The sequence below is a fragment of the Oryx dammah genome, unplaced genomic scaffold, assembly GCF_014754425.2.
Source record: "Oryx dammah isolate SB20612 unplaced genomic scaffold, SCBI_Odam_1.1 HiC_scaffold_3, whole genome shotgun sequence".
Lineage (NCBI taxonomy): Eukaryota > Metazoa > Chordata > Mammalia > Artiodactyla > Bovidae > Oryx > Oryx dammah.
Window position 1 is genome coordinate 13285510 of NW_024070187.1, and position 1153433 is coordinate 14438942.

The 1153433-nt window shown below is 37.4% G+C and overlaps 1 pseudogene; it reads right to left on the reverse strand.

Annotated features, from left to right (window-relative positions):
• Positions 1–504959: 504959 nt before the first annotated feature.
• LOC120862276 lies at positions 504960–513065 on the reverse strand (annotated as a pseudogene).
• Positions 513066–1153433: the final 640368 nt, after the last annotated feature.

The window sequence follows — 1153433 nt, forward strand, 5'->3', positions numbered from 1 at the left end:
TTGCCAGACACAGGGCCCTGGCTTTTTGGCCATAGAGGTAATTCAGTCTTGGACATTTAAGCTGCAACAATTGATCTCAGGGTGGTCACATGGGCTATCTGTCCCAAACTGGGCCCGAGAGGCCTGGTTCTTCACCCTGAAATCAGAGGGGAAGCCTTTTCTCTCTGGAGGGATGAACCTGGAAGGAGGTAACTTGGAATTGTCAATGGCCATTTTTTCAGTTGACTGGAGAATACCTGTGTACTATAGAGAAGAAAGAGGCTAACATCCAAAGGAGAGCAGAGGCATGAGCTGGAGCTCTGGTGCCTGACCCCTGCTGTAATTTGGTTGTATTAGCTCATGAAATGTCCTTTTTGCTTTGCCTGGTTTGAGTTAGGTTTCTGTCCCTGACAGAGGAATCAAAGATTCTCCATTACATCCATAAACATAAAAAAAGTTGGGTTGATATGAGAGGATTAAGCTTTCAACTATTAGCTTTTTACACAAGAAAACTCAAAGCAAATTGTGACCTAACATATGCTTAAACTCTCTAGGATTCTGTCTTTATATATAAGAAAAAAATTCATAAGGTTTTTCAAAGTTTTAAGTGGAAAAATGAATATAAAACACCTAATATGGTGACTGATGTATAGCAGATGTTCAATAAATGTTATCTACTATCATTTGTTGCTGTTACCAGTACCATCACTTCATGGCAAATAGAAGGGGAAGAAGTGGAGTCAGTGGAAGATTTTATTTTCTTTGGTTCCAATATAACTATGTATGGAGACTGCAGCCATGAAATTAAAAGACACTTGTTCCTTGCAAGGAAAACTATTACAAACCTAGACAGTGTGTTAAAAAGCAGAGCATCACTTTGCCAACAAAGGTCCATCTGGTCAAAGCTATGGTTTTTCCAATAGTCATGTATGGATGTGAGAGTAGGACCAAAAAGAAGGCTGAGTGCCAAAGAATTGATGGTTTCAAATTGTGGTGCTAGAAGAGACTCTGGAGAGTCCCTTGGACTACAAGGAGATTAAACCAGCCAATCCTAAAGGAACTCAATCCTGAATATTCATTGGAAGAACTGATGCTGAAGCTGAAGCTCCAATACTTTGGCCACCTGATGTGAAGAGCCGACTCATTGAAAAGACTCTGATGCTGGGGAAGATTGAGGACAGGAGGAGAAGGGGGCAACAGAGGATGAGATGGCTGGATGGCATCACCAACTCAATGAACATGAATTTGAGCAAGCTACAGGAGATACTGAAGGACAGGGAAGTCTGGTGTGCTGCAGTCCATGGGGCTGCAAAGAGCTGAACATGACTTAGCAACTGAACAACGTTAGTAGCGGCAGCTCTGCCTCATGACTCCTTTAATGGAGCAGATTCTCTCTAGCACAGGAATCTGAATGTGACTTTACCCTCCAAGTCTCAACTGCTGCTGCTGCTTCTAAGTCGCTTCAGTCGTGTCCCACTCTGTGCGACCCCATAGACGGCAGCCCACCAGGCTTGAATTTTTCAATGCAAATTTAACTCGATTTTTCTCTTTTTTTCTGGTGGACCTAATTTTCTCACCATGAGAAGAATAATCAAAGATACTGGGTAGGAGCTCTAGGTGCATAATGGGTTAGAGAAAGCAGAAAGGGCTAGAGCCCTTCATGTAGTGAGGCTTCTTTCCCAGTGGACATTATCTCAGCTCCAATGGCAACCACCCCAGGAGTGGTGGCTCCCCTTGCTTTCTCCTCTTCTAGGCCTCTTCTCTTCCTCCATAGAGCACAGGGGCTGTGGATGGGGAAATCCACTCTCAGTTATAGCTTACAGTGACTCCTTTCTTGGTGTCATTGCCTCCCTCACCCCTCTGGGCACATTCTTGAATATTCTTTACCTCTGTAGTTGGAAACCTCAGAGAATTTTTCTAGAATTTTGCTCACAGAGGAATTCTCCTTGATTGTTGGGTTATCAAATGTCTAAAGCAGCAACTCCTTTAAGGAAACTGTTCAAAGCTACTCTAGTCTTGCCTTGGGCAAATAAACTTTTTGACACCATATTTCTGATTGTCACTTTAATTCTATCTCTGTTTTGTTCAGGCAGGCGTAAACACACTGACTTTTCGGCTTAAGTTGGACACACCTTCCTGAAGGTGTTTTCTCAGGTTGCCATAGGGTAGGGTTTCTCATCGCCTTTAGCCAAAGTTTGAGCTCAGGTATTTGAACACTTGCCAATAGCCCCAAATATCTCATTCTCTTTTCCTTCATAGGGCAATGGTGACATCTTGATAAATCAAATTAACATCTAGAAAAGGTATAAGGTTAAATTTTGATGCTTATGTTGTGTTGTATTTTTGTCTTTTACAGAATAAAAAAATGATTTTAAAAATAGTGATTCTAAAAAAAAGTGGGAAAGACCATCTTCTGTATCAATAAATATTAATTAAAATTTACATAGAATTGTTTAATTACTGTGTGTATTTGAATGTATGATTAATAACCTCTGTACGGGCAATGGAAATTCTTTCTTTTGAATTTTACATGCACTTGCTGGTTGATTAGTTTATCCACGGCCCAGTGCTGTAAGAGAAAATTGAATGACTTAATTCTTGTCTCGAGGTATTTAAAACTTTGAGATATTTGGCCATGTAACAAGTCAAATCAAAGAAAGCTTACTCTAGTGGTTACCTATGTTGGAGAAGATCATTGTGAGGATGTAACTTTGGCTAACCCTGGAGCTGGACCTGGGCAACTGATGATTCCTCACCCATTCCCCTGTCCTTGGACTGTGCGTTCCACTTGAGTTTCCGGCACTAGAAGCTCAATGACACAGCCTTAAGATGGTGTTGTTGAGATTATCTGGACAGTATAGATGACTAAACTCAGTTAAGGCCTCTGTGTAAACTTTTAAGATTCTAGGGACAGGTATGGAGATCTACTCATCTTGCCAATACATAAGGTAAGCTTTGTAAGTGCCCTTGCTTATTAAAACCTACCACCTACCAATCCTTTTCTTGGTCTTACATCTATACATGTACAGGGGCTAATTTTAGATTTCACTGGGGAAATTCCTAAGTTTCCAAACCAACAACCTACTGCTATGATGATGAAGTAGCAGTATAACAGACGTTTATAAAGACTTTTAGATAATACTTTTTGGACACACTACTTCCTCTCCCATCATTAGTATTATTGGACCTATGACATATATAGCTTTATTCATACTGTGGCTTTTTTCAACTCTGAGTGCAACTTCCTTGTTAATCACTAGTCATGTCCAACTCCTTGTGACCCCATGGACTGTAGCCAGCCAGGCTCCTCTGTTTATGGAATTCTCCAGGCAAGAGTACTGGACTGGGTTGCCATTTCCTTCTCCAGGGGATCTTTCCAACCTAGGGATTGAACCCAGGTCTCCCACATTGTGGGCAGACTCTTCACCAACTGAGCCACCAGGAAAGCCGACTTGGGAATTGTAAAATTGATGAGAGAGCTGTTTTCTCTACAGGTATTTTGTATAGCAGATAATATATATGTGGTGTGTGAGTAGTATATATGTTAACTCATTATTAACCAAAATGGTTAGAGACAGAACATAATAGAGTGTTTCTCAAAAATTTTTTTCATTATTGTCTTCCTAAATTTAAAAAAGAAAAGAAATTAAAATTTTCTCCAGTGAGAGAAATTAAGGAATAAAATTGTGTCAGCAGAGTTGAACTTTGGAGGATCACAGATCATTATAATATCTAAGAATTTTTTGAACTAATTTTTACTTCTTTGGAGGTGATAGAACCTCCAGTGAAACTGTTTGGCATAGTGGAAACAACAGGTCTTTTGGCATCAAACAGACTTGATTCAAATACCAGCTTCACCATTTATTAGGTGACTTTGGGTAAACAATCCAACATTTCTGATCTTCAGTTCACCCATTCAAGGCATTTTAATATGTCACAACAATTGCTAGTAAGGTTACCTAGCCTGAATGTCATTCTCTGACCTTGTCAGATGACAACTGCTGCTGCTGCTGCTGCTACGTCACTTCAGTCGTGTCCGACTCTGTGCGACCCCATAGACGGCAGCCAGCCAGGCTCCCCCATCCCTGGGATTCTCCAGGCAAGAACACTGGAGTGGGTTGCCACTTCCTTCTCCAATGCATGAAAGTGAAAAGTGAAAGTGAACAGGAGGCAGTAATTATTTATCTAATGCCCACATGGTAATTTGATGTTAATAAATATTCCTATAGACCAGTGATTCTCAAACCTGGTTGCACATTAGAGTCATCTGAGGATATTTAAAAATTCCCAAGCTCAGACCACACTGGGACCAAATAATCTGCAATCTCTGGTGGTAGATAATAGGCATCAGTGTGTTTTGAGACGCCCAGGTGATTCCAGTGTGAAGACAGTTTGAGAATTCAGTCTAAAATCTGAAAATAGTTAAGATATGTGTATCAGTTCACTCCAAGGGCATGTTACCTGAGATTGGGAAATAAAATATCATGGACTAGTTGAAGGAATAGCAGTTGTTTTGGATTCTCCCAGCACTGAATAAGTTGCTATTAGAGGGAAGCCTTTATAAAACTAAATAAAGAAATATTTTAATAACATGCGACTATAAAATCGGTAGTTTTCAGTTTCAGAACACCATGATAAGCAAGCACACAGGGTTCACAGCCCCTGTGGCATGTGGTATTTCTCTTTGTGAAGGGATAGGCATATTTTCCAACTTGAGACATACCAGAGCCTAGACAGCATGTCACAGCTGAGAAGTAGGCTTATGATCTGCTTTTCCTTTTATTGAAAGACATGTTCCATGTCACAGAAGACTGTAGCTTAACTATTACTAATTGGCCTTAAGCAAGTGAAGGAAAAATTTTCCATTTCAGTAAGGGTAGAAATGCATGCTGTGTTTTGCATGTTATAGTACATGCAAAACGATTCTTACTAGTTTTATTCTTAGTGTTCTATGATTTGCTTCCCAGAGTTTCGGTCAGAGACGCTTGTCCATGGAGTGATAATCTGATTTCATCAGTGGGTTGATGCTTTGTCAACAGAGGAATGTCGGCAGGATCTGTTACAGAATGGACATCCAAGATGAGGTATGTGGCAGAAAAAATGTGAGGACACCCTGCAGAGTCTTCATTATAGATGACGTGCTTGTCTACAGAGGCAAAAAGTAGCTTTAAACACAGGGTGGCAAAGATGAAGAGACAGAATAAGATGAATAAGATATAATTTCAGCAATATAAGAATACATAAATGATATAAGATGTACTTTTGATAAATAGTATATTAGACGAACTATCGCCTAAGATAGAAAGTACTTCATCATTAAACAAAAATGTAATGTGTTGAGTAATATTCTTGTACATATCATCACCTAATGTTGATTTTTGATGAAATTTAGGGATTGCTCATGGATTTGAACTGAAAGGGAACCCTTTGGAACTGACTAGCAGAGCTGGTATGAGAATTGATCAACAGGAGGTTCTGACCCAAGATACTGTAGAAAGGGTTGGAGAGAATTGTATAAATAATTTTCTGATTTAAATTTATCATGGTGCTATCACTGCTTTCCTGGTAGCAAATTAGTTTTAAAAAAGCGATTCAGTCAAAATTTCTGGTATAATACAAATGAACATTAATAAACCAAATGCAAAAAAGCCTCAGTAATAGGAATGAGAATTAGTTTGAGTAGTAGAGAAGCATTCTCAGTACTGAGAAGCTATGATTTCATGAAATTAAAAATCTGATTTTAGTGCATGCAAAATGGGCAGTTTAAATATAGGTCACCTTTTCTATTCAGATAAATTACTTCTGGCAAACATAAATATAAAATATTCTGAATAAAAATTATTCATTTTGGGTTTAGGAACAAAAGCTGAACATAGAAAATATAAGTTGCTGTTAGGCTCTTTTAATTCCTTCTTTCTTTACTTGATGTGCAATTACATCCTTGTTTTAATTTATGTTTCTAACATTTACATTGAATTTTATACACAGGTAACTGGTTTCCTTCTTATAATTTTTCTTACCAGTGTTTTGTAGAGCTTTTCAAACTAATTGTTTCCATCTTACTACTCATACTGGTTGGCTAGCTAAAGCCCATATCATTTGAAATTGACTGAGCATCAGAAATTTCTGGGCACTTGCGCACATTTAACTAATTACTAATTGTTTTGAAAGATCTTTCCATGAGAGAAAGCCTTTATTAGTTGCCATGAACAGTTGTTCCACTGCCTTTTGTAGATGAAATTTATATAATTATTATATATTATACTTGAGTAGGATGCTGCTGCTGCTGCTGCTGCTAAGTCGCTTCAGTCGTGTCCGACTCTGTGTGACCCCATAGACGGCAGCCCACCAGGCTCCCCCGTCCCTGGGATTCTCCAGGCAAGAACACTGGAGTGGGTTGCCATTTTCTTCTCCAATGCTTGAATAGGGATGACTAATTATACTTGACAGAGGAATTAATTAGCCTGAATCATAGAAATCATCACATACAGGAGCTAAAGTAGTCTGCATCATTTTATAACACGTGAGAGATATTGGAACAGAAAGTAACTCGCGTCTTTAACCAAAGAATAAGTCACCCTCATCATTTAGAATGAATTATATCATCTCTTCTGTTATAATCCTGTTTTCAATTTAGCTGAAAGTAACATTTCCCCAGGATCATATGGAATCCTTAATTACTTACAATCAAAATGTGATATTAGAGGCTAATTTCTCAGTGAAATTAGTGATTTTTTAAAAACTTAATTCTTTCTTCCTGGAGCTAAAACACATCAAATACTGACAAATTCATGGAAAAGCATGGTACAAATTCAAGCTATTAATATATTTATTGAAGTGACCAAGATTGTATGACTTTTCAGGAACAGTTGTTGCTAATGCTAGTTCTCTCTCTTATAAAAGTATAAACTTACCAGGAAGAAGAACAGTATGTTACTTTAAAATGCTATTACAAAGAGTATAGATCTTCTTCGCTCATTGGTCATTCATATAACACATATTATGGAGCATTTCCCATAGGAGGAAATAGCAATCCACTCCAGTATTCTTGCCTGGAGAATTCCACGGACAGAGGAGCCTGGTGGGCTATAGTCCATGGGGTCACAAAGAACTGGACATGACTGAGCACACACACGCAGACAGACGGAGCATTTGCTATCACTCTCCAGCTCCAGTTTTTAGATGTTCATTAAATGTCTGACTCCTCTCACTTGGAATAAAACACACACACACACACACACACACACACAGACTCATCCCCACGCCCCCATTCATATGTATACATTCACCACATTCACAGACACTTCCTACGGAGGTGTGCAATAACTGGAAAAAAGAAGGGAGACTGTTTAGAGGCAGGTTTTGAAGATATACTTTGTGTTGAATGCTTAATCTTTGAAAAGGATAGATAACTTTTTATGGTATTATTTCATTTGATATGCCACTCTATTTTATTCTAAGTTTTACAGAAATGTCAGTAGCAAATACTAAGAGCAGAAGAGGGACATTATTGGAAATGTTTTTCTGATCATTAATATAGCTAATATTCAGTCCCTGAAAACTCTTTTCTTTGCCCCCCAAAAGAAGATTTTTCCTAATCTTTGCCTGTGTCTTTTTTTTTTTTTTTAATTACATGACTGTAGCAAAGGACTGTCTCCTAGCACCTGAAAGAGGGTAGCTCTGGACTGATCCATCCTTGTGAATGAACTCCCCAAATGAAGATCATGTCCTTCCTCCTTGTGGGTTTGTTAGGAATAGAAGTCAGATGCTATTACTACTGCTACTAGTACTAGTACTACTAGTGTTCCTGATGAGCGAAATGAACCTAGACAGGATATCAGGGTCAATTCTAAGAGTATGTTGAATTATTTAGGGACAAACTTATTTTTTCGTTAATGATTTTGCTTTGAGTTTTAGGTTAAAAACTCAAGTTCTAAATTCTTCTTTCAACCTCTTGGGTATGTGCTAGAGGTGGCGTGATTAGAATTGTGAAAGATGTTTCATTTCTCTAAGGCTTACTTGGAAGTAAGGTGATCTTAACAAGAAGAACTGACTCAGTAGTAAAAAGAAGAGTGGTTTGCAGATATCATCAACGTAAATTGCTGGATTTCAACGTTATATCTCTACAAGTCTCCCCAAACTAGTATGTTTCAGGAGAGTAGATGACATACCAAGATTTATGAGCCATTCATCTCTCAGCAAATTGTTTGATCAGAGGAAAACACAGTTAGATTGGTATAGGAGTTGGAAGGCTATGTGGATAGGTGACATGTATAAAATTGTCTTGGTTATAAGCAAAGAGCCAACTCTGACCAGCTTTAGCAGATGCAAGGTGATAGGGAAAGTTGTTATAGAATTGAAGGGAGTACAGTAAGCAACAGGTAGAAAGAGGAGAAGGTAGGGTGGGTGGCTGTGGGTTTCCTATGGGACAGGAGTTTGTAGTCATTCTTCATAGGGTGTTGGCATCAGTGTGTGATTCACTTCCAAGTTCCTGTGCACCGCAGTTTAGAATTTCAGATACTGAAAGAGAGAGCACTGAATGGTCCAGTTTGGGCCAGAACCTCCTTCTATAAGAATCAGCTATTTCTAGGAGGTCAGAGTCATATAAAATACGTCCTCTCATATCCCACACCTCTGTTTGTGGCTATTCCCAAATAGGAGAGAATTTTGTGGTGAGGCTTATCCCTTGAAGTATCTACCACAGAGGAACAAGAGAATATGGACAGGTTGGTGATGGTGAGATTCCTGGTTAGAGGGGAGGTGGGTCAAGGGTACCAACATAGTTCACTGACTTTCCATTTGAGATTCAGGTGAATGGATCCTGAATCAGGCAGCATGAGGTTTTTAGCAGCTCTCTTTGGCTAGCGGCCCCTGTTCAGTTACCGACACTGGATAGCAGCTCAGCGTGCTCTCTCTCTCTTGCAAAGCTTTTGCCAATCATTCCATGATGGATTCAGTTCTTTTCCCATGAGCTCATAACACATGGTGTTCATGTCCACCATTTTACTTATCATGCCACATTAAAATTATTTTACTTGGATGTTGTCTCCACTAGACTGTGAACTCCTAGAGGGTCAGGGCTCTGGCTCTTCACCTTTACCTCCAGAACTGCGGTGGTCAAAGGATCTTACTACATATTGGTTGACTAAAATGTGTCAGATGTCTGTATCTGTCATCTGTTATATTAGATCAGTGGTTTTTACCATGGGAACTGCATATGTTGAAAATAAAAAAACTCATGAATGGACTAATGAGGGTCTTGGTCAGCTCTGAGTATAAGCCTATGAAGTACATCAGCGTATATTGTGAACAGAAGTTGATTTCAAAAACACAGTCCTAGAAGTGTTTTGGGAATGATTTCCCTAGAAACCCTGGGAATGATTATATGTATTTTTCATAGTATTTCTGCCACAGTTAATATTAATATGACTTATACTTTGGGGACATTTTGTTCTTGAGAAGTAGCATGAAACAGTACTACTCAAATATGACATTCATGAGACAGGTCAGGAGTGAGACATGTCATAAGTATTTGTTGCCAAACACAGCTGAAGTACTGAAGTTTGCAAATAACTTACAGTTTAAAAATATATTTAGAATGAACAAGGTTATTTCTGTGATAACATCACTCTCACTCTCTCCCAGGCTGATACACTTTTTAGGAGAAGTGAAGTGCAGTATATCTAGTATCAGAAGTTATGTTTGGGAATATGGTTTGCATGTGAGGCTCACATGTTGGGAACCACTGCTCAGGGTCTTGGGTCACAGTGATTGTCATTTGATGGATCTTACAAATTGTCCCCTCAATCTATACACTTCTTATTTTTTCAGGCCTTAAGAACAGAGGCTAGATAACTATAACCCAATGGTCTAAGTAGAAAATATTTGTTGGAAAGAATGAGGCTAAAGAGGCTATATTGTTGTTGTTTAAGTCGCACCTGACTCTTTTGCCACCCCATGGACTGTAGCCCCTCTAGGTTCCTCTATCCATGGGATTTTCTAGGCAGCAATACTGCAGAGGGTTGCCATTACCTCCTCCAGGGGATCTGCCTGACCCAGGGGTGGAATCTGTGTCTCTGCATTGCAGGCAGATTCTTTACCACTAAGCCACCTGGCATGTCCCTGAAGAAACTGTGGTTGCTACTTTCTCCACTGACTCCTTTGAGAATCTGGGGGATTTCACAGTGCTGTAAACATGGCTCTATCTTTTCTTATTTCCCCACAGAGCAACAGCAGCACAAATTTATGCCTCCACTTGAATACAATAATACTGACTTCTGGAAGTATGAATTATAGAATTTTTAGTAAGATAATCACATTGTTCTGAGTAGACACAACCCAAGATTTACTTACTTGGAAAAGATGTCACAGTTGCCTTACTTGGTCTGAGTGCATCTGTCCCTCCTTCCCAAATTTTGGTCGTGATATCTTCCTTGAATCCAAGTCTCTGAAGTCTGTGTTTTTCTCTCAAGCTTACCCCTTGGTGAATGAGTGAGAGCTATCCTCCTGGTCCTTATTTTTATCTTTTCACTTTTCTTCTCCCTCTCTTTTCTGTCCTTCTGACAATCATATTCTCCATTGTAGTCTAGAAATTTGACCCTTTTTTGTCCTTTAAAATCAGTCATTTGCTTCTTGTCTCCTAACCCTCTCAGCCACCTTGGGTGATAGTATTCATGTAGCCTGCATTTCAGTAACTTAATCTATGAAGGGCAGAGAAAGGATCCCCACTAAGTTCTGCAGGCATCCAAACCCCTGCCCTTTCTCATTTTGTCTCTTCTCAGAGGTTTCTACTCTTTTTTCAAACATAACAATAAAGCACTGGGAGTGTTCCTGTGGGAAGAGATTTTTAAAGGAAACAGTTATTTTGCCATAGTCTTCAGTCAGGGGAAGAATAAAAAGGAAATATTCTACAGCACAGGTTGATAAACTTTTTCTCCAAAGGCCCAGATAGTAGATATTTAGGCTCTGCAGCTTGGTTTCTGTCGAAACTATTCAATTGTGTGATTGGAGCATGGAAGTGGCTGTGTATGCTAAGTCACTTCAGTCATGTCCGACTCTTTGTGACCCTTTAGACCAGAGGCAGCCCAGCTCCTTGGTCCATAGGATTCTCTAGTCAAGAATATTGGAGTGGGTTGCCATGCCCTCCTCCAGGAGATCTTCCTGACCCAGGGATCAAACCTGCGTCTCTTACATCTCCTGCCCTGGCAGGTGGATTCTTTACCACTAGCACCACCTGGGAAGCCCAGAAGTGGCCATAGATGGCAAGCAAACAAACAGCATGCCTGCATTCCAATAATTATTTATAGACCTTGAAATTTGAATTTCATATAATTTTCACTTGTCATGAGATATTATTCTTCTTTTAATCACGTCAGTGACAGTTCAGTTCAGTTCAGTTCAGTCACTCAGTCGTGTCCGACTATCTGTGAGCCCATGGAAAAACCATTCTTTGCTTGTGGGCTGCACAAAATAAGGTGCTAGGCCAGACTTAAGGTTTCTAGATTCTGCATTTAGAATTTGGGACATATTTATACTAAGAAATTATTTGTTGTTTATCTGAAATTCACATTTAGCCGGGGATCCTGTATTTCATCTGGAAACCTTAGCTGTCTTTGGTCTTCAGGCCATAGCTTGTTGACCTCTGCTCCTGCAGAATATTTCCCTGATTGCGTTTGGTAGAGAGAGGAAGGGGTGTAAGCCCACAGATACTTTGGCCATTTAGTTTTAAATAGTAATATAATCATCAGCTCTAATGGGGTTCTCAGATGTGGCAAAATATTGAGATATTCAGAAACCAGTGTTTCCAGAAAAAGAATTATAACACTGGAGCTTAGGTTTTGCTTCAGAGATTAATAAAACTGAGTGAAAATGACTTAGGTATTCAACAGTATGAAAAAGAAAGAGTATGTTTGTTTCAAGGGGGAATGAGCAATTCTATACTGGGCTTTCTACTAGCTAGGATAGTAACCAATTGCTAAAATACTGATTGGAAATGGTTTTCCAATTATTTAATATTCACGCATTCAGTGAGTATTTATTGAGTGCCTACTACTTGCTAAGAATATTCTAAGAACGGGATGTATAGTAATAAAGTGGATATAAGCTTTTGCTTTGAGGACATTTCTATTTTAGTAGAGAAAAACAAATAAACAAACAAAATATTTATGCTGTTGGTTGAAAAGGGCAATGAAGAAAAATAAAACAAAGGCGGATATGTATTGTGGGAGAGAGAGGGATTGTGCTTTCAATAGGGGAAGGGGAACCCCTGGGAGAGTTACCATGGAGCCAAGACCTGAGGAAATAAGTGGTGAACCATGTAGCTAACTGAGTGAAAAGCATCCCAGGAAATGGATGGACCAGTGCCAAGGCCCTGATGTTTGAGCATCAGTAAAGAGGTCAGAGAGACTCAGTAGAGTGAATAATGGGGAGAATATAGGATATAAGTTAGGTAACAGGGTGGAGGAGGTGGAAGGTATGATGTGGAAATGATGTTGGACCTTGAAGAATTGTCTTTTGGTTTACTGAAATGAGGTACAAGTTTAGGGTTTTTCGTGCAGGGAGGATACGCTTTACTCAATCACTTGTGTTTTTACTTAATCACTCTGAGTACTGTGTATCTGACAGGGAGCAAGGGCAGAAACAGGAGACCCGCTAGGAGACTGTTGAGTCATCCAGGTGTAGAGTCCACGTAGAGGTACCCTGGCTCAGCACAGCTGCAGTGGAGACAGCGTGAAGTCAGATTCTGGGCTACGTGGAAGGTAGAATTGACAGGACTGGCTGAGGTATTTGATATCAGGGTGAAATAAAGAGGAGTCAATGATAACTCGCAGATTTCTGACCAGGAGCAACTAGGAGGATAAGGCTTATGTTTGCTGAGAAGGGGAAGATGACTGTGGGAGGAAAAGGTTCAGGAGAGAAGATCAGATGTTTGGTTTAAGACAAGATAAGTGTGAAATGTGTGTTAGGCCTCTAAATGGAGTTGTCAAATAAGCAGCTGGATATATGAGTCTGGAGTTCAGAGGAGCTGTCTGGGCCCTAGATATAAATTTGGGAATCATTAGTGTATAGACGATGTTTAAAGCCAAGTAACTAGATGAGATCATTAAGGGAGTAAGTGTAGCTAGAGAAATGCTGAAGTTCAAAGAGCCATGTCTTCTATGAGTTAGTAGAAATTGTTTGATAGCTTCTGTAGTAATCATAGCCACAAATATAATTAATATTCGGAATACTAAAATTTTATGAAAACATTAACCATGTTACAATAGTAAAGATCTTTCATTTAGACTACTGAATAGTCAGGTGATGCAACCTTTTTGCAGCCAAAATGAAAATGTTTAAAAACTGTTTAGAGTTTTCTATTAAAATGTCTAAACCATAGGTATAAGATTTGGCCAAATTCATTGTCTGATTTTTTTGTAAAGCCTAGAAGAACATATATCTTTTTGTTTGGAAACTACTGTTAGGTGAGAAAGTTTAAAAGAAATGGAAACTTTCGGATTAGTTGGTACTTTTCTATTTATGTTAAAAAAATACCTTTTCTGGCTAAATTAAAAAATGTATTTATATTTACTTAATTAAATATATATGTATGTATGTATCTATCTATTGTATCTATCTATCTTCCTATCTTCCTAGCAATCAATTGACAATGGATAGATTCTTCAAGTGTCTCTGTAGGGATTCTAGGAGCATTTGCTCCTAGGCCTAGAGCCCTTAAGGCAAAAACAAAACAAACCAAAAAGAGAAACACCTACTTTATTATAAGATTTCTTTCTTCTCTGGTCACCAAACTGTAGAGTTACAGCTTATGTGCCTTAGATATAAAACTAGCTGAGGAATTCTTCATCAAATAGGAGTTTGAATTTAGACTCCAATATTATTTTCAAATGTGAAAATATCCCTGGCATTTATTCTGTGATTTAAAGGGCTTGGTGGGTTATTTTTATGGGCTTCCCAGGTAGTGCTAGTGGTAAAGAACCCACCTGCAAATGCAGGAGATGTAAGAGATGTGGGCTTGGTCCCTGGGTCAGGAATATCCCCCTGGAGGAGGGCATGAGTTATTTTTAGCTTTGGAGCCTCAGGCCCTGAATGTCTGGCCATTCTTGATGAGTAGGCAGCCTGAGTCCTAAAGGCATGGTCACTCCCAATGTGATAAAACTGCCTGATTCTAGTTTGCACGGTCATTCCAACAAGTATTTGTATAAATTGGTCAGCCCAATAAGAAGAAATCAGATGACGCACATCTGTGCAGGCTGCTCCACTATGTCTTCTGGGACCAGCTGAAAGAAACGCTGTCCGTCTTCAGGAGGGGGAAGAAATGACGTGGCTTTTTGAGGTCCCATAGCTATTAGGATATCCCTTCTTATCCTACAATACTGACAAAGATTGTGAACGCTGCCTGGATAGCGAGCATCCACAATTGTCAGAGTTTCTCTTTGGCTAGGGAGTTTTCTCTTTCACACTGGGGATCAGAGGAATCAAAGATATTTTACATGATCATGCTCTACCATTCTATATGAAGGCTACGCTCCTTATCCAGTTCTCTAAGCCCCATTTTTTTTTTCCCCCCAGAGGAAGTACCTGCTGTACCTGCTGTACTTCCTCTCCTGATACTTGAGAATTAGTCCCTCAATTGACTGGTATATAAATCCTTCCTAACTAACCAGTCGGTATGATATAGATTTTGTGATTTGTCACTTCATTCACTTATTTCTTATATTATGTTTATTGCTGCATAAAAAGTCGCCCCCAAACCTAGTGGCTTAAAACAATAAATATTTTTAAAACCCAGTTTCCATGTGTCAGAAATTTGGAAGCTGCTTAAATGGATGGATCTGGATCAGGGTCTCTCAGGGGGTTACATTCAGAATTTAGCGGAAACTACAGCTCTCTGAAGGTCTGTCTGGGCTGGATTAGTGAGGGGAGATGCACCCCACTCCAGTACTCTTGCCTGGAAAATCCCATGGACGGAGGAGCCTGGTGGGCTGCAGTCCACGGGGTCACTAAGAGTCGGGCACGACTGAGCGACTTCACTTTCAGTTTTCACTTTCATGCATTGGAGAAGGAAATGGCAACCCACTCCAGTGTTCTTGCCTGGAGAACCCCAGGGATGGCAGAGCCTGGTGGGCTGCCGTCTATGGGGTCACACAGGGTCGGACACGACTGAAGTGACTTAGCAGCAGCAGCAGCAGCAGTGAGGGGGATGAGAAGATCTGGTGCTACATGTAAGAACTGGTTTTTGATAGGTGCTTTGGACAATTCAACAACGGTGGCAGGCAGGAAGGCAAAGATGTTTCCTGATGCAGGCATGTGGGTAGATGTGTTGAAGGAAGTACGTAGAAATTGTTTCTTATTGCTTCTATTTTTTTCAGTAAAACAGGAAGCAAGGTTATCAGCTTAAGGTAACAGTGGGAGAAGAGGACTGAGTACTTGAAGAGAGAGACTAAAATGGCAGCCTATATATTGAGTTGGTGAAAAAGATCATTCAGGATTTCACACATGTGGACAGAAAGCCCGAATGAACTTCTTTGACTAACTCAATAATTTGAAGAGTATATGGGCTACAGACATACAGTATAAATGGTGGGAACACTTGAGGTTTATGATCAAGTTTTAAAGAAAGACCAGCCACCTTGATTTGTAATTTTAGCTGCATGGAGGAAGGCATGGAGTAAGCAGAAATTTGGATTTAAATGGGACTCTAGTATTACAAAGCAAGAGCAACAAAAGGTAAGAGATAAGGTAGAGAGGTAAGGGAGTCAATAATCATTGAGAATGGAATTTAAATAGGGTAAGGAGAGAAATGAGGATGTCAAAGATGTGAGGAACACTTAAAAAATGATAGGATCAATGCCTTAGCAGTACCAGTGATATGGGAGAACTGTGAGGGCAGAATAGAGAGAGAATGAGATAAAATGAGAAGAGGTGATGGCAGAAAGTGGGATGCATGTAATTAACACTAAAGAGAAGATGCGGTTGTTAATAGCAACAAGGTCTAGGGCAATGGCCACGGGAAAGAGTGGCTAGCTTGGGTAGGGGAAACGAAGGGGATCCTTGGCATTTTGGTGACAAGAACAATGAGAAATCATGGGTGACATAATCCAATGACAGAGGTTCAAAATGGGTGATTTTTGGAAATAAGAAAGGATTGAAAACTTGTCTGAAAGTAGCAATAAGGAGCAAGGAGGACATATTCTCTATTTCTATGAAAGACAAAATAAACTTCACTGAGAAGACGGCAGGGAAAGCAGTTTCCTTGGTGGAGACACAGGTTTCCCTTAAAGCAAGATAGGGAAGAGAGTTTTCAGTGAATAGAGAATGAACACTGGAGATTCTGCTGACAGTTGACAAAAGTTTTGGAGGACAAAGGAGAAAGATTTCCGAACTTGGGAAGGGATGGGCAAAGGGGATAGGACAGCTTCAGAGGCTAAGCAGGATTCACCTGTGGGAGCTGGAAGGCAGCCTGGGAGTCTAGGGGTGTCCTGACATGGAGTAGGGTAAAGAACAGGATTAGGTCAGTCCCAGGGGGTCCAAGACAGATGATGGTATTGTGGCTGCGAGTGGTGTAGGGGGAAAAAGAAGGGGTGGGTCTCTCAGGTTCTCACTGACAGGAACCACTGAGGTCGAATTGCAACGAATTGCAATCAGGGCTCCTGAGGTCTAAAGTAAATGCCCTTCCCACTACACCTTTCCCTTTTTGGACTAAAGTGTTGTCTGAGAACCTGTTAGGAACATGAATTCTCAGGCCTCAGTCAGAGCTACTGAATTTGAATATCCATTTTTACAGGATCTCCAGGTTTTTTTGTGTGCAAGTTAGAGTCTGAGCAGTTCTGCTCTTCACTATATAGTTTTCAATTTCTTAAGAATTAGTTTTTCTGTGTCTACTCAATGAGATCCCATGGAACAACAACAAAAAAATTGAATAGAACTTTTTGTGATGAAGACTTTCTGAACCTTTCAAGAACTCACAAAAAATTTCAAAATAAAGATGTGCTAAGATTGGAGACAGATGAATATGAGATAAAAAATGATTGTCATATTTAGTTAGTTAATTGGCAGATGCCTAATCCAGTAAAGTATGTTATTTTCCAAAGATTTAGGGCTTTGTGAGGAGGAAACCCTTGATGCTTTTGAGGTTAAATTCTTTCTAGTTGCATTCTGCTGTTGCCACCAGTGTGATATATAAGCAAACTAGAACTATTAGGAAAAGGGAAGGGGAGGGGTAAAATGAGGGTTTATTTTCATCAGCTGTTTTATTAACCTAAACTCTGGTGCTTGTACCAAAGAAAGGAATTACTTGTATTTATTCTTATGGCTAACTTGCTAGCAATAAATTATAAAAGGAAAAAAAAAAATAACCATGTGGGATAATTGACTGAAAAACAAATGTCAGTAAAAGTAAACAGAATGGATTCCACTAAACCTATTTGCAAAAATGTCAAAGGAGTTGAGTTGTTTTCCCTCACAATATTTGTGCTGGTATAAAGGGACTGCAGTTTAATTAAATGTCTCCATAGAGACTGGGTATTCCACTAGATGTCACTTTGAGATTTTGCTCAATGAAGGACTGCATTCCAATGAAGTGATGCAACATTTGTCCTCAGCAGCAAAGCGATGACAATTGACACCTCTCTTCCCCAACCCTCCCATGGTTAGCAAGCAGCAGGAAATGAGAAATGCTTGCCACGGAGCCAGGACTGCAGAGGCTGAGTCTAGTCCTACTTTGGTCACTAAACAGCTGTGTGACCTTAAGGTAGTCCCTTAAAATGTTGAACATACTAAGTATCAGAGATATTGCTTTACTCGTGGCATATGTTCAAACAGTCAGTTCTAAAAGCTCTGGCTCCAAAGCCTCTGGTTCTGCGGTATCATGTTATGTATTACACAAATACATAGCCAGTGAAATTTAGCAAATTGAAGAGGAATTTGGGAGAATTTTGAAAACTGATAAACTATTAAGCTAGTCATCAGGTAATTGCATATTACTCTAGAATCAGATGGGCTTCCCAGGTGGTGCTAGTGGTATAGAATCTGCAATGCAGGAGACATAAGAGACACAGGTTCAATCCCCGCTTCAGGAAGATCCCCTGGAGAAGGGAATGGCAACCCACTCCAGTATTCTTGCCTGGAGAATCCCACGGACAGAGGAGCCTGGCAGGCTGCAGTCCATGGGGTCGCAAAGAGTTGGACATGGCAGAAATGACTTAGCACGAACACATGCTAGAATGGGAAATTCAAAAGAGCCATGTTTTCTGTGTTTTTAAGTCTTAAGTTTTCTTTACTTTCAATATTTAAATTTATTAGGTTTATAATGCTTGATATGTTGACCTTTCTTGACATTGGCCATATTTCCAAGCTATTCAAGAATGAAAAAAAAAAAAGGATAATTGTCTTCTGTATGTTCTTCCTTTTCTGGGAGATCTTAGATTTTCATAAGATATAATCACCTATTTTTTCTTAAGGCCTCAAACTCAGATGATTATTGAATTAGAGGAAACAACAGGTATCTGGCTATTTAGAATTATTAAAAAAAAAAACACTGGTAATGCCCCCCAAAACCAAATTAAGGTAATTTTAATTTGTTTTTTCTTGTGATGTAACTTTTATGCAGGAGAAAATTGGAATAGACTTGTTCATGAAGATAGAATTGTAATCTACTCTTTGTCAAAATAATAAAGAATTCCAGGTCTTTTCCACGCAAGTGTGAACTTGCCTTTTGTATAATGGGAAGATAAATTGGAACCAGAAGGAATCTATGTTTAAGAAGAGCTTCAAGGGACTTCCCTTGTGGTCCAGTGTTAAGTCTCTGTGCTTTCACTACAAGGGGCATGGGTTTGATCCCTCATCAGGGAACTATGATCCCACAAGCTATGCAGCATGGCAAAAATAAAGAGCTTTTATGGTATGTCCACTCAGTTGCCCTGTCACATGAACTAAACAGGTGGGTTTGGGATGTTCAGAAAACAAAACAAAATAATCACAAACAAAAGTATAAAGACAAGAATATGTCTGAACATTAGATGCTTTCAGCCTTAATCTTGCCAATGGGTCTTGTAGGTTTCCCTGGTGGCTCAGATGGTGAAGAATCTGCCTGCATTGTAGGAGATCCAGATTTGATCCCTGGGTTGGGAAAATCCCCTGACGAAGGGTATGGCTACCCACTCAAGTATTCTTGCCTGGAGAATTCCATGGACAGAGGAGCCTGGTGGGCTACAGTCTGTGGGGTTGCCTAGTTGGACATGACTGAGCGACTAACACTTTCACACTTTCAACCATGGGTCTTGTAAAATTGCAAGCTACATAATATTTGTGCTGTAAACAATCATAATATTTGCACCTATGCTCCTTTGTTTACTAAATATATGACAACACTGGAACTCAATTAAAAACAGATTAATTACACAGGTACCAAAGGAATGTGTAACTGATTGAGTTTGGTAAATCCAGCTTTGCTAAACCCACCTAGGTGTTTTCCTTATGTGGTATAGCACTTTGACTTCTGCTGTGAGGTATAGAGGGCCATAGATTTTAGGAAAAATGATAATTAATCATGTAACAAATGGACTATATTCCAGGTGTTCAAATATGCTGCATGTGGGTTGGTGAAATGGTAAATTACTTTGACCTCACAGCCAAAATATCTGCTGTTCATTTGTCTGTTTGCTTGTTATTTTTCTTTCATTTCCTACAGGAACCATTATTTAAGGCCATGATCAAATTTTTTTGAAATGCAGCTATTACTTTTGGGTAGAAGCTACTCATAGAAGGGAAAATATCAAAAGATGTTTCCATTTCTGACTCTGATTGTAGTGAAAATGATAGGCATTTTGGGGAGCTTGGTAAATTTATCTGGCATTAACTTGTTAACTAGATTTGCTATTATTCTTGTAATGAGAACTTTGTACATATTTTCTGCTTTTTTGACTTTTATTTCACCTACTGATGGTTTATAAATTTATGAACAAATTTTGACTTGAAGTGAAAATTCAGCAACGTTGAAATCGGTCATTGTCATTGAGAAAGGATGGAAATCTTTATGAGAAACATTGTAACAAGAGTAAGAAAACTTCTTTGTAGACTTATAGGAAACATACTTTAATGACTCATATGCTAAAAAATCTTATTAATAATTTTTTTAAAAGAAAAAAATTAAAATGTTCCATTTAGTCACTTTTAGAAGTCAGACCAGAAGAGGGAGAATTTTGGGAGAGTTAGATGGTAGGAAGAAGATGGAAGGAATCTGGAGGGTCAGAGTGACATTGCCCTTTCCCACTGCTCTTTGATAATGCTATCTAAGAATCCCTTTTTTGCTAAGTAATATCGGTTCTTATTTTAAGTTTAAAGTGCTTTGAAGAAAAAACAATTCCCAAAGGAATTCTGAAAGTTTTTCCTATCCATAATGAAATGGCTAAAGATTTAAAATTTTACTTTGAAAGAAAGTGATGGTCATTTTCCATACTTCCATGGGGTCACAAAGAGTGACCGAGCACACACAATTGAGCACACACGCACACACACACACACACACACACACACATGTATTGATTACTTTAGCATATCTTTATTGGGCTGGTCACCAGACAAGGAACCAAAGATCCAATAATGAAGTAGGCGTATAGTTTGCCCTTAGGAAGCTTAAAGGAGTAGGTGATGCAGCAGAGATCTGGGGATTTCTTGCTAAATGTTGAAATCTGTTTTTAACCAATGTTTCTCATCCTGCATCTAATCATGGTATATGTGGAAAATAATAATGTTTGCAGTGCACACTGGGATAATCTTCAAGGATTTTATGATGATAATAATAAAATACAGAGGTATCTGGGAGAAAATCAGCATTTAATTTGCATAAAAATTTAATATTTAATTTGCATAAAGATAGATAAAGTGATATGAAAAATTTTAAGACTTTTTAATTTTGATCTCTTCAAACTTTTGGTAATAATCACGAATGAGAAATTATTTGCATAAATAGTGGAGATATTTTAAAAATGTATTTCTACCATTTATAAATTTATGCCAGTTGAAATGATTTTATCTAAGATTCTAAAAGCTTTTAAATTTTCTTTCAGTGACAGGTGTAGTGTTAAAATATCCTGTGATAGTGTAAATAGATGTTGAATCTAGTCAGACTTTTTCTTATCAAGCATTTAAAATAATGACGCAGTAATCAGTAGAAATAGGTAGGTAGTTAGCTGTCACCCTGCAACTCACTTATACACTACTACAAGGGTATACAAGCAACATCAAAGAGAAGTATCCAGCAGAGGTAGAGGTTGAGGGTCACTGCCTGAAAGTATGTTTGCCAACCTCCCTCTCAGTTTACCAGCCAGACTTTTGCAGCTCTTCTTTGGGCTATATGCTATGCTGCATGTGGTCATTTTGCTTTTTCGTTGCTAAATCATATCTGACTCTTTTACAACCCCATGGACTGTAGCCTGCCAGGTTCCTCTGTCCATGGGATTTCCCAGGCAAGAAACTAGAGTGGGTTGCCATTTTCTTACCCAGAGAATCTTCCTGACCCAGAGATTGAATCCACATTTCTTGCACTGGCAGGTGGATTCAAACTCCTTTGGTAGCTCCTTGGGCTCCTTGTCCATGATAGGCACCAGTGAGCTGGCTACTGAAGCAGGTGTTCAGATGATGGTCATATGTAGCCTGTCATGGTACGACAGGGAATGACTGGATGTTTGGCCCAGGAACTTGGACCACTCCAGACTCTTCTTAGATGATCTAAGACCTAGTGGGAGAGATTCAGTTATAGCACACCTGTAGCTCCTCTGCAGCATACTGGATGGGTACTTGCAGCCAAATGCCCTCTTTATTGATATAGGAGGCAATCTCAAAGGAACTGTTGTACCATGACTTAAAATTTGTGAAGCTACTTCTTTGGTTTCGGAATTATATGACAATTTATGTTTTCATGAAATAAGAATGAAGATGTAGCAAGTTCTTTCAAAAATTTTAGATTCTCAGTGCATTAAGAACTCATGATTTTTGAAAAGAGACAGAATTGAATATCTTTGCACTGTTTTTGAATTCAGTGCTTTTAATGTAAATTAAGCAAACTGTACAAAAAAAAAAAACATCTTCACAGCCCTGTTAATCGCAATGGTGTGATCACTCAACTAGAGCTAGACATCCTGGAATGTGAAGTCAAGTGGACCCTAGGAAGCATCACTACAAACAAAGCTAGTGGAGGTGATAGAATTCCAGTTGAGCTATTTCAAATCCTGAAAGATGATGCTGTGAAAGTGCTGCACTCAATATGTCAGCAAATTTGGAAAACTCAGCAGTGGCCATAGGACTGGAAAAGGTCAGTTTTCATTCGAATCCCAAAGAAAGGCAATGCCAAAGAATGCTCAAACTACCACACAGTTGCACTCATCTCACATGCTAGTAAAGAAAATGCTCAAAATTCTCCAAGCCAGGCTTCAGCAATATGTGAACCGTAAACTTCCAGATGCTCAAGCTGGTTTTAGAAAAGGCAGAGGAACCAGAGATCAAATTGCCAACATCCGCTGGATTATTGAAAAACCACGAGAGTTCCAGAAAAACATCTATTTCTGCTTTATTGACTATGCCAAAGCCTTTGACTGTGTAGATCACAATAAACTGGAAAATTCTGAAAGAGATGGGAATACCAGACCACCTGACCTGCCTCTTGAGAAACCTGTATGCAGGTCAGGAAGCAACAGTTAGAACTGGACATGGAACAACAGACTGCTTCCAAATAGGAAAAGGAGTATGTCAAGGCTGTATATTGTCACCCTGCTTATTTAACTTATATGCAGAGTACATCATGGGAAATGCTGGGCTGGAGGAAGCACAAGCTGGAATCAAGATTGCCGGGAGATATATCAATAGCCTCAGATATGCAGATGACACCACCCTTATGGCAGAAAGTGAAGAAGAACTAAAGAGCCTCTTGATGAAAGTGAGAGGAGGATGAAAAAGTTGCCTTAAAGCTCAACATTCAGAAAACGAAGATCATGGCATCTGGTCCCATCACTTCATGGCAAATGGGGCAACAGTGGGACCAGTGGCTGACTTTATTTTTCTGGGCTCCCAAATCACTGCAGATGGTGATTGCAGCCGTGAAATTAAAAGATGCTTACTCCTTGGAAGGAAAGTTATGACCAACCTAGATAGCTTATTAAAAAGCAGAGACATTACTTTGCCAACAAAGGTCCATCTAGTCAAGGCTATGTTTTTTTCCACTGGTCATGTATGGATGTGAGAGTTGGACTATAAAGAAAGCTGAGTGCTGAAGAATTGATACTTTTGAACTGTGGTGTTGGAGAAGACTCTTGAGAGTCCCTTGCATTTCAAGGAGATCCAGCCAGTCCTCCCTAAAGGAGACCAGTCCTGGGTGTTCACTGGAAGGACTGATGTTGAAGCTGAAACTCCAATACTTTGGCCACCTGATGTGAAGAGCTGACTCATTTGAAAAGACCCTGATGCTGGGAAAGATTGAGGGCAGGAGGAGAAGGGGACGACAGAGGATGAGATGGTTGGATGGCATCACCAACTCAATGGACATGAGTTTGGGTCGGCTCCAGGAGTTGGTGTTGGACAGGGAGGCCTGGCGTGCTGCAGCTCATGGGGTCACAAAGAGTCGGACACGACTGAACGACTTAACTGAACTGAACTGAAGCAAACTGTTTTCTGGGCTAGGTAAGTTCTCATTTTTTAGGCAGCTGTGCAATCCCTGTCCTTTTGCAAAGACAATTGCAAACCATGTGTCATCTGATATCCACCCAAGGGAAACTGAAGAAGATATGAATGACTTTCCCTCAGGATATGGGTTAGACTGTTGCATTCAAGAATCTTTTTTCAGAAGATCGTGTATTAGTCTTCTCCAGAGAAACAGAATCAATAGGAGGTATATACCTCTATCTCTATCATGTCTATGTCTAGAGAGATATTTATTTTAAGGTATCAACTTCTGTTATTGCAGAGACTCACAAAGTCAAATTCTGCGGGACAGGGTAACAGGCTGGATGCTAGGGAACAGCTGATGTTGCAGTTCAGGTCTGAGTGTAGTCTGTTGATAGAATTACCTCTTCCTGCGAGGAGATCAGTCTTTTTTTTAAGGCTTTTAATTGTTTCGATGAAGCCCACCACATTATGGAGGATAATCTGCTTTACTGAAATTCTAGTGATTAAAATCATACTCATATAAAAAATATTTACAAAGAAACATCTAGACACATTTGACCAAATATCTGGGTACTTTAGCCTAGCCAAGTTAACTCATAAACTTAGCCATTACACTAAGCCATTTACTAACTTCTTCCTTCAGGTAGTTATAAGTTTGAGTGTCAGTGACACAGAGAAAGTCTAGATTTAATCCAAACCTAAATAGTTTTCTCCTAAACATGAGCACCTAGATCTCACAGTTCCCAGAAGTAAGAAGCAGGGTTTTACTTTTCTCTCATCTCTTCCCCATATTGCTAGTGGTAGATACTCCCCTTATCTCAACCAGGAAGTCACTTCTGTACAAATCTAAAGAATTCTTAACAGAACATTTAATAATATGAGTTGACAGCTTTTCTAGAGCAGAGACAGTTGAAATACAATGGAATTCCATCTTTTAACTTAGTGGCTGGAAAGAGACAATTTGACCTTGTGATCACAATGTAATAAGGGCTTATGGGGACATTATGCAATGATTTAACCTTGCTGGCTGAGCTCTGTAGTCTCTCAAAACTGGCGAACTTATGCATAAAGTTGGAATTTGGTCGTGCGTTCTTGAAAATGCAATCACTTATCTAGTTATTTGAGAAACATCCCTTTTTTCCCCTGTTAAATGAGTCAAGGTCACCATTTGGGTATGCATTAAAACGTTAGCTCTTAAAGTAGTAGGATGGCAGATGTCAACTGTGCAGAATAAATGGAGGTAACATAAAATACTCACTGTGTACCAAGCTCAGTTCAAAGTGAATGAATTAGGTAAGTGAATCCTCATGGAACCCTAGGAGTGAATGCAACTATCTCCATTGTAAGATAAGAAATCTGAAGCAGAAAGAGGCTCTACATATCTCCTGGGGCCAAGTAACTAGTTAGTGACAAAGTCAGGACTCAGATCCAGGGAGCCTGGCTTTAGTGTTTGCTCCCAACTACAACACCATCCTGGGTGGTGAATGATAAAAGTAAGTTGCAGAGCACTCAGGCTGATCCTGGGTCATGGAGCCACATTAACAGACTGAACAGTGGTTGGCACTTTATTTTTCCCTCAGAGCAGAATGGAGGGAGCAATCCCCAGTAGGACTCTATTGATGATAATTGTACTGAAAATGTACACTGACCAATCATAAGCAGAGACTTAGGTGATGGTTCTAATATTAAAAAAAGCACCTTTTTTGTACTTTCATATGACATGAAAAGACTGAAGTACAGAGAAGAGGTCAAAGAGACATGGGCAGGACAAGGAGACAAGGAAGACAGAATATACCAGAAACGCCACTTTTCATCACATTTGCTAAAAATGTTCACCAGTTATCAGGAGGAAATAATTGGAAATTTATATCTCAGCCTTACTCCATGTGACTTATAATTTTGGTAGTACATATAATTATGCTCAAGTTATCTATTAATTAGATATAATTATAAATAGACCTCAATACTGTAGGTTTAGTGATTATTTAGTAATTCCCTTTATTTTCTGCATGAAGTCTGAGTTAAAGGATTCTTGGAGTTATTATGCCTTGAGTTGCCCCTCTGGACAGGGAAGATGCTACCTTGAATATCATGGTCAAGATTCTGAAGGTGATTATGGTCGATCTGCCAAGCTTGCCCTTTTTTTTCCGATGATGCCTAAATGTGTTATCTGAAGTCCGTGTTGTTCACTGAAATTCATAATTGGCTTCCCCCGGAAAAATGCAGTCAGTAGCCTCCCACAGTGCTTCGCTCCTGGATGTTGTGTCTTAACTCTGTTTGGGTAGAAATATATATTCAGAGACTCTTGAACAAACCACTGATATCAGAAGTATGAGGAGGGAGGGCTGATTAGAATGAAGAGTAACAGCAAGAGCTGTTGAGCTGTTTGAATACTTTGGCAGAAAAGATTAAAAAAAGAATACTTATCTGCAAAACTGATTATGTGGATAGTCTTCAGAATGATCTAGAGGCTTTGGAGTGATCAGGCCATCACGAGCTTGGCTGTGGTTATACGATGCTCACTCTTCTCTTTTCATTCCTGGCTGAGGTTCAAAATTCAGCGAGGTGGCAGGGTAAGGCTCTGCACTGCTGTCAGCATCTTTGTAGGCATCTGAGAGGGCGCGGGGCTTGCACAGGGCAGCGAATCAGGCACAGACCCTCCTTTTCACACTAGGGTTCTGGGTGAAATGTTAGCAAGGCCGGCCTTGGGACTGCAGCAAGGGCCTGGCCTAGGGAGTGCCTTGACTTCCACCTAGTGGCAATTGCAAATGGGTCGGCCACTCTTTCCTGGTGAGGGATGTCTCAGACTAACAGCCTCTCCAGATATGGAGCTGAGGGGCTTCTGAACTGTTTCCTTAGGGACAGGCTAATTCTGATTGCTTTAAAAAAAATGTAATCTTGTTGCATATAACTTCAGAGAGAAATTTTTGGTTTTGTACATAAGTAGATTCAAAACTGAGATAATGGTTAAATGTTTTCAACAGAGGGAAGATTAAAACAATAGTAAAGTTAATTTAAAGTAATCTTTAAAGTTAAAATTTCACATTTTTAAGTAATTACAAAAAAAGATGGCTAAATGCATCTCTCTGCTTTCAAAATTGCTATTTTATTTGATATAGAGCACCATAATACTAAACTCTAGATTAATTTGTTGCATTTTAACCCACTTGCATTCATGAGTTTGTTACTTCACCTAGAAAACTAAGAAAATTAAAATACTGATTTATGGGAACACTTCCTTATTGCTGCACCTTTTCCCTTAAAGATTCATATGTAAAATATACTCTCAGGCATAATTAATGACAGTTCAGGATATCTTTACATTTTAGAAATTGTTGCCAACATTTTAACTTAAAAAAATCAGTCCTTTATTTCTTCTTTTGCTCATTACTTAGCAACAACTTTAATGTCCTCAAAGTTTGGCTTCTGTGATGCGATTTGCTTTTCTGATTCTGAATATAATGTTCCAGTATAGCATTTAAAATACAATAAAGCTATTAATGTTCGAGTAAACTTTGTACATATTACATTCCATTTAGTTGAGATCAATAAAATATTTTTCTATGAAGTAAAAGGATGATGTATTTATGGTTTTAAATGTGTTAGGAATATAATAATACAGAATTGTAAAAATTAAATTAAAATTCTTAGGACATGTATCAATATGGTTCTTGAAGTATAGAGTAGGGCTTTAAAGTGATATTTTAAAGGCAGAGACATGTATCTGAGCATCACTTTTGGGTCAGACAGATGGGCCTTGAGCAAAGAATGTGGCATCTTAGCTACAAGTTTCTTATTTGAAAAATTCACATAGTAAAATACATATAACTTTCATTTGGTGATAAACTTATCTAATGTTTGTAGAGCACCTTGTATAATGCTACATCAGCATTCAAAATGTGTGATCGCCTTTATTATAATGATAATGATATGTGATAATTTACTTCTCAGATAACCAATAACTCTGAGTTCTACATTGAAGAAGAAAATATTGTTTGTAATTGACAGTGTAATAAACTTTTAATGTTTTTATAAATTTTTTTAGAATTGTATTAAAATTAATATTTCTTATATCTACAAAAATATAACTAAATAAGGACTCCTATGTGATTATATTTTTGTTGACAAAGAGAACGACTACTTTTCTGATTTATTTTATACTTTTCACTTTCTGCTTCTTTAGATTTTTGCTCATCAGAAATATGGTTTTTCTTAAAAGAAACATAGAATTATCTATGATATGCATGGGCTAAATTCCATTGTTTTATTCTTATCAGTTATAGATATTGTCAATTAAATACTAGTGCTTAAAATTAAGTAATTAAAAATATCACAATGGATTAAATTATGAGCCTATGTGCTATATGGCTGGCAACGCACTCCAGTACTCTTGCCTGGAAAATCACATGGACAGAGGGGCCTGGTAGGCTGCAGTTCATGGGGTCAATGAGAATCGGACATGACTGAGCGACTTCACTTTCACTTTTCACTTTCATGCTTTGGAGAAGGAAATGGCAACCCACTCCAGTGTTCTTGCCTGGAGAATCCCAGGGACGGGGGAGCCTGGTGGGCTGCCATCTATGGGGTCGCACAGAGTCAGACACGACTGAAGTGACCTAGCAGCAGCAGCATGTGGTATACAGGCTTCCCTGATAACTCAGTTGGTAAAGAATCTGCCTACAGTGCAGGAGACCCCGGTTTGATTCCTGAGTCGGGAAGATCCCCTGGAGAAGGGATAGGCTACCCACTCCAGTGTTCTTGGGCTTCCCTTGTGGCTCAGCTGGTAAGGAATCTGCCTGGCTTGGGAAGATCCCCTGGAGAAGGGAAGGGCTACCCACTCCAGTATTATGGCCTGGAGAATTCAGTCCATGGGCTCACAAAGAGTTAGACATGACTGAGCAACTTTCACTTTCACGTGGTATACACAAATAATTTATTATTTCATCATTAATTGAGGAAAAGTTATTTTCGTACCCTAGTTTTCAAATTCAGTGGTTAAATTAAATTTTGGGCTTCCTTGGTGGCACAGACAATAAAGAATCCACCTGCCAATGCAGGAGACCTGGGTTTGATCCCTGGGTTGAGAGGATCCCTTAAAGAAGGGAATGGCTACCCTCTCCTGTATTTTTGCCTGGAGAATCCTATGGACAGAAGAGCCTGGCGGGCTCCAGTTCATAGCGTCACAAATATATTTAATGAACTACATTCAACTTCAGCTCTTCATTGAGAGATGATTCATTACGAATCATCATTTCCTCTGAGTCTTATTTTTTTCCTTCTTTTTATTGTCTTATGCTTTTTACAGTCTCGGCTTTTTTGAAATGTCTGTAGTATTGAACCTGACCAAACAGCCTTAGACTTGAACTTTGGCTCAAGCAGGGCTCATTACGGAAAAGGATTCTGGCTGTTGATGGATGAGTTGCAGTCGACCAATGCAGAAATCATGGCAACTTGGGTCTACTTGCTCAGAAAATGTATTTCTACAGTGTCAGACTATGTCAGAGATAGTACTTGCTCATTCTCTGTTTTAGTCTTTACCTTCCTCATTTAGCAGCGGAGGCTGCATTCAGGTTGCAGAGTTGGTAGTTCAGCTGGCTCTGCCCCAGCAGAGAGTGAGCTCTTGAGCTGCTCCCTTCATGCCCTGCCTTCCTCCTTGTTTGTGACTGTAAAGTCTGCCAGTGGAGTGCCTACACTGCTGGAAGTGGAGGCCCAGAAATCTGTTTATTTCACAAATAACAGAAGGTAATGAGATTCTTTCTGCTGTTTCACTTTGCATGCTCAGTTGCTTCAGGCATGTCTGACTCTGCAACCCTATGGACTGTATCCCGCCAGGCTCCTCTGTCCATGGGATTCTCCAGGCAAGAAAACTGGAGTGGGTTGCCACTTCCTCCTCCAGGGGATCTTCCAGACTCAGGGGTCTAACCTGTGTCTCTTATGTCTCCCGCATGGCAGGCCGATTCTTTACCATTGAGCCACTGGGAAGCCAGCTATTTAACTTTGCGTCCACATGATACTAGCTTCTTCAGTGACTTTAAGATCAGGCAGTGAATTATCATCAACAGAAGGCAGTGGCGCCCCACTCCAGTGCTCTTGCCTGGAAAATCCCAGGGACGGAGGAGCCTGGGGGGCTGCAGTCCATGGGGTCACTAAGAGTCAGACACGACTGAGCGACTTCACTTTCACTATTCACCTTCATGCAGGAGAAGGAAATGGCAGCCCACTCCAGTGTTCTTGCCTGGAGAATCCCAGGGACGGGGGAGCCTGGGGGGCTGCCGTCTATGGGGCCACACAGAGTCGGATACGACTGAAGCGACTTAGCAGCAGCAGCAGCACATCTTAAAGAGACTAGAGAGACAGAGATTGGTTTTAATGACAACATTAGAGGTGTGGTTGGATTAAATGATCTTTAGTTGTCTTTCCAAACCTGAGATTCTATGATTCCTTTTGACCTTGTGTCAGATTTGTCCTGAATTGCTGGGGCCTTGAGCAGCTGTTGTCTTCGCAGTTTTAAAGTTTTACACACTTTCCTTGCGTTGTAATAGTCACTCCATAAGTATCTGCTTGAGGAGAGTATGTAATATTTCATGCTCGATATGATTCTTGTCTAATGGTGTTTTACTTAAGCAATCTCTATATGGAAATATCTTCATGGAAGCCATTATAATATGTTCATAAAACTTCTTTTGAATTTGCATGGTCAAAGCTTATGGCAAGCCTGGATCTGCAGGCTTAACTGTATGAATATTTGTGATTGATTGTCTAAGTCACTCTACATTGCTCTCTTTGGTATGAAGAGCAGTGCTGCTTTTCTTTAGTACCCCAGTTCTAGAGGTTGCTTGGCTTAACAAATAAATATGGTAATTTGCAGACATGTGAGATCTGAAAGCAGGTCTGTCTGGGTTGTGTCTCATTCCCTGAGATAAGAAGTCAAATGACTTGCATAGGGTTTAAAGATTAAAAAGTCAGGATTTAGAGCTGTATTGGATTCATTTGCTCCATGTAATTCCTTCCAGGTTCTTTTTAAATGTTCTCTATCTCTGACTTTAGTAAGAGTAGGGAAAGGGGAAATGGAAAAAGAAATGAATATTATTTACCAGGGGGAAAAAGGAGTCTCTTGCTTAAGTCATCTCCGCTTGGTTTCAATCAATCATAAGCTTGTAAATGTTGCATTTAATAACTTAAACTCTAAGAAGGAATTTGAGAAGCTGGAAGATAAAAAAAAATGTAATAATATAGTTGCTTCTAAAATTAGAAAGTGGATTTTAAAGAGTTTTCTTTTAGCCTTGTCTGTTTAGAATTAACCTCAGCGGGCTAATCTAATGTTCTCCCATTGATCTTTATATGCATAGATGTATTTGAGCAGTAAACTGATCTATGAAGAAATATTCCGTGTGAAGGAAAATGGCAAAGTTTTGTGTCTTAATGAATTCACTCAATCTGATATTACCCATGCTAACACAGAACAAATTCAAAGATAGTGAGCAATGGAAGAACTATTACGGCAAAGTGTGAATGAGGCATCCTTATAACTAAACTCAGTGTATTGTGAGTGGCCTGAAGATGGAGCCGTTTGCAAAGTTTTCATTTAGAGTGTGAAGCGAGCACCTGGATATACGTGCTTTTTAACAGCCTTTAAAAATGTACTTCTCCAAGATTTTGTTTCATAATCTACTTGAAATGTAAACTTGGCACTGTGTTTTTAAGTGCCAAATAATTAAGGAAAAATTTCACAAAAGCTATGTTTTTTTTGTGTGTGTGTGTATGTGGCCATTTTGAAATGGTAGCCTAATTTATATCTTAAAAGAACCTCTTTAGCAGTTGTTATTTTGTGTTCCTCTAACTTTTCCATGGCCTTATATTCAGTCATAGTAATTATAGTTCATTATGTAATCTTTATGGTGGACATTTTCCACTAACTGTGCTTGGATATCTCCATTTTCATGGCTATTCGTGTTTACTTTTCCTACTTATTTTTCTTAAAAATATGAGATACTACAGACAGGGAAAAAAACATATATTTCAACTATATATACTAGCAATGTTTTAGAGCTGTTTTGTGGTCCAAAGAAAACATTTACTCTGGCAACCTGCTATCAAGTTCTATTTTTTAAATGAATGTCCATGTCCTTTCTCTCTCATGTTTATTGAAAGGGACTTACTGTTACTAATTTTTCTTAGTTGTTAAGTCTTTTTGATGTTTTACATTTACCTATTTTTGCACATTTATATATGTTTGATTTAGAAACCTAGAGTCATTTTAGAAATGGAGATTTGTAACTATGTAAGATTTTAGGACGGATAGGGATACACTGACTTTTCAAAAATCTTGCCTATTTAGGATTCAGTGTGAACTTTATGAAAAAACAAAGTTGTTATGAACATTTTCTCGGTCTTCTTTGTGTTTCAGTCAAGGTGAACTCTGAGCATTGCTTGAGATAATTAATTATAATCACATCTGTTGAGCAAAGCAGGATTCTTTAATTCTAAAATTTTAGGTTACAAAGTTAGTCACTCTAAACTCCAGGTGAGACACTCTCCAATGTGAGTACAACATATTCTGTCGTATCATTTCTTAATTCCTTGTTATGTAATGGTTTAATTAAGATGTTTAGTCAAGCTTCAGAGGTGATATGGTAAGAATTAATCTCATAAAACTTTCTGAAGATGAACAAGCTCCTTGCTCCTTTTTAAAATTTTAAATTATAAAGAGCACCACATAAATACTGGAAGACACCATCTTTACTTATGAAACTGAATTTCATCTTTAATTATGAAACTGAAATGCTAAAGCTTACTGTCTCAAAAGAGAAAAAAAATCAAATGTGAAAAAAATATACAAATCTCAGGGGGCATATTTTGATATAATTGATAACCATCACTTTGATATATTTGCTTCTGTTTTTAAATATATATATTTTATATATACAAACATATACACATACATATGTATACATATATTAGGATGACATTTGGTCAGAATATTGGAATGACTTTTCAAAAAGTTGAAGAACAGTCAAATATTGGATAACAGTTTCGTGAAAAAATATGTAAATATTGCCCTCTGAATGGTAGTATCTAATCTGTTTTTCCTTTTTTAAAATAAATGTAAAACAAAGGGCTGTAGGTTATACAATGAGTATTTTTAAATGTGAAAATTTCCCAGTTTAATAAATATTTTTAAATGGCTATTTAAAAAAATTATAGCAATTATTTGTCCTTTGTTACTATAGAAACATTAGCAGATTTAATAGCTTTTCTTGGTATTGAGCTGACTCTTTAGGGTAAATCAACTCAGCACACTTTCTTGACAAAGGTGTAGATGGACCAGACATTGATGATCTTGGTTATACTAGCGCTTTACTTAATGCGTCAAACTGGTATTAACATTTTAAGTCTAGATTGAATTCATTTGCTTTAATTTGAAGGGTGAAGGGCATTACCTCTCTGAAGTAAGGCCTCTTCTTGAAGCCTAGGAAACCGTCCCGAACTTTCAATCTCTCCCATGCCTACTCGTTCTTGGCCGGGCACCCCTCAATGGTTCCCATAGTATCCTGTACTTAACTCTTCCATAGGTGTCAGTTTGAAAGTCTTTTTATTGGTAATTTGGCTTTTGACACTTAAAATGCAGGTTTATTTTCTTCCATAGTACTTTATCTTTACATTTATTTGATACTCAGAATCTATTTAAAAATCATATCTGTTTTTAAAAGGCTTATTGTTCTATTAATTTGTCAACATGATATTGTCATGAATAGTTATTTTTATGATATTTTATGAGATTTAGGAGATATAATGATTGGTATTGTGATAGTAGTTTATGAATGAATGGAAATAAATTGTAAAACTGTCCACTTGGTTTCAGTATTGTGGATTGTTTTTTCGGCACTGTGATGAAATCATCTGAAATCTGTTAAAATCGACTTGGAGCCCATGAAATTCAAAAGACAGATAAATCATTGAATCCTTTTTTGGCATGATGGAGCAAAGACAATCTTTTATGGTGTCAGTGATTGAAATCTCAGCCCAGAAGTCTTCTCAGTCATTTGGTCTCTTCATTTACTCCTATCTTTGTACAGGAGGCCCTTGGGATTTAGGTTTAATTATCACCAGTTTTAACAAGATCCTAAAATGCCACAGAAAAATGCCCCAACCATTGCTAAATTGATTTTCTTTAACTTAGTCACTTATTTGCATGTTTAAGAGATTATCCAAGGAAACTACAAAGGTGTTTTAAACCACTCTTTCATAATCTGCTATTCAAGAGCCCTGTGAATGTCTTAAGTTACTTCCTTTACCACCTTGCCACATCCTCTTCCAAATCATTTTTGTCTTGGGTTCTGTGGTCAATTATCCTGTTTGAAACTGATGAATAAAAACTGTTCATAGATCTCTCAGTAGCCCAACTAATTAAGAGTCTCTTTGCATATTTTCAGTGATGAAAAATTAGACTGAACAGAATAATATTTAGTTGAAATTTTTGAATGAATAATATTTAGTTGAATAAATTATATATATATTAATATATATGTCCAGACAGCTGTGATGTCTTTGAACACTGTAATATTTTCTCTTATGATATTAAAAACAAAGTTATTATTTTATTTTGGTATGCTTTAAGATAAAGTGTGAGGAAGCATCATTAAGAAAACATGAGTTACAAGAATACAAAATGAAAAAGCTTGACTTAAGCATTGCTATGAAGAAAAAAGATTTGCAGCAAATAGTGGACTATAATTAGAATTTAAGTGAGTACTCTTATTACTAAAATGAGCTGTACACAGTTTAACATGAAAACAAGTTTGGGTTTTTAAAGTAATCCAAATCAGAGTTAATTCATAGTGGATTATGGCCAGCCCAGGAAAAAAAAAAGGCACAATTAATTAAACAAAACAAAAACAATGAGATCATATAACTAATTGGGTTCTTTATTTTGAATGTCAGAGTGTGAGGAGAGGCAGCTTTGTAAGAGGATCATGGTGATGTTGATGGTAACTTGAGGCATTTTGAGCATTTTGGATCTTGATGGGATGTTTTAGAAATCTAAATTCTGTAACCTAAGATGTTTTCTCCTGTGGCAATGTGTCATTAGCTCAGCAATAAGAATTAGAGTCCTCTTCACAACTAATAAATAAAAGAAAACCTAAAATAAAATGTATAATTTATTTTCTTAGGATAATAAATGAGTGAGAAGGGAAAAGTAGGTGAATATTAAAGTACCTAAATATTTTCCTTAAAGAATACATATGTATGCTGTGCTCACCCACTTAGTTGTGTCTGACTCTTTGTGACCCCATGGACTATAGCCCTCCAGGCTCTTCTGTCCATGGAATTTTCCAGGCAAGAATACTGGAGCAAGTTGCCATTTCCTTCTCCAGGGGATCTTCCTGACCCAGGGGTTGAACCCGTGTCTCTCGTGTCTCCTGCACTGGCAGACGGATTCCTTACCACTGTGCCATCTGGAAAGCCCATATATATGTATACACAACACATACTCTTAAAAAAATATATATATATATATATATAATATATTGGCAATCCAGCTATTAACAACTTAAAATGCATATTTTCTTTCTCAGTAGTATATTTTTACATTTATTTGATATTCCATTTAGAATCTGATCAAATCATACAATATGTAGCCTTTCCATATTTTCTTTCACATTATAGAAGAGAAATTTCATATTCTTAAACAGGCATTTAAGGTTTGTCCATAGCTTTTAATGGCTTGATAGCTTATTTCTTTTTAGTGCTGAGCAACATTCTACTGTCTGGTTGTACCAGAGGTTTTTTTTTTAATCCATTCACTTACTAAAACAGCGTTGTCTTGGTTGCTTCCAAGTTTTGGCAATTATGAGTTATATATATGCTTCCCTGGTGGCTCAGACGGTAAAGCGTCTGCCTGCAATGTGGGAGACCGGGTTTGATTCCTGGGTTGGGAAGATCCCCTGGAGAAGGAAATGGCACCCCACTCCAGCACTCTTGCCTGGAAAATCCCATGGATGGAGGAGCCTGATAGGCTACAGTCCATGGGGTCGCAAAGTTTTGGCAGTTATGAGTTATATATATATTCTACTATAAATACTCATGCACAGGATATTTTTTGTGTCTGTGGATGCAAGTTTTCAACTCCTTTGGGGAAATACCAAAGAATGTGATTAATGAGTCATGTTGTATGAGTACGGTTAGTTTTACAAGAAACTGCCAAACTGTTTTCCAAACTGGCTGTACCATTTGTATTTCCACCAGTGATGAATCAGACTTTCTGTTGTTCCACATCCTCACCAACATTTGGTATTGTCACTGTTTCTTGGCCATTCTGATACGTTTGTAGTGGTATCTTGTTGTTTTAATCTGCACTTCCCTGGGAATCCCTTGGTAGTCTAGTGTTTGGGACTCTGTACTCCCATGAGAAGAGGGCACAGGTTCAGTCCCTGGTCAGTGAACTAAGATCTCACAAACTGAGCAGCAAAAAAACAAAAAAAAGGAATTACATTTCCCTGATGCCATAAGATGTGGAGCATCTTTTTATCCAAATTCTTAACTTCTCCAGCAAAAGAAATAAACTATCAAGTAATTCAGAGAGAGTTAGTTTATACCAATTGATTATTCATTCAGTAACTTCTTATAGAAATTAACAACTAGCTATATGTAATAAGCATTCTAAAAACAGATATCTCTTTGAAGTGAGTCACAGAATATTTATTTTTATTTTGGTTGGTATGTATTCTGAAATGATAATGGAAATAATAAAAAGGTCTTAGATATCTAAATATTATTTTTTATATGCTGAAAGGTACTTATATAAAGCTATCTATACAAAGCATTAGAATTTGGCATTGTATTTTATACTTTACATATATAGATATATAATAAAATAATATCAGTTTAGAAGTTCTAGAGACTTCAGTATGTCTTTTCAGAATAGCTCTTTATCAACTCAGATAGAAAGCACAGCATCTCAGAGAAAGAGAAACCATTCCATTCTTCCTCAGCTCTAATTATTAAAACTATTATTATATTATTATTAATCCAGCTTGCCAGATCCCTGGCCAGGGATTGAACCTAAGCTCTCCACAATGAAAATGCCAAGTCCTAACCACTGGAATGATGCAGAATTCTCCTAAAAAATTATTTTTGTATTGAGTTACATTTTGTTTCACAGTATGTTATATGCTCTTGATTACATGAAATCATCCAATTCCTTTTCCATAAGATTGGAAGACAGTTAAAGAGTGATTGTGCCCCACTTTCTCTTTCCCTGTGATTCCTTTAATAATGCATGAATGATTATTAATAATTTACAGGTTAATTTCAATATCATCTTTTCCTTTTCTCCTAATTGATTCCACTTTGTCAAAATTTCTTATAATACATGATCTGATGAGTACAGAACAAGGCAGGACTACTTGTCCCTTATCTGTACCAATAAAAATCAAAGATTGCATCAGACTGTGACATTGCCTCACCCTTCTGTGTCACAGTAAATCTTTTGATACAAATTGTTTAAGATTTTTTTTGATTGGTTGTTCTAATCTTGGACTTTAAAAACTGATGTGTGAAACCTAAATAATGAGCTTTATATTCATTAATAAATGTTTATTGAGCACCTACTGAATGTTAGATTCTACATAATGTTCTGAGCATATAGTCCTGAATAAACTGTCCCTGCTCTCATAGAGCTTAGATTCTCAGAGGATAAACATGGAAATAGGCTATGTTCAAAGATTAGAAGTGAAGTGGGGAACGCTCCATTTATTCTTTATTTTAAATGATTATTTAAAAAATCATCAATCTAAAACATTAGAGAGATATTTGTTATTTTTATCACTTCTTCATATACTTGTGTGGTAATGAGAGTTTGAAGGCTATAGAAAGACTAAACTAGGGGGATAATGGCAAGACAAATCCTTTGTGGAAAAAAGTAATATTTGACTAAAAAATCTGGAAATATTTTTTTCCCTTGCATTAAGATGTCCTCCAAAAAGGAAAAAAAAATATAAAGAATCAAAAAAATTTTTGATTCTAAACAAAGTCACTGAAGGGATTTACTGGGTATTTATTTGTCCATAGATTTTAAATATACAAAGAAAAAAATGTATCCAAATAAATCTGAATAATATTAACTGGCCAGTTATATCAAATTGATCAGCATCATAAGTCACTGGAATTTATGATAAGGTCCCAACTTTTGCATAAAGTTTTAAATTCCTTTGATTCTGAGTATAATTGGTAATACTTGATTTGTTTTGGAGATTAATATACTGAAAAAAGATGCAATTTTATGATTTTCCAAAAAAAAAAAAAATACTAGCCCCGTTGCCCTTTGCAAATATTTTTTAAAGATAATGCACAGCCATTAATTATTCTCTGTATGATTGAAATATAGAAGAAAGTATAGTTATGGTGACTATATCCTAGAATTGCTGGAATGATCCTGGTTTACACCTGTTGTAGATCTATTAATGCCTGTAAATTATTTTATCACATCTTTTCACTCTTAACAGTGTCCTAGTTTGTATAGAAATATATCTTTATTAACAGATTTAAGGGCTTATTTTTGTCTAGACAATAAAATTTTTAAAATAAATCATTTTTTCCCTTCAAAAAATTAAATCTAACTTAAAACACTTTGAAAAAGTGACCAAACCCATAGATCTGCATATAATTTTTCAGAGTTGACTCCTGACTTTAGAGTAGTTATTTGATTCCTGGGACAATATGAAGATTTCACCTTTAATTCTTCAAGCCCTAATATTCTGTTTCAATTTGTTATGCTTTGTAAAGCTTTGAAGGACCATCTTAGAGTTTCTAAATATAGATTTAGGAATAGTACTACTATTAATAGTAATCAACATTTTAATTAGTGTATAGCACAAGCCAGACACTGTTCTTAGAATTTTTAATGTATTTTTCATTAACTCTTCAAAGCAGCACAATGAGGGAGTAGTATTATTATCCCTATTTTACAGACAAGGAGAATGAAGCTTAGAGTGATTTGTGTCCTTTCTGTTTCTACTTTGCTGAAGAATTAAATAGACATATTCTAAATCAGCCAGGTAAAATAGGTACATCTCAGCTTTTTTACCAATGAATATAATATTAATATTTTCTTTCTAATTCTCATTAAATGTTTAGTAATTACTAAGACACTACATTGTTATACTGGGAAGATTGTGCACAGAAGATGTACTGTTTACATTCCTGGGGATACTCTAAATTTTACTCTAGGGTCAAACCATTCCATTGGCATACATATTTGATATAATAATATTGTTTTGATGCATTAAAAATGTGCTTTTTCTGAGTTAGGTTCTGGGTTATTCCTTGAGTTTGCTTTCTTTTTTTTTTAATTTAAGCTTTTTATCTTGTGTTGGGGTATGGCTAATTAATAATATTGTAATAGTTTCATTTGAACAGTGAAGGGACTCAGGTATACATATACATGAACCCACTCTCCCCCAAACTCCCCTCCCATCCAGGCTGCCACATAACAGTGATCAGAGTTCCATGTGCTATTCAGTAGGTCCTTGTTGGTTATCCATTTAGAATATAGCAGTATGTACATGTCCATCTCAAACTCCCTAACCAGCCCTTCCCCCAGCCCTTCCCCTCCCTGGCAACCGTAAGTTTATTCTCTAAGTCTGTGAGTGTTCCCCGAGTTTGCATTTAAGTGGATTATGAGAAGGTGCTACATTTTGGTGGCGTTGTTCATTTGTTTGTTTGTCTTTAAGACTACTCTTTGCTCTTTCTCTTAATGTCCACCAGAGGAGATGCAATATTTCTTCTGAATTGTTAGTATGGCTTTTATGTTATAGACACTGTGAATTTTGTTTCTGATTGTGTTTCTTTCTTTGGCTCCCCAAAAATCAGAACTAAATTTATGATTCATTTTTTTTGTATTAGACAAAATTTTCAGCACGCATTTCTTGGGCTCATTGTAACTCTGGTTTCCTTTCTTTTTCTATCTTTACTAGCAAACACAAGGATCTAGAATCAGATCACCTGGGTTCATATCCAAATCAACTGCTCCTCAGTTTTGGGGTTTTGAGCAAGTTAGTTGTAACAAGTGAAGATAACAATAGATTCACCTCATGAGGTCACTGAGAAGTAAATGAGATAGTACACGTGAAAAGGTGTCTGACATGTGATATAGTGTATATATATGTCTGGTGTATATTATTATGCCATTACATTGCTCAAATATTTGTGAATCTACTCAAACCCTTTTTATATTGAAGCTTAAATAAATATGAAAGTGTCTGTTTCTCTATATTGTAGCACAAAACATATACTTATAAATACTGTTATCAAATTGAAGTATTCCCAAAATGCATGTTAGACTGAATATACACTCACAAATAGATTGTAGTTTATTATCTATTTAGTTCATTTTGTTAGTTTTCATAAAACATATGTAGATTTAGGCAAAAACCAGAGAACCCGTGTAAATGAATGGCTTTGAATGCTATGTAATCAATACTCTACAAACTTAAAAGAAACTGATTATATAAATGTAAAATTCTGATTCTGCTAGGATAGAAAAGTGATCTATTAAATAGGTAATATGATTCTTATAAAAGGAAAACATAAAAATTATGAAATTTTGCAGAGACTTGACCTTTTCAAGGAAATGAAAGTATTTTCTGTTTTGTTGTGTGGGAGGAAGAATTTGAGTTTCAACCACAAAAGCATGTCTAGGCAATTGACTATATGCAGGGGTGGTTGGCCAGGCCCCATTTCTGCAACATGTTAATGAAAGATGGGTTAACTAGGTTAAAATTCTGGCTTATGGGGAAAAAAAAAAAAACATTGAGGATAGCTAGTTCTTGTGGGGACATTTTATTTAACATTCCTCTTATTTCTTCAGAGTTTGACCAAGCTTGTAGATAGTTTTGTCTGGTTTTTAGATTGTTAGTTTATTCTGCTGCTGCTGCTGCTAAGTCGCTTCAGTTGTGTCCGACTCTGTGTGACCCCATAGACGGCAGCCCACCAGGCTCCCCCGTCCCTGGGATTCTCCAGGCAAGAACACTGGAGTGGGTTGCCATTTCCTTCTCCAATGCATGAAAGTGAAAAGTCAAAGTGAAGTCGCTCAGTCGTGTCTGACTCTTAGTGACCCCATGGACTGAAGCCCACCAGGCTCCTCCACCCATGGATTTTCCAGGCAAGAATACTGGAGTGGGGTGCCATTGCCTTCTCCGAACGTTTATTCTAGCTTATATTATTTTCACTTGGCTCTCCATAGATACCAGAATTTTCGTGGTCAGCCTTACTATTTTTGAGTACTGTCCTGTTTTGCACTATAGGACATGTCAATAGGAAGGTTTGATGGAAGAAATTTAAGTGTGAAATCCTTCAAAGTGAGAGGTCTTCAGTTTACTGAAGTATAGAAAGACCAAGTTGTGTAAAAAGTGCTTGAGGGTTAGTTGTTGCAGGGTATGGGAAAAGGAAGGAATGACTGATTAGCAGGATTAGAGGGTAGGATGTGTCTAGCATTATATCAAAAGGTGAAGTTAAAGTGGAGGGAGAAGGGAACCTAAAAAAAAAGGTATTTATTTCTTCATGTAAATAAGAAACAAGCTGGGAGTCATCTTGAAATAGGACGAAAGCATCTTCCTAGTAATCTGAGGTCAAAAGCAGGTAATCTCCCTTTATTTAAGGGTTAATGGCTTGGCTCAATCAATTCGTTCATTAGTTTCATTTTTGCATTTCCTAAATTGAAGAGAATTAACACCATCAACATGACTCTTGTGTATAATCCTGATACTCCTGGTTTTATTCCTGTAGAATAAAATCCATAATTAAGATGCCAGGAATCCAATGGATTTACACAGACTTCGGCAACCCTCTCCAGTATTCTTACCTGGAGAACCCCAAGGACAGAGGATCCTGGCAGGCTAAAATCCATGGGGTCACAAGAGTCAGACATGATTTAGCGACTAAACAGAGAGAAAGAGAGAGAGAGAGAGACATGGACCTTTAGGCAGTTGTAAGGAAGGAAAAAGAAGATGGCCCAAGAATACATGTGATTTCAGTGCTTGGAGATATATATATATATGCACATGTTTTTTCTTTCTTTCTTTCTTTTTGCCTCACAGCTTGCAGGATCTTAGTTCCCTGACCAGGGATCAAACCCAGGCACATAGTATTGAAAGTCCTAACCACTGAATCACCAGGGAATCCTCTCAATTCTTGGATTTAAAAGTGGTATTATAATGTCACTTTTCTTCTTTCCTTGAAATACTCTTCCTAGTTATAATAATAAAGGCAAACATTTACTGAAAATCTATTATGCACCAGGTACTTTAATATCTCATTTAATTTAATCCACAGAAAAATGCTGTGGTTTATTTCCTCAAATTAATAGATAAGAAAAATGAGGGTCAGAATATTTGTGACTTTTTCAGGTTCTGTAACTACTAGGTGAAAGGATTTAATAAGATTTTTCATAGCTACATTTTTAGAATTAAAGACATGAAATACATTGTAATATAAATCCTATAACTTGGTCAAATGCTTGCTTGAAACTGAATGAGTCCATCAAAGCAGTACAAGCTTGCCTTGTATAGCTGCTTCACTCAAGAGTCCTTCTTAATTCAAATAGTTTCAGATAATATAATTAAGATTTTTGCATTGAGTAGTCACCTTAAAACTGTCAGTAATATCTGAATATGGGTGATGAATGGAGAACTAATTTCTGTTTTCACACATGATGATTGTGTTACATGAAAGATGTTATATCATGGACCATATTTGCATACTTATCTATTTATAAATAAGAATGCACGCCTGTATTCCTTAATGTTGAAATTAAAAGAAACAATGAACAGAATTGAAGGTACTTTGAAAAATTAAAGTAGATAAATTTTTATCATCAGAAAAGCTTTAACACTTTAAAGATGGGCTATTGGAAATTGTTAAGAAGTAGATAGGTGACAAATGAACCAATTAGAAGATGCTTATGGTACAGCCAGGCACTGAGAATTTTTAGGTTTGTGCACTACTACGAAAGGTAACAAAGTAGGTCAGACATGAGGAACTATATATATGAAGAAATATATAAATATATATGCCATGAGTGATGATAGACTTACTGATTTTAATATTTATCCTTTATTTTCTTCATATTTAGGAAACATCATTGTGGCCTTCTGCAATCTTTCCCTTATGACTTATTAAATTTTTTGCAAATAGTCTGAAGCTTAATAAAATTAAAATTATTTTCTCAATAGGTCCTTATGAAGTAGTTACAAATAAATTGCAAAAGACTATTTCATACTAACATTTGACATAGTTTATTTTTCTGGCTTGCAGTTTAGCAATACCTCTGCCCTTTCATCTTGAACTATTTGCTGGATCTGAGTACATAACATGCAAAAGATTTAGCTTACCAGGAAAGTTAGACCTGGTAAAATTAAGAAGTCAGGGGTTGTCTCTATGAGCAGGGGGAATTATTACATACAACAAAAGAATAAGTATTTTCATAAGGATCAAAGTTGTCAACCAAAGGGATAAAATTCTAGTAATGAAATTTCAGATTATTGGCTCACAAGGGAGAGAATTTTTGTGTGGGTGGAGGCCTCTTTCCTGGAGCCATGAAATCCCATCAAGAAAAGATTACCAAAGAACATCCAGAGATATTTTCTTAGCTATTCAATTGATAGAGATAATACTGCTGCTGCTGCTGTCTAGTAGATAAATCGTGTCCAACTCTTGTGACCCCATGGACTGTGGCCTGCAAGGCTCCTCTGTCCATGGGATTTCCCAGGCAAGAACACTGGAGAGGGTTGCCATTTCCTTCTCCAGGGGATCTTCCTGACCCAGGGATTGAACCTGTGTCTCCTGCTTGGCAGGCAGATTGTTTATCACTGACCTGGAAAGCCCCAGTAAGAGATAATACCTTAGTTCGAATCCATTTTCAATTGAGTAAGTATCTGTGAGAGACAGTGAGTGATATCTGTTGATTTTTTAGATTAGATAACATGGAGTGTAGAAAGGAAGCTTTTTAAAGCAATAAATAAATGAGTATCAAAGTGAATGGGAATTAATATATATACTTCCAGTTGATAGTAAACATGAAAAATGAATTTTCTTATACAATTATTAACTTCATATAATTTTGTGGGGAAAAAAATGGTAGCGCAGTGATAGTATTTTCCCTGTGAAAGCATGTGAGACATTTTTCAGAATGAAAGCACAAAAATTGGATGTTCATGTAAAGTTGACATCATAGCAAGCCAAAGTCATGTCCACACTGAAAGTTCTAAAGGAACAAAAATACCTTGAAAAAGCAGAAGAAGCTCGTCTATAGAATCTATCTGGAAAATGGATCAGAGCCACAGAATCATGAGGTATATAATATATCTCATGATATATATAAGGACTGAGAAAAGGACCGTCAGCTTTATTTCCTGATTTTTCCATGTGTAACGCTGGCCAAGCTGTACATTTTGAAATTTTCTCTGATGTCTACAAAATTTTGTGTTTCGTCTTTAATGAGTACCATTTTCACTTGAGTTGGTTTGAGTGAATTTCATTCAAATGCTCCCTAACAGAGACATTGGGCATCCATGTTTAAAATCAAACACATCTTCCTCTCCACTGGAGTTCCCATTGCCATCATTCTTATGGTGGGTCACTCAGGTCACAAACCTTGGCATGGTCTTTAGCTCATTTCTCTCTTATTGCCTGTAGCCGATCATGAAAGGGTGTGATATACTTATTGGTTACTAGCACCACACACAATGGTAATTGTCATGTTTCTTTAATACATATCCTTCATTTACATCCAAATTTTAAACTGATGCACAGATGTCTCAAATTTGTTTCTGCTTCTGTGCCTTAGTAACTGTCTCCTTCTTTGGTATTCCTTCTTTCTTTTTATTTTCCCTTTATTCCAAGGCCACTTCATGATTTTTACTTTTAATGCTTTGATAATGTGTCTTTTCTTTGAATTTTTAGTGAACTTATCTGGAATCTCATAATTAACAACTTTCAGATGAGATCTCCTTAGGACTAAAGATAGAATTATTATTAGTTCAATTCAATTAAGCAAGCTTTATTGAGCTCCAGCTGTTTGCCAGGCACTGTGCTAGTTACTGAAACATGGTATACAATGAATTACTCATTTATTCAACAAATATTACTGAATTTCTAAAATATGCCAAGTCCTATTTTAAGAGTTTGTCTCTGTTCTCATGGAGTTTATATTCCAGTGAATATAAATAATTGCACTGATGTTGCTTCACGCATGCTAATATGCCTCTGCAAGTAAATTGTAAATCCCTTAAAGGAAAGAAACTGGTTTTGCTTATTTCCTGAATCCCTCCTCATTCTTCTCCAGCATCCTTTTTTAACGGAAACTCCTTAGACTAAAATCTCAGCCCTACTCTCTCTCTTTTCATGTTCTTCAGCTGCACATTCAGATATATCCACAACTTCCACCTTTCATTATTGCACGGTGCCCTTGTTTCTCATAGTTATATGTTCTGATATCTGAAAATGAGTTCTCATCGCCAGGTCTCTTCTCGTCAGTCACTGAAATCCAACATGCCTAAACACAAACTCAGGCTTTTCCACCACAGATTCCTCTCTCACCTTTACTCTTTGTGGCGCCATCTCTCCAGTCCTCCAGGCTTGAAACCATCCAGTCATCTTTGACTCATCATTCCTCTGCTTCAGTTCTTGCATCTAATTAGTCATGAAGTTATGTTCATTCCTCCCTCTAATTGTTTTCTGTATCCTTTTCTTCTGATTCATGATCATGTTGACAACCCTAGATTAGACCTTCATCATTTCATACTTGAATCATTAGATAGCTTACTAATTAGCTCCCTTATCTTCGTCCTTTACTCGCTCCATCTTACTGCCTTAAGATATTCTTTGGATACTTCTTTTTATTGTCTTTCTTCCAATTCAAAAATCTGTAAAGGGGACTCATTGCTTACTACATCAAATTTAATTTTTCTTGAATTTTTAGACCCTTGATAATTTAATCCCATCTGTTCTATCTGGTTCATTTTCTTCCATTCTTAGTGTGACTCTTCTGCTGTCAGGGTTTTTTCACTCATGCCCATTCCTTATGCCCTGGCTCCAGAAGTAGTAGAGAGTAAAGCTAAAGAGTTTGAATTCGGGTGTCCAAACAGACCAGGGTTACAACCCAGCTATTAGTTCTGTCCCAGCTCTGTGACCCAGGGCAAATTGATACTTAAGTTTCTTAAGCCTCAGTTTCCTGAGGAAATACTTCATTCATGTGGGTAGTGAGGAGTAAATTAAATGATGTAAGTTAACTGCTCAGTATAGTATCTGATAATATGTGCTTAATAAATGCTGTTACTATCTTTACTTGGCTATGTTTTACCCTCTCCTGCCATACTTTTCTTCTGTCCCTCCTCCTGGTCTAACTGGTTCTCATCTGAAGCTCTACTCAAAGCCCTCCTGTACCTGGAGCCTTAAACAAGTTACCTGTGCTTCCTCTGAATTCCTGAAGAACAGACAGGTTACATAAAACTTTGGGAGACTGAATCAAATATTGGCAGGGTGAACATGAAGTGGTCTGTGGGAATTCAGAAGGCCCAGAATCTAACCTACTCTCACAAAAATTAGCTTGAGATCATAGACATAAGTATTCTGAATCTCAGTTTCCTCACATTTAAAATGGAAATATTACTTTTTCCACTTTATAGGGTTGTTAGACAATCAAAAAATTTACCTCAGAGATTGTCCTGGATTATTATATGGATATATTTTCACTGTATCTTGATTGTTGGTATATTTTTCAACTTGATGGAGGTATAATTGACAAATAAAATTATAGTATAACATATTTAATGCATACATGATAATGATTTGATATATATATATGCATTGTGAAAGGATTTCCTTCCATATAATTACACATACATCACCTCATTTATTTATTTATTTATTGGTGAAAATATTTAAATTCTACTCTCTTAGCAAATTTTAGTTATCAATACATTGTTATCAACTACAGTCATCCTGTTACACATTAGATTCTCAGATTTTATAGCTGAACATTTTTACCCTTTTACACTATCTCTCAATTTTCTCCATGCTCTAAGCCTCTGGCAACCACTTTTCTACTCTCTGTTTGTATGTTAGATTTTTTTTCTAAAAATTCCAAATAGAACTGATACCATGCAATATTTATCTTTGTCTAGCTTATTTCACTTAGCATAATGCCCTCAAGTTCTATCCATGTTGTTGCAAATGGCAGAATTTTTTCTCGTGGCTGAGTAATTGTATACATGATTGTTATAATATTTTGGTAAAGGTTAGGCATTGATTTGTGTAATGCTTATAGATTTTGGGGGAAATAACTGTAAATAGCTTCCCAGGTGGTGCTAGTCGTAAAGAACCCTCCTACCAATACAGGAGACAGTAAGAGATATGGGTTAGAAACTTCGATTGGGAAGATCCCATGGAGAAGGAAATGGCAACCCACTCCACTATTCTTGTTTGGAGAATCCCATAAATAGAGGAGCCTGGCGGGTTAGAGTCCATGGGGGTCACACAGAACTGGACACGACTGAGCGACTTAGCATGATAGCACATGAACTGTATATAAAAACTATAATAGGTTCTATTTAACACATATATTTCTTTAGGACAGAAATAAATTCTAAAATATATTTCATAGTTAATTATGAAATAATTCATCATGAAGAAATTCAGTCTTCCAAATTCATTTTGTATTTTGCATTCATTACTTTCTAAGTCCCTGAGTACTACACTTCTAAAAAGCATAGGGTTTAAAACAAACATATTAACAAACTTTTGGCATCCTCAAGCTGAGTGAAAATTCCAGAGAAGGTTATTATGCTTTCTTGAGTTATTTCAGTTTCCAAAAGGAATAAAGAAGACAAAAAGAAGAAATACTGATTAAGGTTTAATTTTTTTTCTAACCTTGAAGTCTAACTTTTCGTTTTTCTTAAACTAATTTTATTTTTGGCTTGTTTGAAGCCCACAGACCCCCTCCCAAAGGGAAAAATTATTATTAAAACGGTCCATTTGTAAGATTACCCCTGTATTGGCCCCACCTAGGCTAATTGGCATTATTGAATGTGGGTAGAAGGAATGCTGGCCACAGGGAGTAGACCATTTTCTGTGATTCATATCGTGGAGCCACTGGGGTAAAATTTAGAGGGAATCCACTCCTATTTAAATGCCAGTTTCTTACTCTTAGACAATTATTTTTCAGTACACAATTTAAAAAAAAATTCTGGCCACACCTCTTGAGGAAACAGAAAACATGTCAAGCCATCACAGGTTGCAACTTCAGTCTTATTCATTCAGTTTTGTTAACCGCAGACACAATGAAGAAATAAGATGTAGTAATTCACAACGATTGTGAGCTCAGTTCTTTTATTTAGCCTTAGCTCTGGGAATTTTGTAAATATAAATGCATGCAGTACAGGTGAATATGATTTTTTTCAAAGAAATAATATAGACTTTCTAGTTCATTCCTGCTCCTGCTGGTATTCTTGTATGTTGATGCTTTTGAAAGAAATAATATTCTGAAATTAGTGTAAATTGTGAAGGAATCCTTGGAGGGTATAATGCTTTCTAAGATGATTATTCAAAGCCCTTATTCTACATTAAGATCTTTGGTGACTAGAAGAAACAGTTATAATAACAAAAATAATAGGCTGGACTTTCCACTAGGACTTCTTGAACAAAGAAGTGAAAGTTGTGAGCATACGGGCAGAAAATAATTAAACTTAAAAGATTACAAGATGTGGTTTACATATAATTTACACTGACTGTCATTTTGATACGGGAACTTTTCCTTTTGTTTCGGTTTTCTGTAGTGTGCAGCTAAGAAAATCTTCCAATTGTCTTTTATTTTCCAGTGGAGACTGGGATTTGAGCAGAATCTGAAATGGAAAGTATCTTAAAATGATATATTTGCATTCTTCCTTTAGGGTCAATGTTTAAAGTTTGCTAATGTAAGAATGTTTGAAAAGTAGGACTTTCATTAAAAAAAGGGTTTTTTTTTTTTTTTTTTTTCTGTTTTTGTTTGGATAATCCTTCCTCACTGGAATTCCAGGCTTGTGCTCCAATAACAGGATGATGGTTGTTATTTTTGTTTGTTTGTTTTTTAATTAGTCTTTGACTCTGTTTTTTTTTTTTGGGGGGGAAGTCAGATTATTTCAAAGTCAGGAATTCAAATAAGGTTATTTGATTTAATGAACGTTATTGAAATAATTATATTCAACAGTCAAAATCCATTAATTCAACAAAATTTAATAGTTTACCAGGAAATAAGGCCAAGAGTTCTTTGTTTAATTACTAATATTCTCCTGTGAATTGTGGAAAGTCAAGCAGGGAATGAAAAAGCCAGAAACCTTTCTGTAAGACTCCATTATCCAACAATTTCTGTGACAGATTTCCTTTCTTTTTTTCTGTTTCAACTCAAAATTCATAGGAAAATCTTCTATTTTTCCTTTTGAAAATGAAAACACTAATATAGATCTTTTGAAGGCTGGGAAGTTTATGGATTTGAGGAATTCAGGAGTGAATGTGGGTTGTAATGGGTAATAAGGATAATATTTTTCAATATCTTTTTGGAACTAGAGAGGAAAGAGTTATATTTTAGAGATTAGAGGAATCCAGGTCCAAGTGTATAAACAAATTTGCAAATTTTAGTCACCTTCCAAAGAATATTTCAAAAAGCTGTTACTACAAGTGACCCATTGAAGGAAAACTATGAGTATTGTTGATTGAGGTCACTGCTATGCTATTTTGCAAATCATCTAAATTTCATGCAGTTCCAAGTACAGCTATATGAATAAAAGTGATATTACAACATTTTGTGTTGTGTTGGATTGTTCTCATTTTTCATGGTAGGTATGTTATCCCTCCCCGCTCCCAATTCTTGCTAATTTTTTCTTTCAAGTATCTACAATTTAGAGCCTATAGCCAAGGAGAAAATAGGAGGACAACCCCAGTATGAAGGGTGGAAAAAATTAAAACGCAAATGAAGGATATCAGGTTTTTTCAACCTAGGCTGAAATCTAGATTGTATTTCATAAAATGAGAGGAGGAGTTGCAGGAAGGTTTTCCCCTGTTGCTGTGACAGGTCAGCATTTCTAATCTGAGGGTCACAGCCAAGTTCCCTGTTTAGTAATTGCTTGATTTGACATCTATCTTGACCTTTATTTACTTTGGCCTTTCTGGTTAGAGGTCATAAAATCAAAAGAAGATAGAAGTCTTATAAATGCCTTGGTGATGAAAAATGAGAATGGTATCCCTTTGCTCCTATGTATGAATATATGTATAATGCATTGCGATGTTTTAACTCTTTGGTGCATTCCACAGTGGAAACACTTATAAATTTTCATCTGATTCTAGAGATGTATTTTGTAATGACTTTGGGGTGAAGATAAAAGATGTTAAAAACGGCAAAATCTTGTTTAATCTAAACATGACCATAAGGAAGTAGAGACAGGTTGTCCTGGATTAATTATTTTTTATATGATCAGAATTCACAAGCACATAAATGTGGTGCCACAAATAGAAAGTGTTACTTTCCAAATCCTCTAAAACAAGATTTTGATATGTGCTTTTAACTGCATGGTTATCATGGGTGGGAATCCAGATAGGAACTGCAGTATCATGAATAGATGTTAAATTTATCCTTTCCTATATTGTTAGATAAGTCTAACAATATAGGCATAAGTCTCAGCTATTTCCAAGAATGAAAGTATATTTAAAAAATAAAAATAATAAATTGAAAAAACATTTTTCCTTCATATAGTCAGCCCAGGAATATGAATTTTAAGGTAAGATTCCTCATTTTCTTTGCCAAATGTTATGTCCTAACCAGAGAATTTTACTAATAATATTCAAGGCAATTATTTAGAAAAAGTGAGTCTAGTTTAACATGAGATATTCTTTACAATGTAAATAACAGTGGCCAAAGGAGAAAAATTCTCATTTTTGATGCTGTTCAAATTTCTGTTTCTGTATCTTTGTAATGATACAGCAGATGAATGTAACGATACAGTAAATGGAAAACAGGAGGTACTATGATTGCTAGTGCACATATGGAAATTTTTGGGAAAAAAATCAGTATTCAACTGGGCTTTTCATAACAGTAGATGAGACAAAATTTTCTAAAAATAATTATAATTGCTTTTTCTGAAACTGTATATCATTAATTCTTAGTCTCTACTAACTTGATGTTTCATTTTATGCTATGATGTGATTTGTAAAGTTAAAATATCAAAGATATTCAAGTATCTCCCATTCTCTATCTTTTCTTCATTATAGTCACTATTTATGGTTATATATTTATTTTATGATTTATTTAGTGTTTGTGTGTCAACTGTAAATTCTAAGAATAGGAACTAAGTCTTTTGCTTGCTCAATATAGAGTTCTCAGTACCTAACTTGGCTTTTAATACACAGTAGGCCTTTAATACATATTCTTGAATACATGTGAAAGCAGAATGCTTGTAATGAATGAATTTATCCTTTGAGACTACTACAGTTTACCAAGGCAGAAATGAGGTTAGTGGCAAGGATAGGAAATGGAAGAGTCTTTACTTCTCTCAGCATAAAAGAATGGGGGTTATTGACTTATGAGCACTCCTATTTTGAACAGATTGCAGAATGCTGTCTTACCTGGGGCTTTTATTCATCATGGTTCAAAACTGGATTTATGGACATAGGAAGGAAAATGATGATGTTTTGTGTTGGTAAACTAGTTCTAAGAAAATTAAAGCACTGATTTGTAACTTTTGCCAGTTTCTAGGGTGTAAATACTTTCTCCAAGGATGATTTCAAGATGCCAAAATAATGTTACTGAACGTAGAGTTGGGAAGAGACACACAATTGGCTCCCTCTGGCGAGACTAGAACATTATTATGAGAATGTATCTTTGAAAACTTACTTTTTCAACTTTTTTCCTACCATTTGCTACATGGGACTTACAGTGTAATATATTGGCCCTCTACGAGATTTACATTTTTGGCACCATGGAGATGCTCTGTTTGCACCCTCTTCCAGGAGGACTTGCTGACCAGCTGCCTCCAGCCCTCAGCCACTTCTCTGACTTCCTCAGCTTCCGGGTGCTGCCTCTCCCAAGGTCTCACCATTTGGGCATCTCACCATTTGGGCGACAGAGCCAGGCAAGGATATAAATGTCTGGCTTCAGGTAGTCTCATGTTGCTGGCAGAGACTTGGGCATCTTGTGTACTGGTTCAACTTCCACTTCTGCCCCAGTCCTGCTTCTTCATGCTTCCTTCCACAGATATTGATCTTAATAATATCCTACACTAAGTGTTCACTTTGGAGAGACAAAATTCTGGGCATACTTCTCCATTTCACTTTATTTCTCTCCATGACTTGAGAGAACCTTCCCACCTTCCCTGCTGACCAGTCTCTCATCCATCTCTCCTGAAATTAGCTCATCTAACTTTTCCAGGAAATCAATTGAACAATTCTTGGATGGGCCAAGTGGCTTCATAGCACCATTTCCTAAGTTTTATAGCACCCTGAGTAGATTGTTATCTTTTTTCTTACCTCATAATGTCAATATATGTTTATTTATGTCTCTCAGTTGTAAGTCCCTTAAGAGTTTTCTTCTATCTCTTGTTACCCAATGCCTAGCCCAATGACAATGCATAGTAGGCACTTAACACATATGTATTTGTTGAGTGGAATTAAATCAAATGATTTGGCTACACTCATCCAGTTCTCATTGTGAGCTGATTATGGAGATTCTTAATCCCTAAACTGTTAAGGTGGGGTCTCATGGGAAAGCAGTGACCAACTTAATTCTTGAAGAGTTGGAAAGATGGTCACCTGAACCACAGGGTCTTTCATCTTTACTTGGTATGAAGGCAGTGATACTGACATATTTATAACATAAGGTAGGAGTAAAAATTTAAAAGAGAAGGGATATGTCTCTTGAAAAATACAAACAGCCAACTTTCAAATGATACTTGAAAGGGGACTAGTTCTCTTTCCTGGTTTGTATAGTTGTATAAGAAAGAAAAATTCACACTCAAATGTTATTTCTGTTTATAAAGGAGTTATTTCATTGTCTGATTAAAATACAGATATTTTTTCTAGAGTATACATGAACTTTATAAAATAAGTAATGTTTACCAATCTTGAAAGAAGGTAGAAATCATTGGGTATATTTAATAGTTTTTAGAGAACTAATTTCACATTGATAGCATCCAGCTGTATGGTTTTATGACATGTTAAATCATAAAATGTGAAGTTTGATTATGTTTTGACATTTAGTTTGATAGCAGTCTATTAACAGACAACTAAATGTGGAAGTTAGATGAAGTGTTTATCTTTGAAATCATTGCTTGAACTAAAGCAATCCTTTAAAATATTTATCTGTGTCACTAATTTTTTGCAAGGCTTATTGTGGGGACCAGATTTCTTGTATGAAATTGTATATGAAAAGAGAGGCCAGAGAATTGCATACACTAGGGAGCAGACATAAAGAAAATCTAATGCTGGAATATCTCTACACATCTTTAAAATATTGTAGATCATAGGTGGAAATAAAATTTTCAAATGTAGCAATCAGATAATAATAAATAAATGGGGTGAAACAAATACATGAAGGTCATAAATTTCTGTGTTCAGTTATATGAAGCTTAATCAAAATAGAACTGTATGACTTGACTCTAGATATAATTGATTTTTATAGCACATTGTGCTGTCTATATTTTTATGATTTTGTATTCAATTCATCCTCTGCATACAGATATTATCTAATTGTTTGTAATGCTATTTATATATTTTTTTCCTGGATTAACTTCTAGCAACCAGAAAATTTAAGTAAAGAGATCTAATTTTTTGGCATGTAATTTACTCAACTAGATGATTGAGAAAAAAAAAACCCTTGAGAGTGATTGAAGATCTAGAATTTTATTAATTTGCAAGGACCACACTAACAAAGTGCCACAAACTGGGTGCCTTAAACAGCAAACATTTATTGCCCCAGTTTTGGAGGCAAGAAGTCTGAGACTGAAGTGTCACCAGAGGTATGTTCCCTCTGAATGCACTAGAGAAGGATCTTTTTCAGGAATCCCCAGTTTCTGTTCATTCCTTGACTTACGGAAGTAGGACTCCAGTTTTCATGTAGCATTTTCACCTGAGTGTTTGTCTCTAAAGTTTCCTTTTTAAAAGACACTAGTGATATTGGTTATTGATTTAGGTCTACTTCACTGTGGTGTGATCTCATCTTAACTACTTACAACTACCATAACTCTATTTCCACACAAGGCCATATTCTGAGGTACTAGGGGCTGAGACTTCAGCATATACATGCCGAGGGCACACAATTCAGTCTGGAATAAGAACCAATACAATTCATAGCCAGGTTTAACGAGGCTGCCTCCCACTGTTGTCTGATAGTAAGATTTTGCCTCCAAAATGCTGTAAATTCAGAGAGGGGATACATTTGTGGGATTCTCTCAAAGCAGTATCACTATTATTTTTTCACTGACTTTGTTAATGGGGGAAAATTCCAAAATAGTATCTGATGAAAATTTGACATAAGGAAAGATACAGGTACCTGGCAGCCTGCAATTTACAGTTTTTGGTTAGATATCATCAGCATCATAGGCAATGTGCTTTGTAACACAAATATTTTTTCAATGTAATTCAGTCTAATACTTCTTTAGTGTCCATAGTTCCTAGTATTGTTATCATCTCTTTGAATAGTTTTACCTAGGCAAGGGGAAAATTTTTCAGGTGTTCCCAGAGCTAAATGCTTTTTCCCATTAAAAGCGTGAAAGGATTTTGGAATGTAGGCCCTTGAAGCCAGAAGACTCAGGTCTCGTCTTACATCATGTGGTGTTCCTGGGAAGATCACAACCTTCTCTGTCTTTGGCTTCTTTTTTTGCCATATAAAATTCTGGACTAGGTTGGAGTTTGTACAACTGTGCTATTCAGAGTCTTAGAATCTCCAGGCCCAGAGAGGACATAGAGAAGTAGAACAATCAAGGCCCTTTATTCCCTGGAAGCAACTGTTAGGCAAGAGCTATAGAGTAAAGTGTTTATATTCTGCGGATGATTATGATTTTGATCTATTGCTAAATAATGGGTTGAAAATCACTAGACTAGGTTTTATAATTCTTTCATGTTCTGAATTTCTGACTTTATCATTTGAATAGATACTATGAATCAAAGGTGCTTTTAAGCCATGATATTATGGCTTAAAAGAGAAAGGAAACCTGTAATATTATTATATGGGGTAGCTATTGTTCTCAAAGATTCTCAAGTGTCTATTATAAAAATCATAAATACATTAAACTTTATGTATTGCCTTCCTATAGCACCATCATGGTCATCTTTCATTTAATCCTGTTCAATAGACCAATGTCCTATTATTATTAAAAGTAAAAATCTATCGTATGCTTACTGTGCATCAGATCTAGTTCTGAATATTGCAATTAAAAGATAAAAGCGCTACCACAAATAGCTTATAGCCTAGTCAATGAGACAGACAGGTAACCAGAACATTAAACTATCACGTGGCAATGCAGTGGATGTTATGGAGCTCCAAGGAAAAGCATCTAACGTAAACCTAATGGAAGCTGGCAGATAATCAGAAAGGGTTTCTTTCCTCTTTCTCCAAAAGACTGTAATTCCTACTTGAAGACATTGCAGGCAATGGTGAAAAGGACAGGGAAACGTCTTGAAAGAAGAGAGGTAGACCTTCACTCACCCATCCCTCACCTAAGGAGATGACACTTAGGAGACCAGAAATGGTTAGAATTAGAGAGACCTCAAAACCCTGCTCAATAATGACAACATATCCCTGAGTGCTTCGGGTCTGGTGCTGTGTCAAGCAAGAACTTAATCAAGGGATAAGCAGAGGAGAGGATACCAGAACTGTCTGCTCGAAGATGTGAAAATTAGGACAATTTGAGGAGAGAGGAGGAAGAAGTACAAAGGCAGTCTGTGCTAAGGCAAGAGAGAAGCCAGCATAGTTTGGCGACTATAGAACATTTAGCAGACGGGATGTAGTCTGTGACAGGGAAGGTAGTGAGAGATTAGGGTGGAGAAGTAAGCAAGGAGCAATTAACAAAGGGCCTTAAGAGTTCTGAGAAGCTTTAGTGTTTATCCTGGAGATTCTGAGGAATTGTTTAAGGATTTTATTTTATTTATTTATTGATTTTTGTTTAAGGATTTTAAATTGGGATGACTACATGATAAGATGTGTCCTTTTTAAAAAAAAGAATAAGATATTTGTTTTTTAGTTGTCCAAAAAGGAAATTTTAAACATATATGGAAACAAATGCAGCTTCATTGCTTTTCCTTATTCTAAGATGGGATCCCCCAACAGATCAGAAAAAAATATGTGTACATAAAATAAGAGTTAGATGTAATTAATAAATGTGCTTTAGAAACAATGATGTAGATCTAGAAATTACTTTTTACATTTTTCTTTGGCTCTACAATAGTCTTTCTAGGAATAAACCCTAGTGGCAAATACTTTTTAAGAAGAAAATCATTATTTAACAAATGTGTTCAATACAGTTACTGAGAGCTGTTATTTAGAAATAACATAGAACGTGTCCTTTGAAAGTTTATATTAATTACAATGTAGAGATAAGATTAGAGATAAATTACAATGTAGGTAAAAATATCAGTTGAGAATTTTTTTGATAGTTCAGAAAATAAATTCTGAGAGTCAGAACTAAGACAGTGGAATTGTAGCTGGAGAAAAGCTGGATTTGAAATATAATAAATAGAAGAGAAGAAGAGAAATATCAATAACCTCCGATATGTAGATGACACCACCCTTATGGCAGAAAATGAAGAGAAACTAAAGAGCCTCTCAATGAAAGTGAAAGAGGACAGTGAAAAAGCTTGCTTAGAACTCAACATTCAAAAAATGAATATCATGGCAATCAGTCCCATCACTTCATGGCAAATTGATGGGGAAACAGTGGAAACAGTGACATACTTTATTTTCTTGGGCTCCAAAATAACTGCAGATGGTGACTGTAGCCATGAAATTAAAAGATGCTCCTTGAAAGAAAAGTTATGACCAACCTAGACAGCATATTAAAAAGCAGAGACATTACTTTGCTGACCAAAGTTCATCTAGTCAAAGCTATGGTTTTTCCAGTAGTCATGTATGGATGTGAGAGTCGGACCATTAAGGAAGGCTGAGGGCCAGAGAATTGATGCTTTTGAACTGTAGTCTTGGAGAAGACTGTTGAGAGTACCTTGGACTGCAAGCAGATCAAAACAGACAACCCTAAAGGAAATCAGTCCTGAAAATTCATTGGAAGGACTGATGCTAAAGCTGAAGCTCCTGTATTTTGGTCATCTGATGTAAACAACCAACTCACTGGAAAAGTCCCTGATGCTGGAAACGATTGAGGGCAGAAGGAGAACAGGGCATCAGAAGATGAGATGGCTGGATGGCATCACCAATGCAATGAATATGAACTTGGGCAAACTCCGAGAGATGGTGAGGGACAGGGAGGCCTGTGTACTGCAGTCCATGGGGTTACAAAGAGTTGGACAGGACTGAGTGACTAAACGATAGCAACAGCAACAACAAAAATTATATGCATTTAGTTTCATGTGTATTAACTTAAAGGTAAGTTGATCATATAAATTATTTTTCAACTGGGACACTTGTGAATGAAGGGGGGATTACTATTAATATATAAGTTATGTGAAAGTTATATAAGATGGGTATACAGTTACCTAATTTAAGGTGGGACACTTATATGTAGAGTTGGATATATGGAAAGCAGCCTTGTATAGGATAGAGCCTGTTTTAGAGTTAGATAGATGTGTGCTTCAAATCCCATTGAATAGAAGAGGGATTTTAGTCTTGTTTCTGTTTTTTGAGTTTGTGAATTTTGAGGATATAATCTAGTTTCTGTTAGCCTTAAATTCTTTCTCTATAGTATAGGGACTATACTACCAATCTCATAGGGTTTCTGAAAGGTTCAAATGAAAAAAAATTAAGTGAGTACTAGTTATTATAAAGTGACAAGACATATGAAGACTAGAAATTCTTGATTAGCACGGATATTTACACAGGTTTGAAAGAAGCAGAGTTCTTGTCCCCAAAGGAAATGGTGTAGGCAGTCTTAGGTATGCTTATCTCGTTCATGTTCTAAAGCCTATAGAACCCTTGAAAGCCAGTGTTTGTTTTGTATTCTTGTTGAAAATATTATTGGATATATTGATATAACAATGAGGATTACTCAAAATAGACTATCCTGCTGTTTAACTTTCAGGTCAAAATTTAAATCATGGAAATGCTAGCAGATTCAAGGAGTGATGCAAAATGTACTTCTTCATATAAATAAAGAAGAATTGATTGTGGATGAAATTCTTCTGCTATAAAATGTGCTTCTAAAACAATTTCATGTTTCCCCCAAACTGTATGCAACTGAAACTTCTCTGAAGTAAAACTTGGCACAGAGAAGTGAAAACTTGATTGCTGTTTAACCACTTCATGGGATATTTTTCCATCTTTGCTGTGTCATCTTTTAATTTTACTGACATATAAAATTAGACAATTTTAGTAATAATAGTGCCTTTCAGTGAATAAGGCTTTCTTCTTGTTTTTATCACATCATATAATTAAGAACCATTAACTACTGTTAGGGGATTTGGTTAAGTCATCTTTAAGTTTATAAAAACAAAATGAATGGCCTTCCATAATCTTAAAACAGAGTCATGGACTTTGGCAGGCAGTAAGAAGCTACTGTCGACAGTTCTTCTCGGGTATTAACTGCATTGTGTGATCTTCATCACAGATGTTTTTAAGACCTTATCAGAGTTTTTATGTAAACTTTCTAAAAGGTTTTGGGTTTAGAAAGCAACATTAGCTAGTTATAACAAGAAATACTCACTTTCTAGGGACATGCTATATATTTTAGTAGTTATGATTTGTATATTTAAGAATGAATGCATTGTTAAATAAGCAGAAATTGAAACCTAAATACAACCTTTAATGACAGTATTTAGAACTATGCTTAGTTTTAATTTTATCTTTTTTAGGAAGGGGATGAGAGGGGGCTTTGTCACTTCAGGAGACATGACAGACATTTTTCCTGCAATTATGAAAAATATTTTCTAAAATTCTATGCTACCTGTATGGTATAACTTCCCTAGAATCAGTATTTCCTTAATTTTCTTAAAGCCGAGAATTTCTTTCTCATTGTACCACAGAGTTATAATAATATGCTTAATTTTAGGTTGTTGAAGATAGTAATTACACAGATAATGTTTTTTGTTTCAGCATGACTCAGTGGGAAGAATAACTGGTCAAATGTTAAAATGAGCCCAGAGAATATCTATGATGTCAGACCACTGGGCAAAATGTTGAGGATGCTCAATCATTTCTGTCTCCTCTATGGGTCTTTAAAAATATAACACAGTTAAGGTTACTTCATAGGTCATGGGCAAGTCTGATCTTGGTGGGAAACAAATGTACCGAAGAGACACACGTTCTCAGCAGGAGGGAGAAGTCATATGCCCAATCAAGGGAGAAATAAAATTATTTATCACTTAAAAGCATGAGGGTTATGACCTGGCATGTGAATCCTACACAGCTCAAGGAATTAGAAATTTGTGGCAGTTTTCTTCAAGGAGCAAATTCTTTACGTAGGCATTTTTATTCAAAGTAAGATGATGTCTTATAAAATGATTCCTTTCAAAGTATCTGCTAGGGGGAAAAAGTTTTTTAAACAGAAAAATTTTGAATCTGGAAAAATGTCATCTTCATTCCAATAGGTGGTTGATGGTGTAACAGGCCCCTTATGAGTAACATATTCCAAATGAAGCTCACTTACTCCCCATCCTCCGAGACTTGTGTCTTTCCTAATCAGAATTGGCTTTTCTGTCAAACCTCCATATCCAATAAGGATCCAATAAGCCCTGTCAATTCTGCCTCTGTGTATTGTTTCAGGCTCTCTCTTCTTTAAACTTGCTGCTTTTGCCATTACTGAAACTTTTCTTAAAAAATCTTTCTCCCCTAGATATTTCAAAAGTCTGCTTATACTCTTCCTGCAGTTCGACCTCGTCCATTGCATCCTCCATACCCTGGACAAAATTATTTTTCCAAAATACTCATTTAGTATGTGACTCTTTTTTCCTTAAGACCCTTTATTGATATTCTGTTGCCCCTAGGGTAATTGAAAAACCTTAGCAAGGTATATGAGATCCTCCATAAACTGGTTCCTGCCCACGCTGTTTGACAGTTTCACCTGGGCCCTGCTGCTGCTAAGTCGCTTCAGTCGTGTCCGACTCTGTGTGACGCCACAGATGGCAGCCCACCAGCCTTCCCCGTGGGCCCTAGCAATATGTATCTGTCTGTGTTGTACTCATTGCAGTTTCACGAATTCCCTGTGTTGTTTGGTGCCTCCATGCTGGCCTATGAGATCTGTGCTGCATGGAAAGCCTTCTCTTTTCTCCACATCCTTCCTCTTTTGCTAGCCCATGTTGTTTATCTGGCAAAATGATATCCATTCTTTCAAATTCATTCTTTGAAATTCAGACATCTTTGGGAAGTTTCCCCTTAATTTCTCCTCCCCTGTTTGTTATTGTATTATCAGCTCCTACCACATTACCTTGCACATGAAAATACTCAATAATTGTTGGGTAATGATGGTGATGTCATAGGATGCATACCATTACATGGCACGTAATCCTCTCACCTCAGTTTTGTTGTTTGATTTGTTTGTTGTTGAGAGGTATAAAGGTGGTTTTATCCCCACTTGTTGCTCTTTTATCAACATTAAAAAATTCCTTTTGGTTATGCTCAAAGAAAGATCTATGTAAATTGCATTTAACTGAGCTTGATGTTAAATCCTGAAGTAATCCTATGGTTTGGACATTGAGAAACTCTGACCCTTGAAGGTCTTTTTTTGATTAAGATGTTGGAATTTACAGAGATACAGGAGGACTGAACATGGTATTTTAGGGTATTATTTTATTAAGTTCTTAAAACATGCTCTGTTATTTAGAAATAGTATATTTTTATAGATTAATTATAATGTATATGTTTATCAGCATATGTAATTCATGGAAAATAATTGCTTTGAGGGTGACCATTATCCTTGAACTGGAAAGATAAATTGTTGTTCAGTCTCTAAGTTATGTCTGACTCTGCAACCCCATGGACGGTAGCCAACCAGGCTTCTCCGTCCGTCAGATTTCCCAGGAAAGAATGTTGGAGTGGGTTGACATTTCCTTCTCCAGGGGGTCTTCCCAACCCAGGGATCAAACCCACATTTCCTGCATTGGCAGGCAGATTCCTTATGAATACTTAAAATATTCTGCGGCTTTCTAAAAGTAATGTGGTCAATGTTATTCGTTTTTGAGGAAACTTGCTTTAAGTAAATTATGTTTCTTGAATTATGATTGGTTTATATTCCTTCTTTTTCATCTAAATTACTTTATGTTAAATTTATTTCAGTTCAGTTCAGTTGCTCAGTTGTGTCCGACTCTTTGCGACCCCATGAATCGCAGCACACCAGGCCTCCCTGTTCATCAGCAACTCCCGGAGTTCACTCAGACTCACGTCCATCGAGTCCGTGATGCCATCCAGGCATCTCATCCTCGGTTGTCCCCTTCTCCTCCTGCCCCCAATCCCTCCCAGCATCAGAGTCTTTTCCAATCAGTCAACTCTTCGCATGAGGTGGCCAAAGTACTGGAGTTTCAGCTTTAGCATCATTCCTTCCAAAGAAATCCCAGGGCTGATCTTCAGAATGGACTGCTTGGATCTCCTTGCAGTCCAAGGGACTCTCAAGAGTCTTCTCCAACACCACAGTTCAAAAGCATCAATTCTTCAGCACTCAGCCTTCTTCACAGTCCAACTCTCACATCCATATACGACCACAGGAAAAACCATAGCCTTGACTAGACGGAACATAGTCAGCAAAGTAATGTCTCTGCTTTTGAATATACTATCTAGGTTGGTCATAACTTTTCTTCCAAGGAGTAAGCGTCTTTTAATTTCATGGCTGCAATCACCATCTGCAGTGATTTTGAAGCCCCCCAAAATAAAGTCTGACACTGTTTCCACTGTTTCCCCATCTATTTCCCATGAAGTGATGGGACCAGATGCCATGATCTTCATTTTTTGAATGTTGAGCTTTAAGCCAACTTTTTCACTCTCCTCTTTCACTTTCATCAAGAGGCTTTTTAGTTCCTCTTCACTTTCTGCCATAAGGGTGGTGTCATCTGCATATCTGAGGTTATTGATATTTCTCCTGGCAATCTTGATTCCAGCTTGTGTTTCTTCCAGCCCAGTGTTTCTCATGATTTATAATGGTATAAATTATTTATAATGCTTATAATGTTTATGTATTATTTATAAAGCATAAACCTAAATATGCAACATTTAGTTATAAGATTTAATAGTCAGGTACTTGAATGTTTTTAGAACAGTGGGACATTTAGACCTGTATAGGCATGATAAATTTTATTATGGAGAGGTCTTTGAGAAATTGTCTTTTTGGTGAGTGGGTTCTAGTATGATTTTCTGATCATATTATAATGAGGCACTGTGCTATACAAATAAAATCTTTAGAGTTTCTTTCTCCAGGATCTGTTAGAACATTTCGGATAGTCTTTCTGGGAGGCTGTGTATAAATTAACTCATCTCTCTCTCCATATATAAATATATACAAAATAAGTTACAATGAAATAAATAAGGGCCACTAGTGACATATGCCACTTCCATGCTTAAATTTTGAGAGTCATTGCTTCATTCTCATCTCTCTTCTCTGTCAAAAAACCAGTGAGCGCCATGTCAGGGCTGCTTATTCAGACTTACTTCCAAAATAAAGAGGACACTGAGCAGATCAGCAGCTCGTCAATGTGATGAGCGTAAAAGTGAGCAAGAAATAAACTTGCACTATTTAGTCCACAAGACTTGAGATCACTGTTACTGCAGCACGATTTAGTCTATACTGGCTAAAACAGATGAAAATTTTAATAATGAAATAAAAATAGATGTATATACAAGTGCATGCAAATTCTTCTTTTCTCAGACTTAAAAGTACAACTCAATGTCTGAATATAAAAAATAAACTTTTCTAATGCACTGCTTTTGATCCCCTGCCTTGCCTGCGCTTGGCGCTTGGCGTCCTGCTGCAGCGCCAGAGTCTGCACATGCGCAAAACCGCTGTCTTCCGACCCCGTAGAAGCGGCCTTTTTTCTTTCTTTTTTTAAATTGGAGGTTAATTACTTTACAATATTGTATTGGTTTTGCCATACATCAACATAAATGCGCCACAGGTATACACGTGTTCCCCATCCTGAACCCCCCTCCCTTCTCCCTCCCTGTACCATCCCTCTGGGTCGTCCCAGTGCACCAGCCCCAAGCATCCAGTATCATGCGTTGATCCTGGACTGGCGATTCTTTTCATATATGATATTATACATGTTTCAATGCCATTCTCCCAAATCATCCCACCCTCTCCCTCTCCCACAGAGTCCAAAAGACTGTTCTATACATCTGTGTCTCTTTTGCTGAAGCGGCCTTTTTAAACCCAGAGCAACTGGGCTGCTCTGGCCACTTACGGTTTGAGGGCTTAACGAATCAGGCCTTAGCCTTTAAAGACAAGGTTGAAATTCCTTCTGAGATGTCGGGATCCTGCAGCCTCTGCTGCTTGGTGTCAGGCATATCTTGTGCCTTGTGTCTAATTGTTCATCTATTCCTAGGGATCGTTGCAAGTTCAGTTAAAAAAACCATACATACATCCATATGTGTACATACATATATACATACATGTGTGCTCGCTTAGTTGCTGCAATTGTGTCCAACTCTCTGCGACCCCGTGGACTGTAGCCCGCCAGGCTCCTCTGTCCATGGGATTCTCCAGGTAAGAATACTGGAGTGGGTTGCTATGCCCATCTCCAGGGGATCTTGCCGACCCAGGGATCTAACCCACGTCTCTTATGTCCCCTGCGTTGGCAGGTGGGTTCTGTACCACCAGTGGCACTTGGGAAGCCCATGTACATACATACATATATATATATAATTTTTAAAGTTAATTTAAAACACGATTGTTTCAAAAAAAGATGGTACAACACAGTAGGATCTCTGTTGTGTTTCAGTATACCCTGAAAATGCAGTTGGTTTCAAGCTGAAGTAAAACTAATTTTGTGGGGAGGTTAACAACACTTTGAAAAACATTACGTGTCTGTGTGCTTAGCCGTATCAGACTCTTTGTGACCCTATGAACTGTAGCCTTCCAGGATCCTTTGTCCATGGAATTTTCCAGGCAAAAATACTGAAGTGGGTTGCCATTTTCTACGCCAGGTCATCATCCCCACCCAGGGATGGAACCTGCGTATTCTTTACCACTGAACCATGGGTGAATTTAATCTTGAAAACATTATTGAAAGGAAATTGGAATTTGTATTTTATATTTTGGAATTCAATGTAACCACAGGAAGTAAAGCATAATTTATCAGTTGAAGATAGGTGCTGTAATGAATAGGGAAGATGACTGTTAATGGAAGTTTGTATCAGTAGTTTCTTATTAGAAACTAGATATGTATTTGTGGCCTGGAGAATTCCATGGACTGTATAGTCCACGGAGTTGCAAAGAGTTGGACACGATTGAGTGACTTTCAATTTCACATTTCATGTATTTGTGGAGAGAATCAAAACACACAGTTAAGGAAAGATATTTCAAATAATGTATTATTTGTTGTGTAACCACCTTGAAAATAGAGAAGTTGTGAGAATGAAGGTGCAATTATGATGAGTATGATAGAAGCCTTGAAGAGAGACTGATAATTGTTTTATAAGCAGTATGGCCTGCTTCATAAACTTAGAACATATTCTAATCACTTTAGTACCTATCTGTCTTCTTAGTATACCCCTCCTTAATTGCCCAAGAAGCCCTGTAAATTCTTAAGGCTAAAGGGCAAGCTAGTCTTACTTCTCAAACAAGGCATAGAGGGAATAGGAAAATTTGTTCAGCTCACTTTGCCTCCCTTGTCCAAATGGTTTCACTGTTAGACTTGTCTGCACTTTTTGGCTGGATGCCTACTCATTCTGCAGGAGAGAGACCCTATGCATATGCTTAGTTACCAGTCACTCCAGCCTAGGCACTGGTTTGAAAGGCTTCAGTGACACGTACGTACATGTGAAGTCACTTTAGTCATGTCTGACTCTTTGCGACCTTATGGACCATAGCCCACCAGGCTCCTCTGTCCATGGATTCTCCAGGCAAGAACACTGGAGTGGGCTGAGGTGCTCTCATCCAGGGGTCTTTCTGTTGCAGGGATCTAACCCACATCTTTTAAGTCTCCTGCATTGGTAGGCATGTTCTTTACCACTAATGCCACCTATTGCATCCAATATCCTACCCCCAGCAATGCCTCCAGTCCTTATTCAATCCTGAGCCAATAGCCTAGACTTTCCCTTCACTTCGGGATTCATAGCTCTTTACTCCTGTCAGAGCCTGGTTGGAGCCACCATGGTCCTGGACTTTATATGAAGTTGCTCTACCCTCTGCCAAGTAACAGCTTTACTTACAAAGGAACAGAGCATCTTTCACAGATACAGTCAAAAAGCACAAGCTACTTTTCCTATCAGCCTCCCAGGACCTCAGTGCCCCCTAGCTGGGATTCATCAACCAAGAAGGCAACTGTATTTTGCATCTTTCTATTGGTTGAGAAGAAAACATTAGGTTCTTGTGGCCCATGAAGTGTTGCCCATGACCTAACAGTATCAGAATGCTCTTGGCTTGCTGAAAGGGTGTGGGCTGAAATGCTTGGGCCCCAAGCACACTGCCCTCTCCATATGTGGTTTGGCCGAAAGAGGTAAATCCTTTCCTCAAATACTCTCCTCTGTGGTCTGCCATTATTTTCTGGCCGTCTGCACTGATGATGCATTTCTGTGAATGTTTAGAGCTTTCCCTGTGCCTTTGTTCTTTGAGATTTTTAACACACTGTGGAAAAATAGCCTGGGTTATTATTCTTTAGGGACTGTTGTATGATGATGCATTGTGCACAGAACTGGTAAAGTTGACATATCCCAGGGCTTTGCTGGTAGGGACCCTGTCTTACTACTTGTTGTGTAAATGTGGTGCAGAACAGGGATTTCTGGAACATCTCGTGTGAGACACGAGATGTGTCTTCTGCCATAGTGGCCAGGGTCTTAAAAAAGTGAGAGACTGTGACCATTCCATGGAACTTGAACTTGGACTTTCTATTGTCTTTCCAAAGGATATTGCCATTTTAAATTCTGTTATCTATTTTTTCGTGTGTGTGTGGCTCTTGTTAAGAGTACCTCTTTATCTTTGAGGACCCTCCTACCGGCTTTTCAGTCTGAGGACCAATATCCACAGTTGAGATTTTATTCCAATCTTTCTTATTTCTTGAAATTTAAAAATTTGACAGGTAAGTATCTGAGGAAATGCTTCCAAGGGACTCTTTGGTGTGTATGAACGCTGAGTTGTTTTTTAAAGGAATGTTTTCTTTTAATGCTTGCATGTTTTCCACTGGATTTCCTCCTTTCCACAGGTTGAGTTCTTTGATTTTTTTTCTCCATTGGGTTTTTGGTGTCTCTAGTGTTAAAATTTTTAGTGGATTTTAGCTATGATTTTAGCTTGGTGTGCTACAGTTTTTTTTTTTTTTTTAACGATTTTTTGATGTGAACCATTTTTTTAAGTCTCTATTGAATTTCTTACAATATTGTGTCTCTTTTATATTTTGTTTTGTTGTTTTGTTTTTGGCCCTGAAGTATGTGGGAGTTTAGCTCCCCCACCAGGGACTGAACCTACATCCCCATCATTGGAAGGTGATGGCTTCACATTGGACCCCCAGGGAAATCCACTACAGTTTCTTCTTAATTACTGGTTCATAGTTCTGTTGTATCATTTCCCAATTTTCTGGTCTCATGCATGTTTCCTCTTCAACTTAATAATATTCACAAGTACAACAAACTTTAAGACATTACTTATTGTGACCTTCAGAGTTGTAGCACCGATTTCTGGAGTCTATTTTGGGGACATAATTTATTACTTCCCCGCCTTTCATTCATTTGTTGCTGGCCAAGCATTCAGGATTGTTAGCCCCATTCTGGAGCCTATTCAAATTTTTCCAGGCAGATGGTTATGGTCTTGAGGTCCTTGACTCCTTTAAAAGCAAGGATTTTGCAGAGACTTACACATTTCTAGGCATAACTGGTCACCTATGCCAAATAGTGACTATTCAACATAAACCATCTAAAATAAAATCCCATGATATAAATTTAATGATTTTTGTACAATTCAGAACACAAATAACAATAAGCTAGTTTAAATAACATTTTGTTGTAGTTGTTTAGTCACTAAGTAATGTCTGACTCTTTTGTGACCCCGTGTACTGTAGCCTGCCAGGTTCCTCTGTCCATGAGACTTCCCAGGCAAGAATATTAGAGTGGTTTGCCATTTTCTTCTCCACGGGATCTTCCTGACCCAGGCATCAAACCTGTGTCTCCTGCATTGGCAGGTAGACTCCTTACCACTGAATCACCAGTTAATAAAGCTCTATATTTCATTAAAAATAGCAAGGATTCAGAAGACTTAAGTAGAGAATTTATATGTATATATATAATCAATGTTATTATATATTAATATATTAAAATATAATATATAATTTCCTATAAATTTATATGTAAATTTATAAATAAAAGATATAAATTTAATATATAAAATATGTAAATAAAATATTATATATGTATGTAAATATATATAAATGTAGTTATATAAATATATATATAAGTAGATTCACAGGGAATTGCCAATGTTTTCTTGTACTCTAACTTTATCATGTCATTTGCCAGGTCAAAAGTTAGTAATCTGTGGTTTGCCATCCTTTGAAATATTGTAGAGGAGACCTTTTGGCCTACAGTTTCCAGAGTATCCTGGAATGTTTCTAAATTTTGACAGTATCTTGTTTTTTTTTTTTAATTTTTTATTTTTACTTTATTTTACTTTACAATACTGTATTCGTTTTGCCATACATTGACATGACTCCACCACAGGTGTACGTGCGTTCCTAAACATGAACCCCCCTTCCACCTCCCTCCCCATAACATCTCTCTGGGTCCTCCCCGTGCACCAGCCCCAAGCATCCTGTATCCTGGATCAGACATAGACTGGCGATTCGTTTCTTACATGATAGTATACATGTTTCAATGCCATTCTCCCAAATCATCCCACCCTCTCCCTCTCCCTCAGAGTCCAAAAGTCCGCTCTATACATCTGTGTCTCTTTTGCTGTCTCGCATACAGGGTCATCATTGCCATCTTTCTAAATTCCATATATATGTGTTATTATACTGTATTGGTGTTTTTTCTTCTGGCTTACTTCACTCTGTATAATTGGCTCCAGTTTCATCCATCTCATTAGAACTGATTCAAATGTATTCTTTTTAACGGCTGAGTAATACTCCATTGTGTATATGTACCACAGCTTTCTTATCCATTCATCTGCTGATGGACATCTAGGTTGTTTCCATGTCCTGGCTATTATAAACAGTGCTGCAATGAACATTGGGGTACATGTGTCTCTTTCAATTCTGGTTTCCTCAGTGTGTATGCCCAGCAGTGGGATTGCTGGGTCATAAGGCAGTTCTATTTGCAATTTTTTAAGGAATCTCTACACTGTTCTCCATAGTGGCTGTACTAGTTTGCATTCCCACCAACAGTGTAAGAAGGTTCCCTTTTCTCCACACCCTCTCCAGCATTTATTGCTTGCAGACTTTTGGATCGCAGACATTCTGAATGGTGTGAAGTGGGACCTCATTGTGATTTTGATTTGCATTTCTCTAATAATGAGTGATGTTGAGCATCTTTTCATGTGCTTGTTAGCCATCCGTATGTAAATTTTGACAGTATCTTGTGATGACACTTTGACCTTGAGGTCTCTGGGCCCTCTAGGAACTGATTTGAATCCACTAGCCATCTGGAGTTTAAACATTTTCTCCACAAAAAATAACTTTTTTTTCAAGGTATCGTCCAGTAGGAAGGAACCCCCTAAAATTATGTACTTTGGTATGGTGATTGTCATTCAAAAATTTTGGACTGCTCTTTCCCACTAATACATCTGAAAATGCAATCAATTATCCAGTTTCATTACCCTTCTCTAAAAATTTGATCCATTAAAAAATTGCTTATAAAAATCAATATATTCCTATATTCCTAACACTGATATATCCAAATTATAGTTATTATCTTTGTGGAGTTGTGCAATCTTTCTAATTACTTTGATTATTCTTGTGCTCAGCACAAATATATTTTCAGTGATGATAGAATCAGCCGAGAAGATTTTATTATCACTAAACCAATTCCGTCCCAATCTAGTGGCCCTTAGTTTAAGAAGTAAGAAATGAAGTTAGAGTAAATGACTATTGATTGATATTGGTCTCTAGTTTCTAGGATTCAAACTAGAAGAAGAGGCTGAAAAAAAAATCGTTACACACTAACACATTTATCCCAAATGGATTTATAAATTAGTGTCTAAATATTTATGGGAAAATAGTAGATAGTAAATGGTTGGGTTGTGTGAGTATTGGGCATCAAGTTATGTTCCCTCTCTTTCTATTTCAATTCAGCTTAAAAATCTCTTCACTTAAAAAAGTGATTGCCTGGAGACCTTTGAAGCCAGGGAGGATGATGAGGGGGCAAGAGGTTTATTCCCAGGGTCACACTTCATTTGCATAAGCTAGTAACCATAGGCCACTGTGGAATGTCTGTAAATAGATTTCATTACAGAAGTTCAGCTTAAAGGGACTCAAATAAATCCTCAAGCAAACATTTTATATTGCTTCAGGTTTTGCCGTAATAAAAATATTTTAGTAACACAACATTCTATGAAGGCAGGAAATGAAACAGGAGGGTCTCCATATCTTTTGTTGGTGCACTGTTATGAAATGTTTTAAAGAAGGCAAACATAATATTCTTATTATTTTAACAAAATAGTCCTACAAAACAGGATTATGTCATTCTACATGGCTGTCACAAGGTATTAAGACTAATACAAATCTCTCTCTCTCTCCCCCCTCCTCCAGCCACCACCACCTTCATCTCTCCTCTCCTTCCATCTTGGCATCTTGGCTTTGCCCTTTCTGAACTCTTACTCTTTCATCCTGCCAGTCTTTCAGGTTCATTGCTATGGGATCTGTCCAATAACAGCATGCCTGGAAATACTGAATATTGCATTCTGCTCTCCAAAGGAATGTTGGTCAGAAAACATGATTTAAACCCAAATATCAGATTTAAACATTGGCTTCTCTGAAAAAGGAATGAAGGTGAAATACACTACTTTAATTCTGACACAGCAAAAAGGGAATGTTCCATTAACAAATAATAATTAAGTTTGAACTTGAGTGAAAACAGTCAAAGACATCAACATGCCCAGTTTCGCAGACTGTAATATACGTACATATATTAGATCACATATGCTTGTTACCTTAAAGTATGGGTAACATACTTTAAGTAGAAGTATGTTTTTCAAGTAGAAATATGCTGCTGTAAATGTGATTTTAATGAGATTTATTTTTAATTGATTTATACTTCCATGATTTTGCATGCTGACTTTAAGAAACTCTGATAGTACATTTCAAAGTTGTGGGCCATATTCTGTATTATACCAAGACTAATATTTTGTTCATTTATATATTCATTCATCCTTTCATTGACCACTTACTAAGCAATCACTGGATGTTGGGCACTGTGCTGGGTGCTGAGCTGGCACAATGCTTGGGTTCAGGTCTCAGAACTGAAAGCAGGAATGTGAGAGGTGCCCTGGAGTGATTATACACTTTGGAACTGGGTTGACTAGGTTCAAGAACTGCTTAAGCTAGTTAGCCGAGCTGTTTGGAATAAGACACTTCACCTCTGTGGGTCTTAGTTTTATTACCTGGAAAAGAGGTCAGCAAACCTATCCTGCAGAATGCATGGAGTTTTATGCAAAACTTTAGGTAAAATGGTTGGTACTGTGTATGTCATATAGATCCTGGAAACATCATAGTTAATCTTATTATTATGGTAGTATTTAAGTAATTCAAGTAAGCAACTTGAAGTATCAGTGAATGGATGGTGTTTTTAATGGCTCAAATTGAGTAGAACAGGTTTTAATAAAGTAGTTTTATTTGCATGTGTGTGAGCACTGTGCAATCAAAGTAAGTTTTAATGGACTCAGCCATGTTATCAGGGTATAAGCACTAGTACATCTGAAAACCCTGAGGTGTAATCTGGAATTGGTATTCAGGAAGAACGTCCTTAAAAGCAGTAAGAAAGTTTCTAGTCTAGGAACTATCAGACCAGCTCTAAACATAAAATGCCATAGTATCTCTTTCATTGTACGTGCTCCAAATTTTTATTTCTATTTAAAATGTCCCCACATCCTCTCTCTATATATTTGATTATGAGAAGATACAAGTTGTAACATAGTCCTATAACAACAAAAGGAGAGGTAAAATGTAGAGCACATCGATGCTTGGCTTTTCCATGGAAATACTAGTCTTTTATAGTAATTTAATCAGATAATTTCAGTTTATGTTCCTTTGTGTGTCGTCATGTTTACTTTTCTAATAGCTACAATTATTCTCAGAACTGACGTTACATTTCTCCCCTAGAATAGATGTGCTTAAATTGAAAAAATCCAATTGAATAAGAGAATGTAACGAGAAAATGTAATCCATTGTTATTAAAAAAGGCAGCTTACCTTTATCTGGGTGTTAAATAGTACAAATCCACGAGAGCCAGTGAATGTTTTGAAGTCAAAACGAAGGGCATTACCAGGGCTGAAGTGGATTTGTCACAGAATTATATGTATTACCTCCGAAACAGGTTATTATATCTAGGAGGGGCAGGGGGAAATATGAAGGAATAAGAGAAAGATCATTTTTATTTTTTTCATATATTTTCACCTGGGTGAAATAGTTCTGATTTAGATTTTTATGTAGAATTTATTTAAGGTCAAGAAAATCCAAAACAGTTTAAAAGAGCTTTACACCTAGTTTATTAAATATAATATGTTTTCTAGAAGAAAGCTTCAGATGAAGATGTCTTTGACTATTAAGAGCTCTTATAATAGTAATGTGAAGAATACCAGCAAAGACACCCATTGTCTGGGAACCCAGACACTTAGCCCACAGGATTCACGTTCAGTTTAGTGCTGTTTGGTGTCTAAAGTATTTATGAGCTGTGCCTTTCTTGTTAAAAGATGTGACCACTTATATGTAATTTAAAAGTTTTTCACAGTGGTAGCAACAAATCAACATTATTTTAAGCATAAATTTGTAAATAAAGCCTTAAAATGTACTGTTTCATAGTAGTTGTAGTGCTCTTGAATTTATTTATGATGAGAATAACAAAAAAGCAGTGAGAAGCAGTACTTCACTGGATAATAGCACTTTAATATGATAGTAACAATAGCGTGGTTTGGGATAAAGTTACCCGATTAGTTGAAACAATTTCATCATAATGTGATTTCACCTATGTATTAGACCCTACAACTCAGATTTTATGGACTGACTTACAGTGTTGTGCCAGTGTTTAAATTACATGCTTTACAGAATCAAATTCAGATGTGTTTCTGCATGTCATGGAAAGTGGTAACCATACCTGCATTGTGGCTTTAGGTAAATAGTGTTTCAAAAAGAATTGTATATGCCTTCATAAGAGGTGACCCAGAGGAAGCTTGATTCAGCTTAGTAGTTGTTTTCCTTAATTCTTGCTCATTCTATATCCTACTATCATTTCTTGTTTTATACGCATAAGAAAAACATTTTGTTTACCTTTCTGCTCACTCTTCTGTGTGTCTCTTTCCTGGCACTCCCAGGACAAAAACAGGACACGCTCATGATCCCATGTTGCTTTGATTATAAGGAAGTGTTAGTATTTTTTAATCTTTCAGGCTCTGGAACACAGTGTATGTAATGGCACTGCTGCCATAGAATTTGAGCAGTTAAGACTGAGTAATGTGGCTCCTGGAGAAATTTTCTGTCATGCTTCCCCGAGACAGAAGTTAGGGTCAGCAGAGTAGGCATAGAGTGCTCAGGAACTTTGGAATTGACGCGTTATGGGGTCCCTGAACCAAGGAAGGAGATGGCTGAACCAGAGAAAGATAATAATAGGCGCTGTTAGTTTTTCACCCTAAATAGGAATCCAGCACTATACTTCACATGCAATACGCTAACAGTAATAGTGGGAGGCAGACATTATCTTCATAATTTCATATTTGAAGAAACTAGACTTCATGGAATTCTAGTGACTTGCCCTATTCTACACAAATAGTGGTAGAGCTAAGATTCAAACGTAGGTTTGACTCCATGGTACAAGCAGAGGTGGAAAAATGTACAGGTAGAATGAGGATGTGCAAAAGAGTGAGTAGGAGAAGAGATACTGTGATGTGAATGACAAATCCAGATGATAGATGAATTAACTGTGCAGGCTGACAGTGGTAGGGTAGTCTCAAAAGCTAATGGCAGAAAATCAGGTGTCTCAAATTTATGGGTACTCCAGGGTCATCTGGTGCACTCATATGGTAGAGTGCAGATGGGCCCTACTGCCACCCTGGAAAGCCCTGCTCACAGGACTTTAGGGAGCATTGCCTGCATGAGAATAGGTTGGATGAATCTGAGGATTATTTTGTCTTACAGGAATATTCAGATATAAATGACTCACAAAATAACATATGACTGCAATTTCATTATACAAGTTTAAACCAAAAAACTAACATAGAATAAAAGTGAGTTTTTGTTATTTCCTCCCTCACAGAGGGGTAATTATTTTTAACAATATTATGTGAGATATATAATATAATTAATTTTTGAGCATATGTCATGCATAGTTATTATTTTTTTGTTAATATTATAAGGGTCTTATTCTAAACAGTGTTTTCAGCTTGATTTTTCATTTGGCAGTCTGTCATTGAGATATTGACAAGACTTTATCTATCATATTTTTTTTAAATGCTAAGTATGTACCAAGTGGGTACTAGGATTTATCTGAACTATTCCCTTATAGCTAGATGCTTAGAATGTTTTCACATTTTCACCACTGTAATTAATAAAAATAATATTATTACAGAAATTTGCACATGTGGAAATATATCTGAAGAAAATGTATTTAGAAGGAATGGCTGGGTTAAAATGTGTTTGCACTTTAAATTTTATTGTTGTTTAGTTGCTAAGTTGTGTTGTACTGCTTTGTGGCCCCATGGACTTTGACCTACCAGGCTCCTCTATCCATGGGATTTCCCAGGCAAGACTGGAGTTGGTTGCTGTTTCCTTTCGCAGGGGATCTTCTCAACTCAGGGATCGAACCTGCATTGGCAGATGGGTTCTTTATCACTAAGCCACCAAGGGAAACCTTAAAAATTTTATTCAGTTCAGTTCTGTTCAGTTGCTCAGTTTTGTTCCACTCTGCGACCCCATGAATCGCAGTGCGCCAGGCCTCCCTGTCCATCACCAACTCCTGGAGTTCACTCAGACTCACGTCCATCGAGTCAGTGATGCCATCCAGCCATCTCATCCTCTGTCGTCCCCTTCTCCTCCTGCCTCCCAATCCCTCCCAGCATCAGAGTCTTTTCCAATCAGTCAACTCTTCCCATGAGGTGGCCAAAGTACTGGAGTTTCAGCTTTAGCATCATTCCCTCCAAAGAAATCCCAGGGCTGATCTCCTTCAGAATGGACAGGTTGCACCTCCTTGCAGTCTAAGGGACTCTCAAGAGTCTTCTCCAACACCACAGTTCAAAAGTATCAATTCTTCGGCGCTCAGCCTTCTTCACAGTCCAACTCTCACATCCATATATGACCACAGGAAAAACCATAGCCTTGACTAGATGGACCTTTGTTGGCAAAGTAATGTCTCTGCTTTGGAATATGCTATCTAGGTTGGTCATAACTTTTCTTCCAAGGAGTAAGCATCTTTTAATTTCATGGCTGCAGTCACCATCTGCAGTGATTCTGGAGCCCAAAAAAATAAAGTCTGACATTGTTTTCACTGTTTCCCCATCTATTTCCCATGAAGTAGTGGGACCAGTAGCTATGATCTTCGTTTTCTGAATGTTGAGCTTTAAGCCAACTTTTTCACTCTCCACTTTCACTTTCATCAAGAGGCTTTTTAGTTCCTCTTCACTTTCTGCCATAAGGGTGGTGTCATCTGCATATCTGAAGTTATTGATATTTCTCCTGGCAATCTTGATTCCAGCTTGTGCTTCTTCCAGCCCAAGGTTTCTCATGAGGTACTCTGCATGTAAGTTAAATAAGCAGGGTAACAATATACAGCCTTGACGTATTCCTTTTCCTATTTGGAACCAGTCTGTTCCATGTCCAGTTCTAATTGTTGCTTCCTGACCTGCATATAAGTTTCTCAAGAGGCAGGTCAGGTGGTCTGGTATTCCCATCTGTCTCAGAATTTTCCACAGTTTATTGTGACCCACACAGTCAAAGGCTTTGGCATAGTCAATAAAGCAGAAATAGTTTTTTTTTTTTTTTTTCTGGAACTCTCTTGCTTTTTCCATGATCCAACGGATGTTGGCAATTTGATCTCTGGTTCCTCTGCGTTTTCTAAAAGCATCTTGAACATTTGGAAGTTCACGGTTCACATATTGCTGAAGCCTGGCTTGGAGAATTTTGAGCATTACTTTACTAGTGTGTGAGATGAGTGCAATCGTGTGGTAGTATGAGCATTCTTTGGCATTGCCTTTCTTTGGGATTGGAATGAAAACTGACCTTTTCCAGTCCTGTGGCCACTGCTGAGTTTTCCAAATTTGCTGACATATTGAGTGCAGCACTTTCACAGCATCATCTTTCAGGATTTGAAACAGCTCAACTGGAATTCCATCACCTCCACTAGCTCTGTTTGTAGTGATGCTTTCTAAGGCTCTCTTGACTTCACATTCCAGGATGTCTGGCTCTAGATGAGTGATCACACCATCATGATTATCCGGGTCATGAAGATCTTTTTTTTATAGTTCTTCTGTGTATTCTTGCCACCTCTTCTTAATATCTTCTGCTTCTGTTAGGTCCATACCATTTCTGTCCTTTATCAAGCCCATCTTTGCATGAAATGTTCCCTTGGTATCTCTAATTTTCTGGAAGAGATCTCTAGTCTTTCCCATTCTGTTGTTTTCCTCTATTTCTTTGCATTGATCGCTGAGGAAGGCTTTATCTCTTCTTGCTATTCTTTGGAACTCTGCATTCAGATGCTTGTATCTTTCCTTTTCTCCTTTGCTTTTCGCTTCTTTTCTTTTCACAGCTATTTGTAAGGCCTTCTCAGACAGCCACTTTGCTTTTTTTGCATTTCTTTTCCATGGGGATGGTCTTGATCCCTGTTTCCTGTACAATGTCATGAACCTCAGTCCATAGTTCATCAGGCACTCTATCTATCAGATCAAGTCCCTTAAATCTATTTCTCACTTCCACTGTATAATCCGATTGGAAGGACTTTAAAAAATGTAGGAGGAAAGCCAAAAGCTGACGATAGCCCTCTATCACCGGTCTTCTTAGCTCTTCCATGGCCAGATTTTAGTGTGGAACAATTTGAGGTTATTGAGGGCAACGGTGGGTGGCAGATATCTAGGTTGGCTCCAGTTGAAACAGCTTGAATGGGGTCCCTGCGACTCACCTTCTGCACCAATTATGAGAGTGATAATGTCTGGGTGTTACGAGGTTCTCAAAGTGAGTGGCTAGAAATGAGAAGACCCAGAGTTCCCATCTTTCCTAAGTGAGATGACGCGCAGAGTGCTGCCGAGAGGAGCTATCCCACATCCGAGGTCAGGGGCAGAAGTCGGGAGGACCCCACGCTCGAGGGGTGGTGGTCCAGAGGAGCCACCCAACTTCCGAGGTCAGGGGTGGCAGCCGAGAGTGCCAGGCTATGACAGCACAGGAGCAGCCGGGAGGAGCTACCTCCGCCCAAGGCCAGGGGTGGCGGCCAGGAGGAGTGACCCCACATCCAAGGAGCGGTGGCTGCGAGGGCACTGGAGGGCCTAGAGGAGCTATTCCATGTTCAAGGTCAGGAGGGGCAGCGGTGAGGAGATACCCCTCATCCAAGGTAAGGAGCAGTGGCTGCGCTTTGCTGGAGCAGCCATGAAGATATACCCCACGCCCAAGGTAAGAGAAACCCAAGTAAGACGGTAGGTGTTGCAAGAGGGCAGACACACTGAAACCATAATCACAGAAAACTAGTTAATCTAATCACACTAGGACCACAGTCTTGTCTAACTCAATGAAACTAAGCCATGCCCTGTGGGGCCACCCAAGATGGGCGGGCATGGTGGAGAGGTCTGACGGAATGTGGTCCACTGGAGAAGGGAATGGCAAAACCACTTCAGTATTCTTGCCTTGAGAACCCCATGAATAGTATGAAAGGGCAAAATGATAGGATACTGAAAGAGGAACTCCCCAGGTCAGTAGGTGCCCAATATGCTACTGGAGATCAGTGGAGAAATAACTCCAGAAAGAATGAAGGGATGGAGCCAAAGCAAAAATAATACCCAGCTGTGGATGTGACTGGTGATAGAAGCAAGGTCCGATGCTGTAAAGAGCAATATTGCATAGGAACCTGGAATGTCAGGTCCATGAATCAAGGCAAATTAGTCGACTTTCTAGGAATCAGCAAACTAAAATGTACTGGAATGGGTGAATTTAACTCAGATGACCATTATATCTACTACTGTGGACAGGAATCCCTTAGAAGAAATGGAGTAGCCATCATGGTCAACATGCATGGTCCAAAATGCAGTCCTTGGATGCAATCTCAAAAACGACAGAATGATCTCTGTTCGTCTCCAAGGCAAACCATTCAATATCATGGTAATCAAGTCTATGCCCTGACCAGTAACACTGAAGAAGCCGAAGTTGAACGGTTTTATGAAAACCTACAAGACCTTTTAGAACTAACACCCCAAACAGATGTCCTTTTCATTATAGGGGACTGGAATGCAAAAGTAGGAAGTCAAGAAACACCTGGAGTAACAGGCAAATTTGGCCTTGGAATATGGAATGAAGCAGGGCAAATTGCCAAGAAAATGCACTGGTCATAGCAAACACCCTCTTCCAACAACACAAGAGAAGACTCTACACATGGACATCACCAGATGGTCAACACCAAAATCAGATTGATTATATTCTTTGCAGCCAAAGATGGAGACGCTCTATACAGTCAGCAAAAACAAGATCAGGAGCTGACTGTGGCTCAGATCATGAACTCCTTATTGCCAAATTCAGACTCAAATTGAAGAAAGTAGGGAAAACCACTAGACCATTCAGGTATGACCTAAATCAAAAATTTTATTAAATGCTGCCGAATTGAATTCCTCAAATTCTTTACTGTTTTACCCTACAGCATTAAAATATATGAGTATTTATTTTCCCACACCTTCACTAACATTGAATTAAACTTTTATCAATGTGATGGGTAAAAATTATATATTCACATGGCTTAGTTAGGCTTCCAAAGTGGCTCAGTGGTAAAGAATCTGCCTGCCAGAGTAGGCGACACAGGAGATGAGTTTGATCCCTGGGTCAGGAAGATCACCTGAAGTAGAAAATAGGAACCTCTCCAGTATTCTTGCCTGGAAAATCCCATGGACAGAGGAGCCTGGTGGGCTGTAGTCTATGAGGTCACAAAGAGTTGGACATGACTGAATATGCATATGCAAGCATGATTTAGTTGCTGAATGTTTGGTGAGAAATGATCAAATAAATATATCTGTGCCTATGTTATTTATCTTTAACCTGGCTTTCCAATCAATATATTTAAAAAACAATTTCTCTAAAGAAGACATACAGATGGCTAACAAACACATGAAAAGATGCTCAACATCACTCATTATCAGAGAAATGCAAATCAAAACCACACTGAGGTACCACCTCTTGCTGGTCAGAGTGGCTGCCATCAAAAAGTCTACAAGCAATAAATGCTGGAGAGGGTGTGGAGAAAAGGGAATCCTCTTACACTGCTGGTGGGAATGCAAACTAGTACAGCCACTATGGTGAACAGTGTGGAGATTCCTTAAAAAACTGGAAATAGAACTGCCTTATGACCCTGCAATCCCACTGCTGGGCATACACACCGAGGAAACCAGAATTGAAAGAGACACATGTACCCCAATGTTCATTATAGCACTGTTTACAATCACTAGGATATAAAAACAACCTAGATGTCCATCGGCAGATGAATGAATAAGAAAGCTGTGGTACATATACACAATGGAATATTACTCAACTATAAAAAAAGAACACATTTGAGTCAGTTCTAATGAGGTATATGAAACTGGAGCCTATTATACAGAGTGAAGTAAGCCAGAAAGAGAAACACCAAGACAGTATATTAATGCATATATATGAAATTTAGAAATATAGTAATGACAACCCTATATGCAAGACAGCAAAAGAAACACAGATGTAAAGAACAGACTTTTAGACTATGTGGAAGAAGGCGAGGGTGGGACGATATGAAAGGATATCATTGAAACATGTATATTATCATATGTAAAATAGATGATCAGTGCAAGTTTGATGCATGAAGCAGGGCACTCAAAGCTGGTGCACTGGGACAACCCAGGGGGATGGGGTGGGAAGGGTGGTGGGAGGGGGGTCAGGATCGTGGGACATATGTATACCCATGGCTGATTCATGTCAATGTATGGCAAAAAAACCACCACAATATTGTAAAGTAATTAGCTTCCAATTAAAATAAATAAATTTTAAAAAATCAGCTCAAAGTTACTTCATTAAATTTTCTTGTACTGATCTGCTTCAGATAGCTGATGAGTTACATTTAGCCATGGAAAATCCCATGGGCGGAGGAGCCTGGTAGGCTGCAGTCCATAGGGTCACGAAGAGTCGGACACGACTGAGCAACATTGATTTTCACTTTTCACTTTCATGCATTGGAGAAGGAAATGGCAACCTACTCCAGTGTCCTTGCCTGGAGAATCCAGGGACGGGGGAGCCTGGTTGGCTGCCGTCTATGGGGTTGCACAGAGTCGGACACGACTGACTGAAGCAACTTAGCAGCAGCAGCAGCAGCAGCATGGGTACAGGTTCTAAAATTTTATCCAGACTACTACTGGGGATTAAATGATATAATATTTCAAACTTTTCTTTTTAGAGTGAATTATAATTTCTCTGTTAGATGATTTATGGTTAAATAAGGGATAACTGCAGAATGCACATGTCAGAGGTGATATTTGTTTCTATTGTGATATCATAAAAAAATAAACATATGGTCTTTGTACCTGGTTCCTGGCACAGAGCTCTGAAAAATCCTTAGAATTTACCGTCCTTTGTATGCTAATGAGATGCTACATGGGGGCGGGGCTAGATAGCTTCAGGATGGAGTCTGATCACCAGAAACACTAATCTGGCAATTAGAGGATTAGTCCTTCCTTCCAACCTTCAGGGAGAGGAGAGGGGTTGGAGATCGAGTTTAGTTACCAATGGCCAATCGATTTAATTAACCGTGTCCATCTAATGAAACCTCCATACAAATCTCTAAATAATAGGATTTGGGAAGCTTCTGCATTAGTGAATACATCCATATTTGAGAGTATACAAAGAAGAAAGGGGGGGAAATAGATGAAAATAGGTAGAATTGGTATGTTCAATGGGGAGAGTTGGTAAATTCATAGTGAATTCCATAAAGGAATATATGACTCTATAAAGCTTATTTGTATCTTGTAGGTTCTTCAAAATAATCTAAATAAGATTTTTAAACCTTTGAATACACTTGCAACTTTAATCAGCTTTCTGACTTTTTAAATTAAAAATTACACAACATAAATGTGTAAGTTTCAACAATATCAGCATTAATGATGTTATTAACCCTTTACATTTGGAAAGCGTATTATAGTTTACAGAGTACTTTGCCATACTCATTTTTGTTTCATCTTTCTCATCACTCAACCAGGCATAGCAGATATTATAGAAAACGGAGACTTTGAGATGTTATGTGGCTTAACCAGAGTCATGAAAGATGTATTTGGTGACCCTGGGAATAGAATATTTATTTTTTTATTTTCAATCTAATGCCTCTTCCCTTTACATGGGTGTCTTTCTGGAAGCATTCATAAACCTATTATGTGCAAAATAATGTTAGATTCTGGGGATGCTAAGGGATACAAGTTAGCCCACCATCATCGTGCAACAAATCAGAGCCAGTAATAGAATGCAGTAAACCAGGGTTCCTCCAGCATCCTAGGCTGGAGTCCAAAAGGAGATCGTTTTTAGTAATAATCATCTTTTTTTTTTTTTTTAAGTTTATTTATTTATTTGTTTTTACTTTTCGGCGGTGGTGAGTCTCCGTTGCTGCACGCTGGCTTTCTCTAGTTGCAGAGAGAGAGGACTACTCTTCATTGTGGTGCAGAGGCTTCTCACTGCTGTGGCTTCTCTCTTGGTGTGAAGCATTGACTGCAGGTGTTTGGATTTCAGTAGTTGCAGTGCGTGGGCTCAGTAGTTGTGGCTCTCAGGCTCTGGAGAATGGGCTCAGTAGTTGTGGCCCATGGGCTCAGTTGCTCTGCAGCACGCGGGATCTTCCTGGACCAGGGGTGGAACTGGTGTACCTTGCGTTGTAAGGCGGATTCTTAACCACTGACCATCAGGGAAGCCCCTGATAATTATTATTTCACTTGTTCCTTTTCTTGTCTACTAATTTTGATCATAGTCACCAGCAACTCTTTCACCATTGGTTATTGCTCAAAATTCCGAAATGGTGTCCCCCATGAGCACCCCGAACCATCTAATCAACTACCCAGAATTACCTTTTCCTTAAAACCCCAAAGTTCTGTTTCTGAACTAGGCTTATGCCTATTTTATCTTTTTTTTAGGAAGACATGTATTTTCTTCAGAGTCCTCTAAGTCTCTTATATAAGTGTATTTCTGTTTGGATTACTGAGGTATATTTAAATATGTTTTAATTCAAACTGGTGGAAGAAGAAAAAGATAGTGATTGTCACTTGAAAAAAAGGTAAAAAGATAAAATGTATTGAAAAATGGCATCTGGCAAATGTCAATCTACTGATTATACCTGTCAGGATTATTTCAGTTTCAAGTGATCATAAGCTGAATTTCAACTAGCAAAAATGAGATTTATTGACTCACATAATTGAAAAGATGAGGGATAGTACTAGTTCCAAGTATCACTGAGGCCAGGGATTCAAACAATGTCATCATTCTCAGTCTTCTTGTATTTTTTTTTTCTTTTCCTGTTTTATAAATCTTTTCTATTGGTTCAATTTTTAGACAGACAATTTTCACATCATAGCAAGATGATGGGAAAGGAACTTTAAACTTAAATGCTCACAACTCCATGTCAGTTGCATAGGACTGGAATAGCAAAATTGGAGACCTGAGTCATCTCAGACACACAACTAGTCTCTCCTCAAAATATTGGGCAAATTTCAAGCCTATGTAAAGTGAAAGACTAAAGAATCAGGATTTCTAACCCTGAGACTTCTTAAAAGCAGAGCAGAAATGATAGCAAATTCTTAGTGACAACAAGAGAAAGAGAAAATTGGAAATAAATATATTTGAAAGGAAAATTTCTGAGTATGTTCCAGAACTGATTAAAAAAAAAACACAAACTCACAGACTTGAAAATCTCAGCAAATCTCAAGGAAGATAAATACAGAAATCAAACAGAGAAATAGAAGCCCACCAGAACAGTATCACAGTCTTACATCTGCATATATAACATAGTTTTATGACATTCAGTACAGTTCAGTTCAGTTCAGTCATTCAGTCGTGTCCGACTCTTTGCGAACCCATGAATCACAGCACACCAGGTCTCCCTGTCCATCATCAACTCCCGGAGTTCACTCAGAGTCATGTCCGTTGAGTCAGTGATGCCATCCACCCATCTCATCCTCTTTCGTCCCCTTCTCCTCCTGCCTCCAGTCCCTCCCAGCATCAAAGTCTTTTCCAATAAGTCAACTCTTTGCATGAGGTGGCCAAAGTATTGGAGTTTCAGCCTCAGCATCAGTCTTTCCAATGAACACCCAGGACTGATCTCCTTTAGGATGGACTGGTTGGACCTCCTTGCAGTCTAAGGGACTCTCAAGAGTCTTCTCCAGCACCACAGTTCAAAAGCATCAATTCTTTGGTGCTCAGCTTTCTTCACAGTCCAACTCTCACATCCATACATGACCACTGGAAAAACCATAGCCTTGACTAGATGGACGTTTGTTGGCAAAGCAATATCTCTGCTTTTTAATATGCTATCTAGGTTGGTCATAACTTTCCTTCCAAGGAGTAAGGGTCTTTTAATTTCATGGCTGCAGTCACCATCTGCAGTGATTTGGGAGCCCCCGAAATTAAAGTCTGACACTGTTTCCACTGTTTCCCCATCGATTTCCCATGAAGTGAGGGGACCAGATGCCATGATCCTCGTTTTCTGAATGTTGAGCTTTAAGCCAACTTTTTCACTCTCCTCTTTCACTTTCATCAAGGGGCTCTTTAGTTCCTCTTCACTTTCTGCCATAAGGGTGGTGTCATCTGCATGTCTGAGGTTATTGATGTTTCTCGCAGCAATCTTGATTCCAGCTTGTGCTTCCTCCAGCCCAGAGTTTCTCATGATGTACTCTGCATAGAAGTTAAATAAGCAGGGTGACAATATACAGCCTTGATATACTCATTTTCCTATTTGGAAGCAGTCTGTTATTCCATGTTCAGTTCTAACTGTTGCTGCCTGACCTGACCTGCATATAAGTTTCTCAAGAGGCAGGTCAGGTGGTCTGCTATTCCCATCTCTTTCAGATTTTTCCACAGTTTATTGTGATCCACACAGTCAAAGGCTTTGGCATAGTCAACAAAGCAGAAATAGATGCTTTTCTGGAACTCTTGGTTTTTTGACGATCCAGCAGATGTTGGCAGTTTGATCTCTGGTTCCTCTGCCTCTTCTAAAACCAGCTTGAACATCTGGAATTTCACGGTTCACATATTGCTGAAGCCTGGCTTGGAGAATTTTGAGCGTCACTTTACTAGCGTGTGAGATGAGTGCAATTGTGCGGTAGTTTGAGCATTCTTTGGCATTGCCTTTCTTTATTGGAAATGAAAACTGACCTTTCCCTGTCCTGTGGCCACTGCTGAGTTTTCCAAATTTGCTGGCATATTGAGTGCAGCACTTTCACAGCATCATCTTTCAGGATTTGAAATAGCTCAACTGGAATTCCATCACCTCCATTAGCTCTGTTTGTAGTGATGCTTTCTAAGGCCCCCTTGACTTCACATTCCAAGATGTCTGGTTCTAGATGAGTGATCACACCATCGTGATTATCTTGGTCATGAAGATCTTTTTTGTATAGTTCTTCTGTGTATTCTTGCCACCTCTTCTTAATATCTTCTGCTTCTGTTAGGTCCATACCATTTCTGTCTTTTATCGAGCCCATCTTTGCATGAAATGTTCCCTTGGTGTCTCTAATTTTCTTGAAGAGATCTCTAGTCTTCCCCATACTGTTGTTTCCCTCTATTTCTTTGCATTGATCACCGAGGAAGGCTTTCTTATCTCTTCTTGCTATTCTTTGGAACTCTGCATTCAGATGCTTATATCTTTCCTTTTCTCCTTTGCTTTTCACTTTTCTTCTTTTCACAGCTATTTGTAAGCCCTCCTCAGACAGCCATTTTGTTTCTTTGCATTTCGTTTCCATGAGGATGATCTTGATCCCTGTCTCTTGCACAATGTCATGAACCTCAGTCCATAGTTCATCAGGCACTCTATCTATCAGATCTAGTCCCTTAAATCTATTTCTCACTTCCACTGTATAATCATAAGGGATTTGATTTAGGTCATACCTGAATGGTCTAGTGGTTTTCCCCACTTTCTTCAATTTAAATCTGAATTTGGCAATAAGGAGTTCATGATCTGAGCCACAGTCAGCTCCTGATCTTGTTTTTGCTGACTGTATAGAGTTTCTCCATCTTTGGCTGCAAAGAATATAATCAATCTGATTTTGGTGTTGACCATCTGGTGATGTCCATGTGTAGAGTCTTCTCTTGTGTTGTTGGAAGAGGGTGTTTGCTATGACCAGTGCGTTCTTTGGCAAAACTCTATTAGCGTTTTCCCTGCTTCATTCTGTATTCCAAGGCCACATTTGCCTGTTACTCCAGGTGTTTCTTGACTTCCTACTTTTGCATTCCAGTCCCCTATAATGAAAAGGACATCTGTTTTGAGTGTTAGTTCTAAAAGGTCTTGTAGGTCTTAATGGAACCATTCAACTTCAGCTTCTTCAGCATTACTGGTCAGGGCATAGACTTGGATCAACATGATTTTGAATGGTTTGCCTTGGAAAAGAACAGAGATCATTTTGTCATTTTTGAGATTTGTATCCAAGTACTGCATTTCAGATTCTTTTGCTGACCATGATGGCAACTTCATCTCTTCTAAGGGATTCCTGCCCACAGTAGTAGATATAATGGTCATCTGAGTTAAATTCACCCATTCTAGTCCATTTCAGTTTGCTGATTCCTAGAATGTCGGACTTCCAGTTTGCCTTGATTCATGGATCTAACATTCCAGGTTCCTATGCAATATTGCTCTTTACAGCATCGGACCTTGCTTCTATCACCAGTCACATCCACAACTGGGTATTGTTTTTGCTTTGGCTCCACCCCTTCATTCTTTCTGGAGTTATTTCTTCACTGATCTCTAGTAGCATATTGGGCACCTACCGACCTGAGGAGTTCCTCTTTCAGTATCCTATCATTTTGCCCTTTCATACTGTTCATGGGATTCTCAAGGCAAGAATACTGAAGTGGTTTGCCATTCCCTTCTCCAGTGGACCACATTCTGACAGACCTCTCCACCATGACCCGTCCATCTTGGGTGGCCCCACAGGGCATGGCTTAGTTTCATTGAGTTAGACAAGGCTGTATTCCCTGTGATCAGGATTTCAAAGGATTGAAATAATTCAGAATATATTTTTAAAAAGTTATTGAAATTAATAATATAAAGGCAAAAAAGTCCCACAGTTGTCTTTAAAATACTTATAAAAGTTTGTGGGTCAGGAAAGAAATCATAATACATTTAAAAAAGTATTCCAAATTAAATAATGAAAACATGGCACATCAAAATTTATGAAATGCAGTTAAAACATAGCTTAGAAATTTAGAACATTAAAAACATACAATAGAAAATAAGAAAAGCTGAATACCAATGTTCTAATGCTTTCATATCGATCAGGAAAAATTACAACCAATCTATAATAATTGACCAGAAATATAAGAAATAATAAAGATAACCAAAATAAATGAAGGAGAAAGTTTACCTAAAATCACCAGTCAAAATTAAATGCTTTGAAAATATTAACACAGTTGAAAAGCTCTTTGTACGACTAATGAAGAAAAAGGACACAAATTATCTATAACACAAGTTTCCAATATTAATAATGAAAAAGGCAATATTATTACAGACATTAAAGGCCTAAAAAGGTAATAAGAGGACATTATGAACAACTTTGTGTTAATAACTTTGATAGTTGTTATGACATGAAATGATAAATTCTTCTAAAAACACAACCAAAATTGACAGAAGAAAAAGAAAATATAAAATGCCTAAAATCTTGATGAGTCAATTGCCTTTAGTGTAACATGCTAGGTAACTTTGTTGTTTATTATTTTTGTATAGCTTTTTGCTAATCCTCAACCATTTTGTTCCTTTTCTATATCTGCTCACTCTTCATTGATTTTAGGCTTCTCACCTCAGATTTTTGTAATGGAATCCTTAATATTTAATTTTTTCTACTTTAGATCTCTTCCTGACTCAATATTTCCCAAATATTTATGGCTTCAGTAATCTTTCCAAACCTATGACACACCTAGACAGCATATTGAAAAACAGAGATTATCACTTCACCGACAAAGGTCTATATAGTCAAAGTTATGGTTTTTTCAGGAGTTGAGTATGGATGTGAGAGTTCCACCATAAAGAAGGCTGAGCACTGACATATTAATGATTTTGAACCATGGTGTTGGAGAAGACTCTTGAGAGTCCCTTGGATTGCAAGGAAATCAAACCAGTCAATCCTAAAGGAAATCAACCCTAAATATTCATTGGAAGAACTGATGTTGAAGCTGAAACTCCAATATTTTGGCCACCTGATGTGAAGAGCTGACTCACTGTAAAGACTCTGATGCTGGGAAAGATTGAGGACAGGAGGAGAAGGGGGCGACAGGAAGAGATGGTTGGATGGTATATCAACTCAATGGATGTGAGTTTGAGCAAACTCTGGGAGACAGTGAAGGACAGGGAAGCCTGGCATGCTACAGTCCATGGGGTCGCAGAGTCAGACACAACTGAGCAATGCAACAAGAACAAAATCTTTCCAAAGCATGATTTTCATATTGGACTACTTAGAGCTTCCCAGGTGGCTCAGTGATAAAGAATCTGCCTGCAATGCAGGAGATGTGGATTTGATCCTTAGATCGAGAAGATCCCCTGAGGAAATAAATGGCAACCCACACCAATATTCTTGCCTGGGAAATCCCATGGACAGAGGAGCATGGTGGGCTACAATGGGGTCACAAAAGAGTCAGACACGACTTAGCAACTAAAACAACAACACAGTCCCTAAACAGTTCTCGAACTTTTAAACTTTAAATGTTTGTTAAAACCATATCCTTTCCTTTTTATGCATGGTGGTTCTTAATTTTGGTCCTCAGATCAGCAGTATTAGCATCATCTGGAAACTTGCTAACACCCTCCCAAACCTCATCCCAGATATACTGGATCAGGAATTCTGAGAGTGGGAATCTCTGAGTGAAATCTTTTAAATAAAATCTCAGGAGATTCCAGTTGATCGTTATAGATACTGTAATTTAAGAAATATTCCCTGATGTATAGGAAAAAAAAATCTACCTTTTAAGCTTTTACTAGATGATCTAAATAGGCATTTTTTTCTTTTTTTAATAGGTTTATGAATTATCATGTAATTTACTACTGCTTTGACTGACTTACTAATCAGTCTTTCATATATACATCTTATTTTACTAATGGATTGTATGTTGGGCAAGATAAGGAAACATATACCCTAATACAATTATTTACACGTGGCATATTCTCCATTATGTAAATCAACCAGAATATGCAGGTGTATGTTTTTCACTGTGGCTGTAACAGATTACCACAGATTTTAACAGTTTTATTTTAAAAATTGAGGTAACACTCATTGGTTTATAACATTATATGTTTCGTTTATACACCATTATATTTTGACCTACGTATACACCGCAGCATGTTCACCACCAACAGTTTAGTTTCTGTCTGTCACCATACACTCTTGACTCCCTTCACCTATTTCACATTTCACCCATCCTCCTTTCCCTTTCATAGCCACTACTCTGTTCTCTGTATCTATGTTTGTTTTTTTTTTAAAATTTGGCTTGTTCATTTAATTAATATTGTGCACATGAGTGTAGTCATATGGCATTTGTCATATTTTACTTAACATAATGCCCTCAAGTTTCAGTCATGTTGCAACTGGAAATATTTTATCTTTCTATGGCTAAGTAGTATTCCACTGGGCTTCCCTGGTGGCTCAGATGATAAAGAATCTGCATGTAGTGTGGGAGACCTGGGTTTGATCCCTGGGTTGGGAAGATCCTCTGGAGAAGGGAATGGCTACCCACTTCAGTGTTCTTGCCTGGAGAATCCCATGGACAGAGGAACCTGGTGGGCTACAGTCTATGGGGTCTCAAAGAGTTGGAAACAACTGAGCAGGTAATACACACACACACACACACACACACACACACAGTATTCCATTCCACATCTTTACTCATCCATCTGTTGATGGCACTTAGGTTATTTCCATATCTTGACCATTGTAAATAATGCTGCAATAATCATAGAAGTGAATACATTTTTTTCAAAGTAGTGTTTTTATATTCTTCAGGTAAATTTCTAAAAGTAGAATACCTGGATCATATGGTAGTTCTCTTCTTAACTTCTTGAGAAATTGCCATACTTTTTCCATAGTGGTACCAGTTTACATTCTCGCCAGCAGTATACAAAGGTTCCCTTTTATCTACATCCTCTCCAACACTTATTATTTCTTGTCTTGTTGATAGTAACCTTTCTAACAGGTGTGAGGTGATATATCATTATTGTTTTGATTTGCAGTTACCCAATAATTAGTGATGTTGAATATTTTTTATGTGCCTGTGGACATTATATATCATTTTTTTGGAGGAAATATCTATTCAGATTCTCTATGTTTTAATCAGATTTTTTTTCTGTCATTGAGTTATATTAGGTCTTTATATATTTTGAATATTAACCCCTTGTCATGTATATGATTTACAAGTATCTTCTTGCACTTGTAAGAGTCTTTTCTTTTTGTTGATAGTGTCCTTTGCTATGCAGAAGCTTTTAAGTTAGTAGTCCCATTTGTTTATTTTTGCTTTTGTTTCCCTTGCTTGAGGAACCACATCAAAAAATATATTGCTAAGACTGATGTCAAATAATGTACTGCCTTTATTTTCTTCTAAGTGTTTTATGGTTTTAAGTCTTGTATTCAAGTCTTTAATCCATTTGGAGTTGATTTTTGTGTATGATATAAGATAGTGGTCTAATTTCACTCTATTGTATTTGACTGTCCAGTTTTTCCAACATCATTTACTGAAGAGACATTTTTCCCTTTATTGTACATTCTTGGTGCCTTTGTGGTGATTTAGCTGTATACATAAATGTGGGTTTGTTTCTGAGCTCCCAGTTCTATTCCATTGATTTATGTGCTTGCTTTTCTGCCACTGCCTTACTGTTTTAAGTACTATAGCTTTGTAGTATAATTTGAAATCAGAGAGTGTGATACCTCCAGCCTTTTTTCCCCTCCAGATTCTTCTATAGGATCTTCAGGCTTTTTTGAGGTTCCATACAAATTTTAGGACTTTTGGTTTTATTTCTGTGATGATGTCATTGGGATTTTGATAGAGATTGCATTAAATCTGTAGATTGCTTTAGGTAATATGGACATTTTAACAATGTTAATTTCTTGTAATCCATAAACATAGAATATTTTTCTATTTCTTTGTGTCTTCAAATTCCTTTCAATAGTGTCCTCTGGTTTTCAGTGTATAGGTCTTCTATTCACTTGGTTAATTTTATTCCTGGGTACTTTATTCTTTTTGATGTGATTGTAAGTGTGATTGTTTTCCTAATTTCACTTTCTGCTAGTTTATTGTTAGTGTATAGAAGGACAAGATTTTTTAATGTTAATTTTGTACCCTGACTTTTCTGTATTTGTTTATTATTTCTAATAGTTATTTTGGTGGAGTCTTTAGTGTTTTCAATTATAAAATCATGTCACCCACAAATAGTGATAGTTTTGCTTCTTTCTTTCCAATTTGGATGCCTTTATTCCTTCTTTTCTTGCCTAATTACTCTGGTACTTCCAGTACTGTGTTGAATAAGAGAGGTGAAAGTGGGCATCCTTATCTTGCTCCTAAGTTTAGAATGATAGCTGTGGGTTTTCACTTTTTTCATATTGTGAGTTTGTTACCAAATTGCAGCAGATATAGTTATTTTCATTCTTGTTTCCTCCTTTGACCTTTATGCTAATGATTAAGTCCTTAGTAACATATTCTGATATAGCATTACAATTTTCTGATTCTTTCTATTTACCTCTTTAGAAGAGCTTCTTTCTGTATTTCTTGTAAAGTAGGTCTAGTGGTGATGTACTCTTGAAGCTTTTATATGTCTGGGGAAGGCTTTATTTCTCCTTATCTGAAAAAAAGTTTGCTGGATAGAATATTCTTGGCTGCAAGTTTTTATCTTTCAACATTTGAAATTTGTTATTCTGCTGTCTCCTGGCTTATAGAGTTTCTGCTGATGGTTTATAGCTTAATGAGGGCTCCTTTCAGAGAACTTGTCTTTTTTTTTCCCTTGGCTACCTTTAAAAGTATTCCTCTATTATTAACTTTTGACAGTTTTTAACTTAATGTGTCTTGGAGAAGGTCTTTTTGCATTGAGAAAATTAACTGATTAGCTTCATGGACTTGTATGTCCGTTCCTTCCCCAGGTTTGGGAAGTTCTCAGCTATTATTTCTTTAAATAAGCTCCCAGCTTCCTTCTCCCTTTCTTCTTCGGGGATGACCATTATCCTTATGTTGTCCTTTTAATGGAGTCAGATAGTTCTTATAGAGTTTTTTCATTAAAAAAAAAGTTTTCTGTCTTCTACCTGAATCCTTTCTTTATTTCTATCTTTGAACTTGTTTATTCTATATGGCCTGCCCTATTTCCAGTGCTTTCTAATGCATTCTTCACCTCATTTATTGAGTTCTTCAGCTCCAGAATTTCTGTTTGGTTCTATGATAGAGTGTCATTCTCTTTGGAGAAGAGAGTTTCCCTCTTATTGATTTTATTTCTGAGCTCAGCGGACTGCTTTTCTAAGCTCATTGAGTTTCATCATAATTATTGTTGTTTACTCTCTCAGTCATGTCTGACTCTCTGTGACTCACTCTATGGACTGCAGCATGCCAGGCTTCCTTGTCCATCACCAACTCCCGGAACTTGCTCAAACTCATGTCCATTGAGTCAGTGATGCTATCCAGCCATCTCATCCTCTGTCGTCCCCTTCCCCTCCCACCTTCAATCTTTCCCAGCATCAGTGGCCAAAGTATTGGAGCTTCAGCATCAGTCCTGCCAATAAATTTTCAGGATTGATTTCCTTTAGGATTGACTGGTTTGATCTCCTTGCCATCTAAAGGACTCTCAAGAGTCTTCTCCAGCACCACAGTTCAAAAGCATAAATTCTTCGGCATTCAGCTTTCTTTATGATCCAACTCTCACATCTATACATGACTCCTGGAAACACCATAGCCTTGACCATATGGACCTTTGTGGGCAAAGTGATGTCTCTGCTTTTTAATATACTGTCTATGTCCTTCGTAACAGCTACTTTGTATTCTCTATCAGTTTGATCACAATTCTTTGTGACTTGTTTGGTTTCTGGAGAATTGTTATTTTCTTGTTGTGATGCTTTGTTACTAGGGTTTTCACGGTGCTTGATGAGTTGTTCCTCTGTCAATGCATTAGAAGTAGCAAACATCTTTCTTTTGTAGGTAAAGCATTTTTTACTTAATTCAATTCAACAGATTGGTGATTTGAAGCATTTATTTTGATTTTCAGTAGGTGGTGCTATAGCATAAGTTTTTGGTTTCTTTTACCTGCGCTGCCTCTGTATTTGAGACTCCAGTCTCCCTCCTCTACTGCCTCTCTCAGAGGCATCACCGGTAACCACATCATCACTGCTTGTGACCCTATGATTCACTAGTGGCTTGATGCTGCTGTTGCTGGCATTACAGCTGGGGCATTGGAATGGAGGGTACCTCCTGTATTGGAGGTACCTGGGTCATGAGCATTGCTTCCTTGGCAGGGCGAGAAGGAGGTTGAGTGGGGGAGCAGGGGTAGTTTGTACCTCAACTGTGTTTGGAGTTTTCAGGGTCTTGAGTGCTGCCTCTAGGCAGAGGGCTGGAGTTGTGTGCTCTGAACGGCTAGAGGGACTGGGGTTGCAGGTCCTGCTGACGCTGCTGCTTGGCTCTCTGTGGTTGTGGTTGCTGCTGTGGCCAGAGGAGGCTGGTATCGTGTGTGTCATCTCTGCTGCTGCTACTGGGCCCCTGGGGCTTCAGGCTCAACCACTTTAGCTTGGAGGTTGCGACTGTGGTCTCTTCCCCTGGTTCCAGTCTCCCCTGTGGGTTTCAGTCTGCCCACCTATAGAGGTACAGATTGTATGGATTTTTCTGGTGTCCTGGTGTGTCGGGCAGAGGATCATTTGTTGAGTTATGGATATTTTACTGGCTGTAGGTTGAAGACGAGAGACAAAGGGATTGTCTCATACTGCCGTGACACTGACGTCACTCTGCCACACTTTGCAGCTTTAAACAACACAAGTGTATTGTTCCTTGGTTTCCGTATGTCAGGAGTTCTAGTGGACCTGACTGGGTCCTCTGCTTAGGGTCTCACAAGGTTGAAACTGAAGCTTTGACTGGGCTGCATTTCTCACTGGAGGCTCTGCGGAAGAATCTTCTCCAGGCTCAATCAGGTTATTGGCTGAATTCAAATTTCCTTGCGGTTGTATGACTAACATCTACATGTCCTTGTTAGCCATCAGCTAGGGACAGTCTTTGCTCCTAGGGACTTCTTGTATTCTTTCTAATCCCTTCCATGAGGTCCCCTTTAACAATGGCGAACTGACTCCCAATTATGTTTTAAATCTCTCTGATTTCTGCAGTATCTCCTTGACTGTAGCAAGAGAAGTCCTCTGCTTTTAATGACTTGTGATAAGATTGGGCCCACCTGGAAGATCCATGATAATCTCTTTTAAGGTCCTTGATTTTAATTACATTTGAAAATCTTCTTTTGCCATACAAATCATCATATTGACAGATTCCAGGAGTTAGAACATGGACATGTATTGGGGAGCCGTTCTGCTTACTGTGTCAGTTGACTTAATGACTATGCGCACAGCACTGTGATTCAGTTGAAAATGATAAATTCTGTTTTGCGCATGTAACCCATGCACAGTCAAAGCTAAGACAAATTATACCACTATGAATTTCACTAGTAGTCAGAAGCATATATTTGTACAAGTAGAAATGAGTAATATAGGCGAAAGAACAGACAATTTCTAGAAATTTTAGCAGCTTCAATTTTTTTTTTTTAAAGCCCTAGCTTATACTCTAGTGAAAGTGGAGGCTACATTTGTGTATTTTAGTTGATACTACCTAGTATGGCTTCAAACACTGCTGGCAGTTTCTGAATAATGATGGTTGGATTAATCATAAGCTGGAATTGAGATTGCCAGGTGAAATACCAGCAACCTCAGACAATGCAGATGATACCACCCTAATGTCAGAAAGCAGCAAGGAACTAAAGAGCCTCTTGATGAAGATGAAGAAAAAGAGTGAAAAGTCTGGCTTGAAACTCAGTGTTCAAAAACTGAAGATCATGGCATCCATCACTTCACGGCAAAAACAATGGAAACAGTGACAGACTTCATTTTCTTGGGCTCCAAAATCACTGTGCACAGTGACTGCAGCCAAAAAATGAAAAGATATTTGCTCCTTGGAAGAAAAGCTATGACACACCAAGACAGTGTATTAAAAAGCAGAGACATCGCTTTGCCGACAAAAGTCCACATAGGTAAAGCTATGGTGTTTCCAGTAGTCATGTATGGATGTGAGAGTTGCACCATAAAGGAGACTGAGTGCCCAAGAACTGATGCTTTTGAACTGTGGTGCTGGAGAAGACTCTTGAGCAACCCTTGGACTGCAAGGAGATCCAACCAGTCACTCTTAAAGGAAATCAGTCCTGTATATTTGTTGGAAGAACTGATGCTGAAGCTGAAACTCCAGTACTTTGGCCACCTGATGCAAAGAGCCAACTCATTGGAAAAGACCCTGATGCTGGGAAAAATGGAAGGCGGGTGGAGAAGGGGACGACAGAGAATGAGAGAGTTGGATGGCATCACCAACTCAATTGACATGAGTTTGAGCAAACTTTGGGAAACAGTGGACAGGAAATCCTGGCCTGCTGCAGTCCATGGATATGCAAAGAGTTGGACAAGACTTAGGGACTGAACAACTAGAAACTGCTGGCAGCGTTTGAAGCTACACCTGGCCAGGCCCTCCCCACTGGACATGTTGAACAACTATTACTTTCTTAAGTCAGGTTATCACAAACATACATGCACAAATTACTGAAAATCTGTCTAACTATTTTCAACTGATGCTTTAACAGCTAGCAGGTGGAAACTTAAATAGATTAAGACATAAATGCTTTGTGTGGCAATTATGATGCAACAGTCATGCTTGAAAAGCTTTAAAATCTCTAAAACAAACATAAGGTATTATTGTCATCAATAACAACAATTATGTTTTATGATTTTCTGTGTAAGCACTGTCATTTTATTTGTGTCTATAAGTAAGAAGGGATAAAATGTACTATCAATATCTGTTTAATAGGGCTTAATTATTTATTATGGGACTTTATATAGTATATTTAATAAAATTAATGAGATTCTGATTATTTGAGCCTGCCCCTCTTTTTAGCTGGAAAGTCTCTTTGATAAGAAGTAAAGCAAGATTGCCAGTTTTCTTATGAGAATTACAGGGTTTGAGGATTAGTCAACTGAGAATTGGTGAGGTCCTCCTCTAATTAATGTCTTCCCACCGATGTTTGCCCTAATCTTCCCTTTTATTACATTTATTACAATGCTTCAGTGGGATATCTGTGTGGCAAAGAAGATCTGTTAAATAAGGTTACTGTCGGCTAGTGAAATAGCAATAAAGGTCCTAATTCTGTATTTGTTTCTTTGTTAATTCCTTTTAATTTAAAAAGTCATCTTGAGGGGAGTTCTTTTATAATAGAAAGAACAACGGGGCTGGAAGTGAGGAGATCCGTAATCAGTATTGGCTTTGCAATTTTGGGCAGGTCATTGAATCTCTTAATCCTCCGTTTCCTAAATCATAAAATGCAATGTGTGGTCAAGATGATCTGTAAAATCTCTTTGGGTGAGTGTGTTTCAAGTTGCCAGTCATGTTCAACTCTTTGTGACTCTGTGGACCATAGCCCACTAGGTTCCTCTGTCCATGGGATTATCCAGGCAAGAATCCTGGAGGGGGTTGCCATGCCCTGCTATGAGGGATCTTCCCAACCCAGGGATGGAACCGAGTCTCTTACGTCTCCTGCATCGGCAGACAGGTTCTCTACTGCTAGCGCCACCTGGGAGGTCTCCCAAATTAAACAATTTGCTGATTTCAAGGAAACATTTTCAGAAGTTGATGAGAAGACACATTTTCAGAGTTTTATTTACTTCCCAGAGTTTTGCAGTTCCCTTTCCTGGCTTTCCACCTACCATTATTTTAATGCAGTAACTATTTTGTAGCTCGTTGCTAAATTTAGGTTTATAAAATGCTACTTCATTGCATGTTCAAAACCTTCCAGAGTAAGTCTGAATTTCAAGGCTTCCTGAATCTTGATCTGCTCTTAGCTTCCTTTCCCCCTTTATTCTCTTCAAAATTCTTCTTTCAGCCCCACATTTCAGTCAGTCTGCCTGCTGTAACAGACTATGTTTATATTTTATTCTCCACATCTTTACTTATGTTATTCTATCTGCCTGATAGCCTTCCTTTCCCAAAGCCACCCTCTGCTCTCCAATGTTAAGCATATATTTTAACCCTGCCTACTGAAATTCTAGCTCAATCAAGGTTAACTCAAGAGTTATTTCCTTTACACAGTCTTCCACAGTTACCCCAACTGGAAGCAATCTTTTTCCCTCTGAAACACTACAGGACTTAATATATTTACGATTCCATGATAAACATTTTAGCACATGTTTACTTAATGTACACATTTTCTAGACACTGTCTTTGGCAATAGGGATAAAATAAAGAGGAGAAGTAGGCTTGATTTCTGTCCTAAGGAACTTTACAGGTTCATGAGTGAGATTGTTATCAATAACAATTATACGAATTGGGATAAATTGGATGACAGAAAAAGTTTTACTTCACTTTTTTTTACCTTTTACTGTTTGAATCTCAACCCCTAAATTGTAAACTTGAAAAAAAAATAATTTTTATAAATCTATGACAATGTTAATTCATTTCTGAATATATATTTAGAGATTAAAGAAATGCTTGTCCTTTAGACTTGGGGCCATAAATTAAAAATGGTTTCTAAGATTGTCCTGGGTTTCTAAGATTGTTCCAGAGAATAAGTGGGCATTTTTTTCTCTTTCCTGCTGTTTTCAAAGTTAAATAGAAGTTAGATTAGATTAATCACAATAATAAAAACAACGGATTTAGTTTTGAACTTGGAAATTTATTTTGTCCACCCTCTTTTAAGTTTTGAAGTCTCCAAGTAACTTTTTATTGTCATATTTTGAAAAAGATGTTCATTTCCATTTTATAAAGAGGTCATCATTTTTTCATTTCCAATACTTTGACCACCTCATGCGAAGAGTTGACTCATTGGAAAAGACTGATGCTGGGAGGGATTGGAGGCAGGAGGAGAAGGGGACGACAGAGGATGAGATGGCTGGATGGCATCACCGTCTCAATGGTGAACTCCGGGAGTTGGTGATGGACAGGGAGGCCTGGCGTGCTGCAGTTCATGGGGTCGCAAAGAGTCGGACACGACTGAGCGACTGAACTGAACTGAACTGAACTGAATGTTAACATTATAGTGAAATACTTTGAGCTCTGTTGAATATGTTCAACTTAACTTTTAGGAGGTACAATCCATTGATTCCTGTAATCACAGCCCTAAAAGTCTGACAATAGTATTCTATTCCTGGAGAGGAAATTTATCAGAGTGGTTAAACTCTCAATTCTAGATTAAGACAGGATTGGGCTAGTATTAAAATCAATGTCATCTGCATATAGAGGGGTCTTGTTTTTGTATCCATTCCAAGCGTGCCGTATCCTGCATCGGACATAGACTGGCAATTTGATTCTTACATGATATTATACATGTTTCAATGCCATTCTCCCAAATCATCTCACCCTCTCCCTCTCCCTCTGAGTCCAAAAGTCCGCTATACACATCTGTGTCTTTTTTGCTGTCCTGCATACAGGGTCATCATTGCCATCTTTCTAAATTCCATATATATGTGTTAGTATGGGAGGGGGGTTCATGTTTGGGAACGCATGTACACCCGTGGTGGATTCATGTCAATGTATGGCAAAACCAATACAGAATTGTAAAGTAAAATAAAAAAAATTAAAAAAAAATAAATAAAAAATAAAATCAAGGCTTCACTGCTTTCTAGTAGTATGACAGTAAAAAAAAAAAAAAACAACCATGTTTCTCTAAATCTCAGTTTTCTTATTTATAAAATGGAGGTAATAGAGCTACCTCACAAGTAAGTGCTATAGAAATGTAGTTATAATTTATCTTCATTTCAACCAAAATTTAATTTGAAAATGGAAGATCTTTATTGTGTGTGTAAAATACTTTCAATCTAATACTGGAATAAGGACACCTTAATTTGATAAAGCAGAGAGAATTAAAAACCAGCTAAGAGTATTTGGCTCAAGAATTAAAGGCACCTGTATTGAGTTTATACCTATACAGTCAAGTTACACACAAATACTTGTATTGCTCAAAGGAACATAAGATTTAAAGAAGATACGGATTTCTTAATGATAAGTTTTCATTTGTTTGCTTAATTTTGCTTACCAGATCATCATGTGATGCTCTTGAAATGATACAGGATATATCTATAGAGAATCTTTTTAAGACGATATACCAACAGTTCCAGAAGAAACTTTTAAATCTAGCGTTACAGGAAAATAGGCATAGGAAACCACATGGGCAAGAGAAAAAAAGAGAAATAGATAAAAGACTAATAATATAATTAGCCTTTAGTCCAATAAATTTAGTTTATTATTTTCCCTCTGTAATGCACATTTTGTGGAAATCTCTCACAACTAAGTGGGAATAATATCTTTCCACCATTAATATTTTCTAGAATATTAAAATAATAAAATATAAATATGTTGCCAATAGATTCAGAAATCTAAAAATTAAGTTTATATCAGTCCCTGTTGAGTTTAAGCTAAACAAATTATAGAAATAAAACTAATTTTGACTAAATTCTATTTTGGTAAGGCTGAGTTTATTCAAATTAGGTTTTTTTTCTTTTTCTGCTTAATGAAGGGTAGAATATAGAGGTGTTAAAGTGAACTTATAAAGAAAATAAAACATAAATATCATATCATTTGTTCTTAATTCTCAGCAATTTTAACTCACTGCCTGAAAGTGTGACTCATAAAATTAAAAATGTCATAACCCTGGGCTTTATATTCTTTACTTAAGCTTGTGATGATAAATGACTATGGGCAAATTTCAGAAGGAAACAAGTGCCAAATGGAAAGAGAGAGAGAGAGAGAGAGAGGGAGAGAGAGTGCAGGTGAGGGAGAGGAGGGGAGGAGGACAGAGGAGAGAAAAGGAGAATAAAGAAAAAAATGAGATAGTGAAATGAAAGTCGCTGAGTCATGTCCGACTCTTTGTGACTCCATGGAATTCTCCAGGCCAGAATGCTGGAGTGGGCAGAGGTTCCCTTCTCCAGGGGATCTTCCCAACCCAGGGATAGAACCCAGGTCTCCTGCATTGCAGGTGGATTCTTTACAAGCTGAGCTACGAGGGAAGCCCAAAATGAGATAAAACCCCTAATAAAGCAATCAGGAGACAATTTCAGATCTATCCTATATATCACGTCTGTTGTCTTGAGAAAACTAGGGAAACTCTATTTCCAAGACAGTCCAGAAGAGACATCTTATTTTGGGGGAACATTATTTCCTTTTAAAGTGTAAACTTAGGTAAATCTCAAGGTGACTAGAGCCATATGAGAAGCAAATTCTTTTAGTATCATACTCGGAAATGCTTGCAAGATTTCATTTATATGGAATCTTCAGATGTATGATGATAATCAGTTAAGTAATATGAAATTTTCATTGATAGAAGCATATTAAAAATGGTTAACTTTGCAGTTTTCATATACTGATGAACAAATGTAGCAATATTGATTTGTCTTTATCATCCTCTGTTCAGGCTTGATTAAGCCAAGTGTAGACAGTGTCCTTTGATTGAATGATGTGGATTGATTTAGAATTCAAAGATTCTTAATTCAAAGTAATATAAGATGTAAAAAGGCTTTGATTTTCATGTGCCATAACTTTTCCTTCTATTGTAGTCTGTGTTGAAAATGAGAAAGTGGACTTCCTTGTGAAGTTTACAGGTTTCCACATTAAGGGAGTACAGAATAACTTTTGTGGACATGGATATGAAGCAACTTGGTTAGTAATTATATTCCCCAGCTTCCTGTTTTTGGGGATAGCCAAATTTATGAAGAATGTATTGTTTAAACCTTATAACACATTTTGAAAACCTAAATCACACTGTTGCAACTAGGCAACTGTTGAAAAGTAAGTACTAGATTTATTAGCAGTTATTTTCACGAAGATTTCATTTAATAATGTTGGTGTGCCCTCTGTAATTTATTTGATTAATAATATTTGATTTGAACCCAAATGATGACTTCTCACATATATGACAGAACTAATGAACTGTGAAGGAAGAAACGTTCAGATGGTCACCAATAACCACTGCTTTGTTAATCCTTTAAATAAACTAGAGCTCACAATGTGTCCCTTTGAAGTCATAAATAATGTATATTTTTCTTTTGACTTTTAATAAGCCAGTAGGGTTCATCTCACAGTCTCCAAACACATATATTTTATTATGGGCCTCTGCAGTTTACTTTAATTAGTGTGTCTGAGTGCTTTGGGAGACTTAGCCCTACTGAAAACAAACAGAGTCTTACCATCTATAAAACATTAGCTCCCTTCGGTTTATCCTGACACAGCGGGGGAGGCTCAGTGAGAAACACATGGTGTAAGTAAACACTCATAATTGCATTAGCATTCTCTGGTGGATTGGTAATTCAAGCTCTGTTCCATGATATTGTAAGAGCAGTTAGAACAGGTTTACCAGTCTTGTGGTCTGATTGGGGATTTCATCAAATGCCATGTGAACAGAACTTTAAGTGACAAATCTACTGGAAACAGTCGGAGAGAAGGAAGCATGCCATGAGATAGAAACTTAGTATAGGCAATATAATTTAATTTTGTTTCTGATGTAGCTGTGAAGCTTTTCAGTTCCAGTTGCCATTTCTTTTCTCATTTTATTTAATATCAAAGTTGGTTTCAATCTGTGCTTTGGATACGGCCACTCCATTGACTTTCTTATACAATACTATGTAAGACAACTGATGGACTGATTAAAATTTACAGCTTTCAAGTATCTGTTTTGATATAATACTCAAACATACTTGCCAATAAAATAACCATGTTATTTGTTGTTGAAGGAGTGAATGTATAATTTTTTAAAAAGCAATTAATTGGTAGTTAAAGTTGTATATTTTGTAGAGCAGAGCTATTTGTATGTATAAGCTAGTATACATTATCAATCTTATGCTTTTAATTTTAATCATCTAGTGATTGGTTAGAATAACACATGGCCAATATACATGGAAGGGTAACAGGAATGTAAAATGTCCTCTAGAGGGATGAATCTGATGGACCTGGATGAAAAACTGAAGCTGCATTAATATTCACAAATGGTTTGGCCATTTGCATGAATTCAGTAGTGGAAAACTGTCCAGTTTACCTATTTTTAGATATCTTTCCACGTTTTGTGGGTTTTTTGTTTTACTGCTTTTGGATTTATTTCACTTTTGTTTATTTTTTGGCTAGTTTTGGTATTGTTAGTTTGCTTAGGGCATCTCTTTGGTACTTCAGAAAAAAACAAATTACATTAATATTGTGATTGAAATGATCATTTAGTTCTATGTATATGCAGTCTATACAAGCGCTGTTCCTTAGAAATAAATGCAAGAAATATAATTTTATATTTTCTAGTGACATATAAAGGGAAAAGAAATGTGAAATAACTGTTACTAATATATTATTTAAACGGATACATCCAAAATACTATCATTTTAACATGTAATCAATATAAGAAATTTAAGGATATATTTTGCATTTTTTGTACTAAATCTTTGAAATCTAGTGTGTATTTTGCTCTTAAATACATCTCTCATATTGGGATAGCTACATTTGAAATGCTCAATAGCCAGATGTGGCCAGAGGTTACCCTAGTGAAAGTACAAATTACACTTTTTCATGAAAAAAAAAAAAAAGTCAATAGATGGTGAAAAGTTGATCTGTGTTGACATTTTAAAAAAGTGCAAAAATCCATATTCTTTATTGTAATACATAACTTAAGCATTATTCTTTCTGAAACCAGAATCCCTAGTCTGATTTGAAAATTATAACTTTCCTGTTCTATTCCGTCCTCTTTTCTCAGTCCTGATGTTATTTCATCATTTTCTCTCACTGTTTTATATTTTGAAACATTTTCTTAACAAGTAATGTGGAAAAGATTTTCAAGTATAGAAAATAGACTGATTATGTTTTTCAGATTGTACCATACTGTTTTTGGATTGTTTTCATAGGTGAAGTCCTTAGTTTGAAGGCATTAATTGCCTAGTATTGAAATAGTATGAAAGAGAAAATTTTGGAGCCTTAAAAGATTGTAGCAGAGTAAATAGCAGAACATTGTAAATTATTTTTCCTCCCCAGTTCCCATGTTTTAGAAGTTAATTTACTTTATATATGGAACATATTTAAAAAATTTGTTCCACATACTGCAGAGTCTGTAGTTTAATGTAAACCTTATTGCTTAAGAAAAAATTTCTTTGAAGTATCATTTCATATTTAAGGGGAACAAAATCTAAGATTGAGTCTTACTGATAATCGATAAGTAGGCAAATCAAAAGAAAAGTTACATGTTTCTGGTCTATAACTTGCTATTTATGCAAAGATATACCCATCCGGCTTTATCTGTTCAAACCTATACCTCTATTTTATTTATACCCATTTTACATGAGTTCAACATACAGAACATAAATATTTGACTTTTCAAATATGTGTAGTACTAGTATAAAAAAATCATCCAATATTTGTAATTTCAGATGATTAATTTTAAAAATGAAAATTATCAAAAGTACCTTTTATAAAATGTTAAAAACTTATATGATGGGTCAAATGATTGTTATTTAATTTTTTGAGCCAATTCTAGTCAGAATGGATCTTTTTGTTTATCAGGTTTTGCTGGTCACATTTTTCTATGGCTGTAATTGATACCACATTTTTAAATACTTAAGTATTTTCAACTTCTTTTAATTTATTTATACAATCTAAATTCAAGTGTATTTTTAAAATTTTATATATAGCTGGACTCTATGTAATATATAAATATATTTTACACATTATATAGACTCTCAACATAGAAATAAAATAAAAATGTATCATCATTTATATAGTGAAAGTATAGACTGTGTTTAATTGCATCACAGATAGGCTTAAACTATATGTACATTTTTCATGTCAGTGATGCACTTTAAATATTTTTTACATAAAATCTTCCATGAGATTCATTACTCAAATATATTATTATATTATTATAAATACTTAATTGGCAAATTTTCTAATTTTATATTGACTCCTGGAAATTTTGAATAACCATGTTCAAAAAATATATTCATATATAATTTTATGACATAGGATTCAATTTCTAAGAATCAAAAGGTTGATAACATTTAATTTTTTGAAAACATATCTAATTTAATAAGGTAACTTTTCTTAAACATCTAAACTTCTAGACAGGACATAATTATGTCCTATTTAAATGAAAATTCTCTCATATTATGAGGCTTACTAAAGGATATGTCAGTATATATAACATTTTTCAAAAGTCATAACACCACCTTAGTTTTGAAAAGATGTTCTTCACCTGAAGATTTAATTTGTAGAACAACTTTATGTTTTTCTACAGTTTATGCAAGCTCTTTGTTTATGTATTATGATTATTAAAATCTCATGAGGAAAATCAATCTGTCAAAAGTTTCAAGATTTTATCTGATAACTAAATGAACAGTGCTAAATAATTCTTTGTGTTATCTCTGTAAAGTTGTTCCCAGTGATCTTCTTTAGGAGTAGAAACCAGGTTTGCTTTGAAATTGCTCAATGTTTGCCTGCTGCCAAAACTGAACTGTCCGCTAAGCACACCCACCGGCTTAAGCAAGGTGCCTGACTGACTAGAATGCTTGGTGAGGAATCAAAAATATGCTTTAATCCAGTGTTCATTTTCATATCACAAAAGGTGCTACAGAATGATTGCCATTCACGAAAGAAAAAGGCAAGCACAATTAAAAGCCAGGTTTCTAATCCCCTTTGCCTGGGTTTAGAACCAGAGCCAAAAGAAATAGTGTGTTAACAGTTACATATGCCCTCAGGGGGAAGCACAGCCCGACCACCTAGCTGGTGAGATGAAAAGGTACCACGATTGAGTTATATCAGTGACCAACAAATTGTGCCCCGGTGGCTGTGGCTGACAAGACACCCGTAGAATTAGTGGGTGGCCAACAAAAGCTCTGTTTTGTGACAGTTGGCAGACAAGTGCTGAGCCAATCAAATGCTGTCCTTCCTGCTTATAGTAACTATTTTAGCAGCCAAGACATAGATTATCAGTATGTGAGAAAATCGCAGAGTGAGTGCCTGTCATTTGTGTGAAAAGCTATTTCTAAATGATTGAAGGGCAGTCTGAGCTGCTAACCACTAATTAGCCTAATTGACACCAAATTGAAAGGGATGACTCAGCTGTTGGAGAAACACTGCCTAATGGTAGTGTTGTGTCTCAGCTGCTTGAATGAGAAGTGATTATTAATTGTACCCTGTGGAAAGAAAAACTGCTGTATTATATTAATATTGGGGAAGTAGGGGATTAAACTTCTTATTAATCTGACTGTAAGCTTGCCCCACCCTGCTGGCACTCTTGTCATCAGGAATAGCTGACACCAGTTGGGGTAAGTGACTTAAGCTCTACTATTTCTCCACTGAGGATTTTGCAGACAGGTTGAACTGTGAACCAGCCAGTTTTCTGACAGCACTGATAACTACTCAAATATATCTAAAATTGAAGACAAAGCCTAAAATCTCAGTGAAAATGAAAGTCACTCAGTTGTGTCTAACTTTGCAACACCGTGGACTACAGAGTCCATGGAATTCTCCAGGCCAGAATACTGAAGTGAGTAGCCTTTCTCTTCTCCAGGGGAATCTTCCCAGCCCATGGATTGAACCCAGGTCTCCCTCATTGCAAGTGGATTCTTTACCAGCTGAGCCACAAGGGAAGCCCCCAAAACTCAGTAGTGGGTATTGAATAAACACCCACTTGAAGAACCCAAGTTTTTGTGGTTAATATAATTTTTTTGAACACAACAAAACAGTATTTTAAATTCATCAATAGAAATGTATCTTCTACATATTAATTTTCAATTGGTAGCTACAACAGTTGGTCAGTAAGTGTCTAATGAAGAAAGGAAGGAATCTTGAAGGTACTACAAGTCATAGATGCACATATGACCAAACACTTGAAATGTAATATTGATTTCAGTTGTATTTATCTTCTTATACTGAGAAATGTATTTCTGAACCATTAGGAAGGAAGAGGTTTTTTTTTTAATTAAAATATATTTAATACCTGATTTTTAATTCCATCTTAATACAACTACTGGTGTTTTTTTTAAAAATTAATTAATTAATTTTAATTGGAGGATAATTACTTTACAACATTGTAGTGGTTTTGCCATACATTGACATGAATCAGCCGTGGGTGCATATGTGTCCCCCATCCTGAACCCCCCTCCAACCTCCGGAAGGAAGGGTTTTAAAATGAAACTCCTGTTATCTAGCAGGCTGTAGTTTTCCCTTTCCCTGCAAATTGCTGAGGGTTCCATTGCCTGTGTTGCCTGAATTATAGTTGTGGGATTAGAAGGACCTCTACAGGCTATGTGGGGTTTGGACAAATTTACAACCGTTGTAGAAACAAATGGAGGAGTTTCTGCCTTCTCCAGTATGTTTGAAACTAGATTCTGAAGGAAGCTACTGAATTAAAAAAAGGCACAATGATAAAAACAGGTGTAATCAAGACTTCAAAAATTTACTTAGGAAGCTCATCAGGGAAGACAAAATTTAATCTTTCTATCATAGCAATTCCAACCACAAAGTTTACAAAGATTTGGTTAAGAAATAGCATTGTATTTTCTGGTCCCTAACAAAATGCAGAGTTGAATGAAATTGTGTCAAATGTAGTTGATTTTTAAGATGGCAATAAAATATGTTCTAAATGAACATTTTTTCAATTAGATTGAATATCGAAGTGCATTTATACAGATTCTAGAATAGTGATTTTGATCTTATAATATCCATTTATCCATTCATTCATTTATTCATTAATTCAGTTAAGTTCCTTTAGCATGCTTTGGGCTAAAGTTCAGATTAGCTAATCAGAGACTGTTAGTTTGTAATGTAGATTAAATCTAAGTGCATTTCCAAAGAAGAGGTGGAAAATAATCATTGTAATGCTGCTTACAGAATAAAATGATACAATTTGGAATACTTTTGAACATGTGTAAGAAATCACATGAAATTAAAGGATTTTCCCCTCAGAAATGTCCTTATTTTCCACAAGAGCTCAAGGAAGAAGAGACCAACAAGTATCAAAACACATGAGATTATGAGGCTGGTTGTTGGCTTCTCAATTGGAGCAAGGTTCCTAGTAAAGATTATTTATTACAGTGGTGATGTGATTATAGTGTTGGTGAAGAGAAAAGAAGGCAAGGGAAGTGCTGGGAGAATAGAAGGTTAGGGAAGAAAAGTGCTTGAGTGACGTTCTAAGCCAGTTGCTTTCATCTGGTACAATTTTTCAGATGCTTACATGGCCTCCTGGAGTACAGGCAGGTTCTCCCCAGTGAATCTGGGCCTGCAAGTTTGGAGAAATAGTGACAGTACAGATAGCAATGATTTCGGACAATTTTAGGAATATAGTGTTTTCCCTTTGGGCTTCCCCTGGTGGCTCAGTGGTAAAGAATTCATCTGCAGTGTAGCAGCTGCAAGAGTTGCAGGTTTGATCCCTGGGTGGGGAAGATCCCCTGGAGAAGGGCATGGCAACCCACTCCAGTGTTCTTGCCTGGAGAATCCCATGGACAGAGGAGCCTGGCGGGCCGTGGGGTTGCAAAGAGTTGAACACAACTGAAGCGACTTAGCACACACAGACATTTTCCCTTTCCTGCAGTTTAGTAACTTAATTCTTCCATTGATAAATTCAGAAACACTTCCATAGGCTTCCCTTCATAGTGCAAGTGAAAGTGAAGTCGCTCAGTTGTGTCCGACTCTTTGCGACCCCGTGAACTGTAGCCTACCAGGCTCCTCCATCCATGGGATTCTCCAGGCAAGAATACTGGAGTGGGGTGCCATTTCCTTCTCCTTCTTCACTTAAAGAAAGAAGTTTCTTCCCGAACCAGGGATTGAACCCAGGCATCGAACCTGGGTCTCCCGCATTGGAGGCAGACACTTTAACCTCTGAGCCACCAGGGAAGCCTTTTATAATCCCTTTCATAAATGGCTTTCATATTACTCATATTGTATAATAGCTGAGGATACACTATGGAGGTACATTCATATTATAGGTACTTCCTTCTGTGGGACTGTCCTTATGAGTATCACAAGATTGAGAGAGGAATGAATATTCGTTTACTTATTCAACAAACACGTATCCATCCCTCCCCTGTGCCAGGCACTTGACTGTGCACTTCCCATGTGAAACCATTCATGGTGACCCTAAAGGTGAGGAGATGGAAAAGAACAGATGGGAAGTTCTGAAATCACCACAGCCTTCTGTGTTGAAATGTACCTTAGGGAATGGTTATAATTGTTTACCTTCCTCTTGACTCTAGTCCTGATGCTAGGAAATAAAAGCAGCTACTGCTCTCTCTTTTTTTTTTTTTTTTAAGATCATGATATTGTCAAGATGTGCAAAGTGAAGATTTTGCATTCTTAATCATGAGTTTAGGGAAAGAAGTTTCAGATCAAAAGCTCAGCAGAAAATTAGACCTGGTTTTCTAAAGGAGGAGGAGAAATGATGGGAAAGGGGAAAGAATGGGTGATAACAGGGGTGCTTTTCTTTCGAGGGGAGTAGTTATGATTGTGGCTGTATGGAATGAAAAGTTGGAATCTCACTGAATTTCAGTTATCTGTTCAAGATTGCTGTGAAGTGGCCTGTAGATGCTCCCAAGAGCTGGTTGTGCACATCCCTTGCCAACTCTGAGGTTATTGACCTATTTCAGTGTCTTGAAATTGGCCATAGTGGGAATATTTACTACCCGGAAATTGGAAAATGCTACAAATCAGGACTGGGCTTCTCCCTACCCACAGAACTGGTTGTTAACCATGACCAACACACCATTGACGGTAAGAGCTTTAGGATCTCAGTGAATCATTTAGCCATGTACAACCGCACGAATGATGAGTTTCAGCAATTGGCATTTAGCTCCCGAAACAATCTAAATCCAATTTAAATCACTTAAAGACACCAGGAAACCAGCTACAGCAGTTGCCACATCAATGATACATAGACCAGTAATATGGCAATTGTTAATTTGCATCACAGTCAAGTTCTTGGCATAAAAAACCAAAACTACAGATAGTTGAGAATTTGTAACATTAAACAGAATACTTCATTGTTCATAACAGCATCAATATTGAAGGGACTTGTTTCAAATTAAACCAGTGCTGAAATCTTAAAGGAGAGACATTTTTGAAATGAGAAGTAAAAGAAAAAAATGTGTGCTGAGATTGATAATGCTCTTTTGTGACAAGCTGCAAAGCAGGGTATTTCTGGCATTGCTTTTGAAAACTTATGGTGTAAGCTTTTCTGAGTCCTTAAGGATAGATATATTAGTATTCTTTATCTTTCTTCTTTTTGTTTATTTGTTTTTTAGGTTTTTCTGGGTTAGTGGCTTCCATGATTCTTACTATGATTATTTTTACTTGGTAAGGTATACTAACCTTATTTTCATAAAAATTGCCTAGAAGAATATAGAACTGTATACTTGGTTTAAAATTGTATACCTTCTGTATACTTTGGATTGGAACTAACAAAAATTTATTTTGAAACAAAGACTATTTAGTCTTTCTGGTATTGTGACTCTTACAGTTTCTTGAGTAAGTTTCAAAATACCTGAAAGTTAAGGTATATATATTTAATTACATATACATTATATAATTATGTATATGTTGTATAAGCATAGAAAACCATAAAGAATATATATTAACATTCAGGAAATGGGGTGGGGGTGAATTTTTTTTTTAATGTATCCTTTTTGTTGTCTGAAAGTGGATATGTTGTCTGAATTGATTAAAATAAATATATATTAGTTAAATACTTTGCAGCTTCCTTTTTGTAATGCTACCCTCACTCACCGCCCCCCCCCATGAAGAAAGAAATGCAATGTAAAGGATATAGATAAGAAGAGAGTGCAGTATATAAATGGTTTTGTGGGTTTTGTTTTTACCTGTCAAGAAAAAAAAAAACACAAAATGTTTTATACTTTCAAAAATCTAAATTATCATTTTCTGTTGTTGCTTCTATTTTTATATCAATCTATTTCCCCAATGAGATTTTGACAAAGGTATTTGTTCTTCTCTGCTAGTGTGTTGATACTCATATAGAAATTTTTATTAGTCCAGTATTGATCTGAAATTTATTGTTTGGTTGAGAGTTTCTTTCCTTGAAATCTTAATGGCACAGGCCAGTGTGTCTAACTGGGATAGTTTACATAGCCACACTTTTGTCTGTCATCTGATTTGTAAAGTAAGGAAAAATACAGTTGAAGTGGTTTTATTTATTCTAATTCTGGTGGATTACTGAAAATTTTATATTGACACAGCATGAATTATGGAGGTGATATTTTTCCATTATAAAAATTCAAGTAATTCAAATGACAGCTGAGGAAGGCAGCGGGGACACATTCAGTAAAGGAAGCCTCAAAACCTTACACTACTTTAAGCACCTTTTAACAAGATGAAAGTAACATTTAAAGTTTGGGGTCAAGAAAACAGTTTGAGGTGTGCTGTTACCACGTCTCGTCAACTTTTTTCAGACAAGGGCTGTTTCAGATCTCCTTGCGGTGTGTTTGGCAATACACTTAAAAGATTACTACTTAAGCTACTAATAATCTGGCTTCAAGTAATTGTCTGTCTGTCCATCCAGCTGTCTATTCTTTCTTCTGTTTTCAAAAAACCCCCCAAATGAACAGCGTGAAACACAACAATAACAAAAAAGGAGGAAACCATAATCCTGCCTGGAGTTTTTCCCCTCAGCTTTCAGACAGCTGTGATACTCCTAGAAGGCTAATGTGCTATGGGCTCTGTTTCAGCAATCATTTTTAAGTGTTTTGGGGAGGTGGAGTGGGGTAGAGGAATGGGGACAGGAGGTAATGTGGAACGGAATTATTTCGAAATTTTTGTCATCTCTTTTGTGCTTCAGTCTGTCCTTTTCAGTGTTTTAGTTTAGATTGGGGAAGGCAAATCTCTTTAGAGTTTGAAGTTTGTTTTTTGGTGGATTGACTTGATAGAACGTTGCTCTCAAGAGTCCAGTTAAAGATAAAATTAATTCGAGTTGTAAGGACAAAGGCAATTTATAAAGTAATAGATATATTATTGTCCTTGACTTCCTTATTGCCAAAGTTCAAATTTTATCTTCCTCTTATTACTGAAGGCTCAGATACATCTATTAGCCTCAGTTCAGTTCAGTTGCTCAGTTGTGTCCAACTCTTTGCGACCCCATGGACTGCAGCCCACCAGGCTTCCCTGTTCTCCACTCACTCATGGAGCTTGCTCAGAGTCATATCAATTGAGTCAGTGGTGCCATCCAACCTCAACCCTCTCATCCTCTGTCATCCCCTTCTCTTTCTATCTTCAATCTTTCCCAGCATCATGGTATTTTCCAATGAGTCAGTTCTTTGCATTGGGTGGCCAAATAATGGAGCTTCATTTTCAGCATCAGTCCTTCCAATGAATATTCAGGACTGATTTGTCTTTAGGATTGACTGGTTTGACCTCCTTATAGTCCAAGGGACTCTCAAAAGTCTTCTTCAAAACCACAGTTCAAAAGCATCAATTCTTTGGCACTCAGCTTTCTTTATGATCCACCTATCACATCCATATGTGACACTGGAAAAATCATAGCTTTGGCTATATGGACGTTTATTGGTAAAGTAATGTCTCTGCTTTTTAATATGCTGTCTAGGTTGATTATAGCTTTTCTTCAAAGGATCAAGCATCTTTTAATTTCATGGCTTCAATCACTATCTGCAGTGATTTTGGAGCCCAAGAAAATAAAGTCTGTCACTGTTTCCATTGTTTCCCCATCCATTTGCTATGAATTAATGGGACTGGATGCCATAATCTTCAGTCTTTTGAATGTTGAGTTTTAAGCCAACTTTTTCATTCTTCTCTTTCACTTTCATCAAGAGGCTCTTTGGTTCCTCTTCACTTTCTGCCGTAAAGGTGGTGTCATCTACATATCTGAGGTTATTGATATTTTTTGGGGCAATCTTGATTCCAGCTTGTGCCTAATCCAGCTCAGCATTTCGCATGATGTACTCTGCGTAGAAGTTAAATATTCAGGGTGACAATATACAGCCTTGATGTATTCCTTTCCCAGTCCATTGTTCCATGTTCTCACTGTTGTTTCTTGACCTGCATACAGGTTTCTCAGAAGGCAGGTAAGGTGGTCTGATATTCCCATCTCATTAAGAACTTTCCACAATTTGTTGTGATCCACAGAATCAAAGGCTTAGTGTAGTCAATTAAGCAGAAGTAGATGTTTTTTTCTGGAACTCTCTTGATTTTTCAATGATCCAGTGGATGTTGGCAATTTGATTTCTGGTAACTCTGCCTTTTCTAAATCCAACTTGAACATCTGGAAGTTCTTAGTCCATGTACTGCTGAAACCTAGCTTGGAGAATTTTGAGTATTACTTTGCTAGTGTGTGAGATGAATGCAATTGTATGATAGTTTGAACATTTGTTGGCATTGGCTTTCTTTGGGATTGGAATGAAAACTGACCTTTTCCAGTCTTGTGGCCACTGCTGTTTTCCAGATTTGCTGGCATATTGAGTGAAGCACTTTCACAGCATCATCTTTTAGGATTTGAAACAGCTCAGCTAGAATTTCATCACCTCCACTAGTTTTGTTCATAGTGATGCTTTCTAAGGCCCACTTGACTTCACATTCCAGGATGTCTGGCTCTAGGTGAGTGACCACACCATCGTGGTTATCTGGGTCATGAAGATCTTTTTTGGGGGATAGTTCTTCTGTGTATTCTTGCCACCTCTTCTTAATATCTTCTGCTTCTGTTAGGTCCCTACCACTTTTGTCCTTTATTGTGCCTGTCTTTGCATGAAATGTTCCCTTGGTATGGCTAGTTTTCTTGAAGTGATCTCTATCTTTCCCATTCTATTGTTTTTCTCTATTTCTTTGCATTGATCACTTAGGGAGGCTTTCATATCTCTTCTTGGTCTTCTTTGGAACTCTGCATTCATATGGGTATATCTTTCCTTTTCTCCTTTGCCTTTCACTTCTCTTCTTTTCTCAGCTATTTGTGAGACCTTCTTAGACAACCATTTTGCCTTATGCATTTCTTTTTCTTGGGAATGGTTTTGATCACTGTCTCTGGTACTATGTTATGAACCTCCATGCATAGTTTTTCAGGCAGTTTGTCTATCAGATCCAATCCCTTGGATCTGTCACTTCCACTGTATAATCATAAGGGATTTGATTTAGGTCATACCTGAATGGTCTAGTGGTTTTCCCTACCTTCTTCAATTGGCAATAAGGATTTCTTGATCTGAGCCACAGTCAGATCCCAGTATTGTTTTTGCTGACTGTATGGAGCTTCTCCATCTTTGGTTGCAAAGAATATAATCCATCTGATTTCAATATTGACCTTTCTGGTGATGTCCATGTGTAGAGTCATCTCTTGTGCTGCTGGAAGAGGGTGTTTGCAATGACCAGTGTGTTCTCTTGGCAAAACTCTGTTAACCTTTGCACTACTTCATTTTGTAGTCCACAGCCAAACTTTCCTGTTACTACAGGTGTCTCTTGACTTCCTATTTTTGCATTCCAGTCCCTTTTGATGAAAATGACATCTTTTTCTTTGGTGTTAGTTATAGAAGGTCATGTAGATCATCATAGTACCATTCAACTTCAGCTACTTTGGCATTAGTTGTTGAGGGATAGACTTGGATTACTGTGATGTTGAATGGTTTGACTTGGAAACGAACAAGATCTTTCTGTTGTTTTAGAGATTGCACCCAAGTACTGCATTTTGGACTCCTTTGTTGACTATGAGGGCTACTCCATTTCTTCTAAGAGATTCTTGTCCACGGTAGTAAACATAATGGTCATCTGAATTAAATTCATTCATTCCAGTAATTGCCAGAATCTATTAACCTAGTTAACATTTATTTTAAATAATTTGATTTAAAAAAATATAAATTCATTTAAATTATAAAGAATTGGAAAATATGAGCAATTAATAGATGATTCATCTATTAATCTGATATAAATGCTTAGGGTTGTCAAATTTGAGAAAACCTGAATCAAATTTCTTTTGTGAGTGGTGAAATTTCAGATGTGTGAAATTTTCTTGTGTAGTGATCAATCTTAAATCTCTTTGAGTTGCTGACATTCTTCTTTTTCTTAAAATTTCAAACTTGAAGTATAGTTACTGTACAATATTATGTAACTTACAATGTGATTCACACTTTTAAAGGTTATACTCTTATTAATAGTTACTATAAAATATTTAATTAAAACTATGTTCCCTGTGCTGCATATCATTGTAGTTTACTTTGTACCTAATGTGAACCTCTTACTTCCCTACTCCTATTTGCTCCTCCTCCCTTCTCTCACTCCACTGGTAGCAACTAATTTGTTTTCTATGCCTGTGAGTCTGCTTCTTTTTTGTAATATTCACTAATTTATTTGTATTTTTTCAATTCCACATATAAGTGATATCATACAGTGTTTATTGCTTTCTGTCTGACTCATCTAACTTAGCATACTTCCCTCCAAGTCCGTCCATGTTGTTGCCAATGGCAAAATATCATTGTTTTTATGACTCACTAGTATTCTATTATATCTATATACCATATTTTCTTTATCCATCCATCTATTGATGGACACTTAGGCTGCTTCCATATCTGCGCCATTGTAAATAGTGCTGTTATGAACATTGAGGTTCATGTATCTTTTTTCAATTAGTGTGTTTGTTTTTTCAGATATATACCCAGCTGTGGAATTGCTGGGTCGTATGGTAGTTCCTGGAGAAGGAAATGGCAACCCACTCCAGCGTTCTTGCCTGGAGCATCCCAGGGACGGGGGAGCCGTCTATGGTGTTGCACAGAGTCAGACACGACTGAAGCGACTTAGCAGCAGCAGCAGCAGCATGGTAGTTCCATTTGTAGTTTTTGAAGGAACCTCCATATTGTTTTCTGCAGTGGCTGTACCAATTTACATTCCCACCAACAGTGTCCAGGGATTCCCGTTTCTCCACATCCTCTCTAAAATTTGTTATTTGTAGACTTTTTCATGATAGCCATCCAAGTCTATGCCTCAACCAGTAACGCTGAAGAAGCTGAAGTTGAACGGTTCTATGAAGACCTACAAGACCTTTTAGAACTAAAAACCACAAAAGATGTCCTTTTCATTATAGGGGACTGGAATGCAGAAGTAGGAAGTCAAGAAACACCTGGAGTAACAGGCAAATTTGGCCTTGGAGTACAGAATGAAGCAGGGCAAACGCTAATAGAGTTTTGCCAAGAGAATGCACTGGTCATAGCAAACACCCTCTTCCACCAGCACAAAAGAAGACTCTACACATGGACATCACCAGATGGTCAACACTGAAATCAGATTGATTATATCCTTTGCAGCCAAAGATGGAGAAGCTCTATAGTCAGCAAAAACAAGACAAGGACCTGACTTGAATCCTTATTGCCAAATCCTGACTTAAATTGAAGAAAGTAGGGAAAACCACTAGACCATTCAGGTATGACCTAAATCAAATCCCTTATGATTATACAGTGGGAGATAGAAATAGATTTAAGGGACAAGATCTGATAGATAGAGTGCCGATGAACTATGGACGGAGGTTCATGGCATAGTACAGGAGACAGGGATCAAAACCATCTCCATGGAAAAGAAATGCAAAAAAGCACAATGGCTGTCTGGGGAGGCCTTACAAATAGCTGTGAAAAGAAGAGAAGCGAAAAGCAAAGGAGAAAAGGAAAGATATAAGCATCTGAATGCAGAGTTCCAGAGAATAGCAAGAAGAGATAATAAAGCCTTCCTCAGCGATCAATGCAAAGAAATAGAGGAAAAGAGCAGAATGGGAAAGACTAGAGATCTCTTCAAGAAAATTAGAGATACCAAGGGAACATTTCATGCAAAGATGGGCACAATAAAGGACAAAATGTTATGGAGCTAACAGAAGCAGAAGATATTAAGAAGAGGTGGCAAGAATACACAGAAGAACTGTACAAAAAAGATCTTCATGACCCAGATAATCACGATGGTGTGATCACTCATCTAGAGCCAAACATCCTGGAATGTGAAGTCAAGTGGGCCTTAGAAAGAATCACTATGAACAAAGCTAGTGGAGGTGAAGGAATTCCAGTTGAGCTCTTTCAAATCCTGAAAGATGACGCTGTGAAAGTGCTGCACTCAATATGCCAGCAAATTTGGAAAACTCAGCAGTGGCCACAGGACTGGAAAAGGTCAGTTTTCATTCCAATCCTCAAGAAAGGCAATGCCAAAGAATGCTCAAACTACCGCACAATTGTACTCATCTCACACACTAATAAAGTAATGCTGAAAACACTCCAAGCCAGGCTTCAGCAATACGTGAACCGTGAACTTCATGATGTTCAAGATGCTTTTAGAAAAGGCAGAGGAACCAGAGATCAAATTGCCAACATGTGCTGGATCATTGAAAAAGCAAGAGAGTTCCAGAAAAACATCTATTTCTGCTTTATTGACTATGCCAAAGCCTTTGACTGTGTGGATCACAAGAAACTGTGGAAAATTCTGAAAGAGATGGGAATACCAGACCACCTGACCTGCCTCTTGAGAAATCTGTATGAAGGTCAGGAAGCAACAGTTAGAACTGGACATGGAACAACAGACTGGTTCCAAATAGGAAAAGGAGTACGTCAAGGCTGTATATTGTCACTCTGCTTATTTAACTTCTATGCAGAGTACATCATGAGAAATGCTGGGTTGGAAGAAGCACAAGCTGGAATCAAGATTGCCAGGATAAATATAAATAATGTCAGATATGCAGATGACACCACCCTTATGGCAGAAAGTGAAGAGGAAGTAAAAAGCTCTTGATGAAAGTGAAAGAGGAGAGTGAAAAGTTGGCTTAAAGCTCAACATTCAGAAAACGAAGATCATGGCATCTGGTCCCATCACTTCATTGGAAATAGATGGGGAAACAGTGGAAACAGTGTCAGACTTTAATTTGGGGGGCTCCAAAATCACTGCAGATGGTGATTGCAGCCATGAAATTAAAAGACGCTCACTCCTTGGAAGGAAAGTTATGACCAACCTAGATAGCATATTAAAAAGCAGAGACATTACCTTGCCAACAAACGTCCGTCTAGTCAAGGCTATGGTTTTTCCAGTGGTCATGTGTGGGTGTGAGAGTTGGACTGTGAAGAAAGCTGAGTGCCAAAGAATTGATGCTTTTGAACTGTGGTGTTGGAAAAGATTCCTGAGTGTCCCTTAGACTGCAAGGAGATCCAACTAGTCCATTCAAAAGGAGATCAGTCCTGGGTGTTCTTTGGAAGGAATGATGCTAAAACTGAAACTCCAGTACTTTGGCCACCTCATGCGAAGAGTTGACTCATTGGAAAAGACTCTGATGCTGGGAGGGATTGAGGGCAGGAGGAGAAGGGGACGACAGAGGATGAGATGGCTGGATGGCATCACCGACTCAGTCCGGAAGTTGCTGATGAACAGGGAGGCCTGGCATGCTGCGATTCATGGGGTCACAAAGAGTCGGACACGACTGAATGACTGAACTGAACTGAACTGAACTGTCTGACAAGTGTAAGGTGCTATCTCATTGTGGTTGTGATTTTCACTTCCCTGATGTTTAATGATGTTGAGATGTTTTCATGTGCTAGTTGGCCATCTGCATTTCTTCTTTGGAAAAATGTTTATTCAGTTCCACTGCCCATTTTTTAATCAGGTTGTTTGTTATTTTGAGGTTGAGTTGTATGACATGTTTATATATGTTAGATATTACTCCCTTATCAGTCATATCATTTGCAAATATTTTCTTCGATTCTGTAGGTTGTCTTTTCATTTTGTTAATGATTTCCTTTGCTGTGCAAAAACTTTTAAGTTTAATTAGTTCTCAGTTGTTTATTTTTGCTTTTATTTCCTTTGCTTTAGGAGACAAATCCAAAAAAAAATATCACTACTATTTATGTCAAAGAGTGTTCTGCCTATGTTTTCTTCTAGGAAGTTTCTCATCCCACATTTAGGTCTATATTTCATTTTGAGTTAATGATGTTCTATTTTAATTATTTTACATGTAGCTGTTCAGGTTTCTCAGCACAACCTATTGTAAAGAGTCTTTTCTTCATTGTATATTCTTGCCTACTTTGTTATAGAATAATTGACCTTAAGTGTATGTGTTTATTTCTGGGTTCTCTATTCTTCTGTTCCATTGACTAAGTATCTACTTTGGTGCCAGTACCATACTGTTTTGATTACTTTAGCTTTGCTTTATAAACTCCCTGAATTCAGGGAATGTGATTCTTCCAGTTCTATTCTTCTTTCTCAAGATTGTTTTGGCTATTCAGGGTCTTTTGTGTTTCCATAGAAGTTTTAAAAGTGTTTTTGCTAGTTCTGTGAAAAATGCCATTGGTATTTTGATAGGGATTTCATTGAATCTATAGTTTGCTTTGGGTAGTATGGTCATTTTAACAATATTAATTCTTCCAATCCAAGAATGGTATGTATCTTTTCATCTGTAACTGTAATCTTCAATTTCTTTCATTAGTGTGAGTTGATGACATTCTTTATCCACTGATAGGTAAACACACCTATATATATTAATATAGTTCATGAGACCTAATCAAACTAGCTCTTTCTAAGTTCTTTCTCTTTCATCTTGCATCCCCTACAGATTTTGATAATCCTCAGGTCACTCCTTTTAAGTAGATGCTAGTCCATACACTTTGAATTGGTCCCTCTGAAATATATATTAGTATTTAAGTACCTCTTTTTGATACATTGCATTTGTTATTAGCCAGTTATAAGAAGAACATCATGCATCTCCACTGTAAAGATTTGTGTGCTGTGCTAAGTCACTTCAGTCGTGTCCGACTCTTTGTGACCCCATGGACTGTAGCCCACCAGGCTCCTCTGTCCATAGGGATTCTCCAGGCAAGAATACTGGAGTGGGTCACCATGTCCTCCTCCAGGGGATCTTCCTGACCTGGGGATCAAACCTGTGACTCTTGGTCTCCTGCATTGGCAGGCAGGTTCCTTTCCACTAGCAACACCTGGGAAGCCATATATATGTATGTATGTATATATATATATATATATATATATATGTCAGTCAGACATGACTATAGCCACTTAGCATGCATTTACATACATACAATATATATGTTATATATATATATAGGAATCATTTTGCTATATACCTGAAACTAACACAACATTGAAAAGCAAGTCTTTGCTGTTGTTTAGTGTCTAAGTCATGTCAGACTCTTTGTGACCCCACGGACTACAGCTGTCCAGGCTCCTCTATCCATGCGATTCTCCAGGCAAGAATACTGGAGTGGGTTGCCATTTCCTACTCCATTGTAAAGATTTAGTGAGGTCTTTTAAAAAAATCATCTTTACAATTTCTAATACTAGACAGTTTTATTCAAAGTAGTGAAGTCGCTCAGTCATGTCCAACTCTTTGTGACTCCATGGACTGTAGCCTACTGGGCTCCTCCGTCCATGGGATTTTCCAGGCAAGAGTACTGGAGTGGGTTGCCATTTCTTTCTCCAGAGGATCTTCCCAACCCAGGGCTCGAACCCGGGTCTCCCGCATTGTAGGCAGACACTTTACCGTCTGAACCACAAGGGAAGCCCTGTTAGCTGCCAGGGAAGGTTTTTATTCAAATACCTTTCTACAAATATTATTCTCTGCAAGTTTATTTAAATGAGAAAATTTTTAAAATTTATTTATTTTTTATTTTACTTTACAGTTCTGTATTGGTTTTGCCATATTTTAATTTATCTTTTACCTGTTATGATTGAGGAATGGGCATTTTCTGTTAAATGAAAATCTTGACAATTATGCGATTCATGGATTGCTACTTTTCTTAAAAGAATAATACACACTGCAGTTACAGTGGCTGTAAATTTACTATGTTAATTTAGTAAACAGCTTGAGCACTTTTATTCCTCAAATAATTATAATGAATGTCTAATGCTATTATACTTCAGATACATTAACAGATTCATGAAGTAATATCTTAAATAAATAATAATAAAAAGTAAACTTTTAACTGTTTTTATGTCACTGCCACAGTTTCTGATAGAAAAAATACTTTTTCTGGGCCATTTTAGTAACCTGATCTCTCTCACTTCGACTCTTGAGGGGTGACATCAAAACTGTTGTGTATGGTTAATATTTCATTCTTTGAGTAACATTAAGGGTAGAATTACAAATACAATTCTTGTAATTTTTTTGCAAAGTTTGAAAATCAGCTTCAGTAAATGTGTAATATAAGACAGTGGTTATGTTAAATTTTAACAAGAAACAACAGTATTTAAAAAGTTGATATGACCTTTTGAATATTTTTTCTAAGTGTGTAACATTATACTTCTGAAATTATTAAAGCTTAAAACTATACAAGGATTTCTGAAACGTCCTGTACACCTAAATCTTTATCTATGCATGATAGTCAAATTGGGTTAATTAACAAAATTACCTGGAGAGTTTATTTAAAATGCAAATTTCTGGGCTTCCTCTTCTCTTTTCGTCATCTTTCCCAGAAACAGAGCCTCTTAGTCTGGATGGTACACTCAGTCTATATTTATATAACCCGGGTCTCCCGCATTTGCAGGCAGTTGTTTACCAGCTGAGCCACAAGGGAAGCCCATATATCTATATAATAGATAACTCTAGGTGATTTTGATGATCAGCTTTAGCGTCATTCCTTCCAAAGAAATCCCATATATATTCCTAATGATAAATCCAGAGGTTGCTATATTGTGAAGACTTTGGGGGTGCTGTCCTTTCCAAGGGTTAATATAAATGTATTATGTTTACCATGTGCTCTAGGCCAGCCCTGCTTTTTCTAGGTTTGCTAACAGTGGGATACAGGGGCTTATTTTAAAGGTGGCTTACCTCTGCTATTATAATAGCTTCTGTTTCTGTCTCTTGGTCATCACAGTGTGGCAAGATGAATTTAGGAGTAATATGATCTAAATTCTTCACATTCTCTACTATCTTCATACTTCAAAGAAAACTTCTGTCCCTACCAAAGATATTTCTAGCTTATCTGTCCTCTAGAAGCCTAGAGGCAATAGTTAATTATTTTAGTACTTTCCTAGTAGCATTTTCTCTCTGTCTCCCTGTTTCTGTCTCTCTCTGCTCCCCGCCCTGCTTTGATTATCATTTATGGTCTTAAGTTATCTACCATCATTGGTCTTACAGAGACAGTCTCTTGTTTTACTTATTTAGTTTCTCTTATTTTTATTTCTCATTTACATACCTGTTCCTTAAGGGCAATCATTTTAATATATGTATATAAAATCTGTTCTTTTGAATGTATTGATTTTTTTAAATGTGTGCTTTTCTTACTGTGTACATTAAGGATGCATTAATGATTAGAAAACTCACCTCAATGGCATTGTGCTACTGCTATCATTTTTCTTTGCACATTTTTTTCCCTCAGCACTCTATCTGGTGTGTTCATTCTAACTAGCTGGTAATGTTCACCATTTGTATCTATCTACTTGCCCAAGGAAGGACAATCCAAATTGCCTCTACTTTACATCACCATTAGCAACAGGGTAATGAGCATTGTTATGCTTTCACACTTACAGATCCAGTGGAATTCCAAGCAAGGGACACATACCCAGGAAAATACTTAAGTGGATACTGCCAGTACTCTCTTCTCCAGGGTGGCTGTTGACTTAATGCCAACAGTGCCCACCGTGCTCGGGATCAGCACCTTCCCATCAAGGCTTGACTTTCCATTGGCTTATGATTTTTGCTAGTGTATAGGGTGTAGACTTAAATTTCACTGTGGTTTTGATTTATATTTCTCTGTTTAACAACGAACTAGAATGTCTCTTCATTTTCTTGTTATCCTTTTGGGTTCCTCTTCCTTGAATTGTGTGAGATAGCTCTTTATCTTTTTTCTGTCGGTTGGAGTTGATTACATTTGAAGATTGTCTGTACAAAAAATTAATTCCTTTGTGTTGTTTAGTTTTTTGAAGTTATTTCATCTTATCTATTTCAGTTTATTTTTATTGCATGAGTAAATGCTTTTTCAAAACCCTTGTTTTTGAAATATATATATATACATATATAATATACATATATTTTGTTGTCTATATAGAAATGATAGTAACTTAGGCCTTCCCTTTTTCCCTAATCTGTAATGAAAATATCTACAGTATAACAAAAATTCTCTGCAGATACAACAATATCAGTGAGAATATCAAGGGGGATACATTGTAGAGATCTTGCTCTCTTTTTACTCTTCTGCCAGCCAATGCTACTAGTATCTTTGTCCTATAAGGAAAATAATGTAATAGAAAACTAAGGGTGTCCAGAGTAGGCATTCCATATGTGTTTGTTGAAATAGGGGTCCTGTGATAACCCTTCCCTCAGAAAGGTTCAGAGATGAGTGTTGATGTACTCCTCTGGGGCAGCTAAGAGACATGTACAAGGAGGCTCTTAGGATATCTCCTTCACCTTCCCTAAGTCACTGTGATTTCTCCAACTGAGGAAGGCTGACAGGACTGGGAACCAGAGATGCAGAAGAAAGAAAAGGAAAAATACCAGGGAGTCAGCCGACTGTGATCACACCTCTGCCTTCCTGATATGGCAGTGCTGTAGGCAAGCATGTCAGAAGAGATTCTTGAACACTGCACCTTTCATTTCATACATACGCATTATTAAATTTTTGCAATGAAAGCATTTTGCACAACCTCTCTGTGGTTAGACCACACATCTAGCATGACTACAAGCAATCTTTAGCATTTGAGTTTCTGTGAAGATTACTGGAACTCATGGTATTAACACAAATTATTTTGTTGCTTGTTTGCTCTTACTTGTGCAAAAGTTTAAGGATACAGCGTCTATAAATCAAGCTGTTTATGTGGTGATTTTTGAGGAAAGTGAGATGCAGACAGAAGAAGCATTTTGATAAGATTACCTACTAGGCGCTCAGTCATGTCCGACTCTTTGAGATCCCATAGACTGTAGCTCGCCAGGTTCCTCTGTCCATGGGATTCTCCAGGCAAGAATACTGGAGTGGGTTGCCGTTCCCTTCTCCAGGAGAACTTCCCAATCCAGGAATCGAACCTGGGTCTCTCGCATTGCAGGTAGATTCTTTACCATCTGGGCCACCAGGGGAGTTACTTTTTGATAAGATTATAACATGTTAATCACAAACATTACAGTAAAAGCCACCTTTCCTGAACTCTATCTCTTGCTCTATTAACTAGAGGCTGCTTTCTCAGTTAGGACAAGAAGTCAGTGACAACTTATACTATACTATTAAAGTACTAAACTCAAACCAACAAGATGAAAGTTTATGAAGGTGATATTTTCATATTCATCCAATCTTCTTATTTAAATTTCCATGCTGATGTTGTAAAAACACTCAATACCACATTAAAGGACTGTACCCTACATCCTTTGTTCACAGTCTGTGTTTTGAACTTTATCCTTAATCAATTTTTAAAGCCTGATTCTCTGCTGGTCCTCCTGACCGCCAACTATGTTGTGTTTTCTCTTTTTACAGCCTCAGCTTTGCTTTGGATTCAGTTCTCAATATTCTTTGCTTTTTTGTTCTCTATCCCACTGTGTTTCATCAGTTCAGTTCAGCTCAGTCGCTCAGTCGTGTCCGACTCTTTGTGACCCCATGGACTGCAGTATGCCAGGCCTCCCTCCATCACCGTCTCCTGGAGTTTTATCAGTTTCCTCACTTACCTCAGGTATTAGATCTTAGTTAAATTTGGCTCAGGAGCTTCTTATACTGGAACCACCAGCAAGGGAAGATGCTTTCAAGAGTCTTGTTCTAGCTATTCAGAATAAATCAAGTAATTTAAATACATTAAGTGAAAGCTGGCAAAATATTTTACCACACACTTTAAAAAGGGAGACATATGAATGGTCAATAAACAGGAGAAGATGCTAACATCATTAATAAATAAGAAAATTAAATCATAATAAAATATTTTATATCTTATTAAAATAAGATAGAATTAAATTAAAATTAAAACCACAATAAGATACTATTCTATACCTATTAGAATGGCTAAATAAAAAGACAAACAGTACCAAGTGTTACATGTTAAAGAACTGATGCTTTTGAACTGTGGTGTTAGAGAAGACTCTTGAGAGTCTCTTGGACTACAAGGAGATCCAACCAGTCCATCCTAAAGGAAATCAGTCCTGACTATTCATTAGAATAGAAGTACTGATGTTGAAGCTGAATCTCCAAAACTTTGCCACCTGATGTGAAGAGCTAACTCATTTGAAAAGACCCCGATGCTGGGAAAGATTGAAGGTGGGAAGAGAAGGGGACGACAGGATCAGATGGTTGGATGGCATCATGGACTCAATGGACATGAGTCTGAGTGAACTCCAGGAGTTGGTGATGGACAGGGAGGCCTGGTGTGCTGCAGTCCGTGGGATCGCAAAGAGTTGGACATGATTGAGCAACTGAACTGAACTGAACTGACCAAGTGTTAACAATCATGAAAAGAAAACAGAGCCTTCATATATTGCTGGTGGAAGAATAACATGATGCAACTGTTTGGAAAACAGTCTGGCAGTTCCAGAGGATGGGGAGCTGATTACAAAGGGTACCAGAGAATTTTTTAGGGAAAATGAAAATGTTCATTTCTTGAATGTGGTCATGGTTACATAGTTGTACATTTTTGTTTAAACTCATCAAAATATGCACTTAAAATGGACACATTTTATTTCATGTACATCATACCTTAGTAAAGTTGATTAAAATTTAAATGAAACTTAATGGCAAAAAGGAATAGACCAAAATTTTTTTTAAATTAAGGAGTTGTAGGGACTTGGGGCAGTTTACAAAAGATGTTATATGATAATGTGCAGTAAATTTGGCTGTATTGTGACAACAAAAATATGTTGTTTTTGAAAAGTGGAATCGTTATTGTTCCTTATTTGCCTACTTTGCTCTAGGAGTTATTCAAGGCAGTCTGTGACCTTTGTCTCATTTAATGATTAAAATATCCCTGTGAAGTGGATATTGTTAGCCGTATTGAAAGTAGTACCTTCCAGGAGGAACAGATACTTAGAGAAGGATTTATTTAGGCATAGGATATAATTAGAGCATAAAGATCTGATAATGCACGTCCACATAATAACAGGTATATTCTATTTTCCCTATAAAGAAAAAAAAAAGATTTTTATTTGTTAGTGATATCATTTGTATTTGATTATCAGAGCAATATTAACTATTGTAAATATTGTAAAAATATTTAAAGTGTTTTTATTTTAGTTTGGCTATTATATTTTACAGGTGGAAATTTAGTATATTTATTATATTGAATATTTTTTCAAATGTCATTAATATTTTTATTTTATTATGGTAAGAATTAACATGAGATTTGCCCTTTAAAATTTTAAGTGTACATTACTGTTGACTATTAGTGCAATGTTCTATAGCAGATCTCTGGAGTTTATTCATCTTGCTTAACTGAAACTTTATGCATATTGATTAGTAACTTCCCATCTTCCTCTCCTTTGGCCCCTGGCAGCCATCATTCTGCTCTTTGATTTTATGAACTTGATTATTTTAGATACTTCATATAAGTGGAACTATGCAGTCTTTGTCTTTTTCTAACTAACTTGTTTTGCTTAGCATAATGTCCTCAAGCTTCATCTGCATAATCTCACATAGCAGAATTTTTTCTTTTTAAAGGCAGAACAGTATTTCATAGTGTGTGTAGACTACATTTTCTTTTTTCTTTTCTTTTCTTTTTTTTACTGTTTCACATTTATATTCATTTGTTCTTTTTTTTTTTAATTTTATTTTTACTTTATTTTACTTTGGCTCAGACGGTAAAGCGTCTGTCTACAATGTGGGAGACCCGGGTTCGATCCCTGGGTCAGGAAGATCCGCTGGAGAAGGAAATGGCAATCCACTCCAGTACTATTGCCTGGAAAATTCGATGGACAGAGGAGCCTGGTAGGCTACAGTCCATGGGGCTGCAGAGTCGGACACGACTGAGCGACGTTCCTTCCTTCCTTATTTTACTTTACAATACTGTATTGGTTTTGCCATACATTGACATGAATCCACCACGAGTGTATACGAACTCCCAATCCTGAATCCCCCTCCCACCTCCCACCCCATATCATCTCTCTGGATCATCCCCATGCACCAGCCCCAAGCATCCTGTATCCTATTTCGAACATAGACTGACAGTTTCTTTATTTATTCATCCGTTGTTGGATATTTAGGTTGTTTCCAGTCTTGGCTATTGTGAAGAGTACTGCAATGAACATCGGAGTGCTGTATCTCTTGGAGATCCTGATTTCACTTCTTTTGGATAAACACTCAGAAGTAGGATGGCTGGAATATATGGTAGCTTATTAATTTTTGAGAAACTTCCATACTGTTTTCCATAGCAACTGTGTAATTTTTCATTCCCACTAATAGCATGCAAGGGTCCTAATTTCTCCACATTGTTGTCATCCTTGTCTCTGTTTTGAGATGTGATATATCTTATTGTGGTTTTGATTTGCCTTTCTCTGATGCTTAATGATATTGAGCATTTTTCATATGTCTGAGGGCCATTTGTATGTTGTCTTTGGAAAAATGTCTATTAAAGTCCTTCAGCTTAGTCACTCAGTTGTGTCTGACTCTTTGTGACCCCATGGACTGCAGCACACCAGGCTTCCCTGTCCATCACCATCTCCTGGAGTTCACTCAAACTCATATCCATTGGTCGGTGATGCCTTCCAAATATTTCATCCTCTGTCATCCCCTCCTCCTTCTGCCTTCAATCTTTCCCAGCATCAGGGTCTTTTCCAATGAGTCAGTTCTTCACATCAGGTGGCCAAAGTATTGGAGTTTCAGCTTTAGCATCAGTCCTTCCATTGATATTCAGGACTAATTTCTTTTAGGATGGACAGGTTGGATCTCCTTGCAGTCCAAGGGACTCTCAAGAGTCTTCTCCAACACTACAGTTCAAAAGCATCAATTCTTCAGCACTCAGCTTTCTTTATAGTCCAACTCTCACATCCATACATGACTATTGGAAAAACTTTAGCTTTGACTAGCTGGACCTTTGTCAGCAAGTAATGTCTCTGCTTTTTAATATGCTGTCTAGGTTGGTCATAACTTTTCTTTCAAGAAGCATCTTTTAATTTCATGGCTGCAGTCACAGTCTGCAGTGACTTTGGAGCCCAAGAAAATAAAGTCTCTCACAGTTTCCATTGTTTTCCCATCTATTTGCCATGAAGTGATGGGACCAGATGCCATGATCCTAGTTTTTTGAATGTTGAGTTTTAAGCCAAAGGTTTCACTCTCCTCTTTCACTTTCATCAAGAGGTTCTTTAGTTCTTCTTTACCTTCTGCCATAAGGGTGATGTCATCTGCGTATCTTAGGTTATTAATATTTCTCCTTGCAATCTTGATTCCAGCTTGTGTTTCATCCAGCCTGGAATTTGCATGATGTACTCTGCATATAAGTTAAATAAGCAGGGTGACAATATACAGCCCTGATGTACTCCTTTACTGATTTGGACCTGTCTGTTGTTCCACGTCCAGTTCTAACTGTTGCTTCTTGATCTGCATACAGATTTCTCAGGAGGCAGGTAAGGTGGTCTGGTATTCCTATCTCTTTAAGAATTTTCCACAGTTTGTTGTGATCCACATGATCAGAGGCTGCAAGTTCACGGTTCATGTACTGTTGAAGCCTTGCTTGGAGAATTTTGAGCATTACTTTGCTAGCGTGTGAGATGAGTGCATTTGTGTGGTAGTTTGAACCTTCTTTGGCATTGCCTTTCTTTGGGATTGGAATGAAAACTGACCTTTTCCAGTCCTGTGGCCACTGCTGAGTTTTCCAGATTTGCTGGCATATTGAGTGAAGCACTTTCACAGCATCATCTTTTAGGATTTGAAATAGCTCAATTGGAATTTCATCACTTCCACTAACTTTGTTTGTAGTGATGCTTCCTAAGGCCCACTTGACTTTGCATTCCAGGATGTTTGGCTCGAGGTTAGTGACCACACCATCATGGTTATCTGGGTCATGAAGATTTTTTTCTGTATAGTTCTTCTGTGTTCTTGCCACTTCTTGTTAATATCTTCTGCTTCTGTTAGATTAGGTTCTGTTAAAGTCCTTAGCACATTTTTAAATTGGATTATTAAATTTTTTTATTGATTTGTAGGAGTTCCTCATATGTTTTGGAGATTAATTCCTTAACCAATATGTGTTATGTATTTTTTTCATTCTATAGATAGCCTTTTCAATCTAACCGTTGATTGCTTTCTTTGCTCTGTAGAAACTTTTTAGTTTGATGTAGACCCAGTTGTCTAATTTTACTTCTGTTGCCTGTGCTTTTGGTATTGTATCCATGAAATTATTGCCAAGTCCAATGTGATGAAGATTTTTTCTGTGTTTTACAGTTTTAGACCTTACTTTAAGTCTTTAATCCATTTTGAACTTTTTTTTTTTTTGGTGAGTGTGTATGGTCTAAGATGGGCTTCCCTGATGGCTCAGATGGTAAAGAATCCACCTGCAAGGCAGAAGACCCAGGTTTGATCCCTGGATCAGGAAAATCCCTTGGAGAATGGAATGGCTACCCATTCCAGTATTCATGCTGGAGAATTCCATGGACAGTGGAGCCTGGCAGGCTACAGTCCACAGGGTTACAAACAGTCAGACATGACTGAGTGGCTAACACACAGATGGTGTAAGATAATCTAACTAATTTCATTCTTTTACATACGGATATCAGTTTTCCCAACACCATTCATTGAAAACACTGTCCTTTCTCTGTTGTGTATTCTTGACACTGTTGTCAAAGGTCAGTTGACTGTGTATGCATGGATTTATTTCTGGGCTTTTTATACTATTGTTTGGCCTGTTTTTATGCCAGTACTGTACTATTTTGATTATTGTGGCTTTGTAATATATTTTGAAATCAGGCCCTGTGATGCCTCCAGTTTTCTTCTTTTTGCTCAGGATTGATTTAGTATCCATGGTCTTTTGTTGCTCCATGTAAATTGTAGAATTCTTTTTGTCTATTTTTGTTAAAAATGCCATTGGTATTTTGATAGGGACTGCATTGAATCTGTAGATTGCTTTGAGTAGTAAGGATTTTTTAACAATATTAAGTCTTCCAATTCATGACAGGGGATATGATTCCATTCATTTGTGTCTTAAAATTTCTTTAATCAGTGTTTTGCAATTTTCAGTATATTTTTTACATTAACTAAAATGGTTACATATACAATAGATGGAAACTCAAGGTTACAGAAGTAACTTAATATTTAACTTTAAACAATTTAAGGAGTTACTCATTTGAGGGGAAAGTAAAATTGTGTAAAAATTATTACTTTTTTGTGAGACCCACGAAGGTCTTAAGATCTCTTAGCTCAGCTCAGAAATATCTTCTTGGCACAGATTTATCTGCAATATTGAGCATAGGTGAACAGATTTTTCTTTTACCTATTTCTTGAATTCTTCTTACAAGTTCATTAAAAAAAAGAGGTTTAATATAACAAGCATCAAGTTACTAAATGATATAGAAGCAGGAACTTCCCATTGACCTTAATATCACAATATTATGATTGCTCTTCCTTACATTTGGGGTTGCTGAAGATATAGAAAATGTCTTTCATCTACTTTCCCCTGTGGAGTTTCTGGTATCATCGTGAGTTGTGTTCTACTCCTCTGGGCTACATACCTCATGATTACCCCTTTGGGTAAGCACATGTAAGTTTATTATCCCCATATAATCCTCAGGTTTTTTTCTTAGCTCTTACATCACTCTGATCTTTACTTGTCAACTTAAAAGAGGGAAAGAGGAAAGCTAATCTTTCTCTAACTTTTGACTTAATTTTCTTGGTGATTCAGTGTCCCTTTATTAAACTGTTGAGCTCTCCTTTAGTTTATGTATCTTTAAAAGCTTTCCCCACATACCTACGTACAAATTCATTCCCTCTTTAAAAAAAATCCTATAAACTGATAATAAAAATAATTTAAATAATAAAAATCAAACTTAATTTGGTGACTTGATGATTGAATGACACACATGGTTGGAAGCAATCATCCCTAAAAAGCAGTTCTAACTTTAAGGTTAATTATTTCTGATCCTTCATTTTTCTTGCCTATAAGTCTCCGTTTATAACAATAGCAGAAATGAAAAGGATAAGATGAAAATGCAATATTTCATGAAATATGAGCTAGTGATTTGAGGTTTTCTTAAAAGGATGAGCTATTGCCTTTCCATAGTTTCCAAGAGCCCAGTTCATATATCATTGTCGCCTATTTTATTCTGAGATCACTGTGCCTGCTGCTTTACTATATAGACGAGACAAGAGGACTCCCCTAACATCAGAGCAAATGAGAAACACAAATGAGGACATTCTAGAAATGTTTGTTTTCAATCACTGTTCCTTTTTCTTCTTATTTTTTTTAACAAAATGCAAGAGTTTTTTTTCAGCTTTATTGAGATTAACTGACTTATGACATTAGTCCTAGGTGTACAGCATAATAATTTCACATATGTATGTATTGGGAAATGATTACCACAATAAGTTTAGTTAACACCAATCACCTCACATAGTTCAACTTTTTCTAATTTATTTTATATTGAAGCATAGTTGATTAACAATGTTGTGTTAGTTTCAGGTGTACAACAAAGTGATCCAGTTATATATATAGATGTATCTATATTAAAAAAATTCTTTTAGGTTATTGCAGAATATTGAGCAGCATTCCCTGTGCTGTACAGTAGGTCCTTGTTGGTTATTCATTTTAAATATAGCAGTGTTTACATGTCTATTCCAAATTCCCAATCTGTCCCCTTCCCTTCTCCCCTAGTAATCATAAGTTTGTTCTGTAAGTCTGTGAGTCTGTTTCTGTTTTGTAAATAAATTCATTTGTATCTTTTTTTTTTTTTTTTTAGTTTCCACATGTACGCAATATCATATGATATTTGTCTTTCTCACTGTTTCTTTTGAAGGATGAGATCCGTTAGGTAAGAAACATAAACCCCCTATTTCCATAGTTTGAACTGTTGCTTATCATTTTGTAGGACCTGCATAGGTAGAATTTCTTTTCCTGAAAAAGCATAGACTGCAAGAGTTTTTACCAGGTTGTTTGAGCTAAAAATATAATGCATCTCATAGTTAAACAAGTCCTGTTTTTATATATTTTCCTCTTAGAGAAAAATGCTATAAATTAATTGATTTGTCATTCCTACAGGAAAGAGAATCTGAACAACAGAAATCCAGGTGTCCTGTACCTTAAAAATTTCCTATTATACATTTGTTCTTTATACTCTAATTATCTGATTTTAATATTTAGTCAGCTCCTCCTTGAAAATAGAACTTGTATTTTGGGAGATGAAAGTATAGTCATATCACTAAAAGCACTAAAATATAAGGTCAGCACCTAACACTTTTCCAGTGATAAACCCTTTGGTATCTGTCTGTACTTCTGATTTCAGGTTGAGTCAAAGAAATAAAATATTTTTTTTAATTAAAAAAATAGATTCCCATACTGTATGGGATAAATATATATAGTGTTGATTGTATTAGTATGTATCCATGTAAAAAAGTTAAAGACAAAAAATGGAAAAGATAATCATTAGGAAGATAAGATGTTAATAATAAAATCATTTTATTGTTTTGTCTTCTTTTCATGGAGATGATAATTTGTAAAGCCATACTTACTAGTGAGATATCTTTCATTTTCAGAAATTATAATTTGATTTTATATTTGCTAACCACGTTGAATAGGGTAAGTAGCTGGTTTTTAAACTGCTAGTTGTTCAGCCTTAAAAACACTAGAGGTCACTATAGCTAGTATTTGTGTTAATGCTTCAAAGCTTTTATTCAATTACTAGCAGTTTTCTGTTTACTTAATAAAACTGAATGCTTTAAAGGCAATTCCATTTTCTTGATGTGATAGAACAGTTTATATATCTCTGTATCTTTGGGTTTTTAGAGAGCTATTTACTTATGTTTTTCTATTTTAGAAAGTGAGTAATTTTAAAAAAAATTATGCAAGACAGCTGAGAAATGCATACTTCTTTCAAACTTGGAAAGTGTATGCAATTTTTAATTTGCACTGGATATTCTTTGTCGCACAATCAAGTCCCAATTTCATTTTCTCAAGTTATTAGTCTGTGACAAAATTAATGGCAGGTGACAGACTCACAGGTCACTGACTCCTAATAGATTAGTTAGGGCTTGATATAACTGCCAAGTCCCATGAGAAGCTGTGTCAAAAAAGTAGAGAGCAGGAATGCTGCTTGCCAGCGCCTCCTCATTATCAAGTCAGTCAAGATGGAAAAGTATGACCCAAAAGTCACATTGGAAACAGGCCTCTCAGCCACGCATGTCCCCTCAGCCACACCCATCAGGGCCTTTAGGAGAGTCCAGTCTCACGAACTCAAAAGCTAGGTTGCTGCCTTAACCTGTGAAGGCAGTGGGAGCAGAGGGCCTGGGTCTAATAGATGTTTATTGTTGCCCTTGTTTTGGATTCCAGACCTTTGATAAACCTTCCTCAGTGCAGCAAACCCATGGTTAACTCCACAGCAGTAAGGAAGCTATGGGAGCAGATCTGCAATTAACTCTCATGGGCAAAACAAAACATAAAGAGCATACAAGGAAGGTTGAGTTGTTCTGCAGTTGCAGTTCATGACAGCTGGCAGGCAGAAACAATATACCTTAAAATGAGAACATATTTGTATTCATACACAATAACCAGGGAAGAGGCATTTATTGAAAAAGGGCAAAGTATTCATATTGAAGTGAAGGGAAAAAAAGAATTTAAAAGATAAAATATTTTTAAATTAAAAAGTAGATTGTTTCTGATACTGGGATTCAAGTATAAGTATTGTCAGGTGGCTTTTTATATAAGTGACAATGCTCAAATGGGAAAAACCTAACCCTTTCCTCAGAACTTTTTCCATATTGTTATGTATAAGGAAGTAGTGTTTATAATGGGAAATATTCTGTCTTAAGAAGCTGAAAATTCCAAGTAATTGTCAGCAGGCAAGACACTTACTTGCTTTAAGCCTCGATTTCAGTATTTGAAAAATTCAGAGAGGTACCTTAACAGGCTGTAAGCTGAAAGCTCTGTCACTTTTTATTTTGAGACTCTTTGGACCTCTAAGCTCTATGACTCTCTCGCATTTTGTAGTAAAGCCTCTTCAGTAATTTATCCCTTAACAGACTGCTTCCCATGTTAGTAGTAAGAGGAGGCCGAGGGAAATTCAATAGAAGGAGATTAAGGGAAACAAAATCAGAGCGGAGTCGATCTCGAAACCTGGAAAAGAATAGTAGGGCAAAGTGGCCTGGCAGAGGTGCCTGTATGAGAAAGGAGAGGCCAGAGAGATGTTAAAAACAAAACAAAACAAAACACACACACACAGAAAAAGAAAGGAATCAGAAAAGGGATAAAGGCAAGGAGGGGTTTTATTCATGCTTTAGTTTAGGAGACACTCTTAAGAGGTGGGATGACGTGAGAACTGATGAGGCAGGCTTGCTGATAGGAGGGGTTAGCTGAGTATCCCCACCCCCCAGCTCTTGTGTGTGGGTAGTGCTTGTGGGTTGACTGGTGCTGGTGAATAGAGGGGCTTATAAATTTGGAAGGCAGATATATCTTCCCATCTTTGTTCCAAAGCATTTTCTCTTCTCAGAAACTATGCTTTGAATTTAGAGGCTGCTATGAGGGTTGAACTCTCAAGAGACTAAGGCAATGTTGTCCGTGGGACATGGTTGAAATCTGGGTCAAGATCAAGAAGTTTTGATGCTATGAAATGCCAAATGGCTGCCCAGAACCTCTGGGAGGTGCTGATATTGAAGACTCTCAGCTGGAATATATTCTGTACATTCAAAATTTTGTATTGTATCAGTTTCCATTCCAAATTACTTGCTGGTTTGGGAATAGTCTGGTATTAGCTTTTCCCCTGTATTATAGGGGAAAATTTCTTCTACTTTTCTGAATCCGAAACTATTAACGAGATGCTATATGAAGTGAAGCCTTGCTCCTAACTTCTTTGCATCTCTTCTTACTAAAGTTTAGCTATGGTTTTTAAGCTTCAGAAGTTCTTGGAAATTTTATCTCAATACTTTTGTTGCTTTAAATTGATTTGCTGTACAAACGAAGTCCTCCTGGATTTGACCTCTGTTCGTTTTTCATCTCGTCTTTACACCAGCTGTTACCAGGTGTTGAAGAAGGTTGGACAGTGGGCTTTTGCTGGCGATAATTCAAAGCATCACTTTTCCTCCTACAGTTTCTCTGGGCTGTGTTGACATTCTCATTGGGCGCTGGGGGGAGCCATGCAACCATATTCTCTCAGTATCAGCAGTGCTCTTTTTAAGAGTAGGCTAGACTCACATTTAGCTTGTGACACATATGAAAAGTAAATTGTTTCAAATGCCTTTGGGAATAAAGCAGCAATTCAAATTGACAAATTTATAGGTTTAAATTTGAAGCAAATTTTTCACTTTCTCTACTTCTTTCTCCAGAGAATCTGGAAACTAATGAAAAAGAGAATGCATCCTTAAGGAGAAATGCATACTGTCAAAGCCCTGCTCTCCGGTCTTCCTTTGCAGGTACTTCTGAGGTTAGTGAGGTTAGTGGGCTTCCTGAATGGCTCAGATGGTAAAAAAAAAAATCCACCTGCAATGCAGGAGACCGAAGTTCAATCCCTGAGTTGGGAAGATCCCCTGAGAAGGGAATGGCAACCCACTCCAGTATTCTTACCTGGAGAATCCCATGGACAGAGGAGCCTGGAGGGCTATAGGCCATTGGGTCGCAAAGAGTTGGACATGACTGAGCAACTAAGCACACATACACACTGAGGTTAGGAGATGTGAGATAATTAAAACTCCAACTATACTTGTCTTGGTTAGTTCATAAGCACATGCCATAGATATTAGAGTTTCAGTATTTTCCAGGAAGATAAGAAACGGAGCATTGAATGACATATTTTAAATATTGTTCTGTTTGTTTTGCATCTCTCACCTGTCTCCAAATTGAATTTATTTTTAATTCTTGCAAAGCACTCTTAAATCACAGAGTCAAAGATTATGGATTCTATGAGAAGCAAAAAGATGAGTACTGGTAAGAGATATCAGGGCCATGGCTCCTGCATCAGTTGAAAACAGTGCTTGTTTTGTGCACTGTTTGAACAGGATGATTAAGAAAAAAAATCTGAGAAAAAATAATGAAATAAAATAAAGTATGGCATTCCCCCTCAAGAACTGGGATTTATTTTAAGAATCTTTTTTTGAGGAATGGGATCAAGTTGAGAAATATTGAATGTGAGATTTAAGAAGATTGTTAACACAGTGACTTACAACTTTGATGAATGGGATACAAACAGGGCAACCAGGCCTCTGCGACCCTTTAGCTTGGCTTTTCTGTGAGGAAGAACCCTCTTTTGATTAGTAGTCTTCTCATTTTCCTGCAATGTACTCTACCAACTTTCATAATTGTATTCCAGTTTCCATTTAATTGCTCTCTATTTGAAAAATAATAATATAAAATTCCTAAAATTTTAACCATATTATTATTGTGAACTATATATTAATGTTCATTATATTTGAAGAATCTAGAAAAATTAACAAATATTAAAATTCTGTGACCTGAGAGATCATCTAAAAATCCCTTTTGATCTTTAAGGATTTTTTTTTTTTTTTGATGAGGACCTTTTTAAAAGTCTTTGTTGAATTTGTTACAATGTTGCTTCTGTTTTATGTTTTGACTTCTTGGTCATGCGAGTCATGTGGCATCTTAGCTCCTGGAGCAGGCATTGAACTCCTACTCCCTGCATTGAAAATCAAAGTCTTAACCACCATACCTCAAGGGAAGTACCTGGTTTTTCTTAAGAAAAAAAATAGTCATATGCATGTTTGTGACCATACTTAATTTTGGAAGTCAAATTTAGTTAAATAGTTAGAAAACTGGTTGTTCACCACAATTATTATGATACTATTTTTGTTAAGAAAAATACAATAATGGTGAATCATTTAGGGGAATTAGTTTGGTAGAAAACTAGCATTTGTTTAGGGTTTGCTTTGTACCAAGCATTTTATATATATTTGTTCAATTATTCTCCCCAATAATACAATGAAATTGCTATACATTTTGCAGATTAGGAAACACAAGGGAAGATGTTAAAGAACATACACTGTTTGAATAGTTATCGCCAAAGACAGTCAAAACAGGGTTCAGTAATACCAACATCAACTCTCTTTGAGAAAAAAAATTCTCTTTTAAAATTTTGTATTGAATATGAAGTCAAGTGGGCCTTGGGAAGCATCACTATGAACAATGCTAGGGGATGTGATGGAATTCCAGCTAAGCTATTTCAAATCATAAAAGATGCTACTGCTAAAGTGCTGCACTCAATATGCCAGCAAATTTGGAAAACTCAGCAGTGGCCATAGGACTGGAAAAAAGGTCAGTTTTCATTCCAATCCCAAAGAAAGACAGTGAGAAAGAATGTTCAAACTGCTGTACCATTGTGCTCATTTCACACGCTAGCAAGGTAATGCTCAAAATTCTTAAAGCTAGGCTTAAGTGATACATGAACTGAGAACTTCCAGATGTAGAAGCTGGATTTAGAAAAGGCAGAAGAACTGGAGATCAAATTGCATTCGTCTGTTAGAACATAGAAAAAGCAAGAGAATTCCAGAAAAAACATCTACTTCTGCTTCAATGACCATGCTAAAGCCTTTGACTGTGTGAGTCACAACAAATGGAGGAAAATTCTTAAAGAGATGGGAATACCAGACCACCTTACCTGCCTCCTGAAAAACCTGTATGCAGGTCAAGAAGCAACAGTTATAATCGGACATGGAACAACGAACTGGTTCCAAATTGAGACAGGAGTACCTCAAGGCTGTATATTGTTACCCTGCTTATTTAACTTCTATGCAGAGTACATCATATGAAATGCTGGGCTGGATTAAGCACAAGCTGGAATCAAGATTGCCAGGACAAATATCAATAACCTCAGATATGCAGATGACACCACCCCACCCTTATGGCAAAAACAGAAGAAGAACTAAAGAGCCTCTTGATGAAAGTGAAAGAAGAAAGTGAAAAAATTGGCTTAAAGCTCAACAATCAGAAAACAGAGATCATGGCATCTGGTCCCATTACTTCATGACAAATGGATGGGGAAACAATGGAAACAGTGAGAAATTTTATTTTCTTGGGCTCCACAATCACTGCAGATGGTGACTGCAGCCATGAAATTAAAAGACGTTTACTCTTTGGAAGGAAAGTTATGACCAACCTAGACAGCATACTAAAAAGCAGAGACATTACTTTGCTGACCAAGGTCCGTATCATCAAAGCTATGGTTTTTCCGGTAGGCACATACAGACGTGAGAGTTGGACCATAAAGAAGGCTGAGCACCAAAGAATTGATGCTTTTGAACTGTGTTGTTGAAGACGACTCTTGAGAGTCCCTTGGACTGCAAGATCAAACCAGTCAATCCTAAAGGAAATCAACCGTGAATATTCATTGGAAAGACTGATGCTGAAGCTGAAGCTCCAGTCCTTTGGCCACCTGATGTGAAGAGCTGACTCATTAGAAAAGCACTGATGCTGGGAAAGATTGAAGGCAGGAGGAGAAGGGGACAACAGAGGACGAGTTGTTTGGATGGAATACTCCATGGACATGAGTTTGAGCAAACTCTGGGAGATGGAGGACAGGGAAGCCTGGTGTGCTGCAGTCCATGGGGTTGCAAAGAGTCTGACACGACTAAGCAACTTAACAACAACTAGCTTCCCATGTGTAATTAATTTTCTTCTATGAGCTTCTTTTTCCAGGTTTACTGTTGAGTACCATCTAGTGACTTAGCGGTAGGTAGGATTCACACATTAATATCAGAAAAAGAATGAGAAGGAAAATGTAATTTTTATTTCTCAGGCAGCTCAAATATTCAATTGAAGCAGATTTTTATTAGACAACAGGAAGAAGAAGGTCACAGTGGAGAAGTTACATAGGACAATAAAATCTGCTTTAATCAGTTACTGAAGAAATATTCATAGAAAGTTAGAGAACAGCAGTTGTTTAAATATTCCTTTATTTCCTTAATTGATTTCTTGGACCAGTATCTTAACATTATTTAACAAAAAGCCCCAAGTGGCACAGTGGTAAAAGAGTTCGCCTGCCAAGCAGAAGACATGGGTTTGATCCCCGGGTCAGGAATATCCCCTGGAGAAGGAAATGGCAACCTACTCCAGTATTCTTGCCTGGAAAGTTCCATGGATGGAGGACCCTAGTGGGATACAGTCCAGGAGGTCACAAAAGAGTCAGACACCACTTAGCACACACACATTAGTTTAACAAATGATGACTTAGCAATCAATGAAAAGTAATGGATACTATGTTGAGGAATAATCATTATTAAGAGAAATATTTTTCAATAACAGTGGATTTTGTCTGAAATTTTACTGGATTAATGTCACAGCCTACAGTGTATAATAAATTAGAAATAATAAGAGATTTAAAAATTACCTAGGTAAAATTTTCCCTTGAGCATATTGTTTGCCATGTCCTCATTTCAGTATTCTAGGAACTTAATTTTGTTCTTAAATAATTTAGTCTGGTTTCCTAGGTCAATTATTTGCAGCCAGCGGTTTAGCATCTAAATCTGGATTATTGATTTCTTTAATTACAAAAGAAGGAGAACTATGAGGCATGTGTTCATATTGTTTGTAAATTAACGTCTAATTTACTCAAGATGCAGACAATCCTCATTTTCCTTCAAGTTTTTATTTTGAAAATTTCAGACTCCAGGAGAAGTATGAACAAACAATAGCATAAATAACACTCATACCCTTTCCCTAGATTCTCTGTGATAGCTAACATTTTTGCCACATTTTATTCCTCTCTTTCTCTTCCTCTGTCTTTGTGTGTGTATGTTTGTGTGTATGTGTCTGTGCTGGCGTCTCTGTTTCTCTCTGCATATACCTACTTTAAAAAAAATCTGGTTGAAAGTAAATACAGAAATCATGACATTTTACCTGTGGATACTTCAGCACGCACTTTCTAAGAATAAAAGACTTGCTTATATATAACCACAAAACTGTTATCACATTTAAGAAAATTTATAGCAATTCAACAATTTAATATTTAGTTCATTTAAAATTTCTCTGATTGTCCCCCAAGGAGATCTCCTTGATGTTCCTAGAAATTTTTTGTGGTAGCTTAGCAAGGAACTTCTCAGCAAGTCTAAGTTAGTTCCATGGAAGAAGAGGCTGATATCAGACACTGGGCTCTGGAGGCTGTCTGTTTCTTATTGGGCCCCTTCCTTATGCTGGGTCTCTCCATGCTGCGTAGTTGCACAGTTATCCCTGCCCAGCCTGTACACTGTAAGTTATGTACACCCAGAAAGGCTCTCTCTACTGCACATAGGCCAAGCACTTAGAGGTCAACTGTGCACAAACTAAATTGTGAGGTTATAAGAATTACAGGGAATAACCCATTCTTTCTCTGATTTAAACTTTTCACTCAGTAAACTATATTTAATCCTAGGACTATATGTCTGTGACCTCTTTGGATGACATTCCCCAGAGAACTAAGCAATTTATTTTTTCCTATGCACAGTCCAATCAGGGTTCACATGTTGCATTTGGTTTTGAGCTCTGTTTAGTTTTATCTAGAGCAGGCCTCCATTCTTTACTCTAGGGTAATTTTTTCTTGGATGTCACTCATCCTAGATTTGTCTGCTTGCTTCCTCATGGTTTTGTTTAACTTGTTCCTCTTTCCCCTGTTTTTCCTCTAATTTGGGTGTTTGATCTAAAACCTTGACTAGATTAACCTCAAACATTTATGGCCAGAAAATTTCATAGGTGATGATCCATATTTAGTATTATGTTATATCAGGAGGCATATAAGATAAAGTTGTCCATTGTTAGTGATTGGCTAAGATGCTGACCATCAGAACTGGTGTTGAAAAGGCATGCTTTTTAGCTCTTATTAATTAATATTTACTCTATCATTATTAATATTAATTATTGTTAATCTACTAATATTAAATCCTATGATAACATTTGGGCACTATTTGAGTCTGTTATATGACTACATTTCATCTAGTGGTTTTAGCTCCTTTTGATAATCCATGCTAGAATCCTTCATTATTTTGGGATCAGGGCTTACAAAATGGTGATTTTCTAATTGTATTGTTTCTTCTGCATAAGACTGTTTTTCCTTTCTTCTTTCCATCTTTTCTTTTTGTTTTTTTTTAGAGATGAACTGAAATTTTTATTGGATCAAATATATTGTAAACTTTTTAAAGAGACTGATGAAGTATAGATTTGTGAAAAATAATTTGAGTGTTTTTTTAAGTATAAATTTTCAATTAAAATATCAGTCTGACTCCAAGTAATGCATTTCCCTCACTTAAAATGTTTCCTCCACTTCTTCTAATAGCTAAAGACTCATAATATTTTTTTAAAACATTCATTACATCATGATACATTATTATAGTTGTTTTTATTGGTGTTCAAATTGTCCTCAATAGCCAATTCAATTGGAACACATTCAGACTTGTTCCTTTGACCTCTGGCATGATCTGTGTGATAGAAAGCATTAGAATGGCTCCCAAAGATCCTTGCTTTCTAATATTCATACCCTTGTATAATCTTTTCCCTTTAGTGTGGTTGAACCTAATGACTCACTTCTAACAAATAGGATAGAGCAAAACTGGTAGTCCATCATGTCTGAGGCTAGGTTGTGAAAAGCCTGCGGCTTCCGTCTTGGTGTCCTTTCTGGCTCTCTTGTTTGCTAACGCTAATGGAAGCCAGAAGCAATGTTGTTAGTTTCCCTATGAGGACGCCTACATGGCTAGAAATTGAGGGAACCTTCTGATCAACAGCCAGCAAGGAACTTAAGCTTTCATTAAAACAGCCCATGAGGAAACAAATATTGTCAACAGCCACATGAGTGACTTTAGAAGTGAATCCTCTCCTATATGAACCCACGAGGACTACAGCCTTGTGAGAGACCCTGAGTCTGAAGACCCCCAAGCCACCTGTGTATTTCTGACCCACAATGCTGGGAGATAATATGTATTGTTTAAAGGCTTAAGGTTTTTTTTTTTTTTTTTTAAGGCTTAAGTTTTTCGTTTTTCTTTAAGGCTTAAGTTTTAAGGCTGAGCGATAATACATATTGTTTTAAGGCTCTAAGTTTGTGGTTCGTTTTACAGCTACAGATAACTAATACAACTCCACTAGTCTTTGAGCACTTTTATTTCTTTACTAGTGCAGCAAGATTTCTCAGATTCCACTTTGTTTTTTCCCTTATTCCTGGTTGTGTTTCTCCAAGTTTCTCTGGTTTCCTTTAATGGAAAATGGTGCTTATGATACAAAATTTGGGCACAAAATGTCCTCATTGTTAAGAGATATCATTGTTTCTACATTCATCCAGAGATAGAGCTAGAAAACACATAAAAAGTCTTGAGTTCATTCTGATACTTTCAATTCACATTTAATATTACATGACTTTTTCTTACCTTTCTGAATTATATATTGCATCACTTTTCTCTTATAGTGAAAATCTTGGCTCCTTACCTTAGCAGCAGAGGGTTAATATTACAAGGAAGTGGAGGAGTGGGTGTCACAATTTTAGAAATGATACTAAGTCCTCTGGTTTTCTGGAATATCTTCCTTTTATAGGACCTTCATTTCTACCACTGGAGATTTATTTGATTGACTCCTGGGGGTTTTTAAATATGAGTTCTTTTGTCAAAATTTTTTAGATTTATTTTCCAACTTAGGAAAATGATCCAGAAAGAACAAAGTAAAAAATTTTGAAAGAAATAACAGAAAATATAAGTAAATAATTCATAGTGGTAAATTTATAGAAATTTTTCATTTGCTTACTTTAACAAATAACATATTTTGAACCTGTAACATGTGTTATATACTGTTTAAGGCACTGGGGCTCAGGGTTTCTGTTCTGAATGGAAGGATTTGTATTCTGGGGAGGAGTCAAATAAATGTGTCAATATAATTGGTAAAAGATAATACAGAGATCGGAAAAGGTGATGGCATCCCACTGCAGTACTCTTACCTGGAAAATCCCATGGACAGAGGAGCCTGGTAGGCTGCAGTCCATGGGGTCGCTAAGGGTTGGACATGACTGAGTGACTTCACGTTCACTTTTCGCTTTCCTGCATTGGAGAAGGAAATGGCAACCCACTCCAGTGTTCTCGCCTGGAGAATCCCAGGGACAGGGGAGCCTGGTGGGCTGCTGTCTATGGGGTTGCACAGAGTTGGACGCAACTGAAGCTACTTAGCAGCAGCAGCACATGTAAAATTTTTTCTAAAGAACATATACTATTTCAGTTATAGGAAAACATAAAATTTTGTTTTAAAGGGAGCAAAAGATCAAAGGGAGATAAAAACAGGAACAGAATCTTTCTTGAATTGGAAAACATGTCAAAGGCAAACTAGTATATTTCACAATTTTCATTAAATTGTGGTAAATTCAGCAAGAGGATTTCTCAAATAAATACTTCATGTTTCAAGTAGAACTAGATTTTCATTCTTATATTCTAGTATTTATTTTATTTTTTATTCTGCATTTTGGTCAAAAGTAGCCTGCATATCTATAGTCAACTGTCATGTTGTTGATTAAAGAATATGAAGAAAAATAGCAAATAATCTACTAATTTTGTAACTAATTTAGATGGTTAAATTCTACCTTTCAGTTCAGTTCCGTCGCTCAGTCATGTCTGACTCTTTGCACACAAAATTTTACACAAAATTCTAGCTTTATTTTTCCTTAAAATACTATTTAAAGATTTTACATCCCTGCTTTAGCTAATCTCTCAGATGAAGCATATTAAAAATTTGCACAACTGCGATTTATGCTCAAGCTCCAGAAGAGCAAGAATCAGGGCATTACTGCATTTTCCTGTTTAGTATGCTTCATAGACACTTTGGAGAAAGGAAAGAAGTGGGCAGAGAAACAGAAAAGGAAGGCAACTAAAGTGTCATTTACATTTTTGACTTGCTGTCCTTGGCAGTTTTGTTTAAGCTTATCCATATCAGTTTTCTTTCTTTCTTTCTCTACTGTTGTTCCTATTGGTTGAATTGATGATAATCTTTCTGGAGGCAAAAAACCTGCTATAAAATGAGTTAGGTAGAAAATCAATTAAGGCTGACATTTTAAACCTGTTTGGTAATAAACATGCAGAACAGCAAAACTTTCATTAGTATTAGGGAAATTAATTATGGGGAAGTGCAGTATATTTACAGATGATAGCTACCCATGCTTTATGAAGTTCATGCCAGGCCAGTGACTCATCAGGCTTTGCAGAAGCTAACCATGTATGAGTGGGTGAGAGAAAGCCACTGAGGATGGATTCTTATGCATAATTTACTTTACAAAAACTTTACTAAAAATGTAATTTACTAAACTCTTTTTTAAAAAAAAATAGTTGCATTTTTATCTTATAAGCATAGTCATTGAAACAACGAATGTTATTCTACATTCAGAGGAGATGCTTCTAATTTGTAAAGCTGAAATGAAAATCAGAAGTTGCTACCTACTGGTTGCCTCAGGTACCACAGATACAGAGAATAATAAGACAAAATAATAAGACAAAATCCATGCTTTCAAGCAATTCTCAGCTTAAGTCCATTTAAGTCATTACCTTGGATACAGACATCTGTGTTAGGAGTGTTTTATAAGGAAAGGTCAACCAGTGAGGGCCATAGGATATCACTGGAAAATACTCAGTTAAGAGAATATCTTAGGGACTATTTGAGTTCTTTAGTCCCTTGTAACACTTGAAACAAAAAGAATTTATGTACTTACTCTCTTGTGTGATAGATGGTACTGATGTAAAGGCTGTGAGAAACTAGCCCATTTCCAGGGCCTTGTAAACAAGTCAGTTTGACGGAGGTGTCCACACCAAGTGTTTTTGAGTCATGGTTAAGTGATTGTGACATATCTGAAAGGCAAACTTTTGTCATAGGAAAGAACTCCTTGGATAGATGGCTACATAGTTTTGTAAAGACACTTGGAAACTTTGATCTGACAGAGATCACATCACAGAGAAATTGTTATTGTCAGAGCACATTGGTGATAAAAAGCTTTAAATGCGTGTCTTAACTAAATCTTACATGTGCTCAAATTGCCACCTGTTTTATGATCACTGGAATAAACCGTTTAATATGTGCCTATGAAATATGCAGATGACACCACCCTTATGGCAGAAAGTGAAGAGGAACTAAAAAGCCTCTTGATGAAAGTGAAAGAGGAGAGTGAAAAAGTTGGCTTAAAGCTCAACATTCAGAAAACGAAGATCATGGCATCCGGTCCCATCACTTCATGGGAAATAGATGGGGAAACAGTGGCTGACTTTACTTTTGGGGGGCTCCAAAATCACTGCAGATGTTGATTGCAGCCATGAAATTAAAAGACGCTCACTCTTTGGAAGGAAAGTTATGACCAACCTAGATAATTGAAAAGCAGACATTACTTTGCCAACAAAGGTCCGTCTAGTCAAGGCTATGGTTTTTCCTGTGGTCATGTATGAATGTGAGAGTTGGACTGTGAAGAAAGCTGAGCACCAAAGAATTGATGCTTTTGAACTGTGGTGTTGGAGAAGACTCTTGAGAGTCCCTTGGACTGCAAGGAGATCCAACCAGTCCATTCTAAAGGAGATCAGTCCTGGGTGTTCTTTGGAGGGAATGATGCTAAAGCTGAAACTCCAGTACTTTGGCCACCTTATGCAAAAAGTTGACTCATTGCAAAAGACTCTGATGCTTGGAGGGATTGGGGGCAGGAGGAGAAGGGGACGACAGAGGATGAGATGGATGGATGGCATCACCGACTTGATGCACATGAGTTTGAGTGAACTCTGAGAGTTGGTGATGAACAGGGAGGCCTGGCGTGCTGTGATTCATGGGGTCTCAAGGAGTCGGACACGACTGAGCGACTGAACTGAACTGAACTGATGAAATATTATGCCAGATATAAGTGTAAGTAGATATGCTAGCAATCCTTGGAAAGTACATACTTCCTTTCTGATATTTGACTTTATTTTTAATATTCAGTGGAAATATGACAACAACAATAAATTCCAATCTAGATTTTCACGTTGCAATTCCGTTGTCCTTTCATAAGACTATAGAAATAATGGAAGTTTAAAAAATGGTATTTAAGAAGGTTAGAAGGAAAGATGTCCATGTATTTGACGTAGGGTGTAGCATTCTCCATGATCTAGCTTCTAACTCTCTTTTTAATTCTTACTATGTGCCAATATACATTTTTCTTCTTTATCCATCCAAACCAACCCATTGGCAAGAGTTCCCTAACATTCTAATTTTCTGATTTCTGTATACATTGTCACCTCACTTGTCCCTTGTGTACTTTTTTATTAATGCCTGCAATAGCTGAGAGGATATTACCAGAAAGAAAATTATATTGCTTTTGTCCCATTTCATCTCATGAAAGGCCAGTTTCATTTTCATTCTAGCCCTGTTCCTTTCCTCTTTCTTCCCTCATGCTTCTTTGGGTCTTTTAAACACATCTCCTTTATGGTGATTGGGTTCTCTAAGAAGTGAAAATGGAGACTGAATAGAAGTGCTGAAGGGGAAGGGTGGGGGATGGAGGCAGAAATGAACAAGGGGAAGACCTCAGACTGGGATGCTAACCCGGTGACGCCCAGCAGAGAGGTCCAGAGCAATGCCCAGCCGGTATAGTGACTGCACAGTGGGTGGAAATAGCCAGCCCCTGTGTCACTGCCTGGCTCAGTCCCTGAGCCTCTACCCTCAGAAAAAAGTGACCGAGTTGGAGAGCTGGGGCAGACCCTGATGCAGTCACTGCTTGGAGGCTGTCAGCATCACACACATTTGCAGCTGGACAGCCTGACCTTTCTTAAGGAGGAATATCCTGCCCCCCAGGATCCCAGTTATATGCCCGAGATGCAGCAAAATCCTCAACACCTCCAACCTGTGGTTCCCCTAGGGGATTATTTTGTCTATATATTAATGTATTTGATTTTACAGATAATAAAAATAAATAATTCTTTCTCTAGCTGATTTTAAGAATCTCTCATAACGTGACTGTGTTGCCAAATATCATGACTCCATCTCTATACTGTATCTCTTTGGTCTCTAACAAACTGGGAGAAGAAAAAAAGGAAGATGAGGGAGAAGAATGAGTCAGATCAAAGGTGGCCTTTTTCATGGAAGTTTCTCCAGCACCTACCTGTAGGCTGAATTCACAGTTTTTCAACTGTACTTGCACTATATGCTGTAAATATCTCAACTTACAGCACTTAGCACCCTGTATTCTCATAGCTGACTTTCTTGTCTGTCTCTTCATTAGATTGGACAATGGTCAGGGCAAGAAAATTCCTTGTCCGTTTTCTTGTCTCTAACACTTAGGTTTATAGTTGATGCCTCAATGTAGATTGATATGAATAGATTTAAACTGCACTGGAAATATAGTGGCAAACCCACTGGGATATAAGATTATATATTTAAATCTTTTCATCGGTGATCTCTAAACCATTGAAAAAATATACTCAGTACCTAATCAGTACTTTATGAAAGTACACACATATTATTACAAGATTTAGAAAACTCTGCAACAAAGATCCGTCTAGTCAAGGCTATGGTTTTTCCAGTGGTCATGTATGGATGTGAGAGTTGGACTGTGAAGAAAGCTGAGCGCTGAAGAATTGATGCTTTTGAACTGTGGTGTTGGAGAAGACTCTTGAGAGTCCCTTGGACTACAAGGAGATCCAACCAGTCCATCCTAAAAGAGATCAGCCCTGGGTGTTCTTTGGAAGGAATGATACTAAAGCTGAAACTCCAGTACTTTGGCCACCTCATGTGAAGAGTTGACTCATTGGAAAAGACTCTGATGCTGGGAGGGACTGGGGGCAGGAGGAAAGAGGATGAGATGGCTGGATGGCATCATGGACTCGATGGACGTGTTTGAGTGAACTCCGAGAGTTGGTGATGAACTGGGAGGCCTGGTGTGCTGCAGTCCATGGGGTTACAAAGAGTTGGACATGACTGAGAGACTGAACTGAACTGAACTGCACAGTTTTTAGGGGAAAACTAAAACTTTCATAATTGTGCTAAGTATACTCCTTTGTGATGTTTAATGTGATTTAGAATTTTTATTAGTTGACATATATGAATACTCATACATTTACACCTAATATTATATTAAAACATTTACCATGTCATTTAATTTTCTTCAAAAATTATTCAATTATTTTTTATTATTAGAAGTTAGGTTGTTTCCAATATTTGTTTCCATGTATATCCTGTCATGAACTTTCTTCAATATAAATCTTTATTCTCATCTCTGAGACTGTTTCGTTTTGGTTAAATAGCAGTACATTTGCTCATCTTTGTTCGTGTTGTCTAATTATTTTACAGACAGTTCATACCAGTTTATCCCACCAGCTGAGTGTGAGAGACTCTTCTCACTACAATTCTTGGCAGCACTATTAACTTAAGGAAAGGACAATAGACAACACAGTCGACCTGCTCGCTGATTTAGTTGGTGTGTCTATTTATTAATATTATAACTTAGATACTTTATGTTTTCATTTTTCTCCTCTTTTTGTTTGCACCGGGTCTTCGTTGCTGCATGTAGGCTTCCTCTCGTTGCTGTAAACGGGGGCGACTCTTTGTTGCTGTGCTCGGGCTTCTCCTTGTGGTGCCTTCTATCTTCAGAGCACGGGCTCTAAGTGCCCAGCCTGCAGTAGTCGTGACTCGTGGGCTCTGAGTGCAGGCTCAGTAGTGGTGATACACTGGCTTAGTTGCTCCACAACATGTGGAATCTTCCTGGACCAGGGATCAAACCAATGTCCCCTGCACTGACAGGTGGATTCCTACCCACTGTGCCACAATGGAAGTCCCTGTGAATTTTCCATTCATATTCTTTGTCCATTTTCAAAAGTTTAAGAGTACTTTCACAAATTGAGTGAGTTTTAAATATTGCAAATATTATAAAATGTCTGTCATTAATATAAGTGATTTTCTCCATTTGAATTGTCTTATGTCTAATTTTATGAGTTTTGCAGAGGACTACAAATTCTACATAAGTACATTTAACAACATTTCTCAATGATGTCTTTCCATTATCTATGATTAGAAAGTGTTTGTCCATTCCGAGATCAGTGAAATTGTCACAATTTCTGTTTTCTGCTTTCATTTTTAAATGAAATTTATTTTAATGAATTTTAGTTTGAAATTGTGATCCAACTAAATATCTTCCTGAAAAGTATAACTTCCCCAAAATCTTTGGATAATTCCTCAACATGCGTTAGTTTTCAATGCTTCTTTTTCATCTGTTATGATGGTTTTTATTTTATTGGTTTTAAGGTAGTCTCTAATCTTCTGTTGGTTTGTTTTCCCATTTTTGAAATAATATTTAAAAATGTTTTATGGATGCTTGAAAAGAAAAAGGCATATTCCCTGTTAGTGGGAGACACACACACATGAATCCGTATATTCAATATTTGTTTCAATCAGTACAGGCTACCTTGAGAAACCGGGTATGTTATATGAATGTGCTCATCAGCCAGATGTGACTTATTAGGTGCTGATGAGGTGGCAGGGAGAGCACACACCAAGACATAAACTCAAATATTGAAAAGAAATTGTACTGTACACTTCTTCAGCCTCAGCTTTGTTTACAGAATAAATTTAGCTTATGGCCTTTTCATTTGCACACTCTGGTATACCTTATTATATTGGATGAGGGGGTTTATTTAAAACAAAACAAAACAGTTATAGTTACCTCTGCTTTCTGAGAGAAGACAAAAATGATGAATGTCTTTTTTTTTGGGAAAATAGTTTGGAGTGGGATGAGAAAAAAAAGACTGAACTTTCAAAGCTTCTGCTAAGTTTTCAATGTTTAACTGAAATTGTTGGGTCATTTGCTTATCAGAGTGTGTTTTCTAATCTCTGGGCTTTTGGAAAGCTAAATTACTGTGAAAATAAACAGTAGTGAGTTTGGGGTCGGCAACTTGGGTGAGGGGAAGGAGAAGTTAGAGACCTTGTCTTTGTTGAGAAATAAGATGATGAGAAGTAACGTTTGTGACAGTATGTGTTTAAGTTTAAATAAAGTTTTAAAAATAAGTAGGTTTTTATCTGAAGTGAAAAACTCTTGCATTGATATGAAATGATCTATAGAACTCCTAAGTACAAGTAAAGTGAAATCAGATAAACCAGTTAGCACCAACTTGTGTCGCAGAAAATGAGTGTTTGGTTCTTTGCACTGTTTCCTTCTGCAGCACACAATATCTTTTACACAGTCTTGGAAACAAACCTACTAACAGTAAAGTTATCACCAAGGGATGATAGTATAGGTGCCAGATGAGATAGAATAGGACCTCTTATATAATGTTAAGACATGCCAGAAAAGACCTGTAGGTACGGCTTGATCTCCTATGCTAGAGAATGGCCACGGGGTAGGGTGAGTAACTCACACAGGAGATCTACATGAGGGATGAAGTCCTTAAATGCCTTTGACACAAAGAGGTCACCATTAGCATCCTGTAAATGTTTGCCCGAAGAGTAGCATAAGCCAGCAGAAACCAACAGGGAATCTTATCACAGTGTGGGAAACTGGTGGGGAATTTGGGTGGAGACTCTAATCTCCTCTGTTTGGGGACAAGAAGAAGGCTGAAAAGTCAACCTGTTTTAATTAGGTATGGTTGAGCTTCTTCCTTGGTTGGGTTGTGCTGACTTGTGCTGTTCCTCTGGCTAACCCTAACAGGGTGCTGATGGTGGCCTCTTTTTGAAGAGTGCTGAAGGCATTGATCTCTCAGGGAGTGGCACGGATGAGTTTCTGCCTGTGAGGTCTTTCTGTGACTCATTTCTCTGGCAAGGGGCATCTTCTCTGGCACAAGCACTTCTATTCCTTCTACTCAGCTCTCATCCACTATGGGAATATTACACAGCCTCTTCATTCTAGAGCCCCTTAACCTAGAAGGTAGCCCTTTGTATGAGGCACTGGCAAAAAGATCTCAAGATTAGCTCCTTTTCTGGCGTCCCCTGGACCAATGAGAAATCCACACACCCTTAGCTCAGCAAATGATAAGAGGCTTGACTGCTCCACTGTTATCCTCTTTCTTAGCCAACCATCATGTGTGCTCACTCAGTCATGTCTGACTCTTTGTGACCCTATGGACTGTAGCCTGGAAGTCTCTGCTGTCCATGGGATTTTCCAGGCAAGAATGCTGGGGTGGGTTACCATTGCCTCCTCTAGGGGATCTTCCTGACCCAGGGATTGAACCTGCACCTCTTGTGTCTCCTGCATTGACAGGTGGGTTCTTTACCGGGGAAGCCTAACATCATTTCTCTTTAATTCACAAGGACAGGTCAGCAAGTCTTAGCAGATAGCCATTCCCCAAATAAAAGGCCAGTTGCTCATCTTGGATGGACAAAAATTTCTATTCAGTAATCTCTATAAGAGACCTCTTGCCATCTTGGCTTGACAGCTGGGAAAGTAGCTTTTTCCATGAATACCAGCTACATTCCTCCAAAGCTCAATGCCTTCAAAACCTTCTCTTCTCTACCTCCAGTTATCTCTATATGCTAGTGGTGGGGTCAGGGTGGGGAGAGAAGGGCGTGTGAAGTGGGGATAGGGCCTGGTTGGGGTTATAGCCCCTGATTCTTCTACTTTACATTAGATCTTGTGAGAGACAGAGATCCTCAGAGCCTCTATTTTGAATGTGGTTTCATAGCACCTCTTTGTCCTTAAGTTGGAACCCTAATCAGGCCAGTATAATTAACAAATTAAGTTATTATGTAGTTGCATATCCATGCTGGTTGAGTTGTTTTACTCAGTATTGTTGCAAGGAGACAGTTATGGATTAGAATAGGCAGAGTGTCCTATTCTTGTGGTCTGTGTGAAATCTAAGCAGTGGAAACATGTTGCTTAGTATCCTCTCCCTGTTCTTATTACTGCCCTGGAGGGTTAGGCTGGTTCCTGTGGGAAGGAATCAAAATAGTTGAATCTTCATGTGCACATTCAACACAATTTTTTGTAGAATATATTCAGTGTTGTGCTGGCAAACTGTCTCTCTAAACAAACAAAGCCCCCCACCTCCAACCCCAAACTAAATCAAACCAAACCAAAACCATTGATATTTGTAGTGTTTTCCAACTTCAGGGTGTAAATATCCACTATGCAGAGTTCAACCTGCTGAATGGGGTGTAAAAAAAGAGACTCACATACTTGGCTCTTGTGAGGCAGTGCAAGCTGGTTGCAGTGTGTTATTGACTCTTTGTGTGTTTGTCATGGCTCTATGGAGTCTGAGAGAAATTACAGTGATATCATAAGCCTTCTGATATATTCCACCCAAGCTATCTACTGGAGCTATCTCTCATTAAAAAAAAAATGAGTAAAAGTTATTTGCTAAGAGGAGGTCAAATGGAATGGACTTGAAAACAAAGCAACAGGAAAATGTTAGGGCAGTTTTCCTGGCCAAAAAAAGAGTTAGGTCACCAGGCAAGAAGATAGATTTCTCAGAAAAATGGATGAGATTCATGGTAGAGGAGTAACCAGATACTCAAAAGGAAATGGCAACCCACTCCAGTACCCCTGACAGGAATATCCCATGGATGGAGGAGCCTGGTAGGTTATAGTCCATGGGGTTGCAAAGAGTTGGACACGACTGAGGGACTTCACTTACTTTTTCCTTTTCAGAACTTTTAAGAACAGGCTGCTGAGTATCTGTAAGTAATTTTCTTGTCATTGGCCCAAACCTTCAATTAAACTGACAGTGATAAAAAAAAAGACCCTATGAGCTGTTGTTAAATAAATGAAGAAGAGGGTCTGTGTTCCATGTCTGGACCTATGCACAGTGGATAAAGGAGAATGAGACAGAAGGCAAGAATCCAATGAGGTTCAGAGAGCAGGAACAAGATTAGAGGAAATCCTGACACAGAATGACAGTTTTCTAGAAGTGTTGGGGAGACCATTGAACCTTTTGCTGACAATTTTATTTTTTTAGGAAAGATGATCTTATCTCACATCTGGGTGTTATTTATTCTATTATTAAAAATAGTCATAACCTTATTTTTATTTATTCCCTCTAGCAAGGATTATAATTTTTTACTATAATTGTGTTTCTGTTATCTACTCATATTTTTAGCAGTCATGTTTTATATATGGTTTTGCTGTACTATATAAGGAATTAAACTTCACAGCTATTGCAACTTATCTACATAAATTTTATTAGGTAAAATTGCTCTTTGCTTACCCAAGAACACGTTGTGCATTTTCGTTTGTTCAGATCTTTTATGTCTCTCAGGCAGTTAAAAACTACTTATTTGTAGATCTTAATATTTCTTTTTAAACATTCCTAGATGTGATAGAGACATGTAGTTGTTTCCTAATGGCATCTCTTCCCTTCCTTGTCTCCAGTGGAAGTCCTGAGTTTTAGCTGCTACCTGGCCACTCAGAATACAGGCTTAAATTTACAGCTTCTCTTGTGGGTAAGCCTATCCTTGACTAAGTTTTGAACAATGGGATATACATAGAGATGGTATTTGCAGTTTTGAGAAGTGTTCTTTCAAGAAGAGGTGTGTTCTTCTCTCCTCTTTCTTGTGGTGAGAATAAGGCACTATGGCTGGAGCAGAAAGCTGGAAGGAGTCAGGACCCTTAGGGACCTGTGCAACTGCTATTCTAGTCTCAGGCTCCTGACCAGTGGAATTTTCATATCAAACAATGAGCACTTGTGTATCTAAGCCCTGTTTATTTGGGCTTTATGTTGCATGTAGTTGGACCTAATGCTAATTTATACAGAAAACATTTATTTAAATCTGTTTTATTTAAATGAGGTGTTTTCCCCATTATTCTTCAAATTGATTATTATTTCTACATATTTGTTGTTTTTCAGTCAATACATTGTGTCCCACTCTTTACGACCCCATGGACTGCAGCATGCCAGGCATATATTAATTGATATATTCAGTTTGTACCTTGCTGTATGACTGAATTTTCTTATTGTCTGTAGTAATTAGGGAACAGGGATGGAATACAGAGAAAAGGGAAGCACTGGTTTATGCTATAGCTTTAGTGCTTGAAAGATGTGGGGAATGATGTTTATTATAACAAGAGTGGAAATGATTTGAATTTGTTGCTACTGAGGTTACACAGAAAAAGAATTAACAGGCTCAGACAGAGACTTCCAGCTACCTAACTACCAACTTAGGGCACTTCATGAAAGCCAAAAAGCTTACAGAGCAATGTTTTAAGACAACTTCATCTCCTGTAACTAGAGAGCCACCTGAGCTGAAAATTAGGCCTGAAATTTGATAATAATACTGGCAGAGTTACAAAAGATTGCATTAGTAACCTTAGCTAGTCTTCTGTGCTAAAGCAAAGGACCTGGAATGGGGAGACTTGAGAAGATGCTCTTGAGAGGCACAAACCTACAGATTTCCGTAAACCCCCAGGCTTCCCTGGTGGCACAGACAGTAAAGAATCTGCCTGCAGTGGAGGAGACCCAGGTTTGATCCCTGAGTGAAGAAGATGCCTTGAAGCAGGAAGTGGCGACCCACTCCAGTATTCTTGCCTGGAGAATTCCGTGGACAGAGGAGCCTGTCAGGCTATAGTTCATGAGGTCACAAAGAGTTGGACATGACTGAGCGACTCACTAGGCTGGTTAACCACCTCCCCCTTGCTAGGAGATAACTGTCTCCTGTTGCATGGAGCCATGGCCTTATCTGAAGCAGATTTCTTTAAAAAGATATTTATTCTTCACAGTATCTTTTACTACATGTCCTTATTTTTCTAAACCAATAGAGCCAGGTCTCAGTGTGGCTTTTCTAGGGACATACTGCCTCAGGAGGTGTGTGCTGTTGCATATGGTTCATATTTACCAGCAGGAACCAGAGGTAACAGATATGGAAATGGACCTTCCAGCTGCTCCACTAGGTAGGGAAAAATATAAAGCTGAGTAGTAGAGGTTTTGCCTTTTTTCTTTTTTCCTCCCCTTTACATCAAACTTTTTGTTAAATATGTTATTAATATTGGGTTTTATTTTTGGAATCTAGATTTTTTGGTTTTGAAGTCAGGTATTTAATGTGATTGGGATTCAGCAAGAGTGCTGTGAAAGAAAGAGCTATGTTGAAAGAGCCATGGTAGATATATCCATGGACAAGTGGTCTAATGAGATCAAAATTTTGTTTGCAGGGAGATGTTGGACAAGTAAGGTGGAAGGAGAAGAAGTTGTGGTGAGGATGCTTGAATGAGTGGTTCTGGAAGTAGAGCAATTCCAAAAAAATTGTAGAAGGTGAGAAAAACAGGTACAGATGTAGTTGTGGGTATTTGAGTTGGAAGTAGAAGAGAAGATTATTTGGTACCACTAGACCAGGGAACTGAAGGGCTAGGTTTTGATAGAATACTGAAGTCCTTCAGGCAGATGGCAGGATTTAACATGGGGAGAAAGACTGTGACTGAGATGACACAGGCATTCCTTTCATTTGGTTACAGTAATAAGAAAGAGATGGAGAGTATAATAAAATTGCATGAGTCTCAAAGAGTGGGTTCTTTATGACAGGAGTGAAGTAGTAACGGATTGGAAGCAAAGATAAGTTCTGTAGAGTTCCGAGTCCATTTGAAGACAGTGAAAGAGAATATAATTTCTTCCTGTATTCTTTTGAGTTGTTTAGTCACTAAGTGGTGTCTGATTCTTTTGCGACCTCCATGAGCTATTATAGCCTGCCAAGCTCCTCCCTTTATGGGCTTTCCAGGCAATAATACTGGAGTGGCAGAAAAGGGCATAATACTTGGCAGAAACCAACACAATACTGAAAAGCAATTATCCTTAAAATAAAAGTAAACAAATTTAATTATTAAAAAAAGAATACTGGAGTGGGTTGCCATTTCCTTCTCCAGGGGATCTTCTAGACTCAGAGATTGAACCCATGTCTCCTGCAAGACAGGCAGATTCCTCACTACTGAGCTACCTAGGAAGCCCTGTTCTTTTGGGTAGACAGATGTTTTTCTATACACTCAAATTAATCTTATTGTTTGTAAAAGTTCCTCCCACATTCCAGCAATATCATTTCTGTCAGTATGAATATATTTCAAATGGGAATTTATGAGAGTGGGGTTGCCAACCCAATGCCATTTGAAATGGAGGTTTAAATAAAATCTTTATTATATATGTCAGTAGGAAACCACTTCAGTTTATATAAATTTTAGGATTTTATAAATCTTCTTCAGCTATTAATGGCTTAAAACAAACTGATGCCCATGCAACTCACAACCAGTTTTTTTTAAAAACACAAATCTAACTATTAATAGTGACTGATCTGTTGATTTCAATACTAGTTTAAAAGCAAAATTTTCCAACTTTCAAAGTTTTCCTTGACCATTGTTTTGTTTCTATTTTTGCTTGATTATTCCATAGAAAACAATAAACAAAACCTTCTAAAACAGATGGCTACTATTGTAGTTTAGTTAAAAAATATATACAACCCAAATCATCCACCATAATCTGGATCTAGTTCTTAACAATAACTTAGAGTTGATTTTTCCCAATTGGAAATTATAATATGTACGTAGTGACTAGACGAACACTAAGGTGACCATAGTACTGCTGTGGAAGCATTTGAAGTTGCTAATGATTCTGTTTTCATCTCTGTGGAAGGTGTCCTTTACCCTCCGTTAGGGCTTCCGTCTATGGGATCGCACAGAGTTGGACATGAATGAAGTAACTTAGCAGCAGCAGCAGCAGCAGCAGCACCTCCTGGGTTTCTATAAGCAAAAACACCCAAAGCACAATTTTGAGTAATTGGAGAAATTCTTTCATAGAGTAGAAATCCAGTGACTTTGTTAGCATGAGTAAAATCACTAAGCACAGTTCTGTGCTTGTCGTCTGGGCTTATGAGGGATCATATTTTCCCTGCTAAGTCTTATGATAATTGTCATTATTGTTTAAAGAAATAACATTTTTTTTTTCCTTTTTTAACTTCGTCAGTTTGGTCTTGGATGGTCATACAGTGTTGGAACCAAACTTGACATTTGGGTTAGAAGTTGTGAGATGAGTTTGATCTGGGAAAAGCTTGATGGTGGCATTCTTGCTGTAGTAAACGTACTGAAACTATTATAAAGGAGTATTAGTTTCTGGATTCACTTTTGATGGGACATCGCTAAAGCTTTCCTTTTGTCTCCCCCATTTTCTAAAGTCTCCAAAAGGAGATCCCTCTCAAGCAACTTTTAAATGGTGCACTTAGGTTTACGCTTTATTCTGCCCTATCCATTCTACCAGAATGTCTCCTTAGAGTGTTGCTTTGGCCAAGTAACTCCACTGTTTGGTGTCCATTACTCAGGTAATATGATGTAAATATTATAGCTAATTAGAGCTCTCTGTAATCTGGGCTTATCAAACTGTGGTATATGGTTAATTGCCTTTTCAAGTCTAGTGACATTGCTGCCTAAATATTGGTAACTGTTCAGCAGTAATGTTACTTCCACAGGATATGATTTTATTAGATCAGTTATATATCTCTGGGCTATACACTTGTTAAAAAAAAAGTTATTATTTAACTCTTTCAAAGTATACCAAAGTCTTGTGCATGAAATTGCACCAGCTAGATCCTGGCTCAGTGCATCCATGTAATCAGCAATTCTGCTCCTTAGGTATATGTTTGACAAAGTAGAATGCGTATTTCAACCAAAATAAATGTACAAGAATATTCAAAGAATCTTTACTTGCATTAGTCCAAAGGCAAGGTAGTCTCTTACATAATTATTCACTAATACATAGCTATTCATTTATGTGCATTTTTATAAATCTAGGCTATTTTAAAAATCAAGTTTACTAACAGAAACTATGAAGACAGAGTTCTGTTTTTAGGAATCAAGTGTTGTTCAGAATATCAAAGATGGACTAGAGTGATTTGAAAAATATGTTTCAAGAGCATATTAATATCATAACAAGAGCAGAGGGATATTATAAAAGAACAAAACAAGGAAATAAGACTAAATTAAAACAACAGAGGTAGTTCTGTAAGAGAAAGTCATGATCCTCAAAGACACAAGGGACAAAAAAGAGGGGAAAGTAGAATGTACAAACCCAGTATAAATTGGAAAGTGAAAGTCACTCCGTTGTGTCTGACTCTTTGCGACCCAGGAATTCTCCAGGCCAGAATACTGGGGTGGGTAGCCGTTCCCTTCTCAAGGAGATCTTCCCAACCCGGGGATCAAACCCAGATCTCCCGCATTGCAGGTGGATTCTTTACCAGCTGAGCCACAAAAGAGGGGAAAAAAGAGGAAATACACCCAAGATTAAATTCTCTTAACGAGGGGACTAGAAAAGTCAGGGGGTGGGTGGATTTTAATTGTTACTTATCAGAAACTGAGTTTGTCCCAGAGAAATTTAACAGAGAAATAAGATGAAGATCATGAGAGCAGACTGGGATGACTTGCAGTAGAAGGATTAAGGACGATAATGTAAAGGTCTCTGCACACACCCTTCCTAGTATTCCCCATAACAGTCATTTAACATAAGAGTAATTATGTTAAATGTAGAGACGGCTACATCATATGCTTATGGATTTGGGAGACCGTAACTTGAAGGATCAATGCGAAATTCTCAAAGAATCTCCAGATGAATTTCAAGATAACAGTTACGGCACGACAGGTAGCATCTCTGGCTCCTGCAACTAAATGCCCGTGGGGCCTCAGCTGAAGCCCACTGGGAGAGTTAGGTGAGACTAAGAGCTTGATTCTGTTTAGGTGACCTGAACAGCTGTGAGGGAAAAAGAGTTTGGGAATTAAGACAGCCTCAGGAATGTGGGCTTTCAGTGCTGGGACTGTGTGAACCATGAGTCTAGGACATGACGGTGTTAGTGTTAAAAGCCTCTCCGAGGGTATAGGTGGTCAGATCTAATTATACTGTCCTTTGAGGTATTGTTTCTTGAGCAGTGGCATTGGAGAAGCAGGGAGTTTTGAGGGTGGGGCATGGAGTGGTTTCACTGGGACTTTGGGAGCTCCAGGTTCCTTATAATGGTGTTAGTGGTGCTGACGTGCAGGAGAAAGGCCCTGTGCAGAACACTTGGAGCTTTGTGATTCCACCTCCTATCTAAGTTTATGTGGACAATTTCAAGGTGAAGAATATATCTTGGATCCTATGAAAGGGAGTTGTGGCTAGTGGAAGTCGTTGTTCCTGGGAAGAAATATGATTCCTTATATTGGCCAAGTAAATAGAAAACTCTGTGACTACACCAGTGAATGTCAAAAGACGCTTAATAAAACCTGGGAACTGTATCTTATCTAAAATCCTAAGTAAACAGGAAGAAAAAACAACAAGTTAATTTGGCCCCAATACTAAATAACAAAATAAATATTACATTATTTATCTATTTCCATTAAAATCAGGAAAAATATTGGGATTATCACTTTCATCCTCGCATAAACAGTTTTTAGAGGTTTTAACTAATGCAGTAAGAAGTGAAAGTATCTGTGTAAATATTAGATCGATTTATCTCTATTTCAGATAACAAAAATCTAAAGATTTTCTTAAAAATTACTAAAATTTATTGCTTGTAGACTTTTGGATCACAGCCATTCTGACTGGTGTGAAATGGTACCTCATTGTGGTCTTTTTTGTGTGTGTGTGTGTAATAAAGTTTTATTAAAGTATAAAGGAGATAGAGAAAGCTTCTGACATAGGCATCAGAAGGGGGTAGAAAGAGTACCCCCTCATTGTGGTCTTGATTTGCATTTCTGAGTCTGAGTGAACTCCGAGAGTTGGTGATGGACAGGGAGGCCTGGCGTGCTGCGATTCATGGGATCGCAAAGAGTCGGACACAACTGAGCGACTGAACTGATGATGAGTGATGCTGAGCATCTTTTCATGTGTTTGTTAGCCATCCATATGTCTTCTTTGAAGAAATGTCTATTTAGTTCTTTGGCCCATTTTTTGATTGGGTCATTTATTTTTCTGGAATTGAGCTGCATAAGTTGCTTGTATATTTTTGAGATTAGTTGTTTGTCAGTTGCTTCATTTGCTATTATTTTCTCCCATTCTGAAGGCTGTCTTTTCACCTTGCTTATAGTTTCCTTTGTTGTGCAGAAGCTTTTAATTTTAATTAGATCCCATTTGTTTATTTTTGCTTTTATTTCCAGTAATCTGGGAGGTGGATCATAGAGGATCCTGCTGTGATTTATGTTGGAGAGTGTTTTGCCTATGTTCTCCTCTAGGAGTTTTATAGTTTCTGGTCTTACGTTTAGATCTTTAATCCATTTTGAGTTTATTTTTGTCTTACACTGTTGGTGGGAATGCAAACTAGTACAGCCACTATGGAGAACAGTGTGGAGATTCCTTAAAAAACTGCAAATAAAACTGCCTTATGACCCAGCAATCCCACTGCTGGGCATACACACCGAGGAAACCAGAATTGAAAGAGACACGTGTACCCCAATGTTCATCGCAGCACTGTTTACAATAGCCAGGACATGGAAGCAACCTAGATGTCCATCAGCAGACGAATGGATAAGAAAGCTGTGGTACATATACACAATGGAGTATTACTCAGCCATTAAAAAGAATACATTTGAATCAGTTCTAATGAGGTGGATGAAACTGGAGCTGATTATACAGAGTGAAGTAAGCCAGAAAGAAAAACACCAATACAGTATACTAATGCATATATATGGAATTTAGAAAGATAACCCTGTATACAAGACAGCAAAAGAGACACAGATGTATAGAACAGACTTTTGGACTCTGTGGGAGAGGGAGAGGGAGAGGGTGGGATGATTTGGGAGAATGGCATTGAAACATGTATACTATCATGTAAGAAACAAATTGCCAGTCTAGGTTCGATACAGGATACTGGATGCTTGAGGCTGGTGCACGGGGATGACCCAGAGAGATGATATGGGGAGGGAGGCGGGAGGGGGGTTCACGATTGGGAACTCACGTACACCCATGGTGGATTCATGTCAATGTATGGCAAAACCAATACAGTATTGTAAAGTAAAAAAAAATAAAATAAAGAGAAAAAAAATTATTAAAATTTAAAGAAAACTTGGCAGATGGCTAGAAGAAAAATCAATGTACAAAAATCTATAGACATTCTTTGGGTTGGTAGGAAGAATTTAAAAATGGAAAGAGATCTTATTTAAAGTAGTGATCAAAGAAATTTAATAAGCAAGGTATTTCCTATTTGAAAAAAATAAAAATATTATTGGAGGACATTATGTAACATCTAACTAATCTAATATAGAGATATAATATATATTCTGGGTGAATTAGTGTTATAAAAATATTAAATTTCATAAATGTATTATCTCAATCAGAATTTTCATTTACTGGAATGAACTAAAATGAAGTAAAATTTCATATCAAAGTATTACTGTCTTAAATTAGCTATGCCAATTTGGAAAAGAAGAGTCTAGAGTACTTGATTTACCAGATATTAACTACTACCATAATTTAGTAATTTGTTTGAGATAGTCTAATTGCTATAACCAGCACCCCTCAAATTTTAGCAGCCAACACAATTCATACTCTTGTAACAGGTGTTGAAGGTGGAAGGCTCTTTTCCAGCTATCAGTCAGGGGACTGAAACTGAACCAGTAATTTGACAAGAAAAATTTAAATTGGATATCTGTTAACTAGGGGCATCAAATATTAAGGTGTAGAAAGACCGCTAGAAATTAGAAAAATACAGATCTGAGGGGCGGTTACTACCTCTAAGGGCTGAGGCAGAGTATCAAAGGAAGGAATAAACTGGGGAGAGCATCCCCTTACCATCCCCAAGACTGAACTCTTCAGAGATGTGGCTGTGGCCCATTGAAAGATCTGTTGAGATGTCACAGGCTGGGGCTGGCAAGCAGACCCTGCCCACTGTGCTGGCAAATAGATCAATTTCAAAATTGAAAAAATATATATATTAATTGGCTTTTTGAAAATCTAGCTTATAATAAGAAATAAAAGTTCCATTATGTAAAGGTATCTATATAAGGTTATTTATTTCAGAATTCTTCTGTAGTTATTTAAAAACACATGTGTAAGCAAGGTACACCATGAATGTTCAAGTTGAATCAGTTGTGGTATATTATATTAAATAATATAATTCTATAATTTAAAATGAATTAGATCTATATTTTATGAACTAGAATATTTGTAAATGTGTTAAATGAGAAATGTGACAGATTTGGTACAATTCCACTTTTTTGCACACAAAAAAACCCCCAAACAAACAATGAATCCTATATACATGCGTGCTTGTATATATTCATATGACCCAGGACTAAACTGTTAACACTGGCTACCCAAGGTAGGGGTAGAAGGAGAAGAAGGAAAACAATTAACTCTTGTGCATCTAAGCTTGTTTCATTAGATACCATCAGCATGTATTTCTTTTCTAAGATAATAAAATGTGAAGTAGAAAGTAACTTTATCTGTGTTACACATCAAATAAATGTCTTAGGTCAGGAAATCCAGACAGTAACAAGTTGCCTTTTCCAAAATGTAGACAGACACAAATTTGAACTAGTCAGTTGGCTTGCCCATACTTTGTCTTAACAACACGTCTCCACCTGCCTATCTTTGAACATGTGCAAGAGAGAACTGATCTTAACAGCTGGATGACATTGCAAACATAGAACCATTTGGGTGATAACTGTTTTTAGCTGAAAGAATGTGATAACTGTCTTTAGCTGAAAGAATGTGTCAGTATATTTATACTGAAAGTGTAGGGTGGCAGTTTGGGCATGGCAGTATAAATTTCTCTATATCCAGTGTGTAATATTCAGATTATAGTAATATTTTGTTATTATATATACATATGTACATATGTATAAATCACAATATTTGGCACATGAAAATAAGTAGAAAGATAAAGTTTAATAATTAAAAACACAAAAGGTAATATGTTTGCTTGGAATGATCAGTGCGTCTCATACATTTCCCCTAAAATGATCCTAGAGCAAAATGAACACATAACATATTGAAATGGGGAGAAATTCAGCATAAAGGGCTTCCTTCATATATGGCATTTCTCTGAAGTTTCATGATTCCTGTATTTTAAAGTTCATGTGAATTCTATTCCTTATTCAAGTGTGCTTTTTAAATTTAAAGTTTTAAATCATATACAAGTAAATCACGTCATTCATCTCTGATTCCACCCCTCTCACTGTTTCAGTCAGTTAAGATATTCAGGGAAATGCAGAATGCTTATCTTGCGACTTTAAATAGCCTAGAATAAATGATGCAGTGCCCCTAAAAACAAATGTACTTCTCAAAGCGAGACATACTTGACACTGAGGGACCGTCAAATAAAGAAGGAGATAATCTGCTTTCTCTCTGAGACTGTGCTCTTGGAGATGTTGCTTAAGATACAGAAGACAACTGTCTCCTAGGTTGCATTTGTAACAGAGACTGCCTAGATGCCCACCAGTCTCCTTTCCTCTTCCGGGCAGATGGTACTATATTTAGCAGCCTCCCTTGCAAATGGAGTGAAACCATGAGATCAGGTTCTGGTCCATGAAATGTTTCTCAAAGTGTCGAACTCCATTTCCAAGCCTTGCCACAAATATCCTGCATGGTATTGCTCACTTTCAACATTTTGACTGGTTGAATGCAGAGGAGCTTATGGCTAACTCTGAGGAAGATGTAGTATAAGTGGTACAATGAGATACAAGGAACCAGGATTCTGAATGACAATGTGAAAGGAAGCCAAGTGAGTATCTGTCTCGTATTGAGCCACTGAGATTACGCTAATATATATATGTATATGCAGTCCTAAAATATAGTTTTAAAGGTAAATAAACTGAGAAGACTAAGTACTTGTTCAGTTTTTTATAGCTAAGTGGTAGGACTAGAATTTGAATTTAGTTCTTTCTGACTCTTATGTAACTGCCACATGAAAATAAGCTACTAATGGGATTTCAAGTGTGAGCAAGGACTCTTTTCATATTTAAATTTGCTGTTAGAAATACTCATTGGGAAACTTGATTTGTGTACTGGGACCGGCTTTTAAGAGTGATGCTATTTCATAGGTATGAATTAATTTTCTTATCATGCTTCCATATATTGATTAAAACTGTCTTTTGGCTAGAATAAACTAGATTTTAAAAATTGTGGTGAAATATGCATAGCATCAAATTTACTATTTTAACCACCTTTAAGTGTACAGTTTAGTGGCATTGAGTACATTTACATTGTTCTGCAACCACTACCCCGTCCATCCAGAACTTTTTTCTTCTTCTCAAACTGAATTCCTTACCCAGTAAACAATAACTACCCACTTCTCTTCCCTAGTCCCTGGAAACCAGCGTTCTACTTTCTGTCTCTATAAATTTGACTTCTCTAGATACCTTGTCTATGTGATATCATAGAGTATGTGTCCTTTTCAATTTTTTTATTTCACTTGGTGTAATGTCCTCAAGGTTTACCCATTTTTAAGCTTGTGCCAGAATTTCCTTCCTCTTTAAGGCTGCATAATATTCCATTATATGTATATACACCACATTTTGTTTATCTTTTCATCCACTGATTGACATGTTTCCATCTTTTGGCTAATGTGAATGCTTTGAACATGGATGGAAAAATACTTGTTCAAATAGCTGCTTTTAATTCTTTTGAGTATATGCCCAGAAGCGGATCATATGGCAATTCTATTTTTAATGTTTTGAGGAATCTCCACTTTGTTTTCCATAGCAGCTGCACCATTTCACATTCTGATCAGCAGTGCACAAGAGCTGCAATTTCTCCACCTCCTTGCCAACATTTGTTATTTTTTGTTTGTTTGGATAATAGCTATCCTGTTGAGTGAAATGGTATCATGGTTTTGGTTTGCATTTTTCATCTTGAGCAGAGATATAGCGATGTTGAGCATCTTTTCATGTGTTTATTGATCATTTACATGTCTTCTTTGGAGAAATGTCTAAGTCTTCAGGCCATTTTTTAATTGGGTTGTTTGTTGTTTTGTTGTTGAGTCATAGGAGTTCATTATAAATTCTGGATATGAACTCTTTATCATATATATGATTTTCAAATATTTTCTTCATTCAATGTGCTTCCTTTTCATGATGTTCAAAATGTCCTTTGATGCTTTGTCATTTATTGAATGTCATTTGATAATCAAAAGGTTTTAATTTTGATAAAGTCCAACTTACTCTTTTTTTTGTTGTCTGTACTTGGAGTCACATCCAAGAAATCACAGCCAAGTCATGAAGTTTTCCCATTTTCTTCTAGGTGTTTTATGGTTTTAGGTTTTACAGTTAGGTCTTATATCCATTTTGAGTTCATTTTTGTAAGGGAAGGGTCCAACTTCATCCTTTTTGCATATGAAGGTCCTGTTTTCCCAGCAACATTTGTTGAAAAAGCTAACTTATTATGAAATAAAATGATGTCAACTCATACAGAAAGAAAAGAAGTCATAGTTGTTAGGGACTTTAAAAACAAATTTACATTGATCATATAAAAATAAATATTTTTACATTTTAATATTTATGACTGATAAAGAAGAAGCCAGAACTAATAAATTTTTCAACCACCTGTCACATTCCACGCACTTATATATACTATCTCATTATCCTCATAAACCTACATATAAGGCACCAAAATAGTATTTGAACCCAGTTCTAACTGCAAAATTTTGTTCATCCCACTATAGCATGGGAACAATTTTTCACATATATATGCATATGGAGAAAACCAATTATTAAGCTTATTTTAAATATGAAATGTATCTCTAAAATACAACAAATCAATTCCTTTTGGGGAGTCTTGAAAGGTTTGGGGATTTCTGTATGAAAGCTATCCTTTCCAAATGACTGCAGTATTTAAAATGCAGAGTCTTACTTATTTTTCCTCTTCTCAGATTACTCTGTGACCCTCTTTCTATTTCAGTACATCACTGGTAATAGCAGTAAACTGGAACTAATGGGAGAAAGAAAAGCTGAAACTGCAGTGTTCTAGTTAAAGGTGGGTAAACACAAGCCTTTCACTGGATGGAGCTTCAGAAGTACAGTCTTTAAACCAGGCTGCCAAGTGATCCCTTCTCAGTATATCCCTCAGCTTATCTTCAGTTCTTCAAGCACTAGCCGGTATTTATGGGCAAACCAAAACAAAATGAGTGTCCTTGATTTTTCAAGTATGGATACATTTAGATGATTCTTTGAAATTTGTTCTTATCAGTCTCTATTGATAAAAAATTTTTAAGAGAAAAGGCAACTTGAGTAAAGATTTTGGTATCAGCTTTTTTCTGAGTGTAGCCTTTATGTCAGTCTAAAGGGAAGAAATTGTTCGGAGGCTTGTCTTAAAAGGCTAGATAGGAACACGGTGCCATTTGGTGCTAGGCCCCACTGACAGATTTACTGCCTGCTTGGAGCCGAGGCCGCAGCGTGATGGAAGTGGCAGGTGAGGGCTTGCAAAGAAGATTCCCATGCTCCATGCATATGTGTAACTGGCAACATCCAGGGTCATGGAGGGGCAGGCCTGTGTTTACAGTCAGGATTTGTTGGTTGGGGGGGAGTTATTTTTCTTTTATCCTTCACAGCAAAGAACTCTTCTCATTGCTTGGTGAGAACACATTCCTGAATGACCAAACCAAATATGAGCACAGGGGTTTTATGTGTAATGATTGTGTCTTACAAAAGTTCTGTAGCATGAAGAAAAAAATCACAAATGCCCCCCAAATTAAATTAACCTGCTTGACCCCCACCATGTTAAATAAAATGTATCTGATGTAAACTAATGGCCATTAGGGCATGGACAGATGTGCCTGCTTTCTGTAAGTAGCACTGATAATAGAAAATAATATGCAGAATTTCAGTCTCAGTTCATAATGGATTAAACTTCATTTTTTGAAGTAATAGTTAGAGACCTACTGCTAAAGTACAACCATGCCACCTTAATTTATGAGAAATTGAAAATGCACCCTGGTCCAGAGGAAAAAGGAACCATTTAAGGATGTAGAACTACAAATTCAAGAGATCTCTTGGCCAGAGGGATCATATGTAAGAGTAGAGAGACTGAAATTGGAGTTAATGTGCTGGCATAAAGAGAATTCTGCACAAACAGTGCTAGAAAGCATTTCCTTAAGAACGTGTTGACATTCTGAGAGGCTCCACACACTACTGACTTTCCTTTAAAAATTTTTTTCAATCCAGTTAATTAGGGAGCATCTCTACTGCCATCTGCTATTAAAACACATCTTCAAAATTGGTAATTTAAATATGAACACATTTAAAATTGGTAATTTGGTAACTTAACTGGTAGTTAATTTTTGGAAAATAGAAATGCGTTCAGTATTTTCAGTTGGTAACATGAACATGTTTATAACAATATGTTGTGTAGTTAGATGTAGTGGTAACTATTTGTCTCAGTTTCCTTATTTTAATATCAATTGTTGCTGCTGCACAGCATCGACCAGGTCACATTCCTTTCTGAATCCTCAGTACCCAGCCTGGAGCGTGGATCCTGTCCTATAGGTTCTTAGTGAGTGTGTATCAGACTTTAGTGTGTTAAAAGGAAACTTCTCAGGCATTCATGCTAATGCCTTTTGTTCTTTTGAGACCTGGATCCCAGTGCCATTCTCACTTTGTGGCCCACTTAAAATGTTTATGTTTGCTTTGATGTACCCAGAGAAGCAGCAGGAGTGACTTTGCTCACTGATAGGTGGATGTATTTGTGGTGGAGACAGTTTTGAAATCATCTGATGATTGTATTGCGCCTCTGCCAGAGTATTACAAGTTGATGAATTATAAGGAAACTCCTAGACACAGAGGGAAAAGACCTAGGCACAGCTTTTAGGGAAGCTACATTAACTTATCTTTCCTTTAGTATCTATAGTAAAATGCAAAAAGCACTCATACTATATAGAACTTTTCATACTATATTGCATTTATCTGTTTATGAGTCTATATCGTTTGTTTTTACAAATTTTAAGTATAGTTGAATTTATTATTTATTTGAGTCTCTCTCTCTTAGTAATGTGTGAGATTCACAAAGTCAAGTAACATGTCTGATTTATCTTCATACATTATTTAGTGCTTATCACTTACCTGATCCTCAGTTCAGTTCAGTCGCTCAGTCGTGTTCGACTCTGTGATCCCATGAACCGCAGCACGCCAGGCCTCCCCGTCCGTCACCAACTCCCGGAGCCCACCCAAACCCATGTCCATTGTGTCAGTGATGCCAACCTACTGACCTGGGGAGTTCATCTTTTTCAGTGTCCTACCAGATCCTCAATAATTATTAATTAGACTAGCAAAACAAATGAGTGCAAACAGAATCTTCCTGTAGTGCATATTGGAAAACCACACACATATATGTCTGTGTGTGTGTATAGCTTTACTTACATATAATTTTATATAAATTTTAATATGGTATGCATATATGTTGGTGTATTTTTTTTCTGCTTTAATGCATAGTAGAATAACATTCAGTGTGATAGGCTAGTTGAAAAATTAAATGAAGGGAAATTCAAGATTAATTGTCCAAGAGTTTTGAGAGTTTATAGGGATGGCAACCCACCTCAATATTCTTGCCTGGAAAATTCCACAGACAGGGGAGTCTGGTGGGCTACAGTCCATGGGGTCATAAAAAAAAGTCAGAACTGACTTACTGATTAAAGAGCAACAACAACAGTAAAATGACACAAAGATTTTATAGCCCAATATTTTTAGTGGTTCTTGGATTGCTTATTCTCTATGGAAATATTCTTGCTTCCATATTTTAAAAAAATAATGGAAAAAATCCAAACATTATTCATGGAAAATGACTTCTCTATTCATGAAGGGAGAATGGAACTTATCTTAATGTGAGAAGAAGGCTCAAACCATCTTTCATTTTGTTTTTTATGAAACCTAACAGTATAAGGCATCATTATATTGGCCTCCCCTTCCTCTGCCTGTATACATGCATGCAAAAGGAACTCAACACTTAAGGCACAATAAGGGACTGTAGGTGATCTGACTAGGGTATACTTATTCCTTAACAGGCTGCCTGTTGCTAAAAATGAGTTAAGTTTGAGCATGTTTCAGAACCTGAAGAGATGGGATATAACATGGCCTGGGAACTTGTTATAGACTTGAGGTGCACAGAGCCCCCTAGTCTGTTTTTAACTTTTTATTTTATATTGGAGTATAGTTGATTAACAATGTTGTGTTAGTTTCAGGTATACCGCAAAGTGATTTAGTTATGCATATATGTGTATCTAATCTTTTTCAAATTCTTTTCCCATTTAAGTCGTTATGTAATATTGATTGAGCAGAGTTTCCCATGCTATACAGCACATCCTTGTTGGTCATCTGTTTTAAATGGAGTGTGTGCATGTCAATTCCAAATTCCTTAACTATCCCTCCCTTTGCCCTTCCCTGTGGGTAACCATAAGTTTGCTCTCTAAGTCTGTGAGTCTGTTTCTGTTTTGTAGATGAGTTCATTTGCATTATTTATTGTGTGATTCTTCTTGTAAGTATCAGACAATACTTATATGATACTTAAGTATCATACAATATTGATATCATACAATATTTGTCTTTCTCTTTCTGACTTACTTCACCATTCTTTATTGTACTATTTCAGCTGCCTTGATGCTTTATCCCCTTGTCCTGAGCAAACTTGCTACCCATTTCTTGAGATGTATTTTTCTTATCACATTGCATTAGATCATTTTTCATTATCAAATAGTTTGTTTGAGACTTCATCAAAGTTACAAGTTACTTATTTTATCCGTGTTAAGTTGAATGGAATGTTTATAATGTATATAGTTGGAATCACAACAGGCATTATTTTGCTGAAACTGTAAATTACTTCTGCATTTGAGCAATGCAATGTAAATATTTTATAGTAAGTGTGGGTGCGTGTTAATTTTTGGAATTCATTGTGATAGCTACCAGTAATTTAAAGTCTTAACTATTATTAAATACTACCAACAGCAACTCTCTAATTGTAGATATAGTTTCTACATGTAGAAATGTAATCATATTGCATAAAAGGGAATACTGTGTGAATTTTGGAAATTGGAGTTCAATCCACTGTAGTTCCACTGAAAGTTTCCCTGTCCCTCTTCCGCATTGAGGTGAACTAGACTGCAAGTCCATTTTTTGTCTTTAATTACAGCAATAGTCAATATCAACTTTTTCCAGTAAGATATCAAACAAATGTAAATGAGGACTCTCGTTTATGTCTGTTTATTAGCAAGATTTTGAGAGAGCTATTGAAGTTTGCTGCGAAAGGCCTTAAAGAATTTAACCTGTAATTTAAGATGTCTCTATCTCAGCAAGATCATGTGCATGAATATGGTCAGCATAATGACTTGTAGTATTGCTTTTATTTGCCTTCTTGCTAGCTAGTGATGTCATAAAGAATGCTATTTAGTCCTCAGTACTGCCTGATTTATACTTTCCTATGCCCAAGTCTCCCATAGCATTTTTCTAATAAGCCAGAAGATAATAAGGAAGCTGACTCAGGAACCGAGTCATTAGGAACTCATGTCCTAATCACTTGACTTTTACAAGAAGATCTGTACTAGAAATGTATTGATACGGGGCCAGGTTTTAGTGGAGGAGAAAAGTTAGTAAAATTCTTTGATTTTCATGGTAAGCAATAATAATTTGGAGTAAAATTATTATTTACTGAGCCAAGTAAAGCAGTTCTTCATGCAGACTTGAGTTTTGGGAGTGTTTTAAAGAGACCTGGGACACAGTTGTGAGTACATCATTTTCATAAAATTTACTTGTCCAGGACCACTTATGGATGCAAAGTATGCTATTTTGAGGGGAATTTGATGAAAATGGTTACTTTAACATTACTGTGGAAGACTATGCATGTAAATACTACAAATAATAATTCTTTTTATTAAAGCACCATATTTCCTTCCTTTTTTAAAATGTCAGTTTCACAGAGAATTACATTTTTTCACTGATTCCTTAAAAGTTTTAAATTAAGCTTTTGAATTTTGTCCTCAGAGCAGTCTCAGGGATGTAATTTTGGTATTTTTATATTTAATAGTGCTGAACTAGATGAGAGACAATGGAATTAACGATTTGCCATCACTGCCAAAACTTGACATCCCTTGATTTGTTTCGTGTAATGTATATCATTATTTACCAAATATTTCTATCAAATACTGAGTCCATATTGTTTTTGATCCAAACTTCATTCAAGAAACAAGTTGATTAGTAGGTTTTGAAAAGCAACAATCAAGAATACAGTCAAGTTTCCAGACAGAGGAATCGATTCCTACTAGAAAGGCAGCCTTTTGAGACTTAACAAAGAATTGGGTCTCTGAGACACTCTGCTCTTTCAGTTTGTTGAGCACAGCAGTATCTAGCTGGAACAAAATCTCACCACAACACGTACGTGCTTGGTGTGGTAATCCCTGCAGTGATCTGAGAAGTTTCTGCTTACGGCAGTGGCTTGCCGCGTTCTGCATTGCTGCAGTCTTATGCAATGGGTTGTATTTTATTTCAGAAGACTTGTTGCTCAGGAACTGTTTAATAGCTACTTTGGCACCTACTACAATAGTAATGTTTTTCACTTATATTTGTGTAGTATTTTAGAACGTCATCCTCCAGGTGTGGTGCCTGGTCCAGCAGGAGCATCACAAGGAAACTTGTCAGAAATGCAAATTCACAGGCCCCACCCAAGACCTACTGAAACTCTGGGAATGGGAATCTAGTCATCTCTTTTAACCAGCCCCCGGGTGACACTGATGCATACTAGAATTTGACAACTACTGGCTTACAGTTTTCAAACTGCTTTCACTCTGGTATTAGACAGTACGGCACTGCTTTTGTTTTACGGGAGGGTCTAAGGCTTAGGGAAGTTGATTGATGGCCTCAGTTTCAAATCTAAGTGATAGACTTTGTACTTGAATCACATTCTTTTTGCTCCAAGCCTTACCATTCTTTCTATCCCATGCCCAGCTTCCCCTTGTCAAAATGACTCAAATTATGAGAACTGGGGTTTGGTGAACAGACCTGGGCTCTTGCTACAAGACTTTGTGATGGTGAATGTTATCTGGATTTTAGAAGTAACTAGCTTAAGGAGCAAGACTATTTTACTTCTCTTTAGTGGTCAGGCATGAAATGTGAATTTAGCATAGCTGTGGTTCCTGTCAAGTCTAGGGAATCAAGTCACAGTCCTGGAGACACCAGACTGGAGAGGCTAGTTCTCTAGGGAACTGCCCACCACACTGGCCATGTTATTTATTATCACCTCCAGGATTTTCTCGTTGCAGTGATGATAGGGTATAAGAGGCATTTATGGCTCTATACTTAAATTGTGTGACAGAACACAGTGTAGAGTACTTAAAACAAGGAGATTTAAACTATAATATACAATATTTATTTGGAAAAACTGATCATCATTTGCTTTCTGTGCTGATGTCACTGCAAAAAAATCCTGAGAAATTCTTATAGATGAATTTCCCCAATTATTCTTTCCTTTCCATTTCTTTTAAGGAAACAAAATTTTAAACACTAAGGAGAAAGGTAATCAAGTTCCTCTCCTTATAGAAATGTTAGCATAAAAAGTGCTTCAGAAAAATCTACATATGCTCACACAATGTTCCCTCATTATTTTGCCTCCATAATATATATCTTGAAATGTGAAATACCTGAGTTTCTGAAAAATATTTTTTTGGAATGGAAGCAGGGGACAAATTTTACTAAATTTTAAGTTACAAAGTATCTGGTTAGTATTTTAACCAGATATAGTTTTCTTCCATCTCCTGTATCTTCAAACCGAATTTCAGAAAAAAAAAATCTGTTAAATAAAATTTTCTTACTTATTCATTCTTATAGTGCTATATTCAAGTAATAAAAATAATAATTATGATATAATATACTATAATGCTTTTACATTTTTAAATAAATTCCATCTACATATTTTTTTTTATTTCTCATAATAAAAATGTGCTTTAAGTTTTATTATTCACTTATTTATAGGTGAAGATACTAGGGTTTAAGGGGAGAGAGGTAAATTTTCAAAACTTACTAGCAAGTCAGGTCCTTTGACTTGAAATAACATTTACTTTCTACCACTGAGCCAGGACACAATGAGGTGTGCTTATCGCTCTAACTAATGGAAACATTTTACTGGTAAATATAGAGGAAATTTCCTCTCATCTATGACAAAAATTTTATTTAAAAATTATAAAGTAATCTCAGCTTAAAAGACAATGGTATTTTATTCCATTTTGTTCTTGAAGTAACTATTTTGTAGATAACCTTGCAAATATTTGCAGTCCTTGTCATTTGAAAATTGTGGTCGTTTACTCAAAGTAAATTGTTTCTCATGTGAGTTCATATTTTAAAAATATCACAATGGAATAAATTACCCTCAAAATTTATTTCTTTCCTAATATTAGTTTCCTTTCATCTTCTTTTCTTTCTTCCTATGTTCCTACTTTCCTTCTACATCCCATGAGTTAGCATTTTGACTTTCAGGGACAACTATAAAAATTTGAAAACTCTGAAATTTGTTCCATTTGTAATATTTTTTGAATTCTGGTTTGATTTTCTCACATAACTGGCAAAGAGGAAGCTATACCACTGTTTGACCAGACAGATTTCCTGGTGTCCAAGACTGGTATCCTTACTCTGTATTGGTAGACTCTTGTATTACTGAGTTTTAATAAAACTCATAAAATTCTGAGAATTAATCAAAGGGATATTTGGCTTATGCATAAAAATTTGAAAAACCATATGAAATGACTTTTGTATTTTACTGAGGGCAGTGAGTCCTTGATCTGTTGCCAGGGTCAATTATGGAACCAGTTTTAAAACTTAGCTTCAAGGGGAAAATGTGTGTTCATTAAATTAAGCTATTATTTAGGCAACCTTTAGGTTTGGATGTTGCTGCTCCTGGAACAAACAACTTCGAAGAAATGGTTAGCAATATTGAAACAGGCAAGTTGGATATTGCCAAGTATCCATTTAGTCTGATGTCTTGTGTCTATCAGAAATCTCCTTTGAATGCTGCTGAAAGACCTCTTTCCATACACCCCCCACCCCCTAGGACAAACAACAATTTTTAGCACTATATCTTACATGGAATATATCTTAAGGCATTTAAACATACATAATTATCCAAGATTGGCCTGATTCTTTCAAAACTAAGACACTTAAGAGTTTTGTTGGGGGCAGTCCTAAGATGGCAGAGAAATAGGATGGGAAGACCACTTTCTCCCCCACAAATTCATCAAAAGATCATTTGAATGCTGAGCAGCTTCCACAGAATAACTTCTGAATGCTGGCAGAGGACACCAGACACCCAGAAATGCAGCCCATTCTCTTTGAAAGGAGGTCACCTCTATCTACTCCCTCCTCCTTCTCTTCTTTACTTAACTCTGTGAATCTCTTTGGGTGTTCTAGGCTGTGGAGAACACTTAAGGAACTGATTACTGGCTAGATTGGTCTCTCTCCTTTTGTCTCCCCCTCTTCTCCTCCTGGTCACCTCTATATTCTTCCTCCCTCTTCTCTTCTCTATGTAACTCTGTGAACCTCTCCGAGTGTTCAAGACTGTGGAGAACATGGCTAGATTGGTCTCACCCCTTTTGATTCCCCCTCTTCTCCTCCTGATCACCTCTATCTCCCGCCTCTCTCTTCTCTTCTCTATGTAACTCTGTGAACTTCTCTGGGTGTCCCTCACTATGGAGACTCTTTTCACCATTAACTTAGGTATTTTATCATCAGTGCTGTATGGATGGAGAAGTCTTGAGGCTACTGTAAAAATAAAACTGAAAGGCAGAGACAGGAGGCTTAAATCCAAAACTTGAGAACACCAGAAAACTCCTGACTCCAGGGAACATTAATCGACAAGAGCTCATCCAAAAGCCTCCATACCTACACTGAAACCAAGCTCCACCCAAGAGCCAACAAGTTTCAGAGCAAGACATACCATGCTAATTCTCCAGCAATGCAGGAACATAACTTTAAGCATTAAAATACAGGTGGTCAAAAGTCACACCAAACCCACAGACACTTCAAAACTCACTACTGGACACTTCATTGCACTCCAGATAGAAGAGATTCAGCTCCACCCATCAGAACACCAACACAAGCTTCCCTAAGCAGGAAACCGTGACAAGCCACTCGTCCAACCACACCTACAGGGAAGAAACTCCACAATAAAGAGGAACCACAAACTTCCAGCATACAGAAAGGACACTCCAAACACAGCAATCTAACAAACCAAACACAGCAATCTAAACAAAATGAAAAGGCAGAGATATATTCAGCAGGTAAAAGAACATGATAAATGCCCACCAAACCAAACAAAAGAGGAGGATATAGGGAGTCTATCTGAAAAATAATTCAGAATAATGATAGTAAAGATGATCCAAAATCATGAAAACAAAATGGAATTACAGATGAATAGACTGGAGACAAGGATTGAGAAGATGCAAGAAATGTTTAACAAGGACCTAGAAGAAATAAAAGAGAGGCAATCAATAATGAATAATGCAATAAATGAGATCAAAATCACTCTGAAGAGAACCAACAGTAGAATGACTGAGGCAGAAGATAGAATAAGTGAGGTGGAAGATAGAATGGTGGAAATAAATGAAGCAGAGGGGAAAAAAGAAAAAAGAATTAAATGAGGACAACTTCAGAGACCTCTGGGACAATGTTAAACACCCCAACATTCTAATCACAGAAGTCCCAGAAGAAGAAGACAAAAATAAAGGCCATGAGAAAATACTTGAGGAGATAATAGTTGAAAACTTCCCTACAATGGGAAAGGAAATAGTCACCCAAGCCAAGAAACCCAAAGAATCCCAAACAGGATAAACCCAAGGCAAAACACCCCAAGACACACATTAATCAAACTAACAAAGATCAAACACAAAGAGCAAATATTAAAAACAGCAAGGGAAAAGCAACAAATAACACACAAGGGGATTCCCATAAGGATAACAGCTGATCTTTCAATAGAAACTTTTCAGGCCAGAAGGGAATGGCAGGACATACTTAAAGTGATGAAAGAGAAACACCTACAACCACAGTTACTATACCCAGCAAGGATCTTATTCAAATATGAAGGAGAAATCAAAAGTTTTACAGACAAGCAAAAGCTGAGAGAATTCAGCACCACTAAACCAGCTCTTCAACAAATGCTAAAGGATCTTCTCTAGACAAGAAACACAGAAAATGTTTCTAAACTTGAACCCAAAACAACAAAGTAAATGGCAATGGGATCATACTTATCAATAATTATTTTAAATGTAAATGTATTGAATGCCCCCAACCAAAAGACAAAGACTGGCTGAATGGATACAAAAATAAGACCCCTATATATGCTGTTGACAAGAGACCCACCTCAAAACAAGGGACACATACAGATTGAAAGTGAAGGGCTGGAAAAAGATATTTCACACAAATGGAGACCAAAATAAAGCAGGAGTAGCAATACACATATCAGATAAAATAGACTTCTAAATAAAGGCCATGAAAAGAGACAAGGATACTACATAATGATCAAAGGATCAATCTAAGAAGATATAACAATTATAAATATATATGCACCCAACATAGAAGCACCACAATATGTAAGGCAAATGCTAACAAGTATGAAAGGGGAAAGTAACAGTAAAACAATAATAGAAGACTTTAAATCCCCACTCACAATGATGGATAGATCAACCATACAGAAAATTAGCAAGGAAACACAAACTTTAAATGATGCAATGGACCAGTTAGACCTAATTGATATCTTTAGGACATTTCACCCCAAAACAATGAATTTCACCTTTTTCTCAAGTGCAGACAAACCTTCTCCAGGATAGACCACATCCTGGGCCATAAATCTAGCCTTGGTAAATTAAAAAAAAAAACGAAAACACTGAAATCCTTTCAAACATCTTTTCTGATCACAATGCAGTAAGATTAGATGTCAACTAAGGGAAAAAAAAACTATTAAAATTATAAACATATGGAGGCTAAACAACAAATCACAGAAGAAATCACAAAAGAAATAAAAATATGCATGGGTGAATGAAAATGAAAACACAACCCAAAAATTATGGGATTCAGTAAAAGCAGTGCTAAGAGGCAGGTTCATGGCAAAACAAGCTTACCTCAAGAAACAAGAGAAAATAACCTAACTTTACACCTAAAGCAACTAGAAAAGAAATGAAGAACCCCAGAGTTAGTAGAAGGAAAGAAATCATAATAATTAGGGCAGAAATAAATGAAAAACAAAGGAGACTATAGCAAAAATTAACATAACTAAAAGCTGATTCTTTGAGAAGATAAATAAAATAGACAAACCATTAGCCAGACTCATCAAGAAAAAAAGGGAGAAGAAACAAATCCACAAAATTAGAAATGAAAATAGAGAAATCACAACAGACAAAACAGAAATACAAAAGATCATAAAAGAATACTGTCAGCAACTATATGCCAATAAAATGGACAACTTGGAAGAAATGGACAAATTCTTAGAAAATTATAACCTTCCAAAACTGAACCAGGAAGAAATAGAAAATCTTAACAGATCCATCACAAGCACAGAAATCAAAATTGTAATCAGAAATCTTCCAACAAACAAAAGCCCAGGACAAGATGGCTTCACAGGTGAATTCTACCAAAAATTTAGAGAAGAGCTAACACCTATCCTTCTCAAACTATTCCAGAAAATTGCAGAGGAAGGTAAACTTCCAAACTCATTCTATGAGGCCACCATCACCCTAATACCAAAACCAGACAAAGATGCCACAAAAAATAAAACTACAGGCCAATATCACTTTTGGACATAGAAGCAAAAATCCTTAACAAAAATTGTAGCAAACAGAATCCAACAACATATTAAAAAGATCATACATCATGACCAAGAGGGCTTTATCCCAGGGATGCAAGGATTTTTCAATATTCACAAATCAATCAATGTGATACAACACATTAACAAACTGAAAGATAAAAACCATATGATTATCTCAATAGATGCAGGGAAAGCCTTTGACAAAATTCAACATCCATTTATGGTAAAAACCCTCCAGAAAGCAGGCATAGAAGGAGCATACCTCAACATAATAAAAGCCTAAATCCACAGCAAACATTTTCCTCAATGGTGAAAAATTGAAAGCATTTCCCCTAAAGTCAGGAACAAGACAAGGGTGCCCACTCTCACCACAACTATTCAACATAGTTTTGGATGTTTTAGCCACAGCAATCAGAGGAGAAAAAGAAAGAAAAGGAATCCAGATTGGAAAAGAAGAAATAAAACTCTCAGTGTTTGCAGATGATATGATCCTCTACATAGAAAACACTAAAGACACCACCAGAAAATTGCTAGGCTAATCAATGAATATAGTAAAGTTTCAGGATATAAAATTAACACATAGAAATCCCTTGTATTCCTATACACTAACAATGAAAAAACAGAAAGAGAAATTAAGGAAACAATTCCATTCACCATTGCAATGGAAAGAATAAAATACTTAGGAATAAATTACCTAAAGAAGCAAAAGACCTATATAAAGAAAACTATAAAACGCTGATGAAAGAAATCAAAGAGGACACAAATAGATGGAGAAATATACCACGTTCATGAATCAGAAGAATCAATATAGTGAAAATGAGTATACTATCCAAAGGAATCTATAGATTCAATGCAATCCCTATCAAGCTACCAATGGTATTTTTCAGAGAACTAGAACAAATAATTTCACAATTTGTATGGAAATACAAAGAACCTCAAAGAGCCTAACCAATCTTGAGAAAGAAGAATGGAACTGGAGGAATCAACCTACTTGACTTCAGACTGTACTACAAAGCTACAGTCATCAAGGCAGTATGGTACTGGCATGAAGCCAGAAGTATAAATCAATGGAACAAAATAGAAAGCCCAGAGATAAATCCACGCACCTATGGAAACCCTATCTTTGATAAAGTAGGCAAGAATATACAGTGGAGAAAAGACAATCTCTTTAACAAGTGGTGCTGGGAAAATTGGTCAACTACTTGTAAAAGAATGAAACTAGAACACTTTCTAATACCATGCACAAAAATAAACTCAAAATGGATTAAAGATCTAAATGTAAGACCAGAAACTATAAAACTCCTAGAGGAAAACATAGGCAAAACACTCTCTGACATAAATCACAGCAAGATCCTCTATGACCTACCTCCCAGAGTAATGAAAATAAAAGCAAAAATAAACAAATGGGATCTAATTAAACTTAAAAACCTTTGCACAATGAAGGAAACTATAAGCAAGGTGAAAATATAGTCTTCAGAATGGGAGAAAATAATAGCAAACAAAGCAAGTGACAAAGAATTAATCTCAAAAATATACAAGCAGCTCATGCAGCTCCAGAAAATAAATGACTCAATCAAAAAATGGGCCAACGAACTAAACAGACATTTCTCCAAAGAAGACATACAGAAGGCTAACAAACACATGAAAAGATGCTCAACATCACTCATTATCAGAGAAATGCAAATCAAAACCACAATGAGGTACCATCTCACACTGGTCAGAATGGCTGCTATCAAAAAGTCTACAAAAAATAAATGCTGGAGAGGGTGTGGAGAAAAGGGGACCCTCTTACACTGTTGGTAGGAACGCAAACTAGTACATCCACTATGGAGAACAGTGTGGAGATTCCTTAAAAAACTGTAAATAGAACTGCCTTAGACCCATCAGTCCCATTGCTGGGCATACACACTGAGGAAACCAGAATTGAAAGAGACATGTGTACCCCAATGTTCACTGCAGCATTGTTTACAATAGCTAGGGCATGGAATCAACCTAGATGTCCATCAGTAGATGAATGGATAAGAAAGCTGTGGTACATATCCAAAATGGAATATTACTCTGCTATTAAAAAGAAAACATTTGAGTCTGTTTTAATGAGGTGGATGAAACTATTATACAGAGTGAAGTAAGCCAGAAAGAAAAACACCAATACAGTATATTAATGCATATATATGGAATTTAGAAAGATGATAAGGACAACCCTATACGTGAGACAGCAAAAGAGACACAGATGTAAAGAACAGACTTTTGGAGTCTGTGAGAGAAGGTGAGGGTAGGATGATTTGAGAGAATGGCATTGAAACATGTATATCGCATGTATATCGTATATCACACATAACATGCATATGTGAAATGGATCGCCAGCCCAGGTTCGATGCCTGAGGCAGGGTGCTCAGAGCCGGTGCACTTGGATGACCTTGAGGGATAGGATGAGGAGGGATGTGGGAGGGGGTTTCAGGATGGGGAACGCATGTACACCCGTGGCTGATTCATGTCAATGTATGGCAAAACCCACCACAATATTGTAAAGTAATTAGCCTCCAATTAAAATAAATTAATTTAAAAGAAGAAAGAGTTTTGTTTGTGTTCAGGTTCTCAGTATTATCTAGCCCATTTGACTCCCAGCTGGCCAACAAGAATCAGAGCGAAATGTTACATTTCAGTTGTCAAGAATATAAAACTTTCCAGTAACCTGAAGTTCTGAATGTGTGTGTATACCACATTAACTGTGAAATAGATGTGTTTCTTTTCTCCTTATGGAAAAATAAACAGAAGTCATTCGTTTTCCTTTCTCATAGGGAGTTGTTGTGGTAGGTGATACTGCCCCCAAATGGCACAGGTGTTACTATTTATCCCACATGCTCTTCCACAACTTGTCACCTGCCACCCACCCCCACCCCAAACCCCGATCTAGAAGTGAGGTCTGTATCCCGTTCTCTTGATACTAGACAAGTTTTGGTGAGACTCTCCATAAAGTGAAGTTGAGTAATATGACTTCAGGGTACATGACTTCTCAGGTAAGGTCATACCAATGGAAGGCTTCCTTCTGGTACTCTCTTTTTGGGGACTCATCCTAGGAAAGTAAATACTGTGTTATGAATAGGCAAAGCACCTGCATGGAAAAGCCATATTCAGGCCACAGGTCCAGCTAAGTGCCCCACCAACAGCCAATGTCAGCCACCACTATGTGAATGAAGGGATCTTCAGAAGATTTCTGACCCCAGTCTTCCAGCTATCCTATTTGATGCTATGTGAATAAAACTGAACTGTTCCTACTGGGCCCTACCTACATCACAGAGTCATGAGAAAATTAGTACTTGTGTAATTTGTTATGTAGCAATAGATAAGTGGAAGAGTACATGCCCCAGAAAGAAATTTACAACAGCATTTCATATAATTAGAAAAAGAGAAAAGAATTGGTTGCACATATACAAAATACTTCTGAAAGACATCATAAACATCTAAAATTCTATCAAATTATATATTCAACAAGGGGAGGAAAAATTGCCATATCTCAGCATTTTTTTTAAATTGAACAAACTAATGCCCAATGGCATCTTAAAGATACTTGCCACTTCCATTTCCAAAGCCCCATTCCACCAGTCCTTTTTGGATTTCCTGTAAGTCCTTGTTTGTGGCCAGAACCAGAAAGAGTATTTTCAAAAAGACAATTGATTTCATGATGTTCTTTCTGGGAGATTAGCACTAAAAGTCCTGGATGTAGATCTAAGCTGAAATGGACTGAGATGACAACAAAACTGAAACAAAATGCCACTGAATGATTTATACCAAACTTTACACCAAACTTTAAGGGCTTCCCTGGTGGCTCAGATGGTAAAGCGTCTGCCTGCAATGCGGGAGACCTGGGTTCAATTCCTGGGATAGGAAGATCCCCTGGAGAAGGAAATGGCAATCCACTCCTGGAAAATCCCATGGACAGAGGAGTCTGATAGGCTACAGTCCATGGGGTCCCAAAGAGTAGGACACGACTGAGCAACTTCACTTCACTTACTTTTTAAATTTAATGTAAAATGTTTATCAGTGGGTGAACATCTGTAACATTAAGGGTTAATGATTGTGAGGGTTGAGAGTTAATTTATTTAAAGCGCTCAGAGTAGTCCCTGTACAGTGTAAACACCATTTGTATATGTATGCATTATAATTATGATTGTGATTGTCAAATCTGTTATTTGCTTAATTATTAAAGTGGATCCTCACTTGTGATTCCCTACTATGAATCAGGAGAGAATTAGAAAACAACATAGTACGTTTACTTTTCATGCAATTTGAAAATAATTCTGTAAGTTTTCAAAGTAAATGAGAAGCAGTTTAGGGAGATAGTTTTTCTAAAGTTGTGAAGCCCTGGTTTGCTGTCACCACTTGTCACCACTTGAGGCACTGCTGACAGTAAGTCAGGATCTCCAGAAGCACCACATAGTCTTTGTAGCCAATGACAGGATATACAAGAACCTTCTCATTTTGGAAAGTTCTGTTGCTCATTTAATCCCTGGGTTGAAATGACCCGAGAGTCTGTGACTCCCCTAATTCTACCCTCAAATCAAAGAAGCTCTGTACAAAGTTAGGGATCAGCCCATAAGATATTATGATATTAGCTACAGAACCTGGGTATTCAGAGACCACTCTTGGGTTTAAACTATTAGGCTCACAGTTAGTTACAGGTGAGAACAGCCAAAGAAAGAGATTCACAGAGCAGAATTCAGGAAAGTTCCAAACCAGGACTTTCTGCTTATCCTCTTCTTGTGCAGTCTTGGACAGCAGTACTCTTCTGGCAATGATATGTGATGATACCCATGGAGTACTGCCAACTAGGCAAGTTCACCTGAGGCTTGTGTCCCTAGTTTTCATTGGGTTTCATTGTGAACTTGACTGCCCTAGTGTCTGACCTTTAGTCTCCAGCCCCTCTAAAGGTAATAGATATCACATGCCCAAAACCCCATTGTAAGTCACATGCTTAGATTGTCTGGTGTGGTCCAAAGCCCCCGGGTTAACAAAGACACTATTCCTAGAGATCATCTTTTGGGAGACTAGGGGAAAGTTCAGCCCTGTATTTGGTAAGGTTAAATCTTTCTTGCATACTCTGAAGTTGAATTTTCTTAAGTGACTGAATATCAGGTCTATTTCTTCCTCCTCTGCTGCTAAGTCACTTCAGTCGTGTCCAACTCTGTGCGACCCCATAGACGGCAGCCCACCAGGCTCCCCCGTTCCTGGGATTCTCCAGGCAAGAACACTGGAGTGGGTTGCCATTTCCTTCTCCAATGCATGAAAATGAAAAGTGAAAGTGAAAGTGAAGTCGTGTCTGACTGTTGGCGACCCCATGGACTGCAGCCTACCAGGCTGCTGGCTCGGCAAGAGTACTGGAGTGGGGTGCCATTGCCTTCTCCGTTCTTCCTCCTCACTCCTTGGTAATAAGAGGAATTAATTCTGGTCACCTAGGAGGTGTCACAAAATATATGTTTTATTCCCTTCTCTTAAATACTTATCATATTTTGGTGAGAACGTCTAATGTTTTATCAGTAAGGAAACAATGAGAGTGTACAGCAGCTTGGGTTCAGCTTTTTAGCACAGATCATAAGGTAAGCGTTCTGGTTCTTATGCAGGAACCTGAGGCCCAAAAGAGTCATTAAACTGTAGAGTTTCTTTGTCTTCTATATATTATACTAGGCTTGTTCTTGTTCATCAATACTACTTCTTTTCTTTCCCTCAGTTCAGTTCAGTTCAGTTCAGTTCAGTCACTCAGTCATGTCCAACTCTTTGCGACCCCATGAATTGCAGCACGCCAGGCCTCCCTGTCCATCACCAACTCCTTGAGTTCACCCAAACTCATGTCCATCGAGTAGGTGATGCCAGCCAGCCATCTCATCCTCTAAACGTTATCAACTTTTCTGCTCTTCCAACTACTGGTTTATAGGGTACAAATGTTGATTAGAAAATAATACATCAATATATACACATATATTGATGTATTATATGTATATTAATATATATGTATATACACACATTTAAGTATATTTGCCAGAATGGGCTTGGTAAATGACTCAAATTCTTAATATTGAATTATTTGAATGAAAAATCTTTGCTTTATCTTGTCCCACTCACGTGTTCATTCAGAGCTTATCTTGTGATGTGCCAGATTACTGATGTGCACACGAATATGAATGAGGTATATCTCCTTCCCACAGTGGGGAACTTTTCAAAAAGACACAGGACCTTTCTTCCTTTATTCTCTACTCTCTGCTTTTCTGTGTTCTGTTAGTGTTTGAGGATGGGGAAGGAAGTGCCTGGAAAGTGAATGTGTATATACAAAGAGATCTCTAAATATCCACTCACTGCCTCCAGCGACCATTAAGAACCACTGTTAGACATTTACAATGTAAAGGGAGGGAGACAGAGATAAATAGTCACAATCCTCCAGGTGAAATAGGGGTATGTGCAAAATGTTGCTAAAATGTTTGGCTAACATTGTCAGAGTGAAGAGACAACAACAGAGAAATGGCTTCATTAGATTTGCCAGTAGTCAACACATTTTCAGGGAAGCTAATTTTAATAAGGAATAGACAGGAAAAAAGACATATTCAGTTGAAGTTTGCACTTTGGTTGTTGTTCATCATATGAAATGATGCTTGCCAGGCACTTGGCCTGAGTCATCTTCATGATTAAACTGAACAGTGAGTTACTGATAGGGATGGGTTTTCTCACCATAGACGGACACATAGTTTCAGCAAATAAAATTAAGTGGCTCCACAACAAGGAGAGATTTAAAAACTGCAGTTGTTAATTGTATAACCCCATTCATAGGCACTTTATCCTATAACCAGGAAATAAACCTTTTCTATTTTTCATTAAAAAGAAATCTATATAGATGTAGCCTGGAGAGGATGAAAGTGTCCGTTTTTACATTTAAGGATTTGTGCTTTATGAGCCTTGATACATTAATGCTTCCTCTGGGGCTCTTCTGGATGAGCACATTGCACAGGTGGCCCATTGAATTTATAGACACAATAACCGAATGGGAGAAATAAGAGGCCAGAGTATTTGTGGCACATGGGATGCAGCTGGCTCGGCCGCTTAACAGCCGCCATAAGTTTTATGTGACGCAGCCCCTTACTGAAACACAGAAGACACTCTTTTTTCCTGGGACCCCAACCTGCTGCTTTTCTCAGTCTTCTATTCCTCCAGCACAGACCATGGAAAACCCCAGGAGCTGCTTTGTCAAACTCTTAAATAAGCAAATTAATTTATAATAATTTATGAAGTTCTGGAGCTCCTTGAGATGAACATCTGCTGAATGCGACTTCACATTGTAGTGTTCTAAAACTCGATGAGTTAAACAGTGCAGGGGCTTGGAAAATCGAAAAAAATTATAGCATCTCTGTCTAAAATAAGTTGGAAAAAGTCAGGGAACTAGCTTTTTTAAATTAAAAGGATTACTTTATCATCTAAATTATAAACACCAGTTAGGGGTGAGAGATATGGTGCTTTGACCAGAATTTCTTCAAGACCATTGGAATATCTATTGCCAAACACTGTTGAGAATAAACTAGAAAAATTTATTATACATAACTCCCCACCCTCCCCTCTCCACAGTCTAAAACTTAAAAGACATTGAATTAGTTATGAGCAAACACTCCTAAAGATTCCTAGCCAGTTTGTTATTGCCCCTTACTTAACACGGGGGTACTTTAGAGCACTGTTGTCATGAGTGAGGGACAGAGATGAAAATATGAGAGAAATGGAGTGAAATAGAGAAAGAGTATGATGTGAAGCAAGTGTAACTGAGAAACAGAATCATAGAGAGAAAAGAGGCAAAAACGCTCTTTTCCTTATTTTTGCACATTATTTCCAGGCAACATAATTCATTAATTCACTTTTTTTTTTTTTTTTTTTTGCTTTTCCTCTATTATTTTTCCCCAGGTCCAAACTGGTAGCCAAACTTGGTGTTCTTGGGAAGTTTATTTAGAAGGCAAAAGTAGAAGTTATTTGAAATAACCTGTGTTTTTCAATTTTGTTTTCTAGAAGCTTGGACTCTTTGGGGAAAAAAGAGCTGGAAGCAAGGATGTTACTTGAGGCTGAGTTGGGCCTGCAAGCTCCCAGCTGGGAGGTAGAAAGTCCTTGGAGGGCAGTGCCCAACAGGTGGGTCCTAGACGCAAGCCCTTGACCTCTGGTTTCCAACCTCAGCCAAGATTGTCTTGGGTTATCTGTGATGCAAGAGCAGCAATCGCCAGGGTCCTATGTAAGTCTAAATGGGGAATGTGTCTATACCAGCCAGTGCAGGAGGAAGTCCAGAGGAGTCTTCCTCATGTACTGACACTGCATGGGACCTCTGGTCCATTGCAACAAGTATGTGGAGTAAGAGAGCTCTCCCCCACCCCCAATAATAACTGAGGGAAAACCCCCTTCCAATGGCATGAAGTCTCCGATTAGGGTTTTTAGTGTTGCATTCCTCTTTGCTACATTTGACTTGTGGACTTGGAATCTCTCTTTTTTTTTGGTAACTACCACGTCCAGCTTACTTGCTTATGCTGTATCAAATGTTCACAGGTATTTTAATTTGTGTACATGCACACACGCTAAGCCACTTCAGTTGTGTCGAACTCTTCGACCCTATGGACTGTAGCCCGCCAGGCTTTTATGTCCATGGGATGTTCCAGGCAAGAATACTGGAGTGAAGTGTCATTTCCTCTTTCAGGGGACCTTCCTGACCCAAGGGTCCAGTCTGCATCTCTTGCATCTCCTGCATTGGCAGGAGGATTCTTTAGCAGTAGGTTCACCTGGGAAGCCCAGAAGTCGCAATGTATTGCAATAATTTATTAACATAATGTTTCCAGTTTTCCTTGTTACTTTTTTTGTATTTGTGTGTATGTGTTTGCCTGTGTGATTGTGCACATGTGCCCAAAGTCATACACTTAGAGAACCTAAAGTTACTTAATCTCAATAGTTTAGTGGATGTTGATGTTATCATTGAGCTTCCCAGATGGCTCAGTGGTAAAGGTGATGCTTTCTTGTTCTTTGGGGTGTTTTTCTTAAATATAATCTTGATTTGAATAATAGTATAGCTTCTGCCTCATGAGAAAGAGGTATTTCTATTTGAAAATTTATTATAGCTCATAAAATAGTTAGCTCAGAATAACTGAACTGATGTTCAAATAATTGAACTAATGTACAACAGAGTAAAAGACATACACTGTTAATAGTTAATTTAGTGTAACTATAAAGTTCACAAAATACAAATAACCAGCCAGGTTATTGGGTTCTTCCGCATTAAAAATGGGTGGAACTCTTGGCCAGATGGGGTTGGCAATGTGAGTGCTTCATTGACTGGTCTGTATTGGAAGGTATGTTTCCTTATCACAGGAATTGAACACAAGTTGTGGAGAATTGTTTCTCCTACTGCAAGTGTTTAAAAGTCTGTCTTTAAGCTTCTCTCTTTGCTTCCTGTTACCTTCCAGACTAGGCAGAGGTTGGGTGATAAGGAGATTTGCTCTGATGACACATGCTGTCCGTGAAACATCTTCTGTTTACCCTGGAAATAATGACTCTCCTTGAGCCAGTTTGTTTTCTGTCTCCTGGAGTTCATGGCAGAAGTGGGAGGAACTGAGCGTTTTCTAGGTCAGGCTTTTACTGAGAAAGATTTTTAATTTTCCTTGAAAAAGTCATGGAGGGAAAAGGAAAGGAATACAAAATCACAGAGCAAATATGCTTCAGTTTTAAGTTGCCCCAGGTGTCTCCTTGACATTCACGGTTTGTGGCCACAGAATGAGGGACTCGGAAGGTCAGCATATCCAGTAGATTTTTAATACATTTTCACTAATCTAGTTAATATTATTAGTGGGAATAGCTGACTGCAAACAAATAAACTTTAGTTATTAGCAGTGTCAAATAATAGGTTTGTCCTACTTCTAAGAATTTATCACAAAACAAGCATATATGCGTACAGTTGACCACATCACTTGATTACTGTAGCTTTATAATATGTTTCACTAATGTAATTCTTTTTTTAAAAATGTCAATTATCATGTGTCTGTTCATTCAGAAAATCTATGACTCTGTCATATTCTATCACCTTTATTATAAGCTATATTTTTATTTAAATTCTCTTAAATATACAAATAAATGTAGAACTAAATCTATACATTTTTAAGTTTTTCATCTAAGAGTATTGAATTATTTTTTAACTTTAGGAAAGTACATTATATCTAATGATGTTAAATTTCATATTTTTATTTTGAACCCATTTTTATGCCTATTGATACAACTTTTTGTCTTGTTTTAGTTATTCACAAATAGGTGAATAACTATATTTATATTTTTAATATGAACTTATGATCTATTCAAGAAGTCTAGGAATCTCTGTCTAACATAAAAGCTATATTTTAAAGACAGAATTTGACATATTTTTAGCATAAAATTTTTAAGTTATTTAAAATCATTCAGGAAATCTGAAGATCTTTATTATTTCCATACCATCCTTATATATGCAAATGATTTTATACCAATCATATATAAAAGTATTGATATTGAGGTTTATGGTTGGCAGAATACTCAATAGTCAGCTTTTAATTCCTAAATACAACATGTAATATCACTCCTCCCGCACAGGCAAATGCCACATTCCTCCCTTCCCTTTTCAAAATTTCACCCTTGCTCAAAGGTGAGGGTGAAATCCAAACTCTTTTCTGTGTCTGTTCCTGCTTGTCCAGTGTGTCCAATATTTGGCATAGTTACTGAGGTAATGAATGTCAACTTTGCTGCTTATTATGGACCCCTTACAAATTCCCATGAATAAGGGATAAGGAATCCCCCTCTTACCCTCAGCTTTGAGTCTGGTGTTCAGTTCAGCCCTGATAGTGCACCAGCTGCCTTTTGCTTAACTAACTCCTTGTGGAGTTCCACAATGACCAGTTTGTAGTCTGGCACTATCCAAAATGAAATCTTGCTCTGAACATTAGCTGATTTGGGTTCAGCCCTCCAAACCCTTTATTTCTGGAAAGTTGAATATCCTGTACTTAACACCTGCCCACATTGGCTAAGGCATTGCCTCACTCTATCTTATCCTTCTACCCCAGGTCTATGACACTACTTCCCTACAGACTGCTATTGCCATTTTCCAGATCCTGGTCATTATTACCCTGCCTTATACAATGCACTTGGTGTATTGTCAGTTTGAGTACAACTCCCATTCATGAGCCTTGCCTGAGGTATTTATTTTGGATTCTTGGTAGTTATGCTTGGATCCAACTCCTAACTCATTTCACAATTCACAAACTCAGAATTACCCCAACTCCAAATACTTGCTTTTCCTTGGCAACCTACTGTTCGGATAGCTTCAGATGTTTTCTCTGACAGTGAAGATCGTGAGATTATCATGTCTTCCTGAAAAAGTCTGGCTTAATTATTAAATTATTTTTAATTAAACTTCGAAAGGACAGAAATTTATATTCCCTATTGTAATATTCATATTTTGGGAGAATAGATCCAGATACATAATTTGATAAATTCTAGTATATTTATGCCAATTCAGGAGATGCAGGTTCAGTCCTTGGGTTGGGAAGGTCCCCTGGAGAAGGAAGTGGCAATCCACTCCAGTATTCTTGCCTGGGAAATCCCATGGACAGAGGAGACTGGTTGTCTACAGCCCATGGGGTCACAAAAGAGTCAGACACAACTTAGTGACTAAAACAAGTATATTTATAGAGTCAGAGCATGAATTATTTGAAATAGGACCTGATATTGTATTCTGAATACTATGGTTATCTTATTTCTAGCATAGTTTCTTGCATATACTGTTCAAAATTTCTTTCTTGGTTAATATGTATAAATGATATATGAGATACACTGTTAGAAGAAGCCTTTTTTAGCTTGTTTAAAATCATAATTATTATTCGCAGACACTTTTGAGTGAATTCCTCTGTTGAAATTTTCCTGAAAACTCTTGGCATTCATATATTGTGTCAGGGGGACCTTTCCACTCTGTGCATAGAATGGTCTTTTCAATACAGCACCTGAAGGGGTCACTCATGCATAGGACAAATACTACTCTCAGTGGAGTAGACTCTTGATTTGAATAGTAAAATGTCTTTGAGTGGTAGTAGAAACATTTTTTTTTTTTTTTTTGTCACCTCTGAGGGACAGACCAGTTGAATTCTTTCTAGAAATAAAGGTTGTTTCCAAATGAGTATATTGAAATGTAAGTTTAATGATTATTATTCTTGTCAATTCTGAAAAGATTTTATTTCCTTGACATTTTTCTAGAAGCTTGTTTTAAGGATAAGAATGCAACCCAGAGCACACAAGCATTAGAGAGATTAGACTTTCAAAGGCTTTGAAGGAATGAAGGCATAGTTTTGGGGTTTTTTTTTTCAGACTTTTACCCCTATTTTTATAGGAGAAAGGATTTTCTAAGAACAGGAGCAAAAAAGGGTTGTAATTGCATAGAATATTTTTTCCCCCAAAACAAATTTAATTGTATTTTTGTTATCCAAAATACAGCTCAAGAAAGTATCGTCTTGCTTTATGATTTATTACTGATTTCTTTCTAGGCAAGAATATATGGAAATAAGCAGCCCTTGACAATTAGATACTGCCCTGATAAAATATTGCATAAAGCTGAGATTTTTTTACCTTTAAAAATGGGATTGATTAATCTCACACAAAACGAGGTTATCTTAGGAATTCTGTCACTTGTATGATTGTTGTATGCCTAATTTATTATTTAAAAAATTTTGTGTACCTAAAAATCCTAGTGCTGTCACTATATAATAAAAGTTCTCACTGTTTTTCAAATACTTAAAGTTCATCTGTGACTGCAAATTAAATAGAAACTCCAATTTTTGTGCATCTTCTCTGAGTAGCTTTTTATTTCTAAATTTAAATTAAGGTTGACATCTTAAAGTAGCTTTATAGAGAAAAGTACGGTCACAGATTTCTTATGTCTGATAATTGCATTTTTTTTAAGCAAGTGATACTCATTGATTACGTTGAAAGTTTCTTTATGCTATGTTAATTTGATAGAGCAGGCAATTTATTAGGTGTTTCCTGTTTTTAACTGTAGTCTGATTCTGAAGGAAATGAGCAGTGTCTGTGGCACAGCAGATGAGTCTGTGTCTGATGAGAGCCATGTGGGCCAAACTCTCATTTTTCATAAGTGCTGTCATTTTACAGATGTATGACCTTTTTCTTCTTTCTTCAGAGGAGGAGGATCTGGGGGAAGAAGATAATACACAGGGTTCATTTGAGAAACTCTTGTAGGCAGATACACAAATCATGTCATGTAAACCAGAACAGCCCAAGGAAACCTCACATCTCTTTTCCGAAGACAATAACAGTTAGTACAGAGAAAGATGGAGTCAAAGATGATTAGGAAAACAGGAATGGTTAATGGATAACAGCAATGTGGCGCCAAGCTGTTCATTCCATGTCATAAAGATATGAACCCACACAAACAGAGGCCAGGTAAAAGGTCTCTGAATGCATAGCCAATCAATGCAGACGTAGATTCGTGCTTTGAGCCTAGGTGATGGGGAAATAACATGAAGCGTGGAGAAGCTGCCCACAGTAAAACAAGCTATTCCCTCCTTACAAGTTGCAGCATACCCAGGGCTACTTCACGGTTGTGTGTGGTGACCTATGCAGTCACACAGGACTCGGCACTTGGTGTAATGCTCTGCTCTTGCCCTCCACTTTCATTATGCACTGGATTCTGATAATTATGTAGCCAGTCCTGAACATGCCTAGTACATTTTGGACCATATTTCTTGTGTTTTTGATACATGACACTTTCACTTTTAAATTCTGAAACCATAGGTTCACATGGTCCTTGAAACCAAGGGTGTCTTAAATGGTTATTATGGTGATCAGCCGGAAGAGATCTCTTAGACTCTTTTCATACCAAGTATCTGCTTTTACTTACTCTAGATATGGGAGGTTTAAGGAGGCCAAATCTGATGGAAAGTTGAGATTGTACCTGTAAGAATTTTCCATCATGACTCATGTTTAAAATAGAATGAAGAAAAAAAATGTATTCTTAGATTGTGTTCCTAAATAGAAATTTTATTCTATATGCTTGATCAACTAACACATGCACACACACACACATGCACACACACACACACATATCTAGGAATAAGTTTAGTGATAAGTATAAATTATTTTAAAATCACTGTTTTATTTTATAGTATGAAAATAGACTGTATCAAGCCTAGAATTTTCATATACATGAAGAGATGCAACTTCATACTGTCTCCTTATGAAAAGAAATCACTACTGTATCATTTCCATTTGGAATAAATTCTATATAATATTATCATACCATTAAAGAGTATTCATAGAGAAAACTTAGTTTTTATTTCATTCTTGTTAAGCTGTTTTCTAATATTGAGCTGGTTTCTTTTTTGTAAGCATTTAAGCCAATCCAACGGTTAGCCCTGCTGCTATATTGTGAAGTCAGTTTCTCATTTTATTTAGGAGATCTTTTTGTTCAATTCAGTATTTTGGCCTGGATAGGACCTCATGAGAGCTGAGTGTAGCTGATGAAAGTCCAGCGAATTATCTCATCTGGGGTTTGACTTCATTACTGAGGGGCATTCTCTAATCTGAGCTTCTCAGAAGTAGCCTCCACTTTACGTCTAGTACCAACTGCCCTGGGAACCTTTTCTCATCCTTCTTATGTAGGAGTTAATGTTTATTTGGGAGGCAGATACAAAAGAAGAATCTCTTTCACACTAGTTGATCTTTTCCAAAAAAGAAGATAACCTGTACCCAATGATAAATGTGAAGAGCTACTCTGATATCAATAAAATCAATTTTATACATCCATCTTAACAATCAAGCAATCTAAATGCTTTCCTGCTGTGTCCAGAGCACTCAATGACAGTTGCCAAGTAATTTTTATTTTAAAAATCAATTCCATACTAAATTGTGTTATATGATAAAAACATCAAATATACTACACAGTACTTTAAAAAGACCCTTTGCCCAACCCAAACTGTTAATTATTGCACAGTCAGGGCTGCAATTAAAGGCTGGAGATTTGTCTAGTGAGATAACAGAGGGAGGAAAACAAGGACACAATCTCTCCATGGGGCAGTTACATCACAGTTGATAGCTCTCTCATGGATGCTATTGTGTTTGTTCCTTAGGAGAGCGAATGTCCTAGTCAATAGATACATAGAAATAAAGAGCAATTGAGATGTACATCTGGCTGAGTATTGGAAAGGAATACACTCTATGAAAGCCCTGAGAGATTCTCTTCTATCCAAACATCTCAAGCTCAACTCTCTGAAGTTAATTTCTCAGGAAAATGACATTGACTGAAATATAACTATGTAATCACTTATTTATTCTAAGATAATGGACTATAAATTCATTTAAGATAGACATAGAAATTATTTTAAGAAACAGGATTTCCTTGTAAGACTTCATTTATCTGACAGAATAGAGCTAAGACTATAGGAAGATATTTAAGGGCAGAGATATTTATCTTATATGATATCCTTTTATTTCCATTACAAAACTTATTACATAAAGCCCTAAGGTGACTCTGGTCTGTTTTAGGCATTATTGTCATTATTTTGAAATCCTTTCCACTGCTTATAAAAGATTTGTTCCTTTAATTTTCATCTTCTCTACTTATATTAAACAATAATCTATTGCTAAAACTAAATTTTTCTTGTCTTTACTTTCTCTAAGCAATAGTTAATTCTTGTCATAAACTTCTAAAGCCAAGGCATTTGAAACTGGATAAATCAATCCTCTGTTCATTTTTTGCTTTTCTTTTGAATTTTCTCCCACTTATCTAATCTCTTTTAAGAATCTCTGTTGTGTATTTATCTTAGGTATACTTACACATGTTTCAGTGATACTATCTAGATACAGGGGACACTGATTAAAATCTATCCAGAAATTGTCTTCTTCTTTTAATAGTTACTATATTATAATATAGCTTCTATACTTGACACTAGAAATAATGTATTTTAATCCATTTGTTGAACTCTCTGTGAAATATATAAAGAACTACAATGGTAGATATATCATGGTTATGTTTTTAATCAAATCTCAAGCTGGTCAAAAAGATACTTAACATATATTTTGATAAATATAAGTATCATAACTACATACTTACATGGTCTTACAACTTGAGAGAAACATTTTTCCTTGCCATAAAGTTGAAGATGATCTAAAAAAGGTAAGATGTAGCCACAAAATAAAGTGTTGAGGAGGTAGAGGTTGAGAGAAGTTGGGACTTATGCTTAACTTTCTGCTTGACTGGTTTGATCTCCTTGCAGTCCAAGGGACTCTCAAGAGTCTTCTCCAGCACCACAGTTGGAGAGCATCAATTCTTTGGTGCTCAGCCTCCTTTATGTTCCAACTCTCACATCCATACATGACTACTGGAAAAACCATAACTTTGACTATACAGACCTTTGTTGGCAAAGTAATGTCTCTGCTACTTAAAACACTGTCTAGATTTGACATAGCTGTTCTTCCAAGGAGCAAGTGTCTTTTAATTTTGTGGCTACAGTCACCATCCGCATTGATTTTGGAGGTCAAGAAAATGAAATCTGACACCATTTCCACATTTTCCCCATTTATTACCATGAAGTGATAGGATTGGATGCTGTAATCTTAGTTTTTTGAATGCTGAGTTTTAAGCCAACTAGTTTTTATTATATTGGCTTCTCTGGCGGCTCATTTGTTAAAGAGTCTGCCCGTTTTGATTATTATAGTTTATTTTATTATTATAGTTTTTATTCCTAGTTCATAATAAATACAAATAATTTTTAAAGCCAGCTGTGGAATTTGAATGCAAGGGTTTTCTATGAATCTAAATACAGATATGTAATCATTACAATAGAATTGATCCTTCCTAGAATTTTAACCTTTTCAATTAGCTCTGATATGCATGTAAATAGGTTTACAGGAAGCCTGAAAACACTGGGCTCTCCTTCTAGGGTGGAATCTTCTTGAGCTATTTTAATATGATTCACTTGATCTTTAATGTATAAAGAATCTTCAGAAAGGCCTGCAGATCCAAATTTAAGGCTTAAAATGTTACCCACACATATTCTGAGTATTAGGAAGCTCTTTCTTAACAAATGCAGTGACATAATCTAATGGAATGTTGAGAGTCCCCATTTTGTGAAATAACTACGATGCAGCAATCCTGTGTTGAAATAATGTAGCAAACTTTCTGTACTGATCAACAGTATTTGTAATCTGTAATTTTAGGCTCTTTGTTCAAGAATTAAAAACAAAATGCAAATAGTCTGTGTGGTTTGCTTAACCAGCCATGGGGTTTTAAAATTTAATACTTAAGCAACATGCAGATTAGAAAATAACATTTTAGGAACTGGTCAATCAGAAAATCGTATGATTAAACTATTTGTTTGATAAGCATTCAAAAAGACCCCACATATTCTTCCTCTTTTGGCACGGTTGTTTTCCTCCTTCTCAGGCCTAAGGGTTTTCATTTGCATTTATTTGCATTTTGTTCTTAATGGGGGAAATAAAGAGAAACCAAGGAGATAAGAGAAAGAAAAAACAGTTCCAGATATCTAGCAGTAACCAATTCCTTGGTGTTAGCCTGTGCTTTTGAATATTTTATCATTTATAAACTGAAAACACATTATGCTCTGCTTTTCAAACAGGCTTTGTCACATGCTTTTCCTAAACCTTTTAAGACATAAGGCTTGTGACTGGGATAAAAAATGTGCATTCTTTATTTCTACGTATCTCCTGTGATGCTACACGGTGGGTCTGGAAGGAGAGAGGAGGTTAGAAGGCTGTTTGAAGTCCCTGCTAATCATTTACAGAGGCAAAACTGATTTTTAACTTGTGAATATTATTGAAAAAAAAATGTTGATACTTAAAAAAATACATCAAGAAACTGTATGCTTGTTAAAGAGGCTGTCTTCCTGACTTCTTAATCATCTGGACACATATTTTGAGAGATGCTACTGAGAGATTTGTTGACCCTCATTGAATTAAGAACAACTCATCCGTTCTCAACAGGAATCTAAGTTGAAGCTGATTCCTAATAGCTTCTGGAATGTAAAAGAAATGCTGACCTTTAGTCTAGATGTCAATGGAAGCAAAGTCAAGAGCCAGAGAGTTTGGGTAAGAAACTTATACATTGCTGATAAGAGGTAGAAATTGTCTCTGTGTTTCATATGCAGGAATCCAGAGGTGATGTTTCTAGTTCTGCTTTCAGAAGACCAGGACTGCTCATTTAACCTTCCTGTCTTGTATTTGCTTTGCATGCATGAGAATTTGTGTTGGCCTATTGCTTTTTTTGGACATAAAAGGAAAGCTATATTCATGTAGCATATTAACTTACATGTAAATAAATGATTTCAATTGGCTAAAAGAAAAATCCCAAGTTAGCCCAAGACGGGATCTGGAAACACAGGGAACATTGAAGAGAAGGGCAGAGCCTCGCTGTTCTTTGAAGAGTGGCCATGTGCCCTGCAGCTTACAGACAACTGCCCAAGAGCCAGGCAGTGCAGGGATCCTGTAAACCTTCAGCCCTTGAATTCTGCAGCGATAAGGCAGGCTCTCTGGATTAACAACCCTGTCAAGGGTAACCCTCTGAAGTGCTTATTTGTTTAGGCGAAGAAGCTCATTCATCATCAGGGAGTGATAGAAATGGGGCTCTCTGACACCGTATCTGAAGGCTACCTGGATGTATGGGCTCTTTTGGCACCATGAAAAGGAAGAGAAGGAGAAAGGACATTGTTGATATTCAGTTTCAACATAGTATTAAAATGAAATGTGTTATACATGTTCAAAAATGCCATTTTTTATGATGCCAACTTTATCCCTCTTCATTATAAACCTCTTTGGAGAGAAATTTATCTTAAGTAACAATCAGAGATGACAAGTGTAGTTTTGGTGTTAACTAATGTAAAGAAACCCCCAAAGAAAATAACACGTCTGTAAAATCTGAAATTAGAATTGCAGCTCGTTTTTTATTTTATTATTTGATTCTTTTAAACCTGTTTTTATCAATCAGTTCTTCTAGTCAAGCATGTGGTATTAGCACAATAAATCGATGATAAGCCCCAATAAATTTTCTTTTTAAAAATGCTGTAGCAGAAATAGTGACTTTAAAAAGCTTTGGAATGATTTTAGATTTTTTAGATCTAGAAATTATAATGTTATAAAAATGGGAAAAGCATATCTTATCTGAGGAAACAAATAACAGTAATTGATGTAAAAGTTGAGTGCCTTGAGTATAAATAAGAAAAGGATTACTTGATAGGTAGGGGATATTTTAGGTACTGTACTTATTAGTTATGATTGGGAATTAAAACTAAATTCTGTGGTTGCTGAGTGTTGTTCAGTCACTCAGTCATGTTGGACTCTTTGCAACCCCATGGACTGCAGCACACCAGGCTCCCCTGTCCTTCACTATCACCCGGACTCTGCTCAAATGCATGTCCATTGAGTAGGTGATGCCACCCAACCATCTCATCCTCTGTCATCCCTTTCTCTTCCTGCCCTCAATCTTTCCCTGCATCCGGGTCTTTTCTAATGAGTTGGCTTTTCACATCAGGTGACCAAAGTATTGGATGGAGCTTTGTTGAGTGTACATATGACTAATGAGATTTCAGCTTTATTTAAAATAAGAATGACAAGCATATATTGTAATTACTAATATATTACAGATATATAATTCACAAATACTATATAGTGATATATTTCTATATCAAAAGCAAGAGTACTTATATATGTAACCTATAAAATATAAAGCATTCTAATATACAGTCTAATATAACTATAATTTATAAAGAATTAGTTGCAAATAATCACCTCTTTTTTGATAACATTCCTGCAAGTAGATACTCTGGTCTTAGTTTATAGCTGAAGAAAGTAAAGTTCATGGAGGTTAAATAACATGCCCAAGACCACACAGCTAGTATGTGACAGAACAGGGTTTGAAGGAAGATCCACTTAGAGTCAAAGCCCTTGCCATTTACTTGTAGTCACCTTGCCTTCAATGTAATATATCTACATGTATCTGTATGTAAATATCACTCCTATTTCTGATAATATTGTATGTATTGCCTTTCTCAAAACATCTTTTAGATACCCTAGTGGCAACCTACTCCAGCATTCTTGCCTGGAAAATTCCATGGACAGTGGAGCCTGGCAGGCTACAGTCCATAGGGTTGCAAAGAAGACACAACTGAGCGATTGACTCACACCCACCCATCCACCCACACACCCACCCACACACCCACACACCCACACACCCACCCACCCATACCCACACACACACACACACACACACACACACACACACACACGCTGGCTATAAAGGGAAAACCAAAACAGTACAGATCCAAAGGTTGATCCTTGCTGCCCTCTAAGGATCAAACCTGATGTAAAGAAGTAAATATTGGAAGAAAGCAGGCTGACATCAGAAAAAAACTGTGCTATCAACAGTGTGTTTCTGATATTATTTCCCTGTTCATTCTCTCTACTCGACTCCTTCTCACCTCACTGCCTTTCTACTCCCCTCAGATCTAGTCAGGAACTCCCATACATTTTGTCTGGTTTCTCAAGGTCTTGATGTTTCCTGGGTGATTATGGGTGAAAACAGATTATCTTATTCATTAATTATTACTTCTTTCTGTAAAAGGTAACAATGAGGAATAAATAATAATAATGACTACTGAAACCATTAACCCACATTCACAGCTTGATAGTGAGGACTAAAACTCCCCATCAGCCCCTTCTACTTACCCCCACCCCCAAATATATATACCCACTATTTCATGAGACTTTCATCCAGGTAAATGATTTCATTACTTGGAAACTTCCCTAAAGACCTACCAGATCTTCAGTGGAAAACATCAAAATACAGTCAGTGCTGGACAGTTATATCTGAATCTTTATCTAATTTTAATGAATCCCCCTAAGTGAAAGACCCACAATAAACAAAGCTTTTAATTCTCAATAAATTTGGAAGGCAAGGTCAAATTTTCTCTCTCAAGAACACAGTCAAAGCTTTGAAGAGGTTGTCTTTTCCCTCACTGAGGTTAAGTAATAAAGTCAGCTCTATCTTATTGACAGTAATGTAATATTTGGGGAGCTAGGATTTGATAAGAATCAATATTTACATAGCACTTGTTATGCGCTGGGTGCCATATGCACATTCGCCTGCACACAGACACACACACACGCGTGCAACTTAATCCTCACAACAACTCTATGAAGTAGGCATCAATATTATTCTCATATTAGATACAAGGGAACTGGGGCCCAAAGAGGTGTTAAGTAGTTTTGTCTAGACAACTCAGCTTCTTAAGTGGCTTACTAAGCTGCCTCTTGTAGAATATTACACCAAGGAAATATGTCTTTAACAATAGTTAAAGCTTATGGAACTATGATAGCAAACTTAGATAGTTATTAACTGGCTATTAGCTTCAGGTTAGACTAGCTGCTATCATTGTCCACAGGCAGTACCAACTTTGCATATGAGCAAGTCAAATGGAAAGAATTGGTGTGGCACATCATTGAGGCAGGACAGTTGTTTTAGTGTCTGAGTGCAGTATGGTTAGCATAGATAACAGTCTTCAACAGATGGTTTCCCACACCAACTCGTCTATAATTGCAGAAGATTCTTAGATATACTGGGCAACCCTGTTGTGTATGCCTTTAAGAGAGAACTTATTCATGGCAAAATGACTTAGAGGCCCAGAGGAAAAGTAGCCACAGATAAAAAGCTCACAACTTCATACTCTTGAGTTGTGGATCATGCTAAGTGCTGCAACATAAATTATCATCATGATTCTTTAATAGGAAGGACAGCTGGGTTAAATCTTTTCTTGACATTGTATCAATTCTCTATCAATGAACTTCTAGGTAAATGACACTAGTTACATTCAGTCCACCACTATCTGTCTCTTACCATGTTCTCTGACAGTACAGTCATCCCCTGCTATTAGAATTCATCAAATCCCTGGATTTGGATAGCAGAGGACCTATATATTTCTTGATCTGTTCTCTCACACAAATTAGTCTTTGCCATCTTTTCATCTTGACCCTTACTTTTCACGGTGTTATCACAATTTTGCATTAAGCTTCTTTAGGTGCTGACTAGGTTGATGTATGTTTTGTGAGCTCATCATGTAGAGAGTGAGCCTTTTTTGAATTGCTAGTTGATAAAATGTTGCCTGAGAATGACACTCTTGGAACATTTAGTTTTGGGGAATCCAGGAGCAAGGAGTTCTGATACATTTTAGGAATTAGTACAAAAGAAAATATAGAATAAACTATAATGCATTTAAATCTCTCTTATTTATCCTACATGGTTGTCAACTGAACTACCTCAATAAGATTCTAATTGTTTTTCTTTTATACATATGTATATGTGTTGTTGTTCAGTTGCAAAGTCATGTCTCTTTGTGGTCTCATGGAGTATAGCATGTGACTGTTTGAGATCCCAGGGACTGCAGCACACCAGGTTTCTCTGTTCTTCACCATCTCCTGGAGTTTGCTCAAATTCATGTCCAGTGAGTTGGTGATGCTATCTAGCCATGTCATTCTCTGCCACCCTCTTCTTTTACCCTCAGTCTTTCCCAGCATTAGGGTCTTTTCTAATGAGTCAGCTGCTCACATCAGGTGACCAAAGTATTGGAAATTCAGCTTCAGCAACAGTCATTCCAATGAATATTCAGAGTTGATTTCCTTTAGGATTGAATGGTTTGATCTCCTTGCAGCCCAAGGGTGTCTCAAGAGTCTTCTCCAGCACCGTAATGGTAATATATCCAAATATTCTGATACGCAGTAGCATATTCCTCTTGCTAAACTAACTCCCAGACTCAAACTCTTACTCTACCTTCCTTCATCTAAAAATAAAATTTGAAATGTGTTCTGGAGCTCAAAGTCCATATCTCTACTCGTCATTCTCTCTGGCTATAGGTTTTAGAACAGGGAACCTTAAACATTCATGTGGGTATGCACCTCTTAGAGACCTAGTTAAAATACGGAGTCCGATTCAGTAGGTCTAGGGTGAGTGTTGCCGTTCTCACGTGCTTACAAGTGATGCTGCTGATGCTGATCCCTGAACCACTCTCAATTGGAACCACTCTCTTCTAGAACCTTGTTACATGAACAATCAGCCGTTTGTTCTACTCATCATCCCTTTTAACAGCCTTTGCTTTTTCTGCCCATTTGTCTTTGTCTATTCTCTTGCACATATTCCTTCTCAGAGAATGGTTTTATCTGTAGAAATGTAAATGAACCTAATAATTTTTATCATCAGTGCTATTCTCTTAAAATCTATATCTCAGTGCCCTTGAAGGAGAATCCCTTGCTCTCCACAACTTTCTGAGCACACACATCTCTCTGAATCTTGCCCTTTCACTGTCAAGAATTCTGAGCACACAGAAGGACTCCATGTCTCTTTGAATGTGACCACCCCGCACAGACACAGGGTGCTCACTGTAGGAACAAGCATAGGTAGGGGATATAGCCTTTGGTTATGGCAGAAAGTGAAGAGGAACTAAAAAGCCTACTGATGAAAGTAAAAGTAGAGAGTGAAAAAGTTGGCTTAAAGCTCAACATTCAGAAAATGAAGATCATGGCATCCGGTCCCAACACTGCATGGCAAATAGATGGAGAAACAGTGGAAACAGTGTGAGACTTTATTTTTTTGGGCTCCAAAATCACTGCAGATGGTGACTGTAGCCATGAAATTAAAAGACACTTACTCCTTGGAAGAAAAGTTATGACCAACCTAGATAGCATATTCAAAAGCAGAGACATTACTTTGCTGACTAAGGTCCGTCTAGTCAAGGCTATGGTTTTTCCTGTGGTAATGTATGGATGTGAGAGTTGGACTGTGAAGAAGGCTCAGGGCCCAAGAATTGATGCGTTTGAACTGTGGTGTTGGAGAAGACTCTTGAGAGTCCCTTGGACTGCAAGGAGATCCAACCAGTCCATTATGAAGGAGATCAGCCCTGGGATTTCTTTGGAAGGAATAATGCTAAAGCTGAAGCTCCAGTACTTTGGCCACCTCACGTGAAGAGTTGACTCATTGGAAAAGACTCTGATGCTGGGAGGGATTGGGGGCAGCAGGAGAAGGGGACGACAGAGGATGAGATGGCTGGATGACATCACGGACTCGATGGACGTGAGTCTGAGTGAACTCTGGGAGATGGTGATGGACAGGGAGGCCTGGCGTGCTGCGATTCATGGGGTCGCAAAGAGTCGGACACGACTGAGCGACTGAACTGAACTGAGAGAAATAAAAATATTGACTGAGAAATGTTTCATAAGTGTGCCTTTCTCTACTAAGGAAAACACTGCAGTCTCAGGATAGACACATCAAGTAATTCTGACATTTAAGAAAAAAAAGGCACAAGGCAGCGCATCCTCGCTGGTTCTGTAAATGAGAAGTCATCCTGATTTCCGCTATAACTCTTCTGAACGTGTGCACTTCTTCAGCATGAGTCGGGAGTGATTGTCTTAATATTCAGTGATCCCCTAAGGGCTAGTTCATACGCGGAAGAGGCATAAAGTACTGAGTCTTGTGGCATCCCCGTGCCTTGTCCTTAGGGCCCGCTGGCTGTATGAACGGGACGGTGTAGCTTGAACCGTGATTAATCCCCGTGCTGAGTGCGAGCTCCTGCAAACCCTGGCTAATCAAGCCCTGGGCCTCACAGTAAGGACTTCCTGGCAGAGCTGCGGCTTTCTTTCGCGAAGTGAAACCCTCCGCTCACCTGGTTAAGCTGCCTAATCCTAAATTGGCTTTTAAATTGTCATTGAACAACTCTGAGGCCCTCCAGCAGAATTCTGTGCAAATCCCCAGGTAAATGCTGCTGCTGCTGCTAAGTCGCTTTAGTCGTGTCCGACTCTGTGCGACCCCATGGACAGCAGCCCACCAGGCTCCCCTGTCCCTGGGATTCTTCAGGCAAGAGTACTGGAGTGGGGTGCTTCTCCACCAGGTAAATGAGGCCTAGGTTAATTGACAATGAACCAACAAAAGGTTTAAAAGTGGACAGCAAATTCTTTACCTAAACTGTATTTTAATTTCTTTTATCTGAAAATTAAGGTCACATATCACTTCACACGATGCTGTGTGGCCTTCAGACTCGAACAGTGCTGCTACATGACTCTTCCTATTCAGGTAATGAAACAAAAGTTGCGTTTTCTATTTTTCTTTTCTGTCTTTTGAAAATTTACTGATGACACATTATATAGCTCTTAAAATTCTAACTTCTGCTTGAGGTTGGATATTTCTGCTTCTCATTTGTCTATTCACTGATACATACTTTTAAAAGATTTGTGGATTGTTATGAAAAGAAGCATGTCCTTCTGAACATATTTTCCCCACTCTTATAATGGCATAAAAGTAATATCAGAAGTTCTCAGATTTAAAATGCAAATCTCTTTCTACCCATCAGTTCTGGGATGAAGCCAGCGATCTATATTTTTATCCAACCCTCCAGGTATTTCCTATCAAAGAAAGTGTCCCTTTTTATTTAAAATATTCTTCTGTGAGATAAAAGAGCAAATGGCCGTCAAATAAGACTCGATTTTGGGGAGGGCAGTGGAGCGGTGCCTCAGTCATAGAAGGAGGGGCCCAGGTGGCTGGCGGATCACCACCCCCAGTGGCTCCAACCGCCTAGAACTGGGGTCGGAGGGGACAGATCAGCGCGGAAAGATTTAAGGGAAAAGGGCAACTGGGAGTTCCAAAGACTGATTTTAAAGGAGGGAATGATTTGAGTGGAGGCCACATGGTTTAACTTACAGTGAATCTGCAGGTTTTGAAAACTGCATGCTGGATTTCCTCATAAACATACATCAATCTCAGGGAACAGGAGGCTCTGCTCTTTGGTATGCAATCTTCTGGGAATTTTTTCTCATTCAGTACAAATACATAGAAAATATACATTGGAGTTGAGAATTAAAAAATGCAGAGAAATAAGCTTTCAATAATTTAATAAAAAACACCTGGGCAAATGTGTGCTCTAGTCACTTTCTATTTAAATTATGAAAAGCTTTGAATTTGCTTTTAGGAGGATAAACACAGTATACCTTGGCATTCTTTCTCTCTCTCTTTCTACTTTTTTTTTTTTTTTTAAACCTGAACGTCATTTCAGAATGAAGTGGCAGCAATTTGTCTCAGGGACCCAAGCAAGCAGTAGCCCTGAATAGGGAAAAGGACACATGCACAGGTTGAAATTGGGTTTGCCACCCAAAGCTCAGTCTTTTCCAATACACAGTTATATACAGGGAAAAAAAAAAAAAAGGAATATGAACACCCAGAGATATAAAAAATATTTTTTTGCTGTTTTTTTTTTGAATTAATAAAACACACAAAATCTCTGGTTTGTCTCGTAGGAAGTTTAGCAAGTTTCTAGGATTAAATGGCTTTCCTCTTCTGCGAAGGGTCTGATGTAAACCCTTGTACCAAGGCTTAAAGTCTTAAGGCTGTTAGAAGTTTCCATCAGTCAGTCTGTATGTCAGTGGATAAAGTCACTTATGATCTAACCTATTTATTGCTCTCTGGAAAAATGCATCAAACTACAGAAGTATTTTTTAATGAAGGAGGGCTGGGGAATTAAAGACTTGTCAAATGATAAAAATGTATTTTCTAACTGGCAACATTTTGGAGCAGCATATTACCACAATGGTTTTCTAAGTAATTTTAAGGTTTGTATTTGATGAAGTGAAGAAAAGAGATCAGTTGTCTTTGGTAATTTATCTCTAGTTACTTCTAAGAACTGAAATCATCTCTCATTTCTATGGTTAGAAAAGTTTGTGTTCTGCGTATATTGTTTCGAAATGGTTGAGTTTAAACATTCAGTAATAGGAAACTTCAGTGAAAGGACATAACTTTTGTTTTGCTTTTTTGCCTCTTGTGCTCTTTTAGTTAATTTGATATACACTTTAAATACTTGAAATATTTGCATTTCATGGATAACATATATTATGTGTAGGAGGATGTGTGCACTGTGTTAGCCAGCAATTATTTGACATTGCATGCTGAACTGTGTACTGTGCTCAGTGAAATGTTAGCAAAGGGGCAGACAAGGGTAGAATGCAGATAAAATACCACATCTGGCCTTGGCCCTCCAGGGTTTTACATAGTATATTTGAAAACACATGAATGTAGATGATAATAAGTGTGGTTGAAGGCATGCAAGTATACATGTGCTTTGCCTGCTGGTGAATTTTTAATAGGCTGCTCTATAGTTTATGTCACAAAGTTCACCAAAGGAATTTGCCAATGATTTAACAATGTTGAAATTACTGGGTTACTTTTTAGTCTGGTTAGATGGGCAAACTTCCTATAAAACATTTTAATTACCACATTCAGTTCCCATATTGGAGTTCCCAAAAGAATGGTCAGCTTCTCTTCTGTTATCTTGGTTTTACTATTGCTTCCAAATTATAGTTCGTGTATCAGATACTTTCACAGCCAATTATGACTATAAAAATTAATTAATATGTATCTGAGGTGAATTTTGACATTTTCCTTAATAGTTTGGACAACTGTGTCTCAGAACTGATTTAGTCTGTGTCTGCCTGGCCAGGCAGATTAATACTAATATTATTCACATTTCCAACAATGATAAATTTTGGATTGAAAGTATATTAATTAAAGTCTGCTTGTGAGCTTTAGAATTATGCAAATAGAAGAATACAAGTTTTTATGTATGCACAAAAGGTAACCGCAGAAAAACTACAAATGGCTTTTCAAGTGAAATGTATTGATTAGAAGAAATCTCAGCACTTTTGACAAATACAAAACAGAAATATGGTGGTTTTTACAGGTTTGAAATTTTCTTAAGCCAAACCCTGTGAATAATTCAGTTACTGTTTTAGTCTGGAACTTTTGGAAGGTCATCAACTCTCATCGGGCCACTTGAATTTTATAAAAGTGGCCAGCGCTTCTTAGGAGAGGGGTTCATTCATATGTAGCATCTGGCTCAACATTTGCTTCATTATATTAACATTTTTTTCTTTTAAACCTGGTATTAATTTCCTGCTGCTACTTTCTGTCTCTGTTTAGATGATTTTTGGACTTGGGATATTGTATCTGCCTTCTTCCTTCCCTCCTCTCAAAACCCCCAACCCAGATGTTGAAAAATCATTTTGTTTGAATATAGAAAAGCTCATTTACTTTTTCTTTAAAAAGAGCTTTGGTAAAAATGTAATGTACAGTGGAAAAAAGAAAATAAAATTTTATTCAAATTTATCAGAAAGTTTTAAATATTAGATTAGTATAGAAATCACTGTAAAGCTTTAAAAAAATTAAACACTGCATGTTAGCCCAGATTCTATACAATAGAATAGCTTCTCAGTACTATCCTATCATAGAAGGCGAGAGACATTTCCTCATTTCATTTTTAAACAATGCTTTGACAATAGATCTTGCCATAAATACTGATCACTTCAGTGTTCTGACTTGACATGATGGTCCAGGGGGTCAGGAGTGCATCTCACCTCATCATGTTTATAGTCCAAGAAAACAAGGTAATAAAAGTTAGCTTGGTTAATTTTTTGTGACTGATACTGTTAGAATGTAGAGTTTATTGTTTTGGAGAGGAGGGCAAAATCACAGTAGATAGAAAACAAATACTCAACTCCCACAGCACAAAACCCAACAAAAGCAAACATTAGTCAATCACAGAAGAAAATAGCCTCATGGAATAGTCCTGAGCAGGAAAACTTTGCTTTGCCTTGGGAAAGGTTGGACCCCCTTGTTTATGGTAGTATGTTCTTGTTAAAGTTCTTAAAACTTTTACCCTAATGTTTTCCCAGTATTTAAAATTTTACTCAGTAATATTTAAATGAAACACTTTTTTGGGATAGAATAATTAGTAAAGGTTTAAAATATGTTCGTACGTAACTCCATAAAACATATGGGGAGGACTGGATCTTTAATGACACCAGAACCTGAATGCCTTATGACTGAAGAGATTGTTCCTAAGATGCTATTCTAATAAACTCCCTGAAAACTATTTTACAGACCAAACTAGAACTTCATCCACTTGTTATTTACCATAAAATTGGCTTTGTTGGAAACGTGAGTTATTACAAAAAATATTACAAAGGAAAAACTTTAAAATATGTGACTGATTGCCAAAAAATATTCTTGTGTGCTTTGGCTACTGGTGTGAAGAAAGATACCTTGACATTTCATTCATCATTTCCTCAATAAAATTGTGTTATTATAATACCAAGTAGGAGCAACAGGTGTTTTAATTTTAAAGTTTTCTATCTAAATGCCATTGATATAGCTTAGTAATCATAACTTTCCAATGATGAAATGTCTTATGGGTAGATTTTCTTTTTCCTCTAAAATAACAAGAATTAGTAGAGAATTAGGATCTGATGGGGCTTCCCAGGTAGGGCTAGTGGTAAAGAACCCACCTGCCAATGCAGGAGACGTAAAGAGAAGTGGGTTTGATCCCTGGGTCAGGATGATCTCCTGGAGGAGGGCATGGCAACCCATTCCAGTATTCTTGTTTGGAGAATTCTCATGGACAGAGGAGGCTGGTGCACTCACAGAGAGTCAGTACAGAAGCAACTGAGTTGCTGAGCAAGTGAGCAAGTGAGCGAGCAAGGATCTGAGAACACATCTTACATTCCCTGCTGGCTCAGATGGTAAAGAATCTACCTGCAATGCAGGAGACCGCGATTTGATCCCTGGGTATTACTGAATATTCCAGTATTCTTGCCTGGAGAATCCCCATGGACAGAGGAGCCTGGTGGCTGTAGTCCATGGGGTTGCAAAGAGTCGGACATGACTTTGGGACTAACACATACTATACATACTTACTATTTTAAGTCATCTATTCTTTTAAGTCATATTGTCTTTTCATAACAGTACCATGAAGTCAGTATGTTATTATTTTTATTTTTATAAGTGAGGAAACTGAGTCAAGAAAAAGGAAGTAGTTTCTCACACTATTAATAAATGACAGAGCCAGGATTTGAACCCAGGAAATACCTACTATAGTACATGTACTTTTAAACATTTAACTCCCTTCCATTAGAGTTGTTCTGAACATGTAATGAAGATTAGGCTAGGTGCTCCTGTAAGGAATAGATGCGTGATATTTATATATAGGTTCAGAAAAAATCTGCTTCCATAATTTCCTTTAGCTTTTTAGACTTAAAAATTATGACATATAGTATTAATCCTGGTGAATTTTAAAGATGTGTAACAATTGAGATTCTTCCCAGTTAAGCTGAATTGCAAGTTTATTTTCATTTGGCATAATTTATTTTAAGCTTTCAGATTCTGATATACATTAATATGTGTAGAAATAGTCAACAGAAAAAAAGGATGTAGGAAAAAAGAAAATATGAATTTATGAGCTCAGCTGTGAATTGCATATAAGGATATTAACATTTAACTGATGCTAGTCTTAGCTGGGTTTACAGAAAGCCAGGTAGACGTCAACAGTAGGCATGCCTGGTGGTTAATTAAGTGCCAGATATTAAGATATTGATTTAATTAATAACTTTATTGAACACCATATGGGTATATAATTTTTGAAGTATCAGACATGGATACTTCACAATATATTGCATTTTTGTAGGAAGTAACACTGCATTCCACCTTAAATTATTAAATTTCTTCTAGTACAGAATTATATTGGGAAGAAATTGCTTGGTACACATAGATGAGATTAATGAATACAATATTTCTTATTAGTGTGTTCTGTCATTTTCTAATGTGACACATGTAAGAGAAAATCTTTATTTCTATGTGAGATTGAGAAAATAGAAAATCCTTTAATACTTCCTTTTTTGTGAAAACCTGGTCAGGAAGCAACAGTTAGAACTGGACATGGAACAACAGACCGGTTCCAAATAGGAAAAGGAGTACATCAAGTATTGTCACCCTGCTTATTTAACTTACATGCAGAGTACATCATGAGAAACGCTGGGCTGGAAGAAGCACAAGCTGGAATCAAGATTGCAGGAAGAAATATCAATAACCTCAGATATGCAGATGACACCACCCTTATGGCAGAAAGTGAAGAGGAACTAAAAAGCCTCTTGATGAAAGTGAAAGAGGAGAGTGAAAAAGTTGGCTTAAAGCTCAACATTCAGAAAACGAAGATCATGGCATCACTTCATGGGAAATAGATGGGGAAACAGTGGAAACAGTGTCAGACTTTATTCTGGGGGGCTCCAAAATCACTGCAGATGGTGACTGCAATCATGAAATTAGAAGATGCTTATTCCTTGGAAGAAAAGTTATGACCAACCTAGATAGCATATTGAAAAGCAGAGGCATTACTTTGCCAACAAAGGTCATCTAATCAAGGCTATGGTTTTTCCAGTAGTCAAGTATGGATGTGCGAGTTGGACTGTGAAGAAAGCTGAGTGCCGAAGAATTGATGCTTTTGAACTGTGGTGTTGGAGAAGACTCTTGAAAGTCCCTTGGACTGCAAGGAGATCCAGCCAGTCCATTCTGAAGGAGATCAGCCCTGGGTGTTCTTTGGAAGGAATGATGCTAAAGCTGAAACTCCAGTACTTTGGCTACCTCATGCGAAGAGTTGACTCATTGGAAAAGACTCTGATGCTGGGAGGGATTGGGGGCAGGAGGAAAAGGGGACGACAGAGCATCAGATGGCTGGATGGCATCACTGACTCGATGGACATGAGTTTGAGTGAACTCCGGGAGATGGTGATGAACAGGGAGGCCTGGCATGCTGCAATTCATGGGGTCGCAAAGAGTCGGACACGACTGAGCGACTGAACTGAACTGAACTGAACTTTCCCACATGGTGATCTTTTAAGAAGGTTAACTAGTGTTACATTTTTTAAACAAATAACTCAAAGACTAATATCCTAATATAAACCATCACCCCAAATGCATTCTGTTTGATCTTGTCTGACTTCTGCTGTTAAGGGGGATATATTTTTCTGACATTTATGGATCATAAATTATAGTGAGGATAAGAAATTTATTTTAAACTATATTTAGGGGAACACCTTATTTAAATGTGGAAGTAGGCAAACACGTATTTGTTTGCTTCTTTATTTAAAATAGTCTTATATTTCCATGCTCCTTTTCTGATCACGTGCCTGCCCTTTCTGGTTTCCAGTGTTCTTGAGATGCATACAACTCTACTATTACTTGTGAAAGTATTTTTTTTTAAAATCATGGTAAATATACGTAACTTAAAATGTCCTATTATAGCCATTTTAAAGTGTATGTGTTAGTGGCATTAAGTACTTTTACCACTATTTCTATAATTTTGTCATCATCCCAAACAGAAAGTCTGTTTAAACAATAAATTCACTCCTTTATTCTTAGATCCTAATAAGTTCTGCTTTATTATCTGTATCTATAAATTTGCTTATTCTAAGCATCTCACATAGTGGAATTAAACATTTTTTCCTTTTCCATTTCTTTTTATATATACACTAGGTGAATAATGTTCTATTGTCTGTATATACCACATATTATTTATCCATTCATCTGTTTATAGACACTTGGACTTTCATGCAACTGTGTACCATGTTTGTTCTCTGAAGCAGCATCAGCACTTGTAATATTGCCTGGGATATCGTAGGTACTTAATAAGTGTTGCTAAATGAATAAACAATGCTTTAACTTTACTCAGTCAATTATCTCTTTTTAGGCAAGAAGCATGAGACCTTCTATTTAAAGAAATTTAAATAGCAATTTCAGTTTGTTTATTTTTATGATTTTAAGTATACCAAGTATATATATATATCAGTTCAGTTCAGTTCAGTTCAGCCGCTCAGTCGTGTCCGACTCTTTGCGACCCCATAAATCACAGCACGCCAGGCCTCCCTGTCCATCACCAACATATGCATACTATAAACATATTATCAAAATATATCTCAGATAAATATATAGCTCAGAAAAGTTTCAAATTTACAGTGCTACATTAAATTTCAAAACTTTTCATAGAACCAAGTACTAACAACTGAATAATAATTTAAAAAAAGAACTGTAGAACCTACTTCAGTTTATACTGCTTAAATTTAAAATGATGTAAGACATTCGTTAAATAACAATTTGTTTCCCAGTGATCTAGGCAATATATGCTGATAAGATTTACAGGCATCCCCCACTTTTTGAAAGTTTGTTTTCTGTCACTTTGTTTATCGAATATCTTCATCAGTACCTGTTTTCCAGAGTGGAAAGAAATCTGAAGAGAATTTTTACTTTTATGAAAAAAAGTAAAAATAGTGTATGGTCTGTTTTGCAATGAGCTGTTGGAGAGGCACTGGGTTCCCCTTGCAGTGAGAGGGCACCACTGAGCACCTTCCCCAGGATTTATACTCAACATTTCTACATCAAGTCACAGTAGCTTTGACCTGTGTCTGTGAGCATCCATGATTTTTCTCAATTTATGTGCATCTGTTAGCGACATGTATTCTAAGGTACTGCTTCTTTGCTTTGCTCCATTTTGGCTCATGAAAGTTTGTATGGGAATGCCTTTTTTTGGATATCAGTGGAAACCTGTACTAGAAATGTTTGGGGGAATATCTAAGTGAATTGATTTGGGCATTGCTGTCTCAGTATGCACTCTTCATTCTTAACAAAGTGAATTATTTAAATGTCCGGACAAGTAATACATAGAGTCACACTTAGAAGGGTCTTAAACTTGGTTTAAGGCTCCATTGTAACTCTCCAGAAAGTTTTCATCCTTTTTAAAGAAGAGGCCTCACATTTTTATTTTGCACTGGGTCTCATAAATTATGTAGCTCTTCCTGCTGCATTTTTACTAAGGGCATATGTCTCATATTGTTACTAACCTACATAATGAGTGATAACAGATAATTCCTATTTAGTCAATGAAGTTTGAAGCACACCAAATGTAACATGGTAACTAAACATTCTAGGTAAAATAGAAAGCACTCAGGTTTTTGGAATCTTTAAAATCACAATTTTGCAAAATTAGTAGCAAGATTTTCTAAATTCACGTTGACAGAAGAAAAATAATGATGAATGGAAATAGTGGTTTTTTTCCTTAAAGAAGAAAAAACATATTCCAACATATCTGTTTTCTGTGGTTCCCATGGAATCCAGAAATCCAGTAGCACGTATAAAATAAGGAAGACAGAAGTAACTAAATTTACTTTATTTATGTTCTATCGATAAATCATCTCATAAACTATTGATGTAGCTGAAGAAGTCAGGATTTGGTGTTCCTTTAAAAACAGACAACAGACGTTTTAACTATGAGAGACAGTAAATAAAAACAGAAAGTTGAGATTTTTTCCCCCGTAAACTTATTAAGAAAATAAAAACACGTTAATTTATGGCTACGCTGGGGAAAAAAATCACATACTCATTATCATCTTGAAGTAGTAGTATATGACCCAGAATATGTACTGGCTTATTACTACCCGAACGAAATAGTTTTCTAAGACCATTTAAGAAATCGAAGGCAGAGGGGATTGCTGTTAGAGTTGCCAATTTAAACTTATGGTGGTGTGAATTCAGCTTACATCGTTGACTTCTAATTTAATATGTCTTTTAATTGTGGTTGACTTTTGGATGTTGGATAAGTAAAGAGCATGCAAAGCAACTCAATAACCCCCATTAATCAAGGAAGACTCCTGTTTATCCCCATCAGTACGTTCCTAGATACAGGGTATAGGTGCAAATGGTCCTAGAAAGTCATGTGATGTCTAGAGAAATTTGACTGCACAAGAACTTAAGAAAACAAAAGGAAATTTTCTATACACACATCGACTATGGAATTAGTGGGAATAAGTAGGTTAGATTTACAGTATTATAGTGTAGAAAGGAATTTAAAAATTTTAAGGTTAATTCCTAGAGCTGACTGTAGTCTCTTCAAAGCTTATACACAGATTAGTTAAAAATGAGTATAGAGGGGAATATAAGAATCATGTAGTCCTTCTCTGGTTTTAATACTAAAAACAACCACATTTCTCTCTTTCAGGGACTAGGGTATATTATTCCCATTTTATATTGAGTGTCTTTGGCTCTATTTTTAAACGTAAAAATTTTCGTTCAGTGCGTCAGTGATAAACCCTGAACTGATACATAAAATTACATAGCAATAATGGTGCTTCTCACATACAATAAGATACACACACATGGCTTGCTTGGTTAAAAAAAAGGATTATGCCTCAAGACTTTTAAACACTCTCGAAATATGAAGTGATTATAGAATTAAGAGATTGTACAAAAAAGATTCCAAAGGGGGAAATGCAGTATTTTATGCCAAGTAAACAAGAAAAAGATACTTTCCTAATAATCTTTTCTGATTACATGTTTGGAAAAAGGTGAGAGAGTGGAATGGGCTTCCCAGGTGGCACTAGTTGTAAAGAACCCACTCGCCAGTGCAGAAGATAAAAGAGATGCAAGTTTGATCCCTAGATCAGGAAGATCCCCTGGAGAAACGTATGGCAACCCACTCCAGTATGCTTGCCTGGAGAATCCCAGGGACAGAGGAGACTGGCAGGCCACAGTCCGTAGGGTCACACAGAGTTGGACACGACTGAAGCAACTTAGCTTGTGCACACGCCAAAGAGTGGTATGAGTCTCTGTCAGTGTTAGAATATCTCAGGGAGATAAACAAAAGTTATCTGCACAAACAAGTTATAATTCTATTTCATGATGACTTTTATAGAAACAGTCATCTTTCCCAAGCTGATAGAATATCAAGTACTACATAAACATTGAAATAAATTGCATATTCTAGATATATGTGAAGAGGAAAGGCATCGTGGTGTAATCAGGCACATATGCATCACACATAGTTTCTTTCTGAGCCATAACCCTGTCTTTTTTTTCCCAGTTGGGAAGATGCATCTGTTTCTTCTCCCGCTTTTGATATGATCCAGTAAAATCTAAGCTTTGGACTTGCTTGCCTGGAACATCAATGATTACCTGATTTCTCAGCACATAAATCTCACTCCAATCCTTGTTGGGCAGATATTAGTAATGAGGTAACTTAGCCTATGGTCTCTTCTGCCCTTTGCTTCTCTCCACCAGGAGACTCTTTGCAACCTGCCACTCCAGCACTGTCAAGACTGATGTCAATTGTTTTCCCAGATCAGCATGGTGGAGAAATATACACTGCGTAAAGAAAAACAGAAAAGCCTGTGGCGGCTTATAGTATTTCCAAATCATTGCAAGCTCGGAATTCCAAAACATGATGTTCCAGAGGCTCAACTGGAACTTGGAAGCCAAGTCTCAGCCACTAGTACCTGCAGGGGCTCTCGCTCCCTCCCCTCCCCCTGCACAACACACCCTGTTTTTCTTTACTTGCTATGTCTTCCTTTTTCAAAAGATTTTACACACTAATAGCTCTCTTCAGCAAACTAACATAATACATAAATATGTTTTTAAAATTCTATTTTAGTGTTAGAACATGTACCAGCTTTGCCAACACGTCATGAGCACCAGTTATCTGAGAATGAATTCTTTTGCTCTAAGTAAGATAATTGTCTTTTTTGGTTGGTGCAGTGGGTTTGAAGGTGTTTTTGTTTGTGTTGCTGAACTGACTAAAAAGGATTGAATTAACAGAGTACCTGTATGCATGAACAGCTGCCTATGTGACAATGCTATTGAGCATATGTATTTAATTGCATTGTACTTACTGTGTTTTAGACTTCCAGCACAGCCGTGAACGTGACACACAGTTCCATAAGACTCCACACTTGGCAGGGCGTCCCATTTGCTGTTGCTGTCTTGAAATTCATAACAATTTTTAATTAACTTTGGAAAAGGAACCTAGGATTTTCATTTGCATTCATTATACCACAAATTATATAGCTGGTTTTGCCTTCCAGTAAAAGTTTATTTCATATTCTAGGTACTTCGGTACATTGCTACTGGCTGGGAGAATTGGTTCATTGTCCATGAGAACATATTGGGCGTTCAATAAATTGTGTAGACAGAGCCTGATCTTAAAAGAATGCAGATATCCAATGACTGTGAAAGACTGTTTATAAAGAAAACCATATATATATATTTCTGTTGACTTTCATTGTGAAACAAAGAATCATTCGTATGGACTGTTCCTATCCATAAGACAAGTTGAAATTCTTTGGTGATGAAGAGGTTAAACAATGTTCTTCATTGCTGCTCTAGGATCTGCCTATAGTTTTTTCTTATATACTTCAGTTTGAATAAATAAAGCAGTTTCTTTTGTCTCCATAAAAAAATTAACATTTAGCATAGGTTTAGCCCTAACTGCCATGACTTCTGGCAGTTTAAGATTGGGCCGTTTTTTTTTAAGCATGAGCATTGAAATTTTACTTAAATTAAGCTCATGGTATTGCATAAAACATACAATTTCCAGTTGAGGTATCCTCTTACCTATGTTTTTACATTGAATTTTTATGTGTATTTATGAAATTTAGATAATGTTTTCCTACACTGTCAACCCCAAACCATTACCTCTTCTTAATACTGGAGGATCTTGTTACTGACTTTTCATCTGTTATGACTTTGCATTGAATGGTGGTAGGAAGGACTGACCAAGAGACAGCTAGGGTAAGAACCCTAACACATATGTTGAAATTGCAGGGATTTGAATATGAGAGTGGGAAAATGTCAGTTGTTTCAGGTTGTCACTATTGGTCTAGCAGCTTTTAACTAGTCATCTAAAAATTAAAAATGATCAACATAAGAAAGAAGGAGGTGAGGTACAAGTACCATTGGCAAAATAATCAAATTTAGTCTGAGACTCAGAATGTCTACTCAAGAAATTTCAAAATAGGTAGTCAGTAGAGTTCTGAGTAGACAGGTAGCCAGCACCAAGGAGAACCAAAAGTGGTGTTTAGGACCAAGTCATGGAAGGGCTAGATTAGAGGCAAGAAATTCTGTTCCAGTAGGGGTTGCTGCTGCTGCTGCTAAGTCGCTTCAGTCATGTCCGACTCTGTGCGACCCCATAGACGGCAGCCCACCAGGCTCCACCATCCCTGGGATTCTGCAGGCAAGAATACTGGAGTGGGTTGCCATTACCTTCTCCAATGCATGAAAGTGAAAAGTGAAAGTGAAGTCGCTCAGTCGTGTCCAACTCTGTGCGACCCCATAGACGGCAGCCCATCAGGCTCCACCATCCCTAGCTACTATACAGAATGGAGAAATGGAAACCAATTATTGAGGAAAGAACAAAAGACCTAGTTAATAGAGTACTCTAGCCCCTAGATAGACTGTCTCCAAACTAGAAATGGAGCACTTCTAATGTAGGGATATGAAAAAGTAAAATTTGCTGTCCACTGTAAGGTGGAAGCCTCTTGAGTACACATAGAAGCTGGGAGGCATCAGCTTGAGTCACAGACTTTCCTCCTCTAGTTCCTATGAAATCTCCATTTACTCTTCTCTAAAATGTACTTCAGCATCATTCAGGGAGGCCTGGCATGCTGCGATTCATGGGGTCTCAAAGAGTCGGACACGACTGAGTGACCGAACTGAACTGAAAATGTACTTACAAAAAAAAGATGGTAGGCTATTCAAGAAAGTAAGAGAATATGTTTACATAATTATAGTGATGGCTTCCTCCTTCTGTTCAATGACGATTTTGGGAGAAAGCTATGTTTACATTGATAGTGGTCCTTGAGTAATGATTGTAAAGTCTGTTAGAACAACAGAGATCACATTTAAACCCTGATCATGGGCGCAATGATGGATTTAATCTCTGACTACAATAAAGCCAGGCAGCTTGACATTTTACTATGGTAGCAAGAGTGTTTGGCTTTATTTTCTGCAGACTGGCATGGTGCCATTACTTTATATCCCCCTGAAATAGCACTTTTAATAAATACCCCTGCCTCCTTCCAGTGCTCTTGCACTGATTCAAGGCTAAGAAGCAGTGGCCCAGTGCCAGCTCTAATTAAGCAATAAGACACTCCAGGCGGTATATTTCTAGGGATTATTGCATGCCTGATTTAAGTGCGTCACTACTCAATGAGGGCAGTCATCCTTTAGAAAACGCATTCTCTGAAGTGACTTATTACCATTTGAAAGGGGAACTTTTATAAACTAGAAAGAAGAGAGGAGGAGAGGTATTTCCCATGTACTGGATGCATTCTCTGTGTGTGGCTTTCTTATTTCTTTGAAAGGGGAAGGGCTATTCACCTGAGCACATTATAGTCAGCAGTGAGACATTCTATCTAGAACAGATCCAACCAACACGTGCTTGCCCAGCTGTCTTCTCACTGCAGGTCAGTTCACACAGTGAATAAGATTTTTAATTTGAGGTATTTTTGCCTCTTAGATGAAAGTTTCCCCACAAGACAATTTTTAAAATAGCATTACTCTTCTTTTGTTTTGAGTTTAAAAAGACAAGAGCTATAAAATAGATTTTGATGAATTGAAGACTAAAGCATGTAGTCTTTAGTTTTCATAGATCTAAGAGGTATGTAGTATAGAGTACTGGTTATAAAGCCAAGCCAGATGGCTGGGTTTGAATGCCACCCTTGATGCTTTTTTAGCTGTATGACTTTGAGAAAGTTACTGTAATTCTCTATTTCTCATTTTCCTCATCTGTAAAATGTGTATTAAAAGTATACCTTATAGGGTTGTTTTAGAGATTAAATAGATTGACATATATAAAGCAATTAAATAGTATCTGGCATGTAGCAAGACAAAAAGATATCTCCTGACTTTTTGAAAATACTTATTACATTTAAAACTATCAGTGATCCTCAGAGGATGTTGATTAGAGAATTTTAATTACTCTTACTTTTAACTGTGTACCTTGGGAAGAGTTGCGTCTCTAGGGTTCAACTTCTTTATCCATAAAGTGGTTGGAAATTTAAGCAGCCTCTCAGATAGCTCCGAGGGGCCCTGTCTCTGGTATTCATACCCTTGGTAGTCCCGTCCCCTTGAATGTGGGCTGGACTGAGGTGCTGCTTCTGAGATGAGGTAGTGAAAGATGGTGGCTTCTGTCTCAGAAGCCCTTCCTAGCTCTCTTTCTCGGAGCACAAGCTGCCCTGTCACAGGGGTGCACATTGGCGGTTTATACAGAGGCCTGAGTGCGAGGACTCAGCCAGCTTGAATGAACGTGAAAGTAGATGCTGAGCCCTTTACAAGTCTGAGCTGACAGCTTGATTGTAACTTCCGGAGAGAGGCTGAAAATACTAAGCTGAGAGGCACCCACATTGCTCATTACAGACACTGAAGTGATAAACATTTCTTGTTTTTAGCTACTAAGTTTTCAGGTAATTTGTTATACAGCAATAACTAATACAGTCAATGAGGTAATAACTAATTATTAATAGCTATTCACTACTAATTAATATAGTCAATATGTAGAAGGTAGTGAACAGGCACAAAATGTAAAATTGAGGCATTGATATTATTAATAGCTGCCTTAAAGAAACTAAGTAATACATGCAAAAAAGACTAATAAATTATCTTACTTTATTTGCTTCATATGTATTTGTACTGAAGAGCCTGGGAGGCTACAGTCCATAAGGGTCACAAAGAGTTGGACACGACTGAAGCAACTGAGCACTCACACGTGTACTTGTGTTATTCATTAACAACAACAACAAAATACCTCGAGAGCACCTTCTTTGTGCCAGGCAGCATTTTAGGACTGGTAACATAGCAGCAAATACAGGGAGTGCATGTATACAGTAGGAAGTTTGTGTGTATCTTTTACAGTTTTAAAAAGATTGGCTATGAAGAGACTCCATGAGAAAGTAATATTTAAGTCAAGATCTAAAAGGACAAAAGGAGCAAACCATGAGGAATAGGGAAGTATATTCCAGGCAGAGGCAATAGTGGGCTAAGGCCCTGAAGCTGGGGCTTTTCTCTGCCTTTAGGAACATCAGGAGATAAGGTCAAAGGGGCCTGGGAAATCAGTGCAGCTTCCTATAGACCATTTAAAACAGTGGGTTAACTCTGAGTAAGATGAAAGATCACAGTGGGTTCTGAGTGGATTTCAGCAAGATCTGATTATGGTTTTGCAGAGTTTTTGGATGCTAATGGAGAATAAGGCTTGAGATGGGGAGAGACAAGAGGGACAGCCAGGAGGCCACTTACTGACATTAGTTAAGTGAGCTAGTCAAATGCGTTTTACTTTTGTGGTAATTGGGAATAAGATGATCTAAAATTACCTTTCACTGATAAAATTTTAGGCAAGATACATTGATTGTCTTAGAAACACATAGCCAACTAAATGATCAATACGGACAATAATGATTTAATAGTTTGATGCGTAAAAATTGATATTTGTCTGCAGCCACTGCCTGTGTGCTGTCTTGCTTCAGTCATGTCTGACTCTGTGCGACCGTGTGGACTGCAGCCTGCCAGGCTCCGCTGTCCATGGGATTCCCTGGGCAAGAATATTGGAGTGGGTCTGCTACCCTAGTTTTATCATAATTGTATTTATTTTTGTTTTTGTCTATTGAATATAGTGTTGAAGCATTTTTTTAAAAAATGGCTATTTCTTATTTGGTCTTATTGAAAAAATAAAAGAAAGTAAATGGAATAAATAGAATGTAAAGGAACAAAACAAAAAAAAATTATTTTAGGTCACAAAAATGCAAACTTTGATCATAAAATATGTTAAAGCAACATCCTTTTTTTGGCTATGATAAACCAAAAGTTGTAGTAAGGACACTCTTGAAACGTTTTTGTTTCTCTAACAGTACCACGAAAAAAATTATGTCAGATTTTTACAGACTATATTAGTCGTGAGAATAGATTTAATTCCCAAGATAGTTTTGGTAATAGCCAAGCCTGATAGGTATCTACAGCAAATTTTTAATCTTTTAGCCAGAAAAACAAACATATAAACAAACCAGGCTACTTGTAAATATATATAGTCTCTAAAATGTTATGGAATTTATAAAAAGGAGGTCAATTCTAATTTAACTCAGTTTATTGCAGTGGCACCCCACTCCAGCACTCTCGCCTGGAAAATCCCATGGGCGGAGGAGCCTGGTGGGCTGCAGTCCATGGGGTTGCGAAGAATCAGACACGACTGAGCGACTTCACTTTCACTTTTCACTTTCATGCATTGGAAAAGGAAATGGCACCCCACTCCAGTGTTCTTGCCTGGAGAATCCTAGGGACGGGGGAGCCTGGTGGGCTGCCATCTGTGGGGTCGCACAGAGTCGGACACGACTGAAGCGACTTAGCAGCAGCAGCAGCATTGCTACCTTTACTATGTTGAGAGATTTAAACTATGGTCCATTTCTTACTGTATCTGATCCTTTATAAAACTGATATGTGAATATGGTTTATGTTTTGGGCATGGATCTCACCATCAATGGTGGTGGAGATCAAATGGAAAATTGTTTTTCCATTTCCTATGAAAGCACATAGAGTTCAACTGAATTTTGGGGGCCAGTACAAGTGAGACAATTTACTTTTGTAAAAAAACTACAAGTGAAAACTAATATACAATACAATCAAGATCAAATATTTCAATTTTAATGTTAGTCAAGGAATAATGAAAATGGCTGCTGAAGTCTCCAAGAGAGGAATTCAAGGTAATTCAAGGTTAAAATCTTTTTTTTTTTTTTTCTGATGATCTTCTTGAGTGACCTTGGGGAAGGGCAAAAATGTTCTTTTTATTTTAGATTTCTTAGACACACTGTGTTCTCCTATCATAAGATTAACACCTAGAATATATCTTGAACTGATTTATCTTTCTGAGATAACTTTTCCTTATACTTCTAATTTTACAACTGAACATTTTGTGACAGCTCACCATCAGGTTTGGCTCCTCTCTACAATAGTGCTGTTTGAGGGGTGCTTTCCCTCAACCACTGGTCATCATTAGGCCTCACATTTCCTCAGACAGTCCATGCAAATTTGAATAGTATCAAATGGGGAAATTGGCAGAGCTTATTTTAGGAGCAAATCATTGGCTATGTGTGAATGGCACATGCCTATTTTCAAACAAAGCAGCAAGTATCTCTAGGTATCTGGTAGAGTAATAGCCTCTCAACATTAAGTGAAAGTGAAAGTGAAACTTGCTCAGTTATGTCTGACCCTTTGCGACTCCATGGACTGCACAGAATTATCCAGGCCAGAATACTGGAGTTGGTAGCCTTTCCCTTCTCCAGGGAATCTTCCCAACCCAGGGATCGAACCCAAAGTAGCCATATTTGGGGTTCTTTTTAAGCAAGGCCAAATAACTGAGTTATAAACCTTTATGTCCCTGTATTTATATATTCCTGAACAGAAGATGTTTCTCAGACATGAAAACTACAAATGTACTTAGTATATTCTTCATCTTATGACTTTTGTGCCTTCTATCCAATATCCTTTTAAACAATAGATTCTCTTTAACAAAGATCTCTACCTCATATATCATTGAAATTCTGTAATTTGAATCTGCCAACTTTCCTGGTCTCTTAATGAATTTATTTCTGTGTAACACTGAGAATAGTGTTGTATGCTTCTGAAAGAAATATATTATGTACCGTCTTTCAAGTTATATGTTGTTCAAAATAGGAAGTGGGTATTCTTGGAGCTGGTTATCAATTTATTATGATTGCAGGGTGCTTGATAAGCTCAAAGATAAATTATTAGAAGCCATATTAAATTCTGTTGCTGTGTAACACATTACCAGTGAACTGAAGATCACATTCATTTATGAGCTCACAATTACATAGGTTGGATATCTGGGTAGGAGTGGTTGGATTCTTTGCTCGCGGTCTCATTATCCAAAATCAAATGATGACTGGGGCAATGCTTCTCATTTGGGCCTCAAAGAATTCTTCCAAGATAAGGGGCTGTCAGAAAAATTTAGTTACTTATGTTTGTAGGACTGAGGTCCTTTTAAAAGGCTCATGTGATTAGGACCAACCTAGACAGCATATTAAAAAGCAGACACATTTACCTTGCTGACAGAGGTCCGTCTAGTCAAAGCTATGGTTTTTCCAGTAGTCATCTGTGGATGTGAGAGTTGGACTATAGAGAAAGCTAAGTGCTGAAGAATTGATGCTTTTGAACTGTGGTGTTGGAGAAGACTCTTGAGAGTCCCTTGGACTGCAAGGAGATCAAACCATTCAATCCTCAAGGAAATCAGTCCTGAATATTCATTGGAAGGACTGATGCTGAAGCTGAAACTCCAATATTTGGCCACCTGATGGGAAGAGCTGACTCATTGGAAAAGATCCCGATGCTGGGAAAGATTTTAGGCAGGAGAAGGGGACAGCAGAGGATGAGATGGTTGGATGGCATCACCTACTCGATGGACATGAGTTTGAGCAAGCTCTGGGAGTTGGTGATGGACAGGGAAGCCTGGCGTGCTGCAGTCCATGGGGTCGCAAAGAGTCGGACATGACTGAGTGACTGAACTGAACTGATTAGGATAGGACCACCCAAATAATCTCCTTGTTTTAAGATCAGTTGATCTGGGACTTTAATTACATCTGCAAAATTCTTTCACAGCAGTGTCTAGGTTAGTGTTTCAATAATTGGGAGAAGGCATGTGTACACCTGAAGGGGCAGGTTCGAGAGGCAGGGTTTTTCTTAGAATTTTGCCTACCACAGAGCTTGATTCTTAAACTGTCTTGATTATGAACCGTGTCAACTTCCAATAAATTCTTTTTAATGCATTTAAAAAAATCTGGAATCAGTTTCTGTTCCGTTGGTCACTTCAGTCCATGATTTCGAGTTGGCTGTTAAAATGTTACTTTTCTTTGTGTGGGAAAAAATAATTTGCTTCAAGACATCCTTCTAGTAACCAATAGACATAGAATTGACATTCCCAGTCAAAGGGAGGCAATTGAAATAAAATTCGGTAGATATTAAAGTTTGATTATCACATATTTTCCAATATCACAGTCATTCAGATATCAGGTAAAGATGGAGATGCTGGGCAGAGTGGAGGTGAAGCAGTCTACATGTCTGGTGTGAGGGGTAGTGGTGAGCTGTGGGGATGTGGAGAAGGAATGGTTAAGTAAGGGTCATAGAAAGCTTGGTTAATTTCCTGATGCTACTGCTTACTTTGTGTTATGAACCGAAGTTGTAGAAGATACCACTCAGTTACTTAAGACTGACCCGTGTTGAAGAGTAACTGACATTTCCATCTCATGATTTGGGCATCAGTTTGGATTTGTTCTTGTCTTTTCCGTCCTACATCCACTGTCCTCATTGAAGCCTCATCACCTAACGGTTGGATTACCGCAATAGCCTCTTTCTTCACTCCTCTCTTCCCAGACTTTTCTCCTTCAATCCAGCCTACACATGGTTGCTAAATTAATCCTCCTAAAACGTGACTGTCATCACATTAGTCCCTTGATACGGCAGGCAGCAAGAGCAGAGGGAGATAAACTGGGCGGCAGGAGTCCTCGACTCTGACCCTGGCTCAGCCACCGCCAGCTCGACGTGTCCTTCTGCCCTTCTACTGCCCTTCTGGGCAGGATGACACTAGAGCAGCCAGAAAGCTGCCTCTCACTCTAAAATCTCATACCGCTATAATACAAAATCCGATCTGCGTATCGCTGCCTCCTTTTCCTGGAATTCCTTCCTCAGCTGAGTGACCCACACCTCCTTCCTCCTCACAGTGGCAGTGAGAGTTAGTCCTCAGAAATACTACATGTATCCATTTGGATTGGCTCACCTTTGTGAAGCTTTCCCAGAGATCTTCAGCTTTAACACTACAATTTACACCTTTGGGACTCACACTTTTATCTCAAAATTTAGCCCCTTCTTATGGATCATCTAAGCAGTGGTGACAGTAATATTAGCTAAAATTTATCAAACACTTATCAGGTGTTAGGCACTACATTAGTGCTTGTTTTCCTTATCTAATTTATTTATTCTCAAGGTACTGTTATTGTTCCTGCTTTACAGATAAAAAAATTGAGGCTTAGACAGGATGAGACACTGTCCAGAGTTTCATCCTGCTGGTGGATACTGGAGTCCTAGTTCCTAACCACATCTGCCAACTCCAGAAACCATATCCTTAATCACAAGACCATACCATTGATATATTATTTCTGTTTTGTCTTTTTTTCTTCTTGTAAATTAAATTATATTGTCAGAAATTCTATCTAGTACTTCTTGTTGACCACCACACAAACCTGTTATGTGACAGGTACACATAATAGAAGTTCTCAGTAAAAAAATAAGTGGTTAATAGAGATTAGGCAGCATTTTATCAGGGATGGGCATTTTTTTATTGGGTTGTTAAAAATAATTTGTTAGATTTATATCTCTTGATAAGGAAAGTTGATAATAAGATGTTATTAATTGAAAATATAGAACATGATAAAAAATATGTATATTTATATATTTTTAAAACTTTAAGACAGTCTTTTTCTATATATACAGTTTAAATTAGGACTTAAAGGAGGTCTATAAGTTAACATGTATATACTGGGGCTTCCCAGATAGTGCTAATGGTAAAGAACCCACCAGCCAGTGTAGGAGACAGAAGAGACATGGGTTCCATCCCTGAGTCAGGAAGATCCCCAGGAGGAGAAAATGGCAACCACTCCAGTATTCTTGCTGGAGAATCCCATGGACAGAGGAGCCTGGTGGGCTACAGTCCATAGGGTCACAAAGAGCTGGACACGACTAGAGTGACTTAGCATACAGGCACTTATAAAATTATATTTAAATTAACATGGAAAAGAAGTGGGAAGGCTATACACTAACTTTTTAATATTGACTGCTTGTAATGAATAAGATTGGATAGAAGGAAGAAGAGGTTTAGCTTTTCTTTATACCTCTTATTGTTTGAATAGACATGGTGGACATGTAAATTTTTTAGAATTTGAGAACAGAGTAGAAAAAATAAAAATGGAAACTTGAATCTTAAATAATTTTTTGTTTCATTTGGGATTTTAAAAATAGTATTCTTTTCTAAAAAGTATTTGTCTTCATTTTATGTTGATCATGTACTTGGCTGATTTTTATCAAGTTGGATATACATTTTTTATTATTATTTATCATGAGAAGATAAATTATATTGTTATTATATTGTTATATATTAGAAGAATAGAGAATTCTTTGGCATGTTTCTTCAGCATGGCTCATCAGAACTTCATATTAACTATAAGGCTGACATTCAGGATTGTAAACTTTATTTCCAAATTCAGTCAAATATCCTCTTCTTAAAAGTATTGTATACTGAGTTTGTTGTTGATTTATTCATCACATGAAAGAGTTGATATTCATCCATTAACTAATACTAATAAAAGGCTAGTCATATGAAAGTATTTCTGAATTCTTTAAACTATCATTTTCACAAAAAGAATTCCAGAAAGCCAATATTTGAAGACAAAAGCTAAAGTTTTGAGATGCGATATTCTCAAACATTGGCTGTAAAATCCCTATAATTAGCATGACCCTTGGAGAATGTCATTGGATATTTGATGAAACAGGGCATGAACTCTGTCCTACCACCCAGGGGGGCCTGTAATACTACCCAGAATGACGCCTGGGAATTTTAAACTACCAGATAGTTCTTATCTAAAAAACTCAGGGAGAAAGGCATTTGTCCACTCTAATGACTTCTGTTAGCAGATTTATGCCACTTAGATAAATATATTTCCACCTTCCTATCCCCTAAACTCTACTTAGATTTTAAAAAGTGAGAGAAAAAAGGATGATGTGTCCCATCTCAGTTTTCATAACTGAAAAAATATGATATAATAATTTTCTAGGAAACCACTCTGGTTCATATTCTTTGTTATAATATTTTAAAACATGCCTAGAGTTACAAACATGCAAACACAGAAAACCACTGACTTTCTTTGTAGAACTAATCACATATTTTAAGAAAACAAATAGAATTAAATTGAAATAATAGACCAAAGAATGAGATACTTTATTAAAAACATTTCAGTCAGAAGTCATTATTCCCTCATAAACAGCGTTTCTAAGTGGTCATTGTTTTAGTAATTATAAGGCCATTATCCTTCTTCTTACATCAGTCTTGATGTAAAGATCAATGAAAAGAATAAATGTCTCTTTTATAAAGATAAATACTGTTGGAAAAAGGCTGATTTAAAAAAAGAAAAGTGTCTGTTATAACCAGGGGTTTGCTCTTTGATTAAAAGTATCTCTAAAACAAATAACCTGCATGTGTATATGTGTGTGTAACTAATGCAATTAATCTTCATGCTAGATTAACTTGATAAAATATTGACCTAATTTGGGATTAAAAGATTACGAGTAACATTTTGCACTGAAGGCTGCAACATGCCTCATGTCAACGCAGTAATGACAGAATTAACCTCCCAAGCCCTCTTCAATTGGGGCGTTTCTGAGCTGCTACTTGTGCAGTGTTTAGATGACCCACAATGACTGGCGCACAAAAGGCCCAATGATGCTATTTTCTCAGCCAGCTGAGCGCTTCTGTGATTCAGAACTGTGGAAAGGGAAAACATCTTCAAAAGAACATCTAGAAATGACTAACTTCCACTTGTCAAATAAATGTTTTAATTTACTAGTAAAACAAGTTGTCTGGAAGTACTTACAACATTTTATTTTGAGTACAAAAATGCCATTAATAAACATGGTCCAACTGAGCACACACACACACACACACACACACACACATACACACACACAGTTGCTTACAAGTATTAGACATTTTGCCATTAAATGTAAAGACTTGAAGGTAGAAGAAAATTTCCCTGTTGTTTCTTTTCTGTAATTTTGGTTATAGTTTTCTGAAAATTAACGAAGAATTCCTACTCATGGTATGTATGGATAAAGACAACGGTGTCTGACTCCTTTTTCTCATTGGGCTACTCTATACTTTCAGATGGTAAAGAATTTGCCCTCAGTGCAGGAGACTTGGGTTCAATCCCTAAGATCCCCTGGAGAAGGGAATGACAACCCATTCCAGTATTCTTGCCTGGCAAATTCCATGGACAGAGGAGCCTGGTGGGCTATAGTCCACAGGGTTGCAAAGATTTAGACACAACTGAGCCACTAACACTTTCACTGTATACGTGTAAAATTCCAGTCAATACTTAACCTTCAATTGCCCTTGGCAGTTAGAGATGAGGTTGCATAATAAATGAAATACATGGATGATTAAAAGGGATTTTTTTAAAAATAAAAAGCAATTACGAGATAGGGGGAAAAAGCAGCATTAGTGCAATATTTACTTATTGAGTAGCATAGAATAAAACTGGCTCATGAGTTTAACATTCTTGAATTGATCATATTTTCTTTTAATAGATTTCCTAATTATCTGGATCCCGATTTCCTTTATTTGTATAAATACATCAACTAGATTGACGGAAGAGGGATTGAAAAATCTCCGTTCTGTCCACTTGTGAATTAAACAATATATGTGAGTATGTGAAAGAAGAATTTTCAGGCTGGGCTGGACTTTATGAAGGCACATGGTAACGCTGTTCACAGGGGGATTTGAAGAGTTACAGATCAAGGTTTATTACATCAAATGCGAACCAATACATTCTCTCTCTGCCATTACAGCTTCCTTCTAGATTTCAGCGATGAAAACTCTTCATGTGGAGAACGCATACAGGATGGTTTTTCTCACATTCTATAACACCACGCTGTGGTTCTTCCTTACAGGAGTGAATTCCACAGAATTTTGACTTGTGTTATGACCAAGCCAAGAAAACTGTTGTCAATATTTCTTAGAATAAGTATATTTTAAAAAGAAATAAATAGCCTAATACATTTGATGAATTTTCTATGGAAAGCAGTACAGTAATTTGGAATACAAGAAGCGATAAAATACACAAGCCAAATCATGACTCATTCTTTATTGCTTTTTCCTAAAAGTGGAAAATTCCTATCAGTTAAGCCTGTATATTAGAATATATATGTATAATAACTTATATTGGTAGTTTAATAGATGTGTATGTATGTACCTAAAAATACCTCAAAAATATTTATTACCAGGGCTTCTGATTCACTATGGGTGGAGGGTCACATACTGCTCTTTCAGCAATTTCTTGCCTGGTATTCCTTCTGCATCATTACTCATTTCCTCTCCCTGTTCAGTGGTGTTTTCATTTGTAGCTCCAAAGCTTTTTGGAGTCTACATGGTTCTGCCATTTTATCTCTGCAAATATTTAGCACATTGAACCAGTCTTCATTATTTTTCAGGTATAGAAACTGAGAATAAAAAGAAAAACTAACAGAAGAAATTACTGCTTTCTTGGATTCCATTAGTCCAATCCATTGAATTTGGTATATACGGTACCTTATACTTAAGATGTTTTAGATAAAAAGACTTTTAGTAAAGACTCTTGTCTTTCAGTAGATCAGAAACAAATTAAAGGGTAAAAGAGATTGTATTCTTTCTGTCAGTGAGTGTAATTGTCTCCACAAATTGATTAATGCTTATAGTAATAAAAGAATAGCCAAGCAAAAAGTTATTTGCACAAAGCACAAAAATACAAGTGTATTCCAAAGGAAAAAACAAAAATTTTGTGTTTTTTCTGACAGAATTGTTTCCTTTATACTGATAATATTATTCAATTTAGCAGAGTTTATCTGATAAGTGTTCCATAATTTTGTACTAGAGTCACGACTTCACTTTCACTTTTCACTTTCATGCATTGGAGAAGGAAATGGCAACCCACTCCAGTGTTCTTGCCTGGAGAATCCCAGGGACGGGGAGCCTGGTGGGCTGCCATCTATGGGGTCACACAGAGTTGGACACGACTGAAGTGACTTAGCAGCAGCAGCAGCATACAAAAAAAGACCAAGAACTGTGCTGAAAACATATTGACTTTTTCTGTCCACATCTCTTGACCTGTTTACGAATTTGAGATTCTAGACTAGTACCCCCTTTTTAAAACTCTTTTTATTTTTCTTCACTTTCCTGGTGTGTCATTATCGAAATTCTTCTAGTGTTTTGATGACTCAGGCTACTTTCTTTCCTTTCCTGAATCCTTTTTAAAAAAAATCCCCTTCTTATTCTGTTTTAGGTCCATTTCATCCCTCTTTGGTAATTCTTTTGATGCAAATATAAAATTTAAAGCAACCGAATCAGCAATTAATTCTGGTTATTTCTAAGCAGTGGTATTATGGGAGACTTTCTCGGGCCGATGCCTTCTGCCGCCGCCGCCGGGGCTGCTGCCACGTGTCCGCCTCCTCCTGCCGCTGCTCTGAGCCCCAGACCCCGCTGCAGCTCAAGCCCCGAGACTTTCTAATCTCTAAAATATTTGATTATTTGCAAATAGCATGTGTTGCTGTGAAAATTAAAAGTACTGAAAACATTTGACAGACCTAACTGGTAGTTGATAGTCCATTACCTCCACCATAGTTGGGCCCCAGGTAAATAACAGGGAGGGAACACAGCCCCTGTGTTTCTGTCCATCAACAGAAAATTGGATTAAAGATTTAGTGAACATGGCCCCGCCCATCAGAACAAGACCCAATTTTCCCCTCAGTCAGTCTCTTCCATCAGGAAGCTTCCATAAGCCTCTTATCCTCCTCCATCAGAGGGCAGACAGACTGAAAACCACAATCACAGAAAACTATCCAATCTGAGCACATGGACCACAGCTGTGTCTAATTCAATGAAACTATCAACCATGCCATGTAGGGCAACCCAAGATGGACGAGTCATGGTGGAGAGTTCCGACAAAACGTGGTCCACTGGAGAAGGGAATGGCAAACCACTTCAGTATTCTTGCCTTGAGAACCCCATGAACAGTATGAAAAGGCAAAAAGATAGGATACTGACAGAGGAACTCCCCAGGTCAGTAGGTGCCCAATGTGCTACTGGAGATCAGAGGAGAAATAACTCCAGAAAGAATGAAGGGATGAAGCCAAAGTGAAACAACACCCAGCTGTGGATGTGACTGGTGATAGAAGTGAAGTCCAATACTGTAAAGAGCAGTATTGCACAGGAACCTGGAATGTCAGGTCCATGAATCAAGGCAAAATGCAAAGGTTAAACAGGAGATGGCAAGAGTGAACTCTGGCATTTTAGGAATCAGTGAACTGAAATGGACTGGAATGGGTGAATTTAACTCAGATGACCATTATGTCTACTACTGTGGGCAAGAATCCCTTAGAAGAAATGGAGTAGCCATCATAATCAACAAAAGAGTCTGAAATGCAGTACTTGGATACAGTTTCAAAAACAACAGAATGATCTCTGTTCATTTCCAAGGCAAATCATTCAATATCACAGTAATCCAAGTCTGTGCTCTGACCAGTAATGCTGAAGAAGCTGAAGTTGAATGGTTATATGAAGACCTACAAGACCTTCTAGAACTAACAACCCAAAGAGATGTCCTTTATAGGGGACTGGAATGCAAAAATAGGAAATTAAACAGCTGGAATAACAGGCATATTTGGCCTTGGAGTACAGAATGAGCAGGGCAAAGCCTAATAGAGTTTTGCCAAGAGAACACGTTGGTCATAGCAAACACCCTCTTCCAACAACACAAGAGAACACTCTATACATGACCATCACCATGGTCAACACCAAAATCAGACTGATTATATTCTTTGCAGCCAAAGATGGAGAAGCTCTATACAGTCAGCAAAAACAAGACTGGGAGCTGACTGTGGCTCAGATCATGAACTCCTTATTGCCAAATTCAGACTTAAACTGAAGAAAGTAGGGAAACCACTAAACCATTTAGGTATGACCTAAATCAAATCCCTTATGATTGTACAGTGGAAGTGACAAATAGATTCAAGGGATTAGGCCTAGAGAACTATGGACAGAGGTTCATGACCTTGTACAGGAGGCAAGGATCAAGACCATCCCCAAGGAAAAGAAATGCAAAAAGGCAAAATGGTTTTCTGAGGAGGCCTTACAAATAGCTGTAAATAGAAGAGAAGGGAAAGCAAAGGAGAAAAGGAAAGGAAAGATATGTCTATTTGAATGCAGAGTTCCAAAGAATAGCAAGGAGAGAGAAGAAGGTCTTCCTCAGCAATCAATGCAAAGAAATAGAGGAGAACAACAGAATGGGAAAGACTAGAGATCTCTTCAAAAAGATTAGAGATACCAAGGGAATATTTCTCGCAAAGATGGGCACAATAAAGGACAGAAATAGTATGGGCCTAACAGAAGCAGAAGATATTAAGAAGAGGTAGCAAGACTATACAGAGTGAAGTGAGTGAAGTCGCTCAGTCGTGTCCGACTCTTTGCGACCCTGTTGTAGCCCACCAGGCTCCTCCGTCTATGGGATTCTCCAGGAAGGAATACTGGAGTGTGTTGCCATTTCCTTCTCCAGGGGATCTTCCCGACCCAGGGATTGAACCCAGGTCTCCCGCATTGTGGGCAGACGCTTTAACCTCTAAGACACCAGGGAAGTCAGAATATACAGAAGAACTACACAAAAAAGATCTTCACGACCCAGATAATCATGATGGTGTGATCACTCACCTAGAGCCAGACATCCTAGAATGCGAAGTCAAGTGGGCCTTAGGAAGCATCACTATGACCAAGGCTAGTGGAGGTGATGGAATTCCAGTTGAGCTATTTCAAATGCCAAAAAATGATGCTGTGAAAGTGCTGCACTCAATATGCCAGCAAATATGGAAAACTCAGCAGTGGCCACAGGACTGGAAAAGGTCAGTTTTCATTCCAATCCCAAAGAAAGGCAATGCCAAAGAATGCTCAAACTACCACACAATTGCACTCATCTCACACGCTAGTAAAGTAATGCTCAAAATTCTCCAAGCCAGGCTTCAGCAATACGTGAACCGTGAACGTCCACATGTTCAAGCTAGATTTAGAAAAGGCAGAGGAACCAAAGATCAAATTGCCAACATCTGCTGGATCATCGAAAAAGCAAGAGAGTTCCAAAAAATATCTACTTCTGCTTTATTGACTATACCAAATCCTTTGACTGTGGACCACAACAAACTGGATAATTCTTCAAGAGATGGGCATACCAGACCACCTGACCTGCCTCTTGAGAAATCTGTATGCAGATCAGGATGCAAGAGTTAGAACTGGACATGGAACAACAGACTGGTTCCAAATAGGAAAAGGAGTACATCAAGGCTATATATTGTCACCCTGCTTATTTAACTTATATGCAGAGCACATCATGTGAAACACTGGGCTGGATGAAGCACAAGCTGGAATCAAGATTGCCGGGAGAAATATCAATAACCTCAGATATGCAGATGACACCACACTTATGGCAGAAAGTGAAGAACTAAAGAGTCTTTAGATGAAAGTGAAAGAGGAGAGTGAAAAAGTTGGCTTTAAAGCTCAACATTCAGAAAACGAAGATCATGGCAACTGGTCCCATCACTTCATGGCAGATATATGGGGAAACAGTGGAAACAGTGGCTGACTTTATTTTGGGGGGCTCCAAAATCACTGCAGCTGGTGACTGCAGCCATGAAATTAAAAGACGCTTGCTCCTTTCATAGAAGAAAAGCTATGCCCAACCTAGACAGCATGTTAAAAAGCAGAGACATTACTTTATCAACAAAGGTCCATCTAGTCAAGGCTATGGTTTTTCCTGTGGTCATGTATGGATGTGAGAGGTGGACTGTGAAGAAGGCTGAGTGCCGAAGAATTGATGCTTTTGAACTGTGGTGTTGGAGAAGACTCTTGAAAGTCCCTTGGCCTGCAAGGAGACCCAACCAGTCCATCCTAAAGAAAATCAGTCCTGAATATTCGTTAGAAGCACTGATGCTGAAGCTGAAACTCCAATAATTTGGCCACTTGTTGCGAAAAATTGACTCACTGGAAAAGACCCTGATGCTGGGAAAGATTTAAGGCAGGAGGAGAAGGGGACGACAGAGGATGAGATGGTTGGATGGCATCACGGACTTAATGGAGATGAGTTTGAGTCAACTCCAGGAGTTGGCAATGGACAGTGAGGCCTGGTGTGTTGCAGTCCATTGGGTCACAAGGAGTCAGAATGACTGAATGACTGAACTGAACTGAACTGAACTGGTAGTTGAGGTCTTAGATCTTTTTCAGCAGAAGATGGATGTCTGTTTCTTTATTTTTCTCTCCCTCTGAGTCAACTTGTTTAGGAAATGGTAACCCACTCCAGTATTTTTGACTGGAAAATTCAGGAAGAGAGGAGCCTGGCAGGCTGCAGTTTACGGGGTCCCAAAGGGTCAGGCATGACTGATCCTGATGCACTTCTGAGTCAAAGTTTAAGGCATCTGCTCATTACATTCCAGGGGCCTTCAGAGTGGGGCCCAGGTTGTTCCCACCAACTTACCATCACTATGAGGGTCTCATTATTGCCTGCCTCATTTCTGAGTTTATAGATTCCCCTGCTGCCTTACGATGTCTCCTCTGGGGGTTTTGTTGCTTTATACACTTACAAGTTATCTCAATGTTCTTTATTTATTTTTAAAATTTGATCTGTAAGTTCTCACACGTCTTCAGACTAGTAAGAGTGGCAGTGGTGGTGCTGTGCTCAGTGTGTCCGACTCTGTGCAGCCCTCTGACTGTGTGTAGCCCGCCAGGCTCCTCTGTCCATGGGATTCTCTAGGCAGGAGTACCAGAATGGGATGTCATGCCCTCTTCCAGCAATCTTCCTGACCCAGCGATCTAACCTGCATCTCTTACATCTCCTAAATTGGCAGGCGAGTTATTTACCACTGCACCTCCTGTGAAGCCCATGGTGAGAGTAGTGATGGTAAAATATAAACCAGATTATTTCTCTCCTCTCAAACACTTCCAATATTTTTTGTTTGCCAGTTCACCTGAATACAAAAGATTTTTTGCAATCTTCAATCTAATTTTAGAATTGAGAGCAGGGTTCACAACAGAATTATTCCCAGTAGTTGACGGGAAGTGAAATCAAGCCAAATGACTGTCAGCACATAAACCGAATATAGTATGTGTGTGTGTATATCAGTTCAGTTCAGTTCAGTCGCTCAGTTGTGTCCGACTCTTTGTGACCCCATGCATCACAGCACATCAGGCCTCCCTGTCCATCACCAGCTTTCGGAGTCCATCCAAAACCATGTCCATCAAGTCGATGATGCCATCCAACCATCTCATCCTCTGCTGTCCCCTTCTCCTCCTGCCCTCAATATTTCCCATCATCAGGGTCCTTTCCAATGAGTCATCTCTTCACATCAGGTTGCCAAAGTATTGGAGTTTCAGCCCCAACATCAGTCCTTCCAGGGAACACCCAGGACTGATCTCCTTTCGGATGGACTGGTTGGATTTTCTTGCAGTCCAAGGGACTCTCAAGAGTCTTCTCCAACACCACAGTTCAAAAGCATCAATTCTTCGGCACTCAGCTTTCTTCATAGTCCAACTCTCACATCCATACATGACAACTGGAAAAGCCATAACCTTGACTACATGGACCTTTGTTGGCAAAGTAATGTCTCTGCTTTTTAATATGCTGTCTAGTTTGGTCATAACTTTCCTTCCAAGGAGTAAGCGTCTTTTAATTTCATGGCTGCAATCATCATCTGCAGTGATTTTGGAGCCCCCAAAAATGAAGTCTGACACTGTTTCCACTGTTTCCCCATCTATCTGCCATGAAGTGATGGGACCAGATGCCATGATATTAGTTTTCTGAATGTTGAGCTTTAAAGCCAACTTTTTCACTCTCCTCTTTCACTTTCATCAAGAGGCTCTTTAGTTCTTCTTCACTTTCTGCCATAAGCGTGGTGTCATCTGCATATCTGAGGTTATTGATATTTCTCCCAGCAATCTTGATTCTAGCTTGTGCTTCTTCCAGCCCAGTGTTTCTCATGATGTACTCTGCATATAAGTTAAATAAGCAGGGTGACAATATACAGCCTTGATATACTCCTTTTCCTATTTGGAACTAGTCTGGTGTTCCATGTCCAGTTCTAACTGTTGCTTCCTGACCTACATACAGATTTCTCAAGAGTGGGTCAGGTGGTCTGGTATTCCCATCTCTTCAGAATTTTCCACAGTTTACTATGATCCATACAGTCAAAGGCTTTGGCATAGTCAATAAAGCAGAAGTAGATATTTTTTGGAACTCTCTTGCTTTTTTGATGATCCATCGGATGTTGGCAATTTGATCTCTGGTTCCTCTGCCTTTTCTAAAACCAGCTTGAACATGTGGAGGTTCACAGTTCACGTATTGCTGAAGTCCAGCTTGGAGAATTTTGAGCATTACTTTACTAGCATGTGAGATGAGTGCAATTGTGCCGTAGTTTGAGCATTCTTTGGCATTGCCTTTCTTTGAGATTGGAATGAAAACTGACCTTTCCCAGTCCAGTGGCCACTGCTGAGTTTTCCATATTTGCTGGCATATTGAGTGCAGCACTTTCACAGTGTCATCTTTCAGGATTTGAAACAGCTCAACTGGAATTTCATCACCTCCACTAGATATATATGTATGTGTATATATATATATACATACATACACAATGGAATATCATTCAGCCTAAAAAAGAATAAAAGTTTGGTATATGCTACTGTATTAATGAACTTTGAAAACATTATGTTAAGTGAAATGTCAGTTGCAACAAATATTGAGAATTCCATTTATATGCGATACCTAGAATAGTCAAAGTCATAAGAGACAGAAAGACTGTTTACTAGGGTCTGGGAGGGGAGGGAAATGGGGTGTCATTATTAGTGAGTACAGAGTTTCAGTTTGGGAATAAAAAAGTTCTGGGAATAGATAGTGGCGATGATTACGCAAGGATGTGAATGTATTTAATACTGAATTCTACATTTAAATGACTAAAAGGACAAATTTTATGTTACACATATGTTAGACCAATAAAAATGCCTTGAAAAAATATTAAAAATGTAACAAAAATCACTTAAGCATCTACTTATCATGTGTCTGCATATGACTCTCAAATTATGTCTCCAGGTCTGAATAATATTTTGATAATTCTTTTCTTCTGCTCTATCTTCTGGAAATGTAAATTCTAAAACCTGATTGTAAGAATAAGAAGAAACAAAAGAAAATAGGGTTATGAGTTTAAAAAAAAAAACGAACCTCAAGGGCAACACTGCGTATTGAAATCCAGAATGTTCGTGTAGCGTCTCTGAGGAGCCCTGGGCTAGGTTTTTCATTCATTCATCCATTTGGTTCAGTTTTCCAGTCCTCCTTCGGGTTCTGGGGTCCAGCACTAAATGAGACAGACAAGATCTCTAAGCTAAAAGGCCATTTCACATACTAACAAGTGCTGTGAAGGAAGACGAAAGCCAGAGAAGGTGATGTAGTGCGGGTGTGTGTGTGTGTGTGTGTGTGTGTGTGCGCGTGCGCATGCGTGTGTACTTGTGTTAGATGAGATAGTGATACAGAAAGGGAGGTTAAAAGAACAGAAGAATCATGGTCATTTGTGTAACATCTCTGTCCTCCAACACTGCTGCTATGGTTTCTGATGATGGTGGTGATAATCCTTAAAATTCAGCGAGGACTACATTAAGGAGAATCACATACATACCCAGTGTTCTCTTTCACTTGGCCCTCTAAAAACATGGCTTTGATTATAAATCTTTGCAAGAATGATAAAAACTCATATATCGATTCATGTATATGAACTGCATTATTTCAACTTATTACACCTGTTACTGTGTTGCTCTGCCAAGTCTCTTTCAGTAATAGTGGCAAAAGGAAAAATATTTCCTCACCTCACCAGGTGTGCATTTTCCTAAGTAGATCTCTTCTTATGATTCATCCCATGAGATATTTATTGCTATGGCCTTTTGTTGCCCATTAGAGCCTGAGTTTATGGAGTTTATTGTGATTAGAGTATGTTCTTTAAAAACAAAACTGTGTTTACCTTATGATACTTTCTTCAGTGTCTAAAACACAGTGTTCTGTCGGTAAATATTTCTCAAATTGAACTGAATCCACAATTTGAAAGCTTAGTTTTACGTAGACTTTTAGGGATAGAATTTAGGGATAGAATTTCATAGTTGTATTTTTAAGAGATCTTAATATTTTTTCTTCCTTTGGAATTATTATAATTATAAAATGTAGTACTTTGGAGTGTGTAGGTGTACAGAGGTCTAAAAGCTAAAAGACATGTCCCATGGAAAGCTTGTTGACTTTCTGCCCATTTGTTACTGAGAATGAATGAAGCTGTCCCCTAACTTGCAAGTATCTGAGGTGCCCATTCTCTCTCTGAAGGTTTTCAGATTCATCTTATTCTGTCTTGGTGGAATCTTGAACCTTTTTCAGAGGTCAGTAGAGGGGTGGATTTGGATGTCAGATTCTCACGTTTTTATTTTTTGTGTTTTGGGAGAAATTCCAAGGAGGCTCTGGAAACTCTTCTGGTCAAAGAATAAATCACTTTACAAGCCCTCGTCTTGATGATGACTTCTTCCTGCAGTTATGTCCTCTTAAAAGTTTATTCAGGGACTGAATTGTTTTATTTATTGAACTGGACAGGAAATAATTTGAGATCACTCATATTATTCCATATAATGGCATTAAAATTTATCTCTATGGCAAAAAATTTCTAAGGTATTCCTTAATGCATTCATCAAACTTCATATTTATAAATCAAAATACCACCAATCAGAACAAAAAACATGTCTGTTCCTTGAATGCCAGAATTACCCAGGGTTTTGCCTTTAGCCTTCCTGTACTACAGGCCATCTCACACACTACCCAGATTTTTAAAAATTCCTACTAATTGTGCCCGTCATGACCATTTTCTTACTTTATATAGCTCTTCTCAGTCCTTAGGTTTCTCCTCTTCTCTCATCCTTTCTCTTAGGTTGGACTCTGTGACTGGTTTCCCAAATTAGTCTCTTACCAACACCCTTGATTCTTGTGTATGCTAAATCCCATGGACAGAGGAGCCTGGTAGGCTTGTCCATGGGATTGCAAAGAGTTGGACATGATTGAGCGACCGAGCAGAGTACGCACACGTTCATCAACTACCTACAAAATCCTTATCCTGGATTGTTGCTGTGATCCACTTTCTCTGCCCTCATATCCAGGCAGCTGAACCTACCAAAAAATAATCACATAAACCTGGACATTGACCATTACAAAAATATGGTCCCCAGTTTAATCAGTCATTATAACATGGTCCCCATTTCAGTGTATTTTCCCAGTGTTTTCAAAGAATAATGTAAACATATGTCACATTTTTCATGTAACTTGTTCAGCCTTTTCCTCTTGCCAGATAATGACCTCTTGATTTATTAAGAAAATTGTGCCCATCACAGCTGTGTTGCAGACTCTCATTATAATTTGTCCTTCTACCTATAAGCTATCTGCATCCAGACCAATCTTAAATGTTTTTTCCCTAAAGCCTGAAGATCTGTCCATTCATGCTATCCTTTGGCTGCAAAACCTCCCCACTTTGTTGCACTTTATTCCACTTTTCAAGGCCCCCATCCTGAAAATTTCAAACTCACTTTTCTAAAGATTTCTTTCCATGAGCCTCTAGGGGTGTTCAAATCTCTCCCATTCTAATAAAATGTCCCTTAACCCTAGGATCCCACTAGTTGTTATTCATGTTTTTCCTTCTCCTTTCTTACCTGAATTTTACCAAAGAGCAGTCTTCACTTTCTGTCTTTAATCTTCACTTCTCTGAAATATGATTTCATCCCTAACCACAATATTGAAACTTCTTTTTTAAGATAATGCATGTATTTTAGTTTTCCAAACCCAACAAACATTTTTCATCCTTTTTGATTGAAGTATAGTTGATTCACAATGTTGTATTAATTTCTTCTGTACAGGAAAATGACTCTCACACACATCCTTATATTACTGGAGTGGACATTGGGCATAAAAATATATATTATATGATTGTTGAATCACTTTGACTTTTATTTGGATTTTATACCAAAAACGATTTAAATATCTCTGCAATTTGATGTTCTTATTTAGGTTTGAAAAGCTATAAAACCACAAGATTTTTAAAGATACAAAACAATAGATCATCTACAACAAAAACTACAAAACTAATCACTCCAGGGAAACTATTATAACATGGGTTCTATAGAATTTCAGGAAAAGTTATTGTCATTTTTAAGAGTAATGAAGTAACATTATGCCTTTAATCCATTAGGAAGTAGTGATCTAGTTTAAAGAGCTAAGAGAGTCTTTAAATGCATCATGGTTTTGGTTGTTCTTTGCACCTCTTCATCTTTTTTCATTGACTACTTGTAATTTCTCTAAGTCTATAACACATATGGTTTCATAGTCATGGACAATTCTCCTACCTAAAATATTTGGTAATCGTCCTACCTTTGAGAAAATGAGAAAGGCTAGAGGCCTAGGTGAAATTCTGCACCATATATAGTTTCCTAGAAATGATTTAATAATTGCCATCCACACAACATCTGTAAAATCTTTTTCCTCAACCAATCTTTGAATATATTTAAAATTATAAATATTTAGAATTTTTATATAAATTAAACTATAGCCTCTTCTTTTGTTTTCACACTGACTCACCTTATATGTAATGTGAATGGCAGTTAAATAGTTCTTTTATTCTATCACATCCTTTGAGGATGATTTTTTTTTCATAAGCTTCTTTTATATTTGAAAATATTTTCTAGGTAGTTAGACTTCTCATTATTTTTATTATTATTTCACTATTCAAAATGAAGAGAAATATCTTATCTTCTATTATTGTTTATATTTCTTCAAAAAAAAGAAAAACCAAATTTCTTCCTATTAACAACTAAATTCATGACATGCTTGTCCTGAGATTTAAAAAAAAAATCCAGTACTGTGGAAACTTGCCATTTAAGGTAGTGGCACAGAGCCCTATTACCCCTCAGTTAAAAGATGTGAAGAAAAACTGATGTCCTAGGCTGTGGAGAAACAGGGTGGAGCCTCAGCCAGCTGACCCTCAGCCAGCTTTCTTTGTTACACTAGTGCTCAGAAAGTAGGATCATTTCCTTTGTATACTAAAATATGAAAATAATCAAGAAGTACTACTTTTCATTAAGGCAGAACTTATCTTGAAGACAGTTGTGGGAAAAAACAAAATCCCGGTATTTCTTTATGCATCAGTTTATATTACTGCCCAAGAAATTACTTTTAATTTGAAACCAAGATTTCAAAATAGTTTTAGTGGTTGTTGACTGTAATAAAAAGCTATTACACGGGCAAATAGTTGGATGTTCACTGTTAAAAGAAAATAATTATATCAACAGTTGCCTTTTTTGAATAATACGTTGTATAATGATGGTCTATAGTTGAACAGCCTTATGAGTAAACACAGGTTTGAAAGTATGTTTATATATATAGGCTGATTTAATTGTTTCTAATTAAAAAAAAATCACATAGCTTTAGGTACACAGAAGGCTTTTTTATTTGTTATAATGCAAAATAACCACTTGAGTATATGTTTTTTAGTTGCTATTATTCTTTTGTGCTTCATGTATTAACATTATCCAATAGAGCAATATTATGCAAATAAAATTTCTAACAGGCATTTTTTTTTGCTTTGTGTGGATCAGAGTAAATTCAGTATTTTTTGTATTAAATGTTTTTACTGCTTTATTTATCTATTCATCAACTATATATTGACTGCTTACTATGGACCAGATGCAGTGAGATGTCAGAATAGTGGAAATTCAAGATGGAATTTTTCTTAAGCTCAAAATCTTGGTTCCTTCTCTTTGTAATGATATACATGAAAGTATTCAGTTTATTATGAGGAATTGGGGCTGAATTTATCCTGATCTTATGAAGAAGAAAAATCTTCTATGTCAAAAAAGAGAGAATTTGTTACTGAAATCATAAAGGAAAGAATCCTGCCCTGTTGCTGTTAGAGTCTATGAATACTATCTCCATATACCCATAAAATGTCATTTAAGAAATTATTTTTAAATAATATTCATAATTTAGCCATAAGCCAAAACGTCTGGACATCCTAATTTTTGCTGTTTTAGAAACACTTAAATATATTTATTGATTTCAAGCAGAAAGTTTTATCATGATAAAATAACTTCTACTTTAAGAAACTTATAAAAAAAATTATTTTAGAACATTAGTTTTATTAGTAAACGGAAACAGAATTATTTCACAATGATCTTTTAAGAATTTTAGTAACTCCTATATTGGAAAATGTAACCCCCTCCTACAGAGATCTGAATTTGTTTTTATTAAATGTACTTGAATATTCACATCTATTAACTGAGTTCTTGAAACTGATGCTCAAGTCCTTTATGAAGAAAAAAGAAATCCCATAGCATATTTTATCATAATAATGAATATTAATCCTATCATGATTACTGTCATGATTATTTACTTATTTTTGCCTTTTATTTCATTAAGTAATGCCATTTCTTAGAAATTTATTACAGCAGGAAGAAAGCAAGGACATGTCATTTGGCTGTCTCAATGTCAGTTTCCTTTCATCCTGGGGGCGGGGTAGGGGGAAGGTATGGGGGAACCAGAGCCGTGTAGGGAGAATAAAGCTCTTTCTTGGAGGTGGGGGTATTATACTATGAATCCAATTTCATATCTATCTTGTCATCTGTCACTAGACAGAAGAGATATAGGACAGTGGCAAACTCATGTTAAAAAGGCTGTCTTGGGACACCAAAGAGAAAAGTTAATGGACATGGATTTACAAATTATTAATGATTTTTCTTGTCATTTCTTGAAAAATGAAAGCTATGCACACTGCCTCTCTCCCCAAACAGATTGCATTTTATTTCTCTGCAGTTTGTCCATCAGCCTTCACTCTGACAACATAATCCAGAACTAATCCAGAGCATTCGGTTTTCCTTGTTGGCTCTCAGGCAGCCTGCTTAGACAAATCCTGCTACCTGTCAGCCCTCCTGTGGGTGCCAAATCGGCTGCCAGTTTAACCCCTCGGGAAGCAGGAAGACCTGCTGATTTAACCCCAACTTCCCTTTCTGTAATCCACAGTAAATAGGGAGGATGTGAGCAGGCTAACTGTTTTAATCAGGCCTGGATCCTTTGAAATCTGTTTCATATACAGCTTTAAGAACTCAGGTTATGAACATCCTGATATAAAATCAGATGGCAGTTCTTCCAAAATGTGGGCCCTACAGAAGCAGATGGATCAGATACACTGAAAGGTCTTAATCTTCTAAAGTAGTCTATAGAAACATATACATCACTTCCCTGAGCCAAATTGTGGCTTATAAATACTTCCTAATTGTCAGGATGAGGTCAAAACTGATTTAGGGAAAAAAGGGGAAAAATAACCATTTGGGGATTATCAAGATTCACGCTTTGCTAATTTCTAATGCGTTTGTCATAATTTACCTTCTCTTTATCCCCTACCTATCCATAACGTGTCTATGCACACACGTTAATTCTTGTTGCATGACAGCGAATTTGAATATTATTTACAGATTGGTCTCAAATGATTCCAATATGAGCAAATAAGTAGACAAAGTTTTCAACTGAGTAAATATAAATTAATGTTGCATGGCATTTAAATGACTCACATTAATTTGATCAGGAATGAAAACGGAGCACATTGAAGTAAAAAGCCTTTTAAAAATACTCACTTTTTTATTCATAAAGAATACCAACACGTCACTTTGTCCTTGTTGGAATTCAAGGCACATCAGTCTATCTGCTCCTGCAGCATCAATAATCCACAGCAGGAGAAAACTTCCATGAACACGGCGTTCCAAGGCACACTTAAAAGTTCCTCTAAGTTTAGCCTTCTGAGAAATGTGATAAAGCTTCAGTCAGCTCTTCCTGTATTAGGAAGGTAAGACATCCAGGTTGACAGGGAGAAGGGAACCATAGCCCACTCCCCAAGAAGCAGACCTTTACCACAAACAGGGGGAATCACTGCGATTCTAATGGGGACCTTTACTCTTCCTCCATTTAATTGCAGGCTTTTCTTTAAAAGCAAGAAAGACAAGGTTTGCCCCCTCCCTACTTATTTCCTCCCACAGAGCAGATGACAGATGAGAAAAGTTCATTGTGCAAAACAAACACCCAAGATATGGCTCAGTGTGAGTGCACTTGTACCCATACAAGCATACATGCCACTCACTTGATGGTTTCTGACCTATTTTTGAAATTAAAAATTTTATTCCTCGTCAATTAATAGGATGATAGATGTCTTTTTGTATGGTCATATCTAAAATTTATGCAGTACAAATGAAAACAAGCTTTTTGTTTTTTGAACGCTCAGGTTTTTAAAGTAAAAAATTTACTTTTGTCTATTTAACAGGTATTTGTATTTATTTGAAAATGAAGCTTTGACTTATATTCAAACTTTTTTGGTTTGTTTTTTGCTAGCATCCTTTTCACCTCTCTCTTTCCATGATCCATGTGCTTTCTTTCCTTTTACTCCTTTAAATTCCTATTTGTTTTATTGGTGGTAAAGTTTACTAGGGTGTCAGATAGTAATTTATCATGAAGCAGCTGACTTCCATAGTTAACAAGAGAACTGGGATTAATTGTCAAACAACACCATGTAAGATAAAGCTTGTTTTAAAGGAGAGCTGTTCCTTTATGTCCTATTTCTTAAGTAGGCAATTATTAAGCTGAAATTTGGAAATAAAATTTGAAATCACAAAGGCATGTGACATTGAAAAATTGGGCCATTGGAGTAGGAGTCTTCAAACTATTATTTAAGACTCCATTGATCACTATTAAAATGTGTCTGAAAGACATCTTTATTATAGCATTGACTCTACGTTCTGTGATAAGATATACTGGTGCTATAATCTTAGGGTTGTTGACCCCATGGACTGTAGCTCACCAGGCTTCTCCATCTAAGATATGCCTGGAATTTTCCAGGCAAGAATATGGAAGTGGGTAGCCATTCCTTTTTTCAGGGGGTGTTTCCAACCCAGGGATCGAACCTGGATCTCCTGCATTACAGGCACTTTTTACCACCTGAGCCACCAGGAAAGCCTGATAAGCCTAGAATTGTTGAAGGATGGCAATTAAGTCCTTCACTTAGATCCAGAAGCCGAGAAATAAGTAGATGTGTTGAGGGAGGTGGCTGGGCAGGGTGAGCTTAGAAGAAAGCCAGTTGATTTGGGATGCAGCAATGAGGGGAGAAAAAGTGAATCAAGAGAGAGGATGGTGTGAGCCCTCTGGGAGAAAAGGAGTACATGAGTAGAGGAGAGATGGGAAACTGAGTAAAAAGAGAAAAGAGGCTGGAAAAAAGTCTGTGACAACACGTTTACATCTTTATAGACTACATATGGACTAGAATAATCACTTCACTTTCAGAATCTAGTTTGAGTAATTTTCTGACCCGGGATCAGTGTCTTCTGCGTTGCAGGCAGCTTGTTTACCATCTGAGCCACCAGGGAAGTCCGGACTACATATGGGCTGAAGTTATCACTTCAGTTTTAGAAACTAGTTTTAGTAATACAATCTTTGTGCCACATTTAAATCCTTAGAAATTTTTCTAAAAAAGACACATACCTTAGCACATACATGCCAAATATAAGAAAAATCAATGGATAGTTATGCCAAGTCACAAAGGTTTAAGAGTATAAACTATAGAGCTGGGCTGGCTAGGTTTGAAAGTCAGCTCTGCCACCCACTAGCTAGATATGCAGGGAGGTACTTATTGTCTATGGTTCACTCTTCTCTAAAAATAGGAACTACCTATTCCATAATGTTGCTGTTCAGATTATGTGAAATAATATACATGTAATTCTTAAATGGAGCTTGGCCTAGAGAATGAGCTTGGGGGCGGTATAACTGTGACTCCCAAGTCCAAATGCACTTAAAACACATTTAAATTTCCAGATTAGAAGTTTATAGTCAGGAAAGCTTGATACTTTGCTAATGAAAATATTGAGTTGTTTAAGGTCCGTATTGGATGGAATATTTAAAATCGCTGTATCAGAATTTTATCCACAGCTTTAGAGCTTTAGAAAATAGTGCTGATCCTTTGGGATACTGAGTAAATTGATTTTAAAACACTCATATACTACTTTGACCTGAGATTTTTCAGGGCTTAAGTTGACCTACTTCTTGTTTGTATTTGACTTATTTACTCAGTGAAGAACACATTGTTTTCAGAACGGTTGTAAGTAAAGTGCCAGGATACGTCGTTAAAGCTATATATTAAATAGAAATACAAAGAAAATCTATAACCACACTGAGAAACACAGCTTCATGGGTTTCTATTTGGTTTTTATGATATAAAGCAACTTCAGCTTGAGCAGTCATGCTGTTTAAAATACATTGACTGCTATACAATTGATGAATATGTTGTAAACAAATGCTGAAAATGTTAGGTCATTTTTGATCATCTTTCCTTTCTAAAGTACCAGCTGTAAGACGCTATCTGGTTATCGATCACATTTCTTATCAGCTCTGCACATTATGGTATGTTTGTAGTTGGTACATAATCTAAACAGTACTGGCCTAATTCATTGACCTTTGAAATCTGGGTCTAAATAGCAGTAAAACAAGAAGACTGATCACACTTAAAGAAGTTTTTAACTTGGTCTGTCTGGTAAAATTTGAAATGATCACAGCTCAAAAAGTAAGTTAGATAGTACAATTTGTTTGAGGAAAAAAATAGTGTTCAAATTGATAGATGCAAATAGAATTTGAGCTTTAAATTTTTAAGTCAATTACTTTTTCACAAAAGAGCTAGACTCATTTATTAGAACTGATCTGAGACCAATCTTGGTCAGAATTTTGCCTTTTCTTTCAGTCAAGGGATAATAAGATAGCCTTAGAATGGCTGATTTTAATTTGGGATGAAATATCTCAACACTTAAAGATTTTTGTGGTCTCAGCTTTTAGAACTAAAATTTGTTTCCTATTTGAAACATATCTGATTCAGTGACACACATAAATCTTTTTACTAAATGAATTCAAAGTTCATGTTTAAAAGGTAAAAATAATCACAAATTAAAAACAGAAGAGAGGAAAGACTAAATTAAGTAGAGCCAATGAACTAATGGCAATCTTTAGTGAACAAATTTCTGCATTCTTCACCAGCTCCCAGCAGTTTGACTTTTTTAATGTGATCACACACTACTCATATGTAACCGGCTTCTAAAATTTGTCCTGACATTATTACTTTTATTATCTAAAAGTATTCTTTTGTATAGATTTACAATAAATAAAAGTTATGACCAACCTAGATAGCATATTCAAAAGCAGAGATATTACTTTGCTGACTAAGGTCCGTCTAGTCAAGGCTATGGTTTTTCCTGTGGTCATGTATGGATGTGAGAGTTGGACTGTGAAGAAGGCTGAGCGCCGAAGAATTGATGCTTTTGAACTGTGGTGTTGGAGAAGACTCTTGAGAGTCCCTTGGACTACAAGGAGATCCAAGCAGTCCATTCTGAAGGAGATCAGCCCTGGGATTTCTTTGGAAGGAATGATGCTAAAGCTGAAACTCCAGTACTTTGGCCACCTCATGCGAAGAGTTGACTCATTGGAAAAGACTAAGACTCTGATGCTGGGAGGGATTGGGGGCAGGAGGAGAAAGGGATGACCGTGGATGAGATGGCTGGATGGCATCACGGACTCGATGGACATGAGTCTGAGTGAACTCCGGGAGATGGTGATGGACAGGGAGGCCTGGCGTGCTGCGATTCATGGGGTCGCAAAGAGTCGGACACGACTGAGCGACTGAACTGAACAATAAATAAATTAAATCAGTCTTTTTTTTTAAGTCTTCACTGTCTTGACCATTCAGGTGCATGAAATCTTTGCATCATTTCACTCTTGTTTTCTTATCATACACTCTTAGGAGTGAAATGGATAGGCTAGATGGTATCCATGTTTAAATTTCAATATTTATACTATACAACCTTTAAAAAGGTATATTGGTTTATACTTTAATGTCCTTTGTACATTATTGGTAGCTTCCATATTCCATTACACTAATTATTTTTCTTTTTTGTTTTCTAATCTGACCAAAAAAAAAGCTATTTTATTTGTTCTTGTTTGACTATGAGAGTGAACACCTTTTCAAATTGGTTGGTCATTTTATTACTTTCCTGACTGTTTATTTGTTGTTGTCCACTTTTCCAGTGAATTGTGAAACTTTTTCTAAAGTAAAATCCTCTACTACAACTATATCTCTAAAAATTTCTGAAAGACTAAAAAATTTCTGACAATATTTTCCTTATACATTTTGAGATGATTAATTACTGAATTTTATGACTGTTATGCATTTATTTAGGAAGGACTGTGCTGCTTTTCTATAAACATAACCTTCTTAATCCAGTGTGGGAGACCTGGGTTCGATCCCTAGGTTGGGAAGATCCCCTGGAGAAGGGAAAGTCTACCCACTCCAGTATTCTGGCCTGTAGAATTCCATGGACTCTATAGTCCATGGTGTCACAAGAGTCGGACACGACTGAGCTTTTCACTTTCACAACCTTCTTAAGCAATAATTGTATTTTTCCTTTAATTATTCTTTTGTTAATATTGTTTGCTGCTGCTGCTGCTGCTAAGTCGCTTCAGTCATGTCCAACTCTGTGTGACCTCATAGACAGCAGCCCACCAGGCTCCCTCATCCCTGGGATTCTCCAGGCAAGAATGCTGGAGTGGGTTGCCATTTCCTTCTCCAATGCATGAAAGTGAAAAGTGAAAGTGAAGTCGCTCAGTCGTGTCCGACCCTTCGCGCCCCCCATGGACTGCAGCCTACCAGGCTCCTCCGTCCATGGGATTTTCCACGCAAGAATACTGGAGTAGGTTGCCATTTTGCTAGATCTTTAAAAATCTTTCCACTCTAACTCTCCCACACCATTTATTTAGGGATACATCTTTTATTTGCTTAGTATTTCTGCGTGTATCTAAGTAAGGCAACATTTTACTGGTTTATAAATGGCTCTCAGTCAGACTGTTGGTGTGAAGATTAGAATAATGTCAAAAATGCATTTGAAATTATTATGTTTTTGTGTATGTTTGATAATATTACATAACACTGACATTATCTATTCCTTAAGAGATCAAAGTAGCTTCTCAGGAAGGTTATTTTGGTCTGAAGCTATCTGAGGACATAATCTCTGACATACTTTCAATTTCTTTAATTTTTTTTCTCTCTTTAAGTTCTCTACTTTCTGAGCCAACTTTTGAAGTGTATACATATATATTTTAAAATTGTATAAAATTTCAAATTGATTAGTACTGGAATATATAGAATACTGTCTGAAAATCTTTAAAATCTCCTCTCTTTGTTATACATCTTGTCTCATTCTGATTTTTGGTTATTTGCGTATACTCTTTTTCATTTACCAGAATTCTGTCCATTTCGTTTGCAAATGTATTAGTCTTAATGATTCTAATCCTAATACTATTTTGATTTATAATTCACTATTCTGTTATTTTAAATATTTTATTACTCCTGACTGGGATCTCACATATTGTATTATGAATAGTGAAGTTAGCATGTGCTAGCTGTGTGATTTTGCAAAAGGTGCAAACTTTTAAACTCTCTGAGCCTTTTTCCCATGTGCAAAATTTGGACTGGTATCTATGTCGTTAAGTCAGAGTTAAAAGTGGAAACTATTATAACATGTTTAAACAGGGTGGTTGTTTTAAAAAGAAGCTTCTATTGATATTATTAATGTTACATGAAATAATTATAATGCTTTAAGTTAAATGCTTAGTTCATGAATTTGTATTTCATAGTGATTACCCTTAAGGCTGAGCATTTGTTTTTGTTAAGTTTTGGGTCTTCTAAGTGTTGAAATATAGTGTTTTTAATTTTATTATTTCCTGAATTTCTTACTGTGGCTTTAACATTTATTATTTAACTCAATATTGATTTAGATGAGCTTTAAAAGATTCCAGTAGGGCTCTTTTTTTTTTTTGCTTAAAATTTGTTATTAATTTTCCAATTTCCTTGTATAGAGATAATGGGGTTTGTACACTCTCTGAAGCTGGGGCTGTACTGAGATTTTCTTTTGGCTCGCTCTGTATATTTGTGTGCATGCATGCTACGTCGCTTTACTTCTGTCTGACTCTTTGTGATCCTGTGGACTGTAGTGTCCACCAGGCTCCCCTGTCCATGGGATCCTCCAGGAATACTACTCAGCCATAAAAAAGAATGGAATATTACCGTTTGCAGCAACATATATATATATATATATATATGTATATATAACACATTTTCTTAAATTAGTCATGTATTCATGTATTGATGGGCATTTGGGTTGTTTCCATGTCTTAGCTGTTGGAAATAGTATGCTATGAATATTGGGGTGATGTATATTTTCAAATTACAATTTTAATCTTTTCTGAATATATGCCCAAGAAAGGGATTGTTGGATCATATGGTAGTTCTAGTTTTAGTATTTTAAGGAACTTCCATACCATTTTCTATAGTGGCTGCACCAATTTACATTCCTACCAACAATGTAGGAGAATTTCCTTTTCTCCACACTCTTTCCAGTTATTGCTACAGACATTTGGATGATGGCCATTTTGACTGGTATGAAGTGATACCTCATTGTAGTTTTGAACTGTATTTCTTAATAGTTAGCAATGTTGAGTATTTTTTCATATGCCTGTTGGCCATCTGTGTCTTCTTTGAAGGAAACACCTATTTAGGTCTTGTGACTCCATTTTTTTTTTTTAATTAAGTTGTTTGTTTTGATAGAGTTGTATGAGCTGTGTGATGTTTTAGATATTAACCCTTTGTCACTCAAATTATTTGCAAATATATTCTCCCACTTTGTAGGTTGTCTTTTCATTTTTTTGATAGTTTCCTTTGCTGTAGATAAGTTGTGGTTTTAAAACGTAGATATTATAGTCAGAGAAACTTGTTGCACTTTTGACAACTTGTATGGATATCCTGGCCATTTCTCTCTTTAGAACAGAGTACTTGATTCATTTGTTTTCAGTTTTATGTCTCAACGACAAATTCTGGACAGTTGAAAAGTTCTACTTAATATCCTGTTGATTTAGATTTCTTTCTCATTTTTTGATGTGCTATGAGACTTTGAGAGAGGCTGGTTCAGAGTAAATGAGAGACAAAAGGAAACCAAAACAAGCAAAACATAAACTTGAAACTAGAGGTGGATTTGTTTTCTTTTAAAACTGAAAACCACAACAAAACTCTCCACTAAGAGATTGAGATATTGTGGACCCAAGGAGAAAAAGTGGGAAACAGATTTATGCAGTTATAAAAATTAGTCTCCTCATTTTAATAAAATAGAGCTTTCTCCAGATTAATTCCATTCATATTCTTTTATGAGCCATGCAAAGACCATATATCTATTCTTTTATTAATTATTAATTAATCAAATCATTCATTCATTTATCTAAAAGCACTGATCTACAAGAAGCAACATATGGTGGGTTATGAATATAGTGCTGTGGAGATATTTAAAGATAAATATTTCCATGATTTTGCACTTAAAACATTTGTCATGTAGTAGGAAGACAACAGATTGTCACAATGAAATAAATACAGATGTGGAAAAATTTTATTTTCTCAGCAGCTGGTATAAAACTTTGTTTTCTGAAGAGACTCCTGCCTCTCATGCCTCCTAATGCTGATTTGAGGATGATCTGATAAGGACCTTCCCAAGTCCGATTATCTTCTGGTGCCCACACTACAGAGGGACAGCTGGACATTGCGGTGGCCACTCTGGTTGACTGAGCACTGTGCAGGGAAAGCATACGAAGATAAGAAAGCCTGAGACAGGGACCAGCTGAGACAAGGACCCAAGGACAGGAAATAGCTCAGAGGGTTTTAAAATAATTTTAAAAATTGCTTGTAGTGTGTTATAATGTAAAATACTTACCTACTAGTTATAAGTTTCTCTGTAAAAATTTTTGTTTCTTATTACTTAACTGTTAATTTGTCAAATGGACTTTTGGGGAAATGATAAAAAATGTAGTCTTGCATACAAGTTGGTGCAAGTTTAAAAGAGAGGTGGTTCCATAGAATTTTGGAAACCAAAGAAGAAAAGGAAATCTGACATTTGGGTAATAAATCAAAATTTTTGATGTGACATAGACATCTCCTCCAAAGAAGTTTAGAAAAATCAAAAAATTATCTCTGCTGTCTAATTAGAAGATCTGTGGAGACAGTGTCATTTGAAATGGCTTTCTCTGGAAAGTAAGTGTGACCATTAGGGAGATATGAGGACATTTTCAGCAGGAAGAAGGAAGTGGATATATTTGAGAAAGTAGACATCAGGTGTGTTTAGAGAAAACAGGGTATTTCAGAACTTAAAGTTTGTTCAGAACTTAAAGACAGTGTAGGAGTTCTAAAAGATGTTGGATGTACATAAATGAAGATTTAACATGTTCCTAAATGTTATATTAATTATCAGATATAATAGTAATATGTTCCTTGCCAAGTTACCAGGTATATTAAAGGTAATTCTTATGAAAACCTAAGGTTTTAGTATACAAAGTGGTCTTAAAGTTTATCTAGATTAATAACTATATGAAAATTTATTCAAAAATGCAGTTATAAAACACAAAATACTGATGAATGACTTAGCATTTTGGTAGAATAGTCAGATCCATGTATCAGGACTCCTTGAATTGGACTGATGGGGGTAAATAAACCTTTGGAGTTGAACTGTGGAGGAAACAATTTTTCAATAAATAGTTTTGTCAAAATGATCATTTTGAAAAAAAAAAGATAATCTAAGCCCTAAGGAGATCAAACCAGTCAATCCTAAAGGAAATCAATCCTGAATATTCATTGGAAGGACCGATGATGAAGGTGAAGCTCCAATACTTTGGCCACCTGATGGAAAGAGCTGACTCATTAGAAAAAACCCTGATGCTGGGAAAGATTGAAGGCAGGAGGAGAAGGGGACAACCGAGGATGAGATGCTTGGGTGGCATCACCAATTCAATGGACATGAATTTGAGCAAGCTCCAGGAGATGATGAAGGACAGGGAAGCCTGGCATGCTGCAGTCCATGCGATGGCAAAGAATCAGGCATGACTGAGTGACTGAACAACAACAAGCCCTAACATTTCACATCTTATATTAAAAAAATCAAGTTGAATCAAATAGTTTAAAAATATAGAAACACTTAAAAATAAACAATGTAATAATTAATAAACTTTTATCTTGAAGAGAAAGGCTGTCAAATTATAGAACCAACTGAAGTCATCACAGATTCGAAGGTCTGTGGTTGATATCAATATAGACAAATAGAGTGTAAATACATAGGATTTAATTCAGTAGGAATTTGAAGGAAAGAGAGTCTATTTTGGATTGCAGCCGGAAAGCAGCATCAGGACTAGAACTGGTTCTTTAACGGCAGGAAAGCATTTGTTTAGCAAAGGGGACATGGGCAGGAAGGTGAGTTGAAGTAACCTGGAGCTGTGGCAGACATTTGCGGGGCAGAGTGGTTCTGCAGGAGCAGAGTATGCTGTTGGGAAGAGCTGAGAGGCTAGATTAAGAAAAGCTTTGAGAATCAGTCTCAGGAATGTGTGCTGTGGTATGAAACCATTTGGAAGGTGTTGTGAGAAATTGGGCATGATATCAAGATTGGGGAGAAACTTGCTTTATTTTTGTTTTAAATTAGTTTCTATTTGCTTACATGATGTTTTGCCTTTTCAATATGAAACTCCAGAGAGGAAAAGTCAAAACTTTCCTTCCATGAAAATCTTTTTGTGACTCTTTGTTCTGAGTGGAAAAGGTGCAGTATCCTCACAGCAGTTAAATCAACATTAGACCCCAAATGACAGGAGTTGAGTAAGTACTTGGCATAATCGTTTTGTGCCATTTATTCCTGATTGAGTGCATTTTCAACAAATGATTCCAGCATTATTATACAAGATAAGGTTTGTCTTGCTACAGCTTGTAATTTCTAAAATAGCAAGAGGTTCTCAAGTGTAATGAAATATGGGGTAATGCCTCTTGGTGTTTACTGCTTTTGATGATTATAGCTCTCTACCTCATCTCCTTTGCTCTTTTACTGATGATTCTGCCTCTAGGTCTGAAAACTCAGCTTGCTCCTGACAGCTGTACTGCAACAAAGTGGGGAATGGTGAAATATGGGATCAATTTTATAAGAGGATTTGCTAAATTTTAGAAATGAACTATATAATGGCTAATACATATAACTATGTGTAGAAATTTGAAGGCTAAGCCAGTAATTTACATGCATCTTATCATTTAATCTTTGAAACACTCCAATTTTAAGGTTTGTACTTCAATCTTAAGTAGGTAAGTTGAGGTAAATAATCATGTTATGTTTGAGGAAGCTGAGACTTATAGAGATTAACTAACTTGCTGGAGCACAGAATTGACCAGTGGCAGAGCTAGGACTTGAACCCAGGCAGTGCAGCCCTAAATCCCAGGCTCTCAGCCACTGCATCAGGTTGTGTCTGCCATTCACTATATGTTGAATCCTCCTTATTTGTCAAGATTCAGTTAAATCTCACTTTCTCTCTGAAGACTTTTCCAGTCCCTCTCCTGGATTTACTCACTATGCTCTTTAGGCTCTCAGTAAATTTTACTTGTACCTTGACTATAACACTTGTCATATCACAGTTTAATTTGTCTCATAGTTTTAAAACAAGGATTTTAAATTGCAGACTGAATTGAGCTGATAAACTATTTTGATGTACTGGCACAGTGTTTTAAAAATAATTTGTTTGGAATGGCTCTGCATGGGGCGTGCGCTCTGCACTTAGGCTTTCGACCACTCCCTAATGTCTTACATTTAGCTGGTTCCTGAATCTGTATTTCCTGCCTGTCCTGTCAAAGGTTTGCAGCTGAACTCAGTGGCTTTTATATTTTAGTTGACCTCCTCCCTGTTGTCCCTTCTCCTCTTCCATCACCTATTCTCAAACCTCACCACTAGATTAAAACCTCCCTGAAGTCAGACTCTATGTTTTATTTATCTGTTTCTATTACCACATGTCACAGTGTCGGGCATATCTTTTAATATTAAATAAAAGCTTACTTTTAAAATCTCTTAGCCTGTTTTTCTCAATGCTTAGGATTATATAAAACTTATAAAAATAGAATTGCTTTAATTAAATATTTCCAAGAAATTATTTGAAAGGATGTTATTACATTAATCTTGACATACACCATTTAAAAATGGCTTAAAGGACATTCATAAATTATTCCCTTAGAATTTGCTTTCATTTAAAAATACAAAAACAAATTAAGGGAAACCGTTTCCTTCAGTAAATATATTTAAATTTGGTCAGATGTCTAATGATAATCTCACCAAATAGCTATTTGTGGAGCAGCATTTTTTTTTCAGAGCACTTTATGAGTCTAGATATAGTCATAATGGTTGCAAGTCATTATTTCCTATCTGACAGCATGTTATTTTCCTCGTTTATAGTAACATTCAACTTGGAAAAGAACCTACACTAATACTACTCTATTATCTGTAAATTAAAAATCAAGTCAAATCTTTTAAAAGCTCATGCAGTAATTTTCACATTTTTTTTTCTTTATTGGAGTCCAAGTCAACATTTTAAATATGAAAGTTGTTAACATCAACCCAATTCCCAGTTTTTATATGAGATGCAGAATCAGAAAAAGATTATAAGGTTAAATTGTGTATTCTCATTTCTTTTTAGCCTTGGGATCAGTTTTTATAATGTTCAAACAATAATTTTGCTTTAAAGTAAAACTGTTTAGTAGATTACGCATGATCTGGTTGTGTGTGTGTTCAGTGCTTCAGTGATGTCTGACTCTTTGCAGCCCTATGGACTGTAGCCTGCCAGGCGCCTCAGTCCATGGGAATTTCTAGGCAAGAATATTGGAGTGGGTTGCCACGCCCTCTTGCAGAGGATCTTCCCAACCCAGGGATTGATCCTGGATCTTCTGCATTGCCTACAGATTCTTTACCACTGAGCCACTGGGGCAAGTCCATGATCCAGTTGTGCTGGAGTATAAAACTACCTCAGTTAAACTAAAAATACTTTCAATGTGTTACTTCTAATAATCTATTATTTGGTTCAAATTATTATTTAATTATTAAACAAAAACTGAATTTTTCAAGATATGATGAAGATAATATACTGAAATAGAAAAAATGGAAAATATATGCAGTTGAATATAGGGAGTATTGTTTAAACAAATCTTATCACAATGTGCAATCAAAATGTGTGTGTGTGTGTGTGTGTGTGTGTGTGTTGATTAATGACATCCATAGGCAGTTTCTGGTACTATCAGTTTTATTTACTGTAAACAGTTCAGAAGATATTTCTCAAAAGATGATCTCATTTCTATGGGGATGTAGAAGGTTTAGTTCTATAGGAAGGTATGCAAATTCATAAGGCCTGTGCCTTGGACATACTCTTATCAGTTTGAGTTTAAATGAGATTTATTTCACTGTACTTATGGATAGAAATGAATCATAATTTTTTTCCCCTAAAATCTTGGGGCAAATGGTTTAAAACATATGAAACTAAAGCTGCACACTGAGTGATTGTCATGCATGACTGGAAGTGGTAACCACTTCAGCCTATGAAAAGTCCTGTGATTGGTGTTCATGTGGATTACATTTTAATATTATGCTTGAGTTTAATTATAAAGGATTATTAGCAGATCATAAGAGGACTTCAGTGAAATAGGGTCATGCAGACTAGAATGTTATTAGCTGTCTCATCTTCAATTTGTACCTTCTCAGGTTGGCATCTTTCAGTGAGTTTGTAGAAGCTATCGGTTTGTTTTTTTCTGGCATTTTTAGCAAAAAGTCTGTCTCTGCAGTATTTTTGGCTTAAATTGTTTGTTGTCTGATTATTTGATTGGTTGGATTGCTCCTAATCATGTTTGCTGGTTCTTAGAAAGTGAACTTCATAATGTGATCCCTCAAAAGCTACTTATCAACTTGACTGTATCAGCTAGCAAGTATTGTTTGATATAAGATGAGCAAGATATAGGATAAGCACATCTCTATTTTATTTTTTTGGCAAAGAGAAAAGGTGAAATAAATGAATTTTTTAAAGCGCTAGGGATCCCCATTTAAATGGTTGCAAAATCTCACATTAAAACTGCAATTAGGCAAAGAATCAGTGCTGCCTGTTACACTTTTCAACAGATGATAGGAGTAGCCAGGCACAGGCAACTCTGTCCTTTATAATGTGGGTGCAGCATTGTCTTAAAATAGTACTAATGTTGACTTTTGTCATGTTAACTGTGGGAACTTTGGGGGAAATACATTTAGGTACTTGAAGACTATAAGTTAAAAGATAAGGCCAACTGATATTGTGAACAGTGTGCCTGAGAGGTAAATTGCATGGAGAAACTAAACATGACAGCCTGAGATAAAACACTTATTATGATTAATACCAGAAGTAGGAACAAGCTCATTTCTTTCTGCTGCCCCAGGAAACCTCACTTTTACCTGATAATGTTTATAGCTCCAGCTCCCTCACCCAATGCCCTGTATTTTCTTAATGGCAGGCTAGTAATCTGGGAAACATCAGGACTTTAGGAATTCTCATTTCTCTGATCTTCACCTTTCTTTAGAAGATTTACAAATCATTACTGTCAAATTCCACATCAAGTGCTTAAAGGAGGTAGGCCAGGGGTCCAATATTCATTGAAACAAACCAAGATTTAATATCATTGGTTTCCTTGTATGTCATCGCCGTTGGTTCTTGGAGTTTGTATTGGAATATAGCAAAGTGGGTTTACCTGAGTTACTGCCATGAGGAACCAATGAGATAGACTAGTCAAATAAATATTTGGGGGACAGATGTGAGACTCACATAGCAAGAATAACATCCACAGAAGGCAGAGTCCTTTACTTTTATTTATATCATTGTTGTTGTTCAGTTGCTAAGTCCTGTCTGACTCTTGCAACCCCATGGACTGCGGCACGCCAGGCTTCTCTGTTCTCCACTATCTCCCGGAGGAGTTTGCTCAGATTCATGTCCATTGAGTTGGTGATCCTATCTAACGATCTCATTCTCTGCTGCCCACTTCTCCTCTTGCCTTCAGTGTTTCCCAGCATCGATTTTACCAGCGTCAGTTTATATCATACACGTTGATATCTGCATCTTCTTAGAACAATAGAGTTCTGAAGTTGGAAGGAAATGTTAAGGTCTTAAAATCTAACTCCCCTACATTTCTATTGTATTCTGACATTTTCACCTATAAGAAAGCCATTATCACTTGAGGAAACACCTTGATTTTCTAAACAGCTTTATTCTCATCTAGATCTAATTAGTGTTGATTTGACATCTGTCATTTTGTAGCTTTGGCTTGCTTGTCCCAGTCTGGCGTCTTGGCATTGTTCAGAAAAGCTAGAATGCTTCTTTGACAAAGCAATTCTTCAAACCTATCACAATTTTTCTAAGGCATGTCTCCTATTGGTGAAAAATTTCTAGCTGCTTCAACCATTCTTCCAATGAAGTCGTCTTTGGACAACTTATTTCTTCAAGAACATGTACCATTATTCTAGTATCTCACTTAAAATCTAGCATTCAAAGTGCAGTGGAAATGGTGTGTGTGTTAGTCGCTCAGTCATGTCCAACTCTTTACGAACCCTTGGACTAGAGCCCGCCAGGCTCCTCTGCCCGTGGAATTCTCCAGGCAAGAATACTGGAGTGGGTCACCATTCCCTTCTCCAGAGGATCTTCCCGATCCAGGGATTGAACCTGGGTCTTGTGCACTGCAGGCAGATTCTCTACCATCTGAGCCACCTGGGTTGAATTCTAAATTGTCTTTTACCATTTTGTATTGTCATTTCTTAGTTGATTCCTATACAATCAAGTAGAGAGACATCCAAGAAGCTCTGAGCCTCTTAAAAAAATCTGCTGCTGTTAAAATAGGCTTTCATTTAAGTTGTTGATTAAAAGAAATTATGTCTAGGACTTTAAAATTAATCTTGTTAGTGTGGTCTAAATGTTCTAATCTATTGGGATCTTATTTAAAGTTTTCTCTCAAAGTTCATATTAGTTAGTAAATTAAGACTCCGGTTTTAATTATAATCTTTAGACAATCTAATCAAGTATAGATTATACTTCTTGACATGTAGTAGGCATTCAGTAAACATTGCTTGTAAGCTGCATGAGAATAAGGGTGCCTGGTTGGTCTTTTTGTGTCTTTAGTTCAGAAAAGCTCTGGTACCTTGGTATGCAGTAAGCACTCAGTAAATACTCACTGAACAAGTGAACAGATGAACAAAAATTTGTAATATCATTAACATATGGATATGGGAACTCAGAAATAGTGTTTTAGGTAGAAGGAGCTAAGCCCTAGAAAGTAGATGTGGGTGTGATTTCTCGCATTTCCAGCAACATTAAATTCCCTTGAAAGATGGCAGCCCAGGGAGGTGGTTAACATCAGAAATAATAATATCAAAGAGAAGGTTGTTTGTGTTTTTCTCTGTTTCCTTTCACTCCATCATGGCATGGGAGAGGTCATAACTCTCTTCATCATTTCCCCTGGCTCAGGAATATTAGGCAAATTCCCACTTAGCTGGCAGGGAAGGAAAGTTTCAGGGAAAGCTGAAAGACATCGGACCACTTTATTTGAGTTCCACCAGCTTTCCAGTTATACCCTTTTTCTGTTCTAGGATTCAGTCCAGGGCACCACGCTGCCTTCAGTCATATGCCTCCTTAGTCTCTGCTAATCTGTGAGTGTTTCTCAGTCTTTCCTTATATTTTAATCCTGACATATTTGTGAGGAGTATGGCATTTTGTAGAAGGTCTTACAGTATGGGTTTGTCTGATGTTTTCTTCGTGATTTCACTGAGATTTCATTCTGTTTTAGTATAAACATTTTAAAATGTTTCTTTGCATTTTTATGTATGTTTAGTATCATTACCTTCACCACACAGTGAACCTATCTCTCCCTTCCTATATATATTTTTTCTTTTCTTAGTTGAAATGCATTAAATAATGCTAAATTAACCAACCAAACCCTTGGACTATAGCCAACAGAAGAGCATGCAATTCCTTACTCTCCATTCCACAGTTATTTGAGTTGCAAAGTGTTGGACACAACTCAGAGACTGAACAACAACTATTTTTTGAAAGACTCTGTCTGGGTTTTGGCTCTTTTGCTGTTTGGTATCAAGAGTCTTGGGTCTTGAGAGCTCTCTTTTACCATATGTACATAATAATTCCTGTGCATATAGATAGATTTCTTTAGTTGTCTCTGGTATAAAGTTTACTCTTACACCCATATATATTTTTTGTGGACTTCCGTCTTCTTTGGTCATATAATGTTTTATAACTTAAAACTTTAGTTTTATCTACTATTTAGTCAATGTAAGAATATGCCATTTTAGAGACCAGGACACATTATTTACTATAGTCAGCATTTCGTTTTTCAGTTAGGTAAATCTTGAGATGAGAATTAGTCTTTGCCAACACTCTTGCCAATTTCATTTTGTACTCTTGCTCTTTATACTCATTTCTTCATTCACCCAAATGTCTGTTGGGTAGCTGCTGTAGATATAGTATGTGCTATGAAGGTACAAATCTGAGTTAGTCATGTGTCATATCCAGAAAATTTACCATCTACAAAGGGAGATTAGATATATGCAAAGATAAATTGTTCGATATGGTGGTTACTTTCATCATCAGGAAATACACAGCACTATAAAGCCTGTAATGGATGTAGAGATCACTGAAAACTGTGATGAAGGTCATGTCTGAGGTTGGCTGGGAAGTGCTTGGACGCAGAAGAAGGAAATGGCATTCTGGTTGAGAGTAGCAGCAAAGGAATAAAAGGAGTGTGAAACTGTGTCCTTTATTCGGAGAACAACAAATTGTTTATTTGGCCTCAATTGTAGGATGAATGAAAAAAAATTTTTTTCAAGAAAACAGTTTGCAAGGGTATGTTGGGATCAGATGAAAGGTCAGTTCAGTTGAGCAGCTCAGTCGTGTCCGACTTTTTGCGACCCCATGAATTGCAGCACGCCAGGCCTCCCTGTTCATCACCATCTCCTGGAGTTTGCTCAGACTCATGTCCATCAAGTCTGTGATGCCATCCATCCAGCCATCTCATCCACTGTCATCCCTTTCTCCTCCTGCCCCCAATGCCTCCCAGCATCAGAGTCTTTTCCAGTGAGTCAACTCTTCGCATGAGGTGGCCAAAGTACTGGAGTTTCAGCTTTAGCATCATTCCTTCCAAAGAAATCCCAGGATTGATCTCCTTCAGAATGGACTGGTTGGATCTCCTTGCAGTCCAAGGGACTCTCAAGAGTCTTCTCCAACACCACAGTTCAAAAGCATCAATTCTTCAGTGCTCAGCCTTCTTCACAGTTCAACTCTCACATCCATACATGACCACAGGAAAAACCATAGCCTTGACTAGACGGACCTTAGTCGGCAAAGTAATGTCTCTGCTTTTGAATATGCTATCTAGGTTGGTCATAACTTTTCTTCCAAGGAGTAAGCGTCTTTTAATTTCTTAGTATTAAGGCTGAGAATGTTGGTGTTTCTATTGATAATATTGGAGAAACATTGAAGATTTGCACCTGGAAAATATCACAATCAGAAGCCAAGATGGATTAGAAAATGGAGACTAGAGTCTCGGAAAGGAGTTGGATGATTTGGGGTAGATAGAAACTATGAGACTTGTGATTTAGTTTAGGTATCTGTGAATTTCAGAAGCAAAGAAGTGTTTCTGGATTATAAAAAAGGGAATAGATTCAAGAGATAAGAGGGGAGAATTATCAACAAACTGGTATGCAGCCATTATATAATGATACAAATAAATGTTGAATATAATATGAATATAATGAAATGTTGGTTGATAAAGTCTCCTTCCTTGATATGCCCAAGTGTCTCCCTAATTCACTCGGTTCTTGTACCTCTCTCCAGATCCAGGAGACACACAGTTTAACAGCTACAGGAGTAACTGCTGAAGCACAGAGGGGCTCTAGCACCTGACTGCTTAGTGCCTGTTCAGTATTGCTTATGAAGTAGCTTGAGTATCACCCTTGATATGTAGGATTTAGTAAAATTAGGTTCAAAATATTATTCCTCTACTTTTGCCCCCCTGGCTTTCTGAGGAATAAAGTTATCAGCAAGCCAAAGCAAAGCAAGGCAGGGCAGGGGTTTATCAGACACTCTGCTTTTAGCACAGTGAGGCTTCCAGGGGACAACCAGAGGTTGACATTTTCAATCATAAATTTATCATGCTTATATGACAGCTTGGTGATTGCAGTTCGGAAAGTATCAATCCTGTGTTCTACCCAATAAGCTCTGTTGATAACTTGTAGCAGGTTAGCCACCACAATACTAAAAATTTCTGAACTAGGTGTGATGTCTTTTTGTCTTTGAATAGGAAATTTTAGAAAAAAGTCAAAATTATTATAATGATTTTTCAATTTAAACATTCAATTAGCTACATTATTTATTGCTAGTTTAGTTGTTAAATTATCAGAGGATACTTCAAGTAGATGGACTAAAAACCGAACTCTTCAATTTTTCTGCTGTTTTGAATAATCTTAAACATATTTATTGTTCTCTTTGGGTCCCCTTTGTTCCTGTGAAATGAGAGGTTAGGCCAAAGCCTAAAATAGTACTTGAATAGAAGAGGAAAGTAGGAAGTTGTGATGATCCAATAAGGTCTCAGTTCTACTGTTTCAATCCAGTAGGAAGTTTTTGTTTTCTGAAAATAATGTGTATTAAATTTACAAATCCATCATTAAGTATGGAATCTCTGATTCTAGTTCATTCTTCAATGGCATGCAAATACAACATGCTTGAAAGCAGTATACACAAGAAAATACCTATTTCTGAAGTGATGAATACAAGAGCAATCCACATTTTAAAATTAATTTATCTTTCATGTTTTTCTGAAAGCTATATCTAAAAAGCTTTTAAAGTAATTTTGTTTGCAAGAGACATATGAAATTATTTTTTCTTTTTAAAGGAATCTAGTGTAGATATGTTTGTCCCATTTTAATTTCATTCATTTTTTGAAATATATTAAATTTCTGTCATGTTCAAGACACAAGCCTGAACACTTCAGAGAAGATGAAGATGGATGAGATTTTCTATGTGAGAGTAACACAAGAAAAAGAGAAATACACAAAGAACTTTGGTACCAGATAGATATGAATATGTCTTGAGATATGCACATACAAAAATACAGGGAGGTTCAAGGAGGAAAAAGTTTGATACATTTAGGGGAATGATGCAAACATGACATCCAGCCTGTTTTGAGCAATTATTTTGTGCTAGACATTATGCTATATAATACTTCACAGAGATTATGTCATTTATTTTTGACAATATTTTCATGATATAGGTACATTGTCACTATTATACAAATGAGGAAATTGAATCTTGAAGAAGTAAATTTCCAAAGGTTGCCAGTATAATAAGCAGAGAAGTCAAGATTCAAACTTAGAAAATATTATTTCAAAGTCCACCCTGTTTACTGATTTATTCTTTGCCTTGATTCAAGCTTAAGGAGACACTATAGCTGACAAGATCCATGACTCTATATGTATTAAGGATCTTCAAATATCACTTGTGCAAACCATTTGAAAAAACAAATAGAAAAATGAAATATTTATTTGCAAATAAATGTTATAGACCTATATGTATTATATCAGCCTTCTCTTGTGGCTCACATCGTAAAGCATCTGCCTGCAAGGCAGGAGACCTGGGTTCAATCTGTGGGTGAGGAAGATCTCCCAGAGGAGGGCATGGCAGTCCACTCCGGGCTTCTTGCCTGGAGAATCCCATGAACAGAGAGGCCTGGTGGGCTACAGTCGATGGGGTCACATAGAGTCGGACACAACTGAGTGACTAACACAAACAAACAAACATATTCTTATATCAGAAATAAGCTTTAGAGGTATTGATAGTTGACCAGTATATCTAGAATAAAAATAAGATTTCCTAGCCTTTATTTCTAGTAAGCTAAATCTCCAGAAATCTAAAAGAATGACTCTGAAAATGAGACTGGACTAGACAGTAGAATGAAGTGTTTTATTTATCTCAGTGGGACTTCCCTGGTTGCTCAGATGGTAGAGAATCTACCTCCAATGCAGGAGACCTGGGTTTGATCCCTGAGTCAGGAAGATCCCCTGGAGAAGGGAATGCAACCCACTCCAGTGTTCTTGCCTGGAGAATCCCACAGACAGAGGAGCTTGGTGGGCTACAGTCCATGGGGTCACAGAGTTGGAAATGACTGAGCAACTAACACACACATTTATCTCAGTGGAAGTGTTACCGATAGGTGTCACGTGTGTAAAATTGTAAGGAGGAAGCTTGAGAGAGCTTGAATTTATTTTCTCTGTAGAAGTATTGTCAAATTATATTACATTTAAAAATAATTTAGAACCAATTTATGTGAAAGAAATATAAATATAGCAATTCATCAAATCTTTTCTGTGAGTTTATTGTTCAATTAAAAAAAAGGAAAGTAGCTTAATTGGAAAAATAAATATTGCTAGAAAAATAATAAGAAAAACATTAGTATAAAAACATCTATATTAATTAAGAGTAGAAATATAGTTTAATTTCCAGTTACTGGAAGCTGTTAATAAATTTATGTGATGATTATTAATTGAGTACTGTCTGTAGGCCAGGAACTATTTTAGGTACTAGAAATAGAATAGCAAACAAGACAGATGTCTCTGCCCTCCTGAAGTTTATATGGATAACTAAATATTAATGAATATAAATAAATAAATAACATTCTTGCCAGGTGGTGATAAATGCTATGAAAACTAAAGCAGAGGGAAATGGAACGAAGAGTGACTTTTACAAATGTATGGAGGGGGCGGTCCTTGAAATTCTAAGTTGACACGTGATCAGGCTATTTTTGCTACCATGTCTTCACACATTCCATGATAAGATATGTGGCTCAGGAACCATCAGGATCAGAGGACAGGAAGAGCCATTTGCTTTTGGGCATGGGATTGTGTGATTTCACAGTTATTATGTCACTAACACTGTCAGATTTGGTCAGGTCTAGATTAACTGAGCTGTATAGTGCATTAAAAGCATCCATTTTCTTGTAGTGGAGATACTTATAAATTTGTTAGTACATTTGTTTATAGGTGAAAGACTAAAATGTTACTATCCAGAGAAAATACTTATTTTAAGCAACAGAAGGAGGTAGTGGGATTAAAAAGTAGTCATCAGTCAGGAAGAAACTTGGGGAAAAATAAGCAGAGATATAGGATGATTACTAATAAAAAATTAGAAATGATTTAGTTAATATTTATATCTGTTTAGGACTAATTTCATATTTCTGTTGGCAAGAGATTACCTGTGACTGTTGTCAATTTGAACATGTTGATTTGCTGTTTCTCTTTAGAAGGTGTTAATACCAAAACCCTTAAAATCTGTCAAATAGGGATATATCATCATATGTGCATAGATGGGCTTCCCTGGTAGCTCAGCTAGTAAAGAATCCCCCTGCAATGCAGGAGACCTGGGTTTGATCCCTGGGTTGGGAAGATCCCCTGGAGGAGGGCATGGCAACCCACTCCAGTATTCTTGCCTGGAGAATCCCCATGGACAGAGGAGCCTGGCGGGCTACAGTCCATGGGGTTGTAAGGAGTCGGACACGACTGAGTGACTAAGCACAGCACAGCACACTTGTACAATTTAAATAAATATACTCAAAAGTTTAAATAATTTTTTGAGGTAACATTCATACAACAGAAATTAACCATCTTAAAGTGAACTGTGGGCTTCACAGGTGGTGCTCATAGTAAAGAATCTGCCTGTCAATGCAGGAGACCTGAGACACAGGATTGATCTCTGGGTCAGGCAGATCCCCTGGAGGAGGAAATGGCACCCCACTCCAGTATTCTTGCCTGGAGAATTCCATGGACAGAGGAACCTGGTGGGCTACAGTCCATGGGGTCACAAAGTTTCAGACATGTGAACTTTGTGAGCAATAGCTAATCTGTTTTCCGCAGTGGCTGTATCATTTTTCATTCCCATCAGCAATGTATAAGGGCTCTGATTTCAATGAGAATACTTTAAAAATAAATGTGCTTGAATTAGTGTTACCATCCCCAATGTTCTTTTACTAGGAATGAAAATCTGAAATGTCTGGAACCCACTCCAGGCACAGCACTTTGACCCCATGTGAAGTAAGTGCATGGTTGTGGTGTGTTTGGAGAATGGGCTAGGGCTGGAACATGGTGATAGTAGAAGCTGGGTCTGATGTTCTTTGGCCTCAGCTTCTCTAACTGTAGGTGAGAAGTTTCTGGAATTAGATTATAGGCTACCTCTAGGAGCTCAGTAGGCCACTGGATGTCCATTATTCCTCCGGACCTATACTGATGAGCACTTACATTTTATATCTGAGGGGAATGAAAGCAAGTCAAAATTCAGCTTCTTATAAACTGTGAGAATATTACATGTACTGTTTCCTTTTCTCCTTCTTAGTACTCCTCCACTTTCTCCTAGTATAGGTACTGTTTGTACTTCTGTTGCTAGTGTAGCCTCTTTTCGTTAGGGCACCATGGAATAATGGCAATCATAAACATATAGAGAAGATACCTTTCTAAAGCACATAAAACATGCTTACCAAACATAATCTTAAGCCACGTTAGAACCCTGAGTAGGAAGGCATTACAATCAATCTTTCCATCACACAGAAGAGATCTGATATTAACAGAAATTCACAAACTTGCTTAAGAACGAAATGAAACAAACTAGATTAGAACCCAGAGTCATATGATATCAAGATAACTGCTCTTGTCATTGCCCTTCTGCTGGAGAGGAAAATTGTTTTCAAGTTTCTTCTGAATGTTTCACCCAGTCCTTTTACCCCAGCAGCTCTCTCCCTTGGCGTGACTTATTTTATTATACACAGGGAACTGTGAATTGTAAAACATCACTAGGCCCATGAATAGGTTTTTTTCCCTAAAAATACTTGATAATTTCCTAAAAATGCCTCAGATAATGTCAGGCAACCTAAGAAGTTTCAGTTCTTCTGCATACCTCACCTGAGGCAGGTGGGTGAAAATTTGGTTATTGCTTTTTATTTAAATGAGTCCTTCTGAGAATCTGTACATTTACCTCTGGTCCAGAAGAACAGAGATACTGTAAAGCAGAAAGTCTCAGACGCTTAAGCCCAAATCCTGAGATTAACCCTTCTGTATTATAAAGGGCCACGTTCCTGTTACATAACCATTCTGCATTCAATCAAAGAATTTACAAAGATCAGGAAACCCGACAGGGAACTCTAGAAATACAAATCTAAGGGAACAACTTTGCCGACAAAGGTCCGTCTAGTTGAAGCTGTGGCTTTTCCAGTGGTCATGTGTGGATGTGAGAGCCTGACTATAAAGAAAGCGGAGCGGCAAAGGATTGATGCTTTTGAACTGTGGTGTTGGAGAAGACTCTTGAGAGTCCCTTGGACTGCAAGGAGATCCAACCAGTCCATCCTAAAGGAGATGAGTCCTGAATATTCATTGGAAGGACTGATGCTGAAGCTGAAGCTCCAATACTTTGGTCACCTGATGGGAAGAGCTGACTCATTTGAAAAGACCCTGATGCTAGGAAAGGAGGAGGGCCGGAGGAGAAGGGGATGACAGAGGATGAGATGTTTGGAAGGCTTCACCTACTCGATGGACATGAGTTTGAGCAAGCTCCAGGAATTGGTGATGGACAGGGAAGCCTGGTGTGCTGCAGTCCATGGGGTCACAGAGTCGGACACGCCTGAGCGACTGAACTGAACTGAAGGGAGCAACAGTAAACCCTGCTGCAAAATCAGCTTGATGAAAGTGTCAAAGCAGTGAGACGACTATAGGCTCAGGCTTTAGAGTTCTAGAGAACACCTATGCGTTATTATTCACAAATGCCACCAAACAAGCATCATAATTATTGTTTATAAGATTTCAGAACCAACAGAGTTAAGGAGAAAAGTATTTTTCAGGAATTCACTAAGTCAGGCAGTGGGCCCCCAGCACCATTGAACTTATCAAGTCACCTTGGTAATTTATCTAGCTAGCTGTTTTCTCCTATTGAATGTTAAGTTTCTGGAGACAAAGACTATGTCATCTCTGATGCCTAGCACGGTACCTGGCAGATAGGGTTAAAAAAAAAAAAAATATATATATATATATATATATGGATGTACTGCATAAAAGAAGCAAAGATAAAGTTGTCTCTTAAGGCAAAAGATTTTCATTATGCATGTTTTAGTGATTTTGCCTTAGATTTAAATTTTTAATATGTAAGAGGACTTTTCAGAACGGTACAGATAAAACTATATGTTTTTAACTCTATGAAGGAGACTGTACAAAAATTGAAATGTGCGTAGATGACACTTCTCCCGGCCACCTTCCTTCTGATGGCTTCTCAGGCCTGCTCTCATCCTCTGCCCTGCTCTCCACCCACCTTCTGGCCTGCAGTGGGGACTGCATTAGTGGGCTCTCTGGCCTCTGGCTTCTGGCTGGAATAGACCAAGGCATCCATAAGCTAAAGGCCAGAGAGCAAGAGGAGAGTGGGTCAGGATACTTCTCTTGACCTCCTCCCTGCTGGGCCCCTGCGGGCTGACTCTGTGCCTTTTTCAGGAGGACTTTGCAGGCCCGTCTCTGCCTCCAGGTTTCTGTCTGCTCTTTCCACTCATCCTTCAGGCCTCTGGGGTTTGTGCTGCAGAGGAAACAATCATTGGTATTTAGACTCGTTTTCTCAGTTTTCACTAATATTACATTTATTATTTTTGAATTATAATAGTGTAATTCACTGGAAACTCTGTCAATTTATCTATTATTTAGAATTCTTCAGGAAAAGTGACATAGTTAGTGCTAGTCCAGAACCCTCAAATACGCTTTTTACCTTTACATGTCTTTTCAAGATAATGTTTTAAACGTAAGATTTCTTTCAGATTGTAACAACTGTCAGTAGGATAAGCTGCCTTATTTCTTTCATAATTCTGTTCTATTGTCCAAATGAAGTAGATATATAATATTATTACTCTGAAGCCAAAGTTATTAATTTGATTAGAGATCATGGGTTCGGTAATCAAACTGCCTGGGGTTCCAAATCCTGACTCCACCACTTAGCTGACATTTCTAAAAATTTACTTAAGTGCCTTAATTTTCTTATCCATAATATGCAAGTTACCATAACACATTCACTGTGTGTTGGGAAGACCCAGTGCCTGACAATGGGCAAGTGCCTGGTTTATGTTCTTTGCTATTATTTTTTGCAGCAGCTTTCTTGTCATCCCCAGGGAGTGTCAGTTAGCTATAATTTGCTAAGAACTCCAGTTTTTAAATATTTCATTTATTCCTATGGAAATGTTTCTAAAAGCCATCCCACTCTTTTCTGTATTTTTTAAAGCCTACCTTGTCTTCGTTACCAGGTTCATTTTAATAGATATTATTATTGATTTATGAGACCATTGAAAGTGAAAGTGTCAGTGGCTCAGTTGTGTCTGACTCCTTGTGATCCCATGGACTGTAGCCTTCCAGGCTCCTCTGTCCATGAGGATTTCCCAGGCAAGAATACTGGACTGGGTAACCATTCCTTTCTCCAGGGGATCTTCCCTACCCAGGGATCAAACCCAGGCCTCCTGCATTGCACGAGGATCCTTTACCGTCTGATCATCAGGGAAGCCCTTAGTAGATATTACAGTGTTTTGCTTGGTCCAGTTCTTTACTAAATGGCAAAAAGAGAGGAAAATTTCTCTCAAACTAAATGTGTTAAATAGCAATTCCAAAAACATTTCCAGGTTCTCTATGAATTATACAGTCAATAAGTGCATTGGGATTGCTGTGGATTTTAGTGATTAAAGGCTTCATAGACGGGATTTCAGCCGAACCTGGAAAAATGAACTTGTTTTCACTAATCCTCAGATGAAATGAGTCCATTTACACTGTAGGCTCAGGCAGTTTCAGGTGGATGCCCTGCAACTGGCAGCTGGGGATGAGGCTTGTCACGTGAGAGAAATGGAGGTGAGGAGAGCTTCGTCACAGTATCAAAACAAAGTGGATAGCCCCAGACCCTGTCTTTGGAATTTCAATCATGAACTTCGAGTGTATGTCTCTGGCATTGAATTTCCCCTCCAAAGAAAGCAAGTGATTTCCTTTTCTCCCATCGTAGGAGGTCGTCTCTGACACTCGAGAAAAAAAGAGAGGAGCTAACACAAGAAACATTAACTTTTGTTTCAGGCATGTCAAACAAACCTTAGGATTATTAACTCACAGGATCATGTCTTAGTTCTGTCTCCATACACTTGAAATGAATCGTGTGTTTAAGAGTGAAGCAATTTAAGGAGAACGTGCCTTGTTAAAATTTCTGTTCACTCAAAGAGCAGAAACAGAGGAGTTTAAAAGTCCGAATATCAAACGAGCCTCACAAATAATTCAGTGACTTCTTGAGGATGGGGGCAGAGTCCAAAATGAAAAAAGAGAGGAGAGCAGTGGAAGATCAAAGTAGAAGGGAAAACAGAGAGCTGGGAGAGCGAAGTCTGCCCCTTCAATTGTGTGCACGTGCAGCCAAACAGCTTTGCACTTTGATGATGGAGGTGTGGATTATATACCTCCTATGGCATTTTTTGGGAGAAACTCTCAATATCTTTTTTATTTCCCTAAATTCAGGTTTGGTTTACTGCAAGAGGATTTAATGTGTATCAGAAAAAACTTTCTTGAACATGAGGGTTTTAAAACACTTGAAATAATCCCTGCAGAGCAGATAAAAAAATAATATCTTTGGTAAATCTTAATTGAGTAAAAGAGGTTACTAAGGAACCACATATAATAGATGTAGTTCAACTTACTGCATTTATACTAAAATTATTTGCTTAACAAAATTAAGCAATACTTCATGATGGTAGCTTTATTTACATAAACTTCTTTCAAGTATTTGGTATACTATTTGTCTCAGCATTTCTGTGGCTTAAATTTTTGAAAAATGTCATTTTATATTTTAAAGCAATATCTCTTTTTTTCCCTCTCCACTATTGGAGAAATGCAGAATAATGTAAAAGTGAAGAGTTTGGTTACCGAATCTGGTGGATTGAGATTCACATTTTCACTTAGGGCTAAAAGTGAAAGTGAAAATCGCTGAGTCCTGTCCGACTGTTTGCGACTCCATGAAATTCTCCAGGCCAGAATACTGGAGTGGGTAGCCTTTCACTTCTCCAGGGGATCCTCCGAACGCAGTGCTCAAACCCAGGTGTCCCGTATTGCAGGTGGATTCTTTACCAGCTGAGCTACCAGGGAAGCCCTAACTTAGGGCTACTTACGTATGTATCCCATATGTCTTTCAATAATTCAATAACTTTTTCCATATGTCTTTCAATAATTTTTTATCCTTCTCTGAGTCTCAGTCTCCTGATTAGTAAGTGGAAGATACTAATACATACCTTTTGATGAAAATACAGTGTGGTAATAATGTATCTAAGATGTTATCATAGAATATAGCACATAGATATTGTGGAATATATAAAAGCTAATACTAGTTTGTTCTCTAAATGAGATATTCGTGATAATTATGTGTACAGTTTATACTATGCATTTATTGTACAATTTCATATTTATTTTCTTTCAAGCTAACAACTTGATATAATTAATAATTATTATTCATACAGATAATATTATACTGTGTACAGATAATAAAATTGAGCCTCAGAGATTTTAAATCATCCACAACTACTGAATAGAAGCATTGAAAATCTGAAATTATGCTATCTAATGCCAAGCAGCTAAGACAGTTTCTCTCCCAAGAGGTGTATGAAGTGATCAGTATGAGAAACGAGAAAGGAAGAGAGTGATTTTTAAAGTGGTGTCATCTTTTGTAGCTCAGTTCCTTGATTCTGTTGTCCTGTGGCTAAGAGCATCTGGTTCTTACCTCACAGACAATGGCAGGGATAACTATGCATGGGCAGAGTGTGTAGGAGAGCACATGAAGGCAAGTGAACAGGCATCTTCACTGTACCACTTACAGAGTGAGATGTTTTGCAGAGAGTTCTTCAAATATGGAACCTACCATATAAAATATAATTTAAAGGAGCCATCCAGTCCCCCTGAGATAAGCAAATGGCTATAGGGATTTTCACCAGCTTAGCTGACAAAGCCAGGACACTTTCAGCCTCATTTATTTCCTTGAGGGGAACTGTAGAATAGGATTTTATTTGGCTTCATTTCTACTGGCAGGGAAAAAAATAGAAACAGTATCAGCTCAAAAGGGATTTTTTTGTTTGTTTGTTTTTTTCCAATCTTAAGGATTAGCCAGCAAAAAGAAACTTTCATTAAAACTTCTTCACTTTAACTATCTATAAAGGATTGATCTGAACTACAGATTTCAAGTTTTTTTTCCCAAGATGTTTTAAATTAAGTGGTAGAATCACTCTTTACAAAATCAATCATTCAAGACATCAAAGTCTAAACTCCTTGAGAAAAATAGTGCTATATTTTTTGCTTATGTATTTCTATACCAAATATAAATATACTTATTATGGTTAAGAATCATCTTTGCTATATTTTAAAATAATTATAGTGGAGAAATTATGGAGCTAATAAACATCATTTACACTTTGTCCTTGAGTTTCCTTTTGCTGTGTAGTCCAGGGTTGGAAAACTATAAATAACAAGATAAAAAATATTTAAATTTTGGCTTTAAAAACCATATGGTCTCTATTGCAACTGCTAAACTTCTCATGTAGCACAAAAGGCAATATACTAATGAAGGGCCTACACTGTGCTCAAATTAAACTTTATTTATCAACGCTGAAATTCACACTTCATATAACTTTAACTGTCACAAAATGTTTATCTTCTTTCAATTCTTTTCTCCAAATCATTTAAAAGTAAAAATGATTTTAGTCCACAGGCCATAGATAAATAGGCAGTGGGCTGGATTTAACCTGTGTGCCTGTTGTAGTCTATGGAACACAGTCCGCAGTTGTCTACATGGTTATTAATTTAAGGGAGCCAAGTGGAGCTGGAATTTTAATCCTTCAAAGTATGGGAGCTTCTCCCAGTAGTAATCACTCGATGGTGAAGTTCAAATGTCTAAAGATTTTAGGAAGTACAGAATTTGATATCCTCCTAACTTCAACTATATTATTAATCTTTTCTCTATAATTTCCTTGTCTTAAGGGGTCTCTTTTTCTCTACTTACATGTATTAACTGAATTATAAGATTAGAGTCATGCATGGAAATCAATTAAAATGGTCAGTGAGGATAATTTTATTTTTTCCCCAGGCATGAAATGAACTTAAACAGATCATTCCCTGAAATCTATAGCAAAGATGAACAATTTAATGGCACTTTGATGTTTACTTACTCTATGTAGTTTGTCCCTGTCAACAGCTTGTGAAGCAAGTGTGATTATTATTTTATTTTGCAGAGGAGGAAATCTCAGAAGAAATTCTACAAATTTCTAGAAGACACTGAAAGCAGAACTTGAACTATTTATGCTTGAATTCCTAAGCCTAGACTCCTTACCATAATAAGGGTGTGTCCATGTACACACATACGTACACATCCATGGATAAATAACCAATGTATTTGCCAGTTTAAAATTTTACCCACCTTTTATTTATTTGAAAATAAATCAGAAAACTTTGCAGAGACTTATTACATAATCTTGAAATAGGCAACTTAAGGTAATTGTCATTTCTTTAGTGATTTTAAGAACATCTCAGAATTTCATCCATATAATTCACAGTCTTAAGTCAACATTTGAGTCATTATCAATGCTAAAACTAGGATACGCAAAATTTACTTTAAAAAACAAAAAACAATGACACTTAGTTATCGTTCCTCTCCAGTTTAGAAGGAACTTATCTACAGAAAAACCTAGGAGTGTTAAGATACAGCCTATCACATCACATAAAAAGAGAACAGAAAAGTGAGATAAAAATATTTGTGTCTTTCTTTCCTCCAAGAATTCAATGGAAACACACTAGGAAATTATTTGATAAGGCTGGGTTTCTAATTTTATATTGATTTAAGGGAAGTTAAATGTTTTGATCTTTATATTGCAATGAAATTCAGTAGCAACATTATAAACTGTGCTATAATGAACAATTTTAAACAGCTATGACGCTTTAGTGGGTCATGAAATCAATACAGCAAATGGGGTCAGCTTAAATGATAAAATAAAAAATGTGATCATGCATTGCATTAAATAAAGATAAGTATTGTTTTGTGAGACTTTGAACTTCAGCTGTGCATGTTTGATTGTGTCTCTGTGAATGTGCTTTCTGGGGAGTAGTGGGAACAAATTCCTTACTGTGAAAGGTGGTCCCAGGTGGCTGTAACTCATTTTCACTTTTCCTGCAGGCAGTTGTCCCAGTTCAAACTCGGTCTCGAGTGCTAACTACAAGTGACCAGCAACATGATTTAGAGTGTATTTGATTTAAACTGTGCTTGCCTTCTTTTGTCACCCATTCATTTGGTTGTGCTAAGCAAGAAAATTGCATATTCAGAAGTGGGCAAAGTTGTTTTAATGATAGTCATGAAAACATGGACAGATGCTTGAGGAGTCATGGGGATTAAGAGGGGAAATAGAAAGAGACACCGAGAAATACACATGGATGTGAGTCAGAAACCATATCACAAAAGCACAGTTTAAGGCTTTTACTTAGTTGAGGATATATAGGTTATGAACAGAAAAAAAGCTGTCTTTATGAAAAGAATAATATGAGTTAAATATATATTTCAAAGGCAACCCATTTATTTCCATGTAAGACTGTAAACCAGTTGATTTAAGACTTTTGATTTTTAGAGACTAGAAAAAGGAAAATAAAGCAGCATAGTTTTGACATTTTTATTTTATAAAGAACAAAGTTAAACAGCTACTATATTAATATCTTTTGATTATTTAAAGAGAATTTTAACAATGAAAAAGCACAAATTGAAAAGAATAATTTTATTTAAATTCACTGTATTGTCCTTTTCCTCCTTTTTACTCATTTTACCAACATCTGAAGAAAACAGTTTCTTTCAGTAACCACTGTTCTAAATTTCTTTACAAAACTGTGAAAAGGGTGTGCCTGCCAGTTTGTCTATCTATGTTTCTATTCAAAGAGGAAATATAAAACCTTAGGAACATGTGGAAATGCTAAATTAAAGCTGTATATTATCTGGCTTTCCAACATGCAAGGAAATGGGTGGTTCCTAAATAGATAAGTATTTGAAGAGAGAAGCAGACTGGTAGTCAAACACAATGATGGATGGCTAGTTGATTCTCTATCGGCTGTGGTACTCTACTTTCTTTTTTTATTTTAGTGGGTGCCTTTATATTTGCCAGTATTTCTATTTTTTGGCTATGGTTTCATTGATGTGTTAGACTCCTAAAAAGGTATAAATAACAGTAAGCAGCTTAAAAATTTCATTTATGATGTGTATTGTATTCTATTAAATCACCCATAAATTTGCCTGTCATCACCTCATGATAACTGACATAATTAGGATTGTCTAAACACTTTGAAAGCGATTGTTTTTTCTAAACTATTTTAAATAATCTTCTTGATTAGCATTCTCACATATACTGAAGGACATGGTTCCAGAATTAGGTAATCTACATTAGTATTTGCTTTGGAATATTAAATCATTCAAAACGTTTGCTCTGATCTGCCTTCTTTCTTCACCCAATTATCTGTGGAGTTAATACCTCTCACAGAGTTTTACATCTTTTTCTTTTAACCTTTAACTTGAAAGGCATTATTTCATGAAAAACATAAAAATACATTTCACATTCAATTATTATCATTAGAAACAGTACATAAAACATTCAACAACTGCATGTCAACAGTAGCACCATTATTCTTCAGACCCTTTCTTTAAGTCTTTGGATTGTTTAAAAAACCAATAAGGGGGTTTTCTGACTAATATTTCCTGGCTTTCAGCAAACACATATGTATTCTCTTTAAAAACAGCAGGTCCCACCATACAGAATCCATAATCCTGAGCAGCTGTCCAACTAGGACGGCACTGTCTTTGCCAGCCCTACTCAGATGTGCTGATAGATGTACACCAAGTTCTGCTAGCATACTGAAATGTCCTTGTTCCATTCTCACTGCCTCGCTAGGTCATCCGTGAGTTCATGGGCATCTCTTCCTAGATCCTTCAAAGAACTGTACTGATTTCTATCAGTAATTGAAGGAGCTGGGGGTGGAATATTGGAAACGTCTGTGCTGTAGATAATTCAATGTGACTATCGTTTGCAGAAAATCCTTCCTCAGACTTTCAGCGATTGTTCCAAACCTAGCTCAGGCATTGGCAATTGTCACTATCACAGTGTTCTATGACATTGTTAGTGGTAGGTTAGGAAGAAAGCCCTGGAAGGAAAACCGCAGTCCATCTGTTTTCTCAGTTTTGAATGACTTTTAATATATGGTGGTGGTGGTTTAGTCGCTAAGTTGTGTCTAACTCTTGCGACCTCATAGACTATAGCCCACCAGGCTCTTCTGTCCATGGAACTGGATTTCACAGTCAAGAATAATGGCATGGGTTGCCAGTTCCTTCTGCAGGGGATCTTCCTTGACCCAGGGATTGAACCCCCATCTCCTGCATGCAGGCAGATTTTTTTTTTTTTTTTTTTTTTTTACTGCTGAGCCACCAGAGAAGCCTGCCTTTTAATATATAGTATATTTTAATTAAAATCCAAGTAAAATCCAGTTACAGATCACTCTTCATCCCCTTTTACATTCATCCTACAAACATATTCTTAGAAGAAAGATGATTAGATTTTGATCTTCTCCCTGACCATCTTAATGGTGTTTGTGGTTGAAAAGTCACTCAGTAATTCTGAATGGAAGCAGGTCTGACACTTATGCAACTACAAGGAAAGAGTAATTTATAAAAGCGATGGTTATATGCTCTTTCTTCTTTCACTGCAATTGAAAATGACTTCCCTGGTGGCTCAGATGGTAAAGCATCTGTCTGCAAGGCAGGAGACCTGGGTTCAATCCCTGGGTCAGGAAGATCCCCTGGAGAAGGAAATGGCAACCCACTCCAGTACTATTGCCTAGAAAATCCCATGGACAGAGGAGCCTGGTAGGCTACAGTCCATGGGGTCTCAAAGAGTCGGACACGACTGAGCGACTTCACTTTCACTTTCTTTCTTTCATGTATATTCTCATATACAATCACAGAAGCCCTAACTTTGACTCTCTAAAGAATCAATAAGGGATTTTAATTTAAGACTACTGGCTGGAAGAAGCACAAGCTGGAATCAAGATTGCCGGGAGAAATATCAATAACCTCAGACAGGCAGATGACACCACCCTTATGGCAGAAAGTGAAGAGGAACTAAAAAGCCTCTTGATGAAAGTGAAAGAGGAGAGTGAAAAAGTTGGCTTAAAGCTCAACATTCAGAAAACAAAGATCATGGCATCCAGTCCCATCACTTCATGGGAAATAGATGGAGAAACAGTGGAAACAGTGTCAGACTTTATTTTGGGGGGCTCCAAAATCACTGCAGATGGTGATTGCAGCCATGAAATTAAAAGATGCTTACTCCTTGGGAGGAAAGTTATGACCAACCTAGATAGCATATTCAAAAGCAGAGATACTACTTTGCTAACAAAGGTCTGTCTAGTCAAGGCTATGGTTTTTCCAGTGGTCACGTATGGATGTGAGAGTTGGACTGTGAAGAAAGCTGAGTGCCGAAAAATTGATGCTTTTGAAGTGTGGTGTTGGAGAAGACTCTTGAGAGTCCCTTGGACTGCAAGGAGATCCAACCAGTCCATTCGGAAGGAGATCAGTCCTGGGCATTCTTTGGAAGGAATGATGCTAAAGCTGAAACTCCAGTACTTTGGCCACCTCATGCGAAGAGTTGACTCACTGGAAAAGACTTTGATGCTGGGAGGGATTGGGGGCAGGAGGAGAAGGGGACGACAGAGGATGAGAGGCTGGATGGCATCACCGACTCAATGGACATGAGTTTGAGTGAACTCCGGGAGTTGGTGATGGACAGAGAGGCCTGGCGTGCTGCGATTCATGGGGTCGCAAAGAGTCGGTCATGACTGAGCGACTGAACTGAACTGAACTGAACTGAAGCAAGATTATAAAATTGGTGCTCGTGGTAAAGAACCCACCTGCCAGTGCAGCAGACGTAAGAGACTCGGATTCTATCCCTGGGTAGGGAAGATCCCCTGGGGGAGTGCAAAGCAACCCACTGCAGTATTCTTGCCTGGAAAATCCCATGGACAACAGTGCCTGTCAGGCTATATAGTCCATAGGGTCACAGAGAGTCAGACGTTACTGTAGGAATTTAACACAAAGTACATTAAGCCAGATTATAAAATCTTAGAAAATAGAGAAATTGGTTTGTGAAATTTTATCAGGGAAGGAAATACTTCTGAATATTACTGTGACTTTCCGTTTATGTGAAAAGTTAACACAGGGTATTTATTGGTATAAATTCATAGATTTTACTATTAATATCATTGTTAAAAAAAAACCTTTGTGCTATACACTTCACAATTTTCTTCTAGATGGGAAAATTCCCAGTTTTCTGCATAGCCTACATTCAGGTGAAAGGAACTACTCTTCCAGTATACCAAGTTTATCATTGCAAAGGCTTTACAATACTGTGGAAGGAACATTCAACTAAGAATTAAAAATCTATTTTAGAGTTCTTAATCTGCAATGCAGTTATTTGTGTTATCTTGCCTGTTTGGTGAAAGTCACTCAGTTGTGTCTGACTGTTTGCGACCCCATGGACTACACAGTTCATGGAATTCTCCAGGCCAAAATACTGGACTGGGTAGCCGTTCCCTTCTCCAGGGGACCTTCCCATCCCAGAGGTTGAACCCAGGTCTCCCGCATTGCAGGCAGAATCTTTACCAGCTGAGTCATAAGGGAAGCCCTTCCTGTATTGTTGTTTGGTTGTTAATTCATTTCTGACTCTTTGTGACCTCATAGACTGTAGCCCCTCAGGTTCCTCTGTTCATGGGGTTTTCCAGGCAAGAATGCTAGAGTGGGTTGCCCTTTCCTCCTCCAGGGAGTCTTCCTGACCCAGGGATCGAATCCATATCTCCTAGATTGCAGGCACATTCTTTTTCTTCTGAGCCACCACCAAAGCCTAGAGAAAATTACGGATAATAGTTACTGTTCTATTTACCGTATTTAGTTGGGAAGAATAACTGAGCAAAAGCTTGTACTGCCATATGCAGTTGGCCCACTATGTTCTTGGATTCCACACCTGTGGTTTCAACCAACCTTGGATTGAAAATATTCGGGAAATAAAAAAGAACTAATTCCAGAAAGTTCCAAATAGCATAACTTGAATTTGCCTTGTGCCAGAAACTATTTACATAGCATTTACATTTGTATTTGCAACTATTTATAATTTATATTATAAGTAATCTAGAGATGATTTAAAGTATACAGAAGGAGGTGCTTAGGTTATACACAAATATGTCATTTTATATGAGACTTGAGCATCTACAGAGTTTGGTATCTTTGAGGGGATCCTATAACCAAACTTATGAGAATACTGAGGAATGACTGTAGATATAAGCAGTTATTCTGGAATTGCAATACCAGGGCATATATTGCCCTGCTGCTACTGCTAAGTCATGTCGACTCTGTGCGACCCCATAGACGGCAGCCCACCAGGCTCCCCCGTCCCTGGGATTCTCCAGGCAAGAACACTGGAGTGGGTTGCCATTTTCTTCTCCAATGCATGAAAGTGAAAAGTGAAAGGGAAGTTGCTCAGTCGTGTCTGACTCGCGACCCCATGGACTGCAGCCTACCAGGCTCCTCCATCCATGGGATTTTCCAGGCTTAAAATTATGATAAATGCATTTTTTCTGAAATGGGGAATTCTAGTAATAGAACTTGCCCTGGCAATTTTCTTTATGTTAGTTATTTGTGCAGAAATTATGCCCATGGTTTTCATTGCCTTTTCCAGAGTCCTAGAAGACACATAGATAGGTCTACCTGAGGAAAGAACTACTGCCTAAGAGGCTAGCATTTAGCTATCTATCGGGAATTCTCAAGCTAGACAATATGCCACATTTTCAAATGTCATTTGTTTTAAATGAATTAAATGTGAACGTGGAATATGTCTATGCACTGGGTCAAAGACAAATGGACTTTTCCTGAGTCCGAAATTGTGGAATCTAGGTATTTGGGGAAGATCTTTGAAAAATAACATTTTATAAGGTATCATAAAAAGATGAAATTAGAATTGATCATATATTGCTATAGCTCTTTTCTTTGGTGTAAAATAATCACATAATGTATATTAAGAGAAGCTTTATAGTCTATATGGTCACAATTCCATAAATGTGATTTCATAAAAAGAATAAAGCTTTAAATGGCTGATCACTACAAAATGTAAACCAAAACAATTTCTCTTCTCAAAGAACAAAGTGGATCCTAACCGGTGTTATAGATATCCGTAATAGGAAACTGAAGCAACTTCTAGTCCTCTTTACTAGGACCCTGTTTTAGATTAATGATTGCATTTATCATTTGAAATAATCATGTGAAGTCATTAATTTTCTCATTGTTGGCTTTGTTCACTCTATTCATCACAGAGGAGTGTCAGTTTTTTTTAGAAAGAATTTATTTATTTGTTGAATGAATGAAAAAGTGAACTATCATGCAATAATGGTCTCACCTATGGTAGATTTAACAGCCTCCATGTTAAAATATTTACTTGCATTTACAACTGTCTTATTTGTTGTAGTTTTTGAGTAAAGAAATGTTAATTTACTTATTCTTATATTGTCATAGAAACCTTGGCATAAAACTTTGCACTTGGTAAAATCTGATGAAATGGATATAAGTACATTTGTTTCAATATAATTTGGGCATTTCACTTCATATATAAACATAAAAAGAAATGAAGTGTTACTTAAATGCATTTAATCATTTTTCCTTTTTAAAAGACTCATTTTTTTCTAAACAAAATTCAAGTGAAAACATCTTATATTATTATTTAAGATATTTTAAAATTTTATCATTTTGTAAATTTAATGTTATGTATAAATATTTCAGTTTCAAGCATTTGGGCTTAAAATCATTTATTTAATTTTATTATATAGTTTGTTAATTTTTAAGAACAAACACAGTTAAGAGTGAAAACTCTGGGAAGAAGCTATCAAGTGACTGAAAATGAAAATGATAGTCTACGAGTGAGCTGGGGACTGTGCATAATATGCTATGATTTTTTATATCTCCTCTCAGATTTCTCTAGCAGTCTAATTTCAATTTCATGTGTCTCCCCACTGTCATTTGGAACTAACTGAACATGACAGACATTGTTGAAATTAATAATCCCAAAGAACATACAAATATCTTTTTTTTACTCTATATAACTGTCGGCTTAAAACTAAATTGTCTTCCTTTTATAGGTATGTTATTCAACAAAGTGTAGTGGTCACAATTTTTATGGCATATTTTTCAGTTGATAATATAAGATAGCTTAAAGGGCACATATAATTCTTGGATGGTAGTGTTTTGCCATCATGATGCTATAGCAGAGGGTAGGTGAGGGGAATACCAACAATCCCAAATTGTACTAAATGACTGTGTAGTGGAAAATGTTACATTTTCCTTATTTAGTCCTCCAAAAGGAGAGTATCAAATATCAAGATAGTAAGGTAAATAACCGTAATGATTAATAGGGAAACTTTATGTAGCTGGTGGGGGGAAATGGTAGTTTTAGAATCAGAACATTTAAAAAATCTGTAGTTTAAATTGTATGTGTATACCATTGTGAAGAACAAAGAAGCAAACCCAAAAGATGGTTCTGAAATCTTAATTGCTCTATAATTTTTTAAAAATATGTTGTAAATCTAATCTAAGTGATTTTAAGCTCAGATAACACCCAACCTCTTACAAGAAAAGGAAAGAAGTAGAATGAGAGTTTTCAAAATTAGAAGATATGGTTAAATAGGTTCAAGTCCATTAGAAAAACCTGTTTCAGTCTTTCATATAAAGCTCAGTATTTGAACAAAGGGTAGTTTCTCTCTTACTGACCTTCCTTTGGTCACTTCCTCCTTCATTTAATTTTTTTGTCTAGAAGATGGTAGATATTAGTGTTTTCCTTGGAAAGTTTGGAATATGAGCATTGTACATAGTAGAAGATGATAAATTACCTTGTTAAATGACCTTCTTTTTGATAAATTAACTTATGTTGATAAGTAAACAATGAGTCTTTTTTTTTCTTCTGAAGCCATTGTGAGATCCAAGACCCCAAGGAGCCTAATTTCATATAGTAATCTATTTTAAAGATAGTGAAGGAGTGGTGACAGAAACTACCAGACAATTTGATTCAACAGGGCTTACTCAACAGTGAGATTTTTTTGGCTTTTTTCCAATGGTCTTAAATCTGTTTTTTTTTTTTTTAAACTAGAAAATAGTTCAGAAATGAACTATTTATATATTGCATTTATCATATATTGCATTTCTATTTATGCATTAACCCTAGAGCAGGACTATAATTTTATTCTACACAGAACTTGTATTTCTGCATAATGGATATTTCAATGTAATTAGTCTAAAGTGAATATTTCCTTCATGACTAGTTTATCCACTGTTTTGTCACACTAATTTTGCTTCTGGATTCTTTAATCATCTCTACACCAAGAAATGTGGCTTCTTTGCTTTCATCTTTGACTCTTCAATCTTACACTTTCTTTTCAATACAGTAGCCACAATGACTCTTACAGCTTAGGAAAGAACATATTCCTATCTAAAAATAACCTAATGGCTTTCATTAAAAGAATTTGTAAGGCTATTATCAATATGATATTGATATTGATACTTTGAGTTAATTGAAGCTTCGTTTTTTGGCTTCTTCATGACCAGTTTCTAAAATAATGCATATGGGCTTCATGTGTATTGTAGGAGATGTGGGATCATGATGGCAGAGTAGGAAGACCCTGAACTCACTTCCTCCCATGAATATACCCAAATTACAACCTATATGGAACAACTGTTTGTGATAATGACCCAAGGACTAGCAGAACAACTCTTCTATTAATACAATTAATGATACAAAAAAAAAAAAAAAACCCACCAAGATGTGTAGGAGGGGAAGACAAGTGATCTAGTCAGCACCCACACACCAGGGGGGGCCCATAAGAGGATAGGAATATCACAAACTCAGAGGTCCTCCCTAAGAAATGAGGGATTTAAACCTCACATTTGGACCCCAGTCCTGGGAACCACTACTGGAAAGCTGAGTCCCCTTAATTGGTTTTGAAAAAAATAACATAGCCTTGGAGAGCTAGAGGGCTTTAGGAAATCAAGACTCTTCTTTTAAAGTTTTGTGCACTTAAATTGACTCATTCCAAGTTCCGGTGCAGAGGCAGCAGGTTGAAAAGTGCCTGGAACTCTAGATGGCCTGCTAAGGCCACCCCAGAATGCCCCCCCATCCACACATGGCTCTGGCTCCAATTATCCTGCCAAGGTGGTCCCCTCCTCCTGGGAGAAGCCCTGGCCTAGGAAGGGCCCTGTCACCTCTGCCAAAATGGCAACTTCAGGCATGCCCTTGGAGAAGCCCTGGCCCATCCCTGCACCTCCTAACCCTCACCAGGGGGGCAGCCCCTGGAGTGTGATGAGCTGTATATTCAAACCACCTAGCCAAGTGGCTGGCCTGGGCACACTCTGGAAAAAGCCATAGCTCATGCTTACTTCAGCTCCTGCTCTCCCACCTAAGCTACTAGGCACATGCAGTTTGCATTGGTATGCAAAAATAATAAAATGATAATAAGTATATACCTATCAATAGTCACTTTAAATGTAAATACACTAAAATTCTCAACCAAAGGACACAGGGTGGCTGAATGGATTTTAAAAAAAAGTCTATATGCTGCTTATAAGAGACTCACTTCAGAGCTAAAGACATACACATACTGAAAATGAAGGAATGGAAAAGGATATTCCATGCAAGTGGAAACAAAAAGAAAGGTGAGGTAGCATTACTCATATCAGACAAAATAGACTTTGAAACAAGAACTATAACAAAAGACAAAGAAGATAATTACATAATAATAAAGGGATCAATCCAAGAAGAAGATATAACATTTGTAAATGTATAGCCATGTAACATAGGAGCACCGAAACATATAAAGCAAAGGCAGAAAGGGAGAAATTGATAATAACGCATTAATAGTAGGGGACTTTTACTTATATCAATAAATAGATCTCCATACATAAAATCAATAAGGAAACATTAGTCATATATGATACTTCAGGTAGACTTAACAGATAGATGCTGAACTTTCCAACCCCAAATAACAGAATACATACTTTTCAAGTGCACATGGAACCTTCTCCAGGATAAATCACATGCTAGGTCACAAAACAAGTCTCAATAAATTTAAGATTGAAATCATACCAGGCATCTTTACCTAAAACAAGAGTGTGAAAATAAAAATCAGTTACAGCAAGAAAACTGGAAAAAATATAACCACTTGGAGACCAAACACATACTATTTAAAAACTAGTGGGTCAATGAAGAAATCAAAGAGGAAATTAAAAAATATTTTGAGATGAATGAAACTAGAAACATAATTTTACAAATCTAAGGGAAACAACAAAATAAATTCTAAGAGGAAAGTATATAGTGATACAAGTCTACTTCAAGAAATAAGAAAAATTTCAAATAAACACTCTGACTTTACACACAAAGGAACTAGAAAAAGAAAAACAAACAAGGCTGAAATTCAGGAGAAGGAAGAAAATAATAAAGATCAGAGTGGAAATAAATGAAAAAGACACACATGAAAAAAAGAAAAGAAAAGACAATCAATGAAATTTAGAACTTTTTTAAAATAAAGAAAATTGATAAACCTTTAATCCAATTCATCAAGAAAAAAGAGTGTACAAATAAATAAAATTAGAAATGGAAGTGTGTTTATAGCCAATATTACAAAAATACAATTATAAGAGAACCTTACAAATAAATTGTATGTCAACAGGTTGGACAACCTAGAAGAAATTAATAAATCCCTCAAAACATATAACCTCCCAAGACTGAAATAGGAAGGAATAGAAAATCTGAACATACTGACTATAAGTAATGAAATTCATTAATAAAAAACTCCCAGCAAAAACTTAGATAATCTGTCTCTTTGGAAAAGACCCTGATGCTGGGAAAGATTGAAGGCAAAATGAGAAGAGAGTCTCAGAGGATAAGATGGTTAGATAGCATCACTGACTCAATGGACACAAATCTGAGCAAACTCGGGGAGATAGTCAAGGACAGGGAAACCTGGCATGCTGTGGTCCTTGGAGTTGCAAAGAGTTGGATGTAACTTAGTGATGACCACCTCCAATGACAACAGAATCAAAAATATATAAAGAACTCATATCAAAAAAGCAAACAATCTGATGAAAAAATGGGTAGAGGACCTGAATAAACATTTTTCCAAAGAAAATAAAGGGATGGCCATAGGCGTATTAAAAGATGCTGAACATCATTAACCATCAGGGAATGCAAACTGAAATCACAGTGAGATATCACTTCATACCTGTCAGGATGGCTTATCAAAAAGACAAAAAATAACAGCATTGGTGAAGATGTGGAGAAAAAGCAATCCTTGTGCATGCTTGATGGGAATGCAAATTGGTGCAATAGCCATTATACAGAACAATATTGAGGTTCCTCAAATAATTAAATTTTAAAATATATGTACACCCCTATGTTCATTGCAGCATCATTAACAATAGCTGCTGCTGCTAAGTTGCTTCAGTCATATCCAACTCTGTGCGACCCCATAGACGGCAGCCTACAAGGCTCCTCCATCCCTGGGATTCTCCAGGCAAGAACACTGAAGCGGGTTGCCATTTCCTTCTCCAATGCAGGAAAGTGAAAAGTGAAAGTGAAGTCGCTCAGTCATGTCCGTCTTCGAGACCCCCATGGACTGCAGCCTACCAGGCTCCTCCATCCATGGGATTTTCCAGGCAAGAGTACTGGAGTGGGTCCCCATTGCTTTCTCCTTAACAATAGCTAGGTAACCTAATTGTCCATCAACAGATGAATGAGGAAGATGTGATGTATATATACAATGCAATATTACTCAACTATGAGAAAGGATGAAATCTTGCCAATCTAGCAGGAATTATATTAAATGAAATAGTCATACAGAGAAAGACAAATTCTATGTATTTTCACGTATTCTGTATATTTTCTTATATGTGGAATTTAAAAATTAAAACACATGAAGAAATATAACAAAACAGAAAGACTCACAGGCACAGAGGAAAAACTAGTAGTTGCCAGAGCAGAGAAGTTAGGAGGATAGTCACAATATTGAATAGGATTAAGAGGTACAAAGTACCTCTTATAAAACAAGTCACTCTTTTATAATACACAGCACATGGAGTATAGTCACTAATATAATAACTTTGTATGATGTGTGATTTGTATAAATATTGAATCACTATGTCATATGCCTGAAACTACTATAATATTGTAAGTTAACTATACATCAGTAAAAAATCATGTGTATTCTATATCTACTTAGTGCCTGATTCTGTATATACATTAGATCAAGTTTGTTGATTGGTTGTTTAAATCTACATCCTTGCTAATATTCTAGGTATTTGATCTATCAATTTCAGAGAGCAGTGTATGAAAATCTCCTAAGATATTAGAGACTTTTTCAATTTCTCTTTGTTGTTTTATTTTTGCCTTAAGGAATTTGAGGATATATTATTAGATATTCATACTTATGGCTGTTATATCTTCATAGGTCATTATTTCTTTTATGAGTGACTCACTCACTTCAATATCTCTATTAAAGTATTATTTTGATAAATATTTACCTGGTCTTTCCCTCTTATTGTTTCTGTGAATACTTTTCTGCCATTATGTTTTAAACTTGTCTTTAGTAAATATAGTGATATTGCAAGTAATCAAATCTCAGAATCTCTACTTCAGTGAAAATGAAGTGAAGTCACTCAGTCGTGTCTGACTCTTTGCGACCCCATGGATTGTAGCCTACCAGGCTCCTCCCTCCATGGGATTCTCCAGGCATGAGTACTGGAGTGGGTTGCCATTTCCTTCTCCAGGGGATCTTCCCGACCCAGGGATCGAACTCCGTTCTCCTGCATTGGAGGCAGACACTTTAACCTCTGAGCCACCAGGGAAGCCCATCTACTTCCGTAAGTATGTTTAAGTGATTGTTGATTGTGATTCCTAACATGTTTGATCATATCTTATAGTAGTTTTTCCTGGATTTCTAAACTGATGTTTGTTGTTTCCATTTCTTTTTGTGGATTGCTGTTCTCCATGCCATACATATAATCTTGACTTTTAAACAGCCTTTGTCTATATATCATGTTCCTACTTACACATTTAACTGAGCGATGTCTAAAATTAATCAGTACTTCAATCTTCAGGCTGATTTTGTTACTTTATTTATTTAAGCAATTTAATATATTTTTACTGTAATATCATTTTCAGATTTTCCTACAATTTTGAGTGGGAGATTTTCTTTTTTTAATCTGTTGCCACCCTCATGGATCTATTTCCGTCTCTTGTCATTTAAAAATTTTACCTGTATATTCTTCAGTGAAAATTGTCGACTGATGAGAGCCTTATGCCCGTTATAGGTTGTAGAGGCAGCAGTTTCCCCCCCAAGTTTATCTGTCTTTTTCCTACAAGTTTAATTGTTTCTTGACCAATTTGTTTGTTTCTTGACACAGGTTCCTCTACCCTGAGTAACTGTGAATTCATATTCTATACTTTTTGTTTAGGGTATATTCTTTTTCAACTGATGGCCCAGAGTATGTGGCCTACATCTGTTTGCATTTCCAGGCCAAGGTGGAATTTTTTTTTATTTCCTAGTTCACTAATTCTGGTTCTCTTTCATAGAAGAGACGGCTCCCTTCTGGTTCCTGGGTTTGTGGATAAACTCTGGCTTCTAAGTTCTGGCTTCTTACCTTGGATAAGATCTGTAGTAGTGTTAGCTCTTATGCGTCCTTATTCATGAAACCTCCAGCCTCTACTTGTATATGTGATACTGAAATCCTGTTTACTTAACCTTTTGTAGTTTGGGATGTACTTGTGTCTGTGTGTATATCTATCCACTTATCTAGCTAGCTATCTAGCTAGCTAGCAATCATCTATCAATCATTTGTTGTGTATTGATAAGTGTTAAAATTTTGTCCTTATGTATACCTTATAAACCTTTTGGTATATACAATGTGTTGCATTTTGTCCGTACAACTATGAATCTTAATTTCCTTATTCTTGCCTTAGATAATTTTCTTTTTCATTACTTACATTTAAGCATTTTTCCTATCTCATTTAATGTTTTGAAGGCAAAATATTATATATTTCTATAGGAGCATGTTGACCTCTATTAATATGGTTGGTTTTAGATTTATTGCCACCAGAATTCTAGTGAGTTCCAGGTGATTAGGGAGAGACACCTCTCCCGACCCCATCTCCACCACATACAAAAAATATGGGTAAATGAAATTTCAAACTATTAATTAAAGATGTAAATTATTATTAGAAGTAGTAAGTTCACACAGAGCAGAAATTCACTGGACAAAGCTCCCCTAAGCTTTTCTCAATTCACAAAGCAATGACAATGAGTTATAACTGCCAGATCTGAGGCATTCACTTCTCATTCCTTTACACTCACCATTTGGAAAGCCTACCCTGGAAAACCAGGTATGTTTATTTCAAGGACTGTTTACAACCATTGGATTTTCCTGGCTCTTGCACCACACTTAGTGTTAGCACAACCACATACTTAATTGAGAAGGTATACAAATCTGTGCATCAGTGTTTGAAATAATTTCTCAGCCTTCAGCTTGCCACTGTCTTGGAAAGCCTGTTTCTCCACAGAACACCACTAATTCTGATTTTATTATGAGTTTTTCTGAATAGTTCTAGTAATGGTTTTGCTCCAAATCCATTATTCTACAGTGTAATTCGATCAGCAAACGTTTATTGAGAACTATTTTGCAGTTAGAATGTAGGTGCTGGGGAAGTAGTAGAATCAGGGAGTAAAATCATTCGTATCTCAGGTGTAACTCCTAGTCTGGTGAGTTAACGTGGTTGTGTGTTTCTCTCCCTTTTGTTGATTATTGTTGTTAGTATTATTGCTTTAGTGTTCTACAAATAGTTACTATGATATTGGTATTGATTAAAAACATAAAATCTAAATAAAGGCTGGTATTAGATCCACTATTGTGCAGTGGTCATATCATGCTCAGCTAACTCATGCTGCCCAATCTGGGGTACTATACTTTAAGGGCAATGTAGACTGTCTTTTATTCAGAAATGACTAGGATGGATGTTGGGGAGATTTGAAGCCATGTCATGTGAAACTCTGATTAAAAAAACATTGAAGAAATACGATGCCTCATAATAAAGTTGGAAGACTTGTATTCACCAATCCCATGATCTCTTCAGATAACAATGACATTGAAAAGTAGAAAGTCTATCATCCTCTGTCAATGCAAGTGTCATATTAACTATTTTTCCAGAGCCAGGTAAATGGCTCTAGTACATTTACAAGTTTGTTGTAGGCTCCCAATGGCTAATAGTAGGCATTGGGCCCCTCCACTGTTTATTATTCACCAAATTCCAATGCCAATGGTGGCTCAAGTCTTGTTTACATAAAAGGATGCTAAAGCTACCATTGTATACTAGAGGAGGCCCTTCACATTTGTTTCTGGGTTAATTCAAATGTGAATGGTCTTTAATTTATTTATTTACCAAGGAATAAATTACAGCTTTTCACACTGAGAATAAACTCTTTCCATCTGTCTCTTCTCAAAATTGTGTTGTGCCACGCATAGGGTTTTTGTGAGCTATGGATCAAGTCACATTTCTTTCTGCTAACTGAAACAAGCTTGTAGAAAGCTAACCATTAGAAAGTTAAATATTTGTTATGGGTTCTGCAAATGGAAAATATAAACGTGAAATTAGTTTTTCCTTTTCTTGAAAATATGATCTATCTGTAAACTGGCAAGATACTGATATTAAATGATTTTGCTGCATGATAAATTCATAGCTCTCTACATCGATTTGGGAAAAGGGGATAAAAAGTTGGAAATCTGGCCTGTTATCAAATTTAAATCATTACCAGACAAGATCATGCTAAAGCCCAAATACTGTGGTTTGGAGCTATCTGAATCTATTTCAAATTATCCTTGGGCAGCATCAGACAGGTTTAGATTCATTGACTTTATATAAGAAATTACTTTTTGCTTGTAGTGGTTCCATCTGTTCTAAGCTGCAATGAACATGTCCCACGAGCATCTGCAGCTCCAGGGAAGGTGTCTCACAGGTGCACGTGGGACCACTTGCTGGTGAAACATCGCTGAAATTCCTTTCCAGCTCTAGTTTTAGATTTAACCCATTTCTTAGAGAATTGAAGAGAGAAGCAGAGTGGAAAGAAAAGAATGCTTTATTCCTCAGAGTCAAAAAAAATTATATTTCTATTCTTTCCTTCCTTTCCCCGTAAGTATTTAAATATTCATAGACCATTGTTTACTCTAGTTCAGGGTTAACTTCAAAATATCTCTGGACACATCTTGTTTTATGTCTTCTTGGGTATGTCATTTCAGTACACTAATGTTTATGCCAGTTCTGGTGAAGAAAATGAAGATAGTGCTTTGCACAGAGCTGTAAGATGTAGTCTGAGACACTCCAACACTTTCCAGAAACATCTCTTTCAATGAAAACTATTCATGAGATCTCTCTTTTTTTTTTTTACCCTTTACTGCCCTTTTTCATACTCCCACTATCACCTTCCAAGAAAAGTTTGCATGGTTGACATACTGTACAAATGTACATTTAAAATCATGATATATTCAGAAATCCTTGATTTGCATGTAGGACCTGATATGTATTCAGCACTTAGGCCATAATGGAATATATTTGACATATTGTAAACCAAAAAAAAAAAAAAAAAGATGCAGTCTCCTTCAGAATTCTGTCTTCTAGTTTGTAAGCATGCCTTTATATTACTGAAAAATTTAGGAATGTTTTAAATATTTTTTCTTTCAAAGTAATACAAAATTATATTTTTCTGTTTATTGTGCACTTGTATATTTCACACAAAAGTTTTAATTTTCACAAGAAAAATAGGGCAAAACTTTTCCAGTTTTTAAATCTCTTTTCTTTTGATTTCATCCTCATAATGGCAACTTCATGTCATTTTCATTTTCTTATTTGCTCCCATTTCTCTCTCCTTGTAGTGACCAAGGCTGACCAGCTGCAGAATGCAACTCTCACCTCCCCTTCCAGATGGGTGTGGGCATGTGGATGTGCTATGGTCTAGTCATTGGGCTGGAGGCAGACATGTTCTATGGCAGCTTCTGGAAAAATTCTTTTAAAAGATGGATGTGGTTCTTTTCTCTCATTTTGTCACTGGAAGCCTGGGTATAGGCCATCTTGGACCAGAAGCATGAGGCCACCCCATAAGAGTGTTAGAGCAGTGGCTGGAGAAACCCCAGAGTTGCATTTTGCTATATAGCCTTTATGACCAATGCCCTCTGGAGTGAATAATGTAGCAGCTTTAGGAGCTGGGTCCGTGAGGACTTTGTAGGGCAGAGTCATTATACCAGTCCTTTTACCCCCAGAATTCATATGTGTATGAAACAAACTTCTTGTTAAGGCCATTATGAATTTAGATTTTAGTGTTAATTGTAGTTGAATCTAATACTGTTTTATATACTCTTTATCTGTAATAATTTTATAGGCTAGTTGGAAAACAAAAATGCATGCATAAGATGATATAAAACAATGATCAAGTTATATGACAACATATATAAATATAAAATTTTATTTTCACGTATTAGTGGAGGCTATCAGATCTTCCATGCCTTAGGAAACATACAAGGTAAGCATATCATAACAAATGACCTGAAAGCAAAATTAAAATATGCCGTGATGGAAAGCAGATGAAGAGCCTAGAATAAGGCATAGAATTGGAGACTGATGAGGCATGAGACGAGTGACACATGTGAAATGGAAATACAGATATCAGAGGGGATACTGACTGTGGTGAGGAAGCATGCAGGACTGATATTTTACATGGTGAGATCATAAGATGATTTTTAACTTATGTTTCAAGAGTTATTAATATGTATATATTTTCTCCTTAGAGATGTTAAAATCACCAGTTTGTAGATGATAGTAAATTTATCTTATTTTATAATCTGCCTGAAAGTCCTTGTATTACTTTTTTAGTAAGAAAAGTGCACAAATATCCTTAAAATAAGTTACTACCCTTTTTCAGTGAAATTTCAGACTCATTTATATCATGAAGAATTTGAACCATTTACTTTGAATCTTCAGAAAGATTTACTTTCAAGAGATTATATGTTAGTCTGGTAATTTCCTGTAGTAATTCATGGCTACATTCAAAAGTTTCCACTCTTGGGTAAGTCTTCCATATCCTTAAGTTAAAGCATGTGGTTTAGGTCAATTTTTCTTGATTGTCCCTTACTATAGATTCAGTTTCAGGTCTCATGAAAATAAAAACAATCATCATTTTAAAGAGAATTCAGTTCCACAGTAGTAAAAGTAACATCTTTACAGTATTTTACTCATTGCATTATACTACAATATGTGTATTTCACTTATTTTTATAACAATATGTAACAGAATTGTTCTTATTATCCTAAGTAATAGCTTGAAATCGCTTCTCCTAGAAATTGCTGAATTGAGAATTGAACCCAGCACTTATCATGTGAAATCCCGGGGACTGTGGGTGTGAACTAATTTTTATGAAATGTGAAATCTAAATTACACAATTTTAGGAGCCTTCCTAGCCTGCCGGGTACCTCTGTCCATGGAATTCTCCAGGCAAAAATACTGGAATGGGTTGTCAGGGCTCCTCCAGGGGATCTTCCCAAACTAGGGATTGAACCTGCATCTCTTATGTCTCTTGCATTGACAGGCAGATTCTTTACTATTGGCACCACCTAGGAAGAATCCTTATGAAAATAGCACAGCATTAAAAACAAAATTAGATTCAGAAATAATTATTTAGAATAAAGAAAGATATAATAGGTAAAACTTTTTAAAAAGCTAACAAATGTAATGAACATGTCAAAATCCATATTAAAGTGTAGTAATTTATTAACTGTCTGACCAATGTCTATAATACTTTTTATCCTGAATTTTTTCTGTAGGAAGTACTGTGCATAATCTTTTACTAGTCTCTTCATATGGCAATGATTTTGTGATTTTTTAAAAAATGTAGAACAATAGTTCATTCTATCTTCTAGAATAGTTGATTGAAATTCTTGTTTTTTTTTTTTTTAGTTGGATCTGAAAACTTTCAACTTTATAAGTAATGATAAGTAAATGTTTAGGTTTATTTTTAAAGTTTGGGGAAACTATCAACTTTGATGTGTAGGCTATAATTTCATGGCTTTGAAGCAGCATGAATGAACCTAGAAATTATAATCTAAGTGAAGTAAGTGGAAAAACAGAAAACCAAATCTCATATGATATCACTTATAATATGGAATCTAAAAAATGGCACAAATGAACTTATTTACAAAAGAGAATTTCAGACATCGAAAACAAACTTGTGTTACCAAAGGGGAAACAGAGAAAGGATAAATTAGAAGTTTGGGATTAACAGATACATGCTACTCTATATAAAACAGATAAACAATAAGGGCCTGCTGTATAATAATCTATAATGGAAAAAATCTGAAAAAGAATGTATATATAAAGGTGAATCACTTTTCTGTTCCCCTGAAACTAACACATTATAAATCAACTACAATTAAAAAAAAAAGATTTCTTTGTATTTCAAAGTTACTTATTTGGTAAGTAATCTTAAATACTCTTGAATTAACCAGTTTTTTTCTTTACTATGTCTTTATCGTAAAAACTTACTGTGAGCTTTGTGTTATTTCGTGTGTCAGATTAGGAAAATTTGTAGGTCTTCAGTAATCTATTTATAAAATTTACTCTTCTTCATCAGTTGGAGTTTTAAATAATCTAGGTCTATTCATTATTTCTTTTCAAAATTTGTCTCTTCCTTTTAATGAATTGTTACTTTTAACATGGTCTAAAATTCATGGGAAATAGATGGGGAAACAGTAGAAACAGTGTCAGACTTAATTTTTTGGGGCTCCAAAATCACTGTAGATGGTGACTGCAGCCGTGAAATTAAAAGACGCTTACTCCTTGAAAAAGTTATGATCGACCTAGAGAGAATATTCAAAAGCAGAGACATTACTTTGCTGACTAAGGTCCGTCTAGTCAAGGCTATGGTTTTTCCTGTGGTCATGTATGGATGTGAGCATTAGACTGTGAAGAAGGCTGAGCGCCGAAGAATTGATGCTTTTGAACTGTGGTGTTGGAGAAGACTCTTGAGAGTCCCTTGGACTGCAAGGAGATCCAACCAGTCCATTCTGAAGGAGATCAGCCCTGGGATTTCTTTGGAAGGAATGATGCTAAAGCTGAAACTCCAGTACTTTGGCCACCTCATGTGAAGAGTTGACTCACTGGAAAAGACTCTGATGCTGGGAGGCATTGAGGGCAGGAGGAGAAGGGGACGACAGAGGATGAGATGGCTGGATGGCATCACGGACTCGATGGACCTGAGTCTGAGTGAACTCCGGGAGATGGTGATGGACAGGGAGGCCTGGCGTGCTGCGATTCATGGGGTCGCAAAGAGTCGCACACGACTGAGCGACTGAACTGAATTGAACTGAACTGAATTCTTTGTCATAATTTACTTCTCAATATCAGAATATATTCTATTGCTCTTCTTGCTCATTTTATTATTTTGCTTCATATTCTACTAACTTTTAATCAGAATTTTCTTAGTTGTTTTCATAAATGAATTTAAGGATGATTAAAAGAGTCCAAACCAGGAATCTTGAGCTATATAATACTAAAACCAAACACTATGATAGTACATACATTGCTTGATCAGTTAATATGTGAGGAATTTTCTCACTGAGCACTCGTATTTTCACATCAATCTGTTGTATCTGTAGGAATTTTGTATGCCTTTTCCTCTGGAACCCCCAGACTTCATCAAGCTCCAATGAGGCAGATGTACTTAAGCATCATCCATTATTCAGAAACCTGGTAATTTGACTCACAAACATGTAAGCTGAAATAATACAACCAGGCTTGTGTTCTATAGACAGAGCTTCTGATACAATTCTAGTATAATTTCCATAAAGAAATAAAGTACTGGGTACATTTATGGTTTATATGCTGCCTTATTGAGTATATTCCTTTCCTGATAAGAGAGAACTTACATATTTTGATGAGAAACAAATCCTTTACTTATAACTTTACATGTTTGGTGATTGTAAAACTATCCAAAGGTTAGTTTCTGGCTCCACTCACTTCTTTCTTTCTTTTCTTTTTTTCTGTTCTACTATCCACATACTTCTAGTCCTAGGCAGGCCTTCAAAGAAGTGTTCACATCATGGTATTGCCTCTGGCTCTGTCGGTGTCTGGTAGGAAAGCTGTGAGAGCCATTCTATGGCCAGCAGCAGCCTAAATATACACAGAAATCACTGGAAATCTGTAAACTATACTCCAGTGAGTCTAAACTACTGTTTCTCCAAATAATTTCCCTTTAGCTGAATCTCAAAAATGTCATTGGTTATTCTATTGTCACCCACAGTGAGGGGATGAAAATGGAGGGAAAATTGGAATAGAAGAAAACACATTTCTTAACAAAATTAAGCTGAAATGTTTAATTTTTAGTATATTTTGCAAAACCATGTAACCTTCAAGATCCTAGAAGGGGTTGGTACAGTGAAGGACTCTCAAGTTTTAATAGCTTTGCAGCAAACTTGCGTCTATGCAGTGCTGCCATTTTAAAGATGTAGATTTTATATCTACGATTGGAAATCTTAACTCTATTGTTGGATAAAAAGTGTAAAATCAGACTTACGGCTGAGGTTATTTATAAATCAAATTTTAAATGTAATTTATCAGCTGGTTGGCCATTCTTTATGGGTCTTTTTAATGTGTGAGTTCTGGTTTATTTTATCTTGATCTACAGGACACCCACAGCTTGCAATGTATTGAGTGATCTGTTGGTTGTTAATACTTTCCAATAGTCAATGGTCATGCTGCTGCTGCTGCTGTTGCGTCGCTTCAGTTGTGTCCGACTCTGTGCAACACCATAGACGGCAGCCCACCAGGCTCCTCTGTCCACAGGATTCTCTAGGCAAGAATGCTGGAGTGGGTTGCCATTTCCTTCTCCAATGGTCATGTTATATGACTTTAAAGTTTTAGTAATGTCCTCTTGCTCTCGTTATTAAGTCTGCCAAAAAAAGAATCTTGTGGTTACTTGTGTTTCTTCTATTCTCTTTTCAGTTCTACTAAAGTTGCATTATTTTGCACTGGGTAGGCCAAAATGTTGGTGGGTTACCTGCATGTACTATAGATTTCTATCAGTGAGTCTTTATTATTGGAACCATCATATTATCACATTAATGTACACTATGTTGAATGGGTTGTATGTTGCAAGTCCATATATGACTCACTATATTCATATTTTCATGTGTCTAAAATAATGTTGCCTGTTTTATTAAATTCTAAAAGAATTATTATTGCATTTTGAAATCCTGCTTCTTTATTTATTGAAGATACCAGTTATATTACTTTTCTTAGATAGTTCAGCATGTGAATAAAAATATATTTTCTTGATTGAACTTTTCATCTCAATATTTATTGCAAACTGTGCTTGACAAAAGTGCAACAAGGTTAAAAATTCTCTACATCAGGCTGGTACCATGACCCCAAATTTCACACAGTTTTTATACTGAAAAAGAAACATGGTTTTCTTAGGGATAGTTTATAATACTTGGTGATGATATATGATAAGGGCTGGGTGTTTATATTACCTGTGTCAGAATTCCGTTATATCTATAATGAACATGTTTGCCAAACACCATAGAATTCCCTGATGAATGTACTCAGCCTTTTAACTGAGTGACCCAAGGATATGTTGTATTTTAATCTCTGCCTGACTGCTACATTCACTTTTCCCAAACATTTTATTTAGCATTTATCATACTTGGTGCCCTCCCACTCTTTTCATCTTTCTTGTTTTATTGATGAATAATGAGAGTGTTAACACTACTTATCTTGACTAGGGCAAGTGAAGAGTGACTTGCCAAAGAGCCTCTAGCATGAATCAACTGTATGATTTCTGTGTGTTTGCTTCCAGTTTTAAGTTATGATTGCTTACACCTAACAGTAGTTATAAAATACACATTTATGGGGAAGACTCTAATCTCATAGTCAACGAAAGTAATCTTATTCTGTGATATGACTATAAATGAAGTCACACTTTACAGTGGCTAGTCTGATGCCCATGTAAAACCAAAAGGGTTTAAGACACAAGAAAATTCAGAAAAGAGAACTCAATAGGCATCTTGCCTCTATTGGCCAAATTCCCACCCCCTTCCCCAAAATTAGTCCCTATGTGGTGAATATTCTTAAAATATGTTAATTCTCACAATTTTAATAGGTTAGCCATCTTTGTGAAAAGCATTTTTCCTAGAGAGAAAGATTATATAACTATGATGGAGGTGAAAAACCAAATTCATAGCTATATGATAAACCACATAGTGTAGGAAAAGGAGAGTTAAAGGAACCTCCAAATGACATTCATTTTTCTGAGAATGACAAGTGGTAAATGTAGGTATCACAAAGAGTTGTCATATACAGAAATACCCAAGTTTACATAAAGGGTTATGGTAAATACAGCATTATCTCTCTCTCTCTGTCAACATAAATGTATATATACACACACACACACACACATGTCAGAATACATGTATAAATACATGTATAAATGTGTATACATATATAAATATCAGAATAGCATATATTATTCTAAAATAACTGTATATGAGATATGTAGCTGATACTGGTTTTTTAATTTGGAGCAAGCACTGTTATCTCATATTCATATATATGTGGGTATATAAACTACATGCTGTGCTGTGCCTAGTTTCTCAGTCGTCTCCGACTCTATACGACCTCATGGACTAAGCCTGCCAGGCTCCTCTGTCCATGGGGATCCTCCAGGCAAGGATATTGGAGTGGGTTGCCATGCTCTCATGTAGGGGATCTTCCCAACTCAGGGATGGAACCCAGGTTTCCTGCATTGCAGGCTGATTCTTTCCCATCTGAGCCACCAGGGAAGCCCTATTTGCATATATATGTATATGAAAATATATGTGAGATATATATATCACACACACACACACACACACACATATATATATATATATATACACACACACAATATGTATGAAGGCATGGCAACCCACTCCAGTATTCTTGCCTGGAGAATCCGCATGGGCAGAGGAGCCTGGTGAGCTACAGTCCATGGGGTCGCAAAGAGTTGAACATGACTGAGCAACTGAACACAGCAGCAGCATATATGCAAATATACTTCCTTCATCAGAAAAAGTCAATCTTTTATAACATGTCTGCAGACCAAGCCTCAGCTCTGGTAACTTCAGCACTTTAATATTTTTAAGTCTAACACATACTTAAAATTGCTGGATTGATCCCTTATAAGAAGAGATTGTTCTTGCCTCTTATCTTTTAAATCTTTATGCTGCATTGATTCTTCCTGAATAAGATTCCAACTCAGAGACGTGTTTTTGAGTTTTATCTTCTGTTTACAAACTCCAGACTGTCTGCTTAGTCACACTGATTGATGTTTAGCTATCATCAAAGATTTTGCTGAAGCAGATTCAGCAACACATTCTTCTATTTTCTGGTATTACTTGCAGATGTGTTCACAGTAGAACGTACCAAATGAAATGAGAAGGCATTTTTGTGAATTAACTTTCTCTTATTTGTAGTATATACCTTTAACTATGCAGTATTTTGTATGGTTTTTGCTGTTTTAACATTGTAATTTTACTTCCTCTCTGAGATACAGTAAAAATGCATGTAAAATATATAAAGCAAGAAAAAAACAACAACAAACATACATAAGAATGAAGAAAGTGAAGAAGTGAGAAAACTCTCCACATTCATTAAGAGATAAAAATTAGTTCTCCTTATGGTATTTTTTTTTTAAATAAAACATATTTACTCCTTAGATACTCCTGAGATTTTTCAAGGGATGCCATTAAAAGTAAGTAGGAGTGAGTGGACATAACTTGGAAACTATTTGTATTGGGGAAGTGGTATGATCTGTTTTGGGAGATAATCGGTTCTCCTCCATAAATGAAAACTTTCTTATCACCTCTGGTAGCCACAGCTCTAGCCTGTGAGATTAACTAACATCAAAGGATCTGTGCTATATTTGTATGATATGAAGGTATCTGCAAGTGTACGAGTCCTAAAAATACAAATTCTCAATAGGATTTTTGTGGCTTTTAGATCCAGTGGGGGAAAATGTTTTGAGTTTAAAACTCTAGAAATATCATATAATAACACTTTTGTGATTCCTTTATAAACCTTCCAGTTCTTCTAAATTCCATTCCAATTCATCCTTTTACAAACTTACAGAATAGTGTCATTATTCCTGTTGAGGCAATTGAAATGTTATTAGTCCCATGAATCCCTCAAATAGCTATTTCAAATTTTTCATATGCACTTTCAGAGTTTCTTGGATAGTGTTACAAACTGAGCTTCTGCTGAACATTGGGTATTATGTGATGAAAATCTGTGCAATCAAATGGCTGGGGTGGGAGTCAGCTTTTCCACCTTTCAGTTGTTTGACTTGAGGGAGGTACCTTTGGCCCACTGAACAGTTTTCTCACTTTAAAAATACACGCTAGTGTCTCATTTGCAGTATGGTTGATAGAATGAGATAACACATGTATATTATTATATATACATATAATTAAGTACATGTATTTATATATATATGATAGTTTTAAGGCATCATCATTATTGCCGGTAACTAGGTAATAACTTAATTCTGGCTTCTTTCTACTGTCTCTAAAAAGACTGAATATAAGTAACTGTATGGACAAATATCCAACTGGACCCTGTGTAACAGGGACTGAGAACACAGTGGGAAGATAAAATGTTTACATTCAGAGGATCACCTCACATATATTAGTGCTCACAGCTGGTGAAGAAACAGTACTGATAGATGCTGACGTTTAGACTTTCGTTTTAAGAGACTGAATTGGAAAGGGGGCTGCATTCAGATAAGAAGAGCCATTCCTGCTAGAGAGGTCGTGATGGCCACAAATCTGTTTCTATTTTATCAATTCATGATGAAAATTATTATTAGTGCTAATAGCTCCATAAAGCGGCTCAAATATTTCAAAAAGGCCAAGTATAGCTGTTTGGTGCACCATGGGTATTGATACTAAATATCCTTGATAGTTACTGATATAAAACAGCAACAGTACTGTATTGAGCTTAAACAGCCCTCTTTCATATGGCGAAACTATAAATCTTTCATGGGAATCATGTTATATAACATCACCTGAACTCAAGCACTAGGGATTTTTTAAAGGTAATAAACTATTGGATAAGTAGGTTGCTTTTATCACCTTTTCAATTTCTCATCCTAGCGCTTGGATGATAATTTAAAATACAGAGAGACACTCTAGCAGAGTCTTTAAAATCAATTTGTAATTTCAGCACTGTATTATACAATTAATCCTAAAAGCAGTACAGTCTTTTGAATGACTTTGAAATATCCTTCACTTCAAAAGGAAAAAAAATGACAGAAATGAAAAACAGAGAAAGTAAAAGAATGGTTTTATTTGTTTACATAATAATATATAGGATGATAATATATTTCAGTGAATGTTACTATTCAGCTGACATGAAGTATGTGAATTTAATATATCAAAATTTTCTAAGGTATGTCTGTAAAAATAACAAAATGTTTTAAATATGTTAAGTGAATTCTGTCAAATGATAACTTAAACTTATTTATGTATTTGCAAATTTTTCTGTAAAAATTTGCTTCTTCCTTTTGATGTCCTTTACAGATGCTTTGCAATTATCAGGTAATTTTAGGAGGTGGTTTTGGCTGTGTTCGATTTTTAGCAGGATTGTCATTTATTTTTTTCTCCCCAAAGTACAGTATAATATCTTCAGAACTTTTGGGAGATCAGATATTCATTTATATCAATAATAGCATTATTAAATGTCTTAGAAGCTACAAGGAATATAAATATGGACAATACTGAGCTTTATCTAGTAGATGGATATAACAATTAAATAACTGGCTAAGGACAATGGTTATCTCTTGGGCACTTAAAGATAAAGAGTAATTTGTAAGGTTAGGCAGGAAAGCTTTAGCATCTTTTATTTGTCTGTGTATTTTAACATGACTCAAATATAAACTGCCACGCATGCCAGGATTTTTTCAAAAGCTTTTGTGTGATAAATGGGAAAAGAAAGGCACAAAGGTGCTGAGAGCTCAGGGAATCCAGTGAACACATCTTGATGGTGGAAAGACTCAGAACCATTTCATGACCAGATTTTGAGCTCCAGACTACAGCTTGTTTATTGATATCTTTGATTGGAAGTTGATTAGAAAATTTGTAATTATGTCTGAAATGTCACCCCTGGAGTTTTCTCCCATATACTCACCTTCTCACATCAGCATCTTCTGAGTTGCTCAAGTCCAGACTTAAGGAGTTATCCTTTTTATTCTTCCTCTATCTCCACCCCCTTCTCTGATCCCTGACCAAGTCTCTACAGTTCTTGTCATCACTGCTACTACCCATCCATACCAGCATCTTCTCTTTCCCAGAGCTCAAAAAGTCATTCTGCTTAAGAAATTTTAATGGCTTTCCTTTTCTCTTAGAAAATCTTCACCTGGGGTATTTGCACAGATAGTCTCTTCCCATCCTGTACATTTCAGCTAAGATGCCATATGACTAGAGAAGCTTCTTCCCTAGTTTCTCTCTCTCTCTCACCCTCCTGGATTTCTATTTATAACATTGTCTGAAACCCATGTTTATCTTATCTAATTCATCTAGTCTCTGACACTAGAATATAAGATTATTTGAGGATGAAAAACTTGCCTGTCATTTTTACCATAGCATGTTTAGTGTCTGCAAAGGGCTGGGCATATGATAAGTGATCGATGGAGGGGAAGCCTGGCGTGCTGTAGACCATGGGGTCGCAAAGAGTCGGACATGACTGAGAGACTGAACTGAACTGAACTGAAGTAATTATTAAGTGAAGAATGCATATACATGTGTTTGGGGGCTATGGTACTTGCTGAGGAAAGCCTGAATACAAATGATGTTGTGAATATATGAAAAGAGAGACTTAGGTTTGAGAAACAGAAAAATCCAATTTCCTTTGACTACAATTAAAGTGTATGAAGTAGAGTAATAAGAAATGGAACAAGACTAGTGAGCCCAGGACAGCTTGAAAGTTGAAAGTGAAGTTGCCCAGTCGTGTCCAACTCTGCGACCCCATGAACTGTAGCCCTCCAGGCTCCTCCATCCATGGGATTCTCCAGGCAAGAATACTGGAGTGGGTTGCCATTTCCTTCTCCTGAGGATCTTCCTGACCCAGGGATCAAACCCAGGTCTCCCGCATTGCAGGCAGACGCTTTAACCTCAGAGCCACCAGGGAAGCCGGGATAGCTTCTTGAGTCTTAAATGCAAGGGAGCATAGCTTGTACTTAGTTTTTGCATCAGTAGGGAGATTGCAGTTCTCTTCAGCTCATGAAACACGTGAAGAGGTGTTAGCCATAGTGGCAAGTCTTGCCATCTGACGAGTCATTGTTCCTAGGTTTGGAGCCCAGCTCTGCTCCTTCTTGGAAGTGTGGCCTTGAAAAAGTTACTTCACTTTTCAATGTATCTTTTTTCATCTATAAAATGGGGGAAATAATTTTAATATCTCCAAGTTTCATGCAGTTTAAATAAGCTAATGGGTATGAAATGCTAAAATTATACATCATTTTATTAAAAATGACCTATTCCTATTTCACACTTAGGCACACACAAGCAAAAGTTCATGTATTTTGTCCATATTCAAATAAAATATCCCAACTTTCAGAATGGGATGATAGGGAGAAAATTAACCTCACCAGGTATGCCATCATTCACTTTTAGTACTCTTTGAGTGTAAAATAGGCTTTGGGTAAGCTTTGTTACTGTTGATGTTGTTATTTTGATAAGTAAGCAGTTTGCAGGGTTTCACCCTCATCTTTCCCACTGCTCCCCTAAGGTCCAATACCTGTGATGGAAGAGAGAGAAGGGAGATGATTGGGTAGCAGGGTCTTGAACTGCTAGGAGTTCAAGGAGTACTTGAGCTACAGATGCTTTTCAAAAGTGTCCTGAATTTCACAGGGACAGGCCTGCTTTGGTTCTCCCACCATCCTTGGTCACTGTCTAGGAAGAGCCTGTGGGAAGTGTGGCCTCCGTGCAAACAGGATGGTGGGTCTGGAGCAGAGCCAGCAGCAGTAGCTGTCCACACAGCAGGACAAGCGCACTCTGAATGCTTCATATCCTCCATGACTGCCACACAGGTTGAAGACACATTCTGACTCCTCTCATCACTACCCGTCCCGAGTGGAGCAGAAGTTAAGATAGAGGATAATCTTTGTTCTGTGCTAGAATCTGGCAGGTGAGGGTGTGCACAGGGCTTTGCTTCCCTCTGCGTGAATGCTCAGTCACTCAGTCATGTCCAGCTCTTTACGACTCCATGGACCATAGCCCACCAGGCTTTTGTCCATGGTATTTTCCAAGCAAGATTACTAGAGTGAATTTCCATTTCCTACTCCAGGTGATCTTCCTTACCTTGGGATCGAACCTATATCTCCTGCGTTGGCAGGTGGATTCTTTACCACTGCGACACCTGGGGTTGCTTCCCTCTAAACTGCACCAAATCTTAGTGACGTCAGGAGGCAGAAAGGGTGGAGAAAAGATCAGAACCTTGATACCTTTACAAAGGCCATAGCTCATGAGATGTGTGAGCTATCAGTGGAAGGATGGTCCATGCACTAGGAGGACTGGGGTGACCCCACTGCCTACAGAAGAAGAGCAGGGAATAGTGTACCAAATGGCTGAGGTTTTTCCTACCCGAGAACCAGGAGAACATTAATTAGAGTCCATGGAGAAAGGAGGCTCCCTCTTGATGTTTCAGGATAGAACTGAAGGCAAGCCTATTACCCAACTGCTGACTGGCAGGATCAGAAACAGTACTTCCCACCAGCGGTGGTTCTCAAAGGTCTGTAACGGCTTACTTACTCTTAGCTTCCCTGGTACAGACAGCTCTTGAAAAGAAAATATTAGTTGTTCAGTCATATCCTCCTCTTGGGACTCCATTGATGACAGCCCACCAGGCTCCTCTGTCCATGGACTTCTCCAGGCAAGAATACTGGAATGGGTAGCCATTCCCTCCTCCAGGGGATCTTCCTAACCCAGGGATTGAACCCCAGTCTCCTGCAGTGCGGACAGATTCTTTACCAGCTGAACCACCAGGGAACAGCTCTTTGAGAAGGCCATATAGAATGGCTCTGCAGCAAAGGACATATGGAAACTTCTGAATCTTTTCCTGCCCAACCAAAGAAACTGAAAGGTGACCCAACCCTGTTCTCTGCCTGACCACATTGTGCAGCTGTTGTAACTTTGCTGCAAGTTTTCAAGCAAATGCAGTTCACCTAGAAGAACACTTAAGGGCGCTCAGCATCCAGACAGAGAAAGAATAAGTAGAACCTCTGGAAGAAAATCAGGAAAGCCTTTGATTTTTCCATGGTCACATTCAGCACCAGAAAACAGGTAGACATAGATAGCAATTTTAATAGGAACAGTAGAAAAATAAGGAATCTAATGAGAGTCAGATGCAGCTTGAAAAAAGACCTGGAATTAAAGTTAGCAATTTGTTTTAAATTCTCAGTTTCAACAGATAAATTCAGAGATGTTTGCTTTTAACTTTATCTCTTAAGTGATTGAGTTTTGCCATTGATACTTTTTCCCTTTTATCAGTAGTGACTTATGGCTGCTGCATTTCCTAAATTTTTTCGTGTTTAAAATATGTCTGCTGCCTTTTTTGCTTGAATAACTACTTGGCCGGGTGTTATGCTCCTGCATCACACTCATCCACATTGTGCAATTGTTTTCTGGCACTGAATATTTGTACAATGAAATCTGAGTCCTGCTTGATTTTTCCATTCATGTAGGTGAATGGCTTCCTTTATTTAAGTGCTTGAATAAGTCTTTCTTAATCCTTGACATTCTACGGCTAAACGAGGACTGAACAGTCTGTCTCAAATTCTTCTATGTGCACATTCTTTTCTTTTTTTTTTCAGGTTTAACATCAAACATACCTTCTGATCCATTTGCTGGGTTTTCTACTTCATATTGATCTATCTTTCATTTATATTACCTTCTCTTTAGTTTCCTTATAATCTTGGTCTTGCCCATCCTGCATTTATGTTGATTATTTCAAGATTTTTATTTAATAAATCACATATATTTTGAGCATTCTGCATTAATTTATTATTAATTCGGTAATAAAGTTGTTTTATTCTCAGTTTGTTTTCTCAATTAAAAAAAAAAACAACCTTTCTAGTCTATTGTGACTATTAATGTCTCAGTTCTGATATCTTATTTCAATTTGATTCCTGTTCTTACTGTGTATTTTAGGGTATGAATATCTTCATCCATTTGGGCTAACATAACAAAAATAATGCCATCATCTGGGGGGCTTATAAATAATACAAATTTGTTTTTCACAGTTTTTGGTGTCTAAGAAATCCAAAATCAAGGCCCTTGCAGATTTAGTATCTGGTGAGGGCCGGCCTCCTGGCTCATAGATGGTCATCTTCTTGCTATGTCCTCACGTAGTAGAAGGGGACAAGAAAGCTTTCAGATGCCTCTTTTATAAGTACACTAATCTGATTCATAAGGCATCTTGCTTCCAAATGCTATCACATTGGGGATTTGGTTTCAGTGTATGAATTTTGGGAGGACACAAGTCTAACCATAAAGAAGTGAGGAATAAGCTTCTGTTCACTGATTTATATTTTCTTCCAGATTGGGTTCTTTACCTTTGAATGATTTCATCTTTTCTTTGTACTATGGATAAGTGGAAAGGTTGCTAGAAGGAAACTGAAGAATAAACAAAAGGGCTGATTTTCTCTGATTGGAACACACTTAATTAAAACAAAATGGTAGGCTATCCATGACTGTCCCTCATGGGAATAAAATACATCTACCAGAAGAAGAGTCAGTGACATTGCTTATTTTCCAACAACCTTTTCCACTTCCCATCAGTAGAAGAAAGGAAAAAATAAGAAAACACATTTGATTTTTCCTATCGTCCATATTTAAGAGTATTACTAAAGAATCTTAGAATCTGTTGACTCATCAATAAGGCTCTTGAGGATTAAAATTTGATGCATTTCATATATTTTATAAATTGAAAAAAAAACTTTCAAAGTATCTGATGGATAAAACTTTTAATATCTAGATGTGCAAAAGCTTCTACAACTTGAAAATAAACAGACTCATAACCCTATAATAGATGGGCCAAAAAAATGGGATTGAGTTATAAGTAGGTGGCTAACAAATACTAAATGAAAATGTATTTAGTGTTAGAAACATTTATTTTGAGTTATACTGATGGATTTTTTTTGTGATAACAATTGCCCATAAAACATCTAGAAACTAAGGTGAATGTTTTCTATCAATACTTGGACACTCTGATGTAATAAAAATGCAAATGCTGGCATTGGATTTTTGTTATTGTTTTTTAAAATTCGACACACTGATTAATGAGCTAAGATGCTATTAAACGTTTTAGGACCTAGAGAATGCATTTCTAATGATGCTTTTCATACCAGATCAAATAATCATATCTTGGCTGACCAGTCTTTTGTGGTGAAATCCCTTTTTTCATACTTCATTGTGCTTTGTTTTTTAAAGTATTTTTTTCCTTTTGAAATTTATTCTGCTATACTGTCTCTTCTCATGAGTTTTACTATGACTTCTTATCCTAATTAATGATGCAGTCTTAAAAAAAAATCACTGACAAGTTTTTGGAAAAGAAAGGGCGTGGAATGGAGAGAACTTTTGGGTCTGCTGTAGTGTGGTTTGGCCCCGAAGAAGTGCCTTCAAAGGCCTCTCAGTGTCTTCTTACTGTGAATACATGAGCTGATGGGAGGCTCCTGTGAGGGCCCCCTGTTTGTTCCTCAAAAATCTTCCAGCAAACCCTGGGTTTATTGACAAGAGAAATAGGGCCCAGAATCAGTTTGCAAAAGATTTCTTAATATCAGCTCAGAAAAAAATATTTTTTCTATGCTTGCAATTTCTAAGTATGTGTATGTATATTTTTTTTATCACTCTAGTAATTTTGAAATATTTTTTTTCATGGTAAATGATAAGAAGTGACTTTAAATAAATAAAATCTTTTATCAGTGTATTGTTAAAGATTTTACTATAAAGCAGTTTATTCAATTCTTAATAGTATTTATAATATAAAACATCTTGTCATTTTAACAAATAAAATCAGTTACCTACTTTAAATCAATCATCTGAGAAAAATAAGTTGCTTACCAGTGAGTTTGAAAATAACCTATTTGATTTGGAGACATTTAAAATAAACTTCAAGTACAGTTTATAGGATCAAAATAGAAAAATTTCTTACATAAATATGTTAGGGGTTTCTTTTTCTTTAATAAAATTATATCATTTAAATAATCTTTATTTTGTTTTCTTATTTGAGGAGATAAAACATTTTAGGCTATAATTTCATTTGAAAAGTCTTCTCCATATGTATGGTATTGCTGATATTGGTATGCTTTATTCCTCAGAAGTGAAAAGTCAAATTGGAAATAACTGTCACACTTAAAAAAAAAAAACAGTCTATTTATTACACTAAAATATAAAAGACATCTTGATGTACAGTGGAAGATTGCTGACCATCGGGAACTATGAAGATCATCCTGAAGTGGGTTTGCAGGGTCATGACCCAGGCCCTGTGGCAGAGACAGGCATGTCCAGTTTGGCATGTCTTAGCCTCCTTGCAGGTAGGCAAGGCATGTGACTGCTTTTAGCCAGTGAGCATTTTGTGAGGAGAAAATGGTCCATTATTCTGGGCCAAGGCTGTGAAAGATACATATGTGGTTCTCCAGGTTTTCCTCTTTCCTTTCACGGTGACCAACAGGATCAAATCTCTAGATGGTACAGTGCTGGATGGTGACACCTCCTTTGTCTCCGTCATCCTGGCCCTTGACCAATTGCTTCTAACAGAGAAACTCTGCTTACCTGTAATATTGTGATTTATAAGAAATATGTATTTGGTTTTTGCCCATGTTTCTGGCACAGAGATCCTAAAATCCATGGAATATCCTGTGATGAGAGCAACAAAGTTGTCTTTTGTTATATCCCTGAGGTAATTTTTTGGGAGCCTAATTCTGGGGGCTGGTTGCTCAGAGAACCAACCAAGTGATTAGAGAGTTGGAATTTTTAGTCCCACTCACTAACGTCTGGGGAGGGGGAAGGACTGGAGGTGGAATTAACTGCCAGTGGTCAGTGATTTAGCAAATCATTCCTATGTACTGAAACCTCCATAGAAACCCGAAAGGTTGGGGTTTGGAGAGCTTCTTGGTTGATGGATATGTGCAAATGGAGGAGAGTAGCACACTTTGTTCTCTTTCCCACATACCCTGCCCTTTATATCTCTTCATCTGGCTGTTGATTTGTATCCTTTAATATCCTTGGCAATGGGTCAGTAATCTAGTAGTAAACTGGTTTCCTGAGTTCTGTGAGCTGCTCTAGCAGATTCATTGAACCTAAGGAAGAATTCCTGGGAACCTCTGAGCTATAGTTGGCTTGTGAGAAGCATAATATGTGTCTGAAGTATGTATGGGGTGTGGTGAGGAGGGGAGCAGTCTTGCAGCACTGAGCCCCTGAACTATGGAATATGATGCTGTCTCTGGCTAATGGCAGAATTGAGTTGGATTGTAAGACACAACTGGTATCTAAGAATTGCTTGCTGTTATAGGAAAACCTTCAACACTGGAATTGGTGAGGCACATTTGGAGAGCACTTAACCCCAAACCCTACCATCTGATGCTAAATGTGAATGAACACAAAAACCGCATTTATTTATGAGAATTTGGGATTGTTTATACAGCATAACCTATCTAATTTAAATAATATACATTCTTTATTGCTTTATAATTATCTTTAAATTAAGGTCCAATCTGGACTCAAATAATTATATTATGACTGAGGACAAAAATGATTTACAGTATAATGGTCAAAACATCATGGTAGCCATTGGCACTTGGCTCTGAGAGATTAAGGTTTGAGTGACTAAGGCTAAATATATTTGTTTGCTCTTCATTATCCCCAACTGTACTCAATGTACCTGAGAAGATTTCACCTTCTAATTAATTTATAAAAATGGAATCTAAAATAATATGATATTTACCTTCAATAACATGAATCTTTGGAAACACTATAATGCTTTCTGTAAAATGTTCAAAAGGCAGTTCCAAAAGCTGAGACCCAAAGTCCTCTTTGAAATCAACAGTGTTACTGGAATATGCATAGAACGTCTTAATAGTGTGATGAGGAAAATGTATGTTAAAGAAGTAAATTCTGGTTGGTTTTATGACTTGTCATATCTTGTCACAAAATATATCATGTCTACTGTGATAATTTATAAAGCAATGTATTCAGTAATTTTTTTCAAACATTATGATGTATTTTCAAACTATTGAAAAACAAAGGAATTTATAGAATTATACGAGTGCTAAGCTGCTGGCAAAGCATGGACGTCTTTGAAGAGAGCAGAATTGTTGACTGAGTGTCCCTTAGCAGAATTATCAAGGTTTTGTTGAGGCACTAACATCCACACTTGCATCTCCCCAGACTGATGACTCGGTTATTCAGTTGAGAAGACCACTAGTTTTTGTTTGTCAATCAAGCTTTGTGGGTAGGAATGAGTACAAAGAAATCAACTGATAGAACTGTTCACAAAAAGATCTTCCTTTATTCCCCATGATTCAGCCCCAGTTCTTACACTCTTCCGTCATTAATTCTTTTTCTTTTTTTCTAATTGCTAAGATGGAAGAATCTCTCCAAGATTCTTTTTGAAAAAATAGCTTCTGCTTTTCCTGCAAGTCCTTTATTGAGATCACCTGGGTTTTAGTTTCCTCTAATCTGTTTGTCCTTCAACACAATTACATCTGCTTTTCATTTTTTTAGACATGTGTTAATATCTTAACTCATATCTGCTGACCATGAATTTGATCCAGGGTTCATATTCCAAATATTTAAAACCCAACGGCATAGAAAATGAGACAAGGAACAGATACCAGTATTAAACTACTGTGACAGTGGACTGAATGACAGCCTTGGTTTATTCCTCTTAGTTCTGTGCTGTTACTGTTATGAAGCAGTCTTGAGAAAGAGGAGTTTGGTAAAGGCATTCCAGTTTAGCTTTAGAATAATCTATACGGCCTTTCTCAGTCACCTGCTGCATATTTGCACTGTGGGAGGCAAAAAAAAAAAAAAAAAAAAACCCTCAAAGTTAGAGATAGGATTATAAATCCTATTTTCCCATTAGTTCTTTCTAAACTTTTAAATTTTACATTATCTGATGGAAAAGCATATTACTGGAGGAACATGGCTTTAATAAAATTAAAATTGGACGTGGCTAAAGGGAGGACATCACATCATAAACTGTTAGCTGTGAAGGTCATTTTTTCATGAAATATGAATTTTAATACAAAATAAGTACATATGTTTCCCATTCATTATATTTCAATCATTAAATTAGCCTCATCCAGAGACACTTAGATGCCTCACACATATTTTTATTCCCCCTCTTTCATTCTGTCCCTCATGGGAGATAACAATGTTTTCATACAAAAATTCACATTCAGGAAGCAATGCTAAATGTACGCTTTTGGCTTAAGACATAAATCTGATAAAAGTTATGTTTTTCATCTCCTAATTTTATTTTATCAAAATAAAAACAATTTTTGCTTTATGTTATAATGATTTTTCTTCTCTCAATTTGTATTCTTAGCATAAGATTATATTCTTAAAATATCAGATACTTCAAGTCTCAAATAATTCAATTAATTGAAGAATGAAATTTTAATAGTCTTTTTTAGAATAAATTAATAATATATTACCTTTCTTATAGAAGACTATACAATGATTATAATAACACTAACCACCTAAGTAAAAGAAAGGAACACTCCTTGACGCTCAATGTTCTACTAAAGTGGAAAATAAATCAGTGAATTGACTATTTCCCTCAAAAATTTAGTTTTATTAAATATGATTTTTCCAGTAGTCATGTATGAATGTGAGAGTTGGACTGTGAAGAAAGCTGAGCACCGAAGAATTGATGCTTTTGAACTGTGGTGTTGGAGAAGACTCTTGAGAATCCCTTGGACTGCAAGGAGATCCAAGCAGTCCATCCTAAAGGAAATCAGTCCTAGGTGTTCACTGGAAGGACTGATGTTGAAGCTAAAACTCCAATAGTTTGGCCACCTGATGTGAAGAGCTGACTCATTTGAAAAGACCCTGATGCTGGGAAAGATTGAGGGCAGGAGGAGAAGGGGACAACAGAGGATGAGATGGTTGGATGGCATCACTGACTCAATGGACATGAGTTTGGGTAAACTTCGGGAGTTGGTGATGGACAGGGAGGCCTAGCATGTTGTGATTCATGGGATTGCAAAGAGTCGGACACAACTGAGCAACTGAACTGAAGCGCCCTTAGCTTTTATGCCATTGAACTACTCTTTTACACTTATATGTTATTTATTCTAAGAATATTTTTTAGAACTTGCTTACCTCATCACAGTATTTTTTTAATGAAGATACAGACTTTTAAAAAATCTTTATGCCGTAATCAGTTGGGTTTCTGAGAAACATTTCTAACTTTATGGCAACTGAATTATGAGACTGACTAGGTTCTTACTTTGAAATGATGGTTGACAAAACCAGATCTAAGTTTTTTGGTTATTCCTCAGTAGACATTTAATATACTAATCCTATTTCTGGCTTCATCTTAGTTATCTTTATTTTCCCTTTGCTCACATTTTCTCATTTACTTTTGTTTGTAGTATAATAATTAGCTAGGCTGTGGTATTTTCAAGTTGCATATAATCCTTTCTGAGCAAAGTAGGAACTAAATGCTGTTTTTATTGAAGGCTACTAGAGCAATTCCTGTAGCTGCTTATCATTATAAAGATGAACTGCTTGGAAGTTAATTTTTAACTTATTATGTTAGCAGCCGTAACTAGCATTTTTCCTTGTGAAGATAAATGTTTTTTATTTCAGAAAAGACATCCAGTAGTCTCAATGGGTAGATGACAGTCCCAGAAACAAGCAGAAGGTTTTCATGCAACAAAACAGAAGAATTCAGGAGTCAACTAAACATGAATTGCAGAGACTTGCTTTGTTTCTAAAAGGGAAGAAGAGTGAGAAGGGAGTAGAGGAGGAAAGAAAAGAGAAGAACCAGAAAAATGGTGGAAAAGTGCTTGCCCTGTGATGAGACTTCACTGTGTGCCCCTCTAAAATCTTTAGTACTATCAAAAAGGATTGCTTTCTTGTACATACTGACAGGGAGCTGACTTTCATGCTAAAGTCTGTGTGATGACAGACGAAACAACTGGTAAGATTGAACAAGGCAAAAAGCAGGTGGAGCAGGGGACAAAAGTCCCTAGTAATTAGCTAAAGTCTGGAAAAGGACTTAAAACTTCCAGAGATCAAAGAAAAGTAACAAAGTGCTACCAGAAGTCCCTGGCTTATATACCAGCTACACTTGTTTATTCAGTAATTAAATGCAAATACTCTTGAAGTTTACTACATAAGTATCGTAAAGTCCCTGAGATCAAGTTATATTGTGGGTGGATCAATATAATGCATTTTGTTTTTAGGAAGCTCTAGTTGTTCCAACTTACTTATTATGTATGTTGAGATTTTAAAACTTCTGTTTTGTCTTCTTCAAATTTTACAACCTGTCATCAAACGCATCAAGTATATATAGAGATCTTAACATCTAGAAGTATATAACCTATTGTGGATTATTTTATCTAGTTGTAATTAAGGAAACTAATACTATGCTTATAAAATGTAGATTCTTTGTTATTTTTCTTTAACAAAATCAATAGATAATCATGATTTTATGGGGTTAAACAAATGAATAAAGTTATATTTTACTTTTTTCAAGGTTTATTCTAATGTTAATAATTCTAGTCACCTCCAAAAATATCATGCTACTAGGCAAACACAGATGACATTCAGTACAATGCAATAGATACAGAGATGTAAATATTCCACGAGTATTTATTGGGTACCTCTATGTTCCTGGCACTTTCTAAGGCCTAAGAATAAAGCAGCAAATAAATCAGACCTACATGTGCATCTTCATGGAGTTTATATTCTAGTGAGGGGAGTCAGGCAATAAACATAGTAAATAATAAAATATATAACAGATTGTGAAAAGTTCTAAGGAGAAAAATGAAAATGAAGAAAGGGAGTACAGGGGGATGTGGGGCTTAAAGCTTAATTTAAAAAATTTTAATTTTATATTGGAGCACAGTAAATAACCAGGTTTCCCAAGTGGTGCCAGTGGTAAAGAACTTGTCTGCCAATGTAGGAGACATATGAGACTCCGGTTTGATCCCTGGGTTGGGAAGATCCTCTGGAGCAGGGCATGGCATCCCATTCTAGAATTCTAGCCTGGAGAATCCCATGGACAGAGGAACCTGGTGGGTTACAGTCTATGGGGTTGCAAAGAGTCAGACACGACTGAAGTGACTTAACACGCACATAGGCACATAGTGAATTAACAGTGATGTTAGTCTCAGGTGGACAGCAAAGTGCCTCAGTTATACATATACATGTATCTCTTCTCTTCCAAATTATTTTCCCATTCATGTTGTTACAGAATACTGAGCAGAGTTCCATGTGCTATGCAGTAGGACCTTGTTATCTATTGTAAATATAGCAGTGTGTACATGTCAAACCCAAACACCCTATTTTCTCCCCACCCATCATAGAGAACAGGACATTTGGGGAGAAAGAGGCAAAGGAGGGACCCACATGGACTTCTGGGATGCCAGCAAATAGAGTACAAGTGCCTGAGATGGAGCATGGCCACAGGGCTGGAGAAACAGCAAAGTGACTTGAGTCACTGGAATGAAAAAGAGCGGGGAATGCTGGCCAGCTTTTGCAGTCTTGTAGTCCTAGTTTCAGCTGACAAAATATATTTTCTCATCAGTTCTGTCAAGCTATTTTTCCTGTCTTTGTTTGTTACACTAAGGACTTTGGTTTTCCCCTTGATTCTCTAAAGTGCTTAATTCACCATTCCTACTGTAGAGATGAACATAAGTAATCAATGATGGATTTAGTTGTTTTTTTCCCCTTTGGGAAGGAACACCAAGGAAAAATTTCAGTATAAGATTGCTATAATCTGAAGTGTTTTATAAACGAATCTCTCTGGATGCTCTGTTAAGGAAATATTTAAAGGGGGAAGTATGAAAGACTAAAATCTAATCAAGATGTGAGTGCAAAAATTTTTGTAAGGACATACACTGGCTTGTATGACCAGAGGAGAAAAGGTGGTAGGGAGTGGTTGGATTTGTGTGTTAGGCACACAGGATCTATTCAGGAGCTGTCTGTATAATAAAACGAGAGAGCATCAGTGAAGATACTGGGTCGCTGTGGCTAGGAACTAAGTTGGGAATATTGCCGAAGAGTGGTTTGCTCAGATAATTTGCAGTTCACTTTTGCTCCTATTGAGCACTTAGCTCTCCTCGCTATCCAAGTGGAGGTGCCAAGCAGATTCAATGTTACCCAATGTTTTGTGTGTATGTAATTACATATATACCAAATTCTGATGATCCAGAATCTTTGGAGAGTCCTATTTTCAAATGAAGAAATACATTTTCTCATCAAATATGTCAAGCTATTTTAACTGTCTTTGTTGTCTGTTGTAGTAAGGAGATTCACTTCTACTTAAGTCTCTGAAGTTCTTAACTCATCATTCCTACTGTCAAGATGAACATGAAGTAATCGTTCACAGAAAAAAAGGGCCAGGTATAGCAACAAAGAGTTCCTCACATCTTCACATGATTTTCATGATGTCAATAAGAAATCCAAAGAGAAAGAAACCAGGATGTGAAATTAGCATAGGTCCAAAAATTAATAAGTAAAAGGAGACTGATTCTTTCACTGAGAGTGATTGAGAGTAAATAAGTGTTTGTGACTATTAAGGACCTTTTGTATTAAAGGGGATGAAAACAAGCAGATTGTTTTTGGTGGCATTATTAGCAAGACACTTCTTCTGAGAGAATCTTGCTAGTTGAGGCTGTAAAAGGAGCAGCAGATAAGCTGGAGTGCTCACAACTTAGCAACAGCTTGGAAAGTATTGTCAGTAAATGCTCCAGTCTGAAACGGGACCAAGTGATAGGATGTGATAATATCGTGCAATTGAAACGGCACTTCAGTATCTAATCTTGGGATTAGAGAAGATCTAGGGGTTCACACCACTGAAGCCATGTCAGGGTGGAATTTATAGCTCTTCTCCATTGATATTAATAACAGCCACAGATTAGTGGAAGCAGACTTTGACACAGTTTACTGCAACATGTCCATGATAAAGTGTGGAAACTTGCTCTTTATACCAGGGGAGAGAGGAGGAAAAAAAAAAAAAAGGAAAAAAAAGGCCCAACTCCCCAAAGCATTGTAATAGAAATGAAAGCATCTGGTTCCCACTATCACCATGTTTTATGTAAATGTTTCCAAAGATTTAGTTTCTCGATAATGACTCTTGGTAAATTCATTTAAGAAAAAGTTGGCCCCACACCCTGCACAACAATGACTTTACATGTGAGAGAGTCATTCACCCACCCAATCTTTTGTGATTAGCATAATATTGAGATAATTTGCATGTGGTTTATAATAGGCAAACAGGAAATCCCAAGGAAGTATTTTACCACTTCAGAAATAGCTGACCAAGAAGTCAGGAGGAAAGTAAGGAGGTAACCATGGGAGGAAGAAGAGGATGCGAGAAGGAGGGAGCAGGGAGAGGAAGGGAGTGTGAGGGAGAAGACAAATTGGAAACAGAAGCTTGAATGGGAAACTGCCATTTTAGAAAATAATGTTTTGAATTCTGTTTCTTAAGTCATGCCTAGAAGCTGTCCAAACTATAGCCAAATAATAAGATTATGTTTGATTCCCCAACCTAGCACTGTCAGCCTTGGTTAGTGTGATGTCTATAACGCATTTGGTGTGGTTACTTTTTTGTTTTGTAGCAGCAGCAGGAATCCTCTACATTAGACATAAATTGTTTACAGGTTTTTTTTTTCATTGCCAAATTTTCATGAAAATTTCAAAGTGAACATTTATACTTTATAAATGGTTCTTTTTTCCCCAGCCCAACTGACAGATATAACTACTCCAACAGAAATGAAAATCACTAGACACGACCAATAATTCTCTTTCGTAAGCATTAGAGGAGACTTCATGTTTTAGGATAATTTTATGTCAGAATGAGAGAAACCACTCATTTTTCTGCTAAAGTATATCACTGTATTGTTTTAATAATGTTAATAAAGAATAATAATAATAGTGACAATAACCAACACCAATAAGAGAACAAAGTTACACTTGGAAAGCTTGATTTGATGCCTTCCTTTTTAAGACAGTTTTCTGCCCTTTTATTCATTTTATCTCAGGAAATGTTTTCTTATGGATTCAATATGCATAGGTATCATAAGAAGAAAACAGAGTTATGAGTAAGGCATAATACATCAACATTAATTTTCAAGCTAAATTTCACTAACTCTTTAAAATTTTTTTCCATTGGGTACAAAATCTTTTCATTATTTTATTTCCTAAGAATGCTAATGGAACTAATTAGTAAATGTTGGTGATTTCCAAATGGTCTACTCTTCAAAATGTTGCTACTACTAGTAGCTCTAATAGATGTGGCTTGATTGGGCCATAAAGGAGTGATTAGCTCATTTTACAGGCCTTATTCTTAGCAAAGAAAGTTATGACCAATCTAGATAGCATATTAAAAATCAGAGACAATATTTTGCCAACAAATGTCCGTCTAGTCAAGGCTATGGTTTTTCCAGTAGTCATGTATGGATGTGAGAGTTGGACTATAAAGAAAGCTGAGCACCAAAGAATTGATGCTTTTGAACTGTGGTGTTGGAGAAGACTCTTGAGAGTCCCTTGGACTGCAAGGAGATCCAACCAGTCCATCCTAAAGGAAATCACTTCTGAATATTTGTTAGAAGGACTGATGCTGAAGCTGAAACTCCAATACTTTGGCCACCTGATGCAAAAAACTGACTCATTTGAAAAGACCCTGATGCTGGGAAAGACTGAGAACAGGAGGAGAAGGGGACAGAGGACAAGACGGTTGGATGGCATCACCGACTCAATGGACATGAATTTGAATTAATTCTGGGAGTTGGTGATGGACAGGGAGGCCTGGCGTGTTGCAGTCCATGGGGTCGCAAAGAGTTGGACACAACTGAGTGACTGAACTGAACTGATTCTTAGCAATGGGAAATTAAGTCTAAATTCCATCTTGAATACAATGGGAGTATATATACTTCACACTCCTGATAGAAAAAAAAATGTTTTAGGATATATACTTTGATTTTTGTAGGTCCTTAAGCCATTTTTCTTTTAAAAACTTTCTCTAAAAATTATACTCACAACTGAGAATACACTCACAATCTGAGACTGCTTACACTGCCATACATCAGATGAGGTGCCAAGGAGTAGTAATGTCAGTTATTTTTGTTGTTATTCTTGCTGTTGTACAATACACATTTTAATAAAAAGCAGTGAGAAAAAGAAAAAGAATCAAGAGATAAACTCGTCCTGGGATTATTGTACTTGGTCCCTCTCTTCAAAGCAAATTTAATCATCATCTTAAGGGTCCAGGCAGGATTTTGTAGTGAGTTATCTTCTAACATTTTACTCTTCTCAAAGACTCTTGGAGCTTCAGTCTTCTAGCCCTGTAAATCTGCAGTGTCTCTTTCTTTGTTAACAGGCATGCGAAAATCCTTAAAAAGGCACATTTATTTCATTTATGAGAAATTAAATCCAGATTTAAAGCTCTTCTCTCACCCTCTACTGTTGGCTCCTTTTAGAATGATTCTGTGGTGGTGCTGGACCCCAGGAAGCATTGTAACATGTGTTGGCAATCTTGCAAACCAAATTTAGAGTCCCTTAGATTCAATATCAAGATATTTATTAGGAGTAATGCTTGCCTTCAGCTCTTTCTGTGGGTTGCTGTTAAGCTGCTGTCAGTGCTGCTATGGTGAGTTTTCTTGTTTACCCCTGATGTTGTTTAAAGCTAACCCACTTCCTAGGACATCCCACTGAGGACAAGTCACTCTATTAAGAACTAGCTGTCTTGACTGTGATTTCCAGCTGGGATATAGAGCAACAGTCCATGTCTTCTTGGCAGCTCTCATTTATACAAATCAGAATTATCTTGAGACAATAGGAAAGAGATAAAATGGAAGAGTAGTTTTGCTATTTTTGACATCATATTGCACTTTGTTTTAAATGTACTTTATTTGTTCTGAATTACTCTTCGAGACAGTTCCTACTATTTTTTTATCACAGAGTCAATCATAATTCAAAAACTACAAAACAGAAGACCTTAGTTGCTTGATAATATTGATTTACTTACTCCATTTAATGTGCTTACAATAAATGTTTAACAACTGACTCTCCAGAAAAGACAAACAAAAGTGCAAAACGTACTTTGTGTTATTTACAGATTTGCAGGGTATAAATTCTCCCACCATGATCAATGGGAGTCTAACAGCCTGATGTCAATGGGCTTTTAATATTCCTAAAACTTTAGCCATTGGGCTCTCACAATGGCTGAATCCCACACACCACTGCAAAAATATTGTGTTCTATATGTATCTTCTATGTTATTGAGTACAGCCCTCTAATTAAATGACTGAAAAAATTTATGCCAACCTTTAAGAGAACATATTAATAACAGACTCTACCAAAGTAGTTTGGAATGACCAGCTCTTTGAATTACATCATAAAATCCTGGAATTTGTGAGCTGGAAGGACTTTTGAGTACCTCTGGTTCCATTTATTCATGTTGAAGAATCTGGGACCCAGATTAGATAGTGGAATTTTTATAAGGTTATAATGGGAATAGTAAGATTCTTACTGTAGCTACTGGGCTTCAGCTCAGTGTTATTTCCATTAATTATCTTTATTGCTTAATTAATGGCTTATAGATATGATTTTGAGTTGCCTGAGTTTTCCTTGGCCTTGAGAGAAGTGGTTTAGTGCTAAGTTGTTATAATCAATTGTTAAATCTCAGGAGGTCTAAGGCATAAATCAGTACATGATTTCTCATTTCTCTAATGAATGTAAATAAAGATTGAGCAATCTACAGTAAATCCTGCAGAAAGAAAATTTGCCCTTATAACTATAATGTTTCTATTTTACTACTTCAGATCACAGCCAAATATGCAAATGAATGGCATATCTTTTAATCCAGAGTTTTGATCTTTCATAACATTTAACTAGAAACTCCTTATCATGTTTCTGCTATCAGTCCCCTGGCAGGTATATGCTTTAGGTGTTTAAATTTTCTACTACAAGATTATTAGGTTATTTACCTCCAAGTTAGTTTTCATCATGATACTTCTCTGTGTAAAAGGAACAATAAGAAAAAGTTGCTTTCTTTCATCTAACTGAATAAATCCAAACTCCTTTTCCCTAAATCCCCGATGACAAGGATCAGACATGTTTGCTCATCAACACCCTTAGTGCCACTGCACTAAGGGAATAGTCATCTTACATGTACTATCTTATATACTCATGAATTCTCTATAAGTGGAAGCTATTAAGAATCTTACTTTACACCTGGAGAAATAAATGAAAGTAATTTTCCCAAGGAGTCATAGCCAGTTAGTAGCAATGCCTGGATTTGAACTCATCTTTGCAGATTGTACTTTAACTACCACACAGTATGACCTTGTTGAATAATTCTGACTGCTCTGACCTAGTACGGAATGTTCTCGATAATGTGGCACAAGCCCATTACCCTAAGTTTTCTCTCTCTAAGCCTCTGGGGATAGTCTTGATTTTAAGCATCCTAGTTCTCTTATTACGATCCAAATGGGCTCCAGAAATATTTTGTCTTTGCTAAAACCGTTTCCCTTGCCCTTGTCACTTTAATTTCCCTTCTTTACCCTCAAAAACAGCCTAACCCTTCTTCCAGGCTTTAACTACCTTGGCTTCGTCTCAGAGTGCTCTTTCTTTTCTTGAACTCCATATACTGCTTTGTACTTGTGGTTGTCTTTTCTGCCCACCAGGCCTCACCAGGCAGTTTGAATGAGGACAGTGCATTACATGCCTTTATGTTATGCACTGTGATCTGTATAATGCCATAACCACTTTTATGTTTATTCAGTAAATGTTGATGATAATTTTATTTGTCAGTTGTGCAGGTCTTTGTAGGCATTTCACTGTACCTTGAAAGTGAAATCCTGGGAAAGAACATTGCATTTCAAAAAGCCTTTGACAGGTTGTATGACGTCTGATAGAGACAGTAAAGAACAATTCACCTGTGAGGAGAAAACTATCCTAAGGACAAAAACTGAACATTTCAGGGTGAGGCAACAGTAGCAGAAAAATAATGGGATTAGAGCGGATAACAAGCTAAATGGGAATCAGCAGTGCGCCTTTATGAACCGTGCATAAATAAAAACACAGCAGGCAAGAAGTCCATGCTAATCCTTTTACTAGATTTTGTATAGGTCAGGCTTTCTTAGGAATAATTCACCCAGTTCTGGATTGTTCTCTTTCCACTGAAGTGATGAGGAAGGGACTGTAACAGTAAGGATTTAGGTGATATATTAGAAAGATAATAGAAAAGAAAGGAACATAAAATTCATTCAGCTTTCTGCCTTTTGAGAACCGTTTAACCCATAACCATGATTTTGTAAAGAACTGCCCTCCAACCAAACCAGAATGGATGTTAGCCTTGCCCCCAGGTCCTTTGCTGTTCAAAAATCTTTGTCAACACTGTTTTGGCTATATAAACCTGACTCTCAGGAACTTCCACACAAGACTGCATCTCACACTATACTGCTGTAGGGCATTTTCTGTCCAGAGGATGGGTTCATTTGCAAGCAAGCGCCAGCCCTGGGGGCCTACAGAGCTCCTGGCTTAAGTCCATGTTTACATATACCTTAAGGAAATCCTTGTACCTTTGCCTTTGAATTGCTAAATCAAACTGTTTTTAGCCCCTGAAGCTTGTGCACTTAATGAAAATGATTTAGTATGGAATGGTGACCCTTTTAGTCCTGTGGGGAAACCTGGTAGAGTTGCATGATGGCGATGATTAATATTAAGTATTTTGGGTGCTTTTGAATTTCTTCAGTTTCACTTCTAGTATGACTTATTCTTTCATACAGTTCTGTGATAAATATGTAGTTAACCTTTGTGGATTTGGCAACATTAGAGACATTTCACACTCATTCCCTCTGATAAAAACCCTTTGAAGTAGTATTGTTATACTTATTTTAGTAGATGAAGGAACAGAATTTAAGTACCTATCCTATGAGAAACAGCTAATAAATGTCTGACTTTATGCTCTTTCTAATGCGTAATTGAGCCACACATAACTTTTCATTGACCAGGTTGATGAATTTGATCATAAAATTCATGAATTTTTTCCAAAACAGCCCAATCAAAAAATAGGCAGAAGACCTAAACAGACATTTCTCCAAAGAAGACATACATATGGCCAATAAACACATGAAAAGATGCTCCACATCATTAATTATTAGAGAAATGCAAATCAAAATTGCAATGAGGTATCCTCTTACATCAGCCAGAATGGCCATCGTCAGAAAATCTACAAACAAGAAATGCTGGAGAGGATGTGGAAAAAAGGGAACCCTCCTGCTCAGTTGGTGGGAATGTAAACTTCTACAGCCATCGTCGAGAACAGCATGGGGATTATTTTAAAAGCAAGGAATAAATCTACCATATAACCCAGAAGCACCACTGCTGGGCATATACCCTGAGAAAGCCACAGTTCTAAAAGACACATGTACCCCAGTGTTCATTGCAGCAGTATTTACAATAGCCAGGAAATGGAAGCAACCTTGATGTCCATTGACAGATGAATGGATATAGAAGATGTGGAACATATATACAATGGAGTATTACTCAGCCATAATACAAAATGAATTTGAGTCAATTCTAGTGAGGTGGATGAACCCAGAGCCTGTTATATAGAGTGAAGTCAGTCAGAAAGAGAAAAACAAGTATCATATATTAACACATATATAAGAAATGTAGAAAAATTGTACTGATGAACCTATTTGCAGGGAAGGAATGGAGATGCAGATACAGAGAACGGACTTGTGGCCACAGTAGGGGAGGGAGAGGGTGGCACAAGTGGAAAAAGTAGCATCAACATATATAAACCATCACATAGAAAACAGATAGTTGGTGAGAAGTTGCTATGCAACACAGGAGTCCAGCCTGATGTTCTGTGATGATCTAGAGGGGTGGGAGGAGGGGAGCAGAGAGAGGTTTATGAAGGAGGGGATATATGTTTAATTATGGCTGATTCGTGTTATTGTTATGGCAGAAACCAACACAACATTGTAAAGCAATTTCCTCCAATTAAAAAAACAAAGCCTTGTAGCAAAAACTTTCAGCAAAGAAATATGTGTCACATGCTTGAATTGGTAAGTAGAAGGAGTCTACAGGAGACTAAAATGAGCTACTAAATGAGTCTTGTACTTTTTTATAAAATAGTAAATGAAAGATGTTAATAAACATGCTGATAAAATATCTCTATTATAGGGGTCTTTGTTAGGGAAAAACACAAAGTTACAACGAGGAATATTTTTAGGAACCACATCTAGTAATTCAAATTTGTGAACCCTTTGAATTCCATAACACTATTTTTAACATCATTACTACCATAGGTGGTATTTTGTTATTTACCTGGTTGTCATCATTTCCTGTTTCCATTAATACTCAGGAGTTTTCTTGAAGTGCTGATCATTTTAGTCCATAGGCCTAATGGTGGAGTAACTTTACACTAGCCCTCCTTAAATGGCTATACTTTGACATAATAATTTTTCACGAGTCCAAACTTCAGCCTGTTAAAAGTAAATGCATTCCTTCCAGGCTCCAATGGTGGATTCAAGCTCAGATGACCCTTTGACATGTAACAGGCATTGACAAGGTGCTGTCCCCTCTCTGAAAACAAGCTAAACATTGATCCCAATGAACAGAGGAGAACCCTAGATAAGCAGGGAAAATGTGTTTATAGACATTTTCAGGTCCTTCCATCTGTATTACTGAAGACTAAAGGCTTTATATTTTTAGAGAGTAGGGGGTGGGGGTTGGGGGGAGGATTTTTACCAAACCCAGATTTTAAATATTTTTAAAATCCCTTGGATACCTTATTAGGTTGTCAGAGGCATAACATATTTGCTCCCTATTAGGTGATGATGAGGCTTAAAAACTGACAGCAGTGGGATAACATTAGGTTGAACCAAATAAACTCCTTTCATTTAGATGTTTTGGTGATTTTTGCAGAAATGAGCATTAGTTTAAAGGATGTATCAGAAAATATAGACTGTACTAGATGGTTGCTTTGGGTTTATTTTAAAAATTCTAAATCACTTTTGAAATAAAGGGCTATAATGATTCTTGTTAATACAAGGATTTAATGCTTTACACTAGTGCACTGAGAAGTATGGTCTAACCGTTTATACATCTGGCAAACTGAAGTTCTTAATCTCATTGTCAGTGGGTATTTGCTTATTCTGACAGCTTTATAGGTTCAGAATTCCAGGTAAAATATAAATTTTCTAATATAGAAAACAATAGCTATATACATATGAGCATACTTAAAAAATATTTTTTTTTAGAATTTATTTTAGAGAGCTTAGCAGTAAGTCAGAAACTTTTCCTAAAATGTAACTTCCATTAGGATGAGGATTTTTGTCCCCTTAGGTCATATTTTTTTTTTTTCTTATCCTTAATGCCTGATATATAGTTGATGCTTTGTAACTATTTTTGAATGAATAAAGATCCAGTTAAGAAGTATTTATCCAACACAGTGTAGAAAGAGTATGCCTGGCCTGAGCCTGGCTAGGCAATGGGTATAACCTTATTGTGGCTATGGATACATGAGACTGTCTTAGATAGATTCCATAACACAATCAAATTGTATTCAGAAACATTCCACCCTCAATAAGCAAGCTTTTGATTATAATTAGCTTCCCATGTTGTTTGCCTATAGGTTAAAACCACCATAATGTGATAAAATCATTCTAGTCTAGTGATGTTACTTTAAAAATCATTTTTCTTATTAGTGAACTGACATTGGTGTTATAGTCAGCTAATTCTAGAGCTTGGTGATGTTAGTCTGTCCCTGGGAGACAATATGTATATAGAGTTGTGTGATATACTAAGTACTACATAAAAATACAAAAGTTTACATTGTTGTTCTGCAAAGACAAAATCAGATTGAGGCACAAATGAAACTTAATACTAAATAAGCCATCTACTATAAGTATATATCCGTGCATTAATGTGGTTCAAAATGTGTATATGTGAGCCATGGAAAAACAGTAGTAAAGTGGAGGAAGGCTTCCAGGAAGAAGAAAGTGAAAATAGATTGACCTCTATGAAAAAGGGAAATATCACAGATAATGAAAATGTTGTGAATCAAAAATGTAAAACTGGAAGACAGAGGTTATATGAATGGTAAATCAGGTAGATTTACTTTAACATAGCAGAGAATCTGTGTTAGAAAAAATTAGATGTGAGGTATATTTGACAGATATAATAAATGAGAACATATCAAATAGAAGACAATTGATAGAGAAACCTAAATATTATCTCTGACTACAATGATTTTGAAGATTCATATGTAGTTTTACAGCAAGTATTAGGTGCTCTGGTTATTTGTTGGTTATTTATAACAAACCACTTCACCACCAGATGGCCTAAAATAACATTTAATTATTTTTCATGTTTCTATTGATTGACTAAGTCTCAGCGGACCACTCTTCTTCTGGGGTCACTTGTGTGACTGTGGCCAAATGCTGGTCATGGCTAGAACGTGAAAGATGGCTTCTGGTGTCTTGGGAGAGATGACTGGAAGGTTGTGTTCAGATAGCATGATCAGGTGGTGAGGCCTCTTTATTGCTTTATAGAATCTCCATGGTTTCCCTCTCGCTTTGTGGTCTTTCCACATGGTTTCTCCATACATCTCTATCAGGTTAACTAGACTCGTTACAAGTTGGCTCAAAGGCTCACAAAAGTGCATGAGGAGAAGCTGTCAGGCCTTTTTAAAGGCTTAAGCTCGAAACTAGAATTGTGTGTCACTTCTACCACATTCTTTCGGTTGAAGGCAGTCACAGGTCAGTCCAGTATTCAGTGTGTAAGTAGATTACATAAAGACATGAATAGGCTCGGGCTTCCCTGATAGCTAAGTTGGTAAAGAATCTGCCTGCAATGAGGGAGACCTGGGTTCGATCCCTGGGTTTGGAAGATCCCCTGGAGAAGGGATAGGCTACCCACTCCAGTATTCTGGCCTGGAGAATTCCTTGGACTGTATAGTCCATGGGGTCACAAAGAGTCGAATGCGACTGAGCAGCTTTCACACACACATACACATGAATAAGCTCATTGTTTATTCCTCACTGGGAACCATTTTTGAAAACTAATTATTACAATTGGTGATTTCAGGCCGTAATTCTCTTCACTATAACTGTAGCAACAACAAAAATGCACTATTTATTAGGCCCTTATTATATGTTAGCATTTGATCCCTGGGTTGGGAAGATCCCCTGGAGAAGGAAATAGCAATGCCTTCCAGTATTCTTGCCTGAAAGATGACATGAACAGAGGAGCCTGGCAGGCTATAGTCCATGCGGTTGCAAGGAGTGAGATATAACTGAGTGACTGAGCATGCATGCACTATAAATAATCCCTTGATTCCTCTAAATTTGAATACAGCTGTGTAACTGTGTCATTTGATTCCATTAACTTGTTTCCATACCTGTTTCTATAAAACAGAAATGATAATCCTTAATTTTAGAGTTCTGTGAAGGTTAAATGAATATGCTTTCTATGCTAAATAGTTTCCTATAATTAAATCTATACAAATACAAGATCATTTTAATGATAACTGAGAGGAAATATGGCTGAATTGATGTTTTCTAGTAATTAATAGAAGCTGCTTAAATTATATCAATTAGCATAGTGATTATTCTGATGTAATGTATATATTAAGATGGCCCAAAAATCTGCAGAAAAAGGAAATTTATTTTCTTTGAAAACAAACTTTACTCAATTAATCTTAGCTATTCAAAATGTCTGTATTAGTTTATAGTTGGTGTCTTGAATTTTCATATGGCAGCTGTTGCATGCTAGGCATTATACTGGGCCAGCATTGGTCAATAGAGCTTTCTGTGACAATGGAACTGTATTATATCTGTACCGTCCAGTAGAGCAGTTGTCTGCCACGTGTGTCTATTGAGAGCCTGAGATGTGGCTCTTGCAGTTGATAAACTGAATTTTTAATGTAAGTCAACTAACTTAAATTTAAATAACTGTATATGGCTGGAAGCTACCGTACTGATTCAATACTAGACATTGCATCATTGTATCCCACCATCCTCCCTGTCCTAATTCTCTTTTGGGAAGGACTGCACTTGGAGTCATTCATCTTTGATTGTGATAGATCTTATTTATCTCTCCTCTTTGACTTTGTTCTCCTTTAGCAAAGGACACATTTTCAAGGCTACTGACAAACATTAGTGAGGCCATCTTACCTAAAGGAGTACTGGTAATAACTGCTCACATGTGGGGCTCGTGAATTTCAGTCTGATTTTCTTCCAATGCCAGCTAATATAGCAAAAGTAAAAATAAGTGAATAGTCAATCCCATAATCATAATTTGAGGAAAAGAAAAATAAAGGATGGGTAGCCAAGGAGCCACTCTCAGAGGAAACCAGTACAGAATGGGAAGAGCTCAGTGGCTTCTTGCATCTTACACGATTTAATTTTTCAGTTTTGGAAAAATTCATTTTGTTATGCTCTTTGCATTTAATTTTTAAACTTTAGGAATATTCAATCCATATGTTTCTGATCAGCATAGACATAACTCATCGAAATGTGTTTGGTAAGAGTTGTTTTGAAGCAGTTCCAGAAATTCTGTGAGTATTTTGAATCAGGAGAAGGCTGCATCAGTTTTACATAAAACTCCCATCTGGCCAGAGGTACTTTGGCAAGCCATCCGGCCATCCACCAGACTGGTCCGATACTGAGGCAATTTTCCCTTTCATAGCTTATATAGGAATATATTAATATTTAGGAATATATTATCTCTGAATGTACAATACAGGATGGTAAAGGGTCTGAAAATGAAAATCGCCTAGTTCTCTCCTGTCAGTGTTAAAAATGAGAAAACTGACTGAGAGAGAAAAGCAGCTGGTGCTAGGCCTTCAGTGTGGCTTATGACAGTACTGGACCTCTGGCCTCCTGGTTATTGACCATGGATAAATTTAAACATAGCACATAGTCCCATTTCAGTCCCTTTAAAAGTCAGTGTAGTGATGGATTAGAAAAATGTCTTGGTGTTATCAAGATCATATTTGGTAATAACTGTAAATGGAAAGTGACATTTTAAAATTGCAAAAAATTAAAAAGCATACAAAGGCATGCATATTTTCTATAAAATTTCTTCTGATACATTATTCATTTGCATTTCTGTGAAATATGTATATATGTCTAAGTTATTGTCAAAAGAAAAGATATATTTCAATTGACATAAAAGTAAAGACACTTCTTATGCTGAATATCAAATGGAAAATTCCTCTGGGTAGCCAGTTGTTTTTCAATCAAAGGTAAATGAAAATCAGAGAAAAGATTTTGCCTAATTACTTTCCAGAGGAAACAAAGCGGAGCTGTATTCTATATGATTTGTTAACATAGAAGCTTATAGGGTAATATGATATAATCTGAGGGATGAATTGTGTTGCGTTCACACCTGATGCCAAGAGATCTGATGGCTTTTGGGGGGTTTTGTTCCAGGGATTTTAGAGAAGAGGTGTCACTTAAACTCTTAAGTGCTATCAGTTTGTCTGGGGAATGTCTGTCTGAAGGAATCTTCCTGTCTCCAAATTCTTGTCTGTTGCTGTCATCAATTCAATACCATTATAGCTCCCCTCTAAAAAAATTTATAAGCTAGCAAAAGGCTGAAGCTGGGAAGATAAAAAATGCTCAAGTGTTATCTATCATTTGCCTGTTTCGGAGATGTTTATACATGAAGGCTTTTTGTACAGCAGCTACTCAAGCTTCTGACAATTTACAAATGCCATCCTAGATAGATTTCAAAAATTAACCTTAAGTAGACTGAGGTCTTCAGGAATGGGGCTGAGAGATTTGGGGTACAACCCTCTCTATGTGTTTGATTCTTGGGGTAAGTTTCTGAGTATGAGGAGATCTTTGTTCCTTGATCTGTGACTCTGAACAAGTCATCTAAACCCCTGAGCTCATTTTAGTTTCTTAGTTTTTAGAGAGGAGAGGGAAATTCCACAAAAATTAAAGTGCTGTTGATAATTATCAACATAATACATTAGAAGCTATAACATCATTTATTAAAGATCTTATGTCATTACAAGGAAGAATTTAAATTTAATCTTATGCAAGAAGATTAGTTGAAAATTATGGAGGCCCCCAAGAATTTCAAAATACAAAAATAGAAGGAACTAAAGGCACCACAGATAGAATAAAGGTTAAAAAAAAGCCTCACAAAGGAGCGATGGGAATAGGAAAGATTACTATGGGGAAAAATATCTCAAAATAATAATAAAAGCAGGCACATTTTCTTTAAATTTAAAATATATAAAGTTTTGGAAAAGAAGAAAAGCTCAGTAGAAGCAAATATCATAGATATTCAAAATTGTATAAATGATTATAAATACACTAAGTAAATTTACTCTGTGATGACTTCAATAAAATGTAAAATTTTTAAAAGAAATGTACTATATTTTCTAATATTAGTGATATAATCAAACATATAGAGATTATATATGTAGTTTTGTGGTTGTAATAATCATGTTAAAATAGATTAATTTAAAGATTATTTGAGGGTTTTAAATTTTTCATGATAGATATGCCTAGAAGGCCAGCTTTATTTCAAATATGGCTCCTTATTTATGCATCTTGTTGAATGTTTTCGCATACTAGATACCTGCTTTTTCACCTCTGGTAATTTGGTTACCGTGATTGGATTTGCTATAACTTCAATTCAAAGGAAGGGAATAAAGACTTGTATGATGTCAAATAAAACAGCATGCACGTGTAAGTGGCCTTGTAACGTACTGTTATTGTTCATAGTAGTAGTGGTAGTTTTAGTTGCTCGGTTATGTCTGACTCTTTGCGACCCCATGGACTGTGGCCTGCCAGGCTTCTCTGTCTGTGGGATTTTCCAGGCAAGGATAAATACAGGAGTGGGTTGCCATTCCCTTCTCCAGAGGATCTTCCCGACCCAGGGATTGAACCCGGGTCTCCTGCATTGCAGGCAGATGCTTTGCCACCTGAGCAAGAAGGAAGATCCATTATTGTTCATAGTCACAGTTAATGAAAGTTATTCTTTGGAGAACTTTGCATCACGTGGTTACTGTAGAGAGCTACGTGTGGTTTAGAGACAATGGATTTCTTCTTAGTGATTACAGCTTTAAAGGATTACTGAACCCTTCAGATTTTAAAACAACAGAATATCCAAAAGGATTTTGTTTTCAACTCTTGTTTACTTCCTAAATCATGCATTAATGCAATGTTTGGAAAATGAGCTAAATTTTCCAGGGCTGAACTGGAACCATCTAGAACGTGGATTAGAAAAGTGAAAACAAATTGCCCATGTGTCTTGGAAATGATGTATTACATACAAATGCGTTTGCAAGTAAAACATATTAAAAATGCGAGTGTGATGTGGAGTGTACATCGGGCTAGGAACTAAACCTATTTTTTTGCATTCATGACGTGGCTTTATAAAGAATGAAAGAATTAATCCATAGAACGCTGCCAAGCACACTCTAAAAGCTACACAGTGATGCCACCACCACTATCGTCATCCTTGTCATTGTTGTGATCCATCCTCCTTCCTTCTTGTCTTAGATTCCTGGCTCAACTATTTTAAGAAATGTCTTAGAACTATTCTTAGTTCTTTCATCCTTTCACTGTTCCACGCAGGCAGGAGGCAATGTCCAGCACTGAAATAACTGAAAACCTCTTCCTCCAGAATTACGGGCTGATGATGGAGGAAAAAACTCTCTTCTGCTATTTAGAATGCCAGCATTGGAAATTGAGCCTGACGATTGTTCTGCAATCTCTATCTCTCTCTCAAAGGGGAAATTTCAAACGATATTTCCTCCTTCAAGCTTCTATCCCAACTTGACTGTCCCTCTTCTTGCAAATGAACTCATCTCAGGCTTTGCTGTAGAGGAAAAAAATGATCAGACTCATGCTGTGCACGCACACACACGTTAAAACCCATCAACTCTCCTCATCAATGGTGGGAACTAGCCTCTGTCTTGGCCTAGTTTTCTTACTTTCTTTTCTGCCTCAGGCAACCAAGACTTAAATCCTTTCTGGGATTCTCCCTTGTTATGCTCTCCATCAAGGCCTGTTTCCTTTTCCCCTAAATCTTGCTCTGTCACTGTCTGTCTAGTATATTCAAAAATATGTCCCTTCTCCTTTTGCTTCTTTTCTCTTAGACATTAAAAAGAAGTTTATTCTCATCTTTTTAAAAAGAAAATGAAAAATCCAGTTTCTCTCAAGCTAATCCAGTTCTTCACTGCTAGCTCTTTCATAAGAATTTGAAATTTTTGCTTGAACAGCCTCACCTTCCATTAATCCTCACCCTCACATTTTACATATGCTGTGTATACTTACAATATCCATCATATATATATTTATGTGGAAATACTGTGAACTCTAGCCATCAACCAATGGCCTCTCATCTCTCCATCATCTATCATTGTTTCTGGCTCTCTTCTCTCTCTGGAACTATAGACACGTTACTTACTGGCGATATGACCTGAATATCTTGAAGACCTCTCTTTTGTCATTACTGTTGGTATCCATTAATCTATCAAATTCTGTCAGTTCTGTTTCTTGAAGACCTATTATATCCACTCCTGGCAGATTCATTCATACTCCCACTTTAAAAGCTCAATTTCTTTCGTTTCTTACTTGAACAATTTGAGTAATCTCACTGTGTTTTAATTTTTAAGTTATTTTCTCTCTATTTATTCTAGAGACACTAACTCCAATCATTTTTTACTTTTCTAATTATTCTTCTAAAGCATTAGAGCTGATTAATATGACTCTTTGCTAAGAAACCTAACCTGATTCTATTTTTTTTCTCTAGGATAAAATCCATTTTTTCCTTTTGAGCACAGCATCCAGAGAGTGCTCCAAACACTGGCCTTAACCTGCATTTCTTGTTCATCACCATCATTTCTGTGTGCATACAAACACTGAGTACACTGGACTATGAAGTTCCTTCTTTTTGAAAAATTTTATTTCATTTTAATTGATGGGTAATTGCTTTACGTTATTGTGTTGGTTTCTGTTTGCTGTCTCAGCTCTGGGTTGAGTCTGATCTTTCTGCCAAAATACATTTTCTCACCCTTATCTATATGTTGCCTGGATAAAACATTAGAATAGTACATATAGTAATCATTAAATAAACATTGAACGTTTTATTACATTTTGTTATTTTTCCCTAGTATTAATAAACTCAGTGTCACCTCTTCTTTGTCTGATCTCGTTCAGCCACATTAAAATTCATCAACCTTTCCCCAATCTTCCATAGTACTTGGTACACTCTATACTATCCTCTGGATAGTCGCTTATTTATTTGCCTTTCTCACTAAAGAGTACAGACTAAAATCAGGAGAACTCAAGTTCAAATCTTAGCTTTACCACCTGCCAGCTTGATGACTTTTCAATCTATTTGGCCAAGATGAACATAATGTCTGACACCTAACTTAATAATGAATGTTGTACGTGCATGCTAAGTCACTTCAGTTGGGTCCAACTCTTTGCCACCCTACGGACTTTAGCCCACCAGGCTTCTCTGTGCATGGCATTCTCCAGGCAAGAAGATTGGAGTAGATTCCTATGCCCTCCTCCAAGGGATATTCCTGACCCAGGAATCTAACCTGCATCTCTTATGTCCATTCTTGTCCTTTTTCTCCTTCTCCCTCTCCGTGAATTCTCTATCATCTATCACAGTGCAAATAGTTAATGCTCGGTTATTAAATTGTTGTTGAACTGAATTAAAGGAAATTCATAGGAGTGCCAACTCAGATCTCTAATGAGACTTTAGGATTTAAGGAATCAAAATATTCACTTAATAGAATTTTGGTATTATTATTATTATCAGGTCTGTTCTTAGTATAACACATGACAACTTTGCCTTGTTAATTATAATTACAGCATAATTGGGCACTGCTAGGAACAGTGTCGCACATTTCTAAACATCACTTTATCCACACATTAACCCCATGAAGCAGGTGCTATGATCACATCCAGGGCACCATGAAGAGCGAGCAATAAAATTGGAATGTAAAACAAGGTCGTCTGACCTGAGTTAAAATCATATCACTCTATTACATTAGCACCATGTCTGTTTCTGACTCAGTTCTCTCACTTCCTATATGTAAGTTGAGTACTTTTAAAGGAAATTATTCACGGAACTGAGATTGTGTATCTTGCAGAGCTGCAAATACAGATCTAGGGATATGAACTTTGAATATTGGACAATGTGGATTATGGTAGGATTTGAAGGGAAATGGGATGAAAGTCTAATAATTAAGAAAGACTTGGGCCAACAAAATGATAGACCAAAAACCAAGGTCCATCGACCTACATATGTAGACTGCTCAACCCCAGTCCAGTGGAAAATTTCTTCGTGTGTCTTCTGAAAAAGACATGAATCGATGGAGTCATTTACCACTGTGTATCTAAATGACTTGCTTCTGCTCCATCCGGTAGACAACCTTGCATGGTGACTCTAATCTAAAAGAAATGTGTGCTTTATGTGCTATGCTTTGACCAGAAAGATACATGTCTCCTTTCTTTATTTAAGTAATATGTAATTTGTTATTGTTGTTGTTTAGGGGCTAAGTCACGTCCGACTCTTGTGATCCCATTGACTGTAGCCCACCAGGCTCCTCTGTGCGTGGGATTTCTCAGGCAAGAATAGCGGAGTAGGTACCATTTCCTTCTCCAGGGGATCTTCTGACTTAGGGATTGAACCTGAGTCTCCTGCATGGCAGGTGGATTCTTTATCACTGAGCCATCTGGGAAGACACAGTGTGTAGTTAAATAAATATAAAATATTTCTGAGTTTAGTGGTAGAATATTCTTCTTGCTATAACAAAAACTAATTTTTAGAATATCAGAAGTTATTTGAAGAAAGTGGAGCATACTATGGGAACGTATAAATATTTCTTTTCTGAGTCCAAATAGAATGAGATTTTAGAAGCAATATTTTTCTTTTTATGTAATCTATTTACAGTGAGGATTATATGTGCCATTTTGAAAAAAATAAGAGTATGCAATAAAAATAAATTTCACTCAGGTCCTTGAACACTGTGTAATTTCCCCCTAAGTGAGATGTTGGACTTAATCTAACAATAGAGTAGGTCATTTATACTCAAAAGCCCATGTCCAGTTAGCAAAGCAGAATACTTATTTAAGCAGGAAAAGCTAGCTTATGAAGGATGGTAGGTCAAACGTAAGATTATGAAGGCTTTACAATGTTTGCAGGAAGAAAATAGAGACAAAGCTCACTTCAAAATTTCAGGAAACTGGGAAAATGCTGCTACATTAAAAGCTTCTACACATCATGTGTTTTTGTTTCTTCGTTCAGATACGAGATAATTGCTTTGGATTTTAAGCATTCCTAGAGCCTTAGGATCTTTTAGTGCAGTTTTCTCAAATAATGCTTTGCTCTGCGATGGCAGGTATCATCTCAAATTGTAACTCTACGATGGCAGGTATCATCTCAAATTGTAAATCCTCTTTACTCTAATAAAGAGGTTCCCCCCCACAAGGTTTTTTTTTCCCCTCTTCCAACAAAGATGCCGCTAATGATTATATGCTCTTGTCATGTATGCTCGTTTGGCTTTCTTTGAGAAGTAAACTGTTTATATGTGAAAGTTTTCATTGTCTATACCCTTCTTCTCCAAAAAGGAGAAGTCCTAAGCTGGCATTTCAGCATTAGGATATTTAGGATGACAATCATATTTTGCCAGAAAGTTTAGAGAGAAATGACCACTTACCAGGAAATCAATGTGACCATTGTTATTCATCACTGTCTCTATTAAAATCTTTTCCTATTTGAGAGAAAGCTGAAAGGAACTCTTTATATTCTCAGGTTCTTTTAAACTGGAGAGAAGTACACAGTAGTTCAGGTTTTGTTAAAAATTTAGGACCAGCTTTGCTTTAGTTTATGAAGTGTTGAAGTGGGGGTACTTCACATCTACATTTGTATGGGTGCTGTAGCTACTACACTGAGATCTAATACCACAGACACTTGGACTCAGAAGGAAAATGAAAGTGTCACTTGAGTTTCATGCTTCTAATACATTTGTCCAAAAGATGGTATAACTGAATATAGAATCGCTTTTATATGATGGCATTGTTGTGTCTGATTTCAAAAATACCCTGCCCTTAAACAAGTGATCATTTAAAAGGGCCAGTGCGGAAATTGGCAATGTTTTCTATCACATGCTTTTTGTGAAAGAAAAAATATATATATATATTCATCGAAATAAAATTTATAGAACTAATTTAATGCTGACGATCGGTTCAGGTTTTCCAACTTTAATGAGGAAAGCTGTACAATTATGATAATCTTTTGAAGAGTCAGAGTATCATTTGAAGTTTAAAGTGATTAAATTGTAAAGTTAGAATTAAGAAAATTAAGATTTCCCCAAATTTCCTCATGAAATATGTCTGTTATTTTCTACATCTTTGTTAGAAAAGTTTAGGAACTAGTTCACAAAGGGGAGGCAATGGCCAGTGACTCCTCCTAGGAGACCACCAGATAGCTCACCTTGTTATCGTAGCCTTCTGTCCCGTGATGGCCAAGGGCACTGCTTTCCCTGTTTGGAGGAGTCGAATTCATGCAGTAGTTGAACAATTTAAAATGTGTCTTTGCTGATTTCCATTTCAGTAAATTAAAGCTAACAGACTTTAACAATAACATTTTAGAAAAAACAGTAGAAGATATGGGACTATGTGTAATATTGTTTAGTACATTTTCACATGAAACTATATCAATGTATCATTTATTCAGCAACAAAGGAAGAGGTATATCGTACACTATCATTTTCCTAACCACTCAAGCTTACCCCTTTGTGTGCCAAACCATTTATCTGTTCATTTTCTACTATTCTGAATTAAGTCTTTTCAAATAAAATGTCATGTGCATTTTCATGTGGTTTAACGTACAAAGCGATAGCATTATATTTAACCATTTCCCTCATTACCCACACTGGTCATGTTGAATGAAGATCCATTCCTATGTGGTAATAGATCTCAGGGTGCGTCTTTTTCTGTCACCTCTCTTAATGTCAGCCTGTTATTGTCATATCATTGCTGTCAGAGTGACCGACTATAAATTTCTAGTCCTACTTCCTAGATCTTCATGCTAATTATTATACCCGTTTGAGTGCTGGGAAGCCATGTAACAAAGCTTCAAATGATTTCTTAATAAAAATAAATAATTATAACAGAAATAAGAATAATAGCAGTAGAGGAATGTAATATACAGCAGAAGGAATCTGGCCAGTACTATTGTAATAACGTTGGGCATAGATGGTTACTAAACCTATCATGGTGATCGTTTTGTAATGTATGCAAATGTCAAATCATTTATGTAATATACTTGAAATTAATATATTATTGTACATCAACTAACTTTCAACTGTAAAAGAATAACAGCAGTAGAAATAGGAAATACTAACAGTTTTGTGATTAACATTTGATCTAATATCCTTTGATATTTTCCCTATGCATGTAAAATTTGTTTAAAAATCAAGTTAATTAATCTGTAAATAAAGACTGAAAGATCACAGTTCAGTGAAACTATTACTTTGACTTGAGCCACGTTGTTGGGGAGTTGGGATTGGTCAGCAACACGGGCAAACAGGGTCAAACAAGAAAACTAGGAGTGGAGAATCAGGAAGAACAGGAGTAGACAGAGTGGAAAAACTTGTGTAGAATGTGGTAGTCAGGCAAGATTGGCTAGCCGGCTTGTTTTCAGAGTTAGAGCCAGAGATAAACGTACATGAACTCCATGTCAATGCTTCCCCCCCACCTCTTAATTTTAAACAATATGTAACACTTAGTTCTAAGGTTCCTCTATTTTGAGAGGAAAAAAGTGGATTCTTTATCTAGTGTGCACAAAAATACCCCCCCCACACACAACTTTTATTGAGATATTGTTGACCTAGAGGATTGTTTAAGTTCAAGCGTGTAGCATGATTATTGGGTGTACTTATATATTGTGAATAGACTGCCACAGTAGGGTTGGTTGACATCTATCACCTCATCTAAGAAAAATCTCTCCTTTGATAAAAAAAGCTGCAGGTTTCTGAAAGCATAATTCTTTTGGAGTACTATATTAATGTGTCATTTTTGATAGTATAGATTACCACTGATAAATATGGATTAGAAACAGATTTTAAATAATAAATGTGGATTTCTGGGCTTAAAGATAACATTTAATGATGGCATTAATATTGCTATGTATTGTTATTAAACAAAGAGTTTCAAGAATCAGAGTCTATGCCCAGTAGAGTCATAAAATTCTGGAGTTGGGAGATTCATTAGAAATCTTCTAGGCTAGTGTTTCCATAGTTCCATTAATACTGTGAAATGCTGCCACTACGTACACAAACAGACACACATTCTTTTGTCAAATAATTTCGGAAACATTACACACTGTTTCCCATCTTGGAGATTCATGATGCATATCGGTATTATAAAAATTATCTTAACTCCTGCAATAAGCAAAATCTATTTCACAGTATTTTAAATAGGCATGTCTTAAGTGTGTTTGAACACAGGACACCTCATTTGCTTTCTGTAGGATTTAAAATCTTTTGTGGAACAACTTGTGGGAAATGCTAAGCTCATTTTAACGCCTTACTTTGCATACAAAGAATTCGTTCAGAGAAGGTCTGTGAGAGTTAGTAAAATAGTGGATCCAGAACCAAAATCTAGATGCGGTAACGACTGTGCTGCTGCTCTGCCCACATCACATCTACCTGGCCCTTAGAGTCTCTTGTCTTCTGACCTGCCCAGTGCTGCACTCTTTTCTTTCTTTGTATCCAGATTCATTTTCCTCCTCCTTCTTTGGCATCTCTTCCCTTTGAAACTCCCTCCACACTCGCTCTTGGGTCATCTCATCCACTCACAGCTTCACATGTCTCCTCTGTTTTATCTCCTCCATGCCCATCTTCAGCCCTGCCTTCTCACCAACGTGTCGCTTCAGAGTCACTAGGCACCTGTTGGATACGTTTACTCGTATACCTCGCCTTTACTTTGAACTCGGCACGTCCAAAGTCAAGTTCCTATCTCTAGCAAATGTTCTTTTAAACTTCTCTCTTTTGTCATCAAAATTCCCCCAGTCTTGAAGGTCTTTTTTCTTGCAGTCAATTTAGAAGTGTGTATGTCTTTATTTAGATCCAGTTCAGATCCTAAATCCCAAGTATTTTTCTCTTACCATCCTGATTCACTCTCTCTTCTTTCTTCATTTTCATTTATACCTGCACCACTGTTATTTATAGCTCTTAGCTTTTATACCAGTATCTTCCATTTTGTCATAATTTACATATGTCTCCCAGCTTATTCACTCAAAAGCAAGTTTTTTTTTTTTCTTGTTATTTCTCTGTCTAAGAACCTTCAATGGGTTGATATTTCTTGATGTTCCTGTCTATTTTATTTTAGAGCTCCCATAACTTGGCCTCATGCAGTCTGGCCAGTAAAAATGAATTCCTGGAGGATACTATGTTGTCAGCAAGACCATTGCTCTCTCTGATGATAGAACATGAATTATCAATAGGAGCAGACTGGTAAGGGGCCAATGTGGTGATACTGTGGACCCCTGGACTTGATTCAAATAAAAGATTGCATTGTAGGAGTTTTATTTAATATGCTGTCATCATAATTTCTGAGCAATGAAAGATGTGGAAATTAATAGAGTGTGGTTTATTGTTTTTCCCTCATGGCCTTGCTTCTCAAATGCAGCAAAAGCGATGGGTAAGTGGCTCTGAGTTACTGAATTCCTTATAGCCTGATGAAGACCAGTAATAAGGAAGGGGAAAAATAAAGGGAGGCTATATTATTCTTATTATTTCTTTTTGAGAGAGCATTAAAAAGATGGAATCAGTTTGATTGACACAGACAGGAGATCTAGGTAGATTTGGTGAGAATGAAAATCATGGCCAAGTCTCTGTTGGTTTGCCGTGGTCTCCAATGGTGCCCTTTCAAAGTTGCCACGCATGAGTGCTAAATTCCTTACGTCGTGCCCAACTCTTTGTGACCCCATGGACTGTAGCCTGCCAGGCTTCTCGTCCATGACATTTTCCAGGCAAGAATTCTGGAGGGGGCTGTGATGTCCTCCTTCAGGGGATCTTCCCAACCCAGGGATCAAAACTGCATCTCTATGTCTCCTGCACTGGCAGGAGGGTTATTTACCACTGGCACCACCTGGGACACCCCTTTCAAAGGTTGCTCTGCTCCAAATGATGTTATATATTATCATGCTGCAGTCCATGGCGTCACAAAGAGCCAGACACTGAGCGACTGAAAGGTGATGGTATATAATGAATAATGACATCATTCCCTTATGTTAGTTCACTACATCTCATCAGTTCAATAAAATACGTACTTAAAATGCCCAAGTTTTAGAAGGAGTAAAGCGTTTAGTTCACGTCCTTTGCTGAGGTAAGAAGTGCTGTCTGAGGAGGCTGTTAGCTTCCATAGCTTTACCCAGGATCCCTCTCACTGTGGACCAGTTTCTCTCCTTGTCTGCCCAAGAGCCGAGGTTTCAGAACCTCTTCTCATCTGATTTGTCAGGATAGAGTTTTGGTAGAATTTTCTTAGATAAAGTGGTTTTGCATGCTAAATGAACAAAGTACCAAGTGATAGCAAAATGAACAAAAATGTGGTGTAGGCAACCTGTTATGAAAATATGGAAAGAAATCAGTGCTTTTTCAATATGTGAAAGAGGTATAGATTACTAGCATGAATTCTTTTTGTTGGTTCAGAAATTCAAGAGACTCTTGAGATCCTGTGCTGAAATATATCAGTCCCAGTAGTTCTTCTCAGATATAAGAACAGATGATTATATATTATACTTTCAACCCCTTCAATTTGGGGGTTCAGTCTGGAAAGATGATTAATTTTCTTATATACAGATGATTTTCTCATTTGAAGAAGTTATCTCAGTTTATGTATGTTGATGTTTTATACTATGATATTTTTTAAAAAGTTGAGTGCTTGATAAAAAACAGATTTCTTCTTTACATAGTGGAGACAGGAGGGAAAAAGCATAAACATCACTCCCTTGCTGGTATAGATAACAAAAATTGATGGTGGGAGTAGAGAAGAGACTATTTGACTCCATTTTGTGGATTTTCTGGAAAGAAGCACTTTTAAATAAATCACTTTATCGGGATTTGAGCAAAATTGTCAGTCTCTAGGCTTCAAGAATAAGAAAAGAGCACTTGTAAAGTTATTTACTCACAGAGTTGTAGATGAAGGCAACTGAGCCCACGGTGTTTCAACCTAAGTTTGTCCTCCCCTCCTCCTGTCAGATTTCACCTCCTGTGCTTTCCCGGTTCCTCACATCCTTCAGTTCCTCCTTCCCACATATGCATTTAATAGACACTAGCTTTTGTTTTGTGTTTTTGGTGTTTCATGTTTGCAGAACTATTTGGGAAAAGTAAAAAATTATTCCCTCAAGATTACCTCCTACAGAAGTAGTCCACAACCTCCACCCAGCGCGCCTGGCCATACCCACTCCACAAAAAGAAAGAAAAATAGAGATAAACTCCAGTTCCACATTTCCTGTTTTGGGGAGTTGACACTCAAATCTACAATTTCATTAAATACAGTTGTTGCCTGGAGGAAAAAACCGTTAGCTACCCTTTAACAACAATAATAAAAGAAAGTTGGATGCTGGTGTAAAATTTACATGTATGTTCAAAACAAATAACCTGCATCCATAAAGACAGAACCCTGCTTTATTATGCACCACCTGAATGTCCAATTAGGAGGAAAACAGATTGCCCATAAAAGGTAGTAGATGCTGTGAGAGTGGGAGGGGCTGCTTGCCCCTAGGCAGCAGTATGAGATTTCTTTCATGATAATTGCTCCTATTTTGGGCTTCCTGCTGTAGCTAAGAAGGAAGCAGCTTATGTTGACCTGTATGCATTTAGATGGTGGGTGCTTCCAAATCCAATTATCCTCAGCTGCATGACCACCAAAGCTGTTTTCATCTGTGAGTGATTCCTCACAGCCAGGAGAGGGGGCAAGATGAGAAAACGCCTTTCTAAAAGGCAAAAGGGGATGGTAGTGGGGGGAGGAAACTCAAGGAGAGAGCATAACAAGAGGGCTAATGTATTAAAGCAAAAGGAAACAGAATATAAAGGCAGAGAACCAGGCTGATGGTGAGCTAGCATTGAATGAGAGGATTTCCAAGCTGACATCAATTACAAATACCTTTTACACAAGGCCACACCACAGCCTGCTGGGCTGATCAAAAGCCTTTAGTTATAAGTTAAACATTTTCATTGGTCTCAAAATGGATTTTACAAAAATTTCTACATTTGTGATTCTCAACCAGACAGCACTGGAATCATGTGAAAACTTTTCATCAATGCTGATGCTCAGGTTGCAGCCAAATCAATTAAGTCAGACTCTTGATTAAAAAGATCCTGGGCAATTCTAATGAGCAGCCAGGATTGGAGGCCACTTAGTGGGGAGATACAGAAGGTAGTTCAAAAACCCTTAGTGTGTAGAATTTTTCAGGTATTTACTTTTGCAATATTGGGCTGAAATTAATAAAGTACTCTCCTCTGTTAAGGTGATTTCTTACCTGTGTACTCCATTTTGCCCTGCATTTCCCCCCCAGCTTTATTGAGGTGTAATTAATAAATAGAATTGTAAGATATTTAAAGTGTACATCACAGCGATCTGATATACCTATACATTGTGAAAGGATCTCCCATCTAGTTAATTGACACATAACATCCATCACCTCACATATTTATCATTTTTTTTTAATTTTTAGTGAGAACATTTAAGCTCTACTCTATTAGCAAATTTCATTTATACAAGACAGTGTTATCAACGATAGTCACCATGTTTTATACTAGATACTCAGGCCTTATTCTTCTTACAGCTGAAGGTTTTACCCTTTCCTGCATTTTGCTTACACAACATCTTAGATGGCTCCCACAGATCAAACCACATTCTTCAAAGCAGTGTTTCCAAATATGCCAGTGAAATCAGCAGACAGAAATGTTTGGGAAATGCTATGCTTCGAGGGAGGTTTTAGAGCCTTTACTATGTGTATCGGCGTGTGTGTACTTACTATGTGCTAATGTGAATTTTTAATCCCCAGGGAGGTTGTGTGTGTGTGTGTGTGTGTGTGTGTGTGTGACACACAGTTTTTCCTAAATTTTTTTGATCAAAGAGATATTTTGCAAAGAGAAAGAGCACATCTATCTGGTTTTGTGCGCCATAAAACATACTTCAGAGAATATCTGTTTAGTCTCCACCACCCTGCCTCCAACACCTCTCTCCCTCATTCCTATCCCATTGCTCCTGACATTGATTGGCAACAGTTAAGCTGGTTCTCATTAAAATTCTGAGTATCAGTAAAAATTGCCATGGTAAGACATAAGTACTATAAATATATTTTCTTCACAGCTTCTAAATGGGCATAGTCTTTGCCCATTGAGCTTTTGCTAGCCCTCTAAAGCCATAGAATATAGACTCCATGTTAAGTCACAAAATTTGACCACCACTCTTGCCTGGAAAATCCCATGGATGGAGAAGCCTGGTAGGCTGCAGTCCATGGGGTCGCTAAGAGTCGGACACGACTGAGCAACTTCACTTTGACTTTTCACTTTCATGCATTGGAGAAGGAGGTGGCGACCCACTCCAGTTTTCTTGCCTGGAGAATCCCAGGGACGGGGGAGCCTGGTGGGCTGCCGTCTATGGGGTCACACAGAGTAGAACACGACTGAAGTGACTTAGCAGCAGCAGCAGCTCTTTAGTTGGAGAAGGAAATGGCAACCCACTGCAGTATTCTTGCCTGGAGAATCCCATGGACAGAGGAGCCTGCTGGGCTGCTGTCCATAGGGCTGCACAGAGTCGGATGCAACCGAAGCGACTTAGCATGCATGCATGCATTGGAGAAGGAAATGGCAACCCACTCCAGTGTTCTTGCCTGGAGAATCCCAGGGATGGAGGAGCCTGCTGGGCTGCTGTCTGTGGGGTCGCACAGAGTTGGACACAACTGAAGCGCCTCAGCAGCATCAGCAGCTCTGTAGTGGGAGCCAGTGTTCCTTGACAATAAAGTTTATTGGCTATCAGGAAATTCCTGTCACTACACCACTGCATCCTGGTTTCTACTGAGAAAGTCTGCAGTGCATTGCACCCACGTTGCATTATCCCACACATGGCAACCTCAGAACCTGAGAATGGGTGGGTGTATATGTGGACTTCCAGATTGTTTTATTTACTCTTTTCTCAGGTGAAATAAAGTACAAGGAGAGTGTTTGGTTATATACAGTTCACTTCAGTTCAGTCGTTCAGTCGTGTCCAACTCTTTGCGACCCCATGAATTGCAGCACGCCAAGCCTCCTTGTCCATCAGCAACTCCCGGAGTTCACTCAAACTCACGTCCATTGAGTCGGTGATGCCATCCAGCCATCTCATCCTCCGTCGTCCCCTTCTCCTCCTGCCCCCAATCCCTCCCAGCATCAGGGAGGTTAAAATTGCTCATTGTATTAGAGCTTAAATTCTATGATGACAAATACCTGTGAACCCTTGGCCTATTTCATGGTCAAACTCTGCCTTTTTTGTTTCCTCAGATCCTTACAAACTATTTCCCCATTTCTCTTTTTCTTTGTTTACTCATCTTCTTGTTTTTTTTTTTTCATTTATAGTTGCCATATCATTGTCTTTTGCATTTAAATCTTTATGATTTTGTTCTATGTCATGATCTAATAAATTATATACATTTAATGACCAAATAATTGCCTATTAATTTAGCTGTACTCACTGAGAAAGGTTTTCTGAAACAAAATTATAAGAGTTTAAAGTTATTTAAGTTCAAATTTTGCATATATGAAAGTCATTTAATGACTTAGGAACTTTAAAACACGGTAATTATATTTTAATTATTAAGATTTTTGTTTATTTTAATGTAGAACAAAGATGTAAAAATAATGACATCATAATTCTGAACAAATTTTTCTCAAGTAAAGTCATGGAGAGATAATGAAAAAACAGTGAAGTTTTAAAAATCTATGTAGACATTTTCTTTGGACACTATTTAGGATTTTCTTTGAGATTGCAAATACATTCCAACTTCCAAGACTGATAAGACAGCTTCTTGAGGCTCTAAAAAAATGGGTAAGTTTTATTACCCTTCAGGGTCTTTTCATCCTTTCATCTTCCTAAGGTGAATAAATTGTTTTCTATGCAGCATTCAATCTATAGAACTTTTCTCTGGAGACTCAAATCTTCGTTTGCTCTTTGTAGCCATATTTTAAAAATCCTATAATATTTTCCAGAGGAGTAGCTTTGAATATAGCCTCAATGGACTCAAATGTTAGGAATCTTAAGTAAAAATCAGCAAAGTTAAGAATTTTTTTTTATCTCATTGGTGAATAGTTGTTTTGTGGGTATTAATTTACTCCCTTGAACTTATAAAGTCCTTTATATTCTTAAAGGGAATTTTAGATCAATCATCTTATAAGAATCTGTCCTTATGCCCAGGACATAACTAGTTCTAAAGAAAGAAAATGTTGTGTTTATGAAGGTTACCTCCATTCATGGAAAAGATCACAAGAAAATCACAGCCAGAATCCATGTCTTGAAAAGGAGCTTTTTTGTATTGAGATGCATAGGCACTCTCATGACTCACTTAAGGAACAATAATAATGTGAAAGAACAAGGAAGGATTAATAGAAATAAGGAATGAAAAGAGAGGGGCAAAGCATCCTTATGTCTTAGCCTTTGGGTAAATAAAAGGTTTTGGAAAATGGAAATGAAATGGTCAAAGAAATGTTCTAAGACAAGAAAAAGTAAAGCAGCTCATGATGAAATGTTGTTCAGTGGTGCTCTCAGTTTCTTCAGATACGTAATCGATGCTCTCTTTGTTTCTCTTCCCTTTACAATCTTCCCTCTTCCCTTGTACAGTCTATTTCTCTTCATCCTTTACCCTTTACTTTTTCATAACGTGCTTATGGGTGTGTATTGGTCAAGACAGAAAATTTTAAATTGCTATGTCTGTGAAGAATTAATAATATTTTAAGTTAAAATTAGGAGCATCAGTTGGCTATTAATTCCAATCTTGTCAGCAAAAAGACCAGGAAAGATAATTTTTCCTTTTATATGTAATATCCCAGAATGCCAGCAATAAGTCCATTAAACAATAGCTATTATCAGAAAATAATTCAAGAGGAAAGATTAGTACCTAATCTTCCAGCTTTGCCATTGCGGTTGAAGCAGTTTTTGAAGTTTCAGAGCAAGCAAAGTTAAAGAGAAAATGCCTGCGTTTCATTCTCATAGACTATGGCATGATCCATAGCCCTTTATTTTATTATACTTTGTAAAGGGCTTTCGATCAAAGCTGAAACCCCTATTGGCTATTTGGTGTTTTAAAAACTATGATTAGAATCCCAGGAAATTTTCCCTCCACCCTGACATACTATTTCTCCACCCTTCTGACCCTCCTCCCTATTCTGGCTCATTAAGTGTGTTAACGGGAAGGCTGTATCAACCCAGTGTGTGCATTTTCCATGATATTAAAAGTTCCTGGATGTAATTTTATTATATTAGAAAATGTATTTCCATAAAGAGGGTTGTTTTGTTTGCTGTTGATTTCTCTTCTGATTTTCACTTTGAGGGATGAAACAGTCTTAGGTGTTTCACTTACATGAATAAATTAGAAAGGATCAATTTAATAAGGTGATGAGCATAATATTTGACAAATATGGTGTCTGAGGTAACCTCTGTACCTCTTTCAGCAGAAAACACTAAGTGATTTTTTTACATAATTTACTGACCACAGCTGGATGATTCTATTTATCATGTGTAGGATAGGGATTTTGAATTACACAAAGTAGGCATACATTTTGTGTGTAGAGAGAAAGCTGTATGTCAGGATTTAAAGATTCATAGACTTAAAGAATCTCATTTTTGGAATGTTTAAAGGCCTTTATATCAACCTGCTATTTAATGCTCAAATCAACTCACATTCCAATAACTACCATCTGCCAGGCTCTGTAATATGTGCTTTAGACACATGCTCACATTTAATCTTCCTATCAAGATTGTTGAAAAAGAAATTGCAGTTAAAGGAAGTTAAATAATTTTCCCAGAGATCAACGCTGAGAGTTAAATCCAAGATTTGAACTGCCACCCACATGACTCTGTAAATGATGTTCTTTATGTTGCTGCCAGGGTATTTGAGCCTATGAAATGACTTACACCGAAGACTCTGAGAAGACTATGTTTTCTGGTCAGCCAAGTTCAGATTAATCTGTTCCCAGACTGTAGCCGGAAGCAGTTTCCCTCTTAGTACCTCAAACATCAAGCCCAAGCCTCTATAAATATTTCAACATGCTAGGACTTATATCTGTAGATCCAAATCCATTGTTCTCTCCTAGTAAAGAGGGGAACCATGTCTATAGAGGATAATGTCAACTGAAGGAGGAGAAATATCAAATTGTCTTCTAAATGAGTTGTCCAACTTGAGATATAGTGTTTATCTCTCATCTAAAGGAGAAAAAAAAAATCATAGTTTGGAAACAACCCACAGTGGGTCTGTACCAGTTCTTAGTCATTTTCTGTTGTTATTCAGTCGCTAAGTCACATCTAACTCTTTGCGACCCCATGAACTACAGCGTTCCCTGTCCTTTACTATCTTCCAGGGTTTGCTCGAATTTAAGTCCATTGAGTCAGTGATGCTATCCACCCATCTCATCCTCTGTTGTCCCCTTCTTTTGCCTTCAATCTTTCCCAGCATCAGGGTCTTTCCCAGTGAGTCGGCTCTTTGCATCAGGTGGCTAAAATATTGGAGCTTCAGCTTCATCATCATTCCTTCCAATGAATATTCAGGTTGATTTCCTTTAGGATTGACTGGTTTGATCTTGCTGTCCAAGGGACTCTCAAGAATCTTCTCCAAAACCATAATTCAAAAGCATCAATTATTTGGCACTCAGCCTTCCTTATGGTCCAACTTTCACATCCACATGACTACTGGAAAAAACATAGCTTCGACTAGACAGATCTTTCTTTTCAAAGTCTCTGCTTTTTAATATGCTGTTTAGGTTTGTCATAGCTTTCCTTCCAAAAAGCGTCTTTTAATTTCATGGCTGCAGTCATTGTCCACAGTGATTTTGGAGCCAAGGACATAAAATCTGTCACTGTTTCAATTTGTTCCCCTTGTCCCCTTAGTAGTTTATGGGACTCTGTGTCTTTAATGCCTCAGGTACTATGTCCCAACAATTAATTATTGTTCTAAACATTAGTTTCTTCATTAGTATAACTGAACTAGAACACATCTCACCTATCTTAAAAATTATTCTTTAAAAAGTTTAGTATTAACCTATAGGAGTTGCTTATTACAATGTGAATCTTGGCTCTTTCCATTTTAAAGCTTGTATTTAATACTAATTGAGTAAGCACTTGCTGCTCTAAGCATCTTATTAATACATGTCTTATTTTACTTGACCCTTATAATAACCCTACCGCATAGGTACTATTATTACATTTATTTTATAGATAAGGAATCTGTTACAAGGAGCAATTAAATACTTTGCTATTGCTAGTAAGTGAGAAGTGAAGTGAAGTTGCTCAGTCGTGTCCGACTCTTTGCGACCCCATGGACACCAGGCTTCTCCATCCATGGGATTTTCTAGATGAAAGCCAGGATTAAAACTTGAGCAGTCAGAAACCAGACAGAAATCAAAGAGGTCGGTGGAAGGTAGAATGTGATACAGAAGTTGTTTGCTAGATATTAAGAGTCCTTCCAGTTGGTACTAGCCTGGGGGCAGGATCTCAAAACAGAAAAAGTTACCAAAAGAAAAGATATTTCTGGAAAGCGTTAGCATGAAATGTCTTTCTCCTAAAGAGATGTCTCTCCCAGGTAGACTGTGGAGTTGTCCACCTTGTCCTACTACCAAGTCCCAACTGAAAAATCTATATGACTACTGAAAATGCATGAGGCAAAGAGAAGCTTTATTTTCAGATTCTGGATGGAGTTCATGATGTTGTCAGAGAGAAAATCATGACTTACAGCCTCAGTAGAGTCAGTATGGATGCTTTCCTGAGACATAATATATGTGGAATGCTGTAGGATAGTTGGGATTTTTAACTATACTGTGTTTTAAAATTTAACACTGTGTTTTAAAATTTAGCAGAACTTTTGAGATGGAAAAGTGCAATAATAAACACTTAATTATAATTATATGATAAACTCCTAATAAGATCAAGAGCCCTGGAGTCAGACCTAAGCTTAAATCCTGGTTTAGGCTATTGGATTTGGACACTTTTTTAAAAACCCATTTTGCACCTCAGTTACCTTATCTGGCAAAGGGGGATAATAACTTTTAGGGTCATTTGGAATTGAATGACTGTTAGTCAGTCAGTTTGGTCAGTTCAGTCTCTCAGTGTCTGACTCTTTGCGACCCCATGGACTACAGCACAATAGGCTTCCTATCCTTCACCATCTTCCAGAGCTTGCTCAAACTCATGTCTGTCGAGTCAGTGATGCCATCCTACCATCTCATCCTCTGTCATCCCCTTCTTAGTCAGTCCTTAGTCAGAAGGACTATTAGTCAGTTCTTCACATCAGGTGGCCAAAGTATTAGAGCTTCAGCTTCAGATCAGTCCTTCCAATGAATAGTCAGACTGATTCCCTTCAGGAATGACTGGTTGGATCTCCTTGCAGTCCAAGGGACTCTCAAGAGTATTCTTCAACACCACAGTTCAAAAGCATCAATTCTTCAGTGCTCAGCTTTCTTTATGGTCCAACTCTCCCATCCATACATGAATACTGGGAAAACCATAGCTTTGACTAGACAGACCTTTGTTGGCAAAGTAATGTCTCTGCTTTTTAATATGGCGTCTAGGTTGGTCATAGCTTTTCTTCCAAGGAACAAGGGTCTTTAAATTTCATGGTTGAAGTCACCATCCACAGTGATTTTTGAAGCCCAAGAAAGTAAAGTCTGTCACTATTTTCATTTATTCCCCATCTATTTGCCATGGAGTGATGGGACTAGATGCCATGATCTTCATTTTTTGAATGTTGAGTTTTAAGCCAGCTCTTTCACTCCCCTCTTCCACTTTCATCAAGAGACTCTTCAGTTCCTCTTTGCTTTGTGCCTTGAGGGTGGTGTCTTCTGCATATCTGAGGTTATTGATATTTCCCCCACAATCTTGATTCCAGCTTGTGCTTCATCCAGCCCGGCATTTCGCATGATGTACTCTGCATACAAGTTAAATAAGCAGGGTGACAATATACAGCCTTGATGTACTCCTCCTTTTAAAACAATGCTCAATACACATGAAGTAATTCAGTCAAATGCCTTGGATGATATTAGATTGGATGTAGATAAATTTTTTGACTCTGAACCTGTCTCCTTTAGTTGTTCCTTATGTTGACTTTGTTCAAGACTTTCCCATTGACTTGTCTAATATCTGTTTTTTTTAATTTTTAATTTTTTTTTTAATTTCATTTTTACTTTGTTTTACTGTACAATACTGTATTGGTTTTGCCATACATTGACATGAATCCACCACGGGTGTATACGAGCTCCCAGATTTAGTGATACATCTGTGCCCTACATGCCATCTCTGCATGCTTAATATCAGATTCATTTGTAAAATGGTTGCTTTTGTTGCATAAAGGAATGCACCTTTCAAGGGATAGAACTTTTTCTACAAATCATATATTCAAAATACCAAATTGAGTATTTTCCAATAGGGTTAATTTTAAAGGACACTTCTGAGGGGAAAAAAAAGAAACTTTTCCCATTCTTTTCAATGGTAATGGTTTGATGTGGGAAGCTTACAAGCCAAACTGTAGTGTCAGCGTGACTGAGTTTTATCCTTGCTTAGTTAGTTTGAGAAAATTTCTTAACCACAGTTGAGTGAGTGAGTGAGTGAGTGAGTGAAGTCGCTCAGTCGTGTCTGACTCTGTGCGACCCCATGGACTTTAGCCTGTCAGGCTCCTCTGTCCATGGGATTTTCCAGGCAAGATTACTGGAGTGGATTGCCATTTCCTTCTCCAGGGTATCTTCCTGACTCAGGAATTGAACCTGGGTCTCCCGCACTGCGGGCAGATGCTTTACCGTCTGAGCCACCAGGGTACCAAATCTTAATTCATCATCTAAATAATCTGTACTGACTTTGTATACACATCAAATATAACCTTTGTTTAAAGTTGACTGTGATAATTATTATATAATCACACATATTTTGTCTTAATTCTTAATCAGTTGATATTTTAACTGTTAGAGATAAGAATAATGAGAAAGGTATAGTAGAAAGATTAAATTCCTGCTCTACAATTTACAATATAGTAAAAAGGAGATCATTTCTGGGTGTTCATTGGAAGGACTGATGCTAAAGCTGAAACTCCAGTACTTTGGCCACCTCACGTGAAGAGTTGACTCATTGGAAAAGACCCTGATGCTGGGAGGGATTGGGGGCAAGAGGAAAAGGGAATGACAGAGGATGAGATGGCTGGATGGCATCACCGACTTGATGAACGTGAATCTGAGTGAACTCCGGGAGCTGGTGATGGACAGGGAGGCCTGGCGTGCTACTATTCATGGGGTCGCAAAAAGTCGGACACGACTGAGCGACTGAACTGAACTGAACTGAAGAACCATAAAACTTTAAAAGTCTTGTAAAATAGAATTTTTTTCATATAAATTACAAAAAGCATAGTCATGAGTACCCAAACAGACACAGATGTATTTCTTTGTATTATCTCGCTAAACAAGAAAAAATACAAGCATTTTGCATCAAACGATGTGAATTTTTATGATATTGAGTTTGGACTATGAATACAAATTCACACCATTTGCTTTGGGGAAGACTTGCAGACAGATGGCTGTGCAAATGCAAGGGTTATAATAAATGTAAGGAACTGTTTTGCTTATTTTTTTTCTATAAACTCAGACCTTAAGATTTCTTTTGATTGAGTGCCACTGTTTCAAAGAAGAGATAATATAACAAAGTCAAGACTAGTTAAGAGCAAGAACTTTGACAACAGAAAGAAAAGGCTCCTAGAGTCATCCCTTTTTACTGACCAACTGTGTGACCTTGGCCAGTTTTATTACTTCTCTAAGCTTAGATTTTTCTCATCTGTGAGACAGGATTTCTAACGGTACTCATCTCATTGTCATGAGGACTATAGAAGACAGTACATTTAAAAGCATCAACACAAGACTGACTATAATGGTTTGAATCTTTGCCTATTAAATAATCCTTGTGTATAAAACACAGAAAGGATAGTCTGTGTAATATATGGTTCACCCAGTAGGATAAGGGTGGTCTGAGGCATGCTCTTGTAAGACACTGAAAGCAACTCAAAGTCCTTGGGCCCATGACAACCTAGGGTGTAGAGCCTATTACTCCCTATCTGCATTTCAGCTCAAAGGAGAAAGAACAAATGGAATAGCCTTTCAGGTAACCACCTCAGCACAGAAAAAAAAAAAACAAAAAAAAACACAAAAAAACCACTTATGATTCAGTGTTCTCTGGGGAGATAAGCTAGAGCAGAGGCTCCTCCATGAAGCTGCTGACTGCGCATGGGTGGGAGGCCAGCAGGTGGGGGTAGTGTTTGTGCTGGTGGTCGAGAGATATGAGAAGGGTGATGAGAACTGCCGCAAGCTGGAACGTCCGACTGCACTTTCCTGGTGGCTCAGATGGTAAAGAACCTACCTACAATGCAGGACACCTGGATTCGTTCCCTGGGTTGGGAAGATCCTCTGGAGGAGGGAATGGCTGCCAGTGTTCTTACTAGGAGAATTCCATGGACAGTGAAGCCTGGAAGGCTATCTCCATGGTGTTGTAAAGAGTTGGACAAATACTGAGCAATACCGGTTAAGCAACCAAAAGGCCCTTTCCGGAAAATAGTGAAACACATCCCACTCGAATATTCAGGCATTTCTTAGCTCAAATAAAGAAGAGATTGCATAATCTTAGGACAGATTAGGTTAGGTGGGACCACCTCTTATTCATCTTTGTACCTTCAATATAGTACCTGAAGGGTTTCTGACACAGAATAGTCAGAAAATATAGCATTGTTTGGAATGGGTTAATTCTTGCCTTAGCTCTGCTGCTATTGGCTATATAGATTTAGAGGTATTTTAACTTATAGTTTCCCATGGTTAAAAAAAAAAAAAAAGGGACTGCCAAAAAATCTACCTTGAATCTTTTCTTTGGTGATAAAATTAGATAAGCTGCATTACATGTGATAAAATGTATTACATGTGAATTCTAGCAAACTCTTAAGTTGTTATCAAATGTAAGAATGGAAGGTAAGAGTTATTTTCATACTGTTAATTGTTCAAGTGACAGAGGATGAGATGGTTGGATGGCATCACTGACTCGATGGACATGAGTCTGAGCAAGCTCCAGGAGTTGGTGAAGGACAGGGAAATCTCGCGTGCTGGAGTCCATGGGGTTGCAAAGAGTCAGACACAACTGAGTGACTGAACTGAACTGATGGTTCAAGTAATTTCAAGCACTAAGATTTTAGTGTTAATATTCTTAGTTTCCTCAATGACATTTTTCTAATAAGTGAAATATAATATTTAAAGAAGCATTCTCCATGTAATTCATTCAATATAATTTCTTCATAAAAAATGTGATTAACAAATATTTTTTCCTATTGAACTGAATCTCATGCAATAAAAATTTGCTCATTTGTTGTAGGTTTATTGCCTCTTGGTTGGCCTAATCTAAGTTTATGAATTTCATCCTTTCATACAAACTTCTGTGTGGGCTGTTTACAGGTCAGAAGATAAATAGTATGACTTTTTGCTGTGTCTCTGTTAGGGTTGGAAAACTGCTACAGCAAGCAATACAGAAATTTCAGTGGCTTCACATAATAAAACATATCTTTCTCTCCTGTAACGGTCCAATATGGATGTTCTCAGAAAGTTTTTCTGGTGGCTTCCCTCCAAGTGATTCAGGGACTAAGGTTCCTTTCATTGTGTGACTCTGTTACTTAAGGCCTTGAAGTCATCTCTCAGGAAATAAGAGTATGGACGTTTGCCGGGGAGAGGAATTATTGGCTAGGCCTGGGAGTGGCTTGGCATACTTCACTTTCATCCATGTCTCACTGGTCAAAACTTGGTCATGTGGTTCCCTCTAAAGGAGGTGAGTCTTGAAAATATGGTCTAACTATATTCTCAAGAGAAAAAGTGAAAGGGTTATATTTGTCTCTGCCACAAGGGCATTTCTAAATTTCCATTTATATATGTTTCTACATTTAAACTTTAAACTTTTTATTTTCTATTGCCGTAGAGGCAATTAACAATGCTGTGGTAGTTTCAGGTGTACAGAGAACTCAGCCATACATATACATGTATCCATTCTCTCCCATAACCCCCCTCTCATCCAGGTTGTTCTGGTCATAATATTGAGCAGAGTTGCATATGCTATACAATAGGTCCCTGTTGGTTATTCATTTTAAATATATCAGTGTGTATATAACCTTCCCAACCTCCCTAACTATCCCTTCCACTCAACAACCATAAGTTCATTTCTTAGAAAATGACAGACTTAGACTGTGAGTCTCTGTTTTATAAATAAGCATTTGTATCATTTCTTTTTACATTTCGCCTATAAGGGGTGTCTTATGATAATCCTCATTCTCTGTCTTACTTCACTCAGCATGACACTGTCTAGTCCATCCATGTTGCTGCAAATAGCATTAGTTTATTCTTTTTAATGGCTGAGTAATATTCCCTTGTATATATGTACCACATCTTCTTTATTTGTTCCTCTGCCAATGTATATTTAGGTTGTTTCCACGTCTTGGCTATTGTAAACAGTGCTATAAAAAACACTGGGGTGCATGTATTCTTTCAGATCATATTTTTCTTCAGATATATATATATATATATATATATATATATATATATATATATTTATCCAGGAGTGGGATTGTAGGATCATATGGTGGCCTTATTTTTAGTTTTTTAAGGAACTTCTATACTGTTCTCCATAGTGGCTATACCAATTTACATTCCCATCAACAGTGTAAGAGGATTCCCTTCTTTCCATACCCTCTCCAGCATTTGTTGTTTGTGGATTTTTTGATGATAGCCATTCTGACAGGTGTGAGGTGATATCTCATTGTAGTCTGATGTGCATTTCTCTAACAATGAGCAGTGTTGAACATTTTTTCATGTATCTATTGGCCATCTGTACATCCTCTTTGGAGAAATGTCTGTTCAGGTCTTCTGCCAATTTTCTGAGGGGGTTGTTGATTTGGTGTTGCTGAGCATCATAAACTGTTTATAAATTGGAGACTAATCCCTTATCAATCACAACATTTGCAAATATTTTCTCCCAATCTGTGAGTTGTCTTTTCATTCTGTTTATTGTTCCTTTTCTGTGCAAAAGCTTAGTAGAAGGAAGGAAATCATAAAGATCAGAGCAGAAGTAGGTGAAATAGAGACCAAGAAAAAAAAAAATCACAAAGGTCAATGAAACCAAAAGTTGGTTCTTTGAAAAGATAAACAAAATTGATAAACCTTTAGCCAGACTTACTGAGAAAAAAAGGGAGAGGACTCAAATCAATAAAATGAGAAATGAAAATGAAGAAGTTACAACTGACTTCACAGAAATATCAAGGAACTGTATGCCAATAAAATGGACAACTTGGAAGAAATGGACAAATTCTTAGAAAGATATAGTCTCCCTAGACTGAACCAGGAAGAAATATAGTTTGGGCAGACCAGTCACAAGCACTGAAATTGAAACCATGATCAAAACCTCCTCCAAAACAAAATTCTAGTACCTGATAGCTTCACAGGCAAATATTATCAAACATTTAGAGAAGAGTTAACAGCTGTCCTTCTGAAACAATTCCAAAAAGTTGCAGAAGAAGAAAAACTTCCAATCTCATTTTATGAGGCCACCGTACCCCTGATACCAAAACTAGACAATGATACCACCACCAAAAAAAAAAAAAATTACAGAATTACTATATCACTGATGAACATAGATGCAAAAATCCTCAACAAAATACCAGCATTCCCTGTCCAACAATACATTAAAAGATCATACACCATAATCAATAATCAATCATCCCAGGGATATAAGGATTTTTTTTAACATCTGCAAATTAATCAATGTGATAAACCACAAAATAAAACCATGTGATCATCTCACTAGACGCAGAAAAAGCTTTTGCAAAATTCAGCACCTATTTATGATAAAAACTCTCCAGAAAGTGGGCATAGAGGATACATGAAAGTGAAAGTGAAGTCGCTCAGTCGTGTCTAACTCTTTGTGACCCCATGGACTGTAGCCCACCAGGCTCCTCCCTCCATGGGATTCTCCAAGCAAGAGCACTGGAGTGGGGTGCCATTTCCTTCTCCAGGGGATCTTCCCGACCCAAGGATTGAACCTGGATCTCCCGCATTCCAGGCAGACGCTTTAACCTCTGAGCCACCAGGGAAGCGCTAGAGGATACATACCTCTACATTATGAAGCCATATACAACAAACCTACAGCTGGCATCGTACTCAATGGTGAAAAACTGAAAGCATTCCAAGATCAGGAACAAGACAATGATGTCCACTTTTACCACTTTTTTCAACGTAGTTTTGGAAGTCTTAGCTACAGCAATCAGAGAAGAAAAAGAAATAAAGGGAATCCAAACTGGAAAAGAAGTTAAGCTTTCACTATTTGCAGATAACATGATAGCGTACATAGATGGTCCTAAAGATGCTACCAGAAAACTACTAGAACTCATCAATGAATTTGGTAAAGTTGCAGGTTCCAAAATTAATACGCAGAAATCTGTTGTATTTCTATACACTAACAATGAAAGATCAGAAAGAGAAATTCAGGAAGCAATTATGTTTGCCATTGCATCAAAAAATGAAATATCTAGGAAAAACCTACCTAAGGAGACAAATGACCTGTACTCTGAAAACTGTAGAGGTTGATGAAAGAAATTGAAGAAGACATAAACAGATGGAAAGATATGCCATGTTCATGGATTGGAAGAATCAATATTGTCAAAATGATTATACTATCCAAGGCAATCTACAGATTCAATGCAGTCCCTATCAGATTACCAATGACATTTTCACAGGACTAGAACAAAAATTATTGAAATGTGTATGGAGATGCAAAAGACCCCGAATAGCTAAACCAATCTTGAAAACAACAACAACAACAACAAAGCTGGAGCAATCAGACGCTTTGATTTCAGACTATACTACAAAGCTACAGTTATCAAAACAGTATGGTACTGGCACAAAAATAGAAATATACATCAATGGAAAGGATAGAAAAACCAGAAATAAGCCTATGCACCTATGATCAATTAATTTGTGACAAAGGAGGCAAGACTACACAATGTTAGAAAGAAAGTTTCTTCAACAAATGGTGCTGAGAAAACTAGACAGCTATATGTAAAAAATTAAAATAAAATTAGACATTTCTTAATTCCATACACAAAAAATAACCTCAAATGCATTAAAAGCCTAAATGTGAGACCAGACACTATAAAACTCCCAGGGGAAAACAGGCAGAACACTCTCTGACATAAATCACAGCAGCAACTTTTGTGATCCATCTCCCAGAATAATGAAAATAAAAATAAACAAATGGGACATTCTTAAGCCATATGTACATGTTAATGAATATTATGATTGCATCTCTATATAATGGTAACTCAAAAAGTGTGACAATTAAGTAAATGATCACACACTTTCTGAATCTTCCTTTTGTGCGTATATGTGATGCAAAAACCTGGCTATACAGTGTTTTATATGCAACAATTGCTTCTAGAAAAGCTTATTTTTGGCAAAATTTCCTTATATTTTACAAGTCTTAAGGTGTATTTCTATGCCTCTATAATGTATATTCAGTTAAATATATTTTTAATTGAGAAACTTTTATTAGATGTGAAAATATATATTTCTTTTTCAAACTGAATCACATTTCTTCAGTTTTCCTAAGATGTATAATCTTGAAAGTTGTCACTCCTAAAAGAAATAATTTTTAGTAAAGTTACTTATCCATTTTAACTCGTATTACTTATAGGCAATCACAATTTATCCTCGTAGCTCATTTGGTAAAGAATCTGCCTGCAATGCAAGAGATCCGGGTTCGATTCCTGGGTCAGGAAGCTACCCTGGAGAAGGAAATGGCAACCCACTCTAGTATTCTTGCCTGGAGAATTCCATGGACAGAGGAGCCCGGTAGGCTACAGTCCATGGGGTCGCAAGAATTGCATACGACTGAGCAACTAAACCACCACCAAACATACTTTGTACAGTAATTTGAAGCCAGAATAGCCTAAAGCATGGGATACCATATGTTCCTTAAAGGCACGCTAGATCTCAGGGAATACTCTTACTAAGAAGTGCTCTGAATAAATATAATTAGGTCATAAGTTGTGATTATTTTTGTGAATATTTTTTTAAAAACCCTCCATCAATTTTAGCACTCATCATATTCTTCACTTCTAGAGATACATTTGATTCTTATAGAGCTTACTGTTAGAGTAATAGATTAAACCTAAGATTTGTACCACAGAAGGAAAAATAAATGATAAATACACTGAGTTCTGAAAAAGATTAAAAATATATTATGAGAGTTCAGAGAAAGCACACAGCTTCTTTTAGTTGTGAGAAAACTCAGGGGCTGCTTCACAAAAGAAATGGCATTTGAATTAGTTGTTGAATATACATTTGATGACAAAAATGAGGAAAGATGGTTTTCATCATATGAATAATTTATATACAAAATTAGAGAGGAAAAAAGTTGAGAATCAACGATACACAAGAAATGGTGTTAATTCTGTCCCACACATCGAGGGCAGAGGAGATTATGAGCTCTTACTGTTGTGCGGATAAATGGGGGTGGATGAGCTTGGAATCATTGGCGAATCAGTATAAGCATAATTCAATCAGAAAATGTGTTGTATTCTTGCCATACATTATTTTAGGAAAGTGAGGGGGAGATAGACTGTAGATAGCTAATTGATAGATAAGGGAGAGACAGAGACAGAGATACAAAGAATATTGAACACCTTTAGATTAAGTTTGAATTTATATACCTATACGGGTATACTGCACTTTCCAAAAGTTTGCTTGACATCATTTTGCTTTTACAAAAGACTTACATTAGTGCCTGTTTTCCATAACTGAAAGAAATCCAAAGCGGATTTTTGCTCTTAAAAAAAAAGATAAGAGAGAAAATCATGCCCCACAAGCACTGTGGGTAGCACTGCCAACCTCTTTCTCCCGGAACTACACTATCCCAGCATTAAGCTGCCAGCATCAAGCTGCTCAGTCATATCTGACTCTCTGCAACCCCACAGACTGCAGCACATCAGGCTTCCCTGTCCTTCACCATCTCCCGGAGCTTGTTCAAACCCGTGTCCATCGAGTCGGTGACGCCATTCAACCATCTTGTCCTCTGTCGTCCCCTTCTCCTCCTGCCTTCAATCTTTCCCAGCATCTAGTGAGTTGGCTCTTCACATCAAGTGGCCAAATGTTGGAGCTTCAGCTTCAGCATCAGTCCTTCCAACGATGCTATGGAGGACAGTAATATCGTGCTTTTTCTTGAATTACACACATATATATATATATATATATATCAAGTTAGTGCTATGTGTATATGTACAGCATTTATATTTTACCGTTAGAGTGCTGGGGCTTCCCAGGTGGCTCAGTGGTAAAGAATCTGCCTGCAACTCAGGAGACCTGGGTTCGATCCCTGGGTCAGGAATATACCCTGGAGAGGGAAATGGCACCCCACTCCAGTATTCTTGCCTGGAAAATCCCTTGGACAGTGGAGCCTGGTCGGCTATAGTCCATGGGGTCGCAGAGAGTTGGACATGACAGCAACTGAACAGCATTAGAGTTCAACATTCTGAGTATCTCTTAAGCACAGTTTCAAAGTAATGTCATAAATAGAGACTGCTGCTGCTAGGTTGCTTCAGTCGTGTCCGACTCTGTGCGACCCCATAGACGGCAGCCCACCAGGGTCCCCCGTCCCTGGGATTCTCCAGGCAAGAACACTGGAGTGGGTTGCCATTTCCTTCTCCAATGCATGAAAGTGAAAAGTGAAAGTGAAGTTGCTCAGTAGTGCCCAACTCTCAGCGACCCCATGGACTGCAGCCCACCAGGCTCCTCCATCCATGGGACTTTCCAGGCAAGAGGACTGGAGTGGGTTGCCATTGCCCTCTCCGAAATATAGACTAAAAATGCTTAATAGTAAATTAACTAGCCCAGTTAGTGCAAAATAGAAGCAGAACATCAAATAAACTCTTTCCCATTCAGTATCTGGTTTATTTCCTATAGATGGACCCTTTTAGTAGTCACTTGATCATAACAAAGATTAATGAAAGAAATAGTTTTCAAATTTCTGTTACTTTCAAATTATAGTACAATAGTGCTTTTCTACATGGGATTTAAATATAATAGGAGAGTTAAATAAGAAGTGGTTTCCAGAGTGGACTTCATAAATGTCTTATTTGCAAGTGATTACATAGCATTATCATACATAATATTTTAACATGATATTGTATGGAATATTGAGAGATTTGTTGGTTCTCAGTAGAAATAATGAATTTTTTATTTATAATTCATATTTATTTATTTACAATAAAATTGAAAGTAATTTTATTACCAATCACTCTAAATTAAAATATACCTTCTTTTGGAGTATTCCTCAAAGGAATTAAAAAGTAAGTAGAATTAAAATGGTTTTCTCTAAGTGGGATCATTGCTGAGCTATCATAAGGAAAAACATTTATTCATCATATTATTCAGTCAGTACAAACCCAAATCTAAAACCTTTTAAATGGATTATTTCACCCACTGTAAAACTATTTTACATTAGAATGTTATACCTGAATTATTGTCATATAAGTGTCATAGTTTATACACTTCATGTTAAGATTCTAGAATATAGGAGTTACAGACTTATGGAGAAACTATTATGACTATTCAGTAATGTTACAAATTTTAGAGAAGTGAGATTTTATACAGACATTTGTTTCATTTTTCAACCTCAAATTTCATGTAAAAACTGTAAAGCATATATTTATTTTTTAATTGAAGAAATTATTAGTTTTATTTAGAAAATTATGCTCTGCCCTTTATGATGTCTGGTGATAACACACATTAACATAAAGTTTGGGGTTCTGTGCTTGCAAATTTCTTTTTGAAATCCAAGCTTTCAATCAGTGATTCCAGCAGAGGGCACCATGCATAATTTCCGACCATGAAATCTTTCTTCTCCAGCCTGCCTTTGGTTTCTTTAAGTCATGCAGGGGCTCCCTCTGCTGTCCTTTTAGACCAGAAAACAGAAAGATGTCAATGCATTGACCCCCAAACCTTATAAATTTTGTGCAACTATGTTCTAGAGATTATTTCGTAATGTTGTAATTGTAGATCTAGTCAACTTCACTACCCACGGATTGCAAGAAAAGATAGCAAACAAGTTGAGTAAGGTTTAGTTAAACACTTTTGTAAAAAAGGCTGACAAATGGTACCTCTAAGATGACCAGGTAGATAAGCAAATAAAAAATTAAAATAGCAAATAGCACTGCATATTATATAGTGAGAGTGGAGAATGACACAGAGACATTGACCTTTGATTAATTGTGATAAATTAAAACATCAAAATACCTGGATAATTGTCTCTGTGAGTGCATAAATGTGTATTTGTGAAAATCCAGTGTGTATGTGTGTGGGTGTATAATCATGGTGTGCATGTGTTTGTGTTTATGCATATGTCTCTGATGTGTGTGTATGTACTAGGTGAAGAATAGAGGGATAGGGAGAAGGGATACTGTATTCTTGAACCCTGTAATTACTTCTGATCCAAGTTATTTTTCATTAGTGTTTTGATTTGTATATTCATTTTAAGTGAAGCCAGAGAATCGATTTTGGCTGACTCTTAGTTTGTCCACTTACCTAACAGAATAAAGATAAATGAAGTCATTTGATTCTGTACATGCAAGAAGAATACATATTGAAGCAATTGCCTTGATAATTGCTTTTTTTATTCCCTCAAATCATTATAAAACTAAATTACAGGATAATTGCCAAAAAAGATCTTTCTTATCTTGCTACATACTGAAGTCTGTCATTCTGTCCAACTTCTGTAGCAAAGCAACTAACAAATTAATGAAATAACATCAATCTTAATTTCAAGCAAGCATTCTAATTCTTTGCTTTCCTACCTGAATTTTCCTTAATTTTATGTATTCTTAAATGAAATTCTGTATGCCTTTTATACCCCAAGCTAGAAACAGGTCACAGTTTCAAGCATTATGGATTTTCTGTTAAAATCCACAAAATTGTTTTTTAGTTATGAGTCTTAAGAAATTGAGTATTTGAGCTTTAATATCATAGTAATGATAGTGCTCTTTCTACTAATTGGCCAGGTAAGTTTTAAATTGTTAATCAGTTCAGTTCAGTCACTCAGTCATATCCGACTCTTTGCAGCTCCATGGACTGCAGCACGCCAGGCCTCCCTGTCCATCACCAACTCCCAAAGCTTACTCAAACTCATGTCCATCAAGTCGGTGATGCCGTCCAACCATCTCATCCTCTGTTGTCCCCTTCTCCTCCTGTCTTCAATCTTTCCCAGCATCAGGGTCTTTTCTAATGAGTCAACACTTCGCATCAGGTGGCCAAAGTATTGGAGTTTCAGCTTCAGCATCAGTCCTTCCAATGAATATTCAGGACTGATTTCCTTTAGGATGGACTGGTTGGATCTGCTTGCAGTCCAAGAGACTCTCAAGAGTCTTCTCCAACACTACAGTTCAAAAGCATCAATTCTTCAGTGCTTAGCTTTCTTTTAGTCCAACTCTCACATCTGTACATGACTACTGGAAAAACCATAGCTTTGACTAGACAGACCTTTGTTGGCAAAGTAATGTCTCTGCTTTTTAATAGGCTCTCTAGGTTGGTCATAGCTTTTCTTCCAAGGAATAAACATCTTTTAATTTCATGGCTGCAGTCACCATCTGCAGTAATTTTGGAGTCCAAGAAAATAAAGTCTCTCATTGTTTCCATTGTTTCCCCATCTATTTGACATGAAGTGATGGGACCAGATGCCATGATGTTAGTTTTCTGAACGTTGAGTTTTGAGCCAATTTTTTCACTCTCCTCTTTCACTTTCATCACGAGGCTTTTTAGTTCCTCTTCACTTTCTGCCATAAGGGTGGTGTCATCTGCATATCTGAGGTTATTGATATTTCTCCCGGCAATCTTGATTCCAGCTTGTGCTTCATCCAGCCCAGCATTTCACATGATGTACTCTGCATATAAGTTAAATAAGCAGGGTGACAATATGCAGCCTTGATGTACTCTTTTCCAGATTCGGAACCAGTCTGTTGTTTCATGTCCAGTTCAAACTGTTGCTTCCTGATCTGCATACAGATTTCTCAAGAGCAGGTCAGGTGGTCTGGTATTCCCATCTCTTTCAGAATTTTCCACAGTTTATTGTGATCCACACAGTCAAAGGCTTTGGCATAGTCAATAAAGCAGAAATAGATATTTTTCTGGAACTCTCTTGCTTTTTTGATGATCCAACGGATGTTGGCAATTTGACCTCTGGTTCCTCTGCCTTTTCTAGATCCAGCTTGAACATCTGGAAGTTCGTGGTTCACGTATTTTTGAAGCCTGACTTGGAGAATTTTGAGCATTACTTTTCTAGTGTGTGAGTGGAGTGCAATTGTGCAGTAGTTTGAGTATTCTTTGGCATTGCCTTTCTTTGGGATTGGAATGAAAACTGACCTTTTCCAGTCCTGTGGCCACTGCTGAGTTTTCCAAATTTGCTGGCATATCGAGTGCAGCACTTTTACAGCATCATCTTTTAGGATTTGCAATAATTCAACTGGAATTCCATCACCTCCACTAGCTTTGTTCATAGTGATTCTTCATAAGGCCCACTTGATTTCACATTCCAGGATGTCTGTCTCTAGGTGAGTGATCACACCACCGTGGTTACCTGGGTCATGAAGATCTTTTTTGTATAGTTCTTCTGTGTATTTTTTGCATCTCTTCTTAATATCTTCTGCTTCTGTTAGGTCCGTACCATTTCTGTCTTTATTGAGCCCATCCTTATATGAAATGTTCCCTTGGTATCTCTAATTTTCTTGAAGAGATCTCTAGTCCTTCCCATTCTATTGTTTTCCTCCATTTCTTTGCATTGATCACTGAGGAAGGCTTTCTTATCTCTCCATGCTATTCTTTGGAACTCTGCATTCAAATGGGTATACCTTTCCTTTTCTCCTTTGCCTGAAATTATTAATAATAAGTCATTATTAACTATGGCATATTAACTGAATGGGTAAATGATAAGGCAGAAAAGAGAAATGGTCTTATGTAATACAGTAAGAAGCACATATTATCAGATCTCCTGGGCTACTCCAAACTGTGTTAGTGGTGAGGCTCTTCTGGGAGAAAAGCAGCATCTTGAGTACTTTTTGTAGTATTTCTTTTGTCAGGTTTAGAATAACTTGTGTAATGCTACCTGGCCACATGAAGTTGCCATCTTGAATGTAGGTATTCTTTGCAACTTTGACACTGTATTTGTGCAGTGATTCTTGGACCAAAATATAGGTGATTTTAAAAAAATCATCAATGGATTGAAACATGTATAATATCGTATATGAAACGCATCGCCAGTCCAGGTTCGATGCTTGGGGCTGTTGCACTGGGATGACCCAGAGGGATGGTATGGGGAGGAAGGAGGGAGGGGAGTTCAGGATGGTGAACACGTGTATACCTGTGGCGGATTCATGTTGATGTATGGCAAAACCAAAATAATATTGTAAAGTAATTAACCTCCAATTAAAATAAATAAATTTTATAAAAAAATAAAAAATCATCACTAAAATATTTTTATTTCATTTTTACGATCATGTAACTCTGTCATTCCATAGGCAGAGAACATTTCCAAAAATATACAATGAGACCATAATGTAATAGAAAATGGATCTTACAGTTGGGTAATCAGTGTTTTAGTTAAGTTAGTTTATTTGTTTCAGGATTATTCCAGGTTTGGGGGAGTTGGTTAAGTGCAGAGGTAAAATGTTAAAGTTTAATGTGAAAAGTTTAATTTTAGGTGGAACAGAAAACGGATCATTTTAGATATTTTAGAATAGATCTTTGAGTGAGGTGTATTTCAAGGGGTAGATTTTATTCTTCCAACTTGAAATAATTTCAGCAAGGTAATTATATTTTGAAAATTAATTTCCCTTATTTCACACTTATTTTAGTCTCAGAGTATTGCAGAAAAATTAGATCACTGTTTCACCTTTAACCTTCCCCTGTTGCTCTTAAAATGGATGGAAAAACTTCCACAACTTGTTTGTGCAATCCTATCTTGCCCCCTTGTCTTTAAAAGCAATTGATGATATGAAAATGTATGCCAAATTAAGTATTTTATTTACTATTATGACTGAAATTACATTTTGTTCAGAAATAAGAGATAAAGCATTGCAATAGAACAGATCATTCTAATTAGGTATAAGTAATGAAACTCCAGCACTTTGGCCACGTCATTCGAAGACTCATTGGAAAAGACTCTGAGGCTGGGAGGGATTGGGGGCAGGAGGAGAAGGGGACAACAGAGGATGAGATGGCTGGATGGCATCACTGACTCGATGGACATGAGTTTGGGTGAACTCCGGGAGTTGGTGATGGACAGGGAGGCCTGGTGTGCTGCAATTCATGGGGTTGCAAAGAGTCGGACATGACTGAGCGAATGAACTGAACTGAACTGAACTGAATATTTAGGTGATTTTATATTACAAGCTTTGTCCAGATATACTTATCAGAAAGGTATACTGGAGAAGGAAATGGCAAACCACTCCAGTATTCTTGCCTGGAATATCCCATGGACAGAGGAGCCTGGTGGGCCACACACTCCATGGGGTCACAAAGAGTCGGACACGACTGCGTGACTGAGCATGCACACACTTATCAGAAAGGTAGGATTTGGCATGTTTATGTACGTTATGAATTTTTTTTTCTTTAGAATTGCTACCATTTAAAAAAATGACTCAGATTCACACAACAGCCTTCTTTGCTGTAACTAATCCCTCCAGATCAGACTGAGCTGCACAGGCTGTGCTTCCTGCCTGAACCCGCCTAAGTGAACTGAAGCAGACCAAAAACAAAATAAAAATTCGGCAGAGATTCTTTCCATTATTTTTTAGGAATTCCAGAACTTGTCAAATTATCTGAACTTCAAAGTAGTTCCCTGCCTTTCTATCATTGTCTAGGTATAATATGCTACTCATTGTCTCCATAAAAGAGGTACAGGTCTTCTCAGGGAGCTGTTAAGTGACCTCTGCATATCCCAACAATGAGATGGCATGAAGGCACCATGGCTGTGTAAAACCAGAGCAAGTCAAACTCTCCTTGAAATAAGAGTTCCTATAGAAATACAAAATCTCAGGCGAGTTCTTTTTTGTTTGTTTGTTTAAGAAAGCCTATAAAATAATCTGCTTAAATATGAAGGTTTTTTCCCCTTCCCTATTTTTTAAAGATAAAAGGAATTAGAACTCTAGATAAGCCATATGGATCAAAGTGGGTTGGTTTAGTTATCTGTTGTAAGGTTTTATTTGGATCTTTGACAAAAAGATTATAGGTTAAGTCTTGTTGGGTCTCTGTTCTGCAACTCTAAGCTCTGTGTTATTTATAATATTTTAACAGGGATTAGTGGAAGGGAGGTAAACTGATAAACTTCCACATGTACGTTGTTTTTCTGGCAAATTTTAGTTAAAATATCACAGACTATATTTACTTAGATGGAATGCACTGATAGAACATCGGTCTACCAATGCCTCACAAGTCTGTGTCTCTCTTGTGGACATTTGCCCATGGAAGATATTTCACAATAGGAACACTTCTGGACAATGTGCTCATCTGGTCTGACTGTTACTCTTCCTAGTTCTTACATAGACCACCATGATTTCACTGGTAGGATATTAAGAATTTTTAGGAAGTTGGATTAATATTCAAGAGTAATGTGTTTCTACCATTTTGTTAATTTTAAATCCCCTGGAAGATATCTTCAACCAACATATTTTTCAGGACAATGTGTTACCTTTAAAATCTGTTTGTCTAAGACTGTAGAATTTCCTCCTTACTATAACATGATTTTCATTCTATAATAGGCACACATACTTTGCACAAAAGAAATTCATTCTTTATAACATTCCAGTTTTTTTTTTCCTCCAATATGACACCTCTCTGACAAAAGTTTCTGAGTCATTATGCTTTTCCTTTAATTTTCCATTCTAGCTACATTTGGGTGGTACCCACATCAGCTAATTTCTAGTGGAAAAATAAGTCTTATTTTTCATATCTTTGGCGCCTGAAACTATTGTGGAGGAATTCTTTCTCTGAGTATTTCAGGCTGGGTGTTTTTGCTTCCTGTGTGCTTAGTCGCTCAGCTGTGTTCCATTCTTTGCAGCCCCGTGGACTGGACTGTAGCTCACCAGGCTCCTCTGTCCATGGAATTTTCCAGGCAAGAATACTGGGTTAGGTTGCCATTTCCTACTCCAGGGGATCTTCCTGATCCGGGGATTGAACCTGCATCTCTTGTGTCTCCTGCATTGGCAGGTGAGTGTTTTACCACTAGTCCAACTTGTTTCCCATAGAAGAATATAATCTGTCGCTCAACTGGTAGACTCTGATCTAGGAGAACAGCAGAGCTCTGCAGTTTATGAATATAATCAGGATCATGTAATCACATAGGACTCTTTGTCCTACCCAGTGGTTATCTATATATCCATATACACGGCTCTTAGATTATCCGTGAATTGTGGTCCATCCAAACAGCAACCCTATCATCTCTGTATTATTTATACTCAACCTTTATCCACACATAGTTTTCTATAGTTGACAACAAATATGGACATCTCAAAAATATATGCAAATATATATATCAGTGTGTCAAGAACTGAGGAACAAGGGAAAAGAAGGACTAAGCACACAAAATGTGCCCAATATTTATTTTTTGAAGAGATGAATGAATAGGAAAATTATACATGTAAGGCCAAGATTAAAAGGCAAAAATGTATGGTCTGTCTCTGGGTATATGAGTAGCCTGACACACACAGTGGTAAACCTACTAAAACCAAATTTCAGTTTTTCAAAGTTTTTCTCTCTAGATAAGAAGCATGGTAGTTAAGAGGAGATTATGAAATAAGTGATTCCATCTTGTATTTGGAGGTGTATTTTCTTTAAGTACATAAAAGTTTCATGGATGGTATTCTCTAGAATTCAACTGAGAGAATATAGCTATTAACGGTAATGAAAAATGTTCTTATCAGTTTTCTAATGGCCCAGTTTGTCAATATGTGAAGTCCTTAATAATAACTTAATATAATTAGACATTCAGAACCTGGATAATATTTATTTTCTGAACAGAGAAAAGAAATGGTAAGTCCCTGATGTACATGGTACTTTAGCCATGTAAGAGCTGTCATTGAAAGCCTACCAGCCCCATTATCTGCCAAGGAAAGGAGAGCACTGTGCAGAGCAAAAGACTTATCTTTCTTAACATCAATCACAAAATGTAGAAATAGGAAAAAGACACCCTGGTTTCTATGACTAAGCTTTTGTCACTCTTCCATCTGTGAATTCATATAAACTTTTAACATTTTCATTTTCAGGATATTTTCCAGCCCTAGAATATGATTAAGATATTCTCATTTATGCCTGTGTATTCACTCACTCATACACACATAACACAATCAGATGGAGTATGTCTCTGAGTCTTTATATATATATATATATTCATATATTATTATGCCTTTTTCATATCCATGAACATAATTCTGCATGAATGTGCATGAATTCACAAGTGAATTGTGTTGCAGACACACCCACACTTTCCCAACTGTCATCTTTGGCCTTGCATGCTACTATTTCCCAATCTTCATGGCCTCAAGCATAAACAAAGCTTTCCTCTCCTGTTTACTGATTTACTCTTCATCAGATAAACACAAGTCTTGTGATCATGACCTGCTTTCATATCCTTTCTTTCTTTTTGAACCAAAGGAGCTGTGTTGCTGAGATTCCTATCAGGGGAAAATATCATTTATCAGTGGTAAAGTCTAGGGCTCACACAATGGAAACACACCTCTGTGCATCCCAGTGAATATTTGTAGCCAGGAGAGGTTATTCTGCATGTTTTGAGCTTAATGACTTCTCCCACCATGTAAAGATGATAATGTTTTGTTCCTCAGTAAAATTAAATAAAAACCTACTATTTGTGAAAGAATATAATTTCTTTGGGGAAATCAAATCAATACCAGTTCTCTGGTTTCAATAGTTACAGTAAGTGCATATTTCTCATGCTTTATTCACAAAGGCGTCCCCTTATACAAATAAGTTTAGATGCTTGCTAAACCCCAGCCAGGGCTAGTCTGAATCTGTAAGAACATTGAAGTCAAAGTTTTCACACAGTGATCATGTGCACATTTTGCTTGCATTATATTAAATTAATAGTTGAGAAATATGGCTGAAAATATATACCATTGGCAACCACAAACGTCTATATTACAAAGTATGTGGTTTGGCTGAAAGCTATTGCATTCAAAGAATGCCCAACTCCAACTTGCTCTTCTGAACACCATGACAGTATGAAATATCATACATTAGAGCAAAAAATACTCATTGGAAAAGACCCTGATGCTGGGGAAGATTGAAGGCAGGAGGCGAAGGGGACAACAGAGAAGGGGATGGTTGGATGGCATTACTGACTCGACGGACATGAATTTGAGCAAGCTCCGGGATTGGTGATGAACAGGGAAGTCTGGCGTGCTGCAGTCCATGGGGTTGCAAAGAGTCAGACATGACTGAGCGACTGAACTGACAGCAAAAAATAAAATCGCTGAATCAAAAGGAATAAATATAACCTTTCAGTCTGAGAAAGGCCTGACATTGTGATTTTTATATCATGGACTAGGAAAAATACCTTAACTGTTGTTGTTAACCATGTTTCAAACCTTCCTTACTAGCAGGATGACTTTTCTTAGTTGGAGTTAATTGTTCGGTACACTCCTCTCTTTGAATCTCCCCATGTTTGGTATGTTTCTAGTATAGCAACCCCATTGCTCTCCAAAGTTCCTGGCTTTTATACTAAAGTGCTTTTTTGTGTGTCCTCTAATTATTGGTACTTGCAACAACACCATAGGGAAATTATTTCAATTTCAATTTGTTTAGCACCAGAGTCTCAAAATGAGTGAGAAATGTTTTTATATACCATACCAAAAAAGAGCAGCAAAAAAGAGCAGCAAACCAAGGAAAGGTCACAGGAATTTCTCTTACGTAGCACATCCATTAGTTGTCCATGCTATTAGTTTACAGTATTACATAGTAAAGCACCCCAAGTGGATTCCAAATGTGCAGCAAATTGGTACAAACTTACCATGTTTTTTTTTTTTTCCAGGCTGTGCTCACCACTTCTTTCCCTTCCTGCTTGACAATATGTTGCCATGCAATAAAAGCCCTAATGCCCATTTTCAACGATTAGCTGTACATCAGCATTACCACCACAAATCCACAAGTTTCACATCAAGCATTAAATGGGATGAATATTGATCTGCTAAAGAGGATGTATTTATTTCTAGCTCTATCCAAAGATCAACTGCTAGCAGCTTTGGAGGGATCTGTGAAGCTCTCACAGCACAAAGCTGCTGCATTCATGGTACTGGACTTGACATTTCAGTTCTGGAAGAAAACCAAACAGTAAACTCAGTGCAATAATCCTAGATAAATGAGATGATCACTGGAAAGGCTGAGATAGTTAAGTGGCCTATCAGAGAAGTCCAACGGATGGTATTGAACAGTTGCTACATAGAATCCTCACTCATGTCAATATGGTCCAAAGCACCATCATATCAGATGCCAATATAATCACATTCAAACAATCTCTACCTTCTGCTTAGATTTCTCTGCCTGTATATTTTGCCGGATTTACGAGTGACTGCAGATAATACACAATGTGACGGAAGCTGCAGCCTAAAGTGTATGAGCAACACTTGTTGTGAATACGTGTAAGCTGCATGATAATGTAGCATGACTTGAAGGAAATGCATTAAATCGAATGATGCTATATAGCATGTGGGATGCAGTTCCATATTCTTACTGATAGTGCAAGGGATGAATGGATGGATCTGAGTAACTTAAAGCCTATCAGTTTTTTAAGATAAGAAAGCTCCAATACTGTCATAAATATTCTAAGACTTGTGGAGTTCCTTCTTTCCCCTCAATGTAGAATAACTGTTCTCCTATATAACATTCAAGGACTATAATCACCTTAAAACTCAATCAAATATTGGCTGAACCAAATAAATATTTGCCTTTTGCATAAATTCAGTGTCGCTGAAAGAGGTGTCCTTTAACTTTACAGTAACCAAAACTTTACTTCTGTCCATGGGAGTATTTTTAAAAGGCTCCCCTCCAATAAATCTTAGACTTCCAGAAAATGTGGACATTTGCATTCATTTTATTTAATACAATTAGCCCATTAGTTTATTTAATAGAATTAGGCTAGACAACCATTTAATTTAAATTTTTCTTGTCAGAACTGTAAAAAATTAAGCAAATCAAAGCAAACTTTTTGTGTGTCTATAAACATGAAAAATGCTTCCATTAATGAATTGTCTTGGTCCAAATAATTGCAAATTCAGTAAGCTCAGTGCTATACATGTAAAAATAATTTGTAATTGAGGTTGATGTATTAAACATAAGTCATCTTCATTTATGTGTCACTTTATACCACTGCATTCATTTAAAACACATCAACTGAAACTGTCCATTTCACTCTGTCCTGTAGAGGCACCACCTTAAAAAGAAGTGTTTCCTAAACTTATGGAGGTTGAGGGGGAAAAAGAGAGAAGCAGCATCTTAGCTTTTCTTGAGTTCTACTCTATTACAATGTTTTGCTCTTTGATTGTTTACGTTTATTTTAATTATTAAACTTGTCAAACTATAGAGTAAAAGAGTCTAAACACTTGGAGAAATGAAAAAAAAGTAAGAAATGGAATGAGTGGAGGTTTTGTGGTTCTGAAATACCAGAAGCAGTATCTCCATTTGTAACTTTACTCTTTTGGAAAAAAAAAAAAAAACACTTCTATATTAATCATAATGTTTCTGGAAGCTGAAAAACCATGCTTTGTTGTGGATATTTGAAACTTTTGGTAGCAGATGTCCTTAGAAAAGGTACCACTTAGTTTAATTAGGGTTTGCCTGCAGATCCAAGGGTCTAGGTTGCCCAGGCCAAATGATGTTTATCAGTTTAAACAGTGTTGTTGGAAGACAGAGAAACTAGGATAAACATTGAATACTCATTCTTGTCTCTCTGGTTGTGCAATTTATTATAATTCTTGTTAGTCATCCAGAAAATAGGGATCATATACAATAATTTTTTAGAAATTAAAAAATATATGCAAATTGCATGAAAAAGTAGTTTGGGAGTAGTTTCTAATATTTTTTTAATTACTTAATTTGAAGATATTTCAAAACTGAAAATTTTATGCTTTTAGTTTTTTTTAACAGAGTATTCTTGCCTGGAAAATCCCATGAATGGAGGAGCCTGGTGGGCTGCAGTCGATGGGGTCACTAAGAGTCGGACACAACTGAGCGACTTCACTGTCACTTTTCACTTTCATGCGTTGGAGAAGGAAATGGCAACCCACTCCAGTATTCTTGCCTGAAGAATCCCAGGGACGGGGGAACCTGGTGGGCTGCCGTCTCTGGGGTTGCGCAGAGTCAGACACGACTGAAGTGACTTAGCAGCAGCAGCAGCAGCAGCAGCAGCAACAGAGTATTTAGTAACAATATTATGTACCAGCTAATAGCTTCTTTTCAGGAGATGAATTTTCCACATTTCTGAATCACATATCTTTTGAGGAGAAAAACAACATTCTTAAAGGAAAGTTGAGGGAGGGATTATGACAGAAAATTGTCTCTCTACATAGGGCATTTCTCAAATCATTGATCCTAGAAACTGGAAAAGTCTTGAGAGTTTCAAGACATCCATAAATTCATAAGCTATGGATCTGTATTGTTAGTACAACCTACGAGTGCTGCTTTTCAAAGTTCCCCACATGTTAGAACAGCTGGTTCTCTTGGGTCCCTTTACCTGTCCTCCTCAATGTCTTATCTTCCTTCTCAGCATCTTCTTTGGCAGTTTTTGTGAGATATTACTCAATATACATTAAAAATATCTATACAAATCAGAGACTAGCAGTGATAAAGATTCTCTAATGTCAACTAGCCATTTACCTTTGTTATGTTTAGAACTTACTAATAGGCATACAGTGGGCATCCAATAAATGTTTTTGTTGTTGTTGTCACTAAACTAAATTGAAAACTCGTTCACTTGGGTTTTCTTAAACGTGACCCTAGTTGAATCTGTCTTATAATTTTTGTTACTCAGTTAATTAATAGGAAATGAAGCTATTTAAAAAATTAGGAAGTGCATTCATGGGTGACTTAAATGAAAATTTAAAACTTACATGCATTTAATAATCCACATACTTGAGGTTCTAAAATCATTTTACTTGTGTCTCCATAGATATGATTTTAGTATACTAGAGCAGCCATACCAGAGCTAAGGCTGCAGCCTCATTCTTCTTGGACATAATGCTTTTACTGAACAATAACTCCTTTCTTCAGAAACACTTCATAACATATGCCCCGCTGAAGTGGACTGCAGTGCCTGCGGTCAGAGGAACATGGTAAGATTTCAGATAGGAAGGAAAGCATCCTTCTTTTCTCCTCCACTTTTTAAAAAATATGATCAGTCACACCTGATTCCTTTCTGTGGGATGTGTAAGACAATATCCTTTCTCCTTCTGTGTGTGTGTTGTTGTTGTTAGAGGTAAACCAAGGCCATTTAGGTAATGTGCTGCTTTTTGTCTTGATTGTTTATGCCAGCTGGGAGCAAACAGATAAAGATGCGAAAGGCAAGCTTTAAAGTTATTGTAGAGAGAGACATGGTCTGGAAATTCAAGTTGAATCACTTAGTTAATCAAATGTCCCAGTATAAAAAGAGTGTGGAAGCAGTGTTTTGTAGTAACTTATTTCAGAGACCGATCTGCTTAGATCTCTGCTGCTGTTTTTCCAATTTCCTACCAAGAGTAAATTGGTTTTGCTCCCATTATTGCTCTTTCTCACGTTTCAGTTGGTCTTACCAGAGAAAATGGCTCAACGCTGCAACGATGATTTGGAGAATACCAATCCCTTGATTTAGACAACAGTTTTTTTTTTTTTTTAATTTCTTCTCAACTGTTGTTCTGGATGCTTTTTCTCCTTTTTATAAACAGAGTAGAACAAAGGACTATTGTTCTTAACGTGCACTGCATGTGCTTGTAACATATATGGGAAAGCATAACAGGAAGGGTTTTCTTTTCCAGTTACATATTATGCTCCTGCCTAACAAAAGTGCTAGCGGCATGAAATGATGCAATAAACCTCTCTAACAGTAGCTGATTTGTATGCAACAATGACCATAAGGGTAACTCTTCAGCAAACCTGAATCTCATATATAATGCATAGCAGTTAATAAATCATAGTAAAATCAAATGGCTGAGAGCCAGCAATACCTAACTAGTAATGGAAAGGAGTGGAAAGATTTATGGAGAGACAGATTCTGTCTGGATTTTGCTTTTAAGATGCTTACCAACTGCAGTGGAGTATCTTACATGGCTTCTAACTAGATGAGTATTCTGTTGATTCATTCCATCCTCCCCCCACCCCGCCCCAACTCCCGTCCCCAGGGCCTCTGGCTACCCTTTACCTTCTACCACCAGGTGGAGTGTTGTCTACTAACCATTTAAGGTTTAATACTTCAGAACCAATACACATCTTATGGGTCGAAAATGTTCCTTTTGAACATCTAGTTATGTAAATAAGTTTTTAGCAAGGTGTTTCCCTCCATCAAATCCATGCAGATAAATACACTTTGAAACCCTTGCTCAAAAATCTTTTGCTTTAAATAGCATTTCACATACCTTGACAGAGAAGCAAGGCTAGAGTTTTGCTTTATAGTTTGAGAACAAAGTGTTCTTTAGATGTTCTCATTGTATCTTACTGCCAGTGTTCTTCCGGCTGTAGCTTGTGAATCTTGGAAATGCAGAATTTGAAAATTTGTCACATGTCAAGAAGAGGAATATTGAAGACAACATGTGCCATACAGATCTGAGAGAAGCATTCACTTCAAATCTGTTTCTGGTTATTAGTAGGTCTTGGCCAATTTCCGGCGCTGACATGGGCTATTGAGATGTGTGGCAAACATGTCACCTTAGAGTTAGAAATATTTGAACTTGAATTATGACCTTTAACAAATTCTTAACATTAAAAAAAATGAAGATAAATTGCTGACAGAGTGGCTTGTAGATAGTATTAATGCCTCTGTTTGATTGCCTACATAATTTTCTATCCTATGCGGACTCAAGGTTTTATTTTAGATTGCTTTACATTTACCGCTGGACTTTGCTGGTCGTGGAAAAGAGATCATCTTCCCAAATATTATAATACTAACGTAAATACTTTTACTATTCAGCAATGTATATTGATGTCTATTGGAGGTAAAAATGGATGAAAGAGCATATAAGAACCTAGTTTTCTTTTTTTTTGTTTTTCTCCCCAGTGCATTAGAATTATTTGCCTTCAATTATGCTAGCCACAAGATGGCAGTAATTCCTCATTAAATGGTCAATTGCCACTGCCCTGGATTACAGGGTAGTGACTGACACCAGGTTAGACAGAGGTAGGAACTTAGGAGAAGGATCTCCTTGCGTTAAGGGTGAAAATAAAACGGTGCAAGTGTTAGAGATCATGGGAGTGGTCTAAAGTAAGTGAAATTAGTTTTATCCTGATGTTTTTAGATTTCCCGGTGGCAGAAATTTCAGGATTTCAGGTGAAATTCGAGTGAAATGATTTGTCGTCCATCAGAATGATACTCTTGAAGGTTATATTATAAAATGACTGCATTGGAATAATCTGAGGATGTGACTAGTTTTATTTCTCTCTACAGTAATTAATTTCCTAGTGACTGTAAAGAATTAGGCTTGTTTTGGCAGCTAAATATGCTGTGATGCTCAGCAGTAGATAGAGATGTTTCACTGTAAAAATATCCACACGTCCTTGAGATAAAATCCTAATTCAAAATAAAATAACTGTAGACAAAAATACGTAAAGTGCCCGATGCCTGCCCCAGCACACTCTGTACTTCAAGAATTCGGAACAGCCTATATTTCAAAGTAGTACTGGGGTGAGCAGGAGTGTAGGCAGTAAAGCAAGTCTGAAAATAGTGCATTTTTCTGTTTATTCTACAAATGGCTCCAGTTGATGAAGCCGGTGAGCTTTATTTTTGTTAATGTTAGCCAGCAAGGGTAAGGTGTTTAGAAATTGCAGATTTGGAAAAATATTGTCAAGAAGAATACTTTTAAAATTATGTAAATCAGATATAGCTGCATAATAGCAAAAAAGTTAGCAGAAGCAAAGTGTCAGAAAGTTATTCATCACAGAGATCTAAAAGGCTAAATATGGCAAATTTCTGAAAAATACAACATAGAATTACTATTTTCAATATCCAATGAATTGGATTCGTTTTACATATTTAATAGAAAGGAATTTTATTCATTTTTGTTGGTGGTGTGCGAAGCTTATTTCAACTCTATTTTGTGTAAATAGTCTCTGATTTTCTGCTCTATATTATAATCCTGATTGTAGTGTTTCAGGATTGTGATGGGTTTTCTTTGTGTCTCTGCATGAAAAGAGGAGTTAGAAGAGTTATATGGATACTTCAACTTTAAAATGTTATTACTGGTAATAACATGATTAGAACAAAAACGTGTTTAGAAAAATAATATTTACTATTTTGACTCAATATATTCATATTATATATTTTGCTAGCAGAGATCCATTGACTTAGAAAAATACTTCTATTTTTCCCTATGCTGACATCTAAAACAGCCATTTTAAGAGCAGTTTAATGAATTTAGTTGTATTTCTCATTTTAAACTTATAGGCACAAGCTAAATTTAGTAACTATAAATATATGACATTTAAAATACTTTTACAACTATCTGTGTGCATATCAAATCCATTAGAGTCATGCTCAGTTAAGCCAGGGTTGCAGCAGATGCGCAGTTATCAGAGCAGGAGGACTGGGGATTTGGGCCATTTTCTTCATATAGATAAACTGTGTTTGAAGTATGGAGACCACATTTAAAGAAAGAGAGGAAGAGGGTGGTTGAGCAAACCTATGTTCTTTTATCTGTCTGTTTATAAGCCTTGATTTATTCATGATATAACGATATTGTAGAACATAGCTTTGAAAATTCTGTACTAGAAAAATGAATTTTTCCTGGGAAGTGGACACTTCTGAAGCTGTGAAAATATTTAAGAGGAGAGAATAAAGACTTATAATCTAGATATTTTTTTCCTCAAAAAATCCTTCTAAGTTATATTTATCAAAACCTTTAAAATATGATTAGATATAACTTGGCAGACTATGGATACTTTCTGGTTAACTGAAAAATTATGTTCAAAATTATTACTTATTATGACAGAGGGGCATGGGAGGGAGGTTCAAGAGGGAAGGGATATATGTATACATGTAGCTGATTCACTGCATTGTACAGCAGAAACTAACACAACACTGTAAAGCAATTCTAATAAAAAATAAAATTTAATAGCATGTATGTTTGCATAGCCAACACTTACACTTGAGTATTAGTAACAAAACAATAGTTAAGTAATCATTTTTAAAAATAAAACAGGCAGGATTATGACTAAATGAGGCTTCTCTTGATTGAGTCTCATCTCTCAACAATAATTTGGCATCCACCTATAGACAACAGGGCTTTTTTGGGAGCTGTAGAATCGAACATCATATGGCAAGGAGTCTGTGCCTACCCATGTATCTGTAACAGGTATGGAGACTTTGGTCCCAGCTGTGGGCCCTGCAGGGACTCATCAGCTAGCTCCATCCTCTCCAGGCTGCGATCTGGAAGGCACTGGAAATGATTGTCTTAGACAACCACCTGCAGATGACAGAGCCTTTGTTGAAGTTCAGGTTCCCAGCACAGAAATTACAGCACAGTGTTGGAGCAAGAAAGAGAATATGAGTTCAAATGCGTAGAAAGGATAGTTAGTAAAGACTGGAGGAGAGGACTATGATTTCAAGTACAAGGAAGCAACACCAAACTTCAAGGAGCATGAAGAATCAGAGAAACACAAAACTGTCAGGGGATCACAGAACCTTCCAGTAACTGATCCAAAAGACATGGAGACCTGGGATTTCCTGTTAGAGAATCCGAAACAGTTGTTTTATGAATATTCAGAGAGCTACAGGAAAATACAGAAATCTCACCCCTCAAAAGCACTAAATATGTGACATGCTGGGTGTTATGTAAATATGTAACATGCTGTGTTAATTAGCTAGATGGGGAGTTATTTCTCAATGTACATATGTATTAACTCACCATGATGTACACTTTAAATGTTTTACATCTGTATATGTCAATTATACCTCAATAAATCTGACTTTTTAAAATAGAAAAAATCAAGATGCAGAAAAAATTCAACCAAATCAGGAAAACAATACACAGGTAAAATGAGAAGATTAACAAAGAGAAATCAGAAAAGAAATGGAACAGAAATTCTAGAGCTGAACACAGTCAATGAAATGAAAAATACAATAGAGGGCATCAAGGCAGAATGAGTCAATCAGAAGAAAGAGTCTTTTAGTTAGAACACAGGAACTTTGAGATTATCCAGTCAGAGAACAAAGAGAAAGAATGAAAAAGAATGAAAAAAGACTATATGAGCCACATAATACTAGAAAAAATACCCATTTGCAGGTTTTTGGGTTTCCAGAAGAAAAGATGGAGAAGAAATATAAAGAAATAATGGCCTCTTTATTATTTCTTTACATAAAATTTCAATTATAAGAAAATGAATCATGAGAATCTGATTTACATGACATGCATTTTCAGAAATTCTTATCCAAATGAAAGGATATAGTGTAGTGACTACAGTTAATAACACAGTATCATATACTTGAAAGTTGCTAAGGGTAGATGGTAAGCTTTCTCACCACACACATATACAAGTTAACTGTGTGAGGTGATGGATGCATTAGTTATCTTGATCTTGATAGTCATCTATAATGAGTATGTATATCAAATCATCACACTGTATACCTTAAATATATATCATGATTTTTGTCAGTTATTCCACAGTAAAGGTTTTTAAAAGTATATTTTTCTGGCCATGAAATTTAACAAATTTCAACTAAAGTAAATATTATTACATATTACATAAAATTTTCCAAAAATACATTATTAGAGAAAGTATGTATTTGGGGAATTTTCCCATGGGAAACTTTTTTATAAGCTGAGAAAGATTAAAATAATTAGATATTTTACTAAAATTATTTAATTTTTTTCTGTTGAATTATATGTCCACATAAATATATGTGGGTCCCCAAATATATACTCATACCTATACACATATAATATTAGAATAAACTTTATGTGATGTCCTTATTTACATGACATGCATTTTCAGAAACTCTTATGCAAATGAAAGGATATAAAAACAGCAAGGTTATAAAAAAGCAAGCAAAATAATTCATATACTTTGACTCATCTATCCTTTGCTTCCCCCCAGTTCTCTAACCTGTCCATGGAACAAGAAAATGATCACCACTTGAAATACACACATGCATATACACACATATATACACAAACCTAAAGGGAATTTTGTGTATTAGATAGAGCCTGCTTAATTTTAGTATTTGTGTAATGAGTTATTTTCAGTTTATAGAATAAACTCAATAGCAGTCTGTTTTATGGTAAGATACTGATTTGAAGGATTTCATTACAGCTCGTTAAAAATGTTTTCAAGCAAGTTCCATCTTTTACTTATTCATTCATTCTCATCTCCTGTCTTCATTAATCTTCAAATTAGTAGGCATTGCGTGTGAAATCCTGAGAAGACAATCAACCAGTTATTGAGGATGTGAAATATACCAGACAGACCTCTCGCCTCCTCATTTATTCACTCAATAAATATTTAGCAACCGTATTCTATCTATACACTTGTCCAGGACCGTAGGATATACCAGTGAACAAAATACAATGATTGCTGACTTTGAAGAGCATCATTCTAATTATAGAAGACAAACAGTAAGTAATAGACGTGATTAATAAGTAAATTATATAGAATGATATTAGGTGGTAAAAACCAAGAAGAAAAATTAAAAAAAAAATAGAGCAAGTTAAGGGACATTGGAAATATGGGCATAAGAGTGCAGTCTGCAGTATTAAATAAGATGTCAAAGTAGACTTTATTAGTTCAGGAATTAGTGGGGAAATCATTAACATAATTGTAGAAATAATGATCATTATAGTAACTACTCAGGAGGCAAAGCACAGGCACTGTAAGAATCTTCATAGCCTCGGAGGTCAGGGAGAGCTTCCCTACGTAATTGACATTTAAGCCAAGATTTGAAGGACAAGACTTGAGGTGACCTTGAGTTTCATTGTTTAGAGCTCTGGTCTTCCACCCCTATCTTTGAATATTCTGGGGATGGTAAGTAATGTTGGTGAAAGTATCACTTGACTCAGCTGCTTGGAAGAAGTCAGCATTGTAGCTTTAGTTTTTTAACATAGAAGAGAAAACGAAATCCTGTCTTTTAATGGTGTTTCCCAAAAGCCAAGTAGCATAGTCTGGACAACTTTGAGTCTCGGATTTGTGTTGGATTATTGCCAGGCAAATGCGGGAGTTTTCTGCTCACCAGATAAAGGCTGCTTTATCCCTGATCTCACTGGACTGACATCAAGGGAGGGATTTGTAGGTGCTACGTTAAGTTCCTGAGGGGAAGGTCAAGAAGGAAGGAAGCTGGCGAACTAAAGGAATCATTACTAACATGAATCATTCTTTTCCCTCAAACTCTGGCTTTTATCAGAGACTAATGATCAAGCAGCTCATTCCAACTTTGCTGTAACCCATTCTCATCCTCAAACTACTCCTCCTGATGGTCAGATACTTAAAGAACAGAAACTGATTGAAACAAAATTCTACAGCATGAAGCGATGCATGGACCTCTTCCTTGAAGATAATGGGTTGGATAGGTGTGATAAAACCTCAAGGTTGCAGAGTCCGTGTAAAAATAAAAATCTTTAGACATGGGCGAATGTCCACAAAAGTAGTTTTCCCAACTAAATAAAGAGAGGAAACCATCTAGAAGTGTTGTAAAAAGGTCCAGGAAGCACTAAGAGTTCTACTGGGATCTAATATGGAAGTGCTCCTAAGTGGAGTCACCAAAATAGAGAGAAGGAGGTTGGAGAGCACCAGCAAAGGGTTTGTGTGGAAAGATGTTCTTTAACCCCCCAAATGCTTCTCTATTCTTCTGTTCCTTCCACTGTACTTTTCTTCTCTCTGCCTGTCTCTTCTTTGTCCTTTCTTAGTAGGAGAGAGTAAGGTGAAGCTAAATGCTGTCAGCTGTTGATGTAAGTGGGTTAAATGGAAAAGACTGGGTGCATCAGGGTAGATGACATTGGCTGTCGTCTGACAAGTCTGCATCAGAAGAATGATGGCCTGAAGAAGCCACGGGAGAGACAGCAGGTAGTCAACCTGGTTAATAGCAGTTCTAGTCACCTAGCTAAGAGAGCAAAACACAGCTCCTCCTCAGCCTCAAATGCATTCTTTCCGAATTTCTTTTTATACAGTGTATCCTCTCTCCTAAATTTTCAAGTTCTCAATATACTTCCTGGTTTGAATGATGGGACCACTATGCACTATCTCTTTGACCTTGGATATATTGTTTCATTTCTCTGGATCTCTATTTCTTCACTTTAAAATGTAAATAAGGGTACATAAGTTGCCATTTCCTTCTCCAGTGCATGAAAGTGAAAAGTGAAAGTGAAGTCGCTCAGTCGTGTCCGACTCCTAGCGACCCCATGGACTGCAGCCTACCAGGCTCCTCCGTCCATGGGATTTTCCAGGCAAGAGTACTGGAGTGGGGTGCCAGTGCCTTCTCCCAAATATAGAAGTGCTGTGGGAATTAAATAAAGTCAATAACACTCTTGAAGTGAAAGTGTTAGTTCCTCAGTCGTGTCCGACTCTTTGCGACCCCATGGACTGTAGCCTGCCAGGCTCCTCTGTCCTTGCAGTTCTCCAGGCAGGAATACTTTAGTGGGTAGCCTTTCTCTTCCTAAGGGATCTTCCCCAATGCAGGAATCAAACCTGGTCTCCTGCATTGCAAGCAGATTCTTTTCTGTCTGAGCCACTAGGGAAGCCCCAGTAATACTCTTGCACGATACTAAATGCTTCAAAAAATGTTAACTGTTATTATTATTGCTATTATCATTATTTATTCATGTTGCATTTTGTCTATATGAAAGTCAAAGTGAGCGTATAAATGTATGTTAGGCACAGTGTTAGAGAAGCAGAGGTGAGTACAACACAGCCCCTAGCCTCAAAAAATCTTAGCATAAGGCAGGAAATTTGCAGTTGAATGTAGTAATTTCTTTAGTAACTGTAGTCACAGGACATTGGAAGTACAGAGTAAGAACTCCTAAATAGGTCTAATACATTACATGCCGTCTTGTTCCCCTATCCAATTTCTTCTTGTACTATTCTCTAGGATATTGCTTTTTCTGTTCTTTCTTATTTGGAACCTTTAAATAGATCTCAATTTCATTGGCATTCCCTTTTCCTTATCTCCACAACTCCCCTACTTCCCTGCACAAAAATGCTGCAAACCCATCTCAAATCTTAAGTCCCAAGTTGGGATTTCATCCTCTTTGATTGACCCTAGTTGATCATTTTCTTATTTGCACCACATTTAGTAAAATGTCTGCCATTATTCTATCTTACAAATTAGATTGCAATTATTTGTTTTTCTCATGGTGTGCCGCATATTAGAAGGAAAACTCCTTAAAAATGGATCTTAAGCTTTGTTTATTCTTGCATACTTAGAACATAGCACAAAACCTGTTATATAGCAAGTTATCAGTGATGCTTCAAAATTAACTAAAAGTTGAAATTACTCTCTCTTGAAATACGCTACACTTTATAAGTGACCTATTGTTATCTTGTGTGTGCGTGTGTGTGCGCACAGTACCAGCACCACTGATAAGCTCGGTGGTTATAGACGGTATGCTGTAGCAAGGCTGAGAGAGAGAGTTGTATAGCTGAGTGCTTTGATAGCAGTGAGGATAATGATATCTTGAAACCCTAGAATTCATGACAGAGAATGGGGTGGTGGTGCTTAAACATCAGAAACAAGTGGCTGCTATTATCTTACCTTATCTGAGAGGGAAGATTGGAGTGGTAGCCACAGAATTATAGAGATGGTTAAGAGAGCACAGTATTCCTAGAGGGGAGGTGTGTTATGGCTGTTTGGTCATGAAGTCACGTCCATCTCTTTTTTGACCCCATGGACTGTGGCCCACCAAGCTCCTCTGTCCATGGGATTTCCCAAGCAGGAATACTGGAGTCTGTTGCCAGTTTCTTCTCCAGGGGTCTTCCTGACCCAGGGATGAATTCTTTATGATTGAGCTACTGGGAAAGCCCAGAGGTAAGGTATATGGGTAGCCAGAAAAATGGATTGGCTTAGTTTATTCACTGTGAAGAAATCAAGGAGGCTGAAGGCAGTCACCTGAACAAAAAGTGCCCCCAAGCTTCTCTCCTTGACCACTTCTCAGACCTAGAACCCACTGGCTGAAGGAGAGTTTACTATGAAGTAGGGTCCAGCAAGAGGTATTGTAGAGGTGAAAGGCAAGTGAAAATGGAACCATTCATCCACAATCATCAGTCAAAAAGAATACTGTATCCTACGGGGAAATGCTATTTCAAAAATTAAAGAATCTCGAACTTGAACTGGGTGGTGATCTCTGTTCTGTCTTCAACCTGACACATTTTTATCAACTGGGATCCTGGGGGACGACAGTGGAGAAACATAGATCCAATCAAGTCATCACTGCACTATGCCTGCTATGCCTAATGCAGTATTTTTGCCAAATCAGATTAACATCGTTTCTGGCATGTAGTATGTGACTATTTACTTGGCAATTTATTCCTTTGTGGTGTTTATTTAGAGTAGAATCAAAAGGAATTTGCACTCACAATAGACATTAAGATCTTGCCCCAGCTCTCTGTTAACTCCGATATCTTCTATCATATAGTGCAAAGGCTATTGGATCATCTGGGCATTGTGAAGAAGCAAACATTGACCCACAATATTCATGACACCTTACTAATTTAATCAAACCAACAAGAAGTGACAACTATGTTGGAGATTTTGGTAAGAAACAAGTTTTTCAGAGCATGGACGTTAAATCCACCATGATTCAGGGACCTGAATCAGGGAGGTTTTTATTGACCATTAGACTTGTGCATACCAGGATATCCTCTATAAAATAAAGGGCAAACGATCATACCTTTCTATCATACCTTTGTCCATCCACCATTAGAGAAGCACAATACTTAACAGTCCTTTCTGGGTTTGAGGGCTGTTATTTAACACTTGGGAATGCTGCTCTAAGCCACATATTATGGGCTACAAAAGTTTGTGACCTTTGGGTGAGGCTGAGAGTAGGAAGCTGCTCTGTAGTAGACTCAGAATGCAATGCTAAAGCAGCATTGCGGTCCAAGACAACTTGGACCGCATGGCCTGTAAGACCCTATGGTAGTGAAAGTATCTGTAGAGGGAAAGAAGCATCATATAGAATTAATGGCAAGCCTCAAAATGGTAATCACAATGTAGACTTGCAGGTTCTAGAAGAAGGTCATAGCATCTGCAACAGAGAACTAAAATCCTGGAATTTGTCAGTGGTGTATGAAGGGACTATGTAGTCACAATTGCTCATTGTAAACTGGGTTTGTTCCAATGTACCAAAGCATTAGCAACCCATTGTCAGATAGGAGTGGTACAGGGTCAAGCATGTGCCTGGTCAGCAACACAAGCAATGTGCATAAGCAAGTGGCTCTAACTCCCTTGCCATTTTCCATGGTCACATCAGCACCTCTCTTATCCTCCAACAGTGGGCACAGGTTTTTGACCAGCTGATGGAAAAGGAACCTACTCCAGTGTTCTTGCCTGGAGAATCCCAGGGATGGGGGAGCCTGGTGGGCTGCCGTCTATGGGGTCGCACAGAGTCGGACACGACTGAAGTGACTTAGCAGCAGCAGCTGGAGAAGGAAAATGGCTGAGCATGTTTCCAAACTGGCTGAACTTTGTATGTCAGTGAGCCAGTGGAACAATGCAAGCCCCTCAAGGGCACTTTCCAAAGGGAATACAATAAGAGGAAATTTTCCCAGTGGGCAAAACTTTGGGCTATGTATTTTGTCCTCTATTTGGTGAAGAAGTGATCCCAGTTAAAAATATACAAAGACTTATAGGCAGTTGTGAGTAGCCTGGCTAACTGGTAAATCTTAAAGGGGAAGATGTGAAGATTGTACTCAAGGAAGTCTTGCATGATGATATACATATGGAAATTGACAATATATGTGAAAATTTTTGTATTATTCACCAGAGATTATCTATCATAGAAATACTAAGCAACTAAGTAGAAAGATACTTCAGAAAGTTTTATTTTTGTGTTTTAAGTATCAGTTCAGTTCAGTTGCTCAGTCATGTCTGACTCTTTGCAACCCCATGGATGCAGCACGCCAGGCCTCCCTGTCCATCACCAACTCCTGGAGCTTACTCAAACTCATGTCCATCGAGTCAGTGATGCCAACAAACCATCTCATCCTCTGTCATCCCCTTTTCCTCCTGCCTTCAATCTTTTCCAGCATCAGGGTATTTTCCATTGAGCCAGTTCTTTGCATTAGGGGGCCAAAGTATTGGAGCTTCAGCTTCAGCATCAGTCCTTTCAATGAATATTCAGGACAGATTTCCTTTAGGACTGACTGGTTGGCTCTCCTTGCAGTCCAAGAGACTCTCAAGAGTCTTCAACACCACAGTTCAAAAGCATCAATTCTTCGGTGCTCAGCTTTCCTTATAGTCCAACTCTAATATCCGTACATGACTACTGGAAACACCATAGCATTGACTAGATGGACCTTTGTTGACAAAGTAATGCCTCTGCTTTTTAATATGGTGTCTAGGTTGGTCATAGCTTTTCTTCCAAGGAGTAAGCATCTTTTGGCTGCAGTCATCATCTGCAGTGATTTTGGAGCCCAAGAAAATAAAGTCTCTCACTGTTTCCACTGTTACCCCATCTATTCACCATGAAGTGACGGGACCAGATGCCATAATCTTAGTTTTCTGAATGTTGAGCTTTAAGCCAACTTTTTCACTCTCCTTTTTCACTTTCATCAAGAGGCTCTTTAGTTCTTCTTCACTTTCTGCCATAAGGGTGGTGTCATCTGCATGTCTGATGTTATTGATATTTCTCCCAGCAATCTTGATTCCAGCTTGTGTTTCATCCAGTCTGGCATTTTGCATGATGTACTCTGCATATAAGTTAAATAAGCAGGGTGACAATATACAGCCTTGACATACTTCTTTCCTGATTGGGAACCAGTCTGTTATTCCATGTCCATTTCTAACTGTTGCTTCTTTACCTGCATACAGATTTCTCAGGAGGCAGCTCAGGTGGTCTGGTATTCCCATCTCTTTAAGAATTTTCCACAGTTTGTTGTGATTCACACAGTCAAAGGCTTTGGCATAGTCAATAAAGCAGAAGTATATGTTTTTCTGGAACTCTCTTGCTTTTTCGACGATCCAACAGATGTTGGCAATTCAATGCCTGGTTCCTCTGCCTTTTCTAAATCCAGCTTAAACATCTAGAAGTTCACAGTTCATGTATTGTTGAAGCCTGGCTTGGAGAATTTTGAACATTACTTTGCTAGTGTTTTAAGTATAGTTGATTTATAATAATATATTAGTTTCAGTGGTATAGCCTAGTGATTCAATATTTGTATAGATGATACTCTATTTAAAGTTATTATAAAATAATGGCTATATTTCCCTGTGCTATACATTATGTTCTTGCTTTTTATCTATTTTATACATGGTAGTTTGTATCTCTTAATCCTGCACCCTTTCCATGCCCCTCCCTTTTCCATCTCCCCACTGGTATCCACTAGTTTGCTTTCTGTGTCTGTAAGTCTGTTTCCATTTTGTTTCATACAGTCATTTTATTTTTTTAGATTTTGACTTATTTCACTAAGTGTAATACTCTTTAGGTCAAACCATGTTGTTGTAAATGGCAAACTCTCATATATGTATGTATGTTCATTATATGTATACCACATTGTCTTTATCCATTCATCTGCTGATGGACACCTGGGTTGCTTCCAATTTGGGCTATTATAAATAGTGTTGCTATGAACTTTGGGGTGTGTGTGTCTTTTCGAATTGGTGTTCTTATTTATTTCAGATATATACCCATAGTGAAATTGTTGGATTATATATTAGTTCTGCTCTTAGTTTTTTGAGAACCTCTATACCTTTTTCCATAGTGGCTGCATCAATTTACATTCTACCAGCAGTGTACATGGGTTCCCTTTTTTCCACATCTACTCTGAGATTTGTTATTTGCAGATTTTTTTGCAAAAAGTCCCTTTTAAAATTGTGTCAGTAAGAAAAAAATACATAGGGATAAATTAACCAAGGGGGAGAAAGATCTGTACTATGAAAACTATAAAACATTGGAGGAAGGAAATAGAAGCTGATACAAAGAAATGGAAACATATCCTGTTTTATTGTATTGGAAGAATTAATATTTTTAAACTGTCCATAACACTCAAACCATTTATATTTAATACCATCCCTATCAAAATACCCATGACATTTTTCACAGAAGTAGAATGAATAATCCTAGAATTTATATGGATCTTCCCAACCCAGGGATCAAACCCAGTCTCTTGCATTGAAGGTGGATTCTTTACCATCTCAGCCACTAGGGAAGCCCATATGGAGCCACAAAAGACTGCAAATTGTCAAAACAATCTTAAGAATAAAAGAACAAAGCTGGAGATATCATACTCCCTGACTTAAGATTATACCACAAAGTCTTAGTAATGAAAATGGCATGATACTGGCACAAGAATAGACACATAGATCAATCAAGCAGAGTAGAAAGCCCAGAAATAAACCCATGCACTTATGGTCAATTAACCTATGACAAAGGAGGCTAGATAATACAATGGAGAAAAAACAGTCTTTTCAATATGTTGTGCTGGGAAAAGTGGACAGCTACGTGTAAAGTAATGAGGTTAAAAATATTTTCTCATAACATATACAAAAACAAACTCAAAATGAGTTTAAAGGATTAAATTTAAGACCTGAAACCATAAAATTCCTAGAAGATGGTATAAGCAGAGCATGACTGTATAGGCAGAGCATGACTGTATAGGCAGAGCGCTCTTTGGCATAAATTGTAGCAATATTTTGTTTTCTTTGAATCGCTCTCCTAAGTCAAAAGAAACAAAAGCAAAAATAAACAAATGGGACCTAATTAAAAGCAAAAGAAACCATTGACAAAATGAAGACAGCCTACAGAATTGGAAACAAATATTTGCAAATGACAGGACTTATAAGGGATTAATATTCAGCAGCTCATATAACTCCGTATCAACAAACCCCACAAAAAATCTGATTTAAAAATGAGCAGAAGACCTTAATAGACATTTTTCCCAAGAAAACATACAGATGGCTCACCTGCATGTGAAAAGATATTCAGCATCACTTATTATTAGAGAAATACAAATCAAAATCACAATGAGATATCATCTCATACATGTCAGAATGATTATCATCAAAAAGTCTACAAATAGCAAGTTTTTATTAGTGACTTTATGTCATTGTAGTCTCCAGTGTTGGAACACAGGTAGATGAATGAAGTAGCCATGTGACAAGGAGGGAGATTATATATGCACACAGTATCATGGGCTTCCTCTAAGGCCAGTCAAACGGCTTCCATTTCAAATGTCTAATCTATCAACAACAGAGATCAATAGTGACCCTGAAATGGCACTACTCCCCACCCTGCCACCCCCCACCCTCCCCCTCCCCCTGCCGAGAAAGCCAACCAGTCACTTAACACTGGACTTGTTTTACTTTGAAAGTGGTAACAATCCATCTTGGCTGCAACTGACGCATATTCTGAGTACGCAGTTGTTTGTCATGATCAGAAAGTATTAGCCAGCAATGTTAGTGGAGGATTTATGGAGAGTTTGATCTACTAACTTGAGACTGCACATATTACCACCTCAGACCTTTAAGAACCAATTATAACATGGTATGATGTGTTCAAGACTGGATTATACGTGGAGGGTCCTATTAGCCTCTTCTTCTATCTGTCCATTAAGTGTTAGAATAATTTAGAGTTTGCTCTTCTATTTCATTTCTTCTCCCTCCCATTCCACACAGATAATTTTATCCTTGCCTGTGGTTTCAACTTCTACCATTTTATATTCATATGACTCTCAAATGCATATATCTAATTCTGACTTCACCTCTGAGATCTAGAATCATATTCATAACTGTCACCTGAATGTATTCACCAGCTAGCTGCTTACATAGTTGACATTTTCAAGCTTGTTTTCCCTTTGAATCAGTACTATCTGTATTCCCCTGGGTGAACAGCAGACCCATCCCAGCTGGCCAGGCCAGATACTTAAAGGTTCCGATTCTCTAACACTCCATGCACTTTTTTTTTTCCTTTAGGAAATTTAACAAGCAATGCTGCCCAACAGCATTTCAGTATATCTCAGATACATTATGTCATCACTTTAACTTCATAAGCACACATGCAGATAATTTGCTCAGTAGCATTATTTATTTATATTTCTAGTAATTGGAACATTTCCTCCCCTTTTGATTATGTAAAAGGCAAATAAAAATTGCTTAAATTTCTTATGTGTTTTTTATAAAATTTTCCATAATTTGCCATTCTACCATAGGTGAAAATATTTATATTTTTATTCTGTTTTTCAGTTATCTTACTAAAATATCAAGAGACCACCCCTAGACACAATCTCAGCTCTGTGTAATTTCCCTGTGTTGTCCCTTTATTCTCCTATATTAACAACTCACCAGTGATGGCCATTGTATGAAAATGATATTATAGCAAATTTCATTATCAGGTTTTAAAGTAAATCACAAGCGACACTTAGGATAAAGTCAGAAATATTTCAAATGCTGAGTTGAATGGCATTACAAATATTGTTTCTCTCTACTTTTATAGCCAATGCTCCTACATAGATATAAACTAAATTAGCTAACATAGCTTTTTTATCTTGTCACTTTATTTATCATGTTTTATACATTGTTTTTATTTTTGTTAATTTGTTCCAATATCTTTCCAGACCTAAAAATCAAGTTTACTGACGCATTACATTTTATTGCCTTGCCCATTAAGAAGTGGAAAAGGATATAAAAATGCTTTGTGTCTACTAGACTGACTTCTATCTCCCTAATCAAATATCAGGAATATTTAAACATTACTTTAATAAGTTGTTCATTCTCAAGGCAAGAGAAAATAAGTATTGTAATCCCTATTAGATTGCACTATTATAAAATCCTTTAGAGTTTGCTGAATGCAACTGTGTTCAGTGCCTATCTGTTTCTATGGTCCATAGTTACTTTAGATCTATTACTAATCCCTTTCCCATCATTGCACCAATAGACCAACATTCTTCCTTACCATGTCATGAAATGTGGTTCTGGTCCCTAATCGTCCTCTGAATCATTTACATCCCTGCAAAAGAACACTAATAATTGCAAGGTATGCTTATATCACATTAAATCATTTTAATTACATGTGAATAGTCTTTAATGGTTGATCATATTATATAAGTTTTATATTGATTTATGTTAAAATGCTTAATTCCTATTGAAATATAATTATATTTTTAGTTAAGCAAAATCACAAGGCCAATTAATTATATTATTAAATTATGACCTTACCTTTTAGAGTTAAATGACTTTATATTTATTCATTTATTTGTTCAACAAATTCCTGACTATATATTAGGATCTTGTACTAGGCAGTGGTAGACAAAGGGAAACCATAGAGCTTACCAGCTAGGTCTCAAATGCTCATGAACAATCAAGCAAGCAATAAGAATGAAATTTGCTATATATTTGATTGGATGAAATGATGACAACTATTCATATCTTTCTGTAGTCTGAAATCAATATTGAAATAAATTGTTGGCTAAATTCCAGTGGGGTAATATTCAAGCTTTAATTTAGTTCTCAACTGATAGATAACTTTAGATAATCTCAAAAAAGTGATCTACATTCTCTTCTTTATATATGTATATATTTCATATCCATTTCCCATAGTGGTAGAAATGTTTCAGGAGCATCTTTTATTTTATATTTTGTGACCTGCTTATTTAACTTATATGCAGGGTATATCATGAGAAACATTGGGCTGGAGGAAGCACAAGCTGGAATCAAGATTGCTGGGAGAAATATCAATAATCTCAGATATGCAGATGACACCACCCTTATGGCAGAAAGTGAAGAAGAACTAAAGAGACTCTTGATGAAAGGGAAAGAGGAGAGTGAAAAAGTTGGCTTAAAGCTCAACATTCAGAAAACTAAGATCATGGCATCTGGTCCCATCAGTTCAGTTCAGTTCATTTCAGGCACTCAGTCATGTCCGACTCTTTGCGACACCAAGAATCGCAGCACGCCAGGCCTCCTTGTCCATCACCAACTCCCGGAGTTCACTCAAACTCATGTTCATCGAGTCGGTGATGCCATCCAGCCATCTCATTCTCTGTTGTCCCCTTCTCCTTCTGCCCCCAATCCCTCCGAGCATCAGGGTCTTTTCCAATGAGTCAACTCTTCACATGAGGTGGCCAAAGTATTGGGGTTTTCATCCTCAGCATCAGTCCTTCTAAAGAACACCCAGGACTGATCTCCTTTATGATGGGCTGGCTGGACCTCTTTGCAGTCCAAGGAACTCTCAAGAGTCTTCTCCAACACCACAGTTTAAAAGCATCAATTCTTTGGCGCTCAGCTTTCTTCACAGTCCAAATCTCACATCCTTACATGACCACTGGAAAAACCATAGCCTTGACTAGACGGACCTTTGCTGGCAAAGTAATATCTCTGCTTTTTAATATGCTATCTAGGTTGGTTATAACTTTTAGTCCCATCACTTCATGGCAAATAGATGGGGAAACAGTGGAAACAGTGGCTGATTTTATTTTTCTGGGTTCCAAAATCACTGCAGATGGTGATTTCAGCCATGAAATTAAAAGATGTTTGCTTCTTGGAAGGAAAGTTATGACTGACCTAGACAGGATATTAAAAAACAGAGACATTACTTTGCCAACAAAGGTCCATCTAGTCAAGGCTATGGTTTTTCCAGTAGTCATGTATGGATGTGAGAGTTGGACTCTAAAGAAAGCTGAGCGCTGAAGAATTGATGCTTTTGAACTGTGGTATTGGAGAAGACTCTTGAGAGTCCCTTGGACTGCAAGGAGATCCAACCAGTCTATCCTAAAGGAGATCAGTCCTGGGTGTTCACTGGAGGGACTGATGTTGAAGCTGAAACTCCGGTACTTTAGCCATCTGATGTGGAGAGCTGACTCATTTGAAAAGACCCTGATGCTGGGAAAGATTGAGGGCAAGAGGAGAAGGGGACAACAGAGGATGAAATGGTTGGATGGCATCACCGACACAATGGACGTGGGTCTGGGTGGGCTCCGGGAGTTTGTGATGGACAGGGAGGCCTTGTATGCTGTGGTTCACGGGGTCAAAAAGAGTCAGACACCACTGAGCGACTGAACTGAACTGACTGATATGGTTTTAAAATGGGCTTTCACATAAGATTACCATACTGTGTAATTGCTACTAAATCATTCATTCAAGACCCAATTCAAAAGATATCTCCTTTAGAACTTCTTTGTTATCCAAAGAACCTTCTTAATTTTATAATTTCACCTTTGTGTACATGTCATCTGTGTAATCTATTGATATATTGTGACTTGCATGTACATTTGTCATAATTGTTTCTTTTAATCTTCAAAGGCAAAAACTGAATTTCCTGTCTAGCCTTTGGAAATTCCTTAAATTTAGATCAAGTGCTGAAATGTATGATTGCAATTCAGTAATTGCCTGATAATGAAAAATTCCCATAAGGTCTAGAATTCCTCCCAGATCAGTTTGCCAGTTAATGACATCACTGACACTTATTTTTGATGGTCTGTATTACAGATTTGGGGATTTTGAGTCCCCCAATTTAAAAATTTCCTTTGTTTCTCTGTAAATTTTGTGAAGATAGAGACAGTGTCTTATTCAGATTTATAACACAAGTTCAAGAAGTCACTTGATAAATATTATCTAATTAATTAATAACATATTATTATATTAGTCAGCTGGAGCTGTCATAACAAAATCCCATAGACTGAGTGACTTAAACAACAGAAATCTATTTTCTCACAGTTCTGAGGCTGGAAGTCTAAGAACAGGGCACCAGCATGGCTGGTTTTCGGGCATCCCTGGTGGCTTAGCTGGTAAAGAATCCCCCTGCAATGCAGGAGACCCTGGTTTGATTCCTGGGTTGGGAAGATCCCCCGGAGAAGGGATAGACTACCCACTCCAGTGTTCTTGGATTTTCCTGGTGACTCAGATGGTAAAGAATCTGCCTGCAATGCAGGAGACCTGAGTTCAGTCCTTGGGTTGGGAAGATCCTCTGGAGAAGGGAATGGCTACCCACTCCAGTATTCTTGCCTGAAGAATCCCATGGACAGAGGAGCCTGGCAGGCTAGAGTCCATGGAGTCACAAAGAGTCAGACACGACTGAGCGACTGAGTTAGCCCAAGCACAGCACATGGTTAATGCTGTCTTCCTGACTTGTCGATGGCTGCCTTTTCTTTGTGTCCCATATGGTATCCCATACGCAGAGAAAGGAAACTGACGTTTCCCTACCTTTTCTTATGAAGACACCAGCCCTATAGAATTAGGACTCCAACCTTATACCTCATTTAACCTTATCACTTTCTTATAGGCCCTATCTCTAAAATCTCTTTGGAGACTAGGGTTTCAATATATGAATTTGGTAGAGGGGAGAGACAAACATTTGGTCTATAACAATCATTGATATAATCTTTAAAAACATGTAGTGTGTATTTGAACTTTCTATCATGTACCAACCAAATCAATCATGGAAGTAAGTACCAGTCTTATTTCTTCATTGATATAATGACAACTTGGAAAATACAATTACAGTGTTCTAAATATGCATATTAAAAACTCTTATTTCTCTAATTAGTAATATTTTTTTCAGAAATTCTCCTGTATCCTTTTTTTTTTTTTTTGAGATCTTTAAATAATCACAAATTTGAGAAAGGATCACTCTCATTTCCTCCTTTCTCTAAGCCGCATGTCTAACTAGTCCAGTGAACTTACTTACCAAATGCTTCCTGAATTTCTTGTGTGTGTCCATGGCTATTGCCTCCATTCAAGGACTTTATTTTTAGTTGATTTAGAGATGGATGTGAATGACTCCAAGCTGGTCACCATGGCTTGAGGGAAGTGGTGAGCTGTGCGGCAGAATGCTGACCCTGAAGTCGGCTGACTGGCTTGAATGCCCAGTTCTGCCTCTCAGTGTCTGTGACACTTTTTCAAATGAGAAATAACAATTCTTCCCTTAGATAATTTATTTATTATATTAATATAATTTCATAATTATTAAATAATATCTTTATTTTGTAAACTCTTAAAATATTTTAATTATTTCCTTCCTTTTCTAGTCTGTTTTCTCCTGTATTCTCATTCAAGGAGAAATCCCTTAAAAGTTTATGTTTGTGCATATCATTCTCCTGCCTGAATTTTATTATTAAATTCCCTAAAACCTACAGGAAAATTCCCAAGTGTAATATTCAAAGTTCTTAAAGATCTGAAGCCTGTCTACCTCCTTCAGGTCAGACATTTTAACTAACCCTGTCTCTCTTCTGCAGTCCTTAAGGTACACTAAGCCATATTTCATGTAACTTTGTATATATTTTATTATTTGAATTAATTTTCTTTTATACTGTTATCTATGTACATCTCTATCTCCTTTATTGACTCAACTCCTGTGCCATCTCCCTCAACGTTGCGGCAAATAAGCATACTTCACTACTAATTATCAAGGTTCTTTGTTTATTCTTTCACTAAACATATTCTGTGAGGTTTTGTTATATTGTAGATATGATGTGGAGAAATTAAAGTCCATGAAAATTCTTGGTAATATTAGGGTTGACAATTTTGTAGACAGATAAACTAATACTATGACAAACCTAGCTGCTGCTAATTGCTAAGTCAATTCAGTCATGTCTGACTCTTTGCAATCCCATGGACTCTAGCCTGCCAGTCTCCATGATGTTCTCCAGGTGAGAGTACTGAAGTGGGTTACCATCTCCTCCTCCAGAGGATCTTCTCAACCCAGGGATCAAACCCATGTTTTCTGCATCTCCTGAATGGCAGGCAGATTCTTTACCACTGAGCCTAGACAGCATTAAAAAGTAGAGATACCGTTTTGCCAACAAAGGTCCACATGTATAGTCAAAGCTAGGTTTTTTTCAATAGTTATGTATGGATGTGAGAGTTGGACCATAAAGAAGGCTGGGCACTGAAAAACTGATGCTTTCAAACTGTGGTGCTGGAAGACTCTTGAGAGTCCCTTGGACAGCAAGAAGATCAAACCAGTCAATCGTAAAGGAAATTAACCCTGAATAATCATTGTAAGGACTGATGCTGAAGCCAAAGTGCCAATATTTTGTCCACCTGGTGCAAAGAGCCAACTCATTGGAAAAGACCTTGATGCTGAGAGAGTGAGGGCAAGAGGAGAAGGAGGCAATAGAGGATGAAATGGTTAGATGGTATCACTGATTCAATGGACATGAATTTGAGCAACTCTGGAAGAGAGTGAAGGACAGAGGAGCCTGGCATGCTACAGTCCATGGGATCACAGAGTTGGATACAACTTAAGTGACTGAACAACAACAACACTGATACACAAAAAACTCAGGCAACTTACCCAAGGTCTCACACTGACTATGCTGTAGAATTCAGTCCACAAATCAGATCATCTAACAGTTAGGTAAGAATTATTTCTACTTCACCAAGTAAACTTTGGAGCAAAATAAATAGAATGGCAAATGGACAGGGTCCTAATCTCTATACTGGTAAACACCATGTACAAATCTTTATGTTAGTTGTTCATCATATTTGCTAAGGCATATAATACCAAAAATGATAGTTACTCATAAGTTATATGACATTGATAGTGGGAAAGTGAGCCATGCCAGAGAAAAAAGGTGATATCATGCTGCTGCTGCTAAGTTGCTTCAGTCGTGTCTGACTCTGTGCAGTCCCATAGATGGCAGCCCACCAGGCTCCCCCGTCCCTGGGATTCTCCAGGCAAGAACACTGGAGTGGGTTGCCATTTCCTTCTCCAATGCATGAAAGTGAAAAGTGAAAGTGAAGTCGCTCAGTTGTGTCCAACTCTTCGAGACCCCATGGACTGCAGCCTACCAGGCTCCCCCATCCATGGGATTTCCCAGGCAAGAGTACTGGAGTTGGGTGCCATTGCCTTCTCCGGATATCATGCTAGTTTAGAAATGTAAGAAATATACCATTAGTACTTGAGAGGAAATAGTAAGAATTTAGAGCAATATACATAAAAATCCTTGATAATTTTGAGGAAAAATAATGTATTCTTATACAAATTAATCCAGCAGACACTTATTGAGTCCAAATGTGTGCAAAATATTCTCCTATAAAATTTTAATAAGACAGGTTTCCATCCATAAGTGACTATACTAGTAGACATAGAACCACAGTGCAACGTGTTAGATGTTTAAATAGGCTTGTTTGCACGGTGCTATATGAGTAACAAAGATGCATTCTCAGGGCAGGTGCCAATTGATCTTTAGTAAAAGATGAGTAGGTTTTCAACAGGCCAAAAAAGACATTAGCTTTTTAAAAAGTATATTAGTTTTATTTACAAGGACTAGCATGTACCAGGATGTGGCATCATCATCAATCATTGTTATAATAAGAAAACTTACTGTGGAATAAATATGTCCCAGTAATTCTGCACTTAAAAAAAAAATTTCCTTTCTGTATGCTAGGAAGTAGTTTTGAAACTTTCTATATGTTTTTAAGTGTCATGTATAATTTTTAGATTTTTTTGTGTGCTTGAATAGGATTTACAAAGTTTACAATGGCTTTTAGTGATCTCATCTTTTTAATTTTTTAATTAATTTATTTATTCTTGGTTGCACGGGGTCTTTCTTGCTGCACGCGGATTTTCCTCTAGTTGCAGTGAGTGGAGACGACTCTTGGTTGCAGTGCATGAGATTCTCATTGTAATTTCTTCTCTGGTTACAGAGCACAGGCTCTAGGGCATGCAGGCTTTAGCTGCAGTGCGTGGACTCAGTAGCTGTGATGAACAGGCTTAGTCGCTCCATGCCACGGGATATCTTCCCAGACCTGGGATCAAATGTATGTCTCCTTCATTGGCAGGTGAGTTCTTATCCACTGTACCTCAAAGGAAGTCCAGATCTCATCTTTTTAACTTAAAAATTCTTTCTAGTGTTATTCTTTTACTATGTATAATTAAGTCTATACTTTAAGAGTCGATTCATATGTAAAACTGTCTTATGCTAAAGACATTTTAGAATGTTAGAACCAGATTGTATAACTCTGACAGCTGGAATTGCAACTACAGTTAAAAATACATATAAGTGCACAGAAGAGTCAGGGGCAAGATTAGAATCAGGGTCAGAAAAAGTGAATCAAAAATGCTAAAAATTCATAGTTTATAAAAACTAGAGTGGTAGAGGAAGAGGTTTTAAAACTTATGGATTAAATAACTGATAATAAAGCTTATGGATCAAAAACACTAAAGGCAAAGACAAAACAATTGCTAGGCTATCCCAGAGATTAAAAACATACAAATAAATAACAAATAAACATGTTAGAATATTTGACTGTAAATTGCATTTCATTTCATTCAGTTGTAACTTCCCTGATACCTCAGTTGGTAAAGAATCTGCCTGCAATGTGGGAGACCTGGGTTCAATCCCTGGGTGGGGAAGATCCTCTGGAAAGGGAATGGCTTCCCACTCCAGTATTCTGGCCTAGAGAATGCACACCTCATGCACAGTCCATGGGATTGCAAAGAGTCAGACACGACTGAGTGACTTTCACTTTCACTTTTCAATTTGTATGAACTTAATGAAAAAGCAGAGACATTACTTTGCCAACAAAGGTCCATCTAGTCAAGGCTATGGTTTTTCCAGTAATCATGTATGGATGTGGGAGATGGACTGTGAAGAAAGCTGAGTGCCGAAGGAGTGATGCTTTTGAACTCTAGTGTTGGAGAATACTCTTGAGAGTCTCTTGGATTGCAACCAGCCCATTCTAAAGGAGATTAGTCCTGGGTGTTCTTTGGAAGGAATGATGCTAAAGCTGAAACTCCAGTACTTTGACCACCTCATGTGAAGAGTTGACTCATTGGAAAAGACTCTGGTGCTGGGAGGGATTGGGGGCAGCAGGAGAAGGGGACGACAGAGGATGAGATGGCTGGATGGCATCACAGACTCAATGGACATGAGTCTGAGTGACCTCTGGAGTTGGTGACAGACAGGGAGGCCTGGCGTGCTGCAATTCATGGGGTCACAAGGAGTCGAACATGACTGAGCAACTGAACTGAACTGAATAATTACATGTATTGAGAATGTGCTTAGACTAAGGCTAGTGTCAGGTATTAAATGTTATGCTAAGAAAAGACTCTTATTCCCAACCTGGAGCAGGTGAAGATATTCTAGGGCCTGTAATAACCAAAGTACTTTACTGTATTTTTAACCAAACTAGAATTTTTTAGATTATGTAACTTTCAGAGAAGGCAATGGCAACCCACTCTAGTACTCTTGCCTGGGAAATCTGATGGACGGAGCAGACTGGTGGGCTACAGTCCATGGGGTCGCAAAGAGTTGGACATGACTGAGCAACTTCAATTTTACTTTTCACTTTCATGAACTGGAGAAGGAAATGGCAACCCACTCCAATGTTCTTGCCTGGAGAATCTCAGGGATGAGAGCCTGGTGGGCTGCCATCTATGGGGTCGCACAGAGTTGAACAGGACTGACACGACTTAGCAGCAGCAGCATATAACTTTAATTATCTAAATATCACAACACAAATGTTATCACACATATTTTTACTTAATCCTCATGATTATTTGAGGAATTTTTATTAATTGCTTTATTTTTTAGATGAAAATATTGAAACATAGAAGTCGTTTAGTAGTAGGGTTATATCAAATGTCAGTTTCTGGTGCTTTTCTTACTCTACCATGTATAACCATATCTGTATTTTACTTAAGAATTATCTCATAAGTGAAAGATGCCTTATGTTAAGGACTTTTTAATATAACTACATATTCTTAGATATTTTTCAAGACTTGTCTGTTTCATATTGGATTCCTGAACAGCTAACTTGAATGCTGTATTTTCAGAAAAAAGAGTTGCCATGCTTTTTCTTAAGTAATGTCATTGTCAAAGTTATACTTAAATATTCATTAGATTTCTGTTTCAAATGACAAATATCCATGCTTAGTATCTCAATAAAAAGGAAAGTTATAAAATGATTAAAAACAAGAGCATTTTATATATAGTGTTGTGTGTGTATTACTTAGAATTGCTTTCAAAAAGTAATAAATTATACATCTAAAGCTTTATGTACTACATTTATTACATAAATAAACTTCAAAATATTTTAAGAAAATAATCAACGCATGTACACCCGTGGTGGATCCATGTCAATGTATGGCAAAACCAATACAGAATTGTAAAGTAAAATAAAAAATAAATTAAAAAAAAAGAAAATAATCATATCTATTGGTCACTAGGTAGTAAAATAAATGCTGTTCAACAATTTGTTAATAGATTACAGTGTTAGCAGATTGTGTTATTTACTTACCATCTTTAACATTAAAAATGGACAGTCTTTCCAAATATTAAACAATATTTTAATGTACCTTTAATTATGTTTTTGTTTGTGTTGCTTCTAGAATTTTGGGTAAGCACTAGCTACTTTTTTTTTTATGACTTGTCATTCATTTATTCTAAAACATAAAAAAAAAAAAGGAAGAGAGAAAGAAAAGGCCAGGTAAAAGTTAGTCTCAGGATATTGGGACAATGTTTAAAAGCCCACACATGAAGCTACTTGTTGTTGGTTCAAATAATAGGCAAGTAAATGACTAGCAGTTTGGGACCTTTTATGGCAGAACAATGCATGGATGAGCTGAGGGAATTAGTCTCTGAAAGCAGGCTGGCCCCATTACTAGTAATTATAGTTAATCAGCAACAATTGTCTTGACCAAGATACAGATCAACACTGAGCACTACCTGAACAGGACTAATGAGGGTAATGGAGGATGAAGCGAGCATGACTGAACTTAGCAAGGCATGAAATAACCAGAGCAGAGGACTCCTTTTCAGTCTCTGTTCACTCTCCACCTGTTGTTTTAGACCAGAAGGCACTACCTTTCTTCAGATCAGGGGACCACGGGCTGTCATTCTCAGCGTGGACATAGAAAAGTGGTTAATGTTTAGCACAATGAGCGATATTTATTTACAAGCCCCACACTGCATTAGTGTGGTGGCATGGTCTTTTAATCCTTGCTACTCAGAATGTGGTTTAAAGACCAACCGAATTGGCATCCTCTAGAAGTTATGTAGACTCTCAAGCTCCATCACAGACCTGCTGAACCGGAAATGCTGGTGCTCAAACCAAAAGATGCCCTGGACCTCATTGCTTTGTTGTCTCAGCTACTCAGGTACAGTTTCATACACAAAGACAAATACCAGTAATTTACACTCCATTCTATCATAAAAGAGATGTATTTGAGAAGAAAAAGTCATTTTTACCAGGGATTCTTCAATTCGAGACAGCATTAACACTTACAAAAGGGGAGGTGAACATCTCTCTGAGAAGAAAGAGCCTATTGTAAACAGTGGATACCTGACGTCTTCCACTAAATTAAAAGCACTTTGTTTTCGTTGCAGTACTCTCTTCCAAGAAGCCAGTGAACTTCACTCAGATAATAATTCATTTTTACAGTTGCAGTGGGTAACCAGTATCATTATTCCTCTTTCATTCAATGTGGAAAGACCATCTGAATCCGGAAAACTTAGGTGATTTGGGCAACTCTTTCAGTGAAAGTTTTGAGTCACTTTGCTATACAGCTGAGATTGGCACAACATTGTAAATCAACTATACTTCAATAAAAAAATTTTAAGTATTTTATTTCTGGTCATTCTGTTCAATGCACTATATTTTGTGAATGTCAGGGTCTGTTGTAATGTATTAGACAGTAACCTTCACTGGATGAATTTAATACCAGATCGTTAAATTGCATATATTTTAGCTTTGGCCTTCTGACTCTCAGGTATTTAAACTGTACATTTAAAGTAGTTTTGATGTGTGTTCTTAAGGACTCCCAAGATATTTATGTAGTTATTCAGATAGTTGCAAATATGAAAGGAAGGGAGAAGGTGAACTCACACATATTAAAACTTGGCTATGATGTAATTACTTTACAATTGTTATCTCATTTATTTCTGACAGCGACACTGTGAAGAACATTATTATCCTTATATTTTCCACATGGAAACTGAGGCTAAGAAAGACTAAAGTAAGTGATTTACCTAATGCAGTAAGTAGAGGAGGCTGGATGCAAATCATGTCTGCTTGGCAGGAAAATGATCTCTCTGTTTACCACACCAAATTTACTTACTCATCTTGCTTGATGAGGATTTCTGTACACATTGCATATGTCTGGTTATTTGTTATCCAGGCAGAACTGAACAGAGTACTAGAAGACTTTATTACACACAGAATAATCTTCTTCTATACTCTTCTTTTCTTCTGCCATGGCCAAATATTTTAAATCTGCTTTTTCTTGCTTTTATATCTGTTTTTGTATAATAGTATTACTCATTATTTAATAAAACAATTTTAGACATGACCTATTGACTTAACATTTTGATAGTCTAAGACTTAGCCCTTTTTGTATTTTCCTCTTTTCTCTAACATTACTCCCCACCCCCGCCTGTAGTTAATCACTTTGTTTAATGTGTTAGGTTTCTATGAACTCTCCATGCTCTTGAAAAGCATAATCTTTTTCTCTGAAGTTCTGGTGCAGAGTTCATAACCCCAGGGCCCCTCTTCCCTCTTTCTAGTGCTGTATTCCTTGCTTTCTGGATCTGCTGTTTCTCTCTTTCTTGGCTTACACATCATGATGCTAAAATATACCACATAGTAGTTCCCAAGAAATGACATTTTGGAGGTACATATTCTGGATCTGTCCCTGTCTGAAAATGTCAACATTCAATTGACAACCCAGATGGTGTTCTAGTTATACATTGCTGAATAACACAATGTCCTGAAATCTACTGGCATAACACAAATTCTAAATTTCATAGGCTTAACTCAATAGAGGTTCATTTCTACCTACCTCACTGTCTAAAGGGTGAGGAGAGAAGTTTGCAAGGGTTTACTTCCCACCATGTTGTAAGCTGGGAATCCAGCCACCTTTCAACTCACTGTACAATAATCCCCTCCCCTAGGACCTCAACAGACTCCTGGACGCTCTGCATATTAGGGAAAGAGAGTCCGTACAGGATAGTATGGGGTAATTTCAGACTGTGAATTTATGTTAGTCCATGTGACTATGACAAAATTCAGTTGAAGCCTGGAAGTGTAGATGAAATGTTAAGGGAAAAGTGGAAAATACAAAAAGGGATAATCTTTAGACTATCTTAGACTGTCTTTCTTTCGTTATATATTCTTGCCTCCTTTGTCATAGAGTAATTGACTATAGGTGCATGGTTTTATTTCTGAGCTCTCTATTCTAGCCCATTGATCTATGTATCTGTTCTTGTGCCAGTATCATGCTGTTTTAATTACCATGGCTTTATAGTATAGTCTGAAGTTAGAGTGTGATACTTCCAGCTTTGTTCTTTTTTTTTTTTTTCTGTAAGATAGATTTAGCAATTTGGTGTCTTTTTTTTTTGGTTCCATATAGATTTTAGGATTATTTATTATAGTTCTGTGAAAAGAATATCATTGGTATTTTGATAGAGATTGCCCTAAATCTTTAGATTGCTTTGTATAGTATTAACATTGTAGGAATATTAATTCTTCCATTCCAAGATCATGGGATAGGTATCTTTCCACTTCTTTGTATCATCTTTAATTTTTTTCATCAATGTTCTAAATTTTCAAAATATAGGTTCTTTATCTTCTTGTTTAACTTTATTCCTAGATATTTTATTCTTTCTAATAGTTCATTAGTAGTATATAGGAAAGTGGCAAATTTCTGTGTATTAATCTTGTATCCTTAAATTTTCATATATTAGGTATCTGGGGTCAGGGCCATGTAATGAATGACTTCTAAGTCTGTGTGGATTAAGCTGCCATTAGTGATATGAAGAAATGAAAGAGAAGTTGTTTGGGCAGGAATGAATTATAGATACTTAGTGAAATGAAATTAAACACAAAATTTCTAATGCTTAATCCCTTCAGGGAATATTTAGTCCATAAACTCCACTACAGAAAAAACCTTGTGGTTGGTGTTGTGGCTGATGAAAATACATTCAACACATGATAGCTATTCAGTAGGATCACTGCATGATGTAGCTTTTCATTATGTTAGACTAATATATATCAAAGTACCAAGCCCATTTCTAAAATATCCTGTCTGGGACTCAGGTTTCTTAGTTCCTCTCATTTGTAAAATAAAATAATTATGCACAAAATAGAGTCAATGGACCATTAGCATCTATGTTACCTGGGAACGTGTTAAAAGTGCAGAATCTTGAGCTCCAATATGACCCACTGAATCAGAATCAACATTTTTGTCAGTTGTGCAGATAATTAGTCCCACCCATCAGCAGAAACTTGAATTAAAGTTTTACTGAGCATGGCCACCAGAGTAAGACCCAGTTTTCCCCACAAACAGTCCCTCCCATCAGGAAGCTTTGCAAGCCTCTTATCCTTATCCATCAGATGGCAGACAGAATGAAAACCACAATCACAGAAAACTAACCACAGTGATCACATGGGCCACAGCCTTGTGTAACTCAATGAAACTATGAGCCATGCTGTACAGGTCCACCCAAGGCAGAAGGGTCATGGTGGAGAGTTCTGACAAAACGTGGTTCTCTGGATAAAGGAATGACAAATCAGCATTCTTGCCTTGAGAACCCCAGAAATAGTATAAAAAGGCAAAAAGATATGACACTGAAAGATGAACCCCCCAGGTCAGTAGGTGTCCAATATGCTATTGGGAAAAGTGGAGAGAGCTCCAGAAAAATGAAGAGGTGGAGCCAAAGAAGAAATGACACCCAGTTCTGGATGTGACTGGTGATGGAAGTAAAGTCTAATAAAATTGAAAAGAACGATATTAAGTAAGAGCATGGAATGTTCTGTCCAGAATTGAGGTGGGTTGGAAGTGGTCAAAGAGGAGATAGCAAGGGTGAACACCAATATTTTAGGAATCAGTGAACTAAAATCTAAGGGAACAGATGAATTTAACTTAGATGAACATTATATCTACTACTGTGAGCAAGAATACCTTAGAAGAAATGCAGTGGCCCTCTTGTCAACAAGAGTCCAAAATGCAGTACTTGGTTGCAGTCTCAGAAATGATTATCTCAGTTCAATTTCAAGGCAAGCCATACAACATCAATAATCCAAGTCTATGCACCAATCACTAATGCCGAAGAAGCTGAAGTTGGACAGTTCTAGGAAGACCTACAACCTTCTAGAAATAACACCAAAACGATGTCCCTTTCATCATAGTGGATTGGAATGCAAAAGTAGGAAGTCAGGAGATAGCTGGATTAACAGGTAAATTTGGCATTTGATTACAAAATGAAGAGGGAAAAGGCTAATAGCGTTTTGCCAAGAGAACACACTAGTCACAGCAAAAACCCTCTTCCAAAAACACAAGAGATGACTCTACAAATGGACATCACCAGACTGTCAATACCAAAATAAGATTGATTATATTTTTTGCAGTCAAAGATGGAGAAGCTCAATAAAGTCAGTGAAGACAAGACTGGGAGCTGATTGTGGCACAGATCATGAATTCCTTATTGCCAATTTCAGACTTAAGTTGAGGAAAGTAGGGAAACCCAATAGGCCATTCAGGAATAACCTCAATCAAATCCCTTATGATTATACAGTGGAAGTGGCAAGTAGATTCAAGGGATTAGATCTGATAGAGTGTCTGAAGAACTATGAATGGAGGTTTGTAACATTGCACAGAAGGAGGTGACCAAAACCATTCCCAAGAAAAAGAAATGCAAGAAGGCAAAATGGTTGTCTGAGGAGGCCTTACAAATAGCTGAGAAAAGAAGAGAAGTGAAAGGCAAAGCAGAAAGGGAAAGATGATCCATCTGAATGCAGAGTTCCAAAGAATAGCAAGGACAGATAAGAATGCTTTCTTAAGTGGACAATGCAAAGAAATAGAGGACAGCAATAGAACTGGGAAGACTAGAGATCTCTTGAAGAAAATTAGAGATACCAAGGGACTATTTCATGCAAAGATGGGCACAATAAAGTACAGAAATGGTATGGACCTAACAAAAGCAGAAGATATTAAGAAGAGGTGGCAAGAATACACAGAAGAACTGTACAAAAAAGATCTTAATGACCCAGATAACCACAATGGTGTGATCACTCACCTAGAGCCAGACATCCTGGAATACAAAGTCAAGTGAGCCTTAGGAAGCATCACTATGAACAAAGCTAGTAGAGGTGATGGAATTCCAATTGAGCTATTTCAAATCCTAAAAGATGATGCTGTGAAAGTGCTGAACCCAATATGCCAGCAAATTTGGAAAACTCAGCAGTGGCCACAGGACTGGAAAAGGTCAGTTTTCATTCCAATCCCACAGAAATGCAATGTCAAAGAATGCTCAAACTAACACATGATTGCATTCATTTCACATGCTAGCAAAATAATGCTCAAAATTATCCAGCCAGGCTTCAAGAGTAGGTGAACCATGATCTTCCAGATGTTCAAGCTGGGTTTAGAAATGGCAGAAGAACCAGAGATCAAATTGCTTACATCCATTGGATCATTGAAAAAGCAAGAGAGTTCAAGAAAAACATTGCCTTCTGCTTTATTGACTAAACCAAAGCCTTTGACTGTGTAGATCACAATAAACTGTAAAAACTTCTTAAAGAGATGGTGTTGGGAGCTGCGTTAGGCATTACTGACAAAATGGAGGAATGGCCCCAACTCCCTCTCCTTGTCCCCTAGACATGAACCCGGGATGAAGGAGTTAGGCCTTGTGATTCTGACTTGTTTTTCCTCTCCTCGGCTGAGTGGACTGAAAGGAATATTAAGGTGCTTATTGTTCTTGAGAGGAGCATGAGAACACACAAAGCCTTCTTCAGGTGTGCTCAGAAAATAATTCATAAAGTTAGTCATTGACATTTGTTCAAGGACTTTTACAAAAGAGTGTTCCAGGGTGAGCACATAGGCTGCAGCTTCAGGCTATGGGAGAGATTGCTATCTGAAGCTTGTTTCTGAGGAAAGAGTTTATGGCAAGGGAGTTTGCTGAATTTAGGGCTTAGGAATAATTAAAATAACTAATTAAAATAGTTAGAAGCTAAAGATTTAGGGAATGTTGTAATGTTAGCATATTCTACTATAGCTTATAGAGATTAGGAACTTTAGAGATATTAATAGCTAGAAGCCTTTTTAAAGAAATAGTGAGCTTAGGATACTAGGGGCAAACAGGACTTAGAAAGATAAGAAATAAACTGAGAAATGTGGTATGCAGTCCAGACATTAGCATGAGTTACAATGTATTCACAAGGACACATGAGAAGAAGTAGATAAGAGAATCGCTGAGGCAGGAACTCCTTTTGAGGGGCAACAATGATTTATGGAGACAACAAATCTGGGTCAGTGGAAACTGAAAATGTTAAACCTCTGACCTAATGCTTTTGTAAAAGTATAAAAGAGAATCTTAAGCTTGAAATAAATATGCAGCCCAAGAAAATTGAGAGGCTGCATCATTTCTCGCTGACACCACTCATCACTTCAGGTTGATTCCCTGGCTGCTGGAGCTGGACTCCGGCAAGATGGGAGTACCAGGCCACCTCACCTGCCTCCTGAGAGATCTGTATGCAGTTAGAACCAGACATGGAACAACAGACTGGTTTCAAATCAGGAAAGGAGTATGTCAAGGCTGTATATTGTCACCCTGATTATTTAACTTATATGCAGAGCACATCCTGCAAAATGCTGGGCTGGATGAAGCACAGCCTGGAGGCAAGATTGCAGGGAGAAATATCAAGAATTTCAGATACACAGATGATAGGACCCTTATGACAAAAAAAAACAAAGAACTAAAGAGCCTCTTGATGAAAGTGAAAGAGGAGAGTGAAAAAGCTGGCTTAAAACTCAACATTCAGAAAATTAACATCATGACATCCAGTCTCATCACTTCATGTCAAATAGGGAAATAATGGAAACAGTGAGAGACTTTATTTTCTTGGGCTCCAAAATCACTGCAGGTGGTGATTGCAGCCATGAAATTAAAAGATGCTTGCTCCTTGGAAGAAAAGCTATGATCAACCTAGACAGTATATTTAAAACAGAGACAATACTTTGCCAGCAAAGGTCCATTTAGTCCAAGCTCTGGTTTTTCCAGTAGTCATGCATGGACATGAGAGCTGGACTATAAAGAAAGCTGAGCACTGGAGAATTGATGCTTTTGAACTGTTGTGTTGGAGAAGACTCTTGAGAGTCCCTTGGACTGCAAGGAGATCCAACCAGTTGATCCTAAAGGAAATTAGTCCTGAATATTCATTGGAAGGACTGATGCTGAAGTTGAAACGCCAATAGTTTGGCCACCTGATGCAAATAACTGACTCATTTGAAAAGACTCTGATGCTGGAAAAGATTGAAAGCAGGAGGAGAAAGGGATGACAGAGGGTGGTTGGATTGCATCACTGACTTGTTGGACATGAGTCTAAGCAAGCTCCGGGAGTTGGTGCTGCACAGGGAAGTCTGGCATGCTGCAGTCCATGGGGTCACAAAGAGTTGCACATGACTGAGCGACTGAAATGAACTGAACTGAACTGAGGAATACATAGAAGAACTATGTAAAAAAAAAATCTTAATAACCCAGATAACCACAGTGGTGGTTAGAGCCAGATATCCTGTACTGTGGAGTCAAGTGGGCCTTATAAAGCATCACTATGAACAAAGCTAGTGGAGATCATGGAATTCCAGTTGAGCTATTTAAAATTCTAAAAGATGATGTTGTTAAAGTTCTGCACTCAATATATTAGTAAAGTGGGAAAACTCTGCAGTGGACACAGGACTGGAAAAGGTCAGTTTTCATGCCAATCCCAAAGAAGGGCAATGCCAGAGAATGTTTAACTACAGCACAATCATGCTCATTTCACATGCCAGTAGGGCAATTCTCAAAATTCTTCAGGCAAGGCTTCAATGGTACATGAACTGAAAACTTTTAGATGTAACACTGGGTTTCTAAAAGGCAGAGGAACCAGAGATCAAACTGTCAACATCCATAAGATCATAGAAAAAAGCAAGGGATTCCAGAAAAACATCTGCCAGCTCATTGGAAAGACCTTGATGCTGGGAAATCTTGAGGGCAGGAAGAGAAGTGGGTGACAGAGGATGAGATGGTTGGATGGCATCATCAGCTCAATGGACATGAGTTTGAGCAAACTCAGGGAGATAGTGGAGGACGGGGAAGCCTGGTGTGCTGCAGTCCATGGAATCGCAAAGAGCTGGACACAACTTAGTGACTGAACAAGAAAACGGGTGATTAGTATGACATTACATTTGAGAACTGCTATGTTAGATGATCTTTCACCTCCCAGAGTCTGTATTTATAGAGCTGAGTCACCTCCTTCCCTCATGGGAAACCCAGGTATGGGTTTCGATCTCTGCCAACATGTGTTAGTATAGAGTCTGGAGAACTGGTGGTATAATTAACAAATCAGCTGTGAAAACCAGTCAGAATATATGTAGGACAACTTGCATTATCTAGATAGGAAACAGAGGTGCTATATTTTATCGCTTACATGGTTGAAACTTGCTTATAGGAAAAACATATTCTAGAAGTAGTCTATAGGGACTTACTTAGGCTTCATGTTTTCACTCATCCTCTTTGGGACAAAAACTTTTAATCCTTGATAAATTGGAACTATAATCAATTTTATGACTAATAACAAGCATAGGTACTAGGATAATTGGTAAGTACTATGTTATATCACAGACATCACACAGACCACAGCCTCACACAGACCACAGTCTAACTCAATAAAACTAAGCCATGCCATGTGGGGCCACCCAAGACAGATGGGTCATGGTAGTCCACTGGAGAAGGGAATGGCAAACAACTTCAGTATTCTTGACTTGAGAACCCCATGAACAGTATGAAAAGACAAAAGATAGGACACTGAAACATGAACTCCCCAGGTCTGTAGGTGCCCAATATGCTACTGGAGATCAGCGGAGAAATAACTCCAGAGAGAATGAAGGGATTTAGCCAAAGCAAAAACAACACCCAGTTGTGGATGGGGCTGGTGATAGAAGCAAGGTTCAATGCTGTAAAGAGCAATATTGCATAGGAACCTGGAATGTTAGGTCCATGAATCAAGGCAAATTGGAAGTGGTCAAACAAGAGATGGCAAGAGTGAACATCGACATTTTAGGAATCAGCGAACTAAGATGGACTGGAATGGGTGAATTTAACTCAGATGACTATTATATCTACTACTGTGGGCAGGAATCCCTCAGAAGAAATAGAATAGCCATCATAGTCAACAAGAGTCCGAAATGCAGTACTTGGATGCAATCTCAAAAACGACAGAATGCTCTCTGTTCATTCCCAAGGCAAACCATTCAATATCATGGTAATCCAAGTCTATGCCCCAACAAATAACACTAAAGAAGCTGAAGTTGAGTGGTTCTATGAAGAACTACAAGACCTTCTAGAACTAACACCCAAAAAAGATGTCCTTTTCATTATAGGGGTCTGGAATGCAAAAGTAGGAAGTCAAGAAACACCTGGAGTAACAGGCAGATTTGGCTTTGGAGTACAGAATGAAGCAGGACAAAGGCTAATAAAGTTCTACTAAGAGAACACACTGGTCATAGCAAACACCCTCTTCCAACAACACAAGAGAAGACTACACATGGACATCACCAGATGGTAAACACCAAAATCAGACTGATTATATTCTTTGCAGCCAAAGATGGAGAAGCTCTATACAGTCAGCAAAAACAATACTGGGAACTGACTGTGGCTCAGGTCATGAAATCCTTATTGCCAAATTCAGACTGAAGTGGAAGAAAGTAGGGAAAATCACTAGAGTATTCAGGTATGACCTAAATCAAATCCCTTATGACTATATAGTGAAAGTGAGAAATAAATTTAAGGGACTAGATCTGATAGATAGAGTGCCTGGTGAACTATGACATTGTACAGGAGACAGGACTCAAGACCATCCCCATGGAAAAAAATGCAAAAAAGCAAAATGGCTTTTCTGAGGAAGCCTTACAAATAGCTGTGAAAAGAAGGGAAGTAAAAGGCAAAGGAGAAAAAGAAAGATATACCCATTTGAATGCAGAGTTCCAAAGAATAAGAAGGAGAGATAAGAAAGCCTTCCTCAGCAATCAATGCAAAGAAATAGAGGAAAACAATAGAATGGGAAAGACTAGAGATCTCTTCAAGAAAAATAGAGATACCAAGGGACTATTTCATGCAAAGATGGGCTCAAGAAACGACAAAAATGGTAGCGACATAACAGAAGCAGAAGATATTAAGAAGAGGTGGCAAGAATACACAGAAGAACTGTACAAAAAAGATCTTCAAGACCAAGATAATCACGATGGTGTGATCACTCACCTAGAGCCAGACATCCTGGAATGCGAAGTTAAGTGGGCCTCAGGAAGCATCACTATGAGCAAAGCTAGTGGAGGTGATGGAATCCCAGTTGAGCTATTTCAAATCCTGAAAGATGATGCTGTGGAAGTGCTGCACTCAATATGCCAGCAAATTTGCAAAGCTCAGCAGTGGCCACAGGACTGGAAAAGGTCAGTTTTCATTCCAATCCCAAAGAAAGGCAATGCCAAAGAATGCTTAAACTATTTCACGATTGCACTCATCTCACACACTAGTAGAGTGATGTTTAAAATTCTCTAAGCCAGGCTTCAGCAATACGTGAACCATGAACTTCCAGATGTTCAAGCTGGTTTTAGAAAAGGCAGAGGAACCACAGATCAAATTGCCAACATCTGTTGGATCATCCAAAAAGCAGGAGAGTTCCAGAAAGACATCTATTTCTGCTTTATTGACTATGCCAAAGCCTTTGACTGTGTGGATCACAATAAATTGGAAAATTCTGAAAGAGATGGGAATACCAGACCACCTGACCTGCCTCTTGAGAAATCTGTATGCAGGTCAAGAAGCAACAGTTAGAACTGGACATGGAACAAAGACTGGTTCCAAATAGGAAAAGGAGTACATTAAGGCTGTATATTGTCACCCTGCTTATTTAACTTATATGCAGAGTACATCATGAGAAACACTGGGCTGGAGGAAACACAAGCTGGTTTCAAGATTGCTGGGAGAAATATCAATAACCTCAGATATGCAGATGACACCACCTTTATGGCAGAAAGTGAAGAACTAAAGAGCCTCTTGATGAAAGTGAAAAAGGAGAGTGAAAAAGTTGGCTTAAAGCTCAACATTCAGAAAACTAAGATCATGGCATCTGGTCCCTTCACTTCATGGGAAATAGATGGGGCAACAGTGGAAACAGTGGCTGACCTTATTTTTTGAACCTCCAAAATCACTGCAGATGGTGACTGCAGCCATGAAATTAAAAGATGCTACTCCTTGGAAGGAAAGTTATGACCAACCTAGACAGCATATTAAAAAGCAGAGATGTTACTTTTTCAACAAAAGTCCGTCTAATCAAAGCTATAGTTTTTCCAGTGGTCATGTATGGATCTGATAGTTGGACTCTAAAGAAAGCTGAGTGCAGAATAATTGATGCTTTTGAACTGTGGTGTTGGAGAAGACTCTTGAGAGTCCCTTGGACTGCAAGGAGATCCAACCAGTCCATCCTAAAGGAGACCAGTCCTGGGTGTTCATTGGAAGGACTGATGTTGAAGCTGAAGCTCCAATACTTTGACCACCTGATGCAAAGAGCTGACTCATTTGAAAAGACCCTGATGCTGGGAAAGATTGAAGACAGGAAGAGAAGGGGACAACAGAGGATGAGATGGTTGGATGGGTCTCACTGACTCAATGGACATGGGTTTGGGTGGACTCCGGGAGTTGATGTTGGATAGGGAGGCCTGGCGTGCTGTGCTTTATGGGGTCACAAAGAGTCAGATACCACTGAGTGACTGAACTGAATTGAACTGAACTATATTATATAACTAATAATACAAAGTACACAATAATGAGATACCATAAAAATTATTATTATTTATAATTATGCAGTTGTGACAATTATATTTACATATAAAAGCTGATTCACCTGTGGTTTTTGACAGTAAAACTAAAAATACAGATTAAAGAAAGCATTGTAAAGTTTGTATAGTGTTAAAAACCAGAATTGTGTCTTTGACTTGATGGTTTCCTTTATCAACAATTTATTGTATATCTTTAATGGAATATATCAAATGGGTAAATATGATCATGTTTTAAACTTACAATAATAAATAGTTTTATTTTTCAAGCACATACAGATTAAATATTTAACATATTTACCTTTAATTATATATATTAAGAAACTGATAAAATTCAAAATGTAAAAATCATATGATCATGATAATTATTTCCCATTTGAAAATAAATTCAAATTTTAGAAAGACTAATTTGAGCGTTTTGGGTTGTTAAATCCCATCTCCTGCTTTGAAAATATTATGCAATTTAGATAAATTTATACAAGCATTTTTAAAAATACCTACTGTGAAAAATAAGACTCATCATCCTAAATCATTTAATACCTGTTACCTAATGGGAAGGAAGTGACTAAGTGGCTAATTTCTACATATTTTCATTTTCCCTTAATTGAATCTTAGGTGTTTTCACAGGCATGAGAGCATGAGAGTTGCTTACTCAAATAAATGTTAAATTGCTAAAAATGAAGAGTGTAGTTTTTCCTCTTTTTTTTTTTAACAGAGCACAGCACTAATTGTAATATCAATAGAAGAGCTAGCAAATAATGACAATTAATTGACTATACCGTAAAAAAAGAAAAAGCTTTCTTAATTTTGTCTTATTTTTATGTTGATTATTTGGAGATATTTTGATATTCTGGAATTAAAAAGGATTTGCATAATTTCTCTTAGTCTTCAGTTTAGTTCAGTTCAGTTCAGTCGCTCAGTCGTGTCCGACTCTTTGCGACCCCATGAATCGCAGCAGGCCAGGCCTCCCTGTCCATCACCAACTCCCGGAGTTCACTCAGACTCACGTCCATCGAGTCAGTGATGCCATCCAGCCATCTCATCCTCGGTCGTCCCCTTCTCCTCCTGCCCCCAATCCCTCCCAGCATCAGAGTCTTTTCCAATGAGTCAACTCTTTGCATGAAGTGGCCAAAGTACTGGAGTTTCAGCTTTAGCATCATTCCTTCCAAAGAAATCCCAGGATTGATCTCCTTTTTAATGGACTGGTTGGATCTCCTTGCAGTCCAAGGGACTTTGAAGAGTCTTCTCTAACACCACATTTCAAACGCATCAATTCTTCGGCGCTCAGCTTTCTTCACAGTCCAACTCTCACTTCCATACATGACCACTGGAAATACCATAGCCTTGACTAGATGGACCTTTGTTGGCAAAGTAATGTCTCTGCTTTTTAATATGCTATCTAGGTTGGTCATAACTTTCCTTCCAAGGAGTAAGCGTCTTTTAATTTTATGGCTGCAGTCACCATCTGCAGTGATTTTGGAGCCTAAAAAATTAAAATCTGACACTGTTTCCTCTGTTGCCCCATCTATTTGCCATGAAGTGATGGGACCAGATGCCATGATCTTCGTTTTCTGAATGTTGACCTTGTAAAACTTATTTTTCTATTGAACATTTTGTGTACGTTATCAATAAAGGAAAATTTCAAATATGCCATTTTACCTTTTGGTTTAGTTCTGTTCACTCAAAACAGAGACCAAAAGGAAATATTTATAGTTCAGCATTGAATCCAAAAGTTTCTTAGCACAATTTTTGTATAGTTTTAAAAAAATTATTATTAGTCTACTTTTTTTTTCTTACAGAAGTGAGTGGAGGTACTTTATTCAAGTTTTATGCATTCCTACATGCCTAATACTTCTCTCCTTTATTAACGTACTAATAAGTGCTCTAATCCTTGAAATGGATTGTGGGCTCAAGGTGTCTTTGCTTTTACCTAATTTCTCCTTGGCAACCACAGAGACCAACTTACAAGACTCTGGATAAATCAGGATGCCAAAGAGTACAGTTAATAATTACTTGTTATCATATTAATATGTCTCTCTCTCGTTCTCTCTTTCCCTCCTAACACCACACTGTATGCTGGATCCAGTGTTTCTAATTGAAAAGGGAATATATAGTGCTACTTACCAGGATAAATATTTTTAAACCTTTGTATATTTAATAATCACTGACATGTAGAATCTAAAAAAATTGATACAAATGAACTTATCTACAAAATAACAACAGACTCATAGACTTAATGAGTTTATGGTTATGATGGAGAAAGGCGAGGGTGGGTGGGAGAGACAGGGAGTTTAGGATTGACATGTACACACTGCTACATTAAAATAGATAACAACAGGGACGTATCATATAGCACAGGAACTCTTGATCTGCATTCTGTAATAACCTTAATGGGAAAGGAATTTGAAAAAGCACAGGGAAAAAAGTAAGTTAATTTAAACTCTTGGTGCACTAAATGCCCTGAGCAACATTTCTGTTGGCTGCTTTTTTTCCCCTGTGTATATGACATAGTATGGGACATTCTTTCATGTTCATTTGCATGGCTTAATTTTTTGCTGAAAATGAGACATTTTAGAAAATACATTGTAATAACTCTGACAAAAACAATAAAGAAGTCTTAATACCATAAGACATTAAATTAAGTCCTATTATTTTTATCTCCATCGTAAGAAAAAAACTATGAGTATATGAGGGTAGAAGGAGTGGGTATTTAGGAATGGTGTGATGAAGCTGGGCTTCCCAGGTGGCAATATGGTAAAGAACCTGCCTACAAATATGGGAGACATAGAGATGTGGGTTCAATCCCTGGGTCAGGAAGATCCCCTGGAGAAGGGTCTGGCAACCCATTCCAGTTTTCTTGCCTAGAGAATACTGTGGACAGAGGAGTCTGGCAGGCTACAGTCCATTGGTTTGCAAAGAGTGAGACACAACTGAAGCAACTTAGCACACACACTTGGTGAAGCAACTGGGTGCCAAGATCAATAATAAAAGGGAGAGCAAATTAGAGTTACGATTTGGAAATTGGATCTAACATTTTAAAGATAAGTGGAATCAATGTGGGGTCAGGATAAGAAAGCCAACACTCCAGTCGAATAGAATTATTACAGTAGTAACAAATTTTAAGGAAATACATCTTTAATTCTATTTTATTTAAGGGGGGTTCAGGATTGGGAACTCATGTACACCCATGGTGAATTCATGTCAATGTATGGCAAAACCAATACAGTATTGTAAAGTAAAATAAAGTAAAAATAAAAATTAAAAAAAATTAAATTAAGAAAAATTCCTGTAAAGTATTAAATATCTCACATAAAGATTTCCAAATTATTTAAGAGTAAATTTAATTAAGAATTATGTCATCACTTGGTATCATGTTCTAACTCAAGGCTTAAGCTTTTAGAAACATTTAGCTATAACCAAAAGAGTTAGAAATATTCTTGCTCATATATTTCCTGATATACCTTTATAGTAGGAGCTTTCTTTGTGACTCAGCGGTAAAGAATCTGCCTACAATGAAGGAGACTCAGGAGAGGAGAGTTTGATCCCTGGGTCAGGAAGATCCCCTGGAGGAGGGCATGGCAGCTCACTCCAGTATTCTTGCCTGGAAAATCTCATGGATCAACGAGCCTGGCCAGCTACAGTCCATGGGGTCACAAAGAGTCAGACGTGACTGAAATGACCAAGCACACACACACACAACCTTATAGTTCAGTAGCTAATTTAGAGTGAATAGTCTCTTACTTATAAAAGTTTATATTTTAGTTTGGAATCTAGCAGCAGTGGATATTTTCTGTAAGAGTTTATTTTCAAATAAAATCATTTATAATTTGATACAGGTTTGAAATGTTAAAGCTTATTTTTCTTTGGATATAGATCTAAATTAAAATAAAATATGTACATACTAGTTTTTGAATACTAAAATTGTAAATCTATATTGCCAACCATATCTGTTATATATTAAAAGATGTATTACTTTCTAGACACAAAACTTGTGTATCTGAGAAAACCTATATTTAATTCAAATATTAGTAAACTAATTCAGGCATAAAGTTTGAACCATACCTAAAGATATTTTCCTTGTAAAGGAAAATTCACGAACTTGGAACTGGACTTACAGAAAAATTCTTAAAAAGTTATTAGTAGAAAGTAATAGTACTTGCCACAAATATATCTCTAAAAAAGGAAATAGATTATGAAACATGCATTTTACTTGGTATGTATAGTATTTGATTCTGATGTTGAAGTTATACAAACAATATTCGGGGGAATGCTTCAGAATGCTATTGTTTGAAAGCATGTTTCTATCAAAGAAGTTCAGGAAGCCACTGCATTGGAATCGGGAATACCTAAGAAACTGCCTTTCTGAAAGTTGTTTGCTTTTCTGCCACCTGAAGTTAATAGATTTCCCATGCGCTCAAATACATACTTTTGAGTTAGATGTAATTAACATGTTACTATGTCAGGTGGATGAGAAATATTTAGTGAGGAAAATATAGCAGTCTTGAAAAGAAAAATATTATGTATAATATTTATTAAGGTTTCATGATATTTTGCTTACTTTTTAGTATTTTATAAGCACATTCTTCTTTATCTGGCATACTGTTAATTGTGTGAAAAAAACTTTACAGAATATCTGAGAACTTCTGTTTTGCTACTTTATTCTTCTCAATGGTAATATTTTACTTGATCAGTTGTTTTACCTGGAAATTTTTTTTAAAGAAAGCAAAGATCATATCTGAGTTCATTTTTAAAAAATACATAATGAAAAAAGGAAGTGGGTAAAACTTTAGTCAATTAGCCATCCCTTTGCAGCCAGTGGTTCTAAATCTCTGAATTAAAATTCAAAATTAAGGCATAATAATCTCCTAAGATTTCCTTGAGACAGCCTTTATGTTGAATGCAATTGCATTGTTATCTTGTCATTTCCTCCTTCTGTTAGAGAAAATGTCTGCTTTCCACTTAGAGTTTTAATTGGTTCTCATCATGAAATCTCCACTTCTAATATTATCTTGCTGAATGCTCCTGGTATATCCTAGAGAACACAATTTCTATGAGATGTTGGTAATTTGAAACAGATTTAGAAACAATGATAATCACACAATACATCCATAGAATTATATAACCATTGAATGGATTTATTTTTGGTATTTTAATAAAATGTATGTATGACATACTTTGATTTTAATCCTTTTGTGTTTCTGCATAGTAATGTAAAGCACTTATGGTAGTGGCAAGATACAGACATGAGATTTACTGGTTTAATTAATTCACTCTGTTAAAATTTTTTGTTGGTGGGTGGTTTCTTTGCATCACACATTGATTTCATTGGCATAAGAAGCAGAATTATAGGAATCAAAATAAATATTATTAAATTAAAGATGCTATATGATCAAATTTCAAATATACATGCCATACAAACATACACACACAGGTTAATCTTCAATCTTTTTTAGAAGTAAGTTTCACAGTTTACCAACAACATGGTTTACCTAAAAGTTTTTGTATCCTTTACTTTCAATTATTTATGTCATCAAAATGCATACCAAAGGAAACTAAGTAATTATTGCATAGAAATGTGCTCTCTTTTAGTTGTTTCTTTCATTCCATTTCCTTCTGAAATGTTTTTTTTCTGTCTGATCGTACCTCAGAACCTTTTGCATTGTATCAGATTTTACCTCAGAACCTCCTTTTCCTTCTTTATGTCAGATTTTACCTCAGAACTACCTTCCTTCTGTGAGATTTTACCTCCAAACCTCCATCTTTATATTCTCAAATGTATTGTCAGACCTAACTTTCTCAACTTTTCTTTGCCCTGTTGTTGTTCAGTCACTCTGTCGTGTCTAACTTTTTCTTACTCCACGGACTGCAGCACACCAGGCTTCCCCATCCTTCACCATTTCTCGGAGCTTGCTCAAACTCACGTCCATTAAGTCAATGATGCCGTCCAACCATCTCATCCTCTGTCAACCCCTTCTCCTCCTGCCTTCAATCTTTCCCAACATCAAGCTTTTTTTCAATGAGTTGGCTGTTCACACCAGGTGGCCAAAGTATTAGAACTTCAACATCAGCATTAGTCCTTCCAGTGAATATTCAGGGTTGATTTCCTTTAAGATTGACTGGTTTGATCTCCTTGAAGTTCAAGGGACTCTCAAGAGTCTTCTCCAGCACTACAGTTCGAAAGCATCCATTTCTTGGGGCTCAGCCTTCTTTATGGTCTTTATGTATACATCATGTATTTATTTTTAACTGCTCTAGGTCTTCATTGTTGCTGTTTTCTCTAGTTAGTTGCTCAGTTAGTCCTGTTAGTTGTTGTGTTGTGTCCAACTCTTTGTGACCCCGTGGACTGGGCCTTGCCAGGCTCTCCTGTCCATGGGATTATCCAGGCAAGAATACTGGAGCAGGTTGCCATTTCCTTCTCCAGGGGATCATCCCAAGCCAGCATCACGGTTTTTTCCCAATGAGTCAGTTCTTCGCATTAGGTGAACAACATCAGTCCTTCCAATGAATATTCAGGGTTGACTTCCTTTAGGATTGACTGGTTTGATCTCCTTGCAGTCCAAGGGACTCTCAAGAATCTTTTCCAGCACCACAGTTTGAAGACATCAGTTCTTTGGTGCTCAGTCTTTTTTTTTTTTTTTTCCTTTACTTTCTTTTACTTTACAATACTGTTTTGGTTTTGCCATGCATCAACATGAATCTGCCACGGGTGTACATGAGTTCCCAATCCTGAACCCTCCTCCCTCCCCGTACCATCTCTCTGGGTCATCCCAGTGCACCAGCCCCAAGCATCCTGTATCCTGCATCGAACCTAGACTGGCGATTCGTTACTTACATGATATTATACATGTTTCAATGCCATTCACCCAAATCATCCCACCCTTTCCCTCTCCCACAGAGTCCAAAAATCTGTTCTATACATCTGTGTCTCTTTTGCTGTCTTGCATACAGGGTTATCATTACCATCTTTCTAAATTCCATATATATGTGTTAGTATACTGTATTGGTGTTTTTCTTTCTGGCTTACTTCACTCTGTATAATCAGCTCCAGTTTCATCCACCTCATTAGAACTGATTCAAATGTATTCTTTTTAATGGCTGGGTAATACTCCATTGTGTATATGTACCACAGCTTTCTAATCCATTCATCGGCTGATGGACATCTAGGTTGTTTCCATGTCCTGGCTATTATAAACAGTGCTGCGATGAACATTGGGGGTACATGTGTCTCTTTCAATTCTGGTTTCCTCGGTGTGTATGCCCAGCAGTGGGATTGCTGGGTCATAAGGCAGTTCTATTTCCAGTTTTTTAAGGAATCTCCACACTGTTCTCCATAGTGTCTGTACTACTTTGCATTCCCACCAGAGATAAATCCACACACCTATGGAAACCTTATCTTTGACAAAGGAGGCAAGAATATACAATGGATTAAAGACAATCTCTTTAATAAGTGGTGCTGGGAAAACTGGTCAACCACTTGTAAAAGAATGAAACTAGAACACTTTCTAACACCATACACAAAAATAAACTCAGCCTTTTTATTGTCCAGCTTACATCCATATATAACTACTGGAAAAATCGTAGTTTTGACTAGATGGACCTTTGTCAATAATGCAGTGTCTCTGCATTTTAATATGCTGTCTAGGTTGGTCATATCTTTTCTTCCAAGGAGTAAGCCTCTTTTAATTTCATGGCCACAGTCATCATCCACAGTGATTTTGGAGCACAAGAAAATAAAGTCTGCCACTCTTTCCATTGTTTCCCCATCTATTTGCCATGTCATGACATGGGACTGGACATCATGATCTTAGTTTTCTTGAATATTGAGTTTTAAACCAGCCTTTTCATTCTCCTCTTTCACCTCCATCAAGAGGCTGTTTAATTTCTCTTTGTTTTCTGCCTTTATAGTGGTGTCATCTGTATATCTGAGGTTATTGATATTTCTCCCAGCAATCTTGATTCCAGTTTGTGCTTCATCCAGCCAGGCATTCTGCATGATGTACTCTGAATAGAAGTTAATTAAGCAGGGTGACAATATATAGACTTGACATCCTCCTTTCCTAATTTGGAACAGTACGTTGTTCCATGTCTGGTTCTAACTGGTGCTTCCTGACCCGCACACAGGCTTCTCAGGAGGCAGGTCAGGTGGTGTGGTATTCCCATCTGTTTAAGAATTTCCCATAGTTTGTTGTGATCTGCACAGTCTAAGTCTTTAGCATAGTCAATGATTTTGCTAAGTTTCTTTTTATTTCTTTCTGTTATTATTTGACAATTAACTTATGTCAATATTTTTCAGAGTTTTACAGAAACTTAGTGAGATATCCATACATTAAAGCACTACATATCCTAGTGAATATTTTCCATATAGCTAGCTCCTTTTTTTCTAAAACACTAAAGGATGATTCTCTTTCATGTGCAAGAGAACACAATTATTGTAGAGATTATTATGAGCTCTCAATTTTTTCACAAAGCTGTTGGATTATGTCTTCTTCATTTCTCCCTTATAAAAGATATTGAAAGATATGGATTGAGCTAAGATATATATTTATCTTTTCTCCCTCCTGAAACACCCCCCAAAAGCCACAAAATTAGGGTAAAAATCTATTAACCATCAAGAAACATGGAATTGTAGAATATAACATAAATTTTAAGAAATTTTGTGAAATTGTAAAGATGACTTATGAATTGCAATTGACTCTTGTGACCAAAGGGAGTTCAAGCCTAAGTTAGGGCTGTTTCTAGAAATTGGCATTGAACTAGAAGTAAGCAGTCAGGTTAAATTCTATAAATGGCACAATGGGCTTTTAGCTTTGGAGAAGGCAATGGCACCCCACTCCAGTACTCTTGCCTGGAAAATCCCATGGATGGAGGAGCCTGGTAGGCTGCAGTCTGTGGGGTCGCGAAGAGTCGGACATGACTGAGTGACTTCACTTTCACTTTAGCTACCCATATTGACCTATATACACCCCCACAGGCAGTAAGCCACACTTTTATTCTCTGAGATTTTGGGACAGGGTATAGCTGAAGGCCGAGGTGAGGTACAGAGCTGACACCAGGAGATTAAATGAAAGCCTGAATCCTGACTAATCAGAATATCCAGTCAGTCAGCTTTCTCCATGCCTTGTTCCCAGAACAGCATCCAGATATATATTCCATTCAGCAAAAAAAAAGAACACTTCTCTAAAGGAGTGGAGTTCATGAGAGACAGTGTCTAGGCAGACTTACACTGGGGGTACTCAGAAATAACCACCAAACATTGTACAGGGCAGGGCATGGATCAACAACTCCCCTTTACAAAGAATTTCAATAAGCTTCACTTAATTCTAGAAAAGAGACCAAACCTTGAGAAATTCAAGGAAAGCCTTAAAAAAAAAAAAAAAAAGACCAAAACAAATGAGGGTGTGAAGAGGGGGAATAAACAGAGACAGAGAAAGGATAATATAAAAAGTTAAATTATAAAAAAAAAAATCAACCAGATAAGAGACAAGAGTTGTACTAATTGGAGGAAAAATCAGGAAGCTATAAGAAAGAGAATAAAGCACACTTCCCCTGCCCCTCCAAAAGGAAGTCTTAGAAATTAAAAATAGAAAAAAATTTAATTAAGAAGAAATAAGTGGAAAATCTGGAAGATAAGGTAGATTGATAAGTCCTAGAAAGTAGAATAGAATGACACAGATATAAAAATTAGGAAATGAGTTGTTAAAGAGAACTTTGAAGATTGAGCCATGTGGCCCAACATCTGACTCACAGGTACTTGAGAAAATAAGGACAGAATGAAAATAAATGAGGCTAAGGAGTCCTGAAGTCAGGAGAGTGGCTAAGGATTGCTCACAGAAACCTCAGAGCAGTGAGTGTGCAGAGAAAGCCATCTAGATAAGAGCAGAAAGAGAAGTTGAGAGAAGGAGGATCTCCTAGATTAGAACATACATATAACTAGATACATTATCTGATGTAATTGAGTGTTGGAGAAATTGTTGCAAGGAATATGATGGGTTTTGGAGTGTATGGGAAAAGCAGATGTCTATATTTAGAAAACCAAGGAAAAGACTCAGAAAAATAATTACAGGAATAAGAAAACGTAATGTTTGGCATGTTATGTGGCTCAGCTATAGGCAATAGTAATACCTCAAAATTTTTTTAGAAAATAATGAAATAAGCATATTAGCAGATGTAGGATCCCTACTGTTCTAAGTGGCTAGCACTCTTCCAAGCACATAGTATATATTCAAAGGAATATGAATAGATTATAAAACAAATAGACACTTTCATGGTTGTGGGTGGTCAGACTGACACTAGTTCTTACCAGTGGGTTTACATTGGGTCTGTAATTAAAGTTCAAGTGTCCTCATTGCATCAGCTGTAACAGAGAGATACAGTTTTCTCTCTGAGCTTTAGAGTATAAATTAAATTTGTATCTTTAAATTTATTTTGAAAACTATAAAGTAATATAACACACAAGCAGCCCTCACTTTGTATGCTAGGGCAGACTGTGAAAATGATCATTCATGCTAAAATCATATAAAGTGATTTTTAATAATCAATGAGAAAAAATTAAAATTGCTCCATATCTTTAGAAATTTTGAGAAAACATTAAAAAGTATCTTACTAACATTAATAAATGTATAGGGAAGTAAAAAATAGAAAAAAATTAGCATTTATTTAGTACACTGTAATTTGAAACAGTAGACTAAATGAGAATTAAAATGTTTTATGTCTTTTTAAAAAATAGTTTGTTAAGAATACATTAACCACTTCTTGCCTTTTCATCATATAACTTGCTATTTGGACAGAACATCTTTTCAATGCCTCAGTGGACTGTCATACTCCTTTCTAAGTCTGAATAGCTAATTTGGACATTTTACCCTTTGTACTTTCAATGCCATGACATATCTCTGAGAGTTGCATTAATGTGAAGTTTCTTGACAGCAGTATTTCCTCTGGGACATTGTCCTCAGAACCCCTTTTCTTACTTATATCAATATATTAGCCTTTACTAAGTCCTTCTGGTTGCTCAGCTAGAGTCCCCTTGAATAGCAGCAATGTTAACATCCACACCATCAGCTATTCCTTCTATTACTCCATTTATACTTGATTCAAATTTCCCTGCCAGCATTATCATTTTTTTGTTTCTTTGCTGTACTTTCATCTTTATTAATCAAATCCATCTTTGGATTATCCATTTTTGTGAAATGGCATGTGGGTCTGTCTGTCACTGACAGACAAGGAGTCAGCATAGGCACACTCTTTGCTGTCTTCAAATGAATTGAGAGCAGACACACGGTGATGGAGCTCTGGCAGACTTGAAAAGAGTGATGTACTTGCTCACCGACCATGATGAGCACCTGTTACTACCTAAAGATTTGTGAACCAAAGAGCTACCTGTGAAACTTATGCTTTTCACAGTTAATACACCATGGTAAACTGAAGGTTGAACTGTGTTGTAGAACTGGTATTTAGCTAGACTGTGGTAACTAAAATTCATGCATTTTGGAACCATACAAACTGAGAACTAGGTTTTTATTGCACCTGACTAGTTGCCACTTTTTATAGCAGGATGGAACGTCTTTCTAGTACATCATGTTTATTCACTATTTGGATGTTAATCAAAAATGGGTTTATAACTCAGAGGATTAACACATTTTATTAGTATAGAAAATGGGTTGCAATTTAAATTTATTCAAATTCAGAATTTATTCAAATTCTGAAAGTATCAAAACACAATACTTTTCCCTTACTGCATCAAATTTTAGTTTAATCCTTTTTTAATTTATCACGACATAAACAATATATTCACATTTAGAAAATCAGAGTATGATGGAAAAAAGTTTAATGTTAAATTGATAAATGAGCCTATGGTTTTACCACTCTCTCATTATGGAGGGTTATTCTTTCTAAAATTCAGGGCAGGGGGAAAGTCACTTAAAGTAAAATTAGCCCTTTAGATCTCTGTTTAGAAAAAGTGACAAGTTCGTGGGTCTGGTTCAGATTGTGCTATATAATTAGGCTTTAAGGAGGTATCTAAGGTTATTAAATGGAATGGGAATGGTGCTGATACACTAGGAAAGGAAGTTAAACAACAGTAATGGCAGGGAGTGTAGGCATAAATTAAACTCATGTCTTGGCAGTAGTTTTCTGAGTTACCCATATTTTCCAAGAGCTCATTTTTAGTGGGAGAACCACATCTCTGTGATTTTGCAAATTCCCTTCTTTCAAACCCTGCTGCTGCTGCTGCTAAGTCGCTTCAGTCGTGTCCGACTCTGTGCTACCCCATAAACGGCAGCCCACCAGGCTCCCCCGTCCCTGGGATTCTACAGGCAAGAACACTGAAGTGGGTTGCCATTTCCTTCTCCAGTGCATGAAAGTGAAAGTGAAGTCACTCAGTCGTGTCAGACTCTTCGCGACCCCATGGACTGCAGCCTTCGAAGCTCCTCCATCCATGGGATTTTCCAGGCAAGAATACTGGAGTGGGTTGTCATTGCTTTCAAACCCTACAGACCGCTAAAGAGCAATGTAAAGAGCTTTCGTAAACCTTAATTGCTCCATATAGGGATGCTGGGTTTCCTTCTTGGCAAAATGCGTGAAGCTGCCTCAATTAGGAATAGGCTTCCTTTGCCTTTAACGGCTGTTTTCAGCGCCAGTGACTAGGTGTTCTCATTTTATTTTTTCATGCTGTTCTCATATGCTTTTCTGAATACTCTTACTATGTTATTCACTTCATAATGACTCTTCTGTTTTGTCATTTCTCTGGCTGAAGTCCCCAAATTGTCACAGGTATTTAAAAGTTTTTGATTACTTCTCTTCACACATATTTCTCCAAAGGAAATCTTTATAATCATCACATGCATATTGGTATATTCATGAGATACTAGTATTTAGACCTACTTTGGGGAGCTCTGTGCATAAATCAATCATTTTCCCTTAGGCCATTACTGGAAATTCAGGCACTTCCTTTGCACCAGAAATTTTTAAAATTATTTTTTAATTGAAGCATAATTGCTTTACAGAATTTTGTCATTTTCTGTCAAACATCAACATGAATCAGCCGTAGGTATACATATGTCCTCTCCCTGTTGAACCTCCCTCCCATCTCCCTCCCCATCCCACCCCTCTAAGTAGCTATAAAGACCCTGTTTGAGTTCCTTGAGTCATGCAGCAAATTCCCACTGGCTGTCTCTTTTACATATGGTAATGTAAGTTTCCCTGTTACTGTCTCCATACATTTCACCTTCTCCTCCCCCGCACCACCCCATGTCCGTAAGTCTGTTCTCTATGTCTGTTTCTCCATTGCTGCCTTGCAAATAATTCATTGGTACCTTCTTTCTAGATTCCATATGTATGCATTAGTATATGATATTGATCTTTCTCTTTCTGACTTGCTTCACTCTGTATAATAGGCTCTAGGTTCATCTGTCTCCTTAGAACTGACTCAAATGCATTCCTGTTTATGGCTGAGTAATATTCCGTTGTACAACTGTACATATGTACCACAGCTTCTTTATCCATTCATCTGTGGATGGACATCGAGATATTGCATGTTACACCATGTTCTAGCTCTTGTAAATAGTGCTGCAGTGAACACTGGGGTACATGTATCTTTTTCACTTTTGATTTCCTCAGGGTATATGCCTAGGAGTGGGATTCCTGGGTCATATGATTTGCATCAGAATTTTAAAGTAATTAAAATTCTGACAAATTTCATTTGTCAAAAATGAAATCCAAATCAATTATTTTTTCTATTTGGTTTTCCTATCTGCTTAATGATTAATATTATTATCTGCTGCTGTCACCATTACCAAAGTCATTCCTTATATGAGGTAGAGAATCAGATGACATTTCATCATTTAATACTCAAAATCTCTAAGGAATATTCTCCCAGAACAGATATAAAACCCTGATATTGAAAAAATAGCACAGTTTAAAATCCACCCCCCCATAAATAATTCTTCCTGCTCTTCAACAAATATGACTCTTGTTTGTAACCTGGAAAAATGCATACCTATTTCATGTTGAAAAATTAGAAGGTAATGTTTGCAAATGTATTTTTATAAATATATTTTGTGAACAGTCAAAACAGTGAAACAATTGACAAGCACCATTGAGAGCCTATAGCAATTAGGAAAGGATAGGAATCAAGTGGAAGATAATGACTGATGAAAGAGTAATATTGAATATATTGTAATTCACTTTTTCCTTTAAGATTAGTGTTTGTGGTAGTTTTAACCCCATGCTCTCTCCATGCCATACCATGCCTCAGGACTTGAGAAATTCAAGGAAGTTAGTTATCAGACTAAAAATATCATGGCAAGTTTTACTTTGTAACTTTTTGAGAAATGAGTGTTCTCACAGCAAGGAAACAGACTCACAGCAATGTCAGTCAAATATAATCAATCAGATTATATTTATTTCAGAATCACAATTACAACAGGCTATAAATGTCAGAATTGTGTTCTTATATTACTTAAAGATAAATTCTAAGCTGTGAAATATCTTTAAAATTTACCTGTTTGACTGGAGGTGCTCTAGTCTGCAGTGTCATAACTATAGACTCCCAATAAGTGATGTCAAAACAAGAACAATCTAAACTAATTGAGATTCAGTTAAGTAAGAAATAATATACTATTACTTATTCTGTTCTTCCCTTTCATTGAATATTCTTTCCAAGTGATTAGAGAAATTTATGTCATTGTTCCTTTTATAATTACAATAATCTTGAGTAGAAGAGAAGAGTATATCTGGAAATAAAGTTTTTCCTCAATGTACTTTGCATTAAAGAGGGTAATAATAATGAGTAAATCTAACTATGGATGAGTTCACTTTAATTTGCTAGTTATCTGCATTCTGCTTTATGATGTAAATACTAGAATAATATGACTGGACATCTTGTACTAATGCAATAACATTTGTTTCAGTATCTTGACCAAACGTGTTTTTTGAGGAACAAGATTGACTACTTTTTGCCTTAGTGGCAATAAGTTATATCTGATAGCCAATTGCATGAAAACATTACAAAGGAAGAAGACTTGAATGATTAATATTATTAGCCATAACTTGTTTGTTTTTAATCCATAGAATGAAAAAGGAAAGTCAGCAATAAGTTACTTACTCCAAAATATATGGCATACAATAGATTCATTTTTGTGAAAGTCTTTTCTCCTTTTACTTATTTTTTATTCCCCTTATCCTTATTCTCTACCCCTGAGCCAGCAACATTCTACTATGTTTCCAGTGTTTTCTTTTAGTAATATGCTACTGTTTTGTTTTGTATACTTTCTAGCATGTAAATGATATGTACAATGAATCTTTCAATGTTATTTCATATATATTTCATCCATTATATCTAACTGCTGCATGACACAGTGATTCACCACATTTTCCCTTCTACTGGTGGACATCTAACTTGCATCTATCTCTCTGTTAAAGCCATCTTGCAATAAAGAACACCTTGATAAATGTCCCTAGAACAAACTTGTGTGACTAGTTCTTTAGTGTATCATCCAAGGAGCAGGATTTGGATTATCTGTGAATTCTTAATTTGACAGAGCTCTCCCATCTAAATCTCCCATCTAGAATGGCTGCACCAGCTTACAATGTTACTGACATTTTTTTCAGGGCTTTTAGACTTTTCATTTTCTCTGAAAATTACTCATTTCCTTTCCATTTTACTAATAGGGTTATTATCTTATCCCTATTGACTTGTGAATTCTAGAAAACAGTTTCTTGTTAGTTTTAAATACTGTAAATGTTTTCTTCCCTGATCTTTTATTTATCTATTAATTTTATTTGTCATCCATTTTTGAGAAGTTTTAATTTGCTTTATCAAATTTATCAAAATTTTTGCCTTAGGCTTTTTTTTTATTGTCAGGGCATTTCAAAACTATAAAACATGATATGAATTGTTGTGATTTTACAAATGCTGAGTAACATTTGTCCTGTTTCTATTTTTGTAATAACTTGTGTTAGATGGCAATTAGTGACCCCTTGAACATTTATTAAAACTCACCCTTAAGCAGCCCAAAGCCATTTTAATACTATGACATCTACCAGAATGTATGATCTCAAGATTGATTGTATAACAACATGTGATAAAATTCATTAGAGCACTTCTTTAAAGCACTAGGACTAAATAGCTATTCTATATCAACAGCATACTTAACAGAACAAGACTAAGATATGGTACTTAGTCTTCAGTCATGGCTCCCTAAAATTTCTTCCCAATTCATGAAATGTTGAATGAACCATTGTATAGATATTAGGGTGATTTGAAAGGGTTTTGAACAACATAGTAAACTTCTTGTGATACAATATTAAGGGAAACTCAAAATGATTACCATTAGATAAACCATAAACTGAATGGAATTAAAAGACTCTTATTCCTTGGAAGGAAAGCTATGACCAACCTAGATAGCATATTAAAAAGTAAAGACATTACTTTGCCAACAAAGGTCTGTCTAGTCAAGGCTATGGTTTTTCCAGTGGTCACGTATGGATGTGAGAGTTGGACTGTGAAGAAGGCTGAGCGCCGAAGAATTGATGCGTTTGCACTGTGGTGTTGGAGAAGACTCTCGAGAGTCCCTTGGACTGCAAGGAGATCCAACTAGTCCATTCTAAAGGAGATCAGCCCTGGGATTTCTTTGGAAGGAATGATGCTAAAGCTGAAACTCCAGTACTTTGGCCACCTTATGCGAAGAGTTGACTCATTGGAAAAGACTCTGATGCCGGGAGGGATTGGGGGCAGGAGGAAAAGGAGACGACAAGGGGACAACAGAGGATGAGATGGCTGGATGGCATCACTGACTCAATGGACGTTTGAGTGAACTCTGGGAGTTGGTGATGGACAGGGAGGCCTGGCCTGCTGCGATTCATGGGGTCGCAAAGAGTCGGACACGACTGAGCAACTGAACTGAACTGAACTGAAACTGAATGGGTCTTTATTACTTTTCAGTTAAAAGAAAGTTGGAATCTTTTTGTCTTCCTTTTTCCTTTCTAGCCCTCCATGCTTTTTCTTTCCTTCCTTTCTTTTTTCCTTCCTTCTTTCCTTAATTTAAATATTTGGCATAGAATATACATTTTCATCTTTGGAAATGGATGAAAAAGTAATGCTTAGTTAAACCACATTAAAGATAGGTTTTTAAATTGAAGTTGACATATAGACCTTGATACAAGTCAAGGTCTAAAGAGTACGTCAACAACCTATTGCCAAAGGAAAAAAAATTTAAATAACTGTCCTATATGTTTTCCCAACCCAGTGATATTAATACAAAATATTATAATGAACTTCACCTGGTAAAAAATCCCACAAAATGTGCTTACAACATAAGAGAACAGAATGCAGGCTGACACATAATAACACCCATCAGAATGTTGGAGGAAACTGGAAACAGATACTGTGTTGGAGAGTAATGGCTGTTCTGATGTTAGATGGTGTGATTTGAAGAGGTTACCCCAAATGGGATGTGTAGCTCTTTTGCCCCAGGATCATGACTGCTGTTCTCATGATTTATATAAGCATGTGGTATTCTACAATGCTCCCCCTCCATAAAAATCATCCTTTGCCAGCTGGGTGATGTTAACTAGGAACTAATCATAAACATCTGGCTAGTTTATATGCATGTTGCCTTTATCCCCAGATTGTCACTAAATGAAATATCTGTCTACTTTCATATGAATTGTTTTAGTTTTTTAAAGTTTTTCTCTTAATAAGAAAGTATTTCTTTTTAGTATTTTTAGTCGCAATAGTTTTGTTTGCTTATTCCTTGAACCAACTCTTAGAATTTAACAAAACTTGTTCTTACTTGAAATGCATAGCCTCATTATTAACATTATATGAAAATCTCTGACATTTTCTATTGAACTTAGCAATGAATTTTTTGCTTGTAAATAATGGCCCATGATATAGTATTTTATTAGAGAAGCAATAGTTTTTCAAATCTGTCTTATGTAAATTTATTTTATTCAGGAACACAACAAAACCACCTCATATAATGTTTAGGTACTTAATTTATGAATAATAGGAAACACTCCCAACCTAATTATCATTTATTCATTTGTTAACTATTTTTTTCTCTCTCTCCCCTTCTCTCTTTTTCCTCCTCTTCTCTTCCTTCTTTTTTCTCTCTCTTGAATTTATTTGCAGTATCTTACTAACCACTGATTTTTTTCTGAAATTTTTCTCATACCAATGTACTTGCTAAAGTTTATGAATATCCAGTTGTTAATATCTAAAATCTTTTTTTGTTTTTACCACACTTTTGTAGAGGGAGTGTACTATCATGAAAGCTAGAAAAATCTTAATATCAGAAATATTTTCTCTTTGAAATTCTTCTTAGTAACAATCTTGATGTGATCACCCATATGATCTTTTTACTTATTTCCATTCTTTCCTCTGTCCTTTCCAATTAATCATCAAATTTCCCCACAAAAGTTATTTCTAACAGAAAACTTTACTTAGACTTCTTAGCTTGCCCCTCCATGTATGCCGAGTCAGGTTGACTGTTGTGTTTTTTGTTTTGCTTTTGTGTGTGCTCTGTGTTTTAACTTTCCAACTAGATTTTAAATGCTTGAGAGTACAGGCTGGTTTCTGCTGATAAAATACTCTGCAAAACAAAACAAAACAAAACTGCTTCATAAAACTCATGGGCTGGTGTTATGTGCTGCATAATATATAAGTTCTTGTCTATTCTGCAAGGATATTGTATTAAGCTAATATTATTGTATTCAACTTTCAACTTAATATCATAGCAATAACTGTACTCACTAGGCAATCACAGAGCTGAGTTTAATATATCAAAATTGGGTTTAATATTCTCATGAAACAGTGGAATGATAACCTTTTGAAGTATGGTAAATTTTCAAGGATTATAACCTACTTCACAAATTTAATATGTAACACAGTTTTCTAAGAGAATTTGCAAATAAAATTTGCAATATTTGAAAAAAAGGAAAAAGTTGATTAATGTCTCCACTTCTGAGAGAATGATTAGCACCAAATATTGTGCTAAGCATTTTACAGGTATCATCATAGTCTATCCTATCATTGGCTATTATCTTTATTTTTGCAGATAAAGAAACTGCAGCTCAGGAATTTAAGTAAATTGTCCAAGGTTTTAGCAAAGAATTGGCTGAGTCAGTTTGAACCCATGCCTGTCTGGATACAATTCTTGTACCTGATCTGCATAAAGAAAATATAAGCTTAAAACTCAAATTCCAAATATCTACATGGTAGTTGAATATGAATTTCCATTCTTCTTATATTACCACTGTGGTTTATTTATATTACCAGTGCAATGTTAAATATCTAACATCCCTTGCCTGCACAGAATCTTTCTGTTAGAAAATTTCTATGAATTTTTATTAGAATTATTTTTCAAAAACAACCCTAAGGCTGTTCTCTTAGAGATGACACCCAATAACAGGCAAATTGCAAAGTTACTTGACAGTCATGATACACTCTCCTACATTACAGAGAACAGCTGTCTAAGAATACTTTGGTAATCTTAAATTTGATAGAATTTTATATTCTTCCTGTCAAATTTGTATGGGGCTGCTCTACCTCTAAATTCATCTAAAATACATTTGAGTACATATGTCCGAAGGGAATCCATAAGAACTCTGGAAGTATGGAATAAATTTTGATTCACACTGTTTTTATAAGGTAGCACTTTATATTCAAGGTGGATGAATGTGTACCTTGAAACAAAAGTATTTTATTTTCTTGGTATGGCAGTGGGATAGTTAATAAGTTTATCTTTATGGTTCTGTAGTGTATGCCTCCAAAACTGTATTGTAACTAATGTTTAAATTGCACACCAAGAATTCCAGGGTTGAAAAAGAGAGAAGGGGAGGGGCAATGGGAAACAGAAGCACAAAACAGTAGATGGAAAAGAAAGCAAGGCTGGCTGAAAGAGTAAGAAAATATACCTTAATTTTCCCCCAAATGGGAAAAATTATCTGGTAGAACATCCGAAGTGCTGTCTTAATCAAACTGTAGCACTATACTACTCTATTTCAGAAAGGTAAAAGTTGTACATTACTTCAAAGCTGTGATTTCATGGAATTTAATTGGTAGTATTTCTTCAAAATCTTTATACCATATGAAATCTCCTCAGGGAACAGGTGATTAGCTGGGTGGCGGGGGGAATAGATGTGGATACAAATAACCACAAAGACAGACAGAAAATACTGTTATACAACAGATATACAAATGCTATAAATGAAAAGTCAAGTAAAGTTCACAGGAGGAGAAGATTTTTTAAATAAATCTCAAGGAACCAATGCAATTTATCTAGGGATATGTACAATGGTCCATCTAGTCAAGGCTATGGTTTTTCCAGTAGTCATGTATGGATGTGAGAGTTGGACTATAAAGAAAGATGAGTGCTGAAGAATTGATGCTTTTGAACTGTGCTGTTGGAGAAGACTCTTGAGAGTCCCTTGGACTGCAAGGAGCTCCAACCAGTCCATCCTAAAGGAGATTAGTCCTGGGTATTCATTGAAGGGACTGACGTTGAAGCTGAAACTCCAATACTTTGGCCATCTGATGCAGAGAATGGACTCATTTGAAAAGACCCTGATGCTGGGAAAGATTAAGGGCAGGAGGAGAAGGGGATGACAGAGCACGAGATGGTTGGATGGTATTACTGACACAATGGACATGGGTTTGGGTGGACTCCAGGAGTTGGTGATGGACAGGGAGGCATGGCGTGCTGCAGTCCATGGGGTTGCAAAGAGTCAGACACGACTGAGTGACTGAACTGAACTGAACTGATATGCAATGGGAGGCTTCCCAGGTGGCTCGAGGTAAAGAACCCCCTTACCAATGCAGGAGATACAGGTTCAGTCCCCAGGTCCAGAAGGTCCCCTGGAGAAGGAAATGGCAGCCCACTCCAGTACTCTTGTCTGGGAAATCCCACGGACAGAGGAGCCTGGCAGGCCACAGTCCCTGGGGTCCCAAAAGAGGTGGACACAACTTACCAACTAAACAACAACAAAACATATGTAATATAAAGATAGTTCAGGCATGGGAAATATTATTGGATGGGTAACCAAAGATTGATCACAGTTGGGCATCCCTTCATGGCAAATAGATGTGGAAACAGTGTCAGACTTTATTTTGGGGGCTCCAAAATCACTGCAGAGGGTGACTGCAGCCATGAAATTAAAAGACACTTACTCCTTGGAAGAAAAGTTATGACCAACCCAGACAGCATATTCAAAAGCAGAGACATTACTTTGCCGACTAAGGTCTGCCTAGTCAAGGCTATGGTTTTTCCTGTGGTCATGTATGGATGTGAGCGTTGGACTGTGAAGAAGGCTGAGCATTGAAGAATTGATGCTTTTGAACTGTGGTGTTGGAGAAGGCTCTTGAGAGTCCCTTGGACTGCAAGGAGATCCAACCAGTCCATTCTGAAGGAGATCAGCCCTGGGATTTCTTTGGAAGGAATGATGCTAAAGCTGAAACTCCAGTACTTTGGCCACCTCATGTGAAGAGTTGACTCATTGGAAAAGACTCTGATGCTGGGAGGGATTGGGGCAGGAGGAGAAGGGGACGGCAGAGGATGAGATGGCATCACTGACTCAATGGACGTGAGTCTGAGTGAACTCCAGGAGTTGGTGATGGACAGGGAGGCCTGGCGTGCTGCGATTCATGGGGTCACAAAGAGTCAGACACGACCGAGGGACTGAACGGAACTGAACTGAACTGAACTGGGCATGTTTGATGATTAGCCGACTTTAGGGGAAGACTGGAAAAATGGAGTTAAGTCACGATGATGGGTGTGCCTTGCAGAACTGTCTCTGAAGAGATGCTGTCATAGGCTATCTTCCCTTTCTTCAAAAGGAAGGGAAAGGGTTAGTCACTCCGTTGTGTCTGACAATTTGCAACCCCATGGACTATAGCCTGCCAGGCTCCTCTGTCCATGGGATTCTCCAGGCAAGAATACTAGAGTGGGTTGCCATTTCCTCCTCCAGGGATCCTCCAGGGGATCTTCCCAACCCACATATCAAACCCAGGTCTCCCACATTGCAGACAGATTCCTTTACCATCTGAGCTACCAGGGAAGTCCAGAGGACTCTGTGGCTGCATGGGCCTTGCACTCCAGGAAAAGATTGTCAGGACGGACTTGTCGCTGGTGTCTCTTTCCCCATACAATATGTGCACACGCATGTCAGGACAAAAGAAAGTGAAATCTGCCATCTGTCCTCTACCTAAAATGATGCAACTCTCATCAGCGGAATGAAGAGCAGTCACTTGAAGGGGTAACTGGAAAGGTGGTCATTCAGCAGGGGTGAAGGTGGCCACCCTGCAGGGGTGAAGACAAGGGAGGCAGCGTGGATGCAGCCTTCCTGGGATCTCTGGTAGCAGAAAACAGAGTGCCACCTGGTTTGGAACTCTGGGATCTGAGAGGGCTGAGGAAAACAATGGGGATACTGCTGCCCCAGCTTCCTGGCTTTCTCAGCTTTTCTGTAAGCCTCTCAGCAGGCATAAGTAGCCAGCCAGTGTCCTATGCAGTGAGCCTTTTCCCGGCTCCTTCCCTCCCTCGAATGACAAGTTAAGATCCCGTGGATTTAATCGCATCATCTTGAGTTTGTGAGTGTAAAATAAGTGCCAGGGTGGGGGACTTCTCTCACCAACTCTGAATATTAATAGTTAGTGAAAAATTGAAATCACAAAATATTGAATATTTTTGCTGCTGTGGGACCTTGGCAAGCCTCAGTTTTCTAACATGCAAGATGGAAACAAGATAAGTACTTATTGTATGGGGTTGCTGCGAATGATAAATAAACCTCTATATGTAAGGCTATTAACATATGGCCTGAGGGCTTCCCCAATAGCTTAGCGGTAAAGAATCTCCCTGCAATGCAGGAGACACAGGGGACACACGTTTGACCGCTGGTCTGGAAGATCCCCTGGAGAAGGAAATGGCAACTCACTCCAGTATTCTTGCCTAGAAAATCCCACAAAAAGAGGAGCCTGGCGGGCTACAGTCCAAAGGGTTGTAAAGAGTTGGACATGACTGAGCAACGGAGCACAGCACATTAACACATGACCTAAACCATATTAAATGCTCAGTAAATTTAGCCGTGTGTGTGTGTGTGTGTGTGTGTGTGTGTGTGTGTGTGTGTGTGTGTGGTGGGGGGAGGGGGTGGGGAGTGAGGGGAGTAGGGGTAGGGATAGGGGAGAAGGCCAATGAGTAGTTCAAGGTTTAAATTTAGGTAGTAAGATTAATCAAGAAATTGAATTTAGGTTGAGAGGATCTTTAGAGTAAGATTGGGAAGGGAAATGGATGTACAGATGAGAAGAATGGTTTAGATCTTGCTGCATTTTAGATAGTATAGCATTTAAATGTTGGCAGTACAATCTAGTAGAGATTCCTTGCAAACAATTATACATGTGGTTGAGACAGAATTTCAGAAATTCTGTACAGAATGTGTTGTTGCTGATTTTTTAGGGAATTGATAGATAAGATATCTAACTATGAAGTGAATTAGAAAATAATTTCTAAAAGGAGATAAATATTAAAATAGCAGTCAAAATAAAGAGAAAGGAAATTTTAAAAGAGGAAATAGAGTAAAATGTTGCATGGAGGTGAAGTTAATAAAATGGAAATAAAACTAAAGTAGACTACAAATTTATTTGTCAGGTAAGTTTACAGAACAATTTTAGTAAGTTTACAAACTCAGTGTTCTGAAGTTATCTATGTAAGATAGATTTTTTAAAATACATGCTTTTAAACATTGGATCATGACTCTAGGATCCTTTTTCAGAAAATCACTAAAAATTTCAATTTCAAAATATGTCACACCTGCCTGTGTATTCCACATCAATTCCAATTATTTGGAGATTTGTATACTAGAAACTGATTTACATAATCATTCAGTGATTTTGGATGAATTTCTATCTCAGTGCTGAACAAATTCTGTTTAATATTTAATCAGTACCCACTAGAATTGAATCTTTGCAGCTTGCAATCTAGTTGGAGAAATAAACACATGAATAGGTGATTTCAATACAGTGAAGAAGTTTGGTGATTAAAGGTTATATAGATGCTAGGGGAGCACCTAGAAGATGCACTCAATTCTGTCTCAGATTTCTTAAAGACAATACCTAATAAAATCTTAAAGGATGTTTGGAAGTTTGTGAGATAAAGAAAGGGGAAATAGTGCTCCCAGTACATAGGAAAGGATGAGTCAAGTCTCCAAAGCTTAGATAAGTGTATACTTTAGAGGGAACAATACTTTCTCATTATCAGATAATAATGACCAAATGCTTATTTGACAGAAAACTTTTTGCCAAGTAGAGGATTTGGTTTGCATTTTTATCAATACATTCTATTGTGGGATTTGGGTATGCATATATAAGAAGCAAACTGATTTTGAAGAAAGCTGGAAAATCTTTTTTCTTATAATTAGTTATCACTTAAAAATTTTAAAATCATATTGCAAGTATACTCTTTACTAGTGTCTCCTGGAAGAAATGAAAATGATGAACTATATGATTGGAGCTATGTGTATGGAGCAGGGAATGATTAACCAATCAAAACTCAGTAGAGAAAGAGAAAAAAATAGATATTTATCCAAAATGGCATCATAATGACACTTGTTGCCCAAATTTATTTAATCAGAAAATTAATTTATTCATGTAGACTATTTAATTACAGACGTTACTAATATTAACTTTTTAAAAGACAGTTTTATATTTTCTTATTTCTGATTATTTTAAAGAAAATAATCTGAACTTAGTTTTGATACTGTGGTGGTCACACATGATGCTAATGGTTTCCTGTTCTAACAGTGATAAATATGACATAAACATTCCAGGAGTAGAGGAAAGCCCAAGTGTTAACCTATTAATATTTTTGAGAGAAGTGAGGTTCATTTATCGGATTCATCTATACACTTTGTTCATTCATTCAACAAATAGTTCTAGAGTGCCTCCTATGTGCTCAGTAGAGGCTCATAGATGGATAGGAGAGGTCTTACCTTTTCTCAATAAGTCACTGTTCTCTAATGAGCTGAATATTTCCAATTCCCCCTGGAAAACCTCTAGCTAGTGTGTATCACAGGTTATAAAGGACAAAATAAGCCTGACACGTATTTCTTTAAAATCTAAGGGACATCAAGAAATCTCTGCAACTATGATCAAACTGTCAAGTCTGCGAGGGTTGTGCCTAGAAGTTCTCTACCATTTCAGTTCAGTTCAGTCGCTCAGTCATGTCCGACTCTTTGCGACCCCATGAATCGCAGCACGCCAGGCCTCCCTGTTCATCACCATCTCCCGGAGGTCACTCAGACTCATGTCGTGATGCCATCCAGCCATCTCATCCTTGGTCGTCCCTTTCTCCTCCTGCCCTCAATCTTTCCCAGCATCAGGGTCTTTTCCAATGAGTCAGCTTTTCACACCAGGTGACCAAAGTATTGGAGTTTCAGCTTCAGCATCAGTCCTTCCAATGAATGTTCAGAACTGATCTCCTTTATCCCCTGGCTGTCCAAGGGACTCTCAAGAGTCTTCAACACCACAGTTCAAAAGCATCAGTTCTTCAGTGCTCAGCTTTTTTATAGTCCAACTCTCACATCCATACATGATCACTGGAAAAACCATAACCTTGACTAGATGGACCTTTGTTGGCAAAGTAATGTCTCTGCTTTCTAATATGCTGTCTAGATTGGTCATAACTTTCCTTCCAAGGAGTAAGCGTCTTTCAATTTCATGTCTACAGTCACCATCAGCAGTGATTTTGGAGCCCAAGAAAATAAAGTCAGCCACTGTTTCCACTGTTTCCTCATCTATTTCCCATGAAGTGATACGTCTGGATGCCATGATCTTAGTTTTCTGAATGTTGAACTTTAAGCCAACTTTCTTACTATCCTCTTTCACTTTCATCAAGAGGCTCTTTAGTTCCTCTTCACTTTCTGCCATAAGGTTAGAGTCATCTGCATATCTGAGTTCATTGATATTTCTCCCAGCAATCTTGATTCCAGCTTGTGCTTCGTCCAACCCAGTGTTTCTCATGATGTACTCTGCATATAAGTTAAATAAGCAGGGTGACAATATACAGCCTTGACGTACTCCTTTTCCTATTTGGAACCAGTCTGTTGTTCCATGTCCAGTTCTAACTGTTGCTTCCTGACCTGCATACAGGTTTCTCAAGAGGCAGGTGAGGTGGTTTGGTATTCCCATCTCTTTCAGAATTTTCCACAGTTTATTGTGATCCACATGGTCAAAGGCTTTGGCATGGTCAATAAAACAGAAATAGATGTTTTTCTGGAACTCTCTTCCTTTTTTGTTGATCCAGCAGATTTGGCAATTTGATCTGTGGTTCCTCTGCCTTTTCTAAAACCAGCTTGAACATCTGGAAGTTAATGGTTCATGTATTGCTGAAGCCTGGCTTGGAGAATTTTGAGCATTACTTTACTAGCGTGTGAGATGAGTGCAATTATACAGTAGTTTGAGCATTCTTTGGCATTGCCTTTCTTTGAGTTTGGCATGAAAACTGACCTTTTCCAGTCCTGTGGCCAATGCTGAGTTTTCCAAATTTACTTACATATTGAGTGCAGCACTCTCACAGCATCATTTTTCAGGATATGAAATAGCTCAACTGGAATTCCATCACCTCCAGTATCTTTGTTGGTAGTGATACTTCCTAAGGCCCACTTAACTTTGCATTCCAGAATGTCTGGATCTAGGTGAGTGATCACACCATCGTGATTATCTGGGTCGTGAAGATTAATTAGATAAAAATAAAAGCTCAGTTCCTCAGACCCATTAGCCATCTTGCAGGTTCTTAATAGCTTCACATGACTCATGGCTACCATATCAATGCCAGAGATTGTAGAACATTTCTGACATTGCAGTAAATACTATGAGACAGTATTGCTCTAGAGTTTCTTTATAGCACTGGACTATTCTATCCAGTATAGAAAGGTAAAGATGAAGGGCCGGGCTTGATCTTCTCAAGAAAGTCAAGAGAAATAGGGCAACCTGTTTGGCTATGTTGCTAGGGAGTTGAAAGAATTTCTAAGAAAAAAATATATATGAACACACACACACACACACACACACATATATAGGACTTCACTATAATATTAACACAGTTACCCACACCCTGATAATCAATGTATTAAAATTTTATACTCAGCAATTTTAATATATCAACTCACAGAGCATTATACTAGTAAAAGTTGACATCAGTGACTGAGTAATTATGAACTCTGTGTCCCACTACAAAATTTCAATGTACATAATCTTTTTCCTTACTAAAGTTTACTAAAGAAGACAGAGACTGTAATATTTTCATTTATTTCTGCTGTCTTTTGTTAGTCAATGAGACAAAGCCTATGTGAAATTTTTTCTAGATTCAAGCATTTGTGAAGAAAGCATTATAAAATAGTTGAAGTCTTTTCGACAAACAGATAAATCTTCTAGATAAATATAAGTTAAGGAAGAGTACACTTGGCTCTAAAGCTAGTAAGAAGTGAAAGACCAATCCAATAGTGCAACGAGACAACGAACAAGCATTCCATGACTTTGTTTTGATTTAAACCATACTTGAAGGATTCTAATTATTCAGTTAAATTAATTGAATTTGAAATCTGAATACAGTGAAAACAATCTAAATTTGTTACTGACAAAGATGCTTCAAAAATGAATCTTTCTTAGTCATTTCTGAATAACTTGGAAATTATCACATGTAATAATAATTGGCAGACATCCATGGCTCTTGGTCTAATGTTTCATGATGACAGTTTCTATCTGAAGTGTTAGTAATTACTTTAAGCATTTTTCTTGGCAAAGATTTACATGCTCAGGCCACCAGCACTTTCTGTGTTAGGCAATTTGTTTTGTATCTTTCTCCTCACTTGTGAAATTTTCGACAACACTTTTCATCATTTAAAAATTGTACAAAAGAAGTTCCTTGAAATATTAGAGACTGTGCTATTGCTTTCACTAGACATATATTAAGTTGAAGTCTGATTTTTCTAGAAATGGTCTGGTGCAGCTATTTAATATCTGTATGCTTTTTATGATTTGAGTTTCTTCTTTTCCCCCCTTTTAAATCAAAGTATAGTTGACCTATTGTTTCAATTGCACAACATAGTGATTCAATGCATTTTAATATTAAGTAGCACTGGGAAAATGACTCATTTCAATAAGATCATTTGTGTTGATGGTTTTGCGTATTTAAATAAAACTTTCTACTTATAATTTTTAGAAATAGAATCTTGTCCTGTGGCACAGTTTGTCTCATTCATGGGTTTCAACTTGAATGTTGATCAGTAGGGACCTGGGCATGTCCTCTCACTGCTGTTATTAACCTATAGATGCAGGTGCACATGAGACTTTTGTGTTCCACCAAAGCAGAACAGAGAGGTAGATAACAGATCATAAAAGGAAAAGAACAGTTCATTGCAGAAATTGAGTTTATCTGCCACTGAAAGACTCTACTAACCACAAGGGGATTTAAACCAAATGTCCAAAGGAGTCTCAAAATGTCGAACCTGATACTTAAACCATGAGCCACTCTCTTGTGTTTGTCCAGTGTGCTTCTTACACTGACCCCTGGATATTAGAAAGACCCTATGCCCTTGTGGGAGCCTTTCCACATGCTTCCATTATTAAATGAGTTTGTTCAGCTCTGACTCCAATTGTGATAGTAAACACTATTTCCCACGTTAAAAAGTGAGGATGAACTCTGGGTGGACCTAGTCCGCACACTTAATGTCTCCAGTGGTTTTCCAGTTTGGGAAGGGAGGGAGTGTGAATGTTATAAGAACTTGCAGATGTGTTGGACATAACGTTTTGAAACTCTCTTGCTCATAATTTTCCTAGCACGTTTTATTTTCCTGGTGCCCTTTGATTTTAGCAAATTCTCTGGAGCCTATTTCCTAGGGGTTTTCATTTGTTTTCTCTTTAAAAATCATTTCTTCCAGGAGAAATCCTCAAACATGTGAAAAATTTGTATTCAATTCGAGCTCCAAGCTTTGCGGGGAACAACACTTAAGAGACCACTCGGAAGGTGCAGGCCCTGAAAATGCTGCGGGCCGCTTGCTTAACTAGATGGGCTGCATGAAGCATGCCACACCTGTGCTCTGCTGTCTGCGCTGATTGCCTTTTAGCTTCTGAGTGCAATTCAAGGTGATCATTTTAATCTCTAAGGCCCTGTATGGCCTGGGACCCAGTTATCTGATAAATTGCCTCTTTCCCTGGGCCTGGCAATTAATATCAGCCAGAGTGCTGCCACTAACAGTTCCCGGTTCTTAAACTGAGGAACTGAAGGCAGGGGAGTGAGAGTGTGTGTGTGGAAGATGGGCGCGTGAAGCGTGTAAGACCCGTATCCCTGGGACGTCCTAGCACTTTTCAGAAGAGCAAGTATGTAGAAACATGGGATCAAAGTTTCTAACCGGCAGTCTAACTACTCTGATAATTAGTTTTTTAAAAATTATCATCACTTTACTTAGACATTTCTTTTATAAACATGGTTTACGTTTTGCTTTGATAATATGTCCTTAGTTCTTCAGTGGATGGGTGGCCCTTTTTTAAAGTAAAAGTCCCCCTGTATTACTTAAATTCTCAGAAACATAAATCATGATTGGATTCAACAGACAGGTGAAATATTCCTAAAAGAAACTCATTGAATATACATTTATCAGTGTCTCACTCCATGTCAAGTACTTTTTAAATACCAAGGTACAGATATAAAAGGAACTTCTATAAGGAAAGAACTATATCACTATTTAAGAATAACTGGTCCATAAAGTCAATGTTTGCTGCTTTCCTTGCGTACAAAATCAGAAGTGTATTCGATGAAATTAGTGGTTTATTCTAGCCTCACATGCTATAGTGCATACAGTTCTAAACACTGATATGAATGGGCGTTATTTGACACTGGAGTTTAAGACTACACATGAGTTTAGTGATACTGGTTCAAGTCTGTCCATTTCTAATTACCGTCACAAAAAAGAATGCGTTAAAGAGATATGAATGACTTACGGAATCAGAACAAAAGAAAATAGTCTATCTTAGGCAGAACAGGAATCTGGAGAAATCCCAGGATCTAGGGAAAGGTAGTAAGAAACTGAGGATACTTCTCGAAATGAATCCATTCCAACTGTTTCAGTCAATGCATCACTGTACTCAAGATCTAGTTATCAGGGAATGAGGCAAGAGAAAAAGTATAAATATTAACTACAGATTGCAGAATCAAGATTAATTTGTCCATTTAAAGTTTGGCAGATAGACGCGTCCTCTACTAGGTTTCCAAGAGGCTTCATAATCATGTCATGGCAACCAGTTCTACTCACTCCCCAACTGTAGGCTGAGCTCCAACCCAACCTTTAGAGTAAATTTTGTCTTTAGTTTGGGGGGATATTGAATTTCATACTCAGTATTCTGACCTTGCCGCCATGCTCCCCATAATTGGGTTTCCGCATCAAAGTAAGTTCTCAGTAACAACAACACTGCAAAGTTTTATGTAACTTAGTGCCAAAATAAGAGTTACAGAAACAAATTTAGAGAAGAGAGGATATCATATGGATCTACTCAGAGAAGGAGGGATGAGATGAGATTTGATCCTGAAGCAAAAGTGAGGATAGAACCTGGATAATTAGGGAAAGTGGGAAGGCTTCCTGAGCAAATATTTACACTAAAGTGTTTATTTGGTTTGTTCAGAGGACCATCATAAAATTGACTAGAGTCAAGAACTGACTCATTGGAAGAACAATTGGGAGGTAAATGTGCAAACAGAAAATGGCCTCAGATGGTGAAGGCTGTGTTGTTTGAATTTCTTTCTAAATGTAGCAATAGCCATAAACAGCCTTCTAAAGAAAGTGAAGCTATGGTTATCATATAACTTTCTTTTTTTCTTGAAAAATTTGGCGTTGGAGAGTAGAAGGGCGAAGAAAGCCAAGCAAATTTTTTTGTTTTGTTTTGTTTTTCACATGCAAAATTGAAGAGAACTGTGAAATTTTAATAGTGTTTATTTCTGGTAATTAAAAAAAACCTGAATGTAGAATATATGGAAAAGTAGGAAGAAAAAAATTCTAAAACCATTTATGTTCTTAGAACTCAGAGATAGCTTTTGTTAATAAACATGTTTTCATTCAAATTTTTTTATAACTTACAAAATTGGGATATTTCTTTATATAAAGTTATTTGTCTTTGCTATTGTGTCCTAAGTATCTTCTTATTTTCGTATGGCTTTGAGATATTTAACCCCTTTTTATCTGTAACAATTCACTTCTAAGAATTTAAAACTCTCATCACTATCTAGGAATCACCTTACCATACATCGTCTTCATTCAGGGTTCTGTTTTCATTTTTGTTTCTGTTTATATTTATAGCATTTTCAATTCAGAGTACAGTAGTTTGGTTTACCAGTATCAATTAGATCCAATAGGACAAGGAACTGTGTACTTTAAAACAGTAAAGTTTATATCATATTTTATGGTATATGAATTTTATCTCAGTAAAGCCCAATAAAAATCCAGCAAACTTTCTTTTTGTTTCACACCTATTCCAGTTGCAGAAATTTTTGTGAGATAAAATATTCTAAATAAGAAAATTTCTACAAAACTTTTCAGTTGAGTTAGAGTTCTTAAAACTTGGAATTTTCTCAGACTCTTGGCTTTTTGTTTTACAGTGTAGAAAGGAAGAAATTACTGAATGGTTTCTGAAAATATCTTCTCTTGGGGTCATGCAATTTAAATGTATGTTCTCCTAATACTGCACGTACTAAAGTTGAGATCAGAAGAAAACATTCTGTTTACATGTTGTGTGACTCTTAAAATCTTTTTATTTCTCTTTTGAGATTAAGTTCTGCAAAAAGGAGAGCTTTCGTTATAAAACATTCCCTGATTTTTATCATTTCTCTATTGGAGTTTACAATAGTTTGCTCGAGAGGTACCTCCCTAAAAGAATGATGATAAATACTCATAAATATAGTTAAGCCAATATTAAAGTCAAAAATACCTATAAAATGAAAAGAAACCAAATTTTTGAATGACTGAATGACTGCTAGAAAACAAAGTAGAATATGTGAAATCTATATATTTTTGAGTAATTTCCTAATATTATATAGTTTCTTAACTATTATTACTCCAAATCATATAATTTATAATTTCAAATAATGTTTCTAGTTCTTTTAATATTAGATGTTCATTTTTTTTCTAGAGAGAAGTTACTTTTAAATTCCTTTAAGGTCACGGGAAACAGAAAATACTGAAGAAGGAAGTGTGTTCCTTAGACTGTGAAAGATGTTCCCTGATCTGCCATCCATGGGATGTTTGATTTTTCAAGCGATTTTGGAGACTATCTAATCAATGCTTTGTTTTGGAGATGAGATTACTCAAGTCTAGAAATCGAAGTACAGAAACATGGGATTCTCACATCATGTTTTCACTGTACCATTGCTGTTGAAGATCCAGATTTAGAATTAATTTGGGGACTTCCCTGGCAGTCTGATGGTTAAGACTTCGCTTTCCAGTGCAGGAGGTGCAGGTTCAATCCCTGGTTGGGGTGCTAAGATCCCACACTCCTCGGGGCCAGAAAACCAAAACATAAAACAGAAGCAACGCTGCTGCTGCAGCTGCCAAATCGCATCAGTCGTGTCCGACTCCGTGCGACCCCATAGGCGGCAGCCCACCAGGCTCCCCCGTCCCTGGGATTCTCCAAGCAAGAACACCGGAGTGGGCTGCCATTTCCTTCTCCAAAATACTGTAACAAATTAAATAAAGACTTTACAAGAATAGTCCACATCAAAAAGATCTTATAAAAAAGAATAGATTTAATTTTAATGAATGACCCATGACATGGATTAATTTCCAAACTTTAATCCTCATGAAAGGAATGTGCACCCTTGGAAAGTAAACACTGGTGCACAGAATGCTTTTATAAACTCTTTGGTTATTTAAATTTATCTAATCTGCAAGGCAAGTTACCAAATATCAATTATTGTCATTTATAAAACTTTATAATTATAAAATAGAAAATGAGATTTGACCTATTTTAAAAAATAATCTTTGAGTGGCAGTATCTTAATTTGTTTCATATTGTAATTGTTTACTCTCTGCTATAATTCATTGATTTTGAGACTACATAGTAATATACATATATATATTCATGCACATATATATTAATAAATATATATGTGAACATATGACTAAATTAGTAGTCTTGGTATTGTGAAATAACATATGGGATATTTTTAAGTTGGAATTCCTAATGTAACATAGGAAATCCAATTTCCCTGGAAAAATTTGTTTGACAATGGCGTCAAACTACAAAAACTTTTCTGGCTAACCAAAAATTATTAATTTCCATAAATGGAAATAATTTCAGAGCATGAAAGTTGGATCTGTTTATAATCAATTTAAGTAATTTGGGGGGAAATTTTATTATTTCAGAAAAATTAAAACGTGGTTAGCATTAATTTTATTTTAATTTAATGACACTCCTCTAGAACTTCTCTCTTACAAACATAATTATTCATAATTGTCCTCCTCCTTTGTACCTTCCGCCTGCTCTTTCTGTCATAGCGTGACCTTTTATTGTGACTGCTGCTGCCGCTGCTCAGTCACTTCAGTCGTGTCCGACTCTGTGAGACCCCATAGACGGCAGCCCACTAGGCTCCTCTGTCCCTGGGATTCTCCAGGCAAGAATACTGGAGTGCGTTATTGTGATTAGATCTTGTATTATAACTTGAATCACTTTCCCTACTTCAAAAATCTATAAGATGATTCAGATAATGGAAAATAAAAAGTTCAACATATAATAGTATAAAAATGTTATTTATATCAGAATTAAGTTTATTTGGTTTGATCTGTTGAATTGGAAATGTAACCCATTGATTTCTGAGGCACATGACGTCTTGAAAGTGAAAGTGTTAGTGGCTCAGCAGTGTCTGCCTCTGTGAACCCATGGACTGTGGCTACCAGGCTCCTCTGTCCATGGACTTCCCCAGCAAGAATACTGGAGTGGGTCTTCATTCCCTTCTCCAGGGGGGGTCGTCCCAACCCAGGGATTGAGTCTGGGTCTCCTGCACTGCAGGCAGATTCTTTACTGTTTGAGACACTGGGGCTTCCCCAGTGTAGCTTATATTTGGCTCATGATATTATTATATGGTTTTTTACTCCCTTGAATTTCAAGTTATCTTTCTTTTCTCTTGTTTATAAAAAGAAGCATTTAGCTGTACATTATTATTGTGAACACAGACCTCCTTAATTATAGCAAATGCTAATTGGAATCCATATGTTTCTGAGGACCTTTATCTCAGAGCCTCTGATTTTCTGCTTTAACATGGATGGTACATTTATTTTCTAGACCTGCTGCCATCAATCATTTATTTCTCATGTACTAGGTGTCAGGAAATATCTGCAATGATGGATCTAGAAATGAAGGTTTAAATACATAATTTAAGGTACTGCATACTAAAATAAAAAATGAAGGAAGTAAAAAAATATCTGTATACATTTTTTAGGAGAAGGGATATAATGATGTAATATCATTAATTTTTTATTGAGGTGAAACTATTGATAATAATGAAATTTATATTTTTAGAAATTAAGGTACAACTTACTTCTTTGAATGATTTAAACAGCCATTGAAGAAGAAAAAAATTAGAAAACATTAAACATAGTTTTGTCTACAGAAAAGACTGGGAGTGTGGAAAAGATATTTTTACTTTTTGTCATTCAGACAGACATATTTTGTAACTTTGTTACCATAAGTCTGTTTACTCTTCTAATAATAAAACATGGCCACTTTGGGGAAAATATTGTCATGACCTTAAAATAAAATATCTAAAATTAGTTAAAATTTATTAGCAAATGAGAGAATAAATATTTTTCTAAATGAAAGTCTATGTTACTTCATATAAAATTGTGTTTATTGAGGGCCACCTAATGGGACTGGAATTATACTTAGTGTTGGAGATACAGCAATAAAAATGTGTCCCTTTCATCATAGATATAGTAGTTTAGATACATAAAGACAAATAAAGAAGCAGGACTGCTATTCTGAAATACTTAAGATAATAAATCCAGATTTGAGAAGGCAAGAGCCTTCATAAGAAAAAGAAATCTAAGGTAAAGGCTATAGAAAGATAGAGGACACTCGGAATAACCCCTCTCACATATATGCATCCTTACCTCTGTTCACTTTCTTTTCTAATTTTGTCAACTAAGTCTCAGAAAAATAGTTCTCTTTTCTTCCTCAGAATAAACCAAAACCAACAAACACAAATACACAGCATTTTTTAAAGACATCTTCTGATTTTACAATGGCAATTAATCTGATTTACCAACCTAAAGCATCAGATTATGATTATTATTATAACAGTAAACAGACATGGTAACAAAGTTACAAATATGGATGTTTAAATAATGAAAAGTAAAAGTCTGTCTTTCACGCTCTGTCTTTTCCATAAACAAAACTATGTTTAACAATTTATAGCTTTTCTCCTTTGTTGGCTATTTAAGTAATTTAAAGAAGTATGCTTGTACCTTAATTTATGAAAATATAAATTTAGTTATTATCAATAATTTCACCTCAATAAAAAATTAATGCTATTACCTACACCATTATATTCTTTCTCCTAAAAATTGTATACAGCTGCAACCCATGAGATGTTAGCAGTGCTATGCTGCTGCTGCTAAGTCGCTTCAGTCGTGTCCAACTCTGTGCGACCCCATAGACAGCAGCCCACCAGGCTCCCCTGTCCCTGGGATTCTCCAGGCAAGAACACTGGAGTGGGTTGCCATTTCCTTCTCCAATGCATGAAAGCGAAAAGTGAAAGTGAAGTCGCTCGGTCGTGTCCGACTCTTAGTGACCCCATGGACTGCAGCCTACCAGGCTCCTCTGTCCATGGGATTTTCCAGGCAAGAGTACTGGAATGGGGTGCCATTGCCTTCTCCAACAATGTTATATCCACACCCAATTTGTTAATTCCAATAATAGTGATACTATTAACCATAATAATGCTGTGTAGCAAACTACTGCAAACTGTAATGATCTACAGTATTTAACATGTATTTAGGTGTTTATCTGAACAGCTGAGATCAATTGATCTAGCCCAATGCAGCTCTGTGTCTCCACTAATCTCAGCTGACCTTTCTCATGTGCTTAGAGGCTCTACTGGGCCTCAGATGATCTAAACTGGTTTCCATTTGAGCAGTTTAGCTAGGCTCTTCATGTTTCTCTCACTACTTTTGGAACCAGAAACTAGTCCAGCCATATTCTTTATAAGTTGATGGCAGGGGTCTTGGAATTGAAAATATGTGAAGACTCTCAAAGCCTAGGATCAGAACTGGCATATCATCAATTCTGTCCTGTTCTGTTGATCAGAGCAAGACTTGTGGGCCAAACTGAAACCAAGAAGAAGGAAAATATACTCTACCCCTTCATGGGAGAATCTGAAAAGTCACAGAGCAAAGAGAGTAGATATAGGGAAGATTAAAGAATTGAGGCAACAGATGCCAAGTACACAAATACTAAAACATAGACTAATTATAAGAATGTCCAATACAGTTTTTTCACTATACCTACTCCATAGTTTTTTGTTTTTGTTTTTTTTTTTTTTCAGAAATAACACACTTCAAAATATCTTCAGAAACCCTTGTTTCCTAGAGGTCCAAAGCATGTGCTATGTCAGCCTACTAGATTATCCTACCCTGCTGCCCTTAAAGGATTTTAATTTCAACTGGTTTTATATAGTTAGATGTACCAAAGATCATAAATATGACTTTGACTCTCAAACAAAACAGATTAAAGGATAATACTGTCAAAATCCCATGGACAGAGGAACCTGGCAGGCTACAGGCCATGAGGTTGCAAAGAGTCAGATATGACCTAGCAACTAAACCACCATCATATCAGAGGTATATTAATAAGAAAAGCATTTAGTGACCTTATATGAGGAGATTTTTGTGGTATGACTTTGTAAAAGTGTCCATGATCAATGATCAGTTTTTTTGTCAATGTCAGTTTTTTAGCCTATGAACATAATGTGATAATGTCTACTGGAGAAGATGACTTAGAAAAGTAAGTCACCTAATAGAATTCCTGGTAGATCACAGATGTTGAGACTGTATTTGTTGTGACTATAGTGAGGTCTAGTTTTGTGGGATTTGGAGCAGGTTATTTAGGACCTGTTGGCTTTAGTTTTCTTAATTGTAAAACTGGATGCGTGGGTGAGTGCTAAGTCGCTTCAGTCATGTCCAACCATTTGTGACCTGATGGACCATACCTCGCCCAAATCCTCTGTCCATGGGATTCTCCAAGCAAGAATACTGGAGTGGGTTGCTATTTCCTCCTCCAGGGGATCTTCCCGACCCAGGAATCGAAACTGCCTCTCTTATGTTTCCTGTGCTGGCAGGCAGGTTCTTTACCACTAGTGCCACCTGGGAAGCCCCAAAACTGAGATTCTAATGCCTATTTTAAGAGTCATGACAGTTACATTAGTTAATCCACAAAAGGTAGAAGAGTGCCTGAATATGGTGAACATGCAGTCATTAAGAATAATTAGCAACCTCTTGGAATATAAATCTTTAATGTCTCATATTTAATGTTACTTTTATGAAAGTTATTAAAACCTATAAAATTATTTATTGATTTATCATTCAAAAGAAGGTATTTAGCCTATTGTGCCCATATTAGGGAGCAAATTATTTAATTAAAGAGTTAATATATGTTCCTTATACCTGCTTATATCCTAGATGCAGAGAAAATAGATGTATGTTTGAAACATAAACTAAAAAGCAGGCATGAAATTAATTCTGAAATGGTAGTTTATTTAAAAATTTCTCTAGAAATTAAAGAAAAGAGAAGGTCAATAGCCAGAAAGAGGCTAGAAGGGGATAGAAAAGAACTGTTAATCTGAACTTGGACAAATATTTCCTCATGAGTAGGCTTGAGCTTAAGAAGCAGTGAGAAGACAAGAGTAAAAAACAAACAAAACCAAACTTTTGCTTACATTGAAATGGTGCATGAATTTAGAAGGGAGAGATGGGGCAAGATTCAGGGAGAACTTTGAATATCAAAAATTTGAATTATATATAAGTCTAAACATCAGCCACAAATCAGTTTGCTTTGAGTTTTAAAAATATTTTGATCATTATTCTTTGTATCCATAAGCCTAATGTATGTGTAACAAATGAGGTAACTAGTGATAAAATCAATGTATTTGAGAGAGGGTAGTTTACTAATTTTGGTTCACAAGTGTGAAATTTAAGAGCTAGAATTTACAAAATTATTTCTAAAATTCTCTACTATTTTAATCACTAATCAATTAATCCTACAATAAATGTTTCTTGCTTGTGTATTATCTGCCTAGGGTTTTGATGGATAATGTGCACATTGTTGTAGACCTCAAGAAGCATGCAATCAGTTTGGAATTTGTGGGTAAAGTAACTAACACAAAGTGAAATGTTAAATTCTTGGGTATGGATGCTGAGTGCCATAGTAGCTCTTAGAAGGGAGAGATCTGTGTGATCAGAAAAGACAATTTCTAGAAAGAATACAACTTGATGTGTACCTTAACAAAATTATGAGATGGATGTGTGTAAAAAAAAGGTAAGGGATTCATGATAGAAGATTAAACAAACACAGAGATGTAGGAGTGATCACATGTGCTCCACTTTCAAGAGGAACCTGTCTAAATGTTAAGGCATAAACGTACTGAATGAGCCCACTGGAGTCAGAGAATGCAGGGACTGAAAACCAGTTAGAAGATTTTGAGTCTAAGGTTGAAAACATGAGGGAGTTGCGGTAGCATAAGGAAGACAGTGTTAAGACAGATCAATCTAGTTGTGGTGAGTAGAGAAAGATTAATCATAAACGACTCAGACAGGATTTGAAAGTGAAAGTGCTAGTCTCACAATCGTGTCTGACTCTTTTTGACCCCATGGACTGTAGCCTGCCAGGCTCTCCCAGGCAAGAATAGTATAGTGCCATTTCTACCCCAAGGGATCTTCCCAACCCAAGGATCAAACTTGGGTCTCTTGGGTTGCAGGCAGATTCTTTACTGAATAAGCCCACAGGTAAGACCCTCAGACAGGATTTGGGTTGTATCAAGGACTCCAGAATATTTCTTTTTTCAATTTTATTTGCTATATGTCCCATACAATGTTCAGTATACCACAAGATATTATGTAACCAAGTATGTAATAATTGGAATTCTCAAAGGATCATCAAATAAAATATTTTTCATTTAGATTCTGTCCCAAACTGTTTTTTTTAAAAAAAAAAAAAACTGCAGCCTTATGTTTATCATTTCATGTTATAAATGTAGATAACGTAGACAAAAGAGCACAATAGTTTGCATAATAAGATGACAACACCAAAAGATAGCCCTATGCTAGTATCTTAAATATAAATTAACTACTGATGTTTCTTTCCAGATTGGTTTTGAGTAAGAGTTTTAGCTCTTTATCCATATTTGCTTTTGAAATTTTGGCATCACCACATTCTATCCCATTTATTTCTAATGTTAGCACTGTTCATTGAAGGGAAAATACTAAGTCTAGGAAGATCATTTCAACCCATTGTTTTATCAGTTCCTTAAGCGTAGAGGGCTGTTTTGTCTCAGAACAACTACAGTGCACTGTTTGTAATTATGGAGGCATGTTGGAATCGCAGACACCAAGAGAGAAAGCTCTGTGATCTGACTGTGACTGGGAAAGACAGAATGCGTCTATGAAAATTCAGTATCTTTAAAACTAGAAATATTCTGGCTTTGAACTAATTGTGGAAATTTAGAAGTAGAGGGAAATAGCTTAATTTTGAAATGACATTCTCTTTTTGAAAAATATATATTAAAGCATTTTTATATAAAGTCTTTATAACATCGAGTAACTCTACAGACACTGCTTTGATGAGTAAAGTGTAAATGAATCGGATCATATAGATTAAATTCCCTTTGAAATGCTCAAGGGTTTAAATAACTAGTGGATATGTGATTGGCCCAAATCATTTGGGGTTTTATTGACTCCAAAGCATTCAAAAGAGAAATTCAGCTTCTCAGGCCATCGAAATGTGGCTGTTGGTCCAATGATGATATCTGATGTGAAACCTCAAGAAAATATTTCTTTTTTAAAAACCATATTACAAAATTATTTTTGCATCCAGTTGGTAATAGATGATATAAGTCAAAGTCAAGGAAACATTTTCTTCTGGTATTTTTGACAAAATCCTGTGCTAATTTTATCTGATTATCAATATAACTAATTTCCTTTTGCATGTATAGTTAAACTCTGCTTCTCAATTAGAATTAACTAGCTTTTCCAGAATTTGTTTAGAGTCAAGGGTGATGAGGTCCATGGGGAAGTGTGCAGGTGGAGAACCAGGAAATTATACCCTTGAGAAGCTCTGGGGTTTTTAATCATTGAGATCTGACCCATAATGACCGATGAAAACATTCTGCTCCTCACTAGTGACTTGCAGATGGTGGACCTAGTTCAGACTCGTGTTCACTTCTTTCTTCCTTAAGTAAGCAAATACACGTGTGTATGTGTGTGTGTAGAAATATGGGATTACAACAGCTGTCAAAAAATCTTATTTCTGTTATTCATGACACCTAGCATCAGACTAAGGTGCTAGGTGTGATTTTTCCATGCAAAGAATTATCCAACAAAAGCCTTTCCGATAAACCCCCTCTGCTCTGCACAGGGGGTTCTATCTGCTCAATTTTTCTATAAATCTAAAATATCCTAAAATCTCAAATTTATTAGTTAAAAAAAAAAAGCCTTTCACCATAGAGATTAAATCAGAAGCTATGCTCTCTTATGTACTATCCTCCCAAATGGCATGCACATGTGAACACAGACACACACACACACACACACACACACACACGCACACTTTCCCCAATTTTCATTAATATTAGTTTGGTGACTGATACACCTAACTAGGTTTCTCTCACATATAATATATATACAAGTAATGTATATTTGCAATGCATATGCCAATATAAATACACACACATATGACTGAGAAAGGATATCAAACTGAAGTAAAACATGCAATTATGAATCATAACTGGCATTGAGTCTGTTGTCATATTATGATCTGTAATGCACACAGCTGATGATGGAAGAGACGCAGACCCAGTGAGCTGAGAAGTCAGAGATGTCATTTGTATGTTTCCCCCACATTGTGTAATCTATGTTTACATAATCCATTTTCATTTGAGAGGGGTAGCGACTCCCATCCTTTCTCCTTTCTTTCTCATTGGCTTAACAAATTCTCAAGGTCTTTTAAATTAACTAGAAATTTTTATCTCAATTGAATTTACAATTGTATCTATTAACAGTGAAGTGATAATAAAGCTAACAATAAAAGATAAAATAGAGACAATGATCTTAAGTGTTTATTTTTGCTTGGTTACAAAATAATAAAGCAAAAATATTAACTCCTCACATTAATACATGTTTTGTTTGGTTTATCTTCTACAGTAAAGAATTATTAATAATCTCTCTGTGAGTGGAAGAAAACATTGAAATGTAGTTTCCAAATCTTGCTAATATCGTTAGTCATTTATTTTGGGAAGGTTGTTCTTAACCAAGTTAGCATGATCATTAAGGCATATTTGGATTGTACTGTTTTAGCATAGTAGATGAATGGTTAGGATGGGTAATATAATTTATTATATAACTTATTCTATGTGATTAATATATTACTTAAACTTATTTTAAATGTAGCTTTGTATAAAAATACACATATTACAGGTATAAGTAATTAAAATTAGTTTCCCTAATATTATAATTCATAGTATCATACAAGAAAATAATTTAAATAATTCTATTTGTATATATTATATAAATATCTGTGTATGTGTTTATATATAAATATATATTGCAACAGTCACAGGTCAAAAACAGATCTCATGAAGATAAGTTATAATTTTGTACAAGTATAGCTGTATTATGAAGGGAAAATACAAATTTTACTTATATATTATTTATCACATATGTATTAAATATTATTTATTTAACAATGAAGTAGTCATATAAACATAGAAATATGCCAATAGCATTTGTAAATTACTTCAGAAATTACCATCTGCAGATGTTTTTACAATTATAAATATGTTCCTTATACAAATGGATAAAATTTTTTTAGCCACCTTACCTCTGTTTTCAGTATCTTAAATCAGACTTTTAAATACCCACTGGTCTTAACATACATATTTGTATGCACGTTCAAACCTTTTATACTCTGTATGTTCTGGAAGAAGTAGTTACTCTCTTGTAGGAAATGCACTCATCAAACATTACCTGCAACCTAGTCTAGAATATATTATATTTGAAATATATCTGTTTGTGTTTTTTTTAATGCTTCCTCTCTGTTCTCTCCTGTATTTATCTCTGGATACATATTCATTTGAAATCTACTTTTATCTTTACTTTTTACTCTGGAAAGTTGTCCTCTCTTGCCAGTCTTTTTATAGGAGGTTGCAAACGGGAAGATGTTGTTCTAAAGTGACAGCTTAGCAGTCCTGGGCATATTCTGAGGGCTAACGATCCAGGCTCTCCTGACACATACAGTGCTTCCCTATCTCCCATTTCCATGCTCACACTACCAGTTAATCTGGCATATTCAGGGTCATTTGATCAGTTGCATAAAATGATCTTGATACTTAGCAGTCTGAGCATCTTTTGAGTGGCTCTTAACTGTCTTTGAGAACATTGTTCATGTACCAGATTTTAGTGAATGTTCCCCAGTTACTTTCTACTCTAAAATATAATTTAAAAGTTTAGACGGCTGTTATAACAAAAGATTTCTTACTTGCTTGGCTTCATTCCGTTTTTTTTTTTTCCCCTTCAATGCAATGTCTAATTACATAAAGTAACTGCAATTGAATTTCTTATGTCTTTGCTATTTAACTAACTACACATAAGATCTTTGCAAATTTCTCATGATCTAAGTATTTTGTAAGAAGGGAAATCTCTTGTATTTTTAGTAGAGAAGGTCAGATCGGTTGTGTCTAGCAGAGGAATAAATGAGGTACTTTGGAATTTCTGTAGAATTCAAACCGTGAAGGGACTGATAATTTATGAGCATTGCCAAAAAATCAGAGGGTGAATCATACGGTTAAAGAAATGTATAGTCTTAAGGAAATGTATCCTAAAAGCAGAGGTGTTTTAAAATGCATTTTGACATTGCTAATGCTTTTTTTTTTTTGAATAGCTGGTAATTCAGAGCCCTGAGCATGAAAAAGCATCGGATTTAGCCAGATCTCTAGAATATGGGTGAAGGAGATGCAGAATCACAAAACCCACGTGTTTGCCTGGGGCTCTAAACATATCAGGTCATCCATACTTCTCAAATGATCTGGACTGCTTTAGCTTCTCATCCTGGATCTTTTAGTGTCACAGCCGACTACTGTGAGGGCCAGCGACCCAGTACCCATGGCCAATTTCTTTGTTTAGAGCCCCATCTGGTTATAAAACCTATCTTATTCCTTGGACCACAACCATGGGTCCAATTTACATGGGTTAGGTGGTACAAGTGCCTCTTCAGTTGCAATGTTCTTCCTAAGCTGCAACCTATTAATTGTGGTTTATTTAGTTCGCAATGACCTAGTAACAGCAGCAGCACGTGGTCTCCTGACAACATGGCTTGATGACCATCATGGCCTCCCAACAGGGCTCCAGGGCTCCCAACAGGGCTTCTGCAGTGCTCCCAGCCTGTGTAGAATGCAGCAGCACAGCCTCTTAGCGGTGTGAGTAACCGAGATCGGATTTGATTGTCTCTCCTCTGCAGTTTGGTTTGGGCTACTTTTGTGGTGGATTGACTCTCAGTTGGCTTTGCAGATTTTTAATGAGGAGCAAACATTGTTTTGGAGTGGCACAGCTGAGGAGCAGGGGCCTGGTGAAAGATGTTGTTTTTGGCAGAAATGATGGCAGAATCAGGAATAACAGCTGGGAAGAGTGCACTTAACTGTGAAAAAAATAGAGGGTCTACTAACTGGAAAACTCAATTGTTGGTGATGCTTCAGTCAATAGCTCTGAATTGAAAGTCACAGGTTTTTGCAAAATACTGAATTTGGAGTTATGGTTTCAAAGAATCTAAAAGAATCATGTGTAGGAACAAACCATGGTATTAGTGTTCCCTTAGCATCGGAGAAGGCAATGGTACTCCACTCCAGTACTCTTGCCTGGAAAATGCCATGGACAGAGGAGCCTGGTGGGCCGCAGTCCATGGGGCTGCTAAGAGTCAGACATGACTGAGCGACTTCACTTTCACTTTTCGCTTTCATGCATTGGAGAAGGAAATGGCAACCCACTCCAGTGTTCTTGCCTGGAGAATCCCAGGGACGGGGGAGCCTGGTGGGCTGCCGTCTATGGGGTCGCACAGAGTCGGACACGACTGAAGCGACTTAGCAGCAGCAGCATCTCTATTGGATTTGGGGGTTTTGTCATATTATCATTAAGTTAAACCATTTATGTATCCATCCATTTCTTTTCTGATTTCAACACTGAGTATTTCTTAAGGACTTACTGTTTACCCTTCAGATGATAGGAAATTTCACTAAACATAGCCCCTATCCTTAACACTTTGCAGTCTTACAAGTGGGGAAAAACATCTCTAAATAACTATGCAAAATGAGATGACATATAAAGTATTATGGGGAGGAATTTTTTCTATCTCGAAGGGTTAGAAAAAGCCTTAAGATGGAGATAACACCTAAGTATAGATTTGAATGAGTAGAATTAAGAAACTCAGTCATAGGAAAAGTAACATCTCAGAGGAGGAAAGGCAAAGTAAAAATACCAGATGTAAATAGTTGTTTACTTTTATTGAAATGTACAAGGTAAGCAGTGGGAGGTATATTTGAGATATCTCCTGCTGAGATATCTCAAACCAAACAGATCTATCAGACAAAAATACCAGTAAGACTATAGAAGAGCTTCCCGGGTGGGGCAGTGGTAAAGAATCTGCCTGCCAATACAAGAGACACAAGAGACACGGGCTCGATCATTGGGTTTGGAAGTGGCAACCCACTTCAGTATTCTTGTCTGGGAAATCCCATGGACGGAGCAGCCTGGTGTGCTACAGTCCATGGGGTCACAGAATAGGACACGACTGGGGATACAAGTGTTAAATACATTTAAAAAGCTATATAAGCTTTAATTAACATGGTTAACTTTAAGTAAGTCACATAGAAATTTTCATTCAATAACTTCAAAGCACATATTATGTTCAAACGCACTGGGCATAGCAAACACCCTCTTCCAACAACACAAGATAAGACTCTACATGTGGACATCACCAGATGGTCAATACTGAAATAAAATTGATTATATTCTTTGCAGCCAAAGATGGAGAAGCTCTATACAGTCAGCAAAAACAAGACCGGGAGCTGACTGTGGCACAGATCATGTACTCCTTATTGCCAAATTTAGACTCAAATTGAAGAAAGTAGGGAAGATCATTAAACCACTCAGGTATGACCTAAATCAAATCCCTTATACAGTAGAAGTGACAAATAGATTTAAGGGATTAGATCTGAGAGAGTGCCTGAAAAACTATGGATGCAGGTTCGTGATGTTGTACAGGAGACAGGGAGCAAGACCATCCCCAAGAAAAAGAAATGCAGGGAAAATGGTTGTCTGAGGAGGCCTCAAAAATATCTCAGAAAAGAAAGGAAGCTAAAGGCAAAGGAGAAAAGGAAAGATATATTCATTTGAATGCAGAGTGCCAAAGAAGAGCAAAGAGAGATAAGAAAGCCTTCTTCAGTGATCATTGCAAAGAAATAGAGGGAAACAATAGAATGGGAAAGACTAGAGATTTCTTCAATAAAATTGGAGATACCAAGGGACTATTTCATTCAAAGATAGGCACAATAAAGGACAGAAATGGTAAGGACCTAACAGAAGCAGATGATATTAAGAAGAGGTGGCAAGAATATACAGAAGAACTGTACAAAAAAGATCTTCACAACTCAGATAATCACAATGGTGTGATCATTCACCTAGAGCCAGACATCCTGGAATGTGAAGTCAAGTGGGCCTTAGGAAGCATCACAATGAAAAAAGCTAGTGGAGGTGATGGAATTCCAGCTGAGCCATTTCAAATCCCGAAAGATGATGCTGTTAAAGTGCTGCACTCAGAATGCCAGAAAACTTGGAAAACTCAGCAATGGCCACAGGACCAGAAAAGGTCAGTTTTTATTACAATCCCAAAGAAAGGCAACGCCAAAGAATGTTCAAACTACCGCACAATTGCCCTCATTTCACATGCTAGCAAAGTAATGCCCCAAATTCTCCAAGCCAGGCTTTAACAGTAAGTGAATCATGAACTTTCAAATATTCAAGCTGAATTTAGAAAGGGCAGAGGAACCAGAGATTAAATTGCCAACATCCGTTGGATTATCGAAAAAGCAAGAGAGTTCCAGAAAATCATTCATTTATGCTTTATTGACTACACCAAAGCCTTTGACTGTGTGGATCACAACACACTATGGAAAATTCTTCAAGAGATGGGAATACCAGACCACCTGACCTGCCTCCTGAGAAATCTGTATGCAGGTCAAGAAGCAATAGTCAGAACTGGACATGGAACAATAAACTGGCTCTGAATCAGGAAAGGAGTATGTCAAGGCTATGTATTGTCACCCTGCTTATTTAACTTATATGCAGAGTACATCATGAGAAATGCTGGGCTGGAGGAAGCACAAGCTGGAATCAAGATTGCAGGGGGAAATATCAGTAACCTCAAATATGCAGATGACACCACCCTTATGGCAGAAAGTGAAGAGGAACTAAAGAGCCTCTTGATGAAAGTGAAAGAGGAGAGTCAAAAAGTTGGCATAAAACTCAACATTCAGAAAACTAAGAACAGGGCATCTGGTCCTTTCACTTCATGGCAAATGGAAACAATGGCAGACTTTATTTTTTTGGGCTCCAAAATCACTGCAGATGTTGACTGCAGCCATGAAATTAAAAGATGGTTGTTCCTTGGAAGAAAAGCTATGATCAACTTAGCATATTAAAAAGCAGAGACATTACTTTGCCAACAAATGTCCATCTAGTCCAACTTATGGTTTTTCCAGTAGTCATGTATGGATGTTGAGAGTTGGACTATAAAGAAAGCTGAGTGCTGAAGAATTGATGCTTTTGAACTATGATGCTTTTGAAGACTCTTGAGAGTCCCTTGGACTGCAAGGAGATCAAACCAGTTGATTCTAAAGGAAATCAGTCCTTAATATTCATTGGAAGGACTGATGCTGAGCTGAAACTCCAATACTTTGGACACCTGATATGAAGAACTGACTCATTGGAAAAGACCCAGATTCTGGGAAAGATCAGAGGCAGGAGGAGAAGGGGATGACAGAGGATGAAATGATTGGATTGCATCACCAACTCTATAGACATGAGTTTGATAAGCTCCAGGAGTTGGTGATGGACAGGAAGTCGGGTGTGCTGCAGGCTGTGGGGTCGCAAAGAGTCGGGCATGACTGAGCGACTGAAATGAACTGACTGATTGAACTGACTAAATTTTGAATACATCATAGGCTATTAAGTAAGACTCAACAACATGACAATCTTATTCGCTAAACAGAAAGCAATTAAGTTAAAATTAAACAACAATAATAACAAAAAACATAAACAAGGCCAAGTAGAAAAAAGCCATATTTGGAAACTTAGAAACATATTTTAAAACCATTTGAAAGATTGAGTGCAAGAGAAGGGGGTGACAGAAGATGAAATGGCTGGATGGCATCACTGGCTTAATGGATATGAGTTTGTGCAAACTCAGGGAGATAGTGAAGGACAGGGAAGCCTGATGTGCTGCTGACGTGCTGACATGCTGATGTGTTCATGCGGTCACAAGGAGTCCCACATGACTTAGCAACTGAATAACAACAAAATAGATGAAAGAATACTCTTATTGGAAATGAAAAATTTTTAGAATGGAATAGTAACAAATACTCTACATTTTAAAACTTATGGCACACAGATGAAGCATTTAGAAAAGACATATATATCGTGAAAGAGAGAAAGGCTTAATGTACTATCTTAACTTTAAGGAACTACCTTAAAAACTTAAGAAGAGCACTGACAAACCGTTAGCCAGACTCATCAAGAAACAAAGGGAGAAAAATCAAATAAATAAAATTAGAAGTGAAAATGAGAGATCACAACAAACAACACAGAAATACAAAGGATCATAAGAGACTATTATCAGCAATTATATGCCAATAAAATGGACAACGTGGAAAAAATGGACAAATTCTTAGAAAAGTACAACTTTCCAAAACTGAACCAGGAAGAAATAGAAAATCTTAACAGGCCTATCACAAGCATGGAAATTGAAACTGTAATCAGAAATCTTCCAGCAAACAAAAGCCCAGGTCCAGATGGCTTCACAGCTGAATTCTACCAAAAATTTAGAGAAGAGCTAACACCTATCCTACTCAAAATCTTCCAGAAAATTGTAGAGGAAGGTAAACTTTCAAACTTATTTGAAGAGGCCACCATCACCCTAATACCAAAACCTGACAAAGATACCACACAAAAAAAGAAAACTACAGGCCAATATCACTGATGAACATAGATGCAAAATCCTTAACAAAATTCTAGCAATCAGAATCCAACAACACATTAAAAAGATCATACACCATGACCAAGTGGGCTTTATCCCAGGGATGCAAGGACTCTTCAATATCTGCAAATCAATCAATGTAATACACCATATTAACAAATTGAAAAATAAAAGCCATATGATTATCTTAATAGATGCAGAGAAAGCCTTTGACAAAATTCAACATCCATTTATGATAAAAACTCTCCAGAAAGTAGGAATAGAAGGAACATACCTCAACATAATAAAAGCTATATATGACAAATCCACAGCAAACATTATCCTCAATGGTGAAAAATTGAAAGCATTTCCCCTAAAGTCAGGAACACAACAAGGGTGTCCACTTTCACCACTAGTATTCAGCATAATTTTGGAAGTTTTGGCCACATCAATCAGAGCACAAAAAGAAATAAAAGGAATCCAAATTGGAAAAGAAGAAGTAAAACTCTCACTGTTTGCAGATGACATGATCGCCTGCATAGAAAACCCTAACGACTCCACCAGAAAATTACTAGAGCTAACCAATGAATATAGTAAAGTTGCAGGATATAAAAACACACAGAAATCCCTTGCATTCCTATACACTAATAATGAGAAAATAGAAAGAGAAATTAAGGAAACAATGGGGAATGGAATATTCACCATTGCAATGAAAAGAATAAAATATTTAGGAATATATCTACCTAAAGAAACTAAAGACCTATATATAGAAAACTATAAAACACTGATGAAAGAAATCAAATAGGACACTAATAGATGGAGAAATATACCGTGTTCATGGATTGGGAGAATCAATATAGTGAAAATGAGTATACTACCCAAAGTAATCTATAGATTCAATGCAATCCCTATCAAGCTTCCAACGGTATTTTTCACAGAGCTAGAACAAATAATTTCAGAATTTGTATGGAAATACAAAAAACCTCAAATAGCCAAAGTAATCTTGAGAAATAAGAATGGAACTGGAGGAATCAATCTGCCTGACTTCAGGCTCTACTACAAAGCCACAGTCATCAAGACAGTGTGGTATTGGCACAAAGACAGAAATATAGATCAATGGAAAAAAACAGAAAGCCCAGAGATAAATCCACAAACCTATGGACACCTTATCTGTGACAAAGGAGGCAAGAATATACAATGGAGAAAAGACAATCTCTTTAACAAGTGGTGCTGGGAAAACTGGTCAATCATTTGTAAAAGAATGAAACTAGAACACTTTCTAACACCATACACAAAAATAAACTCAAAATGTGTTAAAGATCTAAACATAAGACCAGAAACAATAAAACTCCTAGAGGAGAACATAGGCAAAACACTCTCTGACATAAATCACAGCAGGATCCTCTATGACCCACCTCCCAGAATATTGGAAATAAAAGTGAAAATAAACAAATGGGACCTAATTAAACTTAAAAGCTTCTGCACAACCAAGGAAACTATATAGAGTAAGAAGGCATGTAGTTTATATATTATAGTAACAAATTCAGATTCTGTAATCAGATTGAGTATGTTTGAATCCAATTTCCACATCTTATTAATGTATTGAATGATCAGAGTGTTAGGGGAAATATTGACTGAAACTGGCTGCCTGACCAGGAAAGATAATAGCCATTTACACAAGTTATCTTGCAAAAGGAGGTCCTCTCAAGGAACATGGAACTAACAAGCCGCCCCCAACCAGAATAATTCAAGAAGGGTCAAAAGGAAAGAGGAGACATCAGTCCACATGTCCTACCAACCTCCCAGAATCCTTCATGCTGGACTCCACTTTGGCTGAGCAACCTGCTCATGAGCAGAAAGGACTGTGGGTCAGAATGATTGGCCAGAGACAACTTAAAAAGTAACCGCATTACCATAAAACCTGAGACTGCTAGCCATGTGGCAGAGCAAGTCTCCTGAGTTTCCTTACCTCTGCTCTCCCACCAGGCACCCCTTTCCAACAAGTACCTTGCTTTGTCAGCGTGTGTGTCTCCTCAGACAGTTCATTTCCAAGTGTTAGGCAAGAGCCCATTCTTGAGCCCTAGAAGGTATCCTCTTTCCTGCAACACTCTTCCCCAAGTTCTAAAGAGCAGATATAACTAGAGAATTGAGAAAATGTAGAAACAAAGTAAAGCACTCAAGCAAAATAATAATAGTTTAACCATAAAGCAAGGTCAAGCACTTTTAGTTCCTCCTCAAGGGCTGGAGAGATTATCCTGAGTCATATCCTTCAGTTGTTTTGCAGATGCTAAAATCCCCACCAGGTGGAAGAAGTTAACTGCATGCTGACCACCAACACACAGATCCCAGATAGGTGGACTCTAGAAGGTTGATGACTGAGATTCCAAGATATCACCGTGTTACCTCACCATCACCAATCAGAGAATTGTATAAGAACTGATCACACCCCCTGTGATCCTTTTCCTTCCACTTTTCCCTAGAAGTCATCCAGGAGTTTTGGTCTTTTGAGCATGAGCTGCCCATTCTCTTTGCTTGGTCCTGCAGTAGACACCAAGTTTTCCTTCACCACAGCCTGATGTCAGAAGATTGGCTTTGCTGCACAACAGGCAGGCTGACTCATTTGCTTCCACAATATTTGTAGTTGCAGTCTTTTTTTAAAAAATTACATTATTTCTTCATATTATCTAAATCTTGATCTTATAGGTGACCAGCTTTAGTTTCCTATTCAACAACCTCCATGAAACTGTTCTTGATGATGAATTCTACAAGCTTAGGCAACCTCTTTCAGCTAATACAGTACATATCCCATCAACTTATTAAAATGCCACAGCAATTTTGTATGCTTTTCAAGGTCCCAGCTTGGATTTCTATGTAGAAACCTCATACTTTTTGATGCTGTTTTCCATTCTCTCTTCATTTTATTAATTTAATCAACCAATGTTTATTGATTCTTCAATATATATTTAGAATAAGGCTTCCCAGGTAGCGCAAGTGGGAAAGAATCTGCCTGCCAATGCAGAATACACAAGAGACATGGGTTCAATCCTTGGGTCAGGAGGATCCCTGGAGGAGGAAATGGCAACCCACTCAAATATTCTTTCCTGGAGGAGACTGGTAGACTACAGTCCATGGGGCTGCAAAGAGTCTGACATGACTAAGCTACTGAACACATAGGATACAAGAAACACAAATAAAACTACATCCTCACCATGGTGGGTCTTTACAGCACACCTGGGAAGACATAATTACTTGAGTGATGATGCAGAGTGTAATGACTGAAAGGATATAGCGCCTCAGGGATCTTTGAGGGCATAGTCCCTAAAAAAAATTTTTTTCCCTTGGCTGTGCCACACAGCTTGCAGAAGGCTTCCTAGGTGGTTGCTAGTGGTAAGGAACCTGCCTGACAATGCAGAAGATACAATAAACTTGGGTTTGATCTTTGGGTTGGGAAGATCCCCTCAAGGAGGAAATGGTAACCCACTCCAGTATTCTTGCCTGGAGAATTCCATGAACAGAGGAGCCTGGGGGCTGCAAAAGAGTCAGACACAACTGAGCAACTAAATACAGCACAGCAGTAGCACAGCTTGCGGGACCTTAGTTTTCCAAACAGGGATTAAACCTGGGCCCTAGGCAGTGAGAGCATGCACAGAGTCCTAAACTCTGGAGTGCCAGGGAATTCCCAACAATCTCTTAAATGAGAAATAAGGAGTCAGAGAAGACTTATTTAGTTTGTAGAGCCTTTGCTTCTGAGAGGATTTAAAGTTAGAACAGTCTACTGAATTGATTATAAGTGGCAGAAGCTTGAAACAAACCCTGGTTAAGTAAAAAGGGGGACTATGTTGGTTCACATGACTGACAAATCCAAGGGTAAAACTCACTTTCAACCAAGTAATTAATCAAGAATCTGTCCTTGTCCATACCTGTGTCTTCTTTCTCTTAGTTTTCTTTTTCTTTTTTTTTTTTTTTTTTTGACTTAATTTTTCAGGCAACTCTTATGGAGCAAGATGAAGCGCTCTATCTTAGCTGATCACCACTCCCAGAGGTAAGATAATGTTTTCTTTTCAATCCATCTAGCAGAAGTCTGAGCTCGCTGCTTGTTGGTTTAAATCAAATGGGCGTCTATTCCTTACCCACTCACCAGAGGAAAGGAATATAAAGCTCAGAGCACATGTTCACCCTTAGCATTGGGTGGCGCATATGTGAAGGCCTGGACTAAACACATGTGAGCTTCATGGATGAAGAAAAGGAGGCATTGCTTCCCAAAGGCAAACTGAAGTTTGTTTTCGGAGAGGAACAGATGCTGGACAGGGAAAACAACAACAACAACAACAAAATCCAGAAGTAAAAATATCCAAAAAACCCAAGCACAGTAGATATCTACAGTGGAGGAAGGTGGAAAGAACATTCTGTACAAAGAAATAAGTATATGACACTCACAGAGATGTTGCATAACTGGGGGAGCAGTAGTAGTGGAAAGTGTGTGGAGCAAAGATGAGGAAGTGGTAGCTGAGGTTAAGAGGACTGTTTGGTAGAAGTACCTGAAAAAGTTACCTTTTGTGAACATTCCCTGTTATGACAGTTCGGGCATGGGTTGGAAAGAATTTCCAGACACGGAGCATTTCAGAAAGGAGCGAGTTTATTAAGAGGCGAGGGCAAAGATACTGTGGGTGCTGCAAGCAAAGCAGCCTGACCTCCTGACAGGACAGAGAGTCGACTTCTGAAGGGAGAATTAGAGTGGGAAACGCTGTTAAAAGAGCGAGTGAGCTCAAAGGAAAGCCTCACTTCTCCTGTGTTTCATAGCACAACACAAGACAGAAACTTCCTGCTGGAAGGGTGGCATTAGGTGATTGGTTAGGCGCTCCTGGATGCATTCCAGGGTGAGTATTTTTACCTAATTTGGGATCAGGAAGCTGGCTGGTAAGGATCAGGGGGCTTTTGGCAACAGCTACAGTGGGTCTCAGTCAGTTCCAGAGATGACCTTGGCTTTGGGCTTCACGTCTGTGGTCTTGGTACAAAGCCTTGCACCTGTGACCTTGGTATATGGGACTCCACCCCCTCCTTTCTCTGAACCCTGGCATTCTCATCCATACTAATTGAGAACTACCTCGCCTGGTAACACAATCTGCAACCTTGTTTCTAGTTCAAGGGAAGTATTTGAAAGCTGCTTAAATTTTGCTGCTCTTCAGGAGAACCCAAATGGTCACTACTTTTCTTATTTGTAAGAACAGAATTACCCTCCCTACCAATGGTTCTCAATATACAAAAAGCAATAAGGAAACGTATTTTAGTTATTTATAAATAGTCTGCATATTTTTTTTTCTTTGTGAGGCTTTTGGAAAAAAATATTGTCTGAATCTGGCATTTTTTATCCTAGCATACCACATGCCTATTCACAGATTAATGCTTTCATTTTATTCAAATCTTAGTGTTTTCAGGTTTGATCTTTGTTTACCTTGTAACACAGTCATGTCTGTACATTTCTGATTTTGGTCTTGAATCTTAAGAGGACAAGGTAGTTTCTTTTTCAAAATTTTGTGTGTATCTTTTTGTAAAAACCAGTAATTTTCTTGCCTTAATCTGTTCTCGACAAATTTTGTTTTGATTGATTTAGATTGAATTTTATCCTTCAAAAGTTTTACAAAAGAAGTTGCCATTGCCAAGCTTGATGTGCCATCATTCAGATGCCCATAATTCAGTAATGATTATATTCTTTATTGATATATAATAGTCTGTTTTCAAAATGCAACAGGAAACTTGCAATAACATAATATTGGACTAAAGAGAAAGATGACCATTGAAAATATCAATAGATTAAAAGAGAGAGAGGAAGAGAAGTGGCAGAAAACACAACCACAAATTTGCAGCCATAGGAGAAATTAGAAAATAAAACTATAGGAATAAAGCCATTATACTACATAAAGGAAACTAGAATTTTAATATCAGTATCCTACATACTCATGACTCATATTCCAAAGTTTGGAGAACTGATACATTTTCATCATAATGATGAGCATGTAGTTAAAACTAAATAATTTGAAATTCAGGAATTGGCTCATTCAAAATCAGATTACCTGAAGTTTTTCTCACTGTAGCAACAAAACTTTGAAAGCTGGAACCTACTGTTATGTAATTTTATTTAAAATGTTAATATATGTTCTTGCGATGGCACCCCACTCCAGTACTCTTGCCTGGAAAATCCCATGGATGGAGGAGCCTGGTAAGCTGCAGTCCATGGGGTCGCTAGGAGTTGGACACGACTGAGCGACTTCACTTTCACTTTTCACTTTCATGCATTGGAGAAGGAAATGGCAACCCACTCCAGTGTTCTTGCCTAGAGAATCCCAGGGACGGGGGAGCCTGGTGGGCTGCCATCTATGGGGTCGCACAGAGTCGGACACAACTGAAGCGACTTAGCAGCAGCAGCTTTTAAAAATATATACCATAGAGTCTCATTTTATATTGGACTTGTTTGTAAACTAAAACATTATAAGGCAAAATTAAGATTTACAAAATTATTCTTGAGAGTCCATTAAGTTGAAATCAAAGTACAGGGTACATGGCTAAATATATATTTCTATTGGAGAGTGGTTTACTATCTCTTCACAATGTCAAGCCATAAGTTTCTAGTGGCTTCTAGGTATACTTAAGGTTTGTGTTATACAAAACACCTTATATTTAAGGTTGATGTTATACAAAAAACAAAAAAACACAAAATGAACATCATGAGAAACTAACACTGCAAGAGACACAAAAGACAGGATATATGAACTGATGGAAGGAATGCCAAATTTATCTTTTTCACCTAACTTTTGGTTATAAGCTCATTTAGTAGAATATCAGACATTATCAGTTTAGTTCATTTCAGTCTCTCAGTCAGTCGTGTCTGACTCCTTGCAACCCCATGGACTGCAGCACGTCAGGCTTCCCTGCCCATCACTAACTCCTGGATCTTACTCAAACTCACATTCTTTGAGTTGGTGATGCCATTCAACCATCTGATCCTATGTTGTCCCCTTCTCCTGCCTTCAATCTTTCCCAGCATCAGAGTCTTTTCCAATGAGTCAGTTCTTTGCATCAGGTGGCCAAAGTATTGGAGCTTCAGCTTCAGCATCAGTCCTTCCAATGAATATTCAGGACTGATTTCTTTAGGGTTGACTGGTTTGATCTCCTTGCAGTCCAAGGGACTCTCAAGAGTCTTCTCCAACACCACAGTTCAAAAGCATCAATTCTTTGCTGCTCAGCTTTTTTTATAGTCCAACTCTCAGATCCATACATGACTACTGGAAAAACCATAGTTTGGACTAGATGGACCTTTGTTATCAAAGTCATGTCTCTGCTTTTTAGTATGCCGCCTAGGTTGGTCATAGCTTTTCTTCAAAGGAACAAATGTCTTTTAATTTCATGGCTGCAGTCACCATCTGCAGTGATTTTGGAGCCCAAAGAAATAAAGTCTCTCATTGTTTCCACTGTTTCCCCATCTACTGGAAAAAGTCAGTTTTCATTCCAATCCCAAAGAAAGGCAATGGCAAAGAATGCTCAAACTACTGCACCATTGTACTCATCTCACACGCTAGCAAAGTAAGGCCCCAAATTCTCCACCAGGCTTCAACAGTACATGAACCATGAACTTCCAATATTCAAGCTGAATTTAGAAAGGGCAAAGGAACCAGAGATCAAATTGCCAACATCTGTTGGATCATCGAAAAAGCAAGAGAGTTCCAGAAAATTATCCACTTCTGCTTTATTGACTACGCCAAAGCTGTTGATTGTGTGAATCACAACAAACTGTGGAAAATTCTTAAAGAGATGGGAATACCAGACCACCTGACTTGCCTCATGAGAAATCTGTATTCAGGTCAAGAAACAGCAGTTAAAACTGGACATGGAACAATAAACTGGTTCCAAATTGGGAAAGGAGTATGTCAAAGCTGTATATTGTCATCCTGCTTATTTAACTTATATGCGGAGTACAACATGCAAAATCTTGGGCTGGATGAAGCACATGCTGGAATCAAGATTGCTGGGAGAAATATCAGTAACTTCAGATATGCAGATGGCACCACCTTTATAGCAGAAAGTGAAGAAGAACTAAAGAGCCTCTTGATAAAAGCGAAAGAAGTGAAAAAGTTGGCTTAAAACTCAACATTCAGAAAACTAAGATCAGACAGTATAGCCTACATTATTTAAAGTTTGAAGTGAAGTGAAGTCGCTCAGTCATGTCCAATTCTTTGCAACCCCATGGACTGTAGCCTACAAGTCTCCTCTGTCCATGGAATTTTCCAGGCAAGAGTACTGGAATGGGTTGCCATTTCCTTCTCCAGGGGATCTTCCCAACCCAGGGATCAAACCTGGGTCTCCTGCGTTGCAGGCAGACACTTTACTGTCTGAGCCACCAGGGAAGCCCCAAAAGTCTACTTTTTTAAAAAATATTTCTCTTTTTCCTAAAATCAGGTATTTGCATTCATGTAAGCACATACATAGTGAGAATCCATGTATATCACATATACATTTACCAAATAGCAAATATCATTTATTATTTTTTTTTTTAATCCAGACAGTCATGGTTGTAAAGAACACGTGAATATTTGGACTTACTCTTTGACCTTCCCTGTCTTTTTAATCTACTCTCTCTCCTTGGTGATGACACACAATTTTTCCTAACCTATGTTTTTTTTTAATTAATTTATTTTTTTAAAGAAGGATAATTGTTTTACAGAATTTTGTTGTTTTCTATCAAACATCAGCATGAATCAGCCATAGGTATACATATATCCCCTCCCTTTTGAACCTCTCTCTCATCTCCTGCCCCATTTCACCCCTCTAGGTTGATACAGAGCCCCTGTTTGAGTTTCCTGAAACATACAGCAAATTCCATTGGCTATCTATTTTACATATGGTAATGGAAGTTTCCATGTTACTCTCTCCATACATCTCAACCTCTCCCCATGTCCGTAAGTCTGTTCTATGTCTGTTTCTCCACTGCTGCCCTGCAAATAAATTCTTCAGTACCATTTTTCTAGATTCTGTGTATATATATGTATCAGTATATGATATTTATCTTTTTCCTTCTGATTTACTTAACTCTGTATAATAGGCTCTAGGTTCATTCACCTCATTAGAACTGACTCAAATATGTTCCCTTTTATGTCAGAGTAATTTTCCATTGTGTATACGTACCACAACTTCTTTATCCATTCCTCTGTCGATGGACATCTAGGTTGCTCTATGTTATAACTATTGTAAATAGTGCTACAATGAACAGTGGGATACATGTGTCTTTTTCAATTTTGGTTTCCTCAGGGTGTATGCCTAGGAGTGGGATTGCTGGGTCATATGGTGGTTTTATTCCTAGTTTTTTAAGGAATCTCCATACCATCTTCCATAGTGGCTATATCAATTTATATTCCCACAAACAGTGCAAGAGCATTCCCTTTTTTCCACACTCTCTCCAACATTTATTGTTTGTAGACTTTTTGTTGATGGCCATTCTGACTGTTGTGAGGTGATATCTCTTTATAGTTTTGATTTGCATTTCTCTAATAATGAGTGATGTTGAGCATCTTTTCATGTGTTTGTTTGCTATCTGTATGTCTTCTTTGGAGAAATGTCTGTTTGGGTCTTTTTCCCACTTTTTGATTGGATTGTTTGTTTTTCTGGTATTGAGTTGTTTGAGCTGCTTGTATATTTTGGATTAAAGACCTAAGTGTAAGACCAGAAACTATAAAACTCTTAGAGGAAAACATAGGCAGAACACTCGATGATGTAAATCAAAGCAAGATCCTCTATGACCCACTTCCTAGAGTAATGGAAGTAAAAACAAAAGTAAACAAGTGGGACCTGATTAAACTTAAAAGCTTTTGCACAGCAAAAGAAACTATAAGCAAGGTGAAAAGACAGCCCTCAGAATGGGAGAAAATAATAGCAAATGAAACAACTGACAAAGGATTAATTTCCAAAATATAACCTATGTTATTTTAACTCTCTTCACTCAAGGGTCAGCAAAGAAGAATTGGGGAAGTCATTTTTGACTGTTTTTCTCTCACATTGCAGACCCAATTTGTCCCAAATCCCAAGCGCCCAACTGTCAAAATGTATCCACAATTCAACTGCTTTTCACCATCTCCAAAGTTATTCAATCCAGTCCAAGCAATTTGTGTATTGTCTTTAATTAACTTGTCTATTTACCTATTTAAACATTTTTTGCCTTCTGCGAACAAGATAATCAGTTGACATTCAGTGTTCCTAATAATATGCAGCAACTCTTTACCCTTTTTATTTCTTGCAACTGATATCACCAAGCTTATTAGAATTTAATAGAAAATAAGTCAGTGGACTCGGAAGAGAAATGTGAAATTCCAGTACATATAAAAAAACATTTTTATACAATATAGATGAGTCACGGGCATGAAATGTACAGTATGAGGAATGGTCAATAATATCTTTGTATGGTGACTAATCATGGTGATCATCCTTTGATGTATAGAGATATCAAATCAAATCACTGTGTTGTGAACCAGGAATGAACATAGTGTGGTAAGTCAATTATACTTAAAAAAAATTCATAGGAAAAATAAATCATATATGTTTCCCATAGGTGTGGGTAGGGCAAGGAGGATTGGATGAAGATGATAAAACTAGTTATAATAAGTACTAGATATGTAATATACAACATGATTGATATAATTAGCACAGCTCTGTTATATATGAAAATTATTGAAAGTCATAAGAACTGTCATCACAAAAATATTTTTTCTTCAATTTTGTGTTTATAAAAGATGACAGACATTTTCTAAATGTATGTTGATTTCATGATGTATGTTGAGTCATTATGATGTACATCTTAAACTTACACAGTGCTGAATGTCAATTATATCTCAGTAAAACTAGATGAAAAAAATTTGTAAATGCATGGATTTGTGAATTTCTTTTGGCTTCTTAGCAGATGGTTTTGTTTATATTCTGTTTCTTATCTATGTTTCAGATGATTGGTGTGCTTAGTTATGTCCTGCTGAAATTAGTTTTATGGATCAAACAAAACTGATCCTTAAATTTTGGTCTTTTCTCAAATTATTAATGGATCATCAACTTGGAAAATGTTTTCACTTTGATTTTTAACACTTTATTAATTTTTTGTCAATAAAATGCCATTCTGTTTCAAGGTTTTATACTATTAACCTTTCCTTTGCTCTTTGAGTTTGCTCTTTCAGATTTCAGGTATTTAACAGAAATCTAAGTTTATATTAAATGGCATATTATCTATAAAAAAAATAATCTGAAACCTTTTCAAATGATCCACTTTTCAAATGAATAAGATAATTTTGAAACTGCTAATGTCTTAGGATCAAATTTCGTGATTTATTATTTTAAAGAAAGAATTGAATGTGGCTCCAGATAGATGAATTAGCTGGACAAAGCAATGCTTTTCCTAGTAGGCCATCAACTAGAAAAAAATTTTGAAAAAGATTGGAACTGAACTAAGTTACTTGTCAGATTAAAATAAGTTCTCTTAATCATCGATTCTTCTTTTTTAAAATCTGAACAGTAATCATATAAATTGACATGACATTAAATTATTATTAATTAATGGAATTTATATTCTAGTTTATAAAATAAGTTTAAATTTAAAATATGCTCAATCTAAAATTTTATGAAGAGGCACATCAAAATGAACATTTTGTATGATCAATATCTTAACATATAATTCTGTTACAAATATGCATTTAATTATTCTCAGCTGCCTTATCCAATAATGATTGGGTAAATTGGATTCCAGTAACATCTTTTGCCATAAGTTGTGATTCAAAAAAAAGTTGTTATTCAGCCTTTTCATTTAATGCCTGAGCACCAGGTTTTTATTACAATTAATATTCTTGCTTAAGAGAGAAGAATGTTAAATGAGTGGAAGCTGGCTCTTGGATTATTCAGTAGGACAATGTGGAAATAAAACGCTATAGAAAAATATGTTTGTGTGTATTTTAACATAATCTTATCTATGTTATGAGATCACATGGACACCAATCAAAGTAGATTCTCCAGAACATAATTTTTTAAACTGAAAAACAATTAGATATCGAAATTATAGAAAGTCCTATATAACAAGGTACTTTTCCAAGCTTGACTGTGAAAGTTCAATGATGTGTAGACAGAGACTTAGACAAGATCATTGCTATCAGCTTTCTGAAGTGCATATAACACAGTCTAATACAGTGTTGAAGATCAATGCATCGTTCATCTTGCATATCTGCCCTGCTGGAGGGAGCAGCAGTCAGACCAGTGGAGAGATCCCAGTTGCTGAGCAACAGTTCCATCACTGGACAGGCTCTTTGCTTTGCTTTGGTGCAAAGACAAGGAGTAGATATATTTTTATATACATGAAAACAAGTGTATCATGGAACAGAAGGTTAGCAATAGCAAAGAATTCTATGGTACGGTGTGAAGATTACAATTACTGATTTTTAGAGAAAATACATTTAGTCATATCAATGTGAAAGGAGATAATTTGGCTGTGAATTGTACTGACACTGTGCATTCATAAATGATTGCTCTGTATGCAAAAAAAGGACCAAAATTAGGCTAGAAAAATATTTTCTTAGAGTCTAAATGATTATATCTTTCCTTTCCTAACCTGTTCATCAGACTGCGTGCAGTGAAGAGATCACACATGTGGTGGTTTGGGGATGATTCAAATCACTTTTCAATTTGAAAGCACATTATGGTTTCTGTTAAATAGGGACATGGATAGTTGGGAATGCTCTGGATTAATGTCTAATTTACTCTATTTGCCTTTCTTCTTATAACTGGACAACTACTTGTAGTCTCATAATTTTTGAATCATCACCCATGAGTCTTAGGTCTTTAGAATGAACTTCCTGAGTCCTTGTTATTAGTTAGCAAATGTAAAGAACAGGGTGCATTGGCCAAATCTCCATATGCAAACCAAGTGGAAATTAAATGATCTAACGTAACAAAAGAACAAAATGAAATTATTTCTCGCAGTATCCTTTGTTTGTCTATTCTTAACTACCATCTTAGAGAAGTGTAAATTAAAAGTCAAAATGATTTATTTCAGAAACTAAATAAATAGAGCACACTGCTGCTTTTTCATTTCATTGTGTACCTTCACTTCTGGTATTTTTTTTCTCCCTCTGAAAGCGCTATTTCAACAAGACCATGTAAATGTCTATAATTGCGAGAGAAAATGTTAATATAACATTTACACAGTTCAACAGCTTCAAAGCTGTTTCAGTGACTATGCTTAAAAGGAAACTTACACACAGAGGCCCCAAGTCCACATAAATGATAGTTTAGTGGGACATTTGGTGACAGAGCCTTGAAAATAGCAACAAAAAGGAAGGGAAATCAAACAGCCCCATCTTCCAGCCTAATTCAAGCCATTTAGAAGCTCTGTGCTTAAGCCTGGGATTACCAGTGATACTATCTACTTCAGCTTTGCTGTTCAGGAAGAAATGTCCCTCTTATTAAAGAAAAAGGGCGAAAAAGAAAGGGGGGAAAAGAAAATAGTTTAAAGCCAAGTAATTCAGGCTTGCATAAATCTTTAATGGGTTCTGTCTTCATATGATTGGCTGTGCGTTCTTTCCTCTGCCCAGGGGAAACACTATATGTCTTAGAAGAGAATAATAGTAACTCCATCTTGTGTGTTATACGATATCTTCCAGTAATCCTGAGGATTTTGGCTTTGTCTGCTGTAAACAAAAGGCCACCCATACATAATGTGTCTGGGCTATTCCAGACTCCTCACCTTAGCAGGTGACACCCATAAGATGGACGTGGGCAACTAAGCCCGTATGTAGCTGGAGGCAGTTTTGCTCCCAAGACAACTCAGAAGATGTAAAAACAAATAGCACATTTCTCTTCTTATAAGAACAAAGTGTGATCAACACCCTGTAGTTGTGTCAATTTTATGGCTTTTCTCAGGAGTAAGAATGAAACACCATTCTTATACTTTGCTTTGTGAACGATGAAGAAAAGCCGTGCTGTAGATTCGTTCATTGAAGATGTATGAATGATTCCAAGCCCTCTATGTCAGACTGCAAAAACAAAAGAGAAATTAAGGAATAAAAGTATCCATCATTTACATGTTAAGATTTTAGTGAAGATTTATAAAAGTTACATGGAAAAGTCTATTTTGTCATCATTCTTTTTTTTGTTTGTTTTTCTGGGGATATGCTTACTGAATGGATAAGCTTCCTAGCTGATGGATTTATTCACTCAACAAATATGTACCTATTTCATATTAGACACTTTCTTCCACTCTGACAGTACAAGAAAGCTTTGACTTTTAGATGGACTTATCACAAAGGCTAACTTGGTAAAATTTTAAATCTTAAAGAGAGTCATAACGAATCTGCTCAGTTTCTTTATCATCTCTGATTCAGTATGAGTTCTTAGCAATTCTGTGGTTACTCATTACATTGCAAATAAATAAACATGCCTTTATTTCACTATTCATTTAAGCAGTACCAACAAATGTGAGGAGGAGGGGGGACTTCCTTAGTTGATTGGCTAAAGCCAATCATTTAAAAAACTAGGTCTTATAGTAAAGAGTATTTTGGAAAAAGGCCAAAACATAGTTTCTGCTCTTAGTAAAAATCACAGATTGTTTCTAGGATACATTTAATTTTATGCACAAGTGCATGTTTATTTTTATTTCAAATTCCCAGAGAAGTTTTTCTGTGAGGTAGAAAAGAAATATGCATTGTCAATATCAATTCTCAGTGAGATGGTAAATTACAATTTTGAACCAATGAATCGATATAACAGAAGACAATATGCTCATCAACAAACTCAGATAATAATTCTAAACTTTGAAAATTTGCTGTGATGTGTAATATATGGTGGCAAATATAGTAGCTGAAAAATAAAGTAGTTGGTAAAAGAGAAAATGGATTCAGAGAGATACTATTATTGTTATTTTTAATGTGGGTTTAAAGCATCCATTTCACAATATATTTCTGAGTAGAGTCATTATCTTTATACTGTGCTTCTTAGTTACCAGAGTTATATGAACTGATTCATTTTTAGACTACACATCATGAACTAACAAAATAAAATGGCCAACTAATCCTTCAACAGATCAAGTTGCTTGATTTTTTGCTCAATCTCCCATATTTAAGTTTTACAAAAATTTTAAAAAGTTCCCAAAGAGGATCAGGGCATCAAAATGGCCCAATCATATTATGATCATGTGACTAACATGTTAATGTATTTTTATATGACCCTTAATTAAATGGGAAAATATATGGAACGGTTAAGGTTAACCTTTCTTCTTCCCTGGAAAAGGAAACAAGATTTCAGCACGCTCCATGTTCTCCTAGGCTCTGCTCTCATTCCTTCATTCATACCACTGTACAAACCACCTTTGAATTCATTTCTATGTTCTGCCTATGTTGTGGGCTAGGACTGTGTTATTCAGTTTACAAAGAGTGCCCCCCCCCATACAAGTGTAGTTTATAAATATATTATAAGCATTATTTTTGTGGTTTTGACCATAAAAGTGAGGTGAAACTTAAACCAAAACACTCATTTTCCCTACATATGGATTATATATAATGAGAACTTCAATAATTATTATATGAAGTAAAGAAGGGACATTTGATCAATTGAGAAATCATTATGTCTTCACTCTGGAAAGTAGATCTGGAAGACACTAAGTAGAAAGTAAAGATATGAATCCACTTTATTTTTAGTTATTTAATAAAGTTAATATATAAATCATAAAAACAATACATATTAGAATTATTAACTTTGACATTAGAACAGATGTGGGGCATAATTCACATGTTATTATTTCTCTACATCATCCTTTCACTGAGATAACTAAAAGAATAATGTCTACTATTCATGAAACGGGGCTTCCCTGGTAGCTCAGACAATAAAGCATCTGCCTACAATGTGGGAGACCCAGGTTTGATCCCTGGGTCGGGAAGATCCTCTGGAGAAGGAAATGGCAACCCACTCCAGTACTCTTGCCTGGAAAATCCCATGGACTGAGGAGCCTGATAGGCTGCAGTCCATGGGGTCGAAAGAGTCGGACACGACTGAGCAACTTTACTTTCATGAGATGGGCTTTCCAGGTGGCCCTAGTGGTAAAGAACCCACCTGCCTGTGCAGGAGACATAAAAAGACATGGGTTCGATCCCTGGGTCTGGAGAAGGAAATGGTAACCCCTCCATATTCTTGCCTGGAGAATCCCATGGACAGAGGAGCCTGGGAAGCTACAGTCCACGGGGTTGCAAGGAGTCAGACATGACTGAAGTGACTTAACATGCACATTCATTATAAACCTCATATTATCCAGACAATCTATCAGACATTCTGATTAAAAGAAATATTATAATGTATTGAATACTTGCTGTCATTGATGGATATTAACAAGGATAATTTTAGCTGCTGGAACAAATAATGTTCAAGATTTCAGGGGCATAACACAATAGGGATTTATTTTTTCTCACATCACAGTTCAGTATAGAGATGCCTAGTTAGTACGTAACTTTTCCATGACTAGGCAGGTTTTCAGGCTCCTAACATTTAAAGGCTCCAGTAATTCTTGAGGCTAAGATCTCTTTGTGCTCTGCACCTAGCCAGAGAAAGGAACAGAGAGCCTACAGTACACTAACCTTAAAAGCGCTTCCCACTTCTGCTCTCGCCCTGTAGTAAGATCTAGCGTCGAGATCTCATTGAATGTGCATGCTAAGCCACTTCAGTCGTGTCCTACTCTTGGCAGTCCCATGGACTGTAGTCTGCCAGGCTCCTCTGTCCATGGGATTCTCCAGGCAAGAATACTGGAGTGGATTGCCATTTCCTTTTCCAGGGGATCTTCCCAACCCAGGGATTGAACCCAAAATTCTTGTGTCTCCTCCTTTGGCAGGCGAGCTCTTCACCACTAATACCACCTGGGAAGCCCCTCAGTGAATGTGAGGCATCTCTAAACTAGAGTTCCTGGCTGATAGCTGCCTCCCAGAGACTACTTGACACTATGGATATTTAAATCAGACAGCTATCTGTCTCTGGTGCATATGATATAGTGCTGGTAACTCTATATTCACTGTATATTTTAGCCCCTTACAAGCAATTTGACCTTGAAATTATTATTTCTTATTTTGCAAAAGAGTAAACTTAAGCTCAGAGAAGTTATTTGCACAAGTAAAAGTTTGAACTCAGGTCTAACAATAAAAGAATCATGTCCAATAATTATGATATATGTTATCAAATTATAAGACATATAATTATTTCCAATACTGATACTAATAATATTAATCAAATTTAAACTCTTTTTATGGATTTGGCACTGTTCTAAATATTACTTGAGGACGCCTTGTCTGAAAACCCTTGGTTCCTCCCTGGCACCTTCTCTTCCTACAACTGCCACCACCAATTTCAAACAAATGACATAATAATCATTTGTTAAGCAGAACACTAATGACTTTTTATGACTTTACAAACACAAGTGGGACACCTGTTGTAAGCACAAGGGAGATAAAATATGCCACTTATCTCTTCCTCTCAGACACGGCACCAGATCTGGAGAAGATCTTAAAGGCAGTTTGGTCTCAACATCCAAATATAAGTTCTTTATGATTTCTGAGTAAATATTCCTATTAATGAAAGTGAAATTGAAGTTGCTCAGTCGTGTTCGACTCTTTGCGACCCCATGGACTGTAGCCTACCAGGCTCCTCCCTCCATGGGATTCTCCAGGCAAGAGTACTAGAGTGGGTTGCCATTTCCTTCTCCAGGGGATCTTCCCAACCCAGGGATCGAACCCGAGTCTCCCACATTCCAGGCAGATGCTTTAACCTCTGAGCCACCTGGGAATGGAACCTATCAACTCACAAGAGAACCTCCAGGTTTTGATAGAAAATACTTAGAATCACAGAGTCATATAAATCAGTCTAAGTGTAGTCTACAATTTTTTCTACTGTGTTAGTCTTACAGGTTGAGATCTATGAGATCACTTCCCAAATTTTGTATCTGTGAAAGTGTAAGCCATGAGTTTTCAAAAAATCAATTTGCCAGAAATCTATAGCTGATTTTTCTGGAAACTCAATGCTGGCCCTGTCCTTCGAATTACTCAAAGCAATTAAAATTTCATATCTACCTGACATTATTATTGTTCTTGGAAGCAACTATGTTGTTTTCTTTTTCTTTTCTTCTCTAAAACAAACAATTTTCTCATAATTTCTTATAAAAAATCCTTTCAAGTATTGATGATTTGGACAGTTCTTTGTTTTTCGATGTCTCATAAATACCCTTCCTTATAACACTGAACTCCAAATGTGGTTTGACCAGGGCAAGATATAGGAGAAATAATTTCAATTTATTGTTTGACTCTCTGCTTATGTTAATTAAATTTGAAATTAAGTTAGTTTTGTTTTGTTTTTTAGTCTAGATTTCCCAAATGGCTACTCATGATGTAGTTCCATAATATTTTTCCTCTGTCCTCTTGTCCTCTTCCTGAAAATGGTATCTGAATAGATAGGCACTGTCAGACTCATGTTAGATGGCAAAACTATGGATGGTGCTGTGGTCTTTCATGGAGAGACATATACTGCCTTTTTCAAATCCATACAATCTACAACACCAAGAGTGAAGTTCAACATCAACTATGGAATTTGTGTGATTATGGTGCAGCAGTATGGGTTCATCAATGTAATTAATATACCATTCTGGTGTGAGGACAGGGGGATGTAAGAAATCTCTACCTTCCTTTCAATTTTTCCATGAACATAAAACTTCTGTATAAAGATAGTTTTTATTAGAAAAAGAAGTCTAACTATTCAAATTTTCTTGGCTTCCCTGGTGGTTCAGTGGTAAAGAATCTGCCTACTACTGCACGATACAAGGGTTTGATCCCTGGGTCAGGAGATCCCCTGAAGAAGGAAATGGAAACTCTCACCAGTATTCTTGCCTGGGAAATCCCATGGACAGAGGAGCCTGGTGGGTTACAGTCCATGGTGTCACTAAAGAGTCGGACATGATTTAGCAACTAAACAACAACCTGGTTTTCTTATATATGTCTTGTTGACCATTCTGTATCTATATTCTTAGGTAAAAAAGATATACTCTCTCAATAGGAGGCTCAATTGTAAAAAATTATCACATTTTTCTTGAATCAAAGCTTTTAATGTATTTTCTATTTTCGTGCTTTTTTTTATGATTTTCTATGTTGGATTTTCTGTGCCTGTCTTCAATGAATATCAACATCCTTTTAATTACTTTCTTCTTTTTTTCGTAAGGCAACACTGATTTATAACATTATATAAGTCTCATGTGTACAACATTTTATTTCCACTCTTGTATACACTGGGGGCTTCCCAGATAGTGCTAGTGGTGAAGAATCTGCCTGCCAGTGCAGTACACTCAAGAGACACAGATTAGATCTCTGGGTTGAGAAGATCCTCTGCGGTAGGGAATGGCAACTCACTCCAGTATTCTTCTGTAGAAAATCCCGTGGACAAAAACAAATAAAATAAAATAAAATTCCATGGACAGAGGAGCCTGGTAGTCTACAGTGCATGGTGCTGCAGAGTTGAACATGACCGATGCCTGAGCACACACACCTGTCTACACTACAGCATCAGTTCAGTTCAGTTCAGTTCAGTCGCTCAGTCGTGTCCGACTCTTTGCGACCCCATGAATCGCAGCACACCAGGCCTCCCTGTCCATCACCAACTCCCGGAGTTCACTCAGACTCGCGTCCATCGAGTCAGTGATGCCATCCAGCCATCTCATCCTCTGTCGTCCCCTTCTCCTCCTGCCCCCAATCCCTCCCAGCATCAGAGTCTTTTCCAATGAGTCATCTCTTTGCATGAGGTGGCCAAAGTACTGGAGTTTCAGCTTCAGCATCAGTCCTTCCAAAGAAATCCCGCATGGTCACCACCAAATATTTCGTTTCCATCTGTCACGATACAGTTGACCTCCTTTACCTATTTCATCCTCTGCCTCAGCTACTTGCTGGTAACTTCTACTGTGTTCTCTGTTTCTACATGATTGTTTTTGTTAAGTTTTGGTTGTTCATTTGTTTGTTTGTTTTATATTCTACATGTAAGAGAAATCATATGATATTTGTCTTTTTCCATTTGACTTGTTTCACTTAGCATAATACCCTCAAGATTCATCCATGTTATTGCAGATGGTAAGATCTGACCTTCTTATGGCTGAGTAGTATTCTGTTGCCTGGAAAATCCCATGGACAGAGGAGCCTGGTGGGCTGCAGTCTGTGGGGTCGCAAAGGGTCGGACACGACTGAGCGACTTCCCTTTCACTGTTCACTTTCCTGCACTGGAGAAGGAAATGGCAACCCACTCCAGTGTTCTTGCCTGGAGAATCCCAGGGACGGGGGAGCCTGGTGGGCTGCTGTCTATGGGGTCGCACAGAGTCGGACACGACTGAAGCGACTTAGCAGCAGCAGCCGCAGTATTCTGTTATGTCACATCTTTATCTATTCATCCATCAGTGGGCACTTATGTTGTTTCTGTATCATGGCTTTTGTAAATAATGCTGCAATGAACAGAGGGGTGCATATATTTTTTATAATTAATATTTTTATATTTTTCAGATAAATAACCGTAAGTGGAATAGTGGATCATATGGTAATCCTATTAACTTTGTGAAGAATTTCTATACGATTTCCCATAGTGGCTGCACCAATTTACATTAACAGTTCCCTGAATGTTCCCTATTGCCACACCCTCTCCAATGCTTATTTTCCCTTTTAGATAATAACCTTTCTAACAGGCATGAGATGACACTCTATGTGGCAATTGATTTAACAGCATGATATTGGCATGAAAACTGATACGTAGATCAATGGAACAAAACTGAGAGCCCAGAAATAAATAAACCCACACATTTATAGACAGTAAGTGTATGATAAAGGAGCAAAGAACACACTGGAGAAAACATGATCTCTTTAGTAAATAATGTTGAGAATACTGGACAATCACAATCAAAAAGAAAAACCGTACCGTATCTCACCCCCACACAAAAATCAACTCAAAACTTGGATGTAAGACCTGAGACCATAAAATTGCTAGAAGAAAACACAGTGTGCTCTTTGATATTGCTCTTAACAATATCACAGGCAAGGAAAACAGAAGCAAAAATAAATGAATGGGACTAAATTAAAATGCTTAATTAAACTATATTAAACTAAAAATCTTCTGCACAGCAAAGGAAACCATTAACAAAACTAAAAGACAACCTACTGAATGGGAGAAGATCTTTGCAAATCATACAGCTAGCAAGAGGTTAATACACAAAATACGAAGAACTCATACAACTCAAAAACCAAAAAAAAAGCACAATTAAAAATACAAGCAATGGAGCTGAGTATACATTTTCTGAAGAAGATGTACAGATGGTCAACAGGCACATGAAAATATATTGTGTCATTTTATTCTTTTTTTTTTTTTTAAGAAAACCAAAGTTTCTACTTTTGACTTTTTGTTTCTCATAAGGCATTGCTGCTGCTGCTGCTAAGTCGCTTCAGTCGTCTCCAACTTTGTGCGACCCCATAGAGGGCAGCCCCCCAGGCTCCCCCGTCCCTGGGATTCTCCAGGCAAGAACACTGGAGTGGGTTGCCATTTCCTTCTCCAATTCATGAAAGTGAAAAGTGAAAGTGAAGTCGCTCAGTCGTGTCCGACTCTTCTCGACCCCATGGACTGCAGCCCACCAGGCTCCTCCGTCCATGGGATTTTCCAGGCAAGAGTACTGGAGTGGGGTGCCATCGCCTTCTCCGTCATAAGGCATTATTTGTTTTGGAATATGTGTTTCTGTGTTTATTCTTTTTTATTTTTCACTCCTTAAGGGATGTTTTTCTCATTTATTTCTAATTCTATTCGAACTTTATCATCACCTCCTTTCTGGTTTTTTTTTTTTTTAATTCTGATCTATAGAATGCTTTCATTTCTTACCATTTTCTTAACATCTACAATGCACCTAAAGATAGCTACAATTTCTTTGACACTCCTCTGGTTGGTGCTAGGAGTGATTATGTCCCCTTTCTGCCTTCTTTGAGCAACAAACCACTTTGTAAGAAATATTACCCTAGGATCTGTGAAAAATTCAAGCCAAATTGACTGGATCGTAAGGGTGAGATTCCTTTAGGAAAGAGAGCACCAAAGAGCACCAAGGTGATGGACGTGTGTGTCAATGAAGAAGCTGTCTTGGAACTGCATTTTCCAGCTCCAGTTGCTCTATCTGATGACACAAGGATCAGAGACAAACTGTCCTGACCAGGTTTCCCCAAATTCCTGACCCATGAAATCACACGGGTGATTTTGAGCCAGTACATTTTTGGATAGTTTGGTACCTATCAGTAGATAACCCAAACAATTTCTTCAGCTCCTTTTGAAAGGCTTCTGCTTAGTTGCTCAGTTGTGTCTGACTCTGTGACCCCATGGACTGTAGCCCACCAGGCTCCCCTGTCCTTGGGATTATGCAGGCAAGAATACAGGAATGGAAGGTCCTCCATGGGATCTTCCTTACCCACAGATTGAACCCACCTCTCTTATGTCTCCTGCTTTGGCAGTGGTATTCTTTACTGCTAGTGCTACCTGGAAAGTCCATAGGAATTAATCCTCTGCTCCTTACAGTCTTTTTTTTTTTTTTTTAAATAATATCTTTGTATGAGAGTTGACTTCCAAACTCCACTGTTTTTCTTTTCACACTAATTTTCTTGATAGGTTCTCAAGGCTTTTCCAACATGAGACAGTTTCCTCCTCTGATGTTTTCATGCCATCCTAAAATATCTGGCAGCTGTTTTTCTCTTTTATTTATTTATTTATTGGTGGTATCTTGGATCTGTTCTCTCACCTCACTTTTTCCAGGGTTCTCTCTTTCCTCTGTCTTTGTTCTTCTTTTCTGCTCAGTTTTGATTCCACTCTTGACACTTTCTCTTAAATGTAATGCCTTCTCCTGTAAGGAAGCCAAGAGGTCAGTTTCACAAGTTCATGGGACCAACCTGTGACAGTTCCTTTAGTCTGGACTTCTTACACTTATTGAGATTAAAGAGAGTAAAACCTAGTCAGTTCACTGGTCCACCATGCTTGTTATCAACTGGGTTCTCTTGCTACAGGTCTGCCTGACACCATCTTGATTTCCTCTGCTTTCTCCTTAAAGATACTGCTAACAGAAGATCTTGGACGTGCCGATGATTCCTTCTTTCATATTTCTATTTTGTTTTGAGGGAGATACCTCATCAGCTAGTTTTTCATGTGTGCTCTCCAAGTGTTGTTGGTTTTGCTCTCTAGTTAATCTTTCTGTTTTCACGGGGGAGTCAGGAAGATCCCAAAACTGCTGCCACCATCTCCACTATCTTTCCATAATCCACACATAATATACCCAATTGTAGAATTATGTGCTCATTTTCAAAAAGTAAGTTCTTTTTAAAAATAATCTATTTTGCTTATATAAGAGATCCCACTATACTGAAAGTTTACTCCTCACATGTAGATATGTAATTCTCCTGCAAATAAGTTTGTTCCAAGAGTAATATACAAATATAATAAAGAGTAGTTAAGCATCTAATTAACTAATTTTATTTGTCTTAGAATTTAGAAGAGTTTTTCAAGGAAGACTAGAATGGAGTCCTGTAAAATAAATTGTGTAAGGACTTGTTACTGCTGTCTTTTCTTTTACCTCAAGGAAAGGATTTAGGTACAAAACTATTTCATTTACTTAGAGCCTCAGCAAAATACTACAATAACTCAATTCCACAAGTTTGTGGTGAAGATGATGGCATTCTGTCCACAAAAACACTTTTATAAAGTAGGAGTGATCTAGTATTTTTTTTCTTTTAATTAGCAAGCATTTATTGACCAATTATTATGTGCAGTTCTTTATATTCAACATAATGAAAGTTTAAAAGAATGGCAGAATCTTTGTCTTCAAGCCCCCTAAAACTGATAAATGAAATTAACATTTATGCAATTATCAATAATATAATTGAGAATGACAGTTTGAAAACTAATTCAGTATTTATAGAGACATCCTCCTCAAATAGAGGACAGCTACATGATAATAACTGGGGAAGGTATTAAAATGACCAACTTAGACTGATTCTAAATTTATTTAATAGATGTGCACACTTACATAGAATATTAAAATATTTAGATACTCTATGCCTCGATGTTTTCATTTGTAAAACATAAATTCTCACAATTTTGAAGAGGTATAATTTTATACTTCTATGACTTCTTGGTAGATACCTAAGTTGTATGTATATCCTGAATAATCTTAAACTGCAAATTTCCTGTGTGTAGCAATTGACAGAAAGTATACAAAGAAGTCTGGATTTCTCATATGTTTTCCTGTATATACATATGCTCAGAAGCACATATTTTCTATTTGGATAATAAGCAGATTTTTAAACTTTCTATAGTCCGTTTGTAGCAGAACCACAATCTCAGAAAACTAATGCTTGTTTGAATTTACAAATTCTTTCTGTAATCCTTCATTTTGATTTTTATTCTAGTAATTATGAGTCATTTGACTTTATCTAGTTCCCTTATTAACCAAGTACACTGTCTCCAAAGGACCTAGAATTCTCTACATACTAACGATAGCTTCCACCATGAGTGCTTCAATCTGTGACCTGACCAGTGATCTCAGAAGCAAAAGGGATAAAAAAGAGATCATCCTTGATTAAATCAATCATTTAATCAACAAGTATTAAGAGCTGTGAGAGAGATACAAAAAACAAGATAATCACCTCTGCTATCAAAGAGCTTATAGTCTTGTTAGAAATGTAATACATGCAAGATGCGATTAGAGAATAAGACAGTATATAATGAAGTGTTTTAATTGAGATGTGGGTGCAACCTCAGCTCTTTTGCTGTAAGCTAAAGAGTTAGACAACATGGGCTTTAAGATCACCTCCAGGAGTACTGTCTCTGAAAAGTAGAATGAGAGAACACTAATGAAGGTAAAAGCCTTAAAGAAGTTGCTTACTTGCAGGGCAGGAATAGAGATGAAGATGTAGAGAATGGACTTGTAGACACGGTGGGGGAAAGAGAGGATATAGCCCAGGGAGCTCAGCTCAGGGCTCTGTGATGATCTAAAGGAGAGGGATAGGAGGCCGTGTAGGGGGGAGGCTTTAAAGGGAGGGGGTATATGTGTACATACAGCTGACTCACACTATTGTACATCAGGAATTAACACAGCATTGTGAAGCAAGTATTCTCTAGTTTAAGAAAGCAAGTAGGGACTTTGCTGGTGGTCTAGGGGCTAAGACTCCAACTTCCAATGCAGGGGGCCCGAGTTCAGTCCCTGGTTAAGGAACTAGATCTCACATCCTGTAACTAAGAGTTGAGATGCCAAAACTAAAGGTCCTGCAGACCACAGCTAAAGAAGATCTTACAGGCCCCAAGTAAGACCCGGCACAGCCAAATAAATAAATGTTAAAATAAAAAAGAAAGTAATTTATCTCTTTGCCACGTATGTTTCTTTTCTCCATCCTACTCCCATTCCATTCTAAATATTGAGGAAATCTTCTCTTTATAAAGTCTTGATTCACGGGTATAATTTTATTGGTCATATCTCATGACTACAGGCATAAAATCTTTTTGACAAGCCATCAACTAAAGTAGAATGATAAACACCTAAAATAGTATCAATGTCTAAAATTTTTTAGTGTAATTCATTTTACTGAAAGAAGACATACATATTTTAAATGAAAGCAAAAATTCTGAAACACTATAAACAATGCCTGATTGGGTATGAATCTCCATTAGAAGAGAGGCAGGTTATCCATGTCATGCAAATAAAGCAGTTAGTGAAATCATCACCAGAGATGACCCAGAGAGAAGGGCACAGTGAAGGTATGGCATCGCACACTGCATGACTGCTTCAACCGGCCGTCCTGCAAAGAAGGGAAAATAATGACTGACTTAAGGCAGATGCTTCAAAATATGCTGGTGAGTTTAGAGAAGAAATTAAAATGCAGCCCTTTAAATTCTCATATTGAGATGACATCAGAAGACCATGATCACCCACGGATGTCCTAAAAGAATCATCACTTTATTACCTCTAGTGCCAATTGCCTAAATAGACTGTCCAGTCTGACTCTAAGTTGCTAAATTATATTATAGGTTATATTCTGAACCTCCTCAAGGTTCTTGTAAATTTTAGAGCACTTATTGGGAAAGAGTGAAATCTACAAGTTGGAAAACAGACATAATAAGTATATGACTTATACTTTATAAGTCTTCCATATATGACTCTGCAACCCATACTAGGAGACTGGCCATGATTTGTTTGAATACCTCATAAATACCCCTGCCTAATAACAAATGCTAATTTTTCTGAAATCTCTTTCAAGGTCTCCAATCTCAGTTACTCATGTAATTGTGACTACAGCTGTATTAGAGAGTGGTAAGGAGGGGTGGGGGCAGAAGCAGAGGCTCAACTCTCAAAGTCCCCCTTTACTGCTAGATCTTTAGTTTCTTAGTTCCTAACCCAGGTCAGGAAGCAACACTTAGAACTGGACATGGAACAATAGGCAGGTTCCAAATAGGAAAAGGAGTATGTCAAGGCTGTATATTGTCACCCTGCTTATTTAACTTATATGCAGAGTACATCATGAGAAACACTGGGCTGGAAGAAGCACAAGCTGGAATCAAGATTGCCGGGAGAAATATCAAAACCTCAGATATGCAGATGACACCACGCTTATGGCAGAAACTGAAGAGGAACTAAAAACCCTCTTGATGAAAGTGAAAGAGGAGAGTGAAAAAGTTGGCTTAAAGCTCAACATTCAGAAAACAAAGATCATGGCATCCGGTCCCATCACTTCATGGCAAATAGATGGGGAAACAGTGGAAATTGTTTTGGGCTCCAAAATCACTGCAGATGGTGACTGCAGCCATGAAATTAAAAGATGCTTACTCCTTGGAAGGAAAGTTATGAGCAACCTAGATAGCATATTCAAAAGCAGAGACATTACTTTGCTGACTAAGGTCCGTCTAGTCAAGGCTATGGTTTTTCCTGTGGTCATGTATGGATGTGAGAGTTGGACTGTGAAGAAGCCTGACGGCCGAAGAATTGATGCTTTTGAAGTGTGGTGTTGGAGAAGACTCTTGAGAGTCCCTTGGACTGCAAGGAGATCCAACCAGTCCATCCTGAAGGAGATCAGCCCTGGGATTTCTTTGGAAGGAATGATGCTGAAGCTGAAACTCCAGTACTTTGGCCACCACATGTGAAGAGTTGACTCATTAGAAAAGACTTTGATGCTGGGAGGGATTGGGGGCAGGAGGAGAAGGGGACGACAGAGGATGAGATGGCTGGATGGCATCACGGACTCAATGGACGTGAGTCTGAGTGAACTCCGGGAGATGGTGATGGACAGGGAGGCCTGGCGTGCTGTGATTCATGGGGTCGCAAAGAGTCGGACACGACTGAGCGACTGAACTGAACTGAACTGAACCCAGGCCTGCATGTTCTGTCAGGTAATCCTTTCATTGTCATTTCTCTGCTAAACTGTGGGTTGTGATGAATTTAGTCAGGTATTAAGTCCAATGTCAACAGCTGCTCAACAACTTGTCTCTTTAATGAAGCACATCAACCCAATCTCTAGCACTGGGCACGAAACAATTATCTGGCAAAGCCGGGGTCTCTGTCTCAAGAAGCAGAAAATTCCAGGGCAATTGGTTTTCCTTTCAGTGATAGTAGTATAACTCCACTGTATTACTCCAATTTGCCACTTTCTGGTTCTTTGTCATAATTTATTCTGCTGGTACCATGGTCAACTCACCATTGCATAGAGTATTATGCAGGCCCACTCTATAGGGGTCACTATGCTTATAGGAGCTAGAGGGCAAGAAATAACTATGATCTATGTGTGTATGTGGGACATGCGTGCAAGAAGGTGAGAGCTGCATGCTGCAAAAATCCAGAGAAGCTTGTAGAGATCCAGTAGGGTGTCATATGTAAGGTAATCTCCTCAAATGTAAAAGAACCCTTGCCAGACTTTGTATCAGTTAGCATTGGAGAAAAAAAGGCATAATGCTTGTTGGACTTCTTTAGACTTAGAGGCAATTTAAACAATACTTGTTGGAGAAGGCAATGGCACCCCACTCTAGTACTCTTACCTGGAAAATCCCATGGACAGAGGAGCCTGGTGGGCTGCAGTCCATGGGGTTTCGAAGAGTCAGACATGACTGAGCGACTTCACTTTCACTTTTCACTTTCATGCATTGGAGAAGGAAATGGCAACCCACTCCAGTGTTCTTGCCTGGAGAATCCCAGGGACGGGGGAGCCTGGTGGGCTGCCGACTATGGGGTTGCACAGAGTCGGACACGACTGAAGCGACTTAGCAGCAGCAGCAGCAAACAATACTTGTGGGTGTTTTTATAACCCATTCACTGAGTATGCCTTAAGGCTGCCAGCTTTGAGTGAGTCCCAGACAAGAAAGGGCTTCCCTTGTGGCTCAGACGGTAAAGAATATTCCTGCAATGCAGGAGACCCAGGTTCCCTCCCTGAGTTGGGAAGATCCCCTGGAGAAGGAAATGGCTACCCCCTCCAGGATTCTTCACCTTGTCTAGGCAGCAGTGGAAGAAGTTTCTCCTTTGGGCCTATACGGCGCAGCATATTTAATGATGCTTGAAGATGAGGAAAATATACGAAGATTCTGGGAATGCTAGATAATCACCGACCAGGCCTGTTAGATTGTGGAACAAGGCGTTTTGTGGTCAGTGAATTGTTCTGCTGGCGTGCTACTGGAATGTATTGACCGCCTGAGATACCGAGTGAGCGTGTGTCTTGGACTCCCTCTCAATAAGCAAGTGTTCTTATCACAAAGCCGTGGGGTTAGAAGTTCAAGCAGTAGTCCAGAGTCCAAGTTGACACAGTTTGCACAAGATCAGCCACAAGCATTTTCTGAAAAGCACAAACGAGTTGCTAGGGAAGGTGTCTTTTCCTCACATGGTGCCTATTTTTTCTGCACTGCCATTCTTTCCTTCCCTGCTACCTCTGGCCTCATGGAGAAGACCCATAAAAGCAGTCTATTGGTTAATAGGTTGTAGAGGATGCTATGCTTTCCCCAACCAGAAGTAGATGCTCCCAGCATTGTAGCTGTATTCAGAAGTGGGCTTTAAGTGTAAATCTTCCTAGCAGGTAGAACATTTGGCAACAGTTTTCTGGAAGGAGACATGACCAGGGTCTCTTCACTGGCTAAAGTTTTGGCCAAGTGGTCAGGTGGAAGATTAGTGGCAAAAAAAAAAAAAAATCTAAGAATTTTCTTAATTAGATTACTGCTGCACATCACAGGCAGGAAAGTGACCGTCGCCCTCCCAGAAAACCACTGGGAGACTGGCTGACACCTGCAGAATAAGACACATCAACCTATGCAGGCAGGTTGTTCAGGAATGACTGGGTTACTCTTCTCTATGAACAAAAATGATCAGCTGGGTGTTGTGGCTAAGAGCAAAGGGAATGTGGACTGGGCATTAGAGGAAGGATTTTATCATATTCTGATTCTGAATTAATTGTCATTTACAGATGGTAAAAATTCTGCCTGCCATGCAGGAGACCTGGGTTCCCTCGATTAGAAAGAGCCCCTGGAGAAGACAGTGGCTACCCATTCTTTCCTGGAGAATCCCATGGACAGAGGAGCCTGGTGGGCTATAGTCCATGGGATCCCAAAGAGACACGACTGAGCGATTAACACTTTCTTTTTACAGAAATAAGAGTGTTGTTTCTATCCACAGTGTATATGTTTATACAGAAAACACACACATGCATAGCTCTTTGCAATGAAAGTACTTCAGATGTAATGAGATTGGTTATTGACTTGCATCATCCACCCAGTCCCTGCTTTCAAATGCTTCCCACATCGGATGGAAAAGTGAACCCCAGACAAGAAGTAGCAAGCAGCTCCATCTCATGAAACTGAGGGGTGGAGGGTGAGGCCCTCTGTATCCCTATCTAGTCATCCTGGATGACTAGAATCCCTGCCAAAGTCTTAAAACTCACAGCCAGGGAAATGGCACAAATTCTCCCTGTTGATATTTAAGGCAGAAGAGACATTTAAGGCAGAAGGAACCAGGTGGTTCCTAACATGGAGGGGCTGGAATTTATTTGTTTTGCATAAAAGTGAAAGTGAAAGTCATTCAGTTGTGTCTGACTTTTTGCGACCCCATGGACTATACAGTCCATGGAATTCTCCAGGCCAGAATACTGGAGTGGGTAGTGGTTCCCTTCTCCAGGGGATCTACCCAAACCAGGAATTGAACCCAGGTCACCCGCATTGCAAGCAGATTCTTCACCAGCTGAGCCACAGGCAAACCCCAAGAATACTGGAGTGGGTAGTGGTTCCCTTCTCCAGCGGATCTACCCAACCCAGGAATTAAACCAGGGTCTCCTACATTGCAGGTGGATTCTTTACCAACTGAGCTATCAGGGAGCTCTGTTTTGCAGAAGTAAGCCCCTATTTAACTTGCAGTACAGGTTCACGCTGGTCAGTTCATTCATCTCACCTGACCCCTCACTTTATGTGAATGAATTTTTGAATCCTGCTTATTCCTTTTTCCCCACTCGCTTTTATCTCATGTATGACCATGGTTGCTAAGTTTATTATTCAGTATATATGATTTATATGGTAACAAGGCAGGATGGTAAAGAAGCCACCTGCAATGCAGGGGACGCAGGAGACGTGAGTTTGATCCCTGGGTCAGGAAGATCTCCTGGGGGAGGGCATAACCACCAGCTCCAGTATTCTTGCCTGGAGAACCCCATGGACTAAGGAGTCTGACAGACTACAGTCCATAGGGTCACAAAGAATTAGACACTACTGAAGTGACCGAGCACACACACAAGGCAAGACTCTAGCTGAATTAGAAAAAAAAAAAAATCACCTTATTAGAGATAAATACAGTAATGGATAGAACTTTGTGTCCACCCTTTGAGAGGGGGTGGGACTTTTTCATTTCTATTCATTGTCCTTGTGTGATGGAGATTGTGGCTGTTTTTCTTATCGATACTGTACCTGGATACGATAAAAAGTGTATATATGGATATTATGGATGTTCGGAGCCAAAGAGCTGGACTGTTGAACTCTCTTGTCATGCTGTTTTATATTGAAGTGGCTCCTTTAATGGTAGGTCCTGGATGTGACTAGGGGCCCCAATCCAAGGCAGTCACCTGACGCTGAAAGGCAAAGGGAGGCAGAGGCCATGCTTCTGAAATACCAAGTGTGTCTGCTGACGGGCACTGCTGAGAAGGGTTTGATTTCTCTTCTCGACATTAACTGTGAACTAGTGTCTTGTCAAGTTGGTGGGTGTTGAGAGGGAAACTCCAGGATTCCACTGGTTGGAGAGAGTCATATTAGGCATGGCATGGTCCTGGAGCTAGTAGATAGCAGTTCACTTATTAGGTTCATTCAACAAATCCTATTGAGCTCCTATGCTATGCTAGACACTCTTCCAGGTCCATGGGGTTTCCGTGAATGGAGTACACCCTGCTCCCTGGTCTTGTGGAGCTTGCCTGCCTAGTTTGTGATTATTATGCTTGTTCCCTTCATACGGGCAGTGACAGGGTGCTCTTGGCCAGGGATTTCCTGACTGGAGGAACACACATCAGTTCCTTTGTGGCCTGGCTCTGTGTCTGACTCTGAAAGTTATTTTAGAAAGTGCAATTGAAAGCCTTTCCTCAGTCCTCCCAAAGATTTATAAGCTAAATAACACTTTATATTAAATTCCTTCTTGCTCAAGCTATTTAGAGAGAATTATGTTCTTTGCAAAGGGAGCCTAACCAACATCAGCTACCTTGGAGTGCTCATTCATTCCCACTCTGGCCACCTTGCAAGTCCCACACATTCTTTAATGTCTGTTCAGCTAACATGTTACCTCTGACCCTTGTCTGTACCCCATGCAATTAATCACTATTTCCTCTGGCTGCCACAGCATCAAAGCAATGCCTAAATGCTTCCTATATGGAGCTTATCAAGCTGTGTGCCTTGGCTGCTTCTCTTGCTCTCTTCCTGTCACCCACACAACACATAAGACAGGGACTGGATCTTATTTGCCTATAGTGCCTTGACAACTGACAGTGTTGGATGAGCAAGTCACCCATGTTTCATTTACTCATATTAATAAATGAACCACAATATTCCTGATTACAGACATGTTTTTAACAGCATTTACACTCTTCTCTTCCATATACATGTATTTGTATTTAAAAATTATATAAGAAATTATCATTGAGCTCCAGTTAAGGAATAGCATCAGAGGTTAAGTAGTTCAGGCTTTTTCAGGTCAGGAATTTCAGGCCAGAAAAATTTGGTTTCTCATTTCATGTTTAGTGTTCTTTTTTATGCTACAGTTACTGATAACATATTAGCTTGTGCTTGATTGGGTTTGTAATTTCAGTGAAAACATGTACTGTCTCTGAGACGCCTCAAAGTTCCCCAGGCTTTGCAAGTGGAGAGCATAACTGGCCATGCAAGAACTCAGATTTTCCTCAAATATGCATTTATGGGACAGGTAATGCAGAGACAGGGTGTTCTTTCACAGCAAGTAATTTTGTCAACAAATAGGTTCATGGACACTAGATAAACTGTAAAATATTTGATTCTGATTCCATAAACTATATATCTCTCTCTTCTACATTATAGTTTTACTCTGTGTGCTGCAAAATGATTCCAAAATATGAATGCATGTGTTCTTATTTATAAAGTGGGTGCAAATTAGTTCAATGTTTTAAAAGAGAACTTTGTAAGAATTTTTCTCCCAACACTTAACCAGTTTTATTCTAAGCATATTCTTCCACCTCTCCCAGGAGACTGGACCCCATGAGAGCAAACTTCACATCTTCATGGTTGTTGTTCAGCCTCTCAGTCATCTGTGACTTTGTGTGACCCCATGGACTGCAGCACGCCAGGCTTCTCTGTCCTTCACCATCTCCCAGGGTTTGCTCAAACTCATGTTCATTGAGTTGGTGATGCCATCCAACCATCTCATCCTCTGTTGTTCCCTTCTCCTCCTGCCTTCTATCTTTCCCAGCATCAGGGTCTTTTCCAGTGAGTCAACACTTCACATCAGGTGGCCAAAGTATTGGAAACTTCAGCTTCAGCCTCAGTCTTTCCAAGGAATATTCACCACTGATTTCCTTTAGGATGGACACGTTTGATCTCCTTGCTGTCCAAGGGACTCTTAAGGGTCTTCTCCAACACCACGCACAGTTCAAAAGCATCAGTTTTTCAGCAGTCAACCTTCTTTATGGTTCAACTCTCTCATCCATACATGACTACTGGAAAAACCATAGCTTTGACTACAGGGACCTTTGTCGGCAGAGTAATGTCTCTGATTTTTAGTGCTCTGTCTAGTCTTGTTATAGCTTTTCTTCCTAGAAGCGTCTTTTAATTTCACGGCTGCAGTTACCATCCACTGTGATTTTGGAGCTCCCCCCGCCAAATAAAGTCTGTCACTGTTTCCATCGTTTCCAGTGTATATGCCTTGAAGTAATGGGACTGGATGCCATGATCTTAGTTTATTGAATGTTAAGTTTTAAGCCAGCTTTGGCACTCTCCTCTTTCACTTTCATCAAGAGACTCTTTAGTTCTTCTTTGCTTTCTGCCATAAGGGTCGTGTCCTCTGCATATCTGAGGTTATTGATATTTTGCTCAGCAATCTTGATTCCAGCTTGTGCTCATTCTGCCCAGCGTTTCTCATGATGTACTCTGCATATAAGTTAATAAACAGGGTGACAATATACAGCCTTGACATACTCTTTTCTCAATTTTGAACCAGTCTGTTGTTCCATGTTCAGTTGTAATTGTTGCTTCTTGACCTGCATACAGGTTTCACAGGATACAGGTCAGGTGGTCTGGTATTCCCATCTCTTTAAGAATTTTCTACAGTTTGTTGTGATCCACAAGGTCAAAGGCTTTAGCATACTCAATGAAGCAGCAGCAGATGTTTTTTCTAAAATTGTCAGGCTTTTTCTATGATCCAAAGAATGTTAGCAATTTGATCTCTGGTTCCTCTGCCTTTTCTAAACCTAGCTTGTACATCTGGAAGTTCTTGATTCAGATACTTTTGAAGCCTAGCTTGGAGGGTTTTGAACATGACCTTGATAGCATGTGAAATGAGTGCAATTGTGTGGTAGTTTGAGCATTCTTTGGCATCGCCTTTGTTTGGGATTGGAATGAAAACTGACCTTTTCCAGCCCTGTGGCCACTGCTGAGTTTCCGAAATTTCCTGGCATATTGAGGGCATTACTTTAACAGCATCATCTTTCCGGATTTGAAATGGCTCAGCTGGAATTCCATCACCTCCACTAGCTTTGTTCATGGTGATGTTTCCTAAGACCCACTTGACTTCACACTTCCAGATATCTGGCTCTAGGTGAGTGATCACACCATCACGGTTATCTAAGTCATTAAGATCTTTTCTGTGTAGTTCTTCTGTGTATTCTTGCAACCTCTTCTTAATATCTCCTGCTTCTGTTAGGGTCATACCATTGCTGTCCTTTATTGAGCCTATCTTTGCTTGGTGTCTCTAATTTTCTTGAAGAGATCTCTAAGTTTTCATATTCTGTCATTTTTCTCTATTTCTTTGCATTGTTTACTTAGGAAGGTGTTCTTATCTCTCCTTGCTATTCTTTGGAACTCTGCATTCAGATAGGTATATTTTTCCTTTTCTCCTTTTCCTTTCTCTTCTCTTCTTTTTTCGGCTATTTGTAAAGCCTCCTCAGATAACCATTTTCCTTTTTTTGTACTTGTTTTTCTTGGGGGTGTTTTTGATCACTGCCTCCTGTACAGTGTTACTAACCTCCATCCATAGTTCTTCAGGCACTCTGTCTATCAGGTTTAATCCCTTGAATCTATTTGCCACTTCCACTGTATAATCATAAAGGATTTGATTTAGGTCATACCTGAATGACCTAGTGATTTCCCTTACTTTCTTAAATTTGTGTCTGATTTTTGCAAGAAGGAGCTCATGATCTGAGCCACAGTCAGCTCCTAATGTTGGTCTTGCTGACTCCACAGTGCTCTTCCATCTTCGGCTGCAAAGACTATAATCAATCTGATTTCAGTTTGATCATCTAGTGACCTTCATGGTAGTAGGTTTAATTCCTAACAAGGTTCTTGGCAGAGGCTATATGTTTTATGTTTGTTCATGAAGGTTCTTATATGCAAAGCAACCAAACTACTAAATTTCCCAAAATAAATGTGGTGAGATCATTTTCATTTATCCCCTTAGATTAAGAGTTTATTTTTTGGAGAAATGGGTAGGTGTTTCCTACCAGTTTATGGAGTGTTCATTTAACTTTAACAAGTGTCTCGAGATCTTTCCAATATTTCAAGGAAGAGCAAAATTTCATTTGGTCTGTGTTAGTTCTTTGCAAGGGCTGTTCAGTTTTCTTTCCCAAATCACTCCACACGGCATGGAGTATCTAGAGAACAGACCTATGAGTACTTTGAAGTGACCCCAATTAACAAAGTTGACAACTACTTCAACAAATATCATCAAAAGTGGGAAAGGTCCATTTTTAAGTGGTACTTCTGAGAAGTGTGAACATCATGGAAGACATACTCATATAATCACTTACAAATGAATCATCTTGAAAATGAGTCCTACACAAGTTAGATATAAAACACCGTGGTTCTGACAGAGCACACACATGTGAACTCTAAAGAGTGTAACAAGATTCCTTTCCTGGTGACAGTCGTGGTTGGCAGCAGGTGCTGGGAATGAAGACCAGGGCATAGGAAATACAGTTGTTCAGGAAAAGTTTCAGATGAAGCTAGTGGTTTTGATGATTCCAGTGTGCTTTAGAACAGGAGGAGTGAACTGCATGGACATTTCTTGATCTAAATTAAAAGACTGCAAACTTAAATGACATAATGAAAAACAGGAATCAAATTTAGTACTTGAGTACTTAGCTCACTCGGTCTTTTCATCACATTTCCTAGGTGAGTTGAAGACATAGTGGGACGTTTTGGGAGGAATTTTAGATATCTCAGGGAATAATGCAACTTTTACATCTCAGACTACCCAAAATAAAAAGACAACAAGAATTGTTTTCCACAAGAAGCTCACCTTGATTACAAATACACACTGAACCTAAATGATAGCCTCCCCACCCTTTAACACTCATACTGAAGAACTAGGTCCTATAAGCAATTAATGTGTTAACTTGATTCATTAATGCAGAGAATATTCACAGTTTTCCACCTTGGCAGAGACTGATTCTGTCATCGCTTTAATAGAACTCTGTTGGAAATCAAACACAATTTTTATTCTAGGGAATGATTACTGTGTCTTGTTTAATTCTCCCCTAACAAATGTCAGCACTAATGTATTACAGATTATTCAGTCAATTTGATGGTTCCAGGTGAAAGAAAGGAACACAAATCTCTTCTTTTAGTGTAAAAAGGGTCAGCCGATGACTTCCCCTGCAGGAGCCGAGATGAGGCTTGACATGAATCAATCAAGAAGGCTCAATTTTACAGTTATAGTGCCTAATGCCTAAACATGAGCGGACGGTTGGAAATTAGCACCCGATTATGAGCATACATGATCTTCCCCTGGAAGACAATAATATTGGCATTAAGCTTCTCAAGAGGGAAGATGCTGCTGGTTTTTAATATGTCTTAAATTATGTCAGGAAAAACACTGGAACATCACACAAAAGCCACAGTCAGTGTCTATTGCTATCTCATAAAGCTGGAGATCTTTACAACAATATTGACACAGGAGCAGGCAAGCAAATGTCAGCCAATATAACATATGAAATACTTAACGTAACCAATTTTCAGCTGTCAATCAGCAGGGAATAATGACTGATGCAAGGAATCAATACGCCACAATTGAATTCCAGCTCACAAACTTGTTTCGTTCTGTGCTATAAAAGACTGTCAAATGTCACACCCCAAGAGATGCAACAGGATTCCAAAGATTTATTTATTTCAAGCTCTGAAGTCTATTAGCGATAGTGCTCCTTTGCTATTGGAAATAGAGCTTCAGTGACATTAAATTTTCAGAAATGACAACTCAAGTTTCTGACAAATTAATGATAGGACTTTCTTAGTCCCATATTTATTTATTTTTTGCCAACATGAAGTACAATTATACTCAACCAATTCTCAGGATTTCAGAGAGCAAATATTTGACATAATTTATCAAGTAAACTGCTCATAGAGCCAACTGATCTTAGACAAGTTGGCCTATACATTGTAAATAAATGGAAATTGCATATGACAAACCTTAAGCTTCTGTTAAATCCAAACCTTAATATTATGCAAATGTTTGATAGCAAATTAAATCTATGAAATGTTATTTTCCTCCAATAACAATATTAAATTCTACTCTTTCTACTACATATTAACTTTTAGCAAAAAAAAATGTAGTGTATCTGTGTGTTTAAAAAAAAAAAAAAGTTGTGTTACCCAGAACACCAAGAGCTTATTTTAACTTATTTTATTATTCTATGGCAGAAATTTTAAAGCTGATAATCTGAAGCTATGTTTTAAAAAAACCATTTTGGTATTAATCAAACATTTTTAAAATGTGACTTTGATGTGATGTAGTAAATCCAGAGATGTTTTTTATAAATGGGGAGAAAAATAAAACAGAAAATTGCTATCGACCCTTTCCTAACTGTTCCTACAAGAATATTTTGTTTTTCTTTTCAGCCCCTTTATTTTATATTTTGCTAAATATTCTTTCTAAATCAAAGGAAAAAAAACATAAAACATTAGTTTTATGAAAGAAAGAAAGAACAGTATGTCAATGGAGATATCCCAGCAAGCATTCATTTTCCCTTTGGGGCCAAAAAAATGAGTCACAGACTCTTCTGAGCAAAATGAAACAGCAAGCTTATACCCCTTAGGATCCAGTTGTATGCAGCAGACATATAGCAGTTTTTCACCATCACTAATGACTGTGAGGACAGGGCAAAGTGAAAGCCTGCTACTCTTTGGGTAGGAGCTCATGGATGCATCTCTAAAGGGGCACAGTCATCACCAGGACTCTTATTTGGTCAGACGCTTGCCTGTGGCCCTTTTCTTTTTCTTTTTTTTTTAATACGGGGTGTCAGTATGGTAGGCCCATACATTGACACCAAAGCTGTTGTCTTAGGTAGATTTTATGATCTCATGTCAACTCCCATTATTAAGTTGATCTGACTTAGTATTAAATGTTTTAAAGGAAATTATTTTCTTCAGATGTATTTGGCATTAAAAAAAATGATAAAACCCAAATACGGCATGTTGAGAATCTGATGTTTGTTTATGAACAGATCAGAAAGAAGCCTACATTGTTTATAAGTGGGAATACAAAAAGTACTGTTACTCATGTGGCAGAGTTATTCATGTGGTTGAGTGGGCTGATTAAACCCGGAGAGAGCATCTTGGGCAGAGCTGCTGTACCCTTCATTTGTTCTTCACTGAAAATGATAACATCGAACTGTAAAAGTTGAGATTGAAAAGCCACTAGTGTGTTGTCTAATTTCAACTGCAGAAGCTGCTGTGCTCTCTTGGTGACTTTATGAGGGAATAAGATTACAGGTCACAAGAGCTTCTTTATTTCCCACCTGTAGCTTCTAACAACATTTTATTAAGGATTTTCCCATCGTCTTTCTCTGACCTATAGGGGTTGAAATCCTAACAGCTGTTACAGGACCTTGACCAAATGGTATTAACATAGATTAGTGACTCTGAAATGAAGTACCTTTTATCAGAGCTGTATTTATGGGTGGCTACTAATATTTTCATTGTGCTAATAAGATAAACAGAATATATCACTATGTAAACAGAAAAAGGAACCCTCAATACGGTGAAAGACTTAGAGCTTCCTGTTTGCTTCACAGAAAATCACACCAAGCTCTTGTTATTTGAATGTTAATTTGTAAAAAAAACATGTCAGAGAGTCGTCCATAAATACCATCTTGACAGGGGGTTGCTTCCTGACTAATTTAGATGGTTTTTTAATTGCTCACTCACTGACAAGATCTCCAAAATAAAAAGTAGGAGGAGAAATTTAAGTGCAGAGATATATAGTATACACTCTTATTGGAGGATATACATTCTCATTTTCAAGAACAGTTTTTGAGATGAGATGTATGATTTCTTGCCTGGATCATTTTGAAGAGTAATGAGATAATATTTGCAGGGAACGTGTAGAGCTAGGAAGGGTGCTAACCAGTCAGTATGATCATTGGTCTTCACTCAGAGATATACTTTAACTGAATAAATGTGAACACAATGGAACAAGAACACCCTGTTCACCACTCCGGTAGACTAAAATTTGGAGGCAATACATGGGTCATCGGAAAGTCTGAAGTTCTTGTATTCCGATTTTTGTTTATTTGTTGTTCTTAATCACTAAGTCTTTATGTGCCAAAGCCAATGCTGCTTTTTATCCTTTTTTAAAGAAACTCAATATTTCCAGATGTTAGCTCATTAATTCTGGATCTGTTTAGTTCCAGACACAGTCAAGTTAGGCTCCTAGGTTTAATTTTTTAAATTGTTGGCAAACTTTTACTACTATTTAGGTAAATCAACGCTAGAATCCACTTTATTTTTTGTTCTTAGTAAAATGTGGGGGGAAAATGCCTTTCATTTGTTCTGCAGTCAAATGGAGGATTGGAGAACGCTCTGACAATAATTATGCTTAAATAAAACATATCAAAAAGAGTCAATCTGGTATTTTCAGTTGTCTTAATGACAAAATCAGATTGCTCAGCTGATTCAATCAATAGTGAAGAAGTCGGTTGATACAGCAGAGTGATTGGAAAGAAAACCAGTGGATTCAGTAGAGTCCTGCCTGTTTATCTAAGAACCAGTGTGTTATTTACATTGAGGCATTTCTCTGCTCTGCATTTATCCTTGTAAATGTATATATAAGTCTAGCAGAGAAACAAACATACGTTGCCTAGGATGTTTTTGATTATTAAAGTGGACCAGATTGAAAAGCCACCAAACTTTGGCCAAAATTAAGTTTTTTAAAATTTGGATTATGTATTAATAGAAATTTCATTAGGTGAGAAGGGTAAGACTAAACAGTGACAGTAGGGACAAACTTCAAAGGCATGTATTTAATCTAAAAGGAAGTGAATATTTCAAAACTAAGTTATTTTGTCTTAGATGCTTTCTCTAGCCTCTCTTGGTCTATCCTCTTCTTTTTTATATAATGTAATCCTTATAAGGAGATCCCAGTATTCTAACCTGTACATCTTAGAGTGTAACATGACTGAAATGCAAATGTCAAACTGGATAAACCCAGCCTTATAGGTTGAACTGTACGCCCACAAAAGATGCTGAAGTTCCCCACCTGCAGGTCTTGTGTGTGTGCATGTTCAGTTGTGTCCAGTTCTTTGTGATTCCATGGGCTGTGGCCTGCCAGGCTCCTCTGTCCCCGGAGTTTCCATTCAAGAATACTGAAGTGGGTTGCCACTTTCTACTCAGGGGATCGTCCCAAACCAGGGATTGAACCTGCGTCTCTTGTATCTCCCGCACTGGCAGGCAGGTTCTTTACCACTGTGCTGCCTGAGAATCTAAGGCAGTTCTGGTGACCTTATTTGGAAATAGGGTTTTTTTGCAGATGATCAAGTTAAGATCAAGTCACTAGAGTGGGACATAATCCAATATGATTGTGTCCTTAATAAAAAGGGGAAATTTGAATATAGATACACACAAAAGGAGACCACTTTTTGAACATGAAGCAGAGACTGGGTGATGTGTCTGTAAGCCAAGGAACATCAAAGACTAGCGAGCTAGTTCTAGTGACTAGGAGAGGTGCACAGAACAGATTCCCCTCCTTCAGAAAGCACCAAACCTGCCAACACCTCATCTCAAAATTCTACTCTCGGTGTTGTTGAGACAATAAAGTTTGGTCAAGTCACCCAGTTTGTGGTACTTGTTATGACAGTTTTAACCAAGTATTATACCCAGTGATCACAGGTTAATATATATTATCAAACTTTTATATTTTATCCTTTGATTTATAATAAAAAAGGCAAAAAATAAAACCATCTGAGGAACCTTAAGTCCCCTATAATTGCATCTTTTCCCTGAACATGTGTCTAGGGTAATAGTTGTTGTTGTTCAGTTGCTAAGTCATGTCCAACTCTTTGCAACCCCATGGACTATAGCCTACCAGGCTCCTCTGTCCACTATTATGCAAAATTTGCTTAAACTCATGTCCATTAAGTCAAAGATGGTAATGCTATCTAGCCATCTAATTCTCTGCTGCCTCCTTCTCCTTTTGCCTTCAAGCTTTCCCAGCATCAGGGTCATTTCCATTGAGTCAGCTCTTTGCATCAGGTGGTCAAAGTACTGGAGCTTCAGCTTCAACATCAGTCCTTCCAGTGAATATTCAAGGTTGATTTCCTTTAGAATTGAAGGGTTTTATCTCTGGGGTGATAGAGTAGACCAAACTCTGCTTGAGAGTCTAACACAGAGGATCAGAAAATTCCTGAAATCTCCAGAACATTCCAGGTCTTTTGATGAACAGGATTTTACATATCCTTGGGCAAGTAAATGGCAACCCACTCCAGTATTCTTGCCTGGAGAATCCCATGGACGGAGGAGCCTGGAGGGCTACAGTCCAGGGGGTCGCAAAGAGTCGGACACGACTGAGCGACTTCACTTTCACTTTCACTCTCTGGGCAAGTACCCTAGTAGCCTTCTTTGTTAAAGAAATAAAATTTCTTCCTTGAGACTTGACATTGGATATACAGATTTTTCTTAGCTGCTTTATCAAAATAGAAGATTCTCACCAAAATGCAATGGCAAAGCTAATTGAGTCAAATTATTCAGACGCTTGCCTGGGAAATACCCCTATTAGTTCTCTCTTCAAGGAAACTGGGTCGTCTAAGTCAGAATTAGTTTAGAAGATAAGATAGCTAAATAACCTTGTATTTGTGTCAGAAAATGAGCCCCTTTGACTATCAAGTACCTGATGCCATTTCCTTGATGGAACTGATATATTCCTCAGCAAAACATGTTTTTCCTCCAACACTAAATATACAAATTGAAATTAAATTGACCTACCAAAAAAGGAAAAATATACAGCGGACTCCCTTTATGAAAGGAACACTTTCTCATAGGTTAATATTTTTCAGTCTTAATAGGGACAGTACATAAGCACAGATTTATTTACTATGTCCATTTTCCTTGTATTTGGTTATTATTTTGAGATCGGACCTCTCAATGTATTTGTACATGCAGAGTACATCATGAGAAACGCTGGGCTGGAAGAAGCACAAGCTGGAATCAAGATTGCCAGGAGAAATATCAATAACCTCAGATATGCAGATGACACCACCCTTATGGCAGAAAGTGAAGAGGAACTAAAAAGCCTCTTGATGAAAGTGAAAGTGGAGAGTCAAAAAGTTGGCTTAAAGCTCAACATTCAGAAAACGAAGATCATGGCATCCGGTCCCCTCACTTCATGGGAAATAGATGGGGAAACAGTGGAAACAGTGTCAGACTTTATTTTGGGGGGCTCCAAAATCACTGCAGATGGTGACTGCAGCCATAAAATTAAAAGACGCTTACTCCTTGGAAGAAAAGTTATGACCAACCTAGATAGCATAATCAAAAGCAGAGACATTATTTTGCCAACTAAGGTCCATCTAGTCAAGGCTCTGGTTTTTCCAGTGGTCATGTATGGATGTGAGAGTTGGACTGTGAAGAAAGCTGAGCGCCAAATAATTGATGCTTTTGAACTGTGGTGTTGGGGAAGACTCTTGAGAGTCCCTTGGACTGCAAGGAGATCCAACCAGTCCATTCTGAAGGAGATCAGCCCTGGGATTTCTTTGGAGGGAATGATACTGAAGCTGAAACTCCAGTACTTTGGCCCACCTCATATGAAGAGTTGATTCATTGAAAAAGACTCTGATGCTGGGAGGGATTGGGGGCAGGAGGAGAAGGGGACGACCGAGGATGAGATGGCTGGATGGCATCACAGACTCAATGGACGTGAGTCTGAGTGAACTCCGGGAGATGGTGATGGACAGGGAGGCCTGGTGTGCTGTGATGGGGTCGCAAAGAGTTGGACACGACTGAGCGACTGAACTGAACTGAAACACTGGGGAAAATGTGAAGTCTACTGTTATGTAAGTAATACTCTAAAACGTCGTTCTCTCTCTCCACTTCCTCCTTCCCCCTTTTCCCCCCTACACCCGTTTTATTTCTCAGTAGCCTTCTGTCACAGGTGAGAAATCTCGGGATAGCACAATAAATTTGGAAAAACAATTACGTCAACCAAAGAATGAGGACAGTACGTTCAACCTTCTGATTGGTAGTCTGATATAATTACTCTCCAAACCAAACTTCCTGTCCATGTACTTTAGCATGCAATATATATTGGGTTTAAAATTATATTTTCAAAGCCCTTTGCAATGCCAAAAGTACCATTATGTAGTCTATTCTCTTTATTAAAAGATAATATTAAAAGGTTATGTAAAGGCAAAAGATTAAATTGTTTAAAGTAAAAATAAGAGTCCTTTACAATTGAATTCTTGCCTGCATTTTATGAAACTGAAATGAGTTTATTTTGCTAAGTCAAGCAGTAAAAAGAAGGAAATACTTCTCTTTTATAGCCATGTACCTCTAAAACCACTGTCCAGGAATTTTCCAGCACTAACATTTTTTGGTCTAAAGAGACCAAAAATATGCAGATAAAGTTAGTCCCAGCAAAGACTCCACAACATTACCAAGCTTTCCTTACACAGGGGGAAAACCAACCCATCTACTTAATAGAAATTTCAAAAAAATGTGGCCTTGTAAAACTGTCATTCAGTGATCAGTAAGGACTCTGCTTTATCTCTTTAGTGGTGGACATTAACATTTCCTCTGGGCAGACAATGGTCAACACAGTAATAAGCCAGAAACCTATGATGGCTTGCAGTGGGGGGTTTTTCCTATGAAAATATTAAAACTGCTGCATGAAATTTCATAAGATGCATGGTTACCTAATAACTGAAAGAAATCATTACAAACAAAACTTGAAATCAGGCTGTACAACAAAATTAGAGTTACATTCCAATAGGTGTTTGTTAAGTATCTAGAAGGTATCCAAAATTTTTCTATAAACCACAGACATTTGTCTTCCTTTACTAAACACAGAATTGTTGTTAAACCCAGTAAGCTTCATTCTGAAATGTCACATTCCAAAAAGAGCATCTTAATGTTTGGTGAATATTCTAGGCAGTTATTATAGGTCTGTGACTTGGCTCTTTGATTGACAGTTGTCAAATGACACTGATGGACTGTCTGGGTTGGTTTGCCTTATCCAGAGTAATTTCTGATTAATTTATGGCATAATCTTTCATTTCACATATTGTCTCCAAACAGTTTTTCTCCCCAACAGTATTCTTCTCTAATGTATTTTTAAAGAAAATTTTCATATCAGTCACAGATTAGATATGATTAAAATCAATCATAATTCATCTAGAAAAAAAAGAACCAAATTTATGTGTCACCTACCAAATTTGCTCATTTAAAAATCTTTAAACACTATTGCAGACAATATAAATGCTAGTTATTATTTTTTCATGTTAATAAATTCTTGGTTCAGTTCAGTCACTCAATCGAGTCCAACTCTTTGAGACCCCATGGAATGCAGCGCACCAGGCTTCCCTGTCCTTCACCATCTCCTGGAGCTTACTCAAACATATGTCCATTGAGTCGGTGATGCCATCCAACCATCTCATCCTCTGTCATCCCCTTGTCCTCCTGCCTTCAATCTTTCCCAGCATCAGGGTCTTTTCCAATGAGTCAACACTTGGCATCACATGGCCAAAGTATTGGAGTTTCAGCTTTAGTATCAGTCCTTCCAGTGAATATTCAGGACTGATTTCCTCTAGGATTGACTCTGATCTCCTTGCAGTCCAAGAGACTCTCAAGAGTCTTCTCCAACACCACAATTTGAAAGCATCAATTCTTTGGCACTCAGATAGCTTTTCAGATCCATATATGACTACTGGAAAAACCATAGCTTGGACTAGACAGACCTTTGTTGGCAAAGTAATGTCTCTGCTTTTTAATATGCTGTCTAGGTTGGTCATAGCTTTTCTTCCAAGGAGCAAGTGTCTGTCTTTTCATTTCATGGCTGTGGTCACCATCTGCAGTGATTTTGGAGACCCAAGAAAGTCTCTCACTGTTTCCCCGTCTGTTTGCTATGAAGTGATGGGACCAGATGCCATGATCTAAATAACAATAAAACATCTCTGTTATACCTATAATGATATTATGAACCTTCATTCTCCTGCTGTCTAAAACTATTATAAAGATAGCTAAAACCAGAGTCTTAGACTTCTGGATTTCAGATGGAAATCAGAACATTCCCTTTCTAAAAGTGGACCTGGGGAAGAACCAGGCACAAAGCAAGTTTGCTAACTTATTTTCTTATATATACATTAAAAAAGCCTGTCCCACATCACTATTTTAGATGAGTCACTTCATTAAAATAAAAAATTAGGAAGGCAGATGCTTGGACTAAAAGATTTATATTCACAAGACAAAAGAATTGACAACTTTACCATCACACACATAAAACCCTGGTCTTGTTTTTTTCTTGTTTTGTTCTGAACTTGTGAAGATTTGCTCAAAGACATTCCTGGTCTGAGAGCTGGTATATGGGAACCACAGCGTAACATTTCCTTGAGAGGGGAAAGAAAATGAAGCATAAATTCTGCACTTTAGAAAAGACCTGCTCTAAATTAAGGATGCCTGCTTTAACTATTTAGCTGTCTGGTTATCTATTCATGATTATAATACTTGGAGTGGTTTTTTTTCCCCCATAATCAGTATGTATTGATCATTTATGGTATACTAGGCACATTAGAACATACAGAGAATATTGTCCCTGCTCTCGGGGAGCTTACATTCTAGAGGGAAAAAAGTACACCTCTTTTCAGTTCAGTTCAGTTCAGTTGCTCAGTCATATCCAACTGTTTGCGACCCCATGAATCGCAGCACGCCAGGCCTCCCTGTCCATCACCAACTCCTGGAGTTCACTCAGACTCATATCCATCGAGTTAGTGATGCCATCCAGCCATCTCATCCTCGGTCGTCCCCTTCTCCTCCTGCCCCCAATCCCTCCCAGCATCAAAGTCTTTTCCAATGAGTCAACTCTTCACATGAGGTGGCCAAAGTACTGGAGTTTCAGCTTCAGTATCATTCCTTCCAAAGAAATCCCAGGGCTGATCTCCTTCAGAATGGACTGGTTGGATCTCCTTGCAGTCCAAGGGACTCTCGAGAGTCTTCTCCAACACCACAGTTCAAAAGCATCAATTCTTCGGTGCTCAGCCTTCTTCACAGTCCAACTCTCACATCTATACATGACCACAGGAAAAACCATAACCTTGACTAGACGGAACTTAGTTGGCAAAGTAATGTCTCTGCTTTTGAATATGCTATCTAGGTTGGTCATAACTTTTCTTCCAAGGAGTAAGTGTCTTTTAATTCCATGGCTACAGTCACCATCTGCAGTGATTTTGGAGCCCAAAAAAATAAAGTCTGAAACTGCTTTCACTGTTTCCCCAACTATTTCCCATGAAGTGATGGGACCAGATGCCATGATCTTCGGTTTCTGAATGTTGAGCTTTAGGCCAACTTTTTCACTCTCCTCTTTCACTTTCATCAAGAGGCTTTTTAGCTCCTCTTCAGTTTCTGCCATAAGGGTGGTGTCATCTGCATATCTGAGGTTATTGATATTTCTCCCGGCAATCTTGATTCTAGCTTGTGTTTCTTCCAGCCCAGCGTTTCTCATGATGTACTCTGCATAGAAGTTAAATAAGCAGGGTGACAATATACAGCCTTGACATACTCCTTTTCTTATTTTTTGTTTGATTTTTTGTTTTTTTTTGCAAGGTACTGAGGAAATGAAAGGTGAGTTTTGGGTATAACTTAGTCCCATCATTATTTAAAGAGAGGAAGAGGTAGGATTTTAAAGGTAAAGACAATGACAGATGATTCAAGATAGGTAGGGTTTATAGGGAGATAAACAGTCTCATCAACTAAGGAAAGATTTGCTGCAGTGAAAAGAAAGAGGGAAATAGTTTGTTTGAAGGATGCAAGCAAAGGAAGCAGGGTGTCCTTGAACAGAGTGGAGCCAGAAAGACCACGCAGTCTTTCTCCCAAGTACTGGCTTGGCCAAAAAGTTCATTCAGGTTTTTCCATAACATCCTATGTAACATCAATACATGACCACCGAGTAGGAATGGTTGGTGACAGACAGAAGGCTAAAAAAAGAAGCAATCCTGTGCTCCTGAAACATAGAGAGAATGAAGTACCAAAATTGAAGGCAGGCTATGAGTATCCAAAAATTCTTAAAAACAAAAGTGATTTCAAAGTACAAAACTTGCAGTTAATGCTATCCAGTTGCCATGATGATAGATCAAGAACACTGTGGCTTCCTAAATTAGAAAATGCCATACATCAAAAAATTTTTAATGTAATGTATTATTTTTTTCAAACAATCTCCTTGCTTCTGAAAAGAAAAACATTTTATTTCAGGGGAAGGGATTGATATGAGATCTGGTTAGCAACAGTAGTATTTATCTTAGTACTATTTTGTTGTTATAATAAACTTCATATTCAAACTTGGTAAAAGCCCCTTAGCTGCCAAGAGGGAATAAGGAGTAAATTTCCAAAAATGTACAATTTTCTTTAGAGAAGTTTTAGAACCAAAAGACTAATTTACATGAAAAGCTGTAGAGAAAGTAGCTGAAAAGTCTATGGAATAAAACTTTTATTCCATTTACACAAACAATACACATGTTTTTAACAATTATGCTTGGATTATTCTTGACAATCTCTTAAGACATTAAACAAAGCTAGCCATCATCTCAAGTTATTTCCATGTTAACTAGTTTTATACCACAGACAAGTTAGGCAATAATAATAATAATAATAAAACTAAACTGAAAAGTTAAACACACGTTTTTGTGTTTTACTGCTGTGATTGATATACATGAAGCAATGGATATCAGACAATTCATTTTTACTGCATCTTTACTTGTACATTTGTTCTTAGGTTGCCTAAAACATCTAAATATAAATAAAATGAGTATAGCAAAAATAATGAAAACAAACAGCAGGTAACTACAAATAATGGGATGTGAATTATTTCTGCCCTTATCCAGGGAAAACTGGGTCCCAGCTAAACGAACACTTCTGTAACTGTTGTTAACAGTGTGAACATTGAGAATGGGTATTCCACAGATAACACCTGGTTTAACGTGTAATATCCATGGGACATCTATTTCTACTACAGCCACATAAGGGCTTCGAATCTTAAAGTACCCACAACTACATCTGTGACTGGAGCCAACTATCTCTTTTATCCCCCACCAGGACAAACCAATGTGTAGGCAGCTTTCTTTGCTTAGACATGGAAGCAGTTTTAATACTAGCCCTTGTGAAGCCACAATGTACCAAAAGTATTATGCCAAACTTTTATTTCTCGTTTAGTCACTCAGTTGGGTCCGACTCTGCGACCACATGGACTGCAGAAAGCCAGGCTTCCCTGTCCTTCACCATCTCCTGAACCTTGCTCAGACTCATGTCCATTGAGTCGGTGATGCCATCTAACCATCTAATCCTCTGTCATCCCCTTCTCCTCCTGCCTTCAATCTTTCCCAGCATCAGGGTCTTTTCTAATGAGTTGGTTTTTCACTTCAGGTGGCCTAAGTATTGGAGCTTCTGCTTCAGCATCAGTGTTTCCAATGAATAGTCAGGGTTGATTTCCTTTAGGATAGACTATTTTGAGCTCCTTGCAGTCCAAAGGACTTCAAGGAGAGTCTTAAAGAGCCTTCTCAAACACCACAGTTCAAAAGCATCAGTTCTTCAGCGCCCAGCCTTCTTTATGGTCCAACTCTCACACCCATACATGACTACTCAGAAACTTGTATAAGACTTGTATAACTTGTATAGAAACTTGTATAACTTGTATAAAATTTCCATGTCCCCATATTGGCCACCTCAAGATGAAAACAGTTAACTCCTGATATGTTAACTGGCTCTGTGCTGGGCTTAGTCACTCAGTCATGTCCAACTCTTTGTGACCTCACTGAGCCTTCCAGGCTACTCTGTCCATGGGGATTCTCTAGGCAAGAATAATGGAGTGGGTTGCCATGCCCTCCTCCAGGGGAACTTCCTAACCCAGGATTCAAACCCAGGTCTCCTGCATTGCAGGTGGATTCTTTCCCATCTGAGCTACCAAGGAAGCCCATGAATACTGGAGTGGGTAGCCTGTCCCTTTCCAGGGCATCTTCCTGACCCAGGAATTGAACTGGGGTCTCCTGCATTGCAGGCAGATTCTTTACCAGCTGAGCTACTAGGGAACCATTAACTGGCTCTAGTCCTCCAATATTAAACATAAAAAACACATGGAACATATAGAAAATCAAACAGAAGTAACATTAACCTGTGAGAAATCATAGATAATTATCAGTAGATAGCATAGATGACAAATGGTCTATGGTGCAATTTTACAATGAGGCAGACAAAAGTTGGAAGGCTGGGCAATTTTCTTCTTCATCTGGTTCAGCTTCATCTCTTTAGATATCCAATGTCCACAAGGTCAAGTTGTCTCTCAATAACTGTATTAGTAACGTGCTGTCTTTGTGTGACCCTTAGCTTAATATATCAAGTTCAGTAATGGCTCCATCAAATGCTGTTTTTGCACGAGAGCCAATTTTCTCAGGGGACTTCAGAATCTCATAATAGAACACAGAAGTTAAGGGAGAGATCCAATCTGATAGGATGTGTTGGTTGTGTTTACTTTTTGCTGATTTCAAAAGCTCTTGGTATGCTTGCCATGACTGATCCACAATCCCTCTCTTATTATCACCAGCAACAACCTTAGCCAAGGAACGGTAGTAGTCTCCTTTTATTTTCAAATAGAAGACATTGCTCTCTGCTTGTAAAGCACTGGGGATCAAGAACTTTCTCAAAAGAAACAGTATATCTTTGCAGGTATCTCTCAGCCTCGTCTCCATTTTCTCTCTGTATTCTTGAACCATCTGCTGTTTCTTCTCAGCACCTTTATCTTTTCATCAATACTTGAGACAAGCCTCCAAATGACCTACAGGCTCCTACAACCTTTTTATAAACAACTGAGAGAAGACTCCTCTCCTCAATGGATAATTCAGCTCCTTGCTCAATTACAGACTTCATACAGGCTGCCATATCATCATCTCGCTCAGCCTGCTCAGCTAGTTTGGCCTTCTGCACCAGTATATTTTTATCTGTGTTCTGTGTCTGGAGTAGGTATGGCAGACAGATGGGACTCAGCAGTCTCTGGGTGGCAGTGCCAAGGCTGAGACTCTACCTGGAGTGTTTTAAGAGACAGACTTCTTACATCTTTTCCTGCAGGAGCAAGAAAACATAGCTGGCTATTCAGGTTAAGTGCAGTCTAGATGTGTCCACAAGGACTTGGGCTGAAGGTTGGCTGCTACCTGGGAAGATTGACTGTATCTTTCAGTTCAGTTCAGTTGCTCAGTTGTGTCCGACTCTTTGTGACCCCATGAATCAGAGCACGCGAGGCCTCCCTATCCATCACCAAATCCCAGAGTTCACTCAAACTCATGTCCATCGAGTCAGTGTTGCCATCCAGCCATCTCATCCTCTGTCATCCCCTTCTCCTCCTGCCCTCAGTCCCTCCCAGCATCAGAGTCTTTTCCAATGAGTCAACTCTTTGCATCAGGTGGCCAAAGTATTGGAGTTTCAGCTTCAACATCAGTCCTTCCAGTGAACACCCAGGACTGATCTTCTTTAGAATGGACTGGTTGGATATCCTTGCAGTCCAAGGGACTCTCAAGAGTCTTCTCCAACTCCATAGTTCAAAAGCATCAATTCTTCAGCGCTCAGCTTTCTTCATAGTCCAACTCTCACATCCATACATGACCACTGGAAAAACCATAGCCTTGACTAGATGGACCTTTGTTGGCAAAGTAATATCTCTGCTTTTGAATATGCTATCTAGGTTGGTCATAACTTTTCTTCCAAGGAGTAAGCGTCTTTTAATTTCATGGCTGCAGTCACCATCTGCAGTGATTTTGGAGCCCCTAAAAAATAAAATCTGCCACTGTTTCCCCATCTATTTCCCATGAAGTGATGGGACCGGATGCCATGATCTTTGTTTTCTGAATGTTGAGCTTTAAGCCAATTTTTTCACTCTCCTCTTTCACTTTCATCAAGAGGCTTTTTAGAAAGTTCCTCTTCACTTTCTGCCATAAGGGTGATGTCATCTGCATATCTGAGGTTATTGATATTTCTCTCAGCAATCTTGATTTCAGCTTATGCTTCTTCCAGCCTAGTGTTTCTCATGATGTACTGTGCATTAAGTTAAATAAGCAGGATGACAATATACAGCCTTGACGTACTCCTTTTCCTATTTGGAACCAGTCTGTTCCAAGTCCAGTTCTAACTGTTGCTTCCTGACCTGTATACAGGTTTCTCAAGAGGCAGGTCAGGCGGTCTGGTATTCCCATCTCTTTCAGAATTTTCCACAGTTTAGGAAGGAGCAAATAAGAACATACCGTCTATAGTGGGTGAATGTTCTTCAAAATCTCTGTTTCATCTATATATAGTTATGTACGTTGGGAGCCCAAAGAAATGAATTACCTATCAGTGACTGTCCTTGGGTGGGTGATGCCCCAATACTTCTAAAATTAGTTTGTATATTTTTCTGTTAACTTTTAAGACAATGTGCTCTAAAACTTGTATTTATTTTAAACTGAAAATACAATCAGATAATTTCTCTGATTTCCATGGTCTGGAAAAACCAAGAGCATACTTTTCTTTTTACATAGGCTCTTTCTCCTATTGGGAGAAAAATGAAAGAGCAAAAAGTATGTATTTTGTATTTTCTCTATTAGTTTTCCTTTTATTATGCCTCTAAAATAAAGTAGGGGAAATATGTGAGATGTGTTTTTACACATACATACTGTACTAATGGGCTTCTCAGGAGGCTCAGGGGGTAAAGAATCTACTTGCAATGAAAGAGACACAGGAGGTGCAGGTTCGATCCCTGGGTCAGGAAGATTCCCTGGAGGAGGGCATGGCAAACCACTCTGGGATTCTTGCCTGGAGAGGTCTATGGACAGAGGAGCCTGGCAGGCTACAGTCCACAGGGTCTCAAAGAATCACAACTGAAGCAACTGAGAACACCCACATTGTCCTAATGGAAAATATAATAAGAGTTATTTAGTACTCCAAGTAAAAAGATGAACTATCATTTAAGAAATGTTGCTTAAATAGCTTATATGTTGATACCTCTCTTTCTAAAATTAAAAAAAATTTTTTAACAGAATGAAAATTACATAATTTTCCCTCATTCAAATTTGAAAATAATATATAAAATAATACAAAATTTTTAAATCCATAAAACATAGGATTTATAGCATTACACCTAAAATTCAGGATCCTATCAAATTTGTGCTATTAAAAATGTTTGTTATCTCATGAAAAGCTTTGGCAAAACTCTTTCAGAAAATGCAAAGTGACAGGACACATTTTCCCTTTCACCAAATCACCTTACTTTTGTGAATTTCTGTCAAAACTTAATTATTCATTCAACGTGGGAATAAAGAGCAGTCACATTTGTTCAGTGGAGAAAATTTTTTTTTCTTTTTAATATTCTACTCATAAAGATGTACCAATAGATAACAGAGATTAACAAGTTGATTAGAATTGAGATAGTTTAAATTGAAGTTGGAAGAACTCTAACTTGCATGTGTTATTGGGCCAGAAACTTTTCTTACCCCTCAGATAACATGGTTAATGTGGGGTAAACCTGTAGGAAGTATCTTATCACATATTTTGTAACTTCATGGGTCTTTCAAAGGATAATTTATTTATTATACTGTAACAAATAATATTTATGTATTAAGAAAAATATAGCAGTGCTATTTAATACTCTTCAAGAGACTTTCAATCCAAGAAGAAAAGTCATTTTATAAACTCTGAAGCTCATTAACCTTCATAAAATACTGGTGAGTTAGGTGGCAAATGTTACTCTTCTCAATTCATAGATGATTGATCTGAAGCACCAAGAGGTTAACTGATTTTTCCAATTCACAAAACAAGTCACAGCACAAAGTGAGGTCATGCAGAATTCTTGACTGTTGGTTCATATAGGGTTCTACTCTCTGGACAAATGCTTTATTAAATAAGCTCTTATTGATTATCATTTTCTGGGTAATGCCATTTGGCATTTGTCCAAATATTTTGTTCATGACACAGTTATCACTTCTAAAAGGACAAAACTGTCAGAATTACCCAAATACTATAATAGTTTGGATCACTACAGTTGAAAAATCAAAGGAAAAATTCCAGGATGCTTTATCCTAGTGAAACTATCAAAATATATGGATATTTTTAAAATTAATAGCTTGTTTTCACCAATAAGTAAAATAAACATCACATTTAATGTACTTTCTATAAGGAAGTCTTCAAATATAATACATGGGAGAAAATTAGACACATTTTTATTTATTGTTGCTAATGTAAGAGCAAAAGAATATCCAATTTAAAAAAAATTAGAAGTAGTAAGAAAAATAGAGATTCTATGAACACATTTGATGTGATATTGTTAAAAGCTATGTGATGGTTTAAAATGGGCTCCTTTTTATTATTTTTCTACCATTGTATGCTTTTTAAAGGCCTTCCCTCATGGCTCAGTGATAGAGTCGACCTGCAAATGCAGGAGACTCAGGTTCAGTCCCAGGGTCGGGAAGATCCCCTGGAGAAGGAAATGGCAACCCACTCCAGTATTCTTGCCTGAAAAATCCCATGGACAGAGAGCTTGGCGGGCTATAGTCCATGGGGTTGCAAAAGAGTCAGACACGACTTAGTGACTAAACAATGACAAATATATTTTAATTTTTAATTGAAAATATTAAAATAAGTAAATTATTGAGAACAACTTCTAGAACATGTAAAATAATTATTCAAAATAAAAATAAAATTGAAGTATGCGTATTTAGCAGTGGACATCAAGTTAATGTACTTCGACCAGTGATCTAGAGTGTTGTTCAATACCAAAACCAATTCAGATAAATAGAGTGTTTCCCAAGTTGTAAAAGGGTTTCCCTAGTGGCTCAGATGGTAAAGAACTCACCTGCAATGCGGGAGACCTGGGTTCAATCCCTGGGTTTGGAAGATCTCTTGGAGAAAGAAATGTCAACCCACTCCAGTCTTCTTGCCTGGAGAATTCCATGGACAGAGGAGCCTGGTGGGCTACAGTCCATGGCATCACAAAGAGTCGGACACGACTGAGTGACTAACACTTTCACTTCAAGTTGTAAAATGTTGAAACCAGTGAACCAGCAAAGTTGCTTAGTCATGTCTGACTCATTGGTGCTGAGGCACCAGGGAAGCCACCAGGAAAACGTTGAAAGATAATCTTATATGTCAGCTTTTTTTAGTGACAAAATAGAAAGAAGTGATTGTTCAGTATTAAACAGTGCAGTCATTTATTAACTGTATGGGAAACTACTTCCCTTTTCTTGCCTCAGTTTCCTTATCTATAAAAATGGAAAAAGTAACATGCTTCATAGTATTGTTGTGAAAAGTCAATAAAAGACAATATAGTATTTGACACAGAATAAGCAGTTGATGAATATTGTGTAATTATTATTAGTTCCCTTTTCAAAATAACCTTCTTTCAGTCAATTTTTACCCCAGAACCTCCTTATTTCTCTCAGATTTTACCTTAGAACCTCCTCCTTTCTGTCAGATTCTTTACCATCTGAGCCACCCAGGATGTACTAGAAGAACTTAAGTTTAAAATTTCTGGATGCTGCTTGATTAGAAAAATTTTCTTGACATGAAATCAGCACTAGAAAATAGATCTGAGAGATTGGGAAATGGAAAAAGCTGGAGAACTGAACATATTTGAACTCATGGACTATCCATACATGAAAACAGTTCTATTCATGAGCTCTTCTGATATATGAGGGAATATACTTTCTTTTTCACTTATGTCAATTTGGGATTTTATCTCCAATGATATAAATTCAATAATTACCACATAAACAGAATTGAATTAAATTGAACTGAGATTGTTTCCATTGCCACAATTCAACAGTAAACACACTTATCCATCGATTGAAGATATACCTAATAAAAATTAATTACAGAGTAGATTCTAATTTGTGATGGTAGTAGCCCCTGATGCAATCTTTTCCAATTCCCAATGTAATGCTTAAGAAGCACCCAAATTAGTGAAGTCTAAATGACACTGAAAATTAGCACAGAGTATGATTCTATTGCCAGAACCTGGAAAGAGTTTCCACTAGCAGTAAAGCTGATAAAAACAGAACTGAAAATACCAATCATCATGCACTACAGAATAAAAAAAATCTTCGTTGTGTCAAAGTGAATGGAAATAATTCTCATCCACCATTTCCTCTTTCTGATAAATGGGCTCTAAATTAACCTGAAAACTCTAGGAGCATTTTCTCCTGCCTGGTACCTCTTTCTCTCTTCCCTTTTTCTTCAACCCCACAAATCCCCCATTAGTTTGTTCTCTGTGAGCAAATGTTCGCTAGGCAGAAGGTAAGATGGAATACTGGGGGTTTATTGTCAACCTGAGTTTCATCAGAATAGGAGAAACTCATTTCAGGAAATCATAACTTCACAAGATATATGCTTACCAAGGTCAGATTTGGAACAGCAGTTGTATGTTCTTGCTTAGCCTTCAGCTTTAGGTCTAAAAATGTAAATCACACACAGAGACTGAATCTGGTTAAGACTCCATATATGGAGTGATTCTTACTGCATTTGGATTTAACATTTTCTGAGGATCAAACTCATTCCTCCTAGTTTTAGAATAAGTAAAAAAGAAATAATACACCTTTATAAAAATAAGATAAAAACAAGCCAGGACCATTTGGAAGACTAAGAGGAGGAATAGTTCTCAAAAAACAAAATGACACAGAGAAGGAATATTTTATAAAATTATTTGTCATTCTCAATATAGAAAGATCTATGGTTCTTTGATGTGGAAAGAAAAAGTTAAAGAAAAAGCTGGAAGACTAAGATCAACCTGATGTTATTTAAAAAAAGTTTACTGTAACTAAGTAGAATTACATGAAAACTAAAAATTTAACAGAATTATGAAAATAATATGGGAAGCATTAAAGAATAGGATTTCTGCTTTTCCAATTTTTGGCTGACCTTCTTTCAATCTTTGACATTAGATTTTTCTAATACTTATTTTTTTTTTAATACTGAGCTACTGAAAAATAGATCATGGAAGGAAAAGTTGAAGTAAGAGTATGACAGGTATGAGGAGAGAAAGATGACATCTCTAGTGTAGGTAAACCAAGATTTCTATGGGTTGAGACTTTAAGTTCAATACTACTGAGTTATATGTTCCCCTTAAGAGTAAAGACCTCAAAAATAAGTAACTGGGAATTGATTTCTGTGATTGTATGGGATTTGCTCTTGGGGGAAAAATTAACACCACCAAATTCATAGAATCAAATAGTGGAATGATGATTGCCATAGGCTGAGGGGACAGGAAAATGGGGAGTTATTAATCAGAGGGCAGAAATTTTCAGTTAATTATGATCAATAAGCTCTAGAGATCTGCTATAGCCATTGTAACTAAGTCAACAACAGTGGAATGTACACTTAATTTGTTAAGAAGGTAGATCTTAAGTGTTTTTACTGGAATAAGATAACTAATTCTTTTATTTTTAAGAGAAGAATGATGAAGAAAAACAAAGTACCTGGAACAAGAGAGACTTAACATATAATTTAAGTTAATTTTCTTTTGTTACAATTAAGCTCTATAGATCAAATAGGTAAAAATTCAAAATTAATAAATCTCAATCCCAAACTTACCAGAAATGAGACAAGAGAAAAGCTTCAATGCACATTGTCATTAATGAGTTAAAACAAAATTAAGGAATCAAGGGAGAGGGTGGCAAATGTTATAGTAAGAGTTATGATGCTTACATTAAATTAGTCAAATGGGATTGTCAAAATATTCATTAGAAATGTGTTCTTAAAAGTGTTCAAAATTTTAGAATGTATGCCTAAAAACAGAATGGATAATGGTAAAATAAAATGTTAGTAATGATATTCTTGGGCTTCCCTGATAGTTCAGATGTTAAAGAATATGCCTGAAATGCAGGAGACCTGGGTTCAATCCCTGGGTCAGAAAAATCCCCTGGAGAAGGAAATGGCAACCCACTCCAGTATTCTTGCCTGGAGAATTCCATGGACAGAGGAACCTGGTGGGGCTACAGTCCATGGGGTCTCAAAGAGTCACACATGACTGAGCAATTAACAGAGACAGACAAAATAATGTTCTTGTTCCTAATTCCTCCCAAAACCTAGAAAGTGAAGAAAGATGATGACAAGATATGAAAGGAGTAAAGATAAGCTTGTCTTGTCTCAAAGTATATCCCTTCTTGATTTTGATAAATAGATAAATATGTTTAAAATGTTCTTTAAGCATAAAATATCAGAGAGCACTGGGTTTAGCCCCACGTGCCCATACAGCAGCTTCCCACTAGCTATTTTACACCTGGCAGCATGTAGTGGTCAGTTTCACTCTCTTAATTTGTCCTACACTCTCCTTCCCCCACTGTGTCCAAAGTCTGCTCTCTTCGGCTATGTTTCTGTTCCTGCCCTGCAAATTGGTTCATCGGTACCGTTTTCCCAGATTCCATATATGTGTTAATATATTATGCAAAATTTGTTTTTATCTTTCTGACTTACTTCACTCTGTATAACAGGCTGTAGGTTTATCCACCTCACTAGAACTGACTCAAATGTGTTTCTTTTTATGGCTGAGTAATATTCCATTGTATATATGCACCACAGCTTCCTTACCCACTTATCTATTGACAGGTGGGATGGGGTAGGTGGTGGCAAGGAGGTTTAGGAGAGAGGGGACATATGTGCTCTTGTGGCTGATTCATGTTATTGTATGGCAGAAGCCAACATAATATTCTAAAGCAATTGTCCTCCAATTAAAAATAACTTTAAAAATAAAACTAAAATATGACTAGTAGAATTTCTAAAAATTTAAAGTATATTTCTCAAAGTGCTAAAGACTTAAAAAGTTGGGAAAGCAAGCATGTTGAAAACAAACAAAAAGCAAGAAAACCTTTAAATAAAATTTTAATGACATTAGAATATTGCATTATTTAGTACAGCAAGAAGCCTGTGAAAATAAATACATGATATAGACTCAATTGTTCAACTCAATAAGAAATAACCAAAATGTTAGTGGTGGTTATATTTGGCAGTATGATTATAAATTGTTTTTTTTCTATGAAATTGTCTTTGTTTTATGCATGGAGTACAAAATTACATTTGCAGTCAGAAAATAAGCTTTTATTTTAAAAAGAGAAGAAGCAAATGTGGCCACTGATGTAGACTAATTCTAGATTGTGAGGCAGAGAAACAAAGAGTTGAGGAAATTTGAGAAGAACTGAAGTGTTTGAAGCAAGAATTCAGTAGTATTATAAAAAGATGTACATACTTGTGGGGCAAGAAAGAGGATAAGATAGCTTATATTTGTAGCCAGAAGTATTATAAAAAGATGTACATACTTGTGGGGCAAGAAAGAGGAGAAGATAGCTTATATTTGCAGCTGTGTTTTTCTGAATTTAAAGATTGCTCCTGGGAGCACAATTTAAATGGAGAGAAAAGCATGATTGATTCTAATAAAATAATGGAGTTTGTAAAGTCTATCTTCCAATTGAGTCAATATCTTTTTTTGTTTTCATTTGTTTGTTTGTCCTGAAGCTATATACCACACACTTGGGCACTAGGTGGTCAAAAGCCCATGAGAGAACTTAACAGCAAAGGAAAATACAAAACTCTAATCACAGTATAATTAATAGGAGTGTTATATTTAAAATATACAAGAAGGTGAGCAATTTCAACAAGTACTGGATTTTTCTAATCTACCTTCTTTTGGAAATTTGTAGAATTATTAGGAAAAAATTCCTGCCTTTGCTTTGCCAGTGCTTTGACAAGTGTCTAATAGTCAAAACTATCATGGCTTCATATTTCTTCCCATACCAGTCTCCTTTACATGATTCATTTATAAGCATTAACATTTCAGTAACCTATCAAATGTCTAAACCAGACCTTACCAAGAATAATGTCAGTTAATAATGCTCTTTGTCTTAAATCAGATTAATTTGCATCATCAGTTGGGAAGGGAGTTACCTTGAAGAAACTAAAGCTTTCTCATCTTGACTGTGTTTTGGCCTAAAGCTAATGAGTCACACAGAGCAAGCAATTCTCTCAGCCCCCTTTCCTTTCTTTGTTCACAGGAAGTCAGTGAATTTTCTGGATTCCTTTTGAAGGGAATTATCAATGTCATTCCAAAGATGGACGTACAGGGATCAGTGTTTGGGGGCTGACATAAAATAACTATCGCTGTTATCTGTTCCACAGGCTCCTTCTGACTCTTATCTTAGGGGGAATGTTTTAAATCTTTTTTGTTCTGCCCACATTGTTTTAACGAATGTTTAATCAGCATTCCTGTCTTCTACTAAGTATGGGACCTTGTGCAATTTCCTTAATCTTTGTAAAATAAAAGACTTAGGCTATATTTATTCATTTGTTCATTTAATCTTCCCACACACTTTTAGTTAGTTCTAAGTATGTGTCAGCTATTTGCTGAGAGTTGAGGATATAATTCTGAATAAAATAACTTTCTATCTTCATGGAGTTTGGGGTTCAGTAGTGTATGATTTAAAAATCTTTATATTCCACCATTTATGATCCTATTAGCTCTTCTATAACTAAGTTAGAGTGTGTCAAGGAGGACTTGAAAAGGTAAGACAAGACACCTACTGGAATTTGCCATGAATGTCATCTCTTCCTGTCAGTCCTTTAAATAGCTCCAAGAATTACAAAAGCAAGATCTAGCCAAATGGGAGCTCTGTCTGCCTCCAGGGGTCAGTCTCTCCTTGAAAATCCTTCCCCGAATTGCCTAAAGCCACTTCTAAGGATCGCAGGCTCTCAGGTAGGAAGAAGCCTTCAAGAATTCTACTTGCATAGAGAAACCAGTCCTAAGTTTTCTTTCAAACGTGAACTGAATCTCAAGCAAGTCTTTCCCTTTGATTGAAATAGAGGGGCTTGTGAGGGTGCGTGTGATTTGTACGTTTACATGCACTTTCATATGTCTTTGAAACCTAGACAAAGATTTTTGCCTTAGGCCACTAAGGGAGTGAATATCACAAAAGGGATTAGCATGCTATACTTCATAGCATCACATCTCGTATCAGGGTATTAGATCATACTTTTAATTCAAATAACTTCACATATGTCCAATTCAAGACAGAATCACGAAGGCACATGACTGAAAAGAGAAAAAAGATTGGCTTTACTTTGAAATGAATCTTCTAGCATGGTTTACTTGGAAGACGAATAATTTTCTGAGTGCTTGTACATCCAGCACTAACATTCTAGCCCTACTAAGAGGCCGCTTCATAACCACAGGTGTGTGCCATTTAAGATCCGCCTGCTGTCTAGCATCCCTCCCCACCTTCTTCATTCTACCTTGTCCGGAAAACTCATTTAGCAATTAACAAAATGAAAGCATTCTCCTTTTGGAATTTTGACTTTCAAGGTGGGAATTTAATTTGCAAAACTGCCTGCAACTAATTAAAATGAGTAGTCACTGTTGGTTTGAAATGGATTATCTCTGAGAAAATCACACTTCAAATTGTCAAAAGAGGGTTTATATCCTGATTTTGAAAAAGCATCTCCCTCCATTGTAAATGCTTTCTCTGTTCAGCTGACTGATGTTCATTCAAATTAATGGAATCTGAAAAAAAGCCAAACTGAAGATGATTGATACTCCAAGGTTAGTTTTATACATAGATGCTTTACCTCACAGTATTTTTGAAAAGATTCTTCCTTTTTCTATTGTCTTCTCATTTCTTTCACTCTGACCACTATTTATTTATATTGTGTAATATACAACCAAAGAAGTGATGTTTTAGATTTAGTGAATAAATTTAAAATACTTTCGAGCTCATCAGCTGTGTATTTGTATTGCACATTTTCACCATGACTCTTCACAGTTAATTTCATGATAGTAATCTGAGAACAATTGTGTCATAATTGGAGGGGGTATAGCTATAATTCTGCCAACTTTCAGAGTTCTGTATGTGCCCGAATCTCAGAACATTTTAAGGCAAATTACTCACATAAAAACTTGCATGGACTTATTTTCTTCTGTTGATCAACTTGAATTAGTTTGGTTAGTCTAAATATAATAGATCTACTAACATTTATCATCTTTAGTTAGAGTATTGATAATAGAAAATGTTTACCTATGTATGCGCTCATGCCTTTTTCTATACCCAATACTCAGATCTTTCTTTTTTAAATAAGTTGATTAACTATTATATGAACTAAAAGAGCAAGAAATAGTAAGGATTAAAGGAACTGATGTTTTAAATGTAAGTATCATTAAGTTACTGCTCATTGTGTGTAGTGGTAATGCAAACAAAAAGTTGTTTTCGTGAATCTGAATAAAGATAAATAATATTAAACAAATTTTAGCAATACAATAAAACAAACAAAGACAGGATATTATATTTTGATGCCTTACTGTCAGTAAGTTCAGAAAGAATTTTCTAATTAAATTCTTTCATTAGAAATAATAGTATTTCACACTATATGAACAAATGTATTGACTTGACTTAAGTTTTGAATTTCTGAAGAGATTTGAATGCTTGGAAATATAGAAAAGAGCTACTACTGCTTAATTTTCTTAAATTATTGGAAACCTAATTGTAATCACAAATAACCAGTGATATTAAACAAAACTGTAATATAATGATGTTTAGAAATATCACTCTGAAGTGAACGTGAAATATATATTTTTATACATTTGCTTGCATACATATGTTTTGTTACATTTTGGCGGTTTAGAGCTGATTAGGAATTATCTTTAAGAAATATATCCAGAACTTAGAAATAGTACTAACATTCTGGAAACATTTGCTATGACTAATCTGTCTAGATCATGCCACAACATGTATATAGTTTAAAAGAAAAACAAATGTGCATCATACAGGAATATGCCTGAAATCGAATATTGTGCTAAAAGAAAGAACATTCAGAGAGAATGGGTGATTATAAACTGCAGAGCAGTAACAGGTATTGAAGAAGAAATAAGAAATCTATTAGGAAGATATTTAAAGCACAAATCCGTTTTGAACACACAGAAATGGGCCTGTACATCAATACTTAAATTTTGTTTTCTGGCAATGTGTTGCTCCCATAAATAACATTGATAGTTGACTTAGCTAATTTATGGGTTAACCTAGGTCATTCTCATTAATTTACCAAAAGCTTTAAAGCCATTAGCAGCACTTCCCTTTGATCATTTTTTAGGTTTGCCCCAGGACTCTTTTCTAAAACTGTTAGTTTACCTCTCCCATTTTTTATGAAATAATCCTCAATCTTTCAGTCACATTGTGTGTTCTTTAGGTGTTGATCTGTGCCCCACTAAATCACTTCAGTTTTCCTTAATGGGTCAGGATTAAGAGTCTCTAACTTGAACACACATTTAGGTGCTTTTTCATGTACATTCCCTATTGCCTTCTATGCCAAGGGCAATGTGGAGCAAACGTCAGCCTTAAAAATTCATAATTTTTGTATCTTTGGAAATAATTTTTAGAAAAAGTGGGGGGAAATGACAATTGCTTGGAGGCATAACCCATAAGAAACAGCAAAATACTCACATCTGCTTCATAAATATATATATATGTATATATATATATGTCCCACAGATTTTGCTATCAATTAGAGAAAGTTTGGCTTAATTTTCTTGTCAAAGCTTTACAAAAAAAAATAAGATTTGCATCTTGGAATGTGTTCCTGACTCAAAGGAGGGCAGACTCCACAATCAGGGATTTCACGAGCAACACAGAACATGAGCTAGCATTGCAAAGGGGTAAATTATACTTACTTCATACACACTATACCTGATGACATCTATTCTACTTGCTGTATCTCAGCCCATAAAAAATGACAAATTCAACACAAAGTCTTCAATCTGACACTGAGACATACACCATAATCTTTCAACAATCTCTGCAACCATAACCATGGATCAAAACAGTCATAAAGGTGCAATAATCATATGAAATAAACATGGATATTTGAGTCAAGAGATCTGTGTTCAGATTTCAGTTCTACTCTTTCTCTGTTCATCTATAAGTAAGGACAATGGTATCTTTTCTTTGTGTTGAACTGAGATCACTGGAAATAGTACATGTTTTTTCCTAGTAGAATTCCTAGTAATCAGGGAATATGCACTCAAAATTTATTTCCATAACTACTTCTACTATGACCAAGAACTCCAACTTTGGGCTAAAAGGAAAGTGTAAAAAAGCAAATGGAAATATCTTTTAATATTTCTGTTGTTACAGGTCATTGGCATCCTGAAGGCTGTATTTAAAGACACAGATAAAGAGGTCATAACTGTATCTGGTACTCTTGCATAGATCTATTCTTGTCATGGCTAAGGACCATGGCTTCACCTAAGCTAGGTTTACATAGTGGAAGTATGACAGGGAAGCCCTCATTGTGAATACACACAGCTTTTCAAAAAAGTATTGTGTACAACTTCATTTTTGAAAGATCTTTGTTTTTACAGTAAATACACACACAAAAAATACTCCAATAGTAGTCTCCTAAAAAAGTACCTATTGTTTTGCTTTCCTCTCTTCTCACACATGACTTGGCAGTTGTTTTTTTTTTTTTCCTAGCTATTGATTTCCCTCTTGGAGTAAAATAGAATATTCTAAAAGATTTAGGACAACCTAGAGTCTTAGGTAATTTTAGATTTCACTGAGACTCATATCAAATGATTCAGTTCAGTTCAGCCCAGTCGCTCAGTCGTGTCCAACTCTATGCGACCCCATGAATCGCAGCACGCCAGGCCTCCCTGTCCATCACCAACTCCCGGAGTTCACTCAGACTCACGTCCATCAAGTCAGTGATGCCATCCAGCCATCTCATCCTCTGTCATCCCCTTCTCCTCCTGCCTCCAATCCCTCCCAGCATCAGAGTCTTTTCCAGTAAGTTAATGCTTTGCATGAGGTGGCCAAAGTACTGGAGTTTCAGCTTCAGCATCATTCCTTCCAAAGAAATCCCAGGGCTGATTTCCTTCAGAATGGACTGGTTGGATCTCCTTGCAGTCCAAGGGACTCTCAAGAGTCTTCCCCAACACCACAGTTCAAAGGCATCAATTCTTCAGCGCTCAGCCCTCTTGACAGTCCAACTCTCGCATGCATATATGACCACAGGAAAAACCATAGCCTTGACTAGACGGAACTTAGTTGGCAAAGTAATGTCTCTGCTTTTGAATATGCTATCTAGGTTGCTCATAACTTTTCTTCCAAGGAGTAAGTGTCTTTTAATTTCATGGCTGCAATCACCATCTGCAGTGATTTTGGAGCCCCTAAAAAATAAAGTCTGCCACTGTTTCCACTGTTTCCCCATCTATTTCCCATGAAGTGATGGGACTGGATGCCATGATCTTCGTTTTCTGAATGTTGCGCTTTAAGCCAACTTTTTCACTCTCCACTTTCACTTTCATCAAGAGGCTTTTTAGTTCCTCTTCACTTCCTGCCATAAGGGTGGTGTCATCAAATGATTAGTATATGTTCAAATGCTTCAAGTTCTTAGAATTAGCCTGGGAAGGAGAATTGTCCCTTTATTAACTGTTGACTAAAGGATATAATGGAGAGTTCTACTTTCTTAATTGGAAACCTAAGATCCTTTAGAGCCTGATACATGACAGAACTAAGAGTTAAAGACGCTCTATGAAGAGCCTGAATCTATAATTGTGAGTGCCTCAATCACCCCTCAACTTATGGTTTCCTATTATGTAGTTCAGAGAGGGGGAAGTGGTTCAGTTCAGTTCAGTCGCTCAGTCCTGTCTGTTTTGCGACCCTGTGGACTGCAGCGCGCCAGGCCTCCCTGTCCATCACCAACTCCCGGAGCTTGCTCAAACTCTAGTCCACTGAGTTGGTGATGCCATCCAACCATCTCATCCTCTGTCATCCCCTTCTCCTGCCCTCAATCTTTCCCCAGCATCAAGGTCTTTTCAAATTAGTCAGCTCTTTGCATCAGGTGGCCAAAATATTGGAGTTTCAGCTTCAACATCAGTCCTTCCAGTGAACACCCAGGACTGATCTCCTTTAGGATGGACTGGTTGGATCTCCTTGCAGTCCAAGGGACTCTCAAGAGTCTTCTCCAACACCACAATTCAAAAGCATCAATTCTTCAGTGCTCAGCTTTCTTTATAGTCAAACTCTCACATCCATATATGACTACTGGAAAAACCATAGCCTTGACTAGAGAGACCTTTATTGACAAAGTAATGTCTCTGCTTTCTTATACTTCAAATGGAATTTTATGATGTTGATGGCTAGCTAAGCAGAATCATTAGAGCAAAATTCAGTGGGACTAATTTTACCAAACTTTGTTCTGTATATTGTGCTTCTATCAGTTTGTTCTGTAATTGTCTTAGGTTTTTGTTTGTCTGTTTGTTTTATATATTCTGAGTATATTATAGTCATCAGATCTTCATCTTCTCTAGCTTACAAACTCTCTTTGGTAGCAAATAACAGTATCTGAAGTCTATACAAGTCTTTAATGCAAAAAAGTCTAACATAATAAACAATAAATAGACCTGCAAAGAGGGAAGATCATATGATCAATGGTCAGAAGAAAATCAAATACAAGGAGCTGATTCACATGACCTATATAATCAGGTTAGAGAGGGTGAATGGGGTAAATAAAGGAAAAACTAGGTGAAAGCATGAAAACTTTCAATAAAGAATCAAGGTGTATGAAAATAAAAACTATAAACTGGAATACTTGAACTGAAAATGACAAGATCTAGAATAAAAACTCAGGATTGTAATTTGATTAAAACTCATAACTTAAAAAATATCAGACAGAGAAGAAAACAGAGTAGTGAATTATAATGGGAAGAACTACGCTGGAGAGTGATTTTAGCTTACTTAGAAGTTCATTAGCTAGCCTTTCATGGATGCTGGCAGAAGACAGGAGATCCCTGAGTCCAAAACAAAGAACTTTATTACTCACAGCCCAACATACAGCATGAACTTCATTTTGTACCAGTTCCTGATGCTTTACAAGTCCACAGAGTAATGTGGGAGGTTGCCCATGTGGATACCTGCACAATGCCACATTGTTTGTCAGGAGATAAACACTAGTCTAGAGGATTCACCGCTTTGATAGCAAGCAGCAATATCCTTGATCTTTGTCTCGCAGTAGATGCTACCTCAGTTATCAAGACTGCTCGTTGAGAACACAACCCTAGAAACTGTCATAGACAAAATATTGTCAGGCCCTTATATTCTTGGGCCAAGAACAAGCAGGGTTGCTCAGAGCCCATGGTGGAAATGTGGAAATGCAGAAGAGAATGAAGCACCAGCATCGGGTAAATAAAACTGAATATAATATCCACAAAACAGTACATGTAATAGTTTATTCTAAAATATAAGTAGAGCTAAAATACATACCAAAAATGTAAAAGATGCAAAGGAGAGAGAACACTTTAAAGATTCTAAGACAAACATTTGTTTTGTCAGAAAATGGGAGAATACTTTCTATTTTTCTGTTGTTAAGAAAGCATGGTATAATCTCTAGGGTAAATGCTAAAAATATATATTATTATTTTTTTCTCTTTCTTTTTATTTTTTAAATTAGGAAAATATGGTAACACATTTACAGGAGACTTTGAAAATATAGAGAAAAGTTACATATAGTTCCACTATATATTACAATTCTAAAAGAACATATTATTAACGGATTACCAGAAGCCATTGAAAATTTGGTTGGTTTGTTCCAGAGCACTGTAAACTCTAACATACAGATATACATTAGAAAAGTAAGGAATGGGTCACCAGTTAGAAAAAAGTCTCAGCATAAAATAAATGGGACAGCTATTGTGTAATTATTATTAATAGAAGTGGAAGAATGAGTGTCTGATGCAGGACAAGGAATTACAAAGAAATTACAGGACAGGCTTGAGCAATACCTTGTCAATAGGAAATTATATATAATCCCATGTATAAAATATAGTATAAGAAGAAATTGAAAATATACTGTTTATTTTTATAATTATTGTCAAGGAAGAGTAAAATACAATTAAGCAAGCTATGGAACACAGGAGAAAAAGCAGGTACAATGTGATCAAGTAATTTGACTTGACTTTATAATCATAGAATCAAAAGACTGACTGGCACCTTAAAAATGACTTAAGTCCCAAAGTTAACCCTTGGGATAGCCATCTGGTCTCTATTTAGAATCTCCAGTGCCAGAAAGCATCGTGCCTGAGAGATCTAATGTTATTTTCTGACATAATATTTCAAAATAATTTCTTATTTTCCCTCCCTGAAACTCTCTTCTGGTACTATTTAGAGTGCACACACCTACTTACAGGAGGTGGAAAGTCTTTCCGCATGATTCAGGACATAACCTTCCATCCACCATCATCGTGTCATCTTTCCTATCGGTTCAGTATGCATCATGCCTCCACCAGAACTTTATAATATTTTACTGTAGTGTTCTGCTTACATTATGTTTCTGTAGGTGGGGTTTAAGTTTGTTGAAGACCAGAATTGTGTCTGCATCCATGCTGTTTGCTGTGTACCCCTCGCAGTTGACACTGATATGGTACACAGTAGATGCTCAGGGAAAGGCTTGCTCAGTAGGTGCATTTTGAAGCCTTTAGTAGCCAACCAGGTGGCAGAGAAGTCAGTTTGGGTGCAATCAAAACAGAGAAACCACACACAATTGACTAAGAAAGTTTACTATGAAAAAGGAACAAAATTGAATCATTTGTAGAGGCATGGATGGACCTAGAGTCTTTCATACAGAGTGAAGTGACTCAGAAAGAGAAAGAAACTATTGTATATTAATGCACGCATGTGGGATCTGGAAAAATGGTACAGATGAACCCACTTGCGGGTAGGAATAGAGACAGAGACATAGGGAACTGATGCGTGGCCACGGGAGGGGAAGGTGGTAGGATGAACTGGGAGACTGGAACTGGCATGTGTACACTGCCATGCGTAAAGCAGATAGTAGGAACCTACTGGGTAGCACAGGAAGCTCAGCTTGATGCACTGTGACCACTTGAATGGAGGGAATGAGAGGTGGGGAGGGGAAGGAGCCTCAAGAGGGAGAGGATATATCTATATACATATAGCTGATTCGCTTTTTTGTACAGCAGAAACTAATGCAACATTGTAAAGCAACTATCCTCCAATAAAAGCTATTAATTATAATGGGATTGGAGCAACAAGGGGCTGGTATATAATGGCTGAAGACAGCTCGAAAGACTATAGAAGTATGGCAGTTACAAGGAGCAGTCACTACCGTTAAGGCTGAGATAGCATCCCCAAGGGAGATGACCGGACTCTTCTTCAGGGCTTCAGTCCAAATCATGCTGACGAGAGCACGGCCATGCCCACTGATGACAAGGAAATCATTATGACATCATGCTGGCAGAACTTGCAAGAAATCCACTCTCTGGGGTGCTGGGGAAAGCTATTGCTCTCATCACTTCTTTAGAGTGATGAGAATAGTCTTTAGAGATTATTCCTGTATGCCTTCTGGTTGGGATGTCAGTCAACAAGTAGTTACCAAGATTAGCGAAACTCTATAGAATTCCCACCACAGCACATAAGAGAATATTTTAGAAGGAGAACACAGTTCCACATAGGTCAACATCTAGCTGCTCCTATGCTTCTCAGCCACAGCCCAGGTGGTGCAGTGGTAAAGAAACTGCCTTCCAATGCGGGAGACACAGGAGATGGGGGTTTGATCCCTGCACTGGGAAGCTCACTCGGAGTAGGAAGTGGCAACCCACTCCAGTATTCTTGCCTGGATAATTCTAGGGACCGGGCTACAGTCCATGGAGTCTCAAAGAGTCAGACACATTTGAGTGACTAAGCACGCACATGTTGCCTACCAGGATATGTCTCCCATCCTCATATATGTCCTCACCTCAGGATTAGTGACAAGTCATCACTTACTTGCTAAAACATACTGCATGTTCTTCTGTACCTCTCCCGGGAGTCTGACTCTATCTTCTGTGAGGCAATCTACCTATGAGTAACCACCAACTGGTCCAAAGATGCAGAATGTTTTCTTTGTCTCTCCTCTCTATCTTGTTCCTGTCAACAAAATAAAATTGCTATTTGTTTTAATTCTTTCCAACTTTATGTTTTCTTCTGAAGAAGATTTTTTTTTCTGGTCTAGGTAGAAAAATAGAGCACACCCAATATGAAATATAAAAACATTTGCCTATTCTTCTAAATCACTTGTTTGGGAAGAAGATATTAAATATTTTGTTTAGTGTGAAATAAAAATAAATATTTTTATTTGTGTGAAATGCTTCATTTTAGGCAGTTTTGTACATGCATATATTTTCATCTACATGCTATACAAATTCTAAAAATGAAGTATGTGGTCTTGCAAAGAACTTTCTCACAGGGAGAAAGCTGATTTTGGCCATGAACCTCCTTCATGGACTTTCAGGGAATTTAGATAGGTTTCTTAAGCAGACACTGCCCTTCAGATTTAGCAAGTTTGTCCAAAAGGAGATTAATCTCCATAGATGTTCATTTTGAATGCATTTTTTAGGTACCTTAGATAATCTCAGCCTGTCACTTTGTATCTTTAAAATGTCCAATTATCTTGATAATTGGCAAAATGAAACACTAAATCCTCACTACTGATGAAAGACAAGCAACCAATTAAAGTATTGGATATGGTGTGGAACAGGCTTATTTTGCATTGCCAGTTCCTGTACCTCTTTGTGTTGTTTCGAACACCGGCTTAATTTGTCAAAAATGTTTTGTGCCTTTACACTGATAGCAGGAATATATGTATATATATCTCTTGGTTTTGTTACTCACCAAAAATTTCAAATTATGTCTTGCAGAGGTGAATTTTTTAAAATAAATGTTATATCTGAGGTGTGAAAGTTTACCAATTTCATGATAGCACTCTTACAAGCTTGTTGCAACTTAAACAAAATTTGGTGTATTATTAAATGAACCTTCTAGTTCTTGTTGTTCTTTTGTTTCCAACCTTGGCATTCATTAGCAAAGGTAATTTTTTTCTTTTTGGTCAAGGATCAGACTCCTACTATTCTGAGAACAGCTGCTGTGAAACTGTTGAAAAGTCTTCAGCTAGTTAAGATTATATATACATAAAATAGCTGTGTCATTCAAGTCTTTCCATTTATAATTTATATGCTTTGAGCCTCAACCAATGCCCTGCTCTCAGCTAGTCCCTGAGGATAATATTTAGTTTGACTCAGAGTAGCCTAACACACTTATTGTCAGGTATATGTTTTGCTAATCAAATTTGCACTTCTAATCTAGAGGACTCAAGGGATAAATTTCTTACCCTCTATTTTACTTAGCTTACAACCCCATGGGCAAGAACAATTTCTATTATCTGAATTTTGTTCATGATTAAGCTACAGCAGGAAGAGTAAAGACCAGAAAAGAAAATATTCTTTTGCAAATGCATTATTATATACAGAATTAAGTTTAAAAGGCCCCCTTTAATAAATGGTCATATTATGATAGATATTGCTCATGGCAACCACACACATTGTAAAAATTATTTACCTTACAGTTTTAAGTGTCTTGAATGTTATTATTTTCTGTTTTTAGCCATTATTAAAATGAATGCATTTCCTCCTACTTTGTGCATTTGCCTATTAATCACATAGATTTATTTCCTGATTTGAGAAAAATTATTAAATTCTGTAAGATCTGATTGATCTATTTTAACTAAACTTGTTTTGAGTTCTAGTGTTCAAACTGACATGGTCACAATCTAAAACTATTCTGAAACAACACCTAAGGCATTATTGATTATTTTTTTGGCAGACACAAATTTCCTGTCTACTGAGTTCTCAAACAACAATTCAAAGATAATGTCCACGTAAATCTGTTCCCTTTCCCAATGATAAAATTAAATGCTTATAAGAATCTGCCTGTATCCAAAATGTCTACACCTAACAACTGATTTTTCCCTTTATATTTACTTGTTCAATGCCTTTAAACATAACTATATATTTAATGTATATGAATACATTAATAATTGTACAGTCTTGATTTTTATTCTAATTATTTGTCAGATAATTTATTTTAATTTTGCTTTCATAGATATGCTATAATAGCTCTTACAGTGGCTTTTCTTTGATAATTTAAAAAAATTTTCTTATTTTGACATTTTTCCCTTTTTTCTTTCTCTGCTGTGTTTTAAGTATTCTGAAAGTAGAACACTTCTGGGGTCCTCAGCAAATTCTAATGCCTCTGCTTAGATAGATGTTCATTTCAGCTGTTACATTGCACTTTTTTGCTCTAGGACAGATAATTTTTCTTTGATGACACTAAATAAGATTCACTCAGACAACTTAGTTTATTTTTTCAGCTGTTCTTTCATAATAATTTTAATAAAAACTGTGAAATGATTCCAGTCCAGGGATGAGCCTAACCCAAGGACAATGGTGTACCAAAAATGCTTTTGTCTGATTTCTCAGATGGGTGCTATCACCGAGAAGGGCTTTCATTACAGCCAGAATGATGATGATAAAGCTGGAGCACTGTGGCTGTGAACTCCCTTTGGATAATGCTTCGTGACATATGGAAAATGTTTCCTGACTTAAGAAAACTAATATCAGAACAGAATTTACTAAAAGGCTCGGGTCACTGGGGTGAAAGAAGCATTAACACAACCCTTAAGTATACTCTTTAGATCATAAATATCCTACAAAAGAAGGAAGTATAAATTTTGCCTTTTCTGAGTTTTAAGAAATTATAGGTAAAATATACAGTCATATACCTAATAGTTAATGGACAAATTTAAATAAATAATTCTACTTTCTTGAGAAACAAGTACTTGCCCTTAAAATGATAACAAATTGAATACTCTATACTGATATTTTTGTGGAAGTATTATAAATCTCATTTTTATAGATGAAAAGTTTTAAGTAGATTATTTCATTAGGTTAAAAAAACTGGAACAAGATTGAGCAACCAAGCACAAATATCACTAAAATGAGGCTTATTAACAAGACATCAGCTGCTGCTGCTGCTGCTAAGTCGCTTCAGTCGTATCCGACTCTGTGCGACCCCAGAGACGGCAGCCCACCAGGCTCCTCTGTCCACAGGATTCTCCAGGCAAGAATACTGGAGTGGGTTGCCATTTCCTTCTCCCAGACATCAGCTAGTAACTCATTTAAAATTCTTGAGACCCTAGCTCAGAAATTCGAAGTTGCTGCCATTAGATAGTTGTAGTGCCTTATTTAGTGACAAAAACTATCCCTCCAGCCAGGAAATTTGACATATTGGGAGGTAAAACTAAATTCAGACTTACTTTCTATATTTGCAAATGCAGGCCTCATCAATGAATTAACTGGCTATCATCAGTGTGTTTAACACAGCTCATGCAGACTTCTCTCCAAATGATTAAAAAATCCAAGGTGACTTCACAATGGCAATCTCACAAACTGGGTTATCTACAAGGTTGCCTGACTGAGGGCAGCTTCAAACCTCTAAACCCCTTGCAAGCATCATGCCTTTTTTGTTGTTTTTCTTCGTACTTTACTCTTCTGATTAATTCTAATTTGTTGTTTAGTAGCTCAGTCATATCTGACTCTTTTGTGACCCCATGGACTGTAGCCCACCAGGCTCCTCTGTCCGTGGGATCTCCCCGGCATGAACACTGGAGTGGGTTGCCATTTCTTTCTCCAGAGATCTTCCTGAACCAGGGATTGAACCTTCATCTCCTGTTTGGCAGGTGGATTCTTTACCACTGAGCCACCTCGGAAACTCAATTCTAATTTACTTTTATTTATTTCCTCATATTGCAGCTTTAGTCAGCATCAGTATTGGAGGAATTCTGCAAACGTTAATTACAGATGTCCAAGTTACTGGCTCTAGTTTTCTCAGAAAAATTCTGGACATCCTTAGAATCTCTGGATCTTGTGAAAAATTCTATCTCAGACCATGGACAAAGTTCCCCAGGTGGAACAGATGGCAAGTGAAGTCTTCAATGGAGGGTCATCTAAGCTACCTGAGATACCAAAGAAGGAACACTACCTATGCAGGAATACTTAACCCCAAGATAGCCCTAAACTTTACAATTCTTTCAAATAAAAAAGGACAAAGCTATTCCATGAAAGAGTTGGTTATAAACCAGGAAGTTTTCTTTTCTTTTTTTAAGTTTTTGCAATTACAGTAGAATTGAAACCCTGACCCCAGGCCAAGGCAAGTCCAATTCTGGGGATTTAAAATGTAACTTTGGGATTTTATTGCCATACCAATTTTCAATTGGTGGTCACAAAACAAAGGTTCAATCTTTGATTATATCAATTGTATACTCTTCTTGTTAATAGCTATTTTCTCCATTCATTTTTCACAAACACACATGCACGTTTTACCTGTTCTTCTTCCTCATACTCACATAAAAGGCAACTTTTAAATGTTCCTTTTGAGGTCTGTCTCCAAATAGAAAGATAGATAGATAGATATAGAGAGATGATAGATAGATAGATGATGTTAACTTATAACTTTTTGATGTTTCTCCCCGCATTGCTAACAACTAAGCAAGGTCAGAGTACCTAGGTAAATACACTTTTAGCATAGGGTAGAACTTTCTCTGGAGAAGGCAATGGCACCCCACTCCAGTACTCTTGCCTGGAAAATCCCATGGATGGAGGAGCCTAGTAGGCTGTAGTCCACGAGGTCGCTAAGAGTCGGGTGCGACTGAGCGACTTCGCTTTCACTTTTCACTCTCATGCATTGGAGAAGGAAATGGCAACCCACTCCAGTATTCTTGCCTGGAGAATCCTAGGGACAGGGTAGCCTAGTGGGCTGCCGTTTATAGGGTCGCACAGAGTCGGACACGACTGAAGCGACTTAGCAGCAGTAGCAGCGCTTTATCTGATGATACGTACTGTAAGCAGATGTGCATAAGCTGTGGGATAATAAAACTTGGTATTTGATTTTAATGCTTTCTCTGTGACCTTGGTGATATCATGTAATATCTTAGAGATAAATAGTTTCTACATGTGAGTGAAGATTAATAGTTTTTGTTCTACATATCTAATAGAGCCACTGAATAAAATAAATTAGAGCAGCACTTTTCACATTATTTAAAAGACAGGATGAGGCATTAATGTATGTAGGCATGTATATACATTTTTATTCTGATACATCACAGACTCTACTTTTGTAAAATACAATTCATGAAAGTTACTCTAAATATGTTTTAAAAAAGAGAAAAGTCAAAACATACAAAATTTGTCATTCCTTTTTAACTGTTAGATTTAACTATCGTAAAATTACTCTGTTGAATTGTCATAAAAGTTTGTAAGCATTTACTGAATTTTTGTATTTCATTGGAGACTAAAAACAGTTACAGCCACTCTTTTCTGTTTGAACCATTTAACATATAATTAATATGGTTATTTTCTGAAACAAGTCTGTGGTTGCCTTTTATTACTAAAGAGGGTTTGTTTTGTCCACAAACTTTTAAACATTTAAATATATTTAAAATAGTTTCAACTCTGAAGATGACCCTTGTGCTAAGAGCTCAGTTGGCTTCAGTCGTGTCCAATTCTGTGTGGCCTTATGGACTGTAGCCCAAAAGGCTCCTCTGTCCATAAGATTCTCCAAGCAAGAACACTGGAGCGAGTGGGTTGCCATTTCCTCCTCCAGGGGATCTTCCCCGCAAGGGATTGGACTCCTATCTCTTATGTTTACCTGCCTGGGAGTCTTTACCACTAGCACCACTAGGAGAGGCTATGAACTTCATCTTCTATGCCAGTTTGAGTTCTTAAACTTAGCTATCATGTAAGTTCTACACATGTAGAAGATTAAAAAAGAAACCAGCAAAGACAAATGCTATCTATAAATGAGACTCATAAATAATTAAATATGTCTAGTGTGAAAGTGAAGAAGCACTAAAGAGCCTCTTGATGAAAGTGAAAGAGGAGAGTGAAAAAGTTGGTTGAAACTCAACATTCAGAAAACTAAGATCACGGCATCTGGTCCCATCAGTTCAGTTCAGTTCAGTTCAGTCATTCAGTCGTGTCTGACTCTTTGCAACCCCATGAATCGAAGCACACCAGGCATCCCTGTCTATCACCATCTCCTGGAGTTCACTCAAATTCACGTCCATCGAGTGGGTGATGCCATCCAGCCATCCCATCCTCTGTCTTCCCCTTTTCCTCCTGCCCCCAATCCCTCCCAGCATCAGAGTCTTTCCCCATGAGTCAACTCTTCACATGATGTGGCCAAAGTACTGGAGTTTCAGCTTTAGCATCATTCCTTCCGAAGAACACCCAGGGCTGATCTCCTTTAGAATGGACTGGTTGGATCTCCTTGCAGTCCAAGGGACTCTCAAGAGTCTTCTCCAACACCACAGTTCAAAAGCATCAATTCTTTGGTGCTCAGCCTTCTTCACAGTCCAACTCTAACATCCATAGATGACCACTGGAAAAACCATAGCCTTGACTAGACAGAACTTAGTTGGCAAAGTAATGTCTCTGCTTTTGAATATGCTATCTAGGTTGCTCATAACTTTTCTTCCAAGGAGTAAGCGTCTTTTAATTTCATGGCTGCAGTCACCATCTGCAGTGATTTTGGAGCCTTGATCCCATCACTTCATGGCAAATAGATTGGGAAACAGGGGAAATAGTAGCTGACTTTATTTTGGGGGGGCTCCAAAATCACTGCAGATGGTGTTGGAGAAGACTCTTGAGAGTCCCTTGGACTGCAAGGAGATCCAACCAGTCCATCCTAAAGGAGATCAGTCCTGGGTGTTCTTTGGAAGGACTGATGCTAAAGCTGAAACTCCAATACTTTGACCACATGCTGCGAAGAGCTGACTCATTGGAAAAGACCTTGCTGCTGGGAAAGATTGAGAGCAGGAGGAGAAGGGGATGACAGAGGATGAGATGGTTGGATGGCATCACCGACTCAACGGACATGGGTTTGGGTGGACTCCGGGAGTTGGTGATGGACAGGGAGTCCTGGAATGCTGCAGTTCATGGGGTCACAAAGAGTCAGACACAACTGAGCGGTTGAACTGAAGTATTATAAAGGAAAGATCTTAACGGTGCTCCTTCAAAATGTCAAGTTTATAACTACCTTGTATCTTCTACTTCTTGTTTTCTACTTAAGACTCTGCTACACCTAGCTGTTTTCAGCTAATATGATGATACATGACAAAATTTAGTTCACTGGTTTTATTTTAGGTCTCTGTATCTAAGTATGCATCTGTAATTTGTATTGTATACACATGCCAAGTGTTTTATGGGGGGGGCATATGAGCATCTATTGCAACAATATAAGTGGCTATGGGAGTGAGATGTGAGACATTTTCATAGAACTAAAGGGAATCTAGGCAAAAAAACAATGTTGCTCTCTTAGGAAAAACAGCATGATGTGATAATGATAATATCCTAAGGAAATTTATGTGGGCAATCTCTCTAAAGAATTCAGAGAAAATTTCTATTGTTCTTTTCATCTTTTCTGTTAAGATTTCAAGGAGTTTGAGATTTCCATTAGGTAAGCAATGAAAACTAAAATTAGGCTTATTTGGAAAATGGAGAAATTGTGATACATTTATGTCAAGTGATTTGTTCAACAATGCAAAACAGATCAGTGGGAGCTAGAACTAAAATATGCTTTATAATTTTCTTGTTTTTTTACTTTTCATTATGTATCTCTTACTAGTTCTTTTCTCTCATAGACTAAAATGCTGCAAACAAGTGAGATTATTTTTAAAGAATTTGTTATGTAGCATGCTCAGAAAGTTAAAACATATAAAAAGGTCAAGGAAATAAGCCCTCTTTTTATACCATTTAAAAATCAGGGATAGAGATAGGTTTTAATTTACAGTCAAAGTATCTCAAGGACCACACACAATCTGCAGTTCAATACACCTAGCAGATTGTTAATCAGTGCTTGCACAAAAAGTTCATACATGAAGCGGGTTAGTCATGAAAAAATATGACATTTACATAAAATAAAATAAGTTGTCGTGTTCAAAATTACTCCCTCATTTGTTTATGTGTAATACGTAACAGGCAATAAATTAGTTACTCTGAACACAAGGCCCATTTCATGCTCTCAATGAGCTTATAGTCATGTCAGAGAAACACACAATAAAAAGTCAATTTATTCATAGACTATAAAGTCCTGTGACCTAGGTAAGCCCGCACCCTCTGGTGGAATGTCCATAGGATCCTGGAGGAAGCAAAGTCTGGTGGGTTTTACGCTTTCCAGAAAGAGGTAAGAGAATGTCCATCCCAGAAAAGAGCACTAGAGGCAATAACTCACTGTGCAGGGAACACAAAGTTCGAGAAATATTTATGCCTCGTGGACACACACACGTTGAATACCTTTGCATTTTAATTAACTAAAGCATCTTGAAGAAAATTTTGAGAGTTTTACTACAAGCACAGTTCGTGGGAGATTTGATATGCTGACATGCCACCACCATCCATGTCTTCTTCTGGTGGATATCCCCAGGTGCCAAAGCCTGGAAGGATGGGAAGTTAACCATTGAGAGTCACCTCTGAATCTCAGCAACCTGAACTTGCATGAGATTTCTACGAACAGACCTGAAAGACTACATCCCACTAGTTCAGTAGACGCTGCCATCCGGCGTGACCCTGGAGACCTCGGGTAGCCTTGCCTGAGCATTCGTGTGTCTGTCACTAGCTCAGTGACTGTCAAGGGGCATTGGTAGCTGCCAGAACTTCCTGGCCCAGGAGAACAGCTCTGGCAGAACTCTCCTGAGTTCTCGTGCAGTTCCCCTGCAGCCTCCCTGGGCCCCACACTCCTGAAGATTCTAAGGCATGTCCCCCACACCCACCCAGTGCTGGGGCTCTGGGAGTTTTTCCTGGGGTCCTTGTGGAAGTCCCATTCCTCTAGCATTGTAGAACATTCTTGCCCTAAATCTCTGTCTACTGTGGTTGCTGTTTAGTCACTAAGTCATGCCAGACTCTTTTGCAACCCATGGACTGTAGCCTGCCAGGCTCCTATGTCCATAGGATTTTTCAGGCAGGAATAATGGAGTAGGTTCCCGTTTCCTTCTCCAGGGTACCTTCCCAACCCAGGGATGGAATGAACTCGAGTCCCCTGCTTGGCAGGCAGATTCTTTATCACTGAGCCACCCGGGAAACCCAAATAGATTTTTAAAATCTTTAAAATTTCTTGGTGTTCTGTGTAACAAATTGACTAGCTAATTGTTCTGTTTTCAGTTGTGATACACACACTAACCAATAATAATTTCTTCCATATGAAAGGCAACCATTCCAGGCAAACCATGAAGACAACTAAAGAGAATTCTAGAAGGCTGAAAGTACTGAGACACTTGCATGATAATCTGTATATAGCTAACTTTCAGTTCTGAAAGCATTAGGTAAAGATTGCAAGATAATTTCTTCAGAATTTTGGCCAAAACTGGTGGCATTTTGTCTTCTCTAGTCCTGTCCACTGACAACATGAAGTGAAACTATTTAAGAAGCACCAATTTTGTTATTTTATAAAAAGCAGACTTTAAATCACCACGAGTCTGAGTAACAAATAAGCTATCCAAGACAGTCAGCCAAGATTATTTCTATTCATTCTTGATTATGATTATATTATAGATTACATAATAAATAAAACATAATATAAAATCAGAAAGTGAAGCATACAAGACAGCACACATCACTTTATAATTACTATGGTATCATGGATGAATGACAGGCATACAATTTTCTGCTGAAGGCAAACCTCTATACATGACTCAAGATATAAATATCAAACTCAGGTCTAAATTATATCTGTAGATTCACTATCTGGGCTTCAATCTCTTTTCTTTAGTAACTTACTCATAATCAAAGTCACATAAATAAAACAAGACACTCTAGGCCTTCAGTGGGAAGTGAGGCTAAAAAGAGCTCTGGCAAAATGTCTCTCTCCATAGCTGTCTCTTTACTCTCCACCGAAGTCTCAACGGACGCTTTGGCTACTTTCAACATAATTTCCTGTGGACACATCACTAACTGCAGCTGCAAAGCCAGTTTCCCAGGTCGGGCATCACATTTGCTCTACTGAGCATGACGTGCTTAAGAAACTAACACTATCAAACTGTTGCTGTCGTCTCATATCTAAGGAGTCTAGGCTTACGGCATGCTTGATAGGGAAAAATACACTGATGGAAATACATCGGCGTTTCTGGGGGAAAAGCATCAAGGACTCAATGGGAGGGGGATTTTTAAAAATGGAAAACATTCTAATCTCCATTCGTTGATGTTTCTGACAGTTTGAAACAATGAGAGTAGACTGGAGAATTAGTATGCTCTGGGAGATTCTTTAGGACTTGGGTAGGACTGGTTGGGTCTTGCTTACTGGTTGATAAGAATTATTCTATCACACTGCACTTATGAGGTTCTAACAATTCTATTATTTATCCTCTTTCAACAGTAACTCCACCTCATGTACTGTATTGATATCCATACAGTATAGAATGATTTGAATTAATAAAAAGAAGCAGGCATTTTCCAGGTGATATGAACTGGCATAGTCTAGTGAGTCACCTGAAGGTTTCAATTCGTGGAATAATGTTAGTAGCCCAAGATGTCTCTAAATGAAGAGAAAAACAGATTAACAAACTAATAATAAGTATGTATATAAATACTAAGGGAGAAGTGGGGTTGAGAGTGACCTACCACTTCAGTACAGAGCTGAAAGTTTGAATCACCACATTACAGACAAGTCAATGTTCAAAGATGAGAACATTTAGTTGAATTCAGCTTCCTTTAGTTGAATAAGATAAGACACAGAGGAATAGCAGGTAAGGAAACAGATTCCAAAGCATCCACAGGCCCCAGTAAATCCAGTAAATAGCTGTAATAGCATGTCGAAAGACATCATACTTACTGATTGTTGGTATGATAGTCCAGTTTCAATACAATTAGTTAAAATGTGAAAAATGTCACTTGCTTTGTCCCCATGATGTCAAGATGCCTCTTTGTCAGTTTCTCATGAATTACAGTAAATGCCTCATTAAACTATAGACTTTCCAGGATGCTTCATAGAAATAAATTTTTACTGGACTTAGTCCAGGTATTTTTAATCATAAATATTCATAGAAACATACTTATTTTGTCTGCCACTTAATTAATCATGTTTGATTTAAGATGAAAATGCACAGAATAAACCAAAAATATCTCCTCTAAGTCTTTCATATTTAGTGTTATGCTTCAACTAGATTTTAATACACCCTTAAGTTTTCTCTAATAAGGGATTTATCTTATAGCAGACCCACCTGTTTGTCACATATTATCATTTTATTTTCCTGATTCAGATGAAATGCTATTCACAAGATTCAATTTCTAAAATAGCCTTTTGGCAAAAGGTTGGAACCTTTTGCAAAAGGTTGGAACATTTTTATATCTTATCTTGTGCCCATTGCACTATGTGTTATTACACTGTATATGCAATTTATATATGCAATTGTTAGGTGGACTCCAGGAAAAGGAAGAAAAAAGAAAGCTTCAAATGAGTGATTTTCAGGTCCATACTTTCCTTGGAAAGCAATATGGGGAGGGACACCAGCCTCTTTGTGAGATTGCATTATGATCTAGTGACCCTGAAAATAGGGTCAGAAGGAGGTCTCCCTGCTAACTGGAAAACTAATCAATATAATTCAATGTAAGGACTGGTGCACCCAAATCACATAACTTCTCTCCTTTTCTGTTCCCCTCCACTACCAACCCTGACAGCCAACCTCCTCCACCTCATGGTTATCCCCGCCATGGTTCATATACTCACAGTCCCACATGTAGGCAAATGCTCACCAAAAAATTGTAAGAATCATATTTTTCGTTAGAAATCAAGAACTTTCAGTTGAATGTCATTTTCATATTCAACTTGTTTGGACTGAGACTTATTTGTTGGAAATGAGATTTAATCTACTTAAAACAATAACAGTAACTTGGGAATGCAGTTTTTGTTTCAAGGTCAGATAAAGGTATAGAATTGTGTTTTTCTTTAATAGATCAACATTATTGCTGATACCAAAATCCAGCTATTTAGATTTGTAGCAGATTATCAGAGAAACTTCTCTATGGACTGGTTTGCATTTGATTCAGATCAGGTACAGTTGCTGAGAAGGAGAGCAAGACAAAGGGTAAAAGGTCACTAGTGACTAATTTTCTGAAAACTAGCAGCTTGTGTAAGTAATAGAACATTTATTGCCTTTCGATGTTGTCCCAGCAATGAGCTAGAAAATCCATAAGAATTCCCAGCCCTAGCCTTTATTAAGGCATAGCCCTGGATTAGTTTAATGTGCAATTTAAAGTCATTGCCTGCCAATAGTTTGCTTACCTTTCTTAAGTAGGGCCATTTTCCATCTCCACTCCCCCAATCAAGTTGTCAAAAAGATTAAAAAAAAAAAGAGGTGTCCTTCTTTTAATCGTTTGAGAGAGAATCATTTTCCAATCTAAGGTAAGCACTTATATCTTTTTATATAGTATAAATTCTGATAAAATAACCAACTCCATGTGAAGCTCTAATTATTCCCATAAATTCACCAGCGTGGAAGATGAGGCCTTTTTCCTTTGTGCCCAGCTGCTTCCTGTCCAGGTTGACCAGTCCTTTTGATTCCAGAGCTCGTGAAACATTTACATATCCCAGAACTATTTTATTTAATACTTTAAAGTATAATTACAATGCCAAAGTAATTTTTAAGACTCAAAGTGTTTTTAAACTAGATAAATTTTAAATATTTAGAAAAGAGTGAGTCTTAACATTAACACCATCAGATAAGTGGATAAGAAAGAAAACTAACAGTATTTGATGCTAAGCAGTGTGTATATTTTATCTCTGAATCCACTAAGAAGCTTCATAAAGTAGGCTACATTATCATCTTTTTCAGGATGAGCAAACTGTAATTCTGGAAGCTTCATAAACTAGCCAGAGTCTCAGAACTAAGAGAATTAGTCAATTTTGCTGTAACCCAAATATCCCTAATTCTTTTTACATGACTCTACGCTGTCTTCCAGAAGTATGTTGTGGGTCAGAAAATCCTTCAGGCTTCTGATAATGTCTTTTATTAAACTAGATCTTTTCAAACCTCTGAAGCATGTTTAAAAATGCCAACAAACTTTTTTTAAGTATTTAAAACAATGCTGAGTCCAAGCTCATAGAAAGTAAAGAGCAAGTTTTATAAATAGAGGGTTTATAAAGGAAGTTTATTTTCTTTGGACATTTACTCAAGAAAATGAAAATCAACGTATGAATGCAGGTATCAGATGAAGCAGAAAAACAAACAAACAAAATTGCTGATTCTTCTTTGCTGCTAATTTTCCTGATGGAAGTTATTTTTAAACAATGTTAAAAAATTTTAAGTTAATAGTTCAATATTATTAAAATGATATTTCAGAGTTAGATATGCGTTTTGCCAAAATCATGAAAATAACAATGGGGTTGGAACCTGGTTTTAATAATGTTGGTATCCTTGTTACCACATATAGTTCTTGGCACATAGAAGGTTCTTTATGTCTGGGGCTGTATGTAATAGTCAATGAAATACATACCCCCACCTAAAAAGTCATTGTAAGCCTTCATACATTTGAAAGCTGTAATACAGAGTATTAAAAAAAAAAAAGTCAGAACTGTTCCCCCTAAGTTTGAACTAAGGTGCTAACACAAAAGATATCAGATCTCAAACTAAGATAAATTTCTAGTACAGATTTTTCAAAAGAAGTGTTTTAGAGCTGGGTGGATTGGAGGGGGGATCCTATTTGAAACAACTTTAGCCTGGCAATGGGCTCTTCTTTAGAAAGAGCTAGATAAACGAATTAAGTGAGACAGTATGTATAACTTAAAGTGAAGGCAATGCTGTCTGCATCTCTTGGGGATGGTCTTGAGACCATCGATACACAGGATTGCACACGATGGTGCAATACTGCACAATTGAACATGATGGTGTGCTCACTCACCTAGAGCCAGATATCCTGGAATGTGAAGTCAAGTGGGCCTTAGGAAGCATCACTTTCAACAAAGCCAGTGGAGAAGATGGAATTCCAGTTGAGCTATTTCAAATCCTAAAAGATGATGCTATGAAAGTGCTGCGCTTGATATGCCAGCAAATTTGGAAAACTCAAAAGTGGGCACAGGACTGGAAAGGGTTAATTTTCATTCCAATCCCAAAGAAAGGCAATGTCAAAGAATGCTTAAACTACCACACAGTTACACTCATCTCATACTCTAGCAAAGCAATGCTCAAAATTCTCCAAGCCATGCTTCAATAGTGCATGAATCATGAACTTCCAAATGTTGAAGCTGGATTTAGAAAAGGCAAAGGAAGCAGAGATCAAATTGCCAACATCTGTTGGATCATCGAAAAAGCAAAAGAGTTCCAGAAAAACATGTACTTCTGCTTTATTGACTATGCCAAAGCCTTTGACTGTGTGGATCACAATAAACTGTGGAAAATTCTGAAAGATAAATGCAACACCAGACCACCTGACCTGCCTCCTGAGAAATCTGTATGAAGATCAAGAAGCAACAGTTAGAACTGGACATGGAACAACAGAATGGTTCCAAATTGGGAAAGGAGTATGTCAAGGCTGTATATTGTCACTCTGCTTATTAAACTTATACACAGAGTACATCATGTGAAACGCCAGGCTGGAATCAAGACTGCCTGGAGAAATATCGATAACCTCAGAAATGCAGATGACACCACACTTATGGCAGAAAGCAAAGAAGAACTAAAGAGCCTTTTGATGAAAGTGAAAGAGGAGAGTGAAAAAATTGGCTTGAAACTCAAAATTCAGAAAACTAAGATCATAACATCCAGTCCCATCATTTCTTGGCAAATGGATGGAGAAACAATGGTAACTGACAGACTTTATTTTCTTGGGCTCCAAAATCACTGCAGATGGTGACTGCAGCCATGAAATTAAAAGACACTTGCTCTGTGGAAGAGAAGTTATGACCAGCCTAGACAGCATTTTTAAAAAGCTTTGCCAACAAAGGTCCTTCTAGTCAAAGCTATGGGTTTTCCAGTAGTCAGGTATGGATGTGAGAGTTGGACTATAAAGAAAGCTGAGTGCCAAAGAACTGATGGTTTTGAACTTTGGTGTTGGAGAAGACTCCTGTGAGTCCCTTGGACTGTAAGGAGATCCAACCAGTCCAACCTAAATGAAATCAGTGCTAAATATTCATTGGAAGGACTGATGCTGAAGCTGAAACTCCAATACTTTGCCACCTGATGCGAAGAACTGACTCATTTGAAAAGACCCTGAAGATAGGAAAGATAGAAGGCAGGAGGAGAAGGGGACGACAGAGGTTGAGATGGTTGGATGGCATCACCGACTCAATGGACGTTAGTTTGAGTAAGTTCCGGGAGTTGGCAATGGACAAGAAAGCCTGGCATGCTGCAGTCCATGGGGTCGCAAAGAGTCGATACGAATGAGCAACTGAACTGAACTGAATGCTGTCTGACATTTAAAAACTGGACACCTTGAGGAGTAACAAAGGAAGATTAAACCCTCTTGACTCTCAATCCTGGTGGATCCATTAAACATTAGAATACTGGCCTGACTATGTTATTTATTCGAATGCTCTATCAGAGACCACATTTACCAACAGCTCAAGCAAGAAAAAAGAGTGTTTCTCTCACTTCATCCTGGAGGGAAGCAGTTCATCTCTGCTCTTCAAGGATGTCTTGTCTATTGACACTGAGTTTTTAAGGTACTTTTGAGGATGGCTTGCTGCTGCTTTCTTAGGCCGTCAGTGGGGAGGGAGGTGAAACAAAGCAAACATGATGGGAATTCAGATCATGAGAAGGTTTCTGCTACATCAGAGAATACTTAGTACTGTGGATAACATTTTAGTTAGCTTTAAAGTTTGTGTACATGTTCCTGTGGCTGGAGGAACAGTGGGAGACTCAAGAGGTAGTAACAGCATAACAAGATGTCATGAGATAGAGAAGTAGATAAATGCAATGCTGATTTGAGGAAGACAAGTCTTTCTGGCTTGTCTACAGAGGTTGTCTGTTCATAAATTGTGTTCCAGCTAACTTTAAAACAATCTATTCTACTGTTGATGGGTATTTGGATAGTTTCCAGCTTTTGGCTAATGCATACAGTGCTGCTATGAGTGTTTTGAGTATATGTCCTCAGGTAAACATATGTACACATTTCTGATGGGTATATAAAACTAAGGATAGCTTGGTCACAGGATACAGATAGTTTCTACAGATAGTTTCTACTTTACTAGATATATTTATCAGCCATTTTGATATACTCTTTTGTAGTGTGTATATTTAGAAAAAATTTTACCCACTTTTTATTGCTTTCTTTTTTTTTTTAACTTCCTATTCACTTATAGGAGCAGTCCATTGTCAGAGGACTTCTAAAAACTATCTTAGAGGGTCTGTAAAACCTGTGGGATGAACTTGAAATTCTATACAGGTCTGAGAAAGAAAGTGTCAACATAGTTCAATAAGGAGTGTCAGGAAAGAATTTTTTCATGATTAAATCATACTTAGCCCAACTCATCTAATAAAATAGTTATCCTTGTACACATTTTATATTTATACTAAACATTTATGTATATACACATGTTTTGTTTATTTACCAAAATGAGATTGCGTTGCAGACATCAGCTTCTTTTTCACTTAATTTACATTATTTTGTGGACATCTCTCCAGTTAAACACATAGACATGTTTCATATTGTAAATATTAACTTGATGCCCTTGTTTTATTATAATTCATGGAACCATTCTTTTACTGATGAGAGTTTAGGTTGTTGCTGAATTTTTGTCCTCGCCATGTTGCTATAAGTATTCTTGTACATATATTCTCCGATGTAAATGTATACGTACATATGTGTATTATATGTTTGTGTTATGGTGCTGTTATGTCTGACTATTTGGCTGTAGCCTGCCAGGATCCTCTGTCCATGGAATTTTTCAGGCAAGAATACTGGAGTGGATTACCATGTTCTCCTCCAGATCTTCTCAATCCAGGGATCAAACCTACATCTCTTGTTCTTCTGCATTGACGGACAGATTCTTTACCACTGAGCCACCAGAGAAGTCCCACGCATGTGTGTGTGTGTGTGTGTGTATATACATATGTGTGAAGAATTTTATAACAACAATGTATTTTGTTGTCATTGTTGTTAATTGCCGTGTATTAAATTCCCAAAGTCAGGTTGCTTTATCAATATTTGTATCAGTGTTCATGCCCTTGGCTCAAACACATTGTTTAAGTACTCTAGTTCAGGAAGGTCACTTAGCCTCATATATTATGAAAAGAGTAGGTGAAATAGCTCTCATAATGATCAATTCTCATGCACTTTCTGATTTTCTTCCACATTCCTCACTTTTACACTGGTATATATTTGAAAGCTCTTAGTGATTGTGCTAAACAGGAATCTTATAGCCAAAGTGGCATGGTTTCCCTTCACATTAGGAATGCAGTAAGTGTGGTCTGGAAGCAAATTTACTCTTTTTAAGTGATTTCTAGGTAAAACATGTGATAACAGGTTGCATTTGCTTCTGACTTGCATTTGCTTCTGAACAGCTAGTTCAGACTGGTACTGACTAGAGAATTCACGTTGAAATCAGCCCACATGTACTCACTAAGATTTAAAAAAAATTGCAGGCAAAATATTGCTTAAAAAAATCTGTGTTTCTCGACCTTTAGACTTTTTTAATTTGTGTCAGTTTTACAATGGGTATATCCCATATATGTTTCTATTTATGCCTTTCTTTCTCTTACTAATATAAAATTTTGATAAGTGATGAAGGAAAAATTGTAAGACAAGATATTTAGGATTTTTAAGTAGCTGTCTGTTGAACTGCAGAACAACATATGGGTCATCTGCTTGCATTCCTCCTATATCTGCCTATTCCTCCAACAGCAACTTCCACTAAATCTTCTTTTGCTTCTGTTGGTTGTAGAGCACTGGTCTTCATTCAGCTTCTTGAACATACCAACTCTTTGGGTTCAAGGCCTTGGCATATGCTATTTCCACCCCTGGAAAACTCTCCTTCTTTCTGTCTTCCTAAATTCTTTCCATCTGATTAATCTCCTCCTATCTTTCATATCTTGACTCAGACATTATTTCCAAGGAAGGCTTTCTTAAGCCCCCTAAACTGTGCCAACTTTCTGTCATACTCTTTCAATGCATGTTAACCCATTTCTTCATAATACTTATCTCAGTTTATAATAATATCTATTATCTGTGTGATTATTTGATTTATAGCTATCTTCTCATAAGCTTATGAGAGGTTTCTATTTTTTCCTTATTAATGTATCCCAGGAATTTAGTACGATGTCTTTCATATGGTAAGAATTCAATAAATATTTGCAGAAAAAAATAAAATATATTCATACTTTCCTTGGGCTTTCCTAGATCCATTTTGAGATAATATGATCTAAATGGAATGTGCAATGGAGGGATTTGTGTAGTTCTATGTCGGGAAAGGCTCTCTTTATAAAAAAAATAAATCAATAAATAAAATATGTTTATATCAAGATAAAATAGGAAAATATTGATATCAGAAAGGCTACTCACATGAGTGAAAAAAGCTATTCAAAATTTGTTCAGTTCTCAGTGATGTTCTAGATGATGACTAAGGGTGACATATATAGGGGTCCACCAACATTTCACTGGACTTCCTGACCTTGCTTGACATTGACAAAGAGAACTTACTTGAAGGGTTGGGACGCAATCAAATCCTATGGCAGCTAGACAGAGAAAATCTTTCTAAATACTTGAGTGTACTTTTGTATTTCAGACATTGGTAGAAGATTGGCTTCCTGGAGGAAATAAATGTGGGTGGAGCGTACTGAACAAGACACACTGTGGTCTTAAGAGTCTAGCAGAAGCTGTACCACCTGGAGGCAGCAGCCCATTTAAGAGTTTTGAATTTCACACAGAGGCCCTAGAAAGCCACTAAAGATATTAAAGTGAGAAGTATATGGTAAGACTTATGTTTTGCAAAGATTTTTGGCTGCTCTATGAGAGTAAGCAAACATTCATTCAAGGAAGCATGTTGAGAGGTAAAAGATGATGGTAGACAGGGATCATGTGGCCACAGTAAATACAGAGAGAAATAGACACAGTTGAGGGGAAAATATCAAGGATGAATCTTAGATTTATATCTTGAGGAAATGAGTAGATTAAGTAACCGACACAATTTGCTGCAATGAAAGTGAGTCAAGAAGAAATAAGATTAGGAAAAAATCAAGAGTAGATTCTTGGCAAAATACCTATTAGACATCCAGCTGAATCTATGGATGTGAGGCACCGATGAATGATATACACTGGAGATACAAAAGTAAGTAACAATCACATGTGAATATCATTCACAATGATGGTAACAGAGACTGGGAAGGGGTTGCAAATGTATTGGTAGGGAAGGTGAGAAACATGTCACCACAAAGAGGGAACCGTCATGTTTGGCAAGTTATGGGGAGTAAAATGTAAGATGGAAATAGGAAAAAAATGCTATTTTATTTTGGATCTTTGTCAGCTTGGGCTGCCATAACAGAATATCATAGACTGGGTGACTGAGACAACAGAAATTTATGTTCTCAAAGTTCTGGAATCTAGAAGTCCAGGAGTTCAGCACTATTCATTGTGAAACTCCCACTTCAGTCTTTAGATGGTCATATTTTCACCATAGGCTCATGTGGCTGAGGAATCATTTCTCTCATGTCTCTTTTATAAGGACACTGATTTCGTTCATGAGGACCCTTCCTGAGTGAACTAATTACTTCCCCCAAATCCCACCTCCAAATACCGTAGCACTGAGGATTAAAGTTTCAATATATGGATTTTGGGAAAACAAATTCAATCCATAGCAGATCTGGTAACATAGATATCATGTCATTTTCAATTGAATGGTAGTGCTTGGAAGAAGATTGATTAATTATTTTCATTGAAATGAGCTGAATATTCCAGGACATTCACTTTACAGTTAAGATTTTAAATCTTTTCACTGTGTATGCTATACTCAACTTGCAGTATTTATTAGCATTTAATTTTAAAAAGTGTCACTGATTAAAAATCATAGCTCACATAAAAATGCTCTGGAGAGAAAAAAATGACAAAATCTCACAACCATGTGCCTATGATCCTGAATGGCAATAATCAATTGGAGCTCGCTGGTTTACCCTGTTGCATGGTTGCCTCTGCTTCCAGTTTACTACAGGCCCAATCACCTCATGTCCTTTCACACCACCACTTATTTCATGTCACCTTCCCAACTGCATGGCTGCAAGCAACTTAAGGAAGAAACTGTGTGCCTTCTTTCTTATACTCCACAATGCCTAACACAGAATGTCGTACAGGGTAAGCAACTCAATAACATTCTATTAAATCAAGTTGATTCAGGTTAATAAAATTGAGTAGCTTCAAAGAGACCTTGGTAAATATATCAAAAAGAATTTTTAAGGAAGCTTCGAGGACAAGCTGACTTTACAATTTAGTCAATATTTGATCTGGCCATTTTTACTCTTATAGATAGCTTGCTACACAATTCAAACTCTGTTTTTATTTAGTTAATGTTTCAATCTGTGATCATATCTGATATGGTTAATATTTTAAAAATAATTTGTTTCTCTTAAATAATTTCTAATTTGAAAAAAGTGTTTATTGGTGTACAACATAGTCAATGCAATTTCCAAAGGTTGTGTCAAATTTTTGCTCCTTCTTATCCTGGTAGACAATAGGAACGAATATAGTGACTTGAGAGAATGAGATAGATTCTGTCCTTGAGGACCAGAAAGACATATGGTACCAACATGCATCAGGGCAAGAAAGAGGTCTTTTATGTAGCCTATCCTAGTAATATAATTGATGGGCAGAAGACAGATTCCCACTGCCAACCTCCTACCACATATGTCCTAAATTTGCTTCTACACTGTGGAAAGAGTATGTATATTTATATCTCTTTCACAAGTACTCTGAGAGCTAAAAATTAAAACACATGATACTTTGTGCTAGCTTAGAGCCCAGCACTATTTTATTTAATGCCTATCCTGTCCTTCTTTAAATTTTATCAGTTAGCCGTTGACAACCTCTTATACATAAACCATCTTGGAATGTAATCAGTAACTCTCACATTAGTGTGAATCACATTGTTATTCTCTTGACACATACAGCAATATATCTCAGTGCTCACTGGAGTGGAGCAGAAAACTGAGACATCATAAAGCGGAAAAGATGAGATGCCAGAAGGCTTCAAACTGCAGACCAGAGAGAGAGATGGATGGACAACAAAGGCAAAAGTGATTATTTCAATTTTATGTCTGGGTTTGTATACCCGTAGACTAGAGTACCATCACCTAAAGTCTCTCCTCCCTAGTATTGTTCATGATTAATCTGTTTCTCTCATATGGAAAATCCAGATGTATTTGTTTCCTTTCTGGATCATCAGATTGTATAAATGAACAAATCTCTTATTTCTATAGAGATTCCTATGTCCTAAGGTGTGATCCAAGAAGTTTCTGAATCTATGTGTGTGTGTGTGTGTGTGTGTGTGTGCACGCGCATCTGTTCATGTAATTTCACTTTAAATGGTAAAGTGTAGGTGGGACTTTGAAAACCTACTCATGTTCTACAGATAATTGTTTGAATACAATTTTCTCCACATGTGCTATCATTGTTTTCAATCCTGATAGTGAGACTGACTTAAACATAAAACAAACCTACAAATTAAAAAAAAGCCCAAATAATTTATTTTAAAATGATCTAAGAGCATAGACTGACAATTTACAGGAGAAGGACCCTAAAGGATTGATAAATATATCAACCAACCTCATTAGTAAATGGAAAATTCACATTAAGCAGCATGATGCCCAATAGATTTAAAAGTCTGACAATACACAATATTGTTAAAATGTAGGAAAAATCATTGTTTAATCCTGAGTGGAAGTGAAAATTCTTACAACAAATTTTGGAGACTTGATTTTTGCAATATCTGGTAAAACTGAGTATTTTCACCTCTTCAGTTCAGTTTAGTCACTCAGTCATGTCCGACTCTTTGCAACCCCATGAATCGCAGCACGCCAGGCATCCCTGTCCATCACCAACTCCCAGAGTTCACTCAAACTCACATTCATTGAGTCAGTGGTGCCATCCAGCCATCTCATCCTCTGTCTCCCCTTCTCCTTCTGCCCCCAATCCCTCCCAGCATCAGAGTCTTTTCCAGTGAGTCAACTCTTCTCATGAGGTGGCCAAAGTACTGGAGTTTCAGCTTTAGCATCATTCCTTCCAAAGAAATCCCAGGGCTGATCTCCCTCAGAATGGATTGGTTGGGTCTCCTTGCAGTCCAAGGGACTCTCAAGAGTCTTCTCCAACATCACAGTTCAAAAGCATCAATTCTTTGGCGTTCAGCCCTCTTCACAGTCCAACTCTCACATCCATACATGACCACTGGAAAAACCATAGCCTTGACTAGACTCTTAAGACACAACAATTTTACACTTCAATAAATACCCTAGAGATAATTTCACTCAGAACTATAGACAAAGAAACAAGCAAGAATGTTCATAGTGGCCTTGTTTATAATTGCACAAAGTTGGAAGCAAATCGATATTCATCATCTTGAAAACTGATCAGTAATAATGGTATATTCACATAACTAGGTGTGTTTTCAGCCATGAAAATGAATAGACTTTATGTCAGATTAATCTCTCAAAGATAATGTTGAATGATAAAATAGATTGTGAAGATTTTAAAAACTGCCAGGCCATGACACGTGTTTTTCCTAGATATAAACATATATAGTCAAAATTTCAAAATCGTATAAAGAATTAGTAAAACTTTTCTAGACAGTTTATTTTCAAGGCAAGGGGAGTACAAAATGGAGTTCAAATTTATTATAAGACTTCATTAAAATTTTTTGACTCAGAATTTTAGGAATTTCTAATAAGTAAATCTACACTGTGTTGGTAATATTTAGTCTCTATAATTTTCTTCATGTATAAAATACTACACAATAAAAGTATGTCAGAGTGTATTATCTGTGCAGACTTAATGTTTTCACAGCATGAGGCACAAGCATCTGTTATAACAGTAACCACATTCTGTTAAGATTATCTCCTTAGGACATTAAATTTATTGCTTTATGACATTAGGACATTATTGACGCCACCAATCTAGGACTGTTTCTTATTCAGTTTTTAATTTATTGCCTCAATAATTGTTGGTGAATGACTATAACAACTTTATTATAATATTAGAAATAAAGGTTGCAAAATTACACATAAAATAAATAGTATACTGATCAATATTACAGTAAAGAGATTATAAAATGTGTCTCTACATAAAGGTTTTCTCCTTTCTCCAGCTCCCATCTCAATTATAGGATGTCATTTTATTACACTGACTTTTGCTGATGGTATGAGATGACTTCACAAAATACCATGTATCTGGTACACATACAAATGAATTATGCAATGTAGTTCATAGTCATGACTGTAAATGAATAAGCAAACATTCTAACTGAATTTTATATTTGTTTTTTCTCTGAACAAGGGCAATATTTTAGGAGTTGTAAAAAATTGAGGAATCCTTTCTTTTTTTTCTATAGGAAATTTAATTAAATTTATTTATTTATTTATTTTTTGGTTATTCACTTTTTTTTTAATTTATTTTTTATTTTACTTTACAATTCTGTATTGGTTTTGCCATACATTGACATGAATCCACCACGTGTGTACATGCGTTCCCAAACATGAACCTCCCTCCCACCCCCCTCCCCACAACATCTCTCTGGGTCATCCCCGCATACCAGCCCCAAGCGTGCCATATCCTGCATCGACTAAATAGGCATTTCTCCAAAGAAGACATACGGATGGCTAACAAACACATGAAAAGATGCTCACCATCACTCATTATTAGAGAAAGGCAAATCAAAACCCCAGTGAGGTACCACTTCACACCAGTCAGAATGTCTGCGATCCAAAAATTTGCAAGCAATAAATGCTGGAGAGGGTGTGGAGAGAAGGGAACCCTCCTACACTGTTGGTGGGAATGCAAACTAGTACAGCCACTATGGAGAAAAGTGTGGAGATTCCTTAAAAAATTGCAAATAGAACTGCCTTATGACCCAGCAATCCCACTGCTGGGCATACACACTGAGGAAACCAGAATTGAAAGAGACACATGTACCCCAATGTTCATCGCAGCACTGTTTATAATAGCCAGGACATGGAAACAACCTAGATGTCCATCAGTAGATGAATGGATAAGAAAGCTGTGGTACATATACACAATGGAGTATTAATCAGCTGTTAAAAAGAATACATTTGAATCAGTTCTGATGAGATGGATGAAACTGGAGCTGATTATACAGAGTGAAGTAAGCCAGAAAGAAAAACACCAATACAGTATACTAACACATATATATGGAATTTAGAAAGATGGCAATGATGACCCTGTATGCAGGACAGCAAAAAAGTCACAGATGTGTATAGTGGACTTTTGGACTCAGTGGGAGAGGGAGAGGGTGAGATGATTTGGGAGAATGGCATTGAAACATGTATAATATCATGGCATGCAGGATATGAGGAATCCTTTCAATCATTCATTCTTAAATATTTTTTCTTCTTTACTGAAGTATAATTGATTTATAATGCTGTGTTAGTAAAACATTGTAAAACAACTTGTGACAAGCGCTTCTAGTTAGATTTCAATTTTCTATGATCAGATAAATATTTTGTTATGATTACCTGTCTGCTCAGTCTCAGTAGCGTGCGACACTTTGTGACCCTATGGACTCTCGCTCACCGGGATCCTTTGTCCATAAGATTTTCCCAGCAAGAATACTGGAGCGGGTTGCCCATTTCTCCTCCAGGAGAGCTTCTTGATCTAGGGATCGAAGCTGCATCTCTTGCGTTTTTGTTATGGTTAACCAGGAGCTAGTTTTGAATTTTTAAATCAAAAGAAAAAGATTGACCATTATTACTAAACCTTAAAAACAACACCATTAAGAAAATAAAAACTAAAACAGTTCTCATGTAAATATTTGATGTATTGATGTACATATGCTGAGCATTTAAACTGGTTAAGAGAGTCCTTCCACAATCGGGAGGACACTCACCACCACTCCCCATAACCCAGTGTGCATTGGTACCATTGACTTTGATAGCTCCAAGATATTCTAATAAGGCTCAAGCATTTAGAACTAAACATGAATCCGCAACATTTCTGGATAACCCAGGAGTGAATGAACAACATCCCCAAAGATTCTGGCATAAAATAATCTTTGTAAGCATACACAATTAAAAAAATTAGATTTAAAAACATTATTTTGTTTCCTGGAAACTAATCTGAGACTAGAAACATGACTATCAAATAGTAGAATATTTTCTTCTAGTAAACCATTAAGAGAAAGATCAATATGTAAATAGATTAATTTAAAGATCCACAAATAGAGATGGAGGGTAGCAGAACACCTCTTGCCAGACTGTGGTATATCCTCTCTGAATCCTTATGATTCAAAGGAGCAGGTTTATAAATCACTAGCCCAGAGGATCTGTTTCTGATAATGGTGGGAAAGCATTTATTAGACTAGCATTTGTTTATTCTCCCACAAATAATAATTATAAACTTTGAACAAAATATAGAAACAACTCTTTGAAGGTATCAAAATCTGGCAGAAACTGTATTACCTTTAAAAGGAGAAAACTGCAATGAATGATATGTAGGTTGAAAGGGCATTTCACAACACAGATAAATGAATCAGCCAGAACTTAAACAGAAAGCCACAGTTTTATTGGCCATAGAAGTAACAGGAGATATTTGCAACTGCAAAAGCAGTTAGAAATTAAAGAAGGGTCATCTGGATACAATGGAGTTACAGAGGAAAGAGCTCCAAAATGCAAGTTTAGGTTTTCTTCTAATCCGTGTCTTCAACTGTATAGTTTGCACACATGGGCAAGAATCCAAAAGTCCAAGGGAACTAACCAGATTTTTCAGCAAATGCTTACCATAGAGGAAACAAAGGCTCAATCTATTACTTATGAGGTAATGTACATCTATTTTCTAACATTTGTATAATTTGTTCCTAGAGTTGGGAAGAAACAGAATGATGTAAAAAAATGTATTTTAAAAAAATATAGGCCAAAATGTTTCACATTTGGTAAAAATACCATCCCAAGGAGCAAAGTATCTAGATAAGCCATAAAGAAGACCCCACCTTCACACACTGTAGTCAAATTGCTAAAAATAAAAGCTGAAGAAATAAATCTTAAGAGCAGTCAAAAGGAAAGGACAAATGAAATAAAGGGAAACATATCAGAATTATAACTGACTTCTAATCAGAAATAATAGACAGCATAAGAAAATGTAAATGGCATATTTAAAATGCAGAAAAAGTAGAACCTATCAGCATAGGATTTTTACCCTGAAAAAAGAATCCTTCAAAAAATTAATCTGAAATAAGGAATTTTCAGCCTTCACATGAAAGCTGAGGAAACTTGTCACCAGCATAGATACATGACAAAAAAGAAATGCTAAAGATGTTCTTCAGGTAGAATAAAATGATACCAGATGAAAAACTGGATTTATTAGAAAAAAAGAATATCACAAGAAATAATAATATATATTATTTTACTAATTTTCTTTTTTAAATATAAATTTATTTATTTTAATTGGAGGTTAATTACTTTACAATATTGTATTGGTTTTGCCATACATCAACATGAATCCACCACAGGTGCACACATGTTCCCCATCCTGAACCCCCCTCCCTCCTCCCTCCTTGTACCATCCCTCTGGGTCATCCCAGTGCACCAGCCCCAAGCATCCAGTATCATGCATCGAACCTGGACTGGCGATTCATTTCATATATGATATTATACATGTTTCAATGCCATTCTCACAAATCATCCCACCCTCACCCTCTCCCACAGAGTCCAAAAGACTGTTCTATACATCTGTGTCTCTTTTGCTGTCTCACATACAGGGTTATCATTACCATCTTTCTAAATTCCATATATAAACTAATTTTCTTTTTAAACTCAACTGCCTATATAAAGCAAACCTAACAAAGCATATGGAGTATATAACGTAGAGAAATAGAGTAAATGACAATAGCAACATAAAAATGGAAGGCTGTGAAAGGGAAATATAGTTCTGCTGTCTTAAGTTTCTTATATCAAACATTTGATATTATAATATTATTAAAATATAATTTTGTGATAAGTTGTAATTCAGAGTGCAATTTATAGAAAAGTCACCAAAAATAATACAAAGAGATACACTTAGAAAGGTAATACTCAACTAAATGCCCAAAGAAAATACTCAACTAATCCAAAGAAGAAAGAACAAGGGGAAAAGGAATAACAGACAAATGCAAAGAATATTTACAAAAGAGATACTTTAATTTGTTTTTCTAAAACAGTGCAGATTTTTATTTAATATCTTTTAAAAATTTATTTATTTGGCTGTGCTGAATCTTGACTGTGGCATGAAGGATCCAATTCCTTGACCAGGGATTGAACCCAGACCCCTTGCACTGAAGACACAGTCTTAGCCACTGGCCCACAAGGATAAACGAGACACTTAAAATTTAAGGATACCACCAAATAAATTAAGATGATATACAAAGATTTACCATAAAAACAATAAACTTGTAAAAGATGAATTGCCTATATTTATATCAGATAATTAGATGAATAAATCAAATATAATCACAAATGGTCATTTTCTAATTAATAACTTAGTTTCCAATAAGACATAACACTCTTAAGTGTGCATACACCTAATCACCATTTTCCAAAGTACATAAAACAAAAATTTAAAAGAACTAAAGAAAACCTGAGCATTGAAGAATTGATGCTTTTGAACTGTGGTGTTGGAGAAGACTCTTGAAAGTCACTTGGACTGCAAGGATATCCAACCAGTCTGTTCTAAAGGAGATGTTCTTTGGAAGGACTGATGCTCAAGCTGAAACTCCAATACTTTGGGCACTTCGTGCGAAGAGTTGACTCATTGGAAAAAACTCTGATGCTGGGAGGGATTGGGGGCAGGAGAAGGGGACGACCGAGGATGAGATGGCTGGATGGTATCACTGACTCAATGGACGTGAGTTTGGGTGAACTCCGGGAGATAGTGATGGACAGGAGGCCAGGCGTGCTGCACTTCATGGGATTGCAAAGAGTTGGACACGAATGAGTGACTGAACTGAACTGAACTGAAAGAAAAACAGAAAAATTCACAATGATACAGATTTTAATTTCTATCACCCAGTTATTATTAGAACAAACAGACAAAAAATAAGTAAATAGAAGATCTGAATAAAATACTAATCAAATAGAATTAACTGATGTTTCTAGATTTATATTAAAAAGAAAAATGAACTATGTAGGAATGTTTATGGCAGCATTAGCCAGAATTATCCAAACCTGAAAATAAGCCAAAATGCTATTAAGGAAATAATAGGGAATTGGAGGAAATATGGAACACTCAATAATGCTAAGATGCCCTTTTTCCCCCAAATTATCTATGAATTCAATACCATCTCAATCATCAGGCCATTTTCTTTCCAGTTAAGAAAATGACAATTTGATTCAAAGTTTTACATGGAAATGCAGAAGAACCTAAGTAGCTGAAGTAATTTTGAAAAAGGACAAAAAAATGGGTGAATTATAGGGTTTAGAAGTCTTCCCAGATAGCACTAGTAGTAAAGAATCTGCCTGCCAAAGCAGGAGATGCAAGAGATGAGGGTTCCATCTCTGAGTCAGGAAGATCCCCTGCAGTAGGAAATGGTACCCCACTCTAGTATGCTTGCTTGAAAAATTCCACGGGTAGAGGAGCCTGGCAGCCTACAGTCCATGGGGCCTCAAAGAGTCTGATAGGACTGAGCGACTGAGCACACAGGTACTGTTTAGAGGCTTAAAGTTACAATAAACCAGACTGTGTGGTATTGGCCCCCGGAAAGACAAAGACATCAATGGAACATGGTACAGAGTCTAGAGGTAGATCCACATACATGTGGTCAGTTGACTTTCACCCCTAATAATTTAATTGCGAAAAGATGCTCTTTTCAACATATGGTGTTAGAAACCCTGAATGTCTCTGTGTAAAACAATGAACCACAAGTCTTGTCTCATGCCTCACTAAAAAATTAATTTAGGTAGAAAGCCCAGAAATAAAACCACAGACCTATGGTCAATTAATCCATGACAAAGGAAGCAAGAATACACAATGGAGAAAGAACAGCCTCTTCAATAAGTTGTGCTGGGAAACTGGACAGCTCCATGTAAAAGAATGAAATTAGAACACTCCCTAACACAATAAACACAAATAAATTCAAAATGGATTAAAGGCCTAAATGTAAGGTCAACCACCATAAAACTCAGAGGAAAACAAGAAAAACACTGTGACATAAGTCAGAGCAAGATCTTTTTTTGACCCACGTCTGAAAGTAATAAAAAAGAAAAACAAAAATAAACAAATGGGACATAACGAAACTTGAAAGCTTTTGCACAGCAAGGGAAACCATAAACAAGATGAGAAGGCAACCCTCAAAATGGGAGAAAATATTTGCATACAATAACTCTTAAAGTCTTCCCCCCCGCCAAAGGTCCACTTTTAAAAAACTATTATTAAAATTGGGGGCTAATTGCTTTACACTACTGCAGTGGTTTTTGCCATGCTGCTGCTGCTGCTAAGTCGCGACAGTTGTGTCCGACTCTGTGCGACCCCGTAGATGGCAGCCTGTCAGGCTCCGCAGTCCATGGGATTTTCCAGGTTTTTGCCGTACACTGACATGAATCAGCCTTGATGCAGGCGTTCAGCTGATCCCACTAGGACACCGCTCTCTCCCTGCTTCTCCCCACCGCTTGCTTCATCCTCTGGCCTGAGACAGTTCTCCCCTGGAGGGCGCAAGATGGCATGGGCAGCTCCAGCCTCACTCCCCTGGGTAGGTCCACTTTTAAACATTTGATGTTTGTACCTTTAAGAGAAAAGAATAGAGAGACAATCCCCTCTTTTCAAATAGAATTTCAATCGCTGAAACCACTGGAATAGTGTTTTGAGAGCAGTGGAAATGCCAGGAGGTGAGGGCTGGGAATGGCACTGTGTGGTCCTTTCAGACTTCTCCCTTGCTTGTCTAACAGGACTTCTCTTGGGGTGGCTGGGATAAATGAACTGAATTGTACTACTGATCATTTATGAAAATTCATCTTACTATGTATAGTATTTGTTATCCTCAGACTTACAATAAATACCTAAAGTCAAGTTGAGAGTCTCTAGTTTACAAATTTAGAAACTAAAGTAGCAATTATGTGATTTACTTCATCAATGAAAGAACTAGGAAGAAATTCAACAGGTCAATTATGTTTAGAAATTCTTCTCAGGCATCTCAATTCAGTAATAAAACTCTTAAAGATCTGCCACCCAAATCTAAAAATATTTTTCTATGATTTGAAAATAAATGTTCAATATTTTATAATGTAACACTATATAAATTAACACGTTCTAAATTGGTTTAATTAGTAGTCCTCCTTTATAAAGAAGTAATTCTGTCACTTAACTATTTCTCATTGATCCATTCATCCATTGAGCATGGACTTCCCTGGATTTGAGATCTTTTAGCAAAATTAGAACACCAACATAGAACTCCACAGATACTTAACTCTTATGGGTGGAGTCATGTGCCCTTAAAAAAGAAACCCAAATATCTCAGAGTTCGACCTGATTTGAAAGGAGGATTGTTGTAAATGTAATTAGTCAAGATGATGTCATACTTAGTAGAATATATCCCCAATCCAATATGGCTGGTGTCCCTATAAGAAGGCAGCCACGTGAAGACAAAGACACACAGGAGAACATCACGTAATGATGAAGGCAGAGACTGTCCTGATGGAGCTGAGAGCCCAGTGACACTAAAGATCCCAAAGGATTACTTTTTCACTTTGCAGTTGTTTTGTTTTTTTATAAAGTTGTAACTACTGATTATATTAAAACTTGAAAAGTTCTTCCTACGTTTTTTTCTCCTAGCATACAAATTACTAGCTCTAATACAAGATTTCTTTTGCCTTTTAAAAGGTTTTGGAAGAGCTTACCTGAAGAAAGCCAACTCCAGTTTACTTTTTTCAGTAAGCATTTATGTTTTTTGGTCAGGAGATTACAGGGGTCGAATAGATTTTTCAAAACTTAATTTTAATATCTATCTTTGCATATTTTCATTGCTGAGAAAATTCATCGGTTAACATTTTCTTAGCCCTGCAGTCTTGTGATGATATGAACTTCTGACCATTGAATGGAGTCAGCTATTTGGCAAATCCGCTTAGGATCTGTTTTCACAACGTGGAACTTATTTCACACCACCTTTCTCCTTCAGGTTTGCACTGAAGCTTCCCTACCCTTGGGCATGAGTAACAGTGTTTATGGCACTGGCTTCAATAAGCAACTTTTTTATGGTGTTTAATCATGTGCAAATGTGTTAAAATTGGTAGTTTTTAGCGAACAGTTATGGAACATATTACCGTAAGGCATTTGTTCATGGCGTGACAATGATTGGCCGTTGGCCACTTAAATGTTTTATTTAATAATGTGGGAATTTCAGTGTGTTTTCCTTTCATTATTTTTAACTTGAAAACAGAAACGGAAAGCCCCTTCTTTTAAGTTAAAACTTTACTGCCTACAGTCTGTCAAAAGCAATATAAGCATCTGGATTTTGGAGAGGGGCTTTTGCAAGATGTTAATTTAATAGACTGGCATATTTCATGCATGCTTTTTGTATTTTGTATAGCCATCTATAGTGACCACCCAGGAATGATAGACTTATTTTCGAGATTGTGCACCAAAGAGCAAAAAACTTTGTTCAAATACTAATACAAATGCTGGATTCAGTTTAATTTCATTACACTTAACACAGTGCTTGAAATGCCAGATAGTCATCCATGTATACTAAAGAATGGGATATAACTTCTTAAGATAAAATTTTGCTATTCCACAAACTGCACTAATTTTTACTTCCCTCTCTCCAGACTGTCTCACAAAATGGTTTTCTATGAAATACAAGATGTCCAGCAGATATTGTATAAAGGGAATTTTCAAATAATTGCTGAAAGTAATCTTGTGTTTCCAAAAAGTAGAATTTTTGATCAAAATGAAATACAAAAATCAAAATAATATTCTGCTTGATTTCTGTAGGGACAGAGTACTGTATATTTTAATGTTTACTGATCTGAAAGAATAAAAATATTCTTTATTTTCAAAGAGCACAGCTTAGTACTGTTATTTAGTATCTGAAATGAATCTTTCAGCCTGACTTCAGACACTTTTCATGAGATTTAGCTCTTAAGTTTAGACTTAGCTTCCTCTCTATTAAAAATAATGATTAACTATAAGAAACCAAACTTAAGCTTTAATATGCACATTAGATTTGCTTAGTTTCAAATTTTGAAAGGCCTGTTAAAATCTGTTTTCAGTGTACAACTTATACATAGCACAAGTTTTTTTGGTGGTCTGCAAATTCATTTACAGAACTAAGCTATTGATCCAAAGTGAATAGATGGGAAAGAAGACCTTTATGTTGGGGCTATTTGGCTTTAAGATGGGGATACTTAGGGGTCTTGATCCAATTAAGTATGCACCTAGAAGAGGAAGATGATAAGAGGGAAGCCGAATGCATCCAGAACTCTACATGCAGATCAGCTATTGTAGCCTTGGTAGATACCACATTCTTGACAACTGCCCATTAAGGCCCAGTCTGCAAGACTAATAATCTCTGTAGACAGATGCTGCAGGGAAGATAGAGGAACCTTTTAGACACATCCATAGGTAACTACCCAGAGCTTCCATCTTCAAATGGAAAGCAGGGGCTAACTCTGCTCAGTGTAAAATGCAAAATCTAAATATTATAGCTAACTCATTATATGCATCCTGTGGAATTATTTAAATATTTGTGTTGTTATTGTTGTTCAGTCACTAATTGCTATCCAGCTCTTTGTGACCCCATGGGCTGCAGTACACCAGGCTTCCCTGTCCTTCACTATTTCCAAGAGTTTGCTCAAATTCATGTCTATTGAGTTGGTGATGCTATCGAACCATCTCTTCCTCTGCCACACTCTTCTCTTTTTGTCTTCTTCTGATCCAGCATCAGGATCTTTTTCAGAAAGTCAGCTTTTCATGTCAGGTGGCCAAAGTATTGGAGTTTCAGCTTCAGCATGAATATTCCAATGAATATTCAGGATTGATTTCCTTTAGGATTGACTGGTTCAACTTGCAGCTCAAGGGACTCGCAAGAGTCTTCTCAAGCACCACAATTCAAAAACATCAGTTCTTCAACATTCAGCCTTCTTTATGGTCCAACTCTAAAATCCATACATGACTACTAGAAAAACCATAGCTTTGACTATGTGGACTTTTGTCAACAAAGTGATGTCTCTGCTTTTTAATATGCTGTCTAGGTTTGTCATAGCTTTCCTTACAAGGAGCAAGCATCTTTTAATTTTATGGCTGCAATCATCGTTTGCAGACATTTAAGCCCTTGAAAAGTTTTAATTAGACTTTTAAAGTGATTCTTCTATTGATGCTTTAATAGAAAGATTTTAAATATTATGGAAAATGCTATTCAAATGAGACCAAATTCTTAAGCTAAAGTACAGGTATTTTTGCAAAATACATTATCTTGTTTGATAAATTATTTTTATTATAAAATAATATGTACTAATTTAGAAAATTCAAAGTATATTTTTAAAAGGCATAAGGAAGAAAATAAAAAATCACTTATAATCTTATCCACAGATTGAATAGTGGTAACATTTCAGTATGCCATAAAATACAAAATGCATATAATATGCCTTTCATGATATACCAGCATGTTATATATGTAGAGGCATATATATGCCTCTACTCATGTATATAAATGTATATGTAAATATGCCCCTTTGTAATAGGACTGATGAATTTTTATTGCAAACTATGTGTTTCCGTTTTTAGAAATCCCTAGTTCCTAATTTTCTTGCTACTTTGATCATAAGAGCAGCACTTATTTGATTAGGAGTTTGGTGTTTCATTATTGGGCTTCCCTGATGGCTCAGGCAGTAAAGAATCTGCCTGCAATGCAGGAGACCCCAATTTGATCCCTAGGTTGGGAGGATCCCCTGGAGGAGGGCATGGCAACCCACTCCAATATTCTTGCCTGGAGAATCCCATGGACAGAGAAGTCTGACAGGCTGTAGTCCATGGGGTCTCAAAGAGTTACCATTACTAAGGGTAAGCTGTGAGTTCTAATGCTCCCAAAGAAGAGGAAATGCCTCTTTTAGAGAGGAGGAGAAACTATAAGGCCCACCTCTTCTGAACTTGAAAGTGAAAGTGAAGTCACTCAGTCGTGTTCAACTCTTTGTGACCCCATGGACTCTAGCCCACCAGGCTCCTCCGCCCATGGGATTCTCCAGGCAAGAATACTGGAGTGGGTTGCCATTTCCTTCTCCAGGGAATCTTTCCAACCCAGGGACTGAACCCAGGCCTCCTGCATTGCAGGCAGACGCTTTAACCTCTGAGCCACCAGGGAAGCCCTGAACTTGAGTAGTACAGAAAGAAGTGTAGAGGCAAAAGGAATTAGTTGAGTGCTAGCACTTTATTCCCACCCCCCCTTGGACAAGCCTTGAAAGAGTGGGATAGGATGAGGTCATCAGAACTAGTGTCCACTTCCTTAGGCAAATGTAGGAAAGCAGGCAACCTTCTAGAAGAAGCCCGTGTCCAGTTTGGTACCATGACCAACAATGTAAAGGATCAGTAGCATAGCTTTGACAGTAAGAGATGAGCCTGTCACAGGACTGCTGGCTTCCCATGGCCTTTGAAAGGTAACTGGGGTGTAGAAATCTCAGTGAGCTTCCTAGAAGGGATGCATAATTTTAAGATTGGTTGGGTGTACCAGTAGAAGCAAGGCGCATGGACAAGGAGGTCACAATGATCAGGGACACTGAAATTCAACATGAGTAGTCAAGGCCGTGAGCATGAATGGTTGGTAACAACCTGAAATCCCAAGAGAGCAGATGGGACTAGTGTCTCCATGATGAACACCAGAGCAATGGCAGGAAGAACTGAGCTGCAGAGATTAGTACAGATAAAAAGCCATATTGGGAAGAGGAGGTCTTTTTCCTCAACAGTCAGAAAGTCATATAATTTTCCATCTACCCATATGTCTCCTACAGAGAATCAGTCTACATGGGGATGTGAGGGAGAAGAGGGAAATTCCAAAACCTAAGCATTTGACCCAAAGATACTAGAACCTTTGAATGGACTCAAAGTGGAAAACCTCACTGCTATTAGCAAGTAAATTTATCCTGATATATCTATCTCCACTAGCCGAGCAGCACAGGAAATAGTGAGGAAATTGGATCACTTGTAGAGAATAAAAAGCTAAATTTATTTTCCATCTGTGGAGCAGAGTTTCAGTATGCAACTCTGATACATGTATGTGAATCTTTCAATCACCTGTGTGTGTACGTCAAATAAAAACTAGTAGAACCTATTATTTTTAGCTTGTAAAATGTCACAGTCTTTCTATGTCTTCTATTTTCAGGTCTATATGATCATATGTTAAATGTGCCATACTTATTTAACTAATCCTCTTTTATTAGACATTTATAGTCTTTGCTTTTTTGTTTTATAAATGTGAACATTCTAAAATTAGCATTTTTCAAAAGCTGTTAGAAGGTGATATTTCACAATATTAAAGGATTAGATACATAAAAGCTTATTAATTAAAATAATGGTTAACATTTTACCATCAAAGTATAAATTCATATTTATATAAGATCTTGTTATTACATAGTCTTCCAAATCCTTAGCCAGGAATATCTTACTTGAAAATATCTTCTCAGAACTTTAGAAAGTAGTCTCATTGAATAGGATCCAGAATAGACATGGATTATAGTAAACTTCACCAACCATAAGAACAAGAATAATTTCGTACTAAAAATAACTTTTAACAATAAAGAGGATGGGAAATTGGAAATAAGATGTTGGTCATTATCAGAAGAAGGAAAGAATGGTGGGATATTTAAAGGCAAAAATGGAAAATTTGTTATCATTTCCAGTGAACATAGTTAGAGCAACTCTTAGATCAAGTTTCTAATAGCTAAAATGTGCGGGGGGGAGGGCTGGATAATTCAGAGAAAACTTATTTATACATACATAATTTCTATGCTTCAGTTTGAAAGAGGAGATGTCTTCTACATACTTTTTTTCCCCTGCCTTTTCTTTTACTACATTGCAGATCAACTGTCTTAATTTACCCCAGAGATAGTCAGTGGCCACATGGGAAGCTTTGCTTTGATTCATGCACTTTAATTCTCATTAAAGCAAGTGTAAGTTTGGTTATGGCACATTGCTTTGAAAGCAGTTGGGATGGTGAGGGACAATGAGAGAGTGTGTAAAAGAAACAACTGGTTCATATTCTGGGAACACTGCCAGCGTTTGATTCAAAACCAGAACAAGTGCTGGCTGTCAGCTGAATCTGTGCTTAAAATAAAAGGAGGCTCATAAGAGCCTAGATTAACAGGAAGGAGGAACGATCTGATGCTGAAACCTTAGTACAAGTAGCTGAAAATGGTGGGTGCTATCTCTGCATATTTTGTGGCTTTTAATATGATTGCAGAAGACTTAGCTGATAAAATAGGAGATAGAATTTCCCTAACCCAAGTGGCCTATGAAATATTTCATTGGTAATATTTATGAAAACTGAGTTTATGAAAAACAAGAAGGATCACAAATAAAATTATCATAAAACATGTAGAGCAAGTTCAGAAATGGCTGCCAGCCCATGTCTCATATTAACTGATTGTGTAAAAAATCAATGAATTGTAGGTATCCAGTAACTACATTTAAAAAATTTGTTATAACCTCATTAATTCTGATATTTGAGGATTAAGATGTGAGCTGGGCCCAGGTTCTCTTATATACTCTTCAAGAAGAAATCAGTTTGGTACACCAATTAATTTTATTATAAGCAAGTATAAAAGGGAATAATTATTTCACACAAGATGACAGTAAACTATTTTTAACATTTCGTATACCAGGTATATGAAATTGAGATGAAAATTACAAACCATTATCATGAAAATGGGCACTAACAGCATATCTTGCTAGATTATTTTGGCTTGCTAGGTACATATATTTGGAAATAGTAGACATTAATTTATTTTAAAATATTTTTATTGAGATGTAATTGACATGTAATATTAATTTCAGGAGTGCAACATATTCATGATATGTATGCACTGTGAAATAATCACCATGATAAGTCTAGTTTGCATCCAGCACCACACATTAACATTTTTTCTCTCGTGATAAGAATTTTTAAGATCTACTCTTTAAGCAACTTCCAAATATATAATATAGTATTATTAATTGCAGTCTTAGTCTGTATATTATATACCTAAATCTTTTTGTTTGGTTACTGGAAGTCTGTGTGCTTTGACCACTTTCACCCATTTCTTTTAAAATATCGTGTATATCAAATTCTCTAATTCAGATAATCTCCCCACCAAGTCCCAGCTACTAAAGATTTACAGTGTCATTTAAAAGATACCTGCCTTACTTGATTTCACAGACCTTCAATAGTACAGCAGAGAGAAACCACTTGGAGCCCTTTATTACCAAAGAAAGCAGCGAGAAGAGTTACCCCTACTTATTCTTCAGGGTCACAGTCAGGGATTCACATATTCAGTGATTCAAACGAGCTTGTGGGTGTGTGGGAAACCCTACACAATTCAGCCATCACAAAGTTGACCAACATGCACTATTGCTTTGTACTATTCTGCTTTAAATAAATACAGATAATTAAATAAACCTTTGCAGCAGTAGAATAAAGCATAAATCCAAACTTTGCCCAGCCAAAGGCTGCTTTGGCCACTAGCCAGAAACCAGAGGGCCAGGGCTAATTTGCATAAAATTGAACAGATTGCTGCAGCTGCCATCCTTATTAATACTGAGGCGTAATCATAATCAGGAGACATTCCATGCACAGCACAGCCACCGCCTGTGCGGTGCCACCCCGTTGCTTTGTGGGACCTATAGATGCAGATATATGATCCCACTTTAAAGAGAAAAGCTATTTCTAACAAAACAAAGGAAAATAAAACTTTTCTTCAATTTGCTTAAAAAAAAATTCCCAGCTCTTTCTCTGAGTAAACTTACCAAGATTGTGGTCCTTTAACTTATCAATGTAAAACATGACAGATATTTTGTATGTTGTCATTACTTGGCAAAAGTCAGTGTGTGGAAATTAGTGAAACCGTTGATTTCAAATTTTCCTCCAAGGGGTTGTAGGGAACTCTTCACAAGTTCCTTTTTTTTACATGTCTGCAAAATATTATTTATGATACAGTGACTGCTACCAGTTGCTGATGATGTCACACTTGGCTTTTTACATTCTGTCACCCCGATTTCAACTTCAGGAAACTCTACACGGCAGTGAAGTGCAGAGAGATGTCAAAAAGCATGTGCTATGACTTATCACGCCCCAAACATGCTGAGAACACAGACACTATGTAATGCCTGATAGAGCGCTTTTGCATCAGGATATCAACAGCTCTCTCTTTGTCAGAACTACCAAATGAATCGGAAGATTGCTGTTCTACAGTTTCTCAGTCAGAAAGGCTGTCAGCAGTTTCATAAGGGCCATCTGGGGAAAACAAACTCTTGGCCCACAGAAAGATGATGTAACCGACAAGGAGCACTGGCAAGGACGGGTTGGATTATATTAAAAACCTATCATATTTGTTAGCTAACTGTGGATGACAGCGGTGGAGTGTACCAACAACAACAAAAAAATTCTTTTATAGTGCTCTGAAAATCCCATGAGTTTGCCACACGGGAAGACATCTTGAGCTCATCTATTGGTCTGGACACAGACTGTTGTTTTTCTCTGATCATGTAACGTGCATCAACACAGTAAAATAAACTATAAATACCCATTTAGTGCCAAATTTTGTTGGTAAAGTTTTAAAATTTGGTATGCATCCTTTCTGCATCCCTATTATTTGAGCATGTTTGATTTTATGGTTAGGATTATATATTCATTGCCACGGAATTCCCAGTGTGCAGAGGGCTATATCTCTATGCTAATCCCTAAACCAAGGATTAGGGATTTTTGTAGCCATTCTCAAATAAATGATTAAAATATAAATACATAATCCATATCCTATTAGAGAGAAATAAAATATCTCATATAGTTTTTTCTCTTTCCCTCAACATATTTCTTTCCTATGTGTTCTATTATCTATGTTAGTAATTCTTAAATCTACATCTCAGTTTATAAATCTCATGTTTTGTTCTATTATGGATATTTCTATTTTTGGAATTCCCCCATAAATATTAAGGAGAAACATCAAATGTGAGAACGAGCTCCCAAAACTCTACCTTGAGTTCAATAATATCCCCATTTTCTAAGTTTTGCTTTACTTCTCTACATTTGAGCCTGTCCATATCTCCATGGTCCTTGCTCAATAAAAATGAGCTCAAATATTATATCTGCATTTATAGTCACTTGCTTCTTTTTGATGTGCTTCCTGATTAATTATACTTCTGTCTGACTTGTCCCCCTTACTCTTTGGATTCATCACCTTGAACTTTGAACCTTAAATGCAAACACTTTCTAAAGATTATAGGATGTACTTACACCTTTGGCTTTCCCCTTCCCAGGTGCCTAGGGATAAGGAAGTACAATATAGTTTCAGCTCAGATCTTAGAACTTTTAAGAGGGAAGCCTCTTGTCATATAAAGAGAAGGTATACTGATTTACAGAGGGATGGAGGTCAAGCAACTGTTAAACCAAACCGTTGATATTGATATTAGTATTAAAAGGCTCTTGCAGCCATTTATCAATGTCTCTATTCACTTCTTTGGGCCTGCTATGCTCTTTGTCTTTGTTGTTTATTTTTTAGTTTAATTTTCCCTTCAGCAACTATGTGCAGTTAAAATGATGAAACAAACCTGGAGATAATTCCCACTCAGGACCAGTTCTCACTCTGAGACATTTGAAGTGTGACTCCAAATAAATGCATACTCATGTAAGCAGTTTAGGCTTGTGGTTAATGTAGGCAAATTAGAGAATCCGGTGGATTTTTCACACGTTCTATGGCTATTTTTCACCTAAGGGTTTGAGCTCAATCTGAACCAGTAACAAGAAACATCTTTAGATGACCTCGGGTTTCTGTTGTTGTTGTTTGCCCACCTCCATCAGAAAATGGAGAGTGTGATGGAAATGATGCCAAGTGTTCTAAACATTCAAAGAGCTAGAAATTCTCATGCTAGCGATATGCATCAGAGCTGGATGATCTCTTGATCATCACAAAATCAACATGGTGTTTTACTTAAACCACCCCCAAAATGCCACCTACTTTTTTCCACACCAACTCAACTAACAAAGTCATCACTGTGGATTCCAGTCCCCCAGATGACCTTGTAGTTATCTTTATCTTCTGCCCTTTCTTCGATCCCCATACCTTTGGAAGCACTGTAGATTCCATTTCAGAAGTGTGATCATTATCAATTTGTTTGTTATCTGAATTATTACAATAGCCACCTACCACTAAGAAGAGATGTTCTTCCTACAATACAAATTTTCATACTTGCCAACTCAAAGATTTTCAAAATCCCCTGCTACCAACAATATTAATTTTGAAGTACTGAGAATGGTAGTTAAGTAACTATAAGAGCTGATTTTAGCCTACTTTTTCAGCACAAATCTATCTTTTTTGTGACCTGTGGTCCAGAGTTCAGACAGTAAGACTGTTGCCATCACCTGAACATAACTCTGTGTCTCTTCTTCGTTTGCAGTTACTCCTCCCTCAGCCTATTACCTTCTTTGCCTACTTGTCAAAATTTATTAAATATAAATATCACTCAGTGTTGGCATTACTTATCCATTCCTGATTTGATTATTAATCATTCTCTAATGTGCTACACTTTGCGCTCCATGATGGTGGGAGGTTTTGTGCTGAAAGTGACCTAGTTTAAATCATCATTCTGCAAGGGAGGAAACATTCTGGAAACACTGCTGCTGCTGCTGCTGCCGCTGCTAAGTCGCTTCAGTTGTGTCTGACTCTGTGCGACCCCATAGACAGTCTCACCAGGCTCCCCCGTCCCTGGGATTCTCCAGGCAAGAACACTGCAGTGGGTTGCCATTTCCTCCTCTAATGCATGAAACTGAAAAGTGAAAGTGAAGTCGCCCAGTCGAGCCCAACTCTTGGCACCCCATGGACTACAGCCTACGAGGCTCCTCCATCCATGGGATTTTCCAGGCAAGAGTACTGGAGTGGGGTGCCATTGCCTTCTCCGCTGGAAACACTAGGTGGTTGATATCAGACATCTCACAGGTCATACCACATGCACCCTGATTCACATCATAGTTTGTGTTCAAGTTAAATAACTGTAAACTTGAAATTCACTTAAACACCTAGGCTTATATTTCACTGACCCATTAGTCCCACTGATTTTCACAAATGCTGTGAAAATAAGGGAAGCAAAAAGCAAAGGGGAAAAGGAAAGATATACCCATTTGAATGCAGAGTTCCAAAGAATAGCAAGGAGAGAAAAGAAAGCCTTCCTCAGCAATCAATGCAAAGAAATAAAGGAAAACAACAGAATGAGAAAGACTAGAGATCTCTTCAAGAAAATTAGAGATACCAAGGGAACATTTCATGCAAAGATGGGATCAATAAAGGACAGAAATGGTAGGGACCTAAGAGAAGTAGAAGATATTGAGAAGAGGTGGCAAGAATACACAGAAAAACTGTACAAAAAAGATCTTCAAGACCAAGATAATCACGATGGTGTGATCACTCACCTAGAGCCAGACATCCTGGAGTGTGAAGTCAAGTGGACTTTAGGAAGCATCACTATGAACAAAGCTAGTGGAGGTGATGGAATTCCAGTTGAGCTATTTCAAATCCTGAAAGACGATGCTGTGAAAGTGCTGCACTCAATATGCCAGCAGATTTGGAAAACTCAGCAGTGGTCACAGGACTGGAAAAGGTCGGTTTTCATTCCAATCCCAAAGAAAGGCAATGCCAAAGACTGCTCAAGCTACTGCACAATTGCACTCATCTCACAGGCTAGGAAAGTGATGTTTAAAATTCTCCAAACCAGGCTTCAGCAACACGTGAACCATGAACTTCCAGATGTTCAAGCTGGCTTTAGAAAAGGCAGAGGAACGAGAGATCAAATTGCCAACATCTGCTGGATCATGGAAAAAGCAAGAGAATTCCAGAAAAACATCTATTTCTGCTATATTGACTATGCCAAAGTCTTTGACTGTGTGGATCACAATAAACTGGAAGATTCTGAAAGAGATGGGAATACTAGACTGTCTCATCTGCCTCTTGAGAAATCTATATGCAGGTCAAAAAGCAATAGTTAGAACTGGACATGGAACAACAGACTGGTTCCAAATAGGAAAAAGAATATGTCAAGGCTGTATATAATCACCCTGCTTATTTAAGTTATACGCAGAGTACATCATGAGAAACACTGGGCAGGAGGAGCACAAGCTGGAATCTAGAGTGGGGGGAGAAATATCAATAACCTCAGATATGCAGAAGACACCACACTTATGGCAGAAAGTGAAGAAGAACTAAAGAGCCTCTTCATGAAAGTGAAAGAAGAGAGTGACAAAGCTGGCTTAAAATTCAGCATTCAGAAAACTAAGATCATGGCATTCCGGTCCCATCACTTCATGGCAAATAGATGGAGAAACAGTGGAAACAGTGGCAGACTTTATTTTCTTGGGCTCCAAAATCACTGCAGATGGTGACTGCAGCCATGAAATTGAAAGACACTTACTCCTTGGAATGAAAGTTATGACCAAGCTAGACAGCATATTCAAAAGCAGAGACATTACGTTGCCAACAAAGGTCTGTCTAGTCAAGGCTATGGTTTTTCATGTGGTCATGTATGGATGTGAGAGTTGGACTATAAAGAAAACTGAACACCATAGATGCTTTTGAACTGTGGTGTTGGAGAAGACTCTTGAGAGTCCCTTGGACTGCAAGGAGATCCAACCAGTCCATCCTAAAGGAGATCAATCCTAGGTGTTCATTGGATGGACTGATGGTAAAGCTGAAACTCCAATACTTTGGCCACCTGATGCGAAGAGTTGACTCATTGGAAAAGACTCTGATGCTGGGAGGGATTGGGGGCAGGAGGAGAAGGGGACGACAGAGATGAGATGGTTGGATGGCATCACTGACTCAATGGACATGGGTTTGGATAAACTCTGGGAGTTGGTGACGGACAGGGAGGCCTGGCGTGCTGCAGTTCATGGGGTTGCAAAGAGTCGGACATGACTGAGCAACTGAACTGAACTGAACTGATTAATCCTACTGCATGACTTCAGGGCTTCAAGTCAATCCCATCCTACAGAGTTTGTCCTGTCAAGACAGAGAGTTCATGGGGGTGCAGTGGGGGTTCTGTGTGCTCTCTAGCACACTTATTACTTTAAGCTCTCCTGTTTTTCACTAAGTTTCTGCAGCAGATGTGCCATGTCCGTGTGTTAACATGTCTATTGTAACTAACCTCAGTTCAGTTCAGTCGCTCAGTCATGTACTGAGAAGGCCAAATCTAGGACTTCTCAACTCTATGCAACCTATCCCATTTGGGGCCACTGAGTGGACATTATCCTAATATTCCAAGGAAAAGACTTGGACTCTCCCTAACTTTGCATTACATTTTTATATCTGTGCTTTTAGACAACATTGTTTTGTCACAAACTCTCTGAGTCTCTTGGAAATATTTCCTTTGATTTCTTTCTGTATTCTTTATCTCCACAGGGACTCAAAATCAGCCCCTGGTACCAACAGGTAATCAACAAGTTAACTAGTTAGCTACCTTCCACTGCTTTATTTTCCTCTGTCCTCCAGCCATGCGTATAATCATATTTCTCTCACTTCCATCCAGTCAAAAAGTAGGTCCTCAAACATATCAACTCATATAGATAGACACATAGAGCCTTGTAGCTCAGCATGTTTCTTTGGAGAATAAGTTTTCCTACATGGTCTCCTCCACGAAAACTGCTGGCTAAGAATGGGTCATGACCAGCCATACTCACCTTTGTATTCCCCAAGGCACCTTGAGAATGAATAGCAGATAGTTGGAGCTGAACAAATATTTGTAGTTTGAATGAGGAACAAATGAAACAATATAAATTCTAAAGGTATTTGATCTAATATAAAGCATTGGATTATCTCATAGGAATAATGCAATGTTTTAAATTAAACAGGTTTTGTTAAGTAACCACATGTAAAACTAGAGTACCCCTACAAAAACTGTGCACAGTGACTAAGTGGTAAGTGACCTAGAATAACATTTTTAGTCATTCTGGTTTATTCTTTGATTTAACCATGACTTAATAAATTCCAATCCTTCTATATGTGCTAAATGAATCCAAAATACTAATTATAACTTTAGTTCTTTGGGGGTATGTTTTCAGTATACAATATCCTCAAAATCCGTTTCCTCCATATATGATTTTTCCTTGATTTCTTTTTATTTTTAATGTCATTTTTCCATTTTTTAAAAATGTTATTTCTCTCTTTTAACATCCTGTGTGGTTCTTTCTGCATTAAGAACAGAGTGTTGGGAATGAACATGCCAAATATTTTCCATCCTATGATTTAAAATATTGTTTTTTTACAAAAAGGTGTTTTAAGTACCTATGGTGTAGAGTTATAAATTTGCACCTGCTTGTCTTTAAACTGTTCTGGAAAAAAGTGAATAAATCCTCAGAAGGACCCGTTTCCTCAGTCTCCTCATTCATTTTAAATGAAGACAAAAATTTGGTAAGTATGTTGTGGCTCATCAAACCTCTCTGCATGCCAACAGGGGCCTCTGGCTCAAGCCTACATTTCCTTCTATTAAAAAGGTGAACTGCAAAGTAGATTCTGAAAAGTTAATCCTTATAATTTAAACCCTTATTCGTTCCACATGAACTAACTTCCAGATTGTTACTGAAACAAATTTTCTTTTATTTGTGTATTCAAATAAGTATGATTCACTTAAAAAGCAGTCCCACTCAACCACATTTGCATATCCTAATTAGTTTAGCATGTTCATTTTCCATTCACATGTTTTTCAAATAAATGCTTTTGAAGAATAGTAAAACTTAACTAACATCTGAGGCTGCAAGTTCACAAAAAGAAAAAAAGAAAAAGAGCTGACATACATATTAGCTAAAAAAGGCAAGAATTTCAATGTGTGGCACAGAGGATGTGGATTTGATTCTTGTTTCATAATGGAGGCTTGATTTGTGTTTAGCATGTACCAGGATGTGGGTGGCTTCAAATCTAGCTCATTTGTATATTTGTATAACCAACACAGGGTAGAAATCAAAGTAATATTCTAAGACTCTACGAATACATATTAAGAATTTATCAATGTTTGAAGAATATATTTTATAGTCTAAAATAAGCTAAGGGTAAAAAGTTACAATCCATCAGTAAGGAACACAGGAGTAAAAGCTATTGGTAAAAGTAAACATCAGATTCTAAAACGTTCCCTTACAAGCATAGGTGCACATTTTGTATCTTATGGAACTACATGCCATTGATTTGGAAGAATTTCTTAATGGAATATGGTCAGTGATTGGCTTTCAATAAAGGGAAGAGAGGGCAAAAAAGGTTCTGTGTCACAAGCATGGTTTCAAATACACAGTTATGCACCTAAATTAATTCCTAAATCTCATTCATTCCTACAAATAAAAAAAAAATATAACAGTTACAGAGCATTATTTTGCTGAACTCAGATCCTTATGGAAGAAGTTCTTAATGGAATATGGTCTGTGATTGGCTTTCAATAAAGAGAAGAGAGGGCAAAAAAGGTTCTGTGTCACAAGCATGGTTTCAAATACACAATTATCTGCCTAAATTAATTCCTAAATCTCATTCATTCCTACAAATTAAAAAAAATATAACAGTTACAGAGCATTATGTTGCTGAACTCAGATCCTTATGGGAATGTTCACAGGTGATTTTGGAAATTGTTTTGACTTAAATCCACCCACTTAGCCAGTCTTTCATCTTCTTTCTTTCACTTGTAAGAAGTATGAGAAACACTCCTTAACTTTTCATTCTAGTCCAAGTCCTAGATCAAATCTGGGAAGCTCCTGTGCACTTTCCATATTTCTTTTTCATCACTAGTGCTGCATTTTTGGATTTCAGTAATTATTTAATTTAACGCATCTATACAATATGAAATAGTTATTCAGTCAGTCAGTCGGTTCAGTCACTCAGTCGTGTTCCACTCTTTGCGACCCCATGGACTGCAGGCCTCCCTGTCAATCACCAGCTCCCAGATTTTACTCAAAATCATGTCCATTGAGTTGGTGATGCCATCTAACCATCTCAACCTGTTTTGTCCCCTTCTCTTCCCACCTTCAATCATTCCCAGCATCAGAATCTTTTCCAATGAGTCAGCTCTTCGCATCAGGCGGCCAAAGTATTGGAGTTTCAGCTTCAGCATCAGTCCTTCCAATGAACACCCAGGACTGATCTCCTTTAGGATGGACTGGTTGGATCTCCTTGCAGTCCAAGGGACTCTCAAGAGTCTTCTCCAACACCACAGTTCAAAAGCATCAATTCTTTGGCGCTCAGCTTTCTTTATAGTCCAACTCTCACATTCACGCATGACTACTGGAAAAACCAAAGCTTTCACTAGATGACCTTTGTTGGCAACATAATGTCTCTGCTTTTGAATATGCTATCTAGGTTGGTCATAACTTTCCTTCCAAGGAGTAAATGTCTTTTAACTTCATAGCTGCAGTCACCATCTGCAGTGATTTTGGAGCCCAAGAAAATAAAGTCTGCCACTGTTTCCACTGTTTCCCCATCTATTTGCCATGAAGTGATGGGACCAGATACCATGATCTTCGTTTTCTGAATGTTGAGCTTTAAGCCAACTTTTTCATTCTCCTCTTTCACTTTCATGAAGAGGCTCTTTAGTTCTTCTTCACTTTCTGCCATAAGGGTGGTATCATCTGCACATTTGAGGTTATTGATATTTCTCCCAGCAATCTTGATTCCAGCTTGTGCTTCTTTCAGCCCAGCGTTTCTCATGATGTACTCTGCATAGAAGTTAAATAAGCAGGGTGACAATATACAGCCTTGATATACTCCTTTTCCTATTTGGAATCAGTCTGTTGTTCCATGTCCAGTTCTAACTGTTGCTTCCTGACCTGCATACAGGTTTCTCAAGAGGCAGGTCAGGTGGTCTGGTATTCCCATGTCTTTCAGAATTTTCCACAGTTTGTTGTGATCCACACAGTCAAAGGCTTTGGCATAGTCAATAAAGCAGAAATAGATGTTTTTCTGGAACTCTCTTGCTTTTTCAATGATCCAACAGATGTTTGCAATTTGATCTCTTGTTCCTCTGCCTTTTCTAAATCCAGCTTGAACATCTGAAAGTTCATGGGTCATGTATTGTTGAAACCTGGCTTGGAGAACTTTGAGCATTACTTTACTAGTGTGTGAGATGAGTGCAATTGTGCGGTAGTTGGAGCATTCTTTGGCATTGCCTTTCTTTGGAACTGGAATAAAAACGGACCTTTTCCAGTCCTGTGGCCACTGCTGAGTTTTCCAAATTTGCTGGCATATTGAGTGCAGCACTTTCACAGCATCACCTTTCAGGATTTGAAATAGCTCCACTGGAATTCCATCACCTCCACTAGTTTTGTTCATAGTGATACTTCCTAAGGCCCACTTTACTTCACAGTCTAGGACGTCTGGCTCTAGGTGAGTGATCACATCATTGTGTTTATCTGGGTCATGAAGGTCATTTTTGTAGGGTTTTTCTGTGTATTCTTGCCACCTCTTCTTAATATCTTCTGCTTCTGATGGTCCCTACCATTTCTGTCCTTTATTGAGCCCTTCTTTGCATGAAATGTTCCCTTGAGATCTCTAATTTTCTTGAAGAGATCTCTAATCTTTCCCATTCTATTGTTTATAATATTTTCTTAATACCTGATGCAAGAAAGCAGTCATCACTAGAAGGGTATGCTATATTGTCCCTCATTTAAAAGACAAAAGTAAAAAAGTAATTGTAGAGTGGTGCCAGATCTATTTTGTATTGAATATTTTATTGTTCTATTGACTATTTTAAATCACTAAGATAGTCAATACATGAATTCAATAACACAGACTGATATCATATAGTGCCCTAGGTATTTGAGTTAAAAAACTCCGATTTATATAGCCTGGATTTCTTTGGAAGGAATGATGCTAAAGCTGAAACTCCAGTACTTTGGCTACCTCATGCAAAGAGTTGACTCATTGGAAAAGACTCTGATACTGGGAGGGATTGGGGGCAGGAGGAGAAGGGGACGACCGAGGATGAGATGGCTGGATGGCATCACTGACTCGATGGACGCGAGTCTGAGTGAACTCCAGGAATTGGTGATGGACAGGGAGACCTGGAGTGCTGCGATTCATGTTGTCGCAAAGAGTCGGACATGACTGAGCGACTGAACTGAACTGATATAGCCTGGAGTGTCCTTGCCCACCAGGACACTTTGCTAGCCCACTTCCAAGATTGCATAGGTGACTAATTTGAAAGAGAAATTCTACTCAATAGCAAGAATAATCTTGGCTTTGGGAGATGAAAAGATCTGAGACTAGAGAAGACTCACTTTCATTTTAGGATCAGAGTTAATTGAGTATATCCCATATGCATAAGAAATCATCTAGAGTTACAAATTCATAAGTAAATCACATAATCCATATTTTGCGAAACTTTTTTTTTCACAATAACAATCAAACCTGAAAAATACACAAAGCAGTATTTTGTTTGGTTTGTGCAAGTTCACTCTCATATTTTTTATCTGAAGAATATTTAAAAACAAAACAAAAGTGATATCCCAAAGTCCCCCCAAAATAGGAGTTTCAGTATGGAATGGATGACATATGTTTAAAATGGTGTCATAGCCACACATTTCTTATTTTATTTACATTTCCTAGAACTAGAAGAATGTTGAAAGAATCTGGGAGTTAGCTAAGAGGGGACAAATGGAAGAGTATCTGTGCTCCAGCTGAAAAAAGTATAAGCGGTGTCACGTTGGAGAGCGTTTCCAACCCTCTGTCACTTTCTTGTGTGAGAAATGAAGTTGAAGTGCCTGGCAGTTCTTGTCAACAATATGTCCAGGCAGTGACTGTACGATGCTGTGGCAGCTGAGCTTTCAAACAAAAACACCAGAACCTGCGAAGTATGTGTCTGTGATTAGTACCTGATGCTATGTACCATGGATGTCCTGGCTCATGTTTTTAATGGAATCTCTTCTGTATAAAGCTAACCATGCTTCCCCCTCTGTTCATCACATCATATGGCTGCAATCAGTTCTTTAGCATGAAAAAGTTTGTTTCTTCCCTTTCCAGATCCATCAACAAAAACACATGAATTGAAATGCCATTTTTGCCTAGCTCTAGACATCAACTTTCACAAAAAACAGAAATAATATGTACACATTGAGAAGGATAATAGAAATGCCTAGAGCTCCTTGATTCAAAATAGCAAGAAACATGCCAATTCAGTCCCACAACTTAGAGTCCTTTCAGAAAGATTATAAATTTGAAGAAGACAAACTATAACCTCTAATAATAGCTTCTCCTTTAATGTATTTTCCAAGCGAATACCAGATACATCCTTCCCATTCTACTCCTAAACATATATACCCTAATTGTACAGTTCTATTTGTAAGAACATGCACTTTGGTTCTGTGTAGTTATTTAGTTATATCATATCCACAAGGTACTTACCTCATTGGCAATCTTGATTGTTTTTCTCAATGAATCATGTAGTTCTAAGAAAGACACCACTTATGAAAAGCAGTATAAGCATGATGAGGAATTTGAGTGAAAAAAGTTATTTATTATCAATGTTTTAGCTGTATGTGTGTGTGTTTGTCAGTAAGCAGATGGTATAGTGGGCTTTCCTGGTGACTCATTGGTAAAGAATCTACTTGCTGATGCAAGACTCAAGTTCAATCCCTGGGTTGTGAATATCCCCTGGAAGTGGAAATGGCAACCCACTCCAATATTCTTGCCTGGGAAATCCCATGGACAGAGAAGCCTGGCGGGCTATAGTCCATAGGATTGCAAAGGGTCGGACATGACTGAGTGACTACTCAGGCACTCATTAAATATAAAACTCATAGAATTAAAGTTATGTTTTATGGAGATAATACCAACAGTATTGGGAATATGGACTAGAAAAAGGAGATAGGAGACATTTGGGATGCTATATATTATTATGGTCCAGATGAAAGACAATGAGGACATAACCCAGAACGAAAACAGTGAAACTAGAGAGATGTTTAGAAAGTAGTTTCAACAGGGCTTTCGGGCCATTTGAACGTAGAATGCACGTGAGAAGGAAAAGGGAGAAATTAAAGATGTCCATTCAGTTTTCTGTATAAGTGATTTGGCAACTATGATCTTAGAATAGACAAGGGACTCTAGAGGAGGAAACACGGATGGGAATGTGTGGCAAGATCATGAGCTAATGCTGGTGGCTTATCTGCACATCAGACACATTAATTAAAAGTGGCGATGTTATTGTAATTAGCTCAATCCATTCTATCCTGCCTAGGGAGACAACGTTTAGTAATACCAGAAATTAAAACATTTTGCAGTAGTTTTGTTGATTAATACAATGTGTTAAACTTTTGCTCTTTTTTTAAGTGAGGTAGTTTTGATTCATCTAAAACAGACACTTGCTATCTTCCAATGTAAAATAACCACAAACAGCTTTTAGAAATCTGTCTTGCAAGGGGATGCTGGTCAGATGATTGTGTGATGTGGCCCATGTCATTCATTAGGTCTTCAAACATCTTTAAGTCTTTGCCATTTTTCAGATTTAGGACTGAATAAAGTCAGTTTTCTTTATCTGTAAAATGGTGATGATAAAATAATCCTCATCTGTTTTGGGGCTATTTTTGAACATGTAGGAGTTCTGCTGCTGCTGCTGCTGCTAAGTTGCTTCAGTCGTGTCCGACTCTGTGTGACCCCATAGAGGGCAGCCCACCAGGCTCCCCCATCCCTGGGATTCTCCAGGCGAGAACACTGGAGTGGGTTGCCATTTTCCGGAGATAATTAATATGGATTCTTGTTAAACATTTAAATGTATGTCTTTGCAAGAACTATCAGGTCTTGATTTTATTTTAAGATGACGTTATTGACATTGACCACTATCTAGCAGGATGCACTGGACTAAAGAATTGATTGTCAATAATCTTTTTTTTTTTTGGCTACCACCGCATTTGGATACTCTCTTGTTGTTCATAAAGAAGTCGAGATTTTCAAATCTTCCTACAAGACATGATTTTCTGAGAATTTATGTTCAAACAAAATTTTCCTTTCAAGTTGCTATTTGCTAAAGCAGACATCTAAATGTGTGCTCTGCATCCAAGTGTGGCCAATGTTAGCCACCACAGTAAGAATTAAGCTCTGTTCTCCTCTTGTTGCACTAAGCAGTGACCCAAGCATGTTAACTCCTGTAGAAAGATCAGGAGTATCCAATCCCTAATAGATAAATGCATTATTCTGTTTATTCATGGTTATAAACCATCTGTCAAACTGAGTTGTCTGGGCACTTGTCATTGTGCCCATCATTATGAGTTGTTTACTTAATTAGAATTATTGAGTTTAATTTTATGTTTATTAAATTTTGGACTCTCTAGAGAGTCTCATATTGAAGGTCCAATTGCAATAAAGAAGCAACAACAAAGGCATTTTAAATAGTAAAGCAGAAGCCACGATTATCAAAATGAGTTATGAGTTATCAAAGTAAGTTATGCTGATAGCTGTTATTCTAGTTCTTGGAATAGTAGCAATGACTTCACTTGAAAAAACAAAGGCAAAAGATATGTAAACATGAAATACATATGTTTATTCTTACACACATTTTTTCTTTTGTTACACCCCAGCTGGCAGAAGTTATAATGCATAGGCTTTCCTGGCATAAGACAGCTGTTAGATATGCCTCCATGTGGAGTGCTATTTTACAGTCTACAACAAGAACATTAGAATCAATTTTGTTGCTATAAACGTTTCTTGGTAAAGACATGCTAATTAAGACAGTGACTCAATTAGTTCTATAAAACTGCAGTATTATTTCTTTACTTTAAAAAATTATAGAATTTTAAAAGTAAATTTTGTGTAATGCGTATGGTAAATAGAATATATATAGTATATAGTCTAATATCCAATGTAAATAGCAAGTATAATGTAAATAATGGCTAAGAATTCATAGACCTATCTCTTGAAACAGTCCTCAACCTACCAAAGTATAATAGATTAAAACTAATTCTATGAGGCGCTGCAAATAAGGGTGATTAGCTCATGATGGTCCATCTGGGTCAATAGATGAAATATCTAGCACAGAGAATGGAGCGTGGAAGTAGGAATTACCAGCAAAATTACTTTTTTGAATAAAACCTTGCAAGGATTCTTTGTTTATTGCAGCCAAAAGATCTTAACTAGTACAATCATGAGGGCAAACATCACATTTCAGTAGTGATCTCATAATAATAATTTGAATATTTATAATAACTGCATTTAGTGACAAGATGCTTTTTCAATTAAAACAAAAGTCTCATTACCAACAAACTATTCTTTTAAAGTATTTTATGGCTATAATTTTTTCTTTAAGCAAAATTTATTGATGTATTTGTTTTTCCCGTTTTCAACAGGAAAACCCTATCCATTTGTTATGCCTGATGATAAAAGTATTTGCTTGAAAAAATATGAGTTAGAACTATAGTTCTTTAAATATTGGTTTTTCATTCAATATGTTCTCCTTATCCTCCCCTTTTTCTGACTTCTTTAATTTTATTGTTCATTTGGGATTTATGCCCTCAGAGAGAAATGGCAGAGCAGAAATAAACTGAAAGACACTCTAATATTTTCAAACCTTAGCAGCATTAACGTCTTTGTGCTAGATGTCTTTGAGGCAATATAACAAACCAAAACAAGCAAAGAAACAAACCAACCAAAAATATTGTAAGTAGTAGAGTACCTCTAAGGGAAAAGTAGGAGGTTACTTGGGGAAAAAATTTTCTTCTCAGATAATATATATACATAAATACACACATACAGACACACACACATATATATATACACCATTAATAGTATATATAATAGAGGTAGTGGAGTAGGCAATATCTGAAATTCTTTAACCAGTTTCTGCTTCTGTATTTTTAGGAATAAGTTACCTGAAAAAATTATTAGATGCACAGTTTAGGCAGTAATTTAGATAACAAATAATAAATTATAGCGCCTCCTAGACTTCCCTGGTGGCTCAGATGGTAAAGCGTCTGCCTACAATGTGGGAGACCCGGGTTTGAGCCCTGGCTTGGGAAGATCCCCTGGAGAAGGAAATGGCAATCCACTCCAGTACTATTGCCTGGAAAATCCCATGGACAGAGGAGCCTGGTAAGCTACAGTTTATGGGGTCGCAAAGAGTCAGACACGACTGAGCGACTTCACTTCACTTCAAGCTCATTTGATCAAGTTATAAAGGCTCTACAACATTTTTAAAAATTTTAATTGAAGGCTAATTACTTTACAATATTATAGTGTTTTTGCCATACATTGGCATGTATCAGTCATGGGTGGGAACAGTGGCTCTTCTCAACTCAGATGACCACATAATTCATCATCCATACTAGGACACTTATGAAGGTGAAAAAGAATGCTGCTAATAATCACACCAGGAAAATTGATGTAACAGGACTTTTCAAACAGAGATGTCTGTTCACACTTTTCACACTTTTATAAAAAATGAAACAAGAAAGAAGAAAAGTTAAATTTGGCAACTGAAGTACTCATGTTCAGTTATAATAATATTTGTTTTAACATATTTTGATTTTTTTTCAACTTGGAAATCAGACCTAGATTAATAGCTTCCTTCTAATACGTGATTTCAAATTATTTCCAGACTCAGTTTTCCTTACGGGGACAAATAAAATGTAACTTGATAAACATATAGTATTAAAATCTGTCCCCAATGATTTCAGACAATATCATTCCAAAAATTGGAAAGGATTTGCTGTAGGGAATTTAGTTTTTGTCTTTTAAAGGCAAAATGGGTAAAGGAAAACATAATCTCTAACATATTGTGGCAAATGAGTGAAAACTTAGGTGGAGAAGTCGAAATCCAAGGAATAGTTTTATGGAAAGAATGTAGATGTCATTTTATCCCATGCTTACTATTTGAACCTTGAATTCAGGGGAAACTTCTTGAATGTTTTTAATATCAGGATTTAAAATAGAATTTTTTTTCAATCTAGTGTGTAGCTCATTTGTTTTAATAATTTTAAAAAAGAGAATTAGTATAATTTTATGAAATGTAAATTGATAGATTTGATAGAAATAGAGATATATAAGCATATACTATATGATACATAGTAAATATAAATATTACCATACATTGTAATCAACTTAACTAATGAAGAAAATTTTCTGTTAAGTTTTTAATGACTGTCCAATGTGTCATTGTTTTCATGTGCTATGCTGCTGCTGCTGCTGCTGCTGCTGCTAAGTCGTTTCAGTCGTGTCTGACTCTGTGCAACCCCATAGACGGCAGCCCACCAGGCTCCCCCGTCCCTGGGATTCTCCAGGCAAGAACACTGGAGTGGGTTGCCATTTCCTTCTCCAATGCATGAAAGTGAAAAGTGAAAGTGAAGTTGCTCGGTCGTGTCCCACTCTTCGTGACCCCATGGACTACAGCCTACCAGGCTCCTCCGTCCATGGGATTTTCCAGGCAAGAGTACTGGAGTGGGTTGCCATTTCCTTCTCCATCATGTGCTATAGTTTATTGAATTTGATTTCATTCAAATAAGTCCTGCCAAAACATTAGCCCATAAGGTGTTCTGGAAAAAAAGACAAGGGAATATATTTTTTGGTTACATACATTTGTAAAAATACCATAGTATAATCCCTTTCTTAAAGATTCATGGTATACAAGTTAATCATGTAGTTCTGTGTGAAGAAATTGTCTAAATTTTGATAACCCAGACTTTCTCACCTTTATTTTGTTGATGATTATTTTTTTCATGTAAATCCTTTTAATGTCCTAAAGAATTAATAATTTTATGGAAACACATGTTAGATAACATGATTTTTAAAACTCTCTGTAGTTCAACATTTAGGAAGTTTTCTATTATCTTTTGTCTCTTCCCTAGTGGTTCAGATGGTAAAGAATCTGCCTGCCATGCGGGGAGACCTGGGTTCGATTTCTGGGTCGGGAATATCCCCTGGAGAAGGGAATGGCAACCCACACCAGTATTCCTGACTGGAAAATCCCATGGACAGAGGAGCCTGGCAGGCTTCAGTCCTGGAGTCCCAGAGAGCTGGACACAAGTGAGTGACTAGCACACACTATTATCTTTAATTAGCCAGTATTCACATTTTATGGTATGTAAAATGGCAAGAGTAGATAGCTAACAATGTTATAATGTCTAGTAATGATTTACTAAGCATATATTAAATGTGTAGAGGTAAGAGTGAGCAAACTGATATTCCAATTTTGTTTTAAGGTGTAATAGTCTATAATTTGTCCTATTAATTTTAACTGCAGTGGAAGATATAATTTGAAAGGATCCTATGTTCTTAGGGAACAAATGTTGAGCTACATAAAGTTTTTTTTCTTACTAGTTATTTCACTATTTTAATTGGTCAGTGAGGAAAGAAACTAATTTTATAGTTTATATGTAAATATGATTAAATTAATTAAAATTCCATGTTTTGTCCAGATACTAAATTGAACTAAAATACACATAATAGAGCAACTCAGACCTAGATCTTGAAGCAGAAATACATTTATTTCTAATTTGAAATCAATTAAGGCATTTTGGAAATCACAAATAGGACTAAAATGAGTTGAGTTTGAAATCTGAGATATTTCATGGGTTATATCTATAAAATAGAAGAAAACCTGGAGGTTAAAGACAAACTATTTTTAAAGATTTAACAATGAAAAAACTTACTTTTCACTGCATTCAGGAAATTTGGTGCTTCAGCTTTAGAATTATGTATTTCTTTCATTATAAATTATTGTAAGTACTCTTTCAGCTGATTATGTGGGTGAATTGGTTTGCTTTTGTGATTCCAGAATGATGGAAAATGAAGTGGATATTTGAGTCCTTCTTGCCTGCATTTTGTTTTTTAAAATAAAATTAATGAAGATGAGAGGTAAAACAAAATGTGACTTTGTAAATACCACAGAAACCAATATAAAATTTTTCATGTTTTTGATGATCTGGTAACATTTCATGAATTTCTAATTTTTCTATGCTGTTTAGGTTTTCAAGTGAGTCATTTATTTATATTTCTTGTTATGACAGTTTTGGTCTTTCATTTATTTAAAAAAATTTGGGTATTGTTGCTTTTCTATTTGGAGATTGAGATTGACATGTATACACTAATAGATCTTTCATTCTTTGGTTTGTTTAAATTTATAACCTTTATACCATAATGTTTGGTTTGCATGCATGCATGCATCCTTGCTCAGTCACATCAGTCATGTCTGACTCTTTGTAAAGAATCTATAGACTGTAGCCCTCCAAGCTCTTCTGCCCATGGGATTCTCCAGAAAAGAATATTAGAGTGGGTTGCCATGCCCTCCTCCAAGGGATCTTCCTGACCCAGGTATAAAATCCATGTTTCCTGCATTGCAGGTGGGTTCTTTACCCATTGACCCACCAGGGAAGCCCCCACTGTTTGGTTGATGTAATATAAAAATCTGTCAAAGTGAAAGTGAAAGTCAAAGTGAAGTCGCACAGTTGTGTCCGACTCTTTGCAACCCCATGGACTGCAGCCTCCCAGGCTCCTCCATCCATGGGATTTTCCAGGCAAGAGTACTGGAATGGGTTGCCATTGCCTTCTCCAGGGGATCTTCCCGACTCAGGGATTGAACCCGGGTTTCAGTCATTGCAGGTGGACGTTTTACCCTCTAAGACACCAGGGAAGCCCATAAAATCTGTAAGGTTTATCTAATATTGATGTCCTAATTGTATCAAAAATATTTCCTTTTAAAAAGTTATTTTATATAACAAAAGTTCTCTTCACATTTAAGCTAATAAATATTATTGTCCCTCTACATTCTGCTTGGTTATTATGTAGATTATTTTATAAGAGAATTCTCATTCAAAGTGACTCATATATTGTACATTCTTTTCATAGAAATATTTCTTTCCCAGATTAATAATATAGATACTTCTAGGTTGAAAAGAAATAACTGTTCAAAAGTGCAAAGCAGCAAATCTACAAGGCTCTATTCCTTTCCAGATCAGATGACTTTTGCATGGAAGTCACAGTTTCATTATCTTTTTTTCTATTAATCTCATGTAGAATTCCATTTCAGCCTCATGTTTCTTAAATAGAATGAGCAGGTAGGGTTATATTAGGCATCTGAAACCTCGTACAAATACATTATAGATAATATTTCAGAAAGATAAAAAAATTTCTGCTTTTATAGAATGCTTCACACATGTTAGTGGTCTTATCATGGCACTTTCCCTCTTCCTCACAGATGTTATGTTTGTATAACTTTATACACCTTTAAGAATCTTGCTTTCAGTGTGAGTACTATGCACAAATTAATGAAATGTGTAATATTTAAAATATTATTTATGATATTTTTATTGCTCAAAAGTGAAATATTTGAACAGGACACTCCAATATCAAATGCTTTCTTCCTTGGACCTCTCTTGGTAAACCTTTATATGTCACATTATTTTCCTCTGACCAAATGATATCAGTCAGTCAAATTGTATACATTGTTCAGCTCAGATGTTCAGAAGGATATTTTATAAATCATTCTTTAGATATTTTCTCTGCTTGAATAACAGGGCATCGTGGAAAATCATTTTATGTTGTTGCAAAATAGTTTTTTTATGTTATATATTTATAGAATTGGAAGCAAAATTCTTATACTCAAATCCTGTCTCTATTACTCGTTTCTTATTATTGCATGTGATCTTAAGCAAGTGCTGAACCTCTTTAATATGTTTTCTCATCTAAAATAAAGTTAAAATGTGACACTGAAAATTTGCAGCCTATAGAGGGGAACTGGATACCTGCTTCATAGTATTCATAGTACCTCTTAATACTCATTTTAATGAGTATTAAAAAATTTTTGTTGTTCAGTTGCTTATTTATGTCTCACTCTTTGTGACCCCATGGTCTGCAGCATGCCAAGCTTCTCTGTGCTTCACTATCTCCCAGAGCTTGAGCAAACTCATGTATACAATCATATGAAAAATAAATTAAATTTTTGCTATTTTTAATTTTTTGCTATTAAATGATATTTAATTAATATCATTTCTCTTTTAGTAGAAATCTTCAAAACATATCCAAAATATGAATACAAATTCCCCTTATAGACCTGACTTCTCTTTGGCTAGTAATTATGAAATTATACTGTAACAGAATACTATTAAGTCCTTGACTTGAGTAGAATATAAATTGAATACTAAAACTCTTATTCCAACTTGTAAGAAAAATAAAGGCATTAGAATTTCTCAATTATTCTTCTGCATATTTTACCTTTTAATCTTTTCCATTTTTTAGTGCTTGATTTTTAGTAGTATCTGACAGAAAAGTAAGTGAACGAATGAGTGGCAAAAACTAATAGATAAACTGTAGAATATCTGAAAACATTTGAACATTCTTGGTGGTGGTTTAGCCACTAAGTAGTGTCCGACTCCTTTTCAACCCCTTGGACTGTAGCCCAGCAGGCTCCTCTCCATGGGATTTCCCAGGCAAGAATACTAGAGTGGGTTGCCATTTTCTTTTCCAGGGGATCTTCCCAACCCAGGGATTGAACTCTCATCTCCTGCATTACAGGCTTCCCTGATAGCTCAGTTGGTAAAGAATCCGCCTGCAGTGCAGAAGACCTTGGTTCAGTTTCTGGGTTGGGAAGGTCCCCTGGGGAAGGGAAAGGCTACCCACTCCACTATTCTGGCCTAGAGAATTCCAAGGACTGTATAGTGTCTGGGGTCACAAAAAGCCAGGCATGACTGAGCAACTTTCACTTTCTCCTGCATTGCAGACAATCTCCTGTATTGCAGGCGGATTCTTTACCACTGAGTCACCAGGGAGTCCACATTCTTAGTTAAAGCTTTTCTCTTTGTTTACATGGTGTTGCTTTAATTTTATATTCCACATAGATATTAACATACATATGCTAGAAAAGTATCCCTATTTCATTCAGTGGAAACAAAAAGTGGCAGAAAAATGAAGTGCATCTGATATTATTAAGTTGCATTACATAAAGAAGAATCAAATTCTCTCTATATATGGAGAAGGAAACAGTAACCCACTCCAGTATTCTTGCCTGGAAAATCCCATGGACAGAGGAGCCTGGCCAGCTATAGTCCATGAGGTCGAAGAGTCAGACATGACTAAGCGACTTCACTTTCACTTTCATTTTCATTTCTATGTTAAAAGACTCCAAATTGCAGGATTGTATGTCTTTCTTCAGGATAAAGAATAGTTGTTAAACTATACATAAATCATCTCTGCAGTTTCTGCCCAGAACAGCATAGAATAATTTATTTCCCTGATATTCAATTTCTTCTGTGTCTATACCTGGGCTGGACACTGAGGATAAAAGTAAGGCTGCAAAGGACAATGTTTATAGAATAAGAGGAAAAGCCACAGACTGGGAGGAAATATATATATATATATATATTAATGGCAAATCTGATAAAATACTATTTTATTCAAAAAGTACAAAGAACTCTTAAAATTCAACAATCAATAAACATTCCAATTAGAAAAATGGGCCAAAGACCTCCAACAGATACCAACCACACCAAAGAAGATAAGGCACATAAAAAGATACTCTATATTCTATGTCTTGAGGAAAATGAAAATTAAACTAAGAAGACATCACCTATTAGAACAGCTATAAAACAGAACATTGACAATATCAAATGTTGGTGAAGATATAGAGCAACAGGAACTCATTTATTGCTGGGGGGAATGTAAAATGGTACAACTTTGGGAGACTGTTTAGAAATTTCTAACAAACTAAACATTCCTACCATATGATCCAGAAATTAAACTCAGTATTTATGCAAGGGGTTGGAAACTTAAATCCACACAAAGACCTGCATACAGATGTTTATAACAGCTTCATTCATAACTGCCCAAACTGGGAAACAATCAAGATGTCCCTCAGAAGGTGACTGAATGAATTAACTGTAGTGCATCCAGACAATGGAATACTATTTAACACTAAAAACAAATGAGCTATCAGATCAGGAAAAGACATGGAGGAAACTTAAATGCACATTGCTAACTGAAAGAAGTCAATTCGAAAAGGTTAAATAATGTTTGATTCCAAGTACATGAGATTTTGGAAAAGGCAAAACTTTGGAGATAATAAAATAGTCAGTGGTTGGTAAGGGTTGGAGGGAGTGATGGATACACAGGTTGAGCACAGAGGATTTTTAAGGCAGTGAAATTGCTGTGGATGATAACTCTAATTGTGGATACCTTTGTCCAAACCCAAGGAATGTACAATATCAAAAATGAACCCTCATGTAAAGTCGGGACTTTGGGTGCCAAGGATGTATCGGTGTAGGTTCATCTACACTTGGAGATGTGCAGTTGTAACAAACGCACCGCTCTGGTGAGGGATACTGACAATGAGGAAAGTTATACAGGAGACAAAGTTCCGTCTAGTCAAAGCTATGGTTTTCCCAATAGTCATGTATGGATGTGAGAGCTGGACCATAAAGAAGGCTGAGTGCCAAAAAATTGATGCTTTTGAACTGTGGTGTTGAATAAGACTCATGAGAGTCCCTTATGGACTGAAAGGAGGTCAATCCAGTCAATCCTAGAGGAAATCCATCCTGTCTATGGAAGGACTGGTACTGAAGCTGGAAACTCCAATACTTTGGCCACCGGATGCAAAGAACTGACTCGTTAGAAAAGACCCTGATGCTGGGGAAAGATTGAAGGCAGGAGGAGAAGGGGATGACAGAGGATGAGATGGTTGGATGGCATGACTGACTCAATGGACATGAATTTGAGTGAGCTTGGGGAAGATGGTGAAGGACAGGGAGTTTTGTTGCCGTTCATGGAGTCACAAAGAGTTGGACATGACTGAGCTACTGAACAACAGCAGCAAGGGGCAGGGAGTGTATAGGAAATATCTGTACTTTCTGCTCAATTTTGCTATAAATTTAAAACTGCTTTAAAAAATAAAATGAATTAATAGAAATTAATAAAAATGATGAATAATGTATCATTTCCAACTTTGAGGAACTTTCCATTAATGTAGTGAGAAGAGCACTGGTCTTGAAGTCAGCACTGTGTATTACTTTTACTTTCACCACTGTCTCGGGGGATCTTACATAAATCATTTAATCTCTCTGAGAATTTTTCAGTATAATCCAATTCATCATCATCATCATCATAATATCTATCATCATCACCTTAGTTCAATTCCTCTCATTTTTTTCCCCTAATTGGACAACTGAAGTTATGCCATTTACATGCTTCCTGCACTCAAATTCATTTTATACCCCACTGCCAGAGCAATTCTAAGCATCACTCTTCTGTTTAAATCCTTTAATAGCATCCCGTATCTTCGGTATCAGTATAATCTCCATAACACATTCTTAAAAGTCCTTTAGGATCTGGCCACTGCACTGATAGCTTTCCACCACTTTATGATGGTGCTCCAAGCCTCCCAGATTTCTTCCTTACATATCATGGACCATGTCAAGCTCCTTTGTGTGCCTGAATCTGGCCACATGTGCATTCCTTTGCTTGAAATGCCCCATTATACTTTTTCTTCAAACTTTCCTTTACCAAAAAAACTCCCCAAAGGAGTTTTGAAAGACCTCTTTGATCCCCAGCAATCTGAATTACTTGGCCTTCTTTTGCCTCTAGGCAGAGGATTTATCACATTGTGTTTTCAAAATGTATTCTGGACTAATTCAGCTATCTGCCTTTTTGTTGCCTGCACCCAAATGCCTAATTGTAGCTGGAGAAAAATCACACAACCCAAGTCTAAAGGTTTCCCATTGAGTTTCTTTCCACATAGCCTAGAAATCCAAAAGCTCAATTACATTTCTGTAGATAGGTCATTTTCCTCTGATAGTTATTATTAATTTGGTGATAACTATTAATTATTAGATTGATACAAACGTAATTTCAGTCTTTTTGCACTGCTGAAATTTGCCATTTGATATTGGAATTCTTAAATACATGTGGTTATGTTATGCATCATTTTATTTATTTATTTTTATTTTTTATTTTTTTGTTATGCATCATTTTAATGCATATTTTTGCTTCCTGCTTTTTTTTTTTTTTTTGCTGGTGACTTATTACTTGCTGTGTATTTTATATTTATTTTAGACTATGGAAATAATGTTAAAAAGCAAATTTGAGACATTTTCTTATTCAAGTTCAAAACGAGTGGTAAAGCAGCAGAGACAACTTGCAACATCAACACCGCATTTGGCCCAGGAACTGCTAACGAACGTACAGTGCCGTGGCGGTTCAAGAAGTTTGCAAAGGAGACAAGAGCCTTGAAGATGGGGAGAGCAGTAACTGGCCATCAGAGTTTGACAATGACCAACTGAGAGCAATCATCAAAGCTGATCCTTTTGAAACTACACAAGAATCTGCCAAAGAACTCAACATCGACCATTCTATGGTCATTCAGCATTTGAAGCAAATTGAAAATGTGAAAAAGCTCGATAAGTAGGCGTCTCATGAGCTGACCAAAATTCAAAAAAAAAAAAAAAATTGTCATTTTGAAACGTCATCATCTCTTGTTCTGTGTAACAGCAATGAACCATTTCTGTATCGGACTGTGACGTGCAACAAAAAGTGGATTTTACATGACAACAGGAGATGACCAGCTCAGTGGCTGGACCAAGAAGAAGCTTCAGAGCACTTCCTAAAGCCAAGCTTGCACCAAAAAAAGGTCATGGCCACTGTGGTCTGGTGGTCCGCTGTCAGTCTGGCTCACATTCCGAATCCTGGCAAAACCATTACATCTGGGACGTATGCTCAGCAAATCAGTGAGCCAGACCAAAAGCTGCAAAGCCTGCATCCAGCATTGGTCAACAGAAAGGGCCCAATTCTTCTCCACAGCAATGCCTGACCACATGCCACACAACTGACACTTCAAACGTTGAATGAATTGAGCTATGAAATTTTGCCTCTTTTGCCATATTCACCTGACCTTTCACCAACCAACTACCACCTTTTTAAGCTTCTTGAAAACTTTTTGCAGGGAAAATACTTCCACAACCAGCAGGATGCAGAAAATGCTTTCCAAGTGTTCACTGACTCCTGAAACATGGATTTTTATGCTACAGGAATAAACTTATTTTTCATTGGCAAAAAATGTGTTGATTGTAATGGTTCTTATTTTGATTAATAAAGATGTGCTTGAGCCTAGTTATAATGATTTAAAATCCAAGGTCTGAAACTGCAATTACATGAGCATCAATCTAATACACTTTTTTTCTTATATTCTAATTAAAAAAATTTTTTTTAGGTTTGAAAACTTTCTAAGTGTTCTTTTATATTGGAGTGCAGTCTTGAGAAACCTATATGCGGGTCAGGAAGCAACAGTTAGAACTGGACATGGAACAAGATTGGTTCCAAATAGGAAAAGGAGTACATCAAGGCTGTATATTGTCACTCTGCTTATTTAACTTATATGCAGAGTACATCATGAGAAATGCTGGGCTGGAAGAAGCACAAGCTGGAATCAAGATTGCCAGGAGAAATATCAATAACCTCAGATACGCAGATGACACCACCCTTATGGCAGAAAGTGAAGAGGAACTAAAAAGCCTCTTGATGAAAGTGAAAGTAGAGAGTGAAAAAGTTGGCTTAAAGCTCAACACTCAGAAAACGAAGATCATGGCATCCAGTCCCATCACTTCATGGGAAATAGATGGGGAAACAGTGGAAACAGTGTCAGACTTTATTTTGGGGGGGCTCCAAAATCACTGCAGATGGTGGCTGCAGCCATGAAATTAAAAGATGCTTACTCCTTGGAAGAAAAATTATGACCAACCTAGATAGCATATTCAAAAGCAGAGACATTACTTTGCCGACTAAGGTCCGTCTAGTCAAGGCTATGGTTTTTCCTGTGGTCATGTATGGATGTGAGAGTTGGACTGTGAAGAAAGCTGAGCGCCAAAGAATTGATGCTTTTGAACTGTGGTGTTGGAGAAGACTCTTGAGAGTCCCTTGGACTGCAAGGAGATCCAACCAGTCCATTCTGAAAGAGATCAGCCCTGGGATTTCTTTGAAGGGAATGATGCTAAAGCTGAAACTCCAGTACTTTGGCCACCTCAATGCGAAGAGTTGACTCATTGGAAAAGACTCTGATGCTGGGAGGGATTGGGGGCAGGAGGAGAAGGGGACGACAGAGGATGAGATGGCTGAATGGCATCACTGACTCGATGGACGTGAGTCTGAGTGAACTCTGGGAGTTGGTGATGGACAGGGAGGCCTGGCGTACTGCGATTCATGTTGTCGCAAAGAGTCGGACATGACTGAGCGACTGAATTGAACTGAACTGAACTGTAGTCGATCTATGACGTTATGTTAATTTTAGATATTCAGCAATGTGATTCAGTTATGCATATGCATGCATCTATTATTTTTCAAATTATTTTGCCATATAGATTATTAAGGAATATAGAGTAGGGGTCCCTGTTCTGTACAGTAGATCCTTGTTGATTATCTATTTTATATATTTAGTAGTATGCATATATTAATCTCAAATTCTTACTTTATTCCTCCCACTTTCCCTCTTTGGCAATCATAATTTGTTTTCTAAGTCTGGGAGTCTGTTTCTGTTTTCTAAATAAGTTCATGTGTATTATTTTTTTTATTCCACATGTAAGTGATATGATATGATATTTGTCTATTGCAACTTCTTAAACTTCCTATATTCCTCTCACTAACCTCATACTTCATACAGCCTGTAGAGGACTTGAGCCTCTTGTATTAAAAGCTAGTCCTCCACTTAGGCTTGAAATGAAATACACTCTCTGGTCTTGATCTCAAGGACTTTATTCCCTCTTTTATTTTTAATAGTACATTTTCTTATCTATCTCTTCCAACAATTTGAATCCTTAGTGTATAGATGCAGTTTCTTTTGTCCCTGGAAATATTTCCAAAGAATAGCTAGGAAATTTACATTTTTATGTATGATCAATCAGAATTCATTTAAGGACTTTAGGCATAGACTAACATACTCAGAATTCAGTTTTGAAAAATCACTTTTATCTCAGGAGCTGAATTGTTTGCATCAGATCAAAAGTGATGTAGGTTCATCAAATAGCAGTTTATTACAATGATTCAGGCTAAAAATGATGGTCCATCAGTATGGAATTGAGATTCTTTGGCAGACAGAGAGCCGCAGAAGCCATGGGCTTCCCTGGTGGCTCAGATGGCAAAGCGTCTGCTTACAATGTGGGAAACCCGGATTCGATTCCTGGGTTGGGAGGATCCCCTGGAGCAGGAAATGGGTAACCCACTCCAGTATACTTGCCTGGAAAATCCCATGGACGGAGGATCCTGGCAGCCTACAGTCCATGGGGTCGCGAAGAGTCAGACACAACTGAATGACTTCACTTTCACTTTCAGCACCATGTTGTAGAGAAGATATGCCAAGGAGAGGACAATGACAAGACCTGTAGGACCATTTCATATGGGAAAGTCAAAGAAGAGAAATTGGAAAGCAAAATGAGAAGGGGCAAATAAAGAGAGGAGAGTATCTGATCAGGTGAACAGATGTTACTGCATCCTAAAGAAGATGTTTCAAGAACAAGAGATTGATAGGGTCATATGGCTTCAAGTGAATGCACAAAACCCCCAAAGTAGCCATTTTACATAGAGAGGTGCTCAAAGACTAAATTCTTGAGCACACCAATATACAAAGTGTAAGAATCTGCAGAATACCAGCATCTTTCAGGGATGTCAACTTGTTGAACATCAACTCTATGTTGAGTTGCAGATGGATACATTTACAGAAGAAAGATAAGATAGTCAACATTATCTGGGTTTTCTGATAATAAATGTGATACTAGATGTAGAAATTACTTGTTATGATTATTATAGGTCTTTTGCACACTTGGTGTTATAAAGGTGATCAGTATTAATTCACTCAGGAGGAAAACACTTCATTCCCTAAGAAATATATATATATTTTTAATTTTATGATGTACTAAATTGCCCCTAAGGCAAATGAATCTTTTTTTTTTAATTATGGAGAGACTGTGAATTCTAAAAATAAATGGACCACTTCATGACTTATATGTTTAAATAATGGCTGTTGGTTTGATGTAAAGAACATGAGAGTTAGTTTTGGCCTTATTCAAAAATGGAAAAAATAATCATATAAGAAAGCTTTAACAACATGGTTGTGATGTGAACATTTAAGAATAAATATACCTAAGATGACTCTTCAGTAATAAATAATTTACACTAAAAATTCCCTCTATTTTTAGAGAGAATAGCTAAATAAATTCAGTGTCTGTGTTGCTAATGATCACGTAATGGGCAGAGACTTTTCCAACTAACTGTTTCATATATATTTGGTGGCTATAGTGTAGGATTAGGGTATCTTTTAGCATGCTGACTTAATGCTATGTCTGAATGGTCAGGATTAGTAGCAAATGCTACTAACTCATACATCTATGGTTTTTGTGTAATTAGAGCAATGCCAACCAGATGCCCTAGAGATTCTTGAGCCAAGCAAGTTACAGGACAAAAAGCTGAGGCAAAAAAAATTTGAAAGACATCAGAGGGGCCCTTGAGGAAGTCATTCCAGTTTCATAAGCACTGATGTTTCAGCATGAACATTTCTAAAATGTATATTTCCTAGGCCATTTGGAGCAAATACAAAGACATGGCAGGTTTCAAAACCTCATTCAAAGGGGAGAAAAGACATTTTGCCAATTACATCAAAATTTTACTGGTTTTGCACAGCTTTAATTTAGGCCAGCTGAATGTAACACCATGCTAATCCCATACACCCACTATATTAAAGTCACTGGATAAAATAATTGCTTCTAAAATACATTAATATAAATGACCAATTTAGCAAACAGCTGAATACCATATTTCTTTTTTTTTCCTTCTACAGTAAGGGTTGCTTTACCACAAACATCTTGGAAGAACACGAGTTCTCCCATCTGCTGCAAATTAATGTGAATCAGATCCTAGTAGTCATATTGCCTTTTGTCTATTCTGGGTGCATAAAACATACAAGCCGAAGTGAAGGTAAATAAGATGCCCTGCCATTCACTGTATGCTAAGAAGCTCACTCTGTTAAATAGACTGCAGTGCACTCTGGGAAATGTTGGATCAGTGCCTGCGGTTCTATTTGTTCAGGTAGCTCATCTTGAAAGCATGCCCAACCTCAGCTGTAGACTTGGAAGATACAAAACAAGCAATTTGGATTTTCCAAGTCATCAGTCCCTGCAAAGGCAGGAAGGAATCCAGTAATGACAAAGACTCCTCTAATTCTTAAGTAACCAACCTCCATAAGATGGGGATCATCGGAAGAAACAGCTTCTTCTGCAAGCTCGTGTGTGTATGTGTGTGTGTGTGTGTTGTCATCTCCATAAGGGTGACTGAAAAGTGCTTTCTATCATTTCCAACATCTGTGCTGATTGCTGCTGTTCCAATACAAGCTTTCAGATTTTGTGTCACAGCTGCGGTGAAGCTGGCAATTGGCGTGGCAGGAGATCCCCCCTCCTGTGTACTGCATAAAGCTTCCAGTACCAGTGTTAAGAGTTCAAAGCCTTTCACAAAAGTAAATCAGGCAATGCCATGATATATTCAAACAGGTTTAACAATGACCGAAAATCTGGCCCATGCTACATGGAAGTATGGTGATTTCTGAAATAAAAGCAACCAAATACACATGCACAAAAATCGTTGTTTTGCAGATTAATGTAAACTGGGGAAATATGCGAAGAAATATTTATTTGATGAGATTTATATCTATGCTTGGAAACCATAATGGAGATATGTTAGGTACAGATATTCTATATCAAAACATATTAATTTTAGGAACATTTCCACCACCATTTAGTGGAAATAGGAAGTTTTATATTTCTAAGATTTTATAGATGTAACTTGAATCTAGAGTAGTAAGAAAAAAAATAAACTTGTCCTACTGTGTATTAATGAATATGTCACACACATGTTAAATTATTTTAAAATGGATGTTTGAACAAAGGATATTAATGATTTTTAGGTGTGTATTGAGAAATTTTTTTAAAATTGGCATATTTTATTCTGTTTGTGGACTGTATTCAAATTATTATTGAACTTGAACCCAGAAACAAACACATTTTCTCTATTATTTTTTTACTCTTCCCTTATTTAAGAAATACATTAGAACTTGCATAAAATGAACAAGAAAATTTACGGATACACCAAAGAAATAAGTTTTACAGTTATGCTAGTCAGTTCAGTTCAGTCGCTCAGTCATGTCTGACCCTTTGCAACCCCATGGACTGCAGCACACCAGGCTTCCTTGTCAATCACCAACTCCCTGGAGCTTACTCAAACTCATGTTTAAGTTGGTGATGCCATCCAACCATCTCATCCTCTGTCATCTCTTTCTCCTCCTGTCTTCAGTCTTTTCCAGCATCAGGGTCTTTTCCAATGCTGTTGGTCAATTCCAAATATGTACACTGACTCTCTATGCAAAGTATTTTGTAGCATGGCGGTAAGTTTTTAAAAGAAATCAAACATATATCTGGCCCTCAAGCAGTTTTAAGTTGAGATGTGGTAGAAGATAAGCACATCAATTATTATGTAAGAAAAGATCACAATTTTGAGGATGGCCAATTTAGTTTTTTTGAAAGATTATAGACTTTACAGTCATAATTACCATGTCCAAATCACATTCTGTGACTATCAGCTGTGTAATTGTAGGAAAGTTATTAGGCATTTATCATGAAGAGAATAGCCCTTTCTCTGGTTTTATGTCAATGCCCTTCTTGTAATTTATAATAGACAGCCTTGCAGTCTTAGGAAACTTGTGTCTCTAGTTACTAGGGAGGGTGCATGATCTAATTGGGGCCAAAAAGAATAATTTCCTGATATTTTTTCTAAATTTAATGGATAAGATTCCTTTTTTTATAGGCAAGATACCCTAAGGATTAGAATCATAGCCACTTAAAACTATTAGTTGCAAACAAATACGGATATCTATCATGAAAAAATAAGCCAGTATTTAGAAAGAAAAAGAAACAAGAAAGGATTCTGACAGTGTGTAGGTCCCTGGTTAAAGTTATTTCTAAGCTATTAATAGTTTTCTTCAACCTTTCACGAAGTTTAACGCCGTGACCAATTGAGTAACTTTTTTTCCAAGTAAATGGTGTTTGAGCTGTTTCTATCACATCTGCTCAAAGGATTTCAACTAATATAGGCAAATGACTTATACATCTTGATTATAATAGGCTGTATTTTAGTTTTCAATTATTAGTTGAATAACACACACACATTTTTTAACCTGAAGAAAATCCACTGGAAGAGAAAAAGACAGAACACATAATTCCCAAATAGCTGCTGTGAAACAATAAAATTCACTAGGATAAACAGAATCCATGTATCAAAATAGAAAGTATAATGAAGAAATAGGGCAAAAACAAAAGTCAGAAATTATATAACAAGATGGTATGGTAAGACTAAACATAAGCATTTTAACATAAATATTAATCAATAAAAAATCTAACAGAAAAAAAAACTTAATTTGGGCAAAAAACATCAAAATCCCTCTAGTATATTCGGTTCATATTAAAGTTATCTAATGCATAAATATAAATTATTAAAATACATGCATTTACCTCTATGATGACATGTATTTTTATTGAATGGCCTAAAAACTAGAAAATTTCTTTTCAAAGAGAATTTTTATGTTGCTTATGAAAAGTGGAAAATAATACCATTAATATGGCAGAAACTTAAATTTCTGCAAGACAAGATGAGACTGAGGACAGTATCTTAAATCTTGTCTGAGAAGCAAGCATACATTCTCATAGTGTGAACCTACTAGAACTTTCAGAGTAGTAAACAGCAATTTTGTGCTGAGGTAGCTGAAGGACATTCAAAAATGTTCAAGGATTCACAAAATACCACTACTCACAACCTTCTTGAAAGAGTAGGCCAGAAAAGACATGAATTATAATTAAGAAAGCAAAGAAGAGGAATGTTGTGGTGTCCCAAGAGAGTAGTACCTCAACACTTGTTATCTAGTCCATGCTCCTACCAACTGGGAGCATGACAGGGCAATAAATCAAGAGACTAGATTTGGGGGCAAGGAATAGTGACTTAATTTCAGAAGCCAGAGGACAGAGAAGAAGGCAAACTAGTGTAGTGTCCCAAAGAACCATCTTACCCAAGTTAGAACTCAGGGGAGGGTGTGCCAGCAAGACCTTGGAAGGGATGTGATTATCCTTGGTTCTTGCAACTGTCCATGAGGTTTGTTCAAGACATTCCTATAGACAACCACCAAGACAAATGTTATTCTCTGTTTGGCAACTTTTTATCTCTATATGAATGAAAAGTACTACCCCTTTAAAGGTTAAGCCTGGGCAGCAGAACTTTGAGAAAGGGCTCTTATGTTTATTTTAAGCCATAGGCAACATTCCTTTACAAAGGTGCAGAGTCAGCATGACTAAGCATAGTCAATCAAGCACAAAGTTTAGAGCTGAAGAATAGATCCAATATGGATCAGGTTTATTCTCTGCTACAAGAAAAGAAAAAAGAAGTAAAGTCGATTAGTCATCTCCCACTCTTTGCAACCCCATGGACTGTAGCATACCACATTCTTCCATCCATGGGATTTTCCAGGCAATAATACTGGAGTGGGTTACCATCTCTGTTACAAGTTCACAGCAATTCCTCTTTCTCTGCAACACACCCTGAGACACAGACAAGGTACTCTGAGAGTCTTCTCTATGATTTGTAATTCTAACTCCTTTGGTCATGTGATAGTTACCTGACTCAATTTAAACATAATGTAACATTTGAATTGGAGCTCTCAAAAGAAAGACTGGAGCCCTCTCTGGTAGCCAAAGTCCCTAACTATGCCCAGATTTTCTTTTAAATTAAGTGTTATGGTAAGATAATGTATTACTTTCTTTTATTAAAATTAGTTTGTTTTAATTCAAGGATAATCACTTTACAATATTGTGACGGCTTTTGCTATACATCAACATGAATCAACAGATATCCATGGGTCCCCCCCATCCTGAACCCCTCTTCCATCCGGGTTGTCTCAGAGCACCTGCTTTGGGTGCCCTGCTTCATACATCAAACTTGCACTGGTCATATAGTTTACATATGGTAATTTTTGATTTTATTGGTCTGTCTTCTTTGGAGAAAGTCAGTCTTAGGTATTAAAGAATATAGATAATCCTGAGAAAGGATAGAAAAAAGTGAGAGAGTCCATTTCCTCCAAGTTACTATAGATATTCACTTGCGTTATGCCAAGGCATAAGCAGCCAGCCCTAGCAGCTACAATAATTTTTTTCCCATTTATTTTATCATTAGAGGCATTTGCATCATCCTTATGGTAATAAGTACACAAAATAGTGTAACAAAATCATTTTATATTGCACAACAAATATTTCTATTTTTTCAACATAAGATTTCATACCAAAAATGAGTCCAATGTACATTGTTGTTTGAAATTCAAGGTGTACCTTTTTCTTTTTTGTCCTTTGACATTCCTGGTAGGCCCAGGAAATCTCCTGTATTAAAATCATCATTTCAGCATAAATTTTCTGGAAAAAGAAAAAAAAGTGAGAAGAGAGAAACAGAAGAAGATAGAAGAGGATAAAAAAGGAGAGTGGGAAAAGGACATAGCAGAAAAAATATAAGAAAACAATATCATAGAATGGCTGAAATAGAATCTTTTACTATTTATAGGTATAAACCATGACAGATAATACATGAAGGTAGCTTTGAGCCTTTATTCCAAACTGCTTTTTAAACATTCATTATTTCTTTTTTTTATGATCATAGCATCATTAACTTTTGTTACAGGAAACTTTGAGAAGAACTCAAATATTTTTAATCGTTTGTATACAAATGAAATATCTATCACATTGGTAATATATTTGTCTTTCAAAAGCTGGCTAACAGTGCCAGAAGATTCAAATAAATTTATACTGGAGTCACTGAGACTCAAAATTTTATCCAAAAAAGTTCATGTGACTAATTTTTGTGCCATGGTAACTTTTTTGGATTTTGCAAGATTCCTCTCATAAAGACACCTATGCATTTGAATCATTGCATATATTGGTTTTAATTCCATTATTTTCCTTAACCTACCTCCAAAAATTTTCTAGTAATTTGTACCTATGTTTTCATAATGTTATGATGAACATTCTTGTGTGCTTTGTATTTATTTTTATTATTATTGCAACACCATGCAATAAGAAATCTTATTTCCCTAACCAGTGATCAAACCCCACACCCCCTTCAGTGGAAGCATGGTGTCTTAACCACTGGACCAGCAGGGAAGTCCCTGTAGCCATTTTTAAAACAAATTTTGACTCAGCGAATACTTACGTACACACACAAGCTCACATGCATACATTCCAAAATAGTGATTTATAACCAAAGAAATCTTCAAAGCAAGTAACCAAGTATTTATATATTAGAGCAGTTTATTCTCAATTGTTTTACATCATTATAGATAATCACAGTCAGTTTCTTGTTGGGTAGAACCCAATAAAATCTCTAAGTATGATAACATTTTTTTCTTTCCCAAAATGTAAACAGGTTGAGCAGGTGTGAGCCTTTTGTTAGGATGGGGCAAAGGTCAATCATCTATTCTTCGTTTTCTGTGGTATGCCCTCAAGGAGAAGAATGTCAAGAACGTTTCCATATTTGTAGCATAGGGCAGTTCTGTAAATTAAGGAATACTGAAGAAAGAGAAGTTGTAGGAGAGAAGGTGTTTAAGTATATAAAGTTAGTTAGGGATTTGATATATTTGGCAAGTCACATCCACTTAGTTTACTGAGTCCCTACTGAGTATATGCTCATATGTAAAATAATGCATTTCATAGTCTTGAAAAAAGCCATGAACTATCTACCTGAGCTCTGCTCTTGGTTCCTTGAGTGAACTATGTTAAATCTTAACTCTTTTCTTTTTCAGAGTTAATATGCACATTTTTATATTCATCTTGCAACCTATTAGATTTGAATCAAATTCAAATAGGCCTAATGGGACATATTCCTCTATTTGACCAAATATTTTATACACACAAAATAGGTATAAAAAGAAAGACAGAAGTGGAAACAATTCACAAGTTCTAGATAAATAAGAATGGAAGAAGCAGGATCAATTATCTGTGGGTGGTTTTAATGAGAAAGACATGGAGAACAATTATTCAAAAGGTAATTAATCTGATGTGCCAAAGCCTAGCTATAAAAGCATAAAATGCAATTATAGCCCAATAAGGAGTTAAAAGTTTATAAAATGACTACAGATGTAGTATGAGAATGACACCTAGCTCTGTGACTAGTTAGAGTTGTGTGAACTTCAAGATGATGTCTGACATCTCTGTGTCCCTCTTACTTTCATCTGGGAAATGGGGATAAAAATTGTACCTTCCTTATAAGGTTGTTTTGAAGATGAAAGAAGAAAACACATATAAAGTGCTTAAAAGAGCATATGGAAAGTACTCAAAAAAGCTAAGCATGCATTTATCTTTTAGATATTTGCAATGATAAGCATACATTGTATTTTTTAATATAAATTTATTTATTTTAATAGGAGGTTAGTTTACAATATTGTATTGGTTTTGCCATACATCAACATGAATTTGCCACAGGTATACACGTGTTCTCCATCCTGAACCCCCCTCCCACCTCCCTCCCTGTACCATCCCTCTGGGTAGTACCAGTGCACCAGCCCCAAGCATCCAGTATCATGCATTGAACCTCCACTGGCAATTCAATCCTTATATGATATTATACATGTTTCAATGCCATTCTCCCAAATCATCCCACTCTTGCCCTCTCCCACAGAGTCCAAAAGACTGTTTTATACATCTGTGTCTCTTTTGCTATCTCACATACAGGGTTATCATTACCATCTTTCTAAATTCCATATATATGCGTTAGTATACTGTATTGGTGTTTTTCTTTCTGGCTTACTTCACTCTGTATAATAGGCTCCAGTTTCATCCACCTCATTAGAACTGAGTCAAATGTATTCTTTTTAATGACTGAGTGATATTCCATTGTGTATATGTACCACAGCTTTCTTATCCATTTATCTGTTGATGGACATCTAGGTTGCTTCGATGTCCTGGCTATTATAAACAGTACTACGATGAACATTGGGGTATACATGTCTCTTTCAATTCTGGTTTCCTCGGTGTGTATGCCCAGCAGTGGGATTGCTGGGTCATAAAACAGTAGAAACAGTGTCAGACTTTATTTTTTGGGGCTCCAAAATCACTGCAGATGGTGACTGCAGCCATGAAATTAAAAGACGCTTACTCTTTGGAAGAAAAGTTATGACCAACCTAGATAGCATATTCAAAAGCAGAGACATTACTTTGCCGACTAAGGTCCATCTAGTCAAGGCTATGGTTTTTCCTGTGGTCATGTATGGATATGAGACTTGGACTGTGAAGAAGGCTGAGTGCCGAAGAATTGATGCTTTTGAACTGTGGTGTTGGAGAAGACTCTTGAGAGTCCCTTGGACTGCAAGGAGATCCAACCAGTCCATTCTGAAGGAGATCAGCCCTGGGATTTTTTTGGAGGGAATGATGCTAAAGCTGAAGCTCCAGTACTTTGGCCACCTCATGCGAAGAGTTGACTCATTGGAAAAGACTCTGATGCTGGGAGGGATTGGGGGCAGGAGGAGAAGGGGACGACCGAGGATGAGATGGCTGGATGGCATCACAGACTCGATGGACATGAGTCTGAGTGGACTCCGGGAGATGGTGATGGACAGGGAGGCCTGGCGTGCTGCAATTCATGGGGTTGCAAAGAGTTGGACACGACTGAGCGACTGAACTGAACTGAACCGAACTAAGGCAGTTCTATTTGCAGTTTTTTAAGGAATCTCCACACTGTTCTCCATAGTGGCTGTACTAGTTTGCATTCCCACCAACAGTGTAAGAGGGTTGCCTTTTCTCCACACCCTCTCCAGCATTTATTGCTTGTAGACTTTTGGATTGCAGCCATTCTGACTGACGTGAAATGGTACCTCATTGTGGTTTTGATTTGCATTTCTCTGATAATGAGTGATGTTGAGCATCTTTTCATGTGTTTGTTAGCCATCTGTGTCTTCTTTGGAGAAATGTCTATTTAGTTCTTTGGCTCATTTTTTGAATGGGTGGTTTATTTTTCTGGAATTGAGCTGCAGATGTTGCTTGTATATTTTTGAGATTAGTTGTTTGTCAGTTGCTTCATTTGCTATTATTTTCTCCCATTCTGAAGGCTGTCTTTTCACCTTGCTTATAGTTTCCTTTGTTTTGCAGAAGCTTTTAAGTTTGATTAGGTCCCATTTGTTTATTTTTGCTTTTATTTCCAGTATTCTGGGAGGTGGGTCATAGAGGATCCTGCTGTGAATTATGTTGGAGAGTGTTTTGCCTATGTTCTCCTCTAGGAGTTTTATAGTTTCTGGTCTTACGTTTAGATCTTTAATCCATTTTGAGTTTATTTTTGTGTATGGTGTTAGAAAGTATTCTAGTTTCATTCTTTTACAAGTGGTTGACCAATTTTCCCTCACCACTTGTTAAAGAGATTGTCTTTAATCCATTGTATATTCTTGCCTCCTTTGTCAAAGATAAGGTGTCCATAAGTGCGTGGATTTATCTCTGGGCTTTCTATTTTGTTCTATTGATCTATATTTCTGTCTTTGTGCCAGTACCATACTGTCTTGATGACTGTGGCTTTGTAGTAGAGCCTGAAGTCAGGCAGGTTGCTTCCTCCAGTTCCATTCTTCGTTCTCAAGATTGCTTTGGCTATTCGAGGTTTTTTTATTTCCATACAAATTGTGAAACTATTTGTTCTAGCTCTGTGAAACTTAGCAGCAGCAGCAGCAGCAGCAGCAGCTTGATAGGGATTGCATTGAGTCTATAGACTGCTTTGGGTAGTATACTCATTTTCACTATATTGATTCTTCCAATCCATGAACAAATTGCAAAATAAAAGCCATATGATTACCTCAATAGATGCAGAGAAAGCCTTTAACAAAGTTCAACATCCATTTATGATAATAACTCTCCAGAAAGTAGGAACAGAAGGAACATACTTCAACATAATAAAAACTATATATGACAAACCCACAGCAAACATTATCCTCAATGGTGAAAAATTGAAAGCATTTCCCCTAAAGGAACAGGACAAGGGTGCCCACTTTCACCACTACTATTCAACATAGTTTTGGACGTTTTGGCCACAGCAATCAGAGCAGAAAAAGAAATAAAAGGAATCCAATTTGAAAAGAAGAAGTAAAACTCTCACTGTTTGCAGATGACATGATCCTCTACATAGAAAACCCTAAAGACTCCACCAGAAAATTACTAGAGCTAATCAATCAATATAGTAAAGTTGCAGGATATAAAATCAACACACAGAAATCCCTTGCATTCCTATACACTAATAATGAGAAAATAGAAAGAGAAATTAAGGCAACAATTCCATTCACCATTGCAACAACAACAACAAAAAAATACTTAGGAATATATCTACCTAAAGAAACTAAAGACCTATATATAGAAAACTATAAAACACTGGTGAAAGAAATAAAGAGGACACTAATAGATGGAGAAACATCCATTGTATTGTTGAGAGGTATCTGGCTCGGTAATAATTATATTACACTATACTTAGTCAATGAAACTCATATTGTTTTAATTAATAAGTGTACATAATAGTTAATAAGTTTACACAAGATTCAAGCATAATGATAAAGAAATAATGTAATTTAACCAAAGTACAAATGAAAAATATCTTGATCATTGCATGGACTATTATAAATATTTAACATCTGACCAACCAGAGTACATGCCAAGCACTTCATTGTAGGGTAGCAAATGTCTGATAAACTCCTGTCCATAATTAATGAAAGACAACGAACTGAATAAAGAGAAGTATAATCAAAGTGAAGTATGTATGTATACATATATGCATACATATACTGTTCTGTCTGTGCTTAGTCGCTCAATTGTGTCCCACTCTTTGTGACCCCATGGGGATTCTCCAGGCAAGAATACTGGAGTGGGTTGCCTGTGACCTTCTCCAGGGGATCTTCCCAACCCAGGGATCAAACCCAGGTTTTCTGCATTGGAGGCAGATTCTTTACCATCTGAGCCACCAGGGAAGCTCATGAATACTGGAATGGGTAGTCTATCCCTTCTTCAGGGCATCTTCCAGGCCCAGGAATTGAACCAGGATCTCCTGCATTGCAGGCAAATTCTTGACCAGTTGAGTCACTAGGGAAGCCATAAGTATATATATATACACACACACACACACACACACGTGTGTGTGTGTGCATGCTTGCTAAATTGCTTCAATGTGTCTGACTCTTTGTGACCCTATGGACCATAACCCACCAGGCTCCTCTGTCCATGGGATTCTCCAGGCAAGAATACTGGAGTGGGTTGCCATTTCCTTCTCCAAGGGATCTTCCTGACCCAGGGATGGAAACCAAGTCTCTTGTGTCTCCTTGACTGGCAGAAAGATTCTTTACCATTAGCGCCATGTGGGAATACATATATGATTAATATTAAGTGCTACACAAGTTCTTGGTATCTTGACCAAAGTGCCTGAAGTACACCATGAGTAAAAGAAACAGTTCAGCTCTCCAAACAACCTTCAGTTCATTCAACACTCCAGGCTCTTTCATCCTTCATGGCCTTCACACATGCTATTTTTCACCCCAAGTAATTTCTACTCAAGGTGGTTCAGTGGTTAAAAAAGAAAGAAAGAAAGAAAGAAATCTGCTTGCCAATTCAGGAGACCCAGGTTCCATCCTTGGGTCAGAAAGATGCCCTGGAGAAGGAAATGGCAACCCTCTCCAGTATTCTTGCCTGGAGAATCCCATGGACAGAGGAGCCTGGCGGGATACAATCCACGAGGTCTCAAAGAATTGGACAGGACAGAGTGACTGAGCACGCAATCAATTTCTACTCATCTCTTGGAGTTAACTTAAAATGTCAGTTCCTAAAAAATAGTCTTCTCTGATCTCTAATCCCCAGAGGCCAAAACTCCCTCAGAAATCCCTCTGCTGTAACCAGTGTGGTATAAATTTCCTCTCATAAGGATACTTTCAATACCCTGGCACTTTCCTTTGTCATAGGGTCCTTTGGAAAATTCTAGAGCAAGTGTGATGATTGAATTTCATAAGGCCCCATGTTAACAAGGCTGCAGAGTACTCTGATGAGGGAAACATGCTGAGTCCATAAAGCAAGAGTTCAAACTCACATCTTATTTTAAACTTTATATTCTGATTCAATATATCATCTCTCTGCCACCTGTTTTTGTAAATGAAGTTTAACCACCACACTCATGCTTCCATATCATAATAGCAGGGTTGAGTAGCTATGACAGTCCACCACACGGTCCTTGAAGCCTAAAATGTTTGCCATCGGGACCTTTACAGAAAAACGGCAAACCACTTCCTTAATCTATCATAGAAACTCTCTGGTTCTCTGACTTAAACTGAGACGGTACAGCCTTGAGTTTATCATGTTCTTCCTGAGAACTCTCTAGTGAAGACAGAAGCAACCATGTCACTTGAATGTTCGAGGAATTCATTTTCACCATTGTGGCAACCACCTTATTTACCAAAGCCCTGCTAGCAATAGGCACTTCATCTCTGATAGTCACAGATAATACTTTTTTGCCACAAAATGCCATATGATGTCATTACCATATTTTCCATTTGTAATGTTGCTGCCATTGCTATTTATTCGCTAAGTAATGTCTGACTCCTTGCCACTCCATTGACTGTAGCCTGCCATACTCCTCTGTCCATGAATTTTCCCAGGCAAGAATACTGCAGTGGGTTGCCATTTCCTTCTCCAGGGGATCTTTCCTACCCAGAGATTGAACCTGGGTCTCCTGCTTGGCAGGCAGATTCTTTACTGCTGAGCCACCTGAGAAGCCTCTATTTGTAATTGAATGCTTTGAAATCCAATTAAAGAAAAGGTCCCAAAATTCAATCATCAAGGTTTGGTTTCCTGGGATAGCTCTTAGACCCAAGTATTACATCAGTCAGTGTCTCATTAAGGCAAAAAACAAACAAACAAAAAAGACTCTAGATATTTTTGACTGGATACATACACTAAACCAATTTCACATTTTTGGTTCTGTTATTTTCAGCATCTAACTCTTGTTAGAAGCCCCAGCAAGATGGTAGGTGCTGGAGCAGCAGCGGTGTAGCCCTGGAGAGATTTTGAGGAGATACCCCATGTCCAAGGGCAAAGGGGAAGCCTCAGGAAGATGGTAGGAGAGGCAAAATTGCGTTTAGAATCAAACCCCATACCTGCCAGGAAAGCTCAGAGAGCTCAAACAAACCTTGAGTGCAGCAGGATCCAGAGACCCCACAGAGACTGAGACAGAACTGTGTTTGAGTGTCTTCTGCAAAGATACAGGTCAGCAGTGGCCTGCTGCAGGGGCAGGGGCTCTGGGTGCAGTAGCCCTGGGTATGGCATATGCCCTCTTGGAGGAGGTCACCATTAACCTCACCATAGACGTGCCAGAACCTACACAGGACTGGGGAAACAGACTCTTGGAGGGCACAAACAGAACCTTGTGGGTACCAGGACCCAGAGAAAGGAGCAGTGACCCAGACTTGCCCGTGAGTGCCAGGAGTCTCCAGCAGAGGCGTGGGTTTGTGGTGGCCTGCTGCAGGGTTGGGGACACTGAGTGTAGCAGTGTATGTATGGGACCTTTTGAAGGAGGTCACCATTATCTTCATTACCTCCACTACAGTTTAGTGAAGTGAAAGTGAAGTCGCTCCGTCATGTCCGACTCTTTGCGACCCGTGGACTGTAGCCCACCAAGCCTCTCCATCCATGGGATTCTCTAGGCAAGAATACTGGAGTGGGTTGCCATTTCCTTCTCCATAGTTTGGCCCCAGGTAAATAACAGGGAGGGAACCCATCAACAGAAAATTGGATTAAAGAGTTACTGAACATGGGCCCCACCCATCAGAACAACACCCAGATTCCCCCTCAGTCAGTCTCTTTTAAGATTCCATTAAGTCTCTTATCCTCCTCCATCAGAGGGCTGCTGCTGCTGCTGCTAAGTTCCTTCAGTCGTGTCCGACTCTGTGCGACCCCACAGACGGCAGCCCGTCGGGCTCCGCCATCCCTGGGATTCTCCAGGCAAGAACACTGGAGTGGGTTGCCATTTCCTTCTCCAATGCATGAAAGTGAAAAGTGAAAGTGAAGTTGCTCAGTCATCTCTGACTCTTAGCGACCCCAGGGACTGCAGCCTACCAGGCTCCTCTGTCCATGGGAGTTTCCAGGCAAGAGTACTGGAGTGGGGTGCCATTACCTTCTCCACCATCAGAGGGCAGACAGACTTAAAACCACAGTCACAGAAAACTAACCAATGTGATCACATGGACCACAGCCTTGTCTAATTCAATGAAACTATGAGCCATGCCCATGTAGGGCCATCCAAGATGGATGGGTCATGGTGGAGAGGTCTGACAGAATGTGGTCCACTGGAGAAGGGAATGGCAAACCACTTCAGTATTCTTGCTTTGAGAACCCCATGAACAGTATGAAAAAACAAAAAGATAGGACACTGAAAGATGAACTCCCCTGGTCAGTAGATGCCCAATATGCTACTGGAGATCAGTGGAGAAATAACTCCGGAAAGAATGAAGAGAAAGAGCCAAAGCAAAAACAACACCCAGTTGTGGATGTGACTGGTGATAGAACTAAAGTCTGATGCTGTAAAAAGCAATATTGCATAGGAACCTGAAATGTTAGGTCCATGCATCAAGGCAAATTGGAAGTGGTCAAACAGGAGATGGCAGGAGCAAACATTGACATTTTAGGAATCAGCAAACTAAAACAGATTGGAATGGGTGAATTCAACTCAAATGACCATTATATCTACTACCGTGGGCAAGAATCCCTAAGAAGAAATGGAGTAGCCATCATAGTCAACAAAAGAGTCTGAAATGCAGTACTTGAATGCAAACTCAAAAATGACAGAATGATCTCTATTTGTTTCCAAGGCAAACCATTCACTATCACAGTAATCCAAGTCTATGTGCCGACCAGTAATGCTGAAGAAGCTGAAGTTGAATGGTTCTATGAAGACCTACAAGACCTTCTAGAACTAACACCCCCCAAAAGATGTCCTTTTCATTATAGGTGAATGGAATGCAAAAGTAGGAAGTTAAGAGATACCTAGAGAAACAGGGAAATTTGGCCTTGGAGTGTAAAATGAAGCAGGACAAAGGCTAATAAAGTTTTGCCAAAAGAACGTACTAGTCATGACAAACACCCTCTTCCAACAACACAAGACTCTACACATGGATATCACCTGATAGTCAATACCGAAATGAAACTGATTATGTTCTTTGCAGCCAAAGATGGAGAAGCTCTCTACAGTCAGCAAAAACAAGACCGGGAGCTGACTGTGGCTCAGATCATGAACTCCTTATTGTCAAATTCAGACTTAAATTGAAGAAAGTAGGGAAAACCACTAGACCATTCAGGTATGACCTAAATCAAACCCCTTACAATTATACAGTGGAAGTGAGAAATGGATTCAAGGGATTAGGTCTGATAGAGTGCCTGAAGAACTATGGATGGAGGTTCGTGACATTGTACAGGAGGCAGTGATCAAGACCATCCCCAAGAAAAAGAAATGCAAAAAAGGCAAAATAGTTGTCTCAGGAGGCCTTACAAATAGCTGAGAAACAAGAGAAGTGAAAGGCAAACAAGATAAGGAAAGATACACACATTTGAATGCAGAGTTCCAAAGAATAATAGGGAGAGATAAGAAAGCCTTCCTCAGTGATCAATGCAAAGAAATAGAGGAAAATACTAGAATAGGAAAGACTAGAGATCTATTCAAGAAAATTAGAGATATCAAGGGAATATTTTATGCAAAGATGGGCTCAATAAAGAACAGAAATAGTATGGACCTAACAGAAGCAGAAGATATTAAGAAGAGGTGGCAAGAATACACAGAAGTACTATACAAAAAAGATCTTCATGACTCAAATAATCACGATGGTGTGAACACTCACCTAGAGCCAGACATCCTGGAATGTGAAGTCAAGTGGGCCTTAGGAAGCATCACTGCAAACAAAGCTAATGAAGGTGATAGAATTCCAGTTGATCTATTTCAAATCCTGAAAGACGATGCTGTGAAAGTGCTGCACTCAATAGACCAGCAAATTTGGAAAACTCAGCAGTGGCCACAGGACTGGAAAAGGTCAGTTTTCATTCCAATCCCAAATAAAGGCAATGCCAAACAATGCTCAAACTACCACACAATTGCACTCATTTCACATGCTAGGAAAGTAATGCTCAAAATTCTCCAAGCCAGCCTTTGACAGTATGTGAACTGTAAACTTCCAGATGTTCAAGTTGGATTTAGAAAAAGCAAGTGGAGGCAGAGATCAAATTGCCAGCATCCACTGGATCATTGAAAAAGCAAGAGAGTTCCAGGTAAACATCTACTTCTGCTTTATTGACTATACCAAAGCCTTTGACTGTGTGGATCACAACAAACTATGGAAAATTCTGAAAGAGAGAGGAATACCAGACCATCTGACCTGCCTCCTGAGAAATCTGTGCGCAGGTCAAGAAGCAACAATTTGAACTAGACATGGAACAACAGACTGGTTCCAAATTGGGAAAGGAGTATGTCAAAGCTATATATTGTCACCCTGCTTATTAAACTTACATGCAAAGTACATCATGAGAAACGCTGGACTGGATGAAGCACAAGCTGGAATCAAGATTGCTGGGAGAAATATCAGTAACCTCAGATATGCAGATGACACCACCCTCATAGCAGAAAGTGAAGAACTAAAGAGCCTCTTGATGAAAGTGAAAGAGGAAAGTGAAAAAGTTGGTTTAAAACTCAGCATTCAGAAAACTAAGATCATGGCATCTGGTCTCATCACTTCATGGCAAATAGATGGGGAAACAATGGAAACAGTGACAGACTATATTCTTGGGCTCCAAAATCCCTGCATATGGTGACTGCAGCCATGAAATTAGAAAATGCTTGTTCCTTGGAAGAAAAGTTATGACCAACCTAGAGAGCACAATAAAAAGCAGAGAGATTACTTTGCAAACAAATGTCCATGTAGTCCAAGCTATGGTTTTACCAGTAGTCATATATGGATGTGAGAGTTGGACTATTAAGAAAGCCAAGCTCCAAAGAATTGATGCTTTTGAACTATTGTGTCGGAGAAGATTCCTGAGAGTCACTTGGACTGCAAGAAGATCCAATCAGTCCATGCCAAAGGAAATCAGTCCTGAATATTCATTGGAAGGACTGATGCTGAAGCTGAAACTTCAATAATTTGGGCACCTGATGTGAAGAACTGACTCATTTGAAAAGACCCTGATGTTGGGAAAGATTGAAGGCTGGAGGAGAAGGGGATGACAGAGGATGAGATGATTGGATGGCATCACCAACTCAATGGACATGAGTTTGAGCAAGCTCCTGGAGTTGGTGATGGACAGGGAGGCCTGATGTGATGCAGTCCATGGGGTTGCAAAGAGTTGGACATGACTGAGCGACTGAACTGAACTGAACTCCTGTTACCAAATTCTGTATCCATTTGGATATTGTTTGGCTTCTTGTAATATGTATCTCTACTGAACAATGGCTTAAACTCATTAGGGAATTATTTTCCTCATAAAATAAAGAACCCAGAGGTAGGCAGCCCATTGCTTGTACAGTGGTTCCCAGGTGTTATCAGGAACCCAGGCTGCTTCCAGCTGTTTGTCATCCTTTGAGATTTTTCATGTTATTTAAACTAGCTCACAGACATGAGCTTCAGGAATTATGTCTGCATTCCATTATGAAAAAGAGGGAGACCAAAGAACAAAAATATTCCTTTGTTTTTAAATATGTGCTTGTTAAGTCTAATCTTGCATATTATAAATTTTCCCCAAATGTTTCACTGAGCAACTTGTGCTCCCAACTCTTTTGCTAGGACTGTATATTACGGTTGCCTCTTAGTGCAAGGAAGACTGGGGAAATTTTCACCCTAGCTAAAATTAAAGTTCTTATAGTGAGAAGGAAGGGAATGTCTCATGTCTTAACTATACTGTTTCCTCTTGTTCACCACAATTCATTCTCCCCTCAGCAGTCAGAGTATGCTCTCTAATAGAAAATCTTATCATATCAGTCCTCTTATAAAGCTCTTCAATGCAATCCTATTGAACTTAGTATAAAATAAGTTCAAAATCCTTACTGTAGCTGTCAGACATTGTATACACTGTCCCCTGCTCCATTTCCATGACTCATTTTTCATCCTATTTCTTACCCACCCTCTGTGCTTCAGTCACATGGGCCTCCCATAATTCCTTTAGTTGAGCTTGACCTGCTATAGTCTTGCCCTCACTCTTCACCTGAGTAACTTCTCATTCTTGAGGTTTTTATTTTAATATCATTTACTTAGATAAAGTCTACAACTTCCCAAATTAAGCCATTAATGCCCCCACTTCAATCCCATATAATTCCTTTTATTTCTCATTTATAGCACTTGCAAAAATGTGTTATCATGTGCTTCTTATTTTATGCCTGAAACAACTTAATGGAATCTTGTTTATATCTCCTAAGAGTCTCACAGATGAAGAAGGGAGTGACTTGCACAGGTAGTCTTTTCTATAAGCTTTAAATACACACACACATACAGACACAGATACAGTCACACACACACACACACACACACACACACACACACCATAACTTAGCGCTTACCTTAGAAAGCTAGAACACTGGGAGATTTTTATTTCCTCTAAATCAACACAGAAGCAGGAGATCAGACACCTTTCTTGTAGTTCTTTCCAAATTGTCCCTGATCCTGTGATCTGTCAGCCAGCCATTTGTCTTCTAATGGTCTGCTTTCCAGTGTAAAGTTCTGTCACTACAGGGAAGAGGTATTCAAACAGGGTGCACCCACTGGTCTTCTTGCCTGGTTCTGTCCCTATATAATTTATAAGATTGGTGTGAATCACAGTTGAGCTTTGTTTGAATCTTTTCTCAGCTGTGTAGTCCTTTATAAAGATAAATTAGAAACATTTACAAATCTTCTCTAAACATTTCTTCTTTGACCAAACTGTAACTCTACTTTTTGAGGGTCTAATTCAACCGATTGCTGTTATGAGGTTAAATGTAATTTTCACCAAGATTTTATGGTATATAAATCCTCTCTGCTACATAGATGAGAAGCAGTACATACTGAGTGTGATAAACTGTGATTTTCATATTTTTTTTCTAATAGAGTATTGGCCAGAGATGAAAGTGAAAGAGGAGAGTGAAAAAGTTGGCTTAAAGCTCAATGTTCTGAAAATTAAGATCATGGCATCTGGTCCCATCACTTCACGGGAAATAGATGGGAAACAGTGGAAACAGTGTCAGACTTTATTTTTTTGGGCTCCAAAATCACTGCATATGGTGACTGTAGCCATGAAATTAAAAGATGCTTACTCCTTGGAAGGAAAGTTATGACCAACATAGATAGCATATTGAAAAGCAGAGACATTACTTTGCCAACAAAGGTCCATCTAGTTAAGGATATGGTTTTTCCAGTGGTCATGTATGGATGTGAGAGTTGGACTATGAGAAAGCTGAGCGCCGAAGAATTGATGCTTTTGAACTGTGGTGTTGGAGAAGACTCTTGAGAGTCCCTTGGACTGCAAGGAGATCCAACCAGTCCATTCTGAAGGAGATCAGTTCTGGGATTTCTTTGGAAGGAATGATGCTAAAGCTGAAACTCCAGTACTTTGGCCACATCATGAGAAGAGTTGACTCACTGGAAAAGACTCTGATGCTGGGAGGGATTGGGGGCAGGAGGAGAAGGGGACGGCAAAGGATGAGATGGCTGGATGGCATCACCAACTCGATGGACGTGAGTTTGAGTAAACTCCGGGAGTTGGTGATGGACAGGGAGGCCTGTCATGCTGTGATTCATGGGGTCACAAAGAGCTGGACACAACTGAGCGACTGAACTGAACTGACTGATTGGCCAGAGAGTAACGATTGGAGTGAATCATGTAAAGACAGTCAAGATCCTTTCATTGACTCTTTAAGTTCTGAGCCATCTTACCCTATTTTTTGTCCCTAGAGAGGAAGAAAAGATATCCTAACAATAAGAATCTATTTATTGATGTGTCTTTATTTTGAAAATGGTAATAGTAAGACTTTATTTTTATAAAATTTGTGTAAATTTATCAAGAATTATTAAATAGAATACTGGAGTGGGTTGCCAAGTCCTCCTCTAAGGATCTTCCTGATCCAGGGATCAAATCTGCATCTCTTGTCTCCTGCATTGGCAGGTGGGTTCTTTACCCACTGAGCCCCCTGGGAAGCCCATTAAAGTGAAAGTGAAGTCACTCAGTCGTGTCTGACTCTTTGAGACCCCATGGACTGTAGCCTACCAGGCTCTGAGGAGCCTCTCAGTCCATGGAATTTTCCAGGCAAGAGTGGAATGCCATTTCCTTCTCCAGGGGATCTTCCCAACCCAGGGATCGAACCCAGGTCTCCCACACTGCAGGCAGACGCTTTACCATCTGAGCCACCAGGGAAGCCTTAAATATATATTAAATAGTTGAGCACATGTTAAATAAAAATTCATGACTTTGTATCCTACACATAAAAGTCATGCTTAAGGCATATTAGAATTGTAAAATTTTCATTACAGTACCTATAACATATTATTTAGCATAATATGTAAATTTTTTTTGTATATCTGTCTTCAAACTGATTTGAAAAATCCTTGAGTACAGGGTCATAATGGCCACTAAAATTTTTTGTTGAATTATTGAATTTTTAAAAGATATTTTAGAGAAACTTATATTTAATTAATATTATGTGTGTTTTTTAGATAGACACTATTAGAAATACTTCTTAATAAATTATAAGGGACACTGACAGTGTATTAGCTTATTATTTTATTTGTATAAAAACATAGAGCAATTTATCCTATCAGATACTAAATTTTCTATTAAAATGCTAGGTAGAGTATAAAATGGCTTAGTAAATTTTCTAATACAGGGGCAAATATCACACAGGGAATTTGATTGACAAATGGGATGCTAAGTATAGGTATAGTGTTGATATATTGCAAAATTCTTTGGTTTTCTTTCTCTTTAGGAAGTTTTTGAAAGTATTTCTAGTGTAACTGGAGAGTTGGACACATCAAGAAGCTTTCCTAAGATCCTCGGTTTTACTCCAGAAATATTATCTTTAATGTCAATATTTCCCACAAATTTATACTTGCTTGTTACCATGGACAGAAGTTTGCGAGGGTAAAACTTGTCTTCTTCCTAAGAACAGCTTGATTTCATCCCTGGTGGCTCAGATGGTAAAGCGTCTGTCTACAATGCGGGAGACCTGGGTTTGACCCCTGGGTCGGGAAGATTCCCTGCAGAAGGAAATGGCAACCCACTCCAGTACTCTTGCCTAGAAAATCCCATGGACGGAGGAGCCTGGTGAAGGCTACTGTCCATGGGGTCGCAAAGAGTCGGACACAACTGAGCGACTTCGCTTTTCACTTTCACTTTCACATGTCTCAATGGTGTGATATACATATTTAAATTGAAGATATTAATATTAAAACACAAAGGGGTAAGATTCATATTAAAGATGGTGGCACAAGATTTAATTTTAAAAGTCTCACTAATTCATATCCCCCCCCCAAAATAATTTTAGCTCTCGTAAATCAAAGACATTAATGAAAATACGTTGCATTAATATGTGAAACTATTTACACATGCTCAATTTAACATCATATATTTTCTTACCATCCTCATTTTGGAGAGAAAAAAAATATTCCCCCTGATTTTCTGACTTTTCCATTTTCCTAGCCAACTCTCTTTGTCACATAACTATAATTAAAATTGACCTGATTTTCCCATGTGATAAATGTGAGAAACAGATTGCAAAGGTTCATAATCATTGAGATAGTAAAACAAATGTATGTCCCTTGTTGTCATAATTAGTCCATACCAGTTCTTCATTGCCCAACCTGTATCACCATATGCTCCTCAGAGAACATTGCTAGCCTTGGCACAATTTCCTTGACATGATTTCACATTATTCATCAATCCACACTACTTTAATATATTAAAGAGGAAACAGGTAGACAGCTAAAGGCAAAAGTAAACATTGTTAGAAGAGCATATTTATTGACCTGATAAACCAGCTCAGTCTTTGAAGATGCAGATATACCTTATTATGAAATTATTGCTAAATGTTTAAAAATAGCATTTATAAGGAAACATAAAGTAATCTTTTATTAGTCTTCTTTTCAGATCCATGTTATACTAAATGAAATAATAAATGAAATCAGTGTATTGATGTGTTTGAGAAAAAGCACTAGACATAGAGAAGTCATTCCCTAGAAAAATGGGTGAATAGTGTTTCTGAGAGTGCTGTGCGTAGCGTCTTGGTCTGCAATTAAGAACAGTAGAGGCAAGAGGGTGAAATGCCTGTCAGAATTTGTCTTTGAGCTTTCTTACCTGTGTACAATAGCAGTTCAATAATTCAATTCTTTATTTTCTCTAACGATTTGTAAATCAGGCCCATTATGCTGTTTCCAGTATGTGCATGGTAGATATTTATGATTATAAAGAAGTTATAAAGATGCAGTGTGTACGTTTCCTAAGATCCATTACTGGGAAAGAGGGAGGGGTTGCAGAAAGCTGGCGGGTGAGAGTGGGCTCAGAAATCTACATTCTGGGGTGGACTCTTTTGCCTGTGAGTGTCTGCAGGTTGTGAAGAGCTGGGAGAAAGTCATTTCTCATGATTTCATTTCTTACTTTTCAGGAGAACTTCATTTATCATCACCTTAACTTTAAAACACATAATTTACATCATTAAAAAAAATAAAAGTCAACCAGAACCCAAGAATTCTTTTGACTCAAAGGCAGTGGCATTAATAAATAGAACTGAGAGGCTTGAGGGACATTCTGGTGTATTTGAGATTTACACTAGATCTGCCAGTAATTAATTGTATGATACTCAACTGATCATGTGCCGCCTCTAGCATTCATGTTCGTTGTTTGGAAGTGAGAGGTCAGAATTCTCCATGAGTTCTCTCATATGGGCTTGCGAGATTCTAGATGATGGGTGCTCTGTCTATCCACCCTGAAAAGTTGAAATAGGTTGTTGATTTTAAAGAACTTGCCATGTCCTTTTGCTATAAATAATTACATGGACCCACTGAGAGAGGTCAGTGTTCTTTGTAATATGTCCATTTTGAAGTTATTCAATCTCAGTATTGCTTTATATGCTATTTAATCTCCTAGGTAGGTCAGAGATCTGTTTACACTTAAGATCTCTCTGATTTCAAGATTCTATAATGTTTTTCTTATAAGGACCAGGTCTACCTGGTCTGTAATAGAGTCTTGGTTTCCTGACAGAGAATTTTCTTGTTTTGAGGGCAAGGGAAAAGGAATATTTGCTCAGTTCCAGCAGACCTAATACACAGTCTATTTCTGGTTTTGTGGCCAGGGGCCTAGTCCCACTTCTTCTGCAAATGTCACAAGAATTTGTGTATATAAAGTTTTGTTTTATTTTCCCTGTATAATAGACTAAAGCAAGAAATTTCCTTATGATTAAAATTTTCACATTGATTTTAGTAATCTTCAATTTCTGACCCAAGTATGACAGAATCCCTTCCAGCACCACAGCTTCTTCTTGTTACAGTTTTTGACTCATCCTGTATGAGTGTACAATTACACAACTGCTACAAGATGAGATACTTTTCTTAGTCTGCATAGTCATTATTCTAATATCCATTCATATCTTTAAAGACATAATAAAATATAGCTTCTCATGAAACCAGAATATAATAAATTCTTATTGAATGTAATTGTTTTTTCATCATCATAAAAGATACCATTTTTAGCACATTATATCTGAGACTCTTTGCTGGGTGTTTTATATACTTTAAAGAAATAGATCAACATGTTCTCATATGTAGTTTACATGTGACAAATCCACTGTCTCAACTTATTTCTAGAATGAAAGAACCATAGATAAATAAAACATTTAAAATGTGCTTAATCGTTAAGTGATCAATTTACACTGTGACTTGTGTTTAAAGCAGTTTAAATAACTTAACAAATGAGTCATTATGTACTTCAGAGAGGACCCTTATCATAATTCCATTTTTTTTGCTCAGGATGAGTCCCAGTGTTTATAGTAAATGTAATGAGTTTTCCCATCTTAAGAGTTACCATTTTCCCCAAAGAAAACTTCTTGGGGACAGGTGACATTTTGTATTTTTAAACCCTTGAAATACATACAAAGAATCTGATAGTACCCATTTTGCTGAGCTACTGAACTACTAACCCAGTTATAGAAAACAATTTTCTGAATAAATGTGTATTGTGTATATTTACACACAAATTCTCTACTGCATCAGTGTATTTTAAAGTACTAACTGTACCACTCTGACTATTGAAAGGAAGAGCTTCCACATTTTGACTTCACTCCCATACATTTGGATGTGAAGGTGCCTGAAATGATAAATCCAGGACTTAAGAGGATGGTACAGGTGACAGGCCTTTAAATTCAAGTACTAGGAAAACCAAGGCCTGGGAAAAGACCGACTGCTTTTTTGACCATGTTGGCCATGATTCTGCTGGTCGTTGCGGGAGCTGTCTTTCCTACCTCCTTGTGTGATCTACACACGGGGGATAACTTCTGCATCTCTAAAACTAAAGGACAGATGGATCTGGTCTTACACTGTTTTCTGTCTCTGGTGGAGAATTATATACTTGTATTTTATGATATTTAACCTTTGTCTGAGGTTTCATCTAGGCAACACCTTATATTTAGCATAACAAGTAACAAGAATTCATGAGAAATGACTAGCTCAAAAGACTAAATTAAGGTATTTGTTTCTTAAATAAAACGTTTATTCCTCAGGAAATTATTTGTATTATCACCATTTCTATCCTGAAAGAAAGCAGATAAACATGGTATTTTAATTATGTATTTTAGATAAGTTCCATCTACTAAAACACGTACATATTTTTAAGAGTACAAATTAAGCATGTTTAAGGTTCATATAGTGACTAGGTCTGAAAGTCCAGCCCAGTCCTGTCTCCTGTGCCCCAGACTTGCAGTTGAACTTGCCACCTGCCTGAGTATCTCCATATTCCCTTAAACTTAATATGACTTCAAACAAAAAAAATCCAACTGCTCTCTCTACCAACATTGCCTTCAGGTTACCTGGAAGTAGAGTTATAATTCTCTGAAGAACCAACCAAGATCCTCCTTTTTCTCCTGGACATATAAGGCAGCCCCGTTTGTGAGGATGGAGGGTAATAGAATACAGATGGTCTGGTTTCACTTGGCTTGGTTGTTATTGCTCCTGTGGTTGCTTCTTGGAAAGTTCCTGAAGCTCTAAAGGATCTTTAAAACTTCCTGTGCCTAGGAGTTTAAAGTCACTAAAGGGTGGTCAAGCAATTTTGAGTTAGAGCCAAGGAGTAGTGATTGAGCACATTATTATGAAGTACTATGAAATAAGTGCTTACAGGATAGATATGATTGAGAAAGTTATTGCTTATAAAAGTCTCTCAGTCTAGCAGAAAAGGCAAATCTGTAAGACAGAAATTAACATAGCTCAAAAGTGCTCTGGATGAGGATGGCTTCTGAATCTGAAATCTTGGATAATACATGGATTCACCCAAATGAATATATTAAAAGAAGTAGGTCCTAAATTGGTTCTGATATCTTTAGACACCTATCAAATAGCTTTATCTAAAAATGGGTTTGATGTTATCCATTTAATTCTATTCTTAGTATTTTTCAGATTTCACATTTGCACTAAGAATAAGTAGTGTTTATCTAGTAACTGCATGGTCAGTTAAAAGATTTGGAAATTGAATTCAGAAATCCCTCAAAATCCTAGTCTCTTGTAAAATATTCAGCCTGTAGTATATTCTGCAGCATCTTTGGTGTAAGATAATAAAAGAATTATCTTTTTATTTTTATCTTGTTTTCTAAAAGAATTTCAGAAGTCCAATTGATCAAGTTTTCACAATTCACTGATGTGAATGATCAAGAAGCAAAATAAATTAAGTTTAGGAACAGTAAGGTTTTCATCACTTCCATTAAAGTAACTTCTATAGGAGATAATTTTATTAAATTCTAAGAAATGTCTTTTAGATGCAACTGAACTAAAAACGTTGCTGCCTAAAAGACCCAAGCATTTCAGTGTTTTCTATTACTGTCATAGGAAATACATTTGGAGTTAATAACTGAGAAATGATAGAGTAATGATTAGCATAGCTACAGAAGAATTTTAAATGTCCACTTTGTATTAATTTTGGGTGTTTATAAACCATTTTTTAAAAGTTCTTTTTAAAAATAAAATCTCTTGCTTTCTTTTAAAGTTGTCTTTTATTTGCCTTCCAACTTACTTTTTTTTCTTTTGACCACACCATGCTGGCATGTGGGATCTTCAGGGATCGAACCTGTACCCCTTGCATTGGAAGTGCAGAGTCTTAACCACTAGACTGCGAGGGAAATTCTATAAACCGTTTTAGGATTAAAAAGTCAAAATGAATGTGTAGTACTGCCATAGGAATTTCCACGAGTATTTTTCCAGCGTCAGCTTTACACTATATCTCCCAAATAAAGATAAAATATGCAGCCTTGTCACACCACACACCATGACATTCACTTACAACTGAGTACCAGTAAGAAAATATGAAAATTAATTTCTTAAGAATATGCTTCTGCTTAAAACCATTTAAACTTATCAAGAAATCTTTGTTTCTAAATAAAGAAGCAAAAATTCAATTAAGAACAGAGGCCTAACATGTGAATACGATTTACATGATTAAGTGGTGATAACACCCTGTTCTGCATTTAATTCCCACACACAGTATTGAACCAAATGTGAAACTGATACTTTGGTGACATTAAATATCCATAGCTTTGAAATGTGCTGCCATTTAATTACTACCAAAGCCATGTGCCTGAGAATTTTTATTCCTCTCTATTATGAAGCTCTCAATACGGTGCAAAGACAAAGACTGCAGTGCTATAAAACTAGGAAAAAGATTGTGATAATTAAAAATCTCATGCATACTATCACAAAGTTGGCCACATTAACAGAAATGAAAATGATCTCTGTACTCTGACTCAAAACTGAGACTCAGAATTCAAGTCCAAATTTGTGTTGTTAGCAATATGACAGGTTCCAAACCATGAGCCTAACCAAACACACATTTAAATCATTAACATCACTCTTCTACTCAAAACAAAAAAAGGAATGTATGATTAAACCGATAACTATGTCAGGAATCAACCAACTCCGAGAATAATGTTCATTTGGGATCCCTCGTGCTTTATGAAACTTAAAATTGAAAGTTACTAAAATGCTCTTTTCTTATCCAAGGCACCAAAGAGCAAATGTACATAAGCAAAAACTAAGTGGATATATGATTCCTCTTGTCAGCATGTCACAGAAATGAAAGAGAAGGAAGTGTAGTGTTAGACATGTTGACCAGATTGTTTTTCCATATTAACAGACCACTTAGAGTCAACTTCTTTAACCAGCTCCTCATCCTAAAATGCTTAGATCTTTGGGACACATCTTTCTGTTGCTGCTGTTAGTATTGAAAATATCTCCTCTTTTTGTTATATCATAATAGCAATCATGAATACAGACAATTATAAAGAAAAAGTTAAAATCATCTGTGAGGTCATCATTCAAAGAAAGCCAGTAATAAACTGTAGGGTGAATCTTTCTAGACTCGTCACTCCCCAGCCCTACCCAGTCCTATATCCCACATACCCTGAGTCCCCAAGCCTTCACTCTGTTAAGCTGAGGCTTTTGCTAAAAGCTGCATGAGCAGCAAAGGGTGAAGCAAGAGTAAGAAGTCTTTGTCCAGAATTTTGAAGGATTTTTGAATTTAAATCTCAAATCTTATAACTGAACTTGCAATGATTAGCTAAACATTGCTTACTCTCAGTACAAATGTGAAAACTGAAAAACATTGTGTATAATTATATGAATAATATCAAACCCATTATCAGGGAATCTACTCGATACACATCTAAAGAGTTACTCACTTTGTGACATTGAAGCTAAAGATATTTCATTTATATATATATATATATATATATGTATATATATCAGACAAGATATAGCAAGAAGTTAAGTCTATTGACTCCATAAAAACCATAAACAATTCAAATTTTTGTTGGAAATCTTTAAGGACATGTGTCCTATTGTCTGTTGGCACCTTCATTGTATGTAGGTGAGAAGAAAATTCCCATGTACAGCAAGGAAGTTGAGAAATCATCAAAGGCTTAGAACACTTGGGAAAATTTATATGTTTACAATTTCAAGCCAGGACAACTAGGCAACATAGTTGTCATTTTTACATTTTTTTAAATAATTGAATGAGTATTTTTGTAGTTGCTCTGTACCCATTGGTTTAGGTGAACTGGTATAGATATTAAAGATCCCTGAATGTTTATGTAGTATTATACAGAATGAGTGCACAATGATTTATTCTACTGCTTTATCCAGATCGTTCACTCTTAATGAAGCAGAAGTAGATGCTTTTCTAGAATTCTCTTGCTTTTTCTATGATCCAACGGATGTTGGCAATTTGATGTCTGATTCCTCTTCTTTTTCTAAATCCAGTTTGTACATCTGGAAATTCTTGGTTCATGTACTGTTCAAGCCCAGTTTGGAGAATTTTGAGCATTTGCTAACATGTGAAATGAGTGCAATTGTGGGGGTAGTTTGAACATTGTTTGGCATTTCCCTTCTTTGAGATAGGAATGAAAACTGACCTTTTCCAGTCCTGTGGCCACTGCTGAGCTTTCCAAATTTGATGGCATACTGAGTGCAGCATTATAACAGCATCATCTTTTGAAATAGCTCAGCTGGAATAGCTTTGTTTGTAATGATGCTTCTGAGGGCCTACTTGACTTTGCACTCCAAGGTGTCTGGCCCTATGAGTGATCACACCATCGTGGTCATCTGGGTCATTAAGATCTTTTTTGTATAGTTCTTCTGTGTATTCTTGCCACCTCTTCTTAATATCTTCTGCTTCTGTTAGGTCCATACTGTTTCTGTCCTTTACTGAGCCCATCTTTGCATGAAATGTTCCCTTGTTACCCCTAGTTTCTTGAAGAGATCTCTAGTCTTTCCTGTTCTATTGTTTTCCTCTATTTTTTTGCATTGGTCACTTAGGAAGGCTTTCTTATCTTTCCTTGCTATTCTTTAAAACTCTGAATTTAGATGGATATATCTTTCCTTTTCTCCTTTCCATTCTCCAGAAAAAATCTACTTCTGCTTCATTGACTATGCTGAAATCTTTGACTGTGTGGATCACAACAAACTGTAGAAAGTTCTTAAAGAGATCAGAATACCAGATGACTTACCTGCCTCCTGCAAAACCTGTATGCAGGTCAAGAAGCAACAGTTAGAATCAGACACGGAACAACAGAACAATTCAAAATTGGAAAGGAGTATGTCAAGGCTGTATATTGTCACCCTGCTTATTTAACTTATATGCAGAGTACATCATGCAAAATGTAGGGCTGGATGAAGCACAAGCTGGAACCAAGATTGCCGGAAGAAATATCAATAACCTCAGATATGCAGATAACACCACACTTATGACAGAAAGCAAAGAGGAACTAAAGAGCCTCTGGATGAAGGTGAAAGAGGAGAGTGAAAAAGCTAGCTTAAAACTCAACATTCAACAAGCAAAGATGATAACATCTGGTCCCATCACTTCACGCAAATAGTTGGGGAAACAGTGGAAACAGTGAGAGACTTTATTTCTTGGGTTCCAAAATCACTGTAGATGGTGACTGCAGCCATGAAATTCAAAGAGCCTTGCTCCTTGAAAGGAAAAGTATGACAAACGTAGACAGCATAGTGAAAAGCAGAGACATTACTTTGCCAACAAAGGTCCATATAGTCAACCCTATTGTTTTTCCAGTAGTCATCTATGGAAGTGAGAGTTGGACCACAAAGAAAGCTGAATGCTGAAAAATTGATGCTTTTGAACTACGGTGTTGGAGAAGACTCTTGAGAGTCCCCTGGACTGCAACGAAACCAAAGTAGTCAGTCCTAAAAGAAATCAATCCTGAATATTCATTGGAAGGACTGATACTAAGGCTGAAGTTCCAATACTTTAGCCACCTGATGCGAAGAGCCAACTCATTAGAAAAGACCCTGACGCTGGAAAAGACTGAAGGCAGGAAGAGAAGGGGATGACGGAGGACAAGATGGTTGGATGGCATCACCCACTTGAGGGACATGAGTTTGAGCAAGCTCTGGGAGATGGTGAAGGACAGGAAAGCCTGTCATGTTTCAGTTCATGGAGTTGGCAGAGTCAGATATGACTGAGAGAGTGAACAAGAATAATACATTCTCAAAATGTTACTTCTAGTAAAATGTTGGTGTAAAAATTAACTTGGCCCTCAGCATTATGTAAAAATAACCTTTTCCTTCCTTGCATTTCTACTGAAGGTGAAGGTGAAGTCGCTCAGTCGTGTCCGACTCTTTGCGACGCCATGGACTGTAACCTACTAGGCTTCTCCGTCCATGGGATTCTCCAGGCAAGAATACTGGAGTGGATTGCCATTTCCTTCTCCAAGGGATCTTCCTGACCCAGGGATCGAACCCGGGTCTCCCGCATTGGAGGCAGACGTTTTAACCTCTGAGCCACCAGAGCTACCTAACAGTAGCTATTTTTTAAATTTCTCTCGAACTTGCAGGGTAAAGTAATTTCATCATTAAATTGTGTTTTCATCCTTAATAGAAATTTAAACTATTTTCAAAATGTTTCTAGCCATTTTCATCTGCTCTTTGATGATTTTTAATGTCTCTGTAAGTCATTTTGTTCTGCATTTTTGGGGATGACCTTTGATATCCATATTTCCATTTATAGGGAACTTCTTAATACAATGTACAAATTGATAAAATGACTAAGTGAATTATGAATGACCCATAAAATGTAACTTTGTTTTGCCACTAAAAATATTCTCTGAACATTTTAATGTTATAGGAAATTGCTCATAATATTATTTGAAAGAAGTAGAATATAGTTATATTTCATGGCATTATGATTTAAGTCTTATGAAATAAAAGTGGGTATACTCACACATAGACATTATATTTTTAGAAAATGAATAAAAGCATATTCCTAAATGACCTGTATTTTTATTCATTTTAATATTTTCTATACAGTTGTTTTTCATCATTAAGTTGTGTCCAACTCTTTGTGACCCCATAAACTGTGGCATGCCAGTCTCTTCTGTGCTCCACTATCTCCTAGAGTTTGCTGAAATTCATATCTATTGAGTCGGCGATACTATCTAACCATCATATCGCTGCACCGCCCTCCCTTCTCTTATTGCCTTCAATCTTTCCCAACATCATGGTCTTTTCCAATGAGTTGGTTCTTTGCATCAGATGGTCAAATTATTAAAGCTTCAGCATCAGTCCTCCTAATGAATATCCAGGGTTGATTTCCTTTAGAATCCACTCGTTTGATCTCTTTGCCATCCAAGGGGCTCTCAAGAGTCTTCTCCAACACCTTGGTCGAGAAGCTCTATAGTTCCTCTTCACTTTCTGCCATTAGGGTGGTGTCATCTGTGTATTTGAGTTTGTTGCTATTTCTCCCAGCAATATTGATTTCAGCTTGTGATCCATCCAGCCTGGAATTTCACATAATGTACTCTGTATATAGGTTAAATAAGCAGGCTGATAATATACATCCTTGACATACTCCTTTCCCAATTTCAAAGCAGTCCATTGTTCCATGTCTGGTTCTAACCATTGCTTCTAGATCTTTTTTTGTTGTTGTTTGTTTATTTGTTTTTTAACACCAAGAACATTGAAAGTGAAAGTGAAGTCACTCAGTCGTGTTCGACTCCTAGTGACCCCATGGACTGTAGCCCACCAGGCTCCTCCCTCCATGGGATTCTCCAGGCAAGAGTACTGGAGTGGGGTGCCATTTCCTTCTCCAAGAACATTGAGGCATAGCCAATTAACGAAGTTGTGATAGTTTCAAGTGAACCGTGAAGGGACTCAGCCATACATACCACCCTGAATGCTTCCAATCTTGTCTAACTGTTGCCTCTTGACCTGCATATACATTTCTCAGGACACAGGTAAGATAGTCTGGTAGTCTCATTTCTTGAATAATTTTCCACAGTTTGTTGTGATTCACACAGTCAAAACTTTAGCTTAGTCAATGAAACAGATGTGTTTTTTTTTTCTGAAATTCTCTTGCTTTCTTTATGATTCAGCGGATGTTGGCAATTTGATCGCTGGTTCCTCTGCCTTTTCTAAAGTCTGATTGGGCATCTGGAAGTTTTCAGTTCACATAGTGCTGAATCCTAGCTTGAAGGATTTTGATCATAATCTTACTAGCATATGAAATGAGTGCAAATGAACATTCTTTGGCATTGCCCTTCTTTGGCATTGAAATGAAAACTGACCTTTTCCTGTCCTGTGGCCACTGCTGAGTTTTCTAAATTTGCTAACACATTGATAAAGAAATGAGGAAAATCTTATGAACTTTAAAAAAATCTCTTAACTGACTCTTTCTATTCAGAAATACAATAAATCTTTATATCAAATTAACTCATATTTTATATCTTTCAAAAAGAAATTATAGTGTTCTCATAATCTTATTATTCCTTGTTTAGATTATTCTCTAATCTTTCAATTTATTCAAATTAGTCTTATGTTTTCCCATTTTATGTTTTAACTAACAAATAAGAAAATATTTTAAAGCACTTATATAGTTACTTTTTATAAGAAATATAATTTCTTACATTTCATTACCTTATCAAATTCTTATTAGGACTTTTAAATGGATTAAATTATATTCTGTAAACGTACTCTATTAACTTATAATTGTGAAAATCATGTTTCTGCCTTTTTCTGGTTCTGGCATTAATGCAGTGATTTGAATTTGACATTATCTTGTATATATTTAATTGCTGTATAGGGGAAAGTTAAGTTCTACAGTATAAATGTGAGTTTCTACCAACTTACTGTGGCATTTCTAAATATTTGTCATATATAATTTGGTGCTGTTCTTGGTGAATCATTCAGCATATATGTGTGTATATGTATATATCATTGTTATATTTACTATATATTATACTTTTAAATATATATTTCTGTATACTATATATGCAGTAAGTTGCATAAATTGTGTCTGCATAGGTAAATAAATTTTTGCACATACTATATCAACTTCCACATCAAGATGTAGAAACGTTCTAACATAGAAGTCTCCGTGTGCCTCTTCCGGGTCAATAGCTTGTGCTCTCCCAGAGGTAATCACTGTTCCAAGAGTTAGCTTTGCCAGTTCCTGATCTTCAAGTGAGTGAAAAAGAGTACATACTAATGATCACTACTCAGTTTGTCTTTGACAAAGGGACCAAGTGAAGGGGGTCGTTAATCTAGATTTTTGCCAGGAAAACCATTGGGTTTAGTAAGGTTATTTTATGGATTAAAAAATCTAAGAAGTATACTGAGGGTCAAGAGTAGAGATGGTATTCCTAGTCAGTTTTGAAAATACAATTTAGTGAATTCAATCTACCATGCTTTATGTGGCCTACAGTAGCCTGGAAGACTTAATATCTCACCGCTTCCCTGGTGGCTCAGAGGTTAAAGGGTCTGCCTGGAATTCAGGAGACCTGCATTTGATCCCTGGGTCGGGAAGACCCCTGGAGAAGGAAATGGCAATCCACTCCAGTACTCTTGCCTGGAGAATCCCATGGAGGGAAGAGCCTGGTAGGCTATATAGTCCATGGGGTAGCTAGGAGTCAGACATGGCTGAGTGACTTCACTTTCACTTTCAACACTTAAATATTATAAACAGTGCTTGAACAGAAGAAAATGCCAGCAGAAAAGACATACAGATTTGATTATTGTTGGAGTTTAATACATACATTCACCCTTCAGTAAGTAAAATAAAAATCAACAAGGAAGACCTAAATCTCAAAGACCTACAATGCAATGCAAAGTTAAAGTTTGCACATTCCATCATTAGGGTAGAGTATCCCATTTTGTAGAGAGCACTAGAGTAAAATTTTTTAACTGATACAGGCTCTAGATGATCACTCAACTGGACCAAAAGAAATTATAACTTTATTCCACCGTTAAAGCTTCTAACTTGCTTAGGACTTAACCCTTTCTATCGTCTATCATTATGAAATCATTATTCTCTATTACCTTGCACAAATCATATGTCTTTCTGTTACTGATAATTACTCAAAGGTGCCCTTTTTTCTGCCCTTTAAATTCCAGTAAGTCAGCTGTAATTATCAAACAGTTTCCTATGTGTGACATCACTGCAATAGAACTTTATCAGGCTATATAGTTAATCTTAGCCATAATGACACAGCTTGTAGTATTCTAAAATCAAATCCATTTTACAGCTCATTTTACAACTCCATGGTTAGTTGTAACAGCTCCCATGTGATGAGATTAATATATCTTTTACTAAACATGTAAAACATTTATTCAGCTAAGTTTTGCTAGCGACTTTCGTATTCTTCACCACTTCAATCAATCAATGACTAAAACATAAATAATGAGATATGCTATTCATATTTGAACTATGTTGGCTCTGAAATACTTAGGATACACACAAACATTCACATGACATTTAACAACTAAGAGAGTCCATTTCTTTTTTCCTGTTTTTATTGACCATTCTGTAAAAAAATTTTAAAAATCAGCAGAAACACTCTCCCAAAAGAAAAATAATAATTGAGGACAGCTGAAAAGCAGGAGCAAGCTATACTTCCCTGGTAGTTCAGTGGTAAAGAACTGCCTGGCAATGCAGAAGATACAAGATGTGCCGATATGATCCCTGGGTCGGGAAGATCCCCTGGAGAAGGAAATGGCAACCTCTCCAGTATTCTCACTTGGGACATCCCACGGAGAGAGGAGCCTGGCAGGCTATAGCGCATGGGATAGCAAAAAGTTGGACATATGTAACCAACAAAACAAAATTTCTTGGATACTACACTAAAAGCATGATCCTTCAGAGAGCAAACTGACAAAATTGACCCTACCAAATTTAAAATGTCTGCTCTTTGAAAGACACCGTTACAGAAATAAAAAGACAACCCACAGTCTGGTAAAAAAAATAGTTGTAAAATCTAATTAGGACTCACCTCCAGAATTTTTAAAGAATTTCAAAAGTCAGTATTAAGAAAACATACAACCCAATTTAAAAAATAAGCAAAAGATTTAAATAGAGACTGCACTAAAGATAGTATGTGAATGACAAACTACATGATAAGATATTCCACCTCATCATTATTACAGAAGTATAAAATAAAACCAAAAGTGTCTAGCCCAATGCTGAGCTTGAAATATGAATATATATTTTTGGTAAATCACTTAAAAGTAAAATAAATATATTGAAAGTTAAGACTTTCAATGTTCTCCAACCCTTATATTGAACAATCCCAATGTATCTCCTATTATTCAAAGAGAGGCAAAAATCTCAACTTGAAAAATTAAAATATTTTTGTTTAGCTTAATTGAATAAATAAATGCCAAAGGGCATTCTTAGAAGTGGACATGGGAATGTTGAAAATTTTATAATAAAGGGGTAATGAATAATCTGGATAAGCAAAGGTGTCAGATCATACAAATGCTTCCTTCTGAAAACTTATTTTCTCGCATGGTCTGATGTGGAATATCATAGGATACCAACTGTCACCTACCCAAGCATATCACATCATATGGGTATAACAGCTTTCCTCATCCAGTGAGTCTAGGCCACTTCCTCTCACCCCTCACAGATACTGGTAATCCTTTTCCAAGTTAGAGAATGTGGAAGAGAAGCAATACCTCCAATAACTTTGATATTAATATTATGAGAAACTTTGTATTTCACTGTTGATTTTCTGAGTTGGTCTTAAAAAGTATCTTCACTTAATTTAATCAGACTGGCATGATTCTGTAAGAGTGGAAACAGAGGAAAGGTCAGCTCTGAAACTGAGTCTTTAAGCTACAAAGTACCCATTTAAACCTCCTCTCTGGCTGACTAAAGATGCCCTTCAGTAGGTAGACATTGGAGGGACAGGAGAAAGCAGACAGAAAAGAGAACACGTAAAATGAAGAGATGTAAGAACAAGGAAAATTTGAATTAAACATTATGCTAATTCACTTTTAACAATATTATCACCATGTTTTATATCAAAGATATACTTTATAAAAGAATGAAAGTGTTTAACAGAGATCTGATTCCATTTACATTCAAGAAGGGTGAAGAAAAATAAAAAAGACATAGGGATACAATACTGAGGAAAGAAGTTATAAAACAAGACATTATTTTTCAGTCAGCAGCAACCATGAAAAGGCAGCACCCAGCTGGGGGAAATTCCTCCTCTCTTGGCAAGCTGGAGAATCTACCTGAAGTGTGAAGACTTTGGCTAAAACCCTGGAGAGGGCATTCTGCAATAAACAACTTGATACCACTTTATCTTGTCATACAACCCTGAAACTCTTCACAATAATTTGAAAATATGCTCCTCTGCTTGGTACACAGGCAAAGCTCCCACTAGTGTCTGCATAAGAACAGGATCAAGCACGCTGTGTCTAAGTGGAAGAGCCCTGGTCACCCAGGCAGCTCTCTTGCTTCAACTGTTGTATTAGCTCTAATTCTTCAAGGAAATCTTTAAAAAAGAAAATGCAAACACCGCAACAGCTGGAGGAAGCAGTTGAGTCCTTGGATTATTTCTAAGCAGTGTTTCACCTTAATGTTTTTGGAAGTTAACTAGAAACAATCAAAATGGTCCATCCATATATAAGAGTGGGTATGTGTGTGTGTGTATACATATATATACACATGTGCATGTGTATACATATATATACACATATGCGTGTGTATATATGTGCACACATACACATGCACATATACACATGTGCATATATGTGTATTTACACATATGCATATGTGTGCATATGTGCATATATGTGCATATGTGTATATATGCGTTCATTGATTAAAATGATTATTTTGGCACTCATATTTAAAAATACTATAGAACACATTTAACTATGCTGAGAGTGAAAAGTGAAAGTGTTCCAGCCAAGAGTACTGGAGTGGGTTGCCATTTCCTTCTCCAGTTAGTCACTCAGTTGTGTCCAACTCTTTGCACCCTACGGACTGTAGCCCACCAGGCTCCTCTGTCCATGGGATTTGCCAGGCAAGAACACTGGAGTTGTTAGTCATTCCCTTCTCCAGGGGATCTTCCCAACCCAGGAATCAAACCCAAGTCTTCTGCATTGCATGAAGATTCTTTACCATCTGAGCCATTACGAAAGCCCTAATTATGCTGATGCAGACATTATTCTCTAGTGAGAATAATGATATCTATTGCTTCAAAGATATCTATTGCTTCAAAGATATCTATTGCCAATTAAAGAACATATCACATAGATAGTTAAATACAAATATTATACCATAGTAATTATTCTTTGGATCTGTCACAGGACATTTGAATAGAAAATATTCTAGTGATTAAGCTTTTTTGTCCTTAAATATTCTTCACCAAACTAAACATGATGGTTCTCTCTATTTGTGAGGATATGAGTTTGTTTTGTTTTAGTTGTTGTTTAATTTTGATTGGCTTCTCTATTTTTCTACAATCATCATGATTGGCTATTGCACTTCATTTTTTAGTTATTGTATTTTTTAAAGTCTCTCTTTTGAAAGATTTATTTATTTTCACTTCTTTACTTTTGACTGTGCTGGATCTTCATTGCTGTGGGCTTTCTCGAGCTGTGGTGAGCAGGGGTGACCCTTTGTTGCAGTTCTCAGGCTTCTCGTTGAGACAGCTTCTCTAGTGACAGTGCAGGCTCTAGGGCAGGCGGGCTCAGTAGTTGCAGCTCACATGCTCGAGAACAGTGCTCAGGGGCTGTGGCGCATGGGCTTCACTGCCCCACAGCATGTGGGATCTTCCCAGACTAGGAATCGAACTCATGTCCCCAGCATGGGCGGGCAGATTCTTAGCCACTGGACCACTAGGGAGGCCCTACATTTTTTATTTAATTTTAAACTGTAAAAATTTGCCCCGCCAGACCCAGTCTCCATTTTCTCTTTCCCCCCTTCCTCTGTGTCCAGGAGGCTGGTACATATAGAGCATAGGCAGGCTTTATTGTCATTCGGCTACCATTTTACGTTTGGTCAATAAGTAGCAGACAATCACTGCATTAATGATGTTCAACATTAATTCATGATTTTAAAATACTTAGTAAACTAGGAATGGAAGGCTTACAATTACTTCTACTAACAGAGTCACAGGTTTATATAGTTCCTGCTTGTCTAAAGTTACTTAATATTTTTTGAAGAATTAAGTCATTTCATTTAAATTATCAAATACAACCATGTAGCTTTTTAAAATATTCAAGTTGGAAGGAAATAGCAACTCACTCTAATACTCCTGCTTAGGAAATCCCATAGACAGAGAAGTCTGGCAGACTACAGTTCATGGTGTCCTTTTGGGCACAACTTCAGGACTAAACAACAACAAAGTATAAAAGTCTGTAGGAATGGTTTCTCTTCTTAACATTCTTAGTCTTGGTTCTTTTTTTCACTTTTTTCCTACTCTATCAGTTTCATAAAATAATAAAAATTTCCCCTGAAATTGAAATAAGACAAAGATAGAAGTTAACATCATAGCTATTCATCATTTCCCAAAGGTCCTACTTAGAGCAATTATGCCACTCCTGCTCAGACGCTCAGTTGTGTCTGACTCTTTGCAACCCCATGGACTGTAGCCTGCCAGACTCCTCTGGCCATGAGATTCTCCAGGCAAGAATGCTGGAGTGGGTTGCCATTTAAGAGCACTTATACTCTTTACTTATCTGTGTGCACTATATTTCTCAGTGCTTGCATCCATAGAAGTGAAAATGAACACAAACATATATGGATAATTTATGACAATGGAGCAAAAATACACAGTGGGGAAAGAATAGCCTCTTCAAAATAAGAGGAGACTATTTTTTCTGGTGTTGGAAAACCAGATAGCCACATGCAAAATAATGAAACTAGACCACTCTCTTACATCACACACAAAAAGAAACTCAAAATTGATTAGAGACATGAGTGTAAAACCTGAAGTCATAAAATTCTTATAAGAAAACATAGGCAGTAATCTCACTGACACCTTGGTGCTATTTATGTGGAACAGGCTCCAAAAGCAAAGGAAACAAGTGAAAATAAATCAGACTACATTAGACTGTAAAAGCTTCTGTACAGCAAGGGAAACAGCTATCAAAAGAACAGTCAACCTATTGAAAGGGAGAAGATTTTTATAAATCATATTAATATATCCAATAAGGGGAAAATATTCAAAATATATAAAGAACTCAAGCAACTCAACAACAACAAAAGAAACAACTCAATTTAAAATGGGCAGAATTTTGAGATAGATTGTTTTTCCAAAGAAGACAAACAGATGGCCAACCAGCACATACAAAGATGTACAATATCACTAATAAGGAAAATACAAATCAATACAACAATGAAATATCACCTCATATTTGTTAGAATAGCTTTTACTAAAAAGACAAAAATGACAAATGATGGAGAGGATGTGGAGAAAATGGAGTTCTTTTATACATTGTTGGTTCAGTTCAGTTCAGTTCAGTTCAGTTGCTCAGTCGTGTTCGACTCTTTGCGACCCCATGAATCGCAGCACACCAGGCCTCCCTGTCCATCACCAACTCCCGGAGTTCACTCAGACTCAGGTCCATCGAGTCCGTGATGCCATCCAGCCATCTCATCCTCGGTCATCCCCTTCTCCTCCTGCCCCCAATCCCTCCCAGCATCAGAGTTTTTTCCAATGAGTCAACTCTTCTCATGAGGTGGCCAAAGTACTGGAGTTTCAGCTTTAGCATCATCCCTTCCAAAGAAATCCCAGGGCTGATCTCCTTCAGAATGGACTGGTTGGATCTCCTTGCAGTCCAAGGGACTCTCAAGAGTCTTCTCCAACACCACAGTTCAAATGCATCAATTCTTTGGCGCTCAGCCTTCTTCACAGTCCAACTCTCACATCCATACATGACCACAGGAAAAACCATAGCCTTGACTAGACGGACCTTAGTCGGCAAAGTAATGTCTCTGCTTTTGAATATGCTATCTAGGTTGGTCATAACTTTCTTTCCAAGGAGTAAGTGTCTTTTAATTTCATGGCTGCAGTCACCATCTGCAGTGATTTTGGAGCCCCAAAAAATAAAGTCTGACACTGTTTCCCCATCTATTTGCCATGAAGTGATGGGACCAGATGCCACGATCTTCGTTTTCTGAATGTTGAGCTTTAGGCCAACTTTTTTGCTCTCCTCTTTCACTTTCATCAAGAGGCTTTTTAGCTCCTCTTCACTTTCTGCCATAAGGGTGGTGTCATCTGCTTATCTGAGGTTATTAATATTTCTCCCGGCAATCTTGATTCTAGCTTGTGTTTCTTCCAGTCCAGCGTTTCTCATGATGTACTCTCCATAGAGGTTAAATAGAACTGTAAATTAATGAAGCCACTATGGAAAACAGTATCAGTTCAGTTCAGTTAAGTCACTCAGTCGTGTCTGACTCTGCGACCTCATGAATCACAGCACGCCAGGCCTCCCTGTCCATCACCAACTCCTGGAGTTCACCCAGACTCATGTCCATCGAGTCAGTGATGCCATCCAGCCATCTCATCCTCTGTCGTCCCCTTCTCCTCCTGCCCTAAATCCCTCCCAGCATCAGAGTCTTTTCCAAAGAATCAACTCTTTGCATGAGGTGGCCAATGTACTGGAGTTTCAGCTTTAGCATCATTCCTTCCAAAGAAATCCCAGGGCTGATCTCCTTCAGAATGCACTGGTTGGATCTCCTTGCAGTCCAAGGGACTCTCAAGAGTCTTCTCCAACACCACAGTTCAAAAGCATCAATTCTTCGGCCCTCAGCCTTCTTCACAGTCCAACTCTCACATCCATACATGACCACAGGAAAAACCATAGCCTTGACTAGACAGTATAGAGATTCCTAAAAACAAATTAAGAATAAACCTACTGTATGACCCAGATATTCCGCTTCTGGGTATGTATGCATGGAACATGTAAACACTAATGCAAATACATGTACCCTTATGTTCATTGCAGCATTATTTCCATAAGTGTGTGTATATACATATATGGGATACTACTTAACCATAAAAAAATGAAACTCTGCCATTTGTAGTAACATGGATGGACCTTGAAATTATTATACTAAGTGAAGTGAGTCAGATGGAGGAAGACAGATACCATATTTCTCTCATATGTGGATTCTAAAAAAAAGAAAAACAAAACAAATACAAACTCATAGATATACAGAGAACAGATTAGTGGCTACCAGAGTAGAAGGGGGTTGGGGTGTGGAGAAAAATGGGTAAAAGGAGTCAACTTTATGGTACTGGCTGGCAACTAGACTTGTGACTGTGATCACTTTGTAGTGTATAGAGAAGCTCAATGATAATGCTGCATTCCTGAAATTTATATAATAAAAATTCTAATTAAAAAATAAAATTTAGACAGATGTAATTTTGAAAGGTATAAGCAGATAGACTGGACAAGTCCTATTTCTTACTGAAGCTTTCCCATTTGCCCTCAGGGTATTCTCCTAGAAACTCTGCATTCTTTTACCATGTTGGGGGATGGAAGAGATGAGACCATTAAATGTAGATTGTCATCACTGCTGTAAAATACATCTAGTTTAGCACATCCCAACTGTGAACCCAGACACTCTGTTTCTAATGCCATAGTTTAGCTTTAACTGACATAGGTATAAGATACAGAAAGGTATGAAGTCATACTGTGTTTTGTCCATGTCTTGAATGAAGAGGTCTCCACCAGGTACCTACATATTGATTTGTGTCTTATATATATCTTGCTAAGATATATTATTGAAATTTCAGGGTGGGCAAAAGGGATAACTGAAAAAAAATCAAGTAAGAGAACCTGTAAGATACTTCAGTTCCAGGCTTGCTCTACAACAGATCAGCTTTAGAAAAGAGCAAATATGGTAGAGAAGGATTTAAAAAGTTGACTCCTTCAATATTATTCATGCCCTCATAGCACATAAAAGTCTTTCTGAATCTCCAAAAATATGAGTAATCCAGTTTAAATACTGCAGAGTACCTGCATCCTGCCAGACCCTCAAATACAGTTTGCAATGAAGTTTCTGCCACTTTAACCTGACCCAAAATGGGACTAGGTATTTTAAATTCTACTTAGAGAAATTTTATTTATTTATTATTATTATTATTTTATTTTATTTAAATTTATTTATTTTAATTGGAGGCTAATTACTTTACAATATTGTATTGGTTTTGCCATACATCAACATGAATCCACCATGGGTGTACATGTGTTCCCCATCCTGAACCCCCCTCCCACCTCCCTCCCCGTCCCATCCCTCTGGGTCATCCCCGTGCACCAGCCCCAAGCATCTTGTATCCTGCCTCGAACCTGGACTGGCAATTCATTTCTTATATGATATTATACATGTTTCAATGCCATTCTCCCAAATCATCTCAGCCTCTCCCTCTCCCACAGAGTCCAAAAGACTGTTCTATACATCTGTGTCTCTTTTGCTGTCTCGCATACAGGGTTATCATTACCATCTTTCTAAATTCCATATATATGCGTTAGTATACTGTATTGGTGTTTTTCTTTCTGGCTTACTTCACTCTGTATAATAGGCTCCAGTTTCATCCACCTCATTAGAACTGAGTCAAATGTATTCTTTTTAATGACTGAGTAATATTCCATTGTGTATATGTTCCACAGCTTTCTTATCCATTCATCTGCTGATGGACATCTAGGTTGCTTCCATGTCCTGGCTATTATAAACAGTGCTGCGATGAACATTGGGGTACACGTGTCTCTTTCAATTCTGGTTTCCTCGGTGTGTATGCCCAGCAGTGGGATTGCTGAGTCATAAGGCAGTTCTATTCTCAGTTTTTAAAGGAATCTCCACACTGTTCTCCATAGTGGCTGTACTAGTTTGCATTCCCACCAACAGTGTAAGAGGGTTCCCTTTTCTCCACACCCTCTCTAGCATTTATTGCTTGTAGACTTTTGGATCGTAGCCATTCTGACTGGCGTGAAATGGTACCTCATTGTGGTTTTGATTTGCATTTCTCTGATAATGAGTGATGTTGAGCATCTTTTCATGTGTTTGTTAGCCATTTGTATGTCTTCTTTGGAGAAATGTCTATTTAGTTCTTTGGCCCATTTTTTGATTGAGTCGTTTATTTTTCTGGAATTGAGCTGCAGGTGTTGCTTGTATATTTTTGAGATTAGTTGTTTGTCAGTTGCTTCATTTGCTATTATTTTCTCCCATTCTGAAGGCTGTCTTTTCACCTTGCTTATAGTGTCCTTTGTTGTGCAGGAGCTTTTAATTTTAATTAGGTCCCATTTGTTTATTTTTGCTTTTATTTCCAATATTCTGGGAGGTGGGTCATGGAGGCATTTGATGAGCTCCTGTCGATTAATGTTCCCTGGAGTCAGGAGTTCTCTGTTGTTCTCAGGATTTGGACTTAACCCTCTGCTTCTGGTTTTCAGTCTTATTTTTAGAGGAGTCTCAGACTTCTCCATCTGTACAGCACATTGATAAAACATCTAGGTTAAAGATGAAAAGTTTCTCCACAGTGAGAGACACCCAGAGAGGTTCACAGAATTACATGGAGAAGAGAAGAGGGAGAAGGGAGTTAGAGGTGACCCGAATGAGATGAGGTGGAATCAAAAGAAGAAGCTAGCCAGTAATCACTTCCTTATGTGCACTCCACAGTCTGGACCGCTCAGAGATGTTCACAGAGTTGAGAAATTTTAAAATTCATCTAGACTCTAAATACTAAATATAACAGCATTTTTGATGTTGTTGGCTCAGTCTTATATTGCATTTCAGTAAAATTCCAGTCATCTTTAAAATTAGAACCTCCCAAGTATGGAAGAGAAATAAATGAAAGAAACAGAACAGTTTCTTGAATTAATTGATATAAGTGCAATTTATGTTCTTTTTTATTCTTTCAAATAATTGAAAGAAACAAAGTTTAGGAACTGTCTATAATGTTTCTTCATCTTGGAATCCAAATGACAGAAGTCAAGGTTAGCATTTGAAAAGAGAGAGGAAATGTACTCCTCTTCCAGATGAGACAATGAAATAACTAGTATATAGAGAGAAGCATACTCCAGTGGGAAGGCAAATGTGAGTGGATTATTTGGGATGGCATTGAACACAAAACTCTGCAGTCTTTATTTGCGTGAATGTTTCAAAAACAGTGTTCATTGATGTATTTGTTAAACCACATGATTCTTGGGTTTGAGATAATGCATATAGTCAGGGGGATTTACTAAGATTTGTCATTAAGATTGCTTTAATGTTGCACTAGAGGTAGACTCAGTTCTAAAATGAGAACCCCAGTTATGCAATTACTTCTTTCCAGCAAAAAGAAGTATGGTTATTACCAAAAAGCATTTTAAAGGGACATGCCTACCTTAAAAAAGAGTCAAGGGGTGGCAGCTCCTTACCAAGAGTCCAGTTTAGTTTGTATGCATTAGTCAATGTACCACAAAAAATATACCTGAAAATAGTTTTCTGCACACATACACACAGACACCCACGTACAGGCAGACACTTGACAGTAAAGTGCTGCCTAATTGCTCTCTAAAGGCATTGTGGTAATTTAAGATTTATGGCTCTCTGTTCGCTGCCTTGCCAAGCTTATTGTTTGTAGTCTTAGTGGTATTGATCTGGGAGGTATGAAATTTCATATTAATTAATTTGATTACTGTTAAGGTTGCATACATTTTTAAAGTCTATTGTCCACCTGGTTTTCCCCTCTGAATTTCCCGTTCATATTCTCCTCCTATTTTCATTGAGTCATTCAACTCTTCCTTAATGATTTGTAGAAGTTCTATGATTATTCTCCCTGGAGAAGGGCATGACTACCCTCTCCAGCATTCTTGCCTGGAGAATCTTATGGACAGAGTAGCCTGGGGAGCTACAGTCCATGGGGTTGCAAAAGTCAGACAGGACTGAGTGACTAACACTCACTTTTTTATGACTGTGCTGTAATTTTTACAGAAGCCAACATCACTTTCCAGTCCATAGACTGTGGATTTATTTCTATCTCTATATTTACTTGTATTTATGCTGCAACATCAGTCATTTCCTCATATCATTCACTCACTTTTATAATTGCTTCTTCATGTGATTCTGATCTCTTTTTAAACACTTCCATTTGCATTCCTATCCATTGGGTAACATTTTCACTTCCAAAATTTCTATTTCCTTTCCTTCTGCAACCAAATCTTTTTTTCCATAGTGTCTCCATTTCCTTGAGATAATTCCTTGTATCCTAAACTGTGCAAGTCATCTCCAAGATAATTTCACACTTGTTCTGCCAGTTAATCACTACCCAGAGACCACGTTTGTTTTGTTACTCTTGTTTCTTTCTTTGTTGGAATATGTGTGTGCATACAGTGATTTATTATGGCCACCAGTGTTTTCACAGCTACTTGATGCTCCAAATTTTACACAGGGTTTCAGTTACACTTAGTCATGCTACGACAACTCCATCTACCCTGCCTTTTTCATTGCCTGAGAATAAAAACTCAAGCCTCTGTTTATCTCTTTGTTATTAAAGAGATGGGAACACCAGACCACCTGACCTGCCTCCTGAGAAGTCTATATGCAGGTCAAGAAGCAACAGTTAAAACTGGACATGGAACAACAGACTGGTTCTAAATTGGGAAAGGAGTACGTCAAGGCTGTATATTGTCACCTTGCTTATTTAACTTATATGCAGAGTATATTATGTGAAATGCTGGACTGGATGAAGCACAAGCTGGAATCAAGATTGCCAGGAGAAATATCAATAATCTCAGATATGCAGATGACACCACCCTTGTGACAGAAAGTGAAGAAGAACTAAAGAGCCTCTTGATGAAAGTGAAAGAGGAGAGTGAAAAAGTTGGCATAAAACTCAACATTCAGAAAACTAAGATTATGGAATCTGGTCCCATCACTTCATGGCAAATAGATGGGGAAATAATGGGAACAGTGACAGACTATTTTGGGGGGCTCCAAAATCATGGAAAGTGGTGATTGCAGCCATGAAATTCAAAGACGCTTGTTCCTTGGAAGAAAAGCTATGACCAACCTAAACAGCATATTAAAAAACAGAGACATCACTTTACCAACAAAGATCCATCTAGTCAAAGCTATGGATTTTCTAGTAGTCATGTATGGATGTGAGATTGGACTATAAACAAAGCTGGATGCTGAAGAATTGATGCTTTTGAATTATGGTGTTGAAGACTCCTGAGAGTCCCTTGGACTGCAAGGATATCCAACCAGTCAATCCTAAGGGAAATCAGTCCTGAATATTCATTTGAAGAACTGATGCTGAAGCTGAAACTCCAATACTCTAGCCACAGATGCAAAGAACTGGCTCATTGGAAAAGACCCTGATGTTGGGAAAGATTGAAGGTGGGAGGAGAACGGGACAGCAGAGGATGAGATGGTTGGATGGCATCACCGACTCAATGGACATGAGTTTTAGTAGCTTCTGGGAGTTGGTGATGGACAGGGAAGCCTGGTGTGCCACAGTCCATGGGGTCACAAAGAGTCAGACACAACTGAGCCTGAACAACTGAGCCTGAGCGACTGAACTGAACTTTATATAAGCTTGATAAATCTACCTCTCCATACCCCAGCAGCATAGAGCAGCATTAACATCAACTCAAGTGCTTATATATTGATACTTTGAATTTTGTGTTCTTTATTTTTGGTAGTACTCTCTCTCTCTATTTCTCTCTCTCTCTCTTTCTCTCTCTCTCTCTCTATATATATATATATATACACACATTTGTATATACATGTATATATATATCTATGTATATTTGACTTGGGGAAAATATGTTACGTTAGCCTGCTATTTTTTTTTCATGTTTTACTAGCTTTTGCCAGAACTATGCTTTCCCCTATTTAGATATTGTGCTTATGGTGGGGACAGACACAGACATATGCACACTCAGCTTACCAAGAAGTCATATCAGATGAATACACTTGTTAGAAACTGACTTCAGAAAATGGAAGCATATTTCCTCTTTCAGAGAGGCAGAAATAGGCCTTTTGTCCTTCAAAAATTAATATGAATGAGAAAAGTTCATTATGGTCACCTTCAAAACAGAAAATCAATCAATCTACTCACACACTTATTGAGTGTTCGACTTCAAATAAATCCCAACTTTAGGAAGAGTGTTAATGAATTCCTAATACATCACCCTTCTTACTATTTGTATGTGTTTCATTGGCCAAAGATATTTAACAAACATTTTCTCATGAATACACTTTTTTATTTGAATTTATCAAAGATATCAAACTCACAATAATATATCTGTGATTTTGAAATGATTCTTCACAAGCCACAAGTCAGAAAGAATTTACCATAAAGTAGTCTTTTAGTGCTAAGTTGTACTATTTTGCTTTAATTCAGCAAAAAGTAAAATAAAATAAAATTTAGTACATAGCATGGAGTAGGCTAAAAATATAAATAGCTTTTAAAATAACTGCTAACAAGCAAATTAGCTGCTGAACAGATTGGCAGCAGATCAATAATAACAGTAAAACTACAGAGTTCTTGCTGATCTCATATTGTTTGTGAATGCAAACTGTAAAAGAGGTCCCCACAGGCCTCCAACAATAACCTACAAAGAATGAGACACAAAGGGTATTGAGCATAAAGATAGTTCAATTTCCCAAGACAGCCAGCTCTTGTCACATCAAACTACCTATTAGTCACAAACTCATACAACTAAGAATTCTCTGGCCTCCTGAGATCACCTGTCATCTTGAAAGAGATAATACCAATGAAAGGCACCAGTTTCTTCTCTAACATATTTAGTTTATTGTTTTCAATAGCTCACACAATTTATGATGTTGCTACTACATATAAATAAGATGCTATACACTTAGATTGGAAAATGACATTAATGTTTCTGCAAATGGAAAAGGAAAGGTAAACAAAATAAATGTGGAAATATATACCCCAAAGAATATGCATCTTCCTATTATTTCATGTACCTTTATATGATTTAGAATTACTCAAAAATGTAATAATCAAAACAATTTTAAAAATTAAGAAATTTAAGTTTTCATAGTGTAGTTAAAAGAAATTAATTGGATTGGATGGCATCACCAACCCAATGGACATGAGTTCGAGTAAACTCTGGGAGTTTGTGATGGATAGAGAAGCCTGCTGCTGCTGCTGCTGCTGCTAAGTCGCTTCAGTCGTGTGCGACTCTGTGCGACCCCAGAGACGGCAGCCCACCAGGCTCCCCCGTCCCTGGGATTCTCCAGGCAAGAACACTGGAGCGGGTTGCCATTTCCTTCTCCAATGCAGGAAAGTGAAAAGTGAAAGTGAAGTCACTCAGTCATGTCTGACTCTAGTGACCCCATGGACTGCAGCCCACCGGGCTTCTCCGTCCATGGGATTTTCCAGGCAAGAGTACTGGAGTGGGGTGCCATTGCCTTCTCCTAGCGTGCTGCAATTCATGGGGTTGCAAAGAGTCAGACACGACTGAGTGACTGAACTGAACTGAACTGAACTGAGTGTAATTAAAAAGTAGCTTGTCTAATCTCCTTATTCAATAGATATAAAAAGTGAGGTTCAATGAATTTAAGTAGATGAGGTAATGTAGTAATTTAATACCAGTATCGGGACAGGACCCTCAAGTCAATGATATGAAATGACTCTATGATATGAAAACCTTTCAGAATTATTTAGTATGAACATAATCCAAAACATTTCCCCCAAAGATATAGCTATTTATAGGTCATATGATGCAATGGGAAAAGCAACAAATTTGTGACTTGTCATCTTCATAAATGCATATTGAGTGGCTGGGAGCTACCCTGGTGGCTTAGCAGTAAAGAATCCATCTGCAACGCAGGAACTGCAAGAGACTCAGGTTCAATCCCTGGGTCAGGAAGATTCCCCTGGATGATGACATGGCAACCCACTCCAGTACTCTTACCTGGAGTATCCCATGGACGGAGGAGCCTTGCCGGCTACAGTCCATAGGGTTGCAAAGCGTCAGACATGACTGAAGTAACTAAGCACACACACACGTTGAGCGGCTATGGTCTGTCAGGTTGTGAGAGAATTGCTGGGGTTCTAAAGATGATATCCATCCTCAAGAATTATAGAGCCTAATAGGAGAATGCAAATGGGTGTTTCAACTGGAAAATAATTGGGTTTTGTGATGCTGTATGTACACGTGCTATTAGAATACAGAGAGACATCTAAATTGTACTGCAAAATTAGGAGGATTCTAAAGGCTTTCTGGAGAGTGAAATTATTGAATTAAGTTTGAAATACAGTGGAAGAGAGCTAGAGAGAAAGTAAAGGGTCTAAGAGTCCTTCAACAAAAGACCACAGCAGAAATGGAAGGTGAGAGCACTTGGAGAACGAAGTCAGAGCAGGGAGGCAGGAGGTGATGCAGAGAGTTCAAGATCTTGTGAATCTGGAAAAATATTTTCAGTTTTTTTTTTTTCCTCTATGATATGAAGAGAGTTTAAGATTTTAGTTAAAAGATCACTCTGCAAGCATTGTGGAGCGTAAACTGACTAGAAGCAGAAAGAAACTCTAAAAGGTTAGTGGAAGAAGCCAGAGATTTTGTCAATGGGTAGAATGAGAAAGAAGGACTGGATTAAAAAAAGAATTTGTGGAAGGTGGTGTCTACAGAACTTGGTTGCTATGTGGTTTGAGAGAGATGACTGCAGCTGTAGCCAGACTGTTGTGTTGGTTTCTCAAAAACTAAGGGAGTACAATTGAAAGAGAATATTTCAGGATGAGAAAAAAGGAATATTTCTATTAGTTATGGGCATGCTGCATTTCAGACAGCGATAGGACATCCATTTGATACGCTGTGCAGTTAATGAGGTGTAATGGAATTTAGATAGCAAAGATTTGGAAGTCATCAGTGCCTAGGAAGATCTGAAGTCGTATGTTTAGATAAAGAGAACATATAAGGATAAGAAAGCAAAGGTTTGAGGAAAAACTTCTAGAGCATCCAAACTTTTAAAAAGAAAACAAGAAAAGAGTACCCAAGAAAGGGACTATGGAGTTAACAGGGAAATAGGAAGATTAAAAAAACAAACAAACAAAAAACTAAAGATTAGCATCATAAGATCCAAGGTAGAAGAGTTTTTGAAAGAAGCACTCATTAGCTTCATTGCTGTAGAAAGGTCAAGTTGAAGAATATTAAAGTGTCCAATAAATCATTTTAATTTGAAGGCCATTGGTAACCTTAGTGAGAAGAATTTTAATGTAGCCTCTAGGTGAAGCTGATCAAATTAAAGTATAATTAGGAGATATGAAATTGGAGTGTATATGTACACATAGCACTTCTAAGAAACTTCTCTGTGAATTAGTATAATAACAATTATTACTATACGGTTAAGCCTTTTGAGTGGTTACCATGTGCCAGGCTCTGTGCCAAGAATTCTGTAGTAACTAAGGCATTGAATCATTAAAATCTATAAAATAGGATTTTATATTTTATATCTATCCTTACTTTACACTGATAAAAATCTAAGACTTTCAAAATGTAAGCGATATATCTTAACTCTCAGAATTACTAATATTCAAAACCACTGTACTGATGTCCACTAACATAGGGAGATATTTACATCTAGAAATAGAAACAATAGATTGAGGAAAGGCATTTTTCTTTAATATATATATGAGATGAGATTGATCCAGTTTCTATTCTGATGGAAAGGACCAAGATCAAAGGAAAAGCTAAAATTAAAAATTGAAGGAAATAAATCCTAGGGAAAACCAGAGCTCATAGGGTTATTACACAGTTGAAGAGACTATCCTTGTGGAAGAGATAAAAAACATACACCTTCCAGGACAGCAGAACGATGTATAATTATGGTGGTGGTTTAGTCGCTAAGTTGTGTCCAACTCTTTTGACCCCCTGGACTGTAGCCCGCTGGGTTCCTCTATCTGTGGGATTTCCCGGCGAGAATACTGGAGTGGGTTGCCATTTCCTTCTCCAGGGGATCTTCCCAACCCAGGGATCAAACCTGTGTCTCCTGCATTGCAAGGAGATTCTTTACCACTGAGCCACCAGGGAAATCCCATCTGTGACTGTATTGCTGCTTGGTATCCTAAAACTTCAGTTTTCTCAACTATAAAAGGAAGATGGCAATAATTCCATCTGAATTTTATGAAGAAAAAGAAAATAAAAGAAGCTGAAGAATTTAAATTGGACCATGCCAGTTCAAAGGGTGAGCTTAGCAGTAGTCTGTAGGCACATATGTGTGCATATTAGAATAGCAGAGCATTCCTAAATAGAGCTGAATCATTAGCAAACTTGACCCGTCTACCACACCATTGTGGTTTCTAGGTATAACCAGTCTACAATTGCTCAAAACCTTTCCTTCTCCCCATTTTTCCATTTCCTTTCCTGGAGCTTATTGTCTGTAGCAGGCATTCAAGATCTTCTTGCTCCCCATAATGCTCTGGGGCGTTCCCACAACACTCCTGTGTCTCGACATCATTCACCTTCTGGCTTTGGTCACACGGAAAATGTCTCATGGTCCTTCCTTAGAAAAAGAGGTGCCTTCTCATTTTAAAGGGCTCCCCAGGCGGCTCAGTGGTAAAGAGTCCACCTGACAAAGCAGGAGATGCAAGAGACGTGGGTTCGATCCCTGGGTCGGGAAGATCCCCTGGAGAAGGAAATGGCACCCACTCCAGTCTTCTTGGTGGAAAATTCCATTTACAGTGGAGCCTGGCGGGCTACAGTCCATGGGGTTGCAAAGAGTCAGACACGACTGAGCACACCATTATCATTTTAAAAACAACTCTCTTCACCCGTGTCCTAGATTTCATCCTGAAGACTTGGAATAAACAACAGGCAGATAAAGTCAAGGTGTATTCCTACTTCTAGTGCATATTTAAGCACATAACTTGGGACCATACTTTAACCTCATTGAATGTGGAAGTCCTCGTTTGTAAACTGAGAATAAATCCAACTCAACAAAATTGCTTGAGACTGAAGTTAGGTATTGTATGTGGAAGTGTGTGAAGAATCTGTTCTTATTCTGTTTCCTAATCTTCGGGATATATATATATATATGTATATGCATATATATGTATATATATGTATATGCATATGTATATATGTATACATACATATATAAGGTGTCGTCACTCAGTCGTGTCCAACTCTTTGTGACCCCATGGACTGTAGCCTACCAGGCTCCTCCGTCCATGGGATTTTCCAGGCAAGAGTACTGGAGTGGGGTGCCATTTCCTTCTCTAGGGGATCTTCCCAACCCAGGGGTCAAACCCGGGTCTCCTGCATTGCAAGCAGATGCTTTACCCTCTAAGCCACCAGGGAAGCCCACATACATATATATGTATACATATATATAGTATCCTTTTATCTCTTAATTTTCCATTATTTAATCTCTCCTTGTTATAAAAACTGTCACAATAATTTTAGTTTCTTTTTCTTTTCTATATACAGTCTTTATCTAACTTCTTGAATAAATTGCTTACAAGGCCAATATTCACTCGTATACCATTTTCACATCTACCCCTCCCCTCTAAATTAAATCTCCTATAGGCCTCTGCAGAAGACAAACTACATGAGAGGTGCTTGTTGGATTAATGAATGAGTAAAGTACATGTGTTTACAAGTTCATTTTATAAACACTTCAGTAAACTATATCTTGATTACAAAATCAATAAGCTAAGCCACACATTTGGTTTATACAAATGAAAACACAAAATGGCTTATTATATCAATATCAGTAAATTTAGATGTCAGCTATGGCAGAACAAAGATCATTGCTATAATGGCCCAGCATTTTACACTTTGCTAGTTACATTGATTTGGTTCAGAATGCGGGTTAGAGCTGGATCTGGAAGAGACATAAGGACATAGCTGAAAAGATACAGCAGCAAAGTGAAAAGAGAAGTTTGCTCTTCTACCTTTCACTGTGTCATTGACATTCCTCCTTTGCAACCATTATTCATCAAACTGGATTGAGTAGATTTTATCTATTCTGGTTTTTACATAATTACTTATTTAAAAAAAAACAACATTTGTTCTTTTAGAAAGTGATGTAATAAGTGATTTTGGCTCTCAATAAAACACAATAAGCTTGACTGGTTGCCAGAATCCCACTCAAGGACAGTGTTTACTAGTTTTACTTCTTTCTGTATGCAAGTTTCATCTTGCCGCTACTCACCAAAGAGAGAGTGTAGAGGCAAGCGTTTCAAGGACGCTACAGGAAATTTCATAGAATACAAAGTACTCATTTCCCTTAATATACTCAGAAGACTCCTTTCCTAGTATCCATCCCTATAAGATGTGATCATTATTCCCTGATCAAGTATTATATATATACTGGCATGTGCTCTGATTTGAGAAGTGCCAGAAATTATCCTCTGGAGAAGGAAATGGCAACCCACTCCAGTGTTCCTGCCTGGAGAATCCCAGGGACGGGGGAGCCTGGTGGGCTGCTGTCTCTGGGGTCACACAGAGTCGGACACGACTGAAGTGACTTAGCAGCAGCAGCAGCAGAAATTATCCTCCCATGCCACTAACTTGTCCACCACCTTAACTGCCAAAACATGTTAATGACACATCCTCGTGAGAGTCCAAATGCAGTTTGATTGCTTGATTAAATCTTTTACCCATTCCCTATTGAGTCCCTATCAGAGTTTACACAATCTGACCCAAGTAGACAAGAGAAGCACTCTGGAAAAATTAAATACCAGTTGACAGCAGTCTATAATTAGGGAACAGACAGAAACCTATAAAGCATGTGTACGGTTCAGGATATATAGTTATTATATCTATATGCATAAAAAAAGTAATCTGAACCACACTTTGAACATGCCTAGGGAAATATCATGAAGGATTCAGGACGTGCACACAGTATGATGCATGGGTAAGCTTGGGGAGTTGAATGATAGAGCTCATTAATTGGATCTAATGCCCATGTATGTGGAATTAAGAGAGTTTCAAAGGCCATCTGATAAAAAACTGATGACAAAACTTTGTATCAAGATGTTTTTAAAGCTTGCTTAAAATACTCCTTATAGGCTCTGTAGTGATAAGTTATTAGTAATATGTTGTACATATTTTACTATCATCTTATAAAATGGTCCTTGAGGGTAAAGAAAAGTAACTATTGACTGTATACCTTTTACTCCCAAGTGGCGCAGTGGTAAAGCATCTGCTGCAATGCAGGAGACATGGGTTCAATCCATGGGTCAGGAAGATCCCCTGGAGAAGGAAACGGCAACCCACTCTAGTATTCTTACCTGGGAAATCCCATGGGCAGAGGAGCCTGGCAGGCTACAGTCCATAGGGTCACAAAGAGTAAGACACGATTGAGTAACTAAACAGCAAGCAACAACAACCTTTAATATAGGAGGACTGGTGCATACACATTTTGTGTGTGCTGGTTATAACAACAGGAAAGCTTCACGAAGTTAGAAGTTAGTCTGTCTTGTTCACTGTTCTCTTCCCATCTCTCAGAACTTCCCTTGGCATATGGAAGTGATTCAATAAATACATGTTGACTGAAGAGTTAATGCTGAAACAAATAATATGATCACTATTTTATGGATAAGAAAGCTGAAATGATTACAGAGTTCATATTCATGCTAGCTTGACTCTTAAAATATGCCCTCTTCCATTGGAAGAATAAACGAGTGAGAGAGTCAGATTTTACATTTATAAATCGGCATCTCCTAGGCCCACCAGCTTTTTGGCTCAGCCATAGCTCAGGGCACAAAGACATCATTCAGTGCTATACGTCTTAACAGAGGGGTGGGAGGAAAAAATTATTTCCCCTTTCTATTTTGTCTGTCTATCTGTCTCTCTGTCTACCCATCTCTCATATCTCCATTATGTCTTTTATGTGTTGTGAGAATGTCAGATGGAATCGGGTTACTCCCTCCCAGTCCCCTCAGGCTCCAGCTGGGCCCTAAACCTGTAACTGGGTTTGTGAACAATGTGGACTCCAGACTGAAGGGAAAGAAGAGAAGACCCTTGCCCCTCCTTTCCTTCAGAATAACAGTATTTTCACAGTTCAGTCATTCAGATGAAAAGTTAGCACGGATTTTATGTCAGCCATTGCATGCATGCTTGCTCAGTCGTTCCAGTCGTGTCCGACTCTCTGTGATTCTATGGACCGTCACCCTCCAGGCCCCTCTGTCCAGTGAGATTCTCCAGGCAAGAATACTGGAGTAGGTTGCTGTGCCCTTCTCCAGGGCACCTTCCCAACCCACGGATCAAACTTGCGTCTCTTACATCTCCAGCATTGGCAGGCAAGTTCTTTACCACCAATGCCAGAAGTATGTATTTTAAAGCTGTTAATAACTATTCTTTTTTTCTCTCTTTATTTAATTTATATAGCAGCAGACAAATAAATCACAATTACATGTTTCTGTTTACTTATATTTTCTACTGTTAAAACAAACCTGTATTAAATTCAAAAACTTAAAAGATCAATGTAGCTATTGATTATGGTTTTTAAAAATCTTGTAGTAAGGTCACCAGTTTTTAAATGGGTGTTTGTGTCTATCCGTGTGAGAGAGAAACAGAGAGACACAGACAGAGACAAAGACAGAGACTGCAGGTATAAAGGTGGCAACAGACTGAGCTCAGGAATAATGAAAATACAAATGCTTCCTGACCCATCACTGACTTCGGGAAGTCTTCTGTGGCTTGGCTGGCCTCAGAGTCTATTTGATGTGGCTCTTTCAACCCTTACATATGTTTACATAGCCAAATCCACCAGGCTCTTTTTCCAAACCATATTTTTTAAAGGTCTGTTTCAACTAGCAGTTTGGAATGACTATCCTGACTGAGATTCACCAATTATGTTAGTAACATCTTGGTAAAAGTAAGGAAATCACTCTATTTAGCAAAATATTAAAATTAATATTTTTATTTGGCAAATGCAGAAATTATTATATTTTCATATTAATTATAAATTAAATATACATCCACACATTGGATTTAAAGATAAAGTGTAAAGAAAGATTTAATCAAATTAATCTCATAGAATCCTCTGATTCTGTTTTATAGTGCTTATCAAAATCTTAATGTAATGATCATGCAATGTTGATTTAATGTCTCTTTTCTCCTTTTATCATTCCATGAAGGCAAGGTTTCTGATGTCTTTCTCAAGAATATACTCTGTAGAGAGAGAGAGAGAGTGCCTGGCCAATATTAGCTAAGTAAAAATAATTATGCGTTTGAATAAATGAATGATCAGTGAGAGCATACTATATTTTTAGTACCCCGCAAGTAGTATCAAACAACATAGTTCATTCAATTAAAATGCTGTAAATTTTTGGATGAGTGCAACAACTTATTCAAAAAGGAGTATAGCTTTTGTGGTGGTTTATTTGCAGACACATAACTGACGTATCCTCAGTTAAGAAAACTTTCGGATTTCTCATTTTATGAACTCATAGCAATCAACTTGTATGACCATCACGTACCATAGTCTCTGTTAAGGACAATCTGAGGACACTGATTATTTAGCTTTGGGAGTGTGCAGTAAAACAAGTCAATTTCCTGTTATATTTTAGAGATCAATAGCCACAAACTATAAGCTTCTTGAAGTCAGAGATTTCAATTTCTTGACGTTTCCAGTATGGTGTTAGCTCCATGGTTTATACACAGCAGACTCAATAAAATAAACGTCAGTCAGCAGGAAGACACTTTACAGCACGTGAAGATTGTGCTACGTATGTGTCTATTATTGCACGGACAGCCGTGGGCACTTAAAGTCAAAGTGTGAGAGTGTTCATTGCTCAACTGTGTCCATTTTTGTCTCTTTGAGACCCCAAGGACTCTCAGCCTTCCAGGCTCCTCTGTCCATGGGATTTCCCAGGCAAGAATACTGGAGTGGGTTGCCATTTCCTTCTCCAAGTGGGCACTTAAATGGCTTGCATTTTTTGTGAAGTATATTATTTCATAATGAGGTGAAGGGTCACACACACTCCAACAGATATGGGAAAGCAAGCAAGGGCTATAGTTCCTTTAGTACAAATCCAGAGTCTGTTTTCAGCCCTTGCTGCAAGGAAGATAAATTCATAATGAAAAATGCAATAGTAAGCAAGGCTGCCAGGAATGCCTATAGATTCTAGAGAAAGAAGTGAAAAAGGGAAAGATGTTCCGAAAAGGAAGATAATCAGAAGAGAAACTGAAACTAGAACACTTAACACAGAAAGAAAAACCTTTTGCTTATTCTTGTGTCCGATTAAATGTCCCCATTCCTAGTTCTTGATTGATTTATTTTCTTAAACTTGTCTCACATTAGCAATTTTTCTCAATGGGGATGTTTTTTAAACTCTTGCTAGAAATTGAAGCCTAATAATATATACAGTTTTTTTAAAGCTCCACTACTCTAAACTCAGCAGAAATACTAATCATTGCCTCCTCAAATGCATTTATTCACTTGAAAAATAAACACCGTCTGCCTACTATGTGCTAGTTACTGTTCAAGGTGCTGAGGATCCAGTGATAAACTAAACAAAAAGGTCTGCCTTCACAGAGCTTAGTATTAACAAATGTGATCTCTGACAGCAAAAGCTAGGTGCCAAAGTGTTTTCTGTCAGTTATTTCATTTAGTCCTTCCCTGATAATATTCACATTTCACATATGAAGAGACGGCTTTGATAGCTAAGTGTGTTAGTTGCTCAGTCATGACTGACTCTTTGCGACCCCATGGACTGTAGCCTGCCAAGTTCCTCTGAACATGGAATTCTCCAGGCAAGAATACTGGAGTGGGTAACCATTCCCTTCTCCAAGGCATCTTCCTGACCCAGGGATTGAACCCAGGTCTCCTGCACTACAGGCAGATTATTTACCATCTGAGCCACCAGGGAAACCCCAAAGCTATTTGCAAAGATTACCTAGTTTGTAAATGTCAGAGTCAGGAACCAAATCCATTTAACCTCCAGAGTATTCACCTGAAACAGCACTCTGCATTGCTCCTTAAATATCTGAGAATGAGTGCAAAAACAAATCCTTTACCTAATCTCAGAGCACCTGGCTCTTGGTTCTTCTCTAGTTCTTATACATACATACATATATATATATATATATATATATATATATACACACACACACACAGAGCTATGAAACTAATTCATAGCTTCCTTTGTTAAGAAAGAAATTTGGGATGAAAAGCTCATTTCCTCATCAAAGAGCCTGTTTTAGTAAATCACTGACACTTGCCCAAGCAATTATGGAAGAGAATTGGAAACAAGGGGAACATGCTTCGTAACATCATAGTTATTAAAAGACTGGAAAACTCTAAAGGCCACAAATTTTTATAGCTATTTGACAGCTATTTTAAATCAGTACTAGACAGAGAGGGAAATGAAAATCATTATATTTTCAACTTTCATTGGCAATCTATTGTAAGAACTGAATGTTGGATGAAGCAAGTCATCCATAGTAAATATAATCATCATCATCAGTTATTGTTAATAACATGCTTCAGGTAAAAAACAAGAGAGTCAACTTCATCTTAATATAGCAAAGTTTGAACATTCTTTTAACATTTGTAAATAGGAAGTCAACTTGACTTGGATGAATCCTTAAGCTTTGTGCAATAAGACAGGCATCACTCTGCTTTCTATCTTCCCTTGCCAGAGTCCCCATCAGAGCAACTGCTGCTTTAGTCTTCATTATCTTGTGCTCTGGCACTTTTGTTTTTGCATTTATGTCACTGCTCCTAACACAGAACTTGGTCTCTAGGCCACATTAGTCTTCCAATCCCTTCTAAAATGGGCCCTTGAAGTTCACATGACTGTTGTCAACAGGTTCCTCTCAGATAGCTTTTTGTCTATCTCCAGCCGCAGATAAAACTCTACCCTCCTTCAAAAGATCATCAGCCACAGATTTTTGGCCCATTAGAAGCATTTCAGCTTCCCAGTTGGTGCTGGTGGTAGAGAATCCTCCTGCCAATACAGGAGCTGCAAGAGGCTGGTGGCCTGATCCCTGGGTCAGGAAGATCCCCTGGAGAAGGAAACGGCAACCCACTCCAGTACTCTTGCCTAGGAAATCCCATGGACAGAGGAGCCCGGTGGGCTACAGTCTATGAGGCTGTGAAAGAGTCAGATACGAATGGGCATACACACACAGAAGCATGCCTATGGCCCCCATCAAAATGTACAAAATTTCAAAATAAGAATAGCAAATTAGGTCACATCAACAAAAAAAGCAATTCAAATGTTCTAATATTTGTGTTTCAGAGAAAAGAGTAAGGTTTACTCCAAATGTGACAATAAAGGACATTTTCTTTAAGAATTAGGTAAATGCCACAAATTATTCCTGAATGTGTGTGTTTCCTTTGTATTTTCTAATTAGCCCCAAGCTTTCTTCTCAATGCAAACCAGTCATTGGGAAGACAAAACCAACAAAAATCAAAGTGACCTCTGTGTGGAAAAAGCATTAGTCTATCTAGTTTATAAGCTTGGACCCAAGGGATGTTATCTCAGATGCATCTAGAACAAAATGGAATTAGCAATTACACAGAGTTTCTCCACAAGAATTGCATTAAAAATAATTTAACATACTTGTTACGTATACTTTAATCATATTATCCCATAAGTAAAGAACCACTGATCTCAAAGGTCAGTATATAATTACAATGTATGTACAAGAGGGAATACAACCCTAGACACTGGAATGTAATGTTGGTGCTATGATTCTTTTTTTCCTTCTTTATACACTTCACTTGAAGAAACTAGCTTCTTACCTCTCTTTGTCAAAATGATGAATAGAATTCTAAGAGGAAAGACTCTCTAGATCTGGCACATTGCTTGAAATATAACAAAAATACACTGTTTTCATATACAAAGATAATATCGTCATTAAGTATCTTTGTTGCTGTTGTTTTCAATCTAGTTATATGCAGAACTATTTACTCTACAGTGGAATAGAGAATCTCAATTAACCATATACATGTATATTTAACTCATGACCTTTGCCAGAGATACAAAAATAAATGTATATTTGTTCAACAATCTTGGTTGTGTGCTACCATAGCAAATTGCACTTCACAGATTTTCTCAGAGTTAGAGTCTGTACTTCTTGAGCATGGAATGGGAAAATGTTCTCCCTGTTACTTATCTAACCAGAAGTCTATTATTGAAATTTATGCCAAATAAGCAAAAAAATGATATTGTCTCCCTTTATTGTTCTCTGGTGTTCAAGAAATTTTTTGTGCATGTCCCTTGTGATATATAAGAAATTATTATTGCTCACAGAGAGCCAGAGATGATGTGCTAGAAATATAGTCTAGCTTAGGCTTTGGCACTTTCTGGCTCTACACTCTTATTCAGCAAATAGGGTCTATAACACAGAGAAAGGATAATGGCTCTCTCTCTCTCTCTCTCTGAAATATATATATGTGTGTATATTCTGATGCCACTACCTTCTATGTGATTCTACTTTGAAGACCAGAGAAAAATATGCCAAGTGCCCTTCTTCCAAAGAAATATTAACAAAAGTAAATCAACACCTCTTGGTCTAAAAATGGAAGCAGTAACATGCCTAGTTTCCAAAGCTTAGTGAGAAGAAACTAGGAGAAAACCTGCTTACGGACAGTTTTATGATGAAGAATTCTAGGCACTCACTTATTGGCAATCTGATAAACACTCAGTTCCTTAGCGTTTACTTTTTCATCATGATGATAATTCTACCTCACGGTCCCTCAAACTGTGTGTTGGGCATAAAGATTTACTTTCTAGCACCTAAAGCTCTGATCTTTCCCAAATTAAATATGTCCCCAATCTCCTATTCCTCAAAAAATACATTTTTTTTGATTTAATGGAATAAATAATGAATAAAAACCAAGCAAACAAAAATTAAATTTTTGTAGGGACAAAGATTAGAATCTTTAGTAGAAACAATTTTTGTGTTTTGTTTTTTAAAGAAGAAAAACATCCCAACCAATTAGAAAATTAAATTATTACAAAATAATGCCTTTCTCCCTGTCTGTTGAGTATATTGCTTTAATAATAGAGTAGGCACAGTAATAGTTAGGACCTTATTTTAAACTAGTTATGTGTCTTTCACATACATTACACATACATATAATGAGTATTATCATGCTTTATAATGTAAAGAAATAGCCTATACAGTTGTACAATTAATATTTAAACATTGGGGCTTTTCTGTTTGCGTGTTCCTTTTACTCTTTTAAGTGTCTGCCAGTTTGTTGTTATGATGCGTCCATTTTGGCCTGCCCCACATCACCGTTAGCCATCCCAGCGGTTTTAGCTGCCATGAGTCACTGTTTGCCAAAGTTGCCTATTACCGCTCCCCAAACATTATCAGAGGGCTATTGTTCCCATCCATGAACCTTAAGGTTTGCAAGTATAACATACTATGTGGCTAGGATGAGTTCAAGACAGGACCCCCATTTCTACGTTTTGCAAGTAAGCAAAGCATGGGGTTGACAAGATCATCATCTCTCAGTTTTCTCTGCATTTGTACTTCCTTCTCTCTCATCCCAGCTAACTAGTTTCCATGGCTAAACTTTTACTTTGTACACTTATTCCAGACTTTTCCCTCCACCAGTGATCTCACTCTCTCAATAGCACCTAAAATCAGTTTTTTACTAGATTTCCTCCTTCCTCTATAAACATAGTCAAGCTTCCACATCTTAGGCAAGAAAATTGCATTTCCTACAGTCACCACTGTGCTTCCTTTCCTGAACTATTATAGTGACTTCCAACTTGCCCCCTCTTCATCCAGTCTCACTCCCTGAAACACAGTCTTGTTGTCGAGATACAGCAATCACAGTGATCTTTTTAAACTCTGAATTATGTGACTAGCTCCTTTGCTCCAAATCCTCCAGACAATCTCTCTTAATTTTCTCATATCCTCCACTCTGGGTCAGGTGCTCCTACTTTGTGCTTTTTTTTTTTTTTAATTTTAACAATGTATTTTATTGAACATGAAATATTCTTATGTTATCATTTCAACACATACCAATATAAAATTAATAATGAGATAGCTACAGTCATCTTTTTCATATTTCCTTCAAAATACAGTACATACTTTTACAGTCATAGTACAGCTGAGATTGGACTAGTCAAGTGGTCAGTTGTGCTTTTATAGTATCCATGTATGCTTCTGTTATGAGAGATGGCAATAATCACATTAATTGTATCTTTCTTCCATGGAATTATTTTAATTCAGCTTACAGTGTATTATCTGTTTTTGAATTCACAATGTCTAACAATAAGAGGGGCTTAATAAATGTTTCCTCTTAAAAATGAAAGAATAAATGAATAGATTCTGAAATAGTAGAATATAAACGAATATTCTGAAATTTTTCGTTTATAGCCTTCTGAGTGTTAGAGTTACATGCTCTTTCCCCTGCCATAGTATTCTCCATCCTAAATTTAGCTTTTATGTCTTTCCCATTTCAAGCTATCATAGCAAATGGTAATCAATCTCCAAAGGAAAGACAAAGATTATCCCAGGGGAAAAAATCTTTGGATAAGAAACAAATGACTTGAATCAAGTCTTTCAGGACTTTTCTAGTATGTGCCTTTGGTTAAGTCACTTACTTAGTTTTTTTATCTTAAAATGAATTTATAGACTTATGATAAGAGTCAAAGTATAATACTTGAGGAAAGACTTTATAATATGTCAGCTCATACATAAATAATAATGCATGTGAAGGTTTATAATTTAGGCACCAGAAATCATTCTAACAGCATCAACTATTTTAACTTATTTAATACAGTGGCTTTTAAAAAGTGACTTGTCTCCACCTAATGGGGGCATCTATATATTCACATTTTACAGATGGGTACATTAAGGCACAGAGGTGTTATATCAGGCACTTGTGAAAACATGGCAAATAAGTAACAGAGCCAATATTTGATACCAGGACAAGTTTCTCTAGATTCTGAGTTCTCTACCTCAAAAAAAACACACTCATCCAAAATATTTTAAGACAAAGAGATACCTAGAAGCATCATGGAATGACCATAACCGACCTCATTGTCTAGTAGACATACTATCATTGAAAAATATTCTAAGGAAGGACAAGGATAATTGAGGATACTAAATGGATGATTCTTCTTTTGCTTCTCTTTATACTTTCTCTGTATTCTCTGGTTTCCTCTATTCCTGCATCAAATCTCCCTGGCTATTTGCCACTTGCAGTTCACAGAGATGTTGGAGCCAAAGGTGAACGGTGGGGCTACAGCCTACAGATGACTGCTGATAGGGCCTGGGCCGCAGGCACCCCAAATTCTGGCAAGCTCTGCAGATGCGTCCCAGGGCACTGCAGGCATTGTGCAGAGGCACAGCAAGAAAAGGCAAGTCTGGAAGAAACTCATCAAAGGAGGGACAAGTCATCTCAAAACTTGGAAATGATTGTGTGTAGTCCTTTCCTGGTGCTCATCCCAGGGATGAACTCAGAACAATATTCTGTCTGCAGGTTTCACTGACCAGGAGTGCAGCATCTGTATAAAGGTAAGAGTGAGGAGCTTTCTTAGTTAGGTAGCTTTTCAGAGACCAAGAAAAAAAATCTGCTTTTATCCAGTGTTTTTCTTGAATGGTAGAGAGATATTTGGATACGAGTGCTAATTTATAAATTTAGCACCTCATAAACTCAAGGATAAAGCAGCCAAGACATTGGAAAGGAGCTTTGTATAATCATTTGGATTAAGTAGTAATTTTTGCAATTGTTTCATGACAAACTGAAGAAAAATAAATTCACTATGGCTTAGCAAACGCAACACAATGGTTGTAACGCAAGAAAGTAAAACTAATAATTATGGGGAGGGAGAAAAGAGAATTAATGATACATGCATCAAAATGTTATGCTGTAGTTTACACTAAAATTTGTTCTGACTTAAAAAAAAAAAAAAAGAGGATCTAAGCTCTATGGCCATTTTCAAACATTGTATCAAGGAACAATGAAAACTGCTCATTGGAATTTTTGTACTTGCTCCAAGATGTAGAGGGAAACACAGGTCTTAATGGTTCTAGAAGAAAGGGAAAAAGGGAATTCAAAAGGAAGTAGGGTTATTACTGCAATTTTAAGTTTGAAACAAAATTCAATTTGAAAAATAACAATTCCATTGTTTTGGATCTAATTTCTCAATACAAAATAAACAAAAGATAAAGCTAAATATATTAAAATATTTGTCACTTATAGCTTATCAGTAGCAAATATTATAATGCAGATTTTGATAAATGTTTGTGACATGTTAAGTTTAAGCAAATTTTGGCTTTAAGATTTAGAGAAAAGTAATTGCCAAATACGTATTTTATTCTTTTAACCCAAATCATTCCGGGGGAAAGAAACAAACAGAAATTGCCCCCAGTGTTTTACTTCCTTGATATAATCCTTAAAATACATTCTCTTTGCTATGCTTCGTTTCTTGGACATATATTCTACTCAATGCAAAATAGTTCTTCTAAATAAATCTTATTTTTCAGTACTTTGCACAAAAAGCAGCTGTAGTTTCCTCTTTAACATTACATGGTAAAAAGTTTGGCTATGGCAATATAAAAGATGGTCAAAAATTCTAAAGCAGACTGTTAAAAATACATTGAAAGGAGCAATAATAAGATAGTGTCAAAAGCTTATTACAGTGAACAAAATTTTAAAAGCAAAATTTTAAAAGCATGAGGGTAATAAAAACAATTTCAAGAAGTGTAGTCATTAAATATTCCAATATTCTGGTAACCAAATATAGAACAAAGTATATGTTCTTTTGAACATTTTCTGTATCTAGGATCCAAATCAACATTGACAACTGAACATGATCAGTATCAGTTTGAGTTTTGTCACAGTTAACAAGCCAAATTGATGCAGATCAAAACACCTTTTTCATGTCAGGAACAGAGCTTGGCTGTCAAAAAAGCATAGTGATGAGTGACCATGGGGAGAAATCCCAGCAATAATCAATTGCCAATCAGTCATGGAAAGTGCTTATTCTGCCCTCCTACAAGCCTCTTCATTACTCGCTGTGTACTGATCTCAGGAGAGAGAAGATAAAGGTTCCTTTCAATGAATAGAGCAATAGTTTCTATGAAGAGAAATGGAAAGGAAAGCAGTTTAGATGGGGTTTAGAAATCACTTTTGTTTTTTAATGTTTTATTTTTCCATTTAAAAAGATAACTTTAAGTGGCAATAGAAATAACTAAAATGGTGCTAAAATTTGCTTTTCTCAAAATGGGTAATTAAGCATTTCCTTAAATAAATAAGTCAGAGATCTAAGTATAAGTAGTAGGAAGTGATTAACTGAAGTGAATATGTTCTCTTTAAATATATATATACACATACATATATGTTAGAATATATCTCTATATGTGTATATGATGAATGGCGTGATGGTACATGGCAGCAATTTCTTAAGAATATTAAAAGGTTAATCAAAATAATAGTTTCAAATAAAGTTTACATAAATGTGCATGATTCATAAAGGCAAAATCCTCAGGTGGCTTGAATTTACAGATGCTTTTTTTTAAAATTAAAATTCTGTTCTCTTGGGATCTGTACACAATAACATTGAATCCCACTAGAAGGCCAAAAAAAAGTTATTTCTCCTTTTCTGCCTATTTATTTTTGAAACAGACGCATTCTCTTTTCCTTAAGTGAGTCCACAACTACTTTGGCACCTTCCCTGAGCTGCTCAGCATAACTAAATGCTTATGGTAGGAAAGCTGGTCAGGGAAATGATTTTGAACGTATTTTCGTAGTGGAAAACAGGTTTGCCAAAATAGTTTGACTTTATGAAAGGGGAGAACAGCTGTATTTGGTTTATAATAAATCTTTCACAAATCAGTAAAAGCAAATAGACAGCCCAACTGCAGCCCATAAAAGTGGAAAATATTAAACAACAGGCAGTGAAGTTGTTAAACTTTCCCACAGATATTGCAGGTTTGAAAAAAAAAAAAAAACTAGAAAATCCACACAGGCAACTCACATGAAAAAGTGGACAGAATCACATTAGAAGGAAAGAAAGAATTATTGCTGATTAGAGGAAGAATCCTGTTAAAGTGACTTTTCTAGGCATCAGGATGAAGGTGTCCACCGCTCTTTCCTCCTCCTATTACGGAATGTTAGTGCGGAATAATTACTTGCTTGCCCAAAATGACAGGACACTGACCCTGTAGACTTATTGAATTATCATTGCCTGCCTCCAGGCCATGTCGGGGGTTATTCAATTTTGCCTGAGGAGGACAATCTATTATGAGAGATGAGTCAAGAAGGCATCCTCCTTGATTGCCCACCGAAACCATTATCGCAGTACAGAGAGGGCATTGGCAGGGAGTGGACAGACAAGACAACACTGATCTCGATTACCCAGGGACAAGATACAATTTACATTACTTGAAGCCACAGGACAGAGGGCAATCAGCCCTGGGAATCGGGCGGCAGCCCCGGAGTGAGCAGGTATTAACAGCAGAGCTGCATCTGAGCTACTTGCATATGCTACTCATGACCTTTAGCCTGAGAAGGTGGTAACTGATTGGTTTGATCTGTAATTATGTAAATCATTTTACATTGAGAAACAGGATTGTTCTCCAAAACCAGAAGCAAAAACCAGAGTGCTAACATATGAAAACCTATGTGTCATATTGACTTCATCATATCTATGTTAAATTATCTGCACTAAGATAATTTCTCTGCCCTAGCAGTTAATTTGACCTAGGGAACTTGTTGCAACTAAAATTGTCTACCAGTAGTGAAAACAACAGCCTCAATCCTAATCTCAGCTGCGATCCCTGTAGCCTACAATGCTTCCTGTTGTTTTTTTTTCCCCAAAGTTTTGGATAATGAATGAAAGCATCCTTTGAGCATAAGGCCCCAGTGTGCAATGTGATTGGAGTGATGCTATAAAATTTTGATTTGAGACTCTGCTCAATAAGCCGATTTTACGGGGCTAATGATAACATATAAAGAAATTGAATAATGCTTTCTCTTTAGACTTGATCATTAGCTAAACTTTACTGGATCCCAATATCCTGTTAAACTGTTCTACTAAATTGGAAAATCGTACACTATTTTTATTTCATTCAATAAGAAATGCTTTATTACATATTTTTAAAAAATGATTTAATAGAGAAAGAAATGCTTACATTTGCTGTGGATTATAAAGGTCAGGGACTATGGTAGGGGTTTCTCAATATAATGATATGTTCAATTTAACATATTGGAATGATAGTCTTCTCAAAAGACCTAGTAATGGGTAGATTTTTCTAATCTTGTGAGTTCCTGTCAGCAAGAGATAAAATTCCAATAGAAACAATGGCTCACATTTTCTAGATAATTATATAAGAATCCATGGGAAACTGCTTCAAATATGAAAAATAATCCATGTTATTTCAGAATTCTCCTGCTATGCTATTAGTATATCTGCAGAAGCTGAAAAGCAAATAACCTCTCATTCCCTCATGAACACTGATTAATTAGGGCATGTAACGAGGGTGATTTGTGAGAGAGCTTTGCAAAACAAAAGCTTTGTGTGATTTTATGCTTGAATCCTATTCTGAATCAGGCTAGCGACTAAAGAAAATTATATTAAACCACTGACTTAAAATTTTGAATATGTGCTAGAAAAAGTTAAAAAATTACTCAGTCCCTCTTTTCAAGTTAGAATTTATTAAATAATCAAAATGCTTTGTATTTGTGTTCAATCCCAGCATATACACAAATTGATATACCCCGAGTTTGGTATCCAAGGCACATATGTCGTTCACTTCAAATGGTTCATGAAATTGATGTCAAGAAAAATAAAAGAAGAAAAGCTACTACTAAATTTAGCGTATAGTGGGCACTGAAACAATTATTGATTGGCTGATAACATAAAACATAGATTTTTAGTAAGCATTCGATTAAAGATCACAGGATATTAATATGTGTAAGGGACCCTATATTTTACAGTTGAGATTAACCTCTTCATGTTAGGCTTACAGGGGATGTACAATTTAGGGGTTTAGAGCAAGTCCCTGGAGTTAGACTCTCTGTTCTGGAATCGTACTGTGTATCTTTGAGCAACTTACTTAGCCTCTCTGGGCTTCAGTTTTCTCACACACAATCTGGGGATAATAATAGTACTTGCCACACATTGTTGTACAGATTAACTGGGATAATATACTCATAAGAGACATTTACTAGGCACTTGGCACAAATTATGCCCTCAATAAAAATTAGCATTTACTGGTAAGTGCACAGCAAAAGGTCATTCAGCTGGGTGAAGGCAGAGCATCAATTAAAAAACAGGCTACCCTTTTATTAAAATACATTATCACCTCTCCTCTGGGTCTTTTTGTATTAATTGCATCAATTTTGTACATTCAGTTTAGCAAAAGTAGAAAATTCAAATAAACCAAGCATATATATGTTTGAAATCATCTGTAAGCCCAACATCAAGAAAGAAGAGTCAGCAGCTTGGCATATGTTTTACCAGGTAGATTTATTTGCTTGCATATGATGTGTCTACATTAAAATGCTGCCACACACTATAAATGGGGTCTGAAATTTTCAATTACATAAAATGTAGATGGATTTTATTGTGACAGTAACAAAAAGACAGGATAATGAACCAGCACAGCCAGTTATCTAAACAGGAGAGCAGAGGGTCTGGTAATCAACTGACAGCCACAGAAGCTTTATCACAAGGTTTCACTTTACACACACACGTGTGCATGCACTTTTTATACTTATGAAATCATGTTAATGATTCATAAAGTTTGGATACTCACTTCTTTTTTTAACAGTAGATTACGAGCATTATTCCGTGCCAAAACTGTATCACATCAATTAAAATCTCTGGCTCTGGATTCAGACAAATCTGGGTTCCATTGTTAACTCTGATACTTACTAGCTGTGTGTCCCTGAGCAACTTTCTAAGCCTCTATCTATAAATAAAGGGCATTAATCATCCATACCAGTCAGTTCCTAGGAAGCATTAAATAGAATAATCCATATTAAACACATAACGCAGTTCTCCAAAATTATTAGTTTTTTAAAAATTTTATCTCTATGATAATTTTAAATGCCTGGTTGGTGGTCCATCTTGTGGCTAGAATATAATTATCAAGAATTTAGAAATTTAGTTGTCTTTCCTCATCACTATCATATAAAGGCTGTCATCTTACATATATATTTTTGCTGATTGTCAGATTCTATCCTTAGAATCGGTTACTAGAAGCAAAATTTCCCAGATATATATGGCAGAAACCAATACAATATTTTAAAGCAATTATCCTCCAATTAAAAATGAATAAATATATAAAAGTTCCTGGATCAGTGCACAGGCATTAAAAAAAATCTTTTTGTCATATTTTGAAATTGCTTTCAGAAAGATTATATCTTTTCTATCAGTATTACATAAGATTCCAACTTCCATATTGTCACTTTTCTAAACTGAGGTGCAATCTCTACAGTACAAATTGCAAAATTTTAACCATACACCTGCATAGATTTTTACATATGTATACATCTATGTAACCATGACCCAGATCAATATAGAGAAACCTCCAATACCCTGGAAGGTTAATACCTTCCAAGTCAGATGTAAATTCTATTCTGACATATATTAATATAAGGCTAGGTGTTTCTTTTATTAATTTGTTGCTTTTTCTTAAGCTGTTTTTAAATGTTGAGTTTTAAGCCAACTTTTTCACTCTCCCACTTTTATCAAAAGGCTCTTTAGTTCTTCTTTGCTTTCTGCCATAAGGGTGGTGTCATCTGCATATCTGAGGTTATTGATATTTCTCCCAGCAATCTTGATTCCAGCTTGTCCTTCATCCAGCCCTACATTTCGCATAATATACTCTGCATATAAGTTAAATAAGCAGGGTGACAATATACAGCCTTGATGTACTCTTTTCCCAATTTGGAGCTAGTCAGTTGTTCAATGTCCCATACTAACTGTTGCTTCTTGACCTGCATACAGATTTCTCAGAAGGCAGGTAAGGTGGTCTGGTATTCCCATCTTTTTAAGAATTTTCCTCAGTTTGTTGTTATCAACACAGTCAAAGACTTTAGCATAGTCAGTGAAGCAGAAGTAGAGTTTTTCTGGAATTCTCTCGCTGTTTACAATGGATGTTGGCAATTGAATCTCTGGTTCCTCTCCCTTTTCTAAATCCACTTTGTACATCTGGAAGTTCTTGGTTCATGTACTCTTCAAGCATAGTTTGGAGAATTTTGAGCGTTACTTTGCTAGCATGTGAAATGAGTGCAATTGTGCGGTAGTTTGAACATTGACATTGTCTTTCTTTGGGTTTGGAATGAAAACTGACTTTTTCCAGTCCTGTGGCCACTGCTGCATTTTTCAAATTTGCTGGCATATTGAGTACAGCACTTTAGGACGTTATCTTTTAAGATTTAAAATAGCTCAGCTAGAAATCCATCACCTCCACTAGATTTGTTCATAGTGATGCTTCCTAAGGCCCACTTGACTTCGCAATCCAAGATGTCTGGCTCTAGGTGAGTGATCACAGCATTGTGGTTATCTGGGTCATTAGATATTTTTTGTGTAGTTCTTCTGTGTATTCTTGCCACCTCATCTTAACATCTTCTGCTTCTGTTAGGTCCATACCATTTCTGTCCTTTATTGTGCCCATCTTTGCATGAAATGTTCCCTTGGTATCTCTAATTTTCTTGAAGAGATCTCTAGTCTTTCCCATTCTATTTTTTGCATTGATCACTTAGGGAGGCTTTCTCATCTTTCCTTGCAATTCTTTGGAACTCTGATTTCAGATGGGTATATCTTTCCTTTTCTCCATCTTCACTTCTCTTCTTTTCTCAGCTATTTGTAAGGCCCCCTCAGACAACCATTTTGCCTTTCTTTTTCTTGGGGTTGGTGTTGACCACTGCCTCATATACAATGCTACAAACCTCCGTCCGTAGTTTTTCAAGTAGTCTGTGGATCAGAGCTAATCCCTTGAATCTATTTGTCACTTCCACTGTGTAATTGTAGGGGATTTGATTTAGGTCTTACCTGAATGGTCTAGTGGTTTTCTCTACTTTTTTCAAGTCTGAATTTGGCAATAAGGAGTTCATAATCTGAACCATAGTCAGCTCCCCGTCTTGTTTTTGCTGACTGTAAAGAGCTTCTCTATGTTGGGCTACAAAGAATATAATCAATCTGATATCAGTATTGACCATCTGGTGATGTTCATGTGTAGAGAAATCTCTTGTGTTGTTGGAAAAGTGTGTATGCTATGACCAGTGCATTCTTTGGCAAAACTCAATTAGCCTTTGCCCTGCTTCATTTTGTACTCCAAGGCCAAACTTGCCTGTTACTCCAGGTATCTCTTGACTTACTATTTTTGCATTCCAGTTCCCTATATTGAAAAGGACATTTTTTTTGATGTTAGTTATCTTAAACTTAAAATAAATGAAATCACACAATACATGTTCTTCTGTGTAGGCCATCTTGGGCTCAGAAAATTGTTTCTGAGATTCATCCTGCTATGTACCAAGTTTTTTCTTTTTATGCATTCTTCCTCTATACGAGGGCTTCCCAGCTGGTGCTGTGGTAAAGAACTGACCTCCTAAAGCAGGAGACACAGGAGATGTGGGCTCATTTCCTGGGTCTGGAAGATCCTCTGGAGGAGGAAATGGCAACCCACTCCAGTAATCTTGCCTAGAAAATTCCATAGACAGATAAGCCTACAAAATATAGGCCATGGGGTCACAAAGAGTTAGACATGACAGAGCAACTGAGCACACACATAGAAAAAATAAATTATTTACACAAAATGAACGATTTAAATTTTAAGTTGAGGAGACAATACCAATTGGATTCAGTTCAGTTCAGTTCAGTCGCTCAGTCATGTCCAACTCTTTGCGACCCCATGAATCGCAGCACGCCAGGCCTCCCTGTCCATCACCAACTCCCGGAGTTCACTCAGACTCAAGTCCATTGAGTCCGTGATGCCATCCAGCCATCTCATCCTCTGTCATTCCCTTCTCCTCCTGCCCCCAATCCCTCCCAGCATCAGAGTCTTTTCCAATCAGTCAACTCTTCTCATGAGGTGGCCAAAGTACTGGAGTTTCAGCTTTAGCATCATTCCTTCCAAAGAAATCCCAGGGCTGATCTCCTTCAGAATGGAATGGTTGGATCCCTTGCAGTCCAAGGGACTCTCAAGAGTCTTCTCCAACACCACAGTTCAAAAGCATCAATTCTTCGGCGCTCAGCCTTCTTCACAGTCCAACTCTCACATCCATACATGACCACAGGAAAAACCATAGCCTTGACTAGATGGACCTTAGTCAGCAAAGTAATGTCTCTGCTTTTGAATATGCTATCTAGGTTGGTCATAACTTTCCTTCCAAGGAGTAAGCATCTTTTAATTTCATGGCTGCAGTCACCATCTGCAGTGATTTTGGAGCCCCCCAAAATTAAGTCTGACACTGTTCCCACGGTTTCCCCATCGATTTCCCATGAAGTGATGGGACCGGATGCCATGATCTTCATTTTCTGAATGTTGAGCTTTAAGCCAACTTTTTCACTCTCCTCTTTCACCCTCATCAAGAGGCTTTTTAGTTCCTCTTCACCTTCTGCCATAAGGGTGATGTCATCTGCATATCTGAGGTTCTTGATATTTCTCCTGGCAATCTTGATTCCAGCTTGTGCTTCTTCCAGTCCAGCATTTCTCATGATGTACTCTGCATAGAAGTTAAACAAGCAGGGTGACAATATACAGCCTTGACACACTCCTTTCCCTATTTGGAACCAGTCTGTTGTTCCATGTCCAGTTCGAACTGTTGCTTCCTGACCCACATACAGATTTCTCAAGAGGCAAGTCAGGAGGTCTGGTATTCCCATCTCTTTCAGAATTTTCCACAGTTTATTGTGATCCACACAGTCAAAGGTTTTGGCATAGTCAATAAAGCAGAAATAGATGTGTTTCTGGAACTCTCTTGCTTTTTCCATCATCCAGCGGATGTTGGCAATTTGATCTCTGGTTCCTCTGCCTTTTCTAAAACCAGCTTGAACATCTGGAAGTTCACAGTTCACGTATTGCTGAAGCCTGACTTGGAGAATTTTGAGCATTACTTTACAAGCTTTTGAGATGAGTGCAATTGTGCTTTAGTTTGAGCATTCTTTGGCATTGCCTTTCTTTGGGATTGGAATGAAAACTGACCTTTTTCAGTCCTGTGGCCACTGCTGAGTTTTCCAAATTTGCTGGCATATTGAGTGCAGCACTTTCACAGCATCATCTTAAAGGATTTGAAATAGCTCTACTGTAATTCCATCACCTCCACTAGCTTTGTTCATAGTGATCCTTTCTATCCCCACTTGACTTCACATTCCAGGATGTCTGGCTCTAGATGAGTGATCACACTATTGTGATTATCCGGGTCGTGAAGATCTTTTTTGTACAGTTCTTCTGTGTATTCTTGCCACCTCTTCTTAATATCTTCTGCTTCTGTTAGGTCCATACCATTTCTGTCCTTTATTGAGCCCATCTTTGCATGAAATGTTCCCTTGGTGTCTCTAATTTTCTTGAAGAGATCTCTAGCCTTTCCCGTTCTCTATTTCTTTGCATCGATCAATGAAGAAGGCTTTCTTATCTCTTCTTGCTATTCTCTGGAACTCTGCATTCAGATGCTTATATCTTTCCTTTTCTCCTTGGCTTTTCACTTCTCTTCTTTTCACAGCTATTTGTAAGGCCTCCCCAGACAGCCATTTTGCTTTTTTGCATTTCTTTTCCATGGGGATGGTCTTGATCCCTGTCTCCTGTACAATGTCATGAACCTCATTCCATAGTTCATCAGGCACTCTATCTATCAGATCTAGGCCCTTAAATCTATTTCTCACTTCCACTGTATAATCATAAAGGATTTGATTTAGGTCATACCTGAATGGTCTACTGGTTTTCCCTACTTTCTTCAATTTGAGACTGAATTTGGTAATAAGGAGTTCATGATCTGAGCCCCAGTCACCTCCTGGTCTTGTTTTTGTTGACTGTATAGAGCTTCTCCATCTTTGGCTGCAAAGAATATAATCAATTTGATTTTGGTGTTGACCATCTGATGATGTCCATGTGTAGAGTCTTCTCTTGTGTTTTTGGAAGAGGGTGTTTGCTATGATCAGTGCGTTTTCTTGGCAAAACTCTATTAGTATTTGCCCTGCTTCATTCCACATTCCAAGGCCAAATTTGCCTGTTACTCCAGGTGTTTCTTGACTTCTTACTTTTGCATTCCAGTCCCCTATAATGAAAAGGACATCTTTTCTGGGTGTTAGTTCTAAAAGGTCTTGTAGGTCTTCATAGAACTGTTCAACTTCAGCTTCTTCAGCATTACTGGTTGGGGCATAGGCTTGGATTACCGTGATACTGAATGGTTTGCCTCGGAGACGAACAGAAATCATTCTGTCGTTTTTGAGATTGCATCCGAGTACCGCATTTTGGAGTCTTTTGCTGACCATGATGGCTACTCCATTTCTTCTGAGGGATTCCTGCCCACAGTAGTAGATATAATGGTCATCTGAGTTAAATTCACCCATTCCAGTCCATTTTAGTTTGCTGAATCCTAGAATGTTGATGTTCACTCTTGCCATCTCTTGTTTGACCACTTCCAGTTTGCCTTGATTCATGGACCTGACATTCCAGGTTCCTATGCAATATTGCTCTTTACAGCATCGGACCTTGCTTCTATCACCAGTCACATCCACAGCTGGGTATTGTTTTTGCTTTGGCTCCATCCCTTCATTCTTTCTGGAGTTATTTCTCCACTGATCTCCAGTAGCGTGTTGGGCACCTACTGACCTGGGGAGTTCCTCTTTCAGGTTGATTTTCCAAAGTTGTCTTAGATGTTTTTATTTAGAGTCAATAAATGTTATAAAATGTCATAGCAGTAACTTTTGTTCAAACAGATAAGCTAATTTTTGAATTTATTTGGAAATGCCAAAAATTTAGAATAGACAAGCCCATCTTTATAACAAACGGTAAAATGTCAATAGTCATGATAGAGCATTAATATAATAATTATGTAAGTGTGATATTGGCATAAAGGTAGGTAAATAGACCAAGACAATAGACCAAAGAACCATAATGTAAACTGGCACCTATGTATTCACTTGAATGGTATCAAAGGAATTAACACCATTTAAAGAGAAAAAATTACAGTATATCATGCTGAAGCAATAGGATATTTATAAGAAAAAAAAAAAAAAGAAAACCTTGATCTCTGCCTCACACATACAAAAACTTAATTGGAGATTAAGAAATTTTTTCTTATGAATATCTTATTTCTAATTTAATACATAAAAATGGTGTCTTGGTGACACTTCCATTTGCACTTCTTTGGATACCAATATAATGTAACTTTTTAAAATTTTCTACTTGTATTTTTCTCTTTATGATATTTGCCTTTGGATTTTTTTCTTATTTTCTTATTAAGAGATCCACTAATGTCATAAATATACTCTAAGTGTAAGTCTAATCACCCCTTTTGATTATATATGTTGTTAATTCATAGCATGCATATTTTCATAACATAGTTTTCTTTTTTTGAGAAAATTGCTTTACAAAGTTGTGCTAGTTTCCGTTTGCAAGGAAGTGAATCAGTAGATGTATATACATATCCCCTTTTCACTCATGAACCTGCCTTCTGCCCCCACATCCCAGCCTTCTAGGTCACCACAGAGCACCAAGCTGAGCTTTGTGCTAGCCAGCACGTTTCCACTAGCTACTTTACACACAGGAGTGGATGATGTCAGACCTAATCTACCAGGTTATTCCACATTTGCCTTGCCCCACTGTGCCCACATGTCCCTTCTTGTCTATGTCTCTATTCCTGCCCTATAAATAGGTTCATCTGTACTATATTTTTTATATTCCACATATATGTGTTGATATTTGGCTTATAAAATTAATAGATTTATTTTATTTAGGCAAATTTATTAATTCTTTTCCTTTACACCTAATACTGTAAGTGCATGCTTAGACATTCTTTTTCCAATATAATGCAGAAAATATTGTGGTTTTGTTTTATGCTTTTAAATATCAATCTTGTTAATATTAACATTGGTATTTTATTAGAATTATTGCTATGACTTTATTTTAAGCAATAGTTATCTTGTTGTCTCCATATCATTTACTGAATGCTTAACAAATCTTTCTTTTAAATATTTTGAGAGGTCATCTTCATAACTTCTAAAATTGAATGTATTTTTACATTTAATGGACTTTATAGTTTATTGTTTTGATTTGTGTGTTTTTACCTATGACAATACATCTACATAAAATACTATTTATAGTTTGAAGAAGACAGAGAGAATTGCATCTAGGATTGGCTAGAAATTAAAGTGCAATGCTTTAAAATTGATATCAGCAACCATCCTTGTGTTGAACCTGACCAAAGCTTCCAGACATGATTAAAAGGATCACATGTGGTGTTGGAGAAGATTCTTGAGAGTCCCTTGGACTGCAAGGAGATCCAACCAGTCCATTCTAAAGGAGATCAGTCATGAGTGTTCATTGGAAGGACTGATGTTGAAGCTGAAACTCCAATACTTTGGCCACCTGAGGCAAAGAGCTGACTCATTTGAAAAGACCCTGATGCTGGGAAAGATTGAGGGCAGGAGGAGAAGGGGATGACAGAGGATGAAATGGTTGGATGGCATCACTGACTCAATGGACATGGGTTTGGGTGGACTCCAGGAGTTGGTGATGGACAGGGAGGCCTGGCGTGCTGTGATTCATGGGGTCTCAAAGAGTCGGACATGACTGAGTGACTGAACTGAACTGAACTGATGATTAACTAACACAAAAAAGAGAATCTAAAGTCATGCTTCTCCTACAACTTTTTAATAGCAATGTGACCCTAAGAGACTAGAGTCAGCCTGTTAATGCTAGTTGATAAGTAGGAAAATTTTCCTGTGGGCCTTCTACTGTCTTGATTCAGCCAAGAAACATGGGTAGATCCAACACCTGGTTAGAACTCTGCTCCACAAACCGAATAAAACAACAACAATAAAAATATCCCTAGTTTGTGTTTTTTATATCACAGCTGTGATTGCAATCCTAAGAGCAATATTGACTAGGTCATAGTATGGATAGATATAGTCATGTCTCAAAATGAACATAAGTAATACTTTAAACTCCAGTGATCTAGAATAATGCATGAATCTTTGCTACTGCTTCTCAGGAAAGGCAGATGGATATAAAATAAAGATAATAAAAATAATAGAGATTAAATATACTTCCATACATATAATTAAAATTTTCACTTATATTTTAAATATACAGAGATATAAGAAGGATAAAAATTAACAAGCAATATTTTACTGAAAGGACTTGTTTTGCCGCTGCTAACAGAAGTATATTGCATGCTGAGTGATAAGTATACAGAGTTCTGTATTTCATTATGTGATTACAAGTGCTAAATGCATATGAGTTCTATGACCAAAAACTTTAAAGTTAAATATAATACATTTAGAAGTGGAATATGAGAATGCTATTATAAGCCCTCTGGAATCAGCAATTAGGAGGAGAAAATCTTTGCTTGTCTCAAAATATTCTCTGGTACCATCAGAAAGAGAATGCTGAGAGAAGAGGCACCTTTTGTCTGACAATTGAAGAACACCCCCTCACTGTCCCATTCATTTTTATAAAATATTCCTTTTTGTGAAACAAGAGAGCAGATATTGCCCTATTTAAATCTCATTTTAAACTGCAGAATTAGATTTATATTCCTTACAGAAGTATAATTGAAAAGTAGCTCTCTAGGAAATGTCTGTAAATTGGTGAAAAAGAACAACCCATTGGTTCTATGTGCAATAATTCTTACTGTACACATTCTTAGTTATTTAGTTTATTCACCTATTCATATATCTATTCAACAATCACTGTGGAGCTCTAAGTATATAAGCTGGACAAAGCTTTGGATCTATTAAACATCTTTAGATTCAGAACTACTCTGCAAGAGTTTAACAGTCTAGTGACCATCAAATGAAACAGTTTAGTAACAGATAACAGGCTAACTAAGCACAGAAAATGGAAGAATCAACACTCCCTAGTGGAGGTGATGGAATTCCAGCTGAGCTATTTCAAATCCTAAAAGATGATACTATTAAAGTGCTGCACTCAATATGACAGCAAATTTGGAACACTCAACAGTGGCAACAGAACTGGAAAAGGTCAGTTTTCAATCCAATCCCAAAGAAAGGCAATGCCAAAGAATGTTCAAACTACCGCACAGTGGTACTCATCTCACATGCTAACAAAGTAATGCTCAAAAGTCTCCAAGCTAGGCTTCTATGTGGACCAAGAACTTTGAGATATTCAAGCTGGACCTACCAATGACAGAGGAACAAGAGATCAAATTGCCAACATCTGTTGGATCATAGAAAAAACTAGAGAATTTCAGAAAAGCATCTGTTGCATTGACTACACTAAAGCCTTTGACTGTGTGGGTCACAACAAACTGTGGAAAATTCTTAAAGAGATGGGGCTACCAGACAATTATCTGCCTTCTGAGAAACCTGTATGCAGGTCAAGAAGCAACAGTTAGAACTGGATGGAACAATGAACTCCTTCCAAATTGGAAAAGGAGTACGTCAAGGCTATATATTGTCATCCAGCTTATTTAACTTATATACAGTGTGTGTGTGTGTGTGTGTGTTAGTCGCTCAGTCGTGCCTGACTCTTTGCGACCCCATGGACTGCAGTCCACCAGGTTCCTCTGTCCATGAGATTTTCCAGGCAAGGATACTGGAGTGGGTTGCCATTTCCTTCTCCAGGGAATCTTCCCAACCCAGGGATCGAACCCGGGTCTCCTGCACTGCAGGCAAATTCTTTACCGACTGAGCTACAACATCATGCAAAATACCAGGCTGAATGAAGCACAAACTGGAATCAAGATTGCTGGGAGAAATATCAATAAACTCAGACATGCAGATGACACCACCCTTATGGCAGAAAGTGAAGAAGAACTAAAGAGCCTCTTGATGAAAGTGAAAGAAAAGAGTGAAAAAAACTGGCTTAAAATTCAACATTCAGAAAACGAAGATCATGGCATCTGGTCCCATCACTTCATGGCAAATAGATGGGGAAAATATGGAAACCATGACACACTTTATTTTCTTGGGCTCCAAAATCCTTGCAGATGATGACTGCAGCCATGAAATTCAAAGATGCTTTCTCCTTGGAAGAAAAGCTATGACCAACCTAGACAGCATATTAAAAAGCAGAGACATTACTTTGCTGACAAATGTAATTAAACCCTTCCTCAATTCAGTTCAGTTCAGTTTAGTAGCTATAATGTTTCCAGTAGTCATGTATGGACATGAGAATTGGACCATAAAGAAAGTTGAGCACCAAAGAATTGATGCTTTTGAACTGTGGTGTTGGAAAAGACTCTTAAGAGTCCCTTGGACTGCCAAAAGATCAAACTAGTCAATCCTAAAGGAAATTATTCTGAATATTCATTGGAAGGACTAATGCTGAAGCTGAAACGCCAATACATTGGCCACCTGATGCGAAGAACTGACTCACTGGAAAAGACCCTGATGCTGGGCAAGATTGAAGGCAAGAGGAGAAGGGGACGACAGAGGATGAGATGGTTGGATGGCATCACCAACTCGATGGACATGAGTTTGAGCAAGCTCCGGGAGTAGGTGATGGACAGGGAAGCCTGGTGAGCTGCAGTCTATGGGTTTGCAAAGAGTCAGACAAAACTGAGCTACTGAACTGAACTGACTGAATTGAGGAAGGGTTTAATTATAAAGGGTCTTTTAACCAAAATGATCAGGACTTTGTATCCTAATTGTATTGCTAAATAGCTATGTGATTGAGAGCATTGACAATCAACTTACTCCTCTTTAAAGTGTATCTTTAGTAATAACTACCAAATAGGAGGGACTATGTGGGTGGATTATGCAGAAAAGATGAAGTCTTGAGCAAAATCTCCATCACATAATATGAGTGAAAGCTCTTTTTATCAATGGAGGCTGTCCTCAATTTCCATTCATGCAACTTTGACAACCCAACTGCCTTTCAAGCATCTAAGTGAAGCGTTCATACTGAGCCTATTAGTGGCACAGCATGCCATACAAACAATCCATTTATATATTCTTACCATCTTTGTGTGTTCAATGGAGTTTGATAAATTTTTTGACTATTTAAATTGTAAGTTTCCTTTACTTTCTTATAAAAATGTTTAAACATGGGGAAGAAAATGAAAGTGTGAGAACGGCACTAGTCATAGGAAGCCTAGTTCTCATAAAATTATTTTCAGGCAAATTTGGGAATCATTAAGAATGACAAAGAAGTGGATCGTTAGTCTTCAACTGAAACTTTTTCTGCAAATTTCGTATCTTGTAAATACGTTAAGAATGCATCATAAGCCATAGGAAACTACCTGTCATATCAGGAGGAATTAAAGATGATTCTATTTTTATTTATCCTTTCAAATAACCAGCTTTTGGCTTTGTTGATTCTTGCTATGGTCTCTTTTGTTTCTTTTGCTTTTATTTCTGCGCTAATTTTTAAGATTTCTTTCCTTCTACTAACCCTGAGGTTCTTCATTTCTTCCTTTTCTAGTTGCTTTAGGTGTTCAGTTCAGTTCAGTTCAGTCACTCAGTCGTGTCCAACTCTTTGCGACCCCATGAATCGCAGCACACCAGGCCTCCCTGTCCATCACCAACTCCCGGAGTTCACTCAGATTCATGTCCATCAGTCAGTGATGCCATCCAGCCTCTCATCCTCTGTCGTCCCCTTCTCCTCCTGCCCCCAATCCCTCCCAGCATCAAAGTCTTTCCCAATGAGTCAACTCTTCTCATGAGGTGGCCAAAGTACTGGAGCTTCAGCTTTAGCATCATTCCTTCCAAAGAAATCCCAGGACTGATCTCCTTCAGAATGGACTGGTTGGATCTCCTTGCAGTCCAAGGGACCCTCAAGAGTCTTCTCCAACACCACAGTTCAAAAGCATCAATTCTTCAGTGCTCAGCCTTCTTCACAGTCCAACTCTCACATCCATACATGACCACTGGAAAAACCATAGCCTGGACTAGACGGACCTTAGTCGGCAAAATAATGTTTCTGCTTTTGAATATGCTATCTAGGTTGGTCATAATTTTTCTTCCAAGGAGTAAGCGTCTTTTAATTTCATGGCTGCAGTCACCATCTGCAGTGATTTTGGAGCCCCCCAAAATAAAGTCTGACACTTCCCACTGTTTCCCCATCGATTTCCCACGAAGTGATGGGACCAGATGCCATGATCTTCGTTTTCTGAATGTTGAGCTTTAAGCCAACTTTTTCACTCTCCTCTTTCACCCTCATCAAGAGGCTTTTTAGTTCCTCTTCACTTTCTGCCATAAGGGTGGTGTCATCTGCATATCTGAGGTTCTTGATATTTCTCCTGGCAATCTTGATTCCAGCTTGTGTTTCTTCCAGTCCAGCGTTTCTCATGATGTTCTCTGCATAGAAGTTAAATAAGCAGGGTGACTCCTGTGCCATCACAGCCTGGCATTCAGCCACTGCCCCTGACCTCGGACGTGGGGTAACTCCTCTTGGCCACCACCCTTCGGGCATAGGGTCCTTGCTTTAGGTGTAGAGTTAGGTTATTTGTTTGACTTTTTTATTGTTTCTTGAGATATGCCTGTATTGCTATGAACCTTACCCTTAGCACTGCTTTTACAGTGTCGCACAGGTTTTGGGTTGTTGTGTTTTCATTTTCATTTACTTCTATGCATATTTTGATTTCTTTTTTGATTTCTTCTGTGATTTGCTGGTTTTTCAGCAGCGTGTTGTTCAGCCTCCATATGTTGGATTTTTTAATAGTTTTCTTCAGTAATTGAGATCTAATCTTACTTCATTGCGGTCAGAAAAGATGCTTGGAATGATTTCAATTTTTTTTAATTTATCAAGGCTAGATTTATTGCCCAGGAAGTGATCTATCCTGGAGAAGGTTCTGTGTGCACTTGAGAAAAAGGTGAAATTCATTGTTTTGGGGTGGTCTATTGTATCATTTAAAGTTTGTGTTTCCTTGTTAATTTTCTGTTTAGTTGATCTATCCATAGGTGTGACTGGGGTAGTAAAGCCTCCCACTATTATTGTGTTGTTGTTAATTTCCCCTTTCATACTTGTTAGTATTTGTCTTACATATTGCGGTGCTTCTATGTTGAGTGCATATATATTTATAATTGTTATATCTTCTTCTTGGATTGATCCTTTGATCATTATGTAGTGTCTTTCTTTGTCTCTTTTCACAGCCTTTGTTTTAAACTCTATTTTATCTGATATGAGTATTGCTACCCCTGCTTTCTTTTGGTCTCTATTTGCATGGAATATTTTTTTCCAGCCCTTCACTTTCAGTGTGTGTATGTCCCCTGTTTTGAGGTGGGTCTCTTGTAGGCAACATATATAGGGGTCTTGTTTTTGTATCCATTCAGCCAGTCTTTGTCTTTTGGTAGGGACGTTCAACCCATTTACGTTTAAGGTAAAAATTGATAAGTATGATCCCTTTGCCATTTAATTTATTGTTTTGGGTTGAGTTTATACACCATTTTTGTGTTTCCTATCTAGAGAATATCCTTTAGCATTTGTTGGAGAGCTGGTTTGGTGGTACTGAATTCTCTCAGCTTTTGCTTGTCTGCTTGTCTCCTTCATATTTGAATGAGATCCTTTCTGAGTACAGTAACCTGGGCTATATGTAATTTTCTTCCATCACTTTAAGTATGTCTTGCCATTCTCTCCTGGCCTGAAGAGATTCTATTGAAAGATCACCTGTTATCCTTATGGGAATCTCCTGGTGTGTTATTTGTTGTTTTTCCTTTGCTGCTTTTAATATGTGTTCTTTGTGTTTGATCTTTGTTAATTTGATTAGTATGTGTCTTGGGTGTTTAAGAAGAGGTGACAAGAATACACAGAACTGTACAAAAAAGATCTTGATGACCAAGGTAATCACGATGGTATGATCACTCACCTAGAACCAGACATCCTGGAATGTGAAGTCAAGTGGGCCTTAGAAAGCATCACTACGAAAAAGGCTAGTGGAGGTGATGGAATTCCAGTTGAGCTATTTCAAATTCTGAAAGATGATGCTGTGAAAGTGCTGCACTCAATATGCCAGCAAATTTGGAAAACTCAGCAGTGGCCACAGGACTGGAAAAGGTCAGTTTTCATTCCAATCCCAAAGAAAGGCAATGCCAAAGAATGCTCAAACTAAAGCACAATTGCACTCATCTCACAAGCTAGTAAAGTAATGCTCAAAATTCTCCGAGCCAGGCTTCAGCAATACGTGAACTGTGAACTTCCAGATGTTCAAGCTGGTTTTAGAAAAGGCAGAGGAACCAGAGATCAAATTGCCAACATCGCTGGATCATCAAAAAAGCAAGAGAGTTCCAGAAAAACATCTATTTCTGCTTTATTGACTATGCCAAAGCCTTTGACTGTGCGGCTCACAATAAACTGTGGAAAATTCTGAAAGAGATGGGAATACCAGACCACCTGACCTGTCTCTTGAGAAATCTGTATGCGAGTCAGGAAGCAACAGTTCGAACTGGACATGGAGCAACAGACTGGTTCCAAATAGGAAAAGGAGTGCGTCAAGTCTGTATATTGTCACCCTGCTTGTTTAACTTCTATGCAGAGTACATCATGAGAAACGCTGGACTGGAAGAAGCACAAGCTGGAATCAAGATTGCCAGGAGAAATATCAAGAACCTCAGATATGCAGATGACATCACCCTTATGGCAGAAAGTGAAGAGGAATAAAAGAACCTCTTGATGAGGGTGAAAGAGGAGAGTGAAAAAGTTGTCTTAAAGCTCAACATTCAGAAAATGAAGATCATGGCATCCGGTCCCATCACTTCATGGGAATTAGATGGGGAAACAGTGGAAACAGTGTCAGGCTTTATTTTTGGGGGCTCCAAAATCACTGCAGATGGTGACTGCAGCCATGAAATTAAAAGACGCTTACTCCTTGGAAGGAAAGTTATGACCAACCTAGATAGCATATTCAAAAGCAGAGACATTACTTGCCGACTAAGGTCCGTCTAGTCAAGGCTGTGGTTTTTCCAATAGTCATGTATGGATGTGAGAGTTGGACAATAAAGAAATTTGAGCATCGAAGAATTGATGTTTTTGAACTGCAATGTTGGAGAAGACTCTTGAGAGTCCCTTGGACTGCGAGGCGATCCAACCAGTCCATTCTGAAGGAGATCAGTCCTGGGATTTCTTTGGAAGGAATGATGCTAAAGCTGAAACTCCAGTACTTTGGCCACCTCATGCAAAGAATTGACTCATTGGAAAAGACTCTGATGCTGGGAGGGATTGGGGGCAGGAGGAGAAGGGGACGACAGAAGATGAGATGGCTGCATGGCATCACAGTCTTTTGGACTCTGTGGGAGAGGGAGAGGGTGGGATTATTTGGAAGAATGGCATTGAAACATGTATAATATCATATAAGAAACGAATCGCCAGTCCAGGTTCAATACAGGGTACAGGATGCTTGGGGCTGGTGCACTGGGGTGACCCAGAGAGATGGTATGGGGAGGGAGGTGGCAGGGGTTGAGGATGGGAAACATGTGTACACCCGTGGCAGATTCATGTTGATGTATGGCAAAATCAGAGTTCACTCAGATTCATGTCCATCAGTCAGTGATGCCATCCAGCCTCTCATCCTCTGTCGTCCCCTTCTCCTCCTGCCCCCAATCCCTCCCAGCATCAGAGTCTTTTCCAATGAGTCAACTCCTCGCATGAAGTTGGCAAAGTACTGGAGTTTCAGCTTTAGCATCATTCCTTCCAAAGAAATCCCAGGGTTGATCTCCTTCAGAATGGACTGGTTGGATCTCCTTGCAGTCCAAGGGACTCTCAAGAGTCTTCTCCAACACCACAGTTCAAAAGCATCAATTCTTCAGCACTCAGCCTTCTTCACAGTCCAACTCTCACATCCATACATGACCACAGGAAAAACCGTAGCCTTGACTAGACGGACCTTAGTCGGCAAAGTAATGTCTCTGCTTTTGAATATGCTATCTAGGTTGCTCATAACTTTCCTTCCAAGGAGTAAGTGTCTTTTAATTTCATGGCTGCAGTCACCATCTGCAGTGATTTTGGAGCCCCCAAAAATAAAGCCTGACACTGTTTCCACTGTTTCCCCATCTATTTCCCATGAAGTGATGGGACTGGATGCCATGATCTTCGTTTTCTGAATGTTGAGCTTTAAGCCAACTTTTTCACTCTCCTCTTTCACTTTTATCAAGAGGCTTTTTAGTTCCTCTTCACCTTCTGCCATAAGGGTGATGTCATCTGCATATCTGAGGTTCTTGATATTTCTCCCGGCAATCTTGATTCCAGCTTGTGTTTCTTCCAGTCCAGCGTTTCTCATGATGTACTCTGCATAGAAGTTAAACAAGCAGGGTGACAATATATAGCCTTGATGCACTCCTTTTCCTATTTGGAACCAGTCTGTTGTTCCATGTCCAGTTCGAACTGTTGCTTCCTCACCCTCATACAGATTCCTCAAGAAGCAGGTCAGGTGGTCTGGTATTCCCATCTCTTTCAGAATTTTCCACAGTTTATTGTGATCCACACAGTCAAAGGCCTTGGCATAGTCAGGAAAGCAGAAATAGATGTTTTTCTGGAACTCTCTTGCTTTTTTGATGATCCAGCAGATGTTGGCAATTTCATCTCTGGTTCCTCTGCCTTTTCTAAAACCAGCTTGAACATCAGGAAGTTCACAGTTCACATATTGTTGAAGCCTGGCTTGGAGAATTTTGAGCATTAGTTTACTAGCGAGTGAGATGAGTGCAATTGTTCGGTAGTTTGAGCATTCTTTGGCATTGTCTTTCCCTGGGATTGGGATGAAAACTGACCTTTTCCAGTCCTGTGTCCACTGCTGAGTTTTCCAAATTTGCTGGCATATTGAGTGCAGCACTTTCACAGCATCATCAGACATGGCTGAGCAACTAACACTTTCACTTTTCACTTTCTATAATTTCATCATTACCAGGGATTTGCCATTTTAAAAGAAAGAGGAGGATCTATCCCGACAGAGGAAATGTGGGCTAAAGCTTAAAGACATGACCATGTGTCACATGTCAGTAGAGTAGCGATGAGTTCCATGTATTCAGAACATGGGATTCAAGGATAGAAGAATATCAGTTTAAAGAGGGAAGGGGTGAAGTTCATGAAGGACTTTTGTGTCAGACAAAGTTAGAGTATAGTTTGGATGCATTTGAAGAAATGATAAAATGGGAGCACTTCATGCTTAGAGTTATACAAGGACACTTTCTTATGTTTGTGTATATACAGGGGATATTAATGGGGATAGGAAGAAAAGAGGAAGCAATGGTGAAAAGCCATAGCCAGGGAAATCATTTTAGAATGGTATTTTAGAAGGCAGCTTTTAATGTAATACAGGAAGACTTGATCTGTTTGAGTTAATTAGTGTATACCCAAAGGTTAGCATGGTGCCTGATTTGTAACAGACATTTAGAAATTATAGCATGAATATAGGTGTTTAGAAACAAGTGGTTGGAGCTTATCTTTGAAACTAAAGCCAGGAGATATCTTTTTATTACTTTTACTCTGAACTGAATTCCTTGATTGTGCTATAAGGGCATTTTCCCATGCAATTACAATAAGGTACTTTGGATATACATTACTATAACTTTTATAAATATATTACCATCCTTATTTTAAAACTAAAGATAATTAAAGTTCTCCATTCCTAAATTATGAGTTGGAGAAATGTATACTTTTTAGATGTTTAATATTCTTTGTATCCAATTAGTAGAAATTCTTCTAAAAAGTATTTATCAAGTTCTAAAAAGGTCACAGAAATTCACAAAACTAGTACTTTGGAAAATTTATACATTGTTTCAGAACAGTTCTCACTAAGCCTGTGATTTGGGACAAGTGATTTAACTTCCTTTTGTTTAATGTCTCTCTTCTTTGGCAAAAGACACTAGCTTTATTATTTAGTTAATATTGGCAAGGATTATTAATATGTGAAGATGCAAATTATTATTGCTTTATCTTTCTTTTCCTAGTTTTACATTTCCAGAATAAAATTTAGTTTCATTAATTAAACTTTATTTTTAGTTTTTATTTATTTAACACTTTCCCAGGTGGGCTACCGTCTATGGGGTCGCACAGAGTTGGACACAACTGAAGCGACTTAGCAGCAGCAGCAACAGCAGGTGGTGCAGTGGTAAAGAATCCACCTGTCAATGCAGGAGACATGGGTTTGAACTCTGGGTCTTGAAGATCCCCTAGAGGAGGAAATGGCAATCCACTTCAGTATTTTTGCCCAGAAAATCCCATGGAGAGAGGGGCCTGGTGGGCTACAGTCCGCAGGGTCACGGAGACTTAGACATGAGCGAGTTGGATAAAACCTAAAAGATGATGCTGTGAAAGTGCTGTACTCAATATGCCAGCAAATTTGGAAAACTCAGCAGTGGCCACAGGACTGGAAAAGGTCAGTTTTCATTCCAATTCCAAAGAAAGGCAATGCCAAAGAATGTTAAAACTACCGCACAATTGCACTCATCTCACATGCTAGCAAGGTAATGCTCAAAATTCTCCAAGCCAGGCTTCAAGAGTACATAAACCATGAACATCCAGATGTTCAAGCTGGATTTAGAAAAGGCAGAGGAAACAGAGATGGAATTGCCAACATCCGCTGGATCATCAAAAAAGCAAGAGAGTTCCAGAAAAACATCTACTTCTGATTTATTGACTATGCCAAAGCCTTTGACTGTGTGGATCACAGTAAACTGTGGAAAATTCTTAAAGAGATGGAAACACCAGACCACATTACCTGCCTCCTGAGAAATCTGTATGTGGGTCAAGAAGCAACAGCTAGAACTGGACATGGAACAACAGACTGGTTCCAAATCAGGAAAGGAGTATGTCAAGGCTGAATATTGTCACCCTGCTTATTTAACTTAGATGCAGAGTACATCATGCAAAATGGTGGGCTGGATGAAGCACAAACTGGAATCATGATTGCTGGGAGAAATATCAATAACCTCAGATATGCCGATGACACCATCCTTATGGCAGAAAGTGAAGAAGAACTAAAGAGCCTCTTAATGAAGGTGAAAGAGGAGAGTGATGAAAGTGAAAGAGGAGAGTGAAAAAGTTGGCTTAAAGCCTAACATTCAGAAAACGAAGATCATGGCATCTGGTCCCATCACTTCATGGCAAATAGATGGGGAAACAATGGAAACCATGACAGACTTTATTTTCTTGGGCTCCAAAATCACTGCGGATGGTGACTGCAGCTATGAAATTCAAAGATGCTTGCTTCTTGAAAGAAAAGCTATGACCAATCTAGACAGCATATTAAAAAGCAGAGACATTACTTTGCTGAAAAAGGTCTGTCTAGTCAAAGCTCTGGTTTTCCAGTAGCCATGTACGGATGTGAGAGTTGGACTATAAGGAAAGCTGAGCACCGAAGAATTGATGCTTCTGAACTGTGATGTTGGAAAAGACTCTTAAGAGCCCCTTGAACTACAAGGATATCCAACCAGTCCATCCTAAAGGAGATCAGTCCTGAATATTCATTGGAAGGACTGATGCTGAACCTGAAACTCCAATACTTTGGCCACCTGATGCAAAGAATTGACTCACTGGAAAAGACCCTGATGCTGAGCAAGATTGAAGACAGGAGGAGAAAGGGACGACAGAGGATGAGATGGTTGGATGGCATCACCAACTCAATGGACATGACTTTGAACAAGCTCCAGGAGTTGGTGATGGACAGGGAATCCTGGCGTGCTGCAGTCCATGGGGTTGCAAAGAGTGGGACTCGACTGAGAACCTGAACTGAACGGAACTGAGCATGCACGTGCATTTGCACATGGGCCAAATAGTGTATTATAGTTGTAAAAGCATTATTTTTTTCTGCCAAAAACACCCAGGTGAGTAGTATTCCCATTTACAGAAGAGTAAATAAGGTATAAAGAGAGAAGTGATCTGCTCACAGTTATGCAACTATATATCAAGAAATTTGAAAACTGTGATCAAAAGTAATATGTTTCAGTAGTTAGTATTAACATCTGATGTTTTATATCAATCATAAACATTAATGGACCTGCTACTTCTCTTAATCTGTGGAGATTAAAGTTTAGCTAATCAATGTAATTTATTCCTTACAATGACATATTAAGTAGATTATATCCAATCACTTATTGTTTCTTCACTAAATTTGTTAACTCTCTGCATATATTCCCTGCAAAACATGTTTAGTAAAAGAAATAAAATGAAGAAAAGTAAGTCTTATTTAGTAAAACAAGTCAAGTATCTTTATGGGTTCTATTATTTCTAAATCATAAAATAATTTTTATTATTACCAATACTACCTCCATTAATATTTCATTGCTCTAGGCTTATCAATTGATATGCTTATTGATTATCACATAAATCAATACACATAAATATTGTTCATTTAATATCTCAATATATAGTGACTTTCTATTTTAAAGAGTCTGAAATAGTCTCTGGTCCAGGAATTTTAAGCACTAAAATTTCTAACCACTTATGTTTCAGCATATCCAATGACAGCCTTTTATTTTCACATTTTGTATCTCTAATCAAAAGACTTTCCCTGAAATCACCATTATTAAATGGCAAGACACCTTTAAAAAATTTTTTTTATTTCATGTGCTAATACAATTCTTCATCGGGTTTATTTATTTATTTATTTATTTATTTTTCTTCATCAGGTTTGATTTCCCCTTAGCCTTCTTGATAGAATCTATTTCACCTACTAGTTTTGACATTCCAGTTAAGGAAATGTTATCTTTCTATCTCTATTATGCTCAGTAGGTCATATTCTCCATCATTTAAAAACATTTCCAGTTAATCTTTTTAATTTCTCATTTACTTTGTAGTTACTTATAGACAATTAGGTCCGGTATGTTAATATTACTTATCACTTATCTTATATTTCATCTTCGCTTGTAGAACTCCCTTTTCTCTCCATTGTACATGTTAAGATTATTTGGGCTAAGCAAAAGATCCTCCTTTAATACCCAATTTAAAGCCAACTTAATGAGCCCTGCCAGTTCTGAACACAACAGGGAGTTTGGTATCCCATCTGGTTAAGTGGAGACTACAATAACTTCCATGATGAGGACATCTGTTTAGACAAATCAGAGTCCCATAAATCCAACACTCACCTTCCTGTACCACTGAAACATTGATTGTTTGTGCCTTATCTTTATTCTCTTCATTCATTATTGCAAATGTTCACGATGATGCTCTTTCTTCAATTCCCTTTAACTAAACTTGATAGATATAAAATAAAGCATACAAAGCTGATATCATGTAACAAGTTCAGTTTTGCCCCACTGTATTTGTGTCGAGTGGGGCAAAACTGAAAAGTGATAAACGTATAGCGTTGATGATGGCCATAGCAATAACAATAGGCAACATTTATACAGTGTTCACTGTATGAAAGACGCTTTACTAAGCAATTTATATTAAGTATTTCCGTTAAACATCATTTTCATCTTGAAAGTGAAAGTTTTGGTCAGTCATGTCTTACTCTTTGCGACCCCACGGACTCTAGCCCGACAGGCTCCTCTCTTCATGGGATGCTCCAGGCAAGAATACTGGAGTGGATAGCAGTTCCCTTTTCCAGGGAATCTTTCTGACCGAGGGATCAAATCCAGGTTTCCTCCATTGAAGATAGATTCTTTACCATCTGAACCACCTAATCTTAGGAGGAAAGTGGAAAATACATGAGCATTTTGATTGTCTCTTCAAATGCATTCCTCATCAATTGTGTAGCAAGTAAGGACATAGTAAATACACACTACAAAATATTTCCACATGCACACACAAAATTTCTGCCCTCCCCAGTTTCCATTTTCTCTTTCTCCTGATGCCTTACTTACCTGTCGAAGCCTGACCTATTTTCATGTATGAACAGAGAAATTAATTTCCTCATGCTACCTATTTCAATGTTACTTTCACAATTTTACAGTGGAAACAAAAGAAACTTTATGCTTCAGTATATAGATGTGGGAAAACAAACCTTAGGTATGAATACCTCATCAAAACAAAAAACAACACAAAAGCATACCCTTGTAACTTATGACAATTCAATTCAGCATCTACTCTTAGGACCTTTCACAACCATGCCAAATGTTGTGATAATCACTGAAAATACAAATAGAGTGAAAGACATGCTGGCATTTTCAAGGAGAATAATACTGGAGTGGGTAGCCTATCCCTTTTCCAGTGGGCCTTCCCAACCCAGGAATCGAACAGGGGTCTCCTGCATTACAGGCAGATTCTTTACCAGATGAGCTACCAGTAGAGAAGATACTAGAAAGTAATAAAAGCCTCTAAAGTAAGTAAAAATATTTATCTAATGAATATTATTACTAGAAAAAGCCTTAGTCTCTCTCTGTCTCTCTCTCTCTCTCTCTGACCTTATTTACCTCTATGTTACATACCATTTTAATGTCTAAAAGAGCATAACATCTTATATACAAGAACTTAGAAGAATGACTTGCTTATTTGGAGTAAAATGTGATTCTTTATAACAACAGGAGAGGGAATCTTTGCAAAGACCTGGGAGTGTGGGTTCTCAGTCGTGTCCGACTCTTTGTGAACCCATGTATAGAGTAGCCTGCCAGGCTCTTTTGCCCAGGGAATTTTCCAGGTGGGAATATTGGAGTTGGTTCCCATTTCCTCCTTCAGGGGTCTTTCTGAGCCAGGGATCAAACCTGTGTCTCTTGCATCTCCTGGATTGGCAGGTGGATTCTTTACCACTAAGCCACCTGAGGATTTCCCTTTAAAATACCTACAAAGTTAAAAAAAAAATTAATGGAGATATATACCATGGAGGCAAACAAACTACAATAAGCCCTAAGGAAACTATTATAACATACTGAATGATTAGTGATCATAATAATGTCAAGTCATAGGGTAGAGAGAAATTATGATGAGTGCATTGCATTTGAAAATTCACAGAAGTTTACAGTACATTTTAAATACATTTTCATTTAAATGTATCTTGTCTTTCTAAACGATTCAGCTTAAGAGCATTAATCATCAGTTATCCAGTGAACTTTGACTATGCAGACCTTTGTCAGCAATGTCTCTGCTTTTTAATATGCTGTCTAGGTTGGTCATAGCTTTTCTTCCAAGGATCAAGTGTCTTTTCATTTCATGGCAGTAGGCACAGTCCACAGTGGGTTTTTAGCCCAAGAAAATAAAATCTGCCACTGTTCCCACTTTTTTCCTCATCTGTTTGCCATGAAGTGATGGGACCAGATGCCATGATCTTTGTTTTTTGAACGTTGAATTTTAAGCCAGTTTTTTCACTCTCTTCTTTCACATTCATCAAGAGGCTCTTTAATTCCTCTTCACTTTCTGCCTTTGGTGTAGTATCATCTACAAATCTGAGGTTGTTGATATTTCTACCAGCAATCTTGATTCCAGCTTGTGAGTCATCCAGTTTGGCATTTTGCAGACTGATGATGTACTCTGCATGTAAGTTAAATAATCAGAGTGACAGTATACAGTCTTTGTCATACTGCTTTCTCAATTTTGAACCAGTCTGTTTTTTCATGTCCTGTTCTTTTTTTTTAATTAATTTATTTATTTTTAAAAAAATTTTTACTTTACAATTCTGTATTGGTTTTGGCATACTGTTGCTTCTTGACCTGCATAGAGGTTTCTCAGGACGCAGGTAAGGTGGTCTGGTATTTCCATCTCTGTAAGAATTTTCCACAGTTTGTTGTGATCCACAAAACTGTAGTCAGTGAAGCAGAAGTAGATGTTTTTTCTGGAACGCCCTTCCCCCTGTATGATCCAATGGATGCTGGCATTTGATCTCTGGTTCCTCTGCCTCTTTGAAACCCAGCTTGTACATCTGGAAGTTCTAGGTTCATCCATGAAGGGAAACAAGGAGTTTTACTCTCTCCTAAATCTCTAAGAATTTCCAGGAAGGTAAAGGTCCTGTGATCATTTTTGGTTGTGCAGCCACTGAATTACCATTTTGCATTTGCTAACTCTTTAACACAAAAAAGTTCACAAAAGGAACTCAAAAATGATTTCCTTTAAATTTTAAGACTAGGAATAAGTGAGTGTATTATGCCTGATAAGGGTTTAAGAGTATTTACATGACCAAAGTCCTGAGACTTGAAAACTTCCAGAAAAAATGGGCAGAGAGATGTCGGTATACTTAACCCCCAAGATGGGCAGGTTGATTTTAAAATGCTAGACTTATCAGAGGTCTGACAGTATTCTAAAGCTACAACTCCCAAATCAGTGATAGTATATTGAAAGATTAGATTCTACATCATTTTAGTTTGCTCTCCCCAGATTCCAACAACATTCTCAGTTGTCAAAATGGAGACAGTCCCCTCAAAAGTGAATATATAGGAAATTTCAAAGACATGGATCTCATTTATGTGCAAATCACTGTTCTAAGAAAAACAAGTCATATTCTCTGAATATGAAACCCTTTTGCACATCTAGCTCCAGCATTCATACTAATAAGCTCCACATCACTCCCTTCTTCTCCTCAAGAATTTGGTAATAGTTCTACATCATTCCCTATGTCCTTTTTTATTTTAAAAATAGCTTTATTATATGTATACTGAAATGCAATAAATGACTCATGTTTGAAGTGTAATTTGTAAAATTTTGACATATATACTAACCCACTTCCCTGACAGCTCAGATGGTAAAGAATCTGCCTGTAATGAGGCAGACCCAGGTTCAATCCCTGGGTTTGGAAGATTCCCAGGAGAAGGGAGTGACAACCTACTCCAATATTCTTGCCTGGAGAATTCTATGGACAGAGGAGACTGGCAGGCTACAGTCCATGGGGTTGCAAAGAGTCAGACACAGCTGAGAGACTCACACACCACAATAAAAACATAGACCCACAAAATGATGACTACAACAAAGAATATGAATATACCTATTATCCCCATTTTCTCACACCCCTCTTAATCCTTCACTATCACCCTTACCTGCCACGTCACCTTTGCCACAGACTCAAGCAAACACTGCACTGTCACAATAGGTTACTTTGCATTTTCTAGAACTTTAAACAAATGAAATCGTACAGTATGCTTCCTCTTCTTCTTTTTTGTCTAGCTTCCTTCTTTAATATTGAATGAGTAGTGTTTGTTTTAGGATATACCGTGGATTATGGAAAGGTATGGCCTTCCCTGGCGGCTCAGTGGTAAAGAATCCACCTGCCAATGCAAGCAACACTGGTTCCATCCCTGAGACCAGAAGATCCCCTGGAGGAAGAAATGGCAGCCCACTCCAGTGTTCTTGCCTGGAAAATCCCATGGACAAAGGAGGCTGGCAGGGTAGAGTCCACAGGGTTGCAAACAGTCAGACACGACTGAGCTTGCACATGCGGAACATGAACAGATATATACTCCATTCACTTGTTTTGTTTGTTATCTGTTCTCTGTGTCCACTCAGGAATTTGTGCCCATGTAGGAATTTGGTTGCCTTACTTCTGCAAATCTGCACACATTTGAGTCTGCCTGTGTTTTGTAAATCCCCAAATCATTGATTCTCAAATTTGGTTGCACAATGAAATCACATGAGGAAATTTATCACCATGGGTACCTAAGGTCTCACCCTAGAGATTCTGATTTTATTAGCAAAAAGATTTTTAATAACTCTTCTGGTGATTCTAATAAGCAGCAAAGTTTAGGAACCATTGTTCTACACTACTTCTCAAAAGTTCCAGTATACTTATGTTCTATAACTAGTATTAAGAACGAATTCTGCTATGATTGCAACACTGAACACATGTAGGAATATATATTCTTAGTCTGAAAATGAAAGACAAGAGCTTCCTGGAGCAACAACAATCTTTTCCAACCTGTATGTCTTTGCTAGAGGGATTGATACACTTTCCATTTCAGAATGTTTCTTCCTTGACCTTTTGCAGTCGACCAGATGCTTCATTATTTCTTATTATGAGTTTTACAGAATCAGATGAGTGCTATTTGCACTGGCCTCTATCACTTCCTGGTTAGGGGCAGATTAAAATGACTATATTACCTTTAGAAGAATTTCTCTGTTAGCACTAGTTATATTCAGGAGACCTTTTAAAAGTAAACAAGAAAACCCTTCCTAATATAATCAGTTTTGGAGGATGGGATTTGTGGTTGATTGCCTTCACATTATTATTTAAAATAACTGCAAAAGAGAGAAGAGGCACAAAATATAAAATACTAAGATAAGGCATTATAAAATACTAATACTAATTGTAAAATACTAAGATATGACATTAAAATAAATATCTAAACTTTAGAATTCACTTCTTTTGACTTATTGAACAATTTTATTTGAAAAGATCTTTTAAAAATGCTTTTTAGTTGTTGGATTTGAAGTTTCTCTGAAGCATCTTTTTTTTTTTTTTCTGCCAGTAGAATTCTCTGAGGCAAATCGAGTGAAATATTTCGCTGGAGGGGATACTTTACTTCCAAGAAGCATTCCTTTGCGTCATAAAATATATCAAGGAAAAAAAAAAAAAGACAATGCTAAAATTTGTGACAGGCAAAAATATATAGTATTAATATGGTAATGAGATCTTTAACTGTCCTACAGCTTTAATCATGGTTTTGAAATATCTCTGTTAACTATTCAAATATTAAAACATGCACCCACATAGTTTTCACTTCTTTCATTTAAATATTCGTTGTTTTCCCCTTTGATGGCATGTCAAGGGAAGAGAATGCCCTTTCCTACTTATCTCAGACATCTGCTGCTAAGGAAACTTCTGTTAATTATACTGACATATCTAACCTGTGAGGATTTTTTTTTTAAGATGAGCTGGAGACTAAAAAGTAAAAAGAAAATAAAAGAGGAGCTACATTTAAATCATTCTGTAATTGAATGATATGTCTAAGTCATTTTCCCATTAATAACTTGGTTCATTTTCATACACTCAGAGTCTCTTTAACAATTTAAGGTCTAAATAGTCAGAACATGCTTTCTAAGCAATTGGAAGGCAAAGGAGATACATCAAAGGTAAGAATGCTCATTTTATGTTTAAGGCTATCCTTTTAAAAGTCTGCGTGTGTGATCTTATTTTATTATTTTTTGGCATAGTTAGTATCTCAGGTCCTTAATAGTATCTTGCATCGTTATATTAAGGAAGTTCTTGCCTGAAGGAAAAGAGAAGATTTATTCCAATGAGATTTTCTAAGATAGTGTGTGGATTGTAGATGGCATAGTTTTACATTTATTGAAATTGTCTTTCCTCTTGGGTCTTAAGAAAATGTGCCTAAAGCTATTATCGCATCTATCGACTCTGTGGGATTTCATGAACGTGGCTCTCCGTCCCAAGTGGTTCAAAAATGACCTTTATGAGCCAAAGTTCAAGCTGAGTGAAGGTTCTGAGATGGAGATTAGAGACCTGTCAGTTGTCTGGAAGGATAAAAGTGTAAAATCATATGTGGCACTCAGTTCAGTCACATCAAACACTGAGAAATGTTTACTGAATGAACTACACCATCCCTAATCACACTTGTCCCTTAAGTATCCACATTATCATGGGCCCCAAACACCCAGAGATGTTGTGAATGCAGAGCTCCTAATAAGTATGCACCAATTACAGCAGGCATGTGCTTGCACCTTAATTTCTTACAGCAATTATTTTTACTGTTCAAATGAATTTGACTTGTTGTTGGAAACTGTCCATCCCATTCCTCCACTTCTTTTAATTAACTTTTCAAAATTAAGAGAGAACAATCTTAGACATCATAGATGTTATTAAATATAATGGGAAAAGCAAAGCAAAAAACATGTTTATGAGAACAAGATATGAACATTTCCTGAAGCATGGTGCTTTTAAAGAACAAGTTTCCTTTATGTACAGTTTGATAATATCTAATTCATGGGAGTAATAAAGGGGAATTTAAGTGACAAATGCAAAGTAGGCAACTGTGAATGTAAGACTTGTAATTTCTGGAGGTCAGATACTCTTCTGCTGCAAACACCACTACCACTGAAAATGAACGAAACTGGAGTGGAAATCTTTACTAGGAATACCTCCCATCTCCCATTATACCCGCTACTGCGTCACCGCAGTCTTTTAATTTGCCACATCTTGGTTATATATTTTCATTCTCTGAACAGCTGAAGACGTTCTGCACGCCACATTAATGTATCATTTGGAAAACAAATTGGCACTAATCGACTTGTTATATTTACATGATGCAGTTTTATATGCGTTTGGTTATTTGAGACTTACATGTCATTGTTGGAAAAATAATAAGTTAAGCTAATGAATTATTTGGGATAGCAGCCAAACTATCTAAAAGACAAAACTGTACTAAGAAAATTTTAAAAAGCTGAAGTCATAAATCTGGGCCCTGGAAGTCCTGTTATTTAAACAACTGTTTATTTTTATTAGCTACTCAAAACTACTTTTACTATAGCATTGTCCACTATGTACTTGGAGGTCTAAAGATTTCAATACATTGTTCTTCCCATGAAATAGCTGTCAGATTATAATTAGATTCATTATTGCCTTAAAGCACATGTGTTTCCTTTAACATTTATCTTTAAACAGATTTCTAACTTATTATTAGTTCTTTTATTTTAATGCTTACACAGAGAACTGATTTCCCTAAGTTAAAATTTAAGTAACTCTTGATCTTCACTAATTCCAAACTGTGTAACATCATAAAATAATCTAATTTAAAAAGAAAAGGTCTCTACTTTACATAATATATTCAACAACCAACAACTAAAAACTCCTGTGATTTTTTTTTTATCTGTAAGGGAAATATATAGACAAGAGCTTAGTTAAAGTTGATCTCTATTTTATATCTTTATAGATAGAGACTTAGAAGAATAATGCTAAAAATTTCTATAACTAATATACCAATCTCTGCCACCTTGAAATTATTCTGTTTTTAAGTGGAGGAAAGATTGTTTAAAATCTTCTCTGTCCAAAACTAAATTATAAACACAGAATAAATCATATGTAGAATGCTTAAACTATTTAAAACATTTCACCTCTCCCATCACGTCCTCTCTTTCAAAAGATCATAGATTTAAGTAATATATGGACTTGCTACCTAACAGTCAAGTGAATTGCTATCAAAAATACATTTTAAAAACATTTGATGAATATTTGCAGAATTGCTTCTGCTTTGACAAATCATAACGTTACAACTTTGGGAATGTTGCTGTAAAGCCTTCCAACCTAAGGATCAGAGAAAAGTCCTCCCCTACATCTGGCAGATGGAGGGGGAAAGTAACCATTTTCAAAACAAGCCCAGGACCCTCTGTTTTCCTTAACAAGGCCTTCCCTCAAAGAAAACTATTTTACTGGAGCCTAAAATCACTGCAGATGGTGATTGTAGCCGTGAAATTAAAAGACACTTACTCCTTGGAAGGAAAGTTATGATCAACCTAGAGAGCATATTAAAAAGCAGAGATATTACTTTGCCAACAAAGGTCCGTCTAGTCAAGGCTATGGTTTTTCCAGTAGTCATGCATGGATGTGAGAGTTGGACTGTGAAGAAGGCTGAGAGCTGAAGAATTGATGCTTTTGAACTGTGGTGTTGGAGAAGACTCTTGAGAGTCCCTTGGACTGCAAGGAGATCCAACCAGTCCATCCTAAAGGAGATCAGTCCTGGATGTTCTTTGGAAGGAATGATGCTGAAGCTGAAACTCCAATACTTTGGCCACTCATGCGAAGAGTTGACTAATTGGAAAAGACTCTGATGCTGGAAGGAATTGGGGGCAGGAGGAAAAGGGGACGACAGAGGATGAGATGGCTGGATGGCATCACCGACGTGATGGATGTGAGTCTGAGTGAACTCCAGGAGCTGGTGATGGACAGGGAGGCCTGGCATGCTGCGATTCATGGGGTCGCAAAGGGTCAGACATGACTGAGCGACTGAACTGAACTGAACTGAACTGAACTGACTGGTATTTTCCAAAACCTAATGATCTGAGGAAAGGGATATACACAACTTCAGCTCTTCCAGCCTTCCATGTGGATTACGAAACTGAAAGACTGAGACCTAAGCTAAGACCGGAGGCTGCAGCCCCTGCCCTACGCTTCACTCAGAGGATGAGAGCTAAAAGAACTGCAAGCCTCAGCCCCTGAGGTTCCTCTAAGGAGTGTGTAGAGAAACCCAGAGACAAAAGGGAAGACAAAAGCAAGGACAGGAGAGGGAACTGTAGCCTGTGACACCACAAGAGCAAACAGTGAGCACCAACGAACTGCCAGTCATATAACCAAATCCTTACACTAGAGGCCTGCTTACCTCAGTTTCTTTTTCCTGACACATAATGCCCAACTTTTGATAAAAACTCACAAGTCACGCTAAAAGGCTAAAAACACAGCCTAAAGAGACAAAGCAAACATCAGAACTAGACTCCCATATGGCTGGGATTCAGAAATTTTCAGAATGGGTGTTTGAAGTAAGTTTTCTATACATCTGAACCTAATACAACATTGTAAATAAATTATACCTCTAATGGATTTTTTAAAGTAAGTTTTAATACACAAATGGAAAAAGTGGACAGTGGCAAAAATATATGGGTAATGTAAGCAGAGAATAGAAACTCTAAGAAAGGATCAAAAGGAAATATTAGCTATCAGAATCATGATTACAGAAATGGAGAATACCTTTAGTGACACTAACTTGTAGACTGGATGTGGCTGAAGAAAGAGTCAGTAAGTCTGACAGTAAATCAGTAGAAAGTTTCTAAATTAAAAAAGAAAAGTGAGAGAGGCAGAAACAGAAAGAATGGGGGGAAACACAGCTACAATGAAGTAGAATATCCAAAAATGTGGGACGATTGCAAAAGATGGAACACCAGAAGGAGGGAAAAAAAAGGTAGGGAGGAGAAATATCTGAAACCATCATGAATAAGAATTTTCCAAAATTAATGACAGATATCAAACCACAGATCTAGAGATCTCAGAGAACACCAAGCAGAATAAGTGCCAAGAAAGCTATCCTGAGCAAATTATATTAAAGTGCAGAAAACTGAAGACAAAGAGAAGATCTTGAAAGAAGTCAGAGAAAAAAAATCTTATATTTATATTGAATTTCTTTTTGGAAATTATGTAAGCATAAAGAAAATGAAACAAAATATTTAAATATTGATAGGCAAAAACATCAATGGAGAATTATGTATTCAGTGAAATTACTTGTCTAAAGCCAAGGAGAAATACTTTATCACACAAAATATCAGGGATTTTGCCACTAGCTTCCCTGGTGACTCAGATGGTAAAGAATCTGCCTGCAATGCAGAAGACCTGGGTTTGATCTCTGGGTTGGGAAGATCCCCTGGAGAGGAGAATGGACCCACTCCAGTATTCTTGCCTGGAGAATTCCATGGACAGAGGAGCCTGTTGGGTTACAGTCCATGAGGTCGCAAAGAGTTGGACACAACTGAGAAATTAACACTTTCACTTCACTTTCAGACCTGCCTTAAGTAGTGTTATAAGAAGTTTTTCAGAGAAAGGCAAAATGGCATAGGTCAGAAACTCAGATCTACATAAAGAATGCTAGAGAAGAATACATAAAGATGGGCAAAAGATTTAAGTAGGAACATCACAAGAGAAAATATTCAAATGGTCAAGAAATATTTAAAAAGTGCTTAACATCTATGTGTGTGCGTTAATCACTCAGTCATGGATCTTCCTGACCCAGGGATCAAACCCCATCTCCCACATTGCAGGCACATTCTTTACCATCTGAGCCACTAGGGAAGCCAGCTTAACATGATTAGTTAATAAAAATGTGCAAATTAAATTAATTAGATGCCACTACATACCCCCCAACCCAGCCACCCCTTGACAAAAGCTAAAAGACTAAAATAAAGAGACAGTAACAATGTGGAGGAACTGGAGTTCTATACAGCTGGGGAAATAGAAAGTGATACACCCACTTTAAAATACAATCTGACAGCATCTACAAAAACTGACTGTATCTGCTACATTCTGTAATCCTCTCTTAAGAATATACCCAAGGGCTATGCATCTAAAGTTCACCACATGAATCTAAAGTTCACCACAAGGCATGTAAAAGAATGCATGCGCTATCGACAATGGACCAGCCGTACAATGGAATACTGTGAAGTGATGATGTCAACAGATGACTCATTGAAAAAGTCCCTGATGCTAGGAAAGATTGAGGGCAAAAGGGGAAGAGGGCCTCAGAGGATGAGATGGCTGGACAGCATCACCGATGCAATGAACGTGAACTTGGGCAAACGCCGGGAAATGGTGAGGGACAGGGAGGCCTGACGTGCTGCAGTCCATGGGGTTGCACAGAGTCAGACATGACTGGGAGATTCAACAACAACAATGAGAATATATTTTATATAACAGAATAATGTGAGTCAATTTCCAGTCTAATGTTGAGCAGAAGAATGGGATGAGTCAGCTGTGTCAAGTTCAAAAACAGGCAAAGCTAATCTATAGTATTTGAAGTCAATCCCTAAGTCTCTTAATGGAAATTCCAGGGACTTTGGAGAAAACAGTTTGGAAATTACTAGTTTATAGAAGAAAAGGGAAGTACCCTCCACCGTCCCCAGACCTGTTTGATCATTTGGATCCTCAAAGGAGCTTATTCATGCATATAGGATGCATCAAAAATTACTTACCAGTATGTCTCAGATTATGGAAAAGGCTTGGATATCTATATTTCTGCTCATTAGTTCTGATCACATTTATGCTGAGGCAAGTCTGGAAAATTGCCCTGGAACCTATCTTACAGCAGTGGTTCTCAAACTTCAATGATCAGACTCTCTGGTGTGTTTTTTCAAAGGCTAAATTTAGAGTTCCATTACATAAAATCTGAAACAGTTCTTATAGAGTAGAATCCAGGAATATGAATGAACATTTTCCTTACTCTGGAGAACATACCTTAGAAGTTGTATGATTACAGTCGAGGAAAATCAGATCCTTAGAGGTTGAATACCCATGTAAAGTTGTAAAGTCATAGTGGGACCAAGAATGGAAAGTCTCCTGACTAACGGCTCAATACGCCTTGTTCAACATCCCACTCTACTTGTGGCTACCCATTTCTAGTTCTTTGGTCAGATTGTACACATGTCCTGTGTTCTCTGATTTATCTTCATCAGGATCTGGTTACAAAATCAAATTTTATATTACATATCAAATTCCATGGAGATACAGAACAGGGGGAAATCCTTGGGCAGTTAGAAAATCTGTTACTTTCAGAGGCATTCTATGGATTACTCATTTTCCTGCTTCACCTCTTAATATTGCCATAAGCAGAAAGTCTTCTGTGTGGTATTGTGCTTTCTGTGTTGTAAGAAATATGTAAAGTTTATAAACTCACTGAGATTCAAGTCAAAGGTGAAGTGGCTCTTAAAGGAAGATCATTAATGAACCTATTATTTTTAGAAAGGAAATCCAGGAAAAAATTCTCCATCATTCCCAACAGAGGTTTTTAGGCTCAGTAAAATTAGGCTTGGAGGTTATACCTACTGAAAATCTGGACAAAAGTATTTGTTGTATTAGAATTTTTCTACATCAGATATTTAAGCAGTTTTGCTTTTTTCTAGAAATATTTCTCCAAGAAGCAGAGGGTAATAATAGTAAACATGTACTATCAAAACTAATAACACTATTCCTAATAGCCTGAAGCTAGAAATGATCCAAATATCCAATAGTAAAATGAATAAATATGGGCTTCCCTGGTGGTTCAGTAGTAAAGAACCGGCCTGCTAATCCAGGAGATGTGGGTTTGATCCCTGGGTTGGGAAGATCCCCTGAAGAAGGAAAGGACAAATCACTCCAGTATTCTTGCCTGGGGAATCCCATCAACAGAGGAGCCTGGTGGGCTATAGTCCATGGGGTTGCAAAAGAGTCAGACACAACTTAATAGCTAAACAAGTCAAGGGATATTATCAGCAATGAGAAGCACTAACAACTATACTTTATGAACTTTTTAAAACAATGGGTGAGTATAAGTCTGGCGTGAGAGAATATACTCTTTATGACTCCCTTTACATTAAATTGAAGAACTGTCCAAACTAATCTGCATTGTTCAAAGACAGGATAGGGATTACCCTTGGGAGGAAGCGTGAATGCACAGGAGCCCCTGGAGGCTTCTAGGCACTGGGAATGTCCTGTTTCTGGATCCAAGTGCTGGTCACAGGGGTGTACGCTTATGTGTATGATGATAGGATTTGGGGCATGAGAATTACATAGACTTTGATGCAAATCCCTGCTGAGTCTCTTCTTAGATTTGTAATTTTGAGGATGTTAAACAGTTGATTTGAGCTTTTAGTTTCCTCGTGTGTGAAGCAAGGATAATACTGCATGGAACCTGAAGTAAGCCTGAGAGGGTTGGTTGAAGTTATTGAAGTATTTAGTATATGTCTAGCACAGAATTGGTGCTCCAAACTGTAGTTATTGTGACACTGAGATGCTTTTGTGAGTATTTCTGTCTACTTGCCGGTCTCTGCCCTCAGTGAATACATTTTCCTCTATTAGACATCCCTGGTTGTGTCAGGGGTATTTTTCTTTGCATCGTCTCCTTGATGCTCCCATACGGATACTCAACAATCAGGTTTCAAGGCAGTTTTCAAGCCCTTGTGTATTTATGCATCTTTGCAGAAAAACAAGACGTTACTGTCTCTCAGTTTTTTCCACTTTCCCAGTTAGCTCCAATTGCATTCACATTTTCAAAACTGTTTACAGTGCTAAACTTCTGCTGAGAGCTGCTGCTAATGAAATGACTGTTCTCTGTGAATCAAAACCCCTCTTCCTAATGGTGCTGCCTGATCTAAGGCTTCATAAACCTGCTGTTGCTTCTCAAGAGAAAGAGCAAGAATTGCTCACCACATGGAATTACCTCTTACTCCGGGGTCTCAGCTGGATATTTATTTAACCTGGTTCACCTCAAATACTGTGTACATTTCTGCTGTCACCTAAATGACCTTTCTTGTTTTTTTTCTCTTTTCATTTGTATTTTGAAAGTGCTTCTCAAACATTCACTGCCAAACCTCCCAGCTGCCAATAAAATAGGTCAATGTTATTAGCCCCATTTTACAGATGAGGTGAAGAGAGTTCCAGAGGTTACAAAGGAGTTAGGGGGAAGGGAGCTAACAACTGACATTTTCTTGGATCTGCAGTTTTATGTTACACAGGTTCCAGAGCTGTGGGGAGAACAAACCAGAATGGCTAAAACTTGGTAAAACTTGGCTGAACGGGAACCTTTTCCTGAACATATTTGTTATAATGGCATCTGCTGTATTGAATTTCTAAGAGAAATTGTGTTTTTAATGATGTTTTACTACCTGTGATTTTACAACTAAAAAAGTTACCAATCAAACTATCTACCTCCCCATCACATGTCTAGCTACCAATCTCTCTTTAAATATTTCAGTCACTTTTTAAAACATGTATTTACATTAATTGGAGGATAACTACTTTACAATATTGTGATGCCTCTGACATTTAGTCACTTTTAAGTTACAGACTGCTCATTCAATAGAATCTCAAAATTCCTAGAAGCTGATTATAGGGAAATTTTTACAGGTAAAAAAAGTTGTAGCATAAATAATAAAGACTATTAGTTATGACTAGATTTTACTAAATGCCTATAAAGAGGATTTGATTTAGGTCATATCTGAATGGGCTAGTGGTTTTCTCCACTTTCTTCAGTTTAAGTGTGAATTTGGTAATAAGGAGTTCATGATCTGAGCCACAGTCAGCTCCCAGTCTTGTTTTTCCTGACCGTAGAGAGCTTCTCCATCTTTGGTTGCAAAGAATATAATCAACCTGATTTCGGTGTTGGCCATCTGGTGATGTCCATGTGTAGAGTCTTTTCTTGTGTTGTTGGAAGAGGGTGTTTGCTATGACCAGTGCATTCTCTTGGCAAAATGCTATTAGCCTTTGCCCTGCTTCATTCTGTACTCCAAGGCCAAATTGTCTGTTACTCCAGGTGTTTCTTGACTTCCTACTTTTGCATTCCAGTCCCCCATAATGAAAAGGACATCTTTTGGGGGTGTTAGTTCTAAAAGGTCTCATAGGTCTTCACAGAACTGTTCAACTTCAGCTTCTTCAGCATTACTGGTCTGGGCATAGACTTGGATTACCATGGTATTGAATGGTTTGCCTTGGAAACGAACAGAGATCATTCTGTTGTTTTTGATATTGCATCCAAGTACTGCATTTCAGACTCTTTTGTTGACTATGATGGCTACTCCATTTCTTCTAAGTGATTCCTGACCACATTAGTAGATATAATGGTCATCTGAGTTAAATTCACCCATTCCAGTCCGTTTTAGTTCACTGATTCCTAGAACGTCGACGTTCACTCTTGCCATCTTCTGTTTGACCGCTTCCAGTTTGCCTTGATTCATGGACCTAACATTCCAGGTTCCTATGCAATATTGCTCTTTACAGCATCGGACCTTGCTTCTATCACCAGTCACATCCACAAATGGGTGTTGTTTTTGCTTTGGCTCCATCCCTTCATTCTTTCTGGAGTTATTTCTCCACTGATCTCCAGTAGCATATTAGGTACCTACTGACCTGGGGAGTTCCTCTTTCAGTGTCCTGTCTTTTTGTCTTTTCGTACTGTTCATGGGGTTCTCAAGGCAAGAATACTAAAGTGATTTTCCATTCCCTTCTCCAGTGGACCACATTTTGTCAGAACTCTCCACAATGACCCATTCATCTTGGGTGGCCCCACATGGCATGGCTTAGTTTCATAGAGTTAGACAAGGCTCTGGTCCATTATGATCAGATTGGTTAGTTTTCTGTGATTGTGGTTTTAGTCTGTCTGCCTTCTGATGCCATCTCTCAGTGCTTACTATCTTACTGGGGTTTCTCTCACCTTGGATGTGGAGTATCTCTTCAGAGCTGCTCCTTACCTTGGACGTGAGGTATCTCCTCCTGGCACCACTCCTGACCTCAGTCGTGGGGTATCTCTTCTCGGGCGCCAATTGTGACCTTGGACGTGGGGTATCTATCTACTCTCCACTGCTCACTGCTCCAGTGCTGTGCAGTGGAAGTGAGAGATAAATTTAAGCGACTAGATCTGATAGACAGAGTGCCAGATGAACTATGGACGGAGGTTCGTGACATTGTACAGGAGACAGGAAGCAAGACCATCTCCAAGAAAAAGAAATGCAAAAAAAGCAAACTGGCTGTCTGAGGAGGCCTTACAAATAGCTGTGAAAAGAAGAGAAGCAAAAAGCAAAGGAGAAAAGGAAAGATATATCCATTTGAATGCAGAGTTCCAAAGAATAGCAAGAAGAGATAAGAAAGCCTTCCTCAGTGATCAGTGCAAAGAAATAGAGGAAAATACTAGAATAGGAAAGGCTAGAGATCTTTTCAAGAAAATTAGAGATATCAAGGGAACATTTCATGAAAAGGTGGGCTCAATAAAGGACAGACATGGTAGGGACCTAACAGAAGCAGAAGAGGTGGCAAGAATACACAGAAAAACTGTACAAAAAAGATCTTCATGACCCAGATAATCATGATAGTGTGATCACTCACCTAGAGTCAGACATCCTGGAATGTGAAATCAAGTGGGCCTTAGGAAGCATCACTATAAACAAAGTTAGTGGAGGTGATGAGATTCCAGTTGAGCTATTTCAAATCCTGAAAGATGATGCTGTGAAAATGCTGCACTCAATATGCCAGGAAATTTGGAAAACTCAGCAGTGGCCACAGGACTGGAAAAGGTCAGTTTTCATTCCAATCCCAAAGAAAGGCAGTGCCAAAGAATGTTTAAACTACTGCACAATTTCACTAATCTCACACACTAGCAAAGTAATGCTCAAAATTCTCCAAGCCAGGCTTCAGCAATACATGAACCGTAAACTTCCAGATGTTCAAGCTGGTTTTAGAAAAGGCAGAGGAACCAGAGATCAAATTGCCAACATCTGCTGTATCATCAAAAAAGCATAGAGTTCCAGGAAAACATCTATTTCTGCTTTATTGACTATGCCAAAGCCTTTGACTGTGGATCACAATAAACTGTGGAAAATTCTTTAAGAGATGAGAATACCAGACCACCTGACCTGCCTCTTGAGAAATCTGTATGCAGGTCAGGAAGCAACAGTTAGAACTGGACAAGGAACAACACACTGGTTCCAAATCAAGAAAGGAGTATGTCAAGGCTGTATATTGTCATCATGCTTATTTAACTTCTATGCAGAGTACCTCATGAGAAACGCTGGGCTGGAAGAAACACAAGCTGGAAACAAGATTGCTGGGAGAAATATCAATAACCTCAGATATGCAGATGACACCACACTTATGGCAGAAAGTGATGAAGAACTAGAGCTTCTTGTTAAAAGTGAAAGAGAGTGAAAAAGTTGGCTTAAAGCTCAACATTCAGAAAACTAGGGTCATGGCATCCAGTTGCATCACTTCATGGGAAATAGATGGGGAAACAGTGGAAACAGTGTCAGACTTTATTTTGGGGGCTCCAAAATCACTGCAGATGGTGACTGCAGCCATGAAATTAAAAGACATTTACTCCTTGGAAGGAAAGTTTGACCAAGCTAGATAGCATATTAACAAACAGAGACATTACCCTGCAACAAAAGTCCGTCTAGTCAAAGCTATGGTTTTTCCAGTAGTCATGTATGGATGACTTCAGAGTTGGACCTGAGCATTGAAGAATTGATGCTTTTGAACTGTGGTGTTGAAGAAGACTCTTGAGAGTCCCTTGGACTGCAAGGAGATCCAATCAGTCCATCCTAAAGGAGATCAGTCCTGGGTGTTCATTAGTAGGACTGATGTTGAAGCTGAAACTCCAATACTTTGGACACCTGATGCAAAAAGCTGACTCACTGGAAAAGACCCTGATGCTGGGAAAGATTTAAGGCAGGAGGAGAAGGGAACAACAGAGGATGAGATGGTTGGATGGCATCACCAACTCAATGGACATGAGTTTGGGTAAACTCCAGGAGTTGATGATTGATAGGGAGGCCTGGTGTGCTGCAGTCCATGGGGTCTCAAAGAGTCGGACACAACTGAGCGACTGAACCGAACTGAACTGGTAAAGAAGAAGGAAAGACTGTAGAAAAACAACTCAACTTCCCCGTGTTCCTGGAAGTGCCAGTTTCCAAGGCTGTCTCATCTCTGCCCACACTTTCCACCCCAATTCCAGGTCAGGGAGGAAACCTCAGTTACAGGGAACAGGATAAGTGTATATCAGTATGGAGAACAATTCTTGTTTGGGGGATTTTTTTGTTTTTTTCTTAACTAACATGCGTTTCATTGAGTTATATGCTTTTTTAGAGATGCTCAGTTGAATGTGGAGACTTTAAGCCTCATAGATTGAACAGAAGATCATGTACTGGAGCAACAAGTAATTTCATGATTTTTGAAGCTGCCTCAAATAGCCACTGTAAAAATAAACCCTTCAAAAATCTCTGAATCTCTGCCCTCCAAATATGCTAATTAATTAATTTATTAAATGTGAGGTAATAATGTCATGATCTTATGACAAAGCTCTGGAAAACCCAGCATGGGATGTAATGATAGATTATGTTTTTATGTAAAATAAAATAAAAGGGTGTGTGAGTTGTGGGAGAGAGATAGAGATAGAGAGATGTGTGAGGGGTGGGAGGTAGAAGGAAAGAAATACGTGGCAATGTAAGGTAAAAAAAATCAAATCAAAATTTTGAATTAATATCAAAAATGAAGTGATAGATCTTTAAAAACATGATTTAATGGGATTTTTAGGCAAGAAAATATGTAATGATAAACAAATTACATGCCTAGAGTACATCAAATTTTTACAAAAAATAGATTTGTGTAATTAGTATGATGCTATGAGAGCATTTTCAAAGGATCTCACACAGACATTACAGTGTATTAACATATACATTAACTATCATATGTATTAGTGTCAAATAACTGAAAATATAAATAAATTTGTTTCAATATAGCTTCAGTGTTTTTTTCCTTAAAACATTATCATTTTTCTTTAAGTATTAAATTGAATATGTGTACTATAATAATAATATGGGTAAACAGTTTCTCAGCTCACAACTTTTGCTTAAAAACTTACATTTTATAATTTTTGTACTTACAGGAAACTTCCTGAAGTTTTTTAATCTTGTAATTCAACAATAATTGAAAGGTTGGCTTTGGGCTTAACCTAGACCAGAATAAGCCAAGCTCACTCTTTCATCATATGTTTTCAGCTTCAATAAAATGACTTTTTCTTCGTTCAGAAGTCTCACTGCTTATGTAAAGTCCTTTGCTGTTTATACTATAATGAAAGTGATTATAAATAACGGCAGTGGTTCTTCCATCTCAATAAATGCTCTCAGTTTATCCATTCTGATTTTTATAGAGGTATCAAATATTCTATAGATTAATGCCAATAGGCTGCTTCCTTTTGCTGGCATGAATTTAGGGGAAAATCCATTTAAAATTTAAGTGAAATGCAAGGAAACTTGGGAAACCAAATGCACATTATTATTTTGTTTTTTATAATATAATACTGTTGATGAAAGTGAAAGAGGAGGGTGAGAAAGTAGGCTTAAAGCTCAACATTCAGAAAACTAAGATCATGGCATCTGGTCCCATCATTTCATGGCAGATAGATGGGGAAACAGTGGAAACAGTGTCAGACTTTATTTTGGGGGGCTCCAAAATCACTGCAGATGGTGATTGCAGCCATGAAATTAAAAGACGCTTACTCCTTGGAAGAAAAGTTATGACCAACCTAGATAGCATATTGAAAAGCAGAGATATTACTTTGCCAACAGTGGTCTGTCTAGTCAAGGCTATGGTTTTTCCAGTGGTCATGTATGGATGTGAGAGTTGGACTGTGAAGAAAGCTGAGCACCAAAGAATTGATGCTTTGAACTGTGGTGTTGGTCTAGACTCTTGAGAGTCCCTTGGACTGCAAGGACATCCAACCAGTCCATCCTAAAGGAGATCAGTCCTGGGATTTCTTTGGAAGGACTGATGCTGAAGCTGAAACTCCAATATTTTGGCCACCTCATGTGAAGAGTTGACTCATTGGAAAAGACTCTGATGCTGGGAGGGATTGGGGGCAAGAGGAGAAGGGGACGACAGAGGATGAGATGGCTGGATGGCATCACTGACTCGATGGATGTGAGTTTGAGTGAACTCCGGGAGTTGGTGATGGACAGGGAGGCCTGGTGTGCTGCGATTCATGGGGTCACAAAGAGTTGGACACGACTGAGTGACTGAACTGAACTGAACTGAATGTCTATTTACACCAGATTTGTTTATGATTTATCTAGAAGTTGGTGTTTCTTATAATTATTTATTTAAAACAAAATTCTATGTTACCATTTTTGTGGAATCTGCCCTATCATCAGGTATTAAAATATGGAAGTTTTCCTGTAGGTCTTCCTTCAAGTTACTGCTGAAAATGGCCATCATTTCTAATAACATTGAAATTTTATTCTAACAAAATTAGACTTGTGTTTTCTTCTGAGATTTAGGCACTGAGGACTAAGGACTAAAAAGACTGTATAATGTGAGTTACCAGGAAATATTCTTGAAGTGCCAGGCAATGACTCAAATATGGCACATTGAGATGTAGATGTAATGTTTAGGATGGCCTTTCGCAAGAATGAACTAACATGGAAAACCATTGTTATGTAGACATCAGTCTAAGCAGTTGAAGAGTCAGAATTTCAAGATGAAGTCTCTGTATTAGGTTGCCAGGGCTGCCATAACAAAATGCTATACACTGAGTAGCTTAAAACAACAGATATCAACTTTACAGTTCTGGACATTAGAAATCCAATATTGCAGTGTTAAGGAGCAGAGCCATGCTCCCTCTGAAACCTGTAGGAAAAGTCTTGCTTGCTGCTGGTGGTTTGCTGACATCTTTGGCATGACTTTCTGTGGCTTGTAAATGCGTCATTCATTCCAGTCCTTGGTTTCCTCATGGTGCTTCTCTTGTGTCTCCTCACATCATCTTCCCTCTGTGTGTTTCTTTGTCCAAATTCCCTGTTTTTTATAAGGACACCTGTTAGTTTAGGGCCCACAAAGACATCCTTTCAACTTGATTGCCTCTGTAAAGACCCTATTTCCAAATAAGTTCACATGCTGAGGCACTGAGAGTCAGAACTTCAACAAACCTTTTTAGGGGAAACAACAGCCCACAACCCTTTCAATAAAATGGACAGAACATAGAAATGGACATAGAGAAGGACAAGGTAAAAAGTAGCAGGAGTTCTGGAGAAACAGATGAGTCCTGAAGTTCAGTATGTAGTGATGGAAGCAAGATTTCAAGAGCTGAGCCAGGAGGAGCAGATTTCAGCAACTTTGTGTACATCAGCAGTCCCCTCACCAGAGGAAGCACATGTTTTAAAAAATACATAATACACTTGGTCAGGACGCCTCTATTTTGGTGAGCAATGTTATTATGGTAAATAGATTATGTTCGCAAATGGTTTGCAGCTTCTCCTGACAGGAGACAGAATTAACATCACTATGACTTGAATCTGGCCGGGCCTGCTAGCTTTCTACTAAGCTGCAGCAGAAATGACATTGGGTTCCGAAGCCTAAACCTCAAGAAACTTGGAGCATCTTTTTCTTGGAAAATGCCCCAAAAGGCCATGGGAAGAAATTAGTCTAGCCTACTAGAGGATGAAAGGCCCTGTGGAGAAGAACTTAGGTGTCCTACAAGATAGAAGCAACTTCTGAACTTGAGTAAGGCCACCTTGAACCTTCCTATGAAAGCAATCTGCACTTCAACGCAGTTGCAAGAATGAGCATAAAAGAATTCAGCATAGAACCCTCTTAGTAGCTACAGAATCGTAAGGAATAATAAATCTGTAATAATAAATATATATATATTTATGAGAAATAGTAAATCTGTGTATTTAAGAGAGAGATAGAGATAGATAGATGTCACCTAGTTGCAGAAATGTTTTTATCAGGTTGAAAAGAAAAATAGGATAAAGGGATAACTTGAATTAAAAGTAGGGGAGATAAAGAAAAGGAAACTATTGGTAAGGTTAAAAAATGTAACTAAGAATGAGAACCCTATAAAAAATCATACCAAACTGACTTAGTGGTGGGCCACAAATGTGGCCCTAAGCTTTCTAACAGTAAGTGGGAAAACAGAATGCTGATCAGTTACACAGTTTACAAGAAATATAAGATAAAATAAGAACAGTTGTTTGGAGAAGCAAAATTATTGCTGTTACTAATATCCGACAGAAATTTCTCCCCACGGTCCTCATAAAACCAACACCATGTAATATACTGGCTTATACCCTCAACTGCAGTTTTGGAGTATGCACAATGACGAGTTTCATAGCATTGTCAGCATCTTTCTATAAACAACATTTCAGCAAAGGCAGCTCTGTGGGGGTCAATACAGTACTATCCAGGACATAATATATCCTCTGGTTTGACCAAATCTAGTAGTGGTTTTAAAGTGTGGAATAATGGATGGATAGATGTCATCTCTTAGGCAATTCTTTCTATAGGCTGTTTCTGTCTTCAGATCTTTTGCACAATATTGGAAAGCAATGCATTCAAAGTTACACTTTTAACAAGCATTCAGAGTCCACATTATTTACATTCAGGGTGGGCTTCGCAGCTGGCTCAGCGGTACAGAATCCACGTGCCTAGGCAGTAGCTACAGGTTCAGTCCCTGGGGCAGGAAGATCTCCTGGAGAAGGAAATGGAAACCCACTCTAGTATTCTTGCCTGGGAAATCTCATGGACAGAGGAAACTTGTGGGCTATATTCCATGGGACCACAAAAGTGTTGGACACAATTCAGGGACTAAACAACAACAACATTTTCAAGGTGAAATATGGACCTACATATTTTAATCAATAGCTGATTTGGTGGAGGGTTTCCATCTGTCATTAAAAAATAAAAAAGATCAGAGAAGAACCTACACCTGAATTAAAGGTCAGTTCTTCTGTATGCAAATATTAACTGATGGAGAAACCATAGGATTCTGTTCCAAAGTTCTCAGAGAAAGCTTGTCTAACACATAAAAAACTGAGGCCATAAAATAATAGCCTGGATATATGTTTTACTTATTTGGTGATTCTTAACTAATATTTAGTCTTAATAAAGCACCCAGACCATGATCAATTTGGAGCTCTTCTAATAAATAATATTTTGAACTTTTGCTCAATCTGAAATTCTATTAAGGTTTTAGTTCTGGAAAGAAAGTTGAGATCACTTAGTCCAATATGGTATTTAATACACAATAAACTTGCATCAAAAGAGGTAAAATTCCTCTCATAAGATTATGTACCTGAAGAGTAAAGCGAAAGTCTTTCTTCACTTCATTCATTGACTGCTCTGTTTGTGGACCCACGGCTGCATGCCTCAGCAAATCCAAGGAAACCCTGTGGCATCCACTGCATTACCATGAAAATTGGTCTTCAAGGAGAGAAATTTAGTACTTCAATTCATATTTTTCCTTTTCTTTCCTTTCACATCTGGACATCAACGTTAATGTGATTTTCATGGCTTACCCTCTCATTACCTGGAGTAAATAGATCATTGCATCACAATATTGCTCTGAGTTCAATTACATGAAGAAATACTATTATCTGATAAAATGCTTCGTTCTGTTAACAGGAGGAAAAGAATAAATCCCGCCACCCTCAGCCAACAACATATTATTGCCATGACATACCAAGTCAAAATGTGCAAGATGAAAAATTATTTGATTAGCTTCTGAATTGTGAGTACTTAAACCTATGAGAGCTGCCAAGCCCAAGCCACTGTGGCTCACAATATAATCTTGCTGCAGTCCTCTGGGCCCCTCCGCAGCAAAAGCTACCATCTTGCCATCACTGTCACTTCACGTATTCAATCTCTAAAGCGCTGTTTGTTGTTTCATTCTGTTCTATGTCTCCCCTAGGAACACCTTCATTTTAATATAAATAGAGAGTTTCATCATGCGATGGCAAAGAACCATGGAAGGTATGACTCTCAATATTACTGGACATCCTGCATACAGATGTATTCCAAAAGGGGGACTGAGACAGCAAAAAGAAAAAGAGAAAAACAAGTTTAATAAAGGGGCACCAATATTATTTATCTGCACATAATGCAAACCATATGTCTATAAGAGTCAAAAGTAAAAACTATAGGTGAGGCTATTACATTTTCTGTTTGTGGCTATTGCCAGGATATAGGAAGTGACTGTTGAAGAGATCCTATAGCTCTTGCTCAGGTCTTTACATATCAGATTACTTTCATTGCCTTGCCTGGAATAAGGGCCACATTTGAATCCTAAGTAATTTTTAATACACTACTCTTATTTGAATTTAAAAATATTTTTGGAGAGATGTTCTGAGACATAAAAATTTAAGTGTAATCCTAGTTTGCTTCATTCATATTGACTGGGAAGAGCAGGAATAGGGAGCAATCATAAATTAAGGTGACCAGAGCAAAGATTTTCCCTCTTTTGAAGTCTTTTGTTCTTCAGAAGTCTTCCTAAATATCTCATCAGCCTTCCTGTATCTTCTGACAGTCTTTTTCACCAGGTTTTTTTTTTTTTTTTTGCACATTGCTATTCCTTCTCTGTATTTTTCCCCCTCCAATGGTTGTTGAATTTACTTGCTTGATCAATAATGATCCTAGCAAAAATGAGTTAACCAACCCAGCACCATCCCAGTCACAGTGTCCACACTACAACCCTGTAAGATCAGTAGATAGACGCAAACATTTGGAAAGACAAGACTACCATATATGAAAGGCTTCCTTTACAAAGATCCTGAGTCAGCACTAAGAAAGTAGACCAAACATCTTTTCACTGTCTTCTACCTTACAGATGTTTCAATGTCTATCTGAAGCCTTTCTTTTTCTCTTACTCCAAAGTTGGGCATTTTATAGTTCATGCTGTTTTTTGTTAGAAAAGTTAAATTAAACTTAAGTTCCAGTACCTTCTCACCCTGTAACAGTGCTGGCAGTATGACCTCATGTAGAATGATTCCAAAGTTTTAGGTAAGTCCTAGGCTTCCTCTAGAGGTGCTACAAATGCTAGTAGTTATCATTCAAGCTAAATTGTGTTTTGACATATTTTTAGAATATTTAGTATCTCTACTGTCCAAAACATGTGTAACTAAAAGTTTAATTACCTTTTCTCAACATACATATACACACACACACTTAAAAATCATTTATGACTCATCGGTTTTTTTAATGGTGCTTATGTGCTCATTTCAAAAAGAATAGTTTCACATTTTTCTCTTTCCCTTCTATCCCCCATCACATTTTAAACAGAAGGGAAAAAATGTATTATGTATCCCTCCTCATGTTGTACTTTAAACCAGTCAGTGCGGAAGTCTACGGAGAAAGGCAGCATGGAGTCTAGCATTTTGGTTTGCTTTGTTTAAATTGTCGGTATTGTTCAGCCACTAAGTTGTGTCTGACTTTTTGTGACCTCATGGACTTCAGCACATGAGGCTCCTCTGTCCTCCACTGTCTCTCAGAGTTTGCTCAAATTCATGTCCATTGAGTCCATGATGCTATCTAACCATCTCTTCCTCTGCTGCCCCCTTCTCCTTTTGCCTTCAATCTTTCCCAGCATCAGTGTCTTTTCCAAAGAGTTGACCCTTTATATCAGGTGGCCAAAGTATTGGAGTTTCAGCTTCAGCATCAGTCCTTCCAATGAATATTCAAAGTAATGTCTCTGTTTTTTAATACACTGTCTAGGTTTGTCATAGCTTTTCTTCCAAGGAGCAAGCATCTTTTAATTTCATGGTTGCAGTCACTATCTGTAGTGATTTGGGGAGCCCAAGAAAATAAACTCAAATCACTGTTTTCCACTTTTTCTCCTTTTATTTGCCATGAAGTGATGTGACCAGATGCCATGATCTTAGTTTTTTCGAATGTTAGTTTTTTAAGCCAATATTTTCACTTTCCTTTTTCACCCTCATCAAGAGCTCTTTAGTTCCTCTTCACTTTCTACTATTAGAAATGGAAGAATGACATCATCTGCATACCTGATATTTCCCCCAGCAATCTTGATTCCAGCTTGCGAGTCATCCAGCCTGGCATTTTGCATGATGTAGCTTGCATAGAAGTTAAATAAGCAGGGTGACAAGATACAGCGTTGTCCCAATTTTGAACCAGTTTTTCCACGTCTGGTTCTAACTGTTGCATCTTGACCTGCATATAGGTTTCTCAGGAGGCAGGTAAGGTAGTCTGGTATTACCATTTCTTTAAGAATTTTCTGGAGATTGTTGTGATCCACACAGTCATAGGCTTTTTCATAGTGCAGCAGAAGTAGATGCTTTTCTGGAATTCCCTTGCTTTCTCCATGATTCAACGAATGTTGGCAATTTGATCTCTGGTTCCTCTGCCTTTTCTAAACCCAGCTTGAATATCTGGAAGTTCTCAGTTCACATACTGCTAAAGCTTAGCTTGAAGAATTTTGAACTTAAGCTAGCATGTGAAATGAGCAAAATTGTATGGTAGTTTGAACATTCTTTAGTATTGCCCTTCCTTGAGATTGGAATGAAAACTGTTTAAATAGGTATTAACAAAGTCCAAATTGGTAGAATAGAAGACAGGGAGATGATGCATTGATGAAGAAAAGGACTTTGGTATATAGTAGGCATACAATAAATAATAGTTCTGATCTTTTATCTCCCTTTTTTTCTTTTGCTGTACAAATAAATAGTGATTATTCATTGATTTAAAAACAACATAAGGACTTCCCTAGTGGTCCAGTGGCTAAGACTCTATGTTCCCAATACAGGGGGCCTGGGTTTGATCCCTGGTTAGGGAACTGGAGCCCACGTGCTGCAACTAAGAGTTTGCACACTGCTGCTAAAAGATCCCATGTGCTACATCTCAAGACGGCACAAAAAACAACAATGTGAAACTTCTCTAATCTGTAGAATACCATCAAATGGACTCAGTAAATATGACTGGCATCTAAGTAGACTAATGGATTGTAACAGTAAATATTTATCTCTAGCCTAGATATGATTTTGTTATGTGAGCATATGCAGTATGTGTGATCCTACCACAGGGAATAGGAAATAAATGTGTGTCAAATGAGAAAAAAACAATGGGAAGAAAGAGTTGATGCTGTCAGAGAGTGAGAGCAATTTTGTTTGGCAAATTCAAGTTCACAAGTGGAAATATGTGATTTGGGCAAATGAAAATGCAAAAAAGTTAAGATTTGTTATAGGTAACATAAACTGAGTTTCTTTTGTTTTTGTTGTGAAAGTGTATGCAGTATATTTTCTACAAACTTCTTTTTAAAATCAGCCTTTATTCTATTCTATTGAGGGTTTGTCTTTTTATTTTAATGTCAATGTGTAAAGTGGCATACAGCCAATTTAAAATAACTTATGTGATACAGACATATCTATTCTTAGAACTTAGGCATTAGATTTACAGTGTTTTACAAAATTTGGTACTAATTTCGTGTTTACAGTGTTTCAGAAATGAAATCTGCTCTAAACCATCTTACTGCAATATATATGTTGCCTTTCCATGAAGGCTGTTTCTGGAAATAAAGGGAGAGAGAAAAGAAGGAAGAAAATAGGAAAACAGGATAAAAGAAAGGAAGGAAGAGTAAATGTTCTTTTCCAAAGTCTCAGATCCAATTAGAAAATGCTACATTTTATATTGACCCTCTTCTGGGTTTAGGATATTAAACTCTTGGAAGTCTGTTTAGCTTTATTAAACCTATTTAGCTTTATTAAAGACCAAGTTTTTCAAATTTAGTTTAGAATAGAAATTTTTAGTGTTATAACTATTAACATACTCTAACATACACACTAGGGCACTATTTTTCAAACTGCAAGTCATAAAACCAAATCCAGTTTGTGAAATCAATTTAGTTAGTTAGCATAGTCTTCATGACCATCGTTTAGAAGATATGAAATAAAATGGGTTCAAATTGAATAGAATGGATTACAGCATAATGCACAAAGGAAAGTCATATTTTATTTCATAAAAATTTTCCTTCTGCTATGTGTGTGTGTACATGTGTGTGAATATGTATGTATATGTTTATGTAATTAGCTGTGATACAAAAAGTATTTTTAAGAATCAGTACAAAAATTGTATTTTATTTTTGATTTTTAAAGGAATTAAATTTTAAAAGTCAGTAGCCGATGCTATGTATATTTTTTCAAGGAAATAATATTTCTTTAATATGTATTAAAATTAGAATTTTAAAAAAATTATATGATTAATTAATTAATTAAATTCTTGAATATATAGTACCATTCTTTAATAATGAAAGTTAGTTAGCTCTCAATTTGGATTAAAATTTTTCATATCATATGATTTAACTAATTATTCACTTTGATTTAGTAGCCTTAATGTTAGAAGTTAAATGTAACAAGTTTCTAAATCTCACTTTTTAACAAATTTGTAATTTTGTTCAGTGATGAATATTATTAATCACCTATATTATCTATTAGATGTTACTATTTATCATCTGTATCACTCAGTATTCGCTTAGGAGAAAGCAGGTATAATCCTAAGAAATTTGCATACATTATTTAGTACTTTAAGATTCCTATGTGATTATAACTATTAATGGCCCCATTTTACTTCTTACGGACACTAAGTCTGAGATTTTTTAAGTAACATGTCCAAGATCCCTAACTAGGAAACAGTGAAGCTGAAATTCAAACTAGATATTTAATATTAGATATTAGCAAGGATGCTAAAATAGTAATTAAATAACATCTCACTTAAATATGTTATTACAATTAAGCAAAACAAAGCCTCAAAATCGTCATGAATGAGACTTAGACTTTTCTAGCTTTCATGTCTGATCTTATGACTCAGAAAGATCATTTTCAATTAAATAAGTTATTTTGAGACTCCAAAGAGACCTTCATATTAGTCTATTGATTTGATAAGTCTCTTTTCCACCAGGTCTGAAATATTCCTGAACAAACCTGATCCCACCTCCCCCAGTGTCAGCCCTGTTTGCTCACCTGTGTTCCCAGCACCTAAGAGCAGAGTAGAGGAGATGATCAAGAGAAGATGTGAGAAGAGAGTGGTTTGAAGAAAAGCATAAGATCCCTGATGCGTCAGGGGTAAAGAATCCACCTGCCAATGCAGGAGACGTGGATTTGATCCTTGGGTCAGAAAGATCCCTTGGAGAAAGAAATGGCAACCCACTGCAATATTCTTGCCTGGGAAAATCCCACGGACAGAGAAGCATGGCAGGCTACTGTCCATAGGGTAGCAAAGAGTCTGACAAGACTTAATAACTGAATAAGGGACTTCCCTGGTGGCTCAGACGGTAAACTGTCTGCCTACAATGTGGGAGACCTGGGTTTGATCCTTGGATCAGGAAGATCCTCTGGAGAAGGAAATGGCAACCCACTCCAGTACTCTTGCCTGGAAAATCCGGTGGACGGAGGAGCCTGATAGTCTACAGTCCACGGGGTCGCAAAGAGTCAGACATGACTGAGCAACTAAACTTTCACTTTCACTTTCAATAACTAAGCAACAACAATCACATAAGATTCCCTAAGATATATTGCCAGGCTGAAGAGGCTTTGTCAAAACCAACATGAAGCCCAGTCTTTTAAAAGTGAATTGTCCCAGTGCACCAGCCCCAAGCATCCTGTATCCTGTATTGAACCTAGACTAACACACTGGGATGACCCAGAGAGATGATATGGGGAGAGTGGTGGGAGGGGGGTTCAGGGTTGGGAACTCATGTACACCTGTGGTGGATTCATGTCAATGTATGGCAAAACCAATACAGTATTGTAAAGTAAAAAATAAAATTTAAATTAATATATATATATATATATATATATATATATATAAAATCCCCCCCCAAAAAAAGTGAATGGTCTAGGGACTTCCTTGGTGGGCCAGTGATTAAGACTTCCCCTTCCAATGCAAGGGATGCAGGATTGATCCCTGGTGGGAAGCTAAGATCCCACATGCCTCTGGCCGAAAAGCCAAAACATAAAACAAAAGCAACAAATTAAAAAATACAAATTGTAACAAATTCTTTAAAAATGGTCCACATCAAACAAACAAAAAACAATCTTTAAAAAAACGTTAATGGTCTAAATGGACACCTGGAAAATTAGCCATTGAATTTGTAATTAGAGAATTTCAAAAGGACATATTTAAAATGCAACAAATTGTGGCAAGACATAAAGAGGATCTATATTGAAAAAGAAATATAAATAGCTCTCCAATAACTGAAAGGAGGTTCACTTTGTTGACAATAAGAAATTCAGATTAAAACTATACTACACTTAGATACCATTTTCACTTAGATTGGCAAAAATCCAAAAGTTGGACAAACATTCTTGGTACCGTTTTCAAACATGGCTCATACACTTCTGGACGGAGTGTGAAATGGGAAAAAGAAAAACTCATGGAGATCAACTGGGAAATATTTATTAAAATAACAATTACACTTACTCTTTGATTCAACAGTCTCACTTCTGGAAGTGTTTTGAGAGGTATACCCGCATATGAGAAAACAATGTTTGTATAAGTTATTCATTAAATCATTACTTCTTATGGCTAAAGACTGGAAACAACTGAAGTGGTGGTAGTATAAAAACTTGGTTAAAAATAAACAATTGTGAATCTATGCAGTTGGCACCCCACTCCAATATTCTTGTCTGGAAAAGCCCATAGATAGAGGAGCCTGGCGGGCTACAGTCCTTGGGGTCACAAAGAGTCAGACACAACTGAATGACTAACACTATACAGTAGAATGCTTTCCTCTTACCTTAAATATGTCACTTCATAAACAGAAATAGAAAGATCACTATGACATATTTTTAAAACAATACACTTCAAAGTGAAATAAATAGTATGGAAGAAATTAATACTTTCAAACGTAAGTCCAAGTATTCTACCAAGAGTGACTATTACTTTTCATCAAATGCATTTTATCCAAAAATAAAAATGAGACAGTGCCTCATTACACAACTAAATTTGCATATATCTTTTATTCTAGGAGCTGTAACCATACAAATATTCCAAACATTTGCTAATTACTGATATTCAATCACAGGTACATTTACTTCAAATATGTGATTAATAATTCACAAGTTGTACTTGTATATTACCAGTGAAATACGTATGTCATCAGTTCTTTTACATTTCTGATATGGCATGACTTGGACTGGCAAATGACAATTTCCTCTTACATATTCTTGCCACCAAAACCCTCCTCATACAAATTGCCAGAGCAATCTACAACTGAGAATAACTGAATATAAACGTGCTTCACCTAGACAAGAAGTAAAATTATTAAGTAAATTATTACTTTAAGGATTTAGTAACATAAAAAAAGACTGACATTTGATCACGTTACTATTATTATTCAGTATGTGTTTCTTTCAGAATTATTTCAGCTCTTCTGGGAGCCTCATCAATCCTGGAAATAAAATAACTATCATTCCAAATTCAGAATAAGGAATTCCAGTTGAAAATCATGTGAATAACTTAATATATTACTTTAGGGTTTCAAATTTCCATTGTGATTGGTATCTATTAACTAAAAGATAATGGATTTGAGGCAAGCCTACTATGATGTCAATCTTCCTGCTATTATATTTGCAGTACATGATGAATGTGTCCTTGGAATTATAAAATCTATTTTTTAATCAATCTTCTTTATTGTAATTTTCATTTAAAACAGAAAATGAATATATCCATCTGATTTAGAATTCATTTTGAGAGTAATTGGGCTTCTCTGGTGGCTCAAATGGTATAGAATCTGCCTGCAGTGCAGGAGATGTAGGTTTGATCTTTAGGTCAGGAAGATCCCCTGGAAAAGGGGGTGGCTACCCACTCCTGTATTCTTACCTGAAATTCCCATGGACAGAGAAAGCCAGTCCATAGGGTTACAAAGAGTCGAGTGAGTGACTTTGACTTTCACCTTGATAATAATGATAGTCTTGTTTATTTCACGAAGCTTCAGTGATGCTGTCATTTTCAGCAGAAGACAATATGACAGACCGAACTTAGTCATCTTGACATTTCCTCAGTGTCCTTCATTGAGAGTACTCTGCTGTCTGATATTTTTAACGTTTAGATGATAACAGTATACATGCATCTCAGTGATAAGGAATGTCCTATTTCAGTTAGGAATTCACAAAGGGTAATCATGAAGCAATTAGGAAGAGTGTAATTAACTCCAGAATATTTTCTATTAATATATATTTTTCATAAGATTGTCTTATGTGCAAGAAAATATGAGCACTCTCTCACAAGTTTAGACTTAGCAATAGGCATGGAAACAAAAGAAGCCTATGAGAACAAGCAAAATAAGGTATTCACTTTGTCTTTTTTTCCACTATTTAGAGCAAATTCCTTTTGTCAGCATCTTAAATCAGGAAATACAGTCACCAAAATAAAGTCTATGATAAACATACAAGTTCTTGGATTTCCCACTATATCTGTGTTGCCTAGGAAAATAATGTGACATAATTGTTTAGACTGGTAAAATGTATATGAAAATTACTTTAATCGGGTTCTGTAGAATTTGTATAACCCTGATTTTTTCCAGCATTGGATGAGCAGTTTTATAACTGCAGTACATGTGTTTAGAAAACTACCTGGTTCAAAGTAGTTAGTGAATAAGAGCATTAATATGTCAGAATAGGAACTGTGAATTTAATAGGCAATGCAACACAGGGACTAGTCAGAAAAGGCTGGAACTAACAAGCTGCAAAGTAGGTGTGCCCACGGTTGTGAGTCACATGCTTGAGAATGATGCCATAATTGTGGGTGGAGGAGGAAGGCATTGGGGTCAGACACAATGAACTTCAAATTCTGATTCCCCCCAGCTCACCCAATAAGTTGACAGGAACCTTTGAATTAAATCATCTTTTAGTTTGAATATTGTAACAAAGATCGAATCATACCACGTTTGGGTAGCTTCTTGTTCGCAAGTACAAAACTCCTTTAAAAACTAAGCATATAATTGTAAGTGCCCCAAAGACTTCGAGGCCCAAAGACCTCAAGGCCCATGAAAACATCTGCTATTAGTGATAGTTTCTCACTGCTGAAATGAGGACTTACATACCCAGGAGTTTTATCGATATCACAGTTAAGCTATACTTAGTACCAAACTGTGTGATAGAACATAGACTGTAAAATCCAAGAGAAGTGGCAAAGTCTCAGCAGTGAATTGTTATTCCTTGTAACAAATTGATTCTAGTCTGAAAAGATACAGAAAATAAATGGCAAGAAGCAACCAATGAGATGTTGGATAACCGTAACAGGCCAGATAAACGGATGCATTTTCAAAGCCAAATTGAGAAAATAACCTCAAAGGTGGGTGGCTGTTTGAATTCAGTGGGAAGCACACTGCATGCAGTGACAAAAGAGCTTGCCTCTGCTGACCATGGCGTCACTCAAGTTGTGTGACATTAATCTCCCAACACGATGTCTAGAATAGTGCCTGGCACTTGGTAGGCACTCAAGAGTTGTGGGTTGATTGAATTAATAAATAATCCTTTCTAGGGCATGTGTTTCCTCAACTCTCGTCAGTGTTCATAGAAGCATTATTTACAATAGCAAGACATTCAATAAATGTCCATCATCAGATGAATGAATAAAGAGGATGTGGTATATATATATCTGCTGCTAAGTCGCTTCAGTCATGTCCGACTCTGCGACCCCATAGACGGCAGCCCACCAGGCTCCCCTGCCCCTGGGATTCTCCAGGCAAGAACACTGGAGTGGGTTGCCATTTCCTTCTCCAATGCATGAAAGTGACAAGTGAAAGTGAAGTCGCTCAGTCGTGTCCGACCCTCAGCGACCCCATGGACTGCAGCCCACCAGGCTCCTCCGTGCATGGGATTCTCCAGGCAAGAATACCAGAGGGAGTTGTCATTCCTTTCTCTACGGGTTCTTTCCAACCCAGGGATCGAATCTAGGTCTTCTGCATTGCAGGCAGATTCTTTACTGTCCAAGCTACCAGGGAAGCCATATACACACTACTATGTATAAAATATTACCAAGGACCTACTGTACAGCACAGGGAACTATACTCAAAATCTTGTAATAACCTATAATGGAAAAGAATCTTTAAAAAAAATCACTTTGCTGTACACTTGAAACTAAAACATTATAAATCAACTGTATTCCAAAAACATTTTTTAAAATAAACAGAAAAGTTATCTAAAAAATAAAGTCAGATGGTTCTGGTAAATGAAAATTAATATAACCTATAGCCCAAATTTTCCCTAACTCTCCTACATAGCTATAGGCTTCTCAAACATCCTACGGTACAGACACCATCAGTTCAGAGAACTAAAGCCAGAGGGAATGGAAACTCCATTTCTCGCAAATGTGTTTGGCCAAAGAGAACATGACCAAAAAAAAAAAAAAATTACTCTAAGTTGTGCAACTGCCATCCTACAAATACTTTGTGTATTTTTGCTGAGCATTGAAGATGGCTTCTTGTTTATTGGTCTTCACAGGCACACCACATGAGGCCAGCCTTAAAGTTTCAATGGCATAATTTTGAAATATAGAGATAGAGGATCATGCTTCTAGTAAAATAAGAGTAAAATTTTAAATGTTCATGTGTTTTTATTTTTCTTCGCTTTACTTGGATAGTTCATGTATCAACCTGGCTTTCATTCCCTCTCCTTTGAAACCATAATATTTATTTTCATTGAAATCATTTTTTGCTTGGTATAAAAATATACTTTATAAGCATTAATGCTAGTTAGGGGTTAAGTTTTAATGAAATTTTAAGGCAAAAAAGTCTTAAATCCAGCATGATTCACTTCAAAAGCATAGGTCAAATATCACAGTCCTTGGGGAAATCTTTTTCCCACCATTCCTTCCTTTACTCTTTAAGCATTCTGACCTTCCATTAAAATTATAATATTGGATGTCATCTAAACAAACAGCCTTTCCCTAGCCTCTATCTAGTCTCCTTTCTTCTCTTATTTCTTCCCTTACCTTTCTTCCCTTCTCCATCTCTACCACCTTATCTTTATCATTTTATTCTTTTCAGGATTTTAAGAATGCAGCCCCTCTGGAGCCCAACTGCCTGAGGTAAAAATTAAATCCACAATTCAGTGGATGTGTGACCTTTAACGAGTTACCTAAACTCTCTGTAGCTCAGTTTGTACGTTGGTAAGTTGATGAGACTATGTATTTATGGTACCTACCTCAAAAGGTTGTAAAGAATTGATGAATTACTTTATTTAGAACATACAAATTATTATACTGTATCCCCTTCAACTTACACAGCACAGTAAACAATTGCATTTTCATAAAACTGGAAAAGAATATATGTTTACAATATGTAAAGTAAGGCTTATACCACACTAAGCTCACAATGGATGTCTACTGTTATTGTTGTTATTATTTTACAAATGTTTACTCGGCTCCTCCGGGCACCTTGTTCCACTCAAGATAACACGAAGTGTCTCTTTCAAACATCTTGGGTGTTCTTGAAACTTTCTTGCCTTCAGTCATGTTCATACATATATTTAGATGCTCAAGAAACCATATAAATGTTTTCCACCTCCACCCACTCCTCCCCACCCTGTCCTTCTTGATTGGCCTATGAGAAGGGAAAGCATTCTCTACATCTGTCCTCAACAATAAACCTGCAAAGAAACAGCTATAACTCACAGCCATGTATCTATTTGTGGCTCTGATTCTTTATATCACCTGTGTTAAAATATCACAATATTTCAGCTGTTAATTGAAGCACTCTGGCGTCGTGAGTTATTTTTATAGTCAACTTGAGATGACATGTGATAGTTCAGATTAATGGGAGCTGTGAGTCAGAAATTCTGTCTCTAGTTATGGTTATAACTTTTAACATGTGCTAACATGTGATATCTACAGATCATGTGACCTCTAGTTATTTCTAAAATGGATATTGGAAACAATGAACTTTTGTCATGGTAACACTTTATGCTAAATGAAAGCAACACTTTAGTCTCTCGAAATTTTTTTTTCTAGTACCACATGTCTTAATAAAAAGCAGTCATTCTAATGTTTTTCAGATGTCTTCAGCAAACCCAAGGGTATTTAACTAAAATAAACATGTACCAGGTGAAATAGGTTTATCAACCTTTACAAGATTATTTATAAAATGCTGATCATGAGTGAAAAAACAAAGAAAATTGATTTGTGGGAAAGTCCATCTATGTTTAAAGTTCCTCTACTGTGGAGGGAATAGAGTCTTTCTAAGTCTATGAAGCATTCAGGAAACCAGTGCACATTAAGTGTGAACTTTCTCTGAAGGCGGCCTGGAGATCCTTTTAAGTGATGTGAGCAGTGAAGCTCTTAAAATGGGGCTAATTAGATGTTTGATTTACTTGACAGAGAAAGATGTATGCAAGCAGAGAGAAAAGACTGCAAACACAGATATCCCTGATTGCATTATTGTCCAAAACTTTAATTAATTTCTTGAGGACTATCTTTTCCATAATTTAAAATGGTTTAAAAGATGTACAACTAACAGGTTCAAAGTGTTTCTTTAGCTAATCAGTTGCACTGCGGGAGGCTGAAAATTATAAAGTACATTTTATACACTCCTCAAGCTGTCCAAGAATTCCTTCCACAGGCTCTCGCTTTCATTCTCCCCCTTGTTTGCGTACTGGTATGGAGAAATGTGTGACCTGACTTCACTGATATGTTGTTCAAAGCCCAAGAAACCACTCCTCTACTTTTCATGCCTGGGAAGGTGTGTAAGTGTCTTTTGGCATGAAAATGTTCTCTTGGTACATTTGTGTCATAAGAGATAAACATCAGATGCTGGTTATGGGCTCAGTTAAAAAAAAATACAGTTTTCTACAGTTTAAAATAAAAATGAATCTTTCAACTAGAATTACAAGTTTCTGTAAAATACAGTTCATAAAGAAAAAAATGTCTAATGCCAACTGGGGACAACTTTCTGAATAAAAATAGTGACAGCAGTTTATACACAGCAGCAATCAAAACATAAATGTGCAAATACAATTGCTTCTGTTTCTTTTAGATATCCAAATATAAATTATACATTTTATAACTTGGCTTATTTTCTCCAGGGAATAATTTTTTGCGTGTGAAGTTTTATAAGATAGTCCTTACTTTGGAATCATTCTGCTAGTATTTTCAGGAAAACAGCAAGGATCATTAATTTAAAAAAAATACTAAGAGATAATCAACTGATATATGTGAGGATGATAATTTTATGTAATATTCTTATATAAGCCATAGCATCCTTTGCAAGTACTCCAAATTTACAAAGTTTACAAAAATAGTATTGAAAGGGACTTATATTAGAGATATCTAAGATTTTTCCCAAAATCATGATGACAGAAATTCTATGAGGTTTTCGATCTCTCCTTACTTGCATATTTGAGTATCTATAGGAAAATTCATTCATTTACTCAGTAGATATTTATTGAGGACTTACTATGTGCCCCAGTTATGAGCGATACAGCAGGAAAGTAAACAGACCAAACTTCCTTCAAGCAGCTCCCATGCTTGTTGGAGTGAGGAGTTTAAACAAACAATCCAATAAGTAACTAAAATATTGTATTAGAAGATCAAATGGTCCTCGAAGGGAAGAGAGCAGAGCACATAGTATGGGGACTAGTGGCCCTTTGGTGTTTAGGTGAAAAAGGATGGAGAGATTTTGAGCAGAGGAGTAACAAGATCTGACTTGCATTTTTAGACCCACTCTGGCTGCCTTATTGAGATGATTCTAAAGTGGAGACTAAATGTAAATAAGGAGACCACTTTGGAGGCTGAGCAAGTGACCTGGGCAAGAGACAATGGTGGTCTGGGCCACCACGTCATTGCAGCAGGGAGAGCTACAAGCAAACAAATGCTTACAATCCATGGGGGTTGTATAAGGGTGGGCATACCATGCTTTTCTTCTGCACTTTGATCTTCTCTTTTATCATCTCCTTCTGGACTGGGCCTTGTCAATTATCCCAGCCTGTCAATCCCTCCTACTCTATTGCCTTCTTTTCCAAACAGGTCCAAGCCTCTCTCATTAAAAAAAAAAAAAAAGGGAAGAAAAAAGACAATTTTTTTCCTTTAGCCTTGGTAAATGTCAGAGACGAGGTGATGTTTGAGTTCAGACTTAGAGACTGAGTTAGAGTTTAGCAGGCAGATAAAGAAGATGAATCCGGGTGAAGGCAACCACAGCAGGTAGCATGCCACGTCCTGAGGCTCCGAGAGGCAGGGACCTGTGAGTAGCTTGGGGTTGCTGCAGTGTCCCGGGGAGGGGGAGGGAAAGTGGGCAGTCTGAGAGCAGGTTACCATGTGCTATCAGTACTGCTCTCAAGAGTCTGGTGTTGTGTGACTACTGTATAGGGTGGTGAAGACGGCTCCCACTGGCAAAGTAGGAGGACGGTGTTGCCCTGAGAACCTCACTCGGCAACCGCATTGGAGCAGAGGAGGGTGAGAACTGCCCCATCCAGAATCAGGTGTACAACAATAGCGGCCGCTTCTTAGTGGGCACCGTGTAGACTTGCGATCTTTGAGAAGAGGCCCCATTGACAGCAGGGAGAGAAGTCTATTCACCAAGAAGGAAGACTGACATTTAGGGGTTGGTCTGCCCAGAGCAATTCAGGGGTGGCCAGAGCTAGGGCTGCCCTCATAAAAAGAACCTATTAATCCTTTTAAAAGCTGCAGCAGAAGCAGACAGCACAGGTATTTCAAAAATAGCTTTGGGGCCTAAATTCAAATTATAATTTTAGAAAGAGGCACTGGGCCACTTTCAGGGGACACGCTGGTATCCAAGGAAAGCAATTCTCCTTAATAAAGTGGTATTTTCTTAGTGCGTCGTAGGCTCTAACCCAGGGAACTTCCCCAAGGCCCTGGTGAGAAATGCAGAAAGACAAGGAGAAATTCTAAAAAGAGGAATAACAATGTGACTAGATGTGTGTTTTAGAAAGATACCTCTGGAAGCAAGGTGGTTAAGAGAGCCAAGAGGCCAATTATGTTGAGACCAACAGGGGGGCTTTTGCAATACTTCAGGTAGAAGTGATGGAGAATTAAAAATGTAATGGGCCAACTCAGGCACATATATCATGTTAATATAAATGCTAGCCATAGGTAAGGAAACATTTGGAAATAAATTTTGGAAGAGGAAAACATAACAGTGGGAAATCCTGCTGGCACTGAAACTCCTTAATAGTGAGAGGCTAAGAACACTAAAGTAGCAATTTATTTGATAAGCAGTTGCTATCTGGAAGGCTAGCGACAGCCTTGTTGCCAGGAGAGTACGGTTATGGTCTCAGCCTGTGACTTTAAAAACTTCACTGGGGGAAAAATTACAGTCGGGCAAGCAGCAGCAGGGCATGGCCTACGGCACAATATGCCGATAACTAAGTCCCAGGGAAAACTGATTTGTGGCTTCTGAGCACATGCGTTGAGAGTGTCTGCTATTGACTCGTTGTGGTTCATCAGGATGTAGATCTATCTTGGCTAACAAGAAAGCACTAGAGGTCTTCATTTAGCCACTGAGCCCGTCTCCAGAGACTGCGTGTGGCTGTCTTTACCTTCCTACCCATCAACACATCAAAAGCTGCAGAATATATTTTCACTTTCAAAAAAATGCAAACTGCAAGCGAGATAAAGTTGCCAAACTAGACTTGAAACGGGGTGAATGATTACGGCCCGGCTCCAGATATAAAGAATAAATCATGTGTGCCCAGCCAGAATTTTCTTATATGTGTCAACAAGAAAGATAACTGAGAGTCTGTATCCAGAGGACATTCACACCATATTAATTTGACTTGAAAGGATTAAAACAATTTACCCTGGATTTCTGACTTGAATAATTGTGAGCAGCATACTTCCAGAGGCTCTCTCGCTGAAGAGAGTGGGTTATAGTGAAATGATTAGAATATGCATCTTAGGACCCCTCCAATAATTACCCAGCTTGGGTTTTTCACTCAAGACATGAAGATCAAGGCAAGAATATAATTCATTTTTCATTTCATTTCCAGCAAGTGCCTTCCTGGAGGTTTGAGATTCCATTGAAATAGATTCTGCACCTTTAAATGTTTTCTCAAATTATCAGCTCTTTTGACATTGATTCTAATATCACCAAGACCTTTCCTCCCAGATGTTTTCCAGGAAGACTTACTTACAAAAGGTCATCGCTGTTTCCCAGCCTTCAAGGATCATTTAGTTTCGGCACTCTTGATTTGGGATGTGTGCAGGTGCATGAAAAAGAGAGAAGGTTACCCTTTGGTAAGCTCTATTTAATTCTCGAAAATGAGGGAAAGGTCACACTGAGGAGGTAGGCTCCTTATGCATTTGAAATACAAGCCAGTGCTTTAGTTTTAAATTCCAGGTGGCCCAGTAAGGATTGGAATGCATGGTTTGCACTGCTTCCCTTTCAGTTAGCTCTTCAGGGAGATACCACTTTGATTTACTGGACTAACACAGGCTCCTTCGGGGCTGTAAGCAGGCCAGGTGCTGGATCAGCATGCCAGTGTACTTAACTCTAGGTGCAGTCAGTTCCCTTATTGGGAGTTCTGTCTGGGAGGGGATCGCTGGCTCCAAATTCCCTGCTTCAGTGATATCTCCTCACAGTTTGCGTTTTTTTGCATAGGTGTTCAGTTGTGTCCAGCTCTCTGTGACCCCATGGACTGGCCCACCAGGCTCCTCTGTCCATGGGATTTCCCAGGCAAGAATACTGGAGTGGGTTGCCATTTCCTTCTCCAGGGGATCTTCCCAACCTGGGAATCAAACTCAGGTCTCCTGAGTCTTCTGCACTGGCAGATGGATTCTTGACCACTGTGCCACCCAGGAAGTCATTTCCTCACACTATTTCTTCCCAACTCCTTGGAAAGATTCATATTATCTCACTATTGTATCTGGTATATCACTGATGTACTAGAACTGCCAGCCTGAGGTGCCACATGGCCTTTTATTTTTTCTTCCCTTTGAAAAATAAACATTAAAATTAATTTTAAACTTAGTAAACACAGTTGTGTGATTCAGAAACAATTTTTTTGGGCCAGAATAAAAATCATAAACAGATATACCAATTTCAAACCTGAACTTTCATTCTAAAGGTTTTTCAATTCCCTTGTTCACATTTTCATACTGCAGCAAAAGTGCCAGGTCTCATTTCAACACTTTTATTAAGAAAATCGACGTTAATAGCTTTCAAGCCCATTCATTCCACAGAGGTTCTTAAAAAGCTTAAAAGAATGTCTATTTCCACATGAAGGGCTAGACAACACATAAACTAAACTTGCAAGACATGCCATTTTACATACCTTTGTAACATCCGGATTAGACTATGACAGTGCCTACCTCCTGGGGCGATTCTTAAAGACCACCCAGGAAATTCAGCCACTGCAGAATGTAGCCGGAGTCTGCTGATTTAGAAACGGAGACCATTTCGATTGTGTCTACACTGTAACAGCAACCCATTTATTTAGAGCACAATAAAAGATCTCTGAGATGAAATGTGAGTATCTGGTTTCTTTAGAATGTAGCTCCTTGGTGGAACACTTTTACATCCTCTCTCACAGGCCAACGTGTGGTTTCTAAAACAGGTCTTGATCCAGCTTTGTGTATGTCTACAAAAGCAGCTGAAGGGCTTCAACAAGGATCTGATTTAATCTTATGCCCCATCTAAAAAATAAAATCCTTAAAGTCAAGCTTAAACCTAATTGCCTAAATCAACACATTTCATTTACTTATTTATAAAGTTAATTAAATAAATAAAATATTTAAAGCTTATTAAGATGTATGGCAGGGGTTCCTAAAAGGTAGTAACACCCAAATGGATATTTTGTATGTAGCTTAGCAAGAGTCAAAGGTCAGTGGCTTTGAATAGAAAGTAAATTTTACTTGCATTTCTCTAATAAACAGCTCACCTAGTCTGTAAGTTTTGATATGCTAATCATTGTTCTTTTCTCTGACACATTGTTTCCTCTGCCCAGTATTACGGACTAGGCTTCCCCGGTGGCTCAGCTGGTAAAGAATCCGCCTGCAATGAGGGAGACCTGGGTTCGATCCCTGGGTCGGGAAGATGCCCTGGAAAAAGGAATGGCTACCCACTCCAGTATTCTTGCCTAGAGAATCCCCACGGACAGAGGAGCCTGGCGGGCTACAGTCCATGGGGTCGCAAAGAGTAGGACACGACTGAGCGACAAGCACAGCACAGCAGAGGCTCTGGACTAGTAAGCAGGAGCTGATCTCTTTCAATTTGTTAACATATCAATCCGAGTGTGCCTCACTACCGACCACTGGACTCAGTAAAACTCCCAGTGCTATGTATGACATCAGGATTGCTCCTCAGAAACCAAAATGCGTGTGCAATTTTATACTGTCACTCTCAACAACAACACTCCCAACAGCCAGCATTTCTCCTCTATTTGGGCATGTTAGGTGTATGTGCTCAGTCGTGTCTGCTCTTTGCGACCCCATGCACGGTAGCCCACCAGGCTCCTCTGTCCGCTGGATTTTCCAGGCAAGAATACTGGAGTGGGTTGCCATGTCTTCTCCAGGGGATCTTCCCCATTCAGGGATCAAACCCACATTTCTTGTGTCATCTACGAGACAGGTGGATTCTTTAGGTTAGATAAAAATAAATCTATAATTTGGAACTTCATCTTATTCATATAGTAGAAAATATTTTCTTACAATTAAAAACAAATGTGTGGAAAAAAAAAAAAAACAAAACAAATGTGTGGCTACCAAAGGAAAGAAGGGGAAAAAATTAGGAGTTTGGGACTAACACGCACACACACTATATATAAAATATATTTTTTATATATACAGCACAGAGAGCTCCTCAATATTTTGTAAAAGCCTATAAAGGAAAAGAATCTGAAAAATAATAGATACGTATACTACTACTACTACTACTACTACTAAGTTGCTTCAGTCGTGTCCGACTCTGTGCAACCCCAGAGACAGCAGCCCACCAGGCTCCCCCGTCCCTGGGATTCTCCAGGCAAGAACACTGGAGTGGGTTGCCGTTTCCTTCTCCAATAGATATGTATATGTATCACCAAATCATTTTGCTGTATACCTGAAACTAATACAAATTGTAAATCAACTATACTTCAATAAAGACTTAAATTTAAGAGTTTAAAAGAATTAAATTAAAATTTAAAAAGCAAGGCAAAAATCACCTTAATTTTAAAAATGCATCATAGTCCTCTGAGACAGTCTTTAATGTAAAGTATGCATAATGGCTTAGAGGTAGGAGTTTTGTTTGGGGAGGAGTTAGTTTTAGCTGTGAAGTATCAGGTGAATGATTTGTCTTAAGAGGCTGTTGAGGAAGTAAATCTCTTTTCATACCTGAGCCAATGTATTAGACCCTTTCTTTTTGTTCTCTTAGAGCTGAAGACAGGACCAAATATAGTTTCATTGATGGTAGTGACCCAGTTAATGTTCTATTTTCACCAGGCAACTTGTACACAATAAAATTATTGGTATAAAGACAATTTACAGTATTCTTTGGAATATATGAAAATTATTATCTAAAAAACAAGATTATTAATAATTGGAAATATTAATACACATGGAAACACACAGTATGCTTTTTTAATGGGCACTTGGAGATGTGAAAACACCTTATGATTTATTCAGGGCAGCTTTCTCAAGGAAGTGGCTCTCTGGCAAAGGTGACCCCATAATATCAGCCAAACCAGAGCCTCTGAAAGCGGGAGGAGGAACTGAGTTCCTGAGGGAAAGTTAAACTAGCACAGCTCCAGGCAAACTCAGAATCAGTCTATCTACAAATAAATTTTAGACTCCTCCAAATATAACCCTTTGCCACTGTAAATAACTTATTTCATTTTATGTTAAACTTAGGAACAGTGGTTGAAAATGCCACTCTAAACCAACGAACAATCTTCATAGTAACAAAGCAAACTCCCAAATCTGTGTTTTCTCATACTTTTGGTGTGTCGTCACTAATAAGTGTTTTGATTTTGGAAGACAGTAAATATTTGTGCAGTTGAATCTACTTTCCATAATTTATATCTAGCCTTTTTAGACTTAAAAATATATTTCTGAAACATTTCCAGTGGCATAAATAGCCCCAGAAATTACAAATAAAATTGTGTAATAAAAGCAATACCCATTTCTGAATTTAACCACTAGTAAAGGTAATTTTCAGTCATTTAGCAGTAGATCACAAGTAGTAACTTGAGCAACTGTGCATGGGCATCTGCCTGCTGTGAGTCTGTGTTCTTGAGGGGTTAGACACATGCAAAACAAAATATTCGTTCAGCTTTCCTTTGAGAATATTTTAAAGGCAAATGTAACAGGTTTTCTGCTTTATTGCTTATTTGCTTTATTGCTAATTCTTTTAAGATATGCTTTACTTACATGCAAGTAGCTTGATATGAAGGAAGGAGCCTGAACTTTGAATTGAAACAAACTTGAACTTGAATCCCAATGCCAAACTTGAATCCCAATGTCAAACTTACTTTTATGACTTTGAACAAATTGCTATAAAAGTCAAATTCTCATGTTTTTAGTTTGTAAAGTGGGCACCGTAATGCCCACTATGAGGGTTATTTACTAGATGGGAGACACATGCTGGCTCACAGTAGGCGCTTACTAAGTAATTATTTTATACCACCTAGTTTCAGAAACAGAACAAAATAAAATACACTATGCGAAACAAAATTTTACTTTACTCAAAACGATTCAGAAGGCTTTTCAGGGTCATATAGGTTTCTTTTTTTGGGGGAGTGGGGGAGAAAGCACTGCTAACTAACATGATTCACTTTTAATACACCATAGTTTTTACTTCCAGACTTAAGAAATATGCCTTTAAGAAAGAATGCGTGAAAAGGCTGATTTCATTGTTTAGCAGTTTGAGAAAACTGCATTGTAAGCAAGCAAGAGAAGATTCAATACCAAAAAATACAAGCCTTCATTTTTAGTTTTGTAGTAGATAAAATTCTGAATTAGGGCTCCTTAGAAATGTGTTACAATCATTTGCATTATCTTAAGCAAATTAAAAATTCTTTTGTGAACCTGTTTTCCCATATATAAAATGAAGATTTGAGGTAGATCATCTTTTAGGCCCTTTCTAGCAATAGACATGCTTATCTTTATTGCTTTTCCTTTTAAGAAACAAATAAGAAAACAGTTTTCAAAGCTATTATTTATAGGTCCTCAAAAGGCAACTATGTCTCCCACTCGCTAGTGACAGCAAGGAAATAACCAGGAGCTGAAACACAGCTGATAAAAGAAGATCGTTTATCTTCCATATTTTTTCTATAAATTTGTGGTGAAAGGGATAGAAATTCGGGGAGGAGCAGGAACAATAGTGGGTTTGCCTGATTTAAAAAAAAAAAAAGGAAAGGAAGAAAGAAAAAAAAAAAAAAAACATTAATCAAAATGGCCCCAACTGAAACTTCTTGATAGAAGACTTATCTCACACTTTCTTGGTCAAAAAAATTAGAGGTCGCCAGTACAACCTTTCCCACATGGGCTGCATTCCTCTGCTACTCAAATCCTGCCTTTCATGCTGCATTCAAAACTTTTCAGGAAATGACCTGGGTTGTAAAAGGAAGATAGTTTTCGATGTTGCCCTCATTTCCTGCAGAAAGTATTCAGATGTTCATCTAGGAAAAATATATATATAACATTCGGCCCTAAAAAAAAAAGAAAAGAAAATACAGGTTTAAAACAACAACAAAAACCTTTATTCAATCACAAACACACTGCAGTCAGTAGCTGGCCTTCAGCCTACAAAGCACAGTGAAAGCCAGTTTCTATCAACATAACCTATAAAATGCCTTTTTAACTCAGTATTGTTAGAAACATTCCAGTCTAGATTTGAAAGGATTTCCCTATTATTTTCAACCCTAAAGATTTAAGTATTAAATAATGACCCCCAAAATAGATACCACCTTGTTTGTTAAGGAGACCTGTCTTACACTTTCTAACATTATAGCCAGATTTCACGGTCACGGGAAAACAAAACACACATAATGGAGTGGTTATTAATTCAATAAATCCAGCAGCTCTTGTGCTCTGGGCAAAAGGCAAAGTTAAAAGCAGCTGTTCATTGACGACATATGGGACATGGCCAGGATGAGGTAGCTGCTTCAGCACGTCATCCACCACTTTTAAGGCTGACTGCACTCAATTTCTTAGACAATCTACACACCATTTTCAGTTCTGTACCTCCATAATTTATCACAACAATACCTCAAGCACACAGATCGGAGGGGGAAAATGAAAGCAATTTACAGTACCAAGATGAAAGTAGCTGGGTGGATAGGGAAGACCTACTATGTAAATCATATCCACAACTTCAAGGAATGTTGACATAATATTCTGGAATTAATTTTTTCCAGCATTCCTATGTAGGTCACACAAAGGTAAATCTAGTTTCTCCTCCTTACCTCTTATATCTGGAGTTGTTTATCAATATGTTAAAGAGGAAATTGATTTTACCTCTCCCTTCTACAAGGACAATAAGAACCTTATGTAGAAAACTCACCAATAACAATGAAAGGAATCAGTTGAAACACTAGCATGCAATCTTTATATATGTCTCCCAGTTAAAGGTCATGGGATGACAGCAATAAAAAAAAAAAAAGCAGAAGCACAGACATATAAGGGATAGTGATCTGCTCGAAATAGTGGTATGGATTATTGTAGACTAATCTCATTATGTCTTCCTTTAAAATATGTCCCTAAATTCTACTTCAGATTCATATAGGTAAACCATGTTGATGACAAATATCTTAATATAGAACAGTTTAAGTAATGAAAATTTCATATCATCCTATAATGTGTATTTCATGGGAAGTGGGCTGCTTCTTTAATGGGAATAGTGTGCTGATAGCTTCATCAAAAGCTAGGCAATTATTTCAATCTCCTTCTCCACCTTCGTGCCCCTCTAGTCCTCTCAGAGTTGATTGAAACATGATAAGGATAAGCAGTCACAGGGTGGTAAGAGATATTTCAAGAAAGTGTATCAAGGCAAAAGGTAATAAACAAAAAACAGAACATATAGGAATATTCTAGAAATCTTCAGAAAATACTCAAGTATTTGATTTCCTGAAAGCATGAAAGGCAAGGGATCGGCCCTTTAATTTAGATAGTGAAGAGAGAGTAGACCTTCAAAACTGAAAAAACTTGTCAGCATACTCATTTGAGACATGTCTTCTTCTTTAAATTAAATAAATAAAATAATTTCCTGTTTTTTAATCTAAAACAACAAAAGTAATGTATTTATTGTAGATCATTTGGAAAATTAAAAACCAAGAGTCATGCCTCATCCTAACAATGAGAGAGCCTCCATCTTTAGCTCTCATTCTGTCATCTATTGTTTGTTATGTGAAATGCATGTAAACATACAAGTCCTTTTATTTCTTGATTCATCGTTTCCATGTAAATGTGTAAGAAATATTTTACATTAATGATGCTAATTTTTAAATATCATATATATTTATACCCTCATTTTTTTCTATTTGCATTCCACTGTTACACTCTTTAATGAATATTATTTTATTTATTCTTCAAAAAAGCCCTATGTGGCACTTACTGTGTAATAGTCAGAATAATAATGGCAATTATTATCATATTTTGCAGATCAGAAAATTGAGGCATGTAGAATTAAGCACCTCACCCAAATCTGGCTTAATAAATGGCAGAGCTGTTTTTTTAAAACCAGATGTCCCTTCTTTCAAAGTCAGTGCTCTTAACCACTGGGTATATTATCATTACAGATGTTTATAATTTTAATGTTTTAATTTATCTGAATTATTTTCCATTCACCATGCCTAGAAAGACTTTCTTCACCCTATTAAAAGTCATTTTTATCTTTCTTCTAGTTCATTTGTTTCTTCCTTTACATATTGTTCTTTTATCTACCTGAAATTTATTTTAGGATATGGAAAGAGGCGTCTTTATTTTTCTAACTATGTAGTTAGCCAACTAATCTAGGATAACTTATTTAATTATCCATGTTTTGCTTGATGCTTAGAAAAGTTGATTTACCAATATTAGTGATTTTATATGTTTGGCTATACTATTTTAACTGGATGGTAAGATCTAACAAGGTACACTCATGTGGTTTCATATATTTTTGCCTATAATTCTTCTGCATATTTTTTCATATAAACTTCACAAATGTGATAAAATATGTTTGTGGGAGAAAAAGTGCATTAAACTGATTAAAAATTGAGAAAAGCACATTAAGCTTATAAATAAATTTGGTTTATTTCTGTGACCAAAGATTAACCTGATGATAAGGCAATTATCATTTTTATAATAAAACAATGATTTTTGTTTGCTACTTTTTTATGGTTTTGGCATGAATCTTTAAATCTTTTGGAAAGCTAAAGAAGTTTTATTTTCTATTCCACTTTATTTATTGGTTTATCTCAAGAATCAAAGAATTTACAAGCTTAAGTAGAACAGATTTAGTCTTAATATGACTCTCTGTTTTTTCAGAAAACAATATTGTTTTTAACACATTTGAAAATCTTGACTTTATTAAAGATTTTACCATCTTTTAGAAGTATGACAATGAGAACTTAACAGTTGCCTGTGGACCTTTTCTTTTAAGTGAAGATCACAGTCACTTTTTTATTCACTCAAATTATTATTAGAAACCTATGTCTTAGCCATAATGTTTGCATGTAGGTTAAAAAGAAAAGAATAATTATAATATCAAATCTTAACTGAGTTCAAAATGTGTGTCAGACATTATTCTAAGAGTTTTATTCATTTAATTCATTAAAGAGCCCAGTTATTATTATTAGCCCCAGTTTACAGATGAGTTATTTCTTTCCTTTCCCTTGCTCACATGGCTTACAAGTGATAGAACTCTAGGGTTTTAACCCACGCATTAAGACACCAAAGCCTTGCTCTTAACCTATTTGCTATCCCCACTATCTAGAGTGTCACAATTCAGTGTAAAAAACTAAAGTGCAAAGCCATACAGTTTCAACTACATGATAAGTACTGGCTATGATAAGCAGCTGAGAGGAGCAACCCCACGTCCAAGGAGTGGTGGCTGCGCAGGCGCAGGAGGGCTGAGAGGAGCGACTCCACCTTTAAGGTCAGGAGAGGCGGCCATGAGGAGATACCTCTCGTCCAAGGTAAGGAGCAGCAGCTGCGCTTTCTGGAGCAGCCATGAAGAGATACCCCACATCCAAGGTAAGAGAAACCCAAGTAAGATGGTAGGTGTTGCAAGAGGGCATCAGATGGCAAACACACTGAAAACACGATCACAGAAAACTAGCCAATCTGATCACATGGACCACAGCCTTGTCTAACTCAGTGAAACTAAGCCATGCCGTGAGGGGCCACCCAAGATGGGAGGGTCATGGTGGAGAAGTCTGACAGAATGTGGTCCACTGGAAAAAGGAATGGCAAACCACTTCAGTATTCTTGCCTTGAGAACCCCATGAACAGTATGAAAAGGCAAAATGATAGGATACTGAAAGAGGAACTCCCCAAGTCAGTAGATGCCCAACATGTTACTGGAGATCAGTGGAGAAATAACTCCAGAAAGAATGAAGGGATGGAGCCAAAGCAAAAACAATACCCAGCTGTGGATGTGACTGGTGATAGAAGCAAGTTCCAATGCTGTAAAAAACAATATTGCATAGGAACCTGGAATGTCAGGTCCATGAATCAAGGCAAATAGGAAGTGGTCAAACTGGCAAGAGTGAACATTGACATTCTAGGAATCAGCGAACTAAAATGGACTAGAATGGGTGAATTTGACTCAGATGACCATTATATCTACTACCGCAGGCAGGATTCCCTTAGAAGAAATGGAGTAGCCATCATGGTCAACAAAAGAGTCCGAAATGCAGTACTTGGATGCAATCTCTGAAATGACAGAAGGAACTCTGTTCATTTCCAAGGCAAACCATTCAATATCACAGTGATCCAAGCCTATGCCCCAACCAGTAACGCTGAAGAAGCTGAAGTTGAACAGTTCTATGAAGACCTGCAAGACCTTTTAGAACTAACAGTCCAAAAAGATGTCCTTTTCATTATAGGGGACTGGAATGCAAAAGTAGGAAGTCAAGAAACACCTGCAGTAACAGGCATATTTGACCATGGAGTACGGAATGAAGCAGGGCAAAGGCTAATAGAGTTTTGCCAAGAGAACTGACTGGGCATAACAAACACTCTCTTCCAACAACAGAGGAGAAGACTTTATACATGGACATCACCAGATGGTTACACCAAAATCAGATTGATTATATTCTTTGCAGCCCAAGAATGGAGAAGCTCTATACAGTCAGCAAAAACAAGACTGGGAGCTGACTGTGGCTCAGGTCATGAACTCCTTATTACCAAATTCAGACACAAATTGAAGAAACTGGGGAAAACCACTAGACCATTCAGGTATGACCTAAATCAAATCCTTTATCATTATATAGTGAAAGTGAGAAATAGATTTAAGGGACTAGATCTGATAGACAGAGTGCCTGATGAACAATGGATGGAGGTTTGTGACATTGTACAGGAGCCAGGGATCAAGACCATCCCCATGAAAAATAAATGCAAAAAAGCAAAATGGCTGTCTGAGGAGGCCTTACAAATAGCTGTGAAAAGTAGAGAAGCGAAAAGCAAAGGGGAAAAGGAAAGATATAAGCATCTGAATGCAGAGTTTCAAAAAATAGCAAGGGAGATAAGAAAGCCTTCCTCAGCGAACAATGCCAAAAAATAGAGGAAAACAACAGAATGGGAAAGACTAGAGATCTCTTCAAGAAAATCAGAGATTCCAAGGGAACATTTCATGAAAAGGTGGGCTTAATAAAGGACAGAAATGGTATAGACCTAACAGAAGCAGAAGATATTAAGAAGAGGTGGCAAGAATACACAGGAGAACTGTACAAAAAAGAGCTTCATGACCAAGATAATCATGATGGTGTGATCACTCACCTAGAGCCAGACATCCTGGAATGTGAAGTTAAGTGGGCTTTAGAAAGCATCACTATGAACAAAGCTAGTGGAGGTGATGGAATTCCAGTTGAGCTATTTCAAATCCTGAAAAATGATGCTGTGAAAGTGCTGCACCCAATATGCCAGCAAATTTGGAAAACTCAGCAGTGGCCTCAGGACTGGAAAAGTTCAGTTTTCATTCCAATCCCAAAGAAAGGCAATGCCAAAGAATGCTCAAACTACCGCACAATTGCACTCATCTCACATGCTAGTAAAGTGATGCTCAGAATTCTCCCAGCCAGGCTTCAGCAGTACATGAACCATGAACTTCCTGATGTTCAAGCTGGATTTAGAAAAGGCAGAGGAAGCAGAGATCAAATTGCCAACATCTGCTGGATCATGGAAAAAGCAAGAGAGTTCCAAAAAAACATCTATTTCTGCTTTATTGACAATGCCAAAGCCTTTGACTGTGTGGATCACGATAAACTGTGGAAAATCTGAAGGAGATGGGAATACCAGACCACCTGACCTGCCTCTTGAGAAATCTGTATGCAGGTCAGGAAGTAACAGTTAGAACTGGACATGGAACAACAGACTGGTTCCAAATAGGAAAAGGAGTGCGTCAAGGCTGTATATTGTCACCATGCTTATTTAACTTCTATGCAGAGTACATCATGAGAAATGCTGGCCTGGAAGAAGCACAAGCTGGAATCAAGATTGCTGGGAGAAATATCAATTACCTCAGATATACAGATGACACCACCCTTATGGAAGAAATGGAAGAGGAACTAAAAAGCCTCTTGATGAAAGTGAAAGTGGAGAGTGAAAAAGTTGGCTTAAAGCTCAACATTCAGAAAAGGAAGATCATGGCATCTGTTCCTGTCACTTATTGGGAAATAGATGGTGAAACAGTGGAAATAGTGTCAGACTTTATTTTTGGGGGGTCCAAAATCACTGCAGATGGTGACTGCAGCCATGAAATTAAAAGACGCTTACTCCTTGGAAGGAAAGTTATGAGCAACCTAGATAGCATATTGAAAAGCAGAGATATTACTTTGCCAACAAAGGTCTTTTAGTCAAGGCTATGGTTTTTCCAGTGGTCATGTATGGATGTGAGAGTTGGACTGTGAAGAAAGCTGAGCACTGACAAATTGATGCTTTTGAACTGTGGAGTCAGAAGACCCTTGAGTATCCCTTGGACTGCAAGAAGATCCAAGTCCATCCTAAATGAGATCAGTCCTGGGTGTTCATTGGAAGGACTGATGCTAAAGCTGAAACTCCAATACTTTGGCCACCTCATGCGAAAAGTTGACTCTTTGGAAAAACCCCTGATGCTGGCAGCGACTTGGGGCAGGAGGAGAAGGGGACGACAGAGGATGAGATGGTTGGATTACATCACCGACTTGATGGACATGAGGCCTGGTGTGCTGTGATTCATGGGGTCACAGAGTCGGACATGACTGAGCAACTGAACTGAACTGAAGTGATGATAGAATTATGATAGATACATAGACTTATGACCTGGGAAAATTAGGAAAGACTTGATGGATGAAATCAATATGAACTGAAGTTTGAAAAGTGAGTAGAGGTTCACTAGGAGCATAAAGGAAAATGGGCTGTTTTAGGCAGAACAAGCAGTATAAGTAAAGGTAGGAAGTAAGGAAGAACACTTGGCGCAGTGGTAAAGAGTCCACCTGCCCATGTAGGTGGTGCAGGAGAGAGGAGTTTGATCGCTGGGTGGGGAAGATCCCTTGGAGGTGGAAATGGCAACCCACTCCAGTTATTTCACCTGGGCAATTCCATGGACAGAGAAGTCTGGTGGGCTACAGTCCATGAGGTCACAAAGAGTTGGACATGACTGAGCAACCAAACATGCATGCAAGAAAGAGCACAGAGCATTGTGGGAAGAGCAGCAGAGGCACCCAGAAACCATGATTGTTCCAGGACCCTTGAGCCCCTTCAGGACTGTGGTTCCACCACACTAAAACTTTTACTTGGTTAGTGCCATATTTGAAGGTTACTTTCCAAGTGAGGAGACGAATAATTGTTTTCCATTTATTAATGTGACCTATCCCATTGGTTAATTATTTTTGAATACTAAGCATGATTCAGGCCCTGGTTTACAATTTCCTTAATGCATTAGCTTGTTTCTCTTTAAAATACGTGTAGTGCCAACACTAAACTTCCCTGGTGGCTCAGCGGTAAAGAATCTCCCTGCAATGAAGGAGATGCAGGTCCGATCCCTGGGGTGGGAATATCCCCTAGAGAAGGAAATGGCAACCCACTTCCAGTGTTCTTCCCTGGGAAATCCCACGGACAGAGGAGTCCAGCAGGGTTGCAACAGAGTCAGACATGACTGTGTGACTAAACAACAGCAACGATACTTCAGAGAAAGCTGTTGCATGACCAACTATGCAGCACTCAGCAGTGGACTAAGTAAAACCCCTACCCCTGCAAAAGACGTATGCACTACATGTTGCTCAGGTCAGTTCAGTTCAGTTCAGTTACTCAGTCGTGTCCGACTCTTTGCGACCCCATGAATCATAGCACACCAGGCCTCCCTGTCCATCACCAACTCCCGGAGTTCACTCAGACTCACGTCCATCGAGTCCGTGATGCCATCCAGCCATCTCATCCTCGGTCGTCCCCTTCTCCTCCTGCCCCCAATCCCTCCCAGCATCAGAGTCTTTCCCAATGAGTCAACTCTTCCCACGAGGTGGCCAAAGTATTGGGGTTTTCAGCTTCAGCATCAGTCCTTCCAAAGAACACCCAGGACTGATCTCCTTTAAGATGGACTGGTTGGATGTCCTTGCCGTCCAAGGGACTCTCAAGAGTCTTCTCCAACACCACAGTTCAAAAGCATCAATTGTTCAGCGCTCAGCTTTCTTAACAGTCCAACTCTCACATCCATACACGACCACAGGAAAAACCATAGCCTTGACTAGACGGACCTTTGTTGGCAAAGTAATGTCTCTGATTTTGAATATGCTATCTAGGTTGATCATAACTTTTCTTCCAAGGAGTAAGCGTCTTTTTAATTTCATGGCTGCAATCACCATCTGCAGTGATTTTGGAGCCCCCCAAAATAAAGTCTGACACTGTTTCCACTGTTTCCCCATCTATTTCCCATGAAGTGATGGGACCGGATGCCATGATCTTCGTTTTCTGAATGTTGAGCTTTAGGCCAACTTTTTCACTCTCCACTTTCACTTTCATCAAGAGGCTTTTTAGTTCCTCTTCAGTTTCTGCCATAAGGGTGATGTCATCTGCATATCTGAGGTAATTGATATTTCTCCCAGCAATCTTGATTCCAGCTTGTGCTTCTTCCAGCCCAGCGTTTCTCATGATGTAATCTGCATAAGTTGCTCAGTCATGTCCAACTCTTTGTGACCCCATGAACTGCAGCCTGCCATGTGGTTACAGCTCCTCTGTCCATGGAGATTTTCCAGAAAAGAATGCTGGAGTGGGTTGCTAAGTCCTCCTCCAGAGGATCTTCCCAACCCAGGGATCGAACCCAGGTCACCCTCATTGCAGGCGGATTCTTTGCCATCCGAGCCACCAGGGAAACCCCAACTCATAAACAAGACCCAAACAATAAAATTTCGACCATTTAAAGGAAAATTTTCCATTTGATGGAAACGAAGCTCTAAGCAGCTAACTAATTACTAACCAAAGAAAACTGTCCATGCAAAATTGGATAAGAAGTCAAGGCTGCCCTATGGCTGACAGCAATTATGACAAATGAAAGAATTTTATTTAAATTATTACTGGTGAAGTAGCTTTTCTAGGCAGGACATGGGTATTTAAAATTAATTTCATGTCATGGTTTAATTACTAATGAATTTGGCTTTTTGAAAGTCTGATGACAAAGGTCATACCCCTCTAATTTGAATCATACCCATCTAATTTGAATGGAAGTGTTAGTCATTGAATTAATTAAGAATATTACAATATCAATTTAAATTTTATTATTAGTCTCAGTGTGCAAATTTTTTTATTTTAATTTTATAATCTCTTCTCCCCTCTTCAAAAATGTCCTTTTCGGTAAGGACAGACCAAGTTTAACAATAATAATAATATGTTTAGGTTCTGATTCTTAGGCTGAATTTTGTAATAAGTCATTTATTATATATCATTTCTCTAAGAATCAGTGTCTTTATATCTGTGTTATATTCTTAACTGAATTGTTATAGCACTCTATTGTAAGTACTAAATATTGTAATTATCATTAGACATGAGTTTTTTTTTACATATATGAGAACATAAAATTTTTTAATGTTTAGGTACAAAGAGTCCCAGGATTAAAACTCAAGGTAATAAAGGTAAGGTACTTTTTTTCATTTCTCTAGCAAACTAGGATATAAAACCATCCAGTTTTTACCTCACAGACAAGAAGAGATAACTATTGTTCAGTTCAGTTCAGTTCATTTCAGTTACTCAGTCATGTCCGACTCTGCAACCCCATTAATCACCGCACGCCAGGCCTCCCTGTGTATCACCGATCCCCGGAGTTCACTCAGACTCACGTCCATCGAGTCCGTGATGCCATCCAGCCATCTCATCTTCTGTCATCCCCTTCTCCTCCTGCCCCCAATCCCTCCCAGCATCAGGGTCTTTTCCAATGAGTCAACTCTTCGCATGAGGTGGCCAAAGTACTGGAGTTTCAGCTTCAGCATCATTCCTTCCAAAGAAATCCCAGGGCTGATCTCCTTCAGAATGGACTGGTTGGATCTCCTTGCAGTCCAAGGGATTCTCAAGAGTCTTCTCCAACACCACAGTTCAAAAGCATCATTTTGTCAGTGTTCAGCTTTCTTCAAAGTCCAACTTTCACATGCATACATGACCACTGGAAAAACCATAGCTTTGACTAGACGGACCTTTGTTGGCAAAGTAATGTCTCTGCTTTTGAATACGCTATCTAGGTTGGTCATAACTTTTCTTCCAAGGAGTAAGTGTCTTTTAATTTCATGGCTGCAGTCACCATCTGCAGTAATTTTGGACCCCCCCAAAATAAAGTCTTACACTGTTTCCACTGTTTCCCCATCTATTTCCCATGAAGTGACAGGAACAGATCCCATGATTTTCATTTTCTGAATGTTGAGCTTTAAGCCAACTTTTTCACTCTCCTCTTTCACCCTCATCAAGAGGCTCTTTAGTTCCTCTTCACTTTCTGCCATAAGGGTGGTGTCATCTGCCTATCTGAGGTTACTGATATTTCTCCCAGAAATCTTGATTTCAGCTTGTGCTTCTTCCAGCCCAGTGTTTCTCATGATGTACTCTGCATAGAAGTTAAATAAGCAGGGTGACAATACACAGCCTTGATGCACTCCTTTTCCTATTTGGAACCAGTCTGTTGTTCCATGTCCAGTTCTAACTGTTGCTTCCCAACCTGCATACAAATTGCTCAAGAGGCAGGTCAGGTGATCTGGTATTCCCATCTCTTTCAGAATTTTCCACAGTTTATTGTAATCCACACAGTCAAAGGCTTTGGCATAGTCAATAAAGCAGAAATAGATGTTTTTCTGGAACTCTCTTGCTTTTTCCATGATCCAGAGCATGTTGGCAATTTGATCTCTGGCTCCTCTGCCTTTTCTAAAACCAGCTTGAACATCAAGGAGTTCACGGTTCACGTATTGCTGAAGCCTGGCTCGGAGAATTTTGAGCATTACTTTACTAGCGTGTGAGATGAGTGCAATTGTGTGGTAGTCTGTGCATTCTTTGGCATTGCCTTTCTTTGGGATTGGAATGAAAACTGACCTTTTTCAGTCCTGTGGCCACTGCTGAGTTTTCCAAATTTGCTGGCATATTGGGTGCAGCACTTTCACAGCATCATCTTAAAGGATTTGAAATAGCTCAACTGGAATCCCATCACCTCCACCAGCTTTGTTCGTAGTGATGCTTTCTAAGGCCCACTTGACTTCACATTCCAGGATGTCTGGCTCTAGGTGAGTGATCACCCCATCGTGATTATCTGGGTCGTGAAGATCTTTTTCGTACAGTTCTTCTGTGTATTCTTGCCTAACTATTGTTAGGCAATTTCAAATGTTTTCTGATTTCTTTATCTTAAGGATTAGTTGGATCTTGTGCCAGAAGTGAATTTTCTCTGTCCATGGAATTCTCTAGGCAAGAATACTGGAGTGGGTTACCATTCCCTTCTCCAGGGGATCTTTCTGAACCAAGGATCAAACCCAGGTCTCCTGAATTGCAGGCAGATTCTTTACTGTCTGAGCCACCAGGAAAGCTATACTTAAAAAAAAATTATAAACTTTACAAACTATCTTTAGATTAATGGATTTAATCTAATCTAATATTAGGTTGTTTGATTGTCTTTCAGAATTCTATAATCAGTTGTGATTCATCAAAAACTATTCAATTGGGGGGTACATTTAAATTTGAAAGCTTAAAGAAAGATTTTTCATAAGGTTATATGAATCAGACAATTGAGCAGCTCATTTTTAACAAGTTACCTGTTCCACTAATATTTCAATCTTTGCCTTCTTAAAAGTTGTGATCCTAACTATGTGCTTGAGAATAGTGTGCAATAACATATGTTCCTAAATGTGCTTGAAAGTAGCATATTTTTAACTTACAACCTTAAAAATATAAAATTAGAAAGAAGAAAATTTCCTTTAGTCCAAAATTTCAAAGGAATTGAAAAGGGGGAAAAGGGGATTTCAATAATTTCTAAAAGAAATCATTTTGTATATCTGTCTTGCTGGATTTTTTTGTTCTACAACTTTTTTTTATCAATATCCTTGTTTTGTTAAAAGAAATGTTGGGAACTTGATTATGAAATCCTTCAAATCCCACTAAGCTTTTACTTGAGATTTGACCACAGTTTTTAAAATAAAGTTAGTTTTCATTTGATAATTCATTGTAGCAGTACATATCCAGGGTAATAGGCTTATAATATCATTTTGCTTACATTCTACACATAATTTTAAAGAATCAGAGTCCTGGAAAATGTGCATTATTTCTAACTTAAATCATTTCAGCATTACTATATACACGAATGTTTAAATGTTGTAAAAAGTTTTATCAGTTCTATCTTGAATAATAAAATGTCAAAAATTTTAGAATAGGGTATACATGACTAATAAAATTGTTTTTTCTGAAATATTGCAAATGTACTTAAAAATACCAAAGCTAGTTAGACAAAGAGATCATTAAAAAAATTAAAAATGAAAACTCAGCCAAGGCCAAGTTATGTTATCACCAACACTAGCAGATACTTATAGATCAGATTATTACAATGAGGATATCTTATTTCAAAGTTGAAAAATAAAATGTTTACTTTCAAATTCATATACCACTTAAAATTTCAAACAATTATAATGAAACTCTTTAAAAATATGTTTATCTTTAAATTTCAAGAGAATTAGTAAATATGATTTATAGATTTATTATTTTATATTCTAATGCCTAAGAATAAAAGTAAAGTGAAAGATAGGTATAAATATGTTTTTAAATCTTAAATTCTACTCTATGTTCACTCTTGAAGAAGCTTATATCTACATGTATTAATACATTATACCTACATTTGTAGATTGTTGGTACATTTACAGACCCAACTGCAAAACCATTCCACATTATTTCAGTAATAAATTGGTCTAAACTTTCTTGAAAGTGCTCAAGATATTAAGTAGAAAGCGAAAATTATAAAACAAATGTGAAATATACAGATATAGGTATATTAACAAATAGAAATAAAATTTTAGAAATCTCCATATCTAGGTGTTTATCTATTTATCTCTACGTCTGTTTGCAGATTAAAGAATCCCAGAAAATAAATATCATTGGAATTATTAGTGGTTTGAATGGTGACATCAGATCTATATTTGGTTTTCTAATTTTTCTATAAGCAACATAGGCTCATTTTTCCATTGGAAGAAATAATTTTTAAATTTATCTTATTATGATACTGCTGTAGTGAATACTCTTATTTGTAATCATATTCCCTTGTGTCTGCAGCATGAGTAATGAAGTAAACCAAATACCACAGCTGAAATCACAATGAAAAAGCCTTCTGTAAATACCTCTGTAAGAAAAGAAGACATTTGTTCAACAATGTTCAAAAAGTGAAATAATACATTGCAGAAGTAAGAAAAATTGAGAGGAGAAGAGAGCCATTGAGTGGGTGTTATGTGTTTGTCTGTGCAAGTGATTTTAGTGAACATTCTGTCAACACTCAAACCAGGTCTAAGGATTGGTAGGTGAGTGGGAATTTCATGTTAGTTAAACTGGAGAATTCTAACAAGTCATTTATCTCACAAAGGCTAATATAACAAACTCAATTGCTCCACTGGGCAAATAGAGTCATTTAATACAGATGGTACAGATTGTAGTGTTAGAAGCTGGGAGAATAAGGGAATTCATTCTGCTCTTCACACTCCTTAAAATGGCATCCCTTAAAAATGAGCAGTAGTAAGATAGAAAGTTCTTGTAACCAGATACCAGCCACAATGTTTTTCTACATTCCAGTTTTCCCACAGCTGAGGCCATTCCTCATCTTTCAGGATCTAAGATGTGGTTCAGCTTCTTAAGATGCTGCTTATGAAAACTGGTTTCTTTGCTCCTGTCATCTTTCAATGCCATAGTTTGAAGATACAACCTCAAGCATCAAAGCAGCAGGTGGCCATAAAACTGAAGTACACACAACTGAAATACTACTGTGCATAGAGGGTTTTCTAAGAGTCAAAGCCACTGTGTGCGATATGACTGAGTAGAGTAAAATCTTGATTAAAAGCAGATTAAAATCCAATCTGAGTTTTCAGCAAAAATGTTAGTAAATGTTTTAGATCTATAAAAGGCATGAAGAATTAACCATTGTTCACTCTATATCAACCACTCAGTGTACTCCTAAGATAATCACTGTTCAAAGTTAAATATTTATCATTCAGAAATGTCTTTATTTTGTATTATAGCTGTATGATCCCTAAAGAAAAGTGCTTTATTAACATATTTATGATATTTATAGAAATGGGCCTTAGAAGCATCCTTCTGCTACTTGATTTTTCTTTTTAATCGCTGAAACATAATTTGATTAATGAATTTATTCTATTTGTATTTATGGAATTATTTCTACTATTTTCTTTTGTGCTTTCTAAGTGTCCTATTTTTCTATACATTTTTTGACATTCCTTTGAATTACTTTTAAAAATTTCATTCTCCAGCTTATTTAGAAATTATATACTGTTTAAATTCTTTAGTAGTTACCTTTAACTTTTATTATGCATACTTAAAATGCAAGGATTTGAGACCATTATAAAAACAATTGCAGTCTATATTCTTATCATTGTTTCATAAAATTTCAATGCTATCTTTTGTTATCCTGTCTCACATTATTCATTTTTATTATGTTATACAGTCAATGTAAATTTGTTCAAATTTACTCACATGTTCACCCACATCTTTCCTTGCTATTTCTCTTTACATCCCAGGATTTATTTCAGGAATCATTTTGCTTTTATTGAAGAATATATTCTAAACATTCTCTTAGAATGATTGGATTGTAGAATGATTGGATTATGACTTTCAGTTTGTCCATAATTATACTTTTTCTTAAGTGATGCTGAGACTTATTTTACCTCAAAGTACTTAATATACTATTCTTTAATTTGTGGTTCTTATTGCTCTAAGAAGTCTGCTCTTATTTTAATGTCATTCTTTGGTAGATTGTCTTTTCTCTCAACTTTTGCTATTCTCTCTTTATTTCAGTAGATATTTACTGAATTATTGGGACAAAAGATGAATAAGGTAGCATTCCTGCCTTCAAAGAACTCACAGTCTAGTGACAGATATGTATGTATGGAAGATTATAGTACGATGAGCAATGATAAAGGCATGACCTGGATGCTGAGATTTCATCTCTGGACATCCTCAGATAATAATGGCATGAAGTAGATGACTTTGTTCACACTAAACTCCCTGGTTTTCAGTCTAATTTGGAGCCACAGGAGACTTCTTTAATTCTTCTTATAAGTCCAAATATTCTTGTAAGATATTGTTGTATTTTATCCAGTTTTTCTAAGTGCCTTTTTAAACATCTATTTATTTATTTCAATTGGAGGATATATTGTGATGGTATTTGCCATACATTAACATGAATTGAGCATATACATGTGCTCCCCCATTCTGAACCCCCCTCTCACCTCCCTCCCCACCCTATCTCTCTAGGTTGTCCCAGAGCACTGGCTTTGGGTGCCCTGCTTCATGCGTCAAACTCACACTGGTCATCTATTTTACATATGGTAATGTATATGTTTCCATGCTATTCTCTCTAATCATCCCGCCCCCTCCTTCTCCTGTTGAGTCCAAAACTTAAGTCTGTGTCTCTTTTGCTGCCCTGTACATAGGACTGTCTGTACCATCTAAGTGCCTTTTATATGGAGGATTTTCCAGGAAGTCTAGTTCACTGCAGTGCTGAAAATGAAAGTCCTATTCTTTGCATTTCAAAGTCTACCCCTTGCATTGGTTCTGACAATTTTTTTGTATGCTTCATTGCATATAATTATTATTAAAAGCAAATTGTAAATAATAACCTAGTGTTTTTGATGATATTATGGACTCCAAAATATCTAAAAATCCAACCTGTGAACTTGATAAGATTAAATAATTACCATCTCCAAATATTATAACATGACATTTTATTCTATTAAAAAGTAAACTGAAAAAGGCAACTGAGACTTTTGGCTTTTAGATCTACATGTAAGGAGATTTGGAATTGCTATTCCAAACTAACAAGTTAATAAAAATAGACCAAAAAAAAAAAAAAAAGAATACAACATTTTCTTTGATCTCTTAAGAGAGGGGCAAGCACAAGGCTAAATGCTGCTTATAAGACTAGGGAGACAGACAGGTGAATACAAGGAGTCATGGCTTACTGGAGCAGAGACTAATAAAGGAAAACAGCTATAGGTACCAATGCCAGGATAGGAACACCTGAACTGTGACTGAGAAATTGCTGGAGGTTTGTTGTGAACAACTATGAGAGTTCAAAACTCCAGGGAAACCCAGACATGAGAGGGCCTCACAATATTGTGAGGTCTGCCCACAGGAGCTCAATCAGGCTCCCATACTAAACATGAAAATAATAATAATAATAATCCCCTCAGGCTTCAGGCAAGAGGAGGGGATAAGGAAAAGAAACCATTTTGAAATAAGCTAGAACACTCTGTTATTCATAACAGGATCTACTCTTAGGAAAAACTAGTTAACCAGAGCCTAACCTGCTGGCTTTTATCAGAGCCTACCTAAACTGGGGGAAGGGAAATACATCACTGAACATTTCAAAACAGAAAGCATCAGACCTGGATGAGTTCACTGGCAAATTCTACCAAACATTTAAGAAAGAAAATATGCTAATTCCCTATAATCTCTTTCAGAGGACAGAAGCAAAGGGACTGTATCATTCCATGAGGCCAGCAATGCCTTAATACCAAATCAAGACAAAGACATAACAAGAAAGCTACAGATCAACAGAATTCATAAACACAGATGCAAAAAAGCCCAACAAAATATTAGTAAATATAACGCAGCAATGGCAGCAATGTAGACAAAGAAATATACAGTATAATCAGCTGAGATTTATAACTGGTATGCAAGGTTGATTCCACACTTGAAAATCAATTAATATAACCTATCACATCAACAAGCTAAACAAAAAAATGCCATGGTTATATAATGCATCTGTTCTTTATTACAGAAGCCTACTCTGTAGGGGCAAAAACTTTGTTCCAGAGTCTGATCCCACATGGGGAAAGATTTTTCCTCACTCCAGCTGCCTCTAGCCTGTCTCACCTGGGGGAAGGGGTCAGGAGGGGTGGGAAGTAGAGAAACACTTGTTAATGCTACAGGGACACAGGCTCACTAAAAAGCTGAGATGAAATTATAAAATTATAGAATGCTTTCCCTCCATCACATTTTACCACCCCCTACAGGGATTCAGTATCATGTCAGTAAGTTAGGGCTAAAAGAGGCACAAAACTTAAAGGAAGAATTCTCAGAAAAGCTCAAAGGCAATAGGAAGACAATAACAAAGACACTAGAGGGATTTAAAACCTCTGGCACATAAACATTAAACAAAACAAACGTTAAACACAGCCTAACTCCTAATCAAATTAACCTAAATCCTCAAACTAAAGTCCCATGACTTCAGTTCTTATTGCATGCAAGCCATGCCAAAGAGCAATTAAAAACACAGCTGAAGAGATCAAGCAAACATCAGAGCCAAACTCAGGTGTAACACCAATATGGATTTACCAGAGTGAATTTGGAAAACCTGCAACTAGCATGTTAAGGACTCTCATAGAACAACTAGGCCAAGCACGCGAGGACAGACAGGTAATATAAGCAGAACAAGGAAACGGTAAGGAAGAGTCTTCATGACCTGGGATTTGGCAGTGGATTCTTAGATTTAACACCAAAAGTACAAGCAATAAAAGATAGAAATTTGAACTTCTTTAAAATTAGAACCTTTTGTTCATCAAAGGACTTTATCCACAATTTAAAAAGACAACTTACAGAATGGGAGGAATATTTTTCAAGTCATATATCTAAAGATTTTTATATCTAGAATATATAACAACCTCTTACAACTCAACAAAGACCAACAACTCAATTAAAAAATGAGCAAAGGACTCAAATAGATATTTTTTTCTGAAGAAAATATATAACTAACTGTCTAATAAGTACAGAGAAAGTGGTCCAAAATCATTGGTCATTGTGGAAATGCAAATCAAAATCACACCGACTTACCACTTCACGTCCACCAGGATGGCTTTAATAAAAAATGGAAAATGACAAGTATTGGCAAGAATATGGAGAAATAGGAACCCTTGTATATTTCTGGTTAGAATGTAAAATACTGCAGCAGACACTCTGGAAGCAGCTTAGAAGTGCTTCAAAAAGTTAAACGTAGAATTACCATATGACCCAGCAATTTCACCCCTAGATACATACCCAAGGGAAATAAAAATACAGATCTAACACAGAATCTTGTACATAGATGTTTATAGCAGCACTAGAGTTATCTCTCAGTTTATTATACTTCACAGATGCTGTGGGCTTCTCAGGTGGCGCTAGTGGTAAAGATCCCACCTGCCAATGCAGGGTACATAAGAGATGCGTGTTCAATCCCTGGGTTGGGAAGATCCCCTGGAGGAGGGCATGGCAACCCACTCCAGTATTCTTGCCTGGAGAATCCCATGGACTGAAGAGCATAGCTGGCTGCAGTGCAGAGGGTCACAAAGAGTTGGACATGACTGAAGCAGATTAGCAGGCACATGTACACACAGGTGCTGTATTTCTACAAATTGAAGATTTCTGACAATCCTGTCACAAATGAGTCTATAGGTGTCATTTTTCTAACAACATTTGCTCACTTTGTGTCTCTCTTACGTTCCGGCAGTTATTGCAATATTTTGAAATTTTCATTACTAATATATTTGTTATGGTAATCTGTGATCAGTGATCTTTAGTATTACTACCATAACTGGCTGAAGGCTCAGCAGATATTTAGCATCTTTTAGCAATAAAGCATTTTAAAAATTAAAGTATATGAATTCTTTCTTAGATGTAATGTCATTGTATACCTAATAGACTACAGAGCTACAGTATAGTGTAAATGTAACTTTTATATGCCAAAATTTATCAGAAAGTTCATGTGACTGCATTTATTGAGATATTTGCTTGACTGTGATGTTCTGGAGCCCAACCTTCAATATCTCCAAGGTATGCCTGTATTTTTAACAGCCAAAAGGTGGAAACCAACCCACACAATCATCAACAGATGACTGGATAAACAAATTGTGTTACATAAAATAATGAAATATTATTCGGGCATAAAAAGGAATGAAGTACTGATACATGCCATAAGCTGACTGAACCTCAAAAAACATTGTGCTAAATGAAAGAAGTCATGCACAAAAGTTATATATTCTGTTACTCCTTTCATACGGTATATTCAGAACAGGCAAATCCATAGAAAAGGAAAGCAGATTAAGGACTATCAAGGGATGAAGGCAAGAGGAAATGAAGAGCGATTCCTTAATTTGTATGGTGCATTTCCAAAGTTTGAAACTGGAGGGAGTTGATGATTACACAGCATTCTGAATACATTTGATGCTACTGAATTTTACTGTAAGTAACTATATATGCGTGTGCATGCTCAGGCACTAAGTCGTGTCTGACTCTGCAATCCCATGGACTTTAGCCCGCCAGTCTCCTCTGTCCATGGGATTTCCCAGGCAAGCCATGCCCTCCTCCAGGGGATCTTCCCCACTCAGGGATCAAACCCATGTTTCCTGCTTGGCAGGCATATTCTTTACCACTGAGCCACTTGGGAAGTCCAAATAAGTATTTACAGTAAAATAAAAACAATGTTTTAGGTTATTAGAGTGTATATTTAAGTTAAATGACAATAATAAAGTACATGAGAAGAGATGGAAATAATCTGTTATAAAGTCACACAAAAATCACACGATCATAACAAAGTTAAGAAAAACCACTAATTGCCCACACCTTAAATAAATGAAAACAGTGCTGAGTTTCACTTTTTTTGCTTTTTATTCAAATGTCATATTCAGTTCTTGAAAAATCTCTGAATTATACCAAACCCTCCTAATTTTAGGACGGACGGTTTCAGCAAGTCTAAGAAGAGCAAAACTTTGAGAAGAGAAGAATATTTCAGAGCTATTGGAAGAACAAAATCAATTTCCAGTTTCAAGGCAAAGTTATCAGCAACCTCTTCTTTCAAAATTGATTAAACAACTAGTAAGTTTTAGTCGTCCTTTTTTTTTTTCCAAAAGAGAATAGTACATGAAAATATAGGAAAGAAAGAGAAGAGGAATATATGGTATGACACATGGGCCTGCTTTTGAAGAATTTAGAGAAATAAAGTTGTACTCTCTAGGAAATTTCTGTTGAGAATGAGGAGAGGTTGCTGCAGGGAAGAAAGTGGCTGAGTGCTTAGCTGTCCTCATCCTTTGGACACAGAGTTGGGTGATATTTAGGGGCAGGATTCAGCCTTCATATTATCCAGAGAACCTGAGATAGAAAACTTCTAGATGTGCTGCCAGACTGATTTGTTTGAAGGAAGACTCTTCCTCCAGGAGAAGGAAGGGAAGTCTTCTCTAATCCATCTCAGATTTTATAGTAAGACAGAGCTTACTGTTGGAAACAGGAGTTTTGTTTTTCTAATATACCCTGAGAAGTGGGATGAAATACAGGAAAACTGCTCTCCAAAACTGAGAAGAGAAGGGCTGTTATCATTTTGCTTCTCTCATGAGCTCTCCTAGGTCTTTGAGTTTATGGCAGACATGGGCATATCCAGCTCAGTCGAGTCCAGTTGTTGGTCAGTTAGTCACAAAAGAAAAAAAAAAAAAAAGCTGTGACAGAGGAAAATAGGTAAAAAAAATAAAAAGAAGAACCCAAACATTAAGCATATTCTTTTAACATGAGGCGTTATGTTGTACATACCTTCCCCTCATGGCAGTCAGTGCCTCTTTCTCTAAATCCTTTGATGGGTTTTTCCAGTATTAATAGTACTAATGCTGCATATCGGAGAAGGCAGTGGCACCCCACTCCAGTACTCTTGCCTGGAAAATTCCATGGATGGAGGAGCCTGGTAGGCTGCAGTCTGTGGGGTCTCAAAGAGTCAGACATGACTGAGCGACTTCACTTTCACTTTTCACTTTCCTGCATTGGAGAACGAAATGGCAACCCACTCCAGTGTTCTTGCCTGGAGAATCCCAGGGACGGGGGAGCCTGGTGGGCTGCCGTCTATGGGGTCGCACAGAGTCGGACACGACTGGAGCGACTTAGCAGCAGCAGCAGCAATGCTGCATATATTAGCACATCCAGCTTCGATTCTTCAAAGTAGAGTGTAAACTTCAATATACTTACAAAGCAATTAAATGTAAAACCTAAATAGAACTTTTCACCTTCCCCCTATTTCTTTCAGTGGGTTTGTTTAAAGCTAATTCTGTAGTGGTCTTTTAAATGTGTTTCACATTAATATTAAATCTGCAAACAACTCTCAACTTGGTGCACACATGTGCATGTGCATGTGTGCTCTCTTGCACATTAAGACACAATAAAATTCGATGCTTCCCTGTAGTCAGTAAATTCCAAAAGATGTGGGAAAATATAGAATCCATAAAAATGAGAAGGGACTACTGTACAAAAAGTAACTTCCAGAGAACAATAAAATTTTTTGAATTTAAAAAATGGAAAGGAACTTGTGGTTAAGAAATAGATTTGAGGAAATCTCAAGGTAGTGGGGAGCAGGAATACAAAGACCAAGAGTGAGTTGAAAAGTTATAGAAAATCAAAGTTAATCCAGAAAAGATCATATCTGGTTAATTCTTGCCTAACAGGTCCTAAAAAAGAATTTTAAAAAAAAAAAGAAAGAAGGGGTTAATCACTCAATCATGTCTGACTATTTGGTGATGGTGCTCAGTCACTTCAGTCTTGGCCCACTCTTTGCAACCCCATGGACTGTAGCCTGCCAGGCTCCTCTGTCCATGGAATTCTCCAGGGAAGAATATTGGAGTGGGTTGCCATTCCCTTCTCCAAGGGATCCTCCCGACCAGGGATCGAACCCAGGTCTCCTGCATTACAGGCAGACTCTTTACCTTCTGAGCCACCAGGAAGCCCTTAAGAATAACGCATACACAAATACAGCAGCTTTGTGAAAATCATCAGGGCATATGAAATAGTGTGCTTCATTTTAGGAGGGCCAAGTGAGGATCCAAACATACACACAAACACACACCTCATACTGTCCTGTGGATTATTCACAAGATGAATGAATAATGTCTTATGCATCCACGGATAACTGAAATGAGTGAATAGAATGGATCGATAGAATGGGTAGTATGCTCAAATTTTTTTAAGACTTTTTTTAATTTTGAAAATTAGTTTTCAAAGAGACACAGATGTGTAGAGCAGACTTTTGGACTCTGAGAGAGAGGGAGAGGGTGGGATGATTTGGGAGAATGACATTGAAACATGTATACTATCATGTAAGAAACGAATCACCAGTCTATGTTTGAGGCAGGATACAGGATGCTTGGGGCTGGTGCACGGGGATGATCCAGAGAGATGATATGGGGTGGGAGGTGGGAGGGGGGTTCATGTTTGGGAACTCATGTACAGCCGTGGTGGATTCATGTCAATGTATGGCAAAACCAATACAGTATTGTAAAGTAAAATAAAGTATTAAAAAAAAAGAAAAAATAAAATGAAGGACAAACTTCCATATTCTATGACACATGTGTTGCTGAAAACTAAAAGTCCCCAAAGTTTGTCCTTAAAGCAAAAGGTTAATCATTGAATTAATAAGGATGGACTATGGTTGCATCTGGGATATTATATATTGATCAATAAAATAATTCTGGCAAAAAAAAAGAAAATTAGTTTTAAATATAATCTATTTTTTAAAGCCATAATGAATATCAGATAACATGCATGTGTGTTTAAAGAGATTACTACTGAAAGGACATAATTTCTTCTTAGAAAACTAAATTGAAATACAGGTTTTTATAAACATGATTATCAGTAAAGGTATAATCATTAAGTTGTTGGAACCCATTTTGTGGATTCCAATAAACAACATATGGAAGTTTCATTTAATTATACATTAGCTGATGGTAGAAAAATTTCTAGTACCATGAATATACTGAAAGCTCTTATGTCTTGTACAGAAGTATTACAAAATGTGGCAATATCATTTGCTACCACTCAGTAGAGACATTCTAGATGCATTCAGTGAACATTTTCTATGACCATGATTTGAATAACATACAATATGGTTTACCTTGTAAGTTTTCATAACACTGAAAATACATTATTGTCAATGAAATAACAAAAGAATTACATATTTATCATGTTTGAAAATTAGACACAAAAGTTATATGCCAAGCTGTAAGATTATAAAAAGAAATACATAAAATGAAATATACACATTTGCAGGTATATATCCATATGTGTGTCTTTCTTTCTCTGTGTATATCTATATACATCTCTGTGTGTCACTGTGCAATAGTACTCACTCTTAGCCCACAATCCTATATAATGCCTAAATGCATCTAATATTTTCTTTTGTTGTTCTGCTGACTCAGCTAAACTATATTTTTTACTGAAACAAGTTTTGAAAGTTATGGCTTTAAAATATTTGAAATAATGTTTCAGATAAGCAGAGCTTAAATAACTTTTTTAAGTTAGAATTCTTTCTGTTTTCCTATTTTTGAAATTATAGTCTATATCTTGAATTGTTAAAAGTGGATCCTGTATCACATATGTCAAAAACAACCATAACTTTGTACATAATTTACGCATGGTTTTTACCATGCATTCCAATAAATCAAAACATTCTCCTGTTTCATTTAACACTACTCTTTCGGTCTTTCTAAGACTAAATTTTAATTCCAGATGTACCGATGGCATTGGCTCAAATACACAGGGTAAAGCACAAGAAATGCAATACAGAGAACCTTCCACTAAAGGAGAAACAGTCCACCTAGTTCTGTTCTCTTACAGAGCAAGCCAGAAAACATCACTCACTTGCCAAGTTTTTAAAAGAAATCACAAAAAATGAGATTCAGATTTCTAATTGATTAAAAAAATAGGTTTAGCAAATCAAAATTAAGTCTACATATTAGACTAAATGTATGTCAAGTTTTGAAGTTCAAAATGCTGGACTTCTGGCCCTGGATTTTTATATTTCAATCTTTATCACATACATGAGTTGACTGTTCCTGTACTTGTTTATTTCTTTCGGATGTTTGAGGTTCAGTGAGATTTAAAGTGGGATGAGGAGTAACAGGGCAGGGAAAGTATTCAAAAGAGTACTCTCCGAATGTTAGGTGATTAATCAGTAGGTCCCTCCTCTGATAAATGCTCCTGATCACACACTGTGAACACTTGGAACTTCACCTTTAGTAATATAACTTCAACCCGCTGCACAAGAAATATAAACAGTACGTCAAAAAAAGTGCATAGAAACTAGAGTGCTGAAGATGTTTAACATTAAGAGTAAAAGAATTAATGAATGATTTGAGAGGTCATTCCCCACATCCTTTTAACATTGACTACTATATCATCAAGAATAATTTTTATAATGTTAATCAGTTATAAAGTCATGTGCTGCTGCTGCTGCTGCTGCTAAGTCGCTTCAGTTGTGTCCGACTCTGTGCGACGCCATAGACGGCAGCCCACCAGGTTCCGCCATCCCTGGGATTCTCCAGGCGAGAACACTGGCATGGGTTGCCATTTCCTTCTCCAATGCATGAAAGTGAAAACTGAAAGTGCAGTCGCTCAGTCGTGTCCGACTAGTAGCGACCCCATGGACTGCAGCCTACCAGGCTTCTCTGTCCATGAGATTTTCTAGGCAAGAGTACTGGAATGGCTTGCCATTGCCTTCTCCGTCATGTCTCTACAAATGACCCAATAACCCAGGGATCGAACCCTGGTCTCCTGCGTTGCAGGCAGATTCTTTACCGTTTGAGCTACAGGGAAGTCCTTATTCCTCTTATGGCTGAGTAACATTCCATTTTATTCATGTACCACATCTTCTTTATCCATTCTCCTGTTGATGGACATTCAGCTTGTTTCCATGTCTTGGATATTGTAAATAGCACTGAGATGAACACTGAGGCGTATCCAGAGTAAACCATAATTCGAAAAGACATAGCCTTTTTTAAAATGGTGATAATCGGAGCAGTTGTAATTAAGTACTCCAGTGGTTACAGGGAAAGATGTACAGAATACTGTAGATTTAATTATGGCTAGTCTATAAATTTAGTCAGACAGCCAGACATTTCTTTGAAGCCACCAATCTGGTTTGATTTGCACTTTGAATTGACAGTATCTTGTTAAAGAGAAACAACATATGAAGCAGAAGTTGCAACACAAAATTTTAAATATAATCTTAGTTTATATTCCAGTGCTTTTAAAAACCACAGATATTAAATGTGTTGGTTTTGATTGTGAACATTTGGAATAAATTAACAAGTTTGATTTAACAGGGGCTCAGAGCAGGCAATGGCAACCCACTCCAGTACTCTTGCCTGGAAAATCCCATGGACGGAGGGGCCTGGTGGGCTACAGTCCATGGGGTCGCTAGGAGTCGGACATGACTGAGCGACTTCACTTTCACTTTTCACTTTCATGCATTGGAGAAGGAAATGGCAACCCACTCCAGTGTTCTTGCCTGGAGAATCCCAGGGACGGGGGAGCCTGGTGGGCTGCCATCTCTGGGGTCGCACAGAGTCAGACACGACTGAAGTGACTTAGCAGCAATAGCAGCAGCAGCAAAGAAGAAAATCCCATGGACAGAGGAACCTGGCAGGCTATAGTCTATGGGGTTGCAAAGAGTCAGAGACAACTTAGCAACTGAGCACATACACACACACACACAAAGAAGATTTAGGAACCACAGCCAGTTCTAATGCAATTATTACCATTTACTGCTTATGCCTCAGTTTCCTTATCTAAAAAATGGAATGAGAATAATAACACCTACTTGAGAGGGATTTTGTGAGGATTAAGAAAGTCAATATCTCAAAGGGCAACTTAGATAAGCTCTACCATATGGTCTCCACTCTACTGCTTGATATCATTGCCCAGTTTCTTTCACATAAAGCATATTCTGATAATTGATGAAAAAGAGGTTAGGACAGTAATAATCTAGTCCTTCTTAAATATCAATATACACTTACATCAGAAATTTATTTGGGGCAAAGTCTTTATATCCAGTCCATAGTGCAAGACAGTTTCCCTATAATCTGCATGTGCCTCTCAGTGTGGACAAATAAACAACTAGAATAAGAATCCAAGGTCTAGATTATAGGACATAGGCTTTGAAATCAGACAGAGTTGAGTTCAATTTCTGTCCTTTATACTCAGTAACTGAGTAAGTTAGGTTATATAAGAGTAACAAATGACCTTCAAAGCTCACTGCCTTACAGTAGCATAGGTTAATTTTTTGCTTAGACCATATACTAGTGTCCAGGTCATTTCTCCATAAGACCCCAGCTAATTATTGACAATGTTGCCAGTGATTCTAGCAAGTTCAAAAAGCATGGCAAAGTAGCACTAGCTCTTAAAAATTTAGCTTGGAAGAGACATGTTTCATTAACTAGAGCAAATCCCATATCTGTATTTGAGTTCAATAGGTCAAAGCAATATAGGAAGAAGCAGTGGATATTAATGAACAGGAATCAGGTTTACTAAAATATCTATGTGGTCCTAGATTTGTCAGTTATTTTCTTAGTCTCAGATGTTGTATCTAGAAAATTGAAAGTAATGAGACTGACCCAGAAGGTTTACAAAACATAGAGTGTCTGGCAAATGATGGTTACTCAGTACATATTGATTTCCTTTGTCCTTTCTTAGCCCATGCTCTGCCTCTAAGTTTTGCAGGTAACTTTGGGTAATCATTTAAGAGCTTTAATCTACTTCCTCACTGATTCAAAAAGTTGTGCACTAAGTAATTTCCAAGCTTCAGACACTTTAGTGCTATTATCCTATGAATTACATATAGTGCCTTGATTGAAATGACAGCCAGTGACTCTTAGAATGAATCTCCTTTGTAAAGGGAGCCAGGACTTCAAAGATAAGGACAATACTGAGAGGTTTCAAAGTATCACCCACCCACCCCTCCACCACACACTAAATATGTCATATCCTAATCCCTGGAAGCTCTGAATATCACCTTATAAAGTAAAAGGGGACTTGTAGATGTGATTTAATTAAGGACTTTCATTTAGATGGGAGGATTATACTGGATTAGCTGGATGGGTATGATATAATCAAAGATAGCTTATAAAAGGGAGGCAAGAAGAGTGCCCATCAGAGAAGGAGATGTGAGACAGAAACAAGAGATTGGAGTGACCCACTCAGGAGACAAATAATCTGAGCAGTGTCTAGAAGTTGCAAGAGTCAATGAAACAAATTCTCTTCTGGAGACTCCAGATCTGCTGACACCTTGATTTTAGCACCTAAGACTCATTTCAGATTCATCCTTTCAGATATTTAAGAGAATAAATTTGTGGTTTTTTTAAGTCCCAAGTTTGTGGTAATCTGTTATAGCAATAATAAAAGATTAGCACATATGCTAAACTGAAGAAAATTATTCCTGAATTGGAAGATACTTGTGTTGCTTCTCTGGTGGCTCAGACGGTAAAGCATCTGTCTACAATTCGGGAGGCCCAGGTTCGATCCCTGGATCAGGAAGATCCTCTGGAGAAGGAAATGGCAATCCACTCCAGTACTATTGCTTGGAAAATCCCATGGACAGAGGAGCTTGGTAAGCTACAGTCCATGGGGTCACAAAGAATCGGACACGACTGAGCGACTTCACTTCACTCACTTTGTGTTGCTTCAAATAGTTGAAATCTTACAAAATTTAGTTTTTTTAATTTTTACAAAATTTAAATAGAAATACTTTATAAAAATTGTGTGTACTCAGTTCTGTCTGACTCTCTGAAACCCCATGGACTGTAGCCTGCCAGGCTCCTCTCTCCATGGATTTTGTCAGCAAGAATACTGGAATGGGTGCCATTTCCTTCTCCAGAGGATCTACCTGACCCCGGAACTGAACCCACCTCTCCCACATTAGCAGGCAGATTCTTCACCACTGCACCAAAAGCCCCTATAAAAAGTAGAGTTTATATAAAAATTGAATTAAAATTTGTATATTTGTATAAAAATAGTAATCACTTGACTCTTTGAGCTTTTGCTTATATTTTTACATCATAGTTAAATAATTGAGGTAGAAATAAAAGAAGCCAAGTTTAACCTCCTACTCAGTTTTAACCATGATCTTTTATAATTTGTTTAACCTTTGAGTTTCTTGTTTTCATCTTTCTATTTCCATGTTGACATTAACAAGTCAAACACTAGAAAACTCAAGATAAAGGGTACTGTTGTCACATTGCCAGGAGACTATGACTAAAAGAGTCATATATAAAATCAACAAGACCACAAAATATTTCACCTAGCTGACCACAAACATCAAGTCGCCTTCCAACTCCCACACTTCTGCTATTCTCCATCTCCTCCAAGAAGGAAGACATGTCCACAGCAATATACATTCCTAGCTTAACTACTTAAAATGATTCCCATAAAATCTGCCCAGAAGTAGCAAGAAGGAGAGAGTATCTGTTTAAAATTCCATCTGCCCAACTGGTTATGTTTTCTTTTAAGCAACAGAGTCAATTCGTAAAATCTATATGTATTTAAATTTACCTAGGGACTTCTCTGGTGGTCCAGTGGTTAAGACTTTGCCTTCCAATGCAGGAGGTATGGGTTTGATCTCCGGTCAGGGAGGTTAGATCCCATATGCCTCTTGACCAAGAAACCAGAACATAAACAACAGAAGCAATACTATAACAAATTCAATAAAGACTTTAAAAATGGTCCACATTAAAAAAAAAAAAAAAAACCTTTAAAACTAAATAAATCAATGTTTATTTCATCAAACAGTAAGCTGACCTAAAGACATATTTTTTGAATAAATATTTTATTAAAACAACTATTTTAGAACTAAACAAATAGATTCACATGAATTTAATCAACATATTACTGCATTTATTGTCTACTGTTATTATAAAAAATTGCAAACTTAGTGACAGCACAATTTATTACCTTATAGGTCAATAGGTCAGAAGTCCAACAGGCATCTCTCAGGGTCAAAATCAAGGTACCGGCAGGGCTGTGGTCTTTCTGGAGGTTTATGAAAGAATATGTTTCCTTGGCCTTCCAACCTCCAGGGGTCTCCTACATTCATTGACTCATGGCATCTCTTCTCCATCTCCAAAGACAGCAGTACTACACCCCTCTGATCCATCTTCCATTGTTACATCTCTATCCAAACCTGGGAAAAGTTTCTCCACTTTTGAAGAATATGTGTAATTACATTGGGTCTACCAGATATCCAGGAAATCTCTTTATCTCAAAGTCATTACCTTTAATCACATCTGCAAAGTTGTTTTTGCTATCTGTGGTGACATATTAAGTTCCAGGAATTGGGGCATGGACATGTGTGGAGGTCTTTATTCTGCCTGTAATACTGAAGCACATACACATACACACACAGATTAGACTTGAACTCCGTGGGAAACTGAGGTACCTAGAGATAGAATGGGCAAAACCCAACACATTTTACTAAATAAAAGGGCAGATAACCAGTTATTTTGTGTTACTTGATTGAATAAAACCAAGTTTTCTACCAGAGTTGGATGCACTTTAGTTTGTTATTTAGACAGTTATCTTCCTTTCTCAATACTTTACATCAAGGGTGGAACAAACCTTGGAGCAAGGAATGCTGTCAAATCTAATAGACAATCATTACGGATTGTAAATTTCCCTGTCTCAGGGATAATGGAAACAGGGCAGAAACAAGGTGAAAGGTCTCAGACATGTTACCATAAACAGACTCAAATGCCCAGAGCTTCATTCATTCCTTCAATTAATAAAGAACTGTTGTGTTGCTGAGAAGCTCCTGAGAAGTACTGTGTTAAGGTACCAGAAATAGAAAAGATGAGAAAGGCCGATAATGTCCTTGCCCGCATGTTTCTCACAGTCTAACAAAAGAGGCAGATGTTAAAGAAATAATTTCCACAGGATGAGGTCAAGGGCTGGACTCAATTATATGTGAAATCTCTAAGTGGATATCTGAAGCCATGAAAGTAAAGCATTTTCCTGATTGATCTCTTTGTTAAAAATGCCTACCTACTCTAATTTCAAGCACATTAGGGTGATTTGAAAAATGTTAACTGATGGTGGTGAAATTTGACTTCTTGAAGATTTATATGAGATTGATACTAGCTTCATGTTAGAAGCGTAACTAAAACTCAGTAACTTTAGCTAAAAAGCATCAAATAATGTTAAATGTATGCCAACATGAAATTACTTTTATAGTATAGTATTTGTTATCATCACAGAGTATTTTAGCCAAGACTAATACTGGGCCTTGAGGTATGGAAAGAGCTCTCAGTTCTGTGGTATGCCATAGTTTGGTTTTTCTCCATCGTGTGGCACACCACCAATTAGAATGACAGGCCATACTATAGCCAGCATAGCTAATCATGTCTTTATGTTAAATCATAACCCTCTACTTTGCATTGGCAAGAGAAAATGAAGGAGCAAAAGAAAATATTGGGAAAGTTCATTTTGTACACAGAGACATTTTTCTAATTCAAGCTACATTTTTAAAGGTTTTACACACAAGTACTTTAATTTTACCCAAATACATGCTGGTAATAATTTTATTTATATCTCTGTTTCTTTTTCTGTCTCTAAACATATATATGTATTTAGGTATATACACATTCTTTATAAACATTTAAATATAATTAAAATCATAATACACAGTCATTTGCAATTTTTTGTCATAGTCTCCTACTAATGGTGTGAATTATATTTTGGGAACATCACAAACTGACTAAAATAGTCAATTATTCAGATTTAACTGTAAATCATTTCATCTTTCCTTTATTTGTAGAAGTTAGATTACTGCCTTTTGTTATTATAAATAAGGTTCTAATGAACATTCCTTCACATACATTTTTGTGTGTGTCTCTTCTTTTATCTTTATGATAATTTCTGGAAATATAATCATGGATCCAATAATATAAACATTTTATTATACACTAGACAGAATATTCTCCAGGAAGTTTATACCAATATGTATACTCTTCCCAGCCTATATTTCACATTTTTAACACAAAATTTTGCCAGTGGATTTCTTTTAATTGTTGTTCATTTTAAATCTTTGCTGTTTAATGAGAGCTGTGAACACATAAATTCTAAGATAGTCCTAATGATCCTTGCCTTTAGCTATTTCCACCGCTGTGTGATCCTCTCTTCTTGAGTTGGGCTGGATTCCTGATTTACTTCTATTCGATAGAATGTTGTAGAAGCAACAGAATGCCACTTCCAGAATTAGGTTTAAAAAAGATGGTAGCTTCCATCTTAGACTTCCTCCCTGCCCTTCTCCCCCTCCCCTGTGGAAAGCTGCCAGTTGTAAATAGCCCCATGAAAAGATCCACATGGCAAGGAACCGATATCTCTGGCCAACAGCCAGGGAGAGCCAGAGGTCTGCCAACAGTCACATGAGTGGAATTAAGATCAGATATTCTTCTGGTTGAACTAGAGAACTAGAGATGACTCCAGGTCAAATGACAACTCCATTGCAACCTTGTGAGAGAGTCTGAGCTAGAGGAACCAAACCGTGCCTAGATTCCTCACCCACAGAAAATGTGGTTTTTTAAGCCACTAAGTTTTGGAGCAGTGGATTGAAAAGCACTAGATAACTAACACAAAAAGAAGTGTCATTTTATAGTTATTTTAATTTAACATGAATGAGATGGCGCTTTCTCTTTTTCAGAAATTAGTGATATGTTTTTGTGTTTTATCTCTTTTTTTGCCATTCTATTGTGGCGGCTTTTCTCTTTATTTTCAAGAGTTCTTTATATTTTGGAATTCTACTTCATTTCCTCTGTGTGTGTGTGTGTGTGTGTGTGTGTGCTTGTGTACATATTCACACATACACATATATGTATACACACACACAGACATGTGTCTGTGTGCACATGAGTTTTTGTGCTCAGTTGTGTCTGACTGTTTGTGACCCCATGGGCTGTAGCCCGCCAGGCTCCTCTGTCCATGGGATTTCCCAGGCAAGAATACTGGAGTGGGTTGCCATGCCCTCCTCCAGGGGATCTTCCCGACCTAAGGTTTGAACCCACATCTCTTGTATTTCCTGCATAGAAAGGTGGTTTCTTTACTAGCCGAGCCACCCAGCAAGGAATATATATATATAGCTAATGGTTTTCCAAGTGGCCTTTTATTATGCTTAGTGTGTTTGTGACATAAATAATTTTTTAAACTATGGTCAAAACTAATTTTCAATAAAAGCATCATTTCTTTGCTTAAAAACTGTATAATAAAGCCCTAATTGGTAATTAACTCTACACAACTTTTTTATATCCTGCCTCTTAATGAATGACCTTATTATTTCTAATAATTTATCATCTAACTCTCTTTAGTTTTCTAGAAATACAATCATATAACAATCATATTATCTGCTAATAATGATGGATTTTTATTCTTCCTGATAGCATAACTTTATATTTGCTTTTATGTTGTTTTCTTTTAAAGATATTTCAGAAAATGTTAAATCATTAATAGTAATAATGACATTTGTCCTTCATTATTTGGTTTAAGATAATGGGCATAGAGGATCACTTTAAAATGAAATGATTTATTTAATCATACCTGAGATATAAACAATTGTGAAGATATACCTCAGAATTGACAAAATATAATAAGTAACATTTTATATTCATGAAGTCGCTTTACTTTCTATTCCTAATATACTAAAATTTCTATTTCTTTTATATATTAAGTCAATTGAGGCAATCGTGTCATGGCTTTTCATGGTCTCTGTAAAATGCATTGCTAAGTTACAACACTTATATCAGGGCAAATATTCTGCACTCAGGTTGAAAACTGGTGACTGTTATATCTAAATGTCTATTTCCTATCATAATAAAGTTCAATCTTCTCTCTTTTTGCATGAGAGGGAGGATTTAATTTTTTCATGAGAACAAATAATTATTTTAAAATGAGTCATTAAAATCACATGGAATATTACTCAGCTTGTAAAAAGAATGAAAGAATGTCATTTGCAACAACATGGATAGATCTGCAGATTATCATAATAAGTAAAGTAAGTCAGACAGAGAAATTAAATATCCTATTATATCTCTTATACACGGAATCTAAAATGTAAGATACAAACACAATTAATTACAAAGTAGAAACAGACTCAGAGTCTTAGAGAATGAACTTATGGTTACCAGGGGGACTGTTGGAGGGCAGGGATAGAAAGACTGGAAGTTTAGAATTGACAGATTACATGCTGCTGTATTTAAAATAGATAACCACCAGGGACCTACTATATAGCACAAGGAACTCAGCTACATAATCTATAATAACCTAAATGAGAAAAAATTGAAAAAAGAATATATCCATGTATAACTGAACCACTTTACTCTACACCTGAAACTAACACAACACTGTCAATCAACTCTACTCCAATGTAAACTAAAAATGTTTAAAAAGAGGAAAAGAAGGTAAATCTTTTCCTAAAGAAAGCTCAATACTGCATATTAATTCTACTCCAATGAACTGATAACTCCTTCACTCTCTCCCAAGAAGTGATGAGGAAGACTGTGATGCCAACCACAGTAGCCAAGGGCTGTCTCTGCCCTACATACATTTGCTAACCAATATGTAAGAGGGTTGATGTCATTCTGCCCATGTGATCTCATCCTCACCAGCTATTCCATCTTCCTTTCAGAGTTGTGAGAGCTGTTGCTGGTGATCATAATGCCCAGACTATTTGCCCAGGTACTCCCACCTTCAAAGAACCACACCTGGACTCCCCAACTGACCCTACTTTGAAGTCTCCCCAGCAATCATTATCTCTATGCAATTTCCTTTCTCTCAAAATGCCTTAAGTCCTTCCGCTAAAGAGTCAAGTCTTAGATGAACAGAATACCGTAGAGTGTCCAATAGGATTCAAGGTTTATAGCAACTGGGACTCAAAGATGATTACTGTACAGAGGCCTCAGAATTTGAGACTCAGAACTACCATGTGCTGTACTGTGCTAAGGCACTTCAGGGTCCAACTCCGTGTGACCCCTTGGGTTGTAGCCCACCAGGTTCCTCTGTCCATGGGACTCTCCAGGCAGGAGAGTTGCCATGCCCTCCTCCAGGGGATCTTCCTGACCCAGTAACTGAACTTGTGTCCCATGTCTCCTGCACTGAAAGGCAGGTTCTTTACCTCTAGCGCCACCTGGGAAACCCCCAGAACTATCATGGTTCAGTTTTATTATGGACCTAACTATTCATTATACCTTTCTTTTTTATCTTATGAGAAAATAGAAACTTGCTGACCACTTAAACACTGTCTAGTCATAAGTTTGAGATTGCTTGTATCAGTCTAGAAGTCATCTTCTATTAACATTACAGTACACCAAACTGGGAGTCCTTTAAGCTCTGCTGATACTGTGCACACAAACCCAAGCAAAAGCTGTCACTTCTTTCTGAACATCCACGTTCTCATCTGACTTTACCTTCTGTACTGTGCCTTAGTCTCTCTTTTCTATGAGACACTCCTAGTAGACAATTAGCTAGGGCTTGCCCAAGAAGCCCTTGTTCTAGAGCTATGAAGTAGGTAATTGTTGTCTTTAGTAACTCCAACCTCTCCTTTCCATAAGTTTTCTCCTCTCAGCTGTGTCCCTTATCTTCCTTTCTTTGTCTGGGAACCTAGTAAATTCATGTTCATCCTCTTTTCTTCCTTAGCAACTTCATTTATACTGAAATATAAATGACAGACAAAACTTTTAAACATCTTGGGATATTTAGAATGAAATAGTATTTTTCAAAAATTGAAGGAAAAAAATAAGTTCTGGTGACAATATGTCAGGTGGGCAAGATGTCTGAGTACACTGGCCATCAGGCTTACTATGTCAGCTAACTCACCAGGTTAGACTGGTTGGAGACATGTCTATAGGTGGTAGAGCACAATGACAACACAATTCCAAGCTGAGCACCGAAGAAGGAAGACTGTGATGCCAACCATAATAGCCAAGGGCTGTCTCAAGAGTCCCTTGGCTTGAGAGTCCCTTGGACTGCAAGGAGATCCAACCAGTCCATTCTGAAGGAGATCAGCCCTGAAGGGATTTCTTTGGAGAGAATGATGCTGAAGCTGAAACTCCAATACTTTGGCCACCTGATGCAAAGAGTTGACTCATTGGAAGAGACTCTGATGCTGGGAGGGATTGGAGGCAGGAGGAGAAGGGCACGACAGAGGATGAGATGGCTGGATGGCATCACAGATTCAATGGACGTGAGTCTGAGTGAACTCCAGGAGTTGGTGATGGACAGGGAGGCCTGGCGTGCTGTGATTCATGGGCTCGCAAAGAGTCAACACGACTGAGCGACTGAACTGAACTGAACTGATGGCACCCAAAGGCAATTAAAAAAGCACCAAGAGACATTCTTCTTTCTTTCTTTTCTTTTCCTTTTTTTTTTTTTGTCTTTTTGGTAGCCCCATGTGCCATGCAGGATCTTAGTTCTCTGATCAGAGATGCAGGCTGCACTCCCTGCATAGAGTCCTAATTGACAGACTACCAGGGAACCAGGGAAGTCTTTTTTATTATTATTTTAACTTTTACTTTCTCACTCTTCTTCTTCCATGCAAGAGTACACACACATTTTCTTAAAGATGGAGAACTATATATTTTTCATCATTATCTCTAAGAAAAAGACTGCTTTGTGTTCTTACAAAATCAAGCATCAGTTCAGTCCAGTCACTCAATCATGTCCAACTCTTTGTGACCCCATGGACTGCAGCACTCAAGGCTTCCCTGTCCATCACCAACTTCTGGAGTTTGTTCAAACTCATGTCCATCACTACCTCCTGGAGCTTGTTCAAACTCATGTCCATCGTGTCAGTGATGCCATCCAACCTTCTCACCCTCTGTCATCCCCTTCTCCTCCTGCCTTCAATCTTGCCCAGCATCAGGATCTTTTCCAATGCGTCAGTTCTTTGCATCAGGTCACCAAAGTATTGGCATTTCAGCCTCAGCATCAATCCTTCCAATGAGTATTCAGGATTGATTTCCTTGAGGATGGACTGGTTGGATCTCATTGCAGTTCAAGGGACTCTCAAGAGTCTTCACCAACACCACAGTTCAAAAGCATCAATTCTTTGGCACTCAGCTTTCTTTATGATAAAACCCTCACCTCCATACATGACTACTGGAAAAACCATAGCCTTGACTAGATAGACCTTTGTTGTCAAAGTAATGTCTCTGCATTTTAATATGCTGTCTAAGTTGGTCATAGCTTTTCTTCCAAGGAGCAAGCGCCTTTTAACTTCAAGACTGCAGTCACCATCTGCAGTGATTTCGGAGCCCCAAAAAAATAGTCTCTCACTGTTCCCATTGTTTTCCCATCTATTTGCCATGAAGTGGCATGAAGTGAATTATATAATTTTATATAACTATAAAAAATTATAAATATTTTATAACTACAATTTATTAAAGGTTGTTCAATTTTGATATATATTTTTAATATAGAGAAGAATCTAGTACTCTGGCCAAACTCATCAATAAATTCTAAAATGAAAACTATGATTTGAATACCTGACGAAAATCCACCTGGTTATTTATTCTGTTTACTAAGAATGAGTAATTATCAGGAAGCTAGTATACCTTTCTCCAAGAGCACTATGTGACCCTTTCTTCTTACCCTTCAGTCTTTGCACAAATGTCCCCTTCTCTGTTAGGTTATCTCTCACCTTTTCATCTTAAACTGTGATCCATCATGCCCCATTCCTCATCTTCTAATCACCCATTTTTCTTCATTGCATTTGCCACTCATATATATCGTACATTTACTTTTTAATCTTATTTTATGTCTCAGCTCACAAAAATCTAACCTTCAGGAAGACAGGGAGTTTTTATTCAATACCATGGTCAAGCCAAAAGACCACTGTTTGGCACTTCTCAGGCTGCTGGTAAAACAATAGTTGCATTAATTAATGACATTAAATGGTTTGTAAAAACATGGAGCAAGTGAGTAAATGTGAGTAGTGAATGCCCAACAAATGCTTATGATCTTTGGACATGTATTGAAGTCATTAAAGTAACCAGAAAACATATCTGGTACACTTATAGGATATTAGGTACATTGACAGGATATTTACATATATAACAAAGTACAGGCATCAGATGGAGTAAATCTGGATTTCAATGAAGGTTAAAAAATATATTGATATATTAGAGTGATTTTTATTAAAACACAAAATACCCAAGCTAATCTTTTGGCACTTTGAGTACTCCAAGTGAAATCACCTTATTATCTTTTTACATTGTGTTATTTTCTTAACTATTTAACAACAATAAGTGTGGTACCTTATAATTTTACACAGGAGAGAAATAAGCAACTATTACGAGTTATTAAATGTTCACTCAAACACTGAAATTTGTCATAAAATAGAGATGCATTTCAATTTAGGCAATAAATTTTCACATGATAATTGCAAAAATATTTTTATTCTATTTTCTGTAGTCAAAACAAACCAATTTAGCCATTAAGAAATTAGGCATATTAAATTTCTGAGGTTTATTGGGAGAAATAGACAAAACTACAAATATTTTTTCCTTTCAATTAAAAAAATGGCTGGATTTTGCATCATGACTTAAAAGCCTTTTTGGATCTTATTACCCATATTTCACAAAAAAATTCTTTTTCTGCTCCACAGGAATATTTAGAAAAGCCTAACTTCATTTTCAAAATTCTTGATAAAAAACTAGTTCTATGAACAGTGTGAATTACCTTAAAGAATCACATTTAAAATAGAGTTTCTCCAGTGAAACAGTGCGAAAACAAGCTCAATTACAAATATGCCCTTTGATTGTTATGTTAATAAGTGGCTGCATACTTTATACCAGCGTTTCAGCAGATTCCAAATCCATGCTTATTACAACCAAGAAGAGATGCCACAAAGGTCACAGGAAATATTTTTTCCATGCAGACCACTGGAAGGCATGTTAATGTGAAGCCCAGATATTGTGAAAGTATTATACTCGGACCTGCAGCACGAGCCCAGGAGTGCCTGTTAGTTGTGGCAGGCTGCAGTCGTGCACAAGTGCTTACAGCTACAGTGACATGGTGCTAAGCATGTTTTAAGACTAGTCCCAGTCGAGCGGCATCTTATCCAACCAGAAACAATCCCACAATCCAGCTCTTTTTAAGTGATCATCCTTGTATCATAACAGATTAAGGTTGCAGCTACTTTGGATTATGTTTAATCTAACCTTTATCCATTCACATCTTCACCTGAAACTTACAAGGACCAAGAGTCAATTGCCGGGGCATAATTCACAATGACACTGATCTTTCCTTCCTCACTCTAATTATCTGGATTAAGAATAACACTTTTGAGTAATTATTTTCACATTGGATAAACATTAAGCTTTCCTGGATTTATCTGAGCTTTTTCCTAACATGAAATAGATCCAACCAGGCTTATAAGAACATAACTGACAGCAGTGACAGCTTAATCAAGGCAACCCTAAACAACTAAAACAATAAGGAAATGTTTATTTCCCATTGCTTAGGATACTCAAGAATCAGAAACCTAACATATTTAGAGGCAAAAAGAATCCTATACATTCAATTGCAATGCTCTAACTTTTTTCTTTCCTTATAATGATTCAGTAATCCTCAAGTAAATTCAAACTCTGAAACACTGAGAGTTATACTTGTAACATAGAATTGGCTATACTGATTACAGCCATGAAAACGAAATATCTTTAGTCATAGCCAATGCAACGTACTAAAATGAAAAAACATGGTACAGTAAGATCACTGTGCTGAAATTATAATTAGAGTGAATCAAGTACTTGCTGTATTATGTCTGATGGCTATTTGATCATTCTGGACCATCCATCCAAGATTGCACACAATCCCTAAAATTGCTTTCACAAACAGGCTAGAAAAATCTTCCAAGCTTGTCTTTGAAACTATCTAAGCTCATATACAATTACACACTAAAATCACATCACAAAACCCAATTACACTTTGGCTTTGCAGATCCACAGATAACCTCTTAAAGAGCAAACTCCCTCACTGTGTCGACCTCTGACCTCAAGCTCTTTTTCCAATCTTCAGTAGCAGGGCTGTATGTTTCTCAGCCAGGCCAAGGAGCCCAAACTCTGAATGGTTAAAAAGGGCTGCAGGACTTTTGAAGGGTGCCAAGTGTTTCGTCTACCACCCAGTTCTAGATGAAGGTTAATATTGCCGATATTTTATTCTTGCTTTTAAACATCTTATATCACTGTTCCATCACTTGCAGATAACCAAATATTTTAAAGGAAGGAATTACTAAGTTCACTTGCCTTCTTTTTAATGATTTAATGATCCCTAGGTAATAATGTTATTTCACTTTAAAAAAAGAAAAAAGAGAGGTTGTTGACTATTTTAATGGAATTAGAAAAACACTTCATAAAAATAAAAAGATTACAAACAAACAAATTAAAAGCATGTATTTGCAATGAAAAGAACAGAGAAGCGAGCTGGCTCTTAAAGCAGCATCTCTCCGAAGTCTATGATTACATGTTTGTCAATCCAAGTTTGGAACATAATCATGGAGTATATGAATTTTCATAGAATAGAGGACTCTAATTTCATACTAACTCTTCTCTACACTTTCTGAAGGAAACGACCCAAAAGGAAAAGACAAACAGCTGTTTACGGCATTTTCTATGAGTTAATAAATGACACTTAAAATAATAAACTAAACGGGGTAAGTAAATCATCATCTAACACCAAATGTGAGAGATGACCTGTTGCCGGCTCTTCTTCAGCCTCTGTGTTGTTATGGCTTTAGTTGTCTGTTCTTTATCCCTTGAATTTGCTCACCCACATAATAACAATCATAAGTTCAGGGTGTGTCAGAATTGCAATGACATTTGGAAGTCATCTACTCTAACTTCCAAGCCTTATCCTCCATAGAGTATGATGACTGACAAACGTCCTTTAAAAAGACTGTCCATATGGCCTCAAGTCATACGTCAAGTACGTATGCATAGCTAACTCAAAGACACTTTTTTGCAATTGTCTTCTTTATCAAAAGAAATAATTCAATTCTGAAGGTTGCACCCAAGATATGAACAACGTAAAACTATCTTAATACATAACTCAGGCCCCTTGGAGACATTACCTTGATGCACAAGATTGCCCTCTCTTCACTCCCTTGAAGGGTTTAGAATGAGTCAGGAAAATATTTAAGTCTGAAAAATGCAGTGAATTTTGAAAAATAATTGGGTAGAGGAATAATATGCTAGAAAACAAAGAATGGCACAGAATTAACATTGTAAAGATTCAGTGAATATCCTTAGATGACTATAGACATTTTATGAAGGAGCACAAACATTTGAATTCAAATTTGAACAATGTAAGATAGGGGGAACAATCTGAAGTTAAAGGCCTATTTTTTTTTTTTCCTAGAATGATATTATATCATTTCCATTTCAGGGGACTTTCCTTAAAATTAGAATGCATGGATATTTATTCCTCTATCCTGTCAAGTTAGCTAATTAACTGTATGAGACCAGGAACTATATTCATAATGTTTAGTGAGCTCATTTATAGTAACTAGTCAAATGAATGAAACTCTGAGGGTACTCAAATACATAACAGTAATTTGCAATTCGACTACCTCGTTCCAGTGGTTTGGACGCTGTGCTTTCACTGCTGACAGCCCAGGTTCAATCTCTAGTTGGGAAACTAAGATCTTACAAGCTGTGCAGTGTGACCTAAAGTTTTTAAAAAATTTAAAAAACAAAGAAAAATTAACCTGCAATAACTCTAATTACTAATGACCAAAAACACCATTTCCATAAGCTAAAATCATTGAGAATCCTTTCCACAATCCTCCATAGCTCTTCTCTAATGGAGAAAAGAACTCTCTAGTAATTTTGCATTCCTAAAGACTTGTGATGGTGAAAGAGAAATAACCAAAGACATGAGATTATTAAAATCTGAAAAGACCCTGATATTATCCTGAATTAAAAATGTAATACAAAATTTTTTCCAAGAAAAAAAATAAATTAGGTGTTTGGTAGAAGAAAGTGTGAAATCTCTAACTGCTGACTGTGCTTTATAAACATTTACATTATCCTGGAGCTATTCATACTTACGGACTTCCTGAACACCATATAATTTTACCCATTGTTGTATAAGTTGCCTGCTTCATATAAGTGTTGTACAAGTCATGTAAAGTATGTGTTCTTGACAATCTGGACAATTCGTTCTGGACGGTGCTTAGAGGCTGAAGCTGCATGGCAGCCCCAGATGGCTTTCAGGTGAAGGATAGAAAAAGTGATATAATTGATTTGGTGCTAGTTGAGATGCCCTAAATGTTCAGTTTCAACTTTTACCTAATCCATCGATTCCACCTTTTTTATTTCTACTTTTTTTTTTAAAGCAACCCCACTAGGAATTGGGGTTATTTGCCTAGCAGTCTAAAAATGTCTCCAAAGTTTTGCTCTGGAAATAGCCCCCTCTGAACTTTTCTCTACTGTTAAATTGCTAAGGATGTTTGACATAAATGTTTAGAGTCTCCAGAAGACTTTATCAGGATTTCACCAAGTCCCTAGGTAACCTTCCAAAGTAGTGTTTTATGAATTGCTCTGGATCAACATTTTAGGTTGTTTCTAAAAACATGGGAAACCATTCCCAAAGAAAATTTTCAAATTGGTATTCCAGTGTTCATACATTCAGAAATATGGAAATAAGAACTAAATAAAGAGTTTAGAAATGTAGGAGGAACTTAGGGCTATGAGACTTGTTACATTTTATTTAGTTCAACTTCATTTACACATTGTATGATTTGATTTGGTTGAATTTGGCTGACTTGGTTGTTTCTGTTGGTGTCACTGGTTTTGGAGAGGCAACATGAGGATGCAGAGAACAGGGAATTTTTTTTGTATAGGGCACTCAGTGCCTTGAGGATCTAGACCTGTAGGACAATAAAGAAATATAGATACACACTTCAAGACTTCAAACTAAAAAATAGAAGTATTTTAGAAGGGAGATGCATATCGACGATCAACATTATAGTTCAGTTAACAAATAGGAATTAGAAAGGTCAGTGTAATTTCATGAAATAGTTGGGATCTTACTTAATTATGTACTGTTTAAATAATCATTAAATATACAACTTAAGTAGTCTTTTTATGCTATAAAGTGTATAAAATGTATATCAATCACAAATGGGGAGATAAAATGCATATACAAATATACAGTAGCCATGTTTTTTCATTAAAACTATCAGTAAATGATATAAATTAAGTATTAAGGGACTCTAATTGGGAGAGAATGATCATTCTCTGTAATAAAGCATGGAAAAATATTTTGAGCTGACTCTTCAGTTTCTTACCTTCTCCTCTGTGTTTTGTTTTTTTTTTTTTTTGAAAGGCATTCTGTATACCTATTGAAATTGTAAGTAAAATATGGAGTCACTATTCTTAATCCTAATCATATTCTCAATGTTATAAATACTCCTCAGCCTATCAGGAATGTGTGAGACAATGAGCTTGGTACATTAATTTGATTGCTGATCATTGCCACAAATACATATTCATACTTAAGGGAAGCAAAATTTGCCAACCCAAATGTCTCTTTGGTGTGTGTATTTTTTCTAGCTGGAAATAATCAGTGTCCAGAAACCTCAGGAAGAAGCTCTGACCTTCCCCCTAGCTGCCTAAAAGAATGCAGACAGAGGACCTGTTCCAGGAAGGATGCTATCATCACAGATAACGAGAGTATGAGCTAGGTGTGTGACAGGGAGGAACCTAATGAGGAATGCTTGTTAAAATTTCTCTCTGTGTCCCATTATCTCTGCATGACCCAGCAAACATTTGCTTTGCCATCTCCATGTGAATTGCCCTCTCCTCTTTGAAGTCCCCCATCGCTTCCCCCAATCCGTTTTGTCTTCACTGGAGATGGTATTTAAGGTGTGGACTTCAGCATTCTGGCCAGTTAATCAGTTTTCCTGAGTCTCTCCCATATGTATATGTTATTAAACTTTGATTTTCTCCTGCTAATCTGTCTCATGTCAATTGAGTTCTTAGATCTGCCGGAAGACCCTACAAGGGTAGAAGAAAATTTCTTCCTCCCCAACAATATATTTTTTAAAACATTTCAGGGGTTGCTCTTGGTGTTTACGATATATTTTTTAAAGTAATCTAAGCCCACCTTCAAATAGCACTGTATCAGTTCATGCATAATGCAAGTACCTTATACCAGAGTTCCCCAATTCCTCTCTCTCAGCTCTTGTCACACTGCTGTATAATTCATTTCATTAATCGTATGCTTTAATTAGGGGCATCCAAGGTGGTGCAATGGTAAAGAATCCTCCTGCCAATGCAGGAGACGTGGGTTCGATCCCTGGGTCAGTAAGATCCCCTGGAGGAGGAAATAGCAACCCACTCCAGTATTCTTGCCTGGAAAATCCCATGGACAGAGAAACCTGGCAGGCTACAGTCCCTGGGGTCACAAAGAGTCAGACACAACTGAACATGCACGCACATATGCTATAATTGGTATGATAACATAATTGGGAAGCTTGGTGGCTCAGACGGTAAAGAATCTGCCTGCAGTTCTGGAGACCTGGGTTCGATTCTTGGGTCAGTAAAATCCCCTGGAGAAGGGAATGGCTACCCACTCCAGTATTCTTCCCTGGGAAATTCCATAGACAGAGGAGCCTGGTAGGGGCTATAATTCATGGGATCTCAAAGAGTCAGACACATCTGAGTGATTAAACAACAATATAAATAATGAAAAATGATTTGTTTAAATCTGTAATAAATTGATTTATTGGACAGTGACTGTAATATACTAGAATTATAATAAATTATTGACACTGCTCCTCAAACATATATTAGCAAATAATCACCCAAATAAGAATTTAGCTTTGCATCAGCTATAAAGGCAACTGGGTGTTGTAATTAGATTATTTTGAGGCAGACAGAAAGCTGTTATATTAATGTCTTAGTATGTTCTGTTATTGAGAAAATATTCACTCAGTTACACTTTTTAGTTATTTAAGTGTATATTTTATAAGGGATATGTTCTGTGTATAGTGAATAAATAACCTTATAAAAAATTTTCCAAGATTTTATATTTGCACCTCTTTTCTTACAATAAAAATAATAAATAACTTTTATGGTATTCAAAGGGTTTCCCTGGTGGCTCAGATGGTAAAGAATCCACCTGCAACGCTGGAGACCTGGGTTCGATCCCTTGCTTGGGAAGATCCCCTGGAGGAGGGCATGGCAACCCCTCCAGTAATCTTGCCTGGAGAACCTTCATGGACAGAGAAGCCTGGTGGGCTATAGTTCATGGGGTTGCAAACAGTCGGACATGACCGAGTGACTAAGAACATACGCACACATGGGATTAAAAAAAAAAAAGTGGTTCTGGTTCTCGTACAGAGCTATAACTTTATCCCTTCTGCCTATTCCTGTCTTAGTTGCAGTGTTTCCCAATTCAGCTCTTTGAAGCCCTTTTCCCCTTTGACTCAACTCCTAACCACTACCTCTAGGTGAGACAGGAAAGAAGGAGACAGCTTAGGAGGAGACAGCCTCCTCTAGGAGGCTGAAGTATTCCATTTTCCCAGCTGGAATAAGGTTTCAGAATTGCAGTCTGGTGAAGTTCTCTCCCCTGACTATAGGCATTTGTAACAGAGAAGCTATGAGATGTTTCCCAATGGTCACTCTTAGATTTCCCCTACCAGAGTCAGGAGGAAGTTTTTCTGGGATCTTCACTGTGAGAACCCAGAAACTCTTTCAAAGCTTGTAGAGGAAAGGTCCATAATCATGTGGGTCACTCCCAACAACTGTGGCCCCCCGGATTTCTCAGTCTTATGCTGGCCCATATTCAGCCTCCAACAATTCTTCAAAATTGCCACTTTAGTGTTCCCATCCATTTGGCTTTAGTAGATTTTATTCCAGGTGAACAGACCTTGGTTGCTCAATCTGGTATTTCTATCTCACCAGCTTTTGGGTGATGGTTTGCCCTCCAACTTCAATTTACTGTCTGGCCCAAGAAAATCATTGATCTTTAGTCTTTTCGACATTTTCTTGTTACAAGAAGGAAGATGACTTCTAAGTTTCTTAATATGTCAGAACTGAAATTAGACATCTCTGTAATGTATATTTTTTAGGAGTTTTGCATTTATCTTCATGAGAGAGATTGGTTCATAATTTTCTCTTTTGATGATGAACTTGTCAGTGTTTGATATCAAAATTATCTTGGCCTTGAAGAAAAGAGCTGGGACTTTTCTCTCCCCTTTTAAAAAAGTTCTCTGGGAAATTTGTATAAAATTGGATATTTCTTTCTTAAATGTTTGGAAAATTTTATTGTATTTGTGGAAGTATTTTTTAATATTTGCTTTTTCTATATTTTTGGTGACATGTTAAATTTCTCTTGTTTCAAGAATGCTTATTGAAGTATTTTTATGAAGATGGCCTAAAATTTTTCTCAGATAATCCTCACATCTCTTTCATTTCATTGCTTGTGCCTATTGACTGTCTTTTCTCATCCAAGCTGTGATTTTCCTGGTTCTCTGTGAAGGGTAGCAGAATGTGCCACTCCCAAATATGCCTCTTTGGCATAAGGATTATTCTGAGCCGATTATTTTTGAGAAAAAGCAGACACAGGAGAAGACCTAAAAGAGTAGAATCTACCATTTTGTAAAGGAAATTTACATTTATGTGGAAATCTCCAGTTTTAAATGTGTCACACTGTCGGTACCAGGAAGCAAAAGATGACTCTAAATCACAAGAAACTCTTCTCCAGGAAGAAGATGCCAGACTTAAATCTGCCTGACAACCTCACTGTACTTTTCCCGGTCAGCTCCCATACCTGGCCATCCCCCAACATGGCCATCCCCCACAACATTTTGCTTTAACTGAAGATGGTATTTAAGGGGGTATCTTGGGGTGTTTCTGAGATTTTTCTCAGTTATATTAGTATCTCCCATTTTTACATGAGGTATGCATGTGTGTCTGGCAAGTCACCTCAGTCGTATACAACTCTTTTTAACCATAGGGACTGTAGCCCATGAGGCTCCTCTGTGCATGGGATTCTCCAGGCAAGAATACTGGAGTGGCTTGCTGTACCCTCCTCCAGGAGATCTTCCTGACCCAGGGATCAAACCCGTGTCTCTTACATCTTGTGCCCTGGCAAGTGGGTTCTTTACCACTAGGACCACCTGGGAAGCCCTTACATGTGGTATACATGTTAATAAATCTCTGTGTGTTTTTTTCTTGTTGACCTTTCTTTTATTAAGGAGGATGAGGTTTGCAGGTCTCACCCAAGAACCTAGAAGGGTAGAGGGAAATTTTTTCCCTCCTCCACATCAGTATGATGAGTGATTTCAATTACATTCTGGACATTCTGTGCTATGCTGGAAGACCCTCGTCCTCTACATAGGTCCTGGCCTACTTTTCTGCACTGTGGCTTCCACAACAGTCTAGTTTTCAGAGCTAGTTACTTCATATACCTGGTACCACTGGAATTCATGCTCAGTCCCTGCTGGTTGCCCCTCATGAGGAGCTGAGGATGGGAAATACTTTATCTCTGCTGCCTGTACATCCCAGATAGGCTCGCTTTCAAATTCTTGCTCATGTAGCCAGTGAAGGAAAGGGCCACCAACCTGGACCACCGTTGGTGGTGGTCGGGGAGGTGGGGAGGGTATGGTGGAGTGTATCAACATATACCTGGTCTGAATCTAGGGCCCAAGAACTGAGCTAATATTCTGTCTGGGATTTTATGATATTGGTAATGACAGACAACAACTGAGAAGATACTTCCTCCTCATTCCCCATCCTTCCAAAGCCACCTTCTTTCTCAGTTAGAGAAGATTATTATCCTCTGCCTCCCAGCATCAGTCTTCATCCAATCTTCAAAAAAAGTGTTCTAAAATCTTTTCGTAAACTCTCTGTACTAGAGAATCAGCTACTTTGGAGAGTCACACTAAAATCTACATAATAACTATGAAGTATATGCCTCTTGCTGGTCACAAAGATGGAAATAACAGAGCCCAATCCCTCCACCCCTGCCACCAGTGCCCACAAGCCTGCTCTGGAACATTTTACCTCCATTTGGAGATTTGTGTGAAAAGGACCCCTGCCCAACAGCTCCCCCATCTCACAAAAATCTTGACTAGTGAAAACAAAAAGCAGAGGTCTGAAAGGGAAGCCATTACCCCAGATAAAGACATTTTTATAAGAAGATCACTGATTGCTTACTCACTTCAATACAAGACTGTACAAAAAGACATTTGTAATTTCCAGGCACTGAGGTGCTGAGGGAGTAGAGTGGTTCCCCTAGGGACTGTGCAGTCTCATTTCTTCTTGAATGTGGAATATTAATGGGGAAAAGACAGAACCTTAATTTTAAATTTTGTGTGTGTGCATGCTCAATCATGTCTGACTCTGAGATTCCATGAGCTGTAGCTCACCAGGCTCCTCTATCCATGGAATTTTCCAGGCAAGAATGCAATTTCCTAATCCAGGGGATCTTCCAGACCCAGGGACATCTGTGAGTCAATGGTTTTATTTATAAAATTATATACAGAGAGGATGTATTTCTTATACATCCTCTTTATATAAATGCTAGTATATTTGCATACTGTTCAGAGTTGTTTTTTATATTATCACTGTATCCTGGAGATTATTCCTTGGCATCATATACGGATTGGTGCTATTCTGTGGAAGAGGGTAGAATTGCAATTTTCTTTTGTAACATAACTGGTCAAATCTGTTCCCTGTTAATGGACATTTGGGTGATTTTTTTTTTTGTATTTTTGCTATTGTAAATATTGCTGGAGGATGTGCAAAATATCTCATGTGCAAATGTCTGTAGGATAATTGGTAACAGTAGAATTATGTTATATTTATATTTTTCAATCTTTACCCCTTCTTTGATTGGAAGTATCATAAATACAGAAGAAAAAAATTGCTTTTAGACCAGCTGAGTTATTATCCTTGATAAAGAAGCTCTACATTCTAGAGTACAAGAAATCCCTTATGTGCTAAACAGTAGGAAAGTTAGATTAGATATGTAGCAAATTGTTCTTTTAAAATAAGAGCAAATTTTTGAAACTATACTTGATTTTATTTGGATCATATTTACAATTATTTAATTTTTATTTCTCTGTTATAAATCTTCTAGTTAAAATTTTTCAAATTAATGACACTCTGTATGTGTTGGCTTTCCAAGGCTTCTCTTACCAAACATTTGCTGTTTTCTCTCATTCTGAGATGTACATTAAGCTGTTACGTGGGTTTATATGAAGATGGCTTGATCTTCAGAATACTTACCTCAGGAAGCTGTAAAACTCTTACCATGTTTCAGTAATTAATAATTCCAAATTGGAAATTAACTTTCCTCAGATTTTCAAGAAGTTCTTCGTATCATGGAAATAAATTCAAAATCAACCTTTTCTTCATGTCCACCTGCCATCTTTATAAAAGTCAAAACCATATGTGCTTGGTCTTTGAAGTACAATTTTGTCCTCTAATGATATCCTTCACATAACAGCATTATTCCTCTAGCCCTAACTTCCCATTGCCCAACTAGAGCAAAATCCAGCAGAATGACAAATGCGTGGGCAGATGGGTGATGCCGAGAAAACAAATGACCACAGCCTATGAAGTTATGAACACGAAAAATGTCAACAGAAAGTGTCCAGATAAAATGGCATGCAAAATGAGCCAATACGGGCTAAATATTTAGGGCAATTTCTGGTTTGAATTACAAAGTCATTTTTTCCTAGCCAAAATGTTTTTTGAAACAGAGGATCTATTGTTTATTTGTTTAAAATATATGTCATAGCCTTTCACTAGGTAATTGTGATTAATGTGTGCTGATTCACTTAGTTCTACAATCAATGAAACTTATTTTTGTGAGTAAAATATAGGTTTCTGAACTGAACAAGTACAAATTCTAATTCACACATCACGCAGTCTTAACCATCATCTTTTTACTAAAACCTTTGTGCGAAGTAAATGTTTATCTCATTTTAACTTAGAAATACCAAAAGTAGAAAACTTTTACCCTGTTAGTATCAGATGATGGAAAGTTGAACATGCAGAGTCATACAGAGCACAGGATGTGCCCTAGTCTCCAGGAAAAAAAAAAAATCGAGTCAAATAAAAAGGAGGCCATTTTGAGGGATTAATGGTGTAGCTCTTGGATAGGTAAATGTAAAAAACATATGGAAAAGAAAATCAAAAGGAAAGCTGCTCAATTTTTCAATCACATGTCACAAAGGTAAGCCCAGAATGCTTTAAAGCCTATCAGTTATGGTGCCTCATTTTCTGCATACCAACCCTTAGAATCTTGTCATTCATGAATCCTGAAAACATTTTTGAAAGACTGAAATGTGCAATTTCATTCTTTGCTCATTATTCACTCTGTGTTCAAAGTATTGTATCTGCCCTTGTAAGAAAACTTCACACAAAAAATATTCTTTTAATCAAATACACTGTATATTCCTTGGGTTTCAAAATTCTTAAGCAGTCAGACACTGTGAGAAAATTGCTTCTTGAAAACTTTGAAAAATCTATGTAATAACCCTTGGATGGAAAGAGCTGGCCTACAGCACCTCACCTGGAGTGCCAAAGCACAATATTGTTACACACGCACGTAAGAGTTCTGCCCAAGAAGCTGCCGGGGGGCAGTACCTGGGGTAGGTAGACTCTGGACCAACATCCTCCACCCAACAATATGCTCTTCCATTCAGGACGCTTTGATGCGGACTCTCCAGCAGAGCAGAATGTGATGTCACCCCAGCAGGTAGGGCACGGAGAGTCACTTTCACACTTGCTATTCTACCTCGATGTGTACAGCCCACTCATTGAAGTGTTTGAGGATGATGAAAATATACTGTACTATCTTAATCACAGCAGAGGTCCATGGGTGTATACAACTGTCAAAACTGAAAATTTCATCCTTGAGATTGATGCCATCAATGTACATGTTCTTCCTCACATTTTTTGAGGCTCTCTTGTTAGGTACATGGACATTAAGACTTCCTATAGCTTCTTGAAAAGTTGACCCCAATTGATTATTTAATGCCCCTGTTTATCCTTGATAAGTTTCCTTGCTCTGAAGTCCCCTCTGTTTGAAATTAACATAATTACTCCAACTATTTTTAGTTGTGTTAGCATGATGTATTTTTATCTGGAGAAAAAGTATCTTATTTTTGTAGAAAACATATATCTGGGTACAAACTCTGATCCACTCTGACAATCTCTGTGTTTTAATTGGTGTTTTAGACCATTGATATCAAAGTTATTTTTGATACAGTTAATATCTACCATATTTGTCACTATTTTCTATTCACTGACCTTGTTCTTTCTTCCTATTTTGTCCTCTTCTCTTTTTCTGCCTTTTGTGGTTTTCACTGAACATTTTATGTAATTCCATTTTCTTTCTTCTCTTAGTTTGTCAGTTATATATTTTTTTAAGTTTTTCAGTTGCCATAGACTTTGCAGTATATATTTAAAACTAATCCATGTATGTGTACTTTCAAATAACCCTAGCTAGCTTCACATGTAGGCAAATACTTTACAACAAAATATTACTGATTCTTTTCTTTTGTATCATTGTTGTTATTACTTCACTTATACATAAGCATATTTAATATAATTGAATATCTCTGCTGTCAATCAAAGAAGGCAATGGCACCCCACTCCAGTACTCTTGCCTGGAAAATCCCGTGGATGGAGGAGCCTGATAGGCTGCTGTCCATGTGGTCGCGAAGAGTCAGATACAACTGAGCGACTTCACTTTCACTTTTCACTTTCCTGCATTGGAGAAGGAAATTCGCCAGTGTTCTTGCCTGAAGAATCCCAGGAACAGGGGAGCCTGGTGGGCTGCTTTCTATGGGGTCAAGGAGTCGGACACGACTGAAGTGACTAAGCAGCAGCAGCAGCAGCTGTCACTACTTCGATCAAACTGTTGTCTGTTAGATCAGTTATGAATAAGATAAAGTAAAAATTTTTATTTTCCCTTTACTATTTTTTCTCTGGTGTCCTCCCTTTCTTTATGTAGATCTGGGTTTCTGACCTATATCACTTCCTTCCTCTCTAAGAAGCTTTAACATTTCTAATAAGACAGACCTATTCTTAAGGGAGCAGATTCCTTTAACTTTTGTTTGTATGAGAAACTCTTTTTTTTTTTTTCTTTAATTTTGAAGGATAATTTGCAGGATATAGAATCCTAGGCTTATGAGTTTTTTCTCTCAACCCTTTAAATATTTCACCCACTCTCTTCTTATTTGCATTGCTTTCTGAGGAGAAGTCAGGTATAATATCTCAGCTCCTTTGCAGGTAAAATTTTGTTTTCCTTTGATTTCTTCTAGATTTTTTTTCTTGATCTTTCATTTTTTGCAGGTTGAATACGATATGCCTCAGTGTCATTTTGTTTTGCTTTGTTTATCATTATCCTACTTGATTTTCTGGGCTTCCTAGGTCTGTGTTTTGGCATCTGATATTAATTAGGGGACATTTTCAGTCATCATTGTTTCCAATATTTCTTTCTTATTATTGTTTCAAATTTTTCTTTCTTTCCCTTTCTCTCTTCTCCTCCTGGAATCCCCATCATGTGGTGTTTATGTTATGCCTTTTGTAGTTGCCCCATAGCTCTTGGATATTCTTTCCTTTTTCATCTCTTCCAGTATTATTTCTTATTGTCTTCAGTTTTAAAAGTTTCTTTTGATATATCCTCAAACTCAGAGATTCTTTCCTCAACTGTGCCTATTCCACTAATGAGCTCTTCAAAAGCATTCTTCATTTCATTTACAGTGTTTCTGATCTCTAACATCTCTTTTTGATTCTTTCTTAGAATTTCCATTTCTCTGCTTGTGTGTGTGTGTGCGTGTGTGTGCTCAGCTGGTTAATTGTATCCAATTCTTTGTAGCCCCATGGACTGTAGCCTGCCAGGCTCCTCCGTCCATGGGGTTCTCCAAGCAAGAATACTGGAATGGGTTGCCACGCGCTCCTCCAGGGGATTGTCCCAACCCAGGGACTGAGCCAGCATCTCATGTCTCCTGCATCAGCAGGCAGGTGCTTTACCACTGGTGCCACCTTTGTTACATGGCCTATTTTTTCTTGCATGCTGTCCACTTTTGCTATTAAATTCCTTAGCCTATTAATCATAGTTTTTTTCAAATACTGGGGTTTGATCATTTCAACATTCAATGTCTGACTCTGATTCTGATGCTAGTCTGCCTCTTCAAACTGTGGTTTTTGTGCTTTTTAGTATGCCTTGTACTTTTTTCTAGTCAGTGGAACATAATTACTCAGTGAAAAGAACTAAAGTAAATAGGTCATTAATGATGTGATGGTAAGGTGTGAGGGGAAAGAAAGCATTCTACAGTCCTATGATTTGAAGCATTCTCCTGTCCCGTGGCTCTCTTTTAAGAGCCTGTGTTTCTAGACTGCTAACTTCACAGTACTTCTCAGTCTTCTAGACATCATGATCCTTTTAAGTAGGACTGGATGAATAGAGGAGAATGGAATTTCAGTATTAGCTTAAAATCAATACACTAAAACCTAAAATCATCCTCTCCACCTCAAGACTAACTCTTTCTTCTGATAATTAATTGCCACACAGTCCTAGTTGCTGGAAATTTAAAACTGGAAAGCAAGTTATCCTTCTTTGTTGTTTATTTTAATCCTCAGTAAAACTGCTTCCCGTCTGGTCCTTTGCTACTGCTGTTCTAGGCAAGTTCTAGGCAAGCAAGTCGGAGATTGCTTTCCTCCAGCAGTCCTCAAGCTTGGTATTCCTAGGGATTCTATCACCTGGGAAGATTTAGAAATAATGATTCTTAATACCACCTACAAAGAGTCTCATTTAGTAAGTTTAGAGTAGCCTCAGCATGGGCTTCCCAGATGGTGTTAGTGGTAAAGAAACTGTCTAATGCAGGAGACATAAGAGACGTGGGTTCGATCCCTGGGTTGAGAAGATGCCCTGGAGGAGGATGCAGCAACCCACTCCAGCATTCTTGCCTGGAGAACATCATCGACAGAGGAGACTGGTGGGCTATAGAGTTGACATGACTGAAGGGACTTAACGCGCATACAGCCTCAGCACAAGAACTTTTTTTAAGCTCCTTAGATGATTCTAATAGATTGAGAACTATCCCTTTACTCTATTTTATCTCCACCCTTCTCAACTAATTTTCTTTGCTGAAAAAAATCCTCATTCGTCACCTCTGCCTATCTAGATCTTGACTATTCTTAAAGACTTTGCCTAAGTTCTACCACTTAAATAGTACTCCATTTAGTACCCTGCTTCATAGTTGTCTACTAACATGAATTTCTTTATCTTTCCAGCCAGATTATGTATTCTTAAAGAACAAGCAGCAAAATTTGAGCTTGTTATCTTTCTCACAATGTCTAAATATTAATAATCATGATGATGTATCCAGTAATACAGAAGGAAAAAATATACATACACCACATGGGATGAAAAAATATAGTGTTCTTTGGGCCTACGGTAGCATTTCTAAACTTTATTGATTTCTAAATTATGTGATTGTGCAAATAATGGCTGATTCATATTATAAAGCATTGCAAGACTAGTACTAACATCTTAATATTAAATATTTTAATGATTTCAATTATTTTTTAAAAGTTATAATATAGCATTTCCTAAACAAACATAAACAGTTGCACTTTGGGTACATTCTCAGCCCTTAATTAAATGGTACATTTGGCAAATGTGCTTTTTTTTCTTATTAAAGTAAATTTAAAAGATGCTTTTAAGATCTAAGAGCACAAAATTTCAGAATTGCTAATGAAAAACGTATGCAAACAAATATCTAGAAATAATCTGAATTGCATTTTAGGATGATGCAACTTACTATTACAATTAAATGAATCCTTTGTTTACAACTGCTATTCATATATATTTACATTTGCATGATCATAGCTCATACAAAGAATTTTTATTCTTCAGTTATTCATTGGTGTGTAGCATAAAAAAATAAACAAATGAACTCTTTGTATATTTTTTCAAAAAATGACAACTTAGAAGCTGAGTAATTTTTGCAAGAATATTTCAGATTTCACCTTAAGATATAAAAAATCAGTACTTAATATAAATACTAATAAAACCCATTTTATTTAACTCTTGGATAAGAAATATTGCCAAAAAATTTTAAAGCATAGAAGATTTTTCTATTTCTAACAGTGCAAAGCTTAAGACTTAAGTCACACTCTAACCACAGATGGGACAAAACTTTTTAAATTTATGTGCATATCTAGATGATCTCTCATATATTTAATATAAAGAAATATTGACTTATATCTCAAACATTCATTTAATAAACAGTAATAGAGACTTCAAAATGCTTAGCAAAGAGCTGAACAAGATATTTTAAGTTAGGCAAAAATGTTATCACACATAATCACAGGGTTTAGAGGAATAACACCTAGGAAGAGAAATAATATTTTAAAAATATCCAAGTATCTGTAGTACAGAGAAATTTGATAAATATCATGAGAAAAGTATGCTTAAATTATATAATATCTTAAAGTTAAGACAGATTGCTTTCAATTAAGTGCATCAAATAGCTGAATATCAAAAACCCTGGATCCCAACTCTTGATGCAATAAAAAGCTAGTATATTTCATTTCATTTCAGTTCAGTTCAGTCGCTCAGTCGTGTCCAACTCTTTGCGACCCTATGAACTGCAGCACACCAGGCCTCCCTGTCCATCACCAACTCCCAGAGTTCACTCAGACTCACGTCCATCAAGTCAGTGATGCCATCCCGCCATCTCATCCTCTGTCGTCCCCTTCTTCTCCTGCCCCCAATCCCTCCCAGCATCAGAGTCTTTTCCAATCAGTCAACTCTTCGTATGAGGTGGCCAAAGTACTAGAGTTTCAGCTTTAGCATCATTCCTTCCAAAGAAATCCCAGGGCTGATCTCCTTCACAATGGACTGGTTGGATCTCCTTGCAGTCCAAGGGACTCTCAAGAATCTTCTCCAACACCACAGTTCAAAGGCATCAATTCTTCGACGCTCAGCCTTCTTCACAGTTCAACTCTCACATGCATACATGACCACTGGAAAAACCATAGCCTTGACTAGGCGGACATTAGCTGGCAAAGTAATGTCTCTGCTTTTGAATATGCTATCTAGATTGGTCATAACTTTCCTTCCAAGGAGTAAGCATCTTTTAATTTCATGGCTGCAATCACCATCTGCAGTGATTTTGGAGCCCCAAAAAATAAAGTCTGACACTGTTTCCACTGGTTCCCCATCTATTTCCCATGAAGTGATGGGACCAGATGCCATGATCTTCATTTTCTGAATGTTGAGCTTTAAGCCAGCTTTTTCCCTCTCCACTTTCACTTTCATCAAGAGGCTTTTTAGTTCCTCTTCACTTTCTGCCATAAGGGTGGTGTCATCTGCATATCTGAGGTTATTGATATTTCTCCTGGCAATCTTGATTCCAGCTTGTGCTTCTTCCAGCCCAGCGTTTCTCATGATGTATTCTGCATAGAAGTTAAATAAGCAGGGTGACAATATACAGCCTTGATGTACTCCTTTTCCTATTTGGAACCAGTCTGTTGTTCCATGTCAAGTTCTAACTATTTCATTTAAAATGTAGCAAATTCTGCCTTGTTCATTGTCTGCATTTATCAACTAAATATTTTCTCTAATATGCCCCTATCTTTGGTATAGAGATGTGATAATAAATAGTTTGTCAGTTGTCTTAATCATGTCTTAAACCCTCATATCACAGGGACTTAACCCAAAGGCAATGTATTTTTCATTCATTCGGAAGAAAAAGGATGTTCCCAATCAGTGGGAGACAGTTCAGATGTTTAATTGTCTTTCATTTGTAACTCTGTTATGTTTAACATGGTCATGCTGGGAGCTACCTCCATTCCAAAAAGCCAGAGAGGGAAGGAACTGGGAACTTTACCTATAGGAGGTTCTTATGAGCAAATCTGCAAGGTTCATCATTGTGTATTAGCTAAAGCTCAGTCACATGATAACACCAAACTGGACTGCAAGCCATCTGTGCCACTATTCTGATAAATATTTATGGGTCCAGTAAGAGCATGGCTTATTAAGATTTATGGTTTTTTTCTTGACACCACAAGCTTGTTTCATAGAAGTGAGCTTTTAATTATTGGTATATCACTTGCTACCCCTTCCTCCTGAACTGTTCTAAGAAAGCTCACTGTCTTGAAGAAGTGTTGCTACGTTACTCTGCTAGGACTGTAACCATCCTTTTCTGGACTCGAGATTTTAGTGTTTATTAGAGATGCTCTGTTCTCTCCCATTCTTCAGTGTCACAGCACCTTCACCAGTCACTCACTTAGTGTCTATGTACTGGGAACAGAAGTTTTAAAGAACTTAATGGCTCTTCATGAACTTCATTAGCTAGCTATGGTCCGGACCCACCTGATCCTGCTAGTCTAATCGTGCTGGTCTTTAAAATTCGAATACGTTTTGGGTTCTTCCCCGAAAAAGTTACTTTGCTAGATCCTAAAGAAAGAGAATCAGCAATAACATTCACCTCCGGAGAAGGCAATGGCACCCCACTCCAATACTCTTGCCTGGAAAATCCCATGGGATCACTAGGAGTCGGACACGACTGAGCGACTTCACTTTCACTTTTCACTTTCATGCACTGGAGAAGGAAATGGCAACCCACTCCAGTGTTCTTGCCTGGAGCATTCCAGGGACGGGGGAGCCTGGTGGACTGCCGTCTAAGGGGTCGCACAGAGTCAGACACGACTGAAGCGACTTAGCAGCAGCAGCAGCCAGGAGCTTAGCTTCCAAACTTTTTAAGGTAATGCTTCCTGAGCTCCACTTCAAGGGCTTGGAGAAAAAAATATTGAAAACTGTCTGTCTATTTTGGCCAAGGTACAAATCATGCTCTCATACAGGAGCTTTTTCTATAAGAGAATGTATTTTTCAGCTACTTTTCAGTTACTCTTTGAACTGTTAGCAGTTTAACATGGAAATGTTAAACATCCTTTTACATGTGCATGTGCAATATTAGAATTTAGAAGTATTTTGTTAATTAGAATAAGATTATTTCCACATATTCAGTGGTAGGATAGGCCTGAAAGCAAATGTCTCTTAATCCAATCAGCTGTGACCCTTATAAATGGGGGGAGATCAAAGTGACTCAAATGTGTATGTCTTTGTAGAATGTAAGTGCCACAGTTGATCTGTTGGATCAAAAGAATATTTTCACCTCACTTCTGACATTTCTTCCTGTAGAAAGAGCCTCAGTTACAAGTTTAGCATCATTTTAGTTCTTAATCTGAATTTTAAACATTGCACTTATTCATTAGAATCCAGAATTCAATGTATTGAGAATATAAAGAAAGAAATGGCATTTTATAGCAAGCACAATATTTCTAAATTTTACAATAATAACCCAGCTTATTCCCATTGCATATGCTAACAATCAATGTTGATATTTACCTTGAAATTTAAAACTTCATTTATGGTCATCCATGGTGTATTATCTGCACACCCACACACGATGCTGTGTTCAGAATTGCCAAGTCATAGTAGCTTTATATAAATTGTTCCTTAGTCACATTCAAATGATACCCGAAATATGTCAATTTCTTTTAATGACAAAACTTCCTAGTACCATCCATAAGACACATTGCTGGTTTACAATAATGTTTAACCATTACCAAAAAAATAGCTTCAGACAAAGATTCTGTCTAGTTAATATGTCACACCCCTCAAAGTTAAAGGCACATTTATAACTTAAAAGCACAAGCATTAGTTGTTGGTTACTTCCAGTTTGTTCAATTCATATCCTTACTTCATATAGACATTGACTATCACAATTCTTTTCATTCTCTGCAGCTTGGTATCATCTGAAAATTTCACATTCCAGTCTCCAAGTTTGATAAAAAAACATTAAATATCAAGAGATCTAGGTCTGACCTTTGTAGCTTAGTAGCTTTAGTATAAGATAAAGGCCTTCAGATAACTACCAATTGTAGGATACACTGAATTATATTTTCAAACATCTTCATTAAGGTATAATTGCACATAAATTACATACTTGATGTTATAACATATGTATGAAATCACCACTAAAATGAAGAGGATAAGCGTATTCACTGATCCTAAAAGTTTCCTCACACCGTTTATAATCCCTCCACACTTCCCTGTCTCCCTTCTGAAGGAACCACTGCTCTGTTGTCTGTCAGTGACAATGATGCTGAGTATTTTTTTAATTATATAAAAAAATTTCTTTCAAAAGCTTTGATCATCCATTATTTTGTTTCAAATTCAAGATACATCATAATTTTCCTAAGTGACATTCCAGATCTCATCAAAAAATCAAATACCTAAAAGGATAGCCCATAAATACAAAACACTAAAAGCTAAAATATAAACAGTGATCTCTTTGACAAGCAGACTTTCCTGGTGGCTCAAAAGGTAAAGAATCTGCCCGAAATGAGGAAGACCAGGGTTTGATCCCTGTATCAGAAAGATCCTCTGGAGAAGGAAATGGCAACCCACTCCAGCATTCTTGCCTGGAGAGTTCCGCAGTCCATGGGATCACAAAACACCAGACACAACTGTGTGAATAACACACACACACACACACACACGCACATATGCCTCTCACAAAACTGTCTAAAGTAGAGTGAAAAGCTTTGGATACCAATCTAAGGCTGGGATAGATCATTTTTATCTCTTAACTATGTTTCATCCCCCAAATTAATGAGTGTAAATATTACTTTTAAACTTCTTAGGAAGGAAAAGTTTTTTCCCAGCTAACTAACCTACCAGTTAGTAATCTGGTTTTATATTTAATGCTAAAAATCATCGGTTTCCTCTTCTGTAATATATTACCCTAACAACATTAATTTATTTTATTATAATTTTTCATTTAAAAACATAACTCATTATGGAAAATCTGGAATAGGAGGTAAAAAAAAAAAAAAGAAAGAAAAATTAAGTTACTCATGTACTCCTTATCTAGAAACAACACTCTTAATATTTGGGTAGATTGCCTTTCCTTTGCTCAGATTTTTACTTTCGGGTTATAACATGAATTCCATACTACATGACTCTGTCTTAATAGGAAATAAAATTAATTTTATTGACTTATTTTTTTATAAATTATAAATATGGAAATTAGCTTTAAAATTTCTAATATTTGCCATTTGTAAGTCCTTTATTTATTTCTTTTCTCATTTTCTACAGTTTTTTCAAAGATACTCCTTATAAGAGAAGCAACAATTCTAGACATTTCTTTTAGAAACTTGCAGAATACTGAATAAATATACTATCTTGAATACATCTGTGGTGGTCATTAGTGCTGTTCCCCAAATATTTCTGGATCTTTCTCTTTAGGAAAAATGGTTAGATTGCACTTCCTGGATCCCTTGTCATTAAATGAGAACCACATAACTACATCTGATCAATAAGTTGTGAACAAAGTGATACATATCCTTTCTGGTCCAAACTATTAAATTATTTATGTGAGGCCTTCCAGAGTTTGTTCCCCCCACTACTGGAATTGGCAATGTTTCTGATATTGCTGTTCTGCCAGCCTGAGTCCCAAAAAGACACTTGGAAAAGAGTTCATAATCAATGCACAATGGAACTGCTGCTTGAGTAAGAAACAGTTTGCAATTTTTTTTTATAATTGAAAAAGGATTGTGGTCTGATTACAGAAGCATATCCTAAATTACTTCCCATCTATCTTTCTAGTTTTTATTGCACTAATTCCTAGTTTATTAGAGTTTGACTCTTCCCATTAGTAGTAATCTTCTGAATGCAGCCAGCTTTCTTATAAAGATCTTAAAATAACTATGACTGCTGTTACATAATAGGCATTCCAGAAGAAAAGCTGTAGTTATTTCTGATGGCTTTACACTTCATGATAAAAAAGCGAGTAAAAGTTGGAGTCAGGGGCATCCGTAGGACATATAAATAATTATTGTGGCATCCTTAAATTTAGTAAAATAAATAATATGAGGTGAGGTATTGTGACATGAATGAAGATTCAGAATAGCAGGAAGAGAAGAGGTGTACCTATACAGTTTCCCAATCAGTGCACACGTAAATTCTTTTATTCTGAGTGGAATGAGTGGAATGAGTGGATCTCTCAAGATCAGCATGTCAACGCCACCTGGCAGTCCATTCTTTTGAAACCCCATGAAAAAAATTCCATGGGCCTGGCCTTGGGATCCCTGAGGACTCCTTATTCATGAGTCTTAGAGCTCCTCCAGGTGAAGAATAGAGGAGTATTAGCTATTAGAGAGCAGCATCGAGGAAAGAAACAAGAAACAGGAATGAAATTCAGGAAATGGGTCCTGGCCTAGGCTCAGAGTGTCATCTCCCCTCCCAGACAGACTCTCAGTTCTGGCCAGTCCTAGGGGAAGACTTCGAGCCTTTTGAGGATGACACTCAACCCACTCTTGTGGGCCCACCAGATGAAGACAGTAACATGTCTATGTTTTCAGAAGACTTTCTAAGAAGAGAAACCCACCCCAAAATTATATAACATGCCAAGTGCCCCTTTAAAGATAAAGTTAAACTGCTTGGTCATGAAAAGTCAACATCTACAGCTTTGATGGAGTTCCTACCTAAACATATAAACACACCATGCCCTCTAATAGACACGTGTATTGATATTTTCAAGATGCTTCCTAAGGGCACACTAGAGCTAGAAGGTTAAAGGACACAATAATTCTTCTCCTACCACTGTCCATTCAATCACATGGACTGGCACCATTGTTTTCAGACTTTATTGTGCATAAGAATCACCCTCAGAATAACTGGTATCCAAGCCCAGGCAACTCAATAGCTGAGAAACACTTTATATGGTTTCCAGGGATCACAGTTTGAGAAACCAAAGAGCTGGAGATGACTCAGGAGCATTTTCATGTCTTTTACTAAAAAGAATTTTATTGACAAAGTGGAGAAATAATGTGGATTTCTGGAGGTGTTGCTGTGTATATAAAAATTTAGTGGTTGTTTTTACTTTATAGTTATTGGACCTTCGTTACTGGGAGAGGGAGGGCAAGACTCAAGAGTCATGTGTTTTTTTAGTAGTAGTAAGAAATTATCTTTCCAAAAATTGTTCTAAGGGCTTTATATGTAATAACTCACTCATATACTCGTTCACAGCTCGCTTCGTGGCTCAGCAGTAAAGAATCCATCTGCAGTGCTGGAGATCATCGCAATGCAAGAGACCTGCGTTTGATCCTTGGGTTGGGAAGGTCTCCTGAAAAAGGAAATGATAACCAACTCCAGTATTCTTGCCTGGGAAATCTCATGGACAGAGGAGCCTGATGGGCTACAGTGCATAGGGCCACAATGAGTCAGATATGACTTAGCAACTAAACCACTACCATCATATACTTTTATTTAATCTTTATAATAATCCTAAGAGTTAGATACTATTTTTATCATCACTAACACAGAGGAACTGAGAGGGTAGGTAACTTGTCCAAATCACATGGATGGTAGACAGAGAGCTGGAAATCCAAACCAGGCATTTCTACACCAGAATCTGTGTTCTCATTGCATTGCACAATTATTGAGAACATAAATAGAGATGCTAGCTCCTCAAAATAAACACCGAGAATGGCCTTTGGCATATTCTACAGTATTCCAGCAAACGGGACAGTACAAAAGTTATAATATAGCCATATATTTTGGATACCTAGCTACAGTGAAGCAGGAGTTTTCAATTTGGTTGCACTTTACAATAACCCAAGGAGCTTTTAAAAAATTCCAGTGTCCCAGCTCCACCACGAGCAAATAAAATCATACTGAGAGTGAAGCCCAGCATAAGGGTTCTTAAAAAGTCCCCAGGTAATTGTAACATGATGCCATTGCATTGGAGAGTTAAAAACATATATTTATGTAAAATTTAAAAATAGACATGTCTTTGCAGATGGTCTCCATTTGCTTTGCTTTTTGAGAATGAAAGTAAGTTTACTAAATATTCCATCTCTAGTTTGTGAAGTGTCATGCGGTGAACTAAATTTCAATGACACTCAATTGACAGGAAATTCATAGTTATAACTTTTATTCAAGTTTTATTTATCTCTTTATTAAGAGGCACTTGGTGATAATGGTCTGACAAACCAGTTGTTTAGAATAAATAATGATGAATTAGTAGGATGACAGTAATCAATGTGCTAATTAAAATGCTGTGGTAATCATTTCACAATGTGTATATATATATATATAAATATATATATAAAACCATCTCACTGTAACCTTAGATATATACTGTTCTCTTTATCAGTTGTACCTCAGTAAAGCTGGAAAGAAATTAGTGTGATGATTACTGGGTCATTCAGAACTCATTCTCTCCTGATTTACTAATTCTGGATAACTTCCGTTTATTCAAAGGTAAACTATGATTATTTCAGAACACACTTATGTCTGCTGGATGAAATGCCAGATTTGTCCACATTTCCTTCTTGGACCCAATCCATCTGAGTAGCTGGGGTCCTTCATCTATACCTGACACTTTTAAAGCTTTGTATGAAACATCTGTTTTCCATTTTCAAAATGTCGACTTGTCCATCTTGAATGGGCATTGGGTAAAGCAGACAAATCCTGCTTTGTCTAAAGAGCCCATCTTGATTGTTATGCCAAAACCATACTTGCTCCATTAATCAGACCCCTTAACAACTCCTCAGCAAAGCAGTGGGCAATCCTCAGGTGCAATCTGTGTTCACCACTGCAAAGAGCCCTGGGTAGTAGACAATAAAATATGCTTTCTCTCCCAAAGTTGTATTTTCCCACTATATCTTGTTTTGCAGTCTACTAAATGTTAGGTAGTACAGTCCAGGGAGATTTAGTAATAATGGGCGTTGATCCTTTTATCCCTGCCACACCTCCTTCCCTGTAGAATTTCTGCCCTTTCTCCTCAGCTAAAGTGATAGCTTTCTGTGTTTTCCATCCCAAGCCCAAGCAGAGGAGCTCTAGGCCCGAGGAATCTAATAACTGAAGAGATTTCCATAGAATGATATTTGGGATACTAGACGTTCAGCTCAGTTATGAGTCTCTCTGACTACCCTCTTTTCCCTGTGTGTGCGGGGGTGGAGCAGGGGGAGCAGAGTTGGCTAGTCGCTCATTCGTGTCTGACTCTTTGTGACCTCATGGACTGTAGCCAGTCAGGCTCCTCCATCCATGGAATTCTCCAGGCAGGAATACTGGAGTGGGCTGCCATTTCCTTCTCCAGGGGATCTTCCTGACCCAGGGATCGAAGCACTGCAGGCTTCTTTACCATCTGAGCCACCAGGGAAGCCCACCCCCCGGGATGTGGAGACCTGGACCTTTCCAAGAGACAATGGGGAAGAAAAGAGCCAAACCACACTGCTGCCAAGACAGTGTCCTCAGTGGTGAAAGTCTTTATCATCCTCAATCGGAGCAGGAGTCCCTGGTCCCAACCTTGCTGTGATGCAGGTGAAAGGAATTGAGGATGACACCCCTCCAACAGGGACTGAAGTCAAATGCCTATGCAGCCTGGGAGTAGGGAGCCTGGCCTCTCTTCCAGGGTCTGTTCCTCTAGGGGTTCCTGTTACATTCCATGAGGACTTGGGTCTTGGTCATTTTTCAATATTCCCAGTGCCCTGAAACTGGGAAGATTTATCAGTGACCAGTCTTTTCTGCCAATGAGTCACATGTACAAGCCGGCCGTAACTTGAAAACGTGGTGGGTCCAATGACTCTTTTCTCTTTTCTTTCTTTTGTCTTTTTTCCCCCTGCAGCTCTGCCTTTCTGGTTGGCCGTCAGCATGATCTCATTAAGGATGAGTGACCTGGGACTGACTCCTGAACTTGGTGCACTGCTACTGTTTGCTCTCCCAAGACATCTGCTTCAGCACTGCTCCAGATAATACTCCATTGTGTCCTGGAAATGTTTCTTACCACATTGTGTGCCATTGTGTGTCGTTCCCTTTGAAGTTAATATGAGGCTTATGTGATGATATGATATATACGTCAGAGGTTACCTAAAAATGATGGTCCACGGAATAAAAAAAAAAAAAAAGAAGAAATATCCCCTTTTCATTTGTTAAATTCAAAAAAGCAGAGCTCCAGTCTTCCTTTAGTGCAGGCCGGTTGCTTGGAGATTGAAGAGAGAAAGAAGAAAATATTTGTATTTAGTGTTGCAGAACAGAACTTTAAGGGAGGTGAAGGAATGCTCATGCAACTGGGTAAGGGATGGGCTTACTCAGTGTTTACAGCTTTTCAAAATCTCTGACAAAACTCTGGAAATACCTATGCAACAAACACTTCAAGTTATAGAAAAAAAATCCGTTTCTCATTCTATAGTATAATTTTGAGTGTGTATCAATTGAGACCCTATCAGTCCTTAAACTACCAAGTTTTATAGGAATTGTGTGTATGTTCCTAGCTCTATAAATTATTGGTGATGTGCAAATATTTATACTTAATAATAGTTAATATTTAGAATGTGTGTGCTGCCTACCTACAGTGTGGAGGGTTAAACACATGGCATGGATTTCGGCATTCAATTCATGCAAAAATCACCCTATGAGTTATGATGTCACATCTTCCATGTTTTGCAGAGAGGGAAACTGAAGAATTGACAAAATTAGTAACTTACTTGCCCAAAGATTACAAAATCAAGTGAGCAATCAGCATCTAACTCAGACAAGTTGCAGCGAGAGCCCATTCTGTTATCCATATAGCATGGAAATCACATTTCCAGAAGTCTGTGAAGGTAGGAGATCCACTCTGGAGTCAAGAGACATTTTAGATTAGCAGGAAGATAGTGACTGTTTTTCCAGACAATATCCATTTGCTTCCACCCAGCTCCTAATCCTTTCAGGGTTCTTTGAGTCACTGGCCCATTTTGTCTACTTCACAAGAGGGGAAAATGAGGAAAAATCTCTATTAGCTTCACCTCTATGGTAGGCCAACTTTCAACAGATTTCTAGCATACAGCTACTGAACTGTAAGTTCAGATGAAAGAAACTTTTGGATACCAGAGGATATTTGCCCCTAAGGAGCTACAAATCTAGGGATTTTGAAATACCTTTGTCCACAAAACTGTGAATAGTCACTAACTAGATGTTTTTAATCATTTGGCCTTTATCCTATTCACTTAAACACTTGAGTGCTAACTTCAAAACTAATGCATTGATTGTAGTTCTCTTTAAATGTTAAAAATTCACTATAAGGAATAAGTATTATTACTTAATCAGGTGAAAAGTTATTTTAGAAAGTCTGATGGAAATTTTAAAGATCTCTTATTTTAGTCAAATAATATCTTCTATGGATTCCTTATCAGACTAATATTTTAGTAATGATGTGGAATATTACCTGAATAGACTTTTTTTCCTAATTATGTGGCCTATGCTCCTCCATATTTTTTCTTTTTACTACAGGGTATGAGCTGAGCAGACTTGATATTTACCATTTCTGGTACAAAATTGTATATAGCAGAAATAACTTATTTTTATCCTCAAAATGCTTCTGCTCTAACTATGATAACATATATAGTGCAGTAATTCTCCATTAGAAGACGACATCTACTTGAAAGGTCTCTTGTTAGCTAGCTGCTTCTTTTGTTGAATTATTGGACCTATTTTCCCGGTAGTGAGAAAAACCGACAAAGGAGATTGGGGGGCCGGGTGGATAAAGACAGAATTCAACTTGAGGCTGACCACGGAGACAATAAAGACATCAGGAAAATGTCAAGACAGCTTTCAGATTTCAAATTCCAAAGTAGTATCCCCACAAAGTATTAAACCTGTCATGAACTACTCACAATATCTTCCATCATCTGTAACTCTGAGAAAGTGTAAACAAAGACGGTAAAGAGGACACATGTCAAAAGTGACTTTGAATCAACTACCATATGCAGTTGATGTTCAGAATGGATATGAACTGAAACCTTAACAAATCCCCAAACTCATGACTACTACCATGTCTTATTTTCCCCATTAAATGCTCAAAAGTATACATTTTATTGAAAAATTTGTGTTACTTCTTTGTTTCAATTTGGAATTTTCATACTGCAAGCATGAGAAAACCCAATATCAAAGAAGCTAGGAAAGAAGAAAATTAATTTGTTCCTGGTTCTGAAAAGTTCAGAGCTTCCTGCAGAAGCTTGAATGAGGTGATCAGGCCCTGAGTGTTCCTTCTGCCCACCCCTCCCTTCTCTTCTATTCCCAAACTCACCTGTCTACTCTACACCTCATTCAACAAAAATTCTCTGCTTACATTTGTTTAAAGAAATTGCTGATTTACCTGAGAGTTAATTGCAATGTAATGACCTAAATCCTGGTTTTGAGGGCATGTAGAAAAGATATATGCTTCCTTGGTGGCTCAGCGATAAAGAACCTACCTGCCAATGCAGGAGACATGGGTTCAATCCCTGGGTCCAGGAGATCCCCTAGAGAAGGAAACGGCAACCCACTTCAGGACCCTCTTGAAAAATCCCACCAGAGGAGCCTGGTGGGCTATATAAGTCCATGGGGTTGCAAGAGAGTCAAATACAACTTAGTGACTAAACAACAACAGAAAGGATATACCCAGAATTGGTGTACTCATGAAAGTATCTCTTGAATTGAAGCTTAAAAAACATAGATTTTGATTAAATTATCTTTAATCTTATTAATCTAATTACTGAAATAGTAGTATTTTAGTTATTTCTGTAATTCCAAGGTCACAGCAAAAAGTTTAAAAAGTATAAAATTAAATAGAGGAAAAAGTTAAATTCACCCTCCACTTTGTCCAATCTGCCATTTCCAAAGAAATAATTTCTGTTAATATTATAGTTCACAATCTTACAATTTCATATGGACATTACCATCAACTCAGATTTTCCCATTTACATGTGTATGTACCTATATTGTTATATAAATATATACACTTATGAACATATGCATAAATAGCTATATATGCATTTATATATCTAGCATGTATGAATGTTTATGACTGTATATTTATGTGTTTATAACAGAAGAAGAAGAGAGAGAGTAAACTTAGGTAGTTTTATTATTATAATTAAATGAGAAATATAGTGTATGTGCATCTTAGTTTTTCTTCTTACAATAATTCATCTCCTAGGTTTCTCCAAGGCAGGAAATTTTTGCTTTCGTTGTTTGCCTATTTGCTTTCATTACTTTTTTTTTTTTCCAAAGCAGAAACATAGTAATTCAGTGTATTATGCCAAAATTTATCCATTCCTCTTAAATTTGTGTTTTTAAATCAGTAATGCAATGATTACCTTTTCACTTAAGTCTTTAAGTTCAGTCCAGCAAATTTGGAAAACTCAGGAGTGGCCACAAGACTGGAAAAGGTCAGTTTCATTCCAATCCCAAAGAAAGGAAATGCCAAAGAATGCTCAAACAACCGCACAATTGCACTCATCTCACATGCTAGTAAAGTAACGCTCAAAATTCTCCAAGCCAGGCTCCAGCAATACGTGAACCATGAACTTCCAGATGTTCAAGCTGGCTTTAGAAAAGGCAGAGGAACCAGAGATCAAATTGCCAACATCCATTAGATCATCGAAAAAGCAAGAGAGTTCCAGAAAAACATCTATTTCTGCTTTATTGACTATGCCAAAGCCTTTGACTGTGTGGATCACAATAAACTGTGGAAAATTCTGAAAGAGACAGGAATACCAGACCACCTGACCTGCTTCTTGAGAAACCTATATGCAGGTCAGGAAGCAACAGTTAAAACTGGACATGGAACAACAGACTGGTTCCAAATAGGAAAAGGAGTACGTCAAGGCTATATACTGTCACCCTGCTTATTTAACTTCTATGCAGAGTACATCATGAGAAACGCTGGGCTGGAAGAAGCACAAGCTGGAATCAAGATTGCCAGGAGAAATATCAATAACCTCAGATATGCAGATGACACCACCCTTATGGCAGAAAGTGAAGAGGAACTGAGTTTAGTTGTTTTTAAAGAGATTTCTTCTCTTTTTTTTTCATGTCTATGTTAACTAGTAGATTTGAGTACTTTTAAAATATTTATTTGAGTACTGTGTTTACCACTAGTTTATCATAATTAAATTATAATTTTGACATATATTTTTCTTTTAACGGTTTACTTCTGTTTCTTACAAGTTATAACCCTACTAACAACAGTTTTTGTTTTAAACTCTGTATTTTGCTGATTGCATTGCCCCTTGTGTAGTCTTTTAACTCCAATCACCCACATTTAACTTTTTAAATTTTAACTTATGTCTCTGAGGCAACTGTAATTTCTTTTGGAGTAATTTTTTCAAAGATGTATTGGTGTTTTACAATATCAGTAGTATTTATACTTTCTTTGTACATGAACAATGAAAATAACATTTCTATACTTTGAATATGCAGACAATCTTGACTTTAGGAAATTTTATTATTTATCTAAATAGTGTTTATAGTCTATCTCTACTTCTTTTTGTTGTTATTGGAATACTCTTTATAAGTATTTTTTAATATCTTTTGGGAAGTCTCATCATATATGTATTGTACTCCCTGAATCTCTTTTGACTCTCTCCCTCCCTCTCTCTCACTTTACCTCCCATCAATTTTCCTTGGTTTAGTGGGAGAATGTATTGGGTCACTTTCTATGTTGTCAATTCTATTTTTGCAGTGTCCTCACTACAGCCTCCAGTATAGTTTTTTTTTTTCATTTTGTAAAATTTATTTTTAATTGGAGGATAATCACTTTACAATATTGTGTTGGCTTCTGCCATACACCAATGAGAATCAGCTATAAGTAGACATATGTCACCTCCCTTCTGAACCTCCCACCTCCCCCAGCCCCCATCCCACCCCTCTAGGTCAGCATGGAGCCCCAGGTTGAGCTCCCTGTTATAGAGCAACTTCCCGTTATCTCTCTTTTTTTTTTTTTTACTTTACAATTCTTTATTGGTTTTGCCATACATTGACATGATGTATGGCAAAACCAGTATAGTTTTAATTCTAGAAATGTGTGTGTTTTATCACTGTACAGCCTTTAGCAATTGCATGTTCTTCTTTCATCAGACATCAGATTTAGTTTCATAAATGTGCTATCCCCTTGAATACTTTGCTGTGCAATTTCTGACTCCTATACATTTTGATAGGTCAAGTACTTTTTCTCTGTCATGAAAAAATTGCTGCTTGGCTCACTCTGGTCCCCTGGAGGAGGAAGTCCGTGATACAGAGTTTCTGATATCATTTGCTGTCTTCTTGAGAGGAAGCTTGACAGGTTTCTGCTAGGAGTAGCAATTTACTTTGAGAAGGAACCCATGCAAAAATGTTTATCCCCAGTTTTTAAAGCAATCTCTACACTTTTCTCCATAGTGGCTTATACTAGTTTGCATTCCCACCAACAGTATAAGAAGCAATCCAGATGTCCATCAACATGCGAAGGGATAAGAAAGCTGTGTCACATATATACAATGGAATACTACTCAGCTATTAAAAATAATGCATTTGAATCAGTTCTAATGAGGTGGATGAAACTGGAGCCTATTATACAGAGTGAAGTATGTCAGAAAGAAAAATACCAATACAGTACATTAATGCATATATATGGAATTTAGAAAGATGGTATGATGACCCTATATGCAAGATAGGAAAAGAGACACAGTTATAAAGAACAGACTTTTGGACTCTGTGGGAGAAGGCAAGGGTGGGATAATTTGAGAGAATAACATTGAAACATGTATATTACCGTATGTGAAAGAGATCAGCAGTCCAATTTGATGCATGAAACAGGGCACCCAAAGGCAGTGCACTGGGACAACCCAGAGGGATGGGCTGGGGAGGGAGTTGGGAGGGGGTTTCAGGATGGGGTCACATGTACACCCATGGCTGATTCATGTCAGTGTACGGCAAAATCTCTACAATATTGTAAAGTAATTACCCTCCAATACAAATAAATAAATTTTTGAAATGTTTTATCCCTTTGACTTCTCCTTCAGGTGGAAGCCCCACTAAAGTACCTGTCTAAAAGTAAAGTACTAAAGCAGGTGTCTGGTACAGATGGAGACTTCACCAGTGGACCAACTTCATGGTTCTCCTCTCTTGCGTGTTCTCTAACCTGACGTCATCACTGTGAGTTAGAAGATAAATTAAGCTTTATCAATATATCATTCATGAAATATCCATGAATGCTGCTCCTCTACAGTAATGAGGCTTTCCAAAAGACTCTCAGTGTATCTTTTCAGTATCTCTGTGCCTACCCAACCTCTAGACTTCAAAGTTCTTCAGAGTTTTTATGATGTTAAACTTCTATTCATTCAAAACTTATGCTTTTTGAGAGCTGTAATAAAGACAGAAACAGGTAAGTCTTGAACTCTGAGAACCATATATTCTAATGGGGAAGAGTCAGGTAATAAACAAATGAATATGTAAACATATATTATGACAGTGAGAAAGGTTAGACACACAAATCACGGTCAGGAAGAGGAAGAAGCAAGAGATACACTCCTTCTGAATGTCATGCTGATTTAGATCTCTTCTTCCTTTCCATCTACTGGATTTCTAATTTCTTTGGGAATCTAGTAGTATACAGGAAAGAGTGGTGGCAGGGTGTCTGGAGGAGTTGGGTGCTTTCATTCACATGATATTTTTGCGCTGAGTCTTCCTCTTTCTCCTTTCATTACCTATGATTCTACCCTTGTTTTTTTTTTTTTTTATATTTCACTTGGTTTTTAAGCCCAGTCTAAATCTAGCCCCTTGGTCTAGATCTCCATTTGTCTGACTACGGATATATATATACTCAATCTAGATTTCCATGGTCATGACTGCAAGGATATAGATATATCCACTTTTCTTGTCTAAATAAAATGCATCTTCCTCTCAAAACCCATTCCCCCTTCTACATTTCATATGGATCAGTGCCATTGTAAGTCCCAGAGTTGTTCAGGTTTTAAACACCGAGTCTTCAATTCCTCTTTTCCCCTCTGCTTCCTAAATACAGTTTCTAATCCCTATCCATTTAGATTATGAGAAAATCTTCATCAGTTCCTTATGTGCAATCCTATGACTGCTGACTAACTCAGTCCAGCTATTCAAAAGAAGCTGATTGGTTTTCCTGATGACTGTTCTCTTTCTTCCCAATCCAGCATTATCAGCCGAAGACACAAGTATAATATATAATAACATCACTCTCTGGCTTCAGTGGCCCCCAACAAATTATTTTTAAATCAGGAAGTGAATTAGGTATTTTTCTATATTTAAGATACATTTAATTAGATATGTCTCATTCCAGTCTCTTTATGTCTTTAAAAGCATGAAATGACTTATGAAGTCAGGAAGATGGTCTAACTGTAGTGCTAATGCACAAAACTATAATTTTCAACATTTTAAAACCTTTTTAATGTAAAAAAAAATATTTAATTGTTATTCTTTAGACTTGGCTATATTCTCCTCTCCTGATGAGGACTACATTGGCTTTGAGTGCTATAAAGTTCAAAACCATTTTCTTACAAGGAGAATAATTGCATTTGTCTTATATTTTAATAATTGCATAATCTTATATTTGTAAATAATCTTATATTTAATAATTGCATTTGACTAATGTTAAATGACTTAAATAGCTCAACCATGTCAAAGTGGGGCACAGGAACTATCTAGTATAAATTTTGGGCCAGGAAAAATGCTTTTGAGGAAATTATGACCTACAGAAATATGAAAAAAGGAAAACTATTATCAGCATGCCTTCTGTGTATGATTATTACCTATCTGCTGCTGCTGCTGCTAAGTCGCTTCAGTCGTGTCCGACTCTGTGTGACCCCATAGACGGCCGCCCACCAGGCTCCCCCGTCCCTGGGATTCTCCAGGCAAGAACACTGGAGTGGGTTGCCATTTCCTTCTCAGATGCATGAGAGTGGAAAGTGAAAGTGAAGTCGCTCAGTCATGTCCGACCCTCAGCGACCCCATGGACTGCAGCCTTCCAGGCTCCTCCATCCATGGGATTTTCCAGGCAAGAGTACTGGAGTGGGGTGCTATAAATAAGGATATCCCAATCATTTCAACTACCATAGGAATGCAAATAGCTTTGCAGTGAAAAGCAGCAACTTTCAAATAAAGTACAACATGCCTATACATCATTTGGACAGAAAAAAAGAATAACCTTTAAACGGTGAAATTCCACAAGCAGAAACATAAGTAAAATGATCACGATCAGAGAGGAACATAGGTCAAACAAAGTACATACATGCCCTAAATTTCCTTGTCTTTTGGAGATAATTTGCAAAGAAGGGACGCTCAAACTAAGGAGATAATTACCCCGGGCACTGCCTTTACTCATTCTTTTAAAAGATGATGTAATATTTAAGGACTACCTGTGGCTAGAATTTATTCATCTTTTAAAAATAACCGCTTCAGCTTAGAGCAGAAAATAAGGAATAAAAGTGGTGAGACATAGTCCCATGGTGGGTGAGTTTTCATCACCAGTGCTGCCATTAGTTACTGAAAGACGTGAGTGACTTTGGAAAGTCTGCAAGTAGAGCACCGGTGTCGCACATTCAAAATCCCCAGGGCACATTTTTCTCCCAACACCATACTTGTCTTGCCAAGATTTTCAAAGGAAGCCAATGCTCTCTATCTTCTCTGAGGCTACACTGTAGAAATGGCAAAACAAGAGCACAAAAATACTCTATAAAAGGTCAAGAGAGTGCCTGGGAGTGACTCATTCCTTTAAAGATCTGGGGCAACATATCTGAAGTGTTTGTAAAACACAACCCTGGAGAACTCATCTCCCAGCTTTCTTTCTTTCTCTTCATATTATCACAGTCTCTCATTAAACCTCCTCAGAAGTTGATGACTAACCCAAAGCGTCATTCCTCAGCAAGTTCCTTGTGTCAATTTCCACAAAATAATGTACATTTAAAAGTTTTGTGACAGTAACATCTTTCGATGGTATGTTTTCAATGCTTCACCTCTTAACTTACCAAGCGGCTTCATTTTCTCTCACCCACACAAAAATGTAAACAGATATTATAGTTTTGGAGAAACTTCCTTGGCATTTCCTTTCTGCTGTTTCAACACAGTCCTGCCTCCATGTGCCAAAGGCAGACTGGTTCCAACAAAGCATCTTCGCAAATGCACGGCCAAAACTATCAACAATGCTATTGTCTTTAGAACATGTGCAAAAAAAGAGCTGACATTTGACATACAAGGTAAGCCCAACAAAGTATTTAGAAGATTATGCTTTCCCGCTATCATAATCCACTAACTTCTTGTTGTTAGTTCTTAATCCAGTATCATGTCTAGACTGTTTCTTCTATACCTCCAACAAAGCTTTGGGAAAAATAAAATTGTATTTTCACATGTTCTCACACCCTTCAACTATCATTGCTGGTCAAAATGTGGAAATAGCATGCTCTGTTTCTGTCTTTGTAGTTGGGACTTTTTGTCTTTCTAGGACCTTAGCAATCTGATACGAGTATAATAACAGACAAGAGACACAGGTACTTGAGATTTTTTTTTTAAAACTAGATTAATTCAATCTTCTTTTGAAACAAGTACTAAATAAACAGTAAAAGGATATTGCTATAACTTCTGGAAAGTATTAGTGCCATATAACTAATACATAGATGATGGTATTTTTACTATATTTAAAAGAGCATGTTTGAAAACTTAAATGTGTCTAAATATACTCTTAATAAAGAAAATATACTCTAAAGTAAAATAAAATTCTTTCATTCGGAGCTTTTATTATTAGAATCGATGTGGTATTCAAAAAGTGAAGAGGCATTTAAATGTGATGGTAAGAAGATGTTTCCTTTGCTCTCTACTTTTCTGCTCTCAAATCAATTTACAACAGCCCTCAGGAGAAGAAAAGTCTTGCTTCCTTTCAAGTTAAGGCAGCATTGAATAAGAGACAAAGAAAATTGATGCAGAATAATTTGCAATTTCCTGCAAAATGACTCCCATGAAGTCTAAAGTCATCCAGAGCTGCAAAACTGATCCCACAAATAAATATGAGAACATTTCAGTCTCTAACTAAATCATGTTGGCCTTTCATCCAATAAGCATTCAAATGGGTGCTTGCAAACTAGAGGAATTTTAAATAATTTTTCACGGGAGCGATGTTTTCATAATCTTTTTTTCTCCCATGTTTTCATTAGCTTATGAACTGTAATAATTAAAGAGAAAGAAACAAAGTTAAGAACAGTGAAAGACAGATATTTACCAATCTGTCCAAAAATATGTTTGAAAACTTGCTATCTGTCTATACACGATCTTAATCCTAGGGAATGTTTTCTTGTTGGGGAGAAGACTATCTCTGCAGTGATATTTTGACAATGCAAAATAATATTATTAAATAGACTCATTTGGGGTGTCAACTATAGTTATTCTTGGATGAGAAAGTTAAAAGAGGCTGGAGAGTTCAGAAGAAAAGAGGTAAAAATTGGACTGCATTTGAGTGCAGATAATAAAAAAGAACCCAGTCTTCTAAGAGCAGGGAAGTCACAAGATGAATAACTAAAGTGAATGTGAGCTTGGGATACAGATGTGTGTGTTTGGGCATGAGGAGTTAGTAAATATTGTTGCTTCATTTATAGACTAGCACAATGGAATGGTGAGAATAGCCTTTATTGAGCACTATTGGCTGCCACATACACACTGCCTGGCATTTGGATGAAATCTGGCATTTATTGTACTCCTTCTATGTACCAAGCACCTACTATATTGATCAGTATAATATATAAAGTAGAAAATAAAGTTGGAAAAGAATCAGATTATGGAGGACCTTAAAATATATTGGACCATATCGTGGATCACCTAAAAATAAGTTTCTCTTACCTGCCCTCTGAGGCAGAATCATGCAATCCTCCACTGATGCATTTACTCTTTCCTTCAGCCCTTCAATCTGTTCCCTGAGAATAGAGAGGCAAATGTTGTACCATTTTTACCCTCCAGGCTTTCCCTTCCTTCTTCACCACTCAGTTAGTGAGGAAAACAAGCAAGCAAAGAGACATTTAGGGCTATGTAAAGAAGTCTGTGGAGTCAAGTGTTCTGGTCTGTTTGCTCAAATTGGCTAGATGATACAGTCATTTCAAGATTAGGTGATGAATCTTGAGATGTTCTAACTCCCTGCGTCTCACAAAGGAGTATAATATTTCTAAAAATTCCTTTATCAGAGGCAAAGGGAGCCACATGAGGTTAGGTTATTCTTTCAGCAAATACTGGTGTAGCATCATCTGTGTGGCAAGTCACTGCCCCAGTGTCTGTGAGTCCTTCCTGTCCCCTCTCCAGTGCTTAGATGTTGGGGCAAAAATCAGACGATAAACAATCAATAATTATATTACATATTACAATATCATAATAAATGTTAGTCATCTTAGCTTCAGACTTTTCAGCAAAAGAAAAATAATCTAGATGAGAATTCAGCTGGTATTGAATCTAAATTTTTCCTTTTATATGAAATCAACCACAGGCATATAATGGAGCACAATTTTAAATTCATATGAATGTTTTGGATAAAATACAAGATTTCAAAGCAGTTTTGCTCTTGCGACTGACCACTCAGGACTCTACTTCAGAGCACTGTTGACAAAGTTCTCTCTTGTTCTAGGGGCTACCATGTTGTAAAAGTTAACATAAGGTTGCTCAGATTTAAAGGGTTAATCTTGCCACTGTTTGGATGGACTGTAAGGTATTGGTAAGGAATAAATGTTTCTTAGAAGTCACTAAGAAATAAATAAAATATATCTCATAAGATATAATTTATGAGTAATTTCTTATAAATACAGTTTTCCTCTAAAAACAGAGTCCAGTGTTAGTTTCCTGAAGCCGTTTCCTCTAGTGGTATTTTCTTGTCATCATCCATCACTAGTAAATTTGCAAATACAAAGACTTTATTAATAATTAGGCATTCTACATCCCAGCTTGGATGGTAGCTTTTCCATTCCAACTGTGACATATCTCTGGTCTGCGAAGGAGGTGAGGAGAATTGGGGATTGCGCTCCAGGAGAGGGGCGGGCGAGGACTCTCATTGCTGGGAGCCTGCCAGGAGAGACCCAGCGCAGCTGTCCTTAACACCTGCCCTCCTTCAGATGCAGGGGTGGCATTCTTACAGAGAAACCAGAGAAATACAGAGTAGAGGAAATTACTGGAAGATGGATATCCTATCGTTTCTGATCTTTGGGGCAACAGAATAATTGCTAGTAGACCAGTACCATGTTTGGAAAAAAAATGTACATTGTACACTGTTTCCTCCACCATATAATTCAATGATGTGTTGTAAATTAGAAACACAATCAAAAAGATAACCAAACAATTATTAAACGTGTTCACAAGCAACACACTAGTGAATGATTGTAAAGAGCACTGAAGAGAGATAATAATACAGAATGACTTTTATTACATTGGAAAAATTGCTTGAAATCAGAGATGAAACAGTCCTGTGAAGGAATCATCTGTTCACATTAACACAAGAGGAAGTTTAATAGTACCAAAGGCTCTGGTGTTACAGACGGTGGGCAATAAACTTAGAGGGATTAACAAAAATCTATTTCCAATAAAGGCAAAGACTTTAATGCGACTAGGTTTTAAGTGGAATGCAAAAAGAAAGAAGTCACTTTCACAGCTTTGAGTTGCTCCATCTTGGCCTCCTTGGGTTGTGTTCTTGTTTTGGATATCATATGTTTGAAAAGACACACTGGAGTGAGTTCAAAGGAAAGCAACTGAACTGATAAAAGGTTTGGAAATAAGGCAGACCTGTGTGTGATGGACATGTTCAGGCTAGAGGAGAGACAATTGAAAGAGAGACATGTTAATTGCCTACAAGCATTTAGAGATGTTATGGGGAGAGAAAGGACAAGACCATGTTAATCATTAGGAAAAGAGGAGGAAGCCATCAGCTTAGGATATTCATGGGAATTGCATGAAATAACTTCTTTATTTTGCTCTCCTAGTGATTTATCTAACTTTGTGACTTGATATCATTCAAGTTCAAGTACATAGACACAAATGGCATGTACTTTTAGGCCTCAAGGTACAAAAAAATCACAAATCAGTGTCCCTGAATCAAATCTGTTTGAAAAGAAATATGCAGCCTTTACTTTTTGAGAAGAGAAGCCTGAAGTGACCTGTGAGACCCTGGTGCCACTTAAGACACCTCAGAGCAAGAGTGAGTTTCAATCTATTAGGAAGAGTTTAGAAAGGAAAAAATAAAAACAAAAACTAATTTTCCTATCAGGCAAAGGAATAGCTTGAAGTTGAATTAATGTTTTTATGAAAAAGATCTTTACATACAGATACTACAAGAACATACAAGCCAACTCTGACCACTAAGTAAGAAACAATTCCCTTTTACCATACCATATTCCTAATTTCCTTTCACCTATGTTCAATGCCTCCTGCTCCAAGCAGGCATTTGGTGGTGCAGGGGGAGGAAACTGAGGGAATATAAAATTTTTATAATTAAGGCTGGATTAGTCATAAGAATGCCCAGCAATCCAAAGGCTGAGCAGCATTTTTGATGTTCGAAAGAAGTGTGTAATGTCGGATTAAGTGACAAGAAACCAAGCATTTTTTTTCCTCCAACTAGGCTTTGATGTCAGGGGTGGAGCAGGCCCCTTGCCACTTGCAGTTGCCTCTGTGCATTTCTGACATGGTGCTCCGTGTTCTAATCCTCTGTAGCAGAGTCCTTACCAAGCAAAACAGACACTCGTTCTTATTACTGTGCTCCTCTGGATTGCTTTTTTGTTATTTCTTGCTACTCTGATTTTTCTCACTTTAACATTTTCTAGTGACTTTGATTGATCTAATGTAATCTCTTTTTTCCACTGATTTTCAAAGCATGAAAATTTCCCTGCCAGGTGGATATTCCCCAATTCTCACAACTAGACTTTTATATATATATATATTCTTTTTTAAAATTAGATTGATTCTGAACGGTGAGAACTCATAACTCATTTGAATGGAAAACAGTTGGGGGGTTGCCACACTTCATTGTACTTGATTGTTGACACTGGTGGCAGCTGTTACTGCCAATCTATCTTCAACCAACTGTGGGCATATCAAAATCACACACACACACACACACACATATTCCTCTTCCATTAGGTTAATGGAGTTTGGGGGATACTAGAGTAACATTTCTAAACTTTTTCTCCAGGAACTTTTAGAAAATCTGGGTTGATTTTATTTTTCCTGTTATCATTTCCCATTCTCATAATCTTTATCAGTAGCATCATAGTTATTAGCATATTGCATTAATCCAAATTAGCAATAACCAAAAAAATGAGGTAGACATAGCCATAAGGTTTTAAAAGAGAACCATGATAAAATCATGAATTCCAGGGCAATCAGTTTGCCCTATTTACATAGTTAACAAAAGTAGAAGTTTCTATTTTGGTGCTCCATTGGGTTGCTATAATTTCAAATTCAAGAGGGTGTTATATGTATCAAATTATGCTCTTATTTCCATTTAACCATGAGACTCAATGCTTACACTGTGCCAGGGTCTATTAAAATACTTAAATGAATCACACTAATGCTGATAGCCTGAATTTCAGGTTCTGGTAGGATTTGAGCCCACACACCGGAGTCTAAGAACTTTTTACTCTTTTACGAAGATGGAGAATTTCCTTCTGCCCTGCCTTCCTGATACGGCTGCCATGAAGCCCTTAGACAGTTCTCCTAGTTAAGCAGTGAGTCCATTACATCACCCTCCCCAAACAACAAACAATCCAAATGAAGATGTCAAGGATCATCATTAAGGATAAACCATTTCTTGGTGACCTCTTCTCTGAACTCTTTCTATCTCTGAAAGAGGCAAGTCTCTTTTGTGGAGTTACAGATACTAAATAGTACATGTATATGTAAAATGTGCCTTCTCAGGAACACTGTGAGAGGCCAAATATAAAGCCATTTATGTACCTTGACACTATCATTGAGAAAGAGAGGAAGAGAGAGAGACAGAGACAGAGGAAGAAAAGAGAGGGAAACCGCATTAGGAGTATAGGGAACTGACCAATTGCCATATATCCTAGCTATGTTATACGTGCAGTGACAAGGATACTCATGAAAAGTAAGCTGTGAACTGAGATTGAATTTTTACAAATTAAAATATTTTTGTAATATTCTTTCATCTACTATCATATTGGCTTTAGAGAAGTTTAAGGGTCACAGAATCATAGAAAGAAAACATAGTATTTTTATTTTCTTACCTAATTTTTGCTATTCATTTTCTGAAAGAACTATGAAAAAGAAATAAATATTAATAATAACAAATGTTGCTACACTACCACAAAGACTTTTCCCTGCCTGATTAACAGGGGATTTTTACTTTAAAAAAAAAATTGTCTGTTGATTGTTGCTACCTTTCATAATGAATACTGGGTTGCAAGTCATTTTACACCTTCCTCTTTTTTTCTAAAGGTGCCAAATTATAAAGAAACTACATAGGCTTGAATATGTATGTGCACATATGCCCTTCGTAACTGCTCCATTTTATAAAAAAGCTTTTGAGTTAATTGCAAACTGGTAGAGAGAATGAGTGGGAAATGAAGTAGAGAGACATAGGAAATATTTCTGCCATCTCATTTAGCAATGGTTGTTCCTTTTTTTTTTCTGTCTTCAGAGAGTCTTATGTTTTAAGGAAATCACTTTGGAAATGTGAGCAATGGTAAAAAATTGAAAGTGATTAGACATCTAATTTATATTTTAAAATATTTTTTAAAAAGGCTAACAAGAATTGAAATGCTCAGATTTAACCATCTGACCTTAAATTTAGAATTAATAAATATTCAAAACACAATTATAGAATATTTATAAAGTGTTCAGCTGTTGAAATTTCTCATTCTCAATTTTTGTAACAGTCATTTATATCATATTTACATGATTTCAATACTAACATCCAAATAAATAGCCAAAATTTAAAGTAAAATATAAATAAGACAACATATAGTATATTATGCTTCCATATGCATACTGCTATATTTATAAACAATATATTTCCCCATTTTTTTCATACAATAAGATCTCAGCTTTATAGAAGATGAACCAAAACAATAAATAGCAAAGGAAGATAAACAGTAGGATTTACACACACTATTATATATCAATGTAAGATAGATAGCCAACAAGAACTTACTATATAGCACAGGTAACTCTATTCAATATTCTGTGATAACCTATATGAGAAAAGAATCTAAAAAAAGAATTAATATGTATATGTATAACTGAATTGCTTTACTATATACCCGAAACTAATACAACATTGTAAATCAACTATATCTCAATAAAAAATTTTAAAATATTCTTTCCAAAACAAAACAGTAAGATTTCATTTTCTTATTTCATTTCTTAGCTCATCCAACAAATCAGGTATTGAAATCTATGCACAGGTACTGAAGGGGACACTGCTCCAAGTGACTATGGAAAAAACAATGATGAACAAAGAGAGCACTTGCCCTCACAGGCTTTACTGTGTAGGATGCATTTTCCATCTTTACTATCCCAAATGCAGGCTCTTCATAAAATGCCAGATAGGACAATCAAACTCAGTGTATTCACATTCTCTGAGCTCAAAACATAGACATTTTTTTTTTTTAAACTCCAACTTTGGTGTTCTCTAGGGAAGAACCAGATCAGGCTTTCAGAATCTATCAAATGACCTCAGGAAAAAAAGGATAAGAGTCCTCCCACACTCACAAAGGAGATTCCCAGGAAGGGTTTGGTGCCTGGCATAGCCCAGAAGTAGCAGGTCCTAAACAAGGCTGCTCTAACATATGGGGGAACCTAGGATAATTCTCACCCAAACTAAGCCTTCTCTGGCATCCTGTCTTACTTGGGAGAAAGAAAGAATGTTACAAAATTACTGGTAAACATGAACTATAGTATTTCTGGAAGAAACAAAACAATGAACAGATAATACCATGATTCACTGAGTGAACAATAAGAGGATGAAAGATATAAATAAACCCTGAGAGCATTTTCTGCCAAAGATGTAAAGATGCACAGATTCCTGCATTAAAGTAAAATAGCTTAGTACTCTGAATTCATTTAGTAACTCTGGGATTTCAAGCTATTATCCGGTATTATAAAAGTAACTCCTTCCCTCTTTTCTCATTGCCAAAGATCTGCCCACTTTCTTTAAAGAAATAAAATTGCAGACAATCAAAGGATTTTATCATTTTCCACTGTCCCAGTTCAGAACAGTTCCATTAGCAAAACCTTCATAGAAATCTTCTTGTATATTTTACTTCTCCCAGAAAAGACCTGCTATTCCCTCTGTTTCACTTTTGCCATTCATTTCTTAGGCTTTTTAGAATTTCCTTTTGCAATTTAGCACTCCAAAATTACTTCAACTGATTCATTTTCAGTCTTTTATTTCATTCCATTGATAAAATTATCTATCATATTTGATATATGTAAAAATAATCTTGATTCAATTTCTCTTTGAACTGCTACTTTTGATTTCCCGTGGCTACCTAAATAAGTTCTGTGCACATAAATATACAGACAAATGTTTTGATGTGGTATAAATAAAAATGGAGGCATTGTCCTTAAATCTCCTTATTCTGAAACATATTTATGTTCAGCTGCCGGAAAGAGTGGTGAGAAACAAGATGATACTTAAAAAAAAAAAATCTAGGAAGACATATAAATTTAATGAAAGTACAGAAAATCTAAAATGCAATATTTTAAGACATTTTATCAAAAATACAAGTTATTTATCCAAGTGTATTATCAACATTTTTTAAAAGAGGTGAACCAACTTAATGGTAAGTCATCATCATAATAATGGCTTCCCAACAGTATCAAAGTATGTTCTATATCACCCAAAAGTAAAATGCAATATAGATCTGTTTTTAAGTGTTGAATTACATTTCAATATTCTAATAATTAGTAGCCTGTCTTTGGGACTCAGAATAATTTAATATAGAACAGAAAAAAATGAATAATTAGAAAAACAAATTTCTCAATTAACATAGATAAGGGTCTACATTTTACAAAATGAAGGTAAAAAATTCCGTTTTTAAAAATACAGATTTTTAACATTTATTTATCCAAATTCCAGAGCCACTTAAGCATTTGGGAAGCTTCTCCTTATTAGGACAATGAAGTTATTGGTTAAATATTTAAGTGTTTAAAGAAATTTGGGGTGAATGGCTTAGTGAAATAGATAATGCGGATTTAAGAAGTACAAACTTCCAGTTGTTTAATGAATAAGCCAAGGGGATTTAATATAAAACATAAGGAACATGGTCAATAACACCATTATAACTTTATATGGAGACAGATGGTTCCTAGACTTGCAGTAGTGATCTTTTCATAATGTATGCAAATGTCAATCATTATGTAGCACACCTGAAACTTAAATAAAAAGAAAGGATGTTTTTAAAAATTTATACATGCATTTGAAGACATTTAAGGTAATTTAATTAACTAAGTTTGAAAATGTGACTGATTTATATTATAAAAGGGAAATTCAGTACTTTCAATTTCAGTTAATGAATTTTAATCAAACTGCCTCTTGAGAGATAACTGTTCTATTTACACATAAAATATATATTTTAAACTAGAATAAGATTTGTAAAAAAAAAAAAAGATTTATAAAATTGAACTTAAATTCTTAAGTAAAACTCAATATTTAATAGAAACCATTAGGTAAGTAGTGTAGGTTTCTCCCTTCTACTCACAAAAACAACTTGGGAAACTGAGAAAAAACCCTACAAAAAGTTAGGAAACATTGGCTAGAAACTTTTTTCTTCCGATCCACTTGGGAATTTTTAAACCTGCCTTCTCTGCAAAGCCTTGCTGGCAATCTAACAGAATGAAATGTTTCCTCTCCGTATTTCTGTTTCTTATGATAGCGTGTGAGAAGATATACAGGTTAAGAGGACAAGTTTTAAAACTAGACAGCCTAATAACAAATCCTGTATGTTACCAGATGTGTGATCTTGGACAAGATAATCAACAGCTCTAAGTCAGTATTTCCTTAGATATAAGATAATAATTCCCATCTCTTAAATTAATCTATGGGCAGAAACTTTAGTTCAGTGGTTGCTATTGCTTTGACCTTTTGGCACTGTGTTTGTAGGTCTGATTTTATGCATATCTGCTTCGTGTTAATAGTAACAATAAAAATAATGGGTAATACCTTCTTCATGCTTCGTCAACCCCCACCATTTTTCTGAGCATTTTGTATATGTCAATTCATTTAATTCTCACAACAGCCCCAGGAGATAAATTTATAATTCCCATTTTACAGGAGAAGAAGCAAAGACCCCCCTCCCGCCCCCGCCAAGTGTTGCATAACTGGTCTAAGCTCACCCAACTGGCACATGGCAGAGCGGGCTTTTGATCGAGGCCATCTGACTTTTAGCCACTGTGATAGACTCCTCCCTTTGTAAATAATTTAATTTAGCACTCTTCCCTGTTGATTCAGATGGTATAGACAGCAACCCGTCAGGTTCCTTTGTCCATGGGATTCTCCAGGCAAGAAGAATAGAATGGGTTGCTGTGCCCTCCTACAGACGGTAAAGAATCCACCTGCAATGCAGGAGACCCAGGTTCAATCCCTGAGGCTAGAAGATCCCCTGGAGAAGGGAATGGCTACCCACTCCAGTATTCTTGCCCAGGAAATCCCATGGACAGAGAAGCCTGGTGACGCTACAGTCCATGGGGTCACAAAAGAGTTGGACATGACTAAGCAACTTAATAACAACAGCAACAACAGAAGGACTTGAATATGTACTTTACTAAAGAAAAGAAAACTTATAGATGACCAAAAGCACATTAAAACTAAATTCAGCATTATTAGTCATCATGGAAGTGCAAATCAAAACCCCATTAAGATACCACTCTACACCCTTATAATGGTTTTAATTTTAAAAAAATAAATAAAATCAGAAAATAACAAGCACAGGTGAGGACGTGGAGAAATTAGAAAACTCTTGCATTGCTGATGGGAATGTAAAATGGTGCAGTCACAGTGGAAAATAATATTAGCAGCCCATCAGTAAACTAAACAGAATTGCCGTATGACTCAGCGATTCCTGGTGGCTCAGAGAGTAAAGAATCTTCCTGCAGTATGGGAGACCTGGGTTCAGCCTCTGGGTTGAGAAGGTCCCCTGCAGAAGGGAATGGCTACCCACTCCAGTATTCTTGCCTGGAGAACTCCGTGTGCAGACGAGTTTGGTGGGCTACAGTCCATAGGGTCGCAAAGAGTCAGACACGACTGCACAACTAACGCTTTCACTACGTTCAGTGATTCCACTGCTGGGTATGTACCCAAAAGAACTAAAAGTGTTCAAAGAAAAATGTGTACATAGATGCTCATAGCAGCATTGTGCACAACAGTCAAAAGGTGAAACAACCCAAATACTCATGAACCGATGAACGGATGAACAAAACCTGGTGCATTCATATATTGGGATGTTTATTATTCTGCTGTTAAAAGCAATGAAACACTGATACATGCTACAGTGTACCAGGGATGACCCTTAAAACTAATATGTTAAACAAAAGGAACAAAAGGAGGGAGATACAAAACACCACATATTATAAGATTCTGTTTATATAAAATGTTTAAAAAGGGAAATCCACAGAGTCAGAAAGTGGTTATCAGAGGCAGGGAGGGCTCAATAGGGGCTGGGAAGTGACTGCCTAATGAGTGTGGGTTTTCCTTTAGGGGTGATAAAAGTATTCAGTAAGTTGACAATGGTGATGGTCATACAACAGTGTGGTAAACATCACTAATGGTCAATTTTATGTTCTGTGTATTATGCTATAATAAGCAAAAAAAAAAGAATATGGGGCTTATATCTTATGTAGCCTGCAAAACCCATATTTGCTACCTGGCCCTTAACAGAAAAAGTTGCTGATCCATGGTCTACTTGAGCAGGTCTACCAAGCATGCTGTGAATATTTTTGAGGTCTTACCCAAGAATCTTGAAACTATTTACTCTGAAGCAATATTTTACTAGCAGCACCCTCATTCTTATGCTTAGCTTGAAACCATTTCTTCCTTTGATGGTCTTTTGCTGTATAGATGAGATGTTGGTTAAGAAAAACATTCTTATTCTTAATAGGTAAGTAACTGCCTTAGAAATGCTTCCTCTCGATTTTGCATAAGAACTGAACAGGTTTTTTTGTTCATACTTCTTGTTTCTAAGTCTTAAAATGCATAAGTCAGCTGACATTTTTGGCAGACTTTACTTATAGTCTTTTTAAGGTCCTTTCAGCTTCCCTTCCAACTGATACCAAAGCGAATGCCACATGTCTAACTGTATGTGTGTGTGTGTGTGTGTGTGTGTGTGTGAGAGAGAGAGAGAGAGAGAGAGAGAAAGCATCACCCAACTACCAGATTGACTGGCTAGACAATTACCATGTGAGTTTGCAGTTGAAGTCAGATAGTGGGTAGGCTAAGTATACAAGGTAACTTCTCTCATATGTCTGGTATCTTGTCTAAACCATCAAAACAGCAGGGTGCTGGCTGAGCATCTCTCTATCACTCTCTTCTTCTCTGTTTCCCTCTCTCTCCCTCTCCCTGTGTTTCTCCCTCATCTCTTCACATAACTAGCATGAACTGTCTCAGAGAAGAGTGGCTCTGTGTAGTCAAACTTCTTACCTGGTACCAAGATTCCCTGAGAGTGAACATTCTACCCAATCCATTTGAAAATTGCAAGACTTATTGTGACAGAACCTTGGAAGTCATGCAGTATCTTTTGCACAAAAGTCTAGTGATCAAAAGCAAGTGACCAGGCCTGCCAAGATTCACAGGGAAGAGAGTACTCTTTGGCAGGAAATGTGGTCAGTTCAGTCACTCAATCGTGAGAACCCATGGACTGCAGCACGCCAGGCTTCCCTGTCCATCACCAACTCCCAGAGCATGCTCAAACTCATGTCCATCAAGTCGCTGATGCCATCCAACCATCTCATTCTCAGTCACTGATTTCTCCTCCCGTCTTCAATCTTTCCCAACATCAGGGTCTTTTCAAATGAGTCAGTTCTTCTCATCGGGTGGCCAAAGTATTTGAGCTTCAACTTCAGCATCAGTCCTTCCAATGAAGATTCAGGACTGATTTCCTTTATGATTGACTGGTTTGATCTCCTTGCAGTCCAAGGGACTCTCAAGAGTCTTCTACAACACCACAGTTCAAAACATCAATTATTTGGCACTCAGCTTTATTTATGATACAACTCTCACATCCATACATGACTTTTGGAAAAGCCATAGATTTGACTAGATGGACCTTGTTCAGCAAAGTAATGTCTCTGCTTTTTAATATGCTGTCTAGGTTGGTCATAGCTTTTCTTCCAAGGAGCAAGTGTCTTTGAATTTCATGGCTGCAGTCACCATCAGCAGTGATTTTGGAGTTCAAGAAAATGTCATCTCCATATCTGAGGTTATTAATATTTCTCCCTGCCATCTTGATTCCAGCTTGTGCTTCATCCAGCCCAGTATCTCTCATGATGTACTCTGGATATGAGTTAAATAAGCAGAGTGAAAAAATACAGCCTTGATTTATCCCTTTACCAATTTGGAACCAGTCCTTTGTTCCATGTCTGGTTCTAACCGTTGCTTCTTGACCTGCATACAGATTTCTCAGGAGGCAGATTAAGGTGGTCTGTCATTCTCACCTCTTTAGGAATTTTCGACAGTTGTGATCCACAAAGTCAAAGGCTTTGGCATAGTCAATAAAGCAGAAGTAGATGTTTTTCTTGAACTCTCTTGCCTTTTTGATATTCCAGTGGATGTTGGCAATTTGATCTCTGGTTCCTCTGTCATTTTTAAATCCAGCATGAACATCTGGAAGTTCTCAGTTCACATACTGTTGAAGTTTCACTTGGAGAATTTTGAGCATTACTTTGCTAGTGTGTGAGATGAGTGCAATTGTATGGTATTTTGAACATTCTTTGGCATTGCCTTTCTTTGGGATTGGAATGAAAACTGACCTTTTCCAGTCCTGTGACCGCTGCTGAGTTTTCCAAATTTGTTGGTATATTGAGTGCAGCACTTTAATAGCATCATCTTTTAGGATTTGAAGTAGCTCAAGTGGAATTCCATCACCTCCACTAGCTTTGTTCATAGTGATGATTCCTAAGGCCCACTTGACTTTGCTTTCCAGAATATCTGGCTCTAGGTGAGTGATCACACCATTATGATTATCTGGGTCATTAAGATCTTTTTTGTATAGTTCTTCTGTGTATTCTTGCCACCTCTTCTTAATCTCTTCTGCTTCTGTTAGGTCCATACCATTTCTGTCCTTTATTGTGCCTATCTTTCCATGAAATGTTTCCTTGGTATCTCTAATTTTCCTGAAGAGATCTCTACTCCTTACCATTCTATTGTTTTCCTCTATTTTTTTGCATTGATCACTGAGGTAGGCCTTCTTATCTCTACTTGCTTTGGAACTCTGCATTCAGATGTGTATATCTTTTCTTTTCTTCTTTGCCTTTCACTTTTTTTCTCAGCTGTTTGTAAGGCCTCCTGAGACAGTCATTTTGCCTTTTTGCATTTCTTTTTTGGGGGGATGGTCTTGATCACTGCCTCCTGTACAATGTCAAGAACCTTCATCCATAGTTCTTTAGGCATTCTGTCTATCAGATCTAATCCCTTAAATCTATTTGTCATTTCCACTGTATAATCATAAGGGATTTGATTTAGGTCATACCTGAATGGTCTACTGGTTTTCCTACTTTCTTCAATTTAAGTCTGAATTTGGCAATAAGGAGTTCATGACCTGAGTCAGAATCCAGTCTTGTTTTTGCCAACTGTATAGAACTGTATAGAACTTCTCTGCCTTTGGCTGAAAAGAATATAATCAATCTGATTTTGGTATTGACCATCTGGTGATGTCCATGTATAGAGTCTTCTCTTGTGTTGTTGGAAGAGGGTGTTTGCTATGACCAATACATTCTCTTTGCAAAACTCTGTTAGCCTTCGCCCTGCTTCATTCTGTACTCCAAGGCCAAACTTGCCTGTTACTCCAGGTATCTCTTGACTTCCTACTTTTGCGTTCCAGTCCCCCACTATGATAAAGATATCTGTTTTTAGTGTTAGTTCTAGAAGGTCTTGTAGGTCTTCATAGAACCGTTCAACTTTAGCTTCTTCAGCATTAGTGGCTGGGGCATAGACTCAGATTACTGTGATATTAAATGGTTTGCTTTGGAAACAAGCAGAAATCATGCTTTTGTTTTGTTTTTGAGATTGCACCCAAGTACTGCATTTCAAACTCTTTTGTTGACTATGAGGACTACTCCATTTCTTCTAAGGGATTCTTGCCCACAGAGGTAGATATGGTCATCTGAATTAAATTCACCCATTCCAGCCCATCTTAGTTCGCTAATTCCTAAAAGTTTCTCTCTCACCATCTCCTGTTTGACCACTTCCAATTTGCCTTGATTCATGGACCTAACATTCCAGGTTCTTGTGCAATATTGCTCTTTACAGCATTATACTTTACTTCCATCACCAGTCACATCTACAACTGGACGTTGTTTTCACTCTGGCTCCGCCTCTTCCTTCTTTTTGAAGTTATTTCTCCACTCTTCTCCAGTAGCATATTGGGCACCTACTGTCCTGAGGAGATCATCTTTCATTGTCATATCTTTTTGCCTTTTCATACTATTCATGAGGTTCTCAAGGCAAGAATATTTTTCCTGTGGTCATGTATCTATGTGAGAGTTGGACTGTGAAGAAGGCTGAGCGCCGAAGAATTGATGCTTTTGAACTGTGGTGTTGGAGAAGACTCTTGAGAGTCCCTTGGACTGCAAGGAGATCCAACCCGTCCATTCTGAAGGAGATCAACCCTGGGTGTTCTTTGGAAGGAATGATGCTAAAGCTGAAGCTCCAGTACTTTGGCCACCTCATGCGAAGAGTTGACTCATTGGAAAAGACTCTGATGCTGGGAGGGATTGGGGGTAGGAGGAGAAGGGGACGACAGAGGATGAGATGGCTGGATGGCATCACGGACTCGATGGACGTGAGTCTGAGTGAACTCTGGGAGTTGGTGATGGACAGGGAGGCCTGGCGTGCTGTGATTCATGGGGTCACAAAGAGTCAGACATGACTGAGAGACTGAACTGAACTGAACTGAACTTGCCATTTTCTTCTCCAGTGGACCACATTTTGTCATAACTTTCCACTGTGACCTGTCCATCTTGGGTGGCCCTACATGGCATGGCCCATAGTTTCACTGAGTTAGACAAGGCTGAGGTCCATGTGATCAGTTTGGTTACTTTTCTGTGTTTGTGATTTTCATTCTGTCTGCCCTCTGATGGATAAGGATAAGAGGCTTATGGAAGCTTCCTGATGGGAGAGACTGACTATGGGGGAAACTATGTCTTGCTCTGATGGGCAAGGCCATGCTCAGTAAGTCTTTAATCCAATTTTCTGTGGATGGGGGGAAGGGGGTGCTGTTTTCCCTCCCTGTTGTTTGGCCTGAGGCCAAACTATGGTAGGAGTAGTGAAAGTAATGGCAACCTCCTTCAAAAGGGTTTGTGCACGCACTGTTGTATTCAGGGCTCCTGAGCAGGCAACTGACCCATGCCTCCACCAGAGACTCCGGGACACTCACAGGCAAGTCTGAGGACATTGCTCCTGACTCCTGGTGCACACAAGGTTTATATGTGCCCTCCAAGAGTCTGTTTCCCCAGTTCTGTGGAAGTTCTATAATCAAATCCCACTGGCCTCCAAAGTCAAATTCCACTGGGTTCTCAGTCCCTTTGCTGGATCCCCAGGTTGGGAAATTTGTTGTGGGTCCTAAAACTTTCTTAACAGTGTGAGAATTTCTTTGGTATAATTGTTCTGCACTTTGCGGGTCATCCTCTTGGCGGTGCTCTGGTAGGGCTAATGGTGACCTCCTCCAAGAGGGCTTATGCCACACTCTGTGACCCAGGTCTGCTGCAAACAGGGCCCCTGTCCCATGGCAGGCCACTGCTGACCTGTGCCTCCACAGGAGACACTCAAACACTCAAAGGCAGGTCTGGCTCAGTCTCTGTGGGGTCTCTGGGTCCTGGTACACTCAAGGTTTTGTTTAGGAAATCTTTAGGAAATCTGGTAGCTATGGCTCATTGAAATGGGGAGCCACTGTGGAGACTAGCTGCCATATTCACCTATACATTTAAGAGGAATTCTAAATCATGAGTATGCTTTATTTTAAAAGATAAACAATTTGTATGAGAACATAAATGAATAAATAACCCACAGTCAGAAGTTCAATAATAGACATTCAAGAAAATGATCAATGGTCATATGAAAGAAGAAGGGAATAGCTCTGCCCTAGAGAAATCAGAGAAAGGCTTTATAGGAATGATATAATTTGACTTGGGTTTTGAAGAATGTCTATGCATTTATTTCATAGAAAGAGAAATGTGTTCATAGGCAGAAGCAATAGCAGAAACTCACACGGAGATGAAGAAGTTCATGGTGTAGCCCCCAAATACCAAGTGCTCCAGCCTATATTTGGGCCAAGATAAGGCTGACAAAATAGGTGGGGACCTCCATGATAAAGGACCCAGTGGGTATATGCATCTGGGAAACTATACATACTCTCCTATAGCTCTGTTAGTAGCTCCCAGTGAATTTTAGAATACTAGGGGCCCTGAGTAGTCTTGCAATAAGGAAATCCATTTAACTCCAAGAAACTTCCCAATGTATTTGAATAGAGAATGCTTTTTTGATACAGCAGTCACAAATCATTCCACAACTCTTTATTTTATGAAACATCCTTGGGGAGCCATTTGGGGCTCAAAGGCAAGTGATAGAGATGCTAAGATTTTCATTACTGAGAAAAACTCTAGTACTATTTTGGATGGATTTAAAGGGAATAAGACTGGATGGAATGAAGGAGACTAGCTAGGACAGCAAGAAATTGAAACCTGAACTAAGAAAGCAAAAGTGAAAATGAGGATGAGGGCAATGAGCATATCCTCTTTAATAATGCTGAGTAAGCTCTTGGATACAAATATGAGTATTGCAGTTCCCATAATAGGATGTTGCAACCATTCTTCCTAATGGACGTGTTATCCAATTATGTGACTGCCTCATTTTGTATTACTTGAACCATCTTGTATTACTTGAAGCAAAGGATTAAAATGAAATTTTAAAAAGCATATATCACATATAACCTGTCTACAATACACTGAGCTTATTGTTAGATGAGGTCAAAGGACTGGGGAAAATGAATTATCTATTTCCTATTGGCCAATAAAATGAAACCTAGCTGTTACTTTGGCATTTTTTTTTTTTAAAGGCAAAGGTTGTTTTTCTGCAGCTCCTAAGATCTAACAGAAATTTATCATGCAGATCTTTGCTCAGGGGGAGTTGAACTACAGAATGAATAGTGTCCTAAAGATTTTTTTGCAGAAGATGCAAGCATTCTTTTTCAGTCTTTTCCCCCAATAGTTAAAGCTTAAAGCACATACTAAAATGTTCTTCTACAGTGGTTTTACATGACGTTATTCAGGGGCTGGGTTACATGACATTCTACAGGGAAAAGGTGGCCTTACTAACGTCTATACCTTTAGAAATTGGGAGTGCAACTGAGAAACTAAATCTGGAATGATTTAAGAGCAGCATGTACGTTGGGGATTTAAAAACCCCAAGCCTGCTGGCCCAGTTTCAGAAACCATGGGCAATTGTTTGCAGATACATGTATAGTTTGCTCAGCTCCTGTGTTGTTCACCTGACACTAGGCTACAGGCTCAACACCTGTGGACATTTGCATGCACTCTTTCACAGCCACATTGTCTATGGGGGAGGAGGAAACTTGCATGGGCAAGGAAGTCAGCTGAGAGGAGGCAGAGGTAGATAGTTTTATCTCCCCATTGCTCAGACACAAAGGCATTTATTTAAACCTCTGTAAAACCTTGCTTCCAAGTACCAAGTGCATTACATAATTTGCATTATGTTATCCATTTGTATTTGCAAAGGAATCACATACTTCAAACTTCTTCATTGCCAAGATGAAAACTATGGTCATACACTAGACATTCTATCATTATAATTACAAAAAGCTCGTAGTAAAGTCTTAAATGCCCTTATGACTTCAGTAGAAATTATCATAACTGTTGTAACCAGATATAGAGAGGCTAAATAGACACAAGTGAATATCCACATCAAAATAAGGTTTCAGGACTATCTATTCCACAACTCTATTTTCATACTCTAATTGCTAATAATGATTACGAGAATGGTAACGCATTCTTCAAAGAAAAGTTCCATGGCATAATGTATAAAGGAGATAATGCCCATAAAATATTTTGCACCTGCCTAGCGCATGATCAATAACCAGTAGTAACAATTAACTTTTATGTTATAAAGTAAGAAAAAGATAAACTTGTGTGGGCCAGCCTTCCCAGGTGGTGCAGCAGTAAAGAACCTGCCTGCCAATGCAAGAGAGGAGATTTGGGTTTCATCCCTGCATTGGGAAGCTCCCCTAGAGGAGGAAATGGCAACCCTCTCCAGTATTCTTGCCTGGGGAATCGCATGAACAGAGGACCATGCTGGGCTACAGCCCGTCGGAGTGGCAGAGCACGCATGCACACAACAGCACAAACTTGGGCGGAAAAGGAGCAGTTTTTGTCACAAGATGAAAAATATCAGTGGAGACAAGAACTCTGTTCACCTGTTAACTAAATTCCTAGTGTGTTTATATTTAAACCTGCTAAGTCGCTTCAGTCGTGTCCGACTCTGTGCAACCCCATAGACGGCAGCCCACCAGGATCTCCCATCCCTGGGATTCTCCAGGCAAGAACACTGGAGTGGGTTGCCATTTCCTTCTCTAATGCATGAGAGTGAAAAGTCAAAGTGAGGTCGCTCAGTCGTGTCCAACTTTTTGCGACCCCATGGACTGCAGCCAATCAGGCTCCTCCATCCATGGGATTTTCCAGGCAAGAGTACTGGAGTGGGGTGCCTAAAATTTTATAAATAATTTTGATTCTACTGTCATGTAACTAGTTATTTTTTGTGCACAGAAAGATGTAACTACAAGGATGTTTGAAGTGAAGTGAAGTGAAGTGAAGTGAAAGTCACTCAGTCATGTCCAACTCTTTGCAACCCCATGGACCATACCGTCCATGGAACTCTCCAGACCAGAATACTGGAGTGAGTAACCACTCCCTTCTCCGGGGGATCTTCCCAACCCAGGAATCAAACCTGGGTCTCCTGCATTGCAGGTGGATTTTTTTACCAGCTGAACTACCAAGGAAGCCCACAAGAATGTTTACATCACCATTTTTTATCATACAAAAAGTTGGAAACCATCTAATGTCCAATAGTAGAACACTAGGAAAATAAACACGATCTATTCCAATCACACAGTACAACATAATCATTTAGCTTATTATTGTTTTAGAAAACCATTTAAATGTCATGGGGAGAAAAATGTTCAGTATATCAGTTCAGTAGCTCAGTCGTGTTCGACTCTTAGCGACCCCATGGGCTGACTGCAGCACACCATGCTTCCCTGTCCTTCACCTTCTCCCGGAGCTTGCTCAAACTCATTTTCATTGAGTCAGTGATGCCATCCAATCATCTCATCCTCTGTCGTCCCTTTCTCCTCCTGCCTTTAATATTTGCCAGCATCAGGGTCTTTTCTAAAGAGCTGGCTCTTCAGCATCAGGTGGTCAAAGTATTGGAGCTTCAGCTTCAGCATCATTGCTTCCCATGAATATTCAGGACTGATCTCCTTTAGGATTGACTGGTTGGATCTCCTTGCAGTCCAAGGGACTCTCAGGAGTCTTCTCTAACACCACAGTTCAAAGACATCAATTCTTCAGTGCTCAGCTTTCTTTATGGGTTAGGTAATAAGGGCATTGTATAATGCTACTTTAGCAACAACAAAAATGTGAGTATAGCGGCAACTAAAAAATTGTGTGCTATAACATTAATGGTATGATTTACAAAAAAATAGAATTTTGTATGATTTTTTCATTTACTTTTATTACTGATTTAATATTTTGAAAAAGCTCTTCAATGTATGTACATCATTCTTATAACATACATATAAAACTTTTTAAAGAAAAATATTAATGTAGTCTTTAAATACTATTAGAAAATCTCCCCGGAAAAGAAAAAGCTACAGAAAAGCAAATAATAACAAATTACAATTCTTTAAAAGAAACGTTTGAAAGCATAACTAAGACTCATATTTAAATAGACGAATAATATCGGTTATTTTCCCTCAATCTCCGTTGCCCATCCTTGCTTAAGCCCTCCTATTCACTGGCCTTAGATTTTCCCTTATCCAATTATTTTGTGGATTTTATGGAATTTTCCTTCTCTGCCTCAAAGCCACCAATGGCTCCCTCTTTTTTACCTCCCTGGAATCAAAATTCTGTTCCTGGATTTCAGTCCTTCTAACCATCCAAATGCTTTTCTTTAAAACTAGCTCCCTTCTTCAGGCTAATTTCCTTGCTGGTTTCTGAACACATACCATGTGTGAATTCCTACTTTTCCTCTGCCTTTTCTCTATCCAATTTCAAGCTTTCTTTAAAGGTTCATTTCAAGTTCCATTTCTTCCAAACTACTTCTCCCTCTTAGTCCACACTCATCTTCAAATTCCCATCTTGCAAATCATCTCTACTACATGCCCCAGTACACACACATGTGCTTTCTGTATTATCCAACTAATTATCCAGTTTCAAGTCTGCCTCATGTGATAATAATTTCCTAGGAGAAACTGAGAATGTTCTGTTTTTCTATAGTATATACAAATATATTTCACTGTATTAGATATATGGTAGGTACTCAATAAACATTAACTGATAGATTAATAGATATAAGATTTTTGTATTCTTATACTGTCAGTAAATAGTTTATATTTTGAATGACTGGCTTGCCTTTGTCTACTTCTATTAATGCTGAAAAACTAAACTCAACAAGAAGAGATGCTGATATATACATTTGAGCATCATAAAATACCTAAAAAAAAATTAGAAACAGAAAGAGAGCAAGTTCACTTTCACTCTGCTTATATATTATCTCATAGCCAATGATATTTCAGAAAACAGATATTCTGGAATAGAAATAATATGGTAAACTTCACTAAAAATCTTAATGATGAATGATAAAAAATTCAGTAACAAAATGATAAGGAAAGTGGGATACTGTTCTGCAAGAACAGCCAGCTGAAAATATGTGAATTAATGATACTGACCTTGTAACAAATCCATGTGTTTTCAAATTTTGCATTTTAACCAAAATATGATCTTCAGCAAAGCCTAATTTAATATATGGAAAACCAGTGTCTTATTTCTTTTGGTGGAGACGCAGAATGATGGTTAAGTCAGTTGGAGATGGAAAAGAAATGATTCTGACAAAATCAAATTAGCTACTAAATATTATCACTTACTACAGTTTAACTGAAGCATCACCGAGTTTACACAGCGTCATTAGGGCACACACTTTCTTCATGGTCCTAAATTCAAAATCACATAATCTGGTTGTCAGATCACAAAAAGTTGGAATCATTGGGTTAAGCATCTAGAGTTCTGTTTCTTATCCAGAACAACCACCATGATTAGATTAGAACACTGGATTTGAAATCAGGGGAATAAAATTTTTCATGGGTGCTTACTTACAACTAAGCCACCTCTACTTAATGGGGAAGAGCTTGTCAAAATAGTTTTGGTATCTGCTTAAATCTAAAACTGGAAGGGCTTTATATGTGAAATCTAAACTAAACTCATAGAACAGAGAACAGATGGGTGGTTGCCAGAGATGGGGAGGAGGGGGTGGAGGAAATGGGTGAAGGTATACAGACTTTTGGTTATAAGAAAAATAAGTTACTGGGATGTAGCTAACAATACTGTGTTATATATTTAAAAGTTGCTAAGAATAGATCTTAAGAGTTCTCATCAGAAGAAAAACTATAACTTCATGAGGTGATTGATGGATATTAACTAAACTTACTGATGTGATCATTTTGCAGTATATGCATGTATCAACTCATTATGTTGTACACCTTAAACTAATGCACTATTTTATATCAATTATATCTCAAACTACAGGAAAAATAATATCTGAACTAGAAGGTTCCTAAAAGCAAAGAATATTGAAGTATTGAAGTGTCATTAAAACAAGGGTTACTTTGTATTTTTTTTTCTGAAAATTTTGCTTTCAGAGCAAATGTGAAGAATTGCACTCATCCATGTTCGACAAATAGCTTATGTTTAAATGATGTTGCATCAAAAGTCATTTTGTTAAAGGAAACAACAAATTTAAGTAAAAATGCCCTGGGCTCCATTAACGAATGTTGTAGATTTCTTCTTTAGTCTTTCACCAACCAGATGCTTCTACAAAGATACACAGGGCTTTGGGGAATTTGACTTCTGCAGCCTTTGCTATGGTCCTGGAGGACTTGGGAGGAATTCTAAATAAACAGTCTTTCAACTCAACCTAGTCATGAAGCGCTTACAAGACCCTCTCCCCTACCTCTAAGTGGGCATTACTAGTTCACCAGCAGCCTACTCTCATCAATACACAGGAATAGTCTTGGATTATCGGAAACCAGATCCTGTGGGGATGCGTAAACACCAACCAACAACCCCATTAGCTTCCCCACGTCTCCATACTTTGTTTATAGTAAATAGCTAGACAGCCAGCACCCGGAGGCCTGGGCCTTCTGAATTTCTTCTTCCATTTAGATGTTCTAAGCCTGTCTTTTTATAGGATTTTTCTGCTGCTGTACTCTGTCTGCTTTATATTTTTAAATAATGACTCATCTCATTTTTTTTCTTTTTAAAACAAGGGGAAAATCTGAAGGCAACTATCTGTGGCCTTAAAACAACTGTTTTCTCAATTGTATTTAACCATCTGCAGGACAGTACCAAAGTGCAGAGGCAGAAAATGAAGATGCCTTCATTTTCTTCCTAAACTCTAAGACTAGGGCTCTTACAGGCGTGATTAGTCATGGGACCTCTTTTCCAATTTAAGGCAGAGACATCTCGATTTATTATTCCTCTAGAGCTGTATTTGAAATGCAGATGTTTCAGGCCGCAGGCTCTTCTAGTGGATGCAGCTGGCCTCATTCTTTATTACTGCCCGCGGATAATGACACATAGGAGAGCTGGGCCAAGTTCGGGATGATGCTCTTTCACTCTAGGAGTGGCTAATACCAGAAGGGCATTAACACAGCCAAGAGAAGGCCTGGTAGCCCTGGGGGCAAGGTGACCAAGCCGGATCAGAGACCTGAGTATTTCCTAAGGCTGAGAGTTCAACAGCTTAGTTATGGCCCTATGTATGGCTCTAGGGAAGTCATATTACCTTGTAGGAGCCAGGCTGTGAATCTCACATTGGCAAGAGGGAAAATTTAGGTCAGCAGTTTTCTATTACTAAGTGGGTATAATCATATTTTGGGTTTGATTGCCATTCATTTGCTTTTAGTCAGTCACTTCCTTACATCTTACCCTGAGGTCTATGAAAGAGTACATGAGATTTAGGTTTGCAAACTTTTTAGACATTTATATATACAGAGAGAAATATTTCTAAATTTAACATATTTTTATATTAGAAATGTATGCTATCAGATTTTCTCAGTGCAAAAATCAAGAGCCAATTTAGAGGTCTAAATGATCCCTCACGATATGCATGTGACATTTGCAGAAAGAAAAACCCTGTCATTATGTGAAGTTGGCCTGATACTCAAGGAAAAAATGTGATATTACAGTCTACCCAGAAAATAAGTTACACATAGAAGTGGCCGAGAGCTAGAATATTAGAAAATAATCAGAAAAAAAAAAAAGAAGATGTCAACCTTAATTTAACATTTAACACTGTAGTATGAAACTAACATTGCAACCATTTCCTGATAACTGTTGCAAATACGGTTTAAAACCTAGCACTGAGTCAGCATTAAGCAAGGCAGCAGGTACACACGACATAAATCACTGGAGAGAAACAGTCACTCCGTCTACTTTGTGGCTTCTGCAAGGGCCACCATCTCCTCTTCTATTTACTATTATTAAATTTGCCTGAGGACTTAGGATGGAGGTACTAAGAGTCCAAATGTCATGAGAAAAAAATAGAGTCTAGTCTACAAGGCAGAGGTTCTGATGTTTCTTAGTGGAGACATTTTTACTCCTTACACGGACTTAGACCTTCCATTCTTTCCCTGAGTCTCAGATCAATACGATAGATAAAGGTAAAGCTTAAGGTAAACGATTACCCTATAAGCTGATGGGAATTGTAATTTCAGTATATAGCAAACACTACAGGGTACAGTAAGCTTACAAGCATAAAAGATTCATCACTTATTTCCAATGATTGATTTGTATTCTGGTTTAATTAGCCATGAAAGAGTCCATTTTTTAAAGCTTTCCTTTACTTTTCATTTTTATTTCCTTTTACCACTGCCTGCTGTAGAAGCTAATCCCCAGCTGTCAAGTTAAGGAAATTTAAAGGTAGACACTAAATAAAAACATTACCAGTCATGAATGCATTTTCATATAGCAACCATGGATCTCAAGCTGAGATTTATAATTATATTTCTGAGAGATTGTCTTATTTTATAATTAATATTATTTTAATTATAATATCATAATTTACAAACATAATCCATAAAAGCAGATATATTAGCCACCCAAAAACCAAATGTCTTATGATATCCACTTCACCTACAACCTTGGTTGATTGATTCTTAGTAACCAATATAAGTGATTTTTAGAGGAATATACGATTAAAGAACTCAAGAAAGAATGAAAGCCTGACCCATAAAGTCGATGAGGGTCACGGTAGGATAAGGGATTGGGAATGAGAGACTGATGGAAAGGATGATTGGTTACTAAAATAACAAACTCACAAATGCATTCAGAAATTCACCCAGAGTGTCCATGTTTATTTTAACTAGCCACCACAAAAAAGGAAAAGTCAGGACAATAGCGAAGGCCAGCTGTTGTTTTTCTTGAAGAGGTCCCAGCTCCGTATGCTGAGGAACTCTATTCAAGATGGCCTGGCTGAGACAAATGTTCTGTCCACACTTTAAATGGCAGCTGGTTATTAAATGACTCCCAATAGAGTGAACACTTGCTATTGACAATAAGGTAATATAAGGACCGTGCAGAGCAATCAGGATGGGAATGTGAATGAAAAATCTTTAATCTGAAATTACAGCTGTCAGGGTTACATTATAAAACATGAAAGTTGCATCTGCAGTTAGAATTAATGTGTCCCCAAAGCCAAGTTTCTCATAAACCGCATCTTGCAGATACATATTTTATAAATAGACTACCCATCTTCTATAAATCAAAGAGAACTGTGGTCTATATTAAGGAATTAAAAGGGGTCACCTCTCTTGGCATTGGTATTTGTTGAGCAGTATTGGGGAGGGGGGTGCTGTGTGAAATGAACATTGATTTCCAAAGTCTGGCAGAGAGGTTAAAAGTATTAGCCCTGCACAGAACTATCCACTGGTTCTAGCATCACATACAAATGAGTTTAAGTTATATTTTGTAATAAACTGTGACTGAAGAAAAACAGGGATTATGACATAATATAAACAAGTGAAATGGCCTTCCTGGCAAATTTACCAACAGAATGTAAATTTTGATTGCTGGGCAGTTTATTTAAAAAACTGATATAACCTCTCTGGGGGCAATCACATACTTTTTAAAACAGTCATAGTCTTAACAAGATAATTTTACATCAGAGATACATAAAAATCCATATTAGTAATGCCACAGAAACACATAAAATTGAAGGCCTGGAAACATTATTAGACACCATCTAGTCCAGGAACTCATTTGTTAAAATCTGGTGCATTTTTTAAATAAACATGTCAGATACCAAATGGCATTTATATTTTAAATCTCTGAAAACATTAAACATTTGGTCTCACACAGGCCAAAATCCCTCTCTCATATCTGGGGATGTATCTCACTTAAAAGGCAAAGATGATAGCAATGAACTAGGTGCTATTTCTATTGCTAATATCTAAGGCATCGTGGTGAGTCACTGATGCCTCTGTGCTTTAAAAAAAAAAATAAAGCCATGCCTTTTAAAATCAGCTACTTAACAACAGGTCTTCTTTAAAGGAGAGAAATGATAAATAAATTGCTAGTAACATCACATATGCAAACCTAATACTGGTCTCACTTGGCATTATTAACTCTGGGAAATATATCATTGCTATGAAAAAATATATAAGATATATTTATTAAAGTTCAAAAAAGAAGCTCTTAAGAAGTGACCATTTATTTTGGGTAGTAATTGTTGGCCCCCAGAGGGAACTATGTTTTAATTCATCTATTGTATGAGTGAAAGTCGTGTCAGGCTCTCTGCGACCCCCTTGGGCCAGGCTCCTGTGTCCATGGGATTTCCCAGGCAAGAATACTGGAGTGGGTTGCCATTTCCTTCTCCAGGGGATCTTCCTGACTGAGGGATCAAACCCAGGTATCCTGCATTGCAGACAGATTATTTACCATCTGAACCACCAGGGAAGCTCATCTATTGTAAAATTCATGTTAAACAGAAAAATCAAGTAGATAAACAACATATATAAATTAATAACTTCTTTTGTGCTTACTTTGTGGAAAACTAGCTAGACACACCTAATACAAACCTTCCTTGATTTCCAAGGAGAGGAACTGCCAAAGATTGCTGAGCAGACAATGGTAGGAGCCAGGGATGCAGGCGCCCTTACTGAAAGAGCGGATTTACTCTTTACCTCTGGGGTCTGCAGACAGGGTGTGTGCTTCGGTCACTTGATGTTACTGGATTTCTGAGCATCAACAGATGAACATACTTTCTCTCACAATCATTTTATGGCTTTGTTTCATTTCTATAGACCTTAGTCTCAGTCTCCCATGGCTCTGTGACCTCCAGACCAGTTACTGCAGGGAGCTTTGCTTATGTCTTTTTTAACCAACCACCCAGAAGCTTTCACCATTGGTGTAAAATGCAGCAGTTCAGCTACTTAAGAATTTGGGCTGATAAGAAAGCAGAGGACACAGTTCAAGCCCAGAATCTTATATGCAAAGACCTCATTTACTCAAATGAGATTTTGAACGCTGGTTCCAAGTCATAGGTAATGACCCAACATGGTCTAAAACTTGTCCCCTGAATGTGAAGATGAGTAGATTTTTGTAACCTGTAGCACCACCATATTTTGATAACATTGAATGTAAAAAAATTACTTTTTATATTAATAGAACTGCTCAAAATGAAAACTTTAGCTGTAATTATTTTACATTTACAGTAATACAATTTGACTCCTAGAAATCCAAGAGCAACTCAAAGTAGAAAAGAAATCAAACCTGAGATGGGACCAACTACGAAAAAGTGAGAATTGCTTTTCTGACATTCAGGCGCTCTTCAAAGAAAAGAAAAGGGTAAGAAGATAACATAGGAAAGACAGCAAGAAGAGTGAGTGGAATTGGGAGATTATATATGTATATAAAAACCTGCGAACCAATCCTGCAGTCCAAAGTGCTTCCCAGACCTTCCAGCCACCTTAAATTAGAATGACTAAATGCCATCAGGTATAACTCATAGACCTTAGACTCCAAACAGGTGTTGGAGGAATACAGGGGCGTGCTTTGTGTCTGCTTTTTTGGAACCAGGAGAAAACTTAAGGGAAGGAAAGAATATTCAGAACACTGGACAAGTCACTCGGAGTTTGGCTAACAGAACAGACACACTGTGCCAGGTCTGCAAATGACAGAGGGAAAGAAATAGGTCATCTAATATAGAGTTGGGGGCTTCCCAGGTGGAACTAGTGGTAAAGAGTCGCCTGCCAATGCAGGAGATACCAAAGTCGGGGGTTCAATCCCAGGGTCAAGTAGATCCCCTGGAGGAGGGAAGGGCTACCCACTCTAGGATTCTTGCCTGGGAAATTTCATGAATAGAGGAGCCTGGTGGGCTACAGTCCGTGGGCCTGCAAAGAGTCCAGCATGACTGAGCGACTGGACAAAATATAGAGTCACCATCTTAAATAATGTCTCAAACTAGCACTAAAATAAACATAAATTAAAACTACCATCTACTTTCATCATCCTTTTATAAACAAAAGAAAAAGAGCATCTGGCATTTTAATTTCCCGAATTTAGAACATAATTTCAGAACAAAGCTTTTTTCTTCCCAAAGCAGGTAACCATATTTTTGCTCTCCCTCCAAACAGGCTGCATTAAAATATGAATACAGAAAAATGACAACAGAAGAATATACATCACAACACTGCATACAGTGTGAACATTTTCTCATGAAGCTCTAATATGCACCAAGTATTATGTGATGTATATAAAATGAAGCTCAAAAGAATCTTTGTTGTATCAATGTCTAAAATAGACTTACATAAGGCCAAGGTATTGAAGACACAAGCTAGAGTTTTAACATCATTTCAACTTAACCAATGACATTTGGGCGTGCAAAAGGTCAAAAGCATTGCAGCTCTCAAGCCTCCCACACGTCTGGCCATCTTCTGGCCTAGTGAGATAGAAAGTCGCTCAGGGAGAACTCCATGGAACCCAGAGAACTAACCATCTGGCAAGGAGCACTCAGGGTCTGAGAAGGGTCTGAGACGTAACTCAGATGGAGTGAGATGAACATCTGTTGCTCTTGTCCAGTCCCTAAGTCATGTCCAACTCTGTGACCTTACAGACTAAAGCGCACCAGGCTTCCCGCTCGTTCACTACCACTCAGAGTTTGCTCAAATTGATGTCCATTGAGTCAATGATGCTATCTAACATTAAGGTAACTTCAAGTTAGAGTAATTTAAATGTTTCATCACCTAGGTAATATTGGGAGAATGTGAGAGAATGATAACCTAACCTATATTCCCAATATTCAGATTTTTTTAATCTACCTTTCTGGACATTGAGAATATGCTGATTATTGATGTGTAGTGAAGCAAACTGTAATTAGAGTAAACATATGCTATAAATTCAAATTGGTAGTGAAAAAATGAAATGTAATTTATCCAAAGGAACTATTAAAATATGCTGTTAGTTTTAAAGTTAGAAAATGGAAAAAGTAGATAAATGAGGAAATTTTCCTTTAACTTTGCATAAACTTTTCAATGGAAAAGTTGAAGAAATGAATTTCTTCAGTTATTTTTGAGAATAACCATGAGTTATTTACACTTTATTAAGAGGAAAATCTCTTTTACTTTTTTTCTCTCTCTCGTCTTTTTCTCTCTCACACTTGGTGGACAAATGCAAATACTTTCAGAGGGTATCCCAACAGAAACCACTGTGGTTTGAGGGTTTCCTCGTCATCTTGTATTAGAGAAAATGATGCTGAATCATATATACTTAACAAATCAAAAAGCAACAAACATGTGTTAGTAATGAAAATGCCCCATACTAAGTAATCATCATGATGCCACTAAAGGAAAACAAGACTTTTTATTTACTTAACACATTACACTATGTTCCATAGAGAAGGAATATATTTTACCAAACACTGATGAACTGAAATCCTGCCCACCCAATTTCACCTTCATATGGATTTTAATATTGACTACACATGTGTGCTAAGTCATTTCAGTTGTGTCTGACTCTTTGCAACCCTATAGACTATAGCCTGCCAGACTCCTCTGTCCATGGGATTCTCCAGGCAAGAATTACTGGAGTGGTTTGCCATGCCTTCCTCCAGGGGATTTTTCTGACCCAGGGAGTGAACACACGTCTCTTACCTCTCCTGAATTGGCAGGGGGGGTTCTTTACCACTAATGTCACCTGGTGCTGCTGCTGCTAAGTCGCTTCAGTCGTGTCCAACTCTATGCGACCCCATAGACGGCAGCCCACCAGGCTCCCCCGTCCCTGGGATTCTCCAGGCAAGAACATTGGAGTGGGTTGCCATTTCCTTCTCCACCTAGGAAACTCAATATTGACTATAGTTAATACTATTTTCTTCATTCCATTAGACACAAAGGACGTTGTTCTTGCAATTGGTAGAGATAAAAGGAAACCAAGTCATGTTCACCAAAATGGAAAACTACAAAGAAAAATATGATGATCTCAGTAATTATAATAGTGACAAGGTTTGCAACATATGAATAGATAGAGCTATCCTTCCCATGTCACAAATCTAGCCAGTCCTTTTACATTTAGAACAGTAAAAATAAATAAATTAATTAAAATCTCATCATTTGAAAGTGGGCAAAGTGAGTTGCCCATGGAGAAGAAATACTCATTCATTTCTGAAAGTCAAAGAGTTATAAAAGCTAATGGATGACCGAAACAACTTTAGAAGATTTGAGCCCAAGGCCTGCGGCGAAGGACTATAATGAAAGGGAGATGGAAGCTATCTGCCATTGGGAAGCCTGGAAGTTATATAAGGAACAATGAGGAGGATGAAAACAGGGAAGTTAAATGAAGATTTGTATGTGGAACAGTTAACCCATCTGTACCTCCAGCTGGCAGACTATGAAAGTTCAGAGTCGATCTCCGCTATATGAAATTCCCTGGGCATCCCTCTCTGACAAGTTTGAATGGACCTCTGGGTGAAGTCAAGTTTTCTAGTGTCAAAGTTACTGCCAAGAATAAAGCCATCTTTGTTTTGTTTTTTGAGAGACCTGAGACCGGATGGCTGCTCTCTGTTCACTGATCTTAAAACTAAGCCTTCCAGTCAATAATCTATAGCCACACACTGAATTGTTTACCAGTTAGCAGAAGAAAAGCATGCTAACTGACCAATACTTCTTTTTTTTTTAATATAAAGAGAAAACCAAGGGTTTTCAGACAAATAAGAAAAATAAAGAGAAAGATCTAAGCAAATTAACAGAAAAAATCTTAAAATGAACATGTAACTCAAGAATATGAGAGAACTTTTAAAGAATTATAATGAACACACTCGTGAATGTTCAAGAAAACATTACACTCACAAAAAGAAAAAGAATAGGATGCTATACAAAATACACTATGCAATTATAGGGAAAGCTTGTGGGGCGGGTAAAATATGGTCTCTAAAATTAGCATTTTCAATTGAAAGACAAGAAAATGAAATCTAACTTGATATACCCAAGTTTACAGAGAAAAATGCAAAGATACTAAATATGAAAAACAATGCAAAGGGCCAATGATTTCTAGCACAACCTTGATTGAAACAGAAAAAGCAGAAATTCTGAAAGAAATATAGAAATGTAAAATCGACTGGGTTTAGGGGGTAATGGGGACATCACCAGTGACTTGCTTGCATTTAATAGGATATTTCCTAAATCCTAAATATAGACTATTTATTAAATATTTATTTAATAAATAGTCTATATTTAATAAAGTCTATATAGAATGAAAATAGAAACAAGGAAACCACTTAGGTGACTAAAAGCATGCAGCTGGGTAATGATGATACCTCCAAAGTGGAGCAAGTGAGAAGTGGTCAGATTCTAAACAAAACTTAAAGGTAGAATCGATAGAATTGCTAGATATGGGATGTGAAAAAAACTAACGATGTCAAAAAGGCTCAAATTTTTTTGATCCAGGCAACTAGATGAACGGAATTCTGATTTACTGAGATAAAATTTACTGCAAAAGGAACGCTCTTGTCAGCGAAATTTGGGGAGAAATATGTAATTTGGACTGTTAGATGTGAGATTCATGTTAGACACCCAATTGGATATACTGAATAAGTAGTGAGATATTGGAGTCTGAAATTCCAGGAAGAAGATTCTAGCAATTGTGAACAAATGACATTTAAAGCTAAGGTGCTGAATGAGTTCACCAAATACTGAGTACATAAAGATAATAGGAAAGGTCCATAGAGCAAGCCCTGATGCACTCCAGTGTTGAGATGTGAAGAAGATGAAGAGTAACAAGCCAAAAAGAAGCATTTAGTGAGGCAGAAGGATTAGCAAAAGAGAGTGGCATGCCGGAAGTCAAGTGTGTTTCAAGAAAGAGGGAGTCATCAGCTGTGTCAAAACCTGCTTTGAAGTAAGTGCAATAAGGACTTAAAAGTGATCGTTGAATTTTGCAGCCTGGAGCTCTTTGGTGATGTGACAAAAGCTGTTCCTGAGGTGATAGGGGTGAAACCAGAATAAAGTGTATTTAAGAGAGAATGGGAAAGGCAGTAGAGAGAGATTAGACATAATCTTTCAGGAGATTTTCTAGGAAAGTTAGCACAGAACTGCTGAGGTGTTTGGAAGTATATTGGGATCAAAGGAAGATCTTTTATGATATGTGCTGTTGTAGCATATTAATATCATATTGGGAATGTTCCTGTAGAGAGGGATCATTTGATTCAGGATGGGGACAGCAGCCACAGAAACAATATCCTTAAAACAAGAATGGGGAAAATGCACAAAGAAGCTACTAGCCTTCCATAGAGCAAAGACAATACAGTAGATGGCAGAATGCATAGGGGCAGATGTATGAAGGTAGGTTTGTGCAAAAGCACACGAAAGTTGCTGTTGATTGTTTCCATTCTTTTTTTTTTTTTTCCTTCATAAAATAAGAAGAAAAGGAGATCAGAAAAGCAAGTGGGAGAGGTTAGAGAGGAGATAAAAAGATGATAAATCATCCTGTAGGTGAGGAGGAAAGCACCTAAGGAAGGAAGGAAGACTTGTAAGGCAGCACAAAGAGCACTTTCACGTTGCCTTTCTTTGGAACTGGAATGAAAACTGACCTTTTCCAGTCCTGTGGCCACTGTTAAGTTTTCCAAATTTGCTGGCATATTGAATGGAGCACTTTCACAGCATCATCTTTCTGGATTTGAAGTAGCTCAACTAGAATCCCATCACCTCCACTAGCTTTGTTCATAGTGGTGATTCCTAAGGCCCACTTGACTTTGCACTCCAGGATGTCTGGCTCTAGGTGAATGATCACACCATCGTTTTGATCTGGGTCATGAAGATCTTTTTTGTATAGTTCTTCTGTGTATTCTTGTCACCTCTTCTTATTATCTTCTGCTTCTGTTAGGTCCATATCATTTCTGTCTTATATTGTACCCATCTTTGCATGAAATGTTCCCTTGGTATCTCTAATTTTCTTGTAGAGATCCCTAGTCCTTCCCATTCTACTGTTTTGCTCTATTTCTTTGCATTGATCACTAAGGAAGGCTTTCTTATCTTTCTTTATTATTCTTTGGAACTCTGCATTCAATAGGTATATCTTTCCTTTTCTCCTTTGCCTGTAACTTCTCTTCTTTTCTCAGATATTTGTAAGGTCTCCTCAGACAGCCATTTTGCCTTTTTGCATTTCTTTTTCTTGGGAATGGTCTTGATCACTGTCTCCTATACAATGTCACAAAACTCTGTCCATAGTTCTTCAGGCACTCTATCAGATCTAATCCCTTGAATCTGTTTGTTACTTCCACTATAAAATCATAAGGGATTTGATTTAGGACATATCTGAATGGTTTAGTGGTTTTCCCTACTTTCTTCAATTTAAGTCTGAACTTTGCAATAAGGAGTTCATGACCTGAGCCATAGTCAGCTCCTGGTCTTGTTTTTGCTGACTGTATAGAGCTTCTCCATCTTTGGCTGCAAAGAATATAATTAGTCTGATTTTGGTATTGACCATCTGGTGATAACCATGTGTAGAGTCTTCTCTTGTGTTGTTGGAAGAGTGTGTTTACTATGATGAGTGCCTTCTCTTGGCAAAACTCTGTTAGCCTTTGTCCTGCTTCATTTTGTCCTCCAAGGCCAAATTTGCCTGTGATTCCAGGTATCTCTTGACTTCCTCCTTTTGCATTCCAGTCCCCTACAATGAAAAGGATATCTTTTGAGGTGTTAGTTCTAAAAGGTCTAGAAGACCTTGTAGGTCTTCATAGAACCATTTATAGAACATTCATAGAACTGTTCCAGATGTTAAAGCTGGATTTAAAAAAGGCAGAGGAACCAGAGATTGAATTGCCAACATCCACTGGATTATCAAAACAGCAAGAGAGTTCCAGAAAAACATCTATTTCTGCTTTATTGACTGACTACACCAAAGCCTTTAACTGTGTGGATCACAATAAACTGTGGAAAATTCTTAATGAGATGGGAATATCAGACCACCTGAACTGCCTCCTAAGAAATCTGTATACAGGCCAGGAAACAACAGTTAGAACAGGACATGGAGCAACAGACTGGTTCCAAATAGGAAAAGGAGTATGTCAACGCTGTATTTTGTCACCCTTCTTATTTAACTTATACGCAGAGTACATCATGCGAAATGCTGGGCTGGAGGAAGACAAGCTGGAATCAAGATCGCCAGGAGAAATATCAATAACCTCAGACATGCAGATGACACCGCCCTTATGGCAGAAAGTGAAGAGGAACTAAAGAGCCTCTTGATGAAAGTGAAAGAGGAGAGTGAAAAAGTTGGCTTAAAACTCAACATTCAGAAGACTAAAATAATGGCATCTGGGCCCATCACTTCTTGGCAAATAGGTGGGAAACAATGACAGACTTTATTTTCTTGGGCTCCAAAATCACTGCAGATGGTGACTGCAGCCATGAAATTCAAAGATGCTTGCTTCTTGGAAGAAAAGCTATGACCAACCTAGACAGCATATTAAAAAGCAGAGACATTAATTTGCCAACAAAGGTCTATCTAGTCAAAGCTATGGTTTTACCAGTAGTTGTATGGATGTGAGAGTGGGACCATAAAGAAAGCTGAGCACTGAAGTATTGATGCTTTTGAACTGTGGTGTTGGAGAAGATTCTTGAGGGTCCCTTGGACAGCAAAGAAATCCAACCTGTCAATCCTAAAGGAAGTCAGTCCTGAATATTCATTAAAAGGACTGATGCTGAAGCTGAAACTCCAAAACTTTGGCCACTTGATGCAAAGAACTGATTCACTGGAAAAGACTCTGATGCTGGGAAAGACTGAAGGCAGGAGTAGAAGGGGATGACAGAGGATGAGATGGTTGGATGGCATCACCAACTCGATGGACATGAGTTTGAGTACACTCCAGGAGTTGGTCATGGACAGGGAAGCCTGGCGTGCTGCGGTCCATGGGGTCACAGAGTCAGGCACAACTGAGTGACTGAACTGAACTGAACTGAACAAGGAGCACACGTGGGATTAATAGTTATGAACAAAGAGAGAGACGTGGGAGATTGACCATGTGCTTCAGATTGCAGTCAGGTGCGTGGGGAGCTGTATTATGGGTGAAGACTTGATTTTATAGGCTTCAGGTTTTGTGAGCGCAAGATAAATTTGGGAGATGAATCAATGGTGGTAGGCAAGGGAGTCATGACAGAGCACAGTTTCTAAGCTAGGTAAGGAGAACAGTGAGGAGATGTGTGGTGTGGTGCCCAGTGAAAAAGTGGTGAGTCAGAAAGAAAGGAATTTTGAAGTAAGAATATTAGAGAAAGAGAGAGAATGGGACTGGACAGGGGAAGGGGATGGAATGATAAATCAGGCAGTGACTTGAGATTAGATGCTTGAAAGTGAAATTAAAATTGAAGTGTCAAGGTCTAAGACATGGCTGGAGTGAATAAGGTGAAAGTGAGGTGAAGTCGCTCAGTCGTGTCCGACTCTTCGCGACCCCATGGACTGTAGCCCACCAGGCTCTTCTGTCCATGGGATTTTCCAGGCAATAGTCCTGGAGTGGACTGCCATTTCCTTCTCCAGGGGATCTTCTCAACCCAGGGATCAAACCCAGGTCTCCCACATTGTAGACAGACGCTTTACCATCTGAGCCACCAGGGAATAAGGGAGGGTGGAATGCAAATTCTTGAGACATGGGAAGGTCAAAGACCTGGGTGGTTAGACTACAGGAAGGATTTATCTACACTGAAATTACCAAGATTTATGACAGAAGTTGTATTGGAGGGAGAGAAATGGTGAATTAGTTGATATGATAGACTTAAGGATTGCAAATTGGTAAGATGAGGAAACAGTGTCTCAAGGATCTATGCATGATTATGGCAAATGAGAGTAGAGAGTAGTATAATCTTACAAAGTTCCTGAGAAGAAATATTTCAAAGGGGAGAGTGGTGTTACAATGTTTGGAGGCAGTATTCAGAACAAAGGAAGACTCCCACCTCCAGGAACAATAGTATTGAGTTCAAGGAAAAGAAACAGTCGAGTCTAGAGAACATAGCAGAAAAATGTGTGCTCACCTGAGAGCCAGCTTCCACTCAGACCAAGAGGCTGCAGAAATTTCACAAGGAAGCCAAAGATATAGAACAGAGATCAGCAAATTCAGCCAACATGGACAAATTTAGCCAGCCTCCTGTGCACTTTATGCCTAGGAGCTGAGAATAGGTTTTATGTTTTTAAAGAGTTAGACTTAGACTTTAAATGGTTATATAAGTACATGCATGATATTCTTGATTTTGTCTCTTGGTCCACAAGGCCTCAAGTATTGATATTTACTATCCAACCTTTTCATATAAAACCAGACATCTCCCACCCCCAGTCCAGAGGATCAGCTGTAGATGCTCCGGGCACCAACAGGACCACAGTGACTCAAAATGGTGAAGATACACATCCTGATTTTGAGATACAAAGCCTTTCCCTACAACTTTCACCCAAACTCTCCCAAAATGTATGAGGAAACTCCAAAGGCCAACGTGCAGACAAACACACTGCAATTTGGTATCTACAAAACCTATGGCACTTCTAACACAACATAATACAGCCATACGGTATTTTTTCCAGTCACATAGAACAACTTCTCCCTATCTTCCCTAGCCTTCCCCTTCCTCCATTGGAGAAAGATCACTTCTACACACACACACACACACACACACAAATCTGCCAACTTCTGATATAGAAGATTTTGCTAATGACTGACAAGGAAAGTGTCTGGGTAGAGCAAATTTGAGAATAGTATATGGAATCATGGGGCCTCCTAAGTGGCACCAGTGGTAAAGAACCCGCCTGCCAATGCAAGAGACAGAAGAGATGCAAGTTCAATCACTGGGTTGGGAAGATCTCCTGCAGAAGGAAATGGTGACCCACTCCAGTTTTCTTGCCTGGAAAATCCCACAGACAGAGGAGCCTGGTGGGCTACAGTCCATGGGATTGCAAAGAATTGGACACACATACACTCACTCACACACACACACACACACACACACACACACACAGAATCATAGGCGGATTGGAATCTGATGAGAAATAAAAGAGTTTAGGGCATCTTATGTTGACTGAGGTAAACAGGTAAAATCCAAGACCAAGACTCTTAAGGGTCATTTGATCAAACTGTGGTGGAAGACTATAATTCAGTAGTGGTGGGAAGAGGTGAGAGACCTTTACAGGAGCTGGTGGGACTCTTTGGATCCCTGGTTCAGCCACAGCTTTGGTTTCTAACAGAAGTGTGGGAACACGTGATGCTCTGATGTGCTCCCTGATAGCTTCACCAAGTCTGTATTTAGACTACCTGCTGTCTACATATTATTGATTCATCATCACAGTTCTGTGAAGAAGATATTAAAACTTCCATTTCACAGATGAGAAAAAAATAAGTGATCTGACCAAGGTTATACAGGTAAGAAGATCCAAAACCTGAGCTAGAACCTAGGTCTTCTGGCTATTAAACCAACCATTTCTTTTCTCACAGCTGAGGAGTATGTATTCAAAAATAGCACATATTAGCAACTGGGGAGTACTTCCTATAGATGAGAAAACATAAAAAAGAATATACCCTCCAAGACTTGCTTTCATTAAATCAAAACACATGATTAAGCAGTCCTACCATCTGTTAAAAGCATATCTCAAACTTAGAAATATGAGCATATCTAAAGAAATAAGCACATATGTACATATAAGCAGGAGAGGGTGGTCTGCTTTAAACATGAATTTTGGATATCAGTTTTGGTGGGAAAGAGAAGACTGGTGTTGAACTCTGGGAATACATTCTAGCACTAGAGAAGTATTCTCTGACAAAGACAAAAAGATTTCATCACTTCCAACTGAGACCTAGATACACGGGCCATATGATTATGTACGTCTCACCAAGCAAACTTCAAACAACTAGTTCAAAATCCAGGTACTTTCAAGTCCCTAGCTTGTTTAAATAAGGGTACAACACTCTGCAAAGCACTATCGTCTTCTGTAAATGAATGAATTAGCTTTCTCAATCATATTTTAATTGGCTATGATTATAACCCCTTTCAATCTATCACTCAATACATGATAAAACCTAATTTTCTAACATCAAAAATGAAAGTCTGATTCAGAATTGTGGTAAATATCCTGAGGTTGTCAGGGAAAAAAACCTTCCAAAGAAGATGTAGAACTCTTCCTGTTTTTCTCGTTTTTTCTTTCTTTCATGAAAATGTGTATTGTAACTGCTGTATAGTACTTAACGTGATATAGTCTTCAACAGTCCCAGTTAAATGTGTGGTACTTTATTTTTACAATACAATTTTGGCAATGTAGTCATGAAGTGTTTTTACTATACTTTCAGATGCCACATTTTAAAAGAGAAGAATCATTTGATTTACTACCAGGAAAAATGAATCAATTTACAATTAAAATAGACTTCTCCAGATGAAAATATTTATCTTAATTTCACTTTCTTTGACATGTTTGTATCCCTCATAGTTACTTCAATGAACATGTTAACTATTTATTCATTGATTTATCATGTTGTATTTTTAAATATTTTGTTTTAGAGGTATGAGGTTTATATGGTGGATCAAACAAAAGACATTGAGGTTATTTTCAACAGACATATAATTGGGGTAAATAAGATTTTAAAACAGTGCTATAAGAAATATCAAAGATCATACAAGTGTTGTCTGAACTCCTGTAAAGGCAATCATGTCAATGATAGTCTGTCTCAGTCAACTGAGGTTAAATAATGTTGTGATAACAACAAAAAGAAATCTAAAAAGTCTCAGTGATTTGCCAAATAAAGCTCATTTTTCACTCAAGTTACATGTCCTTTTGGGGTCAAGAATGATATATCTTCCACATGTCTTTGTTCTCTATCTGAAGGAAGGGAAAAGAGAGCATGGAGGAACCACACAAGAATTCTTAAAACCTTTGTTTAGAAATATCTTGCAATTTCCACTTAAATGTTCTTTAACCAAGGGAAATAAGGGCTAGGAAGTATGATCTTCCTACAGGGAGAGGTAGCACAGTGGTTCCTTAAAAATGTTCAATAATTTTGCTATTTAAAAAAGCGAATGTTCATTTACCAGAGATAAAACACCTAGCTGCAATTATTTCAGGAGTATATAGGATCCCTTAAATCCCACTCCAGGTATAAGGCAGGGAGAGAGGGCAGCTGTCGATCTCTTGCTGAATGGAACCGTGCTTGGGGTATATGGAATATATAGTATGTATGTGATTGCCCCATTTTTCTCTGTTTACTTATTCTTGGGCTGTTTGCCTCTCGTTCACAATCAGATCCCTGTGGACATTAGGTGATCCAGCTCCTGACCCCCTTCTGGCTTAGCACAGCATTCTGGCAATCACACATTTCCAGCCATCAGCTCGTTCACCAGTTCTGTCCAAGTCCTTTAATCCACACCACTCGGCTCTGCTCAGAGAGTCCCAGGACTGCAGCCTCTGCAGCCTCCAAACACCTGTACCACATCTGCCCACATCCACTCAGTCCAAATCCCAGACCTGGGGCTTCTCCTCAAATTTGGCAGATCAGTGCTACTGTTGTTGACTGCTGTCTACCTGCAAATAGAATGGGAAGAAACAAATTATTAAGCAAAGACACGTTTGGTAAATAAAACAAACAAAATCTTAAGACATAGGGTCGAAAGGGATGGAAATTATTAATAATTTTCTACACAGTAACAAGTTTGGAAACCACAGTTCCTTGAGTTCATTACAAAGAGGAGACCTCTAATGGACTGTGTGAAAGGGCGTGACCAGAAACATGCACTTGGGCTAAGTAAGATTTAAAAGAATACAACAGAAACTCAAGTCATCATGCTTATTTAGCAACTTTTTAAAGATGTAATAAAATATACATAATTACCAGATAGACATCAAATACATTTTAACTTTTCTTACTTTTACCTGTAAGATTTATAGATCCAAAGCATGAAATTATAAAATAGTTAGAATTAATAATAGCATTGGCATAACTGTAAATATTATTAATTTGCTCCCATGTTTAAAAAGTCAAGTATATTTAGGCATATAACAAATGTTCTTACAGTAAGGAAAGACAGAATAAGTAAACACTGATTTGGTCACATCTGCAGCGTCAAACAGAGAAGGCAATGGCAACCCACTCCAGTGTTCTTGCCTGGAGAATCCCAGGGACGGGGGAGCCTGGTGGGCTGCTGTCTCTGGGGTCGCACAGAATCGGACACGACTGAAGCAACTTAGCAGCTGCAGCAGCGTCAAACGTTTACAAAATATTTCACAATTTCTTTGATTGTAGGACTGCCACTGTTTTGTTTTAGGTTTAAGATGAAAAAGCAGAGGTGTGGATTTAGGCTTCCTATTTAGACTTCCAGCTCTTCCCAACAGAGAAGGGGGCTCAGAAATAAGCGACAAACCTCACTCATTTCTCTCCTCTCTCTCAGTCACGTGGATGAATTTAAACACAATGGCACTTCATGAAAACTATGTTTGAGGGCAGTATCTTTATGCAGCTGATCTTGCCTTTTTTTTTTTTACAAAAATGAGAGACCTTGTTTACAATCTTCCCATTTAGAAGCAATAAGTAATTTTTCCTGCCTAACATATGAGAGCTATTTTACATAATCTTTTCCAACTTTCCTTAGAGTACCCTCCAGGGATCAGCAATTCAGGTTAGCTGGTGAATTTTTGTCTTTAGTTATTTTCTTTTCAAATGGACTAGTCTCAACAGCTCAACCCCTAGCTGGTTCCAGCTGCCCAGGATAATGTTGGTGCTCCTTCCTGAAAGCACAGTGACAAAAGGTACTAAAGCTAATGTGTGATCAAGGTAGTGAACTTTTAGTAACATTGCTTCAGTTTTCCATGTGGAAATCTCTCCAGGAAAAAAAGTTTAAGCATTGAAATTGCAATTTCCATTCTTGTTTTAAGGTCTGAAATGGAAAGGAAAGGAGATTAATTTTTCATATGAATTAAAGATGACTCTAACAATATGTTTCCTTACAAGGTTAATAAACAGGAAAAGGCAAGTGATCAAGATGTAACCATAATTATTACTAGATTTACTTCAGACTGCTACTTAGAGCTACAAGACACTATCATTTCAGGCAATCCTTTTTAATGTCAGCAACAATTTGAAATTACTCAGGATTTTTCAATAAGTAGTCTAAGCTTTTTAAAGTTTATATGACATCATGAAATTTGTGACATTTTTTTTTTTACTATTCAATAATGATAATAATAGTAAGACTAAAGTGTCTACTAGTCACAGGCTATTGTTTGCATAGCTACTAACAGCAAAAAAAAAAAAAAAAAAAAAAACCACATACTAGACCAATAATTATATATGTAAAATTAATTTCAGATTAAAAGTAAAGATCAAATTATGAAGGAAGTCTGCGGTATTTTGCTGAGTGCTGTTGGAATAAGATACAAGTAATTTCTAAAGATTAGCAGAATATTCATTATTGCCCACTAATAGTAAATACACACTAATTCACTCCATCCTATATGCTTTGACAAGGCTGCAATTCTTTGAGATAACTTACTTGTCAAGCAGCATAACCACAAAAAGATGCCAGCAGTGTAATTTTCCACAGTTCACTTAATTTTCTCATCTATAAACACATTCAAATCAAGTTCACCTGAAAGTTCAAAATTATAGGGAGATGAACATCACAAATTACTTATTTACTCAAATATTTTTGTTCTTATTTTCCATTGCTTTAACTGCAGTCCTCTGTTGTTGAAAAAATGCTTATATCAGTGGAAGACATTAAATATCTAAATTCATATACAAAAACTATGAAAAGGCAAAACTATGAATGCTTGGTTTTAAAGCCTGGTTCTATTGCTTACTGGATGCGTGACTTAGAAAAGTAACAGTACTTCTGGGCCTTGATTTAATTATTTCTAAAAATGAGAATAACTAAGTACCTGTCTCATTGGATTGTTCAATGTTTAAATTTATTGATCTGTATTAAGCATTTGGTGCCAGGCTCACAGCAAATGCAGGGCTTCCCTGGTGGCTCAGTGGGTAAAGCGTCTGCCTGCAATGCAGGAGACCTGGGTTCAATCCCTGGGTCAGGAAGATCCCCTGGAGAAGGAAATGGCAACCCTTCCCTGGAGAATCCCATGGACGGAAAAGGCTGGTAGGCTACAGTCCATGGGGCTGCAAAGAGTCGGACACGACTGAGCGACTTTCCCCTTCACAGTAAATGCTATGTAAGAATTTGCTTTATCACTGTATCATCATTATCACCATGATTATTAATAGCTGACTGACTTTCATGAAAGTTGCTTATCCTCATCAAAATCTATTTCTTCATCTTTAAAATAGGGTAATAACAGTATCCGTCTCACAAGGTTGTAATGAGGATCAAAAAACATGTCATGTCAAACCCTTGGCAAAGTCCAAGGCATGTAGGAGTAGGTACTCAAAATTCACTGGTTATTTTGGGGAGCTGGTTTTGGGGGTTTCTCACTTCTCTAGTAATAAGATTACAATGAATTCCTTAGTAGCAGGATTTTCACTAACTTTCTAATTTTCTCTAACTCTTCCCCCTCCCCTTACATAAGGGAGGGATGATAAGCTAGAAAGGACTTCACTACTCAGCAAATAGAGATGTACCTCATTTCACTGTGCTTTGATTTACTGATGCATATACTGCGTTTTTTACAAATTGACGTTTCCTAAACAATCCTGCCGTTGAGCAAATCTATCAGTCCCATTTTTCCAATATCTTTTAGCTCACTTCATATCTCTGTGCCACAGTTGGGTTATTCTTGAAGTATTTCAGACTTTTCCATTATCATTATGGTTGTTATGGTGATCTGTGATTGGTTATCTTGATGTTACTATTGTAATTGTGTTGGGGGTGTCACAAACCACAGCCATATAAGACAGCCAACTTGATAAATGTGTGTGTTCTGACTGACGAACCACTCCAACCTTCAGAAGTCATCACCCTGATCAGTCAGCAGCCATCAACATTGCAGCAAGAAGCTCCACCAGGAAAAAGGTTAGGACTGGCTGAAGGTTCAGAAGGTGGTTATCAATAACATATTTTTAAACTAAGGCATGTAAATTGACATAGTGCTATTACATGCTCAATAGGCTCCTCCTGCTGCTGCTGCTAAGTCGCTTCAGTCGTGTCCGACTCTGTGTGACCCCAGAAACGGCAGCCCACCAGGCTCCCCCATCCCTGGGATTCTCCAGGCAAGAACAGTGGAGTCGGTTGCCATTTCCTTCTCCAAAGCATGAAAGTGAAAAGTGAAAGTGAAGTCGCTCAGTCATGTCCGACTCCTAGCGACCCCATGGACTGCAGCCTACCAGGCTCCTCTGTCCATGGGATTTGCCAGGCAAGAGTACTAGAGTGAGTTGCCATTGCCTTCTCCACAATAGGCTCCAGTATAGTGTAAATGTAACTGTTATATGCACTAAAAAAAAAAAACACAAAAATTTATATGACTTGCTTTATTGCAATATTTGCATTATTACAGTGGTCTGGAATGAAATCCCAAACATCTCCAGGGTATGCTAGTAGATGTGTATAAAAGGAACCCTCCAGTTGTCGCAGCCTCTGAAAAGTTGGGCAGGCCTGTTTTCATCTTCTTTCACTGATTTCCAACACTCTGGCTCTGCTACCTTGTAAAAATATAGCATTTATAATTGTAGTTGGGAAAAAGGAAGGTAATCAAATATTTCAATTCATGATGACACCAGTCCTGTTAAGGGTTGGATCTTTCTTACTTCATATCTCTCAGAAGTCTATTGCCTGAGCTTTTTTGTCAACGTTTCTGTAATGGACAAGGCTTAAGATATGACAGTGCCATAGAGAAAAGGACCCCGAAAACTCAATCTTTAAGAATATTTTATGTCCAGTATCATACCATTTGTGCCAGAAGAGTGAGTGGTATAGTCCATTTTAAAACCAAAATACTGTTAATAAGGACACTTCTCTCTATATAAAGCAACCTTAATTATTTGTATTTAATTGTGGCCTCCAAGCCATACAGAGTCTGAGATGGAGCAGGAGGAGGTTAGGCTTGCTTTCCAGTCTTCAAATCCTCCCACGTTTTATCCCCAGTTCACCCAAAAAAGGTCTTTAAAATTAGGGAGCTGTCATTCTTCTTGGTCTCCTCCCTACAGTCCCATCAACTTCTCACTCCTAACTCATGTCCTGTGCACTGTTTTGTTTGAGTCTCCATCTTAGGCTACACCACCATCTGCATCTGTCAGGCTAGACTTGGTGTTGGTTGTGTCTAAGAACAAAGTAGAAAGGAAGAAAACCAAAGAGGCTTAAGAGATTAAACATTCTCTTTGTGTATAAGCAAGTGATTTAGATAAAATCATCAACTCTTCCTTCACTAAAAAAAAAAAAAAAGGTCTTGATTTCTTCAGGTAAAAGTTCTATTATTCATCCTTTACCTTTCTGCTGGTTTTACCTATATGATCAAACATCATTCTTAGTTTCACATTCTCTCATTTTACTTGATTAGAGGTAGAATGTGTCATTTTACTGATGTTGATAAATCTGGCTCAGCATCTTGGGTCAAAGATGTTTCTCAACTCATCTAGGGACTATTTTCAAAATGAATCTATTTCACAGTGATAACAAAACTCACTTCTTTTTCTTCTTCTTGTTCAGTTGCTCAGTCACGTCCAATTTTTTGTGACACCATGGACTGTAGCAGGCTAGGCTTCCCTGCCCTTCATCATCTCCCAGCGTTTGCTCAAACTCATGTCCATTGAGTCAGTGATCCTACCCAATCATCTCTCATCTTCTGTTGTCCCCTTCTCCTCCTGCCTTCAATCTTTCCCAACATCAGGGTCTTTCCTGAAGAGTAAGCTTTTCGCATAAGGGTCAAATATTCGAGTTTCAGCCTCAGCATCAGTCCTTTCAATGAATATTCAGAATTCCTTTAGTACTGACTGGTTTGTTCTCCTTGCTGTCCAAGGGACTCTTGATAGTCTTCTCCAACACCACAGTTCAAAATCATCAATTCTTTGACACTCAGCTTTCTTTATGGTACAAGCGTCACATCCATACATGACAACTGGTAAAACCATAGCTTTGACTGGGAAAACCACTAGACCATTCAGGTATGACCTAAATCAAATCCTTTACAATTATACAGTGGAATTGCAAAATAGATTTAAGGGGCTAGATCTGATAGACAGTGTGCCAGAGAAATTGCCAACATCCACTGGATCATTGAAAAAGCAAGAGAGTTCCAAAAAAACATCTATTTCTGCTTTCTTGACTATGCCAAAGCCTTTGTCTGTATCACAATAAACTGTGGAAAATTCTGGAAGAGATGGGAATACCAGACCACCTGACCTGCCTCTTAAGAAATCTGTATGCAGGTCAGGAAGCAATAATTAGAACTGGGCATGGAACAACAGACTGGTTCCAAATAGGAAACGGAGTATGTCAAGGCTGTATGTTGTCACCCTGCTTATTTAACTCATATGCAGAGTACATCATGAGAAACGCTGGGCTGGAAGAAACACAAGCTGGAATCAAGATTGCCGGGAGAAATATCAATAACCTCAGATATGCAGACGACATCACCCTTATGGCAGAAACTAAAGAGGAACTAAAAAGCCTCTTGATGAAAGTGAAAGAGGAGAGTGAAAAAGTTAGCCTAAAGCTCAACATTCAGAAAACTAAGATCATGGCATCCAGTCCCATCACTTCATGGGAAATAGATGGGGAAACATTGGAAACAGTGCCTGACTTATTTTTCTGGGCTCCAAAATCATTGCAGATGGTGACTGCAGCCATGAAATTAAAAGACACTTACTCCTTGGAAGGAAAGCTATGACCAACCTAGATAGCATATTCAAAAGCAGAGACATTACTTTGCCAACAAAGGTCCGTCTAGTCAAGGCTATGGTTTTTCCTGTGGTCATGTATGGATGTGAAAGTTCTTCTATAAAGAAAGCTGAGTGCCAAACAATTGATGCCTTTGAACTGTGGTGTTGGAGCAGACTCTTGAGAGTCCCTTGGACTGCAAGGAGATCCAACCAGTCCATCCTAAAGGCGATCAGTCCTGAATGTTCATTGGAGGACTGATGTTGAAGCTGAACTCCAATACTCTGGCCACCTGATGTGAAAAACTGACTCATTTGAAAAGAGTCCCTGATGTTTCCCCTGATGCTGGGAAAGATTGGAGGTGGGAGGAGAAGGGAACGACAGAGGATGAGATGGTTGGATGGCATCACCGACTCTATGGATGTGAGTTTGGGTAAACTCCGGGAGTTGGTGATGGACAGAGAGGCCTGGCGTGCTGCAGTCCATAGGGTGACAAAGAGTCAGACACGACTGAGCAGCTGAACTGAACTGACTAGATGGACCTTTGTCGGCAAAGTAACGTCTCTGCTTTTTAAAATGCTGTCTATGTTGGTCATAGCTTTTCTTCCAAGGAGCAAACATCTTTGAATTTCATGGCTGCAGTCATCATCAGCAGTGATTTTGGAGCCTAAGAAAATAAGGTCTGTCACTGTTTCCATTGTTTCCCCATCTATTTGCCATGAAGTGATGGGACCAGATGCCATGATCTTCGTTTTTTGAATGTTGAATTTTAAGCCGGTTTTTTCACTCTCTTCTTTCACCTTCATCAAGAGGCTTTTTAGTTCCTCTTCACTTTCTGCCATGAGGGTGGTGTCATTTCTATATGAGGTTATTGATGTTTCTCCCAGCAATCTTGATTCCAGCTTGTGATTCATCCAGCCCAGCATTTCACATGAGGAACTCTGCATTTAAATTAAATATACTTGTAACTTAAATATCTTAAATAAACTTGTAAGTTATTATATAAATAAACATATAAGTTAAAAAACTGACTAGAAATATAAAAAATTGACTAGACATTTTAGTATAGGCACTGAATGTAATATAGATACTGAGAGGCTTTGAATGCAATCTGTGTTCAGAGGAAAACATTCATTTTGATTTTGGGAAGGCTGAATTAGGTGGCAGAGTATCTAATGATAGGAAGTTAGCAATGCAACAATTGTGTAAGAAAAAGATCAAGGTTGTAAATGAATATTTAAGAGTCATGAAACAGTAATTGCTCCAGTTCTAAAAAGACTACCAAATTTTAGGTCAGATGGATCATTCTAAGTAATATCTATCATTCTGAGAAGGCTGTTAGAAGTGTTTTCTTATCTGATCATTTGTTTTTTGTCATTTGTTTATTTTTTTTAAATTTTTTTTTACTTTACAATACTGTATTGGTTTTGCCATACATTGACATGAATCTACCACGGGTGTACATGAGTTCTCAATCCTGAACCCCCCCTCCCACCTCCCTCCCCATATCATCTCTCTGGGTCATCCCAGTGCACCAGCCGCAAGCATCCTGTATCCTGTATCGAACCTAGACTGGCGATTCGTTTCTTACATGACATTATGCATGTTTCAATGCCATTCTCCCAAATCATCCCACCCTCTCCCTCTCCCACAGAGTCCAAAAGTCTGTTCTATACATCGGAAAGAGACACGAGTACCCCAATGATCATATTTTGATATACCACATCTACAAAGAGATATTGTTCAAAGAGGTATCACAGAATAATTGCTCCTACATTTCTGAGCCTTCCCCACCTTGTTCGTCTCCGGAATTACGTGTATCTATTACAAACTATTTGCTGATGGTCTGGATCGGAATCAGTCATATTTACATGGACTCTAAACTGCTCTAATTTGCCTTTCTGTGTTTCACTTTCCGTTTACTGCTGCTATACAGTGTAACTCACCATTAACCAGATGCCATTTTACACCCAAGAGATGGTCATACTTCACAGCTGGCTAAACTGATTTCTGTAGATAGTTTACATAAAACTCAGAGACACTTCTGGAACCAAGATGCTGGTAAATGTGAGATTATTTTTGTTCACTAACAATTAGACAAAGAGGAAGAAAAATGTAACTTGACTTTAAAGCCAACACTCAGACCAATGATAGAATGAAAAATTAAAAGAAATGAGGGGGAAAGTACCATTAAATTAGAAGACATTAGTACTTGATTTTTTACTTGATCCCCCTCAAGGAATGCAGCAAATCATATTTTGATGCTATGTATTTACAAAACATATTTTGGCTTCTCATATTTTAAGAGAAATATTCAAATGAAATCCCTAGCTATGAAAAAAAGATATCCTCTTCCCACATGATTTGAAAAGATATCATGAGTCTTCAAGTTAATGTTCTCATTGAAAAGATCTGTGGAAAATGGCTTTTAATGACAAATGGCAAAAATTTTAACTTGTTTTTAAAAATTCCAAGCCCTGTGCTTGAAGTTATTTCCTAGTAAAATCTCAAGTTTTATATATATAAAAACTTGTTATAAATGACCTAGAGGGGTGGGTTGCAGGGAGGGTAGGGATGCTCAAGAAGGAGGCGATATATGTAAAATTATGGCTGATTAGTGTTGTTTTATGGCAGAAACCAACATAACATTGTAAGAAAATAAATTAAGAATAAATAAGTGAGTAATTCTGGAGACCTTTTAAAACCAAAGTAAATGATATAACACCACGGCATTATTCATATGAATGGCTTCTTTAGAAGGAGTCAAAGCATATCTTCATTAATATAAAAACATGTTGTAAAAGCCCTATACAGATGTTATATCCCAAATGATGTAGAGACACATATCCAACTCAAAGAGTTTTAACTTTGGGACTCCCTGCTCTCTTGTGGGAGTTTTACATCAGTAATGGATATGAAGAAATAACCTTTTTGGTAGAGTTCTTTCTACTCATGTTTGTTGAGCAGTACTTTGTCATGAACAACAAAACATGCTATATAATATCAAACAAAACAAAACCGAATCTTCAGTGCTGCCCATCAAAAGATACTAAGCACTACTTCAGAGCTGAAATTCTTTGAGACAAGCTGTGGCAGGGGCAGGGTGGGGGTGGATTGCAGGAAGGGGATATTGACTTGGAGAGGATAGAAACAAGAAGTGTGGTTTCAAGAACTCTCTTCTTTCTCCCCATTTTCTCTGAATCACTCACTTCTCTGTAAAAATGTGATTTTTTTTTTTATGAAAAACTTTACAACGTATTAAGTAGTGTCCTGAGCCTTCTTTAGTACTGAAAACCGACCTATAAGAGATAAGCCATCTGTCTTGGATGAATATTTAGAAATCAATTTTAAGAACTCTTATGTACAAAAAGTATTTTTTTTTTTGTCAGAGTAGCTTTATTTTGGAAGGCAATTATTCTGGACACTTTCTTCAAGCAAACATGACAAAAGGCTATATAGTTTCTGTGTGATTTTACTGTGAACAAAACTAATCTTACAAAATTATTATTGCTTCAATTAAATGCATAAAAATAAATTGCCAAGAAAATCAATTACCAATAAACTGACAGCATATTTGTATTATAATTCATCTTTTAAATAATCAAATGTTCTTCCATAAGCTTTAACTTACTTCCCCAAAAGGGTTGACATGGCATTTTGCTTTGTATTTGAAAGCTATCTTTTGCTATTAATTTGCATTAAACAAACAGCCAAAAGACAAGAAAATCAAAGGAAGTACCCCTATATAGTTCTCCCACACATCTTGAGCTGTGTGAGCAAGCAGTTAAAACATGCAAATCCAGTTTGGAGGAAATTCGACATCTCTATTATAGATGAAAGGTAAACAAAGCAGATGAAGGATTAGTGCAATTCCAAATTTAAGATATTGCTCTCAGTGACTTATAATAAAGTGGTGTTGCATACGGTGGCATGTTTTAGATGACATTTCAATTGTACGAGCAATTTGCATTCTATCTGACATTAAATAACGTTCTTAGTATTATGAATTCCAGCAGCATCCTCATCTCCACAGCATAAAGATATGAACTATGAGGCACATCTTAATGAAGGGAGTAAGTTTTCCTGTCAATCTGAAATGTGAGACAAGGCAGTACCTGGGCTAAGCCGCCGGCAACATTATTGTGAGTTGCCCACTCCTGGCATAGTACAAATCTTCAGCTAAGGCATTCTTCTTATTAAATAAAGATCTATAACTGAACACATGTATCTGTAATATCACTACAATCCAAAGAAAATTAAAAGACAGATTATGTCCAGGATATTACATGCACCACCACAGAGCACTGCTAGAATCTGGTATGGTCTTGTTGCTAAGATACCTGGCTAATGCCACGGAAACGAGCCCCTCGTACTAATCTAGTACAATCCATGCATGCTTCCACATATTTTGGCAGAAGAAAGTAGGAGTCCACTGACAATGGTTTGGGATATTACTAGCCAGTGTTCCTGAATTTATACATTTTTTATCCCTTTCTGGTAAGCTTCAACAGTCTTAGTAAAATAAGGAATGTAACACTCTGTTAATGGCATTTGGTTGTTTTATGCCATTTAAAACAAGTAAGATTACTTTTTATCCTTCTGCATAGTCAATAAAAGTTGCTTAAAAAGGTAATTATTTAAGTGCCTTTGCTTGCAAAATTGTGGTGCTCCCCAAAATGATTTCCCTTAATCTTTGTGATTTATATTGTTTTATGCACATAAATGACTGCGCTTTCTGTCTCTATTGCTTTCGTCAAGGAGAATGCAACACACCAGTTTCACTGGGTGCACACTGAATAAGAAATCAGAATGCTAAAATGAAATACTTTGATCAGAAATGACTTGCAAGCCTGTGATGCATAAAACTGGTTTGCAGTGCTCAATGTTTCCAAAGATTTTTGTTTTATTCCTTTAAGAAAAAGATATATGTAGAGAGAAGATTAAAAGCTGTTTCAGGCATGACAATAATGCATAAAATTCTAAAATGAAAAATAAATACTTTGAGGCTCCCTTGGTGTGGAATGCAAATGTGCTTTCCACCCCCAGGTGTCACTTTTTGAAACAATCTGCATTTGTTAAAGCAAACTAAGCAAAGACTCCTGCTAAGAAATCAAACCATTTTTTTTTAAATATAAGCGTGTCCCTCCTCTGTAGTACAATATGATCTTCAGAGCACTGGTGACAGTAGTTCCACTGAGCTCCACTTATGATAACGATAACTTTTGCAGATGTTCATAGCTGTCAAATATTATTCACTAAAATGTCAGAAGATGTGATAAAAAGTTAAACCAGAAAAATTATTCTAAAGTAATTGGTTCAAGTCAAGAAGGCAAGGGAAGGTCAAACATTAATCCCTATCCATAAACAGTGAATGAACCATCAAGAAATCACAGCCATATTGATTTTTTTAGGAGGAAACAATTGTATACTGTATTGGTGGGCACACAGATAAAGTGGATGCTTATACATGTACTGGTGTGCAAATTTATAGTTGCACGTCAAAGGTACTCAGTGATTTAAACAAAAGTTTTTCTTCAGATTTACTGGATTTTTGACTCAAATTTGCTTTCTTATCAAAAGAGACTTAGCCCATCTTTGATGATAATAAATTATACCTTGATTATCTTATATCATTCACACTCTTTGTTTTCCATTCTGTGGATTCACAAGGTCATGTGGAAGGGTTATTTGACCAGAAACCATGGGGACTTCATGGATTTAGAATTCCATTTGCAACATTATAACAACAGTTCATCATGGGAGCCCACCCGTATTAGTGCTAAAGATAAATATCACAGCAATCATTATGTATCAGAGAACATCTAGAAAATGTATATGCAGGTTTAGGTTTTTGTTTCATATGCTTCCTCTATTTTGAGCCCCTTGGGACATTGTTGCCATGAAAATTATTTCTAAATCACTGCCTAAGAGCAGTATACAAGGGTAACTGTATTATAAAACAGGAGACTGTCCATGACAAAGAAGAAATAAATCAATAACAGGTGCAAGTATCTCAGAAACTGTTACTTCAACATAAATTGTCCCTGTAAGAAGGACAGAAAAATGTTTTTACAAACCTTTTACTTTTTTCAATTCTCACTGGGATCCCATGTCAGAAGAGAAAATGGCTGTTTGCTTAGTATAAAGTGTCTTAGCCATCTACGTGGGCCTGACAGTAATGGCAAAAGATGGTACCGATCAATATCCATCTTCTTCATTCCTGAAGTAATAACTTTCAATAGGAAAATCTATTTACTTTTACTTAACTTTATTTTATTTCATTTTGCTTTAAAGAAGTTCATTCCAGAGGGAGGGTTTACCTTGCAAACAGCAGTTAACAAACTGATGATTTAACTAAAGACTCTGGACCAGGAGAGGCGTTACCATCACTGTACCTGTATGTTAATGTTAAGAAGAAACATATTTGGGGGGATTCTAAATTTGTTATGCAAATTAACAGTAACTAAAAGCCTTTTGGTGCTCACAGCTGCTTATCTGGGACATATATCAACCAGGTCAATCAGAAACAAAGGTCAGCATTCACATTCTTACATGTAGGACTTCTTGAATATTTCACATTCCATCTGTGGAAGACGCCATATGCAACTGTACTCTGTGATATATAAAATATCACTGGATAAAAGGAAATCTCAGAATCTCTCTTGGAAAGTCCTGGAGTTTCATGCATCAGTTAAAAACTATTGTTAGGGAAGATCATGCATTCTGCACTCAGATCTATGACATAGAGAGGGAGATTTCATCCCAAATTGTCACAACAGTTGTTATTTTAAATTGCACTTCAAAAAAGAGTGTTGAACATGTATGGATATAAGCACTAAAATAAAATATTTTTCAGTATTTGAAACATTTCCTCCTCCCTTTATCTCCTTTTCATCCTTGTAGCTGTTTTATACATATGATAGATTTTTTAATCTATTGAGCTAGAATTGGTTTAAACTTACGGTTTTTTGTTTTCCTAAACCCATTTGCTTTACAGATTGACTTTTTAAGGATATGAAAATTGACATTTGAAATATCAAACATTTAATAACATTTAATGACAATTCTTATCAGTGACTCCACTGAGTGATTTTTATCCTAATAATTTTTACTTTTGAAACTGTAATTAAAAACCACTACAACTTGATATGTATAAAAATTATTGCAGTTGTCTTTACAGAACTCTGGAATTGACAAACATTTTTATCAACATTTAGACTACAATTTTTTCTTAAATTTCTCTAAATCAGAAAAGAAATTTAAAAATTATTCACATATCTAGGCACAGAGTGATTGCAGACCAACTATGAATATCAGATATCCTTTTGATACTAGAAATGATTGCTCAAAAACATTGATATTAATATCAATAGCAACTTAAAATTTGAAAATAAGAGGAATGAACTAAATAGCAACCTGAGACTACTAATTCTCATTGTGAATTTTTAAATTAATAATTGGTAATTAATTTTAAATCAAAAGGAGCAATAAAAACCCATTTCTGAATTCTAGGTTCATACCTAAGTCTCAGAACACTCACTGTGTATATTTATAACTAAGAAAGGAGATCACTGGTATTAAATCCTGCTTAAATCAACGGCAAGATGGGGAATAAATTAGAGGCAGTACTCTCCTTAGAATTTCTAGGAAAACATATATTAAAGTAGATGTAATATAGCAAGAGAATTAATTGCAAATAAAGTAAAATATACAGAATGATAAGGATGAACTACATTTCACTTCTAACGTGAAAGCATTCATTACTAAGAGGCTATCAGCAAAGAAAAAAAATGCATGTATGTTTTACTCATTTTATATTTTCACCAGACATAGAGGATCACATTTTACATGAAGGTGATCAGGTTTTCACACTGATGAACTTCTCTGTAAGCATTTTCATGTGTGTGCATGTGTACCTGGAAAATAATACATGAGAAAGCTTTGGATATTGTTGAAACACAAAAGACAGATATTCCATTTAAGCAGGACCCCAATAAATCTAAAGAAAAGCCATTGACAATTTTATAAAAAAAAAAAAAAATAGTTTCACTTGTTAAAAGGCACCAGGGGATTAGGAAACATACTCAAGGTCTTAAAGGTTTTAGAACGCATTTTGTTGTTGTTCTTGGTGATAGTCATTTTTATTCACTACTTTGTACCTGCAACATATTTTGTTGTAGAATTTCATCCATTATTTCATGTTGTATACATTGACAGGAACATATGCCTCAAAAAGTAATTACATTTATTTTAGGAGAATCACTATAAACATATAATAATATACATAATTAAACATATACATTTTAAAGAAGTCTTTTTCTAGGATTAATACTATAAGGAATTGGTATTATTGAAAATACAAACAGATATTTGGGAAAGATGCAAAATTTAAGAAATCATAAATTAAAATCTCAAAGTTAAGGCAAGTGGTGCTGTTACTCCCTTGAACTATATTCATTTTAGTACTTTGATTAAAATTGAGTATCTGCAAACACAATTGTGTTACAAATAAGTATTCAAATCATGTTTATTGAATAAGGAAAAAAAAGAGAAGGTAAGTATGTAATTAATCATATTTTCAGCTCTGAGACCTATGAGAAGGCAAATACATTCCTCTCACCTGTTCTCTTGTTTGTATAAAATTAGAACTCTTAAAACCTTAAATATCTTGATGCTTACATAATTGCAAAGAAATTCAGTCCCAATATATGAAATGTACTGCATTTGTGAGTTGATTTTCCTTTCTGCCTGTGAAAGAATATAAACGACATGATAGGCACAGTGTTCTAGGCTGAGGCCTGCAGGCGGAGGCAGAACAGAGACATTCACAGGGGCCATGACTTCTACACACATTTTACAAAGTGTAGATTCAGAAAATTTCACTGTATTTGCAGGGGTTACATTAAAATGTTCTCAGCTGGAAGTTATGCATAAAATGTCAGATCATCCTTTTTTTGTAAATAATATCAAATAAAACACTCTATCTTTCAAAATAACCATTGAAAATAAATATTCATGGACATCTAGAAAGCTGTACCTATTGTAAGGCCATAGAGCCCATAGAGGAAGCTCAAAAACTATTTGTTTCTGATATATTTGTTTCATATATATAGATATAGATAGATAGTATGTGTGTGTGCACATTTGTATACATGTCTGTCTGTGTGTATCACAATTACACAAACTAGAGACGTATGATTCCAGACAAACATCTGTCACAATCTGTGTTACTCCACTGGGTCATTTTATATATTTTTTCCTCAATTCTTTATTTCCTAAGATTTTAAAGAAGTGAGTATCTACACGGTTTATGTCTATCTTTTATATCCCAGCAGTAGACATGGCCATGATTAGGCATTCTAAGCCATGATCACAGGATCAAAATCATAGAGTTATAACAAATACATGGGAAATACAAGGCAACTTGACTGCTCAGATTGTAGTAGGCACCTTCATAGCTGCATTAGTTACTTTTATTTTTTGTTAGACATATATCCCTCATCTCTAGTTTAGAAACCTCTCAAGTTTTATACCTGAATTCCCTCAAATCTGGACCCCAAATGAAGAAAATTGGTTTATCTACACACTCAAAATTGTTCAATAGCTGATTAAAGCTCTGGCGCTGCAAGAGTAATAGACTTGCAGCAATAGAGTTACTTATCTACGTGAAGTTGTTGCAGACATATGCTTCTTTTTATTTGACATGACTTGGCAGTAGTAAAATCTTAATTATCACAGTCATTGATGTTCATCTAGATCACTACTTTCCATCACTTAGTGCATTACTTTGATTTGGCTGTATTTATAAAGAGACTACGTGTGTATTTGTGTGTGTGGAATTTCTGAATCTCTAAATTTACTAGCATCAAAGACTTTTTTTTTACAGAAAAATACAACTCTACCTAGTTCAAATTCATAGAGACAATTTCAGCAATGTAAAACAGCCAGCAAATTATGGGGAAAATACTAAAAGAGTAGCTACATTACTCTTCCCTTCTTACATCCAGGAGCTCAAAAAAATGCTGTTGGACACAGTGCTTTATTCGAAGAGGTTTCACACATGCATTTTTAATCAGGATTATATTTCACAGAGATCTGTCACCGCTCACAAGTGCAGCCGGCCGGTCCTCCTTGAAATGTATCAGCTCTCGGTCTCAGCCCTGAACTAGTTTTTCTTTGTACAAATCTGGACTTGGTGATCCACAAGGTGGTGTTTTTCTTAAAAGAAAAAAAAAAATCCCTTAGAATTGCTTAGGACCCCCATGTACATTGTTTTTAGTTCAAACATACAACTGCTTTAACCTGGAACCATCTTCTAAGTCTCTTTCTCCACCAATTCTAAACATTTGGCTTTAAGGTATTTGTTAAACCGGGAAGGTCCAGTAATTGGTTATTTTATATTCAATTATTTGCATAAATTTTGTATGGAGTTAATCTTACATTTTTCTTCTATCGTTGATCTATTGTATTATTAATCTATTCTCCCATATAATGATGATTAAGATGAAATAATAAGCAAGATATAATGAAGAAATGGTACATGAGTATCTTTCTCCAATGTGCTTCAAATATTAGACATATTATGTGACCGTACTATAAACATATGTTCTTATCTATGTGTAGGAAATATCTTATAAAAATTTATAAATGCAGAGAAACAAAAATCTGTGCATAAAGATATATATATATATATATGTATATACACACACATATAGAAACTGCTTAAGCTAACAAAATTGATATAAAACCAAATTGATATAAAACCAATTGATAGAAAATATCTTATAAAAATTTGTAAATGCAGAGAAACAAAAATCTGTGCATGGAGATTTATATATATATATATATACACACATATATATATACACACACATATATATATACACATATATAAACTGCTTAAGCTAACAAAATTGATATAAAACCAAAATTGATATAAAACCATGCTCTAATTGTGCATAGAGATTTATATATATGTACATACAAATATATACTGCTTAAGCTAACAAAATTGATATAAAACCAATTGATAGAAAATATCTTATAAAAATTTATAAATGCAGGGAAACAAAAATCTGTGCATGGAGATTTATATATATATACAGACATATATATACTGAGGAGGAGGTTAAAGGTCATAGTTATAATTGAAATAAAGTTGAAATTATATAATAATTAATTGTATTTTAAAAGATCTATTTTAGAATGCCTATATTTTAAAAACTTCAGCTTATCAATAACAGCAAACATACACTCTCAAATATTCAAATTAATACACGAATAGAGAAGATTTTTTTTAATGTTGAGTTTGCATATAGCATATTTAATGTCTAACAAATATCAAATCTCTGTTAAAGCACACACAACTTCTCTAGTGACTAAAACTTGTCTCAAAATACATTTCAAAGAGTATGTAGCAGAAATTTTTTAGTTTCAAAAATCTCTAATATTTGTGAAAATGCAAAAGAGTAAGCCAGTTTAAAATCTATAGGTTGGGAACTTCTGTGTATCAGCAAATGTCCGGAAGAATAGCCCAGCACCAACAGAACAGGAACATCGATGTGAAGTAACCATATCTATACGTTGTCAAGCAACTGGTCATAAAGTGCTGAATAAAAGGGCATTTGAAATTGGAGAGTTCTGAAAATACCACAGCCGATTTTTTATATTCTCTGACAGTTAAGAACAAAAAGACTTTCAGACAAAGATTTTAGACACTCCCTGTGATATCTGGCTTCCCTGAAGTTGATGCATAAGATTACCAAACATCTGATACTCCCTAAAACAGAGTCAGTATTAAGCCATTTGATTCTCAATTGCTTCATATTCATAAAATTACTACATTACTCTCCGTCATCATCATCATAAACACTGCACATTTTAACATCTGTTAAAGCATTTAAAAGCCCAGAGCTTACATCTACAAAACAGGGATGAAGAAAGACAGCCTAGAATATTACACAGAGTCCTTTTTAGAAACATTGCATTTTTAAGAGTTAAGGCTTTCTTTAATTTTACCACCATCGGAAGGTTTGGAAAATAAATTTCAAAATTCGATTGCCTCTAATTAGCGGCACAAATACCAATGACTCAAAATTTTCAGGAGCTTAAAAGATAAAATTGTCTTTCAGATCCAAATTGTTGCTTAGTACAAGGGAAAAGAAGGTATTAAAGCAATCATACTTTTTTTTTTTTTATCCATTGCTTTAGCATTGAGTTAACAAGGAATATGGGGCTTTAGACTTGCTTAGCCAACAGCTTGTACAGCACATTTATATTCCCCAAATGGTTTCATGTTTCCAAAGTGAAATTTTAGAGGGTATTAGTTTAAAATATTTCTCTCTATTGAGGAAAATCTCTCTCTGTAGTCTAGGGGGAGAAACAGACTTTATAAATGACTTTTCTCTTGGCAAATATTAATGTTTAAGATACATGATAAAGAATAAAGGTAGTAAAATGAAGTCATTTAAAACATGACATGAAAAAATAAATTTCACACAACCTAAAAGAATATTACAGAAGATTGATCAATAATTTAAAGTTTTATATTTTTCTTAAGAAGTCCTAACTTAAACTTCCTAGATCTTGTTGAAAGCCAAAAGATGTTAATTCTTGTATGTTTATAATTATGCTTGTTTTTAAATATACACAATGATCTTTAAAGTGGATAATAAGTATATTTGACTTATATACATATATTTTCCTGCTACTGTAAAGAGAATAATAAGCTTGAAGCCAAAATATCTATATTTGAGTCTTCCTTTTACATCATTTACCTAGTTTCCTGAAATGGTACTTCCTCATCTGAAAAGTGAGAATTAATTCTGGCTTGATTCACCTGTCCCACAAGTTTGTGAGAATGAGAGATAACTCTCACTATGCTCAGAACACTTTTTGTGTTTCTTGGCCCCTATTTAATAAATCAATCCCAAAGAAATGAGGTCAGTGTCTCCCTATTAAATTTCTCTATTTTTTGACAAGCATCATGAGAACATATCACATTTATTTATTCATATGTCTATCCATGAATATTTATAGGTAGACATATGAATGTCTATCCCTTTGGTAGAATGGAAGATCCTTATGTGCAGTGATTTTGTCTTTTTTCATTACTGAATCCCCAGTGCCGGAAACAGTACCTGGTGCGTCAAAAATGCTCCAAAATCTGTTGCTGATCTAATTATGTAAAAGCTATGTATTCAAATAAGCATATAAGAATACAAGCTACTGCCACCTTGCCCCAGCAGACCTATATGGCAATGGATATGTCAGGGGTAGGTGACGTGATGATCTGATCAATAAACCTGACTCAGCTAAATGTAAGCCTTTATATTCATGAGTAGTTTTCCATAGACAAAGGGCTTTTCCATGGTCTACATGACCTGATGCTCTTAACAGTAGGTCTATGTATTATTCTGTTTATGCAGGACACAATTGATGTCATTGTTCACATCAGGGACCATACTATTCATTGTATCTCGTCCCCCTTTTCACCTTTTTACCTACTTTGTTTCTCTCATTGTCGCTTCTCTCACATCATGATTCCCACCAGAACACAAGCATTTTGAAATATTACCCATCTAAAAACAAGCCATCTATTGATCCATTATCAGCTGCAGCTACTACTCCTCTCCTCTGAAACTCTTCCCAGGCTCTCCTCAATCCTGGTCTCAAGGATTGCCTGTTGGTTCTCCCTACTTCCAATCTTCCCATCCCTCCCAATTGACTTTTGTCAAATTTTCAGCTCTATCATTTCACTGAAACCTCTTTCATCAAAGTCACCAATGGTATCCACATTTACAATTCCAATGGCATTCAATCAGTCTTCATATAAATTAATCTCTTAGTGGCATTTAACAACTAACCAATCTAGTTCACCTTTTTTGAGACATTTTCTTTTTTTAGATTTTTTTTTTAATGTGGACCATTTTTAAAGCCTTTATTGAATTTGTTACAATATTGCTTCTGTTTTATGTTTTGTTTTTTCTGGTCACAGAACCTGTGCGAATCTTAGCTCCCAAACCAGGAATCAAGTCCTCAACCCCTGCACTGGAAGGTGAAGTCTTAACCATTGTACTGCCAGGAGAGTCTCTGAGGCACTTTCTTTATTTGACTTTTAGGAAATCACTGCACACACTTTCTCAGCTTCCACTGATGGACACTAGATGGTGGTCCCAGTCTCTAACTGCTGGAGTGGGCCAAGCTCAGCTCTTCAACCTCTTTATCTCCCTGCTCCATAGGTGTTCAACGGTAATCTTGTAGCTTAAAATACCAACTGTAAACACGTGACTCCCTAAAAAGAGATTTGGGTACATCTTCTATCCTACTCTTCTCTTAACTCTACCCATATAGCTCAAATAGCATGTATTAAAAGCATCTCAAACTTAATATAACAAAAATTGAACTCTCGTTTTTTCTCTCCCAAATTCGTTCTTTCTGTGATCTTTTGTATCCCAGTAAATGACACCAATATTCTGCCAATTACTCTTGAAAACAAGCAAGTACATAAACAGTCAAACTTGGGAACCATCCTTGACTTCTAGTTTGCATATTTTGCATCTAAGCCATCAACAAATTTTATCAACTCCATCTCCAAATTATAACCAGAATCCAATCATAGGTTATCATATTGCAGGAAGGTGTATTACCTCTTGCCTGAACCATTAGTATGGCTTCAAACTGTTCATTCAGCTTCCACTTTTGTGTTTCTATGGTCTATCTATATTTAGAAACAAACCAAATTATATCACTCATTAGAACCATCTAACATCTTTCCATCATGCTTAGAATACAACCTAAAGACCTAAGGCTCTACATCATCTACCCTTCAGCTTCACTTCCCTAATTTTATCTCATATCACTTTCTCCATATCTCTTTGGACTCATTCCCTTCCTTAAGGCTGCTGGTCACATTCTTGCTTAAGTCTTTATATTTACTTTTGCATTTGCATGGAATATTTTTACTAAATATTGTTATGGTATGCTCCCTCAACTCATTCAGTCTCAGTTCAAAGCCATTATTAACTGTTTATTTTCTGATACTAGGAGTTAAATGCTATGAGGGCAAAGACTGTTTCTAACATTTTCCCCAGAGTTTCCCTGACACCTGGTATGGTGTCTGATTGTATGGCCTCCATATGTTTTGGAAAGACTGAAAGAGAAAGGAAGAAAGGAAATAAATGAAGGAAAACAGGGAGGACCTAGAGGAGAGAGAGAAGAGTTAAGATGATTTGGAGATTGATTTTTTCACTTATATAATTACATAGACAACTTTAATGTACTAAACATTATCTGTATGGTTACAGACAAATTAAATGGACAGAACTGGATGGAGTGCAAATAAAAAAGTTATTTTTTTCTCTTCCACCATTATCTCCAAGGTGCCCTTCCAAATTTCTTACCATAGTATGTTTGCATATATGTCAGTAGCTACCCATGCATTACTAGCTGAAACAATAATCATTTTGGAAATTAAGATACACTTTAGCTGTTCAGAATTTTACATGAATTTAATTTAAAACTTTAAGCTCCAGTCCAAATCATCTCCCCAACCCCAGCTCCCACCTGATCAGTGTCTCTGGAAAAAGAAAATGGTGGCTATTCTTTCACCTTTAATTGCCTTTTCTCCTTCCCACTTCTGAGTGTTGCAGGGCTGGAGCAAGGGGAGGAGGATTTTTAAAGAAGCAGAGAAAATGCATTTTCATTGAGTTGGTAGAGTTTGTAACCTTTCTTGGCTATACTGGCCAGCACTGCCATGGCAGGCATCCAAAGGTTGGTATTTCAAGCAGCACATGTGTGGGCTTTCTTGGGAGAATGTTTGTGTGGAATATCTTGGTAATATAGAAGTGCTTCATTCAAGAGTGCAGAGAAGTGCCTGTGGGATTGAAAGTCTGAAGACTAAGGAAACAGCTTAAATCAACTACTCTTGGAATTAGATTGTAGACTAATAGAAAAGGAATAAAAATAAAATGCACTCAAGCTGCATTTGATGCTACTCCTCCTTAACAGGATATCAGTATCTCCAAATGTGTAATGAATATGTGCAAGGTAACTAAACTTGTATTTTTAAATCACATTTAAATCAATTATGAGAAGGTAATTAATGTTTAAGGGTATATCTAAGTTTAGTAAATCATTCAGTTGACATATAAATAATATTACAAAGAATTCAAATAAGCTTGAAAATAAAACCTGTGGAGGGAGAGAAAAATTTCATGATTTCGTACAAGATTCCAAGAAACAGTATTTGTATGTGTTGCAGGATTTGAAATTCAATCTCTACTTATTCAATAATTACCTAATTATCTGGAATGATCTGTTTCACATTAATTCAATTCTCTGATAATATTATGTGATCATCAGGTAAAACAGCAATACGATGAAAAGGATACCTGCAGTGGTTAGACAGCATAGTAATTTTTTAATTGAAAATTTTGAATATCAAAACAATAAATCATTCAGGACAATCGTTTCATTTACAGAAACAGCATGTAATCACTTATATGGAAAGAAAATTCTGAGATACACAATTTCTGATTGAGTTGGCACTCAGATATTATTAGGTGAAGCTGACAGCATTAAGGACTACATGGTTAAAGGGGAAAAGAAAATATGATTAACAATTTTATATTTTATGTTAGCATGTGGGGAAAATGTGAAGTTCAATATTTTAGTGGTTTCACACTTACTAAAGAATAAAGTTTAAACTCTTAGTTTTTATTTTTGCAAAATTCTGCAGCTGCCAACTTTCCCAGTCTTTTCTTTTATTCTTTCCTAGACATATCTGTTCCAGCTGAACACCTGGTTTGTCACTCTTTCTCACTTTTGTATGTGTTTTTCTACTTCACTAGTGCCTCTCTAAGAAAACACCTTCTTCCTGTATCTCCCTATAAAAACTCATATGACCCTTTAAGGTTAAGATTAAAAAGATTTTTTCCTCTATATATTGCTTACCTCAACTGAGGGTGTAATCGCCCTTTTCTTAACATATATGTTGTTTTATCATCCAAATGCTTACTCTCCTTTATTGCAATATTTTGTGAACATACATTCTCAATAAAAAATTATTGGCTTAGAGATCTAGAGATGAAACATTGTCACATACTCAATTAGATTTCCCACAGTATGTATAGGACCATAGATGTGCATGTGTGTGTGTGTGTGATTGTGTGTGCTCAAGAGTATGTATATGTGTTTGTGATTTCTGTGCTTTTATCCAATATATATTGATTATGCTCCTATCTGACCCCTGTGCCAGTCACTATCAAAAGTTACTAAACATTGGAAAAAGTCAGTGAAACAATTGATAACCCTTTCGCCTAACATTATTTGTACTTAATAAGGAATATAGACAAAAGGGAAAATAAGGTTCAGTGAAAAAAACATGCCGTATAGAGTTCTGTGAGAGGGAGAAGCTACTTACCCAGACTTGAAGAAATAGAGAAAGTGCTATAGAAGAGGAATTAAAGGATGGGTTTGAGGCATCCAGGTGAAGAGTAAAGAAACTGTTCTAGATAGATGAAAGGGCAAATGAGAAAGTTCTAATGAAAGAGAGAGTCTGTATTATTCAAAGAGCTGAAATGTATGTAATGTGGCCGGAGGAAGAAGAGTGGCAGCTGAGGCAGAGCTAAGGGCACCCTCAGTAAAAGGCGAGCATTGCAGGACGTGCTGCCAAGATATCAAATTAGAAAAAGACCGAGACATGCGTGAAGAGAACTTCAGTGACTAACAAAGCAGGCGTAGTGGTCGCCTCAAAGTCATAGCAGGCCTAGGCAAAAAGCAGAGAAGGAGGAGGCCAGGTGAGAGCATAGATAATGTTTTCATTAAGTTGGACCATTATTCTTGAGCTTTCCTTGTGGCTCAGCTGGTAAAGATTCTACCTGCAATGTTAGAGACCTGGGTTTGATCCCTGGTTTGGGAAGATGCCCTGGAGAAGGGAAAGGCTACCCACTCCAGTATTCTGGCCTGGAGAATTCCATGGACTGTGTAGTCCATGGGGTCGCAAAGAGTCGGACACAACTGAGCAACTTTCACTTGAGTGGAAGAGAGAAATAGGTTGATTCAAAAAAGATGAGGAAGATTTGAACATGGTAAAAATCTGAGAAGGAAGAGTCAATAAGAAGGAAAACATGTTGATCTAGGAAATGGAGATAATCGATAAACTTCACCTAGAGAGTGAGAAGAATGGAATCTAGGGCACAGATGGAGGGAAGAACCCTGGAAGGGAGGGTGTCAGCAATGCCACTTCTCCAATCTTAAGAAAACTGGAAAAGGAAAAAAATTAAATGTAGATGCAAATTAGTGTCTAGCTTGGCTGGAAGAAAGTTGAGGAACTCATATATTCTCTATATTATCACTGTTTTGATATCTTCACTCTCATTTCTTAGAGAAAGTGCCACATTCCATTCCAAGGTTGGTACTGAATAGACCGAGAACATTCTGATGACTTCCCATTTAAGCCACAAAAAACAAGTAAGGAATAAACCAAACCATATCTAGTTGGAAACTGGGACAAAGCAACCTTTAAACCGGCCCCTTAGTGCCACTCCACTGCCCCCCCCACTCTACCCCACAGAGTCCTCAGATGTCATTTTAATATGAACCTCAAACAGTCTAGTAAACTCCAATCAAATCTAATACAATATTGCTATTTAAGTGTTCTACCTATGGGTTCAGTTCAGTTCAGTTCAGTCACTCAGTTGTGTCCGACTCTTTGTGACCCCATGAATCGCAGCACACCAGGCCCCCCTGTCCATCACCACTCCTGGAGTTCACTCAGACTCACGTTCATCGAGTCAGTGATGCCATCCAGCCATCTCATCCTCTGTCGTCCCCTCCGCCTGCCCCCAATCCCTCCCAGCATCAGTCTTTTCCAATGAGTCAACTCTTCGCATGAGGTGGCCAAAGTATTGGAGCTTCAGCTTCAGCATCAGTCCTTCCAAAGAACACCCAGGACTGATCTCCTTTAAGATGGACTGGTTGGATGTCCTTGCAGTCCAAGGGACTCTCAAGAGTCTTCTCCAACAGCACAGTTCAAAAGCGTCAATTCTTCGGTGCTCAGCCTTCTTCACAGTCCAACTCTCACATCCATACATGACCACTGGAAAAACCATAGCCTTGACTAGACGGAACTTGGCTGGAGTTTAAGAGGCTGTACTAATGTACTAATGATCATCTGTATCTTGTGGTCAAAACAGAAGGTTGTAAAAGCAGGATAAGGGATTACCATTGCAGGGGTTCTTCATTTCAACATCCACGGGGCACCTAGGGCGTCTGTTGATGTGCGTATCCCCTGCCCCCTCCCACTACCACCACACATTCAGATTTAAGCAAACCTATGTCAGGACCCTGATAGCTCAGATGGTAAAGAACCTGCCAGCAATGCAGGAGACCTGGTTTAATCTCTGGGTCAGGAAGATCTCCTGGAGAAGGAAATGGCAACCGACTCCAGTATTCTTGCCTGGAGAATCCCGAGGACAGAGGAGCTTGGCAGGCTACAGTCTATGGGGTCACAAAGTGTTGGACATGACTGAATGACTAACACGTGGCAGGGTCCTGATACTTTCACTTTTTATAGTCAGCCTATGTGATTCAAGTATAGATGTTTCTGTCTTCAGTAAGGTCTACTAATAAAGAACAGAAAACGCTGGGAAGAAACTAAACTAATCATCCATATACTCAGGTCACATTTCTAGGTCCTAGGCTAGGTTCTAGTTCACATTGCAGAAAAGTGGAAGAGGAAAAAAAATAAAAGATACTGCATACACAAGTAGCGGGGCCAACAGACAATCATATCAGGTTAAGAAAAAAATAAAACTAACCTACAATACATAGCAATAACAAAAGTTTTTATTGTACACTTGGGGAAAGGAGCAATGTATTATACTTTAAGGAACATATGGGGACAAAGAATTCCACAAATATATATATGATAATTTCTATACCAATACAACACAACAGTAAAGTCAAGGAATTTGTTTGGTGACATCTGTATCCTAGAATTGCTGAAAGTGACATTTATTATAGATTTTTTAAAACAAAATATATTCTTTTCTGTCTGGAATAATACAGAAAAGTCCATCAAAAAACAGAACTAAATAATCTCCAGTGGCCCCCTGTAAACTATGAACTATAAGAAATAAATATTTCATTTGTAAATTACCAAATAATACAGAAAGCTGATTTTTTCTCATGTCTTCTAAGAATAAACAGCTGCAAAACTAACATCTAGAATCAAGTCTATGCCTGTTTTAAGTCAGCAAGCAAGTACTCATGAGTATATTTACATCATAAATGCCACAGACATTCTATTTTAGTAAAAGCATAAAACTTATCTTTTCCTGCAAAGCACTTTATGTAAAGATAAAAACATACTTCTTCTCTCTTCTCACTATACTAATTTTATTCTCATTTTCTTTTCATCACCATCAACATCAACTTCATCAACTCATTAAAAAACATTATTAATACCTGAGCTGGGAATTGTGCTGAGGAGCATACAAAGTGCTCTGAGCTTCCAGATTAAACAAGTAATTACACAAATGCCCTTTAGTGCACATTTATCAGCATGAAATCTGCATGCGAAGAAAATAGCCAAGGAAGACAAAGTTATACATTTCCAAACACAAATACATCACCCAAGTTAAAAAGAAGAGGCTTAATGAAAATAAACAGAGCTTTAAAAGAGAGTTTGAAAGTCTAAATGCAGCTTAAGACAAGTTGTGACTTTTCGGTATCACATAGGCATTATATCAAAAATGACTTCACTCTTACCAAATGGACGGGGCCACACTGAGAGAAGCCTCTCTCTTTAAGAAATATATTTTAAGTGAGAAAGATAGCATCATTTCCACAAACATCAAAATCCTGGACATTTTCTTTATTGTGTTCTCTGTATTATATTTAGTTCACCTTTGTAGGAAGTTTCTGTGAACAAGGGGAATAAAGAGTATACAGTGAAATCCTGAAATGTGTAAGCTTTGCCCTTGGGAATTCAGATTGTGTCAAAAATAAAGACTCTGAAAAGCAAAATAATAATAAACAATGGAAAAAAATATATATTTGTATAACTGAATTACTTTGCTGTGCAGCAAAAATTAACATAATGTTGTAAATCAATTATACTTCAGAACTTTTAAAAACTTTTAAAAATAATAATAATAAACTTCGCAGCCAGTGTAATTCATCTTCTACCTTGACACAGGTGTGGAGAATCTCTCATTAGGACTCCACATAGATGAGACTTTATAGAAGACAAATGGGACAAATTTACCCAAGTATCAGAGATCCTAGTCCAATGGTCTACTGGCATCTAAGATATCTTTTGGTTTACTCTCCCACCACCAACATCTAATCGCTCTGCAAAGGTGATCAAAAGACCACACATAAAGATTAGCAAAATATAATGCATACAGCATAGATTATCCCAGTCACCAAATTTTTAATGTCTACATTTTTGTTTTAATATCTATGATTCCCATAAGTTTTTTGAAATGCTGACTAGACCCTGGAATAATGATTTTACCTTTGTATGTAGTGCAAATATCTGTATTCTGGGTTCTTGTCAGAGAATACAGTTAGTGACTGCATCGCTGGTTTTCAGAAATATGGAATTCTGAAATTCAAAATGCTTTTTCTTTTAAACACAAAAGTGTTCACTTTATGTATGTGGTAGTTTCTTTGGTGTGTGAAAACTGCCTCAAGTTAGAATAATTTATGCTTAAGATATACCTAGAGACTTAAGGCTGCTTAGAATTGAACAAAGTTGCTGTCATTTTAAAAGTATTCTGACCACTTTCAGTTAGGATTTAAAACTCTTCCAAGGTATGTTGCAGTCATTTTAACTATCTTCTCTTGACCTACTAGCAAATTTGAAAATGTTTTCTAGTTTATTTGTCATTTGTATTTCCTCCGGAACTGGTTTGGGCACATGTCTTCAGAAGGTCCTGATAGAGTGGTAATAGAATTGGTGGAAGAGAGGAAGAATTTTCTGGAGAATGAGAAAGAGCCAGGTAGGAAAAACAGACGACGAGCAATGAGCGAGGAGGAAAGAATAGGCAGGATGTGAGCAGGGTTAGTTCCCTGGCCCTCCTCCGTTCTGGACTCCTGTCTCTCCCTTTGCTATTTTTCCTCTGCAGGCAGAGCCAGCTCTGTTCTCTGAGGCCCTTGCTGCTTTCCTCTGGGATTGTATCATTTAATCAGAACCTTTCCTTTTACTCAGAGGGACCTCACATCTGGTACTGGCGTCTCTCTCAAGTGGAGTAGTATCTAAAGGCAGAATGTAATGAAATTTGGCAAATATCTCTGCCTTAAAAAAAGAAAGGGAAAACAGAATGTCAGGTTTTAATTCTGACCACCAGTACAGTCATATTCCTCCAATACTGCAACCACCAAAAGAAAATGAGATTGTCCCATGTTCCATTCTTCTCCTGGGACATTACCAAAACAATATGTTGCCCAACCATCTTTTTCATTTTTCCACCCATTCTCATAGTTCTAAAACCTAAATTATTTCCTTGGATTAAGGCAGAAAGCACTTCCCTCACACAGATGTTGTACTTTGTTTTAATTACTCTTACTGAATTATGTTTTCAAGCTCTGTCCTGGGTTTCCACTGAGGATCTTCCAAAGAAGTAGTTAAATACTAATGATAGTCTATGAAAACATACATAAGTGGTAAACTGTAAAATCCTGCATGAGAATGAAGCTACCTAATCTCCCAATAGTGATTTGAGGAGGGAAGCAGGGGAAAATGAATGGAAAAGAAATGTAAATGTATCTATAATGTTTTATTTCTTCATTAAAAAAGTGATTTAAAACATATTTGGAAAGGTATAAAAAGTATATCAAATCTGGGAACTAGATTATATTTTCTACAATAATTTTATTTACATGTGAAATTTGGAATCCAAAACTTAAACATATAGAAAAGACATCATAGAAAACTCTAAGTTAAGGAAGTTATTGAAAATAACTATTCTCTAGAAGCACTCCTCAAGCTTTAATGTGGGTGTAAATCACCTAAAGATCTTGCCAAAATCTGGATTTGACTTTAGTAGTTTGGAATGAGACCTGAGATTCCACCTGTCCAAGAAGCTTAATGAATGCATGAAAAAAGTTTCTCAGTTCTGGAAAAAGTCATGCTTAGCCTCAGTAATTGGCTGATCCTTCCTTTGTAAATGTTGTAAATCTTCTTTCCTTCTTGACCTTGCCCACTAGGAAGCTCACAGATAAATCCATTGCCTATCCTGGTAACTGAGCAGGACTATATGGCACATCTTTTTATGAACTAATTTATTATGGTTTTATTTTAACCCATGTTTTTCTTTTGTCATAATTCTTATCCCTATACATTTTGTCCTGTTATTAAATATCTCTTTCAATAAAACTGCTTCTAATTCTCTTGGCAAAGAGGTTTGACATAGTTAAGTTAATTTGTAACTTGGAGACCACTGTTTTGAAGGAGCTCACAGTCATTAGAGGAAGAGTAACATACTCAAATTTTAGATGGGCTGTATAGACCTATAGGATGGGGTGGAGTTAGAACTCTGCTTGAGAGCACCCTGGAATGTTACTATTAATAATATCATCCTTATCATTAATATTTACAGTTACATTCATGACAGCAACCACTGATTGAATGTCTACCAGATACCCAATACTGGCTGAGTATATTATCCCATTCACTTCTTTCACCATTTATCACATGTAATCCTACCTTAATAAGTTTGTGAAGCTCATTACCATTAAATTTTAAAGGCTCATCAAGATTGTTTATGCACCAAATCAGGGCAGACCCAGGTTTAAAAACCATATATGGTTTACACCAAGAACCAGTTCTCATGGTTAACCACGATGCCTCCATAAGCTTCACAGAGAAGAAAGTGCTTCATCAGAGACTTAAAGGCTAAGAAAGGAAGTTCAATATTTCTAAGCAGACTAAGCAGGGATGAAGAGGGCAGAGGGAGAAGTTATTCCAGCTAAAGGCAACAGCATGTGCAAACATGAGAGATGTGAAAAAACATAATGTGTGTGGGGAACTGGCAATAGGTTCAGAACAGCTGCGTCCTGGACCTTTCAGGGAGAAGAAAGGTGGAAGGGGCAGGGGTCAGACCACAAAGAGACTTGCATACCTTCCAAAGGCACTCTGTTGGCAGTGAAGAAATAGGGAACTAGGCCAGGCAAGAAGAGCAGGAGATTAGATTTTTTTAAATCTCACTTTCATGATGGTGTGGAGGATGGATTAAAAGAGAACAAGGATGGGGGAAAGGGGAAGGACTTGAAGGAAGGTCTTATTTGAAAGGTTTTCAGAAAGTAGACTCTTTAAGACTTGCTGTTGGGCTTCCCAGGTGGGTGCTAGTAGTAAAGAATCTGCCCCACAATGCAGGAGGCATAAGAGACACGGGTACAATCGTGGGTCAGGAACATCCCCTGGAGAAAGGCATGACAACCCACTCCAGTATTCTTGAAATTCTGGAGAATTTCATGGACAGAGAAGCCTGGCGGGCTACAATCTCTAAGGTAGCAAAGAGTTGAACACAACTGAAGAGACTGGGCAGGAAGGCACACACATCGCCTAAACATGCAGTATAAAGAGGGAAAGGCATGTTTTATTCGGCCACCCACATTCTTGGCTTGATAAACTGAGCGGACAGTGTGATAAGAGACTTGAGTGGAATGGGTCAGGTCGATATGTGACATCAATAGGAATGTGGATGCGCAGGGTTGGAACCAGAAGGGAGATGAGACACCAGCTGTGTGGTCATTGAAACTGCAAGAATGAAAAGCGTCACTCAGTAGGAAATCACATAATACAAAAAAGAGCCAAAGAAACACCAATACTTAAGACAGAGACTGAAAAAAATGAAACCTTGAAACATACACTGAGAAAGAGCAGAATGCTGAAAGAAGATCTGAAGAAAATAACATAGAAAACAAATGTGGATAGAGTTTAAGGAAGATGAATTCAGTAATATCAAATACATTGAGAGACCAAGTGGTATAATGATTAAAATGCATTCTTTGACTCTGAAAGGTGGTCCTTACCTTAAACAAGATTCTGTAAAGTAAGGGAAAGACTGACGTGGGTAGAAATAAAGACACGAGATTGCAAGGGCAGACTACACTTTGAGAAATCTTGGTTGAAAAGGCAAGAGTCTGCGGTGGCCCCAGCAGCTTTCCTGTACAGGAATAAAGAATTTTGATCTGCGTGTTAATCTAGGATTGATGGTTTGTAAGATGTCTATAGTAAGAGAATTATGACTGGAGAGTAACAGTAAAAGGTAATTAAAATAATATTGTTAAAGTCTTGTTCTTAGAGTCTCAGACAAATAAGATAATGAGTAAACCGAGAGAGGCACCAACAGACAAGCAGAAAAGTGAAGAGATAAAGGAAGACAGCAATGATTTCATCAAGTCAGAAAACAAGCAAAATGGAAAGAAGATTCTGAAGAGATAGGAGATTATTCTGAAACCATAAAGTAGAGAAGATTTAACAATGGAAAGATATTCAAGTAATCATAAAATCTAAAGACTTCCCTAGCAGTCCAGTGGCTAAGATTCGGGGCTTCCAACACAAGAGATGTGGGTTCAACCCCTGGTCAGGGAACGAAGATCCCACATGCCACACAGTACTGCCAAAAACATATTTTAAAAAAAGAGAGAGAGATCATAAAATCTAAGGTGGAGCAGTGGGGCTGGGTTACTCTTGTGAAGTCTAGTGGGAGTTACTGATGTCCCTGAGATGGAAGAACTCTGAGGTAGAATCTCTCATACATTTTTCACACAGTCACTGTTATTCCTCAAGATCATGGAAGAGTTGAGGTCTGGGAAAAGGCTGAGCCACACACTAAAGCTTTTGTTTGTGGGAATGAAATCTGTGGAAAACCTGAACAAGGAAAAATGAAAGGTCTTTTAAAAAGACATGGGTCCTCATTTATTACTATGAGGGTGGAAGTAGTGAAGAGACTTACCCTCAGGCAAGCAGCAGAAACCAGAATAATGTTGACTTCTTGGAGGTCTATATAAAATGGACCTTGGAAGAATAAGCAGGCTCTACTTTTACCCTTATAAATAGAGTGATATTCTACAGTGTGAGGTGACAGGAAGTAGGTGTTCTATTACGCGCTTGTTATCAAATTATTGCCTCTCAGCCTTAAAGCCACACTTTAAGGCCCTGCTGCTGCTGCTAAGTCGCTTCAGTCGTGTCCAACTCTGTGCGACCCCATAGACGGCAGCCCACCAGGCTCCCCCGTCCCTGGGATTCTCCAGGCAGGAACACTGGAGTGGCTTGCCATTTCCTTCTCCAATATAGGACACTTCAAACTACATTTAGGCTTTGCCAGCTATCCCCATTATGTTTCAACATTAGGAGACACCAGAGAGAGACTGGGAGGCCCAAAGTGAGAGAGAGGACGTGGTCCTCCCTGTCTCTCTATCATAAGCTCAGCAGTCGTTCTCCAACCTGGCAGTGAACATATTCCAGTACCAGAAAGTGACCCCTGTGTACTCACCATATTCCCAGTCCAGCCTAATCTTTCTGCTCAGAGACACCCTCTTCAGCTAGCCAGAGTCTCCTGAAGAGGTCCAGCTCCACCTCTGCACACTTCCTCCTCCAAGCTTTTATGAATAAATTGTAATAATCCCAACCTTTTAATATAATTCACTTGATTGCAAGTCCATATATTGAATAGTTTAATCTGCAGTAATTGTTTTTAACAAATATGAACATCTAAAAATTGCCTCAAAAGTTTCTGGAAACTTTAAAATTTATTTCAATCAAATGGAAAAACACATAGAATATGGATGTAAAGAATTTTTAACATGTTTCTATCTTGATAATTTTTATAAGAGAATGTATTACAAATAGAGTTGAAGCCCCTTTGAACATACCCTGGAATATATTTCTCTCTTTCCCTCCCTATACAGAGTTAATATTCTACAGTTGGATGTGTAAATTTGACATCTGTGGTTTTTACTATGTATATATGTATCTGTAAACAATATATGTTTTTTGTCTTTTCAAGCATTATAAAATGATATACTTTGTGTGATTCTGCAAAATACATTTTCACTTAGACTTAGGTTTTCTAGTTTCCTCCCTGTTGATACATGTACTTCTATTCATTTATTCCAACTGATCTTTAGTATTCTATTGCATGATTGTATCACATTTTACTTAGTCAGTGGTCACTGATGGAAATTTAAGATGTTCAATTTTTTCCTATCATAAAGAGTACAGAAATATATCTTTGTATATTTCCCTGTATACAAGTAGCGAGTAGATTTCTTTGGTTTTGTAGTCACATCTCCATTTTCTAAACTATTTTGAAAATATCTGCACTCTCCAATTTAGTAAAATGCCAAATATCCTGTAAGGTTATTGTTCGAAATTACATTCACACAGCAGTGCATAAAAGTTCCCACATCTTCATATCCTCATCAACACTTGATATTTTCCAGACTTTTAATTTCTGCCAACCAAGTAATATTAGTAATATCTTATCATTGTTGTAATCTACATTCCATGCCTCTAAGCATCTTTCCATTTGGGTTTTGTTTATTAGTTTGTCTCTTCTGAGAAGTCCTTGTGTTTATCCTTGGCTTTTTTTCTATTGAGCTTCAAGACTTCCTTCTTGATTTGTCGAAGTTCTTTATATATGTTGTACGTTAGCTCTTTGTCACCTATATACTGCACAGATATCTTCTCCCAGTTTTATCGTATCTTCTATTTGTATAGAATCCTTTGATATGCAGAACTTTTTATCACTTAACATAATCAAATATATAGCAACCTTTTTCTTTATGGTGTATGCTTTTTTTTTTTTTTTTGGTCTTCTTCTGTCCTGATATTATATTTTCTCCTAACAGATTCAAACCTTTGCTTTTCACATTAAGATATTAGTTCATCTTAAGTTTATGTTACTTTTTCTCCATGTGGCTAAACTACATACTTGCCCTAGTGTCATTTTTTGAGTAATACATCATTTTGAATAATATATCAAAATACATGAAGCAGGCACTGTTCTAGCCAGTCTCCATTTATGAAGGAGGCTCTGTCTAAGCTCTTCATTCTGGTCTGTTTGTCTACTACTATTTCAGTAACACTTTATCTTGATTACTATAGCTTAATGGCACCAATACTTCCTTTTTCTTAATCTTCGGAAAGTGTCTTGGTCATTCTTTGTTCTTTTCTTTTCTGTATGAATTTTAGGATCAGCTTGTAAGCTTTCTGCAAAACTTTGTTGGAATTTTGAATGAAATTAAATCTTCAAGTTTCTTTAACAAACATTTTCTCATCTCATTCTCCCAACAAATCCAAAAAGTAATGGGTTACAATAATATTTCATCTGAGAGACTTAAAATATATATATATTAGGAATATTTAATAAATTGCCTAATATCATAGGGGACAGTCAAGGTAAAACAGATTTTTAAATGTTGTTTATGTGTGTTTGTGTGTGTGTGTATATGATTTGTTCATTTACTTATTTTGAAGATTGTGAACATCTATTTTTACATCAATACAACTTCACAGTTCTTGGTATGGTAATCTGCACACAAGGCTTGTTCAATGCTTTGAAAATTTTGATCATAAGGGAAGAGAAAAACAAGAAGGGCATGGTGAATAGAGAAAAAAAGAAAAGACTTCAATATTTTCTTTACTTGAACTTGCAGTCTTTTCTTCAGTCATGATCCTTCTTCCCTCCAACTCATTGGTTTTTTATTTACATAAAGTCGGGCTTTATTACACAGGTCAGAGCAGTGATGAAACCCACGTCTTCCCTCTTGCCCTGTGTTTTCAGTTAACTTGGGTGAAGTTTTATGATAACAACACAAAATGCTTTAAATTGACTCTGCTACTGTTTTTGGAAGATATGCATAGAAATATGTAAAGAATTTCCGTTTCAGAAACAGTTCAATAGTATGAGTCCAAAAAAAGTGAATATCCAATTATGAATAGTACAAAATGACCAAGAAAGGAAAGCTCCTCAAAAGGCACACTATGTTAAGCATTTTGGTTAGTTGAAATATCTCCTGACCACAATCTGAATTTTTCAGTGCATATATCACAAAGTTTTCTTAGAAACTAATCTTAGATGTTTCTTTGTTGAAATTTTAATTTTTCTGTTTTATCACAAATCCATCCATCCCTAGCCAAAAATTATTTTTAAGATAAAGACTCTCAAATATTAAAATAATAAGGTCACTAACCAAATCAGTTGTAAAATGTAAAAAAAAATTTAAATTCCACTGACTTGACCCATGCAAAACTTTTAATAGTATGCAATATAAATGCTTGTAGTATTAAGAGGTGTTAATTTGATTTTCTAAAATTATATTTGCTTACTTTCATCTGTGAATCTGTACTACTCTTTAAAATTGTATGATCTTTTGTTGAAACAGAAAACAAATCTCGCAAAGATGTTGTTATTACCAGTAGCTAAAATAGTTTGTAATTGGGAAGCTGGGTAGGAATTATTATGGTGTAAATGGATGTCAACCAGAAAGACAAATAACTAAAATATTACCTGTTCACCCCCATCCCCTCCCCCAAATAAACCCTAGATACATTGTATGGGAACATTTCCAAGAGGCAATGTTCATTCCACTAAACATCTCTCACAGTATATAGCTACTGGTACCAGGAAAGATTGAAGAAAGAGAAAGGGAAACAGGAAAAGGGGCAGACAGCTGGATTAGACTGTACTGTGTATATTAGTGATGGGTAGACTTCAAAAGACTTAGAGGTTCATTTTGGACAGGTGCCCAGAGATTCACAGGCTTACCCAAAACCTTCCATAACTTCTGATTTTAAAATTGAGCTAGAATTCCTTTGAGACCAGGCTTTTGGTCTTCAGTCATATTCCATACTTATAGTCCTTAATAATAAATTTATGTTAAGAAATTGAGAACTTTTGGAATCCTGGAAAAAGAGATGCTGATTTTAAATAGATAACTAACAAAATTAATCAGTTTTAAGGTTTTGAAGAAAAATTGTAAACATGTTTTTTTCCTAGGAGAAATAAAGATTTGTTAGGAACATTGTTATTTGCATCCAGTTTAAAACAATATTAAAAAATAAAGCTTTTGAATAGGTTTTGGGGGACAGGTGAACTCCTCAAGCACGTTCTATTCATCTGTGAAGATTGGTAATAGATGCCTAACTAGTATCAACCTTCCTCCCAGACTCCCGATGTGTTGTAACCTGGGAGGCAGGCAGGAGGGTCTGGGAGAGCTGACAAGGAATTTGTCTGTCACTCTAATTGCAGGAACTCCTTTTAACCGAGCAGTGAGAGTTACCTTTCAAAGAATATAATCATTCTTTGGTCTAATTATCATGTGTCTCATTAAATGTGTCCTTCAGATGGCTCACATAAGATTTATTATTATTCACAAAATCTGCTATGTAAAAAGTTACTTTCACAAGAGGTCAAAATATTTTCAGGATTAAAAAAAAAAAAGTCTGATATTAGCTTTGAACCACAATCTAGTCCTGTGTTTGTTAGCATGACTCTGAGTTTGTCCTGGTCTTACTCTTCTCTAAGAAAGACGACCTGGAATATGGACTGAATATGCAATGATGAACAGTCTTCAGTATGGTCACCGTAAGAATCTCTTTTTAACAGAACTTATACAGTGATCATGGGGAAGGGCTTTTGATTTATGAATGTGTAGCTTCTTATACTCTATGCCCTAGGACAGGTGCTTCAGTCGCTAGGGTACTACTATCAGTTCTGCAATAGATATGAATAACTATGATTCCAACAGAATTAAATGCATTAGCAAGGAAAGTTGCATCTTAGACAATTTTATTTCCAAAGGCTTTAAGCAGTTAAAACTAGAGAACAGCTACTATATTTAAATAGTACAGAGTTTCTCCATCTTTGGAAAGCTAGTATCACAAAAATATTTGATGTTCATGCATATTTTACTTGAAAACGTACAGTTCCTGCCAAAATAGCAGTAGCTTATTTAGATCTGCAAGCTCTCCTCTAATAAAAGTGTAAAAACTACTAACAGTTGTCCCATGTCAATCGCATGCTGAAAGTAGATCCTCAGCAGATATGAAAACTAGAATGAGACCTACATCTCTTTATAGTTCTAGGATTTTTTTAAAGCAGACCTCATTTGATATTTCAAGCCATTTTGAACTAAGACAGCACTTGTAATTTGAACTATTTTGTATCATTCTGCCCCAGCTTTTTAAAGCTTCTCTAATCACTCTTCTCTTGTTACTTACTTGATTTTTGAATTTTATTCATAATACAATAAATCCTCTAAGAAGAAAACCACGATCCATGGAATCTACTAATTCTACTAATTGTGAATGACGTATACCAAATAGGAAAAGGAAATAATTAACAAGCAAAAATTAATTTCATTGATAATTTAATTCAACATACAACCAAAATATATTTTCCCTAAACATTATCCCAAGCCATTTATATATAGTAAAAAAAATCAACAAACTTTAGCTTTGTACTCTATCTTCTACCTTAGCTTTGGAGACTATGAATAATTGAGAGTTAATGTGAATGGAAAAAAAGACACAAAATTTTATATTGTCCTGCAAATTGATACTGTGCACCCAAGATATTCATTCATCTGTTGGCTAATCACCTCCAGAACATTTAGTATGTTCGGCGTTTACCTTAAGCACTTATCATGAGAAAATATAAATTGGACTATGCATAGATATTAAAATAATACAGAAAAGCAAAATCACCATCATTTAAAATATATTAGATTTTCATTATACCACTCAGAAACTTTGAAATAAGCAGCATTTTGGGTGATATGTCAGTAATTCCCACAACTTTTAAAATATTTCTGAGCAGTTTTAACACATGTTCTCGCAAATAAATTAATGTTTCCATCCCCACTGACTCATCAGGCACCAAGAAGCATGCAGGCTCTCTCCAACGGAGAAGTAAAGAGGAGTTTGAAAAGGCATTTGAAAAATTACAGAGAAATAAAAGATTACAGACTTTTACCCCCAAAGCCTTCAAAACAAGGACTATCACAGTATATATTTGCTTCAAGTTCTAAGGTGCACTAAGAAAACTCAGTTCTGTGCATCTTAGAAAATTTTTCCCTAAAGGAGACCACTATATTGAAATAATCATTTGGAAAGCATCAGAATCCATAGGCCTTAATTCAGTATTTAATTTATTGAACAACTTTCAAAAATCAGAGGCACGATGTACTTATTGAAGAACATAACCATATAAACTGCTTTGGAAATTGTATATTGACAAGTTTGTAATTTTTTACCTCTATATATTTAAATTGACTTCAATAAATAAACCAGTAAATGCATTTATTATTAAAAAGAAATTTCTTTAAAAATTCAAATCTTAACTTATTAAAAAATATAATAAAAGACTTTTTTGTATTTTCGTATGCAAGAATTAGATTGCTTGACCTCTCTTTTAATGACTTAATTAGCTGTACTAAAGCCCAGCTGGGCCTCTGCTGACAACATAGCTAGATATTTCAATCAAGCAGTGTTATGGAGAATAAGTAATAAATGCTACCTTGTCGCCATACAGTCCCAAACCATAGTGCATGCTGGTAATGCTAAATTTGATCAGTATGCCTCATATTTCAATTAGTCGTGGTCTGAATCACTAAAACTGTGTAATGTGTATGAATTCCTGATATCAGATACACAGCCAAAGGCTCCCACAGTTAGAAGCCATTGAGTTTGCTTTTATTAGCAGCCAATTAATGGCAAAAATCTGCATCGCTTTTAAAATTTATAACCTCTATTCCAGCTGCATCCACGGCTCCTGCTCTACTGTATACAATCAGATCCATATCACTGTCGCAAGTCAAACAGCTGCAAACTGTATTCTGTCTGCAGAAGTAAAAAATCCTTTCATACAGAAGCTTTTTTTAACCTCTTAGAAGTTCTTTCAAAGCCCAGCAGCACCAGTCACTTTGTGACAATGAGCGATTTAATACAGAAAGAAAGAAATCTACACCAAGGTAACCTCTTGGGATGTGCTAGGTTTTCAAACGGAGTGAAACCCTACCGCTCCGGCACCGCACAAGGGCAAGCAAAGCCACTTCTCCTGACCAAGGCTAAGAAAATATAAACATATAAAACCTGACCCTCGTACCAAATTAACCCATTGAAGTCTGCACACTGAGTAAAACCAAGTGGCGTTATACAAATTTAATATTAAGTAACTTACATAAAATTGTGGTATTTGAATTTGACCCTCAGATGCTTCTCTAATGAAACATCTGCGGAGATCATATTCCCCATCAAGAAATGGCTTGTTGCACACCTCAAAGTTTCTAGGCATTGTTTTTAGGAACCAGACTCTTTCTGATACATAATAAGACAGAAAAGTTAGAAGTGATCAGATTTAGTAACAAAGCATAATTACTTTCTATATTGCTAATGCTGTACTTTCAAGATCATTAAGAGAATAGTTCAGCTTTATGGTATTACATATTTTAAGTTAAAATTCTGTGAGCTCTGAAATACTTTGATGCTGCTGCTGCTGCTGCTAAGTCACTTCAGTCTCACTCTGTGAGACCCTATAGACGGCAGCCCACCAGGCTCCTCTGTCCCTGGGATTCTCCAGGCAAGAATACTGGAGTGGGTTGCCATTATATCTGACCATAAAACGTCATCTGGGAGAAAGAAAACAGAGTTTCTTCCTTTGGTCTTTTATAAAATACTACTGAATTTTCCAAATACATTATATATGTGGGTGTATATATATATGCATATATATTTATATTTTATGTTTTATATATGCTTAGACTTGTACGTAATTATATAGCCTTATATCTATATAACAGAGGGTCATGTAGATAAAAGAATTTACCTGGAAAATGAAAAGCATGAAAAAGTATTCACCAACTCTAATACATGCTATAAAAATATTGTACTAGGATAATAAAAACTGCTGCCATGGCTAGTTAGAGACAATAAAATCCTATTTTACAAAATTCAACTGCTAATAACCAGCATTCTTTCTAACTGCTTAAATACTGAAATAAGACTTATAATACCACTGTGAAATCACAAGCTAGTCCTTCAAAGGTGTTGCATCTGTTACAAATTTAATCTTCACTGCTTTGTCACAACTGATTTCATCCCAGCGGCTTGGAGGTGCAGCATAGCAACATTCCTGTTGTCCTAGACAACCTGAACAAACTGTTAAATACCTGTCTGATGCTTGAGAATGATTATAATGATATTGCCTATGGAATCTCCCACAACCACCCGAAAAATGTGCCATTAGTCTGTTACAGTTAATAGAAGAGGAAATGTATGCTTTACAATGTTAACAAATGGTAGACAATTTTCATGATAGAGACAGAAATTCTGTGCTGTATTTCATTAATGGCACAGCGTTATGTTCATTGTACTTAAAATATTACTCTTCCGGTAATACTTTATATAAGTACATTTTACAGTTATGTAATGTAAGGGTGTATAGATTTGAATCTCAAGTGCTTTTTTTTCCTACATGAGAAAATATATTATTTCATTAAGTATCGCGGATCATAGAGAACCAGTATCCGCAGTTTCTGTCCAAAGGGTGAATGCTTTTGTCTTTGAGATGACAGGTTCAGTGTCTCTGCCTCTCATGGGTGTGCAGTGAGAGAACAGGGCATTGATGTGGCCCTTACCAATTTGTGTTTGTGAAGTTGCCCAGGATGGGAAGGCATTGAGATCTCCTTGCATATTGGAGATCTACTTATAAAACATAAGGTTAAATTTGACTCCTCAGAAAAGTGATATAAATGTATACCTTTCAGGGACAATTTTAGGTCTGTCAATTGGCATATGGATTTGGTATCCCTATACACTGTGTCAAAGTGTATAAATATACAATACCCATTCCCCATAACAACACCGTGTTATTGTTGGATCAGACAGTACTTTGTATTTGAAATCTTTTAAAATTGCTGATCCATTGCTCTACTCATAGAAGCATCTTAACAACTTCATTTGTCTGTGCTATTTAAATAATACTGGAAAGTATTTCTCAATGAATATTTCATTGCTGAGTACTATGATTTAAATCTACCAACCAAAAAAAGAAAACAAAAGCATTGGGAATTCTATTTATTATACATTTCAAGAAACTACTGAGATGTTTAAAGTTCTAACTAAAGATCACTATTCTCTGTAGAATACACATCAGTGTAATGTCTGTGTTAAACATGGTATAAATATGATCTGACGGTCTTCAGTGAATTTAACAGCTTAAGTGATGGCACAAGATAATTTCAAAACAAAATGAGAACCCAATTTTGTTTATATTAATGCTTTGCATCGAATAAAATATGAATAAATCATAGTTAATACAAAGATATGAAAAGCTAGTGTGCTGGTAAATTAAGCAAAAACAGGATGTACAGATTATAAATATTCTATCCTTATTAGGAAAGAACTACATTATGCCAAGCAGATTTTTTTATTCCTATCAATAATGCCAGTTAAAATGGTTTAATTCCAAACTACAATCAATGTAAGTTTAAACGTTTCCTTTAACTAGCATGATAGGGACACCACTAAACATATATTATAATGCCCATATGCAATTCACACTTGTGACTTTTCTCTGCCATTCATGAATTATGCAATTATCCCTAACTCGTGGAAATGAAAGTGCATTAACTGCCCACTGTCATGCATTGTCTCTTTCCCTGTCCTTGCGCACACATTCCACAGTTCATTATTCATGGATGCATCTATGCAAGTGTAAATGTGCACAGATAATATGGAAATAGTCACCCATGGATAAATAGCAACTAGATATTTGTTTGTGAAGAAATAGGTACTTCATTCCAAAAAACCAAAATTTATAAGGAACACCTCTGCCCTTGTTATGGATGCCACATGGTAAACTAAACGGATGACATCATTATAAAGCAAATGAGAGATTTTTTCACACAGTAAAGACTGAAGATGTTGGTCTCTAAACCTGAAGCAGAGCCCTTCACATCTTTAACAACTCTTTCTCTAGCTCCTTCTCCCATGAAGGCATTTTTTTTCATCTTGATTAAAACTCACCAAAACACTATTCCAAAAATATTGTACTTTGTGTTTCTCATTCTTGACAGAATTTCACTCCTAGAGAAGACAATTATTGGAATAAACAGTTTCAGAGAAGTATACATATATTTTCTCCGCTGAATCTTATGTCATGTGGGTTATTCCAGATTCCGAATTGAGCATCCTAACAATTTGTCCCTGTTGGGATATATATATTCTTCAGGAAATTTCTCAGGTTTTAGTCGAGTTAGCACTAGGGAACTCTCATGTGCTATTTGTGGTATAGGAAATCAGGAGGATTCCTTCTGATTTACATTATTTCTAACATAAGCAGACTTGTCCCTATTAAAGTGATTGTTTCTAATAAAATAGAATACATTTTATCAAATACTCAGAATTTTAATTTGTGTGGTAAAGCTTTTGCTTCAAGCAATAAAGGCAGGATTTAACACTTAGGAAACCAAAGTAAAATATTTTTCTCACAGTATAGATTTTAATTTTATTACTAATGGTCACATGTCCATGTCCAGAATTTCTTTAAAAGAAAAAAAAAAGGTTACTTCAGCAAGACAGCTCATTCAGTGTAAATTATACCTCTATAAAATTAATGGGAGCATTTTTGGTAGAAAAACAATTATTCTATAACTATCTAGTACATTCTTTGTTAAATATTATTTCAAATTAAAATGAGCTCATGACTAGATTTTACTGGCATTTTTATTGCCTACTAAAGATGCATTCTTTAGTGTAACACTAGCTATAATATTTTTCCGAGAAAACACAACTTTCATTCACAATCCTAAATGCTTCTCTTTTTAATTATTTGATTCTTTTTCAAAGCAAATTTAAAACCAACCATCTCTGTTATGGCTTCCTATTTAGAAAACATAATTTTTCAATAAATATTGCTAAATATTTTGTCAATTAAATTAGATTTTAAATTCTGCTATATTTCTCAATTTACAAGTACATGTCATGTTATAGATATTGATGATATATAAGAATTCCACTAATTCTAGTTAGACACAATATGACTGAAAACTAAAAAGAAAAATGGCAGTAAGTACAAGATCAATTTCAAAATCAGAAAGACAACAGAAATATACAGGTGAAAATAGTCCACATTTCAAATTTTATTATTTAGGAAATACCTTGCACCATAGGAGAAACTTTTCAAATAGTCTAACTACAGCTAAATATAACAAAAATTAAATGTGTTCATCTTTAATACATTATGTTTTTTATGCATAGAATTTGCAATTCACAGAAATACTTTAACCAAAGTAAGAAATATGCCAAATATAATTTAAGATAAACGGAAGTTTTCATTACTCTTCAGTACATTCATTTATATCATAAATAAGGTGTGACCAGTAGAAGGCACTGTTACAATAAATATATACAAATAGCTGTTCATTTATAAACTGGTTGGAAATTCTGATGAGAGTTTTACTAACTTTTCACAGCACAAATCTTTTTTGTTTTTCATGTAGACATTAAGTTATCAATTTGTCCTATAAATGGGAGGAAACGAGTATAATTCTTTTCATATAATATTAATTTCGATTTCAGCTCATTCACAGTTTTATTACCCTCATTTTTAACTTACTTAATTCACAAAGGAATTATGTGGTCACACTTACCATTTTTAACACTGCGCTTAAGGAATGTTGCTCTCTTGAGAGAGAACTCAGACCCTGCTGAAGAGTCAGACATAGATGTGAATAGACCTGGCTTGAAAACAAGCTTCTGGTTTCATTGCTATTAACCTTTAGAGGTTTGATCATAATTTGCTAGCACATGCCAGCATGGTCTTTTAATGGAACTGCTTGGATATATGAAAATACCTCTAATTAAATCTCTGTCAAACATCCTGTTAACAATGTTGTTTAGTTTGTATTTGTATACAAAATCTCTTGAATGCCTCTCCAAGTTTACAAAATCCATGTTAAAGGAGCCAGCATTGCAAAAAAAAAAAAAAAAATGTTACGGCATATGTTTGGATTTTTGTATTTCAGAGTCCTGACTACTTTATCTGAATTACAGATTTAGAGCTTTGTTATGTGTGATAGTTATGATAATATGATCACTAAAGGCACAGAGACAGGGAGACTCAAATCCCTTTGAAAATCCCTTTCTCTATTTCCTACAGCTGCTGCAGGAGTTTAATATCTGATAGAATGATGAAAAAGAACAGGTCGAACTCCAGTTTTAATAAAAATTTTAACAGGTCTACATATAGTTATGAAAAATGTTATTTGCAATGCCGATTTTTAATAAAATTTTCTTAAATCAAAGAAAAAATCCCCAAGGGGAACCTGATATGAATGTGTTTTTCATATGTACTATTTAAGACTCTTTAAAGGTTATGAAAGTGACTGATAAAATAAGTTCTATTCTATACAACACAAACCTGAATGCACTTGCACTTTTCCATTTTAATCAAATAAATAAGCAAAGCTTTCGTTTTGTATGTTGGGTCAGAAGCACATTCATGATCATACGGTAGAGTCAATTTTTATTCTTAGCAATAAAAACTCATTAAATAGCTGCATTTTTCAACAAATCGAAGCATTGCTAACACACACATCAAAGCATTCTATAATCTGTGAGGGTGTAATGCCAAGAAATAATACATATTCACGAAATTATTTTGTTTCTGAGCATTTTGAATTTGAGAAATTATATAAGATTTTGAAATGTATTTATTTCTGCGAGAGAAAATAAATACATTAAGTATGAAAAATGAAACTTAATTGAATCCAGGGACTTCAGAACTTCTGAAGAATCTCTTTGTAAAGTAAAAACATGCTAAACAGAGATCTCACATTCAGTAACCTTCCCTGGTGCACTGCGCTGTGACTACCTGCTCCCCACGATCAAACCGCCTAGAATATAAAGTCCTGAGACAATAAGCTCCTGCCCCGAGAAATGATGCTGTGTCCACAGAAAATAAAAACGAGGTGTTTACAGATCAGAAAGAAACTTTAACTTACTGAACTAAACTGCAGCAGCTGTAAAATGGGAAGGCTTTGGAACTTACACTCTGCTAAACACAAACAACAGGTTCGTTTTAATCTTTAAAACGTGTGGATTGACATTATGGCTATTAAAGCCACTGCATTCTAGTGGGGCGCTGAGTTCTCTCACAGTCCTGTCCTTGTCACTATTTCTGAAACTTTTGTGAGCACTAAGGATGATTTTTTTTAATACCATTCACCATGTGTAATATATCAACCTTTCTTTAACTTGATAGGCTTTTGAATGAAAACTGACTATGCTAATCCTAGATAACCATTCGATTCTTTATAGTGGGGCACACAAAATGTCACTCTAACATACAGTCTACACTGTATTCCTAACTAAATATTCCCATGAGAAAACATTATATTATGTAGTGAAATGAAAAAAGTAAAACATGATTCACTTTATTACTGAGAACTGTAGGGCTGGAATATTTGAGCCATATTCTAAACATTTTGGCCCTCTTACACAATTTATAACAGGAAATTGAGAGCTGTTGGCTTGTGCCTTAGTCACAATTTTGTTATATAAGAATATTTTAAATGCCTCATAATTCTAAAACTAAATCAAAATTGTTGACCTAATTTGTTTATTTGATACTTCCTGGTATTTATAGATAAAAGACATTTTTTGAATGAGGTAGGGGGCAGTGGCCTTAATCAGGGGGATTTGAAAAAAATTGGTGGAATCAAGGTAACAAGAATGAATGACCATTTTCTTCCTTGATTTCTATATTGGGATTATACTGGATTATCTCCAACTAGATCCTATTTTTCAGGACTTTGTAGATACCCTTGATACTACACAAATAGGAGGCAAATTTCTGAATCCTATCTGAAATGCAAGCACTTGCTTATAAAATTTATGATTGCACAGAAAAGATGGAGGAAAACACACATCACTAATATCTCAGATTCCCTACTTATTTTTCTGCCATTTTAAGAAAAACAGTTGGTTTAAGGTTTAAGAAAGATTTAAGAAAAGATACATTATGTTTCATAAAGGTATTTGCTTTCAATTATAAACTAAATTCTGAGATGTTAAACATTTGATGAATTTCATATTTTAAAATATAAGATTTCATAAAATGAAAAAATATGCATACACACATATATATGTATAAAAGAATAAATATTCTTAGAAAATAAAAGATCATCTTACTTTAAAATATATATTCAAGCCTTTAATAAAGCTCTAGCAAAAAATGTATTCTAATCACTCCATTTGGCCTTCAAAAAACAGGGATCTACTGTATATCAACATACATAACTAAATAGGCATAGTTTTATTCTCTTGAAACAAAACATTGATATTAGTTCATAAGATTTAATTTTACTTTCATAGAACAAGGAACTACAAGTCTCACCTCCTGCCTACCAAGAAAGAAAACTTTAGTCAAACACGGACAAATAAAATTATTAACTTTTATTGGATACCATATAGAATTTTATAATACTTATATTCTATGCTCAATAATTCAGTTAAAACAAAATTCTGCAGTTTTTCTTCAAATATTACTACAGCATTTAGCTAGTGTTCTTGGGGTAGCAGGATCATATAGCTCATGGATAAAAGTTTCTATATGGATGTGAAGAAACATGATGTGTTCCCTTTTCCTCACAGATACAGTATTTTGTCACTTTAATTTATATTTATATCTATATAATTTATAGATATAACTTTATATTTTAAATCCAAAGGATTTAAAAATGCAGCACTTTGGGAAAAATGTAAAATTACCTGAAAAGTTTAGGTTGCTATTTTATTACAGAGGAAGTAGAGACACATATTCAGTTCAGCTCAGTCGCTCAGTCGTGTCTGACTCTTTGCGACCCTGTGGACTTCAGCACGCCAGGCCTCCCTGTTAATAGTAAATGCTACCTAAATTTTTTTCATTGCTTAGCTTTCATGGTTTCCATAGAAACGACTCCATGCTTTTTCTAAGTCACAGCAACTCTAACCGTTGGTCTTTAGAAAAGCTTTTGTCCACTAGTGATTCCCTCCCCACCTAAAACTTGAAGGGGAAGTAAATTACACAGGATATACATATTTAGGGTTCAATTTGATCATATTATTAAGAAAAAGCATTTTTATATAAATACAAAGAGACATGAAAGGCAGGGGAGCAACGAATCCTCAAATAATACTAGTTTTATTTTATTCCAAAATATTTTAATAAAGTAACATTTCTCTATATCTTCACTACAAATTTTCATGAACCATAGGAATACATTACTGCATATTAAGCAGTAGTAACTTTGAACTTCCTCACTGTCCTTGATCTATATGGCCCTAACTGAGAATTCTGTTTTGTTATTAATTACATGTTTCTTACCTCATCAAACATGTTCTTAAATCTTGGCTGAATTTTCTTCAAGATTTTCAAAGAGCAGGAGTATGTGAGAGATCAATTTTCTTTCTTTTCATATTCTAAAATAATACCTCCAGATAACCTTGCTTTGAGAAAGCCAGATAACTTGGAAAACAGACAAATTAGGATGTGATTATCCACATCACAAAAGAATTCACAGATGGCTTCCTGTAAATACAGAGCTCTTTATTTAAGTATTTGTTTGCAGATCATTAGCTACTTGACAAAGAGGCTATGGGGGCAAAAAAATTAGAGCTCAAGTTCTGAGAGACACTGCCAATTGGAGATCAATCAAAAATGAGGAAAATAAAACACCCCTGGAACTAGCATATGAAACAGAAAACCTGATTTACTTTAAATGCATGTACATACTTCATGCATGTATTTACTTCCAATGCATACAAACACACACATACACAGTATATATACTTATATGTACAAATTAAATGTGTGTGTACATAGACTCATAGACAGACACATATACACATACCGGAAGAGGCAAATTTAGCACAGATTAAGATCACCTACAAACCAGTTGGACCTCCTTAGTTTATTTTAGAGACTTCAGAAGTGATTCACAGTCTTCTATATGTATGTAATACTAACATACGTCCAGTGATAGAATATATGATATGCCTACTTTTCAGACTTTATAGTGGAGTAATTGTTACACATCTAATTGTCTTGTCCAAAGTGATTGTATTCTTCTTACCACAACAAAATTCTTACTGTGCACTAGGCATTTTGCTAAACACCAAAGAAAAAACAAAGCATTAGTCACTAGAGAGACAAAATATAAGTTTAAGTGTTTTTTTTTCTAAATGTGGTCATTAATACATTTAAGATTTGCTATCAGAAAAATAACACATTACAAAGGATAACTTACAAAAGTAATACCTTTGTTGTGAGTTTAAAGACCATAAATGGGTCCTAAACCAGTAAAAGGATGTCCACATCAATCAAGGGAGTAAATGTAAATAGACTTGTAGAAAACTCTGCCTTCAAAGTTCTTTCTCATTAAATTTTTCAAGAAAGGTACGTATTTGGGAAAGAAGAATAAAGATTAAAATACCTAATTTTGTATTAAAAATCCTGTTTTATCAACTGTTAATGCACTCTTGAGGAATATTGAATAAAAATTAAAACTTTACTGAAAGATTAATAACATAAATTTCAAAGTTTAAGTTTTCTTAGGTCCATTTAACAATTAGAAAGACAAGTCCTTAGATGTGAGACATTTTTGCAGTGATTGAGACCATGCTCAGTTATCCTCAATCTCCAGTTCAATACAATTCCAGAAGTATATATTGATGACTTCCTGCATTCCTAATATTGGGCCAGTTGATCAGTAAAACATATAGATTGTGCTTTCCAGGATTTTATCGATATTAGCTCATTTACTCTATACAATAACTATTCACTCTTTAAATCAGGTCCTGATAACAAACCTAGAAAACTGTTTAGATTTCCAAAATAAGTTGCAAACCGTTTAGTGCTTTATTCTTTTAACAGACTTTGATCTTTGCACCTAAGTTTTATTTAGGGCTCTTAAACCAATCTGGGCCTCTCCTGTGGCTCAGCTGGTAAAAATCCACCAATCTAGATAAACTAGAAAATAAGCAAACTCTTAATGCACCATTAATTTTAAAGTATTTTAAATCAATTTTCCACCAACATTCTAGAAGTAAATTCAAATTGCTGACCTATCTTATTGAGAAGAAAATAATCATATGCAGCATGGAAGAGAGTTACCCCTTCTTTCAAGTGAGTAACTGGACTTTTTAAAAAATTGCTTTGAAGTCTAAGTCATGATACTTCATTTGGATTTGGGGAGGAGGGGTTAAAGAATAAAGCAAAGTTGTGCAGAAAAAGTGTAAAAGGGGGAAAAGAAAAACAAGTTTCTTATTACAGTTAAATCATTTCAGAAAAAAAAAAGAGAGAGAGATGGATTTGGCACTAACCACTAAGTCAAAGTATAATACCATAAAAAGACAATATAAGACAAATACACATATTAAATGTGGCACACTTCAAAGCCAGAAAACAATTCATAACATTCTTAATCTTTCTCACTACTTTTTTGGAGTAGTTTCTTTTGTTTCAACACCATTCTATCTCAACCTTCCATCACAATCCCAGCATCCCATACAAGTAACAGTGTGTGTCACTAAATTCAAAATATGCATTGTATGTTTAACTACTAAGAAATTATAAATTCTATAAATCATATAAATATTTAAAATTTTCAATTTTTAACATCTTTAATCAAATATAAAATTATTTTTTTAATTGGATTTTTTAGTGAAATTTTATTTTAGATGATAATTTCACAATAATAAATTAATTATGTTTTAGGTTTGTATATCAACTGTGTATAACTCCTAAATACATTTATTCCTCATTCTAGTACCCAGGCCTACTCACATAGAGCATTGATGCATCTTAATTAAATATTGAGGAAACATTTAAGTTGGGATGACAAGTGCAATTTAAAAAATGACCAATGCATTGATGGCCACACAAGGATTTGCTTTTTTAAGACATGGGTAACTAGCCTGGTTAGATTACATGTGAGATAGAAGTAAATAATTTAGTATTCATTAAAAAAAAATACACAATGTATCAGAGGATACAGATATTTTAGTTCCTTTTGGTTTTGTTGTTTGTTTTAGTATAAATTTGCAATGAGTGCTTTATACAATACAGCATTCTAGAATCTCACAATTAATACTGAAGATCCTGGGTTCTTCTGAGAGCTTTATTCCTGGGAAGGCTCTGAATTTCATTAAGTGGGTACATGTACCTGTGGGACAAGAAAATTTCCTAAGGATGTGCACGCTCATATCTCCATGGTCTCCTACTAGAGTCCGCAAATGCTGGAAATTTTGTGTGGTGGCTCAAAGCTACTAAAAAAATTTGGTAAAGAAATGATTTATTCTTTGGTAAAGAAATTTCTTAAAAGAGCAACACTAATGATACTGAGAATTTTATTTAATTTGTTAATTTGATGATTAAAAAATCCTGATCCCCAATACATAGTACCCACCCGGTTTAAGAGAACTCAACAATGATGTTTTGAAAAGATACATTTATTGTTTACAAAAACTAAAGCATTTCAAATAGTTCAAAATTCTGCAATGTATGTGTTTGAAATAGGACTCGTAAAAGGATATCAAATAAAATATGAAATTTTTAAAAGCAAACATGACATTTATAAAGTAAGAGTATTTATTTCTCTGAAAAATTATTTCCAACAGACTTGTTTGAACCAGCTTCTTCATTAAATTGTACAAAATAAATCATGTTATTAAGTATCCTTCTTTCTATGTTCTTAGCTGAGGATCAACTTCAAAAAGTGATAATACATCATTTACTAACCGAGGAAATTGTTTGTTATTTTGGTACCAGCCTTAGTCTACAAGACACCAGGACAGTTGAGTTTTGTTCTAAACCATTCTTTAAAAGCAATATAGGCTATGTTAAACTTCACGTGCCTCTGAATAGTTGACAAAGCAGTGAGAAACTGAGAGGCAACTTAGCGACAATTACTATCAGCAACTACGATAGATTTTTTTAAAGAATACTTTGCATTCCTATTCTTTAAAATGTGCCTTTTTCTTGTTTATGCAGTACAAGCAAAGAGAGGAAAATATATTTTACATAAAATAAACAGTAGCATTATTTTTTGTTAATTAATATATCAAGAATAAAAAGAGTGGGGTGTGGGATTCCCTGGTGGTCGAGTTATTAGGACTCCATGCTTTCACTGTTGAGCGCCCAGGTTCCATCTCTCATGGGGAAACTAGGATTTCATAGGTCATGGAAAAAAAAAGTGTAAAAGATTCTTTAGAAAAATCTATTGTAGTTGCTGATAGTAATTGTCGCTAATCACGATGATGCTTATTTTGAAAAAAAAATTGTAGATGACTACTTCAATTAAGTTGAGAAATTTAGATTTAGGAATACTTTTCAGAGGATGCTATTTCTGATTTAAAGATAAAATTTTGTCATACCAAAAATGATGACAAATCTCTCTAAAGTTTAGCTAAGAAATGGCTACTTTTTAAGCCTGGTTATAGTATACTTACTTTAAGAAGTAAAAGAAATTTTTGAGAAACTAAGGAGTTTATGTAACATCATCCTGATTTAACTTTTTCCTAATAATACTACTTGTCTTTTTTCCAATTTATCCAATATTTTGAAAATACTTTCATGGGCATTTTGAATGTTGAACTTTGGATGCTCCTTACATCTGCAATGCAATTTAAATAACTAGTCAGTATCTGAGAACATTTATCCTTACTAATCATTGAGAACACGCTGATGTCAACTGATTCACTATTTAAACAGATGTCAGTAAAATTATTTTATATTTAAAACAATGGCTGGAATGGAAAGTTCTAGATATTTAAGTGTTTCAAAACTACTGCGATTCCATGCATAAACTTAAAATGTCTCTTATTTTGGAGTCCTTTTCAGAAAATGAGGCACTGTTAGAGAGGTGTTTGGTAAGCCAAGTCAGGATCAAATAGAAGAAACCACAATATCTAACGTGATGGAACTTGGTTATTACACATCACAGGATTTTTTTCTTCTGTGTACAGGGATGTGGAAACTGGTAACTACAACAAGCCCTGCAACACTATCTATCAACAGGAGGGCAGAATCATTCCAATCAAAGCACAATTAAAAGATGAGCTTTTGAAGTATGATTGACTGATGGATGGGTTACATAGATAGATAGGTAATAGATACATGGATAGAGAGGTAGGGAGATAGGAAAATATGTTTAGGGTTCTCTAACATGTCAAGATACTGTGTTCTTCTTTTTCATTGCCTTTATCTTCTTTCTCTTCACATGGAGATATCATCTCCTTCATCTCATCCTTCCTCCAAAAGTTTTAGTGATGGGGAAGAGAAGAAACCGGGCCAAACTTAGAGATACATGTCCAAAACCATGGACCACTGCCTAATACTTGTAACCAAAGGAAGGGATATGTTTTTTCGTAAGAGACCTTCATGAGATTTAAGGCATGACTAAAGCTACAACTATATAGTTGCTGGCTCACAGAATTTTCACCTTCAAACTAATTATTATGGAATCCTCCCACAAACTCCTTTGTTCTTTCTTGCATCTCTACTCAAAAGATTAGTATGATTTCATGTAGATTGTAAATGTTTTATGGAAATGAATCTTGACAAACTTTTCAGAAAATTACTTTAAAAATTTCACTGTTTTTTTTTAAAATTCCAGCTCTCAAATATGGGGAAATTTTTCAAAATATATTATGTGTTGGTACATTAGTACTTTGAATCTAGTTTATGTATCCTTTTTTTCCATTGGCTTTTCTTATAGACTTGCTAAAGTCTTGAGAAAACAAATGCTATTGTCATAGAATGGCCCTTGATTGACCTATAAAAATTCATTTTATAGCATCAATTTTTTTGCTCAAGATCATCACCATAATTTGAAACTGAATTATGTCTTAGGGAAATATCTTCAGAGACACGCTTACAGCAAATATTCTTGAGCAGTATATTCTAATGTTTAAGAAAGAGCAATAATATGAGTGATAAAATATTAATCAGCAAGTTATAACATTTTTGCTTTTTCATCTTGAAATAAGTGAACCAATTAGAACTAAAAGTTAACAGGCAAATTATGATGCCAAGAGATTCTGCTAAGAAGTTTATGAAACTCAAAATCTCTCAGCTTTACTTTGTTAAATACACAAACACTGGATTACTGTGAAGGAAAAATATGTGCTACAAGAAATTAAGACTGGCCATATAAAATGGTGAAATATTTACACAAATCATATCCTCATTTTGTGTGTGTTTTTATTGGAAGATGATGATAATTCTTTTGCCAATTTTTTTAAACATTTAAGATTAAGAAATGCTTGGATTAATTGATGAATATCCTTCAACATAGTGCCATGAAAAATGATTGCAATTAATACAAAACTTAGGAAATTTATATTAGATAATGTGAAACTAAGTCACTTTTTCTTGTGTACCAAAATGGAAAGTTATAGACATGAAGATGCCACCAAATATCTGATGATTTTGAAAAAGTGTATATATGATATAATTTTAATTATGGTTTATTCTGGATTACATATTTTACATACATATATTTAAAATGTAATGGGCTACTAAGATGAATGTGAGGCATTCTTCTTAAGATACAAGTCAAAAAACATATACAGAATATTTATATTATCTACTCTTCTGTGTATGCTGCTGTTGCTGCTGCTAAGTCGCTTCAGTCATGTCCGACTCTGTGCAACCCCATAGATGGCAGCCCACCAGGATCCCCCCTCCCTGGGATTCTCCAGGCAGGAACACTGAAGTGGGTTGCCATTTCCTTCTCCAATGCATGAAAGTGAAAAGTGAAAGTGAAGTCGCTCAGTCGTGTCAGACTCCTAGTGACCCCATGGACTGCAGCCTACCAGGCTCCTCGTCCATGGGATTTTCTAGGCAAGAGTACTGGAGTGGGGTGCCATTACCTTCTCTGTCTTCTGTGTATATGAGACTACATTAGATAGTCATAGCTTGGGATTATAAATATTCTTTGCTCTAGCTTCTCTATCCTCCTAAGAAACATATAGGACTTACAAATTGTATAAATAGTGTTTCATAGTGGTACTTTATCTTGTTTTAGCAGTAAACTTCTACAAATAGGTAATATATAGGATCAATAAAATGCTAAAGTGAAAGCATTTTAGATACTATGTTCTTCTTTTTAAAATATACTTTTATATAATGAATTGTAGAATCAAAACTGGAGTGTGTGCTTACATATCTTAAGTCTTTTATGTTGCATAGCATCATAGCAGTATTTGTGAGCATAGTTCATCATTGCATATACTTAGAGGCACTGTGAATCAAATTCTTGCAGTCGAACTGTGGAGAGACCTTGACAGCCTTGGTTAACCAAAATGTCTTAGTTATAATTATCCAAATGTACATCATAATAGTAAGAAAATTATTTAAATATTTTTTCTAAAGCAATGTCTCCTATATTTCAGTAACAGTTATCCTTAGTATCCGTTTCAGAAATTTTTGACTAGAAAATTAGCATTTTGTCATTGTAAATGTATTTAATAAAATGTGCAAATATTTATCACGTATGTGTAATTTTATGAATACTTTCCTTCAGAAAGGGATTCATGCTTTTCTTTTGTGTCATTAAATATCATTATAATTTAATCTAATCTTCAGAGTCTGACTGTATTACAGTGGTGTTGAACTTGAACTCCTCATGCTTGATGAATCACCACTTATATGCCACTTTTCATCTTCAAAGCTCTTTATAAAAATTAATTAATGGCAGCCAATTACATTTCTAGGGAAGAAAAAGATATGCTTAAATAGTATCTATACGAAGAATGAAGAATAGCCCAGGGTATTTATAGAACAAGTGTTATAACATTTAAACCAAATCCCAAGACCCTGAAAGTCATTCACCTTTGCAGCTGCCAAGTGGCTTCAGTTGCGTTTGACTCTATGCCGCTCTATAAACTGTAAGCTGCCAAGCTTCTCTCTCCAGGGGATTCTCTGGGCAAGAATACTGGAGTGGGTTGCCATGCCCTCCTCCAAGGGATCTTCCCAACCCAGGGATCCAACATGCATCTCCTGCATTCCAGGCAGATTCTTTACCCACTAAGTCACCAGGGGAGCCCCATTCCCCTTTAGTACACTATAAATAGTAGTATCTAAGGGAGTTTCCTGGTAGCCGAGTGGTTAGAATTCAGGGCCTTCACTGCTGTGGCCTGGGTACAATCCTGGTCAGGGAACTGAGATCTTGTAAGCTGTGCAACTCAGCCAAAAAAGAAAAGAAAAGTAGTATTTAGTTATTACAGCTTAAAGAGATGTAGAGGTCATCTACCCAAAACCATCTTTTATATTTTCCAGATGAGGAAATTAAGGACCTAAAAGACAAAGATTGATCCAAAATAACACAATGAGTTGGTAACAAAGCAAAATTGTTTTACTAATGGACTTCCATGGTGGCTCAGTTGATAAAGAATCTGCCTGCAAGGCAGGAGACTTGGATTTGATCCCTGGATTGGGAAGATGCCCTGGAGAAGGGCATGGCTGGCTAACCACTCCAGTACTCTTGCCTGGAGAATTCCATGGACAGAGGAGCCTTGAGGGCTACAGTCAGTTACTAAAGTGTGAAGATAAGTTATCTCTGAGGATGACTGAAATACTGAAGATGTTGTCTTCAACACAAGCAATTTAATAAGAAAATATGTGGCAATTTTTTCACTTTATAAATATGTTATTTTTGCCTCTTTTCCTATTCAATTACTTAACTAAAATCTAAAATTTTCAATTTAGTAATAACATCCTGAGAGAAGATATTTTTGACATAAATTTTTAACTGTGAAAATTAGTTTTTTCAATTATAATTTTCCATTTCATTGCAAAGACAAATGTTTCTTTAAATAATAATCATGCAATCTACAGCAATGCAAGTGTCTCTTACTAACTTTAATACTTAAACAAAGAAATTGATGACACACTAATCCTTGAGTAGTTTCAAACTTTTTTCCAGAGGACTGTGAAGCTTCAAGGAATCTCTTTGCTTTCTGTTCATGACCATTTTCCTCTTGCTGGCAACAAAGTACTATACGTAACCATTTTAATTTTTTTAGTGAAAATAAATCCCTTGCATGTAAATGCTTATTTTATTTATTCTATTTTGGACTGCAGATATTTCTTGCCATAAAAGTCTTCTTCACGAAAGGAAGAAAATAGAACTTTCATTTTGTCTAGTGCTAAAAATTTCTGAACCCCACAGATACTCTTATAGATAGATTTGCTGAGCTTTTCTTGCTTTTGAATGAACCTGTAATGGGATACAACAAAACTCAGTACAGAAAACATTATGTTGACAGAAAAAGGTATATAAGTATCATTATCCCTTAAAGAATAGGCTACATTACAAAAAAGTGTCACTATATTTTATTTATTTTTTATGTTATTTTCAGGTGTACAACACATAGATTCAGTTACACAGACACACACACACACAGCTATTCTTTTTTCCTATTCTTCTCCCTTATAGGTTATTACAAAATATTGTGTATAGTTTCCTGGGCTTACAGTAGGCCCTTGTTGGTTGTCTACTTTATATTCAGTAGTGTGTGTATAGTAATCCCAACCTTCTAACCAAGAAAATATCTGCAGTCCATTTACTGATAGTAATAATAACTCTCATCGATAATTCCAAAAATACAAAATCATCTTGAAATAAGACAAAAGATAAGTATAAAGGAATAATTATCCATGGGGTGGCAAATTACTGTCTTGATTGTCTTCATATAGTCTCAGTATAGAATCAACATAGTCAAAATTATCAAACATAAATAATTGAATTTATCTAATGAAATATTTTATTTATGGTGAATAAATACTTTTCTTCATTTTTCAAACAGTTCTGTTTTTTTCATTGAACTCTTCCCCTTAATGATAGTGGTGGAAAATAGTCTTTTCATACTAACATAATGCATATATTTTAGACCTAAAATTTTGTTTATACTTTAGCTTTGATGTATCTTTTTTCTGAAATTACAAATCAGCAAAAAGAAACTAACTACTGTCTTTGAGAACCACATGATGTTTACATTGATATGAACCACATTATTATGGAATATGCAAAATAAAATCTAGAATCCCAGTATATGAAAGCAGTCTTTGAAGCCCCTACAACAAAACTCACTTAAAGCAACCGTAATAGAGAACACTTTTACGCAAACCCTTTTCTAGGACATGAAACTCATTCAGACACGTTTTCTTGCCTCTCAGATTTATTATTCACTTCATAAGTTCATAATTATTTCATAATGCATGTTTCATCCTTCGAAGTGATATCTAGCCAATCCTAAAGTTTCCTCTTTCTTTCCTTCTTCTTTTTTGACAAAATAAAAAAAGGATAAGTAGTCTTAACTTTTTTCCTACAAAATTAAGTCATTTCTCCTGTATACATGGATATCTGACCAACTGACTTCTTGGTCACCATCTATTTAGAACATAGATTTCCATGAAATAAACTTCTTAACTGCATAACACCAGGTCAGTGGAAACAACTACAAAAATGAACTGAAAGTTGATATTTTTTTCTAAGCCCTCCTTCAGTTCAGTTCAGTTCAGTCGCCCAGTTGTGTCTGACTCTTTGCAAACCCATGGACTGCAGCCTGCAGCGACACCAGGCCTCCCTGTCCATCACCAACTTCCAGAGTTTGCTCAAACTCATGTCCATTGGTGATGCCATCCAGCCATCTCAACTTCTGTCATCCCCTTCTCCTCCTGCCCTCAATCTTTCCTAGCATCAGGGTCTTTTCAAATGAGTCAGCTCTTCGCATCAGGTGGCCAGTGTATTGGAGTTTCAGCTTCAACATCAGTCCTTCTAATGAATATTCAGGACTGATTTCCTTTAGGATTGACTCATTGGATCTCCTTGCAATCCAAGGGACTCTCAAGAGTCTTCAACACCACAGTTCAAAAGCATCAATTTTTGAGTGCTCAGCTTTCTTTACAGTCCACTTCTCACATCCATACCTGACTACTGAAAAAACCATAACTTTGACTAGATGGACCTTTGTTGGCAAAGTAATGTCTCTGCTTTTTAATATGCTATCTAGGTTGGTCATCGCCTTTCTTCCAAGGAAAAGTCCAAATATCCTTACGTAAGTCCAGATATTTTTAATTTATGTTTAATGATGCAAACTGATGGCCAAACTTTCTCTGAGTCAAAAGGAAAGAGTACTTGCCAATGGTTCATTTTATAATCAGCACTTTATTTCAAAGCTCTAAGATTTACCTGAAGGCATTAAAAGTAAGAAAAGAGGAACTCGTAACTGTAACTGTGGTGAAATAGACACCAAGTACTCTGTCTTTCTATAGTGTTATACTTAGTCAATGTTGTAGTAGATCATGGACTTCCCTAGTGACACAGACAGTAAAGAATCCATTTGCAATAAAGGATACCCAGGTTTGATCCTTGGATCAGGAAGATCCCCTAGAGAAGAGAATGGCAACCCACTCCAGTATTCTTGCCTAAAGAATCCCATGGACAGAGGGGGTCGCAAACAGTTGGACATGAATGATCAACATAGTAGATCACAGCACTGACCACAAGAATAGCTCCTCTCTTCCTTACAGGAAAATTATACACTCCAGTCTATTACCATGTGACTGAGTGTCTTCTTGCAAGTGGGGTACACTTTCTGTACCACTGACATCAAGGTTGGTCATGTGACCTGCTCTGGCCAGCAACATGAACAGTGTAGTAGGGTGACGATTTTAAGCAGAACTTTTATTAGGCATGATATATTTCTTCCAGCTCTCTCTCTTTCCCCCTGTCATGACGGTATGTCCCACACAGGAGCAAACTCCTTTAATCTAGACTCCAGAGTAAGAAAAGTCAACATATAAAGAGAAATAGAAGCAAACCTCTACTGTAAGTCATTCAGATTTGAGGATTCTTTCTTACTGTAACATAACTTCAGAAACACAGATCAATATATTATGCTTCCCAGGTGGTGCTAGTGGTAAAGAACCCTCCTGCCAGTGCAGGAGATGTACGAGACCCGGGCTTGATCCTTGGGTCAGGAAGATCCCTAGGAAGAAGGCACGGCAACCCACTCCAGTATTCCTGCCTGGAGAATTCCATGGTCAGAGGAACCTGGTGGGCTACGGTCCATAGGATTGCACAGAGCCGGACAAGACTGAAGCGACTTAGCACACACTCATGCATATATGCTGTATAAGATCAGTGACATTATACTCAATTTTATAGGGAAGGATACTGAGGCTCAGTTCCATGAGACATCAAATTCTTTCTTTCCCCAGAGCCTTTACACTTGCTGCTCCTTCTTCCCAGGGCACTCTTATCACCGTCTTTCTCTTCTGTTGGTTTAGTTAGCTTCTGCTTACCCTTTATGTTTCAGCTCAAACACCCTACCATAGCGTGGTCTTCCTTGATCTCCGCTTTTCTATTTCTCTTTCAACACCCTGTGCGTTTCCTATGAATCCCTTAATCCAGTTGCTGATTATGTGTTCATTTGTGTAACCTGTCTCCCACACTGCACTCTATGCTCAGTGAAAGTAGGAAGTATATTTGCTTTGTATATGCTTTGTTAAACGCTTTGTTTTCAGCACTTAGCACACTCCATAAATATGTATTGAATGGCCAAATGAATGAACTGCCTCCTGTTTTGACTATACCTTCTTTCCCTAAGGCACCTATCATCCTCTCGCTCACTCTGGTATCTCCAGTCTCCTTGTCTACATTGACTTTTCCCCTCAGCTTTGAAGCATGCATTTTCCTCTACTTGATCAGACTTTTACTGTAGTTCACCTCCTGTCTTTACTACAGCCTACCTTCTGTTAGTTAGGACGCCACCCCTTTGTTTTCATAGCCATGTTTCTGCAACCAAATGGCAGTTTCTATTTCTTCTCCATCCAGTCACAAGTTGCTCCTTTAAACTTTGTTTTCTGTCCCATTGTATATAAAAATTACAATCTCAAATTTTAACTATTTCCCATAGTTGCCAAATCAAATAGCCTCTTCTATAATGAAAATCACCCAGAATCATTGCATTGTCATATTGCTTTATAAAAGATTCTATCAGAATTCCTTGGTGGTCCAGTGGTTAAGAATTTGCCTGCCAATGGAGGGAACATTCTACAGCCTGTGCTCTGTAACACAAGAGAAGCCACCACAATGAGGAGCCTGCACACCGCAATTAGACAGTAGCCCCCACTTGTCACAACTAGAGAAAACTTGTGTTCAGCAGTAAAGACCCAATGCAAAAATAAATTTAGAAAAAAGTTTCTATCAACTTTCATTTTAAACCATTAATATATGGACAAACTAGCTTTTCCAGGGAGTATTCCTCACTCTTAACTCTATTTGGTCTCTGTATTGATTCTTTTTGTCTTTCAAATTTGAAAACTCTCTTCACTTCACACTATATTCACATTATGTTCTTTCTCAGTTTCCTTGACTTCCTCTAGCACAGTGCTCTCTTCTCCCAGCCCTACATCTATTCTTATTCCTCTCCCTGCAGAGCCCCTTCTCCTAATTGCATCTCATTTAAGGTCTCAGCTATTTACTATCAAGGTGAATCTTGGGAAGTTTGCAAAAATTCTTTTGCTTTGTTGTTATTTTCTTGCTGTAAATGTTCACAGGGACAGCTGAAATTTTTAAAGCTTAATTTAAAATTAACTGGGAGTGAATTGTAGCTAGAAGTGAAACTAGGGATGCTGAACATAAGAAAGGTAGAAATAATAAAATAAAATTGATGGATAAGAGTCATACAACTAGGGACGAAGAACTTTAAAATATTCTTAGACACAGAATATGTAAAAATGATCTCTGAAATTAGAATATCCCATTTGAACTCAGTTCACTAAGGTGATATATATGGAAAAAAAATGCAAAATTCCCTTCCTTTCACAGTAGGTAAATACTGCCTCACCTTGGAAAACAAAGTAGCATAAAGGGGAGAGAAAGGAAGCTACAGAAACAAAGATGGGCAGATAAACACGATGTGATGGATGCTGTTCAAAGGTTAAGGTTCAAGAAGAGGGAGGAAGCCCAGGGCTAGAGAGTAATTAAGTCAGGCAGTCTGCCTGCCCTGCCTATGGTTCATTCTCTCTATTCTTAAGAGATCAAGTTCAGGGAGAAGTTTACTGCAGGTTCTAGAACCACTTGCCTACTCACCTGTACAGCACATTCAGCACGGAGTAATTTTAAAACGTGCTAGATCATGGTTCCCAGCCTCCAAGAAGATGCTTTCTCCATAATATGAAGTCACACACAGACAGAATGTGTCTAGTAAGGCCTGTAGCAGTAAAGTTGGCTCAGAGTAAATGAGAGTTGGATCTCTGCCAACCCAAATTACCTAAACGGCAAGGCTCCAGGGAAGACAGATACTGTTAAGGACCTTTGAGAGAGGATCTTGGTCTGCACACAGAGGAAGCATGAGAGAGATGTTCAATCTGAATCCAAACCCACAGTCTGCTACCAGAATGAGAAAGAGGGCAGAAGCAAGGGAGATGGAGTCACTTTTTCACCTCGCTGTACATTCTGAATAGTGTATGCGTGCTCAGTCGTGTCTGACTCTTTGCGACTCCATGGACTGTAGCCCACCAGGTTCCTCTGGCCATGGGATTTTCCAGGCAGAAATACTGGAGTGGGTTGCCATTTCCTTCTTCAGGGGATCTTCCCTACCCTGAGATAGAATCTGCATCTCCTGTGTCTCCTACAGGTGGATTCTTTACAACTGAGCCACCTATATAGTATTCCATGAGATTTCCCTGTTCAGTTCAGTTCAGTTCAGTCACTAAGTTGTGTCCGACTCTTTGCAACCCCGTGAATCGCAGCACGCCAGGCCTCCCTGTCCATCACCATCACCCGGAGTTCACTCAGACTCACGTTCATCGAGTCCATGATGCCATCCAGCCTTCTCATCCTCTGTCGTCCCCTTCTCCTCCTGCCCCCAACCCCTCCCAGCATCAGAGTCTCCTCCAATGAGTCAACTCTTTGTGTGAGGTGGCCAAAGTACTGGAGTTTCAGCTTTACCATCATTCCTTCCAAAGAACACCCAGGGCTGATCTCCTTCAGAATGGACTGGTTGGATCTCCTTGCAGTTCAAGGGACTCTCAAGAGTCTTTTCCAACACCACAGTTCATAGCCCACCCCAAATCGCCCTTTCCCAATGCAACTTGAGTCTGTTTCCATTCTTTGTAATCAAGCAATTTCTAAGAAGGATACAAACCAGCAACTTTTATTCAATGAAATATTTTATAGAAAAATATACCAGCAGAAAATATTTATGATTGGGATAGGCATATTATGCAATTGAGTAAAAACTGAGTTTGATTTCCAAAAGTGTTTAAAAAACAGTTGGAGACCTAGAGCATAGTGCAAGAATGGTGATTCCACAACTCACAGCAGTTCACAGGCATGTTTCCACAGGGTTTCACACCATTACTGGCAGTTAAGCATCTGTTTTGTTTCTATTTTTTAATTAAAAAATAAATAATTTTCTAAATATTTTATGCCTCCACAATGGAAAATTTTGAGAGACTGAACACATTCAGCTACTGGAAAACCAGATTTGTATGTTTATGATTTAGTCACTCAGTTTATCACTCCACTGAACCCTGCCAGCCACTGTGCTGATTTTGAACATTATGCAGTTTCAAATTATGCTTATTCTTTGACATTTGTATTTTAATATGTATCTATAATAGACCATCAGTTAAATACAGAAAACACTGATGTTGAAATGTAACTTAATAAGGAGGAAACAGATCAAAGAGAGAGAGAAAGGAGTAATATTTCATATTTGCATCAAGATGATTTTCACCAAATCCATATGTGAAATTCATCTGATCAAGATAGTGTTTCCAAAACACAGAAAATATTGTGACGATTACTTCAAGTTGACTTTTCATTTATTAGGAATTAAGATTACCCATTTACCCATGCCCACATATTTCCCTAAACTGTACTTGGAAATATCCTGAAACTTTCTCCCTTATGTCATCATCTGGATTCAAGCATAAAAATTATTTTTAAAAATGGATTCACTGCAAAAGGCAACACTGGCAAGCATTAAGTAATGAAAATACGTTTTGCCTATCTTAAATCTATGTATATTTGACCCCAAAACTATGAGGTTATTTAAATATTTGCATCAGTGCTCAGTCACCAAGTCGTGTCCAACTCTTTGCGACCCCAAGGACTGCAGCCCGCTAGGCTCCTCTGTCCATGGGATTTTCCAAGCAAGAATACTGGAGTGAGTTGTCATTTCCTTCTCCAGGGAATCTTCCTGACCCAGGGATTAAACTGATGTCTCCTGCTTGGCAGGCGGATTTTCTACTTCTGAGCCATCAGGAAAACATTTAAATATCTATTTGTCAACAAAATCTATTTGTTCTTATACAAGTGAAGTAAGTTATTAAAAAAAATGCTTCACTTGGCCTTATTTCTTAAGCCCATTTTCACATTCTTTATCCATTAAAAGAAAGGATTAAATGAGATGACTTTCCCTGTTGGCTCAGACGGTAAAGCGTCTGCCTACAATGTAAGAGACCCGGGTTCGATCCCTGAGTCAAGAAGATCTCCTGGAGAAGGAATGGCAACCCACTCCAGTATTCTTGCCTGGAAAATCCCATGGACGGAGGAGCCTGGTAGGCTACATTCCATGGGGTTGCAAAAAGTCAAACACAACTAAGCAACTTCACTTTCTTTCTGCTCTGAAATCCCACAATTATGGAGAAATAAGGCAAGGTCCAGTGAATTCCTACTTGCCTATATCCTAAATATAATTTCATGTCCAAGTGTATCTTCCCAAATGTTTTCTCTGTGGTATAAATGTCTCTGAAGACTGACACAGATAATTTTTTGCTACCAATGAATCACAAAGAGATCATGGAAAATTCAATGCAAAATCTTTGCTGTGTCATATGGACTGCAAATGATTTAAATTATTATTATTTATTTATTACTATTAATTTTTTTACTGCAGGGCATACAGGATCTTAATTCCCTGACCAGGGATGCAAGCCATCCCCCTGGAGTGAAAGTGCAGTCTTGACCTCTGGACCACCAGGGAGGTCCCTAATTATTACTTTTTATTTTTAACAGAGTTTTATATATGCATAAAGTATAAAATAACACTAAGAAAACAAAGCAAAACAAAATCAGCAGACTCTTGCTCTTCTTTTTCAATGTCTGCATCCCAGAGGGAAACTCTCTCAACTCTTTTAGTTGATTATTTTGTCAAACACCTTCCGATGTCTAAATGGTATTCTCTTCTTACTCTGCTTTTTCAGCTATGCCCATGTGCTATGTCTCTTCTGTCACATTCAACTCTTTGTAACCCTATGAACCATAGCCTGTCAGCCTCCTCTGTCCATGGGATTCTCCAGGCAAAAATACTGGAGTGGGCTGCCGTGCCCTCCTCCAGGGCATCTTCCTGACCCAGGGACTGAACCCACTTCTTTTACGTCTCCTGCATTGGCAGGTGGGTTCTTTACCATTAGCACCATCTTTTATTGATTTCCCACTAGGGAGCTTATGATTTAGGGTTTTTTGTTTTTTTTTTTTTTACTAACAATACCTCTTCCCCACCTAACATACCACAGATACATCTTCCCTGTGCTCCATCATCTCAAAAATTCACACCATAATAGTGAAAATGGAAAACTGTCCTGAGTTTACATTGTGACTCTGCAAAACTATATACACAGCTAAAGCATTTGTACACCATGAATTATTTTACCTTTCTGCATAATATTCTAACTTCCCTGAGCTCATGATTGTCTTCTCTTTAATTTGCCTAGTTTTTCAGTACTTTTCACTACTTCTGATTAATTAAAATCCAAACTTTAACCATCATGGTTTTTAGGACCATTACATATTCATCTTCTAAAAGAAATCTCTCCTTGAACCTTTCTGACCTGATCCAATCTGGTCCAAATGTCTTCACACACAGTTCACAGCTTTGACCTTTGGCTATCACTTGGATTGCACCCTGTATCCTGTCTTTCCTGTTTTATACACTAAATATATGTAGATGATGGAAAGACATATATTGAATAGATGCAGATAGATTGAATAGATGCAGATTACAAATATATTATATCTTCTGTGGATAAAAGATGACACCAATGACAAAAAATGAGCTTATCTGTAAAATGGCCCATCATTTTGATACTCAGTGGCCAAATGTTCACTTTGACCATTTTTTGAAGTGTTAACAGAAGAGATATACTTCCTTATTCAATAAAAAGATACTTTTTTAATTTGAGGGAGTGAATTTTATTATAATTAATTCAAAATTCTAACTATAATATTAGAATAAAAATAGAATAACAATAATATTAATAATAATAGAATTAATATAATATATAGAATACATTAATATATAATATTATAATATTAATATAACATATAGAATATAATAATATAATAATAATAATAATCACTTTTTATTCTGAGTACATTTGGATGTTTAAAACTTTGCATAGCTTCTTATTCAGTGATAAGCATAATTCCTACTCAAGGCAGTATTGTGTTTCCAGGACTAGAATTTGCACTATTTTTAACACAAAGCAACGCAAGGAAAAAATTGGCAACCACAGTATCTAAAGAGAAGACCTATTTTTCCTTTCTAGTTTCTACTGTCGGTAGCAAAAATGGATACATAGTATTCAGTGCTGTATTATGTAAGCATAGTCCTCTAGGTTTTTCAAAACATGCTGACACATATCATTTATCATCATCATAATTCTGCAAAATAGGTCAAAACTCTTTAACTATCTCCATGTTATAGATGAGAAAGCTGATCAATAGAAAGAATAACATCCTTGGTGTCATAGTGAGCCATTGTCAAAACTGGCATCAGTACCCATGGTTCTTGATAGCTAGGCCTGTGATCTTATTATAACTATTACTATTATAATGATCATTTGTGTATCCTTCTGGAAATGGCAACCCACTCCAGTATTCTTGCCTGGAGAATCCCATGGACTGAGGAGCTTGGTGGGCTACAGTCCACGGGTCATAAAGAGTCGGACATGACTGAGCAACTTCACTTTCACTTTCAATACAGCTATACTCCTTTTCTTTATTTTTCTCTCTCTCATTCTGCACAAACACATCTCCTATATCCAGGCCTAAACTTAGACCCCATTCACTATGCTCAGGGAACCAAATTTAACAGTTATCTTTCCTCAAATTTCTCTGTGCTGATATGAATACCGAGAAACGCAAGCATGTATCCACTCCTCCAGCCAAAACACAGCCATACATATACAGGAGAATTTGACATCATTAGGCTTACAAAGAGAAATATTATAAACGCTTCTGTGAATTTTGCTTTCACAGTTAATATACTTTGAAACTCCCTCCTAACCAATTCCCTTTTAGTGGTTACATAATCTTCCATTGTATTGATCTGACACTATTTTTCAACCATTTCTCCACTTATGGGTATTTTCTTAATAGTTTTGTTCTTCATTACCTTGAACCCACGATGCCCCATTTGTGGTCTACTGATGTTCTCAGTCATTAGTACTTTAAAGACAATGTTGGTTCAGAATCCAAATTAATCTTGATAAATTATGATATTTTCCATAAAGTTGTAGAAAATCTTGAGTTTTTGTATTTTCACAAATGTAGCAGTTACTATGTTTTCAGAATTTCTAAACTTCAGGAAGTAAGGAAATTTATCATTTATTGTGAAATATATAACTACATAAAACTAATGCTTATGGATATGGTTCTGGGCTACGCGCGTGGGCTACCTCATACCAGCAGCTACAGACCAAAACTTTATGTCCCTCCAAAATTCATATGTTGAAACTTAATCTACAATATTGAAACAAAATCCTACAATCTAGGATTTGAGGCCTTTGGAAGGTGCTTTATTAGTACCTTTATAAAAGAGATCCCAGAGAGCTCTCCCATCCCTTTAGCTGTGAGGTTATAACAAGAAAATGACCAACAATGAACCAAGAAGCTGGCCTTCTTCAGACATTGAATCTGCCAGTTCCTTGGTCTTGGACTTCCCGGCCTTGGTAATGCGAGAAATAATGTCTTTTATTCATAAGCTGCCTAGTTTATGGTGTTTTGTTATAGCAGCCCACACAGACTAAGACACTAGTAATATGACTTAGGACCAGTTTCTTTAAGTTTCTGTATTTCAGACTGAGAATGATTTTATTTTCCTCTTAGGACTTTGGAGAGAAAGTTAAATGTAACTTTGTTACATGTAAGGTACAGAGACTAGTGTCCCAAACATAAATAAACACTCAGTAAGTGAGTGATAATTGTAGTCAGTGTTATTGATGTCATTATGACTCCATTGTAAGTATCTCAGTTTTTATGTGCCTTTTTTAGCTTAAGAAAAAATTGCTTACCGTTGTTTAGAGTGACTAGAGATTTTTTCAAACTCTCCTAATTTTATGTGCTAGAAAGAAACTTTTAACATTCAAAATAGCTTATAATTAAAAGTACTTAACAGGCTTCCCTCACAGTTTCATGAAAAAAAGTGAAATTCCCAAAGAGGTTGTAAGTTTTCAGCACTTGCTCTAGAAAAAAAGAAATCGTCATAAGTACTTCCTAGACTGGCTGTGGCTGCCAACAGCCCCAGGAGCAGACACTGTTTATAAGAGTTACCATCCAGCAAGTGGAAATTCAGCTGGAGGGCTGTTCTTTTCTGTCCTTAAATTTCATATATCTCAGGATAATAGTTACTTTGAAAAAATATTAAGCCAACGATAGAACATGTAGCATTTCAGTAAAAGAGTTCAAACATTTGCATGACAAATAGAATAAAAGAAATTCCAGGAAAGAAGACCAAAAAAAAAAGCTTTTTTGAGGTTGATGGTCTAGAATTTGCTAACTTTTAAAAATATGTGGTGAACAAAAGACATATCAAATTCCATACCACTAATGAGAAAAAATTTGCAAAGTGATGACTGAGTTGTAGAAAATATTTCTTTCGTATATAAAGTAAAGAAGTCATCCAGGCTACATCTTTTATGTCCCACGGAAAGAACACACAGAAGTTTGGAAGACGACATGGTTCTTTTTTCCCCTGAAGTGCTTGACTGTCTTTTCTCTGTGTCTTTCTGTGTGCTCAAGAAGTGTTACTCACACTCGATAATGTGTTTTTAGTTGGAAGGTTTTCAGACGCAGAGAAGGGCAGGCGCTGATCACCAATCAAGACTCTCAGGTTCAAGCTCACTGCCTCTCACTTAGCACTCAGTCTGCCAACCAGAAAATAATTTGTTTGAGCCACTAAGGCTTACAGTTATTTATTCTTTATCCTTGATTTTTCAGCGAGGCCACCCCACCACCAGTGACCCTTACTAAAAGCAGCTAGCACTGGAGAAGGACAAAATTCTGATGCTGTGCTTACTTTTAGCAACTGTAGTAAAGATTTTCCAGTGCTGGCCCTTGATCCAGCAGCTCATGTAGGCTCAGCATTCGGCAGTGCAAGGCAGCTTTAATCTAATTCTCACTTCATTCCCGCCCTCCCACCCCGACTTTCTCTTTAGGACAAGACTCAGGGAAGAAAAGGGAAAAAAGAAAGAGGGGGAAAAAAAAAATGAAGTCATGAGCCTGGCAAGTCATAATACAAAAATGCACTGCTAATTATGGCAGCTATAATTTCTTGATCCAGCCAAAATGCAGGTACACAATTACTTTACTTGGGGGCAGTCTCTGCTTAACCTCTGCTTTCTTTCACTACCTCTTCAGCACATACCCTCCTTCAACAGCAGTTATTGCCTGATGGTAATAACTGACTCTCTGCCTGAGAAACAGAATCCCATGGGAAGCATCCAGGTAAGGAGCACCTGAGCCAATGCACCAAACATGTCTGGGATGGACCATGACTTACCAGAAATAAGAAATAGAAACTCAACAGATTTCATTCCAGCTTTTTAAAGACTTGATGTTTAGAATCAGCAGTGGCCAGATAATGAGGGAAATTTGGTTCCTTTCAGCAAAACGAGCTTTTCTAAAATCCGTAAATATTTTAGTTCTTTCTTCATGTTAGAGCTATTGTTTTTTTTAATGGACACATAATGTTTGGCTCAGAAGAGTTAGTGTTGTACTTGGGGGGGTTGTTTACACATTGTGTTCAATCTATTTACATATTTAATATGAATTTATGATCCATTATAAGAAATGCCAGTATCAACCATAACAAAACATGGTGTTAATAATTTGCCAAATAAGAAACACCTACTGAGTGTAATTTCTACTGTGATTTAGCAGAAAAGTGTTTTAGAGGGTAATTTTACGTTTAAGTTGGCCATGCCTGAAGTTAAAGAAGCACAAATATCGTATGATATTTGCTTATGTGTGGGATCTTAAAAAAAATGATATGGATGAACTGATTTATGAAACAGAAATAGCCTCACAGACCTAGAAAACAAATTTATGGCTACGAAAGGGGAAAAGGGTTGGGGAGATAAATTAGAAATTTGGGATTAACAGATAAACCCTACTATATGTAAAATAAATAAACAATAAGGACCTACTGTTTGTTCAAGGAATTATATTTAATATCTTGTAATAACCTATAATGGAAAAGAATCTGAAAAAGAATGAACAGGCCATGGAAACCCACGCCAGTATACTTGCCTGGAGAATTCCATGGACAGAGGAGCCTGGTGGGCTATAGTCCATGGGGTTGCAAAGAGTTGGATGCAACTGAGCAACTAAATACTAAGCACAGCACAGCATATATATGCATAACTGAACCACTTTTCTATACATCTGAAACATTGTAAATCAAACTGTATTTCAATTAAAATTTTTTAAAACATGCAAATTGGCAATGACCGTTCTATCTAATTTATCCAAAGTCTATTTTTTAATAGTCTTCGCTTTAAGAATTATATGAATTGCCATATTGAATAGAAGCGAGGGGGCAAGAAAATCCTGCAAATACAACTTTTCTATGTGTATACACATATATGTGTGTATGTACAGGTATGTATATTTAGAAGGATATATATCTCTATCAGAAATAAACCGATACTGCTTCCACCTTAGTCCAAGGCACCACTGTCTTGGGCCTGACCTAACACCGAGCTTGCTCATGATTTCACAGCTTCCACCTCAGCCACTCTGTCTAATCTCTGCACAAGGCAAGCTACGGAATTTGCAGGAACCAGTAAACACTCAAAAAGCAGCAAAAAAAGTGCCATTGGAGACATGAGAATATAACTTTTTCTTTTCTTTCATGGTCTCTCTCTTTCAACTTGTGATAATATTCTGTTAATTTTTTGTTTTCTTTGTTTTTGTTTGTTTTGTATTTAATATCATGCTTCCAGAAAAACAAAGATACTTGCTGGGATACAAGAGATAAAAGCACTCCGAGTTCAAAGGGCCCAGAAGAGGAGATTTTATGAAACAAATAAAAGCACACACAGGCGAGACTGCAGAAGGCAGACAGCTATGTGCTGGAGGATAGAGGATGGAAAGACAGAGGAGCAAAGGATGGGGAGACGGAAGGAGGGGAGATGTTAATTCATATATTCCATCTGGTATTCTGATTTTTGAACTGAGATTTAGCATGTGATTTAAAGTGACCATTGTACTTTCTTTTACTTAAGAGTGACCCTTAGAGTCTGCTAGAGTTCACATCCAGGAACTGGAACAATTAGAGAGAAGTTGAAAATAATGGACCAGTTACATCTTATAAGTCATGATTATTTACGGCTGATTGCCTGTGATTAACTGATACTTAGGAAAGGAATGCAGCATAATAGAAAAAACAAGGATTTCCAAATCTAATGGATTAATGTTCACGTCTTTGCTCCACCTTAATTAATGACACAACCTTAGACAAACCATTAGCTACAGATTTCACTTTCCTTTTCAGCAAAATGGTGAATCTTGAAACCTGAAATTATGACTCACACTTAGTTATTCCTTTAATATCTAGCACAGTTTCTGAAATAAAATACAGATTGTATATACACAAATATTTATTGATTTATAAGTGAAAGAATGAACCCAAAGTAAGAAGATTGAACTTGGTTTCCCCATCTATAAATATTAATGAACTTAATTGCTAGCTGTGGCTGTTAGGTACGTAGGTAAGTAAGATGGATGGAGCAAATAGACTCTAAAAATAATTAAAAGCAACTGTAAATTTTTGCCAAATTTAAAAAATGCCAAAACATCTTAAACAAAAAATTTAGCACTACTCAGAGATGCATGTGAGCCTTTGTATGCTAAGGAGTCAGTAATAGTACTCTTCTCCTAAATCCTTTCCTTCACATAAACTGAGAAGAGTCCATATTCAGTGGTTTTAAAATGTTACAGATTTGGCTTTCCATAGATTGTAAAGACAGTCTGAAAAACAGTGGCAATGATTAAACCCTTAGAAAATAATTATTAAAGAGAAAGACTCTTATTTTCTCTAAGTAGAAAGTGACTATTTGGTGACATGATCTTCATAAAAATGAAGGCATTCGGAATAGGATAGGTAATGATTTTTATTACATAACTTTTTTTTTTACAGAACCTTTATGACCAAAAAAAAATGTATTACCAGGCTTTACCTGGAAACATTTAAGAAAACTTTGCATATTCAGATGTCCACACAACCTCAGACAAACCATTTAGCTACAGCTTTCACTTTCTTTTTCAGTAAAAAGGTAAATCTTGAAATCTGAAGTTATGACTCACACTTAGTTCTTAGTTATTCCTTTACTATCTAGCATAGTGATCCCCAGTGAGTGCATTGCTAGGAAAAAGCTCTAAGGAATGGTCAGGGTCTCTGCAAACCAGAGAATGCATCTGCTCCCTGAACATTCAGCTGGAGAAGAGTTCCAAATAACTACCTTGGTGGAACGAGGGTCCATATTTGCTAAAAATTTCCATTTTTAGTAGAATCCCAAAACTAAATATTTTTATCTGAAATTTCTCAAGTTTAAATATTAGCCATTAAAACATCAAAACAAAAAATCCACTTGTGTTGGGTGGGTCAAACAAAACAAGCTTTGCCCTAAGTATGGCCAAAGCTCTTTAGGTTGTTGTTTCATTTCATTTTGTTTTCAATTAAACATTAGCAGTCTTCAAAGGGGAGAGAGAGTAAAATAATCATTCACAAGTCTATTTCTGACCATCATGTTAGAGGTTCAAAATTTATTTGTATAGAGAACACCGCTGGTAAATGAACACTTTCCTTCCTTCCTTCTGTCTGTCTTTCTCACTGTTCTTCTTTTTCTTTTCCCACTATTTTAGATTTTGTTTCAGTGAAAGTGAAAGTTGCTCAGTCGTGTCCAACTCTTTGCGATCCCATGGACTATACAGTCCATGGAATTCTCCAGGCCAGAATACTGGAGTGGGTAGCTGTTCCCTTCTTCAGGGGATCGTCCCAACTCAGGGATTGGACCCAGGTCTCCTGCATTGCCGGCAGATACTTTACCAGCCGAGCCACAGGGGAGCCCAAGAATCCTGGTGTGGGTAGCCTAGCCATTCTCCAGTGGATCTTCCCCAGTAACTTCCTGCTAATTTCAATGCTGGTAAACTTGGTTACAACAAAAGTGTGCCTTCTCTGAGCTCAAGGCTTCCACAGTCTGCCCTTTTGCTTCCTTTCCTCCAGGATTGCACCCCCATTTTAGTCCTGTAGGGAGCTAAGTAGGAAATAAACAAGGAAGATGAACTCAACCAAGTCAAGACAATATGCTAAGTTTCAAATCACATATTTTTCTTTGAGATTCACCTAATCATAAGTGTGTGTGTGTCTGTGTGTGGGTCTGTGTGTGTGGTGTGTTTCTGTGTGAGTGTTAAAGGGAGAGATGAGGAAATCTGGGTGGAAGAGGGACACATCCATGCCCCATCCAAAATACCAGCCCCATGGAGAAGAAATTCCAACCACTGGCCCCCAAAGAGAAAGAACAAAAAGGAAAGAGAGATAAGGCCCTTCCCCTGGTTTTATCAATGCCATTTAAATTTGTTTTGTTTCTCCTATAGAAAGCCTCTGTCATTAAGGTCATTCCTTGAGTTTCTGATTCATATCAGAGCTCCCTTTCTTGAAGGATGTCTTTGGGGCAAGAAGAGAAAGAAAGAGCTTTGGATGCTACCTAATGATCTGGGCAATATTAGGATTGGTAACTTCCACTGTGAAAAAAATCCTAGAACGTTAGAATAGCTGTAGACATGTCACCACCACCACCACCACCACCACCTCCAAACCAGCAGCTCAGTCAGGTAAGGGAGGTGCTCTCCACTGAAAGGTACCCCTTTGTGGGGTGCTAGGTGTACCAGGCGTTCTCTTGAGGACAAGGCAGGCTTGCCATTGCATTTCCACCCCAGCAGGATTCCCCACATGTAACACTCTTCCGTTTATCGTGTTTGCTTTTCTTAGTCCTTTGAGAAAATTATAGAGGTAAAGCATTGCAGGTTTGCAATTAAATGGGTTTAGAAGAGATTTATTCAGAGGCAGATGTGAAATGATATCCATATAGCATGATTGTATATCCACTAAAACAACTGCCAGACATATTCACCAAAAGGAAAAAAAAAAGTAATTTCTAGGAAAGAAAACCAAGATTCTTCATTAATAGAGTATTGTAGACAATACTACTTGGAGACAAAGTAGACTAAACTTTTGGAGAAAGGGGGTAAAGTGTAATAAAATAAACCAAAAGGGATGACACATGATTTGTTTTTCATTTAAGTTAAAATGGCTTTGCTGCTGAATTAGACACAAAGAAATTTCAGATCAGAGGAAAAGCCAGATGGTTTGTTGCTTGCTTCATTTTATTATAAGTATGTAACTGATAAATGTTTGCTGGTTAATTTCTGGAAGTGAGCTTTATGTTATTATTAAATAGATAATCTACAACACAGAGAGAACTTGTAAAATATGGCTCTTTCCCACAAAGAGCTTACAATCTAGCTAGGACGATAAGAACAAGCCATGAGTCATAAACTTTTGAGAGGAAATGAAGATCAGTCCTTTAATTTATGGTGCAGGAAATTCCTGAAAGGCTGGGTCCTAGAGTCACAGAGCTAGTAAGAAACAGGGCTAGAACCCAGCCTCTTCAACCCTGAGGCCTTCTTCACTAAGTGTTGTATAAAAGAGCCCAAACTGTGAATTACAAAAGCTTAGATTCATGGAGAAATAGGGCTTTTGTTGGGCATTAAAGGATTTATCACAGGCTCATGCCCTGAGGGATGTGGATGGGGACCAAAAATGACATCAGGTCTTTGGATGTCCTGAGATTGCATGCAAAATTTTAAATATAATTGTGCTTTATGGAAAATGATTTTTGCTTTTATTAAAGTCTCAAAGGAGCTCTTGAAGCAAATAAAATAAAATAAAATACTTAAGAATTTTAAAGCAGAGAACCATAGATGTGAGAGGGGAAGACAAGTCACTGGACATTGATAACAGCAATGAGAGCAAGAGATGAAGAAAGAGCAGAGCACATTGTAAGTGCTGGGTGTAAGAAAAGTTAGGTTCATTAGCGAGACGCCAGGTTGTAGAGGGTCTGAAGAAACCAAAGTGGGGCTGAAGGGGAGAGGGGTTGGTGGGCTGGAGGGAGATGAGGGGGTTAGTATCAGTAGATAGAAAACCTGCAATCAGTTCAACTGTACTACTAGAATAATTCTGTACATACCTCACAACTTTGATAACTAAAGAGGGGTATTCTGAATGTGTGTGTGTGTGTGTGTGTGCGCGCACTCAGTCATAGCCAACTCCTTGCCACCCCATGGACTGTAGCTCAACCAGGCTACTCTGTGCATGGGATTCTCCAGGCAAGAATACTGGAGTGCGGGTTGCCATTTCCTACTCCAGGGGATGTTCCCAACCCAAGGATCAAACCCAGGTCTCTTGTATCTCCTGTATTAGCAGAAGGATTCTTTACCACTGCACCACCTGAGAAGCCCCACTGAATGTATTAACTGTAAAAAAAAACAAACAAAAAAAAACCTCTGATACATAGTTTTCACCCAGTAGCAACATGATTACCTGTAAGCTTAAGCAAATTGTTTCTTTGTGTTACGCTTTAATATTTTTAATTTCTGCATTTCCTTCAGAGTGCATCCAACACACACACACACACACTCACACACACACACATGCCTGGTCCTAAAACCAAATTAATAGAATGAGTAGAGACATTTTGAAGAGTCAGTTTACAAAGCATGGGACTGCTTCTGCACACGAGTATGTACTATTCGTACATAAATAGGATGAAGATGAGATGGTCTGTGTGCTAACACCACTTTCAGGACAAGTGTTTCTGGGGGAACATTTCAGTACCATTTACTTACCATTTATTTAAATATTTAGTAAATTATTTCTTTTCCCCCACCAACAGCTAATTCTTCACTTAGGAATGAGCTTTCTTGTTTGACTTAGAGGGTTTTCCTCCCACTGACTCCGCCACCCCCACCCTCACCCCCGCCCCCCACAACCCTGCCTTTGACCAAGTTCTGGTTAACACAGGGCTCTTCGCAATGCTTCAACAATGACATGCTCTGACTGCCATGTTTGCTGACAAATGTCAATCAAAGTGCCTCAGTGCCACCCCACCATGTCAGCCATCATCTGAACCACACTTTCCCAGGAACGCCTTAGCAAGGCATCTTTGTTCTGTTTTCAGATAAACAGATCCAATTCCTCAACAAACAGACTGCTACAGTCCTTTTGATAACAGTGTAATAATTCAAAACAAATGATTCTCAGCTTTGATGATAGCACTTTTATGGGTCATGAAGAAATCCTCCCACCAACATCTGTTTGATTTTATCTACTTGAACTTTATCCTCCAGTTGAAGATTTATAAGCTGAAATCATCCCAGCCTATTAAAGTCAAACTAATGTTAGAGCACTAAGCGGAGAATGAAAGTGCATTTCCTAGTCTACCTTTGGAAAAGCTGTGGGGAGCAAAAGAATATCAAGGGTTTGGAGGATTTTGTGTTTGGCTGAACCTGAAACAAGGCTTCCAATGCAGGGATCTTAGGAATCCAATTTATACATTTTAGGAAAAGTAAGTTATTTACAAAATTGTTATTTTAAAAGATAGCATGAAGAATATAGAGGTTGTTTACATTAAAGTCTGTTTTCTTAGTAAAATCCCTTATGGGTCAGGAAAATGCAATCCAGATTTTTCTCTCTCTTTTTTTTTCCCTCTCCCTTAATTTCCTTATAGATCACAAATTTTTAAATGACAGCTCAAATATATGTTAAACTCATTACCCCCAAACACAAAAGATGTGCAGAGATTTTAACTTGATGAAAGGAAAGGCCAGGGTGCAAGTGACCAGGAGTCAGGAATCCTGAGTTCAGATCACAAATCTTGCATTAGCTCAGCTCACCAATTCAGTCAAGCAGAGCGCTACCTTCATGTGTGTGTGTGTGTGCGTGTGTATGCATGTGTGTGTGCACGTCCTGTGCGTTGTGGGGGAGGAGTAAGATTGGAAACACTTAGATCTATGGAGCTAAAATTTTCTTTCTCTTTAATGTATGGAGTAAAGAAAAAGATCATTCCTTGTTTTCATCCACTTTCGACTTTACCCATCTCTGACTTCTTTGCTTTTCTTCCAGATATTTACATGTATTCATCTTCTCTCTCTTCTCATCTCCTCTCTTTTTCTCTCTATCTGGACCCTTTCTCTACGCAATAGTCATGTATTGGTACAATGAGTGAGTCCTAACAGTTTTTGCAAACTAATTCACATACTTAGTTTCAAATAAGCAGTATTTTAGATACAACTAGAAAAAAAAATCTCTGAAAGTTTTTTTAAATATTAAAAATATTAAATCTTCCTCCGTTTTACAGATAAGGATACCATGGCACATGTAGTCAATATCTTTTCCAAAAATATAGATGGATTATCTATTCATTCAATAAATATTTATCAAATACTCAACACCTAGTATATTACCAAGTACTGAAAACATACTAATAAAGAAACATAGATTCTGTTTCCAATCTTATAAAATGAGTAGCCTCTAGTGGGGAAGGAAGTGAAAATTAACAGGTATTACTAAAATAATTAACCACTCCAACGTATTTCAGAGTGCTACCAAGACAAGTGCCACATAAAGGGCAATGAAAGCCTGTAAGTAAGAAATTTAACTTAATGGTGTCAGGGATGATATCCCTGAGGAACTGATGCAAGCTGAGACCTAAACACTGAGATAGAATTCACAAGGCAAAAAAAGAGAAAGAAGCAGTTGGGAAGGCAGTGCAAAAGTCCTGTGGCAGCAAGTATGAGTGACCAAAACAAAGGTGAATTCATTTGGCCTCCACCGAGAATGGAGAATGTGCCGGCAACGTGAAACTGGAGGGGTCAGCAGCAGACAGCGAGTGGTATCTTCCAGTTCTGATTAAGATCCCTCCCCGCCCTCCATTAATCTGAAGATTAGCAAAAAGTTTCATGCAGGGAAGTAGAGGGAGATTCACATTTTGAACACCTCACTTTGCCGCAGTGTGCACACAGAGTGATTACTCACAGGCCAATTAGAAGACATGAGTCCAGGCAAGAGACAATGGCATCCCGGACTAGGGTGGAGGCAGCAGAGATGGAGATAAACTGGCAGATTTGAGATATTACAGGGGTAAAATCCACAGGACCAAGTGATGGATTGAATGGGGTGGGATTAAAAAGATGGGCGTGTAAAGGACAACTTTTAGGTTTCTGGGCTACGGCCGTGGGTGGATGCTGTGCTGTTGCTGAGATAGGAAACATTGAAAGATGACTGGGTCTGAGAGAAGATCATGAGTTCAGTCTCACACATGCCGATTTTGAGGTGTCTTTGAAACATCCAAGAGAAGATGTCAAATCAGTACAAGAACCAGATCTGGACTCTAAGACTTCTAGGTCCTTCCAGTAAACTCCTACAGCTTTTACACCATGTTCATTCCCAGAATAACTGTATGTCTTTTTCGGTTTTAGTCTGTTTATAGGCTACCACACTCAGGGTAATATGGGTCAAATGATGATGAATTTTAAGGCTTAAATAAAGCACAGTTTTTGCTTATGCCAGTAATTCTTTAAAACATTAACAAGAAGTATAACATTTAAGTAGGCTTTATTTGGGCGGAATGATTTACAGAATTTGCCGCAGAACTTGAAATTTACCACTGGCAACTGCTAAAAAATTTAAGTGATCTATCTTTCCCAAATTAAATTATTTATTCAATGACTCCTAGATATGAGACCTTTAACAAATAGATTGCACATGGAAGTATCTTTTTTTTAATATGCATAGCTCATCTGTGAAAATACCTAGTATTCAAATATTAAAATAGCATTTATAGATTTAGGAATTCCTGTTATATTTAGTAGATCTCACATCTAATTCTAAACCGCTGCATACCGCTACAAAGTCATTCAGTTATTTCAACCCTAGCTTCCCTATACATCAAAATAAAGTTTTTATTGAAAACTATTAAAGACACAGAGATCGTGCCATTAAAGCTGTTTGCTCCTGAGATGCATTCACCATTTAGCATCAGTGTCTGGCACTAATAATCACCAGACACATCTCTTATCAGAGCAGATGACCCCCTGCTATCTAGCATTTATTTGAAAAATTTGAACATATGTCATATTTAAAATTTAAATTCTCCTCACTTTGCTGAAGAGAAACCAGTAAATGTTGTCATAGATACAATATTAAGAGGGTCAGATATAATATACAGAAAACTTTATATATATATGGCTGTCCTATTTCATTTTGCCCTAAATAGCATCTGAGATTCTTTACACAGGAAAAATATTTTGCCACCAGAGGAAGAGATGAGTCTGAAGATTACCATAGGTTCTGATCCCTGTCAGTGCACCCAGCCCTCTTTTGAGGAAAATCCCTGTAAAGAAGCTCTGTCTCTCTAAATTACAAACATGCTCATATACACTTTCAGTTTACAATAAAAATTCTGGGGTCAAACATAAAGCAAAATTTATGATGACTGAAAAAATATGGAAGAAAGGAATAAATTACACAAGGGTAGTATAGATCAGTGCCCCCAAGCATACGAGTAAAGCCAAAATCTTAAGAGTGCTTATGTTGATTTATTATCTTTCTTTATTGTTACCTGAGAATAATTTATTTAACCTCAATATGCTTCAAGTTCCCAAATTCTAAAGTGTAAGTAATATTGTGGTTGTCAGCCCAACCAACAATATTACATTTATTTTCAATTTCCCTTCCTCATGAAGTTTTATGCAATGACAGTATAAGCTTTCTCATGGATCAGCATTGAACAAGAACAAAAAAATCAATCTCCTTCCTAGGGAAATGGCTTTGCAAGCTTAATGTCTTTGGCATGCTTGAGGGGAAGGCTCTCACTCTCCGATTTTTTCTTTTTTTTACTTCTAAAATAAATTTTAGCCTCAATTTGTAAAGATTCAATTAGTTCAGAATTCTCACATCCTTGGACCAGGCTTACTGATATTTAGTGTGGGCATTTCATAAGCTGCAAATGTTTGCCCTGAGCAGTGAGGGAGCCGGGGCTACAGAGCATTCCAGTTGTAAGGGACTATCTCAAACGCTGAACTTGATGTTTAATCCCAATTTGATAGTACAGACATAACATCAACTTGAAATCAACTTGAAAGAGAACATTTATCTGATGAACTTTCAAAGTAGCAAAATTTTAAGTGGCACTTTTCTCCTCCCTACCTAACAAGTTCTAGTCTGTTGTGGAAAACGAATTCAGTAACGTGTGTGAATCAACAGCACAAGCCTGTGCCTAACACACCTTTCCTCAGAATCTGTTTAGTGCGTGAGATTTACCAGGTGAATAAACTTAAAGAACGTTCATCTGATCTTAACAGTTCTGAGGAAACTTTTTAAAATAGCTGATTTCAGAAGCCAGAGTATTTTAATTATATTTACTTATTTGCATGTGGTTTGACTTAACAGTTCACTGCTCTTTAGTATTTGAGTCCCTGACCTCCCAAGCAATGAACTAATTTATTTCATTAATACATAAAGGAAGGTTTTCAGGAGTCTTAAAACTTTAAGTCTATATGAATTTTTATAACAGCTTTGAGTTCCATGTTGTAAATATATCAGTTATAATTCTTGCTAGACAATAGAGATTAAATAAGAAAGTCAAGAAAAAATAGAAGGATTCTCTAGAAGGCAGGTGATACTATTAAAAGTTTGGCCTCTACAGCCCTTTTTGCCCCTTTTTAGTACAGATATTTCAATTCAAAGTCTTTCTTCTCAGAATAAAATCCCCAAACCAACACCTTATTGAGTACGCACAAAAGTGGACATTATTTTTCAGTTTCAATCTTGCTTCACCAGAGTAAGCATGAAAATCTTCTTAAATGTATATGCTGTTTACATGCAGATAGACTGCCGGTAATTCAGCAGTTTTGTATTTTACTGAATGGTCACGCTAGTTCTGTAACATGTTTGCATGAATCTGTCAACCCACTTGACTTGACATGCCTAATAATAAAAACGCTGTATGATGGACTGAGATTAAGGAGGCAATCCATTGCTTTGGAACCAAGTCCTTTTCCATGCAAAAATCTCTTGACCACTTGGAATTTGAGCTCATGATCTTGGCCTCAAGAATAGCATTTTATACCAAAGTGAGCAGCTTGAACTAAATATTTAAATATTCACCCAATATCAAGGAAGTGTGTGCATACATGTGTGTGTGTAAGTACACAAATCCTTAAAATTCTTGTATTGAAAAGGATTCCTTTTCTTCGAAGATTTTCCGAAATCATTTTAACAACAGAAAAAACAAAAGAGGGGGATAGAATTGCTGTCCTGATATAATCACTCTTTTATTCATGCTCTCTCATGTCCCCCGTGGATTTGCTTTAAACCGGCTAGACCTGTGAGGCCTAACGTCTAAATGAGACACAAAGAAAAACAAAGACACATGGTCACAGGTTACATAGTCCATCACTGCCTTCAAACCTTGGAACGGATACATTTTTTCTAATTCTTAAAGGTTTAGTTCATTTGAAAACCAAACTCTAAAACAGAAGTATCCATCTTTTAGTATATAACAATATTACAAATATATCTGAAGTTAAAAAAATACATGAGTATCAATTGCAAACTCAATAAGTATAGAAATTGCAAGACATGGTCTAAAACAGTATGTGGTCCTCTGAATAATAAAAGTACCACTAAGATGCTTTAGACCAAAACCTGAAATTATATCTTTCCTCATCTGAACTAATAATATGGTTTCTGAAAAGTTGCCATGGATGAAAAAAATGTATAATGACAGCAATAAATAACACAAATGCCTGTTGCTAATATCCTATATGGAGCAAGATGAAACACTGACATCACTTAGAGGTTTACCAACATTATTACTCTACTCTGTCATGCTTCATTTGTCAAGCGAGAGTCCTTAAACTTTCTACATATTTTTCATATCTACATGCCTATCCAAAGGTGGAGTAGTTATAGTAGGTGCGGTATACGTTACATATAATTGCATTACTGTTTTGTTCGAACGTTCCACTCGTGAAGCAGCTTAATTCATTATATGAATTATTTAAATTTCCCAGAAGAACCTCTGGATTTCCTAGAATTTTAGATCTAAATCAGAGAGTGTTTGATTTTTGCTTACATTCAGAATATTACCTCTCCAGGGCGGTACAGAAGAAAAACCACACTGGGCTGCAAGTCAAGAGACCTGAGCCCGAGGACTTGCTTGGCCATTTACTGTTTGTATAATCACTGAGTTATTTAAAGTGCAGTAAGTAATGTCCCTATATTCTACATGAGCTCTAGACCAATTAAAAAAGTTATAGACGAAGCAAAAGGAGGGCAAAATACCACTCTCATTACTTACAAGGCTGACATTAGAGAATGCGACATATACTTGCAGACAAATAGGCTCCCTAGGTCTAAACCTTTGAATAGAACAGTTTGCCACTTACTGACAGCCAGCTGGACACCTACAAGCCTCTCTGAGGGGAGATGGCTCCCCCAGTCTACAGCATTGAGCAGGAGAGCACAGTGCTTTCTTGTGCCCAGGAAGATTCCAAAAGGAGAGAGTGGAAGAGGTTCCCCACTTTCCCACCCAATGAGTCTGGAACTGGCTTTTGTTAATAGAATGTTGACCAGTAGAATATAATACATTCTGAACCTAGACTTCAATTTGTATTGCGTTTCCATTCTTGCCCTCTTTCACCATTGCCACCATGCAGTGAAACCCAGACTAGTACTCAGAAGCAGTCACTGAGCCACCTGTCACCCCTCTCCAGGACAGTCCAGTGGGGACCCTGGACCTGGAACATTCCTCTTTATGGAAGCTGGGTACTGGGTCTTTCCTTGGCCTCAAATTCTTCCTCCTTATTAGCAGAAGCTTTCCCCCTGGGTATGTAGTGAATGTCTTTCTGCTTAAGCACGTGCCTAATAAGGCACCTGGTCAACCCCATCAGAACACTTGTCCTCCAGCCTACCCAGCTGGAAGCAAGCAGGGTCTCACAGTGAGAGATAAATGGTACAACCCACCGCTCTGCTGGGTTATCAGGAGGGACCCTCTGACCATGAGAGCCGGATACATGCTGCAGTTGCCTGTAAAGCAACTAGTGCATTGTATGTTCAATCATTCCTGGGAGTCAGAACCCCTTACAAGAAGCAGTGGACAGAGGACCATGAGCCCCTCCTGCTGGTGGTGAGCACTGTGATCATCTTTGCCATCGCATGCACTGGGAATCCTTACCTGGGATTGGTAGCTGGATCTGCCTGCTCTCAGACTAGCCTCTTTGAGGATGAGAGACCAAGTGGAGAGAGGGAGCCTTAGCAGACACCATCAAGCCCCAGGTATGTGACTGAGGCCGCTTTCGACCATTCAGGCCAGCCTATCCACCCTCTGATTGTAACAACGTGAAGGAGTTCAGCAAGACCAACAGAGAAACTGTCCAGCTGAAACAAGGACAATTTGGTAGCCTTAAATTTTTAAGCAAATAAAATGGTTATTAAGTCATTAAATTTTGGAATACAGAAGATATAGAAATAAGTAGGTTAAGTAATGACACAGAAATGCACATTGAAAATGGGGTGCTACCATTTTTAAAAAGCCTAAAAATGAAACCTCATAAAGGCTATAAAAGTAGTGAAGACATTGCTATTAAGAGACTGAAAATACAGGCCTCCCATATTATACAGTGATAGAACCACCAGCAAATACATGACTGCAGGAACTTAGAAGATAGAAAGCATACGGGCAGTAGGTGGGATGGCGCCCTCTCTAAAATTATATATGTCCATATCCTAAGCCCCCAAACCTATGAATGTGACTTTATTTGGGAAAGGAGTACTTGCAGATGTGATTAAGTTAAGGATCTGGAGATGATAAGGGGGAGGGATGTGAGAAAAAAACCTCATTGCAGTGGTAAGGGTCCTTGTTACAGAAGAGGAGAAGGCTATGTGAAGATGGAGGCAAAGCCCGGAGTCCTGAGATCAAAGCGTGCCTCGAGCCTCCGGAAGCTGGAAGTGGCAAGGAAATGTCTTCCCCACATTTGGAGGCTGTTGCCAAGGTGGCAAGGATGTTGCCACCTTGACTTCAGAAGTCTGGCCTCCAGAACTGTGAAAGAGTAATGTTCTGTTCTAAACCACGGAGGAAACTGACGCAGCACCTACCCACTCAAGTGGGTGGGTAGAGCAAAACCAGAAGAGATGCACCAAGTCATCACAGCCCTGCCACTACTGACACTATGCATAAGACAGAGAACTCATGAGGACCTGCTGCGGAGCACAGGGAGCTCTACTCAGCGCTCTGTGCTGGCTTGCTATGGGTACGCTAAGCTGCTTCCGGCGTGTCCGACCCTGTGTGACCCTGTGGGCTGCAGCCCACCAGGCTCCTTTGTCCATGGGATTCTCCAGACAAGAATACTGGAGTGGGTTGCCATGCCCTCCTCCAGAGGATCTCCCCAAGCCAAGGAAGCCCCTGTGGTGACCTAGATGGGAAGTAAATCCAAAAAAGAGAGGATATGTGTATACATATGACTGATTCACTATGCTGAACAGTAGAAACTAACCCAACCTTAGAGAGCAACTGGCTTCCCAGGTGGCACTAGTGGTAAACAACCTGCCCGCTAATGCAGGAGACATAAGAGATGCCGGTTCAATCCCTGATTAGGAAGATCCCCGAGAGGAGGGTACAGCAACCCATTTCAGTAATCTTCCCTGGAGAAACCCCATGCATAGAGGAGCCTGGCAGGCTGCAGCAGAGTCAGACACGACTGAAGTAACTCAGCCTGAATTTGCCTCCCAGTGGAAGGAAAGCCCAGGAGAGGTGAACAAGGGCTGCCTCACAACAGAAACAAGCGGTAGACCACCCTGCACATTTGCTTCTGTATCTTTATAGTTATGGATTGAAACTTTGCTCCTTAGCTCCCTAGTGTCAGCTTTAAATTTTTGTGGTCCTATAATTTAAATCAGTAACCGTAAATTCTTTTATACAAGTGTACACACTTTTAAACAGTTCTTTCGAATGTGTATTATTTAACAAGTTTTGGTTGCTCTCTGCCTTATCATTTTTACTCATTCGAGCCAGCTCTTTGCTTTTAGACAAAAATATCAAAATGCAGTGGGATAGGAGAAGTTTTATAATTAATCAGTATAAATTCTGTTGCAATTCATCTATTACTTTTCAGAATTATCCTTTTATGCATTCCCTATATGCATTATGCATAATATTTGATGACGATTATTTACGACTGTAAGCTCATTGTCAAAGAGCAGAACAACATACTTAAGGGTTATTTTGCACTTTAGCTTACCCACCTGAACTAAAATGCAATTATAGCGGAAAGAGATATAGCCATAATTTTAACACTTCTAATAAAAGTTGACTATGTGTACAAGTTCTAAGTGTTAATGTACTCACAACAGCCTTATGAAGTAAGTAGGTTCTGTTGTCCCATTCATTTTGCAGAGAGGCTAAATGATTTCCTGTGTACCCACTAAGAAGAGGTGGCTGAACTGGAGTCTAAGGTTAAGTGTCACACTCAAGAGCGTATATTCTTTTTTTTTTCCATTTCCATTTTTTTATTGTGGCAAAGTATATATAACAATCCACTCTGACCATTTAAGTATATATCCCAGCCATGTTGAATACTGTTAAAAACAAGACAACAGGCCCAAAATAGAGCTGCTTATGCTAAGCCCCATGTCACCAAACCCAGACTTAACTCAGTTATAGCTTTAAAGAGCCTATATTGCTAAACACTATGCCATACTGCTTCTCTATATCCAAACATATAACAGTTTGCAAAAGTACAAATGCACAAAATGGAGAAGGATATTGTTGAAAAATAGTAGAACTTCCTATTTCCATTTTTACTGTTCTGTTCCTCACCCCCTTTTTCCCATCTCAGACATTTGGAATGGGAAAACTATTAGTGAGAATAAATAAATATAAAGTGAAGTGAAAGTCACTCAGTCGTGTCTGACTCTTTGCAACCCCATGGCCTATACACTCCGTGGAATTCTCCAGGCCAGAATACAGGAGTGAGTAGCTGTTCCGTTCTCCAGGAGATCTTCCCTACCCAGGGACTGAACCCAGGTGTCCCTCATTGCAGGTGGATTCTTTACCAGCTGAGCCACCAGGGAAACCCAAGAATCCTGGAGTGGGCAGCCTAACCTGTCTCCGGTGCATCTTCCTGACCCAGGAATCGAACCAGGTTCTCCTGCATTGCAGGCGGATTCTTTACCAACTGAGCACAAATAAATATATGTGTAGGTATATATTTAAGGATTTTTGTATATATGGTTGCACTCATTAAAAAGTGGCATTTCCTTTTGAATTGCCTAGTTACCAAAGAATGTTTTGTGTGACTACAAGGTTTGAAAAAATAGCCCCAAATTATTTCAGTTTTTGAATAGTAAAGAAAATCCTGAGCAGGATGTATATAACATGTAAATATGTTTGTAGTATTGCCATTGGGCTTCTGTGTGGGAAGGATAGGTGGTATGTTAAACAGAATTTCATCTAACAGTTGATTTCAGAGTCTTTATCAAGGACCTTGTGCTGGGCAGACAGAACACAGAGATGGGTCCTTCGACTCCAGTTGGCTCCATCTTCTTTCTAGTTTATGTGAGTGCCAGTGTTTGTAAGCCCACAGAGAAGTACTTAACCTGATGGCTATTGTTGTTGTTTAATCACCAAGTCATGTCTGACTCTTTGTGACCCCATGGACTGTAACCTGCCAGGCTCCTCTGTCCATGGGATTTTCCCAGCCAGAATGCTGGAGTGGGTTGCCATTTCCTTCTCCAGGAGATCGTACCAGTTATACATTAATTGATATTTAATAAAATCATATTTTCTTATTAACTAAAATACTAATTTCAAAAATTCTTATTTCATTGATATTTTCAAGAGCTGGATAGACGTTTCTAGAGCCACCGGTCTTTTTAATGCTTAGTTAATGGTCTGTAAAATATTTAAAATCACTAGGGGAACTGTCTGTTCAAAGAGTAACAGTTTTACAACACCATAATCACCCCTCTTTAATTGACTAGCAGGGGGAGAGCGCAGCAGGGAACACACCAGGACATAAGAAATCTGCACTGTAGGCAGAACTCTCCCACATGGCTCTCCCAGGCACCTATTTCCTCACCAGTAAAGTTGGAAGGTTTAGCAATCTGATCTCTGTGTGTCAAATTAGATATTCTGCCTTGGACATGTGAATTTCTATGTATATTTTTTCTTAAAGCAAGGCACACCTGTATTCATGGTTACCTTCAGACTTTTCATACTTTATTATCCGATCTTCACTGCAATTATATTTATATTCCTCTTGTTCACTCCACTCCCCACCTCCCACCTCATTTCACTGCTTTTTATGACACTAGTCCTACTGTCAGAAACTGCCAGTAAATGATAGCTTTTCTCTTGGTATTTTGAGCCACTGATACAAAAGACTATTTGTTGTTCAGTCACCGAGTCATGTCTGACTCTGTGATCCCATGGACTTCAGCACACCAGGCTTCCCTGTCCTTACCTATCTCCCAGAGTTTGCTCACACTCATGTCCATTGAGTCAGTGATGCCATCCAACCATCTCAGCCTCTGTCACCCCCTTCTCCTCTTATCATCAATCTTTCCCAGCATCAGGGTCTTTTCCAATGAGTCGACTCTTCACATCAGGTGGCCAAAAGTATTGGAGCTTCAGCATCAGTCCTTCCAATGAATATTCAGGGTTGATGTGCTTTAGGATTTACTGGTTTGATCTCCCTATAGGAACTACTTATCTGTAGAATTCAGGAGTAGGATTTCAAATGAAATATGCACTTTAGCTCATGATATGTAAACCAGGAATGTGAATAAAGAAAAATAAGCATTAGTTAAGGAAACTGTAACCAAACTTTTACATAGCATCTAAAAACTAAATTCAGACAATTGAGAATAGCATTTTATACCATCTCTAAAACCTAAATTTTAAAAAGTTCACATTTTGAAAGAAAGTGGAACTCATCTAGCAAAAATACACTGCTCTTCTCTGGAATGTGCGTGAGTTCCCAGTGTTTTCCCTGCTCCAACCTCTACTTCTTGACAGTCAATTCTCAACAAAGAAATCATAGGTCCTCTCATGAAGTTTAGTCAGGACATGTCACTTGCTGGAAATTTCATCAGAATAAAAGTTAAGGTCATGGCAAAGGCCTAAAAGTTCTACAGGACAAGATCCCAGGTCACCATGGACCTCCCTCCTTCCACTCCATCCGTGCTCGCTCTCTCTCACCTTAGCCCTGCCTTCCTTTCTGATCCTCAGGATAACCTGGGTACACACCCTCCTTAGGATATTTCCACTTGCTGTTACATCTGTCTTGAACATTTTTCCTCCAAATAAGCTCATCACCTACTCCCTTACCAGCTTCAAGTTCTTCCCAAAGTTAAGACCATTTCAACTAGACCTCCTCGGACAAGCTATTTGAGATTTCATCCTCTGTCCTCCCTAAGGCTCCCCATCTCCCTCATCCTGCTCTTTTCTTTTTTTGACCCATGACACTTCTCATCCTCTAACATATTTATCACATCTTGTGTTTACTTCCTGTCCCCACCATCATCATCTGCTAGAATATAGTCCCTACAAGATCAGGAACCTTTGTTTGCTCCCTGTTGGCTTATCCAAAGTGCCTCAAACCAGGCTGAGCACAGAAAATATGCTTAGTAAATAAGTGTTAATAGTGCAGGAACGTTCACTCCTGAGCCTTCCCACTGGCAGCTCCCTTTCATATCACAGTTCTGCCTGGCTTTTTCCACGTGTACTTGCCACTGCTCACAGGCTCCTGGAACTAAAGGTCCACAGCTTCCCTTGACAGAATGCTCCCACCTCCCTTCACTCCCCTTCATCTTTATTCTCATCACCTTCACACAAGGCTGGATAAAGTATCACAGCTTACCAGGCGTGGAGGCCACCTGAAGAGAATCACAGCAGAATAAAGGCAGGATGTTGAAATACCACAATTTATGGGTCTACTCCTATATCTAAAGCAAAAGCACCAAAAATTTTAAATTATTCCCCAAAGAGGGCTTGCCGTCGACATGCCCCTGTCCCTATCCTTGCACACTTGCCATGAGGACTGCTCAGGAGAGAGAGTGCCACTTCACACCTGTGAGGTTCAATCCTTCACTAACTTCCTTTAGCAGCTCCTACCCCCTGCTCTCTGATGGCTCAGTGGTAAAGAATATACCTGCTAGTACAGGAGATGTGGGTTCAATTCCTGGGTCAGGAAGATCCCCTGGAGAAGCAAAAGGCAACCCACTCCAGTATTCTTGCTTGGGAAATCCCATGGATAGAAGGCTACAATCCTAGCAGGCTATAGTCCATGGGGTTGCAAAAGAGTTGGACACAACTGAGCAAATAAACAACACCAACAGCACCCCCCTGCTCTCAGAATTTCATCTTTGCCTAATAGGTCTCTTCTTCCTCCTATCAGGCAGTCCTCATGACAAAATAATCTCTCTAAGTACATCTTCCAAAGTCTGAATTGAGGCCACCTGAGGCAAAGGGCCGACTCATTGGAAAAGACCCTAGTGATGGGAAAGATTGAGGGCAGGAGGAGAAAGAGGTGACAGAGGATGAGACGGTTGGATGGCATCACCGACTCAATGGACATGAGTTTGAGTAAGCTCCGGGAGATAATAAAGGATGGGGAAGCCTGGTATGCTGCAGTCCATGGGGTCGCAAAGGGGTGGACATGACTTAATAACCTGCACTGCGGCAAGATGCATGATGAGCATCCAGCACTGGGCTCAGCCCACCAGGACAGCTTTCTCCAGTGTTCCTTCATCTGGGTGAGGCACACAATGAGGGTTTCCTTGTCCATCCAGCAGCTGACACCAAATCAAGTGTGTGCAAGGGAGTGTCCACCCATGCACAAATATCTTCACAGATATGCATCATCCAGAAGAAATATTTGTGGTCAGAAAGAGTGACCTATGCTAAGGAAGAAGATTAGATCTCTGAGTGCAAAATACCCTATGCATGTTCTCACCACAGAAGTAACAAGGCTCCTTCTGCTACATGTGTGCCTCCATTTCCAGGCTGTGCTTGCCATTTATGTGAATAAGCTACAGGGGTCCAATGGTTACACTGACAAAGACTGCAAACTCTCAAAATCTCTGCAAGCTCAAGGGAGAAACTATGAGCATTTATAATTCTGTGATGAAAATGTCTCTGGAGTTAAAGAGTTTGGTAAAGAAGAATTATACTTACAAACTATATACAAGATGTCACCCATCAACTCTGGGAGACCTGACAAATCTAACTTTAGTAATTTGAGAGAAACCTTAATAGATCAGGGAGTATGTAAGAAATCAGAGAAGCCTGAGTTCCGTGGGACAGAGCAGACCACCAAATATAAATGTGCCTGGCTGGCTGGAAGTAAGAAAGAACATACCCTTGAAGACCCCAAGAGTCAAGTGGGTTTCAAATTAAAAAATCAAGCAACATGAATGATTTTAAAACCAAACTACATTACAGAACCATCTGAGGTTGTCATCACTAATACTGATGGTCGTATTCCACCTCGAAAGACTAAAACCAGACGTAGTATGTAGGGCAGTTTTCCATGATCATAGTGCACATGTTTAAATAATTAGGAAATAAAATAAAATGGTACCTAAGCACGGAAAGAGATCTGTCACTAATTCAGATGACTGACTACATTAGTTGCAAAGATCTAAAAGGAGAAAAAAAACAGAAAAGTAATTGACTTCTACTAAAATAAACACATATATGATCACAAATGGCAACCACACACACACACACACACACGTGTGCACATGTGCATGCACACACAAATAATATCAAATAAACTTAAGTTCAGTTATTGAAAAATATAACAAAATAACCATTATTAAAAATGTACAATTGGGAATCATCTCCTTCACCAGCTTGTGTTGCAAAGAATCCAGTCCAGTGAATTGTGTAAAGGTAGGTTGCTGCCTGTTCACACATCCTTAAGATTCTGGGCTCATGGATTATGTTTTGTAAATCAGTTAACTTACTAGCCAGAGATTAAGGTAAATTCTTCTAAGGACTAAAAGTTGACTTAGAGCATTAAGAAGGATTAATGTTTAGCTGTGGAGAAGCTAAAGCACTGGGATAGCATGTTTACGCAGTGCTGTAGATCACAATTAATCCAAAATTAGTATAAAAGATCAACAGCAACCCCTTTTGCATGCCAGCTTGGCTTAGCCCTAAAACTCATGACTTACCATGGGGGCATTCAATGAGCAGAGTTCCACCCTGCCTGTCCTAATAGATCTAATGCTTTCAGAGCAAACGTGCATTTGAAATGTTTAGCTTAAGTGCCCTTTGCTTTCAGAAAATAAATGCAGAAGTCAGCCTTCTAATTGGTCTATCTTTTATCAATGTAGCAAATCTATTAAAGTTGATGGACTGCTTATTATACAAGACTAAATTTAATTTTCCAACAATACAACATAAACAGTATGTTTGAAAACACTATTATTTTACTTTAAATCAGCAAAGTCAATCATAAAAGACATGACCTTTTAGATGTATAAAATGCCTGTTAAATAGTTTTAAATCCACAAGAGATTTATTTTTTTTTGCATATGAAATACGACCTGAGAAAACTCTACACAATTTTTATAACTTAACTTATAAGTTTATATGTAGTTTTACTTCCTATATCTATTGAAAATAATTTTAAGAGTTTATTTCTCTTCCATGGAAATATTTGTTTTCATTAAATATGTGAAAACTTTCTTTAAAAAGTGTATCAGAACAAGATTAAGTTGTCTATCTAATTACAGATGTATATTCATGTCACCTCTCCTAGCAAATTTTCATTTTCATAATCTTTTTTGATAGTTTAACTTGAAAAAATTTAGTTTATTTTCAATGTGATATGATTTTAAATTATTTTTGATAAACAATATGCAAATTATTGGGGGTTGGTTAAAAAGTTCATTTGGGTTTTTTCATAACACCTTTCAGAAAAACTGGATGAATTTTTTGGCCAACCCAAAACTAATACAGAAGAGGAAAATAACTTTACTCAAAAATATAATTTGCAAATTGCTCATACTATACTAGTTCTATCAAAAAATATAGAGGACATATACCAAAGTTGTGTTCTATTATTCACAAAAGCTTTAGTTTGGGGAGAAATTTCTCATAAATATTCCCAAACTGCAAAAAGGTCTGTTTTCTGATGCACATCTGTGAGTCATACCTCAGAACGGACTATCCTAGATGGACATCATTACAAGAGGTAGTTACCTTCACTAGCAATTATTGGGCAGCTACTACAAACAGTACGGTCTCTATCCAAACCTCACAGCATATCAGCAGGGTAGGCAATAATTAGACCTGACTTTACATGTTAAGGAAGATCCTGAAGTTCAGAAAAGCTAAAAACAAGCAAAAACAAATAAAAAACACCCTGCTTCAGAACTTTTAACTTCTGAGTGGCATAGTTCAAGTATTAAAGAAAGCATTTGACTCCAAATTCAGTTATCTTCTCTTTATATATTATTTTCAAATGCAGGCTATACTGTCAAATACTGTAAATCTATTTCATACCATATTTAATATTTTCAATAAATATAATAAAAATATAACAAGATTTAGATGATTAGATAAAATTGGACAAGTATAAACTATGCTATAACAATGAAATTTTGTCTTGAATTTAGGAGTTTAATTAAAGGATTTTTTTGCCATTTTATTTATTCTTTAATTGAAGGATAATTGCTTTAAAGAATGTTGTTGTTTTCTGTCAAACATCAACAAGAATCAGCCATAGGTACACTCATGTCCCCTCCCTCCCGAACCTCCCTCCCATCTCCCTCCCAATCTCACCCCTCCAGATTATCACAGAGCCCCTGTTTGAGTTCCCTAAGTCATACAGCAAATTCCCATTGGCTATCTATTTTAAATATGGTATTGTAAGTTTCCATGTTACTTAAAAAGAGATTCTTTAAAATGTTTCTTTCTGTTCAGAATTTCAGGTCACCTAAAAGAAATATCGGAGAAGGCAATGGCAACCCAGCCCAGTACTCTTGCCTGGCAAATCCCATGGACGGAGGAGCCTGGTAAACTGTAGTCCATGGGGTCACTAGGAGTCAGGACACGACTGAGCGACTTCACTTCCACTTTTCACTTTCATGCATTGGAGAAGGAAATGGCAACCCACTCCAGTATTCTTGCCTGGAGAATCCCAGGGACAGGGGAGCCTGGTAGGCCACCGTCTCTGCGGTCGCACAGAGTTGGACACGACTGAAGTGACTTAGCAGCAGCAGTAGCAGCAGCAAAAGAAATATTTTATTTACTATGTCTGAATTTATTCCAGATTTGTGATTCTTTAAGTTACATGTTGAAATGTAAAATAAAATAAAGCATTCTAAGACAGTGATGTTGAGATAACTTAAAACTTGAGGGGAAATGTTAGATTTTCCTTAATACAACAAAGAAAATGAAACTCTAAGTGATTGAAAATTTAAGTATTTTTTCAGAGCACATAATAAAATGCATACAATATTTATCAAGTATGCTAAGGAATTAAAGTTTTCTCAACATTAAAGCAATATAAAAGAGTACAAAGCAAAAGATGGTCAGCTGTAAATATTTAAAATAAGAAAGTTTTCTGTGTACTTTCCATTTCCTCACTTAAAATGGGAAAACATGCATATTCGAGCGCCAAGATTTAATAAAATATATGATTGCCACTGTTCCATCACGGACACTCCTAAGTTCAACTGTATTTTTTTCTTTGACTGGTGATAAACTGGGGCTACCCATCCAGCATGAAGACCTCACCTTGACTCCTGCTAAGGGGCCAGTCAGCTCATTCACCTCACCACTGCTTATGCAAAGCTGTCAATACAACAAAAAGTAAATAAATAATTCAGTATTATTATGAAAATATTGTTGATCTTACTGACCCCACCCACCAGCAAGGGTCTTAAAGCTAAAAATGTGATAATAAGGATTGTGTCAAGGATGACGCAATGCATGAGCTGAACTAGCCACATTATTCAGGAAGCACCACTTTTCCTTAATGAACAACTGACAAGCTATGGTTATTCCAATTTGTTTATCCAACTATCACTGTCTTGGGGGAAAGTGCACAAAGGAACCCTGTAATTCCAAGGAAAATGATTCTCAGCTTTTGTTCCCAGTGACAAATTTCAAGCTTTCCAGTGGAAATGCGAATTTTGAAAAACTTGTATTCGCTGATCTGAGTTTGACTGCTTCCTAATGCCTGAGCACTGTTCTGATGAGATGATGGTGACATTAACGGTGTATTTTTTTTTTCTGGTTTTTATTTGTTTGTTTGTTTTCTTTTCTCAATTGTGTCAACTGTTTAGCATCCAGACTTCCCTAAGTGATTAGAAGTGAGTCTCCTGCTGGCCTTGAGGAAACACTCATGTTGTGTCCACCCTATGTATGGAAGAGTCACATGGCAAGAAAGTGAAACAGCCTCTAGCTGCCAACAGTCAGCAAAAAAAAAAAAAAAAAAAAAAACGGGACTCCAGTACAACAGCTACAAGGAACTGAATTCTGCCAGCAAACAGGGAGATTGGGAAAAGATCCTAAGCCCCAAATGAGAACACAGTCCTGGCTTGGTTTAGCCCTGGGAGAGACTGAATCAAGAACCCAGATAATACATACCCTGACATAGACCTGTGAGATCAGAAATTCATGTTGTTTTAAGATACTAAATTTACAGTAATTTCTTGAACAACACTAGATAACCAATGCAAGGGGCTAGGAAGAGCCCTTGTGATTCTAACTGACTTGCCATGAAAATAGGACTGGCACAGTATAATTCCATAAAGAATTTCCATTAATTTGATCTAAAATATATGAGTATCCATAATAAAATGAGGTATTTGCCTATTCCCTGGCCCCCTCCAAAAAAATTCAAGGTCCTAGACTTAGAATGGTGAAATTTCCTTCACTGACCACCTTCTGCTATAAGTAAAATTAGACAAACTAAATGCTATCACTCCACTATTACCATAGTTGCTTTTTTAAAGTGGTTTATGTGAATTACAATATAGAATACTTGCAGGTCATGGTGTGTCAGAGAATAAATAAATAAATATGGCTGTGTATACACATATATTAAATTCAAACATGACTATTTTTTAAGTATAATTTCTATAGAATTCCTACACTTAAACATAGTAGGCATAAATGTTAGACAATGTTAAATGTTAACTCATTAACCTTCATACAAGAGCTGTGGAGTACTATTGAAAATCCCTTGGACAGAGAGGCCTGAAAGTCTATAGTCCATGGGGTCGCCAAGAGTCCGACATGACCTAGTGAGTAAACCAACACCACTATTATTATCACCATTTTACAAATATTAATGAGATAACTGAGTCACAAAGAGGACAGACGTATTGCCCAAAATCACAATAACAGCAAATGGTCAGGCTGGAATTCAAATATAGGTAGTCTGACTCTGGAATCTATGCCCTATGCAAAACTGCATTTTTAATGGTCAAAAGTGTACTTGAATTTGAAAGTAATCTCACCCACTTTGCTATACAGTTCTGATTCAATTTTTAAAAAAAGAGAGAGAGAAACTGCATATTTTTAAATCATTAATATAGTTTCATATTTTGTCACTTTACCAACATAATTTCATGGGTATAATAATCAATGAATTATCAGTTTGGTTTAATTTTCAAAATGAGAAAGAAAAAGAAGTTAAATTTGCACTTTGCATTTGATATCATTACTATCTTTGTAAATCTAGACATAATGAAAATAGAGACATTACAAATCTCTAAGACCAAGAAAAACTTTGAAGCTTAAAGCTCAACATTCAGGAAACGAAGATCATGGCATCCGGTCCCATTACTTCATGGGAAATAGATGGGGAAACAGTGGAAACAGTGTCAGACTTTTATTTGGGGAGGCTCCAAAATCACTGCAGATGGTGACTGCAGCCATGAAATTAAAAGACGCTTACTCTTTGGAAGAAAAGTTATGACCAACCTAGATAGCATATTCAAAAGCAGAGACATTACTTTGCCAACAAAGGTCTGTCTAGTCAAGGCTATGGTTTTTCCAATGGTCACGTATGGATGTGAGAGTTAAACTGTGAAGAAGGCAGAGCGCCGAAGAATTGATGCTTTTGAACTGTGGTGTTGGAGAAGACTCTTGAGAGTCCCTTGGACTGCAAGGAGATCCAACCAGTCCATTCTGAAGGAGATCAGCCCTGGGTGTTCTTTGGAAGGAATGATGCTGAAGCTGAAACTCCAGTACTTTGGCCACCTCCTGCGAAGAGTTGACTCATTGGAAAAGACTCTGATGCTGGGAGGGATTGGGGGCAGGAGGAGAAGGGGATGACAGAGGATGAGATGGCTTGATGGCATCACTTACTCGATGGACATGAGTCTGAGTGAACTCTGGGAGTTGGTGATGGACAGGGAGGCCTGGCGTGCTGCAATTCATGGGGTCACAAAGAGTCAGACACGACTGAGCGACTGAACTGAACTGAACTGAACTCTTTGCCTTTTTTCTTTTTTTAAGCTCGCAAGTTCTTCTCCAGAGCCCAGAGCTTTTTCAGTCTTTATCTTGTCTGATTTCTCCATAACATGAAACTGCTGAACAAATTCCTCTTTCTTGAAATGCCTTCTTCCCTTGGACTCCATGACACCACACTCCCCCGCCTCTGTGCCTCCCTCTTTGGGGGACTTATCCTCCTCTGCTAATTTTTGAAGTATTGATCTCCCTCAGACTTTCACACTTAGACCTCTGTCTTCACACTGCACACCCTATCAAATGATGGACTGAGTCTCAAAGTTTTATCTCTTGGGTTCTATCCCCATATCACCTCCTAAACATTTGTACATAATGTCTCACAAGCATACCAAACTCAAATGTGAATGCATTTTCCCCTCAAAATCCAAACTACCTCTTCTTTCCCCTCCTCCTCCCCCTTCCTTCTCCTTTCTTTCTCCTTTTTTATTGTGTTCTGAGTGACATAATAAGATAAATGATATGATAGTTCATATCATTTAAAGCTTGTATAATTCTGATTCATAAACAAACAAAGCAAAAAATTTTCCTACCACCTTCCTCCTTTGACCTAAGTTAAAATTCCCTTTATGTTACTACATTGAAACAGACATAACTCACACTTTCAGATACAAGCATATTTACTGAATGTAAATGGAAAGTAAAGACTTGATTCATTATTGTTGTAAGTTTGAAATTAAGTTTATAATTAATTATAAAATCACAGTATGATAGATGGGCGAATTCAGCCTAGCAATATGAAATAGTAAGTAGTCTTACCTCCATTTTAAAGTTGATGAATCTGAATCCCAGTAAAAGACAACAGTTTATGCAAAATGAAAGTCATAAATTTGCAAATTTTATCCAGAAAATACTGTTTTTTAAAAAAAAATTTTAATTTTCCGGCCATGCCATGAGGCATGTGGGCTGTTAGTTCCCCAACCAGGGATCAAACCTGCACCCCCTGCTTTGGAAGCATGGAGTCTTAACCACGGGACCACTAGGAAAGTCCCAAGAAAATACCATCTTCTTGATCTACTCTCCTCTCAATCCCTGGTCTCATAGTTTTAAGAAGAAAAATTTGAATTGTATTTCTGGTACTTATGAGAAAGAAGCAGGTGCTAGACTTTCACTCTAATTAAAATATTAATATATTAGCAAGATTAATTAGATTGCATGTTCAGAGGAGATCAAAGTCTGGAGTCTGAGCGTGAGTGCATGGTAGGTTGCTTCAGTTGTATCTGACTCTTCATGACCTTGTAGCCCACCAGGCTCCTCTGTCGATGGGACTCTCCAGGCAAGAATACTGGAGTGGGCTGCCATTCCCTTCTGCAGGGGATCTTCTCGACCCAGGGATCAAACTCGCTTCTCTTCTGCCTCCTGCATTGGCAGGCGGGTTCTTTTCCACTAGTGCCACCTGGAAAGCAAGACTAGGATCTAGGACAGGTAATGTTTAGTGGAAAAGACAAAAGGAACACTGGTCAGGCCATTCTCAGAAAAGTCCTCTGAACAGCTCCAAGGCAATTTCAGCATGCTGGAAATCTGAGTGAGAAGATGAGATAAAAACAGGGATATGAGGGTCTAAGAAGTAGATCACGGCTTGACATACTGAGACCACCTGATCTTCCAAGGAACAGTTCTCTAGCATGTCACTTGAGGTGGCTGGATACCCTGACATACATCACAGAGCAATTCCAAACTCTCTGCCACAAGGAACGAATTCATGAAATAATCTTTAGAATCCTCTGTGACCTATAAAATCTCAAAATTCCATAAAAACAAATCTCTGAGTCATGTATATCTAATTCATTTCCTATTTTATCAATTTCCCCAAAGCAATATTCCATATATTGAGATGTGTGTTTTTAAAACAGAAATCTGTGATTTTGCAAGTAATGCAATCATTCGAAACTATCTTTTTGTTCATGAAGCTCTTGTGCACAGGAACTGAATACGTGTCGAACATTCTCTAAATCAAATAGTATTCCTTAGGAATCTTTGAACTACCTGTTTACTACCTGCCATTCCTTACCTTCTTATCTTATCTTCTTGCCCAAAATGTACCTTATTTCAACACACTGTTTGCACTCTTTGCTACATCAAGTAAACAAAACTGCTTACTAACCACTCCCCATTTTCTTCCAACTCAGCATAAACTTTTCTGAAGCAATACCCACACATGAATATATACTTTTAATTTTAAAAACCATCTTTTCCAAACTAATTTCTCTTGTCTCCTATAGCCCCAATTATTCTGAGAGTATGCATATCTTTTTATCATTTCTTGCTCCAAGATTCTTGCACCTAGGCAAACATCTCTACTAGAGTTGTAAATTTTTTCCTGAAAATTGTGATTAAGAAACTTGAGCCCTAGGGAGAAACCACAGTTCAGATCCTAGCCCCACACCTTCGAGCTCTGTAAACTTAGCTCCTTAACCACCTTGTCTGAACTCTAAATGTCTTTCTCTGTGTAACAGGGATAATAAATAATACTACCAACCTCACTGTGTGGAGGATTAAGTAAGACACTGTACATAGAACCCTTAGAACATAAATGTGCACAGTAAACGCTGATTAGAGGTGTTTTTCAGTAATAGTAGTAACACTTACCTTAATTGTTGCCGAGAAAGCAGACTTTGTTAAGAGGTAATTCCTGGCTCCTGAGCTCTGCCACTAATTAGCTTTATGACTCTTGACAAGTTACTCAGTATATCTGAATCTGGTTTCATGATCTTTAAAACTGAGATAAAAGTGCCATAATAAAGTTACTTGCAAGATAAACTAATATGTGAACAATGCTTCACCCAGTACCTGGCATACTATACATATTATAAAATAACAATACTTATAGAGTATTCCCAAGTAAAGATGAAGAGAACTCACTTTAATGAAAAATAACCCCATTCAACAGATACTCTGCTCCTTAGCCATCTAGCCCCTTTACCCAGCTAACTCCTAATCATTTTTCAAGTATTAGCCCCAAAGTCACTGTGTAAAGTGCTCAGTGGCTTGGAAGAGGTCCTCAAGCTTCAGAAAGGATTACAGCCCTACTGAGACTTTATCACCTTAACGATGCCCCAGTCTAGGTGAGCACAAATGCTATATGCTCCCCCAGAGCACCCTACACTGCCATTTACCATTCACAGCATTTATCATTCCTTTTCAATCCAAACCTACTTTGCTAAGCTACTACTAACAATCCAAGGGAGACAGGGACCACATCTAAATTGCGGGCTGCTGTAATCCCACGCATAAGAACAATGAAGAGTATAACTTCAAACTTATTAATAAAGTGAATCAATAAGTGAAAGACATCGGCTAAGATTCATATTGTCTGAAGAATCACAGAAAACTACCAAGGAGGTTTAAAGGAAGGAGAGATTCTATTCACTGGAGGTCATCCTACAGGGAACTTGACGGGAGAGAAGGCTTTTAAGAAGGTCGCGAATGTTAAATGGGACTTTATTATATGGATATAGAAGAGGGTCATGTATTAATAAGGGGAACATTTTTGGAATCTCAGAAAGAGTCCTCAATAAGGCACCCCCTTTCCCATCCAGGTTTTGACCAAGTTGAGAAAACAACAAAAGTAAACTAAAATATGGGTTTTACTACAGACAGATGCCATGTTGGAGGGTGCACTTAGTTCTAGAGCCAAATGCACCCATTTGTGGAATCCTGGAGTTAGGAAGACTGACCCAGCCAATGGCAGCAACCTCAAACTTGTGTCTTGACACCAAAGGGGCCTAAATTCAGCAGCTAGTTCCCAATTAAAGAATGAGAGAGATATGCTGACATTCCCAATCATTCTACCCAAACTTACTCATCTGAAAAATTACTTCATTCTCCCAGGGTTAGAGAAGGAAAAGAAGGAAAGCAATCCATTTATTGTGCTGAAGGACAATCTCTCCTCATGGAAACCAAGAGTGAAGGAAGGCATTTTTCTCCTTTGAACAGCCAAAGAGTTCTGGGTCTATATCCAGAGAAAACCATAACTGAAAATGATAACATCCAAACATCCACCCCAATGTTCTCACACCCACCCCAATGTTCATAGCAGCACTATTTAAAATAGCCAGGACATGGAAGCAACCTACCTGTCCATGGACAGAGAAATGACAGATGCATGGAATAGTACTCAGGCATAATAAAGAACAAAATAATGCCATTTGCAGCAATGCGGATGGATCTAGGGATTGTCATACTGAGTGAAGTAAGTCATAGAGAAAGAGAAGTACTGTGTGATATCACTTAAATGTAAAATTTAAAAATATGGTACAAATGAACTTATTTACAAAACAGAGTCACAGATGTAAAAAACAAATTTAAAGTTACCAGGGAAAATAGCAGGTATGGGAGGGAAAAAATGGGAGATTTGGATTTACATAAAACAACTACTTTTTTTTTTTTTTTTCCATTTGCAGGATTTTTTTTTTAATTTTTATTTTTACTTTATTTTACTTCATAATACTGTATTGGTTTCGCCATACATTGACATGACTCCACCACGGGTGTATACAAGCTCCCAATCCTGAATCCCCCTCCCACCTCCCACCCCATATCATCTCTCTGGATCATCCCCATGCACCAGCCCCAAGCATCCTGTATCTTGTATCAAACATAGACTGGCACTTTGTTTCTTACATGATAGTATACATGTTTCAATGCCATTCTCCCAAATCACCCCACCCTCTCCCTCAGAGTCCGAAAGTCTGTTCTATACATCTGCGTCTCTTTTGCTGTCTTACATACAGGGTCATCATTACCATCTTTCTAAATTCCGTATATATGTGTCAGTATACTGTATTGGTGTTTTTCTTTCTGGCTTACTTCACTCTGTATAATCGGCTCCAGTTTCATCCATCTCATAAGAACTGATTCAAATGTATTCTTTTTAATGGCTGAGTAATACTCCATTGTGTATATGTACCACAGCTTTCTTATCCATTCATCTGCTGATGGACATCTAGGTTGTTTCCATGTCCTGGCTATTATAAACAGCACTGTGATGAACATTGGGGTACATGTGTCTGTATATAAAATATATACCAATAAGGAGTTACTGTATAGCACAGGGAACTCTTCTCAATATTCTGTAGTGGCCTCTATTGAAAAAGAATCTAAAAAAGAGTGGATATGTATATATGTATAACTGATTCACTTTGCTGTACAGCAGAAAATAACACAACCTTGTAAGCTGACTATACTCCAATACAATTTTTTTAAAGTGTATATTGGGAATGACCATGAAGTTCAAGCTATTGGGGTGTGAGACATTTGAAAGGACATGTTAGGGATAGTGTTGTTTCTCAGTCGCTAAGTCATGTCTGACTCTGTGACCCCATGGACTGCCCAGGCTCCTCTGTCTTTCAGTGTCTCCCAGTTTGCTCAAGCTCCTGTCCATTGAATTGGTGATACTATCCAACCATCTTATCTTCTGCCCCCTTCTCCTTTTGCCCTTAATATTTCTCAGGATCAGGGTCTTTTCCTATGAGTCAGTTCTTCACATCAGGTGGCTGAAGTATTGGAGCTTCAGCCTCAGCATCAGTTTTTCCAATGATTATTCAGGGTTGGTTTCCTTTAGGATTGACATGTTAGACAGTTAAGTTGAAATGATGAGTCAGGGATTGGAAAGTGCTCCAACTGATACAATAAAATATTTCTACATAATTTTAAAGAAAGATATAGTCATTTAGAAATTTCCAGGAAGAATAGTACATGATCCAAGCTACTCAGATTGACAACATATTCAACAGTGAGAACTATGGAGATGGGCTGGAGCTAGATTTGCTGGGGTTTTTCACTTGTTTTTCTTTCTTTTTTTTTTTTCCTTTAATCTGCCAAAGATAAGAGTTAGGCAAATCTGCATGCAATTCTCTATTCTGTCACTTATTAGCTCAGAAATCTTAGACAAGCTTCTTAATCGTTCTGAGACTCAGTTTTATTACCATTATATCTAGATTGGCTAGATTGATGTTAAATGAAATAATTATGTAAAGTGCCTAGCAGTTAGCAGATGCTCAGTTAATGGTTCCTGAAAAAGGAAATGGCAACTCTTTCCAGTATTCTTTCCTGGAAAATTCCACTGACAAGAGGAGACTGGCAGGCTTTAGCCAATCAGGTCACAAAGAGTCAGACACAATTGAGCACACATATACAGTTAATGATTACTACTATTTTTATCATTATTGTGTAATCTCACAGAATATATGTCCTCTGAGAACATGAACTAAAGATTTTCATTGTGTACATAATTATTTTAGGGCATAAAATAGTGCTTCACCATGGAAGTGACAGGATGAAAACTAATTTGAGATTACAGACAGGAAGATGAGTCAGGCTGTCTGTTCCTTCAACAGATCTCTGGCTGCACAGTGTTATTAATAGTTTTAAAATCTAGTTACTTTTCAAGTTATTTGTCAATAATTTTCTACGTATAATACAGATCATAGATCTGAGAAATGAGAGAGCCATTACATTTAGGTCCCATAGAGAATAGAAAATCCTGCATATTCTGACCAGGCATAAGTCACTGTTTGTTAAAGGTAGCATTTGTCTCTCTTTTTAAAAATATATGATAATGAGTTCAAGTTTTTAGCAAATGATATTAAAGTGAACATCAGGATGCTTTACAATTAGTTCATGTCACTTTATAATTTGGTATTACAGCAAACAGACATTGTGCAAGGGAGGAGCATTAGCAAATTGGTTTTTCTTTAGACAAAGCTGAAAAACATATTTTTAGTTGCGGGGAACAGCACAACAGAACCTACTATAATCATATACAGATGATGGGAATTTGTCTAATGTTTTATGGTGAATCATTGATGAGGCCAGCAGAAGGAAAATTTGTAGAAATAAAATCACCTTGACAGTAGAGTACCAGGGTCAAAAAGCAAAGTCAAGTCAATGTTCTTAGCTTTAATAAAAACAGTATGATCTGTCATCAACACAGCATTTTTACACTCATGGACAATGCACCCTGAGATCTCCTGCTGGGTTTCATTTGATTTTTACCAAAACCAACAAAGGACAACTTATAGCTGGTGATTCATTGTGACAGGAAAAAGCCATAAAGATACGCATGTTTAGACCCTTGTAAATAAACAGTCTCCAGTGTGATTTTTCATTACAAAGGACATTATCCAGGCTGTAGAGGAACAACTACTGAGTTTTTCTAAATTGTGAATCCATGTCTAAAGATTAAGGAAAAGCAATTATTTTGCATGTCATTGCCCTGCATCTCAGGCTGTTCTCCAACTGAGCTGAACGCAGACTTTAGGTATAAAATAAAAAGGCAAGCCTCCTATTGAGACTGAATAGTGCCATGTAGTCTCCATAACAATACTGCCAGATAGCAAAGCCAAACAAACAGAATAATTAATAATTAAACACAAAGATTAAAAGAGATTATCACTGGGGTTCTACCTAAGAAATGGTGTGAACTCAGTAACAGGCTCCCATTCTTCATCTCTAGACAGTTTTCTTTCCTAATCAAATGAGATAAAATACACAATGAGAAAGGATGAATTTTTTAAAATACTTTTGTATATCACTCTTCCTATAATTTTTCAAAAGGAAGTTTCAATTAAACCAAATTAATAAGAACAGGTAGCATATTATTTCTTGGTAACTATTACTTCATTGCATCAAATTTGTGCCCTGAAATGTTTATTCTCTTATTTTTGAAGTTATGTAAAACTAAAATAAAATGAATTACTAGCCACCTCAGAAATTAGATCATTGGAGCTTCATTCTGTAGTTTACATGTTAAAAGCGGTGGCTCTGCGTAAAATAATGAAAAGGAGAAACTTGATTAGGTAAAAAAAAAAAATCGTTTTAAACTGCTGGCCATATCTACAGTATATTGTTTTATTTCTATGACTCTTTCATTTATTTAACTCTCATTTAGCAACTGAAGGCAGAAGTATGTCAGCATCCATGTTTGCTGTAGAAATAACTGGACTGGGTTTAGCAACGTGCTAAAAGAGAACATCCTAACATTATTGGGTTTAGTAAGAGACCTACAGCTTTTAAAAATGAGATGCTAGACTACACGATCCTTCCCCCAATATGAATAATGTATTTATCTTCCAATAAAGTGAACTTTTCCTAGTCAAGTTTCAAATGCATCAACTTGAGCAATGTAATACAAATCCCCTCCCGTCATTTGTAAAAAGATCCCAAAGTTCTACGTTGAATCATCTTAGTTCTACTTTGAGAGGATTAAACATATAATTATATTGTCTTAATTTATTTTTTTTTTTTTGCTTTTGGTTTCACTTTTCAGGAAAAAAAGGAGTGATGAGATAATAAAATGAACAATTTCAAAAGCAAACTGATGTTACTTCATCTGGTTAATGGGGAAAGATTTTTTTCCTCCTAGCACATCAGAAAGTAATTTACTTAAAGGAGAGATAGTTATGATAAAACTCAATTTAAACAAGGTGGTTTAAGATTTGATAAGATTTAGAAGACCTAATTATTTACATTAAATTCTAAATTCTCAGTTCAGTTAACCTTTCCTTTCACATCATCACAATACTTCACAAGAGCCATAGGACTATGTCATTTGACAGTGATTACTAAAATATTTTGGAAGAGTAATTTTTAAGTGTTAGAATGCCTAAAGATTAAAAAAAAAAAAAAAGGCTAGAATCTGCTTGGTCCTTTGACTTATTTTCAACACCACTCCTGAATTCCAAACCCTTTCTTCTCTCCTTGCAGAGTCTCTCACATTCCTGGTCTCCTTACCTCCTATTCCTACTGCTTCCACTCTCTTTTGGTGAGATACTCATCAAACCTCTTCAGGTTATTACACAAAAGCCTCGAAGTTGGCCTTCCTACTAAAGCCCCTTCCTCTTCCAGTCGATCCACGTCCCAGCCATATTAAATCTTCCTAAATTACCACTTTAATTGTCTCCCATGTCCTGTCTAGGAACCACTGATTGCCTATTCATTTGTTCAGAAAGAATGCAAGTCTGCCCCTGCATACCTGGACATCATGGAGAAGTGCCAGCTGTCTGCCTGGCAGAGACTAATGCTCCCACGTCTCACCAGGCTGACCAAATTCTACAGCTTTCCAGAGGACAGACACACTCCCTCCTCTATTCCTTTGGCCAGGCTCTTCTTCGTGCTGAAATGCCTACCCCTCCTTTCTTCCTCATTTCTTCTTTAAAGTTCACCTTCTCAAAGCTTCTTGATGGCCCCAACCAGCATAGTTATAGGAATCCCTGTTTTATTCCTTCCATATCTAAAGATAATACCAACAGTTACTATTATAGCCACTACCACCATTTATTCATTCTTTCTATGCACAAGTTATATACTAAAATAATGTATATTAACTTATGTAATTCTTGTGAAAATCCTAGGAGGGATGAGTAACTTGAAGCTCAAAGAGTTCAACAATCTTTCCTCTTGCCATAGGACCAGAAGGCAAGAGAGCTGGCATTTGAAACCACAAGTATCTGACCCCAGAACCGCTATTCTGAATAAATATCAAATACAGTTTTCAAGTATTTATTTTATATGCATCACAAGGCTATCTTGCAGGCAAAGATTTTGGAGATCTTCAACAAAATCTGATTGCTAAAACACTACATGTAGCATTATTCAGATGTATAAGCAATATTTCTGAATCTCTTTTATTGCTTCATCCTCTTTTCTGTCATCAGTTTATCTCTATTGCTAGCAGTTAACTGGATTAGTGTGATTTTTAAAAGAGCCAAAATTGGAAATTAAAATGACTACAGCCTAGAGATGTAGAAAATAGGAAGGAGACAAGTACATATTGAAGATACAAACCAATTCTAGTTCTTAGAAATATACTGAGCAGAAAAGTGAACAGAGTAACTAGAGTCATGTGGCTTTTTATGAAATACTTCACTACAGACAAATGTAACCAAACTGTGTGTGTGTGTGTGTGTGCGCGTGGGCACACACGCACTACTCATTCAGTCATGTCTGACTCTTTGTGACCCCATGGACTATAACTGCAGATTTCTCTGTCCATGGGATTTCCCTAGCAAGAATATTGGAGTGGGTAGCCATTTCCTTCTTGAGGGGATGTTCTGACCCAGGGATAGAAGCTGGGTCTACCTACACTGCAGGCAGATTCTTTACTCTCTGAGCCACCTGGGAAGCTCAGAAAATGCATCAGTTCAGTTCACTTCAGTCGTGTCCGACTCTTTGCGACCCCATGGACTGCAGCACGCCAGGCTTCTCTGTCCATCACCAACTCCCAGAGAGCTTGCTCAAACTCATGTCCATCGAGTCGGTGATGCCATCCAACCATCTCGTCCTCTGTCATCCCCTTCTCCTCCCACCTTCAATCTTTCCCAGCATCAGGGTCTTTTCAAATGAGTCAGTTCTTCCCATCAGGTGGCCAAAGTATTGGACCTTCGGCTTCAGCATCAGTCCTTCCAGTGAATATTCAGGACTGATTTCCTTTAAGATTGACTGGTTTGATCTCCTTGCAACATAAAGAACTCTCAAGAGACTTCCCCAACACCATACGTTCAGTACAGTTCAGTTCAGTCACTCAGTCGTGTCTGACTCTTTGCCATCCCATGAATCACAGCACACCAGGCCTCCCTGTCCATCACCATCTCCTGGAGTGTACTCAAACTCACGTCCATCGAGTCGATGATGCCATCCAGCCATCTCATCCTCTGTCATCCCCTTCTCCTCCTGTCCCCAATCCCTCCTAGCATCAGAGTCTTTTCCAATGAGTCAACTCTTTGCATGAGGTGGCCAAAGTACTGGAGTTTCAGCTTTAGCATCATTCCTTCCAAAGAACACTCAGGGCTGATCTCCTTCAGAATGGACTGGTTGGATCTCCTTGCAGTCCAAGGGACTCTCAAGAGTCTTCTTCAACACCACAGTTCAAAAGCATCAATTCTTCCGTGCTCAGCTTTCTTCACAGTCCAGCTCTCACATCCATACATGACCACTGGAAAAACTATAGCCTTGACTAGACGGACCTTTGTTGGCAAAGTAATGTCTCTGCTTTTGAATATGCTATCTAGGTTGGTCATAACTTTTCTTCCAAGGAGTAAGCGTCTTTTAATTTCATGGCTGCAGTCACCATCTGCAGTGATTTGGGAGCCCCAAAAAATAAAGTCTGACACTGTTTCCACTGTTTCCCCATCTATTTCCCTTGAAGTGATGGGACCATCTTCATTTTCTGAATGTTGAGCTTTAAGCCAACTTTTTCACTCTCCTCTTTCACTTTCATCAAGAGGCTTTTTAGTTCCTCTTCATTTTCTGCCATAAGGGTGGTGTCATCTGCATATCTGAGGTTATTGATATTTCTCCCAGCAATCTTGATTCCAGCTTGTGCTTCTTCCAGCCCAGCATTTCTCATGAGGTACTCTGCATATAAGTTAAATAAGCAGGGTGAAAGTATACAGCCTTGATGTACTCCTTTCCCTTGTGGAACCAGTCTGCTGTTCCATGTCCAATTCTAACTGTTGCCTCCTGACCTGCATATAGGTTTCTCAAGAGGCAGGTCAGATGGTCTGGTATCCCCATCTCTTTCAGAATTTTCTACAGTTTATTGTGACCCACACAGTCAAAGGCTTTGGCATAGTCAATAAAGCAGAAGTAGATGTTTTTCTAGAACTTTCTTGGTTTTTCCATGATCCAGCAGATGTTGGCAATTTGATCTCTGGTTCCTCTGCCTTTTCTAAAACCAGCTTGAATATCTGGAAGTTCACATTTCACGTATTGCTGAAGCCTGGCTTGGAGAATTTTGAGCATTACTTTACTAGCATGTGAGATGAGTGCAATTGTGCGGTAGTGTGAGCATTCTTTGGCATTGCCGTTCTTTGGACTGGAATGACAACTGACCTTTTCCAGTCCTGTGGCCACTGCTGAATTTTCCAAATTTGCTGGCATATTGAGTGCAGCACTTTCACAGCATCATCTTCTAGGATTTGAAATAGCTCAACTGGAATTTCATCACCTCCACTAGCTTTGTTCGTAGCGATGCTTTCTAAGGCCCACTTGACTTCACATTCCAGGATGTCTGGCTCTAGGTGAGTGATCATACCATCGTGATTATCTTGGTCGTGAAGATCTTTTTTGTACAGTTCTTCTGTGTATTCTTGCCACCTCTTCTTAACATTTTCTGCTTCTGTTAGGTCCAGACCATTTTTGTCCTTTATTGAGCCCATCTTTGCATGAAATGTTCCCTTGGTATCTCTTAATTTTCTTGAACAGATCTCTAGTCTTTCCCATTCTGTTGTTTTCCTCTATTTATTTGCATTGATCGCTGAGGAAGGCTTTCTTGTCTCTTCTGGCTATTCTTTGGAACTCTGCATTCAGATGCTTATATCTTTCCTTTTCTCCTTTGCTTTTCTCTAAGCATCAGTTCTTTGGTACTCAGCTTTCTCTACGGTCCAACTCTCACATATATTTTATGGGTGATTTTAAAAGTCTATGTCCAGTTAAACACAGAGGCAGTGCAATCTTATGATGTATTGCCAGCTCGACAAGGATGCGGATGAATCCATGCCCAGCTGTCCGGATCATATTTAGTCATCATGTGCCAGGTGTGCACCAGGCCCTATGCTGGTTCCTGGTAAACTGTGGTGACAAAGGCAGCCACAGACTCCACTGGCATCTAGCTAGTCAACCTCCAAAATCAACTGAAGCCGCACCTTCTGCACAAAGTCTTCCTTAGTAACCCTTATTTCTTCTCTCTCTAAAATCCTCTAAAATGCTCCCAAATCGTATAGCACTTAGCACTGTGCTTAAAAACACAGGCTTAGGGACTTCCCTGGTGGTCCAGAGGTTAAGAATCCACCTGCCAATGCAGGGAACACAGGTTCAACCCCTGGTCCAGGAAAATCCCACATGCCTTGGAGCAACTACACCTGTGTGCTACCACTACTGAGGCTGTGCTCTAGAGTCTGGGAGTGCTACCACTGAAGCCCATGTGCCTAGAGTCTGTGCTCTGCAGCAAGAGAAGCCGCTGCAATGAGGAGCCTGTGCACAGCAACTAGAGAGTAGCCCCCACGCACCGCAACTAGCGAAAACCCACGTGCGGTAGACCAGTGTAACCAAGAATTAAATAAATTAAACAAAAAATGCAGGCTTAGAAGCCAATTATTAAGTTTTAATCCACATTTTGCACTTACTAGCTCTGTGTCTTTGAGCAAGTTACTTAATCTCTCTACGCTTCATGAGGACAATATAGTTTTCCACCTCGTATGGTTGTTGTGAGGATTAAATGAATTAGTACTGTAAAGCAGTCAGAGTGTTCCAGGTAGACAGTAAGAACTCAACAACTGTGAGCTATTCTTGTATGATTATTGCCACCTCCCACCACCACTACCACCAGCATCATCATTTGGCCCCTGTCATATAGTTTTGAGTATTAATTACTTTCACATGTGTTCCAGAAACTGTTCTCATGAATGATGCATGATCTTCACTATAGCTTCATATGGAGACTGCCACTGTGTTTTTTAAGTTAATTAATTTGTTTATTTGGCTGCCATGTCTCAGTTGTGGCACACAGGATCTTCGTTGCCATGCACCAGCATTGTGACTCTGGGGCCCAGTTGCCCCACAGCATGTGGGATCTCAGTTCCCTGAGCAGGGATCAAACCTGTGTCCCATGCACTGGAAGGCAGATTCTTAACCTCTGGACCACCAAGGAAGCCCCAAGACTGACATTGTGTCTTTCATAATCAATCCTGTTAACAGACAGCCATTGTAGGTAAATGCTTCCTCTATACAGCCAAATGCATGGAAAACCCTTGCCATTCATTTCTTCAGAAGATGGCAAAAAGGATCTTGGTTTTTTTCTACCAAGAGAACTCTGATTTAAGTCTCAAGAGACTATTTACTTCCAATCAAACCATAGTGTAGTGCCCATTAACTCTGCAGGTAGTTTTGCCAATAAACTCTAAAAGACCATACTCTAAGATGGACTCAGTTTTGAGAAGCAGGCAAAGAGCTTGATAAATACAATGCTACCAGTAAAAACTCAAAGAATATTCTCTATAAACATTACGACAAGATGTGAGAGAAAGGATCTTAGATAAATCATTTCAAATATAGAGTCAATTGTTTTGCTTTCAATCCCCTTGAAAGGAAAAACGATTATGCTTTTTAGCTGTCAGAACAAAACTCTAGGGTAATTCATAAGGCTTTATATTAACACATATAAAACAAAATGAAAAACAGCTTCACAGTATGACCTTACACTTGAACAGAATCTGGAGCAAGTGTATTGTAGGCCAGATTAATACCCAGTTTACCAGGCAAATAAATTCCACAGTGAGTCACCCTCCTGCTTCTTTATTCTGCCTATGAGGGAATCACAGCTCTAGTTTTAAATAGAGCATAGATATTTCAAAACAAAACAGAAGCAACTGCTCTAAGCAAAGCAACTATTTTTTCTTTATTAAGTTTAGGGTTTTTTCTTTCTTTTTTTTCAAGGCTTTAAAAAGCAGTTAAGAAAGATTCACAAACTGCAGGAGGGGTTAGAATTGCACTTAGGAGCCGGGATATAAAATCATGCAGTGGTGTTACTGTTACCTGCATGTATTTTAAGTACGATATATTGAACAATATCGTACACAAAAAGGAAGTGTATTTACTACAGAGGAGACAGTCGGCTGGGGCTCTTCAAAAGCAGATATTTCAGAGTTTACTTTCACATGGGTTTTCACTTTTTGACCTGCTCTTGACCTGGGTAATTCTTGCAGACCAGTGAGTTTAACAAGGCCTGGGATCTATTAAAAGAGTGGTAGCCTGCCTTTTACTGAGTAGCACACTGATGGTTTAAAGTAAATGTTATGGTTTGTCACAGGAACCAATTTGGTTACCGTTTGTTCTTCCTGCCTCTGCCTGCTGATATTTTTGCAAGTGTTTTCTATTCTTCAAATTCTACAAAGAAATCTGCATGCTGTTATTTTAAACTTGGGCATCTCTCTTTTTTTAGCGATTCATATTTTAAAACTGGGCAACGTTTCCTTTGTGTACTCTTTGGTAGTACTTGAACCCATGCTGCACAGACATGAAGCCCAGTATCTTTTCAGTGCAGAATAATGATTAAGTCACTCTCACAGTTAACTACAGATTTTAAAATCCTGTTAATACAAGCATTGGACCATGCTTGACAGAAAAAAAAATTGAGATCCACATTGATTACAAAGTATAATAAAAGAAATTATTTTTAAATGTTTCCATTTCCATACTATATTATTAATGTACTAGATGAGAGGAGCTTCATAAATCTTACTAGATAGTACTCTAAGGCTAATTAAACATAAAACTGATTTCTTACTACTTTTTCTAATATCAATTAACTCAGGATCAATTTAAGAGATGAAGCTAACAACATACCAAGCGTGTGGCAAAATGAAAAGATAAGCAAATATCAGTTGGCTTGATTTTGTCTAAGAGTTTATATAAGCTGGATTTGACATGCATGCAGAGGCAGATGAATCCAGGCCCTGGATGGAGTCTTCTATCTATCCCCCGTGTAGCATTAAGAACAAAGATTCTGTGTATTGTGCAAATTCTCTGACTTCTGTCTTTTTGGATGCTTTCTTTTTATTTTCTTCAAATGAAGATATACAGTGCTATATACCAATGCTTCCAAGTATTGTTACCAATAAATGTTACCAAAACTTCTAAGTGTGGCTTCCCTGGTGGCTCAGTGGTAAAGAATCCGCCTGCGGAAGATGCAGATTTGATCCCTGGGTCAGGAAGATCCCCTGGAGAAGGAAACGGCAACTCACTCCAGTATTTTTGCCTAAAGAATCTCATGGACAGAGGAGCCTGGTAAACTAAAGTCCATGGGGTCACAAGAGTTTAACACGACTTAGCAACCACACCTAAGCCGACCACCACCAATATTTCTTAAGTGTTACAAATCTTTGTCTCTGCAAAGTAGTCCCATTATTTCAATGAGTGAAACAAAAAGATGAGACTGAGATGGGGTGGAGATGAGACTGAGTAGCAGTTATACACTACACTACTGATACCCATAAAACATCAAAATTATTAACACACAGGGGCAGGTAGTAAATATTTACCATATACATTATTCAAAATAAAATATTTAATTCTGTTGCAAAAGTGTTTCCACCTCTACTAGTATCTGAGTGCTTTGTATATATTATTTCATTTACTCCTCACACCAACCCTGTATAGTATATATTATTATTTTCAATTTCAAGGAAATATCCTGAAGTTCAGCGAAGTTAAGAAACTTGACCAAGGTCATAGAGTTGGTTAAGTTACAGATGGGGATTCCAAGGGCTATCTGTGTAGCTGCCAGACCTTGTGCATTTTCCCCACATATCGCCACCTCCCAAAAACAAGGACAGTGGGGATGAATGAAACAGAAAGTCCATTTAGAAATGTAACTTAAACCTAACGTAAGTATACTGTTTTTGCGGTTTTTCTTTCCAAATTATGCTCATCAGGGACTATTGACAAGATTCTTTACTAAAAGTACTAATATGAAAACATTATTATTGTCTTATAAAGGTTATAAATTTAAAATCCATTCAAAGAACATAATCTAAGTAGCATGAATTAACTAGAAACATGGACCTTTTACTGTCATTTATTTTTTAAAAAAAAGAGAAAAACATGATGTTTGGGAGAGAAATGTGATTGACTGGAAACGGCTCAGCAGTCACGTGATGGATGTTGGCTCCGTGTTACTTTCTGATGATGCAAAACAGAAGGACGGGGCCCAGCACACACAGTGAGATCACATAAACAAGTAGGTACAAAGTGGAGTGAGGAGGGATTTAAAAGATTTTTGAAGAAAATATAAAAATAAGACATGCTCGGCTCTCCTTAAATGTCAGAGAAGGTACAAGAAAGAAGAGACGAAGTAAGGGGAACTTCAGGGATGAGGCAGCAGCAAAAGAGAACTAAAAGCTGGTGAAGGAATTAGCACAATTGAGACATGGAAGCAGAGAACACAGCAGACTCCAGTGTGATTCTTCAAAATCTCTGCATGTTGAAAACACTGGGGAATTTTTTTTAAAAATTTGATGCCTAGGCCCTAGCCTACATATATATACATCTATATAGACATATATATACATACAGAGAAGGCAATGGCACCCCACTCCAGTACTCTTGCCTGGAAAATCCCATGGGCGGAAGAGCCTGGTGGGCCGCAGTCCATGAGGTCACTAAGAGTCGGTCACGACTGAGCGACTTCCCTTTCACTTTTCATTTTCATGCATTGGAGAAGGAAATGGCAACCCACTCCAGTGCTCTTGCCTGGAGAATCCCAGGGACAGGGGTGCCTAGTGGGCTGCCGTCTATGGGGTCACACAGAGTCGGACACGACTGAAGCGACTTAGCAGCAGCAGGCCCTAGCCAGGCAATTAGAATCTCCTAGAGTAGGAAAGAAGGAAGAGAGGAATCTATTAAGATGCTAAGATACTTTTGGAAACCAATGACATCAAAGATTGACTTGAAGAAATGAATCAGACATCCCATACTAAAACAGAAAGGAAACAAATATTAATATGGCCCCATAAAAGGATTATGGGAAAATTCTTGAAGCATTTTATATTGCTTTTTAAAATATAGATACACATTGTATACACTGTTTTGTATGTACTACCCACTTCCCAATAAAAAAGAACTCAATTGTCTTATTAGCTGCCGTTACAAATATCATCCAGTATCACTTCTTTCTCATTTTATTCACTCAGACTTAATTGAATTTTCACCATACAATCTCTTGCAGCAGGACAAAATGCTATTTCTGTTAAAGCAATTACGAACAGTTAAGACAATTAACTCTCAACAATTTCCCTAAAGAATACCCTGGGCAGTTGTAAGGTTTAGCCCCCAAAATCCCTCAATGGCCAGGGAAAATAGATTGACACTTTTTGTGATGATGTCATGAGCATATGTCAGCAACATCCACAGGAGTAAACTCAGGGACATGTTTACCTGAATTAAGTTTAAAAAAAACATACCTGTTAGAAGAAAATTGAAAAGATACTAAGTACATCATCTTATATATTACAAGAAATGGTACTCACAGAATTAAAAAATAAAATTATAAAAAAGAGATGCAAAGTAAGGATTGCATCAAAAGGATGAGGGCTAACCGGTCTTTGCTTCTGGCAGTACTGAGAATGATTCTTTAATAAACACTGAGCAGAAAGAACACAACATCTATAGTAAATGGGTGCAAGTGGCAAATGATACCTTCTCTGAAGATAGAACCAGAGTGAAGAGCTTAAATACATAAGAAAAAGCAGCACATGAAGCATATCTATATTTCTTAATATGAAGGAAAAAATAATTATGCCTAATAATTAAAGACCAAGTGGAATAATAATCAAGAAGCCCAAAATGAAATTCCACTGCCCTCTATCCACAGACAAATTGAATTTTGCAAAACAAGTTTGTTTTTTTTTAAGTGCAACGGAGAATGACAACTAAGTCATTGTTATCCTTGGTAACTTTGAAGGTATGGAGAAGGCAATGGCGACCCACTCCAGTACTCTTGCCTGGAAAACCCATGGGCGGAGGAGCCTGCTAGGCTGCAGTCCATGGGGTCGTGAAGAGTCGGGCACAACTGAACGGCTTCCCTTTCACTTTTCACTTTCCTACATTGGAGAAGGAAATGGTAACCCACTGCAGTGTTCTTGCCTGGAGAATCCCAGGGACGGGGGAGCCTGGTGGGCTGCCGTCTATGGAGTCGCACAGAGTTGGAAACGACTGAAGTGACTTAGCAGCAACTTTGAAAGTGATAGAAAAGAATATTTGACCTAATGATTTTCCAAATTTCAATTAGGATGAATATGATGGGTACAAGCATATATGTAGGCAAAGTTCAGCCTGTAGCAAGGAATACACACACGGAAGAGACTGAACTTCATCTGGTCTTCTATGTAATGTTGTAATGATGAATTAAAATATAAAGCAATAATGTCTAAGCTTCTTTTGAAAACAAATATTATTCATTGGAACATAAAACTAATCTCATATGGTCTAACTACAACTACTAGAGAGACCAGAAAAAATAGGGAAAATTTGTTGAAAGATAAGATAACGCTTAAGTCATTAGCATCAAATTATATAATGTTAGTCCAACATGGTTGTTCATCTATAAATTCTAATGCCTTCAGTGATTTACTCTACTTAGCCAAGAAAAATAATATGAAAAGATCAAACTGTGAGCTATGAATAACCAATTCACTTTAATATCTATATTTTTGTTAATAAAAAATGTCCAGGGTCTATTTTTTTCCAAGGAGCTCACTTTAGAAGAAACGATGTGCGTCTTTGTGTCTGTGTGTCTGTGTGTGCACGCACGCGTGCACTAGTCACTCAGTCCTATCTGAATCTTTGTGACCCTATGAACTGTAACCTGCCAGGCTCTTCTGTCCATGGGATTCCCCAGGCAAGAATACTGGAGTGGGTAGACATTCCGTTTCTGACCCAGGGACTGAACCTGGGTCTTCTGCATTGCAGGAAGATACTTTACCATCTGAGCCACCAGGGAAGCCCAGGAGAAGTGATTGTCCTCTTGAAATTCTTATAAGATACATGAGTTTAGAAGGAATAATGCCCACTTCAGAGATAGCTGAGACCCAGTTGTGTTAAACGACCAACTCCAAATCATATAATAAGAGAAAACTGTCATCTGTAAAGTATATGGAAAAATAAAAATGTGGACTGCAAACTGTATATCGTTAATGTGGATTCAGGTTCCAATCTAGAAAGACACTAGAATGAGTACCTACAATCAGGCTGGGAACAGTGAGAATAAGAAAAAAGAGCACATAGACACAATTACAAATATTTTTGACTGCAGTGTTATTATCTATTAAACAAAAAGTTTAAAAATAAGGATCACTAAGAAGCAGTTGAAGAAGAAATATTCTGAGTCTATACAGAAGAGTAACATCCTTATCAGGATGTTATTTTGGAGTAAGCTGTGTTTTTGAAGGGATGCATGGAAAAACTCACATTATTCAAAAGATCCAAATCAGACAGACCAGACTAGGAAGTGCTCAGTGTCATCAATGTCAAGGGTTCTTCATGTCATCACTTCATATATTTAATCGAACACAAATCACAATCACAAGTTCTCCATGGTATTTCTTAGAATAAAAAGAGTAAGCAATAATGGCCGTAAGCCCTTATTTTGCTCTCTCCTCCCCAAATCTCATGTGTGTGCACCAGTGCCTTCATGCACATATGTGTGTGTGCACACACTTAACACAATCTTGCCTTCTCTTTTATTAAACAAGAAAAAAATAGCTTTGTCTGATGGTCTCCTTTTCCAACATTCAGTGAAGGAACACTTTAAGTTTCTAACCATGTCTACTGATCTAAATAAAATTGAAGAATCCAATAAGTGAATTCTAAGAATCACTCATACTTCCATGACCAGAGCAGTGAATGACCCTTAAAATACAGGGATTCTGCCAAAATGTTTTTCCCAATCTACTCCGTCTTCACTGTCTTTCTTATAAACAGTTGTGGACCACAGATTTTGTTCCTCTGTTAGCTCAGATTATCTCAAATACAGAGTGTGTAGTGGTGGGCAGCGTGTGTTTTATAATGCTGTTGTTGGAAGACAGAGTATCTTCTGTCATATAAAAGCTTTTCTGTCAAACATGCCTTTAGTTAGGAAATGATTTGACTCACAATGTAGGTTTGTAAATGAATTATGCCATGAATGATAGGGAGAGAACTGCTGATGTTAAATTCTAGTTAGAATTAAATAGGGCACATTCCTTCATTTAATCACAACTTCTCCAATTATAAACCCAGTTATTTTTATGTACTGATTATTTAGGAAATTACTCAATTGAATTATAATTGTCATTATATTTTTAAAACTTTATTTTTACTATTATCCTTGAAATGCTTTGAATTGGATTTATATTATAAACCCATTTTTCTGAGAGATTTGGCATACAAAGATGCTGGCCATCTCATCAAGGATCATAATTCTGAGAACAAAAATTACTGAAAATAAACTTAAATACAAGGTTATATAAATGTAATAGCATTCAGTTCAGTTGCTCAGTCGTGTCCAACTCTTTGCGACCCCATGAATTAATTGCAGCATGCCAGGCCTCCCTGTCCATCACCATCTCCCAGAGTTCACTCAGACTCACGTTCATTGAGTCCGTGATGCCATCCAGCCATCTCATCCTCTGTAGTCCCCTTCTCCTCCTGCCCCCAATCCCTCCCAGCATCAGAGTCTTTTCTAATGAGTCAACTCTTCGCATGAGATGCCCAAAGTACTGGAGTTTCAGCTTTAGCATCATTCCTTCCAAAGAAATCCCAGGGCTGATCTCCTTCAGAATGGACTGGTTGCATCTCCTTGCAGTCCAAGGGACCCTCAAGAGTCTTCTCCAACACCACAGTTCAAAAGCATCAATTCTTCAGTGCTCAGCCTTCTTCACAGTCCAACTCTCACATCCATACATGACCACAGAAAAAACCATAGCCTTGACTAGACAGACCTTAGTCGGCAAAGTAATGTCTCTGCTTTTGAATATGCTATCTAGGTTGGTCATAACTTTCCTTCCAAGGAGTAAGTGTCTTTTAATTTCATGGCTGCAATCACCATCTGCACTGAAACCAAGCACCACCCAAGCGCCAAGTTCCAGAGCAAGACATACCACACAAATTCTCCGCTCTTTTTAAAAATTTATTTTATATTGGGGGGAGTATAGTTGATTATAGTTGATTATAGTATAATCAACTATACTATGATTAACTAATACTATAGTATAGTACAGTGCTGTTAGTTTCAGATGTACAGCAAAGTGACTCAGTTAAGACACCAATACCACCACCGCCATACACATATCCAGTCTCTTTTCAGATTTGTTTCCCATATAGGTTATTACAGAGTATTGAGTAGAGTTCTCTGTGCTACACAGCAGGTCCTTGTTTATCTATTTTATATACAGTAGTGTATACATGTTAATTGGAGAAGGCAATGGCACCCCACTCCAGGACTCTTGCCTGGCAAATCCCATGGACGAGGAGCCTGGTAGGCTGCAGTCCATGGGGTCACTAAGGGTCGGACACGACTGAGCAACTTCACTTTCACTTTCCACTTTCATGCATTGGAGAAGGAAATGGCAATCCACTCCAGTGTTCTTGCCTGGAGAATCCCAGGGACGGGGGAGCCTGGTGCGCAGCCGTCTATGGGGTCACACAGAGTTGGACACGACTGAAGCAACTTAGCAGCAGCAGCAGCAGCATACATGTTAATTCTAACCTCCTAATTTATCCCTTCCCCTTCCCCTTTCCCTTTGGTAATTCCAAGTTTGTTTTCTAAGTCTGTGTCTGTTTTGTAAATAAATTAATTTGTACCTTTTTTTTAGATTCCACATATAAGGTAAATCATACAGTATTTGCCTGTCTCTCTCTGACTTAATCTGATAATCTCTAGGACCATCCATGTTGTTGCAAATGGCATTATTTAATCCTTTCTATGACTGAGTAATATTCCACTGTGGGCTTCTCAGATGGTGCAGTGGTTAAAGAATCCTCCTGCCAATGCAGGAGACACAAGAGATGTGGGTTCAATCCCTGGGTCAGGAAGGTCCCCTGGAAAAGACCATGGTAACCCACTCCAGTATCCTTGCCTGCAAAATTCCATGGGCAGAGGAGCCTGGAGGGCTACAGTCCATGGGGTCACGAAGAACTGGACCCGACTGAGCACACACGTGTGCAATATTCCCTTGTATATACACACCATACCTTCTTTATCCATTCCTCTGCTGATGGACGTTGAGGTTGATCCTGTATCCTATTATAAATAGTGCTGAAATTAACACTGGGGTGCATGTATCTTTTCAAATTAGGATTTTTCTCCAGATATATGTCTAGGGGTAAGCATTTATGTTTTTAATCTCCATAAAAATCTAATGAATCTGCTTCTTCCCATTATTTCATCAACAAATCATCTTTCAACTCTTTGGTCTGTTGGACATTCTTCATGGTTCTCTTGAAACTAACTTTTCTTTACTTTCCTTATCCTACTTGGAATTTACCTTCTACTCACTAGTCAATCTTCCTTGGCCCCCTTTTTGATACTGTTACCTGACCTGCCTCTAGAAGATGAACACGACTTTGAGACAACTACTGTGCACCCAAATATTCTGGAAGGCTCATAAAAACACAGATGGCTGGGCCCCAGTCCCAAAGCTTTTGATTCAGCAGGTCTGGAGTGGGTCTAATCACTCATATTTCTAGGAAGTTCCCAGGCGATGCTGATACTGGTCACGGAACCGTACATTGAGAATCACTGCCCTCAGTCTTAGATCTACCTTCTTCTCTCACATACCCTTATTGAGAAATGTCATTAATTCTGATGATTTTTAACTCTCAGCATCTCATAGGTAAGTCTTAAACTGCTATTGTCCAATCCCCAAACCCCCACTAAAATTCATTCTCACATCTCTCACTTACATTTCCACTTGGCTGCCCCTCCATCACCTTGATCTTAATATGTACTGCCTAGCTTGTCATCTTTCTTCGGAAACCAGTTCTTTCTCTGGATTTTCCCTTTCTTGCCCTATGAGTAGGACCATCACGTTTTCCCAGTCACCCAGGTTCCATACTGCGATATCATCTTTCTTTCCCTGTTTCACAACAAGTTTTGTGCCTCTTGACTCCCCTTTTTATTATGACTTTGCCATTATCATCGCAGGTATTCATTACTTCACACCTGGACATGGGTAATCACTGATTTCATCTTTCTGCCTCAAACACACTCCCCACATATACATGACTGTCAAATTAATCTCCCTCAAATACCACTTTGTAAACTTTGATAATTTCCCATTATTGTTGGGGCACAGCTTTTCAACTGATGTGGGCTATGAATGGATTATAGGTGTGCTCATGTATCCATTTCCGGAGCTCTGAGGCATCCGGCCTGGCCTGGGACAGCTGAACCTCAAACAGCCAGAGAATGCATCACCTCCACCTCTCACCACTTTCATAGCCACAACCCACTCTGTCCATTTCAAGCCTTCTCTTCTTTTACCCCAAGATGCTTTTTAAATATATTCATTTTCTACGTGTGCCATGGACTGAGAAATTTTGGCAATTACTGATTTGTAAAATAGTGTCCAAATTCCTTGATCCAGTATTAGAGATGTCAATATATATAATAAGATATAAGTCTCAACCAGAACCAATGACACCATGTGCAGTGCCTTCCTTTTAAACTTTGCTGACTCCATTCCACAGGTTGGTTTAATTCTGTCTATTCTCTGATTATAAGAACATACCAGTTTCCTCAGGTCCAGCTCAAAATACTCCCTTCAGGAATAACACATCCAAAGTTTGGTGATCATCTGCTATTTTCCAGGTGAGGTGTTGGTGTAGAATCAGAACAGCAAATGGGGTTCCAAATTGCCCACTATTGCTATTTCACCTTCTTCTGTACTCCTGTGGCAACTCAGGCACCTAGCTTACTATGTTGTATTGTTTGTCTTTGACATACTTACACAATTTTTGACTATATATCAAAAGAAAAACACCTCCAGTGAGCAAATTTTGGGGCCTTTCTATTTTGGGGCCTTCTGTTACTGTGCTACATGGTAAGGATAGAAGCAATTTAAACAGAAGCTTAAAACAGAAAATTCTCAAGGAAGGTTAAAGGCAAAAGAGAAATTAAAACTTGCAAAACAATGTGAAAAGTACTACAATAAGGGACTCCAGAAAAGAATAGCTGTCCTTATGTTTCTTGCCAGAGAAGGCAATATCTAAGCAATCAGAACAGTATTTGCATGGGCTTGTAGTCTAGAAAAATGGCCTCACATTTATGCTGAATCCCTAAGTAGTTGCGTGTAGTTGGAGCAGAATGAGAAAAAAAAGTGTGTGTGTGTGTGTGTGTTTATATGTGTGTTTGGATGGAGAATGGAGTGGTAGCTGTTGGCAGGAAGGCTACTGAAGGGCTAGATATTTACCAAAGATGTTGGACCTTTTCTAAAGGTTATGGAAAGTATTAAAGAGTTTTAAGCAGAGAATGACACTTTCTTGGAAAAAGTAGCACTGTCTACAGCATGGAAAATGGATCAGAGGGAGAAAAACTCATGGAAGTGAGACAATTAGGAAGCTGCTGCTGCTGCTAAGTGGCTCAGCCATGTCCAACTCTTTGCGACCCCATGGACTGGAGCCCACCAGGCTCCTCCCTCCATGGGATTCTCCAGGCAACAATACTGGAGTGGGGTGCCATTCCCTTCTCCAGGGGATCTTCCCCAACCCAGGGATCAAACCTGCGTCTCCTGCGTTGGCAGGCAGGGTCTTTACCAGTAGCACCACCTGGGAAACTCTCTTAGGAAGCTCTTGCTAGTACTTAGGTGACAGCTGATCCCAGTGATGACAGTAAAGATGGAGAAAGTAAAGATATTTGAAAGATATTAGGTGACACACGAGAACATGGTGGTTTGATATCTGTATATTTGGGATGAAGAAGAGGATAAAGTAAAGGCACAGAGCACAGGTTCAGAGTTGGCCTTATCCAGAAGGACAGCTGAGCCTGAAACGCAGAGGGTGGACCCGGAGGGCAGCACAGATGGGGGAGCAGGAAGGTCAAAGCTCCCCCCCGCCCACCACAAATGAAGTGATCGCCTCACCGGAGCAGAGGGAAAGCAGAGCCAGTGTGGGATACGGGGCGATGATCTGAGGAGGGTGAATGTGCTCCTGTGGAAAATGAGAGAGAGGACAGCAAGAAACCGAGGTTGCCAGGAAGCCCGAGCGTGGGGCAGAGGCTGCTGGCGGGACCTGGCCCGGCCAGCAGAGGGGAGGTCGGGTGGGGGCTCTGTTACCCAGACAGAGAAAGCACCCCCTCACTCGCCAGCTCTCCACCTAGTTCTCGTGTCCCGTGAAGGTAACTTTTTACAGTAAAGTAAAAGGGAAGAGCTGTCCAGCATTGTATGAAATGGGGAAAGATCCAGGAAAACCTCCCGTGGGAGAAAGTAGAACAAAAAGAGTTTAAAGGATGTTACAAAAAGGGGATAGTTGACTTTACAAAAAATCTCCTGAGTTTGATGAATGTGAAATTGCTGGTGGCTTTGGCAAAAGTGATTTCAACGAGAGCAGTATTAATGGATGACAGATAACACCAAGGTGGGTGGATGCAGGGTGGATGAAGGAAGCTGAAATAGGCTCTGAGAGCCAAGATCTTATGAAAGGCAGAATGACGTATTAGATAAAATCACAAATTCTGGAGCCTGGCTGCCTGGGTTCAATTCTGACTTTTATCTTTTTCCCGACCTTGGGTAAGTTACTTAACCTCTCCATGCCTCAGTTTCCTCTTCTGTGTGATATACTAGTACTATTATTGTTAATAGCATTATTATGAGGATTAAATAAGTGGCTCTATGTCAAGGACTATAGAACCATGACATCCAGGAAGCACCAAGTTCTCTCTCCCTTTATATCACCAGCACCCATTCCAGAGCCATATGCAAAGAAAGTCAGTAACCCAGTAGTGATGAATGTTGAATCATCCACTTTATTTCAGAGGGCAAAAGGAACAAATACGGCACTCAAGAATCACCTTCTGTAAGATTTAGGCCCATTTCACTTGAATGGTATTTTCATCTTATGTTCACAAAACTTCAGTGCAGAATACTATTCTTCCCAGTTTACTAATAAGAGTTTAATAATTTTATTTACCACATAATCCAGAATGTTGTTGCCATGTTTCCACTACCAATTAAGGAACGTGTTTCCATAATGACTTATAAAAATCATACCTCACCCGCAAAATGTTTAGAATTTAGATTAAATTAAAACACTTTCATTCATAAGTTTTTTAAAAAGTGGCCAAAAGAATAGGGGTCACTTTTCCTGATAAGAGGAAGTCCCATCATATGAGCACTTTGGGTCACTTTAGCGGAAAGTCTGTTGGACTCGCCTTTTGATAGCAACGTGGCTTGTACAGCCTCTACTATGAGAAATCACACAACAAGTTCGAGAAGGAAAGCAAAGGCGTTTCTACCATGTCACATCTAATCAGGGTAGAATTTTTTCCCCAGAAGATTTCAACACAGTTTCTCTTCCATCTCATCATCCAGAAAGGGACCCCATGATTGCCATTAGGCCAGCCATTCCAAAAGGGAATGGAATTATTGCAATCGTTTAGACCAACTGTGATCTACCTCACATGACTGGGCACACCTTCTATGCCCTGATATCTGAACAAAGTCAGGGTATCTTTAGCCAGGAAGAAGGTGGGAAAGCAAAAGTGTTTGACACATAATTGGTAGGGACATAAATACTGTATGACAGACTCCAAAGTAAGTACTAGGATTCAACAGCACACAAAACATGATTCTCATCCTTAATTTTCAAGATCAGAATAATTTCAGGTTTTCTGCTCTAATAGGGTTATCTGTGACACCAAATAATCATATAAATTATCTTTTATTAAATACTATTTAAAATTTTTAAATGGTATATGCCATTCACATAATCATTTTCCTTTGATGTTATTAATTTATTAACTAAAATTGTGATGTTGTCCTATATCTTTCAATTGAAGATCAAACAATAAAAAGAAAACAAAACTCTAAACTATTTGTTATTGGATTTACTAGCCTATACAACAAAAACGATTTTCTTGTTTACTCATATGAAATTTTCTTTATATTCATAAGACAGTTTCAGATAGTTTTATAATATTTTATTATTACTATAGGCTAAAATTTCTCCTCCACAAATCTAAGAAATTTTCAAGGTCAGGGCTGGTCTTTTATTTTTGATCACCAGCATGTAGCATAGAGCTCACTCTATAAATGTTTATTAACCAAAAAAAAATTAATGAATATATATCCTTTTAAATTATTTTTCTAGTTACTACTTCTCTCTTTTTCCCTGATATGTTTACAATGACTCTCTTTTTTAGAGTCATTTCATTTAATTTCATTTTTAGCTTAGGTTTGTTTTTGTTTTAAGCCAAGCAGCAATTCTTATATTTTGATTTAAAATGTCTCTCCTGTCTCTCTCTCCCTGCCCCTCCACTACAGTGACTATTAAATTTAAAACTTAAATGCACATGTGTGACAATCATGTCACCTCCCTAAATTGTATTCTTACAATAGAAAGTACACATGACCTCAAATTGATGTTTCCATCTCAACTGACTCATTTGTCAGGAGTCACAGCTATAATTTGCCAGCAGGTTGACACAGCAGATCATGGGCTGGACTGACAGCACAGGACCTTTCATCGGCTGTAATCTACAACACATGCGTATTACAGAGTGCCAGGTGTAGCTCAGAGGGTGTCACAGTGAAAAGCAAGAAGAGGAAATCTCCCCTGCTTCTCAGGACTTGTTAGCATAAAAGCACAGTCATGCACCACTATCTACCATTTAGTGTAAACGCTACGAAGGACAACCCAGACTCAAAAACGGAATCACTGTTACCACCAAGTGAGTCGCTGTAAATACAAACATTAATTTATTTAAACATATATGCCTCAACTTCACACTGGAAAAAAGAATTACTAAAAAGTCTTAAGAATTCATGGCTGTGTAAATTCTTCATCTAGCCTGCCATAGTTAATCATGTATATAATTCCATGAAAACTCTAGTTGGCTGAGATATGTTTAAGCCTGTTCTATTCAGAGAAAATCAGTTTCCAAATAAGAAAACTAATAACAGGAGAAATAAGGCATATTTTTCTTTCAAATTTAGACTAATCCCTTTCTCCTCCTCATATGCATCTTACAAGGTGTATAAATTGTAAAGAGGTCTAAAGACTACTTGCTTCATATAACTAGTCTTCTCAAATGTATGTCTCTTTCTGTTCTCATGCATCAGTCTAAATTTCTAAATTTCATTATCATGATCTCTCTCCAGAAGAATTCATTCTGTGCCTATCATATGCTTTATTGCCTGTCCCCACTTCAAATATCCAACAGCATCCCCTACTTCTCTCTCTTCTGTAAGCCTGATGCTAGCCCACCATTCTTTGAGTTATCCAGTTCTAGATCTTCACTCACCAGGTTTACATGCTATGCCCTCCTCTGTCTAGAACCTACCTATCCCAACCCTTCACGTTTTTCAAGGCTCATTTCAAACTCTACCTAGTCCATAAGACCCTCCTAAATTAATAATAGATTTGTTACAGAATACTATCCAATTATCATCATTGCTTCTGATTATTTTTAATATTCAATTGAAATATCACCTTAGCCAAGATCCATACCTAAATTCTAGAATAAGAAGTTATCAACAAAACTGAGTCTTAGAATATCAGAAAGAGTCATGGTACACATGGAAAACTCTGTCAATTTGGTTCAAAGTCATTACAATATTGAAGTTAACATAGGCCACGCAAATGCTCACCACCCAATCAGCTGAGCCAACGTGTTTAAGCAGGTACCTGTTTACAGCTTCTACTTCTCTCTTGTGTAATCAGATGTGTGACCATTGGAGTGGTCACTGCCCTTTCTTTCAGAGCGCTAAACAGTGATTTACATTTACAGAAGATTTAATGCGTGAAGCACTGTGAGGTATTTTGTATGCATGCTTTCCTTTAATCTTTAAGCCAGTGAGCAAAACATTGTTATCGCCTTCATTTTACAGATGAGAGGTAGATTCATTTACCAATGCCACTTAGGAAGGAGGAGTGGAACCAAGATTCAGGGCCATATTCCCTGCCTGAGCCTTTCACCAATGTCCTCTGCTGTGGGCTCCTATTCCTCTTCATCCTTCCTATTTTTGCTACTTATTGTTTGCAGTTATTTCATCATTTCCAAATTGACAGTTCTATTTCACAAAACACTCAGATGTGAAAGTCCTAGAGTGGATGCAACAATTCTCAATAAAAGTATTATCTTCTGTCATTCTATTTTGAAACATCAGAGTCTATCACACAGGGATGGGTATTTGGAGGGAAATGATGAAGTAGCCTCAGTGCTCTTTTGTGGAAATATTCCCCCTCTCATGTCAGTCCTGCATCCTTCTGATGACTCAGAGACCCACCTGGCATACCCCTGAGTAAAGTGCTTGAGATATTTGGGTAAAATTGTAACCTATCACACAATGGGAACACATGCTAAATATGTACTATAACCAGAAGACCCTACAGTTGTGCAGTACTTCATACACAAGAGAGAACTTTTAGTCATCGCTTCAGTCTTCCTAGTAAGAAGATCTCTTGGAAGTTGATAGATCTGATTTATTTTTAATTGAAGTATAGTTTGGCTTAGTGACAAAGAACCTGCCTGCCAATTCAGGAGACACAGATTCAATCCCTGGGTGAGGGAGATACCCCCTGGAGAAGGAAGTGGCAACCCACGCCAGTATTCTTGTCTGGAGAATTCCATGGATAGAAGAGCCTGGCAGGCTACAGGCCATGGGGTTGCAAAGAGTCAAACACGACTGAGTGACTAATGACACTTTCACTTATTATATACATTCTTTTTCTATATTCTTTTCCATTATGGTTTATCACAGTATATTGAAATAGTTCTCTGTGCTATACATTAGGACCTTGTTGTTTATCCATTCTAAATGTAATAGTCTGCTTCTACCAACTGCAAACTCCCAGTCCATCCTCAGAGCTGTGTCTACTTTTATCCCGGCTTATCAAAGTAAGTCAAAAACTAAGGTTATAAAAATCAGAATATATTCTAAACATTCAATAGCACAAATTTCCACTTTTACATGCACAAAAACAATGTCAAAATATAATTGTGCAAGTACATATAAGCATGCTGTTTATAAAATAATTCATTAATTTTAAAAAATATATTTATGCTGTGCTATAGATGGTATGGCTTGGAAATAGGGCACATGTTTGAAATTGTAGGATTAATAACGTATTCTGTGGTACAGACTGCTGGTTGTTCCCTAAAATCTGTTCTTCCATGATGAAATTGTAGCTTAACAGGAATTTTGCTATGGTTTGAATGTCTGTGGTAGGGCCTTTAGGAAGTGATTAAGTCATCAGGGTGGAGCTCCCGTGAGTGGGATTCAGTTCAGTCGCTCAGTCGTGTCCACCTCTTTGCTACCCCATGGACTGCAGCACACCAGGCCTCCGTGTCCATCACCAACTCCCGGAATGTACTTAAATTCATGTCCATTGAGTCGGTGATGCCATCCAACCATCTCACTTCACTCTCTGTCATCCCCATCTTCTCCTGCCTTCAATCTTTCCCAGCATCAGGGTCTTTTCCAATGAGTCAGTTCTTCACATCAGGTAGCCAAAGAATTGGAGTTTCAGCTTCAGCATCATTGCTTCCAATGAATATTCAGGACTGATTTCCTTTAGGATGGACTAGTTGGATCTCCTTGCAGCTCAAGGGACTCTCAAGAGTCTTCTCCAACACCACAGTTCAAAAGCATCAATTCTTTGGCTTTTCAATGGGATTAGTGACTTTATCAAAGAGAGCCTCCAGAGAGATCCCTCTCCCTTTCTGCCATGAGAAACACTGCAAAAAATGTGCCATCTATGAACTGGGAAGCTCTCACCACACACCCAATCTGTGGGTGCCATGATGCAAGACTTATTTTCTAGAATTGTGAGAAATGAATTTCTACTGTTTATAGTTACCCATTCTGTGGGATTTTGTTATAATTGCCCAAATGGACTAGAGAGCTTTCCACTTATATATTTCCCATCCTCGCTCCCAATAAATGTGACCACATAATTAAGTTCCCTCCAAAGGAACGGGAGAGGAAATGATGCCTGCCACCTCTAGTAAAAGACTGTCTGACCTTCCTCTTTCCTTCCCACAGTCGGAACTCACTGTGATTCAGCCTCAGCCATAGAAAACCATAAGGCACTAAGAAATGACAGGGAAACATGATGGAAAGAACACAGATCCCTGAATGAGCCATAAGTCAGAGCAGCATGCCTGAGACTGGTTTACCAGAAAGAAAAAAACAAACATGTCTCTCATCTTTTAACCACAATTATTGTTGAGTCTCTTTACTATAGACTAACCTTATCCAAACCAATACATGTTCTCCGAATTCTGTCAATATAACCTTGTGACTAAATGAAAATAATTACTTTGGAGCTATCAAAAAAGTTCAATATGAAACCTTCTGAGAAAAGTGAACTCTGGATTCCTATCCTAACCCCCAAACCCGTGTGATGAACCTTACACAGCTATCCTAAAAGCTACTTATTTTGTCTTCTTTCACATAAGAGAAAGGTACAAATCAAGACATAATTAACCAAGTTTACCCAACCAGGTTTTCAACTCAGGTACTTTGGCTTCAAATCCATAGCCAAGTCCCACTCTTTGTTTCTGCCAAAATCAGGATAGTCTAGAGATCCTTATGTGAAGACACAGTTTTATTGTCTAAAGTTCCTTAATAGTACAACTTGTTTTCAAGTGAAAATTAGCAGAAGCAATTATTTGACTATTAGAGTGTTTTCATCTACCTTCCATTTAATGCATAAATAATAGTTTAGACATTTAGACATGGAGAGGAGAAAAGAAAGGCTAACAACATTCAATAAATTGAAAATTTTGTCCATCCTAGAATAAACAATTTATCCATATTTTAATCATTAGATACATCCCTGATCTAAATATAACCTGTTACCATAAGTCAAGGATAGCATTAAAATGACAGCTATCTGAAATAATTTTATAGGCATTCATAAAGGAAATTTTGATGCAAGGATGAAAAAGTGGAAAACACCTTCTTCAAACTTAAAAGTCCTTCCCTGTAGGTCAGGCTTACACATAATATAGGAAAGAAGCTTTTGTGTCTATATGAGAAGAGACTACAATGATGACACTGAGCTGGAAATGGACAGGCTTCCCTAGTGGCTTGGTGGTAAAGAATCTGCCCGCTAATGCAGGAGACGTGGGTTCGATCCCTGATTCAGGGAAATCCCACATGCAGAGGAGCCACTAAGCCCATGCACCACAAGTGTCAATCTGCAGAGACTAGGAGCCACCCCCACTGAAGCCCATGCTCCCTAGAGCCTGTGCTCTGCAACAAGGGAAGCCGCAATGAGCAGCCAGTGCACCACAGAGCAGCCCCACTAACCACAACTAGAGAAAAGGCCACACAGCAACAAAGACCCAGCACAGCCACAAATAAGTAAATAAAGCTACTTTCAAAAAGAAATACAGAAAATGGCAATATCATTCATAACCTCTACTTACATGGTCAAATATTTCACCCTTTCCTTTGCCTCTTTTTCCACCAAAAATATCAGAAATTAGATTATAACAGATATCTCTTAGAACATTGTCCTTCATTAAAGGAATATAATCTATTTTCTGATAATCCATGATATCACTCTACCGAAACTCCAGTACTTTGGCCACCTCATGCAAAGAGTTGACTCGCTGGAAAAGACTCTGATGCTGCGAGGGATTGGGGACAGGAGGAGAAGGGGACGACAGAGGATGAGATGGCTGGATGGCATCACCGACTCGATGGACATGAGTTTGAGTGAACTCTGGGAGTGGGTGATGGACAGGGAGGCCTGGCGTGCTGCAATTCATGGGGTTGCAAAGAGTCGGACACGACTGAGAGACTGAACTGAATAATATGCTTGAATTTAACATTAGACATTGTCCAAGCTTTAATAAGTACAGAAAATTCCCAAGTGGCAATCTCTTGGAAATATTTTAGCTGGTTGATCTTTCCAGGCATTTCCTATTATTCCTACATTTCCTGCTGTTTCATGTAGCCAATAAACATCCTTTTAAGTGTAGTAGTAATGCTTACAATAATACTTCCAAGCACCAATTAAAGATAAAATATTAATGTTTCTTTTTTACTTTTTTTTAAATTATTTTACAGATTTCCATTTTTTTTCACACTGTCTTGTTGGCAAGTTCAACTCAGAATAGTTGTAAATAAAGGAAAAGCAAAATGTCTGGACTAAAATCTGACTAATAAGAAATAAATGATCTAAACTGGGAACAGGATTAGAAATTAATATTTACCATCTATTTTGTGCCAGACTTTATGTATGGTTTCAGGTGGTTATCAATGAGAGCAGACGTAAGTTTTATCCCTTCATCCATTTGATAAGTGGGAATTCAGAGCCAAAAGACGTCTTGTTCATAGATTCTCAGACAGCAAGTAGTAAAGCTAAGAATTTAGATATGTTTGATTTCAAAATTCATGATGTTTTAAAAACTTTAGGAAAAACTGATTCCATGTTTTTTTTAAAACTCATAAAAAGTATTTTAAAGTGTTGATATAGACAGATATCTATCCCTGAATTTCCAAGTAGATTTTCCTCTTTTCTTTCTTCTCCGGTCCCCTCTCCTCCACAACTGTCACCTTTTCAAGTTCAGATAAAAAGTAGGTAAGAGCCCGAGAACAAACATACTAGAAGAGACTGCGGCCCCACCAATGGCCCAAGTATGAAAGAAAATGAAAAGACATTTAGGGAAATCAATCAAGTTACAAGAGAGGGCTCAGATGAGCTCAGATTTCAAAAGGACATTTGTAAGAGCTGGAAGGAAAAGTACTAAAGCAAAGACAAAGGGGAAAAAAGGAGGAGCTTACATCTGTTGGATGAGTGTAACAAGGTCTTAAAACTGAATTCATTGAGGCTTAGAAGGAATTCCAGTCATCAATAGGATGTTTAAAACTCTTAAAAGGAAACCCCCCAAGAGGAAGTGAAATGCCAACTGTTTATGAAAAGTGCTTAATATTTACAGAAAACAAGGAGACAAAAGACTTACCCAGTGCCTGTTTTGCCTCAATCTTCTCCACTAAGGGGAGGACAGTCTGAATCACAACCCCCAGAAAAGGGAGGTACGTTTTGTAACTGGTGGTTCTTAGTCTCCCTCTGGTTCCTGCGAAACTCCAATATCCACAAGGATGTTAGAAACAGGATGACCCTTCCATTTCCCTTACATTCCTCATCAGTGACCTTCCCTGTACCTCCCTTCAATGAAGCCACTCTGCGGCCAACCCAGAACCTCTTCATTCCTGAAAGCACAAACTCCAATAGCCTCCTCTGACCATGAACTTCCCTTTTTTAATTCCCTTTGTCCCACAACACTGGCACGTTGAACTTACTGACACCAAAACTCTCTTAACTTTATATTTAGTCTATGGTGTCCCCCTCCTGTTTTTATTCTCTATTATACTAAGACTCCATAGTTCCTCATCTCAAAAACTCTCACCTAGCTCATAAAATTCCAACCTCAGATCCCCTCATTCTTGTTTCTTCTCCGTTTCTATAATCAAGTTAATGAGCCCATTCCAGGGGGCGGTGGGTGGGGCAGAAGCAAACCAACTTTTGAATGAATACCACTACAATTCTATCATTTTACAACTGAAAAAGGACCATCAATATTTAATGTAATTGTTTTTTACATGTCTCTAATCAGCTCTCTCTCCTTTTTCTAGCATTTTAGAATTTCTTGATGCTCCTCAAATCCCCTTTCATACCTTTACTCCTGTTGTACCTGGAGATGACATGGCCCCTCAGTTCAGAGGAAAAATAAGCCATGAGCAATAAACTCTCAAATTTGATGCCCTCCTACATATAGTTTAACTGCCTCAAGAATCATTCTTACAACATGGTGATTTAGTAGCTAAATCGTGTCCAACTCTTGCAATCCCATGGAATGAAGTCCACCAGGCTCCTCTGTCCATGACATTACCCAGGCAAGGATACTGCAGTGGGTTGCCATTTCTTTCTCCAGGGGATCTTCCTGACCCAGGAATTGAACTCACGTCCCCTGCACTACAGGTGGATTCCTTACTGCCCAGCCATTAGGGAAGCCACAATTATGCTCTTGCTCTTCCTTCTGTCCAAGACTACCTTCTCATAAGGCGTACATCTCATGTCTGCTGCAGTGAATAGCTACAGCAGTGACCTCCAGTGGTTCATGCTTCTCAGCACCCACACTTTTCATCATGATGCTGGTCTTGGCCATGTGACATGCTGTAGCCAATGGAACAGCAGCAAACGTGATGTAAACTGAGCTTTGGGAAGAGCTTGTGCATTGAAGTTTGCCATTTCTTGCTGCTCTTGGGAAACCTGGGACCATCACCATGTGAATAACCCCAGGCTAGCCTGCTTTAAAGTAGTAAAACCCTAGGCCAGAAATACACACAGCCCAGTCATTGCCATCTGATACTGAGCCAACTGCTAGACCTAAAAAGCCATCCTCAACCATTCCACCCAGGCAAGCCACCAGTGGAACTCAGAGATCATCTCAGCCAGCTCAAACCAAAACAACTGACCAGCCAACCCATAGATTTTTCAGAAATAATAAATATGTATTGTTTAAAGCTACAACATTTTGGGATGTTTTGTTATGGGGCAAAAGCAAATTGATCTTTGCTCCATCAAGTGTATTTTCTGACTCCTATATGTTTCAGCCTTCCCACAGGCTCTTTTTCATCAGAGTACAAATACCCTGAGGTTCTTCCCAACTTAAACCATCACCTTTGCTCCCATGGACAAGCTACTTCATAACCAACCTTTTTCAAAGAGATTCCTATTTTCTTCACCTGCTGTTCAGATCTTAACACTGAAATCTGACTTTTGCAGCCACCACTCCAATAAAACTGCTTTTAAAGTTAACAATGAACTTGCTGATCCAATAAACACTTTTCAGTGATTATTTTCTTTGACACTTCTTTTTGTACGTATGTACGTTTGCAGGATTAGAGTATCTGTTTATAACAGCCTCACCCCCTTGTCCTTCTGAAAATTCCTAGTCATACTTTAGGACTCAATTCCAGTATCATTATTAATTCATTTCAGAAATTTCACAAACTCTTTTCTCTGGATTACCAGAATACACAAGTAACCTTTCACTTGTCACAGATATTATTCCACCTCTTTGTTTGCTTGTCAGCCTCACATTAGATATTTGTTTATCCTTAAGGCATAGCATTTAACATGGAGAGGAAGTCAGTAAGTGGTATGGTTTTTGTTTCATTTCTTTAACAATCAAGAGTCAAAATTTCCCCAACAGAAATGAGAAAAATGAAATTTAATAGAGATAAAGGAAAGGGCCTCAATTTAGCTCAGAAACATAAATTTCCAACCATATTCTGCTAGACTTCTATTTTCATGATAGTTTAAGTGAACAAAGACTATGGAGATTATTTCAGTTTGAGCTCAAATTCATCCCAAAACACAACAGTAGACTTTTTTAAGAAGTAAAATCTTAGGCTAGCATAATGAAAGCATAGTACTCGACTTCAGGAGAGGCTATTATCCACTGTAAAATTCCATCTGTTTACTTTCTGAAAGCCACCTTTTCCAAGAGATATCAACAGTTTAAGGGTCTGAACATCATGTAATTTGCAGAGAGGTGAAACAAACAGAGGACATTTGAGAAGACAAGGGGAGACATGATGGCACTTTTTAAAATGTGAAATGCTAGTGCATGGAGGCAGGATTAAGTATCTGTGACTTCAAAGAACAGAATTAGAACTCGTAAGAAGATACAGAAAGGGAAATTTCCTTCTGAAGAAAGGAAAATGATTCACCAACAAAAAATAGTTCAAGAATCAAATTGGCTGCCTCAAAATGAAGGGAGCGCTCACTCATCGGGTTCGTGTCCAGTGAAGGATAACTAGCCATCCGTTGGCCTCTGTGACCCCTTCCAGGGATGGTTTTTCACATTTGGAAGATTTTGTTGGCTTACAATTCTGTAGTTTAGCTGTGTCATGCAATAGGTTATTTACAAGAGGGCTTTCTTGTTGGCATTGTTGTTTTTCTTCATTTTCTATTCGTCTGCCTTACTTTACCTCCCGTAGATCTGCACTAAATCTATTTGTCTAGCACTTACTGGAGCTTCACTGCAATATCTCTTTGGAACACTATCCTCTGCAATGTTTTGAAGTTGTGCCAGCTGAGGCTGTAGTCATCACTGTCACTTCCTTTTAGTGCTTTCATTCTATCTCTGCTCTTGGAACAGTCCCAGCAGAGGCAAAGCTGACTTCTTCTACAAACAAAATCAACATCATGCTCCCTCTTGATCCAACACAACAAAACAAGAGGTAGCTATAACTCCAGAGCTACTGTTTCCAATATTAGTGTCCTTGTCAGACACATTTCCTTCTCAGCGACTCTGAAAGGCCTTATAACTTTACTAGGTGAATGGTTTTGAACAGCAATCTTTCTTCATTTTTGCTGTATCTTTCGGAGAAGAAGGGAGGCAGGAGAGAAAGTACAGTTTGACCTAGGTAGAGTCAAAGTTCAATTATAATCTCCATGGCTCCTTCCTCAGAGGGAAACCAATGATGATGAAATTAGGGTAACGGTGAAAACATTCACTAGACTAAGAATAAACAAGCAACCAAATGGATTGATTTCAGCTTCACTTTCTTCCTCTATCCTTACCCACTCCCTGTGGCAAGACTAATTCTTCATAAATGTAGAGACACTGCATCATCCTTTCAGATTTGTGACATAAAAATGTGTATGTCTATGTGAGTGACTAAAACATGATAAATTAGATGAAAATTTTTTTTGTACAATGCATTGTGATGATGATACCCTAGTAAGATGTCATTTGTTCTCCTTCTGTTGGGTTGGCCAAAAATTTATTCATTAGTGACCATGTTTTTCAATAAAGATTTTGGTGAAAAGAAAAATGTGCTATCTTTGCTTCACCAATTGAACTTTTTGCCCAACTCAGTAGATTTCCTTTTGACCTCTTAGGAAATCGTAGACAAATTATCAACAGCTCTTGAGGTTCTACTGTGAAATTGCAAGTATCCATATTATTTTAGGTTCCTGCCAAGTGTGCTAAATACATCATGGCTTCTTAAAAATCAGAAGTTGTACCCGGACAGCATGGAACTCCCAAAGAACTGAAGCCTAAAGATAACAGAAGTTAACAGTAAACAAGACAGAAGGTACTTTTACATTTCAGGTTGAAATGTATAGATTGCAATAACCCAGGGGTTAGAAATCATACATAATTCATCTTTTGTTAAGTTATTTATTTTTAATTGAAGGATAATTGCGTTACAATATTGTGTTGGTTTCTGCCATACGACATGAAGCAGCCATAGGTAAACATATGTCCCCTCCCTCTTTTAATTCATCTTTAGACAATCAGAGCCTAGACACAGAGTAAGTCCTCAATACAGTTTTCTAGAATGTGTGTTTATTCAATTCAAAAATGGTTTGATCTTCACCACAAATTCCTTTGGCACTCATAGTTCCTACAGATTCTTAAGAGTTCTGCTTTTAAAATCTACAGTTCTGCCAAATGAGGCTATTGGTGATTCAGAGCAGAGATAGAAATAATCAAATATGCCAGAAATAATATCTAAACCATATGCAGTTATTGAAAGGATATTCAAATCATGCAGCTGTAAAGTCTGGACTGAGTTCTTTAAGAGTCTGGGTATTAGGAAGCTATTTGAAGTTCTCACTAAGGATAAGGTGCAAGTTTTCTTTCTACAAATCACTCATGGGAAGCAACTGGTACAAAACTTGTTGAAACTATCTTTTAGAAACAATTAAACATAGAAGCACATCCATAGAGGCTTCCTTACAACTGAAAGAAATCACCTTCCCTGCTGCTGCTATCGATCCAAAGAACTTAGAAAATACTGAAACATTGATTGAAGCCTAATTATGGTAGGAAATCCCTAATGGGTCATGGACTTGGTTTCATAATACACGGTCACACCTCGACGTGGCCCATAACTTTCAACGAGTAACTCTTCTTCAGATCACTCTTATTCCTCCTCATCAAGTACCTACAGTGTGTGAGAGTCAGATCCTACCCCATCAGTTTGTTTGATCATTCATTCCTCCCTGTGTGCAATAAATATTTATTGAGAATCTGCCAGAGTAAGACATTGTACTCTGAGTTGATGTTACTGGTATATCTGAAACAAAAAACATTCTGGCCCTTCTACCATTTGATCTGAAGAGAAAAGCACTGAACCATATCCTAAACAATTAATTATTTCATTTTATGCAGATGAGTTTTGTAACAAAAAATGGAGCTAAAACCCAAAGTACTATGTTTAGGGAATCTGTAAAGGCTTTTCTGATGCAATACTATTTTGCCTGAGAGCTAAAGTATGATGGTAGTTTGGGAATTTATTTCTGCTGTTGGGTCTGAGATAAGAAAAGGATAACTTGTTCTGAGTTCCCGTTTAAAGATTTGAATTTCCAAGTTAGTGAAAAATGTTCTCTAATTCTTCCTAAACCCTCCTTCTCTGATTCTAACTGCGATTTCTCCCCTTTTTATTTTGTCTTCTTTCCAAGGTGATGAAAGAAGAAGGAATGCAAAGAGAGGATTATTTCAATTCTATTTTTTAAATCTATGAACTAATAACTACACTTTATGATAGCTAAGGATGTAAAACATAGTGATTTTAGCAGGCAGGTCAGAATACCCATTCGACGTTTGGCAAGTTCCCCGGAGAGCTGGTATGTAATAATATGGTGACGATTCCAGCGAAAGCCTAAACTGGGAAACAAAGTCTGGTCCTCTGTGTGACCTGCGGGTGGGCCTCCAGAGCAGAAGAACATGAGCTGATAGTTCCGGGTTTCACATGAGACAATCTCTAGGGATGACCAGAAATAACCTGGCCCAATTTAGGCGAGAGGTTTAAGGTCCCTGTACTCCAGACAGGGAACACACAATGAGTTGGGAGCATTCGCACTAAGAGGCCCGTGTGCACTCACGGGCACACGTGGCATGTGACATCTTGGATTGCCATAGGCAAGTGAGGGACCTGCCCAGACTCCACGTTCTGCAGGCACATTACTTGGCCTCATGCCTCTATTAGCTGTATGATCTGAGGCAATTTCCCTTACTCCTCCAAGCTGAACTTTGTTCATCTGTAAAATGAGGATAATAATAATTGTGAGTCACAGGGTTGAGGCAGGGATTAAAGAAATCAGACATATCAGAAATTTTTACGTATTTACACTTATACAAAGTTGTATGTCAAATATATCTCAACTTGTAAAAGAGGCTAAATCACTAACTGGTACTAGATTTGTCTTTACTATTAGCATTATTTTTTATTGTTATCAATTTAGCCAAAATTTGCTGGACTTCTTAAAATATAAAATAAAACCTCCAAGTTTTGTATCCAGCATCTCCCGCTGCCTTGTTATTTTGACCAAACCACCAGTTTTGGGCTAAATTACAAATATTATGTCACTTTACTGCTCAAAATTCATCAGGGTTCCTTATCAATACCTTCTTTGCATGGCGTAAAAGGAACTTTTAAATGCCAATTTCAATTTACTTGCCTATCACTCTCTTTCAAGCAACCTTTATTCTAGCCATGTCAGCAAACTTACTGTTTCCCAAATGAACTCTATAATTTCAATTTCCTTGTTTTGGCAAATGCTGTTAACTCCCGCCTGTTAGGCCTCTTTTCATTCTACACTTTCCCAAACACTGCAGTCCAATTTGGTAAATTTCTACTTCTCTGTCAATGGCTTGACCATTCACTACTCTGAATGCCTACTTCTCTTTGAAATTTCTAAGCATAGTTAATTATCCCCTCCTTAGCATTTTGAATCTAATAGCACCTACTTTGGCTTTCCTGGTAGCTCAGTCGGTAAAGAATCTGCCTGCAGTGCAGGAGATCTAGGTTTGATCCCTGGGTCAGGAAGATCCCCTGGAGAAGGAAATGGCAAATGTCTCCAGTATTCTTGCCTGGAAAATCTCATAGAAAGAGGAGCCTGGAGGCCTACAGTTCATGGGTCACAAGAGTCGGACATGACTTAGTGACTAAACTACAACAACAGCACCTACTTCATCAATGTTTTAATCTTTTCTGTGGTCATCACCAGCACTAGATGGTAAAATTCTGGAATACAGAGGATCTATTCATTGGTGTTTAATATCTATTTTTTTTCTAAATAGGTGCTTAGGTTCTTATGTAGTGATTTTTTTAATTAATTAATTTTTTAATTGAACGATAATTGCTTTACAGAATTTTGTTGTTTTCTGTCAAACATCAACATGAATCAGCCATAGGTATACATTAATGTCATTTAAAATTAACATGAGTGTCCTATACCCACAACTGCCTTCAAGACGATGAAATCACCTTGTTTGAATTATTTCTGGGCTTGATGCATGTCATTTTCTCTATCAGGAATTCTAGAGTTTTTCCCTAATTTTAAGAAATTATGAATTATGGCCATTTACAAAACTAAGATAGGCAAAAGAAAACAGAGGTCTCACTTTCAAGAATTAGATCCTGGTGCAAATATATTTTGCGTGTTATAAACTGCAAAGAATTATGAAAAGGAGTGTTTATCTATCATCATCTTCCAGAAGCAGATAAGAATCTCAGGCAAGTAAAGAAGACATCTGGCAGAATAGCTCCTCTGGATCAAAAGCCAGAGGCAGACCCCCAGACTTCTTTATGTTAGAGGCCGCCAGTTCCAGGAATTCCCAAAGGAAGTCAAACTCTTCCCCACCTACAGTTTGGTGCAATCAACTCTGCATTCTTTCATTCATTCAGCAAATATTTACTGGGCACCTCCTCTGTTCAGGCTCTGTTTTTAGGCTCTGCAGATACTGCAATAAACAAAAGAGACCAAGTTTCTGCTCTTAAGAAGCTTATACTTGGGTAATTTTATGTAAGGAGAAAACATTAAGATTGAGGCACAGATTTCCCTTAAGACAATTTCTTTCCTCACACCAAAAGTGGGTCATTCTATTGAAATAAATGATCTTCCTTACCTTGCCCACTTCCCTGATGGCTCAATGTTAAGGACTCTGCCTGTAATGCAGGAGACCCTAGGAGAGGTGGGTTCAGCCTCTGGGTTCGACAGATCACCTGAAGAAGAAAATGGCAATCCACTCTAGTATTCTTGTCTAACAAATCCCATGACAGAGGAGCCTGGTGGGCTACAGTTCAAGGGGTCGCAAAGAATTGGACACGACTGAGCACACACACACACCTTGCCCACTTAGGTGCAGTACAATAAGATCATAAAAAGCCAGTTCTTAAGAAATTACCATTTAAGTGTTGGAAAGCAAAGTGAACTAAGAGGCTTGGCAGAAATCCCTATTTCAGAATAACCTGAAGTTTTGAATCAAGTTCTTCCTCATCTTTCTCCATGATTTATTTCTGCTCAATTTTAAAACCAGGACTTCACCACAACGCTAATCATGTCCTTAAGTTAAAAAGGGGTATTATCCTAAAATGCTCAGTTTACGGCCATACCACCCTGAACGCACCCGATCTCATCTAAAATGTTCAAATTTTAACTAGCCATCAATATCAGTATGATTCTTTTTATAAACTTATTTGGGGTATAAATTTTTTTTTTAGAATGAACATAAGTAACAGTTTAAGATTGCATTTACTGTTTTTTTTTAAATTACAGCTGCTTTAAATATCCTGATTTCTAAATGATACTCTAACATTGAGGTTTTTAAGATACAATTAATTTTGAATTTTTACCTATTCCTTAGCTTATTATAAAAATTCAACTATGACATGAAAATATAAGCTTTATGGAAACCATTCATGATGGAGATTAAAGGTGAATTGTGTAGAATTGAATAATGATTGTAGGAAACACATAAATATACTTAACTATTTCCTGTTATAAAAATAAAGTACATGATAATATTGGGATATAAAAACACAGTGCTGAAATTTATTTTGAATGCTACTCATTTTTTCCTATACAGTTGAGTGCAGTAATATATATGAATTCCAAGTGTTTCTGTCACAGTTGTATTTTATAATGGCAATATCTACAAAATGCTATCATTTATATATGTATGTATTTTATAATGGCAACATCTACAAAATGCTATCAAAACGCTAACATCTACAAAAATGTTAATGGTTTTAGTTCAAATAAATTTACACATTCAGAAAAGCTATAAATAGAGCAATTTAAATCAGTCAGGTGAAAGAAGCACTCTACTTTTTCCTTACATGAGAACTATTTGGTTTTATCCCAATTTAATTACTATGTTACCTAAGGACTGAAGATAAGTTCTGAAAAAGTAAAAGGAAATTAAAAGGGCAATAGAGTAATTGTGTGTCATACTCTTCTAAGAAAAATTTTTTTTCAAAAGTAAACATTTCAGGAGATCCATCTATGAATAGATTTTAAACTAAAGAAAATGGAAAAAAATAAATGAAATGGATTATGAAAAATAATAAAATTTTACCCAACATTTAATTACTCAACAGTTTTCAACAAGTTTCTGTAGACTCAAAACTTCTATTTTAGATAAGCTTAAGATTTAAACCATTTAAAAATAAGACGTGATTAATCTGTGTTTTTAAATGGACTACATTAGCACTATATTGTTTTCAGATCTGTGAAACCATAAGATAAACTTTACAAGTAAAAATTAAGAATATACACATGTATATATAATTTTTGTATATATTTTGTTGTTCAGTTGCTCAGTCATGTCTGACTCTTTGTGACGCCATGGACTGTATCACGCCAGGCTTCCTTGTCCTTCACTGTCTGCTAGAGTTTGCTCAAACTCATGTCCACTGAGTCGGTGATGCCATCCAACCATTTCATCCTCTGTCATCCTCATTTCTTCCTGCCCTCAATCTTTCACAGCATCAGGGTCTTTCCCAGTGAGCTGGCTCTTCACATCAGGCAGCCAAAGTATTGGAGCTTCAGCTTCAGCATCAGTCCTTCTAATGAATATTCAGGGTTGATTTCCTTTAGGATTGACTGGTTTGATCTCGTTGCTGTCCAGGAGCTCTCATGAGTCTTCTCCAGCACCAAAATTTGAAAGCATCAATTCTTCAGTGCTTAGCCTACTTTATGGTCCAACTCTCACATCTGTACATGACTACTGGAAAAACCATAGCTTTGACTATATGGATGTTTGTCAGCAAAGCCATGTCTCTGTATCTCCTACTTAAAAACTTTAGTTATAATATATTAGTTTCAAAATAACAATGATGTTAAGCTGCTTAAGTTAAATGACTTTTTGTCTTGAGATCTTTTTGTGTTTAGAGTAAATTTCATGTGCTATTTGAAAATAATGGTAGAGATATTAAAGTATGGTAATGTTAATAATTATCTCCCCCAAATAAATATATCAATAACACTAATAGAGAAATTAATACAAGTATTAAACTAAGAAAATTCATATTTTCTTGCTGTTGTTATTGTTTAGTCATTCAGTCATCGTTCATTCATGTCCAACTCTGCAACCCCATGGACTACAGCATGCCAGGCTTCCCTATCCTTCACTGTCTGCTGGAGTTTGCTCTAACTCATGTCCATTGAGCCAGTGAGACCCTCCAATCATCTTATTTATCCTCTGTTGTCCCCTTCTCCTCCTTCCCCCAATCTTTCCCAGCATCCAGGTCTTTTGCAATTAGTTGGCTCTTTGCAGCAGGTGCCCAAAGTATTGGAGCTTCAGCATCAGTCTTTCTAATGAATATTCAGGGTTGATTTCCTTTAGGGTTGACTGGTTTGATCTCCTTGTTGTCCAAGGGACTCTCAAGAGTCTTCTCCAGCACCACAATTCAAAAGCATCAGTTTTTCAGCACTCAGCTTTCTTTATGATCCAACTCTTACAACCATACATGACTACTGGAAAAACCATAGCTCTGACTATATAGACCGTTGTCAACAAAGTGATGTCTCTGCTTTTCAATACACTATCTAGATTTTTCATAGCCTTTCTTCCAAGGAAAAATTTTTCTTGTATTTGTGTTAATATTACAAGTATCACATGTAACAACAATTCTTAATTTCTCTTAGATTTGGTGGTGGTTTAGTCACTAAGTCGTGTCCAACTCTTGCAACCCCATGGCAGGCGCCTCTGTCCATGGGATTCTCCAGGTAAGAATACTAGAGTAGGTTGTCATTTCCTTCTCCAGGGGATCTTCCCAACCCAGGAATCGAACCCAGGTCTCCGGCATTGCAGGCAGATTCTTTACTGACTGAGCTACAAAGGAAGATCAGATTCTTATTTATTCCTCATTATATTCCCAGGTGGTACTAGTGGTAAAGAACATGCCTGCCAATGCAGAAGACAACAGAGATGCAAGTTTGATCCCTGGGTCAGGAAGATCCTCTGGAGGAGGGCATGGCAACCCACTCCAGTACTTTTGCCTATAGAAAAAGGTTCCTAGGGAGGAGCCTGGCAGGCTACAGTCCATAGAGTCAAAAAGAGTCAGACACAACTGAAGCAACGTGGTACGCATGCACATATTCATTACTGATGGCTGTACTATTACATATTAAGTTAATACCAAGTTTTTCAGAAATATGAATTGTATTGTTATTAGGTATGTAACAGAGGTGGCAAGAATACACAGAAAAACTATACAAAAAAGCTCTTCACGACCAAGATAATCATGATGGTGTGATCACTCACCTAGAGCCAGACATCCTGGAATGTGAAGTCAAGTGGGCCTTAGAAAGCATCACTACAAACAAAGCTAGTGGAGGTGATGGAATTCCAGTTGAGCTATTTCAAATCCTAAAAGATGATGCTGTGAAAGTGCTGCACTCAATATGCCAGCAAATTTGGAAAACTCAGCAGTGGCCACAGGACTGGAAAAAGTCAGTTTTCATTCCAATCCCAAAGAAAGGCAATGCCAAAGAATGCTCAATCTAAGGCACAATTGCACTCATCTCACATGCTAGTAAACTAATGCTCAAAATTCTCCAAGCCAGGCTTCAGCAATATGTGAACCATGAACTTCCAGATGTTCAAGCTGGTTTTAGAAAAGGCAGAGGAACCAGAGATCAAATTGCCAACATCCGCTGGATCATCGAAAAAGCAAGAGAGTTCCAGACAAACATCTATTTCTACTTTATTGACAATGCCAAAGCCTTTGACTGTGTGGATCACAATAAACTGTGGAGAATTCTGAAAGAGATGGGAATACCAGACCACCTGACCTGCCTCTTGAGAAACCTATATGCATGTCAGGAAGCAACAGTTAGAACTGGACATGGAACAACAGACTGGTTCCAAATAGGAAAAGGAGTACATCAAGGCTGTATATTGTCACCCTGCTTATTTAACTTCTATGCAGAGTACATCATCAGAAACACTGGACTGGAAGAAGCACAAGCTGGAATCAAGATTGCTGGGAGAAATATCAATAACCTCAGATATGCAGCTGACACCACTCTTATGGCAGAAAGTGAAGAGGAACTAAAAAGCCTCTTGATGAAAATGAAAGAGGAGAGTGGAAAAGTTGGCTTAAAGCTCAACATTCAGAAAACGAAGATCATGGCATCTGGTCCCTTCACTTCATGGGAAATAGATGGGGAAACAGTGGAAACAGTGTCAGACTTTATTTTTGGGGGCTCCCAAATCACTGCAGAGGGGATTGCAGCCATGAAATTAAAAGACACTTACTCCTTGGAAGGAAAGTTATGACCAACCTAGATAGCATATTCAAAAGCAGAGACATTACTTTGCCAACAAAGGTCCGTCTAGTCAAGGCTATGGTTTTTCCAGTGGTCACGTATGGACGTGAGAGGTGGACTGTGGAGAAAGCTGAGTGCTGAAGAATTGATGCTTTTGAACTGTGGTGTTGGAGAAGACTATTGAGAGTCCCTTGGACTGCAAGGAGATCCAACCAGTCCATTCTGAAGGAGATCAGCCCTGGGATTTCTTTGGAAGGAATGATGCTAAAGCTGAAACTCCAGTACTTTGGCCACCTCATGCAAAGAGCTGACTCATTGGAAAAGACTCTGATGCTGGGAGGGATTGGGGGCAGGAGTAAAAGGGGATGACAGACGATGAGATGGCTGGATGGCATCACTGACTCAATGGACGTGAGTCTGAGTGAACTCTGGGAGTTCGTGTGGACAGGGAGGCCTGGCGTGCTGCGAGTCATGGGGTCTCAAAGAGTCGGACACAACTGAGCAAATGAACTGAACTGAACTGAACTATACCTTGGATTTATTCGGCTTTCTTTTAATTTGCACCTCCTAAATTTTTCTCACCTCATAAAGTTCTAAGTTATATTAATATTTTATACACAATTTCACTGTAATGAAGCAGAAAAAGTTGATAAATTACTAGTCATAAGAAAAAACATCTATGAGGAAAAGTACAAAACTAAGCATCAGGTCAGAAAAGAACAAATATAAAGGTCAGCACTTCTAGATTTAACAAATAAAAATGCAAGACACCAAGGTAAATTTGACTTTCAAATAAAAACTGAACATTTTTGGCATGTGTATACCATGCAATATTTGAGACATACTTATACCAGAATATTATTTATTGCTTATCTAAATTTTTACATTTAACTGAGTGTCTTGTATTTTTATCTGGTTAGCCTAATAAAGGTGAATTTATAAGCATTGATGTATCATTTATCACAGTTTCCTTTTTTTCTCATCAATAGATTTCTATGTTACAAAGTCAAAATTTCACACATTCAAGAGCTATGACTTTTTCCTGGTCGGGGAATATTGCCTCTTCTATATTTACTCAGTGTGGTTTTCCCTTTTATTTAGGGATAACCTCTTAAAAGGGATCAGTCAGCAACTTTTACATTTCTAGCATAGCAGCAAGAACACGTTAACAAGCATGTATTAAGAGTTTAACATATAGGAGACGGGAGATGTGCTATTACTATCAGCATTTCGCAGGTGCGGAAGATGAGCTAGGAAAGGTCAAGCAACTCATTTAAGGCTGCAGAGCAAGTCAACAGAAAAGTTGGAGCTGAAGCTCCAACCAGCCTGCCTGGGTCAGCCCCTACACCATGCTGCTTTTCTCTCCCAGTCAGGAAAAAGGCAGCCAGATGTGCACCCCTTATCTCTGCTTCCACAGTACTCCCACTCCCTTAAAGACGTGTTCTTTAAGGATGGCCAGATCCCATGTGACTCCAACTGAGTGCCCCACCTCTACTATATGAGGCCGTAAGAGGGCATGCCAAGTGTTCCGAAACACCCCTAATATGGTCAGCATGCTATATGGGCATAGAGAGGGAAGGATCAAAGGATTTCCCACATGGTTCCAAACCAGCTCCAAACCAGCACCCAACATTCAGCTCTTTATCAGTAGACTCTGGTTTGGGAATATTTTATTCCTAAAGATAATATTGCCTCATTTTTACACTTGATACAGTTGAGTACTTGATGTTTGAAATAGTTTCCTTGTCCGTGGGTTTGTGAGGTTGAGGACAGATTTTTGAAGGTCCGAAGATTGGGCCTTGAAGGAAAACCCACAGAATCATTTTGTTTCCAAGCTCAGGAATCTCCACAATTCATCTTGTGCCAGAAATTAACCAGTGCACAATAAGGAGTCCATAGGCAGTAGCTGGAGTTGGCTCAAATGCCATAAGGTTGGAGCAAGGACATACCAGGCTGCCACAGTACTTCACACAAGACTGCCAAAGGATTAGCTGGATGTTCCTACGCCAGGCTCACTCAACAGGAACATGGCAAGTTGTGGACACTAATCGGTGCTCATAAGGATTTTGGGTGATATAAAAATACAACAGCAGGAAATAAGATTTCCCCTTAGAATGTGACCCATTCCTATAAATAGAGTACTTTGTATAGATTTTAATGTATGAAAAATATGAATATTGGCATGAAATTTTCAAATGTACACCACCCTTCCCTCTATGCTACAAGGCTTCTACACCTATAACAACTAAAATAAATACAGAGTAATAACACAGTTTGTATTCTCATTCCTTTTTCTTCATCCAGTAAAGATATGGCTTTGTCACATGATCACTTGCCTGAACGACGGCTTGTTTTCATCTCAGTATCTCTCTCACACACATTATATGTATGTACATGCATGCGTGTGCATATGTGCGTGTACATATGTCAAAAGGATTTAATTTTCATTTTGAGTCTATGCTATCACTCCTGGATTGACTATACACCTACTCAAAATTGTAGGTTTTCTATGTTCCTGAAACTCAGAAAAATACATCATTGTACTACAGCATGTGAAGTCGCTCAGTCATGTCCGACTCTTTGTGACCCCGTGGACTGTAACCTACCAGGTTCCACCATCCATGGGATTTTCCAGGCAAGAGTACTGGAGCGGGGTGCCATCGCCTTCTCCAGGAGATCTTGCCGACCCAGGGACTGAACCCGGGTCTCCCACATGGTAGGCATTGTAGGCAGACGCTTTACCGTCTGCACCGCCAGGGAAGATCTACAGCATACTAGCTCTCAAATGCACACAGACCTCACCACCTAGGATCTATGAGCATGAAAACAGTTTCGAGAGCAAGTGGAGAGTAAAAGAAAGGGCAAAGAGAAATGAGAGTCTACAAGGGAAGAAGAAAGCATACCATCAACCCCACTCCATGTCCAAATACCGTTTCTTAGTAATGTCATAACCAACTGGTAGTAAAAGTAGCCAAAAGACTCTGGTAACTATGTAACTAACTCTTACCTAACACTGACACTCTGCCAGACATTGGTCAAAGCTCTTTACAAATCCTAACACATTTCCTCCTCATAACAAATTTATGACAAATTATAACTTACCCTAATCTTTCTTTCTGACAAAGAATCTCAGCTAATCTAAAAAATAATACCTAATTTTCTTCTAATAATTTCCGAGCAAATATTTCAGAAATACTTTTTCCCTCCCTACATCTGTGTGGGCCACTAAGAAGACAGCTAATCTGTGCCCGTGTAAGTCCCTTCATTGAAGAGATCTTTGGGAGGTAACTAAAGTCATGGACTCTGTCTGTGGGCTGCGGGTTGTGGTCCTGGGAGCTGAACCTCAGGCCCTGAATGGGAACACAAATGCACCTAGGGGGCATGCTTCCCTGTAGTAGCTGTGCCAGGAAGTTACCTGTATGTACACAGTGGCATTTAAGGACTCAAGAGTGGCAAGCATTCAGAAAGCGAAAATACAAAATCCTTTAGAAAAGAGAAAGATTTGACCTGAAAACCAAAAAGAAATTAAATAGTCTTAGGACATTATGATAGTGCTGACCAGTCTATTGGTGTTACTATTTAACTATGTGATATAATATTGACCAACATCACAGCCGTTGGAAAGCAATGTTCCATATATTGTAAATTACATGCATTTCATAATTTGGTTTGTCTCATGGTGCAGTAAACACCAAGAACTGAAGTGAATTACAGTATTTGACCTGCTAATACCGTGTTGCCAGAAGTAATAACTGTAACTGTCAATATGCCTGTTAGATTTGCCTTCACATGACCATTAACACTTTGTCTCAGTTTTCAAGCTTCCTTTGTTAACTACTAGTTAGACTTTGAGACCTTTCAACACAAGTAATTGTTACGATTTGTAAGTGATGATAGAACAGGTCACTGATTTCCCCTGTTACCCAAAGTAGTCTTATCCAGAATGAAGGTAGTTTTGCAAACTACCTGTTTTCATAGTACATAAATAAGAGATTGATAAAAGTCTATACATTGTTTTATATTACAGTGTATATTATATTATATTCACTAGCTGTAAAGTTTTATTTTGTCACATAATTTGTAGTTTTTCATTTAGTTCTTGAACTTTACTCTGAATTATATCTTTCTAAGATTATATTTCAAAGATTTGCATTTTGAATATCACCAAATTCAAGAAGCACCTGGTTACAGAAGACACTGAACTAAATGTTACGTTAATAGAAAGCTAATGGCATAATTGCTAACCAGCAAGAATATTCTAGAGTAGACAGCCCTCAGGAAGACCCATGAACCCAAATTAATGTGATCAAATAAAATATTAAGAGAATGATAGATAACTATGTTCAAGGCGCTCTTCAAAGCTTATTACACAGAGTAAAGTATTTAATCCTCACAACAACACAGTGAGGCTGGTACTCTTAATTTCCCCACTTCTAGATGAAAAAATCCAGGCAAACATAGTAAATAGCAGAGGTTTCAAATCCTGGTATCCGTGCTTTACACTCCTGCCTCTTGTCCATGAATTCATGCACTGCCTCTAGTGTATGTCTAGTATGAGGCTGCAGCAAAATCCTAGATTAGCTGAGAATTAGTTCCACTTTTAAATTATATGGTTAATCTAGGAAAGTTTTTTAAAAGACTGGATTGGGATATTATGGGTTGCATAAATGCCTAGGTCCTTGGACAATAGAAACATTTTAAGAATAAGGAGCTCTTCTTAGAGAAAGCCAATAAATAGTAAGTATAACATAAAAATTAAATTGCTATATGTAAGCGCTGGTGAAAGTGAACACGGTGGTATAGATCTTTGAAGTACAGAGTATGGATCTTGGACTTGCTCTAGGAATGATGGGAAATCATGCGTTAAGTAGGGTCATGACAGTGAGAAGGAGCAGCAGTAAGAGTTAACAGCCACATTCAAATTAAATGGGAGGCTGGCAAATTCAACAGAATGCTGAAAGTTAAGGTTACCAATTCATTATTGGGTTTCCTATCATTTATTCACTAGAGTGAAATTGACAGAAGAATTACCTACACCTTGGGTTAGAAGAAGAAAAACTTAGAAGGGCCAAATCTTATTTGATAAGACAATAGTAGTAATAGTAATAGCAGAATAATTTATTTGAAAATATATGCAAGGAATAATTTACACAATGACTTTTTTATAAGTACCAATAACTTTTGAATTCTGAAAAATACAAATGGCCAATCAATGATTACTAATGATTTATAACAGAAATTTTCAAGCTACGACTTGCATCAGAATTACCTAGATGGCTTATTAAAACACAGAGTGCTAGATGAGTGGTTAAAACACAAATCCCTCTCCCAGAGATTCTGAGTTAGTAGGTCTGAAGTGGGGCCTGAAAATGTGTATATCTAACAAGTTCTCTGGGTAATGCTGATGATTCTGATTCAGTTTGAGAACCAAGGGTCTAATAGCAACAGGTTAAGCATTTTAAAGTACCTAAGATAGTCCATTTAAGAAACCACACTGGTGTGCTATGTTTATTAATCACGTCATAATACAAACAAATGAGATAATTTAAGAAAAAAGTGTTAGTCAGGCTCAACTATCATTTTTATAAGTACATAGGAGAAAAGAACATGTTAAAAGACACAACAGGTAAGCAATCAGCAAAGTTCAGACTCTATAGGAAAAATACATAGTTTTGTGAACAAATAAACTACAATACAGGGAAGAAAATAGAGAAAGAGATGTGTTAAAAAAAAAAAAAAAAGCCCATCAGTTAAAGGGTCTTAGAGGACATATTAATCAGTAGTGATGTGTGGACAGTTTTTATCCCAATTCAAAAAACAAACTGTAAAACACATGAATTTTTATGCCAGTAGAAAACAAATGATGCCTAAGTATTTCATGATATTAAGAATTATTGCTAATCTATGTATAATAATGACTTTGTGGTCATGTTCAAAATATACTCATCATTTAAGAATAATTGGTGAAATATTTACAAGTAGAATGATGTCTGGGATTTGCTTCAAAATCACACATACATGGATCATTCTCTAAGTCACTTATAAGTTTTAAATTTTTCTTCTCTTTTCATGCATGCTTCCCAAACTTCACCAGACAAAGGAATGATGGGAAAGTGACAACACAGCTTTTAATAGATTCCTAATAACGTGTAACAAGAAACAAAGAAAATAAATACCAACCGAACAGAAAACACTCAGGGAGGAGAACCACTGAAAAGTTGAAATGATCCAAATATAAAACAAAAAAGCTTTTGAAGTGAAAAGGGTCATATAGCTTGCTTATTTGGAATGTACAGTTAATTTAGGAAAGCAGGAAGTGGATCTCTTGATGGTCTTCATCTCACGTCATGTCATCAGTCAAGTTGTTCTGTAGTATTCAGACATTCTATAGAATTAAAGTTCTTTATCCACACCAAAATCACACCAGAGAACGCAAAGAGAATTACATGTTATCAGATCCATCCACAAATAACAGCATTCCAAAACACCATAAGCAGAGAGCCCCTGAGAAATCTTTCTTTCTCCCAAACTCCACATGTAACAGACTGTACTGCTAATTAAGTGAGACAGATGCTGCATGTCGCCACAGAAGGGGACACGTGGCCTGAACAGCCAGCAGAATGACTACAAAGTACTCAAGGTAAACAAGCTACTTCTTCTGCCTCCTTCCTAAGCGTACCTTGGAAGCATGCAGCTTATTTGCCTAAACATACCTTGCCCAGAACTCAGGCTACTTTAGTCCAAAATAAGGGTACATTTTATTTTTAATAACAGCAACTGCCAGAATGCACTTACACTATATGCTAGTTTGATGGAGAAGCATAGGGGAAATAAAACAATCATGTTTATGAATTATAACAATATAAATAGGTTTTATTACACTCAGATCTTACATGCCTTTACAAGGATAAAACTAGATAATATTGTCACTGGTCATTACATTACTGCAGAGTTTATAGCACTTAAATGCAAAGAGAGAAATGATCTTTTGCTATTTTCAATAAGCAGAAAAATGAAACAGTAGAAGAAAAAGTGAATTGCCTATCATTTTGCATAAAGTCAGAAATTCAGCTACTAAATTGTCCTTTTGTATTATGGAAAAACAACTTACTATTAATAATTTCTGTGATTCACGCTTTTTCAATGTCGTTTAAACACATAAGATATGTAACATGGGCCTGTTTGGTGCCAGGCTCTGTGCAACTTGATTGTGAAGATATGAATACTAACTGATAATAGTATTATAAAGTATAATAAATGAGTGATAATAACTGATATTTAAGTGCTAACCATATATGAAGCATTATATTGATATGACTAATTTGTTTCTCATGAAACCTCTGCTATGTAAGCATTGATACCATTTTCATTTCTATTTTACAGGTAAGGAGACTGAGGCACAGAGATGTGTGTTTGCCTAGGGTCACACAGGTGCTAAATGGCAGAGGCATTGCCAAAGGATACGTTAGACATGGAACATTAAATTGCATATGTGATCTTAGGCCTTTGCGTACAAAAGAGGAGATTTTGAGTCGAGAAGAGGAGACAGACATGTAAACAATCATCAATAATACTGACAAAGAAAACGAAATTGAAATGCAACCAAGGATCTGGCACTGTTTGATAGTGGATATTCAACTATTCAAATAAAAGCTCTCCTTTCATATCAAACAACTCTTTTGCGGGATCTATCTCTTTAATGCCTCCATCAGGTGCTGCTGGAGGCTGAGATGGCCACAGATATGAGGAAGAAAGCCTGTGCTCCCGGGATGGAGGGTCTGGGCTCACTGGACTGACAGAGGCTCACAGTTTATAAACAAGTGTATTCACGTAAGACGCTTTTCCAGGTTATTTTTTAAGATCAATTATGTTTTATTCTTTCACTGTTGCTGACATGGACTTACAACTGTCATGTGAGGTAAACCCTTTTTGATTTATGTTAGAGAATTCTGGCTGCAAATAGTTCTGGTTTTCCTAGAGTCAAGCCTGTGCTCTATGCTCTTTATCTTTCAAATCTACAAAGAAAAGGAGATATCTAAGTCATCCTGAAACAAGATTTTGTTATAAAAAGTGACATTTTAAAATATAAAATATAAAAATTAATTATAGGTATTTTCATTATAAGATGTACTCTTAGGGCTCAATATACTATAATAACTCTAATCACCGAGCTTAAGGATATAGGGAATGATTCAGAATATGAAATTTTTTATGCCGAATTTTGCCCACTGAAGTTTCTCTTTGCTCTGATCTATACTAAAGGCTACTAGTGTCTCTCATTCCCTCAAGCATGCCAACTACTCATACTTTCCTGAAGATATGCACAGCCTTCTTAGAGAACTACAGGAATACCAATCAGTTCACAATCACAGTTATAACCTAAGACTCGAGATTCGATTCAGAGCCTGTTTATCTCCAAGGTCAAGAGTACAACATACTGGCATGGAAAGTAGCTCCGATGTGCTCTCCATCATGGAGGATGTCTAAATACTGGTTCAGTTCTAAGGTATTCAAACCGAGGGAAGGCCCTATTTTCCCAAATACTGAAAACATTCTCCATTTTACAGATTAGCCTGAGCTAAAACTAGTCGATTTAGGAATTCTGCACTCAACAAAGAACCTAAAAATATTTATGGAATAACTGCTATGAGTAGAGCTGTCCCTATCTCAACACATCTGTGCGAGTGTCAGAGACCAAACAAGGAACGTAGGGATGGGCGTAGCCCTGATGTCCCAGCATACACTGCTTGGGTCATGCTCGGAATATCCTGTAGAAAATGAGTTTATAGACACCAAAATTACAAAAGCTAGATTTCTGTTGAACACTTTATGTACAAGTTGTGATTGTTTGATTATATTGAAATAAATGAAATTGCTTGGCAATTATGAGGCTGTGAAACTGCCTGGGCTATTGTTTTAGACACATGAAATAGGTCTATCTATTCCATTCACAGATTCCAAGGTATAATTTATTTCAGTACTCATGTTTGTGCTCAGATTTTTTCAGTGCATATTGTGGGCATTATCCAGCATTTTATCAAAAGAACAGTGGCTAGTTGATATTAACTCCACCTTTTTAGCAGTTTTCCTCCTTTGACAAGGCTGTGCTTCTTTTAAATATATCTCATTTTTAGCATAGAGAATCAAATCTCATAAAAGTAAGAATATGTGCCTCGATAAATCAGCTCAAAGCCTTTTACTGAAGTGGGAATTCTCTGTTTCTGAGAAATTGAAAGATTTAATGAATATATTCCTGCTATATTATGATATCTCGTTTTTCCCTCTCATAAATACTTGTCGGGTTGATGATTTCCTGCCCATTGGACAAGAATGGCATTGCACTCGCTGCCATTGTGGGTGCTGAGACCCGGTTTAATTTCTCTCACAAGGAGAGTTGACAAAAGATCACAACCACTAAGCCCTGGAATTACCCTAGATATTGCCCTCTGTGCTCTGCAAATGAAATCCTACAGAAGACCCTTTGGAAAAGAAGAACATGATGGTTAACACTCAGAAATCCATTTTGCACAGGGCAGCATTCGTACACACAGAAGTGCGGAATGACAGGCAGTGCTGCCAGTTCCTGGATGAGAAAAGTCAGATGCTTAGCACTACACACACACACACACACACACACACACACACACACACACACACACACACACACGTGGTCCCGCGGCGACCCCTCCCCCTTCAGCTCAGAGTGCCCAGCTCCCTTTTCCCACCCACCTCTCTCTCTCTCTCTCTTGTTCTCTTTCTCCCATGCCCTTGATTGACTACCAGGTCAGATAAGAAATTAAGACCAGTGAAATCAGAACCAGACCGCACCTGTCTCTTCTGCAGCCAGAAGAGAACTGAAATAAAGCACTTATGAAACTGCTGTGATCATAACCTTCAAAACCCTGAACTCCTCCCAGCTGTCGACTTTCCCAACCAAAGGTTCCACAATAGAGACGCTGGCACCACAGCCTGAAAAATCTATTTGTATCAGAATGCTGTCATTTTGGGACAGGGCAGAGCGTTCCACACTGTAAAGGTCCCTTTATAGCTACAAAGATTCTGAAAATAGATGTTGCTCCACTAATTTAGACTTGCTAATAGGAGGATCAGTTTGCTTCTATTTAAAATGATTCATTTGCTGTGAGAGAAAAATGATAGTAAGCAATGATAAATACTTGGAAATGTGAACAACGCTTACTATTGGTCTTCATTCAGAGGACGTGGGTGCTTTTTTCTGTCTCTTACAACCGAACTATTGACATTTGTGAGCAGCTATTGGGTCATCTGTAATAAAACTGGGCTCTCAGCTAGAACTGTGAGTTACTTGTTAGCAGCAGCAAACGAATAAGGAAGTGAAACAATTTGTGTGCATCATGGCCCAATGTGTGTGCATGAGTGTAGTTTGCTACCTATGTTCAATGAGAACATTTTCAGTGATATTTTTCCATATTTCATTAGATAACAAAGATTTCATTTTTTAAATTAAATGATTTCTACTTAGTACAGACTATGACATAAAGTAACAAGCTACTAGTTTTTAGGAAGAAGTGATTCTACTCTGGGAACTTCAAACTGATCATTTTAATGACATGAAAAAGTTTCTAACGGATTTACTTCACTAATACAAACTTTATTGTCATTCTCAATAACATATTTCATTCCTAAGCAATGAGGAGCAACATTTAACTGAGTGCTACTGAGATGTATCATGAAATGTGAACAATATATATTTCTATACTATACTTGCCCACAATCTAGCTTAGAAAAAAAGATTCTGTGTTGTCACATTGCCATAGCAGTTGCATATGGAAATTAGTTATTTGTTAAAATCATGCAAGAGACTAAAGGTAAAAACATCCAAAAGCTATTTTAGCCAGATGTTAAATCCTCTCACATTTGCATGTGATGTTACAAATATACATATACACGAGTCAAGAAACAGAAAAAGTTTGTAAATATTTATACACAAAGAATATACACTAAGCTTGTATACATACTACCTCTAATCTCCTTCTTCTAATGATTTATTTTATACTGTCTCAATAGAAGCAGTTCTTCAACCATGCTATGCTTCTTTTGAAATAGTAGATTGTTTACACGACTGCTTCAAAGATATTTATGTAATTAGGGTTCTATTTCTACATTGGCTTTTAAATCCAAGTTCCTCTTGTTTTGGAATGTCATGTGCTTACAAATAAGCATCACAGTGCCATTGCTGTGAGCTGAGCCTTCCACATGAGGCAGGGCGGGTGGTGGGTAAGCAGAGAGACACCGAACCAAAATACCAGGTTAGGAATTCTGGCTCTTTCACCTACAAGCCTCTCTTTTCCTCTGTTTACCCATCTTGAAATACAGAGGATAATCACACTTACTTCACCGAGGTGTTGTGAAGATAAGCAAGTTAATATCTGCAAAGTGGTTACAGTAATACCTGGCACCTAGTAAATACCAAATAAATATTTGTTTAAAATAAAATAAGCATTCTCAGTTATTACTACATGTATCCTAGCATGTAAATTCTGATATATATCTAACAAGATTGCTTTCAAGTATATATCTGCGTGGGTTTTAAATTTTCTGTTTCAAAATAATTGCAAATTGATATAAGTATAGTAACACTAATAATTTTGAAAAACATCAACAACAACATATATTAAGTGTTTACTATGGCCAGGAACAATCCTAAGCATCATTTCACATAATCCTCCCCACTACTTTATGAGATAAATACTGTCATTATTTCCACTTTACAGATGAAGAAGTTGAAATTTAGCAGACATTACATAATTTACTCAGGTCTCCAAAATTTTAAGTAGCAAACCAGGACTTGAATGGAAACCTACCTGAGTCCAAGACCAGAACCCAAACAGCTTTTGCCTCCTTCAATAAAATATTCTTCAAAGCCTCAGTTTTTCTTGGGTCATCATTTCTTTGTACTTTGATCACAGAACTAGTTATCTCAAGCCCTTCTTTTGTACAGTCATTAACTTATATTGGTTCAATCTAATTATTGAAAAACAGAATACTTAATGCCAGGCCCCTGGGGATGGTTTCTAAACTTTTAGCCACACTTGAGCTTGTTTCAAGCTGGGATGGAAAGAATGCAGGACTGGGGATCACAAAATCAGGATCCCAGCCCTGATTTTACCACTAACTATTTGTGTAACCTTAAACAAGACACTGAACGAATCTGGCCATGACAGTTTATTATGACACAGTTATTTATGCTTTTGCACTGCTATTACTTATTAAATAAACTTAAATAGAAAATAGTTTTGCTGTTGAAGAAAAATATTGTCTTGAACTTAAAAATAAAAAGACTAAAAGTAGTACTTGATTTCTCCATATAGTGAGATCACTTTAAACTAATTTTTTAACACGCGCCTAAATCTGATACCCATCATAGTACAATAAAATTCATGGCACTTGGCTTCTCACAATTTAAGAGGCCATCGGTTAACATTCAAAACATATTATATTATTGAAAAAGTATTTTTTTTTCGCAGTCTGTTTTTCAAGGAATAAGAAAAGTTTGATATTTTCTTACATACCATTACAAGAAGTTTGATGGCATTCAACTGGGTTAAGTTGACCAAAGGAATGCCTATCTGTGTGGTGTGTGTGTGTGTATTGTGGTCTCTCTCTCTCTCTCCATTACACGCCTTTTTACAGGTCAGCATGCCCCAGTATTTCTCTAACACTGAGAAAAAGAAATCAAATACCGTTGGAAAAGGAGAGGCCAGAATTAGTAGATGGCAACTGGATTCCTATGTTCTGCTTCTGTCAACAGTCACGGAACCATCAACTGGACATTCCATTAAAAGTCCAAGTGGGAACCCCAGCAGGGAAAGCAACAGACTGGACTGTGGGCAGAAAAGATGTTCAAAACTTTATTAGCACAAGTTGGAGCACAGCACATTTCTAAGGCCCAAGAGAAATGACACAAAGGGCCCATATGCCACTGTGGGGTATGCCCAGGAGTACTTGTGTGGTTGCTCACCTTTCTGCAGTTGCCACTAGGAATTATGCCTCTAGTTTAAAAATGTTTTTAGCAAATGCTGAAATCATTTTTTTTATATTAAAAGAGCAGATGACAAATTCACTGAGAGTTTTGCAAGAATAAGGACTAGCTCAGAAGGGATAACCGGAGAGGACGGTGGCACCCCACTCCAGTGCTCTTGCCTGGAGAATCCCATGGGTGGAGGAGCCTGGTGGGCTGCAGTCCATGGGGTCGCGGGGGGTTGGACACGACTGAGCAACTTCACTTTCATGTTTCACTTTCATGCGTTAGAGAAGGAAGTGGGAACCCACTCCAGTGTTCTTGCCTGGAGAATCCCATGGGCGGAGGAGCCTGGTGGGCTGCAGTCCATGGGGTCGCAAGGGGTCGGACATGACTGAAGTGACTTAGCAGCAGAAGGGATAAAGGCAGCTGATGAAGCTGTGAAGTCTAAACAAATTATCTGAACATTCTATTAAAATTAACCCCCGCTGACTTCAGCAGGTGGCAAGGAAAATGGACTGGAAGATTGTATTTTGCTTTATATATCAAATCTTTCATATTCAAGAAACAAATATTTCTTAATTGTTATATGGTATATAGAATCACTGTTACTAATACATTAAAGACCAGCATATACAGAAAAAAAAATAAGCATCCTATATGCCTATTCAAATATTTACCACTCAAGAGAAGAGATTTGTAGGCCCCCAAAGACCTGGGTTCAATCCCTGAATCAGGAAGATCCCCAGGAGGAGGGCAGGACAATCTACTCCAGTATTCTTGCCTGGAGAATTCCATCGACAGAGGAGTCTGGTGAGCTACAGTCCATGGGGTCACAAAGAGTCAGACACAACTGAGCAACTAACACGTTCACAAAGACCCTGGAAATATTTCTATACTAGAAAATACCAGTTCCTATAAAATTTGAAAGTATTCTTTTAATATCATAAATGTTACTTATCTTGGGAAAGTCTTAAATTAGAAACTATAGGTTTAACTCACAAAACTATGAGTTGGGCATCTTGTGGTGTGGGGTCTCAAGACATAAAAAATACTTGGGTCACAAACACAAATTATGTTTGGAACTCTTAAAAATCATACTTGTTTATTCTGAGAATCAGAGAGCCACATAATTCATAAATTTCTCTATAACAGCAGCTCTTTAAAATGATGTTTTTATTTTCTCCTCAAATAAATATTACAACAGAACTTTTCTTCTAAACAGAGTTTTAAGGGGTTTATAAGGCTCCAAAATCACTGCAGATGGTGACTGCAGCCATGAAATTAAAAGACACTTACTCCTTGGAAGGAAAGTTATGACCAACCTAGACAGCATATTCAAAAGCAGAGACATTACTTTGCCAACAAAGTTCCATCTAGTCAAGGCTATGGTTTTTCCAGTGATCATGTATGGATATGAGAGTTGGACTGTGAAGAAAGCTGAGCACCGAAGAATTGATGGTTTTGAACTGTGGTGTCAGAGAAGACTCTTGAGAGTCCTTTGGACTGCAAGGAGATCCAACCAGTCCATCCTAAAGGAGATCAGTCCTGGGTGTTCTTTGGAAGGACTGATGCTAAAGCTGAAACTCCAATACTTTGGCCACCTCATGCAAAGAGTTGACTCACTGGAAAAGACTCTGATGCTGGGAGGGATTGGGGGCAGGAGGAGAAGGGGATGACAGAGGATGAGATGGCTGGATGGCGTCACTGACTCGATGGACATAAGTTTGAGTGAATTCCAGGAGTTGGTGATGAACAGGGAGGTCTAGCGTGCTAGTTCATGGAGTCGCAAAGAGTCGGACATGACTGAGCAACTGAACTAACTGAACTGAAGCCACTTCACTGCAGGGCAGCAATCTTGAAAAATTATGGTAAATTGACTGGGATCTATATTAACACCATTTTACCATTTATTATTCTAAACAATACAACTTAGGTTAAAATATAAACTGCAACACTTGATACAAGAAAGAAACTTTCTCTTTTTTCATGAAATTCCAGAAATGTTGAGGTGAAAAAATTTTATAATATTGCTTAGTGAAAGTGAGTGAAGTCGCTCAGTCATGTCCAACTCTTTGCGACCCCGTGGACTATAGCCCACCAGGCTCCTCTGTCCATGGGATTCTCCAGGCAAGAATACTGGAGTGGGTTGCTTATCTCACATTAAAACTGTGCTATGTAACTACTACAATAAAATCCATCTAGTGAGCTTATCCTATTATATCATATATATATTTATAGGTATACAGAAACATCTAAACCTCTCTTTACATTGATATTAGAAGAGTACACTCACATTTCCTTGCTAAAAAGCCTAAAGTTTATAGGATTTATAACCAAGTAGATGTGTATTTATACATGAAATAGATTGTATCTTAATAAATATATTCTTTATAACAATCAATACTTGAAACCCTAAAATCAATTACATGAAAAAATGACCATTTTGCTCCTTGCAGCCTATAGTACCTCACATCCCCTGAGCCACCTTCCAGGTAAGTCAATAGGCGCTTCACATGGGACCTGAAAGGAGAATTCTGCTCTGTAAGTGTAATCCATTTATTGGTTTATGGACCAAGAAACCTCTCGGGAGTGTTACAAACTCATATGCTTTCCTTGAGTGATGGGTTTTGCACTTGGATTTCTTATTTAATTGAAAGATGTGTAAAAACTTATGTATAAATAGAGTTCCCTATTGGCTACACATTTCAATAGTATCTCAAGAGTATAAATTATTCCATCAAGGGGTTGGAATAAATTATACTCAATAATTGGAATCAATTTTCCCTAGAGTAAGCACAAAAAAATTCCCATTAACATGGATAGAGGTTGCATATAAAGCATGAGATGAGAATATAATATCACCTACAAAATTAGCTTTGTATTCCTGAGTAGCTGGAGAAGCAGCACACCGAGATAAGCCTGCTCATATTGAAGTATATCCTTTCTGGGTAAAGTCCCCACTGCATTTGGATGTAGCACAATGTCAGTGGATCAACTGCAGAAAAGAGAATACACAAGCCTAAGTGGACAATCAGTTTTTCTATCTCCTATTAATGGCAGTGGCATTGCCTGGCTCATATCAACCGTACAGTAATTCTGCAAAGACTGAAGATTTAGTATATGAAAAATACATCCCAATCCTTTGGAAGAAGAAAAGGTTAAGCTTGCCAATTTGAGCATCAGCAGTAGCAGTGATCATGTCTGGGAACCTTAGTATATCCTAACTACTGTGCTAAATATTATATTTATACCATTTGTTTGAGATCACCCAGACTTCACCAGGCTCAAATATCAGTGCTATTACTTTCTAGCTGAATAACCTTGTGTGACTGACTTAACCTCTCTGAGACTCAAGTGCCCCATCTGCAAAATAGTGATGACAATGGCATTACCCTCATAAGCTTGTTGTGAAGATTAAATATGTTAGTTTATATAAAGCACTTAGAACAGTTCAAGGCACAAAACAAGTGTTCCCTATTAAAATTGTCATTATTGTTCATTTAACGGAAAATAGAGCATAATTGTACTTATCCCTGTAATCAACAGTATGTTTGTGGCACAGATTCCAAAAGGAGTCTATTCTGCACAATGACTGTGGGAGCTTGCAGAGGTCAGGTTGGAAGGCCACCTGATGCAAAGAGCTGACTCATTGAAAAAGACCCTGATGCTGGGAAAGATTGAAAGCAGGAGAAGGGGACAGAGGATGAGATGGTTGGATGGCATCACCAACTCAATGGACATGAGTTTGAGCAAGCTCCGGGAGTCAGTGAAGACAGGGAAGCCTGGCATGCTGCAGTCCACGGGATTGTAAAGAGTTGGACATGACTGAGCAACAACAAGAACAGCAAGGAAGATTATTCGTCCCCATCACCTTAAAGTCAAATTTGGCCTCTTGACTTGCTTTGGCCAATGAAATGTGAGCAGAAGCAATATAGTGTCACTTCTGAGTAGGAGCTTTAATATCTGGTGTAGTAGTATCAAGTTACTTTTTCCCCATTTCATGGTTCTGGCCAATGTTCTAAGCATGTGCCTGGATAGGGGAAAATGATGTTTCAGAGATCTTAGATGACCCATGATAGACATAAAATTTGAGCCAGAGATATACTGTCTTTTACTATAAGCTTCCAACATCTGGGGGTTGTTTGCTACTTTAACACTACCTTGCCTATTATGACTGACCCAAAGCCTAGAGTGTCCCAAATGAGGCGGGAAATTCACCCTAAGGTGATGAGAACCAGGATGCATTGATGAGAATTACTTGCTGCAAGGGAATGGTCTGGTCAGCTTTATCAGCCTCAAAAACAGCCAGTTCAACATCGTGCATGGCAAGAATTTCAAAATACAATCCTCAAGAATTAGAGAACAATTAGGCAATAATTAGGATGCCTGCCACACTTACATGGGGAGCCAGAGAAGGCAGAGATCCTGAGGTAGAGAAACTGAATGTCCTTTCAGAGGAAACCATGTACCACTCATCACCTCTTTGAGTTGGAAGGAATGTGAGGGGCAGGTGTTCCACAGACTCCCCTGGTGGAGGCTCAGTCTATTTTTATTCCTCCTTCTAATGTAATTCAAACTCTTCTTTTATACTATATTCTTGCTCCATGATGTTAGCCAAACTATAATGGCGTGAGAAGTGAAGTTGCATATAAAAATAAGCATCTGAAAAGATGTCAATAAAATAAATTGATAACAATTATGAATAGAATGCCTGCAGGATACCAGGCACTCGGGAGACACCACAGATGCACAAAGAACTGCTAAGATCCATCCCCTCCTTCAAAAACCACTAGTAATGGAGGCTTTCCTAGGCACTAAACCTTTTGCTAGGTACTTTACATGGGTTATCACAAAAGTGCTCAGAACAGCAGAGGTGGATTCTATTATCCGCATTTTAGAGGTGAGAGATTTAGACTTGGGATTATTTGCATGAGGTCCTATAACAAGAAGAAAGTCAAGACAAGATTTGAATTCTGGAATCTTGACTTCAAAAGCTAAGGTCATAACATGATATCCCTTCAGAGAGTCTGTTTTGGTTGAGGAATAAAAACGTTGACATAAATTAATTCTAGCTGCAGTAATAGTTATAAAGTAGAAGATGCTTAATTGACAGATGATCGGCAAAAGACAATGAAGTAGAAAGGTTGGTTCTAGAGAGGAGATAGCCCCAGTTACTTGTGTTGCCTGAAGAAACCTCATATGGGAAGAGGGCTCCAAATGAGGATGGGTAAGAACTGGACAAGTGGTCATTCCAGAAAACATAAGAAAAACCAAAACCCTAGTAACTAGGTACCACTAGGAAAGACCACCAAAAAAACCCCCTACTAACTAATGAGAAGCAGAGCCAGTCTTTCATCCCAGCTTCAAATACTATTTCACTGCTAACATCCTTCACATATTTTTTGATTCTAAAGCTGAGAGAAAGAAAAAAAGAAAGAAACAACTTCAAAAGACCTTTTCGACATTTATTTCTTTGCTCTAAATACAGCTGTAACATTATCAAGATTTCATTCGTAAAGAGACTAATCTCTCACATAAGCACCACTGCTCTGCTGCTGGCTCTTGTATTTCTTTTCCTGTATAAGACAGTGACAGATCTTAGAGACACTCCGGGAAATAGTTCCAGTTGAGCTCACTTGCCATTCAGATGAGGAAACCACAGTCCAGCCAGGCTGGGAAGGTGCCTGAGGTCACACAGCAAGAGTCTCCTAAGTAAGGACAGTGGTGGCTGGGGCAGCTCTGGATTCCTGGCTCCTGCAGAGAACCAGGACAGCTAACAGAGCTGAGAGAAACAGAGCGATGCAAGGACTGAGAGTCTGGAGAAAGAAATTATTACATACACTAAAATGCAAACTGCCTTTGGTGCCCAACATGCTAGGCACTGAACTTCAGAAACTTCCAGGGATTCTTCAGCTTCCGTTTTATACATTATAGGAAATGTCACTGCCTGCGTGCTGTAGATTTTTTTACTCTTTGTCATACAAGATTCTCCCCAAGTTTAATAAAAGCGGAATAGCCCTTGCTAAGACCACGGTCAGTATTATAAATCATCTTGGGTCCTTTGCCCCCTCCACACTCATTAATCTCTTAATTCTATATGAATTTCAAAAGTCATATCATTTCACTTAGTTAATTTGAAAGACAAAATTTTAAAAGATGTTCAACTGAAAGTAAAACTTCTTTAGAATGTACATTATTTTAGACCCATTTTAACCATGGCTTTTGTTTTAGAACAACAGTGCACCAAAATAAATCCACACATAGAGACACACTGAGTTGATGGCCTTGGTTCTGCTCTTAAAGCTGAGAGAATTGTTTGAAATTATAAGTGCCTCAAGCAATTTTCAGGGTCTACTCTGCTAAAATACTCCATTTAGTAGAAAAATTCCTGGCTTGTTGATGCTAGGAACAGGATTAACATTCCCAAAGCAATGACAAAATTTTGGAGTCAAAAAACATTTTGAAAGACATTTTAGAATTCATTTTTAATTTTAATTAATTTTTTAATCTCTCTAACTCTTTACATTCAGCAGAGTGAAGAGGGGAGAAGAAATTTCCCTCTGCTTAACAGTTAATTATACTCACTAAAACAAAGTAAGTGTTCAAATAGTGGGGGAAATGAAATGATATTTTGAGTTTAGGTGATTTATATATGGTGATTTATTTATATATGGTGATTTACATATATTTAGGTGGTAGCATTGCTATACTAGCTTTAAGGTAATGACTGTTTAGAAAAAAAAAATTCTATTTACTAAACCAAATCAAATTTACTTTTAGCTGAGTTTTTGTATCTAAACAGCCTGAAGCAAACAAAAGATGAGACCAAAAAAAACAGAGAAAATCATTTTTGTTTCATATTTCATGTATCTCCTCTCAATTTGGGGTTCTACCAATAGAAGTTGAACCAAATAAAATATAAGTAGAACTAGCTCATCATATACAGGAGAAATTCTACAAATCATAAAAAATATTCCTAATTTATGATCCATGAAGCCCTCCTAAACTATTCTAATCACTATGAATCATTTAGATATAATAATTATTGAAGTATTAAAGCATAAAATCTCTCCATTAAGAAACGTTCAGGATTACTTAATAGTCTAATAACCATAGGAAATTTCATATTTCTGTGCTGGCTGTAAACAGAGTGGTGCTTCTTCAGAACTATAATATGATTCAGAACATTTCAAAAACTTTTTTTATGGCACAGTTAACCAGAAAATCCATTTAAAATTTAAAGTTTAAAAAAAGATATAAATCCTATGTTTTCCTTTGTATTTTGCAAATTTTATTGCATCAGTCAAAAAATGTGACTCGGGTAGTAAAATGTAAATGTTGCTCAGTGTAATGGTATGTGTTTGAAATACAACCCATTTGCTCTTCATTCATTTTGCCTTCATAGTTGGCAACACTACAACATTTTTTCTATAAAATATTCTTTGTTGTCCTGTTATCATATTCATATAATTTCTTTATGTTATCTTTCTTGATAAAATATTTTCCACCCATGTCTGCTTTTTATCACTTTACAACTTACTGCCACATGCCCTTTTCTCTTGGCAAAGTTTATGAAGTGTCTTGGCTAAAAAAATGCTTGAACTGGCTTATCAACGGTGATTGTCGCCTAGGACTGGAGTGACCACAAGGCATTATCTCGGGGTCACCACTGGACTGTCCTCCCACTTTCTCTAGCGACATGCTTTATGATCACCTTGAGAAAAGAGACCAGATTTTTTTTTTTTCATAATTTACAACATAACAACTGACTGAGCATTCATTAGCGTCCTCTATCTGCCCCTCGCGTGTAGATCTTCCATCAATCACTAACACATAGGGCGTTCCTTGGTTCAGTCTGTGCCAGCCAGCGCATCGGAGTACAGGGAGGACACCGTGGCAGCTGAACAAGTTGAGCATTTAAATACCCCACTCATCCCGGGTTTTGGCTTCCTTGCATTCATCTAGCTGTTTATGGACACCCAAAAGCTCCAAAAGCTGTTTTCCTTGGCTGTGAATTGGACTCTATAAAGTGTGTCTTAGTAAGAGTATTGTATTCCTGTCCTTTAAAACCTAGCCAGGTACTTTTCAGCTTTGGCAGCTTTTCTGATGCCTGCACTGGCAGGGCTTTATTCCTTTACAATTACTGACAACACACAGCTCCTAACACTCCGTTTGACAAAATCATCTTGGCACTTTGTTAACATGACTTTAAAGCACAATCGCTATCTTCCCTCGAGTAGCTTATATTTGTTTAGCATTGCAACCCAATGAATTATGACTCTTATTAATAATGGAAATACCAAAACACGAGTCAATTTGTTCATTTAGAAAAACAAAAAGGTCCTCATTACATCTTCATAAAAATGAATGACTCTGATGAACTGTGGTAGGCACGATTCTAAGCAGCTTTTCCAACACACAAAAAAAGAAATTATATGAGCCCTGTTATTAAAAAACTGTTGTTAGAAAACTCCAATGACATGCCTATAAAATAACTGAAGAATCTTATATAAGAGAGCAGTTGATGAGAATATGTGATGAGCCATCAAGTGAATGTATAACAGTAAAAAAAGGACTTCATTTCAATTTAGAGAAAAGGTATACGTCTTTTAAACAAGACTTCCCTGGTGGCTCAGATGGTAAAGCGTCTGCCTACAATGTGGGAGACCTGGGTTCAATCCCTGGGTGGGGAAGATCTCCTGGAGAAGGAAATGGCAACCCACTCCAGTATTCTTGCCTGGAAAATCCCATGGACGGTGGAACTTGGTAGGCTACAGTCCATGGGGTCGCAGAGTCGGACACGACTGAGCGTCTTTTAAACAAAAAGAGTGTTAAACAGAGGAAAAAACTGGTAAACACTGTAATGATTATAGAGTTTTGGGGGAAAAAAACTACCTCGTTAAATAAAATTTTACCTATACCTGTTTTTGTTGACATCAGCATATATTAGTCTTACGAGTCTTAGCTTATAATAATCCTAACAAATATTCAGCACCTATTATAGCCAGCTCGACATTCGATCTTAGATTGCCTAAGTAGAGAAAGCAATGCCTGACACAAAAGTTCACCGGCTGCTACTTTATTTATTAAGGGGTACAATCCTGGAGAGCCCCTGTGAGGGACAAAGGCAAGGAGGAAGTCACCTCTAAGAGGAACTGATTGCTTAATTATACTGCATCATCCTACAAAAGTTTTGTAATTGCAACTTTTAATTGTCACAGTTTGCCACAGGGCTCATTACTTGCCCCAAGTTTCTGGGTGGCACATTTGCTCGTCCTGAGCAGTGGTCCCATGGCTCTGCCCTCCTCAGCATCAGGAGGAGAAACTCAGGGCAGGCAGGGAATGTACTGGGTGCAGGTATGGGGCAGACACTGCCAAGGTGCACCTGTGTGAAGGTGATTCCCTTCTAGCCGGTGCACCTGCACGAGCTGAGACGGAAGAAGAGGAGCTGGGGGTGGGGACTTGAAGTGGTACCTGGAGGTGTCTGATCACACGCATCACTTCATCTAATCCTCTCAGGAGTAATATAGATTATGTGCACTTATAGAGTTTCACTGAGCCTAAGAAGCTCACCTAAAAGCATGTAGCTATTAGCAGCCTGTAATTAAGAAAGTCTAAGCCCATACTAGTATTCTAGTATTATCAATTGGTTGATTCAGCCAGGAAAAACATATGTGAAAAATATATATACACATTATCTCATTTAGCAGAAAGAGAAATTCTTAAACTGACCTTCCCAATTATCACATACCTTGTGGCTCAGTGGTAAAGAATCTGCCTATAGTGCAGGAACCACAGGAGACATGGGTTGTATTCCTGGGTTGGGAAGATCTCCTGGAGAAGGAAATGGCAATCCACTCCAGAGTTCTTGCCTGGGAAATCTCATGGACAGAGGAGCCTGGTGGGCTACAGTTCATGGGGTCACAAAGAGTCAGATACGACTGAGCATCCACGTTTTTCAAAGTGTAACTGTTACAGTGAGCATCCATCAGCCTCCTGGTCCTCTTACACCCACCTTACTTCTAGTAATTCAGGACAGACATTAATTCTAAAGAGATGTGTGTCTAAGAATGACGGAACACAAACCAAAGAAAACACTTTTCTATTCAAATAAAGACCTCAATGGCAACAGTGACTTGGTGTGCCAGAGAGATAGGAGGTGTGGAAGACAGGAAGAAGAGAACTGCAAGTTGGCAGAATTACAGATAGACGTAAAACATCTTCAGTCAAAGTCATATGTGGCAAGTTGATTGTCTGTTCTTGGAGGGCAGGAGCAGATTTCTTTCATCCTCATGGCCCCATTTGCCAACTGAGTACAAAGCACCTAGTTGGTGCTCATTCATTTATTATTTCAGTCAATAAATATTTATTGAGAATCCCTTATATGTCAAGCACCGATCTATGAACTGAAATATAGCATTGAACAGAGCTGATAAATATCCCTGCCTTCTTGGAGGTTACAGTCAAATGAAAACAGATGTCAAACTCCAAAAAATATAAGTTAACTTCATGGGGTAATGTATTAACAAGCAAATAAAGTAAATATTTGGTTGGCTAAACTGAACTTACAGAGTTAAGATAGAAGGGAGTGTAGAATTGTTATCTGAAGGAAACAAACAAAAAAAAGTCTTAAAACACTCACTAGTGTATATGTCTTAAGACATTTTAAAAAAGGGAATAAGTGGTTCAATTTCTCTGAATGTTGTGTTACTATCTGTAAAATGAGGATAAAACCAACTTCACAAGATTTTTATATGTGAGATTATTTTCTAAAATGCAAAAATGAATATTAGCTATTGTTATGGCTCTGGTATTGTATCCATCTTTTACTCTTAAAAAATGAATTTGTCACTTTATAGATTTGTAAGACCCACATACGAGTGAATGCATGCACATATGCACACACTTTTTCAGAGGAATATTCTCTCATTTCAAGAGCAAATTAACTTCTCTCTCATCATTGATCCATTTGAGAAGTTTATAAAAAGAGAGAAATTTTGAGTGAATATTTCTATAAAGGAATATAACCAGCAGTCAAATAAAGCATTGTTGATTGAGGAAGTTATTTCAGTAAAATCAACCCATCCTATTTAAGCATCTCAATTATTTGAAGGATGAAACTCAATGTCATATAAGCAAGAAGAACTTTGAGAGCTTAGAAGTTGATGAAAATGTTCTGTTATCTTGCAACTCCAGTTACATCTGTTTTCTTATGAGACTCAAAAAAACAAAGTTAAACAGCATTCACAAATGACAGGTGCTTTCATTTTATTATTTATGTTTCTGTATGGAGTATCTTTTATGCTTATTTATTATTTTATGTTTATTTGTCTGTTAAAACTTTATATATATTTTTAAGGGAGAAGAGGGTTACTAAAATTTAAAACTTTGCTTTTACAGACACTTTAAAGGCATCTGCTTTTCTAGAAGATAACGTTGAGTCAGAATTTGGGATCTGCAAAGCAATATTTTTTTCCATGTGGTACATCTAATAAGTAAATTATTGCATTAATACTTAAAAATACAACAACTTCTGCTGCCAACGTAACTTCTGTTTGATAACTGAAATTTCTTGGGAGAAGTGGAATATATTCTAGGTGCAATTTGGCAGTGTGAAAACTTGCTAATAATAGACCATTCTTAATCTGGTCCCTTAATCCTACTTAAAGTGTTTTTATGATGAGAAGTGATTAAGTACAGAGCACTTCCTACATTCACAGCATAGTAATTATTTGAATTCAAGTCACTAAAACTGAAATTTATATGTTGGATGATGGCATGGAGCTGATCACCCAAGATTACAACTTAAAATGCCATACATATTTGCTATGGTACACACTTAGTAATTCAGCAAATTGTTGCCTTCTCCTTTATTTTCCAGGCTCAGCTCAAACATGAAAAGGAAATTTGACCCGCATTTAATGACCAGATCTGTTAACAGTTTTGTCATGGTACCCACATCCTAGTTCGACCCAAATGTAATACTTGACCAGCACCAGATGCCACAGCCTTAGTTTCATTAGCATGAAAAGGCATGCATAGCAGTTGTTAACAGAGACTGTTTAAATAACTGTATTTGTGTAGCTTAAAAAAACAATATGTGTCTTACTATGGAGATTTGAGGCAGAGCTAATATAAATCATATCAACTGAAACATTCAACATATGTGAAAAGTACTCCATTCCCTGATACGGTCAATATGGAATAATTTATGTTTGTCAACAGCATTTGCCAAGAAAAATTGCAATTAGATGTCATTGTTAGATTCTCTTTTTACTTGTTTTGTTCTGTGATTTGCCCGTTTGCTCTCATAAAAGCTTACATACCTAATTTAATGTTGAATTATAACTAAAGAACTTTGTCAGAACTGTCTATGGAATGTGCTAAGTCGCTTCAGTAGCGTCTGACTCTTTCTGACCCCATGGACTGTAGCCCTCCATGCCACTCTGTCCATGGGATTCTCCAGACAAGTATACAAGTGTACTGGAGTGGGTTGCCATTCCCTTCTCCAGGGGATCTTCCTGACCCAGGGATCTAACCTGAGTCTCCTAATGTCTTCTGCATCAGTAGAGAAGTTCTTTACCACTAGCGCTACCTGGGAAGCCCTTCCTCTTATGTCTATGGATAATAGAAAAGAGTTAATAATAAGCTCACTACCAGTACCACCACAATTCCACTCCTTTCCAAGAACTTAGAAACAAGCTTGTATGCTGGGAGAGTATATAATAAATATAAAATGGATTGGAGAAGAAATAGCCAAAAAACTTTGACTGTAACTTAGTTTATGAATTTTATGTAAATGGGGAAAAAACAAATAGAAACAGATGTTATATAAGTCTACTATAAGATTATAAAACGAACCTCCTCTCAGGCTTTCTACTTCTCAACATGACCAGACAGAGAGGTCATGAGTAAAAAAGGTCATTCAGTAAAAAAACAATTCACTTGTGCTTTATTTACTGTAAAATAACACATTGGTATTCTGCTTTTGTATATTAGTCATCTGTGAGCTTCAGTAGCACAAATCAGGATCACTGAACTTGATAAGCACTAGGCCAGTGAAGTGTCTAAAGTGGTCAGGAAAGGGTCAGGCCAGGACCTCACCACTTTTGCAGGCTCTTGTCTGTTGTTCTTGTTCAGTCGCTCAGTCATGTCCGACTCTTTTCAACCCCATGAACTGCAGCACACCAGACTTCCATGTCCTTCGCCATCTCCCAGAGCTTGCCCAAACTCACGTCCACTGAGTCAGTGATGTCATCCAAGCATTTTGTCCTCTGTTGTCCCCTTCTCCTCCTGACTTCAATATTGCCCAACATCAGGGCCTTTTCAAATGAGTCAGTTCTTTGCATCAGGTGATCAAAGTATTAGAGCTTCAGCTTCAGCATCAATCCTTCCAATGAATATTCAGGATTGATTTCCTTTAGGATTGGCTGGTTTGATCTCCTTACAGTCCAAGGGATTCTCAAGAGCCTTCAACACCACAGCTCAAAAGCATCAATTCATTGGCACTCAGCCTTCTTTACAGTCCAATTCTCACATCCATACATGACTACTGGAAAAGCCATATCTTTGACCATGTGGATCTTTGTTGGCAAAGTAATGTCTCTGCTTTTTAATATTCTGTCTAGATTTGCCAGAGCTTTTCTTTCAAGGAGCAAGCGGGCTCTTGGAAAACAGTCAATTGCTTTTTCTTGATGAAACTAACTTTACTCCTTAATTTTTCATTCAAACGTCTATAATGATAAAAGAAGAAAAGTCTCAGAAATTTCCTACAGTTTATATCTATTAATGTCAGATTATTTGCAGTAAAGTTGACTGTTGCACAAAGTAAGATTCCTAAAATTTTAGGACAGGTAACCTAGAAGAGAGGGTAGTTAAAATAACAACCAGAATCTAGTCACTAGACCCAGAGTCCTCCAACATGGCCCAGAGGCTATGCATCAGGGGAGGAAATGACATTTATATTTCCCTAAAATCAATCCACATTACTCCCCAAATTCTGCTTTTCTACCTGATGTACCACATGAAGACTATACTAGCAACGACAGTGATCATCATAGCTAATATCTGTGGTTCTCTGATATGTGCCAGCCACCTTGATAAGCTTCACATACACATATATTTTCATTTAATCTTTGCAATAATCCTAAAAATATAGGTATTATAATCTCTCCCATTTTGAAAATAAGCATTTAAAATGCTCATTGCTTCAGCGATTTATCCAGTATTATACAGCGAAAACAGAGAAGGCAATGGCACCCCACTCCAGTACTCTGGCCTGGAAAATCCCATGGACGGAGGAACCTGGTAGGCTACAGTTCATGGGATCACGAAGAATTGGACGTGACTGAGCGACTCTACTTTTACTTTTCACTTTTATGCGTTGGAGAAGGAAATGGCAACCCACTCCAGTGTTCTTGCCTGGAGAATCCCAGGGACGGGGGAGCCTGGTGGGCTGCCTCTATGGGGTCGCACAGAGTCGGACACAACTGAAACGACCTAGCAGCAGCAGCATACAGCTAATAAATGATGAGGCTGAAATTTTGGCCCAGTTCTTTCCAAATCTATAAACTATGCACTTGACCATTAACATGTTGTAGTATTGCCAGCATAACTTGGGGTATTGCCACCACCAAGTGCGTCTAAGCTGTTCTTGAGCTTCTTTATAATTCTTCTTCTTAGAAGATTCTTACTCCAATTTTTGAAATCATTGTATAAATACAGTTATTTATAATACCATTTTTCCTTTATGGTTAATCCTAAAGGACTAACCTTTCCTTTATGGTTTTCTCAAAAACCATAGCTTTGACTAGATGGACATTTAGTCCTTAAGAACTAACCTTTCCTTTATGGTTTTCTAAAAAACCACAGCTTTGACAAGGTAGACTTTTGTTGGCAAAGTAATGTCTCTGCTTCTTAATGTGCTGTCTAGGTTAGTCATAGCTTTTCTTCCCAGAAGCAAGAGTCTTTTAATTACATGACTGCAGTCACCATCTGCAGTGATTTTTGGAGCTCCAAAAAAAAAGTCTCTCAATGTTTCCATTGTTTCCCCATCTATTTGCCATGAAGTGATGCCATGATCTCAGTTTTCTGAATGTTGAGTTTTAAGCCAACTTTTTCACTCTCCTCTTTCACTTTCATCACGAGACTCTTTAGTTCTTCAGTTTCTGCCATGGTGGGGGTGTCATCTGCATATTTGAGGTTATTGATATTTCTCCCAGGAATCTTGATTCCAGCTTGTGCTTCACCCAGCCCACATTTCTCATGATGTACTCTGTCTATAAGTTAAATAAGTAGGGTGACAGTATACAAGCCTTGATGTACTCCTTTCCCAATTTGGAATCAATCTGTTGTGCCATGTCTAGTTCTAACTGTTGCTTCTTGACTTGCATACAGATTTCTCAGGAGGCAGATCAGGTGGTCTGGTATTCCCATCTCTTTAAGAATTTTCCTCAGTATGTTTTGATCCACATAGTCAAAGGCTTTGGCATAGTCTATAAAGTAGAAGTAGATGTTTTTCTGGAACTCTCTTGCTTTTCCTATGATCCAGTGGATGTTGGCACTTTGATCTCTGGTTCCTCTGCTTTTTCTAAATCCAGCTTGAACATCTGGATGTTCACGGTTCACAAACTGTTGAAGTCTGGTTTGGAGAATTTTGAGCATTTCCTTGCTAGCTTGTGAGATGAGTGCAGCTGTAACATAGTTTGAGAATTCTTTGGCATTGCCTTTCTTTGGGATTGGAATGAAAACTGACCTTTTCTAGTCCTGTGGCTACTGGTGATTTTTCCAGATTCTCTGGCATATTGAGTGCAGCACTTTCACAGCATCATCTTTTAGGATTTGAACTAGCTCAACTGGAATTCTATCACCTCCACTATCTTTGTTAGTGATGCTTCCTAAGGCCCACTTGACTCACAGTCCAGGATGTCTGGCTCTAGGTGAGTGATCACACCATCGTGATTATCAGGGTCATGAAGATCTTTTTTGTACAGTTCTTCTGTGTATTCTTGCCACCTCTTCTAATATCTTCTGCTTCTCTTAGGTCCATACCATTTCTGTCCTTTATTGTGCCCATCTTTGCATGAAATATTCCTTTGGTACCTCTAATCTTCTTGAAGAGATCTCTAGTCTTTCCAATTCTATTATTTTCCTCTATTTCTTTGCATTGACTGCTCAGAAAGGCTTTTCTATCTCTCCTTGCTGTTCTTTGGAGGTCTGCATTCAAAAGGGTATATCTTTCCTTTTCTCCTTTGTTTTTCACTTCTCTTCTTTTCATAGCTATTTGTAAGGCCTCCTCAGACAACCATTTTGCCTTTCTTTTTCGTCAGGATGGTCTTGATCACTGCCTCCTATACAATGTCATGAACCTCTGTCCATAGTTCTTCAGGCACCCTGTCTACCAGATCTAATCCCTTGAATTTGTTTGTCACTTCCACTGTATAATCATAAGGGATTTGATTTAGGTCATACCTGAATGGTCTAGTGGTTTTCCCTACTTTCTTAAATTTAAGTCTGAATTTGACAATAAGGAGTTCATGATCTGAGCCACAGTCAGCTCCAGGTCCTGTTTTTGCTGACTGTAGAGAGCTTCTCCATCTTTGGCTGCAAAGAATATAATCAATCTGATTTCGGTGTTGACCATCTGGTGATGTCCATGTATAGAGTCTTCTCTTGTGTTGTTGGAAGAGGTGTTTGCAATGACCAGTGTGTTCTCTTGACAAAACTCTGTTAGCCTTTGACCTGCTACGTTTTGTATTCCAAGGCCAAATTTGCTTGTTACTCCAGGTATCTCTTGACTTCTTACTTTTACATTCCAGTCCCCTATAATGAAAAAGACATTTTTGGGGGGTGTTAGTTCTAAAGGTCTCATAGGTCTTCATAGAACTGTTCAACTTCAGCTTCTTCAGCATTGCTGATCAGAGCATAGACTTGGATTACTGTGATAGTAAATGGTTTGCCTTGGAAACGAACAGAGGTCATTCTGTCATTTTTGAGATCGCATCCAAGTACTGCATTTCGGACTCTTTTGTTGACCATGATGGCTACTCCATTTCTTCTAAGGGATTCTTGCCCACAGTTGTAGATATAATGGTCATCTGAGTTAAATTCACCCATTCCAGTCCATTTTAGTTCTCTGATTCCTAAAATGTTGATGTTCACTGTTGCCATCTCCTGTTTGACCACTTCCAATTTGCCTTGATTCATGGACCTGACATTCCAGGTTCCTATGCAGTTTTGCTCTTTACAGCATCAGACTTTACTTCCATCACCAATCACATCCATAACTTAATATTGTTTTTTTGCTTTGGCTCTGTCTCTTAATTCTTTCTGGAGTAATTTCTCCACTGATCTCCAGTAGCATATTGGGCACCAACAGATCTGGGGAGTTCATCTTTCAGTGTCCTTTTTTTGCCTTTTCATACTGTTCACGGGGTTCTCAAAGTAAGAATACTGAAGTGATTTGCCATTCCCTTCTCCAGTGGACCACATTCTGTCAGTCCTCTCCACCATGACCTGCCCATCTTGGGTGGCCTTACATGGCATGGCTTATACTTTCATTGAGTTAGACAAGGCTGTGGTCCATGTGATCAGATTGGTTAGTTTTCTGTGATTGTGGTTCTCATTCTGTCTATCCTCTGATTGTGAAGGGTAAGAGGCTTATCGAAGCTTCCTGATGGGAGAGACTGACTGAGAGAGAAACTGGGTCTGGTTCTGATGGGTGAGGCCATGCTCAGTAAATCTGTAATCCAATTTTCTATTGATAGGCAGGGCCATGTTCCCTCCTTCCACAGCTGCACTCAGTGCCCCCAACCCTGTAGCAGGTCGCCACCAACCCACTCCTCTGCCAGAGACTCCTGGACATTCACAGGCAAGTCTGGGTCTGGGTCCTGGTGCACACAAGCTTTTGTTTGTGCCCTCCAAGAGTCTGTTTCCCAGTCCTGTGTAAGTTCTGGTGGCTCTATGGTGGGGTTAATGGTGACCTCCTCCAAGAGGGTTTATGCCGTACCCAGAGCACCCAGAGCCCCTGCTCCTGCGGCAGTCCACTGCTAACTCATACCTCTGCAGGAGACACTTGAACACAGTTCTGAGTTCTGGCTCAGTCTTTGTGTGGGGTCTCTGGGTCCTGGTGCGCACAAGGTTTGTTTGAGCCCTCCAAGCATCTCTGGTGGGTATGGGGTTTGATTGTAAACACAACTTTGCCCCTCCTACCATCTTGCTGGGGCTTCTCCTTTGCCCTTGGGCATGGGGTATCTTTTTTCGGTGGGATCCAACATTCTCTTGTCGATGGTTGTTCAACAACGAGTTGTAATTTTGGAGTTCTCGCAGAGAAGAGGAGTGCACGTCCTTCTACTCTGCCATTTTGGGGTCTCAAAAAAACCACAAAGGAAAACTTTATGGGAAAAAAAAGGACCCACCTTAACCATAAGGGAAAGGTTAGTCCTTCAGGACTAAAGGAAATCAGTCCTGAATATTCACTGGAAAGACTAATGCTGAAGCTGAAACTCCAATACTTCAGCCACCTGATATGAAGAATTGACTCATTGGAAAAGATCCTGATGCTGGGAAAGATTAAAGGCAGGAGGAAAAGGGGATGACAGAGGATGAGATGGCTGGATGGCATCACCAACTCTATGGACATGAGTATGAGTAAGCTCTGGGAGTCGGTGATGATGGACAGGGAGGCCTGGCATTCTGCAGTTGATGGGGTTGCAAAAAGTTGGACACGACTGAGCGACTGAACTGAACTGATAATAACATTACCTAAGAGTATTGTATAAATAGTATGAGTACTATTTTTGGTTACTTATCTTGAAATTTCCCCCTTCCAAAACATCCCCTACTTTTAAAGTTTTTGAATTATTAATTGCATATTCCTACCCATAAGAATAATATTTACTCTTATCCTCTTTTTTTCCCAGACTGAAAGCTTCACCTGTTTAGTGTCACTGTAGTCAGCCTCTTCTGCACTATTCCTGGCTCTTTGCTGGCTTTCTTAGTCTGTTCTGATTAATACATTAGTGACAACAAACAGCAAGTAACACTGAGAACTGCGCATTCAGACAAATCTGATTTTGAACAGGCTTTTTTCCTAATATACAAAAAATGTGAAATAGAGGACCCTTGCAGGTATATGGATGCTTTCCTGAAATGTTTATAAGGTCATCAGTGTAGAAGGATTAGTTTTTGGTTTGGGGGAGGAGCAGTTTGTAGATCACCACGGAGTAGAACAATAACTGTTAGAAAAGGATGTATTTCTTTAAAATGGGTAGCAAAGGCCTACTGTATAGCACATGGAACTCTGCCCAATGCTATGCAGCAGCCTGGATGAGAGAGGAGTTTGAGGGAGAATGGATACATGCATATGTCTGGCTGAGTCCCTTTGCTGTTCACCTGAAACTATCACAACATTGTTAAGTGGTTATACCCAACACAAAATATATTTTAAAAAAAAAAGGAGATATTTCTGCTCAGAATCAGGAAATTCTTTGCGATGTTGAGAGGCCAACATATTTGGCACCACAAAACTGAGTGTGGAGGCCTCCAAGCAGAGCTGGAAGACCTCTTTGTACAAATACTAATGATGCTACACCGTCTTCAGGGTCTGTTGAACCTCCCAGATTCCATATTGCTTTTTGATAACACATAATTTCTTCCAAGTTTAAAAACCCTATGGTTGGTGCATTTAAATATTTTTAGAACAGCTGCTACACCTTAGTAGATAAATTTAGTCTGGGAGAAAACACTTCTTGAACTATTAACTGTCCACAGCTTAAATAATAGAGCTAATTTCGGTAATGCAAAATAATTATTCTTCTACAGTCTGTATTGTGTAGCCTTGTGGAAAAGAACCATGCTTTCTTTCATCCAATCTGTCAATTATTGAATGGAATATTGTTCTATTGCTTTAGATGAGCTAATCTTAATATTTGGGGATAAAAGGACTTTTATAAAACATGGTCCTTCTCTTAAGGACCTCAAGAAATTTGATAAGGAAGATATATGAACAGCTATATTAAAGGTAACAAATGCAAGAATAAAAGTCTGCATAAAAGGTCTATAAAAGCCCAGAAAAAGGAACCGCATCTTTATTTAACATGAGGCTATCCTGTACATAAGAACATTGATTAGAAGGAAAATTAAGAGTTCCCCGGCAGTCCACTGGTTAGGACTTCATGCTTTCATTGCCGTGGCCCAGGTTAAATCCTTGATTGGGGGGCTAAGATCCCACAAACTGTGCAGAACAGCACCCTCCCCACAAAGAAGGGAAAATGAAGCCAATTTTTCATTCCTTTTTTTAATGTTTTGCCTCTTCTTCCTCCTTTTCAACATATATTTCTTTTATTATAGGTCTTGACTTCATTACATAATTTTATATTGTCTGAATTGGGCTTTTATATTGTCTGAATTGTCAAGTGGTTCAGTGGTAAAGAATCCACCTGCCAATGCAAGAGATGCACTTTCTATCCTTGGGTCAGGAAGATCCCCTGCAGAGGGAAATGGCAACCCACTCCAATATTCTTACCTGGGAAATCCCCTGGACAGAAGAGTCTGGTGGGCTACAATCCATGGAGTCGCAAAGAGTTGGACACAACTAGTGACTAAACAATAACAACATAATTTAAAAATCACAGTATGAGAAAGATTTTTACATATTTCAAAATTTCTTCTTTCCCTTTTAAGTAATTAGTTTTCAAACTCATTTTGAATTCAGAAGTATTGTCAATATCCTTTCATAATGTAGATACTCTCTACTCTCTACTCCTGGGAACTGAAGTTCTATTCTTAAATGTATTGTCATCATGTATGACAAGAACATTGACCCTCTGATAAGATGGCATAAGATTTGAAATTGTTTTGAATTTCTACACTTTAGTGAAGTTTCTGTCTGCAACTTTGTTGATCAGGTCTTTCTTTCCCACTTTTTATCTTTTCCACATGAGTGTAAGATGATAAATCAGGGCCTGGGGTATAATCCACAACCAAAGGGCAGGAACTAACTGGCTCTCAATCACATAACCAATGTGCTATAATGAACAAAGCTGATTAAATTCAAGAGTGGCTCAGAACAGATTTTATCGTAATAAGCATTTCCAGTTTCAGACCAAATAACAAAGTTCTCTGAGACTCTTGAATTAATGTCATGTTTATCAAACAAGCCTGATCAGAAGACTCACCCAACGGCATTCAATCTGTAGACCTCTCCCCTAAAATGTCAGATTAAGTAGACCAGGGGTGGGATCTGAAAATATTTTAACAAAAATCTAAAATTATCCTAACAACCAGGCAAAGTTAACATAGCTTTAACATATCACCATAAGTCATTGTCATCTACTACATATTTAACCTATAGATTTCATGATATAATTCACTAATGATTTAATCCAAACCATGCCTCTTTCTGACAGTGAATACTCAGTATACTAAAGACATTTCAAAATCAATGGTGTGTACCTTTCTACATGTTCTCTTTTAAGAAAAATTGTTATTGAATAACATAAACAAGGGAGAGTTATTTACACCAGTATTTACAAATCTGAAGAAAGGAATGGAAACATTATACAAAAAGAACAAAGAAAAGAAATAACAAATATGCATTAGCCACAAACTTTAACCCAAGACTAATTGGATATACACTCAAAGAGTTCTAGTTTCCTTCTCTGATCCACACTCACAGTTTGCTGTTTGTAGCTACAACAATTCAGACCTTGTAGCTGTTGAGCATAAACATTCAAACAAACATTTTCAGCACTTTACATGCATCTAGAATGCCTCTTTCTCAAATCAGGATTCCTCCATTTCTTGCCAAATCAAAACATTCCTAGGCTTGCAGTCTTCTTATTTTTGGAGGACTTACACTATATTACATAAAACATATTAAGATGATGCCTCAATTACATTGAACATAATTTTTCTATAAATTTTTTTTAATTCTTATAATATGCCTTTTGATACTATTTGGCCACAAAAACCTAAGTTAAGTCACAGCTGGCTATGATTTCTCAGCAGTTACCATGCGCATTTTAGGATTCTTCAAAACAGAAAAATGTGTCACCCATAAATTGTTTTCATATGTAAGAAATTTTGTAAATAATAAAATTAAAAATTAATAAATGGCAGATAGTTTGCTGAATGTTAATCTCACTTTTGTAATTTCTTTCTCTATTTGGAATCAAATGGAGTTTTTTGGAGGGTTGGATTTTGTTTTGTTTTGTTTTTAAGATATCAAACAATTAACTGGTTTCTGAAAAGTTTGGAGGCCCTGTCTACTATCCCTATAATGCTTAATGGTGCTGCTCCATTTAAGACTATGAAATAAATGAACTCATCTGTTCCTCTTTTTCACTGTCCCATGTCCATTCCAGAAATTCTTCACCTTCGAAGTAAACAAAATAAAGCTCCTCGGGTAATCAGATTTGATTATTTAAAAACAGATTTGAGAGAGGATTTCGAGAGTAACATTTATGTCCATGGTTAAAAAACTTATAGTTTTATTTGGGAGTCTGTTGCTCTTTTCTGAACCTTACAAAATGATTCTAGGTCATAGGCTTTCCTGCTGTTCCCATCTGTCATGATGTGTCAGTTCCAATGCAGAGGAACAGCTTGGGAGGTGGGTAGCAAGGGCAAGCCAGCAGGAACATAATCAGTCATCAAAATTACCTTGCTAACTTACCTTCTCAAATATAGATACATATGTCTGTGATCCTGTTAGGAATCTGATCCTTCATGCATGTATGAACAGTTAGCTTTTTAAAACAGAGCATTGAATACTTCTCAAACACATATCTAAGAGCAACAATTCATTGGAATATGAACTAAGAATTGTCATCTTGGAGGATTAGAAATGAACTGACTCTCAAATCTTGACTTGGATAAAGAATTTTATTTTTCTCATTATTAGTTTTATAGTAACAGATCTAGAAATAACAAAGCATGTCAGCAAAAGTCTCTTTTCTCAATATTTGTGTCTGAGTTGGCAGCATAACTGCTGACAATCTTACATGCAATCTGCTCTGCTAAGATCTGCAGACTTAACTGTGTTTAGGTAGTTCAGATAAGCTTTGAATAAGCATCTGAATTTCTGGGTGCTTATGGAAAATGAACCAAATTCCTCTCCTTTTGAGATTCACTTATGTCTTATTGTAATGCATTCATGTAGGAATAATAGAAGGTCTTGCTTTACATGCCTAATCTTACCATTAATATTAAACAATGAATTCAGTGTTGTAAGCCACGTGGTACTTCATTCATTCCAATGAGCAGGAGTCTTTTGTGTTTATTTTATTTCCAGACAGTAAAATGCTATGCTATTTGCTTTCTTAAAACAGCTGCAGTGTTTCTCTGGGGAATTGACATTTCATGGAAAAGTTTAATCACTGATTCCAAAAGACTAAATGATATAAAAACTGTAAAATTGTGCATGGAGTCAGATGATATAACAGGAGAGGAGGCTGGTGGTGACAGGCTTTGTTTTCCTGGTCTAGTTAAAGTCCAGCTTCTGCTTCCTTTTTTCTTCCTGTTACCACCAATCATATGCTGTTACTTTCCTTTACCAAATTAAATCTGCAAGTTGAAAAGTTACACACCATTAGGAATATTTAGGGGCTTCCCAGGTGGTGCAGTGGTAAAGAATCCGCCTGCCAATGCAGGAGATGCTAAAGATGAGGGTTCGATCCCTGGGTTGGGAAGATCCCCTGGATAGGAAAGAGCAACTCACTCAAGTATTCTTGCCTGGAAAATTTCATGGATGGTGGAGCCTGGCAGGCTACAGTCCATGAGGTCACAAAGAGTAGGACATTACTGAGTGATTGAGAACACACACACACACTGAAAATTTTACCTCTTCATAACTGATTTGCTTGCAATTAGAATAAATTGCCACTTACCTGGTAAGCATATGTGGTTCATGAGTCCAAAGGACACATTTCTAGAAGAGGTGTTTTCTAAGTCCCTAGAAAAATTTACAAATATATGCTCCCCTTTCCAAAAAGTCAAAAAATAAACCTGCTCCCACAGCCTTAACAGGCGGGTTCTTACCGGTTATCAACAGGCAAGTTGATCAACAGTAAGTAATCACTTAAAGCAAACTTTCAAAACAGAGTTTATAAACTCAAAATACATTTGCCACTTAAAAAAAAGAGCCAAAAAAATTAAGTAATATGCTTTAACCTTCTACTGTATTCCAGGCACTGAAATATTTGCTTCTCTCCCCACACTCCATTTCGTTCTCACAACTTTTTGAAGGAGGTAGTGTTTGGGAACTGATGACCAAAACCACCATTCTTGGCCAGGCACGATAATAAACCGTAATAACCAATAACCATTTACATGAGTTGTCTCTCAACAGGAGGCCCCCGTAAGGATTGCAGTGCTGCGACTGAAAACTAACTGGGAGGAGCCAGGAGGAGCCAAAAGGAGGGAGCACATTTCCCAGAAACACTCATACTGAAATCCATGTTGGCTGAGAGATGAGCGTGCCACCAGGAAGGACCCTGAGGCAGACCACAAACGGGCAGACTAGATGACTGGCCAGAGACAGCCAGTATACCAACTCCTTCACCACAGAACCTGAGATTGGGATGCACCCAGAGCAGTTTCCCACTGCCCACTTATACCTCTATCTGCCACCCACCAAACAGGGGACAGATCTAGTCGGCCTTTCTAATTTCTCCCCCTCTTTTTTTTTTTTTACCACTTGCTTCCTCAACATCCTCTTGAGGAGAAATGGGAGAAAGGAATTCTTTCCTGCTGCAAAGTGATGGAAATGTCTTAATCTCCTTTTACCAAATCAAAATTTTTCACTTTATTAATTCACTGATTTACAATCACTCTTCTGATTAAAAGCTTAATTATAGAAGAGAAAGTATACTGGCATATAAACAGCCTGTTTATAATGAAGGATTTAATATCTGAACTTATCTCTAAAAAGATTTATCCAAAAATAACCACTTTTTAAATATTTTAACAGTGAACTTTATAAAAATTTTAAGCATAGCTATAGAGTGTTTTCATCATAGAATCTAAGTCAAAATTTTATTTGTTTTTATATACAGTAAATTTCTAGTTAACTAAATTCTATTTTTAAAGAATATTTGTTTAATATGTGAACTTAAGTTTACTGCCTAATCAACAAGCCAAGCAAATGCTACAAGATATGATAGAACTCCAGCTTAGAGAGGACACGGGGGCTTTGCTATTTTCAGTATACTCAAGTAGTAATGAAACAACCACACCAGCTGAGTCTAACCTAGCATGTAATGATTCAGAAAAAGATGTGTTTATACACATTGCAGCTAACCACCTTAAGGATTGATATTATACCCTTTAATAGATTAAGAAGGGCTTCTCTGCCTGAGAAATCCCATGGACAGAGGAATCTGGTAGGCTATAGTCCATGGGATTACAAAGAACCAGACGCGATGGAGCATACACATGTGTGTGCGTGCACACACACACACACACACACACATACACACATTAAGAAACTGAAGCCCCCAGAGAGCAGGTACATGGCTCAAGGTTACACGACTAGCAGATAATAGATATGGCTACTAAATCAGTTCTTCTGATTCTAAATCCCTCACTATTTCCAGCACATATACTAAAAGTAAAACAAGAAGCCACAAAATATGCCAACTGAAACATCATTATTTTCATCATTTATTTTGACATTATTAATAATGACAAATGTATTAAATGTATTATTTATTTATTTAATTTATATATTGAATTAATTATTTAATGTTACTAAATAGACTAAGAATCATGAATTATTACCTTAACTGAATTATTGGAATCATTTTAAACAAATTAATATTAATAACAGCTCAATGTTAGAAAATATGAAGGAAACTCATGAGACCTTCTCTCTTTTTTCTTCATTCTTGCTCAAAATTTTATCTTACAAAGTTCAGAAGTTGTTACTTCCTATCTGAAGTTTCAAAACCTTTTAAACTGAATAATTTTCACTTCCAACCAACTTGGTCATGTATACTATATGTCAACAATTTCAGCTAGATTCTCAACTCATCACCATCCCCCACAATTGTGCCTCTGCCACCTACAACTCCAGTAGCTCTCTCTAAGCAAGATGTTCTACCTCCCAGCTCCCTCCCACTCTTTCTTTGTTCATACTTCTCTGTGAACTTCCTCAAAGCTCTGATCTCTCCAGCCTCACCTGGGTGTTGCTTTCTGGTTTCTCTCTCCCCTGCCCAACCTCAGTCCTCATTGCTCAAGGTTGAGCATGTATTTTTCTCACCTCCAGAACACTCCATTGCTTGCATGCATAAATTTCTGCTGTGCCTTCCAGCAAAACACCAAACTCAACCTAGTGACATCATCTGAGCAGAGAAATAAGTGCCTCTGAGGAAATCACACCATGCACTTCCTCTCACCTTAGCAAAGCCTGAAACATCAGATACCAACACTTTTACTTGACTGATCAGTCATCTTCATCTCATTACCTCCAGGCATAGCGGATGAGTCCCACTAAGATTCTTGCATTATATCTGCCCCCAAGTCTCCCTGAAATCTTACTCTGTGAGCCAGCCCCAGCCAAAAAATAGTATAGATGATGATGGATAGATAGAACTCACCTGATGCTCAGTCCCTTTCAGAGCACAATATGCTCTATTTTTGTGTCTTAACTGGGGAAACAGTGGAAACAGTGTCAGACTTTATTTTTGGGGGGCTCCAAAATCACTGCAGATGGTGACTGCAGCCATGAAATTAAAAGACACTTACTCCTTGGAAGAAAAGTTATGACCAACCTAGATAGCATATTCAAAAGCAGAGACATTACTTTGCCAACTAAGGTCCATCTAGTCAAGGCTATGGTTTTTCCTGTGGTCATATATGGATGTGAGAGTTGGACTGTGAAGAAGGCTGAGTGCCAAAGAATTGATGCTTTTGAACTGTGGTGTTGGAGAAGACTCTTGAGAGTCCCTTGGACTGCAAGGAGATGCAACCAGTCCATTCTGAAGGAGATCAACCCTGGGATTTCTTTGGAAGGAATGATGCTGAAGCTGAAACTCCAGTACTTTGGCCACCTCATGTGAAGAGTTGACTCATTGGAAAAGACTCTGATGCTGAGAGGGATTAGGGGCAGGAGGAGAAGGGGACTACAGAGGATGAGATGGCTGGATGGCATCACTGACTCGATGGACGTGAGTCTGAGTGGACTCCGGGAGATGGTGATGGACAGGGAGGCCTGGTGTGCTGCAGTTCATGGGGTCGCAAAGAGTCAGACACGACTGAACTGAACTGAACTGAACTTTTAAGAGTAACTGAACTCTTAAAGATACATTCCTCATTTCCAAGTCAATTGTCAACCCATTTAGAGCTGTTTTCTGTCTCCAATTTAACCCGACTCCAAAAATCTCCAGTGACTTCCTTTGTTGCTAAATCAGTGGATCCTTTTTAATATCATTGCTTAATTGGCACTGTCAATTATACTCTCCTTGGAAAAACTGCCTGTGATTTCTAAAATTTTGAGTAATCTCTTACTTTTCTCTGTCTTTCAATGTACCCTCTCCTCTGTCCACTACTGAAACACTTGTGTTTCTCAGAGTCTTGTCATCAGCTCATTGGTTTATTGATTTTAAATGCTTTCTCTGATTGACTTCATTCATTCTGATGGTTTCAAAATGCAAATGACTCCCCATCTCTCTCTCTCTCTCTCTCTCTGTCTCTTTCTCTCTCTCTCTCTCTCTCTCACACACACACACACACACACATACACACAATACAGATATCCCTAGCCAGCCCAGTCATCTTTCCCAAGCTTCAGAATTACATATTTAACAGGCTGCTGGAGATCACCTATATATCTTGTGTCTCTGTGCACATTCGGTCATGTCTGACTCTTTGCAGCCCCATAGTCTATAGCCTGCCAGCTTCTCTGTCTGTGGAATTTCCCAGGCAAGAATACTGGAGTGGGTTGCCATTTCCTACTCCAGGGGATCTTCCCGACCCAGGGATTATTCCTTCTCTCTTGCATCTCCTGCACTGGTCGGCAGATTCGTTACCACTTACCTGGGAAGTCCTGCTGCTAAGTCGCTTCAGTCGTGTCCGACTTTGTGTGACCCCATAGACGGCAGCCCACCAGGTTCCTCCATCCATGGGATTTTCCAGGCAAGAGTACTGGAGTGGGGTGCCATCGCCTTCTCCACCTGGGAAGTCCTATGAAGATATAAATTCAACACATTTAAAACCGACTTTATTTTTTAATCCCTATTTCAAGGCTCCATCCATTAAGATCCTTAAATTAGAAACCCCAAATCCATCCTTGACTCTTTCTTGATAAGTTTCTAATCCAAATATAAAGTTTTGCTAATTTTACTCAGTAAAATTCACCCCACCCCCCACTGCTCTAGGTTAGGAACACATCCTGACTTGGGGGATTGCTAAAACTCTCCAATCCAAAACTGTCTCCAGATGGTCCACCATTTGAAAATACCCCATGCAAAAATACCCAGGCCACTTTCCTGCCTAAATCTTTGGTAGCTCTCGTGGCCTTCAAAGAATCAAGTCTTGTTCTCTGCAACTTCACCAACCTCATCTTCCCAGATTTAATAAACCCAAGGGCAGACCGAGGCTTTGTGGGGCCTGAGGCACTGTAATTTGAGGAAGGAATCTTCTTTAAGAAAAAGGAAACAAAATTAGATACAAAAGTAAACATGTCTTTTGAGTGAAAAAAAGAAATCACAACAAATGTTGAAACCTCAAAATACAGGTCCCTTTCCTGGAGGTCTCTAGGCATTTAAACAGAAATGTTTACACAGACATGCTTCTAGATTGCAACCTGGCCTCCTCTTCCCACCTAAAACTTCCATAACTCCCAGCAACCCCCAGAGATCATCAGGAACTATTCAAGTGAAAGAACCTGAAGGCTGAGCTTCATCAGCTTTCCAGTAAATTCTGTTCTACTTGCACTTTAAGTTCCAACAAACTAAGCTATGTTCCAAACACACACCAGACAACCTGAAGTCTCTATGCCTTTGCTTATGCATTAAAGTCACTTGTGTATTCTATGCCCTGCCCCGCCTTGCCCTGCCATCCCTCTCTGTGTACATGCATCCTTCTTGCCTAAAGAATTCCTACCTGTTGTTCAACGTTCATGTCAAGTGTTACCTGATTCACCCACAACGGGAGACTCCCCTCCTCAGAGCTAATTTCAAGGGCAACTCTCCCCTAACATTTGCAGGGTCCAGAGCAAGAATCCAAATGGAAACCCATTTGCTGTATACCCAAATATCTAAAAGTTATAAATCAAGCTGACAAACTGTTAACTAAAATAGATTCTGCCCTTTCACCATGAGAGAGGTATCTTCTAGATGGCTGAGTTCAAAGCTAGAATTCTTGAACTCCTTGCAGTTCTGAGCCAGAACTTGCCACGCTGGAAGAGCTTTTTTCAACGACAGGATCACATCAACTTCTCTTCTTAATTAACTCTTTGCACATGGCAACAGCTTCAGATGTGCACATGTCGACAACCAGCCCTGTTATATATATTGCAGCTCCATCAATTACCACTGCAAACAGCTGTCCAGGACCAGCCTTTGGGGCTAGGAGGGTGCACGTCAGGGGCACAGTTCAGCAGGTGGACTCAGGAAGGAGGAGAGTGCAGAGAATTCCAGGTCCAATGCACAGTCTATAAGAGGAAACAGACTTTGGTGATTACATGTCCTTGATCCTCCAAATGCTCCACCCCGTGGGAAAGGACAGGCCGCACACAGGAGAATGCAGAGTGAGGCTTTCTAAAGCAGAGAGGCCAGGGCAGGCGCCCCTCTCACCTGGGTCTGAGGGAAGACACTGTTTATATGAAAGATATGCATGTCTCCCCATTAGACTGTGAGCTCTTCATGAGCAAAAACTGCTTTCTCATCCATTGTTGCCAGCAAACCACAAACGCCTAAGAATAAAGGAGTAAGTAAGTGAATAGATAGAGGAAGAAAGAATAGAAGAAAAGCATAAATCAGGAGCTAGAATGCCTATAAAATGATTCCCATCAGGCTCCCCATGGATCTCTAGAATCTGTTCCCAGAGAAGAAGATTTTCCTATCAGGAGACAAGACTTCGTTAAGTGCAGCTCTCTGGGATGCCAATCACAAATGCAGTGATTTAAAAGACCTAGATGGTGTCCCTCAATACACCTTTTTACAAGTTCACCAGTGATTCCCATGTGCCTTGACCAGGGGTTTAAAAGTACAAATACCGTTTGAGGTAACACCAAGAACCATCTTCAAAATGAAATGTAATTGTTTCTCAGTCAATAAATAATGTTGCCTGGTAGCAAAGTCTTCCCCAGCTCAGCAGTGAGAGAGCAAGTCTGCCTGATGGAGAGTTGGAAGGGACAAGGTGAGAGGAGGCTGTAAAAAGGAGGATAATAAAACACCACTTTTCAAGAAATGAATACACAGTACCTAACCCATTATCTGGTGCTAAGTAACTGCTCAAAATGTGAGAGATTAAAAGAGGAAAATAACTTTCAAAGGCCTCTCAACTCTGTTCACATTTGGTCCTGTTTCTCTTCAGCTGGGCAAAGGCAAATAGAAACTGGGGCAGTGAGGTATTTTTGTCATACGCAGCTGCAATTTCTGCTACCACACTTCAAAAAAATTCAAGTAGGATCTTCAAAAACATGTTATTGTGATGAAAGAATTTTGTTCCCAGAGAATTCATTAATCAAAGGATCACTGAGAGGACCTTGCTACCAAACAATTTGTAAATAGGATGAGTTCTGTACCAAGTCTGGGATGCTTCCTTCATTAAGTTTACAGAGAAGGAAGTTGCAACAACTGTGTGATGTAGCAGAAAAAAAAGGGGGCATTGGGGATTTCCCTGGTGGTCCAGTGATTAAGTTCACCTGCCAGTGAAGGGGACAGGGGTTTGATCCCTGCTCCAGAAAGATTCCACGTGCTGCAGGGCAGCTAAGCCCATGTGCCACAACTACTGAGCCGGCCTGCCCTAGCTCCCATGCTCTGCACAAAAGCCACCACACTGGGAAACCCTCACACCACACTAGAGAGTAGCCTTCACTCACCCTGACCAGAGAAAGTCCCACGTGCAGCAATACTCAGAGCAGTCAAAACTAAATAAATAATAAATAAATAAAATCTACTTTTTTAAAAAAAGAAAGGGGACATTGGAATCAAAATCTCGGCTTTGAATACTATCTTGGAACTCTGGAAAAGTTATCTTTCTTTTCTCAATTCATAAATGTAGTTAATAACAAAACTATTTTACAAGGCTATTTTCCAAGGTTTAAATACACTGGTTTATATAAAGCACCTTCACATCACCTTATACTTAGGATCTAAAAATGTTTGATAAACTTAAGCCCCTTCACTTTATCTAAACTACAATAGTCATATGTATAGCGCATCACACGAGACAAAGGTACATTAAAGTCATTTTACCAACTTGACTTTCTAGGCAACCATCAGCTAAATTTCTCTATACTGGTATAAATGTTTCTCACACAACAGATATTTGTTTAATCATGATGTATTTCTTATTGTCTTACTTTGGTAGTCCATAAAACCTGGAGTTTCTCACATAAAATTGAGTACATTTACCAGTGACTCCTATGTCAGACTGCTTCAATTAGTGGACATAAATTATCACGTTTAATTGTACTCACCCAAAGCAATAAATAAATGAGTGTGTGAATTGAACTTAATTTGAGTTCAGACTTTGGCTTGCCTGAGTTCATCAAGTTTCTTACTCTTCACCAAGTTCCAATATAGAATGAATCTGTTCTCTTGATTTAGATTTTGCCTGAAGAACATTAAGCCCAGTAGTTTTAAATAACAATCCAGTATTTAAATTCTCCTATGTTCTTTTAAAATAATTCACAAACCCAAAACCAAGATGTCAGGCATGGGAAACTTTATGCAAATACATTTTCCAAAATTGCTTGAAAGGGTGTGGCAGCTGTCCCCACACATAGAAACAATTTTTACAATGCCAGCATCACCACTGAAGATGATGGCATCGGCGGTCTCGATGAATTTAGCCTCAGAGTTCTTGACTGACTTTTTCAATTCTTATTCAAATCCTTATTAATATTCCATATAAAAGCTTCTCATTTTCTTCAGACCCTAAATCTAGAAATGCCTTTATTTTTCTGTGTGTACATAAAAGGCACCTAAACCTAGAACCTGATTTAAAAAAAGATAATAAGCTATGAATCTAGAGGCAAAGGCTAAATCTTGAATTTAGTACTAACGTCCAAGTAAATAAATTAACTCTTACTGATAATATTCTTTAAGATATTATTAAAATTGCAGTCATTTACATTGGTAAAACAATACTTTGCAATTCATAAGATTTTAATAATTAACACATCTAATTCAAGCAAAAAAGAAAAAGTCCATGAGTAAAGCAAAGGGAATTCCCACACATGATTTCTAGAAGCACCAACAGTAATAGATACTAACAGGTCTTTCCCAACCGGACCCACAGACTTTGATTTATGCCTCATACAATTGGCTTTGTGCTCCATTCCTTAGAGTCTTGAATGGTTAAATCTTTACCTCAATTGGAAAAGTCCATTCTGTAAGCTTTCACATGAGAGTAGTCAGGCTGTTGATACTATTCCTCAGAAGAGTTCTATCAAGTTGTTGAAAACCATTCAGTTAAATGATGTCTAACTATCTCCTAATCATTAAGACAATCAATTCTATATAAATATGACACACTGTCAATTCTCTTCTTAAAGTCACCCTCCATGGGCAAAAACAAGAGGAGAAATATTTTCTACCATAATCTCCTCGAAGTTTAAAACGTCAGTGCAGCTGGAATTGCATAACTCTCCATTTTTTATATCATCAACGTGGCAAGAGCAAAGACTGAGGGGGCCTCCTTTGGTGTCCATAATTTCTATCTGTTGTGCTCTTTCAATTGAAAGTTTGCTTGTGCTTTATTTTTGTTGCTGTTGAAAGTACCCCAAAAAATAGTATCTGTAAGCAGCATGGAGTGTAGTATTTCTGTGAAATGAATCAGGGAATCTTGACTACCGAGTTCCAGGAAATGCTGGGTTAAATTACCCTGGCCCATTAGTGACCGTGCTGTGTAGTAAAAGGAGCATTGCTCTCGAGTGCTACTACCCCACTTACTATTTTGTGACCTTTACTGCAGAATTTCTTTACCTCACACTTCCATTTCTTTATCCATAAAATGAGGAGACTGGAATGCAACAGATTTAAAACTCTAACATCCAGTGATTTAAAACTCTAATATCCAATGATTCTTTCTGGAAAACAAAATAATAACTTGATATCTGAGTTTTACTCTGGTTTCAGGTTTTAACAAGATGTATATACTTTTAATGTCAATTATTCAACTTAAATTTGTAAACTAGCATTTCTCAGAACAGGTGAGAAACCAGACTGATATTCAAGTAATGTAGCAATTAACTAGTCCTGTCTGGATCATGGTACTATGCTTGTGGGACAAGAATACAAAAGAATTTTGTGGCACAAAAAAGCAATTTATTTAAAAAAAAGAGGATAAAAAATAAAATAAAATAAAAACAAAGTAAAATAAATAAATAAATAGAAATAAGAGGATAAAATCACATTTAAAGTAACTTTTATTTTACCAAGAGTATATTATTGATATTGAGTTCTAAATTATATAGTACACAGTTTTTAAATACTGTATATTTCAAACTTTGAATTATAATTTACTTATAAAATGTAAGCTCAAATCTCCCATTATTCTGATAACACATATTGTCAGATGTAGGTAGTTTTGACTAGCAAATACATTATAATGGCGATTCAAGAATAACAGAATCTTTGCCTCTAACACAGCTCTTTAACCAAACCACAAGTTGCATGAATTAAATTGAATAAGAATTGAGTATGTTCCCTCTCCTTTAATATAAACAGTCTTTAAATATAGACATTAAAAGAACCAACTCAAAAACAAGCTGAATATCCATTATGAGATGTTAGTATTGTGACATGAAGCTGTAATTACAGAGCGTTAATTTTTAAGCTTTCGTGTATTAACATAATACTTTATTAATTACATAGATGAAAATAAATAGACTTCACATGTTGTGTTTTGTTTAGAATAGTAATTTTTTTAAAGTTCTGAAATAAAATGTCAAAGGCTATTGTTTCTATTTTGTTCCCATTCATTTATGGCTTTTTTCCTTTAAGATTGGGTAATGTGAACCTTACCATAGCCTTTCATTTAAAGTTTTGAAAAACTCTGGATTCTTTCTTTATCAGCAAATAAAGATAAGAGTAGCATGCTAAAAATGCCAATTTTACTTCTTGTCTTGAAAGGTGATAATGTGCTTTCCAAAGCAAAATTTTTTTTCCTAACTCCAAAGACTCAGTAATAACACCTTAATAATCTTTTCATCTTGAATAGCACAATTCTTTGAAAATATTAATTACTGAACCATTCATGATATCATTTTGAAATTATGTTATACCACTTGTAACACTTAAGCAAATTCAAAATGTTGTACAGAGAGAAATCAATATTATTATAGAGGGCTATTGACCAAGAAAGATTTTTTCAAAAACACCACTATTCTAAGCCTATGTGAGTACAATAAGCTTGAACACTAATTAGCTGCTGAAAACAACAAAAGCTTTATTTAGGTGGAGAAACATGTCATTAGTCATAGGTCCTATGAGTGGAAAAATTTTAAGATACTTGAATCATGATATTTAAAAATAAATGCAGCTATCTATAATAAGTCCTTCATTTTAATCAGGTTTTTGGTACACTTAATTGATGCATTCTTGTAGCAAATAACTATGTAATGGAAAGAGATGATTAAAAATGAGTAACATGCTTATTTTAAAACCTAACCATTTCTACTGAGGTAATAGGAATAACAAATCTTAAATCACAATCATTGTATGGTAAATAATATAAGGTTTTTGACTTTTCATTTATACTTCAGAACCCTAACCACATTGTCTCACTTATTTGTAATCCATCAACCCAGGTGACAAATAGTCTTCTATATTTACCCACTCAGAATGTACAAGAAGCATACTGTATTAGCAGCTGAAACTACAAACGCTACTGTCAATCAAACAGTCTGGCAGAGTACCATATTTCTTTTCACCAAGAGGCTTAAAGCAAAGAATCTGTGCCTAATTCTTTTAAACCTTATAGGTCAAAAGGTTTTAAAATTATTTTTGACACCATTTCTTTGCTTTGTCAACAGCCCTGAGTACTTTTTAGCTTGTAAAGGATATCAAAAATGATTCATTTTGACATCGCAAATTTATGGGTTTTGAAACATCACTTTTCACAGTAACATAATTCTGCAGGCAGATTAGATGATTGCTATGCCTCAGAAAGATGTTGATATGATTTTGAAAACTGTGTCCTCAAAGCCTGGCTACATAGTACCTAGAACTGAGCCAAATGGCGAGTGAGCCCTTAGAGGCGTTTTTGGCTATGGTGATGGCCACAGCCCTGGGGTGGGTGGTCCTTGCTTAAGGGAATCCCAACTTCTAGAGGTATTGGCAATTCCCTGAGGCCTATACTGTGTCACGGGGAAACATCTTAGCAGTTCTTTTGAAGTCAGTGAATTAACTCCCCCCAAATCCAAATCACAACAGTCCATACACCTTATGATTAAAACAGAATCATCTTCTCCTTGTACAGGAGTTCTGAATGCACATCTTTCTTCCCTGAGCTTTTATTCCTCGCTTATTTGTTCCGTATTCAAGTCACTTCAGTGAACTTTCTGGTCTTTTCTAAGACCTGCACCCTCTTTTTTCACCTCTCAAATATGTCTTCTTTTCAGTCCTATGAGCTGAACTGTATCAATGAACTTTCCCCCTTCCAGGTACTTCCCCATCCCTGGCAGGTTATTTCCCCACCCAACAAACTGGTTTGCTCAGAGCAGCTCAGAAACAAGTCTTATCATCCTGTTAGCACACCACTCCTGGGAAGCAAATGTATTCCTTGCCTCTGTTGTCTAATCTTCTCACACTGATATCAATAAGGCATCTTCATGATTACATACCTTACACCTGATATACCCTCTCTCTGCAAACTTGGTGACTCCACTCCCTTCTTTAAAGTATCTCTCTTTGTAAAGCTTTTCTTGACACACTGAAGAGCAATGACAAGCGCTTCCTGGCCTCACCCTGACCAAACATGAAATACTTTCGCGGTCTCTCAGTTACCACCCGAGAGTGATACACAGTGCTAGTATGCGGGGTGTCCTTTCTTTTAATGCCACTGTATAGCCTTATAGTGTGGTATGTATACTCTTCATATCAGTCTGTGGGAATGTGGTTGAGCAACTGAAGAGTCCTAGAAATACATACAATGCAGCAACGTATCAAACGCGGTAATTGCACAATTAACATTTGTATGATGATGCTGAGAATGCTTAGAACGATCAAGTTTTCTTCAAACTCCGAATGATATGAAGGGAATTATTCCTCCTTTTTCCATTCATTAGGACGCTCAGGGTACCATGTCGTCAATAAAGAAGTGATTCAGAAAAGAGCGATTGTAATACTCATTCATGAACTTGTACATGAGAGAGAGAATTTTTAAATATTTAAGTATACTATAATTAAGATAATTCTTACATTACACAAACATGTATAGTTACACAAACAAATATATTACACAACAAAAATTAACACCACCCACCCCCCCACCCCCATTACACAATTAAGCTTCTTCTCCAGAGAGCAGTAAACATCTTTGAATTCTCTTTCCAACTTTCAATGGCGGTGAAAGCAATCACTACTATGGTAATGGTTGCTTTACAATGAATGTTTTATTTTTTAAATGCCACTCTCAATAAAAATTGAGCTTACTGAGACTATTGCATATTTCCTAAAGCTCATGTTTTTTACACACAGGCAGTAGCGGTACACACTAAGCCATAGCTTAGATTTGTTGCTATTGTGATTGTTATAAAGCAAAGGATTTTAAAGGTTTTTAAATTTCACCATATTACATCTGAATGACATTTTGCAAGCTACACCTTCATAAATTTGAGCTGTAATTGTAAATGAATAATAAATAATAAGCATATTGTCCTGAAATGCTTTTCAATTAGCTCTCAAATGTGTTTGGGGTTTTTTGTCCATATTAACAGATTGGACAAGTTATAACAAATTATAATTTCCAACATGTGTACTATGATGATGTAGGGTGGGGTGGTAAATCTCACCTGCATTTGCCAATAAGCCATTTTTAATAATTTCATTTCTACCATTTTAGTTCTAGAGCCTAAAATCTTAGGCAGTTTTTGTTTCCTAGGTATTTGTCTTTTTATTTCCTATCCTAGATTTTTTTAAAGAGAAGGAGAGGAAAGAAAAGAACTCTATGCCTTAAAATTTTAAACTAAGCTCCCTTTCTAAATCTATGGTAAAAACACATGTCTTTCAGATTTGCAAATCATTTTGCAGTAGACCCTTCTATCACATTACTTGGAACAAAACAAAGCAGAGATTTTAACAGAAAAGGTCTGTAGACATATTACACATAGAAACATAAGGTCATTGTCTTATAAAAATCAGTCTGCTTTTAAAAAGTTTCCTCAGTAAGGATGTTTCACGTGGAATGTATAGATGGTTCAGTGATATGCATACAGGTACTAAAAACTGTCTCTTCCCCAAAAATGTAAAGTTTAGAATAAATCTATAAATGCCTCTAGGGTGGCTTCTTCGGCTTCAGGGGTGTTTCATATCTGTGGGACTCCAGGCCCAGTGACATTTTGATATAGTTTTAGTGGGAAACCTTATAAAGCCATGCCTTGTACTCGACTGCACCCTAGAGAGGATAGTATGATGATGAGGTTCTCATGGACCATTTGCCCTCGTATATGGATACATTTTCCTACCAAGTCGAACCAATAGAACCTCATTGCTGAGTAAAGGCTGACTTGGAGTTGAGTCCTGACGGGACAGCTTTTCCCTCTTCCTCTCACCTTTCAACTTTCAATTGCCCCACTTTAAAAAGAGGCAAAGAGTTTACAGAAATAGAGTTGGCTTTAAAGACTATTTATATTACAACATCAGAATTTCCTTTTTAAAAAAGATTACAATAGTGTTCCTATCTTTCACAGTGATGTGACTGAGATTATTGTCTATCTGAAGACATTTCCATTATGTCTCAGGCATAAAGAGAACTCGATAAATATGGAGTTTATTGAAGGGAAATCAGCATGTAACTGTGAAATAGTAAGTTAATAAATAAAATCCAGTAATAATATAGCATGATAAAATTATCCAGTAATATATATGAACTACCATTTCAAACCAACTCTCATGAAAAGGCATTTGCCATTCCTCCTACGCAGTACCTGCACGATTCCTTCTATTCTCTCTGGACATTTACGTGATGAATTCTCATTACAGAGTCTGAGAAGTTTGATATTCTATTTGTAAAACATAAAAACTTGTTAAATGAATACGCTGCTTTTTTCCTCCAATTTTATTTTACTGTTACCCAGTTGTAGGCCAACCAGAAGTCAAACAGAATTTTCTTCTGAGACCAAGAAATGGCAATTCTGACTACTATGGAACACAAAGTTATGGCTGTTTTAATACATATTTTGCTGAACAGGGTATCTTTTAGCTTGTAGCTGACAAAACACAATTGTACAGTGAGATTCATTTCCCTTGCCATAGATTACACTGCGTTGATTCTGTTTTGCTTTTGGTCAAATGCCAAAGCAATACATCTAGCAACAAAAAAGCAATGCCACTAATTAAAACAACATATTCAATCCCAAAATATGCAAAAGGAAATAAATATTTAAATAAACATGGACTTGATAAAGACTGTCATGATTAAAGTTATACAAGACAAAATGAAGGCCTCAGAATAGTGAATTCCCTCCCTAACATCTCCCATCTTGACTGGGTTGAGAAAGTATTCAAATCACAGAATATTTAATGATAAATAGGATAATATATATGAAATAACAAAATACAAAGTTTAAAAAGAAATTCACACTATGAAAAACTTTTGTCTCAAAATAGGGCTCATTGACATATTCTTTTAAATATCTTTCCTATAAAATTTAGAGTATAATTTTGATTATATTAAATTATATTTTAATTGGACTTCCCTGGTGATTCAAATGATAAAGAATCTGCCCATAATGCTGGAGACACAGGTTCAATCCCTGGGTCAGGAAGATCTCCTAGAGAAGGGAATGGCTACCCACTCCAGAATTCTTGCCTGGAGAATCCTACGGACAGAGGAGCCTGGCAGGCTACAGTCCGTGGGGTCACAGAGAGTCAGATAATTAGCTAGTTATCAGGTCATACATTTATAAAGTTATAAATTAATTTATTGAACAATTTACTGACCACCTACTAGGTACAGGGCACTATAGTAGGTGATGAAGTTAAAAGGATGAATACCCAAGAAAATTTTCCTTACCCTAATTAGTAGTTCAGTGAAAGTTAATCATGCAATGAGAGAAATAGGAAAAAAAGTAAATAAAACAGACAATTATATATGAAATATGATTAAAGAAAATTAACTATGCTTGCAATAGATAATGTTGGAAGAAGTCTACTTTGGATAGGGTGGTCCAGGAAGTGACATCTAAAGAGGCAACATCAAAGCCGAGCCCTGAAGGATGAGGAGGATGTGATCATGCCAAAGACAGGGAAGGGAGATATAGTCAAAGGGATAAATGAATGCAGAGGTTTTGCAGAAGAGCTCAAAGTAGTCTAGGAACAGAAAAAAGAAAAAAAATGGAGATAAGTCTGAGAAAAACAACCTGAGATGGGACTGAAGAAGAGAAAGGGGTTGGATTTATAGACTCTGAATGAAGATGGGACTAGGATGGTAGCAACAGAAGAGTGGATGGTTTTAAGATATATTTTTAAGACAGAAGTAATAGGACAGAACTGTGCTGTTAAAACTATCATGTTGATATATGGCAGAAATCAACACAATATTGTAAAGCAATTATCCTCCAATTTAAAAAAATGATAATAAAGTAAACTTTATGAAATTTAAAGAATGAGATCCAGAAAGGTTAAATGCATTGGACAAAGTCATGTGGATAATGCAGTGTTGGAGCAAAATCAAAAGTATCCCAAATCACAGACCTTAAATGCCCTGTATTACACCAGAAGCTATAGTTTCTCATATCATGTTCCATACTATTTAATGCAATGTCATCCTGAGAACCTAAGCAAGATACATTTATGAATAGTATATGTATATAAGTGAATCTTAATAAATCATAACTTTTTTCTTCTCTAAAATTTTAATGATAGCTGAATTTTTGTTACAGTGTTTCCATCACAGATATCATTTGACACTACAGTTGTATACCACGTCTGTTGAGACTGCAGGTTGTCCACCAAAAATCCATTCACCCTTTCATTTGTACACATGACTACTCAGCTCAATTGTATTTCCCAGGCTCTCTTGTAGTTAAGAATAGCCATGTACTAAGTTCTCACTGATAGAATTGAACAGAAGTGATCGTTGCCCCTCTGTAACTGGCCCTTGAGGTCTTGAGCTTGCTTCTTCTGTGTTCTTATTCCCCTTGCAACCAGCCTAAACCAGGATATGGTGGTGGTGATCCAGGGTACACTATGCAGATGATGACAGCACCCTTGAACCCATCGGAAAAAGGGCTTTGAGAGAACCTGAATCTTGAAAGCAAGGGGTCATGTTGGAACTCTAATGTGAGAAAAAATTTCCACATTTTTAAGCCACTGTATTGTAGGATCTCTATATTTCAGCAGCCTAGCTTTATCCTAAACAATAAAGATTCATAAATCTTTACAAGTCAGTACATGATAGTTACCATATTGGAAGCAATCCTGAAATTTAATAAGGAAGAATAGAGAGTCCTATCAAGTAGTTCCCTGACTTTCAATTTAAGTCTTATTTTCAAGATGTGCTGGTGGGAGCAGAGGTAATTTTCATACATTTATTCCTCTCTGCAACCTCCATGCACATACATAAACTTTGGGATCCACCGTTCTATGTGGCTTTCTTAGGCAAAAGGGGTAGTTTTTCAGATTCCATGCCATTAGCCCCCACCACCACCTTGAATGCTTCAGTCACTCACAGATCTGAAGGCTTGACTGAGAAGTCAACCAGTGCCTTTGAGATAGAGCACTGAGCTGTGTGGACAGGCAGTGGGGCCCCTTGAACATAAGCTCCAGTGAAAAAAGCTTAGACTAGCTTCAGTTCAGTGCCAGAACCACGACTCTTGAGCATATGGGTGGGATCAGCGTAGCAGCAAATATTCATAATTACATAGCCACATGGTGTTGAAGGCAACCAAGTCACGTATGCCATCATATGAATGGACTTCAGTCTCTTCAAGGCTAACAAAATTTCCACTACTCAAAACTGTCATGAGGATAACAGTTGAGAACCCTTGGCTATGCGTGTCAACTCCTGGTTCAATCAACTGTGGTTAGTGTGACAGGGTAACATGAAAACTTTTAAATCAGATGACAACTTGGGTTGCATTTCTCAGAAGGGTGATTTGGAGGGTAACAGGCAATTAGTAATTCATACATTATCCAATAGTGGTAATAGTAGCAGCATAGCAATCACGATCACAATAATGATAACAACAATAAACATTTATCAAGCACTTACCTAGTTTCAGGCACTGGGTCAAACACTTTATATACACTATCTAATTTAATATAATAATTTTATTATTATTCCCATATCACAGCTGAAGAAACTGAAGCTTAGAGGCATTAAGTGATAGAGCTAGTATGCAGACAAGCAATGTAACTGGAAGGCCTCACATTTAAACATTATATCCTGTGACCTTCTATCCTGTCCGAGTCCAGTCATATTCATACTTGTGACCCCAGAGCATCTACCGTATAATTATCTAATATACTAACAAATACAAAACCACCAGCTAATTAAAATAATGCAGTCAGAGCTTCCACAGTTCATTCTCACTATTGTGGTGATTGAAAAAATGTACAAGGTGTAAGAGGCAACATGGGAAACCTTTAGGACAGCATTCCAGAGATATCTGAAAATTAACTTCTTGTCTGCTGATTTTGTCAAATATGAATGTAAGAAGTGCTGATAAAGCAGACATCTCCACTCTTTGTTCATTTCAGCTTCAGCACACAGAAATACGGCTTCTACCCTCTCTCCACAGGCCTGGCACTGCCTGGTCCTTCATGCCCCTGTGGGGTGAGAAGATCTGCTTTCGTGGGTACGCCTTTGCCTCTCTGCTCTGTTTAGATCAAGCAAGTCATTAGTATCGTTATTATTATTATTTGTATTATTGGCCACCAGAACTCTACAGACAAACCTAAATGTGTGGATCCCAAAGTCAAGGCAGGCTATCCCAAAGTCAAGGCAGGCTATCCCAAATTCAGCATCACAAGAGGGTCTTGGATTTTGAAAGAGAGTATTCAAACATGAACTTAAAAGTTGTGCTTTTTTAACATTTGATTCTTTACAAATGGGGCCCATAGATCAGAACCTCTGGAATAGAGACAAGTACCATTGCAAACCCATAACAACCTCTATAATCACCAAGGAAGAGGACCTAAAAAATTTTCCAAGCTGAAAACTCAGAAGAACTTCTGCAATCCATTGCTATATTAATTGCAGCCATTATATCATCCTCAAAATAAATCCACATCATACTGTTGACTATGGTTGAAATTCCAATCACAAATAAGATACCTACTTTGGGTAAACTCATATTGAAATTTTTACCACAAAGTTCAGTTAAAGAAAGTCAGTTCTATCATTGGTCAACTGTAAGAGATGAAAAAAGAGAGAGATGGGGATTTAATTTACAATGTCTTTAATCCCTAGCAAGCTACTCTGAATCCCCACATTGCTTAATACAGTATGGCATGGAGAAGTAACATCATGGTATAATTTCTCTTGTTTCCAGAAAATACATATAAATTGAAAACAAAAATTCCAAAAGAATACTAGCTTCCGTACCACATGATATTTACTAAGGATATTTTAGGGGAAATTTAGATATTCAGTTTCAAACTTTCAAATGTGCTTTGCACATGGAAAGCGATAAATATTTGCTGAATATTGAGGATATGAATATCTTGTGATTTTATTCTTATACCTAATTCTGCAATTAAACATTGCTGTATACATTTATATGTTGGGTTTTTGGGGGGGTTGCTAAATTTTACTATTGCCTACTTGTACTGTTACTTACACCCCAAAAAACAATATATGATAATATGAATTCCCCTTCAAGCCGCTAAAACAAAGAGCTTTTTATGAAGCGATGTGAAATTTAATTATATAAAAATTTTAAACTCCTATATGCCAAAAGTAGTACTAATAAAGTTGAAAGATAACCAAGGAACTAAAAGAAGATATTCTTAATACTTATAATAAAGAGTTTATATTTTACATTTCAAACAATCCAAATGAAATACAAATGACCATAAGAATATGTAATTCATAGAATATTATACACATACCCCAATAAACATTTGAAAATGTAGTCAATTTCCTTAATAGTTTAAAAAATTCTAGTTAAGACCATAATTAGTTTTTTTAGCTTTTAAAATGGAAAAAATTGAACAAATTCGTTCAATCCATTAGTGAAAAGAGTAAGGAAATTTGATTCATATGCTTTTCCTGGAAGCATAAACTGGTGTTTTTTTGTTGTAGGGTAATTTCCAGTGTCTATGAAAGATTCAGATATATAATACCCCCACAATCCAGCACTATCACTTCTAAAAATCCATACTAAAGAAATAACATAGAATACACACTTAAAAATAGGAAAAGGAGTACGTCAAGGCTGTATATTGTCACCCTGCTTATTTAATTTCTATGCAGAGTACATCATGAGAAACGCTGGACTGGAAGAAACACAAGCTGGAATCAAGATTGCCAGGAGAAATATCAATAACCTCAGATATGCAGATCACACAACCCTTATGGCAGAAAGTGAAGAGGAACTAAAAAGCCTCTTGATGAGGGTGAAAGATGAGAGTGGAAAAGTTGGCTTAAAGCTCAACATTCAGAAAACAAAGATCATGGCATCCAGTCCCATCACTCCATGGGAAATAGATGGAGAAACAGTGGAAACAGTGTCAGATTTTATTTTGGGGGGCTCCAAAATCACTGCAGATGGTGACTGCAGCCATGATATTAAAAGACGCTTACTCCTTGGAAGAAAAGTTATGACCAACCTAGATAGCATATTCAAAAGCAGAGACATTACTTTGCCGACTAAAGTCCGTCTAGTCAAGGCTATGGTTTTTCCAGTAGTCATGTATGGATGTGAGAGTTGGACTGTAAAGAAGGCTGAGCACTGAAGAATTGATGCTTTTGAAGTGTGGTGTTGGAGAAGACCCTTGAGAGTCCCTTGGACTGCAAGGAGATCCAACCAGTCCATTCTGGAGGAGATCAGCCCTGGGATTTCTTTGGAAGGAATGATGCTAAAGCTGAAACTCCAGTACTTTGGCCACCTCATGCGAAGAGTTGACTCATTGGAAAAGACTCTGATGCTGGGAGGGATTGGGGGCAGGAGGAGAAGGGGACGACCGAAGATGAGATGGCTGGATGGCATCACTGACTCGATGGACGTGAATCTGAGTGAACTCTGGGAGATGGTGATAGACAGGGAGGCCTGGCGTGCTGCGATTCATGGGGTCGCAAAGAGTCGGACACGACTGAGCGACTGAACTGAACTGAACACACTTAAAGAAAGTCAGAGAAGTATTGCTTTTAATAGTTAAAAAAAATATATATATATGGGAGGGTGGCTGGCAACTTAAAGTTCGACTTTGAGGAGGAGTTAAATAAATGAGACTACAACACTACAATACAGCTCTACAGTGGAATACTATTGTTTGGGAGTCACAAAGGTAAAGGTTTCAGATCACTGAGCAGATATGACGATGAGTTGAGTGCAGCTAGTAGGAAGCAAAACATTTGTTACCAAAAATGATTCCAATTCAATTTTTTTCAAACACATGATGTGGCCCATATCAAATAAAATTCATCTGCAGATTGCTTCCCAGCAGGTCTCTAGACTTTTATGTCTAAAATAGAATTAAATGTCCTGATGCAGAAAAAGAAACATGATATAGTTTAAAGGAAAAAAAAAGTAGTTGCTAGACCAATGAATAGTATGGTCAAATAGGTAAGAATATGTGTACATATGAATGTTTGCAAACATATGGGGAAAAAATTGAGACTTCCCTGGTGGCTCAGATGGTACAGAATCTGACTGCAATGCAGGAGACCTGGGTTCAATCCCTGGGTAGTGAAGATCTCCTGGAGAAGGGAGGGAATGACTACCCACTCCAATATTCCTGCCTGGAGAATTCCATGGACAGTGAGGGCTGGCAGGCTACATTCCTTAAATGTCAAAACTTTGGTCATTTCTGATTTAGAACATAACCTTTTATGATTAGTCAATCACCATCCAAATTTTTTTTCCAAAGAGAAAATATTATAATTAAAACAAAACTAGCATATACATTTAAATACTTGCCCTAAATAAAGATTTCAGAGTCAGGAAGGAAGAAAAAGAAACAATAGTTTGGAAAGTTCTGACAAGATTTTCCAATATTTAAGAAAGTTTAATTCAATTCACTAACAAAGTTAGAATATTTTCAGTTATGTACCAATCACAGAATAATTTGATGAGTGTATAAGAAGCGATTTGCCTACAGAAATGAAAGACACAATTAAGTTCTGCCTCTCTCTACTATTAAACTCTAAATTTGTGGTAGAACATTTTACATGAGTATTTGGGAGTCAAAAAAAAAAAAAAAAACATTGACAAGGCATTTCAGATGGGAAAATGGTCAATTTTTTTTTTCATATTATGATACTTACCACACTTGAGACTCAAATTTAGAGTTTGCTGTTTGTGATTCTTATTATGCACACACATGCTTCCTTTATTTGGTACTTTATACTATTCCATCACTCCTTATGGTCAGGTTGAGTTTGAGGAAAGTGTTACTATAAATATTCAAAGTTTTCTTAAGGAGATAGAAAGTAAGATTGATTTTGTTCTTCCAAGAACTCTAGAATCCCCAGGCCCAAATTATTTACACTTTTTGTTTGATTACATTCAGTCCTGTTGATCAGGGAACTAAGTTTATCACCTATGGTCTGAACTGGCTTCTAGGTTCAAAACTAAAACCAGCATCTCTCCTGTGACAACTTAGGGCACATAATGAGATAGACTCCTTAAAGGGAGCTAAACTAGAAAGCAGCAAAAACCAAGTGTTTCAAGATTCATTGTTAATCATTCTAAAATTAAATATTGAAATATGCTGTGGCCAGTAATTCTATCTTGAACTAAGGAAAAACACTCCTACAATTTGGCTAAATACCAAGAAACTTTAAAATTACAGAATCTGTGCCTAGGAGCCCTAGGCATGCTGGGATCAACCTCTGGGGCAGTCACTGGAGATGCTTCAGTACTGAGAGTCTGGGCTAACACAGGACTCAGTAAATGACAGCTGATTTACTGACATCAACAAACAAATTAATAGTACAGAGTAATACCGGCAGAGAAACTCTTGCTTTTGCTTTTGAGAGATTTCTCAAGCATGCTCAAATGTGAAAAGGAATAGATTTATTTTTCTCTGTAGCTTAGCCTTAGGTTTCTGTTCCATGATTTCCCCAACTAAAAGCAATCTTGCACCCTCCTCTGAATTCCATTTCTGCATTTCCGTTTTATCTCCCACATAGTATAGTTCGTGTACATATAAGCATATATCCTGTCATGATACTCCTCTGCTCAAAACCCTGAGATGTTACCTCCTCCTCACCCGTATCATGCAAAGAAAAAGGCAGAGTCCCCAGTTCACTATGACTTTCATCTTAAATGCTCTCCCGCTGGTGCTCACTTTACCTTACTCCAGTCACCAGAAACCCGGGCTGTGCCTCAAACACCACATACCCTAGGTCTAACTCTCAATGACTCTGCAGAATTTATCTGGAGAATTACCCAAAAAACGTCTTTTAAGAAGAGGCACCCCCATGTGACTATAACTTAGGAATTTAGTATAGTTAGTGACATTTAACAGAAGCAGAAGATATTAAGAGGAGGTGGCAAGAATACACAGAACTGTACAAAAAAGATCTTCATGACCCAGATAATCACAATGGTGTGATCACTCACCTAGAGCCAGACATCCTGGAAAGTGAAGTCAAGTGAGCCTTAGGAAGCATCACTACAAACAAAGCTAGTGGAGGTGACGGAATTCCAGTTGAACTATTTCAAATCCTAAAAGATGATGCTGTGAAAGTGCTGCACTCAATATGCCAGCAAATCTGGAAAACTCAGCAGTGGCCACAGGACTGGAAAAGGTCAGTTTTCATTCCAATCCCAAAGAAAAGCCATGCCAAAGAATGCTCAAACTACGTCACAGCTGCACTCATTTCACAAGCTGGCAAAGTAATGCTCAAAATTCTCCAAGCCAGGCTTCAACAGTACATGAACCATGAACATCCAGATGTTCAAGCTGGATTTAGAAAAGGCAGAGGAACCAGAGATTAAATTGCCAACATTTGCTGGATCATTGAAAAAGCTAGAGAGTTCCAGAAAAACATCTATTTCTGTTTTATTGACTATGCCAAAGCCTTTGACTGTGTGGGTCACAATAAACTGTGGAAAATTCTGAAAGAGATGGGAATACCAGACCACCTAACCTGCCTCTTGAGAAACCTGTATGCAGGTCAGGAAGCAACAGTTAGAACTAGACATGGAAAAACAGACTGGTTCCAAATAGGAAAAGGAGTACATCAAGGCTGTATATTGTCACCCTGTTTATTTAACTTATATGCAGAGTACATCATGAGAAACGCTGGGCTGGAGGAAGCACAAGCTGGAATCAAGATTGCTGGGAGAAATATCAATAACCTCAGATATGCAGATGACACCTCCCTTATGACAGAAAGCAAAGAAAAACTAAAGAACTTTTTGATGAAAATGAAAGAGGAGAGTGGAAAAGTTGGCTTAAAACTCAACATTCAGATATCTAAGATTATGGCATCTGGTCCCATCACTTCATGGGAAATAGATGGGGAAACAGTGTCAGACTTTATTTTTTTGGGCTCCAAAATCACTGCAGATGGTGACTGAAGCCATGAAACTAAAAGATGCTTACTCCTTGGAAGGAAAATTATGACCAACCTAGATAGCATATTAAAAAGCAGAGACATTACTTTGCCAACAAAGGTCCATCTAGTCAAGGCTATGGTTTTTCCAGTGGTCGTGTATGGATGTGAGAGTTGGACTATAAAGAAAGCTGAGCACTGAAGAATTGATGCTTTTGAACTGTGGTGTTGAAGACTCTTGAGAGTCCCTTGGACTGCAAGAAGATCCAACCAGTCCATCCTAAATGAAATCAGTCCTGAATGTTCATTGGAAGGACTAATGTTGAAGCTGAAACTCCAATACTTCGGCCACCTGATGTGAAGAACTGACTCATTGGAAAAGACCCTGATTCTGGGAAAGATTGAGGGCAGGAGGAGAAGGAGACAACAGAGAATGAGATGATTGGATGGCATCACTGACTCAATGGACATGAGTCTGAGTAAACTCCGTGAGTTGGTGATGGACAGGGAGGCCTGGCGTGCTGCAGTTCATGGGATTGCAAATAGTCAGACACAAGTGAGCAACTAAACTGAACTGAGTGCCATTTAGTGTTCTAACAGAGGAAGCCAAACCACCTAACACTTTCTCCATGGATGTCTTGGAAGAGTTCAATACTTATCAACAAACTGTGTTAACCCAGTAATGTGTGTGTGTGTGTGTGTGTGTGTACGTGTGTGTGTGCACATGTGTGTGTTAGTCGCTCAGTCACATCTGACTCTTTGCGACCCCATGGACTGTAGCCCACCAGGCTCCTTTGTCCGTGGGATTTCCCAGACAAGAATAGTGGAGTGGGTTGTCATTTCCTTCTCTGGGGGAACTTCCCAACCCAAGGATCTAACCCGAGCTCTCAGCAATGCAGGCAGATTCTTTATGGTCTGAGCCACCAGGAAAGCCCTAACCAGTAGTACTATCCTACTAAGTAGAGCAGGCATTGCCTTAATTATCAAACCTAGTATAGGCAATACAACAATAGATCAATTTTTATATCTCTTTAAAATTTATTTTAGTTCTGGTAAACTACATATAAAATAAAATTTATCATCTTAACAATTTTTTAATGTACAGTCCAGAGGGCATTAAGTACATTCACCTCGTTGTACAACTATCACCATCCATCTCTAGAACTTATTCATCATGCTATATTGAAACTTTGTAACCACGAAACAATAACTCCTCATTCTCCCTTTTGTCAGCGCTTGGCAGACATTATTCTAATTTCTGTGTCCATGAATTTGACTAAATTTGACTACCCTGGCTTCCCTTCCACATATAAGTGAAACTATGCTGCATGTGTCCTTTTATGACTGGCTGATTTCATTAGCTGACTATCCTCAAGGTTGACCTATGTTATACCTATGTTATAGTATGAGTCAGAATTTTCTCCTTTTTCAAGGTTGCATAATATTCTATTTTATATACACACACACCACATTTTGTTTATCTTTCAAGCAATGGAGATATGGGTTGCTTACATCTTTCGGCTATTGGGAATAACGCTGCTATGAACATGGATGTGAAAATATCTTCAAGATCCTGCCTTTAGTTCTTTGGGGTAGATACCCAGAAGGGGATTTTCTGGATCCTATGGTAGTTCTATTTTTAATTTCCTGAGGAACTGTCATACTATTTTCCACAGTAGCTGCACCATTTTATTTCCACCAACAGTGTACAAGAGTTCCAATTTCTCCACATCCTCACCTGCACCTATTTTGTATTTTTGTGATATAGCCATCCAAACGGGGAGCTTCCCTGGTGGCTAAGGCAGTAAAGAATCCACCTGCCAACACAGAAGACCCAGGTTCAATCCCTGGGTTGGGAAGATCCCCTGGAGAAGGGAATGCAACCCACTCCAATATTCTTGCCTGGGAAATCCCATGGACAGAGGAGCCTGGTGGGCTACAGTCCATGGGGTCACAAAGAGTCAGACATGACTGAGTGACACTTTCAAAGGGTATGAGGTGATGGTAACAAGTCAATTTTTATAGCATTAAAAATATTTGCAAACTGATAGTCTTTGCCATTACCTAGGTACCCAAGCTGACCATGTCTCCACAAATATCAGAAAAGAATTTGGTTTCACAAAAATTAGATATTTTAGTCTTAGCCTAATGTTCTAAAAAAATTTTTTTTTTTACTGTCTGGAGGGAAATACTACGGATAAGTAAAAGACAAGTGAAAAGGACAATGAAAAAATAAACTTATAAAATTTTAGGTGGTTTGAGACTGATGAAAAGCTTAGTTAAAATAAAGCACCAAACAATTTGTCTTTTTGATCAGTAAAAGGTGAAAATTTAGTAACTTTATATCAGATATCTTGAGGTTATTTTTCTTCTGTATTTTTATTTTGCAGCAACCTGAGGACTGTTACTCAACTGCAATAATTGGAATATTGCTGCTATTTTGAAGATTATTTTTAATATTTTAGTAGGAGGTTATTTTCCTTTTATCATGCATTGTTAAAAGTGTCGCATACTTGAGAGTGATCTTATTACATTCTAAGACCAGCTCTTTTTCCCCAAGAGTAATAGTCAATAATTGTATAAAGCTAGTCAACAGAAAAACAGGATTCACTTAAGAGAATTTGTTTTTCAGTTAGCTTTGCAGGGACACACTTATTCCACTGAGAATAGGATACCTGCGCTGACATCCACTCAGAGAAGTAATAACTTGCCAAATCCTACTTATCAGCGTGTCCCCTTTTCTCAATTAATTCAAGATTTCCAGTTTGTTTACTTTCATCTCCAAAATAGCAACAACTTCCTTTAATATTTCAGACAGTCTGGCATTTAAGTAACTGATTGATGAACGTTCAATTGCACTCAGAAGGCGACAGCAGTTCTCATCATCCGTAATTCATTAGCATATAATGGAAATGCTGTGCCAATCAGATTAAAGTTGCATGTGATAAGAGCTCTTCGTGATTGATTGAAATTCCCCCTCACCCCCACAACTGTTGTAACTGCATTTGATCGAAATCGGTTCTCTGCCTGCACCCAAATTACTTTCTCTCCTTTTCCGTTCTCCAGTGTGTCACATTCGTATTCTATACCCAAACAGCAATGGGCATCATTTCTCTGCCAATCTTGCTTTCAACTGCATGGTTTTGTTTTTCTCCCCTTTGTCATTTTGCATTATTTATTCCTGGGCTCCAGCAAAATATTGGAACGTGTAGCACATGGGAACAGAAAGAAAGGATATTCCTTCACAGAATTCATGTTGTGTATACTTAAATACTTTTGGCTTTAAGAAGCTGCCATACCGAAATTAGAGCTATTTGCATATATACTAACCACTACATACCAGATGGCATGCTGCCTCTGCGTGGAGGATAATCACCAAAAGTCCGTATCCGTGTTTTCAGAAAGGCATAAAAATATGATTTATATACATTTTTTGTTGCGCTTTTTTAAACAAGGGTTAAGTAACAAAATAAAACATGTCACATTTTGTTTATACTTTTAGGCCTCACAGCCGAATATGTCTTTAGTCTGCAAACATTTAAAATTTTTAACTTCAACATTTCACCACAGAAGACATCTGAAGGTTATCCTCTTCCCTTTAGTCTAATAAATTCTATAACTCAGAGCTTGATCAAAGCACTCCTCTCTTAACTCTAACAATGTAAAGAAAGAAAATTTTAAATTGAAGTCATTTAGAATACCTCAGTAGTTAAAATGGTTTTCATAGAAACAATCAAACCTACTTTAAAGTTGCAATTAATTCTTAGTTAGGGGAAAAATTCCATATGGAATAAAATTCTCTTTGGAAATCATGTGTTTGCATTCCTGCTGTATGATTATTCTTACCACACCAGAAACTTCTTAATTAATTGCACTCTTCATGGCTACACTAAAACAGATGTAAATAAGTGCTTTTTATAACGATTAACTTTCACAACAGGCTTCCTCACAAGAACCGTGCAGTTGGATTGCTGAGCGGCCGCTGCGGGCATGGGCAGCTGGGGGTGGCTCCCCAGCTCGGCCTGGGGGCGCCCTCCTCATTTGCATAGGCAGTTTGTTCTAAATCCAACAGATGGACAGAAAGACATGTCCAAACGAAAAAGCTCCGGAGGTGCCTGTGTTGAAAAGCAAATGGACTTACATGTTGAGTTTTGAGTGGTGATTATATAATTAGTGCCCTAAGTTGGGAGAACCCACCCTGCACGAACTCGCTTTTATTTTGCTTTTTTTTTTTCTTAAGTTGGCAAGAAAACAAGACTACTGAGAACTTAAACCAATGAAAAATGTAACAGTGAGAGAAATTAGAGTAGGAAGAACTAATAAAAGCAAAATACAGGACAAGGTCTTGTAAGGAGTCCAAGAAGAGTTGCCCTGGCGGGCTGCCAGTCCTTATTGATTTGAGGGATGTAATTCATTACAGAGGGAGCACGTATGTGTCTTCTAGGAACTCCAGCGCTCAGTATGGTGGAAAGGAAGGGAGCGAGCCCATCTGTGTGCACTCTAATAGCAGAGTATTAATTTCAAGTAGTCTTGTTAACATGCTTTTTGAGGCTGCTTGGAAAAAAAATAGCAAAAATGTCACAACTACCCAAATGTGCATATTCTGTGCCTGACATTCTCTCAAGGACATATGTACTGCCTCCTTGCAGTAGGTTTTTCATCATAAATTTTCTTCTTTTCCCCAGGTTTATCGAGGTATAACTGACAGATAAAATTGTAAGATATTTAAAGTATACAAGGTGATGATCTGACATATGTATACATTGTAACAGGACCCCCCCCCATAGATATCAAGAACATTAATACACCCATCACCTCATACAAGTCACTTTTTCTTTTTTCTTTTTTTTTTTGTGAGAACATGTAAGCTCTATTCTCTTAGCAAATTGAATTATACAATAGTGTTGTTAACGCTAGTCACCATGTTATATATGAGTCCTCAAACTTGCAGTTGTGAAGTTACTTTTAAATTAGCAGGCTACCCTATAATCTGAGTGAATCTGAGAGGGAGATCTCCCGTTAAGTCAGGGAGCGTCACAAAGCAAAAGGGGAATCTACAAGTGACCAGATGAAATCATCCTTGAAGCTGGGCATTTTTGATAAACCAGGTTAAGTTTTATTCTAGAGATAAGATTCTCTCATGGGAAAAGGAGGACCATCAGATGTAATCAACACATATCAATGACAGAGACCAGATGAAGTCTAATCCGTGAGAAGTTAGACCCTGTGCCATTAAAGAATTCACCATGATTCCGCTCTCAGGCTTTAGTCAACGTGTGCTTCTTCACAAGAGAGTCCACCTCATGATCTCACGAGGGCTGTCTAATGGTGGTTTCAGAGGCCTGTTCAGCTTTGCCATCAAACAATAATATCAATAATAACAATTACCTAGTGCCATATATTATGTACTTTACATAATTTTCCCTAGTCCCCCAGACAATTCTGCAATATGGGTATTATCTCCATTTTAAAAATTAAAACCTGGGGGTCAGAGAGGTTAAGTAACATGTCCAAAGTCACACAGCTAGCTATCATGGAAGTGGAATCCAAATTCAGAGCTGCCTGGCCTCAAAAACTAAGCTCTATTTACTCTCCCCTGCTTCAATGAGACCCCTTCATCCCACTCTCTAGGTAACATGGGCAAACCCAAGATGTCTCTTGAGTTGTAGGGTACCAAAGGTAGGGAACCATACCCTCTGAACAGCCCTTCCCACATCTCCATTTTGTAAAGGTTTCTTGTTTTTACTTAAGTAAAGCCAAAGGACAGCCTTTCTCTTTTATAACCATCCATAAAATGAGACTAATCCAGCCTCACAGGATTTATAACTCTGATTTAAGGAATGGGACCAAAGTCCAAATACAGACGTGGAAATGATTATTCTTACACCTATTATGTATGAGGAGCTTTTGACAAAAGCACACAAAGTGAAGCTTCCATCTGTTTCTAAGCCATCCCATCTTTTACATAGGTCTTCTGAGTTCAGAGCCATAATTCCCAGTTTTAAGGCATATTGCTCACACACACACACACACACACACACTCTCTCTCTCTCTCTCTCTCTCTCTTCCTAAATTTATCTATTGGTCCTCTTTCTTTCCACATGTATGTCACTGGAGGATTTAGAATATTAGTGGTACCCAATAACTATTTATTATCATTAATTAGCTGAATGCCTCAAGAAAGCCTAATGAAAAGGAAAAAAAGAGTTTGGTTTAAGAAAACATATGATTAGGCCCCCCGCTAACATCCTCTTTTTGATTACAGAACTTGCCTTTTAGACTCACTGAGAAACTGCACTCTCATTGCTGTATTTCCTCTATCCAAACTGTTCTCTCTGTTAAAGAGAAAGGCTGTTAGAAGAAATTAGTATAAATTAGAATCAAACATGAATTCCCCACGTTGTATCAAACTCAAACTCTGTGACTTAACCTTTAAATTGTCTTCCCTGGGATTTGCCTCCTTCCCTCACCCTTTAGGTGGCACTTTCTCCCCAAACCTTTTAGCTCCTCACCTCCAACTTACTTAGGAAAAAGGGAACTGCTAAGAGCTGTTCTGCTTTCCTGGAATTTGTATTTAGAAGATTCCCTTTCACTATCTGATAGCCTCAGAGGTGAAACGGCTGTTACACACCACTCATCACCAACAGTGTCAGAAGTTGTATCAGCATCTTCAAAAAGAAAGCCATTACATTTTCAGTTAAAAATAACCATATTCTAAGCTCACCTCTAGTCTCTGCACAGCTTTTTATAAGTTAAAGTCAAACTGTATCTTTAACCTGTGTTTGACATGCTCCTTAATTCCTATCAGGTGTCAGACACCTTTGTTTTATTTCAAGGAGCTAGGACATGACTGAAGCGACTTAGCAGAAGCAGCAGCAGCGACTCCCTAGAAGTGGTCAAACCAGAAAGGTCTTAGGATTTTGCTTGGCTAGCATCCCAAGGTATTACTCTTGCCCCTGATAGATCTTTCACCACAAAAATATGCATCAAGCCACATTTACCTTAGTACTTAGTACTGTGGCTATTTGATTTGCTTAAGATTAATAGAGTTTCTTGGAGAAGGTGATGGCACCCCACTCCAGTACTCTTGCCTGGAAAATCCCATGGACGGAGGAGCCTGGTGGGCTGCAGTCCATGGGATCGAGAAGAATCGGGCATGACTGAGCGACTTCCCTTTCACTTTTCACTTTCCTGCATTGGAGAAGGAAATGGCAACCCACTCCAGTGTTCTTGCCTGGAGAATTCCAGGGATGCAGGAGCCTGGTGGGTTGCCGTCTATGGGTCTCACTGAGTCGGACACGACTGAAGCAACTTAGCAGCAGCAGCAGCAATAGTGTTCCAATTTATGTAATAAAGCACAGCAGAAGAAAAACACCAACACAGAACAATTATGGTAAATGTAAGGAGAGTTTTCTGGTACAGATGTTATGTGATGCTGAGACTTCTTCTAGACCTAATAGCATCAAGAAGGGTTAGGGGGAGTAGAGCTACGTCTCACTTGTCCTTTAGGGTATAAAAATTATGTCTGGGGCCTCTGTGAATCTACTTGATTTCGAAAGATCTAAAGAGCAACGGGAGAAGTGACGATGGCCTTTTGTTTATAGAAGCAAACTCTCCAGTCCTGAATAACTGTATGGGGGAGGGGTAGAACAAAGTATGGTTTTAATTCTGCCCTGGATCAAACTCTGAATAAAGTGGCCTGGCTCACTGCCAACACATATTCTTTGGTTCAGCAAGTCCTCTGAGCCTGGGCCAGAGAGGGTTCTGACCCTAGGTTTCTAAACAAGTGGGTCAAGATAAAATGTATCAAATATCTCATATAAATTAAAAATTGATCATTATCTGTCTGGAAGAACTAACCTAGAATATCTTTTCTTAATTTTTCTTTCTCATTTTCTTTATTTTACACACCTTACTTCAAAGAAATATGTGCAATAATTCTGCGATCTTGCTCAGTGAACCTAGAAGTGCACTCATCTTTATTTTATCTATGCCTTTCATTAATGTAAAGCAAATTTCTCAACTCCTTTGTAAGTTTTAGATTGATTTATAACAGTATTATTTGGAAGCTGTTCATAGATTCTATTTATAGTTACCCAATTGAACTAACAGACCTCAGCAAACAAATCAAGTTATCATCATCACCCTGTGACTTTAAGAGTGAGCGTTTTGAGTGGATTTGTATCAAGTTGTTAATGAGAGCTAGAGCAGTGGCTTATTTCACTGGATTTTCACTTCTTGAGACATGGAATCATGTACTGAATAAATCAAGTGCAAATGGCTGCATCTCAGCCTCCAGTGATCTACACTAGAAAGTAACTGTGTACTTTCTAATACAATCAGCAATCTCCAGGATGGTGGCCTAGGAACCCAAAATAGAAGGAGGGCTACTAGCCAGCTTTGAAGGAGATCCATATGAAAAGGGACTTCCCTGGTGGTTCAGACAGCGAAGAATCTGCCTGCAATGCAGGAGACCCGGGTTCAATCCCTGGGTTGGGAAGATTCCCTGGAGAAGGGAATTGCAACCCACTCCAGTATTCTTGCTTGGAAAATTCCACGGATAGACCATGGGGTCGCAAAGAGTCAGACGCGACTGAGCGACTAACACTTTCACTTTCTTTCACTTCATATGAAAAGGATTCAGGAACCTCATCCAAGTGAAAAGAAGGCATCAGGAGACAAAATACCTTGTCCTATGTCAGGGTCAGAGCTATCTGGCCAATACCCAGCCTTTTCAGCATTCTGTCTCCCAGAAGTACTCTCTGGTATTACCTGCTATTCTTACAGGGCTCTATGAAGGTTTACCAAGTGTAGGGCAGGCACAAATGTGATACAGACAGGCAGTTTCTGTCCTCATGGCATTTATAATTCAAGAAGCCTATGAGGAAACATCAGAAATCTCCTTACTCCACCAAACAAAAGGAATAGACAACCAGCCCAACAACTCTACCACAGTGAAACACAGTCATGACGTATAACCTGCTCAAGTTCTTCCTAAAACGAACCCAAGCTCAGAATAAGATTTAAGAACAAGAAAGGCTATGTGAAAGTGAGAAAAGAAACCCTTGCACCTGATTGACTTTCATCCACTTGAGTCACCACTACATTGACACATGCTGGTTAAAGATAAATGAAATTATAAAACTTGTAAAAGGCTTAGTGCCTGGTGCATAATAAGCTCTGAAGTGTTATCAGAAAGAAAATCAGAAGGAGCTTAGGAAGGGGAAACATTGTCTATCAAAGAGGACATACATGTTTTTCAGCATATATAAAAGTAAATTCTACCACAAACTGAGAACCTCTCAGAGATATACGGAGTCCTGAATACCTTCACAACACAACAAGGACTCATTGGGACTTTATAAGAAAGGATTAGGAACATTTTGTTTATTTTTTAAAAGACTGCCCTTAGGGGGGGCCTAGAGGTAAATATGAGGCTTATAGGTTTGGGCTGATCCTCCCCAAATTTGGGGGTTTTTGTTTAATGTAAGTCATCTTGAATTTTAAACCGGCTATTCCGGACTGTTCCCTTAACTAAAACAAGACGGCCCCCTACCTTCGCTGAGAGATCTCAGAATCCCAGAAGTCTGGCAGCCTCCACTAAGCCAGCTGCTGTTTGCAGGATTCTGATGATCTGGGACTTCCCAGGTGTCAGAAGCAAACAATAGATCACAGCTGGCATTAATTGGCAGCACCCTGGTTGGCAGTCTCAGCAGAGAAAGGCCAAACACTGAACAGGCCACAGAGAGAGGACTCCCCTCACTCAGCTAATATTAATTGAAATGTCTTCGTGGAATGCTGTTTTGCACATTGCAATGAAAACAGTTTGTTTTTAGGATTTAAACATCCCTCCGCTGTGTTTGCAATCTGAACACTACAGCATGTGTTAAAACATAAGATCCAGGGAGGCAAACTGACTATAAACAGAGTAGTTTAGGAGCTGGGGGGTGGGGAAGCTGTGTCTTTCTTTGGCAATTTTCAAGCTCAGTGAAGTGCACAGGAGTGATATTGCGGCACAAGCAAGGGAAACGAAAGATATTTAAACTTCAGAGGATTTTTTTTTCACTGAGTGTGTTGTTGGTAAGAACCTTAGAAGAGGAAAAAATGATTTAAATCCATAAGATTTCCTCTTGATACTGCCCCTCTTAAAATCCTAGGCCATCATGCTAACTGTTATCCTGGTTATGTAGGGCAAGGGTCTCTATCCTTCTAGTTAAAAGATACCTAGGAATGTGGTTTGCAGCCAGGAGTATAGATTAGTATGCTAATGTTGTTCTATGGTAGCATTGTTAAATAAGCCCGAGATATCTCTGGAATCAGACAGAGCACATTATGCCAGCCCCTGTGTATCATTTAGGATTATACACGGACTGTTAAGAAGACAGAACAATGCCTCACATTTCTCCATGTTGGTGTCATCGCCCCTTCGTATCTGGGAACAACACCCATATCTTGTCCTCAGCTACTGACGTTTGTCATAAATTCCAATTGACTTTTTGCCAGAAGAGCTTCAGGATGATTTTTTTTTTTTTTTAGTCTTTCCACAATCTTCAGCATGATTCATTTTGGAAGTATTGAATATTTGGGGCCCGGATATTCCAGGAAATGATCAAGAAGCAAGAAAATCAGTCCTTACTTGGGGAATCCAAAGATAATTTTGAGAAAGCAGTAGACATTCTGGAAGACTATGAAAACTTGCTGGTAGGAACTGAATACATCAGGGCTCAAGAGGTAAAAGTAATAATGATAATAATAAGGCAAAGATATCTATGCAGTTTAGCCATCAAAGGCTTTATGTAGAACATAAATCTGGAATTGTGTTTTGAAGAATATGTGGGACTTGGACCAAAAAAAAAAGTATTTTAGATGAAAAAAAAAAGAGAGAGAGAGAGAGCGAGAAGGAAAAAGTGATAAATAAGAAGGCCATAAGAAGAAAAACAAAGTATGCTGACAAAGAGTACTCCAGATATATAAAAGAGAAGGAGCAAAACTGTGGTTACACTGGTTCAGTTCAGTTCAGTCGGTATTCATGTCCGACCCTTTGCAACCCCATGGACCATAGCACGCCAGGCCTCCCTGTCCACCACCAACTTACGGAGTTTACTCAAGTTCATCTCCATTGAGTCGGTGATGCCATCCAACCACCTCATCCTCTGTCATCCCCTTCTCCTCCCACCTTCATTCTTTCTCAGCATCAGGGTCTTTTCCAGTGAGTCACTTCTTCGCATCAGGTGGCCAGAGTATTGGAGTTTCACCTTCAGTATCAGTCCTTCCAATGAATATTCAGGACTGATTTCCTTTAGGATGGACTGGTTGGATCTCCTTGCTGTCCAAAGGACTCTCAAGAGTCTTCTCCAACACCACAGTTCAAAAGCATCAACTCTTTGGCACTCAGCTTTCTTTATAGTCCAAATCTCACATCCATACATGACCACTGGAAAAACCATAGCTTTGACTAGACAGACCTTTGCTGGCAAAGTAATGTCTCTGCTTTTTAATATGCTGTCTAGTTTAGTCATAGCTTTTCTTCCAAGGAGCAAGTGTCTTTTAATTTCATGGCTGCAGTCACCATCTGCAGTGATTTTAGAGCCCAACAAAATAAAGTCTGCCACTGTTTCCACTGTTTTGCCATCTATTTGCCATGAACTGATGGGACCGATGCCATGATCTTAGTTTTCTGAATGTTGAGTTTTAAGCTGACTTCTTCACTCTCCTCATTCACTTTCATCAAGAGGCTCTTTAGTTTTTCTTTGCTTTCTGCCATAAGTGTGATCACATCTGCATATCTGAGGTTATTGATATTTCTCCTGGATATCTTGATTCCAGCTTGGGCTTTATTCAGTCCAGCATTTCTCATGATGTACTCTGCATATAAGCTAAATAAGCAGGGTGACAAAATATAGCCTTGATATATTCCTTTCCCGATTTGGAACCAGTCTGTTGTTCCATGTCCAGTACTAACTGTTGCTTCTTGACCTGCATACAGATTTCTCAGGAGGCAGGTCAGATGATCTGGTATTCCCATCTCTTTCAGAATTTTCCAGTTTGTTGTGATCCACACAGCCAAAAACTTTGGCATAGTCAGTAAAGCAGAGTAGATGTTTTTCTGGAACTCTCTTGCTTTTCCTGTGATCCAGTGGATGTTGGCAGTTTGATCTCTGGTTTCTCTGCCTTTTCTAAATCCAGCTTGAACATCTGGAAATTCACAGTTCATGTACTGTTGAAACCTGGCTTGAAAAATTTTGAATATTACTTTGCTAGCTTATGAGATGAGTGCAATTGTGCAGTAGTTTGAGCGTTCTTTGGCATTGCCTTTCTTTGGGATTGGAATGAAAACTGACCTTTTCCAGTCCTGTGGCCACTGCTGAGTTTTCCATATTTGCTGGCATACTGAGTGCAGCACTTTCACAGCATCATCTTTTAGGATTTGAAATGGCTCAACAGGAATTCCATCACCTCCACTAGCTTTGTTCATAGTGATGCTTCCTAAGGCCCACTTGACTTTGCAGTCCAGGATGTCTGGCTCTACATCAGTGATCACACCATGGTGATTACCTGGGTCATGAAGATCTTTTTTTGTACAGTTCTTCTGTGTATTCCCACCACCTCTTCTTAACATCTTCTGCTTCTGTTAGGTCCATACCATTTCTGTCCTTTATTGTTCTCTAGTCTTTCCCATTCTATTATTTTCCTCTATTTCTTTGCACTGATCACTAAGGAAGGCTTTCTTCTCTCTCCTTGCTATTCTTTGGAACTCTGCATTCAAAAGGGTATATCTTTCCTTTTCTCTTTTGCCTTTTACTTCTCTTTTTTCCATAGCTATTTGTGAGGCCTCCTCAGACAACCACTTTGCCTTTTTGCATTTCTTTTTCGTCAGGATGGTCTTGATCACTGCCTCCTGTACAATGTCATGAACCTCTGTCCATAGTTCTTCAGGCACTCTGTCTACCAGATCTAATCCCTTGAATTTGTTTGTCACTTCCACTGTATAATCATAAGGGATTTGATTTAGGTCATACCTGAATGGTCTAGTGGTTTTCCCTACTTTCTTCAATTTAAGTCTGAATTTGACAATAAGGAGTTCATGATCTGAGCCACAGTCAGCTCCAGGTCCTGTTTTTGCTGACTGTAGAGAGCTTCTCCATCTTTGACTGCAAAGAATATAATCAATCTGATTACAGTTTTGACCATCTGGTGATGTCCATGTGTAGAGTCTTCTCTTGTGTTGTTGAAAGAGGGTGTTTGCTATGACCCATGTGTTCTCTTGGCAAAACTCTGTTAGCCTTTGACCTGCTACGTTTTGTACTCCAAGGTCAAATTTGTCTGTTACTCTAGATAGCTCTTGACTTCCTACTTTTGCATTCCAGTCCCCAAAAATGAAGAGGACATCTTTTTTGGTCGTTAGCTCTAGAAGGTCTTGTAGGTCTTCATAGAACCGTTCAACTTCTACTTCTTCAGCATTACTCGTTGGGGCATAGACTTGGATTACTGTGATAGTGAATAGTTTGCCTTGGAAACCAACAGAAATCATTCTGTCATTTCTGAGATTGCATCCAAGTACTGCATTTCGGACTCTTCTGTTTACTATGATGGCTACTCTCTTTCTTCTAAGGGATTCTTGCCAACAGTGGTAGATATTATGGTCATCTGAGTTACATCACCCATTCCAGTCCATTTTAGTTCACTGATTCCTAGGATGTTGATGTTCACTCTTGCCATCCCAATTTGCCTTGATTCATGGACCTAACAGTCTAGGTTTCTTTGCAATATTGCTCTTTACAGCATCGGACTTTACTTCCATCACCAGTCACATCCACAGCTGGGTGTTGTTTTTGCTTTGGCTCCATCCCTTCATTCTTTCTGGAGTTATTTCTCCACTGCTCTCCAGTAGCATATTGGGCACCTACCGACCTGGGGAGTTCCTCTCTCAGTGTCCTATCTTTTTGCCTTTTCATACTGTTCGTGGGGTTCTCAAGGCAAGAATACTGAAGTGGTTTGCCGTTCCCTTGATATACTGGTGCATCCTCCAGATATTAGAATATCCCAGATTTCACAGATAGAAAGCTTGACACAAAACATAATGTCGCTAAATAATTCTCCAAAAATTATGACTTAAGCCAATGTTGATCTGTAACAGCCACAGAACTGAACAAAAGCAATAAAAGCTAGGTCAAGAGTAGTATCCACTCAAATCTTGGTCTCACTTAAAGTGTTTGATATGTACAAACACATCCCTAGTTCTTCCTGGGCGCCTTTAAATCATTATTTCTCAGTAGGTGCAAACATCTCTTTAATCCATCTTCACTTCTGGATACCTGTCCTCAATCCTTCTCTCCTTTCTGCCCTCCACCTACCCCTTCTCAAAGGATGGAGTGGAAAACACTTTCAGAGCTTTCTTTTTTCCTATGTAAAAGCAATCCTATTTCTTTTTTTTTTTTTAAATTATTGAATAAAGGATTCTTTAGTTTTCTAAGATTGATTTGTTTATTTTAATTTTTGGCTGTACTGGGGCTTTGTGGCTGCATGCTGGCTTTCTCTAACTGCGGCGAGCAGGCGCAGCCCTTCGTTGTGTTTAGGCTTCTCACTGCAGTGGCTTCTCTTGTTGCTGAGCCCAGACTCCAGGGCACGTGGGCTTTAGTAGTGGCTGTATGAGGGCTCAGTAGTTGTGGTGCAAAGGCTTCCCATATGTGTTCCACAGCATGTGGGATCTTCCCGGACGTGAGATCTTCTCGGACGAGGGATCCTACCAATGTCCCTTGCCTTGCAAGGTGGATTCTTAATCACTGAACCACGAGGGAAGCCCAAAAAGATGTTTTAAGTTGGATGGTGGTGGTGGTTTATTCTCTAAGTCTGTATTGCAACCCCATGGACTGTAGCCTGGCGGGCTCCTCTGTCCTTGGGATTTCCCAGACAAGAATACTGGAGTGGATTGCCATTTCCTTCTCCAGGGGATCTTCCCCACCCAGATATTGAACCCTCGTTTCCTACATTGTGGCAATCTCCTCTATTGCAGGTGGATTCTTTACCACTGAGCCACCAGGGATTCCCTTCGAATTGGACAGTACTTTACAGTTTTCAAAAGTGTCACCCTCATGATTTCATATAATTCCATAATAACACTTCCCCTCCCTCCCCTCTGATGACCCTCCCTCTATTCCTCTCCCCACTGGTAAACACTAGTTTTTTCTCGATGTCTAAGAAGGCAATGGCAACCCACTCCAGTCCTCTTGCCTGGGAAATCCCATGGACAGAGAAGCCTGGTGGGCTGCAGTCCATGGGGTCACAAAGAGTCGGACAGGACTGAGCAACTTCACTTTCACTTTTCACTTTCATGCACTGGAGAAGGAAATGGCAACCCACTCCAGTATGCTTGCCTGGAGAATCCCAGGGACGGGGGAGCCTGGTGGGCCGCCGTCTATGGGGTCGCACAGAGTCAGACACGACTGACGTGACTTAGCAGCAGCAATAAGTCAAAGCAATCTTATTTCTAATCTGTCATGTGAACATTAGCCTACTAACACACTGGACTCAGTTTGCATAATTATAATACTTGAGTCAGTGTGTTGTGAGGGACAAATTCGTATAATTAAAAACCTTTTGCTTAATTTCAGTGGATAGACTGTCCTGCAAAGAATGACAACCACTACCTTAAAAAAAAAAATGATAGCCTTCATTGCTATATGTTTAGCTTGATGTAGGAATGGAATTTATATCTTAGGTTGAAAAGAAAGCAAAAAAATTAAATAAAAGTTCCAAGACGGAAGTGAAACTTTGCCCACTCTTAATCCCAAGAAAAACTTTGTTATTTAGGACCATCCATTGTCTAGCCAGTCACTCCCTGTGATAATCCTTCCCACCTACTGAGGATCAGTCACAAGAGTGAGGGAATTTAAGATGAGTTTATTATTACAGTTTCTAACATTCAAAACTGGGAGCTAAACAAACACAAACAGTGGATGTCTAAAAATTAAGAGTGTTAACACAAACCATATTAATAACTGTAAATGCAATCTCTGGGGACTCGAGTCGCTCTTACAAATGGTTGATTCCTTTTATCACAGTTAGGGTATCTAGCGGTAGAAACAAACCCACACATCACTCTATTAATGTGCTTAAAACCTACCAACCCAGTTGTTTACAAATGGAATTCAAAAGGAAAGGATTCATTCAATTCATTTGGGGAATGCTTTCAGATCTCTTGAAGAAAGGACAGCTATGCAAAGATTGTACATTTTTCATGAGTGACTTGTTCTCCTGGATTTAAATACAGCAGGAGAGAACTGGGAAACCTTAATTTTCCTTCTCACTCTGCCTATACCCCTGAAGAGCTACCTCTGTGAACTGGGGAAAAGTTCTTAAATGTTCAGAACTCATTACTTATGCCCTAATAAACAAAAAGGTGTGAGAACTAGGGGAAAAATTGGAGCATCAAGTCAATCTGAGAGATTTTACTGGGGAATGGATCAGATTAAGGCAAGCTCTTACCAAACAAAGATAATGCAGAAAGGAAATCACGTAATTACAGAATTTTAAAGCCAGAAACAACCTCAGAGTTTATCGAGTCCTACTTGCTCATTGTGGACTTGAAATCTGGAAAGAATAAATGAGAATGCCCAGGCCATTAGCTAAATTGTACAGCCATGATGGGAATCCAGAAACTGAAGCAAGCCACGTGCATACACACACACACACACACAAGTTAAAACGTTTAGGACAATGATTTCTTCATATACAGATAATGTTTGTACAAGAAAGTTACTGACAAAATAATACAATAAAGCTTTTTTCTCTCTTGATTTTTCCTTGAAGAGATGTTACTGTAAAAGTGGTCCCAGACCCAAGGCAAACAAAATAAGATTTGTTCACTCCAGGGTGTGAATCTTTTGCCCTCGTGTTGGCTATGGAGAATCAAAAGAAAAGGATGAAGGAAGCAGCCAAAAAAAGAAAATCATCACTATTATTAAGGTGACCCAGGCCAGAGCCAAAATCATACAAATGAGACATTATTGTATGATAGATGAAATGCATCCTCCTGTTTATCAATCTTGTCTTGTTGCAATTAATATATTATTTTTAAAGGGATATCTGTACTTGTAATTATTCAGTGTGTTGTTGCTATAATTTAGATTATCACACTCTCCTTCATAATTAATGTTATTCATATTTTGAGCTCTTAGTGAAGAAGAGACTCTGGGTCTGCCTAAAACCCTATGTTTACTTGAAATTACTGATACTTTCCTCTCAGTTCAGCATGTTTACAAACCTCTCTCCCCTAAAATAAGCCATCTCTCTATTATTTCTGCCTTTTCTCCTCTGTCTTTTCCTAACCAACCTCTCAGTGATCTAAACTGATATTCTCTACTTTTTCTCATTTACTCTTCCACAGGCTACAGCAAGCATCACTTTCAGGGATTCAGTAAGTCTCTGTTGAATCTATTTTACAACAACCCCCAAATCACCAAACACAAAGACCTCTTCTCAATCCTCATCCTCCTGGGTAGTATCAGGCATCCCACCACCTTCTCCCGGGAACTCGGCCCTTTCCTGGCTCCCTTGATGCCACTTTCTTCCAAATTTGTGAACTTGTTTTCAACTCTTGCTGGGTCCTCTTCTACCACCAGCCCCTCCCCTCAGTTCAGTTCAGTCGCTTAGTCATGTCTGACTCTTTGCAACCCCATGATCTGTAGCACACCAGGCTTCCCTGTCCATCACCAACTCCCGGAGCTTGCTCAAACTCAGGTCCATCAAGTCAGTGATGCCATCCAACCATCTCTCATCCTCTGTCCTCCCCTTGTCCTACCTTCAATCCTTCCCAGCATCAGGGTCTTTTCCAGTGAGGCAGTTCTTTGCATCGTGTGGCCAAAGTGTTGGAGTTTCAGCTTCAGCATCAATCCTTCCAGTGAATATTCAGGACTGATTTCCTTTAGGATTGACTAGTTTGCTCTCCTTGCAATTCAAAGGACTCTCAAGATCCTTCTCCAACACCACAGCTCAAAAGCACCCATTCTTCAGCACTCAGCTTTCTTTATGGTCCAACTCCGACATCCGTACATCCCCTCAGTCAATAACAATCCCACCTACTGTCCAGGTTTCATCTGCACCAGTGCTTCTTAACAGATCTTTGATTGCAGCCAGGAGATACGAAGCAAGACCTGGAGACATTTTAGGGTTCTTAGAACTGCAGGAGGTGCTGGTTACTGTCACTTATTGGGTAGAGGACAGGACTGCTTCTAAACATCCTACAGTTCACAGGATAGCCTTCTGAAACAAAGAATTAGCCAGTCCAAAATGTCAATAGTGAGAGGATAAGAAATCTCAATCTATACCTGCTTGTTTACAGGCTAATTGTTCTTATGTAATAATCCACAGTCTATACCCCCAACTAAATTTCAGACCTATTTTTAGTACATTTCTTCATTTGTGTCCAGTAATGATCATTATTTGCCTCCAACCCTTCTCTTTTTATCATCTCTTTCCCAGAAAAGCTTCACTCCCTCCAAGCTCAAGTTAGAAACTTGGAATTATTTGCCAGTCTCTCTCCACCAACACACACAACTCATGTGTCACCACATCCTGTTTTATTTTATAATCCTATAATTTCCCAGATGAGCCGGTTGATGCCAGACTCTCCCCATTTCACTCCATTCTTTATACTATAAGAGCCATCATTCTACTTCCAGAGTCCATCACGTCTCACTTTTACTTAAAAATAGTTAGCGTCTCTTGCTGTCTAGAGAAGAAATTCTTAACCTGGATTCCAGACTTTCCAGAAGGAAATTGGAACAGGACTAAAGAGGGTTTCCATACATTGTCTAATATTATATTTGAAATTAAACAAGTAGTACATTTTTCTGGGAAGCACATTAACAGCTTTTATCAGATTCCCGTGGCAGTGATTTTCAACTTTTAGCATACATCAAAATCACCTGAAGAGCCTGTTAAAACTTATTGCTGAGACCCACCATGAATTTGGTAGTCTGGATTTGGGCCTGAGAATTTGCATTTCTAACAAGTTCTCAACTGATATCAATGCTACTGATCCTGGGATCACAAATTTGATAAACACTGTTTTACACAGAAACCATCTGGTGCGTTTCATTTTTTAAAATAATATAGAGGCCTGAGCCTGAGTCTCATTCCCAGATATTCCATGGGGTGTGGCTAGGCTTCTGGATTATTTTTTAAATCTCCTAATTTTAAAAATAATTAAAATTATTTTTTAATTAGGTGATTCTCATAAGTAATAAAGTTTACAAACCATTGTTCTAAGGGATCCATGACCCAACATCAGTTTAAAAAAAAAGAGAGAGAGAGGATAGAGTAACAATCAAAAAAACATTGAGCATGGAAGCTCTTCATATGACCTCTACCTGCCTTTTGGGCCCCTGTCTCTCCCACCCCCAGCACTCAGTGCACCAGGCCTCTCTCTCTCTCCCTCCGTCACTTCACACTTGACCCTCTATATGTTCACACCCTCGGGAATCCCTTCTACACATGGCAAACTTTCTTGCCATTATGCATTTACTCATAAACTTCCCGCTGCTCTGAATGCTCTTCCCCAAACATTCTTTCCAGAAAATTCTACTCATTCTTCAAAATTAGCTAAGCATCCCCTGCTCTGACTTTCTCCCCTCTGAACCCAAATCCAAGCAACACCAAGTCAGAACTATCACCCCCTATTTCATGTTTCCATTCAGTCGCTCTGTCATGTCTGACTCTTTGCGACCCCATGAACTGCAGCACGCCAGGCCCTCCTGTTCACCACCAACTCCCGGAGTTCATCAAAATCATGTCCATCGAGTCGGTGATGCCATCCACCATCTCATCCTCTGTCGTCTCCTTCTCCTCCTGCCCCCAATCCCTCCCAGCATCAGAGTCTTTTCCAATGAGTCAACTTTTTGCATGAGGTGGCCAATGTACTGGAGTTTCAGCTTCAGCATCAGTCCTTCCAATGAACACCCAGGGCTGATCTCCTTTAGAATGGACTGGTTGGATCTCCTTGCAGTCCAACGGACTCTCAAGAGTATTCTCCAACACTACAGTTCAAAAGCATCAATTCTTCGGTGCTCAGCTTTCTTTACAGTCCAACTCTCACATCCATACATGACCACTGGAAAAACCATAGCCTTGACTAGATGGCACTTAGTTGGCAAAGTAATGTCTGCTTTTGAATATGCTATCTAGGTTGGTCATAACTTCCTTTCCAAGGAGTAAGCGTCTTTTAATTTCATGGCTGCAGTCACCATCTGCAGGGATTTGGGAGCCCCAAAAGATAAAGCCTGGCACTGTTTCCACTGTTTCCCCATCTATTTCCCATGAGGTGATGGGACCAGAGGTCATGATCTTCGTTTTCTGAATGTTGAGCTTTAAGCCAACTTTTTCACTCTCCTCTTTCACTTTCATCAAGAGGCTCTTTAGTTCTTCTTCACTTTCTGCCATAAGGGTGGTGTCATCTGCATACCTGAGGTTATTGATATTTCTCCTGGATATCTTGATTCCAGCTTGCACTTCTTCCAGCCCAGCGTTTTTCATGATGTACTCTGCATAGAAGTTAAATAAGCAGGGTGACAATATACAGCCTTGATGACCTAAATCATAATCCCTTATGATTATACAGTGGAAGTGAGAAACAGATTCAAGGGACTAGATCTGATAGACAGTGCCTGATGAACTATGGATGGAGGTTCGTGACGTTGTACAGGAGGCAGGGATCAAGACCATCCCCAAGAAAAAGAAATGCAGAAAAGCAAAATGGCTGTCTGAGAAGGCCTTACAAATAGCTGTGAAAAGAAGAGAAGTGAAAAGCAAAGAAGAAAAGGAAAGATATAAGTATCTGAATGCAGAGTTCCAAAGAATAGCAAGGAGAGATAAGAAAGCCTTCCTCAGTGATCAATGCAAAGAAATAGAGGAAAACAACAGAATGGGAAAGACTAGAGATCTCTTCAAGAAAATTAGAGATACCAAAGGAACACTTCGTGCAAAGGTGGGCTTGATAAAGGACAGAAATGGTATGGACCTAACAGAAGCAGAAGATATTAAGAAGAGGTGGCAAGAATACACAGAACTGTACAAAAAAGATCTTCATGACCCAGATAATCATGATGGTGTGATCACTCACCTAGAGCCAGACATCCTGGGATGTGAAGTCAAGTGGGCCTTAGAAAGCATCACTACGAACAAAGCTAGTGGAGGTGATGGGATTCCAGTTGAGCTATTTCAAATCCTAAAAGATGATGCTGTGAAAGTGCTGCACTCAATATGCCAGGAAATTTGGAAAACTCAGCAGTGGCCACAGGACTGGAAAAGGTCAGTTTTCATTTCAATCTCAAAGAAAGGCAATGCCAAAGAATGATCAAAATACCACACAGTTGCACTCATCTCACACACTAGTAAACTAATGCTCAAAATTCTCCAAGCCAGGCTTCAGCAATATGTGAACCGTGAACTTCCATATGTTCAAGCTGGTTTTAGAAAAGGCAGAGGAACCAGAGATCAAATTGCCAACATCCACTGGATCATGTAAAAAGCAAGAGAGTTCCAGAAAAACATCTATTTCTGCTTTACTGACTATGCCAAAGCCTTTGACTGTGTGGGTCACAATAAACTGTGGAAAATTCTGAAAGAGATGGGAGTACCAGACCACCTGGTCTGCCTCCTGAGAAACCTATGCAGGTCAGGAAGTAACATTTAGAACTGGACATGGAACAGCAGACTGGTTCCAAATAGGCCAAATTTGCCTGTTACTCCAGGTGTTTCTTGACTTCCTACTTTTGCATTCCAGTCCCCTATAATGAAAACGACATCTTTTTTGGGTGTTAGTTCTAAAAGGTCTTGTAGGTCTTCACAGAACCGTTCAACTTCAGCTTCTTCAGTGTTACTGGTTGGGGCATAGGCTTGGATTACCATGATATTGAATGATTTGCCTTGGAAATGAACAGAGATCATTCTGTCATTTTTGAGATTGCATCCAAGGCTACATTTCAGACTCTTTTGCTGACCATGTGGCTACTCCATTTCTCCTAAGGGATTCCTGCCCACTTTAGTAGATATAATGGTCATCTGAGTTAAATTCACCCATTCCAGTCCATTTTAGTTCACTGATTCCTAGAATGTCAACATTCACTCTTGCCATCTCCTGTTTGACCATTTCCAATTTGCCTTGATTTATGGACCTAACATTCCAGGTTCCTATGCAATATTGCTCTTTACAGCATTGGACCTTGCTTCTATCACCAGTCACATCCACAACTGGGTGTTGTCTTTGCTTTGGCTCCATCCCTTCATTCTTTCTGGAGTTATTTCTCCACTGATCTCCTGTAGCATATTGGACACCTACCTACCTGGGGAGTTCCTCTTTCAGTATCCTATCATTTTGCCTTTTCATACTGTTCATGTATGACTTCCCTGGTGGCTCAGACGGTAAAGCGTCTGTCTAGAATGTGGGAGACCTGGGTTCGAGGCCTGGGTTGGGAAGATCCCCTGGAGAAGGGAATGGCAATCCACTCCAGGACTATTGCCTGGAAAATCCCATGGACAGAGGAGCCTGGTAGGCTACAGGCCATGGGGTCGCAAAGAGTCGGACGCGACTGAGCGACTTTACTTTCTTTCTTTCTTATGGGGTTCTCAAGGCAAGAATACTGAAGTGGTTTGCCATTCCCTTCTCCAGTGGACCACATTCTGTCAGACCCCTCCACCATGACCCACCCGTCTTGGGTGGCCCCACGGGCATGGTTTAGTTTCATCGAGTTTGACAAGGCTGTGGTCCGTGTGATCAGATTGGCTAGTTTTCTGTGAGTATGGTTTCAGTGGGTCTGCCTTCTGATGCCGTCTTGCAACACTTACGTCTTACTTGGGTTTCTCTCACCTTGGACGTGGGGTATCGCCTCACCGCTGCCCCTCCTGACCTTGAACGTGGAATAGCTCCTCCCAGCCCTTCTGCACCCATGCAGCTGCTGCTCCTTGTTTCCATAGCACTTTATTAATACTTCTATCTTTTCACATACCATAAAAATGTATGATTTGCTTTGCTGTATCTTATCTGACTCTGGGATCCTGGAGGCCTGATAATACCTGGTATCCTGTGCAGCATTAACCGACACAGTCAATAGAGTTCACTGTTTCATTCACCCCTTACACTCTTCCTATCTGTTTCCTTAAACTTTTTCTATGTTAAAGGTTTTCTGCATTTTAAATAGCAAACACACTTTTAGAAAGTGAAGTTACTTGAAATGAACAGGAGCCTGTGGAATGGTTGTGAAAATTAGAGAAGGGAGACATGTAAGCAAGGCAGACCTCAACAACTTTATTTACTTACTATCATAACTAAATATTTCATTGAACATATTCAAATACATATAGCTCTCACTGGTAAACCTGCAAATAACTACTTAAAAGAGTGTGTGTGGTGGGAGAAACTATAAAAATGTCAAGTTAGGAGAACACTTAACTGTTCCTCTGTGTCTAATTGCTGCCCTATGTAACTGGAATTCTCATAGTGAATTACATGGAATGGGAATTCGGCCCAAATGTATTGCCAAGTCTCCTCAGCTCGGTTTCTGATACAGTTTTTTATGAATTCTCTTCCTTGCCCTTCCACAGATTAGTAAGTTACATTTTATATACTAATTCCCTCCAAAAATATATTATACAGAATAAATCAAAGTTCTATTATTTTGTGGTTTACAAGAGATGTATTGGGGGAAAAATTTTCTCATCATGATGGCTCAGACAGTAAAGAATCTTCCTGCAACACAGGAGATCCAGGTCCAGTCCCTGGATCAGGGAGATCCCCTAGAGAAGGGAATGGCAACCCACTCCAGTATTCTTTCCTGGAGAATTCCATGCACAGAGGAGGCACCAGGCTACAGTCCATGGGGTCGAAAAAGAATTGGACATTGCTGAGTCCACAGTAGTGGACTTTTCTCATCACAATTTCAAAGTTCTACCAAAAAGATAGTAAACCTACTAATTGATATACTTTTTGTATCAGAATTTGTACATGAATCAGCCAAGAAGCATTTTTTAAAGAGTAACAAACCTCAGCCATTAAAAAGAATACATTTGAATCAGTTCTGATGAGATGGATGAAACTGGAGCCGATTATACAGAGTGAAGTAAGCCAGAAAGAAAAACACCAATACAGTATACTAACACATATATATGGAATTTAGAAAGATGGCAATGATGACCCTGTATGCAGGACAGCAAAAAAGACACAGATGTGTATAGCGGACTTTTGGACTCAGAGGGAGAGGGAGAGGGTGAGATGATTTGGGAGAATGGCATTGAAACATGTATAATATCATGTAAGAATCGAATTGCCAGTCTATGTCCGATGCAGGATATGGCACGCTTGGGCCTGGTATGCAGGGATGACCCAGAGAGATGTTGTGGGGAGGGGGGTGGGAGGGGGGTTCATGTTTGGGAACGCATGTACACCCGTGGTGGATTCATGTCAATGTATGGCAAAACCAATACAGAATTGTAAAGTAAAATAAAAAAATAAAAAAACAGATAGCCAGTGGGGGGCGGGGAAAAAAAGAAAAAAAAAGGTATTCAACTTTATCAAAATCAATACAATTCAATTTTATGGACCCTTTAAAAAAGATGGGGTAGATTTATTTGTACTCACATAAAAAATGTTTACAAGATGGATATTGAGTAAAAACAATAAAGTTACAGATTACTATGCAAAGTAAAAAAAAATAAAAATAAAAAAAAATAAAGAGTAACAAAGGACTAACTGACTGATGGACTATAATTTCTGTAGTCACTTTCTTTGTCAAAATTACAGCTGAAAGCAGAAAAATTTCTTGGGATTTTAAATAGTAGGACAATCACTATTTTTCACTGTAAATCTGTTATGATGAGTCTTTCATTTTCTTGACTCTATAAATTGAACAACATTAATTTTTAAAAACAAACTAAAAATATTACAGATTTTTTTTTAATTGTCACCATTACCTTTTCTATCTTTGCAAACAGAATATACACATTTGTTACTCAGAAACTCCACCAAAATACTAACACTATACATTTTGCCTTTTTGTTTCCTGAGTTCCTTAACTGAACTACAGAAATTAAGCAATTCTCATTTGACCATCAATTTTTTTAAGCTTAAATGTTTTCCTGTCTAGGCACAAATATCTAAAATATCATTTTTCAGTTTCTTTTCTAAATATTTCTTTGCCTCCTTAAATGATATTATTTTTTACCTCTTTACTCCACTTGTTAAGGATAAATGAGACACCAAGAACCAAATTTAAAGTTTTATGGAAACTTTCCATTGTGTATGTGTGTGTGCACATGTGTGCTCCCTACCATATGAGAAATTTTAGTTAATTCTTAAGTACTGTCAATTTGAGTGCCAGTATCAATATCATTGTTGTATAAAAATGCCACAATCTGATTATAGGTAACTGGTAACATAATTCTGATATTGGTTTCTCCAAATCAAAACTTCATACAATGTCCTTTTCTTTCACAACATAAATGAATTTGTAATGAAAAATGAGTCTTCTCTCTTTAACAGTTTTCCTCAATTGCAAAATTTCCTTTTTTTAATGTATGACCTGCTGTTAAAGCATCATCAACCAGACTTTAAAATAAGCACCAATTTTTACTGTGTTATTTTTTCTCCACATCCCCACCTCCTCCTTACCACCCCAAGGCACAAGAGGAATAAATTTAATTATTTAATTTAACAAATTAAATTACCTTACTGGGAACTTGCCATGATGCTGTCGTTAGGCTCCTTGCCTACCAAGACTCCACGTATAGGTGAAAAGTTTTCAAATGTTCTTCTCTAGTGTTTACACTAAATAGATTTTCTTGGACAAGATCCCAAATGGACTTAGCTTACCTTGAATTCCTAGCAAAAGTGATTTAGTTAATTTTGCAGCTATGATTCCATGTGCCAGTAAAATTCACAATCAGTGAGTGGGTGGTCAGTATGATATGTTCTTTCAAGTTAAAAATAAATTTTCATCGGAGAGAGTGTTTTGACTATGTTGCTTATCTATGACAGCTTTATAGATAAAAGATTCCTCCTCTGGGGCACCATTGAATATGAAATAAACCCACTTGGAAACAATTTAGTAGCTATAACTGTAATTAGTAATCCACATTTAACTCCAAGAATTATATAGACCTACTGCCAAAATTGTCGGTGGAACATTATGCTAAAATTTTCTTGGCTTTGGGAAACCTAAAACAAATCTTACTTTTAGTGGCCGAGATATTTTCAAGCAGTCAAAAACTATGCATTTCATAGTGCAAAATAATTATAAATGAAAATCCTTGATGCGCTATAAAGTAATTTTAAATGTTTTGTATTCAATTTTAAAGCCTTAGTTTGTTCTTGCAAATTATTTTGATAAGCAACAAAATGTTACCTCTTATGAAATTCATTACTGCCAGAATCTAGAATATTTAAAATACAAAAGAGAAAATAAATCTGAGTAATTAAGAATAAATCAGACCCACTTCAAATTGCATTTTCTTAACAAAAATTTTAGATGATAATGTTGTAGGAAAAGGGGCCCCCTTCCAGGGCGCCAAGAGTGGACTTTTGTCTAACACTCAGAAAAGAATTGTCCGAGGAGACACATGCTGACAAAGCAAGAGACTTTATTGGAAAAAAGTCTCTGCCATCCGAACAGAGAGCAGTAGGGTAAGGGAACCCAGGAGAACTGCTCTGCCACATGGCTCACAGTCTCGGGTTTTATGGTGATGGGATTCGTTTCCAGGCTGTCTTTGGCCAATCATTCTGACTCAAGAGTCCTTCCTGGTGGTGCACGCATTGCTCAGCCAAGATGGATGCTACCGAGAGGGATTCTGGGAGGTGTTCTGACACGTGGTGTCTCCTTTTGACCTTTCCCAAACTCTTCTGGTTGGTGGTTGCTTATTAGTTCCACGTTCCTTACCAGGACCTCTTGTCATTAAAAAAAAAAAAAAAAAAAAAAAAAAACTCATGCAGATGGTTACTAGGGAGCCTGGCCAGGATGGGCAATTTCAGTCAGTGTGCTTCCCCTAACAATAAGAGACCATGCTATTTTGAACATTGGGAGAGTTCCAGAGTCTTATAAAATTATGGAGAGGGTTGTTTATTTAGACCCAGATGTGAACATTTTTATAGACAATTTCTTGGCAAAGGGAGACTATATCATGCAAATGAATATCTAGGGGCTTTTCTATTAGGACTGAGAGATTTTCTGTGGACAAGGTGTTAGTTATAAAAATGTAAATCTTGTGGGAGGCAAGACAGGACAGACAGGAACAGCTAATAATGAAGCACACTTAGCAGAGAATATAGAACCTTCATTTAGCTAATGTCCATCAAACTCAGCAAACTTCCTATGTTGGCATTTACTATATAGGTGATTATGAAACCCCTAAAATTGCACACACAAGAAAAATTGTTTTGCTTAATCTTTTGTTTCTAAGTCTTCATAGTTGGCTTTCTCTATGGTGTTAAATACAATTAATAACACAGAGGAATCATATTGTAATATATTAACTAATGTGCTCTCTCCTCAGTAATGCTTTCTTAATCTGTGTCCCTTCCCTATTCAAATTCTTTGAGATATCCTTGGCCTTAGGGTAGGGTTGACACTTTGGAGAAGAGAACAAAAGAGCACGATCCTTGGCTTTGGAGATTTAATGACTGAAATCAGGCCTAGGACAAAAAGATCTGGAATGATAGGTATTTTCCAGTCAGAACCAGTTCTTCCTACCCACCAACCCTGGACTAGATGAAGTTTGCCACTAGGAGGGAGATAGAACATGGAAACAATGGTGTTTGAGCTACTCTGGGAGTCTGAACTAGAGGAGGGGTGATAACAGGAGGAGGCCTGGAGCCTGCAGATACCGTCAGAGAGCTGGCAGGGAGGGCCTCTGTGGGTGGAGACAGGGAGCCCGAAAGCCTCAAAGAGAATTCCAGCACCCCCTCTGCCTATCCCCTCCATGAGCTTTGCACAGAGGACACCAGAATAAAGACGGTGGTGTGGAAATTCCAGGTCAAAGGGTCTGAGATAGTTGTGCAAAGTTCCCAGTGGTCCCACCGGGACCAGGAGATAGGCTCAGGAGAACCAAGAAAGCTGTCCTGCTCCGGGAGAGGCATTCAAAAGTCACTGAAAGAGTGGAGAGCTGAGATTATCTAAGAGAATGAAGACCATTCAGGTTTGAAAGAAATCTAAGTAGATCGACAACCAGAGACCTGATAAAATAGGGTATCTTGATGGATGCTAGAAAGAAGAGATGACAACCACCGTGACTTCAGTTCAGTTCAGTTTAGTCGCTCAGTTGTGTCCGACTCTTTGCAACCCCATGGACTGCAGCACGTCAGGCCTCCCCGTCCACACCATGACTTGGCACTATGTAAGCCTCTCAGGTGGCACTAGTGGTAAAGAACCCGCCTGCCAATGTAGGGGATGTAAAAGAAAGGAGTTTGATCCCTGGATTTGGAAGATCCTCTGGAGGAGGGAATGGCAACTCACTCCAGTATTCTTGCCTAGAGAATCCCATGGACAGTGAAGCCTAATGGGCTTCGGTTTGTAGGGTCACACAGAGTCAGACACAACTGAAGTGACTTAGCAGGCATGCAAGCCTACCAGTTAGTAGGTTCAACCCTGGGGAGGCAGGTGGATCTTCAACGTTCTGAAATCTCTAGGGGAACAATTTGGCAATGACAATGAATTCAGACAAGACATTGTGACCCTGAAGTATTAACCATACATTAAAGACCAAGTAAGAAAAACCACACCAAGGTTTGGATTTAGTTCTTCTCTGATTCCAAAATCTAAGCCAACACACTTCACTAAAATAATAATGAGTCACTTACATATTATTCAATAAATAGTGTGGTGACAACTGCCTCATCATTTTGAAAAGAAAATTACTCCTTGTGTCAAAATAAATTCCAGATGGATCAAAGATTTTGAATTACAAAATGAAACCATAAAAGAATTAAGAAAAAGCATGGGGAAATACTTCTTTAATTTTGTAATGTAAAAGGCCTTCCCCAACATGACACAAAACTGAGAAACTGTAAAGGAAAATGCCAAAAAATATAAACAGAGCTAAAAGATTAATGGTAAAGGGGAAGAAAAAGAGTTTTAACTATTTTGATAAAGAGTTAATTTTCTAATTTACATAACGTTTGTACAAGTTGGCAAGGAAAAGTCCAAAGGCGGTGGGCAGGGTGGGGTGGGCGGGGAATAATAGAAAAATGATCAATTAACATAAATAGGCAGATCTTCAGATATAGAAACAAAATGGTCAATGTGCAAAAAGATTCTCAATCTGATTCACAACTTAAGAAATGTAAAACACATATAAGTTTTCATCTATCAGACTGACACACTTTTTAAAGGTTGTAATATCCATTGTTAATGCCACAGTGAGGAATTCTGACCCTTTTGATAGGAATTTTAATAGGTGTAAATTTTTTAGTGCAATTTAGTAATAATGTTCAAAATCAGCAATAAATAAATATCTTTTTTCTAAACATTTCCATTATTAGGAGCTGACTCTACTGAAAAAATTATGTTCCCATTGATTAAGATGTTCTTTTCAGGCTTAGGTATAGTAAGACTAAGCAGGAAAATAACTCAAAGGCTTATTAATGGTCAAGCATATTATTATGGTCAAGCATATTGTGAAAGGGAGTTCCCTGGCGGTCTAACAGTTAGGACTCAGTGCTTTCTCTGCCATGGCACGGCTTCAGTCCCCCAGCAAGAAATGAGATCCTGCAAGCCTCTCCATGTGGCCAAAAAAAAGAAAAAAGAAAAAAGCTTCAATTAAAACATGTAAATATATTGTGATATCATCATGAAACATTATAAGCCATGTAAAAATGACATTATGTAGCCATTTAAAAAGTTCATTTCTATAGCCATTTGATTAAATGAAAAAGTAACTTATATATCAACTTTTATACTATAGTTCAACCATATTTGTAAAAACTTTAAATAATACATATATATATATATACACACACACACACACACATGCATGCATAGATATAGTATCTGTGCTGATAGATGCAACTATATTTTTCTACAAAAGAATACATATGAAGCCTCAATGGTTACCTTCTTTGAAGAGATTACTGGGAACAGAAGCAGGGTCCTGAAAAAGAGAGGGTAAGTTTTACTTCTCATAACTTTCTGTACATTTCATGCATACATTATTTTTATTTTCATTTTTTTAAATTAACTTTAAAAACAAAAGCAAAGACAGTGGAGTTGTTTTGTTTTTCTTGGTTTAAAATTAAAAAGTCACACTTCAGTTAGTACGATGCACCTCTAGAGACCCAGACAGCTGCAGCTGCCAGCAAGGAGAGAATTTTGTCAGGCTTAGCCTAGTTCTAAATTACTGGTTTTGTTATTACACATCCCTGATTTCATTTTCATGTCCCAGACGACTTCTTTGAACCCTAACTCAAACTAACTCAAAACCTGTCAGTGGTCTAGAGGTCTTCTCCACTTGCGGTTGGTCCGTAATTAAGTCAATCAGTGAAAAAGCATCAGCATGATTTTTGAAACCCCTTTTCCTAGTGTGTTGGCAAAAGGGATATGGAGAACCAAGACACTGGCAAGCATGCTATCTACATTTACGCAGGCAGATGTATCTCACCTGTATGCTTCCCTTACATAGGGAAGCCTGGCACAGACTAAGTTCCACCAGCCCTCCAGTCACAACTCTGATGCCACTTTCCCAAAGAGGCATTCCCTCACCACCCATCTAGGGGAGCGTTCCCTCCGGGCCCTCCTTCTTATTCTCTCCCATGGTTGCCTAACAATAGCTACGTTTATTGTACCTAACCTAAGAACAGCTAGGAATATTGTACACAGCATTGTTGTGTACAATATTCTAGCTCAGTCATGTCCAACTCTTTTCAAACCCATGGCCTGTAACCCGCCAGACTCCTCTGTCCATGGAATTCTCCAGGCGAGAATACTGGAGTGGGTAGCTGTTCGCTTTTCCAGAGGATCGTCAAACCCAGGGATCAAACCCGGGTCTCCTGCATTGCAGGTAGACTCTTTACCTTCTGGGTCACCAGGGAAGCCCACTAATAGTATAAGTATCTATATATTATATTCATACTATATTCAGAACAAATTATTTAGGGTAAATCCCATTATCATCACTATGTAAAAAATATTAAGTAACATGACTAAAGTCACATCCAGCTAATAAGGAAAAAAAATATATATATATCAGTTTCATATATAGTATTATATATATAATTACATATATATAGAATTATATTATACATATAATTCACATTTGTAAGTAATGTACACAGTAGAAATTTGCTTTGTTAATTTTAGCTTCAGAAAGAAATGGAAACTCTACCCCTAGAAAACCATGAAAAAAATCACTAAATTAAAACAGTTCTATTTCTCCTTTAACATGGAAGCAGGAAGCACTTTTCTAGTGAATAATGAGAGAAGACTTTCTTCTGACTCTAACGCTTAAAAAAAAATACACCGATTCTTTCCAGAATTGCTCCAGAAGCAAGAAGCTTCTCAGGGCCACTCTGAACACAGTTTTATCTGATTGCAGAGGACTCCAGTGAAGCTAAAAACAGCCAAAGAGCCATTCTATTGTACACAGATATAATTGTCATTTCACTATTTATGTCTGGCATGTGGTTATATAGTGTCAACATTATCTTCAGCAGAAGCAACAAAAATAATTCTGAAGCATGATGCCTGGTGTTTTGAAAAATAGCATGAAAACTGATTTTCTTTACCTTATGAATTTTACAATTAAAGAAAGATAGTATGGATAACACAAACATGTAGGAAATTTTCTATGAAAGCTCGATGAGAATGGAGTGAAGCAAAAGGATTAACATGAAAGAAAGATTAATTTACCTTGACAAAAATATTCTACAACTCATTGCTGAATTCTTAATCCTAGTCTTTCTTTTGTTTTCAAAGCCCATGGGTCAAAACTCTGTAAAATGATATGCAGTTTAAAACAGACACACTAATTATAACAGTGCACAGTTCTTTCTCTTATCCAGTGGCTTCATTCATAGCAGCCAGGAAAATCATACTAGCAACAGTCATTTTTAAAAACTGTGGTTACCAATAGGACTCTGAAATCAATTCTCCATTAAAGTGTGTTTATGGATTTGAAACAACCAAAGAAATGAACTTTAAGCAAAGCAAGCAAGCTACAGTTTAAACTTTTTTAATATTAGTAAATAGAACCTTATTACCAATTAATCAAAATAACTTTAGACCAATGGCTTTCACCTGGGAATAATTTTGCCCCCAAGGAACATTTTTAATTACCAGGACTTGGGTGTGGAGAGAGCAAGGGTTGCTACTGTTTGAGTAGAGAATTGAATATTCATATGCAGAATTCAGGGCAGAAGTCAGGACTGGAGATATAAATTTGGGATTCACCAGTATATGTTAATAATTAGATTTAGGGACTTTTAAAAAGATTACCTCAGAAGTGACTGGCTATAAAAGGAAAAGTTGCATAAGCTCTGCTGCTGCTGCTGCTAAGTCGCTTCAGTCGTGTCTGACTCTGTGCGACCCCATAGACGGCAGCCCACCAGGCTCCCCTATCTCTGGGATTCTGCAGGCAAGAACACTGGAGTGGGTTGCCATTGCCTCCTCCAATGCAGGAAAGTGAAAAGTGAAAGTGAAGTCGCTCAGTCGTGTCCGACTCTTCGCAACCCCATGGACTGCAGCCCACCAGGCTCCTCTGTCCATGGGATTTTCCAGGCAAGAGTACTGGAGTGGGGTGCCATTGCCTTCTCCGCCGTAAGCTCTGCTATAGGCAGTATTTTCCGAAAATGGTCATGACAATATTTCCTATCCCACTTACTCGTATACAGTGTGACTCTCTGAAAGTGGAGTCTATATCCCCTCCTCTTGAATCTGGTTGGGCTAGTGAGCTTCAACCAAACAGATGTAGTGGAAGTGACACCACATGACTTCCAAGACTAGTTCAGAAAAGGAGACCCAGCTTTCCTCCTTGTTATTTGGAAAACTTGGACTTGGAGCCATGGGCAATGATTCAAGACATTTAACTACCCTGGGACTGCCTTGCTGTGGAGGAAACCAGGTCACATAGAGGTGCTATGTGTAGGCTCTCCAAATGTCAGTCTCAGTTTTCATTGATGGGAAACTGAGCACTGCAAACAAGGGGCAAAGGTGAAGCTGGGGGCAGTGCGATGGCCTTTGGGTCCCTGTCCATCTCTCAGGACCCTGCTTAGTGACCAGCCTCAGCATCTGGAAGGAAACCAAGGGAAACCATTTTCCCTCTAATAACTCAGTTAGTAATTAGGGAAAAAAAAAAAAGCTTTAAAAAAATGACCATAATCCTAGTATCATTTCTCTGCTTAGTGATGGTGGGAACTCAGTGATAGGATAGAGGTTGTATCTGGCACTGACCTGTCTTACCATCTGCTCGCAATGTTCTCCACTCAAAAAAAAAAAAAGAAATTATCATGACATATCTAAGAAGAAAATAGATTCATTATCAGCGCTCTGTTTTTCAGTCATCTACCTGTCTCCTTCATCACCCAACTTTAAATTATAAAGGCTCAGGTGCAAAGACATTTTTAATCTGTTTACATACATTATTATATCACCCAGAGCTATGACTATTACAGATGATCAACTATTACATGTTTTTGGATGCTCAGGAAATCTTTAAATCTTTACCATTGCTTCAGATTATTTGATGTTTATAATGACTGTAAGCACATTCTTCACCAGTGCTACTAGGATGGGATGAGAAATAAATTTCATGAACCAGGAAGGTGCTTATTTATCTCATTTCTGTTCTGCCATATATTACACTAAATTATGAAAGTCTAGCCAAAAAATTCAAAGGCGAACCATAAGTAACATTGTTTGCCACTAAGCCCTTGGGAGGCAGCACCACAGCATTTCATGTTACTGTAAATGTTACTCTGTTCACTTAGTTCCTTGTTGGAATAATCAGTTATGAATTATTCCTCTGAAATAAAAAATAAACAATTTAATAGTGCCTTTAAAGTTATTTATATCATTTATAAGAGTACTGGCTATCCAATAGTATGATGGCATTTATAAATAAGCATTTAGAAAAAACTAACAGTACTCAAAGGAAGAAATTACTTCAGAAGTAATTATGAATCTCATTTCTGTTTCACCTTCCCCATATAAAATAAATTTGATGGTGACCATTGTAGGTCTTACAACATTTTCACTTCCAGATCCATGAACAGAGATGGTAGCAGTTTCAGAAAAATTGTACTGGATGAAAAAAAATGAAATAAAATTTCAAAGAAGCAGCCAACCTTCAAGCAAAACATAAAACTCATATAAATACAGAAAAACAAATTCTAAGCTGATACCAAGCATGTTTCTTCAGCATATAAAGAGTTCTGAGAGTTATAGGAAAGTCTGATTTCACATTTTTAAAGTAGGTAGCACTCTTAAAGGGTGAAATTGTAGAAGTCCCACCAGCTTGTCCAATCTCCACACTTTGACTTCTCCAAAAAAATTCCTATCACTAGTAGTTTAGGCAACTGGCAATATAAATAGTAAGAAGGTCATAAGAAAATAAAAATAAAAACCATCCCTCATTTGCCCTCCTTCTATTTTAAAAGTAACTTCTTCCAAGATGATGTTGGGAAATAAATGAGACCTGAACAATAACATTAATTTGTGCTTTGTAATTACCTGAAGGAAATGTGTTCTCTGGATGTACACGCACACTGATGTGTACACACATTGATTTGACTAGATAATAACAACACAAGTTAAAACTTTTTAGACCACAATTTAATAATACATATAATTTCATTTCTTTTTTAATTGAAGTAAAGTTGACTTATTGCATTAAGGTGTTCAGTTCAGTTCAGTCGTTCAGTCATGTCCGACTCTTTGCGACCCCATGAATCGCAGCATGCCAGGCCTCCCTGTCCATCACCATCTCCCAGAGTTCACTCAGACTCACAGCCATCGAGTCAGTGATGCCATCCAGCCATCTCATCCTCTGTCGTCCCCTTCTCCTCCTGCCCCCAATCCCTCCCAGCATCAGAGTCTTTTCCAATGACTCAACTCTTTGCATGAGGTGGCCAAAGTATTGGAGTTTCAGCTTTAACATCATTCCTTCCAAAGAAATCCCAGGGCTGATCTCCATCAGAATGGACTGGTTGGATCTCCTTGAAGTCCAAGGGACTCTCAAGAGTCTTCTCCAACACCACAGTTCAAAAGTGTCAATTCTTCAGCGCTCAGCTTTCTTCACAGTCCAACTCTCACATCCATACATGACCACTGGAAAAACCATAGCCTTGACTAGATGGACCTTTGTTGGCAAAGTAATGTGTCTACTTTTCAATATGCTATCTAGGTTGGTCATAATTTTCCTTCCAAAGAGTAAGTGTCTTTTAATTTAAGGTGTACAGTATAGCAATTCAATAGTTTTATAATGGTAAAGAATCTACCTGCAATGCGGAGACCTGGGTTTGATCCCTGGGTTGGGAAGAGCTGTTGGAGGAGGGCATGGCAACCTACTCTAGTATTCTTACCTGGTAAATCCCCATGAACAAAGGAGCCTGGCAGGCTACCGTCCATAGGGTCACAAAGAGTTGGACATGACTGAGCAACTAAGCACACACACACATACTAAGTTATTATAAAAGACTGACTATACTGCTTGCATGCTGTGTCCAACCCTTTATGACCCCATGGACTATAGCCTATCAGGCTCCTCTGTCCATGGGATTTTCTAGGCAAGAATACTGGACTGGGTTGCCATGATCCCTTCCGGGGGATCTTCCCAATCCAGGGATTGAAACTGCATCTCTTAAATCTACTCACTCTTTACCACTAGCACCACCTGGGAAGCCCTAGGATTGAACCTGGGTCTCCTGCACTGCAGGCAGTTTCTTTATCATCTGAGCCACCAGGGAAGCCCCAAGGATTCTTGGGCTATACCTTATATACCATATTTATTTATTTTTTTAGTTTATACAAAAACATTTAATTTACATACATCTTCTTAATAGAAGTACAATTTGAATTTATTGTCCTTTGTCTTAATTCTTAAAGAAATGAGAAAATTCATCAAGAATTCAAGAATGTGGAAAATTCTTCAAGAGATGACACACCACCTTATCTGCCTCCTGAGAAATCGGTATGCAGGTCAAGAAGCAACATTTAGAACCGACATGGAATAACAGACTGGTTCCAAATTAGTAAAGGAGTACATCAAGGCTATATATTGTCACCCTGCTTATTTAACTTATATGCAAAGTACATCATGAGAAATGCTGGACTGTATGAAACACGAGCTGGAATCAAGATTGCCGAGATAAATATCAATAACCTCAGATATGCAGATGACACCACACTTATGGCAGAAAGTGAAGAAGAACTGAAGAGCTTCTTGGTGAAAGAGGAGAGTGAAAATTCTGGCTTAAAACTCAACATTCAAAAAACTAAGATCATGGCATCCATTCCCATCACTTCATTGCAAATATATGGAGAAATAATGGAAACAGTGAAAGACTGTATTTTCTTGGGCTCCAAAATCACTGCAGATGGTGATTGTAGCCATGAAATTAAAAGACATTTGCTCCTTGGAATAAAAGTTATGACCAACCTAGACAGCATATTAAAAAGCAGAGACATTACTTTGCTGACAAAGGTTCATCTAGTCAAAGCTATAGTTTTTCCAATAGTCTTAGATGGATGTGAGAGTTGGACTATAAAGAAAGCTGAGCACTAAAGAATTGATGCTTTTGAACTGCAATGCTGGAGAAGACTCTTGAGAGTCCCTTGGACTTCAAGGAGATCCAACCTGTCCATCCTAAAGGAAATCAGTCCTGAGTATTCATTGGAAGGACTGATGCTAAAGCTGAAACTCCAATACTCTGGCCACCTGATGCAAAGAAGTGACTCACTGGAAAAGACCCTGATGCTGGAAAAGATTGAGGGCAGGAGAAAGGGATGACAGAGGATGAGATGGTTGGATGGCATCACTGACTCGATGGACATGAATTTGAGCAAATTCTGGGAGTTGGTGATGGACAGGGAAGCCTGGCATGCTGCAATCCATGGGATCACAAAGATTCGGACATGACTGAGTGACTGAACTGAACTGAGAACATCAAAATATCAGTTCTATGGTTCTCCAAGACAATTTTGAATTCACAAAAGAAATGTAGAGGGTTTGGATGAAAGTAGTTTTTATCTGGAATTAGCAAAATAATTATTTTCATTTGTTCATGATTCAATTCATATCAATAAAAATTTAATTTATTGATAATCAGTTCAGTTCAGTATCTCAGTCATGTTCAACTCTTTGCGACTCCATGGACTGCAGCACGCCAGGCTTCCCTGTCCATCATCAACTCCCAGAAGTGCTCAAACTCATGTCCATCAAGTCGGTGATGCCATCCAACTATCTCATCCTCTGTCGTCCCCTTCTCCTCCCACCTTCAATCTTTCCCAGTATCAGAATCTTTTCCAGTGAGTCAGTTCTTCACATCAGGTGGCCAAAGTATTGGAGTTTCAACTCAGCATCAATCCTTCCAATGAATATCCAGGACTGATTTCCTTAAGGATTGACTGGTTGCATCTGCTTATTGACAACACATCACACAATATACTAACATTTATTCTTTTAACTATGGCCTCAGCTACAAAACAGAAATTACAATTTTCAGAATCTTAAATGTTTTATCTTTGTGAAATTTATTATTTAATTATTATTATAAAATAGCTTTATATAGTTAAATGCTTCAGCATGTCAAAAGAATTTACATATATATTTTTATTTTATATATATAAATATATATTTATATATATGTAATAAATATATTTTTTTATATATGTAATAATATATATTTATATGTGTGTAATAAATATATATTTATATTATATATTTTTTATTTCATTGGATAGTGGAAGATCCCTTCACATTAGGTAAAACAGATATTATCACCATTTTGTAGGTAAAGAAGTTGAGACAGAAGTAAAGGATCTTGCCCAAGAACATGTAACAAGCTTTGGATGCTAACTAAAAATAGGACCCAGTATCCTGGCAATCAGTCAGCATCCATGCATTGACTGATGGAAGTTGTCATCCTGCTAGAGCAAAAGTTAATTGTTCATTTTAATCAGTTTAGTGATTTATCAGTCATAGTTTAATCATTTTAATAATTTAAAAATATAAACAATTGAATCTACAGGTTCCTGAGAGCTTGAAAAGAAACTGGGCTGAAGTAAACATGATCCAAAAGGATGCATGAACCCCAGCATTCATTGCAGCACTGTTCACAAAAGCCAAGACATGGAAGCAGCCTAAATGCCCATTGACAGATGAATGGATGAAGAAGATATGGCACATATATATAATGGTATATTACTCAGCCACAAGAAGAGAACAAAATCATGCCATTTACAGCACCATGGATGGACCAAGAGAATGTCATGCTGAGTGAAGTGAGTCAGACACAGAAAGACAAATATTGTGTGATGTCTTTTATTTTGGAATCTTTAAAAAAATGAGTAGAAATGAACTTATTTATGAAACAGAAACAGAATGAGAAACAGAAATGAGAAACATGTCTCATTTCACTTAGAGAATGAACTTTTGATTACCAGGGAGGCAGAGAGGGCAGGGATAGTTAGAGATTTGGGGATAGACATGTATATGTCACTATATTTAAAATGGATCGCCAGCAAAGACCCACTGTATAGCACAAGGACTCTGCTCAAAATTCTGTAATAATCTAGAAGGGAAAAGAATTTGAAAAAATACACATATGTTTATGTATACTTGAATCACTTTATCGGACACCAGAGACTAACACAATATTGTTCATCAGCTATATGCCAATATAAAATAAAAAGTTAAAAAGAGAGAAAGAGAGAAAACAAGTTTCCATATGAGACACTGCTGCAGAATAAGTTCCAAATGACCAGAAAGAGAAAATGCACCCCCACCTTTACTTTTACAAGATTCTCAAGTTCCATTTTACAGAAACTTATGCTAAATAAAAATTGTATTTAGCACCTAGTTTGACCACTGCTGCTGCTAAGTCACTTCAGTCATGTCTGACTCTGTGCAGCCCCCTGGACTGCAGCCTACCAGGCTCCTCCATCCATGGGATTTTCCAGGCAAGAGTACTGGAGTGGGGTGCCATTGCCTTCTCCAAGACTGACCACAGTGTAAGCATTTTACACATTTTTCAAAGGAAGGAGCTCTTAGAACATGGAGGGGTACTGGCAGACAGCATCTCTTGTGACTTTAGCAAGGCTTTTGATGTGGCCCTGCATGATAGAGTCATCAACGAACTGGAGAGTCTGGGTCACCCAAGTGAACCACAGCTGCACCGTTAATAAGTGGTTATCACTGGCTCAGTGTCAACTGGGTGGGAAATGAATGGAAAATCCCAAATGTAAATTTGTTTAACATTTGCCATCAGTGACCTAGAGAAATGGAGAGCTTATTTAAGTTTGCAGCTGGATAAGATAAATGTCTTTTCTGGCAGTAAAAATCTCAAAAATGAAGAGAAGACACAAAATAAAATCAGAATTCCACCTATCTTTAATTGGGAAGAAAAGTAGTGGGAAAAATCAAGATCAATAAAACTAAGAGCAATAGAGTATCTTTGAAAGAAGTGATTATTAGAATATATTAATAGAATGAAAAATTACGGCAATTGTTTGACCTTTTGATGTCTGCTTCCATAACCCAAGTTCACAGCGGGTGCACACATCCACGAAACACACATCCACAAAACACACACAGTGTACCAAAAAGAAGTAGTATTCAGATGGAAAAATTTCTGGTGGATATCTAGTGTTCTGTATAGAAACTTTTCTTTAGACAGACTTAGAAATTTCTAGCGAAAGAATAAAGTAGACCCGTTCTTGTCCTTGTGTGTATTTAATACAGGCTATAAGTTTTATGAGGACTGCCCTGGTGGCTCAGTGGTGAGAAATCCGCCTGCCAAGCAGGCAACACAGGTTTGATCCCTGGGTCAGGAAGATCCTCTGGAGAAGGACACAGCAACCCGCTCCAGTATTCTTGCCTGGAAAATTCCATGGACAGATGAGCCTGGTAGGCTATAGTCCATGGGGTCACAAAAGAGTCAGACACAACTTAATAGCTGAAGAACAGCAAAAACATATGCTTTATAAAGTTGCACGGTCCCTGGAGTAAAACAAAAGTATGAGAAGTGGGGGAGGACATTGTTATTTTTTCTTTTATTAATAAAAAGACATATTTAAAACACTAAGTGATCGGGCCAATATCATGCAGGGAATAAGGTCCATAACAGTTTAAAAATAAAATTAAAAATTTGGTTAATGATATGGTTATGCTTCTCACGTGGACAATTCTGCCTTCTCTATTTAGACTTCTAATACAGATCTTTGAAAACAATGCAAAATGTTTGAAAATGACAAGCCTCAAGCCATGAAATAAAATAAGTGATAGAGAAAACTAAATCACATCGTGTTGAAAACTTTTCTCTCTAAATTTGCAGATGTTAAAAAATGAAAAACATTTCATTGTCTGTTGGCCTAAGTTCTTTTTCCTAAGAATTTCCACAAAGATTTTAGATGAAACACTCCTATAAATGTAGTATCAACTGTATGTAATATCAATTGAGACTGTGGTAATATCCTGAAGTTCATATGGAAAGGGCAAACAATAACTTCTTTTATTTTAAAAAATCGATTTTTGCTCATAGGTAGGATTTTGCTATTTGAAAAGGGAGAGCAAAAGGACAGTGTATATATTCTTTATCTCTATCACCCTCTGTCATGAACTAGGAGAAATATAACATTTCTCTAAAACAGTATTCTCTTTGCTCCCTCATCCAACACAAAGACAGATACTGTAAAATGTGCAGGAGTTTAAGAAAACAATGCAGAATTGATCAAGTCATTATATGTAATCGCTTGGAAGGAACAGTTTATATCTGGGCATGGTTTCCATGGACTAGCCTACTTAAAAATTACCCACTTAGTCTGAAGGTACATATGTAATCTGAGATGAAACATCCCTTTTCCTTTGACCTTTCAAATATGCTCATTTTAAAACAGACCTCATATAATGTTCCATGCATGTGTGTGTGTGTCTGCCTGTACATTTGTATGGAGATATATATGATCTTCTTTGATTTACCATAGGGTTGTATCCTCATAAACATCATAAATTGAAAATATTTTAAGTGGAAAATGCATTTAAAACACTTAACTTACCAAACATCACCACTGAGCCTACCTTAAATGTGCTCAGAATGCTTACTTTAGCTTATAATTAAGTAAAATCATCAAACACAAAACATTTTATAATAAAGTGTTTAGTATTTCACGTACTTTATTGAGTGAAAGTGAAAGTGTTAGTTGCTCAGTCATGTTTGACTCTTTGCAACCCCATTGACTGTGCTCACCAGACTCTTCTGTCCGTGGGATTTTCCAGGCAAGAATATTGGAGGGGAGATCCAGTCCCTCCTCCAGGGAATCTTCCTGTCCCAGGGATCAAACCCAGGTCTCCTACACTGCAGGCAGATTCTTTACCATCTGAGCCACCAGGGAAGCCCAAGTTATTGAATACTCTACTGAAAATGAAAAAACAGAATAGTTGTATGGGAACAGAATGGATGTAAATGTATTGGTTGTTTACCCTCTTGATCATATGGCTGACTGGGAGCTTCAACTGCCCTGCCCAGTACCACAAAAGCATCATATGCATATCACTAGACCAGGAAAAGATCGAAATTCAAGTTCAGTTTCTACTAAATGTATATTGCTTTCACACCATGGTAAAGCTAAAAAAAAAATTGTAAGTTGAACTATTGTAAGTCTGGGACAGTCTGTATTTACCTAACATATGTATGAAAACAAGGATACTCCTTTATTACTATTTTGCTTTCTTTCATATAATTAGCCAATCTCTGACTTTAGATCTTTGGTTGGGAATCCAGAATTTAAATTTTAAAAGTTTTGTTTAAATTAAAAATTTAACTTGGATTTTAGTAGTTTATCTATGTAATTCCATAGAAGAAATTAAGTGGTTTTAGGACAACTGCAATTAATGGAAGTTTACTAATTTTAACTGATTATTTCATGACAAACTTTAAAGGAAGGCAGCAATGAAAATTTGCAAATACTGGGATTATCCTGAAACTTTTTTAACTTTTTTAATTGAAGAATTTGCAAAAGATAAATGTGAAAAATTTTTAAGGGAGTATGAAATGCCATATCATATCACATCACAATAATTTTCTAAGTCTCTCATCAAAGTATCAGAGAAGGCAATGGCAACCCACTCCAGTACTCTTGCCTGGAAAATCCCATGGATGGAGGAGGCTGGTAGGATGCGGTCCATGGGGTCGTGAAGAGTCGGACATGACTGAGCAAATTCACTTTCACTTTTCACTTTCATGCATTGGAGAAGGAAATGGCAACCTACTCCAGTGTTCTTGCCTGGAGAATCCCAGGGACAGCAGAGCCTGGTGGGCTGCCGTCTATGGGGTCGCACAGAGTCGGACACGACTGAAGCAACTTAGCAGCAGCAGCAGCAGCATCAAAGTATAGAAACATAGAAATTGTCACGGGTGCTAAAACTATGGACCATTCATTTTCTTCCCAAAAGCAATCATCCCTAAAATCAACTTTGAATATTAAATACATTGCATCTCTCACTGTAATTCAGTTGATAACTCTGCCACCCTTGATTTTCCTAAGTGCTTCTTTAATCCATTTCTAGCTCTACAAATAGCAACAACTTGTGGTTAAAAGCTATGCCAGATTAGAACAAATAAAATTACACTTTTTAAACTTATGTCACTCAAGTTTCAAAGCAAGCTCTCTTCACACTTTGGATTAGTTCATTCAGTTCAGTCAGTTCAGTTCAGTCACTCAGTTGTGTCTGACCCTTTGCGACCCCATGAACTGCAGCATGCCAGGCCTCCCTGTCCATCACTAACTCCCAGAGTCCACCCAAACCCATGTCCATCAAGTCAGTGATCCCATCTAACCATCTCATCCTCTGTTGTCCCCTTCTCCTCCTGCCTTCAATCTTTCCCAACATCAGGGTCTTTTCAAATGAGTCAGCTCTTTGCATCAGGTGGCCAAAATATTGACGTTTCAGCTTCAACATCAGTCCTTCCAAAAGAACACCCAGGACTGATTTCCTTTAGGATGGACTGGTTGGATCTCCTTGCAGTCCAAGGGACTCTCAAGAGTCTTCTCCAACACCACAGTTCAAAAGCATCAATTTTTTCTGTGCTCAGCTTTCTTTATAGTCCAACTCTCACATCCATACATGACCACAGGAAAAACCATAGCCTTGACTAGACAGACTTTTGTTGACAAAGTAATGTCTCTGCTTTTGAATATGCTATTTAGGTTGGTCATAACTTTCCTTCCAAGGAGTAAGCGTCTTTTAATTTTATGGCTGCAATCACCATCTGCAATGATTTTGGAGCTAAAAAAAATAGTCAGCCACTGTTTCCACTGTTTCCCCATCTAACTGCCATGAAGTGATGGGACCAGATGCCATAATCTTAGTTTTCTGAATGTTGAGCTTTAAGCCAACTTTTTCACTCTCCTCTTTCACTTTCATCAAGAGGCTCTTTAGTTCTTCTTCACTTTCTGCCATAAGGGTGGTGCCATCTGCATATCTGAGGTTATTGATATTTCTCCTGGCAATCTTGGTTCCAGCTTGTGCTTCATAAGACTGCCATAAAAACGTAACAAAAAGTGGGTGGCTTAAACAACAGATTCACTGTCTCATAGTTTTGGAAGCTGGAAATCTGAAGTCAAGGTGTTAGCAGGTTGGTTCCGTAAGGGCAGTGAAGGAAGGATCTGTCTCAAGCCTCTCTCCCTGGCTTGTTAATGGTTATCTTTTCTCTATGTCTCTTCCCATGGCCTTCTCCATGTCTGTGTGTCTGTCTCCAAATTTTTATAATGTCTCCCTTTTTATAACGATACCACTCATACTGGATTGTGGGCTATCCTAATGACTTCATATTAACATATTACCTCTCAAAAGACACTTCTCCAAATAAGATCACACTGAGGTACTGGGACTCAGGATTTGCCAGGGTGCACACAACACATGACACTATTATAAAACTTTATGTAGAAAATTCTTTACATAAAAAATATGCATGCATGCTAAGTCACCTCAGTCGTGTCTGACTCTTTACGACCATACAGACTGTAGCCCACCAGGCTCCTCTGTCCCTGGGATTCTCCAGGCAAGAATACTGGAATGGGTTGCCATGCCCTCTTCCAGGGAATCTTCTCAACCCAGGGATTGATGTGAAAAATACATCATTTGAGCAAAGAAACAACATTGGAACACATCTCTGTGAGTATGACCTACCTGGGTAAGATGAAAGCACTGGGTCTGTATGTGCAAGCCCAGCAACCAAACACAGATTCACTCAAGTTTGTAGTGGAGGTTTAAAAAAAAAAAAAAAAAAAAAACTGTACCAATTGAGAACTTTTTTGTTCTAGTGACAGAAAACCCAGCCTAAATGTGGCTTAAACAAAAAGGACATGTATTGGTTCCTGTAACTGAGAAGTCTAGGGACAGGACTGGTTTGGAATATGTCTGGATTCAAAGCTCAGGCAATGTCATCAGGATGAAATTTTCCTACATTACTCAGCCCTGCCTTTATCTTGTCAGCTTTATCCTTTCAGATTTAAGTCCTGCAAGAAGAAATTTTCCACAATCATCCACAAAATTCTTCTGGTATCTTACTGTCTCAGATTGGGTCATGTGCTCATGCTAAGCACTGTGGCCTGGGAAAGGCAAAGCTCTGAGTTAAGTCTGAACTTGCAAACCACACACCTAGAATGGAGTAAGTTCTAACTGGATAAACTCAAAATGGGGGAAATGTTGATCCCTAAATGAACATCAAAATATGTTACTAGAGGTGGGGTAATTGGATAGGAGATGCCGAAAATCAACAAATATTCACTACAGAGGCCCAAGTGACAAACCCAGAAGTCAGTGGGTCAACATGGAAATAGTATTTCCTTACCTATTCAAGCTCTCCCTTGGGTCAACAAATCAGTTTTAAGGACCCATCTCAGAGTTCTCATATAGTGCCTAGAGTATCTGTAAAACAAATATCAGCTAAACCTCTGATTTTGTGTGCAAAAACCTATGTCAACCAAACTTTTGCAAATGATATAAAATCACTGAAAACAATGGCTTTGATTTCTTGAATATAAATAACCAGTGTGACTTAGGAATGCAGAGGACTATAGACAATAGCTAAAAGAGAATAAGCTTAAGTAAAACTAAGAAAAAATTTTTTTCAAGTGGCCTTTTTTCCCCCTTTTTGTCTCTAGTAGAGTATCCAACCACTGAAGAGAAATCAATATTTTCTCCTCCAATAGACTAAGAAAAAGGAAACTTTGAAAATGTTTATTTAAAGGCTGGAGTCACTTTATTTTCTCAGTTCATTAAGACAGTGTCACAGATTCATGGAATGATATTTCTGGGTCCACACTCTCTCAGACCAATTAAATGAGCATGACAAATTATTGGTTGTAGGTCTTTCATTTCAACTCATTAACTCATTGCTCATATATTTATTGAATCATATTTAAGACTGAGGATCTAGAACATAATCAAGAGAATATGTGTGTAAAGCAGCTTGTTGGTTAGAGATGAACAGCTTTTGTTCTAGCAGATTTTGTGACATTGTTCCTTATTTGTATATAGGTTTCCACTTGAAGATCAAACAAAGAGATCCTCTACACTGTCACCACCTTTGAGTTTCTCTATGTTGCTTTTTTTTTTTTTTTGGCCTGGTTATGAAAGCAAGCTGTCTTAGAAACATGACCAACTTTATAAATTTTAAGCAAGAAGTTTGGTCTGCACTACAGATGAATATATATCATTGAAAGTTATCTATTTTTGTCTTCTCTCTTTTCTGCACTAAGGAAGGGTTTCCCTTTGCACACCTCTCTCCTTTCCCTTCTTCTTTTTATCCATCAAAGAAGTGTCCAAAAACAAGAGAAAGGATTAGACCCAGCAAAAGAATACTTTAGATCCTACTTAATAGGAAATGAGTTCCAATTACCAAGTTCCTCAGAGTGCACACCAAAGGACCAGCTGAAAATGGTTAGGAAATGTCAGCAATTTTAAATGTGTTACTAATTATTTCTGTACCTCATCAACAACTCAGCACTTTTATTCTTGGTAACCATGACTCACCCTCCTCATCCATTCATCATTTCAGTTAGCTTTTTCTATTATGGCTATTTTCATAAGAAAAGTGACCCCAAAGAGGTGTTGGTCCTGGATGTTATTCAGAGACACACCTTCCAACCACTTCTCTCTATCATCATACCCTGCAAGTTCTCACTCTGATCTTTGAGTTCAGTGAGAGGATTGGAGTGTGAGGACAGTTTGCTGAAAATCTAAGTCTGACTCTGAGAAGGCTGTTTAATGGTATGTCTCTTAAGAACTGTATTTTGAGTACTCTACTCTAAAATCTTTTCAACACTACACAAACGTGAGAAATAGGTGTGTATTACCATACATATGTGTGGATTTTAATCATATCATCTTTTAGGTCAGGGATTCCCATTGTATTCCTAAAACCCAAACCTGAAATTGCTTAGACTAAAGGCTGCATTCATAAGTACCTGTTCAATAAACAAATAAATGAAAGAATGGATATTGCCAGACATAATAATCAAATATAATAAGGAAATACTTTACTATCTATAAACTTGAATCCTCTAGACTGGATGAAATATGTTACTGGAAGACCATCAATCAATTGACCACTTTGATGAATGTCTACACATGAGTTTGAGAGTATAAGCCAGAAAACATGCAATTGTTTTCCAAACTATTGGGGGACCCTGAAGTGGAGAGGTAATCTGGATGGAGATGCACAGTAAAGAATGAGAGGGGAGACCCTGGATGGCAGCAGAGCTCTGAGGGACTTGGGAGAGCAAGGTTCACTACTATGGAGCTTTATAATGGTTTGTGCTAGAATATGTCATGGACTAAGTCCCTCTTTTGCCTTCTACAAAATATTCAGTGAATTTTACATTTTCCACTACTGTGAGGATGATCTTTTGGGGAACTTTGGAAATCTGCAGCTTTCTTGCCTTGCTAGACTCCCCCCTGGGTGAAGATAGCTGACAAGAAAACAGGATAAGGAAAGTATAAATCTTTGGGTGGAAATGTTTCAGAAATAGTAAAAAAAAAAAAAAAAAAAAAACTCATGGCTACATAAGTCATCCATGAGACTGGGGGCACAATTCAACTCTAGAATAGATCAGATGGTTCAGGGAAACCAAGCTGCCATCCAGGTTGCATACGGGCCCTCAGAGTGGAAGGATGGAAGCCTCAGAGAGGTAGAACTGGATGCTCTTTGAATATATTCTCCACTGTGCCATTTGCAGTCCCCCACCAACTATCACCTGATTACTGTCAAACAGCTTGGACTATGCCACCTTTCTTATGACTAAGCTCCTAAAAGATTATCAGTATTTGTGATTAATATTGTCAGTTCAGTTCAGTTCAGTTGCTCAGTCATGTCCGACTCTTTGCAGCCCTATGGACTGCAGCACGCCAGGCCTCCCTGTCCATCACCAACTCCCGGAGTTCACTCAGACTCACGTCCATCTAGTCAGTGATGCCATCCAGTCATCTCATCCTCTGTCGTCCCCTTCACCTCCTGCCCCCAATCCCTCCCAGCATCAGAGTCTTTTCCAATGAGTCAACTCTTCACATGAGGTGGCCAAAGTATTGGAGTTTCAGCTTTAGCATCATTCCTTCCAAAGAACACCCAGGACTGATTTCCTTTAGAATGGACTGGTTGGATCTCCTTGCAGTCCAAGGGACTCTCAAGAGTCTTCTCCAACACCACAGTTCAAAAGCATCAATTCTTCGGCGCTCAGCTTTCTTTATAGTCCAACTTTCACATCCATACATGACTACTGGAAAAACCATAGCCTTGACTAGATGGACCTTTGTTGACAAAGTAATGTCTCTGCTTTTTAATATGCTGTCTAGGTTGGTCATAACTTTTCTTCCAAAGAGTCTTTTAATTTCATGGCTGCAGTCACCATCTGCAGTGATTATTACAGTACCTAACATTTCTTAAGGCCCTGCAATGCATTCGTTATGGTGTTAAGACTTAACAAGCGTTATCTCATTTATGGGTATGATGTAGGAAATATTATGCCTGGAACAGTGTAATTGACATATAAATACTCTTTCAGTGGGTGAATTCATACTAATAGCCAATTACTAGCTAGCTATTCAACCCTTAGTATGTGCCAGACAGTGTTCTAAGCTCTTCCTATAAACTAACTCAGTGAATCCTTAATACAATCCCATGGGGTAGATAATGGTCTTATTCCTATCTTTATAGCTCAGAGAAGTTAAAAGTTTGCCTATAGCCCTACAGTCTGGCTCCAAATTCCACACTCAACCACACAGTCTTCTGAATGAATCAGCTAAGGAAAATTTGGAGAAGTTAAATAACTTGCTCAAGTTCATCTGTCCAGTGAGAACAGACATAGGACTCAAACTCAGGCCTGGCTGTCCTCAAAATCTACACTCTTAGGGGCTACACATAAAAGAGACCAAATTAATTAACTCATAACTAATGGGGTTCACAAAGATTCCAAATCTTCTTCAAGTCCCTCAGAAATCTTGGAGCATCTGGATAAAACTTGGCAGCCTAGAAGAGATGCCAAGGTGAGATATAATTTGATATGTGGTTTAAAGGATTTTTTTTTCTGTTGTTAAAAACACTATAAGTAGGACACTGTAAAAACAGGAAGCTCAATCAGGATTCTGTGGTATTAATCCAATCAAGGGACGATACTCTCTTGCATCAGGATATTAGCTATAGTAGTGATGAAAAGAAAGTAGATTTTGGATGTATTTTAGAAGTACAGCCAACAAAATTTAATGAAGTATTAGATGTGGAATATGAGAGTTAAAGAAGAGTTAAAAACTGCACCAAGATTTGGGGCCTGAGCAACTGATAAATGGAGTTGTCATCAACTGAGGCAACTTTTTATTTGTTTTATTGTTTGTTTGACATTACTGGGCTTCCCTGGTAGCTCAGCTGGTAAAGAATCCACCTGTGATGCAGGAGACCCTCATTTGATTCCTGGGTCAGGAAGATCCCCTGGAGAAGGGATAGGCTGCCCACCTTAGTATTCTTGGGCTTCCCTGGTGGCTCAGATGGTAAAGAATCCGCCTGCAATGCAAGAGACCTGGGTTTGATCCCTGGGCTGGGAAGATCCCCTGGAGGAGGGTATGGCAACCCATTCCAGTATTCTTGCCTGGAGAATCCCATGGATGGAGGAGCCTGGCGGGCTATAGTCCACAGGGTTGCAAAGAGTCAGACACGACTGAGCGACTAAACACAGCACAGCACGCATGAGGGGTTTCAGAATATTTTGAACACACTGATTTTGAAATATCTGTTAGATATCTAAAGCGGAAATGCTGGGTAGCCAATTGAAGAGAGATCAAGTTGAAGATATAATATGCGGGTCATTAACATAAAGCTGGTATTTGAAAGCCTTAAAATAGTTCATCAAGGGAGTGACTATAAAGACAGAAGAGAACTAAGGATGGAGTTCTAGGGTGCTCTCCAACTCGAAAATGTAAGAAAGAAGAGGAGGAACCACTGAAGAAGATAGAGAAGGAGGGAGAAGCAAAGCAGAGGGGAAACCAGGAGAATGTGAAATCCTGGAAGCCAAAGGCCAATGTATATTAAATAGACAGGAATATCCAACATGTAAATATTACTACTGTGTCAAGGAAGAAGAAGACTAATGACAGACTTTTTCATTTAGCAGACTGGAGGTCATTGGTTACCTTGGTGGAGTGGCATGGAAGACTAGTTAATTAAAGTGGGTCAAGAGGGACATCCCTAGTGTCCAGTGGTTAGGACTTTGCCTTCTAATGCAGGGGGTGTGAGTTGATCCCTGGTCAGGGAGTTAAGATTCCACATGACACGGGACAAAAAAAAAAAAACCAGAAAAAATATTGTAACAAATTCAATAAAGACTTTTAAAAATAGTCCACATAAAAAATCTTTAAAAAAATAAGTAAAGTCAGCAAAGAGAATGAGAGAAATGGAATTGAAGACAAGGAGTACACACAACTCCTTCAATGAGCTTTTTTGTAAAGGGGGCCAAAAAAAAGTGGTAAATAGGAGAACTGGATCAATAAAAGTTTGTTGTTGTTGTTGTTTTAGATGGCAAAAATAACAGTATGTTTGTATGATGAAGGGGATAATGCAGTGGCATACATATTTGACACTGAAAGAAGCAGACAGGAGACATTGCTGGAGCCCTGAGGGGTGAGATGGGATAGCACTTTCTGCACATGTGGAGGGATGGGCTTTCAATAAGAGCATGGATATTTCATTCAGGTGGAAAGGCAATGTATGGGAATATAATGCTGATGAGCAGATCTGATGTTGAAGATCCCTGGAAATTCCCTCCTGATTGTTCTAAATGTCTCATTAAAAAAAGAAATAAGGTCATCTGCTAGGATTGAACATTGGGGAAGAAGTGTTAGAATTTTGAAAAGAAAGGTGTGAAACAGTCACTTAGGCATGTGGGTGAATAGACCACCTCGGAAAGCACGTTTGTTTAATAACATTAAATGTAAAGTGATACCATTCAATATGGTTGTGTTTCTTATGTTTTGCAACAGCCATGTTCAGTGAAACAAGTACAAGTGGAGAAAAGCAGAAACTTGGATTTAACTACAGTTTCATCAAGCCAGCTACCATGAAGCCCAAGAAGGGCAAAATTGTCAAGGAGATATACAAGTGAGTCATATCAATTGCCTGTGGAATTCAAGTGACTAAAGAGGAGAATGGTGATATCGTGGGAATGAAGGACATTGAAATGTTGCTAGGATCAATGGATTGGAGGTCATGGCAGGAGAGGAAAATTGTACATTTTGATCTGAAAATTCCTTGAGACTTGCCAACTTGTTTGTGCTTTAAGAATTTCTTTAAAATTTATCCAGCATTTTTGAGTTGAGCAATTGCTTCAAGTGATCTTAGCCAATCTATTACCAGAAATAGAACCCTCCCTTAACTTTTAAACTGTTTTTCTTTTTGTTTTTTTTTTTTTTTTATTTCCTTGCCACAAACATCCATCCAAATACAATAGTCTACTGACTTTGCTCTGCCATTCCTTTCCCTTGCCACCACCCAATTCAGGTAATTCAACAGTTCATATTTAGATTATTGCCACACCCTGCTAACTAGTTCCTTTCTGAACCCATTCTATAGCTATTAGAACAAGGGTTTTTCCTCTCAAATATTATTTTGCTTATTGCATTGCTTATAGATAACTGAACAATGAACAGTTAAATTCTTTGCTATCTTTAGTTTTTAGCATGGTACATAATCATTTTTAAATATGAAAGAGTCCTCCAGAGGCATTCTGATGTCTTTCAATAGTTTGCATTATATTTTTTCTTGCAAAAATGTGCATTGCTTGGTATTTTCTTTTACTAAAATTGAAAAGTAAAGCTATGTGCTAAGAATGACAGAAATCAATTTATAATTGGTGCTATAGGAAGAGAGCAAATTTTAAATTACAACTCTAAGGACAAAATCCAGGTGAGCTGAAACAAGACCAGTTGAAATAGGAGAACATAACAGTGTGATCCCAGGACCTCTTTCAAATCATCTGGGGTGCTTCTTCAATGAGTTTCCTGCACAGGCCCTGTAAATCAGAGTCCCTGATGGTGTGCCAAGGAACTATATTTTTATCAATTTATTCAGGAAATTCCTATGCACTCCAGAAGTCAAGAAGCACTGATACACTTGGGTTGATCTCTACTGTGTTTCTCTGTCAAGGTTCAGCAGTAAATTCCATAATTTTAAATCATTCATAAAGAATTTATATTCGATAGTTTTAATTGAATCTTTTAAATTATACTTTCCCTTCTCATTCCATTACTTTGTTTTCCCAAGAATATATCTGTTGTTTTATTTAAATTGTTGCAAGTTAGAAAGAATAAGAAGCTAATTTTTTATCAGTGGCTGTAAATGGTTTTATATTTGCAAAGTACATTTTTCTTTCCAACAGGAAAAAATACCAATTTTTGAAGGAGTAAAACATGTATTCATGAACAAATACTGACAGACACCAACAAATAGTATATTTTTTAAGTGTTAGCCTCATTTATAGTTTTCGAGTTCTAATTCTTTCTACATCTACATGTAACATCTACCTTCAAGTGAAATCTAGGAAATGGAAGTTTATTAAATTTGGGCTGTACTGAGAAGCAACTGACAGTTGGAAGTTAAGTAGGTGCAGGAAATATCAAGAAAGAAAAGATTGACAAGAAGTTCCTAAATAAAATCCCTGAATTTCACAGTTTCACATGCCAAACAAAATAGATAATGTAGCAAAGATCTGTAGGGAATATTCTCTTAGAAAACTATTGCTAAAAAAAAAAAAAAAAGAAAGAAAACTATTGCTTCTAGTGATTAATATCCACCTTTTCCTAATATAAATTTATTACAAAAAGGTAAAAAATCTGATACATTGTCGTGCTTAGTCCCTCAGTTGTGTCCAACTCTTTGCCACCGTATGGACAGCCCACCAGGCTCCTCTGTCCATGGGATTTTCCAGGCAAGAACACTGGAGCAGGTTGCCATTTCCTTCTCCAGGGGATCTTCCAGACCCAGAAATTAAACCCACACCTCTTGTGTCTCCTGCATTGGCAGGAGGATTCTTTACCACTGAGCCACCTGGGAAATCCAATCTGATATATAGGTATATATTAAATATAAATATACAGATATATTCTTAGGAAACGAGTTCCAAAACATTTAATAAGTCTGTTCATGTTGAAAGAGAGGGAAATTTAAAAGTTTGATAAAATTATTAAATAAAATTTATAGAAAACACAGGTTCATTAAACTGTCCACCAACATGTCTTCTTTTCTTGCTGTTGCACTAACTTTAACTCAATAATAAATAATAATTTCTCTGGAATGTACTACATATTCAAAATTTATCATCACCATCCAATCTAGAACTCTTAAAAAATAACACCTACTAAAAGAAGTGTTCTCTAATATTTGCCATTAGAACATACTGCAAAAAAGTATTTCTACAGAGCAGAATAATAGAGAAAACCATATTCTAATATTTTAATTTAAAGCTACATCATTCATTGTGAATAACTAGCATGAGTACATTTACATATTGCTTAATTTGTCAAGGAATACGTTTTAAATGATAGATTTTTTTTAATATCCTAAAGGTATACTGGACTCTGGTCTCCCTAGACACAGTTTATGTTGGTTTTTTTTTTTTTTTTTAACTACTTATAGCTAATCCAAAGCTCAGAAACTTAAGCATCCAAAATAAAAATTGTAATCCTCAAGTTTCTCAGGAGATAGACCACAGCCACAAAGAATTTTGCTCTCAAGCTGACTCTCTGTAGATCATCACTTCATAAATAAAAGAAAACTATATAGCAGACTTAATCATTTTTATGTATTTGTTTCAGTAAAATGAGTGATTGTTTCTCATTCAGTGAGTCTCCCTCTCAATTCATTTGATGGACACAAACAGTAAAGACCATGAGTTATAAAATTAGCAAATACAGTTTATACTTTGTGTTCTTTGCTGTATGTCAGGCGTTGTCCTAATTAATCCTCTATTTTGTACTGTTGCCCCCGTGGGACCATTCCTCTCACCATTCAGACCCTACAACCACTTCTCACCTCATTCAGCCTAACAGCCACATCCTGACTCTGGCCAGCAAGTCCCTGCACAATCTGTGCACGTTCTCCTTTGCTGCACTTCTTAATTCTTTCAGGGCACAATGGCCTCCCCATCATTCTTCCAACGAGCCAGTCACAATCTGCCTGAGGGTCTTTTCAGTTGCTGTCCCCTTCGCCTAGAAACACTCATACCCAGATATCAGCATGGTCATCCTCCCACTTCCTTCAGATCTTTATTCCTAAACCACCTTCTCAGGAACATCTTCCCTGTCTGCCTTGTCTAAATTTGCATAATTCCCCCCAACACTTCCAACCCCCTTGCCAGCTTCATGTTTCCCTAGAACTTTTTGCTAGCGTACTTTATATTTTTTCTTATTTATTTTCTATCTCCCTGCTAGAATATAAGTTTCATGAGGGGAGAGATTTTGTATGTTTTGTTCACTGCCATGGTCCCAGTGCCTAGAAAAGTATCTGGAATATAGTAGGTGCTCAAAAAATGTTAATTGAATTAACGAAAGGAGATATTAAGCTTTCTCACTTATTTCTGAAGCAAATAGAGGACAATGGGCTTGTGTAATCATGGAGAAATTTAAGGAATGGAAGCATTAAACGTTAATAATAACATAAACTCAACAGAAGTCTCCTGCTTAAGCTATAGGTGGTGGTGGTGGTTTAGTCGCTAAGTCACGTCCAACTCTTTCAAGCCCACAGACTGGAGCCTGCCAGCCTCCTCTGTCCATGGGATTTCCCAGACAGGAATACTGGAGTGGGTTGCCATTTCCTTCTCCAGCTGAAGCTATTAATCCTTACCAAAGCAAGAGCTAAAGGGAAACATAGTCTTTTTTCTGCCCCTCAGTTCCTGATCCATTTTAGGTACTTAATAAATATTAAGTTGTATACTCTTTGGCCCAATCTTCTAAAGCTTTTAGCTTTGTAACAGAGTTACATTTCAGTTCTTTATTAACCTGTAACACGTCAGCATCCAATCACTCTCAAAACTTGATTTGTATTCTCTGGTTTGACCAAATCTAGTCTGGAATATTTCTTGACATTAAAAAAATACAAAGTTGGAAGGCACAAGAACTGTGATTGTGAGCATAAATCTGCACAGAGAGCAGCCTCACTCTTACGGCATCTACATCATGGAAGAGGCCCAGAATCATAGCTCTCTGTAAGAAGCTGATGAATGTAGAATGCGGGCCGTGGCAACTCGCCCTCGGTGAGGGGTGGAGGGAGTGCTTCTCGGGTCTTGTGGCTCACCCCCAATCCCGCTGCCCCCACTTTGTTCTGCCACGTCTTTCTGTGTGCCCGTGCTGGCTCCACTCACCTTCAGGGCCACCTGTTGAGGCTCAGCTGTGTTCTGCGGCTAGCGATCGCCACAACGGGAGAATTCCAGTCACTAGCCTGCCAATGGTGATGGAAAGTTTGGGGCTATCAAGGAGTAGACTCTTAATAAGCACACATTAAATACTCTTTATAGAGTGTCCAGGCTGGTGTGCTGCCAGTGTTGTCACTGGGCTCACTGAGCATGCTGGAAAGCTCATGGCCTTTGGGATTCGACAGACATGGGTTCAAATTCCAACTCTGACTTTTTAAAAAATAGTTCATAATTATTAAGAGCTCACTATATACCAGGCACTAAACTAAACACTTTTACATATATATATATATAAATCCTTTGATACTGACATTATTATTCCCATTTTATAGATGAGGGAACTGAGGCTTACTAATGTGCCCCAAGTCACACAGCCAATAAACAGCAAATCATGGACTTGATTTCTAATTTTTCAAATCCATACTCTCAACCACTGTTTCACACTATGTGGGTTTGAGAAAGGAAAATTAATTTTATCAACTCTTGAGAATTTAAAGGAAAAGATAAGGAATAAGAAGGTAATGACTGCTCATTAAATGTGAAAAGTCTGTCTTTTAAATGTGATATTTGAAGAATTATGGTTAATCATCCTATGTGTTAATGGATTGCTTTACATTTAAGGAAGAATGACTACTTTTAGAGATATATACAAAAGGATATACAGATGGAATGATAGTATGTCTGAATTTACTTCAAAATAATCCAATAAGGTAGATGAAATGAGATTGTCATGATAATTACTGAAGCTATGATGAGTACACTGGGGATTATAGTACTATTCATTCTACTTTTTACTATATTTGGAGATAATAAGTGTTTTAACATGCTATTTAAAATAATGTGAAAAGAAATATATGTGTGTACATCTGTGCGCATAGTCACAGAGTAAGAAATAGACTTGTTTTTCTAGAGTGAGCCTCCATATATGGGATATAAGCTATTTTGTTGCTTATGACTTAAACTGATCTTCAGATATACAGTCTCTTAAATAAAAAATTGTTCCAATATAAAATTATTTTTTTGTAGCCATATTTAAAAATAAAAAATGCTGTATCATTAGTTATGGAGAAATTGCCCTAAAACCAACAACTGTCTCCTCTGGAGTGCATCCCTGTATTTAAACGGTGATTAAATGAAGAAAGTAAGTGTTTTCTGCTTCACACACAAAGCATTAAGATCTGAACAAAATTCAAGGAGCAGAAGGTTCGAGTTTTCTGGTCAGTAATTTATTTTAGAGGCTTAAAATACTGGGGATTCCCCCCCAAAAAAAAATTCTTTGAGGGTACTGAATTGGAAAACTATCAAGAAAGTATGAGTAATACAAATAAAAGATTAAATTTCATTATGTACTTTCTATTTTTTCACAAAAACCTAAAAGCACATGATATGGGTTTTGTATTGTTGAATTTTTCATCCAAAGAATTAAGTAATATTAAACACTTAAAATTCGCAAGAATGCTCACTTGGCGAATTCACTAGGGATGTGACCTGTCTTCCATTTTAGTATGAAAATGCAGGCAGCAATTTGGAGATGGACAATAAATATTTTAAGAAAAAAGATTGTAAGGCTATATATGGTGGACATGAGGTAGAAATTTAAGATGTCAGGCCACCAAACTTTTATCTGTTAGGAAAATATTTACAAGTCTTTGTTATATTCAGCCAGCAAAAAAGACGCTGGCAATGATCAAGTTTTCGGTATTTTAAATTCTTCACTTGTTCAAAAACCAGTTTGTTGTTTTCCTATAAATAGCTCATGAGCTATTTATGACAACCATGACAAAAAAAAGGAGAAAATTGAGTTGCACTCAAGCAAATATTCAAAAATCTTTTGAGCACGTGACCAGAGTCAGAATCTAAACTTTATGCGTAAAGGCAAGAATGACAACCCCCAGTCTGTTCCTTTCAATGTTTTCGGTGAGTCACAGAAAGCACGATTTTCATCTTCCTCAGCCTGCGTTTTTTAAAGGAGATGACACACACTGTTAAAAAGAAATTCAAATCTCAGAAAATACTTCATTGTGAATTTTCAAATTAAAAGTAACATGTAAGGGGGGAATGTATAGTCTTGAATAGCTACTTATCACTTATTCTTATCACAATACCACCCACCAAATCAGAAAAAGAAAACTAAAACTATAGTTCCCCAGAAAGTGTGCCAAACTTACGATAGAAGTTCCAGTTTCAACCCCAGTTTTGTCTCCTCCCTTTGTAAGTCCACTAACCACTTGGCTTCCTCATCGACAGTGATGATAATGAGACTTGAGTTGAGAAAGTTAAGCTTAAATCAAACAAACAGTTAAAGACCTAACCAAAACAAAAGCATATCTATAATTATTCTTCATATGTGTGTACATGTACATATAAATACATAAAATAAAAACACATTAATGCATAAACTAAAGACATGCATGTTTTATTTAGGGCATAGCACATTGCATTTAGCAATAGGATCTTGTGCTATTTCTAACGGGGGCAGAGAGGAAGTGCTCTGTGGGAAAAGACAGTCTTTCAGAGGACCTTTAATACATGAATTAAAGGTTATTTCATTAGTTCAGACAAAATTTGTATAATATTTGTACCACTTAGTCCTGCCAATTTGCCTCTTTGCATTTCTACCAAATCATACTTTGATTTTCACTTGGGGATGTTCATGCATTGATCATCTTTTCCTTGCTCAGTAAATCAAACAACAGTCAAATCGTCATGCTTTGAGAATTATAAAGTCATTCTTTAAAAATGACACTCAAAGAAAAAGAAAAAGCTTATTCTCTAACATTGTTTTTTTATTTTAGTAAGAATTTTCTTCAAGCCAAAATGAAAGTCTATATTTTCTTCTCTATCAATTCTTTTCCTGTTGTTAGTAATTTAGTCTCAGGAAAAAAAAAAATTGAGATTAGAAAGGAAAAAAAAATTAAAATAACAGAAATGGGATGAGTATAAGCAAAAATACGTGCTTTTGACATAACTAATCTTTATTATTAAACAAAATCTTGCATTAAATTAGAACTTGAAAACTTTTTCAGTTTGATTAGTATAATGCAAAAGTCTAATAAAAGCAAAATATCAATATTTTGCACAAAAGTTCCTATAAATAGGAAGTTTGGAGCTTAAACTAGTTAGTATTCTAATGACCTTTTATTTTTTAATTCTATCATATATCTAGTATTTCACTAGGTTATTATTTCTTAAAATGCAATTTCATAGCCATAGGCATGAATTTGCACATATGCTTGAAATGTGCAATGACACATTTCCACAATGTATTTAAATGACTTTTCTGTCTGCCTGTTAAGATGACAGAATAAGACAACGAATCTTGATGGTCTTGATAAAAATGGAAGAATAATGTATTATTGACATCTTCATCCAATATACCCCTCCCACTCAGAAAAAGATGCTTTCAGAAATACGTTTGGCAAACTTGATATTGTTCTTGTAGATCACGATGCTTCAGGAGCATGACTTCTCTGAGGAAACACTAGATCTTGTAACAGAAATATCTTTAAATCTTTTAGATAGCCAGTCCACAGGGAAAGGTTTAAGAAAGGATCAAAGCTTGTCCTTTCAGCTTGAATTATTCCATTACAGCTGAATGTGACATAATTACAAAAGATGTTGGATGTGGAATCTCATCAGGATTATCTGACACTCATCTTTGTTGAGAAAGTCTCCCCAGCTGTTGCTCTGATCGCTCAAATGTGACAGGAGTACAGAGTACAAAAGTACTTGTAAGTGACCACTGCTTGGGGTGAGCTTAGCTTCCTTAGGCCATTTTGTGACTTTCCACAAATATCAATAGTATGGAAAAACAGAACGCATTGTTCCAAATATAGTTCCATTTTCATCTTTTAAAAAGCAGCTTAGAAAACATAAAAAAGCAGCAGCAACAGCAGCAGTAGCGGCGAGGGCTTATCTTTGGGCACAATTTTGTTTGAAGCAGCCAAACTCATTTAGCTAAACACATTTCAATCAGAAATGATCATTTTGCACTTCTATGCCAGTCTGCATGTGTTCTTATTTGTTTATACGATCTTATCTTAATTTAGCACTCCCCTATCTTGATAGTCTGATAATGACTTTGCTGGTGGTAGTTCTTGTTATTGGGGATGACTCAGAAAGAGCATTTATGACCCTGAAAATGAAGTAAGCTGAATAAATATTTAATTTCCTCCTATGTTTAACAAGCTCTGGCCATTGGTAAATCACCTTTAAAATTTTAAAAGGTGTGTTTTGGGACAGCATTTGCCAAAGTTTCTTTTTTAAATATCATTACAGGAGTTCAATTGTACAATGTAACATCAAATATAAAATGTTGAATAATTACTCATTCCAAAGGATTTGAGAGAAGCAAAAAAAAAAAAAAAACTTTTCTTTCCTTCCTTGTCGTGGATTACATTTTCTTCATACATTATTAATGAAGTTAAACTACTAGTAACATGCCAAATGTGCTGCATAGGAGATTTGTGCCTAATCCAGCACAAAACAGGCCCAGTCACATAATGAGAGAAAAAAGAACAAATGTCAACAGTTTCACACTGGGACTAGATTAAGCAGACTGTACTTACTGATTTCTTACACAGGGATTATCTCACTTTTAGTCCTATGAGAAGGAAGGCCACACTTCTCTTATATTAACACAGAATTGCACCTGAGGAAAAAAAAAAAATGGAGAGAAGGTGCTTCATTTCCACTCCCACTCAGTCCCATGGCCATGGAACCTTGATTTATTAAATACCACATACTTAAGCCATTGTTTGGATAATGGGCTACATAAAAATGTCTAACCATGATATACAAGTATTAATACTTTAGAGATCAAATATAATATTGCTTCTCATTGAACTCTGATTAGATCGTTCTTAAAATAACTGGTGTTTATTGTTTACCCTTCTACTTGCTAGGTTCAAAAAGCTCCATGGCTTAGATCATGGCTGGATTCCTTACAGGCAATATTAATGTTGAAAGAGTTTAAGGATTTTTTTTCCCCCTTTAATCTCTGGAGGCTAAGGCTTGCAGCCCTTACGTAAGCAAGCCCCATTGACTTCAGTGAGAGTTTAGCAGTTGCATAAATATCACAGGACCTGGCTCCCAGTCTTCATTATTAGTATGGCTCAAAGGGTACATATTCACTGAAAGTGTAGTTTTCAGACTTTTGATTATCTATGTAGACAGATTATATCTACTATTCATGTCAAGAGTACGCACTACTAAATTAGGCTATGTAAAAAATTAAATTTATTTATTCATTATTTATGCTTCAAAATACAGACTTTACTGTGACCACAAAAAAAAACTATGACTGCCATTGAATCCAAAAATTGAACCCTTTACTTCAATGACCACAAAGCTTCTAACATTGCTTTACTAAATCACTTCCCAAATGTAGCTTTTTTAAAAACCTGATCCTTATAAAATGCTTCAAGAAACTTTATCTTAAGAGAAATTTTATCTTAAGATGTACTCCCATTTGGTTCATTAACAATTTGTTAACTTACTTTGGCTCTTATTCCAACTACTTAGTATAGTGGCTCAGAAACCAATAATTCATTTAATGGGTGAAACAATCATTTAGGAAATTTTTTTCCAATGACACCAAACAATTGTTCATCATCATGTTTGTATGCAATTCTGAAATAACTGTTTGGAAAATTTTGGCAATTAAAAAAAAGAATAAGTGAAAGAAACTTGACAAATAGAAAAAAGAATGGATAAGGCCATATTGGCTTGACTTATCAAAGTGGTAGATACAATTCACTATCATACTCTAACTGTAAACACCTAGAATAAAGAATACATTTTTTAACCTTTAAGGAAATCTCAAAGAGAAATATTTTTCCAAGTTAACAAATTTCTCCAAATTCTTTTCTCCATTAGTTTTGATTTAAAATTTTTCATTAATATGAATCTTCTTTGGTAGTTCAGAACTCTATCTATGACTCTGAATGGGTATTCATTTCAAAAGAAAAAGTTGCACAAATATTGCTAAAAATAATTTATCTCTGGTAAACCTTGAATTCTACATTATATAGGGTAGACATAGACACAGGCATATGTATTCAGAATCATACCTCCATAAAATAAGAAAAATTTAAAGCATGGTCATAGCTGATTTAAATCTAACAACACAGTCACATGGATAACATTTATTCTACCATTGAGGATTGTATGACTTTCTGTACTACACAGCAAGTAGAAAAACAGAGCACTTAAATCCAAGTCTTCTGACTACAAATCGAATACTTTTCCCCTTCACATTAAAGCAAACATTCTGTTAAAGTCACTATATGTTACCTTCTACGTGAAAAAATTTCCAAACACTGGAAAGAACTTTGAAATACATTTGCATCCTCTTTCACTAATACTTGTTTTCGTGTTTCCAAAAGCATACTATGAAGATCACTGTTGGTACTTGAGATGACTTGAGACAGTATCCAGTCAACATTTTCATTTTAATAGTTTAATATTTATTTTTCAAGACAACCTCTATTTACGAGGTTATATTTTCATTTTTAGCTTAGTTGTACTTAAAAGAGTCCATTTCAAGATGTTTATTTAAAAAGTGATGCTCTAAAAATATTATCATAATAAGTGGCACGAGACTCGAAAAATATGAAGACAAAATGGAAATGACTGAGAGTTGGAAAATGCTGATTTGTAGATTCTTCCCTGGGAGAATACAAAGAAGAACAGAGTATACTTGCCAACTTCAGAAATGTGTAGTCTTATGATAATTTTCACATGCATTATGAGAAATTAATAGTGCCATTAGAAGAGAAGAAATATCTAAAACCAACAACTTAAGCCTCTATTTTAAGTATTTGGAAGTATCCTCTCTACTAGAATAATCTTTTCCAAAAAGTAGATGCAGATACACTCCGAACACATTCTAAGATCAGCATTACCCTAATACCAAAACCAGATAAAGATGTTACAAGAAAGGAAAACTATAGACCAATATTTCTCATGAGCATAAATGCAAAAATTCTCAACAAGATATTATCAAATTGAATTCAATAAAGACACCTTTACATACCTTCATCTGGTTAATACAGGCATGAATACATATAACTAACACAACAGAGGAACTTTAACAACTCCAATATAACATGTAGAGAGACAGAGGAAATGTCTTCTGGTTGGAGGATGGGAAAACATGCTTGGAAGGTAGCATTTATGAAGAATGGGTCAGGAATTTGAAGATCAGTACGGGAGAGAGATGTCAGGCAGAAGGAATCTTGTGGATAAATTTCTGGACATTAGGTTGGAACAGCGTATGGGAACACAGGAAGGGGAGCTTGTAATGGAAGCTAACCCTGGAAAGATAAGTTGTGGCTGGATTGTAGAAGGCCAAAAATGCAAGCCCAATTCTTGGACTTGATTCTGATGTCAATATCTCCACTGTGCCTGAAATCTTTTCAGCTAGAAAAAGTCACAATCAGAGCTGAACTCTAGCCAGGTCAGGCTCACAGAGGTACGCTGAAGACAAAGGAAGTGGGTGGAAGGTTTGCAATTTTCTGGTTGAGAAGAAATAAGGAGTGCCATAAAGGCAGTGTCAAAGACGATGGATATGAATTGAGGAGCACGAGAAACATTTCTGTGGTTCAGTTGACAAAACCTAGTCATTGATTAGATGTGGGAGAAAAGAGAGAGGCAACATTTCCAACCAGAGGGGTTTTGTGGAATGAGATGAATCAGAGATGAAGGCCTTGAATGTGAATATGGCAAAAGATTGCTATTAAGCCTTACTATGATTATAATATCAGAATGAACGGATTCAGAGTACTTGCTCCACAGATTAGAGGAAGTAACCATTTAAATTAGTAGGACATAGTATAAATTGTGCTAAGCTCCAATATCATATAATAAGATAATATATCATTAAGGTTATATAATCTTAATCAAAAGAATATATAATGTCAAGCAACTGTGCTTTTATAAAAGTGAGCAAACAACCTGTTGTTCTCATATGAAAATATTTGGATGAACATACAGAACATACGGTTCTCTATCTTCTGCATTATTTAGATATTGGCATAAAAAGAAGTAAATATTTGAGATAAGCATACCCCACTCCAGTACTCTTGCCTGGAAAATCCCATGGATGGAGGAGCCTGGTAGGCTACAGTCCATGGGGTTGTGAACAGTCGGACACGACTGAGCAACTTCACTTTCACTTTTCACTTTCATGCATTGGAGAAGGAAATGGCAACCCACTCTAGTGTTCTTGCCTGGAGAATCCCAGGGACAGGAGAGCCTGGTGGGCTGCAGTCTATGGGGTTGCACGGAGTCAGACACGACTGAAGCGACTTAGTAGCAGCAGCACAACATCTCTGGGGATCAAGAATGATGAGTAAACTGATAGCTTTTCAAACTCTAATTCAAATCCTTTTATTGTGAAAGTGTGTTAGTTGCTCAGTCATGTCCGACTCTTTGCGACCCCATGGACTGTAGCCCACCAGGAGCCTCTGTCCATGGGACTCTCCAGGCAAGAATATTGCCGTAGGTAACCCTGCCCTTCTCCAGCGGATAACTAAAGTACAGTCTTTGTTCAAATTTCACAAAATTGTATGCTAGTGTCCATTATTTACTTTCATACTTTATTAAAGACTCCACGTTGTATTTAATTGCATTGAGCAGCCTCTGCTGCTGCTGCTGCTAAGTCGCTTCAGTCGTGTCTGACTCCGTGCGACCCCATAGACGGCAGCCCACCAGGCTCCCCCGACCCTGGGATTTTCCAGGCAAGAACACTGGAGTGGGTTGCCATTTCCTTCTCCAATGCATGAAAGTAAAAAGTGAAAGTGAAGTCGTTCAGTCGTGTCCGACTCTTCTCAACCCCATGGACTGCAGCCCACCAGGCTCCTCCATCCATGGGATTTTCCAGGCAAGAGTATTGGAGTGGGATGCCATTGCCTTTTCTATGAGCAGCCTCAGCTGCATGCAACAAAATCTGGTAAATTCTCTTTTCATTTTTATTCTATTACAAATATATTCTAATTTTCCTTGTTATGGCTTCTTAGATACACCCATTATCTAAAAGTAGACATTTAACTTCCAAATATATAGGATTTTGTTTGAAGTATCTTAAACAACATTGGGGCTTCCCTGGTGGCTTAGCAGTAAAGAATCTGCCTGCAATGCAGGAGACACAGGTTCAGACACTGGGTTAGGAAGATTGCCTGCAAGAGGGCACCTCAACCCACTCCAGTATTCTTGCCTAGAGAATCCCAAGGACAGAGAAGCCTGGCTGGCTACAATCCATAGGGTCACAATGGGTCAGACATGACTGAAGCAACTGGGAACGCACACACTGGTCATTTTTAATATTAATTTCTCATTTGGATACTAATTTCTCATATAAATGTTTTCTTCTCTGCAATCACTCTGTTTTTTTCAGTCTAATTTTACTGAGGCTTTTGGTGGCTAAGTTGAAGCTCTCTCTTGGTAAATGTCACATTGCACTTGAAAATAGGCAAGCTATTTTCAAATATGTTTTTATATTGATTTCTAACATAATTCCACAGTGATAAGAGAACAGACTCTGTATGATTTCAATACCTTTAGACCATGAAATGTTTGTACCTTGCTTTATGTCCTTGGATATATTCCAGTGTCTCCTAGTTTACAGGCTATGGAAGCTTGACTGTATCCTTCAAGGATACAATCAAGGATACAGACTATACCAAGAATTTGTACCCAGCACTGTGTGAAAATTGTATAAATCTTAATTATATTGAATTGGTTCACAAAGTTTTCAGGTCTCCTATATCCTTCTACTTCTCTGTATATTCATTCTTTTATTGTTTGAGAGTTTGATATTGAAACCCAATTAAAATCTTAATTTATCTACTTAAAAAATTGTAATATATAGTGGGACTATATGTAACCTAGTTCTGTATTTTCTGAGTCTCTTGAAAATGTGTTATCATACTTTCATAATTTTAAAAAAATAAAAATTTAATTCAAATCCTTTTAGTATAATGATTTTATACCCTTTAGAAAGTAACATCATATAGTTTTCTAATATATTCATTCAGTTTCAGTTCAGTCACTCAGTCATGTTTGACCCTTTTCATCCCCATGGACTGCAGCAGGCCAGGCTTCCCTGTCCATTACCAACTCCCAGAGCTTACTCAAACTCATGTACATCGCATTGGTGATGCCATCCAACCATCTCGTCTTCTGTTGTCCCCTTCTCCTCCCCTCTTCAATCTTTCCCAGCATCAGGGTCTTTTCCAATGAGTCAGTTCTTCGCATCAGGTGGCCAAAGTATCGGAGTTTCAGCTTCAACAATCAGTGCTTCCAGTGAATATTCAGGACTGATTTCCTTTAGGATGGACTGGTTGGACCTTCTTGCAGTCCAAGGGACTCTCAAAAGAGTCTTTCCCAACACCACAGTTCAAAAGCATCAATTCGTCGACACTCAGTTTTCTTTATAGTCCAACTTTCACATCCATGGATGACTACTGGATTCATTAATAATATGTAAACAGTCAAAAAGTCAATTTTGAGAAATACACATAAAAACATGAAAAGCCATAGCAGATGAACTGCAACACAGATACAAGGTTAATGACTCAACCAGAGCAACTGAGATGAATTTTTAGAAACCCAGACATCTAATTCCTATGCATTCCAGAATAATAATGAGCAAAGAAAGGCAAATGAATGAAGACTCGAGCTTTCTCTTCTCTCTCAATATATGAACTTGGTTCCCAGAACACCCTCACTAGCTTTGCACCACCTCAAATCAGTGCTGCAAGCAAAATGGCATTTCCTCTTATCCTGTGTCCTGCCTCTCAAGTGACTAAGTCTAAAGCTGTTTCTACAGTCTTCCTCTAAGCTTGAAGTCAAATCCCCTCTAAATCACTAACAGCTAAAGTCTTGGTATTTAGTCCAGGAGATATTTACTTTAAAATCCTCATTCTAAGTTCAAAAGTGCAAAATTCAAAAGATAATTGTTGTAACTACTATTACATTACTGAAAGTGCTATGAAATACATTTTGTCTGTTTTTGCACACCATTTAATTTTAAGTACCTATCACAGTACTTAACATGTGTTAGTTGCTCAATTAATAATAACCGAATAGATAAATTAATTAGTCTCGAACAATTTAATTTTAAGGACACTATATTTGGAGGGTTGTAGGGGCTGCCCATCAGTTCATACCTTTTTCAAAAGTTCGGTCTAGACTAGGAACAGGAATGTCTGGTACCAGCTGAGTATCATTAATACAAACTCACAGATACCAAACAAGAAACTCAAAGTCAAGATAAAGTAAAGAGTTCAACAATAAAATCATTTGTGGAAAACAAGTGTGAACAAAATGTCTTTAATGAGAACAACAGGAGAAACAGAGAGAAATGGGGGAGGAAAAAATTTAAGTTTCTTGTCTTTAGTTTAAAGAGAAAAATAGGTTTTCAGATGTGATCAAAAATATATAGGGGGTGGGAAAGGGATAAATTAGGAGTTGGGGATTAAATATACATATACTACTTTATATAAAATAGATAGCCAACAAAGACCTACTGTATATCCCAGGGAACTATACTCAATACCTTATAATAATCTATAATGGAAAATAATCTAAAAAGAATATATATATATATATAGTTATAATTATACATATACTATAGTTATATGTATACTATACACACTGCTATATGCCTGAAACTAACACAATATTGTAAATCAATAATATATTTTAATAAAAATTTTTAAAGAACTACATAGAGAGTTGTCCTTTGATTGTTTTGCACTAATGCTATTTCTCGCATCTAACAAGAGTGGCCAGAGAGATAATATCCCACAGTCAATCATATATGTATGCCCTGTTCCTGAATAAAAATTGCCTTCACTGCCTCTCTAGTCTATTGCTTTGGAAATCCTAACCCTAACCTTCTCATGGAAGATGGTCTTTTTGCTTAAGTGGCAAGCAATAGTAGCTATAGTATCCAGTCACTGCACCCAAGAAAGATTAGCTTATTACATGTCTCCAAAAGTTGCACTAGACCCCTGAATGTCCATTTTTAAAGAAGCTGAAGTTGAAGCTGAAGTTGTATGAAGACCTACAAGACCTTCTAGAACTAACACCCAAAAAGGATGTCCTCTTCATTATAGGGGACTGGAATGCAAAACTAGGAAGTCAAGAGCCATCTGGAGTAACAGGCAAATTTGACCTTGGAGTACAAAACAGAGCAGGGCACAGGTTAACAGAGTTTTCCCAAGAGAATGCACTGGTTACAGCAAATAACCTCTTCCAACAACACAAGAGAAGATTCTACACATGGACATCACCAAATGGTCAATATGAAAATCAGATTGATGATGCTCTTTGCAGCCAAAGATGGAGAAGCTCCATACAGTCAGCAAAAACAAGACTGGGAGCTGACTGTAGCTCATATCATGAACTCCTTATTGCCAAATTCAAACTTAAATTGAAGAAAGTAGGGAAAACCACTGGACCATTCAGGCATGACCTAAGTCAAATCCCTTATGATTATACAGTGGAAGTGAGAAACAGATTCAAGGGATTAGATCTGATAGACAGAGTGCCTAAAGAACTATGGACAGAGGTTCATGACATTGTACAGGAGGCAGTGATCAAGACCATCCCTGAGAAAGAGAAATACAAAAAGGCAAAATGGTTGTCTGAGGAGGCCTTACAAATAGCTGAGAAAAGAAAAAAAAGCAAAAGGCAAAGGAGAAAAGGAAAGAGATACCCATTTGAATGCAGAGTTCCAAAGAATAGCAAAGGAAGATAAGAAAGCTTTCCTCAGTGATCGATGCAAAGAAATAGAAGAAAACAATAGAATAGGAAAGACTAGAGATCACTTGAAGAAAACTAGAGATACCAAGGGAATATTTCATGCAAAGATGGGCACAAAAAGGACAGAAATGGTATGACCTAAGAGAAGAAGAAGACATTAAGAAGAGGTGGCAAGAATACACAGAAGAACTATACAAAAAAAGATCGTCATGACCCAGATAATCACAATGGTGTGATCACTCACCTAGAGCCAGACATCCTGGACTGCAAAGTCAAGTGCGCCTTAGGAAACATCACAATGAACAAAGCTATGGAGGTGATGGAATTCCAATTGAGCTATTTCAAATTCTAAAAGATGATGCTGTGAAAGTGCTGCACTCAATATGCCAGCAAATTTGGAAAACTCAGCAGTGGCCACAGGACTGGAAAAGGTCAGTTTTCATTCCAATCCCAAAGAAAGGCAATGCCAGAGGACGCTCAAACTACCGCACAATTGTACTCATCTCACACACTAGTAAAGCAATGCTCAAAATTCCCCAAGCCAGGCTTAAAAACAGTACATGAACTGTGAACTTCCAGATGTTCAAGCTGGTTCTAGAAAAGGCAGAGAAACCAGAGATCAAACTGCCAACATCCACTGGATCATAGGAAAAGCAAGAGAGTTCCAGAAAAACATCTACTTCTGCCTTATTGACTGTGCCAAAGCCTTTAAATGTGTAGATCACAACAAACTGTGGAAAATTCTTCAAGAGATGGGAATATTAGACCACCTGACCTGCCTCCTGAGAAATCTGTATGCGGGTCAAGAAGCAGCCATTAGAACTGGACATGGAACAGCAGACTGGATCCAAATCGGAAAAGGAATATGTCAAGGCTATATATTGTCACCCTGCTTGTTTAATTTATATGCAGAGTACATCATGAGAAACACTGGGCTGGATGAAGCACAAGCTGGAATCAAGATTGCTGGGAGAAATACCAATAAACTGATATGAAGATAGCACCACCCTTATGGCAGAAATCAAAGAAGAACTAAAGAGTCTCTTGATGAAAGTGAAAGAGGAGAGTGAAAAAGTTGGCTTAAAGCTCAACATTCAGAAAACTAAGATCATGGCATCCGGTCCCATCACTTCATGGGAAATAGATGGATAAACAGTGGAAATAGTGACAGATGTTATTTTGGGGGGATCCAAAATCACCGCAGATGGTGACTCCAGCCATGAAATTGAAAGATGCTTACTCCTTGGAAAAAAAGTTATGACCAACCTAGACAACATATTCAAAAGCAGAGACATTACTTTGCCAACTGAGGTCCGTCCAGCCAAAGCTATTGTTTTTTCACTCGTCATGTATGGATGTGAGAATTGGACTATAAAGAAAACTGAGTGCCAAAGAATTGATGCTTTTGAACTGTGGTGTTGGAAAAGACTCTTGAGAGTCCCTTGGACTGCAAGGAGGTCCAATTAGTCCATCCTAAAGGAAATCAGTCCTGAATATTCACTGGAAGGACTGATGGTGAAGCTGAAACTCCAATACTTTGGCCACCTGATGTGAAGAACTGACTCATTGGAAAAGACCCTGATGCTGGGAAAGACTGAAGGCAGGAGGAGAGGGGGACGACAGAAGATGAGATGGTTGGATGGCACCACCAACGTGAAATACATGAGTTTGAATAGGCTCTGGGTATTACTTTGCCAACAAAGGTTCGTCTAGTCAAGGCTATGGTTTTTCCAGTGGTCATGTATGGATGTGAGAGTTGGACTGTGAAGAAGGCTGAGTGCTGAAGAATTGATGCTTTTGAACTGTGGTGTTGGAGAAGACTCTTGAGAGTCCCTTGGACTGCAAGGAGATCCAACCAGTCCATTCTGAAGGAGATCAACTCTGGGATTTCTTTGGAGGGAATGATACTAAAGCTGAAACTCCAGTACTTTGGCCACCTCATGTGAAAAGTTGACTCATTGGAAAAGACTCTGATGCTGGGAGGGATCGGGGGCAGGAGAGAAGGGGACGAGAGAGGATGAGATGGCTGGATGGCATCACTGACTCGATGGACATGAGTCTGAGTGAACTCTGGGAGTTGGTGATGGACAGGGAGGCCTGGCGTGCTGCGATTCATGGGGTCGCAAAGAGTCGGACACGACTGAGCAACTGAACTGAACTGAACTGAGCACCATACAATTAGCATAATTTCAAGGATGCTTATAGAGTGACCATTTTCTAACAGCTTACTGTATCATTCTATGTGCCTGTCTGTTAATAACACCATGGAAAATTAGTAGTTCTCTTTCCTAAGCATTTTCTTACCACTGACTATAAAATGAGAAACAGAAACAATGCTGAGCTAAAAATCCAACTTAATTATGTGCTCTCTGATATTTTACAATTGTATTTTTAATCTTCTATCTACAAAGCTGAATACTGTGATAACCATACACTCAATTTCCCCTTAAAATGAGTTTTTCCTTTGAGTGTTTCCATGATTGTTGGATTTGATCACCTTAGCTGACTACAACACTGTACTAATGAGGTCAAAGTTGGTCTTCCATTCAATTCCCATATAGTCCAATTAATTTTGATCTGTTCTATTACCAAGGTCCCAACTTAACCATATTGCCTGAGTAACAAATAGGTATAGTTCATGAAAAGGAGGACCAAGGAATAATAAATAGTCAGCCATCCATCATTCTTTTGAAAAGTAACTTTCACTTTTATATGGAGATTTGTGCATGGGAATTTGGGTTCATCTGCATAGGTGTGCTATATTTAATAGTTCATCATTTGTAAAGACTGAAGATGGACTCAGAGTCTCTTAATGCCAAGGGAAAGTGACCAGTCCCTTTCACAAACTGGCATCAATGGAGTAAAGCTCAAAACATAAACATTAATACAGAGAGATGGATGTACCACAGTAAACCACATCCCTTTCTATTCATAGATGGGTTTTACATCTTTCCTATTACACAAGACAAATTTTAATTTTAGCCTGGGTACATGCTTCCCATAATATCTTTAATGTCTTCAATGGGTCCATGCTCAGGAAATAAAATTCTTTTCATACTAGCTTATATAAAAACATAATTAGATACGGTGTCAACTATGTAGGGGTGACTTTACAAATGGTACATAATAGCTTTTCCTGAAAGTGGTACTTAAATTGTGAAGATTCATAATTAATTCTACATGGTACACAGGTGAACAGTTTTCATTTTTATCATGGTGTACTTGTATCATTATAAATAGAAAGATGCAACCTAAAACATCAAACTTAATTTCCCAGGTGTTATTGTTATGATGAAGCTTAAAATAAACACATATTAACAAAATTACTGAAGAAATATTGCAAAAATATCTTGAAGCTGGCATGTGAGTGTCTGAAATTCGGGAAAGGAATACATATCATATTCTCGAAATAAAAGACCTGAAATAAAAGTGATGATATGGAAAATAAGTATTTTGAAATTGCATTCTTATTTTTTTTAATGAAAAAGTTGATCTCAGGAACACCAATTGATTTTTACTTATTATTTTGCATACTAAGCAGCTTCTCCCACATCTTTTTACCTATATGCTACCAAATCAGCTCACCTCAGGATGCACACAAAACTCAAAGGAATCAATGGTATAAGTGGAAATAATTTCCACCATATTTTCTTTCCAACAAACAATAATCTGCATGAAATCACCCTCAGAAAGACTCATAAATGTCAAAGGTGCACCCCCTCGCTACAGTTCTGGTCCATACTCAGGTATCAGTAAACAAACAGACAAACTTCCACCTCATAGGCTCTGCCTCATAAAACCCCAAGTATCTGCACAACAAGAACACCCCAGGTTCTCTGCCACAAAAGGAGCCTGTAATAAGTGGCCAAAAGCCATAATATGGTTAACTCTCTGTCTATTTTCACACCGTGCTATTAGCTTGACATTTCAGGCAGAAGAGAGATGTGAAAATGACTCAAGATAGATAAAGTCTCAGCCTCTTGGAGAAACTCAAGAGCGCTGTGTAGTGGAAAGCGATGAGTAAGGGAAGATGGCGCTCCACAAGGAGGCAGGGGCAGAGTCATGCAAATCCTGGAGGTTACTGGAGTGTGTTTAAATTTAATCTTGGTCCAGTAGGAAGTCACAGAAGAGTTTTGAGCAGGAGAATGAAATGATGCTATTCTGATACATAAATTGCTTTCTGACTATTGTAGGAGGAGGAAGGCCAGAGGGGCAGAGGAGAGATTGGTCAAAGGCTTTTACATTCATTCAATGGTAAGTGATAGTGGCCTGGAATCAAGTGGTAGCAACAGAGATGGAGAGAAGCAGATGACAAGAACAGTGCAAGAAGAATGCAGGCTGAGTTCTAGCTTTCGGTGGGTTTTATAGAATTGATTGCATGGACATTAAAGATTCAGTTTGGAAAATATGTTTAAGATACAATGAGATGCACAAATGGAAAGAATCGGTAGGCAGGTAGCTGGATATAAAAGTCTGGAGCTCAGAAAAGAGATTTGAGTTAAGACATAAATTTGGGATGTATTAGCATATATATATAGCATTTTCAGCTATGAAACTGAGTCAGACAATGTAGGGAGACAGTACAGAAAGATAATAAAAGAAGATCCAGGGTAAAGCAACATAAATAGAGCAGATAGAGGAGAAAGTGAAAGTTGCTCTTCATGTCAACTCTTTGCAACCCCATGGACTGTAGCCTGCCAGGCTCTTCTGTCAGTGGGATGCTCCAGGCAAGAATACTGGAATGGATAGCTGTTCCCTTCTCCAGGGGATCTTCCCAACCCAGGGATCAAATCCAGGTCTCCCACATTGCAGGCAGATTCTTTAAAGTCTGAGTCACCAGGGAAGCCCAAGAATGCTGGAGGGGGTAGCCTAGCCCTTCTCCAGGGGATCACCCGACCCAGGAATCAACCCGGGGTCCTCTGCATTGCAGGCAGAGTCTTTACCAACTGAGCTCCCAGGGAAGGCCAGATAGAGGAGAAATAGACGGCAAAGACAGAAGCACAACCAGTGAGGTGTGGTGAAAACCAGGAGAGCCCAGGATCATAGAAGCCAGGAGAGTTTCAATAGGAGGCAATGGTGAGCAGGACCAAGCGCCTCTATAGGAGAAGTAAGATGAGGGAGAGGTGCTGAAACAGTCTCTGAGCCCTGGGCAAGAGCAGTGTCAGCCAAACAGCAAGGGGTGGAGACAGATTGGAGAATGGCAAAGAACAAAAAGAAGAGGAGGAAGGGAACACAGTGTATAGACAGCTCTTTTTAAACATTTATTTATGTAATGGAGCGGAGAGGGGGCTAAGTGCAGTCAAGAGAGGTTTTTGTTGCTTACTTTTGTGTTTTAGGATAGGTTGGCTGAATGGATTGGGAGGTGTTGGTCCTGCCTCCATCTCCCCTGTGTGTTCATTTCCACTTTCTGTATCTGGTCCACTCTAACAAGCATCCAGTTCATCTACAAGCAGACAAACCTTCCAAGAGGAAACACAAGACCCATTAATAAATATTTGCTTATTCTCCCCCACTTTGAAGTTTCTTCTTCAGGGCAATTACTTGGTTAATTAGAAGGCATTTCAATTTTAGTTTTGACAGATTGCATTAACTTATATTTTAAAACAGTTTACTTACCATCAGAAAATTTTCTCATCAAAATAAAGTGTCTTCCCACCACATATTAAGTTAGAAATAGACCAGGGAATTAAGAAATGATTAATAAAACCTTTGTTTTAGACAAATGCACCCTTTTAGTTTGTCAGGACCATTGTAACAAAGTACTACAAATTGGGTCTCCAGAATACTGGAGTGGGTAGCCTTTCCCTTCTCCAGGGGATCTTCCCAACTCAGGGATAGAACCCAGGTCTCCTGCATTGCAGGCAGATTCTTTACCAGCCGAGCCACAAGGGAAGCCCAAGAATACTGGAGCGGGTAGCCTATCCCGTCACCAGCAGATCTTCCCGACCCAGGAATCGAACTGGGTCTCCTGCATTGCAGGCTGATTCTTTACCAACTGAGCTATGAGGGAAGCCCGAATTCCATCAAATACTTTGATAATTTATTTATTCAAAACACAAGGTGAATTCTCCAACAGAGGCACATTGCTTTGAAACAGGAAACATGGGAGAAGGAGGATGGAGCCTGACAGCCTGAAGAGAGGGAAAAGGGAGAAGCCAAGAAACTGGATGGAAACCTGACTTTTTGCCAAGAACTGGTCATATGAGAGCTTCCAGAGGCAAGAATCTCAAGGGGACTTTTCAGATCTAATATTTATTGTTGATCATTTTCTAGGCTGCATGTTATCTCCCTTTGTTACCTCAAACCTTCAGTAAAAGTCCACATATACAGGCTTGGGTCAGTGGAACTGGGCTCCTCAAGTGGTGCTAGTGGTAAAGAACACACCCACCAATGCAGGAGACATAAGAGACACAGGTTCGATCCCTGGAGGGTGACAATCCCCTGGAGAAGGGCATGGCAACCCACCCCAGTATTCTTGCCTGGAGAATTCCAAGGACATAGGAGCCTGGGGTTGCAAAGAGTCAGACACAAGTGAAGCAACTTGAGGTGTCCAGCATGTGACAAAAGGATTTAAAAAAGTGACAGCCCCACAAAGATAAGATATCAGATTGGGAGGAGGGAGGGGTGAGAGTTTAGTGAAAACAGATGATTAGCCAGAGGTGACCAAACACAGCATAAATGTCACCAAAAGACTCTGAACATACTGGGAAGGATGAAGCGATTCCTTCCATTCCTTAGCTAGGGTTCATGCCACTTTTATCTAAAATCTGAAAGCAAACTGGAGGACTCTGGGGACATCTAGGCAGCTGACACTTGACTTACCTAAGTGTCCAGTTTCCGGCACCTAATAGGACCTGAATACATCTTGGTGGTTGTTGTTTTTAATTTAACAATCCTGCAGAAATACAGAATGGGAAAACCACCCTTACAAGTAGTTTACATGAAAAAGATTAAGGGATTTTCGTTGCTGAAAAGATCAATATTAGTCAACAATGTTCCCCAAGAAAATAATGAAATCTTGAGCTGCATTAATAGAAGCAGAGTTTCCAGAAGCAGGGAAGTGTTACTTTCATTGAATCTTCCTGAGCCAACTCATTTTTATGTTCAGTTCCAGACCCTTAGAAAAAACATCGACAAAAGGGAATAAATACAGATGGGGACAACAAGGAGAGTGATAAGTCTGGGAGCCACGTCAAATACGAAACAAGGAAAGATATTTTTGTATGCTAACCTTAAAAAAAAGAAGTCTTAGAAGATACATAACATTTGTTCAAATATTTGTAGAATTCTCATATAGAAAGTGTGGTAGGCAAAATAACAATCCCCCAAAGAGTTTACATCCTAATAATCCCTGGGAATATGTTGCCTTCCATGACAAAGGGGACTTTGCAGATGTGATTAAGGATCTTGAAATTGGTTATCCTGGATCATCCAGATGGCTCCAAAGTCATCTCAAGAGTTCTTAAATGGTGGAAGAGAGGAATACAAGATCAGAGTCAGAGAAGGAGAACTGACTATAAAATCGGAGGTGGGGGTGATGTGGGGCCATGAACTAAGGAATGTGGGCAGGCTGTACAAGCTAGAAGAGGCAAAGAAATGAATTCTGTCCCTTTGCCTCCAGAAGACACACAGTTCTGCCAGCCCATTGTAGACTTGACCTCCAGAAATGAAAAATGAGGAATTCATGTTGCTTTAAATCACTAAATTTGTGGTCATTTTCTTTTTTACAGCAACAATAAGAAACTAGAGAGTTAAATACTCTAAGTCGTACTAAATAGCATAAAGAGTGCACATAGCTGGCAGTCATAGAATACAAGTTCTGTGTGTTAGTCACTCAGTCATGTCTGACTCTTTGCAACCCCATGGACTGTCAGGCTCCTCTGTCCATGGGATTTTCCAGGCAAGAATAATGGAGTTGGGTAGCCATTTCCTTGTCCAGGGGATCTTCCTGTCCCAGGGATCAAACCCAGATCTCCTGCGTTTCACACAGATTCTTTACCACCTGAGCCACCAGGGAAGGATTTGATGCAAAATCCCAGTCTAAGAGCAACCACCAGAAGTAGAACAGATTGAACTGTGTACATGGACCTCAACCATCATCACTAAGTTTCCATGAGGCGGGGCAAACCCTGGGGGCCAGAAGGACATGCCTGCTCCAGCCAGGCATAGAAATGAAAAAGTAAGACAGAAGAAACAGTGAATGAAAAGATTAACACACTTCTGGAAGAATGAAAGCAAATGGAGGAGTGGCCATTGGTATATCAGCTGATTCATGCAACTGTGGGGTATCAGGAGGCTGATGGATAAAACTCTGTACTTAGAAAAAAACTCTCAGTAGATACATAGATAACTAAACAAACAAAAAACATTTTAAAACATTTTTTTTTATTTAAGGAAATAATTCCAGAGAAAAATACTGTTCTTGACAGGATGCATATCATAGTACATGACTAATTCACTTAGGTGAATGATATCTACAAAGTCCTAATTCATGACAACACCAAATTTTTGCTTCCCTGGTGGTTCAGCTGGTAAAGAATCCACCTGCAATTCAGGAGACATGGGTTTGACCCCTGAGTTGGGAAGATCCCCTGGAGAAGGGAAAGGCTACCCACTCCAGTATTCTGGCCTGGAGAATTCTGTGGACTATATACTTCATAGGGTGGCAAAGAGTCAAACATGACTGAACACCTTTCATTTTCACTTTCAAATATTGATTTAACCAAAACTGTGATGAATACTGGGAAAGGAAGCATGGGCTGGTTTTTAAAAGTCCTCGACTACTATAAATGAAAGTCAAAAAATGATGTCTATCCAGATATATCAAAAAAATCGTAAATTATTACCATTGTGAAATATTGAGGGAATCCTAGAAGAAATGATAAAAAGTTGAAAATAGTTGCTTGTGGGGAAAATTGGGGTCATTTTTCATGTGTTTCTTTCTCTACAGAGTTGCAAAGTAGAAAAGGGGGACATATTTCCATTCTGGGATAATTTATAAGACAAGCATACCAATATGAATCAAACTATTTCTCCTGATAGTTTGCTAATCAATGGACTGTGTTCTTAAATCTAAGACACAAGCAATCAGAATAGACAGAAAACTGGCAGCTAATGCACAAGAAATAGAAAAGAACACAAGAGCAGCATCAGGACAGCATATAGACAAACATATATACATGCATGCCGGAGAAGGCAATGGCAGCCCACTCCAGTACTCTTGCCTGGAAAATCCCATGGACGGAGGAGCCTGGAAGGCTGCAGTCCATGGGGTCACTGAGGGTTGGACACGACTGAGCGACTTCACTTTCACTTTTCACTTTCATGCATTGGAGAAGGAAACGGCAACCCACTCCAGTGTTCTTGCCTGGAGAATCCCAGGGACCGGGGAGCCTGGAGGGCTGCCGTCTATGGGGGTCGCACAGAGTCGGACACAACTGAAGTGTCTTAGCAGCAGCATCCATGCATGCTGCACGCATACACACACATCCATGCATAGAAGAGAAAGGGAATTCACTCTCTTGATCTCTGTTATCAGACCAAGGGGAAAGCATCTACATGAGTATTCCTTATAATTATCACAACAGTTCCCATGGGATTGCAACTATTATGCCCATTTTACAGCCAAGGAAGCTAAGGTTAAAAATAGCCCAGGGTCATATACTGAGAAAGGTACAGAGCTCAGACGCAACCCTGGTCTGTCTGATTTCTGAGCCTGTGTCCCTCCCAATGTCCACCTCACTTACTGTACTAGCAGTAGAAGATGATAAGTGCCTCATTGGGAGATCTGAAGGGCCAAGTTCAAATAAAATAGGGAGCAGTGTTACTGAGTAATACAAATATGACCACGATCAGGAGAATCAGAACTAGGGTATGGTTGTGAAGAAACAGATTCAGGTCCTTAGAGCAAACCTGGTCAAGGCCCAGGCAGTGCTTCAGAGTTTACAAGGCCCAGACAGGGCATCCCTACCGCCTCTACAACTGGAGCGAAAAATGAGCTGGAGTAAAGATTAATGTCCTCACTGGACCCACATATATCAAGGAACACTAATTTAAAACTTAAAGCCAGAATCTGAGCTTCTAGTCCTAGGACCACTGACATACCATCAGGGAGAGAAGCATTAGTTTCCCAAGAACAGGGAAGCAAAGGACCTCAGATCACGTGCGCATAGTAAATGATAACTCTCCACCCAAGGAAGCCAGTCCATTTCATCACTACAGATTTCCCTCTAAGATGGAAAAGGCATCCATTTGTCATTCTCTAAGCCACTAAGAATGAGATGGTTGGAGGGCATCACCAACTCAATGGACCTGAGTTTGAGCAGGCTCCAGGAGTTGGTGATGGACAGGAAAGCCTGGAGTGCTGCATTCCATGGGGTCGCAAAGAGTCAGACCCAACTGAGCGACTGAACTGAACCTTCATCACTATGTACATACAGCCCATGTATGTACTCTTCCCTGTGAAGTCTACACCAACCACCAATCTGTTTTCCACCAGAACCATCAGAGGTCCAAGGAGTCCCAGCAGGAAAAGGTAAGGTAGGGTATGAAATGACATTTTCAAAAAGGTCAGGGAAAGGGAACAAGGGATTGAGAAGGAAGCAAAGGAGAAGAAAAGGAGAGACAAAGAACGAAAAAAGATGGCACTCCTGACCGCAGAGGAAGAGAAACAGGAGAAAGAAATTCATCAGTAGGCCGGCCATGGAGGACGATCTACATTCATGTGTCATTTGACTCTCAGCTCCTTTATTTTGATATAAAAGCTTCATTTTATTTTGTGTTGAGATGACATAATTCTTAATTTTGCACTAAAGTGACATTAAAAATTCCCTACTTACATAAGTCTACTAAAGATTTATACCAACACACTTTATTATTTTGTAATAAATTACTTTTGTAATATAATAAAGGTTGGATGCTTCTTTTTCTCAGATGTTCCATGTTTCATATGCAGTAGAGTCCTAAGGAAATATTTTTACTCAACTGATTTTTGAAAGATAATAGACTCATCAGAGTTGAGGTATATAAGATTAATATCTATCCTGGATCATTGACCACTTTCTTTGTAATTCAACTTTGGAAGAAAATGCACCACTACCCAAACCAAAGAATTTGAATACCTCTTCCAATTTTAATACTGCTCCTTAGGCAAAATGCTATAAAATAGAAAAGATTTGGGGTAAAGAAAAGAGAACTAGATTTTCACAAGTCCCAAGTTATATCCAAATCTGTCTCTGTAATGAATTTGGCATAAAGGGATATTTTTGCTATCATACCACACCTTTTCTGGCACATAAGTGATATAGACAGATGGAAAAGTCACATGTAAGTTCAGTATAGGGATAGACATTTAAAACAAAAACATACTTCTATGCTTTCCATTTTGGTTAAATCATCCATTTGTTACCTTAAGTCCCTAATTTAGATCTCTCAGAATGATTGATGATCTATTTTGTTTCTCTAAAAGCAGTTGATATTAGAAGGTTCAAATTTTAGTCTAGTTTTCCAACCTTGACAAAGCACCTGGAACCAAGTTGCCTTTCAATCAATGCTGTTGAAATGAACGAACATATATCACCCCAAAACAGTAGTAAAATATTGAAATCTGAAAGGTAACTATTCTGCAGATCTGGAATTTTTTTTAATGAAGAAAATTTTGAATATTGGAAAGCATACCTGTCAAAGTGAATTTCCTGCAGATAAAGAAGACAAACAAATATAACCTTTTAAGCTTTTCATGCCTTATTTCTATAAGAGAATTTTTTATTTAAAGAAAATGCTCTAAAAAAAAAGTCAATTACAGACAGCCAAAATTACAAACACATTTTGTCTCATGAATAAATTAAATATTAATAATATTGTGAAGTAAAATTTAAAAGGAAATTTAAGATAAAAACAAGAACAGATTAAATATTCAAACTAGTCTCTAACATTAGTTATCCCAAGGAATAGACAACTGAATGGAAACAGCAAGTGATTAAAAGATAACAAAAGGAAGCACATACTAGTTAGAATCAGAATCACTTAATTAACAATACCTCACGGCTTCCTTCCTGGCATACGAGGCCATACAGACCTAAAGGACAACTGTGTCAGATGTTAGTTGTTCATCGCAGCACTGTTTACAATAGCCAGGACATGGAAGCAACCTAGATGTCCATCAGCAGAGGAATGGATAAGAAAGCTGTGGTACATATACACAATGGAGTATTACTCAGCCATTAAAAAGAAGACATTTGAATCAGTTCTAATGAGGTGGATGAAACTGGAGCTGATTATACAGAGTGAAATAAGCCAGAAAGAAAAACACCAATACAGTATACTAACGCATATATATGGAATTTAGAAAGATGGTAATGATAATCCTGTATGCAAGACAGCAAAAGAGACACAGATGTATAGAACAGTCTTTTGGACTCTGTGGGAGAGGGAGAAGGTGGGATGATTTGGGAGAATGGCATTGAAACATGTATAATATCATATATGAAAAGAATCACCAGTCCAGGTTCGATGCATGATACTGGATGCTTGGGGCTGGTGCACTGGGACGACCCAGAGGGATGGTACAGGGAGGGAGGAGGGAGGGGGGTTCAGGATGGGGAACACGTGTACACCTGTGGTGGATTCGTGTTGATGTATGACAGAACCAATACAATATTGTAAAGTAATTAACCTCCAATTAAAATAAATAAATTTATATTTTTTTAAAAAAGAAAAAAGGTATTTTAAATCTAATTTAAAATTTAAATTTTATTCCTGATTTAATTCCTGACTCATTGAAATTATTAGCCAAATACATATCACCAGTTTAAAGACAGAAAATCTAGGCAAATGCAATTAAAATGATGTTATTGTCTAAGTAGACATTCCTTATAAATTTTAAAACTATCACCTAGTTTAGCCACATAAAACTTAACTCTTTGATATGTCAAATTACAAAAATATATTAATCTTTGTTAAATTGGAGATTACACATGCAATAGAAAGAACACCTATGCCAGCACTGGGAATTTATGACTTTCTGATCTGCTTTACATGTGTTTGATGAAGGATACAATTCAGCTGTTGTCATCCTGATTTCATTCTTGGATAATTTCACTTTGGGCAGCATAGTGACTTTCCATTGTTTATTCATGGGCTATATTGATTGACACCCTGAACCAAGTTATTAGATCCTCTTTAAATACATGGCTTTCCTGTGGGGGAAAAAAATAACTTTTAGAGACAAGTAATGTGTTTTCTAAAGATAATATATATGCCTCCCAGAGACCAAAATAAGCTTCCTATCGAAGACATCCATACAAAAACTCAGGGATGCAAGTTAGGCTTCAGAATCAGATGTAACTTCTATTTGATAATTACACATAATAATAGTTGCCAAACTCAGCCTAACAGTTATAAATGCCCTCTTTTAACTATTTGCTTCTATATTCTGGAACACATTATAAGTGCTTCTGTAACTGTGCTTATGCCAAGGGAGCTAGTTTTCTCCCATTATCTCTTCATGGACATGCAAAGATTATATTTCACAGCCTTCCTTGTTTCTAGATATATCTAGGTAGTTAGATTTCATTCAATGAGCAAGTTTCATGCAACATTTTGGGGGACCATCCTTAGATGATAAATAATGCACATTCTTTAATTTTTTGTTTTCCCTTCCTCCTGCCTGCTAGCTAGAATGTGGACATGATGGCTGGGGTCTGGAGCAGGTATCTTGAGCCAGCATGTGATTTTGGTAATGGAAATACACATAAAAGAGCAATCACATAGAAGGTGCTGCATCTCGAAGAACTTTGTGAAACAGACTTACCATATTAACATTAAACCACTTATCTATAAAACCTTTCCCTGTCCAAGAAATAAACTGTAGTTTTATTTAAGACACTATGGGCTCCCTGCTGGCTCAGATGGTAAAAACAAACAAACAAACAAAAAAATCCGCCTGCAATGCCAGAGACCTCAGTTCAATCCCTGGGTTGGGAAAAAACCCTGGAGAAGGAAATAGCTACTCACTCCAGTATTCCTGCCTGGAGAATTCCATGGAAAGAGGAGACTGGAAGGCTATAGTCCATGGGGTCGTAAAGAGTAGGACATGATTTAGTGACTTTCACTAGGACATTATAATTTGGGTCTCTGTTACTCTTAGTAAAATCTAATCCTATATAATAATGTCCAATGGCAACAGAGAATTAAGGAGACAAAGGATTTAACTATGAAGATCCCCTGGAGAAGGAAATGGCAACCCACTGCAGTATTCTTCCCTGGAGAATCCCATGGACAGAGGAGCCTGGCAGGCTACAGTCCATGGGGTCCCAAAGAGTCGGAAACAATTTAGTGACTAAACCTACCTACCTATGGTGCTTTAAATGTGCTTTTTTGAGAAGATGTGTATTCCTACAGCATTTGGAGAATGATAATGTAAGAGCAGCAAATACAATAGCTTATATTGAGAGAGAGGAAAACTAATGCATAGGAAAACTGAGATTCAGAAAGGTCATGTAATATATACAAGGTCACATGATCAGTAAGAGGTAGAACCAGGATGAAGGAAACCAGACCAAAGAAATGAAACCACCGGTTCAGATGGTCCACAGTACCACATCAGCCATAATCCTCAGAGAGGAGAATGCCATCCTCAGACACACTGTTCTGAGAATGGATACTGCAGTAAGCAGGTGGCATTGCTCTTTCCTAGTGCAGTAAAGTCTCCAACCCAGAAAGATATTCATAAAATATTACTGCTTACTTCTCGAAACTAGCCATTAGGAATAATTTCTCTCTGCCATAGAACAAAAATTAAACTCAAATTATTAAAATGCTGTGCATTTTGCAATTCACAAAGGGAATTCTTATATAAATAACTAGTTTCATGCACAGTCACCTTGAAATGCTAACAAAACAGGTATGATCCCCATCTTAAAGATGCGAAAAATTAAACATCAAAGAAATTAAGTGACTTAAGCAATACAAATGTACTTATTAAAAGATAGGGTCAAAATTCAAAATGCATCCTTACATGTTTATTATTCCTTCAAGTACATCAGTGGAGTTCCACGACTTTTGAAATCATTTCTTATCTCACCAATAAATCCAAAACAATGATCATGCATACTGATACCATACCTAGGACTAGATTCCCCAAAAACTAATCTCTATAGTTAATCAAGAGGTTCTGGAAGTTTCATTATCTCTTTCAGGTTAATAAGATGATAATCAATGCATCACAATTTCAAATAGCTTTAAATCAGTCCTGGGGATTAGCATTAATTCTGCATTCAGTCACCTTGGTTTATAACATAGGTGTGCAACTGAAAACATCTTGCAATCAATGAATTTTTGGGAAATAAAATACTGAACTCTAGACTTGTAGAAATTCTTGGGGCACCATCTAGTACAACTCTCTCACCAATGGAAAAAGTTATTCTGCAGTGTTCAGTTCAGTTCAGTTCAGTTGCTCAGTCGTGTCCGACTCTTAGCGACCCCATGAATCGCAGCACTCCAGGCCTCCCTGTCCATCACCAACTCCCGGAGTTCACTCAGACTCACATCCATTGAGTCGGTGGTGCCATCCAGCCATCTCATCCTCTGTCATCCCCTTCTCCTCCTGCCCCCAATCCCTCCAAGCATCAGAGTCTTTTCCAATGAGTCAACTCTTCGCATGAGGTGGCCAAAGTACTGGAGTTTCAGCTTTAGCATCATTCCTTCCAAAGAAATCCCAGGGTTGATCTCTTTCAGAATGGACTGGTTGGATCTCCTTGCAGTCCAAGGGACTCTCAAGAGTCTTCTCCAACACCACAGTTCAAAAGCATCAATTCTTTGGCTCTCAGCCTTCTTCACAGTCCAACTCTCACATCCATACATGACCACAGGAAAAACCATAGCCTTGACTAGACGGACCTTAGTCGGCAAAGTAATGCCTCTGCTTTTGAATAGGCTATCTAGGTTGGTCATAACTTTTCTTCCAAGGAGTAAGTGTCTTTTAATCTCATGGTTGCAATCACCATCTGCAGTGATTTTGGAGCCCCCCAAAATAAAGTCTGACACTGTTTCCACTGTTTCCCCATCTATTTCCCATGAAGTGATGGGACCAGATGCCATCTTCGTTTTCTGAATGTTGAGCTTTAAGCCAGCTTTTTCACTCTCCTCTTTCACTTTTATCAAGAGGCTTTTTAGTTCCTCTTCACTTTCTGCCATAGGTTATTGATATTTTAGGTTTGCTTAATTCATACTACCAGTGACAATCAGGACAAGAATTGGAACCCAGATCTCTTGGGGCTAAGCTTTATGTTGTTTGTACCACAGCTTGCTACTTTCTAACATATATTTGTCAAGTAAGTTGTTGGAGCAGATATTATTCTTATACCAAGAGGATTCCTCAGATATGTTTTCTCTTGACCCCCACTTTTTCATATTTTCTTTCAATAAACAGGTCTATTATTTAGGATGTGCTTCAACTTATAAAAATTAATGTTAAATGCAAATTTTCCTTTTATAAGCAGGTAAGACTCATTTTAAATGGGATTGAAGCCAGAGAAAGGGATCACTCTGTAGCCAATCATGAGTTAACTACACAATTAACTACCATATTCATGACACAACGATAATGAAGGAAAACAAAATGCTTAGATTTGGTAAGTCACCGTCAGTTCATTTCAGATGTCCCACCAAACATAAAATTCGGAGGTTATATGACTGACACTGTTTCACCTATACAGTCCTTTCAGTATCCTCAGGGAATCGGTTTCAGGACCCCTGAGGGTATCAAAACCTGAGGATGCTCAAGTCTCATACATAAAATAGCATAGTATTTGCATATAACCTCCACATGCCCTCCGTGTATATTTTATATCACCTTCAGATTACTTATGATACCTAACACAATGTCAATGCTACGTAAATAGCTGCTAGCACGTGTAGCAAATTCAAGTGTTGCTTTTGCTAACTTCCTAGAATTGTTTTTCTTTTTTAGAATATTTTTTTGGTCTGCAGTTGGTTAAATCCAAGAATTCAAAATTTGCAGATATGGAGGGCCAACAGTATACATATAATTCACATGCATGCATGCTAAGTCGCTTCAGTCATGTCTGACTCTTTGAGACCCTATGGACTGTAGTCCGCCAGACTCCTCTGTCCATGAGATTCTCCAGGTAAGAATACTGGAGTGGGTTGCCATGCCCTCCTCCCGGGGATCTTCCCAACCCAGGTATCAAATCTGCGATTATGTCTCCTGCATTGGCAGGTGGGTTCTTTACCACTGGCGCCACCTGGGAAGCCCACATATAATTCACACATCTTACCAGTTAGATGTTCTCTCTACTAATGACACTGAGTGTGTACATTCTTGCCATGTTACTGTAGGATTCCCAAGAAAGCACTGACTTCAATGGTTACATGAGATATTTGAATGAAGACAGGGCTTAACCCTTATACCCTCAAACTTCTCAGCTCCACTCCTACCCTGATACCAGTGGCACCTCTACTACTGGTAAAATATACATTTTTAAACTGAGCTGTATGTTTATTTATTTCAAATCTCTTTTTACATGACCATCATCTTATTCTTAAGCCCTCTATCTCAATCTTTCACACGGGCAATTAATTTTAAACACATTCAAATTGATGACTTGTAAAAAGGACAAAACAAGTTGCTCTTTCTCCAGAGAAGTTAAGACTGAGAGTCAGTCAACAAATAAGAGAAATCAAGAAATATTAAGCCAAAAACACTAAGTCACTTTTCTTGTCAGCATTTAAATAGTACTGCAGGTCTCAATTTCAGAAGCAAATCCTGGGTTAGAGATGGAATACAGAAACTCACCAACGTCCAATGACAATGAAGCCATAGGAGTAGTGGTTCAGTTGATTAGGGATAAACATGCAAATAAAAAGAGAAATGGTGCTAAGACAAAATTTCACTGCTTAAGGAACACACCAAGAACAGGAAACCCACAAGACACTGAGAAGAAGTAGCTAAGAGATTCAGAAAGACTACCAGATTTCTAGATTAAGGATCTGAAGGATGATTGCATTATTAGTGAAATGTGGAAGACTGAAGAGGGTTAATGAGGGGTGAGGGATTGGAAATCAACAATTGTGTTAGTCATGTTAAGTTGAAGATGCCTGTGATCCCTCCAAACAGAGATATCAAGAAGATAGTGTGACTATTTGAGTTTATAACTCAGAGAAGTCTGGAGAGAAGTTGCCAATGTGAAAAGTTCTAGCAAATGTGTTCTTTGAAGTCATGAAGTTGGGGGAGATCACCTTGAGGGAAGTGTAAAAATGAATGAAGGCTGAATCAAGTCCTGTAGATTTCCAGCATTTAGAGGCTGAGTCTTAAAGGAAGGGCAAGTAAAGGAGATATAGACTGAAGTGTTAATGAGGCAAAAAGAAGGCCAGAAGAGTGTGAACCCATGAAAGCTAAGACAGAAAAATGTTTCCAAAAAAAGAAATTGATCAACTCTGCAGAATGCTGCTGGGACATTGAGTGAGATGATAACAAAAACCTATACACTGAATTTGATCAATTTCAGTGAAGTGGTAGAGATGCAAGCCAGGTCCCAAGGGCTTGAAAACTGATTAGAAGGTGAGAAAGGGTGCGAGCACATGTAAACTACTTTTTTTAACTTTTCATTTTAGAGTACAGCTAATTAACAGTGCTATGATGATCTCAGGTGGACATCAAAGGGACAGCATTCTCCCGGAAACTCCCCTCCCACCTAGGCTGCCACATAACATTAAGCAGAATTCCCTGAGCTATACAGTAGGACTTTGTTGGCTATCCATTTTAAGTATAGCAGTGTTAAACTGCTTTCAAAGTAATATGGCCAGGGAGAGTGACAGAGAAATAAGAGATGAGGGAGAGCTGCAGACTGAGAGTTGAGGGAGATCTGAGGTTAGTGGGTTTTTTCCTTTAAGAAGAAAAATATCATAGCATATGTTTATACTGATGAGAATAATCCAATAGAAAGAGATATATTCACAGTGTAAAAGATAAAGGAAGGACCGAAGTATTTTAAAAGACAAGAAGGAATGTGATCCCAAGCAAAACTGGAGGGACTAGATTTTGATGAAGGAATTGACTGTCCTTCCACATTTCTCTGAGGAAGAATGAGATGCAGGTTGTTTATAGATTTAGCAGTGAGAGGTCACCAGTGACTATAATTTTTCTCTGTGATCTATGAGGAGAGGTCTTCTGCTGAGAACAGGGTAGGGAAGGGAGGGAGGGTAATGAGACCTCTGAGGAGCAAGTAGACAGATAAAATCGTCATCTTGTAGAGGAGAAAAGTAAGCTTAGCAGTGTAATAGGACAACAATTGCTGATGTACATCAACGTGCCTTTCTCTTTTGCATTTCCATGGATGCGTATCTCTGCTCAGAGACACACATCTACCAGGGAGTTGGAGAGTAGATGTCAAGAGGCATAAAGGGTGAAGATGAGGACAATTATAATAAGAATAGAAAGAAAGCAACCAATGTTCAGTTGACTCTCTAGCAATACTACAAGTTTGAAAACTAGACTTTATCAAGAGAAAAGGGATATTCTAAGTTCCATAAACTCTCAATAATGCATCAAAGACAACCTGGCTGACTTGACCATCACATTTACTCTCAGTAGAGAACACTCAAGATAAGGCATAAGAAAAGTCCCTTCCACAGAGAAGCCCAGCCAATCCAGCCCTGCAGGAGTATGGAAAGAAGAAGAAGAAAAAGTAGAGCAAAGTCTTTGCCTTTCCTCCCCCTCCACACTGGATTTCAGGAGTGGCAGGTTTTCGAACATTCTGAAAGGCACAAAAACACTGGTGAACACTATAAATGGCAGACTGGTTGTCCAAGCAGAGTCTGCCGACACAAACCACAGGCACGAATCCCTCGTTCCTTTCAGCATCATGTCCGAGCTGCATGGAACCAAGAGCACACATATTGCTCGTACTCAGCGGTCCTCAGTCTCTAAGTGGTGTCTTACTCTTTGCAACTCCACAGACTGTAGCCCACCAGGCTCCTCTGTCCATGGGATTTCCCAGGCAAGAATCCTGGAATGGGCTGCCTTTTCTTTCTCCAGGAAATCTGGACCCAGAGATCAAACCCACGTCTCCTGCATTGGCAGGCGGATTCTTTACCACTGAGCCTGGGAAGCCTCCACATATTGCTACTGGTTTCTTAAAGCTTATGTGAAATACATGTGGATATAAAGGTGCTGAGAGGGCTGGCTGATCAGAGACCTGGCACCACAGAAAAAGAGAACATAAAACATGAGATCTGGGCAATCAGATCATTGGCTAAGACAATAGATTTCACAAACAGATGCCCACACAATACCTCCAAAATGCCACAGGAGATAAGATGTACCTCAGTGGATTCCAGTGCAAAAGGCCAAGGATCAATACAGATAAGACATCTCTCCTCCCTAGGAAAGACATCTCTCCTCCCCAGAGGCCCAGAGTTTGAGGCTGAGATGTCCTTGTCCTCCATCATAAAATCAAATAAGCTGTTCCACGTATCTTGGAATTATCTTGAAAAGGAGCTAGAGGGCAAAGAGATTTGGAAGATCAAATACCCAATTGTTGCCCGAAACAATGAAATCTAAAATTGAGATTCCATTGATTAAATTTTATGTCCATGTTTCCCCTAACTTACTATCTTATCTCCCCAACTTTGGCCTCTGCTACTAAGTAGGTGAGACCTGGTAGGTGGACATCACATCAGTTACAGAAAACAAATAATCCTTTTTTTTCTTTTTTAATCAAAGCAACAGCACATAATATTTTGACCCAACAACAGCAGGAAAAAAATAAAAAAATTTTCTGGATTGTGTTTGAACCCATTTGAAGTTTGAGATCAAGAATTTAAAATGGAATAAGTTAACTTCACCTCGTGAATATTTTTCCCCACTGTTCAGCAAAAGGGGATGGTTGGGTTTAATCAGGGATGAGCTTTTGCCAGGGAAATGTAAAGGGGAAAAAGAGGAGCAAGGGAGTTTAGGGCATTAGCAAGAGAGCAATAATAATGATGGACCATGACATTTATGCTAGACAAGAAAAGAAATGAAGACGGGGATGGAGGGAGAGAGGTGGAGACTAATGGATAGGGCATGAAGGCTTGATGGATTGGAAGTTTCCATGACACTGAAGAATTGTTTCAGTGGGTGTTCTTGAGCAACTGAGCTGGGAAAATAAGTGAAGTGGTGGGAGTCAGAGAATGGGATATTTAAAGATTTTAAAAGTGATGGTAACATCATTCACAATATCTTGTATGTGTATAGTGACATACATAATTCATTTATTTAACTATCCTTGCCTACAGAGAAAGGGAAATTTAATAGAGACTAAAGTTTCAGAAAATTATTTACAACATTTAAGAGAAAAATCTACATTCAAGTACACTAGGGAAATGTGGAAACAACCATGTAAATCCAAATAATTAAATACTAAATACAAATCTATCATTTCTTTTCAGTGATATAGGTCTTGTGAAAAACTAAATCACTATTTTTATCCATTTACTTAGTTGGTTAATTAGCTGATTACTTAGTGAGAGTTCTTCTACTGGTTTGTTTACATTTAAAAAAAATTGAACTACTTTTGTTCTTCTATATTTTCAATTTAGATATCTTCATTGAACTAAGCCAAATTTAAAATTTTTAATCCAAAAAGCTAGACTTAAGGATATCAAATTGCATCATTACCTGTTCCTTCCACTTAAGCACAATGATCAAATATTTTAAATTTCCCCATCATATCAATTGACCAGCAAAAGTAGTTCATCACAAAAAGAGAGATTAAGTCCTCCTCTGCAGTTAGGCTTTCTCTCTTTCGATATGCATTTCAGTTTCTGACTTTTTCCTATATTGCCACAAAATGCAAACATTTCATACTCATAAAAAGGAAATATTCTTACATTTCTTTGCTTGAAGTCTGAGACATTCAGAAGCTGATCAAAAGAATTCTATATATCCACTGTTAAAAATGAAAATAATATTTTGATGGCCAATTAAATCAACCTTTAAAATGAGCAAAATTAATTTTAAAACGTATTCATATAGTTCAAATTTTAAAATAACGTTTTAGCTTGAAATATGTAGTGAAATGATAACAACACCATCTTTTTAACTAACATTAAAGCAACGGGTCACCATGTTAGAGGACAAAGGCCTGATCTGGGCTTCTCAACTCTGCTAAGCCAGCACTGTCTTCAGAAATGATTTGAATTTGAATACGTTTCAGCAGGACAGGCCACTCTGAAATTCCCACAGTCTTCCCTACTCTTTGTTTTCAACTGGTAACTTTGTTCCTTGCCGATAAATGATTTTTAATTGGTCTATGTCATTCTGTGTTTTATATAGAATCAGTTTCAATTTTGTTGTTCTTGCTTTCATTTTTAAAATACTAAGTGATCATAGGTTTTTAAATTTAAGCTGCCCGTTTTCATTTTAAAAGTGTCTAAAACGCTTCAGTCTCTGCTAGCAACGGTTTGACCTGAATGCCTTAAGTAAAAATATTATTGCCAAGATCTGAGAAAAGATAATTCATGAATGTCTTCCAGTTTCAACCACAAAGAAGTTAACCCATTTTTTTCTAACATTTGAAAATATATACATATTATTTTCTTAGATTCCACTTCCTTGAGGCATCATTCAGACTTCACATGAGGTTCAGAATGTAGTAATTAGCAGTAGGCTGCTTACATTTGCCAATATATTTGTACAAACATATGTTGGCACTCGGTTCCATATCAGCTACACATCAAAGAAGGGTGCTGAGGAGGAATTATTCTACCTCAGGGCTGGATTAGTGTCTCTGCCTGAAATAGGCCTCATTTAAGGGCATAGTTTGGGGGAAATTAAAGAACCTGCATGGCCTGAGTATTGGAGTGAATCCATTAACAAAAAGCTGTGCTGAATACTTCTGCCATTCTTTTCCCATTCCTGCTACTATGATCCTGGGGCAAGTTGTAACCTCTTTTATCTTCAGTTTGCCAGTCTGCAAAAGGCAGACCATATAATTCTCTTGCAAGCACCTCACGGAAGCATGGGCATGGCAAGCATCCTTCTGGTAGGAAAGCCGTTGCTTCCTTCTGCTAATATCCTTTTTCAGGTATGCACCAGCCTTCTCAGCACCTCTCCCCATACCCTCCACACCTCACCTTAAAAAATGAAAGCCCTGAGCCCCCAGTATAGCCACAACAAGCACCAAAGACAGAAAAATCTCCCTAATCTCACCTCCCAAGAAAGGCTGGCTTTCTTTCCATGGCTGTGAATTTCAATAGCACTATTGCCAAAATGAGTTCATATATTTTACAGGAAAACAAAATAACTTTAATAACCTTAGGGCTGACAATGTACAAAGTTCTGTCCGTGTTTCCCTAAACTCAGTCCTCCACAATAACACTTGAGGGTACCTACAATTGTCTTCATTTTGCATAGGAGGCAACAGAATTGGATTAAGTTGACTTACCCAAGGTCACCAGAGAAGGCAATGGCACCCCACTCCGGTACTCTTGCCTGGAAAATCCCATGGATGGAGGAGCCTGGTGGGCTGCAGTCCATGGGGTCGAGAAGAGTCGTGACTGAACGACTTCACTTTTACTTTTCACTTTCATGCATTGGAGAAGGAAATGGCAAACCCACTCCAGTGTTCTTGCCTGGAGAATCCCAGGGACAGAGGAACCTGGTAGGAGGCCGTCTATGGGGTCACACAGAGTCGGACACGACTGAAGTGACTTAGCAGCAGCAGCACCCAAGGTCACACTACTAAGGCACAAGGCCAACATTTTAACTCAACTCTAACTCCAGAGCCAGGGGACTTAATTGTTCTACCAGAGCTTAGGATTGAGGAATAATCAGCACAAACTCATCAAGAAGAGACTGTCATCAGTCAATAAGGTGCTGGAGCCATTACTGCAAAGGTGGGAAAACCAAGTGTTACATTTTCAGAAATCTCATGATAGTGATAGTAATTATTCAAATTTAAACTATAGGGACTTCCTGGTCCAGGGGTTGACTCAGTGCCCCCAGTGCAGGTGCAGGTTCCATCCCTGGTCAGGGAACTAGACCACACATGCTGTCCAGCACAGCCAAAAAGAATATGTTTTAAATTATATAAGCGTGTAATCAAATACATTATATTAAAACCAGTGGTGAGAAATATTCAAAACTGTTTACATAACAAGTGGATCAATATAACCTCAAAGAGACCTTCTAAGGGATGAGTAAGTCACACTCCAGAGAGACTGATGCTCATAAACCCTGGGAGTGTAAATTTTAAAAGCCAAGGTTTGATTATCTATTGCTGTTCAGAAAACTATCTCAAAACCTAGTAGATTAAGCAATAACCATTTTATCATATCTCAATTTTTGAGTTAGGAAATCCAGCAGCTGAATGTAGGCTGGATCATTTATCTACTCTACATATTGTCAATTGAAGTGGCAAGTGGGCTGTTCTGGAGGGCCCCAGACTTCACTCACTTCTTGCCCTTTCTGTCCCTTGACAGAAAGGGCTAGAAGGCTGAGCTCAGTTGGAACTATGGACTGGAGTACTTAATACATGCCTCTCTACCACGGCTGTCTCAAGGTAGTTAAATTGCTTATATGAAGTTCAAGACTCCCAGAAAAATTGTTCCAAGAGCATCTCCCATGTGGTAGGATAGCTACAGAGCATGTCCAAATTCAAGGGGTAGGGGGACCTAGACCTCATCAAGTGCTAGAGGAGAATCAAATCATTGTTACTGTTTTTACTCTGTGCTTAGTCACTCAGTTGTGTTCGACTCTTTGCAACCCCATAGACTGGAGCCTGCCAGATTCCTCGGTCCATGGGGATTCTCCAGGCAAGAATACTGGAGTGGGTTGCCATGCCCTCCTCCAGGGGATCTTCCCAACTCAGGGATGGAACCCAGGTCTCCCATATTACTGGCAGATTCTTTACTGTCTAAGCCACCAGGGAAGCCCATTTTTACTCTACTACCCACCAAATTACCATTGTTTATCTATCATGTTTTTTTTTAAATTATTATTACTTAGAGATACTGCTTAAATATTTATAGGTGACATGATATGATATTGCAATGTAAGGAGAGTGGATCAAAATACAAATAAAATAATATTGGCCATGAGGTGATAATGTTGAAGCTGAATGATGGCTGAATGGGGACTTATTATGGTATTTATGTATGTTTTAACTTCTCTGTATTAAAAGAAAATCTGTTTCAATGTCCATCAAGCAAAAAGCATTAACCTAGTTGCAAACACCAAACACAAGAAAGACTGCTAAATACAGTTAAAAAGCCGCTTTTTGGAAAAATGACTGATTCTAGGACTGGAGCAGTAAATATGCAAAATGAGCCTGGGGCTTCTCATAGCACTAGGAAGTAAAGAAGCGCTCAAAACAAACGCAGAGACAGGAGCATGTCAAAGGGACACAGGAGCCCATGGAGAGAGTCCCCTATGGTCAAAGCTAGAAAATTGTAAGAAACAAAGTAAAGTAGTCTTAAATTATAACCCAGAGTTAAAAATAAATATCCATAAATCTATAATAACATAAATATGTAAAGAAATGGGGAGAACAAGTAAACCTCTCAGCAGAAGAATGCCAAATAAATTATGTAGATCCTCCATTCTCAAGGAGATGGAGCATAACTCCCCATTCCTGCATCATACTGCGACATTGATAAAGGCTATAAAACTCACCCTTCAGTTCAGTTCAGTTCATTCGCTCAGTCGTATCCGACTCTTTGTGACCCCATGAATCGTAGCACGCCAGGCCTCCCTGTCCATCACCAACTCCCAGAGTTCACTCAGACTCATGTCCATCAAGTCAGTGATGCCATCCAGCCATCTCATCCTCGGTCGTCCCTTTCTCCTCCTGCCCCCAATCCCTCCAAGCATCAGAGTCTTTTCCAATGAGTCAACTCTTTGCATGAGGTGGCCAAAGTACTGGAGTTTCAGCTTTAGTATCATTCCTTCCAAAGAAATCCCAGGGCTGATCTCCTTCAGAATGGACTGGTTGGATCTCCTTGCAGTCCAAGGGACTCTCAAGAGTCTTCTTCAACACCACAATTCAAAAGCATCAATTCTTCGGTGCTCAGCCTTCTTCACAGTCCAACTCTCACATCCATACATGACTACTGGAAAAACCATAGCCTTGACTAGACGGACCTGAGTTGGCAAAGTAATGTCTCTGCTTTTGAATAGGCTATCTAGGTTGATCATAGCTTTCCTTCCAAGGAGTAAGTGTCTTTTAATCTCATGGCTGCAATCACCATCTGCAGTGATTTTGAAGTCCAAAAATATAAAGCCTGACACTGTTTCCCCATCTATTTCCCATGAAGTGATGGGACCAGATGCCATGATCTTCGTTTTCTGAATGTTGAGCTCTAAGCCAACTTTTTCACTCTCCTCTTTCACTTTCATCAAGAGGCTTTTTAGTTCCTCTTCACTTTCTGCCATAAGGGTAGTGTCATCTGCATATCTGAGGTTATTGATATTTCTCCCGGGAATCTTGATTCCAGCTTGTGTTTCTTCCAGTCCAGCGTCTCTCATGATGTACTCTGCATAGAAATTAAGTAAGCAGGGTGACAATATACAGCCTTGACGTACTCCTTTTCCTATTTGGAACCAGTCTGTTGTTCCATATCCATTTTAGAAAAGGCAGAGGAACCAGGGATCAAATTGCCAATATCCGCTGGATCATGGAAAAAGTAAGAGAGTACCAGAACAACATCTATTTCTGCTTTATTGACTATGCCAAAGCCTTTGTCTGCGTGGATCACAATAAACTGTGGAAAATTCTGAGAGAGATGGGAATACCAGACCACCTGACCTGCCTTTTGAGAAATCTGTATTCAGGTCAGGAAGCAACAGTTAGAACTGGACATGGAACTCACCCTTAAACATCTGTAATTTCTTATTCTGTGGTGACAATCTCCTTTAGATGAGATGTGTGTACTGACTTCCTCCCAAACAATAAGGAAAAGCAGGAGGGGAGGAATTAGTAATTTTACTGTGGACAAACCTGGCAAACTGCCTCAATCAAGTGTTTGAAGTTAATGTCAACACTAACAAATCATGTTGACAGTATGTATCCTTGATATGATGTGATGAAAATGGCACTTTTCTCTGTAATCGTCATCCCAAAATCTCATAGTCCGAGTCTAATCATAAGAAAATAATCAGACAAATTCCCACTGAGGAGCCAAGAAAATATTTCTACAAAATATCCTTCCAGTATTCCTCAAAATCGTCAAGGTCATCAAAAACAAGAAAAGTCTCAAAAACTGTCACAGTCAAGAGGAGTCTCAGGAGACGTGATACTTAAATGTAATGTAGTATGCTGGCTGGGATCCTGGAAAAAAGACAATTGGGTATCAATATAAACTAAGAAAACCTAAATATAGTATGGAGTTTAGCTAATACTCCAATATTAATATTGGCTCATTAATTGAAACAAATGTACCACAGTAATATAAGATATTAATAATAGATAAAACAGGATGTGGGGTGTATGGGAATTTTCTATTCTATGTTTACAATTTCCCTATAAATCTAAAACTATCCTAAAATAAAGTTTGTTTTAAAAAATTATAAACTTCTTCTGCAGCCTTGATGGAAATCTGACAAGATCTAGAGCTTTGAAGTAACTTCTCTAGTCCGTATGTCAGAGACTTGGAAGCAGCAACAGAAGCCTGCACTTTAACCCACACTAGCCTACTGCCAAATCTGGTTATTAGATGAAAGAAGGTAACATCAAGAGAGAGGCATCACTTAATGAAAGAGCTAGCTTCTTTCTCTTCCTAATATACTGCTTTACGTGGACGCATTTCTGCCCTACAGCACAAAAAATAAAGAACCGAGATCTAATGCGGCCTAAAAGAATAGCAGAGGTGCTGAGGGTAGTGTCAATTACAAACCAAATAATATACAATGGGCATAAAGAAATGCATCTATCCTCCAAAAATATCAAAAGGGCAGGGCGTTTCATAGACTCCAAGAAAATCTGGATTGACAGCTTTCTCAGCATCCTGGAAAGAAATAATTTGGGGCAAGCATAAAGATTCATTTTAAAGTGATCTAAACAATGTCACGTATCTTCTCAAATAGGTCCATCTTGGAGTTTTCTCAGGTTCAGGAGAAGAGGTCAGGCAATATACCCATCTGCCCCCATAAGCAGTTCTCACCTCCAAACATATAATGTGCCATGACTATGAGGTCAATTCTTCCTCTCATTCTTGCAGTTATGAACAGAAAAGATCCTAGAAAATCAGAGCATTCTCCCCCCTTACTGTACATCTGATGAACAGCTGTAGGCATCCCGGCTGACCATCCGGTTGTGGTGTCTGGTCAAAATAAACCTGCCTCGTGAGCTGAATTTATTTTTGGCTACCATCAAGAGGAGCTCCAACTGCCAGTAGAGTCATCCCTCCAGTGGTCCAGGAGCAATCAACACCCAAGTCTAGTCCCAGGCTCACGTCTCAAGGATCACACCTCTCAAGGGTGCCATAACCACTTGTATGTCCTACTTGTGCGTGGATGTTATCCACTTGAGAGCACTGCTCCTAGTAACATCATCTGCTGCGAAGCCAAGCCAGAGCTGGCCCGCTGGCCCACTGGACCCGAGGCTTGCACACCCACTAGGCTTGGAGTTTATGGAGTTTTCAGGTTCTATCTGAATTGTACCACAGCATACATTAAGCTATAGAACTCACCCCAAAGCCCTTGTAATTTCTTTTGGTTGGTGATGATAAATTCTCCTAGTAAAATTCACCAAAAACCCCTATACATCAAATGTGTGAAAATTAAATTCTTTATAGAATCGAACATCTATTATCAGTATCAAAGGAGGAATGTAGTGACAGGTACTTTAAATGTCCTGTTCACAAGATTATATAAATTTTGTGAAATAAGCATAATTGTCTTTTAGTGACATATTAAAATAAGCTTTTTAGTGACACATTATAATAAGTTTTTATCATATAAGTGTACATCCAATGAATTGTTCAGAAACAGAAACATCTTGATTTGACTGAAAGATGGTACTTCACTTTAAGTACCATATTTACTTTTCACCATGTTCAGAGAAGCCAGACTCTCCTTTGGGGTGAACCAGTCAAGAGTAATTCTGACTCATCAAAAATGGCCAGCCAGGCATTCATGGGAGGGGTGAGCCACCTTCCTTGAAAAACAAATAAAGCAAAAGCACACCCATAAATTTCAAACATAGTTTTGGCACCTACATTCAATTTGCTGTAGTTTAATTAAGTTATACCAGCCAGCCATGTGCAGGCTTTAATAACTCGAGAGTCTAGTCCAGTGACTAAAGAAAGTCTCTTACAAAGTGGCATTTAATTGAGGGCCCCCAGGCCACTCAAGACTATATTGTCCCAGAAAACACTCACCTAGGCAGACATGAAATTAAATCGGAAGAAATGGTTTCTTAAAGGCAAGATGCAACAGGAACAAGGGGAAAAAACTGGCAAATATAGGTACATAAGATTGACCACAGAGACTCTCCATTTACCACTTTGATGAAATCCTAATCATGCTTTATTTACTAAAGAGAGGCTAGATTGAGTATAAAATACAGACATGTATCTAATTGACATTTTATAAGTATTTGTTTTAGAGCAACATAATAAGTGGGCATCTATCTGCCAATTAATTGAATCAGTAAAAGAAATTTTACTAACCCAAATGAATGACTTTTCTTAAATCTAAACTTTTACATGAGTGATAATTAATTTTTAACTAATCTTCCAGAAATGTTTGTAGTATTTAAGAAAAAATAAAGCTTTCAGTCCTACCAAGAAAGTCGTCACTTAGACATTTATATTTCCTGTCTATAGTAACAACTTCAGTTATATGGGGAAGGCGGTTTTGCTGGTGGAGAAGCACAATTTTCTTACTTTTTCTCTGCTTTTGAGCATTGCATTTAGATAGTTCACACTCCTAAGGCAGGCGAGAAAAGATAGAGAAGATAGAATTCATATTAATGTTTTTTGATTCCTAAAATATTCATGTCATATCTTAAACCCTCTAAAAACTGTCCCAAGTTACTTTAAAGGTAAGAAAATAAATCTTTTTAGTCTGTCCCAGTTATATTCCATTGAAGGTATGTAATGTTTAAAACTAGGCTTAAAATATTTAAATGATGTATTTAATTATTGGTTCTATTTTTATAAATGCTATGCAAAGTTGCATCTTAAATATAGCCACCAATACCATTTTTCAGTGCAAAATTCAATACTCTGTTAATTTCACAAACTTGTATATGTTTCATGACTATCTTTTTCTCATCATTGCAGTTGGAAGCTAGATAAAATGAAATGATAGTTTCATTTCAAAAAGTGGTCATCTTAGGCAAGATTTGTCTTATCCTTAGATGCTAAGACTATAAAATATGTGCTTCAACATACCAAAAATATTCTTAAAATCCTTTGCTCCTTGCAAAGTTAAAATAAACTCCTAATGACAGTGACTCAAACATGAAATCTCTGGGGACAGGAGATAGGAAACAAGGAAAAACAGGAAGGAGTAGGGAAGGACATTAAAAAAGGTTGGAATGAGGAAGAAGAACAAACTGTCTCTACTTCATATTTCTGTATAGGTCCAAGACTGTCCTTAAACAAATGTTCAGCCAATAATACCAAGAAATGCGAGCTCCTATTTTGCCATCTCCATTTCACATTCTTAAATCATTTAAAAATTCACCCCTATTATGACAACAAACTAATCCTCATTTTCCCATCACATAATCCTATACCACTTGAGTCTCAGATCTGCCTATGAAATGCTAACAGAAGTAAGAACCAGATTGCATTTGGAAGGTTTCTCCCAAACTCTAACTGCCTTCAACCCATGACATTTACTGGCCATACAGAAAGCAGGAGTACCACTTGGTTATAATTGACAGTCAGTCATCTGAGAAGCAAGCCAAAGATCTGAATCGTGGGGCTTGTGCATTGTTCTTTTCACATGTAAATCAAAAGTCAGCAACCATTTTCAATTAAAAAATTTCATCTGGGATTGTCAAGATGTGTGCCAGGTTTCAGTTGAGGGCAATTTTGAAACGGTTAGATTGTAGAACCATCAAATAATAACTTGGTAAATGGAGACACTGATGGATTTTTAGCTCATAAAATTCTCCCGCAGATCAAACTGAAAAGAAGAAATCCTCAGGCAGGTGGACCAAAGTGTGCTCCATCAAAAGGTCAGTGGTTGCCCTGAAGCTCCAACCAGCCAGTCACAGCCTGGCAGGAAAGACCGTCCGCAACTTCAGGAAGTCTGGGCTCCCAGGTCCTGGTAATGGATGAGAAGGGTCTGAGGAAGAGGCTATGTCATTGGTTTGGGTTCAAACGACCTGGGATCCAGCTATGATTGGCCACCAGTGCTCTGTGATCCTTGGGTAGATTTTCAGTTGAATTTTCTACTCTCTCACAGACTACTACTCATTTCTCCATTGGAAGCTATATGTTCCAGCCTAATGAGGCTTTTTTAAAAATGTGCCACACCTGTGTTCCAAGGTCATAACAAACCTGCATGTGTAAAAATGTCTTGCCAGGCTGTAGACACTCATTTTTAAAACTCTGAACTACATGTCTAACCTTTCAATTACCTCAGGACATTTCATGAATAGAGGTCATAAAATTTACATTGCAAAATTTCACCTAATAAATGTTTCCCAACAAATCTAACCTCTTGAAAAGCTTTCATTAAAGGTCACTAATCGACCAACAACCTTTGAAAAATTGTTCAGCGATTAGAATTGCATTTTTAATATAATCCAAACATGACTGTGGAGAAACACCTTCATTTCTGCTTAGCCCTCAGCACTAATTTGCCCATGTAATTTGTTCTTTTACAACCCCGAGAGACTATATTTAAAAGGTTGTACTGACAATTTTTAAAAGTTGCTTAATTAAGTGAGTGAGATTTTTTTTTTCCTTGGGAAAAATCCTCAGCCCATATCCAGATCTTGTTTTAAACCATGGTATCTTAAGGATTCTTTCAAGATGTTTGAAGTATTCTTAATAGTTACTCAGTTGCTATAAAACCCAATTTCTATTCTTCTAATCTGTATAATCAAATCTTTACTTTCAGGACTTGCTATTAAGCCTCTATTTTAGGATTATCAAACCAGATATTCATCTTCTGTGACTTGCTACCATCAATTTGAAGGTGGTGAGAAATTTACACATACTTACTGCGGATATGCTCCTTACTCAAGAATAAAACGTGTTCTAGAATTTTGTAATGTTACTGAGAAAGTACTTTGAAAGGCTGAATACCTGGCAGATGACTTGGTGAATACAATACACGAATGTGCACCATTAAGCTTACAGAGCAGTTAAGTGCATGATACAGACACTAAGAATCATAGGAGAACTGATTACACCAACATCAGTAGGATCCATCTTTGCACACTAAGACTAAAGTAGGAGCCACACAGAAAGAAAAGCCTGAAGAAATCAAACACAAGTTCAGAGGATAAATATAATAACAACAGTTGTACAACGATGTGACTGTACTTAGTGCCATTGAACTGTACACTTAAAAATGGTTGCAATGTGTTTGTGTTTGACCACAAAATAATAACAATAATAATAACAACAAATATATGTGTGCTTCCTGTCCCAAGTACTTCCTGTGAATTATCCAGTTGCTTAATCTTCAAAGCAACTCTATGAGGAGACACTGGTATTATCTTCAGTGGAAGGAAACCCAAAGACCACAAAGATAAAATAACTTTTCCAAGAGCTAATAAAGTAACTTTTCCAAGTAGGTTCTCACAAAACAAGTATGTAATAAAAGCCTATTGAACCCAAGTATTCTGAGTTTAGAGTCTGTGATTTTTAACTATATCCAATATGACCTCCAAGGTAACTCAAATGGGCTTCCCAGGTAGCTCAAATGGTAAAGAATTTGCCTGCAATGCCAGAGACCTGGACTCAATCCCTGGGTCAGGAAGATCCCCTAGAGAAGGTCATGGCAACCCACTTCAGTATTCTTGCCTGGAGAATCCCATGGACAGAAGAGCTTGGTGGGCTACAGTCCAGGCGGTCACAGAGTCAGACATGACTGAGTGTCCGACTAACACACACTATGACCTCCGTAGATGTTAAGGAAAATGCTTATAATTACAGGGGAAAGGTACATACTGAAAAGTACAACCATCTCAAAATTTTAGTCAAACAAAAAGACAGCTGGCTAAGAGTCACCAATAATGTGAAGTGGGAAGGAAAATAGCTATGCTTATTTATTCATCTAGGCAATAAATACTTGGCTGTCTATGAGAAGCCAATTCCAGGCATTGGGAATATTGCGTGAATGAGGACCTTGCAATCCTAGAACTCACCTTCTAGACAAGTAGAGAGATGGTTAAAAAAAAGTAAATAAATTGATAAGGTTATTTTGACTTTCAGCAATTGCTATGAGGAGGTATTAATACAACATTGATGACAAGAGAGTGATTAATGTTAGAGAGTACGGGGTGGTTCCTAAACTTGGAACACTCAACCCCGTAGTCCAAATAACTTTCTGTTGTGTCTTGGTTGGGGGGGGAGGTGTGTGTGTGAGGGGTGTGGGAGGAGGGCGCTGTCCTGTTCATTGTAGAATATTGGCGACATCCTAGTCTCTTCCCATTAGATGGCGATGGCACAATCCTTCCTCTCAAGTTATGACAAGCAGAATGGCCTAATGTCTCTTGGGAAACAAAACCACCCAGTTAAGAACTATAGCCTTAAGGGATCATAGGGGGTCTTCTCTGAAGAGGTGCTGTATGATGTGATAGGGACAGTCATGAAAGATCTGGAGGCTCAGTATCTGGGATCAAGGCAAAGGGATGGATAATGGCAAACATTCTAAGGTGGAGAAAGAGATCAGAAAGAAGACTGAGGTGGCTGAAGCAACGTGAGGTGTGCCAAGAGTGGTAGGAGGAGGTATCAGACAAGTATACAAAGGTCAGATCCTGGGAATCCCATAGGTAACTGAATTTTAGTTTATCAGGAAAAATTGGGGACAAGGAAGACTTTTTTTTTTTTAAACTCTAAGATAGATGAGTAAAGAGAGTAGTTTTAAAAAATAAAAAGAAAGTACTTTCCTATTTTCTTTTAATTTCTTTAAAATGTTTGGTTGGCATCTAACACCTATCTGGCATGAAACTATTAGCTGTACAGCCAGTCATTTCTTCATTCACTATGCAAATATTTATTAAGGGCCTACTAAGTTCCAGACACTGTTTGAGGCACTTGGATACATCTCTGAACAACAAAACATCCTGCCCTCTTGGATCTTATATTCTAATTAGAGGAGACAGATAAATGATACAATGGAAAATGGTTATACCGTGTGATAGAAGATGATGAGTACTATGCACCAAAAACAATAAATAAAGCAGGATAAAAGGATAGAAATCATAATGGAAACACATAGACAAGTCTTGGAGAATAAAAATAACAATAAATTCATCATTTTCTTAGGCAAACAGTTAATACATTTCTAGAAACTTCCATTTATTCTTTCATTTTTATTGGACAGTCTGCAAAATCAAATACTTTTTGTCTTCCACTCTCATGAATGGACTTGTAAACTGACTGAAAGACACCTGAAAATGTAAATAAAGCCCAAACACACACCTGTGGTGAAGCTCAGGGTACCCCAGAAGAGGTATCAAACTATTTGACAATCAATAATACCTGAGGAACCTCTGAGTCATTTTTGCTTGGGGCCTCAAATATGTGAATATATCACCACTAGCATGAATTCCAATCAAGATGGATGAAAAGAAGCATCCAAAAATCTGTCAACTAATAACTCAGTCAAGTAATCTGTAAATTTGTACAATGCCATCCCCAGACCAGGTATAAATTTCTTTTGCTTTATGATTAAAAAAATTAACCACGTGAAAGCTAAAAATCAATGGCAATTTTGAGTGCAGATCATAGTAAATACATACTCCCTATAGCTGACTTTCATCAAATGACATTTCAAATACTAAGATGGGGAGAAGTTAAAATTCCCTCTGTTAAGACAAGACCAAAGATAAATGTATTAGTTTCTGACAGTCACTATAAGATTACCACAGACTTGGTGGCTTAAAACAGCAGGAATTTATTCTCTTAGAGGTCTGGAAGCAAGAAGTCTGAAATCAGTTTCACTGGGCTAAAATCAAGGTGCACCAGGGCCACCTGGCCTCTAGAAGCTCTGGGGGAGTCTGCTTCTTGCCCCTTGCAGCTTCTGATACTACTACTACTACTACTACTACTACTACTGCTGCTGCTACTACTACTACTACTACTACTGCTACTACTACTACTACTACTACTACTGCTACTACTACTACTACTACTACTACTGCTACTACTACGTCGCTTCAGTCGTGTCCGACTCTGTGCGACCCCATAGACGGCAGCCCACCAGGCTCCCCCGTCCCTGGGATTCTCCAGGCAGGAACACTGGAGTGGGTTGCCATTGCCTTCAGGATTCCATCATTCCATCCTGCATCACTCTAGTCTCTACCTCAGTCTTCATATGACCTTCTCTTCTGTGTGTCTAATCTCCCTCTGCTTCTCTCATAAGAACATCTGTGATGATGTTTAGGGCCCAGGGAGATAGTCCAGGATAATCTTCTCATTTCAAGACCCTTAACTGATCACATCTACAAGAACAATTTTTCCAAAAAGGTAATATTTACAGGCTCTATTTACAGGTCCTAGGGATTAATATGAATATCATTTGGGGGGACCATTTCAAAATTTACCATAATGAATAATGTTCTCTTACTTGGAGGTAAGGGGGAAACCAAATTAAAGCATTTGAGAAAAAATCCTGTTCTCATGTATGCATGCATTACAATTCATCACCAAATATCATTTAAGCAGTAAATGCTGTTCTGAATTTCAAGTATTTTCTATTCTTCCAAATTAATTGGAAGTGTTAAATGTAAATGACAGCATATCAAATATTCCATGACATTAATAGATTTAATCTTCATTGACTTGAAAAAAGTTACTATAGATTCCAGGTATGGTCTTTTAATTAAAGGAGAAAATGATTACAACAAAACAAATTGTTTTATTACCATAGAGATATGTTTTATACTCTAACTGGGTATCAATTCTGATCTTTCAGTACAAGTCAGTATTTTTAAAAAATAGTTTTAGGACTCATTATTTTTTTATATTGGTACTTCAAGTTTGCTAAGAAAGCTAACTCCTAGTACACACTCAAATACTAAAATCACATGACAAGGAGTTGTGTTCCTCTTAGAACTGAGAAAGCCACATGAGATTACGCCTTCTCTAACAGCGAGAGAAAAAAAAAATAACACAGATAACCTACAAAACCATAACTCTTCTTGAGCCCAGTTCAGTTCACTTCAGTCACTCAGTCGTGTCCGACTCTTTGTGACCCCGTGAATCGCAGCACGCCAGGCCTCCCTGTCCATCACCAACTCCCAGAGTTCACTCAGACTCACATCCATCGAGTCTGTGATGCCATCCAGCCATCTCATCCTCTGTCGTCCCCTCTCCTCCTGCCCTCAATCCCTCCCAGCATCAAAGTCTTTTCCAGTGAGTCAACTCTTCGCATGAGGTGGCCAAAGTACTGGAGTTTCAGCTTTAGCATCATTCCTTCTAAAGAAATCCCAGGGCTGATCTCCTTCAGAATGGACTGGTTGGATCTCCTTGCAGTCCAAGGGACTCTCAAGAGTCTTCTCCAACACCACAGTTCAAAAGCATCAATTATTTGGTGCTCAGCTTTCTTCACAGTCCAACTCTCACATCCATACATGATCACTGGAAAAACCATAGCCTTGACTAGATGGACCTTTGTTGGCAAAGTAATGCCTCTGCTTTTCAATATCTAGGTTGGTCATAACTTTTCTTCCAAGGAGTAAGCGTCTTTTAATTTCATGGCTGCAATCACCATCTGCAGTGATTTGGGAGGCCAAAAAAATAAACTCTGACACTGTTTCCACTGTTTCCCCATCTATTTCCCACAAAATGATGGGACCAGATGCCATGATCTTCGTTTTCTGAATGTTGAGCTCTAAGCCAACTTTTTCACTCTCTTCTTTTACTTTCATCAAGAGGCTTTTTAGTTCCTCTTCACTTTCTGCCATAAGGGTAGTGTCATCTGCGTATTTGAGGTTATTGATATTTCTCCTGGCAATCTTGATTACAGCTTGTGCTTCTTCCAGCCAAGCATTTTTCATGATGTACTCTGCATAGAAGTTAAATAGGCAGGATGAAAATATACAGCCTTGACGACTCCTTTTCCTATTTGGAACCAGTCTGTTGTTCCATGTCCAGTTCTAACTGTTGCTTCCTGACCTGCATATAGGTTTCTCAAGAGGCAGGTATTCCCATCTCTTTCAGAATTTTCCACAGTTTATTGTGATCCACACAGTCAAAGGCTGTGGCATAGTCAATAAAGCAGAAATAGATGTTTTTCTGGAGCTCTCTTGCTTTTTCCATGATCCAGCGGATGTTGTCAATTCTATCTCTGGCTCCTCTGCCTTTTCTAAAACCAGCTTGAACATCTGGAAGTTCCTGGTTCACGTATTGCTGAAGCCTGGCTTGGAGAATTTTGAGCATTACTTTACTAGCTTGTGAGATGAGTGCAACTGTGTGGTAGTTTGAACATTCTTTGGCATTGCCTATCTTTGGGATTGGAATGAAAACTGAGCTTTTCCTGTCCTGTGGCCACTGCTGAGTTTTCCAAATTTGCTAGCATATTGAGTGCAGCACTTTCACAGCATCATCTTTCAGGATTTGAAATAGCTCAACTGGAATTCCATCACCTCCACTAGCTTTGTTCGTAGTGATGCTTTCTAAGGCCCACTTGACTTCATATTCCAGGATGTCTGGCTCTAGGTGAGTGATAACACCATTGTGGTTATCTGGGTCATGAAGATCTTTTTTGTTCAGTTCTTCTGTGTATTCTTGCCACTTCTTAATATCCTCTGCTTCTGTTAGGTCCATAACCATTTCCATCTTTTATTGTGCCCATCTTTGCATGAAATGTTCCCTTGGTATCTCTAGTTTTCTTGAAGAGATCTCTAGTCTTTCCCATTCTGTTGTTTTCCCCTATTTCATTGCATTGATCGCTGAGGAAGGCTTTCTTATCTCTCCTTGCTATTCTTTGGAACTCTGCATTCAGGTGCTTATATCTTTCCTTTTCTCCTTTGCTTTTCTCTTCTCTTCTTTTCACAGCTATTTGTAAGGCCTCCCCAGACAGCCATTTTGCTTTTTTGCATTTCTTTTCCATGGGAATGGTCTTGATCTCTGTCTCCTGTACAATATCACGAACCTCCGTCCATAGTTCATCAGACACTCTATCTATCAGATCTAGTCCCTTAAATCTATTTCTCACTTCCACTGTATAATCTTAAAGGATTTGATTTAGGTCATATCTGAATGGTCTAGTGGTTTTCCCCACTTTCTTCAGTTTAAGTCTGAATTTGGCAATAAGGAGTTCATGATCTGAGCCACAGTCAGCCCCCGGTCTTGTTTTTCCTGACTGTATAGAGGTTCTCCATCTTTGGCTGCAACGAATATAATCAATCTGATTTTGGTGTTGACCATCTGGTGATGTCCATGTGTAGAGTCTTCTCTTGTGTTGTTGGAAGAGGGGTTTGCTATGACCAGTGTGTTCTCTTGGCAAAACTTTGTTAGCCTTTGGCAGAGTACAGGAGGAAAAAAGCATCTGTCAATGTAAATGTGGAAGAAAAACACAAATGTTTACAAATTTTTAAAGGTCAATGATGTGCTAAAAGGATAATTTAAACTGCTTGGGAGGACCCAAAGAGCACACATTCATTCTCCAGCTCTTTTCCATGTATCTCCCTCCTCATAACAAAGATTGGAGCATAACGAAGAATCTGAGAAAGTTCTTCTCAGGTAGGGAAAGGCATGAAGCCCTACTGTATCTCAGATTCTTCTCTCACGTGAAGCAAAAGCCTAAGGCTCTGAGAAAAGAGTAGAAAAGCCATGCTCCCAGGCAAAGACCCTCTGCTTCTGGAAGAAGGCAGAAGAAAAGCCACCTTCTATTGTGAGAAGATAGAACACCACACACCTCCACGCCCAGGCAAAGGCATATGCTACTGATCAGACCTGATGGAAATTTGGATCTTCAAAGAAATGAAAAGAATCAAAAAGGAAGAATTAGGATAAATATAAAAAACATTTTCCTTATTTTTATTCATTTTAAAAGATAATTGACTAAAGCAAAATCATAGAAGTTATAACATGAGCAGAAATAAAATTTATGACAATAGCACAAAGTATAGGAAGGAAGAAACAAATATATACCATTAGAAGGTTCTTGACATTCCATGTGAAGTAGCAAAATATTATGTAGAGATACACTTTGGTAGGATGTCTATACAGTAAGCTCTAAAGCAATGTCTAAAACAAACAAAAAAAAAGTATATGTAACAAGCCAATATTATTAATAGTTGTGTCAAAATAGAATCATTTTAAAAATCAATGCAAAAGAAAAGAGAAAAAAGAACAAACAACAGATAGAAACAATAAAACAAAGAGCAAGACAGTAGATTTAAATTCAGGCTTACTGATGACTGCATTAAATGTAAATACTCTACAGATTACAAATAAAAGACAGAGATTGTCACATTTGGATTTTAAAAAAGCAAGACCAAAAGATGTGCAGTAAAAGAACCATGCTTATTAAAAGTAAAAGAATGAGAAGAGCTATATAAACACTAATCAAAAGAATGCTGGGCAGTTATACTAATGAGCCAAAGAAGATGCTGATACAAGGAATATTACTAAGACAAAGGGGAGCTGTCAATAATGCTGAAAGGTTAAAATATACCAAGAAGAAATAGCAACACTGAATGTGCAGGCACTTAATTACAGAGCTTTAAATACACAGGCAAAAACTGATAGGACTGAAAGGAAAAATAGAAAAATCCACAAGTATGGTTAGGGATTTCAAAAATCCTCTCTCCGTAAGATTATAGAATTAGTAGACAAAAAAAATCAGTAAGAGTTTTTAAAATTTGAACAATATCATCAACTAACCCCTCAACAACAGTAGAAAACGTATTTTTAAACCACAATAGATTATACTCTGGGCCTTAAAACAAATTTCTCAACCCATTTGAGAGAACTAAAATCATATAAAGTATGACCTTTAACCAAATGAAATATGACATGCAGATTTCAAGGCCATAGGGAGCTCTGAGAAAGGCTGATTTTCATCCATTCTGTCAGAAGAACTTGAAAAAGCTTCTATGAAGGAAATAGCATCTGATGTACAATTTTGATAAGTTGGAGGGAGGTTGCTTCACACTGAGAAAAGAATGTGAACCAAAGAATGAGAACAGGAAAGTAAAGTCATGAAAGCGATTCCATTTTCATTGGGGAAATATAAGGTAAAATCATGATGCAAATGGGGGCTTTTTTTTTTTTTCCGGCCTGACCTGTGGAATCAGGCTGAGTGAGTGGTACCTAATTCAATCAGAAGCTGCTAATCCTCAAGATAATATGAGCACGCATGTCACTTGCCAGCAGAGTAAGAGAGAAGACTGGAGTTGAAGAGGCTATTATAATAGTCTAGACAATAAGCAGTAAATTTCTCAACATGAATACCAGCAGTAAAAAAGAAAATAAATATAAAATTTTGGTGTGAATAGATAAATGTTGAAACTGATTTAATTGGCAGAACTGGGGTGGTTGTGGGATGGGCAAGAATAAAAGGAGGTTCTCAAGAAACATGGTGAGGTTTTGATTTGGGACAACTTGGACGATGGTGGTGCCATTAAAAAATTATTTTTAAAAGTTATATATATAACATATGTAAACTTGAAGGAAAAGTCAGTGGAAAGAGATAAAGAGAAATGACGAGTTGGATTTCCAAGAAGAATTTTAAATATTCCTAATTCATCCAAATAAAGACGAGAGAGAGAAGAAAGCGTCCTGCAACTGGAGATGAAGATGGGACTCGGAATCTGAATTTAAAGTCATCTACATAGAGGTGGGAGGAGAAGATACAAAGAAAGAAGGGAAAGATATCAGGAGTCGGACTTGGGTTTATCTATATTTAAGGAGAAAGATAATAAATTAACAATAAAGATAGGCAAGGACTGTCCATTACTAGGGATTTTCCATTCGACAAAAAGGTTTTATTATCATTACACTGTACACTCAAATGTGAGCTCTTCAGCTATTGCTCTACAAAAACAATAAAAACTTGTTTCCTTTGCTGCTATAGAACAGACTATTAAGACATTATTATGAGCCATTAATTCAGTTCCATGACATAC